The 1,153,433-nt window shown below is 42.4% G+C and overlaps 4 protein-coding genes and 1 non-coding gene across 6 annotated transcripts; 2 read left to right on the forward strand and 3 right to left on the reverse strand.

The window, feature by feature from the left end:
- Nucleotides 1-45,086: 45,086 nt before the first annotated feature.
- Nalf1 (NALCN channel auxiliary factor 1) lies at nt 45,087-606,869 on the reverse strand. 2 transcript variants are annotated; one of them, XM_027938927.3, is made up of 4 exons: nt 605,366-606,869; nt 71,632-71,803; nt 48,674-48,719; nt 47,008-47,084 (listed from the first exon to the last, which is right to left on the reverse strand). In XM_027938927.3, the coding sequence occupies exons 1-3, from the start codon at nt 606,296-606,298 to the stop codon at nt 48,697-48,699; spliced, it is 1,128 nt and encodes a 375-aa protein (XP_027794728.1). In that variant the 5' UTR covers nt 606,299-606,869; the 3' UTR covers nt 47,008-47,084; nt 48,674-48,696. The 2 variants fall into 2 exon arrangements, with proteins under 2 accessions (XP_027794727.1, XP_027794728.1); XM_027938926.3 differs by lacking the exon at nt 48,674-48,719 and having other exon boundaries at nt 45,087-47,084.
- Nucleotides 606,870-817,417: 210,548 nt separating this feature from the next.
- Nucleotides 817,418-823,975, reverse strand: Lig4 (DNA ligase 4). Its single transcript, XM_027938942.3, has 2 exons — nt 823,912-823,975; nt 817,418-820,894 (listed from the first exon to the last, which is right to left on the reverse strand). Exon 2 carries the CDS (start codon nt 820,858-820,860, stop codon nt 818,125-818,127), a length of 2,736 nt encoding a protein of 911 aa, XP_027794743.3. The 5' UTR covers nt 820,861-820,894; nt 823,912-823,975; the 3' UTR covers nt 817,418-818,124.
- A 2,976-nt stretch (nt 823,976-826,951) lies between these two features.
- Abhd13 (abhydrolase domain containing 13) lies at nt 826,952-843,606 on the forward strand. Its single transcript, XM_027938920.3, has 2 exons — nt 826,952-827,212; nt 838,090-843,606. Exon 2 carries the CDS (start codon nt 838,110-838,112, stop codon nt 839,121-839,123), a length of 1,014 nt encoding a protein of 337 aa, XP_027794721.1. The 5' UTR covers nt 826,952-827,212; nt 838,090-838,109; the 3' UTR covers nt 839,124-843,606.
- A 19,068-nt stretch (nt 843,607-862,674) lies between these two features.
- Nucleotides 862,675-897,560, forward strand: Tnfsf13b (TNF superfamily member 13b). The gene is made up of 6 exons (XM_027938862.2): nt 862,675-864,043; nt 864,127-864,214; nt 870,836-870,892; nt 892,291-892,403; nt 892,486-892,636; nt 895,957-897,560. Exons 1-6 carry the CDS (start codon nt 863,555-863,557, stop codon nt 896,067-896,069), a joined length of 1,011 nt encoding a protein of 336 aa, XP_027794663.1. The 5' UTR covers nt 862,675-863,554; the 3' UTR covers nt 896,070-897,560.
- A 45,472-nt stretch (nt 897,561-943,032) lies between these two features.
- Nucleotides 943,033-943,106, reverse strand: Trnaa-cgc (transfer RNA alanine (anticodon CGC)). Its single transcript has one exon. It is a non-coding gene; the product is annotated as a tRNA-Ala (tRNA).
- Nucleotides 943,107-1,153,433: the final 210,327 nt, after the last annotated feature.

The following is a 1,153,433-nucleotide window of genomic DNA, read 5'->3' on the forward strand; positions in this document are numbered from 1 at the left end:
TGATCGGCAACATGCTACTGTGCGGATGAATCAGTCTTCTTCTATTTTTTATTATAATTCTGATGACATAGATGAACATCTTCATTTTATAAATGACAAACTAAATCTCAAAGGTATTAAATATCTATGAGCAAGGTTACCGAGTGGCTAGGCGGAGTTGAACCAGGCTTTGAACAGCAAGTGGCCTGTCTACAATATGTTGCTGCAGCCATTGCCTACCCGTATCCTGTTATAAATCTTAAACAGAATCCTAAGATCCTAAAATTTATTTCTGCTCACACTTCTGCACTAAAACAATCCTCCCCAAAGTCATCAGCATCCTTCAAACTCCAAACCATTGTTCTCCTGTCAGTTGTAGTTGATCTGGAATGTTCTCCAAAGGCTCACGTGAGGAAGGCGTGGGCCCAGTGCTGCAGTGTCCAGGGTGGGTTTCTAGGGTCAGTCTGGAGGGCACTGACCTCTCGTGGACTCATCCACCAAAGATTGCCTAGCTCAATGGATTCTTGGGATGTGGTGGAAACTGTGGAAGATGGACCTAATTGAAGGGTGTGGGTTTTTGGGGACGTGCCTTGGGACGTGCCTGGGGACTCTATATTGTCCCCTGTCTCTTCCTTTCTCCCAGCCTCCTGAGAAGCCTTTCTCTGCAATATCCTTCTATGTGATGTTTCTGCCTTGGAGACAGCTGACAAGAAACTGAGACCATCAAAATTGTCAGCCAAAATAAATCTACCCCTCACGCGGTTTTCCTCAGGTATTTTGTAACAGTGACAAAAAGCTGACTAAAACATCAGTTGTTGTTCTCTGTAACTGACAAGCAGCATGTCATCCTATTGACCTTATTGCTTCTTCTTCTAACTCTTTCATCTTTAGCTCCCAAGAAAACTCCCTGCTTCCCCCTGCCCTGTTACCCTCATTTCTTGGGTCACTTCCATTGTGGTTTCCACATTATTTTGTTTCCGGAAGTGAGCACATTCCAGGACTCAACACCAAAATCCATTATTTTTCCTTTTAATTTCTTTTTTGCGTTTTAGTCTCATAGTCATCAAATTTGTGTAAATAACTCCATAAGGTCACTGTGTAATCTACTCTAGGGGATCTCTCCACCCCGATGCCTTTCTCTTACATCTGCTATTTCTTTTGATGAGCTGATGAATCCTTTTCAGTGTTTTGAAGTCAAATCTCATCCTATGCATCACCCACTCCTCATTTTGCTGTAGGTCCTGCCACTCTCAATTACCCATTCCTCGCGAATCCACATATTGTGCTGCCTGGTGGACACGTCTCAATTGCTATCTTAGGGGTCATCAAACTACGGTCCACTGACCAAATCTTGTTCTACAGCTTGTTTTTATAAATAAGGTCTTATTGGAACACAGACGTGACCATGTGTCTGCAACTTCTTGGATCCTGGTCGCAGAATTAAATAGTGCTGACGGAGACAACACGGCTCCCCAAATAAAGACTATCTGGCCTTGTACAGAAAAAGTTTAGCCACCCAGGTCCTGTGCCTATGCCAAGGGTCTTTATTTTGAATGATGACGCTATTATTCATACTATCTTTGTTCTCTCATATTTCTCTCCTTTGATTTCTAATCAGTGAAATGTTCTGTAAATTTCTTTTTTGTAAAGGCCTCTCTCTCATTCCATCCTGTCATTTTCCAGTACCCATCACCCTGGTCCACATCATAATTATGAAGGTCCTTCATTTAATTTCCTCTTTCACTTCTGTGCTCTTAGTCATCATGCAATGCACTCCTTGTTAATTCTCCTAACTCCACACAGTGATCTTTCATTCAGAAGTCTTAAAGAGTCACTCATTAGAATAAGTCATAGATGTACTGTATTATGTATATAATATTTGATTCATGAAAGCATTAGCGATCGCAAACTCTGTATGCTTTAACACAAAGAAGTCAGATTAAATCATTGTGTAAATAGGATAAATAATTTATCTAAAATAAAGTATTCTGGCCATGGCAGAACTGAAATTGTAATCCAAATCTCTTGGCTGCTAGTATAAAACTCTGTGCTACTTAGTCTCTTCCAGCCTCTCTTTCCCTGTCAGACCTAGGTGAAGACTCTGAAGGTTTCCTATTACCATCTTAAATAAGTCCTAGAGTTCTGCAAAACATTCCCATTTCTCACATTTGCCTTTTACACCCCCATAGGCCACCTCAAAACCCCTCCACTGCAAGTTCACTTGTTTCCTACTTCCTTGTGTTCTCCACTTTTCTTTTTGTGAGATTCATTGTGTGTAGTCATATTATATACATCAATGACCCATGTTTTATTTGTTTTGCCAGACATACATTTTTCTAACAACGTTGTAACCCTACTCTGGGTACTGCTGGTAGGATTAGTGGACTCAGTGGTGGGTCATGCGGGGACCTAGGATACTAAATCTGGTGGCATGGTGGGGAGAAAGGAGCCAGGCTTAGAGAAATGGAGGACCAGAAAGCAAGACTGACCACTGGGAGGTGCACTTGAGGAGGCTGACCAGCTGTCTGTTGGAGATTCTCTGTGTTGAATGATTCCGTCTACATAGTTCCCATCTTGGTTGAGAGGCACTTCGACAAACAAGCTGTTTATGGGGAATGCTCAGTGTCAGGTGGGACACAGGAGAACATGCAGTCCTTCACTTGAAAGTACAGTTCAAGGTCATTCTTAGCATATGGAGCCAAAGTTAGCCCAAGTCCTTGGAGTCATGTTAAGACATCAATTACAACAAAGAAAGAGAAGACAGTTGAAATAAAAAAAAAACACCGAGCCAGAAAGTCTAGTTACAACGACGGGTGAGTGCTGTGAGGTTGGGGAGTCCCATGATTTTGTGAGCTCATGTGTTCCTTATGAGATCAGCATGACCCAGTTTAGCCAGATGGCATCACAGGTTGGCTTAGTCAGTTTGAATTGTGAATCAGGCTGAACGACTTTGCTGATGCTGATACGTCCGTCCTCAGATCAGAGTCTGGGGAAGACAAACCAATGATTTCCTACGATGCTTCTCTTGAACCCAAGCACTTATCACAGTGCTTGGCTCACATCAGGCTCTCAACACATTTGCTGCTGCTACTGGAGAGAGTTAGGAGACCCCCTGTGTTTACTTAACACACTCACAGAAGAGGGATGTCAGGGAGGGCAGGGAGACCAGGAAGAGTAGAGACAGAGAGACAGATGTGGATGGAGGGGTGAAATATCAGTGCTTTCAGATGGCTTCCATTAGGACAAGCAATACCTGGCTCTTCATTATTCTGCACTAAAAGGCAGAAATTACTAACAATGAAAATGAAAGGCAGGAGGAGAAAGGGCCTGAGAGGAATGGAAGATCCCCAAAGTCACAGCTGTGACTCATCTTTCCTCAGAGTAGATCTGGTCCGTGATGCAGGCCTGGGAATGTGGCTACTGACGGAAAGAGAAAATAGGAAAGAAAATCGGGACATTCAGAAGAAGGTGGTAGTAATATGGAAACTGACCATATCAACCCCGTCTGTATTTGCAGAAATCCCCTGAAGAGAGGTTTTCTTGATATGCCTAGCACATCGCATTCACATCGCAGTTAGCCTGCAAGGATATGCAAGGAGACCGTAGGCAGATTTGCCTAACTCTTATTCAGTCGGTGACATCTATTTAGATAAGGGAATGGCATCACTGAGAGGCCCTGACTGTGGCCACCCAAGGAGTCTGAGGTGGATCCAGGAACATTTCATCTTATGTTGGCTCCTTGTCATCTTCCTCAACACCATTCCCTACAAGGGAAGCAAATGGCCCCTGTGGTCAGAAGAGAACACTGTATCCTTCAATTAAATAAATAGGCAGCTCTCCCGCCGGTCTCTGCTTATCTAAATAATGGATTAACATTTAAAGTGAGAGAGGAAGAGTCCTGCTTGACTGAGAATTCTACTTCAAGGTAATTTTAAGCTCGGTTAGCATTAGTTTCATGGATCTTTTTGGGAGCACATTGAAGCCCACAATCAGCCCCCATGGAGTCTACTGTGAGCCCTGAGTCTGAAACCCTACCCCAAACAAAACTCACAAGGGTGTTTATTTAAATTATATTCTTTTATAACAAACTGGGATTTATTCTTAGAGCTGCTGATTGAACACTTTAATTTACAAACGGGTTTCCCAAAGCTTCGTGAAGCCAGCAGATGCAAAGAGAAGTGGCCGCATCCCCGTGCTCAGCCTGTTTAATGCAGGCGATATTGTAAACAGCACTCTGGGGGAAGGTTTCAGAGTACATTTAATTGCATTTTCCACTTCTCGTAACAGCAAGGGATTAGGCTGAGATGGAACGTAATGGAACCCACTCTGTCCTACCACTTCAAAGGCAGAGAGGAGAGGAATACACAATGGCAAGTGTATCAGGACAAATGCCATCATCTTCATTCTTGTTCATGAATGATTACGAGCACATCAATTAATTTCTAGTTTAAGTTTTCTGGTGGTCAGTTGTAGCGGCATTGATCATAGGTAATTCACATTTATTAAGCACAATTTCCATTTCTTATAATGGAATCTCAATTTCAGAAATAAATTCTAATAGGCATTTTATATGCAGCACCATTTAACTTGTTTATATTATATCGACCCACACAATGTATCAGAAGGAGCAAGTGGACTAGAAAAGCAGATAAATCCTATTTGCTAACCTTTCAGCTTCCTGGGCTGTTGTGATGCCAAGAGGTACGAGAGGAAGCGGAGATGAGCTGGGCATTTGTTCCCAACATTCCCCTTTAGGCTAAGTCCTCAGCACCACCCACTGTGTCCTTTCCATAGGTTCTGGCTGTGCCTTCCTCTACAGCATACGTAAAATATGTGACTTCATATTCTCATAGTTAGTCTGGAAACATCTGGGCTACATCAGTAGATTAGAGAGTAGGTGATTTTTCTCTAGGTGAAGTTGACCCTTAGCCATCAATATCAGAATCTCCTGGTTATTATCTGAAGTGAAAATCTCAAGCCCCACACTCGGGAAATCAGAGTCTGAATTTTTTCCCAGGTGATTATTCTACACACTCAATTTGAGGATCAGTGTTCTACCAGAATGCTACAGGCCCTATTTGGTCTATGCATACATAGGATTTTATTGGGTTGGTTAGAAATTGTTGCAACAAGAATTAGTAAGTAGTCTCAAAGTGCATCAACTGAAGTTTGCTACTTAAGTTGGGAGAAGATCAAAGCTTTCACTATCCCCCTGTAATTTTTCTGAAGTTCATGCAAAAGACCTGGACACCTCTAAGTCCTCTTCTAATAAAGACTTTCTCACTCTCTTACACCAAATCAGCATCCAGCATACACTGGCAAACTGTTGGTTCTGACAGTCTGTAGCTCTTGGTGGCTTAGCTAAGTAAAGTTCTATTTGTCCTTGAAAGGCACTGTCATGTGGCTCTCTGCTGTGGCCTGTGGCTTACAGTCTACCACAGGACACTCTGCTGCAGCTGGCACATGAAGAAAGGGAGAGAGAGCAGGTGGGCGCCTGCAGGAGGCACCTAGAGTGCTGGACTCACTTAAGCCTCACTCTGATGGCTGGAGTCAGTCACAGGAGCTTCCTCAACTCAAGGGAGACCAGAAACGGCAGTAGTTATACGCCCACCTGGAGCAAGTCACAGGCAGGCCCCAAACACCTGGGGCACACTTGGTGTCATTCCAGCAAGTGGGGACCCGGTCTGTCCCTGGCCCCTCTGGCCATTGCTGCTGAGCCACATGGGGTTTTTGCACTTACAGAATGGCATATTAATTGCTTCGGGCCGCACATTTGGGAATTAAATAAGATAATGAATGCCAAGTGCCCAGTATGGTGGACGGCACAAAATGCATGCTCAGTGTAAGGAAATTCCCTGTGCCTCATTACGCCTACTAAATAGTGGTATTTGAAATTAATCATATTATGGTTTTTTTTCCCGCTTTGACTATTTGTTGTCTTCTAACTATTTTCTCCAAGGCAGAAAATTTCCTTGATTTTTATTCTTCTAGTGCTGTGGCCAAATCCTTTGTGTAAGTGCAGAGGTGAAGGCTCTGGGCTACTCGTCTAACATCTGCTACCTACTAGCTCATATTTAACATCTCTGCTCCAATTCTCAATCCTTAAACCAAAGATTAATCCTCACTCTATGGAGCTGTTTAAGAATTAACAAACACAAGTGCTTAGCGGAGTATCTGAAAAACAACAGACGATACCCGCCATTTCCTGTGGGCCTTGCCCTGCTGTGTAGAAGGTATAAGTCTGGTATAAGATGGTGTGAAGCTGAAAACTCAGAGAAAACTGGCATGACTCGGATCAGCTTTTCTGTTCAGAAAAAGCCCTGTGAAATAACCACAGATTTAGTAGGAGAGTAAACAGTTCAGTAGAAAATTTATAAGTGTGCAGAGGGATACACAAACTGACATTTTAAATTTTATTGATAAGATCATAAATATCCCCAGTAAGTCTGTACATAACCCCATTTATTTATTTTTAATTAAAAGGATTTTACATTCACTTTGTCATATTGTAAAATTTAACTCCCTTTTAGAAATTAACAAACCTAAGATCTCACATGTTGAGGGAGAGGTGGGAATGCTGCAGACATTTCCTGAATAACTATAATGACTCAGTGGTAGATATAAAATGTCCAAAAAGCTCTCTGGAAAACCATAATTTGATTTGTCATTTGGAGCTAAAGTATAAATGCTGATAACATTTTCATTCAAAAGATCAGGAAAATATGTATCTTTGTTGTCAGCACATAATAGAGTCGGATATCAGTAATTATTAATACTTCAAAGTGTGTTTGAATTTGCTTAAGCCTAGTTAATAAGAAAACCTTTCTTTTTCTTGTTATAAATTAAGCATTAACCAGGCTTTCTCTTAACAATGCAGCTTGGGGCCATCCCAGAGGGCCCTCCTATGGCAACTTCCTGTCCACATAACATGACCCCCGGATAGCATAGGAGGAGGCCAGGGACTTGACCTGCAGAGGGCTGGGGTTCAGGTTCAGGTAACACCTGCTTCCTTCTTCATGCCCCCTCCCATCCCCAAGGATGAACGTAAAGTTGAAGGGAAAAAATAAACTTAGATTAGTTCAGAAATTATTTCCTTAATTGTACATTATTGAGAGATCTCAGATAAGTCATCTTTAAGAATGCCCCGTTGACCATCCCTCCTTGGAGGGATCAATGCCTTTAGCCCAGGGTGTGGCCGAGTCCTTGATCTAAAAGCAACAGAAGCCCCAGAGGATAAAAAGGCCGGTGAAAATGAGAAAAGGGTCCTAGGACCTCTGTACTATGCTGTTATGAATCAGAAGCCTGGCCAAATCTAGAATTGGCAGCCAGAAGACTGGGTTTCCATTCTGCTGCATCTCAGAATGGCAGTGTATGGAGTGGGCGTAAATGACCAGGAGATTCCCTCTATGAGGGGTTGGGTCCCTTAATAAAGGAGGTCTGGTCTAGAACTTAGAGCAGTGAGAGGCTTACAAGGACAGAAACCACGTCCGCCAAGCTGTCAGTTTCCCAGGTGCCTCACCTGAAACCCCAGTCTGAACCTCTCTTCCTGAATTTCAAAGCTGCCCCTTCACCTTAAGCTATTGCTCATGTGAAACTCTTACACCATGGGCTCTGACTTGGTCTCCTCTTCACCCCATGTTAACTGCCCCAATACTTATTGAACTGGACTTTGAGGACAGCTAAGTACACGGAGGTTTAAGGATGCCTCTGACCAGCAGGCTGCTTTCTTGGCCCAAATGTCAACAAGATGCTAAGTGGCTGCCTTCTTGTTAAAATAAGATTAGAGGATGCTGTACTGTAAATATGTGCATATTACAGAGGTGTTTTTTTTTTTTTCCCAGATGAATTTACAGCAACCACCATTTAAATTATCCAGATTCAAATGAATTGTATTTATTTCAAAACAGCCCGCCTTGGACCAAGTCTAATGTGGCCAGCACTGAAGCCCTGGCTAGGAGAATTAGACACACCTTGCTTTGAAAGGGAGGATCATTACTTGGGAGTTTATGAATTTACCTAGGGCAAGTCACATGGCTCATTGGGACTTGGTGGCTCCTATGTAACAGATCACAGAGAGTCATTGCCAGGTAGCCCTGCATGAATTGGAAGGGCTATTTTATCCCAAATTATTACTTTTTATGCTACAGGAATAATGTTATAATTATAGTCAATCATCATTTGCTCTGACTACATTCAAGGATTTTTTTAGGTATTTGACAACCGTTTTCTTACTTGCGCTTTTCACTAGCCCTATAAGTAGCGTGTGATTGTCGTCTCTGTTTACAAATGAGAGAAGAGTGTAGCTCAGCAGCCTAACGCCACAGCCTGTGCTCCCTTTGCTCATGCTGTATGCCAGCTAGGGCTATGTCCAGACACCGCATTAGGCCTACCGTCACAGCAGAGAACAGACACACACACACCTGCTAACAGGATTGGCATTCTGGTGCTACTGCAGCTGAAACAGCAGCTGTCATTTATTGAGCATTTGCCATGAACTAGATGCTGTGATAGCCTGATATATTTTATAGCCTATTCCTATGAGATAGGTAACATTTTTATTGTCCTTTATAAATAAGGAAAGCGTTATCTCTTAGTTACAAGTGTTTCTTACAACCACACAGATTAACAACACTGAATAAGAGACAAACTTCATGTCTCCACTATTTTCAAATACTCTGGGTTAGTAGGATCAGTTGAAATAATGATTTGGATCAATTTTGATTCTGGAGATTCTTTAAGTCTCCTGCAAGAGTTTTAGGAAGTTAAGCAAAATAAGCCTACTGTATTTACTAGCTACTAAAAGTTTTGACTCATACACACATGAATACTTGTTTTCATTTATGTTTGGACCAAATCGGTGTAGCAAGGGGCTGGCTTTGTTCCCAGGCTGTTGCATTGATTAAGGTTCCAGACATTTATCATGAATTAATTCTTGTACTGAACTTGTGCAGATATTGTGCACATGAACTGCAGTGGCACCCTTGAAGCCTGACAAGACTGCCTAACCTCGTCATGCAACGTGGAGCTGATGAAGACCCTTGAGGACAGTGGGGGTGAATGCTGAAAGACGAATGGGCCGTGACAGACCAGGACCTGGGAATGTGTCCCTAGGTGCTGCCTGAGAAGTCTGTTTGGAAAACAAGCCCTGGGCAGATGAGGATGACTCAAGGGATGAGGGAAGACCCAACTCCTGTGCTGTGGACAGAGGCAATAGGAAAGCAGCCCACGTACAATGAGCCTACAGAGGTGCGGATTTTGGGATAGTCAGGGAAACCACAGGGAGCTTGAAAACTTGCTGTTCAGTATTGTATACTCAGCTTCCACACTCATTGCCTCATGCAGTCACTGAAGGAAGTGAAAAGAAGACAAGTCCATTCCACAATTTCTGTTGTTATAGCTTGTACCTATTTGTGAAATTTGGAAACAAACTATTTAGAAATAGAAGTCAGGTTCAGTTTGGAGGAACAGCGAAAGGACCGCCACTATTCCTTCAGGCAGGTGCAGAATAGCACCACATTGGAATTTGGGCAAGACGAAGGCACTCAGGGTCCACAGACAGAGTTTTCTGTACCCAGCAGGTGCACAACAAGTGTTTGCTGACTTTGTAACATTCTGTATTTGCAAAAGGACTTTAGGACCATCCAGTTGAACTTCGTTAGCTGCCTCAGTCTTCCATTGATAATTGTCCATGCTTGGTGGGAAGCTCAGGTAAAGTTCATTGCTCATGGAAACCTTATTCCATTCAGTGGTTTTAATTGTTAAAATGCTCTCTTTTGAGTTGAACCTGAATCTAGCTTGTTGTCATTTCTATTCCCTGTTCCTGGTTCTGTTGAATTTATTTTGAATTGTGGAGCTGGTACCCAAATGGAACAGTCCCCTATGGGCACTGCATACTTGAGACTTGCTTGTAGCCCTTTTACTCCCTAGGGTTACAGAATGGGATTCCTGGTGCATCAACACGTTCCTCCTCCCTTCTCAGGTTTGGATGAACCGTGTTCCATTTCTCAGACTCAGAGGGAGGCGTGACTCAAATACACACACCACTCACCATTAAGCCAGGTACAAACCTGGGCCAAACTGATGGTTTGGGTTTTTTTTTTTTTTGATAGATTAAACTATAAGTAAGAAAATTATATGGCTTTAAAAACAAAACAAAACAAAACCCTGAATCTGTTAGTTTTATTTCATTCAAATTTCAAAGTTTTTGGTGAGAAATTTAAAAGCTATAAAACACAGTAATTTGGAGGTGATTTGAATTTTGGGAATACTAAGTAAGATATTAAAATAAAACCACAGCACATAGAATTTAATCCATGAAGGACACTGGGAGCTATTTTTGATATCACCTGTGATAACTCATTGGATTCAAAGATGAAGGATAAACCCCAAAGCAACAAGACTCCAGAGTGCTTGGTACACATTTTACATGTAATCAGAACTAACCATTTCTTTTCATTTATAGAACATTCTCCAATGACCTTTGAGGTTGGTGGCAGGATAGGACATTAGCTTATAATTATTCTTTGATTTGCAATGAAAAATTGGAATGACTATTCCTGTCCAATCTGACAGAGCAGACTATTAGACTTGAAGTGCGAAGCGTTACTGCCCTCTCCTGATCTATTTGGGTATAGCATCTTCTGGAAAGGACTTGGAACAAGAGACCAAATTTTAAAACTCATTTTACACACTAGAAATTAATATTTTCCATTCTGAATACACATCTAAGTCCTTTTGAGAATCATTATTTCACATAGTATTTTTTAAATTAAATATAGTACATTCATCATTTGATAAATTAATGAGCCAGAAAATGTAGGAAAAAATAATGATAGCTGTTAATATCATGCATTTATACGACATTTTGAAACAGCAGTTAATACATCTTTTCTCATTAAGTCTCACATCATTCTCGGGAGGAAGCAACTTCTTAGGTCTGTTGTTGCAGTTCATAAATGACTGCAAGTGCAAGTTGTAGCCATATAATTTGCCTGCTTTCATGACTCAGTTAGGCTTGTTCATTTTACAACCTGGAAAAATCCAAAGCCTAAGTACATGCAAACACATAATAAGGTCCCTTGCAATAACACCTATCCCCATCCAGATCCAAAAGGACGACTACACAATTCCCAATGAAACATAATGCATTTAGGGATTTCCACTTCATCTCGTCTTTAAAATGAAAATCCTCAATCAAAAGGTGAGGTAAGTCACTGTTTGTATTTAATTATCCTATATGATCCACTTAAGCATCGACACCTGCTTCAAATCAGAGTTTACTTTCTTATATTTTTGTGTCTAGAAAAGAAAGGGCATTTATCCTTTGCTTGAGGACTTGAGGGACTATGGAATGATTGATTTTACTCCAGATTCTATCTGTGCTCACACAAGGGGAATCCAGATGGGGAATATCTGCTTTACATGTGTGCAAGATATTTCTGGGGTTTGGTTGATGTTTATTTTTTTTCCTTCAGTCTTCCGAAACCACATTTTTAGGGTTTGCAACCATTCCTGCAGCTGACCGGTACATTAGGTCATTTCATTAGCAAGTTTCACCTGGATAGTGTAGTAACCAAATCTCACAAACTCATCCTAATTTTACTGCTAAATGAAATCCAATTGCCTTTTATATGTCTTCTTTTACAAACCCTGGAGCGTTCTCATGCTAAAGTGTCTCACAGAAAGTTTCTTTTAGTGCTAGGGCAAATATCAGCAGACTGTCTTTTTCCCTGTTGCAGCTGACAGGTAGTGAGATTCTGTTACCGTCATAGTGGAACCTCCCTGAGGAGCTTCTCCACTCACTGATTCAGTGAATCCTCAACAGGTGGCCAGATCCTCCTGTGAACCAGTCTCTCTACTGGCAGAACACACTGTGGTCTGAACCAGGGATGCTGCTTAGCCTTCAAACACCCCAGTCTCAGAAGTAGCTGCAAAACAAAGGAAACAATTGCTTTATGATTGAAATAAGCCCTTAGGAAGAAAAGAATTTCTGCTGATGGAATGACAGGGCTCCTGTTCAGGGTTGGGTGCTCCACGTGAGTATGTGGTAATGAACTTCAGCACATCTCAGATGCACCCATCACAAGACACGTTGATATTCTACATCCCACCAAGGAGGTCAATGAACCCTAACCCCGCTCTCCTTCAATTAGAACCCTTTATGTACACTCATCAGAGGAGATTATTTTAGACAAATTTAGACATCACTTTTTAAAAATCAGACATCACCTCTAGGTGAATATAAGGAAGAAAATGAAAGTGAAGTCGGTTAATTAAGACAATTGTAAAACTTTCTGCTGTTTGGAGTTCGACCAGCAGGGCGTGGAACCCAAAGCAGAGGAGGCGCTGAGAAGCGGAGCTTCCAGAAGAGGAGACCCAGCAGCACAAGAGCTGTGGGGACAGTCAGGAGGTGCTCTGGGGGAGAGGAGGAACACTGATGGGAATAGTTCAGCGGAGATAACAGGGGGCGTGACTGACGGGGAACACGCACTGAGTGGTCCTTGCAGAAGAACAGAATGAGACCTTCTAGAGAGGCCCAGGTTCTGTGGGGCCGTGGTGCAGGAGCTCTGGACCCTGGGCCCCTGCGGTCAGTGTGCTCGTGTGCTAGAGGAATCAGCAGCCACTTCCTGCGTGGGGAACCATCAAGATGTCTGTGTTGTGTTTGTTTGTATTTTTCCTGTTAAGAGATTGCCCAGCAAAGATTATAGGGAAAACGTCAAGAGAGTCAACGTGATTGCAAGGGTGATATTCTAGCAGAGAACTGGATGATGTTCCCAAGCACTCTGTGTGCCCCCTCTGGTCTGCATGCTTCTCCACAGGCCTTGGAACAGAACTGCTAGCTGGGAACAATCTTTACAGATGAGGAAACTAATACGCGGGGAGGTTAAACAACTCATCCAAGGCTACATCCAGGAAAACGCGGGATCCAAACCTGGCTGCCACTATCTGGAGGTGGTGGTGGAGACTCCTGTCAACAATCCTTTCTTTTTTTGATACTGAGAATTGATCCCAGAGGTGCTTTATCACTAAGCAACATCCTTAATGCTTCCTTCCTTCCTTTATTTATTTTAAATTTTGAGACAGGGTCTCACTAAGTTGCTGGGGCTGACCTTGAACTTGCAATCCTCCTGCCACAGCCTCCCAAGTTGCTGGGTTTATAGGTGTGCACCACCACACCCAGCACCTGTGCTCCCAACATAATAAGGCCACAGATATGTAAAAGAGTCTGATGAATGAAAAGAAACTTATAAATTACATGAGTCTTGTCAAAGATTTAGATTTTGATCTACCTGTGCCAAAAAAGAAAGTCATTTTACATTAGTGGTATCTTTTTAAAAAATTGTATCATTTTAAAAACTTTACATTGCTACTATTAATTCAGGATGCAAAAGACTGGAAGACTTCCCCAGTAATTGACTAGAAAGGTCAGTGTCACCCTGTGAATTAGATCTCAGGAGGGAACAGCAGTGACATTGAAGAGGATGAATTAGTGGGACTCTAGTTTGCCTGAGAGGAAGAGGATTTCATGACAATTCCCAGCTATCTGGATAGTTCTATGTTGGAACCATCCATCAAGACAGAAATGGAAGTTCAAGAACTGTGGGTGAAGACACATTTTCACCTTCAGTCCTGGGCATGTTGAATTTGAAATGACAAAAGTCTGTCTAGGTAGAGAGTTTTGGGATTTGGTGACCGACTTGTCAAGCCCAATAGGAGAACCTGGGTTGGATTTCAGTACACGTGAACTTCCCAGCTTTCCAGCTGTAACGGAGGCCACCACGAGGCCACCACGAGGAAAGAGAGGACGCCACCCCCGAATCCGGTAGGAGGAGGGAAGTGGGGAAGACTGCCCCCTGCCATGAGCTGAAGGCAGAAGCATCAGACAGAAAGAACGGGGCCAGCGAGGGAGGTGGGGAGGAATCACAGAAGCCATCGGTGGAAGCATTCCAGGAGCTACCAGGACTTGCTGGAAGCTCTCAAACATGGAGCGGAAAGTGACCTCTCTGTCTATGGATTCCTCAAACAGAAGCAGAAGGCAAGGTGGGGTGGCCCAGGAGGGGGAGGAGGTGGGGCTGGCAGGTGCAGCAGCCCTTGAGGACTTCAGTGAGCAGGAGAAAGTGCTAGAGCCAGTGGGCTGAGGATTCATTTCAGGATTGGAGGCTGAGGAGTGTTGTGGTAGCACCAAGAAGACTCTACTGGAGGAACAAAAGTACGGCTGTAAGAAAACAATCAAGAAAGGAACGTCCCCGAGGTGCCAGGAGGGACCGTGTCCTGAGCACAGATGGAGGTGGACCTGGGGAGGAACAGACTCACCTTGAACTGAACACAGGGGTCCCCTGTGAGGACCAGCCTTTTCTCTGACAGTTGGGGGCAAGGTCATTTGCTGAAACTATGTGGGCAACAGGAAGGTAAGTGGTCTGGGAGGAGAAAAGTTTTGAAGAATACACAAAAAACAAGGCCGAGATCAGAATAGGAAGGGGGCAAGTTAGCACAGTAAGGTGTGTGGCCGTTGTTCAGATGCCTTTGCTTGTCAGGAAAGCAAGCAGCACCCTGGTTGTGTTTCCTCTGCAGCCCTTTGCAAGCTGAGCAAAGACGTAGAGAAACACTGGCCAGGTGGGACTGTGACAGCCGTGTGATGGACGGGCTCTGGCGGAGGTGTGGACGACACAGAACACCTGACCTTGAAGCGACGACGGGTCATAGAATTTAAACTGGATAATAAAGAAAACCAGCCCAGGGTGGGCCTGACCAGCTCCTGGGTGGAGACTCCTTCCTGCAGGACCCAGTTATGTCCAAAGCCTGTGAAACTGGTATGTCAAAAAGAATGATCATGACGTTAACTTGCAGATTGTGATCACAGTTGTACTTCAGCTCCCCCAATGCTCTGAACCCTGAACTCTGGACAGTGGGGTGTGGCCTTCCCCAGACCCTGACTTCTTCAGCTCATGGTAGGTCCCCAAGGATACCACGGCCATGTCATGTTCCAAGCACAGTTTAGTTCAGTCTTCAGAACAGCATAAATTCCGAGTCTGCTGCAGCCAGCTTCAGGATGTCACCCTCAGAGGGGTGAAGGGCCCCTCACTGATACTGGAGCCATTTGGTTTATTGGCTGATCTCAAGCATACGTCGCAAACGTCGTTTTAGGATTTGTCTGCCTAAGTGTCTACATGTTCTTTTATCTCCTATGTGAATGTCTGTGTGAGTTTAGAATATGTGGCAGAGCATTTATTTAAGTAGTTAAAAAAAAATGTTTCTTATGATTTCCCATTTACTTGGATTTCACGCAGGTGGCCAGGGTGTGTAATACACTCCCTCAAGACCAACGCTGACAGCTGTCCTGCCTTCTGTAGGAAACTTCTGCCAGGCTTACCCTGGTGTCCCTGGGGCAGAAGCTGTGAGAGAAAGGATTTTGAACTTGACGCAGACTGAAGGAGGAGGCTGGAGGCTGGGACAGCCCCTGGGGGACAGTAATCTAGAGGGGGCTGCACCCACACTAGTGTGCTGGGGCTACTGTGACAAGACTGAGCCCGTGTTCCCTATGGAGGGCTCCTTGTATTTGCTGGCTGTGTCTCTCCTGGCTATAGAGATGGCAGCTGTCCTGTGTTCCTTGGCTTGTAGATGCATAACCCAGTCTCTGCCTTCGCTGTCACATGGCTGGCTCTGTAAATCACGACTGTGTCTTCCCACCTGACATTGGACTAGAGGCCACTCTACTCCAAAGCGTCCTCACCTTAACTATGACCTCTGCAATGCCCTCTTTCCAACCGAGGACACATTCTGAGATGCTGGGGTCAGGACTTCGAGGTGTCACCTTGGTGGGAATGGAAGTCAACATAACACAGTCTGGCCCAGATCCTCCACAGAAGAAGCAGGAGACAGTGTGGGTGGGGGGCCAGCTGGAGCTGCCTCCCCAGAAATCAGGGCTCTCTTCATCTCAGAGGTCTCCCAACACTGCCTGGGAGTGAGCCCCAAAATAAAGAGAAAGAGTTTCTCCAGCCTCACCAGATCACATTGGAGGGATTAGAGACCTGGAAACAATTAGGCTGATATAAAGAAACGTGAGAATACAGTACACCTTGAGGTCAGACCTTACACAGCCATGACTGCTTGAAACCAGGGACTGAGCTCTTCAGCCTCTGTTGTAGTACTCAACACATAATGGAGTCAAAGAAGTGGGGAAAGAAGTGCATGTTCATTTTTGGTTCTTTTGGGTTTTTTCCTAGTGGTGTGTTGCTGTTGTTGACGTGACATTTTCTACTTCTAGATGTTTGACACGCCATCTCGAGGGGTGTTCTTGATGGATCATTCTGCTAGGGCTTACATGTATCATGTCTACCCAGGGCTTTTTCCTTGGTATTTCCATGACCTTCACAGAGACGGCTGCTAGTGCAAGTACCTGCACGGCTGGGTGTGATCCCTGTCTTTCCTCCCTGGCACCTTCCTCTGCCTCCGGCACCATTCTGCCAGTGACTGGACCCCTTGCCAACGCGGGAGGTGGCATGGTTGGGTCGGTGGAGCCCTGACTCTGAAGAGGGAGGCCTGGCACGAGAAGCCCATGGAGAGAACAGGCTGAGTGGGATTGCTGGCTAATTTAATTCTCGTCTTTCTTGAGAATTCGTTAGCAATGTACCCATCAGGTTCTGCCCAGGCTGTCTCCTGAAGGGCTTCATGAGCTCTGACTCTGATTTAGGTGCCTTTGATAACCACCGCTGCTTCTCTGTGTCCTTGGAGTTTTGCTCTTAATTATGATGGCAGGATGAGGATGGGGACGATGACACCAGGACCTTCCGTAAGTCCTCGAATCCCCCTGGCTCTCCACAAAGGGCCAGTGAAGGAGGGGAGACCCCTCTTCAGGCACCTGTCGGCTCTGCACTGGTGGAGGAGTGGCCTGGGAGCCATGGCGTCAGCCTGCAGACCTGGAGCTTAAACAGGAGCAAGCTACTTTCTCAGTTCTGGAGGCTGGACGTCTGAGAGCAAGGTTTCAGCGGGTTGTCCTATGCCGGGGTCTCCTTCCTGGGTGGGTGGTGGGATTTCCCCTGCATCTTCCCTCATGGGTCTGCCCTCTGGGTGTTCCCATGTCTCTGTGCCTCTTCTCCTGAGGACAGGGGTCATACTGGAGCAAGGCCTTCTCCGTGACTTCATTTGAACATAGTCACCTCTCTGAGAGCCTGATTCCAGATCCAGTCATATTCTGAAACACTGGGAGTGGGGACTTGAGCATATAACTCTGGGAGCACATCAGGTCCGCATAAGCTGCTCTCCAGTCTTGCCACATTGGCCTGTTCTCACAGCTCCACGTCAGAGCAGTTACCTCCCTGGCACCTCAGGCTGGGGTAAAATCCGCCATCACTGCTCTGCTCTCACAGTCACTCCTACTGTATGGTTTCAGAGTGAGAGGCCGTGGTGACTGGGAGCTCTGGGTTCAAACGCTGGCTCCTTTACTCCTTAGGGCTGTGACCTTGGGGGACGTCATTTAACTTACGTGGGGTGAGGTTTAGCCTCCTGTATGTAGGGGACAGCATGGCAGCTGATTGTCTAGGGCTCTGGATAAAACCTGATGATTGTACATACAGACCTCGGCACACCTCTTGGCCTCTGGAAGTCACCTTAAGTGATAGTGAGGCACAATTCTCAGAAAATCATTTATGTCTTTTTTTTTTTTTTTTTTTTTGACAAAGGGCAAGAACTCCCAGATGGATTCCCAGTCTCTAAGCTCTTCCTGATTTAATCTTTCTTACACATGGTTCTTCCAGGTTCCATTCCCTATAACCTGATCTGATCTTGTCAAAAACTTCCTTTGGGGCTACGGTGAGTTTGACGGAACCTCACATTCCTATTCAGAGAATATGAGTGGTCTAAATTTGGGGCAAATGCTATCTATCTCCCAATCACTCTCCCTCAAGGCTAGAGAAGGCCACCCTGATCTTTTCACAATCCTTGTACACACCCTGCAGGCCCAGCCATCCAGCTTGCTTGGTCCTTGTCAGGGATGCCTCTCCTGTACCCAGCATGTGCTTCCTTCAGAAGTTCATTCTTGGTGCCCCTCCAGTGAGCCCCTCGCCCAGTGTCTGTCTCATCACCACATTCCCCTGGTACTCTGGAAGTTGTCCCTTCAGCTCATGGCAGTGTGGTGTGATGGATCTGTGTCCTCGGCATCTTAGGATGCCACTCAAGAGTGCTAAATACAACCTTTATTAATTTCATTTTCTCGTTCCTATTGTTGTGGTATATATTCAGGCTCTAAAATGCAATTGTGCAGAAAGGAGAAATCTCTGACTACCTGCTTCCGAAGACCCACTGAGACTGAAATGTTTCTTCTGATGTTTTGGCCTTTTATACTCAGGTATCCTGTTATCCCTTTATCAGATTAATGCATCTCTTCTTGCTACAATAATTGGGGAGGAATATGTCGCGCCACCTCAACCTCTGCCATTTCCTCTGTGTAGTACAACCATAACACAATTATTAGATGTTTTTGTTTCTTAGCTTTGCTATTTCATATGATTTCATTTCAATTTCTGGCCAATAAAAACTGCCTTCTGCCTCCTTGTTCTGTAAGAGAGAACCCTGGCCTTTCCTATTCTCTCACCTGTGTGTCACTAACACCTTCTCACCATAGGTCACCTGCACTGTGCAATGCTAAAATTAGGAGCATTATAATACTCTTCTATATTCATAATTACAGTGGCTTTTCTCTCAAATTAAATCTATGACTTGAAACTGAATATGCATTTGGTACTATCAAATAAATATTCATTATAAGACAAGCCCTAATATGAGGGCTTTTCGTTGTTCAAATTTCTTTTATGAAAATTTTAATTGCTATTTTCTTGTATTAATCATTTGTAAATTGCTGCAAGATTCTAAACTCTCACAGCTGCTGTTCCATGGAGCTCCATTTTCCCACAAACCTCTGGCCTCCTGGGCTGTCGGTCCACACCCAGAAGAGGACGCTGGCTGGGCCTGGGCTCCTCCTTAGCCCCTTTCCTTCCCTGCAGCAGATCCACTGTCCCCACCTGGGTAGGTAAGGAGATGTGCTATTTTGGTGCTCAGGATCATTCTTCTGTTAAAACTGAAACTCGGACTTTTTTCTTGGGAAACATCCTGTTCCCTCTCTCGAGCTATGTGCTTCTGGTACTGCGCTGCCGCGGACGCTCTGAACATGGCCAGTTGAGATAGCAGAGAGGGGCCAGGAGAGTCTGGAGGATACTCTCAGGCTGAGCCACCTTCTCTACCTGAAGGGAAGCTCCCTCTGTAGTGGACCCCGCTTGGTAAACAAGCACAGGATGCCCATATCTTCACACTCTGCTCACATAGAGGAGTCCTCCTTCATGCCTTCTGCCCAGTTCCCTTGGCCCCGAACCTTCATCCCTCTCTTTATTGATTTCCTGAAAACCAACTCTTTAGCCATCTCTCATAAGTCCCTACAGTTTTTAACTTTTTCCTTCTCCTTTCCCGGGTCTGGGATAATTGAGCATATTCTCTTTAGCATTCTCTCTCAGGGCTATCCTGATAGAACTGTCAAGTGGCAAAATTTCATTATATCAGGTGCCAGAAAAATGTAAACTAGGCTAAAAGTTTTCCTATTTCTGTCCACTTATCACAGAGAATTGCTTATTTGTCCACGGGCAGGACTGAATGAATAGCAGATATAATAGCAATCGGAACCATGTAAGATATAGCTGGGCCCATTGGGATCACCTTGCCCCTACATTTGCGAATATACCATGCATAATGTATGGTTGCATAGTCACTCAGTGTCACAGGGCAGAGATGTTGACCTTTGCCAGGCTAGAGTAACAAGCCAACCACTGTTTTTAAGAATACAATAATTCTCTGGAGACCAGGAGATGAGTTTCTTCCAAATTCCAATGGTCTTTCTTAAGATCTTCCTAGAGGACATTGTAGAATTTTCCATATAGCATTTTGATTTCCACAGATGTGGTCACCTTTGGATCTGTGGGATCCTAACAACTGGTGATGGAGCATCTTCCCCTGCAGACTTGCTGGGGAAGTCTTTTCTTGTTCTGGGCATGACTCAACTCAAGTGTCCTAAATGATTTCCTGGTCACTGGGCTTCAGCAATGCCCCCAAGCATGGAGTAAGTAAGTTACTTCTGAAAGAGTCCCAGACAGCATTTTGCTGTTTTTCACACAGGGGAAATTTTGTCTTTTGTATTAGGGAGGAAGCAGAATGTATGTCTCCAGAGGACTAGAAATCCACTTACGATCACAGGGCCTGGCTGTGTCTTTCTCCCACCTTCCTGCACAACATGTCTCATGGCATTTCAGTGGCTCCCTGGCTCCAGATCACTATGTCCAATCAGTGGGAAACCATTACTGCAGAGGAGCACTGGGACATTCTCTGTAAACCAGGGTGGTCAAGGTCCCAAGGTCCCATTAGCACAGAGAGGTAGAGCTGATGATGCCCTTGGGGTAAGGCCGTGAAGGTGAACTACTGGCCCTCCCAGGTAAAAGTCCATCACTTTCCACAGTATTTTTTCCTAATTGGGTTTGAAGAAAAAATAAAGCATGTACAAAACACTAGCATTCCACTGCAAATCGGTGCAGCCAATATGGAAAGCAGTATGGAGAATCTTGGAAAACTGGGAATGGAACCACCATTTGACTCAGCTATCCTGCTCCTCAGTCTATACCCAAAGGACTTAAAAACAGCATACTACAGGGACACAGCCACATCAATGTTTATAGCAGCACAATTCACAGTAGGTAAACTATGGAACCAACCTAGATGCCCTTCAGTAGATGAATAGATAAAGAAAATGTGGTATATGTACACAATGGAATATTATTCAGCACCAAAAGAGAATAAAATCATGGCATTTGAGGTAAATGGATGGAGCTGAAGAATATAATGCTAAGTGAAGTTAGCCAATTCCAAAAAAAAAAAAATGCCAAATGATTTCTCTGATTTAAGGATGCTCATCCATAATATGCTCCTGGGGGTAGAGGGTAGAGATGGAAGGATTAAATGAACTCTAGATAGGGCAAAGGGGAAAAGGGGAGGGACGGGAAGGGAGGGGGATAGGGGTAAGAAAGATGGTGGAATGCGATGGTCACATTACCCTAAGTACATGAATGAAGACATGAAAGATGTGACTCTGCTTTGTGTACAACCAGAGATATAAAAATGTGTGCTCTATATGTGTAATATGAATAGTAATGCATTCTGTTGTCATATATAGCAAATTAAAATTTTTTAAAACTAGTATTCCTTATGTTAGAGTACTATATTAAGAATAATTATCATAATTGACCCATCCAGCTTTCTCTAAGACCAGTCAAGTACATTAAACAGCATGAATTTATCTCCTCATCTCCACATACTTCAAATTATTGTTGGTGGCATTTATTTCCAATAAGCCTCTGAGAAAGATAATATTTCTTTCTATTTACTCTTTTTTGTTGGACAGAGGAGTACTAGGGTTTGCTGCTTGGTCATTCTTAGGATACCATTTCTTGATGACTGCCAATATAGCGAATGTTCCTTCTGGAATAAGTCTAGTCCAACCATTCATTCAAGAATTGGGCATGTAACCATAGAACAAGTTCACAGACTCACTCAACCCAGAGTCAAATGGTCTCAGGCCATCTTATAAAGGGTGGAGTCTTAATTTTCATCAGTGTCTCAGTGATGTTTTAGTCCCCAGAATTGAGGGCAACCAGAATCAGCATCTAATAAACTCTCAATGTCTAGATATCTTCCTGTCTCCAGAGTATAGCCATTCTGACAATAGGGCAGGGGGAGGGCAGGATAGGATGAAGATTTATAATATATAATATTGACTGTGGCTCTGTTAAAGGAAACTTCTCCAAGGATACCTAACCTCACTTCCAACCAAGAAGATCTGTGTTTCCAAACAGACTTAATTCTGTCAGTTAGGGAAAAGGACGTGAATTCTCGTTGGAGGGATTTAAGTCAAGATTCAAGAGATTATGCGGTCAAATAAATCAATTGACATTAATTGCTTCTCATCAATTTAATTCCGAGGGACAAGGGGACCAACTAATCACTTTGTGTCTTTGTCATTTAAAAACAGCCATATGGCTGCTGTCACTCAGCTTTCAACATTTCCACCAAAATTAAAGACCCTGTTTCCATGGACGCATCTCCCACTGTTATCTCAGCCTCGGAGCAGTTGCCAAGGAGCTCCCCAGGTGGGTGCTTCTCCTACCTAGGAGCTTTCTCATAGCATCTTCTTGGCCCTGCCAGTTAACAGTAAAGGAAGAGCTGAAAGATTTCTTCAATGACCTACCACAACTCGGCCATTCCTCCCAGATATTAGATCCTTTCTCCACATAGTTTCAGTTTCAGCACTTCAGTCATATTTGATTCAGTATACTACCAAATCCATGGCTCAGTTATTCAAGCAAAAAACCTAGTTTCATCCACTTTTTGCTTCATCCACACTAAATTCAGATTTTTCAGAGAAATGTGCTCAAACCATTATATTTGGTCTGATCCAACATCATATTGATCTCATTGGTCTAGCTATCTTAGAATAAATTCTCACACATATTTTCTAATTCTCTGCCAGTTTACGTTGGCATGACTTAGCAATGATTTGTGTGTACAAATTGTCTCTTCCCAGATGAAATGTTGCAGTTTCCCCACCCTAATGCATATGCCAGAAGATGATTGCATTTGAGAATCTGGAGCAAAGAGAATTAGGTTAACCCCATACAGCTACACTCTCAGATGAGATTTCTCGTGCTTTTAAGTGAGTGGATATTAGTCTCCTTGGATGGGGAGAGACAGGCACATCTGATGGCTAAGGAATCTCAATGGGATTGGTTTTTAGGATTTTCATTTTCAACCTATGGTCCTACTTCTTCTCTTTCTTTTATTTTTAAATGTTTTTGTTAGTGTATTACATTTATACATAGTAGCAGGATTCATTTTGACATAGTTATCCATGCACAGATAATCTGCTCCATTTCAGTCCCCCGTACTGACTCTTTCCGTCCTCCCCATACCCCCTTCCTATACTACTGGTCTCCCTTCTATTTATGTATTTTTTAAGTGATCCTACTCCTTTCTAGTTGTTTTTCTAGCCTCACCTAAGAAATTTGGCCAAGGTACAACTTCAGCTTGCTCCATAAATGCACAGCCTGCATTATGTGACATTTGGTTGATGTCTTAATATACTACTTGGTGGCTGTAAGTGATAAGACATTTGCAGAGTCACTAAGGAAAACCTCTCACTCTCTGACTATAAGCTGAAGCTGAGTAGGCAGGGCAGAGCCCGTAAGGTCTCCATTGTAGTCAGAATGAACCCCAGGCCATGGTCCCTGCAGACACCCTACATGCACACACGCTATGACAGGTGTAGCACCATGTCATACCTCAGTGCCTGCACTTCATTTCTCGTTATATTGTCTCTTGCATATTAATTCTGATGTCACTTGATATATTAGTACAGACTAATATTTTAGTGCTTTGAATAAATAAATTTGAATAAATTTATAATTAAAACATATTTGCACACATGAGATATATCCATATGTTTTAAATAATTTAATTTCTAACAGGGGCTGGGATTGTGGCTTAGAGGTAGAGCACTCGCCTAGCGAGGTAGAGCACTCGTACGAGACCCTGGGTTCGATCCTCAGCACCGCATAAAAAAATAAAATAAATATATGAAAAAAATAATTTCTAACAAAAAAATTAAAATTACTTTTTTAAAATAGTAAATTAGAAGCTATAAACTTCAAATTCTAAGTGATTCGTTTACTGCAAAAGTTCTCTGAACTTTCCTATAGTAAAGCACAATGCATGCGACAGATCTTTGTCCCCAGCTGATCTCACTGAAGTATATTCTTGAGGACATGCTTAGGAAAGGCAGCTTTATGTCCCACAGCCTCATCTAGCTCCTTCCACTTTCCTGGAGTAAAAGGCTTGCGATTTCTTCTTGCACTACTTTTCTGTTGCTGTGTAACAAATTACTACAAATATAACAGCCTGAAAGCCCCCCATCTCCCCCGGTCTCTGTGTTAGGAGCCCCAAAGTGGCTCAGCTGGACTTGGCGCTGCAGCTCTCAGTGGGGGATAGTCAAGGACTGGCTGGGGCTGCAGTTCCATGGGACCCAACCGGGAAAGGTCCAGGAGCTGGAGGGGTCGGCCTGGGGATCATAGATAAAGCCTCTGACTCTGCTGACACTGGCCTTGGCCCTCAGCTACGGAGCCTGCGCCCAGTTCCTTGCTGTGAGCCTTCCCCACCACGGGCAAGCCAGTGTGCAGCTTGCTCCTGGAAGCCGCCCTGGGAGCAAGGAATGCAAATACAATGGCTACTACCATCTTGGTAATGAAAATGTGATCCCTTCTGTCTCCACCACCCTCCCTCTATTCTATGGTCAGGAGGAAGTCCTGGGCCCCTACACAGGCTCACATTTGAGCCAGGGGATTTCCCAGAACAGTGAATACCAGGGGACAGGGATTGTAGGTGGCCCCCTAAGAGTCTGCCACACTTCCCGCTTTTGAATGGCCTTTTGTTTCTCTCCGGTCACAGCCTGTTAATTACCTCACTTGGGGGAAAATGATTAGGCTTCTGGGTATGACATAGGCCAGAATATTAGGTTCGCTGCCACCTGGTTCCTTCAGAGAAGAATACAGGTAGATGTGATTACATCATCGCCAGCTCAATAGGCGAGATTTTAAAAATACATGTACTTCCTCTGTGCTGTGTCCCATTACCTCCTTTCTACTGCCGCAAACTTTCTGCCTCAGCTTTAGATGCAAAAATGGACTGAGGAGGCAGAAAAATCAGATAAGGGTCCAGACAATGGAGTTCCCCTTGGGGGAATCCAGGATACATAAAAATTTCACGCTCAGCAAAAATAACTTGCCAGAGGAACCCAGAAGGGTCTCCTCCCTGCCCCAGTCTGTCCCCGCCGTAGGGCAGATGATGGCAGCTGCTTCTTCTCTGTCCTCTCTTGTTTTCCTCTGGCTGTCCTGGGGATTGAACCCAAGGCCTCAGACACGTTTGAGAAGCCACATCGCCAGCCCCCTATTTGCTCCCTCAATATTTCTAGGCATATCCACTCTGTACAATATGACAACACATTTTTTTAATTCAAGGACAGCTTCTCTCAAGTGGTCCTGTTTCTAAATGACTTCATCCTGCCATCATTTGTTAATGCCCAGGAAATACAATTTTTAGAAGTAAGCAAATATAATTGTTTGGATGAATCAGATGCCAAGAATACAGAGTACGTACCAAAGCCAAGCATTTGCGACTTGAGGTTATTCATGCTTTTGGGACATCTCGGCTTCTTCTCTTCTCATTAGCATAGATAATTAAGAGTTTATTGGAACTTGAGAGCAGCATCTGTGTTAGACGGCCATCCAACTCATAACATCTGATAGTTTCCTGCTTTACAAATATCCTCTTAACTAATTTGCTTTGTTACCATTCCAAGACACGTCCTTTACGATTTGAGTAACCTGGAACGAAGTGGCCCATCTGGCTCAGCTTTCTCTTCCATTTGGCTCAAAAACTCCTACAGAACAGTACACCAGGCTTCACAATCGGAGGATGGAAACTGCTCTGCCAACATCTGCTAATGACTCTCTCTCACCACGGGACTGCTGAGTATCCTCCAGGTAGACCCAGAAAAGTAAAGAGGTATTTGTTAACTTTCTAAACTTACTTTGACTGGAACTTTCTTTTAAAGCAAAGGAATGCCTAAGTTTTTGGAAGGAAGACTAGATTGATCCAAAAGTTGGTATACTTTGCAGCAGGATTTAATGCATTTTCCCATAAATGCAATGCTTCAAATTATGCCTAGATTTCTGGTGGAGTAACCATGATTTGTCTCTAGCCTGCCTCACATCACTGTGTCATTGTTCCTCTCTTCCCAAAATTTCTGCTTCATCTGTTGTAGAGGTTGGCAGTCTCTGTCATCACCAGGCAATGCAGACTGTGAGCCTTACAGGCCTGTGTGTCCGTCACAACCCAAAGCCAGAACTGACATGCCACAGTGTGCATAGACATACGTAAGTCAAGATAGCTGTATTTCCTAAACTTTTATATTAGGGGCATGGAAACTTGAATTTCACCTCATTTTCATCTGTCACAAAATGTGATTGATCTTCTTTACCTTTATTTTAAAATGTGAAAATCTTCCTAACCCCCAGCTAGACAAACACGCAGCAGCCTGACTTGCCCCAGAGCCTTAGCTGGGGAACACCTGCTTTCCTTCAGTCCTTGGATGCCACTGGACTCTCATGTTTTGCTAGGTCCCTGCCCGTCCCTCAACTGGTCAGCTCCATATTTTCCCCCTCCTCTTTCTTTCTCCCTTCATTCCACCAAAGCCTTTGCGCCTCAGCCCCACCACCTCCAGGACTCCCTTCGGTCACCACTTTCTTAAGGAGTCACACCGGGAACCCAACACCTGCTCCATCTCTGTCCTTGCCACAGCGGCTTCCACGGTGCCCTGGAAGCTCTCATCACCACTGTGATAAAGCACCAGCCGCAAGTTTGGCCGTGCAGTTGTGGCCCTGCTCTCCAGTCTGCAGAGACTGTGCTGAGCCGTGAGCTGCTGTGAGCCCGGGGTTTAATACTCTGCTTTGTGTCCAGTAGGCTCCATAAATGTGCACTGAGAATAAAGCAGTCTTTTAATGCTTAATACAAACATGCAATGGAAGTATCTTCATCTATGGACAAATAAACTGGGACCTCAATAAGATAACATTCTACTAGAGGCTAAAAGGTGACTGAGGTCATATTTGCCTGACTCCCAACATCTCCACTTTTCTACCACATCATAAATTGATCTATATTAAAGTATTATCTGCTTGTTTGTTATCTTAAGTTTTATGGTTTTATTCTTAAAGACCCCTGGCTGTAATCATGATTTCTATCTTTTTTTTTTTAACGTCTTGGAGACATTTTCCTGTGGTTTTCTGGGCCACAAATTCAAGCCTTTACAACATTCAAGTTGGCACCTATTTGATTCAGAAATCAGGTTTTAAAAAATGTTCCAGCCATCTGCTTTCTTATGTACCTTAATATCCTTGCATGCTCTTAAGTTTTTCAGGTTTCCATTGATTTCTTTCATCCATCAGTTCCAGTTCATTAAATAACTGTCTTGTTTATTATTTCTGTCTCTTAGGCCAGGGTTTCTCTGGTCCTTTGAGTAGTGGAGAAAGGGCCTTGGCATCTTCCATAAGATGGAAGAACACCATATTCTGCAGAATGGAAACATGGTTCAGGAAAACTGTTCTCTCTACCCCCCAAGTCTTTACCTGTCTCTGCCTAAGCATTGGCTTCTCCTGACCCCGTCCTGGGCCCTCCCAGGTGCTGGTCTGAGGCTCCCTCCGCCCCAGGGCAGAAACTCGCTTTCTTCTTGCAATGTGTCCTTGTGATGTTTGGAAGGTGCTTCTTCAGAGACGTGCAGTGTTGGAAGCCAGGCCACGGAGGAGCTGAGCCCATGTGTTGTTCCGGATGTGATGGGTTGTTACGTAACCCTATGAATTTCCTTTCAAGTAAACTGAAGGCCCGGTTCAACACTTAAAATTGCACGTGTAGGAACACAGACAGTAGCAAGCTGTGTTGTTAAAGCCATCGTCCCAGCACAGACCTGCAAGGGTCCCCAGCATTGGAGAGGGGTGGCACAGGACCTCCAGAGTAATCCTTGGTGACAAGCTTCCAGGCACATTTCCACCAAGGATACCAAGGATAGGTATCATATCATCTTTGTGGGGAGAGCACGTTCACTCATTGAAAAGCACATTTTCAAAAATCTCCATTATCTTATTTAAAATCACCCTTAGAAAAATGTAAAGAATCAAAAACTTTGATTTTAATATTTGTGACCTAAATAGGTTAGGTAAAATCTTTTTGTCCATATCAGGGTGACGACATGTGAAACCTCTTGGGCATATTGTTCACTTTTCAGTCTGTGATTTAGATCTTGTTTCAGCCGCTTTGGGTTCACAAGCACGTCTGTAGGATTCCATAATGCCCTAACTGCTTTTTTTTTTCATATTTATTTCTTTTAGTTCTAGGTGACTGCTTTTTCTATCCCATTTCTCTGACATTCCTCTCTCAGTTGTAAATTGCTGTTGATGCTTCCATTTTGTACCGGTTCCTGCTGAGTCTGCTAGCAGGAAGCCTTCATGTGCTTACTAGAACTGAGGCTTCATGTTTCAAATGACGCTTCACTCCCTGACTGAGGTGTGTAAATCAGAAGACCTGGGCTCCAACTGCAGCCGGATGCCGTGAAGAGTTTTCATGGACATGGATAAGAGTTGCACCAGTTCCTTTAATGGCCTTATGACCCCGGCTGGGCTGCAGCTCTCAGCCAGGGAAGATCTTGCTTCTAGGATATGTGGCAGGCCTGCAGACACGTGTGATTGTCACAAGGAGCTGAGAGGATGAGTTCTATGGCATCTGGTAGGAAGAGGCCAGGGACAGGGGACATTGGGACTGTTGAATATAGACTTCATCAAGAAAAGGGACCATGGGGATACTTGTTCTCTGTTGTGCAAAGCATCACCAAACCTGGTGATGGCACGAGTCCTTGGAAGGGCCTGAAATCTGAAGCTAGACAGGAGAATATCAGGAACCTGAGTAACCCGGAAGAAGACTCGTTTTAAAGGTCAAGTGGAACCTGGAAGGAAACAAATAGTCTGGAAACAGTTTTCTCAGAAAGTCGATTCATGTTTAGGTGACAGTCAGAATAAGGGTGGGGATCCAGAGTGGCCTCTTGTCCTGGTTGGGCAAAGTGCTGAGTCCCTTTGGACTGTCGGGACAAGGCCATCCCAGACAGTTAGCATTGCTCCTCAGACACAACTCTGTTGAACTCGAATATTTGAACATTAACTGGCCAATTAGTACTAAGTTACATTCCTAATGAGAACTAATTTGTGGATATTTTTCTTTCGTACAAAAGCAGGCTTTGTTGAATTCTGCACAGTTACAAATTAGGGTTTATGGTTAGCTTCAGAGAACAACTGGCCAATGAACAAACTTGCCCAAAAGAATGGAGAAGAAAGTAGAGCAAATGGAATTCTTTTATGAAGAATTAACACAGTGTTGGACCTACTGTTGACAGTGACCAGAACTTATCCCTCAGGGAAAATGCTATTATTTTTATGGGTCAAAATAATGTTCCCCCAAAAGCTATGTGAAAGTCCTAACTCAGGCCTGTTTGGAAGTTGGGCTACTGCAGACGTACTGTCACTAAGATGAGACCATTAGAGTGGGTTCCCCAGCACAACTCACAAGGAAAGGAGAGAGACCCAAAGGAGCCCGCCAAGTGAGGTATGGGGGGGAGATCCCTCATGAAGACAGAGATCAGAACGATGCGTCTACCAGCTGAGGGACCTTCGTGGCCAGCAAAGCTGCAGCAGGCAAGAAGCACCGTGCTCATGAGGGTCAACAGGGCCTTCATCATCAACCCCTTGATGTGGGATTCTAACCTACTCAGCTCTGAGAGAATGAACTGTGGTTTTAACCATTTAGTTTCTGGTATTTCATTTTGGCAACTCCAGGAAAAAAGTAGAGATTTATTTATGTGAAATGTGTGTGCATGTGTGTGTGTGTGTGTGTTAGGGGGTCCTTTCCTGAAAAAGAAAATTATCTAATTGTGAAAATAAATAGCTCAGTAATTTTCTCTCCTGTGCGGGATGATCTAAGGACACTCTTGGGGACTCACAGCACAATCCTGGGCAGCCGCCTTAATTACTCAACCTGATGCAAAAGCACTTTCCTTGCTTGCAGGGATAAAAGGAACATTTAGTGAGCAGCTGCTCAGTTCAAGGCACGTGTGGTCTTCCAGGGGGACAGGGCAAGCACCCGAGCAGCTGCAACACAAAAGAGAAAGAAAAAGGACTTAGAAGACCACACTCCAGGACAGAAAGGAAGCACAATCATAGTTTCTCATGAAAAAGAACTAAAAATTCAACTAGTGCATAATATTTCACTTTCAAAAAAATAAACTGTTAACTGCTTGTTCAGTAGTCAGTAAAGTGTTTAATTCAAAGAGTATTTCACTCAAGTAGATTCCAGATTAATTTGCATGTTGAGGCACTTACAGTCTAGCAAATCTATAGATATATGAAAGAGCCTGCATTGGGTTCACAATTAGTACCACCATTTGCCAAAGAAACGATATAACTTAATGTTTACAACTAGATGAGCTTATACTGTAATCATATGAAATAACTTAGGGAATGCAAAAGCAATGCACACAAATATTTAAATGCTGGTAATACACTTTATGTGTATTTACTAAGGTCACTTTATTGACTGAGAATAGGAAGTACATGCAACCCATGTTTGCTTATGCATGTATTAATAACAATTCCACAGAATCCTGTCTGGCTTATTTGGTCTTTAGGGGGATGCTGTAAGAGGAAGTATCCATCAGTTTTGCCCCATCTGGCCATTATTCACTGAGGCGAAGAAAAGCACATGGTTTTGTTTAGTTGCCCTTTATTTTTAGGGTATTTGCTTGTCTCAATGCTGGGCATTAAACCCAGTGCCCACACCTGTTAGCAAGTGCTCTCCCCTGAATTACATCCTCAGCCTCCGGTTGGAGATTTTTGAGAGAGTATGGTATTTACTAATATGGTAAAAAAGACCCTTATAATTTGTATGTCATATTTTTCTATCTAAAACACACAAAATCCAATGTGAATGCAACTAAATCAAAAAGTTCTATACACATAGTGACATTGCCAATAGGACTTGAAATTTCAGAGAAAAATCAATTCCAACAAAAAGAGATCAGCTACCTTGGACTTGCTGACGTCCACCTATCAGACTGGACAGAGGAAAGGAGCTGGAAACTGTGTTGGGCTACTGCAAAGTGAGCAGTGTACCGACTTCAGGCACTCGCAGTCCTGGCCAGGTCACCTCCTCTCACCACCGCTGCTGTGCGAGGTACGGCCTCCCTTCAGCCTTCTCTCCCTCCCTGCTGGTGCCTGAGGTGAGAGCAGAGTCAGACGCCCCAGTGAGATGAGCAGAAAGGCAGAGGGGCCCGGGGTTCTGCTGACGTCACGGATCTGCCCAGCCAGGGGTGGTAGCCAAAGTCCTCCATTAGAAGAAATATATATGTAATATGGACTGAAGTCACAGTAATTAGGTGTATTTTAATTGTTGCCAACCCAGTCCTAATTAACAGAATTTATTTTAAGGACATATTTTCAGGTAAAAAGAACCTGTTGATGGGTTGAGTGTGTAGTGGGCAGAGAAGGGACCTGTCACCTATGATGGGCCACACACAGGGAACCGCAGCAGTACCGCCAGGGTCAGGAAGAATGACAGAAGAGCTGGTTCAGTAAGTTGGAGATCAATATTGGTGTGGCTTTTACTTTTTGACTTGCTAAGGTGGAGATGACGGCGGGCACTTCATTAGGGCAGGTGGAGACAGGAGACGAGGCCAGGATCCGAGGGGTGGAGCTGGCATGAGGATTGGAGATATGTATGTCCGCAGCCCTGGGACTGCGTGGCTCACCCACATGGTGAGTGTGGACGGAGAGAGGAGACCAGAGGAATCACAGGAAAATCTAGGAAATGACCAAGTGGAAACTTCCAGAGCGGAGGGAAAATAGAGCGTCTTAGAGACGGATGAGGAAGGAGGACCGATCGGCTCCGGTAGCCATGGTAATCTGTGCATCTTCATAAGGTATTACAGAATTTTCTACGATATATTTTATTTACCATTATCTAAGAGATTTTCATTTTTGCAGGTTTTGTGACTGAACCCAGGATCTTGCACAGAGGTGACCCCCAGCCCTTTCCGCTGCACCCGGAGGCTGCCCTGAGCATCTCTTCCACCTCAGTCCAGGGTGATAAATTCCATCAATTTTCCTTTATCTGGGAATCATTAATCTATCTGAGAAAATCTTTATTTTGCTCTTATTTCAGAAGTTTCTCTGGATATAGTGTTCACGGTTTGTTTTACAAATTCCAACCCAATGGTTTTTTGTATATCTCTATATAGTTTTAAATAGTAATATTTATCTGAGTGACATTAAGAACAAAGCCGTGTTTCACCTCCACCCACGTGTGCTCCTTTTCTAAAGCTCGCTAGCAGCCCTTCAGCCCCCTCTGGTTCGACTCTCCTTCGGCCTGAAGCCTTCCTTCTGCATTTCTCGTGGTGCGGGTCTGGCTTTCGTGACTTCTCTCTGACGTCAGTGGACACTGTTTTTGTTCAGCTCCTGAGGGCTGGGCTCACCAGCCCGAGTTTTGATGGACAGTTGTTTCTCCTTTGTTCCTTCTGCCCGTGAAGAAGGCGCTTCTTTGTTTGGCTGCTTTTGGGATTTTTCTCTGCATTCACAATTATTTTGTCTGTTTCCCTTCCCTTTTCATCCTTTTTAATGATGCTCAGGCATGGGACCACCTCTTCATTCACACGGTCAAGGACAATCACCATGATGGGGACGTGATGGGGTGAACTTTCCTGCCACGCCAGAGAAGATCAAGAGCCTCATGCTGGTAATGTGGAAAGATGAGACCCACTTTACCCAGGGACTTTAAAAGCAACTGGCCACTCCTCAGCATGATGCAGCCACATCAAGGTTTACAGCAGCTCAACTCACAATAGTTAAGCTATGGAACCAACCTAGGTGCCCTTCAACAGATGAATGGATAAAGAATATGTGGTATGCACACACCATGGAATATTACCCAGCCATAAAAAGGAATGACTTATGACTTTTGCCTGTAAATAGATGTATCTGGAGACTATCCCCAAAAAACCAAAGGCCGAATGTCCTCTCTGACTTGAGAATGCCAATCATAACAAAGTAGGGGTGGGTGGGAAAGAATGGAAGTTCAGTGGCTTAGACAAAGGGGAATGAAGGGAAGGGAGGGGAGATAAGAACAGGAAAGACACCATAATGAATCAGACATAACTCTCCTATGTTCATATATGAACATACCACATTGAAACTCCACATTGTGTACAACTACGAGAATGGTACCATGATTAGAATAAGTTATACTCCATGTTTGTATAAACGCATCAAAATGCACTCTATGTCATGTATATCTAAAAAGAACAATTTTTTTTAAAAAAGTTAAAATAACTGGCTTATAACTTTCAAAAGTATCAAGGTCGTGTAATGATAGCAACTCAGGAGGCTGAGGCAGGAGGATCCCAGCCGTGGGCCTGCCTGGAGTTAGTCAGACCCTCAGCCACTTAGCGAGACCCTGTCTCAAAACAAAAAAATAAAAAGTGCTGGGGATGAAGCTGAGTGGTGCAGCACCCCTGGGCTCAATCCGAACCTCCTTTCCAACCACACAAAGGTCAAGGTCATGAGGGCAAGGGCATCCTGAGGAACAGTTTTGGACTGAGGGCATAAAGAGGCATGGGAACTCAATGCCACATACGACCTTGAGTTGGACATATTTGCTCCAAAGGTTAGTTTGGGGATGAGGGTGAAACTTGCATAGGATTTGAGGATTAGACTGCAGTCCATTTCAGCTGAACTTTCTGGAACATTGTAGTTATGAAGGAGAATGTTTTTAATCTAGGAAACACACACAACATTCATAGATGAGGCTTCAGGTCAGCAATTTATTATCAAACAGTTTGGGAAAATAGAAGCAAAATCTGCTTTACTGTTCTTGAAACTCTTCCGTTTTTTTGTCATTGTGTTTAAGTAACAAAAACATCAAAAAATCTCTATAAAACATTTTCCATAATAAAAAAATCAATTTTATTAAAGCAATTGGAGCCCTATATTAAAAGGTTATAGTTGGTTAAGAATTCACAAGATTATTATGTTTAGAAGTATCGTGCCATGAATTTGAGTGAATTTTGAATGTTTTGACTAGCTACAATGTGGCATGGTCTTCTTTTATTTTCATTTGATAATAAAATAAGAATTTAACTATGCAAATGTGGCATTTGTGCTGCTCAGTAACAGGTATGGGGGTATCATTTAGTTACTAATGTGATAAGAAGGTAGGTGCAATTGTTTTAAATGATCAGTTCTCAAATGGTAAGTAATATTGAAATAAATTTCCATTAATTTACTTTAAACCTCACTAAATTCAATTAAATTGCCATTAGCAAAGCCCCTGGTCTCTTAAGCCTACACTAAAATGGAGACCTTCTATAAAGTGGAAATGTATTCATATTAACCTGGGGATTGAGTTTTAACCTTTGCAAAGATAATTGCAGACAACCCAAATACAGGTTTATTAGACCATTCCCAAGCTTATTGTTCCTCAACTAGATTTATATTGAACAACATCCCTATGACACAACAACATGGAGGTCCGTTAACTTTAAGTGAGCTCTTGTTGACTGTGTTAGCTCACAAATGAGCCTGACATTTTCATAATAGTATCATTAGTATATTATATAATGCAAATAATTTAGAATTTTTGTACATAAAATCTAGCATAAAATCTAATTTTGGCTTGCATTCAGAAAGTAGGACCAAAGCCAACATAGTTTACTCTGCCCAGAATCCCCTTGGCACTCACAGGATGGATTTTATTCACTGGCATCATTAGACTGAGCCAGAGCACCACCCATTCAGCCAACCATCAATTGGAAAAGACACTACCCAATGTTCTCAAGATCAAAGCAATCCCAGAACACATATTTTTGAAATTACATATAATACTGTATTTTTTTCTTGAAAACCAAGTAAAAAATAAACTAAAAGTCACTTAATTGAATGCTTCCTTGAAAACATGCATGGTAGGAATTTTCCCAGGTGTGGGTAGAGTTCAAGAATTCATATCCCTCCAGGAGATACTGTGTTGACTCTGAACTGGGTATGGTATTAGGTGTATAATGAGACTTTCCTTAAGTTTTTAAGTCCACATTGGTATCTCTGATATTCTCTCTTTTAATATATTTCCTTCTAGAGAGCAATTATTGACTCTACTATGTTGGAAGGAATGAATTTCAGTCATTAGGTCTTTGGGCACAAAGATTGTTTGGTTACCTGCCAATAGGCCTAGGATATAAGATGAATATTGTGCTTGCCAGTTCTATTGAAGTCATCGGCCTGTGGCGTTAGCTAATTTTTAAGCTTGTCAAAATAGAAGGTAAGGTCTATTATTCATCTTGACCAGCAAGCACTCTGGACATGCTGTTATTATACTTCAATTAGTGCTGACCGATTTTCTAAGCAATTCTATAGAAACAGAATATAGTCATACTTGGTCAATATTGACCCTGATTCTGAATTCTGAGACTCAATGTTTGACAATTATAAATCTAAGAATAGAAAATTTTATAAATTCACTGACTCTGAGGACTAAAGGGCAGGAATGGAGAAATGGGGAACTCATTCCACGAAATGATTTTCACTGTTCCTCCCACATCTTCAGCAATCAAACAATGCATTTTCCTTTTTTTTTTTAAATTAAGGATAATGTTGAGTTTTAAATAACTTCACTTATTATTTCCTTTTCTCATATTTAGAAGAGCAGGGCTGTATAGAGTGTGCCATAAACAGAAGGGGGCCTCACTGTGGGAAAGCCCACCAGAGACCAATCACAGATGTTCACTCACTGCTGGTGCGAACCTGACTCGTAGGTCCTCCAAAGTTTAGGTTAAAAAAACTGTTGTATGCAGATGTGTCGTGAGAACCACAAATGAATTACAAAAGGGGGGCTGACCTGACAGATGCTGAAAGACAGAGTCACAGTCTCCTGTCAGACTGCACTTTCTTTGCTGAGCGATACCCAGGGGTTCACTGCTCCCTCAGGGCTGATTCTTTGGAATCTTTTAATGTTCTTATAACCTTTTCATGTTCTTATAGGACAGGGATTCTAGAAGCTGAAGTCTGAAATTGAACATGAACGTCCAAAGATTTGATGTGCACTGTTGGAACAAAGAAAAACTATGATTTCTACCCTTTAAATGTTTCCCCTACAACGATAACATAATCTAGAAAACTATTTTTCAACCTTTGGAGCATATTCCCTTGGGATAAGGCAGGCAATGGCTTCATGTTAAATGTATTTTAAAAAATACATATGGAAAATATTTTGATTCACATGTAAATTAATATTATGTAGTTGAAGAATTGTACAATATGATATTTTATATTATATATTTTTGATTAATAAAAACAAAAATTATTACTGGTGACACAATGAGAGGATCTTCTAGGTGATTTATATCAAAAAGACTTTCTCAGAGCAAAGAGGAATCAGGTCATTCCATCAGGTTTGATTGTTTGTTTGGTTTTTGAGGATAAAGTTATATAGAACCTAGATTTTGAAATTTAAAAAGTAATATCACTAGAAAATGACTGTCCTTACCCAATTTCTTCTTATTTGTCACATCTGTGGTTTGGAGACTCAAAATCTCTTATTCTTGTTTGGCATCTCTTTACTCAAAAATGAAGTACCAATGAAAAACAAGATTATAACCACCATGTGTGTTCGACTCCAACATCAAATCCATAGTTCAGAGAAGAATCAAAGACCTGTTTCCATTGTGGAAAATACTTTCAGTGCAGATGCAGTAGGCCAACAGGTGAGCATCTGCACACATTGGTAGAAATGTGGTGTTATGGTTTGGACGTGAGGTGTCCCCCAAAAGCTCATGTGTGAGACAATGCAAGAAGGTTTAGAGGAGAAATGATAGAGTTATGAGAGCCTTAACCCAGTCAATGAATCAATTCCCCTAATGGAATTAACTGAGTGGTAACTGATGGCAGGCAGGGTATAGCTGGAGGAGGTGGGCATGGGGGATATACTTTGGGGGTACATATTTGGTATCTGGCAGGTGGAGTCTCTGCGTCCTGATCATCTTGTGAGCTGCTTCCCTCCATGACACTCTTCTGCCATGATGTTCGTCTCACCTTGAGCCCGTAGGAATGGAGCCAGCTGTCTATGGACTGAGACCTCTGAAACTGTGAGCCTTCAGATAAATGTTTCCTCCTCTACAATTGTTCTTGTCAGGTCTTTCAGTCACAGCAGAGAAAAGGCTGACTAAAACATGTGGGTAGGACAAATTGGAAACACATATTCAGATATTGACGATACAGTAGTCCATAAACTTTCTTTAGAAAAAAATGGCATCTTTAAAGACCTTAAAAATGCAATGCATGAGAGTGGTTATTGCAGCATTAAATGCAATAATGGAAACTTTGGTTGGAGGTTGATAAGTGTGATTGCTGGCAGCAGAGCCCTAGCAGAAGGATGAGAAGTACTGGGGTCAATGGGGTTCCTCTCTTATTCTGGGACCTCAGGTGGGTGAGTCGGCTTGCGAGCCGGCCTGCTGGAGCCCAGACGTCCCCACATGCTTCTCTAAGATGAGCTCTTTCCAAATCCTCTGCCCATCTCTGAAGGAAGATGCAAGAGAGGGAACGCCCACTTGGCCCAGTGGATTTCCACACCCACATTATTGGTCCCTGGTTTGCAGGAGTCAGGACTTCAAGCCAACACTACTCCTTTGTCCTTACTGTGCCCTCAGGTTTTCTGTGCCTTTGCACATGACGACAACTTCTATCTGTTCTCAACTTGCCGCATCCCAGTTAATTACCAAGGTGTCTGTGTATCTATGAAACTTAGCTTCTGCCAATCAGAGTTAAATGCTCCTAGAGGACTCTCAGTTGGCCATGTTTGTGACAGCTTACGAATTATAATGTCCTTCTTCCATGCCTAGAACATCAAAATGCACTTTTCACACCTGTTCCTCCAAAGTCTAGCTGCCTGATGCCTTTGTGAAAGCTGTGAGTGTTGACGGTTGATGTCTATGTCTCATAAACTGTACAGAGAAGTGTCAATTGACATGCTGCTCTCAAATTGAAAAGTGCTAGGTATTAATTTTAACCTTTGGTACTCCCCCCCCACCCCGCCACTTTTCTGGAACCAATAAAATAAACAACATGAAGAAGCTATATAACATATATAATGCTAACCCACTCCTGCTGTATCAACGTACACAAGTCGTTCGTCACCCCCCCGGTTATTTTGCCCAGCCAGCCAGGCTGCGGCATTGGAGTAGCAAAACCCAGATGTCCATCACCCACACATTTGATGAGTATTTTTGATGTAATTTAATAGCTATCACCCTGCATCCTCAACTCCAGTTCTGCTGGGATCTGACCACCCCTTCAAAGCTGCTTCTCACTCTCCAGCCTGAGGGAAAAAAAAAAAAAAAACACAAGGTTAATTTGCAAAGTTTGCAGGTAATAATGGGGAAAAAAACTAGAGTTTATCTGTTTCTCTGAATAAAATCATGAAATCGATACATTAAATACATAATTTACAGGGTTTAGCTGTCATTTGTAATTGCACAGGAGTAAAAATTCCAGTATATTTTTTTAAAGGAAAAATTGCTTATATATGTTTATTAACTTTGTAACTTTTAAAATAAATCTGTGTCTATAAAGCAACAATCTTAAAATACTATATAAGTTTGCAAAATAAATAACTACAAGGCCAGGGGCATTGTCAGGGGTGTTTTGAGTCTTGAAAAGGAGGGTAGACTCATACTAAAGTGTTAATTTTCCACAAAAATGTTAAGATAAATAGTTTCCTAAGAATTCTATTAGTAATATAAACGACAAAACTGAATTTTTGTGGAGGTTAAATTTCTATTTTGATTGAAACATGATTTTTTTCAAAATCAAAATTTGGAACTAAATTTTCTATATTTTTATTAGAATATAAATTCAAATTGCTAACCCTGAAAAGGTCAAAGATATCATTTTGCAATTTTAAATCTATTTTTATGAGGATACTTTACTAGTATTTTTTGCAGACTCTGCTAATTTCCTTAAGTCATAGTGGAAAGAATATTTTTTTCAAAGTCATTGATGACAAATTAGTGCATTGAAGTTTTTAGTAGAAAATTAAAGGGTCTTGATTACTCGACTGCACTTATTCTAAGAAGACAATAGCTGATATATTGCACATGCTTAATACATTTTCTAAAAGGCTCTTTTAGTCTTCTTTTCCTTTCTGAGAGTCCTGGACAGCGTAGTGGACTCAGCCACATCCTGATTCTGTCCATTCATTTCAGATTACATCTTTCCTGAAGTTGAGAGGAGCAGGAAAACCATCAGAGAGTGAGGGAAGGAGTAGGAAGAAGAAGGAAAGGAAACAGGTAAATGCAAGTAATTAAGTTGGCACATGTTGGGGGTAACAGATGAGGAGAGAGATTTTAGTTTCATGTTTTACTTAACAGAAGTATGACTGTATAGTTCCAAATGAAATTTGAAGAGACCCAGAAAGCTATTTTAACACACACACAAGTACACACACACACACACATTAATTATATAAAAAGCTATGTTTTCTTCAGGTGAAAGGAGAAATGCAATAAGAACTATAAAATTTTAGACTCTAGCAGTGCTAAAAGTATCTGAAAATATTTTACATATGTAATAATCTTTATAGATCTCCTTTGTTTTGGTTGGTTTTGTTTTCCATACTGGAGATTGACCCCAGGGGCACTTAATCACTAAGCCTCATTCCCAGCCCTTTTTAAATTTTTTTTTTTTAAAAAACAGGGCTCCCTAAGTTGTTTAGGGCCTTGCTAAACTTTATGCTGAGGATGGCTTTGACCTTGTGATCCTCCTGCCTTAGCCTCCCCAGCCCATGGGGATTACTGTGCCTAGGTATGATATTCAAAACCTCATTTCACTGTATCACATTTCAGAAAAAAAGAAAATTGCATTAAATATAAATACTATGGTTCAACTTGAGTTTTTTGATTTTTGTTTGTTTGTTTTGTTAGCAGGGATTGAATCCAGGGGTGCTTAACCACTGAGCCACATCCCCATCCCTTTTTAATATTTTATTTACAGACAGGGTCTCAATGAGTTGCTTAGTGCCTTGCTAAGTTGCTGAGGCTGGCTTTGAACTTGTGATCCTCCTGCCTCAGCCTCCTGAGCCACTGAGATTATAGGCATGTGCCACGGCCTGTGGCTCAACTTGATTTTTGGCATTAAGCTGTAGCAAATGTTTCACTATTTTCACCAGTACTGAATCACCATTTAAAGGTTTAGAAGCCAGGTTTTTATCCTATTTAATTTCATTTACTGATTACTGTAACATGCCTTTTTGAATAAAGGGAACGAAAAAAAATGCACCCAAATATTAATTTTGGTTTTTCTGATAATGAAATCCTTGATAAGTGCTTCAGTGGTACCATGTTTATAACATTAAACCATCCCACGGTCTAACTGTGGCATCAGGAAGGTAGATGCCGGACTCTTGGGCCAAGCTTCCAGCAGAGAGTCTCAGTGGTTCAGGCTGCCTTCAGTGAGAGGTTCACGGCTCCTCTTGTTGAGCTCATAAACCATCAAGTCGACAGCAATGGCCACATTAGCTGTGCTGCCCGTCATCTCACACCACACGTACACAGACCAAGAAGGAAAGATGAGAGTCAGACACAAAAGAGAAAAGAGAGCCAAGTGCAGCCCTGGCCATTCACAACTGTGCAGATGCCTTTTCTTTAAAACTCAATCAGCAAAACCAACAGCCCTAATATAAATATTCGCATAAGGAAGTTTGGCCAGTTTTTGTTGTGGGATGCACCAGTTGGATCAAACACTTAACAATACTAACAGGAGAAAAAAATGCACCTAAATTGTGTAAATCAATCAGTGATCAAAGAATTAGGATATAAAGCAACCTTAGCAGTGGCCTCCAAGCCCTCTTAGGATTTTTTATTTTAATGATATCAGAATATAACGTTGAAGAAATCTGGCATTTCTCTTGTTACGAGCAAGGCCACATGTTTCCACCTGTTTTGCTCCACATTCTTCTCAGTCCTGCAGAATCGATTGGCCTTAGTACTCTTGTTCTGCTTCCATTCACCTAAAAATTGTATTTGCGGGCATTCAGAAAAGCAATTTAAAAATAGTATGTGTTTGTGTTTGTTCCTATTCTTGATATATCACACATCATCAACAAATCCAAGAAAAATGAAAAATTAAGTTTGAGTGCAAACACTCTGATGATCTCCATGATGTGGAAATGAGAGGCAGGTGGAGGAGGAAGGCGGGCTACAGGGAAGCAGGAGCGACCCGCACCTGAGCTCCAGCTCACACACCATGCACACCTGCGCAGTGCTGCCGTTTCCACTCCTAGCGACATGGTCCACTTTGCAATGAGGTGGTCAATGGGAAGGGACCACAGTTGAAACCTGTGTCTCAAAACCAGTGCTTTAGTTAGGTAGTGCGCAGACACCGAGGATCCAGAAGCAACCAGCGCTGCGGTGAGCTGCGAGCTTCAGGAGAGACGTTGAAGAAAGTCTTTATCCACGGATCAATGGCCAAACTTGTAAATCCAGAAGCATTTGAAGATGTTGGTTTTAGCCAGAAATACAGAGCAGGAAAGATACATGCCAAAACATTAAAACATCTATTAGGTGGGTGGAATTGGAAGAGATAAGAAAACTTAATCAAGAAGGCTGCCTAACCCTTTTACGTATACTTTATCAAAAATTCATAGATTGCTTAATTTTTTTTCTTCACTGTGATTTCATCCCATGGAAATTACAGTATTCATTTAAGACAAAGGAGATATTCAATTCAGGAGTACATTTATGTTGAGTAAGTTCAAATTTACTACAGAATTGGTTGCTTAAAGAATTCAGAGGCATCCAACATGTATATTTAAAATCACTTGTAATTTAAATCCTACGTTGAGGCCATATCCCTATTCCCACTACTCCCCTAGACCTAGCTGCATGTATTTATGGAACGAGGCTCCTCAACAACAAGTTCTGGGGAGAAGACATCTAAAGGTACAAAACTGTTTGCATTACAAGTCACCAGAGCTCCCTTAAATTCTGCCATACATGGAAACTCCTTCAAACCATGTTAGAAATACACCAATGGTCAGTTTGCTCAACTAAAGACGTGAGAAGTTTCTAAAAATACATAATTAGGAGATAAACAATGCAAGTCGGAAACCCTGAAAGATTTCCAGGACCAGTCCCTGCAATCGGAGAGATTGTTGGTGACTGTGAACACTCCTCATAACGGTTAATGGGACTCACTGTGTCCAAGAACATGGTCTCTCTGCTCTCTTGTGGAAGCTTCTGTGAGATATTTTCATCCCCTGAGGTGAAATCTGCCGTGGATCTCCCAGGGGCACATGGTGAGGGTCTGGGGTGCCACCCAGACCTGGCTTTGCCTAGATCCTGGCCTGCTCTCCACACTAACAAATGCTTTGAAGCCCTGACACCTCCTACCTAGGTGTTCCATCCAGATGCTTCCAGAGACCCCTTCTCTGTTTCTTCCAAAATATTGAGTAATAGGTGGCAAAAAAGTGGAGCAAAATATGACTTGGGCAAAATGAGCCCAAAGGTGAAGAATGGCTCTTTCAGATGGTTTTGAACCTTTCATATTCAAAGTTTGGTGAGAAAAAGACACTCAACTGCCAAAGTGTGTGAAGCCCTGAGCAACCCATTGTGCTCCAGTGTTGCTGGAGTCCCACCTTTGTCCCACCCCCCCCCACCCCCCCCACCCCCCCGTGGCCTGCCACAACACATGGGTGTTTTTCAACTTTAATCTGAATGTCTTGTGTCAGTAAAAGAGCCCTGAAATATCTCAAGAACAAAGGACGTGTTTCACATCTCGAATCATGCCTTAAGTTTTATTCCAAGGCTGAGAAGAGTATGCATACATTTTATGATGTAGAGAATTTTCTAGAATTTTTAGCAAAGTTTTGTAGCTCTTATAAATGTAGAGATCTTGCTTTAAACTGCCCTCTGGATTTCCCCTCCTCCCATTTGAGGTCTTGTTATTCCTCTTGGCCCCATTCTTACAAGCCATAAACAGTTTTCTCTAAACATCATTAAAGCTTGAAAGATGGTGAGAGATTCTGGCTTTGTCAGAATTGTTTTCCCTTCACTAATGGAGACATTTTGAGAGTCTGTTTTCCATGTCAAAGCAGGTATGGTTTTTAAATGAGCATGCTGCTCAAACATTAAGAAACAGGAACCATTTATCAGAATGCTGTGCCTGTGCTGTAGCTGTCCTGGACTGAATTCTTCTGTGCCTCAAGTTTTACTTGCAGGTCATGTGTATGCAAACCTATTGTATTCCTTCCTAGTTCCACAACTCTATGCCTGGCATACATCAGTGCTTCTCCTTACACACATGGGTGTGCACATGAAGTGAAGTCCTGGGCTGCAATCCTCGCAGCAGCAAGAGACACCTTTCACTTCTGTGCTGGTACAATATCTCCAGTGGCAAAAGTTCTGTAAATCCAGTTCTTACCCAGAAAGGATAAAAGTCACATTTCATACCTACTAATGTTGTAGTGTTGCTCAGATTTCAGATGTCATCTGCTAATTCAGGCATTTGGCATAGGAATCTGACTTCCAGCTACATCTTTCGTTATTTTGTTTCAACTGACAACAATGAGGTTCTTACTCATTCATTTAATATCTCAGTTTTCTTTCCTTGCCTACCTTCTTTTATTTTAAGAACCATGAGTAAAGTATTGGATTCATTGGTAAGAAAAAGAATAACTTCCATGTAGTGTGTAGTGGAACAAGGTAACAATACTATCTTTTTAATGACAGAAAAGTCAATCTAATGAATCACCAGAATAGAAATGGCGTAAGGAATGACTTTTTCCTCTATTGTGTTATTTGACATTTAGCTTAGCAGTACCAACATATTCCACAGATTGAAGAATTTCTCTATGCAGGAAAAAAGACAATCATTAACATGGGCTACGTGTTCTGTGTATCTATGAAAACAATTTTTGGTTTTTAACTTCCTTGCAGAAGTCGTTTTACTATTATAGTTCATTATCTGATATTCAGCAGAAGACCTCTACTACAAGCAAAATGGAACAAGATGTTGATCATAAAGGACCAGAGACTGAATTTATCTTGTGAAATCAATCTGTGCACAATGTCCTGAATGCTCACGTGTGTGACAGGAAGACTGCTACGAGAACAAGCGGACGGAGGGAAAGGCATCGTCCTGACTGGTGCTCAGCTTTGCAAAGGGTCACACACTCGCAATAATAAATACTAGACACTGAGATGATTCTCTTGTAATAGGAGCAAACGAATATGACAAGAAAAGCTTCCTGTGGGGAGGACAGGCTACTTGGCACTTCCTCAGAGAGGAAGAGTGAGGATTGGTCCTGCCCTCTGCCTCTTCCACTCTGTTCAGTTTTGTGTCCATATCTAAGGCTGGATTGTTTCCCACGGCTTTTGGAACTGCCTTTTGGGATCTCACCTCTCATGTAAGCCAATGGTGGTTTCTTTTCTTTTCTTGCCATTCTCTCTTAAAAAAAAAAAAAAAAAAAAAAAACCAAAACATGGGCAAATGGAAGCTTCTGATCCGTTATGTTTAAAAAGGACTTTAATCAATTGCAAAATATATTAAGAGGAAAAGCTGTTTTTCAAGGATGCTGTTCGCCGTCATTTGGATAGTGTTTATAAATAGGAACTTCTTGTCTCACCAGGGAAAGTGGGGGGCTCTTGCGTCTACCCATGCATCATTTTCCTTGAGAAGGGAAATGCCCGAGGTACCCACAGGAGCAGCAGGAGGAATGTTGAAGAGATGGAGTGTGCAGAGGTCTTTCCATAGCAGAGAAAGGGAAAGTCCAAGTCCTAATAACTGTTTCCCTGGTCATTTACTTAAGATCCTGAAAAGGCCATTTGAATAACAGCTGGCCCCTTGAGTTCTTCCCCAGCAGTCCACCTCTGTCCTGCCCGTTCCCCCAGCATCTCACCTCCAGCACCATTGAAATCTCTAACCCACCAGGACAGAGGCTATCAAAACACTCACTTCCACAAATGTTTGACAGTCAACAACTCAGTGCAGTTAGCTTGTCCCCCCAGAGTCACCCAACTCACCCACTCCTGTCCCCAGAAGAGCTCCATGTTTACTTAAATTAAAATGCAGTGCCTGTGCATATGTGTACACACATGTGAATACATGTGTGTGGGGAAAAACAGTTTTTAAAAAAGGAACAAAAACTGGAGAATTTTGCATTTTTGGTGTTTTTTTTTCTTGTATTTGCGCAGACCATTTTAGGATTTTTCAGTCTCAACAAAACACTATTTAAAACAAAGAATCTAGTAAAATATTTGTGCATGTACTGCTAAACAATTCTAGCAATTTTATTAAGCAATACCTTTATTATTTTTTGAATATTCTTAACAGACTGGAACAAAACATTTTTTATTCAAAACAAAATATGCATACTGTACGCATGTTGCAGGGGTTAGTATGATGCAGAGGGTAAAGTCTGTTTGAACAAAACAAATGCCTGGGGGATTTCATAGCTATAAAGTCAATAACTAAATTTTGTTCGCTAAGAGGACCTTTTCTATGGATTTCCTTCATCTCCCAGCCACACAGAAACCTCCCAAAGTGCACTTCCCAAGTATACTTAGAGAATAGGAAGGAATGTAAAGTGTTTTTTTTAATTATTTGTTTTGTTTGTTTGTTTGTTTTTTAAAAACAGCCCTTATTAACTCTTCCTTCCAGTGATTCTACTGTAAACTCATAAAAGCCATTTTTAGAAAGCAAATTCATATACACTCAGCAGGTGAAATGTTCCCACAAAGAAAAAAAAAATACAAACAGAGTGATCAGACTTCTCTCTTCCTCAAGTCCCTAGAGTGTGTTGGAGTGATAAAGTTTTTGCACTGTAATAAAAATGGCTGACCTATTTATTTTCTTTAAAAAAAGTAGTTGTTCCTCTGTGATAATGCAGAATTGCATACACTTTATACCTGGAATAATTCAAAACCCTATGTTGGGGAAATACTGGGATACAACTGTATATAATGTGTATACTGCAGATGTTGGAGCATTTCTAGAATCTCTTCCACCACGATAAAGGAGGAAAAGTCCTGTTTGTGCCCTCCTTGGTCTCTCTGACACCATCACAATGGCCCTAATGTGCTCGTAGATTACGGAGCTGAACTCAGTGAGAGCCTCCTCCATGGTCAAGGGGAGGCCCTGCCCGCTCCCTGCTGCGGTGCTGGACGCTGCTCCTGTCCAACTGACCAGCAAGAAAGGACTGGATTGCTTGGGAATGGGAACTGGAGCAACTCAGTTCATGATAACTTTTGTTTCTTTGTTTTGTTTTCAACGTAAATATGTGTTACTGCCGGATTCCACTCTGGTGGAACACACTGCTTGTTCAGCTGGAAGGGAACCCCCACCGGCCCCCTGGGCTCTGCTCCCGACGGGCTGTGCAAGGGCGTGCACACCCATCACTGTAGTTACACAGACAGAAGCAAGCGGATGTTGTCTGCTTAGGGGACGAGAAGAGGGAGGGGACAAAGGGCTGGGAAGGGTGTGGGACTCATGGGTAGAGGGAGACTTAGGGAATTTTTTTATTTTTATTTTTTGTTGTTTTCTTTTTTTTGTCTTTTTTCTCTTTTTATTCTTTTTTTTTTGTTGTTGTTGTAGTTGTTTTTTGCTATACCGTGAGGTCATAGCATCATCCTCTAATAGAAACTGACAGGACATGAAGACAGAACTACCTGATGGACACACACGATGACTAGAAATAGAGAGACAGCGAAAAGACTTCGTTCACCTCGGAGAAACCATCCCGAAAAATAAGTCCTGTATTAACAAGTGCAGAGAAATCAACAAACAAACAAACCCAGACCGAAACGAAAGCAAATAAAACCTCCAAACATTAAAACACAGTGTATAAAATGGTGTGAGAAATTGAAAGTCACTTCACAGCCTTTTAGTCAATAAAACGCTGCGGGGTGTCCTTTTTGGAATCAGGCCCATCTTCTGAATTTTACCCTTCAGGCCTTGCAAGAAGAGATCCAGGGTAAAAGCACCCAGTTTCTGGTGGGTGGGCAGCAGTCGTTGCTCTGGTGGGCCGCTGGCTGGGGACGCCGTCCCCCTAGTCCTCGTTGGTGGCGTTTTCCTCCAGCGAGGTGATGCCACCCAGGCCCAGGCCCGCGGCGTTGTGCGCCGCGGAGGCGGTGAGCACTGTGTGTAGGAGAATCAGTACCAGGACACACAGCTTGAGTCTGCCACTGCACAGTCTGGTCGCCGAGGACACGGTGAGCGACGTCCTGTGGCAGGCGTCACTTCGCTGGGGCCTCCCTCTGCGGGGGAGGTCGGACTGCTCCCCTCTCCGGACGTCACAGCATTGTGGTTCATCATTGGTGAGGAAGGTTTCGTAGAGCCCTGCGGGGAGAAGGGCACAGGTTAGCGCGGGCCACGGGCGGCAGGAGCGCGGGCTACATTGGCACCCCATCCACAACCTAACGCTGAGCTTGGTAAGGGCGGCACCTCAGCAGCCCCGAGCCGGCCCTGGCCTCGAGCTCAGGGTGTTCTCGGGTATTCCTGCCACTTGTACCAAGTGCTGGTGGGTCCTGAATACCGAAAAAAGATGTCATCAGGTCGCAGTCCGAACCTGTGGTTCTGGACTGACTTGGAGAGCAAAGACACTCGGCTGCCCTTTCCCCTGCACCCCTGAATGCCATGCATGGGCTAACGCTGGCTGCGCTAAGGGAGGCCACCACCAGTGGTCATGGTGCGCTTCCAGGAAACACGGAGGCCAGCGGTTTGTGCTCACGAACTTCCTCTTGCCTGGTACGAGCAGAACCATCCGTGCCGCTAATGGTGCTCGGGTGCTTTGATTATCTCGTGGTGTGGTGTGGTGTCTCCCCACGTTTGCTTTCGCTACGCTACGGAGGACTTTGCCTGCACTGGAGGGCTGCAGCGGAGCCCCCTTCCCATCCACCCTCCCACTTCGCCTTTCAAGAGTATCTGTCTCTCATTCTCTTGCCCTCTCTTGCTCTTTTTTTCTTCCTTGCTGAATATCTTCTCCCCGCCCCCTTTTCCTCTGAAAATACACGTTATTCTTATTTTGAAATTGATAAATACATATTTTGAAACTTTGGGATTGATGAAAAGAATAAAAAACTGCTTGTCTGTAATCGTTCCAATCTTGTGCATTGCTGTGTCATGCCTAGCACTTTTATCTAGCTGTGTAAGCCATTGTGCTCCTATTTTTTTGTCTGATTGAATCATTCCCCCATGGGTGTTAGAATGAATTTTCTAGGCACATCTTGTCATAATACTCTCAGGCTTGGAAAAAAAATAAGGATAATAATAGAGTAGTTGTAATGATTAAATGAGATTTCTCATGTAAGGTGCTTGGCTCAGGGCCTAGCACATAGAAGTAACTTGAAAAATCTGGCTCCTGTTAATAATGATAGTTACCAACAGCATTTCATTGCTTCTACCCATATAGTAACATCTAAAGACCCTTCCTTTCTCTCCAGATGAGGTGTCTGAAGTCTTGGCAAGCCTGGGCCGCTGGGGTTGCCCATCCGTGGAGTCTACCACTGGCCTGGCTGCTGTTCCTTCCTACCTTGTCCTCTGTCATCATCTGCCTAACTCTCATTCATCTCTTAGGTGTAGCTCAAGTGGAACTGCTTGTGATGTCTCTGCTCAGACTCCCAGGCTGCCAGTGCACTTTGCCTCACTGTTCACTAGAGCAATTATTATTTTTTCTTTTAATTACAATTGCCCGTTCTCTCAACAATTTCCTTACTCATCTGTCAACTTAATACATGAACTACACAGTTTCAGCATTGCATTCCCAATAAGTAGCAGAATGCCTAGATAAAATATTCCATCAGCATTTATCACATGAATACACTAAGTGCATCTGGTTACTTAATTTAAAAGAATCCTTTAATAAGATACGTTTCAATCTTCAGTTTCTTTTAAAGAAATGACCAAGATATCCTTATAACGATGCTTACAATATTCATTTCTTCTTAGGCATTCAAAGGTAAACTTCACCTTCGCCTAGGAAGAATATGGAAAAAAAACTGAATTAATGAGATCTGCAGCTGCGACATTTTTACTGTATGATATTTTCTTTTTTTCATATAAGATACCTCACTGGTAGGCTAATCATTTATTGAAGTTTGTTTTCCAGTACTATATTCTACAATGAAAAGAGTTCATACTGAGAGAATAAAAGCAGGAATCTAAAGGTCATGTAGATCAACATTTTAGAATATTAATAGAACATATTTAACAATGTCGTGTGAGGAAGAAGTTCTTGGGAAGTCTTTCGGAAGCTGGCCTGCTAATCTAACAAAAGTCATTTCACAAAGAATGCAGTGCATGCAGGCCAATAAAGGAACACTTCTCTTTGAGAGGCACAATTGATATTCTTTCTTTTCCCCCTACCCATCTTTTCAACAAGAGTTTTTTTTTTTTTTTTATTAAGTTATACATGCATACATACTAAAGTTCAAACAATGCCACAGGGTATGTTACAAAATAAGAAAAAATAAGATCTTCCCATCCCTTATCTCAGATGTTTCCTTCTCAAAGGAAAATATCAGCAAGTTTTTTAGCTCCAATTTGGAATGTTTTACATTTCCCCTCTGTAGACTCCTCCTTAGGAGATGCGGGGTAATACATATGGTCCCCTCCTGCCTCCAGGAAGTAGCCTCCCTCCCAGCCATCCCCTCTTCCCGAAGGAGCAAGTGAAGTCGCATGCTCTGCGTTCCCTTCCTTCCTTAGGATGCCACCAGCAGGTCCTCCACCCGCCATGCAGTGCGCTCGCTCTCTGCTCCCAGGCCCTCTGCTCCTCCTGGAGCTCCTCATTCTGTGTATTGACTAATTCTGCCCCAAACAAGCAGTTGGTTCTTTTCATGCATCAGGGGTGTTCCCCTGCTCATCTTCCCAAGGAAGTGCCTGTTGGACCTCGGCCAGTCTGCACAGGCACAGGCACCCCCTGGAAACTGCCCGGCAATATTGTCTTGGGATCATTTTTTAAAAATTAAATTTACTTTTCACAGAATATTTAAAAGCCATACATATGTATGGGTTCCCAGGTGACATTTCAATATGCATATACACTGTACCATGTTAAAATCAGGTTGAACATGTCTACCTTCTCCAACATTTATCATTTCTTCATGTCAAAAATATTCAAAAATCTTTTCTTCCAGATTTCTCAAGTACAGAGTACATGACTATGATCTAGAGTCACCCATACAATAGCACACCAGAACTTACTGTTAGCTGCCACCTAGACCCATCAGTCAGCCTTCCCACCCTCTCCTCTTTCCCCTGCCTCTATCTAGTAACTGCCATTCTACACTCGACTCCATGAGATCTACTTTTTTCAGATTCCACTTATGAGGTTATGTGATGCTTGTCTTGCACATTTCCCTTAACATAATGCTCCCCAGTCCCATCCATTTTATTGCGGATGACAGGATTTCACTTCTTGGCCAATGTGAATGGTTCTGTAACAAACACAGGAGTACAAGCGTCTCTGACACAATGTTGTCATTTCCTTTGAATATAGACTGAGAAGTGGGATTGCTGGATCTTATGGTGGTTCTGCTATAAATCTTTGAAGAACTTCCCATGGTTTTCCATAATGGTGTTGCTAATTTATAATCCCACCACCAGCGGGACTGTCCACCCCCCATTTATCCATGTCCTTCAGCACTTGCTATCTTTTGGGCGACACTCTACCTGGAGTGATTTGATATCTGGTGTTTTGATTTGCATTTCTCCTGAAGATTGTTGTCACCTCTCTCCTACGTTGGACTTTCTGTTTCTTGTATCCTGTGCTTTCTCATTTTGGAGGGCCTTAACATCTAATGCTTTCAGGAGGAAAACCTCATGGCAAATGTCCAAGACACTGAATGCCTAAAAATGTGTTTTTTTTTCTATTTCTTATTTATTTGGTTCTTTGACTGGGTCTGGAATTCTAATCTAGAAATTGTTATCCTTCTGATTTTTTTTCTAACATTGCTCTCATATTTGGTTGTTATATTTCCAGAACCTGTCCTTTAATTTTTCTCTCTCTCCTGTTTCATGTTGCTTTATCTTTTTGTTCTGTTTTCTAGAATACTGGCTGGGTTTAGTGTGTAATTATATTCATGAGTTTTATTTATGATATTCCTAGGAGATCTTCTTGTCATCTGAGGTTGCTCTTTTGAAGGGATTGTTCTCGTTTCATGATTTCAATAAATATAGTGCACACATAGTGTTGACACAGTGAATTGCTTTCTTCCCTCTTTATTTGCCTCCTTTTCCTCAGGGGAAGGCTGTGCCGTCTTGGTTGTCCCCCATATTGGAAAGCACTGGAGTCCAGCAGCTAGGGAGAGCTGTTGATGATGAGGATATAGGATGTAGAGGCATAAACTTATAAAATTCTGCCTTCAGGTTAAGTTTCCCAGAAAACTCTGTCCAGTATTGGCCAGGAGGATGCGGCTGGGCTGTTTGTTTTCTGAGCATGACATTGGAGGAGGAGCTGAGGGAGAAGTCGCACACGCAGAGTGGGTTCAGGGATCTGTGCTCCATGGGGTCCTCCTGCCTTACCTTCCTCCTGGGTTTTCTAGGTCAACAACTCATTCTCATCTCCAAATTCTGGTTTCCTCCTGAAACAATAGTGCCACCAGTCTTCCTCCAGGGTGGGGGACAGGTGTGGAGAGCAGGCCAGGCACAGCTCACTGGGTCATCTCCTCCTGCAGACCTTACAAGGAGCTGCTCTGTCAGCAGGGTCTGGGGTGGAAACGGATTGGCTGTGCCTTCAGCTGCTTCAGCAACCTTTAACACACGTCTCTTTCCTTCCTGATTTCCGAGGGGTTTTGGTTGGTGTCTTCTTATCCGTTGTTTTGTTCTGCTTTTTGATTCATGCCTTAAAACGTTTCTTTTGGTGTGGACTGTGTGGAAAATGCTGCTGCTCTTTTTATTCATGCCAGTGTGCCCCGTCCTAGATCCTGACAGATGCTGCAGTTTCCGCTGAACACTCCCCAGTGAGCAAGGACTACCGCCGTCTGCGGGTGTCACTCCTTTGCCATGTGTAGTAGAGATGAAAGGTCACCCTAGGGTTCCTTGAAACCTGGGGACACTTGCTTCTTCAGGTGGGGAATGATGACTGCTGATGGTTTTGTCTTTTGAGTGTCCTGCAGGTGCTGCCCGCTGGCTTGTGAGCGCTGTGACCCAATCAGCCCACCCTAGTTTGAATGGACTGGCTGGGTGGGAACTGTGGGTGGAGGGGCAGGCCTGGAGGAAGTGGGTCACCGGGGTGTGCTCTGAAAAGGCTGCTATTCCTTCTGCCCCTTCCTCCTTTCCTCCCGCCCTCACTCCTGCTCCTCCCTATCTGTCTGTCTGTCTGTCTGTGGTCTCTCCATCCTACTCTGAGCTGAGCAGCCTTCTTCTCTGGCCCTTCCCCTATGATGTGCTGCCTCACTTTGGGCCCAGAGCAATGAATCCTCCCTCTGGACGGAGACGTCTGAAACCATGAGCCCCAAGTACACTCTCTTTCCCTTCAGTTGTTCTTGTGGGGAATTTGGTAACAGTGACACGAAAACTGACTAATCAGATAGCAAAATCTCACATGATATTGACTATTTCTGTTATGAGTTGGGATAAACAGTAGAATCAGAATTTATTATTAGGAAGAGTTTTAAAGAACCTTAAATTCACATTATTTCTCGGTTTCAATTAGACTAAGTCACAGAAGAACCTCATTTTTTTCAGAGCTCAACAATATTATAATGTGATTTTAATAAGTATTATCTAAGAACAGGTAAGTTAAATATCTAATGAAATCCTTAAAATAAATACATGATCATAGAATTTTTACTTATCTCAGGATATTTGCACCTAGGAATATATAAGGATAACTTTTCAAATATTTCAACTAATAATACATTTTAAAATACTTTGAAGTATTTTTTAATTATGAAAGCTTGGAACACATTAATGTTAAAGGACAGAGGGAAAATCACCCTCAATTAGAATTTTTTAGCATGAAAAAACAAAAAAATGAGAAATTACTAGATATTTTTCCCTAGCCCTTTTTTTTTAATCAATGAAGATACCCACACCTGTAACACACACACACACACACACACAAAGATGCATATAATTTATAGATTTCAGACATAAAAATGTATTTAATGTGAGATTCATTTCACAATATTATTTGATTCTAGAATATTTATTTTCTTTTATGCATGTATGTTAGCAAGAGAGATTATGTATAATATGTATATATTTAAAATCAATAATTTTTACTTTTTTTTAATATTTAAAAGAACTTACATTAGCAAAAAATTATTTTATACTCTAGACAACCTTACATGACATAGAATTTATAAACTATGCAAATAAAATTTCATGGTTTTCATTTTTTCCAAAGGTTATTAATCTATCAAGATTATTTTGTGTCACTATTGATCATACTTCTCTAAAATATATATCATTTTATAGAACATTTTACACTTATTAACAGAGTTGTTCATAATGTCTAATTTAAAAACTCTAAAAGTGTCTATATCTCTTCCCTATTGTTAATATTTTATTCCACTTTATTCTTTTGTTGTCTATGATATAACATGAAAAGTTTTATTTTTTAATGTTTGTTTTATCAATAAAGAAACAGCTCTGGACGGCATGTGCACTTGTTCTGTTTGTCCACACATTTATTTCTTCATTTGTGCTGAGTATGACTCTGTCTTTTGTTCCGTTTCCTTTTATCATTTCCCTCTAACTGCATTGTATTGAATGCCACTTTACTCATTAAAGTTTATTTTAAAGTATAAAAAACGTTTTGCTCTAAATCCTTACCTAATAATAGCATTAGATAATTCTCTTATTCATATTCAGTGATTTTACATATTTTTAAATTGCAATTTATATTTCCGTTTCTATTTAAATGTCTTTGAGTCTTTTTGCTACAATTTTAATTAACACATTTTAGGACTATTTTGTAACTAACTTCAAGTTTATTTATATTAAAGAATTTATTTATATTAAAGAATTGGGCATTTAAGTGTGCCAGGCCGGATGGTACATGCCTGTAATCCCAGTGGCTCAGAAGGCTGAGGCAGGAGGATTGCAAGTTCAAAGGCAGCCTCAGAAACTTATCGAGGCCCTAAGCAACTTGACAAGGCTCTGTGTCTAAAAAGAAAAAAAAAAGAATCTGTGGATGCAGCTCAGTGTTTAAGTGCCCCTGAGTTCAATCCCCTGTACAAATAATAATAATAATAATAATAATAATAATAATAATAATAATAATAAATTAGCTCTTTTTCTGATTATTTCTTTGTCTTCATTATGCAATCTTTTAAAATAAACATCTATGTTTAAATAAACATTTACTATTAACAGAAAAAAATGGCACTCTTTAACCAAAAAAATATATTTCATCTGTTGATTGGGGTTTTATCATTGTAGTTGCTTTGGGGGTGACCTTGCATACATGCTGTCAGGGTCATCTCTACCCCCAGAGCGCACCTTTCTGTTCCACCTTTTGACCTCAGTGCTTCTGGCTGGCCTGCATCCTGCATGTTTCTCTGTGCCGTGTCCCCGTCTGGCCTCACAGTGACTGCAAAGGAGAACTTAATACTTTGTATGTCTATTGCCAGGCAGGTCCGCGGCATTGACTGTGGTTTCCTGATTGCACAGTATGGCTTCCATCATTTGATACTAAATGTTCCCTTACCATTCTCTCTGCATCCTGTCATTGGCTCTGTGAGCATTCACTGCATATTTTTTCTGTTTGTGAAATTCATTTTTACTGATTTTATTACACCTTTTTAAAACAATAATTATACACACTTGAATCTATGGTTATCTAGTTACTAGTGTTTATGAATGAGTAACAAATTCTTACTTTCTTTAACTCATTCCTCATCATTTTTGGAGTGTTTATTTAGCTTCAAATTATTAACATTTTATATCTTCCCTCCCAGTAATTTTAACACAACTATTTCCATATTATTTCTGTATTATGATTTCTGTCATAACCCTGGGCTATTGGGTTATAAGCAACAGAAACCTACTGAAGCTAATTCAGGCAAAGAATAGAAAACCAAATGCGGATCCCTCCAAGTCTGTTGGAGACTGTCTCCTCGGCAGTCCCCGGAGACCTCAGCTGCAGGCCTCTGGCTCTTTTTCCACACACCCTTGCAGGCAGTCCCGGTTCTGATCAGGTCCCACTTTCAGGTTTCATTGCTTCTGTGAACACATCCTACTCTGTCGTTTTCACTTCAATTTCAGTAGGATTTAGGAACAGACGGGAGGTCAGGTTTTGGCTTCAGCCTGCCAGCTTGAACCAGAAATCACACCCATTCTTAAATGCAGGGATTTTATTATTACCAAGACAGTTTTTGTCAGAAAATGTTTTTGGAAATTGGTGTTTTCACATTAATATCTGTTCATTTTACATTTGCACAGTGGTGATTTCACATATAAACTAAGGGTTACTTAAAAATAACTTACCAAAATAAATAAATAAACCCACTTTCAGTGTTACTCAAATGCTGCTACTTTTTGCCTCTAAACATTAAAAAATAGAAGGTTAAATAATATGTACAGAATTTGCTGCTTTTTCAAGGGTATTTCTTTATTTAGCAGTAGTTGGTATTGAACCCAGGACTGTTCTACCTCTGAGTTACATCCCAGGCATTTTATTTATTTAGTTTTGCAATGATTTAGCTAAGTTGCTGAAGCTGAAGAAATTGCAATCCCTCTACCTCGGACTCCTGAGGATCGCAGCTGTGTGCCATTAGCTCCTGGCGTTCAGGGTTCTTTTATAACTGGACAAGTAAAACCATAGAAAATGAGAGTGGTATCTAAGAAATCTAGAAAAAATTCCAAATTGTAGCGACTATCTGAAAAATGAAAAAAAATCAGACTTTGGAATAGTTATATGTTTATATAACTATTATATAATTAAATTATAAACTATATGTTTATAACCTTTATCAAATCTTTTAAGCATGAGCAAAGTTTAGTAACTAAGTCATTCATTTGTAAATGAGTATTTGGGGGACGAGTCAGGGTGGGCATATCAGATCGTTAATGGTGAATGAAGTTTCACATTACTACAGCTAAGCTAATAGACATGAATAAAATATATTACTTTTCTCATGTTTGACATTGTTGAGAGTGAAGATTATTCCTCCACTCCATCTCAGAATTATCAACACCTAGCAGGTTACTTGTCTATGAAAGAAAAGTGAACATTGATTTAATGAGAGAGGGAGCCAAGGAATGATACAGCTTGTGCTGTAAGAGAATGCCACACAGAACTGAATGTGCTAGACCACAAACCACCTAGATGTAGCCGCACAGTAGCCTCTTGTGTTACATAGAAATGTTACACAAGCACCGGCAACCCTCTGAGTCCACAGGCTCAGCGTCCATGGACTTAATCAACTGCAGGTCGAAAATATTAGGGAAAAATAATGCATCTTTAATGAAAATGTATGAAGTTTTTTTTCCCATCATTAAACTAAACAATACAGTCTAACAACTCCTGACATAGCATTTACATTGTATGGTATTACAACTGGCCCAGAGATGATTGAATGTGTATGGGAGCATGAGCATAGGTTACAGGCAAATTCTATGCCATTTCATCTAAGGAACCTGATCATTTCGCCGATTTTGGTATCCCTGGGGGGTCCTGGGCCCAATACTCCAATCCCAACAACTGTCCTGGATAAGGAAGAAAAATCACAGACTCTTTAAAAAGGCCCATATGGACCTGATTATGTAAAGGCCACTCAGAGCTGAAAGTTAACTGCACATAAGATAGAGTATAGATTACTCAAAAAATTGAAAAATGATACTATATGAAATTAAAATCAAAGGCCCACACTGAAATGGCAGAGAAGTTTTACAGAGAATTTACTTATTCATTAAGACCATAAGCTAAATTTGGGAATAAATTGGGCATTCGAAATGTCTTGAAACTAAGCAGAGAATTTCCTCAACCGGTGTTCCCAACGTCTTTGAGCATTTTACTAAGAGAACAGACTGTCTGCAGCCAGAGAAAATATAGTCTAAACAGAAACCTAACACACGCTGTTAAATATCACATTTCACATTGTTATTTTTCCCAAAATGGTTACAGTGATTTTTTTTTAATTATGAAAAATGTGTTCTGAGAAAATAAGAGAGAAAAAAATGGACAAAGAAAATGAACATGCACCAAACATATTGAATTTCCCACCCCACCCCTAACAAATCCTTTGAGGTTTGCCTGGTGATCACTGGACTTGGTGGCACCCTGCATAGGGCACCCCAGGGATTCCGGGGAAGGGCCAGCACACTGCAGGACAACTGTCTGTGTCTGCCCTGAGTATTAGAGCAAAGGAGGGGTCATGGCAGGGGAAGTTCCAGGGTAATATGGCCTTTGTCCCTTGTCCCTACTCTGAGAAGTTACCAAGTACCAGGATTATCAGGTGGAGAAGGCGGGAGTTACCACGGCCAGGAGTAAATCAGCAGTTCTTTCTCTTCCTCGGCGGTGAACCCAATGTTCTTCAAAATGCATTCACTTTGCAGATTGGATTGGCTCTCTCAAATGGAAGTGCATTAAAAGAATCTCACAAAGTGCCTTAAAGAGCTCAGATAATTCCAGCGCTGCCTAGGAGCCTGAATTTCAGGTGGATGTGAAGGAGCTGGATCTCCTTCAGCATGTCACCCTGCTTCCTGCTGAGTGCTGCTTTTGTTCCCTTGGATGCCCAAGAAGCCACTTAAAGAAAACTGCATGTTCCTCATTGAGAACATTATCCATAGATAGATATGCTATCTATTTTTATTTATTTTTCATCATTTTTCTCTGTGAAACGGTACTGTCTGGATAACATGCTGTGGACCAGTATCATTGCTTAGTGATTGCCCACAGACTTTTTAAAATTGGAAATCCTGGTAACTACAACGCTGTAAAGGAAATATTCTTGTAATAGGAAACTACACAAATAATTCTGAGACTGCAGTATCTTAAGTCATGAGCTGTAATGGAAAAGACAGTATTGTTAATGCTTTGATCCATCAGCATATTTAGAGTACAAACATTTCCTTTTTTTTTTTTTAAAGAAAACCAGGCATTTTGTGTAATCACAGAGTACACATGCAACTACCCCACTGTCTGCATGCATACAGTTAAGTCTACTCTACATGAGGCAAAGGTTTAAGGCATACAAACACCTCGTAAATAGGTCCTGATTCCAGAAATGTGGTTGTTTTTCAATGAGTTAGGAGGGAATTATTTTTCTGATTTGATTCACTAGTTTTTGAAATATTAAATGTTAAAAAAGAAAACAGTTGTGATTTTAAACAAAACTTTTTACTCAAAACAAATGCTAAAGCTTAAGTTGGCAAGACCTAGACTCTAAGAGGAAGCAATGTTCTTTTAAAGAAAATATAAGATAGCAATCCATAGAGCAGGTCTGAAAACGAGACTCAATATTTTTGAGTCGATTTTAAATCTGACAAAAACATTATCTACAATAATTAACCACCTTTATATTTTCAGATTTGAATTGAATCGACTTGCAGTACTTCCACCATTTGAAGTAGAACATTCAAATAAAAATAACATGAGACAGTAATTTCCTAAAAGGAGTCTCAAGCACTTGGGAAGCAATGTAGTGCTGGCAGCAGGCAGGGCTGGGGGTGGAGACTCGGTTCTGTGGGCCTGGACACCACTCCACGGAACTGCTTTCTTCCATCAAAAATCAGACTGTTATCTTGGAGTTGCACACTTTCTGCAGAGTGATAGGGAATAATCATCTAGTTCAGACTCTGGTATGCCAGTTGCCAAACAGAATGTCTCTGGCAGAATGATAGTTTTTATTCCCCTAGTTCAGCGCCAGATAGGGAAATAAAATTATAACTCATTGCACCCAATGGCATCTTGGATCTTTTCGGTTTTGCTTCCCAGGCGCAGCCCTTTTGGGTCATAGGTTTACATGTTGTTATTGTTGTTATTATTATTATTTTGCACCAGAGATTGAACCTGGTGTGATTAATCACTGAGCCACAATCCCAGACCTTCTTTATTTTTTATTTTGGGGCAGGGTCTTGCTAAACTGCTTAGGCCTTGCTAAGTTGCTGAGGTTGGCTTTGGACTTGTGATCCTCCTGCCTCAGCCTCCTGAGCCTGGGATTCCAGGGGTGTGCCACCACGCTCAGCTGGTGTACATATATGTTGAAGACAAAAGACTCTGAAGTTTTAGCACATTGCAAAGGATCTGATCATTATCACTAATTAGTCAAAGAATGAATTTAAAGTGGTAGAGGTATAATGCCAGGGAATCATCCTTTTCTCCTTCTTTTATAAACAACAGGATTTAATATCCAATTGCAACTCTTAATTAGGATACCTAGAATATCTATTCTTCAAAATGACCAAGATAGTCACTTTTACAATAGTTTACATGTCTTTCTGAAGATTATTTTTTTTCAAAAACACATTTTTTAGAAGAGTTAGAAGACCTATTAAAGGAAAAAACATACAGAAAAATAATGTCATTTTCGAGTCCCTGTCTCCTAGAGGCAGTACAGTGTGAGCCAGGCAGGAGCTGGCTCCTGGGCCCCTCTGCGCTGGTCATCTGCAGTGTCTGATGTGCCTGTCATTCCATTCGACCCCAGTGGGACAGCATTCTTTATAGTTCTGTTTCCTGCATAAACAGAGACGTGGAAAAGGAGAGACAACTGGTAATGAAGGAAGAATGGAAGAAGGAAGGGAGGGAGAGAGAGAGACAAAGTCATGTGCATTCACTTAAGAATTAGACATTAAGAAATAATGTAAAAGGAAATAAAAAGGACCAAGGAAACAGTTTCTCTGTCTTCCCTTTCCACTTCTGTAAATTTTCAAAAACAGCCTTCTCTATCCTTAGTTTCTTTCCTCCTCTATCCATGCTTAAAACTGAACATACAAAGCTTCTAGGCTGGAATGTGTTTAATTGCTTACTTCTGCAGATGAACATGTGTTTCTTAGGTCATGACCAGGTCTATTGATCCCTTTTGTATTAACAACATCCGGCACAAGATTGGTGCATTACAGATATGGTAGAAAGAATGATGGATCACTATTAGAAAGAAGGTCCACTTCTTAATCTTCAGAAGTGTGCATAATTTATGGAACATGGCAAAAAGAATTGAGGATGCAGAAGGAATTAAGTTAGCTTGCTGGAAGACCTTAAAATAAGGTGATTTTTCTGGATTATCCATGCAGGACTAATGCAATCACAAGAGCTCTCAAAGTGGAAAGAAGGCAGAGGGTGGATAAGAAAGAGATGACGTATGAAGGACTCTCAACCACTGTTCCCTTTGAAGATGGAGGAGGGAGTCAAGGAACATGGTGGCTTCTGGAAACTGAGAGCAACCGTCAGCTGACAGGCAGCAAAGCAACAGGGCCTGAGTGTCACAACAGCAAGAAACTGCGTTCTGCCAACTGTCTGAGAGATGACACCTGTGCAGGGGAGCCAGCCTGCAGACCCGTGATTCAGCCCCAGGAGGAGCTTCTGACCTACAGAACCACTTGGCAAGTTCTGTCAGCAGTGGAATATGTAGCACAAAGAGCTTTTAGGAAATGATCATCGAATGAATGAAGAGGCAAGAGAAGGACTGAAAATGCAAGAGGAGATACTTAGGGGCAAAGAAGCAGGGTGTACTTCTCCATTGGAAAAGTGTGAAGGAGGAGGAAATCAGCTTAGATGTATTCCGTGCAATTAGTCATTTGCATTTCTCCCTAGCACAGTAAGCCTAACAAGTATTTTATAATAAAAGCAGGGAAATAACCCGCTGGAGCCAAGCTCATGACAAGAAAGTCACTATTAGAAGAATTTCAGCTATTCCAATTACAATCTAAAGAACTGGGGAAAGGAAAGAACAGAAAAGCGTAATGGACCATGCAGTGAACCGTGAACCAAGGAGACAAGGCGGCATCTCTCTGCCCTCCTGGAAGACCTTCCTTATTGATCAGGACATCTCTTCTTGAGGACTCAGTCTCAATTCTCCTGCTGTGTGGGGCGACCAACACGAAACCCACCGTCAGGCTGCCACAGCCCAGCGCCTGCAGCTCTTTGCATTTGGACCTTCTCTCATAGACTCCCATTCACTTCTTAGGTCATTTGATGGAGCTCATGATTTATAATAAATCTGATGCTTTTACTGATGGTGATTCTCCATGCGATTAAAAGTTATTATCTCTCTGGGTAAAAAAAAAATACAGAAAGGAATGAAGAGAGAAGTCGTTTATTTTGAAGGGATGCAGAATGGGAATTGGACACTAGGCCGACTGCAAATCTGAGGGCAGCCTGGCAAGTCAGCAAGACCTGCCTCAAATAAATAAATAAATAAAGCTGGGGATGTAGCTCAGTGGTACAGCACCCTTTGATTCAATCCTCAGTACTGAAAATAAATAAATCAAATTTTTAAAAGATTGAGAATCTAAAAGCCAATGAGGAATTGGTCAAACTGTTGCATAAAGCAATTTGTCTTTATCTCTTTTCAAAACCACATGAGAAGCTCATAAAATCAAGTTGAAAATGATAGAACAAACATATTTCTTAACCAAAGGAAATTTCCCTAGAGACAAAAAGCTTATTCTGCTAGACTTTTTAAAAAATATATATATTCCTTTTTTTCCCCTTTTAAACAGGCTTTATTATTTAGAGCAGTTTCAGCAATATTGAGCAGAAGTTCAGAGTGTCTAGATATTTTTCAAAGGGAAAAGTCACTGAGTACAGTTTTCTCCTGAGATGAAGGGTTTTTCAGTCTCAGGTCTAAAATCTTCCAATTATTTAAACATGAAAAATTGGACACAGCATGCACAACGGTGTCACAGATTCACACTGCTATGTTCCTTCAAAGGAAGATTTGTGAAATTTGCAAAAATGGTTTCATTTTACAAACCAAGATGATCTATAATGCTAATGCTGACTCTCCATATGATCATTATCCTCTAAGACTTCTGGACTGGGCCCTTGTCCTCTTTAAAATCCCTTTTTATCTGCTTCCTGACCTCTAATCCTGCAGAAATTTTGAATTAAAAAAAAAAATGTCTCCATGTGAAAGTTACAATTTATTCACAGACCAACATTGAACTCATCTGTTTCTCTCCACCATTGCAAGCCAATTCTCTGGGCATGGCTCTGCCAGGGCTGCAGACAAAGTTGTTTTCTTCACTTTCTTTGCCCACAGTGCATCCATGTGTCCAAACTTTCTCTTCTTATACGAACCTTGTTATGGGATGCATTTTTTTCTCCCCAATTTCACACAGTTAAATCCTTGTCCCTGGGGATGTACTGTTTTTGGAGAAATGACTTTTAAAGAAATGGTTCTGTGAGAAGCAGATCTTTGGGGTGAGCCCTAATCCAGCATGACTAGTGGCCTTAGGAGAAAAGGGAATTGGACACACAGAGAGACACCAGGAGCGTGACAGAGGAAGCACTGCATGTGGAGCGGGAGGAAGCCATCCACAGGCCGAGCGGAGGCCCCCACCGCTGCCCACACCTCCATCTTGGACCTACAGCCTCAGCACTGTGAGAGCTCATTTCCTCTATATCAGCCACGCAGCCCGTGGTGACTCCAGCCTAGCAGAGCACTACACCATCAAACAGGAAGAGAGCCCAGCCTCTTGGCTGCAGTCTAACCGAACGGACTCCATTAAGACCTCAGAGACACCACCCATCACCATCCGAGATGCAGGAATCAGGATGCAGTATATGCATTTGGGAGACACAACTCAACCTGTAATGCTCAGTTTGGGGAACCCACTTAAAATGTGCCATGCTTGAGGTTAGAGATCCCAACAGGGTAACACAGATCAAACTAGAGTCTTCAAAGAGCATTCTGGAAGATGCATTTTCAAGGAAGCCTCATGCTTTCAATTTTCTCCTTGGGGAGGCCCCACTTTTCCATCAGAGCTGCCCTATTCAAATTGTCCCCAAACCTTTCTTCTCATAGAATTGATTTTAAAGCTATTTTTAAAGCCCACACTTAAAAAACTGAACTTCAACATTTAAATCTAAAATATTTCCTCTTTCAATTACCGATGTTTCTTGGGAAATTTAACCATTTCATAAGTATTTCATACATTTACATATGCATGTAATAATACATGTCTACAAGTGTTACTTGCATATATAAATAATATATGTGAATTTCACATGTAAATATGCTATAAATTGATCTATGCTACAGATATTATCTATTATGTGGTACCTATAACACAAATTAGACTGAGGTTATTTAGATTCAGATGAGTACCTTAGACCATGGTCTGTCTTTCCCCTTTACATCAGCACAGTTTTGGTGTGTTCATGTACAAACTGAAAGCCTCCCTCACCAACCCGACTGACAATGTTAGCCGTCTAAGCACAACTTTTTTTCAAGAACAGTGAGACAGACTGTTCTCTTATTTAACCAGGAAAAAAAAAATGGTCTGGGTTGCAAAATGCTTGTAGCATTCATTTTTAATGGGATATATGCTGTTGAGAAGCCAGGGCATGTTTGTGGAACCACTTAAGCATGCAGGGACTGCAGGCTGTGGCTCCTCCCTCTTCTGCAGAAGCCACCAAGGACTGGCTTTCCCCAGCTCCACCAGAGTAGGGAAACCTTTACTCACACACTGATTTCAGGATGGACTGGCTGGCCATTTCCCGTTCCACGGGAGATACACACACTGGACTCTTAGCTGGGAAATGTGGAGCTCTTCCTGCTTCTGAAGTAGCAGATTTGGGGTTAATCCTGGGCGAAAGCAGCACCAGATCCCAAGGGGTCAGTGAGCCGGGCGTTCCTGCCTTGATCTTACAGCCATGTGGCGTGATGGTGCTATTCAAAGCAATTTGGTGTCCAGAGCAGCTGCAGAGGGGTTGGTTCTTCATAATTTATTTATTTTTTTTTGTAGGTGAACAACCTCATTGAATAAGATTTTGCTGTCACGGATGCCTGAGTCTCCTCTCTGTCGTGGGGTTCAGGAAGCCATGCTGCTATGGGCACTGTCAGCTCCTTGTGCTGGGCAGGGGGTGGGGGGTGTCTCTGAATGGATTGATTCCTTTCCACCCAGGGTGCACCAACCTACTCGACTCTGGGCACCTGGCACTGCCTTACCTTAGGGTGGCATCCAGTAGTCCAACTGGACAAAGGGGCCAGAGAAGACTGCATGGGACTGCCAGATGCCATGTCACTTCTGCTGGAAGGTCAATGGGCAATTGTTGGCTGGTGTCACTAAGATCTTCCCTCAGGGACCTCAAAAAGCCAACTACCCTGTTCTCTGCTGAGTCTCCTTGTGCAGCCACAGTCTAGACCTCAATGGTCCCTGGAGCAGCGAGCTCAGTGCTCACTGCCAGGAAACCTCTGTGGACTGGTTCCCCCAGTTCATGCAAATGCTGAGCTGGTTTCCTCAGCCTCCTGGCTGGACGAGCTGTCTCCCTCCCATTGGGTGTTCGATGGGCTCAGCAGCGTTAGTTGCTTATAGAGAGGAGGAGCTGTTTGGGGGGCCTGACTTTGCAAAACTACTGGCAGAATCCAGGCATCTTTACATCTACTCCAGCCCCCCCCCCCCCCACACACACACACACACATTCTGTTTCCTTGCAGAGGCAAATGAGCTTTTGGGAATACACATGAAGGTAGAAGTCAGGAAGAGCAATCTTAAGTGTGAAGGATCTGAATGCAGATACTAACTGGAATAAACCTCACAAGTACAGTATTCTAAGCCAGGTGTGTTGCCACATGCCTGTAACCCCAGCTACTCCAGAGGCTGGTGCAGAATTATAAGTTCAAGGCCAGCCTCAGCAAGAAGACCCTGTCTCAAAATAAAATGGGATGTAGCTCAGTGGTAGAGTTTTACCTAGCATGCAAGAGGTGTGACGCCCAGCACCAGGATTCCAGTGGAAGATATCGCAATCATATAAAGTTACTAAATTTCATTTATTTTTATAACTTATTCTCTTATTTTAAAAATTTTATTCTAGACATAGCATCTCTCTTCACATTTCTTCTTTGGCCCAAACTGTGATAAATTTTGCTTAGGATCAAATGATCCTAAAACTAAAGTGGCATTTCTTTTTCTTTTTTTTTTTTTTAGAAAAAAATTATAGTTTAAAAAGCAATTAAACATAGAAACACACTAGGGAAAATTCAGAAATGCAACATAGTATGGGTGACTATTTTGAAAATCTCTGGGAAGCAGATTTTTTTTCTGCCAAAATCCTCTTTTAATGAGAAAAATCTGTTCTCTTTTAAAATCCTGCTCAGCTCGCTGGCCACTTTGAATGGGATTTGGGGATCGTTTAGTCTTTCTCTCTTGGAAACTCTCTCAAACGTGAACTTTAAGACAGGAGACACTTCGGAAACTCTGTGGTGAGATCCGCACGCCCATCTATTATCTCCCGCGGGATTCCGAGTCTCTCGGCGGCGGTGCAGTGGCGCAGCGCGGCCGCGAGGGGTCGCCGTCCCCGCGCGCTCACCCTGCCTGTCACGGGGGGAACCGCAGCAGCCCACGGTGTTTCCCCGAGAGGCAGAAACAGAACCTCGTTCTTGTCACAGCTAAAAAATGGGATGCAGAATTTACGTAGAATTCTGAAAATATGTTTCATCTCCGTTGTCAGTAACCCTCAGCGGACCAACTTTTACTTTTGTTCTTTCACTAATTTCCCTACGAACAGATCGCGCCGGGTCTATTCTATCCGTCAATCAAAGGGTAATTTCCCATGTTTGTTGCCATAGCACCCACAGCCTGCGATCCTCCGCTGCCTCTGTTTTCTTAATCTCGGCTCCCTATTACAGGTAAGCAATCAAGGAGTTCTCTGGGGACTCTAGACGGAGGCGAGGAGGTTGGAGAGGGAAACCCACGTAATTACCCCGGGACGGCTGAGCCCAGAGCCGCCCACCCCCTCGCTCTGCAGAGGGAGCTGCGACAGCGGTGCATGGTGAGCGGGGGCCCGGAGCTGAGCCCACCCACCTGGAGCCCTGCAGCCGGCCGGCCCCACACGGACTCAGGCCTGGGTCCTGCCCTACCACCACGCAGAACTTCCCCCTGATTAACCTTCAACCCCTCCTTTATGATGTGTAGGTTTTGTTCTTTAACTGAGAAACCACAGAGATGGCAGGTACAGTGTCTTTCCTTTTTCTCCTAAAACAGAATCAGAATTAAGCATAGGAGGCTGTGCCCTTGCCACCTGGGATTGGTCATGACCTTCTGTAACACCCTGGGTCAAAGACACTGTTCATCCTCAGAGGTTCCTTCTTAATAAGCTATGGGTTTACTGAGGATCACAGTCACATATAGCAGTGGATGATCAAAATAAATTTCAAACTTCGACATTTAGCACGTGGGTCTGTCACATACACATTATAAAGAAATGGTACACTGAGTGTTGAATTTAATAACAGGTACCAAAATTGTGAAGAAAACGTGTTTATTTAGAGAAATTTTTATCTGGTCTGAATCTTCTAGTTCACTAATAGCAGGTGCTGAGATTCACTTTTGTAAATGATAGAAATTTCCAGTATCAGTATGTCTCATAAAACAACATGAAGAAGAACTTGGGGTCCCTCCAATTACATATCCCTAAAAGGCTGGGTACAGAGTACTTTGAGGAGAAGTGGTCACAATACCACTGGTTTGTCACAAAGGAGAAGCACCTTGAACAAGATTGTTCATCACTTGTACCTGACAGTGACACTTACAATTATGCACTCACTCAATAGCGGGGACATTGACAAAAGGAATAAGTTGAGAATCCTCAGCATCAAAGAGGGCACTGTCTCTCCCAGGAGCTGCCAATCCTGTGCATTTTAGATAGTGAGGAAACAGCTGAAGTGAGTGTGTTGAATTTGAAGAAAACTGCAACCTTGCCTTCAATCCTTGATGATAATTGATAATTTTCAGTATAATACCTCACTTACATTTTTGTGTTATTAAAAAAAAAATTACCAGAGGCAAAGATTAAGATTAGCTTGACGCACTCCTCCTCCTGGGATGTGTGGGACGTGTTTGATGGCTGCCACAGAGCCTGGTTTAGTGAAGGGGCTACTGCTGGTGCGTAGGCCATGCTGCCATGAGCCGCCATCCAGGTGGCCTGGGATGTCAGCAGCTAGCTGGGAGTGGGGAAGATTGTTCCCCTGTGTTGAGTCTGCTCGTTGGTCGGTTTGGAAGATGATTCCCTCAATGTGCACTAAGGAGCCTACAATGGCTCATGCTCCCTCCACACATACTTAGAAGACCAGGTAGCCCAGCCTTTGAGCACACTAAGAAGAGGAACCTCTGAAAAATGTGCGACTTGGAGTTTGGGACGAATGCTGAGCACAGGGTGCTCCTCCAGCCAGCCCTGCTGCATCTCTGAGCTGATTTCTTCCAAGCTGAAGCTGTTCTCTGGGGACCCTCATGCATTTGGCAAGGTAGCAGTGCACAGAGGAGCACTCATCAGGGACACCCCCGGACCCTGGGGAGACGATATGATCCTGTGTGGTCACAGAATCTCCAGAGGCCTGGCCATCTCCAGGAAAGAAGATGCAGATGCAATTAAGGCATGGAAGACTTTACAAGGACATGGAGGTTTACAAGGTCAATTATCTAAGGTAATACAAGGAGCTAATGAACCTTATGCTGAATTTGTAGATAGGCTTATTCAAACAGCTACCAGAGTTTTTGGGAATACAGAACAAGCAATGCCATTAATAAAACAACTGGCTTATGAGCAAGCGAATCCTTGGTGCAGAGAAGTCATTAGACCATGGAAACATGAAGATTTAAACACATATATTAAATTATGTAGAGACATTAATGAACAAGAGCAAGTCGTGGCAGCTGCAGTAAAACAGGCTTTAGATGCCAGGCCAAGAACATGCTACAATTGTGAACAAACAGGACATTTTAAAAGGAATTGCCCCATAGGAGGAGGGTTTAACAAAACTAGGTATCAAAGGAGTAGAATACCGGGTATTTGCCCACGATGCCGTAGAGGAAGACATTGGGCTAATGAATGCCGTTCTCAAACCACCATAGAGGGTACTCCATTATCAAAAAACGAACAAGGACCAGGTGTTTATCCATGATATCGTGGAGAAAGGCATCAGGCTCTGTTGCCAAAAAATGGACAGGGGGGCCCAATGCTCCGGGGCCCAAAACCACAAATATACAGAGCACTGGAGGAACCCAGCAATCCCGTCAGGGTAGTGCCCAGGACACATTGTCCATCAGATCCCTCATCAGACAAACCTGAGGGAGCGCAGGGTTGGACATCTGTGCCTCCGCCAGATCAGTACTAACTCCAGAGATGGGAGTTCAGATCATTCCCACAGGGGTAAAAGGACCTCTTCCCAAAGGAACAGTAGGCTTATTATTGGGATGCAGCTCTTCTACTCTAAAAGGACTTATGATAAGTCCTGGGGTAATTGATCCCGATTATGAAGGTGAAATAAAAATTATAGCCAGTTCTCCAAAGGGTATATCAGTAATTTCACCAGGAGATAGAATAGCACAGTTACTAATAATACCCAGCCTACATGATAAATTTTCCAGTTGTGCTGTAGAAAGAGGTTCCAAGGGATTAGGCTCCACAGGTGTAGACTGGGTTATGCTTTCTTTAAATTTAGATTCTCGCCCCATGCTAAAACTAAATATTCAAGGACATGAATTTAATGGACTACTGGATACAGGTGCAGACCTTAGCATCATCTCTCGTCAAGAATGGCCAAAACATTGGCCATTACAACAAGCACTCAAACGCTTCAAGGCCTAGGAGTGGCAACTAATCCCCATAGAAGTGCAATGGTATTAGATTGGAAGGATCCTGAAGGATGTGAAGGAACTATACAGCCATATGTATTGGATCATCTTCCCATTAAATTTATGGGGACGAGATGTCCTAGATCAATTAGGTTTGACATTAACAAATAACATCAACCAAAATGCACCCACTATTATGGCTAGACAAGGTTTTAGGAAAGGAAAAAGATTAGAAAAATAAGAACAAGGTATATCAGCACCAATACAAATAGATCAAGGAACGGACAGACATGGGTTGGATTTTCAGAAAGGGCCATTGAGACAATAAAAATTACTTGGAAATCAGAAAGACCAGTATGGGTTCCTCAGTGGCCCCTGACTAAAGAAAAGATACAAGCAGCCCATGACCTGATCAAACAACAATTAGCGGAAGGACATATACAACCTTCTGTATCTCCCCATAATACTCCCATTTTTGCCATCAAAAAGAAATCTGGTAAATGGAGATTGTTGCAAGATTTAAGAGCCATTAATAATGAGATGGTTATTATGGGACCTGCTCAATCGGGGATTCCTCAATTGTCTGCTTTGCCAAAAACTTGGTATGTTTTAGTTATAGATATTAAAGATTGTTTTTTTTTCAATTCCAATTCATCCTGAGGATAGTCCACGTTTTGCATTTACTATCCCTGCACTGAATCATGAAGGTCCTGATCAGAGATATGAGTGGAAAGTACTCTCTCAAGGGATGGCTAACAGCCCAACAATGTGTCAAATTTATGTTAACAAAGTAATCCAGCCACTTGGAAATAAAAATCCTGAACTACAAATATTTCACTATATGGATGATGTATTATTAGCACACAAAGATAAAAACACATTGCTAGAAGTTTGCTGGGGCCGCTGTGAGCCAATCATCAACTGGCAGCTGGAAGTTTGCTGGCAGCTGGAAGTTTGCTGGGGCCCCTTCGGCTGTGGCTCTCAACAACCAGTCTGAAAACATGATCTTTCCTGTCCAAGACTTTCACAGAACTTCAGGGCAATATGCATGCGGCATTGACCGTGCAGCTCTAATGGCTCAGTAATGAAGCCACATGGAGAGTGGAGGAAGAACAGCAAGGTCCCAGAGGCTCCTAGAGCAGAGCCCTGGTGGCCTTCCACGGAGATGAAGGAGGCACTGTGTCCTGAGCCAGCCACACAGCTCTCTCTTCCTGTGGGGTTCCTTAACAATGTGATTATGGAGAGGAAGTTTTTATGAAACTTAAAAAACAATTAAAAATACTAGGTGTGCTCTGGCCCACGTTGTGTGGAGGGAAATGCAATCCTGACTTTCCCTTTCTGTTGGCCTTTAAAGTCTGAGAAAGGAAGTTAACGTCCAAGTGCATCTTTGAGATCCACAGATATGGATGAAGATGAGGAGACAATTGAGGATAAACAGCATCACCTACACCCCCGCCTGGGCTAGTGTCCACATTAAGAACCAGGTGCAGGCTGCCGACCTTCTGCAGGAGAAAGCCACATGCGTGCCCATGACAGCAGACAGCATTCCACAAGACACCGTGCCTTTCCCCAAAGTCCTAGCACCGCTGACACCTCCCTGGCCCATAGTCAATAACTAAGGGCCACAAATTTTGACAGTTGTTAATGGGAAGTTCCATGTAAACCTCAAGATAAATTGAAAATTGCCTGTGCCTGGTGAAATTTATCTCAGAAGGCAAGAAGATAATTTTGTAAGGGGGGGGGGGAGGAAAGATGTTGGTTTCCTTCTTCTTCCTCCCTCCCTCCCTCCCTCCCTCCCTTCCTTCCTTCCTTCCTCCCTCCCTCCCTCTCCTTCTCTCTCCCCTCTCTCTCTTTTCTCATTTTCTCCCCAACAGAGAAGGAACATAAAAAATGATCTAAGCATCAAATCTGTAGAATAACAAGAACAACTGCTAAACCATTTGACATTTCAAAGATCACCATCTTGGATACAAGGGCATTTGCCAATCTGTGTTGTTGGGTGCTCTTCTCATCTGTGACCCTTAGAGCAAACTGGCATGGGTTGGGAAGGGTGATTGCTATTGCTGATGTGCTAGGAAGGGTAGTGTCACAGGAAGAATGCATGAGAGAAAGAGCAGCCCACATCTCCTCACCTACAGCCAGGGGTCCTTCCCCCCAGGATGACATGAGACACCTGTCCATTCCTCCAGGCAGGTCTTAGGAGGAGAACTGCAGGGCTGTCTCTTGCTGGCTTGTCACTTGCACTTAGAACAATATGGCTAATGCACAAGAGATCTGGAAATAATTTGATGGATTTCACATTTGCATCTCAATATGTCACTGTGTTTAAGAGGAGTTTCCTAAAATCTAAGATAAGAATAGGGTTTCCATGTTTGTCTACACTTACCATAGTGTTTTATCCTTAAAACTTGAAAACTAGACGTGGTATGAGTCAAGACATGTAGTTACAAGGATATTATGTTTTCCAACTATAACAAAATACAGAGAAACAACTTGGATTTTCACTTCACTCTGGCCAAATATCTCGTTCTCAATGTTATTGTCAAAAATGAACCACTTTTGTCCTTTGCATCTTACTCTGAGTTATATAATGCTTATAAATATCCAGAAAATGCATGCAGTTGCTGGTGTTTCTCCCCCTCTCAGCCCTCCACGGAAACAAGTAAACATTGTTAATGGGAAATATAAACTCAAATTGTATCTGGCACTTGTGCAGCTCTAACACATAAACCGACATACATAATAACTTATGCAGATATGTTATGCTACTGATACTTAAGATAACATAAAGTTCTCAGAAAATAGACACGGAGACATAAACATGCTAATTTGGAGAAGCATCACCTTAACGGTCTTTCCCCATCATCTGTTCTTATATAATGTAGAGAAAATGCAGGCAGAATCCAGCCCACTCCTAGTCACATGTAAGTGTCTCACTATTGCTAACATGTTCCCTGCAGAATTATCCTCTCACAGAGTTCATGACTGTGGACTCAGTGGTAGCATAGACAGTGGAGCATAAACACTGAACAGTGTTCAGATCATGGGAGGGCGGTGCTTTCTGTGCCTCTACCTGGGCAAGCATGGAAAATTACCAGCTGCATCTTCAAAGGCTGTATGAGTGGGAGGAAGCAGCAAAGCAAGGAAACATCACAAAAGAAGGAACCCCGAGAGACACCGGGCAGAGCAGGCCCGCTCCTACCTGTGCAGATGAAACTGGAGAGGCCTCCATAGATGACTTCATCATTGTCGGGCAGTATAAACGGACACCTTGTCTGAACCTCCAAACAGTATTGCTTGCAAGGAATTGTCTTTCTGCAGTTAAACTGTGTGACTTCAAAATACTGGGAACAGAGCCAGGCTTTGTAGACAATCTGAAAAAAAAAAAAAAAGAATAAAAAATATGGCGGGGTGACAAGAGCTCTGCCTACAGTAAAGGACATGCTGTACTGCGAGCAGCACGCTGTGGTTTCAAGTGGATCATAAGGAAACCTCATTTCCAGAAAGCATATTTACACAGTGGCAGCTGCATGCGATAAGAGCGGAGCAACAAATTTCTGCAGTAGGAGAAAACAGTCGGCGATTGAGCACTTACTAACTTACTAATGTGCAAGGCGAATTCTGGCATTTGGTTTACCAGATGAGTGTCTTTGGACAACAGTGGATTTAGTGAAGTTTTCAAACCCAGGGATATATAGGGGAAAAGGCAGAATGACCCTGTGGATAAACTGTAGCTATTTACTGCAGTGAGCAAGGTGGCTAGTGATTCCCTGGACCGCGACATACCGTTGACGCCTCTATCGGACACTAGATGGCGCCAAGGTCCTTAAAGAAGGGCTCCCGCTGCAGAAGCACCGTCTGCTGGCCTGGCTCGCACCTCTGAGGCGCAGAACAGGAAGACAGGGGCATTTACATGGATGACTCACATCAGATGCAGAAAAAAACCTCCTTGGAAGACCGGAAACACTCAACATAGATCAGAAATGACATGCCGTGGTGAGGTTAGGAGGAGGGAAACCTCGTCAAAGCCACAGTGTCACCTGTTTAGAGGTTATGTTATCCACGTCAATCTTGGATCTGTGTTTTGTTTTGGTTTTGGTTTTGGTCCTAGGGATCAAACCCAGGGGTGCCACACCACTGAGCCACATCCCTAGCCCTTTTTATTTGTGTGTGCGTGTGTGTTTTGAGACAGGGTTTCTCTGAGTTGCTTGCTAAATTGTTGAAACTGGCCTGGAATTTGCACATCTCCTGCCTCAGCCTCCCTCCGGAGTCCAGTCACTGGGATTAAAGGCGTGTGACACCACGCCTTGGCTGTTTGGTGTTTATCTAATTGAATGTGATGTGAAAGGAGTCTGTCTTCATTTTTCTTTGGTTTTTGGTAGCTATTCAGAGAAATATTAATTGGGAAAGATGACTTTTTCCTTACATAAAAATAACCCCAATTTAAATTGGAATAAACATTGGCCACAGTATCCACCAAAGGGATGAATCACTGAAATTCAGCCTTGTCTTGGGTCCTTGGCAGTGATGGCTTTTGTTTTTGTTTTTTGTTTCTAGGTTTTTCTGTTACTCGGATAACATTTTGCCCATTGTGTGCTAGGGAAACATCAATGGTTTAGAGTTCCATGGACACTAAGAGATTAAAAGTTCTAGATAACAATAGCAAGAATAATCAATCATTTGTCATGTTTATTCTGTGTTCTAAGCATGTTACAATTAGCATGTAATTTTTGGCATATAGTTAAAGTGTAGCTATTATCCCCTTTGCTCAAGGGGATAAGTGGAAAACCCACGATTTAAATTTATATTCTAGAGGACTCTCAAGGTCATGTTCTTAATAATTTGTCTATGTTTAATTTGAAAACTTTCTCAAAGAACTTAGGCAATCACAGGGAGTTTTTGGATATACCCAGAAGCAACATGTGTGCTCCTTTTCAAAAAGCACTTGCTAGAAGGAGGATTGCATAGAATTTCTGTTCTTAACTTCCAATTAATTTCATTAACATGAAGTTATGTTCTCTGGTCAAGATGCCTCTACAAGAGTAAGATGGGATAAATGTCAATTTCAGATCCAATTTTAGATAGCCAAAGTGATTCTTATTTGCTAAGTCATTGTCAGTGGTCCATAGTTACCCATAAAACCAAAAACAGACAAATAATTCCTATTCTTGTAGGTCTTTTGAGTGGGTCCTAAATGTAAAAGTATACAATGAAAATTTTCACCAGAGAAAAAAATGCTCTCTTGGCTGGGAATCCCTTTAAGAGTCCTTAAATTTCAGCTGGGAAGGTGGTGGGAGTGTGCCCAGGCACTTTGTGACAGGTGGAAGTGGTACCCCTGCATCATCAGAAAGGGGCTGGAAGCATCTGTTTCAGAAGAAGAGAAAATAAAATGGGTTTTAACCATTCTTTGGGGTTAAAGTTTGAATTGAAGATACTTTGCAGAATACCACTTGATATGCATGTGATATAATGTGAAATATGAATATATGATATAAACTGAGGTGATCTAAGACTGGTCTGTGTTCACCGTGTGAATCCTGGTTCTAATTACCTACCAGGTACCGGAGGGGTTTGGGAATGGTTCTATCTACATCCTAACAATAAAGTTCCACTGTAAGGAAAGCTCACATTCTGGGAATTTTAAAGGGATTCCCAGCCAAGAGAGCATATTTCTGAAACTCTAAAGCCTAGAGTTACATTGTTCTAAGATAAGATTTTTCTTTTAACGAGTATACCTATGTAATTTCAGTCAATTCCATGTATTTTCATGGGCCTTGGGGTGCATGTCCCCACTCTTGCTCCCCATGGGCTTTGACAGAGTCAGGATGGTGTCCCAGTGGCCTCTCGTGAGCATTAGGGACAGACAAGGTCTCTGGGGACACAGACTAATCCTCTTTCCCAGTCTTTTCCTCTGCATTGTTCTCTTGGAACAGAACCATTGTTCTTCTAGTTCAATTTGTATGGAGATTTTTCACTCAAAAAATGCATAAGGGATCAAAGCAGGTGTTATAAGCAGGAGGTAGATGGTCTGCCAGAAAGTGGCCACTGCTGCACAGCTGTCTGGGGCACTCAGGCATCGCACCATATCCAGCCAGGTCCCCTGCATGTCAGTTCCTGATCATCCACATAGCGACATTTGAACACGCCGCCAAGAGCTCTCATCTGACTATTAAACATTTTCTAAAATTTGAGTTCTAGGCACAAGACATGTCAGAAAGCAATTGGAAGAAACAGTGAGAATCAAAACAAAATAAAGATAGGAAAAATATTTTATTGCTACTTAAGAGACTAAGTCTGGGCTGGGGTTGTGGCTCAGCAGTAGAGTGCTCGCCTAGCACGTGCGAGACCCTGGGTTCGATCCTCAGCACCACATACAAAAATAAACAAGTGAAATAAAGGTGTTATGTCCAACTAAAACGAAAAAATAAATATTTTTTTTAAAAAGAGAGAGACTAGTCTGAGAAATTATTTTTCTATAAATGGCGATTCATCTTTTCTCTGTGTAGACATGTTTCTGATAAAAGAGACAAGGCACACATACAGCACATTTGCTAAAACATTCCAGAGGTAACCGGAAAAGCTTTGCCAGGGAAGTAAGAAAATTCTTCTCTAATCTAGACAAAGATTACTTGAAACGTGAAATACTGGGTTAGCAAGACATCTGGAGACTGTCATGTGGATAACAGAAATGGCTGCGGACGCGCAGTAACTGGAAGTAGAGAGGGGTGGCTACCTGCAGATGCCTCAGTATCTAAGGAGTTGCTGGGTGCTAATGACGGTGGCTTTTTTTTAAGTGTAGAAACAGAAGGTAAGAGTGAAAACAAATAGGTAAATATTGGCACAACATAAAGAAGCGCTTTCTTGCCAGAAGAGATGTGTTGGAATAAAATGGTCTCTCTGCTGAGGCACTAAGCTCTCTTTAACTGGAAGAGCTCAAACTGACTTGAAATTTCTGGTCAGAAAACCTCCAAGAGGATTCCTGGGTGAGGAAGCTGAGAGAAATGAGTGGCTCCAAGATACTTCTAACACGTTTCTAGAAGTTTCTGAAGGAGGGAGGTTGATAAAATTGGATGTTTTGTGGTGGCATGGAGCTAAAAGGAAAACACTTTTTTCTTTTCTTTTCTTTTTTTTTTTTGGGGGGGGGGTACTGGAGATTGAACCCCAGGGTGTTAAACCACTGAGCAACATCCCCAGCCCTTTCTATATTTTACTTAGAGATACGGTCTTGCTAAGTTCCTTAGGGCCTTGCTAAGTTGCTGAGGCTGGCTTTGCACTCATGATGCCCCTGCCTAGGGTTTGACAAACAAAAACATGTGACAAGAAATGAATATACTTGCTTCATATCATTGGAACTATTTAGTACAAGGAGGTAAAAGACCTTCTCGATCATAGATCAGCCTTCCCCTACAGGAAGGCTCTGGACATGCCTTCTGATGGCTCATCTGTTGAGAACCTTTTACAAAATGCCTACAATCAGCATTTTTTTTCCTAATAGGAGGCCAGATTATCTTTACTTTTTAAATATACTTTGTTTCCCTCTCCAAATCCATATCTATATCTTAGAGTTAAGTGGCAGATTTATATTGCAAATATGTGTTAGTCTGCTGAGAAAAATATCGTGCTGGCTACAAATTTTTAGTACAAAGAAAAACATCAGGTATTGGCAATGGTTGTCCTCTTCAAACCAAGAGGTCCCTTTCTCATGTCCCAGTTCTTTTCTGATCTGCCACATTTGTTGATGCATTTTGTTAGGTCCACTTCTGTCGGCTCCACTGCTTTGCTGGCCTGTGTCTGGGGCCACACATTTATGAGCTCTGGTCTGCTCTGGCACCTGCCTCGGGCTGCTGCAGTTAGGTGCTTAACGCATGCGACAGTTTTGAGCAGGTGTGGAGCTCAACATCAGCTCCCCTTCGTGTCCCTGAACGCCTGCCGCCGGCTCTGCCTGTGTCGGTGTCTCCTGAAGGCACGTGCACCCAGAAGCTGGCAAGTGTGGTACTTTCTGAGGGGAAGATGTGAAACCAAAGCACTGCCTGAGGCCCAGCCAAGTCTGGGAGGATCTGCAGGGAGGCTGAGTGCTGAGGCCCTGGGCCACCAGAGGCAGACAAGGGCAGCACACGGTATTTCTGGCCCCTTCCCTGAAGAAGGCTGCGAGCGCCTCCCTGCTCTGGGCTGTGACCCACTTTTCGGATCCTGCTGTTATGCTTGGGCTTTTCCCTGGTGCCTCAGAGCTCCCTGAGCCCCTGCAGCGGCCCCACATTCCCAGGTGCGCCCACGCCCTTCCCAGCACCAGGCTGAGGCCCTGTGCTGCCCGTGGTGGCCGCCGGCGTCCACTCACACAGGGACAGAGCTGGTGTGGCCACACTGCGCCGACCTCAGCCGGCCTGCTGCCCAGGGCAGGCCACGTGGGGGCCACAGAAGCTGACTGCAGAGAAGGTGCCCAGCGACGCGCAGCCTGTGCTTTCCCAAGGAGAGGAGGAGTGGCCCAAGGCTGAACCTGTGCCCGGGGGAGAAGGGAGACCGAGAAGAGTCTGCCAGCCCCTCAGCACGCTCAGGAGAAAGAGTGCCCTACTTAGGATCCCAGCGGGCTTGCTCCCTCTGGCCCTCCTTATTCCACCTCTTCTGTCCCCCACCTTCTGTTCTTTCATCTCTCCCTCTTGATCTCACTGTGGTTGGGCTCCAGCAGGGGCCTCTCCATTCCAAGCTCCCCCAGCCCAGCTGCTGAGTCAGCCATTCCCCATCCGACCTCTGGCCAGCACTGACCACGGTGGGCCCAGAGAGGGAGCCCCCCGACTTGGTGACTTGCAGTACCCTGGCTTCCCTCCTCCTCCCGCCCGCCTAGGCCCCCCTCTGTGTGCTGTTGTCCTGGGTTCTTGTCTGTTTTCCTCCACAAAATGTCAGTATCACTTAGGCCCCAGATCTGGTCCGCAGTCCGCCCTCATGATTCATTTGTTATCTGGGAGATAGTGAGAGCTCCATCTATTTCCAGTGCCATCTCTCTCTCTCTCTCTCTCTCTCTTTCCCTCATCTGATCTGTTTCAGTTAAACTCTTCAACATCTCAAGTTCAGGACAATACCAAGTTGGAATCAGCATCTTTTCAGAGGAATCTGGGAGCTGCCCTAAGCCTCTTCTGCACTCTCCACGACTCCATCCCCCTCTGTGGGGCCACCCCTCGACCCCTCTGATACCTGGACACCTCTTCTGCTTTCCGCTGACACCTGCGCTCTCCCCGTCACTGCCTCTCCCCGCCCTGTGCGCTCTGCCTTTGTGCCCTGCACTGTGAGCTTGTCCTCAGCTGCAGTCGGAGGGATGTTGGCCTAGTTCATTGATTTCGCCACTCCAGGTGTCATCCATCCCTGAGGGCACCAGGGAAAAGTGCAAAGCCCTCAACAGCCTCAGAAGCTTAAAGACCTTTGTCCTGCTCTGCACTTCAGCCGCATCACGCCATTCCCATCCTTTCAGTGGGCTCTCAGGCTGTGACAACTGACGGGCAGGTCACTAAGTGTGCCTTGGTAGCTCCTGCCTGAAGGCACCTCCCTCCAGCTTGGCCTGCTAAGATCTCATGTCCTGTGAAGCCCTTCTGGATGCCCTCCTCAGTCCCCGTTTCAAGCCCCTGAATGGCATTCCAGTGGACGTTCACTGGCCCCCTCTTGCGGCTTCCTTTCTGGAGTGGACACTCTGGCAACCATCAGAGCCTTGTGCCCTTTTTGTATCCCTGGTGCTCTGGATGTGCCCAGTAGAAGTTTACCTTCAGGGGACTTCTCACTGGGAATTAGCTGCGTGCCTTTGGGTTTGCGTACAGAATCCTGTAATTGGTGAGGGACTGCCAGGCCAAGACTCTGAGGACATGCAGACCCAAGGCTCCAGCCTTAATCGAAGGTCCAATAAATGTTAAAGAAATAGAATTTCAAAAGCCCACTTTATATAGCGAATCTCTCTTCCAAAAAGATGCCATGGTCCAGGTGCCCAGTGCAGGGTGGGCCCAGGTACAAGCTGAGAATGTCCCACACAGCAGAGGTGAGGTGGGTGGCCACCCAGTGCTCACAGGGCCTAGCAGAACCTCAGGGAGCAGAGATGAGCCTAAGCGTGATCTTTAAATGAGCACTGTGATTTGGTTGGAATTATGGCAAAACAGGGTCGTTGCTCTAATTCATACCTTCCAAAGTAGTTCTGCCAGACCTCCAAAAAGGAGTGTTCGCAGTGGTAGTAACCTAAGTTTAGCTCTTTCCTTTTGGGGTAAGGACTCTGAGGGAGCTGCCCTCCCCTGGTCCCCGTGACTGAGACAACATGGTGGGCATCTGAGAGGAAGGATGTCCCTTCATGGAGGCTGCCGTGGCACCCTGGCCATCCAGGTAGCTGTGGTTTCTCCACAGCCTTTTCTGAAGTTGGGACAAGGCAGGAGGAAATGCGCAGCTCCTCCTGTGGATGGTGGGCACCTGGGGGACATGGTGGCAATGCAGGGCCCTCTGCCCACACTACCTATGAACCCAGTCTGCTGACTGTCATGAAGGTGGCAGGGACCTGCTGCGATTCGGGCAGTGAAAGGACAGCGAGTGAACATGTCCACGCACACCCTCGTCCAGGCTCCACGGCTCAGGCTAGCTGAGCATGTTGAAGAGGGTTTAAAAAGCGGTGAAAATCTGTCTTGTGAAGAAGAGGAGATGGAAGTGAGTCTCAGACCCATGCTGAGGCCAGAGGTGCAGAGCAAGGGAGACTGTCGCCTCCACGGAGAGAGGAAGTATGCATGAGGCTGAGGCAGGAGGGTCGCAAGCTCAAGTCCTGCCAGGGCAACTTAGGAGACCCTGTTTCAAAATAAAAAAATAAAAAGGGCTGGGGAGGTGGCTGAGGGGTAAAGTGCTGCTGAGGTCAACCCCCACAAATCTCCCCTCCCTGAATCATCATAAGACATTTTCCCTGACTCGAAAAATAGCCCAATTAAAGGAAGCAGGTGAGCCAAGTCAGGCCGAGTGTGCTGGGGAGAGAGCGAGGTGCACAGCAGCAGGGGCCTGCAGGTTTAGGAGAAGAGGCATCCCACAGGAGGGAGGGAGCGAGCTGGGCCTGAGACAGGGAAAGCCGGGCGGGAGGGATAGTGTCACTGAGGATTGGAGAGGGAAGAGGTGACACTAGCAAGGAAGGAGCGGTAGATGCTTCCCGTCCCAGTCATTGTACCAGGTGGATTCAGCGCTTCATCATGTGACATGGGGCTCTCACTCTCAGTCTACACACATGGAAACCAAGGCCGGGGCACCTAGCAATCTGGTCTGAATGAGGAGGATGAGCCCATTACCCTGCCCACACCCCACGTCGACACCAGCCAGGAGCGAGCAGGTGTTAACGCAGGATACTCTCAATACAGGTGTTTGTGGGTCCCAGGAAACCCCTCTTCTCAGGTTGGGCTTTGGAGATCGACCACTCTCTGTCTACTCTCCACAGCTTAATAAGACACTTCTGCAACTGTTACAGGCACCTTTCCATAATGAAATATGTAAAATACAGCTAAGGATCCTTGCCTGTGTTTTTCTTAACACAGGCTTGAAATGCTTTAAACCCTGGCATAAGCAATGCTATTGTTGGTGAGGAAGATCAAGAATTTTACCTGGAAAAAAAATTTTGCCTGCTACCAGAATGAACAGCCTCCTCCAACTAAGCAGCCCGCTAAGTTTGCACCCCCCCCCCACTCTGGCTACTTCTCCCACGAACATTTACCCAACCATTAAATTATGTAGAAACGACACTAAATTATGCATGTTTTAAATAGGATGCTCCAAACACTTTTAATACTCACTCCATAAATTTAAAGCTTTTGGTACATTTCCCTTACATAAATAGGTATTTATAAAGCACATATACAAACTATTAGTGTACATTGTAACACAGACACAAAGTATAAGTGTTTGCACATGTGAATGATGGAGTAAATGTGATGGTATGGTGCCCGTCCTGGATGGCCACACTCCACTTGGAAGCCTGCCTTAAGTTAAATGGCAATTCTCAACTTCTAAGTGCTGAATGACGTCATGCAATATGCCCAATTATGTTGCACAAACAAAACTGAGCATTTGCTTGGATTATGAAGGCCAAGTTTAATGAATTTTATCTGACTAAACAAAACCACAAAGAAGGCAAGAACCTAGTCTATCTTAACTCAGCAGTGAATATCACAGAGTGGGGGCCTGGCCTTGGGCAGGGCTCCGACATTGTTTCTTGAATGAATGGATGAATGGATGAATGAAGACATCCAGACACTAACTGAAGAGGGCTAACACAGGCCTTCACAGACTTGTCCCTGTCTTCCCCTTTGTCCTCCTTCTTTTTTTTTTTTTTAATTTTTTATTGTGGGTTGTTCAAAACATTACAAATTTCTTGACATATCATATTCCACACTTTGATTCAAGTGGGTTATGAACTCCCACCTTCACCCCATACACAGATTGCAGAATCACATCAGTTACACATCCATTGATTTACAAATTGCCATACTAGTGTCTGTTGTGCTCCACTGCCTTTCCCATCCTCCACCCTCCCCCCTCCCCACCTCTCCCCTCCCCTCCCCTCCTCTCTCTCTACCTCCTCCACTGTATAACCCTGAGGGTCTCCTTCCATTACCATGCAATTTTCCTTCTCTCTCCCTTTCCCTCCCACCTCTCATCCCTGTTAAATGTTAATCTTCTTCTCCTGTTCTTCTTCTGATGTAGGAAATACTGGGCAAATAAGTATAATTTTGGATACGCTGCAACATTTTTCTTCAATTGAAGATAATATTGAGGTTCATTGCTGACATAGTAGCAATGATACTGGTGATGACTACAGTTTTTTTTTTTTTTTTTTTTTTTTGTCCTGGTTAGTATGACTTAGCACTTTCTAGAACCACAGTAATATGTATATTGTACCACAATTACATATTGAACCACAGTATGTAATTGCTGACACAAAACTTATTGGTATTGTATTCAAATGATGTTAGATATGATCATATGTAATATATGTGTATATCATATTTTATATCTGATCAGATGATTAGTTGAATTCAATCACAATGCAGTGTTTACTCATTTCATGCATTCTTGAATGTTTCACCAGTTTTGGGTACAGCAGAAAAGGGAAATGTGAAATTTCCTCAGTAAATACTGAGATTAAGGAAAACATTCTTCTGACCTCTTAGAGCATGCAACTTGCTAAGAAATTAAACCACATTTCTCCCAATGATACGATCAAGATGTTTCGTGTAAGACAGAAATAAATTTCAGTCATGCAAACTGGGACAAAAGGTTAAGTCCAAAGGCAGGACTTGATGTATTCCCTAAAACATTTCTAAAGGCAATTTTTAATCACTTCTTCTCTGTGTTCCATTCATTCTCTACTGTCGTATCCTGGTGAGATCAGTGAAATAAAAGGCATGTCCTGTTTAAGAAGTGTGTGATGCATACGAGGGAGAAGTAGGTGTCAGGCTTTCCACAGAGCCAGCGTGGACATCCCACCAGTGCGCTCAGGAGCGCAAACCAGGCAGAGGATGCTTTTGTTCCCACTTCTGCATAAACAGAAAACAGGTGCCTCTTAGCTCAATGTGTCTGTGTCACCCTGAGCTTAGTATCCATCAAAATATATATTTGACATAAAGTGCTGTTCGAGATAATACTAAAATCACCATTATTGAAATCTATTATTAATGGAATATTAGTGATGATTAGTAAAAGTGACCATGGAAGGTGCAGCTTCCGAGCAGACGGCGACGGCGCTGGTGTTTGGATGGCAAGGCAGTAGCATTTTATGCTCACAGTAAAGTCTGACAAATTGCATAACGATGCTGAAGCGTGCCTGAATTAAACTAAGAAAGCATTTACATCATTATGTAAAACTGGTAGCATAAAATCTGGACCTTGAATTTTAAGATTTTTCTGTTTTGAAAATGCATGTTTATATCCATCATTAAGATATGCCACTGAATATACCAATGCTACTTCCATGTTTTGACATTAGATTGCATTAGTAGCCCAAAGCAATGCTGAAGGATAAAAAGCTCCTAAGTGTGGGTCTGCACAATGCTTCACATGGAGCCAACGCTCTGCCCCCACACTGTGTGTGGCTATGCTGACCACCATGCGCCCTGAATTGAGCACTTTAATACATTTTTCTTCAATTGAAGATAATATTGGGGTTCAAAAAATCATCATAAATGAAAAGCAATAGCAATGATAAAGGTTCACTACTTAGTACAGGCAGTGAAAAAAACTGCTTGCTAATATACAGATCTGAAATTAAATGTGGGCTAAAAACCAGACCAAATATTAGGAATTAAAAGATTACCCCTATATAAATAAGGCAGTATCTATAATTAAGATATTGATTTCTTTATGCTTTCTCATTGGAAAACAATAATAATACAAAAACAAATGGAAATAAAACATTCTAAATAAAAATGGGAAGATTCAGGCAGCATTTAAACCCTAATACTGATCAATGAATGGGGAGGGGGAGGACAATCGAGTATGGAAATGGAATAGACGTAAGGTATACAAAGACCCCAACCACAAAGGGAACTTATCATTCAACTTCCTCTTACTAGAGGCATCTTATCAAAAACTCCTCTGTCTGTTCTCTTTCTGGAACCCAAACTGAGCTACTCTTTACGTGTGAAAACAAAGGGACAAAGAAAACTTACTCCTTGCCATGAACACCTGCCATAAACATGCACATTCCTAAACTCGTCCCCTGGGTTGAATCATGACTGATGGAGGTCGTTTTTCTGAGAGTCACTGACCTGCAAGCAAAACAACTGACCACAGTGACTGTCTGATCTGGCATGTGGTGTCTGAGGCCCCTGAGTGCAGACAGCGACCAGGGGAGGATCTGAAAACATCCACAGCGATGCAGTTTGATTTAATCCTTGGAACTTAGAAATCTCTATTTAAAATCGGTTTGAGCCAGGAAATATCCTCTACATTTTCTAACATAAGAGTAAAATAGTGCTAAGTATGTTTTTGTTTATTGGAATATATAAATACTTTGATGAAAATTCTTTTCTTGGAAAATTAACCAGTAGACTGTGTCCCTCCTACAGTATAAATGTCAGAAATGACTAAAGACAGATTCTCACTCAAAGCAGAGTAAGTGAGCAGGTGCAGGACAGGGGACCCTGAGGCTTGGCCTTCCCAGATCTCCAGGGGAAAGCATGCACCTGGGGCTTCCTGACTTCCATCCTAATCCTTATCCACCTGAAGCAATGAGAGTGATGGTCGCAGCAAACAGCCAACTTTGACCCTCATGGTGGACATGTGAGCCAGAGGAGATGCTAGCAGAAACGGTTGTTGAAAGTATCGCCTTCCTGAATAGTAATACACCTCCTTTTCCTAAGAATGTGGAAACATGAGCCCAGAGAATTTTGGGCCTTGACCCAAGTGGCCAAGCTAAGCTGCAGAGCCAGTTTTAAACCCAGACTGTCTAGTGGCCTCAGATATTTGGCCACAGTGACATGACTGCTAGATATTTTGCATTCATGGAATTGTGCTGTGTCTACATATTGTACCAGCATAGCCATGATGTCACTGGGCATGTTGTAGGAGACAGTCTCATGCTATATCATTCCAGGAAATTTCTTTTTGCAAAATATATTAAAAGTATAAACTAAGCAAATCAAGGTGCCATCAGGGTAAAGGCAAACTCCTTGAGACCCTGTGTGATTATCACCCATTCTCTTCCTGTTGAAGTCAGTGCTCTGATCCCCCTCTACCCATCTTCTGTCTTAGGAAACTTGAACACTTTGGGCGTGCTTCTACTTTGAATATCATGTGTATGTAAAATCTTTTCCTTTTTTTTTTTTTTTTTTGTAGGAAGGACAGTATGAGCATCCTCAGCTGCCCCAATGCAGGCCCATTCAGTACCTCCGAACCCTGCGCTGGTCTGCCGCTTTCCCTTTGACTATGATCACATTATGGTTTCTCTCCTCTAGACTTCCTGAGAAGGACACTGGATACTTCCTGTGCAGCACTGTGCCTTAATCTCATCCTGTCCTGAGTGGCTTTAAATAGTATGTGTACAACTCCTGAGGCAGATGTGTAAATACCATGTCTGTGGAAGTGCTTTCAAAGCATCTACGTGGTGATCATGAGTGATCCAGACCTTCTGAGCAGACCATCTTGATGGTTTGCTGGAGTTTCATGGAGGTAGAATTTTTGCAAGGTTGTGTGGGAGACAAGAAAGCCTTGTGGCGAACACCAGCAACACCCCCACAGGTGCCAGTCTTACATGATGATTGACAGTGAAATGGAGAAGGGAACGAGCTCTCAAGTGGGACAGCCTACCATGTGCCGGGGGAGTGTTCATGTCAGTGTTCAGCTTATTGCCTTGGGTTTCAGCCAGCAACACCCCCCTCAGGATGTTAGGGAGGTGGGAGAACCATACCTGCATCAAATCTTGTAGAATCAAATCCTACAAGACTGCTAACGACAGGAATTGCCAAAGGCCCCTATTTCAAAACATGAGCTCTTTGTGTATAATACCTAAGAGCAGAATTAATGGAATCAAGTTTTTTTTCCCCTTTAATTTTTATTGTTGGTTGTTCAAAACATTACATAGTTCTTGACATATCATATTTCACACTTTGATTCAAGTGGGTTATGAACTCCCATTTTTACCCCCTATACAGATTGCAGCATCACATTGGTTACACATCCACTGTTTTACATATTGCTATACTAGTGTCTGTTGTATTCTGCTGCCTTTCCTATCCTCTACTATCCCCCCTCCCCTCCCCTCCCATCTTCTCTCTCTATGGAATCAAGTTTTTGATTAACTAATTAATTCTACCAACATCCCCCAAGTGTCTATCATGTGAAACCCAGAAGCCAGCAACATTGGTGAAAGCAGAGGACCCACTGTTGGCCAAGCCATATTTACCAGGTAATTTAGATCAACAGTAGTGTCATCGGGGATGCATCCCAACAAGGGTAAATGGAAGCTGCAACCCATTAAACCCTATTTGGAAAAATATATAGTGAAAGGTCATGAGGTGCATGGAATTATGAACATGGAACCTGCCATTCCGCTGAGCTGGTCTCCTTACTGCCAAGTAGAGTCTGGTTCATCAAAATCCAACCCTCAAAGTACAGTGCACACCTCTGCCTGGGAGCAGAAACTGTGATACATACCACTCAATATGTTCTCTTGCCACATTTATCTCAAGTATATGCCAAGAAAGTAATTCAGTCCTTTTGAGCTGTTTATGTTGTTATTGGGAACAGCACCAAACACATATGCAAGTTGAAGGGCTTGGGTGATTCTTGTTGTCTGTGTGCCAAGCCCTCCATTTCAAATATTAAAGTCTCTTCTGAAGATTGATTGTCCTTTATGGTTTAAGCCAATGCTCCACAGAAGCTATGTCATTGGAATGCTTTATAAAATTTTCTAATATTGTTTTTCTTTTATCTCCCAGAATAATGCTAGTGGAACTAAAGAGATCTCAGATAAAACATAAACCATATTTTAGACACACACACTCAACTATATTCAAGTAATACTAGAGCTTGGTGAACATATTCATTTTGGATTTCATTAAAAACATTTTAATGGGAAAGTACATCCAGGAAATACATGCTAATCTAAAATCAATACCAATCATGATGATGGGGACTGCGCACTGCTGGGGAGAGGCACTCTGGGGCGGACCTGGTCTCCCTGAGCACAGGGAAGTTTTCATTATGTCAGGCCAGTGATAAAGAGCGAGTCGGGGATCATTTCTCATGCTGGGGGACGCACAACACCTGCAGCATAATTAGGTACTCAAAATCTGTGAGCATTTTAAACGTGCTTTATATAACAGTTATTATGCATCAGGGGATGCCTTGGGCTCAGCTGCTAACCTTTCATAGCAGAGTTCAAGAGTGCGGGAGAGGAGTCCATGGGAGATGCAGAGTGGATGGGAAATTTGGTGGGGGAGCTGCGTGCCTGGGGAAGTCAGCCGCCATACCCAGGAACATTTTATTTTTATCCCTGGTGTTAAATCAATTCCCCTCTCTGCCCCCGGACTCAGGGAGCAGAGATCATTAAGAAGATTTAAGTGCTTAATTGGGTTTTGAAGGAGGTTTCTCCACTAACATTAATTAAAGTCTCCCTGGGCTCAGAGAAGTTCATCTGCCAGGTGGGGTTTCCAGGTCCACATCTCTTTCCATTGCTTCCTCCGTGAACCATGTTTTTCTTTTTCTTTTTGATTCCAAAGGAACCTTCCAGTGCCTGCCTACAAGGAATCCCACTGCACACTGGGATAGAAGATTTGGCAAAGTATGAAGAAGTCCTTTCTCATATGGTTTTGCTCTGGAGAAGAAAATAAGAATCACAATCCACAAGCAGAGAATAAGGTCGATGACTTTATCTTCAGCTGCCTGTTGGGACAAGAACGTCTGGAGGTCTTTTTGTGAGTGCCTGAATATATTGGCACGATTATATTTACCCCGTGATGCCACTTACATTTTTTGTTGTTTCTCAAGAAGTATAAAACAGTGGAATTATGTAGGAAAATTACAAACTTCAAGGTTATAAATATTTATTGCTTGTCTAGTAGGGATTGTGAAGAAAACAAAGAAGAGATAAATGGAAGAGATCCAAAAGGAGATGGGGAAGGGATAAGAGAGAAAAGAAGACTGTGGGCCAGGCAGGAGGGAAGTCAGCCAGCCCCGGGCCAGGTGTGGAGATGGAAAACCAGCCACAGCCCTGGGGTGGGTCCCTGAGCACTGGGAGGTTGGCAATTTAACAAAGGAAAGCCAAATAGCATCTGAAATGGAAAACTGGTCATGGTTTTTACAATTGTATCCAGTATAGGGTGAAAGGGGGAAATAGGTGAACAAATAGGAGACATAAAACTGTCCATATGACACGAAGATCTTTAAATAAAAAATCTCACATTTCTCAGGTATTGGCATATTTTTTTCTTGGTTATCTCAAATGTCTTCTACAGGATAAATAGTTTTAAATCTTATGTGGGTAAAATGCATTGGAGAATAAAGGTTTGCACATCATGGGGCTCTCAGAGTCTCAACACGAGCAGTGATTTGTTCCCCTGTGCTATGAGTAATTGGAAATCTATGTGGTGCATTGTCTTCAGACCAGGAAAAAAAAAAAAAAAAACAAAAAAACGTGCCTTAACATGGAAAACCTGCACATAACAAATCTGTGTTGCGTGTCCTTCTCCTCTTGCTTCTTAGCCCTTTTATCGACCGACTACATTTTGGTTTCACGGGGACCTCTTCTTGAAGGCCTTCTGACAAAAACACAGAAAGAAGCGTTTTTTTAAAGTTGGGAAGCCATTATCTTTTTCCTTGAGAGGGCTATTAATTTTTATGATTTTGTGTATCAGAACTGATTTGTGCATTTCCAACAGCAACTCAGAACCAACAACTGTGGCTGAAGTGGCTGGGCAGAGCCAAGAGCAGGAGGGGCCTGCAGAACACTCTTAGGCCTTCTTCCAGCCGAGGACTGTGGGCGCTGCAGACGGCATCCTGAGCAGCAGGAAAGCTCTGAGGCTTCATCTTGTGAAAGTAATCTAGAATTTTTAAGTACTTCTAATTTTTTTTTATTTTCTAATAATAGACTTCAAAATGGCTGGGTGTCAAAGGAGATGTGTTGGAACTGCTCTGAGAGCGAGGGCACTGACAATAAACACTCCTTGATCAGCCCTTGGGTCTGAATTTAAATGCTCACAAATGAGTTCTGGGAGCAATGGAGAGACGGAACGAACGTCAGTCCTGCAGATCACAGCAATTTCCTCCTCCACAGTCACCGTGACGTAAGCACTTGGAATTAAAGCCATGGTAATAAAGGGCATGCCTGATTATCCCAGCCATGGTGCCTGGCATCTACTTGAGAGAGGGAACCAGCGGGCAGTTCAAAGTGAGGGGAACAATGGAGCTCATTATCGGACATCTGATGATGGACAGCTTGCTCCAGGCCCAAGAGTCTAAGGCACTAGGTGTCACCCAGGAGCTCATCGAAAGTACCAGAGTTTCAATAAGGAGACGAGGAAGCCACGAGGTCTCTCTGCAGACCTCTTCTGTTGCTAAGATTCTATGCAAATTCACCTGGCACAGCCAACAGCCCTATAAGGCACCTGAATCCACTGTCCTGGTCACCATCATCTCACCTGGTCCTGAACAGTTTCCCATGATCGCATGGTAGTTAGTCTCAGAGCAGAACTGAGACACATTGGCTCCAGACCCCATGGTCCTCTCTGTTGTGCTGCACTGCTCTCTGGGAAAGTGTGCTACATTCAGAGGGAAGCTTTTTCTTTCCTTTTTTTTTCCAGTTAAGAATTGACATAGATAACTAAAATAGTAAAGCTTTAATTCAGAATTTTGAGCAAGTGCATCTGCAAAAACAGTTACCTCCCAGGGCAAGGTATCCGGAAGATGGCACATGGCAGCCAAAAGTCTAGACAGAGGAGCACAGGGAGGTGGCACCCATGACACCACAGAACCCAGCCAAGAGACAGCAAGGGAGGGGTCATGGTCATGGTCACCTCCTAATGAGAAAAGTTTTCAAGCGAAAACCAGAAGCATTTTCAGTTTGAGCTACATGAAAACATAAACTATCCATTTAATAAAAGGTTAAAAGTGTCATGGTCTAGAGCGTGGGCCCATCGATTCTCCATCCCTTTCATTCTTTATAAAATCTTTAGTTCGTGGACCTCTTTGGGTATTGAAAGATAACCGAGGGGAAAGTACCCCCAAGAGACAATTGCAGCCAAGATTTGGGGTAATGAAGAGGACAAAAACATATGTCAGTAAATTGCTTACAGAGTTCTGAAGGCTGATTTCTGCCCAGTTGTGCTTCACGTTACATAAGCAGATCTCAAGCAGGAGGAGCAGGGCACCAATCAATATGAGCTAAATTGAATTCGGTGCCTGAACAGCTACATTTACCACCCAGGGCCACAGAAAGAGGAAAAGCTTGAAATAACAGAGTCTGCCTGATTCCCAACATTAATTATCAAGTAATGAAGTCAGCAACAATTTTATCCCCTTATATTAAAAAATATAATTTGCTATTGTTGCAGAAATAAAGAATCAGAGTCTTAATTTTGAAAATAATTTTGCACACAACTCTTTAACCAACAGAGGAAAAAATAATCATTTCTTTCCCATCTTATTTTTTTAAAGCCTTTGTTTAAAAATGGTCATTTAAGGGAATATACTTTTTTAAGGTCAAAGGAGATGTTTTGAATAGGTACCTTTAGATACTAGACTGAACCAACTCATGGTAACTCTAAAGAGCACAGTGTAAGACATGTGCATTAAGACATAGCTTTTAATCACTTTTCAAAGTTATCCATCTTCAAATACAATGAAAAAACTGATTCATATCTACAGTCTATGTGAAGAAAACATGGAAAAAGACTTGCCGATGATATATTATTATCTATATTGTACCATGTGGGCTTATTCTATTACCAGACTGCTTTTATTACATTATTATTTGAATTATTACATTACTGTACAAATGACATGAGAAACAGAACAGCAGTAGAAATAAAGAAGTATACTCATGAAAAATCCTAATTTTCCAGTAGTGCTTTCTGACTATACCTTCTGGCATTCAGAGTTTCGACTGAGAAACTAAACATTAGGGCCAATGTTACATTTTAAATGGAGCCAGCACAGTTAAATGGAGACTTTGGGTTTGCAAAGAGCCAAGAATCGACATGTTCTTCCAATCCCCCTCTTTCCTCCTTGCTTTTAGATGAGACAAGTGTACACCTGGTGGGAATCAAAGGGCTAGGGAGGCCTTCCCCACAGCTCTGGTCGCCCCTGGCCAGGGCAGTGCAGGCACTGCATGCTTTCTCAGGCAGACAGCAACCTGTGCAGCAGAGTCCATGACAAAGATGAGCTGATTATCCTGTCACCAAGGAGCACGTGTCCTTGAGGTGGAATGATTTCGTGTTCTCGGCTTAAATGAGGATGCCACTTATAAGCATCAGAGTCAGGCTGGACAGCCAGTCCTGGCAGGGCCTCCAGGTCCCTCCCAGCCCTGGCCATCCACTGTCTCTGGGCCCAGCAGCACACTGGGTCAGGTGGACAGGAAACAAACAAGCCCACCCTCCCCGGGTCATCTGCTCTCCTTCACCAGGGTTGCAGAGCTGTGCTGAGAGTTACCTCAGGTGAACTCCCCACCCCACACTGTAGCCAGGACCAGCCTAGTAAGGAAAAATGAAATAGGAACACGCTCAGCTCTTCCTCTCCTGCCCTGGTTATTCCTAAGTGCTGGCCTATGACATCTCTATTTTTGGTGATTACAGTTTGACTGATTGACGCTCAGAATCCCTTCCTTAGATTTCAGGAAGACTGGATGACATGAACATCCTAACACTCTCCCTTCTCGAATGCTAAGGAGCAGCTCCACGGCCCATCTCCTGCCCCCCTTTCCACTTCCTTCATCCTAATGATTCTCACAGCAAATTAATCCCCACTCAGCCTTCCTCTGAATGCACCAGGCTGAAAAAACTCAACACATCCATCCACCTCTTAGCTTTTATATTCCTTTTCTGTACAATTCTGTTTTTAACTACGTTAATTGACTAATGTTCTGGGATACCATTAATCATTTTACAACTTATTTGAAATCTCTGTAGAAATCAATAAAACAAGTAAAAATCATTATCAGAATGCACTGTCTTGTTATTCAAACGATCCCTGAAAGTAGCAAGTTAATTATTATATATTTGCTAATAATTTTGCTCTATTGACATTTTCTCCTGCCTAACCAGGGATATAAAAATAAGCCCAGTTTGTAAACACCGATGTTTTTTAAAAAGCCAATGCATTCAGTGAAATTTATTCTCTTTTTGCTTTTATGATTCCAAGAGACACCATCTTCAAGTGTACATTCAATCATGTGTTTTTGAGATAATGGTGACAATTACATACAGTCACAGTGGTAGAGACGGACACTATTCCACCCAGCTCAATCAGTGCTCCCTGTGAGTCTAGGGCCCGAAAGGCGTGTGTCCTATCATCACCTCTGGGTTTAGAGGTTCAGGTTCCTTCAGTTGTGACCCTGTCGTGAAGAATGAAGTCGCTCTGAGAAGAGAAGACATTCCCAAGAACAGCCATGTCTCATTTGAGCTCCGTTTCTCCCTGTCTCCTAAGGGCATTAGGAGCAATCTGCAGCAGGCATGCCTGCCCCTCTGCCACCTCCTCCTGCTCCGACTTCTGTCCCCTGTCCATCTGCCCAAGATGGCAGGAAAGGCTGGTGCAGCAGGCACTAGAGCCCTCGGCCTGACGCTGCTGGCTCTTCTCCGGCTCGCGCTGGAGTTTGTAGGTCATCACGTCCTGTCTGATCTCAGACGTGCCATCCACACCAAGGACACATGGAGGGGGCATGGTGTAGGGAGGAAGAGCCAGAGAAGTCTCAGAATTTCTCAGCCTTGTGAAGCAGGGACCCTCAAACATCTCTAGAGTCGCTTGCTGACATTCCTGGTAGATGCATTGGGCTGGAAGCCAGTCTTTTCTGCTCAGGATGAAGAAAAGGCGAATGCCTCCTTGCCCTGCAAGACCTAATGAGACCCAAACGGCAACGTCCATGTTACAGAAGTCCACATGTTTCCAGTTTTGAAAATTAGACCACGGATTTAAGTGGGAATGTTTCTTAGTGTTAACGATTAAATTGATGAACCAGAGACTGCAAACCTCATCTCTCCATTCAGTGGTGTAAGTATATTTGACAAATTTGGACAATTATTTTTATTTTCTGTTTTTAATCCTTTATTATTTTATAGGAGATTACTATAAACATAAAAATACAGAATTTACATTATAAGTAAATTTATTAGCAACTTAAATACTTTGAATTGTAGAACTAGTAATATTTAATTCGAACAGATGGGGATAGACCAGGAGAAAGATTACCTCTGTGGATAGTGAGTTCTGAAACATGTGTTTAGAATATAAGTATTATTATATTAGAATATAAGACAAACGTCAGCAATAAGTCAGCATATTACAGTGATGCAGCCACATCAATGTTTGTAGCAGCTCAATTCACAATTTTACAATAGCTAAACTATGGAACCAACCAACTAGCCAGATGAATGGATTAAAAAAAGTGATATATACACACACATACATATACATACACACACACACATATATATATATACACACACATATTTCATCATATACTTCTATCATATATGATGTACATATATACATATATATGATGGAAATATATGATTATGATGGGATATATATATATATGTATATACATATATATGATGGAATATTACTCAGCCTAAAAGAAGAATGAAATTATGGCATTTACTTTTAAATAGACTGAGCTGGAGAATATCATGCTAAGCAAAATAAGCCAATCCCAAGAGACCAAATGGGTGGGGGATGGGAGGAATAGAGTTACTTTAGGTACAGGGGAGTGAAAGGAGGGGAGGGGGTATGAAGGTAGGAAGGATAGTCGAATGAATCAGGATTATTACCCTATGTACATATATAAATATACGACTGGTGGGTTCTACATCATGTAAACCAGAAGAATGAGAAATTATATTCCATTATATCTGATATATCAAAGTGCATTCTATTGTCATATATAATTAATTAAAACAAATTTTAAATTTTTAAGAAGAATTAAAGGACTAAGCAAGAAAAAAAAATTAAAAAAAAACATTTAGAAGTGCTAAATATTCTAACTTCTCAATTTTGATTCAATCATGTCAATTTTTTCCTAAAATGACATCTATGTATAGATAATGATCCTTGTGTTTGATAGAGCATGTAAATGTGCAGTTAAACATAAGGATTTGGGGCTTAGGATAGGTAAAATTCCCAGAGTCATGAACATGTACATACCAGGTAGACAGGTAGGCACATAGGTAGGTGGGGAGACAGGAACAGAGACAGAGCATATATGTGTCTGTGCCTGAGTGAAACCTCCCACAGGATGCATAGAAACCCTGATGAACTGGTGCATTATCTCTAGCCCAGAGGGCTACAGAATGCACAGGCTAAGAGTATATTAAGGCTCACTTTTTAGGATGGAGGTGACAGTGTCAAGAGGGTCTCTACATATTAGAGAGCTGTCACTTGTGGTCAAGGTGGAAATCGTAACACATGAACTCAGTGAAGCATGGTGCAGGACATTGAGGATGTGAAACCACTGCTGAGCCACCATGGGCTCACAGACAAGCCATCAGCTGCTGAGACCTCATCTTCCAGTCAGGAGGAGTTGAAGGCACCCAGCAGCATCCCCTGGGAAGTGCTGGGGTGGGGTGGTGGGGTGGGGGGAATACCAGGGCCGTGGCTTCTTCCCAAGGTGGGTGGTGGGCATTCCTGAGGCGAGGGCTCAGGAGAGCATGGCAGTTGGACGGCATGGGCTCTGGCTCTGCAGCACGGCACTGCTGCTGAGGACGGTCCTGCCTCAGGAAGCTCAGCCCACCAGGGAGCGAGACAAGGACGGTCATCACTGCCACATGAGACCAGAGGCTCTGTCACACACACATGGCCAGGTGTGGACAGATCAGGTAGCTGATGAGAGCAGGGCTCCGTTCTGAGTCAGGCATGGTCAGCAGGGGCTCCCGGGGGATATGCAGGGACAGGGTTTTCCAGACAGTGGAGCACAGGGAGAGAGCGGAACACGGTGCTTTCCTGTAGGCAGAGAAGATCAAGCAATTTACTGTTCTGGTAAATTACAGGGCAGGCAGCGGGTGTGATGAAGCCCCACGGTCATGGAAACGGGGCCTGGTAATTCATTCCAAGAAACTTGGACTTTCCCTTGTGTTTCAAAAGGAGCCAGAATAATACAGGATTTTAGGAAGGGGAACCTTATTCAGAGATATTTTAGTTAGATTACTTGAACAGCTGTGTGGGGGACGGATTTTAATTTTGCATGATTATGGAAGAAATAGCATGCAGTATTTAAAAAGGGAACCATGGATGCCTGAGCCGTGGCAGGGGCAACGTCAGCGAGGGGGAGGCAGTTTGAGGACTCACACAAGGTCAAGTAAGCACGGGAGGGAATTGAGTGGATGTGGGGGACCAAAGGGAAACATACGGTGTGAGGTCGAGTTTTGGGTCTGTTGTCCACACACTGGGTGGCTGAGGACAGCCCTGAGTTACTCTCTAGTAACTGAGAGACACCACACGTCCAACACAGGTGTTGCCAGGGGCCTGCTGGCCAAGGCTGGGGGAAACTGCGTCCCAGGTCTCTCCTAGCAGCCGGTGCTGCAGCTCCCTGGCTGGCAGCCGCCTGGTCCAATCTCCTCCTCTGTCATCAAAATCCTTCTCAACTTCTCTGTGTCCTCACATGGCTCTGTTCTTAAAAGGATGCCAGTCAACTGGATTAGGCCCATCCCAATGATGTCACTTTAATTTGATTACATGTACAAAGGCCCTATTCCCACCACCCCTACTGCCTTTCCATCATCTCACCTACTTGTGAACCTAACTCAAGGCAGAAATTCTTTATGGGTAGTTCCTTCCTTTTTATCAGCAACTGAAATTGTCTATTTAGATTTATTCAATCACTATGATGATCAGATAACCTGTTATAAATTAAACGTGGAACTATAGGTTTTAATAGTCTAAGTAAGAGATATAACCATCTTACGTAGAAATAACGGGAAAGTATTTGTCCATGAGCTTTGTTACCTAGGAATCCTCATGGAGAAGACTCCAACCCTGCATACACACAAATGTTTATTTGGCACGACAAAACAAAAGGTTGGCTAATAGACTTCACCTCGAAGCTGAAAAATGAACCTGAATGGTAGCTAAATCCAATTTCAGTATGGTTTTATGGGGCCAGCCTGATTTCCTCAGCTTATTAGATTCTAAGCTTCCTCCTATTTACTATCTTGGCATTTTACTGAATGGTTCTCGTTTCCTTGCTGGTCTCTCCCCTGCAGAGCATGGGGCTACAGGTGTGTGGAGATGGAGGGGCACGGCCTTAGAGAACAGCAGGGTTAGATCCTGTGCCTTTCTGTCTTGAGGCTGCAGACACTGACATTTACTTTCCATTCCAGACAGAGCACCTGGTTTAATGCACTTGGACTTTGCACCAGCCACAAAGGTATTATGGCCCCTGCTGCCTGGGGTCCTCCAGCTCTGAGGCTCCATGTTGACGGGAAAGCACTGCCCACAGAGCCAAAGGCACTGTTTTAGGCCTTGGTACTTCTCAATATTCCTGATAGGAGATGAAGACTGTGGAAGCAAAAAGTGCCGCCGTGTTCCCTCCGATCACCGTGCAGTTCCATCATCTCCAGGGCACAGGAGGGAGAGATGAGCGGGGCTGGATATTGGTTCTAAGCAATTCCCCTCAATTTGGCTCAAGTCAGTGAAACCCGCTGGACAAGAACGCAGCTCGCTTCAGCTCTGGCCGAGCTACCAGCAGGGTAGCTGGGAACGTGCTGAGGTAGCCCTGGGGGCCTCAGTCCCTTCCCACATTAATAATGGCTGGATGGTGGCCCTGAGCTCCTGGTGACCATGAGGATGTGGTGATTAACACAGGCGAAGTCCTCATGTTGCCGTCCGGCATCCCTCACACACTGGTTGTTTGGAGAGCTGAGCAGATGCCTGCTCAGGCGCCCATTTCATAATCCAAGCCTCTCTGCCTGGAAGTGGGGAGCTCCTGTTTCGTGGACTGACTGACACAGCCTTTAGGAAACACACAGCTGTGAAGTGGGGGTCAGAAGAATTGGTGGGAGCAGGTCCCTCCCTCCGTCTGCAACTGTTGGCCAGCCAGGGCAGAGAGTATAAAGTGCCGTGGGAGGGGCACTTGGAAGGGCCTGCTGCCCCTGGAAGATGGGGAGAAACATTGTTTTCCAATCAGCACGGTTGCTGCCATTGGGCGAAATCCCCCAATTGATTGTAGCTTTGGAGGAACAGGGCATAATTCACTCCCCGCTACCTTCTCAATAGGTCACATTGGCCTGAGAGCCCATCCCCTCTCCCACACTCACCAAGAAGCATGCAACTCATCTCCTACCATCAGCATGTGATCCTTGACCAAGAACTGGCTGCCACCTAAGTGGTCTCCTCCTCTCCCTGTCCACACTCTCCTGCAAGCAGCCTGGGGCCCTCAGCCTGGGGGCCTCTCTCTTATTTATTTTACAGAATAAAGTAACATGTTGGTTTTTTTCCAGTGGTAAATTACTTTCCTTACATAATATTTGAACAAGTTATGAATGATATGTTTTGAATTCATTTACATTCATTTTAATTAATTGAGCAACATTAATTATCACAGAATTTATAAATAATTCAAAGTGATAGCTGTGTGCTCCTTGTTTGTTTCTCTGTGTTTATCTAAAGATCTATTTTGCAGCGTGGCATAGTGCATGGAAACAAGACCCTGAGAAGAAGACCGGGGTTGGAGCCTCTGCTCTCCTTAGGTGTGATTCTCAGTGGGTTCTAACAGCCCTCGGGGTCTTTTCAGTGGATTCGGTGTGCTGGGCAGGAGGCCTCTCAACTATCTTACATCTTTGCTCTGTGAGCAAATAAACCAATACTCATAGCTTTTAATCATGTCCCAAAGGACCATGAGGACATCCCCAGGTGGCTCTGCCATTGCCACTGCTGCAATTTCAGGCCAGGCCAGCCGCCTCAGCAACCATCTCTGCACGGCAGGAAGAGCATGGCACACACGGTGCTCTACTGACTCTCACTGCTCCTGCCATTGCACCAACTCTCTCTCTTCTGAGGCCTGGACAGGATCTGCCCACTGCCTGGCTTCCACTGTTCTCTGGAATCTCTTTCCATAAAGCCATCCCCTCTGTGTTCCGTGTTTCAAGCAGGCTGAGCTCGTCTGCATCTTAAACATCGCGTGTGCTGGAATGCCATCGGCCGTGTCTCCCACCCCTTCCCTCTTTTTTTTCAGATCACAGCTGAAATGTCAACTCCTCGGAGACAGTCCCCGCTTCCTGGACCGCACACTTGATTTCTGCATGTCTGCAATCTCAGCTCCCTTGGTTCCCTGTCCCCGTCCCTCCTGGTTTCCTGGATGGCATGCCTTTGTGGACTTCTTGGTGACTTTCTGTTCTCACCCTAACCCTAATTCTGTAGGACCAGGTGTAGGTCAAGGCCATGTCTGTCTTCAGCTGTTGTCCAGCCTCGATCCTAAGCCCTGGAATGTGGTAGGCCCTCAGCAGGTACAGCTGAGAGGAAGAATGGGTGGTGAAGGGGCTGCGTGTCTGTGCGTTCAGAAAGAGAGGACGAAGACCCTTTCCACATTTAGTCTTCCAGTCTCCTAGTGACTTTTTAAAAAATATATTTTTATTATTATTTATTATTCTGCTGAGAAACAGACCCAGTGCCTCACACATGCCAGGTAAGTGCACTACGGCTGAGCCACAGCCACAGCCCCTCCTAGTGACTTTTAAAGCTTCCTTTTTAGTTCTTCTACCTATAGCACTAGAAGAGCATTGCTGTGGAGGCAAGCAGAGCTGAAGGCAAGGGATCCTGAGCAGAGGGACACTCTCTGCTGTGGCCACAGGAGGCATCTGGGGGCAGGGTAGCAGCGTGATCTCCCGCTGTGAGTTATGAGCCATTTGATTTTGTCGAAGTCAGGCTGTGGGTATTTTCCACAGGTCACCTCCACCATTTCCCTAATTCTGAAGGGAAATACTGGATAAAGCAGTACAAGAGCTTCCCAAGTCATAAAACCCAGGTCAGCCTCTTGGACCATGAGAAGGTGGCATTAGTGTTGAGCTCTTTGTTAAAAGGCATATCAAGGCCTTAGGAACAATCTGTGAGCCATTTGGTGTCAAAATTAGCTCTATAATTCTCCTACAACTGGAAGTCATTTCAAATTCTACAATAAATCATTCCTCTGTGCAAATTGACTCTTACAATGGCACTGCAAAGCCTGGGCCAGAACAAAGTTAGGAGTATTAAAATGAACACCAGTCGTCATGGGGATTTCGCTGGGGACATCCTTGTAATTTTCTGATGATCTTATAGGCAAAGAAGCACAGGACTGATAGCGTATCAGCTTTAAGGACTGTGTGCTAAAAAAGAAATCTACTGCATTTTTATTATTCAAGCACTGTGTGAGCTTAATCCTGGTGGCTAGGCGTGTGTGAGAGGAGGCCTGTTTTCCATCTGACCCACAGGGAAAGTGGTGTGTGAATGTGAGTCTCAAGACGACTCATTTGTTTTCCCTTTGGGTAGGTGTGTCTATTCTTCTGACAGGGACCCAGGGGTCAATCGCAGCCAGTATTTTTGGAACATCCATGATCTGGTTCCTGAATAGCTTTTGAGGTTTATTCCCCCAAGGAAAATAATATCTGTCTCCTTTCCTTATACTGTGTCATGAGGAAAAAACTGAGACAGATATGGGTTGTGTTTGGAAAACCATTTTACAAATTATAAATCTATTTCAAAATATAAGAATTTGTTATAAAGTCAAAAGACTTTTCCTCTTCCCCACTTAACTAAGATTCAGTGGCCTCACCAAGAGCCATTGTGTTTATGTATAAAAATACCATCATTTTTCAATTTAGTACTACTTTTAAATTATAATAGTTGGAGATAGGCCATTCGATTTTGAGGTAAAGAATCAAAAAAGATACATCAAAGATGCCATTGTGGGACAATTCCCTCACTATGGCTCTGTAATATGAAGAGTCTATTTTTAAATTTGAAAGGCATTTACAAAGCATCTGTTGAGGCTTTGTAAAATAAAAAAAAATTTTCTCTTGAGTTGCATATATATATATATATATATATATATATATATATATGCATATATATGTGTGTGTGTGTGTGTGTGTGTTTTATGATAATCAGTTGGAAGTCGCAAATTTGCAAAATTTTAAAATTTACTTTTCATTACGTTTTTAGTCCAGGGTAAAATCCAGCTTAAAGTTTTACCTCATTTTGTAAGATTCATGCACAAAAAATGCTTGCTGCATGGATCAGAATTTTTGTCACATTGAAATATATCTTAGATTCATATATCACCAAGCAACAACTCTGATTTCCAAGTCAATATATTTTAGTAATGATTTTTTAAATAATAAATCATTTCTGTAAAAGAAACTATTTGTTTTATGCCAGTATCTTATATTCTTTTTGCTTATTTTTCTCCTTGATGTCTTTTTTTCCTATAAAATTTGCTAGAAAAGGCAAAATGTCATATCCAATAGAGAAAAATATACTGCCTACTAATCATTCACATAGGAATATTTTTTTCCAGAATAATTTCCTCTCACAAATTTAAAATAGAGATTTATTTCTTTGACATTCAGTCCAAATTAAGCTGCCCATTCCCTGCATTCATAGATATGTCACTTAAATACGAATGACCCCATATTCAGAGGTCTTGTCTAGCCTTGTCTTTCTCCTGAGATCTAGCCCACAATGGATCTGGCATGGAGCATACGTGTGTCCTCTGAAGCATCACCTTCAACTAGAGCTCAGCACATGTAAGGTACAATTGGCCTCTACCTCCCTACCCAGCTATGCTCAGCTTCTCGTCCTTTCACTGTCTGTACCCACTCGCCCCAGTCACATCCTTCACCAACAGTGGTATTCTACCTCTCCAAAACTCAGACCATTCCGCATTCCTTCATCTATGCATTTTTTTTTACCTGATTCTAAGACAAGCAGGAAGCAACACAAAATATTTTTTTTTTGTGAAAATTTTCAGGCATAAGTGTTCCTTACAACAACAAAAAATAATTTTTAGTGCATGTCAGGGAACTGTTTTTCACTTTAGTTGGGGGTTTGTTACATGTAACCATTTTTTTAAAAAAGAGAACAATGTAATTAAAGTGAGATTCTGCCAGAAGATGGTATGTTCAAGCTCTAATCCTGTTAGAGAATGGAGGGTATTGTTATTCTTTCATCTTCTTTACTTCCTACTTCCAAGATCAAATTGTTTTCTTAAAAATCTTTGGTTTGTTTTTCAGAGCAGGAGAGAGGTCATCTAGAATTCTCCTGGGGCTAAAGGTGCACCTCTCAAAAACATAGGTCAACCATGTTTATGCACTTGGATTCCCTAGGGGTATCACCAAAGATTGTGATGATCTGATTATCACAATTTCCCATTCAGAATGGGTTTGCCAGTCTTGCCACTGATAAAATGAAAACCGAATAAGAGTATTCAAAAAAAAAAAAAAAAAAAAAAAAAAACACAAAATTATAGTTTGCATTTGCTCTCAAAGCTATTTGCAACATTGGAAATTATTCTTTATGATAAGTTACTAAATATCATGCTCATGTTTAGATGTAGAAAAGAGGGAATGAGAAAAGGCCATCTTCCAATGTTACTTTCCAAAATTTTAATAAACTACTCATGGAGTGGCAACTTTCTAGTTAAAGAATGCATTTCTATCACAATTGTTCCACACACTTACAAAGAATCTATTGGAGTATTCTAGTTAACACATCGGAGAGTTCCCTTATAACCCTATTTGTAAGGATTTATTTCTCATCTGTAATATTTAGTTAGAGTTGCAACTGAATATTTCCTAGCCAAGGAATAAGTTCTCAGCTAATTTAATTTTTAATTAGTTTGGCCTTTTATCTGCTTGAATTAATAGAAATGAGAAAAAAGAAATAGTTAGAAATGCTACAGTGAAAAATAATATCTTGGTTGAGTTTTGTAATTACAAAATATTATATGAATCATACTAAACATATGGCTTTCCCCTTATTTTATATTAACTTTTAACAGGATATTCACTTTTAAAGGGAGAGTTTAAAGCACATCAGGAAAAAAAAAGATACTCTACCAAGTGTAGGATCATTATTATTGCTATTACAACCACTTTGTTGTAGCAGTGATGACTGGGCAAATTTTAAGTCAAGAATTAAGATTTCATTAATCTTTAAAATATATCTAGCATCATCCATTCCAATAAAATCCAGGGAAGATGACAACAGATAAAATCTGTTTACTCACAATGTTGTGGTGGATATGGATAATCAAAGGTCTTGGTGATAAACCCCAAATGAGTTGTTCTCTAGATGAGACCAAAGCAAAAAAAAAAAAAAAAATGTACTTAAATCTTCAAAAACTCTAAAATAAGTGGCAGGTGTACAGCTCAGGGGTGGAGGAGGTACAGGGAGCACTTCCCCAGCAAGTGAGGGTCCTGATTTCACTCTCAGCAAAAAAAGAAAAAAGATGAAAAGCATCTTTTAAAAATCCCTGGAGAAGATGTGTTCAATGGGCAAAAAATGAAAGAGCTGCCTCAAATACTAGTAGAAAAAGAGTATTGTACACTAAGGTGATGAGTTAAATGCACAGTTGAATCACACATACTTGAAAGTCCCTGCTTCTCAAGGGACTCGTGGGAATATCAGTTATTTGGACTGAAAGGGAATTTAATTAATTCAATGTAGAAAACAAAAAGTAATGATGATGGAATGAGATTAGATAGTAGAAGGGAAAGCATGGATATTAAGAAATGACTTTGGGGTTTTGAATTCACAGAAGCAGGAATACATAATGACAGCAGAAGCCTCCCCAGGCTCAGGCTGCCTGATTTCTGTAACACGCAATGATCTGAATATCAATAAGACGCAAGGTCTGCGGAGGTTAAGCCGGGCGTCTTGCTCAGGTTTAGCACATTACAGAGGCTCAGTGAGGAAAGGGAAAGAAGTAGCAAAGAGCCCAACCATTATCCAGCATCTTGGAGGATATTCACTTTTTTTTTTTTAATTTTTTATTGTTGGCTGTTCAAAACATTACATAGTTCTTGATATATCATATTTCACCCTTTGATTCAAGTGGGTTATGAGCTCCCATTTTTACCCCATATACAGATTGCAGAATCACATCAGTTACACATCCATTGATTTACATATTGCCATACTAGTGTCTGTTGTGTTCTGCTGCCTTTCCTATCCTCTACTATCCCCCCTCCCCTCCCCTCCCCTCCCCTCTTCTCTCTCTGCCCCCTCTACTGTCATTCATTTGTCCCCCTTGTATTATTTTTCCCTTTCCCCTCACTTCCTCTTGTATGTACTTTTGTATAACCCTGAGGGTCTCCTTCCATTTCCATGCAATTTCCCTTCTCTCTCCCTTTCCCTCCCACCTCTCATCCCTGTTTAATGTTAATCTTCTTCTCATGCTCTTCGTCCCTACTCTGTTCTTAGTTACTCTCCTTATATCAAAGAAGACATTTGGCATTTGTTTTTTAGGGATAGGCTAGCTTCACTTAGCATAATCTGCTCTAATGCCATCCATTTCCCTGCAAATTCTATGATTTTGTCATTTTTTAATGCAGAGTAATACTCCATTTTGTATAAATGCCACATTTTTTTTATCCATTCGTCTATTGAAGGGCATCTAGGTTGGTTCCACAGTCTTGCTATTGTGAATTGTGCTGCTATGAACATCGATGTAGCAGTGTCCCTGTAGCATGCTCTTTTTAGGATATTCACTTTTAACAGGAGAGTTTTAAGCACATCAGAAAAAAAGATGCCCTACCAAGGGTAGGATCATTATCGTTGCTATTACAACCACTTTGTTGTAGCGGTGATGACTGGGTGAGGACAATCATTTTAAAAGGTAAAGATAAAAACAGGTTCCAAAGACAGTAGAATGTGGGCTCTTCAAAGGGATGGCCGGGGGTGCGGGGGCTGTCATCAAACAAAAAAAGGGAAAAAAAGACTTAAATATTCAGAGGAATTTGGAAGGAATTTCTATGTAAACACTTTTACTGTACCACATCCAGGTGCTCCTGCTGCAAGAACACTGTCTTAGAATTCAGGCAAAATCCCATCATTTCCTGCTGAGGTCCTGCTAGTTCCGTTAGGCAGTTGATTATGGCTTACTCTGAGGTACTGCAGGCAGCCATTGAAAATAATCTATTCATAAGCTTAAATTCCTGCAAAAGTTGAGTAAATCAAGACTTTCAAAAATCTCCGTGGCATACAGAAGAGTTAACAGAAAAACTTAAGTTAATAAATCTCTCTCTCTTTTTTTTTTTTTTTAACTATTTTTTTTTTTCCTGGAGTGCATGATCCATTGTGGTAGTCACCAGTTACATGTGGCTTTTAAATTTTAAATAGATTAATTTAAATCCCAAATCCAGTTCTTTGGTGGTGCTAGCACATTTTATGTTCACATTGGGGAGCATGAACAGAAACCACAACTATCCTGCAGGATGTTCTAGTGGACATTGCTGTTGCTTAATGGAAAATTTTGATGATATGGAAACTTTGAGTGTATAGATTAATGCACAGACTTTTATAATCACAATATAGAATGCAGAAGCAGGTGACTGATAAGTGAAGGAGGTTCATATTGAGGAATACGGACAAAGACACTGCAATACAGGATTTTTAAAAAAAATTCTGGAAAGCTAATTTAATATGAAAAACAACACTTAGATACAAACTCTAATACATGGTTTGTTTTTTTTAAATAATGTGTTGCTAATTGAAATCTCAGAACATTCCCAAACTCCAGAGTGTGCATTTTTGCCCATATTGTGCAGCATACTCAGAGAAGGATTCTACTCAATATTGTGGGTACAAGAAGGCAGAAAAGTATTTAGATCACTATCAGAGCAGAATTTGTGCTTTGGGATTTTAATAAAGATATAATAGTGAGGTAGTTTTATTTTGTCATAGGTTTATATTCAGAAATTGTGATGAATCATGGCAAGAATGTTTAATTAAATAGAGTTTATTGAGAATCTTATTTTTTTTTATTGAGGAAAGGTAGACTTATGTAATAGAAATATTACCCAGATACTTTCATTTTTACTAACTTCCTGTATTATCACTTTCAGAAAAAAATTGGAAAATGCACAATGTCATTCTTAATGGTTTGGGTGCACGGGTTGAACTGAGTTTTTTCTCCTGTGAACAGCATGGAATTAAGCTCTCTCATAACTACACCCTGGCATGCTAACATCTGGCATGCCCACGTAGTTACAAGTTTGCAGATTGTGTGGTGACATTATCCAAAAGTAAACAAACCTAAACGACTGTATATTCAACTATGTAGATCAGAAAAAAAAAATAAGTAACTTTTCCCCCAAAAGCAGTTAAAGTAGTCTTTGATGCCATGGGCCTCTATTTCAACCTTTTTACACAGAGCTTTTAAGTTCAGAAAGCAGCAAAACCCGGAAGGCCACCAAAGTCAGATTTTTGGGAGATGGGAAAAGGAGTCACAGAATGAGAAGAACAGTATTCTCTATTTGTCTTAAATTTAAAAGACACAGATTTGGTGAGGCTGAACATAAGATTTGGCCTTGAAGGAGACTTCGCCTTTAGCAAGGATGGCCCAGGACCTTCATTAAAGACGGGCACATGCTGCAACCCAGCCAATGGGCAGAAGCCTCAGGCTTTGCCCTGGAGAAAGAGATTGCAAACTTTCCAGTGGCAGCAAAAGAACTGAAGCTGAACGCACCTGGATTTTATCATGGCAGGTCCAAGAAGGCATGGTGATTGATGCATGCAAGTTAAACTGTACAGAGAGTTTACATGGAGTTCCTGGGTTTTTGCTACCAGGTGGATTTTTGGTAGCCACATTTAATTGGGGGCTGCATAGGTGGATTTTGAAAGAAAAAGAGAGATTGTATACACTTATTAAAGAATGGTGAATGAAATGTTTAGATTTTGACTTCCTAGAAACATCCTAATTCTTTGAATTGTATGTTTTCCAAAACCAGTACGTACAAAGAGCTAAAGAAGCATGCTACAGAAGACAGAGGAACACCCCTGGGTCTCTGAGAGAGTGTACCTTCCCAAGGTCCTCCTTCATACAGAGGGGGATTGTGCACAGTCTCAGGATGCTTACAGGAGAAGTATGAGAGGCGGAGAGAAGGGAGATTGTCTTGGGAGGAGGTGTGTGGGGACTCCAATCCCACCACCCCCGCTACACTTCAGAGCTGAGACAGGTGGTGGCAAGTTGGGCTTGTCTCTGCATGGGAAAAAGACCCCCTCCAAGCTCAGTTGCATGGTGTAGTTGTGGGAAGGTGTCAGTTTGTCACAGGTTGCTGGATGGAGGGCCTCGATTCTTGTGAGCTCCTGGCACAGGGCTTCAGTCCCAGCCATGGCACAAGGCTTCTTCTTAGGGATGCTCACAGCATGGCATCTGGCTTCTCCCAGTGAGTGATGGGGTGGGACAGAAGGAAGAGAGAGAGGACGGGGCGGGGGAGCCCCCTCATCTAGGAAGGAGCAGCACTGCACTGTTTGTGCTGTACGTTCCTTGTTGAACACTGGAACCTTAAGGCGGTTCTTACTCACAGCTGGAGATTAGAGGAGGGGAAAATGCGAGGAGGAGCCACAGTTAAGGATTATTGTTGCTACTGTAATGTTTACTTCCAATTATTAACAATGTGACAATATTCTTGTCTAAAGATAACTGAAGTTCCCTATAGATACTTGTCTCAAAGCCCAGAAGATGTGTGTCTAAGCAGTAAAATGCCTGTTAGCTAGCATAAGACAAAGTATGGTATGAAAGGTTGTCATTGGACTTTATTAACATTTTAGTATCATCATTTAAATTCCATTGTAATTATACAATGTCATACTTCACTCATTGTCCACATTGAACTTAATTGGTTACCTTAATTTTTTTTTCATTTTTAAGTCTCTATTGTTTAACCTTTTAGTTATGAACAGAAATAGTCTATAAAATATTAATGATGAAATGCAAATCTAAAATAATGCTCAAATTTTTAAAAAAGCAGATTTGAATCAATTCATTTAGAAAGACCTTTGGAATAATGAATCTTTTTTGCACCAATCCTTTCTTTCCTTCTTTGATCTTTCCTTCTTCTCTAAGAGTTATTTCTTACCTCCTCTTAGCAAGTGGTAACTTGGTTTCTGAAGCACTGAAGCACATCTGCTTAGCAACAAGTTAGACACCCAGCAGGCAGATTCTAAATCCGCATGCTCATAAATCAAAGCGACACCAAGTGACTGATGGCAGCTCTTCCCTTGCTCACAGCGATGTGGAATGTGTGTTTCTCTGGTGCCTCTGTCTGCTCACGCAATCACCTTACCATCTTCAGTAAGCTCCGAGTCCACACAGACACAGGGCCAGTCAGTGTCATCAGCATCTCTACCGCTCATTCACATGAGGGGACCCAGATCAGCCACCCTGCAGTCCTTTCTCTGCAGCGTGGGCTGCGAATGCCTGCGCACCCTGGGACTCCTCCTTGCCGTCCAGCGGGCTGCTTGGGCTGCCTGCCCTGGCTTTTCCTCTCGGGATTGGCCTTGAATGCACCAAGCTCACTCCTGACCCAGGCTCTGGGCACTCAACTCCCTTCGCCTCTTCTCTTCCTTCCCAAGCTCTTCCTGTGCCATTTGATGTCTGCCAATTGACTCCTCTTCTGAGGGACCCTCCCTGTCCAGTCTCAGAGGGTCACTGGATCCTTTAGAGCCTAAATGCCCCCCTCAGTGTACTCTGCGTTCAGGTCTACAGTCCTTCCTGTGTCTCCTGCTCACCTGTGAGCTTTGGGACGGCAGGCTGACTGACCCGGGCTCCCCACATGTGACAGGTGGCTAAATGGTGAAATCCTAATTGTGTTTTAAACAAGCAGACAGTCACCAGATGACAACTAGACAGAGGGAGGCCTTGGACATCGCTGGGATCCGAACCATTAGTCCTCATTGCCTGGATCCTCATTTCAAGGGTCATAAAATTATAACCTTCACTTATCCAGGTGAAGCAGCTAGGAATAAAGAGTCAGAACTTGGATTATTGTTCTTGGGTTGAAAGTCCAAGTTCCGACTCTTCGTTCCTAGCTGCATCACCTGGATAAGTGAAGGCCATCGATCCATGACTGATCTGGCCTCCACGGTACTGGAAAGCATCTTGTCTTTAAATTGGCTGTTGAGTCTGACCTGAAGAAACAGTTTAGTCGGGGGGAAGGGCAGGGCATTTCCCCCTCAAGAGACAGAGATCTAGGGACAGGAGCGCAGGCAAGGGTAGCAAAGGCCAAGTCACCACTCTTGGGCTTACAGATGCTCATGGACTTGTCCCCAGGCATGTGATGGGGCACAGCAGGCAGGAGGTGACTTTTGAAGGTGCTTTGTCCCTGGCTGAGTGCTGCATTATTGCTTATCTGGTTCTCTCCAAATTCATCTAGAATTTGTGGGGGGTTATATTGCGGTCTTACATAACAAAATCAAACCAGTACTGTAATTACAGTTGTTAGCCTATTGGCTTACAAGGCTCAGGTGTCCAGTCAGGTTACCCTAAGTCAAGAGAAACACAGGTGGGCGCAGGTAACAAATCCCACTGGTCCTGCAGAAGGCCAGGGTAACCTCACCTCTTCAGAATCAGCTTATTTCATAGACGCTGTAAGATGGATGAAGTCAGGACATATTCAGTCCATATCAGTCGTCTCGTTTACAGGCATTTCACAAACCCCTTCTGATCTCCGACCCCATAGGAAAGAGGACTATCGTGGTGCCTGGGAAATGCCTGACCCTTTCATTCACAGAAGTACCATTCTGATTTTAAAGTAGGAAGAGACACAGATCTGGGTACTTCACTCTCTCCGCCTCGGCAGTAGTGGGCTGCTCCTCAGACCTGCCCTTCCACCCGTGCTCTTCACTCTCTCATTGCAAGAAGGCCTTTGTCTTTCCTCCTTTTTGCAAGACAGTTCTTTCTTTTTTCCTGGGCATTCTTTCACATTTGAATATCTCTTAAAGCTAAAGCAATCTCTTTCAAATTAGAGCCTGGGTCAGTATTTAGTTTTTGTGCCACCACAGTGAGGGATGGCTGGCCCCCTTACCAGAGTACAGAGTGATATTCTCAACCCCTTCATGTCCTTGGCTGACAGACCTACCAGCTCTGGGAGTAGCAAGGCTGACCAACCTGTCTTGTTCCTATGAAGAAGACTAAACAAAAATTTGCAAAAACTAACATTCATCAAGTTCTTTATATGTGTGTAGCACATACATTGCATACAGTGTTTCATGTAATGCTTACAGCAACCTTTAATGTTGTTATTGTTATTGCTATTGTTGTATAACTTGGGATACTTAAATTTTTCTGCATGACCAAGTGGCAGAGCCAAGATTTGAACTCAGTTTTGTCTATGTCTGGAGTGGTCTCTTTACCCACTTTTCGCTACTGCCTTCAAATAAAAGAGATGTAGAATGTTCTCAATTGATCAACACCTTCGTTGGTCATTTAATATAGGGAAGTATTATCAACAGAGCAAGCAGTTGGAGAGATCTGATATCAGCACAGACAATGATAATAAGCATTATTTTACAGTATATATTCAGTACCAAATTATGCTTATTAAATAATATGGACATATAGCCAACTCATACTGGCTCAGGAAGGCCTTCTGTTAAATTTTGAGCAATTTCCTAAAGCAATTGCTCAAAAGAGACATTACTAAGAATTAAATTAGACAAATTTACAATAAAATAAAATTGTATTTGAAACAAAGAATTAAAAAACACACTGCTTTTTAATTATTCTGCCATATTTGGCTGTTATCTGTGCCCTTGAGACTGTTTACCTGGAGTGTTTCCATGTGGTGGAATCCACATGACGGTGTGCTACTATAGGCCTTTGATGCCTCTGAGTGACATAAAGTCAGTCACCTGGAGGCCACCATGATAGGAGTGTTTCTAACACAGAATTTTCTAACACAAACCAGGGTTTGGTTTATTGTATGATTTAAGAACATGATGGGGAAATGTTAATAAACTGAATTAAACCACAAGTGGTTCCTGTCCATAACTGCTACATTTTGAGGAGCACAACAGTGGAGGTAATCTGTCAGCCAGCATTCAGACACATCCAGCCCAGTAGAGTAGTGGCTCATAGGATTGCTTGACAAATGAGGACAGTTTAAATACAAGTTTCACTGTATCATTTCCTTGTTATTTGTTAATGTAACTAAAATCATCAACCAACTTGTTGGTTTTATACTCACGTAGGGATTATACTCATTTGTCAGCTGCAACCATTTGTCTACAGGTACAAGAGTTTGCAAAAAAAAAATCAGTAAAACCATTTGTGAAAATCACTTGGTTATATGGAATTTATGGCAACAACTATTTGTATTTTTTTATAGCGCGTGTATTGCACAGCTGTGTTAGTCTCTCTGCTATTGCCATAAAAGTTACCTGAGCCTGAGTAATGCATAGAGTAAAGGGGTTTAATTGCCTTACAGTTTGGGAGGCCGAAAGTCCAAATTCAGACAGCTCCATTTGTTTGGGCTCCAGTAAGGGCCACATGATGAAGACATCATGGTGGGAGCCCAGGGGAGAGAATCACACGGTGAGACAGGAACGTATAAGGCTACAGGACCAGGCTCAATCTTTTCTAACAACTTGCTCTAGTAAGAAGCAATGAAGTCACACCTGGAGGCCAGCATCATTCCCTTACAAAGGCAGTAACTCAAGGACGCACTAGGCACTGCCTTTTAAAGGGCCCACTATCTCAGCACCGTCACACAAAGGGCCAAGTCCTCAACACATGGACCCTTGGGAGCAAAACTTCTTCACTATCATAGCAACACCCTTTACTAATGAAATAGATAACAAACTTAGGTTCACACACACCTGCCTTTTGCTGGTACATCCATTGTTCGCCACTTCACCAGTAAACCACGGAAGCTGGGTGTGGTAAGACCATCCTGATGTCAGGGCTCCTCTCCTGGAGCATGGAGTCACTCAACTACAAACAGGAAACTTAAAATGTGGGGTGTTTGGAGAACATGCAAGTGGGCACAGCAGCAGCCAGGGGCACTAAGACAGTCCACAGCTGTTCTCCATGTGTTTCTGCTTCGAATCCAACCTCCTGGAGGCTCTAATAGAAGGCACTGGATAGTCACCAGGAGCCTCAGAGAACCATCGAGATGGGATTTCCCTTTGATCTGGAGAAACTGCAGCAGGGAGTGCTCTTGTCTGTGGAGGGGCCAGAGACCCACTTGTCACTCCAACCCCTGAGTTGGCTGGATGCTTGTGCATGGCCCCATCTCTGCAGAGCAAGCATGCAGCTGAGTTGTGTGACTATAGAAGTCCAGCTCTGGGGATTATGCATGGGGTAATGTGACATTGTATGGAGTGTCAAAGCCTTCTGGTGGCTTCTGGAAATCCTTCCTATTCCTTGGCTGGACAGGGACAGCTCACTCTGCAACACACACCTTGCTGGGAGCATGGAGCTGCTGACTGAGCTCCGTTTCATAGTGATATGGGCTTTTTCGGGAGCTAATCCATAGTGAAGGGCCCAGTTTACATAAGCAGAAAATATATAAGGGAGTCTATACTGTACACTGTACTGGGTGTGTTTGGGGGGAAGATGATTTTCTTCACCCAAGAGGATATTTTTTGAGAAATAGGCTAACCCAGCATTTAGTTAGAGCAAAGACTGCAAAAAAGTTTTGGTTCTTATCTTAGGTAAAATCAATAGAAATGAAATATTTTAATAACTTCTACTGAATTAAATATGAGCATTGCTTTTTTACATTTTAGGTTTCTAAAAATATCAACTTGCTAAATCTGCATTTCAAGCAAAATGAACTTTGTCTTTCGTCGGTTTCTGTCTTTACACTTTAGGATCCCACTCTCATTGCCACCAATGTGTTTGAAAGCCAAGGTAAAACGAAATGTTTACATCGCCATGCCTCATTCCTCTACCCAAAGACAGAACTGATAGATGCCACCAAGTCAAAAGGTCATAATTAGCTAGAAAGCTACAGTTGTGAAATTTAATTAGGATAAAGGTAAAGTCCCTTCCCAAGCCCTCTGCCTAACTATGTGAGCGCATGAGTGTCTTCACCCACAGGTAATGGCACCTCCTGCTTTGATCCATCAGGATGACCGGGAGGTCAGTGTGCTGGCATGACCTGGGGGTGCCTGCAGAGGCAGACACTTCTGGCATTAGCAGACAGTCGTCCAGACTCCCTCCGCACAAGTGGCACCACACAAGGAACCTCACCCTGCACCGCAAAAGGAAAAGCTCCTAAAGCCAGGGGACAAGAGTGACAGATGGTATAGAGGAATCATGCTAATGGAAGGCTCAGGGCCGTGCAGATGTAGGGCAGCAGAGACAGAAGGAACTCAGCTGCTGCACACACTTGAAGGATGCTCATGGGGAAGCAGGAACATGGCCCAGCACCACACGCTTTTAAAATGGGTGTAACTTGCAGACATGGTCCAGCTCCAAGTGGGAGGGAGCACATGGCCAAGCTGTTTGAGGTAGAATGGGCTTCCACACTGGGCTCTGCATTCTACCTCTTTAAAGCAACCAAGAAGAAATAGGAGATCACCTTGAAGAGTTTAAAGCCCACAGATTTGAGTAGAAGTATTTGTACCTTTCCAAATATCAAGTCTGCCATTCCATTAAATCCTACTCCAGTGTCAAGACCCAGAAATAATCCTGGTAAGAGTGTTGAGTTCTAAGAAAGCTGAGATTAGGAAGCCAATAGGGGAAGGCTGCAAAACACATACAGAGAAAAAGGGGGTGGGGACTAGGGAAAGAAGATGAGGCTCTGATAAAACATAGGGGATCAGATATTGAAATCAATGTCGAGAACCAGAGCTGGTTGGTCCAGAAGCAAGAATTAGTGGTGTAATTTCTTGCTTTCCATGGTTTATGTTTTCATTAAGGCAGAGGAAGCATGTAGAATTATCTTGATTTGATAACTAATTAATTAGTTTCTCATTTAGCACCTGTGATTAGCAGGGGGTTAATGTTGACACACAAAACCTTCTAGAAAGGTGACAACACTTCCTATCTTCAGGATGTATGAAAGCAAAATCTGCACATAAAACATGTACATGACAATGGTCTCCAGCTCCAGAAAGCAAGGACTGTGCCTGCATTGCTCCGTGCCCTAGCACCATTGCCTGGGATCAACTGGCGCACAGTAAAAAATTTTCCCCTGAATCAATCAGTGGTACAGAGAATAGACATAATTCTGAGACACAGAAGAGACATGGAAAGTTTCATGGAGAAGATGGGACTGCATTGGGACCTTCATATTCTATCTTACACATGTGAACTATGCTCAGGTAAATGCTAAAATGAAGTTGACTTTACTGGTGTTCATAACTAAACTTGGACTCTTTTGTCCCATGATCTCCAGGTAAGCTGTGATCAGGTAAAGTCATTGCTGAAGACACCACCTGCATGCAATAACTACTCTGCAAAGCAGTCTAAGGACGGTGGCACCTACTAGCTGGAGACAGAAGTTCAAGAAGATGCTCCTTCTGGGATGTGTCACCTCACTTGCAATGCACATAGGTCGGAAACAGAGTTCTGTTACACTTGGAAACCTGATGAGGGTGTTTGATAGGGACAGTATTCTGTTAAAAAAATATATGGACTTTGCAACTTTCTTGCAGATTTCTGGTTTGCAGAGCTCTCCTGAGCCTCCCCATTCTGACGGTCTAGTCCTTCTCGGACACTCCCAGGCTTAAGAGTACAAGCAGAGCTGACTGAGTTCCTGGTGGCTTGTTTCAGGACAGCTTATGGGTGTGTTGATGTCCTCTTCTTCTTACTGCAGAGTCTGAATCCAGAGGAGCTGGACAGCCCCTATATTCTGAACACACCAAAACCACACTTGTGTGGCCGACTCCCTCCACCTCTTCCTGGTGCCCCTTCACCGCCCTTCCTAGCCAGGCTTTGAGGGAGGAGGACTGTGGGCCCAGCTCTGACAGTGGAGTGTCACTGACACTGATGCCTTCTCTTTCAAGTGAGGTCCACATGTGTCTCCTAAACCTAGCCCTCTGTTCTGTCCTCTTCTATGGTGATTGAATATGGTTGTCTCCATGAGATGAATGGACCATGGGTCCCAGATGATTTCTTGGAGGAAATTCACCTGACCTGCACTGGATGGTAGCAAGAATAGTAAAGAAATTTCATTGTGTTAAGCTACTGAAAATTTGGATTATTTTTTTTTTGGTAGTTACACTAAAAAGGATCTATGCTGCTTGTACTTGATCAGTGTTTCTTAAATATTTGAATATTTGTCTCTCTTTCTCTCTTTAATTTTATTTATTTGTTTGTTTGTTTAATTTTATTTTGAGACTGGGTATTGAACTCAGGGGCATTTTACCACCGAGCCACATCCCAGCCCTTTTAAATTTTTATTTAGAGACAGGGTCTCCCTAAGTTGCTTAGGGCCTTGCTAAGTTGTTGAGGCTGGTTTTAAACTTGCAATCTTCCAGCTTCAGCCTCCCAAGTGGTGATTATAGGCATGCACCACTTTTACCTCCTGTGGGTAGGGACAGAATGACAGTTGATTGTCCAGGGTTCTGGATAAAAGGTGACAGTGCAGCCACAGAGCTCAGCAGATCTCTTGGCCTTTGTGAAGATTTCTTAACTGTAGCTCTGCACAGTTCTCCATGTGTACCACAGCACCCAGCTAGACTCATTACCTTCTGAAATTTAGATTAACGCTCTCCAAATTTCAAACTCACAGTATCAGATCTGGCTTTAGATTTTATAATCAAATAAAATAATAAATAATATTTCTTTGTTTTTGTGCAATAATAATGTAACCTAACAAAAAAATCATATTTATTAATTAATTTGTTATTTCCTTATTTGCTTACATGTTTAAGACTCATGTTAAAAGATAAATAAAACTGAACAAAGTTGTACGTACAATTTTAACAGGTAAAACCAGCTGCCATACAAAGAACCTGAAAGCAGCAGTATTTTTCAGATGATATTTGTACTCTGCACACTGCATATAAAACCAAAACAAGAGTCTCTTCCATGTATCTCTTTTCCCTGAGGAATTCATTCACTTTCAATAGGTATTTGATACAGGCACAGGAAACAGTTGCTCCTTCTAGTAAACATGATTTATTTACATGCAGAAATTTCCATTATAATAAGAGGAAGCCCTGCTTATAAAAATATATCACTTAGGCTACCTGAGTAGGTGGATGCTCCCATCTTGCAATTTTCCAATATTATCAGAGGAAAAATACATAGCACAGAACTCCACAAAGTTGCACAGCTCACAGGCTCTCCCTCATTCTCAGGCAAGATCACTTCACTGCATATGGATGACTTCAATATATCATGGAAAATCAAAGTGACAAGTCACTTTATGTTGTCTGCCATAACTATAATGCATACATATGGCACCCAAAGTACATGAGTATTCAGTAAATGAAGAAAATTACAAATTTGATGCTTATATAGGGATGATTCAAAGACCTGCCATTAAATGATTACTATTAAGAGCAGTACCCGCTAATAGGTATCAGAGGGGAGGACAGGCCAGGGAGGGTTGGCGTGGCTATCATCCTGGTTTTCCAGGACTCTCCAGGGATGTTAGGAAACTCTTACATCTCTGGGAATACTTCAGTCCATGGCAGACTACAATAATTTGTCACCACAGGAAGACTCTCCTTAGCCTACCTGCTAAGTTCTGTATTTTGTGTGATAAAGTTTAGGCTCCTGACACTCCACAAAATGATAATAACTGCGCACGTGTGTACACACACACACACACACACACACACACACACACACACACACACCCCAATGGACTCTCCATCTTGGTGCATGGAGGTTCCTGGTATCTTCTGGATGCTATACTCTGTTTCTCCATTTGTTTACTCATGGTTCATGGAATACACCCTATTATATCTCTCTACTGTAAAACTGCTCCAATTCCTTTGCCTGAACTAGAGCCGTATGCAAAGAGCTGAAATCTTCCCCTTCTGCCTAACTCCATTCACCTCCCAGCACTAACTGAGGAAAATCGTTTGTGTTAAGAAGACAGTTGACTGTCCTTATGCAATTGTGGCCAGCTTTAACTTAATGAATGCAAAAAAAAATACCTTTGACAAATTCACATATGAAATAGATTTGAGGGAAAAAAGGAACCTTCACATTGTCTTCCCTTTCATGATATTTAATCCTCCATTGTAAGAGCAGGTCACTATCTCCCTGATTATTATGAGATTAAATATTTTTATACTTTTCTGACCAATTATTTTCTTCCATGAACTTGTGCATGCATAAATATCTTTCCAAACTTTCATTGAGTTGCTTGTCTTTTCCTCATTGATTTTTAAAATTTCTTTCTATATTATTCTCCCATCTATCCAGATTGCCAAATCCAGTTATTGTTAAGTTTAACATGATGCTCAATCCTCTTTATTCCATGCTTTTAAAAATATTAATTCAGTTGCTAAATGTCAAAACTGTCCCTAAGCAGAGATTTTAAGGTATGGTACATTACATTTCGTAAACTGAAACACATTTAGAGAAATAATCCCAATTACTTTGGTTTATGAATTTGAGGCAATTTTCCCATGGGATCAATATCTTGAAAATCTTGTTCTTTCATTCATAAGAAATGATACAAACGTAGACTATGTCATTTATGTGTTTCTAAAATACACCTTGATAAGGAGATCAGAAGTGCTGTGTTAGTCCAGGGGCTTCAGCTCTGGCCTGGCCATGATGTGGGCTTGCTCTCGGGAAGAGATCTGTGTTTCCAACACTTTCTCATTGGTCTTCCCTAGCCTCATGGAGGCGGTAGCAAGTGTTTCCGTCTACGTCTAAGATTAGCAAGTAAGATACAGAAACCATAAACCTTCTGACAAAGCAGCCCAGCAAAAGGGAGAGGCTGGGAGACCACGTCATGTCACATACAAACCACAAGCCAAGGCAGTACAAACCTCCTCCTTCTGCCACTTCATGCTCCTGTCTGTCACACACTGACAGACAACAGCCACCTGGCTAGTCTCTGGTTTACTCTGGCATGGTACAAAATACTCCCATGTTTTTAAGTGAAAACCTGTCCCTATTACTTTATTCTCCTAAAATGAAAGAAATTACCTTTTTTGTGTTGAAGGATGAAAGGTCGTTCATTAAAGGTAGCATAGCACTGTGCCCACACATGCCCTGGCAAGGAGATGGCCATCTCAGCTGCTAAGAAGGGTTCTCACCAGGCACAGACTGGCCCTGTGTGGCATTAGTGCCCACCCTCTCAGCCTTCCTCCCAGTGCCCCCAAGTTCCCCACCCTCTTGCTTTGGGGCCTCTTCTTGTGGGAGACTAAAGACCTGTAACTATGCATGTGGGACACCTGTAGACTTATGTGTGTAAACTGTGAACACAGAGATATAGGGAAAGTGCATCACAGAAATTGACCAGAATCAAAGAGGAATGTGAAGCAATTTCTAAGCCCCCTGCCCAAAAGAAAATGAAGCAAGATTATTCACAAAATCAACCTGTGCAGCTAATTAGCACAATTCCCTTCTATTGTTCAATAATACCACCTTTTATTTTCAAGTTAGACTCACACCAAACATTACCTCTCTGAGACACACAGCTGCAGCATTAGGCTGGGCCCCTCCACCAAAGCTCTGTTTCTGGCATATGCAAGGTACAACCTGGCTGGTGGAGACCTTGGAACTCAGCCAATTCAAATTTCTAAACTGAGATGTTACTGCATGAGTGCCACTTGATGTCCTAATTGGTTTAATTTTACACCTGCGTTAATTGAGGTCCATGAGTCAAGTATTCCACAGTGGGTCCAGTTATAGTATCCAGGTTTCCCTGAATTCCTTGTTCCTGGACATGGCTCTGCCCACCATGCATCTATTCCGCTTTCCCTATAGTCCGTCAGTCATCCAGCGACTGCTTATTGATTGTCTTCGTGCCCAGCAGTATGGCAGACGCTGGGGAAATGCAGCAGTCAACAAAGAACGCAGTCTACTGGGACTATGAACGTTGAACAAAAGGTGACCGAGCCCAGTCAGGAAAAGTGATGTCAGAAGTTTAAACTAACAAAAGAGAACTGGAGAACAGCTGGGTGGCCGTCAGGGTCAGGAAGAAATATGGAGAATGTGGGGCTGGCTGTTACAAAACAAGGGACACTTTTGGGGATGGTGCACACAGAACTGTGCGCATGATAACACAAGGCCCGCATCTATGGACTGTGCTGTCGCATCCTGGTTACGGTACTGTATTGAAGTTTGCAGATGACTCCATTTAGGAAACTGTGCATAGGCTACATGGGATCATTCTGTGTTACAATTGCAAGTGCATCTATGGTCATCTCAATAAAAAGTTCAAATGAGAGCGCTCTAAAGTAGTCTGGTGAATCAGGGAACATGCTTGAAGAAGTTGTATTTAACCTGAGACCCAGATTACAAATGGTGTGGGTTAGAAAAAGTGGGCAAAGGGGATGGTAAAGAAGCAGAGCACTCAAAAGCCCAGGGGAAGGGAAGGCAGCTGGTTGGAGACTTCAAAGTACAGCGAGCAAGAGGGAAGTTTCCGGGGGAGTCTCCAAGAAGGCAAGGAGCCAGGCATTCAAAGTCACTGAAGCCAGAATATATATTTTGCTTAATGTTTCTCCAAGGATAATTCATTTTAAGGAGAGGAGTGATACGATTAGATGAGTGTTTTTCTATTCTCTCTCTGGCTGTGGAGTGTAGATTGGATTAGAAATCAGGGAATTGTGGGTGGGAGGAGAACACTTTAGAAGCTGCAGCAATAGTCAAGGGAGACCATGAGACCCAAGCAAAATGACAGCAATGTGACTGGAGAAAAATGGGTGGATTGGGGAGGTACTTAGGGAGCAAAAGAAATGGACTTTGAATGACTAGATAAACATATCTCTTCCTTAGTGGACAGTAATGTTTGCTACTGAAACCAGAAATCACCAAAAAAAAAAAAAAATCACAGGGATCAAGGCATCCGACAGTAAGGTGGATTTTGAATAAGCTCTGGAGGGCAGTATGATTATAGTATTTTTGAATAAGTCTCTGCATAAAAGTTTGGATTTTCTAATCTGGTAGGTTAATTTCTGCATGGTAGACCATCCCATGGTTCTCAGATCATGTCCAGAAATGTCATAACGGACAGTATCTTTCTTCTCTCCCTCTGCACCGTGCCCTACACAGTCACTATGTAAGAGCAGGTGGATTGGGGCTGCATGTCTGATGGCAACCACAGGAGGGAGGACGCATCTGCAGAGGGAGCACACATCTGCAGAGGGAGCCGTGGTGGAAAGCATATGCGATGCTACTAGAAACTCTACTTTGTAATATGACAAAGACATATGTCTCTTATAATGTCACTTTAAATTGTGAATGATGTATGGTTATTTAAAACTGGCCAGCTATATGAAGCCATAAAAGTTTTAATGTTCCTATTCTAGGAATAATCAAGTTTTTTTCAGAATATTGAAATTTTAATTTCTTTCTATCTCAACCATCGGGTCATTCCTTCAGCTGAATTATTGATGGGTTCCAAGAACAATTTCTCAAGGGGGTGATTTTATTGCAATTTCATTTCTTGAGGCAAAACATGCACTATACACCATGTTAATATTTAAGCGGGACTCAAGATACAAAAATCATAACTTTCACGAAATATTGCATCTATTTTGATAAATGTTCGTCCAGAGTTATCGGTTCTCTTATTATGAGCTTTTAAATAATTAGAAGACATTGCTCATCACTCTACGTGCAACTGCACATACTTTATTTGGGATTTACAAGGTAGCCATGAAGTTAGAATTTCCCATCATGGTCTTGGAGGCCTGTGGACTTGGTTTCCAGGTATCACCTCTTTCCTGCCCCTCTTGCCCTCTCAGGCACCCTGAGCTCCCTCAGTTCCTTGGCTGCTAAAGCCTTTCCTGCCTGTGACCTTCTCCTTCCTTGGCAGGCCCTCATTCCTTCAGGCCTCCAACCATATGACTTTGCTGACTGCCATCATATTCTAGCAAATTAAGTCAGCTGCGGTTGAATGTTTTTATTGCATTTACCACAGGATCCAACTCTATCAACCTATGCTTATTATTTATCCTTCCATCTATCTATCTACCAATTAATTTATCTTCTTTCACACTATGAAAACAGAGAAAGGCACTTCTTTGTCATGCTTGCACCTTCTGGACTTAGTATAGATGTGACATGCTTTGGAGAGATGAATGAAAAAAAAAAAAGAATAGTTTTAAAGTATTGATCCTTCAAAAAAATTGCTATGATTTTAAGTTTAAATGTAGTACTTTTTAAGTGTAGGTTGCAATGTAAAACTAAATTATCTCAATGTAATAAACTTCTTGCTTTAGTCAAGTCGCAGAGATGATAAGATCAGTAAGAAACAGGCTTTGCTAAGTCCCTAAGTTACTACCATTAGGTTATAAGCTTTGTCCTCCGAACACAGGTCTCCACGGCCATCTACCCTTTATGAACTTGGCATAGCGACATTCAGTTCCACCTCTGCTCTTGGGTTTTGATTTTCTTGTGAAGGAGTCTATGGCTCATGACTTGCATTAAGTAAATCTGCATGCTTTTCTCTGGCTGGTCCTTCTTCTGCGGGGGGCCTCAGGGGGTGCCTGGGATGGGGGAGAGGTGGCACTCCTCCCCTGCAGTTCCGTGCTCAGGCTGTGACACAACCTGCTTTCTTAAGAAGCTTTGGAGTGTTTATGTAAGTCTCTGTTGATGTGACAGCAATTTATTAATGTCACCCTCAAATTTCACTTCTTTTCAACAGTGGCCAAAGACTATCAGACACGGCAGCAGGAATCAGCCCCTCATGGGAGCCTGGCCCGCCTGAGAGCAGCGCTCAGAACAGATTGTCTTCATTGTTCCTGAGGCTTGAGTAACGGTCTTGGAAAGAATCTTCTGTACACATGTGTCAAGAGAAGACGGATGAGAGAAACACTGAGCACACCCAGCACACCAGGGGCCGCCTTGACAGGGAGGTGGCTCCCGTCAGCAGGTGAAGCAGAGGAAGTGGGCAGACCTGGAGGAGCCACCGGAAAACACTGCCCTCTGTTGGTGACGGGGCCACACTGCATCCTGAGCATCCCACAGGACACATCTGGAGAAGTGGGAGACCTGGCAGACTGCCCACTGCCCTCTTATCCAAAGGCAAAGATTCAGTGACAGTCCCCTGCGGCACAGTGCAGCTGTCGCTGACAGCAGCACCTACCGTAGACAGCATCGTGTTTTGGACAGTGTTAGGGATGGAATATTGTGTCCCCAAATTTGTATGCTGGAGTCTATTGCCATTTGATGGAGTTAGGAGCTATGGTGGGAAACGATTGGCTTGAGCTGTCATGGCAGGGTTGGGGGGGTCTTTCCTCATGATGAGATCAGTGTACTCATGGGAACTGACCAGAGCACTCCCTTCCTCCCTCCCTTCCTGCATGTGTGCGCGCGCGTGCACAATACCACAAGTTTGGACGGGTATCTTCTCTTCCAGCTGAAGGATTACACTCCTTGTCATTTCTTCACCTGCATGGACCATGGTCCTGTTTGGGGATTTTCTTCTGGAAGGCAGCTGAGTCTTTGTGCCTCCTTTGTCCAGAGGAAGGCCTTGGACGCCACACATGGGGCAGACTGTACACAGGGGGAGTTCCAGTACCATGGAGCTGCCCTACCAGTCCCTCATTGACTGTTTCCACTTTATTGAACCAAGAAGATAACAAGTTCCTCTGATGGTTAGGACCCTCCTGCCAAACCCAATTCCTCTTCATAGATGGGACCTCTGATGCTGGCGCGTGTGTGGCTGGAAGGAAAGCAACGGATGGATGGAAAGGCCTTTTAGAATAAGTAGGATTTCTTTATTTTCAGTGGTCCTAGAGTCTCTTTTTATTTGTGCAGAGGGCTATTTAACCAGACAGTTATATAAGATCTAAAATCTTGACCATTAGGCAGATAAATCAATCGTACAGCATCACATGAAAATAAAAATATGATTAGATGATATTACCATTTGTTTATTTTTACTAACTAGGAAAGAGAAAAGAAGGCTGTGGCATGCCTGTCTTCCTGTAGAGGAAGGATTTGTTTCCACATGATACGAAACCAAAATGTTTGGTTTTCACCTGAAAAACTGATATGATGTTATGAAGATAGACATCCATTTTGGTTAAAAATTAGAGTTGAAATTTTGAGCTGAGACACAAATGTATTTCTTTGGGGTGCAAAGTGACAAGGCCCAGAAGAAAGAAAAATTGCATTAGGAAAAGAAAGAAGAATAAAGAAAACTGGCAAGGTCCTTTCCTGGTGAAATAACTTCTGGGTGGATCCGTGGAACAGACTGGGCCAGCCAGCCCTTCTGAGGGAGAACAGGGCGATTTCCAAGCTGAGGTGCTGGGCTGGTACCTCCTACCTCCAGGGAGCAGAGGCAGGGTAAGTGCTCTAAGAACACTCTGCATCTTGCTCAGAGAAAGCCATCATGCCCATGGCTTCTCCACAGAGCCCATGACACCTAAAGAGTCAGAGCCACCACCCCAGGAAGCCTCCAAAGAAGGACAGGACACTGCAGAGGTCCAACCACCTGCTGGCATTTTCCCCCCTATGTTTTATCAATGCTTCATCTTCAGTTTATACTAGTGAATTTGAATTTCTAAATAAGTCCCCACAGAGCTCACATCCACCTGTGATACCGCACATTACTGAGTTTCCAGGGTGTGCTACAGCTCACACCCTCGTCGTGTAGAGGCACCTCCCTTCCAGGGAACACCCAGAGCTCCCAGTGCACCAGGGAATGGTTCTGTCATGCTGATTTCATGGAGTGAGACAATGTGACAAGACATGCCAGAGAACAGGTTCTCCAGGTCATCACGGAGGGTCCATGAGCTTCCTTTCCTTTCTCTCTGGGTTAGGGAAAGTAACTAGAGCTTCCAGGGTATGGTGCCGTCCAAGAGCCAGGGGATGTCCCACGGCAGTGCTGGGTATGTTAGCAAATGTCGGCAGGGAGATCAGCCAGTGAAGTGTGATCAGGAACAGGCAGCGTGGCCAGGAGTCTCACCTGCTGGAGGGCAGTGATTGAAGGGAAAAGCAGGGAGGGGATTAGAAACGTTCCCCAGAATGGCCCGTGGTATTTAGTGATTGGTCAGGTTTGAAGGGAGGGGAAGGATTCCACAATGCTACTCCTCTATTAAACCTGGGGAACTCTTGGGTCATTATAAGATATTAATACTAAAATTTTTGACTGCAACAAGGAATAATATTCATAAAATATACATATAATTTCAAAAAAAAAATTTAAATGCCTTTCTTTGCTTCAAAATAGCTATTGCCAACCTTTATGATTATCTTTGTTTACTAAAGATTTTTTAAAGAGGTACATTATTTTTTTAAAATTAAAATTTCAAAAGTACCTATGGTTTCTCCCAGACCTCTCTCTCTAATGGGACTATGAATATCCAAAGTTTTTTCTCAATTAATAGTGTTTAAATGTAGATTACATCTCTCTCTCATCTGTAAACTAACCAACTATGTTGTATCCTAGTGAGATGGCTAATGTAAAATCAGAATCATTGGCTTTGCATTTGAGAGACCAATTAAAACTCACGCCGATTTACTTAGTCAATCACGAGGGCTGTGCAGACCCTCATCTAATTTTGAATAATGTATTAGTAACGTGCTGCTCCATAACAAGTTGCTTCAAAATGTCCCAGTGGGTCAGGAAGCTGAGAGAGGCTTAGCTGTGGTTCCAGCCCCAAGTACCTCGTGCCTAGGGCTTCCAGACAAAGTACAGACATGATTTAAGTGTTAGAGCAAGTAAAACTAATGTATTGGCCTAAGTATGTCTCAAGCATTGCGTGGGACGTACTCACACTTTAAAAATTCTCTCTGTTCATGCACCTTGCATCTCATGTGCTGATCCCGACCACCTTACTGGGGAGGTGGCAGTAAGATGGTGACTGTGTGTCATTGGCTCAAGCTCTACAACGCCGCTTCCATGCCCACTCGCTGGTTGACAGCATAGACTCCTCTCTTATGGGCTACTGAACTAACACCCCGAGTTCCCTGACTGCTCATGGGCTGGAGGTCTCTGCTCTTCGCCCACCACACGACTGGTCACAGCCCACTGGCCCGAGAGTGCTAAGAGAGAAACAGCCCAACCTGCCAGTCCCTGTCTTTTAGATTCCCAGATGTGACATCCCATCCCTTCTGCCACATTGTACTCAGTAGAAATGGACCAACAGGCTCAGTCCACAGGGAGCCTGGGGTTATCCGAGGACGTGAACATGAGGGGGCGGGCATCAGCAGGGGATTCTCAGAGGCTGCCTAGTAACACGGATTCCTCGTAAATTAGACGTTTGTGAATCATGTTCAGAACAGCTATAAACACACATTCCGTCCTGCTCTGAGGTTCTTCCCCTCTCCCCTCAGAACATAGCCCAAGCAAGAAGCGGTAGGCTGTGTGGCCTGTGGCCTAGCCAGTCTAGCACACACTCAGTTCACTGTATTTCATAGACTGAGGAAGCAGAGCGGCTCAGCATGATTGACGCTGGCACTCCTACACCCAAGCTCTGGTCCAGTACAGGGAACCCTAACACTACCTTCCTTCAAACTGAACTCGATGTAGATACTATTCATATGTCTGCTCTTTTGATGATGATAAAATGAATTCAGTGTATTCCATTTTACCTTTATATAAATCATACAAGAATATAAATGGTTTTTCCTGCTACGACAAGAAATAAACACATCATTTATTCTAAAAAGTTTTTAAAAATATGCATTTAGGTTCAAAATTAAAACATTTCACAATCTGAAGGCCATGTTTTAAATTTAGTAAATATAAAATTCTTTTTTTTACTACATGTGTTATGCCTGTCTGGTGGACCTAGCAAGTATATTTAATCAAAAGCTATAATGGAAGAGAAAAATATAAAAGAAAATCCCTCAAGGAACATTTCCAAATTAGCAAAATTAACTTTCTCCTAAGTAAGTTATGCATGATACAAAATGTTACATCCACATTCTAGTTTTTCACTGGGTTTTGGAAATTATTTGACCTTTCTGATAATTTAAGATAATTGTTTTCTTCAACTTTGATTTAGAAATAATGTGTACCGGGTTTCTGCCAGAAAACTTTCAATTTATTACTTTAAAATTATAATGTCATTTTCCCCCTTCATGTCTGAGAATCTTTTTGAGCACTATAGTTAAAAATATCTTAACTATTTGTGCAAATCTTCTTCTTTACATAAAAAAAAAATCCTGATTATTCATACAGCTAAGATTTTGGTTAGCAAACACCAAATAACTCTAAGAGTTAGATAATGGGTTATTATTTTTAGCTTTGCCTCAATTTCTTTGTCTTCCAAAAGAAAGCATGACATATTCTCTTCCACTTTGGGCAATTTCTTCTAAAAAGTCAACTACCCTGGAGGAAAGCTTTCTATCCTTCTCTCCATCCACCGTCAGCTGCTTTAAGATATCCACAGGCCAGGAAGAGCCGTTGTCAGTGTCTAAATTTGGATCCTAGCTGTCAGGTTCTCATTAGCATGCTTCGGAAAATGTCTACTTGAAGTCACTTGTCCTACTAATGAGATTGGCTTCTAAAGCCAGTGCCTGAAAGATGTGACAGTGTGTCCTATTTGGGGCTCTTTGGGCTCTCCAAGTCCCTAACTCCTACCCTGGTCCCCACAAACCAGCTCCTAGTGCTCCTTTCACTACCTGTTATTCCACAAAGCATCTGTGGCAGTGTATAGGGATGATTCTAAACTGTCATCCTTCAATCAACATTAAACAAACGAGAACATTAGAACATACCAGAAACATCATCTGGTCAACCCAACTTCAAAGAACAAGCAAGCTGGTGGGGGGTCAGCCTCTGGGATGGATGCACAGGGCTGGGTAAACACTTTACATACGTTGTCCTGCACCCTCTTCCCAGGGCCTCTCAACAAATGCTGCCAGGTAGATGTTCATCCTATTTATTATTAACTCTGTTCCTTTGGCATTGAGGTTCTGATATTTGTGCAGGGAAATTGATCAAAAGTAAATATGGACTTCCATTTTATAACACCATTTACGATTAAGAATGGTTTCCGCAGCATGTTTAAGAACAGGTCATAAGATATTGATCACCTTGTTAATCATAGGTCATACTGATCATCAAGTCATCTACCAGATGCATTTGGGGGTTCTTTCCTGGCTGTTTTGTTTTGAGGTACTGGGCATTAAACCCAGAGGTACTCTACCTCCTCAGCCCTTTTCAGTTTTCATTTTGAGACAGGATTTTGCTACGTAACTGAGGCTGGCCTTGAACTTGCAATGCTTCTGCCTCAGCCTCCTGCGTAGTGGGGATTGCAGGTGTGTGTCACTGCACCCAGCTAAATCTGCGGTTTTAAAGGTCTTTCATGGAAGGATGATTCACTGATTTGATTGTTTTCTAGGATGTTTCAGCCCCATTTGTACTCAGAATAGGAGGGAACTGATGGTTGATTTTTTTTTTTTTCTAAACTCAGGGTCTCACTTTCTTTTGTTTATGCTCTGCCAAAGCAGAATTTTACATAATCAGAATCGACTCTAATACCTATGCTATTTGATATTTGCTTATACAGTAAATATAAATAGATTACATAAATGTAGTACCACATCATCTCTAACTTCTTGGAATTAAGTGGGCTATGGATTACTTTTCTTGCTCTGTCTCCAACTCTGTCATGGTCCTGGACACTCAGGGTCACTACCTTGTGATGGGTGATGAAAATGTGATGTACTTATTCACTCAAGAGCCCAGAGAGGAAAACAGCATCGCACTTTCCTAATATGTTTGCTAACGTTAGATGCTCAATAAAGAAGCTTGTTTACAGAAAATGAAGCCAGTTAATTAAGAGACATGAGCTGTTGGTTTTTCAAAAATCTGATAATGATGGTACTTTTGCCTGATCCTATTAAGCTACAAATTTGTGAAGTGACTGACTGTAAAGCCTAAGAGTTTAAAGAACATACTAGAAAATGACCATTAGCTATTTCATAATTTTACTGGTGTATTATAATTATACCTAATAGTGGGATTCATTATATCATATCTGTACATGCACATAACATAATTTGGTAAATTTCATTCCCCAGTATCTCCCCTTTTCTTCCCCTTCATCACCTGGCTCTGTTGAACTGATCTCCCTTCTATTATCATTATTGCTATTTTAATTAATGCATTATGATTTTATAAATATGTGTATACACACACACACACACACACATATAAAATTCATTGTCCCATACTCATACAAGGGCATAACATAACTTGGTAGATATTTTCCATGACACATTGAACTTTGTTACCAAAAGCAAATGGTCTGCTGTACAAAATTTCCTCTTCCAAATTCCAGCGAAGTTTCTAGACAAAGCCAGAAGGTACGGCTGGTTGGATTCAAGGAGGATTAAAGTCACCTATCCTATTTGTTCCCTCAGGGCAATTTCACTCAATTGTACTCTCTCAGAGTCCTGATCTCCGCATCACCTCTAACTGACCAGAGATCAAGGTCATCTGGATTAGCAAGCTCTCAACTTTCTTCTTCTTCTCACACATTCATCCTTAGACTCCCCTCAAGCTATGAGGAGAGGATGGCTGTCCTACCCCTCAAGACTTTGCTAAGGTGAAACACTACAGAGAGGTCCTTGGTCCTCCTTCCCAGGCCCCACCATTCTGCATCTGTCTTCAGTCTCTCCTCCCCGGGCACTGGGCTGCCCACACAATGCCTCCTTGTCCTAAGCATGTCCTGTCCTTGATCTTGGTTCTGTGCAACAAGCAGTTTCATCTCTTCCCCTTCCTGCTTCAACACCATTTCCATGCCCCCTTTGCTCCCTGTCACCTGCTCTACAATGACTTGCGATGGCCTTCTACATGTTAGTAGAAGTTGCCCTCCCAAGGTCTCCAGATACCTCCTGAATGCCAGTTGGGTGGCAGTTTTTCAATTCCTCTTCTGCTGCCTTCCACAGCAACTGAACTACCTCCCCTCTCTAAATTCTCCACTCTCCAGATGCGATGAACCATCCTGTGGTCAGTGCACGGCCCACACCTCTGAAGCTGGGCCTCCCCTCCAGCAACCTCGGATTCAGTTTCCCTCTTTACCACCCCAGTGTCAGCTCAGATGCTCTTTTCCACAAACATGATCTCACTGCTCTGAAATTTCAAGGCTCTTAGTTTTATCTATCTTTAAGAATTTAATTGTAGTATCAGTTACCTATGTATTACTTTATCTCATTTAACTTAGTGAACTGCTTGAAAGGTTGTTACATCTTATTTATCTTTTTAATCTTCTACCAATAGTGGGATGATTTAGGTTCACACAAGTCCTCAGCACTGCCCCATGTTCAATCACTGTGCAGCTGTTGATTGGCTGAATGATAGACGCATGTTTATTAACTTCTAAAATATTAATCATAGAAGGCAAACCAGAATGTAGGACAGTGGTAAAAACTGTATGCCAACGATTAATGTCAGTTCTCAGCACAAAATTTGTTCAGAGGCTCATCTGTCTTTATTTTGATGTAAACTGAGGAAACCTATGAATCCTTATACTCTGAAAGGCCACCTTTAACCAAGTTATGACCAGCAAGCTCAAACTCAAGTACCTGTGTTTATTAAGAAGTAGTTTGCACGTCTGTCTTCTGTGCTACTTTTCTGTGAAACTCAGACAAAACTAACCTTTGTTTCAAGCTTGAAAGTCCCACAACTAGGGACTATGTCCCTAGTTTTTCTAAAAGGCTGAAAGAAGGTCTGTTGTAGCCCTTTGTATTCCCACTTTAGCACAATAAAGCCATATCTTTACTTAATTTATTTAATCTTTTCTCTGAAATATTTCATAACATATGTCCACTTTTATTTGTTGTTAATATTTATTTTTTAGTTTTGTAGTTGGACACAATACCTTTATTTTATTGTGGTGCTAAGAATCGAACCCAGGGCCCCGCATGTGCCATCTGAGTGCTCCACCACTGAGCCACAACCCCAGCCCCATATGTCCACCTTTCTGTATCTCAATGTGACATTCAGATGCAAAGTTCTGTATCTATGCAGTGGCTGTATCCCTAACCTTATTCATCGTATTTCAAAACTATCTATTGAGAGCTCGATAGGTACAAGTTACTGCTAAGTGATTTGGGGATATAAAAATGAATTAGACAAAAATCTTACTCGTAAGGGACTTGTAATATAATGGGAAACAAAAAAAATACACATAATTCCTGTTCAAGGGTGACAGTGGTAAGTCCCACAGGAGCACTACAGAAAAGATGAAATGCCATGGGAGTTTTTGAAATAATCAGGAGAAAACAAGAAAGGAAAATGTGGAAACTGGAACTGATCCTGCAATAATTTGTATAATTTGAGCATGAAAGAAGAAATATTTCGGCTAGACAAAACAGAGTGAGACGAGGCAATGAGGTCATTTCAGGGGCACCCGGCCTGCTATGGGCTTCATGATGCAGAAAGAAAAAGATCACAGAGGCACAGGACTGCCGAAATGGATCGTCATCTGGCACTTGAGAAGTGAGGCTCCCCCTGAGGCCTGAGTTTATGCAGGCGGGGGTCTGTAGTCCTGACCACCTTAAACCTGACTCAGAAGTCTTTTCACCTGCAGTGTGCACCTGGCTGACCACTGAGGCACACCAGGATGACAGAAGAGAAGAACCAGGGTCGCACTTGCTGCAGGGGTTGAAAGCTTACCTGGCAGGTGCATGCCTGACATTGCATGGGGCAAGCCTGTCGGTTCTCAGGCTTCGTGCAAGTGGGAAGTGAGGGCTAAGGCAGAGTTGTAGAGCATCTGGGTAAGTGTGAGGGGGCCCAGCACAAAGCCAACACACAAGCACTGGGAAGGAGTTTCTTTCTTTTTCTTTTCCTTTTTTTTCTTTTTAAAAAAGAAATGTTAGCTGATGGATTGCAAATAAATCTCTTTGAAAGCATTAGTTGAACAGCTAAATGAACAGAGACTTTACTAACCGTTCGTGAAAAAGAGTTCAGTCTTTCCAAGAAGAGTCTGGAGTGTTACTAAACCAATGGATGACTCTAGTCTTCAATATCCAAAAACACCAAGTACTTGGAGGGAAAGACTCTTATTTACAGTTACCATATTTAATATTCAATGTCCAGTTTTCAACCACAAAAAAATGACAAAGCATAAAATAAACAGGAAAGTATGGCTCATTCAAAGGAAGAAAACAAAATTATCAGGTCTCATTGCACTTACTAAAAAATATTTTAAATAAAATGGCTTAAATGTACTGAAAGAATTAAAGGAAATCATGGACAAGGAAACCAGGAAAAAATGTATGAATCAGGTGGGACTATTGGTGAAGAAATGGGAGCCATAAAAGGTAACTTCTGGGGGCTGAATTTTGTCCTTTCAAAATTTGTATGTTGGAGCTCCAAATCCAAATATGATGGCATTTGGAGATGGGGCCTTGGGAGGTGACTGGGCTGATATGCAGTAGTGAAGCTGGGGACTTCATGGTGGTGTAAGTGACATACAGATAGCCACCGAGCCTGTTCACTGTGCTTCTCAGCAAGTGCGTGAAGAAGAGGTTAGAGGCAGGGTGAGAAGGACATTTGCTATGTCAGAGAAACCACAGAAGGAAGCCACCTTCACCTTGGCCATGGACCTCAGCTTCCAGGCTGTGAGAAGCAAATTTTTGAGGTTCACACCCCCCAGCCTGTAGCATGTTGTTATGGCAGCCTGAGCTGACGGAGGCAGTAGCAAATGCAAATTCTGAAGCTGAACTTGGCAATAGGTGAAAAATTCCTTCGAGAAGCTCAATAGAACTTTTGAGCAGGTGGAAGAAATGATCAACAAATTTAAAGATAGAGCAGTTGAGAGTATCCAGCCTAAAAAGCAGAAAGAGAAGAGAAAAATTAAAATAAAAGGCAGAAACAATATCTAAAGAAGGAGAACCCAGGGCAGGAAGAGTGTCTGCAGACATATTGGGGGAAACTTCCCAAGCTCATTGAAAATGGAACCCACATATGCAAGAAGCTCTATGAATTCTAGGTAGGATAAATGGAAAGAGCCCGACACTGAGACACTTTATAATCAAATTACTAAAAGTCAAAGATGGAGGACAATCTGGTACATTGCTGGTGGGAATGTAAAACAGTTTGGCTGCCGTGGAAATGTTTGGGCACTCCTGAAAATGTTAAACACAGAATCACCATCTGTCCCTGCATTCCACAGTCAGTGTATGCCCCCAAAGACTGGAAAATAGGTGCTCAAGCAAATACGTGCACACACTGAATCATACCAGCTCTGGTCAGTACAGCCTTGAGGTGGAAGAGCTCTCCCACCTGGGAATGGACAAACTGCAATGTATGCACACGACAAATGAACCTTGAAAAGATCCTCCTAAGTGAAACAAGGCAGGCCCCAGAGATGGAATGGTAAAGGATTCCACACACATCAAGTTTCTGATCTACATGCTTCCACAGAGAGAGAACACACACTGGTTAGGTTCCAAGGAACTGGGAGGAGAGTGGCCAGGAGAAACGGATTGATATACCATGTGGTCACTCTGAAGAGATGAAAGTGTGTGGACTTGCACAGAGGGTCTGGTTGTAAGCACTAGGTTCTATGTTGTGAGCATTATGTTCTATTATGTTTAAAGTACTGTGTACTTTAAAATGGATAACTTTGAGCTATTCACATTCCACTGAAATTAACTTCTTCCCAAATGGACGGACACAGGAATAACATTCCTAGGAGGATGCACAATGGATTTCTTGCTGTGGAATTGACAAGAGCTGTTTGTGACTAGAAACATACCCTAATTGGTTTTATCTTGGTCAAACCAGTGTTCACATAGAGGCAGTGGTTCTGCTTCAGGATGTCCAGCCTCTGTGGGATCAGTCTGGCCCACTCCATTTACCACCTGATTGTCCCCTTCAGCAGTGACATGCACAAACCACACACTGCCCGTCTTGACCTCTCTCTTGGGAGCTTGGGTTGTGTTTAATTTCCCTGGGACTCTGAGACTCTGAATATGCTGAAGAAGTGGTAAGCAATCAGATTCCTTCTAGAATTTGCATAGCATTTTTCAATACAGGTTTATCACCTTCTAGGGAATCTGATTACCCAAGATGAGATTTGTACCCTAGTCTAAATGATCTTCTAAAATTTGTTTCCATTTTATAATGTCATTAGTCATATACTTAAGCTGTCATTTGGTTCTGTTTTCAGGGTGTGGGATATTTCAAGAGGCTCCATCCCTGTCTTCTAGGTCCTTCTTTATTAATATTGGATAATAAAATGATGAATATAAAATTTTATTATCTAACTCTATATCTTAATCCTAAAATAACCCTGCCTTTTCAAAATTCTTGGTCATCATTTAAAATATTTGAAGGCATATTTTAATTGACTAGTATAAGTCATATTTAATAGAAGACCAGTCTTGTGTCTTGGTAGGAAAAATATGTGATGTTCACATATTTTCAGTATGAATAAAAAAGAAAGAATGTCACACCTGGCACTCAGGTGGATTCCCGGTACATAGTCATTATAGCTACATTTTGAAATTAATACAAGGACAAGCCCATCAGATAAAGTAAGCAGTCAGAGAAAAAACACTTGAAAGTATGAAGAAGACCATGTGAAACACAGTCACGGTTCCCCTTCATGGCCTCTCATTAACTGTTAGGAAAGGACTCTGTTTGGGTTCTCTTTGCATCTGCCATTGTCCCGGAGACTTGCCCTTCGCATAAGAGCCTTTTCTCCATCCTCTGTCCTTGCTGAGGTCTTTGCCCAAGTGCTCCTGACATGCTGTCTGAAAACACACCTCTTCAGTTCCCATCACGTGAACACATGCCCTTCTTTTTCCTCCACAACTTATCCGTGAGGCAGGAGCAATGGCCCAAGCCTGCAATTCCAGCTACTCTGGAGGCTGAGACAAGAGGACTTAAAGTTCCAGGTTAGCCTCAGTAACTTAGTGAGACCATCTCAAAATAAAAATACAAAGGTCTGAGGAGGTAAAGGATCCCTGGATTCAATCCTGGGTATTCCCCAAACCAACACAAATCATTTAAAAACCTTATCACAGGCACAGTGTTATATGTCTAAATATTTATCGTTTGTGTTATCACTAAAATAGATTCTCCGTGAAGTATCAAAGCTGGTCTGTTCACTTTTGAACTCCCACAACACAAATTAGTACCTGGCACAAAACAGGTGCTCAATGGATAGAGCCAGTGAGTGTTTTCTGTAACTATTGTGCCTTCTGCATTTCTGTTATAGCACCCGTTGTACATTGTAGAGGTGTTCCTCTGTAACATACATATGGTATACTTTCTGTGTGTGTGTGTGTGTGTGTGTGTGTGTAGTTATGTGCACACATGCATACATTGAGGACTTCAAAGCTGCTTACGAGTGGTTCAGAGACCAGTGAACTGGAGAATGATCAGCTCCAATCTGAGTGGGCCTTTCAGAGGGTAGACATCCGAGTGTGCTCACCCACATCCATTAGCCTCCATCTGCAGCCATCCAGCTGAGAGCCATTTGGGGATAAAACGAGCTATTTCCTGGATGGATTCGTCACCAGCCCTCCACCAGAATAGCTTGGAATAGAGATGTTTCAATGACTAAAAGAACATTAAAAAATATGGCCATTCATATGACTCACAAAGAGTAAATGAAGAGACACTGAAGGAAACGTGAATTTGAAAGACAAGCCTTTCCTAGGCCCAGCAGCCACAGGAAGGAACCCGTGTCAATGCAGGAGGGTTGAGACTTGTGTATGAGGGGGAGGGGTGCTGGTGCTTCTGTGTTCTGCTTGGTGATGGCAAACTTAAACCATGTTCAGTGGCCTTCATTGGTAGAGTTACTTTGTGAAGCTTCTGAATTTCTTTGGTACCCCTGCTCAGCACACCCCCACCCCCTACACACACCAGCAGGGAAACTGAATGTATGCTGCTATAAATTGTGTCCAAAGAGTTGGATGATTTCATCATGAAATTAATTTTAGTGATTTAAGTAGCTCATGCAGCTTCCTCATCTCTTACAAAATATAAGTAAAAGGAGAAAAAAGAGAAATGCACTTTTTGATTATTAATATTTTGTAATAAATTTAATACATTTTTAAATAAACTCACACTGAGGCATGACAGTATGTCCTACTTTTTAAATTTATGGATATACGATCTATAGTGTTTAATGGGCTGGCAGAAATATCTAAGTTTATGTTCAAATTTGTATGTCATTGAATAAAGGGAAACATAGTGCCACCCTTAAATGACACATTTGGAAAACAGTTATTAATTGAAGATTTAGAACATCCTGAAGTCGTCATGTAAGACTGTGAGGCAAATTTCTAAAAACAAAGGCTTTTGATTGCTCTTAGTTGGGTAAAGCTTACTCTTAATTAACCACATTGTACCTCTATCATTTGTCTCTCCTTGGGCAGATTATCTAGTTTGCCATATTTTGTAGTTTGATTATGCTTAATAAATGTTTCAAATATGCAATCAAATATGCAAAATCCTCTTTCCCAAACGTATTTCTTTATTCTGGAAGCCAATTCTTTTCCCATTAGCTATATTGAGATAAACAACAAATGACAAATTCTGTTCTGATTTAGTGTTTTCTGGTTCACGTGCTTCAGCCCTAAGTGACAAGAAGTAAACTCCTCCCTAACATGGGTGATACTGTGAAAGATAGCCAGCAAATAGCTCCCAAACCAAAGATTCAGGATTAGTCACTTCTGGAGATATACAGAAATTACATTTAATGGAAAAATTTTCCAAATAAGATTTTTATCTATCTTAAACATTCCAGGCATTTTACTTTTATGGTTAGTACATATGAAACATTTTAACTTCTTACATTATTCAGTGAGAGCACTGGAATTTATAAATAAAATGCAATATCCTACCATAGCCATTCTGCTCCTACTAAAGTAATATGACCCTTGAAATGAAAAGCATGCATTAATTCATTTATTTGTTTAGCTTTTCCGAGACTAGCAAATGTTATCTTCAATGGTAAACAAGAGGCCATAGAATGCTCTCCTGGCCCCCAGGCCTCATTTCCAGGATCCTCACTTACTAGGATTAGAAAAGCCTTTGGGAAGGAAGATCTCAGCAGTGTCCTCCCATGGTAATTAATACTAAGTCACCCTGACCTTAGACACCTTGGGGTTGGGCTTTTACAGGCAAGCCAGAGTCCGTCAAAATGCAGGATTCTTCTTGGACCTTGTGAAAAGTGTCACTTCCTGGCCCTGGAGCTCAGAATTGAGCCTAGGAATGTGCATTTGGAAGAAGTACCCAGGTTGATTTAAGCCTTAATGCCCACGGGGAATCCAAATCAAAATACTTACATGTGTTCTATAAAAAGCATCCCATAAGAAAGGCAGTTTTATTTCTTGGAAAAAAGAGCATTATTATTTTATGTAGGAATATGCACAGGTGTTTCATGGCACATTCAGCGTACGTCTTAGGAAACATGGAGACTTGTGCTTGTCCTAGACTACTGCTGTCTCCGGGGGCCTAGGAGGACAGCTTTGCTCCCTTTACCTGAGAGCTAGACCTGGTGAAAATGTTGGAAACCCAAGGCACTCTCACTACAAATTTGAGAGCTCCTGATCTGAAGTGTTGCACAGTCAACCCACAAACCTAAGATCAGAGAGCCGTCGGTGAGCAAGGAAGGAGCCAAGAAGTCATGCCGAAATGCTACTGAGAACTCATTCAACCCCAGCGTTTCCCCCTTTCCTCTTTTGCTATTTTATTAAATTTTATAAATTAAATGTTACAAGCTTTAAGGGCAAGGTGGTTTTCCCCATTCATTACAGTCAAACTTCAGAGTTAGTGAATGTCAGATTCAAAATTCAAACACAGATCTCTTCATGCACCTGTCCTAGAGCACTGGAGAAGCTTCTCAGTCATAAGTAACCACACAATTAGAAAAATAGCTAAAGTGTACTAAGGAGTTCATTCGCTGAGTGGGGTGGTGCAGGCCTGTGCTCCCCGCGACTCAGGGGACTGAAGCAGGAGGACCACAATTTCTAGGTCTGCCTGGGAAATTCAGCAAGACCCTGCCTCAAAATAAAATGATAAAAATATAAAAAAAGTAAAAAAGGGCCAGAAATGTAGCTCAGTAGTAAAGCACCCCTCTAATTTTAAAAAAATCAAAAAGTTCATTCACTTCACCAATAGTCATTCAGTGTCTGTCACATGCAGGGTCTCCACCGTGTGTTCCAATCATCTCAGCAGGGCTGTGAGGTGGGTACTCATAGCACCCCCATCTTAATGACTTGGAGGCTGAGGCGGAGCCTTCAAGACACTGTCTAAGATCAGAAAGCCAGTCGGTGAGCAGGCTGAGAATCCACACCTCAGCTGTCCATCCCTCTGAAGTATCAACTTGCTCAGTTTCCTAGTGCTGCTCCTTAGAAGCCCAGACTCTGGGGCCAGGCCAGAGTCATGCACCTCAAACATCTGAGGTCATTGAAATGAGCCAATGCATAAAATTCAAGGACATTTTGCTGAGGAAGAAGGCCAGGGAAGCAGGCCTTTAGGCTGAGCCGCACAGGCATTGGCTGGGGTGCTGTGCCCCTGCCCTGCCTTGTTTACAGATTCTCCTCCAGGTACCTCGCCTGCTCGGGGTACGCCTCACCTGGCCAACTGCACCGTCCACCCTAGTGAGGGGTGGCAGCGAGTGTTCCTGTGGCTGGCACTGTGCTCATCTCCTACTGCCTGCAGCTTCTCCCAGATCACTGAAACAGAAGGAGGAGTGGGGAAAGAGGGGACTGAAGGGGAGGAGAAGGACTTGAAGGAGGAGGACAGCTAGGACCAGGCCAGAAAGACGAGTGGAGGCCCTGCTTGGTTTTAAGATAGAAGCACTGAATTTCTGTGATTTTGAACTCAATATTGATTCTTAAACTCATCTCTTTTATTGCATTTTTGAACTGAGCCCTTATGGACATGAGATTCACCCTCATCTGTCAAAATCGGATTATTTAAGAAACCCTGTCTTGAAAGCCTCTGAAAAGTGCTCCCAGAAACTATAGCTTGTCTCTGCTCTTGCAAGGTGGAATTGTGAACTGTCAGTGTGAATTTTGAAAGAGACTGACCAAATTCCTTTAAAATGCAATAGGTTAGAGGGCTGAAAGGAACTCTTGCCAAAAGACATTCTGAAAATTGTTCAGCAAAACACACAGAGGAGTCAATACTTCTTTTAAACAAACTATTACCAATTTGTCTCCGTTTCCATTTCACATACATTTCCTTATCTAATTTAATAAGACATGAATTAATGACAAAAATTGCACCATATCAAATTAATAGCAGCCACCAAATTGTATTTTCTTTGCCAAAAAAGAAATGCTAAATCAATACTTGTAATTCATCCAATTATGTTTTCAGATTTAATCCATTTTGATGGTTTAACTTTTTTTGAAAATGTGTCTGAAAATTAACTATAAGATGCACTAACATAGTGGCGTTAAAAATAGTTATAGTTAAATTTGTTCACAGCTTAGTTTTTGGGGGGTAACCTTTTAAAGAATATCTAGCAAATAGTCATTATGTAAGAAAAATCCAAAAATCTGTGGAAGTGGAAAATGATTGGGATGGGGCAAAATGAAGGAGCTTGAACTTGTCTCTTCAGAACCAGCACTGCCTTAGAGAACACCATTTTGTTCAAGTTCAGTTGTTGGTTTCAGCTACACTGAGGCAATTTTTGCCATGTGGAACTTTACTTTAAATTGGTAAACAATCAATATGAGCTGATTCCTAGATTTTGTTCTTTTAACAAATATTTATTAAGGAGTTACTCATTGAGCAATCTGGGCGGAGCAGCTTACAAATGGGAAAGTCTTTACTGGGAGACAGAGAAGTTACCAGGAAAAAAAAGTCCCTAAGTTCAGAGTGGCAACAGCTGATAAAAACAAGGTGTTGTGATCCCAGTATTTGCAGAGTAGGTCCCAAGGGAGTTGAGGACAGAGCCAGGCTGGGAGTGAAGGTAGACACCCCCATAGTGCCTGGGGCAGAAGTGGTTTGAGGTTACAGTTGGGCTACAGGGGTCAGGAGCAGAGTTAAAAGCTTAAAGCAGCGTTGTCTGTGGCCACCTGGACCAACTTGGATCGGAATTTGTCTTGTTTCTTTTCCTTGATTACTAAAGCTACAGTGGTAAACGCAGAGGCGGCCCCGGGGCAGCATGCCTGGGCCTCAGCCTGCACACTGGGCCTCGGCTGCAAGCTCTCAGGTGGCTTCCTGGGCTCCAGTGTAACTGTCAACTTCCTCCTCGGACTGTGGGTGGGTGCTGCAGGAGAAGTGGAGCCTTCTTCCAGTGTTGAGGACCCAGGAAACACCAACCAAATGCTTGCTAAATGTGCTAACCACGAATCAGTAAAGTCATGGAGATCTTCTGCAATTCCTTTACCTGAGTCTCATGACTCTCTAAAATGAAGTGTATCAATGAGGTTAATTCCTCTCTGAAATGTCCAGAGGAGGAGGAGAGCTGACCTCAGGATATTAAAACGAAGGGAAGGGTGCAAAACTTTCGTTTCACCCAGGAAGGCAGCAGGTAATTCCCCAAAGACTGTATTTCTGAAAATGTAATTCACAAGGAGAAAGAATCCAAGGACTTCAGGACTTCTGGAGAAGGCAAGGGATAACCAGAGAGACTGGTGGAGAATTTAAAAGCAGGTCCAACCTGGCAGATGGGACTCAAACTTGAGTTAAACCCCTTGTGAGTAGCTTCCTGGTTTAATAAACAGGCTTGTTTTTACATATTTTTTAAAATAACATACTTCCATTTTTTCTTTATTTTATTCATTTTTATATGGTGCTGAGGATAGAACCCAGTGCCTCACATGTGCCAGACAAGCGATCTGCCACTGAGCAACAATCCCAGCCCTTGTTTCTGCCTCTTAATAATGACTTCTGATGTTGTTTAACCAGGGGCAACATGGGGCATACTGAATGAATCATTATTAAGTAGATTATGGCCTCATGGGCTCACTGGGCACCCATAATACATAAAATGTGAAACAGGACACATTTATAAATGTTTTCATGAACCCAGATGTGTCAGATAATGACATCTGATTCTGTGAGGGATTGTTTTTGACTTTTTGGTACTGGGGATTGAACCTAGGAATGCTTTACCACTGAACCACATCCCCAGCCCCTTTTATGTTTTATTGAGAGGAGTGTCTCTCTAAGTTGCTGAGGTTGGTCTTGAACCTGCAGTCCTCCTTCTTCAACCTTCCTAGTTGCTGGGATTACAGGCATGGGTGACCATGACCAGCCCGTGAAGGATTCTTGAACAATTAAAGGAGCACACACTGCAGTGAAAGCCAGTTGTTCTGTACCCAGATATGTCCCAAACTGTTGTCAAAAATTTATGAGCTGAGGTTTGGGCAGATTTAACAGATTAAATTGTGGTTGTAATGAATCAAGCAACAAACACACATACACACATAACATATGCATGTTTACCTATCTTACTTTTTCTTTTGAGACGATTTTAGAGTTACAGAAATTTACAAAATTGGTTCAGAGATTTCCCATGTCCGGCTCCTCCAGTCTTCCTTAATGATAATAGCTTATATAACGATAGCGTGATCTTCAGAGCCAGGAAATTAGCCCTGGTGTCCTGCTCTTAAATAAATATTAGAGTTTATTCAAATTTCATTAGTTACCATCCTAGCACCCTTGCTCAGCTCCGGGATCCAATCCAACAACACAGGCAGCATTTAGTTATTATGTTTTATGTTCAACCTCAGTCTGCGAAGGTTTTGATTCTTTCTTTATCTTATGTGATCTTGACAGTTTTTATGAGTATTGGTCAGATATTTCGTAGAGTGGCTGATTTGGGTTCACCTGGTATTTTTCCCTGCCTAGGTTGACATTTGGCAAAACCACTACAGAAATGATGTGACGTGCTTCCCAGTACATGTTGTCCAGGTCCACAATGTGGCTATCTCCTTCCTGGTGACCTTCACCTTGGTCATATGACAGTGGTGTGGACTGGCAGAACACTTCTTTCTTTAGTAACTTTTAAATATCTAGGGATAGAGTCCTATGCTAATATCCAATTCCCCCTCAAACTTTAACCACCTGGTTTTAGAATCCATCTCTGGGTCCCTCTGTAGCAATTATTATTGAGGCATTGATAAATAATGATGTTGTATTTCATTTAATTCTCTACATTAACTGGAACTCTTCTGTAAAGAAGAGCTGTCACTCTGTACCTCCTTATATATTTATTTACTCAATTATTTATTTGTATCACAATGTTGTCATGGATTTTTATTGTTGTTTTATGAATTAAAATATGATGCATTATTTTTTAATTGTCCAAATTGTCCTACCTTTAGCTTTAGAACATTTATTTTTATTTTTCTTTATTTTCTGGAGTCATAAGAAGACCCCAAACAATGTAGACTCATCTTGTATTGTTTTTGCCTCATCCTGGAACCAGTCCTTTCTCTGAAGTGCCCAGGTTCTTGAGTTTGGCAAATGGTACTTTATTATCTTGAATTAGTTCATGTTCATTATACAGAATAATTAGTTTCATGTGCCCTATTCACACATGCATCTAACATACCTGAATCACACCCAGGTCGCTAGCCTCTTCCCCTCACCCTGACCCCTGTCCTCTTAACCATCTACTATCTAATTCCCTGTCATATTCTTTTTTCTAGATTTCACAAATGAGAAAAAATGTGATGTCTGTCTTTCTGAGTCTGGGCTTATTTTGCTTAACACAATGATCTTGAGTTCCAGCCATTTTCTTGCAAATGACATGCTTTTTTTTTTTAATAGCTGAGTAATACTCCTTCATATTACCACATTTCCTTATTTATTCATCCATTCGCAGACACCGAGGCTGATTCCATAACTTGGTCATTGTAAACTTCGGTGATCAACATTGGTATGCAGGTATCACTATAGTATGCTGGTTCTAATTCCTTCAGATGTATATCAAGGAGTGGGATAGCCGGATCATGGGGTAGTTCTACTTTTAGTGTTTTAAAGACAGGACCAATATGTGTTTTTGTGTGTGTGCGTGAGGGAAGCATGGATTCTGAGGGAGGGCTGGAACCTCTCCTAGGAAAGGCTCAGTTGAAAAGGGGCAGACAAAATTGCCATCTCCCTCGGTGCAGAGAAGTTCTAGTCCCAGAATGGGAGCTCCACTCGACTGCACCCCTGTGAGCGGAAGGAGGCCTGTGACCTTTATAAGAGTTTCTCCAAATTCTTGCAGTTTTCTTCTGTGGAAGGTGCTGAGAAGTCCCAGTTCTGTCCGAGGGATCCAGAGAGCCTTGCTGGGCAGAGCCATATGGGAGGACTCTTGCCCTTTGCAGGGATAAAGTCTGATTTCTTAGTCCACCTAAGATGCTCCTAGAATTAAAAGATTCAAAGGGACTGGGATCCTCTTGGGACAGTATGGGGTTATGAATTCTCAAAGTTTGCACATAAATACCAATGGAATTCATTTTTACCCAGTGCCGGGAAAGGTTTGAGGGCCCTTAGGCTACAGTACTAAAGGCTATGACTATAAATCATTAAAAATAGAATGCCCGAAGTTTCTGTCTTCATGAGTATTTAGGCTGCAGCCCTTTTTACCATCTCCACTGGGAGAGAGACAGCCAGGTTTAAAAACTGATCTAAAAAATCTCCACAATATGAATATTTTTCCTGCATTTGCAGCCTCAGGCCCAAATTTTAATCAAATGTGCTTGTAGTTTCATTTAACAAGGTGTATTATAATTCACACTGTTGCTTTAATTTAGCTCATTTGGGCAATTAGAATGATTCATACTAATATTTGCATTATTTCTAAACGACAGGAAATGATCATACTTCACAAGTCTCCTTACTTCATTTAGTACCATCTCCAAAGTATCCACACTTTGGAGATGGTACTAAATGATAAAAAATTTTAAAAATGTTACCTTCATCTCAAATTTTAACTGTGAAGTAAAATTCCATTTTATTTAAGTATTTTAACCGTCACTCCTTCCTTCTTCGTGGATCATGGATGACGAAGTGGAGGATTGCCTCTCTGGGGCAATGACAGGCCGTGCAATTTACTTAATCAATAGCTGCTCAGATGTCTTCTGTTCGTGACGTTCACCTTCCACTGAAGTTTTAAAATGTTTTAGCTAAAATGTGGTCATAACAAGGGGAATGGATTAGCTGTTCCAGTTTTAAGGTTATTTCAGTTAATCTCCTAAAGCTAGAAGGGCAACTACCCAGAACCATCTACACAGCTGCACGTTGAATACATTCAGTCCATGTTATGTAACAGGTCTCTCTCAGGCAACCTTAAATATCAGGTTAAAATACCCAAAGGGACGCTGCAGCTCAGTGTGGGAGACGGCTGTGTTTGCGGGCTTCCCTGCCAACCTCTTCTTCCTTGTGTATGTGGTGTTGTGAATTGATTATCCAGATGATGTCTCCACCATTCAGCCAAGGCTCTGGGGCTTAGCCCCCACCCTCTCCCTAAACTGTCACCCCCTGGGCTGCCCACTTCCACGGGCATCCTGTCCAAGATTCATCTGTGCGCTCCCTCGGCTCCTTGTTCACCAGTGCACAGAACAAGCAGAGCAGAGCCGGACTTGCTCATGAGAAGAGGCGGAAAACGGAAAGACAGATAAGGCAGTGGCTTTCCATCTGGTAGGAAATATGAGGCAGATGTGAAAATTACTGACATGTAACCATCAGTGTGAAGCCTTGCCCTCCAAGAACAGACAGATCAGTGCCACCAGGAAAAACTGACTCCAAGGGCTTTGGTCTTACCTGCCTTTTTTCTCATCTAAAAACGAAAATTTTATGCAGGATTGTATTTTAAGAGCTTATGTACTTATCCTATATGATATGTTGTTAGAATGTTAAAATACAGGTTATTTTATAGTATTTTTGTCCTGTAGTTTATTCCTGAATTAACCGGCCTAGACTACAATTCTTATAGTCTAAATTCATATAACAGCAGAAGGAAAGACCTCTGGGCAGGACTTCCCTTCCTCTCAGCTGGGCAGAACAGCTTGAGAGAGACCAGCCCTGCCGCAGGAATAACTGGGAAACCTGGGGTGTCTGCCCATGGTCGTAGAAGAGCCACCCTGATGAGGGCCTGGAACAGCTTTATGTTTTGGCTTCTGTTTTGAAGCACTTAGTTCCAGCTGTGAGCCGCAGTGGACAAATGGGCAATAACCAGCATCCAAGAAGATGAGAAAGAACGAGTCCATACAGCTGAGAGACAAGGATCAGGGCAGGGTTCCTGACGCCCCTGTTCAAAGCAGTGCAGCCAGTGGTCCTAGTTACTTGGGGCAGGGGGATTGCAAGTTCAAGGTCAGCCTGGGCAACTTGGGGAGACCCTGTCTTAAAACATAAAAAGAGCTGTGGATGCAGCTCAGTGGTAGAGAACCCCTGGGTTCAATCCCAGCACCTCAAAAACAAAGGAACAAGCACAAAGCAATCTAAACTGCACAGATTAAGGTCCTCTTGTAACCCATTTGCCTCTCAGGCAAAATTAAGGCTCAAACAGTAATTAAAGTTTTTGGGACCACATTTGGATTGTAACACACACACACACACACACACACTTTAAACGTGTGAAAAATATTCCTAACTTGAGGACCGGGCTACACCCAAGTTGTAGTTCACTAACTTCTGTTCCTGAGCCTCAAATAGTCCCCTCTCCCTCCTCCTCCTGGTACTGAGCGGAATTCACTGCTCTGACTTGACATCACCTGCTCCAGAGCCTCAACACTGTGGCTTTCGGTATAGTTTTGGTATGCCTTTGTTTTCTTGTCGCTGTTCTGCTCGGTGTGAGGGCACCTCACAGGGGTGTTTTCCCTTTTCACTGGTAACATAACTTTCTCCCCATGTTTGCTGTGCAGTTGTGTGCTTTCTTTGAAGAAATGTCTAAGTCCTTTGCCCATTTCTGTTCATCTTTTTTCTTGTTGTTGTTGAGTTATAGAAGTTCTTTATATATTCTGGATATTAAACCTTTATCACAAAACTCAAACATAAAATTACTGACCAGATCAAATGACCAAAAAAACAAGGAAAAAACCCTCAATGGGTTATATACCCATGTATCTTTATATACATTTTCCTGTAGTTGTATTATATGTCAATTTTAGAGTATATTTTTTTCTGAAAATCCTAGAGTCTAGTAAGTAAAACCTTTAGAATATTTAAGCTGCAAGTGGAATTTTTTTTTATTTCTATCCCCTTTGTTACTTCATCCCCCTTCATCCTTCAGAAACTTTTATTATATTTATTGAGCCAAAGTTTTCTGAATTATTTAATCAGATTTTCAAGTTCCTGAAAACCATGATACTCTTGAATTTTCCACTACTCCCTGTGTTCAGTTTTGCAAGACTTAAAACTACGAGTCTTTTTCCCACAGGCCCTGTCTTTGCTATGTGATCACATAAACAATGATGTGCTGACCCTGCCCTGGGGAGGTGGATTCAGGAAGGACTAGCTGGCCTCTCCTGTACATCCTCCTTTCTTTCTGAACAACTGGATTGAGAGAAGGCAACGCTGATAGGCAGCAGATGCTCTCTTCTAGCAGGCTGAGGGGCTTTTCTAGAAAATGAATCCAGATAGTTGAATAGTCCCAGGGCTAGTATATTTTTAGGGACTAAGTCTTAAATTGCTTCCTTATTTCATTTTTCACTGGTAGAGTCTTTTTAAAATCAATCAATCAATCAATCAATCAAACCACAACTTCCCTTCTCTGGATTCTTTTTTTGTGTACCTTTAAAATATACAAATCATTAGAGACATAGTCACAATTTCTTCTGACCGAATATTTTCTAAGCCACAACATTCATGCAAAGGACACAAGATAGATGGGAATGGGTATCTTGAACTTAGGAATCCAGGTGGGCTCTGTCAGTAACTGGGTACTGGAGCTACACACCTGGGAGCTTCATCCTTCCATGGAGGCATCTAACTCCCTCTGGCAACCTCGACATGCTTAGATGGATTTGTCAAACTCTTCAAAGAGCAGGCGAGCAGAGGGCCTTAGATTTCCACTGTGCTGTAAAGAACTTTCAGTGTTCAGGGATTGGGCACATGCTGTCTTCATGGGGGTCACAGCAATCTGCAAAATTAACCAGGAAAATACGAAGGTGCTTTGGAGGCGAAGTGACATCTACTATAAATGTTTAAAAGGTGGATCCAAGATGAGAATTCTCATGTTTCATTTCCAAGCCACTTCTCCTTAAGAAACTTGAATAATAATTACACCTAAGAGCAGGACAAAATTCTAATTAAAAGAGACAGAGTTAAGAGAGACAGAGGATCCACAAGACACTAGTCAGGGGGGAACCCGGTGTCAAGGAGATGACGGTGAAAAGAATGTCAATGCTGGAGAGAGGTCGGGGCCTCATCAACTTCACAGCCCCTGCAAATGCTATCTATTATTTATTACTGTTGTTATTATTCCAAAAATGCACTAAAGGCCATTAGGTAATTACAAACACAGGAGAATGCCAGGCAAATAAATGCAAAAGTCTTCGAAGGTCCTGTTGGAGTCCTTTTCTGAATACAAAGTAATAAGGGCCAAATGAGGTTATTCAGCGTGCACATTGGTACAAGCTGCTAAAAATGCACGTGACCAACAGTTTTCATTTGTTTGAACAAAGTGCACATTTCCTTTCAACCTTGTACCTGTGCCTCCAGGCCAGAGCCTCAATGTCCCCAGTGAGCTGGTCCTGTCATCAATCCCACCACCTCTTAGTGCCTGGGGGATGCTCACTGTCTAGGTGTACCCAGCAGCATGCTTTAGGGAACAAGGAGCAGAAGAAAAAAATGCTTTTGCTCACTGCCTTTAGGACAATCAGATTAAAGACAAGAACATAATAACTCAAATGTCTCATGTTAGTTTCTTGTCAGAAAAGAACTTCAGAGCACCAATTGTTTGGGTGTAAAAATAAAGTTCATACTATTGTTTGCCTCCACATTAATAGGATTCCTAAAATGGTGGCAGCATTCTATCCAGAAGTTCTTTTTATTACCAAAGAGCCAATTTTATTTACTCACATTCAGTTAAAGATCTCAAAGTCTTTGAGTCTACCCACTTCTCAGGCTTTATGTGTTGTCATGAGAGAATGAGGCTTGTGCCCACAAAATCACACATAGAGAGGCTGGTGGAAAAGAACTGGGGTTGCCAGGCCCAACGGTGTCTTCTCACTGGGTAAGAAGTGAGGGGCAGGAAATCTGTCTTGTATGCCCAAGGCCCTGGTTCTGTCCCCAGCACCACAGGGGAAAAAACAAAGAGGGAAAAGATGTGAAATATTGACCCACTGAGGAACTTGCATGGCTCTTACAGGCTTTATGTAGAGTAAGAGAAGCCAGACCAAAAGAATATTACATGTATGTATTATGTATGCATTTTAACATGTTAAATTCTAGAAATTGAAAATAGAATTGACAAACAAAAGGACAGTGATTGACTGGAAGGTTGGTGACTGATGGGAAAGTACCAAGATGACATCATTCTAGAAGAGACAATGCCCTATGCTATGCCAAGGTATAGCTCACAGCAGCATATCCACACATCAAAATGGACACTTAAGATGTACATGTTTCAATGATGGATACAGTTTTCACTTCAGACCCTGTGCAAACAACAGGAGACCACACAGGGGTGCGGGGAGTGGGCAGAGGAGTGATGGGAGAGCAACGGCAGGATGCTGAGGCCGTTGAACTTGGGTGATATGTGCACAGGAATCCATTGGTTCTCTTCTTTTTGTATATGTTTGAGACTTCCCAAATTTATAAATTAAAAAGTGTCCCATAGTAAATATTTATTATATCCAAGAGTTTTTTTTCTTTTTCTTGATTAACTTTTTTGAAAACAAAGAGAAACTATCAGTTGGACAAATATAACACTACCACACTATGACAACAGAAATCAGTACATGACTTTGCACATCCACATAGGGCAGATATTAGGTGGCGGTTGTCAAAGTAAAGCACCAAGATGTCCTCCATTGCCCATCTGTGGCAGGGGTACCAGTCTTAAAGATTGGGTACCAACAGTCAAAGTCCCCTACCACTTCCCACAGCCACTTCTATGTGTGAGCTCTGGCAATGAGTTTGCTGTCCTTTGGTCTCAGGATGACTGGGTACCAGTGGTGGGGTCTGTCAGTGGAGCTGTCTGAGGGATTAATTTGTCCTTTGCCCACCTGCTTTTTCTCATCTTTCCTTTTCCTGGCATTCTGATTCCTAAAGGAAAGCCACACCTGCATGATTCAATACTAACTGCTAGACTCAGCTATTCCAGGGAAAAGAACTCCTAGTTAGTCATTTTTCTTAGATTCACCGAACCCAGAATACCTGGTGACCTTCAGATAACACCAGAATATGCATCAAAGAAATGGATGGGGGAAGATTAATGGCTACTCTGGTGCCCACCCACCTGTGGCTGAAAGCACACTTCCTTGGATTTCTTACGTAAGCTTCTGGCTTGCAGTTGGTAGCTGAGATGGTGCTTTAGGACGGTCCCATCTGCCATCTTCTGATCAGCCATCTTGGCATAATAAAGATCTTTTCCTGCCTGATCCCTGCCTCTGGACTAACTGACTTCATCCTGGGGCCGCAAGCCCACTGAGCAGGCCTGGATAAGGTCACAGTACCATCATGACTTCTAGCACTCAATGTCGAATGGATTGTCTTTACAGTCCTGGGGTCTGAGGGAGAAGACTCAGATCACATCTTGTCAATAAAGGAAACTACAAGCACAATCACTACAAGGAACCTCACTGACATTTTATTCCCCATCAAGAACTGATGGGAAAAACTATGCTACCTGACATTTTCATCAGTGAAGTTGAGAATAACGTCTATGTGGGGGCTGGGGTTGTGGCTCAGTGGCAGAGTGCTCACCTAGCATATGCGAGGCCCTGGGTTCGATCCTCAGCACCACATAAAAAAAATAAATAAAGATTGTGTCCAACTACAACTAAAAAAAAAAAATTAAAAAGAATAACATCTACGTTAAAAATGCCCGTCTCTGCAGCCTGCCATGCTGAATCTTATCTGAAGGCCTGACTTGATGTTCTTTTCTTAATGAAACAAGATGATGCTTTTGTATTTAGAAGTCAATTGGGTTCTGCTGTGTCAGCAGGAGCTCCCCTAACGAAAGCCATGTGACATCTGGAGCTCTTAATTGCTGCACGACAGCAGACCCCCATGACGGTGTGGTGGAGATTGGGACCAGCTCTTCACAGCCTTTGCTGCTATCAGAATCACAGGGACTCAGAAAGCCCCATACCCAGGCTGCACCCATCACTGATGAACCAGCAAATCCGAAGCTCGGGGTGGGAGCAGTTTTTAAGCTCCCCGAATGATCTCCTGCCCAGCCAGGATGGAGAAGCGCGGCCTCAAGCCCTGCCAAGCCTGCACTCCACTTCCCCCTACTGAAGCAGAATGCTGAGTCTCCTGTTGTGTTTGTCTGACAACAATGCCGTTACCTACAGGAAGACATGCACATTACAGAGGAAGAAGAAAGCTGTGGTGGGTTAAGTTGCCCTTCGCACTAAGATCACAAGGTGGAACTCTTGAACCAGGTAGAAAAAAGAAGCCAGGTTCCCTGCTGCCGCTGATTTCTCAAATCAGACTTCCATCATTCTTTTTTTAATTAAAAAAAAAAAAAGTGGTTGGTGCTCTAGTCACAGACACTGGATCATATGACAGAAGATTCAGCAGGCCAGTGGAATCAGTTCGGGGCCCCACTGATGGCTGCCATCCTTTGGGCCATAATTGCTGCACAGATAGTTGACTCACTCTGGAACAAAGGAGGGACTGAGCTATTCTCACACAGAACTGCCAAAGAGTACTTGGGATATATTTAGAAAAACAAAATCCTCACATACTTTATAACATTTTAAAAGTGGATTTATGACCTTTGGGCAGTTGATTATTAGAAGAGACGTACTGCAATCTGTGACGCCATTCGTGATGCTCAGTAATGATGTTCTGATTATCTTCTAAAGAACCACTGATTAACCATTAGATACATGCTATGTTACACCTGGGGGCGAGAGCTTCCTGTGGGGAGAGATGGGGTAGGGGCAGGGCTACACTGGAAAGCTCATTTTCTGTCTGGGTCACCCTACTATATTTCCACCTATTTCCTCCTATAATGGAGGGTTACCAGGTGCTGGTGTTAAAAGCACCGACCCTTCACCTGGGTCTGCAGATGCCCAGTGGGTAACGAAAGGCAGGGTAGCTACATGGGCTCTTCACTTATGGTTGGGGTCTGATACGGTCTTTTAGAATGAGCCCTTCAGGACCCACCATCCTGAGGTCAGCCAGCTCCTCACAGTGAAGTTCTCTGCTATCATCTGCACCTGCTTACTCAATGACCTTGAACTTTTGGTCCAGTCCCTGTACAGCTCTGCACAAAGCCACAGCAATCACTCAAGGAGTTTCCTTTAAGACCAAGGACAGGAAGAAAAGAGTAACTAAGGTACCACAGCCTCCTGATCCAGACCCCTGGCCTGGCACCGAGAGGTCTCCAATCACTGTCCTAAACCTGCAGTGGCCTTGGATTCCAAGAACAGCAAACCTCACAGACAGATGACCCTCCTGTGATGAGACTGTGCCCCAAAGGGGAGTAAGTACCCCAAGAGGGGCACTGAGGCTGCCCCCTTAGGAGTAGTTCTTTCATAAGAAGTAGATTGCTCCCCAAGAGATAAAGGACTTCTGTCCATCTGCCTCCCAGAACACGTCCTGGGATTAATCAGATCATGTCCTGACCAAGATGACCTACTGTTCCAGCTAAGCAACCCCCCCCCCCCAACACACACACACCGTGCAGGCCACTGGGCCCTGCCTTCGTTCCCTTCTTTATAGAACTTCAGTGTTTTGGCCCTTCTTGAAGACGGGCCTTTGGTACCTGCACAGCCGAGTCCTCCGTGCCCCCCCACCCAACATTTGTTCTCCTCAGCTGATTAAAGCTCTTTCCTACCTGTCACCACTGATGATCTCTTTGATTTACATATTGGGATGAATGGCCGAGTCTCCTCTATCAGGACGCTCCCACAACCAGAACTGGAGCCTACTCCCATGGACTACAGCAACATTCTTACACTACAGGGAAATTGTAATGCTCATATTTATTTGATCCACTAATTCTACTTCTGAAAACCTCTCCTGAATGTCAATCTTGAATGTGAAAAACTTTTGTTGGCCAAGAAATTTTTTTTTTTTTTGTGACATTACCAGTGTTAGAGAAAACAGTGGCTTGTTCAAGTACTGGGTACCTGAGTGCTGGCCACGGTACCTAAGCGGTGTACTAGACACTCTTTAGTGGGCAGCCTCTTCAAACTTTTAATTCCTAAATGTATTTGATTTCTAATTCAATTGAATTTACTTAGGCTCCAAACCAAATATGTTTGGCCGGCCTGTGTATTTCTCCTTTACGATAAGACCATTCCAGTGGAAAAGTGTCTATTTATTTAGCTCCTCTGAACTAACGAGGGAGCCTGTTAATGATGAGGACAGAGTCTTATTCATTTTTAGTACTATCAGGAATGTTGACAAATGAACAACTCAGCCAACCCACCGATCTATTTGGAAAGCTTTCTCCGTACCTAGAAAAGGCTGGAACAACAGACCTGAATGGCGCCTTTCAGAACCATGCCGTTCAGCCCTTCTGATTCTCACTTGCCATTCACTGGCATGGCAGGCAGGATTCCTGACCGCCGGAATTACGGCCAGAAACATTCCTGCTTCTAAATGCCAAAGAGCATGATCACCATTATTTTGCTTTTCTCAAAATTCAGAGAGAAATCCCAAAGCAAATAGGACTCGTACATTGACAAGAAAAGGCAGAGTTTATTACTTGGCTCAGGAAAGCATGAGCTGACATTTAATAAACCAACGTCACCTTGATAAGAGGTCAACACAAAGGTCCTAGGAAGACCAAGTGGCATAAAGGTCGATCTGAAAAACACGTTCAGGCACGACCAGGAGGCTTGCACGGAGCAGAGGCTGGCGCTCGGTGCACGGTGGCAGCGGGTTTCGTGGGATTGTTCTCAGTACTGAGTCTCAGTTAACATTTTGCTCCTCAGAGCCCTGATTATAATGTAGTTGGAACACACAGCAAATTCCTCTTTAGAAGCACACTGCTTATTTAACAAATTTGGTTAGCATGTGGCTCAAATTTCAGCCTCATGTTTACTGTGGTGCGGAGTGTTTTTCTTTTGCAATTAGATTCATCCTCCGAGTTTTAGAGCAGCGAGGATTCCTCTTAAGCAATCACTTATAGCCATTTTATTTCTTCATTTCAAAAGCAGAGCACTCTGACGGATTATCTCAAACATCCCAGATGTCAGTTCCACAGGATGCTTTGAATCGGGGCTACCAGCAAGTCAGAGCACAGATGTGGAGATGGGTGTTTGCTATTTGCTTTTTGTTTTAAGGCCTTGATGTTTCAGGTATCATGATGTGATTTCTCTTAAAACATTCAGAAAATAAGTGAATTTTTTCTTTTTTTCCCCATCAGTGATGTTTTTGCATCAAAGCATCACCATGAATTTCATTCTGTGAACACTAAGTCTACAGGTAGCTCTCCTGTACATTGAATTATATAAATCTATGAGTCACCTTATCATAAAACCCAGTGAAGTCACCTGTGATTATTAAAAACCCTAGGAAAGTGAAAAATTAGAAAATATAGCTGAGAGGAAAAAAAAAAGGCTTCAATCTGATAAGAAACAACTCCGTGCTGGCCAAATATCCTGCCTGACGTCATGACACGCTTTTTTCTGAGAAGTCAGATAGCTCTTCAGCCGTTCCCATCTCCACTATCTGTACTGTTTGTATTATTTTTTGCTTAGAGGTACTTCATCTACAGTCTCTGTGCAAGAAGAAACACTAAAGAGTGTCTAGTACACAGAGATAATTCCTATTCCCTCACAGCATGCTTTTTGTAAAGATAAACATGTTTGCCATCCAAGTTTAAACAATTAAAGTCACATGTCAATTTTAGAGCTTTCTGAAATCTGAGGCTTGATGTTGCTTTTTTACTCTGAAAACTCTCAGCTCTTCAAACATATGATATCTCAGAATTTATGGACTTTCTAATTAATAAATCATCTACTTCTTTGGTATTGGTTTACTGGCTCAGATACAAAACTGGAACTCCTTAGAAAAAGGAGTTTTCTTACAACTAAACTGTGTTGTATGGTTTATTAAATTATGAGATAACCTCTGAACAAAATCACAGTTGTCTTCCAAAGAAGTACTCAATATAATCCTGAAATTTATTAAACATCAGACTTCTGTTTTCAAGATAGAGAAACTCAGATATTTGTAAAGCTGCTCTATGTACTCAGAAATGACAAAGATGAAATCAAGGAGAATCAGAGTAGAATCACTTAAAAAAAACCCCAGAATCATAACACTTAAGGAAATGAAAGCACATAGAGGAGGGTTAATTAACCAAGCAGAGGAAGAAAGCTTCACTCAAATTGGTGTCCACACTGGGAACGGGAACTGTGAGGGGCACCGAAGTCCACAGCTGCCAACAGGAGATGATCCAAAGGTCCCCGGGAGAGTCGTACTCCTCACTTAGAAAAATCAAGTTTCTATCAAAGATACATGTGGATGATCCCTACTGCCCTCCTTGGAAAAGATGAAGCACATAACAAGGGAAAACTTGGAGGAATTTCCATGTTACAGGGAGCTGAGGAAAATGCCAACACCACAAAAATTGTTTTTCTTAAGAAATACAAGAAAAACTGCCTTTATAACATAAGGACTGAGAACTATGAATAGAAACTGGAGAAGAAAGACCTCTTGCAAAATTAAAATGTAGCAGCTAGAATTTATAAAAAGAATGTTTGGAATATGAAATAAAGAAACATCCAGAAACTAACAAAGATGAAAAAAAAAAGGAGACTTTTTTTTTTAATGGCCAAAATCAAGAAGAAGAGTTTAAAAATGGGAGCTCATAAAAATGGGAGCTCATAACCCACTTGAATCAAATTGTGAAATATGATATATCAAGAATTATGTAATGTTTTGAACAGCCAACAATAAAAAAAAAAAAAAAAGAAGAAGAGTTTAAAAAATGATAATAAATAATGAAATTTGCCAAAATAAAACACAGATAATGAGGAACAGGAAATTTAAAAAGAAAGAAAAGGACGGTAATGCAATGCATTGTCCACGACTCAAGGCATGAGGTTCCAGATCAGAAAGAGTCCGATCGTCCACACAGGCTACACTAACTCAGAAGCCAAAGTGGAGCAAGGCAAGGTACAGCCCCGCAGCAGGTCTCCAGCATGGCAGGGGCCGGCTCTGGCCATCTTCCACGCAGCACTGAGTCTGCTAGGTGGCTCTTGGCCCACACTGGCCTCCCAGCCAAGCCCCGCCCTCCTGTTCCAGGGCACTGGGAAGGGGCACTTTCTCCCTAGGCCTTAGCCTCCAGCTGTCCCGGCTCTGCCCATGGTCTCCTGGAGGGCACACCCCTTCCTCTCCCACAATGAGAATATTCCTTGCTTCCTGAGGCCCTGCCCAGTGTGCCCCTACTTGGCCCTGTTTGTCTTATTCTGCACCATTCTCTGAAGGCCCTGTCTCTTCCTCCTGGCTACACCCTCACCCAGACTCTATACACGGGAAGACTGCTTTTCCTCTAGATCCCACACTGGACACCATTCCCCTGTCCCACTCCCATCCCCTTTGAATATAATGCACTCTTCACGCCTAACCACACCAAGTCTCGCCCAGCTTCTCCGCACTAACATCATGTTCTCTTGAAAGCCTCCTCTCATCCTCTTCGAGGTTCCCATGCACTCTCTCTGCCCCAGAGGGTTTACTGGGTGACTTGTATATGTCCCCATTAGGTTGTCCACCCCCAAAACTGAAGGAATGTATATAAACATATCCAGTGTATAGAGAAATGCAAAACACTCAAAAGACGTGAAAAAATATTGACTGCATAATGAATAAATGTTCACAATATTTAAATAATGGAATCAAAGAAATACAGTTGTGAAGCCTTAGAATATAGCTCAGAAACTTAAAGTGTTCCACTGTGCTTCTTCAGTTTTCCATGATGTTATCAACACAGATAGTCCTGTGGGTGTGCTCTCTGGGTTGCCACAACTCTCTCTGACAGCTAACTAGACATGTCCCTGAGAATTTCTGGCCCTCATCTTAAGTTCAGCAGGAACAAAAAGAAAATTATGATCTTTTCCCTCTTAATGCTCCTATTTGTAACAATTTTTTTTTTGTTAAATGTGAAAGAATTAAGGAATTTGGGGTTTTGCTTGTGTACATCCTTAGTAATAAGCTCCTCCTGTATCTTAGAAGTGTCTCTCTGATTTACCCAGCATTATGCTTTGGATATAAGGTGTCCCTCAAAAGCTCAAGTGTGAGACACTACAAAAACATTCACAGGTGAAATGATCGGGTTCTAAACCTTACCTAAATCAGAGAATTAATCCACCAATGGGATTAATCAACTGGTAACTGAAGACACAGAGAGTGTTGCTGGAAGAGGTGGGTCCCTGGGGGTGTGACTTTGTGGTTCATATGTTATACCTGGAGAGTGGAGTCCCGCTGTCTGCCTCCTGATCATCATGTGAGCTGCTTCCCTCTACCACAGGCTTCCACCATGATGTTCTGACTTCCCTCCAGCCCAGAGGAAAGTGTTCTGCTGTTTGTGGACTGAGACCTCTGAAACCTGAGCCCCCAACTAAACTTTTTCTTCTCTAATTGTTCTTGTCAGGTCCTTTGCTCATAGTAGGAAAAAATCTGACCAAAACACCCAGTGTCAAGGCCATCCCTCAAAGCCAGGCTCTCTTGACATCTGCTACCTTCAGTTGCCCTCCATGCACCATGGGAAAGAAGCTGCTCAATTTGCTTCTTGAACCAGTGTTCCCTGGAGCTTTGGGGATAAAATCTCCCCTTTCTCCTCTCACTTCCTCTGTCTGACCTGACATAAGCTCACTCTATTACCTTCCCCTGGATACTCATTTTGTCACAAGATGGAAAATAAGAACCGAAGGCAATTTCATACTGGTTCAGAACAAATGCAATTTCCAATGCGGGTTTTCATTTTTTTTCCCCCAGATTTACTTTTGAATAAGTGTTTTCTATTTGAGAAATTGAAATCCAATCCTATAGGTCTTCAACCTTATCAAGAACTAACCATGAATGTCTTTGCAGTCCTTTCAAGTGTTTAGCCGAAGTCTCTATTTTTACTTAGCTGTGTTTTAAAAAGTGTTCAGCATCTTTCCTTGCTTAAAATTTTCTTTGCTTTCGGCTTCTTCTTCCCAAAGTAGTAGAAATGAGCATACTCTCTTTCCAGTAAAAATAATAAATGAAATTAAAGCCAAAATAATTTAAAATCTTAGGACTTAAACCTGGACTTCTCTACTTTAAAAATTTTGCTTTCTTTGATGTTGCTGACCTATTTGCAATGGATTACATCATTTTCCATACGTACACTATATCCAAAGAATAGCTTCTAAATCTTTAGTTGAATCCTCATTGCAACCATCACAAGTGATAAATGGGAAGCACTGGAGCATTTGAAAAGGAAACTTTTTTTTTTTTATAGAATTAGAAAGGTTTGTGAAAGATGTTTTTAAGAAGAGGAAAAAAAAGATTGCTATTTAGTAGATGTAGAATTTGTCTAACTTTATAGGAAAAATATTAGTAACCAAGACTATAATTCTGACTTCATAAGCACTTAAATAACACTTAGTTTTTCATTTAATTATTTATCATCCATGACAAAACTTGACAAGATAAATGATTACCTTGAAATAGATTGTGACTGTGAGAGATAACCTAGTGATCAAGATTACAATGTAACTGTTTTTGAGAGTTAGTCCATGCATAAAATCATTTGCTGAGACAAGAATTCTTGAAGAATATATTTTAAAGCAAGTCTAAAAAAATTACATTACAGTCTGTATGTACTTGGCACCAATCAGATTTTAACTCAACCTTTCATAAATTTTATGAGATACAATTTTTTATCCATTTTGCCTATGATATTGATGGACTTTTTAATTTTTGAAGTTGAAACAAATTAGAGTACTTAAAAAATGTATAATCCTGGGAATCATCTTTAGACTCAAGTTTTAAACTTTTAATGTGAGTTCCATCTCCTATACTCTGTTATTAGAAACTCATAATTTTAGTTTGAACGTGGTAGGACATATCATGTGCTGAATAGATTTTAATTCTAGTTTGATTTAGCTCTAAATATTTATAAAGAGCATATAGTAGACTATTGTAGGATTTAGTAGCATATGATGTATGCATGTTTATAAAATGTGAAAAAAACTTTTGAAAAATAAGAAATCATTATACGAAGCCACCAAATTCATACCAAGGATATGAGCTTACTAGGAGAGTTCAAAGCTGTCTAGCATAACTGAGATGAAACCAAGAGATAAATAAAACAATAAAAAATGAAATCTAAAATACTCTAAAAAATAAAGAAGTCACAGAAGTCCTTCAAGGTATAAATAGAAAAGAAGCAAAGACTAACAAACTGAGTAGAACTTTGAAAACATAAAATTTTTGGAATGGCAAGTGTGTAGAACATACACACACACTTGCACACACACACTCAAATAGCCTGTGTTACTAGAACTGACCAGGGGCCCAGCCCTAGGATTCCAGGACTCCCCTCTGTAAGCAGCACGCATAGTGCAGAGGTAAGACGGCAGAGCAGCTCTGCCAGGAGAAAAGCAGAGGATGCAGGTGAACTTTGGCCTCTCAATATTCACTTTATTTTATTAGGATAAAGCATTTACATACTAAAGAATCTTTTATGAATGACAGTCATCTGACAAATATGTGAGTCAAATCAACATCTTTTACAAAACAGTAAACTTTTGGTGTTTTTTTTTTTTTTTATCTTTTTGTTATTGACTGCAAAATTCCTGCTTTAAAGAGATATAAGCCAGGACTCCTGTTTGTCCTTCTCGCACAGAACTTGTGTCTGCTTTAACAAGGCTCTTTCAGCTATTGGGATGTTGAATGCATGCAAACTATGAATCATGGTGTATTCACTTTAGAATACACCATGGTACAGGTACTAATTCTTTCAAATCTTAAAAGATCTGAGAGGAGGGGCAGTGTTTCTATAGCACGACTTTCAGATAAGATAGAATTTACAGAGTAGACTAAAAAGTCTATGAGTGTTAGAGGAGGAAGAGGAATATCAGGAACTCTCATGTGTTGTGGTAAGAGTGAAACTTGGGATGACCTTTGGAGGAGAACTTGGAAACACAAAGTTTAGAATTTCCACACCCTTTGTCTTAACAGTTCAACTTGTAGTAATTTTCCCAGTGGGTGTTCTTGCACAGGTAAGCAACGACTAGCCACGGGGATGTGTATGGAGCATTGTTATAGAGCAGAAATGTAGGAGCAAACTAAGGCTTCACTAATAGAACATGGCTCAAAGAAGATTTATAGAACTATAATTAATAAGGATATGCACACATTACCTGTGGAACATTGCCCACTTGTAAGGTAAACTGCAAAGGTAAGGTGAAGCATATGTATAATTGCTCCCATTTGCACAGATATTTTTAAAGTAAATTAAATGAATGCATATTCCCTAGACATGTGCTTGCAGGTTCCTATGTAGACTGGTGTTTGTCTAGATGAAATGGATTGAGCAATCTATTCGGGGGAGTTTAATTTGCTAAGCTGTCAGAGTTCTAAAATCCTAGCAAGGTGCTCCAATAGAGAGACAGGTCATTGTGCAGTACTGTTTGAGTGAAAGATGTGAGAGAGACAGTGTCAAAAGATAAATCTGGACCACGTGGCAGGCTGACCACCAGGATGTCTAATGATGAGATTGTGAGTCAGAGAAGGACACTGAGCTAATGTACCTGGATCAGAGAATGTGGTGAGCAGATATCCGTGTTGGAAGATCACTCTGCCAGGAACCAGCAGGGCATATTCAGAGCGAGACCAGAGGTGGGAAGATTAATAAAATGACAACCGCAGAATTTCAGAGAGAGATGACAGGACATCCCAAATCTCCTCTGGATAGACACAATGGGATAGATAAAGAAGAAATGTAGCACATACGCTTGTTAAAAATTCATGATTAATTAGATGTGAGGAGAAGGCACCAATGAGCTGCCTTATCCTTAAGCGGTTATAAATATAAAATACCAATCCCTGGTTATTGATTCATTCAATCCCAACAACTGCTGTGCAAGATAGGTCCTGATATTGTCATCCTTGTTCGGCAGGTTGGTGACCAGCAGCACTGCTATATTCAAATCACCTGTTTAAAGTCCAGCACCCAGTACGTGGTGGGTGAGCTCAGAATCAGGAGCCTGGGCAGCCTGGGCCCACCACCTTCGCGTGTCACCACCGCACTCCACTGCTCTCAGGCTCCCTGCAGAGGCTGAGCTGCTCAAATGAGGGTCAGATTTCAGTTCTGGTGAAGAAGTGAGAAGAGGCACCACTAATTCAAGGAGGGAAGCCCAGGAGTCAGCGTAAGGGGTACAAATGTGAAGCACAGGGGACGTTTGGCAGATGTTGGGGGAAGCAAACGGGGCGGCAGGAGAAACCCACAGCCTGTTGGCAAACACCTGGTGTGGGAAGACACAGGTGGAGAAGTGGCTTTCAGGAAGGGTCCCAGCTTCCTGTGTGCTGAGGCCTCCTCGTGTCTCTGCTTTACGAGGATGCGTCTCTCACAGTGCAGGCAGAAGGCCAGCAGCCACGGGCACGGGAGGGAAGGCGGCTCATCTCCATCCTGCGAGATAAGCCTGACAGCTGCAGGTGAGCAACAGCTCAGCACTGGTCTTCCCTTGGAATCTGTCTCCCATCGCCAACATGGAAACCCAAACACAGCAATGAAACAAACTGCCTTTCTGTGGCCTACTCACTGCTAGGCAGGAGAGCCCACCACTGCAGTGGACTTCTGCTGAACCTTTGAGGTACTTCCTACCTCCTCACATCAGCGGCCAGTTACAGAGAATGGGGTCAAGGGACCTCAACAGAATCAGTCAGGAAGAACCTGTGTGGATACAAATGATCAACAGGACAAAACACGTATTGGAATAATTGGATACATACTACAATCTTCCCAGTAAGAAGAATCAGTTCCTTGAGTCCAAAACCACGGTTTAGTGACTATTTACTCATGTTACTGGGATAGATATCTAGAGGACAAACTACTCATGCCACCTAACTGATCACAGGCTTTAATTTGTAGGTTCAGTGATCTGTAATTTGCTTTCTGCCTATCAATGGCTACAAATTTTTATTAATAAGATAGCCTTATTATATCGTTAAGCTACTATATCATTAAAAATATAATTTCCTATTAATACTTGCCCCCCCCCCAAAAAAAAAAAAAACTTAAAATGGGCCAAGAAGGTTTAAAACTTTGGAGGAATTTACAACATTTTGCACACTGGATTTTTAAGATGCACAGAAAAAATTGAGGTGGATAAGGCAAATCTAGAGGCTGCTAATTAAAAAGGGTGACAGATGTTTTTATTTTTGTTAGTAATGGACTTATTCTATTTTTTTCTGTGAATATTAAACATCTAATTATGGGCCTTTAAATTTGAAAAGTGGAGTTTCCGAGATAAATTAAAGAGTTGAAAGGAACGTCCTGGCCAAAAGAACAGAACAAGCAATTTAATTTTTTTGAATATTGAGACAAAAAAAAATGTGAGAACATTGCCAGCGATTGAAAACGAGTGTTAATCTCTTTCCCTGTAGACTGGGCCATTTTCCCTGCTAGAGGAACATCTCGAACTCCACTGCAAACGTTACATTTGCTTTGTGAGCTGGAGAAAAACTGCACTTGGCAAGTTTGTTCAGAGCCCTTAAATGCTGATTTCAGGAATAATTAGTAAGATGACCTTTCTGAGGACCTGGTCGTTTGGCTGGACTTTCTCTGTGAAGAAGCAGTGTCTTCCTTTGTCAGATGCCTAGAGGGTAAAGTGGCTGCCTGGACTGACCCTGCACCCGGGACTGAGCAGATTCAGTCACTGGCCTCCATCAGGGCACTTACAGGGCATTGGAAGCGCTCTAGCCCTCCCTAGGTGACATCTCTGAAAGTCACTTCCAAGTGTTGCCACCGGGTTTCGTTTTGAGACTTTCTGGCTGGCCCCACTTTGGGATCATGCTGTTGATATCCCTGCTTTACATGAGACTTCCCAACCCCCAAAACAAGCACACTTGCTATCTGCGGCATCCCAGCACGGAAGAGCGCGGTTTTCACCTCCCTTCCCCATTATCGGAGCCCAAGGCCTTGGTTTGTGGTACACGTCTTGTAGGCCCAGCCCACACTTGCCTTCCACTCCTCAGAGAGCCCTGGGGAAGCCCAGTCTCCTGTCTTATGTCCAGGAGGTTGTCCCCGAGCCTCAGTGTGAACCCATGTCCACCTCAGGATAACTGCCCTGTCCACGGAGGGTCTTGCCCCAGCCGTCTTTAGCCTTGGAGCTCCTGACTCCCTTTGGATTGTTATTTCCCCCTCCGTTTAAACATCACCAACCAGGAACATTTGGACAACTCTGAGCTCGCTGTGAGTAAACCTCATCTTTCTCTTTTCATCAACAGGCTGGCATTAGACACTTGTCAAAGCCTTTGTTACCAGCAACAAAGAAAACTTGGAAAATAAAAATGATCTAAGCCACTGGACTGAGTGAGCTGATCATTCTGGATCCTCATGACGACTTGCTTCCACGCTGATTGACCACATACGCCCAGTCTCCAACCGTGGAGATCAACCGTGGACCCTCATTCTGCTCTCTGTTATCTAATATCCTTTTTTCTCCCTTTTGAATTTAGAAAAGAAGCCCTATTGCATTCCTTCCTCCCTTACCCTCTGTGTTTGGTCTTGGATGAACACCAGAAGCAATGTGGGATCCGACTTGGAAGAAGAACTTCCCTCCGCCTCAGGCTCACGGGGGTCTCCTGCTCCAGGGAGCTGCAAGGGCTCTCAACAGCCTTGGCCAGCATCCTCCTTCTTGCCAGGTCAAGTTCCCGATTTCCTAAGCCTGCTCTGTTGACTCAGACATTTCTCTGGGAGGGAGGAGAGCGGCAAAATGGAGGTCAAGTTGTTCTAACCAGCCACACATTACCTCCCCAGAAAACCATCCTCAAAGGACACACTGCCTGCTCCAACAGTAGCATTTGCCCTCCCAGCCACAGCCAACAGGGTCCCCATCACTCCACACACTAGATGACTCTGAATGTCACTGGCCACACTTTGATACAGTCAGAGTTTTGATTTTCTTTCTCTTTTCAACTAATATTGGAACTAGTTGTTTTTTGATTTGCAGGGCACTTAGCTTTTAATGAAGGGAGTTCTTTCCACTTCCTTGGTCCCTGGGAATACTGAGGAACCACGACTCTTGGGAGACTCCTGCTGAACTATGACTTTCGCCTCCTGGGTTTCCAGCCCTGGGATCCAAATCCAGACCTTGACACAAGTGCAGAGGCCTCTGTGCCCCGGATCAACTTTGAAGCAGTTCCACTAAAGATCCTCTTGGCTGCAGATACTCACCGTCTCCAGAACAGCTCTGAGAGCCCCTCCCTGCTTTTCAGACACTCAACAGTCTTGCTTCATTTTGTGCTTTAATCTTCAAACCCCTGCTTTAAAATATTCTGAGGAAATTCATCTGCACTGCCTCATTCTCAGGCCCAAGTCACTGCCACTCTCCATGGGGCAGGGCAGGTTCATCAGTGTCTGAGTTGGTTTCTGATTTGGCCTCACCCAATTTCTTTTCCTACTTTGTCCAAAGAGAGATTCTGTATGAAATACGAATCTGATCGTTGTTCCTGGTGAAACACCTTCCCTGGCTCCCACGTTACAGTCCTCTCCAACGTGATATTGTGGGTTGAAGGCAAGCATGTCCCCTCAGCCTGACCTGCTCCAGCACCTGTATTAGGGTCAGCAGCAAGAGACGCTTGTTGTAAACATGCACAGTAACTAAACCCCCAAACATCCCAGTATGTGTTTCTTTGGTCTTTTCTCTATCCTTACTTTGCTGCCTCATTTTTTTTTCTTTTAGATTGTAGCTCATCAGAGAGACTATTAGGATATATCCACTCTTTGTTTCCTACAGGATTTGTTTTTTTAAACAGTAGGAGGGAAAAAGTGGCTTTAGAGAATTTTCATTTTTATCAGTGTCTTAACACTTTGGCAGTATTTTCCAGTATTTCCTATTATTTTTCTAAATCATAGTATTTTATATTTGTAATAAAAGATCATTTCAAAAGAACTATCATTTTTAAAATAATTTGCTTTTCATCCATGAAATGCTCTTTAAACCCCATTTTGTCGTTTCCTCCCTCTAGGTATAATATGCTTACCTGAAGTCCCCAGAGACAAGTTCAAATTTGCATTTCTGAGGTCTCTTTTGAACTACATAACCTTGAAGCTAACTTTCTGGTTAGCAGATTAAAGTACTGTGGTTCTGAGAGGGGAGAGTGGGGATTGGGGACCCTTCTGGTTAAAACAAGATATAGGGCAGCTCTGGATACTCAGAGGTGACATTCTAGAGGAAGACCTCTAAATCCAAAGACAATGTCCTTCATGTCCTCCTGCAGAGTGACGTCCTTGCCTCAGACTGTAGTGGCTTGAACAAAGTCTCCTTCTCTTCACCACACCTTAGCTCCTGGGATGCTGTGCTTGTAGGGTAGAGGAACAGTACAGGAAGCAGCCATGAATGTTCCCGGAGCATTTTCCTCTTTTTAAGAGTTTATATAACTTCTAAAGAAATAGTTATCTGCTACAGAAGAGTTGATTATTAAATGGATCAAGTATCTACTTTTAAGTCGATCAGGGTACACCATCTAAAGCCACAAAGACCCTCCACACTACAATTCGGCCAAATCCAGATGGGCCGATTTATTCATTTTATTCATCTAAAATGAGTTCTTTCTACTCCCACCAAACTGATTAGCAGAAGCAATCGAATCAGTTATAAAGAGGACTGCTGTGGGCCACCCGCCCTCCCAAAGATAGTCCATTCTATCAAGTGCCATCCTGAAATAGTCAGCCATTTCTTTAAAGTAGCCTGTTAACATATGATTTGTTTTTCATGTTCTAAAATATTTTTCAGGAAATTTACTGTATTTTTGAAAAGCATAGTATAGATATCATGATACAAAATGGCATTATACAGTATAATATACATAAAAATAAAAATATATAATAAATAACAATATTGTATAATGGCCTATTAATGGAATGCACAATGGTTATCTTTTCCAAGTATTTACATTTAATTACAGTTCTTTTACATGGATCTTAAAAACAGTCCTACAAATAGTTTTGAGAGACATATGTAGTAATTCTAATTTAATTATAGAATAATTAATGGAATATAGTTGAGTTGTCCAAAAATAGTCAGTTTCAGAGCTACAACCAGCAAGCAGGTTAGAAGGCTTGATTTCTCTCCTTTGACCTCTAGCATTTTATTTTACAGACAGAAAAAATTTAGTTTCTTGGCTTGTGTGTGTGAGCCCACTTGTGTTCACTGGGAATTGAACCTGGATCCTGTGTGTACTAATGCTTTTAATCACTGACCTATATCTTAACCTCATTGTTATTTTTTAAAAATATAATTTTATTTTTCATCAAATCATTTCTTTAGAATCAAGTCATTAAACAAAAAATAGTATGCAAATTTTCAAACAATTTTTTAAAAATGTCTGTGTTAGTTAAAACAATTTTGAAAGTTGAAATGCTAGTAAGCAGAAACAGGAGGTTGAGATGTTAGTGTGGCATGTGTCTGGGAATTAGCACAAGTCATCTTAACAGTGGACCAGAAGGAAGGTTTGATGGACAGACAGACCTCAGCAGAATGCTTTCTTCCACTCAGTGGAAGGAGAGGGTGTGGGCTTCACAGGGCCACCTGATCTAGACAATGGGGCCAATCACAGGCTGGGAATACAAATTCCTACCTTCATTAGTGATGAACCCACTTCCTACTCATCATGTTATGTGATTTATATGCATTGTTTCAATTAATTATTCCAACAAGTCTGTCTTGCCCATTTTATAGAAATGAAAACTGAGACTAGATTATCTCAGCAAGTAGAAGAGTTCAGACTGGGATTTTTGTGTCAGAACATCTTCAAAGAATTGAGTAGCTTGGGTGTTGTAATGATTTCCCCCTGAAATGAGTGTTGATAGCTTGTCAGTTGCTACGTATGTAATAGTGTAGGTGAGCTGCAGACGGGGAAGGAACAGGACAACAGGAAATCACAAGCTCAGAATTTGTGCTCTGTAGCATGGTGCCCTAGGCCTGCACCTCCATCAGATCCCAGATGTGGCCTTAATCAGGGCTGGCTGGATCCTGCCACTAGAATTCTTACCCCATAACCAGCTCTCATTGAAGGATTTTGTCACCAATGAGAATCAGGCCAGAGATATGGGACTCTCCTGAGCTTACAGAATATGGTTCTCTTGATATCCCATTGCCAATCAATGTAATATACTACCGAATATACTACCTAATAGCAAAGTTTCCAGCAAGGACTACAGCTTTTGCTTGACTGTAAATACCAGCAGCCACCAAATTCTATCAAAAGGGTTTTCTAGAACTAGCTTAGGACCATCAGCTTACAATGGGATTGGCAGCACACCCACACTCTTTGACAGGATGATTCAAAGGAGGAAGGTATCAGATGCTTCATTCTTCCAAAGTGCAGCTCCATTGAGACTATACTTATTTCAAAAGAGATCATTTTCTGAAGTCAATGCAGTATAAATGAGATCCTTGTGTCCGAACCATTTATAACGGGGAATTTTCTAATAGGTTGTCATTCACATATTTTAATACATTCTTTTCTACTTTCAGGCTTTAGGTGTAATTACCACTTAATCAAATGTCGCCAAGTGTCCTGGATATTGTAATGTATCAGGCTTGTGAATAATTTCAGGTTGATGAAACACGGAGATAGCCACAGTGTTAAGACTCTTTACTGACTTGATCCTTGGAACTTCAAATGCATTTTACTGCATTGACCCCTGCCTTTTTCTTCCCTTTGCCTGTTTGGGATTGCAATACCAGCATGCAAGTGGCTAATGGTTTCCTTCAGTTCTAGATTATTGACCTCAACAGTCTCAGATATTAAAGGTATTTTGGTGACTCCATGTAGGTGACTTTGTATACACCTATGCCTTGTCATTACTTCTCTATAGAGGGTGCCACTTGGCATCCCTCAAATCCTAGTCATCGTCCCGATTAACTCAAAAGTGATTTCTCTCTTTCCTAAACACCCTTGTTCTTCTTCCACCTCTCCATCCCCTCAACACATACACACTCACATGTGCACACGTGAACACACACACACACACACATTGCTGTTTTACACTGTTACATTCACTCCTGGCTACCTGCAGAGTTTTCTTCTAGAAGTATCACACTCTGTATTCAATGCCTGGCTTACCATAGGCACTGTGTAGTTCACGACATGTTTTGTAAGCCTCTACCGTTAGGTACATAATTAGAAAAATCATATCTAAATTATTTTAACTTAAACTCAAAAGTCCCACCCAGCATCAGAAGCCTGTGCATAGATCATCTTCCCTGTCAGGAGCCACGGAACACTGAGGAAGGCTATGCACACCTTTGGTGTCAGCTGACCTCCCTGCTTTCCTGGGTACACAGTGCATGAAGAACTGTCGCACTGTCATTGCTAAACAAACAAACGACACACACCTCACAAGCCCTTTACCCAATCCTGGCAAAACAATGCTTGAATCTCGTTTTCTTAAAAGAGGAAAACCTTGCAGTCCACAGCCTCAGCCCCTCCATTCACGGTCACACATGACCATGGTGACACTCATGTGTTCTGGACTCAGACACATGTGGCTTTTTAAAAAATCAAACATTTATCTGTTTTGAGAACCTTGAACAATCATGATACCAATGCAAATCAAAAAGAGTTTCAGGGACGAGACATGCAGCCAACGTGTCTACCCAAAATATCATTTTAAACTAGAGGCATGTCTCACCAGTATGTGATTTTAGCATATTAGCTATTGTAATGAAATGTAGCAGAGCTTCTCAGTAGAGTTATGTTATCAAGGTCACAAGATGTGTGATATTCAAGGAAGAAAGTGTACCATAAATACAATGTGACCATTTCCTTAATCTAAGTTAGTTAGGAGCTGAAAACAAGCCTTGTGAACTTTAAGCAAACACATAATAAGAATGAAAACATAAGGAACGCTTAATTTGATTTGAATAAAAGAGATTAATCTTAATGCATGGAAATTGGAAACATTTTTCTAGAAATCCATGTAATGACTTAATAGCCAAATGGCAGAGAAAGGAATGTTTTGCAGAAGTAATGACAACTTGATGTCACGAACCAAGAATTGCTATGTCCTGATACAGGTACATGTTTTGTCTAATTATCACCCTCCCAGCTTGACTATTGCATCAGGGAAAGACACTGTCCTCACAGGTCTTATTGCATAACTTCATCTTGTAAAATTTTAGACTGTTTCATTCCTCCTTGTCACTCTGGGGCACAGGAGTTGAACAAGTGAAGTTTGGGAGCAAGGAATTTGTTTTTTGCTCCAGAGACATCTTTGGTTCTAAAGAAATCGAGGAGGGAATTCTTGGATAAGAGCACCCAGATGTTGCCCAGGTGGGCTCTGGGCTCCGGCTTTGCCCCCGGAAGGCTGCTGGGATTCGCTGTGTTGACCAAAGTCCCAGGGAGGCACTGCAAGGTGCAGCCCTCAAACTCCAGTGCATCTGACTGCAATATGGCCATCGTGCAAACATGAGAGGCTGCAGCCCCAGAAGATGCAAGAGCTCACCTGGTCATCCTGGCTCTGACAAGCAGGAATTTGAGACTGTCTATTTGATGTCAAAGGAGAAAGACAGTGAGAAATACATGGACACCTCGTCTGCACGAAGTCTGATACTATTTATGAATTTTGACATGATTGAATATTCACAATTTATGTACGTATCTGATATTATAACAATATTATGATATTATGGGGAATAACATTTCGAATCAAACTAACTCTCATTTGATTCTCAATTAGAATGAAAATATATCAAGGTAACTATTAGAGAAAATGGTTACATTTATAACACAACATTAGAATATAGAAAAAAAGAAGGCCCTGTGTGTTTTGTGCTTTAATGCATCATGCTTCACCCGCTTTGTCTTGAATGGCTTCCCACGCGAGGCTCTTTTCCTGGGCACGAGACTCCTGTATTTTCAAGCCATGGGGCTATGTCGCCATAGTTACAGAGGGATGCTGGAATAAGTGTGCTCCTGGAAATAATTGTTTCATATTTGTGTACAAACAGCTGAACTGAATTTTTCAATTTTAAATGTGATCAGTCAGAATTCAAGCTCTATCATGGAGAACATCATAGAATGTTCAAACAAGAACAGAAATGAAGATTTATGCTAATGAAATTCTTTCAAAAAACATGAAACTATTTCTATCATTGTATCCCCTTGTGCTACCTCCTTTTTCTGCTTCTCTGTTGATACTTTGTCGACCTGTCAATGAATAATTTTAATGGCTGTCTGTATAACCTGTAGTATGAATTAAAGAAATGTACAGAGGCCCAGAATTTGGAAAAGACTTGTAGTAATTACAATATACATTGAATACTATGAAAAGAGAAGAAAAGAAGACACAGTTGTAAATATTCATGTTTTCTACAGTGTTTCAAATCATCTTCAAGAAACAATACTGAATGAAAGCTAGAAGTCTTAGTTTTATAATACTGAATGAAACTGAAGTTGACAATTGTATGCTGATTTTATATTTGATACCTGTTTGGAGACATTTCCAACTTAGCCTGTTTTTTGGTTTGATTTCTGACACCCTTTTCAAGAATGTAATATTTTGAAGACTGGGAAGACTGAGACAATTTATTTATAAAATAGATAAAGGCTAAGTCCTTCAGAGGGGATGGTCTACCATGTTTATATGGTCTTAGTTTTCCCAGATGACAGGAGCCACAGAGGAAACCAGAATCACCATCTCATTTAACATTCAGGAAACCGAGGCCCAGAAAAATCAAGTAACTTGTAGAAGTTCATATAGTTCACTAATAACAGGGCCAGCACTGGAATCCCCCTTCCGACAGTCTATCCAGGTACTTTCTCAACACTTGATTCTAATACAAAGACTTTTAGATAGTTATGATCAGGATGTGGAACAGTTTATATATAATAGAAATACTTTTCTTTCAACTAATAATTAGGGGAGATTATTATGAATAGTTTTAAAGACTCAAAAAGGATCAGATATTTAGAATCAAAATGCTTCAAAAATATTTTCGTAAAACATTGCCATTTCCTATAACTCAGAATATTAACTTCTAGTTCCCTAAAGAACACAGATCCCAAAGGACATCAAAATAGTCAACAAAAAAGCAAGAGCAAAAGTCATTAAGCACTCCATGTCTATTATGTATGTTTTAAAAGAGAATTACTCATAAAGTGTTTCCCTTAGAAAGAAAATTGCCAGTAAATTTAAATTAAATTTCAATAAAAGAGCAATTCTTAGGTAAGGACATTAACGCTCAGTTCCTGGAATTGAGCCTTTCAAATAGCCACATTTCTGTACATAAGACAATTAGCTTTTGAATACATAGATTTTGTTAAAGTAGCAATAAAGAGCACACTTTCAAAAGCATTCATTTACTGGCTCCTTAACAACTTTGCAATGATCCTTCCCACCCCATTCAAATCACCCAATTTGCAGAAGGGACAAAATGGCTATATTCAACCACTGTGCCACCTGGCATACAGATGGAGAATCTAAGCAGGAAGGGAATTCAATCAAAACTGTTTAAACAAAGACAAAAAGGAAATTCTGTGGAAGGGCAGCAGGCGGAGCAAACAGGAGAAGGTAACGTTTCCCTGGGGTGAGAGGTCACCTCCTAGGAGCTCCCACCAGCAGAGGAGCAGTTCCAGGGTGGACAGGCCTGGCTGGGCTTGGAACGCAGTGGACACTCCCCAGGGCAATGCAGGACCTGGGTGTGAATACAAGGCTGCCAAAGCCTGCTGCTCAAGCTGAATTCCCTCAGCATTCAAAAATAATTCAAAACCAATAAGACGTTAGTGCAATACTATTTTTGACAAAAATGTGAAATAAAAGGTGAAAACCCAAGGAGTAGATTCTCCTTTCTGGTGGGACTAGGTAGCCAATGCTGAGTCACTGCTCAGAGGAAAATGCAGGGCTAAGCCCCCAGCCCTGGTCACACCCACATCAGCCAGCCAGCACCTAGCCCCGCTTCCTGCTGTCTGCTCACAGACCCCTCCTTCACATGACCTTGACTCCTTAACACTGGACCCAGGAGCAGCAGTCTGGGACTCACCCTGAATGAAGCTCATCTTACTCTTGTCTTCCCCAGGAGGCACACCCCAGGCTTCTCGCCCCAGGAACATTAGACAGCACCTCAGCAGAACACCCCAGGGCCACCAAACAGTGAAAGGACACTTGCCCACAACAGGAGAGCTGTTTACGAGAGGCAGAGCCCCACTTTGGGCAACCTGGGCTGGCTGTGTACATGGCCAGGGACTCAAATTTCCCTTGCTCTGGGCATGTCTGTAGTGACTGTGAAAGTGCTCTGAGCAGTGATTTGGGGGTTACAAATACATCTGAGCAAGCAGGTGAATGCACAGCTACAGAATCGGCAAAAAGTGTGGACTGGCTGTGTCTGGGGCAAGTCTATCAGAAACTCATGTGCTGCAGGTGACTTCAAGGGGTTGCTCCATTAGAAAGCTTGCTGGTGCACAGATGCTCCAATGCTGAGCCAGTGTCAGTGTGGGCTGCTCCCTGCTCCCTTGTGGTCAGCAAGGGCTCCCCGTCCCTAGACAAGATGCTTCCTGTTGGCTGACACGGATGGTATTTTCCTTGCTATTCAAGAACTTACTGTGTTTGCAAGTTTCAGAATTTCTCACCGATGAATAATTCAGAGAAAGAATGTTATCTTTATTTTTGTGTATTTATTTTCCTGCAAGTTCCCTTAAATAAAGGGAATGTGTTCTGTTCATTCATGCCACTGATTCATTCATGAAGTTATGTGTGAAAGTCAAAGAGTGCCTCTGCGAATTTAGAGATACACATCTTAAAAGAAATCAGACATACATGACCTATTCCTGTTATATTTTAATTAAAATGATGGCAGATCAAATTCAAGTTATTCATATTTTTTCAACAACATCTTTATTGAATATAGTACTAGTAACATAAAATTTGCATAGAAGGATAGTATTATTTCTTTGGAGGATCTTCCTCAAATAGGAACCTTAGAGTATGCATATTATGAAAACAAATGCTTTCTTGGGGAATCTGATCATCTGATGTGCTCTTTTAGTTGAGAACAACCAGCCCACGTGGTCGAGGACAGAGGCCTCACTCTTGTCTCTACGTTCTTCTTGGCATCCTGAGCCTTTTCCAGCCCCTCCTTCATAAGATCTCTGCCAAATGAGCACCGGTTCTCTGCAATATTCCTTCACATCTCCTTGGACTGGCTTGCTTTCTGTTGTTTTGTTTTCTTTTGGTATCAGGATGGAGCTGATCCCAGGGGCACTCTACCACTGAGCTACATCCCCGGACCCTTCAATTTCTTATATTGAGACAGGGCCTCACTAAGTTGCCCCGGCTGGACTCACATTTGGGATCCTCCTGCTCCCGTCCCTCAGGGAGGTGGATTACAGGCCTGTGCCACCAGAAGATTCTCTGAGGAACAGCCTTCAGGAGCTCACATGTGGTGAGGTTATTTTTCCAACTTCAAAAGTAAAAACTGGGGAAAAACAGTATTTAAAATTTGCAAACAGCTTTTTCTTATTCACAAAGAAGCTTTGGCTTACGCTGGTGCTATATGTGTTGTTGTTTTTTTTTAATTTTTATTTTAACTTCTTCAAATGCTTACATAAATCCAATGCAATTATTCTCCTTCTATTTTGGAAGTGAAATAATGAAGCAACCTGAACACATGACTGAGGACAAAGGGCTTGGCTGTAATTGAGCCTCCCAGTTGCATTTTCTAGCACTCCTCCCCAGCTCGGGTTTCGGATGGAGGCTTACTGCTAATCATAGGTGGTGAATTTTGGCAGTGGGGGCAGGGGTTGGATTTGCGATTCTGAGAGCTGTTGTCCCAAATGAGGAGAGGATAGGGCCATCCAAAGGTGCTTGGAGTCCTTGCAGATCTCCTCTGCACCAAGTCAAGATGAAGTCAGAGGATGGATTTGGGGAAAAGGCTGTTCTCCCATCTGTCATAAATCCCACATCCATGTTCTGGCATATCAGAAAAGCAGTCTGTTCTTCTGCTAAAGAGCAATGAGAAGTGGCTTAACAGTAATTTCCAGGACGCCATTGGAAAACCCCAGGAAGTTAAGATCAGTGGCCCAGACTCTATGAGAACATTCAGTTCCTCAGACCTTTAATAAGTGACACTCGACCACGTCTGTTGTGCACTGTCACTATAACAGCAGCACCTGAATCCCTCCTATTAGAGCTGATCAAGTGTTGTGAAGCTGTAACTAATCTGCAGTCTTCAGAGGAGCTAGAGGAAGTGCACATGAGACCTATTAAATCTCACAGAGCAATGACCTTTTCCTTTCTTTCATCTAAAATGGAGCATTTCCTTTTAATTTTCTACCACTTTAAAAGCAATTTAAAAATCTCAGTTGTGAGGCATGTTTATGACTTGTTCCTGGCTATGTCCAAATCCGTAGCCTTTAGAATATAATTGTTTGCAATCTTTTTTTTAACCTCAAGCAAGATCACTATGTTTTTTTTTGTTTTTTAAAATCCTCTGGTCCACCATGATGTGCTGTCTTGCTTTGAATGGGTACCAAGCATGGCGGACAGCTGGATGCAGAGATGGTAAGTAGCATTTACCTTGGTTTTCTGTACCTAGCTTTCAATGCTTTTCCCAAGTGTGATATGGGGATACATTTACTTTATGGGGTAAGGCATAATTTGAGGCATATCTTCAAGATTTTAACTAGTTCCCCTTTTTAGTTTTATAAATTACATCTTTCCAATTTTAAAGCTTTTTGCTTCTGCTTTTAGAAAATACATCTTTCAATTAAACCAGTAACTCTTGATTAATTTTTATAGCTTTCCTCTGTCTTACAGAATTATTGTCTTCTTACTATTTAAAAATCAAATAATAACTTAGTGAGTAGAAAAGAACCTACCAGAAGTTTCACATTCCAATTTCTAAAACATATATATATACATATGAGATTTTCTCATTTTTTGGCTGCTCCCAGAGCAACAGCCACTGATGTTTCAGGCCATGCCCAGGAGAGCACGTCATGTTTCCTGGCTCCCTCATAGGTGACACGTTGGGTGACCTCACCCACTGTGTTCTCCTCTTCTATATCAGGAGCATCTGGATGTTCATATCATGCAGCACAGAGCTATGAGTCAAGCCCATTACCAGTAGCAGTACTTTTTTCCCCTTATTATGAAACAATGCTGAATAAAATAAAATGAACAGAATGACATGTTTCCCCAACCGTCTGAGATTCTTTGAAAGGGAGAAAAACAACTTAAGTTTATAAGTGAGCTTGGTTTGATGTGTCTCCAAGAATTTTGTTTCCCTTTACTTTACAGGAACAATAGAATCCAGACAGAAAATCAGGGACACCTTTTGTAGTGGTGGATTCTAATTAATATTAAGCAATTCATACCCAATGACCAGTTAAAGTGAAAGAGACCCCTCAAGGAAAATAAGGAATCTCTAGAAACCAGTACTGTGTTTTTTTTTATTCCAAATTAACTGTCTTTCTAAAAAGAAAATGTTTCCTTTCACTAAGATACACATCAGATGAACAGGGGAACAGAGTTTGTGGTGGGCAGGATGCCCATCATGGTGTGGCCTAGCCTTTGAAATGTCACTGAGTGGCCACGCATTTCTGATAGGTAAGAAAGCCTAGGACCAACCTTCAAAATGCCAGGTGCTGGTGTGCTAGGTCTTACCCCTGGAGCACCATAGAAAGTGACACTGGCCAGTCTTATGGTGGTAGACTATTTTGCAGCAAAGCCAAAATTTACTGTGTATGTTTGTCAGGACTGAGACTCACTGCTATAGCCATATTGCTTTTGAATGTAACTTCTTTCTTTTTATTTTAAGTTAGTCTCTATCTTTTTAATTTTTTTCTATGCAATTCTCAAGGGAGAGAAGGTGACCTTTGGGACTCCTTGTGGGTTGCTGAGGGTCCGGGTCCTTGGTGTGTGACATACTACCTGAGTGCAAGGGACACTGGAGAATATGGAGAATGCTGAGCTCTTGCCTCATGTCTGGTCCTTCCCTTACCCTCACATCCCTTTCCTCCCTTAATCCTGGGAAAGCTATTTGAGGCCATTATTATAGCTATTTCCTCTGTAGAAAAGTCAAGATCTGAGAGCTGACCAACTTGCACAGAGAAAAGAGTCAAGAAAAAACTGTTGAGGGATTAGTGATCATTGATGCATCCAGCATAGCAGGGAGGAGACTCAGGGTCTGAGGAACCTGGGCAGCAGTCCTCAGAGCACCACTTAATAGTTTGGTTTTGAAATTGCTTCACTCCTCTCAGCCTCAACTGCCTTATCTGTGCAATGAAATAATAATACTGTCTCTGCAGATGGTTGCAAAATCTAAAAATAAATGTATGCACTTTCTGCCCTGTCATGCACATAATAGGAACTTCTGAAAAAAATGTCCTGGTTATGGTTTCCTGGGAAAGCCTGACATTCACCAGTGATTGAAAACCTATTAAGTATAGCATGCCATATTTCATCCATTATATGGTGCATGCATTTGCATATTTTAACATCTCTTAAATTGAGATGCTTCTTAGCAAAAACAGCTGCCTGAATTCAAAGACATACAGTATAATCCTCTTTTACTCCATTTAAGATAATAATGAAAAATCTTTGCTAAATTTGAACTCTTACTATGTGGTACGTGTTGGGTATTTATTTGCTTGGATCATTTGACCTAATTCTCTCAATAACTAAAGAGTAGAATCCCTTTATATAAGAGGCTGAGTACATTTGGCATAGTGGGTATGTAGAGATAGAGCTAGAGTCCAAGGACATGTGAGGTAGAATGCCATCTTAGGAAAGTGTTTAACCTTTCACCTTCCTCCAGTGAAATAATATAAATATATTTTTTCCACAAAATCACTGTGCTTATGCTTTGAGATTAAGACATAACCTCTGCTGCCAGCCTGCCTGCCTTTGAATATTGACTTTGTTACTTGCTGCATATGCAATCTTGGGTATTGACCTAATATCTTTCGGTTTTGATTTTCCCACCTGCAAAGTGAAGATAATAATTGAACACCTCCCAGTATGTTATAAGGATTAGATATATTAATATTGTGCAAAGCTCTCTCTGTCACTTACTGAGCCTTGCTTAAGATTAGCTACTATCATTACTAAATAATATGTTTTTAAGGTTTAAAGAAAAAATTTGTTTAAAATGTATCTGATTCAGGCTGGGGACAAAAGTCAGTGGCAGAGAGCTTGTCTAGACTAGGTGAGGTCCTGAGTTCAAGGTCCAGCACTGCAAAAACAAAGAAACTGACAAAAACAAAAAAATAAAAGGAAACTATCTGATGCTGTGTAGTGCAGGTCCTCTTTGACGCATGTCATTTTGGAAAATATAAGTAGAGAACAGAGTTGGGTTTTAAATTCACTATATTTAATGTGTATATCATAAGTGTATCTTAACTGGGTGAGGCATCTAGGAACAAGAATGAAATGATTTGCAATTTATGTCATAAGTGTGTTTTATCTTATTTGTGTCCACAGACCTCTCACGGGTCACTGAGGGAGAAGGTGGAATGCTGGTGGTGCCCTAGCCCACCTGCTGTGGCAACGGTCCTCACACCTTAGGTGCATATGGGTCACCTGGAGAGTTGGATGAATACAGATCACTGTGCGACCTGGGGCCTGAGCATCTGCACTGTATCAACCCTGATTCAATACTCATGCTGCTGGCTTATGGACCACACTTTGAGAAGCACTGGCCTCAGAATCTCCAAAGATGCTGTATAAAAATCAGAGTCAAAGGAAACAAAGAAATGGGTGTTTGATGGTAGTCATGACACAGGGGGACACATGTAAATTTTGGGAAACTGGAGGGTTTAGTGGCCTTGAACAAGCCATTTTTTAGCCAAATGTGATTCTATCACAAGCCATTTCTCAGCTCTCTGCTAAGGTGAACATCAGTTATACAGAATTAGTTGTCTCCTTCCTCCCTAAATAGGTTCACACTCTTGTCAGAATATATCTTAGTTTGTAATCAATAGGAATATTATTCCATGAATCTGCTGTTTGCACATATACGCACACATATACATGTGTCAATAATACATATATATATATATGCAAACATTTCCAAATTGTGTTGCACTATACATTTTACCTTAATCCTTAAAAATAATATTTCCCTCTCAATTCTTTCACATTTTCTATTCCTGGGTGAGTGAACATTAGTTGGAAAGTTTCAGGGAAATTATTGTTACAGTCCAGTTTTTTCCTTCTTCCAGTGTGACCTTTCCTCAAGCGCCCATTCATGCTAGATATCATCAATGATGCCAGCAGCATCGGGGCTGAGGACAGCAGGCCTAACTGTGTCAACTGAGAAACACAGAAGACTTCTGAACTGACGAAGGTGTTGTGTGTGAGCCAAGAGAGCCGAGCTCCTGTGCAGTGGAGTTTTTCACTTTCATGGTTGACAACATAGGACACAATTCAGTTGCACAATTAATAGCTTCTGCAGAGTGAGATGAACTGTGTGCGCTTCGGTGTGTTTGTGTGCACCTGTATAAATAATTCAACCACTTAATGTACTATGTCCTGTTAAGAATGTGGAACCTAGAGCCAGAGTTCCTGAGTTCAGAGTCTTCTCACTTATAGCTTTGTGGCCATGGGAAACTTACTTAGCTTATCTGTGTTCTCTTTTACTTATATGCAAAATGGTTGAAATAATATAATATGTGGGTGTGGAGAAAATTTATTATCTATAGTGAATATGCATATATAGATATAAATTTATATATAATTTCGTATATATTATCTGTATAATTTTGTATATATATGCAGGTCTATAAATGTGTGTATGATATACATATTAAATAGAGTTTATGCCATCATTTCTTGGTATCCATGAAGAGTTGTTTCCAGGAACACCCACAGATAACAGAATCCATGGATGTTCATGTCCTTTTATATAAAATGTACAAAGTACAGAAAGAGAAAAACAAAAAAAATTAAAAAAATAATAAATACAGTACATTAAGTATTGTTTGTTTTAGGCCAAGAAAAAAGAAAAGAAAATTAACAAAAGAATCAAATAGTAATAATCATGTTGTTAAGTATCTTAATTGGGTGAGTCCTCTATTAAAATGTTATAAAATATTTAAAAGCCCTCAGGATGTTAGTAGGATGTGAGAAGAGGAATTCCTAGTCCTTGTTCCCATAATAATATAGCAAACAAAACACTTCTGTGAGAACCCCAGAGAGCAGATGAGGTGTGGGATGCTGGGCAAGCACAGAGAGACCAGCCATGTGGAAGAGATGCACAGCCTCAAAGATGTCATGCTTGGCCTTGGGAAGCTAAAGTAAGGCTGGGGAGATGTCAGAGAAGAGCAATGTTTAAAATAATGGAAGTTATAAATACAGAAAAGGCAATGCAAAAGGAATCAGGGCAGGTCAACATAGAAAAAGCAATGAAACAAAGAAAAGCAACAAGAAATGAAAAGAGGGAAAAAATAGCTACAAGCCAAGACAGAAAACAATTAAAAATGTTAATAATACATTCCTTTCTACCAATAATTGTGTTAAATGTAAATGAATTAAACTCACCCATCAAAAGACAGAGCAGCTGATAATAATAAAAGACACAACTCTACGTTGTCCAAAGATTCATCTTAGATGCAGAGACACATGGGCTGATGGTGCAAGGAGGGAGGGAAAGAGTTCTTCCACGCACACGGGGAAAAAGAGGGCAGGATGGCCATGCCTACACCACACACAGTAGCCAGAAACTTGAAAGTGACCAAGAGGGGCAGTATATGATGGAACAGCTCAATTCAACAGGAAAACGAAATGATTAGAAATGCATATGCATCTAACATCCGATCACCCAAATGTCAGCAGCAGACATCGGCAGAATTAAAGGGGCAATGGTCAGTAGCACAGAGATAGTAAGCGATGTCAACACCCCCTGTCAACAATGGAGAGGACAATCAGACAGAAGACCCGCAAGGAGACAGGCCAGGGAAACCCAACCCATGGACCCCACAGATGCATTCAGAGCTCTCAACCAAATGGTAATAGGGTGCACCTTTCCTCAAGGGCACAGGATGTTCTCCAGACCATGTTAGGCCACGAAACAAGCCCTGAGAAATTCAAGACAGTTGGAATCCTACCAACTATTAACCACAATGGAACAAGAGTTGAAGTCAACAGAAATTCACAAATATTTGAAAATAATACTACACACACTTGAGCAATAAATGAATTAAATAAAAAAAGGGGAAATTAGAAATGAAAAGGGAAAGACAACATACTGAAATGTATGAGATGCTGCAAAACAGTACAAGGAGTGAAATCAAGAGCACAGAGTGCAATTCAGTGTAGAGAGCGAGAAAGAAGAAAGATCCCAATTGAGCAATCGAACTTCACATTTCAAGGAACGAGGAAGAGAAGAGCAAACTAAACACAAAGTTAGCAGAAGGGAGGAATAAGGCTTAGAGCAGAAACTTACAAAGTAGAGAACAGAAAAACAAGAGGAAAACATGAATAAAAAAAATTGATGTTTTATAGCTACAATTAAAAAACACTGCTACATTGATTAACAAGAAGATTCGAGTGACTATAATCAGAAATGGAAGAGGCGACATGACAACTAGCGCCCCCAAAATAAAAGAAACGAGAAGAGTCTGTCGTCAGTATGTGTCACCAGGTTGGAAACCTAAAGACATGGACAGATTCTTAAATACACGGGGTACCAAGCCTGAACTGTGAAAAAGCAGAAAATCTTAACAGGCCCCATAACGAGTAAGGAGGCTACATCAGTAACCAAGAATTTCCCATCAGATAAAAGTCCAGGACTAGATGGCTTCATTGAGGAATTCTATGAAGTATTTAAAGAATTGTCAATACTTCTCAAATTGCTCAAAAATGTAAAGAGAAAGGGAATCTTTCAGATTTATTTTATGAGGCGAGCATTATTCTAATTTGAAAATCCTACAAAGATACTATAAGGATGGAAAATTAGAGACCACGTTACTGATGAATACTGATGCAGATATTCTCAATGAAATAATCACAAGTCAGATTCAAAGTATGTTAAAAAGATCATAAAGCATGGCCGACCCGGCTTTATTCCTGACACACGAGGATGGCTTAACATACAGACTTCAATAAATGTTATTCACCACATTAACAGAAGAAAGGGCAAAAATCGCATTATCACCTCAACTGATCCAGAAAACTCATCTGACAAAATTCGACACACATTCATGACAAAGACAAAATGCCCAACAATCTAAGAATAGAATAAAATGCCACAATGTAATATAGGTCACACCTGAAAAACCTGCAGGTGATTCATCCACTCTGGTGAAATCCTGAATGCTTTCCTCTAAGACCTGGAAGAAGCCAACGGAGCCCATTCTCACCACTTCTACTTCACACAGGACTGGGAGCCCTGACAGAAGACTCAGGCAAGAAAAAGAAATAAGAATCAGACAAACTGGAAATGAAGGAGTAAAATCATCTCTATTCACACATACACGAGCTTACACGCAAAATGACCCTGAAGATTCCAAAAAATTTGTTAGAACTAGTAAACGAATTTAGCAAAGTTTACGGGTACAAAACCAACTCTTAGAAGTTAAGTTGTGTTTCTCTGCTGTAACAACCTGAAAAGGAAATTAAAAGGAAATTTTTATTTTCCTTTTAAAATAATACACACTCCTTACCCTGCGCATGCATGCATGCATGCACACACACACACACACACACACACACACACACTCGGGAAAAAATTTAACAAGGAGGTAAAAGACTTGTACACTGAGAACCTCAGAACACTGCAGAAAGTAATGAAAGAAGACATCAGTAAATGGAAAGATATCCCTGGTCTGTGGATTGGTAGACTTGCATTGTTAAAATATTCATGTTCCTCAAAGCAGTCTACAGATGCAATGAAATTTCTATCAAAACCCTGATGGCAATTTTACAGAAATAGAAAAAAAATCCTAAAATTCATATGGAATCTCAAGGGGCCTAAAATAGCTAAAACAATTTGAGAAAAAAAGGAGAAAGCCAGCTGCCTCATACTCTCTTATTTCAAAAGCTATTTCAAAGGTCCATAAACTGAGACTGTGGTGTTGGCGTACAGATAGACATGTAGACCACAGGAACAGAACAGAAAGCCTAGAAATCCATCCTCACACATGTAATCAGATGATCTCCAACCAGCAGGCCAGCACTTCACCACAGGGAAAGAATCGTCTCTTCAATTAATGGTGCTGGGAAAACTGTCTATCCACCTGCAATAGCAAGAACATGGCCCTCCGACGTGTAAAATTTAACTCATGATGGATTAAAGTCCTAAACATTAAGGCTGGAACTATAAAACTCCAAAAAGACAATACAGAGGGAAGACTTCATCACATTTGAGTGGGCAACGATTTCTTGGATATTGCCCAAAAGCACAGGCAACAAACCAAAAATAGATAAATGCAGCTACACTAATCTTAAAACCTTCTTACTTCACTGGGGAGAAAAATCAACACTGAAAAGGCAACCCATGGCATGGGGGAGAATATTTGCAAATGCATGAGAGTTCATTCTTGAACATGGTTTTAAAATCCTACCCATCAATCACAGCAACAACAACACAACAAACCCAATGAACATGTGGACAACAGAGTGGAATGCACATTTCTCTAAAGAAGATACACCAGTGTCCAAACAAGCCCCTGAAAGCATACTTAATGCCAATCAAGACCACAGTGAGATACCACTTCATTTCCCTTAATGGACACCACCACACAAGCTAAAATGAACAAAGAGCACTAAAACACTAATGTGGGCAAGGGTGAGGAGAAATTGGAAACATTTTGCGTTGGGGTGGTGGGACTGTGAATTGCTACTATCATTACGGAAAACAGTAGGCAAGGTCCTCAAAAAATTAAGAATGAGCTAGGCATGGTGGCACAAGCCTGGAATCTCAGTTTTTCTGGAGGCAGAAAAAGTCTGGCAAATTAGAGACCCTGTCTTAAAATGGAAAAAAAAAAAAAAAAGACCTGGAAATGAAGGTCAGTAATGGAGTATTCACTTAGCATGTGTGGAGTCCTGGGCTCAATTCTCAGTATTGCAGTCAATCAATCAATTAATCAATAGAACTACCATGTGATTCAGGAATTCCACTTCTGTGTGTGTGTGTGTGTTTGTGTGTGTGTGTATACACGTATATAAAAAATAACTGAAAATAGAATCTTAAGGAGATCTTTATACTCCAATAGTATACTCCAACGGTCATTATAGCATGATTCAAAATAGTTAAGAAGTAGAAGCAATCTAAATGTCCACAGACAAAGGGATCAAGAAAACATGGTATATACCCCAAATGGGACATTATACAACCATAGAAAAGAAAATCTTGTCATTTTCTACAACATGGATAAACCTTGAGGATATTATACTGATGAAATATACCAATTACAGAAAGACTAATCATTACATATTTCACATATATGTGGCAGATGATTACAAAGTAATCAAACTAATGAAAAATCAGAAAATGGTGTTGATAGCCAGGGGCTGGAGGGGAGGGTGGGCATTTGGTGCTCTGTAGGTGTACAGCTCCAGTCTTGCAGGGTGAAAGGTTTCTAGAGATGTGCTGAACAATAATGTGCATATAATTTAAAAATAATGTACTATGCTCTTAAGTTGTTAAGACAGTAATTTATATTATTTGCTTTTTTTATCAAAATGAATTTTAAAAAACTCATTTATTTTGTAACTAACAATTAAAGAGATAGAACTGTTACCCACAGGCACATGAGAGCAATCTAAGTTGGTACTTTACAGTTAGCCCAGAAACAGAATTGTAAAAGCAGAGAATCTAACATCCCAGTGAAAGCACTCATAGAAATTCATGGCATCTCGCATGAAATAGAAAACCAAGAGCAGTGGCTGGGGCAGCCCCTCTTGGCAGACTCCTTCTGTGCAGAATGCTGTCCTGTCCGCCAGGCTTCTCCAGCGGAGGCCATTTTTTCTATGGACTGTGTGCTCTGTGGGAAAAGGTGAAGAAGGGAAACAGGAGGGGTGGAATAAAAGATAGGGACTTTCTCAAATCCATCCATCATGTAGCAATGTCTGAAGAAGGCCTTCAGCCAGACCTTAATAAGAAAACAGTGCTGACGTGAAAAATGACCAAGTTCCCGTCTTCAGGCAGAAGTGCATCACTGTGTGTCTGTAGCTTAGGAGCAAGGAGAGTGGGTGGCAGCCTGCACTCAGAAGCACTGAGCCTTCGGATCGCTCTGCTCCCCGTGGGCAGTGTGGCCGTGGGACCACCCCGGGGCCTGGTCTCCTCTGGGCGTCTCCCTGTCAGGCGCACTGCAGTGTCCCAGGGCCACCTCAGCTGAGCACTACACCAGGGGCTGCAGGCAGTGCTCCTTCCTGCGTCCAAGCCCAGGGCCAGAAGTGTCACAGTGAGCTTACGTTCAGGATGAGGGTGAGTTGTCTTCTTAACTCCTTCTCATTTAGGGTTCCACTTCCTTTTTAATCACAAGCTGGTGGCGGTAATCTCTCCTGGATCACACTCATTTCTACACCCATGCAGTCGTGACATGATTTTTATTTTATGGAGAAGAATCAGTGAAAACCATATGTGGCCCTGGCTTTGGGCACTTGAGTTCTGCCAGACTCCTATCCAAGGATGGAGAGAAGTGACTCTCCAGGTGACTTCTCTGATATCTGGGGCAGCCTGTGGGGTCACCCCGTCACTCTGTGTGGGATATCAGATGCAACCCAGCCTCTAGGGGATCTCTAGGGGATCTCGGCTGTCCCATTGCATTTCTTTTGTTTTCTTGTGCCACCTATGAAGTCACACACCTTTGGCCTCCTTTGCTAGAAATCAAGTGGCCAAGTCTAAACTTCATGCCTCTCCAGCAGAGCACACATGCCAGGCATGTTTTGAGTTAAAACCAGGGCTCACAATAGCCCGAGTAATTATTACAAGCCAAGTCAGTCTACTTATCCAGCTATGACACAACCCATGGTCAAATTCTGTCTCCTCCTCTTTCACAGCGCAGGCCACCTAGCTACATCAAGTAACACTGAGCATGAAACACCCAGCGGTGAATCATGGACTGTCTTCCCTGGGCTCTTGTTTAATAGTGCAGAGCACAAATACAGATACAAAGTGTGTGTTGAGTCAGTTGAAAGCAGAAAGACGTTCTAATTATTAGCCATACCTCTGCAAATATTGTACTCACGCTAATAACAACGTACAAATGTAAAACTTCAACAAGTCCACTGAGCGTGTGTGATGATAAGAGTTAATTATTGGTTGTCCACAGAATGTTCCCAGCTCCTAAGATGCACAGTGGCTGTGATGCAAATGCTGCAGAAAGCGCACTCCTGCAGGTGGCAACCAGGGAGCCCAGGCTGGATCCCACCTCCACACCCCAGGGCAGGAGGAAAGGCAGAAGCACTCCCTATTCCAAGAAGTGTCAAGCACGGCTGACACTCTTCCCTAGACATCCATCCTAGGAAGCTCCAGCAATTTTATTGGCTGCATTTAATTATCTGGAAGCCTTTCTCAATGGCCTTAAGTGTAGAGCTAGCTTTGAACCTGTTTCCTTTATTTCACCTCTGAAGGAGTCATCCTAGAGCAACTGGGTTGGATGGCTGAATACTCAGGGGGGTTAATCGATCAAATCATCCGATTTAACTCGTAAGTTATGAATCACTACACTTCTCAAAGGCCTATTTCAGTGGCCTTGGAAATGTAAGTTTACTCAGAATCAACCTTAGTACTTCAATAAATATCACTGAATGTGTTCAATTTCTTGGAAAAAAAATTACATGCATGTGACATTTTTTTTCTTAACCATTGATGAAGGATTTTTCTTTATTTCATTTAGTGATAGGTCAGGCATTTTCAGAAGTGAGAACTCAATATCTTAATGATGGTTTTTGTAAATATGTGCAGGATGACATTTTACATCATTTAATAATGCCTAAAAAATCAAGGAAGTTTGCTACAGTACGTCCTTGATAGCTTACTCATTGCCATTTCCCCCATAATGCCTTTGTAGGTTGTGAGGGCAAAGCTTCGGGGCCCCCGAGATCCTGCTCACTCTTCCAGGGAGTGCTTTTGTACTGTTCCTTGGTAAACGGGAAAGCAAGCTACATGTCCTAGGTGACACAGTTTCTCCAATAGTGTATACTGACCACAGTGGACAGTGGCCTAAAAGGAACGTTTTAGACATCTGGGAATCAAACTGTGAACTGGGATTTCATGGGGATGTTCCCATTAGCCTGTGTCAGGTATTTCAAAACAGAAAAGCAGCTGCATTGTCACCTCCTTCCTTCCTCACAAGGCTTCTTTGACAAACTCATCAGAAACATATCCAGTCGGCTCCAAATATCCAACCCGTGGCTCCCAGCCCTACGGCACATCTCTGAGGCTCTGCAGGCAAAGCCTCTTCTGCCTGCTGTTGACATCAAAGAGTCCTCCACAGTCCTCCACAGCCAGCAAGGTCCTTTAGGGTATACATTTTGTCGGTGGCGAGGGGACTCTCTCTGCTTCCTGGTGCCATGTCCTGAGACACTTTCCTCTACACATACACTCTTGGCCATGATGTTATGTCTCACCTCGGGCCCTGAGGCATGGAGTTGGCCATCTTTGGACTGAGACCTCTGAAACCATGAGATCCAAGTAAACTCTCCCTCCTCTACAGTGGAAAAAGCAGATTGAAATAATCCATACTGCTTTCTTTTTCCTGGGTTCTCTTTAGGGAAGGCATTATTTGGAGTGGAAATTGTGAGGCTATGGCTGAGGTTCTCAGCTACATCAGAGTCACTCAGAAGGCCTGGACTTGCTGACTGTGTAGGTGTGGGCATGAGGTGAAAACTGCATTTCAACTGAGATCCCAAGTGTCAGCAGGTGATACTGGTGCTTTGGACCCAGCACCATGCTGAAGGCTGAACTGTAGACACCACCCAGGAACTGCTCCCAAGCACGCTACTCTGCCCATTTGCAGTCCATTAAGTGACCCTGTGCTGCATGCAAATGCTGCCCTCTGCATTGGGGATGGGCATGCTACCACTGAGCAACACCCAGACCTTTTTATTTTTATTTTTATTTTGAGGTAGGGTCTTGCTAAATTGGGATCCTCCTGCCTTAGCCTCCTGAGTAGCTGGGATTACAAGCACACACCATCATACTTGGCTTGAAAATATTCTTGAACTCTAAAATATCAGTAACTGTCAAACTCTTCTTTGTTGTGGAAACAGCTATTAGTTGCCAGTAAACTTTTATTCATGCTGATTTATTTTAGGAATTTATGCTACAGGAAGGGACCACTAGGGAGTTGGTGTTCAATGGGTCAAGCTTCAGTTGTACAGATGACTCAGTCCTAGAGATCTGCTCTGCAGATCCGCTGGGCCCACAGTTGGCAATATTGAATTGTGCGTTTAGAAACCTACCAAACAGGGAAATTCTCGTGTTAAGTGTTCTTATCACAATAAACAAACAAACAAAAAACACGAAGGAGATTGTAGGGATGGGAATTTAGTCCATTTGGGCTGCCACACAAGTTCTATAGGTTTGGTTAGCAGTTGAACTCCCACCTGAGATCCGGCAAGGGATTTAGTCAAAACCTTTCTATTTAAAGCCTTTTGGAAAAAAAAAAAAAAAAGCACTTGTGCTGTGTTCAGATTAATGATGAAATGATCAGAAGAGAATAAGGATGTGCTCACTATCAACTGAGTCAATGAGGATTTCCAACCTTCAGAACTGTGAGATAATACATTGTTATTGTTTTACATTACAAATTTGTGGTGATTTCATTTGACAGCAACAGAGACTGAATCCAAATGTTGGAGATGTTGGCATGCCCACACTGACCAGCAACTGTGTTGATATGATAGGGTGGGCTAATCTGTCAAACAGGAATAGTATGTAAATTCATTGGTAAATTGATAAATATTAGTTAGTTTACTCTATTTAAAAAATGGGACAATATTAACCATGAGTAGTAGCCCGTGCCTGTATTTCCAGCTACTCAGGAGGTTGAGGCAGGAGGACGACAAGTTTGAGGCAATTAAGGGAGACCCTGTCATAAAATTAAAAAAAAAATAAAGTATCTAGGGATGGGGCACCGAGGTGGAGTGCTTGCCTGGAGTGCAAAAGGCCCCGGGTTCAATCCCACTTGAAACGGAGGAATTTCTGTTCAAATTCAGATGGAAGTCAAAACCTGGGTCTCCTATTAATTTTCAACCACTACTTAATTAAAAGAAGTGTTAGTAGCCGTGAAGTGGTATGAATGTAATTTTTGTTCTGTTGACTTACCTAAGGAGCTGTTTATTTATAGCTGTAACTCATACAGAGTGGCCAGCAAGGACAGTGACAGGGAGAAGGGGACCCTGTGATGAGGGAGCAATGTGCTCTGTCCAATATGAGGGGTGTGCTTTGGGTTCCTGAGCCACGAGAGAGCAAGAAGAGCAGGGTGGCAGAGGGAGGGAGGGAAGAGAAGAAGGCTGGGACTCAGAACTGCTGGGAGCTCTAGCCGTCAGGGCCACTCGCAAGTAAGGCCGCTGGGAAGGAGTGTGGGGACCAGGAGTCCTCTCTATGGTTCATCCTAAGACTTCTGGATCCATCCTCGGTGTCCTTGCAAGCGATTGTGAGAGTAGGTGTTGGCCTGTGTGGAAGCCACCAGAGTTCAGGCTTCACATCTGCAATGGCATGGGCCCAGCAGCAACTCCTCTGGAGAAAGAAGATTCCAGAAAGCAGAGGGCAGAGAACCTAATCCCCCACCCAGCTTCCCCCACCCCAGATTCCGTGGCATGTGGGAGAGGACCAAGGGCTTGAGGAGGCCACAGCAGAGAGAACCTCAACCTGTCTGCTGCAGGAGGCCTGGTGGGCGGGGGGGGGGGGTGAAGCAGTTCCTGTTCTTCATTGTCTCTGCCTGTGCAGAGCCACATGTGTGAACCAGGGCCCTTGGGGACCTGGGGAAGATCACAGTGAAGTGACAGGTCTCACAGCAGCTGTCCTCACATGCCTAGGTTTGTCAGCTCTGATGTTCAGGAGGCCAGCCTGGGAGACAAAGAGTAAAGAGCACAGAAAAAGGGGCTTTGAAGCAGAAGGCGTGGAGGACAGCTAAGCCACAAGGTGTCCGAGGAAGGCTGGGTGGGTCAGTCTCTAACTCCAGTCTGAGAAACATTGGTCTTGGTGTAAATTAATTTTGGCAAAACAATGACAGTTTCTAGAAGGTATTGACTCTGAAAATTTCTAAAGATGCCAGTGCAGAAAATGTTGACTGGGCATCGAGAAGATTTTAATACTGTGGGGTCTTGTTTCTGAAGCCAGGTATGCTGATGCATTTGATCATCTTAGGGTTGCTTGTCCCTACAGAACTCAATGGAAACCTAGGATTGCTGGTTGCTTGACCTCTGTTGAAAAGACTGCTGGTTAGGTCAAGTTATCGCCCTTCTAAGAGCCTGTGAGGTGGGATCCAGGTGCCCACTCCTTAACAAGCCCACAAGCCGACACATCATTGCATCATCCAGGAACAATTAGAAGAATTTTCTCTGAAACTATAGATGCTCAAAAAGTCACTGTTGTAAGATTGGTTCAGGTTTATAACTTAGTTTTTAAAGATGATCTACATTAGGCTCCTCATTTATTCCTGAATCTACTTACCATGCTGCCAAGATGTTCAATTAATTAAATTATCAAACTATTGAAGGTATACAACAAAACAGAACACTTCTAGAAACATACCCTTGGAAGAGAAGTTTAGTTCCATAGTGTGCTCAGTAACCAAGTGGTTTGCTAAAACTTAGTTTGGTTTAGATTACCATGTATCTATTTAGGAACTTTAAATTGCTTGGAAAGTAAAATTATCATCTGAGCATTCTTTATTAATTGGGAATTAGCCACTCTGCAGGGTCTTCCTAGAATGCATTTGTGCTAACACCCCGCACCTCCCTCTATTTATCACAACCCAGTGCTCCTTGCTGAGACATGACCATGCACATAACTCCCCAGGACTGAGCTGTGGGGATCCAATGCTTCCAATAGTAATGGGCCTCAGTGTTATTTGAAGTTCATGGTTTGACTGAAAACAAAAGCAAATAAAACTCATAAAAGTTTTCTTGTTAACAAGAGTGGATAAGGATGTGGACACTGTGGTCAAATCCACAAGAGCCAGCAAATCTCAATCAAGTTGTCAAACTCACCATGAGAAATTGCAGTGGCCTTTGAACAAAAAAATTGGTAAACAAATGTCAGGCATGCAAAATCCATGGATTCTACTTTACTCAGGCCTCTGCAGTTCTCCTCTCCCGCTGCTAGGACAGAAATTGAGAGAATGCCACAGTGTCCTCCTCAGAGTGTGCGCCGTGAGGGGCAGGAGATGAATCAGACATAGAGTGGCCTGAAATTCAATTTAGCATGTAAGAGACAGAACAGGAGGCAGAAATGTAATCACCACCTTAAGAGACATTTTGTTAAAAAAAACAAAAGCGTAGCAAGTCTTCAGAGAGACGACTCCTAGTTGAGGGACCAGGGAGCAGCTTTGAAGCATTTGGACAGATAAATGGAGAGGAAGGGCATTTCAAGTGCAGGATCCCTTTTATTTTCTCCACAGCACTTCATTCAATCCTATAAAACATAAACGTTACCACCAAAGAGCAGACTCATAAATTGGAGCTAATAATGGCAAATAATTCCATATGTTTCCTTCAAAGAACAATGCCATAATAGGCGGGCATAAATTAGAGAATTATGCTTAATGGACCACTTTCCAGGGGTTTTTAAATAAACAGCTCAGGATGGCTCACTGATACTTTAGCAGCCACTATGAGGCTCTCCCCAGCCTGTTATCTGCATGGACAGTATGAAGGTTAGGTAGATACTGATTTCAGGATACCATTTGGTCTGTGCACAAAAATATATGTATGCATGTATATTATATACGTGTGCATCTTTGCATGCACCTACTTATCTTACATACCTAAATGTATAATATATATGTATAGGTGTATGTGTGTGTGTGTGTGTGTGTGTATATATATATATATATATATATATATATATAGAGAGAGAGAGAGAGAGAGAGAGAGAGAGAGAGAGAGAGAGAAAGAAAGAGACAGAAAGAGAGAGAGAGAGAGAGGGAGAGAGAGAGAGAGAGAGAGAGAGAGAGAGACATAAACTGTACTTGTTGTAGGTGGTGACACTGAAGCAGACAGCTTAGATTTAGTTCCTGCTTGCTGTGTTACCTTCAGAAAATGATTGGACATTTCTGCACCTCAGGGTCCCCAGTTACCAAGAGAAGAAAATAATGGAATCTGTCACACAAGGAATCCGAGCATCAGTGAGACACGGACAATAACTACCTGTGCTGTGTGTGCAGTTAGTAAATGCTCAGAAATAGACTTCTCTCCAAAATATTTGTACCCTTATATATTGGTTATGTGGTTGGCTGACCTCAGGCTAAGTGGTGTGGACAGGTAACTAAACTGTCGGAAGGCATCGACCTTACTGCTGGCGGAAGTCTGAAGGAGACACTTCTAGAAACATACCCTTGGCAAATAGCTATAGAAATAGTGTCAGAAATTTCAGGCCCAAGGTCTTCTTTGGCCCCTACTTCACCAATGTGTTATGCAAGCCAGTGTCCAGCAGCCCCACAGGGAGCTTGTGTCACCTTGGAGGTTGAGAGTGTGACAGTAGGCATGTAACATACACTTCTATTTATACACAGGTTCTTCAGGACTAGATGCAGTGACAAAGCAGCCAGGGGAAGTGACTGCCATTGGCCACTTCTGTCCCGTAAGAACAGTTCAACCACAAAAGCACAAAATGACATTCTCAAAATGTCACTTTGGGTTAATTCTTGATTTTAAAACTGGCTAAAAGTCCTGGAGGGTTTTGGAGGCACTGAACTGTTTGGCTGAGTCTTTCTTTCAGCTGGACGTCTCTACATTCAGCAGGTCCCAGAGCTGCCTACATCAGGTCCTGGGCACCCTCCCGGGACCTGTCCACTGTGCTGCCACTCCTGCGGTCTATCTTCTCTTTTCTTCCCAATGGAATTGTACTCATCTTCCTCTCTTGTTCCTGCTTCTCCCCTGGGACTTCTCCCTGGACACCCGACTACTCGTGAGCATTCCTCTTGGATGTACTGGCCTTGTACCAGAGACTGCTGTGAGCTGCTCCCTGACGGGATTGTGTTTCAGCCTCCCGAGGTCCAAGTGAGTATGGGCTCTGCCTTCTCACTCTCAAAGTTAAAAGTGGAATAATGCTTTGTCCAGGGATACTTACGACTAAAGATTGAATAACTGCAGAGAGGTCAGTGTATAAAAGATAAAAATACAATAAGCCTTTACAGATTACTACTTTAGTAAACACTAAGGATTTATGTCATATTTGTGACCAAAAAAAAAAATCATGAGGTTCTACTCCCTGAGAGTTTTGTTTTCCTGTTTTCTTCCTCTTCCCTCATTTTCTTCTCTCCCTGCCTCCTTCCTTTTCCTTCTTTCTGTTGGTATTTATTTTTTCTGCAGTAGCAATTTCTCTCTTTTTTTAGGAACCAAATAAAACCAAAAAAATATTGCCACCTCTAGGGTGAGACAATTTAATCACTTTTTAAGTGGCTTTTAAATCAAAGTGCCCTTCAGGATTCTAAAACGTCTTTATCAGTCTCCCTTGGAAATGGAGCATAAGCACCCAGACCCGCGACCACCTTCATTTTTAACTTGTTCATTTGCACTTCAATGAGTAAATTAGTATGCCACATCAGTCCTGCTCGCTGTCATGATAAAACTTGCATTTATATAATGTGTAATCATTTTCACTATGGGCACAAGGGAGAAATTGATTTTTAAAGTGGAAGACAACAAACATGGTTATGCTATTGCCTAGACGTGAGGATCTGCAAAGGACTTGTGGGAACATGCCGCAGCCAAGTTACAATTAGATGCATGGCAACAGACATAATTACCTTGATGATGGCTGCTATGGCGCTAATAAAGAGACAGTAAAAGTAGGCACTTGTATGCATTCATAAGTCAACAAATTACATTGAAAACAAATGAGTCAGAGTCAAAGGAAAATTGCTTTGAGTCACTAGTCATTTCTGATGCAATAGCATCCTGGAGTCTAAACTAGATTTGAATTGCAGCAGTACCATCTCCTCCAAGCTAGAGTGCTCAGGTCCCAAAGGAATTCTGGCCTCAAATTCTATTCTTCTTCACTTCCATACAAAACCCATCAGAACCCACTTGAGGGTGAACTAATAATGAAACAAACATCACACCCTTTCACAGCATGAACCTTGCTGGAGACTTACCTGTCATTTACCAAGTTCAGACAACCCTTTTGTCTTTTAAATTATGGAAATTTTCAAACATGAAAAGAAAACAGTGTAAGGTTGAGCCCTCCCACATCACCATCCAGCTCCAATTCATGCAGCACTCATATTGGATTCAGAGTTAATCAATACCCTTACCACTTTTTCACACTCTGGGTTACTTTGGAGTAAATACCAAATATTACATCGATATGTTTACTGTTTAAAAACTGTTTAAAACATACTTTTAAAAATATAACTCCTGTATTCCTTTTGTCACTCCTAAAATTTAAATGTACTATAAAACATCAAATTTCTATTACATCATGATTTTAATAATTTATTCAAATCAGAATGCAACAGTCGTAATAGGTTGGTTTTAGTCTCTTCTGTCTTTCCCCTTCCACTCTCCCACCCTCTCTGCCTTCAGTCTCCCTCACCTTTTCCATGTCTCTTTTGCTCACAATGTTCAATAAAGCATGCCTCTTCCCCCGTGGTTCCTTAAACTCGCCAGCATGTCAGAGGTGCTTTCCTGCATGTCCTCTCTCCCACGTTTCCTGCAAATTGGCTGTTACATCTATAGCCCCCACTGGTTTCTTGTTCCTTTTTTTTCAGCCAAACCTTACATACATAGAAACATTTTACTTTGACGATGAGCAGTGTGTTGCATCTTTCACTTACTGATTAATTGCCCGGACCTCTAATATCAATGAATATGTGCTTACACAGGTGAACATGAAGCCAGTAATTGCTTAAATATCAAATATTAGTAAACTGGAGAAATTGAGAGAATGCTTATTAAAGGAAGTGACTTCTGCAAGCCTTGAAGCCCTTCTAGTGGAGGCTGCTGTAAAGAGTCCATGGAGGGGAGAGATAAGGGCCAAGTTATAGTATTACATTGTGCACATGCATGAATATGTAACAGCAAATCCCATCAATATGTACAATTTTAATGCACAAAAAAAAAATGAGGGAAATAAAGCCATGGAAGGGACCAAGCTGGGATGGCTCCAGGATTAGCAGGTGGCAGAGGGTTGGGCGTTAGGCTCTGGTGCTCAGGGGAGAGCTGAAGACCAGGGATGTGGTATGAAAGTAGATGCGGGTGGGGAAGGCGCTCAAATTTCTGCTAGTTATTGTTTCCCCCATTTTTCTTTTCTTTTTTTCTTTTGGTACTGGGGATTGAACTCAGGGGCACTCAACCACTGAGCCACATCCGCAGCCCTATTTTGTATTTTATTTAGAGACAGGATTCACAAATTCATCAGCAGGATGACAGAGATGCTCTGAGTTGCACCGAGTTGCTTAGTGCCTTGCTTTTGCTGAGGCTGGCTTTGAACTCACTATCCTGCCTCAGCCTCCTGAGCCACTGGGATTATAGGTGTGCACCACCATGCCCTGTTATTTCCCCAATGTTTTATTCCTTCAGTAGCATTTAATTTACCCACGCCACCAACATGGACCACACCTTCCACTCTGCCAAATTAGTTCTTTTTACAAAGGGAAATAAAGCTGCAGTTAACAGAAAATCTAAAATAGTGGCTGTAGGAATACAGAAGTTACTATTTCTCTCAGTTTGTTAGAAACTGACTAGGGCTGGTCCGAAGTCCGGTTTTATCAGGGACCCCAGCTTTTCCCCCATGGTTCATCTGTTGCCCTGAATCCATGGCTTCGATTTCCAAGCTGCTTCCATAAATGCCTAAAGGGATGAAGAAATGGCAGAAACTCGTACCAGTTTAGGATAGTTCAGGATATTCCACAGGCACTTTACTTGTATCCCATTGGTCAGAACGTTGATAATGGAGATAAAGTCTTTATTCTTTGTGTCCCTGTGCACAGCTTTTTAGGGGAAAAAGAGAGGAAAGGACACTGATGACCACCAGTCCACTCCTCCTGGAAGAAAGTGAAGAGGCAGGCATGGGCAAGCCATGGAGCCCTGGAAAGAGACAACGCCCTTCACTGAGTTCTGTGTGCTTGAACTTGAACTGGTTTTAAATAACAACCGAGGGACAACTCCTACCACACACTCCAAGTCTGTTATGAAAATCTGATTCACGAATTCATCAGCAGGATGACAGATTGAGTGTGGCCGTCCTGAGTGTGCCCACAAGAGCTGTCAGCGGGCTGCGCTGCACCAGGGGCCTGTCCTGAGCACACACAGGTGTTGTGGCAGAGGTCGCCTGACTGAACCCATCTCAGAGCTCCTCTCCCCATTTCCGATATCAGGCTGAGAAGCTGAGCAGTCTCGTCCTCTCCTCCTGCTTAGGTGGATGGATTGATCTTGAATTTCCTACTTGATTAGCATCTCTTCTGGCTGACAGAGGAGAATCCAGGCCAGGGAGGATTTCACAACAAAAGTGGCTTGGGCTTTGCTCCAGGTGGGAGGAAATAGGACCACTGCCAAGCCTTTCGCTTCCTTGGGCTTGTAGGTCAAGCACATTCCCAAAGTGCACGTGGTGGTCAAGGGACTTCCAGCTTCATAACCCCTTGTGCAAGGTAATACAGCAATTCATCCTTCACAACTATCTTCACAGACAAAGAGGTGGGGATATCATGTATTGACAAACTACTAGGCCAATATCCCAGTAGGATAAGCAATCAATCAAGGTTGAGCCTAAGGAAATTGGGTTCATTGCATTTTAAAAATGCATTAATATGCAGACATTATACTGAGCACTATGGTTCCTTATGATAAAAAAATGAATGATGTTAATATTTGACCACTTCGATCTTGCATATATAAAATATATGGTTGTGAACTTAAAGTATGTAAATAATTTGACATAATGAGGCTCTTTATTCTTCATTATATTTCTTAGGAAAAAAATCAATGAGCCTTTGAATCTAGGTCACAAAGTGCTGCTTCTTCTAATCAGCTGTTAACATGAGTGTGGTGGAACTGTTCCCAAACAATCCCAGGTAAGGTTTTTCTTTATATGGCACATAATGCACTTTATAGGGTTCATACTGTTAGTTTCTTGTGGCTGCTGTAACATTTGATCACTCGCTTGGTGGCTTAAAACAATAAAAAGTTCTGGAGGCCAGAAGTTCAAAACCAAGGCCACATTTCCTGCACCCCTCTTGGAGAGATCTCACTCTCTGCTGCTTTTGGCTTCTTGAGGCTGAGGGCAACCCAGCATTAGCAACAGTGTCATTTGTTCATAGCTTTGTGCCTTTGCACATTCTGTTCCCCCTTTGTGAAATGCAATTCCCTTTCTTGCTAACTTGCAAACTCCTACTCGTTACCTGTCAAAAATTCTCAATTATTGCTCCATGTTCCTTTCGTCAAAGGAAAATGGAGGAGTCCACTTCTAAACTTCCATGGTACCTAGGCATGATGATATTAAAATGCTTGTCAGAGGCACTCTAAGATTTATTCCAAGTGTTCTCATCAGACTATGGTACCTCCGCCACAAAATTTCAAGATTCATGTCTGAATTCATCTTTGTATTTATGTTTCAATACCTGGAATATAATAGCTTTTACTAAGTGATTTATAATGTTTTCCAACCATTTTTCTTGTTACGAATAATTTAGACAATTTAAATAAAAAAAAATAAGAAAAATTGAAATCTCTATAACCTTGTCATCGAGAGTTTAAAGCAGGAAACATTAATTTATGTGTATCTTTCCAATATTTATGTTCTTCATTGTGTGTATATTTGTGTATGTACCAAGTTACTAAAATCAAATCATTCTATAGATTCTGGGTCCTCCTGAAACACAGTATATACTTAATAAATTTTGTTTAATCAAGTTTGAAGAATAAACCTAGCACCTAAGTAAGACTAACATGATCACAAATAAAAGAATTGGAGAAGTAGCTACATTGGTGCAAATTGGGTTTCCCAAGCATTTGATGTTAGGGTCATAGCCTCCTTGTAGACAGTTTAAAGAACACAGTAGAAGAATCCTTCTAGATAGTGAACATCATAATGGAGTTTATTCTTGAAAGCACCCATTTTTTTTTCTGATGTGCTAAGAAATAATAAATGATAATTCACATGCTTCCTTCACATCCTTAGCCTTGCTGTCTTCCCTAAGATGCTCTTGGGACAAATGTGAGAACGTACTAATTGGAGTCTTTTTACAAATGTCTAATTCGTCCATTTCCTACACCAAAAAACATAGGCTGCCATGAATTTTTGTTTTTTATGAATTTCAATTAACATGGATTGTCCGCAGAACACAGCCACAAAAGGGTCACAGAAAGTGTGTGGCTGTTTGCTGTTCTACTGAAACATGCAGATTTTCCCCTGGAAGAGCTACCTGTCTGTTGGCCCCAGGCACAGAAAGTGCCTATTGGTGAAGTTGACAGGAAAAGACAGAAAGCAACAAAGACAACCTGCCTTCCACTGGCTGCCTCCTGCACAGGGAAATGGGGGTCTGGGAGGTGGCTGAGTGCTGCGGTTCCACGCACAGCACGGGTGGTGACATGGAGCAGCTCTGGCCAGAGGCACATGGCCTTGTCTCCCTGAAGCAAGCTGCTTCCAGCTCAGTGGGTGCAGCAGTTCCCAGAGAGTTCCAGTATGTTCTTGCCAAGTCTGACTTTCATCCTGTGTTCTCACAATGTGGAATCTTGAAACTTAGTCCCAAGCAGTAGACTGTGGGCCACTGTTCGGCCACAGGCCTATTTTTAGGGCTCACAGTTAATTAAGGGCAACACAGACATTAATTAATCAGGGTTAGGTTGTTCTCTGGGTAAATCCAAAAGTGAATTCATGTAAAAAATATTGCAAAGCTTCATAAATTTTTAATTTTCATTTATTAAGAAACTTGCATCTTCCTCACACACCAACTCATGCTAGGATTTGGCTTTAATCACAGAGCACATTTTAAAGCAAAACAGCAAAATTTGAGTTAAGACATCCAGATTTTAGTTCTTGTTCTCTGAGCCAGGGTCCCTTAACTGTGCACTGGGGAAAATTCTGAAATAAGTATTATGAGCTGCCATTGCCGGAAAATCCCCCCAAACAAATGACAATGGTGAGGCTTCATTGGAGTAAACATTTTTCATCAGGTCACCCTTACACCTTCTGTCAGGATTAAATCCATCAACTCAAAGAAACTGTTGTCAAAGATGCCATTTTGAAATCAGCAGGCATGTCGGCAGGTCGGGTTCTACCTGGGCTACAATGTCCCATTCATTTTCTTGTGGTTGTAGAGATTCTGAGAAACCATAATCCCAAAGATGAGTAATTAATCTTCCACTTCAGGCTATTCTTCAACCATAGAGAAATAGCAGTTCAACTTGTATTACTAGTCAGGGAAAATGCTGTATCTGACGAGTTAAAATGTTATTGCCATTTTAGAAATATTTAAACATATATTTTGAAATAAAAGTTTAACCAAATTTTTTCTGGAACATTCCCATTGCAGGAGCCTACATAGTTTGCAAATAAGCTAGTCAGATGATTTATGGAGTTCTTTCAGCCTGAAATGCATTTCTTCTTTTGTCTGAAGGGTGCTTTTTGGGAACTCCAGTTTAGTGGCTCTGTCTACAGGGAAGTCTGTGTGCTGCCACAGGGTAGTGAGGTGTGGGGAAAAGGTCGTTAATGACAAACTAAAGCCCAATTTATTTGTCTTTCAGACCTGTATAAATCCCTTCAAACACTGAACTTTTAACAATGAGGATGTAACTTCAAGGGTCTTGAAGTCTCCTTTGAATCAGGCCCTCTGACAATATTGTGAAGTCTGAGACTTCTAATTTCTGTGTCTTTGGGGGTAAGATGTGTAATGCTTCTGCCAAAACCATTAAAATTCTTCTAGGATATACAACACTAACGGGCATCCCAGGCGCACTTAAATCTAAACTGCAATCTGCATATCACCACATCATTTTAGTCTGACATTCCAAGCTATTTCCAGCACATCGTTTATTGAAAGGCACTGGACTTCTCTCTCAATGTTCTCATCCTCTAGGTATTTGAAGTTCAGCAAAGTTAACATGTAATGAAAACACAACAATAGAGTTGTATTGCAAAAGACAGTCATAGAAAGAAACCTCAGTTCAGATGGAAGCTCTGAGAACTGCAGTCAGTTATCAGGGAAGACCTCCAGGCTTTGGTTGGGTGGGTGCTTTTTGCATGTACTCTAGAGTGCCAATCTGGTATCAAAGATATCTGGAAAGGCACAATTGTGTAGGGCCACAGGGCATGGAGATGTCAAAGGGCCAGAGAAAGTCATAAGTCTCAGACAGTTGTTCAGCTCAGCATAGATGACCACCAGTCTAACTGTCTTCTTGAGTGACATCCACAAATCCATCTGGGTTGGACCTGAGCTCCCCATTGATGGCCTTGTTAACTTAGTGAAGACATTGACTTCCCCTCCCTGAGCCTTGCCTTGAGTTAACAATGCATAAGCTGATGCCTTGGGGATTCTTTCACATAATTAGGTGAGTTACACAATCATTAGATGAGTGCTAATGCATTCATAAGATGTATGTGGGCCTCCACCCCTGGAGACCCTCTTAGTAGTTCACTGAAGGCTGGTTTCCCTTCTTCCTTCCTTTTACTCTTCATCAAAGAAGAATTGCTCCAGAAGAGCAAAATTTAATCATTTCAAATGAAAAATAGATCTGAGACTAGCAACCGGTCTCTTTTTGTTATTAGTTCATTGTAGATACACATTATGGTTGGGTTCATCTTGACATAGTTACACAAACATGGAAATGATTTGCTCCAATTCAGTCCCTAGTCCTTCCCTCCCCATCGGATTTCCCCATCCTTTCCTTTTCCTGATCTGTGCTCTATGTTTACAGTTCTTTAAATTAGTACATTACAGGTGTCCATGAAGGAGTGAGTTACTGAGGTGTATTCAGATAAGGATGTAGGACAGTGAGGGCAGATTCCTTCTACCATTTTGTCCTTTTCCTCTCCCTCCTTCCTCGCCCTCAACCTCTTCCTTTATTCTACTGGTGTCTTTTCTATTTCATTCTTCTATTCTTTTTCTTTATTCTCTTCCCCTTTATTTTGATCTACCCTCTACAGATGAGAGAAAACACTCCACCCTTGACTTTCTGGGTCTGTTTTATTTCTCTCAGCATGATGTTGTCTGGTTACCCCCATTTAATAGAAAATGCCACAATTCTCTTCTTCTTTATGGCTGAGGAAGACGCCACTGTGGATACAGATCAAATTTTGTTGATTCATTCATCAGTTGACAGGCACCTAGACTTCTTCCATACCTTGGTTATTATAATCTGTACTGCTATAAACATTGATGTAACTGCATCCTGAAAGGGTACTGATTTTAGATCTTTTGGATAAATACCAATGGGGGAATACCTGGGTCACACGGTGGTTTCAGCCCTAATCTTTTGAGGAATCTTAATATGCTTTCCAGAGTGGTTGCACCGATCTGCAGTCCCACTAACAATGTATAAGTGTGCCTTTGTCCCACATCCTCTCCAACAATAATTATTATTTGTACTCTTGATAATTGCCATTCTGACTGGAGTGAGATAAAATCTCAGTGTAGTTTTGGTTTGTATTTCCCTGACTGCTAGAGATGTTGAACTTTTTTTTTTTCTTTTACGTACTCATTAACCACGCATGTTTCTTCTTTTGAGAAATGTCTCTGTAGTTCTTTTGCCATTTTATTAACTGGGTCACTGCTAGGGGAGGGGGCTTGGTCTTGCGTTTTTTGAGTCCATTATACATTCTGGATTAATCCCTTATCTGAGGAGCAGGTGGCAAAGATCTCCTCCCCTTCGGCAGGTTCTCTCTTCACACACTTAATTGTTTCCTTTGCTGTGCAGAAGCTTTTTAATTTGATGCCATCCCATTTATCGATCCTTGGTTTTATTTCTTGAGCTTTAGTATCCGTGTTAGGGAAGTCAGCGTGTGCAGCACCCAGTTAGTTCCCTTGACACCTGGCTTGGGGTTCTTGAGAAGGAGGACACCGTGACCAATAGATGAGGGTATCTCGTGCAGGGGCGAGAGCCAGAGGGACTGAGGATGTATGATCGAGGGGACTGGAGTGGGTGAAATAAATTTCTGACTTTTGAGACTCTCAATTTGAGACTGTCTAGTTACCCTTTATTGCTATGAGAACTGGGGTGCTGGTCCCCCACTCTGGACTCCTTTGGCATTACTTTGCATCTCCTACGGCTGATGGAAGATGGAAACTCCAGGGAACCACCTGGCCCGGTGGCTTTCATAAACAGACCAAATAAAAAGGGCTCTCCACATTTCCAGGGCGAAAGCTTGAAAATGAGGGCCGCTACCCTTGGGCCTTTCTAGGCCTCAGCCTCGTCTCTGAGAGAGCCACAAGGGGGCAACACTGTCCTCTCTCTTTCCTGAACAGGAGACTTGGTCTGACTCCCTGGGCGAAGATCACATCATTTCATATTATAGAAACCAAAAAAACCTGGCTGAACACAGTGGGAAGTTAATACTATGAGTCAAAAAAATATTAGAAATATGGCTTATAGCAACTTCCATTTATTAAAATATTATGAAAAATAGGTTGCAGATGACAGTCAATAGTCTTAACGTCATACTCAGTATTCATTACTGTGAAACATATTTTTTCTCTTGTCACCTAAAATATATATTTAGGATGATTTCCTCTTAGTGAAAATTACTAAGGTATATTCAGATATTCACTCTTCTGAAGCTTGTCAATGGTTCTTTAAATAGCATGTTTTCCATGTAACTTTGTAACTGTAAAGTATTTATATTGTAGCCTCCTGTTCCATCCCTGGGCTCTAGTCCAGCTACACCCAGGACCTTCCCCAAACAGATCCCCCTTCCACAACATGCTGTGCTGAGACCTCCCTCTCAATTCACCATCAAGAACATGGAATTATCTTCAGAGAAGAATTTATATGCTCTGACTCAGCATATGACCACACTAGGCCATTTCTACTGAATTCCCTTTCAATCCCATAGGAATTCATTAAAAAGCCTTGAGTATCAGGTTTTGGAATAGGTTTCTATCTATCTGTTTATTTTTTGCAGTGCAGAGGATGAGACCCAGGGCCTTGCATATGCTAGGCAAATACTCTACCACTGGCTACATCACCAGCCCTACTAATTTTACTTTGGTCAAGGTGCGGCGTGGCGTTGGGTGTGTGCCACCATGGCCTATTTCTGGTTTTATATACAAGCTAAACTGTATGTTAAGTTTGATCACTCAAGTATTATCAAGCAGCTATCACTTGAAACAAGTATTTTCTAATCATCCATGGCATTGTTCACAGACATACTGAAATGCCAAGACTGGCCCTGTCTTATGGCACAGATTACAGTCTCTGCTCCAGTTTCAATAGGAGAAGCAAAGAGCAAGGTTATTTCATATTTTTTTTAAAGAATTTGCTAACTTATTCCCTGACATGATCTGACTGACAACCTATTTTGATGAGATGCGAAGTGACATCTGATAGTTGTTGGGCTTCATGAAGAAATCCCAAAATGGTACTTTCCACTGGTTTTCAACATTGTTTCTAATTATACAAATGGCTCAATTATGTTTTCAATAGTTTCATAGAAAAACAAATAGGTATATAAATTCAATTGCATTTATTTAAATAGAATAAATAGAGCACATTTATAATTTGAATGACTATGATTCAAAGAATATAAATGAATGAAATTTTATAAACGGCATGGGCTATGATGTCATGTGTACGTGTGTGTGTGTGTGTGTGTGTGTGTATGTGTGTAGCTTCCAAGTATGTGGTTTTAAATCCACATCCTTTCCGACCTATTGATGTCTATTAAAGTTTTGAAACCTGCTGTTGACATTTGGTACTTGACCAAGCCAATGAAGACGAACTAGAGATTCATTTACTATTTTTCATATTCTCAAAAGGTAACTCTAGGAGATACTTGATTGCATTCTGCAAAAATACCATTAATTTTGAAAATGTACATTAAAGAAGAAAAAGCCTTCCAGAAAACATCTATCATGTAGATAATTATGCAATGCCTCGTTTTTATGCCTTGTCCAATTTCCGTTTTTAGTAACTGCTGCTTCTTGTAATGATACATTGCATATTTTCCATCATAAATTGAGAGAAAAATCCCACCATAATAATAAGAATATATGAAAAGTTATTTTAGCCTCAGTTTTGATTTCTTTTATAGTTTAACATATTTTTTAATTAGATGAGAATCCTGCGTAGAAAACAATGAAAGAACAAAAAGTGGCTCCAAGTTTGAGGGACATATTAACATTCTCATCTTGATAAAACTTCATGGATAAAAAGAAAACAATGTTCTAGACAAGGTTCAGAAAAGGCACCAACTGGGAGGAGGGAATGGTCCTGGGGAAGGCAGTGCTTCGGGGAGCCAGCCTCCAAGGTGTCCCATTCCTGAGCTTCACGCCTCGTGAGGTCCCTACCCCCTCGCACACAGATCAAGCAGGGACCCCTGTGAACCTGTAGGGAACTGCAGAGCAGCGTGACTTCACGGCCAGTGCTGGAGAGGCTGTCATGGGGACATGCGAGCAGCCCTCGGGAGGCCAAACGAGGAGACCTGGAGGCCTCTTGCAGCACAAGCATTGCGAGGGGGTCTCTCCCTGCAAGCCAGTCCCCAGCCCTAGTCAGTCCTCCTGATGCCTGCATCCAGGACCTTGTCCTATTCAGAGGACCCATAGAGCCTCCCAGCAAACTGACCTCAGGAGGCCTGACCCCAGCCTTCTTTGAGCTAATAGCCGAGGACTGTGGTTCTACTACTACTGCCTTTGGGCAATTGTATAGGAAGTGATTGACAGCTGGTTGGTGGGGTCAAGGGGAGCTTTTACCTCTCTTGTGAATGCACTTCTGTTCTATAGACAACCAACACCAGTCCAGGTGAGCACCAGAGAGCAGTGGCTGTGTGTCTTGGTTACCTCTGCTCCCTCATGCCTGGCTTGAAATTGGTTCTCAGTAAGTGTTGTTGGCGAGATTCAATAACTGCTCTAAATTATGATTATGCCACATGTCACATAGGAAAATGACCAGAAGACTGCACGTGGTCTGCCAACTTCCCCTTCCAGGGAGTCACTGAAGACTGTAACATTAAGCAGTCCACAAATTATACCTAACATTTCCAAAGCACCTCATCTCTGATCTGCAACAATGGGCTATATGTTCATTAAAGATTTTAACAACCTGTTGAAGAGAGTCCATTTACCAGGGATAAAGTTAAACCCACACCTGCTGCAGAGAAAAGAGAATGAAAATTCCCATCCTCCATCAGAGCTGTCCAGGTGAAAGGGGAAAGAACTGCAAAGGTGGCTTTCAGGGTCACTGGCCTCAGCCACCTAGCCAGTCTTGTCTCTCTCTTCAGCTTGCTCCTGCGCAGCTCAATGACAGGACCTTTAATGCCACCCAGTCCCTCTGTTCCCCTCGGTGCCAGCCAATCAGATGGCCTTGCCTCACCTCTTCTTTCCCAGAGAGGACAAAAGCCACCTGAAGGCAACCCACCAAGAGTCCTCCTCCTCCACTGATGGGGAGCAGCCTCTTTCTCCCTGACTTTCTGTAGGGCTGGCTCAGGTCAGACACAGAGGAGGAGCTGTTTGCCTGCCCTAAGGCGTGTTCTTGCTCCTGGAGGCTGAGATGAGCCCTGAACCAGCACCAGGTCGGAAGTCATGGACTGGATGCCGGAGGGAAGAACACCTGGCTGCCACGTTGGGTCTGGCCCTGGCCCTGGGATGAAGTTCAGTGAATGAGTTTTCCTTTATTTTTAGTCCTTGGTGCCTCAACTAGGACCTGCATCAGAAGAGGAGGACAGAGAATCTAAGGAATGCATTTTGAAAAGAATCTCAGGGGTTCACAAAGTTAGGGAAGTAGGAAGTAAAAAGAGAATGGGCAAAAGCCGTCCCCTCTAACCCAAGTCCCCAGCCCTGACCAGACTGGCCATTCCTGATTTACAGACAAAGCGCAGAGAGACCTGAGATACAGAATTCTATTTGTTTTCAAAATAGTCTAGCAGTTTGGACTACATTTTTTAATAATAAAGGTTTGGTTGAATGCAGAAACATTTATGACTCCAAATGGGAGAGACACTTGCAGGCAGGTAGGCAAAGTGCCCATGAAAATCATTTTCCAAAGCAGCTTCCTCCTTTCCCTCCTGATTCTCCTCTCTGGGCTTCCGACAGACAGGACTTCTTTGTGGGGACCCCATCTCCTCATGCTTCCTGCTTTCCTTCTGTGGTCCCCCAGATTATAAAGAATTTGATAAGTAGCAGGTGATAAGTTCTGGGTTGTTACACACAGATGCCTAAAATCTCAGCATTACAATACCTTTTGCTATACATTTTCCATAGCGCTAAGGGAAGTGATGACACTTTCTCCCAAGTATAAATCAAGACGTTCTTACAATTACCAATAGTACATTCTCTTAAGTTTGGTTCCTAGAAAACTATCAGTGATGTCCAGGAATGCTGGCTTTGGAAACCTGAGTGAATGGTAGCTATTATGCGACTGTGGCTTAGCAGGTGAACTATGTATGTATGTACATGTGGGAAAAGACACAGAGACCTCTGTTACACACACACACATACACATACATATAATATACAGTACATTTCTAATGTAACTAATTTTTTAGAGCACAAAATTATTTTCCTAAATTTACATTATTTTCCTAAATTTCATTTCCAATTACACATTTTATGAAAGGTGGAATACTAATTTTCAAATACAGCAACTATCAAACACACATAATCTGAGATGTTATTGCTTGAGTAAATGACTATTCTTTAGGAATTCCTGGTTAAAGATGGCAAAACTAAGAAAATAGGAAAAGTGAGAAATGTTCTTCGGTAGGAATTTATTGAACTCAAAAAAAAATTCATTCATGGGTAAAGTACCCAGTTTTTAAAGAAAACTCCAAAATTTCTAGAAACATAAGGCAATGTTGATATTTTTAGTTGACTACACATTGATATATTTGTGTGAAAATTCGTGCAAACACTATGGAAAATGTTATTTGTTTTCATGGCCACAGAAAATATATTTTCTTTTTTATTATTTATTTATTTTTATTATTAGTTGTTCAAAACATTACAAAGCTCTTGACATATCATATTTCATACATTTGATTCAAGCAGATTATGAACTCCCATTTTTACCCCGTATACATATTGCAGATTCACATCGGTTCCACATCCACTTTTTTACATACTGCCATACTAGTGTCTGTTGTATTCTGCTGCCTTTCCTATCCTCTACTATCCCCCCTCCCCTCCCCTCCCCTCCCCTCCCCTCCCCTCCCCTCCCATCTTCTCTCTCTACCCCATCTATTGTACTTCATTTCTCTCTCTTGTTTTTTTTCCCCATTCCCCTCACTTCCTCTTATATGTAATTTTGTATAACAATGAGGGTCTCCTTCCTTTACCATGCAATTTCCCTTCTATCTCTCTTTCCCTCCACCCTCTCATCCCTGTTTAATGGTGATCTTCTTCTCATGCTCTTCCCCCTATTCTGTTCTTAGTTGCTCTCCTTATATCAAAGATGACATTTGGCATTTATTTTTTAGGGATTAGCTAGCTTCACTTAGCATAATCTGCTCTAGTGCCATCCATTTCCCTGCAAATTCCATGATTTTGTCATTTTTTAGTGCAGAGTAATACTCCTTTGTGTACAAATGCCACATTTTTTTTTATCCATTCATCTATTGAAGGGCATCTAGGTTGGTTCCACAGTCGAGCTATTGTGAATTGTGCTGCTATGAACATCGTTGTAGCAGTATCCCTAAAGTACGCTCTTTTAAGGTCTTTAGGGAATAGACCGAGAAGGGGAATAGCTGGGTCAAATGGTGGTTCCGTTCCCAGCTTTCCAAGAAATCTCCATACTGCTTTCCAAATTGGCTGCACCAATTTGCAGTCCCACCAGCAATGTACAAGTGTACACTTTTCCCCACATCCTGGCCAGCACTTGTTGTTGTTTGACTTCATAATGGCTGCCAATCTTACTGGAGTGAGATGGTATCTTAGGGTGGTTTTGATTTGCATTTCTCTGACTGCTAGAGATGGTGAGCATTTTTTCATGTACTTGTTGATTGATTGTATGTCCTCCTCTGAGAAGTGTCTGTTCAGGTCCTTGGCCCATATGTTGACTGGGTTATTTGTTATCTTATTTTTTAATTTTTTGAGTTCTTTGTATACTCTGGATATTAGGGCTCTATCTGAAGTGTGAGGAGTAAAAATTTGTTCCCAGGATGTAGGCTCCCTATTTACCTCTCTTATTGTTTCTTTTGCTGAGAAAAAAACTTTTTAGTTTAAGTAAGTCCCATTTGTTGATTCTTGTTATTAACTCTTGTGCTATGGGTGTCCTATTAAGGAATTTGGAGCCCAACCCCACAATATGTAGATCGGAGCCAACTTTTTCTTTTATCAGACGCAGAGTCTCTGATTTGATATCAAGCTCCTTGATCCATTTTGAGTTAACTTTTGTGCATGGCGAGAGAAGGGGATTCAGTTTCATTTTGTTGCATATGGATTTCCAGTTTTCCCAGCACCATTTGTTGAAGATGCTATCCTTCCTCCATTGCATGCTTTTATCCCCTTTATCAAATATAAGATAGTTGTAACTTTGTGGATTAGTAGAGGACACAGAGAAAATATATTTTCCATGTAACTTAAACTTTTTTCTCCATCTCCCATTTTACGTCCTACAAAAAAAAAAAAAAATGCTATGCATCTAGTTTTTGAAACAAACTGTTGTAGGAAGTAGTCACTGCAGAGGAGCTTAACATACCTCATACTAACCAAATGCAGCCAGCACAGTCAAAGGATTTGTTGCCAGATTGTGAATCACCCAGCTCAATGACACTTACTCTGACTGGGTTGACTGGATCTGGGGCCTGCTGTCCCAAGTCCCTGCTTGAACACCATGTGGACCTGGACTCATCAGTGAGCATGGCTTGTGGTCATGCACAGGGTGCCATTCATCCCAGGGGAGGCTGCTAACAGGACTAGTGCTGATGGCCACGTCCAGACGTCCCATCCTCAGAGTTTTTGGCTGTTATAAGATGAAAATCTATTTCTGAGAACTGCTTTTCTTTTTCTAGCCATCAACACTAAGAGAATTTATTACAAATTCTCGTTCAGTTTTAGAACATTTAACTTAGTATTTCAAAATCCCCAAATTAATTTGAATTATTGTCAGTGCTCATGGTGAAAACTACAGGTAAGTAAGGTTTTGCAGGAAATCTTATTTCTCTAAAATATGTAATATTAGTATTGAAAAATTAGACATAAAGGTTTTTACTATTGTTCTGATGAATTTTCATTGGCAAAAAAACAAATGGTACATTAATTATCCTGAAACACAGAAAACTCAGGGCTTAATATTTTAAATGAAATATAAAATTGAGACCTCATTAATTTGGATGTTTTTGTTCTTAGTAGCAATTTGAACAAGCTACTGATAAGCACTGTGGGTTGATAAATCATTGCTAACACTACTCCTCATTGTATCTTGGAAGAATAAGGGCTTTTGCAAGGTCATTTTCAGGGCCCCTTGCCATAGAGGATTCTTTTATCTTTATAGACCACCTTGCAAGTTACAAATGATTTCAAATACAGTTGGAAGGCTTGGCTTCTTGTGTAGTTCAAAAAAAAAAAAAAATCACTTTATGTTCTGTTGAGTGATAACCCAGAAATAACCATAGTAGTGGGCTGTTAATTAATTATAACTTCTCTTATCACCAAGGGAACAACCAACAACAAATAACAATGACTTTCCGTGTCCTAGTCCGAAACCGGGCTGATTTTGTTATTGCTATAGTAACTGTCCATTAGTTGCTCAGAACGCTCTAGAATTTGTTTCCCCAAGGCTGCAATGATAATTTGCTGAGATAATGTTGCCCACTCCTTAAATTTGTCTCAGAGCACATGGCAAGCTCTGAGAAGCACAGGTCTAAAGCAAGTTGGAGGAGAGCTGAGAGAACACAGAGGGTGGTGGGAGCTGTGCCCACACCACGTGAAAGCCCTGCCCTCTCCCAGGGAGAACTGCCAGCACAGCCTCAGCATCTGGCCACAGTCTCCACCCAGCCCTTCCCAGTCCTGCCTCTGTGCTGCGACCACCTGGAGATTTGCCTCCTCCTCCTCACCTCTCCTCATCCCGAAACCTGTCTGATTAATTACATCCCCGCCTGATCACTTCTCTATCCAACACCTGTTCAGAGCTAATCAGGCTTCAGACAAATGACATGCCCTAAGACAACCTATCACAGAACAGTTTCTATTTAGAGACGAATGATAGACTGAGCAGGTCACATGGGATTTATACTCAAGGCTGAGACTGAAAAGTCTCTCTGCTAGATCAATATGACATGGAGACAGCAGAAACGTCGAGACAGAAGTGCATGCTCCCTTCTGAAGTCTTGGACTTACCTGGGAATTTATTATAAACATCTTTTGCATTTCAAGGAAACGATGTCGTACACATGCCATTTTTATGGCACATTTGGCCCCTGTTTATGATAACGGAGAAATAATAGGTTTTTTTAACAGTCATGTCACCTAACAGTGCCAATTTGTTGTCATTATTTGCGATGCATCTGACTCATTAATTGAATATACCTACAAGTGAGCAATTCTTAAAAAGCATTAGTATTTTTATTGATCCTAGTTTTACAATTTAAATCAACATAGCCTGAGAAATTTCAAATTTCTCAGCCTTTACCAGAACTTTGCACACTTGGAAGGTTTTCTTTCTGAGACACACACACACACACACACACACACACACACCCTGGTTGTTTGTTTGTATATAGTAGTTACAAAAGCAAAAACTACTAAAGCCCTATGAACTAATCATCTTGGGAAACTCACGGGGACAGAGGCAGAAGGAGTATGACTTGATCTTTACCAAGGAAAAGCAAATGGTGGGTATTTACTTGTGCAGCAGAGAAACAAGTTCACCTAAGACTGTGCTCAGACATCAACCAGGGACATGCATTCTGATGTCCTCTGAGGTCTCCTTACATCACTTGAACTACAAGATAATTGGGGCTGTTACTTTCAAAAGAGAGTATTTTTCAGAAACAAAGAAAACAGAAAATAATCCATTTGAGGAAAAGGAGAAAGGACTTTTTAAAGGATGAGGATTGAGAGTGGATGTGTTTTAGTGGACCTCGTTTCTTTCCTCTCATATGATTATTTACAATAAAGGACTGATTACAGAGGAGAGTAGGACTTGGAGAATAAGAAGACAAAGGAGAAGGTATCTGCCTTAGCCCTCTCTGACTGTCCCCCACCTTCTCCGGGAGATCAAGTCTTGACTAGAAGGGCTGTTGCGACAGGTGTTGGGATTCCCGCTTGGTCTCAGACTATCTAAGGGAAGAGGACTTGCCAGGTTGTCATCAGCCAGGTTTCTGTGGTGACCGCAGACACAGTAGGCATCAGGAGAGCAGTCTCTCTTCTCCTCCGTGGGCTAGGTTTTTGTTTTCATAAACTCAGTACCCAGTCTCCTCACCTGGTCATTTCTGAGCTCCATTTGAGCTCCGCCCTCTCATTCTTCCCATTGCCACAGCCTCTGTCTGAATGCCCTTCCTAGCCTCACCTCTGCTCCAACACGGGCTGCTGCTCGTCCCCTGGCATTGTTCCTTCTAGAAGATGGTATCAGCATCTGGCCTGCTCCACAGATGAGAGTCATCTGCGCATTTTTGTTTTTCTTCTACCTCTCAGTCCATTAACAGAACCTTTTGGTTTTTCCCAACAGTACTGCTACCAACATATCTCAAGACACTATCATCTCTGGCTGGGCTTCCGAGATTGCCCCTCCTTCTAGTCCCTGTGTTCGCTCTGTTTATTTGGGGGTCTCATCTTCCCATGGTCCTGAGGCCCCTATTCAAAAGTTGACATTAGACAGATCCTATAACACTACATCCCAACACCCTGCAAGGTCTCACTGTACAGACAGAGCTACTGCAGCCTCCTCATCAAAAGTTATAAGGAATTTGATTATAACTTCCTGATTCTTCTGCAGTGTCTCCAACTAATCTCTGCCTTGCTCAGTCCCCTGTATGCATAGGGGTCTTGGCAATTCTCAAATATTCCAACTGATTCCTTTCTGACCTGAAGTTGCTACGCTTGCCTTTTCTATAACCTAAAAATATTTTCACATTTCAATCTTTATGGAAAAAGTCATGTCCTCAGAGAGGCCATCTTGTCCACTGTACCAAATGGTCAGCTCCTCTTCACTTCTGACTGCCTACACTACTGCATTCATGGCTCTTGTCAAATTATGTTGGATATTAGTTCATGTAATAAGTGTCAATCTCTCGCAACAGAATTTCAAATCTACAAAGGCAGGAGGCATATAATTTTTCCAAGAATATACTCGGGATCCAGAACCGTACTTAGACCAAAGTAGGAATATACATACATACGTGTGTGTGTGTGTATACATGTATATGTATATACACATATATGTAGAGTTATATGCTGTCTGAGCATATAACTGCATGCTCCCAGCAAAAGGGACAGTATTATGGATTTGAAATAGGTCATTTACTAAGAATGATTTTGAAATTTGTGACATTTCATGTGCAGGAGTGTAAAAGTATTGTACAATTATCACCAAGGTTGGTGATGTGCAGGATTTGCATATAGTGCATGCATGACAGCAGATACTGGCAGGCAAATAATGGTGAAAAGTAAAATTGTTTTAATTGCTTATATTGACAGCTCAGTACAAAAGAAGTCTTAGCTAACCCTCCTCATGAATGTTCTGAAGTCATGCAGCTGTAGCCCTGTCTTTCATGTGTTTTGCTTAATTTTTTTTCTACTTTTTATTTTAGATTAATTTTAGACTACAAAAGAGTTGGAGAAATGGTGTCCTTCCCCCAATCTCCTCCTAAACAACGTAATAAAATCATAGGATAATTTGCCAGAACTAAGAAATAAGTGTTAGGGTCTGTAAACAAGTCTGGATGGCACCTGGCAAAATGCCAGAGGGAGTGGTTTGTGAAGTAACGCCAGCGAGCCATTAAGTGTGGAGATTCCTTATTGGTTGACTGCTGTATCTAGTTTATGTTAATTAGATAAGCTGTGTGGAATGTATATATACCCCTCCTGTCCTACAATAAATGGCTCCCACTCCTGCTGTATCAAGTACACAAGTTGTTTGTCACACACACACACACACACACCCTGTTAGTTTGCTGCAGCCGGACTGCAGCAATAAGCGTGCACATAATGTCCCTGACTAGACGTTCCTCGGGTTCTCCCAGTGTCTGTGTCAAGAGCTAACTCCAGACCCCCGTGTCGTTTTTAGCTGCGGGCCTCTTTCGTCTCCCCCAACTGGCAGCACCTCAGTCCTGGTGGCCACACATTCAGAGAGCACGGTCGTTATACAGAAGGATCCAGAGCAACGCTGACTGAGGTTGAGTTCATGAAAGGAAAGTGACCACAACACTCGGAGCAACCAAAAGATCTTTATTGCAGCAGTGCAACAAAGAGAAAGGAAAGAAGGAAAGAGAGAGAGAGAAAAGAGAAGAGATGAACAGGGAGAGAGCAAGAGCAAGAGAGAGACAGAGAACGCGCGTAAGAAAGATAAAGAACAAGAGAGAGAGCGAGCAAGAGAGAGGGGGGCCTGGCAGGAGGGAGTTTTTATAGCCCAAATCTAACGGGGCCTCTGGGTCTGCAAGCTGCCTTGTTGGCCCAAGGGGGGGTTAAGTGTTCAGTCTTAAGCAGGGTTGAATGTTCAGACTTGAGGCAAACAGGTGATAAAGGACCAGACAGAGGGGGGTTTGAGTGCGTGGGCTATCTTGCAGCCAACATCTGTTCAGCTTGCCCTGCAGACAACACAGTTCAGCCTGCTCTGCACCCAACAGTTCAGTCTTTCCCACCAAACTGCTCTACTTTTGTGTGGTCCATCGGCTTCTGAATGAGTGACTGGTGTCAGCTCAGCTTTAGGAATAAACAGACAGCGGGCAGAGGCAGCAGCACCGAGAACTGGTTCTGAGGTAACCAGGAAGGTCAGCCGGGCAGCCCCGACGGTGGCTCCTGGCAGCCCCAAAGCATGCAGGACACATTCTGCCTCCCAGGTTTACCCCTGGTTTAAGTACTACAAGTTCGTCTCTGTGCACATTTTGCACACTCCATGACCTCATTAAACGACAAGTGTTGTTTCTAGCAAAGCTGCGGGTATATGCAGCTCCAAAGCCTTCACCTACTGCAAGAAAAAGCAACAATGGCTGACGGTATTATGCGGTTACTGCCAACAACTAATTTTAGGAATGAAATGATTTTGTGACCTCTTCTGAAAACACAATCATTGCTCTTATAACATGCAATTAAGCCAGTCAAAGTCAGTCTATTTATAGTACCTATTGCATGATCTCACCTCATTTGTGAACTGAAACTCACCGGTGGCATTCTGCTGACCTGATTAAAGTACACTTATTAAGTTCACATAAATATCAACCACTGAATCACAGTATCCATATTCACTTTGCATAGTTCAGGTTTTTTTTTTTTTTTCTTTTACCCTATTGGTGCTTGAACCCAGGGGTGCTATACTCCTGAGTTAGATTCCTAGCCCTTTTATTTTTTATTTTGAGACAGGGCCTCACTAAGTTGCTGAGGCTGAGTTGGAATGTGGGCTGCTTCTGCCTCAGCCTCCTGAGGAACTGGGCATACATGCAGGGACCACCAATCCCAGCCTCACTTTGTGTATTTAACAGACAGGAACAGTTACTGTTGGGTTTTTAATTTTAATTTTCCAAAACTATCAAAACACGCTAAAATACACATACACATTTTGAAAACAAAGTGATGTTTTTCTTTGTGAAAAATAATCGATGTTTATTTCCTTGTCATGCTTAAAAAAATATTTGGAGTGGAGAGAAATCAGATATGGGGTATAAAATTACTATTTTATTGCTAAAGGAGAACAATTTTTCCTTATAACATTTGTTCATTTTTCCTGAATAACCAATTTATACTTAGCATAGTCCAGTTGAAAATTTAAAAACCCTTTGAAAAATTAGTAACTTAAAAATTTAAGAAGCAACTGTAAAATTACAAATAGATTATTTACTTGCATGAAAGATAAATGGATTGGTTTATTTTTAATTCACTTTATCTGTGCAAGTAGGTAAAAACAGCCTTACAATTCAAGTAAAAGCAATTTTTAAATTATATCACAGAATTAGAATACTTACATTCCTACCCCCAATGCCCTTCACAGAGAAGTAGAATTGGCCTTCCTTTTGCTTTTCAGAGAGTCTGGGAACCTATACTTGAAGAAGCAAATTACTCCTCTGAAGTTGTATCATCTGGAGTGTAATTTCTTGTTTTGTCTTGTTTTTTCTTTTTCCCCAATAGTTTAGATCCCTTATATAGCAACTAAAATGAAAATGATAATTTTTCCCAAATTAGGAAGGACTAAATTACAAGTTAAATAAGTGAAACCAGGAAAAACCATTTTTTCCTAATTAGAGATCATATTTGAACTATTGTTTATGAATATTCTATCTTCATTTTCAATTAAGTCTCTCCCCTTTAAGTGTAAGCATAACGATAACAAGCTGAATTAGCACAGCGAGAGAAGAGGCAAGGAGGAGCTGACTGCCATCCCGTCTGATACAAAAAGAAAAATAAACCACGCACATTTGTAGAAAGCTGCCTGCTAAGGCAGGGTGCAGGAAGTAGTCTATTTCCCACTGACTACACCGGTAGGACTGGGAGTGAGACCACAGGGGAAGCTGAATGCTGCCACTCAGCTGGGAGGTCAAGCAGGCGGATCGCTCCCTGCAAATCTGCCTCTCCATCTGCAGGAGCCGACGACAATATCCATACCTACTTCACATGACTCCATAAGTGAAATTATATAATCAAAGGAAAGCAGTTAGCGATAGCTCTGGTCCACAGGAAGGGCTAATTAAATGTTAGCTATCTCCACCATTATTATTTTTAAAACCTCTAAAGTTAAAAATAAGTGCATCTCTTTTAATGTTAAGCGTGTAAGTATTCCCCGTTGTTTTTTCTTTTCTTTTTCTCTTCCCTTTCTAAATTCAGAATTCCTTAATTTAACTCAAAGGCATGTCTATAAGGAGGAAAGGTAAAGGCAATATTTTTAAGTTCTTGGAAATTAATTACACAGAAATCTTCTTAAAATAACATGTCTAAGGCTATTTGAAGAACAAGATTCTGTTTGTTCAATAGTTTACAATCTGTATATGTCAATTCTTAGAAAATAGTGTTAAGAGGAGCAAATTCCATATTTCTACATTCTGGAGTCAATTTTAGAAAGTGCTATTTCATAGTTTATTTTTAAATTTTTTTTCTCACTTAGTAATGATATTGAAATTGAACAGAAAAGACTTTTCTTAGTTAGATCCAGGCTTAGAATTAGAAAAAAGATAATAATTTTTGTAATACTAATAGTCTATTAGTCACAATTTCAAGCTTAAAAGTGGTCTGTTCCGATATGAAACCTTGAAATAGGTAAGGACACCTTAGCTTCTGTAAAAACCGGATCCTTTACAAGTTTAAGTTTTGCCATAGAGAAGAATCTCCACCTCAAAGTCCCTTAAATCACAATTTTTCTTGAACACTATTGAACATGACCTTATTGTTCCTTTATGTGCTGTTCTCAGGGAGAACATGCTTGGAAGACTTGACATGTAGTCTGGTAGGGGAGAAAAACAAAATCAAAGATATATAACTTCACTCAAAATATACCATCCTCAAAGTTACATTAATGCAATTTGCAGATGATTCACAGTCAATGTCATCTAGCCATGTCTGAAGGAGACGGCGTGGAAGCCACATTTCCTTTAGGTTGGTATGCCGTCAAATCTCTCCTCTCACTGGTCTTGTCCACACCATTTCCATTGCTTGGAAAGTCTCTTAGGTCCTCTCCTGAGAATATTTTTCTCAGTCCTTAAGTCTAGCTATTTCTGGATTTGAGATAAGTCCTCTACTCCTTGAACTGTTGTGCTAACTGTGGGACCCTTGACCCCTGAACTCCGCCCCAGGAAGAAATGGCCTGATGACCTCAAGCTTTAATATTCTAATGGAGTGCTGAAGGCTGCCCACCCCCCCCCCCCCAGGCAGCTCCAAGGGCCACTTCGTGCATTTATCTGCAGTGCTCTGCACAGGTTCTCTTGCCCCCAGAAGGCCTAGATTTCCACGTGGAGAGCTTAGAAAGCAATAGAAGGTGACAGATCTCCCAGAAAGGAGTACAAAAGGGGGATCTTTAAAGTAGCAGTGACAAGTTAGAGAGAAAACTGCGAGCAGCCACTCCTGGGTATCTGGCATCTCAACCTTTTCTCCACCTGGAAGATGCTGCAGTTCATGTATTATCTACTCACTGAAAAAAAGAAAAAGAAAACCTTCAGAATGGCTTCAGCAGCTGCTTCACATGAAGAGGATGATGATGGGTGGATACCTCCCTGGGCTGAGAGAAGGGAAAGGCTGCGTGCGTCAAAGCATTTTGGCCATTTTAAATGGCTTAGAGACTTGGGCACATCTGATGGAAATTAAGATAGTTTCTGGAAGTGAACCAAATGTGAACTTTTAAAACTCAGAGATGTTTCACAAAGCTCCATTACTCCCTGTATGAATTGATTTGTTCAGATTGGTGACCGCAGGTGAGATAGTGTCTGACAGACAGTTTCTGCCTCCAGTTCAACCCCCATCTCGCAGCACCAGGCAGCAGGTCCCTGCGTAATTCTCAAAGCTGAAGCTGCCAAATCAAACATGACTTATCTTCACACGTCTAATGGGCTACTGTCACCTGCAGCTGATTGGGTTTTGGTACCAGCCTGTCTAGAGCTATCTTGTCCAACTGAGAATGTGCCCCAGCTTAGAAGGCAGCTCTTGGGGAGGGTGCAGGGGACCTGTTCCGTGTTTGAAAATGGCCTCCTGCTATAGAAAATGAGACCGTTTCAAAGACCCAGTCTGATCTGAGATGGGACTTAGATATCCACTGTGTCTTAAGAGGTCAGAGGGTCCCAACACTCCACAGCGCAATCTTAGACTCAGGCTGTGTGCAGGAGGAAATGGCCCCAATAGCAAGCTTGCACAGGAAACAGCTGGTTAGGAAACAGTAGGTAGGGGTTCTAGTCTTGGTACAAACTGGCTGAAATTCATAACTATTTGTACTTTTTCAAAGCAGGTTGTGCCTCATTCCAATTAAAAGGGAAATCTTGGCTGGGTGTGGTGAGCCAAACCTGGAATCCCACCTACTGAAGAGGTTGAGGCAGAATGACCCCCAAGTTTAAGGTTAACCTGGGGTTCGTAGCAAGATCCTAACTTGGCCAGAGGCTGGTGATATAGCTCTTGGGCGCAACCCTCAGAACCTCAAAAATATATAAATAAAAATAATGAGAAAAGGAAAAAGGAAGTCTTGGTGCCCTTGAGTGGCTCATGGTGAAGGCTGGAGCAGTGGCCTTCCTCCAGTAGCTCATCTCGTTCCTGCCTCTTTGCCTGTGTCTTCACTCTGCCTCCTGAAGCAGCACCATCGCCCGCTGATCCCACAGTCCTGCCAGCACGCTGTCTTGCTCTCCTTCCCCTGGGAACGTCAGTGCACACCAGCAACACCCACCTCCCCCACCGACTCCCAGAAACAAACAGGCTGCTCATCTTTCCTCTAGCCATTAAGGGATCAGAGGCATAATGTAATGCTCTCGGAACTTCTCTTATCGTACTTAATCATTTATAGCATAGATCATTTGAAATACACTCAAAATAGAATTTCTGAAACTCTGATCTCATGCAAGAGAAAAGCCATCATGTAAATTTTATTACCCAGAATACTTTATGTCTATTGACCAGGGTACTGAACCGAGTTACAAAAGCTCAGACATCTCTATTTTTCAAAAGCTCTATGCCAAGAGCTCTGTTCTCAACTCCTTTGAACACTGTAAAGTGACAGAGGACTGGGGAGTCATGCGGAGGCGTAAATCTCTATTCCTTGCAGAGTTGGTCCTGACCAACTCACTCACGTACTTAATCATTGGGAAGAATGACCCTATATACATTTTATAATAAATAAGACTTTAGCATCACTCAAAACAGATTGTGTACAGTCGAACCTAGGCTTTACAACTGTGAGGAAAAAGCTTAGCATGTTGTGTAATAAACACTTGTACATAGTGCTCTCCATGGGGTAAAGCCAAGAGTATTTAGAAGAAAGGAACCCGCCTTCCCAGAGCTTCTACAAAAGACACAGAATTCTGAAGAAGAAAGAAAGAGGCCAGAGATCAGAGCCTATCAAAAGCTACAATTCTTGAAGCAACTGTGCCCTAACCTACTATGGCAAGGACCTTCATGATCTCTCTAATCCATAGGAAAAAGTATTCAAGAGTTGTTGAGCAAGAAATGCAAGGATGCACTGCCTCCTGCATTAAACATTCATGCCCACTCTTCCGCAGCCTGTTATAACTGTAAGTACATTTAAAACATCGCCTCTCCATGACACAGGGAACTGTCAGCAGACGCAGCGCTTCAGCTTCAGGGAGCCAACTCTGATGAGCTGAGACAGCTACCGCCCCACCTCCAGGGAGGCTGCTGGCTTTCCTACCCTGAACACGCAGAGACAGGCAGAGGCAGAGGGAGCTGGGAAATGCCCCACTCACCACATCAAAGGTGGTTCCATGGCAGGCACCTCCCTGCTAGCACTGGAGGAACACGTCCAAAGTACTTGTCACATTCAACAGACTGCTAGGGGTTGACTCATGTGCCCCAAAGAGGACATGTTGGCCTCTTACTCCCAGTCCCTGAGAATGTGCCCTGAGTTGGAGACAGGGTCTGTGCAGAGGGTCGCAAGTTCAGATGGAGTCATTAGGGTAAACCCCAGTCCAGGGCGTCCTGACAAAGCAGAGGAAAGCTGGACATGTGCGTGGGAGAAGGACGATATGAAGTCACGAGAAAGAAGCTGGGGCAGCCACAGGCCACCGAGAGGGTCTGCGAGTCCTGCAAGGGAGACCACCTGCTGACCCTTGGGTCTCAAACTTCTGGCCTCCAGAAATGTGAGACAGGACATTTCTGTTTTTGAAGCCACCAGGTGCAGTACTTGGTGGTTGGGCCTGAATTATTTAGCTGTGTGTTGCTTCATGGCCTGTCGCACAGCCACCCACAGACACACCAGCACAGAAACTAGAAGTGGGGTTGCATGTGTCTGCCTACCTGCCTAGAACAGTGCCTGGCATCCAGTGCTGCTCAATTAAAACTACTGAAAAAAATGAGTTATTTTAAGAAATGAAATTTATAATATATATGTAATTGGCTCCAACAGTTGCAAAAAATTAAAGAACTTGGATTAAACAGCCCAATTATTACTTAATTGTTGTCTCTAAAACATGTCTTGTCAGATGTTTAAACATGAGAATAAGACTCTTAGGTTTAATTATTCTTCTAAATGCATCTGTACTTATCTCATAAATTCTGGGTAAAATTACTGATTGGACCATTTGGGCAGTAAAACATATTTCTTTGTAGAAAATTCAAAATAGCTTTTCCCTTTTGACCAGAAATGGACACCAAAGAGCTTACAAGCTTTCAAATTCATGAGAAAAGGGAAGCCAGAACTCCAGTGGGTGTCTGAGAGCAACAGGGCACATGGAAAAACCCCAGTTTACATCTAAAACACAGAAGCCATGACAGATCTGCAGTCAGAGGGTCACAGTGATAACAACCAAAATAACGAGGACCTTTTGAGAATGGAAGGAAAGACTGATTGCTCTGTTCAGCATTTCTCCAGGCACCATGATCAGCTCTGGGAATAATGAGTGGTGGGAGGTCCACCAACACAGATGCACCCACCACCTGGGACAAGTCGCGTGTTTGGGGACATCCCTGGAAAGGCATACTTTTCCTTCTCTGCTCTTTTCCAACTCCATGTGTGGTTCTCTCCCACTTCTGGAGATGACAGCCAGCATGGATTCCATCTCAGGTGACAAAAACATGCTCCACACACTGTATCACTTCAAGTCAAGGTCCTAGCTCAGGAGCTGAAGTTCCCAGTCCAGGGTGACAGTGACCAGTGGCAGACATCCTTAGAGAGAAGCAGCTCCCTGCCTCCTGAGCCTGAAGGTTTCTCCCTTGCCCTGCTCTCCTGCTCTTCTTGCTGTCTCCAGCATGGAGCCCCCAAGCTGGGCAGGCTGGCGGGAGGGAGTCTCCCCTTCCTGGGGCTGTGTGGGATCTCAAGACCTTCTCCTCCCTGTCTGTGGAGATGCACCCCGTGGGACCTTTCACCCTGGCCAGTGGATGAGGGGCTCAGTCCCAGGCACCTAGACACACCTGCAGCTTCTTCACACTCTGCCCTTCAGTTGCTGTATTTCATGAGAGAGAACACCGTCTGCTAGACATACTCATGCTAAACATACCTGCTTCCTCTGAAAAAGTGACAGTGGTAACAGTCTCCCTGTGCAGCAAGGTCTCCTGGTTCTGTTTTCAGAAGGGATCAGACATGTTCTCATAGTAAGCATTTTCCCAGGATTAGGAGGATACTCTCTCTGTTTCTATATCATCTCTCTAAAGTCTCCTTTTCCTACATTTAAGGGCAGAGACCTTGGGGGTGAGAGTGGGATTTAGAATATACCACCTTACACCAAAAGGGCTAGGAGGGGTAGCCCAATGACAGGATGTGAGTTTAACATGTATGAGACCCTGAGTTTGACCCCCCCAGTACCCCTAAGAAAATAGAGTACACAAAAGATTCAGTCTTCAATCCTGTGAGTGTGTGTGTGTGTGTGTGTGTGTGCAAGAAATAGAGAGATAGAGAGGGGAGAGAGAGAGAGAGAGAGATCCCCAGGAATAAGCTGATCTTGCTACCCTCTTATACAGAATGGAGATGACTGGCCAACTAGCATTCAAGACCCACCAGGGCCTACCTCTTCTTGATTCTAGGTGTTTGGTTCACAACCTCAGTTTGGAAGAGGTCATCTGTAGCCTTTGGCCCTTGGCAGGGTCCCAGACCTCAGAGGAGGCCAGGAGGAGCCAACGGCCCTAGGAAGGACGGGAGGCAAGAACTGGAGTGAAGGAACAAATAGTGGCTCATTTTAAGAACTGAAAGAATGCTAACATGTAGCAAAGTCCAGAGGAGTAGAGAGAGAAATGGAGTGGAAATTCCTATTCACACTGACTAAGAAACCTGCTAGGCTTGGAATCTTGAATGTCCTCGAAAGGCCCACCTGTTGAAGGTTTGGTGGAGCCTTCAAGGGGCAGGGAACTAGAGGTTGATAGGTCATTTGGGGCCTGCCCTTGGAGGGTGAGAGACCCCAACCTCTTGTTCACTCTCTCTTTTGGCTTCCTGGTTTTGAGATGTGCAGTGTTTCACTCTCTCCCTCCTTCCATGATGTGCTGCCTCCCCAGAAGGCAAAAACAGTGAGCCAAAAAACACTTTTTATTTTTACAAGTCAATTAGTTCAGCAATTTTGCTATAGAGATGGAAAGCTGACTCTCATATAATCCTTTAAAGAGGGTTAAGTTTCTTCCAATACTCTAGGTATCATAAATGTATATAAGAAAAAAAAGAGCCCTTAACTTTGATTTATTTCTCATTTTGCTGTCAAAAATTCTAGAATTTGTATTTCAGAAATTCAAATGTGAGCATTTTTTTGTTCAGAAGAAAGTGGAGGAAGAACAGGTAGCGGAGACTAAATTTCTAGTATTCTAGATCATCTTGGTCATTTTCTTCATGAGAAATTACCAATATTTTATAAAATTTTCCCAACTTCTCAGTACTTGGTGCAGGCAGTGAGAAAATAGGGGTCTTTGCTATGAGGCTGGAATGAGAGCATGCTGTGACCTGAAGCAAAATGTCCACTGGCGAGGGGTCCCTACCTCCAGGAGAAGGAGAGGGGGTCTAATCTCCAGGTGTCCCTGGCCTCCTCCCCATTGGTAGGGAAATGGCAGAGAAGATGATAATGAAAGAGCTCAGTTAAACAAAGTGTGGCAACCATGCTGAGCTTACGTCAGTCAGCAACACTTATCAGCCACAGTAAGGAAAACAGTTTTCTGGGAGTTCTCTCAGAGGAGTCCACAAGGGGACCCGGCCAAGGTAACTTGGTAGGAGTTTTCCATTTTCAAGGTAAAAACTTATTTCTCCATCAAAGTGTGTGCAATTCCAATCAAAGTTGATGATTTTTTTTAATAGATAAAATATTAGTCCCACTAGAGTTTTGACTCTCAAAAATGACAAAGAAAGGAAGACGTGGCCTTTTCCAAGGTATTTGACTAAAACAATGGAAGTCAATGACTACATAAGACTTGAAGAGAAAGGGGTGTCAACAGGAGATTGAGTGAGTAGCCACAGCCCTGAGCAGAGGAAATCTTGTGACAACATACAGCAGCCTGGGCATGACCCAAAGAGACTTCTCTGGTCAGTAATAACCACTTTAATAAGCGGTATCACCTTTTTTCCTTATTATCATTCAACCTAATAAGTTACTATTTTCGTGGGTGCTCAAGGGAAGGTATTAATTAAGAATTGTAATCTCCATTTTACTGGAAGTCATTAGTTCAGTAACTTATTAGAATAATACTGAGAAATATTTCCACAGCTTTCAGACAACCTCTGGCACTGAATAGCTAATGCACCTGAGAAAAGCTCAAAAACTTAAAACAAATATGACCTGAAATAAATGAGGCCTTTTCTGAAGTCAAAAGAGCCCTTGCAAATGTGTGGCCTATGTGTGGTGTGAACACACAGAAGATCATTTAAATGGGACACATTGAGTGGAAGAGGGAGCTATCACTGGTCAAGCTAGGGCAGTGGTGTGCAGGGTCCTCTGAGGCCACCTGCAGGCCGTGTGTCTCATTCCCAGTAGCGAGACTGGGGAGACCGCATGGTCTGATTTCATTAGGAGCCGGTTTCTTTAAACTATCTCTTTTTGAGATAAAAATGTACCTGCCTATGTATATTGCAAACTTTATTGAACCTTCAGGGCAAATTCCACTGGTGGAGTCCCCCCCCCACTTTTTTTTCATAAAAATCCCTACAGTAGTGTGAGATTTTCACAGAAGAAAAGAGAATAAGATAATTATGGACAAGAGGCATTGTCAGGAAATGTATGGTCAGGCGGGACCGTCACTGGCGGCCAACTGCTAGCCCAGAAGGAGCAGTGAGAGCAGAAATAGAAGGTCAACGGGTCAGGAGGACAACAAGAAGAACCACCAGGAAGAGTGGCAGGAGATGTGACAAGTGGAACCTCCAATGGGGACATCCAACAATGCCCTGCTGCATTAGGTGAAAAAACATATTTTTATTCTCCTATTCTGTACTAGGTGTTAGGATATATACAAGAATATAAGGTATAGTTCTCGTCACTGAAGACATTAATGGATTTTTGAAGAACTACATTGGAAATGAGAATGACCAAGTTTCTTTTATGACCAGAAAACGAATTTTAATAGTAAATGTCGGTTGCTTTTCTGTTCATGGCAACGATCCGTTGAAACTTGAGTTTTTAAACCTGACATCTTCCTGCAGCTCCCACTGACTGAACTGATTTCCCTGGTCATACATTTACCTCCTGTGCTGCTTGATATTGACTCCTGTTCACTTAGTCAACACTGGGTCACTCTAGAGGATCTTCCTAAAACACGGGGGGTAAGAGCCGGTTGAAGGCCACAGACACAGGGGGACAGAGATGGTGAGCCTCCTGACATCTACTCAGAACATCCCAGAGAGATGCAGGAAGCACAGCGCCTCCCAGTGCTCACCGTGGCAGCTCCAAGGACTTCAGGCTGAGCCTTTGGGGTCTGCGGATGTGACCATAGGCTGTTAGCGTATGTGGATGAAGGTAATGAAGCAGGAAATCATCAGTACTGATTGATGGATATGAGTCAGATTAAATGTGTGTGCATATAAATATATGTAAAATAGACATATAAATACATATGAAATCACTTATGATTGTGGCAAAGCCAAAGGAAGCAAGGAGACCCCGGGGGGCACATTGGAGGTCAGAACCCCACTGTTGTGGAAGGTCTAACATCTGGGACTAGGGATCAAGGTTCTGGATTGCATCTCACCCACTTCCCTCCAGCTGTGCACATCCACTGACAAGCTCTGAGCGCTGAGCCCGCCATCCCTCTAGGAAAGCCTGGGAAGGACCGTTCCTGAGAATGCTGCTTAGAGTCCTTCAGGAGAGTCTGCTCCTGCCAACTCTGCAGGGTCCATAGCACGGTGCCTTCTTCCTGCTATTGCACGCCCTTCTCTTCTGTAGGCTGAGAGGTGACCAATGGGGAAAGTCCTTACGGACTCTCCAGCCCTCTCCTTTGGCTCTGTGTGTTCCTGACATCAAGGTTAACTTGTATGTCCTGGGACGCCGAGGAACCCTGGCGAGACTTCGAGGTGTTGGCGAGCTCACTGCACTCACAGGCTGCTTCTGACTTAGATCAGCCTGCCTTCAGATTGCATGTGACGTCAACCAACAAAACGGTTACCAGGCCCCACTTTGTCCTTAGAGGCAAGCACCCAGGATCCCGGTTTTACTGTGTCTACCATGTTCTCTACTCAGCCTGAGTTGATGTCCATATTTCAAAGGTGGTTGTACCCACCACCATCCAAACACTTTGATTTTTGAACTCCCCACAGACGTGGCCTTGAGTTGCTCTCCTTGACCAGGGTTCGTCAAGCCCAGTAACCGGTCACTGTTGCCAAAGTTATGCTCAGGAACCCGAGCCCTGACACTAGCTAAAGTAACCAGTGGTCATAGAAAGAAGGAGGGTTTAATACTAATATGTCTTCCTACAAATAGGCAATTCTAACATGGTAAAAATAACCAGGGCCTGGCGTGTCAGACTGAGGAGAGCTATGTTGAAAGTCCTTGATATGATCTCACACAGTTGATTCCGTTACGACGAGCTTGCCTGATATTTATTCTTCCTCCCGCACCAGCATGATAATGTTCCAGAAGTAGAGGAAACAAGTGGGCAACTTATACTTCATCTGTGCTGTTCTTTTCAAAATATGAATTTGATGTATTTTTCTAAACTTTGTGGCAAAGGGCACATATACTACCTTTAAAAATCCATTTTGAAGAAGGAAATATTTAATGTGACTCCTTGAGAAATGATCATTTTTTAATAGTTTTTCTTACTATTTTAGCTATCCAGATCAATGATCCCAAAACCTTATCACTGTCAAAGTTCAGAATTCTCCCAGTTTAGCCAATGAATTCAGAAAAGGGAGACCTTTTTCCTTAACACAGAAAAGGGGACACAGAATCTTACATGTGGACAGTTGTGACTGATTTACCCATAGACGTACCAAAAATACTGAACCACAAAAAATAAAAGGTCAACAGGTACATTCATCTTCAGGAATGTATATTCCCTGGGTAAATACTTCTGGAAGTTGAAAAGAAGCTTTTTAAAATTGGGGTTCTTGTTATTATTTGTCTTGTGTGGAATAAATACATAAATATTATTGTAGGTTTTGATAGGATGGAAATCAATTATTTGCTGCTCTTCCCTATGCAAATTTTGTTGACAAGTTATTAATGATAAGCAAAGTTGGCCTCAATTCAGAATAAAAAATTAAAAACCCTGAGTGTCTGATTGTTGGCGTTGCTCTCAACACACAGTACAATGACTGTCCATCATTTGCATTTAACAGATATCAGTTGTGAGTTCAAGAATGAATCGATGGTTAGGAAAACAAGCTATATATTTGTCCAACTGCCAGAGGTCAGTCAATTATTTCACAAGTAGAAAACAGCTTTCCTCACTGATGCCCCAGGCTTTTTGGTATGTGTGGGGGTGGTAAAAAGCATCATGTTTAGAGCAGAAAGTCACAGAGGAACCTGCAAACGTGCATTCCCACACCTGTCACGGGGTGTAGAAAACACCCCTGTATCATTCTGTGACCTTGGCTCAGCAGAAGAGAGCCAGGCAAAATCTTCAGGGGCAGCTCTCTTGCCTCTGCTTATTGAGAAACAAAGGAGGTGCGTAGCCTTATGTGTCGAATAGAACTAAGGCCAAGTTATATGTACTGTATACCAACATGGGTGTGTGCGGCCATTCAAAGGAGCACTTAGCACTTACCTAGGTAACCGTGGGACACTCAAGATACAGTGAGATGTGCAATGTTTCTAACTCACCTGATGACAATGTGCTTCAAAACTAAAACAAAAAGTACACACACTTGTGCTCCCCCCAACATACACAATGATTAAGAGAGAAGCAAGGTTCCCAGCCCCTGCCCCTGCTGGACACTGGCCTTCCCAGTGTCCACCCAGTTCTGGGACCCTGCCAGCTCACCATCCTGACACACGCATCCTGATTCTTGTATGGCAATACCTGTGTTGGCCATGCTTCCTTGGTTTCCCACTTCCTGGAAGAGTTCCAATCTGCACACACCAACAACACCCTCTGAGACCCAAGTAATGGCAAAAGCCCTGAGGTAGATCACCAGGAAGAAAACAAGGAGCAGAACACCCTAACTCCACCATCTATTTCTGCTAATTATCTCACTGGCTGTTTTGCTGCTTCCTTTACAAACAGGCAGGAAAAAAAAAGAAAGAAAGAATTAAAAAAAGACTAAACAAAAAGAAAATGAGGTGTGTAACAATTATAACATTTTGTGAATCCTATTATTGCCAAGGTGAATTATTTATATCAAACGAATTAGCAACTGAAATCTTTAATTAATAATGCTCTTCTAAGAAGACCATAACATTTCAGTTTAAATGCTCTGGAAAGACCACAGCATACAATAAAAATGACTTTAGAATCAAAATTTGGCTAATTGTCTGTCAAAATATTCATTTAATGCTGTTTACTTTGAACCTCGGCCTCAGAATTGTATGCTAGTCCCATGCATTTGATTGTTTAATAAGTGATTCAACAATCCTCTGATTTTTAGCTTTTCAAATATAATTAGGCATATTAACATATATGAATTTGGCTTATTATCAATTATTTATGCAAATTTAGGCATGGGTTTTCAATAGAGTAGCTCAGTTTTTTTTTTTTAACTTGGTAGTTTTTCCCCCTGTGTAATTATGCTTACCATAGGCAAACCTTAAGAATAATTTGCATTTAGAGAATAGACATGAACAAAGAGAAGATGGCCTTCAACCATGCTCTTGGCAGTGATTGTCAACCTGGAGCATGCCCAGAGCATTTTGAAGGCTGGTAAAAACACAGACCACGGTATTCTAGCAGTGCATCTTTAAGTCTATCAATCCATGGGAGAAATCTGTTGTAGAAATTATTTTAACCAGATACATTTATAATCTCTACCAAAATTCCACAAAATTTGAAGAGTCTGCAGTTTTGAGGCATTTAAAATTGGTAAAATATTTAAAAGGATAATAATAACAAATTGATATGGTTGGCATAAAAATATTTTCATACAAGGATAGTATGAATCGAATAATGAAAAAACTGATAATGTTTGCACTGAAATATTTTAACACTGACATATAGGCACAGATATATTGAGAATAGTTTCTAATGGAGCAAAATTTGCTCTGTATTTTCCACATATCTCAGCACTTGTAAAGACTTTCTTTCCCAATAAAAGTGACATATCATGGATGGAGTAAATTGAATTTGACTACATTTTTTCAATTCTATGATGATATTGTTTTTTTTTCAAATTAAGAAATATTCCTCAGCAAAATAAGAGGGACATACTGCTTGAGAGAGAGATGGCCAAATTAAAAATAAATGAAATTGTAAAAAGAATAATTAATCTATGTTACTGCCTACTGTTGAAATAATTCATATAATGTTTATAGTATTCTTTTATTTCAATACATATTGATTTTCTTGTTTTTTACTTTTGAAATACATTTTATCATTAATTATTTTATAGATAACCTTTTTAAATCCACTGATATAATAAAAAACTTCTTGGTCAATAAATACTTTTTTTTATTTATATGTTTCCAACATTTTCATTTACTCTCAACATTGTTTCCAATTGGGAGATAAATCATGTGGTTCATCAATTTTTACCACACCACTCTTCAGTTTCCTTATAATGTGTGTTTCAGGTCCTCTCTGAACTGTCCTTTCTTAGAACTGAATTACAAATGAAGGCAGTCAATCATGATTTTGCTTTTTCCTAGCTTGCCTGAACAGTAATCTTTATTCTTCAGTCTTAAGAATATCCCGTATCTTTTGTAAAGACAGTTTGTAAAACAAATCTTGCTGTATTACTGTGTTCAAAAGTGAACCACTGGGCCAGTTTTGAGAGGCTCCACATGGACACTCCAGGGAAGACCTGCTTGACGAGACCCCACTAGGCAGGCACTAAGGGCTCTGCAGCCCAAGGAAGTCTGGGCTGGGTGGATGGGTGTTAGGACATAGGCCACGTAGGCAAGCCAAGGTCAAAGCTGCAGTGCCAGAATGATTTCATTTTCTTGCCCACTCATAACATTGGACCCTCTTTTAAAATCTATTCTGAATATTGTTATCACAACAAACACTGGAGATACATGAAAGCAAATTATTATTTTGTCAAATGGATTTTGTATGACAGGCTTTTCTCCAGAGTAGCTCATTTCCATGTCAAAGAAAAATATTGTGTTCTCTAAAATAAATAGACCATTTGTTAATAATCCCCACCCAACTGAAACAGTTGCTAGCTTCAACAACAATGTTAAACTGCTTTTTCTGCTGCCGTGTGGTTGTCTATCAGCTCCAGTGGCATATGGCTGCAGATTTAGGATAGCAACAGAATACCAAGCAGACCCATCTTAACTTGGGGTTACTAATGAGCCCTGCCCGGTACCTTGAACGCTGTCTTGGGGAGACCCAGTGGGGAGGTGACCAAGGCCTGCCTGGACTCCTGCCCATTGACACTGCAGATCAGCGAGTGCTGATCCAAGTCCGTGAGTGTGTGGCAATTCACCTGCAGCAGTGGATGACTCATGTACCTCTTGTTGTCCCACAGGACAACGTGGCTCCTGCCAAGTTGTAAATTGCACAATGACAGAACCGGATTCCATCAATTCTTAAGGATCAAGTTTTAGTCAGGAGGAAAACGTTACAAAAGGTTGGTATTCATTAATCATCATTATTCTTTTCTTATTTTGCTAATAAATATTATACTTTATAATCTAAGTGGCAGTTCTAAAGGGCACATGGATCCTCCCTTCCTTCTTACCCAGTTGTGGTGATAACTTGAGAAAAATGTACTTCCAGGCTCTGGTACATGGTAGATACTCAGTTCTTTAAAAAGAGAGAAGGATCAAGTCCAATAAATCTCAACATCTTATCATGAAACTAAGACTATAAATAAAAAGGTGCAGTCTCCATAAAATACCTTTAGAAAGGCTCTTAAATTCATGCAGAATGTGAAAAATGATCTACTATCTATCTGCCTCACTAAATTTCATTTTTTGCCTGATGGATGTACTCTCCAAACCCATAAGTCTCTACGTCTCCCCAATCTAGAGCCCGTGGTAGTGTTCTCTGTGCTCCTTGACCTCCCTCCAACTGTGCCCCTAGACTTCAAGATCACTCCTTTTCCCTCCCCTCCAATCTGCCCCAATTCCTGTGTCTTCTCAGCTGTTAATCTCAGCCAATTGAGTTCACTGCTTAAAATTTGTGCAATTCACACTAGAAATTCAGAGCACAGTGCTGTTTGTGCATTCAAAGAACATTTTGGAAAAACACATCCATTCTATTAGGACGTTTTGAGGCCTCTTGGACCACGGAGGGAGAAATGAGGTCGACAACCACATCTACGTAGGCAGATGCTCATGCTTGGGCTCAGGCTTGTGTGTGCCAAGGCCTCAAGTGAGAGATGACTTGGGTTCCTTCCTACTAAATGATGTAAGTGGTGGTAAATGAGATTAGGGGACTCTAAGCTCCTGTTTCGCATGCCATGTCTCAGTTAGCAATCACAAATACCAGTCAAATTGGCATCAATATGATTCGCAGTACATACCAATGGAAAGCAAGGATTGTAATAGGGAGTCTAAGCTGCTTACCCACAGTTTTCCTAAAAGTAAATTACAGATCTGGATCAGATAGCACCAGTCTCTGTGAGCACATAACCTCATCCCACCCCTGGACTGGGGCTTCCGTCCTCACCCTCAAGTCTCAAGGGCTGTGTGCTCTTTTAGTACCCTCTCCTACACACACTCCTCCCGAGCAAACCCAATCACTGCCAACAGCCCATCTCTGCCTCTCTGCTGCTCTCCCAGAGAGCAATGCCTTTTTACTTTGCATCTTCCCATGTTGGGAATGAGTCATCCAGTCACAGCAGATAAGGAAAGGAAATCTAGTGGAGGTATACGTGATAATGAAAGGTGTCCTTTACATTCTATAAATTCCAAACTACTAGAAGTAGGAGCTTTCAAGGATACAGTGTATGACAAATTCCTGAAAATACATCTATATCTGCAAAATATTAATGCTGGTGCATGTTGAAAATGTGCTAAATACTTAAAGTGCAAGTGGGTTCAAGAAAGAATTTATTTATTTTTTTTAATTGGGATGATGAAGCCACAGAGGTCGATTTTAATTTCTCAACTCATTTAATTTCTCCAAGATGGTCAGTCCTCTCCATTAAATATCTCCTTCCCCTGTCTTCTAGGGCACTGTGTTCTGCTGGTTTTCTCTTACTTATCCGTGCTTCCTGAGGGTTTCCTCATCTCTGTATTGTGAGTCCCATCTCTCTGACCTCTGACACACCAATGTTTTAAAAAACATTGATTTGTCCAACCAAGAGCACATATATTCCACTGTGAAGACATTGTCAATGTCCACCAGCCCTGATGATCACTTATGTGGACCTGGCTCTTAAGAATTAGAACAATCACATATGGAGAAACTTGAAAAGTATCAAGGACTAACACACACACACACACACACACACACACACACACACCCCAAAGCTATTAAATACTAGAAATTTTCCTCAGGAAACTGGGGAGAAAAACCAAATATCTCAGGAAGAACAATTGACCTGATCCTGAGTGGCATTTAGACAACCTGGACCAAATGTCAACAAATTTCCAAAGCTTTATTTCAGAGGTACTCCATACCTCATTTTAAATTAGAAACCATGGGCACAAAAATAGAGAAAGTCATGGGAATTCTGCATATATTCTGAAAAATACCCATGCAGATCTATAACTTCTTCCCGAATGTTATTTCTACATTACAGAACTATAGGAATTTGTTTGGGGAGAAACTAAAATGCCCAGGCTAAAGGAAATTCCCAATCAATAGATTTTCAGAAATGGTAAGATTGGGGCCCAGTTGAGGTAGAGTGAATCCAGAGTCAACAGCCAGTAACAGAAAGTCCAGAAATGGGTCGTCGGGCTTGTTCAGTCTGCATATTGGGAATGGGCAAGTCATACACTTCTTTTAACAGAAAGGCCGGAGCCCAGCTCAGAGCTGGCTTGAGCTGCTGTCTTGGACTCTGCTGGAGAGGAATGTGAAATTCAGGAACCCTAAGGGCTTTTAAGGAGGGCCTTGGACTCCTATGGAAGAGTTCCTACGGAAGTTCCTATGGAAGAGTTCAGAGCACAGTTTTTCTCTGGGATGGTGAGCTGAAGTCTGTCCACTTGCTGGGGGTGAAATGTGAAGTCTCACACTGACCTGGAATCAAGGTTTATTGCTCAATAGATATTCGAGGGTGGCGTGGAGCTCGCTGCACCTCACGGGTGGTGTGGGGCGCTGCAGAGAGGTAATGAGAGACCTCCACCACTGGCCCTCTGCCATGCTTCATTCCAGCCAGAATGAAGGCACTGGGCAAGCTATTGCAATTGTGGTCACCCAGAAAGGCAGGGTATTAGAAAGAAAGCATCTCCATGCCAGAAGTTTTCTCACCCTAGAGCACCTGCGCACATGCACACACACACACGCACACATCCTTAGGTTGGAAATAAGGCAGGGTTAGGAACTGCCTTCCCTGAGGAACTTCACAGGAGAACAGCCCCAGGTAAGTGGGACACTGCAAGGAGAAGCCCCTCCAAGCAGAGAGAAGAGCGTGGGTGTGATTCACAGCAGCCAGAAGCTGCATGTGGAGCAGACAGAAGAGCAGAATTGTTTTAAGAGCAGGTGAGGGTGATGGCCTGGCAAGTGGGGAGCAGCTGGGGTGCCCTCACCTTAGGGGGTGAAGGCCGCTTCTCTGTCCTTGCTATCCTAGGAAATCAGGAAGCCACTGGGGGTCTCCTCAGATTATGAGGGTGCTCAGCTCACAGTTCCATTGCTAAATGAGCTGTGACTCCAAGTGGCACACATTTAAATAGAGTTTTCTAGAGGAACCTTGGTTTGATCTGAAATAACCAGAATAATGGCCAATGGTTATTGAACATTTTTTGATACCATGCATCAGGCTAAACATGTCACAGAAATGGCCTCATTGAACTATCACAGTCGAAATTTCTGTGAATCATTCACTACTAGCGCTTTCATCTAATGAAACAAAAATAATATTAGTGATATATATATATATATATATATATATATATATATATATATATATATATATATATATTTTAAGTCTTGCCAAAGTGGAAAACAAATATCTAGTAGCCATGCTGCTTTGCTACCACTCCTTCTCCCATCCAGGATTGTGGCATAGATCATCTTCTGCATGACACTGACTGCCACCGTCACCACAGGAGAGACTGCTAAATGCCCTCTCCCACCAGCACTCAAAGCTTCTGAGGGACGGCAGTAGTACATGGCTGACTATGTCTGTGTCCCTGCAGCAAGTCACAGCTGCTGAGTTGATGTGGATCTAACATGCTTTGCAAGTCACTGTCACACAACCCTGAGACTGTGACAGCATAAGAAAATCGTTCAGTTAGATGTTGTGCAAGAATATTTATCATGCTACAGTATCAAAATATTCCAATTTGCCCATTACCACATGAACCTCTGCAGCCTGCTGTGATGGCAGCGATCTCCGCACCAGCAGAGCATCCTGAAAGGAGGAAGCTGTCTCAAAGAGGAAGCTAAGAATTCATGGCACTTGCAGAAGTAAAGTGAGAGTGCTTTTGCAGAGGCCAGTTATTACTTTGTTTAAGAGGAAAAATGAGATTTTCTTGGTAAGGAAATACAATGAGAAGAATATCACATTGAGAGTCACATATGAAAACCACGTAACATTTAAAAAATTTAGCCTGGAATTATTGAATATATTAAAATTAATCATCTTGCCAAAAGCAGGAATATCATTTCCAGAACCAGTCGGAAGGGAACGCGATGTAATAAAAGAATAATCCAATTTTTATTCTCTGCCAAATTAGAAAGTAGTCGTTGACTTTTTCATGAAATATTTAACATTTATGATTATACAATTTATGTTTATGCACTAATATACCTTAGCTAAGGGTTCAGAAAAAACAAAACTTTAGAAGAATAATTAATAACTACATAATTTTAAGTGCTGTTATTTTCAATAAAGAAAAGGTTAAGTACTAAAAGTCTTTGAATATAAGAAACAAAATTGCTACATTTAAACTTTATCCATTAATAAGCCCTATGTGCATACTATAATGTGGTCATAAGAGGAAAATAGAGAAAGTAAATCCACCCATCTCCTCATGTACCCTCTAAAAATTCTTAGATCAATGTATTTGAAATAAATAAGAGTGATATAATGGAATTGTGGATGAGGGTTAATGTAAGCTGAATGGCATGATGGGTAATAAAGCAAATAGCCTTGTATTGGCCACTTTTCTTCTCTTTCTGAAGTAATGCTTCAGATATTCAAAAGGTTTTCTATTTGAAGCTCTTTTCCTTCCCATTAATCATACAATTATATCACACATTAAAAAATAAAGGTGGTCATGTGTGTTTCAAAACCTTTTCTTAAATTTTTGATTCAACTTTTAATTTTTTTAAAGGAAATGTTGTTAAATAGAAACATTTCAATATTCTATTTTTAAAATGTTACATAATAAAAACTATAAAATAATTTGTTACAATTATCTGCTTTAAAAGTCTCATTGAAAATTATTTATGAAACATATGCATATATTTCATTACTTTTATGATGTTAATATTAAAGTGTCATTTTCCCCTGGAAATTATTCAATAAAAAGCACAGAGTAGTGGTTCAGCTTCCTCCCGCCCGCCCTCCTTCCTCTCTCACTTGCTTCCTTCCTTTCTTCCTTTCAATTTTTATTGCACATGAATTTGCCATCATCCCAACCCTGATCTCTCACACACTCACATATGCACACCTGGCCACACATGCACACAGTAGACAAGAACACACACACACACACACACACACGGGTCTCACACACGCATACACCAACACACACACCTGGTCTCTTTCACACACACACACACACACACACACACACACACACACCCTCAGCTGTTTTCATGAACTCTCAATTCTCCTCCGTGATCTGCCGGCCACTCCCTTTGCCAGCATCACCCTAGACTGTGAAGCCAGCGCTGTCAGAAGCCACTGAAGGACGCATTTGCTCAAGGAGTGATTTCTTCAGCTGACAAACTTCCAGAGCGCTGTTTCTTGAGGGAGTCCTGGAGGGTTTTGTGGAGCCGGAGCCCGGGGCCCTGGGGCCTCCTCATCCTCTTTCCTCAGAACCTGACTCTGCTCCCAGACGTCCCTTCACCTCCCCTGCCTCTCCCCAGCACATTTCCTGTTTCATTCTTAGCTGTCTCTAGCTGTATCAGCAGGGAAAAGGAAGGAGACAATTAACATTGAAAATAATAATATGGGGACAAAATGAAAATGTTCAGTTAAACTTCTCAACAAATGTACAAAACATGTTAAGGTTATTCTATCAAAAATAGTACATAAATATACATATTTAAAAATAATAAGATTTTTGTAAATTAAGAAAAATTTCCAGAAATGGCCAAAGAGTCTTAAAGTAATAAATTATGGGGAAAAAATAAAATGACATTAGAAGAATTTGGAGAAAAACTGAAAAACTCAGAGTAATACCGAAAATTTTACTAAAGTACAATAAGGATAACTTTATTAAGTATATCCAAGGAATGTGTATAGAAAAAAATTAACAATTAGACTATAAGAAAATGCACTGAAAATATTGAAGATAGTCTTATTTATTTGAAGACCAAACTATGACCCTTGGGTTCCAAAAAATGAAAGACTTCTTTAAGAATTGCTATGATGGCAAATTGAAAACTGCCGAACAAAGCTTTGTAGGAAGCACCTAAAACTATTGTAACCAAACTATCCAGCAGGTCTCAAAGTCCACTGTGTAAGTGGTTAAGAATCCACGGTTTAGTGATTTGGCCATTTGAGTCTTTTGCCAATTGACTGTACTGACTTAGATTTTGGTGCGGTATTTTGGAGAACTTCCTGTTTTCTCCCCTGAGCCCACTGTGAAACTGGATTATACATTTCCATTTGTGAGGACAAATGCAAATTAAACATCTGATGCTGAATTCTCCCTGGTGAAGGTGAGGAAGACCGTTCTTCTCTCTCCTCCAGTTTCTCAGAGCATCTATCTGCCTCAGATGATTTGTGAGCCTTTCTCCTCTAGAAAGCGCAGGCAAATCCTTCTGAAGAGAAGATGAGCTTTTCTCAGCTCACCCTTGTCAATTTTATCACCCAGCAAGGTCTTTCTCAAGGCCTAGGAGGGAGGATGAAGACCCCTGCCTGGCCAGCCAAATCCTCAGATCAACCGTGCAACCCACTTACCAGGGAATGGCCCTCAGACCAGTCATGTATTAGCATACAGCTTATTGTCTTAAAGTTATTTCTCAATCTTGGCCATAAAGGTTTTGATAAAACCAGGGGTTTATATGTGTCAAGTTCTTTTTTTTTTAATTTTTAAATCAGTCCCTAGAAGTACAAATCATAAACACTCAGACTATAATAAAATAAAAGCATTTGGGCCTCAGCATGTAGCTCAGTGGTACAGTATTTCCCTCCCCTGTAGAAGACCTTGGTCTCCATCCCCTGTACAAAGCAATAAATAAAAACATTAAAGTTAAAAAAAAAATGAAAAAAATTAGTCTCACTCTAAGCTTTCATTTGAATTAATATATGCAGGAATGTTTTCCCTCACACAATACCACACAAGTGTTTCATAACTTCAGCATATATAAAGACAGAATCAAAACTGTCAATGCCAAATGAAGATCCAAATGATAAATTTTGATGTTTAACTTAAAAACTGCACAGGAAAATAATAGCCGTGCCATATTGGCATCTTCAAAATAGACATTATAAGACATTTTACTAAGTACAGCATGATGTAATTTTGTAAACTTTGCTTTTAAGCTTATTTTCTAAACATGTTTTTGATTGCTAAATGGGGACACAAAATTTTTACTACAATTTGTATATAGAGAATTATTAAAATTCCCTGTGTAGCATATACCCTATCTTCCTATATGACAACTGCCTTAATTTCCACTGTGATGACATGAGAACTAACACATTAGAAGAATAGAGTGGTTGCTGGCCATGGTGACCCATGCTGTGATTCCAGAGACTTGGGAGGCTCCGGCAGGAGGGTCATAAATTTGAGGGCAGCCTCAGCAATTTAGCAAAGCCCTGTCTAACTAAAAAGGTTCTGGGGACATAGCTCAGGAGTAAAGCACCCCTGGGTCCTATACCCTCCAACCTTGTACCAAAAAAAGTAAAAAAAAAAAAAAACAAATGGTTAATCAAAGACTATATATTCCTTGAAATGGGGATGACTTTATTGAATTTTCTATCCACCTCAAAATACCCAGCATCCTACAGAAAAATGAAGGACAAAATGAGAGAATTTCTCTCCATGTGAAACAAAGACAACTTTGCTTAGAAACAGCAGTACAAACTGCACCACTGTGTCTGAAACAGATTTAAGATTAGTAGTGGGCGAAAACTGGCGAATTTTCCTCCACATGAATCTTGCTAACAACACTGCAGATCTCTTTATCCTGGGGGAGGGGCCCCTTGAAACTTTCCAAAGCAAGAGGCAAATAAAATATTTATGACATTGCACCTAAAATAATCCCTACTGCCAGAACAGTTGCCTCGCTCTGAAAACATGAGAATTAAATGGGAATGAAATAGCCTAATCCCATCACCTGGCATCCCCGTTTACTTTTCCTCCAGCTGTAAATAGAGGCGGAATTAGATAGCCTTGTTGAGCTTTTACTTTCCATTTAAAATCATCTGAGACACTCCTGGACAGAGGCACCCAGGTTGCATTTTTCAGTATTGTCCTGCTTCTCTCTCTTGACCTCATCTCTGAGAAATCTGCCTTGGACACACATCTAGAGTGCAGGGACTTCAGAATCTGACAGCAGAAACATTCTACTTGAAGTTTGGGGGGTAATTTTTATGCAGCAATAGACAATGCAATCCATTTCTTACACACATCCATGCAATACCACTGAAATAAAAATCAATTACACATACTCTAAAGTTAAAATACGTGATCTCACTTGAGAATTCTTAACTTTGTTCCAAAAGATCATTTGACAGATGTTAAATTTTATCTTTTATTGCCTAGGACAAAGAGAAAAAGAAGATAGCAAGGGTGGCCTGATGGATTAAGCTGGAAATATAAAATTATAATTCTACTCAAATCCAATAAACAAACACTATGACAGCCTCAGTCTTGCCTTTGAGAAGAAAGGTCACTGAGTCCCCAAAGTCCAGTTCTTTAAACAGCACATGTGCCAACAAGATTTTTTTTTTCTTCATAAGAATTTACAGGTTTTTTGGTAAATTTAGTTTGTAGTTTTCTGTATGGTGCTTGTAAGAGTAATTCTTCAATTCAAAACTAACGAAATAGAAACAAAGCTATATAATTTCCAAAAATTTCCAGAACTTTGAAGATGCTTGGAAATTACATTTAGTAATGAGACTGTGCTAATGCAGCACCAGGTATTTGGTGTGCCATATGGGCCTAGTTTGAAAACTAGGCATCTTTCTCCATTCAGGACGTGACTCATATGATATTGCTATAAAGCTATTCTAGAGTGAACAGGAAAAGAGATGTAAGTTTTGTAAAGAAAGAACAGAATTAAACAAAATTGGAATTGGCTCTTGAAGAGATTTCACATTGACCAAGAGATTCCTGCAAAGGTTGGAAAGTGGCTTGTGAGGCTGTGGCAGCAGAGATGATAGCCTCTTTGTGTGGTTGAACTTGGTAATCCCTCCAACTTAAAGAATTAAATACAAAATAATTAAATGATGCCATGATTTTAATTTATTTAATTTATCTAAAGTCATTTATTTCAATATACTTAATAAGTGTATATATAATTATTTCATTAAGAAAAAGAGGCAAAATTATTAAACTTTTTAGAGTTAATCAACCAACCACATTGGCAAATGGAATTAGCAAATTGATTGCCCATATATATTTATGGTAATGAAAAATATATGTGCTGTTATCTGTATGTGCAATTGCTTTTTAATTAATTGTGAACCTATCTGAAGAAATCAGAAGTCGATTTTCCATGGAGTTCTGGGGTAATAAGTTACCCACATGTCCCACTTCTGGTTCTTAGGAGGTCCTCAGCCAGAATTACAAAAGAAGTTCAAAATTAAAAGGACAAATAAGGAAATGGACTCTGGGTTTAAACTCAAGAAAGGTGTTTGCCTCTCACTTTCTATTTGTATTCTCAACTGCTATTAGGATATTATAATTACAGAATTCAATTTCAATATTCCCCAAGAGAACTCCAGTTTGAGCTGATACTGCTTTGAATTTCTCATATGTCCTACAATCAGCAAAGGCAACAAGACTCTTTTTTTTTTTTAACTTTGAGAAAAGAACCATAAATGAATGCAGTCATTGAACTATTTTAAACCCATATCTATTTTATTTATTCAGTTTCCCAAACCTAAATTTCTCCTTTATTGTTCATCTGACATTATAAAAAGTATATTCTTTCCTGTCTGGAGGAAAATAAATAATAATTATGCTATTTTTTAAAGGAAAAGCAAATATATTATGTTTCAGCTTTTTATGATGAAGTGGTATCTTATACATCTCTAACTAACAAACAGGAATTCTGTTCACGTTCACATGTGTTGGGCGCTACTCCTAGAGAAATCACAGCTGACAAATGAGCTCCTAATGGTTGTCTCTTGGGAGATAACTGCTACTATGTCCTTGTAACTCTTTGGGGTTCTAATGGGACTCGCTCAACACCTTAAGGGTGGGTGTTCTCCATGTCCTCCAAGTCCTGCTTTACATCATCCTTCCTGTATAACCACAGCAAGTCCAGGATGAAGGCACGTGGGAGCTCCCCAAAGGCCCGCGTCTCTATCCCCACCCTCTGGGCAAATGAGTTCTGCAGAAGAGTTTAAGAAAGGGATCTTGAGATGGAGGACCATCTTGGATTATCTTGGCAGGACTATGTAATTACAAAAATCTGTATAAGGCCAAGAGAGGGGCAAGAGGTTTAAGAAGGAAGTGTGCTATGGAAGTTACTGCCCGCTGGGTCCACCAGCCAGGAACAAGAGTAGCTTCGGGCAGAGGATGGGAGGGCAGTCGCTCTCTGGAGGCCCCAGGAGAAATGCATCCTGGAGACTTCAACATGTGAGCTCAGTGAAGCTTACGTGGGTCTTCTGACCTCTAGAACTCTAAGAAAACAGAACTGGGTTAAGCCATTAACTTTGCGGAGGTTTGTCATAGTGGCCATGGGAAACGAACTAGGAGGATGTACTGTCCCTGTAGTGCTCCTGTCCAGGATGTGGATATGTGGACCCTGCCCCTCTGATCACAATGGACCCAATGAAGGAACCCAAGTTGGAGCAAGTAATGTAGATATTGGAGAGCAGAGTCCCAAGGGCAGAGCTCAGGATCATCAGGAATGATGAGAAGGAAGAGAGAGCTTGGAGGCCTAATGCAGGAAGAGTGAGATGAGTGAGCAGAGCCACGAGCAGGACGCAGGCAGGAAGCTCCACAGAAACCTGTGCAATTGTGCCCTGTAGCCATGGGTGTCGCCTCCTGTGGGACTTTGCAGCATTTACATCTTCTCTGGTGGGGAAGACCAGTGCTCCAAAACAGAAGTCTCTTTCATAAATAAATATTATTTCAAAAAAAGACAAACAACTTGAGTGCTTAAAACCACATTTTTCTTTAGAATCTTCTAAGTGTTTCCTCTCAAACGATAGGAGAGGAAAATCACAGCAGATAGAAATGTGAACATAAGCCCTGCAATAAGCTTGACTGGCATGCCTCACCATAGGTGTTTTTGACTGAAAATCTGTAATAATCTTACGCTAAAGATGTTCAGATCATGTGAAAAATAAATCCTGGAATCCTAATAGCATTTTGAGCTTCAAAATTGCTCTGGAAAAGTAATAAATTATTATTATGAGTTTATTTAAGACATACGTATAATCCTGTACATCTGGCAAAGCTTTAGAATAATTCTGTATACTAAAGATTAATCTTCAAATTATTTACTTACAAGATGTTTTTATGGCAATACAAGATTGTATCATATGCTCAGAATGATTTGTTTGCATAGTCTCCTGTGCATTTATTTTTACTTTGAGAATATCCTGCAATTTGAGCAGTCTAAGTCCTCACTGTGATTAAACCCAGGGTATACACCTCAAAAGTGGCACTCTTCTTTCCCCAGTGCTTATGTCAGGGGCTGCTGGTGACTAAGGGTGCTAACTTTGGTCCCTTGTTTAACCTGGGGACTAACAGGTTTCTCCACTGTAAGTTACTGTTTATTTTCATAATTAATAAATACTTTCTGGAGGATACTGGGAGGTAATGCAAACATCTTCTTTCTTGTCACAGTGTAGACTACTAGATTTGTCACCCATGATGCTCACTGTCTGAAATGACTATGATTGGCATGTCTCCTCAGTGGTAATTTCCTGTTTCAAGCGTCCTTCTGTATTTATAATGTGCATTTCTGCTGTGATGAAGAACAGCCACTAATATCCCTTGTAATCACTGTGAGTTGGTAAGTCAGGGTGATAGACAAAATGGCATTTTTATTTCCCAAGATAGTACTCAGACACAGGTAACCACTGTTACAAATCATACACTGCACATGAGTAGAAGACAGGATAAGGAAAGGAGAAGAAAGAGAGGAGGAAGAAGAGCAACGCATCCATTTGCAAGATGGATGCATTCTGGTTTCCTAGTTGAGAAGTAGAAGCCCTGGGAGAGGCCAAGACCTGAACCTGCTCTTCCTACAAATGCTGCACCATGGGTCCTATTCGCCTGCTTTCTCATGGCTATCCATATCATTCCAGCCTCCCCTGATCCCTGCTTGCTGATACAGATATAAAAATGTTAGCAAGGTTGGATTCTCTTGCTCTTCCACTGCTGAAAAACAAGAGGAAAATTTTCCCTTAAAGTGAGAAACAAATTTGAATCTGCCTGTTTTTTTTCACTGGATGAGAACCCCAACAGGCTTAGCTTGCTGGTTAATCACATTAATAATCTCCATCCACACACAGTACACAGTCGGCCTGGTGGCTTTCTCTCTCTTGTCTGACATGATTTCACTGCAGGAATAACTGTTAACAGGTAGCAGATGCCCACAGCATTCATTCCAAGAATGCTGTCCTGGCTGTATGGACAGCATTTCATTTAAGCTTCCCAACAACAGCGTGAGAAAGACACATTACAATTACCCCACTGCACGAGAAAGATACCAAGTCAACCAGAGTTTCAGGATTCCACAAAAGGCCAGGCAGAGCACAAAAGTCAACACAATTCAAAATGCACTAACCCACACCCACTGTCAGATGAGAAGACAATGTCGTCCTGGTACCCTTAAGCATCTGCCACCTGCACAAAATATTTAAATTATCCAAAGAGGACTGAGTTGCTTTTCCACGTGTCCCAGGAGCAAACTACCTTGCAAGTTATTTAGTAAAAGGCTCCTAGGAATCCTGAGCCCTCACAGCAGCCCTGCCAAGGGGACACCTAGGTCATCTCCACTTAGCAAATGCCCACGTGCTTACAGCCGCCCGGTGACTGCCAAAGTATCAAAGTCAACTCCTGTGGTCTAACCAGGTCATGCTCCCCAGCTCACTTGTTCCAGGACCTGTTCATAATCACTTTTCCGTTCTGACCAACAAGCATTTTCTCTGAAGGTTTATGATGAGGTCTAGAGGGGGTTGAAAAGCTAGAGAGAGAAGCACTTGGTCCCGACTCATTCCGGACCTGGAGCTGGACTACCTCAGCAACCGAGAAGCAGACACAGGAACACTGACACCTACAGAAGCTTGCTAGCCTCCAACGCCTCTGGAAAAAGTGGACTTCCTTTGACTCCTACCTTTACTGATGTTTTTTTTTTTTTATTTGTCATTTTCCCAGAGGGCACGTTGGGTATCTATATTGCAGAACCTCCTGAGCACCTGTCCGCTCTCTACTTACTCAGTCTGTAAGCACACAGCCTGCTTCTGCTCCTTGAGGAGGTGTGGTCCCCCAGCTCTGGCACCCAGGTGCTGGCTGTTCCTTCTGCACAAAGGCTCTCCACTGGCTCACGTCCATCCCCCACCTGCAGCTTTACTCCATCACTCCATCCAGTTCTGAAATCCCTTCCTCAAAAAATAGCCTGTGCCAGGGCAGGGGCTATCTTACATGCAGCCATAGGTAGAGGCCCTTCCTTTATTTGCTCTTTGGTGTAATTATTTGACTGACATCTGTCACCTGTGCTTGACAACACACTCCAAGAGAACAGGCATTGTCAAAAAGATGAACATGTTTGCCACAACAAATAGAAAGTTCCAGAAACCCCTGGACAGGACACATGCTTGGGCCTCCCTGTGATGGGCCCCAGTGAACAGGAGGTTATTTCTTTTGACTGCACCAGTTACTGCGCCTGCTGAGAAGGGCTTGAGTGTATTTGGGATCTTTTCCTCATCTTTTCACAATGGATGATTGAATATATAGAAAAAAGAAAAAAACAAAGTAAAAATAGCAACAAACAGGGGCTTGTCCAAGCCAAGTCCCATGTGCCATGAGAAAAACCCAAGAGGGTGGACCCAGGCATGTAGGTAACCAGGTTCTGACCTGGTGGTCTCACCCTCGCCTCAACATTTTCAGAATTTTTGTTCTCAACCAATACCTCAAGATTTTCATCTGATTGTCTCCAGAAATTTCCCCCAAAGCTCCTCTTTCCTCACCCCACTATCATATTCTTCTTGGAAATACTTGCTCAATGCTATCCTACCTTGAGTCATAAAATAATTTGGATTTTAGGCTGTTTAGATAACAATGAAAAATAATATACTTACTAAAATTGATCTTTGTAAAGATTAGAAATCTAGGATGATATTATTCATCTCACATTAAATGAAACAAGTATTGAGAACACTGTACACCCAAAATAATGTGAGTCAGTTACCTAAGTTATTTTTATATATTCTATGTTTTTATGTAGAGGAAATTAATATAAAAACTAAAAATTGTGTGATGATCTCAGCATGATGTGTTAATGGGAAATGTTACTATAATTTTAAAAATAAGAATGCTGATATTTCTAGTAGGAAAATATATACAAATGAGGTGGTAGAATTTCCCCTTTTGTTAAATAATTATTTTATTCTATTTCACATACATAACTACCATATTTTCCATTGATTTTCAAAACAATTTTGATTTTCAAAACTATATTGCTCATGTTTTAAATACTCTTCCTACATTTCATCCAAACTAATTTTTAGCTCTAGAGGGTAACAACAGCAAATTATTTTAAATTTTTTTTTAAAGTGGTCCAAAACAATTTGGCCAGTTGCTTTGAGTTTTGGGGGAATTTTATTTTATGTTTCTAAGACAGATATTTCCAGAAGAACAAAAATGCACATTTCTTTGAATTTCACTTCTTAAAAGGAGGAAAATGAATATTCAGGAAAGGAAAACATGTCTGTCAGCTTTGGATAATGTTCTTTGATCATTCTTCAGATGAGTAAACCTTGGGAAAGAAAAGAAATGTGATACAAAAAGACAAGAAGTGGAGAATTTGAGGATGGTTCCCTGCACGCCTGCTTCCTGAACAAACAGTGAAGAAAACCTGCAAGTGCTTTCTCTTCAGGGTCGCTCGGGGCGGTAGCTACTCTGCCCAGAAAATGGGATTTTATTTTCAAATCTAATTGCTAAGCTTCCTCCTTGAGTGGCCTTATAGAGTTGTTCATAAGCTGTCTTGGGATCCAAGAATAGGAAGCTTCCATCTAAATACTATTTTGAATGGAACAATGATAAAACTATCTGTAGAACTCAGTATCCTAAAGGACAATGTCACTTATTCCACAAACACGTATTTAATTTGAAATATTATTTTGGGCCTATAGGGACAAACAACCTTGCTTAGGGAGAAAGACAAGGCGTTATTTGGAGTGACATGATGTCATCAGCAAAACAGAATTCCTGGGGAAGAGATTACTGAAATCCATTGGCAAACTGCCCCATGGACCCCTCTTCTGAGGCAGAGCTGCCTCCAGCAGGTGTGTGTGACCTTGCAGGAGTGGAGCCCTCTTCAAAGCCCTTCATGTCTACTGACTCAAGGTAAGCCTGCAAATGCCCTGTGGGGTCAGGGAGATTATCATCCTGTTCACAGATAAGAAAACTGAGGTTCCGAAGGGACACATGTTTTAGATCACCTAGCCAGGATTGAACTCTGGTGAACTGGACCCAGAATCTGGGCTCTTCACCAGGATCAGTGCCGCCTTCTGCACTGGAAGTGAGAGATGGGGATTGACTGACAGCTCGTGTACACCATCATTCTCCAGAATTCACTTTTATTACTTATAATTTGAGTCTTATATAAGACTGTACTACTTTTAGGTTAACTTCCAGCTCTGAAATTCTGAGGACAGGGACTCCCAGTATCAGGAAACAGCCCAAGAATTGTGACTGAGCAACAAAATAACAGGGATGATAGGAATAAGAGACTTAGGGGCATACTGCCCAATTTTGCAGTCTAAAATATTTGAGCAAGTATTTAGGAAAAGAATAAAAAAAAGGATCTTTAGCCAATTGAACTTTAGTGCTTTCTAGGAAGTTTTTAGATAACAAGATAAGCACATCATTGTTAATCAATGGTTCATTGAATGAACCTTGGTTTCTCATATTATTAGCTATTTATGTTTTGCTGCCAACTAATATCAATTTGGCTAATATTAACCTCTCACTCTTTTCACTAGTTGAAGACCCCTCTACATACCCAACCCAGTACATCCACTGACACTTGAAAACAAGCTCTTTGGTATGACTATTGATTGTTTAACGCAGACCAGGTGTTTTCTCAGGTCCTAATCAAACAACTATGTCTCTGAAATGCTTGTAGTCTGGATTGTTCAAATCTTTGGAAGAAAAGGATTATAAAGCCATCAGAACATTTCTGTGTGTTTATTATGCTTACCTGCCAAATATAAATTATTGTCCTTCCTAGGGAGAGCAAAGATCTAAAATAATTGAGTGGGACTGCAGGGGCGTCCATGCTTAGCAAAGCACTAACTCACCGGTGCTGATAAACTAGATCATGTCACAGAGCAGGACACAACTCTCCCTGGTATTCAGACCTGCTGTCAATCACTCAGAACCACTTGCTAATTTCTAGTGCATTGAAATCAGTAAGAAACAAGATGATGAAGTTAGAATCAAAATGAAAAGCAATTAGATGCAGGGGAAACGCAGAATTCAATATTCCAAGGTAGATTTAATACAGACAGATGCAAATGTCCAAAGTTCCATTAATCAATATGCACAAATATTTTTGAGGCATTATTAAAGCAATTTGTTTTATAAAGACCTGGGATTTTTTCTATGCCCTAGTTTAATAAGAACAACGTTTGATAAAACTGTTAAAGATATAACCTGAGACTGCTTTACTTTCCTTCTAAGGATGATAGATCCTATTTAGATTTAGGTGTTCAGTCCCGAGTCCTAGAATCAGGAGGGACATCAGTGTTGGCAGATCATATTCACAGCATGGGAAAATTACAGAGACTGTGGAACCCATTTACTCATTCATTTGTGTATACATTTGCACATATTTACTGAAAAGTTATTCCATAGCAAGCAGCCAAAACACAATAATGGACCCAACAGAATATTAAAGTAGCTGGCCCTGGACAGGGTGTGGACACAGAGCTATGAGACATTGCAGTTCCTAATCTAGCCCTGACTCCAGTGTACACAGTCCAGGCACTATGCTACTTGGCTTTTCATAATTTGGCCTCTTGGTGGTGGCCATGGGAATCCACACCTACTCTCCCTTCTAGTGACACCCTGTGTGTGGCACTACCTGAGTATGACCCTCTGTTCGCTGGAGGAGATCCCCATTGATGCCTGAATTTCAGAATTAGTGGTGCCACCAGGCCACATGCTCACTCAGACACAGTTTGGACAAGAAATCTTGCCTAACACCACAATACCTTGCCTTCCCCTTGCCTACCACCATGATACCATTGGTCCCCTTGCCTACCACCATGATACCATTAAATTGCAATACATACCTAACAGGGATTGATTTGGTGTTTGCTTCCCACAGGGCCGAGGTAAAGTGGGGCTGTGAAGGAGCTTCAGTACAAGTTGCAAGAATGCCAGGACCCCTTAGCCATATCCTCAGTGGTGCCCGGGATACTGACCTGTCCTGATGTATGCACACAACACTTGCACTACATTAGGACCAGGCAACGTACCCCACACACTGACACCTCTGCATGTGCGGGTTTCATGCTCCCAAATGCCCTTCCCCTCCTTTTCTCCCAGGTTTTCTTAACTGGGATTGTGTGTGAAAATTGAGCCATAAACTCTAAGCCTTTGTACGTTCATAGGCTAACTTTTCTCGTGTTGATCTGGAATAGTTACACAAATTCTTGGAGAAACTGGAGAAATACATGGCTAAAATTGTTTTTGATGTTCTATGGTTAAAATGAGGAACCTCTTTTGAGAACAGGAGCCATTCCAAAACCCCTGGTTGTATGGTATTTTCATCACTAAATTTTTCTGTCGTCACAGTTTCTTGGCACAATGAGCTCGACATCGGCGCTTCTCACTCTTGGCTGCTAGAATTGTGTGGGAGCTTTAAAATGATGCTCTCTCAGATTCCCTTAAAAAAAAAAAAAGACTTCAGAATCTCTGGGCTAGGGCCCAGGCATTAGAAGGTACTAGCTGTACCCCAAGGTTACCCCAATATGCAGACCAGGTGGAGAACACCTGCTATGAAGAAGTAATTGATTGTGTGAGGAGGCCAGTCCTCAGCCTCAGTCCAGCCTTAGAGGGACCTGCATACTGCTGCCCAGCGCTACTAGAAGAGGAAGCAAATTGGCCGATTGCATACCAACTGTAGAAGTCCAAACTCTCATTTTCTGCATAAGCCATCTGTTTTCAGTACTGCATGATCCCTTCCTAGGTTGAGTCGGACATTATTCTCTTAACATGAAGAGGTCTGAGAGCAGTGAGTAGACACCATAGCTCCAGCCTCTGCATCGATGAAGTCAGGAACTGTATACCAACGGACCACAGCCAGATTACCAGCACACTTAAAGTCAGTGCTCACTTTTACTTTGTTCCCAGTAGGTGAAGAGAAATAGGATCACGGTGATGGTGAAATTTACACCCAGCAGAATTGTGAGTGAAGACTAGACAATTGAGATGCTTGGCTGGATTTTATGCTCTCTCTACTTTCCAACCCATCTGCCCTACATCTTTCTGTCAGTTGGCTCTAGAATCACAGAATGAATTACCTTTTCCTAAAACTAAACAACAATAAAAACTCTCAGACACAGTAACTAGCACCCTGGGAGCTGACCGACAGGAGGGGATGGAGCTCCTCACAGGCAGCCTCGCTGTAGAGAACAGAGCTGGAGTGGACCCATCTTCCCCTAATGTCTAGCTCTGCTGCCACCGGTAAGGACTTTAGGGACCAGAATGTTCTCTCTAAGTACATTTTCCCCTCTTTGCAAATATAGAGTATATTATGTGCCAAGGAATTGCAAAATTTCTTTAGGATAATGAATATAAAGAGCCCGGGTGAGGTTGAGAGTGTGGACAGCAATCAGTCAAAACCTGCTATCCATCTTCCTGTGCAAGTGGCCTGCGGACGGCAAGATGGAGCATGACTCTGCCTGGCTCTGTCCTTTCTCCTGTCACTTGGGTCTTTTCATCTTTACCTCAAGCTTCAGATCAAATGACCAAGGGACCAAGTAACCAAATGACAGATGGATTTGGGGTCAGTTTGTGTGTTTAAAGGTGCTTTTCTCTGTGGTGTCCTTGCTTCAGTTGTGTGAGGGTTAAGAACATTCATGGGCACAACCTTGGTGACTTGAACCAAAAGTCCAACATGTTGAGGAGAACTCCTCCTGCTGGGATGGAGAAGATAGGTGTTCCCAGAGCTCTGGTCCTCAATCAAATTGGTGAGATGCTGCATGGTTTCTAAAAATCTTTCCCAGCTGTGCAGCTGAGAAGATATTAAAAATAACAGCGCATTAGAGGTTGATTAGGAAAAAAATATCAGAAGTCAAGTTAGCTCAAAATGATGTTAACAGACCCATTTTAGGTGTTTTCCTTCATTAAATGAATAAATGCATGCAGGTGTTTTCCTGCTTCTCTGAGTGATGAAACTATTAGTTCCTTCAGTGTCTACTGCTTGATTATATAGGGACATATAGTCTTATTTTCCATTCAGTAAATGATTGCATTTTGTTTTAACTTGCTGACAAATCCAGCAGTTTCAACATAGTTTTTAACCTAGCCATTTGCTACCTGAGGAAAGTTATGATAATACTCAGCTTTAACCCAAAGAGGCTGAGAGTACAGGGTCCTGATGATGAAAAGAAATCACTTGAAATAGGAAACAACTTGATGTCTGAGATGTGGGAGGTTTTGATTAATATTCACAACTCCACGGAGTAACTAAAGAGTGTTGAGAGGGACAGAAACAGAGAAGAAGAGACAGAAGCAGAGCTTGTGCCTACAGGACAACAATCAGACGAGACAACAGATACTTCTTTTCCAAAAGCTTTGCTTGTAGGGTCCAGGAATCACTGGCTCTCGGAAAGACCCAAGTGCAACCTGCTTCACTCCACTACGGCTGAGTTTCCTCTCGGTTCCAACTGATCTGTGTCTCCACAGCCCTTGGACAGTGCTACAGAACTGTCCAGCACTAACAAGTAACCAGATTGTCACGTACACAGCTGGTTCAGGAGATCACCTTTTAGAAACCACTAGATCAAAGCTTTTTTAGAAGGGAAGAAACACTAATGACAACAATAAGCAGTGTAATTATGGCCAATAAGCTTTATGCAATGATTAATACATTTTTCTGCCATTTGCAGTGTCTAATGCATTTCAAAATAACTGCTTAAGCACATTCTAAGAAACCATATTTGCAGTTACAACTCACAGCTCAGAATTCTATAGGAAAAAGAAATCAGGTCTATTGAAAAACTAAAAGAAGTAGATGATTTGTTAAAAAATCTCTGTGAATCTATAAATTGTTTTAAAAGTCAGAACCAAGGGATATATAAAAACATTAACCATTGTGACCAAGTAGGGATTATTCCAGATTATGTGACAGGTTTAACATTTGAAAATAAATCCATATCATTCACTATAATAACACAAAACCAAACAGAAAAGGACAGAACAATATTTAGGAACAAAAAAGGTCATGATTATTTTGACCAATGGCTTAAAAGTATTTGAATAATTCAATATCCATTCACAATAAAAATAAACTGTCAGCAAAGGATAAAAGGAACTTTCTATAGCTCATGATATGTGTCTATGAAAAAAATTTAGCAGCTACCTCACAACAATAGTAAAATGCCAGATTCTTCCTTCTGAGATAAGGAACAGATGAAGAAGTCCACTCTCTATTTCATATTTTGCTAGAATTCCTAACTAATGTAATAAGACAAGAAAAAAAATCATGAAGTTCAGGAGGAAAAAGTCAAACTGTTTTTATTTGCAAGTAGCACGATTGTTTATGTAGAAAACCTGAGCAATTTACACTTCAGAAGACTTCCTTAAAAGTATGACCTCAGACGCAGCTTGGCAAAAGTATTCAAAAACATATATTTGACAAATATCTAGCATCTAGGATACATAGTAGAATTTCTGGAAGTCAATGGTAAGAATGCAAGCAACTCGGTTTTAAAAAGAAAAGTCTAGCTGGGTGCAGTGGTGCAGCTTGGGAGGCTGAGGCAGGACAATTGCAAGTTCTAAGCCAGCAAGTCAGATGGGCCTAAGAAAGACTCTGTCTCAAAATTAAAACAACAACAACAAAAACAAAAAAAAAATGGGCTAAGGATGTGGCTCCATGGTAAAAGCAACCCTGGGTTAAAAAACAACAAGGTAAGATCTAAAAATTCAAACATTTATTAAAGAAGAGTTGTGCCAGGGAGCATATGGAAAAAGAGCCGCATGTCATTAGTTATTAAAGAACTGTTGATTAAAAGCACAGTGAAATGCTACCAGACACTTGCCAGAAGGCTATATATAAAAAGAAGAAAAACAACGACAAGAACTTGACAGAGCCACCCCTGCTGCACAGGAAGGAGCAGACCCACTCCTACTCTGTGACAAGAAGAATGAAATGGCCCAGTGCCTCCAGGGAATGTCTACTGACTTCTCAGAAAACCACATGGAGCTCGCTGTCCTGTGACAGCTTTTCCACACCTCACTATTTCATCCAAGGGATAAGAAAGAACCACAAGGAAATGGGTACCCGAATGCTCAGAGCATTTCTTCATGTTATTTATTATCATCAAGAACTAAAAGTGCCCAGGTGTCCATCAACAGAAGGACTGACCAGTCGTGCTACATGGTGCAGAGATACTCTTCAGAAATGAAGGGGAGGAAGTGCCAGGCTCGGCGGCACACTCCTGAAATTCCAGCTCCTCTGGAGGTGGAGGCAGGAGGATCACAAGTTCAAGTCCAGCCTAAAAAACTTAGCAAGACCCTGTCTCAAAATGAAAAGGGCTGTGATAGAGTGAGGCCCTGGGTTTGATCCTCAGTACAGCAGATGACAAGATAGAGAGGAGGGAGGGAGGGAGGGACAGAGGGGAGGAAGGCAGGGAGGAGGGATGGAAGGAAGGGAAGTGTTAATGGGGGCAGCAACATGAGAGCACCTCAGGCCCCTGGCCAGTGAGAGGCTCTGCAGGGAACAGCACCTGCTCTGCAAATCGACTCAGAGAAATGGCCAGAACCATCCATGTGAGTGGGTGCTGGACTGGGTGGGAGTAGGAATGGGACTGTCCAGAGAGGGCAGAATGATGTCCTTCTCAGGGTTAGTGATACCCTGAAACCAGACAGGGTGTGCATTACATGGGTGGGCACCTTTGTCGAAACTTGCCAACAGGCACCAACCTCATTTAAGGTAGGTCGTACCACAACATGGTGAGGAGAGAGAAAAAGGCAAGCAGACCTGCACATTTCTTCAGGGATGGGCACAAGGAGGGGCACACTGGTGAGTGGTGGGTGATGACTTGAAGGGCATTATGGGAGGGGAGTGCCTCTTGAAGGCATGTGAGAGCACCTACGGGGGCAGGTTCATCACGTGACCTAGATGGGCATATGGATGCCATGGAGCTCTCCAACTCTCCCACAGGGTTGAAAATTATTCTGAATGATCTGAATATATTTTCAAAAGCATAAACCTTGAAAGTTATTTTGAATTGTATGAATTTCCTACCGAATTGGGATTCTAGCAATTTTCACCAAGGTTAATGTAAGTCGGCCTTTCACTGGAAAGGAAGATTCCTTGTTGAGAAGGAAATGCTTCCTTTTTATTTGCTGGACACGGACATTTAAAATGTATATGACCTGACTGAAGTGGAGACCTGTTGGCTTAATGTCATGTTAAAGGGATTAGAAACCTTATTAAAAAACAACTTCTACAACACTTTCTAATATTGTTTTAGAAACAGAAGTAGGCAGAGAAATATCTTATGCTACAGCCTAATTGGTTGTTTAGAATTTTTGGAGAAGAATTTAAGACAGTATGAAGAGTGCCTCTGTTCGATTTGTAAGAAAGACCACTTGATAACATAGACCAGCAGCATAAGTTTAGATTTGTCATAGGCACATTCATTTGAAGGTGATTTTGTTATGTGTGTGGCATGTGTATTTAAATTCAGAGAAGTCATCTATTAGAAATGAAAGTTGAGAGAAAAAGAATTCACACAACCCATTAACTAAAAAGCACATATATTTCTAAGACTTACAAATCCTTGTACTTTATATTATGCATATTTAATGCTTAGCAACCACAGTGTTGCCCAGGTAGAACAGAGATTCAAGGTCAGATAACTTATAAAATTGTGGTTCCGCTCTGTGTGACACTGATTAATCTATGCAACATCTCTGTGCACCTGTTTTCTCATGTGTGAATTGGGGACGATAATTTACTTATTAAGGTTGTTAGGAAGATCAAAGAAGATAATATGCATAAATATGTAGTATACCCAAATAAAAATCTGTGCTCACAGTTTTCACTGTTCTTACTAGTAATGCTGTGATTATGGTTTGGTAATTCTGGGCACCTTCAGTTCTGTCCAGGCTGAGATGGACACTGCCTATGGTTTTTCTTTGTTTTTCCTGTGATTTTCTTTTTACAAGTTTCTTGGCTGATAAATTCCTTTTATAATCAATATGTTCATTTAAAAATATGCTGATATTCAAATTTGGTAACAATAAAATCATTGTCTTGGGGACAATTTTTTTCAGGGCAACTTTGCCAGTCTCTGTTCTGGTGAATTATATGTTGCTGTTGTCTGTAGTTTATTATGAATGGCAGCTGTGGGTCCAGGTTCCCAGAGAGAGGTGACCACGGAGCAGCTTCAGTGATTTGGAGACTGTTCTGGATCTAGGCCTGGCTTTAGGAAACCATCTTTTCATGGATCTGATGACAATGTTCTTTTTTTTTTTTTTTCTGTTTGAAATTATTGTTCTCTGTGCAGTTTTAGTCATATGTAATTCATCAGTTCTGCTTTTTATCTGTTTTAATTATTGGGCCTCAATTGAAGGTTTATTAGAAGGAAGAAATCTACCACTGGAGTCAGGAGAAAATGTAATGCGTATGTACGTGCATGCACATGGTGCACATGTGTGGTCCTGTGTGGAGGAGAAGGATGGGGAGGGGCTCTCTTTTCCTGGGTTTGCTTTAGGCTTCTTGACTAGAGGATTGGAGGACAGAGGGCACAGAACACCAGCCACCAAATGCTCTTTCATACCTGCCTCCTATGGAAACGGCTTAACACTGACCACAGCAGAGAGAATGGAGGGGCACTCGTGAGGGAGCACGCCGGGAGCCAGAGGGTCTGGTTCAGTACTAGGACATACTCCTTTTTGTGTGAGTTGTGTTTTGCTGTTTGAAGAGCCCTTGTGGCAGCCTTAGAAGACCCAACAAGCCACAGTTATAGCTCACAGCTCCTGTGGTTGGAATAGCAGAAGGCAGGAGAGAGCAGAAATGCAGATGGCAAATGGTTTTTCATCTCTCAGCACTGCAGGGCCTCACACAGAGTGGCCCATTCTACTCCCTGGGTTTTTAGAGACTAGGAGAAATCAGCTGCCACATGCTGTGGTCACCACCTCTATAGACACTCGTGCCTGCTGTCACTCCTCCCCCACTCTCTCTACCAGGACAGTGCCTGGCTGATCATTGTCATCTCGGCACACAGATCCCCCAGGACAGTTTAGGTACAATGATGTCACACACCACCCCACACAGGTGGTCCCCAAGTTATGATAACCAGACGCAATGACTTGACCTGACAGTGATATGAAAACAACTCGCATTCAGTAGAAGCTTTGATTGAAATTTTGGATTTTGATCTTTGGCCAGACAAGTGACATGGGTCTTTTTTTAAATATTAATTAATTAATTAATCAATTAATTTTTGCATTACAATTCTTAATACACCATTATATCATAATTTATCATATCTCTGATTCGGTATAAGGTATGTTGACACCAAATTCACATCTTCATCCATTGTATTTTGTTTAGTGATGACAGTCTCCTTTCACCATCCATGCTATTCTCCTTCTCCCAGTGACATGGGTCTTAACACTCTCCATGCTGGGCAGCAGCAAGCTACAGCTCCCTGCGGCCACAGAGCATGAGGAGATGAACCCACGCTCCACACTCCACGTGCTGTGTGGCACACCTGGCTGCTCAGTAGGCCAGGTGAGTCACGTGCATCCTCTCACATGACAGGTTTTTTCTGGATAGAACACCAGTGTAAGTCAGGGAGCATCTGTATTTTATTTCACATTGTGTGAAAATGTTTCATGGCTGCCAGCACAGAGGGTGTTTTATGGGAAAGTAGTACTTCATCAAGTGAGGGATTAAATGAAGTACCTAGAACATCTGATAAAGAGCCAAATGTCCCACAATGTAAGCCAGCTTTCCAAAGCCATATACCTGACAAGTGGTACTGCTTGTGGTCCAATAATCCGTATGTATGCACACAAAGACAGTCCCAGTCTCCGACTCATACCCAGTATGATCCTGGGAAGAGTCTTGGCTCCTGGACAAAGTTCAGGAGGAAGGCTTCAGACCATGAGCACACGGCCAACCCAACTGATTTCAGCTAAGGGAAGATCCCCGAGTCAAAAAATAAGTAATTCTGAGTTAGTCTCTTCCTCCCATGTTCCCCGTCCCTACCCCACTATGAGTCAGTCACCTTATATCAGAGAAAACATTTGCCATTTGTTTTTTGGGGACTGGCTAACTTCACTTGGCATTGGGGGCAGGGGGCTAGCAATGATGGTGGAATGTGATGGACATCATTATCCAAAGTACGTGTATGAAGACATGAATTGGTGTGAACATACTTTATATACAGAGATATGAAAAATTGTGTTCTATATGTGTAATAAGAATTGTGATGCATTCTGCTGTCATGTATTTAATGAATAAAAGCAATTAAAAAAGAAAATAAATAAATCTGAATTTGAACATTTATATTTTTTACATATTTTTATTATGTGTGTGTAAAAGTTACAATGAATAAAATCTATTTTTTGAAATAGATATTGCTTTCAAATTAGCAATATTTAAGTTTTTATTTCCTTTCCATGGAAAGAGCCTACATAAAAGTATCTTTGACATCTTTTAAAGTTTAGGACTCTTATTCCTAATGAGTAGCAAGTTTTTTAAATATCTTAAATTGCTCCATGAATTAAAACAATGGCCTTTACATACTTTCTTTACTTTTCTAAAAGTTCTAAACAGTTCTCACTGTCTCTATCACTTATTGAGGTGGTAGATTAACATGGGTAACCTAGTGATTCAAGAAGGTAAACAACAAAGATATTATAGAGGGGCCTGTTGTCTGGTTATAGAAAAGCATGATAAAAAGAGGAAGTCACACTTATTGCTCTAACTGACCTGAAACAGGTCATGATGTCTCCTGGTATTTCTCACAACTGTGAGAAATGCGATCCTTTGGAAAAGTACCATATATTTTAGTTTATTTTTTACTTTTTTAGGAGATAAAATAAACTAATATTTTATCCATTTAAAATAAGACTGTCTCATATTTAAATATTTTTAACACACTCATTTTAAATTGTTTTGTTGTGGTTTGGATCTGAGGTGTCCCCCTAAACCTCATGTGTGAGACAATGTGAGAAAGTTTAGAGGTGAAATGATGGCTCAGGAGAGCCCTAACCTAATGGGTGCATTAATCCTGGATGGTGACTGCAGGCTGGTAGGTGTGGCTGGAGGAGGTGAGTCACGGGATGTGCCTTGGAGTTCATATTTTGTTCCTGGAGAAGGAGCTCTCTCTGCTTTCTGGTGGCCAAGTTCTGAGCTGCGTTCCTCTACCATGGTCCCCTGCCATGATGTCCTGCTCCACCTGAGGCCCAGAGCTGCGGCGTCGGCTGTCTGGGGGCCGGGATCTCTGAAACTGTGAGCCTCTCCCCTCAGTGTGTTCTCCAACTGTTCTGGCCAGGTCTTTTGGTCACAGGGATGCAATCAGACATAACATAAGAAAATATGATACTTAATTTGTCTGCAAGTGTGCTTATTTTAATGTGTTAAGCATAATTTGAACAAACTGATAATATATTTAAATTAGCAGCATCTGATTTTTTTTTAGTGACATGAAGCATTTCATTTTTAGTTCTCTTTATATTGAGATAATAGCTAAAATTCTAAGAATAAACCAAGTGAAAACTGTGGACTCATGTAGTGCAAATGAAGGTATTTTGGAATTCTTTTTTTTTTAATTAATTTATTTATTTCATACATGACAATAATTTGGTGTCAACATACCTTATATACAAACAGAGGTATTCTGAAATTCCATGTTTAATGATATAGTATAGAAAATTAACTTTTTGCAGCACTTCATAATCAATGAACAAAATAATTAAAAAATTAAATGCAAAAATAAATTTCACAGGTCACAAATGATAATTTATATAAAGAGGCAGCACTCCTGGTCATTTAAAATGTGATAGAGTGTGCAGTAATTTTGTCAAGTAAAAAAATTTATTACAAAGGCATTAGAAAAATTACTCTATAAATTTAAAAGTCAATGCCTACTTGTGGGAAAAAAACCATCTTATTTATAAATAAGAACAAATACAGAGAAAACTTTATAAACTATCTTTCAAATTTTCAGTTACGATTAGCTCTGAATAAAGGCTTGGAGTCATCTATTTGTGAAAATGTGTGTCTACAAAAGGTTATCTTAGCATATTTGTGATTAAACTATGGCAGTGCTTAATAAATGCTCAGTGATGGTGTTTTAGATGAATATGTGGTAGGAGGTTGATATTTCTAAATTCAGGAGAAGGGGTCCTAGAAAACTATTTATATTACAATATTTAATTTGTCTGCAAATGTGCTTATTTTAATGTGTTAAGCATAATTTGAACAAACTGATAATATATTTAAATTAGCAGCATCTGATTTTTTTAGTGACATGAAGCATTTCATTTTTAGTATTCATATTAACCACCCAGAATGATGCTCATTTTAATTTTAGTTTTCTGTAATTATATTCTTCCAGTTTTTCTTACATATACTTTGATATGTCTAACACAAAAACTGATTATAAAATTAGGATTTTATTTACTCTTACAATATACACCTTCAAAATATTTTACAAGAATACAATGAAAATTTTCAGTTTATTATGCTAAGATAAAAAGACTTTTACTTATAGCCTACTTTAACTGAGCATTTTAACCAAATAGTATTATTTTATGCAATGGTAACATGGATTTCCACAAAGATTTTGATTATTTAGAAGGATAAATATCTAGTGGAACAGCCTATGATTGATCCCATCACCCCTTAGCAGACTTAAATGATCGATGGACTCCAGTTTATAATTTAATGTGGCAAATTTCTGTTGCCTGTAGATATCGGGAGATTGCATTAGCTTTTCCATCGAGTACCAGTGGCAACTACAACAGAATTAACCTGAATTTTCTAGGTCTTAACATGCTCACTCAGAAATTTATCTTGATTGTCATGAAACATTTATGCAGGGTCTTGCCTCATTGTGCAGACAGAGTTCTTTTCCTCACCCTCAAAAATAAAGAGAACACCATTTTCTCAGAAAGCCTTTTGCAAAATCAATACTTCATTTCAAAAATTGCTTTTCTTTGGTGTTTTGTTGTGGAAACTTCTAAACATGTGTAAAAATAAAATAATGGTAAAATCACCCTGACCTATCCATCTACAATATTAGATATTGTAGATACAATATTGTCAATATTAGGCCAAACTTATTTCACCTACACTTACAAACACTTTCAAACAGAAGCTTTTATTTTATTTATTTTTTTAATAATTATAGACTCACTAGAAGTTTTAAAACAAAAGCCCCTAGAATACAAAGAGATCCTATGAGCAATAGAAATATTTTGCATGATTATAGTTAACTCTCAAAATCAGAGAACTTACATTGCCAAGAGAGTTTTTAGTTTCCACCAATTTCTCAACTTCCGTGTGAGTGTGAATGTGGGTGCTTGGGGCTCTTTTACCGGCACCATAATGCACACTACTCTGTTCTCCCTTACAGCAGCTGGGTGGCCCCACTCCTCTCCCTGGCCAACAGTTCTTAACCCTCAAACCTCTATTCCATTCTTCATCTCTATGGTTTTGTTAATGAACTTGATACAAATAGTCATGTGATATACTTTTCTTTTTCATTTAGTCGAATGAAAAAAACCAGCTACACACTGAGGGACACTTGGCCAGCTTCAGTGTTTGGCTACAGCAAGCAGAGCTCCCAAAACCGATGTCATGCAGTTGTTTATATGAACACATGACTTTCTTTCTCTGGCACAAATGCTCAAGCCTGCACTTGAAAAGCTACTGAACTCTTTTGCAAGATGGCAGTGGTGTTCTCCACCCCATCAACACTGTGTTAGCCATCCAAGTCCTTGGACGCCTCACCAGCATTCACTATTACCATTTTCCATTGTAGTCATTCTGACAGGTGTGCAGTGACTTCCTCTCAGTTTTTATTCTCCAACATTCTATTGGTGGAGAGCTGAAATTTTCATTTTTTAAAAAATTTGAATGACCCCACTCAATTCATCCCTGATCTTTAAATTGGAATTTTTTATAATGCTGCTCTCAAAAATTAATCATGTTATGGTTTGCCTGTGGGGTGTCTCCCCAAATCTCCTGTGTTCATGCAGGAAGGTGCAGAGTTGGAGTGACGGTGCTGTGAGAGCTGGGACCCACTCAGTCCATCTGTTTGAATGGACTGAGTAGTAACTACAGGCAGGGGACATGGGGACCAGACCACTGGGTGTGGTGGAAGGGCTACCTTCCCTGCCCACCCTGCCCCCATATCTCTGCGTCCTTGCCGCCATAGCTGCCACAATGGGAGTGCCTTTCCTCCGTGGGGCCCTCACCATGATCTTCTTCCCCATCTCAGGCCCAGAGCAATGGATTTGGCCTTCTATAGACTGAGACTTCTAATACTGTGAGCCAAAATGAAACTTTCCTACTCCAAGTGACTCTTGTCACGTATGTTGGTCACAGCAATGCAGAGGTGACTAACACCGTTCCGTTTGGGCTAGATTATTATTCATCGTTGACAGGAAGTTCAGGTAATTCTTTTGTATAATTCTATTTATTCGTATATTACGTACGTATTTGCGAAATATTTTGGTGTTTTCCTACATTTCTGATTAGAAAGTGATGTAAATTTCATGAAGAAAAACATACAATAGCTGGAGAAAGAAGAAAAGAAGGAACAGCAAAAAATTTTGTTTGAAATTTCATCTTCCAGAAATAATCCCATAGGCAAACTCACACACATATTTACTCTCCCAAAATTGAAACTATACTGTACATGATCCTTTGCCCACTGCTTTTTAAAATTAAACTTTGCTAAGTTGGTCAAGGCCAGCCAGAAGGCCTGGTAGCTAATGGCAAATTTTTGCTTTTCAGGTTTCCTTATTATCATTTTGCATTTCCCTTGGCAAGATCCCTTAGGGTTCTGCTGTGGCCTTGGTCCTTCCTTTGAGGACTCAGCTGAGCTGCCCATCTAAAGGAGTCTTCAGATTGCATTCCATCCCTGTCACCCTGACAAACTCACCATTCCGAGTCCCCTCACTTCCAGAGGTGAGGTGAGATTCTGCTGACGGGTAAGATCTCCTGGATGTATTTCTACACCACTCATATTAATAATTAGCTCACACTGAACGGTGGTGGGATGCTATGCACCGTTCTCAATGCTTCACGTGTTCTCTTTCTTTTTCTAACTCTTGCAGAAGATTGTTATTAAGATTTCCACTGCATTATGAAATTCATTTGAAAAAAGGAGAGTCCCAGCCAAAGCAATGTTCAGTGAGAAAAGTGAAGCAGGAGGGAACACAATTCCAGACTTAAATTATACCCCAGAGCTATAATAACAGCAGCATGGTATAGGCAGGCACCAAAACAGACAGTAGACCAATGGTACAGAATAGAAGACACAGAGACCAACCCACATAAGTACAGTTATCTCATATTAGATAAAGGGACCAGAAACATTCACTGGAGAAAAGATAACCTGTTCAACAAATGATTCTGGGAAAACTGGAAATCCACATGTAAGAGAATGAAATTAGACTCCTATCTCTCACCCTGCACAAAACTCAACTCAAAGTAGACCAAAGACATAGACATTAGACAGAGACCCTGCACCCACTAGAAGAAAAGTCAGAGCCCAAATCTCCATCATGTCAGCTTAGGAACTGACTTCCTCAACGAGACTCCTGAAGCGCAAGAAGGAAAATCACGAGTAAATAAATGGGATGATGTCAAACTGAAAAGCTTCTTTGCAGCAAAGGAAATGATTAAGAATGTAAAGAGAGAGCCTACAGAATTGGAGAAAGTTTTTGCCACCTGCGCCTCAGATACAGCACCAATCTCCAGGGTATATAAAGAACTCAGAAAGCTTAACAATAAAAAAAAAAAAATGACCCAATCAATAAATGGGCAAAGGAACTGAACAGACACTTCACAGAAAAAATACTATCAGTCAACAAATATATGAAAAAATGTTCAACACCACTAGCAATAAGAGAAATGCAAATCAAAACTACACTGAGATTTCATCTCATTCCAGTCAGAATGGCAATTAACTAGAATACAAGTAACAATAAATTGTTGGTAAGGATGTGGGGAAAAGGTACACTCATACAATGCTGGTGGGACTGCAAATTGGTGCAACCATTATGGGAAGCAACTTGGAGATTCCTCAGAAAACCTTTAATTGAACCACCATTTGACTCAGTTATCCTACTCTTTAGCATATATCCAAAGGATTTAAAATCAATATACTACAGTGTTGCAGCCACCTCAATACTTATAGCAGCTCAATTCACAATAGCTAAACTATGGAACCAACCTAGATGCCCTTCAACAAATGAATGGATAAAGAAAATGTTGTGTATATACACAGTGGAATATTATTCAGCCATAAAGGAGAATGAAATTACGGCATTTGCTGGAAAATGGATGGAACTGGAGAATATCATACTAAGTGAAATAAGCCATCCCAAAAAAACAAAGGCTGAATGTTCCCTCATATGTGGATGCTGAACTACAGTAAGTGGGGGGCGGGAGGAGGAGTGGAAATTCACTGGATTGGACGGGGGAATTGGGGGAAGAGAGGAGGATGGGAATAGGAAAGACTATAGAATGAATTAGACACAATTTTCAATGTTCATATATGAATACATGACCAGTGTAACTCCACATCAACTACAACCACAAAAATGGGAAATTGTACACCATATATATACATATATATGTATATATATATATATATATATATATATATATATATATATATATGTATATATATGTCCAAATACATTCTACTGTAATGTGTAACTAAAAAGAACAAAAATAAGAATTTGTAATAAACACTACAAATTTTTTTTTTCAATGTACAGTTGCACAGTGGGGATACAGACTAAGAGTAGAAGAAAATAGACTGGGATGGCTAATCAGGTTCCAGGATCTGCTTGGCGATTGCTGACCTGAACCATCCAGAGTCAGGTCCACTTGTCCATGCTAGAAGCCAGACATCTGGGATCAAAGCTGTGACTTGTTTTTCTATAGGAGGAGCCCACCACTGGCTGCCATCAGTGTGGGCTCTCTGCACAATGGCCTTGGTGGGGCTGCACCTGAGAAGTCTGCAGACTCCTGCTATGCCCAGGGGCAGTTAGGGGGCTTCCCATGCACCTCTTGGTTCTGGGGAACTGAGGTCTGCTCTTTGAAACACAGAGGTGCCACTTTGACCCTAGCACCTTCTGTGCACATCTGGACAGCACTGCTGGACTTGAATTGCCCCTCCCCTAGCCCTAGCCCTGCCCTCAGTCAGGTTCTCTCTGTCTCTTAAATTCCACATCCACCTTGTGTCCTGGCCCCACATGGCATACTTCGACCCTCAGATCCCAGCTGTGGCTTGGCATCGGACCTTGTCTCTTTCAAGCTATACCCACTCACTGTATGACGATGACTAAGCTAATTTAAACAAAAAGAATTATTTTTCATGCAGATATATTAGAGTCACAGTTTGAATATGTCGTAAAGGCTATGTTTCTAATTCTTTAATCCTAAGGAGAAATCTCAATATTAGGAATTTTAATGCCCTGGAATGGAAGCAAGTTGGACGATTTTTGACAAGCTGACACTGGACCATTCTCACAGTTCCTTAGCACAGAGTGAGCCTGGTGCCTGGATGTGCAGAGCAGTCTCCTTACATGACACGCACAAGCACGGGGAAGGATGATGTTCAAGAGCAATGGTGGCCAGGTGGGTGACCTTACCCATTTCACACATTTCTGCATTTCCTTTCTGGGCTTTTCAGCATATAGTCATTTTATCAAATGACTTGTTCACCCAATGAGAACTACCCAGTGAGCACCTGAAACGTTCAGCCAGGCGCTCGTAGGTGACAAAGCCTTAGGACTGTGCAGTCAGCCCACATTTCGTGTACAGAAGAGGCCCTGCCATTGTTTTTGGAATTTAGGTGTCTGAAAGTGGCTTAAGACATGTGGTTCCCAAGGAAATGTGCTATTTTTAAAGTGAATTTGATAAGAGGTGATGAGGCTATTCCTGGCTGTGCTCTGTTCTGCAATGCCCGGTAACCACCCTGCAGAGCAGAGCTGTGCTGTGCACATCACCTGGGCTGCAGCAGACAGGACCCAGAGGCTGAGCTGGGAGGAGTGTAACTGGGACAGGACACACTGGCTGGGAGGCTTCCTGATGGTCCAAGCTAGGGAAGGTTAGCCTGACCCAGATTCTTGATAAAAGAAGTGTAAAGAACGAACTGGGAGAAAAAGCGAAAGGTAGAATCACAAATGGTGCGTTTGTAGGGCAAAGAGATAAAGGAACCAAGAGTGGCCGAGGGGCTTCAAGCAAGAAGCCTGCTAAGATGTAACAATGATTAAAAAAAGAAGAAGAAGAAGAAAAAACTCTAGGAATATAATACACAGCAGATTTGCAGAAGTAAGTAAAGAGAAACTTTATTTTGAGTCTATTGTGACCACCTTGGGGAACGTGGAGATCAAGACATTATTCTGGCCCTGGGGCTTGGAGGAGAGACTGGAGCTGGAAATGTGGATCAGGGAGCAAAGCAATGCTCAGTAACTATGATCATTATTTGCACAGCACTTCCTGTGTGTAAGACATGATTCTTGTTTCCTTAAACGTGGTAACTGATTTTGTTATCACAGAAGCCTATGAAGCAGGTCTTATTAACATTGTAAATTTACCAATAACAAGAGACACGTGGAGCCCGAGTGCCTGGCCTAGAATCCCATTCTCATAAATAGGCAGAGGCGACTGTGATCCTAAGTACGCACTTGGGCACTATGGCCAATTTTGGGCACAAGCCAATTTTGGCACCAGCAATTTCTCCCCAAACTTCTAGAGTGATGTGCTGTCTACCCTCTGCAGCCTGTGGAAACCCAGCGAGTCGCTCCGTTCCTGTTGGTGTGTCCTGTACAGGAGAAAGGAGCTAGCAGGAGAGAGACATAAAAGGTCAGGGTGGGCCTTATGGAACACTCATGTTGGATGACTGGGGAGAGCACAAGGAATGAGTGAGAAGGAAAGGAAATACATCCTCAGAAAAGTGTCTACCCTGGGTCCCAGGGACTGAGATGGCCCAGCAGGAGAGGTGGCTTCATCAGCCAGGGTTGTTGGGAGGTGAAAGAAGGGTGTGGCAGCAGGAAGGTCCTGAACACAGAGTTGGGGAGGGGCAGAGGGCCTGAAGGCCCAGATGTTATCAGAGTGATTTGTGCCCAGTGAATCAGGAAAGCCTACTGCAAGGAGGAAGCCCAGGTGCAGTTAAGAAAGTGGGGGCAGGAAGTGGAGACTTTCCCGGACTAATTCTGGAAGTGGGCATGCTTAGGACACAGAGCATGAGCAGTGCAGGCAGAGGGAAGAGAGGTCCCCAGGGCTGCTGGAGGTGAATTCCCCAGCCTTTGTGACCCGAGCTGGTTTAAAATGGAGAAATGAAGTGGGGCTGGGCAGGGAGAAGAACCCTATTTATTGCCAACCTCATTAGCACCACTAATCGTTATAAACAGATAATTTGCAAGGAGATGAAAGAATCCAAATTCATGTTGCCAATACTAAATATTTAACTAATGAAAAATATAGGTTCTGAATTGGCTGTGGAAATCTCAAATGAGTTAAATTTTAAATCCTCTGTGCCCTGGAGACGATGTTTCAAATCCTGATTTGCCAGATGGGGTGTGAGTCACAGCACAGGAAATAACACTGGATTTCAAATTATTCTGCTTACACAAAAGATACGGACCTCTTGAAACCAGTCACCGTGTGCATGAAACCAAAACCCAAAGGGAGGCAATTAGGACGGCTGTGCTCTGCTGAGCAGACCCGCTCCTGCAGGAGCCCCTCTGCAGGATCCAGGAGCCTGACAGCAGCAGGAGCGGAAATGTGCCCCTCCCAGCCAGGACGCGAGCGACTGCCACATACAAAGACCATCAGCGACACTGATGTAACTGCCGACTCCTCCGCAGGGGAGGGGAGGGGGGCTGTCCATGCCGCGGGTTTTCCGGGCTCCCCCACCTTTTCCTTATTTCTTCTTTGGAAGCACATGTGCTAGTTTAGATGAGCCCCTTGGAGTCGCAGTCCTCATGACAAAGAGCGTCTGAAGTCGTGAGTGCGGAGTGGAGAGTTGGCACCCGAGCTGTGCGAGGACGGGGCTGTCAGCGAAGGCAGGCATCAGTGCTGCGCTGCCCGGCTCTCCCTCCTCCTGCAGCATCTTGAGTCACTGTCCCCTGGGCTGGTTTCTCCCTCTGCTGCGCCCTTGAGGAAACCTCCCTTTCCCCTAAGAAGAGTCCAGCTCCGAGGACTGGTCTTGCTGACGGCGCTGCGTCCCCTCCTGGACCTCTCCACCCAGTTTCCCCCCCACCCTTTCCCTCTCCTACAGCATGCCTGACCCTCTGCCCTGCCAATGTCACAGTCCTGTCGAGGCGCAGACGTGCCTTGGCTGGCCCAACCCAGCGGCCTGGCTTCCCTGAGATTTGGGGGACACCCCCAGAGGAGGGGGCGTGTTTTGCATGGAGCTCCCTTGGCCCCGGCTTCACCGACTGACTTCCTGCTCCAGTTGCCTCCTTCCACCCCTCTCTGTCCCGTCTTCCCTACAGTCGAGGAGTGTTTCCTCCTCCTTCCCCGGGTGGCACCTTTCCCCAGCCCAGCGAGGATCCCGTGCCCTGCTCTAGAAGGGAACGCCACAGCAGCCCATGGCCCGCGCTGCTCCTGAGGGGTCTCTTTGGTCCCATCCAAGTTTCCCTAACAGTGACACCATTTTTAAATTGAGAGGTCTTTATGAAAATTTTGAGAATCTAGAAATTCCGGGCCACATTTCTACCTGCACCTGTTGAAGAGCTCCCTGCTGGTTGGGTCATGGACTGGCCTCCCCAGGGTTCCCTGCTCAGGGCCTCATCTGTGAGCACTGGAACTGGGCCCCACCGAGCCTGCACCACTACCATCGTGGCCAGGGCTTGCTCAGAATTAAATCCTTGTCATCAGACACTTGAAAGAAATTTATGTGTGATGAATAATATATCAGGTCTGGCTAGTGAAAATTATTATTAAATTAGGATGGAGCAGAATGTTCCAACAATCCTTTTTTCCTTTATTGAGCAGTGCAACATATTGTTTCTCTAGTTAAATACAAAAAAATGGTGATTTTTATCAAGAATCATAAGCAATATGAGATATTTCAAAAATCCTATTTGAACATGACTTTTGACTTTAATAAAATAATTTATTTTTAGAGCAATTTTAGGCCCATGGCAAAATGCAGTAAAAGTATATAGAGATCCCATACACCCCATGGGCTCCCCACATGGACATGGCCCACCAGAGTAATCCATTTGCCACAACTGATGACCCCACATGGACACAGCCTTTTCATCCAACGTCCATACCATACAGTAAGGCTCACGTTTGGACGAATATATGGACTCACCATTGCAGAGTCATTCAAAATAGTTTTACTGCCTAAAAATCCTGGGGGCCCAGCCTGTTCATCTTTCTTCCCTCCTAACGTTTAGCAACCACTGTTGCCTTTACTGTCTGCAGAGTTTTGCCTTTGCACAACATTATGAAGTTAGAATCACACAGCAAGCCGTCTTTTCAGACTGACTGTCTCACTTAGTAATATGCATTTATTCTTCCTCGGTGTCTTTTCATGACTGGGAAATTCATTTCCTTTTAGCATGAATGATGGTACATTATCAGGATACACACAGTTTGTTTAGCCATTTACCTACTGAAAGAAGCTTTGGTTGTTTCCAAGGTTTTGACAATTGTGAGTTAAGCCGACAGAGAGGATTGTTTATAGGTTTTTGTGTGGGTATATGTTTTCCACCCATTTGAATAAATACCGAAGAACACAATTGCTGAGTCACATGACCTTATTTTTCCTTGTTTTCCTTTTGTCCACAGGCTGTGGAAGGGCAAGCAGCAGGCGGGGAGCTATGGGTGTCTTCCTGATGGTGAAAAAGGAACCTACATACAGCAGAGAGAGGGAGGTGGCCTGAGGAGAGCATGTCTCCCTAACACGGCATCGTTCACAGCTAGAACACAATGGGTTTTTCTGCTAAAATGAAAAACATAACAGTGAAAGCGCTGGTGAAACTTCAGACTGGTGTGTTCAATGACAGTCATCATTAATTTTTAAAAATTGATTTCTTATTTCAATAATCTCCTTGTTGACAACCTAAGGTGTCATTGCTTGGGACCAGAAGTAATCAGGCAAATGAATCATCCCACATCTAAGTGAGACGCTCTACTTGCTCACTTTTGTCTTTATAAAACGTGAAGGTTTCTAAGCAATGAATCCTGGTCCTGTGTTCCCTTTACTACCTAGTGGCACGTAGGGAAGCCCTTTCCTCCATTTTTGGTCTCACAGCAAAGTTTTCCTTTCAGCAACCGTGGCTACTCTTTGCCCTCCCTTTATACGCTCAGGTTTCTTATTGGTTAGATTTCTGAAAAATGACAGGGGACTTTAATGGATGTTTAGTTCTAGGAAGAGTGTATCTGATGGCACCTGATAAGTCTCATGCTGATATGTTTTTAAAATGGTATTTAAAATCATGATAAGCTCTAGGAACACAAAGTACATCATTAAAGAGCTGAGATCTGATAGTAGGAAGTTTTACCTACAGTTCTGACAAAAACAAAGAGTAGCTATATTTCCCATCACCTCTGAGGATTTGTACACATTGCCCTGTCTTCACTTAAAATGATGAAATTTATATGGCTTCTGTTGGTGTTAGAGCATCTTGGCATTCTCAGAAGGAAGCCGACAGGTAGAAAACTCCAAGGCTTAGATAAAATCTTTGGAAAGAGTGTTTCATTATTTAGCTTTTACTCTAAGTTGAATAAATACTGTCATAATTGTAAAGAAGTTTACATTCCAACAGTTGATGGTCTGATCTAAGTACACCCTCTCACAGATCGGCAGTGGGTGGGACATCAAAAGCCTTTATTTACTGGTGAGGAACCTGAACCCCAGGAAATGAGGGGCTTTGCCCCAGTCACCCTTTAACCATGAAAGCCAGGGACAGAGACCATGTTCTCACTGGTACTTGATGCAAATCCAAAGACTGTGGAAGAGCTTCTGTTGAGATTTCCCAACATGCATAACTAATATCAACATCCATCCAATTCGTTTAGTGACTGACATCTAGGAACAGTGCTGAGGCCTAAATGCATGTCCAGGCTGCAGCGGGACAGGAAGTCACACTGGCCCTGAGCTCAGATGCCAAAGAGAATGAGCCTCAGCACTGAGATTCCCTAGAGGACGCCCACTATGACTTAATTTGCAAAGTGGTAACTGCATCTTCTGAGGTGAAGACAGACTAAAAGAATATGAGTGTGTTTTTGAAGTCACTGGGATTTATTTATTGCCCAAGGCTAAGTGACCAATCAAGGAACAAGAAAGCAGAAAAGAGACATTTAAGATAGTCTTTTAAGAAAAAGTTTTAACATTTGTTTTGGTTAAGAAAACCTCACAAGCGCTTTCCACGCATCGCTTTGTAGTCTTTTTTGCTTACTTATTTTCAGTGACCTCTGTTCACATTTATTTTGACCTTGGTTCAACATCAAGGTTTGTTCCTCTTAAGAGGACATTTCCAAGCACAGAGATGCTGTTTCCATATTCCTATTTGTGTTGAGAATTATTTTTCAGGTTGTCCCCACCACATTATCAACGTGGCAAATGCTCTACCTCTCTCTCTGGGTCTCTCCGACTCCCTGCCCTATTGTACAAACTCAAAAGCCAAAGCAATGGGAAAAGATCTGGCCAAGGAAAATGTTGTGCATTTATAAGAAAAAAAAAATCTAATGTTGATTTCCTGCTACACACAATGTTAGGAAAACAGATAAAAAGCACATCCTATGTCCGAAAAACAACCCAGTTTTGAGTGAAAAAGCAGATACTGACCATCCTTCTCTGGTGGCCTGTTGCCAGTTTTAGAGCAGCTAAGGGAGACAGAAAGGGCACTTTTCTGGGCCTGAGGGGACCAGACACAGCTTCTGCAGAGGCAAAGCTTGAGCTGAGTCTCCACTCAGCAAGTGTGACCAGAATGCAGCCCCAGGACAAGTAGTCCCCAGGACAAGCAGACCCCAGAGACCAGGGCTGCCTCCAAATCTGCTTCCATTGGGAGTGGAGAGGATACAGGCTGAGGCTAGGTGGACACAAGTGCCCCTGACCTTCAGGAAATGCATCCTGAGAAGCACCAGTTTCCTCTAGTCCCCCAGGGGAATGACAGGAAAGTTGGACAGAGGAGGAAGAGAGCAGGAGGTGAAGCTAAGCAGGAAGACACCACTTTGGAAAGCTCCCTTGAACCGAGGGCAGTTCATAAGGAAGAGCTGTTTTGATGAATCGTCTCTGGAACTTATAAATTAAAAATTCCCAAGTTATTCAAACAGTGCAAAAATATATACATGGAGAAAAATAAAAGCCCAGGGTTCAATTTTAAATTTTGGTGTATGACATAGGTGGTGCTTCACTGCAAAGGAAGGGGCTATGGAATATTGGCTGCTAGGCCAATCCATTGTTCCTGTAAATTACATAATACTTTAGAGCATTTGGGGGAAACACTGAGCAGAAACTGCAGAGTTCCTGTGGGTACGTCACTTGTGCTTGCCAGCCTAGCTCCCCCATCAGTGACATTCTTATTAGCCTAGTGCATGGTGATAATCGATGACCTGGAGTCTGGATGATGGTTGTTCAGACAGAAAACCCAAAACATAATCCAGGGAAGAGAAATATGGTAGGTTGGATTTCATTAAAATTAAAACTTCTGCTCTGCCAAGATATTCTTAACGAATTAAAAGACAGGTCTCCGACTGAGAAAATATTTGCCAAACACATAGCCAATAAAGGACGGTATATAACACCCCAGAGAACTCAACAATATGTAAACAAGTCCTCAATTACAATCTGGGCAACTAAGACTTAATAGATGCTTCTCCAAAGAAGATATGCAGATGGGGAAGCAAACATGAATTATTTTTAAACTTGGAGCTCTTTAACATCTAGAAACAATGAATTATAAATTTGATAGAAAACTTTAAAATTAAAATGTAAATATAAAAAGAGAAGAAGAGGTGTTTTGTTTGTGCACAGAGAAAAGTCTTTTTGAACCTAAACATAAAAGAATACATAATAAAGCAAAAGATTGATAACAATTTAGAAGGAAAAAAAACCACTTTCATCAGAGAACATATTACTATTCTAGTCCTTGCCCCTGTGATAACTAGGCTCCAAGGCTGTGCTGTGGGAAGACCTGCAGAGTTCTACAAGCAGATTTTTTTTCCGTTGAAGCAAAAGTAAGTATAAGTCCCTTGTGCTTAAGAAAATCCTTCCCAAACCACTTCTGCCATTTCTCTGACATCCTTTCTTTACATGTGAACTGAAGTCTTGTATTTTGGAACCAAACCAAATGTTTAATTAAAAAGTGAAATGAATATTCCTTTATATCTCACTTCTTTCATCCCAAGCCCAAAGAGGCAGGAGTGGGAGGGTGACAAGATGATAAATTAAAAAGCAAGAAGCCCAGACATCTCCAGGGATCCACAACCCCCACACTTACCCCCCAGCAACTCATCTGTGCACCCCTCCCCAGAGGCCTACACAGGGACTGCAGATGGGATGCAGCCACCCGGGTTATCGACTCTTTATATAACATCCAATTATTTTCCAAATTTAACACTCATCTCAAAAATTCTGAGGCCTGGCACCTACCTCTCATGTTATAGGCTAGCAATTGACACCCAAGATATTATCTGTGCTAGGAGCAGGTGAACTCAGGCCTAATATGCTTACCTTTTTTTTTTTTTCAGGCCTTTTGTTCTATAAAAGATGTTTCTGGGCATCAACTTCAGTTTCTGCCAGAGGAACACCAAATTCTGTGGTTAAGGAAAGCATTAATCTATTCTTCACCTAGCAAAACCCACCTTAGATTTTGACATGTGATCTCTTTTGCAAGCACACATTATGGGTCTAAAGCTAATTGTATGTGGTATGAACATATATATATTAAACTAGAAACTGATGATGAAAATTCACTGGAGGTTTTTAATGTGATTTTGATTCTTCTCTTTCCTCCTATTTCTCAAGGCAAAATTATTCTTAATATTTTTCTTTTAAAGATTTCTTACAGACTGTATTAAATTTTGCCTTTAAATGTAAGAACATCTCTGAGTAATGGGAGTATAATCTAATCATGGGTATTAGAGGGAAATATATGACCCCGAGGTTGTCTCAACATAATCCTGTTTTTAAAAAAGGAATCATTTGGAACATGAAGGGCCATCTTTTAATACTGCAGTATGGGCCTCCAGACCACCTTTAAAATGCAGAGCACAAAGTTAAAATATGCTGCCTTGTGTTCAACTCTCCACCTAAAAGACCAAAACTCAGGATTTTTTTTTGTTCAAAGGGATCAAAACAAAAAAGCTTGCTGCAAAATAAAGACCAAAGCACTGGATTGGGCCCAGAGTGTCATATTTATTGTTAACATCTTTACAAGTAGAAATAATTTTTTTCTTTTTTTAAAAAAATTAGATCTAACCAAATTAGTTTCTGTAAAATTATAGTCTTCTCTTTAAATAGAAGAAAATAATTATATATGAATTGGAAATGCCATTGTATTAATCAAAACTATCATTGACATGAAGTAATTAAACTTGGGTGAGATCATGCTGATTTGCATAAATATTCACATCTAATGTCATGTGTGAATCAGACAATTATAAAAGAAAATAAACTCATTGCTCAGATGCAGAAAAGAGAGTTTTTAAAAAAGCTTCAAGAAATACTTCTTTACCTTTATATTGAACTTCCAAATCTCTGTTCTATAGAAAAACACTGCACATGCTCAGGAGGTAGAAAGGACAAGAAACCTTCCACTTCTTTATATGCAAATTTTGTTGCCAACTAGGTAAAACCGATTTCTAAGGAATAATGTGTGCTTTTTTTTTTCCTTTTTATTTGCTCCATCCATTGCCCAGTGTTTACTGGGTATATTCTACACATTTTGAAAACACAGTTTGAAGGATGCCTGTGAGATCGAAGGAAACGTGGCTCTCACACCTGTTCCCCTCCTGCCTGCGCCCCCCCCTCTGCCCCCAGGCTCTTCCCAACACCTCAATAGAGTTAGAAATCAGGCAGTAACTGCCCTGCTCCTCTCTTATTTCACATTTAGATGTTTTCCTTAGACCGGCAAATATGGGCTTTGACCCTGTCCTTCCAGTGTTTTCTGTGCAGCTGAACCCATCCAAGGTCTATCCAACAGGTCAATTTTGCTAGTTCATGACTTCAAGTTAAAGTAAAGATCAAGGCTGAGTTTCTTTGCTTTCTGCTGTAACTGAAAATCATCTGCAAGCTGCTGAAGGCTCTCTGATGACCCAGAGAAATGCAAAGTCTAAAGTTTAAACAAACACAAAGTTTATATTTTGCCTGGTTCCATAAAACAAAAGAAAACAACAAAGGGAACCATCTCTCTGAATTTTTAGCATTATCTAATTACCAACTGATAAACTCACAATGCATATTACATATGTGTAAAAGAACTGTTAGGTTCTGTCAGACATCGTGTGGCCAGGGCAGACTCACAGACTGACCGTCAAAGCTCTGTGTGTGACAAAGGAAGGCCCTGGCCTGGGTCCTGGGAGGAGGCCTCTTAGTTCTCGAAACATTTTGCCTGATGTGAGTGTTGATCCTTGATCCGGGGCCTAAGGTCCTGACCATGCTGTACCAGATAATGTACGATACCTGAGCAGCTTTTGGCAAATGCCTGGCTGTATGCATGAGGCCTGGGCCCTACTGCGTCAGCTCAGCCTTTCAGCGACTGGATTAGTTGTAGACAGGTGTCCACTGCAAAACACCCAGGTAACTAATTTCCAATGAAATGATGGACACCAATGCTTGGGTGAGCTTTCTTTCTTTTTTTTTTATTGTTGGTTGTTCAAAACATTACATGTTTCTTGATATATCATATTTCACACTTTGATTCAAGTGGGTTATGAACTCCCATTTTTACCCCATATACAGGCAAGACATCATGGGTGCTGTCTCACTTCATTGCTGAGTCAATCAAGTGCCGTTTGTAGGACTCTGGTTGAGAGGGCAACGGGAAGTCCTGGGCTTTACCATATGTGCCCTTCTCTTTGCTGCGCCCTTTAATCTGCACCTGGGCCACAGCCATGCATACAGTAGCTCCTCTGAGTACTGAGAGTCCAGCGCAGAGTCCTGGAGCCTGAGGGGTGTCCTGGGGGCCCCAACACATATGGACATGCCTGAGGACAGGCAGGGACCACACAAGGAGACATGAGGGAAGATGTGCCAGAGAAGAAGTGTGGTGGACCTTGAAGAAGAAGGCAAGGGGCCCTCAGTCCTGAGTATGTACGATGACAAAGAGGGTACTTCACCTGTCATCCATCACATCATTTAGTCTTCCTAAGGATTCTTGGATGTGGGGGCTATGATGTACCTCCAATTACTAATGAGAATTCACAAAGATTGAAGGAGTGGAAAGGAGATTCCAAGCTCTGCCCATTAGCCCCAAAGTCCACTTTGTTTCTTAACAAAGGCCCAGGGGCATGATCTTATGGGACCTATTAGAACACTGTAAACATCTGAGACAGGGTACAGAAGAGCGTGGCAGGAGAAGATGCTGTTGGAAAAAGAAATAATTTTCTTTTGCTTGTCACATTGTGAAGTTTCCACTTCCCTCTGTTAGTGATGCAGGAACATCGATGGTGAAAGAGCAAGAATTCTTCTTTTCCTCTTCAAGAATCTTCTAAACTGAGAAGCAAAAAAGATAAGTGTCTAATAATGTGATGTAACTGAGAGTGAGATGCTCAGGACAGGACAGAAGCATCGTTGCAGAGGTTCAGGAGGGGACATGAGCCTGCGGAGAGAGCTCCTACAGATAAGGAGCACTCAGCAAGGGGGCACGGAAGTAAGGAGCAGTGACGTGGCGGGGGACAGTAAAGGACCAGGTGTCCCAAAGCAGGCACAGAGGCTGATCTCAACGTAAAGCCAGAAATTACGCTTGTTCCTGGGCATGAGACAGGGAAGGCTCAGTCTCTTGCCCTTGGGCAGCTCTTCCTTGGGCTGCGGAAGACTGGTACCGAGAAGAACCACTCAACATGGATCCCTGTGGGAAAAGGGCTGGGAAGGGAGGGCTGGGAACTTTGGGAAAAGACACTACTGATTAGGCAGGAAAACAGGGAGGTCTGTCTGGGTCCTACCAGGTGTCTGACCCACAGCTCAGGCTCAAAGGGCAGGAGGGTGAGATTTCCAGCCCTGCCATTTACAAAGTTATCATCGGGGAGGACTTATCTTAGGAGGGTCTATTTTCTCATTTGTAAAATAGAAACACTGTTATTTGCCAATTCACATTTAAAAACCTGTTATATGATAGTAGCTGGCATATAATTTATTGTTGCTATGGTTACATATAAAAATAAACAAAATTTAAATAAAATCTAAATATTTGACAAAGGGATAAAAGGTACATGTTGTGGGGAGAGAAGAATCACAGTTACAATGTGAGGGTGCTGGGAGAGAACATACCATGCCAGGAATTCTGAACTCTTAACTTTTATTTTGCATTTCTTTTCTGTTTTGAGAAATTATGCCATTATACAAATAAATGCAATATGAATTTCTAAACCTTTTGCTGAGGCATGACCAACATACCAAAAGCTACACGTTTCATATACACAATGGGATAAAATTTTGAATGGATAATAATAATGGATAATGATGATTTTTGAACGGGTAATAATCTAGGAATATCTGGACTTTTTTCTACAGTCATTATGAATTGGACTGTATTTTTCAGTGATGGACCCCATGAGTCTCACTATATATATGGCCTTACTTTTAAGTTTTACTATTAATTTTAATTATACCCCCAAATAGCATGTCTGATTTATGATTTTTAAAAGTATATTACTTTTATCATTAAAAGTTTGTGGGACTTTGGTAACATCATAGATGATGTCATTTTAGATTTCTTAAAATACAAAGGTGAAATGACCTGCAATAAATGTCTTGGCTTATTAAGCAATTTTTGGTTTTCCTGGTTTCTTAAGCATTTTCATTTCTTTCATATAGATCATTAATGGGATGGTTATAATCTTAAATGGTTTAGAAGTCAACATTCCAGAACTCTTACAATCAGGAACCAGCTGAGGTGGGGTGATGGCTTACACCATAGAAATGCACTTGATGTGAGGAGTTTCAAATTTCTGATGTGTTTTACAACTCAAGAAAGAAAAGTGCTAAAAACTCTGGTAAACTGTAATGATTTTGTTTTAGTTTAATTCAACCTTAACTTTTAAAATTTTACTTGCATAATTTTCTGAAGGGGAAATAAAAGCCACCACAGCAGAAAGTTTGATTCCAATCGACACACATTGACATTCGGACACAAGAGGAGCAGCAAATCCTGCCTCTGTGCTCTTGAACTTTACCTCTGGAGGAGGAAGAGCAGTCAGCACCCCATGCCTCACACTGGCTGGCAGTGGCTGGCTCTGAAACATTAGCCACTACAACTACAAGGGTTCAGTGCAGTGGGAGTCAATAGATCCCTATTTCCAGCCATATGCCGGGCCTCATAATGCATGTGTATACGTTTTCTTTTTGCAGTGCAGGGGGTGGAAGTGCTCTACCCCTGAGCTGACCCTAGCCCACCACCTAACATATATTCAAAATTCCAGATTCAAAACACATAAAGTGTCTGGATAAAATATGTTTTAACGAATAACCTAGTTTATAGAATAGTGAGTGAGAAATCAATGTAATTATTGGAATGGTAATTTTAAGGATGGAAGTATGAGGAAAACACTTTGATGACATATTTACTAAGGAAGTCCCAGCAGTGAGAGGAGTTCATTATTTAAAGCTATCTTTGTATGGTATTGAGCAAACGTGCACTCACCAACACAGGCACAATCAGCTGTTGAAATGAATATTTTTTGTTTCCATAATCAATACTCAATTGTGTAATTATACTTAAAAGATAACAGTGGGCTTGCCTTGTTAGATTTTTAGTCAGTTTCCTCAATGAAAGTTTGGCCCTAAAATATGAACCTTGATTTCTTCTTAGGTTATTCAGGTCTTACTTTAAGAGATATACCTAATATTTTTTAAAAAATGTATTACAAGTCTAATTTAAAAAACACAGTCATGAGCACAACACTATAGGTGCCTCCTGTTCAACAAGTTATTCTGCTTTAGAGCACACTTACTATTTTTCAATCTCAGCACACACAAAATATTTGACTATATCCTTTGATTGAGACATAAAAAATGATATTGATTGTAGATGATTGTAGATTGTAGATTGTAGATGATGCTTCTTGTAAATGATCTGTCTTAAATATCATACTTCAAATACACACAGACACACACACACACACACACACATATGTATATATTATTTTTTGTTGTTTTTGATACCAGGGATTGAACTCAGGGACACTCTACCACTAAGCCACATTCTTAGCTCTTATTTTTGTTTCGTTTTGGTTTTTGTATTTCATTTAGATACAGGTTCTCACTGAGTTGCTTAGTGCCTCACCATTGCTGAGGCTGGCTTTGAACTCATGATTCTCCTGCCTCGGCCTCCCAAGTTGCTGGGATAACAGGCGTGTGCCACCATGCCTGGCTCAAATGTATTTTTAAGCTTACAAAATACAACACATGTTTTCTATATGTCCAACTTCTCACACTAACTGTTCACCAATACTTTTCATAAAATTAAGACACAAATTCGCATGAGAAAGCACCTTCCACCAGTGCAGGGTAGAGCTGCCCAGGTGAGCAGAGGTGGCCAACAGGGTAGGGACGGGGTTTGTGCTGCACAACCATAAACTTCTTTAACTGCTTATGAATTAATCTGGCCTTTAGTACTGTTATAGCAGCAGAAAAAGTTGAAAATATCTACTATATGAATGTAAAGTATATCTTTTTAATCAAGATGAATTTATGAAAAACTTCTTAGAGGGTATAACTTAATATTTGAAACTGTTTGGGATCTCATAGCAATCGTCAGAAAATAAAACAAATTATTTCAATGCAAGCTAGAATCATTGAGGCTTGGTTGGAAGTGTCTAGTGATCAATAACTCAATTTCTTCCCTTGCTTTTGCATATTGCTATACCTAAACTATTTCTTACTTATTTTTAATTGACACACAATAATTGTGGATATATATGGGGTACAGTGTGGTATTTTGATATACAATGTGTAATGATCAGATTTGAGTAATTAACATGTCCATAAACCCAAACATTTATTATTTCTTTCTGATGAGAACATTCAAAAACCCTCTTCTATTTTTTTCAATAGATATCATTAACCACAGTCTCCCTACTGTGTGTGAGAGCACTAGAATTCACTCTTTCTGTAGCTTCGCACCTGTCATCCTCCTCCCCCTTACCCCTCCCACCACTCTTCCCACCATTCAACTCTCCACCTCTATGGGATCAACTTCTCAGATTTCACAGATTAGTGAGATCATGCAGTATTTGTCTTTCTGGCCTAGTTTTTTTTTTTTTTTTTTCACTTAGCATTATATGCTGGAGGTATATCTAGGTTGCTGTAAAGAACAGATTCATTGTTTTTATGGCCAAATAGTATTTGTGTGTGTATTTGTGTGTGTGTGTATGTGTGTGTGTGTACCAGATTTTCTTTACTCATCCTCATCCATCAGTTGACACTGAGTTTAATTCTTGGCTACCATGACTAGAGCTGTAATAATCATAGTAGTGCAGATGTTTCTTTAACATACTGATTTCATCTCCTTTAGTTATATGCCTGGCATCTGTATTGCTGGATCATGTTAATTCTATTTTTAGTTTTCTGAGGCCCCTCCATAATGCCTTCCATGATGGTTGTACTAAATTACACTTTTTGCTTTATCAATAAGCGTTTATTCCTCTCCAAGGATGAACAGTTTAAGAATTTTCCTGTTATCCCATCCTTGCTAGCATTTGTAATTTCTTGTTGTTGTGTTAATAATAACTCTAACTAGGTGAGATAATATCTCATTGTGGTTTTCATTTTAATTTCCCTCATGAGCAGTGATGTCGAGCATTTTTTAACATACCTGTTAAAAATGTGTGTTCTGTCATCTTGTTTGAGAAATGTGTGTTCTGACATCCATCTGTTTCCATTGCTGTGTGAAGACCTGCATCTCCTTGCAGAGGGGATGGAGCAGACAACACAAGTCCCCTGCCCGTCCTAAAAAGGGGTTGTCCCTACAGCCCTTTGCAATTATTAAAATCACTAATGACAGCTCCTCCTGTCAAGTTTAGCTCTTCTAGAACAATGGAGCAAAGGAGAGAGAGGAATACCTCGTTGCCTGTCAAATTTAAAATGCTAGTCAAGGAAAAAATAACTTATTAAGTTGATCTGGATCCCAGACTGAAACAGAAGCTCCAAAAAGTGAGTGAACCCTTCAGATGGCACCAGGGGAACAGGGCTCTGGACTAAAGGAGTCCCGCTGTTCTCCCTTCATAACAGGAATTCACGTCCTACATTCCCAGGCAGTGCTCATTTTCCACTTTCCTTGAAATGCCCTCGTATTTTCTTTTCTTTTTTGCTTTATCAATAAGCATATATTCCTCTCCAAGGATGAACTGAAGTCAAATATCTGCATCCAGCTTTCTTTCACTTCAACCCTCCTTACCCAGTTCTCTCCCTCTGGGAGGCCAGTCTCTGCCATTGGCTTCACCCTTATGCCACTGACATCTCATGCCCACATCATGGGGTAGGTGTGTGTGTAGGTCTGGCTTCTTCAGCCCCGAATTCCTTGAAGTTAGGAGGTATCTCCCACTCACAACATCCAGCATCAGGGGTTTGGACAGTCCTGCACCTCCACGACAACTTTGTTTTCTTTACTGACTTTAATTTTGATATGCTACTTAGAAACGGTGCTTTGTTCATACTTACTGTGGAGCTACTGTTCTTGTTCTTCTCCATCGATATTTTTAAAAAGACAAAGCAAACATTTTTAATCACTTACTAAGTCAACCAAGGTACGTTTATGTTGCAATGTGAATTTAACATATAGTCATTGTTCCTTGACTCGTGCCTCAGAAAATACAGCAGCCCAGTTGAGACAAAGAGAGAGGGAAGGCATGTGCATCCTGCTCTCAAGTGCTGCTCCTTTGGACACACTCAAGTTCATGGATATCTTTCTCTGATGGCACTTAGGACAGAACAAAATACTTTGGTCCAAACACAAAGTGGCAAGACTGTGTCCACACTGTGATCCAGAGTGTGGACTCTGTGATCTTAGTGAGTTTTTAGCAGCTGCCTCTGCTGCTCCTACAATCAGCTGGGCAGGTCTCTTCTTCTTCCATACCCACACCTGTTCACCAGACTACACCTGCAGGTTCATGAATTAGCTAAAATATGCTACGCTCATTAGAAGGGACGGGCGGCGTCATCTAAGATCTTAACATGGAAGCACTTCTGTTAGGCAAGGTTGATATTTAGAAATGCAATGACTACTTCCTATGCGGGGTTCCTCCGTCAGAAGTATAAGGCATTCTTCACAGAAAGTGAACAAGCAGATATGTTTGGTTATGTCCTCCCTCCTTTAGAGTCCTTTTTATCTCACCAAATTGGAAATTTTGTGTGTTATTTAGTGAGGGTTGTCACACTTTTCTGAAATACAAATTAGGACAAATTATCTGATAAAGGACCTGTGGGCACAATATTTGAACTTGGAACCATCCGGGAACATGGTGAAGGATGTTCTCAGTAGAGCTCAAGAGGGACATGAGACTTTCAGAGGAGAGATTGGAAGAGTTGAACGAGGGTAGGGAATAAGTTTCTGGCCCCAACATTTCAAGTTCAGCACTGGGACCTGCATCCGTATCCGGCTGGCATTTCATCTTGTACCTCAGGTGTGCTCATTCCTACAAGGAGCCTGACATTTTCATGTTCTTAACAATGGCTTTGTTGGAGATGTTTTAGAGCAATCAAAATGCACTCTTCTGATCAGTGTTGAAAAGAGATGCTCTTAAAAAGCCCAGGGAGGAACTGAAGAAAATAAGCATAATTATAACCTCATTTTATTTTATAAACTGGTAAAAAAAAATAGAAAGGAAAAAAAGAAACTGTTAAAAATTTCTGAAGGGAAATACTATCTCCTTTAATGCAATAAAATGGACTGAAATTAACCAGAAAATAATGGAGATTGATTCCCTTCAAGAGTAGTTCTTTCCTGACTTGTTCAACCAACCAAGACTAGAAAACACACACCCCACACCTTCATCAGTATTCAGACACAGTTTCCCCCATTTTTCTTTGTGGTAGATGAAGGAGAGAGAGAACTTTGTGGGGTGGATAGGAAAGAAAGCTATTCAATCACCCATCAATCAGCGCATTGCCTGCCTCTGGGCAGGTACCCTGAAGAAGGTCTGGGTCTGCAGGGAGCTTCGTTCTTTTGGGAAATGAATATGTGCTCAGTTGAAACATTTAATTTATGAAAAATAGATATTTGAAAAATTAAATATTTTAGGACTCATAAATTACTTTGGGGGTGGTGGTGGAGCCTTGGAGAGATAAAAAAAGTCCTGTCTTTGTGGACGATGGTCTCCTGAGTATAATCCTCCCTTTCATGGATACAAATTGCTTGTGCCATCAAAGCTGTGAAGAAGTTGATGATAAAATAAACTATTCTGGACTTGCACTCTCTGTGGCATAGAACTACCACACACAGGTGTGCACCTCCTCGGTTCCCTCCAACTGTCAACCACAGTCTTCAACATGTAAGTGTATTTTGTTCATGCAGAAAATGTAAAGAGGAAATTAAATTAGATTAAAAGCTGCAAATGTGTATTATCCTGCCTTAAAAATAGATGTATTATTAAATTAATCAAATAAATTTTAATATATTATAAGCAAGTTGATCATTCAAAGAGTATGAACTCTAAAATATTCCTTTGATATCTGAGCAGCATCAAACCATCTAACACATTTATAATGATCTTTCCTACAGAAGTGAATAGAGTTCAGGCAATTCTGGGCATGCTATTGATTCTCCACTTGAAACCTGTGGAATTAGGAATTCTGCATTCAATATCATCAGGTCAGGCTTATGGATTTACATTGGAATCCTTAAATGGACTCACCTAGAAGAAATCCACTGGCAACAGAGACAACCACCAAGACCCTCTGCTGGGTCAATTAATACAAGTGTTCCTCTAATGAGTCAAGAGGTATTTAGAAACCCAGGGATCAATTAATTTGTTAGTCAACAAACAATTTAGGTCAGTAACTAGAGCATGTAAGTGGACAGTGATTCCTTTTAGAATACAAATCAGATCCAGGCAACCTCAAAAAGTATGTCTATGCAATGTTGGGGGTCTCATTAATGGCATTTCTGTAAGGGAAACTGAGTAAAAAAATATTAGTGAAATTAATCACTCAACCCATCCCATTGTTGCACTACCTGGACCAAGAATAAAGTTCTTTACGTTGATATTACTTCAGTATGTGCTCCAACAGATTCTTGTTCAGAAAAATCAGGTTACAAAGTAATAGCTTCAAGGTTTCCTTCAGGAATGATTCCAAACCATCAGACCACCCAGAGCCCTCTCCACAAATTGCTCTCTGACCAAACTGGTGTTTGTGTATTGATACTTGCTTCAAGGCTTTTGCTTCTCTGGGTCCTGAAATCCTAAACTACAGAATCACAAACTTGGCCTGATCTCCTTGGATCTCCGTCTGAAATCATTTCAGTCCAGATCTCAAAAGCCCACAGAAACCCATGCTGCCCCTGGACCTCCCTTCTGAAGGACGGTGGGACTGGGCTGTGGGCTCTGCCTTCCTGGAGGTGGTGTCCAGAGCTGCGGCCAGCAGCAGCAGACTCTAGGAGTCTGACCACATGGACCTTAGTGCTCCCCTCCGGGTGACTGGGTGACTGACGTCTGGACAGGCCCCTTCCTGGTTCCTAGGCCACTGGACTTCCTCTTTTAGAACATCTGATTGGAAAACCTGTGGTTGTAATTCCTTTCTCTACCTGTTAGAGATGACCCTCTTCCCCCCACCCGCCTCTAGCCAGGGACGTCCTTCCTCTGAGAAGACAAGGCCCCTCGCTCCCAGTTCCTCTGTGGGGTGAGGCCTCTCTTCAGGAGGCAACTTGCTCCAAGTCCTTAGGGAAGGACGGTCACGGGCAGAGGAGGACGGGTGCTGTCTTCCTCACCAGCTCCCGGTTCCCGCCCTCCTGTCGGCTGAGGTGACCTCCCAGTGGGTGCTGGCCTCGTCCCTCGTCCCTCCAGCAGCAGCCCTGAATCACTTCATCCCAGCTCTTCCACCTCATTGGGTGCAGTTTTTCTGTGTCACTGTCTATCAGGGACCTGTCAGTTGACATGCACTTTCTCACACGAAAAATGAACGTTTTCATAGACACAAACACTTTTTGAAAAACTGAAACGTGCTCACTGAAATGAACATTGGGGCTCTAAAATGTGGTTTTTATTTCTAGTTGGAGCTTTTTGTTTTCCCTTAGGGAATTCTACAAAATCGAATTAATTACATAATCTGATAAGGAAACATTTGGAAATAATTTGAAACACAGATAGTTTGAATAAAATCATTTACAGATGCAATATGGCAAGGTAAAGAGCAGAGGTGTGATTCTATATGTAATAAAATTATTGGCTATTATTTAAATTATTTGCTATTTTTTATAAGGTGCTTAGTAAAATACAGGTACCATCCTTGTATTAATTAATTTAATGTTCACAAAACAGTAGGAGGGTGGTGGAACTGTGATTTCATAATACAGTCTTTAAAAAACCAAAACAAGATAAAATAATCAAAGAGGAAACAGGACTTTCACAAGGTCATATGAAAGAGTCCAACAGAGTTTGACTTTCTAGTCTGTTCAATTCACATACTTTCTTCACTTTTTTCCCTTATAGCTAGATTCTTCTGTTTATTTTTTGTATTTGATTAGGCTTTCCTTTTGCTTGACTGAGAAATATTTAAAAACTCAGCCTGTTTATGTTTCCACTAAAATCTCAGACTGGTACCATTTTGTTGCAAAAAAGTCACTGTTATATAACTCCATTCTACAGTTATTAAGTATTAAAATTATGTACTTGAGAAATACACAGGATCTTTAGAAACCAAGGTGTTCAAATCCTAAAATAAAATAATTTCTGACTCTTTTCATCAGAATTACAGTACAGAAGTATCTTCAGAGCTTCACCATGCAGAGCAGCTGAGAAAGCAGGAGAATTAAAACTTCTTCACATGAAAGTCACTTTTTAATTCAAATGAGTTACTAGTGCCCACGGGCAGACTTGCCATGCTGCTCAGCCTCCCTTAGAAGGAGCTGTCCACATCTGTCCCTTGCACCAGGTGGGGACTGGCCCCCCTGGCTCCTCTCTCCCTACCCAGGTCCCCATTACTTCAAAGCCTCCTGGACATTTGAAGTATCTGCATCAGCAACTTGAAGTTTCAAGACAACTAACAAAAACCCACGACCTGACTTTTGAAAACCAGAACTCCTGGCCCCGTGTCTGTTAGCTTTTTATGGTGATCTTGCCTCCTCGTCTCCCTCTGTTATAGTGCTTCTACTGTCATTAACGACATACCAATGCTACACGCACCTCCTCTATCTTCAGATATTTGAACCATGTTAATCTACCGACCAAGGAGACAAGGAGACCCATTTTTCTCCAGAGCTCCCTTCTTCCCAGGGACGTTTTTTATAGATATGTTTGTCACTGGCACATACTCTGGGTGTCCCCTTTCATTGTCATGACTGCTTGCATTTGGTGATCAGAGCTGTTAAACGGTTCATTTCTAAACTGAATTAAAGTGCAAGGTTGAGTTTTCAGTGAGGTCTCCTGAGAAGATCCAGACAAGTTGGATGCGGTGGAGCAGACGACCTCTGATGGAACCCATCTCCAGTCCAGTCCCCACCTGGGCTCTCAGGTGGCCAGTATGTCCCATGGTCTCAGGCTAGGGCAAAACAAGGTCAGACCATGAAAGGTGACAGCCATGGATTAGGAACTTGTCTGTCACTGTTTTTAAATTGAAGAGGATTATTTTTCAAGAACTCAGAGGAGAAAATTAGCAGAACATAAAAAAGATATAAACTGTGTTTTGAAAATCCCACAATTCTTTCTATTCTAATGTTTCCCCTCTCTGGAAGTTTTGCCTCCATAAAAAGTGCTTCAGATGCCCAGGGTGAGAGAGGTTCTCAGGCAGACAGGTCACTTAAGAAATTTCTGGCTTAATATAGGGGAGGGAAACACATGCTTCAAAGGACCCAATCAGTGGAGGGAATTATTTCTATAACATGGAGACAAGCCTAATAACCAAACCAGTTTATTAGCACCTGGCTTGTCTGGGCACCACTCCCGCTGGTATGAAATCCCTTTCTATGTGAGGACACTGAGCCCAGCAAGATTAGGCACATGGACCAAGGTCACCCAGCTAGTAAGTGAGGGGCTGAGGTGGAAGGAGGCACCCTAAACCTCTTAATAACAACACTGATGTTCCCTCTCAAGTCACTCTTCTACCAAGTCATTCACTGTCTAAAACATTGTAGGATAGCTGCCCCACAGTATTTTAACCCAAATTTGTTCGTTAGTAAAATTCCAAATTACTACATGTCATGCTTGTTTGGGATCTCTGTAAAATACCTTAATATGCTTAATACTAAATGTCTGTTTAACTTTTATTCTGGTCTAAAATGCAATACTGCAGAGCATGACTAGAGACAATATGCGGCCAGGTCAACTCCAAGCTTTAATGAAACGCATTTGCTAAATAAAAACAGTACTCCCATTAAATCCCTAATTTCAAGCAAATGCGTGTAGAATCTTTCTCAGATCTGCTGGTTAGTATTTCCACCAATCCTACTATATTCTGAAAAAAAAAAAAAAAAAAAAACAGTTTAAGACCAAGCAGACTCATGGGGCAGCATGGGTCATGGCTTGATGCGGCCACCACCCCGTGAGCTTCTGGAAAGATGAGGACCTGAGCGTTGGCGTCCTTGACCACGCAAGGGGTTCCGAAGCTGGAGTCCTTCTGCTCTCTGAGCCTGAAGATTTTGTCTTTTATGAATTAATTTTAACCCAGCCTGAGCTATTACGGCAGAATTGATTCTAAGAGTTTGGTGTGATTTGGGAGCAAATACATTCTCATTAAGATCAAGGGAAAGCCACTGCGGGATTCCACATGAGACCTCTTCATGAGTGCCCAGCCCTAAGTCCCTAATAAATCAGATGCTATCTTCAAGTGTTTTACTATAAATAATTATATTTTTCTCGTTTTTAAATTTTTTATTTGTTTAAATTAGTTATACCTGACAGTAGAATGCATTTATGTACTTTGATATATCATACATAGATGGGATATAATTTCTCATTTTTCTGAGTGCACTTGTTGCAGAATCATATTGGTCATGCAGTCACATATATGCATACAGTAACAATGTCTGTTTCATTAGTTACTACCTTTCCTATGCCCACATCCTCTGCACTCCCCTTCCATCACTTCCCACTACCTAATCTAAGGTAACCCTGGTCTTCCCTCAGTATCCCCCAGCTTACTGAGAATTAGCATCTGCATATTAGAGAAAACATTTGGCCTTTGGTTTTATAGGATTGCTTAGCATTGCTTAGTTTGCTTAGCATGACTAGAGACAATATGCGTTCAGGTCAACTTTAATGAAATGCATTTGCTAAAAACAGTATCCCCATTTTTCCAACTCCAACCATTTACTGGCAAATGCCATAATTTCACTCTTCTTTAAAGCTGAATTATTTTCTTTATCCATTCATCTATTGAGGGACACCTAGGTTGGTTCCATAATCTAGTCACTGTGAGCTGAGCTACAGGCACTTCACAGAAGAAGAAATAGAATTGATCAACAAATATATGAAAAAATGTTCAACATCTCTAGAAATTAGAGAAATGTAAATCAAAACTACTCTAATATTTCATCTCACTCCTGTCAGAAGGGCAATCATCAAGGATACAGGCAACAACAAATGTTGATAAGGATGTGGTAAAAAAAAAAAAAAAGGTACACTCATACATTGCTGGTGGGTCTGCAAATTGGTGCAACCACTATGGAAAGCAGTATGGAGATTACTCAGAAAACTGGGAATGGAACCACCATTTGGCCCAGCTATCCCACTCCTTGGTTTATACCCAAAGGACTTAAAATCAGCATATAGTGATGCAGCTACAAATAATTCTTGATCACAATGCTCTATCTCAAGGGATTTTACAGATTAAAATTTTTTCAAACTTTAACAGAAAAAGAAAACCTAGTTGTGTTTGCTTTTATATTTAAAATAATTTATTATCATACAAAAGCAATTATATTGAACTGAGATTTTTTGTTGTTGTTGTTATTATTCTTCAAAGCATGTAAGCAGATACTCTGGGTTTGACTCTCTAGTTGATTTTGCAGTTCAGATTAAAATGACCTACAAAGCACCTGCTAAGTCAAATTGCTCAGGAAGGACAGAAGATGACCAATGCTCCTGCCTCTAGCCTGTGTCTGGGTGAGGCAAAGAGAAACTCCAAGGGGGCGCATGTGGGAGGGCTCAGGGACAGACTGCATCTAGTCAGCACCAGCAAATCTTCTGGCAAAGGTGATACCATGGGAGGACAGGTCACTTTGCGAAGCCCCTTTGCCCATTTCTTGGTAGTTTTTAAGTGCCCTTGATGATAAAGGCACAGATTCCAGGAGCTTTGGTGCAAGTGTAGGACGTTGACTTCCATCATTAGGAGAGAAGTCTGGTCCCCTTATTTCTGTTATCTGCATGAAACTGATTATCTCAGTGTGATGGCCAATTTCATGCATCAACTTGGGTAAGCCATGGTACACAAATATTCGGTCAAACACTAGTCTAGGTGACTCTGTGATTAACCTGTAAGTCATAGACTTTGAGCAAAGCCTCTTCCTGTTCATAGCATTAGTGAGCCTCATCCAATCAGTGAAGACCTTAAGAGGGAAAGTTTGCCCCCCAGGAGGAAGAAGAAACTCTACCTCAGGTGCCTTGGAACTTGTCCCCCTCATTTCCAGCCCATTGGCCTGCTCTGAACGGTGTGTACTTGCCAGCCCCCAGTAGGTCCATGGCCAATACACTCAGGGACTCCATGGATGTGCTGCTGCTCCATATGGAAAGTTTATAACACTTTTCTCCATCTATGGTGTAGAAAGTGACTGAAATAGAGTACCCAATGCATTTGAATATGATGAAGAAAAGCAGAAAGAGAGAAAATGCATCTAGTACTATTTAAGCAGTCCAGGCAAGTATGAGAGACATACAAAGGTTTTAAGCTTCATAATTACTATAAACTTTACCTTAGGTCAATTTTATGCAAGAGCATGAGAAGTGGCCTTGAATATTTGTCCTGAGAAAACTAATGTATTTCCACCCAGATCAGCTTGGAGAATGGAGAGAGGTCATGTATGGAGGAGAAACCGTGGAGCTTTGTCATTCAAGGACAAGAATAAGAGCAAAACAGTCCCAAAGCAGTTCCCCAGCCAGACTGCAGAGTTCCCTCTGCATAATAAAGTCAAAACATAGCCACAGTCTCCTCCCTCTTCCCCTTCACACTCCCTGTTCTCCTGCCTTCAGTTCCAAGTAGCCCTACCAGGGGGTGCTGCCCCAGCTCCAAGCCCAGGCTCCCTGCCCAAGGCCCCCAAGAGCCATGTAGCCTGTGCTATAGAGTGTTGGGGTCCCACTTTAAGGGTGGGATCATCTGGTTGATCCTCACCTCCCGAATCACACATGTGCCCCTGTATAGAAAGAAGCACGGTGCACAGAGTCTTTTTCCATTCACTCAGCATCATGCCTGCACATAGGAAGAACTCAGCGTGGACAGTTAATGAGCAGATGAGTTAACATGTCTGTCTGGCATATTGAGTGCTCCAAGTCAACTTGGGGACACACACAAACATTACTGTAAGTCCCAAATTTCTTTATTATAGAAGTTAATTTGTATTCCTGAAATCCAGAAATACAATAAAATGAATGGTTTGTTCTATTTAATTTTCTGTTTTTGCTTTCATAATATTAAAATTGATAGTATATTAGATTTCATGAAATGTACTGTATGTACATTTCCAACTGGAACATATAGAAATTTTAATCTATTAAAGCAATGATCTGTGAAGGGTATTTCTTGCCTTTTTATCTATACACACAGATATGGGTATTCTAAGAAAGAACCCATTAGTAAAAATAGGCTTCAGATCATTTTAGAGTAAAGAATGACATTTTAAACCATGCAATTTCGGTTCAAGAAGCTTTGAAGCAATGGTTATTATTATATGAGGTGACAATGAAACTTACATGAAAATGAACTAGATCTTCAACTTCAAGCTTAATTTTTAATCCCTTACATGGTAACACCATAACACTCTGGATTAAAACTAGTTTTAAAAAGTCAGCAATCTTATACATATAAATAGGTTATATAAATATTAGAGTTGAAAAAGCTTTAGAGTTAAAATGCAAATTTGAAGCACAAATATACATTTCATAAAATTTGCAAAATTCTCACAAGAATTTTAAGGGGTAGATATTACCAGTGTTCTTATTATTATTCTCTTTTCATAATTCTTGACAATTGTGAATGTTGCTGTATTTATAGTCCCATAGCAAGTAAATGGAAAAAGTACCACTAAAGGCAATTGCATAAATCTAAAATTGTACTCTTTTTCTCACCAAATTATTCTGGTATAGTTTAGAAGGCCAAAAAAAGAATGAGAAATTCATCATTCATTGTATCTAGCTGACACAAGAAAGGTACTTGAAACAAGTAACATGTGTCTAATTTTCCTTTATAGTACATTATTTCTAGAAAAAAATGAATTATTTGCTGTTCCTACATATTCTCTATTCAACATAGAACTGAGGTAGTTTTGTGTCAGTTAATGACTTTTTTGCTTTTTAAACACTTTGCAAAAAATTACTTTAGGGAATAGTCATATTTCCAATCATAAGAAAACATCAGGCATCCAAAATTTCAATTATTCTTTCAGTTTTGAAATCCCCGTTAGACCTTGGGAAGGACAAGCATTTGGCAGAAGGGTTTATGCTCTGGAGTGAGAGGACTTGTTTTTTGTTTGTTTGTTTGTTTGTTTTGTTTTTCCTTCTTCTTCTTCTCCTTCATCGAGATTAAGTGAGAAACAGTCAAGACTCTATAGGGCCCGTGCTTGTCTATTGGATATATTTTTCTTGAACAAATGTTGCATTAGTCAGCTTCCATTAGTGTAACACAGCACCTGAGGTAATCCCCTTCTAAAGAAAAAGGGTTTATGTAGGCTCAAGGTTTTGGAAATTCTAGCCTGTGAACTGTTGGTCCCATTGCTTTGAGGCCTGTTGGGAGACAGTGTGTCATGGCAGGAGCTTGTGACAGAGAAAATTCATTCACCTGGGGGCCAGGGAGAACAAAAAGAAGAAAGAAAGGGAGAAAAAGGAAGGGACAGAGGTCCTGCTATTCCCTTTGATAACTTATTCCCATTGACCTAAAGGCCTCCAAAGTAGGCCCTGCCTTTTGAAGTTTCTGCCACCTTTCTGCAGCATCATCTTGAGGAATGCGCCTTAACACACGGTCTTTCAGGGGACACATGAAGCCCAAACATTATTTCTGCCACGCGACCAGCGCTGGCTTCATGAAAGAAGGTTCCGTTCATAAGAAATTACTAGGGAGTTTTCAATTAAAGAGACAGACTCTCATTACCTTCAACACCAGCTCCTAGATGGCTTCTCCTAGCTCCTGCCTCCAGCCACCTAATGCGATGGCGAGGTTTACAGAAGAGACTAGCGAGAGAGAGAGAACATGCCAGGGAGTGGGCTTTTATTGGGGAACAAAAAATTCCAGGGAAAATCCCAACCAATGAAGGTTAAGGGGGACAGCATCCCAAGGTCAGGGGCCAAGATTGGGTCTTCAGGGCAGTGGTCAGGCATGCCTCTGCCCAGACAAGCCCTTGGACCTGGGAAAGGGTGGGGAATGGCTCTAACACAGCTGTGTCTAAGCGCTTCTCACCCAGCCAGGGAGGGAACTCAAATCACGTGCAAGGATGGCCTCCACAATTATGGACCATATAAACCCAGGCTCCTAAGTGATTGGCAGCCTTTACCAACATGGCGCATGCAACACCCTAAGTCTGTCGTGATAGGCAGCAGGAGAAGATGCCGAGAGGTCATCTTTGAATGAGGAAAGCATCCTTGAATCTGGCTGGAGTCTAAATGATAGAAAAAGGTCCATCAAAGTCCCTGAGAACAGCTCCTTGGTGGAGAAAAGAAGTATTTACTGTTTGAATCAGAACTTCACAGACATTAGCAGGGAAAGTCTGCAGAGAAACCAGGCTCTTAGCCAAGATAATCTAACCTCAGTAGAAAGCTTCTCAGAGAGAAACTGTTGCTATTGGTCGTTGGGGTATTTCCAGTGATCAAAGTAGGTGACCACTGGAACCTGATGGGATGTCAAGTTCTGCAGACGTCTGTCCCCTCACAGGAATTTCCAGGCTCATGAATGCTGGTAACTCACAGAGGGATTAACAAGGTCTTGTTTTTCAGAAGATTTCCAAATCTGCTAAGATTTCCTAGGCAATCACTGTCCTCCCAACCCAACAGGCTCCCCTGACAGTGCCACGGGGCCGGGGAGGCTCTCCCTCCCACGCCTGCCTCTCAGTGGAGCCAGTTAGGAAAGATGCACGACTCTCCCCTGACACTTCTGCTGGCACTGCTTTTTGCAAGGGCAAGGCTCATGTCTCAGGTGTTCCTTTCCCATTTCCCAGCATTCGAAGGCTCCTGACATCTGCAACCACAAGGGGCCTGCCTGGCAAGCTACCCCGCAGTTAAACATGGGAATGGATGGCAGGACTATTCAAGCAGGGACGGTATCTTCCTCCTCATTAGCTGCAGGACATTCCCCACTTCTTGTGAACAGTCAGGTCCTTGGTGATGAAGATCAATGTAGGTGGGGACTGAGCTGCTTAGGAGCAATGGAGCTTCTATCTTGTTCATTTCTGTATTTCTGTACTCAGAAGAGACGGAAGTCGGAATACACTGTTGAAAGCTCTTCGGGGAATGAACAAACAAACAGCTGGACAAGAAGCACAAACGCATCTCTACACATCTGCCTAAAACATTTTGTAGAATTTGTTCACTAAATCTGGTTAAAGTTGAAAGAACGAACAAGGCTCGTAGTTGGAGAAAATGCCCGGTTATTGAGGAACAGCTCTGCATATTTATAGAGCCGGGGGTGGTTTGACAGTTATGACAGTTTAAGGGTTGAAGGGTTAGATGGTTGGCATGGGGTGCTTTCTGATTGGTGGGTAAGGATCATGTGAGTCAGCAGGGCTAGTCTGATTGGTGGGTAAGGATCATGTGAGCCAGCAGGGCTAGTCTGATTGGTGGGTAAGGATCATGTGAGCCAGCAGGGCTCATCATTGGACAGCTCTTCTTGGGGGATGGGGAAGTTAGTCTTTGGAGGCGGGTTGATTCCCAACAAAAATCAAAATCCTTTTTCATACACCTGGGGGCTTTGTTGAGATGGCATTGTATATTCAGATGGCCTCACCCTGCTTCTACATCGTATCTCTAGTTAACTGCAAGGTAAATGCATCTGCAAGAAGAAATTCCAAATCCCTGCACCAGGACAGGTGTCCTTGCTGTCCCTTCTCTTAGCACATCTCTTATTATTTTCCGTAAGTTTGTGAGCCTGTCCCTCCCAGGCATTTCTCCTCCTTTGTCTCCCGCCCTTGTTCAGAACCCCTGGTTTTCACTGCCCAGTGTTTCTCTAGCACACAACTCAATGTCAGGCACAAAGTTGAGTGTCCACATGCTGGTAAGTTGTAGAAAAGCTCAGTTCCCTCCTGGCCAGGACTGCACACCTTGCCCTCGAGGACCAGATCTGCTGACCTAACTGGACAAAATGAGATTCTAACTGACAATTGATCTAGGATGTAGCAGCCAGCAAGACTCACCTCATGATTAGAAACTGGTAAAGAGAAAAGAAGTTGTTTTATTTTTACTTTTTATCTTTTAGCTGTTATACCATTAATAAAATATAAAACAAGTAGAAAGGAATTATTAAAGGAAAGATTCTAGGAAGAACTTAGCAACAGCAGAATAGAACGGGGTGACAAGGTCTCAGAAATTCCCCAAGAAATGGCTTTTTTGTTAAATTATAGCACAATATCCCTATTCCCATTACCTCCATGTCTCTGAGAAGACAGGCTGGCCAGGAACCTTGGGACAGAGATGCTTGGGCTATGTCCTCGCCTGGCATTGGCCATCCTAGCTGCACGTAACTCTCTTCTTCTAAGGCATGTAGGGACCTCCTTAGAGTCTAACGGGCCAGTGCTCTACAGCTGGAGATGTCGGTTCCATTAGGAAAGAAAGACATGGAATCTCGGCATTGAATATGCCCTGAGTTGGTGCTCAGAGAAACGGGTCACCTGGCTGGGATGGAACCCAGTGAGGGGCTGACGGGGGCGTGGCCAACCAGGACCTGGGCTCCAGAGTACTCCTAATGCTTAAGGAGCTTCTCAGACACTTCAAGAAATCCCTGTAGGTGACTGGGCCAGGCAAGGGAACATGAGGAAAGGGTGAATGAGGTCGGCAGAGAAGACCCACTGTGCAGCTGTGTGGGCCTGGGGGCTCCACGGACGCCCTGTCACCACAGCCAGAGGCAGAGGATGTCAGCCACACAGGGGTGGAGCTAGAAGGGGATCTCTGATCCAGCTCCCAGTGGCACCCCCTCTACCTGCTCCTGCACCGACTAAACAAAGCAGAAATCAGAACTGAATGTGAGAGGGGACAACTGAGCACAGCAGAACCCAATGCTCCAAAACCCCTAGCTCAGTCCCTAGCCCATGTCCTCTTTGTCCCCGTCCTCATCTATTCCTGTCCCTGACGCACAGGTTCTCTTTGCAACACTTCATGAGGTTTTTGCAAATAGGAAATGATAAGGGTTGTCGTACGTATTTAATTCTCGTAGAAATTAGCGTAGAAGGAAAAAAAATGGAGAAAAAGATTGAAGATGCTAAATGAGCCATGGGGAAGGAATGATAGAATCTATGATTTTTAAATGGAAATATCGATAATAACAAGGTCGCTATTACCCTGCTGACAGATACCTGGGCACACATAACCCTGAGGCTCTCTGGAAGACTCCAGAGGTATTTGTATCTCGTTTTTGCAGACCTGTCTTCAGCTTACCCATGACACAGGGAACTGGCGGCAGCAGAAACAATACCAACTGATGGACTGAAACTCATCATGCGCTCCCCCCCACCCCAGGTTCTGAATGGTCCCCTGCAGCAACACCTCTCTGTGGTCCTTTCATGAGGGCTCCCTGCATGACCCTCCTCCTCCAAGATACCATCCCTGCCTTACCACTTGCTGAAATGTTGTCCAGGACTCCAGGGCCACTCAAACTGGCTATTCATCTCTCTTCCTACTTCTCTGACAAGTCTTTATTGTCAGCAAACAGGATATTTCCTTAGATACCAAAGCAACAAACTCTACAGAAAACGAGTAATGTATAAGACACTGTTCATGGATGTACACCATAAATAGCCAACAATAGATATTTCTGTAGTTCTTTAGATTCAAAACTGGTTGAATCAAAACTCAAAAAAAAAAAAAGAGTACACAATTTTTTTTTGAGGGTAAAACATCTGCGACCAAAAAGAGCCAGCTGTTGTAATGACTTCACAGTGATATTAATATGTGGAATAATTATGAAAAACACAGCAATCTGTTATTAAGAACAAGTGTGACTGAATAAGAATCTATCACTGGCATTTTTGTAACTTGGATTATCCACCATTTCATAATCTTGAGAATTGTTCAAGGTACTTTCACAACCATTATTTTAGCTTCCTGGCTTTAGCTTGTCATGACAGCTCTATGTGGAAAATAAAAATCACAGTGGCCAGAAGACTTTCCCTCGCCAAGGCCCAGTGCTGTTGGAAGAAGTAGAAATGGCAACAAATGGGCTGGATATGGAGTTATCTGGGAAAAAACATGCAGCAAGAAATAACCCTAGACAGAAACCCTACACGGCACATTTGCTGCAAGCTGTGCCGCCGCCTCCCAGGCTCCAAAGAGCAGGAGCAGTGCCCACAGGGCTGCAGTCTGCAGGGCTGATTTCCAGGCTCCAGAGGAGAGTGCAGAATGCAAAATGCATCACCTACTGTTTGCAGTAGGAACTGCACCTTTGTCCCACTGCACTGACATGGCATGTTAGCAGGTACAGGGATAAGAGAGTGGTCTGAGGGAGGCGTGCACAAAAGAACAGTCAAAAAATTAAATGAAATAAAATTCTGGAGGAAATGATGCACTGTGTAGAAGACACATTGTCTCTTTTCAGTATTTAATCTTCCTACAAATCTGTTCAGTGCTTTTATTTTAGAACAACAACACTTATATATCTTGGAATTTATAAGTGTCATTCTGAAAAGTAATAGGACTTGAGACTCATCAGTTAGCAGTGCCGATTATCGAGGGGAACGTGCCGCAGACATTTTTGAAATGTACTCATGAGGACCAGCGCTTACCCCCGCCACTGTTAGACGGATGGAGCAGGGCTGCTGCGACGAGCGACTGTGCAGGCACAAGGAATCTGGTTTTGACAATCGGCAGAGCAGCCAGGGCGGCCAGCACGAACAGGTAGGTGGACCCTAGGGTTGGTGGCGTGATCATGCTGTTTACTATCCCCAAAGAGAAATGTCCTGGGTGGAAAGAACAAAGCCTGTGGCTTTGTTGCTGAAGGGGAAATGAAAAAACAGAATCAAAGGATGCATCTCCATTAAGCATGGGAGATGGACCTCGGCAGGCCCACTTTGTTTGCATGGCACTAGTCCCACTGTCTCAGATGTCACCATGCTAGTCTTTTCTCACTTGTGCAGACAGCATGCTGCCGCCGCCAATCTCAGGGCCTTTGCGTATACTGCTCCTGTTGCCTGAATCATTTCTTCTGGCTTGAGCATTGTCTGTTCTTCCTCAGACACTGGTCACATGGTCTCTTCCCCTCCCAAGCCTTCCTTGATCTTCCTGACCAGGTCCTTTGTCCTGCATCCCAACCCCATGCCCTTTTCCTCTGCAGCATGTATTACAGTTGGATTTTCGAATGCTCTGTGAAGGGCTCTGTGAGTGACATTTCCTTCCCCACAGTGGACTGTAAGCTACAGGACAAATCTTAATTCTGACTTTACACGTGCTGATCATCCCTGACTCACACAACTTACACAGCTTCATCCCCAATCCGAAGGCCAGCTGCTCTTTGGGCAAGATGCCCTAGTCCATTCTTCCTGCTAACATTTCCCTCAAAAAGATAAAAATAAACCAATGCAGAAGACACTGAGTTCCCATGGCAGGGAGGGAACCATAGGCACCTTTTGGAGCTGAAGAGGTTTTACCTAAATTAGCCCCAGCTTTCCTGTGTGGAGTTGCAGAGGATTTGTGCATTGATTCCCTAAGCCAGTCCACTCGGAGAGCTCTCGAATCTCCTGCCTCAGTCTCTGCCACACTCACTCACAGCAGCGGCAAGTAGCTAGTAACCTCCCCATTTCATCTAAATTTGTAAGATTTCAAACTGTTAGAAATTGTGATGCACAAGTAGTTTAGTTGATCAAACAAAGGAAGTGGCTTGGCCAGGAAATGCTCTCAGAATGAAAAAGGTCTGGAGGACAGGCTTGGACAAGGAGGACTGTACTTTAGGGGGAACATGCAAGACCCAAATGGCAGGGGGAGCTGAAAGCAACCCTGCTTTCCGTTTCAAGTGAAGTGGCCTCAATGTGCACAGCACCTCTTATGATTGCTCCCACTGTTTTTCCCCGAACCCTGAGGTCAAAAACTTCTCTTGGCCCAAGGTAATGGATCACATCTTGCCCGTCTCTCTGAGAGAAGAGACTCAAGCGCACTGTGGTCATGAGCCATAACAGGCCGCCTGCCTGGCCTGTGGCTGACCTACTGTGCTTTGTATTACACTGGTACCAGTTTAATTTTCCATATTACAGTAATCATGGCCGAGCTTCCCAAGCACTCAGGCAGTGAGAGCAAGAACAACTCCACCACACCCGCATGTCCCAGGTATCCTTGAAAAAGTCAGCGGCATAGCTGTGATTAAGACAGACGAGGAGCATGCCCAGGTAACAGGATTAGGGAGGTGAACGGCCAAAACAGAGCAGGATGTGTGCTTGGGCATGTGGGAAGGGACGAGGGAAGGAGGAGAATGAATCTCACAAGTGCAGTGTAAGACAGGCCAGGGCTTCCTCATCCATCAAAAGGGTCTGACTCCCAAAACACCACTGCACCGACAGACGTGCAGGATGCAGAATTAGGTGGGGCACAGCGCAAAACAAGACGTCACCCCATCGCTCTCTTGATTGCTTGATGAAACCGAGGAAAGGCGAACTTCCAGAACCAGAGGTGGAAATTAAAATGGTCCATGCCTGAACAAAATGGAGGATTTTGGCAACAGATGTGTTGGCCCTTAGGGATCAGATTTCATAAGATCCTACAACAGCTGTGCTTTCTGTAGAACAGAGAGACCATCCAGTCACAACAACAACAATACCCAAAGTGTTCTTCCTAGTGCTCAGGCATGTACTTTGGTTTGGAAAATGGAGTTTAAAACTGTCTTCTTGATTTCTGTGATGATTTTAGTGAAATCCTATAAAATTTAAAAATTTAAAAAAAATGCTGGTTGATATCTCATCCATTGCAAAGTAGATGCAGATTATCTATCTGCAAGTCCAGAAGAAAGCAAATATAAATTGTAAATTCCACTCAGAATATACATGACCTAAATGCCCTCTCCCCCACCTCCTTCTTAATGTCCTGTACACCTCGTGCATCATGCTGCCAAAATGGCATCTGATTTACTTCCCTGTGATGTTGAGACTTTGGTGATGAAAGCGTAGTCACTGTTCAGCTTTCTTGAAACATGTAGAAAGGCTTCATGAAATTTAAAAATTCATAGATCAAAAGGAGATAGTTCTGTAGATCTGACAGTGATTGCTATTGGCAGCCATAGAAGAGAGCAGAGATGCTAAAACGATGAACTGCCATAAGATCCTACTTTCCAATGTGGGCAAGGAGGACGCCCTTCCCTGACTTGGAAGTGAATGGAGAAGATGACCCCAGCAAGGCAGGTAGGTGTGTGCTGCTTCTGCAAAACAGACGGGTGACCTTGGGAGAGGCCAGAAGGGTCCTTAGCAAAGGATGCACTGATTGCACCTGGGTGGGTGGCACCCGGGTAGACTGCAATGAGAACTCACACAGTTCAGGAAGGACGCATGCTTTCTTAAGACTGCTTCAGAATTGAAAAAAAAAAAAATGTTCCCATAAGTGGCAAATGTATTAAGCAGTCTTAATTTCTTTTGTAAAATTGTTACTTGTGAACCAAGTTTGATTTCCCAAGTTCAAATTACCTCTGTGCCTTAAAGATGTTTTCCCTGATAAAGAGTAGTTTAAGTCGTGACACCATCCAACGTGTTTTCTAGTGTGTAAAACTGTCTGATGCTTTAGGATGAGCCAGGCGGATGCACAGGACGTGACTGACTGACAGAAGCTGGTCCACATGGCAAGCTGGGGACAAAGGGGGCAGCCCTGTTTGAGAACAGGAAACAGTTCTGCAGTCCAAACCGCGCTGCAGCTCCTCAGCAAAACCCAGGCACCCTGGGCCCCGGAGCTTTCATTGAGAGGGTGGCGGCTTGGTGCCATCCGCTGGGGTCAGGGATGCAGAGTGGCAAAGGCAAAGGGAAACATGTTTGGCTCTATTCAGTTTTGCAAAAAGATTTTTTAAAAAAGATAAAGTCCTAAGGCTTTAGTGATCCAGAGAAGAATTACTGGGAAAAGAAGAAAAGATTTAAAATATCCTGCTCTATTGTGGAACAGAAAGCAGCACACCAATTTATTATTATTTTTTTTTTTGAATAGTGGTAATATATGCTTAGCTAGGCCTCTTTTTAGGTGTTTTCCATCCTAAAATTCTTACATTTTAGCATTTTAGAAATACATAATATGTACAGCTTACGAATCTAAGAATCTAATAAAATTTTAAGAAAAATCAAATCTGAATTTGAGAACAGCAAGAAATGTTATTAAAACATGGTTCTGTTTTTACCATACATATTATTTGGTTAGCTTCACTTCTAATTACTATTAATTGATAAACAGTCTCACAGTTGTTTCATTTAAATAATAGCATTTAAGTAACAGAAAATTAAATAATATAATTTCAAGCAAACACTATTCTGTATATTTTTGTCGGAGCCAAAGCTCTTTTGTCTTGATGTTGTATAACAGTATTATGTTTCTGTTTTACCTGGAGTGACTGCATTGTGAGTTCTCTGTGCTACTGTGGTCACTCTGACCACTAAACTCTCTCCCTCCGACTGATGTGCATGTTCTTCTATTACATTTTCCAAGATGATTTGCAATCCACATCCAATGATATTCAGTAAAAGCCTTTTTGATCAATGCCATCAAAATTAATAATCTTCTCTGCTCCACAGAACTTTGGATGTAGCATCCTTGTAATTAGATTGGTATCATGGATACTGTGTGCATGCAAATCCCATCAAGCACAGACAGTCCAAGGTCAGGAGCGGGCCTCCCGTGACTGCTCGTCCTGCAGCACCTCCTGTGGAGGGGGCTGCAGTTAATGACGGCTAAGTGTATGTTTGCTGTTCTGACAATTCAACCAACACAACAGTGAAATCACAAATGAGTGAATCTGCCATATTCATGAAGGTAAAGTCAATACTTGCAAACCTTATCTGTTTCATGAATTTTTATAAGAATAGGATAGTTTTATGAAACATACCAACATTGCTTGACCACCTCACCTATATTCTCATTTTAGCCAGACAAATAAGATGAAGTCAATCAGAGGTATTACCAACCTGATGTTAAGGTAGATGTAATATTGATTATTTAATAAAGAGAGGTCACATAAAAATCTGAGCCACAGAATATATGTGCAAACAAAGAAAAAGAAGTCAGGAAGCAATATCTGGAAATTGGCTTCTTTGAAAAGGGAAGAGCTGGAAAAATATTATCACATGGCAAAGAGAGTCAGGCAGATGACATGAGTCAAACTACAGGAAGTTCAAACAGACTCCTTCCTGTTGTGAGGCCTCTGACGGAACAAGCAGTGGTGAGGAATACGAAGGGCTCCAGAGACAACCGTGGTGAAGCAGGAGCAGTTTGTGTTGGGAAAACAAAAAAGCCCTGGAGATGTCTGCTTCCTGGGCACTGTTAAAAATGGCTTCAGCTTCTAAAAGTCAATTGGATTTGAGCAGGGATTTGGGAGGTAAACAAGTTTTGTGCAGAAAGAGATACGAGGGGATGAAGACTAACGATCAAAAAGCAAGATTTATTGCTGTAATTGTAAGAAGAGAGAAAGGCGGAAGGAAGACAGAAGGAGAACAATGTGGAACTGAGAAGGGATTTTGGAACTGGGAGGCTCATGGCAAGAGAGCCTTCCTCAACTATGGAGGGCAGGAAAAGGGATGAGCTTGTGCAGACTACGGAAAATGGAACGGGAATTTGGTTTTCATCTATGTTGCAATCATTGTTTCAACAACAAATTCAAGTTTCTTCAACAAGAGGAATGAAAGCCCCAATCCTGAGAACTGCCGTGAGTTAAGGGTGTGAAAGGAAATTGTTCAGGTGAACCCCAAATACTGGAGGAATAGGCAGACACAGTTTTCACTGAGGACATGCATAGGGAGAATGCAGGAAGCATGGCAGAGAGCAGTAGCCACATTCAATGTCACTGGGGCTCTGTCACAAGTGTGCATGCACAGTGGGTACCACCGCACAGAGCCAGGGCACAGCGCTGCGGACCTCACACTCAGGGAAGGAGAGCAGATCAACACGCTCACAGGTAGATCTGAGAGGAAGGCTGACTCTGAGTGTTTCAATCATTCCAGCTAATAGATTGGTTCTAGAAGTAAAAAAAAAAAGAAGAAGAAGAAGCATATGGTCTCCTTGGAAAACTTATCAAAATAGACCACTGGAAGGACAATTCTTCACAAACAAAAGTGTGCTTTTTAAGACATTTTGAGAATTCTAGATGCATGAAGTTCATAAACCATTAGAATTACACCCCTGTCTTCTAAATTCAACTATACAATAAAGTCTGCTCAAAGTTACTTTGTCTCTAAAGCTGTGGAAATCCTACTTTTGATTAGGAATTCTGGGCTCCATGCCACACCTATGATCTTACTTAGGTCACTACTGATTACGATGTCAATCATGTGATTTTTTTTTACAGAATTGATTCAAATTGAGGAGACTGAAAACAAGTCTGAGACGTGGGGACAAAAGGAAAAGATCTCCAACCAGGACTTGGCTGTGATTTGCTTTTTCTTATTTTTATTCATGTTCTTTAATTATTCTAAATCTCTTTTATGTGTGTACATTTTCTCTTTTCTTTCACATACAAATTACTTTGGGACTTTCCCTTCTGGGTGTATTATCTAATATGATTTTGTTGTTTATTTTCAAATAACATGCTGATAACAACTCTATTGTTTCTCTGAGGCAGCTTGTTATCTTTGAATTGCATTCTAACATTCATTTTAAAAGGTCAGGTATAAAAGGAGCGTCAAAATTACCTATACTATCAAAGCACGTCACAAACAACTCACAGGTCATCCACATCAATTATTGTGCACAAGGCTGGACGTTCCCAGTTGGGTCTGTCAAGTGCAGAATCGCAGAAGTCTCGGCACTCTCACACACACAAATTCAAATGTGGACGGGAATACAAAAGCACCTCGCTACTTTGTTTTGCTGTAAAAAAGGTTATATCTTGAAACATCATTTATGCCTTTCCTAGGCTACTGTGAGCTGCTATAACAGAACACCTGAGACTGGGTGGTTTATAAAGAACAGCAGGGGGACCAGTTTCTGCACTTCCACGTGGGGAAGCACTAAGACCATGGCCTGCTTATAACTCTCAATTCGACTTTGCTGTAACTCTTACTTTTCTCATTTTGTCCAATATTTTTAAATGCTCATCGTATAGCATCCTGCATAAAGATGTCTGTTAAGAACGAGACTGCTGAAATGGCAAATATTTTGAACAGAGTCTCAATAATCTAAAGTATTTAAAGAGAAGCTGCATTTTCAGTGTCAGACACATCAGGTAGATGTGATTCATGCCTTTACCAAGTCAAGGTCCTCACAGAATATTAAACATCGCTGTGTGAATTATTTAAGCTGTCACTGATGGGATCAGAGCTGTACTTTTATTGAAAGGATGTGGTTTCAGGAGGATGAATAAAACAGTGAGCTGCTAGAAAATAAGAGAGGAATTGTTTTGCAATCTTCCATCAGGATAAATATGTGATTTCAGGTGTTTTTCCCTAATGTGAGAACTTTTAAAGCATATATATTAAAAAAATAAAAACAATTAACAACTATCTGAAAGGATGGATTTCCTGAGGGGAATTTCCTTGTTTTCCCCATGAATAAGGGTACAAGGATCAGCTGGGGGCTCGCTCAGAGGGGACAGAAAGTACCCTTTGAATTGGAAAGAACAGAATGAATCTTTAGTCATTTGTAGACAATATTTGGCTGAGAACAACATGAAGATTCTTTTAAAGCCAATCTTGGAGCAGAACAAACTGTTTCTACAGTTGGGTACCTGCTTTGCAAGGTCAATATTGCAAAGTCTGTCCAGTCTTGAGTTACAGAAGAAACTGTCCTCTCCCTGTTCAGTCTTTTGCAAATTCTTAAAAAAATAAAAATATGAAAAAATAGTTTGAAAATGCTTTATATTGCTAGTGTGAAAATTTTTAAGATACAGTTAATTTCAACTTTTTTTTCCCCAGAAGAGAATGTGAAGGGAGGTTTGCTTTCCAGCCTTTCCCCAGCCCTCAAGCACCCCAACTTTGAGCACACAAGGAACCTCAATCTTCTCTGGAGTCCTGTGACTTAAATCTCTTGGTAGATGTCTACTTAAAAAGATCATTATTGTTTAGCTCAATTGTTATTAGTCAGAAGAGGAAACTCCAGAGAAGCTATGCAACTAAGGTCATAAATCAAATGAGAACTATAATGACCTTGATGAAAGGTTCTCCTGGGGTCCACCTGCTTCCACCCCGTTGCCATGACTGCAGGGTACCTTCCCTGGGAGCCTCACTCACCTACTACCTGGGGACTCAGGATGCATTTCTACCTTTAAGAAGCTTTGGAGGGTATTGTGCTTTTTAGAACCACTTAAACTACACATTCTGGTTGCCAGACATTTTATCAAAGAGAGAGACGTGAAAGCAGACGCATGGTAACCTTTAGATTTAGTCCCTTGAAGTGAAGCTTTTGTGTGTGTGAAATTTAAATTCCTAGAGACTTTCAGGAAATATAGTTAATTTGATATTGTCATCTGGTATTCTTTTTTCTTTTCAAAAATATCTATAAAAATGGAGACGGAGCTTGCTTGCTTCTGAATTGGGAAAACAGCCCTTTCAGGCTCTTTGGTGACAGTTCCACTGAGGGCAGCCCCCAGGGGCTGGGCAAGCTGCTTGAGGCAGCCCCGGGGTGTGAGGCTGGGCTCTCTGGGGCTCAGTCCCACCAGCAGGCTGCTTTAGTTACATCAGGTTCAGAACATAAAATTGCTCCAGTGAAAGCCCTCTGCAGCCCCACCTCCCTAGCAAGTCCACCCAGACAGCTCACCCATCCATTGTTTCCTGCCACATCATCCTCAGGAGCCCTTGAAACTGTGGACGAGAAGACAGATAAGACAAAACAGACCAACTTTTTAATAGATCTTGCAGTGACTATTATTGCTCAGTGTTTTTATGAAACAATTAATTTATTACCCAAAAGGTATGATTACATCACTCTTCAGTTTCAAACTCCTTTTAGGCATTTCGATATCTTTTCCAATATAAAGGTCAATGGTCTGGATGCTGATGTAGAAGATGCCCCTGCAGATGACCTCAGCTGGACCTTTTGATTTTATACTGCCTACTAACCTCTTTATTGGCCAAGATGTCTACTTGCCAAGGCCACCATCCTCTACTGCCTTCAGTTACCATCCTCATCCCATCTGGTGCCACCTGAACTTCCTTGTCTGTCTGTTCTTCAAGTCAGGAGCAGACAAGCTCCTCCTGACTAAAGCTGCCCTGAGCCCCCAGGGCTGTGACTTCCCCCAGCACATTGCATATTCAACACCTCTCTAGGGAATGTCTACCGCAGGGCAGGCCCTGTTCCATGCTGTGCAGATGCAGGGTCGCACAAATCAAAGGCCCTGCTCTCCAGGAAGGTCTTTCCTTAGGAGAAACACAATACAGACAAACCAGTGGTTGACATAATTGCAGGAAGCAGGAAGCGGGGTTAAAGATGACTGGAAGGCAGAGAATCCTCTGAGCAGGGGTTGGGGAGGAGAGAGCAGAGCAGAGCCTGGCTGGAGAAAGGTCAGCACCACGGTGACGGTGACGCAAGGAAGGATCTTCCGGGCAGACAGTGCAGCAAGTGGGGAGGTCCTTGGGAAGGAGAGAGCTTCTCTTTGGGATATGAGGGTTAGGGCAGCTGGTGTGCAAAGAGCACAGAAGAGAACAGCAGGCGCAGGCTGTGAGGGTCAGGGCAAGGAGTGGGGAGGGGTGCTGGCGGAGGTCTGGACCTGGGAATAGCACAGTGGGGGGTGTGTGGCATAGAGGACCCTCAAGCCCAGGTGCAGGAGGTTCACCACAGAAGCAGGGAGCTCAGAGGGCTCATGGCAGAGGTTCAGGTGAGAGATGAGGACAGCTGGGATGGGGGTGAGATCTGGTGGAGGCCTCTTCTTGTGGAAGGAAGGATGGAGGATCTGCCAGGGGTGCAATAGATGAGATCAGGGCAGAGAAAAAGAAAGTCAAAGATGACCTGGAGTGTATGGGCTGGCAACTAGGAGTGGGCAGATCTAGGGGACATGAAGAGCCAGCTGGTGGGCAGTAGAGGTAAAAAGCCCCCTGGAGAGCCTGTGGAGCTTCAAGTGCCCCATAACTAGAAATGGAGCCAGCTGGCATTTTAGTAGGTCAGTGGATATGTGGGCCTTGAATCCCAGGGCTGGGAACTTAACTTTGGGAGTTATCAGCCTTGATTCTATCCTGCCAAAAGACAGTTATAAAATTGCAGCAAATTCAGTTATAGATCTAATTGACTTTTATTTGCAATTCATTAATCAGGCAGACTCCATTCTACCAAACAGAATGAAGGCTCCCCCTGGGCTGCGGCTGAACAATGGTGTTTGTCAGGTGGAACAAGGAGAGGGGGCAACAGAAAGAATGGGGAGCATCAGGGGACAATTTTGTAAGGGAAAAAGCATAGGGAATTTCCTTATTATGCTGACTCAGGTAGCCTAAAGCTTTGTCTCCGGGGAAAAGTGATCTGCTGTGGGATTTTTCCTTAAAGTTCTAATTTGATTATGGGGCATTTAGCATCCATGATGTTATTTCCACTTGGTGTGCTCCCTTGGGGCCTAAAGCAGGGACTTGGTCCAAAACAAAGGCCTCCTGTGATCTCTGTTCAGCAATCCACACCATCCTAGAGTTACGGTAGTCTTAAGAGTCTCAGTTATGTGTGGCCACCATATAAAACCTCAATGGAAAGAGAACATCATCTTCTGAGTGGTTTGCATAGTGACAGATAAACACACGTGGTTGTCACAGCAAAGGCTTGGGAAGAGCTGACTGAGCTTATTTTCTTTGCAGGTAGTCTACACACTACACAATTATTTTTTTTCTGAAAATCAATTCTGAAGTCACTAATGCATATTTGATATTGCTCTGTCAGCCTTATTTACTTAAAATTATGATGTAAAACACCTTAACGATACAGCTACCAGACATGGAAAGCCTTCTTGGTTGTTACATCAGCATATGTGAGAAAGTAAAGGCTTAAATTCGTCCAGAAAGACAGTTACGTAGCACTAACTTCAGAAATTGTAGTCATACCTAAATTTTTCCTCTGAATTCAAGCCACTAGTATTTATTTCTACTCTATCCCTCACTGGCATGTTCCTAAAACTATACTAGATTAAATATAAAATAGTATTCTTAGTAGATGTACTTGCTGACATTTAATCACACACAGTGCAGATTACCTATTTAAAGTGTGCACTTCAGGGCTGCAGAGTCGCGCCACCCTCACGCACTGTAATTACAGACAGTTCTTAGCATTCCAAACAGAAGTCTGACACCCACCGGCACCCCACCCCAAGGGAGCCCCCCCTTCTACTTTTGTTCCACCTCGCACTTCAGAAACTTGATGCACACAGCATGACAAACATGGGTTTCCTGTGATTGGCTTCTCTCAATTAAGATAATATTTCCATTCATGTGGTAACAGGTATTAGAATTTCTTTCCCTTTCTTCCTGAATAATATGTCATTCTGTGTACATGCATCTTGGTGTATCCATTGATCAATAGAAGGGCATTTGTGCTGTTTCCACTTTTATGGAATAATGTTGCTAGGAGCATCCATGTACAGCTTTTTAATGGACATGTTTTATCTTTGTTTTTATTGGGTACATACTTACATTTAGAATGGTTGGATAATTGCATTTTCGTATATTTAAAAAAATATTGTGCATTTTAGAAACTTCATAAGGAAAGTCACCTTCTTTTACTGGTAAAATTGGAGAGACGATGGATACTTAATGACTTGGGTATTGCCAGCTTCCAGCTGAATAGGTGGTTCTTATGGGGGGCATGTAAAAAATACAAGTATCCTCATTCAATGTTAAATTGATACACATGAAGACACTAAGCTATTTTCCAAGGTAAAAATCAGTATTCAGATTGGGAAAAGAATTTCATATTACTCTGACCTACCTTGAGCATCTTATTAGGAGTTTCTGGGGAGTCAGCAGGTTCTAGGGTAATTACAGATTTTTAACTATGAAAATGGCAGCGTTATCTAGCAGGAAGCTAGGGCTTCTCCAAATTTACTTTCCTTCATTTACTTGGAACAGAGAGCAATTATTTATAACCCTTAGTGGAGACTGGGAAAGAAGCAAATGAGGCCACCTAGGTTGAAGGGTGCACCCATTCTGTAGGTTTCCATGCCCACCTTCACCTTCTTCTTGTTTTGTTGTTGAAGAGTTGTTACAATGTGTAAATGTTTCCCCCTCCATAAAGAAAGGCAGGGCAGACACACTCAAGACAACACAGGTCACAGTGTGGAGAAACTGCTGTAAGATCAAATTTTTTGGTTCTTAAATTGTCTCAGTAACTTGATGCTGGATTCTTTCAAATTGAATACTTCTGTATTTATTGAAAATAGTAAAAAATAATTAGAACTCATTGCTGAGCAAACAATCAAAGAGCCAAAGACAAAGTCAGCTGGAAATCCAAAATGCTGCTCAAATAGACCGGATGCCCCAAGTGCAGAATGGGGCTCCGCCCTTCTCACACACAACCTTCACTGGATGGCATTTTCTCTTCTGAAATCTCTCCTTCTGCATGTAATCAGACCAGCCTTAGTAATTAGAAAAAATGGCAGTCAATTATACTGTTCCATGCTATTTAAAAATGCAACTATTATGACTTCCAACAATTGGAAATAGCCATAGGAATATTTGGCTCCTAATAAAAGCATGAAAAGCATTATATATTATCACTGCTTCCTAATGCATGGAGTCATAAACACTAGGTAAAGCTATGCTTGGCTTTTGAAGTCCATTCATTCAGCTCTTTGTCTCACTTTGTATAATAACAAATATTTGGATCTCTAGGGTTAATCATAAATACTTCAGGCAAATAAGTAACGTAAGGAAATGACTGGTCTATAATATACTAGTGCATATCAATATGTGCACATATTAATTATTGGTATGTTAATTACATAACATATGCCATATCATGTATTAGTTTAAAATACTTTGAATCACTGACCAAAAAAAATACTAATTAATATGGATAGAATGTTAACCTGGCAGAAGTTATGTCAATAGCCTGATGTGACACTTTAGCAACCATTTAATCTCTTTGAAACTTCACATTTTTATCAGAGATATATAAAGAGTAGGACAAATTAACTTTCATACTTGACAATGAAATGTAGTTTTTTATTTCACCATCTTGCAAATTCATTCCCGTTTTCCTACAGTAATTTGAAAATAAATAAATTATAATTAAAAGAAAGCCACACCACAGGTAAACATCCAGAGGAAAACCCCCCTGTGGGTTGTGGTTACACATAGACTCCAACCTGTCAGTCTGATAGAAAAGGCCAACCAGATCAGCAGCAGGAACGGGCAGAGAGGCAAACAAATAGAACACAAAAAATAAGACACTTTCCAAGCTTAGTTGAAAACTTGAATTCAGGAAATTTATTTATCTTCTGCTAAAGAACACTTGATTTGTCAAAAATAAGTCTAACACCTAAATTGTTATTTGCAGATCATATCTTAACTATATTTTAGTCTCTTACAAAGTCATTTTAATTTTTAGTTATACATTTTTTTTTATTTTCTAAAAATTGGATTCTTTGTTTAAAAAAAAAAAAAATGGTTCAGCCATGTGGTGCATGCCTCTCCAGCAATTTGGGAGGCTGAAACAGGAGAATTGCAAGTTCGAGGCCAGCCTCAGCAACTTAACAAGGCACTAAGAAACTTAGCAAGATTGTGTCTCAAAAAAATAAAAAAACTGGGATATAGTTCAGCATTAAAGCACCCCTGGGTTCAATCCCCAGTACCTTCCCCTTCCAAATTGGTTCAAATGTACAAATTCAGCATGCTGTTTATGAACAATTGATCTATGCAGATTAGACCATTAGCGCATATATGTGTATTTAGCAATATCATATCCACATAATATGTTCTGTTTCATAGGACTATACACAAACACACATATGCACACACAAACATCAAAATCACTCCTAGAGGCTTTATTTTTAAATAGTGTGTTACCCCCAGAAAATCTAAGCCAAGATTATAAAGCAGACTAATATTAAAGAACTGTGGAATAAATCTCCTCTCACCAAACCTTCACAAAAAGATTTGGGGAAATTCACTTTCCAAATGAATCAGTTTGGCCCTGAGCCAAAAATGTCTCTTTGCAATAGTTCAGAGTTTGCTTTTCAACCTTTCTTTTTAGATGTGATTTTTAATTTGTTCTTTTTAGATATGCATGACAGTAGAGTGTGTTTGACATATTATACATACACGGAGTATGACTTTTTAGATGTGGTTTTATCTGTTGACTTCAGCCACTAGCCATAAGAAGGAACAAGTCACCATTCACCATTTCAAAAAACGTTCTTCTAGCTATCAGGAAAATGAATTTTAACTGACTTTCCTTTGAGATTCTCAAAAGAAAAATTGGTTTAACCAACATTTAAGCTTACTATATTTTCCTTTAATTGAAACCCTGCATAGCATCTAATCAGAGCCTGAACACATCTGTGATGGTGGTGGTGCTGTTAGAACAACACCTTCCAGCCCACTGCGGGTTTCTGCCCAACTCTCCCCCTTGCTCTCAGGACTTCTAGGGGAGAATCAGCAGTGAAACCTGGTTCATTCTTTGCTTCTCGTAGAGTGGCCGCCCATTGATGTTGGAAGCAAAATAGAAGAAGAAGTTTATTCCCCTTGAAATTATAGCAGAGGATCTTATTTTATTGTTTTTAAATAGGAAAACCAAGATCAGAATAGGATGTGCTTTGTATTCTGTGAATTCCCAAGGTGGCACCAAAATCAACTAAAGTTTATCAGGCACCTCACACCTTGCAGATACCATGTCAAACACTTTAAAACCTGTCTAATTTAGTCCTGCAACATCACTACTGTGGTGCCCGATTTATGGATAGCAAAACCGTTGAGAAGGAGAGCAGCCACCAACCTGGGCAACCTGGGTTCTGGCAGCAACTCCTGGTGAAGCCCTGGCAGTCTGCTCTTCCACACAATTCTGCAGAACATCAGCACCAGACAAGGCCACTCCCTGACCGTGAGGATCAAAGGCTCTCTGTACTCCTGCCTGACTACCAACAAAATCACAAACACGTCCAGAGCTGGCGGAACCTCTCTCCTGGCCCGGAGGAGTGATGCTGCTGTCTCCTAGATGGTAGCTTTCATCTCACTCTAGTCTTTTCTACGTTGAAATTCAGACAGATTCACAGGCACGGAACTCCCCGTCCTCATCCAGTGTCTTCTTCCTGACAGCGTTCTAGCCAGGGCAAAGCTGCACTCTGAACCCCTCCTGCATTGCAAGTAGCAACCCAACCTGGACTTGTGCTGGCTGGATGACACTGACATAGCAATACACAAGCAGATTTCCATGACTGCTCAGGTGACAATATGTAGATTAGCAGAAGCAAGTCTTCAGCCCTAGTCTCCTAGTGTCTGTACCTTGTGACTAGAACCTACTGTGGCCCTACGCTTACCATGCTGACCTTAGAATACATGGCATGGGATTGCGGTCATAAGAAATTAAAATACAGGTTTTTCAGGCATTCTGAGTAGAAAGGTCACAGAGAGCTGGTGGAAGGCATTGGCAAGCAAATTCACAAAGGAGGGAAGGCATTTGCTAATGTGCAGAGGGAGGAAGGATATGAAATGTTAGAATATCACTTTCCTGTCTGAAGACAGGTCAATGCGGATGCAATAGTAATAGTAATCCTATTACAGCGCACAAATTCTGGGCCGTACATGAAATAGCGTAGTTTTAATAACATTATGAGCAGGACAACAATTTTTATTCACATTTACAAGTGGGTAAATTGAGACATCAAGGAGTTAAGTGGTAAATGGCAGCACCAGATTCAGACTTAAAGAACAATACACAAAGTAACTATTACATCCACTTAAAACATTTATTAACTTTCCTTTCTATGTCCAAAGTTGGAGAAAATAATGTAGTGGTTCTTAAGTATGGCTATTTCCATACATGTTTCAAGGAAAACAAAATTATCCCTCTGTTCACCTGTCCAGGTACCTTCATTGTTGACTGACACTTGAGCCACTGTCACATATAGATGTTTGAGTAGTGGCATTTTTGCTCTTTTTGATGACTTTACTGAAATCCAGGCCGGCTTTGGGTAAGGTGAGTGTGTGGGTATTTCTGCGTCGCTCTCTGGACCTGGAGCTGAACCCCATATAATGCATTGATGACATCACCTTAAGCAAAAACCTCATTTCCTTCCAGCTCTGAAACATACCATCATAAGATCGTTTATCTGCCAGAAGCAAAAGGTATTTCTTTGTTAAATGTCTTGACTTTAAATATTCTTTAGGTGACCTATTAATTAAAAACCCAAACAATATTGTTTGAATTCACTTCTAGCCAACACAATTTCCCATAAGATCACTCTCAAAACACATGTTCAGAAGAACACACCATAGTGTGAGGACTTGACAAGAACTCAAGTCTAATGAGACCTTTTTTGAGACTTAACTGTTGAGAAAAATAAAGGTCTCCTTGACAATTTGGTTCCAAAGCAGTTATGATCGCTGCATGGTTACCATATATCCCTGCCCAAGATATTTTCTGGCAAATAGTTTATTGAACTATTGGACATTATTCCTTTTATTTCTTTATTTACGGAAAAAAATTGTCAAGCCTACAGCAATGTTGCCTAGATGTCTATTTCCGTGTTCTCGGGCATGGGTCTCTCTCTCTCCCTGTCCTAGCTGTCAACAAGGCTTCTGCCTCTCGCTGCCTAAGAGGAGGTTCCTGAGGTGGCCGAAGCCCTTGTTCACCACAAGTTCACTTAGTCTTTTTAATATTTTTCTGACATCTGAGCTAATTAAGTCTACAGCTCTTATAATTGAGGATGGATGTGCCTTTGGGGGAAAAAGGGAAGGTAGAGGCAAGAACAGAAAGCAAGACTATTGCCATAGGCCTGGACAAATGGGGGGATCTGTGAGCAGAGGAGGTGAGGGTTGCCTTCTTCACATTGTCCCTGCTTCCGCAGGTGGCAGGTGTCTAGCAGGATGGCTGAAGGCACGGGAGGGTATGCACCCAGGAGGAGCAGCAGCCTGCGGAGGCTGGAGGACCCCTGAGTGAGGGCGATTCAGGAGAAGTAGGTGCAGAGAGCTCTCTTCCCTCCTGCTGCCTGCCTCAGAGCAGGACACAGATCAATAAAGACAGAAGGTGCCCTGCACCACTCTCTAAGGCAGAACAGAGGTCACCTGTGAAGACAGCCTCAGACCTTGACGTCTGCAGATGCTACCAAAGGCATCAGAATTAACCGGCTTTATTAAACAGTTGTTATAAGCCATTGATTTGCTTTCCCACGAGGTGCCAGCCCTGAGCGACGCAAAGTCCTTTTCCTTTGTCTCGTTGCTGCTCTAAAAAATGTACTGCTTTTTGTCCAAGATACCATATAAGCCAGAATCCAAACGCACCGCTTGGAGAACTACCCATTCCCTGAGTGTCTGCCACGAATACGTAATATATATATATATACAGATTAGCAGGATCCTGATTTTCTCTCATTAGTAGGTTTTAGTTACAGGGATCTCGTCCAACTAAGAACCTGGGGGCTGAAAAAAAATTAAAATTCTTCCTTTATAGTTAAAGGCAATATGGAAGATCTGTGACATCAGACCTCAAGGGACCCTGATTGATAGAACGTGTTTGTTTGGTTTGCTTGTTTTTGATGGATGAGTATTTATACCTTCCACGTGGAAATGTGGACTAAAATAATATACATTCTTTTATTTACTGAATCCTGCCGTACTTTGCTGAGAAAGTTTAAAGAATTTGCTTATAGTTGCATAGCAAGTAAATCACTGAACCTGAATTCAGACCCTCGTCTGATAATCCAAAGCCCATATTCTGCCCACTTACCCACGGACTCCAGTTTGGCTGAGACACTGGGCAGATGAGAAGACCCAGGTGGACAAGCAGCCAGGCTGAGAGAGCATAGGTGGATGGTGAGCGCTGGAGAGGCTCAGAGGCCTGCATTCCCCTCTTTCCTCCCTCATCTCCTGCACCTCCTGCTTCCCTTTTCCAGCTCCTGGTCACCTCCTGTCAGCTCTCTCTAGACTCGGGCTGCAGTGGAAATGACTGTTATTCTCACTGTGTTAACACAGATTCAGGAAGAAGGAATGATTTCAGGTCATGGAGGTTGAAAGAGGAGGTAGGTCCATTGATTTAGAAGGAAATTGTATCTCAGGGCATTGACTCTGGCATGAAAGGAACTGAGACAATCTCACAAAGAGGACAATGAGTGTGCTATTCTGGGCTAGCAGAATGTGACAAGAGAGTGACACACTTTCAGGATGATTCTGAAAATAAAGTGAAAATATTCACTCTGGGCTGGGAGCTAGTGGGCATGACCTGAAGAATTTTAAGGATAAAAACGCTGATAATGATCCACCAGCAATAAGAATTTCCAACTACTTCTCTAAAGCCAGAGAAGGTAACAAAGGCAAGGTGCAGAGTCAGGGCCTGAGGACTCCAACGTGAAGAAATAAAGGGGAGGATCCAGAATGGAGCCACAGGAGCCGACCCATAAATGCAGTAGAACTTAATGAAAACAAAGGACACAGCTCTTATTTGGTTGTGATTCCACACCCACTATTTGCATGGGATCAAGAATTACTAAAATTATGTAAAGTGTAGGCCCAACGCCCTTAAGTGAGAGGAGGGGCCTCATTTAACGTGACGGCTCAGTTTAACTTTTCTCAGTTTCACAAGTGTCGACTGCTGTCACAATTCATCACCAGCCTTCAGATCCCATGAAGTAACAGAACAGTTTGGGAAATCTTGTGGTCATAGACAACCCTTTGGAAAGACACTGCATGATGGTGACGACTGTCTTAAGATCTCCGTTGTGCACGCACACACTGGGGAGGACCTAGTTGCATCCCGACTCTTGAATTGAGTGCCTCCCCCTATGATTTCTGACCATCTGAGGAAGGTTTTACTAAGGATAGGACATTCACTGGTGATACCCGGATAAAGAGGACAGTCTGTGCTTGTCTAGTTGCAAACATGAATATGGCTTCTTTAATAAACACCAAATTCAAAACTTCCAAATTTCAGTATTTTGGACAAATAGAAAAGTTACTTTGCTGACATTTACCAGGAAGATGAGAATGGTGTCTGGCTGTCATTGGAAACATTCCTTCAGTTAGTATGAGAAACAGAGTGCTTACAAGTCCTGCATTTCTTTCTTTAAAGTGGTATGCGCGCCTGTGTGCATGCTGGGTGCAGGCGCCTGAGTGCCTGCGTGGCCCCCTGCCCCTGGTATTTTAGGTCGCTGGCCAGAATATTTAGAAAACTTTCCTAGGCACTGAAGTCTGATTTCTTAGTTGTATTAATGCATGATACACACAAAGAGATTCTAACTGATACCACGTAAGGGGATCTGGGTCAAGAAAGAGAACTTTGAAAGAGGACTCATTGACGGACAGTACTAGAATCACTGAAACTGCTATAACCCTCCCGCCTTTTTATTTTGGTACTGAGGACTGAACCCAGGGTTGCTCAACTGAGACACATCCCTACCCTTTTTTATACTTTATTTAGAGATAGGATCTTACTGAGTTTCTAAGTGCCTCGCAAAGTTGCTGAGGCTGGCTTTGAACTCTCGATCCTCCTACCTCAGTCTCCTGAGCTGCTGGGATTACAAGTGCATAGCACTGCACCCAGCCAAACTGTTATAACTTATAAAGGTCCTAGCAGCATGAGCAGTATTGGCATCCCACAAGTAGAGGCTCCTTACAGTGTCCCACCAAACAGCAGCCCTATGCCCATGACAGAGGGCAGCATAAGGAGTCAGACTGTAGCTGCTTTGGCCTGGGACAGGGAAAGTTGCTGACTAAAGGACCCTATTATAACTCTTTCCTAGGAAAAGTGATGTTTCAAAAGACAATATATAAAAACAAAATATTAAATAAGATGAAATCTACATGACCTATAACCATCAATGCTCCATTCCAGCCAAAGTAATACTTTTCTTTCTGTCAGCTCAGTCTTTTATATTACCAATAGAAAGAGATGATGAAGAAGAAGTAGCTTATAAGATTCTCATCAGATGTTTTTCAGTTCGAATTACCTAGCAGCTAGTTATAGAGATAGGAACTATCTCAAAGCATAGTTAGAAAATGGACATTTTAACAAATATAAATGGAAGTACAAAAATTCTGGTTGGAATTGCCTGTCAGTCATATCCTACATCAACATATACAGAATGTCATTTGAATATTAAAATTCAAGAAGTAAAATGGGCATTATTATTAGATTTTTAGTGACTCAGCATATTCTTCAGTGTCTTATGTCCACCAGTGTCAGCACAGTAAAGATCAATCATAAATTTTGTAGGAGGAAACTGAAGTTCTTTTGTGGTGGCTGAAGTCATACCTGTGAAACAACTTTTGGGAATCAAATAAATATAACTTTCCAAACATGTATTAGGGGAAATGCAAATAAAAGCAGAAATGATCATTTAGAGCTGCCAGTCTCACTGGTTTTTGTTGGGTTGAGGATTTCCTAGTCTAAGCCCGTGATTGAAGCGGTGCAAATGAGTTTCAGGATGCCCTATGTGATTTACTTCTCTTCATTCAATGTACTTATGTGACTGTCTAGAAGTAACAAATAAGAAAAAAATAAGATTAGAAAACAAGCAATAAAAAGGAAGAAGAAGGGGTCAAGATACACCTGGAGAAAAAGAGCTCAAAGATTGTGCAAGGTCTCTTGACCTAAGTCTGAGAGCTAGGGGATATTTATGATGTTGTATCAAAAGTTACCACAGGAGCTAACTACAGAGGTACATGGTACTCAACTCCCCAGTGAATTTTTTTGCATTCAGTTCCTCATGATTGAACTTGTTCATTCAATCAGCAATTTACCACCCTCTCACTACATGCAAGCCTCTGCAGAGGGTCTGCTCTTGCCAACTGGTGGGACAATTTTTTACTGCACATAACCAGAGGCATTGCAGAACAGATGCACCACAAACCATGGAAAGCCGATGGGTTCCCCATCCCTGGTGTCCAGCCAAAATGCTTTTCCCCACATTTCTAAACACATGTCAAAGCAATACCAACCTTGGTGGTAAACCCCTGCTTGAGGGAGCTCTTCTAGGAGCTCAGGGGCCCAGAGCCCCTCTCCCAGCACTGTGTGTGCTGTCAAGAAAGGCATGCCCCGTGATGTATGGTTTGCACCGTGTCTTAAGATGCATTCACGTCCTGTGTCTAAGCCATCAAGTCATACAATTTAACATTATGAAAATGAAAAGGAATTCCTAAATGAAGCTTCGTCACGAGTGGTTTGGCACACAGTGTGACTGGAAGTCTGTGAGCTCCCTTGATAGTGTCAGCAGTTGTGACTTTTCAGGTAAGACGGACTCTAATATAAAGTGGCGCATCCTACTGACCACGATGGCCTATCCCAACTCACCTGAATTTACCAAGTTAGGATTTCACTTGCATTGTAAAATTCTTTAAGGGATATCAGAATTATGGTTCTTTACACTGCATTAAAATAAATCATAAACCCCCAATATTTCTCAGATTCAAAGAAGGAACACCATTTACCTTTCTAGGGATTCATTTCTTAATGAGACAGATCATTTAGAGGCCTTTCCCCCTAATTTCTGCCTAAAACTTAAGAGCTTCCTAGTAAAATTAATTTGTGATTCCTAAGGAAATTCTTTCTGACATTGTAGTTATATACAAAATGGTTGTATTGGGTTGACTATTAAGCATTACCAGTTTGAGTATCACAGTTAAACGTATTATTGTGCCCTGAAGTCACAGTGCTGGTAGCCCCACAGTTCATAATTAAACCAAGCCGGACTCTCCTCTTTTAACCGGGATCTGTAGGCTGAGACTTCTAGTGGGGCCTTCACTGTAGTTTCCTTCGGGCCCTTTCACTGGTCCCAGCCTTGCCCAGAGCGGGAGGCCCCTTCGGGTGGCACATTGAGCTCAGCCTGTGGTGAGCACTGTCAAAAGTAGTCAGGACAGTACATGGTAAAGCAGAGAAATGGATCGCTCTGCCCTTTCACAGACACAACATGACTAGCATCTCGTGGAATGGCTGAAGGATGTGACGGTGGCAAGACAGAGACAGGAGGCAAGCACTCTATTTCTTCCCATCGTCTTACACTTAGGATCCAGTTGAGATTCCACAGTGCTCAAGCTTCATGCTAGGTCCCACGGGAGACCCACAGGTCAGCCAGGCAGCAGGAACCAAGCCATCATCCCCCATGGGCAGCGCTGTGAGAGCTCCTTAGGTGTGTCGCCTGCCAGGATACTGCTGTGAGGAGCTCTGACAATGCATCTACTTACAGATGAAGAACTGAGGCGCCAGGGGCCACTCACTGCTCAGAATGCAGCTGGGGAGCAGCAGGGCGGGGTTCCACCAGGCTGTTGGGCTGCAGAGCCTCCTCCTACCCCCAGGGGTTGATGTTCTGAGAACAGCTCTCAGGGCTGTATGACCAATGAGCCAGATTTTCTGCTATTAAAATTGAAAAATGAAAAATGCACCGTCCACCTGGGCTGCACACTGGGAACAAGGCCCCGAGTCCACCCAGACACACAAGCCCTGCAGCCAGCAGGGTAGTTTTTATCAGGATACAGCCTGGGCGCTGGGGCTCACACCTGGTAGCCGGAGCAGGGTATCAGGAGCCCCTGATCCAGTCTGCCTGAAGTCAGACCAACCTTTGTCATCCTCTCCCACCTCCACAGACCCTTCTCCACATCACGCTCACACATCCACATACCCAGGCAATGTGCACATGTACACACACACTTCCCAGGTACTATGTGTCTTTTATCAAGGGATAAAATCTCACAAGGTGCAAAAGAACGGACGATTAGAACTACTGGTTTGGCCAAGAGGAGGAAAAGTCTCCTCTGACTGCACCGCAAATCCTCTGCCACTCAAAGGGGGAAAAATAGATCTACTGGTCAACAACAAGGAAAACCTCATTTCCAGAAGTCAGGTCTCTTTTTCCTCCTTCAACTTGTTGGATCTTTCTCATATCCTGCTTCTCTCCTCCACACCAGTGAAACAAGCAAGAACAGGATTTTTCTTTATATCTTCAACTCTTTCCCCATCTCTCTTACTGACTCTTTGTTCTGTCACCTCTGAAAGTCAGTGTTTCTTTTTATGATGGCTTTAGCTTCTTCCTAAGTCTCCATGACAAATACGCATCCCTTGTCTTTCCCAGGAGCTATTTGTGTGTATTGGGTTCCTCTCTATTGAGCACAACTAGGGTTACTTTTTAGAGAAACTTTCTCTTTCAGGCTACCTGTCTCTAGTTAGGGAATGGCACGTGATGTCACTTTCCCTAGATTTATAGTGTTCAAATTCTTTCAAAAGAATTCCCACTGAAGAGAAGTTGGAGAGACGTAGGAATACGGAAAAAATGTGTAGGAATATGCAGGAATTAAGCCCAGTGAATCATGACCACCTTCTGGATCCATCTTCTCTTTTACCTTCTCAAACTGTGGCTTGGTAATAGCAGACAACCTGGTTGGTGTTTGAAAACAGAGAAGGTTGTCAGAGAAAAAAGGAGTGGAACCAGAGAGGCCCTTCATAAAACTTTCCAGGGAACAGTAGCAGGGCAGGGAGGGCTTCAGAGCCACGTTCCTCAGCACGTGCCACTGTGTGGGACATTGCCCGTCGGTAACTTAGAGGCCAGCTGCAGTCTCCACAGGTGCAGTGCTTCTCAAGTGGCCCAGGTGAGGTGCTCACCGCTAGTTCAAGTGGCCTCTGCACACCAGTGCACAGAGGAGTCCTGGATGTCCAAACCAGCCCTGGCCTCTGCTCAGCACCTCTGGCATGGGGTTCCAGGTGCTACGACTCCTAGCCACATGAAAGCTAGAGCAGGCGACTGCATTCCTAAGGGTGGTACCCCAGGTGCCTGGCTGGGTGTCTGCAGGGGTGGGGCTCCCTGTCAGTGGAGCTAAGGCAAGCAGAATGAGATAGCAAGACAGTTTGTGTTTAAACTTTATCCCCAAATGAAGACAAGTTTCCAATCACAAAAACAATATCTTAATATCGAAAAGAAGCAATAGTATGTTTTGTTACAACCTCTTATTTTTATTTAAAAATATAATAAAGGCATATTTTATATCAATAAGTGTAAACCTACAAAAGCCATATGAAATTACATTATATGGAATTATCTTTAATTTATGTGGAGGTGTTTTTAATGTTTGGGCTATAAAATAATGATGCATCTTGATAGTACATCTCTGTACATGTTTCTTATTCCAAAAAGAGGCAACTACATGTCCTCAAAATTTTCTTCCAAAGACACATGAAAATTTCTAGTCCCGTCTTCAGCAGGAATATGACCTTTCAAAAAGTTTGAATTGTCAGAAAAGCCAGGAAGAATTGACCCAGTTGATTGAAATGGATGGAATTCAGGAAAGAGGCCAGATCAGAGAGTGTAGGTTTAGAAGTTACTCTTCTGGTGAGGGAAGAAGAGTCCAGAATGATTAATTTTATATGTCAAAGAAAAGTGTGTATGAAGGAAAAGAATTGATAGCTCCAAGTTCCTATCCTAACACATGTCAGCATTTCCAAGTTTCTACCTTAACAAAATGTCAGCATCTCCCCCATTTAACTGGTGGAAGAAAGATCCACAGAAAAAGTCGGAATAAAATGATCAGCCAAGGGTCAAGTAGGCAGGAAAAGGGCAGGATATCGAAGGCAAGGTGGACAGGGTTATTTTAAAGATGGAATTAGAATACCACATAATAATAATTAGCACTTGAATCATTCTGTATCCCAAAGTCTCCAAGCACTTTGCAGGCTAATGGTTTGAATTTTAGAATACCCTTAGGTACAGAGGTAGTAATTCAGCAGAAAAACTTGGATAAAAAGAGGTAAGATGGATGGCTTAAAAGTTCCTCGACCTTGACAATTTCAGGAACTCAAAACCTTGGGTTCAGAAAAAAAATGTTGACTCTGTGCTAAATTACTGTATATATAATATTTACACATTCTCAGCTTCAGATGATTTCCAGAGCCATAGTTCAGCAGCTGCAAGCTCTGAGCTGTGATTTAAACATGTCAATGTAACAGCTGAGGAGCTGATTCTCAGGGAGGAAAAACCCCAGGAGGCACAGGCAGTTTCCACGCTGCACATTTCACCCACCATTTCTGACTGGCCCCTGTGGGGCTGTGGATAGACTGGACTGAGTAGATCCTGGGAATCCTGAGTACGGCAAACCCCTTAAAACTGCATTGAAATATGAGATGTAATTCCATCCATCTGCCATGCGTTTGTTTCTGTGGACTTTAACACAGGTTCATGCAATGACCACTGCTCATGAAATCAGGAAACCATTCTTCCACCAAAAAAACTCCTTCACAGTGTCCCTGTAGTCACCTGGTCCCTCAGCCCACACACTTCCCTCAGCTTTGGAGTTCCAGAGAGTCACAGAGGGTGCTCTTTAGAAGATGATTCCTCTCACTCCAGAAATCCTGATGTGGAAGATTTCAGTTTGGGACCATCACAGATAGAATCTGCATTTATGTGCAAGTATATGTTTATGGTCAGACAAGGGTAAATACCCAGGAGTGGGACTTCTGGGTCATATGATAAGAAAAACGTTTAATTTTATAAGAAATTGATGAACTATTTTCCTAAGTAGCTGTACTTTTGGGGGCTGTTTTTGCAATATTTTGCTGCAGCAACCGCTCTGTGTACTTATCAGAACTTGGTTTTGTCTACACTGTATACGTTTGGTCTACATTTAATTTGAGAGATTCTAAAGGGTCATGGCATCTTATTGTGATTTTAATTTGCACTCCCATAAGGGCTAAGGATGTTGATCTTCTCATTGTTTGTCCACTAGGTATCTATATATCTTCTTGGGAAAATGTCTATCTACAAATGTTTTTCTTTCCAATTTTTACATGAGTTGCTTGCTTTTCTTTTTTTCTCCTGAATTATAAACATGCTTTTTTATCCTGGATAGATGTTTTTTTTTTTTTTTTTTTTTTTTTTTTTGTCAGATGTAGACTTTGTAAATAATCCTTCCCTAGTTTATAGTTTGTGGTTTTACTTTTTAACTGTCTTTCACCGAGCAAAATTTTATTTTCCCCCTGCCTCACTCTCTCTTCCTTAACTCCTTTCTCTTCTCGCTGGGGAGGGAACTGAGGACTTGCATATGGTAGGCAAATGCCCTAGCACTGACTTTGACCTTCAGTTCTCTTCTCTGTCTTCTCAATTCTTAGGTAGTTTCTATGGTGAGAGCTACCTATTCTCCATGTTAGTGTCACCACTGTCCAGGTGTTCAGATAAACTGAAGTGTGCTCCTGAGATAGCATGACCCTAGCCTTACCTGAAACCACTTCTTCCTCTGTCCACCGTGGAAAGCTCTTCCTAGAGGCATCTGTCGTACCTGTCTCTGAGGCGCTTATCCCTGAACCCTGTTTCCATTGTTTTATAATATCTGGGAGTCCCCTAGCTGGCAAAACAATGAGCCCTTGTACAACAAGGTGGTTACTCATGTGGATAATTCTGTGTGTATTGTTCATCTCATGCATTATTTTCCAAGGCAATAAAGTAAACCCGACAGTTTTTGAGACTTTTCATTCTAATGACAAATTAGATTGTTGTAGTAGGATAAACAGTGGAAAATTATTGTTTAACAAGAGGACCTTAAAAAGTGATAAAAAAAATAGCTGTGTTACTAGAATTGATATGACTTAAAGGTCACCACAGCAAAAGAGAGTCTGGCACTCCAGGCTGGAATTAACAGTAGGTAGAGATGCAGCTGATGCCTCTGTGTTTGGAGGGCACTAAGCTTAAGATGTGCAAACCAGTGCAGAGCAATCCGACTTTTGAAGAACCCTGACAATGAAGGAACAGCATCTGCTGCCCAGAAAAAAAAATGAGCCCAGAACACACTTGCAGGCAAGAGACAGCTTTGACAGTGTTTGTCTACAAAACGGAGGAATGAAATTAAATTGAGAGCAAGTGTGGTCTGACCTAGCTGGGACCCGGTTGACCTTCTGCTGAAGATCGGCTGCGCCTCTCGAACAGGAGCACTAAAGATCAGGACAGGCAGGATTCGCATGAGCCACGATGTTTGCAATGTATCTTTTGGAGCTTTCTAATTAACCCCAGAGAAATTTCAAATGTGATTTTTCTGTGTCAGACAACCTTAGGTGTCAGACAACCCTGTAGTGTTCTGGTTTTACTTGGGAAGTCCAAGCTGCTGACTGCTTCACTGCAGAGTAGCTGTGCACAGAAGGACGGGCAGATTTGCATGGGTCCACATCCCTGCACAACTCAGTTTCTTCATGATAAATTGTGGACATATGCAAAAGGGTGTAGAGGACAGCTTTGCACCCACAGACACAAGCAGGGGACTCTCACGGTCCAGGAAGAAAGAAGACACTCTGAAGGGGCACAGGCATGTCTGACTTTGGAAGTTTAAATCTTTGATTTTTGAAACAGTTAAGACAGTGACTTTAAATCACATACATGCTTGGGTACACACACACACACACACACACACACATGCACACGTTTTTCACAGTTTATAATCAAATACAGACTTTTCCCCTTAACTGAAAAACCTAGCAGTTTAAATCTACTTGAACTTCTATTACTTAAATAAGTTTCCAATATTTCAAAAGCAATTTAATAAAATGAAATATAAACACAACTAATACATCACAATGGTCAAGATGTTTACAAATATGCCCAAAACAACAAGCACCTACTTAAAAGTTCAAGAGTTTATAAATATAAATATCCTCAAATTACTAGTGGATTATTTAATAAAGATACCTCTAAATTGTCTCTATAATTCATCTAAACATAATATTTTAATTTGCATGTTAGTAATTGCAATTTTAAAACTCAATGTCTTTTACTGATTAGGAAAAAAACCAGTTTTCACACTGGGGCCAATTTGATCAAGTAAGTAATAAATGGAAATTTTATATGATAATAAAATAATTTAAAGGCATGAACTCTGGCTAAAAAAAAAAAAAAAAAAAAAAAACTGGCCTTAATTACTTATACTCTTTAAAAAGATTAACAGAAGTCTGTCCAATTACAGAGGGATTCTCTGAGTCCCAGGAGACTCGGTTACTTTTTCCATGTTATGAGTTCTTTGAATCCTCTGAGGCCCCACGTCCTCCTTCCACAGGCCTCCAGGTTCACCTCCCAGTCTCCACCTGTCCAGATCTGGAGGCAGCAAGGAACAGGCCCTGTCGCCAGGTGTGTGGACCCAGCTGAGGCAATCTGAGTCAACACGGGTCACATACCGGGCCCTAGAATGACCCCATCTGATGAGAACAGCAGAGGAGCCTCCTGACCAGGCTCGTGTCAGCAGGCCCGACTTCTGTAGGAGTCACTTACGATACTGCTTTTTGTAGAGATGCTTCATTAATATGTACGGCTAAGGACAAGAGTCGATTACTGGTAATCAAACTCTTATTGTCATGTTGTTCAAAATTTAAGGACTCAATTAAACAACAGAAGAAACCAAACTCTGGCTGCTGTCTTAATGAGTGAAGATAGGACACAATACCTCGAGGCAGGAGTTTTGTGCACAGGCCTGGGGGCCTTGGCCCAGGAAGCCTCCTCCCCTGACCAACCCTGACAGGCTTGCAGTTAAGCCGACTCTATGCCCCTTCCCTGATGTCCGGAGGACTCCATCCACCACAGCACTTCCACAGAGCCCTGTCCATTCATTTATATTCCGTGTCATTCAGTGAGGCAACTAGTCAGGGAGGAGCCAATGCCGGGGACTATAAAGTGAAGAATCCTTGAAGAGCAAAAGAAAGAGACCACAGTCTGCCACTAAGGAGCTGTACGGCTGAGAGATTATTTATGTCTTCTGGGCCCTAAGATGATCAGGAATGGGGGAGGTTCAGAGTGAGAGCATTCCAGGTAGGGAAAGAACTTCAGAGACCATCCAAAAGAGTGGAGCAGTGGGCTCCTCACCAGGCTTCATGTGGCTTCATCTGGGGGCCACAAGGTTCCATGGTAACTTCCCATAAAGAATCAAAGCCTGACTCATATTTGCTAAACTGCCCCTACCAGCCCCCCACCTCCCACCATTCCCCACTACCCACTCTCATTTAGCCAGAGCTTGTCCTCTAGTTTACCCCAATCTCTCAAATCCCCTCTTGGGAACTTCCCCTACACTCTTGATATCGCAGGCACCCCGATTTACTCTTGATATCATAAGCACCTGTCCAAAGAGGCCCAACAACTCTCCAAAGCTGCATCCCACACAGGTACTCCCCTGTTGCTTACTTCCTAACATATGTCTACAGTTGATAACTATTTCCACATTTATTTTCCCATTTACCATCTGTACCCCAGTGGCATGGAATCTTCTTGATTACTACTCTATCCCTCCCCAAAGTCATGAAGAACCTGATACAAATAATTGTTAAATTAGTGAAATATATCCATATCAAGTGCAACATAATTTGGGAGATTTCTTTTAATACTTCTAAGGTTAAAAATGACATAAGGTTTGAATGCATGAGCTATGATTATTTTAGTATACTCTTAGCATATGCACACATGCTTCATATGGACTTATTCCACAAAAATGTGTCATGGCAGAAGACCATCTGCTGGTGCAACCCAGCAGTTACTCCATAAAAAACAGGAGGCAAAACAATATGGCACACCACTGAGGCCACGGGAAACATAACAGCCATTATATGGAACTATCCAGAGTGGAGTCTGCCCAGAATTCCAAGGCTAAGCATCGATGGAAAGCAGCTAACAAGTGGAAAGAAAAAACGAGAACCTGCCTATGAACTGTGAATGATTTCACCATGCTCTCAACAATATGGAAATCTTCAGAACTGCCACAAGTGTGCCAAGGACACTGTCACTTTTTATGATTATTTTCATTGAAAATTTTAGTGGTGTAAAAACTCTGAAAAAGAATTCTGTCCTCTGCATTCTAGCATTAAAAAAAAAACACCAAAATTTACTAAACATTCTTATTCACAAATATTTGTCTCATTCAAGCATATTTTCTTCTTCCTGAAAAGATTTTGCTACTTACTTTCTCAAGGAATGAAACACATTGCCATTATTTTCTCAGTGTTCAGGGATTTGGGTAAGATGCTCAGTGTGCTCCCTCATCAACAGACATGAAATTTATCACACGTGGAGAGTTCAGGTGATTGAAAGCATCAGGCTTTAAGTGTGAGCCAAATTCATAATTCAGAAAACCAATTACAATGTATCATAAGAACCTTTTATATATATCTGTAGCTTTTGACATAAGTAATTTAAAATGTTTGACTATTTCCCATTGACCTCATTTCAACTTTGATTTTTCTGTCTCATATTTCTGGTTCAGTTGTATGATTAGCCTTGGATATTAATAAAATTCTTGAGAATTTCAGTTTGGAGAAAATATACATTCCTGAAAAGTTAGCAATTTTGAAATTAATTTAGGAATATAGTCATATTTTTGTGTGGGTCTCTAACATAAAATTGCAATTACATTAACCAGAGACAAAATGTTGGCCCCTAGACATGTTTCAAATATTACATTAAAGTCAGTAGGAGAACAATTAGGGAAAATACATAAAAATGACACACAAAAATATCAAAGATTATATAAAAACAAATTAAGTCCAAATGTGAAGCTGAGACTTTCAATTCTCATCTCTGGCAGATTTAAGTCTCTAGGGTGGCGATGACGATCATGTTTCAGACACTAACCCAACCCTGACGGGACAAGCAGGCCTTCTCTGACAGTGTGCTGAACCAAGCTTTCTCTTCACAAGAGCAAGATGATTACCCTGTTGATTGTGTGTTAAAGTACAGAGTGTCCTGTATGAAATGCCTTCTCTCCTGACCCAAACACATCACCATGCTAAAAGGTCTGCCGATGGCTGGCTGGCACATTACTTTTTACAGCCTCAGGCACCACGTGAACCAGTTCTACAGGAGTGTTTTATATATGACTTGTTAGCTTGATTTGGAAACTGAGTTGAACTTATAGTTTTATATGTGCCATTTGTTTTATAATGAATGACATTAACGTGAGTGATCACTTTATTGATAGAACTTGCTCATAGTGACTGGAATACAGTTTTCACCATTCCACTTGAGGATGTGGAGGGGCTTGCATTCTTTGACCATGTAATTATGGCTACACCTGGGGACTGCTTTTCACTATAGAGGTTTTACAAAGTCACATGGAAGATGAAATGATTGATATCCCACATAGGGATGTCAAACACTGAGGCCTCCAGAGCCCAGCCAGGCAATGTGAACGAGGGCAGAAAGCCTGGGATCCACAGAGACCTTGAGGATTCTGGTGAGCTGGGCTACCCAAGTCTCTTGTCTTTAGCACCCATATGGCCGTGCCCAGTGCACAAAATGCCCCCAATTCTCCAGCCTTTCCAGAGCAACCAACAATCTCAACTACAAAACTGTCTGATACTTGAAGAACTTCCAGTCCCGATGAAATGTTGCCCGAGGACCACGATTCATCCACTCTCCACATCTGATGGATTTGTGACTTATGGTCCAACCAAGTCATTTAATAAATGTACTCCATACTTTCTATTGTACACTTTGTTTTCTTTATTTTGGGAATTTCCTTCCATCCTTCAAATGCTACCTCATCTAAAATTCTCTCACGGATCACTGAAGCAGCAGTCGTCTTGAACTGCTTTCCTTTGAATCCCCATAAATATATTTGGTGAAACATTTTTATATGTAAAATATTTGATAGATCTAATCCTGGGAGAAAGAAACCTATCATATTTCTTACATTAAAGACAGGGCCTCTGGAATTCAGGTTAAATTGTTTTCCCAGGAAGCCTAGTTAGTAAAGAGCCTATTTGAAGTTCTAAACACAGGATCTCAAATTCAGATCCTGACTCTCCTTGACAGTATCATTCAAGACTCAGTCACTGAAATCAGACCTTAGTTCAAATTTTGACTTTGAGAATATTCTGTAACATGTTTCCTTTCTTCATTCATTTGTTGATGAACACTTAGGTTGATTCCACATCTTGGCTATCGAGAATAGAGCTACAGTAAGTATGGGAAAAGCTACTGATGATTCCTTATTGGTAGGAAGGGGATCATATATGTAGTCCACAAGGTTGTTGTAATAATTATTATAGATAATATTGATAAAAGGCCTAGCATAGTCTAGAAATAAAGTCAATGGTCAATATCGGGTGTCTTTTAAGAAAACAATATAGAAATAATTGAAAAATACCATCTTATTATTACTGTTATTGTTCATTCATTTTCTACTCAAACAGGTATTAATAATAATAATAATAACAACAACAACAACCCAATAAATGTTGCTAAACCCTCAATGTACATTAGTGAATAAGACAAGTGTGGACTTACTGTTGATTATCTCTAGAATTTCAGCACTTGACCTTTTCCTCACCAGGCAGTGCGCTTCAAGGGAATCTCTATGCTTTGTACCCTCCCAAGTTTCAAAGCAGCACATATGTAGGGTCCACATGCAATGAATGTTTGCTCAATACAATTTAATTCTCCCAAACTTACTTCTTCATCTATAGAACAGCAAAAATAAGACAGGTTTTACCCATTGACTATCACAAAATAACATTAATATCATGAAATAGTATAAAATTAAAAAATTATGTTACATAGAGTGAAGGGAATGGCTGTGTTACCTTTACCTGGGTTATTTATTGAGGTACAACGGCTCTGTGGAATGTTCTATGTCACGTGACATATGTTTTTGCTCTCAGTGGTTGTGATTTTGGTTGGATGTCACAACTGGTGAGGCTGAGATTCAGACCCAATTCTCTCTGCCTTCATAGCATCAACCTGAACTACCGTCCACTTGACGCAGCTCCAGGTTACTGAGACGTACACGTACAGATGTACAAAATGTTTTGTCTTACCTTCCTAGAGATAGCATGATTTTAACAACTTCTAATTGTATGATTTCTTAAAATAAGATTTAAAAACAAACAAAAAACTCAAGGTAGCCACCCATTTAATTTTAGGCCTACTGAAATATATAGTGGCCCTAAGATTTTTAATAACGATGGCTCCTTTTGAAAGCAGGATGGTTCTGTAGACAATGCCTGCATAGTAACAGGGGGTGCCCTGCAGGTGCCATGGTGCCCTGTACCTTGGGCAGGAGAGAAGGTCCTGCTCTCTGAGCACAGCCAGGATAGGATTTCCTGAAACTCTCCTCTTCCTCTCGCATGGCTCCAGCACATGGAGAGGCAGAGCCAGTCCAAATCCCCGCCTCTGCAGAGCTGGAGAACATAGCCTATGAGAGCAGATTTATTCACAAACCTGATGAGACTGACTTTGAGTTTTGACTTAAGCACATTTTTAGTATATTTGTACCACATAAATAACATTCAAAATTGTAACTTCTGTACCATGAGCATTTATGTGTGCTCATGGTATATATATATATATATATATATATATATATATATATATATATATATATATATATGCTCCCCAGGTTGCATTGAATTCAGACCTTCTAGGAAAATAATTTCCTTTTGAAATGCACAATTGACTGCAAGCTCTGGTGTCAGTTTCCATAGTGAAGGCTGGTCTCTGGTGCTGCCTGAATTTTAAAATGTTGGATTCATTAGTGGTAGAGAATATTTCATCTTCTTTCACACTCTAAACATTTTATACGAATTCAACTCATCTGATTTCTAAACTCCTGCCAACATAGCAACCACAAAAGTCAGGGCATGCACTTGGTGACGTGTACACAATTAGGCAATGTTTTCAGACATGGGCAAACAATGCCCACTCCGAAACACACAAGCTTGAGCATGTGAATTAATTTAGGAGGTAGGAGACTCTGATTAAGGACCCATGAAAGCCCATGGCATTCTCCGTATAAAGACGATTCCAATAACACTCCATTAGGATTTCCCCCTGTTAAATTAACTTTACAGACTTCTAATGGATTTCTTAATTAGACTTGTTATTAACAAGAATATTAAATGAATTAAAAACAGCACTGACAGCCACTTGTAATAAACAAAAAATGAAAATGAAGATTTATGCTCCTTACTTTTCCCCACCCAATCCAGAGCTTTTAATAACCTTACAGACGCACTGCAATTAATTATTCAGCTGTCAAAGAGTAAAAAGCTCAGATCATTGCCTGTCTGAAGAAGGCACTCTCGTCAGTGCCCGGATGGGGCCGTGGCTGAGGCTTCTGATGTAGCCGTGCTCTTGGAGAAGCTGCCCCGGCCTGGATGTTGGGTCATCCTAATACCGTTATCACTAAAGTACGTGAATTTAGGATCTGCCTCTGCAGATGCACCCTTGTTCTTGGTGTATTTTCTAAAGGGACGGGTGTTTATTTAAAAGAAAGGAGAAGTTTAATTCCAAACGCAGGACCTCCGAATGACAAATGTCTTTGTATTTTAAAAGACAACAGGAAGGAAGGGAAGAAGTGACAAGATTCCCCCCATGGACCACGCCAAGACTCTTAAGATCTGAAGCTGGCCTTCGCTATGTACGGCTTGAAGCAGGCACTATTTAGCTCATTTTTATTTTGATGCTGTGTATAAGTAATTTAAATGTCACAAATGAAAGATGAAGTAGAAGAACAGAGGTGCTCTTATTAAAATAAATGACCTGACAGTGCTGAGCTGCTCAGGTGGGCGGTGCCTCCTGATCCCCGAAACAGCCTTTGACAGGGGTAACATGGCGGTCTCCTAACGCAGACAGGAGGCCATAGGTAAAGACAGGGAAGGGTGGTAAGAGTTCTCCCAGGACAAAGAGAAGCAGCTGTCAGCTGCGCTCACTGATGGAACCTCTACTCTCCTTATTTCAACAGGATGTTAAGTGAGACTCAAAAAACTGGGTGGTACCTGCAGTGTTCTGGGCACCTCACCATGAAATCAGAAGGATCACTGGATATCAAAGAATAAGGACATCCCAAAAGCTGGCTATAATAAATACATTTCTATATATAATGCCTTTCTCCCTGGCATATAGATATATTTGCATGAAGAAGGAAGATAAAAAGAAATTAAAGCAGAACTGGGTGAAAGATTTTGTGTGACACCACCTAATGTCTATTGGGCCTAGGTAGCCTCAGTCAGTGTGAATTTGAGTTTTCCTCTCAGGAGAATGAAGAAGGCCACCTTATGACTGTGAAGGATGGAACTTTGCCCCCACAGAGATGAATCAGGAACTCCACTGTAAAAGCCATGGACATGTTATTGAAAATTTACTTTTGGGCCTACAGACAGAATTTTTGAAGAAAATTATCATATCTGGGTCTATTAATTCCATAAAGCCAATTGCAAATATTTACCTGAATGCAACTACAGTTACTTGCGGACCCATACCTGTCCATGGCAGAGCTGGGAAGAGTCCATTCAGCAAACACGTAGGGTGGCTAAGCACCCCAGGTACAGAGAACGCATTCCTCTTTGTAGCCCTGCACCCAAAGGACTCCCCATGGTGGGGTCAGGCCAGACAAGAGTTCAGCCCACTATGAGGACCTGATGCTCTGGGGAAGCACAGGGGCTCTCACGTGCTCGCAGGTGTGGGACTGGCTGACAAGGGTCAGCTCCCAGAGACGGAGTGGCTGGTTTGTTTTTCAAGATGAACAAGGCAGAAAATGAGGGGCAGCAGGGAATGAGGACAGAAAGTGAGGGGCGGCGGGGAGTCCCACAGGATCCTGAGCCCTGCTCTGTGGCAAGGTTTGCAGCCCCATAGTGAGGCAGACCTGGGGTCTTCTCTGGGCAGATGACATCACACCAAGCTGATGACTAACAGTAATTAGAATTCGAATGAGCCAGAAGTGCTGTGGACAAAGAGCTCCCGTTCTGAAATCAGTATCAGAGTTTGAATCCTGGTCATCATTTGAGAGCCGTAAGCTCTTGGAAAAGTTCATTAGCTTCAAAGTCACAAGATGGAACAAGAAAATTCCACAGAGCACGTGGCACAAGGTCCTCAGGACCCGCTGAACAACTGCTGCGGAGGTCAGGGCAGAGACTTGAGCGACAGGGAGGAGGAAGAGGCAGGTGCCCCAGAGGCGGAGGGGAAGGAGAGAAGAATGACCGAGAAGGACACTTTCCTCACTTTCCTTGGCAGAAAAAGCCTACCATTGAGATTCAGTTATAGGAAAGAGTTGGAAGTACCAAGGCCAAAAATAAGTTGGACCAATCCAATGAATAAATGTGTAAAGGGTCTGGATAGACAGTTCTCCAAGGAATACAGATGCCTTTCCAGGAAATGGAAATATTCTCAATATTATCGGTCATCAGTGAAATGCGAATCAAAACCAGCCCGGCAACCACATACACACATACCCAGAGAGTAAAAGTTACTGATAGGGACGAGGAGAAATGGAACCGTCCTACACTGTGGGTGGGGACATATAAGGGCACAGCCACTTCAGAAAACAGCCTCCTAGTTTCTAAATGTTATGGATCAGCAAACTAGCATCTGCAACTAATGCTACATTATAATTTCACTTCATTTTGTTTTATATAAAATAGCAACAACCACAAACCAAACCACATAATGTGAATTAGTGGTGATTAACTTTACAGTGTTCTGCAGGCTTCCTGACAGGGATAATAATCCCAGAATGTCCTGTTCTTTACACCAAGAGGCAGTCAGGGGTCCACCCTCAAAGCCCTTCACTTATTATAGGTTTCTAAAGAAAGACAGTCTCGGGTTGGGGTTGTGGCTCAGTGGTAGAGCATTTGCCTAGCACATGTGAGACACTGGGTTCAATCATCAGCACCACATTAAAAAAAAATAAGCAAAATAAAGGTATTGTGTCCATCTACAACTAAAACATTTAAAAAAAATAAAATAAAAAAAGAGTCAATCTCCCTTATGTATATGACAAGTTTGGGGGCTTGCAGCCTGAAGAGCAATTCAGAGGGGCAGAGAAACCGGAAGAATAAGAGTGGCAGTTTAGTGTTAAAATATCCATGGCTCATAAAATGTTTTTATTGTTAATATATATAGCCATTTTTTTAACAAAATATAGCAGTGGGGCACATGGGGGTGACATTTCCAGTCAGTGAAGAATAATCTATAAGCTGAAATATAAACAAAGTATTTTGATTCTCTAATCTATCAGAGTATGACATTCTACCAAAATTAACAAGGTGATTAGAGTAGGCAGACATGGTAATGGCATGGTATCTGTACAGCAGTCCCAATATGAAAACTTACTCTAGGCAAACTCTCTAATCCTGAGACGTGAAGGAGAGGGGCCGACCCATGCTTTTAGCTACGTGCTTCAGAAAGCTCCAATGCATCGCACAGGATGTCCAGAGAGAATGGACCACGCCGACCTCTCCAAGGCATTCAGGTCTGGAAGCTGCTACATTTTAGGATGCTTTATTCCCAGTCCAGAGACTACTTTATTTCAAATGGGTCTAACTATAAAATAGATGTGTTAAGTATTTGAAACAAAAACTGCAATCTAGCTCAAACTTTCCCACTAAAAGAAGTGAATTCTGTCTCTGAGGCAAAAGAGAAGCCTAAAGAACATGCAGTCAGAACGCCAGGTACTTCTCAGCCCTTGTGCTGCTGATCTTGGGCAAGCCTGGAATCTCTCAGCAGCACCCATTTTTAAGTGGCCAGAATGTCCACATGGACATTGGGCTCCAAGGCCCCTGCATGGCCTTTGGACCTATAATCCCCTCTTTGGAGCAGCTTCCTATTTTCTACTCAGGTCCAGGGAGAAGCCTCACTGTGGGTGGCAGGACTTCCCGCTGCCTTGGGATAGAAGAGGCTGGGGAACATTCTGCAGATAGGCTGAGAAGTAGAAAAGATTCACTGGTGATGTTTTTTGCAGGTCAGTCCTGTGCCTGTCACTATGTGAGGAGCCGGAGCTGGAGGCAGGGACCATGAGGTCCCTGAGAGCTGGAGGGGACAGGCTTGGAGCAGGAAACATCTGCAACAGCTCTCTGTGCTGAGCTCTGAGGGATCACGTGGCCGGCTCTGCAAGGAGGGTTGAGTGGTGTCCCCTCGGGTGATGCCGAGACCCTAACCCTGGTACCTGTGCGTGTCAACTGATCTGGCCTAGGTCATTGCAGATGCAGTCAGGCTAAGATTCCATCCTTTGGCTAGGCCCTAATCTACGTGACTGCTGTCCTTAAATGAAGCAGACGAGACAGAGGGAGCAGCACACATGAAGAGAATAATGCGAAGGGACTCAGGGACAGAGCTGCCCACAGAGGGGAGAACAGAGGGAGACTCCTGCCAGCCAAGCAACACTAAGGACCCGGCAGCCTCACAAGCCAGAGGGGGCCTGGTTGGATTCTACCCCCAGCCTTGGAGGGTCTGGCTCTGAGGATGCCATAGCTGAGACCTCCAGCCTCTACAGATACAAGGAACTAAACCTGTGGTGTAGCCCACCCCACTAATTTGTGCAGCCCCAGGAGACTATGAGATTGCAGAGGGAATAGTGGGGTGCTGAGTCCATCTCCCAGGGAGGAGGAGAAAGGAGGAGGGAGGCACACTGTTCAAGAAGGGGATCCTGAGAGCTACAGCATGAGTGAGGTGGGAAAAGTTAACAGGGGAGGCTGGGGGGCAGGTGCGGCAGGGAGCCCAGGGTGGCAGGTCCACACTGCTGAGTTTCCCGGGGGAAGAGGTGGGGTGTGAGGCTGTGCACCCTGTGGGGTCCAGTGGGTCTAGACAGAGAGGTAGGGCGTGATCATGGTGGGCTCGGGAATGAGAGAGAAACCTTTATGGAGTTCAGGTAGAGCAGGGTGTGAAGGCCAGGCACATGGCTCTTCTCCTGTAAGTCCTAATGCCTGGAAGTCCACTGGCAAATGACACTGCCCTAGACACAGGCAAGGGCTCTTACTATACAAATGTCTTCAGTGACCTTTTCCTCCTGAGTTTCTAGTCACTTAATCAAAACAAGAGTGAACTTTACACCGAAGTGATCCTGGGCTCTGGGTCAGGCAACCAGCAACATATTGTAGCTTTGCTTTAGCTTTCCCCAGAATCCCCCATAGGTCACCTGACACCGCCAGGACTTTCTTCTCCCCAGGGAGTTGCAGCCAACCACCCCAGCGAAGCTTGTAAATACCCACTTGGCCTTTGCCTCACAGGGCCCATATGCCACCAATCCACTGCAGCTCTCTGGTCCTGTGCTCTGCAGGCTGGCCTCAGGCAGGCAGGGGAGGTTGCCACTTGAACTTGGCGCTCTGCATAGGTTCCTACTGTGAAGCCCTCAGGTAAGAGGAATCTCCAGTGAGCACACACTGCCCCGAGGTCTTTCAGCCTCTGTCCTGGGCTTTCCCTGGACATTTCTGTGCTCAATTGACCTCATGGGTAATGAGGATCTGAATCTAATGACCTGAATTATTTCATTTTAAACTGTGGTCTGCACTCCAAAATACTGCATCCATTTATAGATCCTCTGTTATACTGACCTTTCTATTTGCATCTCCAGGGACAAAAGAACTCTACCCACAACCCCAACATGGCTCCTACAGATCAATAATGCTGCACTGTGAGGGCACTTTAATTATTTTCTCTCTCTCTCTCTCTCTCTCTCTCTCTCTCTCTCTCTCTCTCTCTCTCTCTCTCTCTCTTTTCTATCTATGCCTAAACAAAACACTGAAGAACAATAGTGAATTTGAAAGATTCTGGCGTACAAATAAAATTGCCTCCTAGAAAAGCCGGAAAACTCTGAGACAGATGGCGTCCAGGTTGTGCGTGTGCCGCTTGCTACATTCAAGCAGCCCTTGCTGCAGCCCTCAGCATCACAGAGCACTAACATCATAAATAACATTTTACCGTACAAGGAGGGAATGTGGCAGCACAATCTGAAGAGCACCATTAACACACCTGGTTTGCTGAAGCCAACTCAAACCTCTCTGGGCCGTGACTCTGTCACTGGACGCCTCTTACCATTTTAGGGTATTTGTCTGCAAATGGGGATGATAATCCTTGCCTCATTGTTTTGTTAAGGAAAAAATGATACCAAGTGAGTAAACGATAACTTATTAGTGGATATCTTTGCTCCATGTCTGACCCTTGGAGAACATTTAATAAGTGGTGGCCATGAATGGTCTTATATTGTATTAAAATTGTATTAAAACAGTTGCAGAAATAATATAAGTAATGCTCATACACTGACTCCCAGGATCCCCAGGTGCTGTGGTTTAGCACAGGTACTTTTTCATTCTGTGTCTATGTGGCTGGTATCATCATCTTTTCCTGCTCTCGTTGACACAGTGGCACTTTTCCTCTGTATACTCCAATGTGTATTTGAATGAGCACCTTCTTCTTCAGAATGGTGCTGTTAGGGATTAGAGAGGAGGTTCCCCCCGGAGGTTCATGTGTGAGACAATGCAAGAAGGTTCACAAGTAAAACGATTGGATTATGAGAGCTGTGACCTCAGCAGTGCATGAATCCACCGATGTGGTTTAACAGGGCAGGAACTGAAGGCAGGCAGGGTGGGTAGCTGGGAGTGTGCCTTTGGGGTTTATATCTTGTCCAGGGTGAGGGGAGTTCTGGCAGCTTCCTGTGGCCATATCTGAGCAGCTTTCCTCCGACACACTCTTGCACCATGAAGTTTCTGTCACACTTCAGGCGAGAGCTGTGGAGTCGGACGTCTACAGATGGAAACTTCTGAAACCATGAAGCAAAACAAACTGTTCGTCCAGTACGTTGTTCTCGTCAGGTCCTTTGTCACAGTGATGAAAAGCTGACTAAAATGAATATAATTATCAAAATTAGGAAATTGATCTTGGTATGGAGTTGCCCTCTAACTCACAGAAATTACTGGAATTTGACAGGGGTCCCTCTAGCATTCTTCACAGCATTTTTTCCACTTTCTCCTGGCTTCGGATGCAAACCAGGTTCCCACACTGAACTCCATGTGAAGACTCTTCAGGTCCTTCCTTCTGGAACACTTTCCAAGTCTTGCTTTACTTGCTGCTCCCGACCCTGGCATTTCTGAAGGCAGAGAGCATTCTATACTTAGAAACTCTCTTTTGCAGTTTGTTTGATCCTTCCTCATGGAGATCTTCAGCAGCTGAACCAGGACATCACCAAAACCATCCCAGATATGCTCCTGTTGAAGGTCTTTCCTCTGCAGATAGCTTCACAACTTCCTGGGATATCTATTACTCCTTTATTTCATCACATTGCTATATTATTTTGAGGTGCTAAGGATTGCACCCAAGGCCTTGCACATGTGAAGCAAGTGCTCTTCCACTAAGCAACACCCCATTGCTCTTAATTTATTTTGACACAGGTTCTCAACAAGTTTCCCAGTCTGGCTTCAAAATGGCAATCCTTGTGACTCAACTTCCTGGTGACTGGGATTATAGCTGAGTGCCACCACACCCAGTACTCACTTTTATTTGATATACTCATCCTTCTCCTCAGTATATACCTAAAGGACTTAAAGACACAGCCTCATCAATATTTATAGAAGCTGGAATTACAATAACTAAGCTATGGAACTAAACTAACCTAGGTGCCCTTCAATAGAAGAATGGCTAAAGAAAATGTGGTACATGTACATAGTGGGATATTATTAAGTCATAAGAAAGAATGACTTTTGAGTTAAATGGGTGGATCTGGAGATTATCACACTAAGTGAAATAGCCAATCCCCCCAAACCAAAGGCCAAATGCTCTCTCTGACATGTGGATGCTAATACATGATAAGTGGTGGGAAGGAAGAAGAGAAGGTCAGTGGTGTAGACAAAGGGGAATGAAGGGGAGGGAGGGAGAATGAGAATAGGAAAGACAGAAACTTTCCAATGTTCATATATGAATACACGACAGTGGAATTCCACATCAGGTACAACCACAAGAATGAGATCCTAATTAAAATACGTTACACTCCATGAGTTTCTCATATGTCAAAATACACTCTACTGTCATGTATATCTAAAAAGAACAAGTAAAAAAATAATCATCCTTCTGCCTAATTTCTAACAGTTCATTTAAATTCATCTCCAAGGCCGGCATCCTGCCACGCATAAGCTGTCTGTCTCTGAATCTGCAGTTAGACTGAGGACTTCTCGGGACCATTAGAGCAGCTATTGATTTGTTCTTCAAGAGTCCATTCATCCTCTTTGTTAAAACAAATATAAACTCATCGCATAATGAAGCTTTGAGATTTCTCACCATGTTCAATACATGGAGCAATTTATCATTTTCTGGCTAACACTGGATTGCCTTGGAGTAACAGCTGATCTCTGTCCACGCTTACACTCCCAGTGTTCACCACTGAAGATCCCTGTCCACCAGTTTCACTCCCTTATGCCACCTTCTCTCTCACCTCAGTATCAGCTCATTCCGTCTCTGACCCTTGGCACAGTGTGAAGCCTCTGTCCAACTGCAGGTGTGTCTTTTCTGAAGGAAGAGTCCTCAAGTATCGGGACACTACTTTACATCAGTTTCCCCCAGATTCACGCACCATGCCATGTACTTGTGACTTCTTTATGTAACATCCCATTTACTTGTTTTTTATCATCTGAGTTTTATGAATCTTAGGGAACAATGGCCATGTTTTTGTCACCCAGGACAATAGTGTGTGTCTAATTAGAAAGCAAGCACCTGGGCACCCCTCCTGCCCAGCACTGTGAACGAGGAGACAAATAACCTGCACCTTGTGATGCGGTTCACACGTGTGCAAGAACTCAGGCGCAAGTGCCAGGCTTGGTTTCACTTCACTGGATAGAGTGCCACACGGAGCACAGTCACTATTTCCAGGGCCCTCCTGTTGCCCCTCAGCACACTGTCACCTGCCAGGTCGGGGGCTGTGTGGCCTTCATGCCTACAGTGATGGCCTGAGGGCCTGTTCTAATGGCCCCTGCATCACTAGCTGCATTTCCTCATGAGATACACCTCTCAGCCTCAGTACGGAGACTGAGCAGCACACTCTCACCAGCCTCCAGTTTCCTTAAACTGATCTCCATAAATCTTGCATTATTTCTCTAGTCACCTCCTCTACTTGTCTCTGGTGACCGAAGAGCACGTTTCTCGCCAGGAGATGCACTGACCATGCCGGTCTCCAGCTCTGGCTGTGCTGCGGTCCCTGGATCTCCTCCCCCGAGAGCAACCAGGGGTCCCTGAGAGGATCAGAATCTACTTCAGTTTTCTTGCTAAATGCAAGGTAAGAAAACAAGGTGCAATCATGAAGACAAAGATTCATAAACATCTTCTTGTAAGTGTTAAGAACTAAAATTATGCAACTAAATCAGGAATCTCCCGGACAGGTCTGTGTTGCCTCCAGAGATATTTTAACAGAAAATACATTTTAAATTGATAAATAGACTCACCCCTTCAGGCTACACTACAAGAGAGAGACTAAATCCTGAAGTCCACACATTACCTCATTAACGATAAAACACACGGATTGTAGATTTTAGGGGGAAAGAGGCCTATCTATCTTTTCTGAGTATACCCTAGCACTTGGGGTTTTGTCAGCCATTGTTCACATACTCCACAGATTTCACTGAGCAAGGAAATATACAGAACTGCAATGTGTGAGCAATAAATATGATACATGCTTACTGTTTAGTCCCAAAATGTGCCTGTTAGATTATTTAATTAATGCACCAAGCAAAGTGTGAATTTGCAGATTAAATTACATTAGGAAAATATGTGCATCATTAAACAGAATTTCTCCTTCATAGGACAGAATTTAGTGATCTTAATGCCACTCCAAAATCTAAGAGCATCCCAGCTCCCTGACTCTGCAGGCATCAACTGCCCTCACGTGTGGGTATTACTTTCTAGTCAACAGCAGGTGTCGGGATCGCTCCCTACAGGTGGCCACGGAGTGCTCTGTCCCTCCCAGGTTCCTCCCCATTTCACAGTGCAACATCGGAGCACCACAGCGTGCAGTGAGGATGACTCTGGTCATCCTACCCACGTGAGAACAGGGGAGAATACCACAACTGTAGCTTTGCATAAAACAGCGCAAGGGTTTGGCTTGTTCTTCAATCTTAGGGCACTTAGAATATGTTTGACAGAGTTACGTCCCATTGTTAGGAATTCTTTAAAAATTTGTCTGGCTTGGCGGCTCCATTACACACACACACACACACACACACACACACACACAGACGCCTCTTCAGCAGCATCCAGGTGCAGTGAGTGGAAACAGTGGTGGCAAGATGAAGGGATGGGGAAGATTCTCAGATGACAGTCTGCATGATGTTGAAGGGTAAGAGGTGTTTTCCATCTTATGCAGGCATGGAGTGCCCTACTAAATCTTTTCCTACAGCTGTTTTAGAACATACAAGAAGCATTATTATAACTAACGCACTTCACTTTTCAAAAATAACATTTTGTTCTCATGCCTTGAGCAACTATCAAGCCCACACTCTGTGACACACTCACAGTTTAGTAGACTATGTCCATGGTACCTACATTCTTGATAGTAGATGGCTTGGAGGCTGCACTGCACTAAGAATACAGAGATAAGAAGAATTTATTAAAAAGATTAATTTTTAAGTTAATATTCATAAAATATATATCACTCCAGAAATTCCTTGAGACCCCTTACATGCACGATTTGGTCTTTAAAAGAAGCTTGCAGTTTCTTCTGAACTTAATATCACAGTTACTCTGGGTTATTCTTATTTGAGATGGACTTGCCAATATTTATGATTTGCTTTTCTTAATGTCCTAGTTGAACTGCCAAGTCAATTAAAATTCTCCAATCAAGATATTCACAGATCTACCTGACACTTAGTTTAATATAAAAGAGTTAAGAAGCTTCATTAATCTATACATATCTTGTCAATACACTTAGAACAAGCAGTCATAAGTCACTAAAGTTGTGCCAAGCAGAGGTGACTAGGCTCCTTAGGAGAAGGCGGGACCTGAGTCCTGCACTGCTGGTGTTTCCCCTCCCTGCAGTCATTCAAGGTTGGTCTTGGCCCTAAACCTACAGTGGATCTACCTTCCTCAAAGAAGTTCCTGGCAGGATCCAGGTCTCCTTCAGAAGAGCATGTTCACTCAGAAAGTCCTCGATGTAATTCTGAGCTTCCCACTCCCTTGGCAGCTGCCCCTGTATGTCATGGTGCTGACCAGACTCAGGAGTACCTCATCTGCAAGTGGACAGGTAATCCTGTGACCTTGTGTGGCTGTACAGATAAAGGGGTGACATTACAGTGAGCACTTGACATCCTGGGGGGTTCCTAATGTATGGCACACAGTCTGGGCTGAGCCAAACTCAAGGCCAAGGTCAGACTGCATCAGAAGGAGTCGGGCTTTTGTTGGCAAGAAGTTTCATTTTCAGAATTCGGCAGATAAGTTGGAGGACATAACTGTGTCTGTTCTTCTCTCCAGTTCTGTGATCTAGACCAGAGGTTCTGGGAAAAGGCTACAACAAGAGATGAAAGTACCCTTCTCCTAGGAGAGTCTGGGGCACCCGAGTCAGAAGACCTGCTACTTCAGAGCTGCTAAGGACGCACCACGTAGAGCTGATGGCTTCTGCACAGAATGCACTGCCTCTGGCCAAGGGAACACTGGAGCAAAGCTGTGCCCATGGTCCCTGGAGGCCTCGCAGCTTGGAAAGCCCTCTACCGTGTCAGCAAGTCACCCCATGCAATACCCAAGGGGCAGCAGCAGGCCCAGAGAGGCTCAGAAAGAGCACAGACCAGGATAGGAACTGGACAGGAGTTACTACAGAAGGTTTGACCCCCTCAAATCAGCATGCATTTTCGCTTCCAGGTTGGAAATGAAACCCTTTCTTTCTAGTGAGCTCTGACAAGTGATTCCCATGCATGTTGGCTGTCCATGGTTTAAACTGGGTCTGTGTAGTTTCCATTCCTCTCCAGCTGCCACTCTGGCACAATCAAAAATATTGCCATGCCTTTGGCAGAGGGAAGGTCTTAGCCTCTGCAGAATGTACGAATGGACTGACTGGCGGGTCAGAGCACCAGTGTACCGAATGCTCAGGTTGGGGATCAGTGGATCCAGGCAGGAGCTTGCCAAGCAGCCCTGGGTCTGCAGGATGCATCAGGAGTCCCGACTCAAGACCACAGTGTGGAAGTTCAGCCTCAGCCACCTGGGGAAGCTCCTACCTAGCAATTTCCTCTTCTCTCTTAAGTACAGGAAGAAAAGACAGGTTGAGCTCTAAAACAATCACTTTAATATGAGTGACTTCTGGCTTTCTAATTGTTCCAGTTGGCAGAAAACAAAAGTAATCCAATTGATCATTTATGTAGCAGGCTGCGTAATTGTGTTGTGTTTTGTAGCCTCTGACCAGAGAGACTTGGGCTGTTAACGGGATGAGACAAGTCTTCATGAAAATCATCACTCAAAATTTATTTTGTGTAGGACGAAAATGTTTGATTGTCATAAAACAAACTTGGGAAGCCCTCTAGAAACCCTAATTCACTTTGAGTAACAATCATTCACTTTTCTCTGCTTACTCAAAGTGACTTGATGTTAATTGGTATCATTCTCCAGTTGTCCTTCCAAAGCGTGACAAAAGATAAGTGTGGATACTTTGGGGTAAGCCTCTTAAATTAGAAAAAAATAAGCTTTATAGAAAAAATGTACAATAAATCCAGCTTTACCACCTATAAGTTTACAAGGTTATAAATTAACAACTAGCAGAATGCATTATTAAATATACCTACTCAGGGTGGTTTCAATGACTGGATAAGAATGATGATGTATGTTTCAAATATTGCTTAAATCAGACAAGTACCTTAATGTTATTTAAAATCATTTACCTTTAAAGTATTATAAATCATTGTGTGTGTGTGTGTGTGTGTGTGTGTGTGTGTGTGTGTGTTGGTTGGGGGGTGTTTACTGGGGATGGAACCCATGGCCTCTTGCATGTGAAGCAACTTCTCTACCACTGAGATATGTCCCTAGTCCTTAAAAATATTTTAAAATGATTGCTTAACTCAAATTGCATTTGGATATTCTTAAATTCTAAATCAGTAAATTTTATATATTTATTCCAAGAGTACACGAAATGGCATGCATTCTTTCCTTGTAAGTCATCATTTTGGTTTAATTTGTTTCAGAGAATTCAACTCAATTCTTACACATATGCAGTCTCTGAGATATATGTCAATTGATTAATGAACAAGTTAGGGGCAGAGAGGGACAGGGAGGATGAGGTCATACTGTGCACAGGTATCAGGATGGCAATAGTTCTTTTGTTTATCTTTAGACAAGTACCTACATTCTTCTTCGCATCCATGTGGGAAAACTTTGGGGAGTAAGATTTGCATTAGAAATTTCCCCATTTTTCTTTAACATCACAACCCAAGAAGCCTAATTAGCCAAGCTAATTCATCTGTGTTTCATTGTTCAACAACTCCTTCGAATCAGGCTGTGCTTATCTGCCAGTGTTTGGTAGAAGAAGAAAGAAGAGGAGGAGGGTGAGGGAGAGGAGGACGAGAGAAAAAATAATCTGCTAACAGATGGAAGAGAAGCCAGTACATTCCATACTACACAATTGTATAATGCAATTTTCCAGCTTCTGAAGTACTGAATGTGTTATGATTTAGTGTACAACAGTTTACCTTTCCAAAAATACAGGAATGGTTTAACTAGATTTTTAAATATTGCAAAAAAAGTGAGTAACATCTGTTCTTCAATCGTTTTTTTTATTTATGGCCAGTGGCTAGGTTCTCAACAGGAATATAGTTTTGCTATTATTTATTTGTTTGTTTGAAGAACACTCATTCATTCATGCACCAAAATTTTAGTGTTTACCATTCCTTGGAAGGCTTCTAAGCCCAGACAGCCACGTGGGGACAAGTACAGTCTACCTTGGGTTCCAGAAGCAACTCACACGGGGTAGAGAGCTTCACAGAGCCCCAACAAGTTCCAGGCCAGGAAAGGATAGAAGCTTTGGAAAGGGTATTGGTGGGGGCAAAGGTCTGCTTGCAGCTGGGGGGCTGAGACCAACCCACTCTCTTCTGGCTTTACCTTGTGTTAGCCTTCCTGTCGGAGGCCACTTCAGACAAACCCCCTTACAGCAGGATTCTGTCCCTCCCGGGGTCACCGTCCTCATCAGCAGTGCCATCCTCACCCCCCATCTCCATCTCCATCGTTTTCACCTTCCACGAAGTTATCAGCTCTGTTTTTCCCTGGGCTCGTTCTCACTCTATGTGGATTCCTGTGACTATGGACCATGTAAATTGACCACATAGGGCAGAGTTCTAACTTCCAAACACAGAACCAGACTTGATCGATTACAGAACGATATAAATGGTTTAAATTCTCAAGGCCTGGAGAACCAGACGTAGGGAGTGTGACACCACACAGCCCAAGTCCTGTTGCAGAGCCAACCCTCCGAGGACGGTGCTTCCAATACCAGGGACACAGGTGCTTCTGCTGCAAATGTCAGAGAGGCCATGGTCTCCTGGGCCTTGCCCAGGAAATATTTGTTGATTATTCTCCTCTAATTATTTTGGTTTCTCAGAAGCATGGCCTTTTGAGATGGAAGAATGTTAGAGTCTGTAAACAAGTCAGGATGGCGCCTGGCATTTTGCCAGAGAAATGTTGGAGTCTGTAAACAAGTCTGGATTGTGCCTGGCAAAATGCCAGAGGGAGTGGTTTGTGAAGTAACACCAGCGAGCCATTAAGTGTGGAGATTCCTTATTGGTTGACTGATGTATCTAGTTTATGTTAATTAGATAAGCTGTGTGGAATGTATAAATACCGCTCCTGTCCTACAATAAACGGCTCCTACTCCTGCTGTATCAACGTACACAAGTTATTCGTCACCCCCCGGTTATTTTGCTGCAGCCAGCCGGACTGCGGCAGAAGAAAACACATCTTATAGTACAGAATGCTTGGGCACCAAACATTTAAATGTTTTTCCTAAGGCATAAAATCTGTGGATCCCAAATTTCATTTCTTTATGTTTTCTACATGCCGCATTACATAAGGAAATTTTCTAACAATAAGCAAATAATCAAACATAAAAGATTGAACAAGAAGGAAGAGGAGGGGTGATTTACTCTTTCTCCTGAGCTAGGACATCCATTGGGTACTGGAATTCCTGGTTTGGGAGCCTCTACACTCAGACTAGTACTACTGCAGTGCTTTGGGGACAGTGGCTCACACTGGACCTGAAAAATAATCCAAATTTTATCAAACGTGCCCACCATCAATATCATGTCTTTGTGCTATAGCTGTGTGTCTATGCTTTGGGGAGTTGTGTCATTAATAGACTGCAGAGATGAGACAGAACCACAACCCAGGGCACACCAGTCCCAGTACGTGCAGGTAACTCTGAGATCTTCCTGAAGATCTTCTAGAACACTGTTATTCAAAAGTTGGTGAAGATGGGACCTGGAGAAATATGTTCATTTCACCCAAATATTGCAGAAAATGAGTGGTGATCCATGAATAAAACTTGGATCTCTTAGTACAGCATTTCCATATGCTGAAATTCATCTTCAACGTATTGCATACTTCTTGAGAGAAAAATACTAATATAATCACATGAAATAAAATGCCAAGAGCAACTTGGTTGCTTCTGCTGTTTCCACAGTGAGAGTCTAAGTCACCCCCTGCTCTTACAGATGATTTGCTGGTGGTTTGAGCTGGAGGTTGGGCGGGGAGGTTGGGGAAGGCACCTGAGGTGGCTAAATATATGTGTCACTTTGCTGGGCTGGTGCCCACATAACCAGTGACATTGTTTCTGGGGGTGTCTAAGGGTGTGTTCAGAAAAGATTGGGGTTTGAACAGGTAGCCTGAGAAAAAAGGTGCCCTTGCCAGAGTCAGTACCACGATCCAACCCAGAGGCTCAAATAGAACCTGCAGAACTAGAGGGCAGAGTGGGCACAAACCTTCTTCTCCTGAGCTGGGGCATCCATTCTCTCCTGACCCTGGACATTGGCACTACTGCCTTCTGAGGTTCCAGACTAAGACTGGGAGGACTCCAGTGCTTTGGGGCCAATGGACTTGCACTGGCACCAAATTTCTGGCTCTCTTGCGTCTGCGCCTGAAGCTAGCAGACTGCTGGGCTTCTCAAATAAAGCTCTCTGTCTATATTTACATATGCTATGGTTCTGTTTCTCCGTGGAGCCAACAACCCCCCCCCCCCTGTGGAGGAGGCATCCCTGGGAGGAGACCACAGGAGCACATGCAGGTGGGCAGAGGGCAGGGTGTGTCTGAAATCTGCCAAGTGAGGAAGGGGTGGCCCGAGAGCTTTGGACTCCCCACATCTGTGCACAGGGCACCATCCTGCTAAGGAGAATTGCTTCAGCTGCTTAAGTATCTCATGCCCCACCAAAACAAAGGGACCAAACAAACAATGACAATGACATAAGGCAACTGACAAAATGAAACAGGGCAGTAAGAGGAAGAAATGTCAGGGAGGGGAAATGAGATGGACCAAGATGAAGGAAGAGCTGCGCTGGTGAGCACTCCTGTCCCCCGAGCTTCCTAGGTCCAGAGCTAAGGGGGGAGACAGGGTCAGACGTGGAGCCGAGGCGTCCTCCGGCAGCGAGGCACAGGGTCCATGAATCACCGGGTCCCGCATCGGGGAAAGGCTGCTGCTCATCAGGACAGAAATTTCTCCTCTGGGTCTTATCAGGGCCATAAAGACCATGGACTTTATGCTCAGCACTAAATCAACGTATAAACAGCAACAGTGAGACAAGATCAGGAAAGCGGCCAGTCCTTCACTTTTTTTTAACCTTTATTTCATTTATTTATTTTTATGTGGTGCTCAGGATCCAGCCAGTGCCTCTTGCTTACTAAGCCACCACCCGGCCCCGTCCTTTCACTTTTAATGCTCACCAATGGTAAACTATTAAATTAAAAACTGAAATTTTTTACTGTAACTAACTTTTATACTAGAGACAGGGGTGGTAACGGTTGGAAATAGACTGATATTGAGAGAAACGGGAAAGAGTTGGAGTCCAGAGGAGCTAGTGTATGTTGGCTGAGGGAGTAGAGGAGCCAGAGGGGCAAGCTGAAGACCCTCCCCAAGTTTCTTTCTGTAAAGAGGAATGAAGAAGACACTGTTACGCAGGCTAAGGAGCACCAGGAAGATGATCGATGGTTTTTGGAGTTGGGGTAAGTAGAGAAATTGGGTGAAATATTTGGTCTTGAAATGTTGAATTTGAAAAGCCAGTAGGATTTTAAAGCCGACATGATCAAATCTGCAGGCTGCTAGAGGACGCCTTTGGAACCGGCAAAGAAACTGCTAGAGAAGACAAAGCCCAAGGTGGACTGAGAGGGGACGGAAATCGAGGTGGGTCTTCTGCAAGGTTGACAACAGGGGGCCAGGTGGAGACGTGGGGATGTGGAGCACTGATGAGGACAGGTCATCCAAGGACTGGTCCTGGTGATTTTCTTTCGAAAACATTGCAAATAAGAAATCAAAATAAGGGCTGCGATTATATTCTACAGCACTCAGAAAGATGCCGCTCACTCCAAGAATGAGTATATTTTATATTTCTTTTAGTGATTTAAAATTTTATTTTTTACATTTCATTTTTAAGTGATCTGAAGTGCTTTTTTAAGATGGTATGAAGTAAAGTTAGAATTTGTGCTTTTTATTTAATATAAACAATTTCCTCAAGTTCTAGTATTCCCCCCTAAACCTCAGGGGGGGCTTCCAAGACCATCAGCGGATGCCTAAAACCACCAATGTTACTAATCTCTGCATAGACTATGATTTTTTCCCACACATACATACCTATAATAAAATTTAATTTATAAATTAAGAATGATCAGCTATTAATACCAATATCTAAAGATAAAATAGAACAATTATAATAATATGCTCTAATAAAATTGCTAGCCTCACTACTTTGGAGCCATTATTAAGTAAAATAGGGTCTGAGGCAGCTTCCAAGTAATCAACAGGTAGGTAGCATATACAACATGGATACTCTAGGATGAGTCACATCCTGGGCAGGGTTAATAAAAATTAAGTGAAATTTCATCATGCTGCTTAGAATGGCATGCCAAATAAAACTTCCAGTTGTTTATTTTAAAAATTTATCATTTAATATTTTGAGAACACAGTTGGCCATGAGTGACTGGAACATTGAAAGTGTAGTCACAGACAAAGGAAGACTACTGTATTTGACTGTCCTTGCTTTCTGCCTGCTCTGCTTCCATCTGATGGCACACACACACACACACACACACACACACACGTATGTGCCCTCTGTTCCTCCAGTGGCCAGAGCCATTCATTTTTAACTTGTCATTTTTATATTGGCTAGAAACATATTTTTATACAGAAGCATAGAAACAATTTCCTTAAAAATATAGTTAGAGAGTCTTCATTGAGCACAGGGCAAGTCCCCTCAGGGAAAAGAAAGGCAGAAGAGGACGAGCTACATGGTTTCAGCAGAGCTGCTTCCGCCTCCTGACACCTCTCACCACTAATGTCACGTTTTTGTCACACAGCATTTTAATTCGTGGGGGTGGTGGTGGTGGTGGTGGTGGTGGTATTTTATGTCATTTCATTATTTTGTGTCATTATTCAAATGTTCTAAGTGTTGAATGCCTTTGACAAACTTTTTTTTTTTTTTAATCATTTGTCCCTAAATACTCAGCTAAGTTCCTGTTGCCTAAGAGTAAGGATGGTCTCCTACTCCACAAGAGCGCTCCTGTCAAAATCAGTTGACACACATTGAAACACTTTCGTCTAATGTTGCAAATTTGACAAATGTCCCAATGAGGTCCTTGATAACCTCCCCCCGTTCTAACTGGGATTCCATCCCAGGATTACATATTCTCTTAGCTGCCAGGTCTCTTTAGGCTTCTTTGACTCCTTAGCATCTTCTCAGCTTTACTTGGTCTTTCATGATATTGACATATGAATGACAAACTTTTTACAGAAACAAACCTTTTACACAAGGTTCCTCATTGGGGCTTGCCTGATAGTTCCTCGTGATGAGATTTGGGTGATTTCTCTAGAATCATGTTGAATGATTCCACTGTCTCTATTCTGATTGGCAAGGTTATTCTGATACTCTGCCAAGATGTTGCCTGAGATTTCCAAATGCAGTTTCTCCTCCCTCCACTTCCTATAACAGGCAGGGAGGGCCCTTGCTAGCTTCCTCCTCACCCATCTTGTCACTCTCTGACTTCCTGCCTATTCCTTTGTCCTCTTTGTGTATGTGAAACACTCACAGCCCTGGCGCATGGCAAGATGTTTTGCCTTGTCTATTCCAGCAAAGCCTATGTGGGCCCCTTTGCAGGGCTCGTTTTTATGTCTTTAGGTAAAAATCTCTTTCCCTGCTGACTGTTCACTCTCACAAACAACATATTGGTAGCACTTAATATTTTAGCTTGTGAATTGGTTATTTATGAACCGACTTCCTTTCTTTTAAAGACATCTTCTTAGGTTTCCCATTATAGATGCACAAAACTATGAGCAAGAAGGAGCCCATTTTATAACCCTGGGCTTTAAGCATATTTAGCAAAGTTGTGTCCATAGTACCTAAATATGGCTGCCTAACGGACTATGAGAAATTGACAAGGAGACATTGCTGTTTCAAATGGCCTTGAACGGCCTGACATAACAGGGAAGAAAATACCACCTTTCACTGCAGGGCCCACAGCTCAGTGTGTTGTGCGTTCTCACGTCTGGCTTCAAAGGCCTCAGCCATGGGATTAGGATATGTTGGCACAGACTGAGCCTTCACTGTCATTCTGCAGCACATGCTACTCTGAAGGAGTCCTTATGCTAGCATCTGTGCACTTTTACTTCTAAGAGAAATGACAGTCAGAGGCGTATTTGTAATGTGTGTATGCTACCCTTACCTGCCACTCAATTCCCGGCACTGAGTGTCCTGGAAGATAGGAGACTCTACCTCAGCAGGCCCTGCTTTCGTGCCGCCCCACCCTGGCTTCCTGCACTCTCTACGTATCCCAGCACAGCTACAGCACCAGAGTTTGTGATGATTGATATCTGATATAAACTCAAAGTGCCCATTTTATTCTGCTCTGAAAAATATCAGTTGGTAATTGTAATAGATGGTTGTGGACCTTTAAGGCAAAACCTGCCCCTCTAGCGTCCCCAGGTATTGGCGTATAAGTGCCAACCTCAGAATCTTACAATGCCAGACAATGCTCTTTGTTTCCAAGGCCAACCACTCATTCTTTGGCTCGCCTTGGACCATCTACCATACATCAGTCTACAAGCATCACTAAATGTGGCCCCTTCCCCCCGAGAGTTCTGTGCGACCATCCGAGGAAGCTGGGTGCTATGAGTCTTGCCTTCACTTCAAAGAGAAAATGACCTTCCAGCCAGCCAGAGCCTTCCTAGCTTCCATTTCTAGTTTCTTCTCCATTCTGATTCAAAACTGCCAAAGCCTACTTTTTAACTTGAGGAGCTCACTCCTTAGAACTCCAACCAGTTGGACATTTGAACTCAGTTGAAAAGGATTCTTCAAACAGGTTAATAAGGTGAGTGACGATATGTTGGATGACTTTTAATAACTGCTCACCGCAGTCGGATCAAACAATATCCACAGAGCACAGAGTTTAAGGCACACTATTTGATATTCAAAGATGGAAATAAAGGAATGAGATATAGCTCTTGCCTTCAGGAAACTGCAGCCTGTGCAGAAGATGGCAACTCTTGAGAAATCACAGCTGTTCGTTAAAATCACAAGCCCCAGGTCAAGATCACCTCTCCCAGACCCATGGGCTTAAAGACAGTCCAGATGGCACTGATCATCCTCAACAAACAGGATCAGGTGTGCAGATGCCTCCTGCTGAAAGCTGGTTCCAGAACCATCCGCGCCAGTGTCAGCAGACAGCTTCTCAGAAGAGCAAAATCTCAGGCCTCGGCCGAGAACTTAGAATCAGAATCTGCATTGTAACGTGTTTCTCAAGTGATCTGGGTACACATTAATATTGGAGACGCGCTGGTATAGCAATTTTATTCTTCCATTTGCATTTCAAATATGACATAAACGCCAAAGTTGATTTCATCTGAGAGGAGATTGCACTTTAGACTGCAACATATTATTTATTTATTCCTATGAAGCCCTAGTGTCCTTTAGCTCTGTCCCTTTTTGCTGAATGTCTTTGAAGACAGAGCAGCTAAATAGCCCTATGCAGTCACAAGGGAATCAAAAGAAAACATTACCATTCTGGTCACTGGTGGCAGCAGCAGCTGTTATGTAATTCTGTTATAAGGCTATTTCCTGCTACTGGAGGGTTTGAAATAACATTTACTTGTATAATTTTAATTCTATTTAGTTTATCCATCCGGGACCAAATAAAAAGCATAAATTAATCCACTATGAATATGTCAGGCAGATAACCATTTAAGAATATGAGAGAATTAAATGTTGTTTACAAATACTTTATCATCTTACAGAAATACCTTTCTGAAGACCTGTACCCATTCAGTGTCTGTCTGACATTTGGCCTGTTATTGTTCAGAAGGACAATCTTTTCTGAACTTTCACAATCCTCAGCGTGCATTGGAATACAGGAGCTGTCAGGACAGACGGCCTGGAAAGAAGGAGCTGTTGGGGGAATGGGGACGCCCCATTCTACAAGAGCTTGGGGACGGGGACTTCCTCTCTCTGCAATCTGAGGATTCCTTCTCAAGTTCCAATATGCCTGTCATCAATCCCAAGGCCTTTTGAGCTCTAGAATTTCGTTTTTCTGTGACTTTGTTTTCCTATGACTTTGAGGGCTTTGGAAACCTGTACTTAGAACACAGAGCAGCACTTGTGCGTGAACGCTGTGGGTTTTGGAGGAGTCAGACAGAGACACCACGCAGTCCCTTTTCTCTAGTTGGGAAGCTGAGTAAATGTCACCTTCCAAGGTCTTCATTGACTGGAGACCCATCCTGGTAAAGACCAGAGCACACCCCACAGCAGGGCGGGTTCGCCCACTTGCTCCTCCTCATCCCCAGGGTCCAGGCACCTCATCCTTGGAACTTCCTTCCTGGAGGAGAAACCCTGCTTCCCTTTAAGTTAAATATGCACATGGAGAGCCTGGCTGCCTCCTGAACACTGCAAAATCCAACTGCTGGGCCCTCTGCACCTCTTTCCTCCCTCTGTCTGGGTCTGAAGGGACCTGGAGCTGGTTTTGCTTTGGGGTTGGGGCAGGGAGACAGCAACAGGAGCGTTGCCTTATGGTTTGCTTTCCAGATGCTGGCCAGCTCGCAGCAGCGGGGACTCCTTGCACCTAAGACAGAGGTGTTAGGATTCTGAGCCCCAGTCTCCCCACAGAGGGAAGGCTGCGGCAAAGTTTAGAAGGGAAAGTTGGGGGCCACAGGTGAGCACTTACCACGAGAACTTCCCAGTCTTCCCTAAACTAAAGGAATCTCATGGATACTTTTTATTATGCACACAAGCTAAATGTAATTTAAAAGTTCACACTGACCAGCCCAACTAAACACGAACGCAAATGCCTACCATAGATATTTTCTTTGGTTTTCATATGTCATATCTAAGCCAGGGAAAATCAGGAAGTTGAAACTGGTTATAATGAGAGAAAAAAATGTGACAGAAAATGTGTCATATGATGAATTAAGAGAACAACTGGAGGGCTAGCATTGTGGCTCAGAGGTAGAGCGCTTGCCTGCCATCCATGAGGCACTGGGTTTGATCCTCAGCACCAAGTATACTGTATCCACCTATAACTAAAAAATAAATATGTGTTTTTAAAGAGCACAATTGGAAAAGGAAGGGGCAGAAATAAAATGAAGGAAATAGAATTAAGGAAAAGATACAGACAAATCGTGGAACTGTGAAATACAAGCTGGAGAGGGTACAGGTAGCAGCAAAGGATGGGTATAGAAATGGAAAAGTGGGAAATGAGCAATAGCTGGAAAACAGACAAGTCAAAGGCAAAGGAAAAAGAGAACCAAAGACAAGCAATATAAAATGGAAACAGTGTCACATAAGAACAGGAAATAGAAGTCCCAAAGCTCCCCAGAGAAAAGGACCAAAGATAGACATTACCAAAGTTTAGGGGTAGAATACAGGAACTGCAGGAATGAAAGAAATGAATATGCCCCAAGACAGCAGGCCCCGGTCAAAACAAAATAAAATAGAAGCCCTCAATAAAATGCACCCTGAGGTTAGGACACCACCTTTCCTGGCCTGACTCAGTCATAATTCACTCGGACTCCAGTGCACATTCCCAGGAGGCCCCAGTTTCCCATCTGTAAAACAAGACAGCCACTGTGAGTCTAAATAATGTGCGCCTGCACGTGTGCATGCATGTATTTTGCATGAGTACGTATGTGCATGTGTACATGTGTGTGCATGCACCTATACATAAATGTGTGTGCATGTGTGTGCATGTGTGTGCCAGTATGAGGAGAGCATCTGCTTTAGTTTCTTCCCTGTAACATAACCTCTTGAGGCTCAGAGCTTTCTCCCTAATCTGACTGTCCTTGAAATTTATGAGACTATACTTATTTATGCTGACCAGATTTTAATTTCTCTATGAAAATTTGCAATGATTTCACTGACAGCTTCTATCATTATCTCACAGGAAAGCATTTGGATCATCAAAATTTCTCTTTGGAACAAAAAATGTTCTTAGTCCCCAAAGGAACCGAGTATATGACTCGGGCCTAGGTTTTCAATTAAAGATGATTCTGTCTTTCCAGATAAAGAAAGCATTATGGCCATAGCTTGTCATTGACCCCTGAGAGGCCATCATTCAGGGAAGCGATGACAGGAGAACTTTCCTAGCAGCGCTAAGCCAAGAAGCCCCCTTCTCTCACCTGAATCACTATAAACACATTCAGACACAGTGACAGGGAGGGTGTTATGAAGGGCATGTCAAAAAGATATTCCCCATTGTACAGGCAATTTATTGATGATAAATCATCGGGATTTATCGACGGCTTGGGCAGAGCACATTCCAGGGGACTTTCCCCATATGCTGCAGATTTCTGCCATAACAAAATACGAGCATAAACAGCTATCTTGGCAGAGGCAGGCTCGGGAGCTTTCCTGGTACAGGAGCATCTCTGTACTTTAAAGACTGCACTGGGATCAAATGCAGGAAAGCAAAGGTCATTGGGGCATTAGCAGAGGCCACCAGGAGCACCCAGCGCTGGAAAGGTTCACGGGCAGGAGCTACTTCAGAACATGCCACCAACCAAGCAGTCAAACAGAACGCTGGGAAAGCAGGACCAGGCCACCGTAGCTGGTCTCGCCGACCTCACCAGAGGGATGAACACTGACACCCCACCACCGTGACTGTCTCAGAGGCTGCTCTCACGCACTGGCTTCGTTCACGGCACGAGTCTGCCAATCCTTTCTAACATGACTTTTGCTATATTTTCTCCAATTCCAAATTGAGTAGAAAACTCAGTCTGTGGTTTGCTCTATGGGTTGATGTCAGACTTCCCTTTAGGTTTTCTCCTGTGATTTCTTTAAGAGTGTTACTAACACACACAAATGACAAAGATTAAATACCTAGTGTAGGAAGCAAAATAAATTTATAATCCTGAGATAACTATCTTTGACAATGCAATGTACATTCTTCCAGTTTCATCTATATATATATATATTAACATATTGTTAATTTTTTAAAAAAAAAGTCAGTTATTCGTAAAAGTAGAAAGGGGTTCTCTATGTAGTATGTGCATATATAAACATTGCAATACCTTCTTCCCCATGCTCACCAAAATACATTAGATATATTTTTTATTTATAGCAAATTTTAAATCAATGAACTTATAAAAATCTTAGCTAGCATTAACACTAAATTCAGTATCTTTATAAAAAAAACAAAATCCATTAAAATTCAAAGTAATTTTGAGTTAGACATTAAGTTCAGCAAACACAGTTTCATTTACTTGTCTACTCAAGATTATATCCAACTTTATGTTTTGTTAATTTTATTTTTAAATAATTAATAAACACACAGAAGTTTTCAAACAACTCTACAGGAAAATCATCTATATATTATCTTGGACAACTAAGAAAAATATGAAAGTCAAGAAATTGACATTCTTAAAATGATAGAATTTGCTAAGATTCTCCATTGCCTGTGCATGCTTCTATGCATGGTGGTAGTTGTGGGTGGGAATATTTGTAGCTGTACACCAGGTTATTACATAATGTGTGTGGCACAATTTTGAACAACTAAAGCAGCATCAACAGGCCTCTCTCTCAATTACCCTATCATAGCCCAAATCTTGCATCCCTGTTTGGAACTCCTGCCAATCACAAAGTTGCTCTCCACCACTGTGATGACCTCAGATGCAGATTGTTACATAAACAGAGTCACACAGTCATATCCTTTTGAAACTGGCTTGTTTAAACCTATATCAATTTTGAAGATCATCCAAGTCCTTGTGTGTTATAGATAGCTTGTTCTTTCCTATTTCTGACAAGTTTTCCTTGAAGTTATAGGTATACCCTAGGGCATTCACTTACTGAAGGACATTTGGGTACTTTCCAGTTTGGGGCAAATACAAATAAAGCTGCTGTGAACATTCATGTACAAATTCATACATAAAATAAGTCTTTATTAGCTGATGTAAGTTCTGGAGAGTGCAGTTGCTGGGATGTAAGACGAGTCCACTTTCAGTTGTAAAAGATACCCAGGTGTCCTCAGGGCAGTGGTATCTTCCACTCTATATCCCCATTAGCAAGACAGGAGTGATTCAGATTTCTATGTCCTCTTCAACAAGGATGCTATTGCCATTTCTTATGTTGGTCATTTTGACAGGTGCAGAGCTTTGATGTGGTTGTAATGGAATTTTCTCTACTGGTTTATGAAGCTGCACATCTTTTTAAGCATCTGCCATCTGTAATGCTCTTCGGTAAAATGACTCTGTGTGTGTTGCACACATTTTCAAATTCAATTTTTTTTAAGGTTGAGTTTTCAGAGTTCTTTTTGTGTTCTAGACACAAGGCCGTTGTTAATTCTACAATTTGAAAATAGTTTCTCCTAGTCAGTAATTTTCTTTTTAATTTTTTAATATTAATTTATGCATTGGAACCCAGGATATCATTCACACTAGGCAAGTATTCTACCACTGAGTTGCATACCCAGCCCTCTTTCTATCTTTTAAATGGTCTTTTGCAGAAAATATACATACATATATATTTTTGCAGAATATATTTAGATATATACATATTTATTTTTTTTCATGGACATAATATCTTCAGTTTATTTATTTATTTTTATGTGGTACTGAGGACCAAACCCAGTGCCTCCTGCATGCTAGACAGCGCTCTACCACTGAGCTACAGCCCTAGCCCCTGTATTTTTATTTTGAAGTATTTTTTTGAATGTTTCTCTGCTGATCATGTTTGCAGCATCTGTTCTATTTGCCTCGATTTAGGTCACGATGATCACCACTCTGCCAGGTGTGCAAACCCTACAGCTGTCCAAACCCCCAACACTGCTTTGATTCCACCTTCTATAAAATCTCCATGTCACTGTCAGCCCCTGGAACACCAGGCTGAGGACAAGGGTCTGGTCGCCTGGATGGAACCACGTGGACTTAAGTGCTTTCCTGGCTGATTCTGAGGAGGGAGGCTACACCTGCACTGCCTGATCCCCACAGCCAGGCCTCTGGCTGGCACTCCAGCAATAGACTCACTTGCCATCTCTAGAAAGGCATTTTGTGGCCCTTGTCCTGAGACCCTTGGTGCTCTCTGTGTGGATAATCATGTCATCTACAAGCTACAGTTGGTACTGTTTCATGCCCTCCTTTCCAGTCCCACGCCTTCCAATTCTCTTTGCTCCTTCTTGCTCTTCTCCCTGCCTAAAGCGCTGATTGGATCTGCCAATTCTATACCAGAGATGATGGCAGTGTACATCTTTGCCTCTCCCTGACCTCAGAGGCTTAGCCTGAATCTTGCCCCACTAGGTAGGATGTCGCCGTGAATGCTCCTTACAGAGGTGAGGGAGGTCTCCTGTATTCCTTGCATGCTGACAGTTTTTAATAATAAGCAAGCACTGAATTTTTAAAATGCCTTTTTGGTGTAAATTGATGTGATCATGATTTTTCTTCTTTAATCTGTTGATATGGTGCATTTCAAGATTGGTGTTCAGATATCAGAATGACCCAGCATACCTGAAATAAATCTCATTTGATTCATTTTTATTTTTAAAAGCAAAAAATATTCATTACCATGTATGTAAGATATTTTAAAAATAATTAATTTATTACACAGAAGAAATAATTAGTACTTAATATTAAGTTTGTGTTTAATATCAAGTCATGGACACTTGCATTATAATCAGAGCCATACACATATTAAAACAAATGCTGACAACTACATCTTTTGGATATGTTTTTGTGGGAATTGTTCATTTCTTGTCTTAAACATTGATGCTTGTAAATGTGCATTCACATTAAATTTTGCCATCTATCATTGCTGTAATTTTAGGGTTGTGTTGCTGTAATGCATAGGGACTAAAATTTGAAAATCTCTTAGTTTCTTGTTAAAGTTTAAGGTGAGGGAATGTCTCATGTTGCTCATGATATACCCTTTTCAATTATAGCTGAGCTGAAGCTACAAAAGTGACCCTTGGAGGATAGAGGATGGGGAGTAGTTGTCTAAAAGACCAAGGCAAGTTTAGAGGGTGGGAATTTCAACCCCACCCTGAACCTCGCAGGAAGGGAGAAGGCCTTTGAGACAGACTTAATTGCAATTGACCAATGGTGAAATCAATCATGACTACGTAATGACACTTCCCTAAAACCTCTGAATAACCAGGTTTGAAGATCTTCGGGCTCAGTGAGCACCATGAGGTGCTAGGTGGGTGATGTACCCTGAGGGGGCATGGAGGCTCCCCAAACTGTTCCCTATACCTTGCCCCAGGTTTCTCTTCCATTCAGTTGTTTCTGAGTTATGTCTTTTATAACAAACTAGTACTAGTGAGATCCTCTGAGTTCTTTGAGCCATTATAGCAAATTATGGAAGCTGAATAAGGGGTCTTGGGGATACCAATTTGCAGCTGGTCAGCTGGAAATATAACTCAAAATCTAGGACTTTCAGACAACGGGTGTCTGAAATAGGACAGCACTGTGGAACACAGTGTGTGCTGTGCACCAACTCCAGATAGCGTCAGAATTAAACTGTAGGACACCCAGTTGTGCAGGCAGAGTATTGGGTAATTGCTTAGTGTGGGGGGAAAAGGATATTCAATGTTAGAATAGCTCTGTGTGAGTAGAAGAGGAGGAGCTTTTTTTCTTTAACCGCCCTTTTTAAATCCAAGATGTTCCAAATCATTGATTTGTAGAAATCATATTTTGAAACTTATATTTAGCACATTACAACCAATTATCAATGCCTCTAAGGTATCTTAACATTTTTTCTGTCAATATAAATAGCACATTTTATTTGTATCCTGAAATAGTGCACAACAAACTTTATTCACATTAAAATGATAATTTAAAACTGGTACAATTGGCATATCTTGCAGAAACACTTTCAACTGATGCTACTGACATTACATTTATGGGAAGCAGTCTCCCAGGGCTCTGTTCCATACATGAATGATTTGAGAAGGCACTGACTCCCTTTGATTGTGGGCTATCCGCCCAAGAATATTTGTGTAATTAACAACCTTGGAAGACAGAGTATCGCTCCATGGAACCAAGGGCAGGAGCATTCTTAATGAAGACCCATTATAAAAGATTTGGTTTCCCTAAGCTCAGGCTCCTTCTTCCAAAAGGGAACTTACCAGAGGTGCATGAGTGTCACCTGGTCCTCTCTGTGTTGCTTTGTGGGTTTGGGACTCAGCATACTAACACAAAAATGAGATACTCCAGCTGCTGCTGGGCTGTGAGAAACCTCCCTTTGCTCTGATATAGGATTCTCATTATTTCCACCAACATTCCTGAAACTATGGTGGGCAGGGTTTAACTCACCAGTTTGCAAGCAGGGTAGTCTAAGCCCTACATTGTTTTGACAGATATATGATGGTTAGCCATACTTTGAGTGCAATAATTAGTAAATAGAATCTTCATGATGACAGACAAATGGCATTATTGAATTCCCTAGAAAATGGAAATTCATGTAATCGTGTATCTATGTCTGAGAACTAAATTCATCATTCACTTTGATTTTAATTTTTCTATTTTTAAAAATAAATCACACAAGAAATACTTTTCTCCTAAAGCATATGTCAAATCATGTCACTTCCTTCCTCAAAACATGCCAGTGACTTCCCCATCCCACTCAGTGCAATTCAAAGTTTCATAAGCCTATGAGACCCTTTGGGATATGTTCCTGAAATTATAAGGAGTCAGCATCCCTGGGCATGCTACAAACACACTGCCCCCTGAGCTGGACTTCACACACACAACATACACCTGCTGAGGGCCTGTGTTTCCCTTCTCTTCAACACATGCCCCATTTTTCTGTCCAGGACCCCAGTATTGCTCTAGACCCCATGACCACTGCAGGAAATGAGCCACAGAAGTACTCCTGAAATAGAATTGCCACGGAGGTGAAGAAGCAGAGCAAACAATTTTAATATTTTCCTAACGTGTTTCTGCCCTTATTCAATTTGTTTTTATTTGGTGCACTTTGGTGTAGATCTCTGTTAGGCTGTGACCTAATTTTGGATTTCCTTGCACTGCTTAATTTTGCCAGGGTGTTGGAAAAGAAAAATAACTGGCCCCGGGAGTCAGCACACTGCAGTACCTGGTAATAGCCTTTCCTCTCTGTGTCAATAGCTCCAGGTACAAGACCTCAGCCTCTAGTTGTTCCTGTATCCTGGTGTGGAAATGTGTCCAAGTTCCAGGCAGTGAGGGCTGAGAACTTGCAGGTGACATCACAGAATGACGATGTTGGGGCTCAGAAAGCAGTACCACAGAGGGCAGTTCTCAGAACCCGCTTCTCCTGCAGCCCCCCTGCCCTCCTGTCATTCACCCTTCATTCTCCCCCGAGGAAAGGCATAGAGGACAACCCCTCTCCTTCAGAGCAGCCATAAAGCCCAATTACATCCCTCTAACTTTCTTGGCTTTTCTTCAGGTGAGTTGTCCACAAATTCTCTGGCCTACCTTGTTTGACAGGAGGTCTCAAGACCCCCATTCTAAGGTGCCCGCCCCACGTTTCAGAGGAAGGACTGCTGCATGGATTGGCTGGGGAGAACGGGGCGTTTCCGGACCGGCTTTGCTGGGTTTCTCACCCTCCACTGCTATTTGATCAAACCCTTTATGTCCAATCATATTCCTACCCAGCTGTCCATGACTCACTGAATCTAAGCATGAAAACTGGATGTCCCCTGGGTCTCTGGGTCTTCATCTGAGGCTCCATGCCATGTGAAGAAATGATAGGATGCACATGTATGTCTTTTCCTCCCATCCACCTGCCCGTTGGGGGTTCATCTCTGGGAAACACCAGAGAGGGAGGGAATTTCCCTTAACCCATGACATACTCAGAGAACCTGAGCTAGTCCTTCATCCTCTTCTCCTTCCCACTGCAGTGGAGACACAGGTGACTCCTTAGAAAGGCAGACCCCCTGTACCTGTTACACATTTAGGTGAAACAAATGTCTATCATGCTTAAGCCAGGGTTATTTGGGGGGGGCTCTGTTTTGGGAAACAACGTATGATCCTGAGTGATAAGGTGCCTGAAGAGATGTGGTTGAATGGACAAATGTGACGTCCCAGTCACTCTCTGGGCCTTGTGCTAGGCCAATTCATTGGATCCCTTTCCATTGACCTCCAAGGGTGCTTTTCTCATGGATCCTGTGTTTGACTATTGCCTGTTTCTTCCCTCCCTGCCCTAACTAGAATATAAGCTCCAGAGAGCAGAGGCCCACTTAGATGGCTGGAATATTCCTAGCACTAGAAAACAGGCTCTCGGGAAATGTGGAGTAAGTGCATGAGTGAATGCTTCACCTGAGGTTTGCAAGTGATCTTGTGCTATGGATGTACAGGGGAAGACTTATTGACACCAAGACCATCACTTCTACATTAAAAACATTCACTGGAAATCATGCTTTGCTTTTTTTCTTTTTAATGCTAAGTAAGGCTCACTGATAAAGCCTAGTGACTTGTTGGTAGCAAATCAAAGCCCCACAGCCATGAAAGGCTCCATGGTCCTATTATTCTGCAGACCTCTGGTTGATTCCACAGCTTGAAACTCCTAAAGGACCAGCTGATCCTTCCATCTGCATATCAGTGAACAGTCTTCCTTTAGCAAAGATGTTCTCTTTGAATTACAAATGGAAACTTGACTCCAAGAGCAAGGGAATTTGGAAAAGAAAGTACCTACAGTCTAGATCAGGCACCTGAGCTCTCTGGACCACAATCTGTGTGCTTGCAGTACCTGGTAGGGATACTCTGAGAATACTGTCCTCTGCTAACAAGCTCCTGAGAACATGCCATAAATTTTTTCCTTGAGGCTTAGTAAGGAAGTGTAACTCTTCATTGTGTCAGAACAGGGATCATAATTGAGACCTAAGTGGACAAGCCCACTGTGAAATTCTATTTTGTCCTAACAATGTAAAACTGAGATAATAATACAGGCACCGATAAGTCGTTTTTTAATACAACTGAGCCTTAGGACCTTGGTAAATATTTCACATTATCAAAATTAGTGGAATATTGGGGGGAAATATAGCAAAATCTTGACCTCTGAGGGACATCAATGCATCTGATAGAATGTACCCACTGCATTTAAATGCGCCACTGTACCACTGTCATCATCGTTGTCATCGTCGTCGTCCTCCTCCTCCTCCTCCTCCTCCTCCTCTTCCTCCTCCTCCTCCTCCTCCTTCTTCTAATGGGTACTGGGGATTAAACTCCGGGGCACTCAACCACCGAGCCACATCCCCAGCCCTACTGTGTATTTTATTTAGAGACAGGGTCTCACTGAGTTGCTTTGCACCTCACTTTTGCTGAGGCTGGCTTTGAACTCACGATCCTCCTGCGTCAGCTTCTGCAGCCTCTGGGATGACAAGCCTGCACCATTGCACTTGACACATTCACTGCATTTAAAAAGACTGAGTACAGAGGTGGGAGAGCAGCCCAGGGTCAGTCTGGTCACAGAGGACCCAGTCCGGGATGGCTTCTGTCTCTACATAGCACGGTCCCATGAGCCCTGTTCTATGAGATGAGATTAGCCTAGATCCCCTGATTCTATCTTCTCTAAATCCTGTGAGCAAAAAATCACCACAAAATACTAAAGTCCATAGCTCTGTGAATGAGGAAGTCCAGACCAGTTTGCTGTTCCACCCACGTGACACCACTGTCCCTCCTGGACATGGCCTACCTCTCCACCCCGCTGCATGCCTTACTCTCCCTTTTCTGTCTCTCTTTCCTCTGATGAAGATGGCTGATTGTCACTTTCAGCCATCAGTCTGCAAGAGCGAAGGTTTGTGAAAAGATCAGATTTCATGTTAAGGTCATTTTATTCTATCTGTAACATAACCTTGGACTCTGGTTTCTAGTTTGAGAGTGACACAGAACATCGACTGGGTATAAAAGAAAACACATGCTAGTGTCTTTGGAAAGAGGTGCCCATGTGTGCGCACGGAGGTTTAACACGTTCAGTTTCAATTGTGATGGAGAGCACCAGCATAAATTAAATAGTGGCGGGATCCAACCTGTTTCAGGTCCCCTTCCTACTTGAATCAGGATTTGAGCCTGCCACCCACCATGCTCTTCATGCTTCCCGATGAAAGTGAATCTCTCTGGCAGGTCTCATCATTGCAGACAATGAATATGGTCTTGTTACACCAGATTCAAATGTGCGAAAAAGCTCCATTTCAGAGAAGAAACACTGAATTAGTAATGTGTGCACATTCACTAACATCCTTCCTTTCTGCTTTTAAAATTCTTAGTAGTGAAACAATCATTATCCCAAAGAAGAGAGAGTTTTCCTTTTCCTCTTCTCTTGAGAATTCTTTACTGGGCTACATTCACAGCATATTAGGTATCAGGAATTCTAAAAAGTGCTAAGCAGTGCAGAATGCAGAAAAGACTGATGCGGAATAGACAAACTACTGCACGGCACGAAGCCCTGCATGTGGGTCACCTCTATGTGGGTCACAAAAAGGAAGGGCTAATTGTCTGGCTGATTGGGGAAGGCCTCTTCATCTGGATATTTCAGAATTGGGCGGCATAAGCCAGGCAAAGGGTGGGAAAAACGTTCTAGGGAGAAAGGATGCCTACACAATAGAGGGAGGTCTGAATGGGGGTGTCACATATTAAAAACGATGCATGAGGAGGAGTGTGCAAGTTCAGGGGTGTGGAAATAAGCATTCCCAGGCTCGGTGGGGATTGTCTTGCCGGTTGTAAGACAATGGAAGACTTCAAGTGTCACTGCTAATTCCTTTATCGATGCACATTCCCGGGCTACGATCTTTCCATCTCTGTTCACTTAAAAGTCTCCCATTGATCTCATCAAGACCTAAATTTTGACAGATCCAAGTAGAGTTGCTGCTGTAGCCTTCCAGGTGCTTGTCCCCTCATACTTGGGTGATCCTTCTTCAGACCCTGGAACTGAAAATCTGGGTCTCTGACTCCTTCCACTTATTGGCTCTTTTTTTTTTATTTATTTTTTTTACACATCCCACCAACTTTTCTTTTCAAGCACATCCTAAATCAGTCAATTTGCAAACCTTGTAATTCTTTCCACCCTAGCACAGTCGCTCCCAACTGGGTGCTTCTACATCAGTCATGCCTGTTGAGTTGAGTTGGGCGAGTCCTTAGGTTCTTATAACTTTTCAGTTCACTTGACATTCCAACAGAGTAATTTTCATCCTTTTCTGTGATGTTTTCACCTACCATATACATTTTCCTCCGCTTACTTGAATGTAATGCATGTTTTGAAGTCTACTGTAGAACTTCTTCTGTTCTCTTCCAAAACCACCTTAGCCCAGGGAAACATTCTGACTTTGAATTTATACTCATCATACATTTCCTTCACACCTGTAATAAATGCAAAAATGTATGCTAACTATCAACTAGATTGCTACACCATTCTGACTTAGATCTGGTGGTTTTTATCTTTCTCAGTTCTGTAAAATTATCATATACCTCATACATATTTGCTTGTTGTCTAAGTGTACCTGGATTCTGGGGGGAGGAAACAGGTGTGCAGGTATTTACAGCCATGCCATCTGTTAATAGTCATTGATTCAGAACTGATTTTTACTTCATTTCTTAAGTAGGCTGCTTTGTATGTTCCCCAAACCAAAAATAAGCCTCTCCTTAAATTTTCCTCTTCCCCCATCTTCCCTATCTAAATCCTCAACCTATGATTTCTACCAAACTCCTTAACGTCCATCTCTGCAGTCCAAGCCATCATTAGACATCCTGAATGGCTACAAAATTGTTCTCCGGGCTCCTGTGCTAACTCCCTGTCACGACGTAGCTATTCCAACAGACATCTGTTTTGCCAGTGTTCGCTCAGTATTTCCTGGGTGCTTACTCTGTGCCAGGCATTGTTTAGGTATTGGAGACAGAGCAAGGTGAAAAGCCAAGTCTCTGATCTCATTTGAATTTTTTGACATATTCTACGATCTTTTTCTTTTCAAATAAGCCCTAAATCAGTGGATTTTCTTTCCTCTAGTTATTTCTACCCCAGCACAGAACCAGTTCCCTGCCAGGTGCGAGTCTCCTGGGTTAAATGCACTAATGCTTCACTGCACCCCACAGGGCCCTGGGTGCTCTTCCTGCCTTGCCCAGAAGCGGCGGCTCCCGCTCCAGGCCTCCCACATGCTACCTTGGCCTCCCACCCCAAGACTGCTTGGCCCTCAGGGCTGTTGTCCCTGCCTTCTCATCACCTGCCACATTTGCCTCTGTTCTGTGTACTTGATTCTTTATGTCATCCATTTCCCGGTTGTAATGACACCTCTCCAAGCAGATCTCTCAGATTCAGTCCTTCCCAGCCCCTCTGGATCACAGCCTCTCCCTCCCGCTGTCTTTTCTCTTTTACTGCCCCAGTATTTCACTGCTGTGTATCTTCACTTAAGAACATCGGTGGATTAAGCTGCTAGGAACAATGATGTAGCCACATCACTGTAGTACGCTGATTTTAAGCCCCTTGGGTATAGACCAAGGAGTAGAATAGCTGGGTCAAATGGTGGTTCCATCCCAAGTTTTCTAAGGAATCCCCATACTGCTTTCCTAATTGGTTATACCAATTAGCAGTCCCACCAGCACTGTATGAGTGTGCCCTTTCCCCCACATCCTCGCCGGCATTTATTGTTGTCTGTATTCTTGATAACTGCCATTCTGACTGGCATGAGATGAAATCTTAGAGTAGTTTTGATTTCCATATATCTAAACTGTGGAAGTAACCTACATGCCCTTCAACAGATGAATGGATAAAGAAACTGTGGTATATATACACAATGGACTATTACTCAGCATTAAAAGAAGATAAAATTGTGGCATTTGCAGGCAAATGGATGGAGTTGGAGGATATCATGTTAAGTGAAGTAAGCCAATCCCCCACAAAATAAAGGCAGAATGTTCTCTCTGATAAGTGGATGGTGATCCAAATGGAAGAACTTTGATGGGGCAAAGGGGGAGAACGGGAGGGAGGGGGCCTGGGGGCTGGAAAGATGGTGAAATGAGATGGACATCATTACCCTAGGTACATTATGACTGCACATATGGTGCAACACTACACTGTGTACAACCAGAGAAATGTAAAGTTGTGCAGCAATTGGGTGCAATGAATCAAAATGCATTCTGCTATCATATATACCTAATTAAAAAAAGAAAAAGAACATTGGTGGCATGACAGAGGGACTTTACCTGCTTGTTGCTATATTTCTGTGGCCTGAAATTATGTCTGACAGATGGAAGGTAATTCAGTAAATAATCACCTAATAAATAAAACTGGATGCACTGTTCTTGTGGGGGATCAGGTTTAATTCACACACAGCTCCTCTTCCTGAACTTAAAAAAGCACTCTAGCAACAGGGAGAAGGCACCCTGGGGGTTTGACCCCTGGTGAAGGGCAGTTTGAAGGCCATTCAGGAGTCCAAAATATGTAGCAGATGAACAAACGGAGAGAAGTGTGGCCCTTCCCTGCACCAACCCCAACATGAGCCAGAAGAGACACAAAATGCACTGGAGATCAGAGAAAAATGGCCACAGCATGGTGGGACCAGATGAGGGTGACATGAAAGGCTCTGTCTGTAAAAACCAAAGGAGGAAGTGATGTTTTCCAAGGGAAGCAGGGTGCAGCTACTGCTGTGCCCAGGGCTCCTCTGCATTCCTCGAGGCATTTCAGTTAGGCCAAGTTGGCTCACCACTGTTTCGGGATGGTGTTTGTCAAAGGCGGGGTAATTGCTGCATCATTGTTTCTTCTTGATATTGAATATGAACATATGATATATTTTTATAAAAAAGCAGCAAAACAATTAAAGACTTAGAAGAGGGGCACCGAATTCACAAGCAAAGCTCTGACACTTGGTCTGTTACTTTGTCAGCTAATTCAAACCTCGTGAGCTTCCTTCTTGGCACTTATGTTGACCACTGTATATACGTCTTGGAGGCTTAATGTTGCACTTAACCAGTCTGTCCAGAATCAAGCAATCACACCGTGTCAACACACTTTAAAAGTCATTGCTCTTGCTAATTTAATTAAAAACCAACACCTAAATCCTTGTGTAATACAAAAATCTTGTGTAGAGAGACAGATACCCAAACTATGAACAAAGGAAGTAGACGATAATTCACTTAGACCAAGGCTTTAACAAGACAAAATGAATATTCATTTCTATAAATATCTGAATAACAGAGGCATCCATGCAGGGGCCCTTCTACACAGCACCCTTGGGTCCCATCAGTGGACTTCATTTATAAGCAAAATGCACCTATTTCCCCGGCCCATACCAGCTCAGAGCTATGCAATGTCAAAGCTTTTTTCTAGAAACCTCAGTGTTTCATCTCGACAATTTTTGAACTCTCTAATGTCACAGGTTGCTTAGCCCAAAACCCTGGATCTGGAATAAATCTACATTGCATAAGAAATTAAAAATATAAGAAAATTTTGTTGAGTGATGGTGATTAAAGTCACTAAAAATGACATGAATCCTTGAGAAACGGAATCATTTCCAAAGGCATTAAGGCCCTATCATGAATGGATACTAAGACACACGGGGCCTGGATGAGACAAGGGTCCTGATTGGTAGAGAGGACATGACACCCGGGGAACACACGGACACCATAGAGCATGACAAGCTGGACAGTGAGTCTGGGAACACGGTGCTGGGAAGGGCCCTGTGCTGCCAGCTGAGCAGGAGAGGATCCAGACAGGCACAGCCCAAAGCCTGGGAGCCGTCCCCACCAGAGCCGTCAGGACCCGGCGAAGCTGGCAACACCCTCAGCCAAGCACAGGAGGCAGGTGAGGAAGCACAGCTTGAACTCCACTAGTGAGAATGGACTTCAGCCTGTGACTGTAAGTTGTTTCTTCTTAAGTTTTTATTTAGGAAAAGAATCAAAATAAATTCAAAATGACATATGAAAAATATTTCTTTTATGTGTAAGCATATGTACGGGCCCCAAATGTGGAGAAGTTCATATTTAAGAAGAAAGAATCCAAACAGCAATACTTGGATTATGAGTTTTATACTTAAATAATAACAATAATAAAGCACTCCGTACCATGCAGCAGTCTGGAACCTTCTTCTGCCACCTAGGTGTCGCCACCGAGCGTCTGCCCCGGCCCTCCCTACACTGCTCTTCTGCTTGGGTTTTGCTGCCGAGAAATGCAAAGCCCTTCTGATCCCTGACACTCAGATGCCATTTGTTCCCCTCTCTGAAAGCTTTTAGAATCATCTTTTCATCATTAGTGGCTTGACAGTTCCCATAATGCATCTAGAGTAGAAGCGTCTTCATCATTTCCAGGGACATTTCTAGGACTGCGTCATTGTGATTTTCTCCCTCTTATCTGTGTCTCCTTTACAGAATCACCCAGTCTGTGATATAGAAGGAAATCAAGATTCCAGATTCAATTTAGAAAGCAGACATGTACATTGTACAGCATTTATAAAACAGAACATCTGTTCCTACAAATATGCACTTTGTCTCCTTTTTACAACATGTAGGCATCTTTTTAAGAGTCACTCTGGTGACCCTTCTCAGCCTTTAGCATCTCTGAAAGTATATGACCAAATGAATAAGTTTTCAAATACAGAATCAGTATTTTTACATCTCCAAATAAGAAAATCTTTACCAAGCTAATTTATATCAGGTCAATCATAAATCATGAAGTATAATTTGGTAAAGCACCCATGATCTCTGTTTCTGGGTAATCAATCCTTTGCATTGGTTGTGTGGCCAGTGATGATAAAATGCAGCCTGAGGTACCATGGAAAGGGAAAAGTTAAAGCAGTTCCTCGGACTTTAAGTTTAGTATGAAACCTTGATCCTTGGGGAAGAGACAGGCTGTCTGAGCCCTGGGCTGCCTGGGCTGGAGCAGGCAGGGAGGGGCAGGACTGCCCACAAGCTCTAACCTCAACAGGCCCCGCCTCTTCATCTGGTAGCACTGGAGCACACTGTGGGAACACTGGGACCCCAGGAAATTGCACAGAGTTCTGTGTGCACACACGTCGTACAGGGGTGCTAATATGTGGCTCCAACCTATATTCAAAGAGCCTGCGTCCCTCAGAGTTACTACTATTCATCAAAATGCCCAGGGAGCCTCCGGACCTGTGCACCCACAGGGCTTCCCCTCCAGGCAGTGCTTCCTGAGTCCCCTTCCTCCCTCACTCCAGGTTAGGGAGAGTGTTTCCTATGCCCCAGTCCCAAGAAGAAAACCTTCCTTCAGTCTTCATAGAGGAGTGTTCAACAAGACCTAACCACAAGGTGGGACACTGTGTTCAATTCAGAAAGGTCCCTTGTTGCTGAGTTGTAGAACATATGGTTATAATGCTTAGAAAATTGTTTAAAAGTCAATTGTAAGTTATTACCAATTATAAATTATCATAACCTATGGATTCTCCAATAAACAACTCTCCCTTTCCTGTTTTTGAAAAGACTAAATGCATTTTCTTGAATCAATGACACAGGAATAAGAGAGTCCAATAATCACTTGTGAATACAAGGTTAATATGCATCATATATAAAAGAAAATTAGATATATACTATAGTTATATGAGTGCTTTAATAAGAACTGTGATTTGGGTGTGAGATTGTCTAACGTCAACAGTTGTAAGCCAGTAGAATCACAGAAATAGTTTAATGCATGGCTGTTTAAGCAAAGAAGCTATATCCTTCTACACCTTGGGTTTGCAAACCCCATCTTTGTCCGCAATCAATTCATACCTGCACTTTAACATCATAAATGAAACTTCAAAGAAGCAGCCATGAGTGCCCTGGATGGGGACATCATCAGTTAGAAGAGGCTCTAATGCTACTCCTTCTTACGTGCTCATTCCTTATCACTGCATTAAGTAACACTAAGCCAAAGGGTGGTGTTAGCTGAGCACCAGCTTCTAAGCTTGCTTGTTCTTTTTGCTTGTGACAGTGCATCAGCTCATTCTGACAGCAGGTCTCACTGTCGTTTCTGTGGCTGCTCCGTTGCAATTCTCAGTGTCACGTGATTCACCATGAGAAGCCCACAGGTGGGGTGGCCCTTTGTTGCTCCCACGGGCCTCCTGATTTATTCCTCTGGACTTCTTCAGACCCTGTTTCTTTTACTCATTGCACTGTCACAATGACAATGACGAGGACAAGTATTATCATGTTTAGTACCACCACTATTTAATGTCAGCTACCACTTCTTGGGTAGTACTGACTGTACAGTGCTGGTTTTTAAAGATAACTTAAGAGCCAGGTGAGATGGTGCTTGTTTGTGACTCCATCGACTCAAGAGGTTGAGGCAGAAAGATTGGAAGGCCGAAGCCAGTCTTAGCAATTTAAGGAGACCTGCTCTCAAAACAAAAAACAAAAAAGGGCTAGGGGTGCAGTTCGGTGGTGGAACACCCCTTGGTTTAATCAGCAGTGAGATTAAATAAATTAGTAAACAAAATATACACGAATATAAATCCAATAATAAAGCATAATTGGTCCTGACTATGTCTTATAAGGAGAGATTATTCTCATTTTGTGGGTAATTAAAACAGAGGCCTGGAAAGATAAACCTATTGACTGTACATGCCCAGATAAAATGTGAGAAAACTAATTAAATTTCACTCTGACTTCAGAGGCTTAACTTTTCTATTCCATTAAAGCACCAGTCTCTTTTGAACAACACACCAAACATGGCTTTTGCATCTTTGCTTCCAACCCAGTGTCTTCTCCAAAATAGATTCTTAATAATCATTGTTCAATAAACCAAATAAAGATTCACTTCTGCCTTTTTATCTACCTGAAAACACAGGTACATAAACCAGGGGAATTATTAGAACACGCCTTTAATCACAACCAGTCCATACCCTCCCAGCAGAGAGCAAACAAGAAATCCTCAGTAAGCCCAAGGGCCAAATAGGGAGAAGGAAACTCCAACCAGCCTTGGAAGAAGGGGCTTTGCCTGCCGGAGTGCACACCAATTAGTGTCTTTTTCTGAAGATTTCACAGAGGCAAAGGAAAGGCTTCTGTGTTTTCTTGGCTTAATGGAAAAAAAAAATACATTATTGGACAGGAGTTCACAGATGAGGTGGAGCCTGTGCCTCTGCACCCCACCCTGGCCTCTGCCCTGCTCTGGGGAACCACCAACCACTGCCCATCACCTACTTCCTGCTGCAGCAACCATGTAACCTGCCAGACGGCCGCTGCCATCTGCTCTTGGAGAGGAGTCAAGGACAGCAAATTCCTCAGAGTCCAAAGCATCACTCTCTGGGTTTGTTTTTCTGCCATTACCACATACCAACCTCATGAGCACACTGAATGGCAAAATTAATCTAATCACCGGTTTCGCAGTCCTTTCTGCTGGGGAAAATCATCAATTCTCTGAAGTCTCACGCAAAGAGTGGATTTATTTACTTCTGACCCTGTGTTTAGTGCTGGGACACTTTCACGTGACAGAGGTGGGATTCCAAGGTAGCATTGTGAGACCTCTCATGTGGACCTGGAGGTCTGCAGGAAACCCTCCCCGCAGGGGGCCACCCACGAGGATGGCAGCGGAGCCTTCAGGTCACACCTACCAGCAACAAGCATCATGGGGAGGAAGGGGAAGGAGAAGAAGGGGATTCCGGGCTCCCATGGCAAGAGAGCACAGCCGTGAGGCACTGGCCAGCTCAGGTGGCTCAAAGACACGTCTGCCTCAAGTCACGCCCTCCGTTCCCTGTGGCGCCAAACACCAGACACTGGATTCAATGCGCTCTTAGAATACCACTTTTTGTCAAGTTGTTTTATGAGCTATTTAAATAAGTTGCTATATTTATTTAGGGGAGTAGCTACTCATCATGTATTTTCAAATGGTAATCCTCCGAGACCACTCCTTTATTCAGAACTTCCCTGGGTTTTTGCTGGGGACAACTTTATAAAGTGTATCCAAGCCAACAGAACAGACACCTATGAGCACTGTGGCTCAAGGGCCACCAGGCAGCAAAATGCTTCTCCTTTTTATGTTCTGCTTTTCTCAGCATTCCTCATGGGTTCTCTGTGGGCTCTAAGATTTTTATACAGTAAAGAAAAATTGGATACAGATTAAAATGAATGAACAAAGGCATCATGGTAGGAGAATCGTTTGCCTTGATTAATCTACTATGCTAATGAGCTTCTACAAATTTATAACTTAGTTGTAGATTGGATAACTCTTATGAGTTTCTCCATTTGGAAAAAAAAAATGTCTTAAGCTGTCATTCATTTTCAGACTTTGCTCATGAGTGCAGCTTTCTTTCCACATCTATGGAGGGTGGGTTTCAGGATACCCCACAATCCACAGGTAATCATGTCCCTTAGAGTAGTGTTACACATGAGCTATACTTTCCTGTACTTCAAATCATCTCTAGATTAGTTATAACAACTAATAAAATTTAAGCACTATAAATGTTTAGGAAATCATAACAAGAGGAAACGTCAGTACATCCTCCACACAGATGTAAAGTTTTCTTCAATGTTATGGACCCCCAGTTGGGTGACTCTATTTGATCCTTGCCTCAAGATGTGAATGGTACCACTCCTCAGGACTACATCTGGTATATCACGTAGCATCTGTTCAACTGAAGCTAATGAAAGTTAAAATGCTTCCGCAGGGGCTCTGAGGTTCTAGAGCCAGGAGGAACTGAGAGGGAGCACAGACCTGCTAGAGGCTTATACAAGTTTCTATGTAACACATGGATTTTCACAGTCATGCGTGGATTCTTTAGGAGCAAAGGCTTCAAACATCAGGCAGTGTGAAAATCAGTAACCAGACTCTTAAGAAATCAATTTACAACATGCAAAACACAATCACTGCTAAACTGTTTTTAAGGGCCGGTCGTCCCTCACTCAGCTGTTTTGTTTCTAACCTATGTTTCCCTGTAAAGAAAATAAAATCCAAAATACAAATGTCACTTTAGAGATTGTAATTCCCACCCAATGCTCAGTTCAATTCGTGTCACCAGCTGGGCGTAGTTATGCACCCCTATAATCCTAGAGGCTCTAGAGGCTGAGGCAGGAGGATTGCAATTTTGAGGCTAGCCTCTGCAACTTAGCAAGGCCTTAAGCAACTTAGCAAGACCCTGTCTCAAAATTTATAAAGTGGGTAGGTATAGGGATGTGGCTCAGTGGTTATGTGCCCTGGGCTCAATCTCTGTTAAAAAAAAAAAAAATTGCCACCAGGCAGAGGGGAACAAGGAAAGGAGGGGATAGTAGAGAAAAGGGCAGCCAGTGTGACAAGGATCCATTCGCATCTCAAATGAAGAGGAAGAGTCTATCAGTGTGAAAAAGAGTGAAAGAAATTTTGGGCTGAGATTCTTAACTCTTCTCAGCTTTGTCTAAGAACAAATGAGAGATGTATGCATGGATGCAGCCCTCTCATTACGACTTCTACGAGTGCTTTCATGAGCGTTACAGCGGTCCCCACTGTTACTTTCAGCTGGCTAGGGGAGAGCAGAAGAGAAGCCAAGCACAGGGCTCTGTTACCAGCTCAGCCTCACTGAACTACAAACCCCATGTTCCTCCCCTCCCAGGGCCTAGACAAGGAAAGGTGCTGAGTGCATGAACCACCGAGGAATGGAAGGGTGGCCAGCCGACCAAGACACTGTTGTACATTTTACCAAGAGATTTATTCCCAGAGACACATTCAGTTAAGCTAACACTGCCGGTCCATCAAGGGCTGTTTGCACAATTCTTGCATGAAGTGGGGACACTCGTGAACATCCTCCCTTACTCTTCCCCAATGATGACACCTGGGAGCCTGCAGAGGCACTGTCCACAGAAATTCCTACTGACTCACACACATCTTGGCTGAGAACGAGGCCCAAAGATGCTGCACAGAAATTAATTCATCAGCTAAGTAAGCAGCCCACGTTGCTTTAGGCAATTCTGAGTCTGTCTTGATGCAATGTAATTGCACATGGAATGTGGTGCAAGGTCTGCAGGCAAGGAGCTGAGGAACATGATCATGACAAGCAGAGACATCTGTGCCCAAGAAACCTGCCCCAGGAAATGGAAACAGCAAGTGTGCCAGGGAAGCAGACAGGCCCCATGGAACTGGGCACAGAAAAGGCCTGAGGGGGAGACAGGATGGAGTCATCCTGGAACCACTGTGGCCATTTCCTTGTTTTGATGAGGGGTGTTGGTATTCATAAATCTGTCATGTGTGATGGGGGTGCAGTGGCACATTCCTGTAACCCCAGTGACTTGAAACCTGAAGCAGGAGGATCACAAGTTCCGAGCCAGCCCCAGCAACACAGTGAGACGCTCCCTTAATATAAAAACAAAAAAGGGTTGGGGATGTGACTTGGTGGTTAAGCACCCTTGAGTTCAATCCCTGTATTTACTTAAATACATAAATAAATAAATCTGTTATTTATGAATGGAAAAGGAAAAAAAAATAGTACAAGTAGATTTTACTTGACTTTTTCTTCTGGTATACCTTCTTTTAAATCTATATCTGCATAATTCTGACCACACAGAAAAAAGAAATACCCATTTGACTTTTGTCTTTTCTGAATGAGGAATACTCAGTACCATGTCAATGGTATCCTGTACGTGTATAGAACTGAATCAGTCATATTTGCCAGGAATAATACAAAAGAAAGAAGCCAAATCTTTGAAGGTACCCAGAGTATGTGAAACTCCACAAATAGCAATGTTGCAATTTGATGTCATTTTTAAGAAATACTTAAGCATTTAAAAATGCTGAAATGATCAACTTAATCAAAGGTTAACACACATTCTACCCAAAATAATTGAATTACAATTCATTCTAATTGGAAATTTGCCTAAAATATTCAGTACAGAGAATAGTAAACATGATACTGCCAAGATATTTTGGACCACAGTTTGTGTTCATCGTTTTTCTCAGTTTCATGGGATAGTGTATATGATGCATCCTCAAGAAATCAATAGTCAAATGCCAAATTCATGAATTATACAAATTGTTGTTTATCTGTGTCTTTCCTTTTTCTGCCTTTCAACATTTTTATGAGTATTGGCTCACTAGAGTGGTTAGGAAAACCAAGAAGATAAATTTAAATGTTCTATTTTCACCACAATTAAAAATTTAGTTACTCTGCCAGGTCACAAGTGAAGCCAAAAGCAAATTCCAACTGTTTGAATTTTGGTATCTTTTTACTAAATAGGAGTTACTTACTTATGTAAAAAAAAATTCACACAGAAAAACATTTGGTGGTTTTATAAGTTCACTGAATCATCATCATCAGTGGCATATTTAGTTAAGCTTTTAGAAGACTTAACTTTCATTTGATGAATTTGTTATTAATAGTCAAACAGGTATCTACAACTGGTGTATAAAGGTCCATTCAAGAGTTTTCCCCCTGTACATTAAGTTACATTAAGTTATGTTTGTCCCTGGCCAGTCCATTAATTGTATAAGAGCCCACCTGCTGATGCTCATTTTCAGAACGTCTCATATAAATTTTTCAGAATGATGTGTAATTAGGCTGCAATTGTGATACAACACATGGAAGTGTACTAATTCTGAAACATAGTGACAATGACACAATTAGATCCTGATTAAGGGTGTAAGGCACTAAACTAGGATTTTTTTTTTTTTTTTGATTGGCTGATGTTCGGAAAGTTTGCTAGAATCTTCTTTAATTGGCTGATTTGTGGAAATTCTCAGTGCTTAAATGTTGTGATTCACTTTCAACATTGACAAATAACTTGTGATGTCAGGCAGCATGACCTAACAGATAAGTATCCAAACGGCATTACCCTCCCCTCATCCAAAGGGAAGTGGTCAGTGGGCGGCTCAGAACTCACACCACTCTAGTAGATGAGGCTTTAGATTCTTTAATCTTATCTGAATGGGATTAGATTATGTTTCTACTCCTGTTCTTTGTTGTTAGGAAAGACACTAGAGATACATCAAGATTGTAATTACAAAAGTCACAGTACTATTTTGATAAATGTTCTTATCACACAAAAAATCCCATTAGACAGAAAATGTTTAATCTTTATTTGCCATGTAAAAATAAGTTGATTTAAAAATGTTAAGTGAATAGTAATATTTTCATAAAATTATAACACTCAACATCTGGGATACAAGATGAGAATTTTACCTGTTTAAGTTATTCTTTTAAGAAACAAATGAGATCATTAACCTCTCAATTCCCCAAAAGTTTAGAGTAATTCCAGAAAAAAAATGCAGCATTTGACATTTAGGATAATTACTATGTTGTTCGACATTTTATTGCCTCAAATATCATGTGCTAACAAGTTTGCTCATTGACTGAAAGAAAATAAAATTGTTTGAATGATAGATTATTCATTATATAAAGAGAAATCTTCATTTCTATTTATCATAAGAAGAAAAATGTCGTTTTGATTTATGACAGTATACAGTACAATGGAATATTTTGTGGTTTATTTGTGATTCTCTTGTTTTGTGGCTCTGGGTCTTAACCCTGGGCCTTGACCTTGGGCCTGGACCATGTTATGTGAGCATTCTACTCCTGAGTGGTGTCCCCAGCATCAGAAGGCTTTCTATACTTTTAGAATAAAGTGAAGGTTGCTCTTTAAAACAGAGGATACTTCTCAGAGATTACAACAGGCTTCCAATATCCCTAATTCCTGTCTTTATCCATTCGCTCATCTATCGTGTGTGAATTTGTCCAAGATGTCTTGGTAGCAGTGAGATTCACTTGAGGTTGTTTCAGTAGTGAGCTAAGCCAGCATGTGCTGTGTCGTTGTGGTAACTCCCAGGAAACCCAGTTCTTTCTGCATGTAGAGTTTGGGTAACCACCAAGTGCCCTGCTCCAACACAGTAGCCCACCCACCATGCTATCTTCTACCATGTGCCTGATTATAGACTGCTGAAATCCCAAATATTGACTTCAGTTAACTGGTAAAATACTGACTTAAGTTAACTGGACATCTTAATTTGTACTGACCTAGGTTCATCATAGGATTCTGTGACTGTTTTCTAAGCACACTCTTATAAATTCTAACACATAATTTTTTAAAACTATTATGAACCTATTGACAGAAAGAATGTATCAATGTGAAATTGACAGACTATAAAGAAGAAAGAGACCAACCAGTGGGCCAAACGCCTGAGAGGATTATGAGAGGTGAGAGTGATCAGAGAATTCCTATCAAGGTAACTCAATATTTCAGTGCTTCCCAAGTATTTTTATGATAAATCACACACACACACACACACACACACACACACACATCCTGATAAAGTTTTGTTTAAGCCCTGAATCTGCAAAGACAAGTCAAAAGTCAAATGAGTATAAAATGGGAATAAGCATAAGATGGTGTCTGGGTAGAAACATGCATTAAGTTACTGCAGTGACACTTGAGTAACAATTCTCATTTCAGTGACCAAGATTAAGGCTGACTTTGCACCAAAATAGACTTAAGAAAATACAGCATTATTTCAGAATTCTTAGAGAATAATTAACATATTTGAGTACATCTGACTCTACCTTTCAGAGAAATTTGAGTAGGCAAAGGCTAAATTTGATCAGAGCACTTTATGTACTTTATCATACATGTCTATTAAATGTCAAATGCAGCATAAAGAATAATTCATAATCATTTTCTTTCAATTTTTATTATAGGGTTGACTTTATTTCCAAATGAGTGAAGTGTAACTGGACTCTGGCTTCGTTGGTTTCTGTCTCTTCCCATTTGGTTAAGGGAAAGCAGGGAGCCATTTCTCCTTCTTCACACATGTGGGGCTTTAAAAGGGCAGGGACCACCTGTTTCATTCTGAGAAATCAAAAATGAAGGAAACTTTTCATGGACTCTTAGTAGATGTGTGTGTGTGTGTGTACACGTAACATAGATTTTTAAATGTGAAGATGTATTTTATCATATTAAAACACTTGGGAAAATAGTTTCTAAAATCACACTTGGTCTAAACATCTTCCCCACAACAATTTCTTTTAAAAGACTGTATAAATCAACTTTATGGCCGCTGTTGACCGAAAGACCAGACCACAACAACCGTAGGGGAGGAAAAGTGTACTTCGGGGCTCACAGTTTCAGAGGTCTCAGTCCATTAGAGCCTGGCTCCATTCTTTGGACTCCAGGTGAGGCAGGACATCATGGAGGGAGAGTGTGGCAGAGGGAAGCAGCTCACATGATGATCAGAGAGCAAAAAGACTCCACTCTCCAGATACAAATGTATACTCCAAAGCCACGCCCCAAGGCCCACCTCCTCCAGCCACACCCACCTGCTCCAGCCACCATCTGTTGATCCATCAGGTGATTGACTCACTGGGTGGATTACGGCTCTCATGATCCAGTCAGTTCTCCTCTGAACTGTCTTGCATTGTCTCAGACGTGAACTTTTGGGGATACCTCATATTCAAATCATAACCATGGTTTCTACCGCTGCTGATTGTAGATGGGGAGTCTATAGCCCTTGAGATACTGGTAGAAAACTGACATTTGTCCCCTACTTTCAAATAGGAACCTAAGGCAAGGCAAGGAGCTCATTCATTCCCTCAGATGAAACTTTTTACTCCTTTTATTCAGTGTTTTTGGAAAATCTGGCATACCATGATTTCATTTCTTTCTGGGAAAGAGAGAGAGAGAGAGAGAGAGAGAGAGAGAGAGAGAGAGAGAGAGAGAGAGAGAGAGAGAATGTGTGTAAACAGCAGTATGTTTTTGTAAAAATGTCAAATAAAGTATGTAAACCATTCCCAAGCTTTTGTCTATATGTAGTAAAGATATAGTAATAAATTGCTAGGAATTTGTTTGAAGAGATTTAAATTATTTTTAAAGTACTTGAAAATGTTATATTTACAATTATGACTAAGATAGACAGAATGCTGAAAAAATCAGTTAATTTATGGACATTTTACAAATCCCTCGACTACATGGAAAACTAGTTGATATATGGCTATGAAAATCCCATGGTGATCATCATCATAAAATCTAGATCCTTACCTAGCAAAAAGAAAAAAAAATATTTAAAAATATCATCTCAACTATTTTTATTGTAGTAAATATTTTCATCAAAAGTATGTTTTGCCCTTTGATGTTATTTATACCATAGCTATTTTAAAATCATAATTTATATATTCCAAAAATAGAAAGTGCTAGAGTAAAATTTCCATGCCATATAACACCAGTAATATTTATTAAGAGAAAGAAAAAGAAGAGACAATTACATTTCATGGAAAAAAATTAAAGGATGTCTTAATTTGCACTGACCTAGCTCATCTTAATGTACTGGGACTTTAAATTCTGTACAAAAGACATACACTCAGTTTTTAATTAGCATAGGCAACCTCTGGAATTCAGTACATACTAAGGTCCAGACAGATATTTCACAGATTTCAGAAAAACTGTCTTTGAATGATTTTTAACAGCTTTTGTAGTTAGTGGCAAATTCTAAATATATATATATATATATATATATATATATATATATATATATATATGTAAGAAATGAAACCCTGTCATACTGCAAACCATCTGCCTCACTTACTATCCTTGCCTAGTCTTTACTTCCTTTCATCCAAATGAAAAATAATATACTTGGCATTTGGGTATACCAGTCTAAAGAAAGAGAATCAAGCATTTACCCTTTATAGATATGTAGAAATTATCTGCAGTTAACACTATTGATCTCTTCAGCAAATGTCATTACTTAATGTAGCGGACTCTAAATTTATTAAAGGCAATTTTAATAATCTGTGCCTCCTTGACAGAGCACATATTTTGCTAAATTTTTCATTAATTATCAAAATAACAGATTCCAAATAGAAAAGCATTCTTGACATGTTTAGAGTCATAAATTTAACCTAGAAAGTTACAGTTTAAGAACATTCATCATATTATTCTGAATCATTTTATTTCACATATATAAGTGAACTTCAAATACACTGAAACTTTTTACCTGATGAAAATGATATTTACTATTTTCTGAAATATTTGCCTATGGAATCTTTTATATTTGTGATTATTTTATTTATTCATTTATTTTTCATCTATTTCTTTATATTGGTACTGGAGATTAATCACAGTGGTGCTTAACCAGTGAGCAACATCAGCTCTTTTTATTTTTTATTTTGAGACAGGATATTGGTAAATTGTTGAGAAATCATGAGCCTGCTCCTCACAGGGGACAGTCTCATTTAATTGGAGTATACCAAATCTAGTACATAATGAGAACATGATGTGGGCCCTAAAAAAAATCATCCGCAGTGTTGAGGTCCTCCTTCCTCAGCCTCCAAAGTTGGTGGAATTGCAGCCCACACAAGTGCACCGGGTTTATGGTAACTTTCTAATCACCCAATTTTATTATAATGCTTAAGACATATTGTGTTGAAAAATGTTTACCGAATTGATTTTTACCTAGAAATAGGTATGGTCACTAGCAATTCCCAGCATGAGTAAAAGTTTTAAATAAATTTAGTTGGTAAATTATAAGAAAAATTATAGGCACATAGGATTTAAGAGCTATGAGAAACCAAAGTTCATTTCCCCAAACTTTGACCTTGTATCTTCAGTAAGTGCCAACACTGAGCTCCTCCAAGGCTGGGGGACATCCTTTACTTGAGATCAGGTTCACCATGGTAATGGTTAATACTCAATGACCAGTGATTAATAATCACTCGATGCTATAAGTCTAGATCCAGAAAAAGACCTCCGGGATGAACAAAGACCAAGTTAAGAATGCAGAGAACAGAAACAAGAGTGGGCGTTCCTGGACAGATTGCTAAGGCTCCGGCACTTGGAGTGTCTTTTCAGCAATGATAAGGGAGATTGTGACATGCAATGGCAACTCTAGAATACTGAGCCTCTTGCCCTCAGATAATATGACTTAAATAGAACCATAACTTTATCATCTGCATTAGTACAAAACTTTTAAAAAATCAGCCAATTAATCAATCTTTTTTTGTTCTAAAATATGACATTATATCCACCTTCTAGATAAAAATCCATCTCACTTTCTTCATTTCCACATTCTCTGAAACTGACAGTCAAAGCCCATCCATTTGCTCTCCAGCTCACTGAGACTGGGTTGAGAGTGTTGCATTAAGTCCAGGCTGTGGTTCTGTGCTGTCCCACAGCTGACAGCCTGACAGCCCGAAAGCACATAGCCTGCTATGTCAATCTTCTCCTGAATACACTCTCCTTTACTTTATTGCCAGGGAAATTGGGCTCCCAATAAATATTTGATGACTTAATTTATGAATAATGAATACAGAATTATTTGCATGAATTTGAATAGTAAAATATGGAGTCAGTCATGCACCCACCACCCCTCTTCCTTTCCTTGCTCTCCTCTCTCCTTCTCCCTCTGTCTCTCTTTTCTTCTCTCTCTGTCCCCTCTGTGTCTGGGTGTACATCTGTGCATTTCTTCTGCTAGATTGGAATGGTCTATTATGAAGCACTGTATATTTATTTACTGTCCTTCAAAGAATCTCACCCCCAAACTTTCTACCTAGTAGTGCTCAATGCATGAGAACAAGAAATGACAAAAAACATCGCCAAAATAATTCCACACGTCCACACAAGTTATGTTTAAATCGTAAAATCATGCTCAATAGTTTCTGGTTGAGTCAAAAATCAACACCAAATATGTCTCTATAAACTGGAAAATAAAAATAAAGCATTGTTTCCCCTTAAGGGCTACTTTGAAAGGGTGGATTCACAAAGACAGCTCTGTGGGAAGTTGAAAAACCCTGGCCCCAAACTCCCATCCAGGAACCCCTTGTCCATGCTCCCATCAGCAGATGTCACACTAGTTAGCCACTGCCATCCTCGGGCACACGCACTCACACATGTGGTCAGGAAGCACTCCAGGAACATGCCAGCCACCGTGTCCCAGAGGTGTTTCAGTGTCATAGAGAGGGGGACAGGAAAGCCCTTTGGCCTCTTTGTACTAAAACAAGCCACCCGGTCATCTTGAAATCATGAGCCTGCTCCTCACAGGGGACTGTGATCATTTAATTGGAGTATACCAAATCTAGCACATAATGAGAACATGATGTGGGCCCTAAAAAAAATCATCCTTGTATGTACTGTCCCAGTCCACAGACTTCAGGGTATGGAAACTGCTGGCTGAAGCTGTCTCAGATTGTCTACTGATAGCACTGGAAAAAAAAAAAAAGGGAGTGGATTGTTCAGGGATGTTTTTCTGGTATCGTCTGGGTATTTATGTTTTCCATGGCCCTCATCTGCATGCACTCCATTCCATAAGGAGCAGAAACAGAGAAGGCTCAACCAGTTCTGCTTTACAGCTGAGTTTATTTTCATAATAGCAAGAATGTTCCCAATGCATGCTTTCAGACTGTCGTATTTTCCAGATAGGCATTTCTTAAGAGAAATGCAGAGCTCTTTCTACCAGGTCTCGTCTGATATGACTGCGCTGTCACATGCTTCCTCTTTGTCCATGAGCAACCTGTGAGCAAAACTCAGCCATTCCAAGTAACTGCAAAACTAAGGCTCAGAGAACTCCACCCATTTTAGCACAGGAGTGGGAAGGTGCTACCCTACAGACAGACACATGGTCAGTGTGTCTCCCTATTCTAGTATAGCGCGCCATGTGGCTTTTCTGCTTAGTTTTTGGAAACACTAGGGTTCTGGTTGAGATAGAAAGGCATTAGCTAAAATTCTAAGATGGAAACTGCCAGAACTCAACCATAGCTTCGTGGTGTGTGGGGGACACAGTCCTGAGTGGAATAGGAGGAAGACCTCTTCAGTGGAGATGGGATGGACCAAGGGGAAGGCAAGCAGATGCAGGGTAGCAGGTTCCTGGCAAAATCCAAATCTCTATCAGTCTCACTAGGAAGTTAGCCTTGATGTGTCAAGTTCTTTGAAGAAGTTTAAGAGTGTTATAGGAAAAGGCAATACACTCAATGCTAAGCTTACCCCAGAGAAAGGCATTAGGCCTATTCTTTTAGGAAGGAGAACTTCTTAAAGTTATTACAAATCACTTAAAATAACAATCGGATCCTCTAGGTATGTGACTTTTTTCCTGTTTCAGTTTGACATTTGTTTGACATATTTTGATATATTTTTAATTGAGATAAACCTTTTTAATTGAGATCTGATATTTTGCCTATATGAAGGGGGCTGCTTCTGACTTATGTCCTTTAATAATTACAGAAGTGCTTTTGCAGACAAGGAGAAGAGACTTTTCAAGTGGATCTTCATAAGAGGTTATAATTATCAAAGACATTAGCAAGAAGCAGCAGGTGTGTTGTCTTAAAGACTTGTGGCTTATGTAACTAAGGTACACACATGCACACACATTTATTCACATACTCCTGGCCTCCTGGACACATACAGGAGGTAAATTAAGGCAAAGTTGGCTCAATGATGCTTTTGTTCTGGCTTTAGAAAGCATCTCCAGTAGGTTCTCCTACTGAGTACCTCACTCCCACACACTTTTCTGTTCTATAATAAGGACAGTGCAATTGCATGGGTTTTAACATGTGCAGTAAGGTCCACCTGAGACTATCAATCTCACACCTATTGAAATGATTTCTTCCCAGTTATTATGTTCTTACAAATAACATAAGGGTATTGAACTGTGCAAATGGCTTGTTTCTAGGTAAAAAACAAAGTTGACAAAAGAAAAGTTGCCAATATTAGATAGTTCAATAGAATCATAAATATGAATTAGAAACTTTACCTAAAACAATGGTAATAAATGTCTGATTTTTTAAAAAGATAACAACTTTCACTAATTGTAAACATAATGCATAAGTACTGAAAAATACTCAATCAATAGAGTAAGGAATAACAGATAATTAAAATCCATCCCAAACCTTAAGCATCTCAACTTGATGGTGAATGTTTTGGTGTATATTTCCAGAATTTGCTCTATGGACACACAAACACCCAAGTTTATACAATCACACAATAAACACACACACACATGCAACCCTAATTTCTCATCAGTATGTGATTTTCTCTTTATTTAGTTTTGTATTATGGGCACAAATTTTTCTTGATTCACCATCTTTATCTTTGGTAATTGCTTCCTATTTTCTTGGATGAATACTTAAGTTGTCTAATCTCTAAATACTTGTTCTCTAATCTCTAAATATTCGAAAAACCCAAGGATCGTTTTCTCTTCTTTTTCTTTCTTTCTTTTGTGCTAGTGATTGAACCTCGGGCCTCCTGCATGACAGAAAGCAACACTCTGCCACTCACCTACATTTCCCCAGTCAGTCTCATGGTTATTTTTTGAATCAGTTTATACAAGGAAGATTTTCAAGCACACACCTGTAAGTCCTGAAATTTCCTGCTTGAATGCTAGCTTTATTGTTGGCAAGACGACATCATTGATCAGATGTCTGATGAGCATACCAAATGTAAAGTAATAAAACAGGTGTTTTACTGTTCCCATCCCCAGAATGCTCCATTCTCACTCTTGCCCAAATAAGCACTGGGAATTCCATTATTCCACCTCCTCTGTCCCCCACTCTATGACCCTCTAACTTCCACACTTTGGAACTGTTCCTCTGAGGGACCGCCTTTCTCCCTGCAGTCGCCTGCTTTGCACGTTTGCTTGAGTCAGGTCTCTCTCAGGTATCACTGGCTCACGGAGGCCTGGCTTGACCTCCTGGGATGGTTATTCACTTACCATTCCTCACATTTCCTCTCACTGATCATGATCTGACACAGTCTTCTCTGCATAGAAAGTCATCTAAGCCAAAATTTGTGCTATTGCTTGTTTTTGCTCATCTGTCTTCCAAGACTAGAAGACCACACGATGCTCAATAAGTACTTGTCCAAAAAAAAAAAAAATCAATTCATTTTACTCATTTTATAGTATCTACAGCATGAGTTGGCAACAATTTATTTTTCTGATGAATGCTTGTGCTGTTTCAAATATTCGCAGAACATGTCAGACGTGATCTGTGCACATGCGATATGTCCTGGGGTATACCTAGGACATACTACATACAACCAGTGACTTCTTTTTAAAAAGTTGCTAGGTTGCTCTCCAAAGTAGATACATATGTTCTGCATCTCCACCAGTATCACCTGATTTCCAATTATTTTCAGGTCCCAGCTAAAAACTTGCTATTGCTAAATAGTATTTTTTTAAAAAAAATCCAATGAGTATAAAATTCCACTTATTTATTTTTAGTTTAAAATAGTTTATGAGTTACTAGTGAAGTTGAACAACATATCATTTCTTTTTTATTTTTTTCTTCTCTAGGTAGTCTAACTTCACATGTGTATTTTAACTAGGTCACAGGAAAAGGAAGCTAAGAAATGCAATGATTAAAAAGGAAATCCAATGAACAAATATCACTTGTTTCTTTTATTTAAATAAGTTGCCTGAGGAAGTTTAGGATAATTATACCCACCTAGCTGTAGGAATTTGGCAATTCCCTAAATAAACACATCATAAAAATATCTAGTCTTTTGCAAAGGGGCAAATTTAAATAAGTTTAAATATTTCCCCATTATATAGCTGAACATGGACATAATATGTCATTATTATTGGAGTGACACCATCATAACTTATAAATATGATCACAAAACCATAGATAAATATATCATTTGCTATACTTCTGGTGGCTAGAGATATTATAAATAAAAATATGGCTTTTAAGGTTTAAGTTTGAAGATTATGAGTTTCAACAAATGAAAATAGACATATACAATTAAGTTTATCTAGAGAATACGAGAGTGTTGTACAGGAAACTCATGGACCTGCAATAGATAGCAAGTAAAGCAGAAGAATGCTTCCATTGCGTGTGTGTGGTAGCAGGGGTAAGACCCAGGGCCAGCAGATGCTGGCCAGCCTTCTGCCCCTGAGCTGAATCCACAGCCTGAGGACAGAACAATGGGGACTTTTCATTGGTTCCCTCGAGTTGCAAGCTGAGTTAGCATGATGAATGACTTTCATCCCACAAGGAAAGATGCCATTTGTACAGGAAGTTCACAGACATGGACTGCCCCAAACTATCAAACAGATTAATATCTTCTCAGATGATGGCCAGAAATTCTAATAAAAATCTGTTATTTCAATTAATATTGTTTTAGTATAATATTCATCAAAATCAAAATACTTCAATACTTTGGCTAACAACTCACTTAGTCTACAAACTCCTCCATGCGTTTCTTGCCTCACAGTTGCTCAGCATCACCGGCAGCTGCTGTTTACAGAGAGGTGTCAAGATCATGCCTCGCAAGAGGGGTCAAGGACGACACACAGACTCTGACTTTAGGAGCATATTGGCAAATAAAGGATTAAAAATAATAATAATAAAGTAGCATCTGACTCCCTCAGACAATGATGGTTGTGTCAGGGTACTTGGAAATACTCCTGAAACACAATTTAATTTCAGCAGTATTTGTTGAACAAATGGGCAAAACTATGTGCAGGCAGGGTCTTGAAGTATGAATGGGAGTTATCTTAGTGGAATGTGGAGGGTCTGTCCTCTCCGGGAGGGCTCTGGACAAGTCCTTGCAGGAGAGGGACAGGGGAAAGAAGATATTACGAAGCAGTAGAGTTCAGGTTCCGCTCTTTAGTAACTGTTCATATTTCATATTAACTTATCAATACAAGCGTATTTCACATCTTCTCTTCTTTAGTAATTGAGCAGAAAATCTTCCTCTACTTGATAAATGACATGGCAAAGAGGCCTAGTTAGTGGCAGAAGGGCAAGGTAAGTTAGCAGCTCTCTTAATACAGATTCTCTGGTCAAAGTCCTGTCTAGGAAAATAAATTTTGATCAAATCAAAACTGCTTTTTAAAAACTTAATCCTTGTTTTATAAAGCCATGTTAAAATTAATGAAAGTGATCACTTTTTTTTTTTGTTTTATACACGTGCAATTTGATAATTAGTTATAAAATTTAAATGCTACTGAAATGCTTTTAAAAATGCATTTGTAACTACAATGTTCTTTCTGTTCACTTTTCCAGGTGTTGAATGGACCTGAGACTCCATTTTCTGACAAAAATACAGAGGGGCCACTTCATTTCTTAATAAGAAAGATTGACATGTTCTACCCACAGTTGTTCAGAATTCAGAATGTACTCTCGGTTGGGAAAGTAGGCCAAATACAAAGGTGGTTCTGTTTGATTTTGAAGCAATAATAAGTTACTTTTTAAAGGCCCAAGTCATCAACTATGTAAAGATGAGAGCAGGTAATCAATGATACGGGGTTATTTATTAAAATGCTAATCTGTAGATAAAAGAGAAAAATGGATCATGTAGAAGTCCCCACCTCTCCTTTGACACATATGGGTGATGGACAACACAGACCCAGAGCCGACGGAAAACCTGGCAGGACTAAACTGAAGAAGACACAGAAACCAAGATCAAACCATCAGCCACCATAGGATGCCCAGTGAGCGGAGGCCTGTCTGAATCTCCATTTTCTGCTTCCATTGGGGATGCCCAAGGCCAGTGGGATTGTGTGGAAGAAGGTCCCTATTTTGAGAACACTGTGCTTATTGCAGGTTTGGACACTGGCAGCCTCTAGGTCTGACAGTGCTCTGGGGGAGTGGGCCATGTTGTTACCCAGTGCAGCAAGAGGCCACACCCGCCCCTCACAGGCTGGGAAATGGGCTTCAACCCAAAGAATAGATTTATTTGTTCCGACACAGAGGATGGAATCCAGGGGCACTTAAACACTGAGTCACATCCCAGCCCTTTTTATTTTTTATTTTGAGACAGGATCTTTCTAAATTGCTGAGGGCCTTACAAAGTTGCTGGGGCTGCCCTCCAACTTACTATCCTCCTGTCTCAGTTTCCTGAGCCACTGGGATTACAGGCATATACCATCCTGTCCAAAGAATGGCTTTGGAATTGAGAGAAAAGTAATTTTCAATTTTGGGATTTTCCAGAAATAATTTGTCCTCTGTATCTGAAGACCAAAAGAGTTCATGTAGCTACGTCTACAACTTCAGAAAGTGCATCCAAGCACACAGAAGAAAAATACCAATAGCATTCTACCGCCAAGGTTTACTCTATCAGTGGCCTTCAGATCAGAAATGAGTGTCGTCCTTACAAGTGCCTTCCTGTCAGCAGTGATGATCACTACCCTTCGGATGAAGACACACTGAAAGTGCTTCTTTGGCTGTTTAGGAACTTGAGGGACTGCATTGAAACTTTTGTTTTTTAATTATTTTCTCATATTTTTAGAAAATGAAAATCCATGTTTAGAAAATCCACACTTAGAATTCAGTGGGTTTTCCCCTCTTTCTAAGGAATTTAGAAACCATTTTTCTCATTTATATAATTAGACATTTTAGAAGACTCAGAATCAAAATGAAAATACTCCAAGCAGTGTAATCTCGAACCTGAATTAGTAGATTTTTCCTTTCTTAGTAAGCATATCTGAACAAAACACTGCTGATTTCAGGAAAGTATAACACGCTATCTAGTTTACATGCTTAATATTCAAGACTCAGTTGAAAAGACAACGTTATTCTCTGTAATTAAGGCTGGGGAACAAAACACGGTTTGAGAAAAGAATCCAAATACGGCAAATTGCCTCATTAATATCCCATAATACTTTGATTTCAGAGATTTCAGTTCCCAGCATGAAATTCATCTCGGAAGCCTTTCTCAGCCAGTCCACAATACCAATGACAGTGGCCGAAAGTATGACTTCCATGAGGCCCCTGCACCCTTAGTGTCCCAGCTGGGTCTTGCATGGAACAGACGTGGGCATGTCCCCTTCCAGCCCCTGCTAGCTAGGAGGTGGGGAACGGCATGAACGCCAATGGCGAGAGCTCCCATCAGTCTGAGGGCTTACCATGTGCCAGCCCTCTGCTAAGCATGTTATATACAGTTTCCTGTTAGGAAATAAAAATAAAGCATATTCTAAAGTTAACACAGTATTGTTTATGTTTATAGATAATAAAACAGAATTGGAGGTGTCACAACATGTTCAAGGTCACAGAACGACTGGGCTGTGGAGTCTGGTGCAGAGGGACTACGGGAGGTGCCCTTTGCTGCTCTGTCCTAGCACACACTGAAGGATGATTGAAGTAAGGTGCTGGTCCAAGCCCAGCTTCCATTTCTGTAAGGACATCATTCATACAACCACAAATAGGAAGTCCCATGTTCTCCTTGAATCATGTCCTAAGACCTCGATGTGCTCTCTGCCAGGGAAACCGGTTGAGCTGCTGCTGTTCCCAGCACCAAGCGTATCCTGCACCCTCCTCCTCCCTCCCCAGCGCCGCAGCTCAGGACCCCTGGTCCTACAGAAGGAAGGGCTTTCCCCCACTTGCTAGGAAGTGATTCAGGACTTGCTTTTCGATGTGCACAAGCTGAATGAGGAACTTACTTCGTCGTGTCTGTCTGAGCTCCTGCTGCTTCTTACTTCTGATCTTCTGGGTTTTGCCATGGGTATTATTTTTAGGTTTTGCCAACTAGTGACTTACCAAAGAAAATAGGCCTTTATTCCTCCAAAAGGAAGAATCCGTACTTTGTCCTTCTTGGAAATTCCCATCTGTTTGCCTGGCCTGGCAGTGTGGCCCATTTTTCCATATGGTGTGCTTACAGAGAGCCAGACAAGGGTACCCAGATGACACAGAGTGGCTCCGGTCACTGCTGCTGGGAAACATGCCCTCCACGCAGTGAGACACATTAGTGGAAGGAAACATTTTCTGGAATGCTTTCTAGCAGGCGACCTGTTTCCATGCTGAGGAGCTAATGCTGAGCCTCTTAGGCGCCAGTCAGTCCATTCCAAACACATGTAGACCCAGCCAGGACATGTCACTGAAGCCGTAACCCACCCTGGGACACAAATCTAGGGATGTTTGAATCTTGGTATTCAGGACTCAGATCTCCCAAAATACCCTAGAGGATGCAATTCTTCGTATATGTACACACTGCAGGCAAAATGTGCTTTCATCTTAAACCCACATGTACATTAAATTAGTCTCAACATGAACATTCTATGTTCTTTTCTATAGTAATTACTAAGATGAGGACACTAGTGTTCACACTGGCCACAGCCAAGAGTAGATGTGAATCTACTGTCCCCCCAGGAGACATTCTCTAGCTCTCTGTCAATTCTGCATTCATTGACATTTTTGAGAGGAAATAAAGTGTATGTGGTGGGACAGGATGTGTAGCTCAGGAGTAGAGCACTTATCTGGCATGCATGGTGCTCTATGTTCAAGCCATGCAAGGCAAAAATCAAAACAATAAATTAATACAAATAAAGTATATGCAATGACAAGTGAGAACAAAATCCGATTTAAATAATGTTAATTTCTTAATGTTTTCAGTCTAGATAATTAGTCAGTTGGTTAGCTGGAAATCTTCTTTTACAATATTGTCTCTCTGAGGAGTCAGTGATTTGGATTTCATTAAAATAAATTTTTTTCTGTCCTACAAAGTGAAATAATATATTGATCTTGACTTGGTGTCATTTCACAGTCTATCACTTTGCTTAGTTAACGAAGATGCCCTATGAACTCTGCCCCCATCCCTTTGGACTGCTGGTCACTCCTCTCTGCTGTTAGGAAGACTGATTCTCATCAGGTTTAGAACACGCGGCTGCACTTCCTACAAGATGCTTGAAGATACTTCCTAGAGAACACTTGGAGGGTCTGTAAGTGTCCTAAACCCAGGCTGAAGATATTTGAGGCATTTCATCTAAAAAGACGGCCAGGAGGAAGCCATAATGACCCTGGCAAGTATTCAGAATGGAACAACAAGAATTCCACACACTAAACGTGAGCAAGTCAGCTTCACTAGACTTAGACATCCATGATGCGAATGGGTACTGCAAAGAAATTAGCTGGGAATTTGATTCTAAAGGCTAAAAATAAATGTGGCTAATTTTTTTTTTAATTAAGAAAGAAACTGGTGATGTCTTCTTTGAAACTAGTAAAAATAGAAAAAATTCAGCTAGCTTTTTTTTTTTTTTCAAGAGAAGAGGTCCAAAATGGACAAATGAAAGAGGAGGTTCATGGGGCTGGGGATGTGGCTCAGTGGTGGAGCGCTCGCCTAGCATGTGTGAGATCCTGGGTTCCATCCTCAGCACCACAGATAAATAAAGGTACTGTGTGCAACTACAACTAAAAGATAAATCAATGTTTAAAAAAAAAAAAAAGAAAGAAAGAGGAGGCTCATTTGATTTCCTTGTCTCCTGAGGAACAGATTCAGCCCTTTTCCACCCCATCTACTCTGCACCTGCCCAATGACTCCTGCAGTAGCAAAAGAAATGTGTGATTAGCGCCCTGGGTTCCAGAGTCAGAGCAAGTGGGCTGCAGCTCTTTTCTCTCACTTACAGCTGTGTGACCCTGGGCAATTCACTTAACCACCCTGGTCTCATTTTCTTCTTTTTAAATGGGGAATAATCATAGAAGCTTCCCCCGAAGGTCTGTGAGGATCTAAGGAGAACCTGTGTCCAGACAGCAGATTGAGTTAGTAGGTCAGCTCCCTCATCGTTTCTCTGCAGAAGCTCGGTGCTTTCCCATCTCCATTGAATCGCTGGACTCTAAGCACCACCGTGGGTGAAACTCCATCCTCTTTAACATTTCTATCCCATATTGTTCTAAAACATGTCTGCAGGTTCCTTGGCTTCTCTTCCATTCAAAGGTAACATGCAATTTCTCCCCTTCTCTGAAGGGTCCCAACTTCATATTTTATTCAATGAACAGAGGGTTGGAAAGGATGCTCGGTGGCTTCTTAGACTGGACACAAAACAGAACACAGCCACTTCTGGCTGTCCTGGGACACTTGCCCTTGGAATCCAGGCACAATGTGGAGAGGAACCTAGGACCCCAGAGAGAAGTCACACAGTCACATGACTTCCTTCCCGCCAGCAGCCCGGAACCATGCCAAACAAAAGCCAGTTTCGACAAAAGCCAGCCTGATGAGCAAGTCCACAGGTGACCCAGCTCCTCCAAGTGGCCCCAGCTGATGCCACATGAAGCAGGATGAACGGAGTCTACAAGTCTCTGCCCGATTTGCAGACCTAGGATGAAATAAATGTTCCTGTCGTTTCAACCCAGGATGTGCATAGCCAGGCAGATGTTGTCACTGAACGTGGTGTTGCCAGGTTTTAAAACCTACAGCTTGTGTCGGAGTCATCCTTGGTGACATACAGCTAATTGTAGATACATAAGCCAGGATTACACAATGTTTGGTCTATAAAAATGTAATTAAGCATATTTAAAAATTAAAGGAGACGAAATCATATGATACTATGAATTGATTAAGAAAAGATTTCAAGATAACTCCCACTCCTTAAAAAAAGTAATTTTAGCAACTATTGTCAATAACATCATTTGTTAAAAAAAAAATCAGAAATGGAAAGCCAAGTAACATACATGGAGAAAATATTTTCATATGCAAAGCTGACAAATGATAAATATTCCAAATCAATCAAAAAAATAGCAGAAGGAAACCCAAGAGAACACGGAAGCACAAGAAGAAGAGCCTGCTACGTGTCAAGGGAGGCAGCCTCATCTCTCACCGAGATGCTTCCTGTCCTTAGATTCACACAAATGTAAATGGTTTGAAAAAGTAAATTTTGATCAGTAAATGGGAGAAATGAGCTTCCAGGCAACGCAGGGGTGAGTCAGTGGGGCAGCCCTCCACAGGCATGGAGGCAGTGTTGGGTGTCATGAGACCCTCACCACATTCGCCCTGTCCCATGTCACACGGCTGCTCACACTGTCACACTGTATGCATCAACATACAGTCAAATGACAAATTTCAGAACACCCTCAACCTCCATTTATACGATATTGTAATGAAAAGATCTCTAAAGTACGATTTTAAGAGAAAATAATTAGATGATATATTCATAAATTTTTCATTGATAAGCCATCAATAAACTTATAACCATGCTATGTGTGATTTCTGAAAATAAAATATATGCAAGTACTTAAAAGAAGTATTTGAGTTAGTAGGTCAAAGTTAGAAGCTTGTCAAACGGTGGTACTGCCTGTGTCTGGGCTGCCCATAAGGCTGAGGAAGACCTGAAGAATTAGGTGTCATTAAAGTTGTTATAATAAAATTAATTAGAGACACATATCATTTACATGGGAATAAAGTAGAGATGGGCCCACAGGCAAGGCCACCTCCATGTTGGGTGTCAGGGACCCCAAGTTCCAAGGCTTTTATCTGAGGAGGGGTGGAGTCATTCCATTTCTCTGGAAAACCCTAAATGACACAGAGTAGAGGACTTTATCACAATTTGAACAAAGCCCCACCACCTCTGCAGAGGAAGTAAGGGGCTTTGCAAAGTTGGGCTGAAGGAGAAGCCTCTGCTCAGAGGGAAAGGAGGACACTCCAGGGAGAGATTTCAAATTTGCTACTTTGTTTTGTTTCTTGCTTATTTTTACTGTAGATATTAATTTTGGAGCTTGTCCCTGATAAAAATTTGAAATCTTCTGCTACATTCAACCTTGAATAAAGGGAAGAAAGTTATTTTCAGGGGTGACTACTGTCATGCCATCTTTTCTCCTTATTGGGCACATTAAGTGACAAAAGTAACAGGTGGGCAGCTGTCCATCAACCTGGTCCTGAAACTCTCCCTCGCAGCCAGGTGTCCGCTCCCTTCTTGGCGTGCAGAATGGCTGATGGCAAGGATATCCCCTGGGTTTCCTATCCAGTGTCAAAGGGAGATGACAACCAATTTACTTTGTCAAAGACAGAGTGCCTGACATGAACGTATAATTTTCCCCAAAGAGCTCTATGCATCTTGGACATCAGCCTACCTGTTGTTGGAAGCACCTTGACTTCTCCCTTCTGAGCCCTACCACATCCCGTGGCACCAGAAGGGAAGCCCTGCTTCACCCGTGTGCCTGTAACTCTTCCCAAGTGATTTAATGAATCAACTCAGTTAACTGAGTGTAAATGTTAGCAGAAAGTAGACATTCAATAAATATTTTTAAGTCAAATTGGAATAGGTTTTCTTAGGAATGATGTCGGATTTAATCAGGAATGAAAATTTAACCCTATTTCTTGTTAAGCAGAAAAAGACAAAAAAAAAAAAAAGCAACTACATTGGCAAAGTGACCATGGGGGGTGGGCTCTGCCCTGGCTTCCTCACTGCAGCCCTGAGAAGGGGAGACACATCCTTTTTAAAGATAAAAACAGAGACTCCAAAGAGGAAAGGACTGTCTTACAAGCCCTCGGCCATGTCCCTCCAGGACATTTCCTGCTTGCACGATTTTCCTCTTCAGATGTGAGAGTCAGAATCCAGTGCTGGGTGTCAGATGGCTTTGTGTAAGGGACAGGGAAAGGGCTTTTCTGTCAAAACAAATTCTAAATCTTTCAAAGCTGGAAACATACACTCTCTTCTCTAAAAGTGACCATTTTAAATGGCCTGATGCAACATTAGAAGTTCCACCTCCTCTAACATCACCAAGGACTGAGGACAGAGTCTCTACATGGGCGCTTCTCATGAGGACTCAGGTTCTTAGTGGATGGGTCAGCTGCTGCTGCGACTCCCTTCCTCCTCACCCCACTACCTGAGTAGCAGCCTCTGCAGGGCACCCTGCTTCCTGTACTATCCTAGGCCATTACCCAATCCCTGTCTCATTTCACCTGCATAGAATGGGAACAGTCATGGTATAAAACTCATAAGGATGTTTTGAGGATTGGATGAATCAATATTTAGGAAGAACTTAAAATCATGCTTGGAAACAGTGATCTTCAAGGAAAAGCTCATGAATTAAACTGGTTGACCATCTCTTCTCTGGATAAAGGTGGGAGTTTGTCCAAGGACTACAAAGACTCTCTTTGCTACTCTGAAATATTGGAATGTAGCTACCCCTTTCTGGAACTTTGTTTTTTCTTTTATTTACACTCTGTATTCCTTTTATTTCTAATGACAGACACCTAAATACGAAGTTATCATTTCAGCATCAGTCAAGAGTACACTGCTTCATCTCCTCCTTCACTTCAGTGAGACTGTGCGTTCGTTTTCTCCTTAGTAAGGACAGGAACCATCACGTGTCTCTGTAGGACTGCAGCAGTCTGTCTGCAGTGCACTCTGCAGGGCTCAGCCTCTTTCCCGCTCTGTCGTCCCGGCACCCAGGGGTGCGGGTCTGCTGGCTTCGACTTCCTCTTCCTGTTCTTACTGCATAATTATTTCCCCCACAACTCTTCCTGTCTGAATTCCACCATTACTTCACAAACCCTGCATGAATCCATAAAACACTGAGCTCTCTGCAGCCCTTTCTCCTTCAATTTCCAGGACATAAGATACAGTGGTCCTCTTCATGCCATGGGGCAGGGAACAGGCACAGTAAGGCACAATACCTCCTTCAGGAGTGGCTGGGATCAGCTGCTTCCTTCTGAACCAGTCTCTTTGACTTTGCCTGAACACAAGCTTTGTATGCTGTAATGTAAAAAGTCTGGGAGGCACTTGGAAATCATTTCCTTGACTGTTTTGTTAATGTGGAGTGCATTCTGCTCTGTTAAACTGCAAGCCCTCTTAAGACTGATGAATATCATCACTTACACATATGGTAGCTGCTTGGTGAGGCATGTCTTTAAACCAAGTCTCTTATAGCCTGGGTTAAAATCCCCGCTTTGCCATTTAAAAGTTCTGTGATCTCATGGATATTTATAATGTCAATCTGTAGAGTCCCCATCTGCAAAATGGGTGCAGTTGTGAGCTCTGCATAGGGCTGTTGTGAGGATTAGACTACAAAGGGCTCTAAGGTGCCTGCCACCCAGCAGATGCTCAGTGACAGCTGCTTTCTTAGTGACTTCCAGACTGCTGCCAAAGACAGGAGGGGGCACAATATCAATATCTGTATCAGCAGCACGGAAGCTTTGTAGAAAAGAGAAACATCAAAAAGTCAAAAATAAAAGTTCATCAGCATAGAAAATGGAAATTTAAATATGAACATTAAATTCCAGTGCATGGACACACTTGTGCACACATACACGCACAGGGCTGAGGTTACATTGGCACCTGATCCCTAGTAACTGATTTCTGTCAATGTGCTTTGCCGACAGCCTAATCTCCATGAGAATACTCCCTGTCACCACAGATGCCATCACATTCGATAGTAGTCCAAGGACATCATACCAGTTTTACATCAATAAATGTTAAACTTTCTTTTTTTGCGGATATGTAAACATTTTAAAACTGAAAATGAAATACAGATTTGGGTTTGAAGCAGGATTCAGGGAAGCCTTCTGAGAAACTCCTGAACTCAGAAAGCAAGATCCTCACTCTTCCTTCTTTCAGTCAAAAGCAAATGCCAGCAACGGCTGTTTCATCCTTTGTAGAACAAATGCCAGGCCAGCAGGTGCACAGGGACCGAGGTCATCAGGAACAGGGGTAGAAGGAAAAGGAGGAGCCGGTCCTGAAGATGCCCGGGATTCTCCCCAGCACAGAGTAACATGACCAGCAAAGCCCCCCAACAACGCTCTGCCGCATTCAGACTCTGATGGACTCCCAGACTCCGTCTGTGGTCAGAACATGGATAGAAAGATGGAACAACAGCCATACATGGAAAATAAAAAGCTCATATAGATTAATTTTCCACATATAGCAGAAAATGTGATGATTTTTAAGAATTATTTTTCATGAAGAAATGTCAAGGCTTATACATACAGAAATTTCTCATTTATCAAGGGAAATTCATGACAGATCCATTCCATTTGTTATGAGATTTAATTATCCAAATGAAGGAAATTAGGCATTTTATACTTTAAACCTTGAGACCTTGGATTTGAAAATCTTCATATTTTTAAATTTTAACCACAGTCAACGAAAAAGACAGAGCCTTACTTGTGCTCTAGGAAGCAATCCAGGATGGCATGGAGCCTTCTGTGCCAAATCCTCAGGGAAAGATTTGCTTATTTGGCCATTTATTGATTGCATCTAACCACCTTACCACAATCTTAGCTGCAATCAACCTGTGAAAAGATTCTACAGCTTTCCTTTTAACATTGGTGAGGAAGAATATGGTGTTCTTGTAACCACTTGTTGACACAGCAACTTACTAACAGCTTAACAGAGGTTTAGACTTAAATACCTCTGTGTGAAACAAGAAGCAGCAATTCTCAAAAATTAACAGATGCCTGGCCAAGACCACAGTGGGCAGTGCATGGCCCCACACCAAGCAGCTCAGTGAAAATGTGCCTTGTGGAAGGCACCTGGGGACTCAGGGCTACAGCGGAGGGCCCCCCACTAATGACAACCCCACTGCAGCAGGAAGGCCTGCAGGACACATGAGTGACAGATGAGTGACAGATGGAGAGAAGAAGGTCATCCGAGGTCAAAGGTACGGGGGGATCACTCTTTTCAGGTATTCTTAATTTAGTTTTCCATTCTTCTTCTTTGTTCTTCTCTTTAGCATTCCTACAAGCACTCAGGTCCAGCGCCAGGCGTTTTCATGCTGGCTCCTGACTGACCATGATTTGTGACTAACCATCATGCTCTAGAATTTTGCAGTCACCTTCCCTTGTTGGAATCTGGCTCTGGATCATTCTTAGAAATGCTTGGAACAGGTAACAGGTAACTAAGTGCACTTTGTTCTATCGGTTATTAATTCACTAACATAGATTTACTAGTCTCTCCAAAGCAAATAAGGCAACACACGCCTTACTCTCACCTAATACATAACACAAAAGAAAACAAGTGCATTAACGCCATCTGCATTGTGAAAAGTGCCATGGAACATCTAACAGGAGCTGAGCTGGGCTGTAGAGGGGGTGCCAAAATAAGAGGGTCAGGAAAACCTCTCTGAAGATCAGGAGATACTAGTAGAGACTGAAAGAAGCCTGAAGAAACCAGCCATCCGCTGTATGGATATAAAGTCTCCACAGAGCACAGAGGGATTAACAAACTTTCCAAGGCAGGAAAGAGATTGAGGCAAGTGGAACGAGATAGCTGAAGGGCACTGTGGCTGGAGTGTGCGAGAGGTGCAGTCCCAGAGGCTACAGAGGGAGGTGGGCTGCAGTACCATGGGGCACATGGTCAATGTTTTAGCTTAAGTGCAAAGGAAAGACCCAGGAGTTTTTAATAAAATTATGCATTCTAATTTATGCCTTGAAAAGATCATGTGGTCGATTCATCACTGGAGTATAGGAAAGCAATTGATTTATGGGTGTTAGTTTTGTATCCTGCTACTTTGCTGAATTTTTTTTATGAGTTCTAGAAGTTTACTGGTGGAGTTTTTTGGGTCTTCTAAATATAGAATCATGTTGTGGGCAAACATAAATAGTTGAACTCTTCTTTTCCCATTTGTATCCCTTAAATTTCTTTCTTTTACCTCATTACTCAGGTTAGAATATCAAGGATGATGTTGAATAGAAGTGGTGAAAGAGGGCATCCTTGTCTTGTTCCTGTTTTTAGAGGGAATGCCTTCAGTTTTTCTCCATTTAGAATAATATCGGTCTTTGGTTTGTCTTATATAGATTTTACAATGTTGAGGTATGTTCTTACTATCCCTAGCTTTTCCAGTGTTTTAAACATGAATGGATGCTGTATTTTGTCAAATGGTGAATTGGTTGAAAGAGTAATTAGAAAAACCATCTCATTCACAATAGCCGCAAAAAAAATAAAATAAAATATTTGGAATCAATCTAATAAAAGAGGTGGTGGATCTCTGCAATGAAGACTACAGAATGCTAGAAAAAGAAATTGAGGAAGACTTTAGAAGATGGAAAGAACTCCCATGTTCTTGGATAGGCAGAATAAATATTATAACAATGGATATATTACCAAACTGCTATACAGATTCAATGAAATTCCCATTGAAATTCCAATAATGTTCTTCATTGAAATAGAAAAGACAGTCATGAAATTCATTTGGAAAAATAAGAGACCTAGAATGACCAGTGAGAAAAGGAAAGCAGGAGACATCACAATATCAGACCTTAAAATATACTAGAGCTATAGTAACAAAAACAGCATGGTATTGGCACCAAAATAGACCCAAAGACCAATGACACAGAATAGAAGACACAAATGCACTTACCTCCTTCTAGACAAAGGCAGCAAATTCACACACTGGGGAAAAGATTGCCTCTTCAACAAATAATACTGGTAAAACTGGAAATGCATATGTAATAGAATGAAAGTAAATCCCCATCTCTTGACCTGCACAAATATCAACGCTAAGGGGACCAAAGACCTAGGAATTAAGCCAGAAAACGTGTACCTTCTATAAGGAAAGGTAGACCTAACACTTTGACATATGAACTGGCTTTCTGAACAAGAATCCTAAAGCACAAGAATAAGTTCAACAATCAATAAATGTGATGACACCAAAATAAAAAGCTTCTTTACAGTCAAGAATGTAAAAAGAGAGCCTACAGAATGGGAGGAAATCTTTGCCACCTGCGCTCAGATAGAGTGTTAATCTCCAGGATATATAAATAACTCAAAAACTCGATGCCAGAAAAACAAATAATCCAGTTGCTAAATGGGCAAAGGAACTGAAAACACACGTCACAGAAGAAGAAATACGAATGGTCACCAAATATATGAAAAAAACAGTCAACTTCTCTAGCAAATACAGAAATACAAATTAAAACTACACTGAGATTTCACCTCACTTGAGAGAGAACGGCAATTATCAAGAAAGCAAGTAACAACAAATGTTGGTGAGGATGTGGGGACAAAAGTACACTCCTATGTTGCTGGTGGGACTGCAAATTGGTGCAGCCACTATGGAAAGCAGGATGGAGATTCCTCAAAAAACTAGGAATAAAACCACAATTTCACCCAGTTATCCCACTCCTTGTCATATATCCAAAGGATTTTAAAATCAGCATACTATAGTGACACAGCCACATCAATGTTTATAGTAGAACAATTCACATAGCAAAGCTATGGAACCAACCTAGATGCCCATTAACAGATGAATGAATAAAGAAATTGATATATATATATATATATATATATATATATATATTACTCAGCCATAAAGAAAAATGACTTTATGACTTTGTCAGTAAATAGATGGATCTGGAGATTATCATGCTGAGTGAAATAAGCAGCCAATCTCAAAAAAACAAAGGTTAAATGTTTATGCTAATATGTGGAAGCTACATCACAATCAAGAGGGAAAGGGGAAGAAGAGAAGTTCAGGAGATTAGATACGTGGCGGGGGGAAGGAAGAGGGGAATAGAAATAGGAAAGAGAGTAGAATAAATCTCACATAATTTTCCTATATGTACACAGGAAATTACCTGTGTGAACCCCACCATCGTGCCCACCACAAGAATTGGTCCTAATTAGAATAACATACATCCTGTGCTTGTATAATAATATCAAAATGGATTATACTGTCATGGATAACTAAGAAGAAACAATAAAATAAAATTTTTTAAAAATCACGTGGCCGTTGTACATTAAGTCAATTTGAATCTGAATGAGGGTGGAGAGCAAGAGCCCACCCTGAGTGCGCCTGCAGCTGCCCAGTGGGGAGGAGCCGCTGGATTGGAGAGGCTTCATGCAGAACTTGCCTGTGACCTCTTGCAAGTTTCAGGGCTGCAGGAAAGCTGTGAGGGAAGTGAGAGAAGGAAGCACTTCAATGCCACCACTGTAGGGGCCACTTAGGGACATGGGGGATGTTGGGAATAGACTGGAAATTGGGGGCGGAGGACCGGAGATCAGTGTGTGGAGGGTGAAGTTAGTAAGAGCAGGGTCTGGAGAGGCACGGGAGGCAAAGGCTCAAGAGGCCCACACACTTCTCACTATTTCTCTCCTCTGCCCATCCCGGTGTTCCAAGTATTGCCATTGTCCAAGGTCTGCAGCCCCTGGGATCAGGGACAGTGGTGCCCAGCGGGACTTTCTGGGGTGAAGACGTCCTGAATTTGTGCTCTGAGCACATACATGCAGGGTGACTGCTGTGGCTTAGGACTTGAGCTTTCATTTATTTACAGTTTAAAGCCACAGGTGCCCAGGCTCCTTAGGCAAGCCATGTCTAGCAGGTGGAGATGTCTTTGCTCCCATAGGTACATGTGGGGGAGCCATCATTTCTGACCCCCGTTATAGTGGAAGCACTCAGGGGAGAGAATCCAGCTAGGAAGAAAGGAAGGAAAGGAGGGAGCCATGATCAGGGTAATCATTTTCTCATCAATCAAGAATCTTCCATATTGATTACGAGTAAGGCCCAGCCATAGGAGCATCCCATGGCCTCACACCATGTCCCTACTGCACGCTGACAATCAGTGGATTTTGGAAGAATTAAAACTTAATGACAAAGCTCAGACTGGCTGCCACAGATTGCTAACCGAATCCTCTGCACACTGTCTTTTACTTTATTAGATAACAGCCACCATGTAGTTGTTTGCCAAACTCTAACTTGTACAGATAAGAAAAGGTATCAATTGTAAGATGGACTATTGTTTTAGAGAAAATCTCCGACTACTGGTAAGGGGAGGTAGTGAGAGGTCCCAGAGTCTGACTCCTGACTTACTGGCGGAACAATGAGGGGCACAGGGCTCCTTATTCTCTGCACATCCAGTTGAGACTTTCATGACTGTTAGCTGATAAGATTTGCACAAACAACAGAGGGGAAGCTATATTTTTTTTTTCCAGAGGAGGCCAATATAAAAATTTCAGAAGCTTAAATGCCTGGACATTCTGTTTTTCTGTCCAATTTCCCGTAGCATAAATAGATGAGGAGCATGGGAGGAACAGGTGTCCCTCTCCTTGTGTGGTCATTGTTAAGTCCCCTGGCACACATCAACTCAACATTTTCTTTCCTGGTATTTTCCAACTGGTTTTCATAGCGTGATTAAAACTGAATGATCCTTAATTGTGATGTTAGAAACCTGTTTCAAACAACAACAAAAAAAATTTTAAAAAATTAAAAAAAAAAATAAATCTCTCCAGGCAGGAAGCTTGTCACTGAAGTTTAAAAGGACCCACCTGAGCTACACTTGATGGTGATCCAGGAGAGATTTCAAGGAGTGGGGCTGACTTGGCTGACTGAGGGTCTGCTTGGTAGTTAAAGCTACAAAGACCTGAGTGACAAAGGGACCCGTCCTACAGCAATAGAGACAATCCCTAGGAATTATGTGCCACTTTCGGCGGGACAGGATTAGCTGATAGTGCATGTGTGGAAGTTCTAAGAGGAGCACAGGAGGACCCAGCCTTCCGCCTCTCTAATGGGATGCTCACAGATCTTCTATAGGATTCCTTGTTGGCAAGACTCGTTCTTTCCCTTACCAACCAGGGGATGTCTTCCCCCTCTGTGGGTTCCCTGGCTGTAGGAGAGAGGCTCTGACTCTACCCACAGGGCTTTGTCAAAGCAGCGAGACCCCGGCACCTGTGCTGTCTAATCCACTGGCACCTCTTCAGACAGTAAAGACAAAAATGGCCTCAGTGTGCAGATATGCATGGCCCTAAATATGACAAGTTCTCCCAGCTAGCCACATTTGTCTTTTAGGGTTCTATTCTCATAGGACAACAAGGACAACAACGTCTGGAACTGTCTGTGCAGAGAGCAGAAGCTTCTATATCCTTCTCGCCCAGGCTTCTCATCCTGATCTGCGGTCATCTCTGAGCATTTCTGAATTTTGCAAATTGTCTTTCGATTATTTGAGGAGAAACTTTAGTCCTCAACATATAAATAGTCCTTTCTAGTGCTCTCTCTCTCTCTCTCTCTCTCTCTCTCTCTCTCTCTCTCTCTCTCTCCTCTCTCTCTCTCTGCATGTATGTTCACTCATGTCCTTCACCAAGCAAGGACCCATGCTATCTACATCTTCTGGTCATTCCTGATATCTATCTTATTAGGAACTCAAATACAGGGTGCATGCGACTGATAACCCTGAGACCATCCTTCTACAAGCAGTGCATGAGATTAGGATAGAGGGATCCGGGCCTTGGCAGTCTTGCTGTCGACCCATCCTTGGGATGGCATGTGCTGTTCTGGATGACCTTCACGTCAGTGGTCACGCTCTGACTGCTTAAATGCTCACTGTCATTCCCTCAGATTCTTCCTGCTCTGAATTAGAGTTGACCCTGCAGTTCACTGACCAGTAGTTGGTATATGTCAGGGTCAATAAGGATGCTTATTATCATATTTTTCATTTGATAAATATTTTTAGTATAAATGTTCCTGAAGGTTAAAAGAATTGCACATGATGAGGGGGTCAACTCTGATTAACAGCAATGTTGAGCTTCTGAATCATTCCAGAAGCTGTGAACCATGAGAAACCAGATATTGAAGAACACTGCATCTGAACTTGTCGACTAAGCCAAGCAGACAGGATGGCAGGGAGGAGGGTGGAGCCAATAGAAGAGCAGTCCCAGCCACTGGAGGGCCTTCTGGTGCCCTTTGTGCCAGTCTTGTGTGGTGCCCCTGTGGGAAGCTCTGCTTTCCGAGGAGTACATTACTCTCCTCTACTGTGGCTGTTAGAACGCCACTCTGTGAGCCTATGAGCTCCTGTTCCTGTGAGCCTATGAGCTCCTGGGAAGGCCTGAAAGTAGGATGGAGCTTCCCCACTCCTCACGCACGTCTAAAACCCACAAGAGAATCCGAGGCCTGATACGCTGCTGGGCTGTGCTGATCTGGCGAGGCTGTGACCATGGGAACAGAGATCATGCTCTACCCAGTCCCACGGGCTCGATCCAAGCTTCCCCAGGCATGACCAGGCCTGCAGGCCAAGGCTTCCCTTTTTTGCACCAGCATCAGTTCTACCATGTACAGCGGGTCACAGGATCCTTCTCCTGATGACAGAGTTGCTGTGCAGATAGATTCCTGGAACGTGCCCATGACAGGCTTTCTCTAAGAAGCATGAGTCTGTTCCACTGATCCTCTGTGTCAGCAGGTTTCTGCCTGCCTATCTGAGAGGTAAAATACTGAAATCAGAAAAATATGCTCTGCCACACCGAGGGTTGATTTCACCCTGGAGGTCTGCAGGTCAGTCTGCCTAGGTGGAACTCCTAATATTTGTCAACACACAAATCTCTGTTTGCCAATAAAACCCATTTGAACTCAGATCCCATTCAGGTTAAGTCAATTCCTTGATTTTCTTCCTCTCTGTAGACAGTGGACCCTACCGAGGATGGTGCTCAGGAACTGTTACAGAAACTATTCATAGCAGAAGTGGTGAGCATAACTGACACCATCCATAGGGTTTTCTATTACAGTGAGACAAATACACTTATATGTGACCACATATAGTTGAAAAACAGATTCTAGCCCCATATAAGATTCATAGCCACATATAAAATTCTAGAGATTGTCAAGCAACCTTGATTTGACAAGCGAAATGCACAGTGGTTCACTCTCCCCGGAGCTCCTGTGAGGGGCTGCCTGATGCCGTGGGCAGTCTCTAGAGAGGCTGGGGGCGCTGCCCAGACTCGGCTTGGCACAGGGCGGGACGGCCTCGAGCTCTCTCATAAGGTACAGGGATGACATTGGTTATAAAACACCTCTGCAGAGGCAATTCCATCTCACTGTGAGAAGCCTTGATCTCAAGTTTCTAATAGTAAAATTAAGTTGGAGGGTTTATGTGTCTCCCGCTGTTTGGATCTCTCCCATCGTGATTTCTCTGTCATATAGCTTACATTCAGAGTAAAGAAACAAACATGTACCACTTTCTCCTCATAAGCATTTTTCTCATGGACGTATTGTTTTCGTGCAAGATCAGGATGTTTAAAGTGATGGTTCCGTCACTGAAAAGAAAATGTTCTCAAGCTTGGGAACAGACTGAAGAGATTAACAACCAAAACAGAACACATGAAAAACCTCCCCCTGAGCCATATCTCTAAAGCGACTCTTAGAATTAATTTAAAACCTTAAGAACTTTACATTCAAAACCACCCCAAACTGAAACGCACTCTCAGCATGATGGTTTCTTTCGGCTTTCTGCACAGTTTAAGAGAATTTCACAGAACAACTAGAAATGCGGAGGTGTGGCAGGTCTGCCATCAACTAAGGGGAAGGGAGGGGGTTTGGTTCTCTGTTGCCCTAATAGCGCCTGAGAAGGCCCAGACACAGGCCATGGTCAGCAAGTGTCTACTTGTCAAATAAGCACATGAAATGGCCCTATGGGAAGATTAATTAGGAAAGTCTTTATGGACTAGGTAATATTTAGTTAAGAGATAGAAGAAGAAAAACTGGTTTGGACCAAAAAATTCTCTAGACAGGTTTTCTCAATGGAAAGGAAATGATGCACAAAAGCCTTTTGAAGCAAGGTAGAGGATGCAAAGGTACTGAGAGACACAGGTATGCAGCACGCCAGCATGAAGACCTGCTACGGGCACAGGTAGCAACCAGCGTGACAGAGGATCCGAATACCATGCACTTGCATAGTGCTTCTCTGTCCCTGGAGATCTTCTGAAATGTTAAAAGCATTAAGTCTTTGACAGTGAATAGCTCAGCAGGAGGAAAGTCATCCTTATGTTACAAAAGAGGAAACCAGGGCTCAGAATTGTTAATAAACGACCTACAGCTTCCTCCAAGAAAGGAGTGAAAGTCGCCTTCACAGTTCTTCTGACTTCATGTCCATGCTCTTTCTCAAGCCTCTGTATTGCAGTGGCAATGAAATGAGGGTCAGGACACCGAGAGCTGGAAGCAACACTGTATCAGTGGTGCCACGGCCCAGAGGGATTATTCCCAAAGTCTGAGCCCCAAGCACAGCAGGGCTTTTACTTTTAAACATAATCAAGTTCTGGGTACATCAAGGCAAGGGAGTTGGTGCAATTCTGTTGGAGGGGCACTCTACGTTCCCTGTATGGTACAAACTTGTCCACAGCCCTGGAGCTCTTAGCTCCTACAGCTTAGGGACTCTACTGCACTAAACCTAGAGGAGGTGGCTCTGCCCTATTGCGTTGTTTTTCTGTTTCCGCTGCTCTGCTTATCTTTTACAGGTACCTGCAGCCACTGCAACCTCTATGGTTAGAGTCAGTATGCAGCTGCTGTGTGTCCATGTGCAAAACCAGAGCCTGTCAGCTCTTAACCTGCTAAAGTTCCCATTCTGTTATACCACAGTGTAGTTTATATACACGTAAGTACACATTACATGCTAGTGGGGAGGAAGGATGGCAAGAAAATTCAAGATGATTTCAGGAGCCCTTAAAACTCTGTTTATAGTAACTCTTGTGTTCACGTGAATTGAAATATCTGGGCAAAAAAACTTAAAAATCAGAAAATTCTCCATCTCTACTCCTGGAAAATACCACAGGATGTCATTCTGACTTATCTCTCTTCAAGCAAGTTTTGATTTGTTTTGAGATGGATAATATACGTATTTAAAGACAGCATAAGGCTTCACTTCTCTAAAACAAAATTTAAAAAAAATGCATTTATACATCTTAGAAATAAAAATTATTACTGTTATTATTATAATTATTATTATTATTGGTACCAGAGATTGAACTCAGGGGTTCTTAACCACTGAGCCACATCCCCTGCCCTGTTGGTATTGTATTTTGAGACAGAGACTCATTAAGTTGTTTAGGGCCTAGCTAAATTGCTTACACTGGCTTTGAACTTGTACTTCCCACTGCCTCAGCCTCCTGAGTCATGGGGATTACAGGCATACCCTACCACATCCAGCCCAAAATTATTTTTTAAAATTACATATTAAAAAGTCTTAGTCCTACTATGGTTTCTATTGGTTTCCTTACCCCTATACATCAGCCTACCCTACATCCTAGGTACTGTGTGTTTCTTCCAGTATTTATCTGCCTGTCTCTCTCTCTTTTGGTCTCTCTCTGTCTCTCTCTCTCTGTCTCTCTCTCTCTGTCTCTCTCTCTCTGTCTCTCTCTCTCTCTCTCTCTCTCTCTCTCTCTCTCTCTCACATACACACACACACACACACACACACACACACACACACACTTCATTACTTAAAAGACAGAATGCTAGGGATACATGACTCTTCATGGGTTTTTAAGTGAACACATCCTGAAACCTTGCATTATCAATATGTAGAGAACCCCATGTTTTAACAGCTGGAGGGCATTTCAATATGTAGGTGCACATGGCAGGGTGGTTGAGTTTCTTCCAACTTTTGCTGTAAAACTTTGAATACTGCACTGCACAACAGACATGACTGAGATATTGATTGACCTGTGCCTGCCGCCTTGACTGTTAGCCCCTAATCCCACTCAGTGCCTCTTTGCCTCAGCAGACATTCTCACAATTTGCTCACCTGCTCACAGTAGCCCCCGTCCTCTTCATAATAAAGGGGCAGAGGAAGGCAGGGTGGCATTACGAAAAAGATGCGCAAGTTCCAAATCCTGAAGGGAAATGCTGGATTATCAGGCCAAATTCACAGGTCCACATTCAAACACGCCAACCCACAGACACCTGCAGCTCTCTTGTTGCTCATGGATTTGTTCTGCACAGCCCGGGTTTCCTCAGGCGTGCCTCAGTCTACTTGTGAACACGATTCTGACTGCCTACCCCAGCCCTGCATCATTTGCTTTGAGGAATTACCAACCATCAGGGGCAGACAGAGAACTCCCATACACAGGATCACTTTTCTTGCCTTTAAAGATTAAATTTCACTAGTGCCTGATAATTTGATTCTAACCTATCTCTGCTTGCAGCTTTATGTAGACACAGAATTAAATTCATCTCTACCCAGAGGCAATGCAACTTGAAAAAATAAAAAGCAAGGAAGAAACAGCTGTGAAGGCAGTTCAATGTTTTGATAAAACAGGGCTAAATGGACAGCATCCTAATAGAAAACAGCACACAGCTATGAGCTACCTACTGCAAGTGTTGCACGACTTCCAAAGTGACAAAGCCGTTTAATGCAGACGTTGCCATTTAAAGTGATTTAAAGTGCTATAGGTCAGGGTGTGTCTAAAGCACCTCTGGGATAGAACCACACTGTGCCTCCCCTTTCACGCCTGCAGATCCTAGTGCTGCATTTCACCTGAGGCACTGGGATATCAAAAGGTATAAATGACACGCTTAAAGACATAAATACCCACTTCCTGTTCGCCCCAATGCCCATTCAGTCCCAATGTCTACTTGGTCTTCAACAGTCCCTCGTGCAGCCTGTGATCTGTCTTCTATGCCAGGAGGACACTACAGTTTCCAAAGAGAGATATTTTTGGAATGAATGTGCTTTCTAGTCTGTAGATGACACCAACAAAAGCTGTTGAAAGGCAAAGATTCCTTCCTACCTGATACCCAATAACTGTTTTGAGTGATTATTTCCTCTGAGCTGACAGGTTGTTTTGGCAACGTGGATGCAAGCTTACTCAGTTCATGCATGAACGATACATGAAGGGTCCCATTTTCCAAGCAGAAAAATTTTACAGTTGTTCACTGAGTATTTGGGGTGTCTGTTTGGCTCAGTAGCACCTATTTTAGAGTAGATTTTTTTGTGAAGATTATGAACGGCTTTTTAAAAACCTGTTAATCTTAAGCACCACACCAAAAAATGGGAAAACATTAGCAATGGTTGTTTAATAGATATCCTTAAAAACTGAGAAGACGATGGTCCCACCAAAGTCTTCAAAACTCACTCAGATTTCCCACTTGGGTAAATGTGCACAATCAGGTAAGTAAAGAGAGTTAAATGTGCTGCTTTTATTATTTTATTATTTATTATTATTCATAACTGGAATGATGGAAACAAACAAACAAAAAACTGCAGTAAGAAAGTGGCGAATGAAGCTAAGGCAGACTTATCTCTTGTCTGCCATCCATCCTGATGATGAATTCTGGAGCTCAGCTGAGCTCTAGGAGGGCTCACCCCTCTTCCTTAAGGCCTGCTGCAACTCTCAAAGGAGCAATTCTCAAAGGTGAGTTGATTTCAAAATAGCACAGCACAGCCCAAATGGAATTGAACCCTCCAGACTCAGGTGATTTTTGTACCCCACTGAAATATTTCTAATCCAATTGACTTAGCTGTCATGCCATGTTCCAGTGAACTCAGGAAAGTTTAATCATATAGAAACTATATTATTATTTCCCCCAAGATATGGTAATTAGAGAGTGATTTTCAAAAAAAAAGGTATGAAAGGAAATAAGTACCTGGCAAGATGAAGCATGGCACCGCTTGATTCTATCCCAGCAATTCATCAGAACCTGTAGTATTCAAAAGAACAGATTTCTTGAGGCCCTTTTCTCCTGATAGTTATTATTAGAAAACCCTATAATGGAGTCCCCGACTTCACTGAAAGCCACATCGTTTTCAGTGTCATTTTCCATGGGCGAAGGGGGCTGTGGTTTAATAGGTGCCACTGAAGCCTTGATGGAGGTGACTTATTTTCTCTGCATGGGAGCTGAGTGAATGTCAGCTCCCGCGACTCATCGTGGGCGTCCTATTTCCTATAAAACCTGCATTTAGAGCCTACACACGAGGTTGAAAAATGCCACTCAGAAGGCTACTTGGAGCCAAGACCGCAGCGAATGGCACCGCCGGACAGGCGCGGCAAGCAGGGGTCCTCTGTGTCTCTCCCTCCTGTTACTACCGGGACGTCAGCATATCTTCCCAGAGGACACAGGGTTGGCACGCGTCCATAGGAATCCCTTCCCTAAGCCTGGGAGCAGGTGCCGCCTCCAGTTGTTCTCAAACCCAGTGCATAGGAAAAAGGAACACAATTTTAAAGGTTTTTCCTGCCTTCAGGGTAGAAAAACAAAACCCAAAACGGATCACAGCAACTCTACTTTCACTTATGGGTTATGTCTACACAGACTCTATAAGTGTTATAAAATAACATCTGGACGTGGACAGGTAGCCTCCCAGTCCTTCTACCCCGTCCACGGCCAAGCCCCTTTCTTTCTCTTGCCCATAACTCATCTTCAGCCACGTACTCAGAGTTTGTTGTTCAACCATCACAGCGGCTGCCCAGTCTCCTAACACGCACTTGAATCGTCCAGAGCAAGGAGTTTCATTTTATAAAATAGTCAAGACTCAGGCTTTGGCCACGCGTGGTTATAGATCCACTGACACTTCTACCATTGCACTTTGCATCTGAAAGACGCAGTAAGTTAGCTGATTTAGGGCCAAACCCAGAGCCCTGTTTAGGTAATGGTATTGTCTGTCCCCTACCCACTCTCTTGCTAGCCTCTTCAGGGCTTCATTTCTTTGAAGGAGGAGGTCAACTGATACACTCATGGACTTCTTGCTGTTCTACTAGCCTCAATTAGAAACCAAGCAAAATTACTAGTTAACAGGTTTTCATTGAATTCAACATACCCTTGCTGCACCTCCTTTTGTGCCATGCAAATGTCTGAGAAATGCCTCGGCATTTTTATATTCCACGAAATACGATTAATGTTATTAAAAGGTATCGATTCAATGTGTTCACAAGGCAACTATACAGCAAATGGAGAAGATAATTAGCTAAAAGAAGTTTGTCAAAGTATTTTGCATATCAAAAGGTAACATGGTTTTTAAGTGCTGGAAGTAATCCTCAATGTTCTTTTAAAATGAAAGACTATCAGAGTTTTAAGGAACATCCCGGACATGATTTCAGCTGTCTTTCCTTCATTCAGGAAAGAAGCTGTTATCTAAAATGGTACTGACGATTTGCAACTGTTACTAAGAACTAAACAAGACAATAAAACAAACAAAACCCTGATTATCTTTAATATAGAATGCAAAATAAAGTATCTTTTAAAGATTGTTATTCATGTTTTAATTTGAAATAATTTCATATATTAGAAAAAAATCTTACGCGCAATTTTAGATTACAGAGCACCGACATCTGTGAGAAGTGCATTTAATGGTGAGTTTGGCAGTGCTGGGGTGTGTTCTCTCTCTGTGGTGCTTTCCCTTTCTGTGCGACCCCCACCCATGGTCAATCCCTTGGGCCACCCCTTCACTGTGTCGTAAGTGGAGTGTGCCTGAGCCTATGTCTAGCTCGTGAAAGTTCACTGGACTTGCATTTTACACTTTCCCATTCATCCCATTCCCATATATACCCCAGAGAACAGGCAGACAGCAGAATTAAATTCCTTAAAATAACAAGGTCTGATTTCTGGACTTAAAATTAAAGGCCAAATGAATTTCATGAAACTAATAAATTTATATCAATATTACAATTGCATTTATCTGTCCATTGACTCTAAGTTGCTAATTGGTAAAAACAATACTAACATAGTTTCCGATCATCAAAAGACTATCTTTCTCTTGCTCATCACACACACATGTATTCAGATCAACATAAACAAAATCTTTGAAATATATCTTTAGATTATCTATAAGGAATTTATGATATTTGATTTCTGTAACAAAATTATATCATGAAAATTGACATTGAGATTTTAATAATTACATAATTCTGACTAAACTACTCTTCTTTATTTTTTGACTGACATTTCTAATGATCATATATATCTATGGAGTATCATGTGATGTTTTGATCCATGTATTCATTGTGTAATCAAATCAAGGTAGTTAACAGAGTCAAAACATGGAATCAATCTAAGTATCATCCATCAACAGCTGAATGGATGAAGAAATGGTGGAACATAGACATAATGGAATACTATTCAGTCACAAAAAGATGAAATCCTGCCATTTGTGGTACCATGTGGAGGACATTATGTTCAGTGACACCAGTAAGCACAGAAAGACAAATGCCATCTTCTCTCACTCATGTATAGAATCTAACACATTTGATCTGGTAGAAGTTGAAGGTGGGTGGGAAGAGAAGGGTGGCTAGGGATGGGGAAAGGTTATCAACAGGTACTAAGTGCTGGTGAGCTGTCGCACAGTAGGCTGAAGACAGTTAAATAATGTTTATATGCTTCAAAAGCTATAAGATATATTAGAAAAAAAATCTTACGCGCAATTTTAGATCACAGAGCACCGACATCTGTGAGAAGTGCATTTAACGGTGAGTTTGGCAGTGCTGGGGTGTGTTTTCACCATAAAGAAATGATAAATGTTTAGAAGATAGATCTATCTAACCCAATTTAAACATTAAACAATGTATATGTGTATCAAAACATTATGTGGTACCCATTAAAATGTATAATTTTATGTTTCTTTGACAAGTTAAATAAAATTTTAAAAAATAAGACAAATATTTCAAGACAAAAAGAAGTTGTGAGATGTGATTTGTAAGGCTCATACTGTTTGCTATGTAGCTCATTTCATACTCCTGTGTCTGGGATGATTGACAGGAAAGATGAAGATTCCTGCTCATCCCTTTTGGCATCTGGGAAAGAACCTCAGTAACTCATCTCAGACCTCCCAAGCTTCTCACCTTTATAAATGTGTAAGCATGACAGTGTTTCGGAAATACTTTGTTGGCTAAATAAAATATGTCTTACTTTTTCTTTTGCCATAGTTTCAAATATTCTATTATGTGTGTGTAATAAGACTTGTCTAGATGGCAGCCTGTGTTGGGGCTTATGCATGCCCTCTCCTACTCCATGTGGGTGTTGCTCTCATTATTTAATAAATGAGAGCCAGAATCTGACCATATAATATTCCAACAATGAGAAAAATTTTATTATGTCTTAAAACCGTGGCTAGTCATCTTGCTTTTGAGTTTTAACTAGTTAAAATATGAGAAAATCTTTTTTTTTTTCAAAATGGGTAAACACAGCAGAAACAATGTTATTTTTCCACAATGCAAAATGTAAATCCCTTTCCAGAATTTTGTATTGCAGAGAGAGGCTACCTATCAATGATGAGCACTCTCAGCAAGACGTGGTCCTGCAAAGCCTGGGCTGGCCCCTCCACTGGTGCTAGTCATGGGCTGACTGACTAAGACTGAAGTATAAAACAGTCCCTCACATGTCCTTGCTGACATGCAACTGAGGGCAAATTTATCTTGCTTGATTCAGGCAACATATAGCCACAAATATTAGAAATAATTCATATGAGTTCTAGTTTTCAAAAGCAACCCAGAACAATAAGTAATATTCTGTCTTCAACTCTCTATCTATCTATCTATCTATCTATCTATTTATCTATCTCTATCTGTCTGTCTGTCTATCTTCTACAACTCCTCCACTAAAGAATTAGGAAAAACAAAACTTCTACTGCCCTTGAAAACAACAATGCCCATGTTCTTGTCCTCTAGATCTCATATTCTAGGTGTAAACTTTAAAATGTCTATGTTAATAATTATAAATTAAAGCTACATTTGCTTAGGTATTTAGGGTTCACAAAATATCTCTTTACATACTGTAAACTAGGTCTAATCCACCACAACAGTGGCCCATAACAGAATATAAATACGTTAAATGCTCTGGTAATAGATAGTACATGCATTTGAGTCTGTCATATGTCCATCTGTCTGTCCTTACACACACACACACACACACACCCGTGATTGGTTCAGCTCTGCCTGTGTATCCTTGAGTTATCCAGACCTCTCTATGACTCTCTGGGTGCTGGTCCCTGGGGCAGGAGGTATGTACCAGGGTGGGTTGAAGGCCCTGCCTGTGGCTGACTGCATATTCCTGTCTGGGTTCTCTTTGCCTTGCTCTGTCCTCTCTTTCTCCCTCCCTTCCTGGAGTAACACAAGGAACCTGTAATGCCACTCCAAACCACATGACTTTCCACAGGTGGGCAGTCTCCAATCTGACCCCCGTGCTTCATTCCTTCTCTTCACCTTTCCTTTGTCATGTCTGTAGCTCCTTCTCCAGGCAATGTCACATGTCTCCATTCCTCATTAAACCAACACCGAGTGGAAAGACCCCACTTTTGGCTAACTCCATCCAGAAGTCTCGAACTCTAAATTCTACAGAATTTCTACTGAATGAACTTACAATGTAATAAGCACATAGTTAAACATGCATATATTTATGTATACAAATTTATACATTTATTTATGTCAGTAACTTTTTGAAAAATTGAAGGTAAACATACCATTAAAATGAATGAAAGAATAAATAGTATGTGATGATTTTATCATAAGTATTTTTCGAGAAAGACAACCCAAGAAAGGGAAAATTAAAGCAATAATTTCTAGAACATATTCCCCAAATATAAAAAGAAAGTCAAGGTGTATAAATTTTACCGACAGATCACAAATAGAGCAGGTCTTTTTAAAACTGGCACCTGTCTTCAGCAAGGATTAGCATGGGAAATTAGGCATGCATGCATTTTTAGGAAGAGAATAATCAGTGCGGTGACCCCAAATTAATATTTCCTTCTTTAAGTGTTTTACTTCTTTGGAAATGGACTCCATTCAAACACAAGTGAAAAAATGTCTGAATAGCAAATTTGGATGTACAGATGTGTGTATTCCATATAAAGGCAGCAACAGCAGGAGCTGGTGACCTTTCTGGATGTGCCTCACAACACTTTTTCTTTTTTTTTTGTGGGAAATTTGGTGGCTTTTAAAAAAGTAAATGTTTAAAGCTTCCCATGTATGTAAGAAGATAAAAGATACATGTTCTAAAATCAATAACGTGTGATACAAAGGAAATTGGATCAGGAGGAGACTTAGGCACTCATGAGCCCTATGTGGGCCCTGCACTCCTGGGTAACCTCGCCCAGAATATGAGTGGCCAGAATTGGTGGCTTCTGGCTCCATGTCCCACCATGATTCACTTCTAAAGATTCTCTTTGTGGATGACTGCTTCTTTCCCAATGCTAACACACCGGCCTGCCACTAGCTAGACTCCTACCCATCCTCCTCCCTCCCTGGAGCGTGGTAATGCCCAAGGGCTACACTTCATAACTGCCACATCATACTGTCCTAACCCTCTTTTATATTTCCTGTTTATTAAGAACAATATAGAAATAATTTCGAAGAGTTTCCTTTTAAATAGACCAGATATCTGCCTGGCATTTTATTTTTTTGTGTGTATTTATACATACATTATTTTAATTTACACAATCGGTCTCATATTTTTGTCCTAAATGCTATGATGTTGTTATGGTTTGAATCTAAAAATGGCCTTTAAAATTCATGTACTAGGCAACACAGTGATATTCGAGGTAGAAAAGAGTACACTATGAGAACTACACCTTTATCAGTGGATCAATCTACTTGATGGGCTAATAATCTGAATGTACTACTGGATGCTAAGTGTAGGCAGGTGGGCATGGCTGGAGGAAGGAGGGCATTGAAGGGAGACCATTGAGGACTGTGTCTTGTCCCTGGCTCCTGGCTCCCACTCTGTTTCTGACTGTCACCTGCTGAGCAACTTCCCTCTGCCAAGCCCATCCACCATGATGCTCTGCCTCACCTTGGTCCTGGAGCAATGGAGTCAGTCCACACAAACCAAACCTCGGGAACCGTGAATCCCAAATACAGTTTTACGTGATATTAAAAAAAAAATCGAAGTCCACTGATGATGAATCCTTTATTTTTTTTATGAAATTGTTTAGAATGAGAGGGCTGATTACAGGTAGGGACTGCCAAGTGTGCAGACAGCAGGCCTTCACTATCCACGCACAGGGCATTCAGTGAAGCCCCCGGAAAACAAAGATGAGGGTGGGTGGGTGGGGTGTGAACTGGGACCCACTCCCTTCCCTTCCACAGACTCATAGCCCTGGGACCAATGGAACGAACACATGTGGAAACATCAGAACACAGACTGGTCTCTGACGTGTTCACAAAACGTTACAGAATTATTATGGATTTTTAAAAAAAGGCTCATGGCCCGCCATCTGGCAAAGGAAGCATGGTTAACTTGAAAGGGAAGAGCTGGGAAAACTCCCCAGAAGGGAGAGTTTGAGATTATGGTGGCACAAACAAGACGGGGAGTAGCTGTTGTGAGTTGACTTGTTTGCGGTGTCGCATTTATCCACGTCATGGCTATTAGAACACATGAACGTCACTGAAATGTTTGGCCTGATTAGAATGTGTGAAGTCTTAACAACTAAGCTCCTACAAACTGTTGAGCTCTTGACCTTCAAACCTGCAAAGTCGATTCCTTCATGGACTGATACTTGCCATTGGAGGCTGGGGCAAGTTTCTAACGTGTTCTCTGTATTTAACCCTCTACTTACTGAATGCTTATCCTTGGACAATTCACCTAACTTTCTCAATTTCCATTCCATCCATGAAATGGGTTTCTGAGAATAATGAAGTTAACACTGTGAAGAGCACATGACTCGATTTAGATGAGTTGCGATTCTTAGTAGCAGCTCAAATCAAAACAAAACCTCTCCATTACAGAGTGGATTGGTTTAAATGGGAAACAGGAGCCTGTTTATACAAATTTGCAAGGATGATTTGGCTTCCTCTGGCTTTACTCATTTATTATTAAGCCTATAAACCTGCACTAGATTGGGAAGTGTTTAGGAAGGAAATCCACATTTGTGAGCTGTAAAAGGAAGCATTTTTCTGGAGGTATGGAAGGAAAGATAAGCAGGAGTCTCTCCCGATTCAAAGACTGGGTGTCTTAATTAGGGTGGTTTGGATCTGGACCAAAGGGAGCACAAAGCAGAAGGTCAATCGAGTTCCTCCTACAAGGCTGAGAAGCACAAACTGCCACAACACCACACAGTTGAATTATTGAATTTATTATCTAGAATAACTCGATCCAAAAGTCAAAGTTGCCAAACAAGAAAATAAACGGGAATGAAATACGGATGAGTTTGCCCAAGCGTCCCTGTTGAAAGCTCTTAAACAGACAGGCAACTGTTTGGAATTGTTTGTGCCAGTTCTATAGAACCTGCAAGAGGGAACCAAACACTTCTTCACTCCGTGTTATTTAAACAATTGATTTGTGGTTGCCAAAAATAGACAATGATCTAGGAGAGTCCTCCTGTAACTGTTTATTTTTGGGAAAAGAAGCTATAGGTAAAGCATTTCCACCATTTCCAACTCCAGCTTTGAGAACCGCCTCCCACCCCAGGGACACTCTGTGGGTGTTCTCATCAGCAGAGTTTGTCTTGCTTTCTGATTGCTTTTTGAAGCAATGGGAGCTTCTTAGTTTTTAATTCTTCTTACTTGCTTTTGTAGGATGAGGGAAAATAGGTTTTAAAGTAGGAAATGAGAGTAACATTTAGGTTGGCCCTAATGTTATAGTGACTGATTATTAGCCCCTGTACATTTTTTTCATTATACCAAAGTTATTTCCTATTTTTCTTAATACTTCCCAGGATTGTATTAGATTTATATCTCACCTTTCCTTACACTTAAAAATAAATAATCAAGGTAGAAAACTGATCCACTGATATAACTTTGTTTTCTTCTTATAAGAACTTCCATATGTGCATGTGCGTGTACATACACATAAACCTATATACATATGTACTTTCTTAGAATGTGTGAAGTCTTAACAACTAAGCTCCTACAAACTATTGAGCTCTTGACCTTCAAACACCTGCAAAGTGAATTCCTTCATGGACTGATACTTAAGGTGGAAGATAACTTCTTAAGTGACTGGGGATCATTATGTAATTGTTCTATCTTTGAGAATATAGCTATTTTCCCCCTATATTCCAATTCAAGCCAAGCCACAACCCAGACCCTAATCATAAGACTCTTAAAGCATTTCCCTCTAAGAGGAAAAGGCTTCTCTAACATGCTCCACCCAGGTATGGAGGCAGTGCTGCCACAGGCTGGGCCCAGGTGTGCAGACTGAGTCCATCTCTGTCCTCAGTGCCTGATCACTGCTGTCGGTATTTACCTGGAGCTGGGGTGGGGCAGGGGCAGGCCTCCAACACCTTTCCCACGGGAACACCCCATCCACGGTGCACTGGGGGGATCTGCTGCACAGGGCTGTCTCTTTGTTCTGCCATTCAATTGTCCTTCCAGTTGGCATTGACCGTATACAGAGGAGCGCTAGGCCAGCCACAGGTAAGCCACAGAGGGGCGACACACATGGAGATGCAGGCTGTTGAGAAGACACTGGGGGTGGTACAGAAATCTTGCATATTCTGTAGGACCCCGCAGGGAGTCAGCCTCAACCTCTCCCCCTCCTCCTCCTTCAGCAGGAACTCCTGCTTGGGGAGCCGAAGCAGGCTTTCAAGGGTCAGCACTTTCAGGATGGAGGGCAGTTCAGTGGTAGACTACTTGCCCAGCATTGCACTGCCCCCGGTTCATCTCCAGCACCACAACAGCAAACAGCATGCTGAGTGCAGACACTCAACAGGTGTGGCCTTAGGAGACCTTGCCAGAGTGCCTCTGTGACCACAGACCTTTTTTCCCATATGTGGCATCTTAAACCACATCATCTACTCCTGCTAGGATTGTTATGAAAATCAAATGTAGCAAGAAACTCATCTATGACAGTACCATGTGAATGTAGACTACTGCAAAAAATGTCCATTTATATCACTTGCAGAAAATATGCTATTTAAGAGTAACGCTGACAGAGTGCTTTTAACACCCATAGAAATGGCATGATTTTGCCCTAGAAATCGATTCTTTGGTCTAACAAAACATTATGATCTGTTTGTTTACATGAGTGGAGAACTCCGACCTTGCGGCCTAGATGGGGAAGTTTCATTCCCTCACTCACACGATCATAACTCAAAAAGCATTTATTGAATGCTAACTATGTTCCAGACACTGCTCAAAGTGCCAGGCACGCTGTGAATGAGGCAGGAGAAGCTCTCTCTGAACCGAGCCTTCTAACCTGCGAGAGGTCATAGGGAGAACAGGACAACAGGCTGTTTCGTCCTTTATTCCAGTTGTGCCAGACCGGTAGAGTAGGTTGTGGAGAGGCCAAGAACGTGCCCAGAGTCAGCATGAGGTCATGTGGTTTACTGGGGAAAGCTAAGAAGAGATCACAGATTGCTCCAAGCGGAGTTCAGTGGTGACAAACTGACAGAGAGCACCTCTGTCCCTCACAGTGCTTCATCCAGTGGCAGCCAGCTGGATGAGTGACACATACCCTTTCCCCAGTGCCCTCAGTTCTGCCCAATCCTGCTCACGGAGGGGTTTCACAAGTGAGATTATAGAAGCAGTGACACCATCAGCATTAGTTGTTTAGCTGTCTTCTATGACCAGCGTCCCAGCGAGCAGCTGTCCTGGTGCACATGCAAGAAAGTCGCTTTCTGCAGATGGCATTGGCTGGCCCTGGTCTCCAGTGTGCACAGCAAGCCCGTGTCCTTGAAGATAACATGGATCTGGACATTCTGGCCCAGCGCGCTCTCACTGTTCCCTTACCTTGGCTAGACTTTTGGGAAGAGAAAGGGAGCATTCAGGGACCTGGTGTTTTACTGTCCCCCTTTGCTTTAGTGAGGCTCAACAGGTGGTCACAAAATGATGGCTGAATGAGACAAATTGAAGTGATGATACAAACTATGAAAAGAGAAAGATGGCAGTGAGATAAGAGGGTAGTGGAGGTAGCTTCTGCAGTCAGGGAAGACCTCTCTGAGGAACTAGAACTGGAATGAGTCAAAAGGCAGGCCTCTGGAGATTCTGGAGGAAACCTCTCTGGGCAGAGGGGCAGAAAGGGAAGAGCCCTGGCACAAGCTGGAAACTGACCAGAGAAGGCTGGGGAGCTGGAGGACCGCGGGCTCCAGGGGAAGGAACCGGTGGTGAAATCCCAGGCACAGGCAGGGCCAGACCCAACCTGGATGACAGCCCCCGGGGCAGGGAGGGCTGAGGCCACCAGGTGCACACAGAGCCAGGCTTTCCACCAGCAGGAGCCCAGCCGACAGCTGCCGGTGCATCTCTGCTAGAGCATGGATTAGAGTAAACTCTAGCCAAAGGGAATTTTTCCTGAGAGAAATAAATATGAGAGAGAGAGAGAGAGAGAGAGGGCGCTGCTCCTGTGGAAGGGATTATTTACCTAATATGAGCTTTGTGTTTCTCTGGAGATCAAATGCATTACTTCCAATCCATCCTCAGTGGTGGCTTCACGGTTGTGCAAGCCAGGGTCTCCAAGACTCTTATTTCTGCCTTTCATGGAACACAGGGCCTTGTGTGATGTAAGAACCTGTCCAGTTTGCACACTTATTAACCAACTCACCTTCCTTGGCCCTCAGTGGACCACCCAAATACAATTTATAGTTCCTACATGCACGGTGGGCCCTCTACATTTGCTGATAGTATTTACTCCAACCCGAGTATCCTTGCTGTACATACCCAACTTTTTGCCTTAAAAGTCAGCTAAATTCGTGCTTTTGAAATTTCCTAAGAAACTTCCCTGATTGCAAAACTCTGCTTGATATCCCAGGTAGAGATGACCATGCCAGCTTTGCATCTCTGTGGTGCTTGTTGCATTCTTTAGTTTTTATTTCTAGAACAATGTATATAAATTATTTAGACTGGGATTGTGTTCTACTCCTGCTGGGATTCCTAATACCAGAGAAAGGCAGTAATTGCCTAATAAATGTTTGTTGAATATATAAACATTTGACAGGTATTACTCAACTTTTTGATATTATGGTTGTTTTGAACCAATCTTGATAACCAAACATCATTCCAGCAAATACCTGATAAAATAATGGCATATCTCATCTTCAGAAGGATTAGAATCATTGAATATTTTAAATATTTATGATTTACCTTGCCTTCTTTTATTATGGAATTGCTTTGGTGAGTGAAAAGAAAATCATTTAAAATTATAATTAAAAGATCCTTCTGCCAAAGAAGAAAACAAATTTACACAGTGTGGAAGGTTATAAACAAATTCCGTGTCTCAACCACTAAGCACCATGGCATTAGTCAGAGGAACACAATAAAAATTATAACATGTCCTCAATGACAGATTCAACAGCTACCCTGAGAAGAACACGGGTCACCAATGCAGTGATGCATGTATTTGTAGCATTAAAAAGTCAAGGCAGGGATTTCAGAGTGTAATTTAAAAGTGAAATATTCCTGAGAGTATCAGCTTATTTTGTTTAATTTTGGTTTATCGTAATATTTTTATGGTACTGTGAGAATGCATTCAAACTGCTGAGGCCAACTTTCCTGGTATGAAACCTTCAGTTAACTACACGTCTAGCATAGTTACTTTATGAGGTTTGGCATTAACAAATATGAAAGTGAAGATAAGCATCTATGGAAGCGACCCACACATCACTCCTGGTTCAGAACGAACTGTCCTCTCTTACTTCATGGAAATGCATTAGCAAGTCTCAGGCTTGTGGAAATAGAGAGTATCCTTTCCCTGAAGCCTTCATTCGCATGAATGCTTTTCTAAGAAGAATACTTTAGTGAAAGAAATGCATCTAGCATTTGGGTTAAGCCTTTCCATGAGAGGTGTAAGAACAATAATGATGAAAGACCCCAAGGTAAATGGAGGCAGCCACCTTCACGGGCTCCTCCTTGGTCTTCAGACCCACATGAGGCCTGCAGTTAAGAGAGCCATAAAACTGTATGAGAGTGAGCATTTGCTCTGGGGAAGCAACTACAGATTTTTTTGAGATACTGACTGAAATAGCGACAGCAATAAGAATGATGACAGCTAAAAATGACTGGTGACTTATCACCGTAGGCAAGGTTCTGGTGGGGCCCTTGAGCTGAAATCATCTAATCCTCTCAATATTCATACGGCACAGACACCTTTATTATTCCCATTTCACAAATGGAAGCTCAGAGACCCTGGACAGCTCGCCAGGACCTCACATAAAAAGTGGCAGAGCTGGGAATTGAATGAAGACACCCAGGATCTGAGAGGTCCCGAGTCCTGGTCCATGACATTAGCACTTAGGAAACGATGCACACGTCACAGATGCTTCACAGGCCCGCCTCAAAGGAAGGGGCTGTACCCGGGGAGTCTCTGTGCCTCTACTAATCATTCACCATGGAGTTAAAATTGGGAAAAGTACTCTTATGTGAAGACAGGTCAGTATCACCACATTCCATCATCATCGGAACATTCCAGAAGACCCCAGTAACTTTGGCATCAACAGACTTTCTGTCCATGTAGTTTCACCTTCTAGCATGAGAACTAAACAGACGACGCAAACTCCCTTCCTTGTTCTCAAATACCGTTTCCCTGCCCATTAGGTCTGTCTGGTGAGGTTCCACCAAACCTGAGAATCACTCTCTGTAGGGGAGTCAAGGTCAGGTGTCAACAGGAGGCATGTGGCTGCTCCTTTCCTTAGCAACTTTCCCCCTACATGCACTCTTCCTATTTTCATTCAGCAAAAATAGTATTTTTACAGTATATTTCTATGAAAAAAGTGAACCACGTACTCATTTGTAATTTAATAATCAATGGGCGTTTAAAACCCTGATGCTTAAATCGATCAGTTATTGTACGAGTCGAATATCATTTGATAACATCTAAGAAAGAAACTAGCTGACCCTAAGAGAGTAGTCTTTTCAAAGACGTAGGAATGTTTCATGGATACTAAGGGCAGTTAGGGAAGCTGAACCTCAAAAGAGAGGGGCTGAGCCCCAACGCCCCAAGGTCTCCTCAATGCTAGTAGGATTTCATTCTTCAGTCTCTACTCAAGTGCGTCTCCTGCTTCTCAAGTGTCAGAGAGCAGCAGCTGCTACCCCAATTTACCTGACTCTGTCTGATTGTGAGGAACAGTCACGCGGACAGTCTTGATTTTGCAGGCTGGAGGATAGTGGCCCTGAATGAGCACCACAGCCTGGACTCAGGCTCAGAGCCAGCCCCACAGGGGAAAGGAGGCCAGCCATCACTGGGTTCTCCACCCAGGACTTCCTACACACTCCTGGGGAACTTTACAAACCAGATATGAATCTCATGCCACACTCATGAAATCCAAATATCTTGGGGTGGCATTCAGCTTTCATAGCTTCAATAACTTCAGGTGACTCCAAAGTGCTTCCCAGAGTGACAAACCCGTGCTGAGAGCAGCTGAGACCCTCCAGCCAGCAGCAGCCACCTTGCCAGCAACACGTTGGAGAGGTGGTCTGCCTGGCCTACAGGGTCAGAGTGTGAACTTTTACACAACCTTCAAACCATTCTCATTCTTTAAAGCCAAGAAGCACAGTTTAAGTGTGTTGGGGATCCGGTCAACAGTGGCTGCCATAACTTACAGAATCCTATTTTTACCCAAAGTGAAGGTGAGACACACTTATTTATTTCTCAATGAATCAGTTAACTGAGTGACAATACTAGCCCTGTCTGCACAAAAAGAAAGTAGCTGAATCAAAGTCATAATTTATCCATTTATCCAATAAACTTTTTTTAAAGTCAATACCTTGTGCTCAGCACTATACCAGACACTGCTGAGTTTGGATTTATGAGAAATAAAAAAAAAAAACAGACTTACACAATCAGTGTAACAAGAAAGCGATTGTTGCACACACTGCTTGTGCAGTCCCTCAGAATGAACCACATGGACCACTTGCATTTCGTGAAACGAGGTCTCAGAGCTTTTCCAGCTGAATCCCTAGTGATCCGTTTCAGAAGCATGTACAGTCTCTGTGGACGGGCACACCTGCTCATGTAGGTCCAAAGACCACAGGTCCAAAGATATAAGATTGTTCAAAGGGAAGATGAGTGAGGGTCTGGGATTCGACACAGTGACAAGATAAAGGTCATCACTGACCAAGGACTTATTTAATCATCTCATGTGTCAGAAGGGCCCTTTTCGCCTTAAGACAGCTCTTCTGCTCTGCTCTCAAAGAAGATTGGCTCAGGAAGAGGAGTTTATGCCCAGACCTGGTGTTGGAGCTCCCACCTTGTCATGTGTCACACAAATGAGAATCGGCCCACAATGCAGAAAGCACCTGTCACAGGATAAGATGGCGTCTATCACAGCTGATCTTTGGCTCAAGAGCAGAGTCCTGCAGCCAGCTTTGGCAGTTGGCTGTCACCCCCCACAGGGCAGTAGGGCTGATTCACTGATCCACACCCTGGCATCAATGTGGTCCTCCCCCATAGAGACGTGATTTACAGCTAGTCATGACTGTCCTGAGAACAGAGTACCATGGATGTTACAAAACCTGAATAAACATTGATGTGGCTGTGCCCTGTAGTATGCTGATTTTAATGTTTATAGCAGCACAATCCACAATAGCTAAACTGTGGAACCAACCTAAATGCCCTTCAGTAGATGAATGGATAAAAATGTGGCATATATACACAATGGAACATTACTTAGCAATAAAAGACAATAAAATCATGGCATTTGCAGGTAAATGGATGGAGTTGGAGAAGATAATGATAAGTGAAGTTAGCCAATCCCCCCCCCCAAAAAAATGCTGAATGTTTTCTCTGATATAAGGAGGCTGACCCATAGTGGGGTAGGGAGGGGGAGCATTGGAGGAATAGATGAATTCCAGATAGGGAAGAGGGGTGGGAGGGAAAGGGAGGGGGCAGGGGGTTAGAAATGATGGTGGAATGTGATAGACATCATTATCCAAAGTACATGTATGAAGACACAAATTGGTGTCAACATACTTTATATACAATAAGAGATATGAAAATTTGTGCTGTATATGTGTAATAAGAATTGTAATGCATTCCACTGTCATTTATTTTAAAAAAATCAATTGAAAAACATGAATAAACACATCAATTGAAATGGTTGTGTCCCTAGGGGAGGCTTGAAATCAAAGACGAGAAAATTTTAATGTATGTGCAGAATTAAAAAGAAAAGTGTCAGAAACCAGGGTGAACAAACCAACAGGTCATTCAAAAATAAATATGATAGCTACTCATAAGTATTTTTTCAAAAATAGGTAAAATTTGTGGGTCAGACTTCCAAACAGAATGAGAAAAGAAAAACTCAGGATAGGCCAGGTGCAGTGGAACACGCCTATAATCCCAGTGACTCAGGAGGCTGAGGCAGGCCAGCCTCAGCAACTGAATTAAGGCGATGTCTCCACACTTAATAATTACTAAAACAAAGACTGGAGATGTAACTCAGTGGTTAAGTACCTCTGGTTTCCAATCCCCACTTCAAAGAAGGAAAAAAAAAGGGGAAGAAGAAAGAAGAAAAACTCAAGGCATGGAAATAGAAGTACAGTGCGATTCCCACGTACCCATGTGGGTCATGGAGGGAGGAGAAGGAAGGAAATGCACACAGCTTACACATGGCTTTGGGGGAAAAGGGAATCAATAAAGGAGGAGGATTAGTTAGGACCATGTGTAATTTTATTTTCTCCTGTCAAATATTATTTCCAATTTTCAAATAATTACTTGATATAATGAGAAAAAAATATGCCTTCGATTTCTAAAATGAAGCCACTTTTTGAACCACAGAGAAAGTAACATACTCTGCCTGTGGCCAAGAAACATTTTATAACCAGTCCTTTATTGCATTCCCTGCTCACTAAGCAGCTTTCCAACACTGTGCTTCCTGTGCAGCCTCCAGGGAGATCCAGGCCAGTCCAAGCCTGCCCATATTCAAGAAAAGGAAGGTCCGATCAGCAGAGGGTAATAGCCCTGCTGCTGGGTTTCAGATGCACTTGAACCACAGGTCTGCATGGCTGTGGACCAGCTTCTACCTGGGCAAGGAGCAGTGCCACTGCTCTGAACAGCACCCTGTCTACTTCTTACCCTCACCACGGCCTACTTGGGTGGGCATTATTTCCCTCTGATTGCACACACAGAAGTAAGCCCCAAACTGTCTAGGGCTAAAGAGCCCATATGTGCTGGAGGATGTATTCACACCCAAATCTAATGAACTTCAAATCATTGGCTTCTTCCATTCTACGACATGTACGTAACTATTTGAATGATTTTGGCTATTTCAGCATCACCAGAAAAAAAAAAATAGCTTTACGAAAGGAACTTAAGAGTATGTGACTGTTGGTTCTTAAGTTGCGATTCAGAGAAGGTTCCATTTGTCTGAGAAGACATAGGCTAAAATGTTGTCTTAAATATTTCCATGTTAAGTTTTATTTTTAAAACTAACTTTTTTTTTTAACAATGTATAATGGAAAAAGACAAAACCTCTGCACTCTATGGCCCAGCTCAGGCACTATGCTTGCTTCATTCTGTTTGATAAAAAATGTAACTACTATGTAGATTTATTTTGCCTGCTTTTGAAACTTACATAATTGTACTCAGACTCTGTCTTGTGGCATCCGTCTTGTCATTGTGAATAGTGAGAGAGCATTTTACCTCCTTGCTTTATTCCATCATATGAATGCACTACGATTTGGCTATTTTTTTTTTTTTTTTTTTTTTTTTTTTGCCACTGATGGACATTCAGACTTTATGGCTTTAGGCTATTATAAGCAGTGCTACTATAAATACTTAAGCATTTTGATGGTGTGCCTAGGAAGAGAATTGCTGAATCTTAAGGTATGTGTATACTTAGCTTTAGTAAATACTACCAAATAGTTGTTCAGAGTGATTGTTCTAGTTTACAGTCCCACGGGATGAGTTGCCCATATCCTCACCAACACTTAGGATTGTCCTTTTCATTTTAGCCAGTCTGATGGATATAGAGTTCTCAATGTCTTTAGTCTATGTTTCTTTGATGACTGTGGAAGGCAGAGCTGTGTCTCTGACAAAGACCTTCACACTCTAGTCCCAGGACTGAGGATGTATGTGCACAATATATAGAAATGGGGATTCGCAGCAGTGGTTAATTTTGTACAATTTTATGTGCATGAGGGAAGAACTGGTAACTCTAATTACTGATGGCAGAGTAAATTGGGTTGATTATCGATCATGCTACTCAAACTCTTGAAGTCCTATTCAACTTTTTTCTTCTTGTTCTGTTTATGAGAGTGGTCCATTTCAGTTTTCCTCTCAGTTTGCAAAGTTGTTTCTTTTTCCTTTTAATTTGAGCATAATGATTTTGAAGCTAGAATGTAACTTTATGTAACTTCTACCTGGACATTAGAATTGTTGCATCTTCCTGTGAAATAATCGTTTCAAAAGTATAGGGTGTTATTCTCCATCTGCATAGTCTCTTGATTTATGCTATCATAGCTAAAAGCAGTCTCACTTGTTTAAAGTTTAAGACATAGATTCCCATTCCTTCACCTTGGTCTTCATTGCCCCTAAATCAGGCTGTATCTCTGTAATTGTCATATGGGTCTATTTTAGAAATTCCATTTGAGCATTATTTTTCAAGTGGAATCTTTTGACCCTATGTTTTGTGACTCAAGTCAGCTGTTCTGGAATGTTGGGGATGATGTCTGCTGTGTTGCTGTTTATAACCTAACGTCCTGCCCGTCCCACTTTATTTTTTCCTTTCTGCCCTCTTTCAGCACAGAGACTCTTCTCTTCTGTTGCTTTTCATCCTGTGCTGGGTTCTTCACAGTTATAAAATGGCTGATGTCTTGTTGACCAGATGATTTCCTTGTATTTAATTATTGAGTAAAATATTTTTTTTCTTTTTACATGAATTACTTCTCTATTAACATAATTGGCATAATAATGTGTTTAATTTCCACAATAAAGTAAGTAATATTATATATCAACTAATTGGATGAGATTCCTTCATTTAGCTTCATTGAATCATGACGTGTAAATCATTTTACATTGGCAGCTATCATTTTACGACCTTGTCAGCAAAATTCTTGAGGTTTACTCAAGAACTTATTAGTGTGAATTGGAATGGTATCCACATAAAATAATGCCATGTGGCGATTTTTAGCATTTTCCAAGGATAATGACATGTACGTACACAATTCCTTTCTAAAGATTTGCGATACTTGTTGAAAACTGAAATGTACCCAGTGTGATGACCAAGCCGTTCACTCACGGAGATCTGCTCTGCAGACAAAATCACACATGTGAACAAAGACACATACGGGACTGCCTATTGTTATTTACAAATCACAACATGGAGATGTCCTCAGGACCCATGGATAGTGACTGGCTAAACAAATGATGTCCCACATATCCAGGGATTCACTGCTCGATAAATGATGTGAACCATGACAGAAATATAGTGGTATAGGAAGCAAAAGAAGTTAAATGAAATGCAGAGAATTTATAGGATTAGGATGCTCTCTGGAAAAGCAGACAAGAAACTGTGAACAGACCCCACATCTCCACCCCCACACCAGCCCCACAGTGAGAGAGACTCACTTTTACATATTATGTGCTCTTGTACTTTTTTATTTTTGACCATATGGGTAGGTTACTAAAAATTTTCTGTTTAAAAAGAAAAGAACCACATTATGTTGACATGAAGCTCAGCTTTATTCCTTTTGTGTTGTCCATGGCATTCTGTGGAGTGTTTGAACAAGTGAATTAAACATTCTCCTACTAATGGACATGTATTGCTTCCACAAAGGCAGAACTGCAAAGTTGCCCACACCCCCATGCCTTTTCTTGAATGTCATATAGTTGGAAACATGCCTCCCCCGGCTTCTTTCACTTAGCACTGTACCCTTCATGACCCTCCACTTGTCTTTGTAGCTGAAGGCCCCTGCATGGTTGGTGTGGCTGTACCAAGGCTACTTCATTCACCTTTAGGAGGGCCTCTTAGTTTTGGCAACTTTCAATAAGCCTGCTATAAACATTCATGTGCAGGTTTTTAAGCTTTTGGTTGATTTGAGTAAATATCCAGGGGAATGAATGCTGAATCATATGGTAGGAATAGGTTCAGTTTTGTAAGAAACTGACAAAGTGTGATCTGAAGTGGCCGGGCCGATTTGCACTCCCACCAGTAGTGAATGACAGTTCCTGTCGCTCCCCATCCCTGCCAGCATCTGGCGCTGTCAGGGTGATGGTCTTAGCCTTTCTACTAGATGTTTCTTGTTTTAATTAGCATTTCCCTAATTCCATGTGACAGTGAGCGTCTTTTTCTTTTTTAGCATCTTTTCAAATGATCACCGGCTACCTGAAAGATCTGTCTTTGAAGAAGCGTCCATTCAGATCCTTTGTCATTTTATGTTAGAATGCTTGTTTCCCTGGTGTTGGGTTTGGAAAGCTCTCTGTTCATTTTGAATACAAGTCCTTTAGTGGATATGTGTTTTGCCCAAATTTCTCCACAATTAGGCCTTGTTTTTCAGTCTCTTCATAGCCCTGATTCAATGGTTCAGGTGACCGCCACTTCCCATTGCTCAGGACCCTCTGCATGGCTCAATTCCCACAGCAGGTGTGGATACGTACATCCTCACTAGGGACTGGGACATCCTGGAGTAAACATCAGAACAGAGATCAGAACATCAAGAAACACTGAGGACATGGAACTCTTCCACTTCCACTGACAGAGCTCCTGAAGCATTTTAATGTGCTGACCTTGAAGTCGTGGTTTTCCCCAGGTACATTTTTGTTTTGTTTAAATTGAATAAATCAGATGTTTCTTTATCACACATTTACATTTCAGTCCTATGTCTTAGATTTAATTATTTCATATAAATGACTTCTCCCATAAGGCTGTCGACTGAATACTGCATGTATTCATCTTTATACGTTCCTGTTTTCATGGGAAAAGTATCAGTTATAGAAGACAAACATAGTAGAGTATTAAGAATTTTTTTTAAAGGGCCAGTTAAATGGCAACGAAAAGGGGAACGCCAACACAACTGAGAGGGTACTGCAGACTGTCTCATGGGAAACTGCATTTGGTGTCATGCTGGGTCCCACAGGCCACAATGAACTATGGCTCCAACCACAGCCACAACCACAACCACAAAAATGTATCCATGGGTCAGAGCTGAGCTCATAAAAGCCGGCCTATAGTCTGAACGTACAATTCCACATAGACAGCTGCTGATGTGTATAAATGACTTCGGCCACTAATCATAGAACTTAAAAGGAGAACCACTACAGACCAAAAGAGAAAATACCTGATAATCTCTTCTAAATTTTAAAGAGATTCAATCTGCTTTCAAAATGTCTACTTTAAAATTGCCTGTTGAGTTTGAAGATGGAGTTGTATTCCTTGTGGTATATGCTACGCTGCCATTGATAATGGTCTTGCTCTATCTGGAAGGATGAGTAGATGCTCCCAAGTTAGAACGGCCCTACAGAAGGCTACTGGAGTTGAGATGGCGCAGCCGCCAGGCGCTCCACCTGGTCATCTAGGACCCACCTGGTGGGAGAGTACAAGGAGGTTGCGCCACCTAGGGGCTGTAATTTTGAGTCTCCTCTGACAAAATCAGGAAGTTATTGGCAGATGCTTAAGGAATTATGAATTAATTACTTTATGGATTTTTTTTAAATATATGAGATAAGAGTAAGAAGAGTTATTTCCCCTGTTTTATGTACGGAGAGAGAGTAAGGCGCTTGCCCTGGGTCTCACAGTACGTTATCTTTGGCGTTTGGTACTTATCCTGGTCTCTTCCTAGTCTGCGTTCTTTATTTGCAAAGAGAAACACTCAGGAAGGGATGGTAGTTGGTGATATGGAGGACGCCTTAAAACACTGCGCTATTCTAACTGGACGGTGTCAAAAGGTCAAGCCACAAAGCTCAATTTTTTATTATCTTGTTTGAATGAATATCCAAACCTTCCATCAGCATTCTCATGTTCTAGTACTCAATTTGCTTCTGTGGGCAGGAATGGGCAATTCCCTGAAATAAGCAAACTATATGTAAAAGTCTTAAGACTCACATGCAGTTAAAATAACAAAAAAATTCTGTGCAAACAAGTATTAAATGGAGATTTGAAAACTGGCTTTCTCAATGGAATTGTGTATTAATTGCCTACAAAATGGAGCAGACATTTCAGTATGCTTTTCTCTTCTTGTGGAGAGGAAAGAAATGTCCACCCACAGCCCATTTCCCAGGACTTCCCACAACTCTGGATACAGCAGAGGTGTCAACCCCTTGCACAAGGTCCTGAGAAACACTCCACAGTGTTGTGTCTCAACAACATCGGTTTGAGCATTATTAAGCTTCAAGTAGGAAAGATTTGGTCTAATCAAAGTAGGACTTCAGTGTAGATTTCAGGATGGTGAGAAGATAGGATGAGTGTCACGTCCTAATGCCCAGGTGTCCTGGAGACCACCCTTGGAAGGGTCAAGGCCATTTTAATTGTCAAAGTTTTCCATCTTAACAAATGTGGGATCATAAACTAGAAGACCTGATTTTCTAAATCTTATTTGGTCTGATCAACTTGACAAATAGTTGTATTATGGTTTTCTGAAAAGTTCTTTGGGTTATGATGCAGACTTGACTTCTGATTTTGACACTTAAAAAAAGTCTGCTATGGCACCCTCTTCTCATGTATGCAACAAGGTGCTCAGGTTCCCTAAGGACTAAAGAATCTTCCCACTTAGATTGTTTGGATTCCAAGTTGTCTGTAATGGCGCTGCTGTATTTGAGATTCTGGCCTTTGTCACAAAGCTTGTTGCAAAGTTCACAGTGTTTAAATTTTAAAATCTTTAAATGTACCCATTAGAGAAATAGTTATGACTCTTTAAATTGAAGAAAATTATATATAATATTGTTACAAGTTAATGGATTTCAGGCTTCTTAAAAGTATACACAATTCACAATATGCCTGCCAAGTGTCATAAAACAGCATAAAACAGCAGTCACACACTCTGGGCAATAGAATGCAGACATCTCTGGGTGTTTATTAGTAATAAATGGCCCTATGCATCCTAGCCCCCCAAAAACCATGCCCATCTCACACTGGAAATGCACTCAACCTCATTCTAACACACCCCACGTCTCAACCCGTCACATCAACAAGTCAAAATCCTAAATCCCATCAGCATGGAAGTCTGTTTCATCCTCCAGGCCGTCTGAATCAGGCATGGGTGAGGTGAGTGTCACCCACCCCAGAGCACAACTGCTGCCCCTATGTGAGCTCTGGAAAGCGAGAAGAGAAATGTTATACCCCCACAATCCAATCTAAGGTGAACCCTAGGATGATACTTTAAGACAGTTCAGTTCAAAACACAATTTAGAAGATCAAGGACTCAGTGGCCCCACTTGATTTGAAATCCACTATTTCAGGGCATAAATATTCATGCTCTGGGACTTGAGGCCCCACCCCCTCGTGTACCCTAGGACATAAACCATCACTTGGTGAAAAAAAAAATTCCTACTGAGGAGATTACTCCCGATCAACAACATATTTTGATATTATGAAGACAGACTTCAAGAATGCTATAAAGAGAACGCGGATGTTACCATCAACCAGTATGCTCCGTCATATCAGGTTAAGATGACATGACTCCTCCCTCTAGACCTCCTAACTCAGAGCCATCCTTTCTCAGCCAAAAGTTCAACTCCTGACAATAAAGGAGGATCTGGGTGAAGCCTTAGGGCTCTCTACCATACACTAGACACAACACTGTGTCATGGGTGAATTCATACTAGATGTGCAGATGCTCAAAACCTGTTTGGTGGACAGATGCTATGCTTCAATTAGGCTGGATGAGTAATATGGATCCTGGAGGAAGCAGGGTCCAGGTGTTGAGGTCCAGGTTAACTTTCCTCCATAGCCATGTTGGTGCAGCACTATGTTGCTTTGATGACTGAAATTTTGAAGTCTTTTTACTCTCAAAACTTCCAGTCATATTTCTCATCATTATTTTCAAAAACTTAAAAATGCTAACTTGGACTAGAAGTTACGGTTTTTGTCAGGCAAGGAGATGGGAATCCCCTGTATTTCCAAACTAAAGAGATGATCAGAACCTATCTGTGCGGAGCTCCTTGGGTCTAAGTGGACACTAGAGGTGAGCCTGGAACCTTCCATTTCAGGAAGAAGCAGTCTTTACACATTATAGGGAGAATATGTTACTACTTTGTGCTGACTTCAGCACCAATCTGGGGAATCTATGAGAAAGGGTATTGTATTCAGTGTAGGTTAAGAGCAAAATATATGGAACTAGGTGTCAGACGGAAAATGTTAACCATATTTGTTAGTATCATTAAATCAATGACTGCATTACAGATTTTTTAAAATTCCTCCCCAAACCCATACATGTGTATAGGGAGCATGAATTTTTCAAAGTCATTTTTTTTCATTCTTGGGTTTCTTTCTATGTTTTAGACCTTCGCAGCCATATCCCTCGTAAGCTTTCAGGACTGAGTATTACTGTACTTGGGCCTTCTTGCCTGTCCCTGTTCTGATGAATTTACCATTCTTATCTTGTCAGTGAAAGCATTTATCCCTGGAATTGCTTTATCAATTATTCACTTTTCACAGAATGGAAAACACCAACGATTAGAACCTCACACGACCCCAGGCCTTGGAATTGCAGCTAGAATCTCTCCAGTTTGCACCAGACCCTCAGGTTGGTGTTACCTTTTCTTTCCTGGCTTCAAGCAATGACATTTCAACAGAGTCACATGAGGACGCTTATTTTCTATGAATTACAGACCGAGAATAATTATGACTTTGGCCAGTTTGTCTCAAATAAAATTCCAATATTATGACATTTTATGTTCATGTAAATATGACTAAAAAAGATCATTGTAAACTATGGCAGAAAAAAAAAAAAAAACAAAAACAAAAACAGGCTCGGCCTCCTGGTCTCTACACGGGGCTCTTGGTTTGCATCTGGAGTTGAGAAGGTCTACATCATGGGCCCCTGAAACAATTCCATGGAGTCCTGTATGATATGTTTTTGTCATTTGTACAGAAACTCAAAATTTTGAAAGATGTTATTGGTCTGGCTAAAGAATGAGCCACACTTAACGTTTCTTCTTCCAATCTGAGTCTTAAATACTGTAGCCACAGTTGAAAGAGTTAAATGAAAAGGGAAAGAGAATTTTTCAATCAAAACTAACAATATTTGAAAAGGGAGCATTAAAATATAAGGTTCAAGCTGGGTAACTCTGATAAAAGTCACCCACTGATTCAGAAATCACTCATGTCCTGTGGGTAATCCCTAAATCTCCTTTTTATGCTGGTGGAAAACTTCTACAGAGCATTTTTTTTTTCTTGACATTTATAAAGATTCTTGTGCTGTGATTTTTTTCTATATTGTTAATGATTATTTTGTATAAATTCTAGGAGGAAAAATGTTGGATGAAATTCATTCTCATTTTTAAAAGGCCTTTCCTTGAAAAGGAACGGCATTAAAGAATAAATTTCATTTATCTCCAATTACAGTAAGAGGCACCATTTCATTTGGGAAACAGATTTATCAAGGCAACGTGAAGCTACCTGATGTCGCTGATTCTCCATCACTAGCTTTGATTTCGCCTTCACCCCAAATGCTTTCAGCCAGTCAACAAATCACAAAAATGATAAGAAGTTAGCAAAAACCTACCTCAGAAGTTAGAAAATAATTTACTATTTCAAAAGAAATCCTTTATCAGAAAATAACTTACTATTTTAAAAGAAACCCCTTATCAGATTCATTTTGTAATTTTTTTCTGGAGCTAATGCATTGCTAAAATTGTGTCCATGTACCTGGCCATATAAGATAAGAAAAGTAGATTAAATAAAAAAAAAATTAGTACTTTTTTGATAATGACATCATATTACTTAATAAACCTTTGTCTATTTTCTGCTGTTACCTTTGTGAAAGCCAGAAAGCCGATGAAATGGTGCTGATTTTTATACGTGAACACCTGAATACACTCTGTACACCCTTGGCATAGGCTTGGTGCTAGTTGGTTCTCCTGTTTATTGTGTTACGTGTGAGGGACTCAATATGTGGTAGGGATCAGACAGTAGCAAAGTGAAAGGGGCAGGCTATGATAGACAAATGCAAATTCATCTCTTCAACATATTCTTCAACACAAACATTCACATTACTGGAAGACAATCCACGTCTAACCTCAAACTCTACCAAAACGTATGTTGCCAAAGGAAAGGAGGTGGATGGAGTAAAGTAGAAATTAGAAAAAAAAAAAAGCTTAGTAAAAAATCAAAGAGACAAATATTTGTGTGATTAAATTGTATCCCTTTGTCAAATCTAATATTGTCAATGTTAAAATAAGAACTTAGGTGTTGACAACGATTCAAATATATAGCACTTTGGTGAAATCTATAAGCACACTTAATATTAAAGTCAGAGTTCTAACACTACATACATACAATGTTATTACAGCTGCTTTATTAAATTTCTTCATCCGAATATCTCAATATCAGTCATCAAATTTTTGAAGATTATAATTTAGAAAAATCCAAGTAATTATGTGAGGCTTTAAAATAGACGAAGCCCTCTTAGATAAAAACAGTCCAATTTGAATATCTAGTCAGAGGATCAATGTTGTTCTAAAATAGTATTTCATTTCCACAGCATCTCTTAGATTACATCAGTTAAATTTAAATTGCAAAATTATTGCATATATATGTAGCAACCCTCTGGTTTATTTTCATTTCTACTTTTGCCACAAACATGAGAGGGATGCTAGTGGCAATGTAATATTTGGAGTCAAAGAGATGTTGGAGTCTGTAAATGTATCTTAAAAGGAATAAACATTGGTATATATAAACAATGACATTGATCATGATAGTACTGTTCTATATAATTAAAAATAAGCCCTCTGCTTTAAAGCAAATATTAAAATGTAAATAAGAATCAACAAATATGCTTTAGCTAATATAAATTAAGCACCTTGACCCTACATTTTTTTTTATTGTTTTTCCAGGGAACAAATTGCTTGCACTGTGCAGAAGTTTGTATAAAACTTACCATATGCTGTCACACTCAGGACAAGGATGAGTGCACATTCCCTCAGTTGGCAGCTGGGGTCGGCACTTGACGATGGCAGTGTGTCCTCCACCGTGACAATCACTGTCCTCGTGTTACTGTTTATTCAATGATTTATTTTGCCTGTAGACTAACAATGGTGAGGAGAAGACTATGTCTTTTTGTGTTATTGTGTCCTGACTCCTAGTAAATCAATCACACATGCACAGGGTTCCATAGTGCCCACCACCAGCGTGCACTAACAGAAAAACCCAGAGGGGGTATGTAGGGAAAGGGATAGGCTAGGGGTTTGCACTGCAGAAAATGAGGTTTTTGACTTGCCAAAAAGAAATATTTATCATAGGTTTATCTAAGAATTGAATGTCTCCTGTAAGATTAAAATGGAAACTGTAAATAAAAGTGGGCAATTTTAAGCATTAGTAAGAGCATGACATTTCAAGGAAAACAATCTATTCTCTATAATCTTACCACATTTCAATGTGCAAAGTTGTCTTCTGCATTGTGTGTTTTGATATTAGCTCAATAAACCCATACTCCTTCTTTTTCCATGTATGTTTTTTATGGGGGAAGGTAACTGGGAATTAACCATTGGGACCCAATTCACTGAATGTTTCCTTACCAATGAAAGAGAAAATTAGGTGGGGGATTGTTATACTGGGGCACCATCTCATCAATCCTGAATCTTCTAACACCAGCAAATATAATCAAGTCAGTGGTGTTCTTATCATGGCACTATTGTCTCTCCTTTTAAAAAACTAAATAAGCATGTAGAAGCATTGGAACGTGTCAACTGTCCACCGGCTCCATTTTTTAAAAATTTCCAATGAAATGTCCAACTTTTCACATGATCAGGCCATCCCCACATACAAATCTGTCCCCATGACTTCTACCTACAACAAGGAGGAGCAGGAGTCCCTGAAAGACACCTTCCAGCATAGACTCCCAGTGGCTGCAGCAACTTCTCACCTAGAAACAATCCTGTGGGTGTTTTCAAGTTCAGTTTGCCCAGTGCTTTTGGGGCCCTTCACCCTCAACACACACACACACACACACACACACACACACACTAAAGGAGGGAAATGGTAAACAAAAATAGCAGTTCAAGTAAGTGCAAACTGGAGTTCTCACTGCAGACCCTTTGGGCCTCATCGCCCCTGCTGCCCGGGATGGACCTGCAGATAGACGCTGCAGGGCTTGGTGGTCACCTGTGGGCAGCAGCTGCTGCGAAGGGTGGTCTGAGGGTAAAGCAGCAGGGAAGGCAGATGATTTCTCCCCCTGGGGGCATCCCTGTTCACCCTGCTGGGCCACCAGGGCTTCACCTAGAGCCTGCAGGGATGTGTCACATCAAGCAAAGGAAATGGACGCAGTGCCTGGCAGCCAGTGGGGACTGCGCCGTGCCCATCTGCAGGTGCTCTCACGTCGGGGAGGTACTATAGGACCCCAAATGTCTGTGTAGCAGAAGGGAGGAAAAATAAGACATCAAGTTTCTTAAAAATGGCTTCTTCCATTTACAATTAGCAACAGAATTTTTATCCTCCCCTGAACTGAAGAGAAGAAAAGTGGGGGCGAGGTAGAGGGGGACTAAACGTATGATATTGCTGTGAAGCTAAATCAACACGCACCCCAGGAGTCGAGGCACTATCCACCTGGGTGCCCCTGCGGGTCTCCATCCCACCCAAACGCACAAGCAAGGTGCAGAGAGGCCTCCAAGGTCAGTTAAAGAAGTGTCTGTGCATGCTCTGAATCAAGGACACAAGGACCCTCTCCAGATTCCCTCTGCTCAAGGCAGCTCTTCAGGTGGTGCCCGTGGCTGACATTTTACCCCTCAAGTTGTGGGAGCATTTACAAAGCCATTTCCATCCTGTGTGGAATGCAGTCCCCCAAGTCCCAGTTTCTTATAAACGGCGGCACAGTGTATTTATAGAGGCAGTTTAAATTGAATATAGTCTTTTTCTATTCCTTCTTCAAAGGAAGGCAGGCCTCCCTCCCTCATCTGTGGACTACACAGACCGAGCAAAGGCCAAAAGTGATTCTGGAACAGAATCACTACTGAGTAATTAAAGTATTGTCTATAAATTAAGCAGGTAGGAAATGCTGTTGGAGAGAGGGCTACAAAGCTGGTTCACAGAGCAAGGAATAAAATCAATGGAACATGCAGGTAATTGAAAATAAGGTGACATTTGCATTGACCTTTACACCATATTTCCAAAGATTAAAAAAGGTAAAGAAAAATAAGGAGGAGGAGGAGCAGGAGGAGGAGAAAAAAAGGAGAAGACAAGCTCTGCTGAGCTCAGCGCTCAGCTCTCTATTCTGTCTTTGTAAATGTCAAAACACATGCTTATTTTTACCATTAAACTCTAACACATTATTTTAATTGTTTGAGATTAAAGTGAACTTAGAATAATATCAAATAAGCAGTTGTTGGGAAAGTTGGTCCATTACTTTCTCTCAATTAAAAAAAAAGAGTGTTGATTCTGAGTTGGTTAATTATATACATGGATCCATTGAAGCACATCAATTTTTGTATGCCTATCACTTTTTAGAAATAAAATCTTTGTAAAATTATGTTTTCAGTTGCAAACTTTGTTCTGAGCCCCCAGACATGTGTTTCCTGATCTTCATTATATAAACACTGTGAGATTCTACAGGTATTAGAAACATTTTCCAAAATTAAATCACTCCTTTCTCCTACTTCAATTACCTTACCCCAAAGTATGCACAATTAGCCAATCTTCAGGCTGGAACCCCACCAATAAATCTTGCAGGTGTTTCGTGAGTATGAGTGTTTATGTGTGCATGTGTGTATATGTGTGCATGTGTGTAAGGTATGTGGGTGTGCATGTATGAATATGTGTGCATTTGTGTAAGGGGTGTGTCAACATACCTTATATACAAACAGAGATATGATAAATTGTGGTATAAAGGTGTATTAAGAATTGTAATGCAAAAAAAGAATAAGAAAGCTCATGTATAATGGCATAATTTGGCGTGAACATACTTTATATACAGAGTTACGAAAAACTGCTGTGAATGGATCATTATGATTGTAATGCATTCCACTATTGTCATGTATGTAAGAAATAAAAATAAACAAATAAAAAAAGAAAAAGAAAACAAAGCCTAGTGCAGTTTTCAAACTCTGCTTCTTATCATCACTTGAAATTATCCTCTTTCTGAACGACCACCCCAGAGTTCTCAAGCTTCTCACAGCCTTGGCCTGTCTGGACTAAACTCAGGTCACCTTGCTCAGCTCTACCACTTCTTCACCTCACTGCAGTTTTCTTACTCTTGACCTGCTACACTCTTTCTTGCCAGTGTTATTAACAGCATCTCTGCCATGACCCTTGGTTCTGCTTTCTCTCCTTGAACACCAGAAGGGGAAGGAGAGAACACCCCAAGGCCCATCCTCAGTACTATGAGCTTCTAGTTCTATGGACCTTCAAAAAAGTTTTCACCCATCCTCAGAAGAGGTGCATCAAGCGACTTCGCATAGACTTGAGTTCCTCATTCACCCAGACTCAGCTGCTTCCTACCCTCTGCTCTCCAAACCTCAGCATGAAACGAATCCCTTTTCGTTGTTAGCAGTGGATGGTAGCAACCATACTCCTTCAGACTACACCAGATATTTCCAATTTCATCTCTAAAATGTAATCTGTTTGTCACTTTGAGATAGCACTTTTTAAAGATATAGTTGGATACAATACCTTTATTTTATTTATTTACATTTATGTGGTGCTGAGGATTGAATCCAGTGCCTGGCACGTGTGCTAGGCAAGCGCTCTACCGCTGAGCCACAACCGCAGCCCCAAGAAAGCACTTTGACAGCCTGTTTTCACTTCCACATCTGCTGTTCATAACATTCAAGGACATAAAGGAAACAGCCCCATACAATGACTTCAAAACAAATTGTAGCTATGTCTTGCAAATGACCAATCGCACTAAGACCACAGATATTGAAACATGAGATACACGATGGAGAAGCTTCCTAACAAAATCATTAAGAAATAGAATACCTTAAACAAGACATGCCACATAACCCAAAGATTAATTCAATTAGCATTACATAAATGTTCCGTGAAAACTGAATTACCTCCCATCTCACAGTTTGAGATAACATCCTGTCATCTATCATCACTGGGAAAATCATGGGTTCCCCAGCCCAATTCACATCAAGGTAATTATGCCTCACTAATAAGAGATGTCAAGGAATAAATATATTCTACAACACTAATTTTGTACATATTTTAAGCCTGATATTTAAATGTATTACACAGTCCTATCTAGACAAAAAAAAGACAAAGGCAATGAGGAAAAGACAAACAACAAATCTACATATGTTTCTTACATCTTTTTCTATTCTTAAACCCAATCAGTAATTTCATAATTCCTGTGGATTATTTTTGTGGTTAGTCTTTCAAAAAAAAATCTATGAAGAAGCTATGAGTATTTGCATCTGCTCCAAGAAGGACTAAATTCACTACCATGCTAAGTGAAATAAACCAATCCCCCAAAAACCAAAGGCTGAATGTTTTCTCTGATATGCGGATGCTAATTCACAATAAGAGGGGACAAGGGAAGAATAGAGGTACCTTGGATTAGACAGAGGGGGTGAAGGAAGGGGAGCAAGTATGGGGGCAGGAAGGATAGTGGAATGCGAGGGACATTAATTCACTATGTGCATATATGACTACACGACCAGTGTGATCCTACAGCATGCACAAACATAAAAATGAGAAGTTATTCTCCATTTATGTACGATGTGTCAGAATGCATTCTACTGCCATGTAGAACTTATTAGAACAAATTTTAAAAATAAAACAAACAAACAAAAAAAGGACTAAATTTGTGAATCCCCGTCAGAATTCACAGCGGTTGTGGTGGCTGATACAAAGGGGAGGAGTGATAAATGTCTCCATTCAAATGGAATCAAATCCTTTTCTTCCAATATTTGGGGCTGTGGAGATCTTCTGGCATCTGTTTTCTCTCCCACCTTGGCATACACTCCTCTGATTTGGTTGATGCCCCTGTACCTACTCATCACTGCCTGGCCGCAGTTGGCCATGAATGTGCCAGAGAGGAGGTCATAGGCTACTGCAGCAAACATCCACAGGGCCTCCTGGGCACGGGTCGGCCAGATGGCAATAGAACCCTCCACTTGCAGGAAATGCAGAGCAGCCAATCAAGTAGATGAGCTAGGAAATCTCCATTTAACTTAGTAGACTTGGAAAAGAATTGAGAGCGTAAGCCGACTCTCCCAGCTCTCGGTCTGGGCCTCAACCCCATCAGCTATCAGGTACAGCCACCTTAGGAAAAACAGGGCAGTGACAGTTCTTTAAACTTGTACTTGTGTTTAGAAGCAAGCGTCATTCATACCTGTGTGTTTTGTGCAGTGCTCAAACACCTCATCCATTAAAAGCAATTTGAAAACAGAAAGAATTGTGCGTAAGTCCCCTTTCGCTATGTTTCAGGATTTTAAAGTTTTTAAATAGTTGAATATTTTCAGCAAATTAACAATAAGTACAAAATGGAAAAAAGGGAACTAACTGCACTGATATGCATATTCTAATTAAGTGATAATGATTCTATTATTAGTTGTAAAAAGATAGGCTCACTTTGCAGAGACCGAATGAACATGCGTGCAGCTGAAGGCACACAGTTGAACAAAACTGAGAATATGCTTTTTCAGGTTAAGTACACTTTAGAGATTTTGGGAATGTAAGTTGAGTCATTGAAATTAACTTAATTTTTAAATTTTGGGATGCTGACACTCCAAAGTATCTCCTATGCAAACTTAAATGAATCAATTCATCTCCATTAACAAAGTATGTCTCCCTCCCATACTACGTTGAAAGTGAAATTAAACATTTACTTTGACTATTTCCTTTTCACTCCAAAACAAAATTTTTGATGCTTCAGGTATCATTCCATAGCTACATGTGAACAAGACTTAATAGGTAAAATTTACTGTGATATTTCATTCTGAGGAAGAAAGTTCTCCTACATTTGGAGGAGATGAACTCTAGTTCTTCTTTTCATGACGAAGCACATTAAGTTCGCTCACCAGTTCCTTTTAGAAGATCGTCAAAGCAAAAAACACTAAAGAAATCTTTCAAGATTAAAAATATTTGCTTTTTTTAAATGTAGATTTAGTACCTCATACCACAGTTAATCTGTCCTTAAGAAACAGATCACCACCTGTTTCAAACACTTAGGAAATAATACAATGTTCTATTATAGAAAATATAAAAGTTTGGCTTATTTTTAAAATTCTCTGTGACATCACCTGCCACCAGCCCCTTGTCCTTTCTCTGTTGCAAAAAACTGCTCTTGACAATGCCACCTCCTCGTCACCAAGTGTAATAGTGAATCCTCAGTCATCTTCTGTCACACAGATCCCTCCTCTTCTCATGCACTTTCTCTTGGTGGCCTCCTGGACATCAGAGTCCCCTTCTCCCCCAGCTTCCTGGGCACCCCTGCCTACCCCCCTACTGGTTCTCCTTACCTCCTGCACTTTGAATGTGGCAGTAGCCAAGGCTCTGTCCTTGGACCCATCTGTCTCTGCTCCCTCCTTGGTGATTGCACCCACTGCCATGGCTTTGGGTGTCACAGACATCTCCAGCTCAGCACCCTCCACAGCGTTCATGTCCACAGGTGGAACTTCCACCTGACACTTCCAAATGGGTTTCTCACAGACGCCTAAGGAAAGCCTCCTGGCCTCTTCTCCACCAAGCCTGCCACCAAGTCTTTCCAGTTGCCTCTGTTTCCCTGTGCGCTGTCACTCTTGGAGACCAACATCAGCATCACCTCCCGTGCTTCTTGTTCTCACGTCATCCACCCTGTCCACACATGGACTATTGGCTCCACCTTCAACCTGGACTCCCACCCCAGCCCTGGTCTCTTCCCACCAGCTCTCACGTTGCACCTGGGTGGCCACATCAGCTTCTAACCCATCTCTACTTGGCCCCTTGCTGGCCCTTCCCTTGGTCTACTGTCAACACAGTAGCTGACAGGTTGTCATTCCCATCTTCCAGACAAAGCCCTCCATTGCTCCTATTTCCTGCAAAAGAAGCCAATACCAACCTGATGCCCTGCAAGGCCGCTCTGACAGCACCTTCACCGCCACTCCCCAACCCATCTATGAAGTCTTTTTACTAAACCTAGGAAATGAGTCTTTTCTACTCCACGCATCTGTGATCCACAGCTGAATTCACACACTTTTGCTGTAAATATAAACTCAATAAAATAGTTCCCTATGCATTTGATGAAGATACAGAACTCCAACGGTTTTTATTCCTTGCATTATATTATTTTATGTGGGTGACATTCTGCACTCAGCCTTGCTTAACTTGCCCTGAGCATGCACGGTGCCAAGGGCACCTTGGATGTGGGGTTTCGTTGCTCAGGCATTTTGTTTCCCTTTCCCACACCCTAACTGGCTCTGTGGTGCACAGGTCGGTTCACAGAGTCCTCTGAGGACAAAGAAGAACAGCGGGGGCACAGGTACACAGGAAGTAGAGATGCCAAAGTGCCACTGAAAGACAGTGCTTCGAGCCAGACATGTGGCAGCTGCTTGGATAGGCTGACGTATGTTACCCATCCCTCCCTGGGACTTGACAAGACTGATGAGTTTCACCATTTAATTTCTGACTGTAGAAAATTCAGCTCTATTCCAGGGTTATTTTTCCACAATACAATCATTTTCTGCATGTAACAAAGGAAGAGTTATCATGGCTAGCATCCCATGAAATTTACTCCAAGATTGTTGAGAATATTTCAAAGACATCAGAGAATAGAAGACTTCCATTGTGGGTATCATGAGACAGCTTCCCAAGCAATGGTTTTTCCTTTTACCAGATGGGCTTTGATGATGCTGTAACTGACCGATTCTATACTAGCTTTGACTGCAATAAAGCTTGAAGACAAGTTTGAGGATGTTTCTACCAAGCATATAGTATATATTTAGTAAGATATAGAGATAGAGATAGAGATGGAGATAGAGATAGAGATAGAGATAGAGATAGAGATAGAGATAGAGATGGAGATAGAGATAAAGATAGTATTTCCTAGGATGCTAGAAAACGTATTCCCCTGGCCAGTTTTAGCTCAAAGTTCTACAGTCGGATGCTCTATTGTTACTGGTTAAGACATCTTGGGTGCTTCCTGGAATCAACTTCTATATTGATTTCTATTTTGCCACATCCTCTCATGTTATTTGTGACCCACAAGTTTCCTTAAATACTTTGAAATATTAATAACAAAGAAAGATATTTAGGCTGGGTGTGGTGGCACACACCAGTAATTCTAGCCACTTGGGAGGCTGACGCTGGACCATCTAAGTTCAAAGCCAGCCTCAGCAACTTAGTGAGGCTCTAGACAACTTAGTGAGACCATGTCTCAAAATAAAATAAAGTAAGTAAATAAATGAACAAGTAAATAAATACAAAGTGCTGGGGATGTGACTCAGTGGTTAAACACTGGGTTCAATCCTTGGTATCCCCCAAAATAATTTTTAAAAATGTGAAGAAACATTGAATAATAGAAATTAGAAAACCATTTCAAATGGAGAAGCGACTGTACCTAGGCATTTTTAAGGATTGCTACAGGTCATCTCCATCCCTATTCTCCCTTCACTTACATTGTGAATAAATGCAGTTTCAACTAATTTATAGACACTCAACAGCATAATTACTTTTTTAAAAAAGCACTAGTTTTTTTTAGTTGTAGGTGGGCAGAATACCTTTATTTTATTTATTTGTTTTTATGTGGTGCTGAGGATCAAACCCAATGCCTCCACACACTAGGCAAGCTCCGTACCACTGAGCACAACCCCAGCCCCAGCATAATTACTTTTAACATTTAATTACCAAAAAGAATATTCCTCATTTGAGACTCAAAAATAATCTTTGAGAATATTCCAACCCACTAAAGACGTGTGAAGTCCTGAAGAATGAGTATCCACAAAATCCCAGGGTAGCAGGGGATGCCATCATGACCCTCCTCCCCAGGAAACACTGTTCTTTGTATTGTTGAGAGACTTCTCTCCAGGGGAGTTCCAAAATTCAAGTCCAAGTCAACAGGAAAAGGCACCCAACACTGGTGCCTACAGGGAGAGGGAGATTTGCATTTCATTTATATATTTCACTGCACAGGCTAGGCCTTGGTGAGGATTTATAGTAGCGGCCTCTAAGATTCTCGAAGCATATCTGAAGGAGGAAAAGCAGCACAAAGTAGAGTGAAACAGAGGACGCGGTTCAACAGACACCTTTTCACTGTTCGAGGTCTATTTTTAAAACTCAATTCTTTTACTTTTCAGAAAAAAAAAATGACATCTATTAAAAACAAAGTTGATTTGTATAATTACACAGCTCAGAAATAAGATCCTTAGGAAAATGTGGGGTACTGTATTTAACAGAAAAAGACACTCAACTAAAACACTAAAAGATTATACAAGAAAATCTGAGTTACTAATCTCCTTTATGTAATTGAAAACATCTTCTTACATTTTGTGAGGGGAAAAAGTAGATATACCACTTTTTCTCTGACATATTTATCTCTAAATCATATAAGCTTGTGCCTCATTTAATTAGCAGATTGAAAATTATAAAAATATGTGACTCTAAGAACATTTCTATTGTAAGGATTAATGCCTGTGTTTGTGTAAATTCCACGTCCTCCCTCCTTCCACCCTTGCTTTCCTCTCTCCCCTCCCTCCCTTCCCTAGTGCCCCTTCCCTCAGTCCCTCTTCTACGTGCAGGTTATTTACTTATTAGTAGTATAATTAGTCCTCACATCTAAGAGAAAACACACCCGCTCGTCTCTCTATCTGGCTTGTTCTGTTTATCGAGCGGTCCTCCAGTTCCATCCATCCTTGAAAAAGGCCCGATTTCATTCTCCTTCAGGGCTGTTTTAATAAAGCTGATCCTCCCGATCCACCAAGGCGCAAGGTGTCTTTTCCAGTTTCCTCATGCCAGGTTTTTGAATGTTCCTTGGAGAAGTCTTTCATCTCCTTGCTAAATCTGTTCCTAAGCATTTTATTGGAGCATAAAAAAAAAAAAAAACTACTGATTTTCAGTTCAATTTTGTTCCTCCTATTTTGCTGAGTGTTTATCAGTTTTAAGAGTCTCCTGCTTCCCAGCAGCTCAGGAGGCTGAGGCAGGAGGGTCACAAGTTCATAGCCAGCCTCAGCAATAGCAAGGTGCTAAGCAATTCAGTGAGACCCTGTCTCTAAATCAAATACAAAATAATTTGCTGGTACAGGAATAGAGGTTGTCAGTTATTTTTTTCCAGGACTTAAAACACAGTATTCCATGCTCTCGTGGCCTGCAGAGTTTCTTCTGAGAAATCTGCTGGTGTTCTAATTGATTTTCCTTGATACATGACTTGGCATTTCTCTCTTGCAGCTTTTAATATTCTTTCATTGAAAGTTCAACTATAGTTTGTCTTAGAGAGGTACTTTTCTAGTTATATCTACTTGGTTCTAAATGTTGTCTGTACTTGGATGGTCATGTCTTTCCAGAGATTTCAGAATTTTTCTGCTTTTATTTTGCTAGATAGGTTTTCTATTCCTTCAGACTGTAGTTCATTTCTTTTGTCTACTAAGATCATACAGATGTCTGTTTTTTTAAGAATGTTTCAGAGAGCCCACATTTTCTTTTAATCTTTCTTATTTTTATTTTTTTATTAACATCTGAATGTTTAATTCCTTAAACTTTCCTTCAAGCCCCGAGACATTCTTTCTTCCACTTGATCTAGTCTATTGGTGACGCTTTTAACTGAGTTTTTAATCTGACTTATTAAGTATTTTATTTCCAATATTTACCTGGTTCTTTTTCAAAATCTCCATCTCTTTATTGAATCGCTCATTCTTGCCTAGTTTTGTCTGCCTTCATCTATTTATTTGTATACTTTTGGAATTCACTGAGTTTAAAAAAAAATATTGTTTGGTATTCCTTGGCCAGTATTTCATCTAAGTTGACATCTTTGGAATAAAAGTTTAAAACTTTAAGAGGAATCACATTACCTCGTTTTTTTAATATTTCTTGTGTTTCCACCTTGAGATTTGTGCATCTGGTGGAATGGACATCTCTTCCACTTTCATGTGAAGGCCTGTTAATAAGCAGCCTTCTCCTGATGGTTGCCCTGCCATATCCCTGTGTTCTATGGTGTCATGCTCAATTCCAGTTAAACTTCATAACATAGTCTTCCTGTAACTTATTTGACTATCATGAGTAGACCGATTCTGATAGATACTGTGCCAAAGCCCCAGGGACCTGCTTCCTCTCCAGGTCTTGCGGGACTGGGGTTCCTCTGCAGTTCTGGCAGGCATGATGTAGGGAGCGGAACACAGGGCAGCACCCTCCTAGGTCACTCCTCCAGTCTCATCCACAACACATGGTCTGAGGTCCCTCATGGAGTGGACACTCGCCACTTTCCCTGCTCTCAGGTCCTCCATACCTCCGAGAGATGGATGCTCAGGGCCTTTAGCTCCCTCCTCTTTCCCGCATCTGTCCTCCAGAGGGAGTGTTCAGGACCTCTCCTGGCTGGCCCCCAGCTTCCCTGCATGCCAGGCCAACCCCCATGCTGCACACTGAAGAGTCTGGCCAACTCCCCTGCTGCAGTGTGTCACCGAGCTCAGAGTGGGGAGCTGGGGACATGGGCTCCCTCTGTGCCATTGTGCCACACTCCAAGGGCAGGGCTGACACAGGCTCTACAGTTGACAAGGCTTCCAGTGCCATTTGTGCTGCGGGGTCCCATGGCGGGGACCGGCCATGGAGCCAGAGCTCTCTGTGCTGGCTGAGGCTGGGCTTCCGAGGGAGACCCCAGTCCTTCCCGGGACTCCTGCAGCGGGCTTCCCAAACTGCTGGTTTAGAGGGGAGGCTCCTTCCTTCCTTTCCAGGTTGCACTCGGTTTCCTGCCCCCGAGACTTAGCAGGTTTCTGTCTGAGCTCTCCCTGGGCCAAGTTAACGCTGAAGGCAGCCACCCGCTGAGGGAGTGTAGTCATTGGGTCTCAGAGACCCAGGGACTGGGAAATGCAGGGGCCTTCGCCTGCCCAGCAGTGAGCCACAGGACCTTCGCGACCCACTCGGTTTCCCTGCTGAGAATCGGCTGGAAGTGCAGAGGGCTTCTCCAGGCCAGATGCCTCAGAACCCAGGCTAGGGTCTGTCTGACAGTGTGTCGGCAAGGGGTGACTCCTGTGCTAGGGGCTCACTGCGACCCCCTTCTCTCACCTCTACCCTGCGCTTTGCCACACGGCTGGGGCACGCTGCCTCTCCCTCTCTCCCACTACTCAGAGTCTCTCTGCCTGCCCACTATTGTCACGTGTTCTGACAGGCACCCACCTCCACATGGCACTGCTCCCCAGCTGTTCTGACTCTCTCACGGAGAAGCAGGCACGTGCCCGGTGCCTCCAAGTCACCATCTTGACTCTCACCACAGGGACATTTGAAGGAGTGCTACTTCCAAGCATACATGGTGAACCACATATTTAACTGAAAACTTACATTGGTCCTTCCAGTAGTTTCCAATTTATTTTCAGATCAATCAGCCCTTTGAAAAGTTACTGGAGGTTGGTGAACCCTAGTACATTGCTGAACAATCCAACAAATAAACTAAAAATAGACATTTGTCTTCCCAAAGAAGTAGCATGAGGGGCTTAAAGAAACACAGTGGTGCATGTTCTCTGTGATGCTGTCCCCTCCATCTCAAGCACTAGCTCACGTCTCAGGTCTGCAGTGCCCTCGCCCTGCCTCTCAGCACCCAGGCAGCTGTGCTGCTGCCGTCCACTCGGGCTGGGCTTGGGATAAGGAGGGCCTGAGCTGCCCTGAACTGCTTCTTCTCACCTTCCTGTCCAGAGAGTCACCCAGGACCCACCTCCCTACGCTCTCCTGCAAGTGGTGGGCATGCAGAGAGTTGGTTCTTCTGCTTATCTGAAACCTAGATAAATCTACCTGCTTATTTCTTTCAACTTTCAGAGTTGGTGCTACTGCAATATTCATGATCAGGGATTATATTTCTTAGCAGCTTCTCAGTTAATCATGGCAATTAATCACATCTCTTTTCCCTAGTCTAGAACGTATACAAGTGCCCATGCTGAAATCAGGAGCAAGTCTGCCCTGTGATATCTGAGATGTGCTGGGGTAGAGTCCAGGCCTCTCTGCCCTGGGAGACTCCAGGCATGAAATACTCTATTATAAGTCTAACAGCTTTTCATTTATAATTTAGCCATGGATCATCACCTACCTCAGAGGAACAGTATGAAATTTAATGAGATCAGGTCCAGGGAATGCTACGAGCTTCTAGGAAGACAGAGAGCTCATAAATAGTACACTAAATATGAGAACGCTCTCCCGAGCCTTCACTTTCTGGTATCAATTTTCTTTTTGAAGCATTGATAGTTTGAGAGTCACAAATCACTAAATCATACAAAAAACCTTTTTATTTTTCTTTGTTTTTCATGTTTATACACAAAAATAGTTTCTTTTAAAACCAAGGTATTGATCTTGGCTTTTTTGTGCATTTTTATTTATATAGTCATTTATACAATCAACAAAAATTAGTAATAATCTATTATATTTTAGGCACCATCCAAGGTCTGGCACACAAAAAAAGAGAGAGAGGAAAACTCTTACTTTAATTTTCAGGAGATAATAAAATTAGAAAATGCTAGGGATAGCTTTTCTTAAACAAATTTTTGCATATGGAAAAAAATTGTCAAGTCATGAAAATTAATGAAAAATTACTTTTTACAGTCGATATGTAAAATATTGCTCAGAATTCGCAGAAAACTTATGAAAACTAGGAAATGCAAAACCTGGATGCTTTTCTCCAACGCCTGTATCCACTGTTGCTGGAGCCACCTTAAATTCAGGAAACTACGAATAGGAACATGTGACCATGGGCATAAGGCTCCCAGGGCACAGGGCTTCAGAACCTTCAGTGGGTCACAGGCTGCTGAAAGCCCTGGACTCCCTGAAGGAGCGCCAGGCTGCGGCATGGACAGTCCAACATCTGCTATCTACAACAGGTTTACAGCAGAGCAGGTGTGGGCTCATCATGAGGTTTACCCACATGACCATGTTTTGGGGAGATGAACGACTTACAAGCATATCCCCCTTCCCACTTCCTGTCCTGTTTTCTGTTAGTGGGCCTGAGCTCAGGGTCCCAACCAAAAACTAAGGAAGCGATCGTGGCTCATTTCGGGAGAAATCTAGCAAGGAAAAGTGGGGGTGCTTTGGGACACAATGCGAGCCAGAACACACACAAACAACCCAGGTGGGGCCTTCAGCACCTGTCACCTACTCGCCAGTCCCAGGTGTGGCCAGATTGTGAAGCTGCAAACAGTCAGTTATGGAAACTGGACTCTGCCAAAATGATATTTGGAATCATCAGGTTTCACACTATGGTTTTTAATGAATTATAGAAAACTCAAAACAGTTTCTTTAAATCATTTATTTAAAAATTAGTTGTTTGAATCAAGAATGTGAAGAGAGAGTCTACAGAAAGTGAGAAAATCTTTGCCACCTGCACCTCCAATAGAACACGAATCTCCAAAACCTTACCACCAAAAATTCAAATAACCCAATCAATAAGTGGACAAAAGAACTAAACAGCCACATCACAGAAGAAAAAATACAGTCAACAAATATATGAAAAAGTGTTCAACATCTCTAGCAATTAGAGAAATACAAATTGAAACCACACCGAGATTTCATCTTACTCCAGTAAGAATGGCCACTGTCAAGAATACAAGTAACAGTGCATGTTGGTGAGTAGGTAGGGAAAGGCACACTCACACATTGCTGGGGGCACTGCAGATTGGGGCACCACTCGGAAAGCAGTATGGAGATTCCTCAGAAAACTTGGAATGGAACCACCATTTGACCCAGTTATCCAACTCCTCAGTGTATAACCAAAGGACTTAAAATCAGCCTACTACAGCGATGCAGCAACATCAATTATAGAAGCTCAATTCACAATAGCAAAGCTGTGTAACCAACTTACAAAGAAAACCTAGTATATATACAGAATGGAATATTATGCAGCTTTAAAGGAGAATGAAATTATGGCATTTTCTGGTAAATGGATGGAACTGGGGACTATTATGCTAAGTGAAATAAGCCAGTCCCCAAAACCCAAAGGTCAAATGTTCTCTCTGATATGTGGATACTAACATATAATAAGGCAAGGACGAGGAAGAATAGGAGTTCATTGGATTAGACAAAGGGGAATTAGGGGAAGGGAGGAGGGATGGTAATTGCTAAGGCAATAGAATGAATCAGACATAACTTTCCCATGTTTACATATGAATCCCTGAACAGGGTAACTCCACATCGTGTACAACCACAAGAATGGTATCCTAATTTGAATCATTTATACTCTGTTTATGTATAATATCTCAAAATACACTCTACTGTCATGTATATCTAAAAAGAATAATTTTTTAAAAATTTAAAAATAAAATGAGTTGTTGTTGTTTGGATTTCCCCATATACTGGTGCACAGTGGTAAGTTTAAGCTTCTGATTTAGAGTCACACATTAAAATGGCTCAAAAGATTTAATAAATACAAGGCCATCTCAAGATAATTTTCTGGTTTGCACAGAGGTGGATCTGTTCTACTGGAGAATGCACTGAGACAGGCATTCACAAGTGGAACTTAAACATGGTCTTAGGAAATAGTAAAATCACTCACAACATCCCTCATACACGTGTGCACACACAGAACATCACACACATCACACATGCACAGACCACAGAACACAGGAAGCAGCACCTGCCTCATTTGTCTCTTCATTTTATTACAGTTGAACTTGAAGCAAGAGTCAGAAACAGGATCTCCAAGGAAGACGGGCTCCTCTCACCTCTGTGGGCCTCCGTGTCCTCATGGGACATAGTGACGGTGCTGCCTGACACTAGGCACGGTGGCTGGCGATGGCTGTGCTACTATTTCCAGGATCCTCACTCTCAGGGTCATAGTCCATGGTTAACGTCTGCATGATTATCACCTCTTCCCAACCAGGTGCCCGGATGCTCAAGGGCTCTGCAGCTCTGAGGCTACGGGGCTCATGGGCCAGGGGGAGCCAGGTTCACTGCTGCCCATGGGGACACCGCAGTCCAAAAGCCCTCAGCCACCACCTCGGGGTGTTATGTGAAGCCACTGTGCCTCCAGGAGCACCTGTGCTAGGAGGGTGGGAATGTGGACGTGGGGTCTGGGTCTGCAGGCAGCCGAGATGCTTCCTGTCTCTGATCTGTTGTCTAGACGCTTCTTCACACTTTCAAGCATTTTTAAGGAAGATACACCTTGGATCCATTCCCAGCCGTCAATCTTTAATTTTGTCACTTTGAATCAATTCTGAATCTCTCAGATTTTAATCTTCCTTTTCAAGCATAACAATAGGTGGATATGTATCCAACTCAATTTTAATAGAAAAAATAAATTGGATTTTCACTCAAATCTTACAATGTTTTTTTGCAAGATTTTAATGCTAAGAACTAAAATAGCAAAGAGAGTTTGAGGAAGGGAGCTTTTACCTTAAGGTAGTAATATATCACATCAAGTTACGATAATGAATATTGACCCTAGCAACTAAGTGAGCAAAAAGATCCATGATACAGAAACAGAGGTGGCAGAAACAGGATGAGCTGTACAGGGAGACATTTCCATTTGATGCAGTTACATTAAAAAGGAAAAGGAGAAAATGAATTCTCACTGTGGGGTTCAGTGATGAGTCCACTCAGGCCATTCCCATTGGACTTGGTGCTCTCTTTCCAGTGTTTTTCTGTTTAAATAACCACCATTTCTACATTCATTGCTTTTTTTCCCCCAAATAGCACTTAGTGGGTCCTTTCACAGGCCACACCTGTCTTCCAGGGATAAACCTCTAGGCAGTGGCCAAACTGATAAAGAAAACCTACAAATCAACACTTTGACTTATGATACCAGCGCAGTCCTGGACGAAGGCAGAGGCCTAGAGGGGTAACAAAAGCATCACTTTGTCCATGAGACCATCGAACACCATGTCCAATGATAGAATGTGCAAAAAGCATCTGGAAGTGAAGGCCTTCCCAGCCTGCACACAGGGACAGGTGCAGGGGACAGGAGGGAGGGCCCAGCCCTGCAGAGATACTGTCAGAGCAGGACTGCATCATGAAGCCTCCTCCTTCCCCACTGCTCAAGAGTCAGGTCCTATCAGAAGCCTGCAGCTCAGTCATGAGGACGTTTTTCTACCAGACTAAGGAGGAGGTGGACATGGGAAGGACAGCCTTGAGGTGGACAGGTCACAGGCTGCTGCAGCATCGTCAGCTACAGATAAGAAGCTGTAAACTAACATCAGCCAACAAGTGGAAGCATGGAGAATAGGACAGACATTGCTCCTGTTTTTTATAAAGGTTCAACTCAAATATCATCTTTCATGTTAAATTTTCCCTTCCAGGAGAAAACTGGTGGTCTGTGTACTGTTGCCATGACAACGTGTTCATCCTTCTGTTCTGCATCCATGTTACTGGTCCCTGCACCTTTATGTATCTGTTGAGAAATGTTCAGAGCATCTTTATCATATTGCATTACAACTTCTTCATCCCTTGTTTCTTTCTCTGGAAATCTGAAGCAGAATCATTAATCACACTGAAGTCCTAAAGTAAGTGCTGACCACAGCATTCTTACCAAACAAGGAAGGATTTTCAGAGTTACAATTACACTGCGTACCCATTTCTCAAATGGGAAATGTGTCACAACCGTTTGAGCCTCATGTATGCAAGCACTATTCCCACCTTCCTTCACCCCGCAGAAGCAACCTGATGCGGCCAGAGATCCAGCCCAAGTGATCCCTCAAGAGCATGCAATACATTTAAGACTAGCTTTGCCCTGGACCAATGACTAATGTTTAGGCAGGAGACAAGAGCCTGGAGACTGTGCAATGCAGGCACAAATGCAGCCTTAGTCAGCAAGAAAGTCACACATCAGTTGTCAGTTACATAAGCAGAGCCATTGAACAGACAAGGAGACATTGCCTGACTGCAAGGCCTGGTGCTGGGGACCTGAGCCTGACAACTGCCCTGGGGAAGCCAGACGCTGTTGCTGGGGTGGGGAGAGATCAGAGGACAACACAGCACCTGAGTCCAGTTTTGTTTTTTTTGTTTTTTTTTTGTATCTGTACATTCATTTTAAAATCCACTTTTTAGAGCAATTTCAGATGGTTCTGTCTAGTATTCCAATTTTTTAGGAATAAAAATTACATACTATAATACACTTCCCAAAACCATTATCTGGCTCATCCTGTGCTCTCTGATGTTAACCCTTTAGACAACTCAAAGCAGGCCTGGAAGTTAATGTAACCTGGTGTTCAAGTTCAGATTGGAGAAAGCCTTCCAGGAAGTCACTGTATACCTAAGGTCACTGCAGAACAGTCTGCTGATCTGAGACAATAAAACAACTTCACTGTCATTAGATCTAGTATCACTTAAAGAATATTAAAAATTCTTATCTAATGTTTTGTCTGGATAAATGGTTTCTTGTATATCACATGGACTTGAGCACACTGATCCTATTGTGTCCCAAAGCCCGTCGCCTGTCCTCTGGTCTCCCTAGCCCTGCTACTTGGTTTCTGTCACCAGCCTCTGCAGCGTCAGTGTTTCTCAGGGTTCCAGTTCTTGTGTCCACGCTGCCCCCTTCCCTGCACGCCCTTGGGTTATCACACAGGCTTCACACGTCACCTGCACATGGGTTCTCTTGCTGCCTCCCACACCTGTCCCCAACATGGTCCTCTCTGATCACTGCCTGGCCAGTCTAGAGCCTGAGGCACTTCTTGCCTCTGCTGTACTTTTTTTGGAGGTTAGGGGACCAGAGATTGAACTCAGTTGCACTCGACCAATGAGCCACATCCCCAGCCCTCTTTTGTATATTTTTTATTTAGAGACAGGGTCTCACTGAGTTGCTCAGTGCCTCACCATTTTCTGAGGCTGGTTTTGAACTTGCAGTCCTCCTGCCTCGGCCTCCCAAGCCACTGGGATCCTCTGCTGTACTTCTGCGTCACCTGCCTTCCCCACTGGGGCATGCTTACGACTGCTGAGACCAAATAACTTCGATTAACTAAATAAAATCAAACCACAGTTTTGACCTTCGTTTTTATGGCAAATATAATCGTGCTCTCAGCAAGGTAAAGAAGCAAGGTGCATCCCTTCTAAAAACTGAAGGAAACAAAAACTGGAGAGTGGAGTGGTGTTCTGGGTGCTGCCGCATAAAGAATGGGGAGCAGGGGCAGTGCCCAGGGTTGGGGAGGGCTTTCCGGGGAGCCCTCCCTGGTCCCTCCCACCAGTGCTCTGGCCGGCTTATGTGAACTTACATTTCACGTCATGTGGTTTGTGTCTGCCTACCAGCCCCTGCACACCCAGTCTGGTTCAAAGTGGAACCTGCAGACCTTGGGTCTGGTTTTGAGCTTCACCTGATTGTGCTGAACATGTCCTGGAAATACTCCTGTCGGACATGGAAAGGCAGAACGGTTCACTCAGGGGAGTCAGCCTCGACTTTCTCATGCCAAACCCTGGACTTACTGCATTTAAGCTGCCGTCAACGTTGCCCTGGGAATGTGGGCAGTGCCTCAGCCAGTTTTCACCTTGCACAGCGCTGAGTTACTGTAGGAAGCAAACAATCACGCTACCATCACTCCTGAGGAGGGAGCCACGTTCATGTGAGGCCAAGAGTGTCACCCCCAGACAGAGACTGAAAGCCATGCCTTTGTCCCACCCTCCTCTTGGCACTGACAGCCGGTTTCCTGGTGTGGGAGAAAAGCAAGACTTTTCTTCTCAGAGAGGGGAGCCACCTCCCAGCCATTTCCAGACAACTTAACTGGAAACTGCCAGCCACCAGTAGCATTGCGAGGTTTGGGGAGGTACAGGTCTGCCTGGTCCTATTTGATGACTTCTCCCCACACCTTCCCGGATGTTCACCCACCAAAGACAGAGCCCTGAAGAAACAGTCAGATCTGCTTAAGGGGTTGGTGTTGTTGACTCCTCCCTGGCTAAAAAGAAAGCAATCACAATTAACCATATACATACTGCAATCCAATAACACTCAGTCCTTCTAACTGGCCCAGTGCATTTGCTGTAAAAATACTTATTATTCTACCAATAGTGATATAGACTGAGAGGGATCCAGCCCCTGGAGACAGAGATGTGTCAGTCAACAACCTGGGAACTCAACGGCAGGATTTGACCTTTTATCGTCTTTGATATTCAACTGGAGGAATAGTGGAAAGAAAAAAATGCAGAGCTCGCTTTCTTTACGCATGGGAGACAAAAAATATGTGAGGTATTTGGAAAATGTAGAATTATCTGTTTTCAAGGCTGGGTAGAGAGCCAGCTTACAAGGCTACCAGCCCCACTGAAGTGACCTGGCACTTCGTCATACAAGCAAGACGTTGTTAATGCAGCAGTTTTTTTAAAAAAAGGGGGGGATTATATGAAAATATAGACTTAGAGAATGCAATTCTAGCTAGTTTACAGGATCCCAGGGAAAAGATTCATCTTTGAAATATAGACATGTCACATTTAAGTGTATATATACCCTTTTTTTTAAAAAAAAAAATGGTATAAAATAGGCTTACACCTATTTTGGGCTATGTGTCTATAACCATTTAACTTTTAAAATCATACAAATAATCTCAATAAAGCAACATAAAAATGAAGGACAAAGAATCATAAAATGCCAACAGGAAAAAAGAAAGTCCCATTAGATACAAAATAGCTATCTATTAAAACACCCTATAGATTTAAGGCTTTAATGAAACACTCTCTTTATTTGAGATCAGAATCTCACATGGCCAAGGGAATTCCGAAGCCAGTGATGTCTAAATTTGTATAACGACGAGGGAGGAAAATACAGAAATAGTCATCAAGACCCTTAATAAGGCTATTCACCCCATTTTGTAGCTCCCCCTCCTAAAAGTGTGTCATAAAATAGAGTTGGACACACAGACAGACGGGAAGATGTGTTGCCAACAGCATTATCATTTACAACGTTTAAAAATCAAAGATAAATCATCGAATGTTCAAAATCAGGAGTCATCCTACCGTGTGGCAAGTTCACATAATGGGGTGTTGATTACATAAACATTAGACTCACTTCTTATAAGAATGTGCATTTAATAATGAACTGTCAGGTGAAAAACACAAGGCACAAAACAGCATAAAGCACCATCAAAATATTGTCCCCAAAGCTATTTCGTCCTGTTATTCACGGGCTGCGTCTAAGCCACGTAGGTCTCCAGCGTCTGCAGTCCGTGATTTCATCCTGCAGAACTAAGCTGTGAAAAGAGAGAGACCGGAAAAGAACACAGGCAAGCCACCGAACAGAGCAGAAACCCGGAGACCTGTGGTGCAGAAGGCTTAAGGAGGCTTTGGTGGGACTTTTTGGAATTCTTACGTATTCAAATTTAGCTTCCTGTTTTATAACACACGCGTTTCTGTGGTTGTATATATGAAAATGTCTACACACAGAAATGACCTATTTTTCAGTTGAATTGCTGTCTTCGGGCTTCTTAATAACCAGGCCATAAACGATCGTGCCAGCCACAGAAGCCCAGCCTTTCCGTGGGTGTCAGAGTGGAAAGCAATGCCACCAGGAGCTCAGGTTTTAACTGCACAAAAATTCTGGAAAGACCCATCTACCGCATGTGGACTCTACTGCTAAGTCCGTCGGTCTCCACAGACATGGACGCGAGATGTGAGCCCGACAGGGCAGCCCCCGTGCTGTCCTGCGGCGGACCCTCTGCCCCTCTTAGAACCCTGCTTTCCTCTGATGTGCCTCACGAGGCTTTGCATGCAGTGTTTTTGGAAAATAATTGATGTTTGGTGTGTATTCTTTCCCTTTTCTGGAAGGATCTTCACGGCAGCTGAATGATGTCTGCAAGCAGTGGTTTCCCCCCATATTCTATTTCCCTGACCTTTGCCTCTCAGCCCATCCGTTTGCTCTCTTCTGAGATAGTCTCTGTTCCCTGTGGTTTTAAAAACTGTTTAAAAATGATCAATTATTAGGCCTAGAATTTAAAGTTTAACTTTTCATAGCTTCTCAGTCTTTTCACATCATTAACCTTTGAGTAGAAAAAAATGCCCTGTTCAGAAAATACATTCTAAAGTTTTATTTAGAAAAACTGGAAGTTTTAGCAATAAGTATTCCTAGGATAGGAGCCACGGTGCTTTTATTGATTCCCCCTTGGTACATTCAGTGCTTAGCATAGAGTAATTGCATAATAAATATTTGTTTCAAAATAAATGTCAGACTCTGGGGCTGAGTGGGGGAGGGGTACTTGTAGCGCCAGGTGTCACTATTCAGGTGATTGGTTTTAAGCAGTGAAAGTAGATGACAACCATGACACGCAGTGTGAAACGCAGTGGTGGGGATGGGCGACCCCTCTGAGTGGAGGGACTCTGTGCGCTGGTGGAATGTGCTCGCCCCCCTCTGGACCTGCTCAGCGCCTCTCCCAGGGTGACAGGGTCCTTCTCCTGTGTGCCTCCCTCGCTGAGGCAGTCCGTGGTTCCCGTGACCACCTGACTCTGAACTAGGGTGCCCTGGTTTCTCTGAGTTTCTGTGACAGCCAGCGGCCTCTCGGTGGAGAAGATAGACGCCTGAAGCCCACTCAGCTCACGGTTCCCCACTCACGGGACCTTCTGCTCTGCAGGAGCTGTATTTGGAGCTAGTGGCTGTGGATTTTCATTTCTGAGAAGCAAGAACACATTTTTCAGGGTTCCACTTTGTCCCTCTTCCTTTAGAGAGGAGACATCCGTCCCTCCACCGGACAGCCGAGTGCTTCTCCATGTCTCCTGGATGGCCCAGGAGATGTCCCAGGGATGGCTCTGTCAGGGCTCAGCAGCATCCCCAAGACGGCGCTGCCCAGGGCCTTCAGGAGGAGCGCTGCTACCCACTGCCCTTTTCCTATGAATTTCTGTCTGACTTCCTCAAAGGCCATTTCCCCTCTGCACAAATACCTCTGGGACCATGATGACCAGCTGGTCCCAAGGAAGCCTCAACTCTGCCCAGTGTGTGTGTGTGTGTGTGTGTGTGTGTGTGTGTGTGAGTGTTTGTGTGTCAGTCCGTGTGCATGCGCACACACACACACAGCACGGTCCACTTTATTGGAGAGTGTTCCAAGTGTCCTGCCTTTTGGAAGTACACATTTCAGATTTCACTAAGGATGAATGCATGTTTAAAACCTTTACTTTGCTGAGAAGATTTTTTTTTTCTTTTTTTTTTTTGGTACCAGGGATTGAACCCAGGGGCTCTGAACCACTGAGCTACATCCCCAGTCCTTCCCTTTTTTTGTATTCTATTTAGAGACAGGGTCTCACTGAGTTGCTTAGCGCCTCGCCGAGTTGCTGAGGCTGGCTATGAACTCGCAATCCTCCTGTCTTAGCCTCCTGAGCCACTGGGATTACAGGAGTATGCCACAGTGCCTGGCTAAAACTTGAATGTTTAAATGGTCATTGTCAATAACATTGCTGCCCCCCTTGAGGTCTTTTCCTTGACACTGAGCTCGGCCCTACATGACACAGCAAATGAAATAGAAGCATACAGGTGAAGTTAGAGAGAGAGTCCCTCTATCCCTGGAGATGTGCCTTTCCATCCATGTTTCTCCATCACCCAAGTAAGGAAGACGACCCAGTGGGGAGCCCAGAGTATCTGCTTGTTTGTTTGTGGAAAGACTGACCATGCGACTTCAAGTGGAAAAGAGGACAAAGCCTACTCAAGAGTGAGGTAGGGCAGCTGGTGGCTGAGCCTGCTTTAGGAAGTCTGTGTCTGACCATTCTCCTCCCACTCCCCAGTGGCTCTGGGTCATGCAAGAACCTTGTTTTCTGGGGAAAAAAAAAATTTTTGAAAAATCATTATTTTACATAATCTTTATGCCCTGCTAACCTCTATTTTCTTTTTTTTAAATTCACATGCCATCCTGAAGGCAGAAGCAGAACCAGGACTGTCACTGGGGTGAGCCAGGTAGAACAAGTCAGAGCAAATGAGGGGAACAGGCTGCCCATCTCCGCACAGGTCCACTCTGGGGCACTTCACATGGTCACCTGGATCCTGCTCTTGCCTGGCTGCTGTGGGTGCCTCCTGGAGGCTCACCTTTCCCAGGGAGCCCACAGTGCTCCAAGTCCCCCCTCTGCGTCTCTCTTTGGCACTTGGCTTGTCCCAGAAGTCTCAACTATTTATAGACGCAGAGGCCGGGAAGCGGTGAGAGTGAGCCTAAAGGACAGCCTGGCCCAGTTACCCTCCTCCTCTCCACGGGCGCCCAGCAAGCTTTCCAGCTGCTTCTCTCACTGTGCCCCTAAGAGGATGTGAATCCTAAAGTCTAGCCGGAATTCTGCCACCACGGGACACCTACATGACCTCCTGCCATTCATTCCACTGATAGAGATGAATAAACAATGCACTGGGAAAGAGGCCGGCAGGAGAGCTCACAGGGCTAGCAGAGGCTCAACCCACATTACTAAAAGCTTCATGTAGACTCGGACTCAACTGCCCCTAATGAGCACCCAGTACACTGCTGACCTGCCTGTGCTCTGCCAGTGCTCAGCCCAAACATCCCATCCCAACAAGACCCAGGACCTCCCTGTCAACAGCACCATTGGGCCCTCTGGGACGCCCAGCACGCTGTTTCTATTTTTAGTGTATAATCTCCTGACCCGTCCACTTGTTATCTGCTACTCACACTGAACTATCAGCTCCATGAGGCCAGTCCCTGTCAGCCTGGCTGTGTCTGCAGGAGTGCTCAGCAAGGGTCCCAACCAGTGTGCTGCGTTGGAGACAGCAAGTACATCTGGGCTCCCCTGAAGACACCTGACCAAGCCCAGCGTGGCTTCCAATGGCCTGCTACCCTGGATGGCCCCAAACTGTTTCGAAATCTCATATTGTTTCTGAATAATAAATTTAGAATTGAATTATAATAGGGGCTCATTTGCATAATGTTTGCTAACAAATATCAGCAACAGGGCATTTATTCTATTCAAATTTTTACAATTGATCACCCAAGTATAAAAGGTAAGTTGAATAAGCCACCAGACACATAAGAAAGCCCGACTTGAGTCTGCTTTGCCACCGTCTCTTTAAAGTATATTTGGTGGAGTAGTCTGTCCCTGACACTGGGTTAAACCTTTTCAGAGCCTATGTGCCATTCATACTCATAAACAGTCGAGAGAAGGCCGAGGGTCATTTCATGGTATAACATACTCTTAATTCTACATTGGAATACAAGTACAAAGTGCTGTCCAAACCCCAGTGTTAGCCTAGCAGATCTCCCTCTCCCCACGCACATGCCCGCCGGCCTGCAATGGGGCAGGAGAAGGCAGGCCCTCGCTCTATACCTTTGCTGCTGTGGCTGCCTGGTATTGTCCTCTCTCAGCACTTCTGACCTGAAGTGCTGGCCTCCCCAGAGAGGCCTCCGCAGAACTGAGGCTCACTTGGTGCAGAGGCCTCTTCAGGGCTTTCCGGCAGCTCCTCCCCCGACCTTCTGGTTCTGCACTGATCCATTTCAGCTCTGCATGGTCACTTTCCATTCCTTCCTCAGCCTTTGGACACCAGTGCAATATGTCCTGTGGAGGCCTCCTGGACACCCGGGCAGCAGGAGCCACATACACCCAGAGCTGGCTCCCACCTCCTGGTCCACATTTCTTGCACCAAAGAACTCATGAGTCCTTGCTCCAGAAACCTTGACATCAGTCCAGTTCTGGTGCCACTTCCCAAAGCACCCATTCAGCCATTTGCTGCCCATCTGGGCTGTGCTGGACACCCCGACTCTAGGGCCTTCCACCCCCTGTCACAGCCATCCTCAGCTGTCCAGCTAAGGTCAAGCCACAAAATCTCTTAAGTCTCAAGTGTAGAACACACCCCTCAGCCCTCCAATTATTCTACTGCCCCTCAGCCACAGCGTGTCTATGATGAAGAGCATCAGCACATGACCTCACAGAGGGAGGACCCTGCTCCCTTCTGAATCATTTCCTTCTTGACCTTGCTAAAGACTTTGAATCTGACAACAGCTACTGAGGATAGGTGTGCTATAAATGTGCAAAGCAGGGAGCTATCCTTAGGACACTAATGTCACCATGTGTTGAAGGCTGGTCCCCAGGGCCATGCTATTGGGATTCGGGAAACTTTGAGAGGTGGCATGTTAGAGTCTGTAAACAAGTCTGGATGGAGCCTGGCAAAATGCCAGAGGGAGTGTTTGTGAAGTAATGCCAGCGAGCCATTAAGTGTGGAGATTCCTTATTGGTTGACTGCTGTATCTAGTTTATGCTAATTAAGATAAGCTGTGTGGAATGTATAAATATCGCTCCGGTCCTACAATAAACGGCTTCCACTCCTGCTGTATCAATCTATACAAGTTGTTGGTCACCCCCCGGTTATTTTGCTGCAGCCGGACTGCGGCAGTGGCACCTAGTGAAAGTGCCTTAGGTCATTTGGGTATGCCCACAAGGGGATTATCTTTTCTTCTTTCTCTCTTTGCTTCCCAGTCATGAGGTAGGTGGGCTTACTCTGCCACATGGTTCTGCCACAGGTCCAAAGCAATGGGGGCCACCGATCAGGGACTGAAACCTCCAGAACCATGAGCCAAAATGAACCTTTTCTCTTTCTAAATTCATCATCTCAAGTATTTTGTTTTAGTGCCAGAAAGCTGACTCCCTTGGGGAGGAAGTGTGCATCACACTCACATTGGCTTTTGGTAAGTATATGTTGATGCCTTGGGACCCTGATTGGGAAATATATCCATGATAACATTTCTTTATGATCCTTGGAAGACAGCAACTGCATATTAACATTCCATCCCTCAACAACTCAAGATACATAGTATTTGCTTGGAATGGGACAAGTCTCAGGTGTTATCAGAAAGTCCCTAGGAGGACATCAGGAAAGAGTTGGTCCAGGACATGTTCTCTGCCTAGGGTTTAACGCTGAAAACAGGTTTCTAAAATAGAATATGTAAGCAGATTCTAGAGAGCTTAACACCTTTAACGGGCAAGGTGTGACAAAACAGAGTTGTTCAGCCATCTCCAGAGAATTCCTTAGCTACTCCAAATGAGGGCGTTAGAAATATTTAGCACAGTCATCCATGCACATTGATGTGGGCACACGTCTCAACAAGGTGCAAAGTTCCTCACTAAAGGAGCATTTATCTTCTCTTTGAACAGCTGGTCTGAGTGAATCTTTCTCTCCAAGGTCTCCTAAGGTCACGGATTCCTCTCCCGGACCTCTTCTCTCTCTTTGCTGATCAGACCTTCACTTCCCCAGTACTCTTGTGAGTCTGGGAACATGCCACGTGCTGTGGTCATATGTGTGCATACACCCTCCCCCCAGTTAAAAACAGACAGAGAACTCTCAAGGACATAAATGCCCACTTTAACATTTTAATTTTCATAGTACTGCTTTAAAGGGAAGATGAAGGCATGAGGGATTTTGTCAGACATTATCTTTAAAATCTGATCAAAAGACCAAATAGAATACCAAAAGACACCATTCCATACTAGTATGGATTATTTATTGATGTGTTCGTATGCAAAGTTTAGAAGAAGAAAGAGGGAGAAGAAATAGCATTATATTATTTTCCAAAGGTACATTTTAATGTTTATGGGGTTTGGCCAAAAATGTTATAAATTCATTTAATATATATTTATTTCTTTTATTTTTGTGGGTTGGGGGCAGGGGACTGAACCCAGAGCCTTGTGGGTGCTGGGCAAGTGCTCTACTACTAAGCTACACCCTCGACCTACTGTTTTTCTGTTTTTGAGCAAGGTCTCACTATATTGTCAAGGTCGGCTTCCAACTTGTGGTCCTTCTTCCTTAGCCTTTTGAGTAGGTGGGATTACAGGTGTGCACCCCCACACCTAGCTTGTCTTTATTCTTCTACAATAGGGAATGTATTATTTTTAAAGGGAAAATTTTTATCTTCACAGAGCTCAGTTTTGTTTCAGCATCATCTGTGCAAATGCTGAACGGGTTAATGGATTGGTGGCTCTCTCTGTACTGAACTCGCATCTAACGGGAGATGACGGCATAGAAGGAAATGGCTGATTGCTCCAAGAATGCAAACCAGGGCCTCACTGTTGGAGTCATCTAACCGACACATTTTAAGCTCTAGTTCTCTATTATCACTGAGTTCTTAATATTCAATAGTAAGTAAGTTAGATATGGCTTCTGTCTCAAGGACTGACTTTCTAGCTACCCAGGATGGTGCTGTGAAGAGTGGAAAACAGGCTGATGTACCGAGAAGAGGTGAAGATGTGGCCCTGGGTGGTGGGGCAGGCCTCTGAGAGGAAGCGGTGAACCAGGTCTACATAAAGGCCATGGGAAAGCCTGGGAAAGTCGTTTAGAGCAGTCTCTTACAGATAAAGGGACTCGGAATGTTAAAGATAAAGTAGCTCGGAATGCAGGAGAGACTGCCGTGGGCCAGGACTGGGCACAGTGGGTGGGAGCAACCCAGAGAAGAGTGTTAGGTGAACCACAATGGAGCCACGTGGGCAGCAGGCAGGCTTGTCTCTTACCAAGTTCACTCTGCCCGTTACATAATGATGAACGCAGGCTGAACACGCAGCTTTTCAGGGTTGGCTGGCCGAGATGTGGAGCAAGAAGACCAGCCGCTATGCAAGGAGAGCTGGTGGACAGGGAAAGGGCGGTACCAAGGAAGTACTCCAAAGCCACAGGCATGCTTGAAATAAATCTCAGGTGTCTTACACCTCTATAGGTTTGAATGTTTACAAAATACAGGATCATCCTGCAAAGTTTGGCTTTATCATTCCTGTTTCCATCATCCATTGTGGTTGGCCTGGTCCATAATCCTGCAAATTTCCCTTTTGCTTGCTTTGATTTGCAAGAAAAAGCAACCGATTTGCATTTCTGAGAACTTAAAGAGTATTAGATTTCAAATAGTTATGAATTTGAAGATGGTGATGATGATCATTCAATGACTTTTCCCTAATGATGAAGACATACAGAAGGCCCTTGGCAGAGAAGGGTGGTGGGAAGGGGGCCTCCTCCCCTGGCTTGTTCCCCAGATGCACAAGGGCAGAATCCGAGGCACCAACAGTACCTGGTTGGAACACAGCCTGGCTCATTCAGTCTGCCCCGGGTGGCCTAGCTTTTCCCACACTCACACTCACACTCCTCAGACACCTGTGTGTTCTGCGTGACTCCAAAAAGCCAATTATTTCTATTTTACTTATTTATCTTCTCTTAATAAGCAGATAAAATCCAATTTGGCATTATTTAAAGTCCCCAAATCATCCCATCATATCTTCAAGAAACTACATATTTTAAGTTTAGAAACTGGGCTACAAAATGTGGTGGGGTTAATCATAGTGCTCTGCCTTATATTTCCTTGTTGAGCTGGGTGTGTTCATTTTATCTCCTTGAAAACTGAATTACTCTATCCAGTACTGTAAGCATCCATTCCATAAGGCTATTTCAGTCTGGCAGATAAAATATTTAGTATGAGTATGGCCCATGCAATATTTGGATATACTTATACTGACAAGTGTATTTGTGATTTATCTAGAGGCAAAATTAAACTGAATACTCTGAATTTTTATGTGCTAAATATAGCCACCCCAGGCTATTTAAATTAAAATGAAATGAAATTAGAAATTCAGATTGTCAGATGCACTAGCCAAATGTCAGGCACTCTATAGCCACATGTAGTGCGTGGCTATTGCAGACAGAGAGCTGCTCAGTCACTGCAGAGAGCTCCACCGGACAGCACTGGGGCCAGCACCTGAGACCCTGGACCAAAGATGAACAGAGAAAAAATTACAACATCAGAAGGAAGAACGTTCTTTTAAGGATCTTGGTATAGCCTTTTTACAGTTTGAAATACAATGTACAATAGTAGCAAGATCATGCCCAATACTACTACTAACACTGTTAAGAAGCATAACAGTCATAGTTAACAATTATGGATTGATTAGATGTGGAAAAGACTATTGAACATCTCAGCCATATTCTCATATTATTTTCACTGAAATCTAATGACTCAGGTACTATTATTATCTGCACTGTGGCTGTGAAACTGAGGCTCAGTGTTCTTCAGTCAAGTCCCCGAGGCAGCAGAGATACAAACTATGGCCCCAAGTGTCAGTGCCCCAGACTGCGGACACCAGCCCTTGTTCTGAACTGCTCCCTCACGTCACCTCCTGAGAGTTTAAAGAACTTTTAAGGCAGAAGGAGGTTGGACTGGCCTCCTGACAAGTTGAGCATCAAGGAAGTTGAAAGTACATGCAATTTCCGTTAAGTTGGATGAGTACTAAATGACCACCCAAATACCTGCTGCAGAAGACCACACCTGCTTTGAACGGCATAAGCTGGAGACGTGCTCGGCAGCACTGTTCACTTGCTGTCAGAGTTCAACAAAAGGAGAAGAATGACGTGGATGGTTATGTCAATGAAATGAAAACAGACATTTATTTTTTTTCTGCATAAGAAATATTTTCCAGGGAAAGACCCCTGGACAGAGTCCAGGGCAGCATCCCCACATCATTTCATCGCTCTGATTCAGGCCACCCACCGCCAAAGGCCATGGACTTGTTGCCAGAGAACAGCAGGAGAAATTCCAACCCAGGGAGGAGTCTGCTCACAACACGGGACTAGAGTCAGGTTGGCAGAGACGTGGCCCTTGGCTCTGGCGGCAGAACTGTTTTCCCAAGGAAAATGTCACTAGAGTGAGGCAGACAAGTCTTGAAGTGGAGGTCAGTGGAGGGGGCCGCGGGGACAAGCAGGAGCCCCCATCTGAGCAGGGCACAAGGACAGAGTGACACGGAACAGAAAGACCCAGCCCGAACAGCTGGGCATTCAGCTCAGCCTTGGACAGGAAGGTTGTGGATCGGGCAGCCTGCTTCCCTGGGGACACTTTCTCTCTAGTCCTCCTGACAGCATCTGAGAGAAGTCACCCTGCCAGGATGCAAGGCAGGCCGGCATCTGCAGCTGCTCCCGGGGCAAGGGCTTCCGCTCACCCCCCCCCACCCCCCCCCGTGCCAGCTCCCCTGTCCTTCTCCTCTGTCCTTGTCTACCCCCCATCCCCTTGTCCTCCCTCTAGGTTTTCTCTTCTCCCTTCTCTCCTTCCCCCCTTACAAGGGGTTTACCACTTACATTTCATGATAAAATTTTCTCTTTTATTTGGCAGGGGGTATACTGGGGCTTGATCCCAGAAATCTCTGCCACTGACCGACACCCCAGCCCTTTTTTAAGTTTTTGCTTTGAGATACTGCCTCACTCATTTGGTGAGGGTGTCCTTGAACTTGCTATCTTCCTGCCTCAGCCTCCCCAGTCACTGGAGTGATAGGTGTATGCCACTGCACCTGGCTTCATGGTGACGATATTTTTATAATTGATACGATCGACTTTTCTTTCTTTTAGGATCCCAGTAAATAAATAATCACACTGGAGTTAAACTGTTTTCAGTTGTTTTTTGAGAAGTAAAATTAAAGCACCTTATCTAGAAAATGACAACTAAAAGACATCTACCTTCATCCTATGAACTTCCATCAAAAAGGAATTTCAGAAACTGTTGGAGCTAAATTGGAGCACTCAGAATAATAATATTGAAGGATTCAATCAAACAAATCAGAAATTGAAGAGTCATGGCAGATTTTTTTTAATGGATTTATTTTGGGGACTTCAAATTTTCCATATGAATCTGAGAATAGGAGATTCTTTTCTCATATAAAGAACATTCAGACTCTTGGAATGTGTCAATGCATAAGTTAGAGCAATTATGAAAATGTTCCAGATTCTGCCTCTTAATTTGGTTTTATTTATTAATTTGCCTTCATTTCTTTTGACAAATTGAAGACACCATCAAAGTAACATCTCATAAAGATGATTTATATTTTGTCATTTGAGAAATGAAACAATATATCTCCCTAAGATATAACTAAATCTTAACTTGCACTTTTTTTGGGGGGAGGGTACTGGGAATTGAACCCAGAGATACTTAACCACTGACACTCATCCGTTTTTATTTTCATTTTGAGACAAGGTCTGGTTAAGTTGCTTTGGGCCTCACTAAGTTGCTGAGGCTTCCCTGTGAACTTGCGATCCTCCTGTCTCAGCCTCCTGAGTTGCTGGGATTACAGGCATGCACCACCAGGCCCCGTGTCTTGCACCTTTTGGATGCACTTATAGTTTAGGGTTAGCATTTCAGTAAGACAAAGTGAGAAATTGTACAAAGGAAAGTTTAAGAAAGGTGCTAGCCATGTATTAATTTCTTCCAGACAACTGTTAAAGACAGTCATCTCTCTCATTTTGCTGATTCTAGAATGGTACTGTTCTTTATGTGAACTCAGACTTTACGGGTCAATGCAATCAAAGCTCAGAGAGAATGTTCCCAATGGCAGAGAAAGCATGACCCCTGCTGGGTCTCAGAACCAAATAAAAAATGTGAGTCAAAGTCAATCGAGCATAAGTCAACGTGTCCTCACAAGCCTTGAGAAAGATGTGTGCAGCTGGTGTGTTTAAAATGACCCCACTGCCTCACTACTTATGGCCATGCCAGTGACCAGGTCTACATGCATGGGTATGGCGGGAAGGCAGCCCCGGGGCCTGGGCCGGCATGGCTCCAGCCCCAGCAGTTCTAAGTGGCTGACATCTTTAAAAGTTGTTGTTCCATTTTTTAGTTATAAAGAATATGAGAGTGGGGGAATTCATGGAAATGTTGCAGAGAGCAGGCACTGAGCTGGGTACCCATCTGGGTCCACTTCCTTCCAATCCCATGGTGGGCCCAGAAGGCAAGACTTTAGGGGTCAATGCAATCAAAGCTCAGAGAGAATGTTCCCAATGGCAGAGAAAGCATGAGAGGGAGCATCATCAAGAGAGGAAGAAGGATGTAAGCAGGGAACGTCATATTCTTAATAACGCAATGGGAAGATTCAGGCGCATCTGAAACTTTCCAGGACTTGATGTCCCTGGGAGGATTCAATGTAGGACATCTGGAATGACAGGTTTTACGTACATTTGTTCTAAGAAGCTAAAGAGGTTTTTATATTGTCTCTTGGGGAATTAGGGAGTGATCTGAACTAAAGAAAGCATTCAAATTGAAAGATATTTTGATCATGTGGAACAGATCAACTGTGTACACTAGGATGCTCATCTTAAAATTTAGGAAATAAAACTAAATAGGTAGGATGGTGTTGTCACAGACAAGGTACCATGGAAGTGAAAAGAAAAATGTCTTTTTACCACATTTGGTCAGAACACATACTTAGGAAGACCGTGGAAGCTGGGGGACCGATGTGCTCAGAGCGCAGCTTCACCAAGGACTGAATTCTGCAGGTGGGAGATGAAGAAAGAATGAAAAGTAGAAATTTAATTATTCATGGGATGAATGCTTGTGGAGAAATTCTAATAGAGGTAAAGAAGGTTCACTCACAAAAGGGTGGTAAGAATATAGGTCATTCACTTATTCTTGCAGCAATATAGAAATATGCTTAGCATTTACCTAAATTTGAGCTGTAATTTCTGATCCCTCATGGATGAAGTGAATCCCTCCCCTTCCATTCATATGTTGAAGTACCCGAGAATAAGAAGATGTTTTGCAAATGCAATAGTCAAGTGAGGATGAGGTCTTACTCGAGTCAGTGGGCCCCTATTCAATAGGACAGGTCATTATCAAAAGGGACGCTGACGCAGGCTCACACAGAGGGAGGATGCCAAGTACAGATGAAGGCCAAGACCAGCATGATGCTTCTACAAGCGAGGCAACACCAAAGATTGCTGGCAAGCAACCGGGAGCCAAGAGAGGGACAAAACAGTCCCTGCCAGCCTCAGCAGGAGCCAGCCCTGCTGACACCCCAACCTTGGACACTGGCCTCCAGGACTGTGAGATAATGCACTCCTGTTGTGCAAGCCACTTGGTTGTGGCACTTTGTTATAGCAGCCCTAGGAATGAGTCAAGTGTCCCAGGACGTGTTCACATCTGATTAGTCACACACTGTCAAGACATGACCTCCACACCCTTTGCCTTGGAAATGAGGATCTAAGAGATCATCCGTCTCATCAGAACACAGCCCAGTTTCTCTTAGCACAATTTTTTCAAAGTGCAAAATAAGTGCAGCAACAAATCGGCAACTGAATATTTTAAAAGGCTGGTATCTAAATCCATGTGCACTGTTCTGTACAATTTATTATCAAATATTGTATATAAATGTTATGTTTCTTTTCAGGGGTTTTGTAATATATGCCACTAATTGATTAATGTGAAGATAACAAAAAGATCATTAAGAATAAAGATAATTGGGGCTGGGGATGTGGCTCAAGCAGTAGCATGTTCGCCTGGCATGCGCGGCCCCGCTGGGTTGGATCCTCTGCACCACATAAAAATAAAATAAAGATGTTGTGCCCACCAAAAACTAAAAAATAAATATTAAAAAATTCTCAATAAATAAATAGATAACAGGCCTAGTTAGGCTCTAGTGAGAATGGGGTGCAATCAGCCCAATATTTTGCTACCCTCCTTTGACCACTACCCACAAGGAATACCTGAATTTATTACATGTAAAATATAATGTTTGTTTTTTTTTTAAAAAAAAAAAAACATGAGTTTTTTGATGTCATGTGAAAAAAGAAATTTGGTAAAGCAATCCTTTTAGCGTTGCATGTTGATACAAATATACAATATAGACAAACACATTTTTCTTTCATTTAAAATCTTAATTTTCTTTCATTTAAAGTCTTAATTTTTTTGAGAAATCCAATCTGGATTTTTTTCTTTAATGCCAGTGTGACCCAGCTTGTAGCCATCTGGAAATTACCTTCACTCTAGCCGTTGGTGGATTAAAGAGTCAGACTTGCAGCAGAAGCAATCCATACCACATGGTTCCCATTGGTTCCTGCTGGGTCTCAGCACCAAATAAAAAATGTGAGTTAAAAGTCAATCTATCATAAGTCAACGTGTCCTCACAAGCCTTGAGAAAGAGGTGTGCAGCTGGTGTGTTTAAAATGATCCCACTGCCTCACTACTTACGGCCATGCCCGGTGACCAGGTCTACATGCATGGGTATGGCGGGAAGGCAGCCCCGGGGCCCGGGCCTGCATGGCTCCAGCCCCAGCAGTTCTAAGTGGCTTTTTATATTTCTGAGTTCACATAAAGAACAGTACCATTCTAGAATCAGCAAAATGAGAGAGACGACTGTCCTTAACAGTTGCCTGGAATCCCCCTTAATGCTTATATGTGAGATGCTCTTTAGAAAGGCACTTTTTTTTCTGTTTTCTTTATAATGAGGACAGGGTGGGGATTAGTGGCACGTGGTTCATTGTCATGCTTCCTGAGTATTCTCCACCCATCACCTAATTACCCCTGGACTTTACGTCTTTCCTAAGTACAAGGCTGTAGTATCCCACACCTGAATCTCCTGAATCCTTGCAGGATCTCCTTAGGTTACAATTATCACCATGGTTTTGCAGGGGAGGAAACTGAGGGCCAAGTCACATGTTAGTCGAGTAATGGTGAGGTGCCCACTCTGCTTAATCTCACCATGGGATGCACTACATTTAAGATGGAAGGAAATGAAGGTGCAAAAGTATGTCCCGTAGGTTTTAAGGTCCAAGATAAACAAGTATATGCTGGAGAGATAGCCAGAGGGACCCCCATGAATGTGCACGGGTGACAGGCCCCAGTGCTTTTTAAACCATTTTCTCTCTGCAGAAACCCATAGGCATTAAAACAAATGGACACAGCAGGTGATGGTCACCTTGGCCCAGGTCAGCCATCAGTGACTCTCCTCTCGTCTATTTCTCAACAAGTTAATATATCACGTTGGTGGCAGATTCATGACTCTGTACAAATATAATTTTGCTTATTCCTTACTACTAAGATGCCTGTCTCATTTAATTTGTTTGCCTGTTCAAAGCCCAGAATGAGCTTTTATTTTAAATACAGAGATTTGTATCCAACTCAAATTATAGATGAAAGAACTGGGGGCTTAGAGACTAAAAATAATGTAAGTCAACAGTGATGAGCAAAGGATAAGGCTCTCCAAGTTTCCAGCTGACTGGATACATCGTGGAGCCTTGGATTGTCATGATTACACGATGTATCTTTTACTTAGGGAACCTATACAATTAGATACCCCTTTATCAAAAGCACAGCTAAGATACAATTTTTAACACACTGCATGGTTCAATACATTTTTTACTCAATGAATAGGTGTAATTCTAGATGGAAACATGAGATGGGTGTGCTCATCCGTCATTGCTTTTGACTATAAGTCCTTATTAGGCAGGCATCCTTGAGTCTAAAGCAGTAAGCTTCACAGGAGTGCCGCTGCTAAAAGATGCTTTATGTGGAATTGATACCTCAAACATCGCAGCATCTCCTATGGTTTCTTCATGGTGGACATCCATTTGATAAGGGTTCATGAAAACTCTCATTCCCATTTCACCACTGAGAAGCTCACACATACAAGAAACAGATGCACACAGGGAAAAGACAGGATTATAGATGACATGGGAGTCACATTTGCTCACAGCACTACTACCTCCTAGTTCAGGGTTTGTGAACAAAATCCTTCTCATCTTCATGCATGCAGATCTAACATGGAAATACAAAATTAATACTGTTGCATAGAAATGTTAGACAATTAGATTAGATGATGTGTATGAAAAGAATTAAATCAGATGACATATATGTAAAAGAGCCTGTAGTGTCGGCATACCACAGTGGCTCCGTAAGTAGCAGCTGTCATTTACTGTTGCTAGCCAGACTTGGAGTAGTAACACTAGCCTGGCCTCTGTGGCTTTTATGTGCTGTACATCTCACAGCTGCCTGGATCCTACCCCTAAATGCTTGCTCTACCTGTTCTTTCTCTTCTTTATTCTTCCCCATCCTCTATAACCTCTTCTCTCTCTTTTTTTTTAATTCTCTTTATTTATATGGGCAAGAAGTCAGTATGTACAGTGATCAATAACAAGGAATAAATAAGAGGTAAAGTATTTGATACCTAAGGAGGATGTTTGTGAGTTTGGGAGCATAATGGTGACATAGAAGACAAATTTCTGCCTAATGACATTTTTTAAGGCTATTTAGACTAAAATAGGAAATAAAAAAAAATGAATATGCCTAATTTATAAGTACCTACCACTTCAATAAAATGACTATTTCACAGAACACATACTTATAAGACTCCTGATATGTTTGGGTCCACTAGATGATTTTTAATAGCACTGGATTTGTGAAGAATGTTGTATGAAGACACTAACTGATTTGCCAAATATCTCATTTAGGTGAAAAAGGATCAGTCCTGAGTTCTGGGACTGGCAATTTGTAATACAAATACATTGCTCTGCAGTCTGGCCTTCATCTATTAAGACAGATGTCTCTATCCAGAAGCCACTGCCTGAACACTGCAGAAGCTGACTGTACCACATCGGCCACTCTTTTCACCTGTAATGCTTTCCTACCTTGGCCATTTTCACTTTTTAGCTTCAGTTAAATACTCCCAATTAAAACTTGGCATCTTCTGCCCTATCTCACTGGTTTTACATGACTTTCATTTATTAAGTAAGTGCTGCGAGTGTCTGCTGAGAGTGAAGCACTGGGACCATATCTACACACAAGGGTAAAGCAGAAGAGTCAGCAGGCAGGGACCAGTGCAGACTGAAGGAGCCCCTCAACTCAAAGTGCTGCCCCCCTTTGCAGGTGGTTCTCGCCTCTCACACTTGACACTCCCATGATTTTACCTTCCTCGGAGCAAACGACCCCACTCTTCTCCAAACTCTTTAACACAGAAGCAAATTAAAAGTCTCAAACAAAAATCTGCGGAAAGTTCTCTCCGTCTCTGATGCCTATCCACCATTTCCAGCTCCAGAGGATGATGCACAGTTTCACGTCTGTCCCTGTCCTTTTGGTATCAATTATGCCAGCCCAGTACGAGCTCTGTGGCTTTCCATCTGTCTTTTGATTCTGATTCCTGATCATTTTTTGTGAAAATCGTTTCATGTCCACACATTAAAAAAAAAAAAAATAGAATGAGGATGGTCTTTAACAGCAATGGCTTACTCTTCTCCAACATATCAATTTATTTTACCAGATTCCTGGTGAGACAACTCCAGTTTGTTCCTTATCTTTCATTATTACAAAAAAAAAAAAAATAATGTGTCCTTGGACATACATAATTCTCAGACGTGAGAGTATGTCTGCACGGTTGGAAGAGGGACATGTGTCGTGAACTCAGGTGCGCCCTATGGGCCCTGAAGCCTGTGTCAATCTACAATCCCAGCTCACCCTCCTCCCATCCACCTCCCATCTCCTGTCCCTGCTCCAGAGGGCAGAGTTTCTCCATCTGGTCACTGCAGTGCCCATCAGGTACTTTTCTGCTTTCAAGGTCCTTTACATTCAGCCATCTCCTGCCTATTCTGGGAATCTCCTATGACATTACTCAAAAAACACCCACTTTAAAAAGCAGCATTTACTTTTAACTAAACGTTTATATATGTGCTCCATGATTAAAATATTTCTAAAATCACAAAAAATGTAAAAAATCATTCTCGGAGATCAAAACTAAAAATTAACTCCCCTTTATCCTCAGCCGTTAAGATTTTAATTAGTCAAAGGAGCATTCAGAATAAGAACTGCATTTCCTGGAGGCTTGTCCAGTCCAGAAAGGCCCTGAGTCTCCTGAAAGAAGCCCAACTGTCTTTCAGTTTGGGAGCTTCCTTCAGGGGAAGGGTTGCCACCCTGCTTGGTCCCTCCTAGTTGTCACCTGTCAGAGGTGGGGGACATCTAGGATCATGAGGACTCAGGATCCTGGTGATCTCTGAAGTAGTTGCCTCAACATCTCGGACTTTGACAAGAGGAAGAAAACAATTCTGTGTTATTTAAGTGTCTGCCAGGTAGAGGTACTCACCGCTCATACATGAGCCAGTCACAGCTATTCTGCCTTCCTTGGTGTAAGCAAAGGCAATACTTTGTTCATTCAATTAGCAACTCATAAATCATGGTTGATATTTCATGAGAGTAATGTCAAGGTGAACTGTTTATTTGTAATATCACTGATTTTTGTCTTCAGAAGCCAAAAATCATTGACCCCTGCCCCCCAAACGAATAGACCATTACATTCAGTGTATAAAGAGAGAGAAGCTACTTGGAGAAGATGCATTTCTGAGAACTGGATTCTGTTTTGGTAGAGAGGGTTGGGGTGGGGGAACATCAGAGGGCTGCACCTTGGTCAGACACTGAGTCGCAGTAAGAGACTCAACTACTCTGAATTACCTTGGAAAATTCTGTATCCATGGACGACCTTCCTCAAACAAGCAACTGAAAGTCATGCTCCCTCGAGTCACACCTAGGTAAGGCAAGAGCTCCCCAAGACTGTGTGAGTATGTTGTTCTGGTAGGGGAGGGAGACTAGGGGAAAGGACAATGCTCTCCACATCCAACTGAGAAGGGGGAGCAGAGAGCTCCTTTCAGTGGGCTCATGCTGGCTGGAAGAACAGGCTTCTGCAACCAGCATCCGTCAGAAGCAAGGAGAAAGAAAATCACAGCTGGCTGCACAGTAACCAAGGCACACACCGACCAAGCCCCACAGTCTAATGCACGTTTGAAAGGAGTCATGCCGCCCAGTTCACTAAACAGCAAGAGCGGCGGTTCTAGGTATCTAAGGCCTCATTGACGACAGGGACACTGAGAGTGTAGCATCCTAGCAGAGAACAATCTGACTTTAAGTATGGTTCTTTCACTTGCTATCTGAATGACATTAGCAGAGTTAATCCCTTTGCTTGACTTTTAGTTTCACTCTGGAAAAAAAAAAATTGTTGGGAATAGCAACTGCTATCATTGACAGGGACAACAGAAAGTTTGAAATACCAATTTCTACCCGAAAGCTTATTATGGAAAGTGCCCCTCTGCCTCTGACTCTCCATTCTTGCTTTCAGAAGCAACTGCTGTCACCTGCTTTAGTTGTTTCTATTAATGTTTAAATTTACATGTCTAAAAAAGAGCTCTTATGTAATTAATTCTTGAATATATTATTCTTTAATATATTTTATGTTTTAATTTTCTAACTGATTTTCTGTCATGGTGGGGGGAGGAATGCTCTCTGCCGCATGGTCCGTACCCGTGCCTCTGCCTGTGTGGAGTGTGGAGATGGTTCCCCTCCACGACTGAGCCTCCTTGTCCATATTATATGCCAGGCTTTAAGTTAACTTGTGCATTAGGCATATGAAAGATGTGCACACATGGCTCTTTTTATGGGCCAGGGCAGGGTATTTCCTAGTCTGAGACACTATAAGATGCTGGTGGTGAGAGCCAAACCCAGCTTTGCCCAACCATTAAGTTTATGCCGTCAACCTCCAGGGGGCATCACCTCTAATACAGGGATGCAGGGCAGATGCATCTCCAGGAACAAACGCTTACATGTTTCAGTGTTGCAGGTTATTTTTTAAGGAAACTTGGATCTACATAAATTCAGAGGTTTTACTGCATTTGGCAGGAAGTTCTTGTGAGGGGCACATGCACACTACACCCTTGGAATTGCAATACTGGAAGATTATGAAGCTTGATGCAGTGAGCTGTGGAAGAGCCACATGCCACCTCCAGTAACATACACATATTCTCAGTTATAATCCAAATCAGACCACCTTTACACAGTGGTGCATTAAGTATAAAACAACAGAATTTGTCCTTGATTATAATAAGAGTATTATCAGCCATAAATAAAATACTGGCTTGGAAAGAAACACAGTGAAAAAGGAATATGATTATGTGTATGATTTATTCCAAAACCAGGGCTATAACATAAACAAAGTTTAATTAGTTACCAGCCTCTGCCGAGGGCAACACAAAAATAATTTTGCCTTTCAGCATACAAAAACACAAATGCTTTAGTGAATGCAATGGTACAGGACTTGGGAGCTTCTATACTTATTGTAATTTTTTTTTCTATTGAGGTCTTAAGTTTGGTAACAGATATGTAGTGCTGAGAGAGGAGTTGGTTGTTTATTTCTCCAACTGACATACTGCAGATATGGGGGGGGGGGGAGTGCTCGGTGGCGCAGTAGCTGAAAAACTGAAGGACTGTCAAAAGCTGAAGTCAACAGAGAGTCAGATCTTAACTCTGGTGACACCAAAGACTGTACCCCGGACGTCCAGATATAGACAAGGCATTAAGTTATTCGGTTGAAGAACACATTATCAACATCCTGCTGAACTGCAGAGAAAGGAAGCACTGGAGGCCTGCAGTATTCTGGAGCAGTAAGATTCTGTCTTTGGTATACATAAAATATGGGAACAATGCTTGCTCCAGGCTCCCCCACTGAGGGCAAGGTCGATTAGAAGTCAGAAATATGGACAGAACTCCGCTCCCTTCCAGACATCATCAATTTCTTCTCTTGCCCTATGTTTCGATTTCCTAGGAAATTGAAATACATGTTCTGTAGAACACATGGGCAGGCCGCTCAGAAAGATGGATTATATTGGCAGTTACTGCACTAAGCCTAATAAGGATTCACATTATATTTAGATTTCTCACATGCATTTCTTTTAAGTAGCTGAGGTTGATCCTCAAAATTCGTAGTCATATTTATTTCCTCAAGCCTAATCTGCCTGCTCCCCACCCTCTGGAACTGTTCTCAAAGCAAATTCCAATTAAGCATTAAATGCAGTGTATTTCATTTGAAAGCAGGATCAGTCCTGAGCAAACAATGTTATCCAGAAAGGCAAAATAATTTTGTAAACAGAGAGAATGTGACTCAGGTCCTCACTGCCCAGGAAGGAATTCTCTAGAATAAATAGATGTCCTAGGCTAGCTACACAATGAAAACACCAATGGTCCCCAGTTCTTTGACCTAAAAATTTCCTGTATTTTAATGGAAAACATCAACTAGAAAATATTTTTCTCTCAATAGCTCTAATCTCATTAGCAGTTGAATACAATTCCTTCATTTTTAACATAAGTGGGGATAAAATTATGCCCTCCAGTTCATATTAAGGACTTTCATATTATAGTGTGTTACTTGTCCATTCAGGTAGGCTGAAGTAAATCTAATAATCTGGAAAATTTTAATTTCTTCCTCAAGGCATAAAAATGATGTATCCAATACCAGCAATAAAAGGATTTGATTGGATTTGGGGTATAAGAGGTCTTTTCCATTATTTATGTTTGCTTCTCTCTGGAACCCCCATTCATGTTTGTGAAGTGTCCTACCTCTTGCAGACCCACTTCTCACAACTGGAATGAGACTTCCTGATACTCCTTTTCCCATCTTGCCCCCCTGCTAGGGCACAGGGATGGGCCTTTGTCCTTCCTGGCAACCACAAGCACCCACTTCCTGCACTCAACAGGAAGTCAGAGATGCAAAGCAGAACAGAACACAAGGACCTGCTCTGGATGGAGTTTGTCCTGGTGTGTGGGGATGGGAATGGTGTCTCTGCTAGATGTGATGGACAGACGCATTCTCCAGAGCACTCGGCCTCTTGCCAGGGCAGCTTGCTTTCCTAGCATGTCGCCTGCTGCCCAGCACTCTCAAGCACATCTGATTAAATTAGCTGATGTTTTTTACTTACTAATGAGAACTCTTACTGACACTCTGCCTTCTGCATTCTCCACTGTTTCAGTTTTGGGACATCTTGACCCAGAAGACACACAGTGACCCCTGGCACTGGAAATGCATGTTTTCCTTATAAAAACAATTATGATGCCCTCAATTGTTTCTGAGGATAGGCATATATGTTTTCTCTAGGGCAAGAGGGAAAAGATAAATGATTAATTTATTACCTATGAAATGCTAATGTAAAATTTTTATTAAGATAAAAGTGCTAAGTAACTAAATAGTTCATAGAAATATGGATCTTTCACCTCTTTTGTTAAATTAATACCCAAGTATTTTATTTTATTTTATTTACTTTTTTAGGTTACTGTAAATGGGGTAGTTTTCCTCATTTCCCTTTCTGAGGATTTGTAACTGATATACAGAAATGCATTTGATTTATTGGTGTTGGTTTTATATCCGGCTACATTGATGAATTAATTTATTAGTTCTAGAAGTTTTCTGGTGGAATTTTTTGGGTCTTCTAGGTGTAGAATTATATCATCAGCAAATAGTGCTAATTTAAGTTCTTCTTTTCCTATGTGTATCACTTTAATTTCTTTCATCAATCTAATTGCTCTGACCAGTGTTTCAAGAACTCTGTTAAATAGAAGTGGTGAAAGAGAGTATTCCTGTCTTCTTCCAGTTTTTAGAGGGAATGCCTTCAATTTTTCTCCATTTAGAATTATGTTGGCCTTTAGTGATTCCTTGGAAAACTGGGAATGGAACCATCATTTGACCCAGCTATCCCATTTCTCGGTCTATACCCAAAGGACTTAAAAAAGTATACTACAGGGACACAGAAACATCAATGTTTATAGAAGCATAATTCACAGTAGATAAATTGTAGAACCAACCTAGAGGTCCTTCAGTGGATGAGTGGATAAAAAAATGTGGCATATATACACAATGGAATATTACTTAGCAATAAAGGAGAATAAAATCATGGCATTTGCAGGTAAATGGATGGCGCTGGAGAAGATAATGATAAGTGAAGTTAACCAATCCCAAAAAACCGAATGCCAAATGTTCTCTCTGATATAAAGAGGCTGATTCATAGTGGGGTAGAGAGGGGAAACAAGGGAGGAAAAGATGAACTCTAGATAGGGCAGAGGAGTAGGAGGGAAAGAGAGGGGGCATGAGGTTAGAAATGATGGTGGAATGAGATGGCCATCATAATCCAAAGTACATGTATGAAGACACGAATTGCTATGAATATACTTTGTGTAAAACCAGAGATACACACACACACACACACACAATGAAATATTGTGCAGTCTTTAAAAAGAATGAAATTATGGCATTTGCTGGTAAATGGATGGAGCTGGAGAATATCATGTTAAGCAAAATAAGCCAAACTCAAAAAACGAAAGGCCAAATGTTTTCTCTGATATGTAGATGTTAATTCACAATAAAAGGGGAGCTAGAGAAGAACAGAGGTAGTTTGGATTATTCAGAGGGGAGCAAACGGAGGGGAGGGTGTGTCAGAGTAGGAAGGGTAGTAGAATGAATCAGATATCATTACCCTATGTGTATATACGATCACACAATCAGAGTGATCCTACTTCATATATAACCAGAAAAATGAGAAGTTATACTCCATTTATGTATGATGTGTCATATGCATTCTATTGTCATGTATAACTAATTACAACAACAAAAAAAGATAATAGCAAGGGCCTTTGGAAGTCATGATAAGTCATGCTTCTGCAGAAGAGCCTTCCTGCCCGTAGCTAAAATTGTGTTGCTCACATCTTTTTCCAGCACATTTGGAATCAGGGGTCTCTTCACAGGGGAAACAGTGACTCTTCTTTGAGACTACAATGGCCCCTGTAAGCTATCCTCTTAAGAGAGATATAGACCAAGTGTCGCTGTGATTTAAAGGAAGAATTTCTTACTAGTTTTGGAAATCACAGGAGGGATTCTGAGTACATTACAGTTAGAGTTAGCCACAGGCTGTCGAAACAATCTCAACCACCAATTTGATCCCACAATTTCACCACCAACAAATTATCTTATATCTTTCCCTCTTGTTATCCATTTTTAAAAGTCTTAATTTTAACACTTTTCCATTTATTTTCATCAGATTCACAATAAACAGCTTATAAGCCACATAAAATAAAATTCATATTAAAAACAACTAACACTACAATAAAATACTACAAAAGATAATTTAAGGCCCAAAATAATCAAAGTTTAAAAGCCCCATAATCCTTAAGATTATCTCTTTCCATTTTATTGAAGGAATATTTCATTTGTTTATGAATATTAAAAACAGAGTCCACAAATACTACTTCCACTTTCTCACTGTCACTTGTATTTGGACTAGAATGTCAATTAAACTGCATCAAGCCATGTGTCTGTGTGTATCACCACATAAACCAGGTCACTGGAGGTAAGTTCATATGGCAAGGGAGAGCCTTTGCAAGCAGGAGCCCCTGGTGCCTGGTGCTGTCCACGGTGCTGAGCAGGTTTTCAGCTGACCAGGGGAGCTGAGCTCCGCCCTGAGAATGGAGAGGGCTCATACTCCAAGATGGTTCAGAGCAGAGGAGTGTCAGTGCCTTCAGCACATGCTGCATGCTGAGTGACCACACCTATGTTTCACAGGGGAACCTATTCTGGAATGGAGACTATCTAAATTGCTACTGTTTCAATGAAGTCCCAGAGAAAACACCTCTTCAGGAGTAAAATTGTCTCAAAATCCTGGCTTATCAATTAGTCCATTGCATAATCTGTTTCCATTAGTCAGCAGCTAACATTCCTTCAATATTTTCAGCATGCATATGGATTTCAGAAATTCTTCTAAGCCCTTTCACCATTGAGGAAGCACAGACTAAACACTCCACAAACCTTTCCTGATACAACCCAATGCAACAAAGAATCATGATTACAATACAATATCCTCAACCAGTTGTTGGCAGTATACCAGGGCACATTTACCCACCTTCAAGATCTATTCCTTGTCTCTTATTCCCAGGGACAGAATGTCTCTAATGAAACTGTAGCCAGACGTTGGACATGATTGGGAGGGAGTCTGGGTGTGGATAATCAGGTGCATCTGGGAGCAGACATGCCAAACCTGTAGGCATCCATTCCATCCTCCAAGTATTGCCAAGAGTTGCTCTGGGGAAAGTCTAAGCCCCAGATGGGCTCATCCTTGGAACGACACTTTTACTCAGGCATCATAATCCTTAAGATTATCTCTTTCCATTTTATTGAAGGAAGATTTCATTTGCTTTATGAAAATTAAAAACAGAGTCCACAAATACTACTTCCACTTGCTCACTGTCACTTGTACTTGGACTAGGATGTCAATTAAACTGCATCAAGACATCTGTTTGTGTGTATCAGAAGCCCTGCCATCAATATGGTCACCAGCACCTGTACCATCATCATCATGGCCTAATCCTTATATTTATCAAAGACACAGAAAGAATCCCCAGGAGACATAAAGTTTCCAATGAAGATTCTCAACTAACCACTCAACCACAATGTTACTATTTAATTTCCTAAGCAATGAAAACTTAAGGCTCTGTCCCGGTGAGTCTAAGGATGGTACTATGCAAGAAAATTATCTGCAGCAACAGAAGTTCTCAGTGCCTGCACCATTCCACAAGGAAGCCACTAACTGTGCATGACTTCAGGACTTGAAATGTGGTGACTATTTAAATAGTCAAACATGGTTAATGGTTAACTGTTTTGAACAATGCAGACTTGGTGGACTATTGCTAAGGTGGTGGATTTTGAGAGAATCACAAAATATTTTCACTTTTGCATTTCTCCCTTATCCAATATTTGGTATTTACAATATCAAAAAATGTACCTTTTATAAATCCCTTTTTCATGATGATACAGTTGGAGCACTACTATCAGAAAATGAGCAACGAGTTTTATTTTTTCTCTTCAACTCCTACTATTTGGTTTATATATAATCCTACCAAAGGGAGTTTATAAGCATATATGGAATCTTCAGTATTAATATGATGATGGTTCCTATATGACACATTTGTTGGGATGCAAGGGTCCGGTCAATAGAGCAGGCGCTGGCATTGCATGCAAAAGGGCCTCTGATGACGACAGGATGTCAATTATTCCAAGCTTCTTTGTAGAAAACCCAAATTTAATTTATTGTGTATAAAGTTCAAATATACACACATGTTATCATTTTGGTTCTATAAAAAGCAATATGGCTACTTCTTTTGGGATATTCCATGGATTAGAAGTATTTGCAGAAGACTTATCAAGTTGTTATAGCTTTTTGTATCTTATTTGCTTGGGAATGGTACAATCCAGATGTTAGTAATTATCTTATGAAACATCACCTTGAGTAAAATTTATTGTACTTGGTTTGCCCTTCCTTCTTTTTTGAAATGTTGTTTTGTGCCACTTGAAGACATGTTTTAAAGCCTTGATGTTATAAGAAACCAGAGGAAACAGGATGTACTTGCATGTCACTGTGCTACCTACATGGATTAAAAGGGTATCCTTCTTCCATTGGATGCTCCAGAAATGTGTGTGAGATTGAATTATGTATTATTCTATGAGGCCACACCAAGGTCCATGGGGGTCAGTCTTTTATGGAGCTATTATGCTAGTAAGAAGTGGGTGTATTCACAAAAGAGAAAGCAGTTGGGTATATCACTTGCCTATCACCTTAGCGACACCTACAGCCCCTAAACATTGGTGTGAAAACTTCTTGTAAGGAAAGAACATTAATGTATGATAAACCATAGAGTATTTAGCAGGAATTTCAAATAGCCTTTTCAGAACTACTTTTAAATACTACATCCTACAGAAATAATAATTAAAAAAAAAGAAAACAGACATGTAAAAGAGTGGGGGGTTTTGTAGCTATTGATCATGCCTTTTGTTCTTAGTTATTAGGAATAACAACAGGTAATTCCTAATGAAGGCAGTATGTGATGGCTGCTGCACAGAATAAGGAGATACTGCTAAGAGGGAACTTCAAGTGGCTTTAGAGCTAGTGACAGGCATCGTGAACTATCTAAATGGCACCCAAAAGCCCCAACACATGAGACCTTAATCATATAAATTTCTTCCACACCAAAACATATTTACAAATCTCTGAATTTTTACCTTAATTAACTTAGTCAAGTTACATTGAAACCATAAAATAAACACTCTACTCTACTCTATGAACTGTGTCCCCAACTTGAAACAAGAAACTAGACAAAATGTCCAATGAACCCATGACTCCATTAAACGTGGATGTTTATATGTGAACTTGGGAATTTCTAAAGCCTGTGTTCCTCCCTAGAAGAGAACATTAACCCACAGTGACATTCCCAAGAAGGATTAATAAACAGGAAGGAATGAACCCAAAGCAGAAGACAGTAATAACAGCAATAGAAGAGAGACTGGGGCAAGGCACAGCCTAAAACTCATGTCAGATGTGAGCCATAAAAACAAACCACATCCAGCTTCTGAATTAAGCTGAGATCCAGGATGACACAAGAGGCCTTAGGAAGCATAGAAATTGATTTTGAAGGTTCTTTTTTCAAGATCTGATTAAAAAGGTAGAAGAGACAGCAGAGGGCAATGCGGAGATGGAAACCACAAAGCATCTTGCACTGCTGGGATCCGCGTCAGGCGGAACGAGTCTTGCCAGATGGTGGACTGCTCTGCTTGTAATTTCACTGTGGCATGTGCTAGAGGGATGAAAAAATGGAGAGCCCAGAAATGTCACGCAGTGTGAAGGCTTGTATGAAAGGTGCAGGCCTGTCTTTCAGCAGACGGTCTACAAAGGCTTTTCAAATCGTTGCCTCCTAACAGCTGCACTGGTTTGATTCCTTAAATTCAAAAGGCTTTCTCTTGTATGCTATCAAAGACAGAGCTGACTTTGCTAACCCACAAACAACCCAGACACTGGGCCTGAGGGTCCGCTGAGCTGCGCTTCCATCCGCGTGCGGATGGGCTGTGCCCACCAGGCGGACCTTACCCGGGAAGAGCAGGCAGGCCCAGCCCAGGCACTGCTGCAGCTCCAGAGAATGGTGCTGACCCCGATCTGCTGGTCAGAATCATGTCCACACACCAGCACAGCAACTGCAAGGCCGCTCCGAAGCTTCCCTAGAACAAGCTCTCTTACATGTATTTTGAGAACCCAGTTACATTGTTCTGGGTCCCTCTCCCTTGATAATGTAGAACAGATCACATGTTGATTATCCTTTGAGGGAAATGAGAACAAACAAATGGATTTACTCCTTCAGAGCACAAAAATTTCACTGGATAGTGTTCTGCTCTTGTAGGATTGATTATGTAGTATTTTTTTCTCTCCGTGCACTTTTAAAGACATTTTTATATTGAAGATACTCAACACCCACATGCAATGACGAGGGCATACTCGTGGCTTATCTACTGCCACCCCACGGGTAGCCATGACCTCTTCAAGAGGCTCCCCAGGGAGGCTCTGTCCTTACCTACATCCTATAGATGAGGTGATGGATGACCAACGGGAGGTCACATTACTCTATCTAGGAGTGCTTGAATAAGCCCGGGTCCTCGACAGTCGTCCCTCCTTTGGCAACTCAGTCCCTGGTATATTTAGTGACCAACATAGTATGGAGAGAAGGATAACACGGTGAACTGAGATTCAGCACAGGAAACAGGTGTTTTACATTCTCATCAGGGACTTTCCCTGTATGATGTCTAAAGAACGGGAAGAGCGACATCACCATCCAATACCCTCTCCCTTCCCAGTGCAAAGTATAGTCCTGCATGATAAGAAACAGATGTCAACCCTGTAAAACCATTGTACAGTGGGAAGAATGCTGTGCAGACCACAGGGGAGGAGGGTTCCTAAACAATTACGCAGAAGGCATCAAAAAAAAGATGCAGAGACAGAGCAGGGCCAAAGAAAAGGTCTCGCTTCTCGAGTCAGAAGCCCTGGATGGCACCAGTGAAGCCTCACATGCACCCTTCAGCTGTCCAGATCTAAGTGGACTCCACCACTCGAGGAGATCAGCAGAAGAGAGAACTTCTAAAGCTGCTTGCACGTTTCAGTTCTGCCATGGTGAGTTTTAATGTAAGGAGTTCTTTTCATGGCAAAATTCCATTTATTGTAGATCACAGGAACACTGGTGAGCTCATTCACATGAAGTCCAGCATTAGGAAGGTCCAAAGCTTTCCTCCTGGACTCTCCCACAGGTCTCCCTTCCCAGCATCTGTGCACCGTGGAATTGCCCTATATCATCCTTTCCCCACCAGATTGGGCCACTCCTCCATCTAAACAGAGCATTATCTCTTAGGTTTAGAGCATTATCTCTATTTCAATTTAACTTCCATGAGGAGTTTGCTATAGACAGATCTATGCCCATATTATTCATCTCCTACATTTAATTACAAGAAACCAGGGACCATGTCTGTTGCGCTGTTCCTCAGGTGCAGCTTCTGTACACACGATCCACGTTAGGAAACAGAGGACCAATTAACCAGTTCCTTCTACAAAGAGCAGAGCTTTGCCATCTGTGACCACCAGTGACTACGCACAGCAAGCACACCTTACACCAAAATTGAGAGAGTCTGGAGAAAATTTATGATGGATTTTTGTGAGTAACCTTCTTTGAAGTTTCTAAAAACGTATAACAAAAACCCAAAGAATTGGGATACACGGATGCTAAATGGCACATGGAATTTTCTCCCTGTAATTATAAATGTCATTCTAGAGAGAAGGAAATAAATAGAACCAGACACAAAGTAAAAGCAAAGGACTCAGCCTGCTGGCTGTTTTCTCTGACTTTGCCTCATAGGACTTGTCAAGTTCAAGGCAGGGGACAGTTACCCTGGGAAGATAAAGCAGAAACTGAGGCTGTGAGATTTAGAATGTCCATCTCAGGCAGCAACTGAAATGCCCTCCTGTCCCTCTTGGAGGCACCCTTAACATCTCAGATCATCTCCTTCATGTTTCCATCAGGACCGGCAGACATTCGCCAAGCATCAGACTCATTTGCACATCTTATTGGAGCAGTTACCAGGGATAAGAGAGCACCAAGTTCATGAGAAATCTTCACCTTTGAGACAGAGTACCTTCAATCACTCAAGCACCTGTGCTCCCCCAGTAAGGACAAGTGTGACACCTGCCCGGGAGTGCAGCAGCTCTCCTCCTTTCCTCATGGCAAAGCCTTCAAGAGTGTCCCATGCTGAGCACAGAGAGAGGACAGCTGGACTCACTCTCCTTCCCGGTCTCAGTTCTCTAGGGTCATGGCTGATATGGGAGAGAAACTGCACCTGAAGACAAGTTGGTTGGGCAACCTGCTTCCTCTTCACCCTCTGCATAAAGAAGCAACACATTCTGAAATTTTTACAGGTCTCTCTGCTCTATTAAATCTCCTTGAAGACAATAATGCACGCTGCTCAGTGTTACAGTGGCCACAGTTCCCAACATAGTGCGCAGGAAGCATTAAGAGCCTGGTGACTCCTGTTGAATTGGATTTTCAGGTGCTGCATGTGACCACCTGAGAGACTGTGGAAGCACATTAGCTAAATCAAATGACAGAAGGAACTTAGCTGGAGAATCAGAGAGCATGTTATTTCCCAAGCATTACCCACCTGCTACACTGCTGTTGTAGTCCATGTCCTTCTAATGACAGATCACTTTAGAGCAAAGCCATGCTGGGCTGAGGCTAGTGATTACTCCTGTCTTCTGGGTAAACACAGGCTGGATCACATATGTTCACACCAAAGGCTGCACAGGTATGTATTTTTTTCCAAAAAGGGAGAGTAACCCTACAGATATTTGTGTGTGTGCGTCTCATGGGAATTTGAGAATTGCATGATATACTCCAAAGCCAACATTAACACTATGAAATCTATATTGCCATTGGATCTCAAAGTCTATAAAATGACGTATAATAAAATAAACTTAACTTTGAATTTTTGAATTAATTCAAGGACAGTATTGTGAAGGCCTTTATATCATGAACTAACAAAGCATGTTAAAATAATCTAGGTACTTAGAAGACACTGTGCAAAGCCAAGGTGACCTTGCAGATACTTCTGTTGCTGCCAGTCATCTCCAGAAGCAAGCTGGCCCTGTGGCACCTCCCCCAAGCACCTAGTCCAGAGGAAATTCACTCCTCATAGTGTAGACTAGCTGCTGTGACAGTCCTTCCAGAACAGGGTGCAAACCCAACACTGGCACTCGATGAGTAAGCAGTGTATGGAGGCTGAATTGGTATCTACAGACTCCTTAATTTCCAATGTTGCACTGCATTTTAAATGGAGCAGATAAAAAAAAATTCCAAGTTCTATGCATTCCTGAAAAAAAAAAATGCAGAATCCAGCTCTCTCCACCGTGAGGTGCAAATCCTGCTGCCCTTCTCTCCATGTGCTGGAACCACTCACTGCTGCAGGAAGGTGCACACAGACGCCTCCATCCCCTTTGAAGGGATTTCCCTCCCCAGAACTCCACCCAGGATGTGCACTACTTCTTCTCCAGCACACAGCCCCACTCCTAAGTCCCCAGAAGTGCTGGGTGCTGAGCATATTCTCCAGCGGCACCACTTCTCCTTATAATCATCCTACTCCTCGTGGTATCAAGCAGAATATACCTGGTCCTCCCTGTTCTCTCCCGTAGGACCAGGAACTGAAGAGCAGAGGCCTCAGGAATGGTTTGCCCTTCCTCAACTGAGGTCTTTTGCCAGCTGCTTATCCACGTGCTCTGGCTAGTGATGGGTTATGGAAATCACCACTTAGGGGCCCCCGTACCCACATATTTGGGTTTTAAGACAATTACAAAATCAGGACAAAGCAGACAGCCATTTTAGAAATAGAGACATTCAGGTAGAATTATAGGCAGACATTGACTTAAATTGAAAGAGAGACAGAAATTTTTGAACTCATTAAATCTACCTTAGAAAACATAAAGCCAAACTTTGTAAAGCCAAACTTTCATTTTCATCTGTAAAAGGTAAGCAACCAAAAGCTACGTCAAGGTTTGAAGTCTCAACAATTGTGCAGGAAGCTTTAGGTCCCCTTGGCTCAGACTGCCACAGTGAGGATGGGTTCAGCCCTACCTTGGCCTCTCTGTGTAGGGTTTGACTGCAGATGGCAGCTCCATGCACAGGGCCTACGTGGAGCCTATGCGGGCTCTCAGAATTCGTTCTCCATGTGTTTGTCACCAACCCTCAAACTGAAAAACAATATTGTACAAACCATCTCATTAGAATCCTTCCCTCCAAATCTGGACATCCTTGTGCAATAACCCTGATTCACTGTTACCTTAGTTCATAGCATTAAGTCATGGGCTGGGTCCCAAGAGGATAAAAAGTGTGAAACTGGACATGTGATTCCCGGACTGCTGCTATACAGTGTCCCAGGACCAGAGTGCCTGCTGGTTCTGTGATTACCAGATGTTCTACATATCTTTTGTCCTATAATTCATATTTTAGATGTGTAAGTGTCCTCTGGACCCTAAAAACTCAAAGAGTCTAGTACACTAGCAAAAAAAAAAAAAAAAAAAAAAGAAAGAAAACACTTCTATTTTCTGTAAGGTCTTTGATGTATAAACATTAGATTCTTATTTCTTAGAGATGACTTCAAATCTGGAAAGAAAGATGCTCAGAAGTTCTGGGAGATGGAAACATTACCCCTCCAGCATGCCTGGCTTTGCATTGGGAGCTGTGGGGGTGCAGGCAACTCTAACAGGAGCCAGGATGCCCCTGACTCTCACCCAACAGCCTGCTGAAACGTTTTTGGACATGGGTAGTGTATAAATCAAATCTGATGACACATAACAGGAAGGCAGGTAAGAGTTAAAATAAATTAAACCTACAAACCCAGCCAGATTTTGAATCTTGAAGTGCGCAGGAATTCTTCCTGGCATTTAATGCACTCAGTAGTTTCAAGATCCTAGGACCCTGGACACACTGCTCCTGGGGCACCTTCGCGGGGAAACTCCTATGCAGACCCTCCCACCGACACAGCCACTTCCTGTTCCTGCGTGTGCTGTGCCCCAACTGCCCTGACTCTTCCTTATCAGCTTCTCTTCTCCCCTTCATTGGCCCCCAACCCCACTAGGGAGACTTTTACCCTTGGTTTGAAACATTTTGAATATCATGGCCTTCTATTCACTCAGCAAATAATCACTGAATGCCCAATATGTAGCAGGTAAAATGGACAAAAACCTCTGTTCTCATTGAAACACACATGCAGTGTGTGATCAGAATAGATAGCTACCCGAAAAAAATCACAGGAACACAACTGCACTGGACAGTCAGCCTCTGAGCTTCCCGGGCCTCACTGCACAAGGAAACACAGGCAAACTGCACAGGAGGCAGGAAAGGCGCTTCTTTGAGTTGTTGAGTGAACAAGAAAAACAAAAAGCCATGTTTTCCATGTTTCCAAAATGGAAGATGCTAGAATTTTCTTTAAGGATCCCTATGAAAGCTGGGATCCTAAATTAGGCTGTACTGAAAGTGAAACAGCCCTAATGGAAGCTCAGGTGGATTCCCCACAGCTAGCCCCAGATGCAGGTTCCTGCTACTCAGTGGGGCACCTGCTACCATTTCACACCCTGCAAAATAGTCCACCTTGCCTAACTCAGAAAAAGACACCCGAGGAGCAGAGCCAGGGGTCTCGCAAAGCAGTGCATTTGTGAACTCAGCCCCTCATTCCATTGGCTCTGTCCACAAATGCTCTCCCCTCCCCCGACTTTCTCTTCTTTCACGTGTGCTTATGAGAAGTAGCTAGTTAATGAGTTGGACAATTTGAAGAAAAATAAGTATTATCTACTTTGCATTTTAGGGCAATTTTTCTTATCCCTGCTGTTTGTCAAAGTGCTCTCTCCCCAGGTAGTAAGTAGTGGAGAGATGCAGGTAACCACCAGCTCTCTTATGCATACAGAATCACTTCCTGTCTGTAGCTCAGAGCTAGGGCTAGTTCGAATCATGCTTACAAATATGATTTCATGCCCACGGTGACATTTCTAGTGATACATGCCATCCAGAACAATGATACATCTGGCGTACATTATTCTTCTGATGTCCTATCTCAGGGCTCTAAAATGAAATCTTATAATTGACCTTCATATTTAAAACCAAAGAAATCTCAATCAGTGTTCTGATAGAATGATAATATCCTTCATATCTATGTGAAGCAGGCAGTGATGCTAATCATGACACTGTGTCTCTTTTCCATACCTATGCCAACACCTCAAAGTCATTTAACTTGTGCGATGCCCAAGTACTTCTGAAATCAGTGTGTTTTTTATTATTAAGGAAAAAGAACAATTAAAGACACCTATATGCCTGTAACTATGTCTATGTATCCCATATAGTTTTTTGATGTTGGGTGTTCCAAAAACAACAGCAGCTACTATTAGTAATGCTAACTAGCCTAATGTGTGTGCAGTCACGTTGCAGTTAATTACCCTCAACACCTTGGTTCAATCCCCACAGCTACATGGCTGCAAACAGCAGATGTGGTTTACAGTATGAAGGGCGTGCTTATTTACTTAAATTAAGTAAGCCTTAATTTTGCATGCTTAAATTATAGAAAATAGAAAGGGTTATATAGGGGTTTTTCAAAATAAAATCACAGTCAAAATCATATTTAATTTCTATTTATATGAAATTAAATTCTATTCCCTGAAATTGACTGATCTCAACCAGTTTCTTTGCTGTTTGGGAACAAGTTAATTGAGTTTATCAATTTATGGTGTCTTACCATTTTCAGATGAGAGTCTGAAACACAATGACTTTGAAGTACCCACTCACAGATCCTGAAAATACACATGAAGGGAGAATGCCCAGCCACACCCCTTGTTCTGCACCTCACAGTGGCATTCAGGCTCAGTCAACACTCTGACCCTGTGTTATGCCCTGGAGAACAGGGCAGGCTGGAGAAAGGGGCAGGCCCAGCTGTGGAGAACCACCACAGCCATCCCAGTCAGTGACCCTTAGAGTTCTTCACTGGAATAAAAATGCCCTAGCAAGAATCTGTTTTAACCAACACTTGGGAAATAACTTAACACACAGTTGACAAAAAGAAGCTTTGGATGAGAGGGTGAGCAGGGATTACCAGAAAACTACCAAAAAATAATGCAATGTCTGTTTTATAGAGTTTTCTTCTACAAATCAAGGGATGCTTTACAAATGGATTTTTGCAATTACCACTTATAAAGGCTGATGAGGTCCCTGGCCATGGGAACATGAGGGCACTGTTTTTTAATTTAAGTCAAATTAAATTAAGTCATTAGCACCTAACAATTTATTACTGATTTCAGTTACTATAATTCAACATGTGTAACATGTATATAGAAAATAACATATTTAATATATATTATCTAATATGAAAAACATGGTTAGAGTTTTATATACATTATGTGTTACACAAATGGATGCTATACTAAGTGTAAATATGTACCACATTGTATAATACATTGATATACATCACACTGTCTTCCCAATTTCTTAGGAAATGTTCAACACTCAAGCTTCTCCACTATCTACCAGAAACCCATATTAAATTGTTCCTCACAAATGCAGGGAAAGAAAATACTCTCAAACCTCAGAATCAATGAAGCCTGATGAAACTCTTTAAAAATTTGGCCTTTATAGCTCACATAGAATGTATAAAGATGATCTTGAAATGCTATGTATTATTGCATTTTTAATTATAAAAATGATTTTACATGAAGGAACGACCCTGAACTATGCAACCATCTTTACCAGGTGCCCTCGGTCTCCTCTGAACAGATTTTGGAGGACATGGATTTCAGAGAGCTGACTCAGAGGCCCAAGGCAGTCATGACTAGTTGAAGACCTTCTACTAAAAGCAATGCTGGCAAAACAGGCTACATTTCCTCAATCTGCAAACTCTTGGCCAGTATAACGAAAGTCCTTCCTGTTGATTGCCAGTAGTAATCTCTGTAGCTCCTGTGTCGAAGTCTGCTAGTAAGTTTGCCAGCAGACAGGAAAGATCAAACACTCTCTGTGGCATGAAAGATGAGAGGGCATATCAATAAAGTAGGCTTCTACTTGCAGAATAGCACTGTCAGGAGTCTTCTCACTATTACTATTTTGCTTCAAGTAGAAGTATTTCTTTCCACAGAGTGTTGAAGATGTTGCTGACACATGAGTGCATGTCCTGTGCTCTGCACATCACAGTGGCATTCAGGCTCAGTCAACACTCGGACCTAATGACCTCGGTGTATCCTCCTCAATACAAAAATTAAATAGGAGTCTGCTTCCTGCACGTTTAAATTTCTTTTAGCATTTGAGGTTCTAAGCATTGAACTCAGAGGCTTTACACATGCTAAGCAAGTACCATGGAGCTAAGCCCCAGCCCTGAATTTATTATGGCTTTTGTGATGAGTGACATTAATTGTTTTTTCAAAAAATAAATGATGTAAACTTTGAATGAATACTTATGAATACTTCTGCGTTGGTCAATTTATTTTATTGGCTGGATTTGAGAACAATAATTTCTAGCATTACAAGCTAACTCTTGATTTAAAGGAAATCAAAGCTGGAAGACATTCAGTATCACCTTGTACTCATCTATTGTCGTCTCAGAAGCAATTTTTAAAATGTCACACAGAAGTTACTTTCATTGAGGCTTTCTGTAAAATGTGTCTTATTTCTTTAACGCTTTGGGGAGACCTGATCTTTTTGCCTAAATTCGGGTGATCATCTTGGATAGAACAGCACGGTTTACCTTTGGCTGTGATTCTGTGGATGAGTTATTCAGTCTAAAACAAGGGCCAGCGGCTCTACAGGAACAGGGCAGCAGCCCCCTGTGTGGCTTGACTGCGCTGGAGCCCAGGGTTTCAGATGGGTGCACAAATGGGAACATCACCGCACACAAGCACTGTCCACCACTGTGGGTTAAGAGGCAGTGATGAGGGCTGAGTGACATTCTCCACTTTTATGGGGATGAAATGACAATCCGGGGGAAGGACCTGTGGCAGAGGTGCTGGGAGGGCTAGAGTTCCTCCTCCAGCCGAAGCCGCACGACCGAGGGCTGGGGCGCACGCGTGTCGGGTCTGTGCTTCTGCTGGGGCCTTTCCCAGGAGTTACTGTGCTGACTGACTTTCCAGAAATAAGCTACGGAGGAGCCTTTGCACACAGGTGTGGAAGGTCCTGTGTCCCCAAAGAGTCTGTGTGGGTTATATCCCTGTGCACCCCGAGGAGATGTCACCCCGGAGTTAACAGAGCAGCAAGACCACGACTCCCTCCCAACTGTAGCCTGAATTATATCTGTGAATTGTTATGAAACCTCATGCCTTGGGCACAAGCACTGAGAAAGTGTCCTTGAGGATCTGAATAATAACTGAGGCTACAGTGAATTTTTAAAACTCTTCCTCTGTCCTACAGAATCCTGCACAGGGCCGTCGATGTTCAGCACTGCAGGAGTTGGTACAACAAAGGAAAACAAGAGGAACGAGGAACTGGGAACCGTTAGGGGCTGCTGCCGTAAAGTGATTAATTCCCCCAGGTCCACCAGGTCCTCATGTCACCACCGCATTTCTACCTGCGACTCTTTCTCAGCCCTGTGGACAGTAGTGACACTCAGCCTTCTCCCTGTCTTCATGGGGCCTTTCTGGATCCCTTTCACATGATTTCGAACTCTGTACTGTGTAAACTATACGATGCACTATGAACACCTACACAGAGCAACAACATGCTCATGGTATACTGTATGCATGCCGCACACTGATGCACATATTTGGTGTGCAGGGATTCAGTTCCAGGTGACTTGATATCTTGCTGGTGTGCAAGTACACAGAGCACCATCTTCATACCTGACAGTGCTATGGCACCGCAGTCACTGGAAACAAAACAATACAACAATACTGGGCCCTCCCACTAGAAGAAGTCACCTGCCCTGACGGAGAGTTGCCCCTCCTCCCAGTCCTCTGTGTGCGAGAGCTGCTGCACTGTCCCCACCGTGCAGGGCCACTCTGTTTCCTCTGAAGCTTGCCACATAGTTATTCACCACGTATCCAGGACACAGACTCCATGAGAGGGAAGACAGTGTAGCTTCTCCTAGGCTCACATGGGGCTGCAGAGACAGCAGAATCTCTGCCTTCTAGTACCTTCTATTCTAACTGCTTTTCTCAGTCGTGAGATTGCAAGCTTCCTCTTGTCTTTTACTTACTGTGTTGCCCAGGGAAACAGGTAGGAGAGTTAGACCAATCCATTACAGAAAACATGTCCCTAGAGGACACGGGCAGCAGGTCCTGACCTCAGAGTTGTGCTTCATCCCTCCTTCTTCCTCCAAAGAGGTGTGTGTGTGTGTGAATCTGCACCTGGCTCACTCATTCAGAAGGAGCCCGAGTGTCCTCAGTGAGTTGCTTTTCAAAGAGTTCAGAGAAAGACACAAGGTAGGGGGGATGGTGCACCACAAACACAGCATGCCGATTCCCGAATCAGTGTGGAAAGTCATGGGGAAGCCAGCCCCGTGGAAAAGAGAAGGGATATGTAAATTAGAAGCATGTTCACTCCAATTTTCTAGAACCATCAGGTAGTTCTTTTTTTGAGTAATAGTTTTTTTTTATTTTTTATTGTTTTTCTTTAAATAAATGACAGTGGAATGCATCACATTTCTTACTACACATATAGAGCACAATTTTCATATCTCTGGTTGTCTATAGTTCTTTATGTCAATAACATTTCCTAATTCCAGGAGCATTAATCCATTAAGATCATGCCTTATACCAATTTCTTAAACTGATCTCCATCAGCTCATGACCTAGCATGAGGTCTGAGGCCACAGCCAAAGGTGGTTCAAGCCCTTTAATTCTGTCTCCTTCTGTAGAACAAAACTGTTCTACTGTGTGTCCTCCTGTGTCACCAAACCAACAACAGATTCATTCCATAGCCATTGTGAAGGCTTCTGTTTACTCACGACTCACACCTTAGCTGTTTTGTCTTACAGTTGAATTTCTATAAGCAGTGCCAAAAGTTTGATCATCCAGAGGATTTCAACAGCTTACAATAGTAGTTGATCTAGATATGTCTTTAAAAATCGAAAACATGCAAATAGACAGTGACATATATCTATTATTTTTTTGCCTAAAACAAAAGGTAAATGTTACTATTAGACTAAAACAGGGATGTCTGTATTAATATGAAATAAATTATTTTATTAATTCCTAATCTACAAAATGAAAATAAATCAATGACCCCAAAACTAGTAGAAATACCATGGCATTAAAAGTTATTAGATCCATCAGTGACACTTCACTTTCCTACCTACCTTTAGATATAATGAGAAGCCAGGATTTGTTCTGAGGGTACAATTTGTGTATATCTAACTCCCAGAAGAGGTGGGCAACAGATGAGCTGATACTTGAAGAGGAATCTGGTCTTGACACCGTGGTACCTATCAAGTCAATTCTCATGACAGTGTCTGGCAGTGGGGAAGCCCACCACTTACCTAGGGGAGCACCAATAGGGGGCGTCTATGATAACTGCACTGCAAGTCAAGAGAAGATCCATCGATTTTCCTTCCTTAAAAAAGCATCAGAGTGGAATTCAGGAAGGAACAGAGAGCTGAGTGCAGGTAGTGAAATGCGTTTGCTTTCCTCGGCCGGACCAGTGGTCTCACCCATTGTCCTTATGGCCATTCTTAACTGTCAGCTGTGGTGCACAGCAAAGGCCGTGGCATACAGCTTTGGCTGTGGGAAGATGCAGTTTCAAATCCAGCTTTTATTTGGTAGTGGGTTGGAGCCTCAGCTTTCTCCTTCATAAGATACAGGTGAAGAAGCTCATCTCAGAAGAACACTGTGCCTTAAGATGACGTAGGCAACGTGCTCATATCCGTGGTGACAATGGGTATTGCCGTTGATACGGTGCTCACTCTACGCAGGCGGTGTGTACAAATACCACTACACTAGGGGTGCCTTCTGCTCCTCCTCCTCTAGGCTCCAGTCTGAAGCTCAGACATCGCTCTCAACCCTCCTCTCTCAGTGAAGGTGAGCCAACAGGTGAACTCCACTCCCTCTGTCTGTCTGTGGAGTCAAAGACCTTCACTCCTGGGAGCAAAATTACAGCTGTACCTTGGAGAGCTTGCCTTTCCATCATGAAGAGTTTTCCAGCAGGAAACCTCGTGGGCTGTGAGCCCAGAAACACCCACTAAGAAGCTGGCTCACCTGCAGGGGCCCCTGAGGAAGGCAGCAATGCAGCGGCATGTTCTTCGTTAGGGTTTTAACATTCTCAAAGTGCAGTGGGAGGAAGAGTCTGATCACCAGGGTTGGTTCTATCAAGTGTTAGCTGCACATATGACATCTGGACTTATGTTGAGAGGGCACACTGAAGCCAGCCAGCCATCATGGTGGACTAAATAATGGAAATTTCTCAATTCCAAGTGATCAGGAACACAACATGGTTGGATGAATAAAATAATTAATTTGTAGAGAATGGCCAAATGTTTTCAGCCAATTTTTGAGTTTTGGCAGCTTGCCTGATTCTGCTGGCTTCACTGCTGTCTAGCTCTTTATCCAGGAAGATACTCCAAAATCAGAAACCCTCACCTCCACATTCCCCACCTGAATACATGAATGGTTAATTACTCTTTCCTCTTAGGTTACTTTGGAGAGGGGAAGTGGCGAGGCGGGAAAAAATGTGAAAATTGCAATGCTTCAAACCCAGCCCTGTGGAAGCCAGAACCATCTAATCATTTGATGGAAAGATCTGATCATGCTTTAGAAACAGGACCTCCTGAACAGGTGCACCACCTACATTTGAGTGTACATCATTAGCAGGTAAAGGAGGCAGCCCTCTTCCAGCTTCCCCTACCCACAGTGTCCCCCTGGTATAGGGAGAAGGCAGAAATGCAACTCGCCCAGGACACCTGCAGGCTACACCACCTGCCTAACAGGTCAGAAGCAGCATGTGTTCTCAAACAGCTGCCAAGTGTTTTCAGTAACTTTGTCCTCTGACCTATAGGCCCTTCCTGTGGCATTCATCTCCTTTTATCTTGACTGAGCTACTTTATGTTAATTTGCATTCCTTATGAGACTCTAAGGACTCTGAGGGCTGGGACAATAAACACACTTGCACAGACTGGATCAACGTTCTCATGATGTGACTTGAACAAGAACAACAGAAGAGAAAAGAATCTCTGACAGGTGCCCCAAGACACACACACACACACACACACACACACACACACGCCAGCTAGCACACCTGACACGTATGCTGGTATGCTGTGCCTGTAAGAGACGTGTGTGTGATGCTGGTGGCAGGTGGCAGCAGGGCTCCTCAGCTGTGTCACTTCCTCCTTGCTGGAGTCGGCTTGTTGAACTGTTCTCCAGGTTGATCACAGCCCTGTTGCTGCTGCTGTCAGTAGGTTTTCCCAAAAATAAGATGCTGCAGGTCAGCAGTCAGGAATAAATCAGCACAAGTAAGTGGAGAGCACACTGCCTTGTGCTCTCAACACTTGGTTAAGAAGCCCCTTTCAGAAGCAGCGCTGTTGGCCCTGGGGAACCAAAGCACCGGCACAGCACCCAGCTGCTGCTGCCCTCCCACCCCTCAACCCAGGTGCTCTTAGATTCAAACGTTAGGTTTTAGATGGTCTTCTGTTCAGCTGCCTATAAATTCTAGCCATTTACAGTTACTGCTTTTAGTTAACCAGCTGTGGAAAAAGCCGGAAGAAGTCAAAGACATAGGGCTGATTTGGGGTGCAGAGAGGCACTGATGCAGGAGGAAACTGGAGGCTGAGGAGGAAACCAAAACAGAGGCCAACAGCCTTCCCCAGAATTTAAGACTCAACAAAAATCGACATGGTTTTTCCTAGACTAACTTGGAGGGAATCCCACACAGGGAGGAAATCCTAATGGCCTGCCAGCCACTGGAGCAGATCTGCATTTCTAATTACACATATTTCCATGAATTATAACCCCGAGTTTTATCTGCTCAACCAATTAGGAAGCCAGCTGAGCACCACTGGCTTTTCTTTGATTCCAAACATTGAAACAATGTGAAGTCTTCGTAAATAACATTGTTAGTAGATGCATAAGAGTTGCACGGCATACCGTCCTTTTATTAGCCATTGTGTAATTTCCAGTTTTTATGATTATTATTAATCATTTCATGAAGCCATTATTAACGGTTCATTGTGTATATATTGCAGCTAACCATAAATGAAAAACATCGGTCAAAAGTGATGAATATTCATGAGCTTGGTAAGTTGAAATATTTTTTAAATAGGTTTTATCAACATCTCAGAATGATGCAGAATTCCAATTCACTAAATCTTAAATAGTAACATTATCTCCTTTAAATCAATGGATTTTAAAACAAACTAAGGGAAGAATCGGAAGATCATCATCACTACAACTTCTATGACTTTGGTAATGATAGGTGATAATCTCCCACATGTACTAGCCCTACATGTTTTCTATTTTATTCTCACTTTTTCTTACCCCTCAAATTTTTCTGATTCCTGGGGGGTGGGGAAGGAGCCAAAACAGAACTCTAAATATTGCATTAATAACTTCCTGAGGAAATGAAGGAACTCAAGTAGAAACAAACAAACGTGCTAATTACCTCTAGATTTCTGTTTGCGCTTTGTGTAACCACGTCAGTTATGTGTGATCATTGCAATGATCCATGACTTCATAGAGTATCCTGCTGCCTGGGATTCTGTACTCTTCCTTCCTCTCAGTGGAGAATCAGAAGAGTCTTTCTGAGGAACTAAAAGATGGAACTAGGTAGGACTTCGGGCAGGAGTGCATTAGAACATGAAGTCCAAAAATACAGCGGTAACAATGGGTACAGTTCAGTCAGATACGAGGACACAGCAGTAAAATATTTAAAAACACAGGACTCTGAAGTCAGCACTATTTTACCATGGAGAGCAAAAAAATGAAACTTAAATCAGCTTTTATCGGACTCACTGATATATGTTTCTAAGGAAAGCTAGATGAGATTTCTGAAAATCCTCATTAAAAGTAACACACACACAGTTCTTTTATATCTTGTCACCAAAAAATGGGAATGGGAAACAATTTCTAGAATATCCTCCATGTGCTAGTTGCTCCTCCATATGAGGAGTTTGCCCTGGATGAGAGGCCTGCTTCCTGTTGTAATTGACTCTTGCGCATTCTGTAGACCTGTGATCTTGATGACCTGTTTCTTCACTTGATCAATATCTGCATCAGTCTCATGTGAGTCTGATCATAAGACGGCACTCTGCCCACTCACCCTTCTTCTCCCCCTCACCTCGTCCCCTTCGCTTTCTCAGTCTCCTAATAGTCAGCGTGGGTCAGAGAAGTCAGGGCTAGAGAACATGCAGGTGGCAGCAGCACCCTGTGAGAGGCAGCAGGCTCCGAGGAACTTCTCCAAAAACCTTAAAATCGCTCCATAAAAGGCAGCGGAATGCTGTCAAGACCTTTCAAAAGACCTGTATACTATTTACAAAGAAAAACAGTTAAATTTTATAATCAAAGGACAAAACTCTGGCGTCAGGGGCTTCTGTTGATCCACTGGATAGGTGGTCTCACCTGCTCGTATTGAACCAATTGAATCATCAGGAGCATATGGTGGGAAATGGGCCCTAATATATCATTCCACTGACACTACCCACCCACGCTTACAATAAACTGTATTATTTATTAGGACCTGAGGGACTTTAGTCTACAGTGCATCCAAACCAGTATAGCTCAAACCATACTTTGCACAATTTATATTTCGTGCCAAAAAATCAATTATATGTAATTTATACTGAATACCTGGAAATTACATCATTAATCATTGTCTTTAGGCTCATACAAACTATGATAAAATGAATAAAAGTAATTGGAAAATTTAAAATATTCACATATTAATCTTATCCATTTTCCATAAAACAACTGTGAATGACCTAGGTTACCCCAGATATTGCTAAACATACTCACTTTATTCACAGGAAAATTCTTTTAGTAAGTGACATTCTGCACGCATCCCTGGCCCACAATGGCTTGCCCAAAGGGTGGCGCACTCTGCCAACTCCTGCAGCTTTCCCAGGGATCAGAAAACCAAAATCCCTCTGGATCCCCTATTGGGAGGGAGTTAAATACATGCTTTAGCATGTAAATAAGAGAAGTGTGAAGTACTTCTATGGGAAAACAGGTGGGGGGAATTAAGGTAATAAGAAAAAGTATCTTCAAATGGTATTAAATTCAAGAGCTAGGGTGGCAGTGAGCCCCTGTTCATCCACCCAAACGTCTGTCCATTCATCTGTCCATCCATCCATTACTGTGGTCCTACTCTATATACGGCATAACACCGGTTTTCCTTTTTACTGTGAGTAATAGTTTGCAGTTATAACAAAATAAAATTGGTGTTAAGATGATTTATTTGTAGCAATTGTTCATTGGTGATATATTTGATACAGAATTTCAAGATTCACATTTTGTTCCGGTTTTAAGTAAATTCTAAAATCCCACTAACCATTGTGAATTTCCCTGAATATTGTTTTTTCAACTAATAAACAAATTAAAAGAATGTTTTTGTACTTATTTTTAAAAAATTCAGCTGATCCTAGGAGAATTATTTGCAAAAGCATACATTGGTCAATGAAATGATCTTTATATCATTCATGTACAGTTTTGTGGGTAAAGTGAAGATACAAAGAAAGATAAATGCTTTCATGGTTGATAAGAAAACATCTATTGAGTATCTACCTTAACAGATTTACAGGTTTTTTTTGTTTGTTTGTTTGTTTTGTGGAGGCAATCTATTGGATTGAATCCATATACCTAAAATATTATATAATAACTGAAAAACGCCTCACATACACCCCTATGATTTTTTTTTAATTCGAGAAAACAGCCACATTGAACGCTGACTGCTGTCACATTTCTCAGTCATGAGGCAGAGCTGCCTGTCCTCAATGTGGTTTTGATTCTTTAGCTTAGCAGTAGGCAAACACTTCTCTGCTTACAAAACTCCCTAAGCCCGGTGCTCCGAGGGGGGTCTTGAGACATTTCCTTCTCCATCAGCTGCTGACTCTGCCTCTCCTCTTCTTCCATGTGTACTATTTGCAAGCTCAGGTACAGTGTTGACGGGAGGCAGTTGTGTTTAAATGCACCCTGTAGCAGCCTTTCTGCAGGGGACTCAGCAGTGCTCTCTACCTGGTGGTTCACCTGATGGATGTCTGCATCACGGTCGCCCCTGATGACCAACTATCTCTTGAAGTCAAGTCACGAAGCTCTGAGTGAAAAGCTGGATATTTGTGACGGCAGAGGGTTGTGGTCTCCTCTGTTGGATTTGTGGATTTGGAATTGATAAAGGTGGTTGGAAGTCACTGGCCAGGCCTACTGACCAACCAGAAAAATCTCTGGCAAAAGATGCAGTCACCAGATTTTCCTTTTGTCCAAGAGACACAGTTCACATCCTACAGAGGAGGGGGCCTCTGAAGGAGCAGAAACACACAAAGAAAACAGGAACTAAGCAGAGGCGTTCCCACATGAACAGCGCAAGGCAAGACCAGACTGTGCACGCCCCGGGAAGAGTCTGAGCAGCGAAGGGAGCCATCCTGAGGGGGAAAGGGAAAGGGGTTAAAGGGGAGTACAAGTTGGATTTCAAGGGCCATGAATGGAGGATATTGGGAGTTTTCACCCAAGTTAGCTGGTGAAGCCTTCAGGATTTTGAACAAGAACATTCTAGAATTAGCATTCTATGAAAATTAATGAAAAGAAACAATTTGAAAAGGTCTTAGGGTGTTGGTGCTATGACAGGGTTGAGAGAAGTTGAAGAATCTAGAATGAGAACAGATATTTCCACCTGAGTCACTGAGAAATCATGTTACTATGGTCAGGGACAGAAACATCTTGCAATAGTAAGAGAGTCCTTTTAGAGCTTTTGAGTTAATTTCTGAATCACTGAGTACAGGAGCTGGTGGACTATCTACTTGGAATTGTCCTGTGTAAGGCTACATGAACTCCAGGGAAAGATTATGACTTGGTGTAATTAGAAGTAAAGGATGTGAGCCAGGTGCAGTGTTGCAGGCCTGTAATCCCAGTGGCTTGTGGGCTGAGGCAGGAGGATAGCAGGTCCAAAGCCAGCCTCAGCAATGGAGAGGCACTAAGCAACTCAGTGAGACCCCGTCTCTAAATAAAATACAAAATAGGGCTGGGGGTGTGGCTCAGTGGTCAAGTGCCCCTGAGTTCAATCCCCAGTACAGAAGAAGAAGAAAAGGAGGAGGAGGAGGAGGAGGAGGAGGAGGAGGAGGAGGAGGAGGAGGAGGAGGAAGTAGTAGTAGTAGTAGTAATGGATGTGACTACGTTGAAGGTAATTTGGTGAATGTAACGTCTTAAGGACAGAGGTTATAGCAAAGGCAAAAGGATTTCCGTTCTGGAATTTAGGCTGTATTTTACTTTATGAATGAAAAGTAAAACCAAAAGCTTCTTGAAAGATATGGACACAGGTAGCCATGAGAATCAGCACGATGCAAGGAACAGCTCTCAACTGCACCCCCACAGAGGAGGGTCTCTCTCAGGGAAGACAGCTAGTCACATTAACAATAGATTCAAACATGAAGTTCTCACCAGAGATACCCGCTGGATGCGTTTATGACACAAGGATCTGTCTTCATGAGAAGGCGCTCCATGTCTCCAGGAACTGCATGAGAGAGTGACTGGAATTTGTTTTTCCCTCCTCAGCATTCCACAGGGAACTCACTGTTGGAAAGGACACAGGCCCCTGGACAGCCTACCCACATGCTTGCCTTTCCCACTAATGGACAGCCACTGCCCCTAGGAGTCACACTGCTTCTTCTACAGGTCTCCCTCGAGCATCACTTGCCATAGGCCAGCTGCCCCGCCTACACTGAGCATCCTCCCTTGCCCCCCAATGGTCCTTGGAGTGTATACACGTCAGGGGTCCCTGGAGTACAGGCTCATTCTGAGCACATGTTATGTGCATCTTATTCATGAGTGAATTCACAACCCCTAGCAGGCATGAGTTTTGCTCCTAATAGGCTGAGTTTTAAAGGAATGAGCAAAAGAGTGAAGGGCCATGATGGAATTAGACACAGAGGCAAGTCCCTGAGGTTCTGCACTGGGAAAGGAGGAACGACACCGCCAACCACACCCAGCTGCCTCCTCCTTGCCCACACATTCCATGCACCAAGTGCCTGCCTGTCTGGCACTTCCTCTGCTGCCTGACATGTCGCCTTCACGGCCAGGCTGGCAGACGTGGGGAGTGTGTGGTATCAGGGTGTGACCCTCCACCAATGCCACAGAGCACCCGGCGAGTAAATACCCAGCTTCTTCCCCTCGGGTGCACTCGGAGATTCCCAAAAGGACTGAGTCTCAGTTCCCAGAGCATAAACCTGCTCATTAACACCCTCCCGTCTCACCCCATCCTGTTCTCCTGTGATTCTTCCTAGGATCAAAATAGTCACTTGTCCTTAAACCCTGTTTTAGTCTTAGCTCCTGAGAAAGTCCACCTGTGGCATGGACCTTCATTGCTTTGGGAAAAGGCAAGAAGAAACCACTCTGGGAAATAGTAATCAGCACCCTTGACTGGGTGCTGATCAAGCCTATGCGAGTTCAGGGGAGACAGTGTCTCAGGAAGAGCCAGGGAAAGGCAATGAGAATCTTCGTGGTTTCCAAAGCCCCAGCTATTCACCCAGGGTGGCACCACTGGTAGATGGTGAAACCTTAAGGAAGCAGGGCCTTGTCATTGGGGTGTGCCCTAGAAAGGGACTGTGGGAGCCTGGCCACTTCTCTATCCTCTCTTCTCCATGGGATCAATGAGGTATTGATCATGTCCCACCACAATATACTGCTTCAATCCAGGCCCAAAGCAATGGTGCCACTGGATCTTGGTTTGGAACTTCCAAACTTGGAAGCTGAAATAAACCCTTTGTCTTTATAAGTTGATCATCCTAGGTATTTGCTACAGTCACAGAAAGCTAACTACCAGATGGCACTTAAAGAAGAAAAAAAAATTATACATAGAACCTATTAGGTGCTTTGTCTGCCTAGACCACTACTCTGTGAGGAGGGTCAGTACAAGGAAGGCCTGCAAATGGCCTGTGAGTACAGACATGGAGTGTTCTGTGTCTGTCCGTAAACTTTGATTGCTCCTTATGAACCACAGGGAGGCTTAACACTACCTAGGAAAGTGACATGATCAGAATGTCCCTTAGAAAATTGACTTTTCAGTTGCATCAAATTTATTACAATTAGGAAGGGAAGGTTGTGAAATATTTGAAGAAGGCTAATCCAAAAGTCTGATAGCATATAGTGATGCTTGGTACCGAGGGTACAGCAATGGAAATGGCAAAGGACAGACACAAATATGTATAAGGCTCAGCTGGGTTGGCTGCAGGGCAAAAGGTCCATGAGTGAGTTTGGAGCCCTACAGTCTGGGTTTAATCCAGTGAGAGATTGCAGGCTGCTTAACCGTCTAGAATGGGAAGGTTTTCACTTGAAAGACAGTGAAAATACAACCCATAGAGTTTTGATGCTCCAAACAGATAATGCAAGTCTAGCAGAGAGCCTGGAGAACACTAGGAATGCAGATAATTGACAGAGTATTGACATTTTAAAATAAATAACTGATCCGTCAGAAGAGGAGTGTGCTCATCAGCCTAGAGTGGACTATGAAAGAGACAGGGCAAAAGGCAAACAGGTGCACGGCTGCACTGGAGTCCAGCAGGCTCGTCTATGTGAACAATGTGATTTATGTTCCTTGCTCTGCTCTGTAATCCTGAAACCACCTTGAAATAATAAGGTGGTTTTTCAATTAGGCCTGAATATAAGGACACAAGCTGCTGTCCAGGACAATTGGAGATTTCTGCCTTTTATGAATTTGATAAATTCTCATTTTAAATTTATATGTGTCTCTTATGACATGGTCTAGCACAATTATAATTTCCACATCAGGCAAATTAAAGTTTCTATGAGTTAAAAACTTTAAGATTAGACTATGTTTTACTTAGTCTTTTTTTCTGCCAAAAGATATGACAAGAACAATTAAAGAAGGAAAAGTTTTTTGTGGGGCCCGGAGTTTCATAGGTCTCAGTCCATCGGCTACAGACTCCATTACTTCCCTAATTTGAGGCAGAACATCATGGTGGAAGAATGGTGAAGGAACACAGTTGAGGACACAAAACCAGGAAGCAGAGAGAGGTCCCCTCACCAAGAACAAATTCAAACCCCAAGGCCACATCCCCATCAACACAGCTCCTCAGGCCACACTCTTCCTGCTTATCAGGGGATCAGTGTGCAGACTAGGTTAAGACGACAGAGCACTAATCTCTAGAATACTTAAAGAACTCAAAAAGCTTAACACCAAAAGAACAAATAACCCAACCAGTAAATGGACCAAGGAACTGATCAGACCCTTCTCAGAAGAGGATATACAATCAGTCAAAAAACATATGAAAAAATGCCCAACATCTTTAGTAATTAGAGAAATGCAAATCAAAACTACTCTAAGATTTCATCTCACTCCAGTCAGAGTGGCAGCGACTATGAATACAAACAACAATAAGTGTTGGTGAGAATGTGGGGAAAGAGGCACACTCACACACTGCTAGTAGGACTGCAAATTGGTGCAGCCAGTATAGGAAGCAGTATGGAGATTCCTTGGAAAACTGGAAATGGAACCACCATGTGACCCAGCTATCCCACTCCTCAGTTTATACCCAAAGGACTTAAAAACAGCATCCTACAGGGACATAGTCACATCAATGTTTACAGCAGAACAATTCACAATAGCTAAGTTGTGGAACCAATCTAGATGACCTTCAGTAGATGAATGGATAAAGAAACTGTGGTATATATACACAATTGAATGCCAGTCAGCATTAAAAGAGAATAAAATCATCGCATTTGCAGGTAAATGGATGGAGCTGGAGAATATTATGCTAATCGAAGTAAGCCAATCCCAAAAAACCAACGGCTGAATGTTTTATTTGATATGTGGATGCTGATCCATAATGCGGATGGATTTACATTTCTCTAATTGCATGAGCATGGGAGGAATGGAGGAACTTTAGATAGGGTAAAGGGGAGGGAGGGGATGGGAGGGGTGATTGGGGGTAGGAAAGGCAGTGGAATGAGATGGACATCATTATCCTAAGTACATGTATAAAGATACGACTGGTGTGACTCTACTTTGTATACTACCAGAAACATGAAAAATTGTGCTGTATTTATGAAATATGAATTAAAATGCATTCTGCTGCTATGTATATCAAATTAGAATAAATATTTTTTTTAATTAAGGAATATATAGGAGACTATTTTTTAAAAAAAGAAGAAGAAGCTCATATCCCAATCATGTTGCCTCTAAACTTTCTTGCATTGTCTCCCACATGAGCTTTTGGGGGACTCCTCACATCTATGCCAGAACAGACTCGAAGCCAAACAGGATTTACTAACATGAGGACTTTGTATGTTCTTCATCTCACCTGCCTCATTGCTGACCCTTGACAGCTGAGAATGAAAAATTCAACCAACTGACTCTCTTTCCCACCCCTGTCCAGTCAGCAGGGCAACAAGGGAGTTGTTGATCCCTTGTCTTAATTCCTATTATCAACTCCATCAGAGGCCATTCGCCAACACACAAGACATTCATTCCAGGAGGTGACAGAGAGGCTGAGTGGCATCCTGGCCCATAGACTGGAGCCAGGGATACAAGCGCTGGTTTTTAATTAAACCAAACCTAAGAGAGACAGCCTGGAGATTTTATTATTTTTAAATGAATTCTAAAGCAGGACTTTCACAGTTAGGGCCAGAAGTAGGCACCATCTCCCGTAAACAGTAGGCCAAATAATGCACTGAGAAACAGAGATTGCTGACTTCTGAAATATACTAGCTCTACGAGGTCGGTCAGATGATAGATGCTTCCCACCCTCAGTTTCAATAAATGTCCAGAGATTGGGTTAAATACGTATGAACATCTCCAGAAATTCTAATGTGCTACCTCAAACTGCTATTGCTCCTTGGCCAACACAGGGCTGATACTCTCTTCCTTCCTTTTTTGTGGGGTTCAAATAGATAAATAATTTTAAAACACTAAAATATTGATATTGTTTTTTTCTGATGCAAGGAACCTCAAACCAGGGAATTCCTTTTCTCACACACACCACTATATTTATTATTTATCACTGCCAGCAAGGTAGAGCAAAACCATAGATCTAGGGCTCACCCAGAGGAGCTTGATAAATATTGATGAATAGCTTTGTGTGCAAAGGAAACACAGACTCTGGTGAAGAGGAAAAAAATCAAGGTCCTTGGAAGGTGTTGTGGGAAAGAGTCCGTTGCTGAACCTGGTTCTTCACTGTTTGCCATTTGGTTTTAGCACAGGCTTTTTAGAGACCAACTGTCCTTTAATCTATCCATAACTGAACATTAACACGTAATATGCAGCATTCATCTTACATGGGAATTTCAGTACCATGAAACATTTGTATTTTTAAGCAGTTATTTTCCATATCTCTGCTTGAGATGCACTGAATTCAGAAGCTTCTTTTCCCTGAGAGTGAGAAAGGAATAGGTGGTGTGGTAGCACTTTAAAGAAGGCCTTTGACTGGCTGCAAAGAGTAGATGTATTTCCAGGCTCTCCATTCTGTTCCAGGAACACACTGTGAGCAAAGGGTGGTCCTTGGATAAAGGTGTTGGGAAAGTTTCTTGGCATTATTCAGCTCAGTGGCCTCTGGCAATGATCTCAAGAGCACAGGCACAGAAGCAGAAACACACAAATAGAATTGCATCCAACTACAAAGCTTCTGCACTGAAACAGAGAGGAACTACCAGGGAAGCAGGTGGGGTATGGGCAAGGTATTTCAGGTAGAGGGGTGAGCAAGCTCTGGAGACCTAGCTGCAGTGTGGGGGCCTTGCTTAAGGATATCAGATGTACAGCTGAGCATTTCCAAGACATTAGATCGTAAAGCTTCTCACCACAAAACAGCAATAGGTCTGCAAGGTTAGGGATAGGCTCATTAGCTTATTTAATCATTTTACACTGCAAATACACACAATTTCTATTTGCCCACACACCTTGATAAAGCTGGGAAGAAAGGGGGTCTTTCCAGTAAGCAGATGGAATGAAGACTGAGCCTTCCACTCTGCCTGCGGGTGCTTGACTATCCTCAGATAGAAAAGTTCTCTGTCCTGTTAAAAGTTTCTATTCTATTCCAGGTAAAAGTCTATGGTTGCCTCTACACCCTTTCAAAAAGTCTGGAGGTACATGCCAAGATCCAAACGAGAAGTCACTGCATTTCTGCCCAAGAAGGTGCAAAAACAGGCAATGCACAAGCCCATGGCCTCCTCACCAGTGCCCACTTCCAGGGTCCCCATGAGGACCCCTTTGACTCCAAGGTGAGTCAAGAGGCTCACCGCCTATGACATGGGAGACAAAGACAGAAGGGCAGGGCAGCTTGTGGCCCGTGCCAGGATCGTCCAACTAGATTCACAAGAGTTCCAGAGCCTGAAGGGACAGAAATGAGCCTAGCCACACAGGCCCTGCTGCACAGTCCAATTCTGATGACTACAGACAACTAAAACCTTGGCATGCAATAAACTCCTGTGTTAGGAAATAACACTTCAAAGAAGAACTGTGTTTGCTCAAGAGTGGTAGACCTTCTTTAGTCTGGTGACTCAAACTCAAAAGGTATGCATGACTCCCTACTGAGAGTGCAAAACACACGCACAAATAAAAAAACGCAAGATGAGGTAAGCAGAAATTTAATCATTTCTGCTGTGTTTCCTGTGTGCAGTCAGCAGTACACTTCATGAGATGATCTTAGGTTGATGCTAATTCTTCCAAGCTTTCCTGGTCTGATTACTCACAAGGAACATCTGAAGTGAATGAGCCGTCAACTGGAGGAGCCCTTGGTTCTGCCATAGCCAAGGTTGTCCATTCTAATGACAAGGAGACGTCCAACCTCCACACAGGAATCCGCTCTTGCTTGTCAAAGTCATCCCTTAGGATGACTCAAGAATCAAACAGGACTTTACCCCTCAAAGCACACTGAAAGGAGTCAGAGGACGGAACACCAGGAGCAGAGAAGCCACAACAAGTCAGGGTCAATCTGCTCTCTCAGCAGCTAATTCTGATTTCTTTTTAGATCTGAAGTACATAAAGATACTTTGGTTGCAGATGGTGCTTTTATAATAAAGAATAACTCATTTTTATTTTACATTTATTATGTACAAATGGTTGCTTTACAGATCTACATTAGGTGCTTTAACAGAAGGATCAAGAAGCAAATTTAATAAAACATCAACAAATCTTCATACTAAACTTACTGGCATGGACTGTTTTTGCCAAATGCATGCTATTTATTTACTGCTAACAGTCACTCTCCATGAGGTCAGGTGATTACGGTCCAAGTGCGTCTGTTCCTGGTGCCTCTTCAGGGTCCACAGCATAGTTCCTTGCACAATGTAAACTCTCAATCATTATTTGTTCAGTGACTTGAGAGTTAATTAATACTCATTATTCAGGAATAAATTTTGAATCGTTAACATTGAATGTCTTCTGGTATTTAACTTAATGTCTTGAATATGTAATTGAAGTTAGTGGTAAGAATTAGAAATCTTTAGTACATGAAAATACATCGACAGAATGCTGCAGTAGGGATTTTGCACACATCATCTGATTTAATGATCTATTTTTATTTTACCCACAAAGGATGAGTTCAAAAATTAAGGGAAGAATGAGAGAAGGGACCTGAGGAACGTAGGTCCTGTGTGACTGTGGTGCCGAGCTCCTGTCTCTGGGGGAACCAGGACCTTCTCCCTGCATCTGAACCACAGAGCAGCACTGAACAATGGAAGCCAAACAGGCATTTTAAATATTCCAGTAGCCAAGTTAAAAAATTAAAAATGGAACAGATAAGGTCAACTTTAATACCGTATTTTATTTCCTCCAGAATATGCAAAATCATCATTCTGGCATATCATTCCTATACAAATTATCCCCAGCTATTTTGCACCCCCTTTCATACTATATCTTCAAACTCTTACATTTTGCATTCCCAATCTATCTTATTCTGATGCTAAATTTTCAGTGTAAGATAAACATAGTCAATAAGGTGTGCTTAAAGTGAAATTACTCTGCATGTCTTTTTAAATTTAAATTGATGAAGGTTAGACATTGAACAAAACCAAAACAAAACAAATAACTTCCTGGATCTCAATGGCCCCTTTCAAAGGCTGTTGAACCCGCATCCCAGGCCCAGGCAGTGCTTCCTGGGGAGACTGAGCTCTCCGTCAGCACCAGCAGAGGAGCTCAAACATCACCCACCAACAACAGATCACACCACAAGACCCACGAGCTGTCCAACAGGGCTTGAACTTGGCCTTGCACAAAAACACCTTGGGGAAGGAAATTATCTCACCAATAGTTAACTTGTACCAAGATGATCTGCATAGTAATTTTTAACTTTTAACATATCACATTTCGCTTACTATTTTGTATCTGGATGTTTTGGAATGAAATCGGATATATGAACTCCTATACTTTAGGTAAAATGAAAGTTGGGAAAGAAAAAGAGAAAATAATAAATAATAATATTGGGGGCAAATTCCTTACTTCCAAAATTTATACTGGTTTCACTAGTATGAAAATCAAACAAAGAATAGTCAACAAATAAAACAAACCTACAAAAGCTACATGACAGTAACAGGTAACAACATTTTAAAGGAGATATTAGTTTTCTATCAAAATAATAACAGCACTGTAGTTACTTCCTGGAAAATTCTAGTGGAGAAAAGCAGATACAAATGACTTGCTCTTTTTGTTTTTCGGTACTGGGAATGGAACCCAGGGGCATTCTACCCCTTTTAATTTTATTTTCAGACCAGGTCTGACTAAATTGCCATCCTTCTGCCTCTGCCTCCTGAGTAGCTGAGATTGCAGGTGGCACCACCACACCAGGCTCCCAACATGAGCTTTTCTAGAATGTTACTATGGAAGTCCCTTACACTAAAATCTCAAAAACATTATTTTAAGGATTAGAAAATAAACTTCTTGAAGGAAAAATAATTTCTTTTCATAGAAAGCTAAGAGGGGTTAAATTGGAAATAACAATCCTTTAGTGTGCTCTGTAAAGCAGGATTTTTTTTTAAAAGCCCAGTTAATGACTCCCTCCTGGTGGACCCAAGGGACAGCTCATCAGGAGAACACCTTCATTTGGAAGCCTCTCAACAGAGCAATCAAACAGGAAGAGACTGGTTGATCTCTGAACTGCAAAGCTGAGAGGAATGTGCCATTAAACACTCTAAATTGACAACTTCATCCCTTTCAGGGCAAACCACTCTTAGGAGCAGAGCTGCTTCACCACAAAATGATCCATTTCATAGGCTCAGAAGGTTTCAGCTGGACGGCCGACCTAACTGCTCTGGGGTGGGTGAGTTACTTAAGGCACTTGCAGAACAGCAGGTAGGTTCCAGTAACACTCGCGTTGCTGTGAATGTGTGTGATCATGGCAGCCTTCTCTCAGGGTTCAGGATAACAGGACCCTGACCTTGAAGAAGGTACACTCTCTATAGTCAGAGAGAACACTGTTCAAGTAAAACAGCTACAGCTACATGACGCTGGAGGACTGGACTCTGAGTCCTCACACATCTGCAGTCTATTGACTTCACCTAAGTAGGTATTCCCTCAATCAGTCCTACTCGGTGTTAGCGACTAGGGACTTTTCTATTCCATACATATAATTTGCAGAATGGTAGTGAACATGAATAAACTGGATCCTAATAAGACACTACCATGTGAAACAGTTACATTGGAAATGCTAAAGCATAATCAGGAGTCTAACACAGAAATTCATAGAACCATAGAGCCTAAATAGCTGTTCACCCCAAAAAACAGACTTAAGATGCCCAAACTTAGTCAATGTTCTGTTATTGGCAACTACCATATTATATATATGTGTGTGATTATATATATCACACATTCATATATATTCATAATTTTTAAATATCCAGTCAAATTCATGTAATTAAGGTGTTTAGAATTTAACTCTGCATGTGAAAATAAAATATAAATTTCAAATTTGGTAATGTAGCCAAATTTAAAATTTAAAGGCTAAATTTAAAAACATTGATATGTAGGGATGATTTCATTTTCATTTGGTACACAATGAAACAAAAGACATTTCATGAGGGGGGGCATGCTGCCTGGCACCTCCCATGCCTGAACCTCCGCTCGGTGGCTGTGCCCCCACACAGACTGCAGAGTGCTCTTTCATCCTTTCTTCTACAATAGACGGTCACTGTATTGGTTTCCTAATTGTTTTTCATCATTCTACTGGCCAAGATTTAGATTTGGGAAATCCTGTCAATAAGATTACTTATGAAGGTAAAATCAGTTCTTTTCTGAGTTTTATAATTGCTATTTTCAATTCTAAAATATTTTATTGACAATATATATATATATATATATATATATATATATATATATATATATATATATATATAAAATAAGAGCAAGTCACAATTCAATAAACATAGCCATTGTATAGTGAATGTCACAATAGATGGATTAACACCGTCCTTACCATCTGTGGTGTCCGTGGATAAAGAAAGTGAGGGGTATAGGTGTATGTGTGTGTGTGTGTGTGTGTGTGTGTGTGTGCAGCAAGCACTCCATGCCCTAGAGTTTCACACCTGTGGATTCAGCCAACCACAGACAGAAAATATCTGAAATGAAGAAACGTGTCTGTAATGAACAACTTTCCTTGTCCTTGTTTCTTAACAATACCGTATATCCTCAGCCTTTGTATCATGTCAGGTGGTGTCAGTGATCTAGAGGTGGTTTAACCCTCAGGGAGGATGCCCTTGGGCTCATGCAGTACTAAGCCATTTTATACAAGGGATAGGAGTGGACCAGAATTGTGGCAGTCTCGATGCCCTGGAACCAATCTCTCACAAATGCCAAGGGGAAACTGGGTGTCTGCACATGATTGAATATTATAAAGCCATTAAAAAGCAGTAAATGCTGCCCTTTGTGACCACAGGGATGAAGGAGCTGGACATTCTGCTAAGTGAGCCAGGCACAGGAAGACAATATCAAATGGTCTCACTCCTAGGTGGAATCTAAAGATGCTGCTTCTCAAAGTCAAATCAGTTAATCCCTAAACTCCTCCAAAAAGAGTATCAACTCCTAACAATGCATTCAGAGTCAGCTAGTCAACCTGACACCTGCTAAGTAAAAGATGAGCACAAGAAGGCAACTCCTTCCCCTCCAATAGCAACATGGTAAAATTCTAAGTAGAATCTGGCCACAAATTTTGCTGTTATACATTCTTCTGTTCTCAGCACCAACGTTCAGTCAGATAAGCACACAGTGTCCTTGAGCACCACGGTTGTGTCTGAGTGCACAGGAGCAAGTCCAGATAGGGCACAATCTCGGGGTGCCACCTGCTCCCTTTTGCGTTGCTGCTTGTAGCCCTAGATCTCCCTAATGCTGTCTGCCTTTGTTAGTTATTTATTCACTCTCCCCCAAACCTTTCTTAGTGTTATGGCAGATTTCCCCCTGCTCCAAGTCCTCAGTTTTCTAAGCATTTAGAGTCAATTTCTTTATTTCCAATATAATTATGCTGAGAAGCTCTGTCATTAGTTTTACAATAGGGCCTAAATTCTACAGGTTTCCTGATGAAAATGAATTTTACGCACTTTATGTATGATAAGTATCACAGGTAATCTAGATCTGATTTAAACTATATAGGAGAACGCACATGGGTTATTTGCAGACCACAGCTTTTACCTGACCCCAAATTAGTTGTTTAATATCTTGGAAGCAAAATAATAAATCCTCTTTCTGGTTGGTGATTTAACCAATGTAGCTGATCAAAATAAATGTATAAGGAGACAAATACAAACCTTTAAGCCAGGAGAACATTTGTTTAAGTAGACAAAAACAGATCTGATTTTTATTTATGGCGAGGTAAAGAACATGACACACTATTGACTGGCTAAATACTTTCTTCAAGCATATTTATATAATTTTCTTGCTCAATTTTTTCAACAGCCCCAAGACATCAAAAGCAAATCCATAGAAACAATACATCATCATTAATCTTAAAGTTCTCAGAAGAATGCAATACCAAGAAGAAAAGGTCAAGCCAAGGTACATGTTCAGTGAATTCAAAGTTCATTGCACAGAGAAGATGTGTCGGGGCAGAACTGAGTCCCCCTTGATGGAGGGTGGCCAACAGAGACATGTTGACAAGCAGCAGAGGGTGGTCTGAGGGCACCCTGTTCAGTTATGACAGGAAGTTTTAAACAGCAGTATTGACAAAAGGCTTCCCAAATTTGGTCTGCTCACCATAGAGACTTTCTATGATCCTCAGGAAAAAGGGGACAACTAGGGGACACCTCGTGCGTTACCTGGCTAGGTCATCATAGAATTCAGCTGTCACATAGGGACTCTTCATTCTGAGATCACGTCCTCACTTTTAAGCAAAATTTGTATTTTTATATATTTTGTAAGGATGAATTAGATGGTACTGATTGTTTAAAATGCAGGTTGATGAACCTTTTGCTTAATTTCATTTGGGGGTGTGTGTGTGCGTGTCCATGTGCGCTCACACACCTGTATGGGACACAGGAGAATCTAAGCAGGTCTAGGTTAGAAAAGAGTTCCACAGAGAGGCCTGGTAATTGTCTTTCAAGGTCTCATGGAACGAGGGCTGTTGTGGGCAGGAGGCACAGACAACAAGCAGATTATCAGATGGATTTCTTCCCCGACCCCAAGAAGAGAGCTTTCCAAAACCTTCCTTGAAGCAGTGAGGAAACTGTGAGTCTGTGAGTTCCAACAAATCTGAATGGAAGGAGGCAGAAGGGTGGCTTTCCTCCATGTGAAACCTGCAGAAAATGATTCTCGGGCTGCTGTTCCACCACCACGTGACTGCAGGCAACAAGTCTGAAAAGTATTTTCACATTTAGCTCCCAAATTTATTTGAGCATTTCCAGCTACCATATTAACCAGAATAATTTCTTTCTGTACCTGAGTTATCAGGAGGCAGAGAAGCAGGCATAAATGCCTTGGGCCGTGGTGAGTACAGTTTGCTTTCTTTACTTTTGCTATGTGTTAATCTTTGTCTCCATTTTCTTTCTGGTTTTCTTTTTCATAGAGATTTTACTATGTGCTAGTCAAGGTCTTCTGATAATGGATATGTCACTTTGATCTTGTGCATCTCCTCTAGTCACGTTTAATGTCATCTCAAAGCTCAGCTCTAAAACTGCTGATAAATTGTGACCTACTATAGAGGAATAAAGGGTTGAAGATGCCACAGAACTTCTTCATTTTGTCACGAATGTCTTTATTGACAAAGCAGCTAGTGGGGTACAAGAACAATGAGGTCACGGAAATATCACCATAGTTGTCACCTCATGGGAGATAACTCTCAAGGAACAGAACATTCCACCTTACTTCATTCTTACAAAAAGCTACAAGAAGGGATTTTGAATATTTTCACCACAAAGAAAGGATCGTGGGTTGAGGAGATAGTCACACTTGTCCTGACTTGAACATTGCATAATGTGCACACACGTCTGGAACCGTCACAAGGTGGCCCATGAGTAGGCACAATATGTACGTATAAGGTAAAGATGAAAATTTCATAAATAAAACTTGTAAAACAACAAAAGCCTTTCTTTTCTTGTCAGATTACTCTACTTGGGGCTCGGTTGAGATGGCATGACCCTGCACACACAGCCTTGCAATGGCCCCCTTTATCTTATAAATAGAACTTGAGGTTGGCAGGGCAGCAAGTGACACTTGCAGGCTCTAGCTTCAAACTGTTCCGTCTGTGGCAGCTCTTTCCAAGCTGTCCTCCCTGCCCCACGGCTTTCCAGAGCGGGCTCCACGACTTCCTTGGGAACTAGTTTTCCTCCACACGTCGTGATCTCTCGTGCTCCTGTCTTACAACGCTGGCCTCCTTCTCCCAGCTCCAAGGCCCTGGCCTTCTACTTGCTGGACAGCTACCTGCATCTCAAGGTGCAGTTAAAGATCAGTTCACTCCAAACTGTCTTGTAGATCACCCTGGGCACAGCTATTATCTGAGGCTCTTTTGTCCCATTTTTACACCCAAATGACTTCTGCTCAGCTTATTCTGCAGACTAGATTATAAATGCCCAGAAGGCAGGAACTGTTTGTTCTCTGCTTATCTTGCAACGATGATGGCTCTCGTAATGAACATATGTTGATATACAAAATATGAGAGCTGATCAAAATTAATTTTAAGTATGCTTGAGAGCACATGAGTACACACGGCTACATGTGTACCCAGAGAGGAAAGCTACACTTGACTGCAGACTGGGAGATGACCAGAGTGTCAGCTCTTTGTCACATTTAGCTTAGACCATAAATGTTGTATTGAGCACCCAGTGACTTAAGAAGCAATAGAAATCAAATTCTGCAAATTCATTTGGCCAAATGTTTTATTTATAAATAACCCTTTAACAGTCCTATAGAACCCTTCATAAAATACAGATTGATAACTGAGGACACAGGGGTTACTAAAAAAATAAAAAAGAAGCTACTTTTAGTGATCTACAGACCCACTGTCCACACAGTATCTAATAACTGTTTTTGTGTATGTGTGTTGCTGTTGTTTTGGTGCAATCCTGAGTACAATCCCTGTCTGAAATCAGGAAGTAGAAAAGAAGACATTTTCAGGAAAAAAAAATATTAAACTATTGATTCTGAGGGCTTTTGCATCACCAAATCAATGGTAATGTTTCAAGACTAAATACTGATTCATGTCTACAGAGAGTATGATTTACAGAGATACAGGCCAGCACTTGGGCTTCAATGTGCTCAGAAAACACTGGAAGAGGGGGTCTCATTAAAATTCAGTCATTGCTTCAGTTTGGGGTGGCGCCTGAGTTCTGCAATTTTAGCAAGCTCCTCAGTGACACCAACATCGCTAGTCCACAGACTGCACGTGAAAAGCAGCACACAGTAAGGAGCTGTGCTGATCCATCACAAATCCTTATTAAATCAGTCCAATGGCTATGCATAGGCATGGCACACACAGGACGGACCACACCTCAACACAAGCACGTAGATTACGGTGGAGGTTCCACATTTCAACATAAAATAAATGTTGGCCCAGGCAAGACTCACGCAGCTTTTATGTCCTTACAACTATCATCTGAAGCTTTTTGTCCTTTATTAAATATGCCTTTTTAACATCTGAACACTCCAGGGATTTGTCACCACTTAATTTATTCCTGTGGCCCATAAACTGTGAATATCAATTTTCACAAGTATGTCATGGTCAGAAGCAGTCATACCGGGGTGCGAGGGAGGGGGAGGGGGGTCCTCAGGAAAGCAGCAGTTGGCCGTCAGCAGGTACTTTTCAGGAGATAAACAAGGACGAAGCCCATCCCGAACGTGAGACTCACTGTGTGGTCACATAATGACATTAGGTCTGTTTATCACATCAATCTTCACCCTTCGTCTCATGGCTCTTGGATGCATGGTTACTGTGTTTTGTTAAGAAGCTCATATTAAAGGCTACGATCTGATGTGTGTCCTAACTTCCTTTTATAAAATTTCAAAGATACTTTGGAAAGGAAAAATATTCTATGATGATGGGACATCGGATGGAAGACTTGTGTCCACACACAAGCTTGCCCTATAAAGCTTCTGATGAGATGAGCAGGTTTCTCTCCCTTAAGCAAGCAGTGAGGCTGCCCTGGAAGCAGCATCTACAGGCCTGAGGCCATCAGCACAGAGGTGGGAAACTGCAGGATACGTGGACAGTGCAGGTGTGCGCTGCCCCAAGGCTAGTGAGCCGTGGGGAGTTAGAAATCTACCAAACAGGCACTCAGGCTGAAAACTGATTTTAGTTTAATAAGCAATAAGGAGTTATTTTAGTTATAAACAGATATAGTATCATGAATCCTCAACTATCTCTTTCATTTATTTCAAAAAATTCAGGTGAATATGTGTTTATATGTATATACTTACACACAAACACACATTTATTATATTTATTGTTGGTCCCTGAGGTTTATATCTATTATCAGACATTAAGATACACTCTTACTTTTATTGGTTATTGATACAATAAAACATATGTCAAATGAATCACTAGACCAATTTGAAGTTGATCAAACTTGATGTTGAGATATTTAGAACAGTTTGGAAATGATACTGCATCCTCAATGGTACCACATCAGCAAGAACATCTTACCCTGAACATTCCGGATGGTTTTAAAGGATTTTTCACTCTACCTTGTTCAGGGACTGATTAAGCAGTTTGATTTTGTTTTTACATAAAAACACCATGCAGTATCTTATTGCAGCTCCTTTGTTGAGTCAACAAAAAACACATTGTACTTGCCATAGTTTTGGTTTTTCCACAAAATGCAGGCTTAGAACAATTCCCAATGCATTATGGGGAAAATGTTCAGGTATATGATTGTTTTATTAAGAATCTCAATACAGACTTCCAAAAAAGACCAATTAAGACCTACATATGGGTTGGGGATATAGCTTAGTGGTAGAGTACATACTTAGCAGGGTTCAGTCCCCAGCACCAAAATCAAAACCCCAAAAATAAGAAAAAAAAATTAAAAATCCCTATAACCAAATTGCAAAACTGTGGTGAAGGCATGCTGGATTACCTTGGCTGAGAGAGTCTGAGAAGGATCAATTCTGTTCCAGCTGCCCAGAGTAACCAAGGTCTCAGGGCAGTAGCATGTAAGGTGCTTGTGGGTTTGTGATGGACTCCCGTCCTCTTATGTCAAAGAGCCAATGGGTTAAGAGAAAAGCCAAACAGGAAGTCAGGAAAAATAGCTGTCTCTGTCTGAAGGATGAGCCTCTATCTTGGTAGAAATAGGTAGAGCAAGTGGGACCATGTGTACCTCATTTCTCGCTTAACAGTCTGCTTCTCATGTGTCCAGGCCTGAATTCCAGCTAGTCCCAGGGGACTGCCCAGCACTGCTGGTTCTGCCTGAGTAGGAGCTAAAGCATCACCCATCTTCACCCGTGTCCACTCTGCCCTACCTGTGCAGCACCTCCGTCCATCCTCTGTTTGCAGCCTTAATGAACTATCTTCAAATGACATTTTGCTCCTCTCTCTACAAGTTAGTTGCTTGGAACTGCGGACTTCTTCCCACAGAACCAGTCATTTTTGCCAGAATGTTTTCCCTAATCCTAAGGACTGCAGTGAAGAAGCCGTAGAGATGGCACCATGTGATTCAGTCCATGAGAACAGCAGATTCCCGATACAGGCCAACGTTCCACAGCATGAATCATCTATCTGAACAGCAATGATCTGAACTTCTACAAAAACATAATTTCCTATTCCAACCAAAATCTACACATTATTAGAATAGAATTATAAAATATGTACAATCAATATAAAACTATCAAGAAACACTAATTTTTAGAAAACTAAATTAGAAATTTTTTTTCTGTTTTTAAAATTTAAACATTTTTTAAAACACTATAACAATTGTTTGTAAGCCCTCCCTTTAGTTGGGTAGGGAGGAGGAACGTGGGGGGAATAGACAAACTCTAGATAGGGCAGAGGGGCTGGAGGGGAAGGGAGGGGGCATGGGGTTATTAATGATGGTGCAATGTGATGATCAGTATTATCTAAAGTACAGGTATGAAGACATGAATTGATGTGAATGTACTATGTATACAACCAGAGATATGAAAAATTGTGCTCTATGTGTGTAATAAGAATTTTAATGCATTCCACTGTCACATATAAATAAAAAAACATAAGGATAAAAAAAATTAAGTCCAGTTACCATCTTCTAGTCCATCAAAAGGGACAGTCATCATGAGGGCATATCATCAGCAGACACAATTTATTTCTATATTTCTTTATTTGCTGAGGCACTAGCTAATGTGAAAGACTTCAAAACGGACTGAGGAACATTCTGAATCCTACTACAGGATGATTGGAACTGGTTACCATTACCATTTATTATGTGTTTAATTATGAAATATGCTTAATGTCTGACTGCCAACGCCTCAGACTGTGGCCTTTCTGGAAAGAAGGTTACTGCAAATATAACTAGTTAACATAGGTTATATTGCAGTAGGGTGGGTTCCTACTCCCATGTGACAAGGGTCCCTAAATGATGGCAATATGAAGTCATGGATATTCAGTGAGGACAACATGTGAAGATGGTGGATTGGCGTGGTGCTCCCTAAGACAGGAGGGACACAGAGCAGCCTCCCTGGGGTCCTCAGGCAGAGCCAAGCCCTAGGACAGGAGGCACACAGAGCAGCCTCCCTGGGGTCCTCAGGCAGAGCCAAGCCCTAGGACAGGAGGGACACAGAGCAGCCTCCCTGGGGTGCTCAGGCAGAGCCACTCCCAGGACACGTGGGTTTGGATGAACCTTAGAACTGGGAGACAATACATTCATGGTGTTTCCATTACTTTCCAGTCTCTCTCCCAGGTACTCTGGGAAAGAGAAAAGGTGGGTGGCATGGAAGGAGCATGAGCAATGATGGCACAATGCACCTCCACAACAGCCCTGGACAGCCATGGTTGGAGGCCCTGGACAGCTCAGGGGCGCTGTCCGCCCTGCCCCTCTCACAGCGGTCCTGGTGAGATGATGAATTATATTTCAAAGAACAAGCACTCTGAAAATAAAATTTCTTATTCTTTTTTGGCCCCAAGCTGTTAGCTTCTCCAGACACCGAGGGCTCCTGACGACCTGGAGTTGTGATACTGTGTCCTTCCAAATCTCAAGGTCAGCAGTGAAACGTGATGTGTGTGAGCAAAGCTTTGAAGCTACAAGTGTCACTCAACACCAGCATCACAGCCCCACCAAAGGCTCAGACCCAGATACAAATGGCTGTGTTATCCTCCTTCTTCTTTTTTGAATATTTTTTATTTGTTCTTCTTAATTATACATGAGTAGAATATATTTTGACATTGGTAGGCAAACATCTTATTCTAATTAGAATCCTGGTCTGTGGCTGTGCATGACGTGGAGATTCACTGGGGTGAATTCCTATGTGTACACAGGACAGTTAAGTCAGCCCAGGCTGTGTTCTTCTTAGATCTGTACTGTTCCTCTCAAGCTTGTATTGATTATAGTTCCTGGTGGCCATCACAACGTCTCCCTGACCTAATTCTCTCAGGGTGGTGGCCTCTGACTTGCTCTAATTAAGAAAGAAAAAAAGGGGAGAGAAGGGATAACCTGGAGGAAGAGGTAACCTGGTCTTCAGCACTGAGCCAGCACCTGACACAGAGGGCACGAGGCGGCTGGAAGGTGTGAGACCTCGCTGTGCTCCAGGCTCATGCTACCTGCTCATCCTAGGCCACCTGACGCTGACCACCCACCCCTGAGCTGGCTGTGATCCTTCAACAGAATAAGGGAACGGTGTGACACGTCACGGGTGACAGTTCACAGCATGGCTTCGTTTCCTAGCGCTGATGCCAGTGGCAGGTGCTTCTGAAGAAGGAAGTGGCCGGGGACAGATCTCTACCATCCCTGTCCTCTTTGCTCACCTGACAGGGGCACAGTCATGGGTCTACTGTGAAGAACTGCTGTGAGGATGAAATTAATTCACCCAGGAGAGGGTCGGAACATGCCTGGCCTGGGGCAGGTGCTCGTCAACACAGAGATGGCTGCTGCTGTGACTGTGACTGTGTTTTAACAAATATTGTTGTCATTATCACTATTACCTTATGTGCCCAAGGGTGGTGACAGGACCATATTTAATCTCAGCGTTTGGAACATGTGCCCACTTAACCAGACAACAAAGACCCCAGTGCATGCTGTGGTGTGGGAATAAAACCTAGAGCAGGACTGCGACTCCATACCCATGTTGCTGTTGGTTTAGATCAAAGGGTTCAAATTCTATCAGAATAGCTAATTCTAAAAAAAAAAAAAAAAAAGTTATTTGTGACAGCTGGAAATACAAAGCAATATATAAAAGCACATAGTAGGTACACATCTCCCATTTAGGGATGCCTCTTAAGTCTACATCTGAAAGGTGAGTCAGAAGCTAACCACAGAAGGAGGGGGGTGCATCCCAGCCAATGAGAAGGCTCAGAAATGGGGCTGGGACACCAGAGGCCAAAGACTCTGTCCATGGCTGTGATGAACAGATGGGCTTGGGACAACTGACCCGGTTGGCAGGAACCAGAAAGGGGAAGTACTACTGAAGGCTGACCGGCAGCAGCAGAGAGGAGAGGGCACTGTTCCCAGGGGCTGTGTTGAAGAGGTTCTGCAAGTCTGTGGTGCTCACGAGTAGCCCTTCTCCATGTGGCCAACACGGTAAATTTTGTGCTATGTGTTTCTCACTTCCATTACTTTTTACAGTTTTAGAAAGAAAAGAAAGTCTAAAAATTGTGTTAGGGGGTTTTGATTTAGCCTGACTTGTAATGAGAAGTGATCACACACTCAGAGGGTGAGAGCAGACGCAGAAAAACAGTCACCCACTCCCAGCCACTGGTTGTCGGCTCTGGGGATGCGTAAGAAGGACCACGAGCAGCTCTGTGTGGATTTTTTTACCCCGTAACAGGCCTCAGATTTTAGCTTAAAGAAAGAAAAATGAAGTTATTCTTTCTCTGGGATCCAAAAAAATATTTATAACTCTTTCATATATTTTTAAAAATCATCTAATATAAACATAATACAAAAGAAATTATAAGGATTAGAAAATCTGTATCTACACAAATAAAGGCTTCACAGTTTAAGTGCTTTTTAATCTTCCTCCTCCTCCCAAGAATTAGTCACCGGTCAGCCCTCCATGGATAAAAATAGCACTCAGGTCAATTAAGAGCCACTTGAGCCATCCTCCACAGAATGTCCACTTCCAGGCTTCAGATAGCTATTTGGATGTCCTGTTATTAATTTCTTCAGAGTAAATCACTGGTTCTCAAATTATGTACTTTCTGAACATCTGGGATTTATAGTGGGGTATTCCCTACTGAAATCTTAAAAACTTAAAGAAAAAAGAAAAGCAGTCTTTCAGGTTCACCAGGGGAGAAAAATAATAGACACAGCTGCTCCCATATTACAAGTCTTTCAAAGATGTTTCTGAAAGCCTGTTTTTGACTGTCTGAAAAAAAAAAAAAAAAAACATTAGTTTTAAAAAGTACACAGAGATATTAGGAGTCAACTTAGAAGTGACCTGACTTGCCAAACTGATGGGTGCACTTGTGGTGACAGGGAGCAGGATGCACGTGTCCTTCCAGGAAGACGTGCTGTTTTGAAGGATTGAATTAGTCCATCCATGTCACCCAGAGTTACATAAAGATAAGCCGCCAGATCCCCAGCCCTGGCTGAGGGTCCCCCTCCCACCTGCTGTCACCCTGTCCAGGTGCGTCACCTCCCTACCCCATCCTCTTCCTTTGCACTGTACATTTAAATTGACTTCACTGCCTCAGTCATCAGATCTCCTGACTGGGATCTGAGAGCCTTTCTGTCTCATGGCCTCTGTCCCCAGGCAGGGCACAGGGAAGCCCCAGAACATCAAGGAAATCTCCCTCTGGTTGGCCCTAACCCTTCAGTTCCCCTTTTCACTTCTCTCCACTGGGGTGGAATATTATGGAAACTGGGCATGTTAGGCGGGAAAGCAGCCAGAATCCTGCAACACCCGGTACTTCTTGCAAACCTGAACAGGTGATATGCACAGTGCATAGACACACACACACCCCTACCTTGATGTCAATGCACCACTAACTAGGACAGCGTTCTGACAGAGGCACTGCATCTCATCCAGGTGACACCAATGTAAGAAAAGTCTACAAAGGGAAACCTGACTTCCTAGACATTTCTGTGACTCTGTCCGATTGGCCTTTCTGAGCTCTCAGACACGGAACGTTGATAGCTAATCCTGAGAATTCTCTGCTCACCAACGTGTCCATCAGATGACCTTGACCAGCACAAGCCATGCAAGCAGTACAGGAGATCCAGCACAGGGCTGGCTTTGCTTCAGTGGAGTTTACAATTTCTCCAGAAAGATCTTCTCTGTGTTCAAGTCGACTACCTGACCTCAAGCAAAGCCCTTTGGAGGGCTGCTTCCCACTGGTAATTTTCCAGGCCTTGGACTGAGAGAAACGTGCAGACTGCACTGGGCATCTGACCATCTGGGATGACCCTAGTCCTGGAGGAGGCTGGTCCCTGTCCTTCAGGACAATGCACATCACCACGTCCAGGCAGGGTTCTCTGACGAGAGCTGCTCACCCACTGAAAGAGATGTCTAGTAGACATATCTGTCACTTGTCTGGATGACAGTTCCAACTGAATGAAAAGACGATATGTTGCTAGGATTGGGTTTCCCGGAGACCCCTGACAGCTCAGCCGCAGAGATACTGAAGTCTCACAACTTCCTTCGTTTTTTAGCCTGTCGTGTTAATTGCAATTTACAGATTTTCCGTCACCACAAATGTTCAGCAAGCCATAAATAACCATTTCCAAAGAGCTGGGCGTCATCGGAAACTGCTCTGGGTGAATCCAGTCCTACGGGTTTCTAATTTTCTTCTTAAAATATTTATCCAGCCACAAAATTTCAAGGCTCCATATCAAGTCAAAGTGGCTGGGATGATACCCAGTGGGAATGTATGTAAGAAATGGTGTGTGACGTGCGACTTTATCTTCCATGTAAATGCAAATCCACTGGCATACAACACACTTCTTTGGTTCTAGTTATGAGTACATGTATAAAAATGTATGTGCATATGCAGACACCCTATTTAGAGACAGACTTAGAAATGAGATTTGAGTTTTCATCTCTCATGAAATAGGATTCCGCCCACCAACTCTTGATATTCATAATAAATGAAATAGATACTTTATTCTCATGATTATAAAATCTGGTCTCATCAAGTAGGATGAGAGTACTGTCTTCGTTTTTTTAAGCCTGCTATACCAAGACGTTAGTAATAAGGGCCACTTTTTAGATGTGGGGGACTTAAAAAGAAATGAAGTATGTAGAGAATGCTCTCTTATTAAGCCTTTGTAAATATTTGAGGAACATATTATGCATTCTTTAGGTTCTGATCAACCAGCTGTTTTAAATTCTTCTTTTTCTAGGTCACATTGCTCTCTTTTATAAAAATAGCTATAAATTTAACTGGATGTTTTTTTCTTTGCTCATTGTAAAAATAAAAGGCATAAAGAATGGGAAAATGACCTGCAAAACTCCTTCAGAGGCCGCTGCTGTTTGCCTCTGCGATGACCCCTCACGTTGCGTCAGGAAGAATTCATGCCCAGCAGCACGGGCCCTGCAGCAGGCTCGTCCCCTCCAGACTACCAGGGGCTGTGGTCACCTTAGAACCTCAGCACATCTCTCTGAGGACAGCTTTTGTGGAATAAGACTGTACCTTCCCTAGTGATCAAGTAAATAAAATAGATATCTTTTACTTTAGATAGCAAACTGAAACAACCAGTGACTTGGCAGAAGTGTTGGAAATACTGCTTGGCAAAAGTATAAATAGTATAAGCAATGTGCTCACCAAAATGCTTTTCATAGATGGAATGAAAATCAAACGTAGGGCAATTAAAATTAGGTCACTAAAAGTAAAATTTCTTTCACATTCTACTACAATATCCATTGAAACGCAGAATCATTAGCATTGATGACAGAAGAAATATGCTCATTAAAATCTGTACGCATCTATTGTCTTGAATTTCTCAGTGATGTAATAACACAGATTTAAGCAGATGGGTTAAGTGTCAAGCAGGATATTTTGGAATTGGTTTCAACTTATAATTTTGATCTGTGTATGTAAAAAATAAAAAAAAAAAAAAACTATTCCCTCATCTTACGAACATACTGATATTTTGCCTCAAAGTCATATTCAGAATGCTGATCCAATTTAAAACACAAGTTCCACTAAAACGAATTAAGCAGCAAAATTTCTAAACCCCATGTTGTCACATACTTGAATTTCATCTGTTGAAAGTACTTGATGGAAAGACGGAGAAGGTAGACGCAGGCCCATTCTTTGTCTCCATGGCATCGGCCCTGCAGGACCGAGCTGGCAAAGTGAAAGCAAGCTTTTTTACACCTATGTATGAAAGACAGAGTGCAACTCCGCAGAGCTCCTTAGCTCTCCTCTCATTCTGTGTGGTGGCTGAAGGAAGTAGGCAACTGCGAACAGGAAGAACTGGAGATGCAGGGACGGGGCTGGGGGGAACCAACAAGAGTGAGGCAGATCAGAGACTCAGGCACTAGAACAGAGACCCTGCACCTAACAGAAGAAAAACAGGCCCAAATCTTCACCACGTTGGCCTAGGATCTGACTTCCTTAAAAGGACTCCTAAAGTTCAAGAAGTACAATCAAGAATTAATAAATGGGATGGATTCGAATTAAAAAGCTATTTCTCAGCAAAGGAAACAATTAATAATGTGAGGAGAGAGCCTACTGATTGGGAGAAAATCTTTACCACATCCACCTCCGATAAAGCATTAATCTCTAAGATATATAAAGAACTCAAAAAAATTAACACCAATAAATAAATAGATAGATAAATGGGTAAGGAAGGAACTGAACAGACACTTCACAGAAAAAATACAATCAACAAATATGTGAAAAAAAATGTTCAACACTTCTAGCAATTAGAGAACTGCTAAAACTACTCTAAGATTTCATCTCCTGTCAGAATGGCAATCATCAAGAATACAGGCAACAATAAATGTAGGTGATGGTGTGGTGAAAAAGGCACACTCATACATTGCTGGTGGGACTGCAAATTGGTGCAACCACTATGGAAAGCAATATGGAGATTCCTCAGAAAATTGGGAATGAAACTACCATTTGACCTTATACCCAAAGAACTTAAAATCAGCATACTATAGTGATGCAGCCACATCAATGTTTATAGCAGCTTAATTCACAATAGCTAGACTATGAAACCAATCTAGGTGTCCCTCAATAGATGAATGGATAAAGAAAATGTGGTATATATACTTAATGGAATATTACTCAGCTTTAAAGAAGAATAAAATTATGGAATTTTCCAGTAAATGACTGGAGTTGGAGAATATCATTCTAAGAGAAATAAGCCAATCCCACAGAACCAGAGGCCGAATGTTTTCTCTAATATGCAGATGCTAATTCACACTAGGGTAGGGGGCACTAGGGAAGAACTGTATGTACATATGTGACTGCATGACCAATAAGATTCTGCAACATGTACTCTCAGAAAAGTGAGAAATTATATCCCATCTATGTATGATATATGCATAAATGCATTCTACTGTCAGGTATAACTAATTTAAACCAATTTTAAAAAGAGTAAGGCAGAGTCAGAAAATGCCACCCAAGAGGAAAACATACGGAGAAGGAGAGGCTGAGGTGCAGAAGACGAAGAGGATGTAACCCAGGTGGACTGCTCTCCAAGAGAAGCACACTGTCCGCCTCACATGCAGAAACAGAGAGGAACCTTAGCCGGGGAGAGCCACAGCATGTGGCCGTTAGTGACAGTGTGTCTACAGGTGAAGCCACACTGTGCTCTGGAGTGAAAGCTCAGGTGGGCTCAGCCTCCACGCCCCAGGAGCCCCTCCCTCTTCTGCCAGGCCTCCGAGTAGGCCTGGGTGTGGAAGGCCCTGCAGCCCTCCACGGTATCCTACAGCAGTAACCGGTTGATGAACACAACTCCAAAGTCACAAAACACAACGGAAAGCCTTACAGAGATGCAGCTTGTCAGTTCACATCAGACTCGCTTAGGAGGTCACAGGTCTCTATGGGAACTGGGAGGAAATCACACTCTTATGAGAAGAATCAGAGAATCAGAGAACTGCACTGGCATCTTGAAGTTGAGGGGGAGTTTTCACCTGCAGCAGGTGCGTCGGTAACAGCACTCCGCCCGCAGCTCTGCGGAACACCCCTCCATTTAGACACATTCCGTGGGAAGTACCACTGTTAGTGGGTGCTGAGAACCCACACTGACTCTGGCCTGACGTCACACCCATTGCTCCTTCCTGGTGCCCTGGGAGAGCTGGGGAGTCTCGGTTTCTGAATCACAGCACATCTGTCCTCGCCCGGGCTTTAAGTCCGCGCTATGACTTTGCCGACAATTTTTCTCATGTCCACCCTCTGTGTAGTAAGAAATGCATTCAAAGGGCAGGAGACATGCATAAAGGAGGGACAGAACGAGAAAGCAAGGCCCACCAAGGACTACCCCTGGCCAGAGAATCCTGCCACAGCAGACCCAGGCACAGGGAAGAAGGCAGAGTGGCTGGATGACGGGAGCGGAGCCGGCTCTGTGGTCAGCATGTGTGCCACGACCAGTCATTTCACCTGCCGGAGCCTCAGCTTCCTGAAAGGAAAATGGTCTCAATGAACATCCCTCAAAGGTTACTGTGAAAATAAAGGGAGATAATACCTCCGTCGAGCTCTGAGCAGTCCCTGGCCCACACCAGCTCTCCATAACTGGATAATGACCTATTTCTAAAACAGTGCTCTGACATGCTCAATACTGTATGGCAGTGGCACTGTGATCCTTGGTTTTCTCTTCCACAAAATAAAAATAAATATCTACCTACAACTGACGTTTTTAACAATTAGGGAACACTAATTGATATATGGAAACATTCTAACAATAAGGGATGCAACAAAGAATATTATGTAATAGTTTTTAAAAAGCCTTTGAGATGCCGAAAATATTATTAGACTTATTTTCTTCTTCTGAGATCTCCAAAAAGCAATCACTAACAACAGGTAAGGATAATTTTGACACATTCTCTGAATAAGCCTGTATCCATCATTAACATCGAGAAGCAGGTAGAAGAAAAGGGAGTCAAGTCTTTTTTGAGGTATGACTATAAATTCTTAAAAGTGATATTACCAATAAAAATTAATCAAAATGGGCTGGGGATGTGGCTCAGCAGTAGAATACTAGTCTAGCACATTTGAGATGCTGGGTTTGATCCTCCCTCAGCACCACATAAAAATAAATAAATAAAATAAAGGTATTATGTCCAACTACAACTAAAAATAAACATTTTTTAAAAAAATCAATGAACAAAGCAAGTGATTGGCAGACATATTTTTTTCAGAGTTTACAAAGAAATATACTTACTAACTTTAAAAACAGTTACATTGATCTTAGAATAATCTATTAAATCCCTAGCTATGCATGTCTACCAGAGGGGGTTACAATCACCACTTGAATGATTCCATCAATGTACCACAAACTTCAAACTTCACTTTCATTTTGTAGAATTGCAATAATTTTCAACATTAGCAAAAGTCACCTAAGACATTCATTTGAGTGTTTCTACTGTTTGGCGTTACCTAATATCACAATTCTGATAATCCACATAATCTTGCATTATAAGTGTAGATAAAGGATGGACGGACAACTTTGTGTATCTCTTAAATCCCTGCAATCTTAAACGTCAACAGGTTGTTTAATATCATTTGTGCATAGGAAATTGTTCATAGATGCAGAATAGTCAATCTGTCTATCGCTCTTTAAGGAAAGACATTTTTCCTTGAATAATTGGGCTTTAACTTTTGAAATAGACTTCAAGTACTGTGGTTTCACAAATGAATAACACAAACTCTCTTATCCAATGATCCCTCAGCTGCTTCCAAGCCATTATCAGCGATCCTAAGTGCAGGACTTACTGGCTCACCCTGAGTTGCTGGTGTGGCTGGGAGGACAGGCTGAGGGCCAGCCTGCGGTCTCAGGTTGCTGCCTGGCTGTGCTCCCTGTGCCTTGACCAGGCCATAGATCCCCAGTGACCTAACTTCACTTTCCCTTCACTTTGGGAAGAACTTGCTGACTTCCTATTTCACTATTTAATGGCTTCTGGCAATTCTCTAGTGACCTTCTTCCTTTGGGTGGAGACAACCTTTGACCCTAGTGGTCCTCCTGGGTCCCTTGTCTTCTTCCGTCTGAGGAATAAGGGAGCTTGAGCTCCCTTATTAAAATCCCCTAACATTTTTTTCCAATTTCACTTGAATGTGCACAAAATACAATTTTCTTTCAATATAGATTTACATTATGTTAGTGACTAAAATTAAAAAAAAACAATAATTCAGATGCAAAGCTGACAAAATTTTTAAATTTTATTTTTTGAATGTTTCCAAATCCCAAATTTCTACATTGGTTTGAGATAATATTCTAATGAAAAGTGTTTTTTTTTTTTTTATTTCACTATAGGATATTACTTGGAATTGTATTTTTAAATTGTTTCACAAATGAAAATAGAGATTTTAGAATACCTATAATTATCATTATTAATACATAACTAATGACAATCAGCTAGATCAATTGCTATTTTATATTCACATATTAGTTTTCTTTAATTTCATAAGTGTATACGAATGTTTATGGAACATAGATAAATATATAATATAGCATAAAATCTTATGTTAGTAGTGAAAGTAAAAAATTATTGATAGTTGGCAGATCTATTATTCATTGTAGAAAGTCTCTATGTTTGATGTGGAAAAGAAATCCTCTCCTGGTACAACTTAGAGAGTATGCCTTGATTCCCCAAGATAAATTTAATGCATACATTCATTCAGTGAGGTCTTCGAGGAGTTACATGAACTGTTAAGTGGGGGAAAAAATCCCTTTTTAACAATGCAGGAAATGTGTTAGCACAGGCAAAATTAACTAATGTGAAATTTGCAACATCCTTTATAGAAGAATTTCCTAAAATATGTTCAATGAGAAAAAAACTCATAGAGTGAGATAATTGTGGATAATGCAGTAAAAAAGAAAAAAAAAAATATATATATATATATGGGGGGGGGGAGACACAGCCACATCTTAAAAGTTATTCCTATGTTCTATAGAGACCTACTCACAGTCTCTGAAAGTAGTGTCCTTTGGAACACACTTTGAAAAAAGGCTACATTTAAAATTTCTGAATAAAATTTCTACCATATGTGATTATTCCTAGTTAAAAATTAATGTCTGAATTTTATATGATGTAAAATTTTAGGATAAGTCTTTATTACTGATCACATTTAAAAGGGTTCCTAATACTTAGATTTGCTTCACTAAATAAAGACTAAATGAGTATCAAGAACATCTTGTTGAGCACAAGTAATGGAGGTTGAATAATTCACAGGCCTTACTTTTACAATTTCATCAGAGGATAAAACAAAGGCACTAGTTCTTAATTAAGGTAAACTAGACTGGCAATGCATCTGCAAAATCTGTTTGAATTGTGAAATATGTTTTCATTTGCAGACTTTGACACATTTCAGCTTGGTCATGTTCCAGTTTGATTGATTATTTTCAATTTTCTCATCAGAAACATGAACTGAAACAAAGATAGCACTAGAAAATAAGAAATTCCCCAGATGTACATGATAAATCATATTCAGGATTATAAATCACACCCAGATAATCAAGTTCAAAATAACACAAATGGAGACCGGCAATGCCTTTGTTTGGCTCTGCCATATGGCTGGAACTTGAAGTCATTCATGGAATAATCTTGGGACTACTTTGACCTGGATGGAACAAGCTAAGAAATTGGTAAAATAATCTCAAAAAAAACCCTATTTATTCTTCTGGTCCTGTTTATAACCCCTATTTGTCAATAAACTTTCTAAAACAGAACAAAACAAAATCATCATACAAAAAAATTTTCCTGTTTAATAACAGCATGTGTACTGGGAGCTTTGATTTCCTTATCATTACCCCACCCCCAAAATAAATAAATAAATAAATAAATCTGCTAAGTTGTAAAGTCACTTTATGCTTCCAATTCTGCTGAAGGTAGTTCCCCCCCCCCTTAAGTGGTCAAGTCCAAATATTTCAAACTATTCATTATTAAACTAATTACTAATTAAGTTAGCCTATTTTGTTTCTATTCATCAATCATTAATTGTCTACTGTGCTCCAGATTCCACTAGAATATTTACTCTTTGAAAATGCAAGAGAAACAGTTGCTCACTTCAATCATTCCTCTTGACACCCAGTGAATTTAAGAAGTCTGAATTGCAGAAGCCCTAATCTGGGTCCAATCAAATGTTGGCACTTGTGTTTCTGTGCTCATGCGTGTTACAGAGCTCCAGGGGCCTACGTCATGCTACACTGTTCCCCGAATGATTTGCAAGTACTAGAGGCACCTCCCGGCCTTACTAGAGGCCCTCAACTGATTCAAGGGACATTTGAATCCACTAGGAAAATGGAGTCTACATGCAACCACCACCAGGGTTCCCAGTTAGAACTCTTGATTTTGCCTGGCATTTCTTTGCAAATTATGAGGACTATATCCTAAGAAACTATAGACACATATTTTAGAGTCACAAATTCTAACTTCCTTCCTCTTTTCTATTGATAAGAGATAAACTTTTTGGCTAAATTATGACCTAAGATTTCCATTAGCAAAATGGAGTTAAAAATGCACCTTACCTAACACCAATGTAATAGCTCTGGTTGTCACATCTTTATTGTTTGATAATTCATCCAATAGTGATCTATTGAATAGATACGATGTGCAGGGCACCCTTGCTAGGCTGTAGGGGTGCAGAACTGGGTCAGCAGCCCTGTTTTCTCCTCGTGGATTCTTCAGAAACATATCACTACTGCAGTAGTGCTCAGGGGAGGGGAACCATCTTCAGGAACCAGCCCACACCCCAGCTCCAGAGGGCCTTCCTCCTCCCTCTTGCAGGGATTCTTCCTCCTGATTTCTCCATATTAAGTTTATGTTCAGCCCAGCATCTCGGAGACCGCGGGACACCACAGTCTTCGCTGTTTTCCTGTTTGCCTTTAGATTGTGACAGTCTCTGCAGTGAAAAGCAGGCTCCACTCTAGGCCAGACAACATGACCGGCACCTTGACCTTTTACCTTGACCTATTCCACTGACTCTTTGTCACAATGTGGAGAAGCATGAGGCAACTCGTGTCAAGATAAGGGGACAGAGGTTGGTCAGAAAGTGTCATGGCATGATTCCAAGGGTAGGCTGGCTCTCGTGTCCTTGGCCTGCCTCAGATGAATGTGACGTCTTAGTGCCCTGACTTGGTAAAATTGGCCTAAAAGAAAAGTGGCTCTTATTTCTCTTGCACATCCAGTGCCTAGTCCCTGGCCTGGTAGCCAGAGGAAAAGGAGGAAATGCTGTGGTGGCCCCTCAGCTGCGGCTTCTGAAATAACCAAGAAAGAACAAAACAAATGCACAAACTGGCCTACCTCTGGAGCCGTTTTGTTGTTATTGTTGTTGTTGTTTTTAAAAGGCGTTTCATCATTAGCAGCCCTGAACTTGAGCCATGTAGGGTGGGTGGCAATGGAGGGCAGCAAGGAGTCAGGGGTCAGCCAGCCAGGATCTTAAGTGTGTAGTGTCACTCACCCAGAGTGATCGACCTTCTAAAAACTTCTTATCCTCTAGGACCCTCAGTTTCCTCATCTGTGACAGAGACTAGTGGTTGAACTCATCATGAGGGTTGTAGTAAGGACTAAAGGAGGAACTGTACCTAAATAACGTCTGGCACGTGGCAAGCTCTTGATGATAATAGTAACTCTGCGAGTACACCGAGGACAGGCCAGGGTTTTTCCTGGCATTACATCTTCCTCAGTGTGTCACCAACCAATGTTCTAAGCACTGTGACGATGAGCTGTCACACTGCATCACATCTAATACCAGCCCACTGATGACATGACTTTCACAAGTATTTACTGAGTACCCCCGTGTTCCGGAAGTCAGGATAGATTTTTACGAATTCAAAATCGAGTAGGAAACAATTCCCTTGACACATCCTGGGACAGACGAAAATGCAAACTTGAAATACACCTGAAAGGCGCTTTGATGAAGGTGCTGCACAACAAAGCCACCGGAATCCTGGTGGCCTAACAAAAATGCTTCTGATGACTTTCTCTGCCTGGCAAACTTTCTGACCCAAGTGTCAATGAGTTCATGTCATGACAGTTGTGACAGTCACTGCCAACTTATGAGGAAGACACAACTATTGATCTCAAGTCACAGATAAGGACATTAAGGGAAGTTTAAAATGTGCCCCAGGCACACAACTGTAGGAGGCCCAGCCAGGAGCTGCCTGCTGAGCTGTGCAGGCCTGGGGGAGAGGAACCCAGCAAGCGCCACACAGCCATCAGTGCCTTCCCAGAGAAGAGATGTAGTCTCATGCGAATTACAGAAAAGGAGCAGAAGGCGGGCCTTCTTACAGACCTTTGAGAGAATCAACTTTACAGGACCCTTTGTTATCTAGACCTTATATAATGTATGTGCTCAAAAAAGTGGCAAATGCGTCTTTACAACATATTACCCCAAATATTCTTCTTTTCACTTTGTGGCACTGTGCCTTTTTATCTTGTTCTAGTTTACTGCTGGTTTATTTCCCAAATAATTAAAAAATATAACTTAATAAGGTAGATTAAGCTGCACATTTTAGTGTTTCATAGATTGATTCCAAAGCCCAGGAGAAAGGAGACCCAGGTAAATGCAAGAGCTTGAGCGAAACATGCGGGACTTCCAGGGTGACGGTGCCTCTGGAGGAGTGAGCAGAGGCGAGCAGCCAGAACTGCCTGCAAACTGGGCCTGCCAGAGACCAGCACAGGACTGTGAGCAGAGGAAACGCCTGGCTTCTGTCCCTTGGTGGGGACTGTATTTGTGGCATCATGCTCATATCTGGCACTGCGTTTCAAGAAGGTGCTCAACTAGAGTGTGCCCCGCGGAGGGAACTGGGGGGCAGGCTGCTGACTTGGGGAGTGGCTACCGAGGCTGGGAAATGGGGCTGGAGCAGGAACTAGCAAGGAGCCTGCTGCAGGCGGACAGGAACGGTGGACCCCAGGCCCTGTGAGAAGGGGTTGCCCCCTCCCCGCCGCACACACCCGGCTCCTGTTCCAGCTGATGGCTGAGGTGCGCTGAAGGCAGACTTGGGACCAGGGTAGGAAGAGGACTGGGGCGAGTGAGCAGAGAGGCCCACCTGCTCCTGGAAGGACCTGAGCTCCCCGCACAGGAGAGCAGGTCCCAGGCCAGCGCAGACCCCAGGACTCAGTCTTCTTCCCCAGCCTCTTCCTCCCTCCTCTGCCCTCAGGCTCAAGAGGGCTGCCTCTGTGGCTTGGCCCCAGCTCCGCTGGCCAGCGATCACCTTCAAAGTCCCTGTGTGTCCATCACCGCTCACATTTTCCAGTACCAATATTTTTACTTAAAAATAGTATCGTTTATCTGTTCCTGGGGTGACGTCCCTTGCCGTAACCTTGTCACCCAGTTCTGCTGCTTCTTTTTTGTCTTGTTTTGTTGTTTTAAGATCCTAGGATTTATAAGGACCTTGTTATTTTATATCTGAAATATTTTGGCTAGATTACTGAAAAAAAGAGACACCATTTCCACAGCTCTATGCTTTCTTTTCGTCCATAAATCCCACTGGCCTTGCTGTGTGTTCCATCATCTGATCATTCTGGTCATCTTCCCACCTGCCTTCTTATGACAACTCAAATATCCGAGTTTTTAGGTTTCCTCTTGGATCATTTCAACTCTGTCTGCATTTGTTCAGGACCAGAAAAGGCCACGTGTGCCCCTCACTGCTGCGTGTGGAAAGGCACATTTTGAAGTGTTTTCTCTCGCTGTTTCGTGGAAGCCGTGTCCTGCGGAGATTCAGTGCTCTCTAACCTCAGATTCTCACCTGTCGAATGGTCTGGAAACGTAAAGGCACTGCTTACCAATGAGATCCAGTGACTTTCAAGTTACATTCCCAGGTGAGCAGGGCAAGGAGCCTGCCTTCCCCCTCCACTGCAAACGCTGTCCCCCCTCACCTCTCAGTTGACCACGCACAGCCACCAAAGGCCCAGAGAGTCCAGCATGCCAAAGGCTCACCCTTGCTGCTCTGCCTTGTGGACTAGGTTTTACGTGGCATGTTCACACATTAGGCTGAGAACTCTCGCTCTTGGGAGATCTCATTATTCCTTCCAAGTGGCCTTTGGGATTTTTCTTGTTCCTCCTTTTCTTACCACCTTCTCCTAAAACCTCAGGAAACCCCCCTTTCCCTTATGGAAGCCGACAATAATATCCCAATATGCCTCTTCCATTTCACGCTGGGACCTCGGAGGTGGACAAGGTCTGCTGTAAAACTCAAAGCGTGGTTGGTGGCCTCGACCCTTTTGGAAAACGAAGCTGTACTGCCCGAAGTTAATGGGGATTTCAGTCTTTGTACAAAGGAGCTCCATCATTTGCTCTGTGTATCTGGGCAATGCATCTGCCCACCCTGCTTGGGCCCTGCATTTGCTGCTGCTGTTCTGTTCCTGTTCTCTTGGAGCAGGGCTCTGTCCTTGATGATCCTCCACAGAAGCTGCTGCTCTTCATTCAAAAGTCTCCTGGCAGCCAGCCAAGCTCGACCTTGTACTCACAGGTATGACCCTTTCTTTACCTTGGCGTTCTTCATCCTTCCCCTTTAGTTTGCATGTCTTCTACTTGAACCCATCTGCATATTTTAAGTTTGACTCAGGTTTCTCTGCTTACTCCAAGTTTTCCCTCATTCCCAACACCAACATCCAGCATAGTCTTTCCATGATTTAGAAAAAAAATCTCACTGTTTAAACTTAACTTTCTGATGCATGATATGGAGTGATAAAAATGGTAGTTATTTCCCACAGGTGGAGCAATTACCAAGTGTTTTAATGCTTTGGAAATGAGTCAAAATTTTTGTAGATTACTCTTGTGGTGTAGCCCTTGCACAGAGACCCCAAAGGACTTCACCACTTTGGCTAAATCTCCTGTCAGCACATGCATTTTTGGAGGATGGGACCCAATTTTCAAAGTGATTACATTCTTAATGTTTAATCTACTGCTGGTCAAATTTTAGATGTTTGTTTATTAAATTAATCAAGGTTTGCTAAGTATTTTATCATATCAATAAACCAAAACATAGAAGGAACATCAGACAGTTACCAAATTTACAGTGGATTTATATCACTTTTTTACTGGTGATAGTATTGCAACTTTCTTCTTGTGCAAGGAGAAAAATAACAAATATTGTCTATGCTAATATTCTCATATCAAATATTCCACTTCATTTCTATATTTTCTGAAACCAGAGATACCTCTGCAAAAGAGAACATTTGTCACTAATTCACTGCCCCTTCCCATGTTAATCATTCTAAGACCAAACAGGCTGCTTTGTGTGGATGTCCATGGAAGCCAAGTTGGAGGATCCTCGGGAGGTGGAGAAATCCACATTCCCTTGAAGACACAGTCCCAGGCCTTTATGGAAGGTTCTTACCTGACCTTTATTCTGGATCTGTGCAAAACCCTCAATCCGCTTGCTCCCACCCCACCTGTAATCTCTGCGCTTTTTCTAACCCCGAGGGTCATTTCATCTCTTCATGTCTGTTCTTCTTCCCTTCCTAATAACATTACACGTTTGAACTGTGTTTGAGAGTGTGATGTTTGTTCTAATCACTTAACATGTATTAGTAGCTCCACTAATTGAAGCAGTCACAAAATGTGCTGGCTGACCAGAATGTCTGAAGCACATAGCACTCTCTAACCTCTGCTTTGCAGCCCTTCCTCTGAAAACATTGCTTTGAATTAGATGCCACTTCTGTAAGCCTTGAAGGCTCTGTGCCTTGACTTAATTAGTTATTGATTATGCAGTGCTGTAATTACTATGCGGACAACATGTATATTTATAATTCATTATAGTTCCACTGCCTACCTCAGTAGAATTTGTTGAATGAGTAAAAGAACCAAAAAGATATGGTCATATCTGTGTTTATTTACTGCACAAAACTGACTTACAATAAACTGGACAGTTTGGGGGTTTGGTTTGTTTTATTTTGTTTCTCTGCTTTGTCTTAGTCTTTAGCAGGTGGTAAAAAATGTGTAGTAAGCCTAAGTTTCATTTCTTTGAATCTATTTTGTAAGAACATCCTCTAAACCCCCTTCAGCGGTAAGAGATGAATCTCTTCCTCTGTCACCCACAGTGAAGTCCAGCTGCCATCCTGGGAGGCAGGGGATCCATGCTAAGGCTCCCAGAGCTAGGCTGAGTGATGAAGAGAACCTCCTTCCAAAAGTTGTCAAGAATCTTAAGAGTGACTTCTTAGATTGTGTTCTAGACAAGGGACATGGCATGATAGGATCATGTGTCCATACTGTGCAGTAGATATGTGTGTTTGTTTTGGAAAGGAGGATTCTATAAAGGTATGCAGTGGATGGCCTCAATGATATTGCCCTGCAGACTTTGAGTGATGGCTCTCAGATAGAGATTGTGGCCTGGGCAGCTAAGACAGGAGGCGGCGCTGGACCCCGCAATGCCTCAGGCTGGGAGGGGTCACTGTGGCAGCAGGTCCTCCTTAGCTGTGTGGTCACCCCCACAAATGCCACACAGCTGCTGCATGTGCCAGGTCAGGAAAACTTTCCTAACAAATTAGTCACTCTTTCCCTTCTTTACAGAGAACAGAAACCTCCTCAGATTATCTACAAAGGCCACAATGAGCCCTTGTGAGGCCTGTTTCAATGGTATTTAAAGTGGGGTTGAGAAACGTGGTTCCCTTGAGATAATACTCTCTCTCCTTTACTGAGTTTTTAATGTTCCTATTTTGATGACAGCAGTTTTCAAAACCTAGGGACACAGAGAAGGACCTTCTAGAAATGTAGAGATCACTGTGTCGATCAGGATCTTATGGGACACAGATGCCACCCAAAGACCTTCTAGAAATGTAGAGATCACTGTGTCAATCAGGATCGGATGGGACACAGATGGCACCCAAGTTGGGATAGCATAGGAGCTACTTAGACACGTAGGTGTGGGCAGGAGGTAGGGAGAGGATGAGTGGCCTGTGAGAGCCATGGGCTTGTGTCTCAGCTACTTCTATGACCAAGACCCTAATGACCAAGGGAGGGAGAGGGCCAAGAGGGAGAGAGTTCCCAGAGATGATCTCTTTGGAAAATCAAGGGCCTTGAGGACCCAGTGAGGACTGCGCACAATCACAGGAAAGAAACCAAGGGTATGGACACATGACCTGAGGCTCCTCCCTCTACCTCACCTGCAGAGGCAACCACCTGCCTGGCCCAAGTGTTCCGGAACTCACTGAAATAGAGCTCCGAGCATTGACTCTACAGATGCCCACTGGGGCTGGGAGCAGAGCAAAGAACAGGATGTCACAGAGTGGATCTTCCGGGATGATTAGAGGCCGGGTGTGTCTTCCTTTCAGGGATAAGAGCACAAACGTCCAGAGAGTTTAACACATGGACCTAGCGGCAGAGATCTCCTGGTATTACTATTACCTTTTCATACTATCTGTCTCCCATAAGTGATTACTACTGAGGCTCCCTGAAAATCTACACTGAAAGTATGTGGTGTATTATATACTTCTGCTATTACTCACTGACTATTCGATTAAATTGTCTTCACCCTGCACTACTGAGGATTTAAAAATCCCTTTAACCAACTCTGTGTACATTCAGAAAAGATTTTTATATTGGTGAGAAGTCTGTACATAAGTATACACACTCCAATTATTTTTAACAATCTGAAACTCTAGCCTTAAACTGTTCCAGTGATATCTGCATATGTCAGAGAACATTACCGTCACAATTAGATGAAGAGAATATATGTGCAACTAGATTTGTTCAAAGTTGCAAACTTCATTAGAGGCTCAAAAGTATTGCAAATTCAAGGAGTTGAGTCCTGGATGTGACTTTTTTTTTTTAATGATTCTCAGTTTATGTGACCTTAGTTTTACAATCAGTGATACCACAACTACTGTAATGAATCTCATAATAAAGCAACTAATTAGCTCTTGCCAATGTTTCTATGTCTTAGGAGTTTTAGGGACTGTGATTCACAGCTATCTGTCTCTTTGTACCTCGCTTCAGCTAGTGTATCTTTTATCCCAGTATACTTGTAGATAAAATAATATATTTTTAAAGTCATTTCCTTGAGTAAAAAAAAGCTGCTGGTCTGACATCTTTCAAAGTACATGCAGCTCATGAGAAGCATTAAAACCATTCTTTCCTGAAGACTGTGGTGTATGTGCTTAAATTATTAATCAGTGTATCTGCTAATCAAATCTTCCTAGATGATATAATTCATTTTCTTAGACCCTGGTGGTTTCATCCATCACTGTGATTTATGAAACTGTAACTCATGTTTACATCCTTATCTCCAGATTAGATGTGCACCTGCCAGCCAGCTGTCTTTGCTAATCAGCCCATGGTTACCTCAGAGCCGGGGTGGAGCCCGTTCCTCACCCTTGGGCTCGCCCGGGGGACCACCATGTAAACATCCTGTCAATCTGTACTCTGCCCTCAGCAGGAGTATCTTCTTCACCTTCCACTTTGGAACCCTGCACTTCCCCCTCCTGAGTTTTCTGTTCCCTCCCTCCCATCACCACCAAGTTAGTTTCCCTTCTTTATTTCTCAACTGAAATGCTCATTACTATCCAGGCCTCTAACTTTGCCCTGAAGATCTATTCTCCACACTTGGGCCATGTTTCAATTCCAACCCACTCGGGAGACGGTCCACCTTCCATCCCTCTGCTGGGGCCATGCGTGGCCTGACCTCACCTCCCCCTCCATCCTCCCTCCTCCTGTGGACCTGGCTAAATGAAGCACCTCTCCCAGAGTCTCCTGCAGCACCCTCCTCCGGCACTTCCTTCCCATAGCTCCTCCATTTGAAGATGTGAATATAGTCACACTCTCCCCTTCCATGGTGCCAGTTGTTCTCAGCTGTCACCCCCACTATGCACTAATGCTGTCCCTGGACCACAGCTGCCTGTAATACCAGTGGCCACACAACTCTGATTGGCTGGTTCCTGCCACTCTCCGAAAGACGAGGTCAGAAAGCAGAGCCTATCCTAGTAACCCCAGAACCTAGTTCAGTGACTAGAGCACCATCACCCTCTGATAAATGCAGTTTGAGTGTGTGTTTGTCGTTCTGCAAGTCAAGGGAAGATTTTGTCAAGTTGTTCAAGCACAGCAGCAGTTGGAAAGAGATGATGAAAAAACTCAGCAATATGTGATGATTATTAAAGATGCAGGACTGCAGGTGCATCACAACAGAGAGCAAGCACTTTTAGGCTGAGTTAATGGAAGCTTAATTAGATCCAAGAGAAACCCACATGTCTGCCACAAATGGCCTTGTGACTGTGGTGCGGGCTGTCGGGCCTCAGTTAACTGCTGCCTGAGTTGTGTTGAGTGGATCACAGCTTATCTGCACCAGACCAGAAGCCGTGAAAATGAGGACACGTGGTGGCACAACAGGGAGAAGAGTGCACGTGTGTGCCCGCAGACACGCACATCCAGGAAAACAGATTTTGTAATATAGAAATTAAACATGCTAGTAGTTTGGCTTGAATTTACTGGAATTTAACTTTTTTGAGACCGTGAATTTTTAACCCTATAGTTTCTTTATGACAATAAGTGCAGAATGGTTTAACAAATCTTAAAGCTATTTTCTGCTTTAAGAAATTCTGAATTTAGAAATCCATGAGTGTAGGTGGCAATGGCCATTCATGTTGTCTTGGTATAACGACATCCGGTTCCACCCCACAAGGCCAAGGCTATGCACAAGATAGATCACTGCTCAGACAGAGTGCTCACTCCATCTTTAACACCATGTCGCTGTCCATCTTTTCAAGAAGTATACAGGATGGGAAAGGAGCAAGAGAAGCAAGAATGATAAATAAAATACCATGAAAACAGGCTCCATGACCAACACTGTCTTCTTAAAAAAGACTCAAAATCATCCTGAAATTGCAGTGATCTTTTTCCCACCCATTTCAGAGGTTAAAAGAACTGGGGCTCAGAAGGGATTTTTTTCCAGGGTCAAACAGCTGGAGTGGGGCAGAGCCGGAACTTGCACCCAGGTCTCTCTGACTCTAAGGGCTACACTGTCCCAACCACAGTACAAAGCTGGAGGAAATTGGTTAGCATGCCCTACATTCTTGGTAAATTGTAATATCTGGCTAAAGCTCTATCCACCAATCATTTTTTATTGAGTGGCACAGATAAGCAAACATGGACAAAGACAACTGAACATTTTCTGAAGAAAATAAAAACATGTGAATGTGCTGCTCAGGGCTTCTCCACACCCTGGTTGTACTTCGCTCATCATATTTGGAACATTCAGTAGTACTGGTTGTGGTTTCATCTCAGTAAAATCACTGCTCGATCACATTGCAAAACCAGTAAGACTTACAAGCCAATGGCTAGTTGGGGAAATCAGGATCAACCAAACATAATATTCAAGAAGACTCCTAAAACATTTAATAACAACCATCCATATTCATTGAGCACTTCATACTGTAAGCACTGTTCAGAGTTTGTCATGTGCACTTATGTACATGAGCAGGTTGAAATAAAATGAACAGTTCCAAACAGCACATGACAAATAAGGATTAACAGAAAAAAGGTGGAGTAATACATAGAACAGGCCCAAACTAACACGTAAATAGGCAGCCAACTCCTGCCTGAATGGGCTCCTTTGATAATGACGATGATGAACTGGGTCAAACAGGGCCGAAGCCGAGTCACAGGAAATTCACTAGCAGCACCTCAATCACAGCCAGATGATCTCCTGCCTGTTATTAAACGAGCATGGCGATGCTGCTCATGTTTATGTGAAGGGTAGATGCAGCTGCGATCATGGGGAAGAAGGACGGTTCATTGCTAGCCAGTAAGAGGATCCTACAGAGTTGGGGGAAATGTGTGAAGCTTAGGCTCTTAATTTAGGGGTCCTGTGGTTATTTGATATATAAGGCTAAATGAAATCAGCAAATTTAAATTTATAAAAATATAATATATATTATAAAAAATCCTGGGATTCTTGTTCTATAAGGAAATGACATAAGACAATATGACAAAATGTCACGTGAAGCCTCAGATAATAACCCAAGGAGAACATGAAAACTGCCGGAAACCGGAAAACATGACCAGTCTCACAACAAGAAAATCCTGCTAACCACAGAAATAAGATCCACTTCCTCTGTGTAGTTGGCCGATTTTATTTATTATAGAAATAATATTTAATATAGAAAGTTACTGACCTTCAGGTTTGCTGAAGATATGGTATTGATGGAGCTATAAAATGGTAAAAATCTTTTGCATAAAGTTTAGCAATTAATACAATTATTTACTATTACCAAACAATGCAAAAATGGTTATGATATTAAAGAAAAGAGCAAAACTTAAAGTAGCATCTAAGCTATACACTAATTTAAAAAAAAAATTGTACCTATTATTTCTGTGTGTTTGTCTACCTACCTATCTATCTACCTACCTGATTACTTACCTACTTACCTATCATTTTACCTACCTAGCTATCTATCTCCTATCCTACAGTGACTTTTCCTGGGAGTAAGAGATTATTGTTTAAAACCTTAAGGGTTTTGGGTTTTTTGGTTTTTTTTTTTTTCCACAATTTCCATAAAGGCCTTTACTATTGTCATAATACAAAAAAAGAAAAAAAAAGTTACTTCAATTTGCATTATAAACCTTTGGTTTCTCTCATGGTTATTTTCTTTTGAAAATTCCTTTTGCAGCAAGTCATTAAAAAATATGCTATTCTCAGCATTTGCAAAGATTAAAAAAAAAAAGATGTGAAAAGGGAATAACCAATTTACCAGGAATCCTTAACTTTAAAGCACATTCAACACAGACCTTACAAAGTTGTTAAGTTTTAAATTTTGATCAGGAGTTGAACTACATTTTTTATTTCTTTTCTTTTTTATTTTTTTCTTTAATTTTAATTTGTTACATATAATGACAGAATGCATTACAATTCATATTACACATATAGAGCACAATTTTTCATATCTCTGGTTGTACACAAAGTAGAGTCACATCCTTCATGTCTTCATACACGTACTTAGGGTAATGATGACCAACTCATTCCATCATCTTTCCTATTCCTATGCCCCCCCCCCCAGCCTCTCCTGTCTCCCTTTTCCCCTTTGCCCTATCTAGAGCTCATTTAATCCTCCCATACCCCCCCCCCCACCCAGCAGCATATTATGGATCAGCATCCTTAAATCAGAGAAATCATTTGGCATTTGTTTTTTGGTATCGGCTAATTTCTCTTAGCATTATATTTTCCAGCTCCATCCATTTACCTGCAATGCCATGATTTTATTCCCTTTTAATGCTGAATAATACTCCATTGTGTACACATACCACACATTTTCTTTATTCATTCATCTACTGAAGGGCATCTAGGTTGGTTCCACAGTTTAGCTATTGTGAATTGTGCTACTATAAACATTGATGGGGCTGTGTCCCTATAGTATGCTGTTTTTAAGTCCTGTGAGTAAGACTGAGGAGAGGGATAGCTGGGTCAAATGGTGGGTCCATTCCCAGTTTTCCAAGGATTCTCCATACTGCTTTCCATATTAGCTACACCAATTTGCAGTTCCACCAGCAACGTATAAGTGTGCTTTTTCCCCCAGATTCTCGCCAACACTTATTGTTGTTTCTCTTAATAATAGCTGCATTCTGACCAGAGTGAGATGAAATCTTAGAGTACTTTTGATTTGCATTTGTCTAATTGCTAGAGATGGTGAACATGTTTTCATATATTTGTTGATTGATTGTATATCATCTTCTGAGAAGTGTCTGTTCAATTCCTTGGCCAATTTATTAATTGGGTTATTTGTTTTTTTGGTGTTAATATTTTTGAGTTCTTTATATATTCTAGAGATTAGTGCTCTCTCTGACATGTGTGTGGTAAGAATTTGTTCCCAAAATGTAGACTTTCTGTTCACCTCACTGATTGTTTCTTTTGCTGAGAAGAAGCTTTTTAGCTTGAATCCATCCCATTAATTGATTCTTGATATTAATTCTTGTGCTAGAGGATTCTTATTAAGGAAGTTAGGGCCTAATCCAACATGATGGAGATTTGGGCCTACTTTTTCTTCTAATAGACACAGTGTCTCTGGTTTAATTCCTATGTCCTTGGTCCACTTTGAGTTTTGTGCATGGTGAGGAGTTTAATTTCATTTTGTTGCATATGGATTTCCAGTTTTCCCAGTACCATTTGTTGAAGAGGCTGTCTTTTCTCCAATGTACATTTGTGGCACCTTTGTCAAGTATAAGATAGCTGTAATTATGTGGGTTAGTCTCTGTGTCCTCTGTTCTGTACCTTTGGTCTACAAGTCTATTTTGGAGCCAATACCATGCTGTTTTTGTTACTATTGCTCTGTAGTATACTCTAAGGTCTGGTATAGTGATGCCACCTGCTTCACTTTCCTTGCTAAGGATTGCTTTGACTATTCTGGGTCTCTTATTTTTCCAGATGGATTTCATGACTGCTTTTTCTATCTCTATGAGGAATGTCATTGGGATATTGATTGGAATTGCATTAAATTTGTATAGTACTGTGGGTAGTATGGTCATTTTGACAATATTAATTTTGCCTATCCAAGAACACGGGAGATCTTTCCATCTTCTAAGGTCTTCTATAATTTATTTCCTTTGAATTCTGTAGTTTTCATTATAGAGATCTTTCACCTCTGTTGTTAAGTTGATTCCCAAGTTTTTTGTTTGTTTGTTTGTTTGTTTTTGATGCTATTGTAAATGGGGTGGTTTTCCTTGTTTCCCTTTCAGAGGATTTGTCACTGATGTACAGAAATGCCTTTGATTTATGGGTGTTGATCTTGTATCCTGCTACTTTTCTGAGTTCATTATCTAGTTGTAGAAGTTTTCTGGTGGAATTTTTCGGGTCTCCTAGGTATAGAATCATATTGTCGGCAAATAGTGCTAATTTGAGTTCTTCTTTTCCTATCCGTATCCCTTTAATTTCTTTCATCTGTCTAATTGCTCTGGCCAGTGTTTCAAGAACTATGTTAATAGAAGTGGTGAAAGAGGGCATCCCTGTCTTGTTCCAGTTTTTAATTTCTTTTCTTATAGAGAAGCCACAAAGGACATGTATGTGGAATTTTAAAATGTATAATTACTTAAAGAAAACCCTATCAACACTCTTTTTATTTCATAAAAGACACACATCTTTAGGAAGTTCATTTTTATCCCTGCTGGGGCCAGGAGTAGCCAGGCTGAGCCAAAGGGCTGGAGAAGCAGGGCTTACTGGCTCCAGGACCAAGGAGCTCCCTGGGGCCTCCTCTGAGTGACCACAACATTCTTACTTTTCTCTCAAGTGGCACTACTAATGCTAACCTATCAGGATCTGCAATTTTAAAAATTTACAAATGTAATCCTGCACATAGATTATCTCAACGTCATGTAGATACCACATTTTAGTACAATTGCAACAGATTTTTCTTCAAGTTTATGCCACTTTCCAGAAGAAATACAGACTACACATATAGGTATCACTCAGCAAGGCTCAGGGGTTGACACCTTACCCCAAAACAGATCTTTACACAATATAAATGCATGTCAATTTGTGTCCATAAAAGTGATATTTATGCAACAGTCACACCAACTGCAGGCTTGGGTGACATCACTCCACATTTTACAGTTGTACTATGAAATTAAACCTCATTCTTTAGCTTCAATATCTGGCTTTTTCCATATTTATGGACATGAGTGAGACTTCTACATACAATCAAAAACAAAAAAAAATTGTTTAATAACATGTTTTTGTGAAAACGTCTACAGTCTGACATTCATAAGAGGCCGTGGGAGAAGCGCAAATGCGCTTTAGACTTTAGACTTGAAGTCAGCCAGACTCCTGCAATGGGGTGGACAGGCTGTTTTCAGCACCTCCTCCTTACACGTGCTGCCCTTAGAAGAAACACGGGTCGACTATCTGTTGGCTGAATAAGCTCTCTCTACAGCAATGACAGAGTCACACTGCCAACACTATAGGTGACCATGATCAAGAACAGTCCTAAGCATAAGTCAGGATATGAACTTGGAATTCATCAGTGTGTCTGAACATATTTATCAAATAACATGACTGTCAAAGATTACGCAGAACTCCGTAGTGAACATGTTAATCTATTTTTATAATATTCCTAAACTGCACTATTTGATGCCAAGCACAGTGTCACCTGGTTCTGCTTCTATTAAGAAGTACGTTAATGTCAAAATTCTAGTATTTTTAAAATATATCAGCTTCCAAGTTTCTGCCATTAACATGTCATAAGTTTGAGTCAGACCTAGTTAATCTGAATCAATTTCCCCTGTGATTTTAGGTTATAAAGTATCTCCCACCTACATAGCCTATTATAAATCCTGGTATCCAGACATAAATAAACCCACTTCAACTCCACTGTCTTCTTTAGTCTAAATTGGCAATGAATCATTAAAAGTTTTTTTTTTTCCTTTAAGTGTTTGAAAGTTATTTGCAATCATCTGGAAAAAAGAGGAGCATGAATATAAAGTTCATTACCTCGTCCTATTATTTTTAAGCAAGGTGACACCTAACTCACCCCAAACAGGTGAGAGAAACTCCACTATTTTAAATTATATCCAGGAAAAAGAGTTCAACATCTTCCCTAACTTAATTTTTCCCACAACCAGTTTTCCGTCAGCCGGGGTCCACTGCCTGCAGCACAGTCATTCTGTACCTCTCACCTCTTCCCCCAACCTGGAGACCCCCGGATGTGGCCAATTGGCCTTTCCTTATCCAACCAAGCCTTTGATGTTTGTGAGCTTTTAATTTCTCTTTTCTCAAATGATTTTTATGCTCATTTTTCCCAGTTCTATTCCAATGGCTCAAACTCTGAATTGGAAAGAGACACATAGGGCCTGAGAAAAGTAATGGCAAAAAGAAAAAATCTTCATTCTGAGTTGTTTTCTTATTTCACTGCAAGTGTTATCATGCTTAGCACAAAATACGCCAACATAGGTCATTTTTTTCAAAGCTTTTCTTCACTCACCAAAAATAAATAAATAGACAGACAGATAGATAGATAGATAGATAAAGTAAGTAAGTAAGTATCCCTGATACTACCTGACATGGTACATAAATTTCCACTACTATCTTGGAATTCACAGGTTGGAATTTTTAAAAAGTCTCCTATTCAAATTTCTTACCTATAGGTCATCAGGAATAATGTAACCCCAGTATAGGGTCACTGTAAGAACTAAAGACACTTTAAAGTCAACTTTTGCCACAGAAGAAGCACTACAAAATTATTTTTATCCATACTTTTTGAGTTATATTTTGATTGTGTGTGAAATACATTCATACATAAATCATATATTCATATCAAATAATTGGTTAAAGTTTTTAGTAGAAAAAATAGTTTCTAAACAAGTTCTTCTAACATGGAAGACACAAGAAAAAGTTCTGATTCATGGATTTCCAATCATCTAATTATTTATTTATTTATTTGCATTTTTAGTTGTAGGTGGACACACACCTTTCTTTTATTTTTATGTGGTGCTGAAGATCGAACCCAGTGCCTCATGCTTGCTAGGCGAGCACTCTACCACTGAACCACAGCCCTAGCCCCCACCTACCTTATTTATTGATAGTGTAATGAGGATAAAAAGAAAAAATAAATAAAAGAGACAAAATGAACATGAACATTACTTTCATAAAGTGTCTATTTGCATATAGAAATAATTGCAAAACAAGAATACACATCCACGGGGGTGGGGCTGTGGCTCAGTGGTAGGGTGCTTGCCTAGCATGAGTGAGGCCCTGGGTTCCATCCTTGGCACCACATATAAATTAAATTAACTAAAGGCATTGTATCCATCTACCAAATAATAATAATTCTAATACACATCAAGCAAAAGGGCAAAAAATCAGCTAAGGGGTAATTAATACATGCATATGTTTCTAGATAAAATACAACAGAGTCATATTTAGGCCAATCTAATTTGCTCATTCTCAGGCAACAACAATCAAAACAAATCAGTACACATCTTGTGAAAAAGAGGGGGGAACGTCACTAACCTGGGGAGGACAGAGGCTTGAAAAGGGTCGACACTCACAGTGACCGAGTCGAGGGCCCTTTCCTAGGCACTGTGGAGGGACACGGAGAAGGAAAGGATGCTCACCAACTAGCCCACCGCAGCTCAGGCTGTCCTCTGTGGGACCTTGGGGTCCGACCTTTCAGCAGACGAGGGCTACAGGACTCTCCATCCCAACCACCCGAAGCCACGCTCCACGAGGAGCTCCAGGGTCAGAAGCAGAGGTGGGTCCTTCCAGGGTCTCTAGGTATTCCCGCATCACAGCACAACACTCACACACAGCGGTCAGCACTGGTCATCCCTAGGAATGCCGTCGTCCCACAGCGCTGCACACCTCTGCAATTTGTAAACACACACCGTCCTGCATTAACAATGAATGAAGAGTCAACATTCCCAGGACTCCACTGACCACAGTACCCTCGAGTGTGAAAGGAAGTGTTCTTCTCTAGTTTCATCAGGAGTCTTGTCCTGTGTCAACATGTGGGGAAAGAATCCTGAAGCACCCGTTCTCCTACAGGGTTAATCTTTTTTGCTTCTTCTGTTTGAGCGTTCTTAAACACCACCCAGGTCTTCCGTGCTAAATGTCACATCAGACTGATCACTGCCAGGCTGCAGCATGCCTCTGTTAATGCTGGCATCTTCATATGTTCCCAGGTCCCATTACTTGATATTAAAAACCATGTAACCATTACTATTGCTTTTAAATGGTTACATTGTTTTTAACATCAAAAAATTCTTAATGCTAATATAAAATAATCTTATTGTGTAGACTCATAATTCTTTTTGAATATATTTGCTTCTTAAAATGCAAAGCCATTACGATTGGATTTCTTTTTATTTATCTAAGTACTTTGCTTCTTATAATTTTTGAGCCCTATGATAAGCTCATAGTAGTTTTTGTTCAAATTAAATATCTAATGTGCCCCCTCTCTGAGACTGCTTACTAACCTTTCTTGATTCTACCCCATCATCCTGGTCTTAATGCAATATATATTTTTTAGTGCTTTGCTTTAAGAGTTTTTCTTTGCTATTATTATTTTCCAGGTATTTTCCTCTTATTTGACATGAGCAGGTGATGGCAACATGTTTAATCTCATATTTTGCTGGCTAGCACTTACTGATTCTTGGCTATTTCAACTCCATCTGGAATTTCTGTGAAACATGTATTTCTCCTAATAATGGTTAATAATTCTGGATGTATTTCTTTGTATATTTTGTCTGTTTCAGAAACAAACAAAAAATATTTTTAATTGGTGTCCCTTCCTAAAGGCTAGTTTCCCTCCTTTATACTTTTATGCAGTCCCCCCCGGCTCTCACCCAGCATGAAACACCAGCCCCCCGCCACCTGCTTTCCATGAGACCATCCAAGTTATCATTCTTAAACAGCCATCTTATTTGCACTTAGACTTGCATAATAAAGTTACTCAAGACATTCTTCTAGTTACAGAATGAAGAACACTCCTTATCAGGAAATATGGAATACAGCCACATGCACATTATTTGACCACCCTTGAAACGCACTTCACCCTTCAGTCATATAAAGTACAACTGCCCTCTTGCAGCTTGTGAAGCCCATGAGCTCACACTCGGTCCAAAGATTCCCTCCACCCAGGGGCCTCCTGGCCAGTAAGTGACAGTGTTTCCTGCCACCAGACTTTCTTAATCTCCTTACTCTGAGAAATCAGCTTGTTTTTCTACATTTATATTTGTGTTCCTCATCACCTCTCCTTTCTTGAAACAAGTCTGCACCCACATTTGCTTAGCAAACAATCCATACGTGCTTATGGAGTATCTGTGACACACAGAGATGGGATATCAGAGCCCTGGGTGTACTAGGATAGGTCACAAAACAAAGCACATGGGATCCATACTCTGGCAGAAGAAGGAATGAAATGGGACTGATTTTCAGATTTTACATTCATGGGTGAATTTTGCTTAATTTCCCCCTCAATATCTAAATTTAGGGAAGATGAAAAATTGAAAGAAAATATTTTAAAATACAAAGAGATACTCTAATATTTGAAAGATGTATATGACCATGCTTCCTCTGTGTTTTTTTCTATTTTTCACATAAAATATTTTTAATAAAACAGATGAAATTCATTTTAATGTAAATGGCACAAGATGGCTATTTTCCCCTATACTTAAAAGGGTTGAAAGCTATTTTTAGCAAGATAAATAACACCCACTTTCCCTTGGCTTGGGCTAAGCAGATCGCACATAGCATTTTGCTCTGCTTTGGAAAACAACATTCTCGGCCACAGGGACATGCTCATGTGTAAGGAAGGATTCATGATTTTCTCCACGGCCTGTACTTCCTGCTTTTACCCTGGGATGCCTTGGCATCTGTCCACTCACCAAACAGATCATCAATTACCGATTGCAGCCTGTTTTAGTTTGTGCACTTGCTTGTCTTTTGAATGCAGAACTGTTTTTTAGAGGAGACAATCAGTAAAATGTATGGTAAGCGTATGTTGCTAGTTGAATCTGCTCACTTCTTGTCTCTAGACGTTACTGTATTTTCCAGAGTTGAGATACTATTTTTATAATTAATAGCACAACTTCCATATTAGGTTCACAGAGACTTCCAGCACTCCATGGTGATGGCTTAATAGAACATAGTTTTGAAAAGACATGATTATTGTCAGGGCTTTCTTTTCTTTACTTCTCATTCTACGTATCCCTTTTTAAATTCATTTATTTGTGCTCCTTTCTCTTTTCTTTTGAATTTTGAAATATACTCCCAAAGCAGATAAACCAAGTGACAGAGCCATGGAAATGAGGAGAGTCACCGTGTCCTGGGAGAGTGCGCTCAGCCTGGGATGGCCTCACAGTTCCCTTGGAAGCACTGTGAGATCATTTGTCCATGTGCCACAGAACAATACTACTTTTGCACGCTAAGTCTTTCTGGCTGATATGTCTCTCAATTGCATCCACAGTCCGTGAAGTCTTGGCCATAAAAAATAATCCCCCGCCCCCAGATACTGCAGAACAAAATTCACCTTATTCAAATGAGAAATAAACAAATAAACAAAGCATAAATTGTGGCATTTTGCACTGCTTATGTAAGTCAATATCTTTACGTTTTCTCTTTCAAGCTCATAACAACTCTTTCACGGTCTCATTTTAGAGGGAAATCAGAGTCTAATGTGGTGCGAGTCCGACAACCCGGAAACTGCACTTGGTGGTCTGTAGTGGCTCGTTAGCTGCCTGTTCCTAACTGCTGTCACTCTGCTACTCAACACCGATTCCTGCCACCCAGGTCAGAGGGGACCGTGTAGGCACAATGGTGGCCTTCAGTATCACCTGCTGTACCTGAAACACCTCCACCAGGCTGTGTGCTGCTGCCCTCCCTCACCACACCCTCCTCACAGCTGCCTTTATGGGGCCGGCCCAGCGGAGGCCCTTGTTGGTACCTATGTGAACGGGACGTGTCACTAGATGAAGCAATGTGTGCAAAAGTGATGAGCTCAGTGCAGGAACATAACGTGTGCTCAGTAAACATTGATTGTGTTCATCTTTCATCTCTGTGACCAAAATAGTTTGTGACCAAAAGTTTGTTTTGGCTCATGGTTTCTGAGGTTTGGTTCATGCCCACCAGTTCCATCCCTTTGGGTCCAAGGGGAGTCAGAGAACAATGGCCAAAGGATGGGGCAGAAGAAAGCTGCTGAGCCAGAGGTGGTCAGGAAGCACAGAGGTGGGAAGGGCCCCGGGGAGATGTGCCTTCCAGGTAGGCTGCCGAGACCCACCTCCTCCAGCCACGCCCACCTGCCCTTAGCCCACTCAAACTAGGAGGGAATGATGGGGCTTCACTTTCCCTCTTCTAACCCCTTCACCCCCGTAAGTGCCTACATTGACACGGGAGCTGGGGGGCCACCCCACACCCAAACCCTAACAACTGGTTTTCCTGACTCTCCTGATGCTTTGCTCAATGCATTGTTTCAAATACGATAAATCTTAGTATATAAAACTCCGTGGACTGATTATTAGATGCCTTTAAAAATAGAGCACATTAAGCTGTGTCATGACAAAAAGCCATCAAAAACTGCTAAAAATCTTGAAAACGGTTTTAGGATTAGGTCGGTGGATGAAAACAAAAGAGCAAGAATGAGGGTCCAACTGTGGTTAAACTGCCATGTTCAGAGGAGGTGGAACAGCAAAAGCGGCACCGCAGAAAGAGCACAGGGACGGCTCTTGGGAATATTAGTTACTTTTTTTTTTTTTTTTTACAGAAGGAGAAAGCAATGTAGACTGAAGGAATTCAGTAAAAATAAAAATGTAAGAAGGGTTGAAGAAAACAGGGACGAAGGAAGAATGGGAAGGGAGGAGGAAGGGAGAGACAGGGGACAGGTAAACATTTTTAAGAAGTAAACTACGCCTGCCACTTCCTTGCAATCCCCAAACTTGGCGCACACAGTTGGTATTTGTGGGCTGATACAATATAAAACTAAGCCAGAAAGGAAAGAAAGATAAAAAGAAAAGAGTTGTACCATGAAACAAAGTCTTCTCTCAGGAGGAATTCTGAATTGTCCTTAACTTTTGTAGGAAAGTAAGAATCTAGGGAATTAGATTATTCAAAATACTTCACACTCAGCCTTGATCTTTTGTAGAAAACTCACCTGAATTATTTTGTTGTGTTGATCACTATTCATATTATTTCTTCAAAGGCTCTATCATGGATACACTTACAATTAAAGTATTTAAAAATAGTAAAAATAATTTTCAAATTGCAAGTGAAATAACATCCCACTCTTCCTCTTAGCATGACTTTGATTGAGTTAGAATATTATGTTCATCTCTAAAATAATAACCTCAAGATTCCTAGGGACAAAGACTTTTTGTCTCACTACAGGTTAAATGTGGACCAGTGCCTGGGGCAGTGGGCAACTGAACAAGAAGAAACCTGAAAATATGTCACAACAGGGGAAAAGGAGGGGGCTGGCCATGTCCCTCCTCTCTGCTTTTCAGGTGAGGATCAGAGTGACCTTGGTTGTCAAAGAAAGAATGCACCCGTTGACCCCTGGGGAGCCCACGTTTGTGGTGGCATGCCACCCATCCTATGTCCTGCCCCCACCTGCAGCTGCCCTGCGGTCTTCCACTGGCTCCTGGCCCACTGGCTAGGAGGAGGTGAGTGAAAAAGTGCCCAGACTCTTTCCCTTGAGTCTGTCCTCCACGTTCTTTCTTTGGGCTCTGTCAACAGTGTACTGGGTACGGCCATGCTGGTGTCAAACAAAGGAACACAGCTTGTGTCAACCAACTGTCTTCTACTGACTGAAGTTCCTTAGTCACATATTGAGGTACTGCATTTGCATAATTTACCTTGCTATAGGTCATTTTTCCTGGCCTCTATTGTGATCTGCTTTCACAGCTACCCATGCATACAAAGACATCTCCCGGAAATTTAAAAATATTAGATTAACTAGTGGACTAAAGTGATGTAAACTTGTTTGAAAATGTTTGCAAGAAAGGTTTTGAATAGCTGAGCAATTACTAAAAGCAGGTGGTGCAATTATAATCTATTCATAGGTGATGCTTGGTGACTGTGTTCATGTACAGGGGATTTCAAGGAAATCCGGTAAAGGGAAAGAATAATAAGACAGATGGTTTTGGCGGGGCCTTGGCAGCTGTCAATAGAAAATATAGATTAGTGCATCCACCGCTTGCAAGCTTTTCCTAGAAACTGACTGCAGAAAATTAAAATCTTGTCAGGGGCCAACTAAATGTGTGCCCTATATAGCTAACATAATATTCAGTTGGATGTGAACAGATTTTAATTTCATATCCTAATTAACATTGATAGAGAGCAATTTCAAAAATGTTTCACAAGGAAGAACCAAGTCTACTCCGACACTCTCCAAAATTGGCCATGAATATTTCTATCAGCCGTCCTCCCCTCCTTACTCTTCCAGTGGGGCACTTCCTGGCTCAAGGGTGTGCGCAGGGATTACCCAGTTCCCTTTGCAGGCCTTCCCTTCTAAATTCCAGAACCTCTTGTGCATCAGTGGTTTGAGGAGCCATCTCTTTTGCCAAAATTTTAGGTTGAAAATGTATTTTAGGAATTTCAAAACAAAAAGCAAATTTACATAAAATGTTGTCTTAGGCAAACACTTCAATATGAAAATCTCTTTACAGGAAAAATATTGAGCTCTATTATCAAAAAAATTGATGCTGGATGTGTGGCCTCTCAGATCAAGATGTGTCATAGATAAATTTAAATATCAGTCATTTGCAACGTATTTGTAACAATTGTTTTGCTTCAGCTTATAGGGGTCTCCATTTGCACTGGGGTAAACTGAGCATTCACTTATCATATTACAAATTAGTATGCTGTGTAGGTACCCAAGAAAAACATCCTTTTACCACAAACAGGAATGACAAAACCAGTCTTCCCAAAACCTGCCTTTGGGATATTTTTATTTGTTTTTTTATGCTTCTGCCTAATATATATTATATAGATTTTTTTTCAGATGGCAAAACAATTACAAACAATACCGAAATCATTTGTTTATAAAATATATCCTTCCAGACCTGTTTAATGTAGCTTTTCTAGTCATAATTTATGATTCTATAAATTTTTGAATAGTTAAAATAGTTTATATTTATTTTTCTCTCTTTTGAATTTTCAGTTTCCCACCAGTCATCTAGAATTCATTCAAGCACATTCTACTGTGCACATATATTTTACCAAATGCAAAAGAGATGCGCAAAAACAAAGACTGTTTTTTGGCTCTTGCTTATTTTTTAATGAATAAACAAAAAAATGAAAAGTGTACATATTTAAGGGGTTCCAAGTGATGACTTGACTCATGTACACATGAAAAACACAAATTTCTCGATAAAAAGTACCAAGTTCCTCATATAAAAATTTGCAGTACGTGACACAATGCTTAGCAGAAAGTATATACTTAATAAAATGCAGAGTGTGCATGACAGGTGAGTAAGTAATAGAAAGGCTGATGAGAGTGCTGGAGAGAATGAGAAAAAAAAAATCACTTTATATCATCATGTGGTAGAATGCTTTCTGCCCTAGTGGTTTAAGATTGAGGATCATCATTTCCCTGATAGTTGCTTTCAAATAACTCATGCCTCAATGCGGTAAACTCAGTTCTGCTAGTGAGTTAAGCTTTGGTCAGCACCCTTTGGGCAGCAGTGGAAGGACCTCTGACATGGAGCTGCCTGGGTAATATATTTGGGTGTCACTCATCCATGTGCACAATTATTGAAAACACATGTACTATGCAGTCCCTGGTTCTGTCATTGTGCTGAGGGCACGATAACCCACAGACAGGACAGGACTGGCACCTGCCCTCTCAGACTCATGGCAACGGGCGGCACCTGCTGAATGAGATGGGCAAACCCGGGCCCAGACAAGCGGGGAGTCTGGATCCAACTTCTTAGGTATGTTGGTGTGAATTTAAAAGGAAGTTATAAATGTATATCCAATGCTATATGGTTCTAAGTTCAACACAATGTGGTTAACTTTTCAGTAAGTTCCTCGCTGGTTTCTAGAACCCGGGAATGGGAGCTCTGGTAACTGGCACCTACTTCATGAGGCTGAGTTTCTATACTGTGACCCAGTCTGAATTAAGAACCTTTAAGGCGGCTTCAAAATAAGCAGGTTGGTAAGAAGGACTGACAAAGACTTGATGAAAACTCTCCATTCTCTAAATATGTATTTCAAAATCACCACATTTTCCCTTTGTTGAGCATTTTTGAATGATTCTGGCTCATTTTCCTCTACCCCCAGACAAGTGCTGAACTCTCTGAAGTAAAAAAATTTCCTGTAGGAAAAGTCTCCTCAAAAATATGGAGCTTTCATTTTTGTTTTTTAAATGAACTAGAAATAAATGATTCTCAAAACAACAAATGTAGCAAGTTTCTAATGAGGGTCATTATAAAGCAGACACTTGTATCTGCAATGATTAATTCGAAGGTCCTCAGAGCAGTTAAAAATTTAAGATAAAAAAAAAAAATGTCCAAGGCAGCACAATTCCCATTGCCCAAGTAGGGAACCAGCCTGTGTGTCCACCAGTGAAGGAATGGATAAATAAAATGTGGTGTTTATGCACAATGGAGTTTTATTTGGCCATCACGAGAAATAAAATGATGTCATTTGCAGGAGGATGGATAGAACTGGAGAGCATCAGGAGTAAGTGAAATAAGCCCAACTCAGAAAGTGAAGGCTCAGTCGTGTCAGCCAGAGAGGGAAAAGGAACACAAAGGTGGGAAGATCAGTAGAGCAGAGGGAAGGAGGCAGTGGGAGGCAGGAGGAGGGGGAAGGGAACTGGCTAAACCACAGGGTGCATTATGTACAAATCTGTATCGCAAATCCCACCATAGGGAAGACAAGTGCCCGAGGCACCGTTTTGCAACTAGGGACACAGACACGAAAATGTGGACAAGCTGATCCCCTTACTCCTTTCCAAGGCCCCTTCTTTCCTGTCCCTGTGAAGCCTGTCCAGTGTCTGCCCCCTCTAGGCCTACTTGGTGTCCCCCTGCGCACTCCCTGGCTCCCTCAGCCCACTGACCTCTGCTGGTTCCTGAGCCCCTGGAGGAAAGGACCAGGTCTCTTCTGCTTCCTGTGCGCTCAGCACCACCCAGAAACCGTGTTTGTTGGACTAAATACATTTCTTCTTTCAGGGCAGGACCATTACAGGAGTACTGCTGCACTGGTGTCAGCAGAGGTCACTCTGAAGGTCGGCACATACAGTCGTCTTAAAGGACACCACACGTCTATGTTATAACTCCTCGCGTTTAGTTCACAATGAAAAATTAAGGTTTAATGACAGTCACAGTATCTTAAGTTCACGGAGTTTGTTGTCTAAAAAAAACACGTACAAGTTGGATATGTTGCCTGGACTAAGGAATGAATAGGAAATAAAATGCTCATTTGTCAATATAAACAGATTTGTTTATAGTGGACATAGGTGCAGATTTTTTATATACAAATAAATGATTTCCTGTCCTCTTGGAAGTCTTGGGTAAGCGTTCTGCAGGTATCTCTTATATAGTCAATCATAATAATTTTGCTTCTAATGACATTTAAAAGCACTTAAGGAATTAAATACAATGACATACAGAAACAGAATTTGCATGATCATTTATATACTATAAATGTAGTACGATTTAAATCAGCAAGTATCTTTCACTGACTTGGTGGGTGGCCCCAGATAAATGAGGGAAAGTGATCACTCTCCAGTACAGCAGCTAAAGGGTAGTTGCCCTTGCTTTAAGATTTCATGGGTCCACCTGTGAAATTTAGTGTCAAAAAGACATAAAATACATGGGTTGTCAGTGATGCCTCCAGGCCCCTCCCCATCCTGCAGATTCCCAAGAGCTTCCTGTTAGAGCTCACGTGCAGTCTCCTTGGTTCATCTGCTTACTGGTTTGCTGGTTTGTTTGGGGCCATGATGGAGACTGAACCCTGAGCCTCGCTGGTGCTAGACAAAACTCCACCCCCAGCCCTGCAGCCTCTTCTACGTGTGCATGTCCCCATTCACTCCCCACTCCCACGAGCCAAAACTTAGCAGTGCTACCAATATTTGTACTTTCCGACACTTTTCTATGCACCGTGCCACTTCTATGCTAAAATTTATAGTAGAATCAAAGATAATATTTTAGAATGTCCGAGCTAGCTTTACTCTTTGATAAATACAAAATAATCAGAGGTTCTCTTATTCTTACAGAGGGATAAGAGAGGGTTAGAAGAGGGTTAGCTAAAATAGATGACGGTCTATTTCCATTCTTCTAACTCTTGCCTTACTTCCACCAGCAGGAAAAGAAAAAGCATGGTCTTAAGTTTTCTAAATTATATGAATAAATAAATATTAATTTGGGAAATGATGTTTCATTTATACTTATATGCAATTAACCCTCATATTTAGTGGACATAGGTGCAGATTTATATACAAATAAATGATTTCCTGACCTCTTGGAAGTCTTGGGTAAGCATTCTGCAGGTATCTCTTTAATGCACACCAATGATTCTGTCTCCTGATAGTACCAGGCACTGTGGCTGCTTCCTGCCCATTCCCCAAAGCAGTCACAGCTGCTGCTCTTAAAGTCATGGGGAAAATATCATGCCCCAAATTAAAAGGGCCAATCCAAACAGCTGGATTAAGGGACAAGTGAAGACAGGCTGACTGCCTAAATACAGTTTTCCTGTTATTCAGAGTTCCAAGCAGGATTTTGTAGAATTATACAGAAAGAGACATGGAGGAGACTTCAGAAGGCTCGCCCCTTATCTAGCTCCAGACCATGAGTCTTTGGAATTACACATGGAAACCTCACAGAGACTTAGAAAACCAATGGATTTAGAAAGCACACACAGGTGGAGAGGGACAGCACTAAAAACACGCTGTTCCTGGGTGGCGATAGGGACAGCGGCCAGCTGCTCTGTGTCTTAGAGATCTGTTACTACAGCCTCTAAGGATGAGGCTGGAATACTGACCTTTCCAATTTAAAGGACCATAAAATAGAATATTTCATGCTTACTTCCTGTAAAAATGTTAAAATGCTTTCAATGAAATTAACAAAATCATTTGAGTGAAGAACCATTAAAAAGGAATGAGCTTGGGGCCCGGCTGTTTTTCTAAGAATCAGTTCTATGTTGTGCTCACCCCTTAATGTTTCATAGAACTTAGAAATTATGAGAATAGATAATTTTATGCATTTGAAGCACCAAAGAATTGTTATTTATGATTAAATATGATGTCCAAATGTGACATCTTGTTAGAAAAGAAAAACGTCAGTGTGTGGGGTTGATTTCATACACTGAGTAGATGGAGAATTTAAAAACCTTTGCAGCATATCATAAATATCACTTCTATTACCTGGCCCTCTTACAATGTCTGCATTTTATTTTCTATGTCTCCTTCCAAGGACAAGAAATTGAAAATTAAGACTTTTTAACAGCTCTTGTTTTAAACCCCAGGAGTTTCAATGCAGGAAATCAATATACCCGTTTGAAAATCCCTGACTCATGGGCACTATATTTTATATGAATTATTTCTTTCAAAATCAGCCTTATAAATTTAATTACCTTTGCTAGTACACACCATAATTCTCTAAGTTAAAAAAAACTGGCAGGTTCATCTTATTTCCTATTTTGCTGAATTCTAATATGCATTTGAAACTCTAAATATTAAGCCACGAACCAGACACTCACTAAAGTACCTCACACTGATACATACTTTCAAAAGAACAAGATAATATACTTAGGTCCTTTCATCATTAATTCATTCTTTGAAAATTATGTCATCAAATATTCAATATGTGAGTATATCTGACTGATCTGAGACTCACTGATTCAGCTTCATAAAACAATTGGTATTATGAAAAGATGTTTTTCTCAGTATTGAATGTCCATTATGTGAATCCAAACTAGGAACTCTCACCACATATAAGTATCCACTGGGACATTACACACCTGAATGATTCTGCAAAGACTGACGCAGTCAAAGCAGGGAAACAAAAGGTTTAACACTTCCTAATGTTTCCGGGAAACCATCTACAGATGTCTAAAACGCCACATGCTGGTGCGAGAATCCCCAATACCAATGAGCATACATGAATGGAAACCAGAGGGGTCCCCACCAAAGCAGCCTGTAGATTCTGTTCTCTCCCTATCGCATTACCTAAATTTGGGGATGAAAGGAAAAGTGCTTTAATGATAAATGAACTCGGGAGATTTCAATGTGGTTCCTTCTACACACAATAATTTATGCCGGAAGCAAATGCTATCTGGTGAGTTCTAGGCCTCCCTAATTAACAGGCTGTCTGATTTAGGAAAATGACTTTTTCTCTTCAGGCCTCATTTAATTTATTTATCAAAGGGGACCATAATGATCTCCTAATTTGCAAGGGTATTGTGGAACCCAAGTGCTTCTGCAGCCCAGATACGTACCCCACAGGGAATGCCTTCTAAGGATGAGCATATAAATGATCACAGCAAACAATGTTTACAAGGAAGTGTTTTTAAGATCTATTGAGATTTTCCTACCTAAAGGAATCCTTTGTCTTTTTTTTTTTCTTTTTATTCATAAAAACAAAATAAATTTCACTGAGACTTTTGCAAAATTCTTCCAAGATTCTTTGTGCTGGATGGAGCCTCTCCTTCTCGGGACTTCCTGTATGACAGTCACCTCAGCTTGCTACAGCTCCGTGCTGGAAACAGGCTCTCCGAGAAACAGGGTGACTAAGGAGAAAAGGAAGCTCCGCTGGCAGAAGGGGCAGACTCCCAAGTCCCACTTCACTTCTAGTTGTGACTGAGTTCCCACTCCAAAAATAGACGCCTTGGGTAGAGTAGGAGAAAGAAGCAAAACACTAGGCAATAAAAGGAAAGGCAATCTGGAAGGTTCCTTCCTGAGTGGCTCAAAGCGCGTCTTCCTGCTTCTGCTCCTAACATTAGCTGTCACTGGATAAGGCACACCCACATCCATCCATGTGCCTTGGCGGAGACTGTCCCGCTGGGCCCCGTGCCCACCCTGGGAATGAGAGACTGACAGGCCTGTGAACAGGGACCTGCTTGTGTTAACCCACTTCAAGAAGGGATCAGCAGCCTTGCCTTCGGAGCTCACAGATCTAGATTCCAGTGAGAGACGTGCCATCTCCTCAGGGCGTCCGGGCCACCCGAGTTGCTTTCGTACAAGAAGAAGACTTGAGTTCAGAATACGGTGCAGAGCTTCAGACAGGGAATTTGGGGATTCAACATCCCACACTGACCTTCATCATGTGACTTGTCAAGGAACAGGACCTCAATAACAGTCACACTTTTCAGTGCTGCTGTTAGGCAGGCCGCGGGTTTCCCAAGAACATAAAACGATGTTTCCAACCATACATCACAAGGCCACACAGACCCCGTTTCTGCCTAAGCCACACAATCTGCCTTCCTTTCCAAAGACCCCCTGCCCCTCCTGGCCCCTCCCAACTCCTGAGCAGTCACCAGGATCGGTGAGTCCTGCACCGACTCTTTACAAGATCTGACTTGGCCGATCCCTGCCTTCCTTAGAACATATTGTTTGTTATTCAGCAAAATTTCAAGCCCTAAAATAACTCTCCTCTATCCCTCCAACCAAGACACTCCCTGTTCGCACGGGGTGTGCTCCACTCTCAAAAGCAAACAGAACAAGCCAACGTTGGCCTTCGTGGTCTTTGGTGGGTGGTCTGGATCCTCTGGGAGAATCATGGGGTGTGCCCTCAGGTTCTGAAAGACCCTTCTTGCTGTGATCCACTGTCGCGTCCTGGTCCGAATCTCACGCCTGCTGTGACGTTCTCCTAGTGATTTACCCAGAAGGGAGTCTCACTCCACAGGCACGGCAGCTCCACTTCATGGCACTGGCTCTCAGCCCGCGTCCACCGACACACATGGCGGAGAGAACAGCATCCACACCCATGGGAAGGGCCTCTAGGCCTCTCAGTCCCACTCAGCCCGGGTTTGTCTCAGGAAGTCACTCCTTCCAGGCCAGCCGTTCCATCCTACTTCAGATCCGCCCCTGCTGCCCACTCCCTCTCTCCCTCTCTCTTCCTTCCTCTTCTCTCTTGCTGTCCAGCTCCTTCCCCCTGAGCTAAGCCAGGGCTAGGGCCACATCTGACGACTTAGTACTCCAGCCTGCTCTCCTCACAGACCAATGTTCCTAAACAGGGACCACACCTTCAACCTCCACTTCAACACCATTTCTTCTCCTTCAGAATGACCAGACTGGTTTCTTCTCCATTCCTCCATTTCTGCATGGACTACGTTTCCAAGCCCATGACCACTTCCCAGGGGCAAACCCATAGTCTAGATGTGAGTCGGTATCTCCAGAGTTCACACTACTGAGCAGTCGTGGGTGGTCTCCTTCCTGGCCCTCTATGATAATTCGCAGCCGCTTCCCCTACTCTGTCTCTAGGATTCCCTCAGAGTCTCTATATTCTTCTTTCTGTGATCAGTCATCTCAAACTCAGCCTGTTACCAGTTTCTAGCAGCATTTCCTTCTCTTCTTGCTCCAGGTATCCACTTCCATAGTTCAACTTCATCACCTCTCTGCAGGTAATACCTGAATCCACATTTTGGTCCTCATGTTTTATTTTTAATCTGATACCTGGATGTCCTAACAGCATCTCAAATGCACAAAGAGCATCTAAAGAAAGACCCCTCTCCCTGCATCCCCCCGGGGTTCTGGCAGGACTTCTCAGGACTTAAGCAAAACCTCATATTCACGTTCTACTGCCTTCTCTCCTTCATTCATTTCTAAATCCGTTGCCAAATCCTGCCAAATCCCCACATGGCCAATGTCATTCTGTAGCTCTGTGATCTCAGTGTCTCCACAGAGTTGTTTCCCCAGCGTCTGGACAAACCCCCCCATCTCCCACACTACCCTCTTTGCCTTCACTCTGCAGCCAGATTAACTCCTGCACGATTCTCCACAGGTACTGTTCAACGACACCAGGGACGACCTGCATAGGTGTGATTCAGTGTGTAAATTAATGCCCAAATGTTTTCTGCAATACACAATGGTATGTTAGAACTTTACTCAGAAATAATTATCTATAGAGTACACTCCAAATTCCTATATATGATATTCAAGAGCTGCTACTAGGTGGGGTTTTAGATGTGGCAATTTTCTAAAATCAACTCTGTTTCCTACTGAACCCTGGCTGAGCTGCGATCACATGGGACAATTAATTGCTACTGAAGCAGTGCTCAGTGCCACACTTGCTTGACTCATGCTGTGTCCTCAGGGGGAATGGTATTTCCCTTTTGTCCACTTATGAAATTTACCAACCCATGAAACCCCAGTGTAAATGCCACTGCCTGTAACTATCCCTGATTCCTGAACCTGAAATAATTACTCCTTTCTTTCTGACAATATATCTTTTAGTCTATGTGTTGCATAGTTCATGTTTTGTTGATTGGCATTACACATACATATCTATGACACAAACGTCCCCTCTATTAAATGATGAATACACAGAGGACTGAAAAGTCATCCTACCAACTCTCATAACTGCCTAGAGTCTAAAATATATTTTGAGCCTTGACAAAAAATTTAGTGTGTAAAATTTTTTCATGGTTTAAAGTGGCAAAAATTTGTATTTTTCCCAAGCCATAACTTGTTTCTGAAGATGTCTAAATAATGCTACATTATTTATATCTATGTTGTTAGGAGATTTTTAAAAACTCATTCTACCTTGCTCCAATTTTCTTGATAAATTATCTCTTGGGCACAGGCTTGGTGAAATTTTCAAAAACTATGAGTAACTGAGCTCTGAATAAATATGTGTATTTGTATGTTTCCTTTGCCCAAAGCAAATTATCACAGTGAACAATGAAACCAAAGCTATAATTAAGTTGATAGAAAATGACTATTATATTCTGCATGCACATTATAGGTCCCCAAGGTGACTGGTGTAGAAACATAGGCTTCCTACATAAACAGCAGCACGTGAATCTCATGAGTCACCTGGAGAAAGAGTGCTGGACACCACACTGGCAGTGAGGAAATTTCAAAAGTAAAGTTTTGAAAACTCAATCTTGTTTCAACATTTATTTGTTTGTGTGGTTCCATATTTCTCATAAGGTTAATTAATTATATACTAGGTACAGCTTATTATTTATATGTACCTACATATGTATGTTTGAGTGTTTGTATATATTCATACATATGTGTTTATATACCCATATATACACTACATGCAATATATCTTATTACTGTATGTACATACTGAATTCAATTGGCTGTAAATAACGGAAATTTTCTACTGAAAATTCTAAAAAACTATATGAAGGAAACAAAGAACATTTTTTATTATGGTATTGAGATGAGGCTTCTGAGTTCCAACAAGAAGATGATGAAAATATTAATTTAATGTAAACCCACCAGACCCTCCATATCTATCACAGACACTGGGTAGACAATGGTGTGTGTGTCGGGGGGGAGATTATGTGTTTCAGAACTGCTGGGGTTCATCACCATGAGTGAAATTAAAACTACCAGCCAACCTGTTGTCCTTACTGTCCAGCTGTCCTCGCTGGGAACTATGTATAGCTAGAGATGGTGGAGTCAGACCACTGAGTAAGGTGTGGACATCAATGATTTCAGGAGCATATTAATTGTAATTCTTCTCTGATACTATATTTGCACAAAATGAATCTGTTGTCTTCAGGCAAAATCTCTCTTTCTCTCTCTCTCTCTCTCTCTCTCACACACACACACACACACATACACACACGCACACACACACACACACACATACAGTCTTTCTCTCCCTTCCTTTCCCTCCCCCCCTTTTCCTTCTCCTATTCTCTGAAACACATTTCACTTTGGGGACCCTCCTGTAGGGCTGTGGACTTTGTTTATGGAGGCTTCTGACTTGAAGTTGCTTGCTTAGACACTGGTTCTAGCTTACTGTCATCCCAGGGATGAATCCATTCGTAGGAAGTCTGGGAGCTAACACTCTAAACTGCAGGCGACAGCCGGTGCTTCCTGTTTCCCACTAGCCATGTTCCCTGCGACCCTGCTTTGTAGAGCCCAGGTTCCCCCTCTGCTCCAGAAAGAATTCCAGCACCTACATGCTTCTAGGGCAGCTTGGCAGTAAACACTTGGCACCATTGCCCACTGGCATCCTCTGCAATGCCACAGACACTGTTTTGCACAGGTTAAGAGGGCAATAAACACCTGTCTCAGGAGTGACGTACTGTGCGATGTGTGTGAAGGTAAGAATGTCCTGGTCAGCTGGACCCACTGCTAGCCAGATCCTATCCTGAGCATGGCCGTCTCCAGTATCCCGAGTTGCACTCACACTTTTGAGCTGAATGCACACACACAGCTGACATTTACTTTGGGAGGAATATTCTGAACTGTTCACAGCACATCAGACAAGCAGAGTGGAACTGCTCTCAGCCCTGCACCCTCAGCTCCCTGCCGGCCCTGTCAGGGTGCTGAGCTGCAGACTCGGTGACTCCATACCCTCCAGCAGGAGCTCCCAGTATTCAGGGAGTCCAAAAGGCTACATGACGTGACAATTTCCAAATGAACGCTGCGGGAGATAATCCACTTCCCGTCCACCCTGTAGATCTCTCCTTCTGGCTCAAGGGTTTCACATTTTAATGGAAATGCGTGTTTCTCATCCTGACTGCATTGGTATTTCTGTCACACTGCCTGCTGTTTACAGCGATTTTCCAGTTCTAGTCTGTGGCTTAATAACCATAGGGGACACTGATTTGGCAAAATATGATAGGAGTTCATGATGGAGTCCTGATCGATAGTGGGAACCTGGCAGCAAATCCTCCTGCCACATTTTCACAAAACCCACCCAACGTGATCCACACTCTCCTATCAGGGGACAAAACGCAGAGCGATGTTGTTTCCACACTCCCCCCATAGCTATTCCTCCCAAAACAGGTTGATGAGCTCGGAGTATACTCATTGAGCACGTGGGCATCACTGCCTATGTTCTGCGATGTAAAATAAGCCTCCAGAGATGAAAATAAACATTTCTTTAAAGACTACACTATTTCTGTGTCTAAGCATAATTCTCTTCTTGTTTATTTGTAATTTTATTTACAGACTTTAAGAAGTTTGATTGGTTATAACAATATTTATAAGAAAGAGTTTTGTACCTGATTTTCAATGGCTGCACACCACAACTTTATGAATTTGCTTCAGTGTTTACTCTCATGCATTTACTGTGACTTAACATCAGTTAATAAGCCTGGGGTCATTTAAATGCAGGCACAAATTTACAAATAGCAGATACCGAAAAATCACGAGGATATGATGCGCCATCTAACATGATGCCGTGAGACAGACTCTGCTCTGTGGAATTCTTTCCCACACCATCACCCAGGTCTGATCCTGAGAAAAACACAGACAAATTTAAATTGGGAGATGTTCTGCAGGATACCAAACCAGTACGTTTCAAAATGTCAAGAACGAAAAGCAAACAAATATTAAGAAAATGTCACAGAGCAGTAGACACAAGGGAGATGTGACAACCAAACACAAGGTGTTATTTTGATTTGATCTGAGAAAAGAAAGCGAATGTATGGGGGTGACGGGTGAAATCTTAAAAAAGTCATGTCATTAATCATGTTAAGAGAAAAAGAAAATCTTCAACTAATCATTAAATTTATTTGTAAAATAAAGTGTCATTCTCCTCATCCTTCCTCAAATCTTTACGTTACTTGTATTTTCATATTGTAATTGATGCTTCCCTCAAGTATTTTAGAATGACTAAATAACCACATGAACCAAATGACCATAGCACATAGTAATTCTCCACATAACCCTAAAACAACAGAGGTGGAGAAAGATGGTGTGGATACACGTGTAGACATAAAATCAATTACAAGTATGTCTCTGTTAGGGAATGCGGGTGTGCACCAGTTAGAAGAAAGGCTTGACTTCACAGCAGAGTCCCGCGACGCAGGTGCCCAGGCACCTAGGACGCAGGCTGGTCCTGCCCGCTTTCCTGCCATCTGCTAGCTGTAAGTGCCCTGGGGTGGCCCTCTGCTGTCCTCCCACCCACCCAGGTACCTGAGGTCATTAAACACTTGCATTTGAAGTCCCCTTTGCTTTGACCAGTGGTTCCAGGAACTCCTGAGAGGTGTTCTGGTGGCTCAGGCACAGCAGCGTGTGGTCCAACGAGCCCTAGAGGTGATTCCACTGCACCCCACACCCAAAAGCGAGGGCCACCCCTGCACCACTAGAGCAATTCAATGTGTTGCCCTCGAGACGGAGTCAACAACACGCAGTCTCATGAATGCACTTGACAAACTGAAGTGCGGGCTCCTTTGTTAACCTGCCTCCTTCTTTCTTTAAATTTTAGCATGAAGCTGATTGAAAATGTTTCAGAGTCTGGGTACTATAGTTATGGGGCCAACTGTATTAAGGTTCTGGAAGAGGCTGCGATATTTCTAAATCTAAAAAGAAAGAAAATGGAAAAATCTGGCTTAAAAAGACAAACCTAAAGATTGAAATGGTCAGTTAAACGTAAACCAAAAATTTACAGAGCGGGAATATGAATTCATCTTTCTGCAGAGGTCTGCTCTCTTCAAATTGGGTCTTTAAAAAGTGCCTGCCAGCGGCCATAACAGATAATGGAGCACTACTGTGGTCTGCTCTGCATAAAAACCTCTGGAAACGGCTGGGATGTGGCTGACCAAGGAAGGGCAGCATGTAAAAGCCTTTACTTGGTTTTACTGTGACAGTTCAATTACCCAAACCTCCTCTATCGAAGTCTGTCTCTTGACTCCACCGAGAAGCGCCAGCCACCCTCCGGTCTGCCCTGCCATCTGGCCCCCGGTAGCTCTTACCTCTCCATCCAGTGTCCTTAGTATAAAATCCTGATGCGTTAAAACGGTGTCCTGTTGGGGTCACCTACCTGTCCTCGCCACCTCTCACCTCTGTTCACACCACGACCATCTCACACCCAGGAAGTGCAATGATCACTGCCCTGTCCTCTGGGAGCCCTCTGCCCCATCTGCAGCCGTTCTCCTCGTGGGGCCGGCCACTCCATGGCTTCTCAGTGCAGTTGGATGAAAACACACCTCCTTCTGGAGTTGAGATCCTGAATCACCCCAAAGGCCCACAGACTGAAGGCTGGTCAGCAGCCCACGGTGCTCCCTCCCAGGAGGGGACAGGACTCTTAGGAAAGGGGGCCAGAGGTACCAGCTGGGTCATCTGGAGCATGACACTGAAGCAGATATTGGCACCCTGGTCCCTTCCTTATCTCTCTTTTTGCATCCCAGCTGCCATGAGGTGAACAGGCCTTGTTCTCCACCTCTCCTGTCACAGGCCCAAAGCAATAGGGTCAAGCTATCATCACAGAAACCTCTGATACCATAGCCAAAACAACCTTTCCACCTTTTAAGTAGACAGTCTCAGGTATTTTGTCACAGCAACAGAAGGCTGACTAGCACATCTCCTCACGACAGTCAAGAATCCCACACTTGGACCTGCACAGCCTACCCTCCATTCCCACTTTGCTGTGCCCTGGTCTCATATTCCACAACCTGGGCCTCCTCTTGAGACAGCCTTTGGACTTTCTCTCCCTTCTTCACCAAGTTATTCCCTATAATTCTTCAGAGTTTAGTTTTTCAGAAGAAACTTCCAGAGACCCTTCAAGTTCCTTCTTCAAAACAAGTTTACATAAATGTGTGCAATAAGTATATAGGTTTGGAACAAATGACCTGAGTTTGAATATTGGTTATGCTACTGACTAGCTCTGTGATACGGAGTCAGTACTTAACCTGCACCTTCTCAGTTCTCTTGTCTATAAAGTGGGACTGATAGAAATGCTTATTTCATGTGAGAAATCAATGATTCAATATATGTGAAGTATTTCCTATGGTGCTGGTATCTAGAAAATGCTTAGAATGATTATTGAGACTATTGTTGATGATTATTAACATTCCCGACCAAATCTCTTCCTTGCTCTACAGACAAGGGTGGTTTCTGCTTCTTGTCTTGTGTAAAACACTTTTGGTATATGGTTGGCTTTCAATAAATGTTGAATAGATAAATTATTATCTTCATTCCTGTATTTAAAACATAAGATAATTATGATAAGTGCATAGTTATGTTTTTCCCCTGGATGATCTATTAATAATTGGGACCCTACTCACTTTAACTGTAGCTGATGCATAACATAGAACTTGGCATGTGATAGTAAAATCGGGAAATAAATGGGTTAAAGATATGAATTGACAACTTTTCTTAAAGCTATCTTCTTCCATGATTTCCTTAACTGCTTGTATTTGAGGTGACAGTCACTGAGCTGAAAAGGCTGGACTCTTTTCTCCATGAACATAAATTCAGGGAGCATTGTCCAGATTTGAGGACACAGTAAGATACAGCGGGGAACAGAAGTCATGAGTCTCATACTCTGGACAGGAAATTCCGGCCTACAGTAATCCAGATTAGAGGATAAAAATAACTGAGACAGAGAATTGCTTGTGCCCTATTCCATTCCCATGAGAGGCAGATCCTTCCAGGCCGCAGACTTAAATGGAGCTAACTGCAGACTTCTGGGTAGAGGCCGTGGCTGCACCGAAGCTCTTTTCTGGTGAGGGTTCTGACATGAGTGTGAGCAGGTGGGGCCTGGCGTGACGGCCCAGGAGAAGCCCCCCTCGCTCTGCACCATTCCACCTGCACTCCAGGTCACCCTTTCCTCCGCCAAGGTCAGAAGTGTGAAAGGCTCCCACCTCTGCTGCAGCCTAGCACCGTCGGAGCCACAGAGGCAGGAGCGGCTGCTCTCCTGCTGCCATTCACTGATGAGCTGACACTCCAGGGGCGCTCTGGGGGTCTAGGAAGGAAAGCCAGCACCAACGACAGCAAACCTGTGTTCACAAGAGTAAAACAGGACTCTCAGTTCCCAAACACACCGCAGTAATCAAACCCAGGCTGCGGAGGAGATGTTGGGAGGAAGAGATGTTGGGAGTCCTGGCCGATGTTAGTAATCAGCTTTGGTGTTCTGTGATAAGCACCTTTAAATGCTTCTTCCAGAAATTGCTTCAGGTGTAAAATGAGGATACTGGTTTAATTTAGAGGAACTAACAGGATCTGTCACTATGATCTCTAGGATTCTGTCTAGTCAACGTTTTATCTCTAACCTAACCTATAGAGGAGCATGCTACTTAATTGGTAAAATGTCATTTTTCAATATCAAATGTCATGTGACAGGAAAAAAAAATGTTGGTGCTCCTTGAATTTAAAAAACATTTAGATACTCATTTGTCAGAACCTCATTTCCTTGATCTGGACTCTTGCCTCAATTCATAATTAGGTTTCAATTCTTATGTACCATATTTAAAAAGCATCTAACAGAGAGCGTTAACTCAATAATCTAAAATATTTAAAGAAGAAATAAATTCCAGTACCTTGTAAAAAATAATCAACAGTATTTATCACTCATTCCCGTAGTTCTTAAAAAAAAAAAAAAAAACTATAAATAGAAATGTTATGCAGGGCACGATGGTGCACATTTGTCATACCAGTGGCTCAGGAGGCTGAGGAAAGAGGTTCACGAATACAAAGCCAGCCTCAGCAATTTAGCAAGGACCTAAACAAATCAGCGAGACCCTGTCTCTAAATAAAATACTAAAAGGGCTGGGGATGTGGCTGAGTAGTTAAGTACCCTCGGGTTTAATCCCTGGTACCAAGAAAGAAAAAGGAAGGAAGGAAGGAAGGAAGGGAGGGAGGGAGGGAGGGAGGAAGGAAGGGAGGGAGGGAGGGAGGGAGGGAGGGAGGAGGGAGGGAGGGAGGAGGGAAGGAAGGGAGGAGGGAAGGAAGGTAATAAAATTTTTAAATGAGCAATTATTGAATAAAGTCCAAAGTGAATCTGTGTTTTGAATACAATAGTGTTACCCATTAAAGAATACAAGTATCCAAGTGGTTTTCTTTCAAATGTAGCAACTTTGCTGAAGCCTGCAGAGCATTTTAGACACAAAGAGATTAATATGAGAAAAGTCACTGAACCAGTTATTTCTACATAGGTGCCAGATTTCTTGTGCCACCGAGTGCACAACTGCATTTGGGTATGAGGCTCATACCATGGGTCAAAAGCACTCGACCAATGGTGAGATCTGAGAGAGTGCACCTTGGGGAATGCCTGCAGGTGAAAAGCTGTCACACACAGCCTGAGGACAGTGCACGATTGAGAGCAGGAATAATAAATCAGAAGAGTGTGGCCGAGAAAGAGTAGAAGAGAAAAAGCTCCATACACAGCAGTGCAATGAGAACAGAGAGAAGCCAGGGCTCCTGAACAGTGCAGTACAAAGCAGAACAGGGTCTTTCAGGCAAAGAGAAGCAGGTTACAAACAGGAGCCAGCCCGAGTGGAGAGGCCCTTGGCCATCAGAGCCAGCCTTGTGCAGAGAAAAGTTTGCCTGCTTTAGACAGCAGAGGGACAAAGCCAAGCCACAGGAGGACCTCTCCCCCTGCAGAGGGGCAGGCTGTGGGTTCAGAAGCATTCCAATTAAAATTCTGCTCCACCTCATTCTTCCTGCAACCTTGAGGCCGCAAGGGGAACCCATGGGCCTTGGGTTTCTCCCTAGAATAAGAGGCATCATGGACTTGAAAGGATGGCTGACAACATTTACAACAGTGGCATCTGCCCCTGCCTGTCATATGGCAGGTGCCTGGTCTCCTTAACTTATGAGGAAACAAGACCGTGCACACGTGGTAGAAAATAATAGACGGAGAAGGCAAGTGTGCACATCAAAGTAGGTCAGCACTCCCCAGACTTCGGATCCACGGAGATTCATTGATTTGCAAGATTTAAACCTGCGGCACGTGGGAAGCTAAACCTGATCCTGAGAACTGTTTCTGGTCTGCCTTAGGATTTACTCATGTGAGCTCCCAGAATGACACACGTTGCAATATACCTGTTTTAAACCACCAAGCCAAATACTATTTGAGTCATCTTAGAAATGCAAAAAAAAAGTGTGTGCAGCATAGACCAAAAGCTCAGGTGCTCTCCTGGTGATTCCAGGGACAGCTCAGAGCAGGCCTCTTGCTGCATTTGCAGACTTTTTTTTTTTTTTTTTTTTTTCCAAATTTTCTCTTCTCCTAGCCCAGCATTTAACTGACCTGACAGACCATAAAGGCTTGTTTTTACTGATGTCTTTCCTTTAGGATTGCTTCACCCAGGAATCCAGGAGCAGCCCTGGGATTCAGAGGCTTGGCTGCAGAATTGCTGAGGACAGAGCTTCTCCGGGAAGGAAACCCCGTGGCTTCTGAGGTCCTGTGTAGATCTGGCCTCAGGCCATGCTGCACACAGACCCCTTCCCCAGGCCAGCAAGCCCCGGGAAACCTCTAGAGCAACTCTGCCATTTGCTTTTAATTAACTACTGTCCATTTCTGTTTGTCTTTATATTTAGTTGCTGATATAATCTTTGCCCTGCAGATCAATAATTTTATTCCAACAAATACATTCAAAAAGCATTCTATTGTAAGATCACCATGTTGTTTCCCCAGGACATACGAACAGGAAACATCAATGCTTCATGCTTTGTCAATGGGGGCAATGAATTAAAAAAAAAAAAAATTTAAGGGGGTTGAAGTTGGGGAAATTTCAGTAAGGGCAGCTAAAAACATGGCTTTTAGCTCTGAGAAGAAAAATAAACTCTTCTGGGAATATCATGCTTTTGCATTTTTATTTGAACAAACCAGTAGCAGCCTGCAGTCAGGATGTCCCGAATCTCCACTCTGCCCTTTGGTGGCAGTGCCGCCTGCATTCACAGAAGGGCACCTGAGTTTCTGACAAACCAAAGCCCACCATGAATTCCAGCTTACCCCATTTTTAATTTGGGCAATTTTCAGCTTAGTCTTAAAATGCTGATAGCCTTTTTATTAAATGACACAATCTTCGTTTTCCTTTTGGAAAGACTTTTATGAGTAATTGGAATTAAAGCCCTCCTTGGTACTGCGGCCATCCTGAGTCTCCACTGTGGCTATGTGGCTGTATTCATGCCCCTGTGTGGTTCCACCTGCCATCTCTGCAGCAGGCAGAGAAACAGGACACCCAAGCACAGAAGAGGCTCCCCAAGGCTGCACATTTCTCTATAACGCTTTTCATCTAATTTGATTAAATCACATCACACAGACAGTAGGGATTTTTGAGAGTTTAGCCAGAAAGCTCTTTTATTCTTAAAAAAAAAAAAATTATAAAGAAATTTCGAATATGTAGTAAATCATGTTAAATTCCATCAGAACACGAATATTTACACACACACACACACACACACACACACACACAGACACATACACACACTCCCCCCTAACAATAAAAATTATTCCATTTCCAATGCTTCCCAACCCCAATATCTCTTTTCAGAGAAGAGGTATTTCTGCTTGGAGAAGCAGATAAAAGCATAATGACCCAACAATTGGTCTCCAATTCAAAAACTGCACAAGACAGATGTGAATTCCTAATTCCCCTTGATAAGCTGCAACTCAATCAATATGAATGTGGATGTGGTTTCTGATCAGCGTGGGGGACCCTGCAGACAATACCCTTTGGTTGTTGTGTTCATCATTTTCTGGACGAGGACATTTCTATAAGCAGATTATGTGCACTGTCTTTTTTGTTCTTGGCCCCAATTTCAGTAAAACCTTAATCTATCACTTCCACTTAGGAGGGCTTCTAAAAATGGTGGGCCATGAAACTGCCCCCTTTATTCTGCACATAAAATTGTAGTTAGCCAAATGAATGAAAATGAATAAGTGACCCTGAGAATGAGGCCTACTAAATACCATCACTGGGTATTCAAACCAAGTGAGGAATGGCCTTTGGAGGAGGCCGGAGAGGCTCAGAAGTGAAACACCAACCCCCTACATCCAGTCTATGTGTTCCTCCCACACAGCATGCAGGGGGCACGAAGACAGAGCCAGGCTAATCTGTGTCTCATCGTGCGGGTCACTTTACACCCGCAGCTGTGATGGCGCACAGGATACTCGCACACTCAGAAAATTGCTAGACCAAAAATACTGTGGTGACTTTGACACACGCACCCACCGTAGAAATGAAATAACGTCTAAAACTCAGGGCGCATGTTTTCATTGAATAAAATGAGGTTTTAATTTTTAAATTCTTTCAAACAAAAGTGCTGACATTTAAGGAGCCACAATAATCATGGAGCTTCCTTTTGACATGTTCATATTACTATGAATTGTGTCAAAGTTGAAGGCAACTACACTGACTGCACATCAAAATACTATTGGTACTTCAGAGTCATTTAGGGTAAAAAGATGTAAGTTTAGAAAAGTATACCTACCGATAGGCGTACATATTTTCCCCATCAGGGAAATCTGCATATACACACTTTTTGAAATTACAAATTCTCTGTATCCTTTACATTTTATATTGTAATAGAAGAGTACATTAGATTGAAAAAAGAGTCTATCTCCATTCATCTTCATCAATGCCAGTGAGGTACGATCTGCACTTTAGTCTACAGCACCTCTGTGCTGCATGGACACTGAGCCACACCACACCTGGTGGGCAGGGGCCAGGTGATAGCTGGACAGCACATACCAACTCTGCCCAGGAGAGTCAGGCACATGATGCCATGGGGACCATCCTGACCCTCAGGACCCTCTTCACGTCAGCAAGAAGCTACGCAGACCATGACACGGCCCTCCTGCCTGGTCCATCCCCATCTACATGCTCTTGGGTAGGTGACTCGGGCCGACTCCTGAGTGGTCAGCAAATTGATAAAATGAGCCATTTGCACTGCATGAACCAAAATGTCTCTTTTCCTACAGTAAAACCCTCTGTTCGCTTCATTCCTTTAAGAATTTTATTTATTTGAATACACTAAAATGATACCAAGCTAATTTACCCTAGATACAACACATTAGGCCTCAACTCTCCTTCTCTTCACTAAGCTTCTAATCTTACTCACCCACATGATTTCATTATTTTCCAATCCCTGTGACCCTTAGAGGGTTTTTATTTGATAAATCCTTATCTCTAAGCGTTTCCATCACTTGTTACTTCATAATAAAAAACATGCCTTTCATTTTGACTTCTTTTGGCATTATACTTTGAGAGCTCACGAGAAGAAATAGTTCTTTCTAAGATTATTGAAAACCTGTCATCACTGATATTTACACAAAATGGCCTTCTTCTACTTTGATTTTTAAAAATACATTTTCCTTAGGGAATGCCTCGTTTTTACATGTGATCAAAATCTTGGAGTAATTCTAAGTAATTAAATTTTCTTTCAGAAGTCTGGCACCTGGAGGCAAGGGGACACCCAGGTCTTGCTGCTCTCCCTCTGTGCACGTCTGCAGGCCAGGGCAAGCTGGGCAGGGGCTGAGAATCTGCACACGGAATCAGGCGCACCCGGTTCCAACTCCCACTTCCTCTGCGAGCAGGCTGCTCCTTGAGTCTTGATTTCTTCTTCAGCGTGATGGGCTCCCAAGACCCTCTCACGGAGCACTTTAAGGATGACACTGGCGGCGGCTGCTTTGATCGTATTCTTTTCCACTGATGCTCCTGCCCTGCAGGTCTACAGCAGGAACACTCTAGGCATTCTGGCAAGTGCTTCAGGCAGGGCTGGTGGCAGACAATGGGGAGTAGCAAATTTTATCACCCACACTTTTCTGTTCTGGGAGACCTGCTTCATGGAGGATTCCTTCTACTTTGTTTTTTGTTTTGTTTTGTTTTGTTTTAATTCTCCTTCATAATGATTGCTCTTACCAGTGTTTAATCTGTTCAAATGAATTTCCATGTTTTCATAAATTTCTGTTGGTTTTCCAAACACAAATCTCATCACCTATTCTACAACAACTACAAAGGAAGACAGGAAATAGAAACATACATAAAACCCAGTAGGACCCAGAGAAAACTAGGAACTTTTAATTCACATATAATTGCGAAGCACCAAGCCCAGATGCGGTGTGCACCTTTTTAAGGCAGAATGACATCCCATCATTTGAATAGAGCACATTTGCTCTATCAATTGCTGGACCATATGGTGATTTGACGTGTAAACTTTTGGGGACCCACTATCCGATCTTCTGCAGTAGCACTGACATACTTCCCCACCAGCAGTAGGAAAGGTTTCTGCCATCACTACTTATCTTCTCTTTCTCTGAGACTAGCCGACTGGTGGGTGTGGCATCACAGAGGGGCTTTGCTTTGAGTTTCCTGCGGTGAGTGCTGCACAGCGTCTTCCCATGCTTCTGCCCGCTCTTTGTCTTCTTTGGAGAGATGCCTGCTCAAGCCTTTGTCCATTTTCATCCTGTTGGTTGTTGTGTCCCCACACTCCATTCTCTTCTCCCCAAATATTCTCACTGTGTGATCTCATCCATCGCCATAGACTGAAGTTCCTTCTGACTGCAGGTCTCCAAGGGGAGGGACAGCAGCCCAGCAGCCCACGCTGCCCAAGACAGTCTGCGCCAAGAGTTTATGAGGACTTTTCTTTGTACTGCTACATTGAACTATGAATGCATTCAAGCTTTACTAATAAAATATTTGGACTTTAAGATGGCACCTCACTCCATCCTCATTCCAAGTGACCCCAGGCCCTACGTGGAAAAAGAGCATCCAGAGGAACAGGACTTGCGCAGGTGGGGGATGGACACTGTTGACCCTATTCTGGGTGTTCAGATTAAACTATCTCCTGACAACTAGAGTTTCAAAAGATTCCTGCAAAGAAACTGGGTTGTAAATGTAAATGTGTAGTTGACCAGGAAATAGAAGTACTGGGCTCTCTTCCTACTCCAAAAAGGTGTTGTTTTGTTTTTTGTTTTTGATCCACAATCCTAGATAAAAATCGAGACAGGCTGTCCAGATCCACACCACAGACAGTTTCAACAGTCCAGCGACTGAGGGGGCGGTTTGAATTCTGAACTTACATGACTATTGCTAACAATGAACTTTGTCTTCAGTGTCCTTTGTGTCCTGAGAAACTACTTTAAGAAAAATGAAATCACTAGATTTAGTAAAACACTAAAAACTTAGCTTCCCAATGATCAAATAGCAATAATCCAGAGCTTAAGGAAAGAATATGTTAAAACAGAAGGTCTGGCTTGACTTCTCCATCCCATGCAGGGCGTATTACAAAGCCTTCCTTCCCACCGGGTTGTGATTTCCAGTCCCTAACAGAGGCTGTAGAAGAGGGAGCTTGCAAAACCAACAGGACAACTCCCCACTGCCCTCCCAAGGTCACTCAGAAGCTGTCCACTGCCCCTGGATGGGATCCAGTCTCTTCAGCACATCAGTCTGAGGCCTGCTGCTGTCTGCAGCCTTGAGGTCCTCAGATCCCTCACCCCTTCCCTTGCAGTTTTTGCCTGATCCTCAAATGGGCCGTGGCCTCTCTACACACTACACACGTCACATCCTGGCTAACTCCTGTCTGTCCTCCACTCTCTGTGCAGAGCGCAGCGCTGGGTGAAGCCATTGTAATGTTCATGAGCGTCCCACATGCCCCTCCTCCAAGGTGCCACTTTGAACATGTGAAGACATATCTGAAATTATTCTACAGGCTTCCAGAACAAGAACTGCTGCTCGCCAGTGCAGACCTGACTTACACTATCTTCCCAAGCCACACATTTAGTTAAAGGGCCTTGGATACAGATATAAATGCTATTGGTACAATGTTGCATAAGCTCTCTGCTGTGCCCTGTGCCTTAGCTGGATGAGCAGCCACCCCTTCCTCATTTTTTCTCCATGTATAGGATGTTTTGGTAAAATTATTCTTGCTATGACACCCTTACTTCAATCTCTTAAAACTAAGCTTCTACATTCCAATTTATCATGGTGAATTATGAGATATGTCTAAAATTTCTGTGTTATGTTTTGATTCACTTTTTCCTCCTGTTCAATGATAACCTCCCACCTGCACTCAATCCTCTCCACTGGAAAGATGTTAAAAATAAGACACTCGGCATAGAAAAAGCAATGAGAGAGTAGAACATTAAGTAATGAGCTAAGTCTTTGACCAGTTAATGAAAGTGAATGACAACCAGGACTTCTGGCCCCTGTCTTCTCCCATCCCAGAGATTCCTGTGCAAAGGGGCAACCCCACACGCCCTTTGCTTTCCCCTCACAAGAAAGTTGAAGTTGAAGTCTCCAGTGTTTTGCAAACTTAGGACCAGTTGTATTTTATTTTTAATAATGCCATTCACTAACATATGAAGTAACTATAGCAACTTGGAGGAAAAATTGAAACCTATGCTAAATTAATACTAAATTTTGTGTTGGAATGAAAGAACATGAGACTAAAACTTTTACAAATTGTTTAATGATAATGAGACTCTTATACCATAAATGTCAAGAGGGAGGAAAATATGTAGTGGACCATGTCCCTGCCTGTCGGTCACACTAGGCCACACCAGTCACCAGGGTCCTGCCCAACAAGGTTGGCAATTAATGATGCATAACTGAGTAAACAATTAACTAGTGTAATTAAAGAGATTGTAAATCTCACGTCTAAATGCTACCCCAGACATCTGGATCATCTGCCTTGAGAAAACTCTGCTCCACAATTCTTCATAAAGAAAATGGAATCAATTTCCATTCCTATACTCCCTATTTGGATGATAAAGACAGCTCTCTCAGAAACATATACATTAAGACATTTCAACTCTGCTAAGGTATGGTGTGCAATGTAATTTTGAAAATCCTGTCAAAACATTATTCATCTATAGTATTGCTTTCCTATCTGTGGGATGACAATCCTGTAGAACCAATTCTTCAGAAAGTTTCCTACAGAAACGAGGCGAGAACACCGAACTAATTCCAGGTTTAATCTGAAGCAATTGCACAGAGGGAGGAGAAGGACCACAGTGCTGAGCGCTGACTGAGGAACACAGCAGCTGCATGTATCTAGCATCTTTCTTTCTTTTCCTTTTTGTCCTTCTGTGAAAATGCACAGGACATTGTCCACTCTGCCTGCTACAGGGTGTTGTACCAGTTAGTTACCTATTTTTTTTTTTCCTCTGACACAGCATGATATTGATTTGCAAGAGGACTGCCAAGGTATAGTATCCTGGCTGGGCCTGTACCTCAGTGGTACAGTTCTCACTTGGCATGCAAAGGCTCTGAGTTCTATTCCTAGTACCAGGAAAAAGAAAAAAGACCTATTATCCTGTGGGCTACAGATGGAGGTCACAAGAGCTTAGAAGAGCGTGGGTTCACCTGAAAACTGGCACCAGGAAGGCTTGTTCTCAGATGCACAGAAGAGCCTTTCTTTACCCATGTCGCCAATACCTCCCCCTCCCCCAATGGTGAAAGGAGAGGGGCCTCCTGCTCCCCCCCTGACTTCCTGCCCTGTTAAGCTCTTCCACGGAAGCAGGGGTCACCTGAGCTAATCAGGTCCCAACCCACCTATCTACCCACTCCCTGAGGTCATAGCATGGACTACATCCTGGGATTGTCCTTCCTCTCAACAATTCTGCCTTGAAAATAAGAAAAACAGGACTTTTGTCACACGAGCCTTTTGTGTCACCTACTTGAGACAACAAGAAGCACAAACCACATGGCCAGCCACTCCACAGGGTGTGATGGCAGGTACAAGGCAGGTAACACAGCTCATGATGAGCATGTTCACAAAGTATTGAGTAAGAGTGACATTGAATACCTAACGTGACAAGAAGAACCCCAAGAGCCAGCTCTATCCAGTGCCTACTCTGCTGCACTGAGGGCTTTATGTTCCTATTTTCTTCATGACAACTGTCCTACAAGGACACGTGTTACTGGGCCTCCTGTCCCACAAGTGAGGACAAGAGTCTGAGATGATCCCTGCCCTCCCACAGCTAGAAAACTAGGAAGAGCCAGCCAACCTGGAGACAGCATCAGAGCCACACGTGGCTGACTTTAAACACACTGCAGCAAATTCTGTAATGTCAGGAAGCACTCCACGTACAAAACTACCCTAGGTGATTTGTGTCTGATACACAAAGAACTTGGAAGGCTATATGTCTTGAAACTAAGGTAGCTGAACGTTAACATTCATATGCTACTCATTTCTGGTTAAAACATGCCAATGAGACATCATCAAAAATGAGAATTTTCTCACTAAACAATGGATTAGACCATTTGCACATAAGATGGGAGTTTTAAACTTTATAGAATTCTGGCTTAATTGGGAGAGCAATAGGAAAATATCATAACATTAAAAAAAAGAAAATCAGAATCCTACAATTCTGCATTGAATATTACTCTGTATTTGAAGAGTATTTAACAGCATTTTTCCAGCAGTGAAAGTCTTGGCCTGGCTTCAAAATATTCTTTAAGATATTGAGTGGCCAAGTGACCTCAGGGGACACCCACCTACATTCAGCGTTGAGGCGATCTGTGTGAAAAGCGCTCTTGAACATTAACGCACTGGGAGAGGCGGTCAGCCTGTCTTCCCAGGAGCTCCTCAGACTCAAAAAGACAGACAGGTGGAATGCAGCCAGGCAGGTGCTTGGGAGGAGAAGACGCTGAGGAAGACCCACTCCCAAGCCCCGGGTTCTGACTCTGTGGATGAAAAGCCAGTCCACAAGGTCTTTCCGCTTTTATTCCGTTTCTTGCATTCAGGGCCTCCGTTTGTTCCCCTTCCCACCATCAACATATTAATGATGCTTTCCCCAGGCATCTGCCTAGTAGAGGTTCTCAGGTGTGTTCCAGGGCACAGAGGACCCCATGTGCACAGAGTCCCTAAAAAGATGGGGAGGAGCTGAGAAATAGAGAGAAGCCAGAGCACAGCGACACAGGTGACTTCAACAGAATGGAGCCATGGGACTGGGCCCCAGGTGCGCACACTCTCTGGGCTGAGCACAGCCTCTGCATTCGCCACTCCACATCAGGGCTTCACAGAGCCACCCAGGAGGAGAAGACCCTGGATGAGGATGCTGAGTGGGCGACAGTCGCCAGCTGGGTCTGCAGAACAGCCTGAAATCCTCCAGGACCATTCTACAAAGGTTTCCCTGCAGGAACACGACCATGCTGGCTTCCCAGGGAGCCCCTGTCACTAAGGTGGAGAGTTTCTGGAGAAAGGTGGGATAACTCAGGACAGACTGGGGCTACTCCAGACGTGCGCTCTGGTTTGGCGTCAATACCAAGCAGGTGTTAATATGAAGAAGGTGCTAGAAACACTGTCAACAGAGCCCGAGAAGCAATGGGAAGAGTGCTGAGGAGGCTGCGTGACCTTCCCCACGCCTGCCAGGAGGTCACACCTTCAGCAGCGGACTGGTTGCTCTGAAGGTGCCAAAAATAAAACAAAAACCAAAACCATCCTCAGCACCACCTGGGAACTTGCTAGGTAGGTTTGAAGAGATGCATTTTGTCACCCTAATGGAAACGTTGCACAATGTACTCACATATGGAAACACCATGTTACCCTCATTAGCATGCAAAATTTTTATGGTTCTTTTTTGTACCAGTTAAAAATAAATCGAATTTTAAAAATGCACTTTCATACCCTACCCCATCTGACCAAATCTGATTCTGCATTTTAATGGGACCTGCAGGTGATTCACCCATGGAGTAAAATTTGAAAATGATCCCTATTCATTGCTTTCCTTTAAACAACAAATGGAAATAGAACTGAATGTTTTTATTGTTCCTTTTCAGAAATAGTACTTTTTTTCTATAATTGCTTACCCTGTACAGAGCATCCTAGATTTGGAAATCAGTTTTCCTGTTCACAGGGGTCTTGGGGACGCCTGCCCTGAGGCATTTAAAACTGTGCAGCCCATAAGAGCTAATTGGTGGAAAACGTGCTTCTTGAATCCACATCCAGACGACAGCACTGATGAGAGATAGCAACAGAAACAACAGAGACAGCAACAGTATAAAAGGTGCTCTAGTGATCTGTTTTACCTGAGCTATCATTTAAATTCATGCCAGACACACCTCCACGCTAGTCTTTCCCCCTAGTGATCTCACTAGGCTTAAAAAAAAAATGCACTACTGGGGGTTCCACTTATTCCTGGGCGGGTGGGAGGGGGATGCGGAGCTCTTCAATCATTCATCTGCAAGAAGTCGGAGGATGAAAGCCATCATAGGAAAACAAATCCTCTTCTATTACATTTCATTGGTGAGTAATTATTATGTTCTAGCAAGTGAAGGATTCACGCTCTGCCTTGCAGGGAAAGAGCTCAGCGGGTGCTTCCCCCCCAGAGTCTGCAGGTGCCTTATCTCTGGCTGCAAAATACTGACTCCATTCTGGGTCTTGCCCTCCCAGAGAGTGAGGACTCAAGATGACCTTCCCCACCCTGGATCAGGCTAATAATTTCCGTCCTCTTGGAAGAAAAAATATTTGCTATGTCATGAGACCAAGGGTAAGAGGTTGGCATTTAGTTGGTCTAACTACTTCAGCATTTAATTCTTATGCTGTGCAGATGAAAGTAAACCTATTCTGCTCTTATTCTGGTCATTTTATGTAAAACTTAGCTGAGACTGATCTCTGACGTTCATCCAATCCATCCTCCAGGCCCCAATCTCTTTCCATACTAGATGAGTTTTCTCATCTAGTATACTTCTGCTTCCAATTTAAATCACCCACTGATTTATTTGGGGATAACTCTAAACTCTGTAGCTTCTAACAAAAGGCTCTGCACTGTAATAATCACTGCTTGCTCGAGACTGTCAGTGTCAGGCACAATACAAGCACTTTTCATACAGTAATGAATTCACCCTCTATGGTCAGTGAAGGATCACGCTGATTTTCTGTACACGTTTTATTGGTGAATATGTGGTCATAATGCACACATATCTATCTACAAGTGAGTTCAGAATATTGGGTATCTACTGGCAAAACAGTAAAGGATGAATGACTTTTGAGAAGTAACTATCCATCTCTAATACATGAGGATCAAAAAACAAACACAGAAAAACAACCTATTTGAGGCATCAGAACATCAGACACATCACGCCCACTGCCTAGCTCACCTCGTCTTTCTGGTCTCTGGGCATTTGTTCCTGGTATTCTGTTTACCAAGAAAGTCCTTCTCTTCCTCGGTATGGTAAGGTTCTGCTGATCCTTATTGTTCAATCTAGAAGCACTTCCTATCTCAAATCTTTCCTAATCCTTCCCCGCTGAACATGACCTTTCCTAGTGATGCACAGCATTCTGGCTTGGAATATAGATAGTTTTAAACAACTCTGTTTCTCCATTACACAATCTGCCCTGGAGGGGCGTTCATTCATTTATTCAACAAACACGACTATTATTGATTCCCTCCACCCCATGTTTTCCATAAGGAAAATATTCAATAAGCAGTTGTTAAATTATGGAACGTCACTTCAAATGAAATTTGAAGAGAACTTTAGGTTCTGCAATCCAATGAGGGGTCAAGGTCAGCGACTGCCTGGGCCTCCATCTGACAGTGCCAAACCACTGTCTGTAAGAAGTGGGTCCTGGAGCCCCAGCCCTCTCCAGTACCCCCGCCTACAGCTATCTCCAAGTTCAAGGACAAAGCAGATTTGGAGCAAGCTGATGACAGGAGGAAGCCAGGACATGAGGAAGTTCAGGGTCATTTTCTTTCACAGAGAAAAAAAAAAGGTACTGTGATTCTCAAGGGGGGAGAGAATGTCAGCCCTGAAGCCACCCAAGGAAGCAACAGCCCAAAGGGGCTCTCTCCTTCACCGCTCACCGCTCTTCCCTGGAAGCCCACTCAGGGAGTCTACTGCCCATGTAAGGGACAAATGCAGGAAAAGCTGAGTCTCTCTGTAAAAAAAATTCAAACTAGAAAAAAACAACATGTTTTCAATTTCTTTCTTTTTTTTTTTTTTTATTGCACTCTGTTTTGCTTTGTTTTGTTTTTACACACCACATTTCACAGAGACTGTTCTCACACTGCCCGGAGGGAAGGCATATTGTTTGCGTAAGTTCTGCAAAGAAGTCAGTTAGGTGCCTGTTTTCCTTTTCACAATATTTTCTGTATGCTTGAAATATCATCGAAAGGCTAAATATTCTTGTAAAATAATGCCTTTCACAAATCATTTATGTATAAATTACTATCACTTCAGAAGTAGTCAGCATGACTATTGATGAATACATATAAAACAAATACATATCAATATTAATGAATACATATAAAAATGAACATGAATTCCTTTCTTATATTTCTAAAACTTTTTAAAATGTATTACTTGGTAAAATATCCTATTCTTTTCATATATTCATGATAAAATTTTTAAAATGTTGACCCCATTTTGAGACATTTTAGCCATTTACCTTCTATACATATAAGACAAAGGATAAATATTTTCTTTAAGATATTCAATATATCACTGATGTAAACATGGTCCAAAATTCATATATTTGTAGACACTGGAATTGAAGAAAATATACAAATACTCTATTTGATCATTTACTTGAATGAAAATGAGTTATCCCTATTTTATAGGTAATAAAATAAAAACCAAGAAAGATCAAATCATTTGTGCAAATCACAAAGAAACAATGAAACTATTATAGAACTTTGCTATATTGCCTTTAAAATTCCTTAAGTGGTGGCTATTCGGATACAAGATAATGACTGCTTTTAAGATCCAATGTGTAAATTAAATTACACGTAAAAATTGAAGGTAAAAATTTGTAGTTTACTAACAAATAATGGTATTTGTGGTAAAGTGCCTTTAGGGTTATTTGGTTTATATGAGTTTTTCAAATTGCTCTGGACCTAAATTCCTCACGATGTCTCTTAAAAGAATTCATGGTTTGAAAGGATTGCAGCAGCAAGTGATGCTCACACTGAACAGACTGCCCTGATGAAATGCAGTTTAGTCCCCCTTTAGTCCCTTTTTATTGGCGCATTATAATCATTCACAATAGTGGGACTCCTTAGGCCACATCTGTCTGTCCATGCACATACCATGATTTGATCCATCTCTTTCCGCACTACCTCTCTGACCCTTCCCCTCCTCCCCGCCATCTGCTAGGTCCACCCTCCTGGCCTCACTCCTTCCATTGTTACCGTCGTTATTATTTTAACTAGTGCATCACAGCTGCATGTAAAAGTGGGATTCACCATGGTGGGTTCTCGGGTGGGCATAGCACAAGGCAGCAGGCTTTGTTCCTCTGCACTTCCCCACGCTGCCCTCTTCTTCTACTCCGTGGGTCTACTCAGGTGGTCTCCCCTCGTGACACTCTGTTTTGTTCCTCGCTAGCTTGCATACATGAGATAAAACATTCCACCCCTGGCTTGCTGAGTCTGGAGCATTTCACTTAGTATGGTGTTCTCTAGTTCCATCATCCTACCAGCAAATGCCATCATTTCATTCTTCTTTATGGCTGAGTACACCTGTGTGTGTGTGTGTGTGTATGTGTGTCTCCCATTTTCTTTATCTATTCATCTACTGATGGACACTTAGACTGGTTCTATAACTTGACTGTTGTGAATTGTGCTGCTGTAAATCTTGGTTTGCATGTATCACTTCACCATGCTGATTTTAGTTCTTTGGGATAAACACCAAGAGTGGGATAGCTGGGTCATACGGTGGTTTCATTACTAGTCTTTTGAGAAATCTCCATCCTGCTTTCCAAAGTTGTTGTACTAATTCAGTTCTTTTTATAGCTAAAAATTTTTAGCCAGGTACAGTGCTGTAAGCCTGTAATTCCAACAACCGGGAAGAGTGAGACAGGAGGACTGCAAGTTTGGGGCCAGCCTGGGAAACTTTTCTCAAATAAATAATTTCAAACAAATGGCTGGGGGTGTAGCTCCATGCAGAGCACTCTTGAGTTCAACCTGCAGGACCAGAAAAAAAAGAAATGCTAATAATTCTCAGATATACTAGAGCACAAAATCCTTTATCTTTTAACATCTCTTAACTTATACTAGGTAATCAGTTGTTCCCTAGCATATTCTTGGGAACACCTTGAGAGAGATTTAGTGCAATTTTGGCAAATATTTAGGAAGAGGACATTTATCAGTATATTTATCGTCTGGTTTTGGATTTAGGTAACGCTGGAGCATGCCTGTCTCCCTCAGTAGCTTTATACAGATGTGTCCAAAGCCCAGGAAGCCCCCAGGCTCCATGGTCCTGGGCACATCATCCTGGCTACTAACACTTGCCAGGTACTAGACACGCACCTCTTAACGCCAGCAGATAGCTCGAAGACTGATGGCTGGCTGGGGGCTTTGCATGCAAAGCACTCTTTATTCACCTAACAAATGCTTTATGGTACTTAGCTTGCTCCAACACCATGGTAAGTGCTTTGTTAACCTGAATTTATTTAATCGTTACAACAGCCCCAAGAGGTAGTTGCTGTTTTTTTCCACTTATTGCAGATGAAGAAACAAAAACATTCAGTAAATGGCTGGGTGTCTTGCCGCTTGAGAAGCGCTGGACTGCAGCCTGAATTTAGACAGTCTGACTGCTAACGCTCAGGGCCCATTTAGAGATTCATCTATGAGATACGTCACTCCACCAAAGAGATATGTGGTATGACGTGATCTCTTCAAATGTCCCCTGACCAATGGTCAAGCATTATGACTCCTGGTGTGAATCAAAATCATATGACAGTGGATCTTACAAATGGAGCAAGCTCATTTGACTGTCGTAAAGAATTGACTATCAACTGAGAACTTCCTGCTCAGCTTGTAACTTCTGATTTTTGTGTACATTAAAAAGGGCTTTGGGAATGGTTAGTACACAGTAAATTTAATTTCACCTCACCTCAATAATCACAGGGTGCAGGATTCACATAAGCTACCTTGATATGGCCATGCAGATATAAATGTGATTCAGTTAACATGTATTTATGCATCACTACTGTCCTCTAGAGTTGTGCTGCCCAATGCAGTCACCACCACGGATATGGAAATTAAAATTTAAACTAATTAAATGTAAATAAAACAAAAAGTTCAGTTCCTCAGTTTACTAGTCACATTCCACGTGGTCAATAGCCACATGTGACTAGTAGCCATTGTACTGGGCAACAAATATAGCAAATATTTCTATTTTTCAGAAAGAATCTACTGAACAATACTACTCTTGAATAACCATAGGGAAAGTATGGCTCAGCACTGCAACTCCGGAAGCAAAATAGTGGAAACAGCAAGTCACAATAAATAAAGAACTCTTAGTCTCTTTAAAATAAACTTTGAAGGTCCACTTTACATTTAGGTAAAAAAAAAAAAAAAAAGTACTAATATTTTATTATAAAATTGTGGTTTTGTGGAATTACTTATATTCTGAAACAGTCTAAAAACGAAAGCTATGGTATTTGTTCAACTTCTATTTGATATTTTTAAGCACTTGAATAATTGCCTATATACTTATAATATTCTAATTTTGCACTATAGGCTGTTTCATTTGACTGGTTTCATTGTCTTTTGCCCAGAATCTCTACAGCTGATTAGCAATTTCCTCAATATATGAGATAAATATTATGTGAGTTGTAGGCTGTGGCCAGCATCCCCATGGAAGGTCCAGAGGGCAGAGAAAGGAAGTCCAAGGTCCACACAGAGCAGTGGAGGAGAAGGAGCATTGGTGCTTGCTCGCTGAGCTCCAAAGCCCAGAAAGCCCTGCCTATAATGAGGAATATGAACGCCACGCGTGATGAAGTCTAAGTCTTCTCTGGGCCAGTGGGGCTGGGGATAGAAAAGGCATGAGTCCCTGGCTGAGGCACATACATTTCCTGTATCTACAGAGACAGACGAGAACCCAGTTGTCCTGACCTCACCCTGTACCTTTACCTGATTTCTCTGTCTTTGAGTTGCTTGATAACGTACCAAAAAATAAAGACCACTCCAAGTCAAGGCCGAGTCTAACGCTCTCACCCAAGGTCATGATCCGATGCCTGACAACTCGGGACCTCTGACTGGTCACGTTCCAGATTCCCATACTGGACTTTAAACACGTGATATTCAAGGAGTCCAACAAACTCCAACTCCATAAGAAAGCTGAAATTGGAAGCTTAATGGAAAAGGACCACGCTCCCTCCTTAAAAATGTGGACGCTTATCTGACATATCAATAGAGCTGAAGAAAATCCATAAACTGGATAATTTATTAAACAAATAATGCTTCTGACATTGCATATCTCAAAATTGTGCTAATAATGAGCATTTCAGATCATGAGGTGAAATAAGTGAAATAAGTAGAATATAATCTATTTTTTAAATAGCATAAGGTTAAAAAAGAAAGAGCTCACTATCTCATGTCCCATGGGCTACATCTAAAGAATGATTATTAATTGAAAACAAAATTCTCAGGAGCCTAAAATGACAAGCTAAAAATTCAGTAGAATTAAAATGCATTCTTAATGATGAATTTCACAACTTATTAAATTTACTTTATTTATTACTACATGTAAGATTTTTTTTATTTCTTGTATTCACCTTTGATGGATAATGCATTAATAAAAAAACCTTCAAGTGAATCTAATGAAAAATATGGTACCTTTTAATGTATCAATTATGATTCCAAGGCACAAAACTAAATCGGAGGGTTTTGTGAAAAGTGCAGTATATACATCTTCAAGCAAATACCTATTCTTGCAGTAGTCAGCCAATAAGCATGACTGTGTTGGGGCCAGCAGGTATATATTTTGTGCTTTCACTTGCCAATTCTGTTTTGTTGAACAATTAATTGCAAAGAAGTAGGAAAGCAATCCGTAGAGAGAAGACACAGCTTAGCTGAGTCATAGAATAATCCCCATGCCACATGGTTAGGAGTGAGGGTGGCAAGAAAAGCACTCTTCCTAGAGGAGACTGAGAGAAGCACTCTGCTTTAGGGGGGCAGAATAAGAAAGGAAGGTTTTAAATAGATGTGGACCCTGCATGGCCTGGCAGGAGGACTTCAGTCAGCAATGGAAGCAGGAGAAGACCAACCCCAATAAATACAAGCTCCATCCCCCAGAGTGACAGAGCTCCGAGCAAGAGATGGCCTACACCTATTCTAATTTGTAGATGTTTTTAACAATTAAAATTCACACGAAGCACATAGGCTTCTTGCTAACCTGACAAAGAATCCCAGAAGGCACCTCGTTACAGACTGGCCTTCAGGATACTGGCTCTTCCATGCTTGCTCAGCTGTCTTTTCCAGTAAAATAAGTTTTGGATGTATATTGAGTGTCCCTCTCTCACACAGTCAGTCCTTTCCTTCACTGAGTTATCTGGGGATCTTGTTAATGTGCACATAAATCACTGGAGGTTTTGTTTAAATGCATGTTCCATGTCTGTACTGTGTTCTACGGACCAGAGTTCTGGGAGCAATGAATCTGGGACCCTTCTTCTCTCTTGTGCCCACGGCCCCTCCCACAAACATTCCTGATGCTTCAGATTTCTGCTTAGACATCTTTTCCTCTAGGTAGACTTCCAAACCCACACACAGTACCAAATGACCTCTAGATGAGTGGTAACCACACCAAGGTGTAATTATTAAGTTACTTGTTTGCCTTTGCCACCCAGCACCTAAGAAAACACTTACACAAAGTAAGGTATCAGTGCCAATTCACTTAACTGATGACTGACTTAAAATGTGCAAAAAAATTTATCTGAGCAATATGTAAATTAGATATTAATGTGCACATAAATCATGGACTTGTAAATTTTAGATGTTAAATAATAAATGCCAACGGTCTGTAAAGGAAAGATATACTGGGTGTGAGAAAGTCTCCATGGGGTGACAATCTCCAACCCCACAGGATGGCAGCACAAAGCATGTTCCACCTCTGCACACTGGCACCTGCTCAGGACCTGGAAACTTGGAAGGTCAGAACCTCAGGTTCCATCGCAGACCAACAGAATCAGGCTTGGCAGTTCAACAAGATCATCAGGTGGTGGAGCTGGCAAAGGTAAACAACATTCACTGCTAAACGGACCTCGTCACTTCTACTCCTTGTTTTTGTTTTGTTTTTCCGTCAGTCACATCCTGAAATTTCTAATGTGCACAAGGAAAATCCCTTTCCCTGGAATGGAGGCCAGACTGACCCAAACTCCATTAAGGAAAGAAGAGCCAACAGAAAGGTAAGCCATCCGCAAATGGGATGAAGCTGAAAGATGTGTTGAGAAGAAGTTTAACAGCATTTTAAAGAGTTTGGAAGGAAACTAGATATGGTCAAAATCCTGTTTTGTGAAGTAGGCATTCTTCTAACAGCAAATTCTAAGTTTCTAAGGAGACAAACTGCTGTAAAAGTGTATTTCATTGAGTTACGTTCCACCCAAGCACTGAAGCACCTGAACAGGTGTGGCCGCTACCTTTTGTGTGACGCAGTCTGATGACGGCTCGCCAAGGGCAGAAGAGATCCCTCCTGCCCACTCTCTACAACAGCCTCTGTTTTGAAGTGTTCTAAAGACACTTGATTAGAATAATTGGAATAACCTAGCATACTCTTTTCTAATATTTATGACTAGAAATAAGGACAGTCTGCTGAGTAGCAGTTGTGAGTAGCCACAAATAAAACACAGATAAGGAAGATCTAGAAAACCAGTACCTATTCAGGACAATCCTTTGGAATGGTCAGATGAAAACTGATAATAAGAGCTCTGAATTTAAAATGAAAAGCCGCGTCGTTATGCCAGGCTGCTTTTTTCATAGTATGGTAATAAGAAGTTGAAAATTCATTATTATATAGGTCATTCTTAAAATATACTTCAATGAGGTTTTAAGGAACAAAATGTCTTCCTTCGGATTCAATCATATTAAAGGAGTATTCGACAATAACTATAACTGAATTCTACATCCAGCAGTTCTCAGACTCGCCCTTCTCACTTCATCTTCTTTCATTCATCGTAAACCACTAAAATATCTTCAGTCCTTTAATAAAGCTAATCATAATACAGTAATTATGTGAATCATGCTTTGATTTGAAGAAATCCAACAACTACTGATAGTCTGACAATGGAATGAATACATTTTCAAATGAAGAGATGGGTTCATTTAAATTCTTTTCCTCCAATTCAAACAAGATTTTGACACTGTGATTCAGCAAGATTTTCACTAAAACCACAGAACGGACCGTGGCTGACTTCAGCCCTGAGTCCTCGAGAGCATAGCCCAATGGGCTCAGATGTCCTCCACAGTCACGGCAGACCTGGCTACCCAACATTTTTTTATTATTATTATTTTTAATCTGTAGAACTCAAACTAGATATTTTCAAATGAAAACTACTCAACAAATATTTAGGGAACACCTGTGTACTGTATACAATGCAAGAATCAGTGATGCTCGAGACCCTTTTACATAGCACAGTGACCTCAAGTCAGTAATCACACACAGGGAAGCAAAACAACGTAGGGGTCGCTTATCAGTCTAAAAACGTTCAGGAAGACAGGGCTTCTACCTATGGCCAAAGGGGAAATCCAGAAACATGCTTTGGATTCTTGATTTTGGTTGGATGCCCTCCTTTCTCCTTCTCCATCTCCTTCTTATTTTTATTTATTTATTTTTTTTTTTACTTTTTGACTTGGGTGTGACCCAGGTCCAGATGAAAGGTCACTAAGCCCATTCTGTCCTTCAGATACCAAGGTGACTCTACTAGGGAGACTAGGCGGACCACCTATCAGGGAGTAAGGATGCATCTGCAGAGATTCATCCCCCTCCTCCTCTACAACCAGAGTGCTCAGTCTGTGCTGTGGAATGGAGCTACTCACGACAAGAAATGGGGGCTGCCCAGGGGGTGGGGTGGTGGCCAACCTTAGCCTAACCTTGTCATCCAACACTCCTCCTCCATAAGCAGCCAGACCACTTGCTCATCAAGGACGAATCCAGACTTTGAACATCACACCCCACAACTTGTTTTCTATTTTCAATACAAAGCACTTGTTTGCTCTCCATCTATTTAGATAATTTTAACTCATAAGGTGAAAAGTGGATAATGCAATTAAGATCAATCTTTCAAATCCCAGAACTCTTTAACCTTTGTGTTTTTTGATAGAGGACTTCAAATGTTGTGAGATAATATAGATAAATGATTGATAGATAGATAGATGTATGATATTGATTTCTGTGATATCTCTCCCACTCCCAGGGAAGTCATAATTTACTTTCAAACTACTAACATTTATAGACTACAGGTGAAGAAGTCTCCTATAACAGCTCTATCAATTTTATCACTGTTAAAACACTATCCAAAAGAATGACACTAATCAAGTATTCTTTGGAACACACTCCAACAGAACATCAGCTTTAAAGCTGGGATATAATGGTTAACTTGGATTTAATTTTTACACACACACACACACACACACACACACACACACAAACACTTTTCTTCTAGGAAAACAGGGCAAATGACAAGCCAAGCGCTTAATATTAGCCTATTCCTTGAGCCCAGGTCCTCTGCCTGTTATCTTTACCCTCTGTCATATTACACCGCTGCTTGCCAAACATTCAGGATCCCTCCCTGCTCTGTGAACACACGAATGGCAACGTGCCTTGATTCAGTCGGGGGAATAGCTACAATGTCATGCACTGGCACTGAGCTGGACTTTTCACAACTGAAATATGGTACTCAGTTTCTTTTCCTTCTGTTATACTCTGGAAAGAGGCTGCTTTGTCAGACAGAAGCCTATGAAGAAAACATACAGAAAAGGTTCTCCAACCCACAAAAGGCATAGGATAGTCACAAGAAACCAAGTTTTGATAAAAGTTGTGATAAGCCCTAATCTTGTGGGGATGCCTATTAACTCAGCATAACCTGATCTTTCCTGACTGATACACCCTTCTGATTCTCATCTCACTGTGGTGCACTCATTTCTACCTCCTAGGGATGCTTTAGCTCTCTTCCTAATAAAACTATATAAAGTAAGCAAGAATTTGGGAAGTTATTTTAGTTAAAAGTGAATGTATAACAAGCATAGGCAAATAAAATTTGAACTTTCATGAGGATCAAGGAATCGAGACAAAAGATGCAATTCCCCCAAAATATGTGGCATTCTAGAATTACTTAAAAATAAACACACACACACACACACACACACACACACACACACTTCTGCTAGCAGGGCCAAAGTAGTTGAAGAGAGAGTTTCCAGACCTCTGTTCATGAAGGCAGTTGCCCTAAAGTGCCTTCGTCTTTGTTTCAAATCCTATTGCTGAAACAGTTAATCTGAATTTAGTATTATGGGCAGCATTCCAGGCAAATGAGATTTGTATGTCTGGCTAAATAGTAGTATGAGATTATGATGAGGGGCTAAAAACGTTGATCTTATCATGAAAATTTTCATTTGCCATTCAGAAACTGTAAGTTCCGGAGATTCACTAATTTATCAAAAAATACAAGTTTAGGAAGCATTAAATTATCATCAGGTATTTGTTTGACATCTACCATTTCATAATTATGGCACTTTTTTAAAATTAAAAATGTTCAAGGCAAACTTTCAAATTTACCTTAAATATAAACAATTTTGGAAGTAAAAAGGAAACTTGAAAATGACTTTTCAATTTCATTAATTGAAATTGCATTTTCCCTATGCAGAGAAATGCCTACTAAAATTTTATTTACCTATGCTCTTGTGGTAAAAGTCCTTTGCATTAAAACATGATGATGGTCTCCCATATTTATAGCTGAATATTCATCAATTATTTCTGGATTTATGGACAACATAAAACAAACTGCGTATTTTTCCTGAGATGTTTTGAAAACATATGAAATTGTCTCTGATTTCCTAAAGAACAATGTAGGCAAGGGATCTTGGAAAGCAATTCAGTCTCTCTCTCAAGTGGCCCGTGATTTCTTCTCCTGGTGTCCATGCCCTTGTGCAATGCCCTCCCTTGAATGTGGTCAGGACCTGAGAGCCTCTTCTAATAAACAGAAGAGAGCAAAGGTGAGGGATGTCACTTTCATAGTTACCTTATGTAAGACTGTCACATCTGTCTCACTCAGAAACTTTTCCCCTAGCTGTCTTTAAAGAACAAACTGCCAGATTGTGAGCTACCTCAGAGAGGGCCCTGTGGCCAGGAGGTCAGGGCCACCTCCAGCCAACAGACAGAAACGAGTGACAGCCTCAGTCAACAGATGCAGGGAGCAGAGCTCCACTGAAGACCAGGGTTGCCTGGAGCCGGATCTCTCGCTAGGAGACCTTGAGATAACCCTGCCTTGGCTGGTACCTTCACTATGGCCTGAGACACATTAAGTCTTGCCAGGACTTCCAGTTCACGGAAGGTGCAAGAGAGTCTAAGTTGGAGCAATTTGTTACACAATAGTAGATAACTAACACAGTGAAATTCTCCACTCATTTTTCACAAAGCAAGAAAAATAAACACAAGCTACCTCACTTAGGTCTACTCATTGAGAAACAATTAAATATAAAATTATTCTAGTTTTTTTAAATTATTGTGAAAAAGAGCAACAACTCTACTGAGAAACCTGATGGTGCTTTCCTCTGTGTCAACCTCTTTATGATCTACTCGACATTAGATAGTGCCACTTGCTCATCAGGTTTTCCTTGGTGATTTTTGTGAATATTAACCTTTAATTATTCCCAAAATATTTAAAATAAATCAAACATGAAAATTTGCAGAAATAATTTTTACAATATTCAAAAGTGTAGCTTGTGGGTACATGATCAAAGAGGTGATAATTTTAATACAAGCATGAGAATGCTACTGCTTGCTCCAAAAGAACAGCAGAAACTTGGGCTACAAGAGAATATCATGATCATTGTCTAATTGAAATGCTTGATATTATAAATACAGAGGAAGTGAATCAAGTTCAAGAGGACTAGTTCACCATAGTTTCTTCATTAAACTGTAACAACATCAAAACATGAGGTTTGAACAGAATTTCCTAGATAATACAGTCTTAAAATTACTTTTCCCTTAAAAATGATGCTTTAATGATTAGGACAGTGAATTTCCATTCTGTTTGTCACCTATGGACATGAGAGAAGCACATTAATATAATCAATGAAAGAAGAAAAATGGGTGGCTAACCTCAATTCCAGGGCATTGTGCTGTCTCTCTGCAGGGCACTGTTTATATTTGCCTAAAACTATCTTTTCAGTGATACTGTACACAAATGGCTAAAAGCATCATGTCTAATAAACATCATATATATCATAATATATATCTCTTCGAATGGTGAAATGTGCACAAGTTTACCTATGAGTATTTTCTCTACATGATTTAAATGAACTGGCACAGGGAAACATCCTAACTACAGCTTCAATAACCTAACCAGCCTTGCTAACCAGAGGAGAAGAATTCAGTCAAATACATATGGCCACTTAAATTTATTTTATTTAAATTTTCATTTATTTTACTGAATGGAAGAATGGAACCTTTCACACAGTGAAAAATAATTCAACACACTATTATTTGACACTATTCCAGCTAGTTATTGCTACATAACAAACCACCCAAAAATCTAGCTTAAAACAACCATAATTTATTGCATTGTGGGTTTTTGCAGACTGGGAATTCAGCACATAATGGAGGTGGATTTTCTTTCCTATAGAATATATGAGGCTCTGGTACAATTTTAATGGCTCAGGGTGATTGGAATGACTGGAACTAGACTCCTCTGGAGGTTCACTCACATTTGTGCCTGGTCTGGGAAGATTCAGAAGTTAGGCTGAAGTGAGGCAGTCCATAAGAAAGTCTGTCTGCACCTCAGCTTGGGCTTCCCCACAATATGGCGACCTAGGGTTAACTGATCGTACCACAGGACAGCTTGGAGTCTCAAGAAAACATGTCTCGACAAAAACCAAACTGCTTGGGCTTTTGTCACCTGCCTGGGGAGTCCCAGAGCACCGCTTCTACTCTTTTTTTTCTTTTTCTTTTTTTGGTGGAGACAGGCACCAGCATGCTCAGAAGAAAAGCCATGGCATACTATGTCCTATAAATTGAAAGATCATGGAAGAACCTGCTGCCATGCTTTATAACCATCACAAACTTGCTGTTTTCTTTCTTTCTTTCTTTTCTTCTTTGCAAGAAATTTAGACAAAAATGAATCACACATGATTCATTCTATCCTTAAGAATATTCTCAAAACATAGTAGGAGAAGCAAAGAGGCTGGTATATAGGAAAAGATCTCATTTTATAGTTTTATCATGTTTATTCACACATGTTCCAAGAAATTGTCTTTATGCTAATATTTTAGTGATTTATTCTTGCTCAATAAGTTGTAATATTTGAAAATCAGTATTGTTTATATACTAGTATAGCAATGAGTCGTAAAATACATAAAATGGTTGTTAAAAACCTTAGTTAAGTGTCCTGTCGATTAGATCTTAGGCTCCTTACCTACAAAATGGGATTATCATCAGACCTACTTCAGAGAGCTGACCAACTTGCTTGGCACCCTCACTAAGTGTTGCTAACTACCACTATTTCACCAGAGAAGAGAATAGTCCTCCAGCTTTTGGCATAATTTTGCTTCCTTTCTATACGTCAAATTAAAACTCAAAAATAAAATAAAGTGAATCACTTATATCAACAAAATCAGAGAGATTGTTGACATCAGTTATTTTCTCTATACTCATATTATCTCGTGATAATTAAATTGTCTTCGAATCAGATGTCAATATGTTTATATTAGTAAAGGGCTTTTCTTACACACACACACACACACACACACACACACACACTATTAGTAGAGATTCAGCCTCTTCAACTCACTCTTCAAAGTGAAATAATACAGAAAAATGTTTGGGAAAAAAACTAAGGTGTCTGATTTCCTGGAAATGTGGGATCTGTCAGGTGATTTCGTAGCTACAACAGTTCTGTGGTGCAGCTGTGAACATCATAAGTAAATTTTTAGAACAGAATTTCATACTAAAGAAGATATCTATAGTTTCACCCCCATGGTTGGATCAATCAAAAAGTTTCAATTATGCTGTCTCATAGGCTTCTGTTTTCTTCTGTTTATGTGGAATCTCTTATCTTTCAATCTCTCTTTAATTTTGGTATCCAACATGGTAATGTTATCATATTTTCCAGTTTCTTCAAATGCATAAACTAATAACAGAACCAAACAGCAACATATTTTTCTATAATCTTCTAAATTTAGAACACAAATAACATTAGATTTAAAATTGCTTCTCTGGAAAGGTTCACAGATGAACAGTTATTTCTTTCTTTAAGTGGCCAGATTAAGGAAACACACATCCCTACTGCAAGCTATGGAGTAATTATACTGCTGTTTATTATTTTGAAACCCATAATTAGCCATAAAGAAGCATGTACAAATAAAATACTGTGTTTATATTTCCCATATAAAAAGCTCTGTTGTTCAACAACAAAGATATCAAACACCATATTTTATAAAGCTGGTATTTTGCAATTATCTGACTTGGAGCCCACTGTATTTTGTGGGGAAAACAATGAACCTTCCACAAACAGGCAAGAAGGAACAGGTTCAGGTTGAAATTGCAGTTCTGTCCTGATTTCAAGGATCTCAATTAAATCTCATTTCCACTGAAAGGTTAAAACTAAGACCACTTGAAAAGGAAAAGTTGCCACCAAGATTTTTTTCAGTAACAGATTCCTAGCACAACAGCTTTTGCCTTAAAAGATTTACATCCATATCGAAAAAGAAAAGCAAACATTCTCCTAAGTTTTCCCTCCTTTTCCTTCCACCCTTGCTTTAACAGTCGCCTCATTTGAATATGGCATTCCTACATTTTCCATGTCCACATGTGAGTCACGCATGATCAAGTGCCTGATTATTTATTCCTTTTTTAACTAGGTGCACTGTGGGATATCTTTTATCTCAGTGACTAAATTACTATTGCCATATAATAACAGTGCTCAAATTGTCCACGAACTGTTTCCACTGAAGATCTATTTTTAAAGAGCAATATTCATTTGTCCCTATACTGCCTCTGTTTCTATGTAGGATGCCAAAATTATATAGCAAAATGCATTCCCAGAGGAAATGATGGCAAATTAAGATATTAGAATGTTCTTTATAAGGACCCCTTAGTGCCTCTGGCCAACAGTTATCACGCCCTTCGCAAAGAGTCAGTGTGAGATCTCTGAGAAAAAGCCTGTGTTCTCTCCAGTGCTGACGTCTTGGTCCCTCTGACTTGTCTGCTCATTGCACAAGAGGCATAAGCAGTCTTTGAAGGTCACCTTCCCATCAACTGGGAAGTCAGGGCCACTTGGCAGAACAGTCCCTTGGAAAATTCTCTTTAAAAATCACTACATTAAATGCAATACATATTGTCATGGTATTTAACACACACACACACACACACACACACATACACACACACCATAAGTTAATAATAGGCTCAAGGAGCTAGGCACCGTGGCTTGGGAGGCTGAGGTAAGAGGATTGTGAGTTCAAAGCCAGCCTCAGCAACTCAGCAAGTCCCTAAGCAATTCAGTGAGACTCTGTCTCCAAAATATAAAGAAGGGCTGCGGATGTGGCTCAGTGGCAAAGCACCCCTAGATTCATTCTCTAGTACCAAAAGAAAAAAAAAAGAAGGAGAAGAATAGGCTCAGGGTCATATGAAATATCCCAAAAGGGAGAAAGCATTACATTAACAACAACTAAACTGTTCCAACCAATCAAGGGTAGGACCTGGGCAGTCTGGAATCCCAGTCCCTTGCAATACCTGCACAGCTGCTTCCTTTTGCCCACTGTATTTCAGTGTTAGCACATTTATATAAATTAATATATTTGGATGAAGATATGGTTTTTCCCTAAACAATATCTACTATGGATTACTTTTCAACTGTAAACTTGATATATTGGGAAAAAAAAAACTGTTGAGTGTAACACAACATTATTAGCTACACTGATTTTGTATTATGAATATTACCAAATTGTGAAAAAATGCGAATTTGCACTACTCAGCTTTTGCACTTAAAGTGAATATTGTGAGAAACTCAAACATACATCTAATTAAAGTATAATATTGAAAAACTGTGCACCATTTCTGAAATAGTGATTCATGCATTTCTGACAGGCTATTAGCCAAAAAAGTTGATTAACACAACAGTGTCGGGCTGGGGATGTGGCTCAAGTGGTAGCGCGTTAGCCTGGCATGTGTGTGGCCCGGGTTTGATCCTCAGCACCACATACAAACAAAGATGTTGTGTCCGCCGAGAACTAAAAAATAAATATTAAAAAAAATTCTCTCTCTCTCTCTCTCTCTCTCTCTCTCTCTTAAAAAAAATAAAACACAACAGTGTCTCCAATGTGTGCATATTTGTAATTGTCTCTATGGTAGTTGACTATTGGTCTTCATTTTCATTTCCTGTGTGGACACAATAGAAAGGGGATTAGGAAAAGCTGACAGCATCAAAACTTCTTTGGCTACAACCTATTTTAAAATTTCTACCTTTTGAAATGCTTGAAGGTTCAGACTGACCTTTTAAAAAATATATGAAACAACAGAGGAACACCAAAGATGAGTCCCCAAAGCTTTAAGGAAACATCAGAAAGTTTACTATGAAAAATTATAGTTCTTAATACCATAATATCTTAATATCACAAATTAATCTTTAAAGCAATCGATACATGTAAGTTAATTCAAATGCACCATTTAAAATTTGAGACATAATAATCCATGAACTTTCGTAATGTTCCACAGATTTTAAAGTTATTTGGAGAGAAATACATAAAGAGATTAGGTATTCTATTTTGCTGAGAGAGAGGGAGAGAGACCCTTCACATCCTTGTAGGTGAGAAAGCATGTGCATGGTTGTCTAGTCTTCAATTCCAAAGGACAACAAAATATCAAAACACCTAAAGACTATATCAATCATTCTAATCATTTCAAAGACCTAAGTCATTAAAATTCATTAAATGTAGAAATCAAAACCACAGCTGAACAGCTAACAACTGCAAAAAAAAAAAAAAAAAAAAATACTCCATATATCCATGAGCAAAGCTAGCCTCTGTGGATGGACCTGTGCTCACCCACACTAGAATCCCTCCTCTTCACTGAAATTTTCAGACACATTGAATAAAGATGAGCACTCAGTTGGAAAAGTCAAAACTGAAATGATATGAAAGGATTCATGTTTTATAAGTGGCTTTTAAATTTTCAATACATATTTAGAAATTTCTTGGAATAAATAGAATATATGTGAAACCTGTCACAATTTGCCAAACCTGCAAAGCAGATCAGATGTAAAGACCACAATCATGAGGACAGCAAGATCATATGCATGGACAAGTGGCCTTATGTTTTTTTTTTTTTTTTTTCCCACTGTTTTACTTCCAGTTGGGCATGAAGCCATTGCCCCGGAAAGTTCCTCCGCCTGACAAGTCCTTGCGAAATGGCCCATAGCAACCAGACTAGCATTCACCATGGGACAGGAGGAAACCTGTTTTTAAATGGTTTAAGATTCAGAGTGACCTTTATAAAAAATTTGTTTTTCTCCAGACAGACTGTTGCAGTCTGATCCTTGATGTTGAATTTATCATAAGTGCCTTAAAAAAAAATGTCTATCTGGAAACCACGTTCAAGATCTCTATCCAGACTAGAAAAGGGACAACTTTGATTAGAAATACCGATATTGGAGGGAGAGGCTCACCATGCTATCCACAACTGGGAGGAGAGCCTGACTGGGCAGAGCAGCAGGCTGTGCCATCCGGGTCACTGGGAGGAGGACCATCACTAGCTGGGTTCTCTAATGCGCTTGCTCTGCTCTTCTCCCAGAGACTCTCAGCCTGGACTGACACACCCCATTTTACAGTAGGTGGTGGAACAAGCCCTGGGACCTTGGACGGGAGGCCCACACCCATCTTAGCACCAAGCTGTGGCAACAGCAAAGGTTACAGGTAAAGCAAATTATGGTGCTTATTATGTGCCAAGTGATTTTATATTCTAACCACTCCTGAGTCCCCCATCACCCTCCTTCCCCCTAAAGCAAAATCAAAACAAGCCAGGCAATCCTAAAACTACACATGTTCAAAAATTGGACCCTGAGTGGAATGTATTCTAGTCAAAACCATGATGATACCAGGCAGATGTTACAAGGCTGGAATTCTGGCCATGCCACGCTTGATTGTGAGGGCTCTGGCACATTTCTTAACTTCTCTAAGTCTCAGTTACCCTGATCATTGAAGAAAGTGAACTTGACCCAGGAGGCAGGATTGTGCACAGGATGAAAAAGATAAAAATGTTCAAATTTTCATAGTAAGAATGAGATACAAGAGTGGGACTCCAAAGGAGATTTTACACAATGGCTTCTGTCCTGTTGACAATAAGCCCCAAAGAACTGTTGTGGAAGATTAATATGTGAAGAAGTTCTCTGAGACCAATGGAGGAAAGTCCTGTGCAACTTGTCTCTACCGGTGCCATTGTGTCATGGGGTCCCGCTGTGCTCGAGCCATTTGTTTGAGAAGTTACGATAGTGATTGACGTGTACATGAGCACAAGAGGTGAAAGAGTATGTGTTCTTGAAATTCACAATAACAAAAATAGAATACTTATACATCATTCTCAGCTCCTACCTATCACGAGAATAAGCACATATATTAATTCTTTATTTTTAAATTATTCAGATGGATAAGAACATGAAGAGTAACCAGAGAAACAATTTAAAGTTGAAGTTAACAAGACTTTGTCTTTTAAGAGCAAAGTGCTATTACTAAGAAAGTAGTTATGATTTCCATGTAGAGAAATGTTCCCTCCCACCAGACCGGCAGTGAGTACAACCACTGGGCACATCGTCACTTCTGGTGCTAGTGCCAAAGGAAGATGGATGACGCAGTGTTTAAACTCGTCAGGTCTAAACTGCAACCCTAGGAAAGACGGCCTCCAGGCCCGTGACTGAAACTCCCATCCCTCTGCACATCTGCTACAGCTGTGTGCTCCTGATCTCTCTGGACAAGCTTTTCTGTGGTAGGACAGTGATGGCTCCTTTACCAGAACATTCTTTCTTGTGTCAAGCATAGATCTTCCTGCTTCCACACCTGCACCCAGCCTAATTCCTACCCCTAGAGTCAGGAAGCCCTCTCCTCCCACGTGGTGACCGGCCTTCCTGTGCCTCCCTGGGTTCTGTTTTCAGGAAGAGCAGTCCCCTCTCCCCATCCCAGCCTGCAGTCTTGTCTTCTGCCACTCCCTCTCCTGTGTCCTAACACCTGCCACGTTGGCAAGTTGGGTGGCTCTAGTTCAGTGCCAAGGCTATCTTATTAGCTCTGCCTCTCCAATCAATAAAAATACTAATGAGAGTGAGTAAAGGTGGAGTTGGACAGAGCACAACAGAAATATTGCAAAGCCAGGAAACTAAAATGCAGGACAAATTTCACACCTCTGCAAACAGGATTTGGAGGTGCCAGAATTTCCAGTGCTTAACAAACTATATGTCCCCCAATTTCCCCAACACTATTTATAACAGTAGGTTTAAAGAAGAGGAGATCTGGTGACAATGGCTTCTCCACTGTCCTCACAGGAAGACTGTGGGCAAAAGTGCTCAACTTCCCCTCCTCAAGTAACCCAGCAGGGTGCTTCAGCAGGAGGCCCAGCAGGGCATGTGCACTGTTGATCTGAAATAACTGCAGAAACATGGAGCTGTAGGAACAAAAAGTTTCCAATCCAGCTAAACTCTCATTTTCCATTTTACTTAGTGTTTTTCAAAAATTTAATTCACTTTATACTTCAATCTGTTGGTCCTATAAATTATACTATGGAGTCTCAGGGAAAGTCATTTTTTAATAAAATATTCTTAGCAATACATACTACTGTTCAATAGTATTAAATATATTAAACATAATATATTTAAACTATTATCAGCAGTTGCTGATAATTTCATATTTTAAAGCAGCATTTTTTTTTTATTATTTGAAAAGGTTTTCTTTTTGATTTAAGCATATTCAAGTTGATGTTTTATTTATTTTCTAAAATCCTGAAAGTAAATCATTATTCCTTTTTAAAATACAAACAACAAAATAAAGGATCTGGGATGTACAACATCATGTTCAAGATTCGGCCTCTTTTTCACCCAAAGCTAAGTAATGGATGGGCCCGTCATGCCTTTGGGATCTGGTGCCGTCACCAACCTTTCCTGAGTGTGATTCTTCCAACCCCCTCTCTCATCTAGGTCTTAGATCAAAAGCCACACTTGACCTAAAATGCATTTCATCACAAATCATCCACTCTTCTAAACTCACAGCCACCTTCCCAAGCATTCTGTCCCCTTTTCTCTTCACTGTCACACTTAGTGAAGAGTGGCCGGGCTCGTCTTTCTTTCCTCAACTCCAACTCATTCCTTAAACCTTCGCATTTGTAAGGTCCCCAAGACTTAATTGCCAAATTCAATGACCTATTTAAAGGCTTCGTTCTACATATGACTTCTGCAGTGCTGCAGTTTGGATTCAGAATGTCACCCCAAATCCCATGTGTTAAAGTGTTACTCCCAGCTTGGCACCGGTAAGAGGTGGTGGCAAATTTAAGAGGTGGGGCCCAGCAGGAGGTCTTCTGGTCATTAGGGGTGTGTCTTGACAGAGACAGTGGGACCCCAGCCTCTCCTCCTCCCTCCCTTCTTCCTTTCCAAGTCATGAAGTGAGGAATTTGTACATGTGCTGCCGCCATGATGTGCTGCCTCTCCACAGCCCAAGAGCAACTGGGCCAACCCCTCACGGACTGAAGCCTCCAGGATCGGGAGCCAAAAGAGACATCCTCTCTGCTGACTAAGAAACCTGCACCTTTCAGACCATCAGTCTCTCCTCCCCTCCCCCACCCACACACAGACACACACAGACACGCACACTCTGACTCTTGCCCCCATTCCCACTCCTCCACCCTCTCTCTTCACAGTCTCTTCCCCCTGGTCTCCTTTCTGAACCCAGCCAACAGGACGAGCCATGGCCCAGTCACCTGCCTTTGTGTGTCACTGCAGCCATCCCCAAACTCTCCAGAAACCCCAGCAGGGCTACCCCAGACATGTGAGTGAACCTTCCTGGACCTCCCAACCTGAGCACATACCACATGGAGCAGAAACAAGCCACTCTCACTGGGTCCTGCCTGAATTCTTGACCTACAGAATTGGAAGTAAATTAAATGGTCTTATTAAAAAAAAATCAACTTGTACATTCTCTTCACATTATCTGCTTTTTAAAATCACCTAGTCTATGCTCACAGCTTCCAGATCAAATCTACATGAGGATGGACTCCACACCCACACTCACTCTTCCCACACTGGCTATTCCCATGATGTATTTATTATTCACTGGGCATCTTCTAGTATTATGTCCAAAAATGAACTCCTTCCTTCTTTCACCAAACTCATCCCAACCTATTCTTCCTCTTGTATTTCCTGTCTCATTCAATGGTGTCAACCTAGACCTTGCTTCACACTTTATAAAACCCGTTTTATATCCTCCCTCTACATAAAATGGTTCACCATGTGTTAAAGTTCAGAAGTCTCCTGAATCTGTGTTTTCTTTTCCACTTCCATAGCTACTGCAATCACTCGGAATTTCTGTGCAACTTGGTCACCACCAGCCATGTCAGCTATTTAAATTTAGAATAACTAAACCTGAAAATTCCCCTTTCCCTAGCCACATTTTAAGTATTCAGTAACTGCATACTCATTGGACAGGGTAGAGAAGGAAAATGTTCCCTGGCCATTGGAAGTCCCACTGTAGACTGCTGGTTCAGAAGACTCTACCATGGCTCTGCACTGACCTCTCTGTCACCACTTGACCTGTTCCAAGCCCATGCTACCTGGTTGCCAGAGCTAATTTTTAAGTAAATTAAATCATCCCAAATGAGTCATTTAAAGAGAATTCTTCTCTTACATTTTAACTTATAGATAATGCAAATCAAAGGCTTTCTTGTAGGAGAAATGATATGCCCAAGCACAGATATCTCTCAAGTGGCATTTCCTACACACTTTTACACATACTGTACACAGGATTATGGATTAATTGTGTCCCCTTCCCCCCCAAATCAACACTGAAGCCCCAACTCCCTATGTGACCATACTTGAAAATTGGGTCTGCAAGTGCAGGAACGCTTAATTGAGGTTTGAAAAGTGGGGCCCTAACCCAAGAGGACTGATGTCTCTGGTGAGGAGGAACAGGCACCAGAGTTCTCCCAGGGCAGGTGCGCAGAGCAGAGGTCATGTAAGGATGGAGCGAGGAGGTACTCTGTGCCTGTCAGGAGGAGCCTCCCCAGAACCGCCTGGGGAGGTGGTCACCTCGGTCACAGACTTCTTGCTCTGGACCTGTGATAAATGAACATCTGCTGTTAAGCCATTCAGTTTGTGCTATTTTGTCAAGGAGCCTGAGCAGACCAATATTCTCAGCCACATGGAACTTAAGAACTCAGTGCTAAGAATGATCACAGATCTCCAAAGTTGACGTCCTCTCCTCCAAACCTTCATACCCACTCTTTCTCTAATCGGTTCTCGATGTGAAATCAGACACCCCCGTGTTCTTCTGATCTTAAGGCCATTCATGTATTCTGTCCCTGTGCCTTTGAAAGGATGGATCTGGCCATCCATCCAGCTGTCAGGGCTCTCAAAGCTCTGCCTTCTCAGCTGGCCATATCATCTGCAAATTGTTTTCAATAATAAGTTCAAAATAAGCAGAAGCAGCAATATTGCAAAATGTTTAACAATTGCTAATCTATGTGAAAGATAGATGTGGGTTAGTATACTAATCTTAATTCTTTGGGATGTTGTGAATGCTCACAAACAAAGGAAAGAGAAAATATTTAAGGTAATGAAATGAACTTCATATTTAACATGACCCAGATGTTCAGCCTTGGGATATTTAGCTGTATGTCCTTGCTTTCCTCCTCTATGGAATCTGTGATGATGCTCATCCATGGGGTTGGCATGAGGAGTTAATTAATGAGAGGAGTTTCTGACTTCTAAGATATTCTGAAGGTTTGGGTTGCTGCAGAAGCTACTTCTGTTACTGAAAACTTCAAGTAATTTTCTGAGTCAATACTGTGTTCTGATCACCCATTTGCCTATTATTTCAATTTTAAATAAATGAAGTTGGCAATAGTTCATAAGAAAAAAAAACTTTATTTTTGATGGGAGTGGAGATGCAGCAAAGAATCCTGAACTGTGGGTTTCCCATGGGACAGAGGCTCTGGAAATGCCTCCTCTAAGTGGCAGGGAAGGACACAGCCGGATGACAGCAAGGCACACTGACAGGGAGGAGAGGAAGCAGGTGAAGAGGGGGAACGTCATCCACTTCACGCTCAGATGGGGTTCACTCTCCTGTGCAGGATGGAGCAGCCGGCACACTATGCTCATGTGTCTGCATGGAAGTGCTGACTGTACTCACTGGTCACAAAAATGAGGGGATGAGCTGTTACCAAGATCAATACTGGTATTTAAAAAGACAGGAACATCTATAGTCTTCTGGATTTTTATCATTCGTGGACATTTTATTTATAAATGACTGAACATGAAAAACCACCAAGGAGGAAAAATAACCACTATATTTAAGATTTTAAATACCCAAGAGTTAGATATTTGCATTCATTCTAGTACAAAGCACAGTATAATCATTCACCACTTATCAAAAAAAGAAAGAAAGAAAGAAAAAAGAACACGTTAGCCATCTCTTGTTTTGAATGCCAAAGAATTAGAATGAATTTCATGAAGAAAATTCTACTACGTGGACTATAGTTAATGTCTTACTATATGAAACTTAGTTTTCATTTTTCATAGTATCTTGTGACATAATTCTTTTAAAAAGAGAGGTTTTGTTTACATCGATTTCCAAAAAGGCCACTAATGTCCTATTAAAATCACTCCTGAATTGATCAGTAATAATCCATGACTAGTTAGCACCCTGAAACTTCAAAAACCTGTAAGTCAACTTGTGGTTCCAGTATTATAGAGATAATTAAAAACAAAACTATAAGAAACATACTTTATCTATACAATGAAAAAAAAAATTGAGAAGGTTTAATGAAGTGAATACATGAAGAAGGACTAGACTTGAATCAGGTGAAACCATGAAAAAACAACAGGTTTTCTCTTAAAAATAGACAATTTTGAAAACATCTAAATTTTATCTCTTCAAATAGGATAAAATCATAGATTTAAAAAATAGTAAGGCAGGGTGCCTGATCAAAGAGTTGACTATCTCAGGGAAACATCCCATTTCTGTGCTCATGGATTTGGGATAATATGGGGACACAGTGTCATGGCTGGGTCCTGCTAGAAACAGAAAACCCAGCCAACAGACCCACCTTCAAACAGTCAAACCTCTAGTCCCCACACGTGCATCTCCTCGTGCTCAAATTTTCTGCCTGCACATCGCCTCCTGCTGGTGCCCAGGTAGCCCTTCTGGTCTCTCCATACTTGCCCCAAGCCCTCTGCCTGTCTAATTGTTGTCTCCACTCTTCCAAAATATGTCTGCGTTCTATTCTCATCTGCTTGGCACACGGAATATTATGTAAAACTGAGACACGGGACCTAAAAGGTCTGTCCATATAGTTGTCACTGTCAACCGGAAAGTGGTTCTCAACCTTGGCTGCACCTTGGAATCACTGGGACGACTTTGAAAGAGCTCAGGCCCAGGACTTAAGCCAGATCAATGACATCAGAATCTCTGGGTTTGGGGATACCCAGGCCTTGCTGTTTCCAAGACTCCTCAGGATATTCCACTGTGACCCCAAGGACCACTGTTGTAGAGTTCCCTATTTTGAGGAATCACTTCATGATATGAATTAATACAAAAAACAAGAGAATTGGTGCTTAGTCATTGTGAGATTGACACAGATGAAGATTTTTCAAACTGAGAGATAAAATAAAAGCAATACCTCAGAAAATTCAAACCCAAATGGTCCTTTATTTGAGACAGTTTTCTCGTGTTAAACCTAACAAGAAAATGGATCATGACTTAGATGTAAATAGACTGAGACTGAGAGCTGGATTGATCGTCTTTCCTCTATGCTTTAATTCACCTTGCATAGGCACACGCTGACCTCATCTAATACAGGTGATTAAAACCAACATACATCTGCAAGCTTTCAAACCTTAGGTTTGAATAAGTAGGTTGTGCCCTATATAGCTACTAATTTGACCCAGTTACAAGTCCAAAGTAAAAATATTCATTCTTTGATCTGTAATACAACAGAAATCTACTATTAATATAAAATTTGGGGTGTTTCTCTATAAAAGCAAAACACAGATCACAAATTAGCAGTTGCATATTGAGCAAAAAATATGAGAGATATAAATCTTGGTCATAAAAATATGTTATTGTCTTTGGTCTTACAAATAACCTTATTAGTGATTAATCATCTGCATGATCAGACTGTTGCCTTCTGTAGAGAACCATTCAACTACAAACAATTTGAAAATAATCAAGTGACAGAATTTGAAAGAGATCTCTATAGATGTGTTCTTCATACTTCTGGGCAGTGACCTAATATGTACAATAGTACAAAATAAGCAGCAAAATAAAATATTTATTTCAAAATTTAAATGAAAAGAAATGTGAATAATCTTATTTTTCATATAAAAATATGGAATCTAAAGTTCATAACACTAAAATAAATAAGAACTAAGTTGTTTTTTTTTTTTAATTGCACATTATCTAACCCAAACTCTGCATTCTCAGATCAGGTAACATTGTGAACAGTACCTACCAAAAGACAGAATGTCGCAAGCATCAGAAGAGTTACAGAGGCCTAACTTTCACATCATATCCTTGTGGTCAGTGTCTGTTAAATATAAATAAGCAATAAAACCTTCTTTGAGATGAGGCTATAGAAATACTTTTATGGAGCATAAAGACTAGAGTTTTTGCTGATATAGGGAAGCTATGGAGGACACAATGACCTATGTAAAAGTTTAACCTTAAAAATCCATGTTCTCTCACCATGTATCTGAGGGTACAGTCCGTAAGGAAAACCTCAGTAACTACAAAAGTTTACCCGTAATACAAAAAAGAATATTCATAAATGCCATGTTTTACAACATTTATTTGTAATCTTCCTCAGGAGCTTAACATATGTAAGAAAAAAATCCTTATTTAAGTAAAAATCAAGCCTAAAAATAATATACATTTGTAATTTTGAAGCTTAAAATATTACATTTTTAATATTGCCTGCCAACTTGAAGATTTTGACAGATTTGTCAGATTCTTATTATATACCAAAACATTGTTTTGAATAACACTGCAACCAAAAAGAAAAATTACTGTTATAATTTTTTCTATCCATTATAAAATGCAGCAAGTTAAAATCTATAGTATAAGTGATATATGCAACAGGTATTTTTGTTCTTTATGTCTTCATAAATGAAAATTTTTATTTTTTAAAAAATTAAACCAGTTATTTCTTACATTACTACAAGTATTCTTGATTGTGAATTATTCCTATAATGTGGTATAATATAAAGGATTACCATGGTAAATAAGCTCTATTGGAGCTCAAATTACGAGCATTTCAGATACCATGATTCTATTAGATATATTTTAAGGTTTGTTTTTTTTTTTTAAGAAAACGTAGTCAGAAACTATTTAAAACAATTTAAATCAAAAGTAAATTTAATCCATTTTCCTTTGATACATATGTGGAATATGGTAAGTTTTAATGAAGAGAAAGAGAATATAAAAACAGAAAGTAAAATACATTCTAGCCCTAAAATGTTAGAAACCACAGCAACTAATCGATTATTTGGTTATATATGGGCATAAAACATTAATATATTTTCCTAAAATATTAACCATACTATTTTGTAGTGCTAACGTAATTTTATATATCTTATCCACAATTTTAATCAATGTATTTATAAACTATTGAATTTTTCATGAATTTATTACCAATTACAGAAATATAATGCATTTACTTTTAATGTATCCCATGACTTTGTAGCTTCCTTAAAAATGGAAAAATTTTCATAGAAATAATCTTTTTTTGGCGGGGAGTGGGGGCATATTGCTGGGGATGGAACCTAGGGCCTTGTCCATGACAGGCCACTCAAGCGCTCTATCACTGAGCTACATGCCTGTCCCAGAACTTTTATCTGTAACGAAGCTCTGTTTGATAGTCATTTTATAATTACGATTATGTTTGAAATAAGTAAAAGTTCAGAAAGAAACTCAGACACAATCTTCAAAGACGACAAGTAACATTTTAACCCACATGATAGAGTTTGGGTGCAGACACATTTGTGGCTTTTTCAGAATCATAGATTAGATTAACTATGTGTTAAACTAAGGAACTATGCTTCTATCTCATTTCTACATAAAATCAATTGATTTGTGAGCCTTAATCCAAGAACACCAACACTTTAAATTTAAAATTATGTATTTTAAATGGCTACCGTGTAATAAATAAATATTTCCAAATGACCAGCAGCAACAACAACAAAACAAACAAACAAACAAAAATCCACAGAAACCTCTTTAGCAAAGAAATACCTACAAGACATCACACACAGGCAATAAATTCTGTGCCATGGAGAGGAGAAAATTCAAAAAAATTTATATTTTACTTTTCAACGTGAAGAATTTTTTAAAGAAGTTAAGATTTTAAAGGTAATGTGCCTTTGTGTATATACAGCTAACCACTCCTACTTCCTACACAAACATGATGGTGAAGTAGTTCATAACATTACAAATCTAACTCATCCTATGTCTTATAGCTATCACAATTTAAACATCAAGTTGGGAATTAATTTAGGCAAGGAGGAAAATAAGCATTTTAACATATTTGTGTGGACATTTGAACAAAGATAAATCTGATATACGTATAGAAAAATATGCTGCAGTCTCTTGACAACACAGACTATCTTTGAAATACTGAACTATGCAAATTTAAAGTGCTAGAAATTTCTATGAGGGCTTACATTCAAGGGAACAGGCATGTTCAAATTATTACCACAAACTTCTTCTTCAATCTATCAATATTGAAACCTCTGCAACCTTGTTATTAGGAATAGAATTACTCACACACAGCAGTTTCCTTCCCTTTTATATTTTCAGTGCAACACATCTTGTCAAAATAAAAAGCTCCACAGTAAATACACTAAGCATTCATTATTAATTTCTGTCATTAAGATTGAGTTTAAGTCCTAGGCATGAGTAATAATGGTATTATAGAAAATTGAGACCCACTTATCTAGCAAGATAGCATTCTCAGTTAATGCCATAAACTCAGAATTACTATTTCCTAAGATGTATGCTTCTGGTCTTAAGAAATGATCCCAAAGCCAGGTCAGATTGAAGTTAGCTTAACTGTCAAAAGCACAACTAATCAAGCCAAAGCAAAATGCAGCCCTTGACCCATATTTATTTAAAATAGGTATCAAATACCTATTACTGAAATAAATCTTCTCTTGGCAAAGCAATGCAAATCCTTTATCTATACTATCATGGATACAATTTCCAGGTGCATAGCAGGTTAGAGGAAAAGAAGGACAGTTGTTCCCTTTGTGTGTAAGGTTGAGTAAGTAGGGAATAGAAAGAAAGAGAGACAGACAGTGCTGTCTCACTTCTTTTAAAAGGTAATGATATTTATTGTGTTGTTTAATAAATTACCCTAGTGGAAAACACTGAGACTTGTAGAGATTCTGTCATCATTTCTACCCTACCAGAGGTCACTGCAGTATCTTCATCTTAACACTTGCCCTGGAAAATCTCGTTTCAGCACCAGGGACAGCAACACCTCTAGCCTAGGCTTGCCCAGACCATTGCAACTTGTACAAACTTCTTTGTCAGTCAGCAAAGGTTATATTCCTTATTGTATTCAATAGGAAGGGTTTGAATATAGGTTACTAAATATTTCAGTCTATTTTTAACTCATGGCACCAAAGATTTGCCACTTAATACTTATGAAGACTAGTACCCTGGAAAATCCAAAGTAATTACAAAATGTGTCTGATTGATAACCTAACATTGTTAGTCAACCACTAGATACTTAATTACAACTTTCCATGCCTAGTGAATGTCACATCAATGATTATGCAAATGTTAAGAAAAGATAGGAAACTTAAGTAGAGTTAACTAGGCCCCAGACTTTCCAAAGATGAAGAAACAATGCCCTGTAAAAGCAGTAAATGTTTTTGTTGCTTGTCCTACATAAACAACCACACTTTCTCTTGCTCCTCTGGTCAACCAACTTCATGACGTCACTGCACTAGGGTTCAATGTGCAGGTCCACAGGCCAAGCCATGCATGGCAGTCTCTGACTCTTCTGACTACCTGTGGTCACCAGTGTGCGGTCCAGTCTTCATGGTAAGCCTTATTCAAATTCTATTTTTTTAAATATGTAACCGAAATAGTTAAAGCAACGGGTGTATAATCTCAAAAGACCAGGGACTTCCCTGATCCTCCAAGGATCCCCAGAGGAAGACACCAGGCAGGCCACCAGAAATTCTCAACTGAGCAGCAAATCAAGCTCTTTTAACCAGTAAAACAAGGACTGGAGCAACAAAGCCAGAGCCAGAAAATATTTCGAAACTCTGACACATCCACTGAGTGAACAGAGATAGAAAGGGACAAAAAAGGAGGTTAAAAAAGTCAATAAGCCCACTGTTCCTACCTTACAGTCTTCGGGACACGACTTCACCGAGTACTCCTCCGATTGCAAATACTTATGGAGCACACTTTCAAACTCTTCGTACTTCTCCTGAGCGTGGTGGTCGTAGTCTTGGTAAGCCGCGACGCACTGTCTGCAAGTGGTCCTCTCTCCGCCCTCTGTGAGCACCACATCCAGACTGCAGTTCAAAGTGTTGGGACTGGACAGCCCCGAGAACAACTCCCAAAGTGTGTAGGAATTACAAAACGAAAGGTAAAAATCTGACAAGTTCCAGAGCGGAGTTGGATGCTCGCCCCTCGCCTGCTGCTCCTCCCCCCTGGCCGCCGCCCCCCGACTCCAGTTCCTGGCGCACACAGCGTCCGCGCTCTCCACGGTGAAGCACTGGCCCGAGGAGGCGCCCTGGGGGTAACAAGTCTCCAGGCGCCACACGGGTCTGGCAGAGTTTCCTAGAAAAAGAGCCTTGCTCCGGTTATTTTTGCCTCGATTGCCCTTGCCGCCGCCGCCGCCTCCCGGGGAGGGGGGCAGGGTGGGGGACGAGGAGGCGGAGAGGAGTCTGTGTGCCTGGGCGGCGGGCGAGGACTCCCCCATGCTGGCCAGGAGCGCGGGCCAGGAGGGCTCCTGCTGTCGCTGCCGCTGCTGCTGCTGTTGCTGCTGCTGCCGCTGCCGCTGTTGCTGCTGCTGCTGCTGCTGCTGCTGCCGCTGCTGCTGCTGCTGTTGGTGATGCTCCTTGTCCCGGGTCCGGGTCAGTTTGGCCTCGGCGCAGAACCACAAGTGATCAGAGAGCAGGACTGTGAAAAACAAGAGAGATGCCAGAGACAGTCGCCATTTCTGAGCCCTCTCGGAATCGATGAACGGTTTCTCGTTCTCCCGGGGTGCTGCCAACCAGATTTTTAAGCCGTCGTCATACTGTCGACACATCCAAGCACCCCTGGTCATATTTTGGGAACGCACAGCCCTGGCCGACTCCACCGTGAGGGCTCCTGTGCGGGTGTCACCACAATATGCATTGACTTAAAGGGTTTAATTTCCTTATCCCCTCCTCCCGTTTCTTCTCTCTCTCTCTCTCTCCCCTCTCCCTCTTTCTCTCCCTCCCTTTCTCTCTCTCTCCCTCTCTTTTTTCTCTCTCCCTCTCTCTTTGCCTACATAAATATTACCAGGCTTTGGAGGAAGATCTGACTTGCTTCCGACCTAATCATCTGCCGACCCCATCCTCGGTGGAGTGGGAAACAATAATGCAGAGAGGGAGAGAGAGAGGGAGAGAGGGAGAGGCGGAGGAGGCTGAGCTGGTGCTGGCCGGTGGCGAGGCTGAGTACTGGAGGTGATGGTGGAGGTGGCAGGGTGGCTGGCTGGCGCTGCTCCTCTCACCCCGGCATTGTCAGAGCGCGGGTCCCCATGGCTCTGCTGAGGACAACCCGCTCTCCCCTGCCAGGGGCATGCCGCGTCTCCGCTGCCCACTGACGGCGACCAGAGCGCCTCCCCTCCTCCTCTTCTCCTCCTCCTCCTCTTCTCCTCCTCTTCCTCCTCCTTCCTCTCCGTCTCGGTTCACGTCTCCTCCGCCTCCCGCTCCTACTTCGCGCTGCCTCTGCCCGAGTCCGGAGCCTGGGCAGCCGCCGCCGGCAAGGCTCTCCCTCCCCCCCACCCCCCACCCCGCGCTCCGACTGCCGCCGCCGCTGCCGCAGGTCTGCCCGCGGGCGCCGCCGCCGCCGGGGCTCCGACTGCTGACGCCGCCTCCCCCGGACCTCGGGGCCGAATCGCCTGGGCTGGGCCTCCCGAGACCGCAGTCATCTTCAGTCCCCGGGCTAAGTTGCCGCCATCTTCGTCCTGGAGAAACACTTTTTTGGGGGGAGCGCTGAATTTTGCGTCATCTCCTCCCGCGCCGAGGTCTCACCATCCTGGCGCACTGGCGGCGGCCGGGCCCAGGGAGGAGGGCGAAGGCGCGCGGGGCGGCGGGGGTGAGGGCCCACGCGGAGGCCCCCGCCCGTCTCCCGGCCGCGCTTGCCTTTCCTTTCCGTCCCCTCCCCACTTTTTATTTTCTTTTGTCACTGAAGAAAGTCAGAATGCAGAGTGCGCGGCCGAGGCTGCGGTCTGTCTCCAGCATCGACCACCCTCTGCCTCTGAGAAAAGTCCGAGCTGCGGGCGGGAGGTTAGAGATCCCTGCGGGGTCAGGGTCCGGGTGTTGTCATCTCCACTAGGGAATGGTCTCCTTCAAATGGATGGTTGGTAGAGGAGGGACGAAGTGACATTTGCTGACTGTGAATGTGCCTCGCGGTCCCTGGACAACCGAAGATTAACAGCCCCCACTGCGATAAATATTCTCCATGGATTTTATTACAGGGAAGGGACGGTGTGTGTCTGTATGTATCTGTACAGATGGTCACATGTTGGCAGCCACATATGTACCATATATATATATATATATATATATATATATATATATATATATATATATATATATATATATATATATATATATATATTATAGTTCCATATTGGCCCACGTTTTCCAGTTCCAAAGTAAACGATTAGAAGTGGACTCGGAGACTTGGGAAAACACAGAAATACCTGCACCACCTGGACCCGGGCGGTCAACGTCTTAATCTCCGAGGATTCCTTCACCTGGGAGCAGCCCCGGCTCGGGCGGCCGCCCCCGCACCCCGCCCGCGTACGCCCAGCCCCCACGCAGTGGGCTCCTCCGCCGCCCAGGACTTCCGCAGCGGCGCGCGGGCTGCCGGCAGCAAGCGCTGCAGTCCAAGGCTCTGGTGCCCCTTAGCGTCGGCTCTCGGAGTTCTGAGAAGGGAAAGTGACAGATGCGCTGGAAAAACCTGGGGTCCCCCCGTTTCCGGCTCATAAGGGTGGACGGTGCGAGCTAGCAGCAGACTACTTGGATCTGAAGATTCTCGGCACACCGCCCTGGTCGCCACCAGAGCCTCCGCGCGAGCAGAGGCCGCACTGGGACCAGAAAGGCGCGGCGCACATTAGCAGCGCTTCCAGGCACAGGACCGAGGTGTGCTCTCTCAGGGTCGCCCCCCTTCCCTTCTTTCCAAGGACCCTAACCCAGAGGGTTGCGCATTCGCACTAGCTTTTTCTGGTTCCCTAGTGCTAAGTTACCTGAGAAACCAAAAGGACTGGTCGTGCGTATACATTTTCCTTTTAGAAGCGCCATGGGTGTTGGGATGCAGATGTAGGTATTTTTTAAAATGGAACGTAATGGGCAGGATTCAACCATCTGGTCACTTCCGCGGCACCTAGTGAATTATATACTAAATTTTACCCAAGTAAATTGTAAACTCCTAAAAACTATATGTAATGACTATTGAAAAGCTAGGTTCAGTTCCTCCGCTGATTTATATAGAAATGCCAGGTAATGTTTTAAAAGACTATTTTTGTAAGTATGCCATCCTAGTACCTTGAACTACAATGTATTGAATTTCTGGTTAACATCAGAATTCTTCTCCATAATTCAAACAAAAGTACTAATTATTAACCAGCTTTTTATTTATCAAGCAACTGAATTTGTTACATGTGAACCATCTCGCGTATGTGTGTATGTGTGTATATATATATATATATATATATATATATATATATGCACACATAATTATTGTCATTATACAAGAAGTGTATACAAATTGTAGAAAATTATAAAAAGCAAACGAGCAATTTGAGAGGTCACACCTGAGCGAGATAAAGTGGAGCCATCCTGTGATCCAAACTCCTGGAGGCTGAGGCTGAGGCAGAGGATCCCTTGAGCCTAGGAGTCGAGGGCCAGCCTGGGCAAACATGGCCAGATCCCCTCAGAAAAGAAAATTTAAGTGACCCTAACACTTAGAAAGAGAACTAGAAATGAGAGAAATAAGTGAACAATGTGTAAAATTCAAAGTGTACAATTCCCAAACAAGGGAAAGAAGCAAAGCAGGGCTCTGTTATTTTATCTCATTATTATGCTAATTTAGCTAAATAATGGCTTAGAAAATATTTTAACGATACTTATGCTGCATTAAAATGACAGTGTTTAATTCGATTTCTGATATCTGTAACAGACTTGTGTTATTGCTTTGTTTTAAGTAACCTGTGCCTTGCCTACCTCCAATGCTTCTCATGACTTGGCACATTCTAGAATAGGGACAGGCCATGGAGAGTGAACCGTCCACACCCACTCCTCCTCTGCTTGCTTGATGGTTCTGGAGTGACCAGTGGGGAGACTGAGGTGACAGAGCTGTGCTACTTCAGAAGCCAAGGCTGGGGTGGGGAACCAAGCAGGGCCAGCAACCATAAGGCAGTGACTTCCCTGGATCAGTCAGAGGAACTACAACTGACCTCCAACTGGATCTTGAAGGGACCCAGGGATGGGGAGGTGCTGGAGGTACTGGTGGGGATCAGGAAGAATTATTTTAGAAAATAGAAAAGGAATTTTGGAAGAAAAACAATGCTCATGGAGTCAGGGCCCTAGAGGGTATTCAGATAAGCTGTCTGTTAGAGTGAGCCACACACCTGGGAAGGAGTCAGGGAGGAGACCAAAGGATGCTGCATAGTAAGCAAAGGAGAATGGATTTTCTACTGAAAGAATTGGGATTCATTAAGGAAATTACAATTGTGATTAGAATGTTCATTTTGATTAACAACAGTGTTCGCTACAATCAAAATGAGAAATATGTTCAAAGGAGGTGCTATCTAGATTAGAAAATGTTGATTCTTGTTAGTTTATCAACTAAAATATTGCACAGTGGAAAAGAAGAGCGAATGGCTTGCTGGATGTAGGCTCATTTATCAGGAGACGGAGGCTGTGGAGTCTAGAACTCCTGCGTAGGTTTTTACCTGGGAGTGTGACTAATGGCACAGAGAAGTTTAATAGCGCTGGCATATTTCAGGAGGCTGCTGAATAGCAGACAGTTGCAAATACATTATATTGAGGGATCTGGTGCCAGGATGTTCTTTGTACTAGAGAATATTGCAGAAATGATCTGCATATATATCATGGCTCCATGTTTACTGTTCAGACAGTAGTGCATACATCCTTCAAAGATTCAAAGTCTTAAGTTTTTTGATAATGCCTGTTTTCATAAGAATCTGTATTTTTATTCCTATTTAAGTGGTTGAGTTTGTGACACATTAGAGGGGAGATGATGGGCTGCTTATTCTGCATTCATATTATAAAATAATAAAATGATACAAATAATTGTAAATTTTTCCTTACCTTTTAATGTCTCAACAAATTTTATAATAGGAAAGTATTAAAATCAAGAAGAAACATCTTCTTTTCAATAAAAGCAATTACTTATATATGGCCACTCAATAATAGAAATTGATATTTTCTTTGTTCACTCTGAATAACTGCTGGTACACAAAGATAAGAACAATCTAGAGGATGTGCCTATACAATATTTATGTTCCACACAAGTGACACTAGGTTTTTATTTCATTCATATTGATCTAGTAATGGAATTTTGTGTTTTCATAATTCACAAGTAATGTGATCAGCATGTTTACATTTTTTAAGGGATTAAATATAAAGAGTAATAGAGAATAGTCTACACTTATTTATAAGCTTATGAACACCCTATAGTCTGCTAATGTAAACCTCTCTTTAAGATAAAAGCAGATTCTTGCACCAGCAGAGATCTGAGAGATTCAGTTGTTCCCCAAGATGGCAAATATGCCCAGATCTGTGCAACAAAGCTTCCATCTAGACTTGATTGAGCTAATTTGATAGAGCTATAATGTCCTCTCTGTCTGTTCCACAATGCTATAGTTCAGTGATTTTCAAATTCTGGTGGACAGGATATCAAGTTGGGACTTAGTAAACTTCTTTGAAATCTCTTTCAGTAGAATTAGCGGGTAGTCTAAAGAAACTCTTTTGACAAGTCCCCTTGCCAACTTTGTATGACCAATGAATCCTTCTGTGCCAGGAAGAGACTTGCTGGATAGGGTGGTTATTGTCAATCACTGAAGGAGCATGCCTGAAATAACAATCCAGTGTCAAGATTCCTCTGCAAGAGAATGTGGTGTTAATATCATTTGTGAGTAAGAGCCAGGGTGTACATAAGTAGTTCATAAACGCTTTGCGTGGTACACCATATATATCATTAAGAATCAACCACATCTTTATGGTTACAGAAATTGCTAAGTATTTTGCTAATATTTTTTCTGAGAACATGTGTACATACAAAAGTTTTGTAAGTAGAAAAGCAACCATGGGATGCATTTCCTTCAAGACACACATATCAAGCCTCACAGAGGAACAAGCAGTACTCACTGAGAAATAGGAAATTTGAACATTAGGAAAGATCTGTCTGAGTCTAAAGGGAAAACGGCTATTTCAAAAATGGGAATTTTCCCTCATCAACTTAGTGTCTGAACACAGGTGTAATAATATTCCTGAGAGAAGTTATAGAAAAAGGGGCATGCCCTCCATGTGTGTCCTTAGTCCAACATTCTGAGGCATCTCTATGTTATTCCAAACCTCTTTTTAGGAAGATGCACTTTCTAAATAACATCTACCAGTGCTGGTTGTAGATTCCTGTGGCAGATGCCTGACAGAGCCAGTAACAAAAAGTCATTTTTTAAAAAACTAGGCAATTTTACTAATGATTTTGAGGCTAATGATTTTGTGATAGCAAACACTAGATAGTATTTAAATAAGGATTGGAAAGATCATGGGAAAAAGCAAGATACAAAGCGCATATAATAAAATACGTTAATAAAATACATTTTCAGGGAGATATATATATATAGAGAGAGAGAGACAGAGTAGTTCCACAGAGAATCCATTGAACACATGGATTCTCTGGTTTGGCACCAAGTTTTCCCAGTGGTCTCGTCAAGAGGAATCCAGATGACGGCTGACAAGCAGACACAAGAGTGACATCAATGATGACAGTCCCATGGCGTCACTGTGGCTCTAGTGGTGACAGAGGTTCTGATGTCAGTTGCACAAGTAAAGACTTGGAATGACATGATTTACTGACATTTGAGAGTATAAAAAGAGCATTTAAAAATTAATATATTACTTTATGTTTTGCTTTAAATAGGCTTGTATCTAAATCGGTGCATAAAATATTATGGGTGGACATTTGGGTATTCAGTTTTATTTCATTCTTAGATTTGATAAATACAAACATACTGAGCCTTTCTGGGGTGAACTTCTGATTCATACAAATGGATGAGTTTGGACGGAGTATAATTGGGTTTGCTTTATATTCAGACAAGAAGATGGTTGCTTAATACAATTTCAGTTATAATAGGAATTATTTTTTGTTGACACTGATGAATTATAGATTTTATCTAGAACCACACACAGGTCTTAGAACCTCACACATAGATCTAAGGACTCCCTGAAGGGGCTCCTCAGACAGCCTACAGTTGTTACCCTCTGCCTCTACCCTCAGTGGGCCTTGCTCTGGCTTTAAGATGGAAAAGAAACTCTTCCCTATTCAAGGGTTTTAGAAGCTGATTGCAGATTGATTTCTGCATCCTGAGACACATATCTTGCACAAGCTTACAACACATCAGGTTGGGTTCCAAAGTACAGTGGTTTGTGTCCATTCATCCAGTCATGATAAAACATTACTTATTACACAATGACTGATGTTGGTAAATGTCATGGTCTGCTCAGCTCGAAAAGAACATGTATATATGCTCCTCTGGCCACAAGCTGCTTATACTCTGGAGATATTTAAAGAAAATTGATGTAAGACCAAATAAACTCATTGCCACACACACACAAAAAAAAGTGTGTCACCAATCCAGTCTTCCTCTTGAACTTCTGACCACTCATTAAGTCTCAGTTCATACATTATTTTCCCCTGATGCCTTCCTGGATTATTCCAGACTAGTCAGCCAGACATTAATTCACTTAACCAATATATACTGAGTACCATTCTAGGAGGAAAAATATGAGTATCTTCAAACATGTTTTGAACACAGTTGTATTACACATTGTATTAAGTATTGCAAATAGTTGCAATATGGACAGGACGATTCTTAACCATTCAAGTGATGGACTTCTGCTTTTCTGATGACACCTCTGCACATTCTCTGGGAAGTGAGTTTATGGGCTCATCACTCAGTATTTTTCTATAACTGTACAGACTCACAGACCTCGTCAAATTCCATCAAAGTCATTCACATCAGGTTAGCAGGACCCACTGTCGACCCTTCCATCTTGGCAGGCTCTGAAGTTTTGTCTGTATTTGTTTATACATCTGCCTTCCCCCTCATTTTCCTCCCTATGTTGTGGGCTCCTCTTGAACAGCATGTCTTTTCATGTTTACAGTAACTAGCAGAGTGACAGCAGCTATCAATACTTATTGAGTAAAGGTGGATATAGGAAAAGACATGACTGAATAGCTCTTGACATATCTCTCTAACACTTCCACATAGCTCCCTTCACAGGACACAGTCACACTAAGCTGCTGTTTTCCTGGCACAAGTAAGATGGCTGCTGTCAGTTAGGTTGTTTGTTTGCAGATGGAGAAAACCTACTTAAAATGAATCTGAGTAAAGAGAAAGAAATATGTTGGCTTTTATTATCAGCATTTCCAGGAGCCCAGCCGGCTTGATGTGCATCTGGGTTCCACTCAGCCAACAGTGGAAGTCTCAGCCTCTCTAGTTCTCTGAGCCTCTCTAGTTCTCTGCCATCCACTACGTTGGCTTCATTATCAAGGTTCACAATGTGGTCTCAGGGTAAAAATAAGTCCCCAGAATTGAGACATCATCCTCCTGCTTGACCCAGCCTGGCCCTGGAGCCCATCCTTGAACCTGGCAGTGTGGACAAGAGGACAGTCCAGGCTGGGGCTGAGTTTGCAGCATGTGTTACATTTGGAAACCCAGGAGTGGGGGTACTTTTTCAGGAACCACCTGGACTCAGAAGAGATTCCCCCCGTGAAGTCAAGGTTGCTGTAATTACCACAAGAAAGAATGATCTTGAATAATAGAGCCTACTTTCCCATCATGGAGACCCCGAATCTGAGTCCAAACCCCAGATCCCTGACTGATATCCCATAATATTGGACACATACGTGGCTTCTCAAGGGCTGATGTTTGAGGATAAATAATAGTCCCACCTCTCCCAAGCACACCAACGCCACTTTGCGGGGAGTGATCTGCCAGTTGAGGAGAGAGTTCCACTTCCACTACAGGGCTTGCTTCTACCAGGAAAACCGGACAATCATAAAATTCACCTGGGTGGCATCCAGAATGGGGAGAGCAGGCCCAGCATTCTGTAATTTCCCCTTAGGGATCTCTCAGTTGATGAGCTGCCCTGGGGGCTTCCCAGTTAGGCTGACAGGAAAAGCCCTGGGACTGAGGTCAGGTCAGGGGATTTGGGTCCACCAAGGAGGAAGGACCACAGTACACACTTGTGCTGTTGGGAGGGAGCCTCTAACACTGAAAAGCTGGAAGGAAAAAAGAATTAGAAATAAGACCAGTCCATGTGAGGCCCCAAGCCCAGGTCTGGAGCAGTGTAATCCCCATGGTGCTGACCAGCTCTTGTCTACCCTAAGTGTGAAGCTGGTGCAATAGTCAACATCGTCTGAGAAACATCACCCAGGTGCTCCAGTTATCTGCTCAAGGGCTCATACCAGTATCTGAAATACAGCAAAAGTGGCCAACCATATCAGAAGATAGCATGACAGAATTTCAGGAGGAAAAGTGAAAAATAGAAACAGATGTGCATTCTTTTTGTGTATATTTTCTACTGAGCTCAGAACTGGGGCTTTGGTCTTTGAAACCGTGGACAAGTGGTAGGTATAAAGACCATGGACTTGCATGGCTGATACTCAATGCCAGGAGAAAGTCAAAGACCAAGGGCAAAGAATGCAAAATTCAAAGCAGTGTGGAAGACAGAGGCCCCCCAGGCAGCACATAGAGAACTCCATCTCCTGCAAACAACAGGTGAAGAATCCTGCGGGCTATGTGGAAGTGTTTTTAATCACAGAGCTAGAGACTCTGCTGAGAAGATTAAGCTCAACTCCAGCAGATCCGCCAAACAAATCCGACATCAGATGAAAAGAAATGGGGCCCTGACATTCTGGAGGGTGATGCCGGGGCCAGTGCTCTAGAAAACCCTGACTCCCTGGATTCTTCTGACCCTCCGAGGCTGAAGAAGGAGCCCAAGGCTCTCTGCTCAAGACCACTGCTCCTCCCGGGTTAAGCTGGCCCACAGGACTCTGCTTTGGAAGATGCTCAGTGTCCTCCCCAGAATTTATACCCCTTTCCTGCTGGCCACCAGCCCCATACTTGAGGGCAAATCTCAGCATATTCTAACAGGGGACTTGCTGGGCTTCCAAGGGGGAAAAGGGAGTTAAAGAGCCAAAGGGATGTAAGTGAGGCTGGCAGGAGCTGGGGACTGACCAGAGGGGATGGGAAATGAAGCTGTGTAAGGGAAGGTCCGTTAAGATGGAAATGCTCTCCTGGGGCTCCAGGAAACACCATGGCAAGATCCTTGGCAAGTTCTGAGGTGCTGCCATGATGGATCTCGGAGGCTTGGAAGGGACAGAGGCCTTCTCTCAGAGGACACAGGAAATCCAAGGCCCAGAGTGGTGGGCACAAGCTGAAAAGACCCAGGGGCCAGAGCAGTGGGCACGCTTGTGAAGAAGACACACAGGCCAAACCCCAGCAGTAGGTGCATGGATTTTAACTCGGCGGAGATTTTTGGAAACGTATTTGACAGTATCTATCAAAATTTGAAATGTCTGTGTCTTTGACCCAAATTCTACCACTAGGGCTGAATCTTTGAGAAATACTTTTATATATGATCAAAATAACATGTATAAAGTGTATAAATATTTTATTTAATTGATACCAAAAGTGGGGAAAATTAATTTTCCTTCAACAGAAAATAAATAATCGTTATTGCTCTTTTTATAGAGAATGCCCATTAAATAAAGAAGCTTGGGCCATGCAAATGCCCATGGGAAGATTTTTAGAACATATTCTTGAAGGAACAAAACTCAATCCCAGTCAGATAAATTGATTCAAATTGAGTTAACACAACACTATAGTCCACCTCGCATGTGTACACAGGGAAGCTTAGAGATGGAACTTACCGAGTGAGGCTAAGGAGCTCCGTGGGCACCCGAGGGTTGAGGGTGAGGGAGCGATGGGCAGAAGGAAGTAACGTGAGGGAACAGATTCACCTTTTCATTGTTCATATTGTGGTAAAATGCACAAAACATAACGGTTACACTCTTAATCATCTCCAAGACTGCAGTTGGAGCTAGCTGCACTCCCCTGCAGCCGTCCCCACCACCACCCAGCACTCTTCATCCTGCAGGACTGGTCCTCTGCTCCTGCTGAACAGCCACTTCCACGTCCCCTCCCCAACCCCTGGCAGCCACGCCCCTGCTCTGTCTCCAGGACCTCGATGACGCTAGGACCTCACATACGTGGAATCCAAAGGTAACTAAGATTTTTCCTTTCTTTGTTTCCTAATTTTTTAAAATCACTTAGGATGTGTCATATACTACTTTTCCAGATTTGCTTAAAAAGAAAAGTTTTATAAAGCGGTGACTGACAGCAGTTTGTGAATTGATAATGAAAGAAAACATTTGCAATAATATGTATTTATCTAAAATATTGAAATCTCATGTTTCTAATTCACTTTGCCAATTTTATTTTTGCAATGGTCTAGCTTTAGCTTTCATAATCTAATGAAATAGAGAACACAAAGCATCCTGAATATTTATAGTTAGAAACACAGAGAATCAAAGAAAGAAAGCCAAGACATTATTGTTACTATTGCTACGTAGTGTAGTTTAAGGTCTGCTATTACGATGCCTCCTGCTTCACTCTTCTTGCTAAGGGCTGCTTTGGATATTCTGGGTCTTTTTTTTTTCCAAATGAATTTCATGATCACTTTTTCTAGTTCTATGAAGAATGTCATTGGGATTTTTTTATAGTAATTGCATTAAATCTATTTTGGTGACAATGGCCATACTACCAAATACTTTTGGTAGTATGGCCATTAGCACCACAATAGATATATAGACCAATGGTACAAGAAACAAACCCACATAAATACAGTTACCTCATACTAGACAAAGATGCCAAAAACATTCAATGGAGAAAAGGTAGCCTATTCAATAAATGGTGCTGGGAAAACTGTAAATACATATATAGCAAAATGAAATTAAATACCCTGCGCAAAAACCAACTCAAAGTGGATCAAGGACAGAGACTCTGTGCCTAATAGAAGAAAAATAGGTCCAAATCTTCATCATGTCAGCTTAGGACACAGTTTCCTTAACAAGACTTCTAAAGTACAAGAAGTAAAATTGAGAATCAATAAATGAGAGGAATTAAAACTAATGAAAAAACTTCTTCTCAGCAAAGAAAACAATAAATAACATAACAGAATGAGAGAAAATCTTTATCACATGCACCTCAGATAGAACCCTAATCTCCAGGGTTTATAAAGAACTCAACACACTTAACACCAAATAAATAAATAAATAGCCCAATCAGTAAATGGACTAAGGAACTGAACAGACACTTCACAGAAGAAGAAATACAATAGATCAATAAACTTATGAAAAAAATGTCCATCACCTCTAAAAATTAGAGGAATGTAAATCAAAACTACCCTGAGATTTCATCTCACTCCAGTCAGAATTGCAATTATCAAGAAAACAAGCAACAGTAAGTGTTGGCGAGAATGTGGGGGGAGAGGCACATTCATACATTGCTGGTGGCACTGAATTGGTTCAACCACTATGGAAAGCAGTATGATGATTCCTCAGAAAACTTGGAATGCAACCACCATTCAACTCAGCTGTTTCACTCCTTGGTTTATACCCAAAGGACTTAAAATCAGCATATTACAGTGACACAGCCACATTAATGTTTATAGCAGCCCAATTCACAATAGCTAACTATGGAACCAAACTACATGCCCTTCAACAGATGAATGGATAAAGAAACTGTGATATATATACAATGAAATATTACTCAGCCTAAAAGAAGAATGAAATTATGGCATTTGCAGGTAAGTGAATGGAGCTGGAGAATCTCATGCTAAGCAAAATTAGCCAAACCCCAAAAACAAAGGCCGAATATTTTCTCTGATAAGCAGATGCTGATTCATAGTTGGGGGGAGAGGAGGGGAAAGAATGAAAAGAACTTCGTATTGTGTAGAGGGGAATGAGGGGAGGAGGGGGTAGGAGGCAGAATGAATGGTGGAATGAGATGGACATTATTGCCCTATATACATGTGTGACTTCTGCACTCTATCTATTCAGGTACAGTGTCAGAGCACAGAGAAGGACACAGAGAAGAGCAGAGATGGCCGATTCCAGGCTGTTCAATACCTTTAGCTCACAAATATGAAAGACGTCATCTGCTGCCCACTTGTTCATCTCGCAAGCTGATCAACACGCATTCCTCAATTGTTGGCTTGGTTTTCTATTTTGAGGCAATTTAGGGATGATCGCTCAGCCAGACAGCCTAGTATTTCTTCAGTTAAGGTTTTCAGAGGGCTCTTTTCTGTTGTAGGTCCCCACAGACACAGAAGCTGATGCATGCAAATAGACCATGGTGTGCTAGGGGAGAATCCACCATGGTGTGCTAGGTAAGACCCACCCTCATCAGTAGAGACAGTCTGTATTGTGTGGTGCTGAATCATATACACAGACTCTGCTGAGGGAATTGCTTAAGGTACAAATACAAAGCTTGTCAAATATCCTTGAGACCAAAGCCAAGGAGGATCTCAAGAGAGAAAGTCCTAAAAGGAGCAGGTCCTAAACCATATAAAAAGATCAGCAAGCATCAGAAACAATAGCTGAGCAACTGGCACATTTGAAGAAAATTTTAAAACAATCCCCTTAGAAATTCAAAACAATGTTATCATTCTAGTTCAAATAAAATTTTCAAACAACATCTAAACAAAGATCCTCATGTCTTATAGCTGTGATTAAGTGAATTCAATACTGGATGTCATGTATGAAATGAAGTCATTCTTGGTAAGTTGATAGTAAGAAGGTCAACCGATACAACTGCTTTGCAAAGTAATGTAATGCTATTGATTAAAATTAAAAACTTTTATTTCTTTTAGAAGTCTCTAAAAATCCATAAATTTGTAAAAGAGGGCAATTATGTGATTTAATACACAATAACATACCAATTATATTGAATATATATGCATTTATATGTGCATATATACCAAAATATATATATATATCTTTTATGAATATACAAAATAACACCAGAGCACTAGTTAGCTTAGACTGTCATAACAATATCCCACAGACTGGAGGGTTAGCAGGGGTTTATTTCTCATGGTCCTGGAGGCTGTCAGTTTCAGATCAAGGTGCTGGTTGTTTCCTGTGAAGAACGGTTTCCCTGACTGGCAAAGAACTGTTTGTTTGCCGTAAGAGAGCCCTGCCTTCACAGTCCCATCTAAACCTGAATGTCTCCCAATGACCCCATCTCCAAACACCATCACCTTGGGCATTAGAGCATCAAATATGGATTTTGGGAAAACACAATTCGGTCACTGCAGGGAGCAAACATCATTTAAGTTTTAAAAAGTGTGGAAAAATCCAATAAAAACTTAGTAGTGGTTCACCTTGCTAGGTGAGGTGGAAAGGCAGTGAGAACTTTGATTTCATATCATATAATTAAAATTCTTGCATAATTCCAGTGATGGGATCATTTTGGCAGCACACTTTTAGAATATTCAGGATAATTTTCCTAAAGAACTAATCAAAACAAAAAACCAATCAGGTTATTGAAAAAAAACATTATGATGGTACATTCCACAAAACAAGGTGTCAGACAGTCCCCAACAGCACTAGAGGAGGCTCAGGTGAAGAGTGAGAGTGGTGGGAATGAACGGGAACCCCACATGCTACACATCCTGCAGAAACCAATGCATTGCTGGCCTGTGCCCAAGGACGAAGAGCCACCAGCAGAACTGGAAAGTCCTGTCTGCGGGTGGCTGGTGAGCACACAAGACCAGGAGGTGGGGGTCCCCAAACAATTCCATAATAGAATCAGCCCCAAAGAACCTCAGAAACACCAGCCAATACTCTCTGCCACAGTCAGAGGACAAAGACTGAGGGTAAGAGCAAAGAAAAGGTTCAGATGGTTCAAAGGAGAGATGCACAGCAGGAGCAGATCCAAGATGTGCCATGAGGATCACAGGATGCATGAGATAGGAGCCTGCTGGGGACAGCTAGGCCCAACAGCTCTGGGGCTGGGTCACAGAGCAGGAGAGAAGAAATCATCCCGAGTGTATGAGTTGGGGTTCTGCACAAAAACAGAACCAGTGGAATGTGTACCAATATGTAGGGGATTTAGTATGGAAACCCGGAAGACCCAAGGTATGCCTCCTGCAGGCAGGAAATTCAGGAAAGCCAGGGTGACTCAGTCTGATTCAAGGGTCTGTGGAGCAGAAAGCTCATGCTGTGAGTCCCAGAGTCAGGAGGCCCTAGAATCAGGAACTCTGGTGTCTGAGGGCAGGATAAGGTGGACATCACATCTCCTCTCTAGGGAGAGAGGAACAACTTGCACATCCTCCATCTTTTCTTCCTTCAGGTCCTCCACAGATTAGATGATACCTGCGCACTTTGGAACTTGCAGTCTGCTTATTTTAGTCTCTGGATTCAAATGCAATCTGTCCTGGAAGCATCCTGGAAGACACAGCCAGACATGTTTCACTAACTATCTCGGCATCCCTTAGCCCAGTTAAGTTGTTGCACAGAATTAGCCATCACACTGGTTAAAACTTCATTCAGGGCTGTGCATGTAGGTCAGTGGTAGAGCACATGGGTATTGGCATGTGCAAGGCATAGATTCTGTCCTCAGCAATGCAAAAAGAAGGAGGAGAGAGGAAGAAGAAGATGAAAGAATAAAGACTCCATTTAGATGGCCCAAGGAGTGGCTTCTCAGAGCAAAGTGAGGCTCTGTATTGTGAATCCCTCAGGAAAACAACCAACAAGGGAGCCCCAAACCAGCTGAGAAGATCTAGACCTTCCTAGACCAACCCTTGCTCATTACCTCATGCAATCCTATGACAAAAAAGTAATGTGATAATGTGATCTGGTCCCAAGAAGCTATTGTGAGGAGAAAGATGGGGACATAATCCTAGGAATCTCGTGACGGACAATGAAAACACACAGAAACACGTGGCAAGGAAGGGAGTGAATGGAATCTAGCGTTTCACATTGACCCAGAGAATTAAGAAAATGGTCATACCTTTGAAATAACCAATGAAAAATTCAGAAAGGTGTGACTAAGTCAAACCTATAATGGTATTAGTGAATTATTTTGTAAATGCATTTTCAAAAAATTGGTTCAGTTTTGTTCCAGATTGGTTGGAAATCTTCAATCCAAGTATTCAGTGACTAGAGTGCTAAGAAACTTCAGCATTTGAATAACTGGATGAACCATAATTATTGAAAATAGACCTTGCAAGCAAAAAGACATTGAAAATTATCTTGACAAAAGCAAGGGAGGAACTGAGCAAATCCAAGAGTGAGGGCTCAGATGGTGCACAGAATTTAATTCTGAAGTTCTGTAAGTGTGATTTGGAATATCTTGGATTGTGAGAAGAATTTTTGATGAACTTTCTATTTTAATTCGATAAATTTATGTTCTGCCTGGAACAGAATGAAACAGAAATGGTCCATGATTTTCCAGCTTATAAATGTAAGACATTCAGAGAATCATAGATTTAATCAAAGGACTTAATAGTATGAGTTTTATTGCATATACAAACAGTTAGATGGAAAAATATTAAACAAGACTTAAATACTTAAGGGTAGCCAGAAGGGAAATATGCACATAATATAACGTGGCACAGATGTTTGGCTCTCCTAATAATATGAGAAGAAAAGTCTTCACATTGAACACATCCCTAAATTTTTCTAAAAAGGAAAATCCAAAAGGTTGATGTTGATATTTGTGTGATTTTTCTCCATCCGATATAGCCTTTAAATCTGCATCTGGGAAACCTAGTTCCCGCAGGTGGGAGGTGAGAGGCCAGGAAGTGTGCAGATCCTGGGCTGGCAGCACAAACAGAAGAGGCAACTCTAGGTGTGCATGGGCACCTTCCTCAGGAGACCTCTACAGAGCTCTTCCTTCACTTCAGGACTTACCTTCATGCTTCTAAAGTCCTCTAGGAGCCAGATGACACTAGGGACTGAATGTCTGTGTCACACCCAAATTCTTATGTTGGAATCCCAACCTGGTGGGAAGCATCAGGAGGCGGGGCCTTTGGAAGTGATGAGGGCACAAGCCTGAGGCATTCCCGTGTGGGCTTAATGCCCTTATGTGACGGACAGCAGCAAACTCTCAAGAGTGGAGGCGTGGGGCATTTCAGCTGTCTGTGACGGATAGGAGCCCTCAGGACAGCCCAACGCGGAGCACTCTGACCTCAGACGTTCATCCTCCAGAAATAAACTTTCACTGTTTATTATCCAGCCAGTCTGTGGTATGTGTTATATCCAAAGTCACAGATGCCAAGTTCATATGAGGTCAAGCCTGCCTGTATCTGACCAGCTCTTTCGTAAAAAACAAAGCACGGGTCTTTGCAGAGGCCTGAGCAGTCTAAGCAGCAGCAAGGGCCTGCCAGGTTTTCAGAGTCCCCACCTGGGGCTCAGCCAAACAGGCGTCAGCCCCAGCTTTGGGATCTTAGGTCAGTGCTTCCAATGCCAACGTGATTGGCAAAGCTCATCTGCTACCATCCCATGCCACGTTCCACTTACTTCCCCTGCATCAATTACGTGAACATAGAGGTATTTCCGACCTTTCGTGGAGGACTTTAATTTTGTCATTGTTTTTAAGTGAGGTTTATTCAGTGTGTGGTGAGCTTGCTTTCTGCCAGTTTTGTCTAAACAGGGCTTCCTTTACCGCACCACGCTGCAGCCCCTGGTGCCAGTGCGTAGGCCCTTCTGCTTCCTCAGCTACACCAAAGAGAATGGACATCAAATTCTCACAGCTCTCCAATTCCTACCCACTCGCTCCAGTGTACTGCACCTCACTCAGCGCTGAGACCCGGGAATTTGAAGGTATGAGACCTGATGTAATTTCTAATGGCAGGCCCAGAAAACTTGCCATTTATATCTGTCACTTCTCTCTGAGGCAGTGGCATATTGTAACGCCTACTCACAATTCTCCACTCCTGGTTCTGACACTTTCTCCTACCATTGTTTTTGCTAACACCGGGAGTTCAGAACCGAGGGTGTTGGACAGCTCCTCTGTAGCTCCCCAGGACAGGGCCTCTCCTCCTGCTGCCCCTGCCATGAACACCCCCTTCCCATGCCTAGACCACAGCTGTTCCCCCCACAGCGTGGCTGCACCCCTTCTCCACTTTTCCTGTGTTCACTTGGTTTCTCAGTTTTTCTCTGGAGCCCTCGCACAGTTGAGGTCTCAGAGGAGTTTTGGTGACATCGCTGACTTTGAGGCAGTGCTTGAGCAAGGATCCTCCCAGATGCTGCCTGCTGCTCTACCTCGAGTGCTAATCCCCCCACATACAGGTAGTGAGGTCCATTCTCAGTCTCATCCTGAGAGATGGATTATTCAAAGACATATCCCTTCTTAGTACAAAACTCCTGTGTGGAAATCTGCACATCATGGAAGAATGCCAGCTACTGCAGGATTAGGAAACACTCAGCTCTAAGCTCTTTGAAACTCTTAGCTGTTTCCTTTGAATATCTTCATTTTCATCTTTGTATCTACCTTCTTTCTGTGTCTGCACCCCTTTGCTTTTTTGCTCTGTGTAAGCAGGTCTCAGTGAAGGTATCCATCCTACAACAATCCACACTGAGACACTGCCAGTCCCTGGAGAGGCAGAACTTTCCAAACAGGGCCTGATGGAACAGGCACAGCTTACCACCTCCCTGCCCCCCACCCCACCTGCTGCACTTCCAAACCAAGCCTCTGTGTTAAAATCTTGGCAAGTGAGGGCTCCCTGAGAGGTGCCTGCCCCACCTTCCCAGTCATCCTTCTAGAATTTTGTTGATGAAACTATTGCTCATTGACTTGTTGACAACCAAATATGTGAGTTTCCCTTGTGGGCGCTGTGTCAGACTCACTTGGAAATTTTCATTCCAACTGATCAGGTGCTCCTTCTTTGGCTACCCTGATTTCTCAAACACAGTCATTGCACTGTTGGCTGCACTGTGGATTCTCAGGTGCCCTTATCAGCTATTTCAAGGGGGCCTCCTCTGTTCCCCTAGAATCCTATTCTCACCTCCCTCCGCCCAGCATGGTCAGTGAGCTCACACCACAGTGAACTCCCTGGGACCTCCCAGCCTTTCCCAAACTGCAACTACCCCTTCCCTCTGGTGTTTGTAGTTTGCAGAGGAAGATGTAGAATCACGTTGGCTGGTCTCACAGACTCAAGCTTTCCAAATTTAATTTTGCCTTTTCTACCATGTTTAGCTATTTTATTCACCCTGATCCACTATCAATCACAAAACTCACACAAGGATATCCTACATTTTAATTTCTCTACTTCTAATGCCGGTCAGCAAGGGACCATATGCTACAAAGAAAACCAAAATAAGCATGGATAATTCCAGCCCCTCTGCTTGAATTTCCACTGCTTTCTCTCCTCCTTCAGATATTACCTGCTCTTGCCAGAGTGTTCCAACAGTGAGTACAGAGGGTTTCTCTCAGGCACAGTAGGTGGTTGCATAAATTGGAAGAGGCTTCCTTGAGACCTGTCCGAAGATCTATTTCAAAATATAAAGTGCCTACAACATGTGATTCAAAAGTGGTTACTTTCATGAGACAACCTGAAGGAGGAATAAAATTGACTACAGGATGTTCTTTTGAACATCAAAACTAGTAGTGTTAAGTACAGGAAAAGAAAAGGAATGATCTAAATATCTATCAAAAAAGAATGACTGAAATTATAATTAATACATCTGCAGCAGAATTGATTTTGATCAATTTATCAATGTACTTTCCAATCTTGCATTTTTGTGTGATCCAGTGTAGAGGGTTTCATATTCTGCATAACCAGTGTCCAGTCTCCTGTCTGTTTATATGGTGGCTACTCTGGGGACGTGCCAGCTGCCTTCCTCCAAAGAAACCAAGAAGTCTTAATCCTCAGTTTCCCACAGGGCATAATCAGCAGACACATAAGACTCCAACTTCAGCAGCTGAGTGTGGTCTTGTATTTTGAATCTTGAACAAATAATAATGAATGGTTAGAGAGCACCACTCCCATGATAGCAAGCAAGCCAATCAAGCCTTCCCAAGAGCTGGGAATCACTCTAGATATCTGATGTGGATAAAAACCATTTACTCTGTACAAAACCCTATATGTAAATAGTTATGATCCCCTTTGGCAGATAAGAATATGGAATCCCAGAAAGTTTTATAGGAATGGTCACAAAGATAACCCAGAGTCAGAGCCAGAATTTAAAGCTAGGAACTCTGGCTGAAAAATCTATACCTGGAGTACTTCACTGTTAAGGCTTATGCTGTCTTTTGAAAGCAAAAATGTTGCCTAGAAATCTTAGTGAACTCTTCCAAGTAAAGGCAAAAAATTAAGCTGTTTTGTGATTATGGTGCTGGGAAATAGATGGCATAATAAAATGCAAATGATGAAAGATTCAAGTGTAAATGTTACTTCAGTGTGGACAAAGGTTAGAGGACATACCTGACAGATGATCAGCCTAAAGTCCTCTAAGCAACGGCAAGGGAAACCACAGAAATCCCAGGTAACCTCTAGTAATAAAAATACCATGCCCTAGGTGCTGTGATACACTCTGGAAATGAGGCAAAACTGAAATAGACCCCAGTCCACCAATAAAACCTATAACCAAGAACTGGGAGTCACCACACAAATTGCTAATCTTTAATTGCCATAAGCAAAGGGATGGATGAATGAAACCCCTTTTAAGAAGAATCTCATCCAGAGATTCCCCAGGAAATCATCCAGACTGGCTGATATGCCATTGTAAACAAGGTTACAACAAAAGGAAGGGGGATTAAATATGGGGTTACAGATTAAGGAGAGGAGAGAAGCAACACAGAGGTGATTAAGACACTAGAGTTAGTAGACAACTTGACCATGAAAATATTAAAGAAAGAAAATGGAGAAATCATACTGACAAAATAGATGAAATGATGTACAACTGAGAATTATAGGCCAAATGTCTTCTTTGGAAATTCTTTCAAGTAGGGAATTAAGGAAATGAAACACAAAATTTTCCGGAAAAGAATAACATGAAAAGTGTTCCAACCCATTTTATGGAGCCTACGTAGTCTGGATATGAATACCTAGCTAGAATATTATAAGAAAAGAAAACTGCCCATTACTGTATCTCTTATTTAGAGATACAGAATGCTCTAAATAAAATTTCATAAAATGTAATTAATGTACCACAACAAATACAAACACAAGCAAGCACACATTCAGGTCTTCCTCCATTATTTCAGAAATGTAAAACTAGGAGATATTTGAAATGAGTAAATGTAAATCTTTTCATTAAAAGTATAAAAGGGAAAAATTAATCCTCTTAATAGATGCAGAAAATAATAACTATGAGTGCATAACGTGGTTAGCACTTAAGTACCTTGAAACCTGTGTGTAGTTATCTGGGTTGAGGTCTCATCCCTGGTAAATTAGAGCTTTGATTTTAATGGGTTGGGATATTTGACTGGAAATGGCATCTAGGGCTCTAACCTGATAGCAATCTGGATCAGACTGTTGCATAAATGAGAATCTAGAAGGTTACCACTCTTGTAGGAGTGTGAGCTGACGTGGGAGTAAAGCATCAACGTCCTGACGGAAGCACACAGGGCCAGGCCTGTAGTTACTCCCTGCCCAGGTCTTTGGTCTTAAGAAAAATCAGGGGGAGAGGTGTCATGCCTGGTCTCTGGAGCTGAACATTGCTTTATTTCTACTAAATTGTTTTTTATAATCGCTGAAATAATAATTATTTATTTTAATAATAATAATATGAAGGAGTAATTATTCTAAAAGGAATATTTCCCTTCTCCTTTCCCAGATGAATTGGCTGATAATTGTCTGGATAAGTCACATGCAGTAGGTTTGGCCAAGCTGGAGTTCACAGAGAAGGTCTACATGGACCCACGTGTCCACGTCACCTTCCAGCGCGCATGTGCCCACAGGAGGAGAGCTCCCTGGATGACCTGGTGGCAGGTATTCCTTGGTGTCTGCGTGGCTGCAGCTTGTGAACATAGCTCCTTCTGAAGCTCATTCTGGGCCCAAAGAAACAGTTTTTCTCACCACAATGCCGCCTTATGAAAAATAAGTATTTACTGTAGACCTGAGTTGGGCAGCTATCCCTGCTCCCTTCCCACACCTTTCACATCAGAATTCAGACAAACGTTTCCATCCTGCTCAGTGGGTTGGGAGCTTCCTCAGACCCTCCTTGACATTTCCCAAAGATGATTCTCACTTAGAAGATATCACAGAATGCTTGAATAAAAAAACGCCTTTCATGACCACGTGCCCGATATAAGTTGGTCAATGTCTACATTAACTACTTCCAGAATCTACTAACTACTTCCCAAAGTGGGAACACACAGGAGCACACAGACAGCATATCTGGTGCTGTTACTGCCTGGGTTGGTCTGTCTGTCTGCCTGCTCCCTTGCCTTCTTTTAAAATTAATTAATTTTTTTTATTAGTTACACAAGACAGTACAATGATCTTGACAATTCATACATTTGAATCAAATGGGGTATAATTTCTCATTTTTCTGATTGACCAATGTGATTCTGCAAACTGTGCAGTCACCTCTATACATACAGCAATGATGTCTATTTTATTCTGCTGCCCTTCCTATCCCCCCTTCCCCTCCCCTCCCCTCCCATCACATCTCTCTACCCAACCCTTCCTCTGACAATTGGCTTAGGCAAAGCAAGAGAAGAAACGGGTTTTTACATCCCTGCTGAGCCCAGCTCTCCAACACCAGGCCCTGGCTTCTGAGTCTCCCACCCGCTTCCCTTCTCCTTCACAAGATGTCTGGGACAGACAGTCCCGACTGCTCATCACTGCACCTCCCAATTGTACTCAGGGTGCACTCTCTTCTTGTGACCAAATGAGAAACATAGAACCATGAAAAGTTTTGTTTTTCAAAGAAGTTTTAAAAACTTAAACTCAAGGTGCTTCTGTCTCTGACTATCCCATAGACCAAATATTTTAACTTGTTAGTGCAATATTTCAGTTTAGAATTTCAAGTGATAACCCAAGAGGGAAGAAAAAGTCCTGTGGACTAAGAACCTTGGGAAACGTGGACTATTAAAGCACATTCCTCAAGATACAGATTGCCCACTCACCTGCCCAAACTGCCAAAACATCCCATCAAAGAGAAAATCTGTTTACTTTATTTAAACCAGCCTGTTCCACATATTTGACCCCCCAAATGGGGTGTATATTAACTTCTTACTCCAAGAAATCTACTTACATACTTTGTGTTCCTCTCACTAGCACCAGACTTGATTCATAATAGGCATTAAAAGCATGTTTTTCATGAATGTATGGAGTAGATGATTGAATGGATATATTTAATTGAAAGACAACCAACATCTGTTATATATCTGTTCATTTATTTTCTGAAAACTTTCTGAATGAAACTAGTTAAAACCTTAACTAAAATTGAAAGATAAATCATTTATTTCATTACAGACTGGTGGACATCAATCTGTCCCTGCCCTGTTACATTTTACTCAATGAAATAGCAGTTCCCACACATCAGTGAAGACATCCTGACCCACTACACATTTCTATGATATTTCTGGATTCACTAGAGACACAATTACTAATTGTGTTGGAAAATCCATCTGTAACTTCTTCCACCAATCCAAAGGGAACATGTGTTCATTAACATTAACTGACCACATAGTTTGATTAATTTATGCACATATTTTTCTGCATGTACTGTAAGCCATTTCTTTCTTTCCCATTAAAAATAGCAACTCCACATGCAAGTTGGTGAGAGTGTTGAGATTTGAAGAAAAACTCACATCTGATTTAATATTTTATATTTATTGGAAAAGAAACAATTCACTGTATTCAGCAGGAAGTTTCCGGTTACCTATTGGGCAGTGATTGTGTTTTGATTTGATTTTCTGTTTTACTGTTTCCTCTGTATCCATTCTCACAGTGAGCAATTCCTTACTCTTCAAGGAAAAGAAATTTCCAAACACAAGTGGAGAAAAATTAATAAGAAACATTCTATTTCATCTTCATGCTCTCCTGGTCCCCAGTTCTTGGCAAGTTGTAAACCATTCAGCTATGTCCCAGTAAAAGAAGGAAATTTTTAATAATACTGTGTGTGAGCAGAATAAAAACTTTGCATTAACTATCAAGTTGAATGATAGAGACAACTTCCACCTTTTACAGAACTGAAATCATATCCTGAGGTGTACTTCTTTTGCATCACTCCGTAACTCACAGCACGAGTGGGCTGTGACTCACTGTTGGAAGGCAGTCCAGGGGGTCAGGAAAGCATCAGCACCTGAGCCTCCAGAGGCACACTTAGCAATATGTGCCTCTGTCACTGCATTGAGCCAGCGTAGTAGAGGTTTCCCGTTAAGGTACGCCACAATCAGTATATGGTGACAAATCTATAAATGATTACGGGTCTTTCATTTCTGTGCACATACATGCTGGCTTAAAAGGTTTTATTTTTTTCCTTTTTTAATCAAGTTAGGTAACCCAGAAGCTTATTTTTGGTCAGGACTCTGAATAGGTGACGTGATCACATGCTGTTGTGAAGGGCTCCTTATCTCAGGAACGTGCTGGGAGCAAGATCAGTTTATGCAGAACAGAGGGTGAACTAGACAAAGATGGGTCACTAGTAAATGCCCAGCCATGTTTTCAAAGCCCTTGAGGACATCCCAGATGTCTGTGCAGGTGGGGTTGAAAGCAGGGCCACAGCTTTGTGGGAAGCATATTGTGGACCCAAACTTGGCAAGTACAAGGCCCAGTAGACTGGAGCCTGTTTTAGCAAGTTGATTGTGTAATAGAATGTGTGTGGTGAGGATTATTTGTATAAGGAATCATTATGGAACACGTAACTGTGTCAATTTTATTCATGTAGGCAACATTTAAATGTCTACTTCAAGCAAAGTCCTGTGGTTTTCCTGCATATTAAGGTCAAAATGATTTGGGGGATTTTATGTTGCAAATTTTTTTTTTGTGTGGTAGTCCTAACAAATTGACATACCATGTGATCAAGAAAGTGTTAAAGTATTAAAGAAAGACTTAAATCACAAGACCTCTTCAAAAGCCACAATGATTAGGGCAGTGTGGTATTGACACAATGTAACAGAACGTGCACAGGCTGATGATTGACTTTCAAGAAGAGGTGCTGGGGCCCCCGGCTCTTCATAGAGGAAGGAGAAGTGCAAGATGAACAGCCCTCTAACAAGTGGGTATCTTCATGAAGAAGTGGGGCTATATTGATGACCACTTTGCCCCATTAATTTCAGATGACTATAGAAATAAATGCTAAATCTAAAGCTAAGAAGGATCTAGAGGTAATCACAGAAAACGTGACGTCTCCGTGACATTGGAGGGGACAAGGAAGACAGAAATGATGCCACTCGTAAAATTTTAAAAATGTTGAGTTGATTTCTCCAAAATTAAACTTTGATTACAAAAATACTATTAAGAAGATGGAAAGGCAGGACACAGACTAGAGGAAATAGTTTAAAATGAAGACTAATAACTGGAAACAGAACTACCAGACGCACTCCCCCTTCCTAAACCGGCCCCTTGCATGTCCCTCATCTCCCCTGCCTCATGCTCAGGCGTCTGATCTGTGTACAGTGGTTCATGCTCCCCACACCTGCCGCTTCCCCTGCTCTTCCCGCCTTCCTGGGAGCTAAGATGCTGTGTGGCTGTTTCTTTCTACCTGAAAAACTTCCTTTCAGTATGTCAGAATACATTGTCTTAAGATATTTTTTTTTTAATCTGAAAAATCTTTTTATTTCAATTCTTTATTTAAAGTTAACTTTATAAATCATACTTTACATGAAATGGATTAAATTTAAGTATATGGGCAGATGTGTGCAACCACATAACCACCACACCACTCAAGGTGCAGATCTTTCCAACCTTCCAGGAAGTTTCCTCCTCTGCTTTGAACCCAATCCCAGCCAACTTCTCACCCAAACATATCCAATTTCTGTGACTATATTATTTTCCCTGCTCTGTAGCTTCACATAAATGGAAGAAAGACATTGGTACTTTTTGCCATTTGGGGCTTTTATGATTAAAGTGTCGTGTGTATATCAAACTTTTATGGAAGTACATTTTTATTTCCTTTGGGGGAAAAATATCTGAAAAGGGAATTTCTTGCTCCCATGGTAAGGGTATTTTTAATATTAAAGAAACTTCAGTAAAATGCCCCAAAGTTGTGGGACCATTTTACCCTACACATTCTGGCTTGCTTCATGTTCTGGCCGGAACTCTTCATGATGCTCTCTCTCTCCCCTTTTGTGGCTGCCAAATTTCCCTAGTCTCTAAAGCATTGGAGCCCAGCCTTGGACTTATTGTGTACTTCCACGTCCGTTTGTATAATGCCCAAACAAGACTTCTGCCCGTTGTTTTTGTGTAGGTCTCATATTCTTTTTATTAGGTTGCAAGAGATGGTTAATTCCCGGGTAGCAGCTCTTTACCAAACAAACATATTGCAAGTGTTTTCTTGTAGTTTGTGCCTGGAATTCTCATTTTGTTAATGGTTTCTTTTGAAGAGCAGAAGTTTTGAATTTTGATGAAGTCATTCATCTCTTATTGTAAAGATTAGTATAATTTTGCTTTTAAGAGATTTTTGACAACCTCAAGGATGAAATTATTTTCTCCTATTTTTTTCTAGAAATTTTATAACTTTAGCTCTATATTTGTCTCTGATACATATCAAACAAATTTTTATATGATGTAACATAGCAGTCAAGGTTAAGTTTCCTCCACACAACATCTATTGTTGCAAGGCTGTTTGAATGACTTTTACTCATTGAATTATGTTGAAATTGTTTTGCATATCAACTGAGATTAAATCTAATTATGGACTCTTTAGCCAATGAACTATATGTATATATTTATAGTAAGACCAACCCCTCTTGTATATTCTAGTATTAGAATGAACTTTGAAGTGTGGGAGGATAAATTCTCCTTTTTTAAATTTTTTTTGAATATTCTATGCTTTTGCCTTTCCATCTTTTCTCTAGAGCCAACTTGTCAGTTTCTATCAGAAAAAAAAAAAAAAATGGTTGCTGGAATTTTGCTTGGGACTCTGCAGATTTCAATGTTAATTTGGGGCCATGGGCTTAATATTACTATGCCTCCCACTCCATGGACAGGTTGTGTTGATAAAGCCAAGGTCGCGTGGGCGGAGCCAAAAAAGTCCCCCAATGAGCAGCTCCATGGTCTGAAAGGGCAGTGAAACAGCCCAATGAGCATCACCTTAGAGGAGCCAATCAGCTAGAAGTTGCGCGGCCACAGCCAAAGGGGCCCCAGCAAACTTTCAGACTGCCAGCTGATGATTGGCTCACAGAGGCCCCAGTAACTTCTAGCTGATTGGCTCCTCTGCGGTGATGCTCATTGGGCTGTTTCCCCGCCCTTTCAGACTGCCAGCTGATGGGTTGCTTCTATTTATTTAGGTCTTATTTCATTTCTCTCAACAATGTACTTACTTTGTTTGTTAATTTTCCCCAAGTTTTACATGTATTATGCTATTAAAAATGGAATCATTTTAAATTTACCAAATTTTTTATTGTCAGTATATAGAAATGCATTTGAATTTCATATATTCACTCTGTATCTTTCAATCTTGCTAATCTTATTAATTCTAGTAGTTCTTTGGCAGCATCCTTTGCATTTTCCAGGGAGATAATAAGTCTTCTGCAATTAGATGCAATCTTTTTTTTTTTTCTCTTTTACAATATCTGTGTCTTTATTTCTCACTTAGCTGCCCTGGTAAGATCTTCAAAATCTTTAGAAGTTTTAAGAATGGATATCATTTCCTTGCTGTTTTCTTAGGGATAAATTATTCATCATTTCACCAGGAAGTATCATGCCAACTGTATCATGAAAATGGTGCATTCTGTGGATTAAATTTAGAGTGCTGAATAAACCTTCATTTCAAGGGTAAACCCCATTTGGAACTGATATTTTATAGTTTTGACATTTTTCAAGATTTAACTTCATCTAACCAGGTCATCAAAAAGTTCCCTTACAGATAGTTCTCATTCCCAGTAGGCAATATCAACTCAGTATTGGGACTTACACATGAAATCAGCTCAACATCATGAGGCCAGAGAAATCTCCTCACAAGAGCTCCTGGCGCCTTATGGGAACAACCTATTTTTAGACTGACAATCTGAGCTATAGCAAATATTCATCTGATTCTTATTGAGACCCCAGGACTGTAAAACTTCCTCATAAATCCTTCCAAGAGACATGTTAATCAAAGGAAGCTGAGGAGTTAAACTCATTATAGCAAATGAGAGAGCAATCTTGGTGAGACCCAATAGCACCTACCAAAGGGGTAAGCTAGGATATGTATGTGGCTTTAGGATCCTGGGACGTGGGGTTTACTGTGGGTCTTGCAAGGTGGAGAACTGAGTGCAAACATTGTGGAACAGGTGTTGAGGTGAGCAAGCTCAGCAGTGTGAAGTCTTTACCCAGGTTTGGGGGAAGGAGCTGCTGCTCTTAATCCGTCCACAGGTTCACACACCAGCAACACGGGAGGTTGCCTCCAATTCCTCTCAGTCATTATCGTCCAACACAGGAATAGGAAATTGGGTTGGTTTTGGCTATAAAAGGCATGATTATTTTTTCATTTTCTCTCTACAAGTGTTGATATTCATTCTGGATGCTTCTTATTTTCCCCATGTTCTCCAAGGAAGCTTTCATTTTGGTTATCTTGATCTTTGTCTTCCACTTTATGTCAGGGGAAAGACTAGAAAATATCCCATGCTTTTAAAGTCACCAGATCATGAGGGCTGATACTGAACTTGAGAAAACAGTTCTCACCCCAAGATCTGGAATTTTGAGCTAGTTTCAGAAAGACTTTGGATTCGGGAGTTTTCTCTCTTGAAAGGAAAGCCAATTCAATGTAAGTGAAAAATACATATGGAAATCAAGTTGCTAAATCACTAGTTTCTTTCCAGTATTAATCTTCTTTTTTTTTTAGAGAGAGAAAGAGAGAGACAGAGAGAGAGAGAGAGAATTTTAATATTCATTTTTTTTAGTTTTCGGCGGACACAACATCTTCGTTTGTATGTGGTGCTGAGGATCGATCCCGGGCCGCACGCATGCCAGGCGAGTGCGCTACCGCTTGAGCCACATCCCCAGCCCCTCCAGTATTATTCTTTTTGCATAGAACAGAATGTTTAGTCCCTATCCCAACCCTAAATTCTTAGTCTTTCTAGAATACTGGATAACAAAGTTTTGGCCAAAAGAATAGCCACAGGAATGACATGTTTAATATTTGGGTTGGTACCTTAGAATGGGCAGCTCTGTTCTCAGCATTTCCCCTCTGTGGTGACTGGAATCTACTCATTACGGCAGCCATGTGGTCGCAAGATGAATCTTCACAGGTAATGAGGATGAACTGATTCTAACACCCCGAATCCTAATAGCAGAACTTAAGACTGAATAGAGCAGAGTGAAGAAGAAATGCAAGTACTGAGTCTGGAGGTGTGTTGTACACACAAACCCATCTAGAGAGAACGGGAGAGGATGGAGAGGGGGAAAGAGAGGGGCAGGAGGGGAGGGTGGAGAAAGTAGGGGAGAGGGAGAAGAGGTACCCTGCACATCAGCTGGAGAGGCCCACTGAAACTCAGGAGGAAATCAGAAGAGCATCTCAGAAGCTAAATGAAGGCAGACAGAGTGAGGGATAGAGGGAGAGACAGGCCGTTTTGCCGATGATCTTGACCACAGCAGCTTCAGCGTATTGGTTGAAACAAGTCTAGACTGATGTTCTGCTGTCTACTTCTGCCTAACAACCCCCCCAGGGTTACTGCCATAAGCAACGGCATCGTTTAATGCCCATGATTCCACGAGTCAGAAGTTTGATTTGGACACAGTAAGAACAATCTGACTCTGCGCCTGGCTCAGTTGGCGTGACTCACCTGGGGTGAGATGGCTGCAGAACTTGGCTGACCCACGTGTCTGGGACATGTCTGTGTGGCATCATGAAGATGGATTATCCAAGGTGTCTCCTGCAGTATGGGACTGTGGTCCACGTGGTGGTCACTGCAAAAGCTGGGCACTGGCTGGTTGCTCTTGATTCCCACATGTACAGATGGGGCTTCCTGACAGATGGCATCTCATGCAAATGTTGTATATGGTAGCTGCTTGGCCCAGAGCTGGTATTCAAGAAAACTGAAGGCTTCTTATGACTTAGCCTCAGAAGTCACATATATAGACAGGAATACATGTGCTATAAAATGGTAAAATAACACAACTGTGAGCAAGAGTAGGTGATATTCAGTGCATTAACAAAGGGAGTACAATTAGCTAGAAGTACAGAGGGGTAATTATTGTCATAATAAGTAAAGCAGAGCACACGAGCATTGACACAGTTAGAAAATAATCTAGTATTGGGAATTGGGAGAAGCCCCAATTTCCATTTCCATGAGTAGAAAGGTTAGCAGTTGAGAATGCGAAGGGGTCATGGGTTGGAGTTGCATCGTTGGTTGGGCATTAACTATAATCAAGTGGGAAGAGCAGGTCTTCAATAAAAATATCCACCTTCACTATCAAACCCACTTCTTTCATGGCCACACCACCTGTTCTCCTTTCCACGTGGATTTTCAAACAGAAGAAAGATGCATTTGTCATATATTCCCCCACCTTCTAAATTACGTTTCTAACATGATGATGGTTAAGTTGCAAACATTAAGTCAAATAACCAAGAATTATTCTTAAGAGTCCTTTACAATTAATCAAATTCTAATCCGAGATCTCAAACCACTGAGCTGGTGGTGATCCAACCTCACTTATTTTAGGGAAACTGCCACAGCACGAGGTCCCAGGATCTAGAACCCGCTGTTACCTCTTATGGTGGCCCTGCTGTTGCTACTCCCTCATTTGGATTCTGGAGTTTTCATAACTGAAAAAGTCTTTTAAAGACCAAATAGCTCAGGTGCTCCTTGCAAGATGGCAATCTGAAAAGACCTAGTGATCCAGGGCTGTGTGGACAGCCATTCAAAGCCCACTGTTTTATTCCCCACTTCTCAGGGTCTCTCCACTTCCCGAGAAAGAAGCCCAGGAGAGTGAAGTTTCCCTCCCCTAAGGACGCAGAGGGATCATCCTCTGGGAACTCTGTACCTTGTCTCATCGTCACACCCAGCTCTGCCCTGAACAGAACCCATTTGCTCTCTCCCCCCACTAGAGGTCTTAAAGGATGGTCCTCCCATTACACCACTTTTTCTAAATATTACTCTATTTGTCATTGTTATGGTTTAAATATGAGGTGTCCCACAAAAGCTTGTGTGTTACAAAGTGCTAGGATTTTCAGAGGTGAAATGATTGGGGTATGGGAGCCTTAACCAAATCAGTGGATTACACCGCTGATGTGGTTTAACTGGTGGTAGCAGTAGGTGGGTAGTTGTGTGTGTAGGGGTGGTGTAGAGCTGCCTTTGGAGTTTATAGTTTGTCCCTAGTGAGCAGAGGTCTCTCTCCGTGCTTCCTGATTGCTGTGTCCTGGGCTGCTTTCCTCTGCCATGCCTTCCTTCTGCCATGATCATCTGTCGTAGCTGTGGCCCACAGTGATGGCGTTGAGACCTCTGAAACTGTGGGCAAAATTAACTTTTGCTCCTCTGTCTTGTTCTTGTCAGGTCTTTTGTCACAGCAACACAGAAAGCCTGGCTAAAGGAGTCCTATTTAATGTGCTCATCACTCTCTTTTCTGGCTCTCATGTTGGAGCAATGGCTTGGTTATTTCAAGTACAACTTCATGGGGCAGGAGGATCACAGTTCACAGCCAGCCTCAGCACAGCAAGGCACTAAGCAACTCAGTGAGACCCTGCCTCTAAATAATATACAAAATAGGGCTGGGGATGTGGCTCAGTGGTTGAGTGCCCCTGAGCTCAATCCCCAGTACCAAAAAAATAAGATAAAGTATAATTTCATGGGAAACCACTCACCATTGGAAGAGGGCTGAAGCCATAGCTAGACTGACAGACCCTGAAAAAACCACTGCTTCTCCCACACCTTGTAAAGAAGGGCCAGGATGGGTTTACTGAAGTGGGGAGGGGGCATGGACCAGCTGAGTGTGGTGTTTATGGTGCAAGTGTCACAATCGGTAAGAGACCGTCTGTGTGTTGAGTGGGACGCATGATGCCCTTCCAGTTAAATGTTTGGTGCCTTGGCATTCACAGAGGACACATTACAGGGCATATTTTGTACGTAATAATTACGTGCCTTATTTATTCCTATAACAATTCTGTAAGAAAAAGATTATTAGTTTTCCTTTTTCTTTTCTTTTTTTTTTTTTTTTTTTTAATTTTTTATTGTTGGCTGTTCAAAACATTACATAGTTCTTGATATATCATATTTCACAATTTGATTCAAGTGGGTTATGAGCTCCCATTTTTACCCCATATACAGATTGCAGAATCACATTCCTTTTTCTTTTCAAGAGGGGAAAAATTGAGCCACTGCACATTTATGAATTTCACTATCAAACAAGAGATAGACAATAATTTCTGGAGAACCAACTCAACCTCATTCCTCTGTCCCAAGAAAAACAAAGCCTTTTCACTCTAAAGTCTTTTTTATCTTAAAATCGTACTCCAAGCCCATTCTTGAAATAAAATACAATTTTTAAACTTTGGGTATATTCAAAAGTGAATTTATCAAGAGGAGGAACGGGCGATTGTCACCCCCGGGCCTGGAGCCCCAACCTGCTGCTCGGCACAGAGGGGCGGGAGCTCCCCCTCACATCCAGATCTGCTGCGTTAGAGGCTAATGACTGCAAGTGTATTTCATATTAGCATTCATTTTATAGATTTTTGTCTCTGACTAGAAATATCACTTCAACTCTACTCACCATGGCAACCAAACAGCTGAAGAGTCTTACAGCTTGCTTAGTGAAGAAAAATACTTGAAAATATCCTTCAGTGCTAAAATTGGTCTGTTTTCACAGTACCACATGAAGTGACGGAGGGATAAGGGGTCTCACTCTACATTCAGATGGAGGCCCAGCAGGAGCCGCGAGGGTCGACCACAAGGAGAGCAAAGAGCAAAAGGGAAAGAAAGGATTGGGAGGAGGGGTGCAGCCCTCTGAGGGCTGGAAGGTGAACGTGGCCACTCACGGGCCACCACTAGCCATGTTTCAAGGACAGCACTCGCTGAGCTGTTGGGAACTTCCTGTGGGCCTGGCCGTCTTCCCTAGTTAGATCATGACTTTTGGGAGGCCAAGACTGTTCCATCGTCATCCCTGACCCTGCCTCGTCCACTTTAAGTGTGTGTTGGATAAAAAAACAAATTAAGATTTTCATTTAAAAAGTAAAGAAAAGGGTATAGATTAAGGAACAATTAACTTCGGACAGCTTCATAAATCTTGGCATGAAAGGGATTCTCAGATTACAACTGTTCCTGATTATTATTTCTGGTAAAATATGTTGCATGTCTGTTTTCCTGCTTCCCCAGGACAAGTTGCAGAGACCTTCTGTTAAACACTATTTACTCAGAGGGTAGATGCCCACAGGAATTAAGCCAAACAGATTTTAGGAAAGTATCCGCCTTGCCAGAGAAGATGGGAAAAGAATTACAGAGGCACACTGAATGACGATGCCTTCTGTTTCTCAGGCTAGCCCTTGTTTTGCAGGTATCTGAGGCCTGTGGCATCCTGTAAGGAATTGGGGAGTGCCAGGTGACCATGGTTCTGAGGAGGGAGAGAGCATTTCTTAGCCATCGGAGTCTGATGACCCTTTGATGTGTACTCTGCTCTCGGCTCCTACTGGTGAAGAAAAAGCAGTTTCCATTCGGGGAGAAGTTGATCCGTGGGGTATTATCAAATGTTTAACAGTCCGTTTTCTATAAGAAGACAAAGCCCGTGTTGTGGTACTTGCCAGTTTCCATGGTGAATTTCCAATTACCATGACCAAAATCAGGCGTTGGACACACAGAATGAAAGCGGAGGGGGAAGAAAGGCACAGTTGTGTGCTGTGGGTTGGATTTTCCATCTCAAAAATAACCTCAAGAGCATAGACACAGGAAGAAAAAAGCAAGGAAGCAATGAGTCTCACCTGTTTATTGTTTTGTTCTAATATAATTCACTTAATCATACTTCTATAATTTAATTTATAATAGAGGGCTGTTTTTAAACTGCAGCAATCTCTCTCTCAGATGGGTAGGAGCAACTCCAGCAGGATTTCTGATATTGGTTCTGTCACCGGCCTTAGATGCAGTGATCTGGGTTGTGTCCAGATTCCTTCCCACCTGACACCTCTTGGACAGATAGGGAGGCGCACGGCCTTTTCACTGTGGAATGGCGTGCACAGGGCTCAGGGAGGCAGAGCTGCAGCAGGGAGCATGACCCCTGGGGCTACTGCCCCTCTGCAGGGAGGCAGCCTGTGTTGGGCTGGGCTTATCTGGCCAGGAGAGACACCCACAGAAGCACCCGACCCCCACACCACTCCAAAGACTGTGGGGAATGGAGCAGGACAGGATGTCTACTGTGCACCCGCAGGTGATTTCCTGCAGAGGAAGTAGCCTGGTGTGGAACACTGCGTGGACTCAGACATGCTGAGCCCGATTGGGGGGAGCTCCAGAAAGGGAGAGGGAATAAAGAACTCCACCATTCTGCATGTGCTCTTCTTCCCCGCTCCCCCCACCCCCGCCCCACTGCCCAAAGAGTTACTTCTTATAACCATATTCATTTCACTTTGGGACTCTCTAAAGTAAAATAAATATGGTTAGACAGAGTAACTCTTTGGTCAGGTAAGACCTTGGTGTTCCCAAGTCATCTGTCTCCCTGCATGGTGTGAGCTGACTCCAGAAGTTACTGGCTCTGCTTATAAGGTAGGGAGCGATATTGAGTTCTTACAGGTTCTGGGCTGTTGAAGAGAAGGGTGACAACAGGTCAAGGTGACAACTTGACAACAGGTCCTGTGCTACTGAGGACCCTCATCAGAAGAGGGGAAAGGCGAGAGGCAACTCAGGGACCAGCAAGAAGCAAGGTAGGCCGTGTCGGCTTCGGAGATGACCTGGCTTTCACAAGCGGAAAGGAATCTGGCTCCCTGTTGGAGTATTTAGCAGAATCGCCAGCAGGACGCCCAGGGAGTGGCTTTGACCAATTACTTTACAGAGAAGATCAATCAGAAACCTCAGAACACAATGCCACATGGGAGACACCCCCTCCCCTCCTGCCATGTGTCATTTCCACCTGGGGAAATATCGGACAGATATCAATCATACGGGCAGATTTCACTGCTTCTTGCTGGACTGAGTCCTCGAGACTGTGACCTCTGCTTTGTGAAATGCCTCCTGTTAATTCTTTTCGTTGATGTTTAGAATTCCTCTATTTTCACTGATTAAGTTTGGTTACTTCTAATTTCCTGGAAAATTATTTCTGTGACCCATATTTTAAAAATCGTTTTCTCAGAATTGCACCCAAAGTCTCATGGATCTGAATTCGCTCTGCGATCATTTTTCCCATCTTCACATGTTCTTAAACTTATGCTTTGTCTCCCGGCTCCCCATTTTTCTCTGAAAAAAAGTTAGCTGATGATTGTTGTGCTTTATTCTGTTTCTTTTCTTCAAAGATAAGCCCTTGGATATATTTCTTTTGACGATTTTACTAATTTCTTCATTTATCTTAATATTGAGTTTTTACCTCTTGCTGTTATTTTTCTAATTCCTTGGGTTGGAAACTTGGCTGTTTCTTAGTAATTGATAATACAGCTAGTTGTGGCTGTGATTCTTCCTCACAGGTGGGTTTGGCTCTGGTGGTGTCACAGGGCATCCTATTGTGACCATTTTAGAGATGCTCTTCACAGCTCTTCTTCCTGGCCCGACCTGTCCCCTGCAGCTTCCCCTGGAAGTCTTTGAGGAGAAGGTTTAACTTCTGGATACTGGCACATTTTAATTATGAGTTTTCTTTCTTCATTTTTGCTTTAGTTTAAGAAAATAACGTGTTTTCTTCATTTGGGGATGCGTTGAGTTTTCCTGTGTAATTTCTTGGCAGTTATTTCAGGATGAATGTCTGTTTTGTTGACAAGAGTCAATAGTAAGCAAGAGCTGTCAAAAATAACAGAGTCTCTGTGTCTGAATCCAGCATGGTTTAATCATCCAAAGGATCCAGAAATATCAGCACAACAGTGGCAGGTAGCTAAGAGATCGGCAATGGTCTCACAATTGGGATTGTTAGTCCTAACATTCTCCATGGAGACAACCAAGTGACAGATGACATGTCCTGTGTGGTATGTATGGTTCAAGCTGTGGCAATCCTGCTAGTGGCCAAAGCTGAACCTGAGCCTGGGAACATCGGCGTGGGCAAGACGAGATTCCTCAATCTCAGGAGGCCACAGACAGCTTACTCCTGTGGGGCAGCAGTGCCACCACAAAGTCCCATCCATCACACTCAGACTTAGGTTGAAGGGTTTGTCCTTATTTTCAAGGAGTAGAATGTACTAAATTGAATAGATCTTTTTACTGATCAAAATACCTGGGTCTTATATAAACATTTTGTCCATATATTGTGCCAAAAGAAAGGTAAGATAGATTCTCCTGGCACACGTTCTCTGGTCTCCTTGCTTTACCTGCTGTTTGGGTTCTGTGAATATTTAAGTTAGGACATACATAGACATTCCTGTTAGATTTGGGTTGTAGATTTCACACTTAATCAATACACATTGTTCTTTTTTTTTTTTTTTTTGTCCTCTGATATTAGTAAGTCCACATTTAAGTCAGATAACGTGAGTTTTGATTTCAGTTTGGACCTGGAAAGTTTTAACCATTGATTCTTGTGAGTCACTGTTTTTGTGACTTATGTACAATGAAAAATTACATTTTATTCCACAAACCCATCTGGAATTGTTTTTGTTTTCATAGATTTAAAACCATTAAAGTCTCTAGAGGTCAATGTGGTTGTTCTTAGATTTGTATTTATGCTTTACGCTGTTACACTTTTTTTTTTTTTTAAGTATTTTCACTTATGGTCTGTGTTATTGTTTGTGTTTGTATTTTTCCTTCTGACTACTCTGAAGGTTTGAAATTTTGTTGAATCGATCAGTTTTTGAATAACAACTTTATGTTGTGTGAATTTTCCAATTTCCTTTTCTCTGGCTTTCAGCAATTAATTTTGTAAGTCAAAATGAACACCAGAAATTTTTTGTAAGTAAATGTGGAATTAGTGATGATCCTCAATAGTACTTACTTAGAGATACTTAGTGACTTTAGGTTTTAACTCTTCCTACACGGAAATTCTCTCTTGGTTATAAATTTTGCTGGCACTCCAGGGTTGGGGTGTGTTCTGTGGCTGTTTCTCTCATCGGTCCTCAGGTGTGTTGAGCTGGAATAGACTCAGGAGGCTGGAGGTCACAGGCGGGGGACTCACTGAACTCCAAAACCATGAGACACGCAGATTTGAGTGACAGTGACTTAAGGAGCATGACTTGTTTGCAGACAGAGGTGTTCTCCATGAGACAGTTTCCCCTCGGTGCCTGGCTTCTTGCTTATTTTCTTGCTAATACCCCATCATGTTCCTTACTAAATTAAACCCAGAGTGCGGTAGCCTGTTCCCCGCCCCCGTCTTGCCTCCCCACCTTTGCGCTGACTTCCTGTTAACTTATTAACTTAAAATGCCCATCACTCTTCAACTGAATATTATAATGATAATGCAATGAAACCTGTAGCATCTGGAGACAAAGTAGAGGACCATAGATACTCACAACATGCTCAGGATCAGAATCTGACTCTTTTCAACGATTAATACCACTAAAACATTTAATCCTAATGAAGCATCTGGGGAACATCAGAGGTTTTGAAATTTTTGCATAAAGGAGAAAGAGTTAATTGTAATGTCTAAGCAAAGAACAAAAGATAAATCCCAAGCTTTATAAAGCATTACTTTAGAATATTTGGTACAGTGTTGCTTAATTAGAAGAAAAATAATGTATCTGAAAAATTTTTGACAACAAAATTTTTATTAATTTATTCATCCATTGATTCAATACAATCAAATGCTAATAATACCCCAAGGAATGTGTGTCATAAATATGACATGGCCTCTTGAATACTTAAATAATATTTCCCTTGTTTACTAATATGAAAAAAGATAAATATTAAACATTTATATTACAATGTCATATTCTTTCTTAGTACTTTTTCACTTACTGTGAAATACGACAATGTTTCATGTCATTGAGTGGTAACCTAATGCTTTATACAGTAGTTCCCCTTGACCCTCGGGACACGTGTTCCAAGACCAGTAGTGCATCCCGGAAGCCAGGGACAGCATTGAGCCCTATGTAGACTGTGTTTAAAATGACAGGAGATTAGGGTTAACTCTGGTCCTTGTCCCTCCTCCATGGCTGGGAGCAAATTCTGTCCACTTAAAGTCAACTCATGACATGAAACTCGCTGGACACTTTCCCTCCTTGCCTTTGTCTGATTTACCTTTTGCCTTGCTTGGATGTCATTTCCTTGTTTAGAGAAGGCACTTGGTCCATTTCCTCAGAACGATGTCCTGAAGGAGGACACACTGAGCATTGCACAGGGGGCTCCTGCATTTCCTTCTTTTGCCTTCACACGCCTGGTGCGTTGGGCGTGTGAATGCTCTATGGGAGTGCTGTGCTCTAACCCAATAATCTGCAAACATTGTTCCGCCGCCTTTAACTTCCAGGTCTGCAAGTAAGAATTCTGACGCTGTGGCTCAGGGTCCACTTGCTGAAGCAGGGGCACATTGGACAGCTCGGCACAGACGTGGGCAGGCGGGCAGCGTAGGTGGAGCTCCCAGCCGGACTGTTCCAGCTCCTGACTCCTCTGCCCAGCAACCGACCGACCTTGGGCAGGCACATAACATTTTTGTGCTTCATTTTCCTCACCTTAAAATAAAATTATATGAGTATACCTACCAGAGATGGTTATTGTAAAGATTAAAACATTTTTATATAAAATGCTTAGAGTAAATAATTAATGTAAACTAGTGATAGGATCTGAAAATTTACTGCCAAGTCACTTTGCTATAATCCCAACAAAAGCTTTCTTCTCCATGGACAGTTTTCCTGTGCCCACTGACCACTCAGAGAATAAGCCCAACCATGTGCCTTTGCATAGGGGCTCAATCTTTCTGTTTTCTACTGTTTATGAAGATTACCGTTGGCGCTGTTCAAGAAGACGTCCTGGGAGCCTGTGTACCTTTGACCTGCAACAGCCACACTTCTGGATTTCCTCAACATCGGCACTGCTGTCCAGCCCTGCAAAACTAAGACTCCGTTGTTGCAGGGCTACCCTTGGCCCCTCTGGAGGGATGCTTGTCTTGCTCATTGTGCAACAGAGAAGTCCTAACATAGAACGCTATGTTTGGGCACAGAGTACTGTCAGAACACTGGCAAGCGCCGTTTCCTTGCTCCTTTGACAAGGAGTCATTCCCCTGTTGGTGCAAGGTCAGCCTATGTGGTGGTTTCTGAATTCTTGGTGTCTGGACTTCTGTAAGATGACACGTTGTGTATCGCCTCTGACCTATCATGACTGTTAAATGTAAATAGCACATACCCACTATAAAAGCTGTTTTTTGCTGTGCTATAAAGCAGACGCAGTTCTCTGAAACCATCTCCAGAGGGGCTTCTCCATGCCCTCAAGCTCCCCACAGTCGACGCTGCAAGGGCAGGCCCCTGGGCACTCCATGCCCACATAGTAAGCTAACGCTTTTTCCTTGGTTCCTGGGATTGAACCCTGGGGCGTTAACCACTGAGGCACATCCCAGCCCTTTACAGACAGGTCTGGCTAGGTTGTCCAGGCTGGCCTGGAATGCCTGTGGTCCTCCTGCAGTCTCTCCTGAGTCTCTGGGGATCACAGGCTTGAGCCACCATGCCCAGCCTGGCGTCAGCTAATTCTTAAGGTCAAAGTGAGACTAGCATGTTGAATGAGGGGCAGGAATGGGGGTAGAGAATCCTGGTCTCCTGGACCCTACTCTGCTCCCCCCTAAGCAGGACATGCTGGGGTGAAAGGGAATCTGGTTTCCCCTAGATATATTATTATTGAGTACCCTGCTGTGACAACCAACTCTGGCCTATTCTCCATATGGCTAATTTTGAGTAGCCAATGTTTTTGACATTAACATTCCAATCTGGGATATTTCCAAACCTAACTTTAAAAAAAAAAAAAAACTTTAGATTTCTCTGGGTTCCCATGTGCCTTAGATCCCCAATATCACTGGGCCCCCAAAGGGGACTGAGAAAGTGGGGATCTGTGGGAGGCTTAGTCATTGCTGAGATCTGCATGGGAACATGACTCAGTGCTGGCGGATGGTCTGCAGGGGAGGAGCTGGAGATTCAATCCTGCACCTCACATGCTGGGCAAGTGCTTCTGTGTGAGCTACCCCAGTCCTGTTTATTTTTTTAGATACTATCCTGACAGGTTGTCCAGAATCTCTGCATTTGATATCCTCCAACCTCAGCCAAGTAGTTGGCATTATAGGCATGTGCTCAGCCCAGCTGAACATTATCTTTAATAAATAATCCTAATGTCTAAATACTGGGAAAAAGTTGATGTCAACACTCAAGAGGATGTCATGAAGCCACAGCATGTTTTCTTAAAACAAATATTAAAAGATGGCTATGCTGCTAACATAATGTCAGGCCATAAAGGTAGAATTCGTTTTATGTATGTGTTTGTAAATGATATTATCATATACATAAGACAATACCATATGTATTATATGTATTATGCATATATATATATATATATATATATATATATATATATATATATATATATACTTCAAATATCATTATCTTATATTTACTCAAGGGAAACAGACACTCATCCCAATATTGCACAGTAACTATCTTTGAGTATAATATGCAGGTTCATTTTACTTTTTGCAAATTCTAAAAGATAAACATATATTTTAAGTTCAGAGAAATAGTGGTTTGGGTCCAGTAAACAACAGGAAGTTGTTTTCTGTCCTTCTGTGCTCAGGGAACCACACCACTTGCCTGTCCACCCCTAGGTCTATTTTTGGTCCTAAGTATGGAATCAATAACCACCTGTGCTGTGTTCTTCTCACCGCGAGCCCCTCAGCTCACCCGTGAACGTGTGTGTGTGTGTGTGTGTGTGTGTGTCTGCCTGTGTGCCCACTCTCTGTAGTGCTTCCTGTGGAGTTGCTTGCTTATTGCTCTCCACTTCTCTTTCCTTTTGTGGACCTTTGGTGTCGTCCCAAGGAGGCAGTGGAAGAGAAAAGTTGTTTTCTATGTGAAAGAAAACCCTGGCAAATGAAACAGCACAGCTTCACAACAATTCGCTCTCTTGCAGCAGCTTAAAGGTGGTGTGTCTCATAAACAAGACCCATCTTGTTTGCAAAGACAGAACTCCCCTGGAATTGCCTCTGTGAATTCTGGTTATCCACATCATGCCAGGCTCACATGGTCCCAAAATATATTTTGTTGTCAAGAAATTTCCCCACATACCTCAAATCCATCTTGAGCCCTGAGTTTGGCATCAGCTCAGACCATCAAACTACCTACAGTGTATTTTTTGGCCTTAAAATTAATGTAATCAGGAAATCGCAAGTTAAGATATATGAGACATGGAAGAGTTTTAATCCAACAATTGTGAAATCATGATTTTTTTCATTTTACTGATAGTTTTTAGTGGAAAAAAAAAGTTTCAGAGCACTACCTCTTAATGAGACCATTGCATTACTCCTGCTAACCAGTTCCCATGGGGCAAATTCATGGGTATGGGCTATTTCAGTGTTCCTTTAGGCTCCTGTTTGTCCCCACACCTCCCTCCCAGCAGCCCACCTTTTAATTACTCATGGATTACCAGAATGGTCAGTACTTAAAAGATGGGGTCAGATCTGAAGTGGAAGCTACCAACAGCACACTCATATTGTCAAGATCCAGTCCCTTGGCATTGGAGCACACGCTAAAGGTCAACCAAATTTGGACCACACTGAACACACATCAGAAAAGGCCTGATACTGTGTTCTCTTCGTCACAAGGCCCTTTCACTGAGGTACATTCCACCCCTGCCCTTGGTTATTTTATTATAAAGTAACATACATATACCTTATAAATACAGTTCATTTTGAAAATTAGCCTTAATGATATAAGAAATTATTACCTTCAGAAGAAATCATAGCAAGTTATTTCTGACAGCTTATAGGAAAGTAGAAAGAATGATTATAGGTTAATTTATATGCTTTCTGCTAAAATAATATTCTTACAATAATAAGTGTAATAACTGCTCATGGTAGAAAATACAGAAAAATAATCCTTTCCATTTTTCCTGCTGTCAAGAGGGAACTTTTTGTTATTTTTCTTCTGGTCCTTTATACACTTTGTGTGTGTGTGTGTGTGTGTGTGCGTGTGCCTCTGTGTGCACGTGTGCACAGGTGTGTGCGTGTGCAAGCACAGGCCATGTCTGGACCTTTGAGTTGTACTTAATGAACAATTGGTGCCACCTCCACATTTATGTCATCAAAACAGTTTTGCCTGCAGCGCCCTCTTGACTCAGGAGAGCAGAGCTGCCAATCACAGCCCCTTGTCAAGGGTACCTCAATGTCGACATCAGTCCAGAAAGGGTGGATCCCTGCCGTCATCCTGTCCCTGACCCCTTCAATTCATTCCCACACTCACTCTTAATTACATTTTATCTTTTCACTTAGTTTTCAAAAAAAATTCAAAGCTCCTAAGAAACAATTTTGAACTCTTTATTGGAGCTTTCAGAATAATGTTCTTTCTCTTCATCAGAAATTTACTTTTATAACTCTCCATTGAAGTTATCTATTGTCTGCTAATCCATCCTGTACCAGAGCCAGTGCTGACTTCTGGCTAATTCCTTTCTGGTCTCTGGCTGATGGCAGGGTGTCCTCCCGAGCTCCTAAAGGGCCTCTCTGTCTGGAGGGTTTGTCTGGAGTCACTGTGCTCATTGACATGGGATCATCTCCTTCCTGGAATGTCGGAGTGCCTAACATGCTGGATGAATGGCACATAGACATCTTCTTACTGCAGAAATGAGATAAAAATAGCTCCTGAGAGACAGCACCCACGCCCTCCCAGCCTGCCTTCCCGTCTTCACCCATCAGTCACCGAGACGGGATGTCAAAGGCACAAGGTCCACTGATCTCCAGCTCATCAAGCAGTGGGCCCAGCGCCCTTCAGCAGGGATTCCTACCCACACCAGCGCTGGGAGGGCCAGCTGACGAGGCCTGTGAGACAGGAGCTGGCCACAGCAAGCCCTGGGTCTGGGCACCATGGGGGAGAGTGCAGCCTGGCAGGAGAGAGGGCATGGGTACAGGGGGAGATTGGGTGGGTGCCTTTCTCTGCACAGTGTCACTCTCTGAAAGCTGCAGGATATTAAGGCAGCATTCAGGATGCAGAGAAGTGATCAATAGGCACAAATTGACTGGCAGACCTTTGGACATAGACTCTGTCCTATTTGTCTCCTGCACCTCAAAGGCAAGATGATGTGAAAGATCACCCTTGAAAAACAGCAACACAAGGAAATATGTGCAATGTCATGGTGCCAGAGACCTGTCCTGAGGCTTGCTCCCACCCCTAAGCTCACCACCAGGGCACCAAGAGCCACAGCCTTTAGCAAAGCCCAGTGCGGCACATGTCACCAAGGGAAACTGAGAGGCGTTTTAAGAGCACACAGCTTATGTAACTGAAAGACGGTCACTAACGACAGGGCTAGTAAATAGTGGAACAGATAACTGAAGAATATAAAATGAGTCCCATTCAGTATTCTTCAGGAGATAAGAGAACATGTGCTCATGAAGGAGAACCATGGGTCTGTGTCGTTTTGCGTTTATTTTAAATTAATTATTTAATGGACGAGGGGGAAATTAAAAACTAAAAAGACCAAGGAATAGCAGAATAAATTTACTGGCCGATCAATGAACTTGAACTTTAGACTGATACTTTCCTGGAGGTGTCAGGAAGAGATGTGAGGCAGGTAATGCAAAGGAAGTTTGAAAGAGCTGGGTTCAGAAGAAACACATCAGCACGATATAAAGAAGCACTCAAGGACGGAAAAAATAAAAGGAAACATTGTCTGAGAGGGTCCAAGGATAAAATAAAAAGTATCATTGGCTTAATTCAAGTCTTCAGAATACTGGGAAAAAAATCACACCTAGCAACATTTTTTTTTAATATATTTAAGTAAACAAATAACAAAGAGATTTGTTTCAAAACCTCCAGAGAGGAAAGAAATCTTTCACAGAAAGAAAACAAATTCACCAGATCACTTTCAAAGTTGTCAACAGAAATTCTAATAGAAGAAGAAAATGAGTATTTTCAAGTGTTTAAATAAAATGACTTTAAAATGAGTTTTATGTCCAACTGAATTATCACTGGATTAAATAGTTATAGAGATTTTCAGATTTTCAAGGCAGCGGATGGTTTGCCATTCTGTGATCTGATTTGTAAACACAGAACTCCAGCAAGAAGGCCAGGGCATTTAGAGGACAGGAGTCAAGGGAGGGATAGGATTCACGTAACTTAACAAAATTTTGTGTTTTCCCACAAACAAGGAACATAAAACATGCGAAGCAATCAAAGGACACCCATTAATAACGGCTCAGTTCTGTAGTTCTGGATGTTACTGTCACACATTGGCTGAGGTCTGCAGCCTGCAGGAGTGGAGAGAGGACCCTGAACATGAGGGCCGGCAACATGCTCACTGTGCCAGGGTAAAGGGGCTGTGACAACCGAAACTGGGGCTTCCATTAAGGAGAGAAGGAAAGGCTGCCCTGAGATCAAAAGTCCAAGAACCGCTACTTTGGAACAACAAAAAGGACTGAAACAGAGCCACAGAGTCTCCACTGGAGAGTCTCAAACAATAGTATGGGGGAAAGAGCATGTTAGAGAATAGATGCAGTAGCATCCCCTTCTCAAAAGCTCATAAGGAATCCAAACTAAAGCATGCATACATTATTTTGGTACTTGTCTGCACATGGTGACAGGTTTACACAAAAATAAGGGTAAGTTGTCTTCATCAAATTTAAACAGGGGTTACCATCATGAGTGAGAGATGGGAACGAGTCTGGGGATGACCCACCGGCTCGCCAAAGGACTGATGTATTTATTTCTTTTAGTGCAGGGTTGGCTCATGAGGATCGTTGTATTTCTATTCTTTCATTTTACATAAATGTTATTCATACATTATATGCAATTTTTCCCAATATATTCTGGCCAAAATAATTATTAAAATTTCTGAGATTTCTCTGCTTGGTGTGTATCAACAATTACAAATTTCTATAAATAACAAATTACATGCCAAAGAAAATTTTTCATGGTTACCAATAACCATAACTTACAGGGAACCTTGTCAGGTCTTTAGCCTGTGAGGTGCTCATGCCATGCTTTTTTGATGTTTTATTGACACCATCTAAATACCCCTTTGGACTCTAGATAGCCCTATGCAATCTGATGTGTTATCAAATAAAGAGATCATCTCGTGTGTTTAGAAAATATTATTTTATTTTCAAATTATCCTCATGATATTTGGCTAATGCTGTCCAATCCAGACACTCATCCCCCCCGGTATGTATCAGATCCCTGTCTTTACAATTTACCACACTAGGTGCTGAGCAGTTCAGTATGTCATTTTCATGCAATATGTATGAGATATGCATAATAACGTGAGATTCATCCAGGTAGCTTCTGTGTGCATTAAAGGTTCTTTTAAGTATTTATTGAAAATATGATTCGTGATTGAAAACGAAAGCATAAATTAGAAATTGACCAAAATTCATCCAAGAAATAAGCAGAAGATAGATGTGAGCCTCTTCTTGGCAGCCTCTAGGTCCCCACTGCCTTCGGGTAACAGAGATGAATTGCAGCTGAATTCCTACTGCTGACTGCTGTTTCCAGAACAATCCTCGGCTATTTGTTTGGCTGTTTCTCCTGTTTGCATTCAGACTGTCCATGCATCAGAGGATTTGTTTAACTGAACCAACCTATTATTAACCCACTCTGTGATTCCAAGTGATGTCATTCCTCCAGGTTAGAAGCTGCTATCTGAGTGAGTGCAAAGTGGGTATCGGGAGCTCATCAGGTGGTCGGGGGTGGTTGAGGGGTGTCTGAGACAGGAGTGCATGACTAAATCACATGTGAGCATTTTTTAAATCACATTTGAGTTGTGAATTTAACAAGGAAAACCCGAGTTTTTAACTGATGTCTGCAGCTTGTCTCAGTAATATTCTGACTTATTCTGCACACCACGAAGTGAATCACCAGGGAGATGTTTGCATGGCAAGCAGTGTACTGAGGAACGAGCAGGGCAGACGGCCTGCCTTCATTTACACCAAAGACACCGAATGCTAGAGACACAAACAAACATTCTCTTCTGCACTCCTAACTCTATGCAAATCCAAACTCAGGAAAGGCCCAACACAATATGTAACAGAAAAGCAAATGAGCAAGAGCAGTCTCTTGACATATTTTGTGGTTCAGGAATACAAGTCTTCTGTTTAAAAAGGAATCTCAAAGTTCTGCTCTTTGTGTTTATTCTCTGTTGCAAGATGCCTGAGTTGGAAGGTTTTTTTCTTTTTCTTTTTCCTCTGGTGTGTGTTAACACAAAACTCACATGAGAGTACTGATCCAAAATAAATATAAATATTTGTGAGAGCCTGTGTGAGTATGGGTGACCTTTACTATGTAAAGGGCATCAGCTAGCACTGTAGACTAATGTCCAATACACCCTCACAGAAAGAGAAATCATCAAGAAATGAAGTTTAATAAATGATCTATGATGTTAGCACATGCAAATTGTAATGAATATTCAGTTATTCTGTTTGATTTTACTATTTTCGAAACCAAATTATTTCAGAAGTATTTTGCTTTGACTTCAAAATACTTCTCTAGAATTCACAATGCTTACATAAAAAGCATGTACACCAAAATAGTACAGCTGTCATTATGTATGCACAATCACATGCATGTATACAGGAAATAAGGATATTCTAGAGAAAGACAGCTTTAGTTCAGAAGAAAGGCGATCACATTTGTCTAAAAGGACCAACTAGTGTTATGGAATACTGTGCACACAAGTTATATCCCACCATTGCATCAGACCTGGATAACTATCTCGAGCACAGCCTACTGTTGGTGTGTCCTGCACGGAGGACCCTGAGGACTATGAAGAACGTTAGGGAATCCAGCCGTGTGAGGAGTCCGGAGCTCCAGGTGCATCACTTCCTGGCCCCAGGCCGCCATCGCAGTCCTCAGGGTCTTTTTCTAGCATGAAGACAGCTTCTAGAACTGTCCTTTCCCAGTGTGGTCCACGTCGCTCTTTCAATACCGTGGTCCAGTTCTGCCCCCTCATCGTTGGCTCTCTGTACCCTCAGGACCCCTGTTCTGTGTGTTTGAGTTTGGGGTTTTCTTCCTTTGTCCTTCTGCTCATAACCATCTATTCTGGAGGCATCTCCCCTGTGGCGCTGCAGTCATTCGGTCCACTTTACCTGCTCAGGGAGCTGAGCATGCCCTCCGCCCTCCCTGGAGGGGGGCACGGGGATCAACCTTAGCGAGTCAGAGTGCTCCAGGAAAGAGAAAATGGCCCCAAATGTGCCAGAACTTTTGCTTGTGTGTTTGGAAGATAATAGTGGCAATGACCCGCAACAAAGATGCTCAGACTGTAGGGCAGCCAGATGGTAGGAAGGAGCTAGGTTGGCTCCTGAGATGTCTGGTTCTGTCGCTGTGACCCTATGCCACCAATGGAGACTGCTGTACAAGGGAAACGTTAATTCTGCACCTGGATCTGAAGGCTGGGAAGTCCAAGACTGGGTGTTCACGTCTGATCAGCCCAACGTACTGCAGGCATCGCGTGACAAGACACACGCCCCAGCCAAGCCTCTGTGTCAGAGCCTCAGTCCCACTGGAGTAGCCCCCACCCTGATGACTTCAGTTAATCTCAATTTACTCCCACCTCCAAATTCCATAGCCAGATTAACAACTCAGAATAAGGACTAATTCAGCCTGAGTTTTGGTGAGGACTTTCAACCCGTAGGATCATCCTTTTGTCAGCTCACAGAGGATACTTCACCTGTCACACGGGAACCAAGGCCAAGATAGAGACAAAAAATCAAGATGGTGAAATGTGAAGGCCTAGAGTCCATAGTCTTTCAAGTAGATAAGTACAGGCTTTCTTGTTTCTCCTTAAGTTTAGTTGAGGCAAATTTATCTTCTTAAGTGATAAAGTCATTAATAGGATATTCTTCCATTATACTTTGAACAAGGACATACTGCAATGCTGAAATTCTAGTGCTTTCTAAAGCAGCTCTGTTTTTTCACACATTCATGGCTTGGCACAAGAGCCCTCATCTAGAACTCTCTCCCATTTCTTCTCGGCCTAATTAAACACTTATCACCACTTTGCTCCCAACTGAATTGCTTTATCCACTGCTCAGATTTCTCTGACTCCATCAGAAATGTAGCTCATCCTTCTCCAGTTCTCCTCTTGCCTACACAACAAAATTTGTGTCCTGTAAAAATGTCCTTTTTCATGGTTGTATCTGTGTTAATTGCATCATAAGTTATGAGCAGAAACGGTGAAGGCTGAAGCCAATCCTGACAGTCTCTGATAGATACCAACTGAATAAATAAAGGAATTCATTGTCTCACAGCTGAAGTCAGGGCTTCGGCAGGGCGGTCTCCTCGGGACACTTTCTGTGCCTCTTCCTAACTTAGGTAGCTTGTCAGCAAACTTTGATGTCCCTCAGCTTGCAGCTGCTGGCACTCGGTTCGTCAGTCTCTGCCTCGGGTGTCATACAGCTCTCTTCAAAATGAAAGTGGGATTACTATGAACTAACAAGAAACAAAAGAAATAATAATAATCAGAAGACCAATCTGTAGAGAAAGAGTAGTTAGTTTTAACAAGTGGTCTTAAGATAAATTTGGACATATGCCTCAAAAGAGCTAAAACTATCAAACCCTTAGAAGAAAACATAGCATAGGTAAAAATTTTTCTGACTTTTCATTGAGCTGTACTTTCTCAACTATGACACCAAACAATTAAACAAAAAAAGAAGATACATTGGATTTCATCAAAATTGAAAATGTTTGAATTTCAAGAGAATCAAATCCAACTCACCAAATGGGGGGACATATTTGCAAATCATATCTCTTAAAAATATCAAGGACCAGGCTACATAAATAATTATGTAATGCTATAAAATTAAATTAAAAAATGTAAAATGCACAAGAATATGAATAGATTTCTATAAAGATACATGCATAGCCAATAATCACATAAAAACATTCTCAATGTCATTAATCATTATGAAAAAAAACAAATCAAAACCACATTGAGATACTAATTCACATGTACTTGGATCATTATGGTAAAGAAAAGAAAAATTACCAGTGTTGGCAAAGCTGTGAAGACATTAGAAGACCATTTCTATGTCAGTTGTAGGAATATAAAACAGCGAGAAAACTGTGGAATGTAAGTTTCAAGGCTCTCAAAAGGTTAAACAGAATATCCATATGACTCACCACTTTCACTCTTAGAAACATATCCAAGAAAATTGACTACAAATAATACAAAAACTTAGGCATGAATATTCATATTAACCAAAAAATAGAAACTTCTCAGATACCCAGCAGACGATGAACAGATCTACAGAAAGTGGTCTATCCCCACAAGGGGATATTACTTGGTCTGAAAAGGAATGAAGCTCTGATACACACTGCAGCATGGTGAACCTTGGAAACAGCGTGCTCTGGGAAAGAAGTTAGATACACCTACACACACGCACAAGCACACACACTCACACTCACAGGCCAAGGTGCCTTGTATGTAAAATGTCCAGGACAGGGAAATCCTTAGGAACAGACAACACAGGATGAGTGGCTGCCAGAGACGGAGGGTGGGCAGGAATGGGGTTCAAGTGCTTATCAAATGAAGTAAACATTGGGAAATTAGAGGGTGGGGAAGTGTGCACAGTGTGGTGGACATTCTGGATCTCACAGAGCTGAGTACTGTAAAGGCGTCCATTATGAATGTATGTTCCATAAATTTTCCCTCAACTGAAAAGGGAAAAGAGCAACATCTGGAATGTACAATAGAGATCCTCCAGAATTATATTAATGCCATCTCCTTTTACTTAATTAAAACCTGATTAGAGGTGGTTTTCTGCATCATCTAAGTATTTTTCCTTCCATTTAACACAATTTTTTGGTCATTTACGTAAAAGTAATATAAATTAATATTAGTCTGCATAATAACTTCACCCATTTTGCACACTTGAAGTATTGCTCAAAGATTGAGAACCATCAGTTTGCAGGTTCTCTACACACATATATTAATCTGTAACTTCAACAACCACAACAACAAAATCATTGAAAACAATTGAGTTGATTACTTTTCAAAGAACTCTATTCATCAGACACATTTTTTTTAAATGAGGGAGCAAATATTTTTCAAGAATTCTGTACCATGGAGGCTTTGGGTGTGACTCCTTGGCAGAGCGCTTTTCTGGCATGTCCAAGACTCTGGGTTCAAGTCCCAGCAATGAAAAAAAAAAAAAGAAAAGAAAAGAACTCTGCATCCTGAACACTGAATTTTATCTCTTTCTATATTGTTGATCAGGGCAAAATATCTAGATGAAAGGAAAAATCTTAAATATTTAGATGACACTGAAAATCACTAAGGGTCACAGTAATGTGGGGGAAAGCATGAGAGGACCCATGGAGTTTCTGTGAAGATGGTCCATTGCACAATCAGTGGAGATACCACCTGTCTCAGTGATGTGTGTGGGCGGGACCATGAAGCGATTCAAGGATTGTCCAGGGAGATTCAGTGAGGGGCAATCATGAGATGATTCTCTGGTCTTCCTGGTCTCCCTTGAAGACTGCAATGACAACCATCAGAATGTAACAGGCCATACCAAGGACAGTGGCAGCTGGTGCCATTCCCAGGTTGTTGGTGGGAGGCTGAGGCTGGAGAGTCCCCATTGCCTGAGAGTCCCTTTGTTTTTTCTTTGATTTCCAGTACTATCTAGACACACGTGCTTGATTCTGCAGTTCTGAAGTGTCTGACAGAGGTATTTCAGGGTGAAAAGAGTTCTAGAGAAATCCAGAGGTCAGTTTTGTTGCTTCTTCTTTCTCCACTCGGGCCTCAGATGGGCACCAGTGCCGTGGAGAAGGGGGCAGAACAACAGGAGGGTTAAAAACCTCGACGTCTTCTCACTCGTGGTCTTTGTGAGAACCTGGCATCAGGCCACTTCCCTAAACAGCAGTCGCTGCGTCTCTTGCAAACAAGTGTCAAGGGTGACACTCTACTGGGCAGGCACTTGCCAGCGTGAGCCCTTCCATACATGCCCTTCGGTTAGTGCTTACGTTCTTTAAAATACTGTTTGACAATTAATTAAAGCCCTATGGGGAAAATGTATCATCTGGAAAAAAAGAGTAGCTTGAAAATCTAGAAAGAATAGGGTGCGTTTGATAGAAGGTAACACAATTCGGTGCGGAGCGCGGGCGCTGCCCCTCTGGCTCCCACTGCCCCTGCTTAGGAAGGACCGGGGCTGCATCAGGCCTCCTCCCACGGCCCATCAGCACGTTGCACACATCAGCAGGTGGATTATGGCCAATTATGTTCTCCTCTTCAGCACATGATTATCTATGAAAAACTATGTGCATAAGCACCCCAGGGAAAGACCTCTCCCCCCCCTATCCACCCAGACTTCCACATCTCCTGGAAAATGAGACAAATCAGAGAATCCTGCAAAACAGTGCCTTGCTGTGAATGACCTCTCTTCGCACTTTAGCTCCTATTAGACCATTATTTCTGTTATGTAACATTCAGCTAAACATGTAATGATGTAGTGAAAAGCAAGCTAAGAGGGTAGCCTTGTGATATTTAGAAGACTAATGACAGCAAAAATCCTCAATCTGTTTTAGAATATGTGAAGAAGAGGCTTCACACCTGAAATCCATTCCCCAGTGCCTCACTGGGAGAATGAGACACATCGCATTGTCCAGAATGAGTCATAAATATTAATTATTAGAAGGACTGCTCATTATTTATGACCAAAATAAGCATTCTAATAGCTCCTAATTTCATCTAACACTATTAATATAATCAAACAAAAAAACCCTACCCATTTTGCAGCTAATTTTTAAAGCAGATGACATCAGATTACATCTAAAGAATAATGTAAAATTAAGTGCAGGGTTTTACTAGTGAACTCAGATAAATCAGTTCCTACACACACACACACACACACACACACACACACAAACACACACGGATGACTAGGTTATATCTTAGAAGATATCCTTCTTATAAGAGAAGCTCCTCTTTCTCTAAAGGGTGACTATTTACTGGCAAATAAACTCAGAGGGCCAGATGGCCAAGACCAGACGAGATCATTAGACAGTTCCTGTTGAAATTTTGGACAACAATTAACAGAAGCGCAGCAGGAGTTCCCCACTGTTGACCCCCTAAAGGGTGGCTAATCAGCAGCATATGTGTTTATTTATACCAGCAGGCCCTTTTAATTAACAGCTCCGAGGTGTGCACTCTTTGGGACTTAGTACAGTATATTAGGAACCAGTTCTGAAAAGGCCCAGCTATAAAGCATAATTCATAATGAAATTGAAGGAGGAAGACAGGAAATGCCAAGATGTGTAGTCATGATACAGAAGGATCGACTATTGCAGGATCCCAGTCCAGGGGTGTCAAGAAATGGACCTGTTTTCCCTCTTCCCTCATTTACACATTATTAAATGGTGAAGAAGCACAATACTGTTCTAAAAATGTGGTCAAAGAGGCTGAAGGCGTTTTGCAGGTTGATTATTGCAGTGTGAGAGTCGTTTCATGATCCAGGTAGGATCCAACACTCCCATATTGGAACTTGAAAGTGAATCTTCAAATTAAGCATTCTGGACCAGTCTGCATAGCCACTGACCACAGCACCACCCTGACACCTGGAGAGTCACAACTGAACTGAATCACAGGACTCCCCAACCTGCTCTTGGCGAGTTCAGCCCGAGAGCTTCTTCATCCCAGAACCAAGCTGTAGGAAATACCCTTTACATGACTGGAAAACCACAACATTCAGAAATAAAAGATTATATAAATCGCCCTTTTGGGTCTTAACCTAATATCTTGATCTTTAAGCTCAGGGATCTTATAGTCAAAGGCTGATGCATGAAAAAGCAGAAAAGCAGCTTCCCCCAAAGATGCCCTTCTGTGAGTCACTGAGACAAATATGTCAGGAAGAGTGTGGGCTCAGGACAATGACCCGGTGGACTCAGTTCACAGGAGTTTCTGAAACACCCCAGCCTTACTTTCAAGCCCTTCAAAGGCAAAAATAGCCAGTAATATTAATAAAACCAACATTCCCATAAACCAGTGTTCTTTTTATTCATTTAATTTAGTTAGGAAATTATTTGCTTAATTTTATCCTCATGAAGTAATTTTTATTCTAAAATAATTCTGAAAAGCATATTGGTGTCTGATCTTTCTCTGTGTATTTTCCTTTGATCTTTGAACATGTAGTTCACTCCCAAATTTTCAAATTGATTTGAAATCTAATATTTCATTTGACCTTGGGAATAGCCATGGGAAATGGCCAAAACAGAAGTCATCATTTCTATTTTATAGGCAAGGAAAAAAGAAGTCTAACCAATGCCCCAACTCCTGTGACCCCTGACCCTGCTCTTGTAAGATCCTGCTCTTGCAGGTTGTCCCCTGAGCACTTTCCAATGCCCAAGCCTCCTCAGGAAACAGGTGTCCCCAGCTGCTAAGGCAAAGGCCAATTTTCCTGAAATACTTATCATTTACACATTATTAAATGGTGAAGAAGCACAATACTGTTCTAAAAATGATGTCAAAGAGGCTGAAGGCGTCACGCAGGTGTGTTGATTATTGTTGTGTGAGAGTCGTTTCATGATCCAGGTAGGATCCAACACTCCCATATTGGAACTTGAAAGTGAATCTTCAAATTGAGTAAGAACTTTATGTCACTGGCTTTTTTTGAGATAAAGTAGCAGTTAATGAGTCCAAGAAGTAAAGCAATAGATGAACATATTACATTTAATGAATAGGATCCCAGTATTTTTTTCTGGATAATAAGAAATTTCGCTTGATATTATACTGGGGGGAAGATGAAGTCTTAGCTACTCTCTTACATAAAACAAAACATACTTTCTATGTCTGAATGCTAAAGGCTTTAATTCTTAGTGAGTTTATTTTAAATCATGATGCATTTATTTAAAAATAAAACAAATTTAGTTGTTCTCTCTAGTGACCTCACTGAGAGGCAGTGACTCCTTTATAAAATGCATCAACTGAGCAAGAGTTAGCTATGTGGGGGGACCTGAGGTGCGCTTCGCATGCTGAACAAGACAGTGCTACCTGGTGGTGTCAGCGTAAGGGATCAGGTCTAGATCTCACAAGGCACTTGAGCAAGTGACTGTTTTCTTCAAACTGGAATGAAATGCGGAGACAACGCCACGACATTCGGGAGTGGCTGTCCTGTTACCAAGGCTGCTGCAGACACCTTACATTCTGCTGAGCCGGGCCATCGGCGGTACTACACTGAGAAGCAGCAGACATGAAGGACTGCGCTGCCACAGAGCTACAGTACCAGGGCTGCGCAGAACTGCAGACGACTCTGAGCTCTTGGAACGCTCATGAAATCACACCAAGATCAAAGAACGTTGATGGGACCTCATCGAGTATGCCATGGGTGCCTTGAAATCCATCAACTTGTAATTTATAGGGTGATTAGTAACGTTTTGATGACATAATGAAGCAGAAATCCTAGCCTCACAGTAATCTAACAAGTGTGAAGAAACCACTTATACAAATGCTTAGTAGACCAGCTTAAATAGTAGAATCAAAAGCTCTAAATGCTCTTCAAGTTTTAGTAACAATCGTATCAGAATCATATAATGGCTCTACAAATTCAGGAGCTTCCTTTTAATTTTACAACTTAACCAACATTCTACATGTAATTTTGGCAGAAAAAAGATTGCAACCAGTCTTATGATTTGCTCAGTACATTTTAACCACTGTAAAATGAGTCCTAAACATTGGGTGACCCATGAATTGTTTGGGGACTAAGAATGAAGTAAGTCAATAGTGCTATTTTATACTGTATGCTCTATGGGAAAACAGTTCCCATGCTCTGACGCATACTTGAGAGGATCCTATAGAGAAAATACATTACTAGAAATTTTCAAGCATGAAGACATAATATCATTTTGAAAAACAAATGTAATTTTGGTAAAGTATCATTTTTAAATGGAACTAAAAAGCTTTTAAAAATAGATCTACACTTATTTTCTTCTTATAATCACTCAATTGTAACCAATGCATTTGTTGTTAAATATACTTATTTAGAAATGGATGTGTTCTTTCCAGAATTCAACTTTCTCAGGAACTCTTATTTCCTTCTACCACCTGTGTTAGAACTTTGGAAGACAATACTCCAGTGGTAAAGATAATGTAAACATGGTAATTTGGAAATGTTCTAATATAGGCGTCTTAGAATTCATCTTCATTCTCAAAAAAATATAGATGCTCAACTCTTCTGATGTTGCTGGCTATGGTGACATATTGTGACATGTAAGTCACACAACAAGGTGTCCACTCCAAAGATTGAGTTAAGGAAGTCTATTTAAAGTCATATAAAGAATAAATAAAGAACAGGAAGCACCCCAGTCACACAGATGAATTTCTCCAAATGCAATGTGTATATGGACACAATGAGAATGACACCATTTGCCTCCACAGAAGGTGTCTTCTGCTTCCCACACTAGCATCCTGCTGTAATTTGAATCTGCCACCCTCCATATCTGTTTTTATGGCCTCTCATCTAGTTACCACCACATGTCCATTTTCTCCAATTTAAATCTGAGTTTCTGGTGAGCTCTGTCAGCCTGTCTTCTCCAGGGCCCATGCATCAGTCCTCTAGGGTGGCGGTGGCAATTGCCTGGGATAGGTGGCTTTCATGTATCCATCCACGTGGGGCAGGGATGGCAGACTCACGTGCAAAAAGACATAATGACATTTCAGAAGAGGGTGTGCTCACGTACTGAGGCATTTGAAAGGGCAGTGATGGAACTCTCAGATACTGATTTTAAACTCTGAACACTGGTACCCAGCTGGTCTTGGCTACCATCTTCCTTATGGTAACTATCATTGTGATGATGACGATCATTACAGGCTTTCTAGCTCAAAGTCACAAGATCTCAAAGGCGTAACAGCACCCAAATAATAAAAGCACCCTTCATTCCAACTTCATCCCCTGTATTGAAGCACTGTTTGGGAAATGGATGGTAATTCCTCTAGACCCATGCTTACATTTGGAGTGTGGTTCCTTAGGAATGAGTGTGCTGGCATGGAAGATGCACCTCGAAAAAGAAGCTACCCTGCCCCCGTCACACTTGCTCCCATTGTTGGAGTTGGCCACTCGGGTCTTAAATTAAAATCTCACCTCCTGTCCATGGGAAGGGAGCAGAAGTACTTAGGTGCCCTGCCACCTGGGGCATACCCATCCTCACTCATCATTTTTGTGTCCCCCATAGAATGGATGGTGCGTTATCATCAGCCCTCTGTGAAGGGCGCCCGTGAGGCCATCATGGACAGTCATCAGAATCATTCAAGCTAATAGGATGCTGCTATTCCAATGATGGATCTTTGACTTTGAGCATTTCTTAGGCTTAGAAATCTTGAAAAATGCAAAGTAAAGCAATACTTTCTAGTAGGATTTTGTTATAGAAAAATGTATTACTATAAGTATATGCAAAATATTAAATGGAAACCAAGGTAAATATTTAGAAAATGGAAGCAAAGCAATGTAATATGCAAACCATTGAAAGCCCATTCATGAGTACATTTTAATCTATTTGAAACATTTATTTTTATTTTATTAATATCCCATTGCCTATGTCATGGTTTTCTTATTATATGGTACTTGAATATTGCCCGAATGTCGAATCTTGCTGCAATCAGCAAACTAAGATTACTTTTAAAAGAACTTTACACAGAAAGAATTGAAAAAATGTGTAATCACTGAAAAGTTACACAACACTGTTCTGATTTACAATTTTCTTTTACTTTCCAAGTAAAAGAAAAATTAATAAACCAGATCATTTTCTCTGCATATAACCAAGTTAGAGGTTTTCATTAATTTTTAAATCTTCCATTTAGAATTTAAAGTATGCTCTTGGACAGAAGTAGGAAGTATTTTAGAAATAGTACACAGATGAATATAATCACACAAATAAGTGTTAGTTATGAGTTACATTATGCTCTCAAGATAAAAAATAATAATAATAATTAAATAAAAGTCTGTCAAAATCCTAACCCCTGGGACCTCAGAATGTGGCCTTCTTTGCAACAGGATCTTGCAGATGTTAACTGAGAGCACAATGCAGCCGGGGGTGCCTACTCCAGGAAGACAGCCATGTGAAGACAGGGAGGGAGAGGCTTCCTTAGGCCCCATCGGTCACCCTACAGACCCCCGCCTGCGGGAAGACTGGTGGACCGACTTCCTGCTGACAAGAGAGCAGCAACGTGTCCTGGGGCAACACGGGCAGCAAGGTCTGCTCACTGTGGTAGCATGGGCGCGTGCCGGTTAGTGAAAAGGGTCCTTGGAAGCCTTGCAACTGGATTCCTTCAGTGGGGGCGAAGGAGGACTGGGTGAGGGCGTCAAGGAGGAGAAAGATGGAAAAGAGAAAAGAAGCATTGTTTTAAATGAAGCTGAGAGAAGTGACATTTTTACTTCCCAGAATGTGTGTGCTCTCCTGAACACGCTTTCTCTCTACAGAGCTTGGCCTTCCTGTAAATCCAGCAGCTAACCATCCCAGCAGAAGGCACCAGCTTGCCTTCACAAGTGCGTCTGATATAACATAATTTATGGACTTTGGTTTCAAAATAAGCATCGCTTATCCCGTCTGACACCTCTTCCTCCTCCTCCTCCTTCTCTATCCACAGTGTCACTGTGAGTGGAGTAGCCTCCAGCAGTGAGACCAGAGCAGCTGCCCTTCCCTCCCCATGCCCCTGAGGCTGACAGGTGCCTGTCCCTGCAGTGAACAGTCCTCTGGCACAGCAGAGGCAATGCAGTTTGGACCATGCCTCTCAGGGGGTCACTGGTGGGGGTACTTTGCTGGCTGCACAGAACTCATCACATTGAACAGAATGGTAATTCTGAGGTAGCAGGTTCATGAAATTTCCCTGGCTTGGGTTCAACCACAGGAAGGGGCATTATTTGGCTGCTCTAACTCTAAGCATGCAGAGGACGCACTTCCTGGTAGGAGGACAGCAAAGGTGAAACCAGCCCAGTGGAGCGCCCCTCTCTACAGATACCTGCTTTCTTCAGACACTGGCTGCCTGATACCAGGGGCCGTGAAGACAAAAATGTGGAGCCACCCTCCTAGGAAATTCTTAAGAACAGCAGGACTGCAGCGGCAGAGTGCTGGGCCAAGTGTGGGCCTCTCCACCCGCCCCCTGTGGCTGCCAGGTGAGCTCTTCTTGGTGGGTTGACTCAGCCCTATTCAGGGCTATTCCACACTGTTGGATCCAGACTTGCCATTCAACCTGATCCATCCTGTGTTTTAAACTTACAGTGAATGAATTCCACTTTCACTTATCAATAGTCTTACCTGAAAGTGACAAAGTAAATGTTCTGCAGTTTTTTTTTTGTTTTCTCCACTATTAACAGATTATCAAATTCTTTCTAGGCCTAAATTGAGGATCACTAAAATAAATTCATGATTCTGAGTTACCAAAATAGATCATGAATTACCTGAAAATTAATAACCATCATGCTTAGATCATAGCTTTTAGTAATAATCCATTAAACAGTAATTAGAAATGACCTTATATGAAGCTCTGATCTGTCATTCTGAACTCAGCGCTGGTGAGTAAGGAAATAATATCCCCACTTTTTAAACATATTCAAAATATTAAGAACACAGGCAGTGAAATTTCAGAAACAAACATATCTCCACAGATCAGCTCTGTGCTAGTTGACATGTGGCTTGTGGGCCTATGGATCCAATCACTCTCCTCTATTTTGTGACTTGAAGAACCCATTGACTCTGTTTTATTCTTTATTGAGAGACAGCAAGTATCCAAATCAATTAACCTGACATGCATATGTAGCTTTCCTTAATAGCTTTCCTCAGGTATGTTTTACATATTACAAAATTCACCTATTTCATATATACCTTTTGATAATATTTAGAACTTTGGCCCAGGATGAAACCATCGTTAAAAATCCATTTTAGAATGCTTTCACAGACTGAATGACATCCCTCATGCCTACTCAGACCCTCAGCCCCAGGAAGCCACCAATTCTCTTCCCGTCTCTATCAATTTACTTTTCTTGGACATTGCATGTAAAGGTAATCATGCACTTCATGTTTTCTTGTTTTTGGCTTTTCACTTGGAAGCTTCTGAGGTTCATCCAGTGTGTGAGGACCTCAGTAGACTGCCGGCCTGCTGAGAGGCACCCTGCTGTGGAGCTGTGCCACAGGTCTGACCAATGGCTCCCGTTGGTGAGCATCAGGTTATTTCCAGGTTGGGAGTGTCGTTAATAAGGTGCCATGAAGATTCACATGCAAGACTTCAGGCAGACATATATTTTCATTTCTCTGTGTAGACACCTATCAGGAGAATCTCTGGGTCACATGGTAGTTTCACCTTCAATTTTTTGGTAATTTGCTAAACTGTTTTCCAGAGTAGCTATACCACTTCATGCTCACAAAAGAACTTGTGTGAGGGTGGCCATCTTGTCATGTTCTTGCCAGTATTACTTTTAGTCTGTCCCCTTTGTTACAACCATTCTGTGGGCATAAAGTGGTATGGCATTATGGTTTTTTAAATTTGTTCTAATTAGTTATACATGACAGCAGTATGCATTTCAATTCATTACACACAAATGAAGCACAACTTTTCATTTCTCTGGTTGTAAACGATGTAGAGTCACAACACTTGTGCAATTGTACATGTACCTAGGGTAATGATATCCATCTCATTCCACCATCCTTCCTGCCCCATCCCCACCACTACCTCCCCTTTGCCCAGTCCAAAATTCCTCCATTCTCCCCATGCCCCCACCCGTTGGATCAGCATCCACTTATCAGAGAAAACACAGCCTTTGGTTTTGGGGATTGGATAGCTTTGCTTAGCCTGACATTCTCCAACTCCACCCATTCACCTGTAAATACCATAATTTTATTCTCTTTTAATGCTGAGTAATATTCCATTGTGTCGGTATTGTGGTTTTAATTCACCTTTTCCTAATGATTAATGATTTTGAACATCATTTCACATATTTACTAGCCCTTGGTATTAAAACATACCTTTTGCCCAATTTTTTATTGGTTTATCTTATTTTTCAGTTGTAAGTGTTGTTTGTAAATTCTTTATTGGATAAACATTATGGAAATATTTTCTTTCATCTGGTTCTTATCATCTCATTTCCTCAATGGTCTTATTTGAAATGTGAATTTTGAATTTTGAATGTTGGGGAGGTTCAATTTATATATTTTTTCCTTTTATGAGCTGTGTTTTTAGTGTCATATCTAAGAAATTGCCACCTGGCCTGTTATCTCCATTTTCTCATCTGTTTTCTTCCTCAGTCATTGTTTTGGCTACTTCACTGAAGTCTGGGATCCCTTCAGAGCTAATTTGGGGTGGAGTGAGGTGCAGGCTGAGCTCATCTTTGCATATTGCCATCCAGTTGTCCCAGCACCATCTGTTGGGCAGACTCTCCTTCCACCCAGTGAATATTTTTGGCAACAGAGTCAGAAATAAATTGACTATAAATATAAATATTTATTTCTAGACTCTCAATTCTGTTCCGTCTGTCCACATGTCGGTTTGCAGTGTCTTCAGAACTCGAGGTTTACATTGAGTGCTGAGGTTGGTAAGTGAAAACCCCCAGCTTTGTCTTTTCCCAAATGTTTGGTTCTTCTATGGATCTCAATGTAAATTTTTAAATTTGTTTATTAATTTCTGGGAACAAAAAGCCTGACGGAATTTTGATAGGGATTAAACTGAAATGGGCAGAAATGCCTTTAAACAATTCCGAGTCTCTCCATCCACAAAGAAATGGTGTATATCAGTTTGTTAATGGATATTTTCTTTGATTTCTTTCAGAAAAGCTTTATGATTTTAATATAGAAGTATTCTCTTCTTTCTCTTAAACTTGTTCATTAGTATTTTTTCTGGTGCTATTGTGAATGAAATTTCATCCTTAATTTGATATTTCATTGCTTATAAGCATATGTTATATTTGTTGTTTACCTGAAACAAAGAAGAACAAAAAGACCAGGCAATGTACATGGAGGAAATAAGGAAAAATTCAAAGGGAAACATTGTTGGATAAACTTATTATACATGCACATCTTTTGAAATTAAAAACACACCAAACTGTATATCTCTTTTCTTTATAAATACTGACTGTGGAAGAGATATGATAATATTGGGGTCACTGGGAGCTGCAAAAATAAAGCAGATGAGTCACATCTGTGACCACAGTACTACATGCCAATTTCAGATTCTTCCTCCTGGACCAGCTGAAGAGCTAGATCTTAGTTTCTGCACATGTTGTGAGACCTCCAGGGGTTGTCAGCCCCTAATCACTCCTGTTCCCGCCCTTGTGACTGAGGTGACAGCAATGTTTATTATTCCCTCCTTCCTCTATCTTCTTCTTGCTGCATCCCTCCCTCCCTGCAAGATCTCATCAATCCAGTGGTTTGTATCATATTCTCGCTCTGAACTTGCTGCTCCTGAGAAGTGCATCCACAGAAGGAGTGGAAGAGAGAAGCTCATCTCACAACTCTGTGATGCCAACCTCATGCAGCTTTACCTTCTTACTCTAATCTGGAGAGAGAATCCCTAGGACAAGTATTGTCCCCCACAGTCAATCTCTGTTCTCTCCAATGTGTCTCTGGTCTCCCTCTCCCCCAACCTCTTCATAACCCATATGCAATTTGGGGAAGTTGAAGCCCTGAGCCCCAGGTTTAGTGATAGAATCACCCCCCCACCCCACTATTTTCTCTGAGTTTGTGGTCTGATCTACACTTCTGCATCTGAGTGCCAGGCCTAAGGCTGCTTCATGCTGATGCATGTGGAGATCTGGGTCCCTTTACTATTCACTCTGTTAAAGTCCACTCACACTCACGTCTTCAAAAACGTGATGACTTCCATGAAGATTCAGAAGACAAAGGGCAAAGCTGCATCAGGGATCACATTCAGTTTGGCAGCTTCCTTGCTAATCTCCGTTCGCCTGGAACAGCCCATCATCCCCAGGCGACCCCTGCAGAGGGCACCATCTCGCCCACACCCCTCTCAGGTGGAGAAATTGTGCCAAGCACAAGCGCTTCTCTAACACTTAGGAAATTCTGACCAAAGACACATGGGAACTTTAAAAATCCATAAAATAACCAAAAGGAAACAAAACACCTGTATTTCAGTTACCCAGAGTTCAACACCAGTTTTGTAATATTCGACATTATTTCCTTTTCTTATGGTGTTATGGTGTCCATAGGAGGTGTGTCCCAGTAATCTCACATGAGGGACAATGCAGGAGTGCTCAGAGCGAAATGGTCAGGTTATGACAGCTATAACCTCATCACCCATCAGTGGATTAGTCCATTTGATGGATTAACAATTTTAACTAGTAGTAACTATAGGCAGGTGGAGATGGCGAGAAGTAGGTGTCTGGAGAGGAAACCTTGGAATTCCATCTTGTCTCCCAGCTGCCATGACCTGAGCAGCTTCTCTCTTCCACTCCTTCTGCCTCTCCTCCGGCCAGAGAAACAGAACTGGGCAGCCATGGACTGAACCTATGAAACCATGAGCCATAAAAACTTTTCCTTCTCTAAGTCGTTCTTGGTGGGTGTTTTGGTCACAGTGACAGAAAGCTGACTAACACATAGGGTTTTTAAATTTTCAGATATAACATGTATGTGGGATGCTTGAGGCTCACTCTGAGTTATGGCTAAAGTAATGAAATTATTTAATTATACTAAAGTATGTTGAGGGCCACAGCCGAGTCGGGATGACGCATGGCATTTTTGCCAGAAGTAGTGGTTGAGAGGTGATGCCAGCGAGCCATTAAGGTGATGACTTTTGAGTTCTCGCGGAGTTCCTGTTGAATTCCGGTTGAGCTCTCGTGGGGATTCCTGAAGAGTTCGCATTGGTTGGGGAAGTGCTGGAGGGGGGATTTTTCCGGTTGGTGGTTCCTGGAGGAGCAGTGTGGCATTCGGGAGAGTTCCTGGGGAGCGTGTGTGGAGTGTGCTGGTGGAGTTCAGAAATAAAGTTTGTTCCTCTTGAGTGGCTCGTGATTTGTGCCCAGCCAGACTGGGGCAAAAGTAAGCCCAAATAAATAAGTGAATAATTTGAAGGAGCTACTTTGATTTACCATGGTTTGCATTTTACCAAGATGGCACCATGCTATAGAAGGTACCAAAGGCAGGAATCTCTTTCTCCAGTCCTAATTACATCTCTGTAAGCAAGTAACTTCACTTTAGGGGCTTTGCTTTCTTCTAATTGTAAAAATAAGAGGTTATTTTAATTAGATTTAAGATCCCATTTGTCCCATAATCTACAGATTTGTGAAATAGATGTGCTTGTTCTAATTTCATGCAAACCTAAGCTGAAAATGTCATCTCCACCTTGAAAGAGAATAAATTCAGTCCAAGTCAAATTCCCTAACAATGGGTCAGGATAAGCTTACCCCCATATGTTGTCTTCTTCATGTGCGCAAAAAACACTCAGACCGTGGTATTATAAAAGTAAGCTAAAAATCGAAACTGTGAAAATTTTTCAAATATCATAGATCATTTCTATGGCAGATTAAAAGAAGACCTGTGAGGTTCCTTGGGATGCTGGTCCTTGACTGTGGATTTAGAGAGTGTTTACTGGGTTTATATCACAATTTCTCCATCTTTTCCAATAGAAGAATAATTTCTAGTTATTCCTCATAGGCAGTTTCATATGTTTAGTGATTTAAAATGATTTCAGAACCCAACTGGTGGCTACTCATCAAAGACTCATCTTCACACCACTTGGAGTAGAAAGAGGTTGAGTTGGTCCGAGGGTTTGGAGCTGCCTGAGGAAGGGATTAAAGTGTTCCTTGGTGACCTCAGTCTTGACTTGCGGCCTCGTGTGTCACGTGGTGAGCATGCCTCCCAGGGCCACCCATCCTCGCGAAAGGAGTAATGCAATTTTTCATTTGTGTAGTATCTTCCATTCTCTAGCTCAGGAGTTAAATGCTGTTACAAGGCTCTCTTTTAAAACCTGCCTTTGCATTGATTTGCTTTGACTACTGATGTACCTGGAAATCATTTGAAAAGGGAAGAGTTGGGGTTGTTATGCTATCCACTTCTAGGAGCAGCTAGATGGGGACTTGTAACAATGATAACTAGTGCCAACACTGAGAGTCATATGGAATGAGACTAAATGAGTTATCAAGAACGTATGAACAGCTCAAGTGGGAAGAGAACATGAACACGCTCTAAGTTAGTGTAGCGCCAGGAACAGAGTAACTGTCCAGCCATCTCATCTAAGGGCTCGAAAGCCAATCACCAGTGTGCTCCAACTGAGACCAGAGGCAGACCTGGCAAAATCCGACCTGCAGGGTCGAGCCCAGAACCTGAGTCAGGAAGGCTCAGGACTGCAGGGCACTTGGAAGAGCAGCGTGCTCAGTGCTATCTTCTGCTGCTCTCATCACAGCTTCTAATGATTTCTAAGCAAGCGCCTTCCCCAGAATTTCCTTTCTTCTGAGTCTTACAAAGTCACATGACCCACTCCAGACATAGCATTTTTGCCTTGAGTGTCATATGGTAAGCATAAGAGCTTTCCATGATTCCCTATGTGATTTAAAGAAATAATGTTGATTTTTATTACATATAAGATTAAATGAGAGAAAATCAACTGTAACCAAAGGGCTTTATGAAGCCCAGCTCAAAATATTTGGTCAGCCTTATGAATACTATACACTGTAAACTGCCTCTAATATTGATAGTGTTGATACTGCAATCTGCTTTCACTTACTTTTGAGTAAGGTATTCTATGTATTACAGAAGAATAGCCACTTGGTAGAAAGAGCAGTATCCACAGAGACATCCCCTAGACTTGTTCAGCTGTTTCCCAGACAGTGGACAGATGAACTAGTGTCGAAAGACAGGTGTATGTGAAGCCGGACACACCGGGGCTTGATCCTGGCCTTTGCTAGAAGTTAACTATAAAAAGCCCCAGCTAACACGAGGAAACCTCAGCACTTCCTGTCCACCTCAGGAGAGAGACAAAGTCCACCAGGGCCACTTGACTCATGCTGGCAGGGTGCTAGGCAGGGGAGGTGAGAAGGCTCCTGGGGCGCTCCACTGCATATGCACAGGAGACACCGGCACAAGCAGCATATCTGCAGCCAGGAGGGGAAGGTGTTTCTACAATAAGGCCGTCCACCTGAGAGACTCCAGACAAGTTAGAAAATTTAAGTAGTTCAATTTTCATAGGAAAATTGGAAGAGTTCCCTTGATGACTTCTTAACCAAGAGCATTGGGCCTACTTGGTTCCAAGGTATATTCCATAAAATCTTCAAAAAAAATATTATTTCAGTGGAAATCACATTATTCCAAATTATACATGAGAAGGAAAGCTGATGACTTATTTGAAGAAATAAAATAATAAAAATGAAAAGATTGGCCCCAGAGGACATTTTCAGACCAATTCCTTATGAATAGTAAATAAATATCCTATTAGCACATAGAATTCAGAAACACCTTTAAAAGAATGATAAAATTGATTAAAATGTGGTGAATCCAATCTAAGTACTTATTCAGATTCAAGGAATGTATTGATATAATTTATCATAGCTGTAGATCTAAAGTGAAAAAGAAAAGATCTTTGCAAATGCTGAAATACCTTTTTAAGATTCAAAGACTGTTCCTGGTTAAAAAAAAAAAAAAAGAAGAATGGTAAAGTATAAGTAGATTAATATGTTTATCATATGATAAAAGTAAAAGCAATAAGTCAAGTTTAATTGAGAAACACTAAATGCCTCAGGAAAAGGCTAAACGTGTTCTGGCTAGTATTATCTGCTCACTCCCAGTGCAAGCTGGAGAGGGGAACAAATTAGTATGCAGCTGTGAAAAAAGAGGCAAGATGATCATTATCTCAGACAGCATGACCTTATTACTGGAAAGCAGCATCAAACCCATTATAATCATTAGGAAAGATTCAGTCAATGGTCTGGGTGAGAATAGTCATATTCAATAGCCTTCATTAACACAAAAGAACTTTTAGAACATATACTTGGAAAGGTGGTTCCATTCACAATAACTGACAGCAATGATAGAGGAAGGTATAAATGTACAAATATGGTGCAATGCCTATATAAAGAAATGTTTAATGTTTTAAGCAGACACAACAGGATTAATGTCTAACATATAAAGAGTGCTGACAAATCAATAAAGAATACCAACATCCCTATAGATATACAGGCAAGAGACAGGGTCCAGCAGAGACTAATCCTAACCTCACCACTCACACCATGCCCAGAAAGGCTGGCCGTCAACCTCTAAGCAGGTTGATATTTGGGTTCCTGCCATCACAGAGGAGGCAGCCTTTAGTCCTCATTAGAACAAGTCTGTATCTTATGTAGAGATGAATTAGCTTTTCTGGGTCCAGTGATTACATCAAAGCACCCAGTGGGCCTGGAAGTGCTGTATTAAGTGCTGTGGCGTACCACCATGACTTCCTAACAAACAGGAAGTGTGGCAGGCAGTAAGTTTGGGTTCTGGAATTCTCTAGTCTTGCTAGACTAGATGGTACAACCCCATCAATAGAAATCCCTGTCCTGATGAGTTAGTGAGACCACCAGTTTTATCCCCAGTTAGGACAAAAACACCCTAAAAGTTTGGGTTTCTGTCTTACATGATTAACTAAGAAGTGAACATAGGGTCTCATGGTTGCTTTTGCTTTTCTGTTCCGTTCTTAACACACGTATAAGTGTTTCTCTCTATTAAACTTTCATTGATGGAATTACTATTTATCCCCATTTCATTGCCAAAGTATCTGTCTTTGAAGCTTTTCTGACTACACCATTACCAACACAATAAGATGTATCCCTCAGTTGCACTTTCTTCATTTTTTCCTTAAGGAAAGGGTATTCTCTGATATATAAGGTAGATTTTATTTTTGTGCCAGCATTAATTATATTATTCTAATTTCATAGACTGCCCTTAGCATTCTTGCTTTTAGACAGTGTTTGCAATATCATGAGCACTAATACAATTCCCAGTCTGGGTATTTTGAAGTGCTAAACTCATTCTCTTTCTTATTGAAACTTAATTAACTTTAAATAACTATGTTAATGCATTGCACTGAAATAGGTGCCCAAGCACAAAACCACTTTTAAAACCTTAATCATAAGTTCCTTTGTATATCTTTCTGGGTGAAATTGTTGTATGTCTACACAGTTGACAGACTGCAGTGTGCCGATGACACACAAAAACAGGTTGAGACCAAGACCCTGGACAGGAAGCATGCTCAGTCAGGGGGAAATGCAGGCTGACATTAAATGGTTTACTTAGACTATTAGAAAGTTGAATTACTTCAGTCCAGAATTTGCCAATGACCATATGACCTTATGAAGATGAGTTCTTTAGTGATTACATAATCAAATGATGTCTCCTTGTCACCATAAATTTTTGGTTTGGTTAAATAGTCACTTTCTTTCTTGGTGATGAATTTACAACCAATATACCATTGGTCTTTAGAGTGTTTCCCAATTAATGGCTTTCAAGAAGTACAGTCACTGCAAAATACCGTTTTATAAATAAAGCCCATATCTGTAAGCTCAGAACGCTGCCATGTCATGAAAGAAGGGAACTGATGCTGGCTGACTTCTGTTACACACACAAATGCGCGTGGCTCTGTCATGTAGGCATAAAGGGTAATTTAATATCCAGTGAATCACAGAAAGCCTCAAGCCTGTGTCCCACTTAAATACGATAATCTACTAAGAAATGTCTTTAAATTCTGTAAGTGAACAGGATCGAACTCTTAAAGCTTCACTTTGGCAAGTGCACTGCCTCTAACAGATTTTATTTGAAGCTTTTAACGAACAGATTGCTGAAGATAATGTGGTGAAAATATTAAGTGCAGTTTGAACCCAAAAAGACTCCTTCAGAGTTCCTACTTCGGGGGCCCACATAAAGCAAATCACTCAAAAGAGTAAATTTCCATCTAAATTAATTTCCTTTCACAGCAACAGCAAAGCTTAAATCACCACAAAGGAACAATAGCTTGATTACTAAGTCCTGGGGAGAACTATTTGGGAGTGCTGTGGGGAGCTGGGACCTGTCGTGGTGCCCCAGCAGCCAACTGTGTGGATCTGTTCTTACTCCCACAAGAGGTAGAAGGACAGAGGTGACCCTTCGGGGGTCTACCAGGGGCTGCATTGCCTGGTCTTCATGTTGCCAGATGTTAAGGAAAAGCAAGTATCAGAAAAGAAAAATGTTTAATTGACGATTTTCTACTCACTAAACTTCCCCCCAGGAATTATTGGCACAGCAAATGAGACTGGAGAAAAAAATTAATATTTATCTTGTGAGTACGAATCTTTTTCATTATTATTTTATGTTTTGAATTAAGTGTCTTTCCCATTTAGAAGTTTGGGGGGGGAAAAAGACTCACAAAAGTGCTCAGGATCATACACCTGGGCTGTGGCAGAACTGAAAGTCAAGGTCAGATTTGTAATAATGCAAAGCTTGCAATCTTTTTGTTTTCCATTTTTTTAAATATTAAAAAATTCATTTATTATAACAAAATGTCACATATACATATCAAACGTATATGGCATACATAAACATACATGTTCATAGTTATAAGAATGGTAGTTAAAGAACACTTCCAGGACAGGGCCCCGGTGGCCCATTGCCTAAGGTAACCAGCCAAGTCTCTCCTGCCTACAACAACCAGCAAGTGATCCACTCAACCCAGGAAGGGTACTGGAGCTCGCAGCTCTTCAAGTCCAATCACTTCACCTCCGAATGTCTCTGTAATAGCCCAGAAGCCTGTGCAGGGGACACCTCACAACCAAAAATAACAGGCGCTGATCCTCCCTGCACTGGACACCAAGGCAGGAGGAACAGACATTGAAGGCCACCCTGAGGAGCTTTGCAGACCTTCTGCAGTGGGAGTACCTCAGTGCTACGGCACTTTCCTGACATGCCCAAGGCCCAGAGGCGTCGGACACCTCCCCCCGCTCTTCTCTGCCATAGCAGAGATGGTTCTTAATAAATTTCTGTTTCTCGCAAATTGTATGATAAAATTGATGTTCCCAATTTTTTTTTGTTTTGCTTTGTTTTATAAAGTAAATTTTGAAAATAAAAGAAAATTAAAAAAAAAATCAGGGATAGGCCTCAGGGCAAAAGTGTGAGCCCAGCAGCCATCCCATCCAAGGTCTGGACCACTGGGCCTCCCTCTCTCTTTAGTGTAGATACTCGTGAGCCTTCAGCCAGTGTGGAGGGGGACTTGCTCCCCTTCACCTAGTGTAGATAGAGATTCTCTCCTCGAGTCACTGTAAACTTTATTCCATTGGAGCCAATTGCTTTTGCCAGAAAGAATCCCTTTGCTGGTCTTCAGGCCCCTCCCTGAGGTGTGTGGGGAGGGTGGGTGTCAGCTGTTGGACAAGACTCATCTGGAAAGGCACCAGAGACTCCAGAGTGTTCTGTGGCCTCATCTCCAAAATCCCCTGGGCAGAGAAGCCAGAAGTGGGCAGTGGGCAGGGGTGGGCCTGCCTGCAGCAGTGGCTGGGTGCTTCCCCACATGCCACAGAGCCTCCAAACCCAAAATCTCCTCCCAGAGGCTGCCAAAGGTCATGGAGAGGTAGCACATGGGCTTTGGGTACTGGAGAGTTTAAACCATCATGTGGGGTTGCCCTTATCTTAGTGTTTGAGGGACGCTGAATTTGGTAAACTGAATCACGCACAAATAAAGAGTCAGAAACCCTTTGGTCACTCAAGGCGGGGATGATGGGTATTTGTGCAAGTCCACAAGTCAGAGGAGTTTATAGGGAGCAAGTTCGGGAACCCGGAAGTGACAACCATCCTCACAGACCCTGGACAGAGGCTGCCCTCAGTGAGAGCAGGATTGGAGCCCTGAGAGCCACCGTGTGTAGGGTGCCCAGGAAGCCGAGTGACAGGGAACCTGAAGACAGATCAACTGAATCTGCTCGCAGCAAACAGTGGAGAGAAGAAAATGTGCTGCTGCTGCTGCTGTTACTTTTAATGAATAGAGAGCTTCAGGGACTAGGAGAGGGCCAGCATTGATGTCATCAGATCCCAAAGGAGAGGATGAAGTGTGGCACAGAAAACATCCAAATGCAGTGACAGACATGAACCTACAGACTTCAGCAGCTTAGCGACCCTCGGTAGGAGCAACCCAAAGAAGCCCACGCCTACATCCACCCACCCGGGGCCCTACAGACCAAGGATGAAGGAAAACACTTGAAGTGGACCACAAGACATTGATACCTTATTGACAGAGATGGAACCGTATAAATAACTGTGGAATTCCTACAGAAATGACGTAAGATCGAAGGCAGTGAAGGAACATTTTTAAAGTGCCCAAAGGAAAAACATAGGAAAACCAAATCTCATGTATACCAAAAATTCTTCAGAAAGGAAGGCAAAATAATTATTTCTTTGGATAAAGAAAGGCTAAGAGCCAGCAGACTTGTTAGTGAAAATAATCGTCGGTCCTTCAGGTAGAAAGAAAACAGTGCTGGAAGGAAAGGGTCAAGAGCAATAAGGGGAAAGCAACGAAATAACAAACACGGGGGTGAATACAAAAGGCTACTTTTCTCTGTTTGATTTCGTTGAGATGCATTTCAACTACTGAAAGGAAAAATTGAGAAAATATCTGGAACTGAACAAAAAATGAAATACAACATATCAAAATTTGTGAATGCAATGAAAACCTTGCTTAGAGAGAGATTCATAGCACCAAACACTTATGTTAGGCAAGAAGAATGTTCCCGCATCAGTAAACTCCCACTTTCAGAAACAAAAATTGATGATCAAGGAATCTCCATACTGCTTTTCAGATTGGTGCACCAATTTGCAGTCCCACCATCAATGTATGAGTGTGCCTTTTCCCACACATCTTCGCCAACACTTATTGTTGCTTGGGTTCTTTATAACTGCCATTCTGACTGGTGTGAGATGAAATCTTAAGAGTAGTTTTGATTTGCATTTCCCTAATTACTAGAGATGGTGGACATTTTTTTATATATTTATTGATCAGTTATAAATCTCCTGAGAAGTGTGTTCAGCTCCTTAGCCCATTTATTGATTGGGTTGTTTGTTTTTTTTGGTGTTAAGTTTTTTGAGTTCTTTATACATCCTGGAGATTAGTGCTCAATCTGACATGCAAAATTTTGCTCCCAAAATGTAGGCTCTCTGTTCACCTCACTGAATGTTTATTTTGCTGAGAAGAAGCTTCTTAGTTTGAATCCATTCCATTTATTGATTCTTGATTGTGTTTCTTGTACTTTAGGAGTCTTGTTGACCCAGCTATCCCACTCCTCAGTCTATACCCAAAGGATTTAAAAACAGCATCCTATAGTGATGTAGCCACTTCAATGTTTATAGCAGCACGATTCACAATTGCTAAATTGTGGAAGCAACCTAGATGTCCTTCAATAGTTGAATGGATAAAGAAACTGTGGTATATGTACACAATGGACTATTACTCAGCATTAAAAGAGAATGAAATCATGGCATTTGCAGGTAAATGGATGGAGTTGGAAAACATCATGCTAAATGAATTAAGTGAATCCCAAAACTTGAGGGGCTATTTTTTTCTGATAGGTGGATGCTAATCCATAACGGGGGTGGAGCATGGGATGAGTGGAGGAACTTTGGATGGGCCAAAGGGGAAGGGGAAGGAGGCAATATAGTAGGACAGATGGTGGAATGAGAGAGACATCATTATCCTAGGTGTATGTATGAATGCACGAGTGGTGTGACCCTACTTCATGTTCAACCAGAAAAGTGAAAAATTCTGCTGCCTTTGTGTACAATGAATCGAAGAACTTTTCACTGTCATGTATAACGGATTAGAACTAATAAAAGAAAAAAGAAAAAAATGACGATCAAAATAAACCCAAGACCAGCACAAGGAAAAGAAAAAGGAAAAAAAAAAAGATGCAGACGAACATGGGTGACACTGTACAAACTGTCAGAGTGGACGGAGTGGACGGTTTCTGGAGAAGCATGAACTACCACAGGATGATCCAGTGACCATCAGGAATTAAGTTCCTAATAGGAAAAGCTCCCAGAGATCCTGAGGTATAGATGACATCCCTGGAGAACTCTACCACCCATCTGAAGAATAACTAAAACCAAATGTATACAAACATTTCCAGGAAGTAGAACAGGGAACAATTTGCATGTGTTTTATGAAGCTGGTATTTCCCGAGCATCAAGCCGGAAAAGATGTGCCAGAATAAAACCATGAAAGAAACCCCAATTCGCCAGACCAAAGTCCATCATGAATATAGACACAAACATCCCTAGGTAATGCACTTTATTGAAAAGCCAAGAAAGACACGTCACGGCATGAGTGGATGTAGAATAATTACACGACACAATTCAACACCTATTGATAAAAATTCACAGACAGGTAGGACCAGGGAGTGTTATGATTAAATTCTATCCTCCAAAGACACGTGCAGATTCAAACCGTCACACCTAAGAGTGAGGTCTTTTTTTGTCAGAAATGGCACTGTTAGGATGTGATTACCTAAGACGGGGTCATCAGGGACTAGGATGAGCTCAGGGTTCAGTGTGGCTTCCCTCCTTATGAGGAGACCAGGGCAAGTTGATCCAGTGTGACTTATGTTGTTATGTGACTATTTTTCTCTCCTGTTCAGTTGACGTTTGTGGTGAAACACTTGAATTCCCTTACCTCTCATATTGGATATGGTCTACAGGTATTTCTTTGTGGTCCCCATGGGGGTTCCCACCTGATACACAAAACAGATACAACTTGATGGGAATCTATGGCAGGGCAACTTCACTAGTGTAGAGAATGCTACTGCTCTGCCTCTCCATCCCCCTCCCTCAGCCAGTGATGCCACAATGTCACATGCATACACACTGTGTGCTCAATATTACAGAATAAATTGGGATTTTTGCCATATGACTCTCTTACATCTTAAAGAAAACAAAGAGGCACTAGCTTTTATCATTGTCATGAATTTGCTTTACCAGAGATCTTTCTGTCTTCATCGAGATCTGAATACCTAATCCCATGTCCTTCGGGTCAACATGAAGGACTCCCCTCACACAGGGCACATCTAGTGGGGAGCAACTCCATGAGGAGACGGTCAGGCCATGAGGCTGCAACCCCCGGGATGGGGTGTGTATTTTAAGGGTGCTCCTCCAGCACGTTCAACACCTGGTTTAGTACCCAGCAACACGCGCACGCACACACACACACACACAAGAATATTTGTGAGGCTGGGAACAATGGCCTAAGCCTGTGTTTCAATTGACTTTATCAGCTCTGTGGCCCAGACACCCAACAAGAAACATTTAGAGGAGAAAATGTTGATGCGGGTGTCAAGGTGTAGGTGGTCTCAATCCATAGATTGCTGATTCTATTGCTCTGGGCTCAAGTTGAAGCATGGAGACTCTCACCAGCATGGAGATTCCCTAGAAAACTTGGAATGGAACCACCATTTGACCCAGCTATCCCACTCCTTGGTTTATAACCAAAGAACTTAAAATCATCATACTACAGGGACACAGCCACATCAATATTTAAGCAGCACAATTCACAATAGTTAAACTATGGAACCAACCTAGATGCCCTTCAGCAGATGAATGGATAAAGAAAATGTGGTCCAGTATTTGTTATCTTATGCACATCTATAACTGCTTTTTTTGGTAAATATATGTTTGATTGGAATTGCCAGGTCATTGATATGTACAACTTTCATCATATCCTAATGTGGAATAATTTATAAAGTGCACAAACAAATTTAAAAATCTCAGAAACAGAAAAAGAATTCTATTTATTTCATATTCCCACAAACACTTGGTTATGAAAGACTTCTTATAATATACTAATCTTGTGGGTGTGAAATAATGTATCATACTGTTTTGCATATTTTATGTTATTGAAATTAAATAGTTTTTAAAAATCTTTTCATGTTCTTTTCTTATTTTTGATGATAGTCAAATGTTTATGTATATCTTTACTCCCTTATCTAACTTATTTTTCCTTCATGATTTGTGGTAATACTTTATATCATAGATATTAAATGTTGTACATTCCAGATATATAGTGTTTTGCTTCTTTTCTTAATTAAATTTTAATTTTAATTCCCTACAGATTCACATGCACAAGCAAAAAAGAATACAAAGTTATCCCATGTATTCTTTATCAAATTTCCCCCATTTGGTGGCATGCTGGTAAAAATACATACTACAGCATCACAAGGAAGGTATTTTAACACATGGAATATTCATGCTGCTTTTTATAACCACATCTGATTCCCACTTGCCCCCACCCCCTCCTTAAGCTTTGGCAACCATGAATCTTTTCTCAACTCCTAAAATTCTATCATTCCAAGAATGTTATATAAATGGGATCATATGCATGCAACCTTTTGAATTGGCTTTTTTGGCCCAGCAAGATGACCTGTAGGTGCACCCTCGGTCCGTGCATCAAGAGCTCATCCTGTGGTCTTATTGAGTTGAGCTCTATGGAAGGAGTGCCCAGTGCGGGACCACACTTCATTAACCAGGCTCTTATTGAAAGAGATCTAGGTTCTTTCTGATCTTTGACAAACATAAATTAAGCCACTATTAACATCTGTGCACAGGTTTTTGTGTGAACCTGTGAACCCATGCTTTTGTTTTTCTCCAATGAATTTCCAAGAAGGAATGGCAAGAGAAAACTCAGGAGGCTGATGGAATAAAGACTGCTGATCCTCTGACCTTGAGGTGTGAAGGTGATCTGTGTCGAAGGCATGAGCTTCATGAAATCCCTGAGATGTTTTTAGGTGAAAGATGGAGGCAGAGAATCGATGGCAGAGTCAAAACAAAAGAAAAAATCTTGAAGATGTCATGTGGCTGGTGTTGAAGATGAAGGAAGGAGCAGTGAGCCCAGGAAGGTAGGCGGCTCCAAGAAGCTGGGAAAGGAAGGGAACTGATCTTCTCTAGAACAGACAAAAATTAATTAAATGTCAAATGTGGTATGAAGCATATTCCATCTGATAGTCAGGACCTGCTTGCTGTTGGATGGAAATCCTTTGTCCTCTGATTTTCTCCAGTAAGATGGTAAGAAATTGAGTGGTGACTGACAGTATAAGGTCTTTTACGATAGGTTCTTCACTGCCACCCAGACTTCTTTGGTCACGTTTTGTTGGTTAAGTAAAGCATCCAGACACTCCTCCTGTCCCCTGAGTGTGGCTTGCTCAGAAGTCATGGTGGCCATATTTATGGTTGGAGCCACTTACCACCTCCTGCTCTTAGTTTGGGGAATGCTCCAGGTGCGGCTCCTCATCTCACCTCAAATCCCCTTCTGTCCCTGTCCTAGTAGCTCCATCTCCATTCCTACCTGGGTCACCTAGCTGCAGTTGCCTATGAGTAAGGACATAGCACGTGACAGCCAGTCGGGAAGGAAGGGCCACCACAAATCTGCGTGTTCTACCCCTGCTGCAGGTCCCCCTTCCAGGCTGGCAGGTGGTAGGCTCAAAGGACACCACTCATGAGAGCTCATTGATGGCGGTGACGTCAGTTGTCAAACACACTCCTCTCTGCACACCAGGATATTGAGCTGACTCCATCCACCTCCTCCCTTGGATCCTTTCCATGGCTCCTCAGCTTTTCTTCCAACCTACCTGTGCCACACCTGCTAATCCATACTGTCCTAGGCAGACAAGCTCACCCTTGCACACTGTGGGAGATGTGCAAGAGTGTACATCAATCATCTTGATTATTGATGCCCAAAGCTGATGAAAAAGCAAAGGAAAATGATAGTCGTTATTCACACAATGAATGGGCTTGCACAGCTAATGGCTTTGCAGCCGATCCTATTTTGCAGAGCAGAAGTGTTTAATTTGTATTCCTTCTGTAACATGACTAATCTTCTCTGCAGGCAAATGAACCGCCTGGGGCAACTGTGCTTAGCATGAAACATTAGGAAAGACATTTGCAAAAACACATTAATACTTCTCTGTTTTTTTCCTCCATTGAATAACTTGTACCAAGTGAAGGGAGGGGAGGGCCAACAGGGGTAGGAAGGATAGTAAAATGAATTGGACATTATTACCCTATGAGCTTATGTGACTACAAAACCTGTGTGATTTTACATCATGTACAACCAGAACAATGAGAAGTTGTATTCCACTTATGTATGATGTATCAAAATGCACTCTACTGCCATGTATAACTATTAGAACAAATAAATAAAAAATTGAGGAAAAAGAATACTAGAAAGAAAGAATCTGCTGTTGGTCAGTCTTATGTTAGGAAAGTTCATATTCAAGGTGAAAAGTAAAGAATGTCATAAAAAAAAAAAGGTGAACTGTGAAACAGGAGTTTTTTGTTTGTTTGTTTGTTTTTTGTTTTTTTGTAACTTAGGCACCAAGATGCTTTTGAGCCAGAGACAGTAACAGGAGCTCGAGAACAGGGTTCATCCAAATGCCATCCTCGGATGATCATCTTGGAATTGCAGGGCCACATGTTTGTAAAATGAGACCATGGGTGCTCATCTCCCCCACAGGAATTCCAATTCTGTGGGTTCAGATTGGCCCGAGATCCAGACTTTTAAGAAAAAAAAAAGTTATATAGTTGTTTGCAGTGATCACTTAAAGGAAAAAATTCAGTCTAAGCAAAGCACTGAAGTGTATCCCTTCATGACACCCCACTCCTCAACATATACCTCATCTGGGAGAAGCACAGTTTTGTCTGGAATTAAGGGAAATATCCCCACCTGTCCTTATAAAATTAAGAATTTGCAAGACACTGGGTAAATTTTATTCTGGAGATACTGTGTATCATCTATAGGTAGTGAGCCAAAGGGGGGAAAAGGATTAGATGATTTATTGTTTATTCCCTTTTTTGTTTTTTTGTTCATTATGTGGGATTGGCTGGTACATATTGTTTTATGCAAACAATGTAACAATATGGTTTGCTCAATATCCCTCCCCAGTACTTCCCCTTCACCTCCCCTCCTCCCTCCTGGTCCCTCTTCTCTCTACACCATTAATCCCCTCTTATCTCCATGAGATCCCCTACTTTCTTTTCCTTTTCCCTCTCTAGCTTCCATACATGGAAGAAAACACACAACCCGTGTCTGTATTACTCAGGGTTCTAGGAGCGGATTTTTTACTACTGTCACTTTTCCAGCACACCTGAACTGAGGAGTACTGAAAATGTGGAATATAGCATGGTTTTCAAAGGCTTAGCATGAAAAATATCATGTAGAATATTTCAATAATTAATACATTTTAAATGTTAATGTTTTATTATTTGTGATTAAATAAAATATTACTAAAATTAATTTTACTTGTTTCTATTACTATTTTAATTCATTTTTCAGAAAATTTAAGGTTACACATGTGACCCTCATTTCAACTTGCATTATATTTCTATCAGATAGTTCTGCTGTCGTGTTTTAAATACTTGTAATCATGTTTCTTCAACAAGTGCTTTTGCCTAGATTTGTTGAGTAATATTTTAAGTAAACAAAAAAACAACTGCTATGTAAATATAGCAATTAAGCAATGTGCAGCAAGAAAAATCTTGTTTGTTTTTTTGAAATAGAAATGTGCCTAAAACTTTCGGCTAAAGAAAATTAAGCTGAACAATTCAAATTTTCTTTGTATTTAAAAAGTGTGAATTTTCTTTTGAATTACTTTAATGTCTTAGTGATTAAACACAGGCATATGTAGTTGTATATACTTGCATGAATTATCAAATCGCTCATGGTTTTACATACTTTATGATTCACTGTCTCTACCTTTTATCAGCTTATATCCATATTCACTTCCCAAGCATCTTAGCAAAATGAACAATCTAAGTTTTTTACATGGTCAGATTATCACATATATATGCATATGCTCCAGTTCTGCCAGTTGGTGTCCTTAAGGCGATACTCTATGTGACTGTAACGAGAGTCCTAAACTATTAATCAATTTTGTTTTTGTTTTTTGTTTGTTTTCTTATTGGCCATTTGCTTTTGATCCTCTTTTGAGCAGCAATCCTCAATTCTATCTCCAGAGGTAGGAATAGTCTCTTGAAACAGAGCAGCTATGACTGCGAAAACAAATTTTAACTTGGCTTGATTTTTTAACTTTAATTTAAGAGTCACACAGGTCCACCAGTTAAACTAATTAGCTGTGCAGATATAATTCCTCTAACCAAATACAATGTGTTTTCAAACTTCTATTTGTATGTCAATAGTTCCTATTTAATAAATGCCTTAGTTTTTCAATTTTTTTTTTAATTTGTTCCATTATTCCAAAAACCAGGGTACCCGTCTGCCTGTGTTGGCAATCTGTGTCTGGCTCCCTTTACTAAAGATGAGAACAAGAGTGATGGGCCAGGATTTCAGTGGGAATCCTGACTGGGACAGGGATGCCCAGGGCTTGATTATCTCTCACGTCTGTCTCCTTGGTACTAGGATGGACCAGACATCACGAACAACCTGCAGTCTTATTTTTATACAAATTTGACTACTGTACAAAACTAGAAATTCATGGAACAGATTGCTGAGCATAAAACTGAGGTGACATGGTTTAAGAAAAAGGATATTTTAACATTCGAGTATCCATTCGAAGTCCTGCCTATGGAGTAGGTAACTCTGGGGATGTACCTGGAATGAGAGCACAATGAATCCTGACATCATCCCCCCTTTCCAGCATGCAGTGCTTTGAAAGTTAAAGAAAGGTTTTATTTTTATTGCAAAGAAGGAGCAATAAACATAAGGCATTGTAATGTTTTTCACCCCAAGAGTGTGAGATGCCTTCCCAGAGCAGACAATGTCTTTGTTTCAGCAGGAGATTCAACCATGCGATTCTCTTGAGGAAGCTAGATGTTCATTCACAGTCGACTCCACCATATACTCTGTTAGTGCCATTTCACTAGAAAAAGTATCTTTGATTTATTTGGAGATAATGGATTTCGACATTTAACACTTGACTATTGTTTCTATAATAAAATAAATTCTCTGTTTATAAAATTTTAGTGCCTGATTGTTGAACAGTATTTAGAAAATATGAAAAACCAGTAAGTTAAAATTAAAATCTAAAAAAATAGAATGGAGAGAAAAAAACACAATGAAATAGATCTCAAGTATCAAACTACAGAGACACATTTTATTTATTGACATTATGCAGTGTAAACCATCTTGAAAATGTTTAAAAAGCATTATGTAACTCATACCATTTGCAATACAGTTTGTTTTGATAGATGGCTTTTCATACAATCACAAGCCAGGAATGTTAAATCATTCCATGGGTGCTGTCATCCACAGCTGATGAATTGAAGATTTCACCATGACGCCACAGTACAATTGCTGACTGTACTCAATAAATCTAAGTTTTCGACATCCTGGGACAACAAAGGCTGCAGGCAAAGCTAGGCAGAGTGAAAATCTGGCTATTACAGGGTCTTTACTCGTAAATGAACTAAGACAATTCACAAATGTTTTCAATAAATGTCTGTGTATGTGTGAGTCAAAGGCTCATGTCTTTGAGCTTTAGGGCCACACGTATATATGAGCAGTTCTCTTCTAGTCTCTTTACCCGATTTTGTATTTCTAAATTGAGGTTATTTTTTCCTCCTAAAAGTTGAATGTCCAGATTATATAAGCTTCAGATCCTATAAATTCTGGATTCACATATGATAGTAGTTAAAATTGTTTTCCAATTTTTTTTCGTAGAAACAATGCTCTCAACCAAAAGTACTTTGCAAGGTTCAAAGACATTTGTCTTCTCTGATCCAGGCCACATGAAGATTCGTACAATGTGTGAATAAACTTTTGTAAGCAATATTTCATTTATATAAAGTCAATAATTCATTTAAATATAGCACTTGGCTTTGTCCTATACTTTGCTCTTTTTGCTTATGATTTTCCTTGAGAAAAGGACAATTTAATGTAGAAATGTAAGTCATCTGCACTTTGCAGACAAGTCTCTTTCCTGTGTTCATTTTTGCATCCATTTGTCAAGCCTGGGCCCCTGTGCCATATGAAGCTCAATGGCCACTGTGATGTCAGTTTATCTGTTAGACGCTGTGTCCTGTTGGAAAGGTAAAAATATACTGTTTTCCTACCTGAACCACATACACCTTGCTGAATTTTGTTCTTAACCTTTCCTTTAGTTTTCATCCTTACATGCTCTCACTCATTTTTCTCCCTTCCTAGTGGTGAGTTCATTCTCCAGAATGAATACATCATATTAAAAGAGTCTGTAAATTAAGAAAGCCTTTTCACATAATGGTGAGAGAAACTTTGAAAAAAGAACATGAATCAAAGTCCATTTGTGGCCACGAGGAGGGCTGTTTGGTGCACTCATTCATTCATCTCACCAGTAAACAAAGAAGATGCTATAACGGTGAAGAACTTGCGCTCTGAACTCTGATGGAGGTCAGATGGACTTGAATTCCATCACCAGGGAAAACGTGTCATTCTCATACACTAAACCCACAACTCTAGCATCTGAAGTGACACAATCCTCCAAGCTGGGCTGGTCCTCCCAATGCCGGGACAAGATGGAGGGCATGTGGGAGAGAGGTCCAGGACCCAGTTGGCATCTGCAGAGACATCACCTGCTTCTCTCCCCTTGCTCATTCATCACCAGGACCTTTCTGCTCGGTCCCTGGAGCACATGAACCATCTCTGCTTTTGAGGACTTGGGATGATCTCCATCAATCTTTCTCTGACCCTTGCTTTATTTAGTTCTGCCTTAGAGCCATCCACAATATTTTAAAGAGTCAAATAAATATGTAATGTACTGTGTAAAATATATTTCAAAATAATTATCTCTATGTCAGATTAAAGTAATAGTACTAGTCATTTAGTAATCAATCGTTATGTAAGAATGTATCAGTATTGGTTCATTAGCTGTGACAAGTGCATTGCCCTAATAAAGATGTTAATAACTGTTGAAATGGTGGCATATAGAATTTCACAGAAGTGTTTTTGCAGCTTTTCTGTAAATCTAAAACTATTTAAAAATTTTTCAAAAATCTCATTTTTAAAAAATTTAATTTTCTAGGAAAAAAACAAAGTTGCATTTAACTTATGCGTTGTGTAACAGGTGGTAACCAAGCTAACTTCATCAAAAGTGAATCCATAACAAGGAACAAGCCATGGCAGGCATGAGTTGTGATTTCAGGCAGATGCCTGCTGGGATGCCACATCACAGTCAGAGGTTGCTGGTCTGGTCAGCAGGGGTCCCATTGAACACTCTGCAGCATCCCTTTGAGTTTCATTCCTCCAACGTTAAAAAAAGAAACAATTTCCATTGCTTTTTTATTTATATTCGTCTTCACAATCCTTTTTTATATGCATTAAGATATGAGGTCTTTTAAATATGAATGGAGTTGAAAGAAATATTCCCATGGAAAAATGAGCTTTCCAAATTATGTGCCAAATATCAGATGCTTGTTGTCAGCCCTGGACTCAGGGGACCTTCCTGGAAGTCTTCTCTTGCTCCTCTGTGATACCTTCCCAGAAATCATTCATTTATTTCCCTGTCAGCTAGGATTTTGCATTTGTGAATTAAACATTACTGATCTTCTATTCAGTAGAGACAAAAACTACATGGAGAGATTCTGCCATGTTTCATTTATTGGCTGTTAACAGAACCAAGTCCTGGGGAGGGAAATGAATTATGAATTGGTAAAATGCCATTCATCTTAGACTCTAATTTATTTCAATTGATGGTAGGGTTTTCCTCCAGTAAAGTGAACTGGTAAAAAAAAATCTAGACATTTTAAAATACAGTTTTAGGGCTCTGTGCTTTAGGGAAAGCTGAAAATAAAACAGCTTTCCACAACCTCTTCTTTCACAAAGAAAAAGAAATCCATTCCTGGTTCCCTGTAGCTGGTCGATATTTTTTGCTTACTTTGTTTGTTTTTTCTGAAAGCTGTTGTTTGATTATCAATTAATTTTCCTGATTAATTAAATAAGAAATAAATTCAACTTTGTTATTATCCAAAGGATTAAATTAAATCTATCTTTTCAGAAGAAGCACATTAATGTGGCAAACAAAAAAGTAACCTGCAGCTCCTCATTACTGTGAGCTTCCAAGCAAGTATATGTCCAGGGAGTTATTTCCAGGGAGTATTATAAGAACAGAGTCCCAGTTTGTTTAGAAATTTTTGACTTGTCCAAAATTGACTGATGAACTTAAGGGAGAAAGTTAAGTTTCTTTCTCACTTAAGAAAGAAGATGTGGGAGTATAAGCAAGTAATAAATAAACTTTAACAGCAGAGGTGGGAGATCTGGGCATTCTGCTGTGCATTCAAAGGCTCAGAATGAATTTATCCAGACTTCCTCTTTGAGTCAAGATGGAATGACAGATATCAGCACCTTGGACAGCAGAGAGCAAAGGACTCCAGTAGGAGACAGGAAACAAGCAAAAGGAGTTCCATTATGTCCTGATTTCTGTCTTAAGAATTTGCAGGCTGCAGTGCAGGAAGGGGAAACCAGCAATCACGCTGAGTTGAGGAGAGAGGACTGGGACCAAGGAGAACAGGAGCCACAGACTTTATGGAAAAGAAAGTGCTAAACGGAAAGAGAGAATACAGAGTTCTGCAGAGGGTCTGGAGTGTTTCTCCGATCAACAAATGCATGAGTGGAAAGAACACATGGTCACAGAAGACCACCGGAAAAGTAAGCAGGCAGTGCTGTCCTGCAGTTACTCAGGGCCAGGCATAGTGGCAGTTCCCAGCAGCCATGCTAGAAGTCCCCACGGCTCATGGAACACTGGGTGACGTGTGCAGAAGGGATGTGGCTCAGCAGGGGAGGAAAGCTGGCCCTGGTCCTGCTAACAGATGTTCAGCCAGTGTCTGAAGGGATGAAGCTGTTTTCAAGTAGATTGACTAATGCTCAAGAACACAGCTCAATGGTACTTAAAATAATATAAAATCATTCAGCACTGACAGAGTGAAATCCATAATTTCTGAAATTTGATAATAATTACTAGATGTTCCAAAAAGCAGAAAAATATGGTCCAAAAAGAGGAGCAATTCTCTCAGTGATAGATGTGAAAATTAACATATATTAAAACAGCTATTATAACTGTATTATATGTATGAAAAATTATGAGTGGAGAGCTACAAAAAAGAACACAACCCAGAGTATAAGTTCCCCATGTCCTTGTCAGAATTTGCTGTCCATTTATTTGATGACTTGTCAATAACTGATACTGGAACAATATAACAACCATATAAAATTAACTTCAATCACTACTTAATATAAGCACAAAGTTAACTAAAGTGAATCATGGGCCTAAGTATACTACCTAAAGCTCTGATACTTACAGAAGGAAACAAAAGAGAAAGTATTGCGACCTTGGACCAAAAACATTTGTGATCAAAGGGAAAATGTCTTACAGAAGACATTGCTATATTGGAGTTCTTCAGAATTGATAACTTTTGTTCTTTCTAAGACATGGTTAATAAAGAGAAAGCTATGGGCTAGAAAAATATTTCCAAATCATATATATGATAAATTAGTTTGTTCAGAATATTTAAATAACTAACAAGACTCAAAATTAAGGAAGTGTTCAACAACCAAATAAAAAAAAAATGAGTAAACCATCTGAGTAAAGTCTCACCAGAGAAGACACAGAGGGAAATAAGCACGTGAGAGGATACTCAACATCATTAGAATTTGGAGAAGTAAAAATAAATAAAATCAAATTAATCTAATTAATAGCTATATACTTTTTACGAGAGTGGCTATAGAATTAATATATATGAACATACCAAGCTCTGGTTTCCATGTGGCGCAGCTTGAACTCTCATGTACTCCTGAAGAAGTCATGCATTTGCTTTGGAAAACAGTTTGGCTATTCGTTTTAAGGCTGAGAGACCTTACATCTGTGGTTGGCAGAAAAATCCTCCATAAGCCAAGGACAGCTGGTGGTCTCTAGAAGCTGGGAATGACCCTCCACTATTTCCCAGAAAGAACAACAGCATCTCAGCCCTATGATTACAAGGAACGGGACTCTGCCTACAACTCAGACAGACAAGGCAGCAGATTGTCTTCTAGGTCTGCCAGCATGAAGTGCATCTATTGACTCACTGGTTTAGCTCAGAGAGAGCCACATCAGACTCCTAATGTAGAGGAATCTAAGACAATTGATGTGCATTATTGAACAGCCAAGTTGCACTCAGCTGTACTGCAGCAATAGAAAACAAATGTACCATATGAGTCCAATCCTCCTCCTACGTATTTATTTTTATATAGTAAAATGAATGTTTGGAGAGGCTTTCTTCCTAATTGTCAACAACCTGACCCAACTCAGATGTTCTTCAGCAGGTGAATGGGTAACCAGGGCGAGGGCCAACCATCCAACAGAGGACCACTGGCAACGGAAAGTAACAGGGAAACAGATGACATGATTACCAGGAGCTTTATTTAGTGCATTCAAAGGTGAGAAAGCCATGCAATTTTATCTTCATTTAAATAATCAGTGACGTGATAAAGTCAACACTAAACAAGGTATTCCAGTCAGATATGGAAGCTCTGCTACGGGGACCAGTACACAGATCTTAATTACTAACTTTTATCACCCAGTGTTGAAATCTCTTTGCTTTGTTTATAGTTTTAACAGAGATAAAACTAAATTCTGAGTTTACATTAATAATATATTTGGTACCAAAACTTTCATACATGTTTTGTTTTTTTTAAATAATGGACCAATTTTGGCAAAATTTTAACACATTTCTTCATTGCAGTCCTTTTATTTATAGTTATTATAAATGAAGAAAAAAAATCTCTTTTCTGGATACCTTCTGCAGATTTATCTGTCTATTCAGTCTTTAAAAGTGTCCTGTTTTATTCTGAGAAAGCCAAATCTCATGACAAAACAGGATCAAAGATCACCTGATAGGCAAAGTTGAATATATAGAAAGTGAAAGGTCATTTTCAAGCATTAAAGGAAATATAAATCCATAACCCTCACCAGGTGAATTATAACTATACATAATAATGAGATTATGTAAAGTTGGAGGGGACACTCCTGGATCCTTAGAATTTGGGGAACTCAATCTACAAAAATCTTCTTTTTAGTACTTTTGCCTTTGGAAAACTGTTTAGTCCCAAAATAACTTAAGTAAATTCTTCGGCCTTTTGTTGTCTGCTTGGACCCTCCTGTTCTGCAGCCACTGAGGACTCTCAGGGGAATGTTAGGACAATACTATTTAACCAGCATTTGGTAACTGCTCGCCTAGAATATTAAGTTTACCCGAGGTAATAATTAACACAAGCACAAAAGAGAAGCCCTGTGTAGATAGATAAAAACCTTGGTTTTCACAAGCAGTCTTTATTTCAGTTTGCTATTTGAACATACATAGAAGACACAAATGTGAGATTAAATATTTTAATTCTTGATTCTTGGCTTGGAAAAATTACAGCCCACTTATATAGATAGGTAGAGTATGATTATATGTTAATTTACCCAATTGGTAAAGTATAAAACTTAAAATTCATTTTATTCTAGATAGTTACATAGAGAAATGGATTATGCAAGTTGATTTTAACAAAATTCAAACAGTTCAGGGAAGCATACTGAGGCAGGCTTCACGTCAATCTAAGAATGTGTATAAAAGCAGAAAAATTCATTTTCCTGCCATTTAAAAACTGTGACATCAGGTAGACACAGCTGAAGATTTGCTTCCTTGAAGTGCAGCAAATTCTTTTCTGTATTCACTGTATACAACTGGGATCTCTCCAGGCAACAGAGACCCTGGTAAGTTCCGGGGAGACTGCAAAGGCCAAAGTACCATTTAATCTTCCTCTCACATAATTCACTTTCTTATAAGTTTTAAGAACATTACCTAGAATTTGTTAGATAATCCATGCACTTAGAGCCTACCTGTTGAACTTATTTTCAAATTCTAGCTGGTGAAGCTTTTACTACCTTGCATCAGAGTGATACCAAACTGGAGCAAGTTGCATCGCCAAGTACTGTTCCTTAGCTAACAATGCAAACAGGAGTTTGAATAATCAAAAATATTCATGAAAATGTTGATCTGAGATTATCGTGAAATTTCTGATGTATCAAAACCATGTTTCATTTTAACAGATAATTGAGCAAAATATTTTCAGATTTTCTAGATTTCAGTTTTTTCAATTTTCAGTAAAACTTGCTTTTATCTCTCAAGAATTTTATTTTCTTAACTTCTGTTCAAGTAATGGCCATTTCTGCCAATCAAGTGTTTCTAGCTCTTGTGGGAACAGTAATTCATTTTGTCTGGAAGGAAATGAGGAAATATGTATGAAGGAGACCAAAATAACTAATAGAGATAGAAAATAATGCTTGAAAAATAGCAAATATGACCTTTCATAAGACTAATATTATAATAACCACTTTGCAGATATACTATACAGAAGGAAAATAACTGAATACTGATTAGGACGTGAGGTGTGCATTTTTATTGACAAACTTTCCATGAGAACTGTGCATACACATTGTGCTGGCTGACCCCTGGGTAATGAGTAAAATTTGTGATCAATTATGTTTGGGGGATCAAAAAAATTATTATAGAAAAATGTCACACTGAATATCTAAAATTTACATGACTTTTATTTTTCAGCCAATTTTATCATGGGCCAGAAATCTTCATATCCTCCCAAATTTCATTATTTTCACTCATGTCTAAGTCATAGCTATGACACTGCTGGCAAAGCCATTGGGTTAGGAGGCTGGTGACCCTGGCAGGAACCCAGGCAGTAGACGCAGCTGCCGGAGCCAAGCTATGTTCTCGGTGACTGCATAAAAATAAGTCTAGCTCCGCTACCTCCACGTTAGAAGTACTGACCAATTGTCTGTAGAAGAATAGATCAATTTCTAGAGAAAGTGCACAGAGGATGTGAAAATAAGAGAGCTGTTGGGGTTTACTTTTCCGCCTAGTTTGCACCAAGAATAACCCTTCCCTGAGGCAGCAATTTGGGCTTTTAGTAGCAGGTGGTTCTATTTCCACAGGTATGACGGTTGAACTTACCGTTTTTATCTTACAAGGACAAAACCATTCCGGCGACAGTTATGTGTAGTATGACACTCTCGCGGGAAGCTGGGCAGCAGCAGTCGGGTCCCAGTTCAGCTGCGCTTCTCCCAGCTCTGGATGGGCAGCACCAGCCAGGCAGTGTCCTGCCTCAGTGCACAAGGCTCCACATACAGGCTCTGGACACACGCCACCCTGGCCATACAGAGATGCTGCTCCTGGCTACTCCCTAGCTTGGAAGGGTGGCTTTATTATTTTGTCTGGGCAGTCTTTGAAATGTTACTGTTTGTGTGAAACGTCCTTCAAAATGTTCTGTTTCCTAGATCATCAAGGTTATAAGGGCCAAGAAACTTATTTCATTCCATCGTCATCAAGATCTTCAATTGTATGTGACACTGATGCAGCTTTAAATAACGAATCTCTGCTGTGGGAGACCTGCGACCCTGAGGAGTGCTTCTTCAGCTGGAGGAATTCAACATCAGTTATTTAATTTTTTTTTGTTTGTTTTGTTTTACTGTCATTTGAATGATCATTAAAGCATGTTGATCTGGATTCCTGAAAACTGCATGAGACCTCAGGGTCTGCGTTTGCAATTATTATTATGTGTGTCACCATTGTTTTATTTTAGTTTCAATACATGAGTTTGCTATTTAAAATTACTTAATTTTGAAGAGCTTATCCAAGGAAAAAAAATCCAAAAAGATTTTATTAAAAGAGAAACGTTGTGTTTGTTCCTACTATCTAAAAGATTGAAAAGGGATGTGAATTTAAGATGTCTTACTTAACAATACACAGCATTAACCAAATGATCCCGCCCCCCCGCCAAGTTCCTGTCAACTGAAATCAGGCTTTATAATGTATATTGTCATAGAGAATCGTTGTTCTTGAAAACCCACGAACTAATTTCCACTATGCAACTTTAGAGGCTTGGTTTTTTAAAACACAACCCATTTAACAATTTAACGTTACAAAAATAATGGCTGAGAAATGCATAAGGTTTTATAGGATTTGAAAACATCATGACAACAACGAGCATTAAGATAAGACTCTCTCCCCTCCCTCTCTCTGACTTCTCTGGGACTTTTTGTGTAAATGCAGGGCTGCAGAGTGGAAATAAAACCCACCACTGACTGGACCCATCCTTGGGTACCAACACTGTCTGTTCTGGATCTTGCACGAGTGTCTGGGGCTAGCTGCCTGTCCAGGATGGAGACCAGGGACCGCAGTGTGCTGGGCCAGAGCCACTCTGATGTTGGATTCAGCACTGAAGCCCTTACCCGTTGGACGCCTCCCAGCTCACTGGGTGCCTGGCTGCGGCTGGAACTGGACCACTCTGGGGTCTCTGCAAGGTGTGGTGCTTTGGTGCTGAGGGTCGCACCCTCAGCAAGGACTGGCCCATGAACTGGGATGATTGGCAAAGCAAGCTCTCAGTGAGAAACTAATCAACTTAAACAGGTAAACCACCCACTTCCTTCCCCTTGTTCACACACCTCTAATCCTGTTTCCCATCCTGGCAATCTAATTTTCTTCCACACAAATACATGAAGGTTCATCAGAACTCTGGTTAGGTTCTGACCCAATATAATCCAATAGAACATAGTCAGCCCCAATATAATGGATTTGCCATGTTTTCTTACTTAAACTAACATTTTAATCATTTTATTGTTTTCCAAGAATGTGCTACGGTTTCCTCCCCTTCCTCTTCTTTGCTTGTTAACAGTGGCTTTCTATTTCCTCACCTGTGAAATACATGGAGCTGGATTAAGTACTATTGGATTGTATGTCCTGGTCATAACACATAACACATAATTCAACAGCAGTCTGTTATTTTTTGGTAATTACCTTTAAGAGTCCAGATTTAAACTTTATGGAAATAAACTTTATTTTCTTATGTTTACTACATTAGAAGGGACTGCAGTTTAAAAGTTATTGGGCTTGCTGATTTAGTGTACAAATTTTGGCTTCAGAGCATATCTCATTGGTTTTACTTCTCAAAATATAACCACAGATGGCCACGGTGGTACATAACTATAATCCCAGCAACTCAAGAGACTGAGGCAGGAGGATGGCAAGTTTGAGACCAACCGCAGCAAGTTAGCAAGGCACTAAGGACTTAGTGAGACCCTGTCTCAACATAAAATATAAAAAGACGGCTGGGGATGTGGCTCAGTGGTTAAGCAACCGTGGGTTCAATATCTGATACCAAATAATGTAGTTAGATGGGTAAAGAGAGACATACGTAGGTAACTACAGTTTTTAGTTAGTCTTGGTATACAATGTGTATTTTTTTATCATATAAAGTTAATGACATCAGCATCAAAAATTTGATAGTCATTTGTTGGTGTTTGAGGAAAATCTTTAAGCAAGTTGAAAACATGTTTTTAGCAGATTTGCAGTAGCTCTCCTATTTTCAGACAGCCTAGTTTGTTTGCTTCACCTGGAGGTGAGGTTTATCAGTCCACTTCTCCCACGGCAATAAGCACAGGGGTGTCCCAAGGGAGTCTGCTTCTTAGGCGAGTAGCTAGAAGTGGCCCGAGCAGCTCTCTTATTTTCACATCTCGTCTGGTCACCTCTGTCCTGATGGCCCACATGTGGGCAGGTGGTGGCGGCTGGATGTCCCCACCACGTGGTGAGTTGATAATGGTCATTTTCCCTTTGTCTCTTCAGTGCTTTTCACAGCAGCAGGCAACGCCCTGCTCTACCCCCCATTCCCTGCCAGAATCTGTCAGGAACATTTAGAGAAAAGAGAGAATCTCACTGTCCGCAAAACCACTTGCCTGACGCTCACCCTGGCCTGCTTCTGCCCAGTGATTCGGGGACCTGCTCCGACAGGTGCCACCTAACGAGGGAGGCACTGTTCTCTGAAGAGTTGCCGACTTTCTCCTAGAGAGCTCAGCAACGTCACACGGGTTAAAAGACAAGTCCTGGGCTGGAGTCGTGGCTCAGTGGCAGAGCACTTGCCTTGCATGCGTGAGGTTCTGGGTACGATCCTCAGCACCACTTAAAAATAAATAAATAAAGATATTGTGTCCATCTACAACTAAAAAAAAAGTGGAAAAAAAAAAAGACGCGTCCCTTTTTACAATCCCACAAATGCATCACTGAATCCCACATTTATATCCAAACTCAAAAGTCCCTTTACTTCTTCACGGAGCATCCCAGTTCCAACGTTTGAGAAATGCTACTGGTGTCCCTAACAGCAACATCTGGTCGAGGAGGATAAAGTCTGGTTTTGCAATTATACATTTTCAGTTATATTCCAATAGTGTAAGGGAAACAGAGCTAGGCTTTTAATACCAACTAGCTTGTAAACTGACAGGTTCACATTCAAGACAAGCTGGCTGAAGCCTTTCTAGTCCACAGCTACGTAAATACAACACATTTTGAAACAAGCCACAGGAATTGTTAGTGTTGTTTCCATGCATGTCACTAAATCAATCACGACAGTACACACAGTGAGAGACCAAAGCCCAGAACCTTAATATACAGAAGAAAAGAAAAGGAATATTTTAAATATTCATAAAAATACTAAGGCATGAGTCAAGCAATATTTCTGAGAATTTTATGTTAATGTAATGTCTGCTTATACCTTGCCGAACACTATGTCATATTCTTAAATGTTTGTTTCTGCATCATATAAATGAGATATTTATAACACATCACATAGGAAAAAGCTCACAATAAGAATGCTTCATTTCAGGAGAACCATCCACCTTCATTTCAGGAGATGTCAAGTTATTTTTTTTCTGAAATGGTCAAGCTAACATCACAGTCATTTCCATAGGTTTCAAATACTTAATAATCATCATCCTGCTCAAACTGTGTGTTACATTGTCTGCAGAGACTATGCTCAAATGAAATTTTTCTGATGGGTTTGCAATTGAATGGACAACAAATGAAGTTGGAAATAAAACAAAAGCATCCCCTTAATATGAGATTTTCTAGATTTCAAAGACATTTTCTCCAAAATATAATAATATACTTTATATTATTATAATATTTACTTTACAAAATAATATATTATATTTATATTATTGCAATAATATAATAATTCTAGTGAAAGCAGCGTTGTTCGTGTGTCAATAGTACTTGCTTAGGATCATCCTCGGGGGTGAGGCCGAGGGCAGCTCTCCTCCAGACACACATTACACGTGTCTATCAAAGGGCTGAGACAGACAGTTCAGCCTTTCATTCATTCTCTGCCTGCGGGGCCCCTGTGGAGGGAAGGGTGTCTGCTGGAGGCTGGGAAACGGCCCAACTCCTCTTCTGCAAGCAGCTCCCTCTCTTCGCAGGACAGCAGCTTCCTCTGGGTTCTCCCTCCACACTCCTTCTCAAAGTCCAGGAGCTCTTCCCTGGGGTTCTTCCTGGTACCCAATATCCCTCCGGCCCCCTGGAGCCCAGTCAGGTGCAGGCGTGTGCCCACCAGCCACCCCTGGACTGGGCCACGGCTCTGCTGAGTCAAGCGGACGCTGAAGCCTTTGACCACACCGACTCCCAGCAGGGACGGTGCTGCCCATTTGGGAGTCGAGGGCTGTTTAGGGGAGATGGCTTGTTGTTTTTCAACAGCACTTTCAGTTGCTACCAGGTGTTTTGTGATGGTGGCTGGAAACCAGAGGTGGCATCTCCCGTGCAAACCCCGGGGGCCCCCCTTTGGAAAACACCGAGGTAGCACAGGGAACACTGCAGTTTGAGAACATTTACATCAGTTGGGAGGGATGGGGAAGGGCATTTGATTCTTCACTCTGCATTTGAACAGGAATAAACAGTTTTTGGGGAAAAAAATAATGAAGGGATTGGAATTTCAGAAATCCTTTGATGAAGGTGGAGAAGGAAGATAGGATCAAGAGTAGACACCAACCAGCATAGACAGGGGACAGGAGGGGAATCTCCTTAGCAGTAAGGAAGGAAAAGGACTCCAGAGCCCCTCCCGCCTGGCCCAGTAGTGCTGCCCGTCCGCCGTGGGCTCCCCTGCAGCTACGTCCCTGTGGGAAAAGAGTGAAATAAACCGAAACTTTGTTCCCACCCCCTGTTCTGATGACATTCATTTTACCTAGCAATAATGGACCATCTGGACCTTTCCAAGGGGGAAAAGAAGCCGACAATGGGTCTCTGGAAGTATTCGAGGTGGGCTGGGGCTTGAATCCACCCTCCTCCTGAGCAGAAGATGGAATCTGTCAACATGGGAGCACAGGGAGGTGAACTGAGCACAGAACCTGGTATTTACTGGGCAGAAATTTGCCAAAGCGGGGAAGTTTGAGAGATTCACAGGGTTCTGGGATCAGATGGACACCAGGACCCATGCAGTCAGGAATATAATGGAGATTCTTCTCCCATAAGCTGGGCCCCCATGCACAACTTCATCAGAGTGAACCTCTACAAGAATTAGCACTGATCACACACCCCAGGAAAGTGGGAGCATCACCTGGGGCTCTGCGGAGAGAAGCACTGTTCCAAGAACGAAGGGCCACACTCGCATTCCTGGGTGGACTCTAGAATCCATGCTAAGTAAAGCCAAGAGTGCCACTTGGAGCAGGGCGGAGACCCTGAACTACAGAACCCTGTTCAATGCAAAGGAAGAGCCTCCTGGGAAACCGTTCTCATCCCCAGCCCTGCTGCTATCCCCACAAACAGAAAGTCAGAGAAACATTCAACCCAGATCTGAAAATAACTGAGCAGAATAAAAATAACTGCGCCTAGCAGGAGGGGGGTGGCCTGCCACTCAGACGCCCTTAATGTAAGCCAGGTAAGCCCCGTATGCAGTACTCCCTGCCCTTGTCCCCACAGAAGTAAGATCAAAAATCAATAAGTGGGATGGCACCAAGCTAAAAAGCAAAGAAAAAAATCAAGAGTGTGAAGAAGGAGCCCACAGAATGGGAGAAAATCTTTGCCACCTGCACCTCAGAGAATTAATCTCCAAGATACAGAAAGAACTCAAAATACCTAACACATACACACAAAAATATCCCAATCGATACATGGGCAAAGGAATTGAACAGACACTTCACAGAAGAAGAAATACGAATGGTCAACAAACATGTAAAAAACTGTTCAACATCTCTAATATCAATTAGAGAAATTCAGTAAAAACTACACTGAGGTTGCATCTCACTCTATTATCTCACAATTATCAAGAATACAAGTAATAAATCTTGGTGAGGATGTGGGGGAAAAGGTACACTCACAAATTGCTGACGGGACTACAAATTGGGGCAACCACTCTGGAAAGCAATATGGAGATTCCTTAGAAAACTTAGAATGGAACCGCCATTTGATCCAGTTATCCCACTCCTCAGCATATACCCAAAGGATTTAAAATTAGCATACCACAGTGCTGCAGCCACCTCAATGTTTATAGCAGCTCATAATAGTTAAGCTGTGCAACCAACTTAGGTGCCCTCAACAGATGAATGGATAAAGAAAATGTGGTACATAAACATAGTGAATGGAATATTACTCAGCCATAAAGAAGAATGAAATTATGGCATTTGCTGATAAATAGATGGAAATAGAGACTATCATGCTAAGTGAAATAAGCCAATCCCCCCAAAAATAAAGGCTAAATATTCTCTCTGATATGTGGATGCTGATTCACAATAGGCAGAGGAGGGATGGAGTGGAGGTTCACCAAATTGGAAATGTGGGAATGGGGGAAGAGGGCGAGGATGGGAATGGGAAAGACAGTAGAATGAATTGGACATAACTTTCCTATGTTAATATATGAATACACAAACAGTGTAATTACATAAATGGGAGGTTTTATTTCATGAATATATAATATGCCAAAATACACTCTACTGCTGTGTGTATCTAAAAAGAATTTTTTTATTTTATTTTTTAATTTTTTAATATAAGACAGCAGAATGCATTACAATTCCTATTACACATATATAGCACATCTTTTTATATCTCTAGTTGTATATAAAGCATATTCACACCAATTTGCGTCTTCATACATGTACTTTGGATAATGATGTTCATAACATTCCACCATCATTTCTAATCCCCATACCCCTCCTTTTCCCCTCCCACCCCTCTGTCCTATCTAGAGTTCATCTGTTCCTCCCATGCTCCCCCTCCCTACCCCACTATGAATCAGCCTCCTTATATCAGAGAAAACATTTGGCATTTGTTTTGGGGGGATTGACTAACTTCACTTAGCACTATCTTCTCCAATGCCATCCATTTACCTGCAAATGCCATGATTTTATTTTCTTTTATTGCTGAGTAATATTCCATTGTGTACATATGTCACATTTTTTTTATCCATTCATCTATTGAAGGGCATCTAGGTTGGTTCCACAGTTTAGCTATTGTGATTTGTGCTGCTATAAACATTGATGTGGCTGTGTCCCTGTAGTATGCTGTTTTTAAGTCCTTTCAGTATAGACCAAGGAGTGGGATAGCTGGGTCAAATGGTAGTTCTATTCCCAGTTTTCCAAGGAATCTCCATACTGCTTTCCAGATTGGCTGTACCAATTTGCAGTCCTACCAGCAGTGTATGAGTGTGCCTTTCTCCCCACATCCTCACCAACCCTTATTGTTGTTTATATTCTCAATAGCTGCCATTCTGACTGGAGTGAAATGATATCTTAGAGTAGTTTTGATTTGAAATTCTCTAATGGCTAGAGATGTTGAACATTTTTTCATACACTTGTTGATTGATTACATATGTCAGTTGGTGGAGTGCTTGCCTTGCATGCATAGGTCATAGGTTTGATCCCCAGCACCACAAAAAAAAATTAATTAATTAATTAAAAAAAATATATTAACATCTACAGCCATAACCTTAGTAAAGACCATGTTCATAGCCTCACCCATCCTTGGAGAGCAAGGATAGAACAAAAGAGAAGGGAAGGCTAATGCTCTCCTGAGCTGGGATCTGGGCTCTTCCTGCCCCAGGGCATTGCTCCACTGGTCATCAGGCCTTTGTGTTTGGACTAAATTACACCATAGCCCTCCTGGGTCTCCAGCAACCAGAATGCCCATCATGGGATCTAGCCGTGATGGTGCGGGAGCCAGTTCCTACACCTCCTCAGGCAGGTGCCTCCCAAGGGTGCTGCTTCCCGGGGCCACGTGCATGCACACACCAGACATCCTACAATGTCACTTAGGGGAAAGACACACAGCAGTCCAAGAAGCAGTTCATTTTAAATATGGTTAAACAGACAAAGACAAAAGATCATTATACCAAAATTCTGGGTTTTGTTTGCATTATGAAACAATGTGGTTCAACAATCAACAGGAGTTTAAACAAATCATGTTAAAAAGAATGAGTGAAGATGGATCTGAGTAAATTATCAAGAATATAGAACACATGGACAAAAATGGGGAATACAAAAGAGAGATTAGGGGATGTAGAAGAAAGAGTGACTCTGTCAAGCTGGAATTCCAAAGGTCACAAAACGCAAAACGGCCAGCAGAAATATTTGAAAAGATAAAATTTGAGAGTTTTCCAGAACTTTTTAAGTCACAGATTCAAAACACACAATGAATTGTGAGCAGGAGAGTACAGATAATTACTTGGTGATAGAGCGCAGACACAGAGAGAACGTCCCGAGTTGTCCCGTGTTAGCGTCGGTGTGAAGCGTTCCTGGCACTTCTCCGACTGACGCCATGGTGGGCTGTGTCCTGGTTGTCGTTGAAGTCCCCTGGTGCCTACACCTCAGCTGATGCTACCCCCTTAAGCATTCCAAAACAATTGCAGGATCAAAGCCGACCTGCTGTCAGCCTGAACGTGACCTTCCTCCCCTTCTTTTCTTAAAGGTACATCATAAATGGGATTTGTTGTTTCATGTAGGATTGTAAATTACACTATTTCGACAACAGTATAAATAATTTTTTAAAGATCATATTCTCTAGCATTCCATATTTTTTTCATAATGAGTAAAAACACTTGTTTTTCAAGATTTCCACAGTTATGTCAGGTGTGTTTCCTCCAATTATTTTAATAGTTTTGACATTTTTCATTAGCTCATGTTGGGAGGCGACCTGGCTCCAAAGACTAACTTCCCTATCCCTGAAGAAGAGCCTTCCATTGGTGAGCCCTGCTGACTCACATGATCCTCACCCACCAATCAGACTAGCCCTGCTGACTCACATGATCCTTACCCACCAATCAGACTAGCCCTGCTGACTCTCCTAATCCTTACCCACCAATAAGAAAGCACCCCCTGCCAAACTGTCATAACTGTCAAACCGCCGGGCTCTATAAATATGCAGAGCTGTTCTTCAGTAAATGGGCACTTCTCCAAGGAGCCTTGTCCAGTCATTCTTTCAGCTCAGGCTTGGGGTAGTTTTTCTCAGCAGGTGCACAAAGGAGATGAATCTGATGAGTCCCAGGCCTCGGTGATAGACATGGACACACTGCCTACATTGCCTCTCCCAGAGATTGTGGGTATCACCCCATTTTCTGAAAAGTTCAATAACTATGAAGAGGCCTGGGGCCACTTTAATTTGTACTGCTTTGTCAACAACCTGTTACTTTTTAAGGTATGAATGTCAATAAAAAGGTCATCTAATTTACAACCAGGTAGCACCCTTTCTTCATTTCTTCAACCTTCATGTAACTCTTTCTTCTAAAAAAAAAAAGCGATAATATTTTTGTCATCATAAAAACCATTTTTCTCTATATGTTTGATATTTTTCCTTCAGCAGTTCTATTTTCTCTTATATGTCATGCCAAGATGTCACATCTTTAGGTTTTTATCCCATTTTACAATAATCTTCTACTTTTCATTTTTCTGTCCTCCCTATGATTGGTTCACACAGATGTTCTTTAAATAACTGTACATTTCTGATACATAAAACCTATTCTTTAAAGTATCACATTCACTTTTTTTTTTTTGCTTTTTGTTTTTAGCATAACATTTCTCATGCTACTATTCTTGATTTTCATTATAATGACCTGTACTTTTGTCTTAATCTGTTTCTTATGGAGAGCATGAAAAAAATCACATTGTTTGCAAAACCTCAACTTCAAAAATATGCATTTCTCATCTGTTCTTGACATATGCTCTCATTTCTTTTTGTGGCAATATTTTTCCATACATCCCAGTTGGATTCCTCTCTGTTTACTCAACAATTCAAAAAGACATCTATTTTGATAGCTAACTCTCCTCCTCACTCCCTAGAGCATCTTCTCAGGCAATAGCAGCGTGCCATGGAGCCAACGGCAGAGCCAAAGTGATTCCCACGTGTTCCTATGTCTTTACGGGAGTGTCTTCTGGGAGCATGCAGCAGGAGAAATAGCCCCGAAGGGCAGGGCTGGAGAGGGCTCCCGGGTCGGCACAGTGGGCTGTGTATCTGCCTGCCAACCCTTTTCCCACTAATCCAGCTTCTTCTTCTCTGCAGGGATGCTCCATAATGTCACCAGTCCCTTCCTCGTGTGTATCCCACCAGGAAAGGGAGCCTCTCCCAGGAGGTGGGACGGCAGCCGCAGTGGAGCAGGGGCCTCAGGCTTCAGTGTGGGGAGAGCCCCCCCTCGGAGGGCAAGGAGCCACAGGATGAGGATAGAGCGGCCGAACACCTCCACGTCTAGCCCAGGACCCCTCTGCCTCTGTCCATGGGTTTTCATTCCACTCCCAGACGTGACACCTGGAGTCTTTGAGGAGAGGCGTGGGTCAGGCTGTCCTGTCCTGAGGAGGGGCCAAGGGCAGTTCAGAGGCTGTGGCAATAATGCAGGTGGGATGTGGGTGACAGGAACAGAATGAGTGGACGTGTTGGGAGGAGCCCACGGAGCTGGCCTACAGGATGGGACAGAAAGAGTTGCTGGGGGACTTCCAGGTTTCTCTGAGCCACTGTCAGAAAGCAGGTGGACTGCAGGACACGCTATTAAGGGAAACAAACCACACAGAAAGAGGAACCCCACCCGCTCTCTCACCTGTGGAAACTTGGGAAAGTTGACCTGAAAGTGGGCGGGCGGTGGGGGGAGGTGAGAGGGCTTCCCCTGAGGAAGGCCAGCTGTCCCTCCAGGAGGGGCCGGATACCTCTGTGGACTGAGGTGAGGATCGCTGGAAATTCTCTCTCACTGTCACTGTTTTCTGCTTTCTGCATCAGCTAAGAAGCAAGATTGGGAAGGAGACTTGGGAGGTCTGAATAGAACTGGACTCCCTGTGAAATGGAGCATCTTCAGAAGTTGCTGCCTAAGAGACCCTGAGAGTCCAGGGGGCTTGCTAAGAAGCAGCTGCTTTGCTAACAGGGACCAGTCGGGGTGCTTGCCTGGAGACGGGAGCACAGCTGTTCCAGGCCACTCTGTCATATAGTAAGTGGCTGGCTCAGGAGTCCAGCCACAGGGGTGGACCATAGGCCCCAGACCCGTCCCTGTGGCCTCTCCAGGGGTCGCTGGGGTTTTGCCAAGCTCCAACCGCTGGACCATAAGAGAGCATTCCAGGAAGAGCCAGTGTATCACTTTACGGCCTAGCCTCAGATGTCACGCGGCCTGAATTCACCCACAGTCAATGGGTCAGAGCAGCCCCCAAAGTCCACCCAGGTTCAAAGAAAAGTGGTGCAGGTCCCCCACTTCTGTTGGAGGCATTTCAAGTTCAGGTTACAAGAAGCAAATGTGATGAGGGATAGTGTTGCTGCCCTCTTTGGATAAAATGATCTGTTACACACACACACACACACACACACACAAAGTCATCAGGAAGAGTGGCAGGGCGGGTGGGCCTGGAAAATGATTCATGACTGCTGGTGTCCTAAGAATTCCCAGAGATTAATGGTCAGAAATTTAAAGAATTTCACTGTAAGTGTGTTTTCTACTGACATTCGCATAGGGAATGTCTCATTTGTACCAGCAATTGATATAAAATGTAAACACGCTTTGGATTTTTCCAGTCAAAGAATAAGTAGCAAAATATGCTCATCAAAGAGAGAACAGCAGCTCAGGGGGAGGGAGGATGCGGGGCTGCAGTGGGTCTGGAACAGTGGCTCAGGGTCTCAGAGAGATGCAGAAACGTCGGGATGAGTATTCAGGTTACCTGGCAGAGCTGACTTGAGAGGGAGGTGCTGGACACAGAAGTCAAAAAGGGGAAAGTATTATGATAATGTCAGAATGCAGGCTGCTACCATGACAGCGAGCAACCTAAACAGGAGATGGACAAGGACGTGTGAGTCTGGGATAGGACGGAGACTCTTCCTGGACATTGAAAACACCAGGAACAACACAGGAGTGAGGTGCTGAAGTCCCCACACAGTGGGGAGCCGGCAGGCACCTGGAGGTGACTGTACTAACTGTGGTTTGCACAAGAGTGAGCGAAACAGAGCCCTCCTTGCTCACAGCAGAGCCTGGGTCACCGGCTCAGCCCCAGAAGACTCTCTCTTAGCACTCACCCTCCCAGGATGGGGACACAGTGGGTCTCGACCCGACCATCGCCTTCTTTGTAGGGTAGCTTTTATTAAACCAGGAAAAGAATCTCCATGACTCGTAAGTCTAGTAGGTTTTTAAAAACTGATTCCATGCAGACTGATTTTCTTCGACTCAAGTCTCTTTTCTTTGATGCCTGGGATTGAGCCAGGGCCTTGGCTATGCTAAGCACACACTCTGCCCCTGAGCAACACTCTTAGCCCCTTGATCTGTTATTTCCCATGCCGTGGCACCTTGTTTACACTCTAGACTATTAAATGGCATGTGGATTATTTTGGTCACTGAACAGACTTTTCTACATTGGCAGTAAAATTCATAAGCTGCCAATCATATAAATTGATTGCATTGCAGAGGTGCCACATAAATGATTGCACACCCACTTCCAACAATGGCTGCATTTGCATTTGTAGGGTGTACTCATACACACCGAAACACGTGTGTCCATCATACACAGTGGGAATGGGGCTTGCTTCAGTCGCCTCTGTCAGGGCCAATGGGAGGGCAAGTGGTGCTAACTGGGGCCTGAACACAGCCAGGTGTCCCTGAGAACAAGCCCCGGGGCCCAGTCTGCCTCCTACCTGTGGGTGGCGCTGGGTGTTCTTATCTAAAGCCAGGTGCTCCTTGGGTTTCTTTGCTTCAAAGTGTTGTGTAGAAGCACAAACAGGCATGCAAAGACAGTGAAGGGAAGCTCAAGCACAAGTGTTTCAGTTTCCTGCCTCTGGGTATGAAGTTCTGTGGGTGTTCACAACGGGGTTTAGTCCAAGCACTCCATCCTCCCGGCAGGCACCCTTTGAAAGCTCGCCCTCTGTGATGCGGATTTCTGAGAACAAGCCGTGAGAAGTGCTGTAAGGAGCAGCACAGCAAGAAGCCAACACGTAGAAACCAGCCCACCTGCACAGCATTGTCCTCCCCCAGAGAAACTCAGCAAACATTTTTGCCTGACATTTTCCTAATGGCCGAAACCAGATTGCAAGGCTTTCTGTTTGCACCCAATTTTGGACCACGTAATGTCAAGTAGATGGGATTTTACAGGAGACTCCCAAAACTCATGTTTTATTTTATATTTATCTTGTCTTTTTCTAACACAATTAAAAAGCATCTTGCTTTCTTCACAGTAATCAGAAATGAAATATTACCTGGTGTTCCAAAATGTGGCCCGTGGGGTTGCTTAGCATGTCTCTACATGACTCTCGGGAATTCTGCACAAATGTTGGAAAAACACATGCTGGCAATGTCATTAAGAAGGAAGAAAACAGATGGCTCTTTGGCTTGTATTTGTGCAGGCAATTTTATGTGTTCAGGACAAGTTCAATTAAATAATGATTTCAATAAGAAAGTAGCTAACAAATAACTGTCCACCCATTTTCTGTTTAAAAATCAAATAGTGATTCTGGCTTTTCCCTATTTCCTCCTACTCCCCTCCCCCAGGTAAAAATAGTTATCATTTTTAATCTTAGTGTGCTCTGCTGTCACGATGCCAATCACCTTTGGCATGGGGAAGCCACCTGGCAAGGTGGTAGGTAGTTCCTGCTCTGGGGTAGACAGGAGCTTCAATTGTCTTAGTGTCTAACATAAGGAGGAATAACAGAATCTACTCCATAAATCTTTTATAGAAACAAATACTTGGAAAATGGAGCCTGGTAACTGGGAAGCACTCAATCAAATTTCAACGGCTTGACAAATATTTATGTGTTTGGAGATACAGGCAGGCACGGAGTGATGCCTATTTTCCCCGGGGTTTGTGGTTCTTTAATAATGCAGTTTAGAATAGATAGGAGACCAACTTAGTCTCCTTTATTTGAATTTTTCCCTGAATGGTTCTCCAGTCTGATCTTGTGTGTAAAGAGAAGCAAATGCAAAAGTGGGGAAGATAAGGGGTCACCCTTTCCCACCCGCACCACAGTGAGCCTTGACAGTTTCTCGGAACTTTTTCAGCCCATTGGGCCTGGAAGATAGCTTGCTGCCCCAGAGCCAATATTTGAGAGAGAAAGAAAAGTAGCATTTATTATTCGTTAATTGTGAATAACCGAGGGATGTTTCCAGTCAAGTCTGCTTTTCCTTCCCGGTGTTGGCACACAGTGAGTGCACAGTGCAAATCAGAGAGGCAGGGTGCCCTGAGCCCGAATGTGCTGAGAAGGCAGAATACCCCATTTCCCACCGCCAGGAGCACTGTCCTGCAGAGCTGCAGCTCTGGACTGCCTGGGGTCTTTCCAGGGCTCCGCAGCATCCTGATAAAGGAGATTTTCTGTGTTGTAGGCAGAGAAGCAGCTTTTCATGGGTCTTTCTTCAGTTTCTCTTAAAGAAAAATCATGTTTTTAGCTAAAAAAAATGAATCAAGCTATATACTGCATTTTGCCAGTTCCCAAAGAATGAAGAAGGTTTGGGCTGCGGCTGAGAGAGAAGCACACTGATTTTATTGCACTCAGACGGCTGTGAAGCCCATTTCAAGAGCTTAATTTCATGTTTTTGCACTTATTTTTTCCTTTTCTTTATTTGACAGATGACATCGTATGTATTTATCACGTGCAACATGATGTTTCAAGGTACATACACTTTGTATAATGGTTAACTCCAGAAACGCATTACCTCACAGTCAACCATTTATATAACATCTTCAGAAACAGAGCTAGAAATGCAGCCACAAAACCCAACACACCTGTAATCCCAGCCACTCAGGAGGCTAAGGCCAGAGGATCTCGAGTTTAAGGCTAAGTTTAATACCTAGAAGACCCAAAAATTCCACCAGAAAACTTCTAGAACTAGTGAATGAAATCATCAAAGTAGCAGGTTATAAAATCAACACCCATAAATCAAAGGCATTTCTGTATATCAGTGACAAAGATTCCTCTGCCTCTAACTTTTTCTTTTCATTCTTCTGAGATCAAAATATTTTATAATACTCATTGTTCCGTATTTCCTAGCAGAGATGCATATATAAGGAGTGGCATGACATGTCTCCTGGCTCTTCTTGGCCAGCTGGTTTCTTCATGTAAAATTTTTCTAAGCCTCTTTTTATTTTTTTCTTCTGTTTAATATTTTATGATCTACAACATCAAAATGTAAGTGAAGAAAAATCTTTGAATCCAGCTGTCTAATTGGGGAAACATGCTTCTCAGAAAATCTTTTGCAATGACAGACTGAACCAGTCTGACTCTTGTCAACTTAAAGATACAAAAGTGTTATTAAATTATCTACATATTTGTAGAACTGTTTGGTTGGGTTTTTTGTTTTGTTGTTGTTTGTTTTGTTTTTTTGAGACATACTGGCTTCAATTTTCAAGGACTGAAAATATTTCCTAATAGACTTAACACCCATGTGTTGAACAATTCATGGATTCTAATTAAAAACTTCTAATATACCTTTTTTAATGAAAATATGATGATGAGGTAGACAAAAATGAATGAATATTCTTAAATTAATTCAAAATATTTCTGCTTTCCTTAATTCAGAATTCAAACCTATTGTATTAGTCAACGTGTTACCAATTTAAAATTAGAAAAACTAAAATTTATTAAATAGGGGATTGACAAAAGAAATCCATATTATATTCCTACCAATCCACTATAAAACATTTTTTAAATGTAGGTGCCACAGAAGAAGAGACAAACTCAACGCACAGATTTTCTAAGTGTTTGCACACGGAACAGGTGCCGGTTACCCTAGCAGGGAGGAAAACACCAGGAGGAAATCATGTGCACAAGTAGGAGACAGCCGCAGATCTAGGGGGACATAGTAAGAAATGCTAACATAAGTTTAGAAGATGATTTGTAAAATTCACGATATGATTGACATGAAAGGAAAAAACAATATGTAAACACATATAAGGGAAAACACAGCTCATTAGTAAGAGAACTGTAAATTACACTGAGTAGAAGTAACTTTGGGCACATTGGCCAGGCGTCGGTAGAAGCTTAACTGCCTAGTGTGTTCAGGGACATGGTGATTATGGTGGGCCCGACCTTTGTCGAACCTCATAAAAGCCCACTAAGGCTAAAACACTAAGGCTAAGTGCAGGGAGACAAAATAATTTTCATATCCTTTGATTAGTATCTCATATCTCATAAATAATTCAAAATAAACTTTATTAAATATGGAAAATGCATATAAGCAGTAAAAAGGGTTTGCATCGTTGTAACATAATTAAAAAACAGAAACAAAATTATTCAATAATATGAAATATTAATGGAAACTATTTCTTTTCAGTGGGGTGTTATGATGATGCTTAGAATGATAGTTAAGACTGTCCATAGCAAAAACAATATGAATGAGGCAGGAGGAAGGGTTACAATGAGCAGGCAGGAAACTTCTATGCAGCAGGACTGAGAAACCACAGACCAAGCCGGGCCTCAGCAAGGTCAGGTGACAAAGAAATGATCGTGAGACACCTGCTCTCTGGTACTTGGATCCCGAGCAAAACAGGGGTAGCCTGATAAGACCAAAGAGTGCAGAAGAGCTTGTGGACACTGAGAGCCTTCCTAGGATCAGGTAGGGGGCCAGTTTCCATAACCCTGTAGAGCCACATAACCCCTGGACAACAGCTTCTCTCCAGGGCCCCTCTCTCGGGGTCCCTCCCCTTCAGGAGCTCTGTTTTCTTTCTTGCAATTACTCTAATAAATCCTACTACTTTGCTCTCAGCCTTGTGTCCATGGATTTCATTCTTCAAATTCACAAGACAACCCAACCCCGCATTCCGTACTATATGACCATCAGAAAATAAAAAGGTCCTCCTAAGTCCAAATGAGTTTTCCTATAATTAAAACTATGTTAGTGAATGTTTGTGGAAGGAGGGTCAAACTGTCTTTTTTTCTATTTTGTCTCATATCAAAATTATATCTAAAATCATAATAAAAATTATAAAAACTAGCTGTTACTAGTAAGTTTATTGGTTAAAACAGATGACATCTTTGAGTCATATTATAGTTCCCACACATCATACTCACTTCAAAATACTTGTATTGAAACTATTCAGCAATGAAACTAGATAAAATGAGAGACAATCTAATTACAAGTCCTTTGGTGAGAAAGGCAAAATGAAACTTCCTTCTCTTCCTGTAAACTTGTGAATTTTGTCCCTAATGTTTCATGTGAATTTATTTTTGTAAATGTGCTAAATAAATGCAGAGTTGAAATAAACCACCAAAGTCTTTGCTTGAAAAAACAGAATTAAATGCCACTAATCTCTCTAGTAGTCAGTCCATTGGTCTACTAAGATCTGCTCAAGAACTCCAACACAGTGGGGGGAGGAATGGAGGGACAGAGCCAACTGGAGAGGAAGAATATTGACCTGTTGTTTATTCTATTTTTTAATGCTTACAGTGGAGCATCCCCCATAGTCCCCTAAAAATAATATAATCACCAAACCTGTGAAAATGGTTTATTTTGTTGATTTATTAGTATTTGTACCATTCCAAAAGAGCATAAGCGTAAAGCCAATGTATCACTACTAAATGGTTAAGTCAGTGGTGATAAAACCCTTGGTATTTAACACTTGTTAGTATTTGTACGACATGTGGTATCGTCAAGAATTTAAAATCATTTCCAGAGGCAGTAATGGAACCACAGCAAGATCACAAGAGACTGGTGCACACTGCAGGTGGCTCACTCTCTGCTGGGCCCTTTTACATATTCAGTTTGTCCTCACGCCAATCCTTGAATGCACACATTAGTACACATACTCTGTAGATGATGAAACCGGCCTCCATAGAGTGAGTTATTTGTACCAAGTTATACTGGAGGAAAAACCCTGAAGGATCACACTGTAAGATAAGTGAATTTGTAGATATTTTTATAATGTCAGAGCTACAGTAAAGTTTTATTATTGAAATAATAACCTTCAAAATTCAAAAATGTGATTTAATGTGAATTAGTTCTTAGTTCTCACTAAGAATTTAAATGTTGAGGAATATCATATGCTGAAAAGAGGGCATTGCCGTTCCACTCAGCGGGACAGGAGTAGGTGGATAAGGATGCGTACAGAAGGTCTCCTCCTTTGTCATAGCATTTAAGAGAACATCACCAAAAGTCTTCTGGGACAGTCTCAGTTTTATTCCAAGAGAGGCAAAGGTAAGTTTCTTCCAACAGAGAAGGATGACAGTTCATGACATATGTAAGGAAGGAAAAAATTGGGGATACAAATTTTAGTTGGGAATTCATTGCCATGGAAAATAAGTTTGTTGAAAAAGGGGTAGATGTCAATCAGAGGAGAATGTAACGAGTTTCATTATTATTTTTATGTATTCCAGTATCAGAAACTTCTAGTGCTTGTTATTTCTTTAGGTAATGTAAAGTAATGATGTTCTTTAACAATCACATTTTAATGATAAAAATAAACATGAAGATAAGGAACATAGAACATATAATGAATGAAGTGCTACTGTGATCCATGAAAATATAAAAATACTGTGATGCATAAAAATATAAAAATTAAAAAATTAAAAAGCAAGTAGTTCCAGCTCTGCTCAGTCAGGATTATAGGGAAGAGTTGAAAGAAACTTTAAGTTCTGTTGCTAACTTTTTTTTTTTCAAATTCAATTTTAACCCATCAAAGGCCTGAAGTCTTGGGGGTCACCTGGCACACAAATCTGCTGAGAGCCATAGCCGCATCCGAATGACCATGACATTTTCGCCAGAACTGACCATGACATTTTCGCCAGAACTGACCATGACATTTTCGCCAGGGAGTGGTTGAGAGGTGACGCCAGGGAGCCATTGAGATGATAATGGTTATGTTAAGCTGTGTATATTAGACCCCTGCTGTCCGCCTGCTACTTTGGAGTTCTCGCAGGGATTCCCAGAGAGTTCCCACTGGTATTTCCAGTTGGTGTGTGGTGTGTCCCAAGAGGAGCCACGTGCATGGTGTTTGGGAGAGTTCCCTGGGAGCGTGTGTGGAGTGTGCTGGTGGAGTTCAGAAATAAAGTTTGTTCCTGCTTGAGTGGCTCGTGATTTGTGCCCAGCCAGACTGCGGCACAAATCCAAGGAGGTACCGCAAGAGGCAAGAGGAGCACCTGTTCCCTGGGATGGACACAGCAGAGTCAGAGAAGAGTGAGGCTGAGCCAGCTCTGATTGAACCATCGCCCAGGACTGGCTCCCAACTCAGACGCCCCTGATGCAGTCCTCTGGAAGGGGGCCTGTCCCAGGTTCAGCCTAGAATTTGAACCCTGGGGAGGCACCTTGCTTAGGAAAAGTGCAGCGGGGAGGACTTTAGGGCAAGGAAGCCAGCCAAGCCTGAAGGTGGTCTTCCCGAGGCTGGCGCCAGGCCGAGCCAGCGCAGGTCACCAGGGCTTGCTCCACTCTTCTGCAAGGGGCCTGGTCTTCAGCAACCTGAGTCTTCCCTTGACTGGATGCCTGAGGGAGCACCAAGGGCAGAGCCTGGGGCAGGTGACTCCCACTTCAGCACACCCACTGGTGCCTCCGGATTAGCAGGTTCTGTGTGAATATTTGTTAAATGATATTATCTGCTTAAATGTCCCCCTGGTTACTCATGTTGAACGCAGTCTGAACTGAATTCAGTTTTCCTTTCTCTAAGCCTGTTTCTACACCCACTTATCCTGTCTAATCTTATTATTATCCTCCCAGACATGGGAGCAAAGGATTTCTAAGTCAAATTTACTTCTTACTTGCTTTTATTCACTCATAAATAATTCATTAATTCTACAAATATTGCTGCTAGGAACTAAAATAAGTGCTGGTGACACAGAGTCAAATAAAACAGCCTCTGCTCTAAACGATGACTGTATCTAGCAGGGGAAGAGACAAGTGGATCTGGACCACGGGACAGTGTGGAAGTGCAGGGGCAGGTCTGGGGAGCAGGACTGGGAGGAGAAGCACCAGGGAGCTCTGGGGACGGGGTGGCACAGAGGAGATGGTAGACACCAGGACAGAAAGGGCCAAGAGTGAGTGCGTCCACCAGGCTGCAAGCAGTTCACAGTGACCGGGTACAGCCTGAACAGGAGGAGGGGCTGGCAGGGGCAGCCAGGTCTTCCAAACACAGACACCCTGGGGCAGGGAGGGCGTGCCAAGCAACCTTGAGCTGGTGCTACAGAGTTGGAGAGGGCCATTCTGTCTTAACCCTGAGGTTCTGGAGTGAGTGTGTGTGTGTGTGTGTGTGTGTGTGAGAGAGAGAGAGGGGGGGGGGGTGTATTCATGTGTATGGAGGAATCTAGGAACAAACCTCCTCAATTTTTTTTATATGGTCTCCCTATCCTGTTTATAGCAATTTGCATTTGTTGTGAATTAACTTAAAATGGAAATATCTCATTTGTTCCAGGCACAGAGGAATCAGATACAAATGGGAACTGGTCCTGACCTGGTCACCATCCCTAAGTAATGCAAGCACATGCGTTTAAAGTGCCAGGCCTGACAGATCTTAGCGTGAGCCGTGAGCAGGCAGCTTCCAGAGCACAGAGGAGGACAGGGACTCCCCGAGGATGACTCTCCCACACCACCCTGCCAGGTCCTGGTGACCACGGGTCCTCTTCCAGTACTCACGAGCACCACTTATATAACCTGCCCAGGACCCTCAGTAGGATGGCCAATGAGCACATTTGCCAATGGATGGTGGATTCTCCTTGGAATGTCAACTCAAACAAAAACTTGTTTTTCTTAAAATATTTGGTATGAAAATTTAAATGGTGTAAACATTCTTTGGCCAAATACAAACAAAACAACTACTTTGAGGACAAATTCATTCCTGGTGGACATGAACTACAGTTACTTGGTGCTATTATCTGCAGAGTATAAACATCTCCTAGTGATGGTAAGACCAAGCTATGAGTCACAGGTAATCAGGTTTCATTTGAGTGAAATCCTCAGAGGAGTGTCATTTGCAGTCATACTTCTTTTGGCATTATTTTATTTGTTTTTTAGTAGAATTATAAGTTGTTACGGTTTATATATGAAGTGTCCCCTAAACGCCCATGTGTGAAAAAAATGCAAGAAAGTTTAAAGCAGAAATGATTGGTTATTGGGAAATTATTAACCTCATCAGTGCATTAATCCACTTGAAGAGAGGAGCTGGGTGGTGACTGTAGGCAGGTGGGATGTGACTGGAAAAGGCAGGTCATTGGGGACCTGCCTTTGGGACTTACATTTTGTTCCCGTCTCTCTCTCTCTCTGCTTCCTGGTTGTCATGTCCTGAACTGCCTTCCTCCACCACACTCTTCCTCTACCATGTTATGCCTCTTTTAGGCCCAGAGTGATGAATTTGGCCATCTAAGGACAGGGTCCTGGGAAACCAAGAGCCCTAAATAAACTTTTCTTCCTCTAAAATCGTTCTTGATGGATCTTTTGTTCACAGAAGCGAAAAAGCTGACTAAAACATAAGCAGGTCTCATTTGCATGTTAATGTCACTCTTTACAGTATTGCAGTGAGATTTCCAACAAAATAATCTTCATACTCTAAATTAATTTGGAAGATTTAATCATTTGTGTTTCTTAAATAGTCTCCAAAAACACCTGTTACAAATTTGACATTTGGTAATTTGGGGTCAAAAGCAATTTACATTTTTCCATTTAAATGTTAGACCAAATATAAAGCAATTTGTTAGAAAAAAAACCTACAAATAATGAATGAGCACATGAAAACCTACAAATAATGAATGAGCTCAACTAATTATTAGTTCAATACATGCAAATTAAAACCATAATGAGGTATCACTTCATACCTAGTATGTTGGCTATAATAATTTTTAAAAACAGAGCCAGGCATGGTGGCACATGCCTGCTATCCCACCAACTGGGGATTCTGAGGCAGAAGGATGACAAGTTCTATCTCAGAAAAAATAAAAATAAAAAACTAAAAGGGCAGGATGCAGCTCAGTGGTTTAGTGACCCTGGATTCAATCTCTAGTATTGAAATAAATAAATAAGTATTGGCAAAGATGTGGAGAAATTAAAACCATCCCAGGGACACAAACTCCAGCAATAAGTTGACCATGACTTCTGAATTTTGAACTGGAACAGAATTCAATGAGAAAGTAACACAGGCAGTAATGGACGAGCACAGGGGAAATCCTTGCCACCCTTGGGAAGAGCTTGCTGTTATAGACACTGCCTCACTACTTAATCGGCAGGTTCTGAGCAACAGCATTTCTCATTCATTAGCTCATTTGACAGGAAGAAAAGGGCAGACACGCTCTATAGGACAAATTGGATCGCCAGCTTCCAGCATGCACAGCCTCTCCATGTCAGAAGTGAGCCGGCAGCAGGGCTCCAGGGGCCGATGTTGGTTTAAAACTGTTTGCTAGGAGCATGACAGACAAAAGTTGTGAACCCATTCCTAGAAATTAGACAAACTGTTTATGAGCATAATTATCAAGACCATTCAAAAAAGGCATGGAGTTTACATCTGATATGTAAAAACAGAGAAACATACCTTTTATTGAGAAAATTCTGATGTATAGGTTATACTACCTTGCACTTGATATACACAGTGCTATGTGAGGTGTCCCCCAAAAGCTCATGTATGAGACAATGCAAGAACATTCAGAGGTGAAATGATTGGGGTATTGGAGCCTTAGCCTAATCAGTGAATTAATTCCTAGTGGGGATCTACAACTGAGTGTAACTGCAGGAGGCAGGGTGTGGCTGGAGGCGGTGGGTCACTGGAGGCGTGGCCTTTGGGGTATATATTCTGTATCTGGAGATTGGGGTCTTTCTCTGCTGCATGATCATCCTGTGAGCTGCTCCCCTCCACCACACTCTTCCACCATGATGTTCAGCCTCACCTCGAGCCCCAAGGAATGGAGCTGGCTGTCTATAGATTGAGACTCTGAAACCGTGAGCCCCAAAATAAACTTTTCCCCCTCTAATTGTTCTTCGGCACACAGTATAGAAAATACTCAAAGAACATTCAGAGATTCCATAAGTTTATAGTGAGGTCTACCATCAACGTTGTTATAAAACTCTATGGATAAGTCTGATGAGCTCCAGCAGTTGAGGATCTAGGTGTATAGGATGTCGGATTCAAATTAAATGTGATTGTGGACGAGTAAGAATTTTTAGAAGTAAGCAAATATACAATTGATGGCATGCCACTGCTGTCCCCTGATGTCAGATAGAGTGCCAACAGGACTGGGGTCAGGCCAGGGGAGCAGGAACACTGACAGAGTTCCAGGAACTGCCTACAGCTCATGCCCTTTCCACATGTTTATGCAATGACACGTTTGTCTCCCCTGCCCCTCAGCAGACCTTTCCATTCAACGGTTATTATCCTGCAGCTATAATAGTGACATAGCAAATCAAATCAACCTAATTATTCCCAGCACCTCTCTTATTTTATTTGTTTATTTTTTATGTGGTGCTGAGGATTGAACCCAGTGCCTCACATGTGCAAGGCAAGAGCTCTGCCACTGAGCTACAGCCCCAGCCCGAGCACCTCTCTTTTGATGAGATGATTATCTAAGTCCTCTCTATGAAAACTTAGAGCTAGTTTTAAGTTTAAAAGATATCCTAAGGTTTACATTTTAACTTCTTTGTATTTAGATCTGACTGAGGAATGCAAAAATTTTTTTAAAAGTTCTTAGGGGAAATGTAGACTTTAGATTAGAAGGAAGCCTGGGCTCTAGAGCAGTCACATTGCCATCCAACTCAAATTTGAATTACGTGGAGTAATAAGTCCACAGTAGAAACAGGAGTCAAGGACTTCCGTGAGGGCAGATAACACGGGATTTCATACAATATGGTAAGACACTTTCAACACCCCACCAAGGGCCAACTGAGGACAAGCCTCAGGGTGTAAAGCCCAGGGGATGCTGCTAGAAGGTCTCAGGTGTCTTCTTTTTCCTGTAGGAAATCCACTCCGGGAGTCAGGGACCATCAGGGAGAAACCAGAGAAAGAGGCGGCACTGAGAAGAGGCACAGCTGTGGTCCTCCGCTCCTGCCCCCTCTGTGCATAAAGAGGCTATTTGCAGAAGAGGATGGAGGGAACACGGCCCCAGCTGTGGGAGGGAGAGGATGGGATAAGACACTGCTCACAGGAGGGAGCATAACACTAGAGAAGGCCACGCCCAGACCCAGGTTCCCGCAGTCTGCATTCAGACCAGAACATTATAACTGTAGTACATACTATGGTGTCGCCAGTTACGTGTCGTCCCCCAAAAGCACCTATGTGCGACCATGCAAGAGGGTCTAGAGGTAAATGACTGGGTTCTGGTAGCCTTAACCCAATCAGTGAACCAACCCCCTGATTGGATTAACTGGATGGTAACTGAAGGTGGGTAGGGTGTGGCTGGAGGAGATGGGTCATTGGTGTCATTGGGGGTGTGCATTTGGGACATATATTTTGTGAGCTAAGCTCAGCCTCTCTCTGTTTCCATGTTGGGATACTGTGAGCTTCTTCCTGTTCACACTCTTCGCCATGATGTTCTGTCTCACCAGCCCCAAAGAATGGAATTGGCCCTCTATAGACTGAGATCTCTGAAACCTTAGGCACGGATGAACATTTCCTCCTTAAATTTGCTCTTCTCAGGTCTTTTGGTCACAGCATTGAAAAAGCTCACGAAAACACAACATAACCACACAAACAAGCCAGGAGCGAAAAATAAAAATGAGATTTCACTAGAGGAACTGCAAGCCGCTGTGTCCATGACAACAACTCTGTAACTAGAGCAACAACGCACTTCAAATCCAACCCAATCCTCAGTCGAAACATCCCCAGAGCAGAGCAGAAGGAATATGAGAAAGACATGCCTTACTCTATGTTGTCATGCACCATGTGTCCACTTTTCCACACAGAACCAACTGGCAAGAGAGTGAGAATCAGTCACGAATCTCATGCTGTACCCATTGGACCCATGCCAGACCAGAAGGTGATTGGAACAGAGAAGGACTGGGTAAGCAATAGTTAGGTGGGTATACCAGCAAGGGTCAGGGTAACAACCGACCTCTCGGTCGATGCAGCTGAGGAAATAGCAAGTGCACTTGAAGACAGGTCAATGCAACCACACAAATTCAACACAAAAGAAAACAAGGGTGCACACAGAGCAGAGCCTCCAAGGGCTGTGGACAACACCAGACTCCCTGCCCCATCAGACCTGGAATTCCAAGAGATGGAAGAGAGAACAGGATGGAAGAACTATCCCAAGAAACAGTGGCTGAGAATCTCAGAATTTTCTCTAATTAATAACAGACACCAAAGCCCTAAACCAAAGACAAGGAGAATTTTGAAGGCGGTCCAGGAGAACAGCACCCTTCCTACGAGGAACCAGAAGAGAACCCAGGCACCCTGTGTGACAACCAGATGATGCTGGGACAACACGGGAAGAACCAGCCGGCCTGGAGTTCCACAGCCAGCGATAAGGTGCTCCGAGAACAGAGGGAATGAATGCTCTCCAGGTGGCCCAAGCTGAGGGGTTCACTGCCAGCAGCCCCCCTCCACAAGAGGAGTTCAGGGCTGTGAGGCTGAAGGAAGATGCCAGAGCCGGGAAGCTTGGAGCTCCAGGAGGGAAGGAACTGTTGGGAGTGGAACAAAGGGAGGGAATGCCACCACTGGGTCATCTTGTAATGATGCCATTGGGTCATGTTGTAATTGGTCTGGTAGAAAAACATGGAGCACATGAAACGGTGAAGGAGGGGCAGGCCCGAGGAGCTCGCTCCACACTTGGAGCAGGCAGTACTGCAGGAGGACTTTGTAAAACTGTGTGTCACTCCAGGTGGAATCTTCTGCAGAGCAGAGGAGTTCCAGTGCTTTCTTCTGGTCTGACTGATTGCATTATTTGCACATGACGATTCTCCTGGTGGAACCCTTATCATAAAGACAGAGGCCATGCTTTGTTCTCAAACAATTAGAGCTGCCACTTCATCTCATTCAACTATATTTTTTTCCTCCATAGGCTTACTTCATGTTATTGGCTCACTTCAGTCCTTTGCAAAATGTGAACATTTTACAACTTCTTACTCTGAATCTGTTTCTTTACATTGCTTTGGTGACTGATATAACATTCTTTTCTTTCTTTTCTCATCTTTTGTGGTACTGGAAATCAACAGTATAACTTTCTTTAAATGTGATGAATTAATATGACCTCAAAGCACTAATAAATTTGAATACATGTTTTTTCCTGCAAAATCCAACAGTTTCTTTCTGGTCAATGGCACCTCACGATGTTAGGAATTTGTTACTGAATCTCCTTCCCAGTGTGGCAGATCTCCTTCAAGAGAGCTGGCCGTGGGGAGCATCACTCACCAGCTCCAGCCTTGACACTGATCCCATGCCACATTCTGCTGCCATCACGAACCCTCTGGGTGCTGCCAGTCAGTGACAAGCACAGTGCACCTCTGCCTCCAGGAGTGACTTTGGATGTTAGGGTCCGTAAACAAGTCAGGATGGCGCCTGGCATTTTGCAGAGGGGGTGGTTTGTGAAGTAACGCCAGCGAGCCATTAAGTGTGGAGATTCCTTATTGGTTGACTGCTGTATCTAGTTTATGTTAATTAAGATAAGCTGTGTGGAATGTATATATACCCCTCCTGTCCTACAATAAGCGGCTCCCACTCCTGCTGTATCAATCTACACAAGTTGCTAGTCACCCGCCCCCCCACACCGGTTATTTTGCTGCAGCCGGACTGCAGCAATCCCCCAGTGACTGGGGGCTTTCTCATTCCGACCATACCCTGACATTACCCAGTACCCAATCCATTCGTCTCTCCTTCCCCAGTTCTCTGACGTGCATCATCAGACAAGATATTCCCTGACTGTCACTCATACATTACTGGCGGGACTGCAAATTGGTGCAGCCAATATGGAAAGCACTTTGGAGAATCCTTGGAAAACTGGGAATGGAACCACCATTTGACCCAGCTATCCCATTCCTTGATCTATACCAAAGGACTTAAAAATAGCATACTACAGGGGACACAGCCACATCAATTCACAATAGCTAAACTGTGGAACCTAGATGCTCTTCAGTAGATAAATGGATAGGGAAACTGGTATATATACACAATTGAATATTACTCAACTTTAAAAGAGAATGAAATCATGGCATTTGCAGATTAATGGATAGAATTAGAGAATATAATGCTAAGAGAAGTCAGCCAATCCCCCCCAAAAAAAAAAACAAATGCTGAATATTTTCTATGATTTAAAGATGCTTATTCATAATGGGTTTAGGGTGGGAGCATGGGAGGATTAGACAAACTCTAGATAGGGCAAAGGGGAGGGAGGGGAAGGGAGAGGATATGGGGGTAGGAAAGATGGTGGAATGAGATGGACATCACTATCCTAAGTAGATGTATGAAGACATGAATGGTATGAATATTCTTTGTGTACAACCAGAGACATGAAAAATTGTGCTCTATATGTGTAATGTGAATTGTAATGCATTCTGCTGTCATATATAACAACTTAAAATTTAAAAAATAAATTAAAAAAAAGATATTCCTTGCCTGTGTTCAGCGACTCCTTGTTTATAGACATTTTCTCTAGTAGATTCTTTTGCTCTTTCAATCTCATCATGATACTGGCTCCTTGGAGAACTCCAAAAGGCAAGTATCATATGTAAATGCTTATTAGTAACTAAAGCTAATTTTCACAAGTAAGCATTACTATCCACATTTTGTAGTGATAGAATTATTTCAATTTTGAAGTACAGAACCAGAATTTGAACTTTCAAATTTGATCCTCTTTAAACACCACAACAATAGTTGACTTTGGTCCCTTTCAAATAAACCAAATCATGCATGATGACTGCATATCATATTTTTATGCAAAAATTTATATATATATATATATGTATATATATATATATATATGTGTGTGTGTGTGTGTGTGTGTGTATCTCCATATCTCCCCATATGACATTCTATACCGATTCTAATTTGACCAACAATGTATGAACGATCTGTCTCAATCTTAACTAATTGCTTGATCACAGTGATGAAAACTTGCAGAAGCATAGAAATCTGAACAAGTCAAAAAATACAAATAGCTCTTATATAGTTTTTTTAAAAATAATTTTACATCACTGCTGTACCATTGCTTAGAGATTTATAATTTTATCTAAGGGGACATATACCAAAAATACTAAGGCATTTCAGCTCCTAAGCAAGTTGGAAAGATTTGCAATAACAAACCCATAACTTGTCCTGAAACCCTGGATTGAAGGGAAAAGCATGAAAGTTTGGCATTAGGGAGCACAGAGCCTCATTAAAGTGAGTTATGATTAGGTGACATTTTTATACCTGGATTCACTGTGTAAGAACACAGAAAATTTTCCAGCCTTAAAAAATCTGGCAAATTTCTTTAAAATGAACAGCAGTGCCTCTGCCTCCAGATTTCACCTGAGTTGGTGGCACTGCTCACAACGCCAGGCTCTCCACCATTAATTACTCTTCGCAAATGAGCAGGCAAGCCACCCAGGTGTCAGGCCATGTGTGTGTGTGGCTGGTTCTTTTATAGACTGCTCTCTATTTGACACAGCAAAGTTGATAAGCCATGATTAATATGTTCCCTATTCAAGAATGCTAACACCTTCTGGAAGAAGAAGGAGCCTTAAGCTGCTAGCACACTGGAATTCACATTTCAGCATTTTAGCCAGGGAGCCGAGAATGTGTCGCTGCATCAGGAGCAGTTACATAAGAATTTTATTATGTCAAGCAAACATTTTAAAACCCCAACTGATAGGGAGAGGAGGAATGGAAGTGGGGGCACAGGCAGGACAGCTGGGAAGGGTGCTGACTGGCCTGCGAGTGACCCAAACCAAGGAAGCTCTGGGCAATAGACTGTATGTAAACATTTTCAAGGCAATAAAAAGTAATAATCCCTACTTTACAAGACGAGCATCGATGCACTATTCTTCATTAATTAACTAGAAATAATGTGCATGGATCTTCCCTTGATCTGGTGACCACGTACACAGAAGCTTCTGGTTAAGAGGTTGGGGTTAATGTCTTATAACATGACCCCTCCTGTCCATTACAATCCCCACCCAGTGCTTCAGGCCTCTGTTAGTCTAGGAAGGACGCTCATGGACCACCTCCACCTACTTCTTTTCACCTGTGATGGGTCCTGTGTTTTTCCAAGCTGATAGTCCTGGCCATTTAAGTTGTTCAAGTAGAGAGTTTTTCAGCCTCTGAATTTCCTATTGTTTCCCATACCCCAAACCATTAACACAAGACCAACCACGATAAGTTATCCATTATTGGGAAATAGTCACTGGCACATTTAGGAGTAAAGACAGACACATGACATTTGGAACTTAGTCTGAGGTAGTTAGGGAAAAAGGAACAGTAAAATACTAATGTTTGAGGATTCTGTGTAGAAGATATCTCATGACTCCCTACAATTTTTGTACATTGCCTATAAGTCCTCAATTTGCAGGAATGGCTTTTATCAAGTCTGCAGCCAATAAGTTTGGTCTGATGATTCAGAGAGGGATGCAAACCTGAAGGACCTCACCTCTGTGCCGGTCCACACAGTGGGGACTGCTGGGCAGAAGTGCAGGATGTGTATAGAGAAAGGAACAAATACTATTAAAGATCATCTAATATTTATTAAAGGTTTCCACATTATGTTTTTGTTTATTGTGAGTTTCATTTTAATAAATAATGGCATCAGCAATAAGAAATATTGCTGCATCAGTATTCCAGCTACTTAAGTAGAATAAAAGGTGTGTTAAGTATTTGCCAGGCTTTGTGTTATGTACTTCAGGTGATTTCATCTGTAATCCCACCAGAGCTCCTATGAGCCTGGGCCCATTTCACAGATGAGGGCCTGGAGTGTTAGAGAAGTAACTGTCTCAAGGTCATAGACACCCACAATGAACCAGGTTTCAGCACAGTTATTTTTCTCCATGTTGGGCCTTAGTCAGGATGCCATTACAACATAAGGGACATGGTTGCCGTGTCATTCCAGCAAAGTGTAAGAGATATCAGCCCTGGGAAGAGATAGCTCCATGGTCATAATCTCTGGGTGGGTTCATCTCTGGAATTATTAGCAGGGTTTAGATAAACAACATAAGCTTTATTGTATTTATTATTTCTCCCTCTATCACATACACACTCTTTTCTTTCTTTTTTTTTTTTTTTTTTTGGTATTGGTGACTGAGCCCAGGGTTGCTTAATCACTGAGTTCTCCAGCTCCCTTCCCCTGCCTCTTTTTGGGGGGAGCGGGGGACAGGATCTCATTAAGTTGCTTAGAACCTTGTCAAGTGGTGGATCTAGCTTTGAACTTGCCCCATTGAGTTTCTATGGGTTAAAAACAACCGTGATGATGAGACTCAGTTTTCATAATGGAGAAAAAAGAAGCTAAATGAGAAGGCAGGAAGGAACACTGCAGCTCAGAACTGGAGTCAGACTTCAGCGTGACCTCGTGTTTATTCTGACGGATATGTATGGTAAATGCAGGGGTCACAGACAAGTGTGCCCAGGCTGGAACACAGGCCTCTGCAGGAAGAACAACACAGGGCAGGAAACGTGGGCTCCTCCCCCATGAGGTCCCGGGTGATACTCGCCATGCATCCGAGGTCCCAAGGTCCTAGGCCACCCAGAAGATTTTAAAGGAAAGCTGTACACTGTGAAGCCAAGAGGAAGATGGTCACTTCAGCTCTGAGAAATTTGTTTGAAGAACAAAATAAAATTGTTGCTTGCCAGCATGGGCTGTCACATGGGTGAGTCAACCACAGCAGAGAAGGACATCCTAACAAGTCCTGCGGATGTGGATTGAAATATTCTTATTTGCAGAGGAAATTCATGCTTGACCAAACTTTTGATTATCATTACTTGAGCTTCAAAGGATCCCAGGACAGTGAGTTGCCCGATAAAAACCACATATGTTGTACTTTTCAAGCTGCAGAGCATTTTCCATGGGGCCGGTTATTAGATATAAAGAGAAGATTGATTGAGGGGGGCCTGCTCATCGGGTCCCCTCAGTTAGAAAGGAAATTTTGTCTTTGTGGTTACCAGGAGGCTCAAATAAAACCTTACAACAGGCTATTTTAGGCTGATAAAAACTTAAATTTGAACACATAAAATAACGGTTTCATTCTACTCCAACATCATTTTATGTTTCTGATGTCATAATTTATACCTAGGTTAGATAGCTTGACTTAGACATTTCAATGTAAGCATATATCAAAAAACCACGTGGTATGACATGAATATAGATAAATTTTACTTGTCAATTCAATATAAGTGAATAAGTAAGTACAGATTCATTCAAGAGGGTGAAAGCAGCCTGTGTGGCATGTGGTCAGGACACATGTGGACCTATTCATAATGATTCCACTTATGATTTTTTGACTTCCTGGTGGTGCGAAGGTGATATACATTTAGTAGAAACCATACTGCAAATGAGGAACTGCAGTCTCTTCCTGGGCAGTACAATGCCCTCTTGTGATGCCAGGTGACAGCAGCTTGTGGTCAGCCACCTGGTCATGGAGGTCAAGAGATCCTCTGCTGTGGACCAGGGTGCTAAGCTGTGCAGTCCAGTAGGTTAGCAGTATTAAATGTGCTTCTACTTAGGACATTTTCAATGGTGGTGGGCTTACCAGTGCATCCTCCTGTCATCAGTCTAGGGGCATCTGTGAATAATAACTACATAATTTGCCAATGCGTAAGATTATCAGTGCCCAGGGCGATATGTTATATTTGTAGTAAAAAAAAAAAAAAAGAAAGAAAAAGAAAACACCGCACATAACACAAATTTACCCTCCTAACAATTCGACAAGCTGCTATTTTGAAGCTCCCTGGTTTTGTATCAATTCCTTGTGTCTAGTTTTGTGAAAACAAGGTAGAATAAATGCAAGCCTACTTTCACCCATGATCTTGAGTTGGGGAAGACTCACTCATACCCCACCACAATGGTCCCAGATGTTCATTCTGGTTAAAGAAACTGAGTGATTGCTGTAGCAGGGACACCATGGGCGATGTGACCCTGAGAGGAAGGGGCATGTCTGCTGGACACTCGGGATTTCTCCTATGCTCCGAGCCTCCCTGACCAGGGGAGGCCAGGGGAGCCGCGCACGGGGATTTGCATGGGAAGTCGCACAGTGCGTCAGGTTTTCCTTAGATGAAGGGCAGGACAGATGTGACGGCAGCTGGCACAGCAGCGGGTGACCGTCCTCATGGTCCAGCCACAGGCTTCCTGTGAGGAGCGGCTACAGGCACAGCGCTCAGAGCTTTGTGACTCCCCCAGGCAAGGCCTCCTGCAGAGGGACAGGTAGGTGTGCAGGCCTGAGTTTGGCAAAAACAAAAGGAAATGTAATAAAATGCCATCACACGACTGTCCCGCACTCTAGTCATGGCGCAGTCTTAATGAAGTCCTGAAGGTCCAGCACAGCCTCAGGGTAAATATTTCACAAAATTAAGTGGGTTGTAAATTTGGCCAATGACAGCCCTGATTAGGGACTAGCAATAGTGATGAGGGAAAACCATGGCAAAGGGCATCAAGACTGGCACATGATTTGTTGCAAACCAATGTGACAGGAGCTGCTGTGGGACTCCTCCTCCATCCGCATCGCCAGGCCTGGCCAGATTCCGTCTGGTGAGACCCAGTTCAAGAGGCCACTGGTGACCCTGGGTGGCCTCAAGCTGTGCATCGCATCTCCAGCCGGTTCATGTTAACTGTTGTTCAGTGTCTCCACAGCAAGAGAACACGCAAACACCGGGGGAAATACACCTGCAGTCTCGATATCTTCTTACATTTGGACCATCGCACTCAGCTTTGCGAAGACATTTCTGCCTTTTCCCCTACTCTGAAATGAGTCTAAAAAAATACCAGTCTACCCTTCCTGTGTTCTTGTACTTAGGGTGTCCCTTTATTCTAAGACTATCCTCCACTATTTTGCAATTGAGGTAAGTTGTTCTTTTCTGCTTCTGGAATGCTCCTTGTGCTTTTATAAAATGTGCTTGGGCCACCCGCCAGTTTTCCTGGAGTTAGTCTTATCGACAACACATGCGTACACACGCTCCTGCACCACGGGAGCTCAAGAGGGTGAATGCAGCCTGTGTGGCGTGTGGTCAGGACACTTGTGGACCAACTCTTCGCAGGGCCAAGAGACCATGTTGCTTTCTTCATGTTTTTATGTTGCTGAGTCAGCTTCATAAAGACTGAGTTCTTCTCCTTCACTAAGAACAGGGAAACCGATTGATACACAGACTGACACGTAGAATATGGGACGTGGCCAAAGGATGCAGCAAGGAGACCACAGGAGGAAAGCAGAATCCCACCTTCAAAACTGACAACAAACTCGACAAAGGATGGGAGGGTCGTGAAATTCAGGAGGAAAGTGTGTCGGGTGAAGGAGCCCGTGTGATCACACCTGGCCTGACCTTCTGCACGAGGGCTCTTTAGTTTCAGGTGACATCAGTCAACAGACTGGCTTAGGCAAAGTGATGTGTGGCTGGGCGGCCCAGCGCTCTGACAACCCCTGAGGTTACACAGTGTCATCCCCTGCACACGGCCCTTGCAGGGTGGCCAAATGGAGACAGGGGATCCCTGCTTATAGTGTCCTCTGCCCAGAGAAACCCAGATCACATTCCTGCTGATTGTTCCAGCAGATGAGCATGGCCCCACCAGGGTCAGAGCTAACCTGCCGGCTGATCCCTGAACCAGGTGAACACAGGATTCTCGGGAACTTTTCCTCATTATGCCCAATTCTGGTGTTTGACAAAGGGAGAGGGCTTTCTAAGCCATGTGAAGTGAGTTCTATATAGGATTACCTTTTAGGAGAAGAGAGAGACCATGGTCCACTGGACCCGCAGCCTCCATTGACCACCATGCTCTTCTTACCTCTGTGGAGGCTGCCAGGGTTTAGAGCCTGGAGCACATGGCCTTCAACAGAGGCTCCAAAAGAACTGAAGCCTGGCTAGGGAGAGCAGGCAGATCTGTGGGGCATTCAAGCCTGTTTTTATGGGCAATTTTATCCTAATCTTTGCTTCTATCTTCAGTTAAGATTTGCTACCTCTGCAAGAAAGGCCAGAGTCCTTTGGACATAGAGCTTTTGACAATACTTTGCATTGTTTATCAATTTCAATTTCCTCATTTGTAAATGGACCTTTAAGTGTCTTGGAGACAGTGTCACAGTTTGTTAACTTGAGTTCCCTGCAGCATCTCCTGCAGCATCCTAAAGGGTTCAGGGTTATTTTCTCTAAAAACACACAGGTGACTTTTAACTGAGGAAAGCAGAGAGCCTCCTTCTTAGTCCCCCCCTCCCCTGCACCCCTGTTACACGAAAACCTCAAAATCGAGGCTTGTCATCTCCTTTCCAAATCCCTGGTGGATTACTCTATCCCAAACTCCCACTGGTTAGTGCTTGACCCACAGGCCTACCGCTGGATGGTTCAAGTCTGCCCTGCAGAGTCCACTGTCTTTCTGGATCTGAAGAGAACATCCCAGGAGTTGATTCTTCCTAGATCCCGACTCCTGGGCCAACGGGGCACTGTGCAGAGGTCTGTAGCATGGTTGCCTTCCATGGACTTGCTAGGGGAATCATTTCTGCCGTTCTTGGATGGGCGAGATAATCAGCAGTGGCTGGTTTTAAGTTTTACAGCTTTTCTCACTCCCAGTGGTATCTCAGAGCACTGTCAATGACCCCCAGAGAAACGCTGCGGGAGGTCTTCCAGAGATGCAACCTTGGAAATGTCTCCACTTCGGGGCCTGCATCCAGGAGCTGGGGAAGATGGTGAATGTTTCCACTTAATACAGAGGGCCACCAAGGAGAAGGGGCTGTGCCGAGATGACCTCAGATGACAGCACACACTCAGGGGAGTCCACTGGGCCACCTGGTTCAACCACATGTGGCCAAACAGCCCTTGAACAGGCCTCTGAACCTGACAGTCCACCCTTCCCATGCCTATGTCTTAGGTGGGAATTCATCGAGAACATTTGAGTTCTGTGTCCGATGAACTTTATAAATGACATTGTCAGCAAAAAGAAGGAATGATTTTCAGAGCTTGTGGCGTTTGTTCCTCTTGGGTAAGAGATGCTGTCTCCACTGACCCGTGGAAAGCACCGGGCCCTTCCTGAGTCCGCAATGTCCCTGGCACTCAGCTCTCTTAGAGTGGGTTTCAACTCTTAGAGGGGGTTTCGACCTGGAAACGTCCCACACCACGCAGGAGATGACAATACCTTACGAAGCTTATACAACCCCCGTAATTGTTTCAACTCTATAAAAAGAGACCTTGGATGTTGGAATTTAAGGTTGACTTTGCCCTGCTGAGGAATCCCAGAAGAGAGAAGCTGTCATTATGACAAACCCACCTGTGCCTCTCAGTCTGCCTCCTCCAGGATTCCTGGTAATAGGAGGTCCCAAGAGCCACAAGAATTCCACTCCAGCGCATTTCACAATCCTCACCTCATTCCATTTCTCCGTGGGATTCTCTGTAGAAATGGGATGTTTGAAATTGCATTTAATGTAACTTCTCCAGCAAGTGCAGCAATTCCTTAACCATTTTGAGGTCTGGAGATCTGGACACCAGGCCAAACCTGCAATACCTGACACACATCATTATCACAGAAATGTAGCAGTGGCTTCCATGTCATCCTCAGTGCCGATTCCGGAAGCCCAGCAGACAGGGAGGCAGCCATGTGGTGTCAGCTGGGTCCACCAGTGGGCACAACCTACTGCTAATTTCACTCTTTCATTGACAAAATTAATAAATTTATTAAGAAGCAAGCAAACAAACATACATGCAAACAGGTTAAAAGTCTAGATTTTTCCCAGAGGACATTTAGAATTCTTTTTCATATTTAATTCTTGAAGCACAGTTTTTCTATGAAGATTCCCCACAAACTGCTCTATCTAGGGATGGCTTTAAATGTGGTTCCAAAAGATAAACCTTCCCAAACCTCAGAATGTGACCTTTTTACAAACATGGGTCTCTGCAGATATAATTAAAGTAGGGCTCTTAACATGAAGCCACCCAGGATTAGTGTGGGTCTTTACGACACAGAAAAGGAGACACAGGGAGAAGCCTCAGGAAGCAGGAGGAAGCTAGAAAACACTGGGGGCCTCCAGAGGCTGCAGGGGGCTCTCCCTGGGGGACCTGCTGCCTGCTTCCTCTGGAACTTCTGGCTTCAGAACTTCTGTGGAAGAATCAACACCTGTTGCTTGAAGCTTCCCAATTTGTGAAATTTATTAGAGCAGCCCTGGGAAACCAACAGACGTCTCTAAGCAGTGATAGATCTTCAATGGGAAGCTATATAAAACAATGAAATCACCTCCTGTGGGGGCTGGCATTTGCAGGAATCATAAATTATAGCAAAAGAACTTACTATGATTATCCAAGTGTATAACCTGCTATTTATTTTCAAATATTTTACCTGAGTCTTAGGAAGATGTTAAAAAGGCCCTTCATCCTAAGTGGTTCTGAACGGAATAAGGCTGATTGCAGTTGCTAAGCCAACCTGAAAAGTGACTGGAGTGTGAGACAGAAAATCACTAAGTTCTAGACTCTGTGAAAGCATCTTGTAAGAACAAGGGTGAGGTGAAGACGGAGAAGTAATGGGGCCAAAAGGGAAAACAGGGAATAAATAGCAAAAACAAAATAGAATGTGAAAATAAATCCACATAATCAAGAACCACAGTAAATGAAAATTACTGAAGTCCATCTTTCTCATATGCATGCACAAATTTCCAAAAATAGCCACAAATAGTGATAAATTCCTCCAGGATGTGAGACTATTGAGGGTTTATTAAACCTCCAAGTGAAGCATCTTCCAACTGAGACTGAAATTCCAACCTGAGATTCTTGGGGCGGGAGCCCTGCGCTGGTGGATGTTCGGTGTGTTACTACCGCACGTTGTTTTCATTCCCCTGAAGTCTGTTTTCCCTTTCCTCCATGGCTGGTTTCTGTCTTCTCTGTCTTCCCTTGAGAGCCCTACTGCCTGGGGCCCCTAATGGGTTCCATCTCTAGATTTTAGGATATTTAATGGAGTATTTGAATACAAATATGCCCTGTACGTTTGCGTCCCTAAAAAAAAAGGTAGTCGTGTTTTTAAAAGAGTATGAGTGTGAGAATTGTGTGTGTCAACTGTCCCCTTCACGTATGAGCAGGGAACCCAAGAGTCAGAGGAGTGGGGACTCAGTGGTGCAGTTGGCTTCCTGCGAGGGAGGCCAGGTTGGAGGGGTGAATTTTTTCCATGGAGGACTTCCAGGGAACTGGTGAGAAGAGCCTCAGACACGGAGTGCAAAGTAGACCAGAGACCCCATTATGTCAGGGTTCCCAGAACCAACAGAAGCCAACTGGCACAAAGGAAGATCTCTGGTTTTGACATTTTGCAATTAACATTCTGATCTGTGTTTTAAACTAAAAATGAAGTCACCTTGCCTCTGCAGGTGCCCTCTTGCATGGCCAGTTTTAGGACTTACTTCTTTGTCACCATGCTCAGACACTAAGGTTATAGTGTGAATTTTTGTAGTTAATATTCTGTGATAAATAAAATATGAATCTAAGTTATAAAAAATTCCAGATTTTTCAAGGAATTCAATAAAGCTCTTCTTACTTCTTGGAATGAAAATAAGGCACCAAAGACTTATTTCCCTTTTCCCAAACTTCCCTTTAAAAGAAAAAGTTGTTCATTCAATGAGTATTTCATCTCTCTTCTATAAAACTGCCTGGGTGTGCAAATATATTGAAATAACGAGTGGAGAAGTCAATTGTTTTCCTCTCTTAAGATGTAAGATGCATCCATTTGAGATTCTTCTCTGCTGATCCTTGAACTTTCTCTGGGAAATCTCCTTGTTATTCCTGTCACTTCACAGTGACAGCTGTGCACATATCTAACCTGGGTGTCAAGAGCCTCTGGAAAAGGAATGTGGGCCCTGCCCACCATCCCTACTGCTCACACACGCACAGAGAAACAGAATGAAAGTGAGTGTAGGTGCATAATACAGGGAAAAAGAAGTTTTAAATATGAGAGTAGACGGCATAAATATGACAAACTCTAGTGCACAGTTTAATCTAGGTGAAATCCAACTCTCCTGAGAAGAGGGCTCCGTGGGCATATGGCTGGATGAGAGAGCAGAGTGATGCATTGTTCATAGTGCAGTTTCTGGAACCCACCTCATGATAACAGTGTCCTTTAGATACAACCTCAGAGGGATTTATCTTCACAGGAAAGCCATCTTTCAAGGGTGACATATCGCACATGCTCCAGGATAAAGTTCAGTCCACCCTGACACAGAAAATAGTGTGAAGGTTGGGTTTGTTTGGACAAAGGGAAATAAACTTTCCTTCTGTAATTCTGAGAACAGGTGAAGAAGAAAGTGGCTAATTTTTTTTTTCTTTTTTTTTTTGCTCTTTGGCCGTTCATTCATGGCCAATATCTCGCACAGTGTTTTCTTTAAACACTGCATTTTCACAACTCTGGGATAAGGACAAAAGCTATTTGGAAAAACAGGGAGGACATGGGGACAATATCAATGGCCAACTAGCAAAAATATTTCGCGTTAAAACAGAAATCGGGGGTATCACTACACATGTTCACACTTTATGAGATAACTGTACAAAGAATTTAACACATTATGTAAATGGCAATGCCTGACTTTCCTAGCTAGTTTTATCATACATGATGATATCATGAAAAAGTGGACAAAGCAACCCCATGGTCACAGTGAAAGATTCTGATATCTGCTATTTTAATAAAGATCATGATTATTGACTCACCCACTGGCTCTTTTATGGTTATCTGAAAGCTATAAATAAAAATGAATGAAATTAACTTGGCCAACCAAAAAAAAAAAAAAAAAAAAAACTTAAAAGTAACTAAGTCAAGAATTGCAAATTTTTAAGATATGTTGATTGACAGTGAGGATCTGGCAGTCAAAACCATTCTCTGTCTGGAAGTGAATAATTGGTATGAGGAGATTACATTTACTATTTAATTTTATTTCATCTCATACATAAATACAACTGACCTACGTATTCCCCAGTGTTAACCAAATTGAATCACACCATATATTAGCAATCAGCAATAAATTATTCATTCTTTGGGCAGTTATTACCAAAAGACTAGACCAATCATTTTTCTTGCATGTGAAGTGGAATCTATCAAATTTGAATTTTTTTCTTAGCTTGATTATAACAAATTTTCATCAATTATAATATATTACTTGCACATTTGAACCTCTGTATAATCAGATGCATTCTATTACAGATGTGTCTCATAGTTTAAATGGCAATGCATTTTCTATATTAATGGTATGTGACACAATGTATGTTTTATAATATTGGCACCTTAGTTTCCACGCAAAATGTCATCAAGATCCTCCTTACTTCTATTAATTCAAAATTTAGAAGGGAAAAAAATAAAAACTTGTGTGTTTTGGGGGTGGACATAGAGCATCTCAGCCAGAAATCAAAGGCTCAATCTTGGTGTTGGCACTTGGTTATAATGTCTGTAAGTAAAACTTGCCTAACCCTCACTTTTTTTTTTACCATACAGATGGGTTTGGATGAAAATTAAGTGGGCTAAATAAACATATTTTGACTGTAATATATAAAACATAGTAATTCCCTTTATTTTCTGTGATTTAAGAAAAAAACTTTACCATATAAGTGTATTTGTGTGTGTGTGTCGACTTAGATGATTTTAAGGCAAATAAAATAATATAGCAAAATATGAATCGTAATGATTCTTGCAGGATTAGTAAATCCAACTCTCTAAAGTGAATATCCTCCCTGAGCTTCCCTCTATCCTGTGCTGCCCCTTCCCAGGAGGCTGAGTGAGTTCTCTGATTGGTGGGTGACAGCCCCTGGTCTTTATTCAGGTGGTGGCTACTCCTGAGACAAGTCGGCCTCCCCAAACCTGGGACTCCCCTACAGATGCCCAGAGAAGGAAGTCACCATGTCGCTGAAATACCTCCATCAAAGCAGCTGCCAATAGGAACCACGGCTTGAGTGGGTGGGTCTGGGCCTGTCTCCAGGGCAGCCCTAACCTGAGCGGGGTCCAGGAGAACCCTTGCTTCTGGTTCTGCCGGTCTCAGGCTTGACTCTCAGTATTGGAAAGATGAACCGTAGCATTCTGGCTTCTTGCCTGCACTTTCTGAGAAGTGAGACATTACTTCCTTTCACACTTGTAGGTCCCCCCTCTAACTCGCTTCAGAGCCTTCTCATGGCTTCTGTACCATCCCAGCTCCTTTAGTAGCTCCCAAGAACGCCTGGGGATGGGCCTGGGGTCTTAACTGCCATGACCATCTGCTCCGTTGTTTCAGAAGGGGCTGGAAAAGCTGCAACCCTGCAGGCTCCTTTCTTCCAGAGGTGACTCTTTTCATGTCAGTTTTTAGGTCTGGTGCAGAGTCAATCCACCCTGGCCACTCTTTGAGACAGTTCCAGATTGTTTTAAGACTTTCTCAGTCTGAAACGTTCTAGTCTGAGGGAGGGTGAATATGTGCAGCCGCAGCACACCATGGGGAAGCCAGTTTCAACTAGAGGATACAGGGTGCTCTGCAGAGGGTGCTGACATTGGAACTTTCTTGAAAAAATAAAATAAAAAAGAAAGGGAAATGAGTGACGGGAGGAGGATGTGATAATATGATTTTCAAAATGCACATTGCAACAAAACCTGGAAAGCAACTGCTTTTCATTAGCTGTATTAATAGAAACAATAATTGACCTTATTCAGTGCTGTAGTAGTTTAGAATCACTTTCCTGTGCAATATTTGAGCAGCCCCATGAGGTTCCCTGTTGGGTCTGTAAACAAGTCAAGATGGCGCCTGGCGTTTTGCAGAGGGAGTGGTTTGTGAAGTAACACCAGCGAGCCATTAAGTGTGGAGATTCCTTATTGGTTGACTGCTGTATCTAGTTTATGTTAATTAAGATAAGCTGTGTGGAATGTATATATACCCCTCCTGTCCTACAATAAACGGCTCCCACTCCTGCTGTATCAATGTACACAAGTTGCTCGTCACCCCCCGGTTAGTTTGCTGCAGCCGGACTGCGGCAGTTCCCATTGGACTTATGTTCAAAATTTCAAGAAAAACTTTGGGGGAAACATGTTAGTGCATATGGATGAAATCTCCTTTTTATTTATTTAAGAACAAAAGCTGTTCTGATTATTTGCTTGGGAAGTCGACTGTAGACCAAGTTTTCATGAGGTGAGGAAGGTTGGTTGTAACTGGACTCCTGACACAGTATCTTCACATAGCTGATATTTACTTTAGTGATTAAGAATACGTTTTTCTGAAATGTAAAAGCTTATAGGAGTTATCAATCAAAATCAAATTAAATAATAACTACTGTCAGATTTTCTGTCTCTTATGCAGGAATCAATTGCTCAAATGGGGGTGCAGTTCCTGCCCAGTGAAGGCAAGTGAGCTGCTTGAAATGCAAGACCCTGTCAAGCAGCCCTGGTCTGTCAGCTCCCCCAGTAGCTCCTAACTGAGCCTTGGCAAGTCATGGCTCCACAATCCCTAGCCCACTGACTCCCTAGTCTACACTACCCACAGGCGCCTTTCCCAGCTCTGAAACTCTGCTACCCAAGGCTGCCCACCTAACAGTTCCCTCTACCTGGCCTCTCACCCACAAATGGATCATTAGTGCCATGCTCCAGGCCTCCCCAGAACCACACAGATGTCATTCTTGGCTAGAAATCCTGCTGCAGAGTGACTTTATCCTTTTGCTCTCGTGATAAAACCAAGTTTTCAGTCTTTTAATCATGCAGAATTTGAAAGCCATGAATTCAGACTTTCCATGGGTCTTAAAGATTTGGATAGCTAGAGTATAAAATTAAAGATGATTTATTTTCAAGTTCTCATTTTCTATTTTCTACTTTTTACATAGAGCTCCATGTCTATTTTATATTGTCAATAAGTAACTCTGAGACCCTTTACCATGGTGACGTCATTTGCTAGTCACTGGTTCAGATTCATGATCCACAAAAGAGCTACTCCCCAAAGAGCTCCAGTGTGCCCCAGCACTGCTTCGCGCTTCCAGTTGGCATTGCACACAGCAAAGGCATCTGCAAAAGATTGCTTGACGTGCCAGTGCTGTCACATTCTGAATACCCAGTTGTGTTCTTTAAACTTAAATTCTCCAGTTTGTGACATGGTTGGATTTTCAAGGGCCGGAAAACTTCAACTACCTTAGGAAGTTTAGTAGAGAACTATGTTTCTTTAGATTGAAACCTGCAGGGATCACTGATAAAAAATCAACCTGTTTTACTTCACAAAAAAATATCAGAAATTCAATTATGATGCAAGGAAAAATAAGCTTGAACCAGTTATTTTTTAATTCCTATTACATAATGAATTCATCATATAAAGTTCAAATATGTTGATTTAATCTGAAAGAAAGCCTACTACCCCACCGTGGGTTGACTGGTTATTACAGTGCTTGGCGCGGCTGGAGGCGGCTCCTCGAGCTTTGGGAACCCTGCTCACCGCCCTCTGGCTGCCCCTTGGCACAGCAGGTCAGATCACTTTCCTGCTTGAGAAAGTCCCCAGGAAGTGAAATGTCACAGGGCCCGAGGTCTCAGTGTGGAGGAAGGGGCAGCCGTCCTGCAGTGACAGCTTCTGGGCGACTCCAGAGTCGAGCCAGGGAGACCTCGTCCCTGGTCCCTGGAGGGAGAGTGTCCCTTGCCCTGCACTCCTGTGTCCACACCGGCCACTCAGAGGCCCGAGTCTGGGAATCCGCATTATTAGTGTGGCTGAGCCCAGAACCCCGACTGCTCACAGCGGCTGTCTCCAAAGGGTTTCCAGACGGGCAGGATGCAGCTGGCTCCTGGGTCCCATCACCAGCTAGGGGACAGTGTGCGGGTTCTCCAGGTGCCGGTTCTGCTCGGGCCAACAGAAATGTCCTACGTCTTGATTTGGGGGAGAGTTCCTCATCTCATGGATCTGAAAGCGTTTGTAACATAGAAATTCTAGATAAGTCACATTTTTGAAATGCCTCAGTGACACAATTAAACTGTCTTCAATAGCGAAAATGCAATTTGTGATCAATCTTAAAATAGTGTCCTGTACCACAATCTTACCAATCATTAAATGATAGAGGAAATTCAGAAGGAATAGACACACACAGTATCTATATTTCTTTTGAAATCTTTTATTTCTAACTTAAAGTTGACAGATAAATAATTAATAATTCCATTCACATAAACATTTAAAATTCAAATAATGTATCTGTAATATTGTGTTAGCCAGGTTTCTGCCACTATAACAAAATACCTGACATAGTTAACTTATAGAGAGAAAAGGCTTATTTGGGCTCACATTTTTGGAGGCTCCAGTCCAAGAGCAGATGGACTTCTTGCTTTGGGCCTCTAGCAGGCATCCAGGTGGCAGTGGTGGTAAGCTGTCCACCCCATAGCCAGGAAGTAAGACAGAGAGAAAGGAAGGGGCAGGGGTCCAGCATCCCCCTTGAAGGCACACTCCTAATGACCAAGGCCCTCCCTCATGCCCCTCCTACAGGTTCCCACACCTCCCAGCAGGGCTGTCCTGGGGGCCAAGTCATCAGCACATGGTCTTTGAGGGACAATTGTCCAAATCACAACGAATACTGAGGTCATGACTCTCGTTTTCCTCACTCATTTCAAGTTGCTAGGTGCTGTATAAAACTGGCCCTGATATTAATATGGCAAAAATATTATGTGGTCCTCTTAAAATTCTAGTCTCGTATATTCAGTGTTTATAATTACTTCTTAGCATAAGACTATTATTCTGAGTTGAGGAAACATTGCTTAATAAAGAATAGAAGTGAGATGGGTTGGGCTGGGGTGTGGCTCCGTGCTGGAGAGCTCTCCTGGCACATGTGAGCCCTGGGTTTGAGGCCCAGCACTGCAAAAAGAAAAAAAAATGGGATAAAAGAGAAATGAAAAAACTTTTTCCCTGCTATTACTCGAGTCATTAAGCATGTGTATTTCTATAAGTACAATATTCAAAAATGTTTTGGATAACTTTCTGTTTTGAATAAAAAAGGAACGAAATTAAAAGTGAAGTGCACTAGAAGCCCTGTCTTTGTACATCATTCTTTAGTTTCCTTTATGCAGAGAAGTCCCCCTGGGTCGTGAAGTAACCCTTGAAATCCAAGCACATGTGACTCTAGCATTGTTTTTATATTTGAGCAATCATCCACATTTATATTCACATCTCGATATATACCAATGTTTATGTCCAGATATTTTAAAATCTGAAAACTGAAAATTATTATGACCAATTCACATACTCTTTTATATAACAACATGTGCTAAGTATCTGCTATGAGCTAAGAATTGTTTCTGAATATATCAAGAAATCTTAACCTCACAGGAAACCCTGGTTTTGAAAAACCAGGTAGAAAAATCCCTAAGGCAAAAACATAATAATGGAAATTATAAGGGAAATGATGAACACGGCCTAGAAGAAAGATATTGGAGAGATAAGTCATGAGTAATGAGAGTCCTAGGAGAATCAAAGACCAACATCATAGAAAATTAGCCCAAGGTGAAAAGCCACCCTGACTCTGATTTGAAAGGCACCCCAAAATCCATGGAGAATTTTAGGACTTACCTGATATGATTCCTGATCCTAAAAATGAAGAAAAGGTACTGTCTACTTTGTGATCAGAAAAATAAGAGAATAAAAGTGACATTGAGTTCTTTGTGGAAATGCCTGGTAGCTGGAGGGCAGGCAACACTGGTGCCAACTTTGAAGAGACCAGGGCCAAGCCTGGCAAGATTCACATATGAGACCCAAGGTCCTCGGGGAATTGCTAGATGCAGACAGCATTCTGCCTGGGCTGCTCTTGGCCTGCTGGCTCTGAGGCCAGGCCTGCCTGTCCCCAGGGTCTGCATGTATGAACCACACTTCCCAGACCCTTTCTCTAGCTGGTTTCTCACTAGGTTGGTGAAGAGAGGCCCTGACAGGGGGCAAGTAGCAGGAGGGTGAACCAGGACATCTACCCCCACATCGGGCTGCACAAAGTCCTATAGTTCCCTCTCCACCATGTTTTGGGTGACACCTCGTTGCCCCCTGATCCTCCAGCCCTAGTAGAAATAGCTGCTCTCTCTTGTGACTGATCCACAGGGAAGAGGAAGAGAGGATTCAAAGCAGCACACAGAGGTCCATAACAGTTCCACAGCAGAGCTTCTGAGGCGGGAGGAGGAACGGCCTCCTCAGCTCCCAGGATCCAATAGCAGTGATAAAGGATCAGGCTTCCTGGACTGAGGGACGAGAGCACCCTGCAGGTCTCCATCTCTCTTCTCTGCAAACTTACTGCAGGACCTTAGAACCTGGGCAGGGTAGCAGGGCTCCTGTGAGTCACTGCCTGAACATAGGTCCAGTAGCCCGCCACGTTTGTACCTCCACGGTCATACCCTATGGCAGACAGTTCTCAGCTGTGCACATTTGCCCATAAGAAAAGAGATTTCTGCCAGCTCAGAGAAAGTTCAAATTAGCAACTAACTTATAGCAAAGTATCCCCAAACGCATTTACATGCTTGGAAATTCAAAAATGTTTCCCAGAAGATCAACTAAAAGCAAGATTGAATTTCCAAACTCTGTCCCAAAATCATAACTAGAAGAAAACATGTAAAATACTCCCACTGATCTCAGCTCAAATCCTTTTCAATGGTGTTTCCTTTATATCTCCCTTACCTACTATCCCTTCTTAGGTTAACTCTGTGAATTACTTCCTGACTCATTCTGCATATCAGGAAGAAAGACTGTAAAGGGCGAATCGGAAATATCTACTGATTAACTGGATATAAGAAGTAAACGTGAAGAAGAGTTAAAATGTTTTTAAGTTCTTAAGCCCAAATGGCTAAAAGGATGCAATAGCACAGAGACAGAGTCAGGCAGTTGACCTCTCAGGGATATAAACATATTGCCGGGCAACAGTCTAGTGGAAATGTTCGTAAGCCTTCTGGGCAAATGAGACTCATGCTCAGAAATGGTTCACGGTTTAGAATTTGGAAGTGGGAATGATTTGCATAAAGGGCTAGTTAGAGTCCCGGGGATGTGTCAGTTCAAAGAAGAATGGAGAACAGATTTGAGGACAACGTGGGAGAAGTCAAGTGAGAAAAATCAACTAAGCAATTAGTTTTCTCGTGTGTGGAGTATAATGTGCTCCAAAGAATATATTATAATCAGAAAGCTGTAGTTTACCGAAACTCCCTTTGCTTAAACACAAAGTACTCACACATTTGGAAAACATTGGGAAATATTTTCATATGAAAAATGGAGAAGGAAAAGCTCATAAAATACAAAGTGAGTAGACTCAGTTGGTAAATTGGGCTCTGGATGAGGATGAGAGCCGTTGGAAGGAGGAGAGGGTGCCCCCGTGCAGCCCATGTAGCAGGAGCACAGGGACCCTCACTGCTGGAAGGTGTCCAGGGAGGAGTCACATAGTCCACTCCAAAAGCAGATGGTCTTCCAATTTCTAGATCCTTATAAGACAAAAGCATATGTGAAGTTTCCATTCCCCACTCCACATTCCTTCCTTCAACACCCCCCTTCTCTCTCTCTCTCTCTCTCTCTCTCTCTCTCTCTCACACACACACACACACACACACACACACACACACAGATAAAGCACACAAGCACATACATAAACGCATGTGCAAATATACCTATCATAAATTGGACAAAGCACATTTGGTAGCTCTGTAGTACCACATACCCATAACTAAAAGCACCGGCTCTCTTGGTACAAATTTTAAACAACCAATCTGTGGAAATAAAATGGGAGAGCATGTCAGTGTTGGGGTGCCACCAGCAAAGCACTGGCCACATGGCACCATGAGTGCACCAGGAGGGCAGTGTTCACTAGGCAGGATGGCCCTGCCTGGGACTGAGCACCTAAAGGCACCTGTGAGAACAGCTCTCCCATATATGGTGGTTTAATTAGTTTCTAATTTTTACAAAACCAAGAATGTGGACATAAGAACACAAAGACCACTTAAGATCTGAAGATCATCTGTTGTTAGAAAGTGTGCTGTTGTATTTGGCACAAAGTCATAGTCAATAGATGGTCTGACTTGGTACCAGAGAGTAGCCACAGGGAACCATCACTACTAGGAATTCAACATTGTAGGGAGGAAGGGTCAGAGCAAAATTGAGGATTTGGCCTAAAATCCCCACAGTGATAATTTTTTTAAGTAGGTTTTCCTAATATTTTCCAAAACTTCATAAATATCTCATTCTAAAGCATTATGCAGCACTAAGGGCAGAGGAAAATCCATCTAACCACTAATTCCTTACCCAAGATCCGGAACATATTTATTTTTTACCCTCTGCACTCACTGTGGTACAAGTACAGTCTTAATTTTTTTCTGAATAATTGAATTCTGAATTTATAGGGATGGATTGCCCAGACAGGAATTCATCTTCACCCTGCTGAGTCAGAGCCCGGAGAGCTCAGGGGTCTGTCCCAGCCTGCCCGTTAGTGCTGGGCTCTGCAGCGCCCTCTGCTGGGAACCTTGTCTCTAGGCAATGTGGATGCCCTCCCCAGTGACATCAGGCTGGCTCTGGTCTCAGGAACCAGGAGTGGAGCCAGCACCTTCTGAGGTGCCTGAGTCCACTCACCTGGGAACTGGAATCCCTTGCAGAGTCTTACAAGGGGCAAAGGCCACTGGACATATTTTACACTATTTAAAATTTACATTTTGTTCAACAGTATCTCTTAAGCAACATTGTAACTACCTGTGCAACTCCTGACACCCCCCCCCCAACAGAGGAGAAAGAGAAGAAAAAGGAGGATGGGGCCGGGGGGGGGGGGGTGGAAGGAAGAGGGGGAGGAGGGCCCCTAGGAGAGGAGGGAAGGAGAGGAGGAAAGAGGGGAAAGAGGGGTGCCAGGTGAGGTGCTGATTTCTCATGTAATTGCTCTGGGGTAAAGCACTTTCTTTAGTGGGGGGTTCTGCTTTGTTTTTTTGTACTTTTACTTTTATATTACGCTCTGCTTAGCTTCCCCTACTCCATAGGAGACCTTTCTGTTTAATACATTCTCTTTTAAAATGTGCATTTTCATTGTATGCATGCATTTTAAGGTCTTACTGTATCACACAAATATGCCATTCTATTTCTCTCTTCACCAAGGACATGTCACATAGACTGTCAATCCATTGCCTCTAAGTGCTGTTTCTAACTGCTCCATGGCACTTCTGGGTGTATATCCACCAAATCCTGCTATCCTTTCTCACACGGATGGACAGTCAATTTAAAATCAACTCACAGAGACACAAACAGCTCTGCGATGGCTATTCTTGAGCATGTTCCCCGAGGGACCTGTTGGAGGATGTCTTTGGGGTGTGCAGCTAAGAATGGAGCTTCTGTGCTGTGTGCATGATTTGACTTAATAACGACAGTTTGCTTCTCCAAATCGCCTCGCCAGTCCCTACTCCCAATAGCCAGTCAGGAAGGTTTATGTGTCCTCATTCTCACTCATCCTCGGCAACATACAACTTATTAAATTTGTCTTTCCAAGATTTCAAAATGAATATTTTCATTTTTGTTTCTCTTTTGCATATTTATCAATTATCCCAGATGGCTTTTATGTTAACTCATTTTAGTGGTTTTTATTTTTCTTGTAGAGATTCCCCTTGATCTTTTTCTCACTCTTATATCAGGAGGGTTTGACTTATGGCTAATTTCCAAGATTTCTTTGCACATTCTATATATCAGGTGCCAGATTTAGACTTGAAAGACATTTCTTTGCATCATTATCTGTCAATTAATTCCACCCCTAAGGTACTTCATTTAATACCCTGAGGCTTTTCCTTATTTTTTTTGCATTGGTGCTATTTAAATGATTTTGCCGTGAAGCCAGGGCTTGCTCACTGTTCTGAACCAATGAACTAGACAGATGTTCAGGAGCCAGGCTGCTCATGCCAGTTTTTCCTCTTGCCTGCCTAGAGCCGTTTGTCTGTCAGAATAGTGCTTATAAAGAACTGACAATAAGCACAGCTTGACATTTGTACCAAAGCCCTCTGACACACTACGTTCACCTTGCAATTATTTTCCAGAAACTGAGCATACAAATAACATGGGCATCTTCAATGTTTGCAAAATTTCCACATTAATTTCTGTTGCTTATCATCCCAGTTGGAAAAGCAGAAGGAAGAAAATGAAGCTGGGGGCTCCCTATCAAAACAATAAAATATCGCCTTTGGTTAAGAAAGGGCTGTAGTTCCTTTTGAGTGGCTAGTGTGAGGTCAGTAAAAATTTCTGTAATTTGTCCCTTGCTCTCTGTTCTCTGTCAAGTAAGACTAAAATACTAGCCTACCAAGCTAACTTCGAAATGATAACTTCGAGTGATGTTAATGGAATGGAACCCAGAGCAGAAGAGGCACTTCTGTTTACCTGATTCCGCCCTGAATGAGTCACTGAGCTCCATCCTGAGCTCCATCCTGGCTTGAAGCCTTATGTGAATTACACACAGGTGGGCCTTGGCCACAAATGGTGGAGGTCTAGGGGGGTCTGTCAATAACATGGGCATGCATTCTGTTCTTAAAAACTAGGAGGATGCACACAGACACATTTGCTGTTTGAATCTCTGTGTGATCTCTGCAACCGTTTTAACTACCTGAGTCCACATCATGCCTCAAAAAGGGGATTAGACTAGATATTACTCCCACTACTGTGACCCCAATATATTGAAAAATGTTTACCAAGTGTTACCTTTATAAAGCTAAAGCAGTTATTGTCAAACTTTTTCTTAACTTTTTAAAATTTTTAGTTGTAGCCATCTACACCTAAAAATACCTTTTACCACAATACCTTTATTTTATTTATTTAATTTATTTATGTGGTGCTAAGGATCAAACCCAGTGCCCCACACGTGCAAGGCCAGTGCTCTACTACTGAGCCACAATCCCAGCCCTATGGTCAAACTTTTATGATGTCCAGTTTTTCCTTTTATAAGGAATGCAAATTCATTCCCTGGTATCTTGATCAGTCACTTAACCCTGCCCAACCTGGTCAATCCCTTAATCTTAACAGTTCCAGTGTACCTATGTTATGGTTTAGATGTGAAGTGCTTCCAAAAGCTCATGTGTGAGACAATGCAAGAATGTTTAGAAGTGAGATGATTAGGTTAGGAGAGCCTTAACCCAATCAGTGAGTTAATCCCCTGATAGGGATTAACTAAGTGGTAATTGTAGGCAGGTAGGGTGGCTGGAGGAGGTGGGTCATTGGGGTGTGCCCTTGGGGTATGTATTTTGTCCATGGCCAGTGGCATACTTTCCTCCCCCTTCTCCCCATTGCCATGTTCCCAGATACTTTTCTGCGCCACACACTTCTGCCATGATGTTCTGCCTCATATCTGGCCCTGAAGAATGGAGTCAGCCATCTATGGACTGAGACCTCTGAAACTGTGAACCTCTATTAAACTTCGCCTCCTCTAAAATTGTTCTTGTGGGGTCCTTTGGTCACATCAAGGACAAGCCTCACTAAAATAACCTATAAGATCAAAATAAATATAAAATAAATAACCACAAAGCTTGAAAAGCCAATTCCTTTCATATTAATAATATTTATCTATATTGTTATATTGAAATTAAATTACAAATCATGGCCATAATAATTACAGTATATGCATTTAATAACTGGAAAGATTTAGCCTAACACCCATTTCATTTTCACATTTTCTCCCATGTCGATTTAAACGTACTGATAAAGAAATACTTTTTATGCATAGAGAGGTTTCATAAAATGTTAATGTTAAGACTTGACTCTGTGAGCTAATCAGAGTTCTTTCTTTGATGAAACTCTGCCATAGAGGCTTCTAATGCTGGTTTTAATTAGGAATCACTTATTAATGTTGTATTATTGTCTGGTCTACTTGAATATAACATTTGCATTACTAAATTTTGCATTTCATGGGTACACATTGCAATCACTGTCACTAATGGTTGAGAAAGAGTCTTCATTGACAGTGAACTGCTACAAGTTGATACCTAAAAGAAAAGCAGCCAGGTGGTACCCCTGCTTTCAGTGTGATCATGTGAATGCCTATTGTGGCTGAAGTCATTTTGAGGTCACCCACACTTACCAGTGAGTAATGTCCTAGGGCTCAATCCCTCAAAAATTTATTTCAAATTATTGTAAAACCCTCATTCCTACAATATGCTGGAAATATTTGCATTTGATCTTTACCTGGAGTGAAGCTAAATACAAAGGAATTGCTGGAGCAGAAACAGAGCCCTGGTTCAGTAACAGGCTGCAATGCAGACAATTCACAGTGTACTTTTATTAAAGGTTTAAAGATAAATCAAAATTTTAACGTAAACATGGAAAACCTAAAGGATTCTAAAAATATGTTGAGCTGGTAGGAATTTTAGATCACGGTTTGAGAAATTGTAAATTCTGGACAGAATAGCCAATAAAAATAAATTCCTTATAAATGAATACTCATAATGCATTTCTTCCAGTGAGAAATTTAAAACTAGGAAACCAATGGAAGAAGCCAAATATTTTATTGAGGTTCTAAATAATCCCATTATCTTATGCTAATTCTGATTTTCTAATGGAAACTGGAAATGGCAGAGGATGTGACATTCAGCTAGCGATTTCCACAAACGATGCAGATGAGGACGGCAGAAGCCCCAGCCGCGTCCTCAGAGCCTGGCTGTGCTAGGCTTATTTGTCCACTCGTCCTCTTTGAAACAGGCAGGAGGAAACCCCTCTCTCCATCCTGCCCTTCTCAGTGTGCGGCGGTGATGCTAATGAGCACACCGTGTTCAGAGAGCAGAGAACAAGGAGGAGGCAGGAAGAAGAGGTGGAGAGTGGGCTAACTGGGTGCCCTGCTCCCCTCAAAGAGACCTGGCTGCCCCTCTGCAATAATAAGGCAGAGTGTTTTTCAAGTTTTACATTTCCGGTATTATGGGAAAGATCAATGTTTGTCAGCATGACACTTGTACCATATGAAAAGGAAATTGTGGGTGTACCATCCTTTCAATTAAAAGAGGTAAAAACGTTAATGGACAAATGATCAGGCTCGGCTAGCAGGCCAAGCCATTATGGAATGCCTTTGTTCTCCACAGGGCAGCGACAAAGCTCTGGTGGATACCCAAAAGTCTTCTAAAATTACAGGCAGAGCTTGAAGGCCACTCACTGAGGTTTGTGGGAAGAAAAAGGAAGTCGACCTTTTAAGAGCACAGGATTACCATTCTTTAAATCTAGAGTTAATAATTGTTTTTGAGACACAGACCTGGAATGGAATCCTTGGTGATTGAGGCTAAAAGGAACTCGGCATGGACTAATCCTGCCTATTTATTTCAAAGTTGAGCCTGATGCAGGGAGTAGCTCCATTGTTGTGGTCTTGGGATTTCTTAACCAACAGAAGTTGGGTGTGGAGTCAGTTATGTGATTAACAGTAGCACAGCCAGGGGACAGATATCACTTTCCTCTGGCTTTATGCATCCACTATGGACAGTAGCACCTTCCATGTGGGCTTGCTGTGAAGATGGGGCCAGATCTGAGCACAAAGCACCAAGGTGCGAAAAGTACCTAATAAATGGCAGCTGGGGTTGTTAGTGCCTGAAGCCGTGTGGTCAGTGGCAATTCTGGGGGTGCATGACACAGAGGGCTGTGTTCTCCAGGTCCTTATCCTGTGTGACACTAACCATCACAAATGATTGCAGAACAAACTGCACTAAAACCAAGACTCTGGTGTTCTTGTCTGACTTTGACATCAACCACGGATGTGATTTGGGATGTGTTCTAACTTCTTTCAATCTGAGCTTCCTCCGATTAAAAGATCAACTAAGCCCACATATTGTCTGATGCCTTTCTGGACATACATTTGTCAAGACAAATAAATTCCTTTTTAGACATTCATCAAACTATCAATGAAATGCAGAGCCCCCCTCAACCCTTTTATAAGAGAAGGTTCAAAAGTGTGCACTTGGGTTGACACCGTGCTATAACTACTACTGAAGAAATGATGGAAAGTCTGACTTCACCATCCCCCAGACATTCTAGTGGCCTAGAACAGGACCAGTTAACAATGAAGGAATACCATGAAACATTTCTGATGAAGGAAAATGTGTCATCGTCATAACATTTCTCCTGCCCCGTTTCTATTCACGCCCCACCATCTACGGTCATTCAGAGACATTCATTCTCTACTGCTGGACGCACATGCTCCTTCCCACGGCACTCTCCTTGCGTGTGCTGCTGCCACTTGTCACAAACGCTCCATCACCTTTCTGAACGACTATAAAAATTCCTTCTCATTTTTCAAAGCCCCTGCAGATTGCTCTGCTCTTTCTTCTGTACCCTCAAAAAGCTGCTAAGACTGTCTAACAGAGCCCTCGCCAATTCGTATTGTAAGACTCTGTCTCGCATTGTCTGCCTAACCTAACTGGGTCATGAGTCTTCAAAGGAGCAATGTATTGTTCATTTTTGTATCAGCAGTGATTTGGGTTGAATCAAATGGATGGGAAAAATTCAGGGTCTTTCTAAATTTTAAAGAGCAAATGTAGGTATGTCCTGACAGCAGGTGGCTTGAAAAGGGAAAATGACTCAAGACCGATGGAGGCTCTCAGAATAAAACTCTAAAGACGCTCTAACATTTGGCCCTACCAAGGAAAAGAACGCCATCTCACTCATGGCTCATGCAGCCATGCAGGCTGCTCTCTAAACAGCTGAGCTGGGCGTCAGTGCGCCTGTCAAATGGAGGAATGACCAAGAGCAAAATCAAGGCAGGACTCGGGAGCAAGGTGAGCCACCCCGAGGCCCGGCACTGTGCACAGAGCGCTACTCCTCCCGAGTAAGCAGAATGGGGAAGGAAAGTCACAATGGCCACCGGGTCATGAGAGATGGGTTCTGGGATTGTCACTAGTGAGGTGATGGGGGCCTCAGGCAGGTAGGCAGCAGTTCCTGAGTTTTCGTGGACGCTCAGTGACCCTGGATCCTGCCAGGCAGGGTCTGCAGTGCAGGCCACACCTGAGCCCGCGTGGAGAGAAGGAGACAAGAGTCATGCTGCTGGAGCCCCCACTCAGTGAGTTAGTGGGAGTTCATTTCCAGCACGGTACAAGAGCACAGAGCAGTCCAAGGAGACATGTCACAGGCTGGGAGACCCAGGGGAGACGGTGATGAGAGGTGGCTGTTGGCTATCTACAGAAACAAGGAAGTGGAGGACAGAGAGATCCCCACTGAGGACAGGAGACGCAGGGATGAAGCCGTGGGATCAGAAGGAAGTGGGACTAAGGTATTATGGATGTTTTCACTGGGTCCTGAGGCATAGCAAGGTTAGCGAGATGGAAAACAGATGAACGGGTCATCGGTGGAACGTGGCTACCACCACCTCTGCCATCCTGATTTTCACAGTACGAGTAAATTAACAGAAACTTTATTATCGTGAATAAAATATTATCAGCATGCTCAATTTTTGTACTACTTGGATCATTCCTAGCAAGTCATGTTGTATCCTCAGCACGAATTTTAAGATGGAAAAAAACATACATGAACAAGCTGAATGGGGATAGACAGGCAGAATCCCAGGTAAACTCAAACAAAGCGTTGTTTTTAGTCAGAAAAGACAAAACCATGAATCTTTACAGCATAATTTAAATGTAGATGAAGATTTCACCTAGAATGTGTGACGTTGGGATGGGGACCACTGACTGAAGTGGGAGAAGGTTCCTACTCCGTCTAAACCTACAGACCCTTTCTCCAGCAGTAGGGCTACACAATTGGAAGCAGGTGGATTTGTCTTATGCAAAAGGTACACTGACATAGAGCATGCTAACTGCTCAAGTAGGTTTTAAAGTCAGTTTTGTATTACAGCAAACAATGTCCTTATGTACTTTGGGATCCATGGCGGAGAACTCTGCAAGGAGTCACCCGGGGCAGGATGTGCTCAAGGTCACTTACTCCCCTACCATGAATGTCCACTGTGGATCCTCAGCGCTAGCTGACATGGTTAGATTTCAATACCTGACCATCTGATCCATGTGAAACAATTGAGATTTCTAACTTTCAAAAGAAAAGATATTATTTTCATACACTTAAAGCTTGTAATTTTTTTGTGGAATACTATTCATTTCTTTAACCATTTTTAGTTGGACAGTACTAATTAGTCAAAGTAATTTGTTTATTTTGCATAATGATCCCTTACTAGCCCACGTGTATCACACTTTTCTTTTTCCATGGCTTTCCCCCCTTTCAATTCAGTATCTCTTAAAAACAAAATATTTTTTTAAAATTAAATAATGCTTCCCTATCTTTATTGGTGCATTATGGTTGTCCATAATGGTGGGGTTTGCTGTTACATATTCACACATGCACACACCATAAACAACATGATTTGGCCACTGCCATCCCCTAGTATTTCAATTGACAAGAAAGAAAACAAAACATTTTAATTTTGATTTTTTTTCTTACTTATGGTTTCCTTCTTTCCTGTGTTGTCTTTGGAAACCCTTCACCACTTTGTTGGAACGAAGACACCACTTTATCATCTTGGTACCTTATTCACCTGGTGTTGCTCTCGTCTGTGGCACCAGGTAAGGACCTCGTTGCTTTACTTGCAGAAGGATATCAGGGGGCTCAGCGCCAGCTACTCACCCTCTGCCTCCCGCTCCCACAGAGCAGCTCTGCTGTCCCTGGGCTTTCTCAGATTCCGGGGTCCGCTGCTCTCCTTCAACTGCCCCCTCGGCCTCGCCTGTGCCACGTGCGGCCTCCACCACTGTCCCTCTGTACACCAGATCTCTCAAGCTGTTTCCTTTTTCAAAATTATCTTGACCATTTGTGGCTTTTCCAAAACATGAAAAATTAGCTCGTCCTCTTTTGTGACAGCCTTGGTTTAGGTTTGTACTGAGGTGACTTGAAGTTTTCCATCTGGGGAAAGTGAGCATCTTTACCATGTCAGACCTGCTGCCCTTGAACTGGCCTTGAACATTGTCTGGCCTTTCACTTCTTTGCCTCCTCCTCAATATTTTTCATAAGAGTTGATAACTTTATTCATAATTTAGTCTTGATGTTTAATTTTTCTTTTTTTTTAATTTCACAATATTTTGCTAGATACACATTTGGACTCCTTGTTATCTTTTCCTTTTTGATACTATAAATATTACCTTTTTTAAAATCACATAGTCAGAGAGATTATTATTTGTGAGCAAGAATACAACTGATTTTTGCATGTTGATCTAATACCCAGCAACACTGATGTCTATGTTATAAATTCTAAATTAATTATCATATTTCATATGCGTACAAGAATATAACAGTAAGATTATAATTCTTCCTTCTCCCAGGTCACTCACAATCTCTTTTTATTATCCTATTATAAATAAGGTTTTAATTAAATGGCTAGCTTCCATCTACAGTTCTTTTATTGATGCTATAAAAAAGTAAATAAAATGTAATAGCTTAATTTTCACTTACATATACATATTCCAAAAACAAATCTGAAGAAGAGGTAGTTAAAAGAGACTGTTTCTGTATTTTATCAAGAGTTCGTGATTGATTGACAGCTAAAAGTGTCTTCTCACACTATCCATTTTGTGTTTTACTGCTTCATTCTGCACTCCAGAGGGATGGATTCTTTACCCACTTGTGTGGATAAAGGATCCAATTTCCATTTCCACAGGGTCTGAGTCCCTATGGGTCTTACCTATGTGGCCTGGCTTAGGTCTTCTCTGAATTTTTAACATTAGAATGAGGTGCCCCAACTGGCACCCTAGGCTCCTGATGCTGTCCTTCCACCCCACATCTCCAATGGCTGCCTATCCCCGTGCTAGGCAGGATTAACAAACCCAGCTGACAGGGAATACTTGTGGGCCTGCTGGATCAGTGGCATGAGCAATCCAAATGCTCAAGTCAATAACTCAATGAAAATATTCCTAAACCCGATGTTGGCCCACCTCTCCCTTAGACCCAAACTTGGCCTGACCAAGGAGAGCCCAAACTCATCGTGACGGAGAACAAATGTTCCGTACCTGGGCCCTTAATCAACAGGTGTTCTTGTTCCCTTCACCCATGGCTTCCTCAATCCAATATTTTGATTATGGGTCAAACAGACTTCTTTCTCTGTGATCTTTCAATGCATTTGTGACATTCTATATGACAACACTCCTTATCCTCAAGGTCTCTTCTCCCAGTTGATGGTGTAAGTGAATTTGTGTCTGATGACCGAGTGCCTGTTAGCATGAGCGAATGTCACTGTGACAGTCTGTCGCCTCATTTATTTCAGAGGGGCTTTTGAAGAGGGGTACTGGAAGAAGAAACGATGGAAAGACGACTTATAGAATCAGAACAGCTGAGGGACTTGTTCCTTTCAGGTCCCACCTTCTCTCTGTGGAATCCCTAAGAGAAAAATAGATTCCTGTGCTGCCAAGAATTCCACAAGGTTTGGCAACTTGACTATAACACTCTACCTGGGACCAAGACAGTGAATGTAGCACTGTTTCACCCAGACCCACAGAAGTAATCCCACAGATCCTTATGAGGAGGCCAGGGGACAGTCCTTCTCATTTCCTGGGAGTCCAGTGTTTGAGAGGATAGTGAGCACCTCTGAACTGCCTGAGAGGGCTGTTGCCTGACCCAGAGATCTCTGGAGCGCCACATCTAGTCATTTTCAGGTCTCAATTAAGCATTTCTCTGACATCATTACTTCCACATTGAGCCATGATTTCTTGATGGTGCTCTGGGTGTTTTCTCAGAAGCACCTGTTTAATTTCAGCATTGTCTGGCATCTAGAGAAATGAGAATCTTCCAAGCCGGCAAGTCGTGACTTATCTGTGCTGAACCTGTGCTTTCCCCAACCTTGTATTTTATAACACACGGTGGGAGAAACCAAGTTCTACCTGCGCACCCTGGTTGGAAATTTCCTCAGCTAAATCCTTCAGTAAATGAGGTACATTTTATACCTTCATATACTTTCAGGTGACAGCGCTGCCCCAGTGTCTCTAAAATAGCAGTCCTATACCACCTGGACATTTTAATCCATAGCTTCATTCATTAGGAGAGATATTTTAGTCTCTGAAACTCAATTAAATTTCAGGTATTATATCATGAAACAGTACTTCAACCCTCAATGAACACTGCCATTTTCAAGGAACTGAAAGCAAAATCTGGTGGTAAGAAGAAAAGTTGGATAAAGGAAGAGATGTTGTGGGGGCAGCAGCCCCAAAAGACAAACACCAGTAAGCAAAGATAAATACATGAAGTCTAGGGGCCCAGGGCAGGATATGACATTCATCAGTAAGACACCTGATAGTTCTGTCTCAGCTCCAGAGGTGCTATTGTCCAACCACATGATTTTGAAAACGACTCTTTTTCTCCCTGAGTCTCATGTTCCTGCTCTGAGACACGTGGATCCCCAGTGCTCCTCTTGGCTCTGAAGCACCAAGCCTTGGCATGCTCAGATGCAGAGAACACACTGCCTCCCTCGTCCCCCCGTGTCTGTGGACTGGCCTGGCAAGGATGCCCTCAGCAAGCAGTGCCATCCCCGCCCAGCCCACTGCATGGTATCAGACACCTGCTTCCCCAGTCCACACTCAGACGTGACCTTTGGGTGTCTTTGCCGTCTTGCCTGTTTTTGTTTGGTTTGGTATTTTAGCTTCTCCAAATTGAACAGCATGAACTCTGACTCTTGGCTGTCACCGTGATCACACCTGCCTCCTTATTGTTCTCTTCTATAGATGACATCTCCTAACACTTAGGAGACAACAGGGAGCTGCTATTACCTTTCCTCCTGGGCCACATACCTGCTGGAGTCTAATGTCATGGAATATTTTCTGAAAAAGTAAAAACGAAAATGAAAAAAATCTAAGACCATTTTTTCTAGACCTGCTTGGTCCATGAGGAGAAAAGAACATTGAAAATGTTGTAAACCAGTGAAAACAACCTTGGGAAACTATAACAGAAAAAAAGTCTATGTAATCGACTGCAGCATCTCAGAGAAAGAAAACAGAAAGTGGATATTAAAATAAGTTACCACTTAGAGAAACTTACTCAGCATTAAATAACATGGAAAAATTTGTTTCTGAACTTCTGAAGACACATCTTGACTATTTCATTTGGCATATATCTCCAATTTATTCACATCATTAGTTTTATCCTGAAGATCTTGCCCAAATATACTGTAAGAATCTTATTTTAGGTACTCCGTCCATACATTTTCCTTCAAAGACTGTTAGTTTCATGTCTTATGAAGCACTATGTGATGTGTAGGGTGGAAGTAAAAATAAAATTTTAGGTTTCTAACTTCAAGAATCTGACCACTTACTCAAGCCGAGTGTCATGTTAGTGAATGAGGCTAGTTAATGACTAATTAGTAAGTAAAATGTTCAATGTTAAACGCAAAATGAAAATTATTTTCTGCACCGAAAATTATTTTTATACATGGCTTTGAATAGCTTTGACAAAGGAAAGCTCACCTGTAATACCTTTTAACTATCTCAAGCGAACAGAGGTCGTCACACAAGCCTTGCTCCTCCCCACTCTCTCCTGCCTTGGGACCTCCATTCTGTCTGAGCCCACTTCCCACACCTTAAGCCATGAGACCACCACTAAAAGCTGAGCAGGTGTTGCTGCCATGTCCTGCACTTCCAGAACTGGGAGCTAACCAATCCCTTTATAAATCACCCAGCCTCAGGCATTCTGTTATAGCAACAGCAGATAGACCAAGAATTACCAGTAAGATGGAGCTTACACTAATGGCCTCAGTGCTCAGATGGCACTAATACGTACAATATGTCTAGAACAGACTTGACATCAACAACACAGTGTTCATCTCTCTCCTGAAAATACCAGAATCTCTGTGTAACAAGAATTTATGGAACATTCTCTGTGCCAGTAAATGGTTTGAAATTTCTGCAGACATCAATCCAAGTTTCACAACTACACTATGAAGAAAGCACTACCATTACCCCACTTACAAGGAAGACATCCAGTCCGTTTTACAGAGGACTATATCAAGGCCCAGGCATGTTACCTGTCTTGCTCATGTGTCCACAAGTTACAGAGCTGGGGCTTGAAGCCAATGTGGCATTGTAGTCTGTGTCCCCAGCTGTGAAAATGCCAGGCATTTGCAAGAGAATTTTCTCCCAATGTAGTTCAACATCTAATTTTCAATTAAAAATTTTGTCACAGTTTCTTTCATTAATTTATTATGATATTGAACATTTTAAATTTATTTTTCATTGTACTTCTTTTGAAATTCTCTAAATTTAATTTTTTTCTTTCAACTCTCTTGTTTCATTTTGTCACTTTAAAATTTTTGATTTCTCAGAATTTTTTGGATTAAAAACTCAGAAGTAGGGATCCAGCTCTGTTTCCAACACCTTGCCTGGAATAATCCATCCTTCATGTAGTGTCCACTGCTCTGCAGTCAACTTGGGTATTTGGGCTGGAAAGGAACCATGTGTGTCACAGATTTATAAACATTATAATAATTGTAACAGCATTACAGAGAGATCATTTGCACACCATAAAATTAACTGACATATACAATCAATGCACACCATAATCCAGCTTTAGAATATTTTCAAAATCCCTGCCACATCATTCCGCCATGATGCTTCTGCCCTGGAGTTGGTGACCATGGATCAAATCCATTAGCAGTCATTTCTTTATTGAATTATGCGAATTTATGCAGAATAGGTACTACATATTCGAGTATAATATCTCCACTTTTGTGCTCCTTTGAAGTTAGAAAATCAAAGATTTGGAAATAATGCTAATATTAGACATATCTTTCCTGGATGCTAATTGTAAATATCCTATTTTTCTGTAGAGATAATAAAGTAACAAGTTTTTACACTTTTAAACACATATTTGAAACACACATACACATACACAGACCAGAGCTTTCATGTTAATGTTTGTTTTGAATCTTTAAGACAGGCATGTAGTATGTAGCGTTTTATAAACTTTTGTAAACTATAGAATCCTTTGTTCTCGCTAAACTAGCCATGAAAAGCTCTTAAAAGAAAAAAAAAAGACTGATTAAATCAATGCAAAGATGGGAACTCCCAGAAAGTGTGTTCACAGATTGAAACCCCTCTTTAGCCTTACAAAGGAAGGAAATTTCAATACATGCAACATCAGGGATGGACCTGGAGACATCGCGCTATGTGAAATAAGCCATGTGAAATGACCAGCGTCGTATGATTCTTTTCACGTGATGCTGCCAGACCAGCCACATCCAGAGACACACGTCTATACTGCTCTGTGGTCCTATCTACAGTGGTAAAGTGGCACAGACAGGATTTGAACAGAGTTCTTTGTGTCTCCAGATGTGAGTTTTCTTCTACGTCACCTGAAGGAGACTATAACAGATGACAGCAAGACAGAGGTCTGGACTTGATTATGAATTCAAGTGAAAGGCGCTTTGCCTGGAAGTCAGAGGAAGAAGTTAGGCCACCAAGGAGGCCCAAAACAGGACGCCTCCTTGGCCTCTGACCAGAGATTTCACAAGATCAGGCCTGTCCTTCTCTGCCTGCCCAACAGGGACACTGTACAGGGGACAGGATGGGGACCTTGGCTTTTTATGCCCACCCACCCCCTCGGTTCCTTCTGTGTTGTGACTATCCAGCTGTGGGGATCCAAGTGTCCTCGAAGAGCTGCCTTTCCCATTGGAATCAACTCCCTTCCTAGCACCACTAAGGTCCCACAGGGCCACACAGTCGCCTTGGGTCTGTAGACCATGAACTGCTTGGCAGGCGTCTGAGGGTTTTACTGCTGTGCCGTCAGAGCACTTATCAGGAGATCTATAAGCCATGAACTGCTGAAGATAAGAAATGCTGACGGATGTGTGTGTTCTTCCTCCAGCCCTGTCGAGCCGCTCCTGTGGGCCCGTCTCAGTCCTCTGTGTCAGTGGTACAGAGCCTGCAATTTGCTGGGAAAGTGAGCAGGAAATGGTCATAATTATTTTAATTAATTATTCCTTGTTGATTGCTGTATATATGAATATATATATATCCCCCCACAGATAAAAAGTAGTAAGTTTTGGCTATCACAGTTGGCAAATTTGCATTTCCACTCAGTCACACGACAAACCTTACCAAGGGGTCACTCTGTGTAAAGTCTGTGCCAAGCCTTGAGATGTAAGGAACAGCCATTCTTGTAGCCCCCTGAGGACTTACAGTCAACCGACGGGCAGAGATTTTCAGACTTACAAACATTTTTTAAAGGGTCTTTCCGTTTGATCCTTTGAACATTCTCTTCTTCACTTACTGGCTATGTGACTATGATTGTTTGGGTCTAGAATGTACCCCAAAGTCTCATGCGCTTAGAGGTGGGCTTTGGGGAAGGGATTAGATCATGCGGGCTCTGACCTCTTCAGTGCATTAATCCCTGGAGGCTGCATGAACTCCTGGGGTGGGACCTAGCTGGAGGAGACAGGTCACCGGGGCGTGCCTTGGAAGGGTTGATCTTCTCCCAGGCCCTTCCTCTTTCTCTGCTCCCTGGCTGCCATGAGCAGAGCAGCTCTGCCACATCCTTCTGCCATGATGCTTCTGTCCTGGAGTTGGAGACCATGGACCAAATCCTCTAAAACTGTGAGCCAAAATAAATCTTGCCTCTTCAAATTTCTTGTCAGGTTTTATGGTTACTGTGGCAAAAAGCTAACAGAAATAGTGGCAAAAACATTGATGTCTCTTTGCTTCCATTTCCTTATTTATATAGGAGAGGTGACAATGTTGTCTACCTCACGGGGTCATAGAGAGGATTAGATGGCTTACCCATGGAAATGCCTGGAAGACACAAGGAACTCTGTCTCCAGGTTAGGAGGCAATGGTCCCAAGTAAGCGTCAGACACTAGTGAACAAAGGCAGTAAGCAGATGCACACTTGTACCTACTTCATCATGATCATCCCTCAGAGGAGGCTTGGAGAGGGAGTTGCTGGAGTAGGGGCTGTGAGCCAAGGGTGGGCGGCAGGGCCAGGGTGAGGCGCAGAGATTCTACTGAGTTATTTGGAGCACGGGCCACTTACAATAGGAGGAGGAGAGGGCAAGCGTCAAAACACCGCAGTGTTAGGCTGACACTAGAAACACAGTCATTTCACAGTTATGCTTATTCTTATGTCTATTTATTCATAAACTGCAGTATTACCCTCTGAGAAATGTTTTTCAGATGGTAATTCTGATAATGAGTTCAAAACAGACACATTTTAAATAAACCTTTATAAAGCAAATTATTTATTTGAAAAGGACAGGAGTGAAGATAGTGTAACTTGATGAAGATCACCACCTGAGGTCATGCATAGATTACTAAAATGAGTCCCTGGATGTGAGAATGGTAAGACAGACAGTGTCTGAGTCACTGTGCTGGAGTAACAGCGGTGGATCCCACAAAACCTGACAGACAATGAACACACAAACTTCAAAGGCCAACACCCGGCCAAGACCATCAGCTCCATGGGAAGTACTATATTTTGTTACCATTGAAACTGGTAATTGTGTCATTTAAGTCACTCACAAATATTGGGCATCAAGGAAACTGTTAAAGTTCTATTGCATCCATTTCCATAAGTGCAGAAATGCTAAATGATTTGTTCAAGGTCACACAACCAGTGAGTTCTAATTTTGATGTTATTTCCACCATACCTCTATGTTTGAGCCCATGCATACATGCTCACACATGTTTATACACACACACACACACACACACACACACACACACACAGAAACTATGGTTCATCGAGGGTTAGTCCACCCAAGCAGGAAGAAAGCTTTGGAATTTGGCAACCCAGAGGGTAGTGTGCAAATAATACCATAAGTTTTTATCCTGGAAAATAAGGCAAGCTTTGTACTAACTGCCACTTATTGATCATCTATACCCACTCACCATCTTCAATCACTTAATCTGTAAAGTATGATTTATTTTAGTCTAATTTTAGCCCAAAACATTGAATGTGATACAGTAAGAAATACCAAGAGTCTTTACATTTCTTCAGAACACAACTGAGATATTAAAAAAGTTTTAATGATGAATTAGACTAGTAGCTTACAATGTACCCAACTTGGTCAGGGAGTTTTCTCAATTTTGTTGAGATACCACAATGACCTACAATGAAAACCACCAGGAAGTGAATAACTTGTTGAAACTTCCAAACGTCTATAGTCATTTTACCAGCACCACAGTAATCAGGCTGAGCTCTTCCATTATCAAGTTCCTGAACCCAGCCTTGGCAGGGTACCTACCGCTGCCCGTCCCTCCCCACCACTGTTGTGCTCTCTGTCACAACAGTTTTACTGGCTCTAGAAGCCTGTACATAGAATCCTAGAGTGAGCAGTCTTTTTTTTTTCTTTTGTCTGTAAAACCAATAACATTTGAGTGTTCATTAAATTTGGGACCCAAGTGGGCCCTTCTGGGGGCTAGTGCCACAGAATTGGAAGCCTCCCCACCACCAGAAACTCTCCTTCCAGTGATGATATTTCTGTGCACTTTCAAAGTTCTCTGGGAAATATAACCTGGCCGTACAATGCGATTTCCCTGAGGCCCGGGAAGTTCATGGGATGGATGACAACTACTGGAACTAGACTACATTCTGCCGAACCTCATGTGAGCCGGAAGAGATGGCGGAACATGTAGTGGACATCCCAGTACAAAAGAAGTTGAAGGGGTTGACAGGAAGGGCGTGCCAATTCATATTATGGGACTATCTATAATGCTGCCCCAATTTCTTATATATAGAGACATCATGAATCACTGTTTCAGATCCGTTTGATCTGTGTTTCCCTAATCTTTGCTTCAGTTTTATTTACCATTATGTTCACTTTATTTTCCATGTTACATTCGTGGCTCTGATTCTTTATTCAGAACAGAACTAACATCTATTTCACGGCATCCTCCCCTGAGCTGAGACCAGAACCATGAGCAGGTCCTTGCAGAAGAAGCCACGGAGACCTGATGGGGCTTTGTGAGCAGAGGGGCAGTGGGGGGAGCCAATGGAATGGAGCCTGCGGTCTCCATGCTGAGTGCATTCCCTGAATAACTAGAGTGCTACCGTGTGAATGTGTCCCCAGAAGTTTCTGGGCTAGAAATGTAATCGCCCAGTGCACAATGACAGGCTTTTGGAGGTGGAGGGGTTAGATGAGGTCCTGGGGTGGGTCCCCCGTGATGGCATCAGTGGTGTGCTAAGCAGCACAGACCCAGGCTGGCACACTTGCTCTGTCTCATCATGTGTCGTCTGCTTCATGGCATCTTTGGGCTGAGATCAGCATGTTATGGCACAGCAAGAGGACTCAGCCAATGCCAAGCAGATATCAGCACCCGCTGCAGGGCTTCCCAGCCTCCAGGTCAGGGAAGAAACCCAGCGATGATCTGCTCTCAGCGACTTTGTAGAGGAACACAAACCACACTAGGACATGAGGACTACACCAAAGCTGTCTTTTCACCGCCTCGCCACAAAGCCAGGGTTCCTGAGCCCACTCAGCTTCCCTGCCTGCCACCCTGGACACTGGAAGGAGGGGCTGACGGGCTCAGCCACACCCTCAGGACTCCAGTCCGACACAGGGTCAGTATCTGAAGCCAGTCCTCCTGTGAGTCTGCCTCTAGTGAGGCATCTCTGTGTCTCAAGCCTGACTTCCTCACTCTGATGCTCCTATTATGGTTTAGGTGTGAGGTGTCCCCAAAAGCTCATATGTGAGACAATTCAAGAGGGTCTAGAGGTGGGATGATTGGGTTGTGTGAGTCTTAACATAATCAGTGCATTAATCCCCTGATAGGGATTAACTGGGAGTTGACTAAAGGCAGGTAGGGAGTGGCTGGAGGAAGTGGGTCATTGGGGGTGTGCCTTTGGGGTATATAGTTTGTCCTTGTTGAGCAGAGCGTCCCCCACTCCCTGGTGCCATGTCCCCAGCTGCTTTTCTCTGCCACACATTCCACCATGATGTTCTGCCTCACCTTGAGCCCTAAGGAATGGAGTCAGCCATCTATGGACGGAGACCTCTGAAACCGTGAGCCCCAATATAAACTTTTCCCCCTAAAATTATCCTTGTCAGGTCTTTTGATCTCTATTTCTTTAGCTCTTAACTTATTCATGCACCGCACTAGCCACTAGACATGGTTCCTACCCAAGGAGGCCTCACCGAAAAACACCCATCTCACTGCAGTGCTGGGCTAGAGGACTCCGAGGGCAAGAGGAGCAGGCTCCTCACATGCTCTGGTGTAACCAGGATGGCCTGGCCCCTGTGCCATCTGGGCTGAGGCCTAGAGAAAGGAGTTGGCAAGCAGGAGGAGCAGACATGAACATCTTCCTGGGTACAGGAGGGAAACTTGAGCAAATTGCTGCTTTGGTATTTCCAAGACATTTAAATCTTACTTGTGCTTCCTATTCCCAACTAAAGACAGGGGACAGTTAAGAATGATTCAGCGCATGCACCAAGCCAACTCTCATTCTATTCACCACGAATCCCTTAGTCATCCCTCGTTCAGTGTTGATTAATTCCACTGACCTTTGTTCCGTGAGACCCAGAGCACAGGGCATTAGGACACGGCCTCACCTGCTGAGGACCTCGCTTCCTGCACTTTTGCTCAATGTCCCCTTGGGCTTTGTTCTCATGAGCTTGCTCACCCTGTGCCCCACAGTTTGCCCCTGACATCATTTCCTCTCTGCTCTTGTTCTCTAATGAGGTCGAGGCCTGTTTGAGATCTCTGCTCCTTCTGCCTGATGCTAACCGGCTGCCCCAGGCAGGGTGACATCTCAGGGCCATTCCTGATTAGGCTGGAAATGGCCTTCTTGCTTTCCTAACCACCTTTTAGCATCTAATACCATTAAAATACAGGTGAATTCTGCCCACTCCCTTGTGAAGTGGCACCCCCATTCTGCACCATAGCTGATTTTTGGACTATCAGCAAAAGAGTCTCTGAAAAAGAGTCCAATGTAGATAGACTTCCTATTTTCGTGTCGCCATGTTTACTTGGCCACTGGCCAAGAAGATACCAGCACTCCAGGTGCTGGACACCCCTTACTAGTTTTTCACAAACATATCCAGTATAGTACTTTGTAGAAATGTGCAAACAAGGCTTCTGGCCTTGAGCTGGGACTTCACAGAGATGTCTACGTTTTTAAGATAAGTTACAATTGGGCTCCATGGTAACAGCTGGCAGGGGGAGGAAAAAAAGGGGAGAAGAAGCTCTCCTCTTCTCAGGTGTGGTCCTTGAAGAGTTAACTTGCAGAACAGTGAAAGAAAAAGCTGCTTTTATGTGAACTGCTGCAGGCTGTGGACTTCTGAGCCCCTCCCCTTACATGCTGGGTATAAAACTCTGAAACTCCCTGAACTCGGGGTTCACGGGATTAATTGATTACAGCAAAAGCTGTGCCCTCTGAACCTGGCTGCAGCCAAATAAAACTGTTTCCTGCTGTCTTCAGTGCCTTGCCTCGTTTGTCCCTACAACACTTGAAGCTCAGAATAGGAGCTAAGCTCACATGAGGCCCCAGACCGTCTTCACATCAAGGCCAAGTTCTTATATAGAATTACAGAAAGGTAGGTCCAAGATGAACAGGAAAACATGCTTAGCGCCTGAAATGATAGGTGAGTTGAAAAAGCCTCTTCTGACACATGACTGTCCTCATCCACAGAGATCTTTACATCTCTGCATTAATTCAAAGGCGCAGATACAAAGTCCAGGGCTCCTGGGCTTTAGGGAGTTACCACAAAATGAGGAAGAAGACATTAAAACGTGAACCTCAATCATAGGGTACAGCCAGTTAGAATGGTGTGAACAGGACTTACAGCTTGATGAGGCTTAAGAGTAAAGGCCATTGTGACCCTCTCTAAAAGGAAAGCATCACCCACAGGACCAAATACAGAGCCTGCTCGTTCCTTCGGCCACTCTCCAGTTCCCAGCTAACACAAGTTCACTCCTGCTGTGGTTGAGCAGGGAGGGGAGCTAGCATTTGTGAAGAGCCTCCCTCGTGCCTGGCTCTGCCCTTTACGACACAAGTTCCATTGACTTAAAACCCATCGCAAACTCCCAGAACATGCTACCAGCAGTCCCACGGGAGCCAACAGAGGATATCACTTGAGTTAGCTGGAGAACTAAGTCAAGCATTTTTAAAATGTGTTCATTGTGCCCCAAAGAAGAAACAAGAAGTTTTAGAGAAGTTTGGCTCCAACCATATAATCCCACCATTCCTGACACCTGCTCTGGAATCACTCTGGTGCTCAGGGTTTTTCTCTTTATAGTTTGAGGCCAGATCGTAACACTTCAGACATACAGTTCCAAAGTATAATTAATAATAATATGAATAGCTAACATTCGTCGCATGCCAGGCCCTCAGTGTTTGGCAAAGACCAGCAAGACTCAATCTCACAGCAATCTTTAGAATGCATTTGACTTTGTGCCCACATTCCCAGGTTCACAAATGTGCATCAGGGTTTATTTTGCCCAAGGTCATAGAACAGATACACATTCTTACAATCCAGAAACATCAACTGATCCCAGATCCAAGTCCCCTGAAAAATACTCCCTCGCTCTCCAAAGACTTTGATGTTTCATGCTGCCTTCTTTCCTTGAAATAGAATGTCAAATGTCAAGATTGTTTTGGGTTTTCTGTTGAATTTTGAACACACTTTTATGAAAATTAATTCATCCAAATAGTATCCAGGGTTTTCATAGAAGGTATTTTATTATAGGAATAGTTTACTTTTATATCGATACTCAACTGTTTGGGGGTGAACTTTGACCCCATATATGTAGCAGTCGTAATCCCCAGGACCTCAGGAAAAGGCCCAATTTGGAAACAAGATGTTCAAGTTAAGACGGGGTCATTAGGCGAGCCATAACCAACGTTATCAATGTCCTTGTGAGAAGGAGAATGCCGAGGAAGAAGCCACACAGAGGTTGGGAGAAGATGGCTCTGTGAGCCCAGGGAAGAGCCTGGGGCAGCCCTTCCCGCCCAGCTGCAGAAGGAGGCCACCAGCTGCACCTTGCTGTTGGACCGCCCCCTCCAGAGCTGTGGGACAGTGAATTCCTGGTGCTGTGTTGATGGCACCCAGTACCTAACACCCACCGTCCACCTCCCCCCAGCCTGCAGCTCAGGACACCGGCACTCCTCTGCCTCTCACTCTCCCACCAGGGAAGCAGCAATCTTAGAAATTCGTTCACACCAAGGCTTTGGTCCCAACCAGAGATTTTTACTTCATTAAAGATGAAAAGCTCACTATTTGTGCCAAGAAATAAATTTCAGAAATTATAATTAGAAGTGAGAGAACTTACGATCAAGAAGAGCAATTTTCCTTTCCTGTCTTGTCATTCCCCGCTTTACTGTCCTTAGTTACATGTCACATGTTCCCACTGAGAAAAGTCCCAAATCTGATACCAAGCTCCAGTTTTATTACTTTAGGCTAAGTATAAAACATACAATGTTGAACGTACTCATTCTCATCAGGAATGGGTCCAGTCATTTTCAACTAATTCACTTCATAAATGACTAAACATAACCAAAAAGAAAAAAATAAAACATATTTTAGAAACAATAGAATATCTTTTAATAAATAAATAAATGAAAAGAAATGAAGAAATAAACTGAAAAAAATATTAGCCAGGAGCAGGGGCCCACACCTGTGATTCCTGAAGCTCAGCGGGCTGAGGCAGGAGGGTTGCAAGTTTAAAGCCAGCCTCAGCAACTTAGTAAGGCCCTAAGCAAAACAAAAAATAAAAAAGGCTGGGGATGTGGCTCAGTGGTTCAATCCCTAGTGCCAAAAACAAAACAAAACAGATTAATTTGTGTAGTCACAGAAATCCGTGAAAATGCAAATCTGAGGGAATAAATACTGCAAATTTTCATCACCATCCAGTCCTCTTTTGTCCTGGATTGAGTGTCCACAGAGTGGCAATCATGCCCAGTACTTGAGATGAGCAGGGAGCATGTGGCTGGTCCTGGCCCAGGAGGTAGGAACAGAAGTCACATGTGCATGTCCAGTGTGGGACAGGAAAGCCCCTGTCTTGCTGTCCAGATCCTCTCGTCCATCCCTGAGACAGACAAGGAGGCACAGGGCTCATGGTGTAAAGGAGAGTTCCAAGCTGCCTAGGTAGTCATGGCAGGAAGGACGCTTGTGATATGCCTGCACAGCCAGAGGCTCTGCCTGGTCAAGAGTGCAGGCTGGATGCATGTATGGAGTATCACAATGAACCCCATTAACAGGTACAACTAACGGTGACAATGAAAGTAAAATAATAAATTAAGATAGTTTAAAAAATAATAATGTGCATCAGGTCAGTAACCAGTATTGGGGTGTTACAGTGGCAAAGCCGATTTCATCTTCTTCCTCATGTATAGTCTAGGTTCAAAGGAAACCTCTAATTCTCAGCTTTCCAGCCTCACTGACAAACGTTTTCACCCCATCCCACACCTGCTCTCCCCATCTTGGTCACATTCCCCCCGCTCCCTCAAGTTCTGCAAACCTTCCTTGCTTCCTCATGTTCTCTCCCAAGACTGACACAGCATCAGGTGCCCAGGGGTAGGTCCTGAGCCCTAGAGCACTGCTGATTTGTGGTTCCATGTCATCTGAGAAAAAAAATACAGTGTTAAAATGAGTGGTTTGTGCCTCCGTGTCCTCTCTTAGACTGTATAAGATCTCCCTATCATTTCAGAGTTTTAGAAAATGTGTCTAATATGTAGGGGCTAATAGTTGGGCTATTACACATCTAGACCCAATAAAAATCCCGAATATTGAGACTTTTTGTCTTTTTAGTTGTCCCCAGAGCACCTTGCCTAGCTCCGGTGGAAGATGGGTACTTAATACATATTAATACACTTGACATGAATAATGAGCTCTGCTATAATAGGCTCATATTGTATCAATAATTAAACTTTTAGTCAAATCCTGTGATAGAGAACAAGGCTTCACCCACCTTGGAAAGGGCAGGAAGCCCTCCTCGATAATGACAAGATTAAAGGCCTATTAATGTCTCAGAGAAAGTACGGCCATTAACATCTACCTACCCTGCCTCCTACTTTTAATGGTATGTCACTTTAGGACTTAATATGTTGGCTAACAAAACTCAATTTTCCTCTTATTTGATGTTTTTCTTTGTTGCCTGTCTACTGGAGACTAAGGTCAACAAATATGGAGCTTTGGGGCACAGAGAAGTCCTAGGAGACATATCTCAAATTGCCTATGGAGAAAGAACTATTAAGCAGTTGTAAAACAAATAAACTGTGCCTATACATGAAATTGCCAACCTGAATTAAGGACACTTAAATTCCATTAAAGAGAAATAATCTGAGGATGAGAGAAAAGCATCTCTTAAAAAGAAATGTCTGAGATAATAATCATCATGGTGAAGGGTTACGTGAGATCACTAAAATAGCTGACATTGGAAACAGATTGGGACCAGCTCCTGAAGCATGGATCTGGGTGGCAAAATTTTCTTCTTGTGTCCTCTGGGTCTCCGCAGAACAACACTCTCTGCTTATAAGTGAAGACAATGCACTTTGTGGAACTCGAGATTTATTTGTAGAGAATCCACTATGAGAATGTCATTTTATCATGATGACATTGATGCTATATTGTTAGTCAGGCACAGGGTGTCTGTTCGTCTTTCTTCTTTCATTATTTTTCTTTCTTTTCCTTCACTATGGGCCTCTCTCACTCCATAATTTCTTTCCACCTCTCCTCAACTACATATATTTCCCCCAAGCTGACAACTAACTGAAGGTCCCCACACCCAAAGGCACACCTTTAAATCATGCCTCACACAGAATTGCTGAGGAAAATATTTTTTTATTTAGAGGAAAACCATATTATTAGGAATTTAGTCTTATTAAAATCCCACTTTGGTTTGATTTCCTATCTCTACCAAGGCACTGTTCCACAGCAAGGCCAATACTATGGTGTTCTATTAAAGGTACCTTGGTTTCCTGGGCCTCAGGATGCATTATTCCTAATATAATTTCACTCTAGCATTTCAACAAAGCAAATGCCCTAAAAGTAAGTACCCAATGAGGCCTCATTGGCCAGATTTCCCGCGGCAGGACCCCATTCTCCTTTTAGACACAGTGTCATTGAATTATTCTGATGATTCAAATGAATTTCCCTCCGTTTCCTCGTGGCTTATGAATTTTTACTGTTGCAATGAAGTGTTGGCAACAGAGTGGAGTAACTGAGAGATGAGCTTTGGACCGAGAACCCCTGGATGGGGTGCGTTGGGCTCCGCGGGCTGTGCTGGGGCGCACACTCAACTCCGCAGAGCCCCTTTCCTCATCTGTAAAATGATCCAGCTAGGAGTAGGTTATTAAAAGGCTAAACGAGGGGCTGGAATTGTGGCTCAGCAGTAGAGCGCCCACCTAGCACCGGTGGGACCTGGGTTCGATCCTCAGAAAAATAAAGGCATTGTGTTGTGTCCCTCTACACCTAAAAAAATAAATATTCAAAAAAAAAGGCTAAATGAATGTGCACATATAAAATACTTCAAAACATACCTGGTCATTGTCCTTACAGGCCATCTTTTAAAGTTCAACTCTTAAAATTTGTCAATAATTTTGTTAGTTTTATGCCCTGAACAAGCTCTGAGAAGTTCATTCTAATTCCTATAAAGAGATAAAAGATGACTTTGTCACGGGTCATCGGACAGAACTGAACGCTTTCCAACTGCCCCTGGGCCTGTGCTCCTCAGCGCACCCTGCAGGGCCCCCTGCTGGCCACCTCCCTGTGAAGTGTCCTGGGCACCTGCACACAGCCTGCTCGCCCTCACCCGCTTGAACCTACAAGGAACTTTCTGCCCTGCAGGCTCAATGCACCCACCTAGGATGCTGAACAGGACAAAGGGGGAGACGCACAGAAATGCTTTAAAAGCTAAAGTTCCACAGAAGAGAAGGAATGAAGAATTTAAGTGAGGTCAGGTGGGGTGGGGTGGAAGGTCACGTGGGGTCTGTACCTACAGATTAGGACACACAGGTGTGCGATCATGCCAAGAGAGCCCCACGACAGCACCCAGGAGTGCTCTAGTCCACTCAGGCTGCTCCAGCAGAACACCTTGCACCGGCCAGTTCACAGAGGACAGGCAGCAGACCCCAGGTTCCCGAGGCCCTGGAGGCCAGGATCAGGGGACCAACCAGTAGGTCAGCCGTCTGTGAGGACGCCTTCCCAGGAGCGGGAGCCACCATCTCCCTCAAGCTCTTCCTTGAGAGAGTAGAGCTCCCAGGACCGCATCCTTCCAAGGGCCCCCCCCCCCCTCTTAATACCAAGATGCATTAGGTTTCAACGTGTGAATTTTAGGGAACATAAGCTTTCAGACCACAGTGTCATGTGTACCCAGCACATTCTGCCGGGAAGCCTTCCATTAAAATGAGAGGTGTATAAGTTCCTGATATAAGTGAGTGATTTACAAATTCCATTTTACCTCAGAAATTTCTCAGTCTATCCAAAGACATCAATAACGATAATGAAGGCTTTCAGGCTTCATTAAGTCAGAAAGAGCCAGGTAATATTCATACAGTCATCCCAAAGTATACTATGGGAAAAGTACACTAGTTACTAAAAGGCGATTCTGAAGAATTGTTTCCTTTTGGAATAATCTTATCTCCTAGATGTTCTCCTGGTTGTATTTTGTCCTGGAGACGTGATATCATTTTATTGGAAAGTTGCCTTCAATGCCTAGAGTTAGAAACAATTATAAATGGTTCTCACAGATTGTATCTGAGATAGTGTAGAGAAGCTGCTGATCAGAACTGCATTTGCTCCCCTCCTCTGGCAAATGGTGTGGGAGTAAAAGGGCACAGATAACAAGGCTCAGTGCCGACAGCAAGGCCTGCCTTAGCACAGAAGCCTCAAATACATTGGCTCTACCTTTGCGAGGACAATGGATTAAGTGACCCCGAAGCAGGAAGAGACGAGCAAGGGAACTAACCGCCCATAGACTGGTGCACAGGGGACAGAGGGCACTAGGGAAGCTGCAGTCTCCTGCCTCAAGGTCCCTTCCCAGGCCCTGTGTTCACATGGTCATCTGATTCTGAAAATTCACTTTGTAGAGCAGGGTCTCTAAATTTTATAAGCTTCAGGCCCCACACCTCCCCAACAGCTCCCCTTGATAGCATAGCGTTAGAAGGAATGGGTGAGAAAGTGTAAAAGCAAAGGTGACCAGGGTCGCTGGGGCACTCCTAATATAAGCCCCCTCTGCTGGATTTGCAGTTCTCAGTGTGTCATTTCTGCCCTGTCCTGCAAGCCTCTGTTATTTCCTCCCAAGGGTGTCTCCTGGCAGGATGGAGGTGAGGATGCTGTGTCTGCCTATGTAGGCAGCAGCTCTCCCAGCACAGTCTGAGTCTCCACTCTGGGGCTTTATTCTTCCATCCCCAGCCTTTGGTGGGCGAGCCGTGGAGCTGCGTTGCTGCTTCTGAGCTGCTCCCAACCCTAGTCTAGATAACTCTTCCTGCTGGAGCAGCATCAGCTGTTCCTCTGCATCTCTTTCCAGCTCCCAAACATTTGCTGGTGTCCCCCCCTCTTGCTTCTCTCTCTTCCTCCACCCTTCTCTTTCTCATTTATGCTTTTGAAAATTCCCTCCAAAAGTACCCACCGTATTTGAGAGGCAAGCCAAACCTTCTGATTCCAAAGACGGGCTGGAGAGGACACTTGCCAAAATGGCCAGGAGATCTCCAAAAACTAAGTCATGGGGGGAGTTTATTTTAAAAGATACCATCAAGGAGAAATAATCAAGAGTGAGATGGTTAGAGCAGTTCAAGAAACAAACCACCAAAGACAGGAAGGAAGTAGTGGAAAATGTGGACACGCACAAATTTTAAAACTATCATGAGGAAAAATTCACCATAAAAAAGCAAAGGGAAGCACATAGTAGGAGAATAAGTGCCTTCAACACAGCAGGCCAAGAACAGAACCAACAGTGGACACAGAGCTCCCAGCAAGGCAGCTCCAAACCTGACCTGTGCATATTCTTAGGCCCAGCTACCTACCTCAATGGACTCATCTGGCCGATTTACTGGCATTTAAATAAAACAGTATATTAAGAGCATGGATACTCACTGCATCACTGCAGATGAGCAATGCATTTTTAAAATACCCACTAAAAGGGCTGGGGTTGTGACTTTCCTAGCACATTTGAGGCACCATGTTAAAATACATTAATAAAATAAAGGTATTGTTTCCATCTACAACTAAAATTTTTTAATTAGATAAATATTCATTAAAAGTTCCAGTTAAATAATCTATGGCATATTCATAAAAGTCATTTACTACATAGCTATTATAAAGAATAAAGTAGACTTTTACTTGCTATTATGGAAATAGTTTCCAGATAATGTTAACATAAAGATTTTATAAAAGTAAACCATTTACAGCAGTGCGCAAGGTACATTCTCCTTGGTTTATTTTCATACATGCATGAATTGATGGACCAAACATTTCTAGAAAGAAATGTAACAAATTACTATCTCTGGGAAATGAAATGGGGTTTCAGGCACAGAAAGGAGATACCATCTTGTATATGTTTGATTTAAAAATAAACATGTAAATAGCTTGTATTTGTGTAAAAAAGAAAAGTAAAATTTTCAATATTTAAATATTTAAAATGAAATTTTATTTATATAAAAGAGTACTCAACAGAGAAATAAAGCAAAACAAATACTCAAGAATACTTATCTACATATTAAGGGGAAAGCATAATACAAAGGGTAATGTTTACTTAGAACAAGTTGTCCAAAAATAACGGCTTTCTTGAATCCTGCTTTCACTTTATAGTAAGATGTATTCTAGCCAAATCTCAGACTTAACAAACATTCGGCTGTTAATTAAGCCATAAAATAATTTGAAGAAAATATAAATGAACCTTTAATAAACTAATGCATTTCAAGACTATTCAAAAATAAATGCCAGGCTATGCTTGATGGTGCACACCCAGAGTCCCAGGTGCCGGGGAGGCTGAGCAGGAGGGTCACAAGTTCAAGGCCAGCCCAGGCAACTCAGTGAGACCATGTCACTGAATAAAACTAAGATAAAAAGGGTTGGGATGTAAAGTGCTCAGGTTTAAGCCCCAGTATCACAGAGAGAGAGAGACAGAGAGAAATACAAAGAGACCTACGTGGTAAAGGGGTCTGAATTTCTGTTTGGTTATTTCCAGTGGAACCCACTGTCGCATTCCCAAAGGTAATGGACATGAGTGTTGTCAGAGATGTCCATTGTCTGCTTCCTGTCCTTCAGGAGACCACTGTGCCTGTGGTTCGAGTGAGGTAAGCCAACCCAGAGCAGGGACGGGAGTGGGGTGGGCCAATTGCCTGGCACCAGCCAACAAGGCCCATTTCCTGGTCACAATGCGGGGACAGGGAGTGTTGAGTACATCCCAAAGGATGAGCGGCGAGAAGATGTTTGCTAAGGTTTTCTGGAACAGAGAGGTATCTTCCTTTTTCCAAGGAAGACACTAGGAGATCTCTCTTTTTTGAAAGCATGTGATGTAAGAACCCAGGCCTGGAACTATCAGAGTCACTGTTGTTGCAGGAGCAGAGTGGGAGGTACAGTGGCACTCCAGGGCTAGAATGAAACCAAGCAGGTGGCCCAGGGCAGACTGGGAGCCAGTGCTGGACCCAGGACTCTGCTGGAGTTGGCAGACGTGAACTCTCCGCTGCCGGGCTTTCCCTAGAAAACCCAGCAAATTAACTCGGTTGTTGAAAACAACTTGATTCTCCCATGACTTCCAACACAAATGGTCCAAATCATGCATATTGAAGCAGATATTTTTTCATGGCAGTTTTTTTTTTTCCAAAGATGGTTTTGGAGTCATCCACAGACAGCTCAAAAAGTATGAAAATCCAGTTACACAACAGGAAGAAATTCCTTTTTGAATAAATAATTCATGAAGGGACTCCACAGAATATAATCCACCCAGGCACACTTAAAATGGAAGCTGGTTATAAACAATTTATATTCTTTTAACGTGAAAGTAATAGCCTTCATCTCTTAGGATTTCACAGTTTGTAAAGCTGTTTTATGTGCATTATCTCATTCAATCTAGGAAACCAGAAGAAGCGTCCGTTGGCCAGGCTCCCAGGAGGACACTCTCAGGAGGAGCTGACGTCTCTCAATGTGGCTGACACTGATGCTGGTTCTCCCTGCTGTGTTCTGTCGTCGCACCAGTGCCAAGCACCCAGAATAGCCGTGCCCACTACTCACCTGTCACCCCACATCTTACAAAGCAAACCCACAGTCTTTCTGTGCAATGGCCCCTGATTCCACAGCCTCACTGCCAAGAGAAAGCTCTCGGGCTCATTGGGAGACAGATTGAGCATGAAACTGCCCACATTTACCAAGCATATAACATTTGGGAAGGATATTTAAACACCCTGAGTCTTTGATTTATCATGTTAAAGTGGGAACAATAAACACCCACATCACAGATTTTTTAACTACTAAGCAAGAAATTCTCTTTACATTCTTTTATTTTTCCTTTGACCTGTCAATCTTCTTCAGTTTTTCTGTTATAAAAACATGCAGTGTCCCTTCTCCAATTTATGCTAGATCATTTTGTTCCCAAGCTTAAAGTCTTTCAATGACTACTCATTTCTAAAGGGTACAGTGTGAATCCCACATCGGGTTTTCACACCATGGCTGGGGCCCACTTCCCACTCTGCGCCCATGTCCCCGTGTCCTGCCAAGTACCAGTGCTGTGGGGTGCCACTCCTGCCTTGCAGGGCCTGGCATTCCCTCAGCAGGATCGAACTTGATTCTGGCCCTTTTTCTCTGGCCCTTTTACTTTGGAAATTCTGTAAATTCTTTCTCCGTGAACTTAAACCTGTCTGAAAGCTGATGGCAGGCCTTTATAACCACGGACTGTATTTCTTGGGACCTTGAAACCATCTTTTGAAACATAAAGCTCAGCAGAACGCCATCTCCCCGTGTTTCCCTTGAAGGTCGGGGGCCTACCTCAGGGCCTTGCTCTGCTGAGCTGTGCACTGCCTCCTGTCACTCGGGTGGGGAAGCTTCTGTCAGAGGCTCTGTGCGCTCCCTCACCTGGACTTCTACACCCTGGCGCTGTGCTGTACATTCGATGTTTCAGAGGTGGGGCCTCTTGCTAGTTGTTTCCCAAGATGGCTTTGGCTTTTCAAGGCCTGTTGTGGTTCCATATAAGTTTGGGGATGGTTTCTTCCATTTTGAACAATGTAAGCTCAAGCTCACTCACTCCCAGCATAAGGGACTCCATGGCTTGGCCTGACCTCATTTGTCTCTCAGGAGGAGGGCCCCTCCCATGTGTTCTTTTCTAGGTCGGTGGTTCAAATTGCAAACATTTCCAGGAAAACCCACAAGCCCACCTACATCCTGCTTGGCAAAGCAACATACCCCCAACTGCTGGCCTGAGGACTTCAGCTCCCTGGGTTTGAACTAATGACCAAACCACAAACAAGCCAACCAACAAAAAGCCCAAAACACCTGCTCAGCTCTGCTCGTAGAAGGGCAGACACTAGCACCCAGTACTGTTGGTGGTGCCTGGCCCTTTTCCTCCCTGGAAAGTGAATGCAGTGTTGTCTTCTGCTCTCAGTTTGGGTACTGTGAAACCTTTCACTCCCTGTGCACCTGTCATAGACCAGGTTGGCCGAACATCTTGGTGGCCCACAGGGGAAATTGCTTCACCTCAACCTCTGGGACCCAATCTCTCGTCCGATCAATAAAAAAAACTTTACTTCTTAAATCCTCTCCTGAAAGAGACATTTCCAACCTGTCATCATCCTCTAGTTGAGGTCTGCCTGGGGGGATGCCCACATCATCCTCTCTCTGTCATTGAGACTTGTTAGAGATTCTGCCGAGACCCTAAGTTTCTCTGAGTTCGATTTGGTGGATGTGCCGCCTCCACACTTTCAAGCTGAAAATGTTCTCCTGTCCCAGTTCAGTCCCCTTCCTCCTGAGAGTTGTCAGTATGGGCACAACTCACTCAGCCCCACCAAAGGGCTCCCCTCTGGGGTGCCTCCATAAAATGGGAACCCGGGACAGACCCAACTTAAAGAGAAGACCCTGATGTTCCATGGAGATGTCATCTGGCCCTGATACAAACAGGAGGACCAAGAGGGTCGGTCCCAGGGGTGTTCCTCAGTTTCAATACTGTCCTCCAACTTCATCTCTAAGGCCACTATTTCCAAAAGCGGCCCAATGTCACCCTCACTTATGACCTGACATGGTGAGATGTTCCTGCTACTTCCACTTCCTGTCTCAGTGAGGAAAAAACCTAAGGCCAAAGAACACAGGGAGGCTCACACTGCCAGCAACCTAGTGAATGTCCACCAGGCCTACTGTGGTGCAGTCCCTGAATGAGAACCGCCCTGGGTTTTCAAACTCTGCCCGATGGTTCCCAGGCAGTAGGCAGAAAGGCCAGATTCCATATGCTGTCCTGCTCATTGAGGGAAATGGCCAGCCACCCAGCCTGTCAGTTATGGTAAAGTGAAAGGAATCACTCAGGCAGTGAGGAAAATCCCTCCCTTCTTCTCTTCTGTCTACCTAACACCTCCGCCTTTTCACTGACTTAAATCTCTAGTCACCAGAGGGAAAATCTGTTCCAGCCACGCATTTCATCTCAGTCAGTACCTGATATTTGTCCAGACTCCCTAGCACGCTCTCCCTTCCTCCATCATGATCATAAGGATTGAAGTAAAACTCCCAAACACCCCAAAGACTCCTCTTGTTCCTGGTGTCTTGGAGATCAGATGTTTTCACATTCATTGTTAGTCATCATCAATTGCTTTTACCTCTCGGTCAAATTTGTTCCTAGCTATTAGTTTGGAGAAAGGCTGTTGATTTTTGCAGTTTGTATTTTGTATCTTGCAACTGTACTAAGTTCATTTATTAATTTTTAAGAGGATTTTGATGAAATGTTGTGGGTTTTTTTTTTTTTTGTACCAGGAATTGAACCCAGGGACACTTAAACACTGAGGCTCATCCCTGCATTTTAAAAATACTTTTTATATTTTATTTAGAGACAAGGTCTCACTGAGTTTCTTAGGGCCACACTGAGTTGCTGAGACTGGCTTTGAACTCACAATCCTCCTGCATTAGCCTCCCAAGCTACTGGGATCACAGGTATGTAGGTGGGTGCCACCGTGCCTGGCTTGATGGAGTATTTAAGATTTTATATTTATAAGATCATGTTGTTTGCAAATAGGGGCAGTTTGACTTCTTCCTTTTAAATTTGGATGCCTTTTATTTTTTTTTCTCCCTACTTGTTCTGACTGGGACTTTGTGTTGAATTAAAGTGGTAAATGTGGACATCCTTCTCTTATTCCAATGTGAAGTTGCTATGAGTTTTCCTATATGGTCTTAATTGTATGCAGGTATATATATTATGTATGTTCCATACTTAATTTGTTGAGAATTTTTAACATAAAGAAAAGTTCAATTTTGTCAAATGCTGTGGTACTAGCATAAAAACACACACATAGGCCCGAAACACATCCACATATCTAATTCCAACTGATAAGGAACAGCATCTCTGATAGATGGTGCTGGGAAAATGGGATGTTCACATGCAGATGATTGAAACTTGATCTCATCTCTCACGATATTAAAAAAATCAGCTTCAACTGGATCCAAGATATAGAATACTAGAAGAAAACTTCAGGAAACGACAGCATGAGACTAGACGAGGATATTTTGGGGTAAGATTACAAAAGGACAGGCAGTGAAAGCAAAAGGAGATAAGTGGGATTGTATCAAGCTCAAATGCTTGTGCACAGCAAAGAAAACAGAGGGAAGGACTAATACATAGATAATGGGGAAATATCTGTAGACCCTATATCTATAAGGCATCAATATCCAAAATGTATAAGGAACACTAATAGCTCTACAACAACAACAACAAAAAATCATCCAACTTAAAAAATCGCACACAAAAGACTTTAATAAACATTTCTCAAGAGAGGACTGGCAGATGGCCCACAGGTATTTGGAAAAATATGCAACAACACTAATTATGAGTATGTTGAAGACACATCTGCAGTCCCATATCATTTCAGCATCACGCACAACAGCCATGACATGGAACCAACCTGATAATGAATGGATGGATAAAAAGGGCACATAAATGATGTATTGTTCAGCGTAATGGTTAAGAGATGTCGAAGATTAAGAGGCTTCTGGATATGTCAATGAGGGTGTGTCTGGGAATAATTGGCATGTGGAATAGTGGACTGAAGTGGAGATCCTCCCTAAGCGAAGGCAGCACTGACCAATAGGTGGGAGGTTTGGATGCAGTTAAAGTCAGCAGAACAAGGAAGTAGCACCAAATGCAAGCTCCATTCTTCTTGATGGGGTCCTTGAATTTTTTTAAATTTTTTTTAGTTGTTGATGGACCTTTGTTTGTTTATTTATTTATTTATTTATTTTTATGCAGTGCTGAGGATCTAACCCAGGGCATCACACATACCAGACAAGTGCTTTCCCCCTGATCCACAATCCCAGCCCCTTGGACAGGCTCCTGATTGCTGCTGTGATCACCTGAGGACATCAGACTCTTGATCCTTCACTCTTCTAAAGCAGATTTTGCCAGTGGTTGTGCAGGAAGTTTCCAGAAGCTCTCAGTCTTGGACTGGGGCAGCATGGTTGATCCTGCTTTTTCCGAGGCGTCAGCATTTTGGACTGCACACCTATGGTTCCTCCAGCTCTCCAGCCTTCGACGGTCATTGTGGACTGTCCTGCCTCTGGTTGTGTAAGCCAATCTAAAAAATCCCCTTTTTATAAGCATAAAATAACCACTGATTCTGTTCCTCTAGAGAACCCTGACTAATGCATTCAGCCAAAATCAAAATCCCTTTCCTTCCTGATATGGATGAAGCTGGAATGTTGTATGTCAGGTGAAGTAAGCAAGGCACAGAAAGAGGAACACTGAATGAGATCAGTCCAAAAGGGTTGATCTCACAGAAGTAGAATAGAGAGGGGCGGTTACCAGAGCCTGGGAGTGGGGGAAGGAGGGAGTGGTGGAGAGAGGCTGGTCCAGGGGCTTCCTGAAAACAGAAGCTTTACTCCCAGTTTGTTCTGAGGTTCACCAGTGCTGGGTGCTCTGTTACTCCCCACAATGCTTGGTGGCCATCAACCAGAAGGAACAGAAAGCCTCTTCCTGGGCTCCCTGTCTCAGATGCCTGAAGAAGGCTGTTAGAGCTAGAGTTGAAGTTGGAGGAAGACCCTTAAGTAGACCAGGAATAAAATGCTAGTGCTGGCTGTTCAGCAAAGACAATGAGAATTCCCACACCCCACTGTATGCTCTTTCCTTTCTTGAAATAAGCTGCCCTTGCGAGGAAGTGGAGGCAAACCAACAAATGGCAAGCTACCTGGAAAAGTGTGGTTCCTCCAAATAAAACGGATACATTTGTTTGATATTTCCACATGTGTTAAGCCTGAAGTTCTCTTCCTAAGTAAGTTTTAAGTATTAAGAAGACAAATGCATCATGACTGTAAAAACAAGAAGAGGAGAAAGAGAACCAGCCACCTGAGTGCTCAACTTCCCAGGAACTGTTCTAAACAGCTTCAAAGTGGCCACAGATTGGGAACTATTCACACTGAGGCAGTGGGCAGCCCAGCCAGGACGGGAAAGAGGCAGCCTGCCCTGGGCACCTGAGACCCTGCGCTCTGCTCGGCAGTGCAGCAGTGTGCTCACCTACCTGTTGTGGATTTATACACTCTAGTGCAAATCATGTTGCTAGTGCTAAGTTACATTTGATATGTGTTTGTACACGGTAATGAGTGTATAGGAAACAATCTCTAACTTTTGCTTACACACAGCCCAATATTTAAGGAAGAAGATTATGTAAAACTCCTTCCCACCATGCTTTGCTGACCACATCCACTTGGGAAACAGATGATCAAAGAAAAACAAAGGTTGGGTACACATAAGACCGTTATCACCACTTGACTCTCATGCACCTTCTAAATCTCTCCACTTGGAATAAAGTAATTACGAGTGAATACTATTTTTTCTATATAAACCTTCTATGATTTGTAGCAAAAGCTTTCAGATCAGGCAAGACAGATTTTTTTCCTCCATCTAAATGTAAGTACCTAAAGTGTTATATTAGCAGCAAGGAAAGTCATATTTTCACAAGAAAAGGGTAATTCCACTTGTATAGACTGTATTCTGTTTTCAGAATTATGAAATCCTCAGAGGAAATAATTACATTGCTGTAGGGTGCTCCGGCATCTGTAATTGCCTAACTCCTTAATGTGACATTCCTGAGAGGTCCCATTGGTCACTGTTGGTGCATATCAAGCCAGCAAGGGAATTGGCAGTTGAAGAGTGTTTTCAGAGGAGAATCAAAGGTATGCATTTCAAATTTTAATAAGAAAATTCAGAAAAGCTTAAGAAGAAAATGCTTCAATTAACTTCAATTTTGTTATTTTTTGCAATGGTAGACAGGAAAGAAGCTTAGATAGGAAATAAATCAATTTTATCCTCTGTAGAGACTTCACATCCATATTAACTCTGACCTTTAGAAGACACACAGGTTATATATATTATGAAATGAGAGTACATAAGAAGTTAAAAGCCATTAGTAATAGTGGGTTAAGATATTCTGTATTTTATCTAACACTTTATGACTTTGGCTTGAGGCATGCACTAATGAGGTGACAGTCAAAACTAGCCTTTTTTTTTAACTTGAGTAATTACTCTTTCTGCAGAAAGAGGTCAGCTTACATTTCAGTAAAGTATAGCCTAGATAATACACTTTTGATAAATATGTTGAACTTCTTCCATGAGTATGTATTAGAATGTTTTAAAATAATATTAAGATTAGCAAAAACAGAAACAAAACTAACCTAATCTAAGTGGTCACTAAATTGAATGGTTAATGTTTTGTTCCTGGGTAATCTGACTTTTCTCTAGAATTTGACACTATCTAATGTTCTCCTTGAAACTTTATCACCCAATCATCTATCACAGCACTGTTTGAATAAATCTCAGGTGCATCCCCACACTAGTATGCCGTGTAAGAGTCTTGAGCAAATGTCTGTAACTTACACAAGAACATCCAAAAGAGCTCGTGTTGCCTAATTTTTCATCTCCATCTTCCTTTTCTCCACATCTGCACTTGATGAAACAGTCATTCTAAGCTACTTACCATTTTGTAAGCAAACCATGCTCCCCCTCCACCTGTGCTTTCCATGTGCAGGTCTTTTTGACTTAAAAGATAGGGTGCTCTGCACCCCACGATCCTTCTGTCAATCTGTTCCCCTGACACAGCTGCATTCACCCGATCTGGATGTCATCTCTCTGTGAAAATTCCCAAATCTGCTCCACTACCCCCACATTAGTCTCTCCCACTTCTCAGCCACTCCAGTAAGTCACGTGCTCCTCCAAGGTCATGCCTCTGTCCCGCACCACCTGTGGAAACGTGTGAGGTCAGATCCGTGTCCTGCTCATCTTACCCATCTCGCTTACCTAGAGAATTGCTTGGTGTCTGTAACAAAATAGGCATCCCACAAATAGTCTGTAAACTGAATAAAATATGGAAGTTGGGTTTTCCTAAATATTTTCAAATGGTTCTTGTTGACCAGTTTGCTCTTCAATGTGTTTTTAGGAAAATGTTCGCTGAAAGTCCACAATTGGCATTTTAGAATTCTTGTTTCAAAATTAAGAAGCAAGGACAAGAAACAGTCACACTCTGTCACCTCAGAGTATTGATGGTTTGAAAAGATAGTTGTAAAAATATAATGACCACATTCAGAAACTAAAATGAATTTAAAGGACCATAATTTAAGAAATTGCTGAAAAATCGAAAGTACACCAGCCAAAATGTGTCCACGAGACTGTTGCCCGAAAATGTGGATTAGCACTCAAAGGTGAGGGGCACAGGAAGGAGATTTTCCAGTGTTAAGTGATGGTATGGTTCAACATACAGGAGTGGCTAGGTGGTGCTGGGCTTTTTAGTCCACCAGTCCCACTTCCAAAAACAAACATTTCTCTTTCTTTCTTCCATCCCCGTCGTCAGCCAGGCTCTCTTTCTTTCTCTGCCAGTAAATAATGGTGAGATGTCTACCTGCAGGGAAAGGAGATGGACACAGAGCTCAGGTAAGAGAGACAGACCAGACCTGGTGTGTCCAGGTGGAACAGGGAATGTTCATGGAGCAGGGGAGATACCATGGCCCTTATGAAGTCTAGCCTCCTTGCCTCCAAGAAAACGCAGCTGAGGCCAAGAGCTCCTACTCAGAGGCCCAAGCTCCAGGAAGCTATGCAGCCAGTCACAGAAGGCCATGCAGCAAGGAGCCTCCTCCACCTGCCTCAGAGGAAAGCACAAGGCACTTAGAAACATACACATCACAAAAGAGATCAAATGTTTTAAAACAAAAGAATTGACTGGCAGGTGACACTGCAGTGAGGGATATCTTCTGCTGCCAGGGAGAAGCAAAGTAGAATTGTACACACAAAGTACCAGCAACTAAACACACTGAAAAAAATTAAATTGATTGTTGAAATTAATACTTTAATAAGAGATCTGAAAAGCACAAATCTAAAGGATGATTTAGTGAGCTGAAAGAAGGAGCTCAGAGTCTCCCAGAAAGCAGCACAGGGTGGTGAGAAGTCAGACTGTGCCCTGAAGCAGTGGCAGTCCCCTGCCACAGTGGTTCTCAACCTCCACAGCACAGGGATGCTATTTCCAGGTGTTTAAATGATGGAGGCGTTAAAAGACATTTCACAAAAGAAGATATCTGAATAGCCGATAAACATGAGAATATGCTCAGTGGCATGCCCATCAAATGCAAATTAAAACCAAAGGAAGATACTCTATACACACTAATTTGAAGGTCTAAAATTTAATACTGAAAGTACCAATTGTTTGTGAGAATTCAAAACAAATTAAACTGTCATGGCGCATCATTGGCGAGAGGGTGAGATGGATTGTTCATTGTGGGACATGCTGGCAGTTCTCTTTCAAGGTACCACTGTACACACCAGCAGTTCTGCTCCAAGACCAGACCCAAAACACATCAGCAGGTATACACACAAAAAATCATATACAAGGATGTTCACAGTAGGTTTGTTAACTCAAAACCATCCAAATATCCATGAGCAATAGAAGAATATATAAACTAGAACACTTAAACAGTGGAACACTGTGTGTAGGAAAACAAAACAAAGTGAAATGAAACCAAAAAATGCTAATAAGTGCAAAAATATCTGTGACTCTCATAGACATTATGGTGAGCAAATAAAGAGTATATTTAAAAGAAGTGCAGGAACAAGAAAATTAATGAATGATTATGAAAGTAACTGTTTTCATCTACGTAGTTTAAGTATAGCCTGAGAAAGGGCAAGATAAAAATATGTGGATTAGTAGAAATATTTTCCATTCTGGAGCCCTTGATGGTCCCAAAATTGTGCACATATACAAGTTTGTGTGGGCATGTTTAGAAATCACTCAACAACATTACTATTGGAACACTCTATCCACTCTCCTAGTGTCAAAAGGAAAGCAAAGTACTCGGATATCCACATCCTATCCCTGGATATTCTGGCTGAATTGTTTGACTGTGACCTGTACATTTATCCCTCATGGGATTCAGAAATTGTGCCACTCACAGAACAGTTCTAGAGGAATTATTAAAGAATATACTTTCAAAGGCAGAGAAATGAAGAGAGTAGTGTAATGCAAAAGCAAAAGTGAAAATGGAAAAATTTTAAAGTGAATTTCCAGAAAGTGATTTGCAAGTGGAGTGTACAAAATCCAAACGATTCATGATAGAGCACACGCTGTGTGTGCATTAAGAAGTCAATTGCCACCTGCTTGTGTTCTCGGGCTCCTCTTTGGCTATGACTATTTCTCAGACTCTCCTTGATTTTAATATCTCGATGGTTCTGAGGAGCACTAATCAGGGGCTCAGCAGGATGACCTGCACCCAGGGTTTGTCAGATGTTTATCTCATTATTGGGTTGGAGCTACTGGTGTGGGGGAGGAAGTCCCCAAAGGTAAAATGCCATTCTTGTCATAGCCAACCGAGGGTCCATACTATCACCATGATTTATCACTGTTGACGTCCACCTTGATCATCTGGCTGAGCTACTCCTTGCCAGGTCTTCCACTACAGTGCTCTCTCCCTCTCTGTACTGTAGCGCTGGAAGGCAGTCAGGCAGTGCAGGCCACACTTAGGAGTGGGGAGGCATGCTCTACTCCTTGAGAGCAGAGTACCCCTGTAAGGTATCTGGAATTCTTCCATACCAAAAAGCACCCCTTTTCCCTTAGGTATATATGTTTTCAATCACTTACATATATCAGCATGACTCATGGATATCTGTTTTATAGGCTGTGTTGCAATGCAACGCTACTTTACATATCCTGCAGTGGTTGGAGACTTGGCCACCAGGAGCTCTTTGAGGCGCCTCCTGTGTCTCTGGGACATGTCCCCATCACTTTGGGAGTTCAGTGTGTGTTTCAAGTACTTCCTTATTTTCTGGCACTTTAAGGTGCTCCAGGTTCACCTGGCTTATTCTGGCCCCAATCCTGGAACTAGCCATTGCTCCAAGGAACCCTGGTTGGAGAATAATTTAGAACCCAAGATCTGAACCTAGTGAGGCTCCATGCTGCTTTGTGTCAATTTTCTTTTAGGTCCTCTATGTTGACAGAGCAAGGAAGTATATGCATGTATCCTGAAGTTGTTCATACACGCGTGTCTGTAAATGTTTCTACATGTAAATGCCTGTACTTACAGTGAGTTAAACCTGAGTTTTTACTGATATCTTTGACTTTGCTACAAGGATCACGCTAGGCTCCTCCCCTTGCTTAGCTGTGAATCCCTGCTCCCTCAACCTTACAGCTCTCCCTCATTTCCAGCTGGTTAGATCAACTTTCCTCGACCTCATCCCCTTTAATGAGGTTGTTTGATGCATTTGCAACATAGTAGGATTTTTCTGCCATTGTCTGCAGTCTCCAGGATCCCTTGCTTCTCCAATGCCTTTTCCATGTGTGTGTATTAAAGTCGCTCCTTGTGCTATAAAGTTCTATGGGTGTTGACAAATGCAAAGTGGTGTATATCTACAGTTACAGCACAGTCACATCACCTTGGACATCCCCTGGGCTCCAACAATCTCACCCTCCCACCTCTGCTCCCCCACCCCCACCACAAAGCCCCTGCAACCACTAATCTTTCTGCCTCTACAATTTTATCTTTTTCAGAATATCATATTATTAGAATCATATCATTTGATTTATCTCACATGGTCTTTTCAGACTGGCTTCTTTCACTTAGCAATATGTATTTTAAATTCTTCTATGTCCTTCTGTATACTGATAGTTTATTTCCTTTTACACTGGATGATGTTTCATTGTAAAGTTTGATATTTCATGAAGCTTAGAAAAATATTTACCCTGCCTATTCTGTATGTGGGATAAAGGAGGTTTGTTTGCTGGAATCCAGTCCATCATAGCTAGAAATAGAAATATCTACTAGAGTATTTTAAAGCAAATCTCAGTTACCATATCTGTTTGTCTGAAAATGCTTCTATATGTATTAGCCACAATATGCAGCATCGTTTGCTTTCCCAGTCTCCTATTTGTGGAATTATATCATCATTGCTTTCAGTTTGGGAAATCATGATAAAGCTATCATAAATATTTTCAAGGAGGCTTTCTTGGGAGCATACTTTTTAGTCCAGGTAAGTATGTAGGATTGCAATTGCTGGATTATGTAGTAAGACTGGTTTAGTTATGAGCAATGGTCAACCTGTTCTTCCAATACAGCTGCACATTTCACATTCCCACGAGCAATGAATGAGAGTTCTTCTTGCCCATATTCTTTCCAGCATTTGGTACTGAATGTAATCTGCAATATAACCATCTATTTCAGTACTGTATTTTCAACTGAACATTTTCTTAGAATTCTCTTTTAATACACTTAAATTCCCCATGTTGTCATGGGTTTTTCTGAACCTAAAAATCAGTTATTGGTAAGTGTGTGTCTAACAAGTCCAATACCTGATTCAGCTGTAATTCTGCTTCTAGTCTTTGTCTTTTCTTGCTTGTTGACCTACTTGGTAATTATTGATTTAATGTTGGATAATCAGCACAAATAATTGGAGAGATGATGACTTTGATAGAGAACCTAGCTTTGATAATCATTTAGAACAGAGAAAAGTCCTCATCTGCCAATTGGGAATCAAGTTTTGCAACATGGATCTGTCTCCCTCCTGGGTACAATTTTGCTTTTCCTTAAGCCTCTGGCTGCAGAAATCTACCTCCTCATTTGGATACTGGCCTTGGGTTTGGGACTTTTACTGTTGAGCTCGATTCTGGCTTACAAATTTCTTATGAGGTGGTCCTTTGGACTCCCAGGTGTCCCAAGTGGACTCTGGCATGTCTAACACAGTGCCGCCTCTGGGCATGCAGAACCTCAGCCCATTCCTCCCCCTGTGAAACTGCAGAGCTCCGCTGACTTCCCAGACTCTAAGAGGAGATTCCTTCTTTCCCCTCTCCGCAGACTCTGAATCCCTTGGGTGGAAAGCCTCTCAGGGTGCCACACTCATTTTTTTCTCTACCTTCTTTCTCTTGGAATTGGTCTCACAAATCCTATCTGGCTTTGTAGTTTGAATTTAAATTTCAGCTGCCAGGTGCTGAGAGAGGGCCAAAAGCTCTGCTTAGCCTATTGTTTCTGTCCCAGTTTCTCCCTGGTTTCTCAGCCTCCTGTCCAGCTTAATTTAAAAATCACCAAATGCTTCAGGGGGAAATAGTGTGTGGAAAGTCGGGCTCAGCTCAGTGGTTGTATTTTCTCAGCCATCATTGACCTTCATCTGCTCACTGCTGTGGTTGCTTTCTGATGTCTCTGAATGGGTTCCTGTTTGTTGTTTGTTGTTTCTGGGGGGACAGTTGTTTTACATGAAGCTTAGAAAAACGTTTACCCTGCATATTCTGTATGTGGAATAAAGGAGGTTTGTTTTGCTGGAATCCAGTCCATCGTAGCTAGAACAGATATATCTACTCGAGTCTTTTAAAGCAAATCTCAGTTACCATATCAGTTTGTAAATGCTTCAATATTTATTAGTCACAAGTATGTTTTCTTAACACCATTCTGTGCCATAAAAAATAATAATAATTACATGATATAACCTAACATCAAGTCTATCTCAAATCTTTCCAATTGTCTATAAAAGTCTCCAATGGTTTATTTGGCTGAAATTGAATTCAAACAGGTTCAACATTGCAATATGCTGCTGTCTCTTTTTATCTATTATAGTCACCTCCAATTATGTCACTCTTATTTAAAATGAAATGTGGTTCATTTTCCTGTCAATTTCTCTATATTTCAATTTTGCTGGTTGTGTCTTCTTTTTTGACACTTAATTGTTGAATCCCCGTGGACCCTATTAGTTGGAAGTCAGATATAGATATTTCTGATCTTGTTCAAGTTTTTGAGAAGACAACTTTGGAGTATTCAGATGGTTTTAATTATTATTACTTTTATTATTCCGTTAATACAGGTCAGGTGTTATTGGTATAAACTACTTTAGGGGAATCAAGACATTGTCAAAGGCATATCTATGTGGTTCATTTTGTAATTGGTGCTCTTCCCAGGATGTATCAATGAAGGCTTCCATTTTCTTATTTTTCTAGCATCCTTTGCTTGGTTTTTATTAAAAAAGGTTTGAAAGGACATATAGGTTTGTCTCACTATATTCTGTTGCTTTTAGAGAAACTGTGTTTGCCCTTAAAGAACTGTCAGAAATAGAAAGGAAAGAATCAAACTTTAGTAAAACTATGGTGTAGAAGACTTGGTCACAGAACTTCAACCATGATGAAATACACTTGCAGCAGAGATGCTCAAAATACTCTTGCTGGGCATTTTGCAAATTTATATGCCTTTTTATTTTGTTTTGGTTTTTGTCAAAATAAGTGGACACGCTACTGCCATTTCACAAGAGGCCCCAGGAGAAAGTCCTGCAACATGCTGGACACTGCCAATAACTAGACTCTTCCTATGTCCCCCCATATGGTGACCCTGAGGACTTCTATGCTGATGTAGATGTTACCTGACACACTACTTTCCCACTAAGAGGTTAGGGTGTAGCTCAGTGGTAGAGCACGTGCCTGGCAGTTCAAGGCCCTGAGTTCCACCCCAGCACTAAATACATACATACATACATAAGCGCAAGTAAGGCATTCATACTGATTTTTTCAAAAACTATGTATATAGTAGTTTACATTCTTTAAATTTCATTTCACTCATGAAAGAGTGTGTAAAAATATTTCTAATCAACAGGGAGCATTGACTCCACCAAGGTGAAGAGCCGCCTACCTCTTCGGAGTGTACAGTTCCAAGACTTTGATTTCTACTCCTGCACTTTTGCGCAGCGTCCTCCAGCAGCCTGACCCTCCCGCTCCTGCTTAGGCAGAGGCTGCGCCCTGCGCGGCCCTCCCTGGTGTATGCCTTCCCTTCTCTTCCCGTCCTGGGTACATGAGTACACTCCTGGATCCCGGTGGCCCGCAGAGCGCTTCTGGGCGTATTCTTCATCTTGCACACCCTGACTTACCTCACCTTACCCTCCTCTCCAGGGCCCTATTTTGTAGCCATTTGCTCTCTCCCCAAAGTGAGGAAGAAGCGCTGCTTCTGGCTTCCGGCTTCTTGGGCCTGGGTCCTGGCCCATGGCTGCTGGAACCTGCGTGGGCTCAGGCAGGATGAACCAGGGGCCACCTGAGCTGGACCTCGCGCCACTCCACACAGGGCACCAGCGATTCCGCTGGGGGCAGGCAATGGGCCAGGTATCCACAGGTAAGTCTGGGGGGCACAAAGCCAAACGTGGTAGGTCCTCTGAAAGAAGGGCACTTACAGTGAGAAAGGACCGGGTGCTCAGGCAGAGCGAGCTGCGCCGTCCTGGTTTTCAGGCGGCTCCTCCATGGCCCCCTCGCTGCCACTCTCTGCCTCTCCGAGGTCAGTGCTGACATCAGCCCAATCACCATTACTGAGGTGGGGGCCGCCTCCAGGGACAGAAGTGAGGGCTAAATTCAGAGCGTGACAAGGACTGGGAGTGAGAACAAGGACTCCAGGAGAGACAGTATGGGAAGATCTATTGCAAATTTGAACGTTTGTGGCGTCCATCATGCCGGGGAGCGTGGAGGGGTGGACTGGGAAGGGGGTCCGTGGGAACTCAGTTACACTGAAGAGCAGCGAGGAGTTGTGGCTGCACGTAACAGTAATGTGCTGCACGCATCAAAAAGCAAGAAGAAGACGTTTTTAATGTTTTTGCCATAAAAGATAGACGTTTGAGGAGACAGGTATGGTTAATCTGATTTGAGCATCACACAATGTGTGGATGTACCAAAGCCACACACAGTGCCCCACGAACATGTAGGGTTTGTGTGCTTTTAACATATCCGTTTAAATAATGCATTAAATATATTCTAAAAATTAGTTCTAGAATCTGTTAAAATTTTAATAAAATAATAATAAAAACCATCTTTAAATTTCCTTACTCCTAATATTCACACAAAGAAAGAAGGATGGATGCAGATATTCCATGAACCTTATGATAGTCCCAGTTGTGGGGTTATATACTAGTTTCAGCACAGATAGAGCTAACATGAAGAAATCTTCTGGAACTGGAGGAGCCAGAGAAGACCAGAGACAAGATGAAGATCACAATAATGCTCAGTATTGCCCGCCCTCACTGCCCCTGTGCACCCACCAGATCCTGTGTGTCTGCATGGGCTTCTCTGGATCTCCTGCCCTGAGTCACTACCCAACCTTGCCATAAGCCAGGCTGCTCCAATACATACCATTTAAATCCCACTTTCTCTCCCACTTGAATGAGCTGCTGATTGACCAATAATTCCTTTATTACTGCAGGCTTTTTAATAAACTAGTAATTTCTCCAGAGTTTTTCATTATCATTAGTATAAGTGTCTCTTTTCTGAAAACTTCCTATGTCCTTCCTAATACTTTCACCTTTATTCAGTTGTTACATTTCCTACTATTCTGGTTCGGCAGTTAAAACACTGGCCACTGGAGCCAGACTCTTGGTCTAAAATATCACTTCCTCTACTTAGTAGCTCTAAAACTTGGAAAGTCCGTGGTTCAATTTTGTGTGTAAAATGGGCACAACAAGAATATTAACACAGGTAGATGTCAGCATTTAATGACATATAGAAGCACTTAGAACAGTGGAAACAGAATTCACCCTCATTGAAACCTAGCTCTTATTTCTGCTAACCTCAGGATAATATGTTATCTCTGTACATAAAAGTCATTTCTCCCTTTACATGCAACATGTTACTTTCACATTATAAAGAGCCTGTTGGCACAGATTTTCTGAGGCCATTCAGTGCTTTTCTGACGTGGCATGCTGCCACCTGCTGGAAGAATGAGGAATCGTTCCCATCTCTTGAGGGGATCAAAATTGCTATGTTGCTTGATGTCATTATACATCACACAAAATAGAAAAACTAAATGTATTACTCAGATCTTTCAACTAGTAGCACTGCGCTCACTGGGTGGGTATACTAATGACTTAATGTGACCTTACTCCCGTTGGAAAGACTGCATAGTCCACTACATGATGACCTGCATGGTATTTAAGGTAAATGACTATCCAGCCCCTTGGAACACCTCCCTTCTGTGTGCTCTCCATAGTTTCAGTTACCTGCAGTCAAACACAGGCTGAAATAGTAAATAGAAAGTTCCAGAAACAGACAATTTCTAACTTCTAAATTGAAGGTCATTTTGAGTAGCGTGATGATACTTGCACTATCTTTAGCCCCTCTGCCCCCCCACAAAGGGCATCATCCCTGCCCAATGGATCCATGCTGTATATTCTACCTGCCTATTGGTCACTTAATAGCCATTTTTCACTATCGTCATTCCATTTTATTATTTCTGTTAATCTCTTACTGTTCCTAATATATAAATAAGTCTTTATCATAGGTATGTATATATAAGGAAGAACATACAGGGTTCAGTACTATACCCTTTTTCAGGGGACTACTGTTGTTATAATCTATACCCCAGGGAGTATTGTAATGAAATTACAGACCTGCTCCACAACATGCTGCAGGGGGCACATTTTCCAGGAGTTATTTATAGCAGTTATAAGCACATGTCTCTTGAAGGACCCTAGACCATTAAATACTGGTTCTCTCTCCTGAAGGAGCACAAGGGAGGATTTTCTCACGAAACAGGTGAGAAAATATGGCATTTCCTGTCTTGCCTCTGCTGAGGAGCACACTTCTGTCTCCCTCAGGACCCTAACCCATGACCTGAGGTCATCGTACTGCATCATGTTCAGCTGCTGGGTTCCAGGGACCCAACTGAGATTAATGGAAAACTATGAATATCCTTCCAAATTGTTGTATGTATTCCCCCTAGATTTGGATTGTCAAACAGACAGATACATACACACACAGAGAGACACGCTCATGTGCACTAAACCCTTGACTCTTTCTTGAGAAATAGTCATGAACTTTTTAATACTAAACTACAAGTAGTACATTTAGTCTTTGATTGGGAAAAAAAAACATGAAGAAATTTGAGGAGCAATTATATGTTATGTCAAATATGCCAGGCAGACCCTAACCCTTGGCATATGCTCACTGGTGCAGTCAGAGACTCAGGATGTGACTCACGCCCACCCTGCTCTTCTTTGGGCCAGAGCATGAAAGCCTCAAGAGCACCTCCAAGACTTCTGCCTTACATATCACAGGACATTCTAACAAGTCCATGAAGACTGAGGCACTGAGGTGGGTGCCCTCTCGGCCTTCCCAGCCCAGCATGCAGAGTTGGGAGAGCTGGGGTGCCCTGTGAGCAGCCTGGGCATGGGGAGCCATCGACCCCTGGAAGGAAGGTGGTACAGAGACAGAAAGAGAGGCACCCAAAACGTCAGCACATGTCACAGTGGGGGGAAGGGACCCTAGAGACACCCAGCAGCTCCTGCACAAGAGGGTTGGCTGTCTGTGTGGCCAGGGGCCTTGGAATGTCTCTTTTGAGGGAGTTCTAAAAGCATAGAATACTTCACAGTCGGCAATGAGGGCTGAGGCTGGGGCTCAGTGGTAGAGCGCTCGCCCAGCATGCATGAGGCACTGGGTTCGATCCTCAGTTCCACATAAAAATGAAATAAAGATATTTTCTCAATCTATAACTAAAAAATAAATTTAAAAAATAAAAAGGTAGGGAGCGTGAATGCTCAGAACACTCAAGATCGTGGTAAAACGTGTTTGGAAGATAGAGGAAGGTGATGTGGCTGTACAGCTCTTCAGAGCCCCCCACGATGCCAGACCAGGCCCCCTGCTTGAGACACAGGGCGCTGTCTGCCTTGCAAGGCGGGTCTCTGTGGGTGCCGGTCACACAGTCTGCCGCAGTCCAGTTGCAGCAAAATAACCGGAGGGTAACGAGCAACTTGTGTACATTGATACAGCAGGAGTGGGAGCCATTTATTGTAGGACAGGAGGGGTATATATACATTCCACACAGCTTATCTTAATTAATATAAACTAGATACAGCAGTCAACCAATAAGGAATCTCCACACTTAATGGCTCGCTGGCCTTACTTCACCACTGCCCCTGGCAAAATGCCAGGCGCCATCTTGACTTGTTTACAGACCCTAACACAGTCCACTGTCATCTCTTTGACAACACCACTGGTCGGTCAAATGGAACCCAGAGCTCAGCCAAGCTCTGCCTCTCCCCCACACATGGGGCACGATACAGGAGACTTGGTCTTGGGATTTGCTTGTGTTCTTTCCTTGGTCCCCAAGCCTCCGTGCCCTCGGTATGCACAGGCACACAAACCTCCGGCAGTTGTAGGTGTGATAACGTGTAAAGAACCAGGCTCACACATGTGACTTCACACGTACAGCATGCGTCTTCTAAATTCCAATCCAGGGCTCTTCCACCTGGAAAGGGGAGAAGAAAGGGGAAGACACAGGAAAGAGTCACCAAATCAGCTGTGATTATGATGCCATCCCCCTCTTGCAGGCAGAAATGCCAACAGAGACCAAAGCTGAGCTATTTTACTGGGAATGGCAGCCAAAGCTGGTGGCACAACTCCTGGCTCGGCCCAGAGGGGGGGATGGCAGGCAGCCAGGGTGGCTGCTCTCGGGGTCACTGGCCTGTGCTTCCCAGAAGGATCGCTCAGAGCGGGGCAGAGTGACCCGAATTTACATCTCAACACGTGCATCGCCTTCAGTGTGTCTTTCAGGCCACATATTGAAAGATTTATATGTACACAGATTTACACACAAAGCAATTAAAAATCTGAGGACCCTGGAGGGAGACGCTGCAGGTAAGCAACTGGAGCTCAGGGAATCGAGGCTCACATTTGGAGTCAAACGTATGCACACTGCTGAGTTGCGCCAGTGATCCAGGTGCCTCTGGTACTAGGGGTCCCCAATATCGTGTCCCTCTTACAGCCAAGTGGCTGCAACCTTTGTGGGTAGGGTCGAGTCTTCTCTTACTATCGTTAATATTTAGCTTCAGTGAGGCATAGAACTTACTATCAAAAGCCAACTAATTTGAATTCATCAGAAGAAAGATGTTATATAAATATCAAACAAAATGATTCTTTACAATGCACTTGATTGATTTGTTTTTCTGCCGACACTGCGTCCTTGCTCTTACTTTCCATTTTTAGTACATATTTTGGAAAAACATCTGCCAAAACACCAAAGACGCTCTTTCCCTAGCTTGTTGATGCTCACAATCAATGTTCCCAGCAGCTCCAACATCATCACTATTTTCCAGGTTTAAAACTGCTGAATCACAGGCTCCCAGGGACTTCAGAGGCACAGGCTCCGAGGGACAGCTCTCAGTCCCCGAGACCCGGCTCCTTACCCCGCAGAATCCAGGGCCTTAAGGGTCTTGTGGCCTGTCTGCTGCTTTTGCCATTATGACCCCAGATGCAAATGGAGTGATTGTTCATGCAGCGTGTCTCAGGCTTCCAATGATAAAATCCATGCAATGAAAACAACTTTAAAATTCAGATTAAGATATGAGCGCTGTGAGAGCCAAGGTGCCTGCTGGCACGCTCCCCGCCGCGGTGCTCAGAGCCCCTCTTGCCCCGGTTTCACAAGCCTGGAGGCCTCTGGGGTCCTCAGGGAATCCCTCCGCTTCTCGGGGAGCGATACCCGGCAACCTAGCGCACGGCACCACCACCTTATTTCCCAGATTAAAAAAAAAAAAAAAAAGGAATTGATCTGTTGTAAGCAAACTCTCTAAACAAGACGTGTTTTTTCTGTGACCCAACAAGTTCTTTGTCCATGAAAAAAGCACATGGAATAATAAAATTAATAATAATACAGAAACAGATAAATGTGTGGACTCTATTCCGATTACAGTAAAGCATTTGAAAAGTGGCATGCATTGCTCTTTTAACTTACACTGTTAAATTGGAGCCAGGACTCAAAACAGAATAAATCCTGCAAGTCGGAGTGCCGGCTGGACACAATGCAAATTGTGACATCACTGTGGTCAAGTTGCTGGTCCTTTCTGGACTTCCGTTTCTTTCTGAAGTCATTGTTTTCTGCTCTGCACCTCCCTCTCCTTCCTACCCCCTAAAATGTCAAAATGTTTCCAGTCCAATCCCTAAACCTACAGGACCACATACAAAACCCTAGTTTTAAACACCGTTTAGATGTAGCCAAGTCCAAAAATGCACGTTTCTTAGATGTTGCCAAGTCTAGATTCACGTTTCTCCCAAACTCCAATTCCACATTATTACCTCATTATTTGGCAACTCTTTGTAGATTTCCAGGAAGCATCTACAACTTGACATAACTAAGCATGATTTTGGTTTACATAGCTTAGCAAGACTACTTTCCTGAATTTGAATATTGAGCCACTGCTGTTGTTAGTCCAGGAGCGACTCCAGTTGTCCAGGGATTGAGCTGGAGACATCTTGACACTTTGGGGACTAGGAAGGGGATGGCAGAGGCAGAAAAGAAAATGACGATTTCAGAGCGAGAATTGAAGTCCACAAAGGATAAATGACTGTTCTATATGGTTATGGACAAGTAGATAAGAAAAAAAATAAGATAAAGGACATTTCAAAAAAAAATTTTAACTGTTTAATGGGTGCCTTCATTTATTAATGATAGACACATACCGTTCGGTGGTAAGATATCAAATTTTCATGTCATAATAGCACCACAGAATTTTTTGGTGTGGCTCAACCTTTTTAAGAGCCACATCCCCATCCCTGGAATAATACTCTTTAATTCTAATTTATAAAATACTTGTAAGTACTTTAAGTTAAGTATTCTAATTTTGTCTGATTTTTGAAATTTTTATTGCTTAGTAAAAATAATCTCAATCATAAAACTCCTTCCTTTTTTGTTGTACTGGGGATTGAATCAAGGGCCCCATTTAAACCAGGCAAGCATGTATCGCTGATTTTATTTTTAATTTTCATTATGAAACTGGGTCTCTCACTAAGTTACTCTGGCTGGCCTTGAACTTGTAGTCCTTCTGCCTCAGCCTCCAGAGTAGCTGGGATTGCAAGTGTGTGCCACCACACGTGGAAAAAACTATGTTTTACCCAAACTCTGTTCCCTTCTTCAGCTCCATTTTCCCAGACATTCATCATAAGGGCCTGTGGACAGACTGGGCTGTCTGCATTGGCATTCTGTCTCACCCCCAGCACATACTGACCTGGTGCACAGTTAGTTCTCAGAGAATGCTTTATTCTGAATAAATGGGTAAGTAAAAGTTGACCACTGACATTTTAAATAACAGACGGACGTAACATGAAGGTAAGAGTACAGCACTTGATGAAAGTGAGGATGATCCTTGGGTAAATATGAAGTGTGGGTGTCCAGGTCCACTGTCCCCTCTTCACCTTGCCCTCCTGAGAAGTGCTTCCACTCCTCTCCAATTCATCTCCCCATTTTAAAAGAGGCTAAACTGTAATAATTTTTATGAAAGAAGAAAAGTTCCACAGTCATTTATTTCTCAATCAAAAATGAAGAAAGAAAGAAAGAAAGAAAGAGAGAGAGATGCTGGGGGAGGAAGGAAGAAAGAAAGATTGATTCCAGGACAGGTATAACACAGAGTGTGGGGTTGGGTTCTTCACCTCACAAATTTAAAGAATAAAATCCATGCACACAGGGGTAAGAGCAAAGTGACAAGATTTACTAGATTAGTATAAAGAAAGCAGGGCTCCCAAAGAGGGAGGGGTCCCAAAAGAGGGATGCCAAAGAGTGGCTATTGTCTAGGGGTTTATATAGATCTACAGGTTTAAGGAAGTCAGGCCCTGCTCAACCCTAGGTAAGGCACTCAATGAATACAAGGTATTGATGCAGATTTTAGCCCAATCAAAATATTAATCAGGCATATTTCCTTCTTTGGAGAGGCATGGATCCCAGTCCCATAAGCCCCAATTTTTAAACAGTCTTTTTGTAAGTTTCTTAACAAATATCTGCAAATACTATTTGTGCTCTACTACTCAGGAAGTAAACTAGCAGCCATCTACCTATCCCCCCAGGTTATCTCATCTTCCCGACACCACAGAGTGGGGGAGATACAGAAGGTTGTATATGTCCTTCCGCTAATTGTTGTTTGACCAGGTCATGGGCTGCTTGTATCTTTTCTTTAGTCAGGGGCCACTGAGGAACCCATACTGGTCTTTCTGATTTCCAAGTAATTTTTATTGTCTTAGTGGCCCTTTCTGAAAATCCAACCCATGTCTGTCTGTTCCTTGATCTATTTGTATTGGTGCTGCTATACCTTGTTCTTGTTTTTCTAATCTTTTTCCTTTCCTAAAACCTTGTCTAGCCATAATAGTGGGTGCATTTTGATTGATGTTATTTGTTAATGTCAAACCTAATTGATCTAGGACATCTCGTCCCCATAAATTTACGGGAAGATGATCCAAAACATATGGTTGTATAGTTCCTTCACATCCTTCAGGATCCTTCCAATCTAATACCATTGCACTTCTATGGGGATTAGTCGCCACTCCTAGGCCTCGAAGCGTTTGAGTGGCTTGTTGTAATGGCCAGTGTTTTGGCCATTCTTGACGAGAGATGATGCTAAGGTCTGCACCTGTATCCATTAGCCCATTAAATTCATGTCCTTGAATATTTAGTTTTAGCATGGGGCAAGAATCTAAATTTAAAGAAAGCATAGCCCAATCTACACCTGTGGAGCCTAACCCCTTGGAACCTCTTTCTACAGTACGACTGGAAAATTTATCATGTAGGCTGGGTATTATTAGTAACTGTGCTATTCTATCTCCTGGTGAAGTTACTGATATACCCCTTGGAGAACTAGCTATAATTTTTATTTCACCTTCATAATCAGGATCAATTACCCCAGGACTTATCATAAGTCCTTTTAGAGTAGAAGAACTGCATCCCAATAATAAGCCTACTGTTCCTTTGGGAAGAGGTCCTTTTACCCCTGTGGGAATGATTTCAACTCCCATCTCTGGAGTTAGTACTGTTCTGGCGGAGGCGCAGACGTCCAACCCTGCGCTCCCTCTGGTTTGTCTAGTGAGGGATTTAATGGACAATGTGTCCTGGGCACTACCCTGATGGGGTTGCTGGGTTCCTCCAGTGCTCCGTATATTTGTGGTCTTGGGCCACGGAGCACTGGGCCCCCTGTCCATTTTTTGGCAATGGAGCCTGATGCCTTTCTCCATGATATTGTGGATAGACACCTGGTCCTTGTTCGTTTTTTGATAATGGAGTACCCTCTATGGTGGTTTGGAAACGGCATTCATTAGCCCAATGTCTCCCTCTACGGCATCGTGGGCAAATACCTGGTATTCTACTCCTTTGATACCTAGTTTTGTTAAACCCTCCTCCTATGGGGCAATTCCTTTTAAAATGTCCTGTTTGTTCACAATTGTAGCATGTTTTTGGCCTGGCATCTAAAACCTGTTGTACTGCAGCTGCCACGACTTGCCCTTGTTCATTAATGTCTCTACATAATTTAATATATGTGTTTAAATCTTCATGTTTCCATGGTCTAATGACTTCTCTGCACCAACGATTCGCTTGCTCATAAGCCAGTTGTTTTATTAATGGCATTGCTTGTTCTGTATTCCCAAAAACTCTGGTAGCTGTTTGAATAAGCCTATCTACAAATTCAGCGTAAGGTTCATTAGCTCCTTGTATTACCTTAGATAATTGACCTTGTAAACCTCCATGTCCTTGTAAAGTCTTCCATGCCCTAACTGCATCTACAGCAATTTGTATATATACGCCAGGATCATATGCAATTTGTTGCTGCTGATCCTCATAAGGTCCCTTTCCTAACAACATATCTAGATTTCTCTGAGGATAACCAGCTGCCGCATTTCGCCTAGCCGACTCCTTGCAAAATTCCTCATTGGCAACCTTCCATAACAGGTATTGTCCTCCATTTAGCACAGCTTTACACATATTAGCCCAATCTGCTGGCGTCATGTTCAAGTTGGTAATGGATTGGACCATGCTTACAGTGAAGGGTGCTTGAGGACCACAGGTTGTTACAGCCTCTTTTAGCTGCTTCACTTTTTTGAAATTTAAAGCATGGTGAATTCGCTGCCCTCCTGCCTGCTCACATACAGGGCATGTTAATATTTGAGATCCTGTCTCAAGATCCCAACTATCAACTGCGGGGGTTGGGAGCCTCCCAGCATATGGAGGTGGCGCTGTTGGTTGGACACTTACGCCCTCTGGTGATAGAAAGGTGTTAGTAGCAGTATCCTGTTGTAACTTTTCCCCTGATTGCTTTTTCTGCTCTAAACTTTCTTCCTCTGACTAGCTTGAGAGACCTTCTATTTTACTTGAATCTTTTCCTCTGTCTGACTAACTTGAGAGACCTTCTCTTTTACTTGAATCAATATGTCTTCTCCTTCCTCTACCATTGTCTGAACTGAAGGCTTTGGACTAAACAAACAAGATACGAACGTCCACAATGGCAATGTGCCAACTGGCAGAGTCCCTGGGCTTTTCTTTTCTATTTTTTTTAAATCTTCACCATGATGGTTCCATTGTGATATTTTAACAACTCCTCCTTAAAAAGCCATGGGCTACATTTTTGTATTGTATCAACGTATGCCCTGACTGCTCTTGATTTTACTGGGATGCCTCCTTCCTCTAACAATTTACTTAACACTCTTTCAGTTTGTTTTTTACTAATATCTGATCCCATATTTCTACTATAATACAACCCAACAAGATAACACCAAACAAAACCGAGACAGAATGAAACAAAAATGGAACAACACAAAATCATTATATCAGCCTTTCTATCCTCCTGAAATGTCCATCCATCCTTTCTCCCTATCTGTTCCTCAGACGCAAATAGTTTTTCCTCAGATGCGAGCGGTTTTTCTTCTGTCTCACTCATCTCCAGGGACAGGCAACTTAAAACAAAAGCGAAACAAAACAGAAGAATCTTAAAATGGCTACCCATCCTCTCGCCCTGCCCTCAGGGGCGAGCAGTTTACCTTATCACTTACCCTCAGTCGTTCCCTGTGCGGCCCACCAAATGCCGCAGTCTCGCTGGGCACAATTCAGGAGCCACTTGTCAAAAGAAACGAACTTTATTTTTAGAACCACACACGCCACACCACACAACTCCTCAGGAAAACCCTCAGAGCCCAATTGCCACCACTGGCTTCCCATAAGCCTCTCCACCCCCCCCCCCAACTCCTCCTGCTCTTGAGGATGATTGGCTGGGTCACATGGGCGGAGCCAAAAAAAGTCCCCCAATGAGCAGCTCTGTGGTCTGAAAGGGCGGGGAAACAGCCCAATGAGCATCACCACAGAGGAGCCAATCAGTTGGCAGCTAGAAGTTTACTGGGGCCGCTGTGAGCCAATCATCAGCTGGCAGCTGGAAGTTTGCTGGGGCCCCTTCGGCTGTGGCTCTCAACACTATTTGTGCTCTACTACTCAGGAAGTAAACTAATGGCCATCTACCTATCCTCCCAGGTTTATCGCATCTTCCCGACACCACAGTTGTTTCCAGCCATTAGCCTTTCCCCATTGTGCTAATTCAGGGTCCAGGTTGATTTCATCAGCAGCTCCTCTAGATTGTCAATTTCACAAGATTGAGAGATACCCAGGAAGCATCTAGGATGAGGAGACTTGTTTGTCCATCACACACACACGGTAGTATCAGTGGGCACATGCTCACAAGAAAATGTCTGTGACCTTGAGTGATAAGCTGAATCGGGGTGCTCATGGCCCTGGCTACATACTGAACATAGCCAGATGGAAGCCTTGATAAGGGAGCCCAGCACGCCATCCTGGGCCTGCCCTACAGCTGTGCTTCAGAATTGCACAGGGAGCTCTTAAAAAGACAAAGTTCTAGGTCTTGTCTCGCATTTCACTTAGTGTATGTTTCACAGAGCTTGAGAACTTTATTTTATTTCACCAGCACATCAGGCAATTCTGATGTTCTCAGGCTACATCTTTGTCCATCGTTAATATGGATGTGATCCTGCTGCCCTGAGGATGCTCAGAGAACTGGGATGGGCCTGCACTTTCATCAAGCTCCCAGGTGATGTCACTGCAGCTGATCAAAGGAGACACCTGGAGTATCAAAGAGGGAGCCTGCCAAAGACATCAGGCAGAATGTAGATGGTAATGGCTCCAAAGAAGAACCACTGTCCTGCGGTGTGTTCGGACACCAGCAAAGGAGGTCCCACATCTGACCACCATTCTCTAAGGACAAGTATCTGTAGGAGGAACTACAATTGTCCCTGAGCAAAGAGTTATGTTGGCAAGTCTGATCTTTTACCCCACACAGCAAACCTTTAACCACCTGGAATGGTGCACAGAGAGTGCTCAGTGTCCTGTGAAATGAAGAGAGAGGTCCTGGTCTGCCTCTGAGGCCCTGACGTGGCTCCACCGAAAACAGTGGGGTGTCTCCCCACTGCCACTTTCCCAGAGCTACCCCAAAAGCTCGTTCAATTGTTTGGAAAAGAACATCAAAAACGGACCCAGGAAGACCATGTGTACCTCAGCACCACTGTTTATTGAGTGGATTTGTACAAGTCTTGTAACTTCCGACTTCCCATCCAAAACATGGTGACAGCACCTATTTCAAAGGATTATTGAGAATGCCTTGCACACAGAAGTGCTCAACAAATGTCAGACATGACTATTTTCATGAAGGCCAGTGAAAATCTAGAAAATGGGACAGAATGTTCAACTGTTGGGATAGCACAGCAAACTGAAGGTGACACCTAAGGAAAATGGACATTAATTGATCAGGTGATGCCAACCTCCAGGCTTGGATCTTCTGAGGCATGCCTGTGTGATGCTGGAGGACAGTCGCAGGTGCGGACACACAGGTACCCGGCACCCACTCTCACTCCTTCCCTTGACCATCCATCACCCTGGAGCCAGATGGAACCCTCAGTTTGTAAAACTGAACTTATTAGCCCCTTCTGAATCCCCCAAGGACGCCCCTTGCTTGAGAGTGAAGTGAGATCAGTGGTGTCTGGGTGCCCACCCTTCTCCACACCCCGAGTCCTGCTCTCTGTAGTCAGGGTTCCCCACACGGATGCCACCTCCCTAGGAAGCCTTTTCCAACTGCATGTTTCCCCAATCCAAGGACCTTTCATGTTTCCACATCTTGGTTCTCTGTGCTCTCCCCTAAATCTGTAAGAACAATGCACAGATGTTTTCCTTGTTTGGGGCTCTTTTTAACCCCAGCAGCTACACACCTCCTAGCACACCACTGTATTTGGTGAGGGATGTGTATTACTCAACTTCAATTAACTCTTGTGAAGAAAAGGCTCTTTATCTTCTTAAAAAGTGCCTCTGTTATCCACACTAAAACTACCTCTTTTGTGTGCTTCCTATAAACAATAATGTTTCTTGATCAATAGCTTTATACCTCCAATTGTGCAGTATGTATAAGCCATGGTTTTTTTGGATTTCAATATTTTCCTCCTTTTCTCTTTTTACAATATAAAAGAATTGCTTGTTTTAAACATCAATACAAAAATTATAACAGAAAAACCCACCCATGTAAATTACTGTGTTCCCAAATGCTGGGGCCCTTGGCTGGAGCATCAGACAGCAAGGTTCCTTCGAGTGAATACAGACACTGCCTGAAGGAACGACACACACATGACAGGCCGAGGTAAGATAAATCTGAGTTGTGACTTGGAGTTCCTTGTCCTGTGAAAGAAAAACAGAAGCTGGCCACACAAATCCTCCCCCCACAGACCCTCCCTGCTCAGACCTTCCCCTCTCCTGGGTCCACCTCCCCAGGCCTTGGAACCCTCCCCAGCAGGGCTGCTCCCCCCTGGGTGGGGCTGGTCCTCTCTGGCTTGGGCTCCAAGTGTCACTTTCCTGGTGATTTGGCGAGTGCCAGTCCTCCTGTTGGTCAGTGAAAGGCCAGATACTTACGGAGCCCTGTGCCATCTCCAGGCAATGGAAGGCAGTGTGGGGAGAGTGAGCAACCTCCCCGCTCTCCAGGAACCTGGGCTGGCAGGGAGAGCACCGTGCACTTGTCCCACAACAGCACAAATCTGTCACCTGTGCCACCCGGGTGGCCTTCCTCATTCCCTTCCCAGCAGTCCCAGCTTACAGAGAGTTTTGAGTGGCCTGGGGCAGAGCCACCTCCCCACAGGTCTGCCAGAGCATTCTCCCCTCATCACTGGAGGCCAGCCTGTGTGTGTCCCAGGGTCCATTCCACTCCCTCCTCCTTCCCTCGGGTGCCACCAGGAATTCATGCATGAGAATCTGGGACAATTTTACCCTCATTCTGTCCAAGAGATTCACTTTTATTAATCTAAAGATGAACACGCAAAATCAATATTAAGACAGCAAGGGCAAGGGCTAGGGTATAGCTCGGAGGTGGGGCACCGTCCTGCAGGCAGGCAGGAGACCTGGATTCCGTCCCGCCCTTAACTGTGAGGTGGCAGCACTGGAGAGCTCCAGAGGAATGGCCTGGGAGCCTGCCTGGGAGGGAGGGGCTGTGTGGGTGCAGCTGGGCCACAGGCTCTCAGGGGAAATCTCCTTGCTGTGCGAAGAGATTCCCTCTTCTCTAGAGCCCCCGTCCAGCCCCAGAAACAAGAGTGGGATTAATGGTTCTTCAGCTAATATCATTTCTGTTGAACCTACTTTCTACTCACCTAAATTATTAAAAATGTATTTCCAAAGAACAAAATGGGTTTGTTTATTTAAGTCATCTAATTAAGCTCTAATTTCAATATGCATGGAACACGTGCCCCCGCTTGAAAGCATTCATCCCTATTTGTGGTTCAGAGAATTTCTGTCCATAATTATGACACGATATTGGGAAAAAAGCAAGTGGCCCAAAACTAGAAGCCACGCATGCTGGGGAAGGAAGAGGAAAACCCATGTGGACAATGCTACCTGTAGATCTAACCACAAACAGTCGAGAAGAGACAGCAATAAAATGAATGCTCCTCCCACAGATACTTGTATAAACTCCCACTCCTAATGACACCATCCAGACAGTGCCAAAGTCTACTATGCAGTGAATCCCTGGGAACTTGCTAAAGTACAGGTCCTGGTGCAGGGAGTCAGGGATGGGCCCCAGAAGAGCACTTCTAACCAGTGCCCAGGTGAGGCTGGTAGTGCTGGACCACGGACCACCATTAAGGCAGCAAGGGCCTGGAGCATAATAGTGCCAGAATTTAAGGACAAGGAATGATCTCAGCCTTAAATTACTGGGTATCTGAGGGCCTCTGGTTCAACTTTTTTTGGGGGTGGGAGGGCGGGTACCAGGGATTGAACCCAGGGGCACCTTATCACTGAGCCACTTCCCTAGACATTTTTTTTTCTTTTCATTTTGAGACAGGTCTCACTAAGTGGTTGAGCCTGAACTTGAACTAGCAATCTGCCTGCCTCAGCTTCCTGAGCAACTGGGATTATAGGCATGCACCACCATACCCTGCTTTGTTGACTCTTACTGGTACTGGTATTTATTAATCTTATTACTTATTTTTTTGTTCTGATTAGTTGTACATGACAGTAGAATGCATTTTGACACATACATGTTAATCTTATTTTGACTTAATATACTTAGATGAGTTACTATGTTACCTTTTCTAAAGTCACTTCCTTAAATTAATATTATACCTCTTTCTAAATAGATACAAAGTTTAGGTTTTGAGTTATCTACTACTGCATAACAAATGATCCCAAGATACCGTGGCTTTGAATGACCATAATTTCATCCTATTTCACAACTTTATTGAGTGAGGTCACCCAGCAGTATGCAGGTGGCACCAGTGTGGTCTGCAAGGGGGCCCGGTGGCTTCATATACATGTTGGGAGAAGAGTAGCTGGAAGCCTGGGCTCAGCAGGGCCTCTGGCTATCTCACAGAATGCTTTGATCCCAAGACCACGAAGGAAGCTGCCAACCCTCTTGCAGGCTGGGCATGCAACGGGCAGTGTGGCTTCTACCACACATTTAGGTTTGCAAGTATGTTGTCACTATTGTAAAATGTATCTGATCTCTGTAGGTGTCAGTCTTCTTACTTATTCAATTAAGAGTAAGAGTTTACTGATGTCAAATTTCCCTGGGCTTCCCATGATTCCAAGGTATTTAATCTATTCTGTTCTCTCCTGTGTAAAATACTTATAATTCATTTTTTAATATTGAATTTATTTAATGTTTTAAAAGCATACCAAACCAAACCAAATAGCGCATGCATTTGGACAGATTCACTGTATCATTAGCTGTTTACACCCTGACTCCCTGCCTCATCTTTATTTCCAGCGAGGTCTTCAAGAGCTTCTTCATAATTTAACTACCACTTATTTAAAGATCCACCACTTTAATTATAGATAGCCTCCCTCTTTAAAAATCCTTCAGATGTTCAGAGAAACATTATAGCTCACTTGAGCCCATGAAGTTCATTCATATAACATAATTTTAAAGCTCAACTTAAATATCCCCCAGCCCAAGTTATTATTGCTGCTCATCTTCTGACCTTACTATTCATCCTGTCAATATTCTCTGGCAGCCATAATTTCAAAAAGTTAGAGCATCAGAAAATTTCGTGCACCTCCTACCTCTGGCTTACCCTACAAATGGGTAACAGTGACTCTTTGGATCACTTCCTAAAACCTAGGAGAGGGAAGGTAAAGAAAGCTTCCATTACCATGAAGAAGTCATCAGCATTTCTAGAACTTTCTCTGAAAGTACTAATATATCCAGACTTTTAGACAGAGTTTAAAAAAAAAAAAAGTGTGATCATACTTCACAGTAAGGGTCTCAAAAGGAGGGTGTCTAGGTCAGGAGGAAAGGGCAACCCCAGGCACATGTGTGCAGGCAAGGCCTGGGACCAGTGGGCCCCAACAGGAGAGGCTGGGTGGTCAAGGGGCCTGCGGAAGGGAGGAGGGCTGTAGGCCAGTTGGGGCCAGCAGCCAGCAGCCATGGCCAGCCAGCACCTCACAGGACCTGGATGGCCAGCGAAGTACCCAAGAGGACATAAGCAGGACTTGCAGCTCTGACAAAGGCTTTCCCACAGTGAGATCAGCCAAAACTATCACCTGTTCCTTTTAATTAGTATAGTCACCTGACCTCATTACTTTTCATTTTTAACTTTTTTTTTTTCTCAAATTTTCTTGTTTGAAGGTCAGAAGATTGTATGAGTTTCAGGCCCCAGAAAAAATGTCTCTGTCTCTGGGGCCAGGTAGTTAGGCCCCTTCCAGGTACCAACTCATCTTCACTGCAAGTCCTGTTGTCACGATGGATTCAGGGGTGGACAGATGCCCACAACTCTTAAGTCTGCAGTCCAAGGTTCCCCAGCTGGTGATACCGTGGACACACTGACTCCAGAGCCCCACCATAAAATTGAGGACGCTGCTTCCTGCCGCTGACGATCCCCAAGCCTCTCCCCGAGCACATGTCCAATCATCTAGTTTCTGCATAATTCTGTTTTGTGCATTTTCCAGAGTTCACTTCAATGATTCCTGGTACCTATTCTATGTTAACCCATATATTTTCCCCTTTAAGTTAGGCATTATTACCCCACCACAAAGCTTCTTTTTTCCCGTAACCATCTATTTAAAGTGATGAGTCCCCCAACTTATTCATTGGCAAACCTACACAATAAACTTTACTTATCAGCTTTTCGCCACTGTTACTGTCTATTTTGGTTGAAACACTACTAATACAAAATGCAAGCATAAAATATGACAGTGCAATGGTACTAAGGGATCCATCAGTATATAAGGCATGCCTATACAGATTATAACTGAAAATATAGGCAGGAGGCTAAATTTTTTTTTTTAAAAGAACTATTGAGAGTACCTAAATAAAACAGAGCAGTTCAGTACCAGATCAGAGGATTTTAGGCAGAAAGCACAGTAGGATTTGAGAGACGGTAAAGACCAGAGGGGTGAACGGAGCAGCTGAGAACAGGACGTTCACAGGCAGAGGTGGCTGCTCCGGAACCCCGTGAGCACAGGAGAGCACAGGCAGTTGGGCCAGTGCATCTCCTGTACTTTCCCAGAAGTGATTTACAACAGACTGATGAGGGAGCTGGGCCAGTGGGCACCCCATCACTAGGGCATTGAAGCACACTCTGAGCGCTGCAGAGGAGGCAGGGCGTGGAGGACGGGAGCATTGGTAAACCAGGGTGCCCTGCCTCACCCGGGAGCCAGGCGCGCCGGTATTCAGCCCAAGCCATGATTGTTTACTGTCCCCTCCTCTTATCACGTGCCCTTTTCCCCTCTCTCTCCTTTGATTTTCTGTCTGTTGTCTTTAAAAGGCACAATCTTCAAGCAAGATTTATGCTCAGCTCATCCAAAGACTCTGGGAGGACAGAAGGGGCCAAGAGTCACGTGGTTTGGCCACAGCTCCTCAGCTCAGTTTCTATCATTCATACAAAGGACATCTGGTGAATTGCCACTTCTTATTTTACTTTATTTTGATGCACTGTGCTACAAAGTCAGTTATTTGCTTAAAGAAAGTAAACAAGTATCCACATTGCGGGGTGGGGTGGGGGGACCTTGTAGTGCTGTGTTCTGCTGAGTAGATTGTGCCAGTCCTCCCCGCACCTCCTCAGGTCCATGACATCCCAGTCTTCATTTGCAGTCAGCAAGACCATCAGTGGATTCTCACTAGATCACACGTGAAAACTTACAGTAAGGATGAAAACACAACTCTCCTTTGCCATTAGTAAAAACTTGTGAGGTGGGCTGGGATGTGGCTCACCTGGCATGCTCAGGGAGCTGGGTTCAATCCTCAGCACCACATAAAAATAAACATGTTGTGTCCACTAAAAACTAAAAAATATTTTTAAATTCTCTCTCTTAAAAAAAAAACTTGTGAGGTAAATGAAGGGATCATTGGTTGGAAAAGAATAGATATTTTAAAAATTTAAATTACTCAAGAGAATAAAATGGGAATATATTATGAATTCTATTTGGAGAATAAAATAAGATTTCTGATTCAGGGTTCAGTGTCAGTGTTCAGTATCTCATTTTTGAGGTCATACCAATTGCATTTTATTAGAATTCTTCCTTTGGTACTAAGCTACTAGAAAAGTTCGGAAAAACCAAAAAAGTTAAAGCATCCATAATTACTCCACCTACATAAAATCAGTGATCACATTTTGATAATGGTCTGCAAAGTCTTACTTTCTTAGGCATTTAAAATATGCCTTTAAAGGTTGTTTACTAGGTCAACCACTCCGCCACATCTCAAGTCACCAAGACTCCTCACTGGCTGGGTGTGATTCAGTGTAGGGCGTGTCACATCAGAGAAATAGAAACCTATGATGGAGAAAAGGAAACCTAACTTGCAGACTGATGCTCACTTCCTGGTCTTGGGGCCGCACATGGCTAGGATGGCGCCTGGCGATCAGCCAGAAGGTCTTACCGTGGGTTATGACAAAAAATCAGCCACCTCTAGGATAGGCTCAGAACCCTTCCGCCCTAGTGGACAGCTAGTGTCTCCCCTTACTGCCTGTAGGATGGGTGTACAGGTGAACTCTCCCCACCCTGCTGACCTTTATCCTGATTGGCTCCTGTGCCTTATATCAGCTGTGTGTGCTTCCTCAATAAATGAGCTCCAGCCTTGACTGGTCTCCCTGACGGGTACGATTGTCCTCTGGTGAAGGAGGGCTGGGTGTGGGCGGTCAGGGCGGTCAGTCGACCCTCTCCTTTCTTGACTCGTCCTGGTCGGGGCGTGCTCTCCCCATCTCTCCTGCAGGTCAGGAGGGAATGAGGACTAAAAACCCTGACAATTCAGCACGTGCTTTTATAGTCAGCATCTAGATTGTTCCCAACTGTTCCCTGTCTATTGCAAAGGGTACCGAGATAACTGCCCTTGCATATGCTCCTTTCCAAGCATATGGGATTTCATTTTAAAGATTGACACTAACTAAGAAGGACATGATGACACTGTGACTCTCCCTTCTCACCATGCCCCAATAAATGAATATAATTAAAATTTGCATATCATCTCCACCTCTCCCATCAGGTATTGGAAGGTAACTGATAATTAGCAACTGCCCCTACAGTGATCTCATTTATACTAATTAACGAAATCAAGTAAGGTTGAAATTTACTGTCCTGCTCAGTGAATCATGAGTCTGGCAGCTGTTAGGACCAAGGCTGGCATTTGTGCCTGACTGTTAACAGACAGTCTGAGAAAGCACTTTGTGGATTATCTTCCAATAAATTTATTCTTAGGAGACAAGAAATACATCACTAAGTTTCTGTATTGAAAAGTTAAACTGATTTTACTTTGATTTCCCATACAAAAGAGGAAACTCCTTTAATTCATAAATGTATATTAAGGAAAACCACCACATCTTGGAGAACATACATTTTGAGGTCTGTGGAGGAGGACACTCTTAGCCCAGGGTTATTCTGGAGATACTGAGAAAGACAACACTGTTGGGTGGAACCTGGGACTTCCCACCTCACCCTCTGTCTAGAAGAGGATCCACTCTGGACAAATCGAGAGGACCCAACTGCACCAACATCCCAAAGCGTTTGTCTTCAGTGCAGCGACATCAAGGAAAGAGCAGCAAATCTCAGCTCTGTTACACTAACTTCTTAGGATTATGGCTTCTTGAAAAACAAAGTCGAAGCACTGTTTCAGTTGAGCTCGTCCCCACACCACTCACCATGAATGCCAAGTCACTTTAATCTCTATAAATGTGTCCAGAATACAGCGGAGGCTTCCTCATGGAGGCTGTGCCAACTATATGGCACCCCTCAAGCCCAGTGAAATTTCACTGTGATCAAAGCGGCTTTGTTGCCCGTGTCTTCAATAAACAAACAGAAGGATGATCATAGCAGAGTCCCCTGGCGCAGGCAGGAACACCCCCATTTTTCGAGAGGCGACAGGCACAGACATCAGAACCCTCCCAGGGCAACAGGGACTTGGGTCAGTCACATTTTGTCAGAGTAGCCACAGGTGTCTTTCGTCAGTGTTGTAGCAATTTGCTTGCTTAGACCCATATTTTTATGTTTTTGAACATTTGACTATCTACTTAGATTTTCTAATAGGAGCTCTTCGTGTAATTTAAAAAAGTCATTTTCTGGGACTTCATTACAAATACTTTACTTACTGTACCATCCATCTCCTTTGACTGACTTATGATGAATTTATGAAAAGCATTTTTATACATTAAATTTAGCATTATTTTCTTCTGTCTCTTGGAGCATTTTGTTGTTGTTTTTGTTTACAATAATTCTCCCCTAATTTTATATTATTTGTATGGCTTTTTTTTTCCTTTTAAATGTCTGGTTTATCTGAAATACGTTTTTCTGTAAGGAACAAGAGGATTCCAAATTTACTGTCTGTCCTCCAGATGGCTGTACCATTGTCCCCAAGCTACAGATGGAGTAAGCCATGTTCCCCCGTGGACGGGAATCCCTGCCTTCACTTCGCACTAGATTCACACACAGTGGAATCTATTCTGTGCTGTCCAAGCTGTTTAGTCTTGTAAGAGAGCCATACTGTGTCTAGGACTAAAGCGTCATACTACTTTATATGACCCTGTACAGTTGCCACCAGTGAAACTCAATTGTTACAACCTATGTATAGTCATCCCCCACCATTTTTCTTCCTTAAGATTTCTTGATATTTTATTTTTCCAATCAATATTTGGGTCCTATTCTAACATTATTTTTAAGCCTCTTTCTTCTTTCTGACACTATACTATTTCTCAGGGTTGGGGAGAGATCAAAGATATGATCTTCCTCATCCAGAAAGTTTCTGAATTTCACCCCCACAGTGAGGTACCAGGAATGGATCTCACCAGCATAGATGCTGTGTTGAGTCGATGCACGTGTGCAAATGTTAGAATCTGACAAAGCCGAATCTCACAACTCAACAGGGACACTCAATCTGCACCTACCCCAGGCCTGCAGCGAGGAATGCTCTATGCAGGTCAATGCCGAGCTGGAGAGCACTACAGACATTTTAGCAGAATAAGTACAATCAGTGTGCAAACCGGGAGGTTAGGCTCTGTTTCCTAACAGCAAAATGACATAACCAGGAAAACAAAACCAAGCGCTGCCTTGACACGTAAAGACTTTTATACTGTGTCAAAGTATAAAATTACATTTACAAGATGTGATTTATACTTTGCATCTAGAAGAAAAAAGCATTTTATCATACCCAGTATCTTAGTTTTTTTAAAAGTGTTTGTAAATCATTTTATTGTGTTCATCTGTCAGAACAATCTAAATTACACGGTGATTTATTGGTGGAAGAAAGGCAGTTTATAAATATAATAGAAATTCACCTCCATGAATTATTTGTTTCTTTATGATCATTTAAACTTGCACTGCAGATTCATGCTTCCACCTTCTCATACGTATAGTATCGCATATTGGAAATGAGCTCCACCATAACCAGCAGATCCCAGAGCAGAATCTATAGTTTTCCTGACCTGAATGAGCCCATTTATATACAGTCATATCCCAGCATCTACAATTGACTTAGGTCCCCGATGCCTATCTTTCTCATTAAAAATGCTCCAACTTACCAAAAATGATTCAATCTTGCTTAGGTCTTTGAGGGTTGGCTTTGATAGAGAAGAAGTAGGATTCACAGCATAGGTCTTCCAGAATGGTAATTAATGGTAAGTAGCATGTTGGGTAGGGCTTCACTACTTCAAAGGACTTTGCAAACACTAATTAACCCACCTACTAACCTTTTAAAGAAAGTAAGCAGGAATTAGCATCTGTCTCATGGGTGGAAAACGGACTTGCAGTGCAGCTTAAGTGAGGCTCAGGGTGACATGACATCTCTTCACATCACACTTTAGATGACTCCGAATGGCTTTCTCAACCTCAGCACCATAAACACCTCAGTCTGGATAACTGCTCACCATGCAGGGCTGCTCTATTCCTCTTGAGATATTTAACAGAAGTCCTCATCTTTACTAACCAGACTCGGGCAGTGCCACCTGAGCGTGGGGGTCAGTCTCCAAATGTCATCAATTGGAGAGGCAAAAAACACCCCCAGATGTGAACCACAGTCCAAAGGAAGACAGAAAAGGTTCTTGGTGATTTTGTAAGGTTTTCCTTTATGCGTCTATCACAGCACCTCTGTACCAGTATTTTATTCTCATACCATGTGCAAAAATTTACTAATAGAGGACACCTTTCTAAGCATCATTCTAATGCACACTCAGCTACAAAACAACTCTATAATCTAAATGCCCTAATTATCCTATTTTGTAGAACAGGAAGCTAAAGCATGGGATATTATCTGACATGTCCAAGCAGGGACACCAGGTTTCAAATCAGGATCATCTGTTTCAAGGTCCTTGCTCTTGGCTACAGAGCCATATATGAAGGTTTTTTTTTTTGTTGTTTATTTTTTCATTCGAGCAGAGAGGTTTAAATTGATGGTGTGGTTATTTCCATATGTACCAATATTAAATCTAAAACTTAGTGGCATGATTGTACTCCAAAGAAATGGATAAAACACTGAAACATAAAAGATTCACATGCAATTATTCATATCCTGTAAAAAGCTAAACCAGAAGGTGAAGTTAGATAAACAGATTATGAGGCAGAAAATAATAAAGAGCACAAAATTTTTGAGCTTTTTAGGTGTTGGGAAGAAGGGTCTTCTTTTCTGAATGAAAATGATATATGATCTGTGACTTTAGAGAATAATAAAATTTGGAAGTTTGAAGACTGCCATGTCAATCCTCACAGAGACCTTTCAGACAGAGGGAGCAGGAGAGACATGGAATTAGAATGTGTGAAATATAGAAAGTCAGTTTGACCAGAGTTGGCAAAGCGAGAGAGATTAGAAGGAAAAAATAGTTAGAGATCAATTATAAGTGAATTACAATCAATTTATACTTCTTTCCAGCCAACTTTGGATAGCCAGCCAGGAAAAGGTGAATATTTCTTCAGAGCACCATAGACTGCTGAGCAGTTTGACAAAAATTACCTTATTTAATCATTTTAAGGCTCAGAAAGATGAGAGCATGAGGAGTCCTCATCTGCAAGCTCAGTTGGGAGAACATCTGCTTCCTGACTGTCAGGGTTTTCCTCCTTGGAGCTGTGGGTCTACAGCAACTCTCTTCTGTAAAGCTCAACCTCAGTTTTCCGCCACTGCAATAAACACCTGAGATGATCAACTTATAGAGATAAAAGGTTCATTTTAACTCACCATTTTGGAAGTTCTCATGGTGATTGATGGGTCCTATGGCTTTGGGCCTGGGGTGAGGCAGCACACCATGGCAGGACTGTACAGCAGAGCACATGTGGGCCACCAAGACAAAGAAAGGAAGCGGATGGGCTTGAAGTCCCACACCCCCCTTCAAGGATATCCTCCTTATGACTCAAAGATCTCCCACTAGGTTCCACCTTGTAAGATTCTTACACTCCCCTTAGTGCTACTCTGGGCACCAGCCTCTGGGTGCACGTGGGCCTTTGGGAGACATCCAGGATCCAATCTACTGAAAGGTGAGAGAGGGCAGAGGAGAAGATGGAGAGGGAGAGTGGGGAGAAAAAGAGAGATGGGGGTAAGTCTGCTGTGAGAGTGACACTCCATCACGCCCACCAAGTTCTGCTGAAAAGATGAAGATCACAGGTCTCCACAAACGGAAGGGGTCCTACCAACGCTGAACGCCAGGAGGCAGAGATCATGGGGTCCACCTTAACATCCATCCACGTAGTGTCTTCTCTGGCCCTCAATGATTTACTCCCTCTCAAGATTCTCTCCCCAAAGTCCCAAGTCTTATGCCCTCCAGCAGTCTACAGTAAAGCATGAAACTCCTCAGCTAGACCAGGCTCCCGCGGATGAGGCTGCTGGTGCAGACTGTTAGGTACGGCTCTCCATCTCCATGGACGCAGCCGAGATGTCGCCTGCCCCCAGTACACCCAGCAAGCAGCCGTGGCCCCCACAGAGATGACAGCCATGGACACTCCCCTTCAAAAGGGAGGAGGGAACGGAGAGTGAAAGTGGTGCCTTGTCACAGCAGTTCTAAACACCCAGGTATGGGCTCACAGCTCCTGGGTTAGCTCTCGAAGCTCCCAGAGAGCACTGTGCTGTGGTCCACCATGGGGTCTCAGGCCTCTGCCCACCAGTCGTCCCTCTTTTTCCAGGGAACAGGCAGTTTGCTGCTGGGCTGCATCCTGCGACCGCTTCCTGCCTGTGGAATTCAGGCGCCCCCTCAGCCTCCCTTCACTCTATACTCTGCCTGTTTCTTCTGTCCAAACGGGTGGGTTTTCTGCTGCCATGATCTTCTCAGTGGCCTTCACTGGACAAAGGCCTCCTCACAGATCTTTGCAGTGTGCCTGCCTAATTCCCCCCGAGCCGAGAGGGTGCAGGGACTACAGGCCTCACCTTTCCGCAGGCCCCTTCTGTTGATGGAGAGGCTCCGGGAGGATCCCGGCCCTTTGAGAGACAGTGGGCTGATCCTCAGGTGTGTCTGAGGCAGAGCGGAGCCACATGGTCACACCTCAGCTTTTTCTGCTCTTTACACTTCCGGAAGCAAATTCTTAATTTTGACAGCTTTTGCTTTCTGGATATACTGAGAATGTTCCGAATTATCAATTTTCTATTCCTTTGTGTTTAACAAACAAAAAATGGATTTGTGTGGATCATCCACTTTTGACTACAGGCCGCAGGAGGCCCGGGACCACCCTCAACACTGCTGGATGCTCTCCTTATCTGTAGGACCGTGCTCATCACTTGAGGTTCTGCCTGTCCCAGGAGGCGAGGTCCCCAAGCTCCTTCCCACAATGACCCTTCATCCCCTGGCCTCCTACATGCTCCTCACTTCCGTTGAGACCCCACCAACAGCCTCCCTGGGACCCAGACTGGTGCTGAAGCCCACTCAGTGATTTAGGCTCCTCCTCCCTGAGGTCCTTCACTCCCCTCCAGATTCTGGCCACCACTGTGTCTGCATCAGCCTGAGGAGGCGCTTGTTAAACAGCTCACTTCCAGGGGCAAACTTCTGCTTGGGTTTGCTGTGGCTGCTTTGAAACCTGGAGGGTAAACTGGGGAATGGTCACTTCCCACCGTCGAAGCCCCTGTCAGAATCCAGCTTCCTGAGGCTGTGAAACCCAGGGTCAGCAAGGACAGAGCGACCACTGCCAGCTGAAACCCCAGACAGAAGGGGACCCAGAGGAGTGGCTGCTGCTGTGTGCACTCTGAATTCCTGACCATGTTTTAAATCCCTAGCTTTGGATTGATTTGCGATGCCACAATATCGGGAATAATATTCATAGTATGAGAATTAAATACTGTTTTATAAATAATTTTTTAATGAATTACAAAAGTAGCTTTGAATTGCTGGAAAAAATTTAAAATAGCACAGCATATGCTATTTGGAAACCTATTAAATATTAAAATACATGCTAAAAATTAACTGCTTCAAAATCGAGAATATATAAAAACAATTTCCTGATATCTAATTTTGGAAATTGGACTTCAAAAAATCAAGTGGATTATTTTTTTCTAAATGGTCATTTTCTAAGAACCTAGAGAGAAGGAACATCTGGAGTTATTTGCAAACACCTGTTCTACAAATAAATACATCAGGACTATGAATAGTGCTAAATTACTAATAAATAAAAGGCAAACAATAGGATTATCAGAATGATCTATCATTGTTTTGTTCAACACTGCTTTTGGAACTGCTAGAGGGAACTTGCTATGACAGATGGGAACTCGGACCTGGGGGACACAGCCTGACAATCTGCACTTGTAGTGTTCCATTCCTAGGTATGTGATCTTCATTAACTTGCTTTATCTTAGTTAATGCACATTTGGTTTCTTTTTTTTATCAAATATATATTGAGAAACTAATTTATGTGACAGAGAATTTAAAAATCCAACTTCCCGGCTGAGTGACAACCCTAACTTCCGTGCTGGCAAGCAACATCCCGCTGAGTGAGTGATCAAGGAACCCAGTGAGTCTCAGAGCCACTTGTCTGACCCAGCAATAGTAAGTGCTTGCTTAGTTTCCAGAGGCTTTCAAATCACTCCATTTCACAGGGAACAGTATACATCTTATTTATCAATTCACATAAAAAGCCAAAGACATTCAAACAATTACAAACTTTAGATGGAGATGTCCTTGTAAACCCTGAGGTCCCCAGACAATCAGCTGAAAAGCCAGACACTCAGGGTCTCACAGTTCCTAACCCCACCAGCGCTGCATCAGAGGGGGTGACTTAGAGGATGCAGCAGGAACATGAATGGAATGACTCCGACTCTGGGGGACATTAGTTTCGGAACACTCTGGAACCTTGCACCAATCCTTGTAAAAGCCAGAGTTGTAGGGGGTAAAGGTACCTTATTGACATGAACTATACGAAGCATGGAATTTAGAGAATGCATTGGCTGGATGACATTTTTGCCTTTGAATGCTATAATATACTTTTTAAAGAATTTGAGGACCTATATTATTCCTGAGTTCAACTTCCTTTATTTTTTGTAAGAGTACCCCTTAAGCTCAGCAGCAGCCTTCATCAGCAAGCAGAGAAGGCTAAGAAACAATAATTCTGTCTATGAAGACTGCCAGTAGCTTTGCCATTTTACAATCATTAACTAACATGGAATGACAAAATTAAACTCACCACGACTCCAGAATTCATTGATTGTGCTTCATTTGCCTGCCTTTTCCCATGACCAAAAGCATGCCAGCACTGCCAGATAACCAACAGTCTGGCCTGGACAGCAGCCACATGCCACTTAGGATAAGGTGGCCTTTTGTGCACTGTGCTCTGCTGATTTGGATAGGAGTTGGGGAGTTTCTGTGGCTCCTCCTTCTCTACAAGGAGGAGCTTAGAGAAGGCAGTCTGATTGGATATGTGTTTGTGCTGTGGGGACAACTGCATGACGTTTTATCTCGAAGATGCATTTGTTTAAGGGAACAAGTTTTCCAGACTTATATTAATATTGAAGACTAATGAGAGCGTCACATCTATGAAGGATCTTTTTATTTACATAAGTAGAGGAACTTCATATGCCCAAATCAAAAGGGTGATGGAAATGAAGACTTGCTCCTTGGGAAAGTCATCATTGGATCCATATTTGGGGATTCCTGGCCTCCTCTGGATCTGTCCATCAGCTGTCCTCTCAGGTTCATTTATCAACCAAATCAACAATATTAGCTCAAGATCTCCTCATAAAAATAAAAGGTATACTAATACATGAACTTGAGGCCAACAAACAATGACTCCTAAATTTCAGAATGTGGACTCTGTAAGACACCTCAGAGGTCATCCATCACATTTGTACCCACTGAACGAGAAGGACCAGAGGCTATTTGGCCTTTTCAAGAGTCAGATATAAGGAAGAGTGATGTCAATGAGGCTGTGGAGTAAAAAGTGCCAACCCGTGCCCCTTTACCCCCAAACTGACTTAACAGTGATAAAAAGACCAAAACCTTTAAGATTTTGTGTAGATTGTTGTGGTATGTAGTTAGACACATTGCTAGAGTGTGGATTCTGTGGACCCCAAAGACCCAGGAGCTGAAGGTGTGATTCCCGAGGTGGCACTATCAGGAGACTTGGAACTGTTAAGAGGTGGAGCGTTTGGAAGGTATTTAGGTCACCTCATGCCCTCCAGGGGGACTGTGGGACCCCAGCTCTGCCTTCTCTTCTCACCACCCACGCCCAGCGTGATGTGTTTTCTTGCCCCAGGCCCCAGAGCAAAAGTAACAGAACCAACCAGTCACGCACTGGAACCTCCAGAACACAACTGTCTTCTACGAGTCGATTGTCTCATGTATTTGTTGAAGTGGTGGAAAGTGAAATAACACATACCATCACTTCTTCTATGGGTTTAGATTACTAATTACATGTAGAGTTTACATCTAATTCCTGAGTTCTGTCACCTTATTTCTGAGTTTTTCTGAAATGTGTCATTTTTTCCAGAGTTTCTTCATTCCTACTTTCCTTTTCTTCTTCTATTTTGACGTGTTTTGGTGCACTGGGATCCACGCTGATCTTGGTGTCCACCTGCTTGCCCTCACCTAGGTGTACGTTGGGTTTGGGGGATACCTCATCACTCACTGTCGTAAATACTGTCTGTGGGGTTTTGTTTGCTACCTAATCATTCTGTCTGGTTTTTATGTGGGAATTTGAGAGATTCAAAAAACATGCTAGATGGTTACCGCCACCCAAGAATGCCAAAGATTTGCTCTTTTAAAAAGTATTATATTTAATAAGTCTCCATTTTACATCATTCATTTATTTATTTTCTCTATGAAAAATACTGAATTTCTTAAACCAGCTTTTGTTGCTGCTTTTAGTTCATGAGTACAGTTACATGCCTAATATAGATCTTAATATTGGTTCATCCTCATACTCCTTAAAATTGAAAACTGTTTGGAAATATTTTATTGATGTTCTTACAGCATTCATTTAAAAATACTGGGATATTTTGTCTCTATGAGACTATGAAATCAATAATTGCTTTTAATATTTAAGGAAATTATTAAAATATAATTTACAAGCAGTAAAATAAGAAAATCTTAAGAGCCCTGATAAGGATGTACATCTGTGTAACCAACATGTCAATCAAGGTAATTAAATTTCTATCATTTCAGAAATCTCTTTGTTCCTTTTCAGTTAACCCTCCCTCCCAGAGACAAGTCGGCTCTGATTTCTATCACTAAGGATCAGTTTTATCTGTTTCTGAACTTCATATAACGGAGTCATACAACATGTGTGCTATTTGCATCTGGCGTCTGTCACTCAAGCAGGAATGCTCACTGCTGTGGGCATCAGCTGGCACTCGGAGGCTGGGGAGGAGAGTTCTGTGATGTGAGCATACGGACTGGTTGATTCATCCATTCCCCGACTGAAAGATGAATGGCTTTCTGGTTCACAGCTATCAGGGAAACAGCTTCTTTGAATATTCTTGTACCAATGATTTTGGAGACTGCTTTTTCTCCTTCTCTTGTGACAGTATAGACTTGATGAATTACAGATCCAGAACTTTGAAAATTACCAGTTTTTAAAGGTGGCACCATTTTACACTCCCAGTATTGAAATGATAAGGAAACAGACTTTAAGGAGGGTGAATCGAGACTTCAGAGCAGAGGAAACAGTCTTCCCCTGTTCCCACCTGAAGTGCATGCAATACAGACAGGGACGTCTGTCTCACTAGGAGACACAACAGAGCCTGGAGCTCAGGAGGCACTGCGTCTGTGGATGGTGAAGAGGTAAGAGGAATCAGACAAGGTGAGAGGAGGTGACTTTTTGAGTTAATAAGTTTGTGGTCTTGATTGTGACAATGATCTCCCAGGTGTGTGCTTATCTCCAAACTCATCAAATTGAATACATCAAATACAAGGAGTCTCTTGTTTCAATCAAACCTCAATAAAGTGGTCTAAAAACTGAAACTGAAAAAACAAAAACAAAAAACAAAATGAAATGAGCAACCTGATCTGAGGTCGATAGCTGGCCTGCAACTCTTCAATTCACTTTCCTGGAGCACCAGATACAATCCACATTCTGTAGTGTGGCACTTCATACCTTCCAAAATCTACCCTACCCTCTGTACCTACAGAAGTAGGTACAGCGAGTGCTCTACCACTAGCCCCGCACTTCTGTATTGCCTACGCCTTTATTTGTAATCTTGGCTCTGCGGAAAATCCTTCCGTACCACGATGCCCGACGTTCTACTTCTTTCTGAATCTACTCACTTATCACATCGCGGATGGCCTAGGTAAGAGTAGCAGATAGAAACTGAAGAGACCGTACTATGTGCTGTGCTGTAACTCTGTGCTCCAACCTTGGTGAGACAGGTGTCCCTTTCACTTGAAAATTAAGAAACTAAGGTTCAAAGAGGTAGTTGTGGGTCAAAATAATACACAAGTGATAGGACTGGAATTGAGCCCCAGGTGACCTGGCTGTAGAAGGTGTCCTCTCCCCTACTCCATGTGGCTTTTTAGGACAAAGCTTTGTTCCCTTCAGTAGGAAAACACTCATCTTTGGCATCCAATTATCTATCCTTTGGTACATCTTGAGTTCCTTGAGGACAGAGACTGCCTTATTCATCTTTTTACCATAAGGATTACCAGAGAGAGAAGGAATTTCTTATATTGGTTGAAAATAAGTCGTAGCAGTTTTTACAGAATAGCTCTGGAGCTAAAGAATGCCACACTAGACAAGCCCAACCCATTTTCTCAAGAGCGAGGAGTCCAAGGGCCCAAAGTGATCCTGTTACTGAGACCTCAGGCCAAGCCACGTGTGAGCAGCTACTCCAGCCTGAGGAGTGAGTGACTGAGCCTGGATCCAAGTCTTCAATGACTCAGAGGAGGCTCAAGTTCCTGGTAAATCCTGTCCTGCTTCCTGGAAGAAGATGCCTGGCCTTGGGGAACAGGAGCCAAGCGTTTTCTCAGTCGGCTTCAGCACACTGATTCCATCAATAGCCGAATGACGACTGTGACAAGGAACAAGACAACCAGTTGTCCTCGTCCGTGAAGGCCCACTCTGGTGGTGGGCAACAGTGCTTTGAGAGGGGGACAGTGCGGGCTGGGTGTGGGTGGGGCAGATCCAGAGAGCGCTGCGGCACAGCGGTGCGAGCAGCGCAGCGGGCCTAAGGGGGTGATGGAGGGGCATGAGGCACAGAGGGTACTGAGTAGGCAATGACGCCAGCTAACCAAAGCCAGGTAAAGCAGGGCCAGCTAGCCCAAACCAGGCCATGGTACAGACTGGATATTACGACTGATGGCAAGTCAGTGGTTTTAACCAGAGGAGTAACACGATCTGATCTGCGTCTTTAAACACTTTGTTCTGGAGAACAGAACATGATACAATGAGAATGGAAGGAAGGCTAGTTAAGACACCAGTGAAACAAACCGGGGGAATGGTTAGGTGCTGGCCACTGGCGTGAGGGGAGAGAGGTCCTGTTCTGAATAGATGTGCTAAGCATTGTAGGAATGAGGACAGATGGGCTGCCAGGGATAACTCCACAGTTTTTACCTTGAGCAGGGTGAGTAGTAAAGAGAAAATACTGGAAGAGAACACACCCTATTTGAGATATCAAGGGTTCAATTATGGTACATGAGCAGATAAAAGCATGTGATCTAGATTACTTTAAAAATAATCTGAGCAGACATGGTGGCCCATACATGTATTCCCAGCAGGAAGGTTGAGGCAGGAGGATCACCAAGACTGAGGCCAGCCCGGGGATCATGGCATGAGCCTATTTCAGAATAAAAAAAAAAAAAAAGTACTGGAGATGACGCTCTGTGATAGAGCACCCCTGGGCTCAGTCTCAATACTGATAATAATATAACAACACCTTGGAGAAACAAAAGGAAAGATTGATCATCCTTAGCTATTCAAACTGGGAAGAGTACACAGCGGGCTCATTACACTAATTTTTTAATGTTTCTTCAATGGAACTTTGTAAAAGAAGTCAAACACTGGGTTTGAGAGGACTATTAGATGTCATGTGGAAATGTATGTAGTTATATATAGGAACTGTAGTTCAGCAAAGAAATGAGGGTTAAAGAAATGTGGGAATTGTCAATACACGGGAAGTGACAGGGACAGAATACCTACACAGGGAATTAAAGTACAGAACAGGTTCAGCAATGAAAAACCGAACCTCCCCGTGTTTGGAGATGGGGAAGAGGAGAGGAAGCAAGAAAATCACCTTCACTGGGGTTTTTAAACACATATCAAGAGTTACTGAAAGATACCTAAGAAACAGCATTTCCACTTCTGAGGACTATATCCCCAAAACTCATAATGACACTATGAAGATTTATCACACTGCTTCACAGGAAATAAAAAAGGGAAAGAAAAATAAAAATAGAGGAAGCTCTGTGAAACAATCAAAGCCCGAGCAATAATGGCTAACCAGATACATCACAGTGCATCCAAGAATGCGCACAGCCACCAACAGGAGGCAGGCAGGTTCAGGTGACCAGAAACAGCCTGAGGACTCCCAAGAGGTGACAGCATTGCGGATGGCTTTATGTCTGGGAGCTGCACTTCCCTTACGATGAAAACCTCCACAGGTAATATGATCTTTGGTGGCAAAATAATGGGCTTTCACCCTCACCACACTTACATGTATTCAAAAAATTTTCCCATTAGACAAAAAAGTGCAAGTTTTAAATTTATAAAGCTCATTCCATAACATGACACAAGAAGTACTTTGAAAAGGAACTTGATTCAAACCAGTTAAAACTTATATTGACAGCACAAAACCTGACAGAAAATAACTACTGAGGAGTTTTCAAAATAAAGATAAATAAAACATTATTTTAATATATTAAATACTTTATTTAAATCAAGTATAAAAATCACACATTTGTTCTATTGTTTCACAAAACTTCTAATATCACATTATCTACACACAGTACCTCGGGTACCAAATTCCATTCATTTCGACAATCATGAAAGAATATTTTTAAATATAGGCTGTATTTCAAAATTTGATATATAAATACAGATACAGATACACATTGACTTTAAATAATCTATTTACAAAAGCTATTTTAAAAAGCCAAAGCAATTTACTGGCCTCTGAAGAAAATTATGACACACATGCCATTTTGACACCTACTCAATGGATTATACCTAGAAAATTACTTGGTGAATACTATATACTGGAATACAAATTCACATAAAATTACTTGATTTAAAATCTGTTCAATTTTAGAATAAAAAATTAAATGTAGGCTCACTTTTAAAATTGCAATTTTTACTGGGTGCAATGGCACACACCTGTAATCCCAGTGCTCAGGAAGCTGAGGTAGGAGGATCATAAAATACTATACTACTAAGAGAATTTCTTGGCTTTGGGTCATTCCATTTCTTTCCTCTTAGAAGTTAAAAAGTATTATTAGATACAGTAAAACAATTTTAAGCATAGATTTAAAAAAGCAAAATGCAGTCTGCCACTTCTTCATTACTGCATATTGCAATGGGTCTACCAGATCCAAGGCCTTCCAAAGAAAGCTGGCTTATACCAAATACTGATTTTCTTCCTGTAACTCACACTTGTCTACCGAGTCAATTACCCAGCGTTCTTGAAGGATCTTAAACTTCTTCTTAAGAGTTCTTCTAAAAGCTTTAAAATCCGAAACACGACTGTGATCCTCCCCAACAATTACATGGGACACTCCCTCAGCTAAGTGAGCAGCCACCTTTGCCCCGTGGAACCGGAGCTCCAAGGCGCTGATGGCTAATCTCGTTCCCTCGATTCTGGTACTCGAGTCATTAATAACAGTGTACATGTCCACATAAATGGTGTGGTGTCGAAACATACTGAGAGGAGAGCAGTCCCAAGAGTATCGATACTCCAAATCAGCAATCACAGAGGCCATTTCTTCAGGAGTCTGTTCATTAGAATTTTTAATTCCTGAGAACACTTCTTTCAGTAGGTTCAAATCTGTATCAACAAAATAACTATCACCATAGCGATCATATTCACGGGCAAAATGCTGTTTTGTTGATGGGCACATGTGAATCATAAAGCGAGGCTGCCATGGAACACAGCTTTTGGTCTCAAAACATTCTAAAAGCCACACAGGCTTGACAACATCATGTGTATCAGAAGCAATAATGTTTTTCACTCTGATGTTCTCAGAACCTGCAATTACACAGTATGTGTCTGGGCCTGGATTCTGTACAATATAGCCACCGAACTCTGCAATTCTGTTCTCCAAGTCAGGCTTTGGATGGCTGTCTGTTCCACTCATAACACAAAACTCGACATCTTCAAATATATTGGAAACTTTGCTAACGTTAGAAAGGTTAGGTGCCTTTAGGTGTTCAATAACTCCAATAGCCTTCTTCACCTTTGGGGGAGCTCTCCGCTTTTTCTCTTGTGGTTCATCATCTCCACCTGGGCAAAAGTGCTTTGAAGCGAGCTTTCCAGAGGCCTTCCCCCGCAGCTGTTCTAAGTCCTCCAGGGTCATGCACTCATGCCACTCCTTGTCATCCCTGATCTTCTCAATCCGCGGAAAACGCAACGTGCAGCCAGTTCTGTACATATCACTGGGGACAATCTCTGCGGCCTTAACCTGAACGATGACAGAATTGCAAGGCTCGATGTACACTTCTGGCTTCTCTGTTCCACACAAAATGCTGCCTGGTGGAGCTTTTCTATGAAAAGCTTTCCAGTAGTTGGCCAATTTCAAACCTAGATCATACAGTTCTTTCATGGTGTATCCTGAGCCAACACGACAGAGAGTATGAAACACAGACGGCTTCTTACCAGGAGGGGGCTTCTCTGCTACTGCACACAAAAAATGAGACATCATTCCACCCCGCAAACCTTTACCCCAATAGCCTCCCACAATTAAGATATCCAATTCATCCATTAGTCCAGTGACATACTCAGGCTTAATTTTTAACCATCCTTCACCTCTTTTGTCTGGCTTGTAAATGGACAAGGGATGTTTTATCATGATTCCCTCCTCTCTCTTATCTATTGCTTCATTCAATGCATCGATGACTTCATTCTTGGTATGAGCTTGTGCTTTCTGCACTATCTCCACCCGACCTGGTATTGGTGTAAAGGTACTGCCAAGGATCTCATACCTTTTTCTCAGGATCTCACGTCCTAGCTTTTTATTATTAACCATCAACACGTCAAAAACACAATAACAAGTCTGCAGATCAGAATCTTCCACCATCCTTTTAATATCAAACTTATTGCCCTTTTGCATAAAAGTCTGGGTGTTTGGGTTGTAGGCCATCATCTCTCCATCAAGGATACAGGTTTGCACATTTGGATGGAATGCATTATGAATGAATGGGGTGAGAGAACCCTCTTGCGGAGAGGCACCAAACTGTTCAGTGTAGTTATAGCCATTTCGGGAAAAGTACTGATAAACGTCGCCATCTTTGTGCATCTGCATCCGCTCACCATCAAGTTTGGTTTCGATGTAGAAACTCTGGTGTCTCATGTCCTTCTCTATGTGCTCAATGTTTGCTATTGCAGCTAGCATTGGTTTGAAGGCAGAAAACAAAGTGATGGAAATGTCAGTGAGTCCTACAGAGGGATCATGCAGCTGTGTACAGACTTTTTCCAGATCTGTGGTAACATTATGCAACTCGACAGCATCACTGTGAAAAACAGAAAATATAGTTTGCTGACTAACACCAAGCTTTAAGTCCTTCACAATCATTCGTATGAGCCACTTTTGTTCCAGTGCTGAACTCTGAGTTATAAGCTGAAGAAGACTCTTTTTCACCAAGTCTTTTCTTTTGGCAGAATTATTGCTGGCAATGGAATCTAAAAGTTCATTTACTTGCTGTATGGTTAAACTTCCTTTTTGCAAACATCGGGGCTTCAGCACAAAGTAGGCAATCATTGCAAAGTCCCCAGCCTCTCCACGCGTCCCAGTGGGGGTCCTGTAATTGAGGAGCTTTAGGGCATCTTTCCCTTCCCTCGGCAAATTAAGCAATTCAATATAAAGCTTGGCCAGCATAGTTTCTTTGATTCCATAAGCCATTCTCTCTCGTTCTAGCTGAGGAAGAATAAGTCTCATGGCCGGATAAAAAGAATCTGTAACATTTTTTTGGTTCTTATGAAGTGCATCATGAAATTTTCTCCAAGAATCTAAAAATTCCTTGAAGTGTCTGATTTTTTCTACACGTCCTTTACTTTTCTGTATTCGCTCTAAAGTTGAACATAAATCTGCAAAGGGAACATGAGATGCAACAGTCTGTGGAGTTTGTGAGGCAGCCATGGAAGCAGAGGATCCTTTGGTTTAACTAATGATGCTAAAAGAGAATAAGAGAAACGTAAAATTCAGCTACGTTTTTAACATAATGGCCTTACAGAAATCACCTGTTTCATAGTAAATATTTATTAATGTTTAGTAAATGAAAATGTATCAATTCTATATAAGACATATGAAATGTGTTTCAACCTCTACATATAATAACCATTTTACTTAAACCTAATTTGCATGTTATCAACAGTATGACTTTCTCCATTTCCTGAAATTATAACAATGAAAAATAATTTTGATCTTTCTCCCTAAATACCAACATTCATCGAATCAATTCTTTCATTGCATACTTATTTACCACATAATACAAAAGAACACTGCTAATAAAAAAGGTAGAAAAACAAAACCAGGAACAATACACTTCATTTCTAGGTCATGAAGTAAGGTCTGCCTTTTCATGTATCTTTTTTCTCAAACTACACTGCCCAAAACAGATGTTCTTTAACACATAACTCCCACACTGAATTGAAATTTGACTTCCTAGGAATTGTGAAACCCTAATCATAGATAAGGTCTTTGACAAAACACTTGTCAAAGATATCTATGCAAAATCATTCCAGCAATTCAAGACCTAATTCAGAATTCTCTCCCCATGAATTCCTCACTTTAACTATCCATTTCATCACAGGTACTTGCAGATTTATAAACACAAATCCATTAGCACACTCCCTTTGGCTCATGCCATATGCCAGTTATCCCCAAGTACTCAGTGCTGGTGCCCACACCAGGCACTGCACTAGGGCAGATACACCATGTTTCTGCTTTGAAAGAGTTTACATTCTGTGAAGAAAAAAGGGTGTAGTCAGAACTAACTATAATGAAATGTTAAGTGCTTTAGCAAAAATAAAACAAATAAAATGTAGAGATAATTTTTTCACTGAAGTCTTCTAAAATCAAATAATAGATCCTTTGTTGGGTTAGGGGCTAGAACATTTCCTACAATGGTTACCAAACATGTAAAATTCCTTTGAAGTTTTAAATATTGATGTTAGTTTTTCTAGAATCTATAATATATCAGAGCTATTTTAATTAAGGCTTAATTAAAATAAGCTATTTTTTCCAAAATAGACTTCAAGTAAAATGAGTGCTCTACAGCTTCTCTCGAGATCACAGCTTCTCTTGTCATCTCAGATCCTGTCTGGCACACCAGCATGCAGTGGAACCAGAGGCTTTTTATGAAGTAAAGAGCTCTACTCTAGAGTAAAAGCCATGGGATTCCCCACTTCAGCACACAAAACAGATACACACCATCTCTACAGGCCAGAAACCATGTTGTAATTTCAGCTACCGGTGGCAAACCCATAGTAGCTTTGTTTGCCTGTCACTTACTAAACCCCTACAGTTGGTTCCTGGGAAAGCATATGGGGAAAGTCGTGCTGATCACATATGTACACACCAACCCACTGGTGGGGTACAGCCTCGTTCTGATGGCACTGGCAATGGTTCACAGCTGCCACTGGGCAGCCTGCAGAGAAAAACCATGCCCCTCTCAGTCTAATTTTTGACAAAGCAAGCCCCACTTCTACTAAGCAGTTTAGATCAAGAGATAAGCCCAGGACAGACCACTTTCCTCAGACTTTGATTATAGTAACTGCCTTCCCTTTCATACTCTGGTTTGCATAACTGACTGTACCACCTGGTTCTCTCAAGTGGATATACTACAGCACACATGCTGCATCTATAATTTATGTAATATATATATAAGATTAACTTTATTAAGAAATACTTCTCTGAATATTCAAACATTGATATAGTTTTTATAGATCTGTTTGTAAATGCCACATGGTCTCAAAGTCAAAATTTCATTCAAGACTTCAATTACTTTACAAAATGACAAAATTTAGGTAATGGTGTGAATACACATGTATCTTAAAATAATTATATGTACAGGTAATGAAATTACAAAATTACTATAAAAAGAATAGACAATTTTTGCTTATTGCCATTGCATAAAAAGTCAAATATCTGGATCTCAATTTTCTTTTATATGCACTCTAATTTTATTTTTTGGATTCTGAGCTTTTTAGCTAATTCTTTCCATTTGCAATGAGACAAAAAAGCTTTGTTGTTATGCTCAGTTCTGGAGTCTAACAAATACTCAAACGTGGACTATAGCTGTGTGATTAATATGGGACAATTTCTTAAAGTTTCAGCTTAAGAGTACAATGAAGTTTAAAAATAAAAAAAAAAATTTAAATTTAAAAAACCTTTGGAAATTAGAAGGGGGATGAAATCAGATCATTTTTACATACGTGCTCAACCCAGTGCCCTATTAGGAAATCCTTGAAACTGTCAGTACTTTAATGTTTACCGATCCGCACAACATTTAAAATCTAATAGTGCAATATTGAGCAAATAAGAATGGGTGGGGGGAGGAGGATGCTTCAGTTTTAACAGTAATAAAGTGAAGCTTTCAAGAGACTGGAAGCAGTAATTAACACAACGAATGCATCCGGCTGCTGCGAGATGCCACAGCAAAACCAGGGTCCGTTTTAATTAGTGATCATAGAAGATGTTCAAGCGCTGTTTTATTGGAAAAAGAGGAAGTGGCAGCACAATTGAAGTCCCCTGTGCAGCCCCGGACCAGCTGCTGCCCTCCGAGACAGAGGACTCGCGGAGCCAGCGCACCTGCCCTGGCACTTGGCGACACTCTGGGCGAATCTCAATGAGAAGAAACTAGCGGCCGAGGATCCGGGACCCCCAGGTGCGCGCAGCCGAGTGCAGGCGCGCCAGGGCCGACTCCCTGCAGGCCGGCAGCCTCTGCAGGCGGCCCCGCTGCGCAGTCTGCAGCAGCCCTCCGCCCGTTCCGAGCCCAGCCCCAGCGCGGGACCCAGGAGCCCGGCGCCCACGCAGTCTGGCCGGGCGCACCCCCCAGGTCCAGCCGCTGGCACGGGCGGCTCCGCACCGCCCTAAACGCACAAAGGAATAGGGGCTCCAGCCGTAGGCCGCCGCGCCCAGACCTCGACCCGACCGCGCCCACCGCGCCCACCGCCACGGAAGCCTCACCTGCGCTCGCCGCCCTCCTACCGGACGTCCAGAGCCGGGACCTGACACCAGACCGGAAATCCCGCCCGCAAGAACAACACTTGCAGTTGCGAGCCGCGCAGGCGCAGTGCAAACGCGAGGACCAGCCGTCGCGTCAGAGGCCGGCGCGCGCAGGCGCAGTGGCGTTCGAAAAGCCCCCACCCCCCCAAACCCTGTTTGGCCTGGGGAGAGGGGACCTGAGAGCGATTGCCCGGGGTTGTGACTGGGAACTCAAAGTGGTCTTTGCAATTAGCCTACTACCCGCAACTGTGGATTCCGTCATTAAGCACCTGCTATGATATAGTACATGTGCTAGATATCCAGTATTGAGGTGCTAGATATCTAGTATTGAGGAACAAAAACAAACTCAGTCCTTATGTTGCAGGAACTGCTGCTTTGCATTGAAATTTTGCAGTCATCTCTCCTCTTTCGCCTTGGAGAATGAGAAATTATCTATAACAGGTGGGGGGAGAAACTCTTAGAATTATTTCCTTTTAGGATAAAATAATATTGATTTAAAATCAAAGTGAGATTTTGCTGCAGTGGGCTCTGATAATAATTCTAAAATGTTTTAACTACCATGTGGGATTATCTAATGTACAAAATCCTCATTTTACAAAACTCTCACTTAACTTAGTTCACAGTGCTAGTTTGAAATGGACCTAGATCCTATGGCTTCTTCCATGTTAGCAACGTTGTTACTTTCTTTGTATGTTTAGTTTACTGGAATTACTGGATATTTGTCAGAAATCATCTGTGATGTTGTAAAGCCACACGATACTGTTCTGTCAATAATTCCCCCACCCCTACTATTCAACTTAAGTATCAATTTACATTGGAAAACACCCAGCAATGTTAAATTAGAAGAGGTTCCATTTGCTGGTCACATGCAAGAGCTCTTGTCTGTCTACTTGTCTTGTTCAGTATTTACAGTGTTCTTACAATTTCAGGTGCTGAAATTGTATTATTGAAATGAGAACCATGAATTACCTAGCTAGACAAACCAGAAATTGATTCTAAGCCCAGTCCCCAATTTGTGGTGTGATTTTTGCTGCTTGGTTCAAAGAGAACCAAGGTTTTTCTACAAAGTATTGTGAGAAATTAAAAGCCCAGAGGCTGGGGATATTGCTCAGTTGGTAGAGTCCTTGTCTCACATGCACAAGGCCCTGGGTCCAATCCCCACCACCACACACACACACTAAAAAGTCCAGGGTTCCATTTTCAGAATACAGTATTTAGCCTTAAATTTGAAATGACTTGGGATATAAAATAGGCAGCTTCAAGTACAGCAGAATAAGAAGTTAAAAGCAGTTAACACTGGAATGTACAAATTTATAGACCCTTCACCAACAGGAAGTGAGAAGCAAGGGCTGACCTGAGATAAAGTGTGTCAAAAGGTGCTCAATCCAAGGAGACTTTCAGCCACAAGAGAACAAAGGGAGATGGGGACAACTAAAGGTAGATTTCTTTAAATAACCCAATAGGAGACAGTAAAACACCCCTTAGTACTCTGCCAATGAGGAACCAAAGGCAGGATCTTGAGTTCTAGGGCATAAAATACTGGTAATGCTTAGTTTGTGCATCCTGACCACAGGCACCCCGATCTTGCAAGACCATCATTAAAGTAAACCTTCATTCTTGTCTTGTGTATATTAGTCCATTCTTTGCCTTTGGACAGGTAATTGTATTTCTCATAGTATCTTTTAGAGTTGCTGTGACTGTTAATTTATTTATGTAAGTCATACTTTAAGACTTTCCTGGAGCTTTTCATCTAATAGCAAGATACATTTGTTAAAACCAACCAAACTGTCAGGGGACAAACAGATGAGCATCGTGAGGACATGAGGTTAAGAGAATAATTCTTTAAAATGGGTTCACGGTGTGGACCCCCACATGATTTCTTTTCAAGAGTCAATTCACCTAGCCCTGCCTGGCCTAATGGGACAAGATATGTCATATTCCTTTGCAAACTACCTGTTAACTGCAAGAGAAATGCAGGCCCAAGATAATGTTGTTGGAAGAACCCGGGAGTCTTTTGTGACCAGATCCTGAAACTCTGGGAGAAAGGGTAGTTCCTCCTAACCATAAAATCTGTGAGAATGTATGGTTAAGAATCCAACTGGAGTCAGCACGGGCCAAGGTGACCTAGAGTTACTATGACAGTGCGGACTTGGGAGTCTTACGTCCCCCTGCTGTTAAAAGTCAAGAGGTGGATGTCAGGTGGGATTCTCTGGAAATTTCGCAGGGATTTCCAAATCTGAGGTGCAGGAGAAGCAGGGCATCCCTCTCTCATCTGAGAGGACCCACTCCCTCCTTTGAGTGTGGCCTTCCCCATTCCTGTTACTCCAGTCAACAGGTCTAAAATCTGATTTGGTCGCAAGAATCGGGATTTGAACGGGGGTATTGGGGGGTGTCTTGTGTCGCCTCAGTTTCTTGGAAGGCCCCTGTTGCGTAACAAAAAACAACAACTTAGGAGATATCCTCTTTATATATAAAATAGAGCTTACAGAATGGGACTGGCCCTGGGGGGAAAGCGAGGCAGACAGGTAAACCGGGGTAAACCAGCTCCTTGCATGGGTGCAATGCTGATCCACCTGAAGCAATGACCTACGCGACCTAACACGTTCCCGCAGGCTTGTGCTTTATGGAACTTGGAAAAAATAAATCCTCTTTTCCTTTGAAGAACCCTCCCAGTGTGCACGATTCAGGCCTGCCTCTGCCCTGCCACTCCGCTCTTGGGGTCAGAAGGGGGACCCTAACAACCCCATGGGCAGACAGGATTTCTTTGTCAAAGAAAGGCGATGCCGTGGAGTCCCCGGGGTCAAGGTCTGATGGGCCTTTGCGGGGTGAGGAGGGGGGAGGGGTGATCGCGAGCGCCTTTCGCGAGGCCCAGGGTTGTGAAACGCGCGAGCGTTAGCCACGCAACCTTGGCCGCAAGGAGGCGCTGAGGTATCTTTACCCTGTCGGCCACCGTCGTGAGCCTCTCGGCCCGCGGTTTCCGCGCATGCTCGGAAGGGCGGCCCGGTTCCCAGCCGGGAGGACGGCGGAGAGCAGGTTATGTGGGAGCCGGCGGGGACATTTGCCGGCGACACTCGAGCGCTGGCCGGAAGTGGAGCCGCCAAGAGCCGCGCCGCTGGATCTCCGGGCTAGACCGTGGCGACGGCGGCGGCCCTTCGGCTCGAGGAGGACGATGAGGAGCGACGGAAGCGGCGCCGGGCGACGCTGCTGCGCGGCGCTCGGTTTCGTGCCCGCGGCCGACCTCGCAACCTGCCAGCAAGCCTGAGTAAGTGCAGCGGGACCGCGGCGCGGGCGGCGCAGGCCCCCGCCGTCGGCTCAGGGCCGGGAGGTGCGCACGCCGGACCCTGGACTCGCCCGCCCGGCGCCCGCCCGCGCCGGAGCGCAGAGGGCTCGCCCAGCGCAGCCAGGTCGCGGCGCAGGTGTGCTCCCCCGCCGTCGGCGACGAGCTCCTCCTGCCAGTGCCTCTGCAAGAAGTTCTGGGGCTTCTAAGAAATCTGGGGGCAGCCTACACAGGGGAAGCCACTTTTGCTGTAAATGTCTGTCATCGTTCATCTTAAGCAAAGTGCATACTAGTGTGATTGGCCAAGATAACGACCAGAAATAAGTCTTTCCGTTCAGCAGCTCTTGACCTGTGCGTCCTAAGTAATAGCGACCGAAGAGAAAGGCGAGTGCGGGATCCAAGTTTTCATGCTTGGTTTTCATCGATCCTCCTCCCTTTTGTCGTAGATTAATAAGTTATTTTTCTGCATGCTTAGATTGGTCACATCTTTGACTAAAATACTGAATTTCATTCTACTGCATGAGAGTAGAATGTGTCCGTCTGATGTTTTGTGTCATATTATCCTACTTAGCTCATCAACCAGTCAATCATTGTTAGTAGGGGCTCGCTATGTATTTTTAGTACATAGCAATGTCTGCTGCAGAGTTCAGCAGGATGAAGTCTCTGTCAGCAAGGAACTCACATAGTATAATAAACCTGCTCACACCGGCCGTAAGTCTCACCATCAGAGTTTACACCACCTGCAGAATGGAGAATGTTGGCAGTAGTGGCCCAAGGAGAGCTAGAGAATCTACCACCTGAGCTGATTTTGACAGAAAAATGAGGCATTGTCTTATTTTCTGTGTGCAGGTGGCACAGTCTTCAACGAGTCATTTCCAGTATTAAATGCAAATCTAGCAGGACTCCTAGTTGTGGGTACTTTTACTTACACAGCTCTAGTAGGTAATAAAATGGTTTAAATTTGTTTAAATAGAAGTAGCTGTATTTATTAACACTGCTATATTTGATCTCAGCAGTATTTGACTTAGATGTTTCATCTTCCTTTTACATACAAGGAAACACATATTTAAGTTGAGTTGGCAAAAGTTACCTAGCTATTGACAGACCACACCCCAAAACACCCACTCCTTCCACTGCACACTCCTGATAGTCTGTGTGGAACCATGAGGACAAGCCAGCTTCTACACCTTGTGCCTTCAGGGAGCGCTGGGCTCACAGCTCTCTTTCCAGGTATGCTGTAGTCCCCTTATTGTCCGAGTATGAGGATTTACTCAACTCAGTCGTCCCGGGCCAACAATATGACCTAGTTTAGGCACAGGAAACTGTTGGACCTCACATTTTTCTCTGGTTGTACCTCTGTTGTCACTTATCTCGAGAGAATTTATTTCCGTTTCTCCGTTTTCATAAACTTAGAACTCATTTAACCATTACTCAGAGATTCCAAGTTCTAATTCTTGTTTAGTTGACTAAAAGTTGGAGCCTGTAAATACCCTATTTTGGAGTAGATTTTTAAAAACGTTCTAGTTCTTTTTTTTTTCAATTAAGGATTTTTCTTCAAATGACAGACTTCATGATACGATATTACATTTTATGTTGTTGTTTCATAAAGGTCTTAATTCCTAAAATAGTACATTCTGCTGAAATCCCTTGCAAGGGTATAGTATTTCCAGGATGTGAAATGCATGCATTTACAAGCTAGCCAGAGAATCCAGCTTTTTTTGTAGCATTGGTTTCATACGAAAAAATAAATTCCAAGGCTTATCCCTCTAGTTCATAGATTAAATTTTAAAACATTACCCATTTATAAGTTGCAGAATTCCTGAATTTCACTATCAACCTAACCTAACGTCAGTATTTACATTTAGAGACTTGTGGTTTTTCTTATTGCTTACCATCTTCCTACTTGCAGATATTATAATCTCAGCAAATTATGAATGCTTTGCTTAGTAACAAAATCTGACATTTTAGTTTTCCTAAGAAAGCAAGCACAAAATGTTACTAAGTTGCTACGTAGTATAATTTTTGAGGTATCTACTTTTGCAGGTACATAATGCTCTCTAAACCACTCAGTTGACCTCCACCACCTCCTTAGAGGGTTACTGTTCATTTGTCCCATAGGACTATTAATACACACATTTTCATTATTGATGGCATGTGGGTAACCATTAGGGAAATAGATAATTCATTCTGTGGTGTCTCCAACACCCTGATAGCAGCTATTTGTGTTTCCATTTCAGCTATGCAGCTGGCACGGTGTCTTAACTTTCCAGTGATTATCAGGAGAGAAGATACATTGATGTAGGAATGCTGAATCAGTTCTGTGTTGCTTATCATGCGATTGTGATTGGAAGCTGTGAATTGCCCTAGAATCATCAGTGAGCTCCATGAGGTCCTTGCTATCCTTGTGATGTGGGTGTCACAGTGACCCATGAACCGACTTTCTCCTCTTTGCATTCTTCACTTGAACCTGCACCATTGCCTTGTCAATGATGTGCATTTTTATGTGTGAACAATTTTTGTTTTTACATTATCAATTTTAAGACCAACTGAAGGACCTTAGAACACAATCGTGTATTTGTGAATTAGGACTTTATAATTCTATTTATAATTGTTTAGTCTTATAGCAAAATTGCTTTTTGGGAACTCATTCACATAAAACATTTGTAGCTTTCAAAGTTCTTTTGCCATTGGTGGAATCAGCAAGTCAAATATATATTTGCAATATGTTGTTCACTTCTGCAATTAAAACATAATTTGAATAATTAGAGTTTTATTGTTCTGACCTTCATTAAAATATAATTTTGTCTTAAAAAGTTTTTAGTCAATAGAATGGTAGATCTGTCCCTTTTACTCTCCTAGTTATTAAGGCAATGATTATTGAAACATGTCTTGTTGGTCTTCAATTTTTATTAAAACATTACTGGGTAAAGAACTTTAAATGAATTTATAATTTATGATATAAGGCACAAAGAATTTAAATAAATATGCAGTTTCATTCATAATTTAAAGGAAGCAAGTTTCTTGGAGGGAAGGCAATAAAGTTAAGCAGTTAGAAAGTACAGTACAAGTCTCAAACCTTTGGTTTCAGGACCCCTTTATTTTAAAAAATAAGTGTTAAAAATTACAACTGGGAGTTTCTAAGTCTATTACATGTTAACATAAATGATGTTTCATGTAAAACAACTATAATGACAAAAGGATTATGACATCATTTGCCATTTTCTAAAATAATTTTTAAGTCTGCATAATAGAAGAGAGATTCTCTTGTTTCTGCATTCAGGATCCTTGAGGTGAAACATGGCCGAAATCAGGCTTATGCCAGGTTGTAAATATTGTAATGATTTTCTCAGGAATCGTGAATGTTCTTTGGTGCTACTCCAACACTCACAGGAGTTGGGTCCTTAAGGTCAGTTACATAGTGGCTTCTGGAACCTGCATCAAATAGTGTTTGTTTTGATGTATTAGAATCTGTTGGTTTATCCTCCAACAAATGTTCACTCATGTCTAAATTTGTGACATTCATTGGTCATTTAGGCTATATCTGTTGGTTAAGACAGATTCTTCCAAATGGTGGCATGTTTAGTAGATTCAGAATTCACATTTGTCAACACCACCACCACAGTGGCATTAGAAAAGTAAGGAAGTGTTGGGGAGCAGTTGGAAACATGCTTCTGTTTCCAGAAGGTGTCTGCCAAACACCTAAGTCTGAATAATTGGTTTGTCAGTTGTGTTTCCAAATGAAAATATTGCCACCTAAAAAAAGCCAGTGCAGCTTACAGTTCAGTTGTACTTCAGTATACAGCACAGGTGCTTCCTGTGTGCTTGCCATTTTGCAACACACGTCACACAGCATGCTGGAAAACTGTACTCATTGGTTGAGATACAAATAAATGAATAACTTATTGCTTCTTTGGTGCCATTCTTCAGGGAAATGAACTTTTCCCCCTCTTCTTTACTATGAGCTTAGGGTGATAAAGATTATAATTACTCCTATGCATTAGCACCAATACTTTGATTCCTGCTAAGGCCATTGGCAATTTTACCCATCGTTGTTTGTATACTGTTAGTGGAGATGTCAGTCACTAGGTAAAGAACGTCTTAGTGTTATTAGGAGCTTAATTCTGAGCTTGTGAGGCCCAACAGTGTGTCTCGAGGACATCTAGGGGTCTGTAGTGACCTTTTGAGAAGCACTAGCATAGAAATATTTCTGATTTAATAGGAACATTTAAAGTTCACCAAGTTCAATTGCTCTAATGTCGTCTCTTTTCCAAGTATTTATTTAGATTATTCAAAAGAGCTAGCAGTATTTAGAATAATTGTGCTGAGTGATTAAAAATAAATAACAGACAGCTGCTTGATAGAAAAAGTAAGATTCTGAACGCTGGAGTCAGACAAACTTAAGAACCAAGCAAAGCATAAGTTTTCACTTGGTGTCTGTAAGTAAACAAGCTTTTGAGATCCAGGTAGATGATATTGTGAAGGTTTTTATTTTCTTAAGCTGTTTTCAGGACAGTTGTGATATTTGATTTTTGTCTCCTCTGTAACTGAATGAACCTGTGTTAGACATACAGTCTTGTTTATGTGTGTGTGTCTCCTGAGTGGCTCAGGAGTTGCTTGAGAATTATTTGGCGGACCCTGAGCTATGTGAGCATAAGGACTGAAATGCATTTATCATTGTAAATAGCCTACAATATCCACACACTCTGATCAGCACATCAGGTATTCGCACATGTTACTTGTGGCATTGCCTTTTATCTTTACATAGTGTAGTAGGATGTATTGGGACCTGATGGCCATTGCTTGGGAAGAGACTGGGAAGCCATTTGTAGGATTTTCCAGTAGTCCAGACCAGATTTGACAGCTCCTTGGGGGCACACAGTGGTATTCTGAGTACTCAGAATCTAGGGTTGGTCATAAATTCAGTTTTCAGCTTTATTTTTTTTTAAGCACCCGTTTATAGAATAGTAACGTAAATATTTTTTTCTTTCAAATGGAGCCATTTGTGATCTTCAAGAACATGAAGGAGCATGAACACATGAGGTTATCACTGGAGGTCAGACAACTGTGGCCATTATAGTAGACTTCTCATTCAGCTAGCACTTCTGGCCACATGGTGACATTTTTGTTTTTATTTACAGTCTTATATGGGTTACTGTCTACCCAAACTTGAATTTAAAGACAGGAAGCATACAGAGCACTTCAGTTAACCATACCAAGTTAATCAGGACCATAAAATTCACAAGGGGACCATCACCACCTCTATAAGGTACATGATCATCAGAATTCCCGCACAGTACATAGGATGTCACTGATACTTGAAGTTCCATATGTCAGAACTATTAAGGGGGAAGGAATCATAATTGTATCTATTTGCCTGTGCATTATAATAAAGATCAGTTATGCCTCAATAGATTTTTTGAGAGGTGCCAGATATCAGTAGGATCCCTCAAAACACATGAGTTAGAAAGCACCAAAATTATTTTTATGGTTTTTTATTCTAATATAATATCAGTACATATTATAAGATACTTATTTTTTGCTTCTGTAATACATATGTAGTGACTTGACATGAACACATAATTCTTAGTATACATATATATATCTTGACTCATTGAATTTATACTTTAGACATAGTTGCTTATAGGCTGTTTTTTGTTCATAATTAATGTAATGCATACAGAACTTCGGCTGGGAGGAAGAGTTGTTTGGAGAAGTTTGAGATGTCAATGAAGTGTCAGATACTTCAGAAATAAATTGAGATTGCAGATGAAGAGACTGGGATTCACTCACACACAGGTGTGATAATTGAAATCATGAGAAAGTGAAGTCCCTGAGTGAAAAGTCGAGTGCATTAGTTAGCCTTCTTTACCTGAACCAAAATAACTGAGGGAATAACCTTAAATAAAGATTTATTTGGGGCTTACAGTTTCAGAGGTTTTAGTCCATTGTCGCTTGTTCCCATTGCTTGGGCCTGTGGAGGGGCAGTATGTGATGACCCAGAGCACATGGTGGAGGAGACCGCCCACCTGATGCTGAATGGCAAGCAAGGAATGAGAAAGGCTGGTCAGGTCCCAGTGTCCCCTTCCAGGCCACCTCCTGTGACCTCACTTCCTTTCTGTTGTCCCTACCTTCTAAAGGTTCCACTACTTCCCTGTAGCACTGCAATTTGGCATCCAAGCCTTGAACACATTAGACTTGTGGGTGCAATCCAGATCCAAACAGTAAAAGGAACCTGAAAGGACGGACCTTGGGAAATGCCAGTGTCTCGGGGGATAGGTTAGAGAGAGGTAGGAATGGGAGCATATTGATGCTGGAGGAAGAGTCCACAGTGATCACCAGTTGGAGGGCAGCGTCTTACAGCATGGACAGAGAAACATCCTTCAGATACAGCAGTAAGTGAGCTTTACTCTGAGATTCATGGTAAGAGCTTGCTTCTTGGGTTCTCAGCAAGTGGTGAAGGAGTTAACTGGGAGTTGCTAAAGCCACATATTAATGTTTTAGAGATGTTTGACATGTGAGATAAGATCTGATAACAGGGCAAAGGCAGAATTGAGAAATGGGGATCAGTCAGCTGTTTAAGATGCAGGGGTAAGGTTAAAATTACATAGCCATACAGATGGGTGGAAGAGGAGAGGTGATAGGCCGACTGTCATGTGATCTTCAGAGAACAGGTCTGGCGTTTCTTCCCACTGTGCAACCTTTCTACTCGGTAAAAACTTTGATTTAACTTTGACCATATTAAAGTCATGATTTCTTTTGATTGTATATGAGGCTAAGGTGTTACCAGTGAATACATTTTAGTATGCAACAGAGCTTGTCAAATAATTCTCTTCCAATGACACATTTCATAGATGCTTTGCCACACAGGACTTTAAGGTACAACCAATTACCTCATTTATCCTGCATAATCAAGTCTTGGGATCAACTGGACACTCAATTCACAAGATCCAAATATTATAGTGAGCCTCAGCCTCTGCTTTGTTGGAAGATAAGGGCTAACACGCCAGCATGTCAGCTACCATCAAGTGTGCATTTCCCAGGTGATAGCTCAGGTCTGGTGGCAAGATAACACATGGATGGATGTGGGTCTGACCTTACTTAGCTGCTTCATGCTTATCAGGAAATAGCATCCTCTGTAACACATGGACATTGCATCTAGGAGTCAGTAAAGGATAAGGCAATTACAAATCATGTTCCATTCAGAGAAACCCCTGTTTAAGCTTTCAGTGTGGTTGGGGACTCTGTCTTTGTCATCCACAAGAGCTCACCAGTAGAAGTCCTTTTTTTTTTAAACCACAAACAATGTTGCTTAGAAACACAGCTGATATCTTACCTTTATTACGTTTCCAGGGAAACTGCTGAAGGGTTAACCAAAGGCCAATTTTTATATGGAAAAGGAGAAAGGTTTTGTTAACCCTTCACTATAATTCATTAACAAAATAAACGGCAGGCCCACACCATGTAGGCTGCGGCCCCCGTGCAGTCTGTTCATGTCCATGGCATCAGAACGGCGAGTCTAGGAAGGGCTGTTGGCCCTTAACACATGGCGCTGCTCATTGTGCTTTGCCATGGTTTCAGCTAGTTTAGTAAATAAAAAACCTTCCTGATATGAAGTGTGCTTGATCCAGTTCCTCAAACAGCATCTTCGAGGTAGAAATATGATTCAGAGTAGGGAGGAGAAAGGGACAAAAATGGGGTGAGGAAAACAACAAAGGCCGTGAGTCTGACCCACCTGCAGTGGCAGCGTGTCAGAGGACACATGCCCTCAGAGTGGATTCCCGCTGTGGAGGCCACTTCCACTGTAAGGTTTGGTGTTCATTCCCAGTCACTTGGAGTGATCTTTCTGGAACATTTTGTGGAAAACTCCCAAATTTCTTATTCCTAACCAATAAAAGATTTAACCAAATGTGCCATTTGTTCCTGACATCCAGTCTTAAACATACCTGTGGCTTAGAATGTTACTATGTTTTCTTGGAAATCTAATAGTTCAGATAAGTTATTAGGTTATTCATGCAGGAAACATTTTGATCGAGTATTTGTAGTCATTTAGGGATACAGTAGTGAAAAGGGAAACAGTTCCTGGCCTTAAAGATTTGAAGTCTGTATTGTTTACTGAAATTAGACATTAAAAAGGCTAGAACAACTTTTGAAAATTTAGTAGCTGAAAAATTTAACTATAGATTTTTATCTAAACAGATGTAAATGTATTTTAAATTTCAAAACATGCTTTATCGGGCTGGGGCTGTAGCTCAGTGGCAAACCAAATGAAAACATTCTGTTCATCTACAACTACAATTTTTTTTTAAACATGCTTTATCCACTTATTTAGAGCTTTATATTTGTGGTGTTGTTACCTGACTTCAGTTAAAACTTTGATTTGAAAGCCAAGGCCCCCCATCCCTGATTATCTGGATAATGTGTTCCTCATATTTCTGTATCTTCCTTGTATTTTAATTACTCACTAAATTCTGGTGTTATTAATTTGAACAGAACAGACAAGAGCAGTAAAGCCAGAAATGCTCATCACAGAAGCAAAGAAGAGAAACATAGCTATAGCATTTATAAATGTTTTTATTATTTTGTTATTGACTAACCTTATATGCAGGCATTTTAAAAATTTTCACTCTAGAACATTCAGATTGGAAATGGGTGATAAATAGAAAGTTATTCAGTACAGATTTTAAGGGTGATGTAATGTCAATATGCCGTTACCTACTATATCACCAAATAAATTATGTTTGAATCACTCATTTTGATACCTCTGTCATAAATTCACAAATGACTTTTTGGTTTAGCTGTAGAAAAAATAGTAAAAATTTGACATTTTTTACTGTAGCTTTTTTGGGGGATGGGGGCAATGGCAGGTATTGAGGCGCTCAACTGCTGATCTGCATACCTAGCCCTTTTTATTTTCAGACAGGTCTCACTAAGTTACTGAGGCTGGCTTTGAATTTAAGATCACCTCTTTCCTAAATTGCTAAGGTTACAGTTGTGTGCCACTATGCCTGGAAAGAAACAAATAGTATCTTATGATACATTGTAGGACTTTAACATAACACAAACACAAATGATCCCAGACATTTTAATCCAAATCATTGTGCCAAAATTAAAATTATTTTATTTTTGTGTATAAAGTTTGTTTTTAGATATCCCTAATGAAACTTTTCAGCACAAAATCGTTCAGATATCACTTACACTTTAAAAGATAAAATGAAGTAACTGTTATAAGGGACATTGAAGTGCCCAGATAAGTTGTGTAAATTAGCTCTGCCCAATCTGCTGATGAATAGCTTGGCAGATCGTTAAAACAAACAGTTCAGTTCAGCACAGGAGGCTTATTATTCAGTCTATTACATCTTTGAATCTAATTGTAGGCAGGTTTAATACCAGCAGCATTTGGGCATTGCTTACAAGTTTTTAATCTTGGACTTTATAGATTGCAGGAGGCACCTTGTAATAAAACTTCCTGCAACTGGGTGGCAGTGTTGGTTTCTCTGAATCCAGAAAAGTTCCACTTGTGAGTTTAGAAAGATTCATTTGAATAAGAATTCTAATGCGAAAGTCTGTTGAGTGAAATTAATAGTGAAAAATCAAGTTTTTTAAACCATTCAACTCATTGTCTTAATAACCAATCTAACTTGATTTTATGATGATCTTTCAGTTTTAAATTTCATATGTACTGAAATGCTTTTTTTTTCTCATGGCACACAATGAGTTTTTAAAATCAATAACAATTGTTTATTGAAGATAAGTGCAATTTCTTTATTGTGGTATAATAAAGTATAAAGGGAGATTTAGTGTTTTCAAAAGTTTAGTAAATAAGCCTAAGTAGATAAATATTACCTTAGAAACCTGATAAAATGGCAAAAGAACTCCAGGCAGGTTAAGATAGCTTGTGTAGACTACTATTTTGTAACAAAGAAAACTGATAGTTTCTTACTTTTTTATGTCTGTTATATGCTGCTGTAATATTTTAAAGTTTTTCTCAGTCTTTTTTTTTGGTTTGCCTCTGGTTCTCAAGAGAATTACTGTGCATTTGTTCCACATTATCCCCCCACGTGTTTATTGGTATTAAAATGTGTTATAGCGATCAGTGGCAACACCTTATCATGAAACTTCTACAAGTGTTTTGTAGGAGATCCTGTACCTCTCAAAACACTGGCAATCTTAAACTTATATTTAGTGTGAAAGACACATTATTAAACTTTTTCTCAAAAATAATCTTAAAATTGATCAATATTCTAGTATTGTATTAACTAAAAACCTTCAGGTAGAAGGAAATATTTTGGGTTTTTTGTTTGTTTTTTTTACCCTGGTTTACTTATAATTTTAAATATAAAAGATATTGAAAATAAACTATATTGGCTTGGTTTGGCAGGGTTAGAATCTGGTAGTTACCTCTTTAGCAGAGCTTGTCCTCGATGGACATAGCTTAGCAGCTGACATGCCAAGAGCTTTGGGGTCGTGTATCTTTGCTTCTTCGCTCCTTTGCCTGTAGAGGTGGGACTATGGCCACATCCACTTCAGCCCTTGAACCTCCATCTCCTCTATGTAAAATTGAGAATGGCGTCATTATTTTCCTGTCACATCATTGAAAACACATGAATGAAGGTACTTAGCAGTAAATAAGCACTTTTTAAAAGCTGAATAATTTCAGTGAATATTTGCATTTCATAAGTGTAACTCCGAAGGGGTACATTAGATTGGAGATTGTTGTGAAGGAGTGGGGCAACGAGAATTACAGCAGCCTGTTTCTTGTGGTGTCATTTAGGCTTCCAAGGATACTAATTGCATTATTTCACAGGTCTTTAAAAGTAATGGGTATATGGTGAATTATTGACATCCTTTATCTTTCTCTCTAGGATACTTACGGAGAGCTACAATGGAAAAGTCCTGGATGCTGTGGAACTTCATTGAAAGATGGCTAATAGCCTTGGCTTCGTGGTCTTGGGCTCTCTGCCGTATTTCTCTTTTACCTTTAATAGTGACTTTTCATCTGTATGGAGGCATTATCTTACTTTTGTTAATTTTCATATCAATAGCAGGTATTCTCTATAAATTCCAGGATGTATTGCTTTATTTCCCAGAACAGCCGTCCTCTTCGCGCCTTTATGTTCCCATGCCCACTGGTATTCCACATGAGAACATTTTCATCAGAACCAAAGATGGAGTCCGTCTAAATCTTATTTTAATAAGATACACTGGAGACAATTCGCCCTATTCCCCAACTATAATTTATTTTCATGGGAATGCAGGCAACATAGGTCACAGGTTACCAAATGCATTGCTTATGTTGGTTAACCTCAAAGTTAATCTTTTGCTTGTTGATTATCGAGGATATGGAAAAAGCGAAGGAGAAGCAAGTGAAGAAGGGCTCTATTTAGATTCCGAAGCTGTGCTAGACTACGTGATGACTAGACCCGACCTTGATAAGACAAAAATTTTTCTTTTTGGCCGTTCCTTGGGAGGAGCAGTGGCCATTCATTTGGCTTCTGAAAATTCACATAGGATTTCAGCCATTATGGTGGAGAACACATTTTTAAGCATACCGCATATGGCCAGCACTTTATTTTCATTCTTTCCAATGCGTTACCTTCCTTTATGGTGCTACAAAAATAAATTTTTGTCCTACCGAAAAATCTCTCAGTGCAGAATGCCTTCACTTTTCATCTCTGGACTCTCCGACCAACTAATTCCACCAGTAATGATGAAGCAGCTTTATGAACTCTCCCCCTCTCGGACTAAGAGGCTAGCCATTTTTCCAGATGGAACTCATAACGACACGTGGCAGTGCCAGGGCTACTTCCCTGCACTGGAACAGTTCATCAAAGAAGTGATAAAGAGTCATTCTCCTGAAGAAATGACGAAAACGTCATCTAGTGTAACAATTATATGATGCTCCCCTTTTTGATTAATGCATTGTATTTTAATTTGTGCAGAATGATAAAGAATGTTCATTTCTTAGAAGTGTGTTACGTCTGTACTTGTCTGAAGAATGACATTAAACTTTGAAAGGACCTCAGTGTACCTTTATGATGATCCAAATGGTTTTTTACATTTGAAGAACTGTAATTATTGGGATTATTTCACACATGTTCATCAAAACTTTCAATGTGGTTATATATCCATAACTTTAGTTTAGTACATCAGTCTAATAATAGAGGTTATTCAAAAGTTTCTTGTTGCTTAAGTGACATATAATCTGTGTCACATTTAGGCTAATAGCTGGGAATGAATGAAAGACACATGAGCAAGAAACCTTTGGATGTAATTCCTGTAGTAAATATTGGGACAATCATGGTAAGAAAACTTAATTCTATAACTGCATTTTTCACCTTAAAAGTTAAAATGAAATGCATGATGGTATTTTATTCCTTGACTTATGCAATGCAACATTTTTAATGTAAATAGCACTGGCCATATACTGGTGTATATGGTTATCTGGGTTATATCTATTTTTATGTAAATTCTATTTTGTTTCTGGCAAAAAGTGGAACTGAGGCCTGTGTGCAGGTTGCCATTGACCTTTGCTCTGGTGGACGCTGAGATCCAGCTTTTTCTTACAAATAAATGGGACCCTGTTTTCCAATATAAATGTACCGTGTTTTTGTTAGGTACAGTCTGGATCATGGCATGCAGATAGAAATTTAGAGTCTTACTGCAGCTTTCTGTGCATATTTGAACTTTTTAATATTTGTAATTTTGGTGGCAAAGAGAATTTTAGCTTCTGTCAATTTTGTAAGTCTTAAGCTGAACCACGAATAGCAGTCATAGTGAAGATTAGAACTTGCTTAAGAGAAGTCCTATTACGTGATTGTACATACCATTTTACATAATTCCATATTCGATATTTAAGCCCCAGGACCTAGGATACACCTAACCCCACCAAAGGGTTATGATCATTATTAAGAGTTTTTGAAAATTAAAAAAAATAAAGCAAAAGCAAAAATATCTAGGTTCTTGACTTAATATTCCAGTTGCTGTCAAAGAGAACTGTATCAAAAGACAGTTTGGGGAAAATTTTGTTTTTAAATTTCATACGTGAGGACAGGTGAGCATGAGGAATTAGAGCTCTGTGACACAGCCTGATACCATGTGTCACAACTGAATGGCTTATGCAGGGAGCAGTGTGTAGACACATAGAAAAGTAGGGGAAATTTTTCTTAAGTCCCTTGAAACTTAAAAGATTTACCTTAATTAAATATATAAGCTGTGAGACAGAATTGTGCCAGATTGTTCCAAGCAGTCCTTAAAAGTTAATTGTAACTAAGCTCCATGCATTGTGATGTCAGTTTGCACACATTTTGAATATTTTGCTTTCTACAAAGCAGCTAGAGCAGAGAAACAATGAGTCAATAATCTTGACTGTAATTTAAAGACATATTTCATGGAAATAGGGCTAAATAGCATTCTTATCATTGACTTTATGCTAGGATTTAGAAAAGATAAATAATAGCAAATATGATTTCTAAGAATAATGTGTTTCTATACATTCTTAATTATAAGAAGTCTTGCTTTTGAAAGTTGGTAGCACATATTACGGGAGGTGTATTTTGTATCAGTTCTCCACAATTGCAGGCTGTCTTTCATCTTGTAAATCCTGCTACGTACGGTGACTATCCTGAGTAGGAATGTATTGGAAAGAGAAAATTAAAATGTCATCTTTGGACCTGAGCTCTCATGGCACAGCTCTGCCTGTATCTTTAAGGTTTCCTGGGCACTCTGCTGTTACGTATTCATGTAATAATCCCTCGGCTGCACTGTGGAGGAACTGATTGACTCGGTTGGAAACATGCTGATGAAGTGTCAGGTTTTCTTCATCAGTGCTTTTTTATTTTGCTTTTTTTTTTTTGGCGGGGGCGGGGGATATTTCAGGTTTATAATCCTCCTGGGTTTTTAAGCCAGGACTTAAGATGTTATGGAGCTCTCGTGTACCATTCCTGCCCTGTCTCTTCCTAAAGAGCCTCTCTCCAGTGAGGGGCAGGGCCACGTGGGGTTGTACTGTCTGTCTGTACCAGCTTCTGTATTCAAGGCCACTTGCTTGTGTGGAAAGGGGTGGAAGATAAGCTCATATTTCTAGGAGTCCACAAAGCCCATGGCATTATTTTTTTAAATATTTCTAAATTGTAGTCGAAACACTTGGTCTTAGTAAAATGTGACTTGTACATGAGCCATGCCTTCGTTTTGCCCCATCTCTGAAGGAAATGAAGTAAGATTATCTTGTGTGTTCATTTCTGGCTCATTCATAAAATTCATTTGTGAATTACCTAGCTGCCCTTTTAAGTTATTAAGCTAAAAATTTGGAAATACTAAAATGAGCTTAAGTATGGAGAGAGAAAACTTATTTAGAAATAAAAATCAAATTTATTATTTTAAAGATTATTAGGACCCTGGGCTGGGGTTGTAGCTTAGTGGTGGAGCACTTGCCTAGCACATATGAAGCACTGGGTTCAATCCTCAGTACCACATAAAAATAAAAAACGTATCGTAGCTATCTACAACTAAAATATTTTTTAAAAAAAGAAAAAGAAAAAAATTATTAGGGACCTGTAATCCCAGCAAGTCTGGAGGCTGAGGCAGGAGGATTGCAAGTTCAAAGCCAGCTTCAATAACTTCCAAGGCAACTAAGCAACTTAAGAAGACCCTGCCTCAAAAAAAATTTTTTTTAAATATTTTTTTGATATATTTTTTAGTTTTCGGTGGACACAACATCTTTATTTTTATGTGGTGCTGAGGATCGAACCCAGCGCCCCGCACATGCCAGGCAAGTGCGCTACCGCATGAGCCACATCCCCAGCCCAAATTTAAAAATTTTTAAAAGGGTTGGGGATGGAGCCCAGCAATTAAGTGCCCTTGGGTTCAATCCCTGTTAACCTCTCTCTTGGGGAAAAAAAAAAAAAAAAATCAGGCAAAAATTGGTTAAAAAACAAATCCTGAAAATACACTGCAGCCAGGCATGGTGGCACACACCTGCAATCCCAGCAGCTCTGGAGGCTGAGGCAGGAGGATTACAAGTTCCAAGCCAGCCTCAGCAAAAGTGAGGCACTAAGCAACTCAGTGAGACCCTGTCACTAAATAAAATTCAAAATAGGGCTAGGGATGTGGCTCAGTGGTTGAGTGCCCCGGAGTTCAATCGCCAATACCAAAAAAAAAAAAAAAAAAAATTACACTGCAAACTAAGGAACTGAAAACTGCAAAACCACATTTGAATGCAAAGCAGTTCTAACGACAAAGTGGACAGTTCACATTGCCACTACCTTAAGTTTTTGCAAAAGGTTTTTGACTAAATTTTTATTTTCTTTAAATGCTTTTCTGAATTCTGTAGACACATTACAGCTCTGGTAATAGTCACTGGAATGACCATATTGCAGTCATCACTGCTGAGAGTTTATGCCCTCTGATGCTCACCTATTCATCTCTTGCCAGCATTGGCTTGGGTCAGAATAGGTTTGGCAATTAACTTTGAAGGCCATATTTTATACAAATGATCTTGTAAGCTCAGATAGCCTAATAGTGGTTTACATTAGTGAGCCCCTACCCTCCTTGAGGCTAGGGTAAGGTGAACTTTAGAAGGATGTCACAGAAGTCACTTTCATTTAGGTCATGATCAAGATCCTGAAATCCTCCAATATTCCCCTGTCCCTTTTTCCTATTATATTTGAAAATTACGGGAAAAAATAAAAGCTGTGAAAGGAAAATTTAGTCATAATTAACTTTTGGATTATCTCTTAAATTCATGTATTTTCATATCACTCAGGTAAAGCTGGAAATGACAGAGCACAGACATCTATTTTTTAAATGATAAGGTAGAAAATGAAAAATATTTCTGTTTATTCTTATTCTCACATATGCACCTCTCTTAGCTTGTCAGAAATAATATGTCCATTTGTACAGCAAAAGAAATAATCATCCCAATTCCAGTCAACACATTTTTTTGCCAAATGGCACAAATATACCTCCATTTATATTTTGTATCTTAAAAATGTAGTTTAAAAATAAGACTAAGCGACACTTTTTTTTTTTTTTTTTTTACAAAAGTGCCATATATACATATGTAATGGGTGTGTGTTGAACTTAATTTATAACAATTTCTGTCAGTACAGCATATATTGGAAATTCAAATTGTTTTCAACATAACTGAAGTACATTCAGGATAAAGTGAGTCTAATTTCATAATGTAAATCATATTTTTATTATTTACCATATTTTGTTTGAAGTAGTAATAAAATTTTATAACTCAGATTTGAATGTCATAGTACATTGTGTGCTAGCCATGGCAAGGAAACTTTTTTTTTTTAATTTCTTTTAAGATATACTTTCTATTTTTCTGTACTGACATATGCAATAAATTGATACATTAAAAGTTTAATTAATGTCAAGTTAGTTTGTATTCAGTCTTTTTAGAGTTTTTCTGTTAATGTAAAGTCTATCATAGGACATTTAAGTTTCTTCTGATGGTTAAATAAAATTCCTGAGTTTGCACTGAAAATAGTAAATTTTATTCTATTAATGGTGTGGATAAAAGATAGAAGCAAGGTTTCTATTTCCTTCCAAGAGTATCACCCTCCCTCACACATTAACTTTCAACTGATACCACAGGTATTTCCTTTAAGTGGACCACTGGTAAATGACTAGGCCCCAAAGCACTCCCCTAGTTACATGATTGGGGACGAAAGTTTTCCTGTTCCTAGGCACGTGCCTTCAGATTTCAAGAAGTGCTTCTTCAATAAGTCAGTTCTCTCTCCCATTGATATTTTAGTTCACGGTTTTATTTTGTCAAAATGGATGTGTTTGCTGAGCCCTGTGTGGTCTGTAACAGGCCTTCCCTCAGGAGAGAAGACGTTTTCATGCCTGGATGGACTCTGCACAAGTTGACTGACAAGTGTAGACAAGCCTTCAGTGTCCCTGAGAGAGATGTGCAGGCACGCACTTCCTGAAGACTGTTTCTTTGGGATCTCACACACTGGCTGGAGAGGTCACCAGCCTGTCCAGGGCAAAGTAATTTTACACCACTTCCCGCACCCCCCCCCCCCAAAGGGTTGTTTTCACATTCTCACTTTACTCCCCAACTCTTCCTTCACAGTCAGCTACATCCTGAAAAGCATAGAGTTAAATCTCGGAGAAGACAAGTCCCATCAAACTGAGGGAAAGGGACGTGTGGAAGGTGTTTTGAATACTTAACTGCAGGGCCCAGATGTTGACTATTGACGTCACCAAGTCAACAGCAACAGCAACTTTTAGCCTATTTTATAAAAGTGAGCTCCGAAGGGCTGAGTGACAGTGTACGCAGAAAGGAACCTAGATTTGCACCCAGATCTCCAATTCTGAGTCATTTTCTCAATGAAGCAATTCAAAACCAGTTACTCATATTGGAATAAGTTCAAAATGTTGAACTGGAATCAGAAGTGGACCAGTTCAAGATCCTCCCAAAATTGCTGTGAACTGCAAATTGGAAGTATCAAGCAGGGAACTACGCTTTCTTCAAAGTAATTAAATGTTCCCACAGGAAAATCAAGATGCCAAGCCTGGGACTGTCGTCCTTCCTCAGCCTCGGAAGTAACCACAGCTGGAGAACTCAGAGCCAGCCTCACAGAGGCTCATGAGTCTTTTGAAATGGATCTTGCTGTTTCTTTCTCAAGTAGCAGTTATTTCCAAACTTTCCTCTGCTGCCGTTCTAGTCCCTGGAGTCCTTCTGTGACAGCTGGCGCTTTCCACGAGTGCGTGTTGGGTGCCACCTATTGCTCTGACTCCTTTGGCATTTATTTTTAGTAGTCTTTGAACATTTCCACCTTCACAGGTCCCACTCCTCAGCCATCGCTGCTCTTCTCCCACTTGGGGAGGATTCCACGCCCCTCCCTGTCCTTGGGTTTTTGTGGCTGCATTTCTCAGTAGATCAAATTTAGACTTCTCTGTCTGCAGGGCAGAGTTGGCATACAGAGCTTAGCCTGGTGCAAAGGTATCTGTTCTTTCTCCTCCATGAATCCACTCACTCCTCCTCCCTGCTTTGCTTTAGGCCTGATGGGATTTCCTCTAGATCTAATGTGCTCCCACTTCTCAAGGCCTCTGGGTCCCTGATGCAAATCCTTGGTAGCTCTAGGCAATGGTTTCCTCCCCTTTCCAAATACTCATTACATTTAAATATAATCAAGTATCAAAGTACAAAATGCTTTAATTCAGTTGTTACATACTGTCTTGTTTTTGTTTGTACAAGCCAAGATCTGACAGGGCTGTTACTTCTTTCTATCTAACATAGCACCAGACACAGTGCTAAGCAACTTGTACCCACCAATTATAGAGTTAGTCCAAACTTTTCCCTCTTTAGGATGAAAATGAAGCACTGAGGTAATTACTACACTGTTTTACATTTCTTAAAGCTCCTGACCTAGACCTACAACCAGCAAACCTGGAAGTTAAATGCACACACATCACAAATTAATCATTGAAGTTGAAATGTTGGAAGTTACCCATGTAACAGGAGGGAGTTTAGCTTAAGCTGAGCTAGAGGAGGGAGTCTAGCTTAAGCTGAGCAGAAGACAGAGAGAGGGGCAAAGAGCAGTGGAGAGCACTTAAGCCCAGAGCACCAGGGAAGGTCACCTTTCGTGTGTCACCTACTCAGAGTAACTACCCACCAGCTTTCACGTATTTTTTTTTTTTTTAAATAAACACCATATACCTGCAATTCCCTTTATAAAAGTTGATCATCATTAGTCTTAGAACCAAAGAGTGACCCTTGGGATAATGTAACCCACTGGCATACCTGTGGCCTTTCTTTTCTTCACTCCCAGAGGTGTGAGTTCAAGACTCCTCGGTGCTGAACTCCTGTGGTGGACTGGCCAGGGATCGTGGCTGGGGAAGGGCAAAGTCAGCAGTCATTACAGGCTGAATGCTGTGTCCCCAAGTTGCATGTGTTGAAACGCCAACCCCCAACGGGATGGTATTACAAAGAAGGTTCTTTGGGAGATAATTAGGTACTTAGGTGGGTCATGTTGGGATCCGTGTCCTGTGGCAGGAGCAGAGCCAGGCAGAAGGCCCTCCCCAGACACAGGCTCTGCTGACATCTTTATCTTGGACCCTTCTCTCCGTAACTGCAGAACTAAATTTATGTTGTCTATGGCATCTTGTTACTGCAGCCCACAGGAGTAAGGCAGCACAGTTTTAATTCTTTCTTACAAGTGATCTTGGAGATGACCTTGGAGGTGAAAGAGAACTGAACTCATGCCAAGTCCTCCATCCCCCCAGGTTATCACTGTCTTTCACCCTTATCTATGATTTGTGTCTTCTGCACCTTAGTCACAGCATCTTGAGTTAGACACCAACACCAAGTACACAGCTTCACTCACTAGATATAAATTTTATGTGAGAACAATTATCTTTCCCCAACGAAGGGACCAATGTGTTGGACATGTAACTGGGATTCAGTAAACATTCAATGGATGAAAAAAAATCCATGTTACATGGCAAGTCCTGCACTCCCTGTACTCCGTGATGACATCTGCAGGAAATATGGAGTACCTTTGCTCTCCAGAGATGTACTTAGGAGCAGGAAACGCTTGGCTCGCTCTGTCTGCACCACTGGGCTGCCCCGATGCTTGTAAAGCCGACAGTATGGAGGTCAAAGTAATCCAGGTGTTAAAGCTAAGATGACCTTAAGCGTCACAGCCCAGCATAAATGATAGTTATTAAAGCAACCATGCAATTAAAACATTTTTATAATTAAAATATAATCATTAAAGCTGAACCATACATAGCATTATTTTCATTACTAGTATTCAAGATAGTTGGCGTGGATGGCTAACAATGTTTATACTTTTTTAAATTAAAAACAAAAACAAAAACAGAAGCCTTTCATGGGAGAGGTGAATTCAGACTCTTCAGATGCAAATTTGCTTTCTGTGTAGTACCTGTATATTGCACACCTTGATTATTTGCATTCCGTTTCTAAGGGGAGTAGCTAATCTAAAATATAAGTCATTTGTGTTCTAATAGTACAATTGATTTCCCTTATCTCGACAATTATTGCTGCGTGGAGGCTTAAATTCAAGAAAACTTACTGAGTGATTCAGTACCCTTTCTATCTTAATTAATGGTTAAATCTGGAAGAGAAGGAAGGCTGAGAGCAAATCTACCTGAGGACTTGCTCTTGAGGTCACGGTAGCAAAGCATGTTCTTATCTCTTATTGGGAGGCGAGAAAGAATTACCAGGGAGTAAGAATGTGGGAATGGAGGAGAGTACACACCTATATTACAATGTGGCTCATAAAGTAGATTGCTTCTTGATCTTCTTTGGGACCAAAGGGTACTCTGGCACTTTGTTGAATTCCCCTTCCTACTTGAACTCACTTTTTCCTCTGGAGGTCCTCAGTTTGTACCCCCTCCCCTTCCTTTTCCTCTATCTACTTCTTTATGATGTTCTTGTTTTTTTCCTTACAATCATGAACTTACAAAAAAGTTGGAAGTAAAGACAATGTTTGAATCATTTTTCCAGTAAGTTCCCAAGCTAATGAACCAGCACCCATGAGTATTTCATTATTTCCTGAAGACGTTCTCTTACATGCTCAGAATGCAACCACTGAAATCAAGAAAGGAACAGATACATTGTTTCATTGAATGTTCAAATCCCTTTCAAATCTTGTCAATTATTCCAATAATGCTCTTGGCAGCAAGAGAATTCACTTGCAGACCACATGCTGCATTCATTCACCAGGTGCCTTTAGCTTGGGTGTTGGCTGATCAATGGCTGCAAACAGCAGATTCTATCCTGACATCTGCATGTTACCTTATAGGGAAAGTTAGTCTTTGCAGATGGGATTAAGTTAAGGAACTGGACTTTGGGAGTTTATTTTAATCTAATTACAAGTGTCCCCAAAGAAGCAGAGGAACACTTAGAGAAATATTTGTGAAGATGGAGGTAGAGATTGTAGTGATGAGCCCACAAGCCAAGACCCCCACATAACACCAGCAGCCACCAGGAGCTAGCAGAGGCAAGGAACCAACTCTCCCCAAAGCTGCTCTGGAGGGGATGTGTTCTGCTGACCCCGATTTCAGACTTCAGACCTCCACACTGAGAATGAGGTTCTCTTGTTTGAATTCGAGATTTGACTAATGTTTTACAGCTATGTAGGGAACTGAAATTGATTTTGGCACAGGAAAATAGGGTGCTATTTGTAACAAAACCTAAAAGATGTAGAAGCAGCTTGCAGTTGGACAGTGGATAGAGGCTGGGAGAATTAAGATACATTGAACAAGGAGTGAAGACTACTTTAAAGATGAGACTTGTGGTAGGAGTATAGTCATAGAGGTGCTTCTGGTGAGCACTTGGAAGGAAGCAAGAACACATTAAGGAAAAACATGCCCACTCCCCCAGGGCAGTTTGCACTAGCACGTGAGCTTCATTAACCTATTCTCCAAATTGTTAAGCTATTATATAGGCTTGATCCACACAGAGAAAACCTGGTCAGTTACCAATTTGGAGAGAGCTAGACCTACAGTTGCTCCAGTGACGACATATGGTCCCTTCAATTTGTCTATCACTGGACTCTGCCAAAGAGACTATACTTATCAGTTCTAATAAATATTGAATATTAGATAATTTTAAACTAATCTTTTTAGAGCAACAATAGTACTTTTTATCTGTTCTTTTTAGATATACATGACAGTAGAGCCTATTTTGACATATTGTACATACATGGGGTATAACTTATTCTACTTAGGATCTCATTCTTGTGGCTAAATAGTGTGGAGTATCACTGCTTATGTATTCATATATGAACATAGGAAAGTTACACCCGATTCGTTCTACTGCCTTTCCTATTCTTATCCTCCCTCCCTTCCCTTCATTCCCCTTTGTCTAATCCAACGAACTTCTATTCTTCCCTCTCCCACTTTATTGTAGGTTAGCATCCACATATCAGAGAGAAAATTTGATCTTTGATTTTGGGGGATTGTCTTATTTCACTTAGCATAATAGTCTTCAGTTCCATCCACTTTACAAGCAAATACCATAACTCTGTTCTTTATGGCTGAGTAATATTCCTTTGTATATATGTATCACATTTTCTTTATCCTTTCATCTACTGAAGGGCACCTAGGTTGGTTCCATACCTTAGCTATTGTGAATTGAACTTCTACAAACATTAATGTAGACGCATCATTGTAGTATGCCGATTTTAAGTCTGTTGGGTATATGCCAAGGAGTAGGATAACTGAGTCAAATGGTGGTTCCATTCCAAGTTTTCTAAGGAATCTACAAACTGTTTTCCAGAGTAGTTGCACCAATTTGCTGGGATTCCACCAGCAATGTATGAGTGTACCCTTTTCCCCACATCCTCGCCAACATTTGTTGTTACTTGTATTCTTGATAATTGCCATCTTGCCTGGAGTGAGATGGAATCTCTGTAGTTTTGATTTGCATTTCTCTTGTTGCTAGAGATGTTGAACATTTTTTACATATTTGTTAACTGTTCACATTTCTTCTGTGAAGCATCTGTTCCCTTCCTTTACCCATTTACTGATTGGGTTATTTGTTCTTTTGGCTTTAAGTTTGTTGAGTTTTGTATATCATGAAGGTTAATGCTCTGTTTGAGTTACAGGGGGCAAAGATTTTCCCCCATTCTGTAGGCTGTCTTCACATCCTTGATTGTTTCTTTTGCTATGAAAAGGCTTTTTAGTTTGAAACCATTCCATTTATTGATTCTCAATTTTACTTTTTGCACTTTGGGAATCTTGTTGAGGAAATCAGTTCCTAAGCCAACATGATAGAGATTCAGGCCTACATTTTCTTCTAGTAGGCACAGGGTCTCTGGTTTAATGCCCGACTCCTTTATACATTTTGAATTGAGTTTTGTGTCGAGTGAGAGATAGGGGTTAGATTCATTCTGCTAGATATGGATTTCTATTTTTTCCAAGCACCATTTGTTGAATAGGCTATCCTTTCTCCAATGTATGTTTTTGGTGCCTTTGTCTAGTATGAGGTAACTGTATTCATGTGGGCTTGTCTCTGTGCCTTCTATTCTGTTCCATTGGTCTTCTTGCCTGGTTTGGTGCCAATATCATGCTGTTTTTATTACTATAGTTCTGTAGTATAATTTAAGGTCTAGGTATTGTAATGCCTCCTACTTCACCTTTCTTGCTAAGTATTGCTTTGTCTCTTATTTTTCCAAATGAATTTCATGACTGCTTTTTCTATTTCTATGAAAAATAACATTGGAATTTTAATAGGACTTGCATTAAATTTGCATAGCACTTTTGGTAGTATAAGAACATGGGAGATCTTTTCATTTTCTAAGGTCTTCTATTTCTTTCTTTAGTGTTCTGTAGTTTTCATTATAGAGGTCTTTCACCTCTTTTGTTAGGTTGATTCCCAAGTATTTTTTCCCCCAAGGCTATTGTGAATGGTATCTTTTCTAATAATTTCTCTTTCATCAGACTCATCATTGGTATACAGAAATGAAATTGGTTTGTGGGTATTAATTTTATATCCTGCTACTTTGCTAAATTTGTTTATGAGTTCTAGAAGTGGTGGCGTTTTTTGTTTGTTTGTTTTTGGTCTTCTTTACATAGAAGCATGTTGTTGACAAATAGGGATATTTTCAGCTCTTCTTTTCCTATCACTATTCCTTTTTTTTTCATTTCCTTTGTCTAATTGCTCTGGCTAGGATGTCAATGGCCATGTTGAACAGAAGTGATGAAAGAGGGCATCCCTGTCTTCAACAAGACTATAGGTCTGTAATTTCAGAGTCCCAATGACTTAATCTCTGTTGTTTGACATAAAGAATTAAAAATGTAAAGAGAATTTGAGGAAAGGGAGCTTTTAAAAATATATTTTAGTTGTAGATGGACACAATACTTTTATTTATGTATTTATTTATAGGTGGTGCTAAGGATGGAACCCAGTGCCTCACATGTGCTAGGCAAGCCTTCTACCACTGAGCTACAACCCTAGTCCAAGAGCAAGCTTTTATGAGTATTTTCATCCATCTTTTAGAATTTTCTATATAATGATGCAGTTCACAGTTTGGAGATATAAAGCAATGTTTCTCTTTTGCCTACAAGTACAGTTTATGTTTCTATCAAATGCTTATTTCCTTCTAAAAACTCATTTTATTCAATCTGGTTGTAAATAGAGTTTAAAATGATTCTCCTACCATTATGAGGAGTTCTGTGATTCAGGGATAATATTTCACTGTCTAGGGTCTTGGTTTCCTCATAACAAACTAAGGGTTTGGCTTGGTTGGGCTCAAAGGTCTCTTTTAGCAAGGGCCTTATATGATTCTGAGGATGTGAACCTTTAAAGCCACTTCAGAGTTTCACGGTGTTGATCAAAAGCTGCTTTGTAGATACATGTGTCTCCTTTGACTAAGAGAAGCTCAGGATTGTATTTGTACACATTATAAATAAATGCAGTCCAATTGTTGTTTCAACTGTTATTTATCCAGTGAAATGGAATAGAAGACAATTTGTCAGCAATGTTTGGATATATATATTTTCTGGATCAATTTAAATGCTATGGTCCTCATTCATGGAAGATCTATGATAGCTCCTATTTTCACAGGTAAATTGAATATTTAAATTAGCAGATGGTTCTCATTGATTGATGACAGCATCAATATGTGCATTAATTAATATCAATTATGCTGCTATAAACTTGGACTGAGAGCCAGTTTTACTCATAATAATGCTCTACATGCTGGAGAACAAATCTTTTCACTGACTTGGGATAGGATTATGCAAAAACAAGGGAAAGTCAATAACATTCCTTAAGATTGTGTAAGCCACAGGCAGCAAAACTTTACAATAATTTTATAGTACATTTTTTCCCAAGCTATAACAACTATATATGTATTTATTATACAGAAGAGATGACACATTTGTTTCAGGAAAAAATATCACGATTTATACTTTTTCAGACTAAAATATTTAGGGTCTGCTTCCAGTATGTTTGAAGAAGAGATATCTGATATCAGATTTCAGACCAGAGGTAAACAAAGATGGCTTCCAGTATCAGATAGTTAACATTTTAGAATAATAAGAAACCAGCTTCTGTGTCATCAACTAGAGAATATAAAAAAAAGAATTGTTTTTTTTTTAAATGAGCCAAATGGTAATTGTGGAGTGAAAATGCACAATAACTGAAATTAAAAACTTTTCAGGCTTAAAGTAGTCAAACATGCAGCGTCAGAGCTTGGAGACAGATTGCTGGAGACAATGCAACCTGAAACAAGAGAAAAAACGATGAAGAGAGAACTGCCTCAGAGAGATGCAAAGTGTGCATAAGGAGAGAGCCAGAAAGAAGCACAGCAAGACCCAAAGACGTAGGGGCCGAGAACTTCCAAAATTTGGTGAAAAATATCAATCTACACATTCAAGGTAAAAGAGCTCCAGGTAGGATAAGCATAAAGTGACCCTCACTTAGGAACACATGGTAAAAGTCCTGGAAGACAAAGAGAAAACGGCAGGAGAAACAAGGAAACCCCAGCGAGATGGACATCTGACTAACCGTTAGGAACAGTGGAGGTCGGAAAGCTCTGGAGTATACAGTCCAAGTGCTCAAGAGAAGTTCAAACAGGAGTCTAGTGTCTGTAAAGCTCTTCCAGAAATGAAGATGAAACAAGACACTTCTAGAAATCACAACAAGTTTTTGTTGTTGTTGTTGTTGCTGTTATCAGAACCACCTCACAGGAAATCCTAGATAAAGTTGTTCACACTGAGATCAAGTAATCATGTATGGTAATTCAAATCACACACAAAGAGCATTGGTTGATGATTATACAATCAGAAAAACAGCATAAATACATATTTCTTCTCTCAACATATTTAAAAATCCATTCGTTGGTATTCTATAGTGTTTGACATATTACTTAAATATATTTGATTATAGCAAAGAAAGCAAACCTTTATTGGAGTACAGAAATGACACCATACAGTAACTTGAATCCACAAAAACAAAACAAAAAAGTGGACTCAAAATGGTAAGCAGATAATATAGTAAACTCTATAAGTAAGTAGAGTTTTAGTAATACAAATAGTTGTAGTGATACAACTAACCTAGGACCCAGTCTTTCTGAGTGCAAGCCTAGGACTTATTTTTCACACCTTCTTGGTGCTTTCTGTTCTGCTACAATAGAGTACCACACCTGGATAAATTATAAAGAAAAGCAATAATTTGGCTCCTAGTTCTGGAGACTGAGAAGTCCAAGATCAATGGGCTGCCTGTGGTGAGCTACATCACCCCGTGGCAGAAGGCGGAGGATGAGAGCGTGCACAAGAGGGTGAGTGCTGGAACGCCCAGCCTCAAGCCCATTTGTAATTGGCATCAATCCACTCAACAGGACCCACCCTCGAGCCCAAACATCTCCCATTTGATCCCAGTCACCACCACTGCACTGGCACATTTTTAGCCATTATTTCTTTGGATAATTTTTTTCTGCTTTCTCTACTGACTGTCTGGAATTCTGAATATGCATATATTGGTGCAATTCTCTGAGGTACTGTTCTCTTGTCTTCATTTTCTTCTATCTCCCCTAGATTCAAATTGCCTTGCCTTTATCGATCCATCCTCACATTTGCTACTACTTCCTTATGCCAGTGTTGCGTAGAGGAATAAGTTTCCAACAATGCTTTAGGCAATTTTGTTCAGACCATAGCACACACTCTGATGTCTTCTTCAGCCTTAGAGTATATATCTTATTCCATTTTCTGTTGCTACTACAGAATACCAGAGACTAGATAACTTATAAAGGAAAGAATTCTATTTGGGCTCATGGTTCTGAAAGTTCAAGAGCATGGCACTGGCATTGACTCAGTCCAGCCAGAGCAAGAACTCATTCCTACAAGAAAGGCATGAATCCCCCTTTAATCCCTTGTCACCTCTTAAAGGTTCAACTCCTTTTAATACCATTACACTAGGGATCAAGCTTCAACATGAGTTTTGGTGGGGACCAACCGTACTTGAACCATAGCAATGTGTATCCTGTTTGAGCTGAAAAACACCTGACCTGAAGAGGTTTACAGAATGAAATGGGGAACCCTCAGCTGGGGCAGGGGAGGATTACAGATCCATTGGTAAATGACATGACAGAGAAATTGAAGAGTGATTTTAGAAATGGTTGAAATGGTAAATTTTGTATAACTGAATTTTGCCCCAATTTAAAGACAAAAATGTCTACAGCTTTAAATTAATTCTGTACATGTTGAAGGATTTTAATTGTCACTAGAAGGTACAGTTTACATCTACTTTGACTTTTTTATCTTTGGTTAATTATTGCTAATGTTGTGAATAATACATGAGAATTTCACATGAATTTTGTACTGGATCATGATTCCTTGTCCTAAATGTGAAAATATCAAGGGTCTGACTTTTGTTTGATTTTTGAAATTGTTGGAAGCACATTATTCAATTTAAAATATGTAAACAGCTGTAGCCATGAGATAACAGATTATGCTTTTGGCTAAAATTCTGGAAATTACCCCCCTTTTTTATACTAGTGATAGAACAAAGAGGCTTATATTTAAAAGGAAAAGAAAAAATTCAGCAAGTTCATTTTAAATTCAGTAAGTTCAGAACTGATTTTCTATTATGAGTTAATGATGAGTTTTTGCCAATTCCTATATCACGTTTTATGAATGTCTACAAGTACTTAAAACAGCTTTTATAAATTTTACATAAAATTATATCTCTGTAAATAATCAGACTTGGTAATGAAACCATTGAGAACAAATGTCTCCAGTGTTTTATTTTAGTAGTAGGAAAATAAGTCTTTGGCTACTGATATAGGACAAAACAAAATGGAATTTAATTTTACTTGAGATAATGTATATATAGTCTTTCTCTGGGGCTGGGGCTGAGCAGTAGAGCACACATCTAGCACATGCCAGGCCCTGGGTTTGATCCTCAGCATCACATAAAATAAAGATAAATAATAACAACAATAATATATAGTCTTTATATACACTTATCCTCTTCTGTTCTCCCCCCTCCGTGGGTAGATTCTCCACAGCAAGGCTCTGGAGATGAAGTGTGAAAGTGCTTCAGTGTCTTCTGGTATTCTAAATTGGTGTCTAAACAACTTTATTAATTTTGAAGAGTACTCATAGCTCACGATGTGCGTCTTGCTGTTTTCCATTTCAGAGCAAAACACCCGAGGCTCAGTGATCTTAAGAAGAAGAGAGATGCGTTTGCTCTCGCGGTTCTGGAGGTTCATGGGCACCTGACTGGCTCTGGTGGAGGCCTCAGGGTGGGTGGCACAGGGTGGCAGGAGCGCAGGCCTGGGCCAGACTGGAAGCCAGAGAGGATCCAGCTCACTCTCAACAGGGCGACCCACAGGTCCTGGAGAGCTACTTTCTCGCCCTCTGAGGGCGTGGCCCAGTCACCTAAGGACTGCCCACTAGGCCCACCTCTTAAAGACCCATCACCTCCCACACCACCACTGAGGACCCAGCTCCCAACACAGGAGCACTCAGAGGACAGCCACACACCCAGCACAGCACCTCAGTGGCCCTTCATAACTATGATTAGAGCTTGATAATCATTAGCTAACCATCATCATTATATTTCATAGCCTGGGCTATTCTGATATTCGTGATTTCTTCATGGGTGTCTAATTTCTTTGGATAATATTTTGTTTTTATGGTAGCTTTGTTTCCAATGCTATCATGCTTTCACAACGAGTGTTCTTTGCTGTAACGCATGTGTCTTGTCTTTTGGTGAATTGTTTGGTTTCATTGCTGAGTTTTTATCATAGTGATTTCTATTGAGACTGTAAACACTGAGTGTGACATTATCAATCATCTCTTGCTAGTAGCACACCATCCTAATTGAGTGACTTGTCACAGTCTTGAAGATTGTTGGTGACGCTGTGGGTTTCAGGTGGGTCTCTGGCAGCCAGGCAGGCTGGAGGGTCCCAGTAACCTCACTCACATGTTTGCTGTAGTGCTGGGTGTCGAGTCACATGCCTGGTGGCTTGCCTCCTGTTCTCATCTCCCAAGAGGCCAGACCAACTTGCCTACCTGGTGATCTTGGGGAAGGAGTCAGGAGTATTTAAGAAAGTCAGGTCCTGCCTGCTACATTCTTCTGGTCAAAGCCATTTGCAAGGTTAGTTCGGAATCATGAGGCAAGGAGACCAAGTGACCTTTTTATGGCAAGAGCTACAAAATCACATTGCAAATAAGCAGCTACCAGAAGGGCTGTTCTAGTCTTGGCAAGTGACCCTTCCTGGGAGCCCATAGGCTTTTTTTTTTTTTTTTTTTTTTAAGATATTGTGGATTGAACCCAGAGTTGTTTAACCACTGAACCACACCCTCCTCAGCCCTTTTAATATTTTATTTTGAGACAGGGTCTCGCTAAGTTGCTGAGACTGGCTTTGAACTTTTGATCCTCCTGATCACAACTTGCCTCAGCCTGAGCAACAGGTGTAACCACCTTGGGATTACAGGTGTGCACCACGTTGCCTGCTAGAAGTTCAACTTTTTATAATGTTGATTAAATTGCTACCTTCCTTGCACATTTTGAAAAAATATCTGATAGCCATAAGTTGTTATCTTGATTTTGAAGATCTTTGCATCAGATAATGCAATGTGAAATAATATAGCATCAACAATGACGAGGATAAAGCCACAGAAAAACAACTGGAAATACACAGGAAAGACATGAGTCGTAGGACACTTTCTCTCAGTCTGTGATAGAGCATATAAATACCACCACCAAAAAATGGTATTTCAGACTATAATAAGAAAATTCACAAGGATGTACCTTCTTTTAAAATACCTGTTGTAGTCATAATAGTGTCAGTATCGTTAATCCCTAGGAAATGCTAAGCCTTACAAGTAGAAGTACGTAGTAAAATACCTAAATGCAATACCACAATACAGAAATTAGTAAGAAAAAAAATTGTAAAAAGTTCCTGGACATTAAAACAAATTAGTATCTCTTAAGTGACTTTTAACTTGAAGTGTGACTCCAAACCAAATTTTCAGATTTTCTACAAAAGTTAACAATAAAAAGCAATACATATCAGATATCAATGAATTTCACTAAGCAAACTTCCTGGGAAATTTCAGTCTATGTGTTTATGTCAAGAAGTAAGAAAGGAAGAGAATGAGAAAAACTTAAACTAAGGAAGTCAAAGAGCAATCTAGAGAGAAGTAGTGAGAGAGAACCATGAAGATAAAACCATTTCTGAGACTCGACAGCAATGACAAGACTGATTAAGTTTTAGCTATTTTTTAAAGAAATAAGGAGAAGTCACATGTGGAGTTTTAAAAAATACAATTACTAAAGATACAAAAGAAATTTAAAACCAGATAAGAAACAGTAGTTTTGCACAAATTTATCAAATAAAATTTGAAATTGTTTGAAATAATCCTGCACAATAGAATTTGGGCTTCGTGGAACAGGAGATTTCAATCTGTCTTTCGCTTTGTGTATGTGTGTCCCAGTATCCAGAACCCTCCTCTGGTAACTTCTTTTCCCATTTTTCTTTTCAGTTTTGTTTTTGTTTTTTGAGTGTAGGAGATATTCTAGTGTATTTCAAATTCCCCTTATTTTTTTACTGCATGACTTTATTCATAATGCCTTCTTTGAGCATGTAAAATAGGTCTAGAAGTGTACCATTTTGTTTCATTTCTGTCCTGTATGTTGTGTGATTATTGTGTTTTACAAACTTATTTTTCTTTTTGTATTTCTTTTATCTTCAAGCTTAATTTACTTTCACATTTTTAGCTTTTTAGGACTTCATGAACTATGTGCTCAGTACATCATTTTTCTATTATCCTTTTCTAAAATATTCAATGTTAACTGCCATTTTTCCTCATAAGAAAGCTGCAGATGCACTTCACAAGTTTTGATATGCTTTATTTGCCGCGTATGTGACAAACCTTGCTCCGTTGGGGTCTCACCTAGCCCTGCCTGGGCTCCACCCTGGGCCTGCGAGAGCACTTTCAAACTGCACCTGCAGGCCTTTCATGGGTCCAGAGGCTTTCCCCTACAAGACTGGATGGCGTGGCCTCTCTAATCCATGCCACCTCCTTTTACATTTCCTGAGTTTTGCGTGTCAAGTGTAAAACATTCTGCTATTTGAGGTTTTAATTTCACTCATTCCTTCATGTTTTCAGTTATTAAACCATTTCATTGGACAATTATTTAGCTCCTAAAATTGTCCTGCACCTGCAACTTCAAGTCCTGAGAAAGCGGGTTGACTTTGTCACATGTTGCTTGTTCGAAGCTCTCCTCCTAGGAGACTGGGTCTCACAAGCCTCTGCTCAGTGGTGCAGTCCAGGCTCGGGTGTAGGAATTCAAGTCCTCAACATGGGAGTCAGCCTTGAGCCAGCAGGGAAACTTCTGGTCCCCTGATGGTGGCTTTTGTTTCCTGGGAGCCCCTCCCAAGGTCTCTTAGCCCTGGAGGGACAGGGAGGACTAGCCCCAAGCATTTCATTCTCCAATCTTGGAGGCTCCAGGAAGTGGCACATTCATGTGAGGCTGATGGTGGTCCACAGATTGCGGATTTTTGATAGAATGAGCAGCAAAGACTCTGATCTCAGAAATAAGTCTTGTAAATTTTTATAGTGGAGGAAAAAAACTCATCATTTTTCTCCACCTAGAACCAATGACAGCCAAAGGCCTCCCTGACATCCAGCTGCCCTCAGCTCAGAAGAGCCAACTTGACACTGGAGGAGAAGAACAAAGCATTCTCCTGCACATTCCCGTTGTGTTTCCTCAAACTGCGGGTCCTCCCTGGTTTCTCTTTAGTTTGAGACTGTCTTGTTCTTCCATGGAGCCCCACAGTTCTGGTTTGGTATCCTCCCTCCTGAGAGGGGCAAGTAGGTACATTCTGGTTCTACGCAGAAAAGACAGATTGATCAAAGAGCTCTTCACATAATAGCAGTTTAAAAGACATTGTTTTCTTATGTTTCCTAACATTGTGAAGTAATTCAATAACTTTATGGTAGAACTGGAAATAAGACTTTTCTTAAAAAAAATAGTTTTTTCTAGCTATGGATCCTGACCTTTATCTCCATATTGCACTTTTAAAAACGTGGACATCTGGAAAAATTCTGAAAGAACATACAAAATTATGTTATGCAAAGTTCTTTGGTATTAGAAATACAATTCTTGAACTAGCAGAATTAGTTGGGATATCTTTGGATGCATTACTGTCTAATCTTGCGTCATGTTGGCTGAAGCAACAAGGAAAAAATGGGACCCTATGTGGGACACAAAAAGTAGATGGATTCAGCAGCAGAGGAGATGCTTCCAGGATCCTGCCCTCTTGGCCTCAGCCTGGTCATCACAGCAGCTGCAGAATAGCCTCTGCAGGGCTAGGAAGTGACATGCAGACGTGCATGTCCAGTGGACTGAGTGTCTTTCTCTCGTGCTTCTTCATAAAACATGAGGGGTATAGCAACAAATAAGCTCATCCTTCGGGCTTGGCAATCGGTGGTGATGTGGATAGAGTGGATGAGGATTCCCCTTTGTAGGATCGTGTCGGCATCTTGCAAAGATGCCCATCTGAACAAAGTCAGTCTCTGGATTTGGGCTCAGGACACGTCTGATAAGATGATAAAACATCACTGGAAATGTGGCCATTTCTGCCCTCGGAGTCCGTGACTCCTCATCCCTCCTTTCATGTCTAACATTTAATAAGCAAAATTTCAAATAAAATATCTATTTTATTAATTTTTAAAAGCAGAGGACATCACATAAGTTTCATAAATGATCTTTCCTGCATGGGTAGAACTGATTTATCGTTTCTCCCAAAGTTTTTGAAATGATCATATGTGTACTTGCCTGTGTGTGTCAATATGCAGTGTGTCTGTGTGTGGAAAAAAGAAAAATTCATTCCTCAATGTTCTCACATCAACTAACATTCATTATCAGCAAAAACACTCTTGTCTTTATGGTCAAGAATGACAGATTAAATTATACTCTAATTGAAAATAGTGTTGAAATAAACAAATTTCTTTATAACACACTGATTCATGGGCATTAAATCTAAAAGCAATTGCACAACAAAGAGAAGGTGGGCTTAACCCAGAGACCCGAAAGATCCAACTCTTGGGTTCAAGTTCTTAGAAAAGTAGATTATTTTCCCAGAAGTGACAAAAATTCAGCCCTAATTAGTGTATGCATGCTCCTTTTTATAGAAAAACTCTCAGGAAATGGGTATGAGCATCCCAGCCACATCACCCTTTTGTAAAAGAAATGTCTGGAGTCACCTCCATAAATAACCCACACACCACCACTTCATGGTTAAAGTCAACTTTAGCTAAAACTATAAGAGTCACTGACTGCAAAAAAAATGATTTTTTGTTCTGAATTATACAGTCATTTGTATGGGATCATTTTCTGTGCCTGAGCCCTTTCAGCCAGCAGCTGAGCTATATTTTCAGGCCATCCTCACATCTGGAAGAGCTGTGGTCACCACGCTTGCTGTGACCACCATGCTGGTCCTCATGAGATGCCTTCTCCTCAAAGAAAGCGGAAAAGACGACATCTGGTGAACTTTATAATTCTAAATAGTTTTCTTAACCAGAAACTTATAATTCAGCTTTTTGAATATTTTTGAAGCAGCCAATGTAAAAATAGCAAGTTATCAAAGACTGAATGTGTATTTTGTCCTGTGGTTCTGCCCCTTGGTTAAACTGATAACTCATTTTTTTCAACCCTACCTGCCCATCCTGAGTGCAGGGGACAATTTGGACAATCCCAGGCCACAGTATCTCAATCATGGTGTTTGTTACATGGAATATATCACCCACATTACATAGGGAAAGTGTCTGGATGCTGACAGTGGACACTCGACCAAGTTCCGTGGCTTGGGTAAGGTGGCTTTCCTCCCTGGATAGACTGTGCTGTGTTGTTCAATGAATACAAATGTGCTCTTTGTTTAACAGAATTTCGGTTAAATTATCAAACCATTTCCTCTACAGGAAACAGGTCTTTGATTTATGGAGAAATAACTTCCTTTTGTTCATAAGAAGTCATAGAGCCATAGATGCCATTTAGATTTCTAACTGTCTTTGGAGAAAATCTAGTTGTGTGAACCCTAAGAAGGGCATGCAGACAGCAATGCCTGCTTGCCCATCTGGGTCATAGGGGCTGCTGGCCCCCTTCCCTGGAAGGAGTAGTAGCCCCTCTGTGCACAGTGTCACCCTCGGCATCAAACAACCAGCAGATGCTTGTTTCAGAATGACCTGAACATAGGCTGACCAGGGACTCTGTCTTGCAGAGGTCAGCATGAAGGTCACTGCCCTGTAGAGCAGCGAAGGCAGAGGCCATTCTCTAAAGCAGCTGGGTCATTCCGCTTAACAGCTTTGACCCAAGCACACGGAGAGGAGGCTCATCAGAAGTAACATTAAATCCCAGGGGAATGAGGTCTCCAGGGTGTCCTCATGAAAGTAAGGATCAACTGGAACACGGATTTCTGTGTGTATTTAGGAAATATTACCACACACCGAATGAGTTCTGTCTGTTCACTGCCAGCCTGGAGGGCTTTGGACCTCCCCAACTAACCCCATTTGTCATTGCAAGTTTGTCCAGGATGCCTCACCCTGATCCACCTGCAGCAAGGACCCTGACAGAAGAACTGTGTAGTGTGATGTTTGACACCACAGACCCTGCATGTGAACCTATAGAACAAGACTCCCACCTGAGAAAGCAGAGGCAGAGAGCAGCTTGCTTGGGGGAAGGGAAGTTGGTGCTGGTCTAGGATGAGCGGTCAAGATCAGATAGGACTGGAAGGGCTGAGGCATGCCCTGCAGCACGCCAAGTCCACCACACCCTGACCAAGTGACTCTGGCTTGATTCAGGCCACTTTGTGTCTGCCTGTTGAGTGGGTTTTATAGACTTGTCACTGTGGGTTTTATAGACAAGTCATTTTTTTAAAAGCAGAGGAAAAAAGGGATAGCTTGATGACCTCAACTCATTGGAAAGACAATAGGAAATGGGAACTTATCAGAGGGTACTTGGTGTCACCTGGTGAAAGTGAAGTGCTTGCTGGATACATTCCTACAGATGTTACAGGGGCAATTGAACAAAAGTACTTCTTGCACCACAATAATAGAATATTTGATTCATCCTTTGAATATAAACAAAGGATAGTGAATGGAAAAAAACAGTAGTTTTTAAAATGTAGTTCGTTAGCACCTTCCTGTAAGCCTTGTTCTGCACCTCAGGCACAGTTCCTGTTAATCACCCCATTTCACAGAGGAGGAAATTAAATTTCACAGACCTTCAATGAATTGCTTAAGGAGGGCAAAAGGTGGAAGCAAGATTAGAATCCTGGAAGCTTGAGGTACTTGCCTTTATGCTGTATCACTTCTGTAACCTTATTAAGGCTGTAAGGAGAGGGGGCTGTGAGACAAAGCTACTGCCCAGTACCCCCAGCACATGGAGTAGTGCCCACCCAGGCTTGCTAAGTCCTCCCTAACTTTGTTGCAAGATGAATCAACATTTGGATGCTGGGGCAAAGCAGTCAGGAACTGATGCTGGTGCAGGAATCAGCCATCAAGACAGGGCAGGATCCAGATGAGTGAACATTCCCTGCAGTGCACCACCCTCACTTCCAGATGAAGTGATTGGGTTGATTCAGGACCTTGTATGTCGGTAGCTTTTGGACAGACAGGGTCAAGTGGGAATGAGGAGTTTGGAGCTGGAGATAAGGCCAAGACTCCTCCAGGGAACCTCACAGTGAGCAGGGACTGAGGCTTCAGAAGTCCCAGTGGCAAGGGGGAGGTGCAGTTGGCTCACTAGCAGCCCGCCTGGCAAGGAAACAGATGATGCATCTTTCCCTGAAAATGTATCCCCAATGTTTAAAGAAGTCCCCTTATCTCCTCAATTATTTAGAAGCTGCATCACATTCTTCTTATTGCATTGTTAAGATAACAAGAACAATCCCCAGTGGACTTCCAAGCCTCCTTTAAGGATTTGCCATTTGTCTCCTCCTTGGGGACTGTTCATAAATCACCCTCTAGCTAAACACAACTCAGTGCTAAAGCACTTGGCTTATCCGACCTTCCAATTGTTGTCATAACACCAGCGGGAGCTTTCAATGTTCCCTTTCCCTTTCCCTAGAAGCCATGTGCTTCCAAGTAGACCCCATTCTCCCCTAAAGCTTGGGGGTGAATCTCCTTAAATTTGTCTTAAGCCTTCTCTTCCAGAGCACCAGCTTAAACCGTCTCCTCAGCGGGCGTGAGGGGCCTCGCATCTCCTTGAGCATGAGTCCTTTGAATTGGCATTAAAATTCTTACAAAAACTGAAAGTGAAATGAGGAAGACAGATTGAGCAATCCACAGAAGGGCAAACGCCAGTAAAGCCAAGGCCCAGGAGGGGCAAAGATGCACAAGGGGAGAAAGAAGAAAAGCAGGAGAGCGCTCCGGAGGGGGAGAGCCCGGGGCTGCCTCACAGTCAATGCGGGACCTCGAGGCGCACAGATAACAGGAAATGATCCGTCCTCTGTGGTCACTCATTGTAAAGGCCCCAGCCTTCAAAGTGCAAGTCGGGGAATGGATGACTCCACGGAGTGGGAGCAGGCACGCCTTTCTTCTTGCCTCAAGAAAGGGGGAGAAATGAAACTAGAGTGTGTTCCCATCCTCCCACAGAAGGAAAGCCCCTCGGTCCGATTCTCCAGAGATGCAAAGCTGCTGGCCGTGACCTTGCTGCTGGCCCTACTTTCCAGTGGCCTCACGCTTATCTCTTTCTACCGCGTGGCCACCCTGCAAGCGGACCTGGAAAGCCTCCGCGCAGAACTGCAGGGCCACCGCGCACCAATGCCCACCCCGACCCAGGCCCGAGCCGCGGCTCCCGCGGCCCCAGTGGGACTGAAAGTGAGTCCGGCGCCCGCACCGCAGCCCGCAGCCCCCAGCCCCGCACAGCCGCCCGGCCAATAACCTCCCTTCTCTGTTCACAGGGCATCTTTGCCGCAGCCGCTCTGGGGGAAAGCCACTCTAGCCCCGGCAGCAGGAACCGGCGCGCGCTTGAGGGGTCCCAGGAAACAGGTAGGTGGTGGGCGGGGCTGCGTGCACACAGGTGCGGAGAAAGCGTCCCACCTGCAGAGCTACAGGTGCGCATAGCCTCTCTAAACCTCCAAAGTACAGACTAGAACTTTGCCATCTAAGCCAGAGGGCTGGGGGCAGAGCGCCAGCGCCCGGGGCTGCCTCAGCGGCACAGCCTGCGGGTCCTCGCAGGGGGCTGTGCGGGTAGAAGCATCCTTCCTGGGCGCTACTTCTCTGCACTGCGTGGCGAGCACGCGTGAGGCCAAGGGGAGGCAGGTTTCTCCTCCAGTGCGTGGTGCCCTCCATCCCTGCGGAAGCACAGCGACAGAGCACCTCGTTACCGCAGAGGTAGACCCGCTACCTGCATCTCCCAGAGTCCCTGGTGTTGCATGCAGGAGCCCCAGGGAGGGGCTCACTGGGCACCCCGGGATGTGAGTGCTTTTTCCTGTTTCCTTTAAGGACGATTTTGTACCCGCACACACACGCACACGCACACGCGGATTTAAAGATTCTCCTCCACGGAGACTTCCCCAGCAGAGCCAAGCGTGTGTGATCACGTCTCTTTCCTCACTTCTGCCACGCTAAGGTCCTCTGGTACCCTTGAGCTTTTTACAGAGTTGAAGTAGACCGTCAAGGTGGTCTATTCCAGTTTCTTCATTTCCAAGATGGTAGGAAGTGTTGGCATTGGGTTGATCCGCATGACGGTTTCACGGATCTGTGCATTGCTTCCCTGCTGTGTCGAGGGAACATATTTGAACACCTGGAAGGTGCCAGGCAGGTGTGGCCCTGGATAGGCTTTTCACCCGATTTCACGTCACCTTCAGAGCAGCTGTCTGGGGGTCACAGAGCACTGTCCCCCTGTGTGTGCACTTTACTTCAGAAGAGAAGCCTGTGACCCCGGAGAGCGGAACAGGTGTCCTGCGCACATGCCGAGTGCTGACGGGAAACAGTTTTTAACCATGTGCCATGTTTACTGAAAATTCTTCCTCATCTCAGATAATCCTTTTTTGTATCTGCTTAGCATATCTTTGGGCTATTTAACAATTGGCTTTAAACATTTTTTTTAAACTAGGAAACTCATTGTTTTAACATCTTATTTTTGTATTTTGTATTTATCATCTATACTTTCTACATAAAATAAGAGCATGTAATGCTATGATAGATTTTTTCACCTTCACAAGCATTTAAGCTATTTCTAGTCATTCTCACATCTGTATTAAGTTGTATAATTTTAATATGACCATTTTCTTTTGCTATAATAGAACATGTAAAATTTTGTGCATATCTTTCATTTCTGAGGAATTATATATTCAATATGAATTTTGCAATGTGAATTTCTGAGCTCAACAGACTGGGCATGCTACTTATTGTCATAGCATTTCCAAAATGAGTTATAAGTGTATGCATACAAAAATGTACTGTACCAGTTTTCCACTTTATTGCTAGCATTTTGTCTTTAAATATTTATTTTGGCTGATTTAGTAATTGTAACATAGAATCTCAAATTTACTTTAATGTGTTGCTTATTTATAATAATAATGAATATCATTCTGTATATTTTGATTACTTCTAACTAGATCTTTTGCTAATTTTTAATTCTAATTTCCAACCACCCTAATATTTTATGATTTAATATAAACTCTTTCTAATGAGACATTATTGATCAAAACTGTGATGTAAATATTTTCACATAATTTTGCTGCTCTTTTAACATACGTATGAGATTTTGCATCTGTGTTAATGAGGTCATCTGTTCTTTTGATTTTCTCTAAGATCTAAGTAAGCTAAATGTGTATGTGTTCATAATCTCTTGTTTTGCTCTATTTCCTGCTACTTTGGACTTGTTCATAGTTTAGTGTTTTGTTTTGGTTTTTTGGCTTTAACACATTAATCCTTCTGGCATTTCTTTTGGTGAATCATCTCATGCTGGCATTTACTTCCTCCTCTCTCCCCTTTTCTCTTCCAGACTGCTACCTTATCCCAATGTAGTAGATGTTTATATTTAACTCCTTTGTGTTGGGAAAGTTACTGGATTGTGTTCAGTTCCTCGTATAATTGAAACTTTGAGTCTTTTTTTTATCATTGATTTATTATTCTATTTATCTGCTATAAATAAACCATGTTGAGTAATTTTGTATTATAATGGGCTTCAATATCTAGTAAGGTCAGGATTCTTCAGTCATTTTAATCTTCTCTGCTACCATTCCACTGCTTCTAAATTTATCATTCTAAAGAGGACATACTCATTTCTACATATTTAAGAATAATAGATTTAAAAATAGCTTCCTGAGTCACACTTTGCCAAGATATATCATATTAGATTTTAAGATTTCCTTCTATTTGCATATTTTTACATATTTCTGGTTTTTTGTCATCCCCAAATTGTAGGTTGAAAAGTATTGTGGTATTGGTTTTTTGTTTTGGGCTCCCCCACCCCCGAATAACTTGCAATTTGTAGCAAGTTTGGAGAATAAGAGAAGACTCTAACAAAGTGAACCAAAAAATGACCCCCATTTCTGCAGCCCAACCAAATGCAGTCACCATCACTATTACCATGATTTACCTTAGACTTTTTGTAACATTCATAGAACCAAGGTGGAGGGTTTGAGGGCAAGACTCTCAGGGACAGGTGAAAGCTGCTGTCACTTGTCAGAGCACTTCAGCTGCATTGTTCCACATAGTAAGCTTTTTCAGAGGAAGTACCAGTTCAGAATCAATGTCTCTGTGCCCAAGAGAAATGGCTGCAATACAAGGGCTTTCTGTTGTTTGTTCAGAAAGGTCTTGGTTTGGAATTGAAAAGATGCATGCAGCTTAAATCTGTGCTTCTTTTTGATTTTTGTCTCCACTCCAGTTGTTCTGGTTTCTTTAGGACTAAGTGTGGGCTGTCCTTTTGGCTTTCAGAGGGTTCACTTATCCTGGTTTATCAACTGTCCCCATGTTTTTTCAGAACCACTGACATTTCTATTGAAGTTTATGAAACAGTAGGTGTGGATGTGATGGTTAGCCCAGGCCCATCCTCCCGGTCCTCCCAAGGACAGTTGCTGCTTTTACTTAATTGGAAAGCTTAGCATTTTGGCTTGAATTTTGTTTCTTAATTATTGTGTGTTCCATATTAAAGTTTTATTAAGCTTAATGTGCTTCAAAAGATCATTCTGATTATAGTATAACAAACAGAAATGCGGGGAAATCCAGGATTAAAAAAAAAAAAAAGTCCAAGTAGCTCATCTTAGCCAATCACTGTTAAGCCCATAAATGTATTTGGAGATATTCCCAATTCAAAAAAAAAAAAAATTAAAGCAATTGGCTTCAGAAATGTTATATAATACAATTTCTGTACAAATGGAGTTTTGATAATCTGGTTTTTAAAAACTCACCTAAGGGCAATTTTCATTTTAGGATCCTAAGGATAAGCATCTTCAGACTTCATCAAGAAAGTGAATTCTTTCAAATAAGTTGCTACTGAACAATAACAGTTATTGCTCAGTAATGTCGCAAGTAACGTTTGCATTTCCTCCCTCATTATTCAATAGAAAATTTAAGAACTATTGAAAATATGTGCATTTTAGATAAAATAAAACAAAAATAATTTTGTCTATCATTTTTATAGTTTTCATCAACGTTTTACTGTTACAATTGAGATAACAAGAATAATACAAAGAAATAGAAGTGAAAAGATTGCCCCTGTTTCAAAATTTTACAAAAATTATTTGGAAGATAGCCAAATTTATTTTTCCCCATATTTACCTTAGATCAGTTATTTTCAAGTTACAGAAATGTTGCATGAACATTACAGAGTGGGCGTACCTGCATCCATCTTCCCCTAGCATTACAGCTTCCATGAGCGTGGCCCCATGGCACAAGGAAGGAACCAACATGGGACTCCACTGCTAACCAAACTCAAGGCCTTCTTTTTCGGATTTTGGGATTCATCACGGATGGATTTCTTTTTTTAATGTTTCAGGGTGAATCAAGGATACTACTTTACAGTTAACATTTTTTAAGGTGAGAATTTCAAGTATAGTGCACATAATGAACACCTAATATTGTAACATAAGCATTTCTCTCAGATCAGCTTTTTTAATTGTGAAAAGTGAAGATATCAGTGCTATTTTTGAGTCTCCTTTCTTGAACTCCTAGTCCCACTCATTCACAAGGGAAGGTGAGCTACCTGGCAGGTCTGCGGTATTTCTTGTTTTACTGGTATTTCTGGCTGAATTGTGACTTGTGAGGCAGGTCTGAGGGTTTAAAGTATGAAATGCAGAAGTCCATTGCTAACTTGGCAAAATCAGTCCAGTTGGAGCCTCTTACCCAGCAAGGACGCGCTCTTCCTAGAACCGCTGGCTGCTCTCAGGCAATGTTTGACCGCAGTCTTTCCTAAGTGTAATTTTTCTTTTCCCCTCTTCAATAGTGAGACTTTTTTTTTTCTCTTCAGTGTTGCAAGAGTTGGCTTCTGTTCAATTTCCAAAGTAGTGTTTAAAGGAGCGACCTGATAACTAAACCTTTGAACCCTGTTCTTGTTAAGCCTAAAGTTTGGGGAAAGGGAAGATCCAGGAAACAAGCCCATCAGTGCAGCCAAATGTGACCTTGAGTCTCTCACAGATTCTTATATTGCAGTGAGGTGGAGATAGAGAAAAATAAGCCATATATATAATTGTTGAGTAAATTGTAACACTAGAAAATGGCAAATACATTGAAAAAGTGAAAACATTAAGACAGTGTTATAAAGTTCGATGCTTCTTTGTACTTTCAACTTCTTTTTAAATACCTATTCATGTCTGCAAAATAAAATATGAATTCATAGTGTTGAAAGATAAATGGTTCTTGGTAATTTTACACAGAGGGACAATATTAGCTTTAATATTTAAATATTGCTGATGTAATTCAGCTCCTACTTAAACTGCTTTGGGGCAGCTGCATTTTTGTCATGAGTTTTGGGGGACATTGCAGTTCTGAAGAGTTAGAGACAGCATTTCCTCGAGACAGATTCCCACTGTTTGAGCAAATGTCCGGTGCAGGCCCTCCAGAGCATGTGGAGAAGGAGGGAGGGAGGGAGGGAGGGAGGAACCCAAGTTGTACAGCAGTTCCACCTGCTGCCCGTGTGCCAGGCTCCCAGGTGTGTTTGCCTCTTACCCCTCAAAGCCGACTTGCTGAATACTGCTGTCTTCATTTTAGAGGAGAACACAGAAACCCAGAGCAGGTCAATCTTTCCTCTCAGCCAGCTACTATAGTTGGAGAATTAAAGCCTTCCTTAGGGCAACTCTGCTGCCCATTGTGATGCCTCTAAAGACTGTCATAGGGGAGTGTCAGCCACAGGAATGATACTGTCCCTATGGCTCAGGTGTGGCGACCTTTGTTCCACACAATCAGTAAAAGAATCCACAGAGGAGATCAAAATTCTCTGCTGCAATCAAAATGATTAGATTAGCATATAAATAAGAGAGAAGTTCCACGTCTGTATAAGGAAGTTGTAATTTTGGATGTTCTATTTCCACCTTTAAATAAGGGGGGAAATTCCTAAACAGAGTTTTTAATGTTATCAACCCTTAAGAGTTTCCTTTAACAGCCTCAGAGTAGTACACAAGTATAACCCCATTATGCAGAGTTTTAAATGTCAGAAATTTTCAGCTTGATACCAAGGAAGGCATCCCCATCACATCCACTTGGTAGAAAGCACACGGAGAAGCATGTGTTTATAAAATATGAAGGTTTTGCTGAAGAGTATTTTCTTCAATTAAAACCTGCAAGCTTAGGGTTAGGGTCCAGGTTTTTCATGCATACTTACTGCTTTTCTTTTATCTCACAATACAACCCACAGAACCTGTTCTTCCTTGGCTTTACCCAAGGCCTTTCTCTTCATTTAAGGCAGTCGTTATGTACTGCTCTGAATGTCATCTGAAATAGTCCACCTGTGATTTGGGATGTGAATCGACATTTCCCAGAAGCCTCACTGACAACTCAGTGTCACAAAGTCGTTACATTTTATTTTTAAACAATGTTCCCTCTTTCTCTCTTCTGTCCAAAGGATTTTGCCAAAAATACTTGACTTTGGCTCCCAAGTTAAACAAACAGGACTTAAATTCTTGTCTGGTCACTTTCTATCTCTGAGGTCCTGAACAAGACCCTTTCTAAACCTTAGTTTAAGATACCTAGTTTTTAGGGTTCTTGGGAGGATACAAGGATGTAGAGTAGGCTAAGCCTTAGTGTATTTCCAGTAGCAGTGAGTTATTATTTAATGTTGGTTTTATGTTTCAACAAATGATGTTTCAAACTGATCTGATAAGTTTAGCTGTTTTATTTGGCTAACTTGAAAAACAAAATAACCAAGTATGTTTTCTATGTAGCTGATATTTCAAAGCAACTTTGATTCCACTCCACAATGCCACGCTTGCTGTGCCTCCACAGTATGAAGCGTTGCAAAAGTGTCACGAATTTCCAGCACAGATATTAAAGTAAATGGGTCAATTTCATAAAGTGACTTAAGACTAAGATCACACAAGTCATGTAAGAGGTGTGTTTGGTTTAGCCTCCCCGGGAGACCGAGTCTGTCGCTTTGTATTTTTAGTCATCTTAGCTCCCTTGTCATTCCTACTCAAGTAATTAAAATGATGAACTTTTGCTTTTCAGTTACTCAAGACTGCTTGCAACTGATTGCAGACAGCGACACACCAACGATTCGTAAAGGTAAAGGGATAGCCCAGTAGTGTCTGCCGTGACTCAGTCCAGTACAATCACACCTGAAAGTTCCCAGCTTAGAGACTGTATTTCAACAGCATCTCAAGACAGCCACTTTGAAATTCTTAGTCAGACATAATTCACTTACATTCATTCAAAGTGAATGGGGAATAATATTTGCACTAGTAATTATCTAGTAAACAGAATGCCTTAGAAGCACTGATACTTAGATGGTGTAAATCATTAGACTATCCTACAACTAAACATTAAAATCAAAAGTTACTTTATTATTTGGAAATCACTTCAGCTTCTATAATGATGGAAGACCAGGCTCACAAATAATAATTTTACTATATGTGGTAGTGGAAATCCCAATAGATGAAAATAGAAATAGGATTAACATATTCTATAAAATATATTTTTGTGAAAACTCTCTAATGTCAAATACATGCTTAGTAGTTTACCATTTTCTCGTAGGTGTAGAGTGTTTTAAACTTTTTCACTTATTTGAAGTTTTTGTTTGCTTTAGTTCTAGAGAAGTATTTTTGTAATAATGGCCAAAAACAAGGTCATGGAGAATGACCTTTTAGCATCATCTGCCAAAATGTGTGACCCAGAATACTAATCCAGAGAAGTGGTCCCTGACACAGGGTTTTACAGTAAGTTTGGAAACATAGCATCCCGTATTTATTTCCCTTTGGGATTCACAAGGCACATTAACAAATCATTGAGTCCAAGAAGTCCTACTCTGAAAAGTAACTGACTTGTGGAATCCAGTTTGCCGCACACTCCTGTGACCTGGCTGCACTGATATGAACTATTTCCTGTTTCCTGAGAAAAGGACCAAAGGTACAATTAAAAAAAGAAAGAAAGAAAGAAAGAAAAACTTGCACATTTGGCTAAAAACACAAAACACAAAACCCCCCCAAACGCAAAGCAAAACACAGTTGCACTCCTGCAGAAAGCCACAGTATCTGTGCTCGGGTGTGAGCCTGCCCTTTAGAGTGTAGTGACCTTGCTGGAGAGCTGGTGGCTTCCCACCACTCCAGCATGCCAGGGCCACTCTGGAGAGCGCAGAACTTCCCCCCTCTGCGGGGGGCCTGGGGCTGGGTGTGCAGGGCCTTCCAGAGGCAGCGTTCATTTTGTGAAGAAGAGCTGTGCCCAGTGACCTGTCCCCCCTGCACAGGCCCACAGGACTTTCTGGAAGAGATGGTCTATTGTTAAGTTACTGCGTCACATAGCATCTCAAGTCTGCAGATGACCGTGTTACCCAGGCCATAGGCAAGGAGGTTTCAAGGAGAAGGGCTGTTCTCATCTATTACTTTGAATCTCTTATAATTGCTATGTCTTTATCTTAGCATTGCAGGGACAAGGCATACCCTTCCTGCACGCCCCCAGTGACCCACGTCCTCAGCTAGCCTCCAGTCTCCACTTAAATTATGAATCATCAGATGGATTAATCCATTGACTAGTTGAGAGCCCCGATGGTCCACTCTCTTCCCCAGAGCTTCACCCCAGAACACTATCACACAGGGGACCAAGTCTTCAGCTCATGAAACTTTGGGGGACCACTCATCCACAACACCCCCTACTTTTCAGGGGAAAAGGAGGCTGCACAAATCAGCAAAAGGCTAGAGGGGCTGGGTAGTGTAGACCAAGGTCTTTTGTTTGTTTTTCCCAGAATTTTAATTTAATTTTTAAATACCTAGCACATTCATGTGATGCAAATAAATGAAAAAGCACAGAAGTGTGGATTGAAAATCCTTGCTCCTCTTTCAATCTGTTTCCATCCACTCCCACTTACCACATTTTTTTTCCTTGTGTAGACTTCAACCCTCTCTGTAGGTAAACAAAGAAATTAGAATATTGTTCCGATTCCCCATTCTGTAAACTAAACATAATGTTCTGTACTTGTAACACACAGCGTTTGAAAACAAAATTATAACCAATTTTCTTTACTTAGCAATGCATATTGCAGTTATTATGTCTATAAGTAGACAATTTTCTTCACTGTTTAAAAAAAGCTGCTCAGTATGACATTGTATAAAGATAATGTATTCAACCAGTTCCCTACCAATAGACATAGTAGCAATCTTTTGCAATGATTATGCATCAAGGAATAACTATGTACATGCCTCAATTCTCCTGTGTCCGTCTATATATATGAGATACTTTGAGTTTGCACAGTTATTTTCAAGTGATTCTGATTTTCCAGTGGTTACTGAGTGTTATGCTACCACAGGGAACAGAAGAACTTCTGGTAAAGAATCAGTATCTCTTAATTTGATTTCCTTTACTATGACACACATGGGTCCCTTTTTGTATACTTTTAGACCAATTGGTATTTCTGTCTTTATATTCTTGTGATTTTTCATTTTATTTCAGTTTCCTTTTCTGTGAGTTTCTTGTTTCTATTCTTCCCATTTTTCTGTTGGGCTCCTGGTCATTTGTAAGTGGATTTCTATATATCTCTTTATCTGTTAAACACTAGTTATTCAAATTATGAATTACAAGCATTTTCTATCTTAATATCGTTTGCCCTCTGATTTTTTATAACAGTGGAATTATTTTGTGTATGGAATTTATCAGTGTGTTCTTAATGAGTCTGGAGTTAGAGTTGCGATTTAAAAGGCATCCCACTCTTCAGAGACACCCACAAAGACTCTCTAGTTCTTTCTAATGATTTCATCATTTTTATAACGTAATATTTCATCTATTTGATCTTTATCCTGGCATAAAAGGTAAGGTATGCAACCAGTGTTTTTTTTTTACCCAGACAGCTATGCATTGTGCCAGAAATTCATATTAAATAGCTCATTGTTCTAATATTGCTTAACAATGTTAAGTTTATGTTAAGTTTCTATATTTGAGTCAATTTGTTTTATTTCAACATTTATTTTACTTTTCTATTATGTTGATTTATCTGTCTATTCAAGACCCAAAAAATATAATTTGTGTTATTTGGACTTTATATTGCCATCTGGCGAGTCATTTTTTCCCCTCATTTTTAAGAATTTCTTGTTCTTATTTCTAATTAACAGTAGAATTAGCTTATCTGTTTATAAAGGAAAAGGTCTAATATTTTTGTTGGGTCTCATTATATTTATAAATTATGGAATATTCTGTCATGATAACAGGAGTCCTATTCAAATCCTGCCAGAGAACATGATATATTTTTACATTTGTTCAGTCTTCTTCCGTCTCCTTCGCTGTGTTTGGAATTTTCTTCTTGTAGATGCTATATATATCTTCTTAATAGTTTTACATGCCAGTTTTATCCTTTCAGATTCTGTTACAGACAGGGGGTATTTTCTTTCATTCAGTCTTCTAGCTGATTATTTTATAAAGACTTTGAGAGTTCCATCATGTCTTTTCAATATAGAGTTGAAATACTTTATTTTTTTAAACTTCTAAGTCACATTTATTCCTTTATTCATTAGGCATTTACTATGTTCCCTTTAATTCTAGGGACACAGTAATGAAGATGTTAGAACTGGTCCCTGCCCTGAAGAGCCTGATAGTCTAATGGGGCAGACTGACAATCAAGTGTAGAAAAATATGGGATGTGTAGGGAGAGCCAACTGGGGGACACTGGGTGGACAAAGTCTCTTAAGAGCAAGTAATTCTGAACTTGCTACTTATCATTTCTAGAGCGCTTGGGAGTTATAAAATGTACAAAATTTAAAATGATTAAATATCATTTAAGACAATAACGTCAACTAACCAATACAGGCTGGCTATTAATAGCCAATGAGTGTTATTTTTGTTTCAATGCACTTGTCACCTTATTTCTTGATGCTGACATTAATATGTGACAAGCATTACAGAACATATTCAGTAATTTAAAGAGTAAAGGGATTTTTTAAAAAACTAGGAGAAACTGCCATAGTGGCAACATAATATTTTTTCAGTTATTTTTCCATTTTATTTTTATTCTAATTTGTTAGGTATGACAGCAGAATGCATTACAATTCATTGTGTACATATAGAGCACGATTTTTCAGATCTCTGCTAGTACACAAAACGGTCACACTATTCATGTCTTCATACATGTACTTAGGGTAACGAGATGGACATTACCATCTCATTTCCACCATCTTTTCTACTCCCGTGCTCCCTCCTTTCATCTCCCTCCCCTTTGTCCTATCTAGAGTTCATCTAATCCTACCATGATCCCCCCACAAATCCCATTATAAATCAGTATCCTTCTATCAGAGAAATCATTATACATTTGATTTTTGGGGATTGGCTAATTTCACTTAGCATTATATTCTCCAATTCCATGCCATGCTTTTATTCTCTTTCAATGCTGAATAGTATTCCATTATGTATATATACCACAGTTTCTTTATCCATTCATTTACTGAAGGGCATATAAGTTGGTTCCACAGTTTAGCTATTGTGAATTGTGCTGCTATAAACATTGATGGGGCTGTGTCCCTGTATTGTGCTGTTTTTAAGTCCTTTGGGTATAGACCTAGGAGAGGGATAGCTGGGTCAAATGGTGGTTCCATTCTAAGTTTTCCAAGAATTCTCCATACCGCTTTCCATATTGGCTGCACCAATTTGCAATCCCACCAGCAGTGTATGAGTGTACCTTTTTCCCCACATCCTTGCCAACACTTATTGTTGTTTGTCTTCATAGTAGCTACCATTCTGACTGGGGTGAGATGAAATCTTTAGTTTTGGTATGCATTTCTCTAATTGATAGAGATGTTCAACATTTAATATATTTGTTAATGAATTGTATATCCTCTTCTGAGAAGTGTCTGTTCAGTTCCTTGGTCTGTTTACTGATTTTTTTTTTTGGTGTTAAGATTTTTGAGTTCTTTATATATCCTAGAGATTAGTGCTCTAATGTGTGTGGTAAAAGTTTGCTCCCAAAATATAGGCTCTCTATTCACCTCACTGTTTCTTTTGCTGAGAAGTAGCTTTTTAGTTAAAAAAAAAAAAAAAATCAAGAATCAATAAATGATATGGATTTAAATTCTTGTGCTATAGGAGTATTAAGGAATTCAGGGCCTAATCTGACATAATAGGAGAAAAAGTAGGCCCTAATCTCCATTAGGTGCAGTGTCTCTGGTTTAATTCCTAGGTCCTTGATCCACTCTGAGTTTTGTACATGGTGAGATACAGGGGTTTAATTTCATTTTGTTGCAGATGAATTTCCAGTTTTTTTTTTTCCAACACCAGAGGCTATCTTTTCTTCAATGTACATTTTTAGCACCTTTTTCTAATATGAGAAAACTGTAGTTATGTGGGTTCTTCTCTGTGTCCTCTATTCTGTACCTTTGGTCTACAAGTCTATTTTGGTGCCAATACCATGCTCTTTTTATTACTGTTGCTCTGTGTATTGTTTAAGCTCTTGTACATTGATGCCACCTGCTTCACTCTTATTGCTAAGGATTGCTTTAGCCATTTCTATGTGGAATGTCATTGGGATTTTGATTGGAATTGTATTAAATCTGTATAGTGCTGTTGGTAGTATGGTCATTTTGACAATATTAATTCTGCTTATCCAAAAACAAGGTAGATCTTTCCATCTTCTAAGGTCTTCTTTAATTTCTTTCTTTAGTGTTCTGTAGTTTTCATTGTAGAGGTCTTTCACCTCTTTTGTTGATTCCCAAGCATTTTTTTTTTTTTGAGGCTATTGAAAGTGGTTTTTTTTTCCTCGTTTCCCTTTCAGAGGATTTGTCACTGATATAGAGAATTGCCTTTGATTTATAACTACTTTGCTGAATTCATTTATTAGTTGTAGAAGTTTTCTGGAGGAATTTTTGGGGTCTTCTAGGTATAAAAATCAAATAATTGGCAAATAGTGCTAATTTGAATTCTTCTTTTCATATCCGTATTCCTTTAATTTCTTTCATCTGTCTAATTGCTCTGGCCAGTGTTTCAAGAACTGTGTTAAGTAGAAGTAAATAAAGAGGGCATCCCTCTGTTGTTCCTGTTTTTACAGGAAATTCTTTCAATTTTTCTCCATTTAGAATGATGTTGGCCTGGGGCTTAGCATAGATAGCTTTTACAGTGTTGAGATATGTTCCTGTTATCCCTAGTTTTTCTAGTGTTTTGAACATGAATGGGTGATATATTTTGTTGATTGCTTTTTCTGCATCTATGGAGATAATCATATGATTCTTCTCTTTGAGTCTATTGATATGATTGATTACATTTATTGATTTCCATATGTTGAACCAACCTTGCATCCCTGGGATGAACCCCACTTGATCATGGTGCACAATCTTTTTGATATGTTTCTGTATTTGATTTGCCAGATTGAGAATTTTTGCATCTATGTTCATAGAGGTATTTGTCTGAAGTTCTCTTTCTTTGATGTGTCTTTGTCAGGTTTTGGAATCAGGGTGGTATTGGCCTCACAGAATGAGTTTGGAAGTATTCCTTCTTTTTCTATTTCCTGAAATAAATGTGAAGAATGTTGGTATTCGTTCTTCCTTAAAGGTCTTGTAGAACTCAGCTGTGTATCCATCCAGTCCTGGACTTTTCTTGGTTAGTAGGTTTCTGATGGCATCTTCTATTTCATCGCTTGAAATTGATCTGTTTAAATTGTGTATATCATCCTGATTCAAATTGTGCAAAGCTAGTGACTCTAGAAATTTGTCGATGCCTTCGATTTTTTTTTTATTTTATTGGAGTACAAATTTTCGAAATAATTTCTAATTATCTTCTGTATTTCTGTAGTGTCTGTTGTGATATTTCCTTTTTCACCATGTTAGTAATTTGAGTTCTCTCTCCTTCTCTTCATTAGCACAGCTAAGGGGTTTGCCAGTTTTATTTATTTTTTTTTTCAAAGAACCAACTTGTTTTGTCAGTTTTTCCAGTTGATTCTTTTGTTTTCATTTCATTGATTTCAGCTCCGATTTAAATTATTTCCTTCTTCATCTGCTTTTGGTATTGATTTGTTCTTTTTCTAGGGCTTTGTGAAGTAATGTTAAGTAGTTTGTTGCCTTTTTCTTCTTTAAAGGAATGAACTCCATGCAGTGAGCTTTCCTCTTGGGACTGCCTTCATAGTGTCCCAGAGATTTTTATATGCTATATCTGTTCTCATTCACCTCTAAAATTTTTTTACTCTCCTCCTTGATGTCTTCTGCAACCCATTGTTCATTAAGTAGCATATTATTTAGTCTCCAGGTGTTGGAGTAGCTTTTTTATCATTGATTTCGAATTTCATTCCATTGTGATCTGATAGAAAGCAAATATAAAACAGCAGAGATAATACCTTGCAAAGAGTTGCTTTGTGGCATAATATATGGTCTTTTTCAGAGAAGGATCCATGTGCTGCTGAGAAGAAAGTGTACTTGCTTGTTGAAGGATGAAATATTCTATATATGTCAGTTAAGTCTAAGTTATTGATTGTATGATTGAGTTCTATAGTTTAGCTATTGTTTGGAAGATCTATCCAGTGGTGTGTGTATTAAAGTTACTGGAATTATTGTGTTGTGGTCTATTTGACTCTTGAACTTGAGAAGAGTTTATTTGATGAATGTAGATGCTCCATTGTTCAGAGCATATGTACTTATAATTGTCAAGTATTGGTGTTTGGTTTCCTTGAGCAGTATGTAGTGTCCTTCTTTATCCCTTTTGATAAACTTTGGCTTGAAGTCTACTTTATTTGATATGAGGATGGAAACCCCTGCTTGCTTCCTCAGTCCATGTGAGTGCTATGATTTTTCCTAACCTTTCACCATCATTCTGTGGATGTCTGTTCCTCTGACATGAGTCTCTTGGAGGCAGCATATTGTTGGATGTTTTTTTAATCCAATATGCCGGTCTATGTCTTTTAATTGGTGAGTTTAGGCCATTAACATTAAGGGTCATTATTCAGACATGATTTGTATTCCCAGCCATTTTTGTTTATTTTTTTGTATTTAACTTGACTCAGTTTCTCCATTGATTAGTTTTCCCTTTGGTGTAACACCTCCCCCTCTGCTGATTTTCTTCCTTGTTTTTCATTTCTTCTTCATGGAATATTTTGCTGAGGATGTTCTGTAGTGCAAGTTTTCTAGGCTCTGTCAGGTGTTTGCTGGTCGCTGGAGGAGGCCCTGTCTGAAATATTTTATTTTTCATTTATATCTCCTAAGTACGACTTTCTCCAAAAATTTTATTTTTAACTTTCTTGGAGTAATTTGTTTCATGTGTGCCCATGTTCACAGAACACAGCTGGGGTTTACTTTTTGATCTCATCTTAAAATGAGGCTCATCTGCTGGGTGATATAATCATATTCACATTTACTAATTTGAGAAATTTGGTTTGATTTTATTCATCATATGCTGATAAATTGTGCAGTTTTACACCTTAAGAATTTCTATTTTACAGTTTGAACCATTTGCCTACTATGTCGACTATTTGCCATCTTTGAGTGTGGATCCCTAGTATTTATAACTATATCTGTCTACTGAAGCCAGACACACATAATATAAAACCAAGGTGCCTACTCATTAGTGTTTAGCACACTCAGTGTTTTGTGACCAGCTCGCTCCTGCTCATTTCATCAGTCCAAGAGAAAACCCTGCATCCGTCAACTGTTGGTGCCATTTCTCCACCTCTCCACCCTCTGGAGCCACACTCAGTTCTGTCTCTATGATTATTCACATAAACGTGATCATGGCATGTGTGGCTTTTAGCATCGGCTCCTTTCGCTTAGAATGATGTTTGCAGGTTTGTCCATGTTGTAGTCCATATTTGTACTTTGTTCCTCTTGATAAATAATGGATGAATGATGTTCCATTATAGGTGAACCATAATTTGTCCATCCATCCATTGATGGCTATTCTGACTATTGTGAATAGTGATCCTATAGCAATTGAGTAAAATAGCTATTTCAGCACCTTTGTCTCTTATGACAATTTTTGGCTTACTTTGTATCATGTTTGATATCAGTATAGCTACCCCAGAAATATTTGGCTACTATTTGCAAAATGCACAATTTCCATTGCTTAATTTTTTGACCTATTTGTGTTTTGGAATCTAAAGTGAATCCTATGTGATCCATTTATAATGGATCAAATTTCTTTAATCTATCTCACCAATCTATTTTAATTGAAAATTTAACCCATTTGAAGTGATTACTAATGAGGAAAGAGTAATTCTGTCATTCTGATGTTTCATAATTATGTTTTGCTTTTCAGTTCCTTCATTACTTTGTCTTTAGTGTTTAATAGACATTTACATCTATGCCATTTTTATTCTTCCTAATTACCTTTCCTGCATTTCTTACTTAGTTCTTACTCTGGGCAATTTTAATAAGCACCCTAAATTTATAACAACCTTGTTTGAATTCATTACAACTTCTTTTTACGTCACCGTTGTCACAAAAATCCATGCTTATATATTATGTGTTAACCTAATAATTATTGTTCTATGTATTTGTCTTTTAAACCACATAACAAAATGAGAAGTTACAAACTAAAACCACAACAACAATAGTTTTTATATTTATCCATACAGGACCTTTATCTATGTTCTTGTTTCTTCATGTATCTTCAGATTTCTAACTAGCATCCTTTTATTTCAATCTGAAGTCATCTGTTTGACACTTGTTTTAGGGTAGGTCTACTGCTGATGAGCTACCATGTTTTTATGTATTAAGGAGCATTTTTATCCTTTACATCTGAAGGATATTTTGCAGATCTAGAATACTAGGCTGACAGTTGCTCCAGAAGCACTGTGACTATATTTTCTCCTTGCCTTTGGTCTCCATGGTTTTTTGTAAGACTTTAGCTGTCAATCTTATTCAACATAGCTTGTGCTTGAAAGATTGCTTCTCTTTGGTATCCTTCAAGATACCCTCCTTTGTCTTTCAATAGCCTGATTATAATGAGTCTTGGTGTGGATACCTTTGTGTTTATCCTGCTTAGAGTATATGTTTATCCTACTTCTAGTAAATGCAGATTTATGATTTTGTTCAAATTTGGGAATAGTTTAGCCATTTTTTCTCTATATTTTTTCCCTCTGTGACTACCATAATGCATGTTAGTCTGCTTAATGGTATCTTAGAACGATGTGTTGATTTTTCTTCATTCTTTTAAAACTTTATTGTTAGAGCCGGTTTGGTTCAAAGAAAAATGGAGAGGAAGGTATAAACATTTTTGGAGTCACTTGTTATCTTTGTGATATGCATTTGACTTTCCTCCATGTCTTTTCATGGCCTGAAAACTCATTTCTTTTTTGGTGCTGGATAATATTTCATTGTCTAGATGGTCAACAGTTCGTCCATTTACCTACTGAAGAACATCTTGGGTGGTACCAAGTTTGGCAATTATGAGTTTTGAAGCTGTTATGAACACTGAAGTGCAAATTTTTGTATGAACAAAAGTTTAACTTCTTTAAGTACCAGGAAGTGTTTTTTCTAGATTATATGATAAAAATACGTTGAATTTTGTAAGAAACACTTGCATAACAGATCCACCATTTTTCTTTACCAAAAGCAACAAAGAAGAGCTCCTGTTGGCCAACTCCCTTGCTGGATTTTGGTGTCAATATTCTGGTTTCTTGCCATTCTAAGAGATGTATAATGCTATCTAATTATTGTTTTAAATATTCATTTCTCTGATGAAATCATATGGAGTATCTCTTTATACCATTATTTGCCGTCTGTATATCTTTTTTGTGAGGGGTCTGCTAAGGGTTTGAGCCATTTCTAAACCAGATTAGAATAAATTTAAAAAAGCAAATAATCAGTTGTACATGACAGCAACATGCTCTTCAATTTATTGCATACAAATGGAGCACAATTTTTCACTTCTCTGGTTGTACAAAAAGTAGGGTCACACCATTCATGCAAGCATACATATACCTAGATGATATTCGTCTCATTCTACCATCTTTCCTACCCCGTGTCCCCTCCTGCCCTCCCTCCCCTTTGCCCAAACCAAAGTTCCTCCACTCATCCCCACGTCTTACCAGTTGCTTTCTTATGGTTGAATTTTAAGAATTCTTCATATTTTCTTGGGTAAGGGTTCTCTCTCAGATACATCTTTTTGGAAATATTTTCTCCAATTATGTGATGCATGATTTCATTTTCTTGACAATGTCTTTTGCAGACCACGAAATTTTAGTACTAATGAATTTCAGTTTATTATATTTTGGTGTGGATTTTTAGTATCATAACTAAAAAGTCATCACCAATCCCAAGACCATCTAGATTTTCTTATGATACCTTCTTGGAGTTGTATAGCTTTGTGTTTTACACTTTGGTCTGTGATCCATCTTGAGTTAATTTTTATGAAAGATACAAAGTTTGGGTTAATTTTTTTTTGCATATGAATGTCCAGTTGTTCAGGAGTCTTTTTTAAAAAGGCTTTTATTTTTCTTCCATTGTACTACCTTGTCCTTTGTCAAAATATCAGTTGAATTTGTGAGAGTTTATTTTGGGGCTCATATTGGGTTCTGATCTGTTTGTTCTCTAACACCATACTCTCTTGATAACTGCAGCTTTTCAGTAAGTCCTAAAGTCAGGTAGTATTAGTTCTCCATCTCTGCTCTTCAATAGTGCATTGGCTTTTTTGGGTCTTTTGCATCTCCACCTATTCTTTAGACTCTCTTGATACCCATAAAATACCTAGCTAGAATTTTGATTGGGATTAAATTTATGTATTATGTTGGGAAGAACCAACATCTTGACAATACTGAGTCCTCTTATCCATGACCATAGAATATTTGTGCATTTAGCTTCTCTTTGACTCATTTCAGTTTTGTAGATTTACTTATATTGGTATTATACATTTATATTACACACAAGGATTTCATTTTGGAATGAAAATGTTAATGGCATTTTTTTAAAAAAAATTTCACATCCACTTGTTCATGACTGGTATATAGGAAAACAATTTAAAATTAATTCTATATCCTGGATTCATATAATCAAGTTTTCATTACTTTTTCTTTCTTCCTCTTGGATAACTTAAATTCTGAGATTTTGCATTGCCTGCTCAAGTCTGGTTTAACCCCTTCAGTGGTGGCTTTTATTTCAGTAGTTTTACATTAGCCTCCAAAATTTCTATTTGGCTCCTTTCAATACTTTTGACCTTTCAGTCAAAATCATCCAATTATTTGTAAATCATTATCCTCATTTTCTGAAGTTGTTCTTCCATGGTTTTTCTTAGCTGTTTCAGAGATTTGAAGACTTCACCTTGTGAGTTCGACATTTGGGCATTCTTAGGGATTGTTTGTCAATTTTTCATCCTGTGATTGCTCCATAATTTTCCTCTTTCTTTGTATGCATTAAACTCTTGTTGAAAACCGATCCGCTTCAACATCAAACGTAGTAATTCTGGAAATCAGACACCATCACCCCTGACATCTGCAGAGTTTTCTGTTGTTTATTGTTGTGAGCTGAAGTTGTTCATTTCTTTATTAACTTTTTAAAAATATTTTACACAAAGACTATTCCTTGTCCCGAGTGGCCGTGGAATCCGATTCCTTAGATTTGCAGTCAGTCTGATAGAGATTTCCTTCTCTTTACACCAACCCTGATGAAGATTCTTAAAACAATAGAAACCAAAAATAAAGTTTAAATAGGTTTCTTATTTGCAGATTGACTATCAATGCCTGGATCTTTCAACAATCTTAGGTTGCCTGCAGTTCTGCCTTGGTCTTCACCTCCTGCTGGCACAGAGCCCAAAGATAAGCCTGTGGGGCAAGACTGGTGTCCTCTCAGCCCATTTTTGAGGATGCCTCTGGTCCTGTCATGCTCAATTGCACTCCAAATTCTCTGAGGATGTGCAGTAGCCTTTCAAAGCCTGTATTTTCTGAAGTCTTCCTCCCTAGCCTCCTCTTTCATAGGATTGTCGAGAAGTCTGTTGCTTACCTATCTTCTGTCCCAAGCTTCGGCTGGCTGGGCTTGGGTATTTCTGTAAGTGCTTTTGGTTGATGTCAGCCTGGGAAGCTGTTTCTACATAAATGGAGGCCCCAGGCAGCCCTGAATGCATGGTCGTAATATTTTGTAAGCAAATGCTTGTGTCAGAGACACAAGCAAACTGCCACCAGAATTCAGGTCTCCATCTCCATGCATGCTGCCAAACTGGAGAGTTGGGTATGGAAAGTGGGCAAGAAAAAGTACCACAAGTTGCTGAAATTTTGCACTAAACTCTGCTCCTCTTTCTGCACTAAGGTCTGCCTTGTTTGGTGTAGGTTTCTTATTAGATTGCACACCCCCCAAAGTTGATTACATCCTTTCTTAACAGTTTAGTTGTTGATTCAGTGGACTGATTCTTTGAAGTTTCTACTCTGCCATTTTTCCACATTAGTATGACATCTACAGTTATATTTTTGGAAAATATCTATTGATTCTTTTCTCTGGTCTAAGATATTATTCATGTTCTTCTCTATTTCTTCTGTCCTTTTGTCTACTACCATTTTTTAAATTTTTTGGACAGTACTATGATATTTGTCAGTGTTTATGTACTTTTAAAATATTTATATTTCCATGACTCGATCTGTCACTTTACATTATATTTGTTGAGCCCCAGCTGCTGTAAGTGAGGCAGATGATGAACTTAATATATCTTGCCCTCTAATTGCCAATATTTGTTACTGATATGATTTCTACACTGGGACATTGTAAAGCAATTTTCCTCTTTTCCACAGACGCACTTTCCCATGTGTTCTTGTCTCGCCTCTAGGATGACAGTGTTCAGCTGTCCTGGCAAATCCTGGTGCTGTCCCTCTCCTTGCATTGTTTGCTTGAATTTTCTTCTGTGCTGGTTTACTGAAAGCACCTGGGGGCAGTGCATAGCCAGCATTTGCATTATCACAGCTATTTCCTTACGGTCATTATACTTGAAGGGTCGGTGGCTAGAAAGAGAATTCTGTTCCCCTCTTGAGGATTTCCTAGGAATTTCACCATTGTCTCTTGGTGCTATTAGGCACATTGAGAAAAGTGAGGCAAGAATCGTTTTTTCTTCTTGTTATGCGACTTTGACTTTCTCACCTGAATATACTCAAGATTTTATTAACTTTAAAATTCCACACTTTTTTGGTGCTCAGAGTGTTGACTATACATAGAATAACGCCTCCCCCAAAGATGCCCACAGCCTGGTCCCCGAATGCTGGGATGGCAAAGAGGAGCTCACAGACGGGACTCGGCTCTAGCTCCCGGGGTCGTCACAATGGCCAGGTAGGTGCAGGCCAAGGACAAAGGCCCCCCTAAGAGCAGGTCAGGAGTGCTGGGCTCAGAGGAGGCAGTGTGGCTGGGAAGCAGGTTGTCAAGGTGGACGGGCCGAGGGTCAAGGAGCGTGGGCCAGCTCTAGAACCTGGACACAGTCAGGAAATAGATTCTCCCCGGGAGCCTCATGGGGAACACAGCCTGCAGGATGAGAATTCTGAAAACCGCGTTGTCTGAAGCCGCTCAGTTTGGGGCAATTTGTTGTAGCAGCCATAGGAAGTCAGTGAAGCCGCACTCCAACCCTCCCTGGCACACCGTCCCCTGTAGACTCTAAAGTCGGTGCCAGTCCTCGTCCGAGCTTCCATGCTGCACATCGTGGGGATCCTTTACTCCTTTTGTGTCTTTCAGTTTTCTATTCCTTCAAATTGTAAACACATTTCCATCTCATTTTGCTTTGTACAAGTTCATTTTCTCTAACCTTGATTTGAAGGAGTGTCTTGTTCCCTCCTAGACTTCCCCAAGGCCCCTCTAGGTAGCACTGGAACTTCCTGGGTTGTGGGGCGGGCGATCCTGAGGGGTGAGAGCCGCTCGGCTCCGTGGCTCCCGGAGCAGTCTCCGGGCCTGGGCCAGGTACAGCACTTGCCTGGCTTTCCTTCACCCAGCCCCAGGGTGGCCTCCGTTACTTTCCCCACCCTTATGTTACCTGAGAGAAGGTGCCCCTCTCTGCTTCTCCCATTCTGCTCCACGTTTTAACCCACGTTGGTGGTGGAAGTATCTCGACTTCCTTTTCTCGTGGAGGTTCCATGAGCTCTGTTTTCAGTATCTCCGTAGAGGTCGATAGCCAATGCCTCTTCTCCATAGGAATCTCATTCCCTGAATGTTTCTCTACCCCTTTTTCTGCATGCTGGGCGCTTCTTTTTAGCCTTAGAGGTACTTCCTGAACAGTGGTGATCTTCAGACTCCCATGAGTCCCATCCTCTCTCCATTCCCCTTATTCCTCTGGAATTCCCTAGTCTTCCTTGAGGTCATTTGATGCTATATGCTGGTGGCCCACAGGTGTGCCCCTAGTCCACATCACTGTCCTGAGCCCCAAGCCTACGTAGCCTCTGTTCATTGAGCGTCTCGAATATCCTGGTGCCTCCGTCCGAGTTCTAGAACTCTGCCCACTTCTCTTCAGCCCCCAGTGCCCACTCTCCACGACCATGTGCGCCTTCATCCACTTCAGAGTCCTGGGTGTTATTCTCCACCGCCTCTTGTAATCACAGTGATCTAAAGCTGTCAGCTCTCTCCTAAATGCGTTTTCAATTAGCCTCCTCCTCTCCTCTCACATCTGCCTCCTGGTGTGAACCACGTGCACCTTTTCTTACCTGGTAGCCACAGAGCAGATATTTCTAGAATATACAAGTGCCCACTTGTCTCCCGCTCACAGACCCTCAGTGGCCTCACTGCCTCTCAGGCAGGTCAGCCCACGTGGCCACGCCTGGCTTTGTTTTCTGTTAAGTTCCTAGCACTCCACGTGCACAGAACCAGCATATGATGACTTGGCTGCAAGGACTAAGTTACCATACCAAACCACGTTTGTTTTACATAACAAAACCCTGCTTCTTGAGTTGATTTACTTCATCCACCTTTTGAAAAGTGTTATGCTTTCCATCTCACAATTATTATTTCCATCAGTTTTAAGTAATAAAATGGAAAAAAAAAATCAAGAGAAGTGAACCAGTGGACAGCTAAACATTGGCTGCCCTTTGTGGTCCCAGAGAGCCAACACCGAAAGTGCAATATTGGGAGTTTAACTTTCAGAAAATAGAATAAAAATAACCATTAGTGAAGCACAGATTTTCTATAATATTTTGCATCCTAAAATTTATCTAATACTCTTTGATGTGTATTAGAGGAGGAAAGGTGTGTTCTTGAAAGGCAGACATTTTCACAAATACATGAAAATTGTGTTCACATATTACTTTGTCACTCTTATATACATTAACATGTAAAATTAAATATTAATTGTTAAAATGCTTGAAAACACTTAAATGCATTGAAGATTTAAAACTGGAAATTTCATACCTTATATATAGAAGGTACACCAGCGTTTTACCTATTGACTAGTAATAATATTAATGCTCTTGGAATTTACTTCCAATATAAGTTATATATGTAAATATACGATTATAATATAAATATATTTTTTTCGTTGTAGATGGATGCACAATATCTTTATTTGTATTTATTTGTATATCTTTATTTTATTTGTATGTGCTGAGGATTGAACCTAGTGCCTCATACATGCGAGGCAAGCGCTTTACCACTCTGCTACAGCCCCAGCACCCCAAATTCTTAAGCATCTGCTGTAAGGAGTGAGGTGTATTGGTTTAGAAAAGCACTCTACAGGGAAGGTTTTAATGCATATTTTCTTCTTTGCATTGATCTATAGTCTAACTTTCATGTTAAAAATCTAAATGAGTTTAAACATGTATTATCGGTTATAATGTTTATGCTTATAGTTAGCTTTTAACTTATTGTTTAGTTTGTTTTCTTAAAGGATCTGAAATTCATTCACTGGCACATATTCATAGAATGCACACTGTGTGAGGCTGTCTCACTGGCAAGGATTAGGACTGCAGCCAACTAACTCTGATCTTACAGATTATGATCTCTGTGTTTGCATGCACAGCGTGTATGGGGGTGTGCTTGTGCACACACCTGTGTTCATGGGTGGCTGAGGGTGTAGAGTGGAAAAGGAATAAGACAGTAAATAAGAACAAGTAAACAGGGGCTGTATCTTTTTAGTAAGAATATTGCCAGAAAGAGATGATGTAGTGCCAAAAGAAATATCTGGTAAAAAGAAGTAAATTTAAATCATTGCAAAAGAAATTTTAGTAAATAATATCCCTAGCCAGAATGTAAACAAGGGCTCTCATGAGGACATCCTAGCTTTATGATGGCTGGCATTTCATTTCCCAGATTACAGAAACTAGTAGCAAAATCCTTCTAGAAGAACAGTAGAATGCTTGTCTAGTTGCCATAGTACGTCGTCATTCAGTATTATGTTTAAAGTTGAATTAGTTCATTTAATAAGAATTTGCTGCATGTCTTCTGTAGGCTGGTCAGTCATCATTTTAAGCTTGAAGAATTAGTAGGGAACCAAACGTGAACAGTCCTTTGAGCTCAGGGGAGTTAGGATCTAAGGTAGGCGTTGTGAGGGGGGAAAAGCAGTCCTTGGTCAGAGCACCAAGTCCTATTACCAGACTGTGGAGACAGCCTGTCATCCTGGTGTTCGCCATCACACCAGGCATCCCACGCATTCTTCCTTATGATTTTCAGCACTTAACATTTAAAGGGCCTCAGGCAAATCGTCTCATTTAAACAAAGCTGAATACTATGTACTGCGCTCATTTCACTGAAAGTACATGGGGTCCAGACAGGTGGAGGGGCCGTTGCCTTTGTTATCTTCGGCTGTCTTCCAGTGTGGCACTGGGGGTCTGCAGGGGAGGAGAAGGTTCTCCAGAGCCCTTGTTTGGGAAGAGCAACCAGACGTGCCCCAAGTCATGTTCCCTTCTGAGGACATGAAGTTACTGTGTAAGCACACTGGGTTTGTTGTCTCTGCTCAGCAAGAACTGAGGAACAGGACACAGGGACAGCAAGCAAGCAGCAGGTCTGTCTCAGAAGTGGCAGACACACTTCTCTGAGAAGGGGCTGGGAATCCGGTGGGTAGTTTGGGCCTGTTCTTTATGATCCCTGGAATTTCCTCCTCTCCTTTTCTCCTCCCTGTCCACGCACCCCTCTGTCTGATTGGGTCCCCGCTGTGTCCACCACACTTCCATCGAGCAGGAAGCTGACCTCATCAGAAGACCCTCTCCTGCTCCTTTGTTCCGGGCCTGCCCCGACCTCCTCATTCGCCATCTGGCCCTGGCTGCCTGCGCCCTTCTATGGCTCCTGCCGTGACGGTGGTGGAGGTGGCTCCTGGGAGTGAGCACAGAACACAAGTGTCCACGAAGACCAGCAGCACATCTCTGCACCGCCAGCCGCGCTCCAGCCTTCCTGCCCCCCCCCCCCCCGCTGCCCTGGTCTTCTTGGCACCACCCTCCACAGCTGTGAAGTGTGAACTTGAAGAGATGCCCAAAGGAGCCGTTGCTTGTTTTCACTTGAAATCACCGCGCAGTCGGTTTTGTTTTAGCATCTCTGGCTTTTTGACTTCTTAGAAATATAAAATAAGAACCACCATATTTTCTTTATATTCTTCCATCAATAGTATTATTTGGATTGAGAATATAAATTCATACAGCCATTATGGAAAACAGTGTGGAGATCCTTTTAAAAATAAAAATAGAACCGTATGGCCTAACAGTCCCACTATTGTGTATCTATCCAAAGGAGTGGAATCAGCACTTCTGCACTTCTGCACTGATCCCAGCATTATTCATAGTAGCCAGAATGTGACCCACCTAAGTGTGCATCAGGAGATGGATGGATGAAGATGAGTGCCACACACACCTGCATGCTCTGCAGCTATTGCAAAGAGGGAGTTCTGTCATCTGTCACAACACAGATGAACCTGGAAGACCATGTGTAACTGCAGTCAGCCAGACCCAGAAAGACAAACGCCACATGGTCTCATTTGTATATGGGATTCAAAGTCATTGAACTTGCACAGTAGGATAGTGGCTACTGAGGCAGGGGCTGGAGATTGGGGAGAATCAGGTCAAAGAGTTTCAGTTTCACAGGACAAAGAGGTTCCAGAGATCTGTCTACAGCATGGTAATTACAGTGATAACATGACACCTTCCTGAAAAAAGCAAAGAGCACGTCTTAAGTCTTCTCTCCACAAACTTACACAAAACAATGGACATTCATACATATTCATATTTGAGTTTTTCCTCATTTATAGCATTTTTGAAGCCAGTTATTTTTCGTGGATCAGTTTTTTGTAAACCAGACTGTTTGATTAGTATGTTTTAATTTTGTTTTGTGTTCTTTCACTTTTAATTTGATCTTAATTTTTACTGTATGATTTTTCTTCCTACCCGTTTTCCTTGATTCCTTTCTTCTGCCAATCTCTATTGCTCTTTCACTCTTAATATTTTACTGCTTTTTCCTTCCTCCTCCCTCATAATCACATCCTATTATCACTTCTGTTCTATCCCTGTCTACCATTTGAAATTATAAACCTTTTTGCAACTTGCTGTTTTTATTATAGGCAATAACTGATCATCTATTGTGATAATTAACATTGTAGACATCGTAGTAGGAAATATTTTGTTTATGCTGTGAATTGTTGGATTAGGTTGTTGACTCCCCCTCAACAATGAGGTACTAGAAGGCTTCAAAAGACACTATAAATGCACAGGGTAGAAACTCGACTGCCTCAGATCCATACTGTTAGATGGGTAGACACACAACATGAGAAAGCAAGGGAACAAGTTGCCCCGAGCAAACCAAGATACTCCAATTACAGAATCCATCAGCGCCAAAGTGGAAGAAACGTCAGAAGGAGTTTAGAATGTACATAGTTAGACTGTGAAGTAAAGGATTATGTAAGAGAGCAAAGACAGTTATAGCAAAAGATCAGTTCAATAAAGAGGTTCTGAACAAAAAATCCTTGAAATTAAGGAAACTAAATTAAAAATTCAATAGAAAACATCACCAACAGACCAGACCACCTGGAAGACAGAGTCTCAGGCAATGAGGACAAAGTATATAATCTTGAAAATAGAGTTGACCATGGAGAGAAGATGTTAAGAAACCATGAACAGAAAGATGGGATAACATGAAAAGATCAAATTTAAGATTTATCAGGATAGATGAGAGTGTGGAGATACAAACCAAAGTAATATACAATCTTTTCAATGAAATAATATCAGGAAATATCCCAAACTTAAAGAATGAAATGGAAAAAAAAAAATCAAATACAAGAGGCTTATAGGACTCCTAGTAGACCCACACCAAGGCACATTATAATGAATCTTCCTTGACCTGAGATATTTATGTGTGTGCCGTTTAATTTTTAAATAGTTGACAGATGGGGGTGGGGTTCTATATCTTAAGGTGATTGATTTCTACTGTAGTAAATCATGCAGGAAACAAGTCTGCATGATTTCAAATTTTAAAAAAGTAGTGGAAATACTTTGTTTTGATAGCATTGGTTATATACATGTCAAAAATGATCAAATTTCGTACTTCAATGTATGCATTTTATTGTGCTTTAGTTTTACCTCAATAAAGCTATGAGGAGCCTGGGGGAGGGAGCTCTACAAATTGTCAGCTGCGTGTCACTCTGAGCCCTTTTGAAGATCCCTGGAAACTCTTCGGCCTCAAATCCAGGAAAAGCTGTTCTTTGCTTGAGTTTCTGGCATATTCTGCCGTTCATCTCACCCTCCCTTTGCTATGACCATGGTGGAGTTTGGAGATGCACGTGGCTCAGCTTTGCCAGTTATCCAGAACACTGTAAACACGGCTTCCAACCTCCACACTTCGTCTTGCTGTCCTGTACCTCCATCTCTGTAGCCTTCCGTTTCCTTGTTTTGCTACCATTTTATGGACACCTCACCAGATCTCCCAGTATCTAGACATTGTAAGGTCCCCCTAACACCAGTGTTTGCATAATGGAGCTGTGAGGAACCGGGAATCAGCTGGAGCACAGGGAGGGGCGTCTGTCTGGTCACTGGGTGTGGGTGTCCAGATGCCCAGACTTGTTCTGGCTCAGCGACTCTGGACCCTTGCCTGCTTGTTCCGGGGCTGCATTTCCTGCCTGCCCCTTCATCAGATCTTGAGCAAGTGTCTGTCTCCCTGCCACTCCCCACATGCCCCCAGGGCAGTGAACACGCAGTGCCTGTGGCAGCCCAGTGACCTTCCCCTCTGCTTGGCTCTGCTCTGCTGCCAGGGCACAGCGGGCTGGTTTCCTCTCGTTGCTTCTGCTAAGCTCTTCACCCTGCGGATCAGAGGACAGTCTCTACCAGTATGCTGTTAGGACTTGTGTCCAGCCTGCCCTGCAGGCTTTCCCTTCAGACCAGCCTGTATCATGACACAATGTCAGGAAGCCCAGACATGCCCAAGGCGCTGGCTCTCAGATCCCGGAATGTGACTCTTGCCCGGGTCAGTGCATAAGAGACCAGAGAATCCAGAGAATCCAATGGGTGTGGCGATTTGTCTTTTCCTCTTTTATGATTTTTTTAAGTAGATGAAATTCAAGTTTCAGATTCAGGTTAACAACTACTTATTTAAAAAAAATAAGTGGAAACTACTTTTCTCAGGTTCCTTTCTTATGAATACTTCTCTTCCTTATAGGAGCTTATACATTTGTTCCATGGCTTCTCAGCTTTAAGAGAGGAAGAGCCCTGGAAGAAAAAGAGAATAAAATAGTGGTGAAAGAAACCGGGTACTTCTTTATATATGGCCAGGTAGGTTCACAGCCTCCTGTTTATAGTCCGATGCCTCCCGATCCGTGCACTCGTCTGGCAGTGTTCTTTGGTTTGTTCTCAGGTTTTGTACACCGATAGCACCTTTGCCATGGGACACCTAATACAGAGGAAAAAAGTCCACGTCTTTGGGGACGAGTTGAGTCTGGTGACATTGTTCCGATGTATTCAGAATATGCCAGAAACACTACCCAACAACTCCTGTTATTCAGCTGGTAAGTGACCGTTCTCAGACCTGCTTGTTGTGGAATGCAGACAGACTGGGCTGAAAAATCTAGCTGCCCAGGGCAGGAAAGAAAGGACAGGCCATAAATATAAACAGGCAGACGTTCTTCAGTACATTGTGTTTTATTATCTTGAAGGATGAGCCCATCTGTTGAGATGGTTGGAATCATTACTAATAGTTGAACATTTTTTATATACATTTAGAAAGCAGAGCAACTTCGTAGAGCTCTACATGGACAGCAATTCCAACAATACAACAACTACACTAATACCTAACAGAGATCTCCAACTGCCAGGTACTCTCCCTGGTGCTCACTGAATCTTCCACTTAAGGGAGGAGGAAGCTGAGGCACAGAGAGGTAACATAACTTCTCCCAGGTTGCACAGCTGCGAAGTTCCAGAACTTGGAGTAAACCAGCTAGTCTGGTCCACAGTGGGAGCCAGCAGAACTTCCACCTTCTGGGAAGAATGGCCTCACGTGGACATGAGTGCACAAAGGACAGGATGGCACACCATCTCTCCTTTCAGACGGGTAGCCTCTGGTGTCAAGGGACACCTGGCAGGTGACTTTGGGATGTGAGAGTGTAGGAGTGACCCTGCTTTTGAACTCAGGAGAGAGCAGAAGCTCAGGGAAGCAGGCTTGGTAACAGCCTGGGAGGGCTGTTTTATTTTGGGGGGTTGATTTCATGTTCTTCAAGGCTGGCTTTTTAAAAACATGCTCATCTTGGTCACACTAATTCCCCCCTGGAGATTTTGACACATCGGTTCAGAGCCCCGAGGAATGTCTTCAGCCTCAGGCAGTGCCTGGGAAGGGCACACAGTGTGGTCACAGGATTGGGAAATACTTGAACTATTCTAAAGGCGGTTCCAAACAAATCCCCAGTCAATCAGTTAGAAACGGATGCAGTGTGACATAGGACATAGGACAGTGGTGCATAGTGAGGAAGGTGGCATCATTCTGGACGTGAATAGCTACAGTGGGGGCAGGAGGAAGTCTGAAATTGGAATTCCCTGATTTTCATACAGGCAACTTTCTTTGTGCCCAGTGCTGACTGGCATTTTGATATTGCAAAATCTTTATAAATGTCAAGGCCACTCCTGTCTTATTTATATGCATTAGTACTTGGAGTTTCACAACTAACTCTTTAAAATTTTCTAATCATCTACTCATCTCACATTCACTTCCTCGGAGAGTATGCTGCCAGATTGCCTGGGTGCCTGTTAAAACAATAATTGCCTTGATTTTAAAGATATTTCTTAGTACTAATAACTCTGTTACATAGGAGAACAATTCTCTAACAATCTTCAGGCTTGCAATTTTAATGTCTTAGGTTGAATTTGTTTAAAGTCATGAAAAACTGCATGATAGTGTATGATTGCATGAACTACTTCCATAGTTACCTGAAAAGACTGAAAGGGTCAGCTTAAGAAGCCCAACAAAATACTAGGGACCACTAATGTACCTAAAGCTGAATCTTACTATTAGTAAATTGAATATAATTACTGTTCAAAAAGTTACAGCCAACTGTTACAGTTGGAAGAGTAGAAATAGTCCCAAACAGTGTCAGAGTTTTAAATAAGACTTATTTACTCTTAATCTTGAGTTATTATTAATTAGTGCTCTGTGAGCTATTTCCTTTATACGATAAGCACAAGTGTATTCAATAAGTGAGAAAAATAGAAAAAGGGTCAAGATTTATTTAACTCTTTAATATAGTCAATTTTCAAATGCTTTAATGATTCTAGAAAGTATATTCACTACCCTAAACAATGTCTAAAACAGACACTGTTGTCTGTCTTGGCCCATTACAAAAAAACAAGACCTTGGGGACAGGAAGCTGTCATCCTCCATCACTGCTCCTACCTAGATGAGCAGTGAATGTACACAGAATGGATTCTATAGACAAACTGGCTGTGTGGACCCAGGAGATCTGGTGCTTTGAGCCTTAGGTTGAGTAGAGGTGTGTATGTGAGTCAGTTTCACTGTGTGCTAACGATACAAGGCACAACTTTCTAAGTTGTTACGTTTAGGTCTTGACCATTTAGGTACTAGTTATTTGGTGTATTTGTTCTTCAACTCCTTGCCCCTGTTCTCCATATTTTTTGTTTATGATAGCCAACAATTACCCCTTATATTTACTGTAGGTCTTGAGTTGTATTTTGTATTCTTAATTCACTGGATACATCATTGTAAATTAGACACACGGATACCTTGGTCATTTTTTTTTGAGAGAGAGAGAGAGAGAGAGAGAGAGAGAGAGAAAGAGAATTTTTTAATATTTATTTTTTAGTTTTCGGCAGACACAACATCTTTGTTTGTATATGGTGCTGAGGATCGAACCCGGGCCGCATGCATGCCAGGTGAGCACGCTACCGCTAGAGCCACATCCCCAGCCCCCCTTGGTCATTTTTAATGAGCTAATTTCTTTGTTTCTTTTGATTATAAGGCAAACGGTTATTTAAGGAAACCTAATACAAGGAAGGCTTCTCCCCTAAAGAGTGGCTCAGTGGTAGAGCGCTTGCCTCACGCGTGTGAGGCACTGGCTTCAATTCTCAGCACCACATATAAATAAGTGAATAAAATAAAGGTCCATCAACCCTAAAAAAAAAAAAAATTTAAAAAGTGATCCAAAATGACACCTAACACCATAGCAGGAACTCTAGTGGAAGACTGTGCCAACCAATGTGCTTTGCTAAGCAATAGCTTTTTTTTTTTTTAAGTTCTTAATATTTATACTTCTATATGCTCATTTAAAAGTATAATTAAGACTATCGGGCTGGTGATGTGGCTCAAGCAGTAGCTCGCTCGCCTGGCATTCGTGCGGCCTGGGTTCTATCCTCAGCACCACATACAAACAAAGATGTGTCTGACGAAAACTAAAAAATATTTTAAAAAATTCTCTTAAAAAAAAAAAGACTATCCTCTGTATTTTTATTTTTGCATTTTTATTTAGTATTAGAAACGGTTTCCTTTTTCAATAAAATTAAGCAAAACCCTTCTCTATGTAATATTCTATCAAGGGATATGCTACATAACTTATTTAACTTGTTTCTAAAGTTTGATTTTTGGGTCCCTTTCTGAGTCTTCATTTTATAAACAGATGATAAACCTATTTGTTTCTGTTGTACCTCCTCCTGCGTATTTCTTTATTTTACTTTTAAGGCCAATAGTGTTGCAGCTGGTCTCTTGATGCACCTAAAGTGTGTCTCCTTATTTTAATAATTTTTTCTGAAACATTTTGCTTTAAGTTGTTTTCTTCCTTTATCACAAAACAACCATTTTAAGTTCTTGTAAATCACTCTTCCCCAGGCATTGCGAAGCTGGAGGAAGGAGATGAACTTCAACTTGCAATACCACGAGAAGATGCAAAGATTTCACGGGACGGAGATGGCACCTTTTTTGGGGCATTGAAACTTCTGTGACCCACTTATGCCGTGTCTGTGGCTCTTTGCCCCTCTTCCTCTGCACCTCTAAGGGGAAATCACTTAACTGGAAGTGCCAAAAGGGGAAAAGTAGTTACCATAGCCTTTTCTGTGAGCTGTTTATTTTGGTTTGCTGAAAGTGGTCCAAAACAGGAAATTTAACAGACAACCACAGCCAAAGAGTGTCATGTGAATTACAAGAAATAGAGCCTGTATTCAGAAAGATAGAATTATACTGAAAAGTCTTTCTAATTCTATCTTGAACAATGTACCACAGCTTCTTCTCTCAGAGGAAGCACATGGCTCAAAGAGCAGTAGTGACTTCTCCAAAAGTGATATTCCATCATGTCCCCTGGAACTTGTGCCCACTTCTGTAGGACATGGAGACATCTATGGACAGTCTCAGATTTCATTTTTTCTTGTTAAAAACGCCCCTCTTGGGCCTGGGGTTATGGCTCAGCGGTAGAGCTCTTGCCTCGCACATGCAAGGCCCTGGGTTCGATCCTCAGCACCACATATAAGTTTAAAAAAAAAAAAAAAAGGCCCCTCTTTAAGTTAATGTCATAGAAAGTTTAACAACAACAAAAAATCCTCTAGAAATCTTGCATTAAGTACAAGAATAATTGAAAGTTTAGTGGTTTTGATTTTAGGTTCCAGTTAAAAGAATAAACAACTTTAAAAAGTTCAATTTTAAATATTACACAATTGGACTGAAAAGAGGATAAATGTACCACTTAAGTTTTTGCTTGGTTCAACTATGCAATTTTCACCTCTAATATTATCTGTTACCCAGACATTTCACAGAAGGAAAAGAATTTTCTCCATTGTATATGCATGTATGTATTTTTTATAATTTCACTTCAAACATTTAGATGTAGGGCAATTTCACCTTATGCATATAAAGCACTAATTAAAAATAACTAGTTGCACTTATATAAAGTAAAGTCTCCAAGAGAAATGAATGAAGACATTTATGATAAAGTAATATAATTTCCCTTTATTTCTGGTTTTTCTATTTCAAACTGCTGCTATTGTAGTCCACGTATCCCAGCCTTTCACACACACCTGGTACTTGCTTTATGGAAGCGGAGGTGTCACTGAAGGCCTTAGCATCCTGGAGTTAGGAGCATGCATGTACTCTTGCAAAGCTCCAACGACATCTCAGAAGACATGATCGTAATTCTAATTTTATCAGGAATCATACTTGACAATGCCGTAGTACTTAACATTTTTGTAACAGCTGCTTCCTTTGTATTTTGTCATCTTATCTCATTAACAGTAAACTTCACTAAGTAGTTGCCTTCATTTGTTTAAATAGTATTTGGAAAAAAATGCCCCAGTCTACATCAACTTTCCATGTAGAAAGTTTTTAAAGACACTTTTCAAAACTAAGAAAGTGATTTAAGATTGTATCTAAAACCAAACTTTGTTTAAATCTCTGGTTCTTAAGTTTTTCCTTGTTGATCCAAATAAAATATATTTAGCAATTCATTTTGCTTTTTTTTTTTTTTTTTTTAAAGAAGTGAGGACTGGGGATGTGGCTCAAGCAGTAACTTGCTCTCCTGGCATGCACGGGGCTCTGGGTTCGATCCTCAGCACCACATAATAAAAAAACAAATAAGTAAAGGTGTTGTGTCCACTGAAAAATAAATATTAAAAAATTCTCTCTCCTCTCTTTAAAAAAAAAAAGAGAAAGGAAGAAGAAGTGATAGGAGGAGGAGGGCTTTGATGCTGGGGGAGTGGTTGGTCCCCTCCCCTGCTGGCTCCTGACTGACGGCCCAGTAATAAGACTCAGAACCTCTGCGTCCTCGTCCATCTGCATTTGTCTAGCATCACGGGTCCTCTGGTTTCATGTAGTTGTCACTTGACGATCAGGTGAGAACCACTGTGAAGTGTTGTGAAGTGTCTGGAACCCCTAATGTGTTCCACATGTGCGGAGGGTCTGTTCACCTCTATACCCACTTATTATCCTCCTCTCCTGGAGCAACAGATGTTTAAAGAGGTAACACGGAATCATGTCACAGGCTCACGCTGTACACTATTACAGTCTACAGCATGTGCATCTATAGCTTTAAAAGATTTAACATTTTGTCAGTGGATGCAGAATGTGGCCATGTAAGATAGTTTTAACTTTTATTTTCCTTTCAGTTTAAACCATTATTGAAATATGAATCCCGTTTTCCTTGTATGTATTATGAGGAAAACACTGTGGTTAAGTAAAAGTTTATTTAAAAACCAGGAAACAGACTAGGTGCGGTGGCACACATCTGTAATCCCAGTGGCTTGGGAGGCTAAGACAGGAGGATCCCAAGTTCAAAGCCAGCCTGAGCAATGGCAAGCCACTAAGCAACTCTGACCCTGTCTCTAAATAAAATACAAAATAAGGCTGGGGGCATGGCTCAGTGGTTGAGTGCCCCCAGTTCAATTCCTGGTACCCAAACAAACAGAAAACAGGAAATAGGATCAAGAGTAGGTGAACAGTGCATGTGGGAATCTCTTGCAGCCGTAGTTGGCCGAGTTGCCTTTTTTCTTCCTCAAGTTAGTTAAGGGGGAAAAATGATTTCATTCTAGGTTTTCCTATAACAAAACATTTTTAAGTTTTAAGTGTATGGGCCCAACCTAGACATCCTTTTGCCTTAAATCCTAAGTCAAGAGCAGTGAGTACAAACACCTGCTTGAAGCTTCCTTTGTGTGGGAACTATGTGAATTAGCAGACCATCCCAAGGGAATAATTTGCAGCTCTCAATGGCACTTGGAGAAATGCTCTGTGAGTCACTGTGGGAAGAGGTCCTTGCGCTGTGGTGCGTTATGGATGTTTCTATCATTGGTAGAAGAATGCACAGATCTGTTTGAATTCTCAATTGAATTAAAGGCACAGACACAAGGGTGCATCTTTACAAAGTGGTGGTACCCTGGGAATGCTGCACAGCTGTAAACACAGCCGTTGCCACACCCCGTCTTTCTGCTCCTCTGTCCTCAGTGACTACTGCCCTGCTGGCTGCTAGCCGTCTCCCCTCTCCAGCTCTGCAGGGCACACTGGGTGCTGGTGAGCTTTCCATTACTGGGACAGAGATGAACGACTTCTAAGGAGAAAAGGTTTGCTTTGGCTCATGGTTTCAGGCCTTGAGCCCGTAGTAAGGCAGGGCATCCCGCTGGGAGCACACAGCAGGGAAACTGGCCTCCTCATGGCCCCCAGGAGGCAAAGACAGGAAGAGGCTGGCTCCCCATGTCCCCTTCAAGAGCATGCTGCAGGACCTCACCTCTTTCCCAGGCCCTGCCTCCTAGAGGTTCTACCACCTCCCAGTAGTGCCATGAGCTGGGGACAAAGCCTGCGACCCTTGGGCTTTAGGGGGCGGCTTACAAATCCTCACTGTTGGTACGGGATGTTCTCGTCTGAGTCCACCGGCACTTACTCGTCATTCTAACTGTGACGTTTGCCATGATGCTGCATGTAGCTGTGGTTCTTTCCAGCTCACAGCTCCACAGAATGTCACTCCAGGATAAGTCACAGTGCATTTCTCTTTCACTATGGAAGGGTCTTTGGAGTATTTCCAGTTGTGGCTGATATGAGTAATATTTCTGTGAACGTTTTCTTAAAATATTTTGAGGAAGCCATACACTTGTGTCTTCTGGATGTGGATCTGAAAGTGGAATTTTTGCTGCATAAAACAGACGCTCAGCTTCGGGAGATGCCGCCCCAGTGGTGAACCGTTTGCAGAACCTCTAACAACCAGGCTACAGTAAGCAGCACTTGACTTGGCTCATGACTGCCACTTGCTTCTGCCAGGCAAACATGCTCCTCTTTGTCTGGGACGCCACTCGGCTGTCCTTGTGCTAGTGGAAAATAGCATTTATTCCCGGTTAACCAGACACATTCACTCCTATAAGTCAATTTTGTAAGCCTTTATAAATTAGGTAATCTTTCACACATTGATCATTGCCGCAGTCTCTCTGGGCACAATTCAGGAGCCACTTGTCAAAAGAAACGAACTTTATTTTTAGAACCACACACGCCAAACAAAACAGCTCCTCAGGAAAAACCCTCAGAGCCCAACTGCCACCACCGGCTTCCCACAAGCCTCTCCCCCTCCCCCACTCCTCCTGCTCTTGAGGATGATTGGCTGGGTTGCATGGGCGGAGCCAAAAAAGTCCCCCAATGAGCAGCTCCGTGGTCTGAAAGGGCGGGGAAACAGCCCAATGAGCATCACAGCAGAGGAGCCAATCAGCTAGAAGTTGCTGGGGCCGCTATGAGCCAATCATCAGCTGGCAGTCTGAAAGTTTGCTGGGGCCCCTTCGGCTATGGCTCTCAACAGATCATGGTAGGCAAAGGGTCCCAAGGGCAGGGGCTGTAGCTCAGTGGTAGAGTGCTTGTCTAGCATGTGTGAGGCTCTGGCTTCAATTCTCCGCATCAAGTACAATAAAAATCCATTAACAACTAAAAAATATTAAAAAAAAAAAAAGAGTCCCAGGCCCTCCGAGCAGTTTCTTCCTTTGGGTTCTTCTCCTATGGTCAAGGCCCAGGTGTGAGGGCCTGGAGAGGGGCAGCCAGCAGCTCTGGTCACTGAGGAGACTCTGTTGATCTGCTCCCAGATGAGGAAGAAGCAGAGGCAGAGTGGGATCATCTTGACTTTCTCACCTTCTCCATCACCATATCCCAGTGGATTGTCTCTTATTTAAAAAATGAGGTGATTTATATTTGTGATTACTTTTCTAAAAGTTACAATAAGAATAGGAGCTGTTTATCCGTGAACCCTTGGCATGGTTGCCCACTCCTGTCTATTCCACTGTCTCAGTGCAGAATGAGCTGGAATATGTTCAGACTAGATCATTTCCCCCTGCACACCAAATTTCATGCATGTGAAATGTTTTAGGAATTTGCTTTGTTTATCTAATTTTTATTCTTATCTTGTTTTTGCCAGGTCTTGCCTCAATCACACATTGTATTTAAAACTAGTCACAAAGACAGGAGCCAGTAGACGGACTGAAGGGATGGCTACCTGGTAAAGGCCTGTTTGTTGTGCTGTTGTGATTCTGAATAGCCAATTTAGGTTTCTCAGTGGCCTATTTGCCATTTCAGAGGAGTAAAAATATAAGATAACAATACAGAGACAATGATATGCCTGGTCTATGGCAGAGCAGTTGGTGAAGTTTTTTGTCTCATTTTTTTCATCTACAAGTGCTCCCATGGTTTGCTTTCACAAATGAATGCATAGACCCAGATCCATTTTAAACTGTTGAGCAGACATTCTTCAGGGTAGAAGAGTGTGGTTATACCATTATCTCTAGAGTTGTATTTATAGCAGCAAAATGTCTTATGAGATTTTACCCATGTCTCTACGTAGGCTTGTATGTGTGTGTGCAGGCATGTGTGTGTCCATGGTATTGGAAGTCTTACAGCATGCCAAACATTCTTCTCCGTAGGGTCGATTATGACCTGGGGTGGTGACAGGCATGGACATGGTCCCTGAGGCCGTCTTGTCAGTGTCCTATCACATCAGGGCCTGACCCTGCTCTCTGGTTATTAGCAGGTACAAAGGAAGTTTCAGCCTGTTACTAGTTATCATCTGAGATGGGAAGATGGCATTGAAAAGACAGGAGCATCACAGGCCTGGAGAAGGCAGGGATTCTTGACCTCCGAGTTCATAGGTTGACACGTTTTTAAAACTTTGTGACTTCATTTTGAAGTAATTTTGGATTTTTAGAAATCTAGAAAAAATTAAACAGCACAAAGAAGCCTCTTTACATTCACTGATTGTTAACCTCTTACAGTACAGGTTCAAAAACAGGACAGTAACACTGATCCATCCCTTAAATAAAGTTGAGACCTTATAGAAATCGACCGAAGGCTGTTGTAAGGCAGAATTTAATATTAAGTAGCTGCCTTTATGCCAATTATGATCTTATCACAGCATTCTTCATGAATAGAAAACACTAATTAAAAAGTCAAAAAATATTCATTGAAGAATTATAGTAGAAAAAGTCATTCTAAGTAACTTATGGTTTAAAGAAAAGGGATATGGAAATGGAAAAATATTTAAAGTTACATGATAATGAAATACAACAAGAAAATTCTTGAAATTTTATAAGATATTTGAAATTTTATGAACTTAAATGCTTATATTAGGAAAGAAGAATGGCTGAACATAATAAACTAAGAATCCATAGCAAGAACCAGACAGAAACAAGAGCAAGATAAAAGCAAAGCAAACCAACAAGAAAATCAAAACCAATAGAAGTATAAGCAGTGCCAGATGCAGGGTACAGGCCTGTAATCCCAGTGGCTTGGGAGGCTGAGGCAGGAGGAGCTCTAATTCAAAGTCAGCCTCAGCAATGACGAGGCACTAAGCAACTCAGTGAGACCCTGCCTCTAAATACAAAATAGGGCTGAGGATGTGGCTCAGTGGTTGAGTGTCCCTGAGGTCAAACCTGCCACCCCACCCCCCCAAAAGTAGAAGAATTAAGAATAAGAAATTCAGAAAAAAGGTTAAAAACAAAAGATCAAAGCCAAAACCAATTTCTCTACAGACAAAGTATGATATATTGGCAATATTTTCAAACAAAAATTCAGTAACATACCTAATTAGACATTAAAATGGGGACAAAACTGTAGATGCAGAGATAAAATGGCCTAGGAAAAGTATCATGAACAAACTTTGGTAATAAACTTTGGTAATAAGCTGTAATACATAAAAAGAGATTCTTAAAAATAAATTTGCTAAAATTAATAAAAAAATAGACAAGAGGGACTATGTTGTAGCTCAATGGTACAGCACTTGCCTAGCATGTGAGAGGCACTGGGTTCAATTCTCAGCACCACATAAATAAATAAGTTAAAGGTCCATTGACAACTAAAAAAAAAGAAAAGAAAAAGAAATAGACAAGAATGAATATTTTAAGATAGCCATTAGAGTGCTGAATCACTAGCACAGACTAAGCATCCCTAAACTGAAAATGTTCCAGAATCCAAAGGCTTAGAGTGCAGATTCACAAGTGGAAAGTCCCACACCTGGCCACGTGTGACGAGACCAGCCCAGTGTGCGTGGGGGGATGCCACAGATTACTCTAGGCTGGGTGGAAAGGTGCCATCAAACCTGAGTGGATTGTGTGTGGACCCAAGTCTACTCCAGGATCTTAATCCATTTTGTGTAAACACTTCAAAATTCAAGAAAAACTGAACTCTGAATGACTTCTGGTGACAAGCACACAGGACAAGGGACACTTCACTAGCAGTTTACAATTTGCATAGAAAGAAGTGGTCAGGTCAAGATATGCAAATTCTCCCAAGCCTTCAGGGGCAGATTATTTCAGTAACTTAGAGAACTAAAACTCCAGCTCTTAGTAAAATATATCATTGATGGCAATAAAATATTAAAAGGAAAAAAATCACTTCAGTAGGTCCAGAAAGATATTTGTACAACTTCATATTTATGATAAACACTTTCAGCAAACTGAATAAAGAAAACTTCAATGGAATGAAGCAAAAAAGTCTTCTGTAATCAGGACAAGACTGCATTAGATTGAAGGGCCCAGGCATTTGTGCTTTTACTTAGGTATTTAACGAATGCCCACTTCATTCCAGCAACGTTTCAGGCAATTCTTCAGTGGAGAGTGATGTCAAAAAAAAAAAAAGAAAGAAAAGATAGTGAAAACATGGGATATTCAGGTGGTAACCAATATCTGCCTGCTTCCCTCAGGACACCTCCCCAATGCTTCCATCCAAATGGGCAAATGGGGAACCCCCAATTCTTCTGTGGGTGTTCCATAGGAAGAACTATGCGGTGGTGTCCAGATAGCCCACCAGCATAGAGGACATAACCCAGTGTGGACAGAGCTGGTTTAGGGAGCTGGATGAAAAGCAAACACAATGGTGTTTAATGTGCTTTTCCAATAAGACTATTGCAAAATACATGCAATTTGACTCTTGAAAATTAAAACAAATTCTTTAATTTTTTTTCTCAAGGGGAAGCCTGAAAACTGAAAAGCTTCCAGATGAGAGTCCAAATGTCACAGTAAAAATGAACCAGATGTTTCTAAACACATCCCCTTGGCCAGCCACAGAAGGTGATCATCCGATTTCACATGGAGACTTGTAAGGGGCTGGGCCCCTTCAGTGTCTGAAACCCGCATCTCCTGTAGTGAGCATTTCTAACTGCAGAGAGAGAGAAAAGGGGTGGAGGAGGGAAAGGGGGCGGGGGGGGGGGGGGAGAGAGAGAGAGAGAGAGAGAGAGAGAAAGTGAGCTCATGCACTTGCTCACGAGGAAGATACGATGAGCTGATGAGCTGTATTGAGAAGGTTCCAGTTTTGCCCCTGGCCTCCCTCATGGGGCTGGGTGTGGGCTGCCACCAAGGTTCCTGCTGAGAGGGGTCATGGGGCCAAGTTCACAGTGTGAATACACTTAAGTATAGGGAACTTGAAATTAGAGTCCAGGGAAGGAAGAAACTGAGAGGAAGGTAGGTGTGATAAAAGAACTTTGGGGAAAGCCCTGAAGCTCCTCTTGGGGGAACATTCCGAGTGTCCTTAGACTTTTGAACAGATTTGGATTTCTAGGCTGTCAACAGAGGCGCAGAGCGTCCGAGGCCTCACCTGTTGCCCTTCCTGTGACGCAGGACTGGATCACAGCAGCTCCTACGGCTCCGATGGACACTGACCTTGGCCCTCCTTACTCACTACTCCACTGGAGCTTGCGCCCCTCCTGCTGGTGTCCCAGGAGGCAAGGCTGTGTGCCTGGGAGCAGGTGCTGTCCGGCCTCACTCCCTGTGGCCGGCGGAGCCTGCCTCCCTGTGCTACGTGACCTTGGCAGCCCTAAGGAGTAGCCGGCGATCTGTGGCGCCCCTTCACCTGGGGTTGCCAGGGATTTCCCTCAGTGTCACCAAGTGCCCGTGTCGGATGCTGTGGGGACGCAGTCGGTTAGTGGGTGCTTGGGAGGAACAAAGCCGCACAGGACTGGGGCCCGTCTCATCAAATCAAGGCACGCCATCACCTCTCGGTGGCGTTTGGCAGGTTCCCCGGGGATGACTTCTAAACTCAGATGTTTGTCTAGCCTTGAAACCGGGTGACTGTCCTGCTGAGCGCTCACTTGGAAACGCGTCCGAACGTCCAGGTGGGGCGCTGCGCCGGTTCCCCGTTCTCCTGGGCGATCCCACGCGCGGCCACTGGAGGGAAGCAGCGGCAGCCGCGGCGCTCCACCTGGCCCCTGGGACTGGGCTAAGGGAGCAGCAGTAAGAGCCGGGAGGTCAGGAGTTGAAGAAGGCGAGGACCAGGCAGGCGCCAGCGGCACTACAGAGCCATGACACCGTGGAACCCTGTCCGGCTTCCGTTTGTTTCTGCTGGAAACCTTAGCTCCACTTCAGTTGTGTAAAACCAGCTAAATTCCTGAGGACCGCGACATGCTCACAGTCCTCAGGACGTCCAGCTAAATACCTGAGGACCGCGACATGCTCACAGTCCTCAGGACGTCCAGCTAAATACCTGAGGACAGCGACAGGCTCACAGACCTCAGGACGTCCAGCTGTATGCCTGAGGGCTGTGATGCACTTGGGCAGAGGGGAGGAAGGACCAAAGGAGCTCAGGGGACAGCTCCTCCCATAATTGGCACAGGCTTTGCAGGAGCCTTTCCTAATACCTCTCTAAGGACCTGGATTTACCAGAAAATAGGTAACAGACTTTTCCTTGACCTGACTCCCCCCCCCCCCCCCCCCAATTCTTCAAGTCTCGACTTCCTAGTCCCTTCTCAGATTACCAATCCTTTTTTATCTTCAGCTAGAAGCATGCACATTCTGGATCAATGTGAAATGATATCTGCCAATTAAATATATTAATAATATTCTGACACCTGCATGCAGTGCATACTTGACTGCTTTTGTTTTAATGTTTTAAATTATCAGTCACTATTCTAAATCAATTTAATCTATTATCTAATTTTTAAAAATTGATAGCCTTTATTGTTACTTTTGATTTTTAACACAGCTTTGGGGTTTTGGGAAATACTGAGCAGAAGGCCCAGGGCTTCCATGAGCTCCCTCTCCCACCCCTGCAGTTTCCCCTGATTCCCATCTTACATTATTGTGCTACGTTTATACCGTTAGTGAACATTTTCAGTGTTCATCAGTGAACATTCATACGTTATTATTAACTCAAGTGCATAGTTCATGTTAGGGCTCACTCTGAGTTGTACAGTTCTGTGTGAGACAAACAGTGTCACGTGTCTGTCACCCCACTATGACAGAGGACTGTCATTGCTCTAATATCCCTGGAGCTCCACCACTCCATCTCTTCCTCCCTCTGCCCCCAAGTCTAGGGTACTTACAGATGCGTTTACTTTGCCTTTTCCAGAAGGTCCCACAGTGGAAACATTTTTGGATGGGCTCTTTGACTTGGCTGTTTTCATTTAATGTTCTTCCACATCTTCTCATAGTTTAACATCTCATTCTCCTTAGTGTTGAGTAGTGTTTTATTGTATGGATGGTCCAGTCTATTCACCTACTGTGCACATCTTGGTTGCCCCCGATTTTGAGCAATTAAGAAAGCTGCTTAAAATCTCATGTAAAAGGTTTTTGGTTGGATGCAAGTTTTCAATGCAGTTGAATAATGCCTTCTAGAATGGTCCTCAGTCATGAGCTGAGACTCTGATTAGCTTAGAAACTGCACAATTGTCTTCTGAAGTGGTAGTGCCTGTTCACCAGCCCCGAGTAAGCCCCGGATGCTCCTTATTATCAGCATGAACAATTCCTTCAAGGGTCACATGGAAATCTAGAGGGAATTTAGCTTTTTCCTTTATGTAAAGGAAAATGCATCTTTGAGGGCAAGATCCTAGGGGTTAACAAATCTTACTTAATCACCATGACTTGGAAATGTTCCGGGGGAGAGCTTAGGTGTTTCTTTAATTGAAAGACTTCTACAGAATAAAAGATGGGTAAGTAGCATTGTGGGTAGATACCAACCAATCTTTCTCAAAATGTTCAAGGTTACCAACATCTTAAAACTGTCACATTCAATGACATCTTTCAGGTCTGGCCTGGTTCAAGTTCTGAAGGCTTTAGCAAGGTCCTGGATGCAGAACTTGGTCCCGTTTACTGTGTTCTATTTCAAGTCCATTCTTCTTAAGTGTTTCATAACTTTTCTCCCCCAGAGGATTTGAAGGATCATGAGGACCCATGACAACCCAGAGGACAGATCTGTGAACATGTGACCCGTGCCTCCCTGCTTTCTTCTCTCAGGGTCCTGCTGTCTTCTGAGGCCTCCTAGTCTCAGGGGATCAATGACATGGCTCCCCTCTATCTTGGTGGAACAGTTTTGCCACATCCTGCCCTCTGGAGTCTCACTCTTGATTTACCAATGTATTTCCACCAAAGTAGTAATTTTTTCCTTCCTAGCAGTAATTCTGCCAAAGACATACATATTTTCTCTCTCTCGCAAATATTAATGACACTTCTGCATAAGGAAGGCTGTCATGTCCACAAGGAAGCAGATACATCAGTGCCAGGGCATTTGTGATTGTCCCGCTTTGCCCCGAGATGGCATGTCTACTTCCTGACAGTGCTGACCACTGCTCCTCAGAGAGGCAACCATCACCACGTAAAGGAAAGCAGAGAAACAGGTCTCTAGTCTTGTCCAAAGACCCGTGTCTCAGCTCTGTGCAGGGCCCATTCTGTGATCAAGGACATTCACCACTTGTTCCTTTTCCCCCTGAGGTTTCTTATTCACAAATTTGCTGGAAATTCCCACTCTGTTCTTCATAACACATTATAGAAATTTTTTTTTTTAAAGTTTGCAGGTGTTTTTAAATTGTCAAGCTGAGGTAAGTATAAATTCTTATATACTTGATTCTTTTAAGAACCAGTATAGTAAGTATCTATCTTATGACCAATTCAAACAAATTGAACAGCTCCAAATCTAAAGTGCTTTTTAGCTTTCCATTTTAACCAAACACCACAGGAACCTCATATTGGTGATAGTTAAATATTTGTCCTACCATGGCCTCAAGTTATTTAAAAACAGGAATTGCTTTCTGGATGGCCACACTCATTTGTAGAATCTAAAGTAGTTGATCCTATAGAAGTGAAGAGTAGGCCAGTGGTAACCAGAGGCAGGGAGATTAGAGGGGGCAGGTTGATTGTTGGGTGCTAAGGTACTGTTAGACCAGAGTGAGGAGTTCTGGGTGTTCTCGTCCAGCAGGGTGACTGCAGATGATGACAATGCACTGCGTATTTCAAAAACTTTAGAAAGAAAAGTTGAAGTGTTTTCACACAAAGAAATGCTCATGTTTGAGTAGATAGGTATGTGCCGCCCTCTGAACATCACAGAGCCTGCATCAAATCTTCACATGGTACCCCATGAGCATGCACAACTTTTATGTGCCAGTTAAAATAAATAAAAGCAGCTAAGAAAGAAGAATTTATGTGTGGGACTATGGTAGGGTGTAGGGGTGGAGGTGAAGGGATGTCACCTCCTGGGTATTTACAACTAGACAGGACTATGAGGAACCCAAAGCCATACTGTGGGCACCTCAGGGTCCCAGGCACCTCGCACTTGGCCTCTGCCGTTGTCCCTGCTGCTGAGCCCCATGGTTGCTCTGGAGCTTAACCCTTGGTGCTGGTTAGTCTGACTCCTGAACCGTTTATGGAATTATTTTGGGGAACGGCCGTGCTGCGTGGAGCCTTGCCTGGGGAGAGGACACAGGCACCTCCCGGAGGTGGAGGGCATCTTCCTCGCCTCAGCTCGCTGTGCGTCGTCTCTCTTCTTTGAGAATACTGGCCACTCCTGGGTATTTTTTTTCCCCTTCCTTCTGTTATTTCCACCAATCGGGAGAATCTGGAGCTGGAGGACACTTGATTGTAGAAATGTTTGCTAGCAAGATGCAGACAAGCCTATCTGTGAGCCCCGTCCTGGGAAATTACCCAATTTTGACAAACAGAGTTCATCATAAATTAAGTGGGAAGAAAACAGTTTTCCCTTCCTCCCACCTGTGTCCTTGATTTCCCGCAGTTGTGAGCGTTTTGGAGAACACCAACCCGTGACAGTAGTGATTTGTTCATGCCCGTGGGCTGCCTGACAATCGCCACCATCGGTACAGCTTAAACACCGTTGGTGCAGCTTTCTCAGGGTTCTGGAGCCAGAGAGGAGCTCAGGGGGCAGCAGAGTCTACTTTCTGAGGCTTCTCCTCAGCCTGGAGACACGGGCATGAGTCCTCGCACCTGTGTATCTGCTCTCCCCTCATCTTTGAGGGACCTCGTCTTGTTGCATTAGACCCATGCTCATGGCCCCATTTGTCCTATTTACCTCTTTACAGGTTGTGGCTCTAAGAAAGTCACACGGGGGTCTGGGCATAAAGATGAATTGGGTGACACGATTCAGACCGTCGCAGTGTGGTTATCCACGTAGGTCCTCGCTCTGCTCAGAGTGGTTCCTCTCACCCCGTGATGGCTAGGTTTCCTGGCTTCCCAGACTCAACCATGAGCATCAAGAGTCGGTGCCCACTGCCTTGATTGTCTTTCATGGCACAGTGTGGATCCAGTGCTCATTTGTTCTTCTGATTCTTTGAAGCTATCTAGACTTTCAACTGTTTTCACTTGGGTAATGAGTTTGACATTGGCTTTTTTTTCCCCAAGATGGTAAGTGAACATTTGAAGATACAAGCCTTGATGCTGTACTTAGATGTCCTGTAGTTTAAGATATTTTAGTCAGGAAATGAAGAAAGCAGAGGGAGAGGGAGGGAGGAAGGAAGGACCTAGGAAATGAGGTGGAGGCTTATGGAAGCAGGCAAGAATGTTACCTTTGAACAACTTAAGTGCCATCTTTAAGGTTTTTTTTTGGGGGGGGCAAATGAAAAAGATCTTTTTCACACTTATCCTACGAGGTCAGCATTACCCTCACACCAAAGCCAAACACAACAATAAGAGAAAATAGACCAATACTGCTCAAAACAGATGCAAAATTTCAACAAAATGCTAGCAAACCAAATCCAACAGCACCTCCCAAAGACGATGTACGATGATCAAGTGGGATCCATCACAGGGATGCAAAGAGGGTTTAACAGAAACAAGTAAAGACACGCGATACACTAGAAGCACATAATGAAGGCCCTAGTCTACGTGATCATTTCAATATTTACAAAAAAAAAAGATTCACTGAAGTCCAGCACCTCTTCATGATAAAACTCATCAACAAATGATGAATGTAGGGAACATACCTCAATAAAGGTCACAACAAGCCTACGGAGAGCATCACGAGGAGCATTTCCTCCAAGATCTAGAGCTAGGCAAGGGTTTTCCACTCACGCCACTCCAGTTCCAACATAAAATTGGAAGTATAAACTAGAGAAATTAAGGTAAGAGGCACCCAAACAGGAAAGGGGGAAGCCAGAGGAAAACCTAAAGACACTACCAAAAGATTGTTAGAACTGATAGTCTAGTAAAACAAGGGGCACAAAATCAACATTCAAAAATCTGAAGCATTATACACCAAAATGATATTGCTGAAAAGCCATCGAGAAAGCAATCCCACTTGCAATGGGTACAAAAATTAAGTTAATAAATGTAAGCAAGGAAAGGAAATACATCTGCAATGGAAATTACAAAACATTAATGAAACAGACACACACACACACACACAGGGAAAGACTTCCTGTGTTCATTAGAAAAGTTAAAATTGTTAAAATGTTTACACTACCCAAAGTGATTTAGAGATTTAATGCAATTCCCATAAAGATACCAAAATTATTCTTTATAGAATTAGGGGGAAAAAATCCAAATTCATACGGAACAAAAAACCTAAATACCCTAAGCAATCTTAAACAAAAAGAACAAATCATGAGGCATAACAATACCAGATCTCACTACAGGGATATAGTAACCAGGGCAGCTTGGTATGGCATTAAACCTGACATACCACCAATGGAACAGGTTGGAGATCCCCAAAGTGAATCTACATAGCTATAGTCAATTAGTATTTTAGAAAGATGCCAAAAAAAAAAAAAAATAGATTGGAGAAAGGACAACGTATGGTTTGGGTACAAAGTGATTCCCCCAACTCCCGTATTAATGCAGAAATATTCAGAGGTGAATTAAATTATGATAGCTGTAACCAAGTCAGTTTATCCTAGTTTGAATGGACTGAGTGGTAAACGTGGGCATGAGGGACATGTCTGGGGGGAGGTGGTCTTTGAGGGCTTATACTGGATGGTGCATCTTTTCTGTGGCCCCTTCCCTGGTCTCTCTGCTTCCCAACTGTGCCATGAGATGAGCCCCTTTGTTCTGCTGGGCTCTTCCTGCATGATGTGCTGTGGGCAGGAGCACAGGTCAGCTGATCAGGTGGGACTATGAAGAAGGGCACACGTTGCTTTTCCTTTGGGGACCTAGTGAGGGCTGGGACTTACTGAGTGTGAGGCAGGACTTGGGTTCTTTTGCCTTCTTTCTCAATACTTTTTCCCCCATCAAATGGGTGTCAAAAATCCAAAGGTCCGATGTTTTACACCATACTGAACTTGGTGGTTCTAGTCTTCAGTGTAAAAAAGGCAATAATGAATGAGGTAATTTTTTTTGTGTGTGGGGTATTGGGGATTGAACCCAGGGCCTTGTGGATTTGAGCAAGCAACTGAACAATATCTACAGCCCAGAGGTAACTTAATAGTTTACCTGAGCCACTTTGAAACTATAAACCGAGCTATAGTTAGGAGAAAGGATTTTGAAATGATAAGCATTGAGGTGCTGGAAATACTGTTTACTATTTTGTCATTGCATGTTGTATACGTGTATCAAAATATGACACTATGCCCCATAAATATGCACAATTATATGTCGATTAAGAAAATGACCCAAAGTCGTTGTGGAGGGCAGGCTGGCCCACACCCTCTGCCCACCATTGAAACCCCTCCCTCTTCTCCTGGGAGCCACCATTTGCGTGTGGACAGAGCCAGCTTCTGAGCTTCTTTTCTTGCCCTTTGTACAGTGATAAGACATCCTCTTCAAATTGAATACCTACAGTTTCACTGAGGTTCTTGGACGTGAAGCTCTATTCAAGCTTAAATTATCATACCCTTCACATTGTTTAAGTCCAAGCTGCTTTAATTCATGGTAAAGAATGCACCTGCCTCTCCCTTTCTTTGCATTTCTAATTAGCTTCTGAGTTGAATAATGAGGTAAGTTCAACAGGCCCTGGGCCCTGGAGGCAGTTTTAGGAGATTCACTTGCTTTTGTTGGAGCTGGACTGGCCAGGGGCACCTGAGTGAAAGCATTTCTCCACACTGTGGACTTATCAACAATGTACTAGAGAAATCGTAGAATTTAGATTATACGACCAATATCTAGAAATATTATAATTTTAATGATGGCATTATTCACATTTATCTCAGAGTTCCAGATCATTGGTTTTCTTTTGAATTAATGCACTAGACCAAAACAATGTAGCAATTCAGGGCCTATTGGTTATTTCAAGGGCCATGCACTCGCAGTTTAGTGCAGTTTAGTCTTCAGTCAGAAAAAGCATTCTGTAACCTTCACCCATACCACCTCTGACCTGCAAACTGTGCAATAACAATTGTGCGGGAGGATGTACCTCTATCTAACTCAGCAGCTGGGGTGGAATACCTTCTATTTTGTTTGATTGAACAACTGAATACCAGCATTTCTGCTTGTGTAGGAATCCACCGTTTTCTCAGCCAGAAATGTTTTACAGAGCTCCCCATCTGGGATTGCTTAAGCCTCTGCAGTGGCACAGCACTCTAAATTCGATGTGTCTTATTACAAGTCCTTGACAAGCATCCTAATGCCATGACAGCAGCATGGGAACTGGAGACCCAGGGACTAACTGGTTTGAATCCCAGCTGTCTTCATTTTAGATGTACATCTCGAGCAAGGTCTCGATTCCCTGGGTCCTGGTTTCCTGATCTGTGAAGCAGGGATACTGATCTGTGGCAGCGTTGAAGTGAGAATTAGAGATAAGTTTAGAAAACATGTCACTCAGTTCCTGTGCATGGCTGTATGGTGATTATTCATATCTCCATGTCCACCTTCCTGAGACTGGAGCTGATCAGGGCGGAGCTGTTTCTGTCTTGTTCCCTTTCATTTAATCTCATTGCTTCACAGCGTTTTACTCATAGAAGTTAATGTTCATATGTTTTGATTAAGAAAAATCAAGTATTGAAGAAATAATCTACCCACCTCCCCCTATAAACTCTAACAGGAAAATCTGGGAGGCTCTTATTTCTGTTTTCCTGCCCTCTATCAGTTTCTTTCTACCTATGATAAAGCTGGTAGCTTGATAAAGGACCTTTCATATGCTTTGTTAGACTCTTATCTAGAGGAATAAGGTACTTTTTGCACACATGAAGTAAACAGAATGGCAATGCCCATAAAGGATTTGTGAAGTACCTTTTCTGTGTCCACAGTTCCCATTACATCAGCTCAGTGGCTCCATGCACTTGATGGTGACAAGCATAGTAGCTAAACTCGACTCCAGGTAAGACAATTCACATCACAGTGATTAGAAGTGAAGAGGTTATTTCTTTCATTCCTTACGGGTAAATGGTCTTTGTGAGAGATTGGTTCATGTTTTAACATAGAATTTAACATACAATGTGTATTTCCTAATAACACGACCAATCCTTTAACAACGGCAGTCATTTCTTCCACCCCTGTTCTTGGGCTCAGTGTCGCAGCCCAAGCGCCTGCCTACTGGTGTTGCAGGAGGAACTGGGGGCATGCCCTTTACTTCCTCCCCACCTGTAGTGGGTGTCCTCTCCCTTGGACTGGTGTTGACGAGGGAGCTGAAGGCAGGGTGACAACTGGAGAGCTGTTCCGTCCAGTCTCTGCTGACGCGGACTAATTTCATCAGACAAAGCTCCAGGAGAAAAAAAAACTTGCACCTGCCCAGAGGTGGTGCGTGCCCTGGGGAAAAGAGACAGACTCCAAGGGTTTTCTCTCCTGCGGTGTGCCACGTGTGGAATAACCTGGTCTTTCTGTTCTAGGAAACTGGAACAAGAGCTAGTAACTCAGGTCTGTGGAGGAGAGAGGGAATCCTCAAAGGAATCACCCCAAGAATGGACTTTCCACTGACCCCCCAAGTGTGCAGAGGAAATCCTGGAGAGCATGGGCATCGTCAGGTGAGTCATTGAGAAGAGATGTTAAAGCACTTGCTTGCAGCTTGGGGGGGGTCCGCAGCCTGGTTGCAGAGCACCTGAGGCAGCAGTGCAGGACGCCGTGGAGAAGGGGTGCCAGACAGTGCGGCGCTCGGAGGGGTTAGCTGAGAGACCTGGTCCTGCTCAGAGGACAGCCAGGAGGAAGTGGAGGGAAACTGAAGAGCAGAGATAGGAGTCCACCCTCTCCCTTTAAAAATGAGGGGAGGGAAGGCAGGACACCACCCGCCCCTGCCACACTTTTTAAATAATTTTCTTTAGATAACCTGCCCACTCTTTCTTGGAAATGTGAATCATTTTTTAAGGTACACTTCTTGCTGCCCAGCATCTTTCCTGAGGACCTGTGACAAGTGGCCATCCGTGTGGGGGAAGCCTGCGGCAGGTAGTGCCTGGCTGTAGCCCGAAACTGCTTCCTGTGACCACGACACTCAGAGCGACCAAGAGATCTTTACTGCAGCCGTGTCTGACAGGGGAGGAAGAGAGAATGAGGTCAGGGGAGAGGGGAGGAAAGAGAAGGGAGAGTTTTTATAGCCAAAATGGGGTCTTTGGGTCTGCAGGCTGCCTTGTTGGCCACAGTGATTGGACCGTACAGTGGTTGCTAAGGGTGTCATCCTCTGCCTTCAGGCAGATGGGGCAGGGGTCAGATGTGGGTTTCCATTGCACCAGAGGGATGGGGGGAGTGTTCAGCGTTGAGGCAACCAAGCGAGAAGGAACCAGACAGATGGGGATCGAGTGTTCCGCCCACCCTGCAGCTAACATTTGTTTATCCTGCTCCGCAACTAACAGTCCCCACCTGCCCAGGGCAATTGGACCAATATTGCTTAGTCAACTGGGCCCCAGAACACTGTAGTCAAAATGAAGAACACATGCATCTCGTCTTTGAATACTGATTCTTTTGTAACTTGAGTTTGTAATTTTGAATTTGAGTTTGTAACTTTCTGTCTTCAAATATTTTTTCCATGTTTTATTGGTACCTTGTAGTTATACATTATGGTGGGATTCTTATTATGTATCTGTACGTGTACATGAAATAACGATGTAACTTGGCTAATCCAATCCCTACTATTTCTCCTTTCCCTTCCTCCCTCCCCCTGGTCCCCTTTCAATTTTCATGAGTGAAGCCAGAATTGGGCAGTTAGGCAAGGGTCAGAGGAGACACTGAAAGGCTGATGACTTGCCGGCAGAGTGGCAACCGCCTGTAATCCCAGGGCTTGGGAGGCTAAGGCAGGAGAATCCCAAGTTCAAAGCCAGCCTCAGCAATCTTGAGGCACTAAGCAACTGAGACCCCACCCCTAAGTAAAATACGAAATAGGGCTGGGGAGGTGGTTCAGTGGTTGAGTGCCCCCGAGTTCAATTCTTGGTACCCCGCCCACCCACCAAAAAAAATTTGAGATGCTGATGTCTTCAGAGCCCTTCCCTCCACCCTTGTCATAACCTGCCCCAGCTCCAACTGGCTGCTAAGGTCACCTGTCCCAGGGATTGTCTCTCCCGACAGGGAGTTAATTAAGTCCCCTTCCTGCCCCTGAATTGCTCTACCTTGGCCCCTCCAGCCCATCTGCTTCTACCTTTTGACCATCCCACCAACATCTTCTGGGCTAATCCTGTGGGCAGGAAGGAGAGGGATAAGGAGATGAAGGAAGCCTAGGACCTATGAAGAGGCAGGACACCTTCACTTCCTGGGATGCCATGGTACCAGTTATGGTTCCTTCTCCCTCCCGGGAGGGGTCTATGCGACCCCTTTTAAATACACCTGCTTCATATACTCGCCTCTGCGGGCTTCTCTAATGTCATACCCGTAACTGTGGACACCTTTCCTTTTCTTTTTCCTGTCTAGCTTTCACATATGAAAAAACATGACCCTCGACTTCCTGAGTTTGGTTTGTTTTGCCTAACATACTGTTCTCAGGTTCCATCCATGGTCCAGCAAGTGACAAATCTTCATTTTCTTAAAGTATTTATCAAATTTTCAGATCTTTATCAATCTTCAATTTCTTTTTATGCTTTTCTTAGTTGTTTTAACTCTCTAAACAGACTGAAGTAGAAAAATATTATCCCTCCTCAAAAAAAAAAAAAACCACTTTCAAAGCTAATGACCCAAAGCTTCACAATTTCTAGTTTTTCTTCACTCTTCTTGTTACAAAGTAGCAATATAAATTTTAAAAATAAATTAAGCAACAAGTGTAAATCTTTCTCCTCAAGTTCTTAATAACACTTAGATATTTTAACAAGTCTTTTAAAGACGTTCTATATGTAAAAAAAAAAATCATTTGTAAAACATTCTGTTAGGCTTTTATGTCGAACATCTTACTCAGCTGCAGTAAGCCAAATTACTTTGCTAAATTGCTTTCAGCCTAATCATATGCTATTTCTTAACCCAGTGCCTGGTGTAACTACTACCAATTAATTGAAGTAAGCTTAACAGGTTCTTTTTCATTAGGGAGATTGTCATTAGGGATGATAATCATTTGCTTGGAGTTTGTAAGAAGAAAAGGTCAGGACTGGAAAAACAGTTTCCAACGTGCAGAACATTACCCACATCTGTGCTTGTTTAAACTTCTAATGCCGGAGGTGGGTGCAGCTCAGTGCTAGTGCACGTGCCTAGTGAGGAGGAGGGCCTGGGTTTGACTCCCAGTATTGAAGAAGGACTAGACAAGAAATAAACATGAAATCCTAAGCCTTGGGCAGCACCTTGCATAGATGAGGAATGCTTGGTGCAACCCACTTTAGTAGAGATTACTATGCAGAAACCAAGCTTCCAGCAGCAGGAAATTAAGATTCTGTTTTCCAGAGAAGAAAGAAGGCTCAATAAAAGGTGAACGATGATCTATTTAAGGTAGTTGTAGTGGTATGAAGGCATTTTAAGTTGCTCTTTCATCTAACTTTAATATTAGAAGAAATACTTTTCTTCACTAAGCATGACTTAGAGCTTCACGGCCTCATTCTCATTGCTTAAAAAAAGAGGGATTTTTCTGGTGGTTTAATCCATAACAGGGAGCTGTTGAAGGCCTCAGGAAACTTGGCTTCGAGTCTATCCCGATTCTCCATTTCCCACACAGAAGGCTGCTCTAGGTCTTCCCAAGGGCTGCCACTAGGTGGGGGACAATGACAAGGCCTGCTTCTCCATTCTTAAGTGGCCAATAGAAGGAAGCTGTGCTGGGGACCTCTTAGAACAGCCAATTGTCCTCTGAAAACCAGGAACTGGTCACTTAGTCAAAGGTGGGGTTGCCTCTGTGGCACCTGCCGCTGTGGGTAGCCCTGGCTGGCTCCTGCTTTGTCCTGCAATGAGTTCCTTCCAAGTGTGACCGAAGGGCAGCAGAAAATGACCGCCAGGCTGAAAGCAGGAGGAGGGAGAAGGCGTGCAGGGCTTCTCACCACCCTGAAGGTCCAGGAAGGGAGACCAAGGTTCTCCCTCTCTAAGGCCGAGAGGGATCTTGAAATCTTGTTACAGGAGAGAGAAGGGAGAAAAGACCTGGAGAACCCAGGGAGGTGCGAGCCTGGCTTCTGCCCCCCCCCACCCCCCCACCCTTGAGAGCACTGAGGAGCTTTAAGGGGGTTCCCGTTTAGGAAACCAAGAACATGAGTACAAAGACAGGAAGGCGCCCTGGGACCAGCAAGTCTTCATCAGTCAGCAGCGGAGTCGGCAAACACCCCCCAGGCTCATCTTCAGGATAGAAAGGGCCTGGGGCCAAGCCAGGGCCTGCCTTTTATAGGCCTCATATAGGGTGGGTCAGAAAGGTAATTCTTGGGGTTTATTGGGTTCAGCTGATCCCTTAGGGTGGGGAGTCAAGTATAGTCAGGCGTGAGTTCTTTTGTCTTCTCCCAGTTTCCCTTCTTGCCCACCTGTCCTCTGGCTGGTGCTGGGGTTGAACCCAGCGTGTTCTATCACTGAGCTGCACCCTGAAGGATATGGAAAGTCAGTCCAAGGACATTTTCCCTAAGCTTCCATCTTCAAATCCCAGGCCTCAGCCAGAGTGAAGGATCACAAAAGGGACTGGCAGCTGACGCCCATGTAATAAGCCCCGGGATATTCCCTGTTCACGTTCTTGTCCCACCCTAGTGAATCAGTGGGACCCCAACAACAAACCCCAGTATTGAAGGAGGGGGTAACGGCCAGCGTCTCTTTGCGGGGTTCTCTCTGCCCAGGGGCATCCAAGCCACCCTAAAACTTACAATCTTAGAGAATTAGTAAGTAACAATGAAGGACTTCAAGGCCCCAGGCCCAACATTAGGAAATCTAACCCCTGGGCCCTGAAGCTGCAAGATGCTCCCTTACACAACCCCCATGCCAAGACCCCTCCAGCAGCACGTAGCATTTCAAGTCCTGCACAATGCTACCACAAGATGTTTCATATAGATAACCCTAACGGTCAAACTTGAGGATGCAGGTCTAAAAACAGGAACTAAAAGAATAGGATGCAAGTTTAAAATAGGAATTAAAAAAGGAGACAGGATGCCATTCTATGGTTTTCCCAAGAACAATAAGTTGAAAAACAAGTTTACCCCCTAGGTGACCCACTGACTGGATTCAGAAGGTCCAACAGGAAGACTGTCGCTGTGCTATGCTAAGAACTAACCCACTTATTCCCTATAAAAGATCTGTGCCCCAAAGCCCGGTGTGCCAGTTCACCGAAGCTCCGGCTGAGGTTTCACTGAGCACCCGCAGGCGCCTGTGTATCAATAAATCGCCTCTTGCTTTTGCAGCCAGTGCCTCGTGCGTCTTTCTTGGACAGGGAATCGGCGGGTCTTTCATTTGGCGAGCCAGCCAGGAGAACTCCTGTAACCCCATCCGGATCCCTGCCCGAGGAACTCCCGACATCACTGGGAGGTAAGCTGGCCAGCTCAAACTTTCTGTCTTGTTGTCCTGTTGGCTATCTGTTCTTTGTTCCGCGCAGCGTCTGTAAGACTATATGATCCTAGGCATAGTCATTTAGTATTCTGAGGCAGTTCTGTAGTCGATTTGTATTCTGAGGCAGTTTGAGAAGGAGTTGACGAACTCGGACTTCTCCCCTGCCACCCTGGGAGACGTCCCAGGGATCAGAGGGGTCCATTTCTTTGGGGCCCCCGGTGTTTCCGAGGATTACACCATCTTTGTAGGCGACGGAGAAGTACAAACTTCTCCCAGGCCATCTGATTTTTTCGGTTTCCACCGAAGCCGCGCAGCGATCTCACTGTTTGTTTTCGTTTTTGTGTCGTTGTGTCTGTCTCTCTATTTCCTCTCTGAGAATAACATGGGACAATCACTAACAACCCCTTTGAGCCTCACTCTAGATCATTGGCAAGACTTTCAAGAGCGGGCAAACAACTTGTCCGTGGCAGTTAAGAAGAAAAAAATTGGTAACACTCTGTACCACGGAGTGGCCAATATTGGCCCACCCTCGGAGTTGAATGGCCCCCAGGAGAGTCCCTCCATCTCTCTCTCTAATCTGCAAAGTCAGAGATTGTCTTTCAGCCGGGGCCGCATGGCCATCCAGATCATGGCTTTTAACCTTTCAGGACCTCTGCGAATCTCCTCCTGCATGGGTGGGGTCCGCGCAGTCTGCCGGGAGGATTCCACCCGGTGGTATGGCGGATCTGTCCCGTCCCTGTTCCTCCCGGCCCCTCCACCCCAGGAAGCGAACGGGTCTTCCTGGAGTCAGGCTGCTTGGAAATGCAGCCCAAGGCGGATGATAAATTCCATCTAAGACTGAATACTGAGACTAGGGAAGCAATGTTTTCTTCCCCCCCCATAACCGGCTTGAGTGCAAATAGAGATGCCTGCTGGGGATTTAACAACTTTGACATCTCGCTTTGACTTTTCTCAAAGCCCTGTCCTCATTATTAAATTAGTGTTAATTGGCTTTAGAAATGGGAACCAAATTTTCAGTCACAAATTTTGACACTCTCAAGGGGACTTTTAAGGAGTTCCCACTCTGCTTTCTTGGGGAAGCCTAGCACTCGAAACAACTGCAAGCAGAGGATGGACTTTTTGGGAGCTGGCTACTAAAAAGTTAGGAAAAAAAAAAAAAAATGCCTAATGCCTAAGGTCAAACCAAACTGGAGGAACTGATCCTATGGGTGAAAGATAAGATTAAGGGACTCCCAGCAGCTGCCAGAGCCATTTAGCTCTGGGGAGTTCCCTGGGTCCTTATCTACATCTTAGGGATTACGCCACCTCTGTTTACTTAAAAAGAAGGGACACTGAATGCAGTAAAGCCAGTCACGCTGAGACCCTTGATTTTACACCTACAGTTGCCCTACGTGAAAACATCTGGTCCACTCATGGGAAAGTCTATGGTGCCACTGATAGGAGTCATAATTAAATGAAAGTTCAAAACCTGGAGAGATATTTTCTTATCTGGTTGTCTGATTGTTTCTTAAAGATAATCTAGGTTAAATGTGTGTCTAAAAAAAAAAATAATAATAATAATTATAATTTTTATTGTAACAATCTGGTATCTGAATGGGTTTCTAAAGCATTGCACTATCTTGCAGTTAAAAGTTGGGTTTAAGCAATTGTTTAGTTTGATTTCAGATAGTTCATGCTAGAAAACTTAAATACTTGGGATAAAAAAAAAAAAAAAAAAATTAATTAAAGAATTTCAATTTTGAACTGGGTAGCCTGAAGAGCAATTAAAACGTTGGTCTGGCTCATAAAAATGACATTAGATAATTAAATAGCAATAGTCTTAGAAATTTTCAAAGCTTAATTTCAGATATATATGGTAGTGTGTGGGCAAATTTAATGTAACTCAATGCTACTTTAGAAACTTCAGAACAAGCAAAGTGGTTTAGAGGTACCAAAGAAATTTCTTCTGATGGTAGAGATCCTATTTCCAGTTTTATGTGAACAAGTTTTTCTAATGTAAAAAGATATAAAATTTTAAATTTTAAAAATTGCTTCTTAAATTTGTATCATAATTTTCAACATCTAAACCTGGAAATATAACTTAAGGTTAAAATGCCTTAGGCCTAAAGTGTCTGCTCAAAATAGCAGTTCCTGTCCTCAAAATTAAGCTTATAAGTTTCTCTAGGTGTTCAAAAAAGGCCCTAATAAAATGTTAACTCTGCTTAAATTTAAAAGTTTACAAGTATTGTTTCAAAATGTGAACAAAAAGAGGTTTATATAATTATGGTGTTATTAATGTGTTCATATCTTCCAGGTATACAAGTCTGTAAGGTAGAAGCTTCGAAAGAACATTATATCAAGCTGGTGTTCTAAAGTTGTATGGTAATTTTAGGTTAAAAAAAAAAAAAAACATGTTAGAGATTCAATTATATCATTTGTGTTCTATAACTGAACTCGTTATCAATAAGATATGTACAGTTCCATGTTACTTTCTACTCTGAGATACAATTTATGTATTTTTAAGTTAATGAGAGCCTAATCTATGTAAAGGTTTTATTGCAAAACACAAAAGTACATTACTACTTTTCTATAAAAGGTTAAAAGCTTTCAGCCTTTAATTCATGTTTTAGGTATGATATTATGTTGTGTTAGCTAATGTTCATGTAAACTTGAACAACAATTTATGTAAACTTTGTAAAACGATCAGCTTCAGAACTATAGTACTTGAGATTTATAAAGAGCCCTGCCTTACTTGAGATAAGGCTCTGTCCCATCTCACTACATGTGAAAGTGGCTATAAAAAAGTAAGCAAGATTTCAGTACAGTTAAAGTTGTGTCCAAAAATAGGTTTGTGCCAAGATTACTAGGATCTCAAACAGAAAATTATGATGTATAACCCTGCTAGAATTCAAGGTAGCTATTATATAAGCTAAATATGTTTCTACCCTAGTTAGTTTTGTTTTGTAGTTTACTTATAGATGGTTTAAGGATTGCCTGTTAATGTTTTAAAGAGGTATTGCTTTAAGAACACAACCTGGGCCAACATAAGATAAGGAGTTATCACCTACAGGATAGAGATAAACATTAAAGCCCAGTGCTCTTAATATAAGGCTGTTAACTTATTTGCTGGATGTTTAAGATCAAGTTTTAAAATTAGTTAAATTAAAAGGGCCAAGAAAACCAATATTCGGCTCTTGCCCTCTGAGTCAGTCTGAATCAGGGAATAGGGGACTTCTCCAAAGGGCTCAGCAACTCTAGGCCACATAACCTCCTGAGCAGGGAGATTAATGAGACCAGTGGAGGACAGAAAGCCAATCGGTGCATTTGCTGTAAAGAGGAGGGTCATTAAAAAAGGGAGACGTCCCTGATGCTTCTGAGGGAAGCTACATGGTCAAGCAAGGCCTGGGCCCATCCTAGCGCAAATGGCACTAGCAGAACTGAAAAGCTGCTATGAAGTTCCCGAGGACTCCCAGGATAACTCAGCTGACTGTAAACAATAGGTAGAAACAAAAGTCAGTTTGACTTGCTTCATCTTAAACACTTAGCAAAGACAGTAAAAGCCAAAGCACAGCTGTTCCTGGACATCTTAAATAATAATAATAGTTAAATGTAACTTCCATAAATAAGTAGACTGGAGGCTACAAGAGAGATTCTTAGACAGAAATGCCTGATAACTGTTAAAGGGACTGCTAGAGTAGTTTTAGTCTAAGGCTTTTATTTCTAGCCAACGCAGGTAGACTTGATGTTTGCTAATATGGTTATCCAGCCCTAAGTAGCAGAATTAAAGATTTCTCTATTAGACACAGAGGAGAAACAAAAGGTTCTCTTGGAAGCTCGCAAAAAAAAAAAAAAAAAAAAAATGTGCCAGGGGACGACGGGCGCCCCACCCAACTCACAAATTTGATTAAGGAAGCTTTTCCTTTAACCCGGCCAAACTGGGACTATGCGACTGAAGCAGGTAGGAACCACCTACGTCTCTATCGCCAGTTACTCATAGCGGGTCTCCATGGAGCAGGGCGACGGCCCACCAATTTGGCTCAGGTAAGACAGACTATCCAGGGGTCAGAGGAAACTCCGACAGCCTTCTTAAAGAGATTAAAAGAGGCTTATCGGAGGTTTACTCCCTTTGATCCTGATAGTGAGGACCAGAAAGGAAACATTTAATGGGCCTGCCTTCATCTCCCAGGTAAGTCAGGCGGTGGCCAATACATTGGGGATTAATTGGAAATTACACTGTGCTTATAGACCCCAAAGTTCAGGACAGGTAGAAAGGATGAATAGAACCATTAAGGAGACTTTAACTAAATTGACACTTGAAACTGGCACTAGAGACTGGGTACAACTCCTACCTTTAGCCTTGTATCGGGCCCGAAACACCCCAGGCCCACATGGACTAACCCCATTTGAAATCCTGTACGGTGCCCCACCTCCCGCTGTTAACTTTTATGAAACTGAAACCTATGCCTCCCTCACCCCATCTATGCAGACTCATTTGCATGCTTTGCAATTGGTCCAGAACGAGGTCTGGAAGCCTCTAGCAGCAGCATACAAAGAGGAACTTAAAACCCCCTTGCTGCCACATCCCTTCAAGGTCGGAGACACCGTCTGGGTACGCAGGCACCAGAGCAAGAACCTCGAACCACGGTGGAAAGGACCCTACACCATTCTGCTGACCACTCCCACTGCAATCAAAGTGGACGGCATCACCGCTTGGATCCACGCCTCCCACGTGAAAGCTGCACATCCACAGGAGCCCACAGACGCCACTCCAGAGCCTGAATGGAAATTGCAATGCACCCAGAACCCGCTAAAGATAAGACTTACCCGCTGTTGATTTTTCTTGCTCTGTGCTCTATCTTTCCCATATCAGTTGCTAGGCACCAACTCTATGATCTCAATCGGCCTATACGCCAGACATGGCAAATACTATCGGGGGTGGGAGACATAATTTGGGAAAAAACATCCACAAAGTACCCCCTCTGGGCTTGGTGGCCTAACCTGGAGCCAGATCTTTGTCACATACTGGCCGGGTCAGAAGACTTTGATATTCCAACTACTGACCCAGCTAAACCGAGTGGGCCAGAAGTGTGCATCTCCAGCGGGGGCTGCCCTTGCTCACGCTATCCGGCAGGATGTAGGGACCCAAGGGCTCCGGCAGCTCTAAGAAAAAAAAAAAAATCATTCTATGTATGCCCCAGGGACGGGAGAACTAAGTCGCAAGCACGTAAATGTGGGCAACATGAAAGTTATTATTGTAAGGCTTGGGGATGTGAAACTACGGGGGATGCATACTGGAACCCTAGCTCATCCAGGGATTTGATCCAAGTGAAAAGAGAAAAGCAAAATGAGCCCCCATTCTCTACAGACTATTGTAAAAGTACACCTGGGACAGTCAACACCTTATGGTATGGGGACGGGCCATGCACCATGTTTGCCTGCAACCCCTTAAACATTACCTTTACTAAGGCAGGCAGAACATCAAAAGATTGGTTACAAGGGAAGCTATGGGGACTACGGGTATATCATCAGACTGCATATGACCCGGGGGTCCTATTCAAAATCAGGTTAACTATAAAAGTTGACCCCCAGCCGATAGGCCCTAACAAGATACTCCAAGACCAAAAGGCTCCTCCTCCAAAAAAAAAATATAAACAGGCACCCTCAAGACCAACGTCCCCATCTAATACCATCCGTCCAACCCCCTCCACTCCTCCGACCGTGGCAGTTGTCACTAATCCTACTTTACCAGGGTCAGGAGAAAGACTAATGGACCTAGTTGAAGGGGGATACCAAGCCCCCCCCCTACTATGAAGGAGTAGCTATTAATGGGAATTTCACCTATGGCACCTCCACCAGCTGCAACTGGGAAACAAGACACAGGTTGACACTGCCTGAAGTAACCGGTTCAGGAACCTGCATAGGAGGCTCCTCTATGTTAAAAGAGCTCTGTGCACGTACTGCAACCGTGTCATCCTCTGACACATCCAGCTACCTAGTGCCTCCAACAGGACTCTACTGGGCATGTAACACTGGGATTACACCCTGTGTTGCGATAGCCAATTTCAACCAGTCTAAAGATTTTTGTGTGTTAGTCCAGATCTATCCACGGCTACTCTATTATTCCACAGAAAAATTTGAGGGACATTTCATGAGCAGGACTCGATTCACCCGAGAGCCTATCAGCATTACCCTGGCAGTCTTGTTAGGAGCAGGAGTATTGGCAGGGGTTGGGACTGGGGCTGCAGCTCTGATTGAGGGCCCTCGACAGCTAGGGATTTTGGAGACTGCAATCCAACAAGACCTAAGAGCAATAGAAACCTCTGTAACTGCTTTAGAAAAATCCCTAACCTCCTTATCAGAGGTTGTTTTGCAGAATAGACGAGGTCTGGACCTATTATTCTTGAAGGAAGGAGGACTTTGTGCGGCCTTAAAGGAAAACTGTTGCTTTTACACAGATCACACAGGGGTAGTAAGGGAATCTATGACCAAGCTTAGAGAAAGACTGGATGCACGGGAAAAATCCCTGCGAGGCTCCCAAAGTTGGTTTGAAAGCTGGTATAATAAATCCCCTTGGCTAACTACTATATTATCTACTGTAGCTGGCCCCCTGATTATATTACTGTTAATTTTAACATTTGGACCCTGCATATTTAACAAACTAATGCAATTTATGAAAGAAAGACTGTCCGTAATCCAAACTATGGTCCTCGCACAGCAATATCAAGTACTCCAACAACACGCTGAGCCATCAACTGAGCAAATGCTGAATTCTGAGCAGATAGATCAATGGATATAGGATTATATCCGGGATAAAGAAAAGGGGGGAATGAAGGACTTCAAGGCCCCAGGCCCAACATTAGGAAATCTAACCCCTGGGCCCTGAAGCTGCAAGATGCTCCCTTACACAACCCCCATGCCAAGACCCCTCCAGCAGCACGTAGCATTTCAAGTCCTGCACAATGCTACCACAAGATGTTTCATATAGATAACCCTAACGGTCAAACTTGAGGATGCAGGTCTAAAAACAGGAACTAAAAGAATAGGATGCAAGTTTAAAATAGGAATTAAAAAAGGAGACAGGATGCCATTCTATGGTTTTCCCAAGAACAATAAGTTGAAAAACAAGTTTACCCCCTAGGTGACCCACTGACTGGATTCAGAAGGTCCAACAGGAAGACTGTCGCTGTGCTATGCTAAGAACTAACCCACTTATTCCCTATAAAAGATCTGTGCCCCAAAGCCCGGTGTGCCAGTTCACCGAAGCTCCGGCTGAGGTTTCACTGAGCACCCGCAGGCGCCTGTGTATCAATAAATCGCCTCTTGCTTTTGCAGCCAGTGCCTCGTGCGTCTTTCTTGGACAGGGAATCGGCGGGTCTTTCAACAAAACACAAATACTCAGAAATATATTTACAGAACGCAAAGCCCCTGATACATCTAGTCCACGTGGGTTCTGGAACTAGACAAAAGATGGCTGTGGTGGTTTATTTAAGGGGGTCCATCAAAGGCAGGGATGAGGTTTCAGGGGCAGAGTCTTCCTTCCTGGTGTCCGGCAGTCAGCAGGTTGATTGACATCTTGGCAGTTCACGCCCATCTCTGGGGCAGTGTTGGATCTTTGGCAGAGCTTGAGGGGGAAGCTCATCTGCATCCGGTGGTCGATCCCTGTGGGGGTGCCACGGGGAGTTCCCAGTGCCAGACTGATTACTTCACGAGGCTACTATGTGCAACAGTCCACACATAACCCAAGGACTCGTGACACTCCAGGAATTACCTGCCTGCCCCACCCTAAATGAAGCCTATATAACCCAGACCTTGCTTCAGCGGGTGGCCATTTTCTGCCCTGAAAAATGCGCCACACCAGGTTCCACCAATTGACTCCGCTGCTGAATCCTGAATAAAGAACAGCTTGCTGACCCGAGGTTGGCTTCCCGTCTGCCCCTTCGTCATTGTGTGTCATTTGTCCTAACACCCCCAGCCCTTTTTATTAGTAGTATTTATTTATTTTTTTGAGACAGGGTCCTGCTCAGTTGCTGAGGCTGGCCTCAAACTTGTAATCCTCTTGCCCCCATCCCCGAGTCAAAGGGGATGGCAGGTGTGTGCCACCTCCCTGGCTGGTGGGAGTAGCTTTAATCCTCCAGGAGTACAGAGCTGAAGCAGTGGATGGGACATGAGTGGAAGGTCCCGGGTGGGAGTGGAGGGCTTCACCAATCGGTGAGCTCCTCTGCACAGGGAAGACAGAGGCGGGACAGAGATGCTCCCGATCTTGTCAACTGAAGTGCTCTTTAGCTCCAGTAGATGGGTGGCTCTTTATTTTAATGCTTTGCTATAAAACCTATTGATTGCACGATTTAGTATGAAATGCTAATAAACCTGACTTTCCATCCAGGTATTTTTAAAAATCATCAAATTACTTCCTCGCCATTGGTAAATCCGTATGTATTAGCAATGACTTTTTTTTTCTTATTTAGAACACGACCTTACTTGAGGCTGGGTTTTTAAGTACATGAATGTTTCAAGGTGCATCTCCTGCCTCCTCTCCCACGACGCCCAAATCCCCCCAGAACAGAAAATCTTGGCACGATTTGCCAGCAACAAATCCTGAAAAGTGTCCTGGTAGAAACTTGGAAACACCATGCTGAAATCTGAACCCTTGGGTAGTTCAAACTCACTGTGCTTTCTCTTTCTTTGAGTAAATGTTGATATTTTTAGAACAGCTCTTGATTTACAGGGGAAAAAAAGAAAATAGTGCAGAGTTCCTCACAGACTCCGCACCACGTGCTACAGTTAATGAACCGGCATTGATGTGTTTTTCTTAGTGTTTACTTACTGTGCTTTCTGTGCCAGGACCCCCACTAGAATCGACAGGTCCTAATCCACTTTGTGTGGTTCTCGTGGAATATCCCAGCCTGGGTAATTTATCATCAACAGGAATGGATTTGCTCATGGTTCCGGAGTCTGGGAAGTCTAAGACTGAAGGGCATTTCTCCTCTGGTGGGGGGCTTCTTGCTGTGTGGTAGCATGGTGGGAGGATCACATGACTGGAGAGAGGGCAGGAGGCCAGCTCATCCCTACAGCAGGAACCCACCCCTGAGTGACCCATTCCCACTACCATGGCTGACCCATGCTGAGGGCAGAGCCCGAGTGACCTGAGCTCCTCTTAGGCTCTCCGCTCAGCCCCGTCCATCCTGGGGTCACAGGAGCCTGGGAACTCATTCCACCAGGCTGCGGGGTCCCCTTTGGCCCCCCTTGGCCAGCTCCTGCATCCTGGCTTTGAGGGTTGTGTGCAGCCTGTGCCCTGTTGGGTGTTGTCTTGTTTTTCTCATAAAAAAACTGGAATCCTGGGTTGCCGGGCAGAAGATTGCAGGAGAAGTGCCACTTGTGGTGTCACAGGAGCGTACACATTGCCAATGTGACTTAGGACTGCTGAGGTTGGCCTCCTTCCTGAGCACCTGTGCAGAGGGAAGTCCCGCTCCACTTCTTTGAGGGCAAAGTATCTACTTAAATTATTTGGAATTCTTCTGTACGGAAGATTTGCCTCATATCCTCTGTTTATTTATTCAGACTTTTATTTATTTCAGTCAGTTTTTTGTATGGATATTTACTTTAAACTTTGGGTTATAACTCAGTACGATACTTTAGTGCTCAAATTATTCTAGCTGTAGCTAGATGGTCTCTGTACTCTTCTGGCATGCACCTGTGCGCTATCCACTTTTTTCTCATATATATGTCTGGAAACAGTGTCTGGCCCAGGGGAGGTCTCCTAAAATTACACTGGGGTCTTTTTTTTATTATTATTAAGGATTGAACCCAGGGAGATTTAGCCACTGAGCCACTTTTTATATTTTTATTTAGAGATAGGTTCTGGCTAAATTGCTGAGGCTTGTTTTGAACTCACCATCCTCCTGCCTCAGCCTCCCAAGCTGCTGGGATTACCCGTGTGGACCACTGTCCTCGGCTACACTGGGGTCTTTGACACCCTGACTCATGTCCGGTCCATGGATACCACTTGCTCTGAGATGCATTTCTGTTTTCTGTGTCCACCAGGGCTTCTTCCTCATGCAGGAGCTGTTTTGTTACTTGGTGCATAAGTATTTACGCTTCCTACATCTTAATATGAAATATGGAAAGTGATTAAATGATGTTTAATTCACCTCAGTGAACGTTTTTGACTCAGATTCCTGCTGGTCTGCTGTCCGGATCCCCATCCCAACTTTCCTATCGATGCACACTTTGTAGGCCCGTAAGCTCTTCTGAATCACTTTGTTTTGGGTGCCCCTCTTGTGTGTGGCTTGTGGCTGGCGCTTATTTTGTGAGATAAATTGATAATATTGATCTGGCTGATATGATAGGTCTCAATGGTCATTAGTTTGGTTCGATTTGCTGTGTTTTCCATTATTTCGTTTTGCTAAGACAGTGTTGTAAGGTTTTATTTGTTTGTTGTTGATGTCGAGCTATACTGTGTCTTAAAAGACCATTACGTGATTTAGATTTAGTGACTGCCATTACCTCGGCTGCACAGAAGCCCCCCACCACTATTTCTGTTTGATACTTATCTCCCTTTCTAGACAAAATTGCTTTGAGGTGTTCAGAATGGCTACTGTGTTTTGTCATTTGGAAAAGAACGGATAAGGCCTTTAACAAGAAAATCTGAATGTACCTGGCATTTTTAAAAAAGCCAATTACATTGGAAAGCATTATTTGTTCCTCAATAGTTGATTCTTTCAATATAAATATGTAAATTTAGTGGGATTATAAATAAAATTCCAAGAAAATTTATCCAATTTGGAATTGAATTAAATGGTTTTAAAGTTTATATGAAATGCCAGCCTTTGGGAATAGCCAAGCACTCTTAAAACCAATTTACAGATGTCAGCCAACACTATCCAGCCACTGGGCTCGGCTCAGGATGGTGCTGGCACAAAGATAGATAAATAAATTAGTTTAACCACATAGTGAAGCAAACAGTTTTAACTGAGTAGAATCCAGAAGCAGGCCCCAGTAGCAGCAGAAGTCAAGCCTGTAGGCAAAATGGGGACTCCCTTTTTTGTATTAAGTATAAGAAAAGCAAGCATATGTGTGTCAGTGGAGGTGGGCGGAAATGCCAAGACTTACTGCAGGGGAGGGACTGAAAGTGGCAGGGGACGACGGGGGCCAGAGCTTGGGCAGACCCAGGGGAAGTCAGAGTCCCAGAACCGGCACAGCCCTCAGTCACTGAGGGCGCAAACCCCTCCCTCAAACTTGCTGGCTCCCCTCTGGTGCCCAGCCTCACGGAGTCCCTGTGAATGTCCTGTGCTGCTCCCCAGATCCCCTCCCTCCCTCCCTCCCTCCTGCTCCAAGGTGGGGCTGCCATGGCCCCTTCCCTCTACTCCTGTGTTTCTCCTGCTTTTAACGCCCTCCCTTCCGGTTTCCAGAGCCAGTTCTCTTTTCAGGACTCCTCTTGACCTAAAGTGGCGGTGCTCTCCAGTAAGGGACACACCCGGGGACCCTGAAGATGGCCTGTTAAAAGCCCAGCCGAGCGCTCCGGGCCTGAGGGAGGCGAGTCCAAGCCCTGCTCTGGTCTGCAGCAGGGGCGCAGCTGTGGTGGGTGCTCCGTCCCAGCTCTAGTGCAGCTGCTGTCAGATGGCAGGTGGGCGCAGCTGCCACACCAGGCGGGGGGGGGGACTGTTTGGTCAGGATGGCTGGGTGTGAATCCTTCAAAGTCAGAGAGCAGGTTAGGTTTAAAGTCGATTCAGACTCTGTCTCGAGCAAAGTGTCTCTGCAAAATCCAGAGTGCAGGCAAATCCGAAGGCCTGGCACCAGTACCCGTCCGTGTTCCTGTTTTAGGGGGCCCCCTCCTCTCCTACGTTCTGCAAGCTCTGTGGAGGCGGGAAGGTCCAGGAGGCAGGGCCTCTCTCTGAGGCTTTCTCTTGGTACCATCTCTACTGTTATGAGTGAATGTGTTGTTCTCACTTTGGATTTTTCAAATGCTCTAAAAGGAATGTTCATTCTTATTTTATGCTTTGTTCCCAAGTCGTTAATTCTCAGAACAGTCCTTATTTTATGAATCAGGACTCTGAGCATTCAGGAAGATTTTCCCGGAGTCACAGAGCAGGGCAGTGAAGAGTTTGTACTTTGACTGAGTGTGTCGGACTGCAAGGACATGCCTTCCCCACACTTCTTGCTCCCCAGGCCCAGGCAGCTGGCTGGAAGGGAGGACTGTGACAAGCATGAGCCTTTAACCCAAGGCTTGTGTCTGACGTCTTGATGGAGTTGGAGGAGTCACCCAGGCATTTTGATAGCAGCCCTGAATCAGAGGACATTGACACTGGCCTTTGGTGTCTCTCCCTGGCCCCTTACTGACCAGATTTAGAATCTGATTGTCATTAGGTGCTTATTTAAGACAAGTCACTTCAATTCTCTAAACCTTAGTTTATTCCCTTCTAAATTGGTGCATTCTACACATTACACAAAAATAGATAAAAACAGAGAGAGAACAACTATGAAGTTAGTGGTGGTCACATCATATTCACCTCTCAGATCTGTAGAGCTTTTAGACCCCTAGAAACTTATATGTTGCCCTTCAACATTCTTGGGTGAAGATGGCAATTGACCCAAAGAACATGGATCTAACAGTGGAATTTTATATTACAGTAAACAAAAGGAAAAAAGAACTCTTGAGTTGCGAGATCTTCTTGGAACACTCTTGGACCTCAGCAAGTTGGTATCTGTTTCTTTAACGAGTCCTGTGACAATCTGAGTTTTGGCTAGCCTCCAAGGATGGCGCCTTGAAGAGGGAAGGACGTGAAGAGGGAAGGACTTGAAGGAGGAAGGACGTTCCTGGGGGGAAGAGCAGGAGGAGCACGCGGAGAGTCAGAACGAAAACATACAGCACTGCGAGAGAAAATGGGAAATGTGTCATCAAATAAACCATTCTGATAAGACAAGTTTGGGAGCTCTTAGTGGTTCATGTTGCCATTCTTATTGAGTAGTGTTAATTATAATTGCTTAATCCACTTGGCCTGATGTCAACCCAGCCACAAGGGACGTGGATCATCTGGGCTGGCGTGAAGATGAGGCGCGACCTTGGGTGGGAAGGCAGAGGCACTGGCAGCTGTTGGCAAGAGACTCGCAGAGGGTGCAGGGCTGGGATCTGTCCCTGGAGAGACCAGCGGTGTGGTGATTGGTCTGGAGGGAAGTCCTGCCACTCTCTCTTTAGGTGCAGCAGGCTCTGCCAGGAGATGGAGCATCGCCCACCCCCAGCTCCTCCTCTTGCCCCTGGGGATAGCTTTCTTTTTCTAAAGACCCCAAGTCTCCTCTGCACTGCTTCAAGGAGTCTGGACTTCCCTGGCTGCCACAGGAAAAAAGGAAGGTCATCCTGCTGCTGGGATTTCTTAGGCTGAAAATACAACTCAAAGTCTTTGTCAAGTTTACCTCTTTCTTCAATAATGCTCCCAAAGCTATGCCATTTAAAGTCAAAATGGAGCCAGAACTCATTTACACTCTCTCCAGAGACTCTCAGAGGTCTCTTAGCTGAGGAAGGCACTTTTGTCCAAAGTGATGACACAAATGTCCAAGACTACACAGTGTCAGAGAAGACGACGTGGGAGGTGGCTGGCATAGTTGGAAATTCGATGTATAGGAAACAGGGTAGTAAAAGGTCCTGTCGTTGGGACCCAGTGATTGAACAACCACCCAGGAGAGCCTGAGAGCAGCTAGGAGAGATGGGCTCAGCGTCCTCTTCCTCGGGGTTCCTCGGGGCAGGGAGTAGCCCACGGTGGGGGAAGACTCACAAGCAAGCCGGACAGACACACTGGCCTGGTCCCTGGCTTTCATCTAATGGTTCACTTGGGTGACACATCAGCTTTTATTTAAAATATTCGATAGAAAATTGGGATGCAAGAGCTTTTCTAAAAGCTTCACGTCTCACTCCATCAACGCTCATGTCTGAGTGAGTGCGAGATGTTAGCCTGACAGTGCTCAAGATGGAAGCACCACGGCCCCTCCCCAGGAACAATCTCAGCAGTGTTGCTAGACCCGTCTCTGCAGAACAGACCCTGGACATAGGCAGACATTTGTTAAATTTTAATCCAGCTCTTCCTGGTGAGTGGTCAGCGACCAGGAAGCGACTTTGGCAGTCTTTTCCATTCCCCACACGTTCCTATCATATTCTTTGTTTTGCTTGTTTTTTGCTGCAGATGAAAACAGAGGGTCACGTAGAAGGGACAATTCACCCAGGAGGGACGATGACCCAGCTGTCCTGAACTCCATGAGACAAGACCATGCAACCGTTTGCTCCAGATGCTTTTTATACAGAAGTAGGTTGACTCAGGCAGGAGGAGGGACAAAGAGTCTGTAGTTGTTGGCTAGGAGTTAACTGACCACACACGTTGACTCTAATACAAGGGTAAACTTTATTTCTTTAGCTGAGTTTACTCTCTCGACCAGCTGTTTGAGGACTGCACCTAAGTCCTGCTGTCTAGGTCCCACATCTTTAAGACTCATCCTAAAGGACTCTGTGCAATTGTGAACCAAATTTTAATTGACAGCCTCGTAGGTGCCAGGCCCTGTTCTGGTTTGGAGAGATGAAACAGGAGGTGAAATTGACAGAAACATCTGCTTGAATAGATAAAACACGGAGTCCGTGAAACAATGATGCTTCAAATTGTTAATAGATATATTGAAAAGTAATGGTGAAAGTAGCAGTAAGAGCATTAACTAGGTATCACTAGAATGACAACTGTTTAATGTTTGAATGAAGAAATAAATTAAAATGTAAATAATTATATGAGGCAGCATAATATGATTTGCAAGTCACCAATGTAAACTCTGAGAAATTATATGTAGTATTCATAATATAAATGATAATTTTTAAAATCTATATTTTTCTTCAGTTTTAAAATCTGTTTTGACCCTTAATTTTCTAAGTAAACATTCTATCTAGGAATTCTTGATAGCTTATAAAATTGAAGTAGAAGCAGAATATATGCTTCTTCACTTCAAATTTTGAAAATAGGGAGTATGCCCAAAAGTTTATAAAAACATCAGAGATACATATGATTTAATTTATGCAGAATAAGAAATATGTGTATTGGTAGAAAAAAAGGAGGTATCTATAAGTGAGAACTTCAGTGGAAAAGGAGCAGTTATCTGCTGTTGCCGAGGCGTGGCCCACTGCCTGCAGGAGACGTCTGCAACTGTGTGAGGAATTCTGACTCATGTGTTCTCTTGTCAAGCCTTTAGAAAGAAGCCACTCCAATATCTAAGAATAACATGCTTATATCGTGAAATTGATATTTTATTTTATTTTTTTTAAATTTTTTATTGTTGGTTGTTCAAAACATTACATAGTTCTTGATATATCATATTTCACACTTTGATTCAAGTGGGTTATGAACTCCCATTTTTACCCCATATACAGATTGCAGAATCACATCAGTTACACATCCATTGATTTACATATTGCCATACTAGTGTCTGTTGTGTTCTGCTGCCTTTCCTATCCTCTACTATCCCCCCTCCCCTCCCCTCCCCTCCCCTCTTCTCTCTCTACCCCCTCTACTGTCATTCATTTCTCCCCCTTGTATTATTTTTCCCTTTCCCCTCACTTCCTCTTGTATGTACTTTTGTATAACCCTGAGGGTCTCCTTCCATTTCCATGCAATTTCCCTTCTCTCTCCCTTTCCCTCCCACCTCTCATCCCTGTTTAATGTTAATCTTCTTCTCCTGCTCTTCGTCCCTACTCTGTTCTTAGTTACTCTCCTTATATCAAAGAAGACATTTGGCATTTGTTTTTTAGGGATTGGCTAGCCTCACTTAGCATAATCTGCTCTAATGCCATCCATTTCCCTGCAAATTCTATGATTTTGTCATTTTTTAATGCAGAATAATACTCCATTGTGTATAAATGCCATATTTTTTTTTTATCCATTCGTCTATTGAAGGGCATCTGGGTTGGTTCCACAGTCTTGCTATTGTGAATTGAGCTGCTATGAACATCCATGTAGCAGTGTCCCTGTAGCATGCTCTTTTTAGGTCTTTAGGGAATAGACCAAGAAGGGGAATAGCTGGGTCAAATGGTGGCTCCATTCCCAGCTTTCCAAGAAATCTCCATACTGCTTTCCAAATTGGTTGCACCAATTTGCAGTCCCACCAGCAATGTACAAGTGTACCCTTTTCCCCACATTCTCGCCAGCACTTGTTGTTGTTTGACTTCATAATGGCTGCCAATCTTACTGGAGTGAGATGGTATCTTAGGGTGGTTTTGATTTGCATTTCTCTGACTGCTAGAGATGGTGAGCATTTTTTCATGTACTTGTTGATTGATTGTATGTCCTCCTCTGAGAAGTGTCTGTTCAGGTCCTTGGCCCATTTGTTCATTGGGTTGTTTGTTATCTTCTTGTCTAATTTTTTGAGTTCTTTGTATACTCTGGATATTAGGGCTCTATCTGAAGTGTGAGGAGTAAAGATTTGTTCCCAGGATGTAGGCTCCCTATTTACCTCTCTTATTGTTTATTTTGCTGAGAAAAAACTTTTTAGTTTGAGTAAGTCCCATTTGTTGATTCTAGTTATTAACTTTTGTGCTATGGGTGTCCTATTGAGGAATTTGGAGCCCGACCCCACAGTATGTAGATCGTAGCCAACTTTTTCTTCTATCAGACAGCGTGTCTCTGATTTGATATCAAGCTCCTTGATCCATTTTGAATTAACTTTTGTGCATGGCGAGAGAAAGGGATTCAGTTTCATTTTGTTGCATATGGATTTCCAGTTTTCCCAGCACCATTTGTTGAAGATGCTATCCTTCCTCCATTGCATGCTTTTAGCCCCTTTATCAAATATAAGATAGTTGTAGTTTTGTGGATTGGTTTCTGTGTCCTCTATTCTGTACCATTGGTCCACCTGCCTGTTTTGGTACCAGTACCATGCTGTTTTTGTTACTATTGCTCTGTAGTATAGTTTGAAGTCTAGTATCACTATACTGCCTGATTCACACTTCCTGCTTAGCATTGTTTTTGCTATTCTGGGTCTTTTATTTTTCCATATGAATTTCATGATTGCTTTGTCTATTTCTACAAGAAATGCCGTTGGGATTCTGATTGGCATTGCATTAAACCTATAGAGAACTTTTGGTAATATGGCCATTTTGATGATGTTAGTTCTGCCTATCCATGAACAGGGTATATTTTTCCATCTTCTAAGATCTTCTTCTATTTCTCTCTTTAGGCCTCTGTAGTTTTCATTGTATAAGTCTTTCACCTCTTTTGTTAGGTTGATTCCCAAGTATTTTATTTTTTTTTGAAGATATTGTGAATGGAGTGGTTGTCCTCATTTCCATTTCAGAGGATTTGTCACTGATATACAGGAATGCCTTTGATTTATGCGTGTTGATTTTATATCCTGCCACTTTGCTGAATTCATTTATTAGCTCTAATAGTTTCTTTGTAGACCCTTTTGGGTCTGCTAGGTATAGAATCATGTCACCTGCAAATAGTGATAATTTAAGTTCTTCTTTTCCTATTTTTATGCCTTTAATGAAATTGATATTTTAGATTGAAAAGAGTAGGCTGTGGGTTTTGAGCACAGGGAAAAGATATTCTTTGTGCAGTTTTGCACAATTCATAAGAAGGTTAGACACTGGCAAGTACTCAGTAGATATTTTCTTGTTAAGAAATAACAATTTTATAATTCTCTGTTTTCCTCTTTTACCAGAAATGGTCGAGATCCTGAAATCAGGATTCTTACAGAATTTGATGAGACCACTGAAGGTGCATTCAGGACAATTTATCTCCATCATTATTCATCCATCCTACCATGAAGGTGTATTTGTCAACTCCATCAGGGCTTAGTTATTTGCAGAAAACAAAAACAGAACGAGAAGCAGCTCCGTTATATTGTGAGAATCTCCACAGTGATCTTCTAGCTATACTTGGATCACTGCCTCCTTATTTAGAGTGTGTGGTGCCAGAAATAGTATCTGGGACAACTGGCTGTAGTTCATCAAACCGCAGCTGTTTGGGCGCAGACTTCTGATGGATGTCATCTGTGCAGTTGTTGATTCCTACCATAGCAGAGGGTTCTTTTAAAATTTGCATATTCCAGAGCATTGTCCCTTTCATGGGGCAGGGTGTACCTCTAAAAGCCCCCCAGTACAGTGACACAATATAATGAACTATGCAAATGACGTGAGTGAATGGAGTACCACTAGAAGGACCAACGGGACAGTCCTGGGCCCATAGCTAATCACAGAACGATGAGGGACTGCTGCACAGTCAGGGGAACACGGCAGAGTCTCAAGGAGATTTATAAACTGCGTTTGCTGTGATGCACTCGGCAGACACAAGCCACGGCCTTCTCGCTGGGCCTGGCTGACTTGACCTGGGCCTCGGGCGTCCTGCCGAGAGCGTGCACCTGAACGACTTTCCTCAGTCCTTGCTGCATACAGTCTTTGGAACACGTGCTGTTTTCAAATTTTTCTAAATGTGAGGACGAAGGCTCGCATGGGACAGAGTACTGACAAATTACCCACTCATCAGTCCTCGTGGGTTCATAATATAAAATTAAGAGTTTCGATTTAAAGTCAAAGTACAAGACTGAAAACCAGCAGAGGGTAGAGGAGTGAAGGCTATTCCACGGGTTGATCCCACATCTACACAGTGAAGAAGCTCCCAAAATGCCCTCCCCATAGTGGATCAGAGATGTCACCTTCCTTCCAGAAAGACAGCACTGTAAGGTTAAGACAGTGATTTAGAACCACAGATGAACTGGTGTCACTGTTTTTAACCTCTGAGTGGAAGTGACATGGCATCTGGTGTGACACGTTATTAGACAACTGTTTTTGTAGCTATAAAATTATGTAACTAGAAGGTGCTGTCACCATCAGCAAAACGTTAAGGGCCGCAGCGCTCTGGAGTGTCCACGCATTTGCTCTGGGTTAGTTCCTGCTGGTGTCATTTTGCTAAGTGCTTTGTGCTCGGCTGAGGGAGGGGTGTGCTTTAACCTCACAAGGGGTTCTCTGAGGTTCCTCCTTTCTTTTGCATTGTCCCCACCTTTTAGGGACTTATTGTCACTGGTTTCAAATGTGAAGAAAACTACAAAACCAAGTCTATCAGTGAAACACAGCTCACTCCACACAGCACGCTGGAGTCATGATCAAGACTTGAGAGAGGCGCTTTCCTCCCCATCAGCACCCCTGCCCCAGGGCATGTGAGACCCACGGGGAGACGGTGACCTTGAGTCCTAAGATTTGAGCCCAACTCTTAAGTTTCCGTGCTCACTTCCCTCTATTGAAAAAGAGATAATGTGAATTGTTCTGACTGCTTCTCAAGGACACTGGAAAAATCAACTATGGTCCTGCTGGTGGTGCAGGGGGCAGGACCTCTCTGCCTGGCTAGACACTGGAATCACCAGATGGTGGAGGAGGCCATGTTAAAATTTCCAAAGCCCAGGCCACAGTGCAGAGCAATTCAATCAGAAACTTGGCCTGAGCCTCTGGCCTTAGTGCATTGATACTTTCTAGAGCAGCACCCCCCATTCTCATGGGGCGGGTTAGGAACCACATGGTTAGCAGAGTGCTGGGTGTACCCCTCAGGCACAAAGTGCTTCCTCCTCCATCTCCAGTACCTCCAATGCTACCCGTCAAGCTTAGGCCTCTTACCTCTCACACCCACACAGCACACCTCCCTCTAATAAGTGGGAACAGATCAGAAAACAACATGATTGCAGTCATCGACAGTTTGAGATGTAAGGAAGTGAGGTCTATAGGAGCCACGGAGACAGGCTTTGGAAACAAACACCACATATCTTACAATCTGTTCCCCCAAGACCCAGCTCAAAATACCAATGATAAAAGGAATAAAATGTTTCTCACCCACAGTAGAAATAGCCATCTATTGAATCACATGTGCACGTCTGAAGTTTCCATTTTGTGTAACATGGAGGGTTTTTAAAACATTATTCCCAAATTTAGAGTGGAGATAGTTATGACATTAATTAAAATGTAGAATTTGGCATCAGATGGGAACTTATGGATTGTAATTGTGCTCTTGCTGAGGTAAGTCAATTATTTTTGGATGGATTTGGCAAGCTAATTTTATTGCATTAGAAGTTTAACAATTTTATTTCCCCCCAAGAATAAAAAAGTATTTTCACTTCTAGTTCTCAAGCATCCATGTAATCCAGGATTTGTTTGGAAATATGCTTGAAAGGGATGGATTTCCTTCTGTGGAGTCAGCCAGCAGCTACTCATTCATCCCTGGTGCAGTCGACAGCCAGCCCCCAGCTGCTGTCACCAGTGTTCCCCTGACACTGTTCAGTTGGGGTGTCTGGGAGGGCCCACATGAACTTGGACTTTGCCCATCATGGCTCATCAGTCCCAGCACCAGTCTTCAGGGACAGTGTGAATGCACGACAGATGTGACCAAATCAGGGTGGCAAGGTGGATGTGAATTGGGCAGAATCTATCATCCATCGTTGAGTTTATTTTTGAAAAGTAATCTTAGTCGCAAATGCTGAGGGCCAGAGACTGTGTTCACACACATCCCGTAAAGAAGGCAGTGCAGGCGGATGGGCTCCAACAGGCCCACCAGAACCTAGGCTTAGGTCTCATCCCCACACTGGGAAACTCCTCTCTGCCCTGAGGAACCAGAGGAAAATTATTTGGAGGATGCACGTTATAGTAATTGAATAAGTGGTTTCTGAGTCCCACTGGTTTTTTGAGTGTGTGTGTGTGTGTGTGTGTGTGTTTATTCTTATTTCTTATTTGTCACTGATTATTATCACTTTGACTGAACTGGTCCTGACCGTCACGGTGTGGGTCTGGAAATCCTGGTTTCGCCCACCCTGTGAAATCAGACAGGAGGAAGACTTTAGGATCTTCTCTAGGAATTAGTCTGCAAACAGAGGGAGGCAATTTTTGTTCAGCCACAAACAGGTCAACCATCGTCTTCAACAGAGGGAAGAAGTAGAGTGACCTGGACTCCAGCCTCGATGGAGAGAGGTGGACAGGCAGGAGGCCGTGTGTGGCCAGGTCTTGCACCTGCCGTGCTCTGTGCGGTGACCGCCCGAGCGAGGAGAGCCAGGTGGAGAGAAAGCAGAGGCCGGGTGCTCAGGCAGGGCTGAGGCTCAGGAGTTGTTTGAATTTCCGTGAGGTCTCTTTGGAACTGACTGATCGCAGAGCATGGCAGGGAAACAGAATCACTGTGTTCCTATTTACTTTGCTCCTGTGTCCATTGCACTTAAATATTTACAGAAAGTGGAGAAGATGTTGATGTGCCAGTGAACATTTCAGGGCACACGTTTGACTGATGTCACGGTGCCCAGGAAGGGGTTCAGCAGGTGTGCCCGGGCCTCCCTTCACCATAGCAACAGCTCAAGCCAGTGCCTGGGCGGCATCCTGCAGGCTCCTTCAGGATGCTGGATAGTTCCTTGACCTCTCTCTGCCTCAGTTTCTCCACGAGGAAAGTGGGGCATATTGCCAGGCTTTACAGAGTTGAGAGAATTAACTGTTCTTGAGAAAAGCCCTAAAAACAAGAGCAGCTGTTATGTTCTCAAAAGCCTTTTACACAGAAGACGAAACATCTGTCATCATAAAACCACTGAACTGTCCATTGGGAGTTCTCCCATCCCGGCCTGCTTCCTTGGGTGAGATAACTTGGCCATTACATCCCTGCGGTAAACCTCCACTAATGGACAGAATTCATTTTATTACCGAACACAGCAAAAACTGGACATTTGAAGGCTTGATTTTTTTTGTATAGAATGAAGAGAATGTCAAAATACAGATGTTTATGAGAGCAAATAGTGCCACACATAAGAACTCGAGGTCCTGGCCCCATGTGCATGCTCTCGGGAATAAACCAGAATCAGGTGCACAGGGTGAGCGTGTGCAAGGTGAACACACTCATTCAGTCAACCACCGGGGTCAAGCTGTAGACTGTGCCATAGGGGCGGGGGCGTGGCTCAGAGGTGGAGCCTGCGTTTGGTATTCCCAAGATCCCAGGTTCCATCCCCGCCACCACCCAAAACAAGAACTGGGATGTCCAGTGCCTGTGGCCAGTCAGCACTTGTGATGCCCTGATAGAAAGCCATAATTGGCATATTTCTTGGAAAATTTTTAGGTATGTTTGAAGCAAATATGTGAATCTGCTTTGTATGTGTCAAACTGATTGAGAAGTTTGTTGAAACATTAGGGTCTGGACTTAGATGGGCTGTAAAGTGAAATGCAAGTGGGTGCAGAGGCAAGCTGAGAATGTAAACACCTCAAAGTATTTCATGCTGATTTCTTGTTGGGTTGATAAAATGCAGGAAGGTAGTTTCATCTGAAGTTTTCTTCATGCAGTATGGTTACTAAACACCTTACTCACGTGCAGCTCACAGTGCACTTACCCTGACACCAGCGGCCCTGACCTCTGCTGCTGTCAATGTTATATTATCTCTTCTTGCCAATTTATGTATTCCTTTTCTAGTTCTTGAATTTGCAGCTCCCTCCCTCCCACTTGATATTTTGCCTTTTATTTGTTGTTGTTTTCTGTTCCTTGAGTTGTTTTCCTGGGTCATTTTGTTTATTTGACTTTCCCCTTTATATCACAATGGCTCTTGAAATGATTTCTCTTTGGGGATTCACATTTAAGACAAAGAATAGAAATTTGTAAACTCTGCCATGAGCAGGCAAGAGCCAGCAGGTGATTTGGCGCATCCCTGAATATGAAGAAAGAGTGGGCTTCACCTTGGGGTTCCAGACCTCCAGTGTCCTTGTTCTCCCCTGACAGGGGCATCTGGGGATAACTCCAGAGTCTGCTGACCTCATTTAGGAGTTACCTGGACACACGTGCTCTCTGGAGGTGGTTTTGTAGAGAGGCTGTTGACTCCGTTCTCTGGCCCTGGCTCTTCTGCTTAAAACCTCCCTTTGGGGAGAATCATAGCCTTCAGGAAAGTTTAGCAAAGCACTGAAACTTCTGCAGTTAAAAAAAAAAAAAGCGCCTCCCCTTTTCCATCCAGCTCCTTCCTCTGCCCTCTGAGACCTCTCCATTATGACCCATCAGTACGCTCTCTACTTCCTGTCTTCCACGTACTCCATCAAGTCATCCTCTGAGGGTCCGTGCACACACCTCTTAAGTGCTTCTAGTTTTCCCCTTCATTTTCACTTATTCCAACTCTGAGAAAGGAGTGAGTGTTCTTCATGTGTCAGGAGTTCAGCCTGTTACACTGATCTGGGAGGGAGCATTTCTCATTTTGGAGGCCAATCGAAGGTGAGATGGATGAAAAGTCAAAAGGTTGTAGAGCAGTAGACAGAATATTGACTTCACTTGGCTATTAAAGGAAAATATGTGGGCCAGAGTTCCCCGCGGTGTTCTGGGGTTTCCAGGCTCATTGCAAGGTCTAATTGACTGGGCAGCCAGCCCTCTCTCTCTTCTTGTGGGGCTCAGTATTAGTGTTGCTGTGAAAGTGTGGTTTGTACCATGTTTGACAGGTGTTTCCTGGGAGAGGGCAAATCCAAGGTTGGCTCCCAGGTCTGGCCTCTAGGTGAACCTCCAAGGTGGCCTGGAATTCACCGTTGAACATCACATAAGTGTCATCCAAGGTAGCCTCACTCCATTCAGCTGGGTGCTGTCATCAGCCAAGGCTCTGCTTCTGAATCCTCCCTCTTGTAGCAGAACAGATCAGAATTCTAGCAGAGCCAGGTTGGACTGCTACACCAAAATGCCATAGACTAGGTGGCTTAAATAACAGAGTTTTGTTTTATTTTGTTTTTACAGTTCTGGGGCCTGTGAGTCCAAGATCAGGGTTCTGGTGAGGGCTCTCTTTCTGGCTTGGAGACAGCCACCTCCTGCTGTGTCCTTACATGGTGGAGAGAGACCATCTGTTTCAAGTCTCTTTTTAGGAACACTCATCATATCTTGCCGTCACCATCGTGATCCAAGGGCTCCCAAGGCCCCACGGCTAGTAGGATCCCCTGGGGCCAACATAGCACATTAGCCTCTTGACATATGAACTCAGGGTGGGGCAGCAGATTCTAATGCGTTTTATTATTTATTTATTGGGGTGCTGGGGATTGAACCCAGGGCCTTGTGCATGCGAGGCAAGCACTCTCCCAACTGAGCTATATCCCCAGTCCCCTCTAATGCCTTTTGACATCCAGCTTAGACTTTTCTTCTACATTTCTCATGATTGTAATAAGAGCTTGGAAATAAATGGATATTGAATGCTAGTCGTATGTGGGTATCACCTAAGTAAGTTGGTTTTTTCCTGGGAAACTTCACTTGGTTATTCACCTCCTAAATCAGAAAGACAATCCAGCAAAGCAGTTTAGTTTGCAGATTAAATATATGTATATTATTTACACTGAACTAAAAGCACCTTCTTTGTGCATCCAGTCCTGTTAGCCTCAGCACATAGGTAGACTTGTGCCACCACCAGAGTCAGGGTACTGAACGATCCCACCACCCCCCAAACTCCCTGACGTGGCCCTTTTTAGACAAACGACCCGCTGCCCCAGTGCCTGGTGACCTCTCGTCTGCCTTCAGTTCTGTCTTCTTCTTTTTCCAGCATGGCATGTAAGTGAAACCCTATGGAATCTGTGGGGCTGGGTCTCTTCCCTCAGTGTGTGTCTTTGGGATTCATCTATGTTGCTGGGTACAGCAGTAGTGGATTTCTTTTAGGTGCAGAATACTATTCTAACTTGGGACGTACCACAGTCTGTCCATTCCTTCATTAATTTGAGGATTAGGAGACATTGGGAGTTCTTTTGGGGGGAGGCCACTGTGAATAGAAGTGTTATAAACATTCTTGCCCAAGGTTTTCAGTGAATATCATTCTTCATTTATTAAAATAAATTCCTCAGAGTGATAGTCTAGTCACAGGGTAAGTTTATGTTTGATTTTATAAGCAATCTGAAAACTTTCCCAGAAAGCCCTCATGCTGGTTTGTATTCCCAGCAGGGTTTAAGATTTGCAGTTGCTCTGCACCCCCTCCAGCATTTGGGGTCATCATCTGTTATCCATCCGTCCGTTTAAAGTGTTTGCCGTCCTAATGGACGTGTCGTGCTATCTCATTATGGTTTTGTCTAGCATTTACCTTATGGCTAGGGACATTAAGCATCTTTGTGTGTGTTCATCTATTCATTAGATAAGTGCCTACTCAAAGATTTCCCCATTTTCATTGGACTGTTTTCTTACTCTGAAGTTTAGAGAGTTTTTTAAAAATATTCTGAATAAAAGTCCTTTATTATATTTGTAATATTCAAATATTCTCTCCTAATCCATTGACTGTCTTTTCGTTCATTTAGCCATGTCCTTATGAGAAAATACTTTTAATTTTATCAACTCCGATCTATTTTCTTTTTACTGTTGTGCTTTTGATGTTATCTTCAAGGAGTCTTTGCTTAACACAAAGTCATAAAGTCTTTCTCTGTTTTTCTAAAAAACAATAGTTTTATTTTTTATATTAGTTGGATCATCAGTTTTGAGGCTGTTTTTTCTTAGCTGGGGTGAGGTTTTTGTTGAGGTTCCTTTTGTTTGTATGTGCATAGTTTTATAATTCTTCAGTTGCCTCTTGTTGACAAGATGACCCTTCCTCTGCTGAAGTGCTGTGTCTGTGTCTGGTGATTGATGTGTGTCTCTCCGTCACCAAGATGCCTGGTTACTGCAGCTGTATGACACAAGTTAAAAGGGAGCACAGTGAGCCTTCATTTTATTTTATTTTTTAAGTTGTTTTGATTATTGTAATTTCTTTGCATTTTTTGGTTTCAATTTTAAAATCAACTTGTCCATTGATTTCAATTTTAAAATCAACAATGCCATTGAAGGCCACACTGGGACTAAGACCTTAAAATTCAGATCTTAGTCCCAGTGTGGCCTTCAATGGCATTGTCTAAACACCAACTCTCCCATTATCCTGAATCGCCAAAGTAGAGACTGTACAGTTAAAATCTCTAAATCATTAGACTTCTTTGGGCTGCTGTGCATTTTATATTATTATTTTTCCTTTTTAAGTAGTAGGAATCAATCCCAGTGCCTTACACATGTCAGCCAAGACTCTACCATTTCTCTACATCCCCAACCCTTAATTTGTTTTCTAAATTATTTTTCATATCTTAATGACTCTCATTAAATTCAATCTGAAAAGAGAGGCTTCTCCAACAGTTATTCAAAGCTTGACACCCAGGCACAGGGGCATGGCCCTTGAACTTCAGGCTTGTTTGTTTCCTGAAAGGTTTGGAGAAAATGGAATAAAAGCTATTAATATAAATCAAGCCTAAAACTGCTGGATTTCATGTGTCCCCATCTATCTTAGTCATTGTTAAAGCCTCACAGCTTTCCTTGTTGATTTGTTAAGGGAGAAGGATCAGTGTCTAGTATTTGTGCCTCTACTTTTTTTAAGAGTAGCTACTAAGAGATACTTGAAGTCTGGAAAATGAATTTTTGTGTGTGTGATGCTGGGGATGGACCTCGGAGCCTTGCACCTACTAGGCAGGTGCTTTTCCAATGAGCGACATCCCCAGCTGTGGAAAATGGATATTTTGACCAGGAATTCGATGCTTGTGGGTGTGGGAGACAAAGTGTCAATGTCCAGTCCAACCTTATTTAGAGAAATGAGAGGTGTCATCTGTGTTTTCCAAGCTGAGTTTCAATTCTTTTTTTCTGTGCTCCCTGGGGTGGGCAGGGGTGATTGCCTCTCCAGGAGTGAAGCCCCACCTACTGAACACACCACAGCAAACACATCAAAGAAAAGTGTGTCAGTTTCAGAGCCAAATTGTGTAAATATATCATATTCTGTTAAACTGACTAGTGCACTAAGGGCTCTGTTGGGAATCATCAAAACCAGGCATCTCTGAGAAGCTCTGCCTTTTAGAAAACCCACCTGGATAATTGGGCGGTCCTCCTCTGCAAGCTCAGAAACACCACTGATTTGCTTGAGAAGGGAAGTCATCCTGGGAACCATTTGTCTCTAGGCCTGGGCTTACCTCCTGGGCGGTGTCGCTGAGGCTAAGGACCAGGGTCCTTCTATTCTGCTCAACTGAGTTGTTTCCACAGCAATCACTTCAGTAGGGACCAGTTCCCTTCTTGGGAATCACTGTGCTTAGTTGATATGAATTGGACAGTTGGATGTAAAATGCATACACTTTTATTTCTCCAATCATCTCATCTTTCTCCAGAGCTTTCCCTCTTGACACCTGTGCTGTAGCCCTTGCTAAGTATACTAGAAGAGGTCTTTAGGTATGGTGTAGCCTCTGAACTAGGATAGTTCAAAAATTTGAAAGATAGCATCATTCTAGTCTGTAATCCAGTTAGAAAAGGTTTCCATGGCATGATAAGATTGACATTTTTTTTTGGGGGGGGGGGGTTGAATAATCTCTTGTGGTGGCTGTGCTCAGCCTCCTAAGGTAGTGAGCAGCATCCCTGGCCTCTACTAGTAGATACAAATGCCCCTGCCCCTCCATCCTGGACATAACAGGCAAAAATGTCTCCAAGGATTGCTGACAGACCTCGGGAGCTGGGGGAGTACAGCTGGCCCAGTTGAGAACCACCGAGTTAAAAAACAGTAGCACAAGTAGCAATGTTTGTGCAGTGTTTGTGAATTTAGAGAAAGTTACATTAAAAACTAAAGACAAAATAGATCCCATTTCAAAAAAATTGTGTTAAAATCAACTGGGTGTGGTGACACACACCTGTAACCCCAGTGACTCTGGGGACTGAGGCAGGAGGATTGTAAGTTTGAGGCCAGCCTCAGTAACTTAGAAAGACCCCGACTCAAAATAAAATAAAAAGAAAAAGAACTGGGAAGGTAACTCAGTAGTGAAGGACCCTTAAGTTCAATTCCAAGTATAAAGAAACATCATCATAATACAGGTGAGCCCTAAAATGCACTAACATTTATATTGAATTATCCATGAAAATACTTGTAATGCTGTATAATTTCCCAAATCTTCAATATTTCTTTGGAGCAAATATTTCTTAAAAATCATGTATTGCATGTACAGTCAGATTTGTTTACTTCTGTGATTTTTTTATATAAAATATTTACTTTTCTTTCATAAATAAGTCTAACTTTCTGGCTGTTGGATATCTCTATTTTATGCTGAATTCAGTGCACTATTATAGAACAGCTATTTGTGGAGTCATAAAAATACCCGAGTCATTTTATTTTAGAATCACACATCTTCGCACTCAGTGCTGCCATTTTATGCAGCACACTTATGAAATGAATCTATTTTGATCATGTCTTAAACTCATTTTTACCCATCTCAGCCGCTCACAGTGGGCTTCCATCACCACGATGGTGCACCGCGTTCTGTGTTACTGTGTTCATTTCCCTTCAGAAGGCTAGTGACTAGTGATCTAATTGTGTCCCCTCCCCATCACATGACAAGTGAAATTATGCTGATTTTTGTTGGATGTTAAATGGAGAACAGAATTATTCACTTGGGATCGTAACCCATAAACTCTTTCATTCACATTGGAGCTACTTCAGATTCAAGGGTATGGTTGAAAGGCTGTAATAGCATGATTTGTTTCAGAGTAAGTTTTTGTTAGGAAACAACACATTTTAAGCAATGCCATTTACACCACATATTCAACATTCCCGCTCTGAGATAAACCCCGGACAATTCAGTCGTAATAAGAAATGTTTTCGTAATTTGAAAAAAGTGTTCACCATTGCAATATAGTCTCATTATGTTTAAAATATAAAATCTTATCTATTTTAATAGCCACTTTTTAAAATGGACATTGCCCTATAATCAGTGTAAGCAAACAGTTACAGTTTGACTTTGTGTAGCAGCACACCTTTGACCCGGATGTGGACTCCGAGTTAGCAGGCCACAAGCCCTCCTCTCATCAGGGGTCAGTGAACATGGCCTGCCTGCGGGCCAGTCACCCCTCTAGCACATGGCAGGCTTTGCCGGTCCATCGGCCTGTCAGAGGACTCCCACCAGGGCCCTGCATCCAGCAGCCCCAAGGAGCCACTACCATTTTAGATAGATGAGGCTCGACTTGAAACCTCTGCGTGGCTTTTGTTTGTTTGTTTGTTTGTTTGGTGCTGGGGATTAAACTCAGGGCCTTGTGCATGTGAGGCAAGCACCCTACCAACTGCGCCACATCCCCAGCCCTCTGTGTGGTCTGTACCTCGTTCCTGCTGCTATGGCCTATGATCTATGGCCCATGACCTGTGGTCTATGGCCTATGGTCTATGGCCTATGGCCTAAGGTCTATGGCCTGTGGTCTATGGTCTCTGCTGCTATGGTCTTGGGCAGTTGCTTGGCCTTTAGGTCTTGACTTTTCCATCTGTAAAATAAAAGGAGATTTATGTTCTCATTTCCATTGCCATTTGCCAGACTGGAAGAAGAAAGGCAGGACACATAAAATCTGATACTTCTTCTAATTCATAATTCTACCATGAAAAATGAACATTACCAGGTTCTCTGTGAGAACTTGAATACTTCACTGCTTATTATGACATATATGTGACCAAAGAACATTAATCTAAATTATTTTAGCTCTTGAAAATCATTTATTACAATTTTATATATAAAGCAAACCACATTATTACCCAGAATTTATTTCTTGGAGACAATCAGGAATTCCTAAGTTAAAGCCAACAAGCAATAAACACAAATGTCTTTTTTTTTCCCCCACAAATGTCTTCTTTTAAATAGCATATTTTTTCTCATATTCGTTTCTAAAAATTTTCAAGACTTAGTAATTAACTCTAGCTTCTAATTACACTGTTTTTAGCACTCAGTGTTCACGGGAGAACAATCCGACCCAAATTCACTTAACATATGGAACTGCAGCTGTTACCGAAAAATGAGCCCAAGAAAGCACTGATGTTCTCCTAAGTCGCAGGTAGAGTGACTAAAACACCAAATCAAGGTTTGCAATCAACTTCCAGTTATGCAGTATTGAAAGAACTACCCTTGCTAGCAGTTTGAATATGTAATTAACACTCTTCTTGGAAATGGCTAGACTTTCAGGGGAGGAGCTGAGCCATGGTTGTGGGGCATGAGGTCATGGTGATTGAAAGATAGCTTCTGGAGACCACTCTCTTGGTGCAGGCAGTTGTGCGACCTTGTGTGACCCTGGGAAGTTATGGAATATCTTTGTGCTTGGTTCCCACATGTGCATAAAGGAGACAGCGCCACCACGTAGCACACTTATGTGGCTAAATTAGATAATATCTGCACCATGTAGAATGTCACCTGTTACATCAAGGTGGCCAGGTGTTAGGAGCCCCACTGTAGATCAAGTTCCCATGACAACAGCCATAGAACCGCAGAAACCATTTCTATGCTTTTGTGTTTCTCTGATGCATGAAATTCAGCATCCACACCCACGCTGTGGGATCTTTGCACACATGTGGACTGGTTTCTGTGGCTCCTGAAGCAACCACAGGGTGCAGAGTTGCAGCCTGTTCAATGTCATGATGCCACAAACTGGATCCATAGTGGTTTGGGGATCAGAATGAAAAGTTGCACCTCTGAAGACCAAGACATCCTGAGACAGGTCAAGGAGGAGGAAGCTGTGACCTTCCTCTCCCTTGAGGATGGAACACTCAGCCCAGGGACGTCACTGTGTGGATGATCAGGAGCCAAGGGATGCCTTCTTCTGGACACGTACTTCTGGTATCTGCTGGGCTGTCTCAGGAGAGGTCTCTCCTCCCTCTCCCACCAACTAGAAGCTCTTCAGAGTGGGCTCCTCCTTTCTGCCCACCACAGGACAGTGTACCCTCCCCCAGAAGCACCATGAGTTCTGGTGGGCCACCCTCGGCCTCATTCAGGACTGCTGAGAGAAGGTCTGGTGTCTGGGACAAGTCCTACCTGCTGCAATGTCCTCGGGGGCTGGGACCTGCCTCAGTTCTAGGTATGTGTGGATGTGTGTGTAGGGGGTGGTCTTGGTTTTCGAATGAGGACCCAAAACTTGGTCACCCCACTGCACAGGGGACACACCAAACCCTGGCCACCCCACTGCACAGGGGACACAAACCTGGTGAAGACAGCACGCCCTGTGGGGACGCAGCCCACAGTGGTCGTTTCATTCCTAAAGTGCATAAGCTGACCCACCGTGGCCAACACCTGGCATGGAGACCTGGCCCTGCCCTTGGGGGCTTCTTAGGAATGCAGACCCACGGCCCCCACTCCAGATATGAATTAGGATGTGCATCTCTGTCAGGTCGTCCGATGATGAGTGGGCACAAGAAGGTGGACAAACTGTGGTCCAGTGACTGCCCTATTTCCTGCTGTCTCAGCAGTGTCCTGACGTTTCCCACGTTGCCTGCCGCTGGCCTGGTCGACTGGGTAGTCAGTGAGCTGCGGCAGCCAGCTGTGATGCACCCTGCGCCCCACATGGCTGCAAGCAGGCGTTCAACATCCGAGTTCTCTATCCCTATTTTTTTTTTTTTTTCTTTTTGGTACCAGGGATTGAACCCAGGGTGCTTAACCACTGAGCAATATCCTCAGCCTTATTTATTTATTTATTTATTTTGAGACAGTGTCTCACTAAGTTGCTTAGAGCCTTGCTAAGTTGCTGAGGCTGGCCTGAAACTTGTGAGCCTCTTGCCTCAGCCTCTGGAGCCACTTGGATTAAGGCAGAGCCACCACGCCCAGCACTCTATCCCTAAAATTTTAAATGATGACTACACTCACTAATTTATACTGGACAATACTTAGTGAGTTTGGACCTTTGGCCATGATACATTCATTATTAAAATGTATTACCTAAGGGCTTGGGGGAGGTTTTTGTTTTGCTCTGTTTTTTTTGTGTGTGGTGTGTGTGTGTTTGTGTGTTGCTCATTATTTGCTGCTGGGTCCCATGACTTGAGCCTTTTAAATCAATATTTCATTTACCTAAAATGAAAAAGAAAAAACAATCCCTAGGATCCTGTTTTATTTAGTACAACTGTCTAAGAACAATTGCCCCGTGGGGTTGAGCAGCAGCATGGCTCCATCCAAGATGCTGCCCTGGGGACCAGGAGATGGGCGCAAGGCCACTGAGACCAAAGGCTTCTGGAGCCTGGGGAGAGCTAGTGCCAGGCCCTGGGGGGGGCAGTGGGGTGAGGCCAGCGTGCACAGGGTGGTTCCTGGAGGTGCGGCTCTGCTGCCCAGGAACTGGGAGAGGCCCGTCTTCCAAGACATCTGCCTACACGTCAGCAGGAGCTGCACTGGGCTGAAAGGCCGTCCTCCCATGAGAGGGTGCTTCACCCACCGTGGACCAGAACCACCGCCCATTCCCTCCCTGTGCTCTATTTTGGGGGGATCGTCACATCTTCAGAGATGGAACGCTGGAGGTCTGCTTTTTTCTGTAGTCCTGACATCCAGTCCCTTACCCGGTCTTTCAGGCTTTTCATGCTGATGGGGTGCTACAGATCTGCCCTCCTGCCCACCCACCCGGGCACCAACTTAGGCACTGTCTTCCTTCTCTCTGCTGGGCATGGCTAAGCTTTCCAGAAAGCTCCCTGACACTTCGCACCTCTCACCACCGACTCACGTTACCCACAGACCAACATCCTAACGTCAAAGTTTCCTGTCAATTTTTAAGGTGTAACATGGGGGTGAAATTGGGTAAAGAATCTAGGAGATTTCTTTTTATTACTTCCTAAAGCTGAATGTAATAGATGATTATATAAAAACAAAAAAGCTTAAGTTGAAAACAGCAATAGCCCTTTCTGCAATGGGTTCTAAAATATTCCCCACACTCACGCTTCCTCAGGTGATCGGGCCTCGGACGGACGTGTTGTCCAGTCTGCTTCCTGGCTCACACAGCCTCCGGCTCACGCAGCTGTGGGGAAGAACCCGACACCAGGGTCCTCCACGATCCTTCCCACCTCTGACCCTACAGAGGGTACTGCTTTGGCTTGAGGGTCTGAAAAACCAGCCTCTATCTCAGAGCAAAGCCTGTCCAAGGAAGGGACATGGCCTTTGTCCTTGGAAAAACCCACAGAGCACTCCTAGGCACATTCCCATCCTGCTAAGTTGTTTATCTACAAATAACAGGAGAGATCTGCTGCGCCAGGTGTCCCGGACTCAGACAGGCTAGGTGGGGATCCATAGCAACCCCCTAGCAGCCACCAATCAGCATGAGACAGGGAAATACCTGGGATGCCAGATGACCCTCCCAGTGGTTTACGGTGGTTGATAACAAGTTGGGAAACCCTGTAGTTCAGCATGTACACCCCTCTTGGCTCAAACCAATCAGTTCAAACAAATACCCCTTTTGTACTGACCAATCACCCCTACCTAACTTGTTCCCGCCAGTGAATGTGCTAATCATGTTTTAGAGTTGTTATTTGATTTTCCCGCGGTGTGTGATAATTTGCTAAAAGAGGCTATAATGTATGTGAAGTCCCTGCCCTCTCCAAAAAATGTATAAAAATGCTGCAAACCCTGGGCTCGGGCCTCTCAGCGTCACCAGTTGCTGTGTGTGCATGGGGGAGGACCGAGCTAGCTCGCAATAAACACCTCTTTGCTGCTTGCATGGATCTTGGGTCTCTGGTGGTCTTTGGGGGTCCCGAATTCGAGCATAACAGGTCAGTGCAGAAACTCGTCAGTGCAGAAACCTCCTTCCCCCCTTCAGATTCTGGTGAGCCTCTGCTTGCTCTTTGGGGCCTTTCCAGGAGGCCCGGAGCTGACCTGAAGCCTCCCACCAAGACTGCACGACAAGTTACACAGTCCTCTCCTCAGGAAAGTGCTCGTCATAAAGGTTGAATGCGTGGTTTTTGCCAATCTCCTCCCCACCATCGGCCTCTTGTGAACCGGACCACCCACTCCTCTGTATTTCTAGTGACTAAGACAAAGCAGAGCTTAATAAGTATTTCTTAAATGAATGTGTAGATACTTTATCTTGCTTTGATTCGATTTAACATTTGTCACTGTTCCCAAATATCACTGATAAATTTAGTGTATTATTTCTGATGCCTCTTTTAAGCTCTGAAAGTTTTGTGAAAGTTTGTGCAAAGTTGTGTGCTTATGATAAGTGTATTGAAGACAAAAATATCAAACAAAATATATACCCAGCCACATACTAAACTCGTATGTCAATTAAATCAGTAACTAATTAAACCATATTGCACAGATATTTTATTGGAAAAAAATGAAAACCATGTCTTCCTTAGAGTTTCCATTTGTCCTGTAATGAAAGATTTTAATGTCAAATAGCGACACATAAACCAACATCTCTGTGAGTTGTACAAGAGTTGGTGAAAAGAATATTAAGAATTAAATAGAGATATAAATAATATCTCAAGTGGTAGTTATGTAACCTTAAACTATTTTTAAGGTATTTTAAATTATTAAGGCATTTGAGATTTTCACCATGGACGAAAACCTACATGGCTCATGAATGCAAAGGTCTGGTTTGTGATCTGGGTGTGACTCCAGAGGGTTCACACAGGACACTTTCGGGGTATGCTGACCAATAGGACTGCCATCCACTCCTCTTGCGTCTGTGAGGTCTCAGCTGTGGGGAAGGGCTCTGGTGGGGGCGGACGGGGGACCACTTATGGCAGACCTAAATTTCCATGGTGTCTGTGTGCTGGGCCCAGCAGCCTCTGGGAGCACTCATAGCCCACCCAGTGCCACCTCCCTGGAATTAAGTGGCCACACCAGCTCAACACCACCTGGGGGAGTCCTCCCTTTCTGGGTGATCCGCAAAGCTTGACTTTTTAATAGAAAACTTTTAAAATCAGAAGCAGCTCTGATGAACAGATTAATGTGAGGATTTTATAGGGTAATTAGAATAATGAAAGTGAAATTGAGCGACTTAAATTAAATCCAAACTGCCATTACTTCTGCTCATGCCACCCACCCACACCCAGGCTGAGAGGTGATTCCATCACAGGTCTCCTTTCCCTGTATCACCGGGATGTTCAAAATGAGTTACGTCATGCATTAAATAGGTGCTTTACAATGAAGTGCTCTGGATTTTAGGAAATACAGTTCGTTCAATTAGATAGAATAGTGCCTTTATTTAAGTTAATCAAGTCCTTATATCTGTTTTTAATAGAATGTATACCAAGCACAAAACCCTGCTCTGTCACAAGGTTACTATAATAAATCATTAAAAGGAATGTAAATGTAACACATACTTTTTAAAGAAACATTATAACTAAGTGAAAAATAATTTAGTGTATTCTCAATTTATAGAAATTTTATATAGACTCTTAAAATTATTGGTGGATGCTATTTCAAGAATACATTAACTTGTGTTGAGAACAGTGGCATGCATATATCTGAAAGAAGCCTGGTTGGCAAAGCTCTGTGGAATTCTGTTCAAAGGAAAAGTTGTCTTGTTAAGTGTACATGCTACATATATGACACACATTCTCACACACACACACACACACACACACACACACGACTTCTATCAAACCCAAGGATGGTAAGTAGCTGGTGCTGGGGTGCAGATCATTAGAATAGCTGGTGATCTGAGAAATTGGAACAGATCTTTGTCAGCTGAGCTACATGTTTTCATTTGAATCCCAGTGGAAAGACAAAGTAGTCAAAATGGCTTGTGAAATATTCTGGAAGTGGTTGAGTTTTATATCCTGAAATAGATTGGGGATTTATTAATACTGGGAAAAGAGTTAATTGCTATCCAAAATTACAAAAGATAAAAAGTGACTCTTGGTTGTGGCTCAGTGGTAGAGCGCCCACCTAGCATGTGTGAGGCACACTGGGTTCGATCCTCAGCACCACATAAAAATGAAATAAAGATATTGTGTCCACCTGCAACTAAAAAAAAATTAAAAAAATAAAAATCTAACTCTTGAATAATTGTAAAATAGCTATAAGATCTATCCATTCATATCCCTGTGGCTTTTGCCAAATTCTTTAATGTCTCTGCACCTGTTTCCTTTAAAAGAGAACAACCAAACTCCAATACCTTAGCTAGGCCACCCTTTTGGGAAGCACCCATGGAAGCATCCATCTTCTGTGTTCTCTCTTTCAGATCTTGATTATGATATGTATTATAGAAGAGTTAGTTAAATATCTTCCGGCGCATAGGAGTGAACACAAACACACACAATTCAGATGTTTCCAAACAAAGACAAGTCCCTTACTTTATTTCCTGCATTAATCAAGGGGACTTTGCCTATTTTTGACTTTCTTTTTTATTAGGACCAAATGAAAAGCATTGGTTCTTCTGAAAAGTGATGTGGATTGCATGAACTCCTTAATGCAAATGCCTGCAGAATGCTCAACACAGTTGGGCTCCACAAAGTGGAGTGTATCTGCATTAGTTTGCAAATTCTGCAAAATAACCTGATTTCACCTCCACTAGATTTCAGGCCAAGCAAAATGAGCATAGATCCACTGTGGGTACAAAGAGAGAAAGGTAAACATGTGAGAGAGACTGGCGACAGGGCTTTGGATCCAGAGCAGGTTGCAGGTGTCTGCCCACAAGGGAGTGCTGGCTCTGAGACAGTGTGGAGTGCACACTGTATGTCGTCTCCACCATCAGCACCCTCTTGTCTCCACTGCAGGGTGTGAGCACCATCCATTCACCCATCAGTAGCTACAAGAGACACAGAAATGTGAAGCGCTTTGTCACCATTGGAACGGAGGCTGTCAACTCAGTGACAGAAGCCAGGAAGAAACAATTTTTTAAAATATGTATTTTTTAGTTGTAGTTGAACACAATACCTTTATTCCATTCATTATTTTTATGTGGTGCTGAGGATCAAACCCAGGGCCCTGCGTGTACTAGATGAGCTTTCTACTGCTGAGCCATAATCCCAGCTCCTAGGAAGAACAAATTTTAATTATCAGGTTGGTAGGGGAGGGGTAGAGAAAAACCTACTCCACTCATGTGAGATCTGAGATTCCCTTCAGGAAACAGAAATCATCTTTTAAAAGGTGGGAAGAAGATATTTTCTATCATTTAACATCTTACCTGTGTCTCAAAGACCTGACAAGGAGATAATTAAGTTCTTGGTCTCAGAAATAGAGTAAGAGAAACTGTAAATCTTAAAAAAAAAAATACACAGAAAACAGGTTGGACACAGTGGTGTGGTGCATTCTGTAGGGTGTAGAACCTCCAAGTAGACAATAGGCAGAGGCTGACAGGCAAAATCCAATTAAGGGAGGGGCTGTCAATCATCATTTGTGCACCAATATGTTTCCAGTGCCAGAAGTGGACTTGGAAGCCTGTGGATCCTGAAGGAAGGAGACACTGATATACAATATCAAAGCCATTTTCCTGCTGGACCTGGAGGTGGACCGGGGCTTGTATGTGGATCTGCTCTCCAGCAGCAGATATGAGAAGCTCCAACCACGACTGGGCAGAAATCAGAAATCTGACATAGACCTCATTGTCCATCTCAATTTGTCAAACATTATTCCTTAAGACCTAGGGAAACACACACACACACACACACACACACACACACACACACACACAAAGTATGGTTCTATAAAGAAATGCCACAAAGTATAAGAACAGACAAGACAGGAATAAGTTTACTGTGAAGATCTACAGGGACAGGAAGTCCAGGTCAATGGCTGGAGGATGATCAACATTCTGAAAGGTGGCACTGCCCTGTCTCAAGGGGATAGAAGGACCCAGCTCCTACTGTTACAGAATGGGGACAGGAGCTCAGTATCACCTACCCAGGTTTTTCAAATTTAGCTGAAGCTCCAAATTCCTATGGGAGCTGTCCCAACATTCATGGAAGTGTATGTGCCAAAGTAAAATAGGTTCTTTTTTGTCACATGTGGTCTAGAGAGCTGACACAATACCTTGCTCATGCACTGAGTAAGAATGATTGAATACTTCTATCTGAAAATGTTAGAAACACAAAAACTTAACTGCTATAAATGTAATGTTGTACACTGGCAATCTGGCAGAACAAAGAAGCTAAGCACAAACAAAAAATAAAGAACAACAATGCCTACATGCTGACATATGTGTGTGTGTGTGCTTGTGTATACCCATGACCACTCAGATTCATTTTGAAAATGCAAGCATACCTCAGCATTTGGACATCATATGTTATATAAAATAACCTTTGAACAATAAAAATCAGATAGTAAAATGTATTACCTATTTTAAATTTAAAATTTATATTAAGGAGGATTGGGTGCTTCTAAATATGTCAACATGAAAATGAAAAGAAAATCCATGGAACAGAAGAAATATTTGCAAATTACATACCAGATAAAGGATATGTACACAGACAATATATAAGGGAATTGTACAATTCAGCAATACAAAGAAAAATAGGCCAATAAAAATGACCAAAGATCTTTGAATAGACATTTACTCAAGGAAGGTATACCAGTGGTGGATAAGCACATGAAAAGATGTGCTTATTCAATAATAAAATTAGTTACCAAGTAAATTCAAACCAAAACACAGCAAGAAACTATTTCATACCCACTAGGATGGCTAAATAAAAAGACAATAAAAAACTTTGGCAAGGATGGGAAAAAATTGAAATCACCATATATCACTGGTGGCATGTAAATAGTGTAGCCTTTTTGGAACATGGGTTGGAATTTTCTTTAAAAATTGAACACGTAAAACTACCATGGGACCCAGAAATTCTAGGTATATATCCTAGACAACAGAATATCTTCATGCAAAGCGTCACATTGTCCATAGAAATGTCTCCTCCCTTTGCATAAAATGGAAGTGTGACAAGTTAGACTGCAGAAGAGTTTACGCCTTATGAATAGAAGGGACCTTAGAAAGTGGCGGAAGAGTCCTGAGCCAGCAGTAGAGCCAATCATGAGAGCTGAACAACCTTTTCACTGTAAGACTCTGACAAAAGGCTGGTCGGTATTTTCAAACTTAAAGCATGGCTGAGCTGGTAAGTCAGTCGGGAAAGTTCTTTATCAAAATTGAGCAAGAATGGGACTCAGAAATAGAAGGCAGCACTGATGCTTTTGCTGTTGGGAGGAGCCCTCACAGGCCAGCAGCCTGGGCGTCTGGGTGGAGGGCAGGGACACTGGGACCATGCACTTGTCAAGAACATGTGCTGGGGACACTGCAGGGAGACGCTCGTTCATGAAGGTCCTGGCTGGTTGGGGAAGACACACATCAGTCGTTCCCGGAATGCACCTGCAGCCGAGGGTTGTAAGCTCCCTTGCTGTGGAGCTCGAACGACACGCGTATGCTTTGATTTTTTTCCCTGTGGGAGAATGAACTGTGCTAACTTTATGGAAGTTGATTTGGCAAATGGGTTGGGGATGTGGCTCAAGTGGTAGCGCGCTTGCCTGGCATGCGTGTGGCCCGGGATTCGATCCTCAGCACCACATACAAGCAAAGATGTTGTGCCAGCCGAAAACTAGAAAATAAATATTGAAGAATTCTCTCTCTCTCTAAAAAAAAAAAAAAAAGTGTAACTGTGATCCAGAAATGCCACGTCAAGATTTATCTACTCCAATAGGCACCCACACAAAATCTCCTTGGGGGTGTTTTTAAAGGTTAAAAAAAGAGAGAGAAGAGAAATAAGCCATTAATAAGGTTCTTGAGCAACTATTTTATGCAACAAATAATGGCAGCTAAGAAATCAAGTATACTAAGTAAAATGTGATTCAAATTGAAATTTTATTTGAAATCTTCAAGTCAGTCAAGATAAATAGTGAAGAGCACCGTGCCCCCGCTGCTCGTCCTCACTTTTGTTTTCTGAGACAGAAGCACTGAATGTTAAATTCTACTTAGGAAAATAACTCTGGGGAAAGCGTCCAAAGGAAAATGTAATTAAAATAAAATAATACACGTGAGAACAAGAGTGCGAAAGTCAACAGGATCCACGGCAACCGGAAGAGTAGCTGGTGGGAGTCCCGATCCCCACACTCAGTCAGCAGGCACGAGTATCCCCCAAACTGCGGTATGCCAGACATTCTGAGCCTAAGGAGAGCACAGAAAGTTCACCATTACTCATCCCCAGGGCCTGCAGTGCTGTAACTGTGAAGTCTTATTAAACATCATAAGAAAATGGGGAGTTTCCTCCTCTGCCATCTGCCCCAAATCCTGCCACCTGCACGTTCCTAAGTCACAGGAGCCTGCTGGGCACAACTGGGGACCACACTTCTACTGCCCTTAGTACACGGATGTGATTTTCTATTTGAGGCTTTCTGCTTGAAGGGCTCTAGAACTTCCCCAAGTCCCAAGCCCAGAGCATGGACAGGGCAGAGCCCCTGTCCAGGAAAGCCTGCCCACAGGAACCACGGGCCTCGCTTCCCTGCAGGGTGTCCTGGACCCCCTCTGCAGTCTCCCAAGGTTTTCCTCCTGCTCAGAACCAGCCAGATGGGCTCCTGATAGCTGCAGGCTCCTACAACACACAGGGAGGGGGTGCTGCTCATACTTTCATCCCAGCCAAAACCCCCTGGGGAAGAATTTTGAAAAGAATTACAAATCCCAGCTACTTGCTGGAAATGAGGAGAAAGCAAAAATTACTGGAAGTACAAAAACAATTTACTATTTCAATAACGGATCTTGGCCGGATAAAGAAAGATTTAAGCTTGCCAAATTTAAACCACAGTGAAAATGCTCAAGGCCAGAATACATCAGAGACTTTTTCTCTAGTTCCAAAGCACAGTCTAAATAAAACTGCTGCATCAAATTCAAAGAGAAAGGCCAACAAGTCTTTGGAAGCCAAAGAAATGAACTAAGATTGACAACTCAAAGCCGGCAGTTTATCAGGGTCTTTTCTCTGAGTAGAACAGTGTGGGCAGATGATCCCTGTTCAGGAGGGTCTACAGTTGGGAATTCTGCACCCAAGAATGTTTGCAGGACAGCACCATCTTCTTGCTCAGCCCTGGACGAAACTGTTCCCTGTCAGCGAGAGATGTCCCAGCTCTGAGTGTGGCCCTTGCCTGAACGGATCACATCGCTGAGATGCTACAGCAGATAGACCTGGTTCCCTTCAGGATTCTGGGTTCATAGGGAACAGGTGATAGCAGTTATCACCTTCTAAATCAAGTTAATTTTCTAAAAGAGTGATCATGTTTATCCCTGCATTTCCCACATTGTAAAATGTCAACTGGAACACACAGGAGGACTCTCTTTCACATTTCACCGTCCTGATTAAAAAATCCAAGTGAACAAACAAACAAATAGAATTCATATATACATCTTTGGAGATAACGAGTGGAAATGTCTCTAGGAGTTTTTCTTTGAGAAGAAACAGGAAGCTGAAGTCCTTGGAGTTGGAAAAGGGACCAGCAGAGGTTTCTGTTGGTTTCAGTCTTGAGCCCGGGGCCCCCATGGGGAGAAATAAAAGTGTGTGCATGCCGATGGGCCTGACTGCAAAAGGGGAAGTTGGAGAGGCCGAGTGGTGCTGAGCAGGGCACGGGATCTTTAGAGGGCTGGCAGAGCAGGTGACCTCAGCTAGGTTCACAGCCAGCCTGTGCTGGGCAACAGGGACACAGCCCCACAGAGCCTGGGCCCTGGAGGAGGCTGGAGGGGTGGGGCGGCCTCTTTGCCACTTCTCGGCCTGTGAATGGGGGGCAAGTGCACCAGCTGCCAGTGAGAAAGTGGGAGATTAGTTTCCGGCACTGCCCGGGCACCAGGCCTCCTGCTCCAGGGTCCTCGACCCCTTGAGCAAGCTTCTCCCACGTCTTTGACCGTCTCCTCCCTTGCCTCCTTCTCCTCCACACAGTGCTGGTTGAAGTTGGCTCTACCTGGAGCAGCAGCAGTGACCTCCTTGTCTGCGGCCATCAACAGCTGCTCTTTGCCAGACCCAAGCTGACGCTAAGGATCCCAGACGCCTGCGACGTGGTCTCTCCCTCCCGCACCCACTCACTGAGGACTGCCTCTCCCTTCCCTCTGTGGATCAGGATCCGGGAGTGGTTGTTTGTCCTTGCTGTCTCCATTTCCTCATCGCCCATCTGTCTTTTGCTCAGTGTGATTTGTTTCCTGCCCCCATTGACTCACAGAGATGCTTCTGGGAGCCCGGGATTTCCTAGCAGACAAACCAAATCGCTGGTTCTTTTAGACCATCTGAATGTTGTGCACAAACTCGGCTGTAACGTTCCCTGATCTCACCTTCTGGAATTCAAACCTTTCTGTCTCCCCTCCCTAGACTGAGGGCAGCAGCTGTGACCTGCTTCTAACCAAGAGACTACGGCAAAGGCTGTTCCATGCACCCATGCCTCACAGTAGGCAAGATTCCTTCTTGGGACTCTGCATTGGGGATTCCTGCTCACTTGATGAGATGAAAAGCCCCTCCGAGGAAGCAGCGGAGAACTGTGAGGGTCTGTAGGACCAGAGGGGCCTGGTCAATAGCCAGCAGAAAGTGAGGCCCCTTGGTCACGAGACCCAAGTTAAGGGGACACACCAATGAGCCCAGTGGGCTTGCCAGTGGGGCTCCCCTGGCCAAGCCTCCGCATGAGTCAAGTGCCCAGCTGGCACCTTGGTTGCAGAATCCCGAGGTCCTGGGTGGACCCCTGACCCATGGAAACAATGAGGGCTGGTACAAGCCTTTAATTTTATGTTCTATGTAGCAACGGAAAAGCAGTGCCCTGAACTCGGGGTAAGGAACATCGGCAGCTGCTTACCACTTTCCCTTGTTGACATTCTCCTCACCCTTTACTTTGGGGACACCATTCCTTCATGATTTTTCTGATTCTGGAAAAATCCACACATGTGCTGTGTGGCTGCTCTCCCCACACCCCGTTCGCTGTCTGTTTTCCGTGGGTTGCACCCTCCCTGCTCCCTCTGCGTGTGGTGGTGGCTTCCAGGTCTGCCTCTCTAACCCCCCTCTCTGGCCAGACAAGGCTGTGATTTCTTGATAGGCCTGACAACACCAGCTGGAGTCATCCAAGCCGCGACGCCTCTCTGTGTACCTGTCTAGGAGCTTGGCACCTTCACGCATCCCCTGGGCCCAACTGTATGAGCATCTGGCCCAGCACTCTGGATCTCTAACATGCCGCACCCAGGAAGTTCCAATTTACCACGTTGACTTAACTTGTGAGGGCCTCTGCAGCCTTCCTGCTCTCCTCTCCGTTGCTATTGACCTTAGTTTGGGAAGTCATTATTTCCTGGACTCTCATACAGCGTGGTCACAGACCACGCTCAAGGCTTGCTCCCTTCAGTGTCCTGTGAGGGGGTCCGTGCTGGGGGGAGGGCTTGGAACACTGAACAGGGCACACCTGGGGGCGCTTTACGGCATGGTTTTCTTAACACCCAAGGCGGCTTGCTGCTCAGAGGGGACTCTGCCCATCCCCTTGGCAGGACTGCCCCAGGAGCTGGTCCACAGGGAGAGATGGCACTGGAGTCAGCCTGGAAATCATTGCCTTACTCTCTTCTTCAAGAAAGTGCATTTTTAAAAGAAAATCAACTAAATGAAGCTGCACTCAGTAAAGGAGTGGCTTACAGCTGGAGGGAGGCGTTGCACGTCTTGGAGCAAAGGGTCTGCCGGCTGGCAGGGGGTGTGTAGACGCGCTCCGGCAGGGCCCTCTGGCAGGGCAGCATCAGCCCGTTTCCCGCTGTTACCAAATGACTCTTGCAGGGGAGAGCAAAGCTGTCGTGCCTTTCTCCATAGTCTTTTCCAATGGCTCTTTCAGTTATTAGATAGCATACAAACTCCATTTATCAGTGGGAAAAAAAATCCCTTAATGAACTAGCCCCCCGCCTCCTTTTTGGCTCCTGTGTGCATCTTGTTGTGGTCCAGGCTCGCTGAGCCAGGCGCATTTCTCCGACCTTGACATTTTCTCTTCCTTGCACTGTATGTTATCGCTGCTCTGTAAGAGGACTTTCGTTTTCCTATCTCCTTGCGAAATGCTAACTCATTCTTCAGGACTCGGGTCTGTGCCAACATTCATATGAACTAATCTGCCTCCTAACTTTTTGCACAACCCTCCCTGCACCTTAGGTTTTAGGCCATCTTTGAGGACGGTTGTCGCCATTCACCACAGACAGTTCTTCAACACCAATGCTCTTGTTCTCCTCACCAGTGCATTCCCAGAGCATCCCAAGTTCCCTGGAGCTTGAAATACAGGTGAAATAAAATTAATTAGTCCTCATCTCCACATCGCCACTCTCGGAGCTGTCCTCCTCTCTAGATGTGTAGGGCTGTCATCTGGCACTTGGTGAAAACGCCCCATGTGTCTTGGATACTTTGTTTGTCTCTTAGAGACACTATATTAATTTAAGAAGACGATGGGAACTCCAACATTAGAGGGCACCGTTGGAAATGACATGAGTGTGGGACGGAATCTCATGTGTAACTCAAGCCTTGGCTTCAAACCCAGTTGGCCCAGGGGGCAGTTTACTGAGTGATGGCATGGGGGGGGGGGGTGAGAAGAAAGGATGGTATGGAGCAGAAACAGGGTCACCTGCTGTTCACCTGTGGATTTCCTTTGTTTCTTGTCTCTGTTCCCATCAGTAGGTTCTGGTGTGAGGAGTCTGAGCACCCCAGGCAGGAAAAGCCGTGCTTTTGATCAGGACGTAGTTCTGAAAGGAGGTTTTTGTCCTCTCTTGGCTTACGAGGGTACTGCTGCACGGGTTCTTGTAGTTATGATCACTAGGTGGGGTTTGGGTTATAACTACCCAGCCCGGCGGCCACAGGCCTTTCTCTCACAGGAAAGCAGGGATGTCTGCCATGGGGTTGGGCTACTCTGTCCCCGTGATGGCTCCCTCCCTCCCTTTGCTCTAGGGTCTTCGTGGTTCCCCCACAGGACCTTCCAGTGGATCAGGCAGGACAATGACCTTTCTTCCAGTAGTTAGCCTCGGTGGAGACGGAACAAACACATTCCTCAAACAGAATACATGGCAGCTTTGTATGTGTTAGTAATTAGTTCTTCACTGATTGTTTTAGTCAGCTTTTTCACTACTGTAAAAAAGAACGATTTCAGGGGAGAAAAAGTTTACTTTGGAGCTCATGGTTTTGAGGTCTCGGTTCATTAACAGCTGGCTCCCTTCCTCGGGGCTTGAGGTGAGGCAGGACATCATGGTGCGAGAGTGTGCTGGGGGAAGAGCTCATATGATGCTCAGGAAGCACAGAGAGACTCCACTCTCCGTAATAAAATATAGACCCCCAAAGCCACACCCCAATGCCCACCTCCTCCAGCCACAGCCCACCTGTCTTCAGTCACCACTCAGTTACCCAACAGGGGATTAACTCACTGATTGGGTCAGGACTCTTACAACCCAATCACTTCTCCTCTGACCCTTCTTGCCTTGTTTCACAGGTGAGCTTTTGGGGACACCTCACATCCAAACCATAACACTGGTTTTGATTATTCATGTAGAGCCTCAAAAATAATTTGACAACTGAATCAATTTTATGGGAAAATGAATTCACCTAATTTTTTGTTCCAGATTCACTAGTGTCACAACGGGATGCCTTAGAATACTGCATTTTAAAAGAAAGAAAGTAAATAGTAAGATCATCAATGACCAGATATCTTTTCCCTTATGAAATTTGAAGGGTTTCAACCATATAATGTGTGCTTTAGCTAAGGGATGTGCCCTTCTCTAATTCACAAACTCACTTATACAACTTTTAAAATGTTAAGTGAATGAAAGCAAATGTCACTTTTCTTCTATGTAGGATTAAGTGTATTTGAAAGAACAGAATTTGGCCACTATGTCTGATGCACTTTATGTAAAATGTCCAGGATGGGTAAATCTGTGGAGATGGAAGGTTTATTAGTGATGGTATGGAGCTGAGGGGAAACGGAAAGGGGGAGTGCCTGCTAATGGGTAGGGAGGTGGGAACGCTGTGGGACTAGGTTCTGGCGAGGACTGAATCTCCTGGATTACGTACTTTAGAAGGGTGAGCTTTCTGGAGTGTGAATTGTGTCTCCACAAATGACGACGCAGTGTGATTCACGCTGTGCTTCAGCAAGCCTCCGTGCGGAAGCCACAGGGCTCTTCCTCCTGATGATGCCCACTGTTTTGGGAACAGGAACACTGAGAAGTGCTGTTCCTTGACAAACACACTTGTGTATATTCACTGTGCACATGCACGTGCAGGATGAGGACAGCTAGCTGTCAGTGTGTGCCTGACCTCCCACAGCCGTCATTTTGTGATGAGAACACTCAAATCCACTCCCTGTCCGATGTTCAAGAACAAGACATGTCATCGTTAACTGCAGTCACCATGTGACGCGCAGCGGAACTCTTGGACTCATTCTTCCAATCTAACCAGAAAGAGAAGGAGATCCTGCCATGGCTGAGCCTGGAGAGCATTCTGCTGAGTAAAACCAGCAACATGGAGAGAGGAATGTGGCGTGATCTCTCCTGGGGAGCCAGGGAGCACAGCAGTGGCTCCCAGGGCCTGGGGCAGCAGCATGAGTTGGAGAGAGGCTGATACGTGAATTTTTCAAGTTGACATCATCTCTTGAATTCAGATATGGGAGTTCTTTACTGATTAAAGCCTTGACATGTAGCTTCTCTTCTCTTAAGGACATTTGTCCCTGAATGCATTTCGGATTTCACCTGCCAATCGCATGTTCCTCCAGCCTCTGCCTCCCTGCAGTTCCGTGTTCCCAGCAGAGCTGATCTCTGAATCTTCTGCTGCAAGGGGAACCTGCTTCCCATCTCCCGGGCACAGGTGGGCAAACGCTGCATGGTGGCCTGAGTTCTGCTGGCACTGTCTGTCTGAGATTAGTCAATGTCTTGGCTTTGTTAGGACAAACTGACTCATGATTAGCCTCCATAGGTAGGAAAGCAGCGGGAATTGACCATGCTGTTTGCCTTTAGTTCCGAAAGAACCATAAACAGAACAAAAGAGTAAAACCATATACAAATGAGAAGAGTATTTAAATATTAACTAAGAGCATACGTTGGAATTAACACCCAAGTAAGGTCTAACAAATTCAGGATTAAAGAAGGAAGTTGTATATTTTTGTATTTTACTAATTTAAGAAGCTTTGCTAGTGCCGTTTCTTTCTTAAGAATTCAGCTAAAATTAGTTTCTTCTTCTTGCAGAACTTGAACATATTATAAAATAAAATAATAATTGGCTTTCACACAATAACTCAAATTTACATTTCATTTTCTGTTCTTTAAAAATGTTTACCCAGGAAGTAAAATATATGCTAAGTTCTGGATCCAAGTTTACAAAAAACTAATTGTTACAGACAGTATAGATGATGAAAAATCCTCATTTTTTCCTGTAGTTTATAAAGTGTGCTGAACTAAAATATAATTCACAGTAGACAGCAGGTACATTAAATCATCAAAAGCCTTAACAGTTTATATAGAAAAAGGAGCTGATTTTGTTTAAGTAGCTTGTCTTGGTATGCAAATGTTTATATATACTTTAAAGTGAACAGGAAACTAGAAATATTGTAGCTAGAACCAAGAACACATTAAGGTTTAAAGTATCTAAAATTTTTAAAAATATATACATATTACTATGCTGAGAGCCATAGCCAAGTAGGAATGACGCATGGCAATTTCCTTGTCAGCCTACCCCATGTTGCTTAGAGGGAGGACTCTCCATTGTGGAAATGGGCTTGCCTTGGACCCAGGTCATTTGCAGTGACATTGCATGAATGTTTGAGAAAGGTGACCCTGCTCAAGGACCAGGGCGGATCCGGGTTTAGGGTGGATCCGGGTTTAGGGAGGATCCTGCTGGATTAGGGTGGGTCTAGGTTTAGGGTGTATCCTGCTGGGAATAGGGCGTATCCTGCTGCCTCAGGCGCCAGCTCCTTGAGTTCCCATTGAATTCTTGCGGGATTCATAGAGTATTTGGTATGCGGAGCCCGGTGGAGGGTGTGGATTTTCCCAGAACGTGCTTGTAGAGTGCCGGTGACAGTGAGAATAAAGAGTTGCTGTTTGAATCTACAAGGTGTGTGGTGGCTCAGTTATTTTGTGCCCAGCCAGATTGCCTGGCTTATTTAAGTTCCTAAATATGGCACTTTTGAAAATGTCATGCAATGCATTCTAAACAATGTATCATCATTGTAATATATGTGCTTCAGCAAGCCTCTGGGCGGAAGCCACAGGGCTCTTCCTTCTGATGATACCACTGCAAGCTCCCTAAATCTTTTATGTTGCCTTGTTGGCCCTTGAAGGGGGCAGGTGGACATGAGCCAGTGAACATGTCCAACCTGATGGACTTGCCTGCTGCTAACCAGGTGTAACCTGGATGCCCAGCACACTTTTTAATAATCTGAATCCAAACATAGTTTCTATAGATAAATTCTTGCTAAAAATACTTCAAAGAAAATGTCCAAATGATAATTCAGTAGAAGCTTACAATTTGAACAATGCTAAAATTATGTGAGTTTGTGTAATTAATTTAGGCTTAAAAGACTTTTCACTGCCTGAAATAGTGACTTTTTTACCTGTCTATGTGCATCAAAAACTGAAGATTTTATTTATAGTAGAATTATCTGCTCACATTATGCAGGTGTTAAATTATGTAAAAAGACTGCCCAGGGTAGCTTTTTTGGTTTATACATTTGTTTGCATAATATTTATTTTCTACTGCTAGACTGAAGAACTAAGCAGAATGCTGAGCACAGGTGGGGCTCCTGCTCCATGGTGGGGGGTCTCTGCATAAGCAATAGTAGAGCATCACTCTGGGTCAGCACACAGACACCAGCAAGCCATGGGCTCAGACCCTCCTCCAAAAGCATGCTAGGTTTCTGAGGAATGGTGTGTCTTTCTTACTCACCACTATATCCTTAATGCCCTGAAAAGAATTTGGAACATATTAGATGCTCAGTGTTTGTGGAATTAACATCTATTTTGGGGAAAGTTGAATTAGAAAAACAATTTATCTTTAGCTTTCTATTATTTAAGTAAATTATGGAATACTTCAAAGAATGAGAATTGCTTTGAAATTTCCTTTGTAAGAAGTGTTGTCCAAACTCTGCTACTCTCTGTGAGCTCTTTCTTACTTGTGTAATCTGATGATTCTTTAGGTGGTTTCAAGATCACTAAGGCTCATGTGAAAAATTGTTCATGGTGGCCCACATTTTTCTTCAGTTTGAGAATACTATTACTGAAAATGGGGTTGTTTTTAGATGATTTCATCCTAATCTGTTTTGGAAAACAACTATTTTTAGCACTCCAATAACTGGTTTTGTGTGCATGGAGAATCAGCAGGGAATCAAAATTCCATTTTCACCATTGTACCTTTGTACCTTTTAGAGATATTGAGTATGATTTGTTTTAATTGTTTTAAAAATAAATGGATGGTTCGTCCTTCTGAAGATCATCCTGCAGGAACATAAAGATGTGTGTGGCCTCCTAACATCTACTTCCAGTTGCAACCAGATGGCCATCTTATTTTGAGGTACATAATGGATCATTGGTTCTAATTAAGCTGGCTTTTAATATCTGCTAATCCAGCTTTAGGGTACTCTTTTATGTGCATCCTGTTGGTGGTGACAAATTTGCATGCAGATCTTAGTTAGCTACAAGTGATTCTGGGAAATGTGATTTCCACCTTCTCTTCTTTATACATAGGAGATGATGGGGATGGACTTCCAGAGAGCCAATTGATCCAGTCATCAAACATATTTGTCACTTGTTTGTTAGAGAGGCTGCCTCCGACCCCAGTCACCTCTGTGCTCAAGCGAGATGAAAAGGTGAGTCCTGTCTGTCCTGAGTCTCCCCTGACACCTCAGCCTTCTTCTCACAGTGCCCCCCCCCCAGCTGCGCAGTCTGTAGATGGAAGGGAAGGGGAGCGTTTCTACTGTCTTCTCTTTCATGGACTCAACAGAACCACCTCAAGCAATGGCTTAGTTCAAGATTAGGAACATAAAGAAATCCTTTAGAAAACAAATTATAACTACATAATCAGTGGTATTATTGGCATAGAGAAGACGAAGAGAAAAAATTGGGGAGAACAATTTGTAATGCTTTATGTTCCTCATTTGAATTAAAGGAAAAGAGAGGAACATATCCCTGAGCCCCCCTCTCATTCACCAGCATCCAGTACTTGCCTACAAACTGCATTGTCAAACCTCAAAGGAATCTTTATGATGAGATAAACCTAGACCACAGCTCTTCTAAACACCCAGAGACCACACACACACACACACACACACACACACACACACACACACCAAAGTAACATCACAGAGATGACAGTCAAAAACAGAAGCATTACTAAAAAGGAAGTGGAAAAGGAAAGGAAATGAAGGAAGAGACTGACTGCAACTCTCCTGAGGTATCAGCAAATGCACACGGCATGCAACCTACCGTCTCAAGTGGAAATGGAGTCCAGGAACACAGAGCAACGAAGTCTAGCGCATGCTTATAAAGAAATCTGGGAAAAATGGAAAAGGAAAATAATTAACAAATGCCTACAAAAAGAATCTAGGAATCATAAAATTATGTCACACTAGGCTGAACTCAAGCCAAAAATGCTGAAAGACAAAAGCATACTTTGTAATGATTAACAGTCAACATAAGACACTGGATTAGAGCTGTCCCAAACCAGGGCCACCAATACTGTGCCCATCCTAACACCACATTCCTAGTGTACGTTTCCTTCAAGGGTAGCACCATGGGCTCTGGCCGTGGTGAGATCTTATTTTGGTGACTGTGCAGAGTGAGGGGTGGAAGACAGGAGAAGGGCTGTGGCCGTCCTCCCTGGAATCTGATGGGAGTCCCCGAGTCAACGTGGCCCAAAGGGTTCACAGTGTCTGTAAAGGAAGGCAGGAAACTAATCTGTCCCCGTGGATTGGTGGGGGCCGATAGGACACTTGCCTGACAGGAGTTCAACATTCAGTGACCACAGAATCCTCCACACTGGGACAATTCCATGGGAAAGATACACTAACTCTGGAACTGCCAAAGGCTGGGGGACACACGGTGGCTATGGGTGGAGAGGGGCAGACATCTCCAGATGATCCACAACCACAACCCAGGGGGTAAGCAGTTGGCAACAGGAATCCACCCTTCCCACAGGTCTGAAAACTGGCAACGATTCCCCTTCAGGAACTTCAAGGAGACGGTGACCCATGACCTGGAGGGACGATGGCAGTCCCCTGTGGAGGAGACACCTTTAAGACAGAGCTGGAGGGCTGCGGCAGGGAAGGTGGACCATGAGTCAAGGGAGAGCCAGAAAGCACAAGGAGTAGGCCATTTTAGGATGAAAACAACAGAGAGACCCAAGAGAGGAATGGGACTCTGACTCAGCAATTCCAATGATCCCACAGACTGCAAGAGAGAGAGGCTGTCTTCACCAAGAGGCTACGCCACAATGGGAAAGTCTGCATCAGAAACCTTAGTGACATGATATCTGAAATATGCATATTTTTCTAATACATGGATTTATTATAGGAATAAGATGATATAAAAAGAAAAGATACTTGTGTAGGCCTAACTAAGACCTCCATTTCCACCATTTCAGTGAGCATGCTGGTGTGGTTTTATTCCGAAAATATAGTTTGATTTTAAAGTTCTTTTAACACAGTTTCCATGAGAGAACAACTAACTGAACAGATGTAAATAATAGAAAATATCAGAGGACACTAATAAAGTGCAATAATTAAAACCAGGAAGTATGGTTCCAATCCGTACTGAAAGGACATCATGGACAGGTTGAGTGGGGGTGGGAAGGAAATGAACGCTTCAGTCCATTTCCTGAAAAGCTTCAGTTAATTACTGTAAGGGTAAAAGAAATTGAAGTTAAAGTGTAAAAGTTAAAGTGTAAAAGACCAGGCATTGTAAAGTTTCTAAGCTGCAAGGCCTGAGTTAAAAAGTAAAGGACCAGGTATTGTTAAGTTCCTATGCTACACGCAAAACCTGAAATTCCTGTAGCTGTTAGGACAATACTCGGAACTGCCCAGTAAATATTCCCCCTGACCATCTGGTTGTTTAATAACCTAGGACCCTGTGCAGCCTGGCACGTAGGCATCGCAGGACCTAAACCAATCAGTTTGAATGTGTACCCCGCTTTAGAACTGACCTATCACCCCTGCCCAACCTGTTCCCGCCAATGAATGTACTAATCATGTCTCAGCATTGTTGTTTGATTTTCCCGGGTGTATGATGATTTGTTAAAGGAGACTGTGATGTATGTAAAATCCCCGCCCTCCCCAAAAAGTGTACTTAAGCGCTGCTCAACTCCTGCTCAGGACTCTGGGCTGCTCTCCCTTCTTGAGTGAGCATGGAGCCCCAGCGCGCTGGATTGGATCCTCAATAAACCCCTTTTGCTGTTGCATGAGCCGCGGTCTCTTGGTGGTCTCTTCCTCCGACGTTCGCCGGACCCTTACATTACCAATCCAGAAACTGTAGAACCAAGTTATAAACTTAAGAACTGGTCATTTGCATAGCAGCAATGAAGTAATTTAATCAAAAAATGAGCCAAAATACATAAAATAAAAATAACTGTAAAGAAATCAAAATAGTTATATGTGATTACATTGCCAAAATTCTAAAGTAATAATCTGAATATTTTATGAAATGATTATCTAGGAAAACATGTCCAAATTTGAACTGAGATGACATTTAAAATCGAAAAAAAGGACTTATCAAAAGTTTTAGAATGTAGAGAAATAGCTTATCCTTACAAATAAATTAATACATAATATAATAATGTATAAAGGGGAAAACACCAACATCTTGATGGATGTTTAAAATCTAATTGACAAATGTAGAAGTTACAGGGCCGCAGCTGAGTTAATCTAGGAAGTGTGAAATCACCCCAAGCCTTAATGGGTTTAATGTCTGATTTTAGGAATGACAAAATATGACTAAGGGTTTTCTTAAACCAGTGTTCAAACTGAACAGGCTCAAAGCATTAGTGACTTCAGATTATTTATTTATTTACTATTATCCTTTTTTATTGTTTTTATTTTAATTCCTAATAGTTATTTCTAAATTTCCAATATTTTCTTGCTCAGTAATGCTTCAATGAACACTCTTGTCAGAAAAATACCGAGAGGTGCCAATTTTCATATTTAAGGAAAGTAGCATTGTATTTATTTTGATAACAGCCATATACATTGAGAGACATGTGCATGTGTGTGCATGTGTGTGTACTTGTGCAGAGTGAAAGGATCAGCCACAGCAATTTCCAGGTTGCACATGGTCCCAGGGTATAGCATAGCCCTGAAGCCCAATGTTACCTATTTAGCTACCTTTTGACTTGGGAAACATAGGCACTCCTTTCTCGTTGGTTAATGGCAGAAATGCAGTCAGGTTAGGAAGTGCCCAGCAGGGTCACATCACTGACTGGGAGGACTCCCATTGGCACTCGAGTCTTCTGATGAGGAAATGAAGGCTCATCAGCAGAGCTGGCCTCAGGTCAGGGACCACACCTTTGCCCAGGGCTCCCACATAGAGGAATAGTATCCTTGTCTCATGGTCTGCTGTCACTACTGTGAAGTTCTTCCTAAGGTTTGGTAAAGTAGGCCCTGATTTCATTTTGTTCTTGGCCCTGAAAATGAGGCAGGCGGGTCCTTCATATATAGCCGTGTAGTGTTAAAACAAGGACCTGCAGGGCTGATGTCATTTAGTGCAGGACTTCCCACCTACGGCCTGTGCACCTTGGGGAAGGATCTTCACCTCTCTGTACCTCTGTTTAGTCACCTCTGTGGGGGTGGTAACAAGTCCACTCCTAGGATTCCCAGAAACAGTGTACAGAGCACCCACCACAGAGGTGGCCCAGGATGGCCCCATGAGTGGCAGCTGTAGCAGTCATTGCTGCTGTCGCCAGCTCTGCTGAATTGTTAGGAGGATAGAACCAGTCCCTGCCATGAGCCCCATCACCAACACTAACTCACCAAGTTGCATATGGAAAGTGACAAAATCGATACATCAAAGATCGAAGGCCACTTCTTACATCTTCAATGAAATGATTGATTTGGGACCCACTAGTTAAATGCCCCCTAGATCAACTGTAGATACCCACATTATATTTAAGGCTGGAGAGAACTTCAGGTTTGTCTTATCAGTGGATTACAAATAGGTGCTTCTTTTGCTCAAAAAAAACAAATGCACAAATGATCGGTAATAAAGTCATTGATCCTGTATGGACTCCCTAAATACAGAAGCAATTAGCTGGGGTGTCTGGAGGCATGGGGAGGTGACAGGATGTGGCAGGGGAACATGAGAGTATGGAGCATCATGGGTCAAAGGCGTGTGTTGGGGTGGACCCCAGGCTGCTCTCTGTTTCCTTCAGCAGGAGAATTTTTGTTCAATGAATCCATGGGCCCTTGTCCTATTAAAGATTCCCATGTGAATAACTGGGGTAGTCCTATGCCCTGTGGCTCTCAATTCCAAGGCAATAAGATGCACAGGAGTGACCACATTAAAACGGCGATGCTTTTTGCTCATGGCTGAGGGATACAGCACCTTTAGATTTTTTTTTAAGAGAGAGAGAGAGAGAGAGAGAATTTCAGTATTTTTTTTTTTTTCAGTTTTTGGTGGACACAACATCTTTGTTTGTATGTGGTGCTGAGGATCGAACTGGGGCTGCACGCATGCCAGGCGAGCGCGCTACCGCTTGAGCCACATCCCCAGCCTAGCACCTTTAGATTTTGCCTTCTATGAATTTATTAATTGCCAAGATACAGACTGGTAAATATTAATATGGTAATAAAATACACTGTAATCCCATGTGTAGGGAATTGTGAGTTCAAATACTACACAAGACTTTTAAAAATGTGTCAACCAATGTGAATCCTAATGACAGCCCGTTTGCACACCCAAAATGATTTTTCCTTGGCAGAGAATAACAAAACAGACAACCAACCTACGGGAAAAGCTGCACAAAATGAAATTCGAGGAGGGTCATGAGTCCCCTGGGTGACAGGTGTTATTAAAATTTGAAAGGACATTATTGTTACAGTTGGGCAGGGAATTTTGAATGTTGGCATTGTGGGCCATTAGTGCCATCTGTCTTGCTCTATGGTCCTACTGATATTAAAGGGAACGGGAACAAGCTGCTACATATTGGAAATAAGGCAGAATACGACAACCACTTAGCGAGACACCTACGTGTGCAGTGGTACCACTTCTGAATTTCAAACTCTGGTTCTGTCCGTCTGTCTTTGAATCAACTTGTTTTTCTCCCTTCCTGTTCACATCTTTCCAGTATCAAGTGCAGGCCTCCCTGGAAGCCACTTCTGTTCTGTGCCTGTGTCATGTGCATGGAATCACACGGTGATTCCCCTAACATCATGCTCTTGGTCAGACATCCCCTACGATGTAGCCTGGCTTTTTCCTATCACAGTGGGGCTGCAGTGCCCTGCACACTCTGGTTGGTTGAAAATATCTTCTCAGCAAATTCTTTTCTTCCCCCAATGAGTTGCTCTCCTGCATCCCTTCAAATTTTATCACATCCTGGTGTCATCGAGGTGCACTGAACGTCAGCCACACTGGATTTGTCTACTGCCGATTGCAAACCGTATCTTTTTGTAATCTAACAGTCGTTTCTAACACCATGGCTCTGGTTTCCACCGCAGTCCCTGCTGGCGGACTGCGATCCAGGTTGCTGGTCTATAGATCCATTAACTCAAATTACCCAGGCTAAACATTACCTTGTTATTTCCCAGGTGCATTTTTAACTTCTATTGTTCTGCTTTAGATATTAGGTCTCTTTCCTTGGTGGTGCTTGTAACATGTTCCAAATTGGAATTGGTTCAGAAATAACAAAAGGAATTGCTGTTTGTCCTCATTTTTTGAGCCAAAAATAAAGATGCAGAGTGAATTTGGTTTAGGGTTTACTCTTGAGGGCCTCAAGCAGTAAGTCACTCTGCAATCAGAACATCATAATTCTGCTAGGTTTATTAGTACTTGGCTCTTCAGCTCTAAGTAATTATGGGCTAATTTCATTTCTTCAGTCTTTCTTCCTACATATTATGTGCCACATCTTAGCGAGGTATTTTGAAATAATTTTGTTTTTAACCTTGAGTGATACTTGGTGCCACGTGTTTGTGAGATAGAGTAAGTTCTAAGTATTTGTAGATTCTTCTGTTAATTAACAAAGCACTTCTAAGAAAAAAACAGTCTATGCCCCAAAGCACTACCTTGATTAGTCTTTGTGCTCATTTTTAGTGTTTTGCTTAGAAAACAGGTGTTGAAAAGGTATGAAACCAAGTAAAATATCAAATGACACATCTGAGCATCTGTGGCATAATCCTCATACGAGGTTTTGTGGTTGAAGGTACCTCGCCCAGTCTCCAGGCTGCGGAGCAGCTAAAGGAAGGTGTGTCCTGTGTGGGAGGGTGTGCAGATGGGGTTTACATGGAAGAACCGAAAGACACAGGAGTGATTGACTAGGAAATGAAGGCTGAAACGTGACAGCTGCCTTACCTGTGACAGTGGGTCGTGCTGCGGAAGAGGGATCATGCTTATAATGGACGATTTCAGGATGAGGAGAGGAAACAGCCGAGGTTGCAGAAGAGTCTGGGAGACGACTGTTAAAGATGACCCTCGGGTGGAGTCCCTGTCAGCCGTTGACTTGGGCCACCGTGACCCCAGAGGCTGTGCTGTGCCCCGTGCTCCTTTCACCCTGGGTTGGCAGGTGAGGGTCCGGGCCGGTGGCAGGACTCCTCTTTGCTTTAGCTGTGATGGGAAGTTCAGGGAATTAGGAGAAGACATGGGATGCCCCCACATGGGAGCATGACAAGACGTGGGTAACAGCAGAGGGAAGGGAATCAGGTCACCCACCCTCTGCCCTGGGGCCGTGGGCATCAGGCCAGGGCCAGAGACCCAGAGGCAGCCTCCAGACTCCTGTGCCAGCAGCAAGCCCCTCTCTTTCTGGCCCCGGCTTCCCCTGGGAACCAGCCCCAGCCTCTGGGGAGTTGGAGAGTGGACCTGAGGCTAGCTGCCCCTGCATTCCTGGGCCTTGGGCCAGGATGGACGGCACCTGCTCAAACATAAGCACTGTGCAGACGTGCGTTTACGTTGGTGCATCTGCGACTCTGACGTATGGATTTCCATCTGATGTGCTACTCATCCAGTCATAATGAAGTCATCTGGTTATAAGAAAAATGTCTTAAAAACAATTTTGAAAAATGGTAGGCACTCTCACCTCCTCCCCAGCCAATGGAGATCCCTCCACAGATGTGTTGGTGGCCACACTTGCAATATTTTCTCAGATAGTGACACAAAGGGACCCTGTAATTAGTCACCCCGCTGGAATGGCCTGGACCTCAGCCTGTCACCTGAGGCATCCTTAGCCAGGTTTAGATGGGGACAGCCTCAGAGGGCTCAGCTGGTGTCCAAGCTGACTCAGTTACCCAGCTGGAGCCCTCTGCCTGCGCAGCCTGAAGTCCTCAGACAGTATGTAAATAAGTGTCACTGTGGGTCTATAAAACTGTAGCTATGGACCCAAATCTGAATTTCATAATTTTCATGTATCATGAAATTTTCTTCTTTTGATATTTTTCAAACCATTACTTTTTAACATCAGGACCATTCATAGTTTATGGTACAAAGTACGCATTGGGATTTGGCTTGTAGGCTACAGTTCGGTGGCCTCTGTTGTAGCATATTAAGAAATTAGTGCCATTTTGGAAAATAGATTTGGATAGGATATGCCGACTCTCACTAGTCAGGGCTAAGAAATGCTATCAGTGTCTGTGCTCGCCATGGTGCATTCTTCTGAAGGGTGATTTTTCAAAGCACGGGGCAGTCATTGAAGATGGCCACGGTTCCTGTCTCTGCTATTCAATGGTCAGGCCTGAGTGGGAGCTCTGTCCTTACGGGCAGCCTGCAGGGCTATCCCTTAGCTGCCGAGGCCCTGGAGGCTGCTTGTTGGGCAGGAGCACATGTATTCTGTTAAGGAAGAATGGAAATTTCAAATTATTAAGGTTCAGATTAATGAAGAGTTATTCTAACATACCTGTCAACAAAGAAGTCTTAGTGATAAATTTTGATCCCACCAAAAATCTGAGAATAGCTTATCAGTCTTGCTCAAATAGAACCTGTTAGCTGCTGAGGCATGCAATAATAACACAATTTGGTGTAGACACTGTTGATTTCCCTTACATTGGCATAACCCGGGAAGGACCACTGGGGCTCTCACTTATTCATAACTGTTTAGAATTAGGTAATGAAAAGTGACAAGGTTATCTAAATACAAATTCAATGTGGGCTTAATCTCATTCCATTTTAATAGAAATTTCAGCCAGAAGCTGATCTACTCTGAAAGACTCCTCTTACTATAGGGCTGTGGTTTCTCCTCCCGTCTCTGATTCGAATATCAGAGACAGAAATGAATAACTAAATAGATCTGTGATAACACAGTTTTATTTACAAATAAGATGTGCTGGTTTAAAAACAATGCAGAAACAGCAAAAACACACAAGAGTTAGCATTTCCGAGCGATATAGAGAAACATGACACACTTGAAAGTCAGAGAGAGTGCGTTGCTTGAACACCGACAAATCCCTGCTGTCCATCACAGTTTCAGAACGAGGATGAGGACTGAATCCATCCAAAGACAATTTATTCTGTGGCAATTTGAACCCAGGATGATATAATTCTCTCTCAAACTATTCCAGTCTTCTCTACCAATGGCAGAAGTTCAAGGTGAGCAATATCCCATTTCCAATCATGAAACAGCCTGGTAGACATAAATTCATATTAGTTTTGTCCCAAATGCTTATATTCTTAGCTTTGCTAAACTCTTATCAGTATGTGTTGGCACTATTATATTCTCTCTTCACTGCATCATGTTGTTAAATTTTATGCATCTGTCTTACTTTCAGTTAAAATAGAAACATATGAGTCTCACTGATAAATGTAGATGTTTCTTTGTTTTGAGATGTGACACAATGCAGGGGTCGGGAGGCGACAGCTGAAGGGGCAGGAAGGGAAATGGGATTCCAGGAACAAGCAGGCTCTCTGTCTTCCAAGGAGACGTGTGAGAAACGCTGAAGAGATACTCAGAGTCTGCAAGATTTAAATCCCATGTTCTGCTTTTTATTTTTGTAAGAAAAATATAGTTTCTCACCACTGACTGAGTCTAGTTCTAAGTTTAAATAACGGCACCAATCTAAGCTTATTTCAGTCTTGGGCCCCTACTGGATTCATTTTGAGCATCGGGTGGTAGGACAACCTACACGTGGACCAAACGTCCCATGTTTCTATGGCAGCAAAGTTGGGGGAAAAGTCTGTTTTATGTTTTTATACACATATTTTTTGTAACTTTTTCATTTATAAAATTAACAAAATGTGGGCCTCTGGCTTCTTGTGTAGAAGGCATCTAACACCCACAGGTGTAGGAACCCAGGGAGAGGCATTTCCTCCCAGGTCTACATCTGACCAGGTCTGGGGCGTGCTCCTTGCTTAGTGGCAGGAGGTACTTGTTGAGAGCCACAGCTGAGTCGGAATGGCCCCTGGCATTTTGCCAGAAGTAATGGTTGAGAGGCGAGCCATTAAGATGATGCTGGATTTAAACAGGTTGTGGGGCTGGGGATGTGGCTCAAGCGGTAGCTCGCTCGCCTGGCATGCGTGTGGCCTGGGTTTGATCCTCAACACCACATACAAACAAAGATGTTGTGTCCACCGAGAACTAGAAAATAAATATTGGAGGATTCTCTCTCTTTCTCTCTCTCTCTCTCTCTCTCCCCCCCCAATCTCTCTTTAAAAAAAAAAAAAAAAGAAAGAAACAGGTTGCATATTGCATATTCAATATGTATATAGACCCCTGCTGTCCACCTGGGGCACCTGCTACTTTGGAGTTCTCGCTGGGATTCCTGGGGAGTTCGTGTTGGTTGGTGGAGTTCCGGTGGAGTGAGTTCTGGTTGGTGCGTGGTGTGCCTAGGAGGGTCGCGTGGGTGGCGTTCACCGGAGTTCGGAAAATCAAGTTTGTTCCTGCTTGAGTGGCTCGTGATTTGTGCCCAGCCAGACTGCGGCAGGTACTGTCCGGATCCCTAGTTCACCAGGGCTGCCTGCCCAGTAGTAAGAACGTCCTTCCCCTCCTCTCCAACTCCACCAAGCCAGGGAGAACGGCAGAAGGCCAAGCAGGGCGTGCTCAGTGCTGCTGGGTGTTCGTCTTCCCAGGGTCCATGGCTTTCCCTAGAGAGGAGAGACAAGCGTCACATCCCTCAAGCTTCCTGTGACTTCTTTCTTGGCTTTGATGACATGTGTATCGCCTGGTGTCCCAGATTCTCCGTGGATGGTGTAACTTGCTCAAGTCCCTGAAGCCAGGAAAGCAGCAGGATGTCTACAACTTGCCTGTAGGTTTCAGTTTTCAGAACTGTGTCATTTAGTCGGAGAAACTGAATGCCTTCTACTTGTCTTGCCTAACAGAAATGAGTTTTGTGGGATTAAAACGTGTGAAGTGGGGCTAGCATTGGCCAGAGCAGGATATCATATTTGAAAGGAAGATATAATACTACATTATATATAGAAATAAAAAACAAAAATCCAATTAACCACAATTAAAATAAAGCCTGAGTTCAGCAAAAGGACTAGTCAAAAATTTATAAACACATAATAAATAATTTTAATATACCAACAATAAGCATATTCACTAAGAGGCTAAATTAAAATGGGGAAAATAGAAATTAGAAACCTTAGTAACATAAAAATATTTGAAATATGCATATTTTTCTAGTACAAAAATTTATTATAGGAATAAAATAATATAAAAAGAAAAGATACTTGTGTAGGCCTAACTAAAACCTAGATTTCCACCATTTTAATAAACATGCTGGTGTGGTTTTATTCTGAAAATATTGTTTGATTCTAAAGTTATTTTAATACAGTCCCCATGAGAGAACAACGAACGAACAGATGTAAATAACAGAAAATATCAGAGAACATTATTAAAGTGCAATAATTAAAACCAGGAAGTATTGTTCAAATCCATAGGGAAAGGACATCATGGACAGGCTGAGTTGGGGGCAGGGGAGCGGTCCTCATTCATTGCTGAAGGGACGCCATACCATCTGCTGTGCTTGCTTCTGATATTTGAGATAAAAGTTTTCCTTGACACACTGGCAAAACACACATGGGTCCAGGATTGTGACATAATTACATGTCAATATCATTATACATTTAAAGCTTTAAAATTATTTACTCTTTGAATAAGCCATTTATTTCACTTTTAGGAATTTACCCTGAGGAAATATGGATGTAAATAAATCACCAGTACTGATAGATCACAAAATCATTAAACTCAAATCATTTATTGCAGAGTTTCCAAGTGACAGAGAACTGACGGTTTTATATTCCTGTTTATTTCCTACTTTCTGCAATTCAAGGAACTTCAGATTTACTCTGTCCTCATTTTGTATATTTTGAGATACATGATTTCTAATTTTTCTCATGAAAAATGCTCATCTTATTTATTCAGGATGGTGCTGTTCGAGCCTGACATCCAATTTGGACCCCAAGTCCAAGAAGTTAAAAGTGACAATTGCTCCAGATTCTTCACTTTCACTTCATTTCACAGGATCTGGATTCTCCATCTGTCTCCTTGAACTAAACTTGCAGGAGCCTCCTGCCAGGATCACCTGGAACCCTTACCATCCAGCTTGATTGCTCCTGTCTGGAGTACTGAAAATAATAAATCTCACCTGCGCTATAAAAGGTTCTTGTTTGCTTAGGATTCCTAACATAATTTGCATGCAAAGTGGTCTTTAAACAATGCCTTATTATTCATTCTGTTAAAGTAAAAACATCAAGAATATTACCAGCGTTTTCTTCACTCACCTCTACTATCATCCATGCTACACCTGGTTCCTCCCGGACGCTTTCTCTCCTCACACCTATAGGAACCTAATCTTCCTATTTATTCTAGACCTGAAATTTTGCTTACAGAACTACAAAATTAACTAATTTTGGTTAATGAGCTTCAAGATAATTCAAATGTTCAATTTGAAACTCATTCCACAAAAAAAAAAATATTTAAAAAAACAAACAAACCCCCCCAAGTGATTTTAACATTGTTATTTTCATAACTCAAAGAGAGAAGTGAGGACTGTCTCACCTTGCTAACATGAAGGACAGGTTTTAATGCAACATTGGCCAAAGCTGATACTTCCAGAAGCAAAAGCACGCCCCATTGCTGACTGTCTATCTCAGTCCCTTACTGGAGACAGGGCAGTCTATAAGGAATAGAATCTTATTTCTCCCAGTTCTGAGGCTGAAGCCCAAGGTCAAGGCCCTGGCTTCTGAAGAGAGCCTTCTTGCTCCTCTGATGGTGTAGATGAAAGGGCAGAGAGGGAGAAAGGGGTGGGACTGGTCCTGGCCTAGCAGCAGTCACCTCCTGTGAGGGAGGAGCGCCTGTGGCCCCGTGGGCACCATCACTATTGCAGTCCAGTCTCAGCCGAGTGTGGGAGGGCCAGGCGTTCAGACCGCACACTGCCATGCCGGCTCTGTTCGGCCAGTGTGCCTGCAGAGCTCTTCTGTTGCCCAGCCTCCTGCTGGGTGTGGGCTGCACAGGTGGACTTCTATCTGATATTAGAACGAGACAGAGGTGATGGGGTGGACCAGACACCAGAAGGTGCATAGCCATGTGGTCTCTCTCGAAGCCAGTGACTGTGTGTGTGGCTGCAGGCCTGGTAGCTCGCAGTGAGGCAGGCAAGGAACAGATCTGCAGCCACAGCCAGAGGGAGTCACGGCCTCTCCCTGCCTCATGAGGAGCTCAGAAGCACAGCCTCCAGCCCAGCCAGCCTCAGACGACTGCCAGGTCAGCCACGGTGACCTCCTGAGAGGGCCCCACCTTCAGAAACTGACTCAATCAACAAACATCTGTTGCTTTAAGCTACTGAGTTTCTGGGGAGATTTGTTACAGAACAGTTAGGTAACTAATACACTGCCTGATACGAAACTCGAGAGATGGGACCATGTCTAGATACAACTTTCATACTCAACAGTCAACCCTCACACTCCCTCTTTTAGGATCATCTGTATTTTAGGAAATAGTTAAAGAATATTCAAATTGATGAGGAAATAATATCCTTCGTTTAGATGTAACTTTCTTTACTACACCAAAACTCATCTACTGGACTTTTTAACATCCTCTTTAATCTGGCTGGGCTTCCCTGCTTAACCCCATTTTGCACACTTTTAGCAGAATCTGTGGTATAGCCAGGCTTCATTCTACACCAGGAGGACAATGTGTGACAACAGGTCCTAACATCTCCATTCCAACACCCTGACTCTCCTTCGAAGCCCACATACCTCGGTGACGGCTCCTTCCCAGGTGGAGTCTCTGGAGTTTGATCTATTTCAAATCTGGCCACTTTCTGTGCCACTTATATTCCAAGCTAACCTTCTTTCCTCCTTAGAATGATGAATTCCTAAAACCCAGGACTTCAACAACCGCTGGCTCCTCAGGGAATGCATTTGATTCACATAATTAAACTCTGGTAGGTTGATAGATAGGTCATAACAACACCATAAGCATATACTGTAGATGCTTTATAGTTTACCAGCAACTTTTGCAAACATTACCTAATTTAACCCTCATGCCTCGGTCAGCTAAGCCATCCTTAGGGGCTGGATTGGGTTCCCCCAGCATTCATTTGCTGAAGTCCTGACCCACAGTACCTCTGGCCGTGACTGTACCTGGAGACAAGGCCTTTGGAGGGTGACTGAGGGAAAATGAGGTCAGTGGAGTGGGCCTGAATCCAGTAGGACTGGTTTTCCTGCAAGAAGAGATCAGCACACATGGAGGAAAACACGTGAGGATTTGGGAGAAGACAGCCATCTGAGACCATGATGGAGGCCTCAGGAAAATCCAAACTGGAAGGATCTCGGTCTCCAGGTCTGGGAGGAATCTAGTTGCTGTTGTTCCAACCACAGAGTCTGTGGACACCAGGGACTGAGCCGAGCACCTGGTATTGCTGAGTTGGGCTGGGACCTGGCCCAGGATGCTGGCGCCATGTGCAGCCTCTGGCAACTCCAGCACTTGCTCTCTGGAAGTTCACTAAGCATGTTTTCCTTTATTTTAGGGTCTCGACCTACTGTTAAACAGTTTTGCCGTTTAAATTTTTAAGATAAGAGTCAATGTGGTCAGTTAGGGCCAAGCAGAAGGGCTTGTTAATTGCTCTGTTCACAGTGACATGAAAGGAGTTACCCTGAGCAGCTCTTGTCATGCTTCAGTGTATCTCTGAGGACCGTGGAGGTGAAAAACTCCACTGTGCTATGTTTTAGGTGGAAACCATGCAGGTCACATCACTAACCTCACATCCCCCACTCGGCTTCTTCATGAGCCTCATTGCAGTGATGTAGGTTTGTAAAAAGCCATTTTATTTGGAGCATTAAGAAGAGGGTGAGGTTAGGAGAGATTAACTGACATGACAGCTGACATTTGCTTTCTGTGTGAGGAGCCGACAAAACAAGATTGGAAAAATGTTAGTTGTTCAAACGGAAGGATGAGTATATGGAATTCATCTTGATGCAATGTACTCTTTTGTATAAATCTGATTTTTTTTTCCTAATGGAAAAGCTCTCCAACAATTGGCCTTGAAGTTGCTGACTAGTATTTGGCAAGCTTAATTAGAAATATTCTCAGGGACACAAATACAGAGAAATGATACGGGGCCTACTTTGTCACGAGGGCAAAAAAAGGGAAGCGTAGGGCCATTTTGTGTGGCTGAGTGGGGTGTACCTACTAGATAGACTATTTCATGAGCTTCTTCAGCAATGTAGTATGTGTATTGGAAGGACCTGGACCTTTTCAGAGAACTAAGCTCTCCGTGAGACTTAGACTCCAACTGTGGAGGAGGCTGAGTAGACAGGGAGTGAGATGGTGCCAATGAGAAAACAGTCCACCTGGCACAAGTAGTTAGGACTAGGACAGTGACAAGCTGGAGGACAGGGCCCCAGGCAGGGGCCACACTGGGTCCCCGGCACCACCCGGGGCCTGTGCCGTGGTGGTCACTCCTGCAGGCATGACGCAGCAGTGGGAAACCCGTTCTGCAGGGATTGGATGGACATGCATGGTGGGCGTGGATGTGCGATCCATCTGTGATGGCGGACTCCAAGGCTGGAGGTGAGGGGATGGTCAGCCTCAAAAGGGAAAGTAGGCAGGAGGCACAGAGTGGCAATACCATGGTAGAGGTGAACAGAGGGAGGGCAACTGCTTAGAATTAAAAATGGGGAAAGATTGGCGGGTACTCAGCTGACCCCAATGGCTGTGGCAGAGGAGAGCAGGGTTTGTGCCTTTGAAAAGGACCCCTGAAGAAAGAGGTATTTTAACAGAGCCTTATTAATACTCCTTGGGAGGGGAAATTTTCAGGTATTGATATGATACTTTCTTTGAAATCAGCTCAGGTAATGGAGCATTTCTGTAATTGTAAGTGTATATGTGCAGTTAGGATGATTTCCCCCAAGACAGAGACAGAAGACGATGGGAGGTTACTAGTGATTTGTTTCTTGCTTTAACTTTTCAAACACAAAAATTTCTTCCCAGTTCCCAGATGGCTCCATGTCCAGTTTTCTGTAGGTGAAAAGAAGAGATCAAGTGTGAACTAATTATCTTTTCAAATTTTTCTTGACATCGAGTTTGTTGAAAGGAAAGAGCATTGACTCCACCTGCTTGTTCCTTGAGTTACACATTATTTTTAACCTGGAGCTCATCTCTCAAGCATCTTTTGTGGGTTGAATGGTGTCCTCTAAAAAGATAACGTTGAATTCCTAGCTGCCAGTACCTCTGAATGTGACCTTATTGGGGACCAAAATCTTTGCAGATGACTCAAGTTGACACACAGGGATACATGGGAGGATCCTATGTGACAACAGAGACAGAGGTCGAGGTGAGGTGTCTACAAGACAGGAAAGTCCAAGGACTGTTGCCAATCCACAGGAATTAGGGAGAGCCCAGAAAAGGCCTCCCGAGCCTTCAGGAAGAGTGTGAGGCTGCAAGCAGCTTCATCTCAGACTTCTGCCCTGCAGAGCTGTGGGAGAATAAGTAGTTGTTATTTCAAATGACCTAGTTTGTGTTATTTTGTCATGGAAGCCCTTGGAACCTAATGCTGCAGTCAGTGAATCAAGATTTCCAGCATGCAACTCATTATTTTCTTACATTTACCATATAATGACACACATAAAAAGTGTATTATTGCTGTGGCACCCTGGGTAAGTTTGAGGAAATATGACAGCATGGTCATATGGAGCATTGTAGAAACACATTATTACTCTTTCAGTACACTTTATAATTGTTGAGAGACAATTGTCCATGATTCTTCCACAATTGTGTATGTCTTACAAGCATAATCACAGATATTTGCAGAAAATAAGTAGAGTTGTCCTCTGGGGCAAAGGGCAGGCATGCCAACTGTCCTGCATTAAACATGTGAGTTCCCTAAATTCAGGATTCCTGTGCTGTAATGAAACCCAGTGTGTATACAGATGTTACCTGGCCCTGATCATATTGCCTAGAAGCACTTGAGAACTGATGCAAAAATAGCACAATGTCAGTGGGAACTCTAGTGTCACTGCGAGTGATCAGCCTTCTTTCTTCTCCAACCTATGAGTCTCATGTCTTCTCTCATTATCTTTGAAATTTTGGCAGAGTACAAGTGGATTGAAATCCAAGAGTCTTTGCAGTTCTTAACAGTAATTTGACAAACACTGAGATATCAACATTAAAGATAATGTCAAGTATTAAATTTGTGCCAACCCTTCAGATAACTTTTCAGATATTTGCATGATAAACTAGGTTCTGTGCCCTTAACTTTTATATCAGCTTGTTTTTTCCCCTTCAAAATATCCACATTTCAGTGTCTGAGCAAGGCAGTGAAAAAAAATGGATCTTAAATTCCTGTCACTCAACAAGAAACCTTGTTCATACAAGTAAATAGTAAAATTTTAAATAAATGTTTTATAACCATGCAAAAATGTACACGTGTTGAAATTGTAGAAATGCAAATGGATTTAAAACCCAATACATCTTTCAAATTAAGTAATTTGAAATAACGATGAAGAAATGAGCCCATTTAACAGCATCCACTTAGATTGGACACTGCTAAGTGGGCTCCTTAGCGGAAACCATGCCACAGCATCTGATTTAGGGATCTGATCTGATCCCCCTCCTGGTCTCCCTGGCCCCTTCTCCACCACTCTTTGGGTTTTCTCTTTACATCTTGAAACCAGGAATACCAGCACTCTGGCCACCTCTGTTGCCTGTGTGTGAAGGGCGGAGGCCACTCTGCAGCTGCCCTAGGTGTGCTGGGAGCAAGACAGTGGAGCACCAGGTGAGACTGAGTTCTCATGCTCTGACTGAGGAAAGAGGCCCAGACCAAGCTCCTGAGGCTGACTAACCAGCCTGTGGCTTCTCCTGGCGCCTCACCAGGCTCCCAGAGGGCTGAAGACGTCACTATTTCAAGGCATATCCCCAGCTTGCTTATAGGACACTACCTTAAAAATTCCTCTCTAACTATATGAGTAAAAAATGAGCTCAAAAGAGTCAACGCACATTTCTGGGATCTCAGGTCACTGCCCCCTATCAAATGGAAAACTGCACATTGCAGGTAGGTCATTGTGTAGCCTCTGCCCCCTGCCTGGCCTCAATTTCTCAAAGCTGCCAGGCCCACCCCTTGTGCCTTCTCCCCACGGTACACCTGGATCCTTCCAGAGGTAGCGTTCTGGAATGCTCTGACTGGCACATCCTGACCCACGGTGCTGTCTGGGTCCGTGGATGAGGGTGCTGCTATCTTGGCCTCCCCTCTTACCTGGACTTGAGGCTTAGTGGTCTCTTCTTTCCTCTAGCCACATCGCTGTCCTGGACACACTTTGGTTTTTGCTGCCCATTTCCTGTGCTAGCACATTCCCTTTGATAATAGCTTTTTGGATGCTTCATGCTTCAGAACGAGGTTAATCACCGTCACTCATGCTGATGGGCGTATTTCTTGGGTCGACGACAGCACTAGTAGAAGCAGGGTGAAGGAGAGCAGAACCCAGGCCAATCAGTCATATGATCCCCAAATAGTTTGTTGAAATGGAAAGGGAGATATGGAGAAAAAACCAACGTAGAGATACACAGAAGAAAAATCATTACAGAGAGCTAGAGAAAGAGCCGTGGGGACAGGAGTCAGGGCGCACTGTTAAAGAGAGCGGTCTCAGGGCTGAGGGTGGCCTCTGCAGTGGAAGGAAGGCCCTGTTGTTAAAGGGGCAGGCACCTGGTGCACCCCTGAGCTCAGCCCAAGGATGGTGATGAGCTTATCCCTCCTTTCCCTTCCCATTACCAGCTTGCAAAGAATATCCTCTGTGCCACACATTTCTGAATCAATTTATTTGCCAAAATTACATTAAACCTCCAGTATGTGTAGGAACCCAGGTGACAGTGGTGAACTGGATAAAGTCTATGTCTTAGTTTATGATCTGGTGAGACACTCAAGGAAATGCACTTTATGTGCAAAATAATGCATTGAGACACTGCTCTGTGTTGAAATTGAGATAAATTGAAAAGCAGAAACCTTGACTCTAAAACCTAATGACATAGTCGGCATGCATTGAGCTCCTAAGCCTGCAGGCTGGGACAGGCTAGTCTCAACTGGTGGCTCCTATGGTGTTCGCTTGCCTTGCTCTCTCTGTGGTGGGTCCAGGATGGCTCTGGTGGGCCGACTGCTCTGGTCTACATGTCACTTATTATCCTGTGGTCTAGGCTGGGCACACACTCATGGTGGTGGCAGAAGTGAACAAGACCCAACTTTCAAGCCTCTGCTGCATTACTGTGCGGGACACCATTAGCCAAAAGGGGTCAAGTGGCCAAGCAGAGACTGAGTGGGCAGCACTGTGAGGGACCAGCAAGGGCTGGAGATGGGGCCGTTGAGGCCACTGATCCAGCAGTACACGGCAGAACACGGGCCACCACCTTGGTTCCTCCATCAGTCCCCAGAGTGGAGAAGGGTTTTCATTTATGCTCTCAATGACAGGATGTTCTTAAACATCCAGGTGAGGCACACACAGATCAGAGACTGGCGTGTTCCTGCCGTATTCGTACAGCCTGAGGTCTCTCACTTAAGCTGCAAGGTCTTCTCTCTGACGATCCACGGCTTGGTGTTGGTTTCCTCTTTGCTATCAGCCTGCCCCAAACTGTGGACTGAGCTGGGCATGGAGAGTGGGGGGGCGGGCAGAAAGGTCCCTGCAAGCATCCCCATCACTGACTCCTCATCCATGATATCCTCAGAGCACGTGGTGACAGTGACAAGAAGGCTCGCAACGCAACCAGCCTTGGAGAAGTAGGACAACCTCTTCCAGGACAGATTTCTTCCAGGACACCCCAAAGTCAATGAGCTTCCTAGTGGAGAGGGGCCCTGATTGTCTGTCTGTGGACATGTAATGAGCTCACATGTGATGGAGGGTGGTGGGCCGTGCAGAGAACTCTGTGTGGGAATAGCAGATGGGTCTTGGTCACTGAGGGGAGGCCACGCTGACTAATTACCTGTGAAGAGCAAAGGTGACTGCTGTCTCCCACCTAGACAGACCACGTCCACCCCTGAAGGAAACAAGCCTTCCACGTCACCACTGTTCAGCAGGCGTGATACCCATCGAACTCTGTGTACTTTGAGTCCTGGAAATTAATTATTTCAGAGCATTAGCATTAATTATTTCAGAGCATTAGCTATCCATCACAAGTTTTATATGTGCCTATGAATATGTTAATATTTGATCAAATTAACCATGATTCTTAAAAGTATCTTCCAACATTTGGGTAATTTAACTAAACTAGATTACTTAAAGGAAAACATAGCTTTTCTTTCTCTAATTGATGAATGTAATCCGAAAAACTCCATTGCCAATACATAACTCCCCAAAGGATGTGGCATTGGGTTGAGATCACACTGTTTATTGGTTGTGAACAGTGTGGCAAGTGACTTTTCTCCCTGTTCCTCACAGAAAAGTCACAAAATGATGATATCGTTGTGCTTGTGCATACAGTTGTTATGAGAATTAAGTTCGTGTATATAAAAAGCTTAGCACAATTCCTACAACTCTGCATTGGAAATTACTGTTATACTCTAGAATCTTCTGTGAACTGTTAACTTGGTGGTTCTGAGGTTGAAAGCCTGCTACCTCTCATTTAAAGACTGTTTAAGTACCTACTCTGTGCAAAGAATTCTACCAAACTTTGGAGGTCTAAAAGTGAAAGCCATCTGAACCGTGCATCTAAGTCACTTATGAACAGTAGAGGTTGCTCTCACTGTGTGAACAAGATACAGTAGCCTGAAATGGTAGAATGGAACAGAACCACACAGAAATGAGGTCACTGGCCAGAGGAGGGAGGACGCTGTGAGAGGGGTGGGCACTGGACCTTCCTGCAGGGAAAAGAGGGCTTTTGAATGGTGACAAGGGAGAGAGAAATCCAGGCAGAGCAATCACATGAGCAGATTTAGGGGGTTTGGAAAAATCAAGTTCCACATATATCTCAACTCCACTAAGCCTCCTGAGAAATGAGTTGTAAGACATTGTTATTGTTGATCCATATGACTTATAGGTTTTATAATTAAGCAAAGATTAGGGTCATTTAGGTGTCAGCACTTGCTGGTTGCTTAGTGTCTTCCCTGATGTTGAAGACCCCATGGTCAGTGGACCCCAACACATTCCTTGTGCATCACTCATTCAGTTAGCACTCAGGTTGCGCCCAGAAGATGCTGGGCTCTGCAGCAGGACTCAGAATGCAGGTCACAATGCACACTTTGTTCTCAGGGAGTGTGAGTGGACGGGGGCCAGCACACAGGCCATTACAGTGCCACAGGGCAGCAGGACTCCCTGGCCCTGGGAGCGCTCATGTGGGGGGAGCGGCAAGGAGGGCAGGGGAGTGTCTGGAAGCGGCACTGGGCCCAATCTTGCAGCGTAAGTAGGACTCAGAAGGGGGAGGGAAGGGGGTGTGAACCACAGGAGCCACAGCCAGAGGCAAGACAGCAGCAAGCGCAGGTGTGGAATAGGACCAGCTGGTGAGACTTAGGGCTGGCCGGGAAGTGCAGAGCAGTAAGCAGGGCCCTGTTATGTAGTGCTGCAGAGATAGAGTCTGCTCTGCAGAGATGGAGGACGGACTTTAGGTGACAGAATAAAACCTGCAATTAGGAAGGCTACCTGGCCACAGCATGGGGCAAAGCTGGGGACTTCAAGTCTAAAGAGGGGGACAGTGGGGTTCAGATAGGCATGGAGTCTGGACTGGAAGGCAGCTTTGGGGACAAAGGACAGATGAGGACTCAGTGCTCCTCAGCCCTTGTGCCAGCGGGGGAACTCGCAGGTGTCTCTTGGGTGTTCAGCTTGGTGACTGTGTTATTCAGGGAGCAAGCCCAAGAGCACCCTGGCTCAGCACTACTCTGGCTTCTCCAGCACTCCCTACTGGACAGACCCCCCCAAACCACAGCTTTCCCCCTGTTGCTGAGTATGTGAGGAGTGTGTGACGTCAGGGAAAGGTCCCCGGACGAGTTGCTGTCCTCAGCCCTCACAGATTCAGCCACAGACCCCTCTGGGTGCAGGGAGGGCTGGAGGATATGTTTTCTTTGTTCTGTGGGGAAAACAACAACAACAACAACAATAATAAAAAAAAAAAACCCACAATCTAACACATAGTGTCTGTGCCAGCCTGTCTTTGGACATAGGCAACACTGTAGCAGGAGGAACAGACTTGGGGTAATAAAACTGAGAGTTTCAAACTTAATAAGATTGAAGGAACTAGAAGACATGGGGGTCTGTAGGTGGAGATGTGCCACCTTACCTATTTACAACTCATCAGTGTATATGGAAGCAAATGGAACGTACGAAACCCACAAAAGGACACCCAAGGAGAAAACCTGGCTGAAATGAACTCCTGGGGACAGGGTGGAAGGTCAGGAGTCTATAAAGTCGAGTAAGAAGGAGCCACCAAAGAGGAGCATTCTAGAACCCGGAAGCTGGGTTGAAAGATGACATGGTCACAGGAGTAGGTGAGTTGACCAGCAGTAAAAGATACAGAGACGGCAAAACGTCAAGCTGGATATGGCAAGACAGTCCCCGCTGAGAGAGTGTCAGTATATGGAGGGGACCCTGGAGACAGAGGCAGAAGGGGAGAGCAGGCGCGTTTCCCAGCGGACCTGCTGCGTGCCCCGGGTTGAAGAGGGCCGAGGTCTCCTTTCTCTCGTGTCCGTCAGCTTTCCATTGCTGACAGGACACCTGAGATGAGCCCCTGGAAAGGAGAGGTCATGGTCGCAGAGGTCTGAGTCCATGGTCAGTCTGCCCGTTGTTTTGAGCCTGTGGGGAAGCAGGGCATCAAGGCAGGGCATCAAGACAGGGCCACCTGTGGGGCTGCTCACCTCGTGGTGGCCAGGAATTGAGGAGAGAGACAGGAAGAGCCAGGGTCCTGAACTCACCTTCAGGGCATGCTCCCCACGACCTCCCTTCCTTCCACTCAGCCCAACCTCAGAAAGGTTCTACCACCTGCCAACGGGCCCCCGACCAAGACAGCCACCCCCGAGCCTTTGGGGACATTCAGGAACCAAACTGCAACACTTCTTTCTTACTCCTTTTTTGATATAAGAAGGGAGAGACCTTAGTAATCATAAATCCTGATGGGGGTAGAGAGCTGAGCCATTGGAAAGCAGGTCACATGGGTTAACTGATGGCCTGAGACCCCAAAGACAGCAAGACCCAGAGGGACCAGGGAGGCTTCAACCAAAAGGCCACCATCCCTTCACATGAGGGGGCCCAGGTGGAGGGCAGGACAGCTTCAGAGCCAGCTCTCAGGGGCACCAAGACTGCAGCAAGGTGCTCCTGCAAATCTTAGCTACTCAGCTTTTAAAGGCTTAGCACCCATTCTGTCTGGTTTTATACAGAGTAGTGGGCATCATGAGTGTCCTCCAATCTTACCAACAACTTTTCCAAAGGCAGAAAATGGCATAAGCAGCAGGAACGACACATATTTGTGTAAATAAATCAAACAAACTATTTTTGAAACGTTTGTGCGTTGCAAACACTTGATCAATGTGCTGTTTATGGTACGTTTTGTGACATTTCTAAAAGGAGGGTGGGGTCAAAGGGCATACAGCTTAAAATTTGGTACATTATTTTAAAATGTTTTCCCCTACAGGTTTTATGATTTTTTAAAAAAATTTACCTAATGCACTGGTGCAACAACAGTGGGGTTATGAGTGTCTGGTTTTTATACTTTGCCAATATGTGGTTTTGTTTGTTACGTTTTAAATTTTTGTTGAGAGTGAAAAATGATATTTTAGTGGCACTTTTATTTTTATTTTCCTTACAATTAGTAAAGACAAATAACATGTCCATATATTAATCAGGATTTCTATTTTTTATACATAGTTTTGATCATATGCCTTATTCATTTATATTGGTGTGTGCAGTCAATTTGTAAGTGACTTCACATTTTCAGGAAAGTGCAATTTTCTCACATGAATTGCAAATATTTCTTTATTTGGTCCTTTTTGGCTTCAGTTCTTACAGCACATTGTGGTCTTAACATTCTCCCACCCCAGCTACAGTGTTCCGGTTCAGTTTGTCAAGATATTTCCACCTCCCTTTGGGGGATATTATTATAAATCTGATATTTTCATTCAAATAAAGAAAAAATTAGTAAGCATTCTTTTTACTGGGGCATATGAATGAAACCAACTTCATTATAACTTCTATTTAATAATCTTATTTACTATATTTTTCATTTGATTTTGCTAAATTTAGGTATAGGGTTATTAAAAGGTGCCAATAATAATTTTGACATCTCCCTTCTAATTTCACAAGCACCTGTTCCTTCCTTACTTCCTTGCATCAACCAGCATCCCTGAAAGAATGCCCGAGGGAGGCACTAGTAATGGACCCCAACCCTGTGGACTAGATGAAGTCGCTCCTGGGATTGCTCCTGGGAGGACCACCCAGGGTCTACTTTGCATGTTTCCTTTTCATCAAGTGACGGGGTTATTTATGTTCCTTTTTTATAAAAATGCTTTCCTTTAATCAGAAATGGTATTGGAATTTTTCAAATATTGTTTCTTCAGAAATTAAATAAGATAACATTTTTGAGTTGATTTATATTCCTAGCTTGTTTAACCCCAGCTATGCTTACCCTCCTGAAATCCATCTCCTTTGCGAGGTGTTATCATTCCTTAGATGGCCCTGGGTTCCAAACTCACAGTTGCCGTGTTTTCTTTTCCTGCTGTCTCAACCTGCGCCAGACGGCCATCTGCTGAGTATGGCCACCAATTTCCAGTAGAAATCCGCATCCCTGTTCTTCCCCCCCGCCTGTCTAGTCTCCAGTGACACCTCTTCCTGGTGGGCTCCCAGGGATGCCTACGTGGAAAGGGGCCCTGGAAGTGCCTCCCTCAGAGTCTTCTTTGTAAGGAGGAGAAGACTTCAGGGCATGGAGGGAGCTCTGCTGGAGCAGACCAGGGCCAACTCCAGGCTGTCCCAGGACCAACTTTTAGCTCTCCTTCTCCGATACGCTTTCTGCCCCCTTTTAGTTTCAAATTTCTAAGACAGGTGTCCCTTGGTATCCACAGAGGATTGGATCCAGAACACAACCCCCCAGGATACCAAAATCTGCAGATACTCAACTCTCTTATATAAAATGAAGCATCTGCAAATAGCCTATTAAATCCTGTTGTATGTTTTAATCATACTTAATGCAACATGAATTTTCTGGAAATAGTCACCATACCATGTTGTTTAAGCACTAATAAAAAGGGGGAGAAAGTCTGTTTATGTTCAGTACAGAGGCGATCTTTTTCCAAAATACTTTTAACCCACAGTTGGTTGAATCTGTGGATATAGAAGGCAACCGTGTACTTCTTTTGGTTTTATATTAATAGTTTTTCTTCTTTCTTCTCCTTTGTTTTATTTTGACTTGAGTTTACTAAATTCCCAGGAAGTGTCTTGGTCTGATTTAATTCATTCTTGTCTAATGTCATAAATATTTAGTTCAATGAATTTTCTCTGAGCCCTGCCTTGGCCTCCTGTTAGGTTTCTGTCATACAGTCAAATATCTGTGCTTCCTTGGCCTCTACAAATGCTCCAAGGTCCTTCAGACTTCAGCAAAGTAAAACCCGTCCCTATGAAAGTCACAATGTCAGCAATATCATCCCCTGCCTGTGGGAGTGTGAGTTCAGATGACCTTTTCTAAAAAACAATTTGGTTATGCATTTAAATGCGTTTAAAAATTTTATGTCTTTTACAACCACATTTCTAATTTATCCTAAGTAGATCATTAGAGATACACAAAGAGCTTTATGTGTGAGAATGTCAATTCCATTTCTACTTACCCGATTTGAGAACCAGCAAAAAGGTCAGATGATAAGAGCAGTAATTAAGTACCAGTTTTGGTGCATTTGTGAGAGAGAACATTCTACAACCATGCTTTTTATTCTAAAAACAGTCATTAAACCCTTGAAAGTTGTTTCCTTGAAGAATATTTAAAGACCAAGAAAAAGTGTCATGATATCTTCTAAAATAGCAAAAAATATCTAGTAGGATAAGATGTCTCTAATTTTGCAAGAGAATCATTTACAGAATATATGCCAAAATATGATGGTCAGTTCTGAGTGGTGGAGATTTAAGGAATTCCTACTTCATAGCCCTTTTCCTCAAATTCTTCACATTATTCATGGCTTGCTTTTATAGTTATAAAGGGGAAAAAAGGCTAAGCATTTTCCTACAATAGGAGGGATACATGGTCCTTGGGTGGACATCGGGGCAAGCAGTGGCTCGAAGGAGCTGTTTGGAGAGCTGCTGGTGACCCGTTTTGTTCAGAGCAGAAAATCTAGAGATCTTCTAGATCCCAGCAGCCGTCAAATATTTGACCTAGATCCCAGCAGCCGTCAAATATTTGACTTCCCAAAGAACTCCTCCACGCTCACACTTAGGTACAGGTGGAAATAAAGTTTGCTAAACAATAGAAGCCTTCAGCCTGGCCACAGGGTCGCCTGGCCACAGGGTCACCCGGACCACATTATCTAGGGTAAGGTTGGACCTGGCCTAGACTTGGGCCAGGTTTGTCTCTTCAGCAGACAGAAACTGCCGTTGCCAGTGTCGAGATGGCACTGTATTTACAAAGTTAAGTCCTTAAAAGGTTTTAAAATCTTTTATTGTAATAAAAGAAATCAAAAAAGTGTATGAGGTGGAATCAAAGCTGCTCTCTGAATTCTAGGCCCAATGGGCCACCAAGGGAGAGTCGGTCTGTGCTTCTTGAAGACCTGTGTGGTCGGGGGCGCCTCCTTGAGGTCTCTAGTGGTGCAGAATTCTGAAAAAACAAGAGAAGGAAAAGCCGACTGTGAAGTGTGTTTCAGTGCTTTTCGTAGAGACTATCTAGCAATAATCAATGTTGGAGAGCTATTCCCGTAAACAGAAACTAGAACATAAAAATGAAATTTGTCTTTCTCGTGGAGAAATATGTAAAATTTATTTCATAAGCTAATTCACAAACACAGGTGGCCTTTCCTAACCCGCCTGCCCAGGTCCGTCAGTGCCCAGGGTCCCCCACACAGCTGCCCTCCCCGTCGGAGTACTCACAGAGAGTGGTGTTCTCCTCAGTCTCTTTCCCTTCCTCCCTCCCTCCTCCCCTTCCTCCTTCCTTCTTCCTCCTCCTTTTCTTCTCTCTCCTTTCCCCTGTTCTTTCATTTCTTTCTCTCCTCCCCCTACTAAGATGCTTAGTCCATGAGGACAGCTTGTCGACCCTATAGTTTCTCAGGACATAACCACTTAACAAAGACATGAACAATAATTATATAGTCAGTGATATTTCTTTCTTTATTTTAAATATTCTTTTTGGATGTGGGTGGATCTTTATTTTATTCATTTATTTATATGTGGTGCTGAGAATCGAACCCAGGGCCTCACACATGCTAAGCAAGCCCTCTACCACTGAGCCCCAACTCCAGCCCCCTCGTCAGTGATATTTAAAGTTTTTGCAGAGGACCAGGTGTATGACTGGATTATTTTAATACTCTCAATAGAAATCAATCTCAAAAACAAGCAAATTTGTTTATAGGTATGGGACCTAGTATAATTTCATTTTTTACTGCAACAAAAGTAATAAAAGGCAAAGGACCTTACATTTATCCTCAAATGGAATTTTGCATTAGGTACCAGGACAGTTTATGATGCAGAAATGCAAGTCTTCTCACGCTCCTGACTCAGCACGTTTGGGATGGAGCACCAGAATTGTGGGGTGAGCTGTTCTTACTCTGAGACATGAAGTCTCTTCTAGACTCAGAGTGTGGGGTTGTTGTTTTTTTTCTTCTCATGGAAAACACCAAAGCATGACAGTGAAGCTATGCCTTCTCAGTGAGGCTTGGGTCCCCGCTGAGTCATGTCTTATATAGAGACTAGTGGACAGGAGAGCAGCCCTGGGTCCTGAGGCTTCCTCTCCATGCAGGACTCCAGGACTTCTCAGCCTCCTGCTGTGTCTCCAGGTTCCAGTGTCCACTGGGAGTCAGTCTGGGGTGCTGCTCAAGAGTGTGGACATGGCTCTCACCCCTCCTGCCCTCATTTGAATCTGGGTGGCCTTGTGCCAGGTCCTTCTGTCCACATGGTCACTGTCATGGTCATCATCCTTGTTACTAAGACTGTTTGACTCCATAGGCAGCTGCCACCAACCTCGAGAGCTGGCTGGCTGCTCGGAGGGCACGTGAGCTGTTGCTACTACGTTTCCCATATTGCAGATGAGCAAACTGAGGACAGAGCATTTGAGCTGTGCACAGGGACACGCTGACTTTCAGCAGCAGGATTAAGAACTGGGGATGGTGCATGCCCGCGGCCAGCACACCAAGGCCCAGGGCGTGCACACCCACAGCTTCTCAGAAGGTGTTAACTCAGGTGACTCTGCTTGAACTGCCTCAAGGGCTCCACAGCATTCACTGGATGCCACGTTACTCTGTTTTTCTTCCTGAACTCAGTTGGAATCTAGTGCAGCACATGTCCCTGTCCCACCAGTTGCCCTGTGCAGGGTCTGCCCCGCTGAGGCACCCTGACAGGCCACGAGGTCCCAGATTTTAAATTCATGGCAATTGGAGTGTTTTTCAGAGTGTCACGTCTAAGGCAGGTCCCAGCCAGCCCCTGTTCTCTGGCCTTGAGAGCAGGACTGAAGCTCAGTGAGAAGTGACACAGGAGGGTCCAGGTCATGCCCACGTGGGAGCAGGACATGCCTTGGTGCCGAGCCACCCGCCACCTGCCCTGACTGCTGGGGCTGCACCCTGGATGAGGCAGGCCTGCTGCTGGAGCACCCAGGATGGGGATATGCCGAGAGTGTGCGAGGAGGCAGGGAGACCCCGTGAGGCCCAGGTGCCACCTGTCCCCACCTCCTGGGGACGCTTTGCGTTAGGTGTTAACAGGGTTGACCATGTTGCTGGGGGAAATGGCAACAGCCAAGTTCAAGTTAAGGCTGTTGTCAGTTCCTGTACTGCAGCCAGGCTGTGTGGTCCGGCTTCACGCAGGTCACAGCCAGATTCCCACTCTGAGCAGGGTGCGGGTGCTCCCAGGGGAAGGCCAGGGCAGGTCCACAGCAGAGAGCGCTCACCACTCCCGAGATCATCGCCTGCTTGTTCTCACCATCTCAAAGTCCCCTGAACATTCCACACGCGACATTGGTGCACAAACGTGTGACACTGGAACTCTGTCATTCTGAAACTACAACAGAGTTATCAGGCCACTCCAGCACTTTTAAATGGTTTCACATTAAAATTAAGTGATCGGTATGAGAGAATCTGAGTTGAAAGGGCATGTTAGCCTGACATTCATGTTAGCTGAAGTTCATCGTAATTCCTGAAAGTCATTCTACTTCTACGTAGAAAGAATGGATAAGTCCAAACATACAATTGTATGAAGTCTTGCATTAAACATACATTTTTATGTGTCTGACTAAAGCAAAGAAAAACGAAAACGCTGTGGTCTTTCCTCATCCAAAATAAATAAATAAAAAGGAAAGAAAACAGAAAGGCCTGAACTTTCCTCAGCCCTGATAAAACATGTTTGAAGTGGGTCATAGAAAACCGAATAAATTTCTAAGGAAAACACGATGTGCAGTTCCCTCTGTGACCAGCAGTACCCGTATCAATGAGAATGACCTAAAATACTGCTCAGAAGCCTTTGTTGCAAGGTCCATTTCCTCCAGGAAACCCTCAGCGGGTGTGGGGTGGGGAAGACTGCATCCCCCACAGTGGTCCACAGGAGCCATGGAGAAGAGAATAGAGGGACTTCTGGGTCCGGGCCCTCCCAGGGACCCTGAAACCTTCCTGTTCATCCAGCTCTGCGTCTGCAGACCTGCCTGTCTGGTGCTACCTGTCAGGTATCATCGGCAATACCTGGAGTTGTCCAGGTGGCCTGGACCCTGCAGAACTTGGCTTCAGCCTGCTGAATTCAGAAAGTTCTACCCAAAGACGGATTTGAGAGTTTTATCCATAAAATGGTATAAGTGACTGGTAAAAGTCTTACAGGGAAAAAAAAATTGTGCTGAAACTAGCAAATGTTTGTTCTCTGCTCTCAGAATGACATTCTGCAGCAGGGCGGGGCGGGCCCGGGGTGCTTTGGTTGTAGAGCACCTACAGTGGTGGTTCTGGTTTCTATGGACTACCTCCCTTCTCCAGCAATCTGCTCCCAGGGGCTGACTCTCTTTCACATATTGAAATAAAGCCTACTTCACACCATGGGAGGCCAGATTGGTTATTGTATTTTAATAGACTTTCATTCTTTTCTTTTGTTTTGCAGACTTTTTGAAAAAGAGCAATTAAGCAGAACTGAAGAATAATTAGTAGGAGCCAAGGATTTTAATTGTGTACATTCAAAATCATACAGGAATATCTAGAGGTCATGGAAGTGTGTTAGAAAATGTCAGATATAATTAACAACAACAAAAGGTAATTTCTCCGTGATAGAGAAAAAATCTGCTGAATTTGCAGTCAAAAGCAGAGCAGAGCCAAGTAGAGAACATTTCCTTTGGCATGGGAGCTGGAAACCCTGTGAACCTGTTGAAAATATGGGATCCAAGAAATAAAGAATGAATAAAAAAAAAAAAACTAGGCTCTGAAAATGAGTGTTAACACTTTTGTAAATCTGCCAAGTTTCTCAATACAACTGCCAAAGTTTTGATATTCAGAAAGACACAGCGGAATTGCTGACATGCATGCTGTATAAATGACTATTCACTGAATGAATGCTGTAGCTTGTATGTGACTGCTTTCCCTGGCTGACTAATATATCAAGCATGGTCCTTGTTCTGTGCTCTGGAAAACTTGCCCCATTACCATAGTAACCTCTTACATGTTGACGGAAGCTGATGTCATTCAAGGTATTATTCATTCCTAGTGAATTGATACTCAGAGTGCTAATAAGTCTCAGGGAGATAAAAAAGAACTGAGTATACATACTGCTTAAACATTACTTAACCCTTTCACCCACAGCGTCCTCAAATGCCCACTCAGAGCCCTGCTGAGGGCCGGGGAGGGTGCCATCGACACTCAGGATGCTACACAGCTGGGGTCTCTGTTAAACCACACTGACTCAGCTCAGTAGGTTCCCATCACTGGCTTCCTCTGGTAGGTCTCTAGCAAAGTATCTCAGATGGGGGGGGGCCTTAAACAAGAGAAATGTATTCTCTCACAAATCTGGAGGCGGGGAGTCCAAGGTCAAAGTACTAGAAATCTTGGTTCCTGGTGAGGGCTCCGTTCCTTGCCTGAGAGTTACCACCTTCTCACAGTCCTCAGATGCAGGCCAGGAGAGGGGCTGTTGCCAAGAGCAGGGGAGGGAGACTGCAGAGAGGAGGAAGGGCTCACCGGCCCGGGACAACAGAGGTCACATAAACAGAGAAGCAGGATTTGATGACATAGAGATTATTGGTGACCTTGGGAAATGTGGTTGTAATAAAATGGTTGAGACAAAAACCATATTCCAGTGCCTGGAGGAATGAAAAGAAAATGAAATAGGAGATGTACAGAGTGTAATTTATGACACGTGAAAATGGAAGAGAGTGATAGCTCAGGAGATGCAGTCGGAGACGACTGGAAGACAACATCTGTGGACTTACTGGAGCATCTGTCTGTGCAGACAGCAAGAGTAGAGAAACAAACTGGAAGACAGAGGAGACGGAGACCTCTGTGGGGCCAGGTCACAGAGGGGCAGGAAGGAACAGGTTCTCCGTGAGAAAGGAGGCCAGCTTTGTAAAAACCAGGATAAGAAGACCGGGGCATCTCCAAGGGTCCCCTGCGATACCTGGCTTCCTGGACACCTTAGTTGTGGAGGGGGCCCTGCACCTGGGGCTCAGTGCAGGGAGCTGGGTTGGGAGCTCTTTTTTCCAAGTCCTGCTTGAGAATGATGGTGCACCCCCAAAAAGGAGGCTTTTGGTAAGCTGGGTGTAATGCTATGATTTTTATCCAGAAAGAGAGCTTTTTAAAATTTTGATATTTTAAAATACCAAGATTACAGTATACAATGGTCATCTTTGGGTAATGAACACCTCCATCTAACCATTTCTGTGTTTGGAGCCATCAGACTCCTTCCTCTCTGCTAGTTCTTCCCAGAATGTATGATGGTTGTTTTAACCTGTGGTTGCCCTACTGTGCTGTAGAACACTAGAACTTACTCCTCCTGCATAGCAGTACTTTGGTACCAATTATCCAGCCTCTTTCCCCGTCCCCACTCACCCTTTCTGGACTCTAATAATCACTATCTTCTTCTTTGAGACCAACATTTTTAGTTTCTCCATGAATGAGAACTTGGGCTATTTTCTCAACAGAAGATGCACAAATGGCCAACGAGTCCATGGAAACTGGCCCAGCATCACGGGTCAGCGGAAAAACGCAAATCTAAAGCACAGTGAGACATGGCCTCCCCCAGTCAGAGTGGCAATTATTAAGAAGACAGATTAACAAATGTTGGTGAAGTTGGAAAGAAAAGGAAAGTCTTGGGCACTGTTGGTGGAAAGTAAATTGGTATCATCCTTAAGGAGAAAAGGTGGTGGCTCCTCATAGGACAAAGGAGTGGAGCAACCATGGTTCTACTCTCCGGCTGCTGGTGTATGTCCACAGGAAACAGAACCAGTGCATCAGAGACACCTCCAGCTCCGTGTTATTGTAACACTCTTCACAACACGTTCAGCAAAGACATGCACTCAGCAGACGTGTCCACCAGGGGATGGGAGGATAACAAGATGTGGTGACATGCACACAGGAATACCACTCAGCTGCTTGCAGAATGAAATCCCATCGTTTGCAGCAAAATGCATGGAGCTGGAGGACAGTATTTATTTGAGTGACAAGGTGCAATTTTCAGACCCTCAAGGTAAAGGTATATAGGTGTCCAAGTGTACAACTAATTCCACCTCTGCTTGTCAAAGGACTCTTGTGTCTATCTTTGCATTTGGTCTTCATAAGCCCCCCCCGGGTGGGGGGCGTGCTGCTATCCTCTTGCAAATTCTTACATGAGGGAAATGAAACTCACAGAGTTTAATGGTTTGACAGGAAAACTCGATTACAAATTTAAAAAGTAAATCCATGATTCTGTAAATCTTACATGAGCGATATTGAATTCTGAACATTCAAGTGCTGCTGAACGTAACTGAAACTTCATCCAGGCTGAAAATTGTCCAATATTGATCATGAGGGGCATGGGTGTCAGCTTCTCATAGTTAATCACTTAGATTTGGATTTACTCTTATTCCTTTAAAAAACAGATCAAGTGAACGGAATAGTATTGTGGATATTCTAATGTGTAACAACAAATCCCACCGTTACATACAACTATGAGGCGCCAATTAAAAAATGTGGAGGAAAAGAAAAGACCATCCCTGAGTTCCCCTGGGGCAGTGGGGCAGTAGGAGCACTGCAGCTAATGTCTCTAAAATCGTAGACATTTGGACAGTAGTCCCTGTTGACTCATTCCTCCATTCAAAGACACAGCTGAGCAGCAACTGAGTGCCTTGCTCACAGAGGACAGAGAAATTAACAGGGACCGTGCTCCGTGCTCCTCCTCTACAGAACAGACTCCTGCTGAGGTGGGGGAGTAAAGAAGCGAAACCCACCAAGTTGATAGGTAATGTACCAGGTGAGGACTCTCCCTGGGAACAAACAGAGCAGGGAAGAGGAGGAGGCAGTGCAGCGGGATTTTAGTGGACTGGGCAGGAAGCGTCCCTGGAAGGCTGCATTTGTAAAGGACCCAAAGGAAGTGAGGGGTGAACCCTCTGCAGATGGTGGCAGGGCAGAGCATGGCGCTCCAGGAACCAGCCTCGGGGAAGCGAGCACAGGAGGGGGAGCTGCAGATGACCGCAGAAGGAGGGCCACCAAGGCCCTCTCAGGACCTGGGAGCAAGTGGCCTTGGAGGGATCTGGGCAAAGGAGAAACAACACCTCGTTGGATTTTCAAAGATCACTGTAGCTACTGTGTGAAAAACACATGAAGAAGGAGGGGAAGGAGGAGGAAGAGCAGGAGGAGGAGGAAGACGAGGAGGAGGAGGAGAAGGACTAGGAGACGAAACTGAGTGAGGGAAGAAGTAGCCCAGAAGCTAATCCCACAGCCCAAGCTGCAGTCGGCGATGGCTGAGCCAGGATGCTGGCCCCAGGGATGCGTGGATTGGAGTCAGCCTGTAACGCGAAGACACTGCCAATGGAATTTTGCTCAGGACTTACTCAAAAAAAGGGAAGGCTGCAGGGTGAAGGTTTTGCGCCTAAGCAAACGAGAAAGTAGAGCTGCCCTGAAATTGGATGGATCATTCCAGTAAGTGACGTCAATTGGTCTTGGGCAAGGGGTCAGTAAGAAGCAGTTTGAGATGACACCTTGTCTCCAAACCAGGGTCGACTTAGTCATGGCCTTTGGATTCCTGTGGAGGAGTTCAGTCTGCTTTCTCAATCACAGGAAGCTCAGCCTGCGCCCTGCAGTCGCGCGCTGGACAGCAGGCGTCCAGAAGAGAGCTGTGTAACCTGCGAGGCTTTCAGTCACCATGCTCAGGAATAAACGTCCCAAATGCCATGAACCGACTGTGAGTGTACACTCAATTTGTAAACCAAACTTCTAACAGCCACAGAAGAACGAGTTTCCAAGGGAACAGGAGTTTGTCCGATGCCTGCAATACCCAACACACGGGCTCAGGATTCCTGCCCTGACTGCTTCCTTCCCTCCCCCGTGACGAGCATTCTTGTTTCAGGTCCTGTTTCCTGGGAGCCTGAGCTAAACCCACAAACACACAAACAGTCCTAAGAAGGGGTCACACATCTTCTTTCCTCAGGAAGAAAGCACCACTGGGCTGGGAAGGTGGCTCAGTGGCAGAGCCTTACCTGGTGGGCACAAGACCCCGGGTTCCATCCCCAGCATGGAAAACAAACAAACAAAAACCTTGCTTCTTTTTATTAAATAAAGTAGAGATAAGCAAATCACTGTCAACACCTCTGCCCGCAGACAGCCTCTATGAGCATTTTTATATTCTGTTAGTCCTCTTTTCTATGTATATAAATGTGTTGATGATTAAATTGTAACAGCAGCTATGCAATTCTGCACTCTCTTGTTCAAGATAATATAAACTTCGAGGTTGCCTGCCATTACACATTCTTCTGAAACCTTGTAAGAGAAGAATTGCATAAGAATTCTCTGATCTGGACAATGGAAATAGCAATTGGGGTTACCCTACTTCCTGAGCTATAGATAAGATTGGCTCAAAATCCCCATGTAATAGATTGTAGAGAGTTCAATGGCCTTAACAGGATTTCTGTAAATTACTAGGGTGTTATTTTCTCACCGTCAATCCTGGTCCTGTGTTCAGCCTTCTATTAGATGAGATCTCTTAGAATCTTCTTAGTGTCACACACAACATTTTCTTGTCTGTGCTACACTGACCCAGATATGAATTTCAGTTATTTTCCTTAAATTAAAAAAAGCAGCACAGAGACATTTGTGTGTGACTGACTAAGGTTCAGGGATGGGGGCTTTCAGTGCTGGAAACTGGCTTTAGACCTCCCTTCACAGGCTTCTGGGTGGAGGGACAGACCTTAAAGGCACTGGGTCCCCACTTTGTGGAGGGCACTCCCCTCCCTCCCTGGTCTTTCTGCGTGTTTGCTCTCTGCTCTGCCCCCTTTCTCTCCAGGGAAAAACTGAAAGCTCCCCTTTTGCTTCTGGAGAAGAGTTGAGCTTCCTTCCGCAGGGCTGTGAGCTGAGCTCTGGCCCTTTCCCGATGTCCTTGCACCTGGAGGAGAACCACGCATTTCTGTGTGGGAGGAGGGAGAAGGGCAGTCTTCATCCAGAAGAATATGTTGTGACTCCCCCAGTTTTTGGTACTCTCAACACTTCTGTGCTTTTGTCAGTGTGAGTGATCGCATGATAAACCCCTCGGTGGTTCATCTGCATCTGTGTTCTATTCCTCCTCACCACATCTGCCGAGGACGTGCGCTTCCGGGCAGAATGTACAAATGCTCGTTCAAGGTTGTCGCACTAGTGGGCAACTTGTTTCTGGAAAACTTAAGCCAACGTGGACACAGTACCAGCGCATGTGTAGACCCCAGTCTCCTCCAGCTGCTGTAAGGCTTCTCAGATTTTTACCTCTCTGAATTTGATATATGATCTCCCTTTTTAAATGGTGTTTCTTTCATTGCTAATATTACTGAATATTTTCTTTTATGTTTGCTGGGGATATGTCTGATTTTCTTTTCTGAATTGGCCTTAGCCTCCTAGAAGTTCTTTTTAGTTTAGTTGTTTCTTTTTTTTTTTTTCTTATTCATTTTGTGTGTGTGGTGGGGTGTACCAGGGATTGAACTCAGGGGCATTCAACCACTGAGCCATACCCCCACCCCTATTTTGTATTTTATTTAGAGATGGGGTCTCACTGAGTTGCTTAGTGCCTTGCTGTTGCTGAAGCTGTCTTTTGATCTCACGATCCTCCTCGCTCAGCCTCCCAAGCTGCTGGGATTACGGGCATGCACCACCGTGCCTGGCTTCTTACTGATTTTGTACACTTACCTGGCTCATCCCCTGTCCTGATCATACAGGGATCTTCGTACCCTTAGACCCTTTTGTCAACTACTTCTTCAGTCTGTCGTGTGCTCTGGGGCTTTCAACCTGCTGATGTAGAGGTCTTGAGTAGGACCAGGGTCCTCTTTTCCTGTATGCTTTCTTCATATGAGATGGAGCAGCTCCAAAGATGGCCCTGAAGGATGTGAATTAAAGCCACCAAGCTAAACCTCTCCCAGTTATGACCCACAGACTCTGAGATGGCGTATGTTTGCTGTTTTATGCAGCTGATATTTGGAGAATGTTGTTACACATCGACAGATAACTAAAACTGTGGTTATCTTAAGAAGTCTTTCAAACAAATATTGTATAACAACTCACCATGTATTTTATTCTAGTTATGTTATGGTTTCATTTTAACAGTTAAATAAATGTCTACCCATTTGAAATGTGTTGCAGAAGGGGAATTACACCTCAGAGGAAAATGGATTGCTTTCCTTCTGTGAGATGCAGATAACACGTCTTTATCTTCATGGCAGGAACTCACATCAATCCAGAAAGAAATTGTTTGTGAAAATGTTTTATAAGCATAGTTTTAGAACAACTTTAAAGGAGGCAACATACAAAGAGAACTGTTCACGTAAATATTTTAATTTATTATATATTACATTAACCATGTTTTTTTTTAAAAAAATTTCTGTACTCTTGGGCCCCAGATGACCCTGGGGAGAGGGGCCTTCCCAGGGTACCCAATTCCTAGAGATCCTACAGCACAGACCTAGAACATGCCTTTCATACTGGACAGGATGGCCTGGAGCCCACACTCCCAACCATCACACTCTGGCCTGGCTCATGCCCTGTTCTGAGCATACCAGGGCCAGGTCCCAGACACTAGGGACAGATCCTGTGCTCCAGGGCCTGTTGCAGTGATTCCAACCAACCAGTCCTAAGCCTGTGGACCCTGTGCCATCCATTCCTTCCTGAAGAGTCACAACAAAGTCTCTTTTCAGAAGTCTCACTTTGTTGCTCAGCCCCTGGCCTGACCCTTGTGCTCCCCTGTGGGGACCTGGATCCCTCTCCATGGGTAGGTAAGTATAACACCTCTTGGTCTGTTGGTCACCAGAGCTGAATGATGATGAAACCTGTATTTTAAATGATACCTATTTCCATATGTGCTTATGATTATATGTATAATTGTTCTATTATATGCAGGCCTAGGTTAGTGTAAGTGTATATATACATACATGAAGTACATGGAGTTGCTCTTCATTTTCATGAGATTACTTTGCTAAGTTATTTTGAACAGAGAGTTTTTTGTTTTCCTTTGTCTTCTCAGTGCCTGCTGTACTGACTGCGTGAACAAATAGCTGGGGGAAGACGGTCTGTGATATTCCCTTCTAAATCTTCCTTGGTGGTGGCAGACCTGGCTTGTAAGCTCTGTTTCTTTAATCAGGTTACTATGGACATCAGGAGCCATCTCTGCCTCCACAGTGTGGGTTGTGGGAAGAGCTTCACCACCCTGTGCAGGAAGACCACCTTGCTGTCATGGAAAGCACTTCCGTCTCTCTCAGAGAGGTTTATGGTGCTTCCTTTACCAGCAGATGCCAGCCACAACCTTTAAACTTTCCCTGAAATGATGCTTGGACCATCATAGCCATGATTCAACATTTCTGGGCCTGCAGTGTGAAGACGGTACCCCGAGGAGCTGCCCTTGGCTGAGGAGCCAATCATCCAAGCATCGTAGATTCTCCCTACCAAGATGAAGACCATTTTCAAAGAAAGTGACAGAGGCGGTAAAAATTGAAACAAGAGATTAAAGAACAAACACATTTTACACAACCCGGACATACCACATTTTTCTCATGAGGAAATGAAAGAAAAAGGAACAAAAGAATCAATATATTTCTGACCACTTGGCTAATCCTACAGGAAATTATTTTGTTATGTATCTTTAATAGAAGAGAAAGGAAGGCAAAGTCAAAGTTACATTAAGAGGTGAGAAAGGACTGCTTATCATTCAACAGCAGCCAGTGAAGAGATGTGGATGCATGAAGGCTAAATAAAGACGGGCAGAAGAGAGGTGGGTCGAGCAAAGGGCAGCTCTGGGCCATAAACTAGAAGTGGCTTCAACCATGAGGATCGCTCTGCACCATTCCAGCACATTCCTGGGTCCCAGGGCAGACACACTATGAGCAGCACCCAGGCCAGTGGTACCTTTGCAGCCTGCTTTGTAAAGGGCTAGACTGTAAGTGGGTCGCGGGGGTTCTAAGCTGCTGCTGGGCTTTTTAAGTTGCAGCTGCAAAATGAGCCACCTCCTGTGCTCGTGCATCTGTAGTGTCCTGGTGTGGACACACATGACAGTGCTCAGTGGTCCCAGGGCTCTGTCTTGAGGCAGTGGACGGAAGGTGGAATGAGCTTTGCAATCAGAAAATCAGCCCTTTGCATGGTTTCTAATCGCCTTTCCACCAAGCTGCACAGTTCTGAGCACCCACTGACCTGTTTGACAGACTCGGTTTTATAGGTAAACTAAGATCAATAATGGCAATCTATAGCCTACACCTTACATGGAATTTCTGTGAAATTCTCAAAGAGATACTTCATGCTGAAATCTGTAAATGGAAAAGAACCACACAGCTACGGTGGGACACTCCAGAGGGGAACTTGGTGTTGTGGGACATGCAAAGATGCCAGCACCAGCCCCTCGCACCTGCTGAGTCAGAATATGAATGTTAGCAAAATGTCCAAGCGATCCCTGTGTGCAGTACAAGATAAGAAGCCTTGTTTTACAGAACCTCTGCGGAGACCAGAAATTCTACTTGCTTTCATACTCCAGAGAATTCCCTGGGTAGAGTTTGGGTAACAATGAAACTCTCTCAATGCGTTAACATATTTCTAGTCAAGAAAAGCTTTTGAATATAAAATACAAATATAAATGATAGGTTTAGCATATAAGCCTAGCTTGTCTCAAATTCAGGAGAGGCAAATGAGATCGTGATACTTGTAATCAGGAGATCTGAATTTGAGTCCCGAACTTGTCTTCTGACTAATTAGGTAAGCTGTTCAAGAGTTACAAGTTCCATAGGCTCAAATGTCAAATAGGAGCAAAGGTGTATTCAATTTGAGAATGTTATAGTGAAAAGAGGGATTTTAGACATTTTTTATATTTTATGTACAAGCAGTTTTTAAGCTGTATAGAACTGCAAAATGTGATTAGTTGTTTTGTTTCTGTGTTGTCACTTCGTTAAAAACATGGAAGTCCACTTTCTTTGCATTTTCAAGAATACAATGTATCGTCATTATGCAAAACCCCGGTGCCCTGTGTAAATCTCTTTAGTGTGTTCCTCCTACTTATCTAATTATATACCCTTTGATTTGCGCATGTCTGCGATGCTCCTCCTGCAACCCCCAGCCTCTGGAAACCAGGCTTCTGTTCCCTGCTTCTGAGATCAACCTTTTTAGAGCCCACATAGGATTAAGTTACTGTGGTGGTTTGCTTAGCATTTTCTGAACAGGTGTACTACAACCAGCAAGGTTCCTCACCATCACTCTCGAAATACTGTGTTTTAGACAACCTGGTTATATATGTCTATTAATAACAAAATACCCTGTGGAGGACATTTTTTTCCAGACCAAAATAACAAGTAAAGAAAGTGTGTCATTGCCACAGGAAAGAATACACACTTATCTCGTAAAAGATGTGAATGTTGAAACATTTACAATCACTTTTCCTGCTTAGGATCTCTGAAACAACTGTGAGGTCCAAATTTAGAGGCATTCTTGCTCACTGTATTATTAAGCAATCACTTATTTTAGGTGCTATTTTGTAAGACGACATACACACTGTTGTGTACCAAGTATTTCTCTCATCTTATGCTGCTGTTTCTCTTTGTCTTTGGCCTTTATTGTTAAACATATTAATTTCACATCTCTCCTTGTAAACTATCTTACATCCTTTCAGAAAGAGGGGAAGAATAAATTTTTAAAAGTAGTTACTGCAGATACTATGTTTAAGCAAGTTTTGTTTGAAATAGTAGACATTGTATATATACATTATATATATAATACATACATGAATAATATATACATTGTGTAGATTTAAAAATGCATATTATGATGGAACCAAATTCAAGAGGGACAGGTAATAATCACATCATTATTCTTGTTATTGTTAAAAAAGAAAAGATGTTGTTGTCAAGATTTAAGACTTAAACATGGTGTTTTCAGAGACTAATGATATCTTTGCATATATTCTTGACAGTATTCTAATAACAAAAGGATGAGAATAACCACATGAAAATCTAATGGCTAAAATATACCACATTTTCCTTTAAAGATTTATTGGAAATGGTGACTCATTTTCTCTGGCAAATGCATTCTGGTAGGAAGAAATTTCTAAAACGCCCAGAGGTAATGGCATGTAGGTCATTTATTTGAAACAAGGCAAAATGATTGATTTCCAAGATTTCAACATTGAAACAAATGGGGTCTCAGTTGCAAACCCGCATTTCCATGGAAGACCTGGCTGTGGAGAGTGGGGCCAGCCGTGGTTGGGAGCCCAGCTGGCCTCGGGCTCCCTCCCAGGAGCATCTCTCCACCCTGTTTTCTTGACTGAGAAGATCAGGTAAGCCACCCAATCAGGAAAGCTGCTCCGCTCAGCTTCCCCCAGGCCTGCGGGGCCTTCTGCCCCCTCCCCACCCCACAAGGCTTCCCGGTATTCCCCACAGATGCCCAGACGCTGCTCCACCACGTACCATGGTGAGGGCGCCTCTCCTACCATGGCTCAGCTCCAGCTCTCTGAGACATTTTTTATTTTAAAAAGTTTTCCCTTTTGCTTTTGTCATTAAAAAAAAGGAAACTTTCAGCTAGTATTAGGTAAAGCTCTTTGAATAGGAGGAGAGGGGAGCCTCGGGATGGTCTCATACCTGAGCCCAGGACTGACGCTGAAACTTCTTGTTTATCTTCATGCTCCCTAAAAAGCAGAGAAGCAGAATCAGAAAGGCCACCCACGGATGGAGACAGGCCACGGCTTCCCTTTCCTTCCCTCTTCCTCCTGGATTCCTGAAGTACCCACCTTGCCAGTCCCGCTCCTTGGATCCCAGCTCTGAAGCTGTTCCTCGCAGGCTGTGTTCCCATCCGGGCTGTGGAGCGACGGTGCTGACATTTTGCACAACGTTTGTACCCTCTCTGCTTCTGCAGTTGCTGGGACACCTGGCAGGACCACAGCAGCCAGAAACAGTAGTTTGAGAGTCAGAAATGTGTTCCGGGGACCTGGAAGAAGACGGGCCAGACTCCCACAGATGATTAGGACCACCCAAGGCTCTGACAACACAGGGGTGGATCCGGACAGGAGGACCCAAGGGTATGAAGAGTAAATACCTAAGACTGAGGTTTCTGAATGCCTGGAAAAATCACTTTAAATATAAGATACTAACAACATCTCCTATGGAATTCTTTATAAATGTGAGATTTAAAAAAAATTGAAAAAGTAGAAACTGTTTTGACACAGAAAATAATGTTAGTTATAACAGTCTAAAATAATGACTCACCTTTCTCATCTAATTAGTGCAAGCATAATAATAATTATGTACATCACCAAATATGTCAGACTCGGCTCATTGCAACGATACAGTCAATACACATGTATCAATCTTCTTCACGAGCCGCTGGAATTAAATAAATCTGCATACTCAGGTTGGTCGTGATCATATCTGTGAAAACATGTGGATATCACTAATGAGCTATCTTGCACAGCTTGGTGACATGATAACTAGTCAGGGTGAGTGACAGAGCAGAAATGGACCGCAGTGCTCTAGAGTAAGCCTGTGGGGTCAGGTGGAGGCAGTCAGCTATACCATGGCAGCATGGACCTGGAGAGGGAGCCTTACTGCAGACGAAGGTGGGCACAGACGGGGGTGGGAGCGCCTTTTGCCTTAGGTCCAGGTGTGACGCGTTTACCCGGATGAGAACCTAAGGTGAGTGAGGGGTGGTTAAACCGGAATCAGAGTCCAAGCAGCCAGAAAGCCTACTGGGGACTGCGCCTAAGGAGACAAGACCCCGGACTCTAGAACAAGGGACAGAACACGGGTCCTGGGAAGGAAAGGGATCAGCTATGCTTCTGAGACACCCAAGGTTCAGAGACCATGTAATAAAGACCTGTCACCATTGGCAAAGCCAGACACAAACACGGGACAGCAATCTGACGCTTATTCAGCCAATGAGAAGCTGCTGAGTCTTGGATGCTTTCATACATTTTCCATGTAAATCTGCACATTTGGTCATGTTCTTCCAATAAAAGGATTTAGCAGAGACACGGAGTGATCTTTTTTTACCACAGGGTTTTCAGGACTGTTAATCATCAACATTGAGCCCTGGAAGCTGAAATGATCGAGGAAACAACCCCAGTGAGTGATGGTACACTACAGATACAGACATTTCATACAAAGAAACCCAGGTACACCTTAGAAAGTAAGAAAGTCTTTAAAAAGAATCTAATTTTTGAGTTAAAAATGTTTCCAGATCATTCCTACATTTTATATAATTGTTAACATGAGAAAATCCTGTTCAGAAATAGATTTCACACCACGTATGAGAGCCCTCTAATCTCTACACCATGCCTTAAGTTGCCCAAGCCACCTCTTGCTCATCAGTAAACTTAGCATATACAATGGTATCAGCGTATCCATGGTAACTTATGTTCATTGATGGGCAAAAGAAAGACAAACAGCTCAGAATCAGACTGAAGATGAAAAGGTAAAAATGTGTATGGATACAAAGTCTTTGAAGTAGTATTTAGTACTGTGTTTTTTTTTTTAAAGAAACTAAATTCTTTCAATCTGGGTGTGTTAGACAAGTCTGGATGGCGCCTGGCATTTTGCCAGAGGGAGTGGTTTGTGAAGTAACGCCAGCGAGCCATTAAGTGTGGAGATTCCTTATTGGTTGACTGTTGTATCTAGTTTATGTTAATTAGATAAGCTGTGTGGAATGTATATATACCCCTCCTGTCCTACAATAAACGGCTCCCACTCCTGCTGTATCAATCTACACAAGTTGTTCGTCACCCCCCAGTTATTTTGCTGCAGCCAGACTGCGGCAGATGGTGGCCTGTACCGGGAGCCCTGGGACACTTGGGGGTAAATTGACGAAAAAAAGCTGCCCGTCCATAGATAGGACGGGAGCAAATCTGCTCGTCCCTAGATAGGGCGAGAGGAAAAATGGCCATTTTGAGAAAATGGAGAAGATTGATACAGTATGTTTGTGTCTTGTTTTGTCTTGAAATGTTGTGTTGTCTTTGTGATGAGAATATGGAAGGGGTGAGAAGTAAATTACTAAGGGAAGAAGGCATCCCAGTGGAACCAAGAATAGTTAGGGCATGTGTTGATGGAAGCCCAGGAACTCTAGTCAGAAAGAAGAAAGTTCAGAGGAGGAAGGATTATCAAGAAAGAAATTGCGAAAGGCCATTACTGAATACTTTTCATTACCGGAGGGTGCGTGAATCGGCACTGAGGCTGCCACTTGCGGAAGCTGGTCATGGCGCAGCAAAGGCTTTCCAAGCTGCGGCAGCCCGCCCCCTGCCCGGGGAGCGGGATGCCACTGCGCGAGAGCCCAAATCCAAACCTGTGCCCGGAAGCAGTTTGAGTCCGGGACACTCCCAGGGCCATCTGGGGCTGCCCAGGATGCTGCAGGCTGAAGACGGCCTGCGTCCCTGAAGTTTGATCATTTCCAAGGCCAGTAACTACAATGGTTCTCCCACATCTGGAAGTTAATGAGTAATGAGCACCATTAAGGCTTATTTCAAATGTAAAAAACCTTGAGATAATGTACTAAATTGTTCAGAAGGTTGTTTTCTTAGTGGAATGCTACAGGATTTTCTTTAGCCATCCGGAGTTCCTGCCTTCGTCCCAGTGCTGGTGAAAACGAGGGTGGAAGAATTTCCAGTGTTGCTGAAAACCGGACGAGACTTCGGATCAAGCTAGCTGCCTGCAGAACTTACCTGGATTGTGATTTACCTGAACTGTGAGTTAATCTATTGAGACACTGCTTTACCTGGACTGAGACAACAAACTGTAATCTACAACAAATTGTATCTCGGTATCTTTGCTAACCGTGTCATTGCTAGTATAATTTTTCCAAGGGTTTCTTGCATGGAGCCATCAATTGGCTTGGTATTGTGGCATTTTGTATCCTCCCTTTCTGCTTGTAGCAGATTATTTATAGTGTTTGTGTAAAAACCACTATGGTCGTTATTTAAATTAAACAAAAGGGGGAAATGTTAGGGTCTGTAAACAAGTCTGGATGGCGCCTGGCATTTTGCCAGAGGGAGTGGTTTGTGAAGTAAGGCCAGCGAGCCATTAAGTGTGGAGATTCCTTATTGGTTGACTGCTGTATCTAGTTTATGTTAATTAGATAAGCTGTGTGGATGTATAAATAAATACCTCTGTTGTCCTACAATAAACGGCTTCCATTCCTGCTGTATCAACGTACACAAGTTGTTCGTCACCCCCCGGTTATTTTGCTGCAGCTGGACTGCGGCATGGGTGGAAGTGAAAGCTACAATAACATAGCCTAGATAACTTTGGGGTTAAAGAATTCGATTTTCATCTCTTACTCATTTATGGCATAGTCTTATCTTTGAAATAGCTATAAAAACTTAAGATTGTCTATAAATCTTGAGAAATTGGCTACTATGAAGAAAAATATCAGTTTTGAGAATAGTGTGAATTAAAACGTGGAATGTCCTGACTAATAATCTACAACATAATCAAACTTTTTCTTTCTTATCATTTGCTCTGGATATTTTCTTCTTATCTTATTTTCATAACCAATGTATCGCTACACTTGAGATAATTTGTTTTTAAACCGATTCATTCAACCCTTATGACATATAGGCAATTTGGCATTACAAAGATTTTTATATTTGAATCAGTTTTCAAGGAAATTCTTACCGGTGATTTGATGATGGCATTAAAGAACCATGCAGCAAGAATTTTCACTTCTGGTCAAGAAGGAATTATAGGCACCACATTTACTCCATCCACTGCCTTAACAAATAAAAAGGAATACCAAAATATGTAAAATGCCTGTTGTCAAGATGCTGGACATCATCAGTAAAGGACAGTGATCTCTGAGAGATGAGAAGCAGGCTGTATGGGTGTGGTTACACCAGCCCTCATGAACAGCAGAAATACCAAGGGGAAACCTGGGGGTGGCCACGGGCTGAGGGTCACCATGTAGTCTGGAGTGCCCAAGATGGAGTACCAGAGGTCAGAGTCTCAGATCCCTGCAGATGTCCCTCAGTTCTTCACATGAGGGCCCATCAACTCAGGTACAGGAGGAAGGTGCCTGAGCCAGGGATTCCCTACTCAGAAGAGGCACAAGAAACAATCAGTGAAGTTCCGGCAGAGCTGGGGGCCATTTACACTGGCCGCAGTAGGGGATCTCATAGTTCCTGGAATAGTGGTAGATATATAATAATAATTCCTGGAATTTTGATAGATATATATCACAGGTGTTTTATCTAAAATATGGGGAAAACTAGACCCAGACTAAACCTTTGTCTTGTCCAGATCAACCGCTTCAGATCAAAATCCAAAAGGATCAACTATTTTCAAGTCACTTAATTACATCACAGAACAAAGATCAAGACTGTTTGTAGGAATGCAATAATATTAATCAAGAAAAAAGCAAAACCAAACAAAAAAACCCCCAAGACCTTATGGTGTACAACGTCCCATCAAAATAACCAGGTAGGAGGCGAAGAAGCAGGAAAGAAAGGTGACTATAAAGAGGAGAATATAAGTCAATTGAAACCCAGCCAAGATAATAAACTTATGGAGAAACATTAAAATAGCTTCTAGGGGCCAGTCCCCCACACTTCCAGTGACTGTGGGCCATGGCTCCCTGGGAGGTGAGGGCCAGGGCTACTGTGGAGGAGCCACAGGTCTACCACACTCGTCAATTCATGGTTCCCACCCAATATTAGAGGAGGCATCCACCCAGATCAGGCTGCCTCTGATTGATCTGTGGTGGTACCAGAATGCGGGAATTCATGGCAGGATTAGAGACGGAAGATGCAGATGTAAGTTACAAGCAAGTTCTTGGTTGTGGGGAAAAAAGGAAAGCTACAGCGGGCCTTCCTCTCTGGCTTTCCCCCTCACTTGCACATGGCTTGTCTTCAGCTGGTCAAGAAGGCTGTTCTGTGAGCTGGGAAACAATGGTGAGAATCAACCAATAATGTCAATCATAATGTATTTAAAGGATTTTGTGGGCAAGAGCCACACAATGCTTCTGGAGCTGTAGACTTAGGTCTCATGGCTCAAGGGACTGTGCCTTCTCTATGGGCCATGCTGTCATTGTCGGCCGCAGGAAGATTCTGGGAGTCCTGAAATGCACGCTATCGCATAGATATACGGTGCCCCTGGAGACACACGGATGGCCTGCAGAAATTTGATATTAAAACTATGTCAGGGTCAAAATGAGAAGTTAAAGGAACCTTGCTACTCCCAGAGAAAAGAAAATGTATCTTTCTTGGGGGTGGATTCTACTTAATTTGGAAAATATCAAGCCCTTGCCTGGTGATCACGAATGGTGGACTTTTGAATTTATTTTCTTATCTGAATCATAATATGGTGAGGTGGACCCCCCCAGCCTCAAATTAGGGAAAGACTGAAAAGAAGACAACAGAAACAGCCAGACCAGGGGCAAGAGCTGAGCGCGTGCGGCGGCGGTCGGCCCTGACTGGTCCTCCACACCGCTCTGGGGTGGAAGAGTCAGTGCAGAAGTGCCTGGGAGGAGCAGCCGGACAACAACGACCTTCGCCATGGGCAGCCCCACACACCGTTGTGCCCACACTCACCGCTGGTCAGTGGAAGGAGGTGTCTGTGTTTAAAGGACAACTTTGACAGTGGAACAGGGACAGGCCACTCTAAGTCACGACTCCAGCAGCACCAGCCACAGAAGGCTTCAAAGTGGACCTCACAGAGAAGACAGCAGTGGTTCCGTTCCCAGCAGTGCTCACGTTTCCCTAAGATTCCGTGACACAGTAGCAGTGAAACACCCGACACCGAGCTGTGAAGGGAACCTCAGTGGAAACAAGCAGGTCCCCCAGCTCAGAGGACACGAATATTGTCCCCCAGCTCAGGGGACACTCTTTATGTTTACTTTGGAAGGTAACACTTCTAATCATGAGAGTCAAGGTGTGGGTGGGCTGAATAAAACTGAAAGTCCTCATGTTTTAAAAAACGTAGATGAACTGAGGAGCAGCCTCTGATTAGGGAGCTTCTCTGTCCAGCCCTGTTTCAAAAACAGACTACGGAGATGATGGGTCTGGTGACTGTAGGAATCAGGGATCTGGTGGTGGTCTGCTGGACACTCTGCTGTCTTATGTAGTAAATGCTCCCTACATTTTAACGTTCTACACTAACCACTTCCTCTGACCTTACATTGTACCATCAGTGGTCTGTAATAACTGTCTTTTATTGATTATACATGTTATACTGATTTTAGTGGCCACTTGATTTGATTCCTTTTAATAGCTTACTTACATTTAGTTTTTCAGAATGGTATATGTATATATACATATATATGGAAACACCTGTTGGTTCCGTTCTTCTGGAGAACCCCGGCTAATACAATGTCTCATTGTGTCTTTGGTGCAAAGACATAATTTGTGGGGGTGCAAGTTGTTAGGTGAGTCATGACTATTTTCAGAACTCCAAATTTGAAGGAAATGCACTGCCCTTGTTTGGCTAGAATGCCATTTCGTGGCTATGGAAATTTTTAGCTGTGAACATGCAACTAATGAGCTGCTGGGAGAGCACCTCTGACTTGCACCCACAGCATGTCTCTTGGTGACTGCTATACTCTGCACTTACTGAATGCATATGCTTTCTGCCCATTTTTTTTGGGGGGGGGACCAGGGATTGAACCCAGTGGTACTTAACCACTGAGACACATCCCCAACCCTTTTTTATATTTTATTTTGAGATGGGGTCAAGTTAAATTGCTGAGGGCCTTGCTAAATTGTTGGCTTTGAACTTGTAATCCTCCTGCCTCAGCTTCCCGAGTCTGGGATTACAGGTATGCGCCACTATGCCCAGCTGCCCATTCTTTTAACCAGTAGAATTTTAACTTATCTCATGATGATGTTTTAAATCACTTGTTTAAACACATTGAATCAAATGTGTTGGATATATACCAAGCAAATGTTTAACCCAAGTTAAATTCAAAAGACATGGCAATCAGTTTTGAACATATTAAATGGTAGCACTTATTCAGCACATATGTGTATTTAGATTAAAAATGTGAATGGAAGGTTAGAGTAAGTTTATGTTTCAAGGACAATTATTTTAATGAACTATTTTCTTTATTGGAGAATAACTAAATTTAATGCCTATTCTCCACATTCATTAGCAATTTTCTTCTAGCAGCACTTCTCTTAATGACAAGGCATTATTTGATTTTAAGCAAAGCACAGAATGTTTGAACGCACAAATTTACACCTATTTAATGTTTTCAAGACTTTGATCTAAGTAGTTTTAACACCTCTGCAGCTGTGGAGCAAGAGATGAACGTGAAATGGTGGCTCTAATAAATGGCCCGACTTCAGGGAGGAGGGGCATTTCTCTATCTATCTAAACTAAACCAGTCTCTCTGTTTCCAGAATTAGCCAACCTGTGTATTATTTTCCTGCACTTGTGTGTCATTCACCCATCATACTACCTCTCATGTAAGAGACTAGTGACTTAACAATATCACTGAGACATCTTGTGGCTTTGACATTTGTTAAATAGATGATCTGACGTAAACACACAAAGAAGATCAACAAGTCTCACGCAGTTTGCATATTTTCTAATAAAGATCCCACTCAGAGTAACAGTGGGGCATGTTTTACAGATGGAAGTTCTTAAGAGGATTTACAGACAGTTAAATTACTTTCGATATACTTTCTAATTGGATGAGGATGCAGGGAGTCTTTATGCCACAGCCCTCTTCCTCTGTCCTGTGACTTTGGTGCTTGTATAGAACATTTAAAAATATGCTTTGGTAACAATATTGTAACTTATGTATGCACATGATCAGCGTAAGTGGTCTCAGCTCAATGATGAAAGTGCAGACATTGTTTGGTTCTGTAAAATACAGGACCTAACTATGTTTCCTACAAGAAACAAACTTTATGAACACTGAAATCATTGGACAGGGTATGTCATTGAGCTGTCACTCCCTGAATGTTTATGCTCCTCTTTCCCCTCAGAAATTCCACAGTAAATCCTTACTCTTCAACATGGGACTTTGGGATGTAACCTGGGCTAGATTAAGTCACGAGGTCAAGACCCTAGTGATGGGAATAATGTCCTATAAAGACAGGAAGAGAAAGGAGATCTGTCTCCCTGTCTGTGTGATAAGGAGAGGACTGGTGTCGGCAGAAGGACAGATGCGTGCAGTGACCACCCCAAGCCTGGCCTTCCCAGGTGACCACCTCCAGCCTGGCCTTCCCAGGTGACCACCTCCAGCCTGGCCTTCCCAGGTAACTACCCCCAGCCTGGACTTCCTAGGCTTCACTATGAGAAGTGAGTATTCCTTGTTCAAGCCTGTCTATGTCTTGTGTTACAGTGGCCAGAAGTGACTGTTACCCCATTCAACAGAAAGCTGAGTGGCCCTGTCAACAAGGACAGAGAGCAGAGTTCTCATCAAGGAATAGTACTAAGGATAAAGAGGATCACTTTGTAAAGATAAAGTGATCAACTCATCAGGAATATATGACAATTCTAAATATTCATGCACTAAAAATAGAAATTCTCAATAAGAACTTAAACCTGATAGTACAAGAAGAAATATAGAAACCCACTATTACACTTGTAGATTCAACATTCATCTCTTAATAATTAATGAAATAGACCACAAAGGACTTAACAACTCTGTCAACTACATGATCTAATTAATATTTTAGACACTTTACCTAAGAACAGCAGAATATGTACTAATTTCAAGTCAACTGGAAGCAGTTAACATGATAGACGATATTCTGCACCACAAAATGAGACTCAGTAAGACTCCAAAACAATTGTAATCACAGATAACTCTGCTGATCACACTGGGATTAAATTATTTAATAATGTCTTGATGATATCTCAGAAATCTCCAAACCTTAGGACATCAGATAATAATTTTACCTAAAAATTATGCATATATCAAAAGAAGAAGCCAAAAGGGAAATTATAGCTGAAGATAGTGAAAATGAAAAGACATGTCAAAATTTTGGGGAGGCAGCCAAATTAGTCTTTAGTGGGGGAATTTATAGCACTCAATGCATATATAAAAAGGAGAGGTTTCCAATTAATTGTCATATTTTTACTATATAAAATAAAGACAATAATAGAATATTAAGTCAAAAAAAGCTTAGGAAACAAAATGATCACAGTTATAATACAAATAAGTCACATGTAAAAAAAGAAGAACAAGAGATGTTGATTCTTTGAAAAGATCAATAAAATTGATAATATTCTATTCCTAACAATCGGGGGAAAAATAAATTATGAATTACCAATACTAGGAATGAGATAGGGAGCCTCATTATACATTCTAAAGATGCTAAAAGAATAATCAAGGACTATTTAGTACACATTTATGCCAATAAATCAGTCAGCTTATATAAAATGGATAAATTTTTGGGAAGATATAAACTGCTAAATCTTTCACAAAGAAACAATGTGTAAAGTACTCTATCAAAGAAATTCAACTTACAGTAAAAGTATTACCGCCAAGAAAAATTTAGATAACTTTAGTATTTAGATAACTTTACTAGTGTAAATTTATGCAATCAGAGCAATAGAATAAAGTCCAGAAATAGATGCACACATCTGTAGTCAATGGATTTTTTTAAAGGTGCAGATAAGTTTAGGAGACATAGGATAGTCTTATTAAGGTATGAAACAAGAATAATTAGAGTACTTTTTAAAAAGGAACTTCATTCTATACTTTGTAGTACATACCAGATAAACTCTAAAATAATCTTACAACTAAATGTAAATCTAAAAGTATAAAATATTTAGAAAAAAAGAATAAGAGAAAAATCTTTGGAACCTTGGATCAGGCAAAGGTTTCTGATATTGGACAAAACAACCCACTACACAATAGAAAAAGTTGACAAATTCATCAAAATTAAAACTTCTTTGAAATCCACTGTTAAAAGAGTGAAAACATATGTCATATTCTGGGTGAAAATATTTGTAAGAAACACTTCTGGTGAAGGAATTTCGAAACATGTAAATGATTACCAAGGTTCAAAAATAAGAAATAAAACACACCAATGCAAAACAGGCAATAGGTTTGCATAGACAAATCTTCAAAGATGTGTGGGTGACAACTGAGCATGTACAAGTGTGGCCGGAGGAAAATGGAATTAGACTGCAATGCAGTACCATCACATTCTTACTAGGATGTCTTAAATTAAAAGAGACAACATACCAAGTGCTGCCAAGGATACATAGAAACCAGAATTCTTATGTATGGCAGGTTTGAAGGTCAAGTAGTGCAACCACTCTGGAGAACTGTTAGGCAAATATCAAAACATCAAGCTTACTCCCATCATCCGATCTAGCCATTCGACAGCTAGCTATTTGTCCAGAAGAAAAGAAGGCCTATGTCCAAACAAAAACGTGACATGGATATTCAGAACAGCACTCATTATTTGTATGTAATAGCCCCAAATAAACAACTTATGTTAGTAACAGGTGGATGCCTAAATACAGTTGGAACTGTCATAGAGTCAGTCACCTGTAGTGGTCAGAGCACAAACCAGTCACTCTTAGTTTGCCATTTTGCTCTAGTATGCAATTTTTTGAATATTTAGAAAATGATGAAAAATAAAAATAAAATGTGTATACAGATGACTGGAAATGTGTTCTGAGAATATATACAGTGAAGACAAAGTGAGAAATCATGTACAAAAAATGTCATGTTCTTTGCTGAAACCAGTCATCAGGGTGTTCAACTGTAAAGGGAAAGAGTAAATAGAAAGTAGGTAAAATCTTTGAAGTCATATATAGACAATTGCATCTAAAGGAAGAGGTGCATTCATGATTTTCTAATTTTACATAAAATCCTAGAAATATAAAATTCTTTGAATATTTGGTCCTATTACCCAGGGCGTCTTAAAATTCACTTTGGCACATGGTTTCAGGAACAGCTACAACAACATGATAAAATATCAGTCTTTATTGTGTGGAATTTAATATTTGCCTAATCTCTGTTATGACTGCTTTCCATCTCTGCTGGTTGAAGAGACATCAAACTTAGTCCATGTCTTCAGGGAACTTAAAATGGACTTGGAGAAGCCTGACTTTAATAGGAAGTTGAAGGCAGGAGTCTTAACTGTGTGTTGATCAAATTGTGTTGTTTCCTAACAATATATATGAAGTCTCCCATTTACTGGTACATCCAATGCCATTAGGGACACAGCTTTAATGCCAATATGATGGTTTATGGGGAGTGAATGTCTGTTTCCCAAATAACTGCTGAGAATTAGCCAATCATTTTATTTCCACATTCCAGTGTCCTGTTCATTTGAGAGAGGCATATACAAGGCACAGTAGACTATAAGTATAATGAAATAATTCACTTCATATGCTTTTCTGCCAGATGAAACTAATAATGGTAGTCCTGAAAGTGGCTAAAACTTCAATTCAGAGTATAACCACAGTTATGTTCTTAGGCTTCTATTTATGCAGATCCTCCAGGCACCTGCTGGGGCTGGGACAGATAACAGTGGATGATACTTCTGTGCTGGCCAAAGACTGGTAATTCTGGGACAGACTGACTCTGTGTGAGCAGAGATCACCAACATACACCAGTGCTTATACCTCATTCTAGAGACAAAACTCACCTTTGGAAACTGACCCAACATTGACATTCTTAATAAGATGCTGCCCATTCGTTTAGAAAGCACGACCATTTTTAAAGACTGATCAAATTCAGGTGTGTATCTGATGCCACTCAGGTTACCACATGATGCAGAGTGAGATGGAGCTAGCTGAGATACATACATGCAATTATGATTCATGGTTTTATCTTCATGTTTTCTCTTAGGTTTATAACTCAGTCACTAACCTGGAAACTTGGATATGTGATAGATATAAACATATAAAGAATGTAACCTATATTTTATAAATATGAACTCTTTAGCATCACAAAGCATGGATGCTCAAGCTGAACACATATTAGAATTTCAGGGGCACTGTTTATTTGATGTCTGTAGAGTCTTAAACTCTGGTACCTAGAAATGATTTTATGAAGCTAAAGTTGAGCATGGTGTCTTTTCCTATGGAAATCTTACAGTATAAAGAGAAAAGAATGACTTCAAATACTATGCAACAGAATGAACATAGAAATGGCTAATATCACTCACACCACATTTATGTTTTTCTGGTGCCAAATAAATTGAATACCAAGAAAACAAATAGATGCTGAAATAGCTATTTTACTTCTAATTCACAGCCATTCTTGCCAGCTTACTTACTCTTGGTAATATGCTAAATTATTTTGATAAGTTTGACAGTCTTGCAAATTATATTTAGAAGAATTAACTCCAACTGGAGACTCAAGCCTTGCCACCTTCTACATGGAAAACATGTACATACAGTCTCATGGTAATCACAAGTCAATTAGTTTAATTGGCAGTATCTTAAAATTCACAGAATGTATTTCAAACCACTTAAAGTATGATAAATAAATGGCAATTTAGAAAGTATCTCAAGTCACTTAATCCATTCCTGAAAATGCAGTGTTGTAATGCCATAAATGAATGAAATTGATAGTCCATGCACAGAACTCTCCATTCTATTTTATATAATCATGTATCATACAATATACCCCAATATATCTAACAACGAATTGGTTACAAACTCGTTTGAATAGTTATTGGGTGTGCATTATGTACAAGGCCCCCTGCTGTTTTATATATGTGTGTGCATGTATAATATTGTGGGTGTGGGTATGTGTGGCTACGAGCGCGCACCCCCCCCCACACACACATACACACCAGATTAACCCCAGAATTAAAATAGCATATATCTATCCCTCATGGGAAAATTTGGACAATGGATCATTTTACAGAACCAAACTGGAGGTGGGTACACCTTGCATTTTGTCACAGCGAATGCATTACAACGCTCTGACAATCGCAGCAGAGGGCTAGCGGTTCGCCAGGGAAAGGCTCGTCTGGCACTTGCTCCTCTTGTCCCACGCCGAAGTTCACATTTGGGAGTAGATTTCAGGAGGCTGTTGAATGCCAGAGAGGGGAAGGACTGTGCTGGCCTCTGTAGCTTTAAAAGGGGTCATTCCTCTCACTTGGCGACAACTGCCACAGTCCCCGCCATGGCCTTTGTTCTGGTCCGACTGCCCAAGGGGGATCACCCCTCCAGGCAGGGCTCTGGGTTCCTGCAGAAGTCAGGACGGAAAAGTTTGAAGCGGGAGCCCAGCCTTCGTGGGGTGGGAGAGGCCCCGGAGAGGATCGGGAGCCAGCCCCGGGAGAGGCGCGGTCTCCCAGCACGCGTGAGAACGCGTGAGACGGAGGGGGCGGGAGACCTGGCGGGGCACCGGGCGGGACTGACGGGGAGGCGGGTCAGCGTGCTGGGCGAGGCAGGAAAGTGAGCCGCGCGCGAGGCCGGCAGCTGGGCGCGGCGCCTGGGCGCTGGAACCGAGTCCACGACCCGCTGCGGCCGGCACTGCGCGGGGGGCGCCGCGGAGGGGCGGGGCGGGGGGGCAGTGTCGCCGCGACGCCGCGGCTGCGGGTCGGAGGGGCGGGCGGAGCGAGCGGCAGCCCGCGGGGCGGCGGTTCCAGTCTGCAGCCGCCGGGCCGTGCGCATCCGCGGCCGCCGCGCGAGGCTGCTCCCGAGCCGAGTCCGGACCTTCGCTGCGCGGCGGGCACCCGGGTCCCGCGGACCCTTCCCCTGCAGGTAGGGACGGCAGCCGGGCGCGCGGTCCGCGGCGCGGGGAGCCTGGCGGGGCAGCCTCGCCTCCGGGCCTGGAGGTTGGTGGGCTGGCGTCCCGGGGAGGGCGCTGGGTGTCCGACCTGCCTCGCTGGGTCCCCAGCCCGAGTCCCAGCGCGGAGCAGGCTGGGCACGCCAGTGGGGCGTGGGGAGGAGGCTTCTCGGTTCCGTTCAGCGAAAGCGATCGCGGACACTCCGCAACCCTTAGGGCGTGATTTCGGAGGTTGAAAGAAGCAGCCCTCTGAACTCTGGACCTAGCCCAGAAGGAGGAGGCGAAGCTGGCAATTGAGAGGGACGTGAAGCCTCGCGTTGCTAAGGGAGATGGCAGGAGCGGCGCGGTCACCTATGCAACCGCTCCTGGGGGCGGCGGGGGATGTGCTTCCTCTTTCTCCTTTTCTTTGGGGATGGAAAGGGAGACTGTGTTGGAGAACAAAGATGTATGAGAGAAGGAGGGCTCTCCAGCTGTCGCCTCTTCTCCTGATCCTACTGACCCCTCACCGCGACCCCCACTGGGCGATGTCGGCTCTATTGTCTTAGAGGCGGGCGACTAAGTGATGGGCAAGTCCGCGGGCGCCAGGGTACCTACTAGGGGCTCTTGGTTCCTCGCCCCCTCTTTCCTGGCGAGGTAAAACCAAGTAGGTTGGTGGAAGTGCTCGGCTTAACGGGTACCTGGTACAACCGGAGAGGAAATGGAGATGATTTTTATCAAGTTTTCTTAGTATTTCTGTGATTTTATAGAAATCCAGTAAACACTCACTTGTAGCTCAGAGCTGCCTGGGGGCAGTGAGCCAATGCATTAACACCACGCGTGCTAGTCCTGTGCCACCTGGAAGAATTATTTAACGGTCGAAGGAAAAGCCATTGCTAAGCAGGACCAAGTCAAACTCGGCTGCTCCAAATTGGCCAGAGAAGTGAAGGAGCGGAAAGCCACGTCTGTGCTCTCCCTAGCGCGGGAGCTTGGAAAGCTCTCCACCTCTCCGGAGTTGTGTGTGGCTTTCTTTGGGAACCCCAGGAATCCTGCGCGATCCAAACTGGGATGATGGTTACTGTTTGCTTGCATTCTTAGGGCTGTGTAGGATGCTCCTGCAGCCCTCCAGTGCTCTCCCAGGGCTTTTCATGTAGAATCAAGAGGAAGGACAAGGGACCCCGAGTCATCTGTGGGATCCTGGAATCAAAGCCACTGACTCAGTAGGGGGCAAACAGAGGTCCAGCTGGACCATCAAGATTCCTCCTCATGGGATTATTGCATAGCTGCCAGAATAAGTTGTATTTTTTTCTTGATGTTCTTAAAAGCTTTGAAGGCAATTTATCCCATCCATAGAGGCAGGCTGTGTGTGTTTGAAGATGTTTGAGATTGCTGATGCTATACATGCACCTGTGATAGGTACTTACCATTCACATCGCTGGTCTCTTGCCACATGTGGTCAGCTTGTGTGAGCATATGAGGTTTATGTTTGGTGGACTTGTTTGGAAACCAGGATATATGTCATTGCTGTAGAGTCAGCGTTATATGTCCCAGAGGCCAAATTGCATGCTATGAAAATCATCTGGATGTGATATTTATTTATCAAAGGAAAGAAATTAGTTTAATCACTAAAATGTCATCTAGAGAGCACAGTTCCGTGGTTTAGTTCATCTGTGTCCTGTGAGAATGGGGGAGGGTTTCATAAAATGAAATGATTTGTTTAGCACACACTAAATAGCTGAAGTGTTTTACATGTGTAATTTATACTCTAAAGATCCCCTTCTCTTGGGCTGAAAAGCTTGAAGATATAAGCTCCAGTAGCTCCTATTCCAGGTCATTAACGTGATCTGGGGGCAGTTCAGCACTCCTGCAGATAAAGGAGTGTGTTGACTCAATAGGAGCCCTTTGCACGACATGAATGTTCTTGAAGGAAACTAAATAGAAGTAGAAACATCTCATCCTCCTTAAGAGATCAGAAAGTAAAATCTGTTGGGTAAGACTAATAACCACATGTAAAGTGTATATGTGATCCAAGTATACATGTGGTATATGTCTCTATGTATGTACACAACCCATATGTCACAAATGTGTTAAAACATTCCTGTGATAAAAGATATTGCATTGGAACTGGGCTCTTTGGAAAAGATGCTTTTTAAAATTTGAGGCTGTGCTCAGCTAAGCACCTCAATAATGTATCTGCTCTTTCCAGATCTTATCACCTGGGCAATTCCAAGCCTGTGACAGCACATGCTCATAGAATAAGAAAATACCAGGGTGGACAGGAACTTGAAAAATGATTGGCTCAAGCTGCTAGTACTACGGGGTGAGGAACCAAGGCCCAGAGAATTGGGGTGATGTTTTGATGATCTCCTGGCTAAACATTGGCAGGGTTACTGGGGCTCACTGTTCCCACCACCCTGGAGTGTCAGGGAAGTGGGAATGGGGGTACCTGATGACAGCCTCCTAGAGACCTGCCAAGGGTGGATGCTCTCTGTCCTCTCCTTACCGCTGTTGCATGCAGTTCTCCATCCCAGCCTTTCTCCTAGGGACTCTTCATTTCTATATTGAACTCTGTGCCAGGCACAATACAGTGTTCTGTGAGATTTCTACAGAGCAAAGACTGAGCATGTTAACAGAATAAGGAAGCCTTATTTGGATTTAAAAAAATGCATGTGAATTGACCAGATGGGCTTAAAAATAAATCAAAGCCATGCAGTGAAAGCAGGTGCTGTTTACCTGAAGTGCACAGAGGGGAGGAGGCAGTCATAGGGTAAACGGGCTTCACCCCGGGAACATTGAAATGCTCATGGCAAGGACACCTCTCCATCTCCTCATTCACTTCTCCATCTAATATCTTCTTTAACCATCACACCTGCCCTGCCAAAGATGCTGGGGAGGTAAGGTTGTTCATTCCCCTTTCCCTGTTTCTACTCATGTAACCCTGGTCCTTCTTGCTCTCATAAACCCCCCACCAAATGAGATGTCCTGCTGGGGCTGTGCTACACAGGGCGATTCTTGCCTCGGGTGTCCTGTCCCCATAGCTGCTCCACCTTCATGTCCCAAAGCCTGTGCTAGCAGAGGCTCCCTAGGGATTTAAGAAATGCTTTTGACCACAGAGAACTAATGGGCCAACTTAAGTGAAGAATTTATTATACTCAACTTTCCTCTCTTAGGAATGGACTTTTATCAATGAAATGTGACAAACAATGATTTTTAGACAGTTTACAATGATAAAAATGGATTAGCAGTTCTGTAGTGATATTTCCTAGAAATGAACAGTGTTTCAAGTGTACAATAATTTGACTTTGAAAAGAATAGTCTATATCTTGCAGGACTGGGGCAGGGTGCTCCTTGCCTGCAATTCTAGGTTCTTTGGAGGTGAAAGGAGAGGATTTCTCCAGCTATCCCTGGTCCTACAGAATCAGAGTCTGGCTGTGGGACACAGTAAAACCCTGGGCCATTGTCGTTAGTGTTGCCTCTGAGAACCAGAGGGTGATAATCATTCAAGGATTCAAGTGTATCTCCGCCATGTAGCTGGAGTCGCCTCTCTTTCCTAGTAGGTAGGAGTCTGTAAGCAAGTCTCTTACCTGCTATTCTTGTTATTACAATAGCCAGAGACCCAATAATGCACCAGGCTGCGAGTTCTAGGGAACTTTACAGTTAATAGTATCTAACTGTAACTAAAAACAGACATAATCTAAATGTTGATATTTTCACACAACTGTCAGCCTCAGAACCTTCTCAACCTCTTTGTTTGTCTGACACAAAGCCTTGCTATATGGCCAAATACATGCTACACAGAATTGTAATACTTTATATATAATTATGTTCTTGATTTTTTTTTTTTTTTTGTACTGGGAATTCCAGACAACAACTTTAGTTATTTAGAGCCTCACTAAGTTGCTGAGGCTGGCCTTGAACTTGCCTTCCAAATTGCTGAGATTACAAGCATGTGCCACTATGCCCAGTTGTAATTGTGTTTTTAAAACAGCTATTTAAAATGATCTGGTCTCTCTAATTTCTGCCCGTGCTTTTATCTTGGTGGATGTGGAAGATGCTGGAAGCGTTGCCATGTTCACTCTCTCCACCTGTTCAAGTTCATTCCGCAGCCCTTTGTGGTCCAGCTCCTCTGACCCTGGCCTGGCCTTCTCCCTTCACCTCCTCAGCTCTGCCCTGCATGCTCCTTCTCTGGCCTCTGCCTCTCCCACTTTGCGAATCCTCTTCAGCTTCCCCTGGGTGTGTGCCTGAGTTCCCATCTGCACTCCCAGCGCTGACCTGCTTTCTGCCTTCACACCTCCATCTGGCTGTAGGCACCTTCCCTGACGATGCCCCTTCCATACCGGGCTGCTGTTACCCCATCTCGAGTTCCAGTCTCTCTGCTCTGTCCAGGCTCTGAGGTCCCTGCTTGTGTGTCCTGGCCACGCTGCTCTTCCCCTTCCCTCCCCCACTTCCCATTTCCATCAATCATGAAGGTTTTTCAATTTGTCTCATGAATGTTGCTCAAATTAGTCTTCCCTCCTCTGACCTTCTATGACTGCCCCCGATCTAGGCTTCATCATCTGCAGCCAGGGCTCAGAGACCATCCCTAATTCATCTTCCTGCTCCTGTCTGTCCCCCTCTGAACCAGGCTTACAGTTGCCAGAATGATTTATCTTAAATGCAAATTTGGCTGTGAGACCGCCTGCTTAAAGGACTTAAATGATTTCCTGCTACCATAGTATGAAGTGCATTCTCCTCTGCATGACACATGTTGTGGCCCCTGCTAACCCCTCCTGCCCACCTCCTCTCTCCCCTCTCCTGAGTCATATGCTTACTTTCAACAACATCGACTGGTTTGTATTCCTCCACATAGAACATAGCAATTCTTCAGACACTGGCATTCCCCTGGGTTCTGGACATGACCCTCCTCTTGCTGTGCTAAGCTGGAATCAAATCTAGAACATCTTCCCCAAACATGTCCCCACCCTCTGTGATTGTACTCCTGGCGCCTCCTTACTGCACGCACATCCTGGTGCTTCCCCCCACATTGAACCTCTGTTGGAATGCCTGCCTTCCCCCTGCACCGTGATCACCACTCTCGTGATCTCTGCGGACATCTAGTAGGTGTCACATGCACATGAAGAAGGACACTGCCTGGGACCTTGAGCAGGATCTCTGGAGATTCCAGCTCGCAGCTCCCTGAGCTCTGGACGGATGCAGCCCCTATCTCACTTTCTGTTGCCTTTCTCTTCTGTTCCATCGTCCCAATCCTGTTCTGCTCATCCAGACTCTCTCTCCTTCGCCCTGCCTCTACAGTCACCTGCTCATCTTATAGGCAGGGAAAGAAGACCTGGGAGACGGAGGGCCTCCCTCAGTTACACTGCCAGCCTGTGGTGCGGCCAGGTTTGCATGATACTAGGATTATTTGCCCTGTACACATGTCACTTTGTAAGAAAACAGGAGGTTGCTTCTTTATCAAGTGCCATGTGGAAGACCATCTATAGCTGGGGGCAGCAAACCACACCACCAGGCCACACTCAAGCTGTGGCCTGTCTGTGGACAGCCTGTAAACAAAGCAAGCTCCTTACTATTTAAAATTATGGCTAAAGCAAAACAGCCCAAACAATGTTGAACAACTCACATCCCGTGGCTCACAGAGCGTGAACTATTTACTAGTCGACCCTTTTATAGGAGATGTTTGCCGAGCCCTGATCCCCAGCAACAATGTGAACTGAAGCTCACATTTGGCATACTTTATATGGTCTTTGGCAAAAAAAAAAAAAAAAAATGTACTACTAGAAGAAAAAGGATATATAAAAAATAAATTGTGGACTTACAGGCTTTTAAATGAAACAAAAGAAGAAGAAGTCATAGCTCATACCATTCTCAGAGATGGTGTCGTATCTATTTCCCAAGTTCTTGATGTTTATCATTTATCAACAAATAGTTACCATGACAGAAATAATAACTGGTAAGCAATGTAATTAAACTAAGTCAGTTATTACTTCATAAATATTATTGTGGCACTTTTGTTAAAACATATATTGAAGGTGTAGATAAGGATGAGTTTGGTGTGCAAATTTTAAATAGTTATGAATAATAATAAAATTATGAATAAAAATCAGCCCTTGAATCCTTCTTTTTCTATAACTAAAACATAGAAAGCATTTTTAATTCATATTTGTTCCTGGAATTAGTGTTTTAAACATAAACCTTCGGAGGTTAAAACTCTAGCATGTGGTACTGTATGTCCTTAATGAACACATTTGAAATATTTAATAATTCCTTTAAGAATGATAAAGTCTTATTCAGCATACTCATTTTCTTTCCAATTTAGATTCCCAGTTATAATCATTCAGTAATATGTGGCTGGGAGTCCTGGGTAGCAGTGATTCCAAGAGCTCCCAAATCTTCTTTAAAAAGTCTATTAATATGCCTTTTATCTATATTATTTGGAACAGAGAGCCATTAACATTACATTTATTTCAGAGATTTAAAACTGAATACGAGAGCCAGACAAAAGAAATAGAGCCTAGGAAATGAGGAAACTTATAAATGAGTGCTTAGAAAATGTTTTATATAGGTGATATAGATTTTATATGGTTAAGCTTGCGGGTTTTATTTTACAATGTTCAGAAACAAATAACGAATCCTGGAGGGAGCGTAGAACAAGTTATTTCTCAGGAAGGGAGACTGCTGAAGCTGTGGATGTGTGCATAGTCAGATAAGGAGGCGAGATCGTTTCCTAATACGCATTATTAAACACACATGGAGGTGAAAATGGCAGTCTAGTTTAATGTGGTGCATAAGAGCACTCGGTGGAGGTGGAGAAGCTGCTGGAATTCTTGATGGCTCCACCATAGTCTAAGACCATGAGAGCAGGAAAAAGCTGTTTGGGGCCTCGTCTGTGAAACGGGACAGGCACGGTGGCTTTGAGGGGTGTCCGTAGGACCATGTGAGAGGACACTGCCAGCCTTAAGGCAACCTCTGTGGAGAGGACGTGGGCACGGTAAGGCTTCTTCTGAAGGTTTATTCAGAAGTTTGAGTCACCTTCTAACAAGATTATCCATGTGAAGCCCAAATAAAAATAACTGCTGTAGGCTTCATTCTGATCAATAGGTAAGAAATTGATGCTGACAGGTGTATGACAAAAATATTAGAAAAACATGGTCCAGCATCCAGTCTGTAATGGGCCGGGGCGAAGCTCATTGGTGGCGCTCTTGCCTGCCGTGCCTGAGGCCTGCTGATGCCTGCAAAAATGGAAAGAAAAACACCGCAGAAGGAGGTTCAAAAAAAGTGCTTAGAGCGTATCACACTGGGACAGCTCGGTGCGTGGCAGGTCACAGGAGAGCGGATTTCAGAGGGATAAGATGAGCACAGCCCAGTGGGCAGACGGTGGAGAGTCAGACACAAATGGAGCAGGACAGGCTGAAGAGCAAGATAACGGCTTCCTGGTTGTTAAAAGGAAGCAGCAAAGTCACATAGCAATGCCATCCCCCTCTCCAGAGCCTACCTGTGAGGTGACATTTGGTTGGGGCCCAGGTACAAAACCTCCATGAAAACAGTAGTGCGAGCTCAGCAGAACGTCAGGACGGCACCTCGGTGGCTGGAGGGTGACGGCCGTGACAACACCCAGGCTCGCCCCATGTGCTCAGCAGAAGAAGAGTGGCCAGCCTCCGCTTGGCCCTGGGGGATAAAAAGGAGAGAAGGTTTAAAAGTGATTTTGAAAACCGTTCATCATCATTTTGTCTTCTATGTTCTTCATCAAGAAAAAGCTTAAAAAAATCATCGTCTTGGGTTAAAGCCCAAAATAGGTGAAAAATGAAAACAAAGGCATCCAGCCCTTTTAAGTGGATTTACGTGAGGCTGGCATCCAACCTGGGCCAGGACTCTGAAAGAACTGCCAGTGGGAGCCTGCTGTGGTGGCACACGCCTGTAATCCCAGTGGCTTGGGAGGCTGAGGCAGAAGGATCACAAGTTCAAGGTCAGCCTCAGCAACTTAGTGAGACCCTGTCTCAAAATAGAAAACAAAAAGGGGTGGGGATGTGGCTCAGTGGTAGAACTCCCCTGGGTTCAATACCTGGTACAACAAAACAAAACAAAAAACATGCAAATGTGAGAGCCCCTGGTAATCTCTGGTCCGTGACAGAGTTTCAAAATACCAGAGATCTGGGGTACATCAGATGCCCCAAGTTCACAAAGAAGCATCCACGAAGCTTAGAACTGGAATGCACGTGCCCATAAAAAGTGAAATATACATATTATATTTCACACACATCACAAATAATTATTAAACCTTTACAACCTGGGGAGACAGAATAGTTGATAAAAATAAGTGATTGCAAACTTACTTGAATACTGAGTCTGGAGAATAAAGCCAGAAAAAATTAAGGCTCCAGTCTATTTATTTATAAAATTGGATCTGAGCTAACTATTTTCTAAGGATCATGTGTTCTAAGAATTTATGGTAAAGTTTAACTGATTTGTTGTTGTTGTTGTTTTGGGCTTTACTTAGTGTCATTTTTAAAAACTGTCTTTAAAAACACATAACATAAAATTTGCCATCCGAACAGTTTTCAATTGAACAGTACAGTCGTGTTTAACGTCATGAACATTATTTGCTACAGCTCTCTATGAATGTTTTATGTTGCTAAACTAAAAATATGTACCCATTGAACAACAGCTCCATCACCCAGCCCTCTGTCTCTGAGGTGTCTGCTCTGGGGACCTCATGCAAGAATCCTGTGGTGTTCATTTGTTCGTGACTGACCTGTTTCACCTACCGCAATGTCCTCAAGGGTCATCTGTTTTGTGAGCAGTGTACACACACACACACACACACACACACACTCACTATATGTATACATACATAGTACACATTTTCTTCACCCATTCATCCATTGGTGGAAATGTGGGTGTTTTCTCCTTGGTGGTTGTGAATGACTCTGCAGTGTGCAAGCTGTAGATGTGTCTTCAAGATCTTGTGCTCGGTTCTTTTGGACCTCATGTAGGGCATAGAGTATTTCTACTTCTGATCTTCTGAGGAACGTTTTCCATCGTGGCTTCCTGCGTTGCCTTCCCACCAGCAGATGGTAAGGGTTCCATTTTCTCCACATCCTTGCCAATGCTGGTTATGTATTGAGAATAGCCACCCCAACAGGTGTGAAGGGATGCCTCGTCGTGGTGAGAATTTGCAGTTTCCTGATGGTTGGTGAAGTTGTTGAGCACCTCTTCATATACCTGTTGGATCTGGGATGTCTTCTTTGGAGAAATGTCTGTTGAAGTCCCTTGCCTATTTTATATCAGGTTTGTGTTTTGCTTTTGGCTATTGGCTTAAAGAATTTGGGTTCTTAACCTCTTATCAGATATATGGTTTGCAAACTGTTCTTCCTTTCTGTAGGCTGTTTCCAGGGTACTGACTATTTGCTGCACAGAAGGCTTTTGGCTTCATATAGTCTCATTGTCTGTCTTTGTTGCTCCTGCTTTTGGTGTCATATTTAAAATACCAGATCAGTAGCATGGAGATTCCCCGTTGTGTTTTCTTTTAGGAGTTTATAGCTTGGGAACCTCTGTTTAGGTCTTTGTTTTTTGTACATGGTGTAAAGTAAGGTTCCAGTATCATTCCTTTGCACATGGAATCCAGTTTTCCTTTCCTTTCCCCACTGTGTAGTCTTGGCCCCCTTATGAAAGATCATGACTCTATACGTAAGGTTTTTCCCCAGGTTCTCAACTCATTCATTGGCTTGTATGTCAGGGTTGAAGCTGCTGCCATAGTGTTTTGCTTACTGTAGCTTTTAACACGTTATGTGATCAGGAAGAGCGTGATGTTCATCTTTGTTCTTCTTTCCCAAGATTATTTTGGATATTTGGGATCTTTTGAATTTCCATATGCATTTTAGAATTTCTTTTCTATTTTGGCAAGTGCTGCCGGGATTCTGAGAGAGTTTTTGTTTCATCTCTATATCGCTTTATATAGGATAGACATTTTAACAACCTAATCTTCCAATTCATGAACATGGGATGTCTTTCCATTTATTTGTATTTTCTTCAATTTCTTTCAGAAATATTTTGTAGTTTGCAATATATCAATCATTTTCATTTGTCTCAAGGTATTTTCCAATTTTCTTTGTAGTTTTCAAAATTATGTTATTTAATTTCCACATACTTGTAAATTTCTCGGTTGGCCTTCTATATTAATTTCTACTTCCATTCTATTGTGGTCATAAAAATACTTGGTGGGATTTCAAACTTTTAAAATTTATGAATAATTAATCTGTGTCCTAACTTGTAGTCTGTCTTGGAGAATGTTCAGTGTGTGCTTGAGGAAAAAATATGTTCTGCTGTTGTTGGGTGGAGTATTTTATAAGTAAGTGCCTGCTGGGTCCAATTGCTCGATAGTTTTATTCAAACTCTCTTTCTTGTTAGTAATCTTCTATATGGTTGTTGTGTCAATTCTTAAAACAGGACATTGAAATCTAACGTTAGTGCATTGCTGCCTCTTTTCTCCTTAAATTCTTCCATTTATTTGGGTGTACTCTTGGTGGGTACATATGTATTTATAATTTTTATTTCTTCCTGTTGAATCAAATCTTTTATCATTGTATATTTCCTTCATTGTTTCTTGTGACAATTTTACTAAAAATCTATTCTGGCTGGGCATGTTTTTTGTGTGCCTATAATCTCAGTGGCTCTGGAGGCTGAGGCAGGAGGATTGAAAGTTCAAAACCAGCCTCAGCAATTTAGCAAGGCCCTAAGCAACTCAGTGAGAGCCTGCTTTTAAATAAAAATATAAAAACAGGCAAGGGGTCTGGGGAGTTGGGGATGTGGCTCAGTGGTTAAGCGCCCCCCCCCCCCCCAAAAAAAAAGAGAGAGAGAGTCTATTCTGTCTGATGTGAGTGTAGCCATCCTTTCTTTTGGATGTATTTGCATGGAATATCTTTCTGTCTTTCACTTCCAGTCTATGTGTATGTTTACATCAAAAGTGAGTCTCTATATTTACATAATTGGATCTTGTTTCTTAACTCTTAAGTTTTTAGGTCAGAAACTTTGATCCGTTTACCTTCACAATTGTTACTGATGAGGAAAGACACAGTATTACTATTTTGCTAGCTTTTTCTGTGTTCTTACATCAGATTTGGTCCTTTTCTTTTGCTACCTCCTTTTCTGTTTCTTTGAGTTTCTTGCAGGGACATGGTTTGTGCCCTTTCCCCTTTTCTTTTGGGTCCCTTCCATAGGTATTTCTTTGTAGTTACTGTGGGGAGCACAAGCCACATCTTATCATTACTTCTGTTGTGACCCCAGTAACAGTTTACCTTCCATCACATAAAAGGCCTCTGCTCCTTTACCTTTCCTCTTCTTTCTGTTCTTGGTGTCACTGATCACCTATTTTCACTGCTGTGTATCCATTAGCAGATTTTCAAGCTTATACCTATTTCTGTGCTCAGGACTTTTAATTTTTTTCAAATATCAGTGATTTCATTCTTCATACTATACTATTTTCAGTATTTTAAATGTTTACTTTTTAAACTTATGGAATTTTAAATATAATAACAAAATTAAAACCGCTTTACACCATTGAAGAGTCTTGCGTTTGTCTCTGTATTTCCATTCGCCTTCCTATTTTTGCATGTCTTCTGTCTCCATTTGCCACCCTTCCTCCCAACTTGAAGGACTCTCCACCACTGCTCATGGGGCAGCACTAGTGAGGACGCACCCCCTCAGCTTTGGCTTATTTGGGAAAGTCTTGATTCATCTTCATGGTTGAAAGGCAGTTATACCAGGCATGATGTAGTTGCTTGGTATTCTCTCTTTATTCTTTCCAGCACGTTGACTAGATCATTCCATTCTCTTCTGTGAGGAAGGTGATTCTGAGAAGGCTTCCTTCCGTGTGTTAATTGCATTTCCTTGCTGCTCTTTGTCTTTGACTTTGGACAGTGTGATTACAGGTGTCCCAGTGTGGATACTTTAGGCTCTATCGAAGCCAGAGTCTGTTGAGTTTCTTGAATGTGGATGTCCATTTCTCTTCTCTGATTTGAGAGGTTTTCAGCCAGCATTTCTTCTAGTAATCTCTCTGCTCCCTTTTTTCATTTCTGTGGGAGGCTCCCAGATATCCATGATATACGTCTTGTTCTATGCCGTGGTGTCTCATAAGCCCTTAAGCTCTCTTCATTTTTCTTCATTGTTTTCTTTCTTTTTTGGTCTCCTGAATCAATAACTTAAAATGATCTCTCTCTGGGGCTGGGATTGTGGCTCAGTGGTAGAGTGCTCACCTAGCATGCACGGGGGCCCTGGGTTCGATCCTCAGCACCACATAAAAATAAATGAATGGAATAAGGGTATTGTGTTCAACTTCAACTAAAAAAAAATAAAAAATAAATAAAATGATCTCTCTTTGAATTAAGTGATTCTCTTTGAATTCAATGACCTGGTCTGCTGTTGAACCCTTCTAGTGATATTTTTTTCAGCTCAGATTTGATATTATTTAGCTTCAGAATTTCTCTTTTCTTTTTTTGTTATAATTTCATTCTCTTTGTTGATATTCTTATTTTGTTTCATACATTGTTTCCCTGATTTTTCTTAATAGTTCTTTGTGCTCTATTTAAGCTCACTGAGCTTTGTTGAGATGGTTCTTTGAATTCATTATCAGGTAATTGACAAATTTCAGTTTCACTAGGGTTGGTTTCTGGAGATTGATTTTGTTCTTTGGTTTGATCTGTGTCTCCCTGTTTCTCTGCACATTTTATAAGGATTTCTGCCAGGAAAAACTTTCACCAATCATCCTGGTTTCAGATTCTGGAACTCTCAAACTTTCTGGGAATGTACTTTCTAGGCTTGTGTGTGTGATTTCCTAACTACGGAGTGTTTCCTGTTGCTTACCTTCTATTCCTTGTCTATCTAGGGTGCTGTGGGTTTTCTTGTGTTTCTATGGTGTGGATATGAGGTGTCCTCCAAAAGCTTGCATGTGAGACAACACAAGAAGGTCTGGAGGAGAATGGATCCTGATGGGATTAACTGAGTGGTGACTGGAGGCAGGTGGGGTGTGGCTGGAGGAAGTGGTTCACTGGGGGCGTGGCTATGAGGTATATATTTTGTATCTGGAGTGTGGGTCTCTCTCTGCTTTCTGATCATCATGTGAACTGCTTCCCTCTGCCACGCTTTTCTACCATGATCTTCTGTCTCCCCTCCAGCCCTGAGGAATGGAGCCAGCCTTCTTTGGACTAAGATCTCTGAAACCATGAGCCCTCAAATAAACTTTTCCTCCTCTATCATTGTTCTGGTCCAATCTTTTAGTCATAGGGGTGAAAATGCTGACTAAAACACAAATCAGCTGTCTTTTGTTCCCAGTGACCTCCAGGGATCCAAAGAAAGCTGGTTTCATTACTGTTCCCAGTCAGGAGAAAGAGAAGCCATGCCTTGGGTATTCCCTGAAATGTGGGTAAGCTCACATTGCTCTCTTTTCTTTCCTTCCCGAGGAGGAAGCTGTGCATTTGTACTTACTCCCAACTGTGCTAAACTGTACCCAGTGGAGAGTGGTGCTCTTCTGTAGAATCCAAAGATTTTTCTTAACTATTTCAATGCAGCTGTTTTGAGTTCGTATTCACCCAGGGTCCTGGAAAATTTTAACTGGTTTTTGGAGTTCTCATAAAGGCACTTTAGTTTATATCAAACACGGATGCTGACTCATTCGTGTCCCTGTAGAAGAATGAGGTACTAGAATGCTCCTTTTGCCACCTTGATGACATCACTCCATAGACTGGGTTTAGTCTGATTGTAACAACGCATTCTGCCACTTTCTTGGATTTTGCCGAGGAACCACTGCCCAGTCAGCTGTAATTCCTTCTGTGTGCAGGGGAACCTGAGCAAGACAAGAGGGGCTGGGGCAAGCCGAGTTTCTTTAAAACCAGATGTTTAATGGGGGGCAGCCTTGAGCCATCAAAGATCAACATCAGTGAGACATACTTGAAAAACAGGCAGAGAGATATCATAACTCAGGAAGGAATGTAGTAGAAGATTGATCAAGGGTGAATCATAAAAAGCCAATTCAAACTCAAGTGGAGTCCTAGGTAAATATCAAGACAATCAAATATATGTACAACCAGAAGGGTACCTCAGGAGCAGATGCTGCGTTCACGTAGAATGTGCTAAAGCTTTGTGGCTGGCATAGGAAATTTACAAAGGAGAAATAAACCAGAGGAAAAATGAAATCATTCACACCCCACAACTCTATGGAGGTCTACACTTTACCCCTTTATATATAACTCTTCCTTATATTGTCTATATGGGTGTGAATGGTTATGTATGTGTGTGTGTGTGTGTGCAAATGAGTGCAAATGAATCTCAATTTCTTTCACTGTCTTCCCTGTTGCTTGGTAGCCATATGGCTTGAGTGAAATTGTCTGACTCAAACTCTGGAAGTACATGGTGATTGACTTCAGTGGATCAGAATCCTGCTTGATGTGTTGAGTCCCCCCTCTGGTGGCTTTTCAGCCACCAGAAGTGTGGCTTGATCAAGTGTGGATGAGAACCCCATCATTGAGCTCTGCTCCCTCTCTCCCTCTCCACATTGTCCTGCTGAGCCATTGCGACAGGAGCCACCCTGTTAGGGAAGACACCACAAGATGCACAGATGTGGAGAGAGAGTTGGCAGTGACCAAGTGTCCCATCAGCCCCCGGCCCCTCTGACCTGGAATGAGGGCCTCAGCAGAACGGGCATGACTGTTAAGTCTTTGTATCTAGCCTCAGTTATTTTATTGGAAATTATAACATCCGTAGCCAAAGTACATAATATAAATGTGCACTGAACACATGATTATCTGGTACACATTTGTATTCAGAAATAGACTATTATAACCAGCCTCGCTCACACCATCCCTGCTTTTATGCTGTTTATTGATCTGTTCCTCTGGATGCAGTAGTGTTGCTCAGTGTGACTGTGAAATTCATGTGAATGGGATCATCTGTGGTGGGTTGCACGAGTTTCAGGTTCCCTGATTTTCACCTCCGGTGAGTGTACCAGGACTGGGCTTCAGACATGTGTCTTGCAGTGGAGTGTCATGGATAGCTGCTCCGTCAGGTCCTGACCTCCCTCCTGGGTACATATTTGTATACACGGCTATAAGGAGTATTCCCAGGCAGTGAATACTCTACAATCAACATTTAGAAAGATCTGGATAGATTGATATTTGGGGCCAAGAATAGCAAAAGCAAATTTACTAGGGAGAACTGTAAGCCCCAGTTGGTTGATTCAAAATACCAATGGTATAAATTCAGAGTGTTAAGGACCTGTCTTGACAAGAGAACAGTTGGGATAAATATGTGGGTGTTCATTGACTACAGCTCACCATTCTAAGCCCAGCACCACCACAGCACATGCTGTGTGCTCGGAAACTGAAGCATCGTGTCTAACGTCCTAAGCCAATGATTAGCATTTAGAATTATGTATTCAATTTTGGGAATCCTAAAACATTAAGATTTGAGACAAAGGAATAGATACAGAAGAAATAAACTAGAATAGTTAAGGCCCAGAAAGAGCAGTGAGGGAAAGCTGTCCTGGGAAGGTTTGCCCTAGAAAAGTGTAGAGGGGATGTAGTGTCTTTCATTATGTAGATGACCTGAGACCACGGACGGGGAGGGGAAGAGTATAGTAAAGCACACTTCACAAGACTCAGAATTTAAGATTCATTAGACACTGAAAATTCCCAGGAAAGGAAGAGATGATCTTGCAACCCAAGGAGTGTTCCCTCAGAGTGTTGAGACAAACAGGGAGAGAATCTGCCACAGTGTCTAAGATTCTGGGTTAAAGGATGACATCTCAGGATCTTTTTGTCTACCTCCCTTTCCAGGGAGACAGGAAAAATCCAATCCTCAAATAAGGAAAACCTGGTAACCTGGAAAGTATTCTGCTCAATGCATTACTTTACTTATTGAACAGAGAGTTATTTCTTAGCTCTAAATTGTAGTTTCCATTCACCATGTGCAAATCTTAGACAAAAACACGTGTTTCCACATGAATAATTGCTACTTATAAAAGGAATAAAGTCAAAAACAAAGGAAAAAATAACCATTAAGGAGGGATACTTGAAAAAGAAGAACATTGGGCATGGTCACTTGCCCTAGTGATAACTTTCACTCTGATCTGCTTCAGTGTTCTAGATTATTTACCCCCCAAAACCTTTGATACAAGCAGGCAATACAGCAGGAAGGGGGTATCTAAGTGAGACCCTGTGTTTTAGAAGTTCAATGATTATTTTAATTTCCTGAGAGTATTAAATAGAATAAAAAATCTCCATCAGACCAAAGAATGCACAAAAATTAACTGCCCTCAAATTTTTGCCCCTAAAAATACAAAACACTCATCTTAAGCATATTAGAATAAATGATGTTTTGAGAGTGCTGAAGAAATAGAAAAGATGAATCCCACTCTTTAGATGTATTCCTGTTTTCCAGAGATCAGCGGCATAACCAGCTTCTTACATCTACACCTTGATCATTTTGCCAGTGGCAAGAGGTCCAGATTCCACCCAGGTGAGCGCGGCTGGTTTAATCTTGCAGAGCAGATGGCTCAGGTCAGTGGCCAATAACAATCTGTGACACACCAATGGCAGCATAAAGAAGCCAGTTCTCCGTGGAGCAGAGCCTGCTTTTAAAAATAGGACGGGCGGGTGACTTTTCCTGAAGGATAGAAGTCAGTCCTTCCCTCTCTGTCTCCATTGTCTGTCTGTCTGTCTCTTTTCATGCTGTGGATTTAACGCCCTTAGTTGTTCTTTCCCTTGTAAGAACTGCCTGCGTCAGCACATTGGTTGCTTTGCCATCACACATGAATCTGTGCAATGTAAATAATGGAAAAAGCAAGCTTTGCTTATCCAGAAAAAGCAATACAAAAAAAAATCACACACACATACACAACCACACCCCCCGCCCCCAGAAAAAAACAATCAGACTAACACCAAAAGCCCAAACCCTTTCCTTAAGGGCTTACAAAAGTTCCCTCAAGAATGCACATTATGTAAAACTAACAGTGGGAAGTCTGTCTGTAGGATGTGAGGTAAACATGCCTTCCACTTCCCATTCACTTTAAAAGACTGACCCAGAGTTACTGGCATCATATAAGTAAATGAAAATAAAAGGTTTGAAAATTCAAACACTTTTACATTTTAGTACTGTATCTATTTTATGAAAAATTTTATTTAACAAAGAACATTTCAAGGAATCTTACATTTTTCTTAAAATCTAAAGAGTGGTTCTGTTTACTTTGTTTTGAAATCTTACATTATGACCGGACACTGTAATCCTAGGGCCATCAGTTTATGTGGCAGTGACTAGAATTTTTAAACATTGTCACTGAGAAAAAAAGAAACGTGAAGATAAAACTTAGAGTGAATTTTCTCTCTCTGGGTTTTCTCTGCTCTGCTGCCCTGGGTCTCCTCTTCCCTCTCTCCTGGAATGTAACCTGGGCAGGTCATTTCATATTACTGTCACAGTGTTATAATTTTAAAATTGTTATCATAAGATCTGTCTGGTCTGCTTCAGTTTTAGTGAGAATCAAGTGAAATGATGCATTGAAAGCCATTTATTTACAAACTATAATATGAATTCTATGCACGTGCATACATATTACCCTGTATACCTCTGTGGGTAAATATGCAATTGCAATTATAGTGAAACTACAGGTCACTTCACTTGGAAAAACCAATTTAGACATGTGGTTGAAATATAATGCAGTATACCTTTTATTTGTGTATTAGAGATTATTTTTAATATCACCATTGTTAATTTGAATTTCTTATAGTTTTAGCAATTTGTCAATAAACTGCTCATTTGAAGGAAGAAGTAATCTTGATATCTGAATTTGAAAACTAGGCCACTTTGAGCACAATTGTATTTGTCAGGGAGAAAATTGGCTAGGAATATCTATTGACAATCTGGAACAGAAACATTTTTACAATTCATTAAATTATTATATACGTTTGAGTTTCCTTCAGTCTCAGACACATTTAAATCAATGGGCATTTAACATTCTGCAGGATGGATGAAGCATAGGAGAAAAATGTTTTCAAAGAATCAAAGCATACATCATCAGAAGTGGAGACTGCAGTGATCACGCTGATCAGTCCCCCTGTGTGCCAAGCCACCACGCCTGCGACACCACCCACCACTCAGCAGGGCTGGTGTCCATCAGGACTTGGTGGTGGACTTGGGCAGCTCTGTGCAGGCAGTATCTCCCTCTTCCTCAGGTGCCTCTTCCCTCATTCTCTATCGCTTCGTCTCTCCCTCCTCCTCCTCTTTCTTCTCTCTCCCTCCTTCTCCTCCTCCACTTTCTCTTCCTTCCCTCCTCCTTTTATCTATGTGCATATGCGAGAAAGACCCAGGCTCACCTGTGCTCAGAGCCTTTGGAATGCACAGTGGACTGGAGAGAGGGAAAATGAGCCTGTGAGCCAGCAGGGCTGGGTGGGCTGCAGCTGGCAGGCAGCCATCTGTCCTGGAACCGGAGTCCACAGAATGTCAGAGGAACCCAGGACGGGGTGCCTGGTGAGCCTCGGACAGGGGCGGGCTTCACGGAGGTGTTGCCACTCACGAGGGATGCCTGAGGAGGAGGAGGAGTTGGGGTACATGGACAGGAAGTGGAGATCACATATAACTTTGTAGTTTATGAACTATTTTTTATAAGTTTGTATTGGATGACAAGTAGGACAAATGACTGAAAATTTTAGGATTCTAACTTATTTTAATTATCTGCAAAGGCTATTTCGAACACAATTACCTGCTAGGGAAGAGTCTTGTTTTTTGATTCCTTCAAACATCATGTATTAGGGTTAGGATCAGAGTTAGGGTTAAAGTTAGGGCCTCCATATGCTACCTCCTCCAGTCACCTCTTGTGCAGCTCTCGGGTCAGTAGCACTATTCAAACTGGAACTGTCCTCTTTGTGTCTGCTACTCTGCCTGCAACTGGCATTTGGGACTGTGAGTAGTTTTGCTTGCAATGTAATCATATTTAATGATCTGCTTTGTAAATATGATGGCTTTTCCTTTCTGTGGACTGTCAACTGAATCCAAATATGGAAAAAATAAAATAAATGTGAGCTCTGAACATTTCAGAAATGTCCTTATTATTGTGTTTATTTTCTACTTTATTCTTGATTGATACTAGATACAATTTCACAATTATTAATCTAAAAAATATACATATGATTTAGCTTTATATAAACATTCCTTGGAGACAGACTGAATCTTTTTGCTTTTGCAACGTCCCCAATCTTCTTTCTCATTAATTGTTTCCAGTGTTGTGCATTAAGGCTGCTCAATAAATGATTATTAGTTATATTCTGAGTGTAGAAGAAAATCAAAGCCATAAACAACCTAAGCACAGAGGGTACTTTTGCACAGGTATTGGGGACATACTAGAAAGGTCAACCTTTATCATAAGCTCCAAAACAGCCTGGGAATGGGTCAGAGTCCTGAAGACCCCAAGCCATTCCCTGTTCAGAAAGCATTGGCTTCTATGAATTGTGTGATACCAATAACCTGCCAGAAAGCAGAGCTCTGGCAAGTCTACTTGTGTTTGTTTATTGAATGAATGAGCATATGATTCTATGAATACCTTGCACTTAATACCTGCTACATTTTTCCCTGTGTGGATTTAAGAATTGTAGTTCAAAAAAGATTTCAGTTCCTGAATCCCATAAATTCTAAGAAAATTGCAGGACCTGTTTTTTCTTAAGTGTGAGTTTCCTAGGGCTGCTGTAACAAAGTACCAAGACTTCAACAGCATCGACTCTGTTTCAGTTTTGGAGGTTGGAAGACCAGGATCACCGTGTGGTAGGGGGGGTTCCTCATGGGCAGTAGATGAGGATCTGTTGTGGGCCTCTCCCCTGGTTCCTGGGGTGAGCCTCCATTCCTGGTGTTCGTTATCTTGTGGGTTCCTGTCCTCAGGTTTAGGCAGTGCTCTCTTTGTGTTCAGATTTCCATTTTTCCTGAGGACACAAGTCATATTAGATTAGGGTCCATCTTAATAACCTCATTTTAACTAATTACATCTGCAGTGACCCTGTATCAAAGTAGGGACACATTGTAAGATCTTGAGAGTTCAGTCTTCAACTTAGAAACATGAAGCTGGATGTATGATCTAACCCGTGACAGTGTGTCAAAGAGAGGCCCCATCCTGTCTAGGCAAGAGTGGTTTAGACGGAGGACCAGACACTTGTAAGTAAATACTGGAACGGAAGGAGGTCCCGGGCCAGTGGTAGTAATGACCACAGTGGTCACCTCTGCTTGAGGAAAGTCAGGGATGTCTTTGCAGAAGAGATGGGTTAGAGAGAGGGAGGATATGAGGGAATTTTCACTGTACAATCCCCTCAAATATGACACATCTAGAAGGAAACCTGATCCCTAACTAGACTTTCCCCCAAATTCCCTAACTCCACTAATGGACCAAGTGGAACCTGGCTCATCCCTCTTCACTGTCACACCTGCCCAGCGTCAGGCCCTGGTTCCCGAATGCCTGATGTGTGGCCTATGCTGTGATGTGCCTGGTCCTCATCTTCCCTTCATCTTCCATCTCACATCACTACCTGATTCATTTCCTTGGTACCCATTTGGTCCTTATTTTGCATGCCCCAAACCTTCAGTACCTTCCCACCACCTGTCAACTCATTCAAGCTTATCACCCCAGTAGTTCAGACTGTGCATAGCCTCAGGGCTCTCAAGATCCTGTGATATAGTCCTTCATGTATGCATGAGCCCTTCAACAGTGTCCCAGAAGCAGTTCCAACAGGGAGCACTCCACACCACCTTGCACACTGTAAATGAGTTCTTTCCCACTTAGCAAAGCTATGAAGCTGCTTCAAGGAAAACATCACTTAGTGTCTGCATTGGGAAGCAGTAAAGGAGGTGGCGATGCTTCTTGGGTCTCCCAGCTTCCACATGCTCATCAGTATTAAACATTTCCTGTTTGTGATGGTGTTTTAGTCAGCATCACATGAATGCCCTCTAGTCCAATTTCTAGTAAAGTTCTCCCTCTCTGAACCCTCTTGAGCACTCTCCTCACTATCCATGCTCCTATTGTCCACGGTTCCTATCTGGTCTTAGAGCTCCCACCAGAATCGATCATTAAACTTCACTTACAACAATCTAAAGCATTTCCAGATAGCACTGCTGAGCATCTCAAAATTCCTCCCACCAATTCCAAAAAGCTTCTGAACCACACTGTCAGGTTCGTCACAGCCACAACACCACTTCTCGGTGATAATTTCTGTTTTAGTCAGCTTTTTTGCTGCTGTGACTGAAAGACTTGAAAAGAACAATTTGAAGCAGGAAAAGCTTGAGGGCTCACAGTTTCAAAGGTCTCAGTCCATAGAAGGCTGGTTCCATTCCAGAGGGCTAGAGGTGAGGCAGAACATCATGGTGGAAGAGTATGGAGATCAAGAGCAGCCTACATGATGATCAGACAGCAGACAGATTGCACTCCCCAGATACAAAATATATACCCCAAAAGCGTGCCCCCAGAGACCCACCTCCTCCAGCTACACTCCACTCACTTTCCCATCAGGGGACCAATTCACCAATTAGGTTAAGGCTCTCGTGACTCAATCATTTCTCCTCTAAACCTTCTTGCTTTGTCTCCCACATGAGCTTCTGGGGGACACCTCACATCCAAACTATAGCAAATGGAGATGATTAAAATACAGAATGGCGAATACCATCCACCCCAACTAGGAACACTGTGCTCTGCTCACATTCTGTTGTGGTTTGGATCAAACTGTCCCCCAAAGGCTCCTGTGTTGAGGACTTGGTGGGTCCTTTGGAAGTGATTGGATTGTGAGGGCCCTGACCTCAGCAGTGGATGAGTCCACGGAGGGATTAGTAAGCTGGTGGCCTTGTTGGAAGGTGTTGGAAACTGTAGTGGGGGCCTAGTAGGGGGACACAGGTCACTGGGGCATGACCTGGGAGGACATGTCTTGTCCCTGGCCCTTCCTCTCTAACTTCTGCTTACCGACTGCCATGAGACGAGCAGCTGTGCTCCAACCTGGCCCTCTCAGGGTCTGCTTCACCTCAAGCCCAGGGGTCCAGCTGACTGTGGACTGAAACCCTTAAAACCACAAGCCAAAACGAATCTTTGCTCCTCTCATTTGTCTTCCTCTGGCATTTCGACATGGCATGAGAAGCTCACCAGTGCAGCCCTGGGGCTGAGTGCCAGGTGGCTGCATTTCTTAATGCATGCTGGCCTTTTCTGTGGGTTTCACAGTAGCCTTCCTGGTCCCCACTTTCCCTCTGACCACACGGCACTGCAGGAGAAGTGGTTTCTGCTCCGGGCCTCCAATCCTGGCGAGCAATCACAAGCTGGTGTAGCCATTTTGTGCCTTTGGGCCAACCTGGTGGCTTCTGATTCTTTACAGGTGTCACTGGAGAAACCTCCGGTGACATTCATGAGCATCTCGATGTGCAGGTCAGGATTTCTTGACCTCCTTGCTGTCGACGTTTTGAACAAGATTATCGTTGTTGTGGTCTATCCCGTGTCTCTGGCTCTACCCTAGATGCTAGAAGCAAGCCCCCAGACCCAGTTTTGATCACCGAGAATGTTTTCAGCCCTTGCCAAAATGTTTAGGGGGCAAAGTCACCCAGAGTTGAAAATCACTGGGGTGGACTTTCGCCCCCCTCTCTGTAATGCTGTTTTGTCCCCCCCGTGGCCACAGCTTCATGGACCACACCTGTGTAGTGTGTCGCTGTGTGATCGTGTAGCACATCACGTCTGCTTGTCCACTTAAGGAGGCGCTGATGAGGAGCTTCACTTAAGCTGCATACATTTCTGGACCTCAGATGAGTGTGCGCTGGGCCGCAGGAGCTGGAGAATCCATCAGTTTCCCACTTTACTCATCGTCTAATTGTCTTGTGTGAGCAAACACCACCACTTCCTGTGCTTTTCTCAAGCCTGGCAGCAGGCCCTGATTTTCATCTCTTCACATTTGATTTTTTGAGGGGGGAGGAGGGGGCCCGCAGAGAGCAGCTGGTGAGTGCAGAATTAATTACAGATTGTCTCCCTCAACACACGCACGGGTGACCACCCTTTAATGACGAGGCTGCCGTCACTGCCCTTTTAGGATTCCCAGTAACTGGACAGATACTTTATTCTTTTTCTTGGAAGCGTATGTTGCGATTTTGAGAGATTGACACCCTAGAAGCCTGGTTAGAGATGTTGTATTTGATGGAAAATATATACATGCTGTTATCTCAGAAATCCATTGTGACATTTGTTAATTCCCTCACTTGGTAGTACTTGAATTTTTGTTAAATAGAAGTGAGTAAATAGGTACATTTTGAAAAGTGTGAGCTTATAATTATAGCATATGTTCTTTAAAAGGAGAAAATGTTCAGGCAGGCACAGAGTGATCTTTCTGTTTATTTTGGATTTGAAAAAGAATGAGCGCAAATGAAACTTGAATATGATTTGTTCATGGCAACAATTTTGTGGGGATGCCTTTCCCTGTAGACACTACTTTTTGTTTAATTGTATTGAAATAGAACTTTTTCAAAAACCACAAGTAGGCAAAACAAACAGGATGGGTACTGAACGAATATTGCTATGTTCATGATTTTTATAAATGAAATCATTTTAATTTAAATGATAAAGGTAAAAGGAGAGCAATCTTAAATATATAATTTACATGTTAGTTCCAGTTTCTCACTTTCTTTTCAACCCACTGAATTTGAGCTTTGTATTTCGTTAGCAAATCTGTTGGCTTTTCCTGTGAATATTCTGTTTTGTTTCCGCCTTCTTTTGTTGGTCATCTCACTTGCCTTTTGTGAGAAAGCAGAGCAGCGTCAGGGCAAGGCACAGATTTACAGACAAATGCAGACTCCCATCTCAGTTCTGTAACGGGCCGAGCTTGGAAAAGGCAATGCAAGCTGCCATCTTGTTCTTTCACTGACAAATGGGGTCGAGTCATTAGATTTGGATGAAGTTGCAAAACACTGTGTGACCACAGATGGTGAGTTAATTATCATGAGGTTGGTGCGTAAAAGCAGACTTCTACAACAAAATGTCTCGTAACCCTAAGAGAACAAGCTCAGCTCTCTAAGATGAACTTCTAACAAATGTACCTTTTTACAGTAAGCTATCAGACACACAGTGCTTGGAACTTTTTACATTGTTAAAACCGATCTTTCAATATTTACAGGAAGACTTTTTTTTTTTTTTCCCTGAGCAAACAAACTGTGTTTCTCTAGAAATTCAATTTATAATGACAAGATGCAGATTAAGTGTAGAATCAATTTAAGACTGAAAATTGCTGAGTACATTTTGCCAAACTTTTCCTTATTTTTTAATAAGGTTCATTGGGCAGATGCATGCTTTGATATTTCAGATTCTCCATGTCTATAGCCACTGATTCTTCACGTGCTTCCTTATTAAACTGTTGAGCAAGGCTTGTAACCTTTAGCTTTGGTTTAGTTTTTAGTGATAGCTGAACCAAACAATAAGGGATATGTAATTTTTCATTTTTACAGACTCTCCTTAAAGGAGTTATTTCACACAGATTTCTGTAGGTGCTTGAAATTACCTGGAAATTCGAATTAAATGCCAGCAAGTGCTCATTCTGTGTACAGTGGCCTTTCTAATGCCCTGAGGGTAGTAGTGTACTCCAGGAAAACAAGAAAAGGGATTCTTTGAAGGCGAGAGGTTAGTTTTATAACCTACACTTCACTGTGAGGACTGCTGATGTAGAAATCTGAGTTTCGCATTAATCCTGTTTGTTTTGCCCACTTTATGATAGACTGTGCTTTAAAAAAATTTTATTTTAGGCTCCTTAATGTGGGCAAGGGTGGCAATGCGCTCGCTCTGTGAACGGGAGGGTGTTGGTTTTTCTGCCAGAGAAACTTCCCAAGTCCGTCCCTGGTTTTATGACACATGGCTTCCCTGTGTCTCTGCTGTGAACACTTTGCAGGGACAGCTCCCTCTCTGGGCCTGATTCCATTTAGTTTGACATGTAGAAAATTGGTACCCGCAGGGTGGCCGAGCGTCCAGTGGAACGGGAGGAAGTGGCATTGCTGTGAATGGGACAGTAGCTTGTTCTGAGGACAAGCCTCAGCAGTTTCGAGGCTCGGTGGAAAGGGATCTGTGCCGTGTCACCACCTGGGACACCACTGTTTAGTGGTGTTTTATTAAGTGAAAGCCCTGAGACTACGTGGAAGGGCAGCCCGGCAGACAGGGCACCAGATGGCACAACCTGAGGCTGTCTATCAAGACGTGAGGGCAGAACTGGAGCAACAGACTTAGGTCCAATGCCAAGAGCGAGACAAGTCACTACCCCAGGGAGGAGCCCAGGTGTGTCTGGCCTGGGTCAAGACAGCATGTGTAAACCCCGGGAGCCACTAACCAGGGGCTCCCAGCTCCCCATGCTGATCGCTAGAGCTGAGGGCGGGTCATCTCATCGTGCTTCATTATTTTACTTCATCTCATCTGTCCTCTGCCTTTCTTCTTGCTCTCTTGCTTTGTTTCTAACACACGGATTTTTCAGCTGCTGAGGTTCTCCTAAGACTGTGCGAGCGGAACAGAAACTGATAACTTGGTCCGTGGGGAGGGCAGAACAAGGCCAGGACTTCAACCAGCTGGGGGCAAACTTCTGGCAGCAGCAGAGGTGGCTCAGAGGTAGCCTCAGGTCCAAGACAGCACCCTTCATTTTAAACCCCTGCAGTTTTCTCTTCCAACTCCCAAATCCTTCAAAACACAAACACCATTTTCTTCAGAAGGTCTTTCTTACTCATCCTCTCCAGTTTAGGGGAATCTCCTCACTTCCAGATCGCAGGGCCATCCACCAATGGCTCTTATTGTTTCCAATAATTCCGTGCTGCATTGTGTTTCTGTCATTGTTATCATAATTTTACTTATTTATTTGCCTTTTGCAGTGCTGGGAATTGCAGCAGTATGTACCCTGAGTTACACCCACAACTCCTTTTTATGTTTTTTAAATTTGAGACAGGGTCTCACTTAGTTGCTGAGGCTGGCCTCCATCTTGTAATCCTCCTGCCTCAGCCCCAAGTCTCTGAGATCACAGGTGTGCGCTACCTAGCCCTGCTCATGAATGTTTTCTCATATGGTTTGCCCTTGTCTTTGATTTTCATCTTTCTCTAGATCACTAGGATTGCTAGGGTATTTAAGGCAGAGAAAGTTTCATATACTTTTTTTTTTAATGTTCAATCACCTGAAATCATCCCCCAAGAGAAACTGCTTTTTATTGAATACTTGAATTCTTCATTTGTTGAACTGTCAATCGAGATATCTTATATAGTTTCCCTTTAAACCAAGGTTCCTACCCTGATAAAGTGCTGCCTGCTGTACACCAGGGAAGAGACAAAGAACCTTTACATGGTTTTGCATTTGTATTTCCTCTATTAAAATTAATCAGGGCCAAATCTTTGTCCCACCAGGTACAACAGGGTGCCCTGGGCACATGGGCTAGAGATGTTGGATAAAATCAAATGGATCACCTAACTAGGGAGAGTAGGGACTCCCACCCAAGGCATCTTCAGGGTCTTCTCTTGAACTGGACAATCATGGAGTGCAAAACTGGGCTGGAAGGTACGTTGTTACAATTGATTCTGAAAAAAAAAAAGTTGCAGCCTCATCTTGAGTAACATCTCTTTAATTAACACTGATTTGATTAACCACCAGCATTCTATTTATAACTCTGGGAACACACACACCTCTCGTGGTTTTCCTTGGTTCATTGGAACCAGTCTTGGGGTGATTTTGGCTCAGTGGAGCAGACTGTTACCCACTTGGGGGCCACCTGTGTTCTCCTGGGCCCCCTCTATTAGATGGCGATAGGGGAGGAGTCGGTTTTTGAAGAGTGTTCCCTTGATTCCTCTCTTACCAAGGTTTTATGGACCCCTGAACCCTCCCAGCTGATCGGGTGGCCTCCAGGTGATCGGGTGGCCTCCAGTCCCAGTTCAGTGGTGCCCAGAGGAGCGGTGCAGAGGGGGAGCATCTGCGTTCCCCTGTGCAGTGTCCAGCAGTTGCCTAGGTCTCCTGTCAAGTTCTGGGGAGGCAGTTCCAGGAAGGAAGAGCGAGTCCACTGAGGACGACCACACACTGGGAGTGAGGGGAGAAGTGGGGGAAGTGGAGCAAAACGGGGGCGCAGGAAAAGGTGGTGGAAGAAAGGAGATGAAAAGGGAAGGTGGCTATGCCAAGCCGCAGAGGAGGAGGAGGGATTGCTGGAATGTGGGAGGGGCGGCCCTATGGGTGGGCACTTCAGCCAGCCTTCCCAACAGGGGCCTAAGGACCCCACAAGAACAGTCTTAGAGGGGGGAAAGCTGATTTGGCTCATGGATTCAGAGGTCTCAGTTCCCAGACAGCTGGCCCCATAGCTGTGGGCCTGAGGCGAGGCAAATATCATGGTGGAAGGGCAGGGTGGAGGGAGGCAGCTGGGGACATGGCCCCCAGGAGGGAGAGAGGGAGAGGGAGGGAGAGGGAGGGGGTGGGAGAGGGAGGGAGAGGGAGGGAGGAAGAGAGGGAGGCGGAGGGAGAGAGCACTCTCTGCTTACCAGGAACACAATTTACACCCCAGAGCTACACCCCCAGTGAGCTACCTCCTCCAGCCTCACCCCGCCTGCCTAGGGTTACCCCCTGGTTAGTTCCTATCAGGAGGTTAACCCACTGGTTAGGGTGAGGTTCTCATAACCCAATCACTTCACCTCTGAACGGTCTTGCATGGTCTTGCACATGAGTTGGGGGACACCTCCTATCTAAGTCAAAACCATAGGTCCAGTTCCTTATTTCTGACATTTTTTTTAGTGCAATTGGGTTTTCAGAGATCAGCTATCAAGCTACCTCATTTGCTGTAATAATGGATGCAGATTTCTAAAAACAGATTTTTAATTTCGTTATGTTGTTAGCATTCTAATAGATGGGCCTCTGCCTTGCTGGAGTAGGGGATCTGTGCAGACTGAAAATGTATGTATTTCGATCAATGTGATGTTCTCAACATGTAGCTAAGATCTTGGCTCATGTGACAACTTAAGTTTTAGTATTTATCTTCAAATTATAATAAAATTGTATCATTTATTTATTATACACACTTCTAGGGAGGTTTTTATGTTTCTAGCAACTGTTTTTATATATATCCTGTTTCAGAAAATTGTCTTTACCCATGATCAGTTCAGTCATAAAGTTTTTATTGGTTTAGCTGATTCTATTAACTATCTATGAGAAGTTTAGCCCAGATTTTCTAGATTTTGTTACTTTCGTTTTGGATGCCTTTGAGCATCATGTCCAGTTCAGTGCTAGAGACCGCTTACTGTGATGGTCTCCACAGCTTAGGTCTTTTCTTTAGTAATCCCTTTCACGGCACTTGATTTTAGAAAGCACTCAGGTTTACAAGGTTCACCTTCCTGGTAGGAGTTGCCGTGGTCAGGAGGCGTAGGGAAGTGAGGAGCAGGCAGAGATGGCCAGGAGTGGGAGAGGTGACTCCTGGCACCAGAGGTCCCTGGCTTTGCTGGGAGAAGCGACTCTTGCCTCGTGTAAATGGAAGAGTGAGGCTGAGCTGCTGGCTCACTGGTGGCCAGATGAGGGGTCCCCTCTTGTAACTGCCATTTTCCTTTTAAATCATGGAGCAGGTTGTGTAGTGGGACTGCTGTTGGGGAGGGGATGGAGCTGGGAAGCGGGTGGTCCTTCTGCTGCCCCAGGGGTCTCTGTAGATGTGGGCAGTCCAGGCAGTAGGGCCTGGGCTTCAGTGCAGGAGAAGTCTGGTCTGTGTTCTCGGTCCTGAGAGGGAGCCGTGGAACTCTGGGAGTTTTCAGATAGGGCTCTTTGTTGGTGGTGCCAGCCCCTGGGACCACACTGGGACTTCCAGGGGGTTGGCCATGTTGGTAAGACCCTCCTCGACTCTGGTGGGGGCTTTGGGTTGCACAGGGTTAGTCTCTGGGCCTAGAGGTGAGTCAACACAGTGGGTGACGAGTCGGCATCCATGGCTTCGTAAGGAACCAGAGCTCAGGTGCAGGTCCTGGGTTGGCAGTCCCCTGTGGGCATGGACTCAAGGATGCTGGGAGTATCGTTTTCTCAGCCCTCCTAGACGCCCCTGTATGTACTTCTTCCTTGTATGTTCTCCTTTGATAAACGTAACTATGGGCATGATACTTTCCAGAGAGTTTTTGTGAGTGGGTCAAGTGAGTTAACACACCTGAGGGTGGTTTGCACAGCCCCCTAATCTTACAGCTGATGTCCTAAGTGAGGACCACTTGAGTGGACACTGCCTCTAACTTTGCAGCCAGACCTCAATCCCTTGCAGTGGAGATTAAAGCCTGGGAAGGTTTGGCAATGGGAGGATTGTGTCCTTCAACTCAATTTGTCTAATTGTCTAATGCATCTCATTAAATAATTGGGGAAATTTAAATTTGACATTATCAGAGCAATACCTTAAAAATTATGAATTAGTCATGTGTTAGAGGAATGATCAAGGGCTAGGGGCAACTGCAATTGAGGTCTATAGATAGTGGACTATTACAGTCTCTCTACCACACTGTACAAGTGGTAGAAATGAAGAGGGACCCAGGAACAGAGGGATTTTCAAGATAGAACTAACAATGTTGAAGAACTGACTTTTCTGTTCCACGACATTTGGAGGCTCTGGGTCATGATATACTTTTTAAATATCTAGGAAGAAGAATACCCTGTGTTCAAATAAGGTTTTTATCACTGGAACCAAAATATCTGGCAAGAACAACGTGGAAGAGGAAAGATTCATTTAGGGTTAGGGTTTCAGAGGTTCAGTCCATGGTTGGCCGGCTCCATGGCTCTGGGTCTGAGGGGAGGAGAGCGTCATGGTGGAAGATGTCATAGAGGAAGGCTCCTCTGCTCATGGCAGCTGGGAAGCAGAAGGAGGCAGAGAGAGAGGAGCTGAGGAGAAGGTAAACCCTTCCCGGGCACACCCCCAGTGACCACCTTCCTCCAGCTGGGTCCACTTCTCCACAGTCCACCCTGCTGTTAATGGGTTAATCCATCAAATGGACTAAACCACTGATGTGGCCAGAGCCCTCAGGATCCAACCGCTGCCTCAGAGAGCCCTCCGCTGAACCTTGCTGCATTGGGGAACCGTCTTTCAACAGGTCAGCTTTGGGTGCACATTCCAGATCCAAGCCTTAGCAACCTGGAAAAAATCTAAAATGTGCTTCTGAGTTTTCTGTCTAGGAAAATGCATGCTTGTCCTCCAAGACACACTGAAAATAAGAGTCAGTAAAGGAAACAAACAAAACAAAAAGAAAAACAAGTGTCAACAAGTGAAGGAAAACCTTTCTGTCATGGATAACTGTGGTAAATGAAACCACCATATAATAAAATGCTTCTCTCATGTGGCACCAAGCCCCTGTGTACAAGGCCTTCTCATCCTGAGGTCTTTGCCGTGGCTGGTGGCCATATTATTTATTTACAGGCTGGGTCTAAAGTACTGCATTTCCTACCAAAAAGCAACTACAAAAAATACAAAATCTATGTATAACTCTAAAGCTCCAATTAAAAAAAAAAAACAAATCCAGAACTTTTCCATTTGGGTTCCATTTCACCCATTTTGAGTGAATCCTTTTTCTCTGTTAGCAGCTGCCTTGCATAGAAATGCACATGTTGTCTTCTAGTGCTTTCATCTGTGCATGTTCAGCTGGATACACACAGCACCCTGCAAACCAGTCTCCCGCCTCAGCACTGAGTCTTTTTCCCCCCACTGGAGTCTCACAAGGCTTCCTCCTCCCCTTGTTTTTGTACGGTTGCTAGAGCAGATTTTATTGATATTTACTTGGATAGGCGGGATATCACTGCAAGTGTTAGAACTCAAGCTCATTACTGTAATCATCATGCAGGATTGAAATGTTGCTGGTTCTGATTTTAAGGGGCTCCTTTTTGCCTGTCAGTTCTGGTTTTATGTTTTCTTTACCTTGGACCATTCTTAGGTCTAAAAATTGCATTTACTGCTTCACTGCATCAATGAAAAATTCAGGAGACACTCTCTACACAAGATGATTATTGTACCATCATCTTTCAGGGTCATTTTCCAAAACCACTTCTGTCCTTTAGACAAACATCTCCGTCTATTGTTATTGAAAGGGGAAAGTTTTATCTTGACTATCCTAAAACTTCTGGAGAAGGATATCTATCATGTCCATAAAATATTCATTGGCCCCAGAAGAAGCCCGGTGCTCAGAACATCCTGCACCTCCGCTGGTTGCTCTTAGACAGGTTTGGGGTCTGGTGATGGTTTGCTGTGGCAAGAAGGTAGAGCAGAAGTGAGCCATGCTGCCCTCAGGGTGGCTGACCCCTTGTGCTTTCTTTGAGTGTCCATACGTAGGGTCCTTGACCCTGTGAAAGAATCACAATTGTTTCCCCAATTCCATGCAGGAGGGTGATGCACAACCCCTCCACTCACTCAGCTGCAGGGGGAACCCCAGAAAGGGCTCTCTGACCCCACCAGCTCGTGGGCTCCAACCAGCAAATCTCTATATGGGAAAGCAGCACTGGGAAGGTCGTAATTTTTTTTTTCTTATTTCTTTAGATAAAAGGAAACTAGTGGGTGTGGAAAGAATTCCTCAAACATCCACAGACCTCAGCTGACTTCTTTGTGCTATCAGAGAATAGGCTGGGATGGGGTGGCAGGAACCACCCAGAGTAACTGGCCTGGATAATGAGAACGTTTGCTTTCCTCTGTTGTCTATTGACATGCACATAATCCTCCTGGACCAGGGTCCTGTAACTAACTGGAAACTTCTCAGGGCCAAGATGGTAGCTCCAGCTCCCGTGAGCATTCTGGCATTTCAACTTTCAGGGTGAAGGAAAGGTGAGAAGTGTATGTCCCTTCCTAGGGAACCTGTGGAGAATCACATTGATTTCTCCTTTTCTTTCTGCAGTGCAGAATTTAGTCTGTGGCTACAAAAGATGATGGGATGAACACTCTTCTAATGCAGCCCACGCCAAGTCAGTATTTGAGAGCTGTATTATTTCACCAGAACTTCAGCTTTTGAAGGCGCCAGCCATGCCTTGTACATTCTGTATAGAACCAGGTGCTCATTCTAAAATACTAAGTACATTTCGAGGTTTTATTTAATACTGGACTAACTGCTTAATTGTCCCTGATAACATCTCTACAGAAAATCTGGAACAGAAATCTTGTCAGAACTGTTGAGCTCATGCAAGGAAATATCACGTTTGTGGAACACAACTTGCTTAGTGTGTGTGTGTGTGTGTGTGTGTTTGTGCGTGCGCGCACACAGACATGTATGCTCATTTTTGTTGCTTGCTAGACACAGCAATTTCTAAGAACTAACAGCATCATAACCTATGATGTAGGCCAAGTAAGAGCAGCTATTTATTGACTCCCTGGTGACATACTCCAGCCCAGCTTGCCCAGGTCACTTGGAGAAGAGGGAAACAATCTCCCTCTTGATGTGATCTCTTTAGCCAATAATCAAAGAGCCACAGTTTACCACTAGCTCATTATAGCTCAAGAGTCTGGTTTAGCAGCTGCTGCCCTGGCATTCCCCGCAGGAGGAGTTTATTAAATGACTGAAGCTGGGGAAGAGACGGGTTTTGAAAACAGTGTTCCAGGAGATGGTGAGCAGCTTAGGACATAAACGGTGCTGACCATCTTTGTTTCCTGAACCACGTCCCACGCTCCCTGGAGTCCGGTGAGGCCGGCATCCCAGTAGTGACAGAAGCACACTGTGATCTCACCCACGTTGCACACCTGTCCTCACACAGGGAAGATGAATATACATGAACTCAGTTGTTTACTGATGGAAATCTGGAAAGGGGATGGATTGGCCAGTTTGACTATTGGAAAAAAATGACTTTGGAAGAGGATTAATGAAAGGAAGTCTAAAATTTTTAATACACGCGAGGTTTGGGGACTTTTCTTAATTATCGCTTTTTCTGTTATGTGTATCAATAATTGAAAGTCTTAGCATGTAAGGTTCTGCAGTAGGAGCAGGAGAAATAGCATTATTTAAAAGCTGGAGATGGTAGAAAAACTACAAGGGGGATGAGAAGTAGTCAAAGATTTATAAAGAGAACCAGGAAGGTCTGGCACTGGGGGAAGAAGAATCAGAGAGTAAACGTGGCAAGCCTCCTCGGCGGGAAGTGGCAGTCGTTCCTTATTGGTGATTCTGGCAAGAGAAATCTCATGAGTGGTCTGTGTGGGTGCAGAAAGGGGGACGAATCCAGACAGTGGGTGGGAGAAAGTGTCCCGGGGAGACAGGCAATGTCGACCGTTCCTCACTGAAGCTGAGCTGTGAGTGAAATGGAGTGTGGGGTGTGTTTGCTCCAGAGAAGCCTGTGATGCAGGCTCTACCACTGGGGAGAGGACTGTCAAGACTAATGCCTGTTGCTGGGCTGATCTGGTCTCCCTTGGCTCCATTCTGAGAGCTCAGAGGATCAGATTTCCTTGTCCCCGTGTTCAGCACCATGGCTAGAACACTCAAAATCAACGTGTGGAGGGATCAGAACAGTCGGACCCTCTGTCACACAGCTGGGCTCTATGCTAGGCTCTCTCAGTGAGCCGCTGCCCCGTTAGCCATGCGCACGTCCTAGCCTGCACCTCTGCCACTCTGCCTTCTGTTGGAGGGTGTCCCAGCTCACATGCTTCACCTGGAGCATTCTTGCTACATCAGCAGATTTTTTTTTTTTTTAATATACTGTGCCCAGGACATCATTTGTCAGAAAAATTGCTTCTAGTGTTTTGTGTGCTGTTTTTGAATCAGAAGAAATGGATTGGATCAGTGTTTGCAAAGACTCTGCCTTTCTAGGAGATTGTCCTTCTTAGCATTAGTAATTTGCATGGGACACAGACATCTAATGTTCAATATCTGTTTTGTGGAAGAGTCAGCTGTCTGTCTTGTAAACCCAAGAAGTTCCCCCGTCGTATTTGCTCAGCAGTGTGGGGCCACATCTCACTGGTGTTGCTCAAGTGGCAATGTGTGGACTCCTCCCCATTCTGTTTCCAGTTCCTAGAGAGCTGGCCTTTTATCCTCTAGCGAATGAATCATGAAAGACACGAAACACGCATTAGATTTCACGGTTTGTCCAGGAAACCAGGACAAGAACTGCAAATTGATGATCCTTCTCCCTGTGGGTCAGATAACGTATGATCTGTCAAATGCCAAATGAAATGCTTTAGTTAAGAAGGAATATTATGCGGTTGTGTGCGGATGTTTCCTACATTGAAAAATGGGTTTATTAATGGCCTGCTTATGAAGGGAGCTCTGATCTAGAATTCTGTTACCGTATTTAATTAATCAGTCAACCATTGAAGATCCATGAAACCGAGGACTAGAAGTGAGCGATAATCAATTTTTGGGTTTTGCTCTGTCCACAGCTAAGAAGAGGTTGGCTGCAAACCTTAGCAGTCTCTGTTGAAAGAGTAGATCAATATTTCATTTTGCCTTTTGTTACTTGGTCCACTGGGAGGAAAGAGACTCACATTTCCTTGCTTTTTCTTTGGCTGTACACTTGCATAATTTTCAAAAGGTCCAGGGGAAGTATGACTTGGAGAGAGTGATAGATCATTTATCTCATGGCAAGATGACAGTTGTGTGTCAAGATCATTCAACTTGTGCCTATCGTTAAAATCCAAATTAATAAATCTACAACACAAATGCTCACCATCAGAGCACCTTCTTTTAAAAAGGGCTAGAGAAAGTAAGGGATAATTATTAGCTTGCTTCCTGTAATTCGTGACCAGAGTCATCCCTTTTCTGACCCCACTACCAGATCAGACTGCAGTGAAGAGCACAGCGGCCACATATTTGGCGTCATGGTCATCCATGCAGCCAAGCAGTGGTCCACAATTGGTAGACACCACGGGGTGTCCAGTGGGAATTTTGCCTGGCTTTTGTTTTAGATTTCACTCCGAGCAAAGCTGGTATTTCACAGAACCTTAACAGAACTATAGCTCTTGTGCAAAACAAGGGTATTAGAGGAGTCTCTCTCTCTCTCTCTCTCTCTCTCTCAATACTAATATAGTTTACTCAACCCAATATAAGAAGAATGTTACTTCAACTTATAATCACTATAAACATTATCGAGGGTTTTTTTTTTTATGTTTTACCATCTCATTGGAATCTGGTTTGTGTTTTACACTTATAGCACATCTCAGCAGAGACCAGTCACACGTCACAAGCTCAGTAGGCACGTGTGGTCGGTGGCCCCATATGGGACAGAACAGCTGTACAGTTAAGTGCTTAAAGAAGAGAGGGATCTGTTGCACACCAATGGAAACAGGTAATCAGAAAACATTAATTATATGGGAAACTCTTTAGGACAATGACCTGGTTTCTTTCACATTAGTTGCAAGAAAAAGGTGGGGAGAGGGGCTAAGGATTAAAAATTATTTAAGATATACTAACATAATGGATCATTTGGGCTCTTGTTAGGGTCTTGTTCTGAACAAAACAACTGTAAAAGTTATGTTTTTAATTTATCTTTTATTTGTTCGTATTAGTTAACATGAAAGTAGAATGCATTTTGGCATATTATACATGCATGAAGTACAACTTCCCATTCTTGTGGTGTACATGATGTGCGGTTACCCTGGTCATGAATTCATATAAGAACACAGGAAAGTGATGTCCCATTCATTCTTCTATCTTTCCTATTCCTACTCCCCTTCCCTTCTTACCCTTCCCTTCATTCCCCTTTGTCTAATCCAAAGTACTTCTATTCTTCCTTACCCCTTTCTATTGTGAGTTAGCATCTACATATCACAGAGAACTTTTGGCCTTTGTGTTTTGGGGATTGGCTTATTTCACTTGGCATCATACACTCCAGTTCCATCCATTTACCAGCAAATGTCATAATTTCATTCTAGTTTATGGCTGAGTAGTATTCCATTGTGTATATGTACCACATTTTCTGTCTATTCATCTGTTGAGGGCACTTAGGTTGGTTCCATAGCTTAGTTGTTGTGAATTGAGCTGCTGTAAATATTGATGTGGCTGTGTCACTGTAGTATGCTGATTTTAAGTCCTTTGGGTATAAACAAAGGAATAGGATAACTGGGTCAAATGGTGGTTCTATTTCCAATTTTCTAAGGAATCTCCATACTGCTTTCCATAGTGATTGCACTAATTTGCAGTCCCACCAGCAGTGTATGAGCATACCTTTTCCCCCCACATCCTCGCCAACATTTATTGTTACTTGTATTCTTGGTAATTATCATTCTGACTGGAATGAGATGAAATCTCAGTGTAGTTTTAATTTGCATTTCTCTAACTGATAGAGATGTTGAACATTTTTTCTTATATTTGTTGACCAATTGTATTTCTTCTTCTGTGAAGTGCCTGTTCAGTTCCTTTGCCCATTTATTAATTGGGTTATTTGGGGTTTTTTGGTGTTAAGTTATTTGGGTTCTTTATATATCCTGGAGATTAATGCTTTATCTGAGGTGCATGAGGTAAAGATTTTCTCCCATTCTGTAGGCTTGCTCTTTACCTTCTTGATGGTTTCCTTCTCTGTGAAGTCCCTTTTTAGTTTGATTCCGTTCCATTTATTGATTCTTGATTTTACTTCCTATGTTTGAGTTGTTCTTGATAAGGAAGCCGGTTCCTAAGCCAACATGATATAGATTGAGGCCTAATATCTTCTGTTAGGTGCAAAGTCTCTGGTATAATGCCTAAGTCGTTGATCCACTCTGAGTTGCGTTTTATGTAGGATGAGAGATGGGGGTTAGTTTCATTTTGCTGTATATAGATTTCCAGTTTCCCCAGCACAATTTGTTAAAGAGGCTCTTTTGCTGACATGGAAACAGTCTTCATTTTACTGACAGTGGCATTTGATGATGTCATCTAAGAACAGTGAACCTGGAATGACTAGGAGCAACCTGAATGGTCAGCAGGTTACTGACAGTGTCCCACAGAAAGGAATCATTTACAATTTTCATGATTCTTAACTGTGATTTTCAAAGGTTCAGTTCTATTAAGGCCTAGAAAAATTGGAGATCTTTTTTGGTCACTCACTGAAAAGTAGGTTTTCGTGTCAGAATCAACTGCTTTAGGTAGGAGTGCCACATACACATTTCTTTCCTGGCTTCCACATTCATTATGATAAGAATGCCGCAGGGTCTATTTCTGAAGATTCACTTTAGAAAGAAGCGTTGAAAGAGCCTGGTTCTATCAGAAATACAAAGCTTTGTGTTTTCCATACGAAGAACTATGAGGCAAGTCTCAAAATCAATTTGGAAAGAAGGTTCGTTAAGTATATAGCAAATTTAGATTTTCAAGATGTTAAAACATTCATTATATTAGTAAAAAAAAAAAAAAATCACTCTATCAATCAGAACTTACACGCTAGGTGGCAATATTTATCTTAGGTAAGATAATTGTCCCAAATGAAATTGGTGTTGTTTTCATTCCATCTGGCCTGGAACACGAGCTGTCAGGAAGACCTCAGAGATTTCCAAAGGAAAATTTCCAAAGATTTCCCAAGGAGAGTTGGCTGTTACTGAATGCATGTTACTCAGAACTTCTCAATATCCTTGGGTGACCCCTTAACCATGGCTATTTGTCACAATATTACTTAAAGCAAAATTGGGAAACTGAAACAAAAGAGCTACACATTTTATATAAGTGGCTTTGAAGACCTGTGTGTGTGTGCGCGCGCCCATATACGCACATATGTTATACATCTGTATATTCATGTATTTGTATTAACATTAGAATAAAAACAAGTATGCAATAGTCTATAAAGAATTTATCTTTTTGTTTCTTTTTGTGGTACTGGAGATTGAACTCAAGGGCAGTCTACCTCTGACTACATCCCCAACCCTTTTAGTTTTTCATTTTAAGACAGTCGCTTGCTTGTGCAGGCTTTGAACTACTGTAGTTCCTCTACCTCAGCTTCCCAGGTAACTTAAGGTTCTGAAGTACCATGATATTCAACTCTGACAGACATCTGACCTTAGCTATCAGGCTGTTTTAATTCATACTTTTTGTTTTATGCTTTAAATATCATGGGTTCAATATTTCTTTTCACATTTTAACATACAAAATTGACAAAATGTAAATTAATAAGTTCTCAGATTCTGTACATGCAAAAACTATTATTTTGTTTTTTAACTAAAGTTTTATTGGTGTTTTGGGTTCCATGATCTCAGTGTCTTAAATTCTGCAGCATTTTTTGAGTGAGTTAAATATGCAAATTTATCTTTGGGATTAATCTTCATTAGCAATAACAGATTCTAATCTCCAGGAAGTAATAAATACACTGTGGATTGTATAAATGTTATTACTGATATTCTGACCTGGTACTGGAATACTTCCCATAATAAAATTATGGACGATTTTGATTATTCTTATAATTTTGAATAATATAGTTGAGGAACTGGAATAAAGATGTAAATCAGGGAAGGCCAATCTGCATTTGATACTATTGTTACTTTTTTTAAAAATGAAAGCTTTTTTTTTTTTTAATCTTTATTTTATTTATTTATTTTTATGTGGGGCTGAGGATTGAACCCAGGCCTTGCACATCCACAACCCCAGCCCCGACTATTGTTACTTTTTACATGAATCACTTTTAAAATAAGATTTTATTACTTTGTAATGGTTTTGATATTTTATTACAATTGACTGTGTCAGAATCTTCCTGAAGACAGATATGAACAGATAAACATTGCTGTGTGCCATGGACATCAGTTATTTTATTCCACCCTAAATATTCTACTTACTTGTATTATTAAAAAGCATTTTTCAATATTAGATATGATAAGCATTTCTCTATAGAAAATATCAAGTGAATATTTGGGAAGGACAATAAAGAAGAATTCCCCAGGATGATTTGCTTGGGGGAAAAAAAGAGATCTTCAAGTGTTGAAGAATTAATTACAATAATGAATGTTTATTGAGATTGTAAAATGTATAATAATATCCAATAATAATTTAACATATTTTAAGGGTAATATGAAAGATCTTATTTTGGTAGAATAGAATCCCAAATTCTCTTACTTAACAAAGTAAATATACTAGGCAAATTGATTTCTTTTAATCAATGCTCTGAGTTACATAATTTGTTAGAAGAAAACAAATTATTTGTTAGAAGAAAACAATCTTTGCTTTTGAAATTCCATACTGCTTCATGTTAAACGCTTGGTGTTTTTAAGCGCTCTGTGTATCAGTATGTTTACGTCAGCACTCTCACTTGTGACCTGGTTTATTAGAGGTAGGATGTGGAGATGGGGACTCACCTGACACATCTGCCTTTGGTCGGGGACATGTCACCAGATGTGTCCAGTTGTGGAGAACCTTAGATGTAGACAAGCAGGGAGAGGAGTAGAGAGAGGAGGTGGAGGAGGGGCGGGAAGGCTCTGTCCCCTTGGGGCTGGATGTGGAAGGCACGGGGAGCTGGACAAGAGACACAGCCAGACTTGGGTTTGCCTCTTCTTAGGTGCTTGGGTCACTTAGGGAAACGGAGATGTCCGACTCCGAGTTCCTGTGGTGACATCTGACCCACAGTTTGTAGAGATGCCTAACTCAGTCGGTGGCGATGCCTAAGGCCTGCTCTCTGTTGGAGAATCAACCCTGGTCTCAGCGGCATCTTTTAACTCAGTCAGAGGACACACCTGAACCACGCTGCTGCTCTGTGCTTGGCCTGGGCCGTGGTCATGGTGCAGGGACGCTCTTTCTCGTCACCATGCCGTTCTGCTCGGGCGCAGGCCCCCCCTGGCTGTAGGTCTCCCTGGCCGAGTGTGCTTTGAGGATGTGAGATGATGGAGGGTCAGAGTGAGCGCTGGGACCCTGTACTCATGGCCAGAACGGTGGCCCCGGTGCCCTGTTGAGAGTTCTCAAGGCAGCAATGGCTGCTCTTGCCCGGGGCCCCTGGGGTTACCTTAGCTCATCTCCCCAGAGGCAGCTGTCTGTCTTCTGTTCTGATTTCTTGTAATAAACAAACAGAATCCATCCTCTCTGGCAGGTCTTGTGAAAATGAGGCTCTTTTAGGGCATTGGTTTTAAGAGAGTTGAAAGGACACAGAGGACCTTGAAGACAGTTGCAGGAACTTTACGGTGTGTGATGTGGGGGTGTGCCCTCTTCAGAGGAAAGACAAATTTACAGAGAAATCTCTGACTCTCTCTCTCAGAGATTTTTATGTGGTGCTGAGGATCAAACCCAGAGCCTCGCACATGCTAGGTGAGTGCTCTAGGCGAGTGAGCTCAGGGAAAAGAAGCTGATTAGAAAGGTTCACTTGCTTTTTCTGATGTTTTTTCTCATTCGGTTTCTGAATGTTTTGCAGAGTTAACACTCATTGTAGTAGCTGAAGGTCCGTAGCAGCTTCCTGATCCCTGAGATCCAAAGAGAATCCCTGGGCTGCTGTGGTCCCTGTTCTTCCTATTACAGTAGGACACACCCTGGATGGGGTGGTGACCTGTGTTTTCTCATCTCACCTCACTTTTGTTTCTCAGTATAATCAAAATAATAAAATTTTGTATTTTTAGTACACATTTGTGAAGTGATTTTTTTTAAGTACTCAAGAAAAAATCAAGTGAAGTTATTAAGTGGTGAGTGGTAACCATGACCCACCCCCCGGGGTCCAACAACAGAATAAAGCAGGGAGCAGAAATCAAAGCTGGCTCATAGTCCCTTGGGAAGTTCATTATGGTGGCCCCGTGCTGTGCCACCCAAGCCCCCTGCCAGTTCACGTGTGCATACAGGCAGCCCTGTGTATGTGCTGTTTGACACTGACTCTTCTGGGACCTGAAAAAGTTTGGTCTGCTTACATTTGTTTTGATGATAAGTGATCAAACAGTACAAATCAGTTTGCAGGTGTGCTGTGCCTATAAACTGCTGATTCAGTGTGTGATGATGGTTGAGATGGTGGGCATCATGGTTTAGATGGTGGTGAAGATGTTGGAGATGGTGGGCATCATGGTGGAGATGGTGGTGGAGATGGTGGAGATGGTGGGCATCATGGTGGAGATGGTGGTGGAGATGGTGGAGATGGGGGGCATCATGGTGGACATGGGGGTGGAGATGGTAGAGATGGTGGGCATCATGGTGGAGATGATGGTGGAGATGGTGGAGATGGTAGGCATCATGTGGAGATGGGGATGGAGATGGTGGAGATGGTGGTCCTCATGGTGGAGATGGGGGTAGAGATGGTAAGATGGTGGGCATCATGGTGGAGATGATGGTGGAGATGGTAGAGACGGTGGGCATCATGGTGGAGATGGTGGTGGAGTTGGTGAAATGGTGGGCATCAGGTGGAGATGGGGTGGAGATGGTAGAGATGGTTGGCATCATGGTTTAGATGGTGGTGAAGATGGTGGAGATGGTGGGAATCATGGTGGAGATGGTGGTGGAGATGGTGGAGATGGGAGGCATCATGGTGGACATGGGGGTGGAGATGGTAGAGATGGTGGGCATCATGGTGGAGATGGTGGTGGAGATGGTGGTGGAGATGGTGGAGATGGGGGGCATCATGGTGGACATGGGGGTGGAGATGGTAGAGATGGTGGGCATCATGGTGGAGATGATGGTGGAGATGGTGGAGATGGTAGGCATCATGTGGAGATGGGGATGGAGATGGCGGAGATGGTGGGCCTCATGGTGGAGATGGGGGTAGAGATGGTAAGATGGTGGGCATCATGGTGGAGATGATAGTGGAGATGGTAGAGACGGTGGGCATCATGGTGGAGATGGTGAAATGGTGGGCATCAGGTGGAGATGGGGTGGAGATGGTAGAGACGGTGGGCATCATGGTGGTGACGGTGGAAGATGGTGCTGATGGGGTGTGCTGGCAAAGAAGACAGTGGTGATGGTTCTTGTGGGGATGAGAATGGGGATCTCAGTCAACACACTCATGCCAGCTGCTGCTCCAGCTTTTAAAGTTCAAGATGACCAAATAAGGTTTCCCAGAAATGCATCGATTATTGCACCAGGGCAGTTAGAGTAGAACGTCATATACAACCTGGAGGTTTGCCAGCACCCGTACCTCTGTCTCCATCTTCCTGTCTCTCTGGGGTCTATTGTGATACTTTTACAAGGTAATGGGGGGAACAAAAGGAAAACAGAAGAGATTCAGTTCTACAAAGAAAAATACTGTGTCTACCATTCTTAATCTGGTTCCATGTTTGGCACCAGAAATATTAAATAAACAAAGCTGGGTAAGAGCCTGAGACCAGGAAGGACGGTGTTTAGCACTTGTACTCAGTTTGTGTCCATAGAGAGCGGCACGAACCTCTGTTACCAAATGAGAACACGTATATGCTTTTGTTATAATTATGCTTTATTTATTCCCCATGATCATCACATTTTAGAATGTTAGTAACTACTATTCCAAAATTCACTTTTGTTTCATTAGAAACAAAAAAAGCCTAGATCCTATTCCTATCAGCTCCACAAGTTCCATTGGAGATTATGTACCTGTGGTGTTAGAGTGTGTGTGTGTGTGTGTGTGTGTGTGTGTGAGTGTTTGTGTGTGTGCGCGCGCGCACACACACACACACACACACACACACGCTTGTTCACATCCATACACTTTATACAAGGTTGATTCATTTGGTTTAGGAGTAAATTCAGGGTGACTTCCACCATGGCAGTGCCACGTACACCCTGTAATGGAAACCCGGCTGTGAGAGGGTTGTTTTGTTGGCCAGAGAGGCCCAGGACGTCCGTCCTTCCTCATGCAGAGATTGGACGACAAGGCTCAGTGATGACTTACTGGCTCCCACTCATCTGCCGCCTGCTGGTTTGTGCTGGTCACGTTCTCATTCTCCAGACAGCTCTCCCCCTGCTGGCGAAGCCAGGTCTCCTTGTGAGCCAAACGTATGTGATTGCCAAACGTATGTGATGAAAATTGCCAAACGTATGTGATTGAAAATTCTGAGACGTGTTTCTGGGGTCACGCATCAATCAGAAGTCCTACAGCCATGAACAAGAAACTGAATGCAACGTTGAGTCAGGAGTTAAGTTCGTCTGCTTGCCTTGCACATGAAGGGCCGCCTTGCTCTTGGCCTGGGGAGCGTGCTTGCCTTGGCTGGAAAGACCTTTTATGTTTGGAGGCATAAGACAATTCATGATGTACTGCATTTCATGAAACGTCCTTTTAATAGATGATGTTTATTCTATCATGTTATGTAATTGATAATAGTTAAGTGTGTAAGTTCAAGCAGTTTTACAATGCAGTTAGTGACACAGGATTCACAGTACTCTTATCTCTACAGCACTATGCAGGTTCCTGCTTGTCCAGGTTTACTTTCAGGTTTCTTAGGAGTGTGTCACTGTTTACAGTTGTCCATGTGTGGGTGTTGGAAATGTGTGCATATACTCATATGTGTATATACGTGTATATGTATATATACTCCCATACTTACATGTACACACACACACACACTCACACACCCATTCATACTTTTGAAACACTTTTGTTTGATAAAACTGAAATACAGTACATTTAATTAATGTCTGTGTCTCTTGGTTTAAAATTTATATGCTGGGAGAGAGTTTGTTTACAGTTGGATACCCAGTGCTATGAATAGTATGTGGCACATTATAAAAACTCAAAACGCACTTGCTCAACAAACAAAAGTAGATAAAATAAGATTGTTCTCTCACCCCTGTGTCCCACGCCAAACACACCCTTACTTTTAGACAGGTCTCTGGTGTCATCATGATGGATCTGACCTTAAAGTCACATTTGTTACCATGAACAACAAGAACATAAATCTAGCACAGCAACTGCAAACTGGCAACTCATGGAGAATTTGGCAGAGACTTTTGGTTTTCCCCAAACAGTGCCTAATACCTTTCTTAGATGGGCTGCACCGCCGTGAGCTGCCTCCGTGACCTCCTGTGGAAAGTTGGGGACCTGGTGTCCAGGGCCGCAGAGCTCTCTGTCCCTGACCACAAGCAGCCCTGGATGTGACTGAGAGGCAGGCAGGAGCACGTGACTGAGGGGAACAGGCTGCGTATTAGTGTCTGGTGATGGTCCTTGGGGAGGGTGGTGTCTTGTGGGTGGCAGGATGCAGAGGTGGAAGAGTGGCCTCGGTAGTTGTTGGAGACTGAAAGTGTCAGAATGTGGAAATAATGGGATAGCATAAAAATGAGAAAAAGAAACCCAGAGCCTCCTTGACCTGTGCTGGAAGACATTGGGCAGTGATCACAGCTTTCAAAAATCTTCATAAGTCCTCATAAATTTGTCTTTCAACAGCAGTGAATTTTGGTAATAATTCAAGGTGTAGGAACAGCAGTGAGTCAGATTTGCAGAGTGAGGTCAGGTGCAGACTCTCTGGCCCTCAGGGGCCCACATGGGATTTGTCTTCCATGCCCTCCCATCATGCAGCTGGAATGGAACCCTGCTTGGGTTCGTCCCCACTGTGTGGACGGGGCCAGCTGGCTGGCACACCCTCTAGCTGCCTTTGTGCTCTGGGGCCCAGACTGCTGATGGGCCAGAGGAAGCAAAGTGTCTGAGCAGTGCAGAGACCTCGGGCCTCAGAGACGGTGGAGCCACTGGCGGCAGGATCCCTGGCCCATCTGCTGCTGGGGACAAAGCCCTGGGTGCTCCGTGCGAGGCGTCAGCCACTTGGCAGCTACGCAGAGTCTTGGACGGAGCAGCAGCTCTGCCCTTGCCTGGAAGTGCAAGCCATGCTATGGCCGTTAGCTTTAGCTCAAAAACCACTGTGGGTAAAACAGAGAGCGTGCTCACGTCCCACGAGCTGCGAGCTGCCGATGACCCTCCCGGTGATGTCGACTTAGTACTGAGACTTAGCACGTTGGACCTGAACCCGGCGTCTTTTGTTCTTTGGAGAAGGTGTAAAAATAGTTTCGCTCACACCTGTGAGAGTACAAACAAAATTAAAAATAGAAGAGCAAACTGGCGACGTTAGACCTGCTGTTGGTGTCACATCTGATTTTTAACTCAGGCAAGTAATAGCGATTCATTTACAGGGCTGTGAGATCTAGTGCAGGGAGATGTCTTCGGGTATGCAACAGACAGACTGACTGGACAGATGGAAGTAACGACCATCGTTTGTCTGTATTTTATTAGACTTACCAGTGCTGTCCCTCGCCTCTGAATTTGCCTTTTCAATTAAAAAAATTATTGAGTTTCCTCCTAATGCTTTGTAAGTGAATTATTTCCCCTTTGAGAAAAGCACAATGCTGTTTTTCTCTTTCCTTTTTTGCCAGCAACATTAACTTACTCCGAGAAGGTATCTTAAAGAGGAGTGGTGGGCCCACAGGCACAATGCTCAGATAAAAATGCACCTGGTGTTTTATGTGTTTGATAAGTGTCAGTGTCAACATCAGAGTCAGCCCCTGCTTTGCAGGACTATTATTTTACAAAGACGTCTTCTCTGGACTGGGACCTTGATACGGCAAGGAAGCCTCCTGGCTTCCCTTCATGTGCCATTTTTATTCATACTCTTGTAAATATCAGGGTTCCAGTGAACCCCATTTGTTCCAGCTGAATCTGCTTCCCCAGGACACTGTCCCCCTGAGGAATCCCATGTACCTCTGCACTGTCATCTTGCAAGTGTACTGGGTGACATCTTCATCTGCATCTTTTGCCCTGTCTTTTGGCAAATTGCAGACTCACCCTCCTGACCGTCTCCTGCCTGAGCTCGCTCTCTGGGTCCCCATCTGCTCCTGCTCGCTAGTCCGGCCTCTCTGACACTCGTCAGGGCTCACGGCACCTCCTTTTCTCCCCCACCACTTCTCGAGCCTGTTTCCTTCTCACCGACCTCACAGTTCCGACTCTGGCCTGGTCTCTTTGTCTTCTCACTGCAATTAGACAGAGCTCTCTCGACAGTCTCCTCCACCTCTCGCAGGGTCCCCTCCAGTTCATTCCCCACAGCCATCAGGACTGTCCCATTCACGATTGTGTGTTTGCTTTTCAAAGCCCTCCAAGAATTCTGCCTTACCCAGGGATGGATTCTTCACCCCAAAGCTCGGTGGGAAAGGCCTTTATGATCTGACCCATGTTATTAATCAACCTGAGCCTCATCACTCTTCAAATGACTTCTAAAACCCCAAGCACACCAGATTCCTCTGGTTTCCTCGTGATCACTATTACCTGTGACACCATCCTGATGTAGTAGTGGAATACACTACCAACCAGGCTGTCCCAGAAGTTTCAGAACAGGAAAGCTCACACACCGCGTCAATATGCCTGAGTTACTCTCTTAACTCAATTAATCAAGGACTCAGCAAGGAGCAGGACAGGACAGGGATAAACCAGCCTTCCCAGGACAGGTGAAGCAGGCAGGGGGGGCCTGCTGTGCCTGAGTGTGGGGACTGATGACACTGTATGGGTATGAGGATCCTGGTGAGGTGGGAGAGGGGCCCAGGTGTCTTGGGCCGGTGGCACCACGAGCTTCCTCCACTGAGCCTCGGCCTCGTGGGCTTCCTTGGGCAAAGACGTGTGGGGACAGACTAGGAACATACTCTGTGTCACCGGTGGCCAAGTATGAGTGACAAAGCCACCACCCAGAAGTTTCCGCGCTTTCTATATGAGCCGCGTTTTTGTTCTTGGGGATGTATTTTACTTTTATCTACGCCCTCTGACTTTGGCATGTCCTGCAGCTCAGTAAAGCTGGTCCCAGTTCTGCCGGAGGCGTGTAGCTCCCTGTCTGCACCTTACCTGTGCGGAACACACCTGTGCACCTGCCCTGAACCTCACATGACTTTTTATGACTTTATCCCATTTGTGGCTGTATCTGGTCATTGTAACAGAATTGATTATTCTCAAATATGTCCTCAGATATATGTCCTTGAGCACAGACGCACATTGTATTTGTGCACCCTGACACACACATGGGGCTGAGCCCCTTCCTCCTTGCTGTGATTTGGATATGAGGTGGACCTGGGTTTAGATGAGAGGCATCCCTCAGAAGCTCATGAGTGAGTCGAAGGGGGAGAGTTTGGAGGCGAGATGACTGTGTTAGGATAGTCTTGACCTAATCGGTGCATTCATCTGCTTATAGGGATTTACTAGGGGGAGCTGTAGATAGGTAGGTTGTGGCTGGAGGAGCTGGGTCACTGGGGACATGACCTTGGGGTTTGTATTTTGTCCATGGTGAGGGGAGTTCTCTCTCTGCTTCCTGGTGCCATGTCCATTGCTGCTGTCCTCCTCCACACCTTTCCACCATGATATTCTGCTTCCCTTTACGCCCCGAGGAATGCATTGTCCATCTGTGGACTCAGACTGCTGAAACTGTGAGCTTCACCTTCTTAAATCGTTCTTTTTTGAGGGGAGGGGTACAGGGATTGAACTTGGGGACACTCATCTACTGAGCCATATCCCCAACCCTATTTTTTGTGTTTTATTTAGAGACAGGGTCTCACTGAGTTGTTTAGCACCTCACTTTTGCTGAGGCTGGCTTTGAATTTGCAATCCTCCTGCCTCAGCCTCCCAAGCCACTGGGATTACAGGCATGCACCACCACATCCTGGACTACGATTGGTCTTATCAGCTCTCCTGGTCATAGTGATGAAAAGCTGACTAGCACAAGGTGTTCTCCCAAAGCTCATGAGGCAGGGCACCAATGTTGAGAGGTGATACCATGAGATTAGGAGAGCTGCAGCCCCATCAGTTGATTAGCCATTGGCTGGACTAGTCCTTTGAAGGTCCTGCTAGGTGGTGACTGTAGGCGGGTGGGGCATAGGTAGGTCACAGGAGGCAGAGCGTTGGGGTGTACCTTGTGTCCCTGGAGTCCCCCCACTTCCCGTAGCTGTGAGCCAAGCAGCTTTCTTCCTCGCTGCCCTCCCACCACCATGCTCTGCTTACCTCAGGCCCAGAGCGGTGGAGTCGGCTGGACGTGACCGACCCTCTGCCAGCACGAGTCCATGACTCTTCCGTCTCTGAACTTCCCTTGCCAGGTGTTTTGGTCACTGTGATAAACAGGTGACACCACACTCCTGCTGGGCCTGTCTTCGCTGTTTTGTGCTCCTAAAACAGAAGACCTGAGCCTGGATAATTTATAACAAACAGAAACGTGTTGGGTGGGAGCTCCGGCCCTGGGAGGTCCCAGGTCATGTCTCTGGCATCTGATGAGGGCCTTCATGCTGTTGTCACATGGCCCAAGGCGAGAGAACAAGAGAGAGAGCGAGTGTTGCCCTCACCTTTCCAAGGCACCAGCGGCCATAGGACAGAGCCCTGTGTTCTAGTTACCTCCTGAAGGCCCTGCCTCCCTGCGGTGTTGCAGTGGCAGTTGAACTTCAGCCTGAGCTTGAAGGAGCAGACGCTGACACGGTAGCAGTGTCGCCCGCCTTCCCTCTAGCAGGATCGCTTCCCTTCCCTAAGGCCCAGGTCTTCACACCCAGGAAGTGTCTTTGTCAGCTCCGGTCCGGATCAGAACCACAGGTGTCCGCTGTCGACTCCGTCTTGGTGTCACTCACGCTTCCCTGTGATTTCATGCTCACTGTTTTGTTCCCTCACATTACACTGGAGACAGCTTTGAGGAGGAATGTTGCTAGAACCTTCTGTCTGTTGGTATTTTGAGTCACCCCTGGCTGAGACATTCCCACGGTTGGGACCTGAGGCTAGGTGCTGGGAACAGAGGATCTTCTCTGGGGTCGCCTACCCTCCCTGTCGCACAGTGTCGGGCTCCACTCCAGGAATGGGCCTTCCCCAGGTGCCCTAGGAAGCCCCCAGGAGACCCACGCTGTCCTTAGCGCACTCTTCTCAGCTTCTGAGGGCCAGGCCAGGGGCCTGCTTCCCCTCTCTGCACATGTGGTTTGCTGCTGACAGCTCCAGTGCCCACGGGAGAAAAGGAGGAGGGCTCTGTTGGTGGCTCCGTGCTGTGCGTCTCCCCGGGAGCAGGTTCTAGACCCAGGTGCTTCATCTCCGCATCATTCCAAGGTCCAGAGCCAGGTGCTCCGCAGGCTGCTACCTGTCCACCTTCCTCCACGTGCCAGATGGAGCTCCTGAGACCTCTCCTCTTCGGGGCACTCTCTCCCTCTCTATTTGATACTCTGATTCTTGGAGCAAAGCCAGCGTGGCCATCACCCGCCCACGAGTTAAGGAAGTGGAGCGCTGTGGCGTGGCCCTTCTGAAGGTTTCGACTCCACATTTGACGTCACTCTGATTGTATTTCCTTGTTCGGGCTTCCTTCCCTGGGCCTTTTTCTCGTGCTGCCTCCAGCTACAGGCACAGATCTGAGTTGGCACAGGCCACCGCATCTTTTCCGTGATTCCTGCCTCGTGTGGCTTCCATCCTTGGCCTGACGAGCGGCCTGTTGTGGCTCCCAGTTCAACCCATAGTTTGGGCGTCTTGTTCCGTCCTGGTCGTGTTCTTATTATTATCTACATTGGAGCAGTTTTAATGTTTGCCTGTTTCCACTGGATCCCGGGGTCTACGTTAGTCATCTTCCATCTGAAAATACCTGTCTCTACTCTTCTTTTGGCAATAGTTTTTCATAAACTTGGAAAGAGATTTGGATATTTTCTAACGAATGCAAACGTCTTGGGCCATGCATAGCCCCAATTTATCTGTTAATTCTATTTTTTTTTTTTTTTTTTTTGCTAGCTTTGTACAGTCTGCAAGTCCTTAATGAATAGTTGTTAATCGACTGACTATTCTCAAAAAAAGGATGGTTGAATGTTGGGTCCATGCGTCGTCCTTCAAGCCACTGTTCGTCACTTCAGCCAAGTGCTGACAAACCTGGGTCAAGTGCTCTTGTCTGCAGGCAGTGAGCTGAAGCTCTCTGAGAAACTGACCAATGAGGGTGATGTAGGCTGGACCCAGGTGGGTCACCAGGGCCAGCAGAATGCCACAGGTCTCTGGGGGGCAGTGGTACATGAAGGAATGCACAAACACACATGTAAAGTGGACACAAAAGTTTCACATGGGACAGACTGACATTGTCAGTGTAGAAACAGTGCCAGCTGTCGTACCTGAGCCACATGTGAACCGGACGGCTGTGGTTTACCTGGAGGCAGGAAAGATGGCCATTGATTTCTTTCCCCAAATTGGGAAATGATATGTTTATTATAAAACCTTAGAAAAGAGGGAAGGTCTATAGAATGGGTGGGAAAAAGCAAATATTTAATGCAAAAGTTGAAATGTTTACACCTCCTACACTAGTTAAAGGCAGAGAGGTTACATGAAGAGAACTTGGTATTGCACATGCATTTTCTTTCTTATTTGATTTGATTGTCATATGATGATAAAGCAGATATGATTATATACATACACATACATTATTACATAGTAGGGCTATCAATAATTGGAATCAACCAAGCAACTAATGTCAAGCAACTGCTGAGATGAATCTGGGTAATCATTTGTTAAAATATCATTGGCTGTTTTCTTAAAAATTTCAAATATTAGGAGTCTCTGAGTAAAGTGAAAAAAAAAATTAGAGTCCAGTTTTCCACAAACAAGAGTCAATCAAATTCTTTTACTAGCAAAGATAACGATGCCGGCTGATGCCCACCTTTCCCAGGCGTGGATTCTCCCTTTCCACACGAGGCACTTGGGTGCTGTAGTCAGGTTGGCTCTGTGATTGCTGATGGCTTCCTGAATCCCACTGCCGTCCTGCCCTTTCACGGTCTGCTGGTGACCAGGGGGTATGGGCTGTGTGCTGCTGCCCCAGGTCCCCACTGAGGCAAGGGCAGGGCTACCTGATGACCTACCATCCTGAGAAGTGGCATCTCCTCAGGGTCTCCCACAGCAGCTGGGGGAGGGAGACGTGCGCACCACGGCCCCGTCAGTTCTTCAGGATGAACTCTCTAAGACTGCACAGCCACCGTGCCCAAGGGCACCTGCAGCGTGGGGGCCTTCTCCATGTCCCATGCCTGGGGTCCTCCTCCCACCCCCAGGTTCCACTGCTGGCTGGCGAATACATGTGCCCTTTGGAAAGTTCCTCAGGCACCATGGCAGAGCTGTCTTCCGTCTCTTGCTCCCAGTTGTCCTGTGGGTACCTGCCCAGGGGACAGAAAGCCTGGGTCTCTGCCCTGTGAGAGCTCAGGTCAAACTCTGAGGCAGGTGTACTCTCCCGTCCCTCGCTGAGTGCCAAAGATCATTCACGAATCAGCGAGCAGGTTTAGTACCCGTGGCTGCCCCTCCTCCCAGGTGAATGGAGCAGCCAACTGATGAGACGTTTGATTTTTCTTTATTCTGAACATGTTTTCTCAATAGCACTGTAAAGGGTTGACTTGGGGCCTTACTTGGAAATCGGTATTTGTGGATGATTGGGTTACGATGAAGTCATTAGAGTGGCCCAATCCATCAGCCCTGGTGTCCTGACACAGGGACACAGAGACAGACACAGAGAGAGGGATGTGAAGACACCCGGGCAATCCCCAGGACCCAGGAACAGAACATTTGCCCGGAGAGCCTCAAAGCTGGAGTGAGCCTGCTGACATCTTGAGTTGACTTCAGCTGGGGGAACCAAGAGATTAAATTTCTGTGTTTCATGCCTCCAGTTTGTGGCACTTTGTTAGCGCAGCCTTAGAAAACTGAATGCAAACTCATCATCACTGTACCAGTGAGATCCTGTAAGAAAACCACAGTGGCCGACAACTAAATTCTCTGTGACCAGGAATCAGAAGCTTTGAGACAATAGCATTTTATTTGAAAGTACACCACTGTCACCAGGTATGCAATCGGGAAGTTTATTACTTAAAAATTGTTATAGTAAACTAAAGGCCCTCTAGCATCTCTCAGAATGATGACACGAGTTAGCTCATGTTCTTAGAGGGTTTTTAGAAAATTTTAGATACACACCTAAAATGTTCTTTTCAACATCGAGAACTCTTAGACTTGCTTTTCTGGTATTCATCAGTCATCATCACTTATATTTAAGTGTCAGGCTGGGGTGAGCATCAAAGGCCTCATATCTTTGAAGTCAGTGCTGTCTGTTCAGATGATGCAGCTCACCCTGTGCAGGACTTGAGCAGCAGGGCTGAGCTGGCATGTTACCATGCTGCAGAGTTGCTATGGCAACAGCAGACCAATGAATGGACCCCTCCCCGAGACAGAGCTGTGAGAGTAAGTGTGAAATTGATTCAGTTGTACTCAGGAATACATTTAAGCCAAATTTGTCAGGAAAAAATTTATGGCAGGAAACCACATTTTAATTACTTAGATATTATGAATATGGTAGTAAATATTGGCTTTGGATATTCCAGTGAAACAGCATTTGAAAATGTAATGTATTATGCAAATTTCATGCTTTATTATGTAATGTCTGTTTTGCATTTATTTCAGGTAACGTTGATTTCGTTTCCATTCATTTAATTTTGGAAACTAATGTAGAATTTTACCCTTGAGATTAATATTTTAAGTTCTGTACCTTTGAAGTTAGATTGCTTCTCTGCTTATTTGAGATTCACATGCTTGGAGAAATAGCTTTTTAGAGAATGTGAGTGAAAGTTGCCATATGTACATACGTTTACTTTTAGATAACAATTGTAAATTACATTTTGTATGGAATAATACTAAATATTGAGTAGGACAAATCAGAGAAAAGGAAGCAAGTTTTAATATTTTAGTACTTAAGGAGCCCATGGTTGGATTTCACAAAAATAAATTTATTCCCATGATTATTATTTTATGGCATTCAGAAATCATTTTTATCATCCAGTTTTTATGATAAAAAAACTGGGAACAGCATGTCTTGAACTTGTTCAGTGGAATTCTTCATGATAAATTTTATGTCTGTTTTGAGTAATCTGGTAAAATGGATGTTGTTTTCTTCCTTCCCTTACTCAACACATAACTCAGTGCTTTGTCTACCCCATCCGTTGTTGAAAACACTAAAAAGCAGGGTCTTTTGTGATGTGTAAATTGCTGAAATGCCTCTCTCTGATATTAAGTGCAGCTGATATTAACAAAATACATCTGTCAGGCATAATCGGTTTGGAATTAGAGCCTGTCTAGCTCAGGGGACCCACACACACGAAGGGCTGTCGACTTTCCCATTAGTTCAACTTGTAGAGCAGAAGAGCATGACTTGTTTACATAACAGAAACCAATATTTGCTCTCTTTTATTTTCTTGGCATAGACTTCCAAGGGCAATGTTTGCCAGATCCCAGCAAAACCCTGCTAACAATGCATTTCTTCTTGGTGACTAAATGGAACTCGCTGAACGACAGCAGGGCTCCTCGGTGTGTTTATGACTCTCCTGCAGTTCCATGTGAAAGCGTTCAAGTTGCTTATGGAACTGTACACACATTTTAACTAAAACTGGGGTTGGGCATGGTAAGATGTGTTCTCCTTTGTTTTATGGCTTAAAACTCTGATCATAGGTTGACATTTAATTGAAGATATTAGAACATTCAAATGATGCTGTAGATCAAATTTGATATTGCACTCAATCACACACAGATCTATTTGCAGCAAGAGCTATGGCCTATTTTTATTTTTCTGTAAATCTGCTTGAGGCTGTGACACTCATACTTCAGAACAAAATGCATATTCAAAACTAAACAAGAGGAGCCACTTAAGTGGATCAGTTAAATGAATCCTCTCCCTAAAAATCCCTTTCAGCGTCATGGTGTATTTTCTTGTGTCAAAGTAGTAAGCCTATTCCAAACGGAACTAGGAGATAAGGAATATATTTCCAAACTCAACATCACTCTCCTCTGGGTTGCAAATGGCCACCTCCTGGCTGTAACCTCACACAGCAGCACCAGGGAGACCCAGCTCTCTGGCTTCCTTTGATCCCATTCTTGAAGGCTCCGCCCTTATTGGCCAATCACCTCCCAAAGGCCCCACCTCCGACAAGCACTCCTCTGAGGGTTAGGACTTCCACACACAGACTTGGGAGGGCTGTGAGCACTCAGTCCTCTGCAGTATCCCAGCTGTCAGAGTGTAGGAAACGTCGGGAGGAATAGAAAAAAGGTGATTCATTTTAAACTCCTCCTTGAGGGCACACTGGACAACACTGGATGCAGATTCTAGGGAAGGGGAGCCAAGTGCAGGAGAAAGGGTAGTTAAATCTCTGCCTCTGGACAGTAACTGGAGTCATTCGAGAAGGGAAGAAGAATAGTGAAGTGGCAGTAACAGAAAAGTCTAGAAATGTGATTGCGATGGGTGGCCTTACCTGCCAAGGACTGAGCCTCACCTTGCAGGAGATGAGAAGATACTGAGTATTTTTGAGCCAAACATTCCACAGAGAAACTTGCTCGCAGTGTGAGTTAGACTGAAGGGAAACTGGGCAGGAGAAAGGCGAAGAGGCTGAGGGAGGACCTGTCCTGGGTGACTGGGAGAAGCCAGGAAGGGCAGGAAACGGGGCTCCAAAACAATGGACAAAACTTGATGTCCCAGACCCCGGGGAGAAGACCCTTGACTTGGGAGCTGACAGGGGACAGCAGTGGTACTAGCTGAGGTGGCAAGATGCACCCAGTCCCTGTGTCAACACCCAGCAAGTGGAAGTCACCTGCAGACTGCTGGAACTCGGGCAGAGGTGGAGCTGGGGGACTGGAGGGCGCCTGTCAACCCCCAGGAGAGCCCCTCATTCATGAAACAATTACTCAGTTATAAAATTATTTTAATTGTTATAATAATCTAGGTTATGCTATCAATACAAACATGTGGTCTTTGAAAACTTGGCTGGAACTTATACTTTCATTAATATCAGAAGTGCATCAGTTTTTTTAAAAGTATTTTTTACATGTTGATGGACCTTTATTTGTTTATTTGATTATATGAGGTGCTGAGAATCGAACCCAGTGCCTCACAGAAGCTAGCCAAGCGCTCTACCACTGAGCCACAGCCAGCCCCCAAGTCAGGTTTTATTTGAGTTCTGGTGAGCTTTCTGGTGCCTTCTCGTTTGAGTCAGTTTCCTAGGAGTCACTCACCGCACAGTCTTCTTGGGTTGTCTTTGTCTGGAGGCTTTTGGCCGCCTTCCTAGCTCAGGTGAGGGGTCATGCGCCACCTCTCGATGTCATTACAAAACTGAGCCAACAGTGCCACGTGGACATGACCCACAGGTTCTCTGGGGGACTCTCAGACATCTCTTGGCTCAGAGGACAGCAGGCCCAGGTGGACCCTCTGAGCAGGGGAGGGCCTTGGGGCTGGGCTGTGGGCCTGGGTGTTGCTAGGACCTGCAGGTGGCTGTGGAGCTGTCATGAGGTGAGTGAGCTTCCTGCAGGGGCTCTGGCTCAGAGGCCCTCGTTTTTATCCACCCACCTCCTTGCCTTCAACTCTTCTTCTTTCCTCCTCTGGAGCACCGTTTCCAACTCCTCTTGCCAAGGTTAACTCTCCCTGTGCCTCATGCCATGTCCCCTGTCCACTGTGGACCCGTCCAACCCTGTTGTATGCTGTCCTCATCACTTGGTTGCAAATGGCCACCTCCTGGCTGTAACCTCCTACATCGGTGTCCTCTCTCCGCCACGTGCTGCTGGAGGCTGTGACACCTTGGCTCTGCTGTGTCTTGTGGTCCAGTTGAGGCTGCAGCTGTCCTGGCATTAGAGGTGACCAAGCAGTCATGTCACGCGGCCAAATGCCCCATGAGGTCACCTTAGAGTAGGAAACCTTGATTTTAGGCTCATGGCTTTAGAGGTTCAGTCCAGGGTCAGTAGGTAAGGCAGGACATCATGGCAGAAGGACCGCAGCAGAGGAAAAGTCCACCTCATGGCAGCAGGAAGCAGAGAGGGAGGGAGAAGGAGCCCAGGGGACAAGATCTAGTCCCCAAGGGAAGCCCCGCGACCCACCTCCTCCAGTCACACCCACCTGCCTGCAGCTACTGCCCAGGACTGCAGATTATTAACTAACGATAATCTGAGATTGTTAGTCCATCAGGTTGAGTGATCCACGGTAGGTGACAGCTCTCCTAGTGTCATCAGTTGGCCTCTGAGCATTACTAACACAGGAGCCTCGGGGTGTCACGTCACATCCACGCCATCAGGGCCATGTGCTGAGAAAGTACTAAATAAGAGTTTATCTAATGATTCATTCCCATGGAAGCTATGTATCTGTACCTGCCACAACTTTAAAACCTATTTCTGGTGTCTCCACCTCCCCACGATCCTCTTCTGATCATCTAACTCTGTTGATTGTACGTGAGGAGCTGACTGCAGTAGCGTCACACAGGAGATAAGTATTCCAGCTAGTCCCCTCCCATGACTTCCCTTTGCTAAGCAAGTATGGGTTTCCCACTGTTTTTCTGGGAATACCTTGAAGTTTTTCAGCACATCTAGAAAGCGTGAACTCCAGAAGAAATGACTTTCACACTGTGATCCCCCTTAAATTAAGGAGGATTTGACAATGCTACTCTGGTTTTGAGGTAAATATGACTTGGTGTTTGACATTCAGACAGGTGACATAAGTTGTTGGAGTTTGCCTAAAATTACAGTATAGTTGTGGGAACTATGTAGCTTCCCCATATTTAATTCGATAATAAAAATACTAAAAATGTTATGTCACCTGTCATTTGAAAAGTAGATAATGAAAAAATTATTTCTATGTTTACATAACAAATTTTCTAATTGCAATTCATTTCACAGTTCCTGTTTTAAAATCAAACAGGAATTATTATACAAATAAACTATCAAGGGAGTTTCCAGGACTGTGTGCCCATTGGAAGACTCTGACTGGAAATGAGCCCTCAGGAAAGACAAGTGCTAAGCGTGACCCCAGCTCACAATGCCAGGTCTTTCTGCTTGGTTGATCCCGTGCATTTATGGGTGCCTCCTTTTTAAGAATGCATCCAGGTTCTTCCCAGGCTGATTGCTTCCATCAGTCTGCATCTGCCCCACCAGGATGACCGTGGGACCAAGGCCTCAGGCACCCCGAGACCATAGGTTTCTCAGGTTCAGCTCCAAGTAGACATCCCCAAGAGCAGCACAACATCTCCACACCCCAAGATACTTGCTCTTCTCTCAGGCTTGTGGCATATCTGTGATTACGGATGGTGTGGGGGTCCTAGTAATGACCTGGCATTCATTTCTCACTCAGGTATATATTTTGTTATTGTGACATTCGAAAATTGTAAACATAATCAATGAAAAATCGTATCTTTAAAATCTTATGAAGACTTTCCATTTATAATTAAGGAAAAATTTAAAAGGGGTTAATGATTCAGGTTTCCTGTGTTAAAGAACAGAAAGGAGAGGCACACACATTCCCTTGTACTCACGTGTGGAACTTTGTGGGCAAGGAGATGATCAGAGCCCCCTGTGTGGCATGAAAAAGCATTCCATCAAAAACTCTAAAGATAATTATCTATGTGTTATGCATCAATTTAAATCATTTGCCAACTGCAATATAATTTATATCTCTAAGCCTCAAAGAAAGTGTATTTCTGCTATACTTCTGTTTATATTATAAATAACACTAGCAAGATCTATTCAAAATGAAGGGATAAACACTTGATGTTTCGTAGGGATGGTCAGCAGAATTTCATGTAGATGCCTGCTGTAGAGTGCACGTGGTAGTTCTCTTTTGAAAATTGCGTGGTTGATTTTAAAACAGAACTTTGGCTTTGGCAGTTCTGCCAGTCGTCACATATAATAGTGAATATTCCAGGTTTGGGTTTCTCTGTACCTGAAGAACCAGCTTCATCAAGTTCCCTGCAGGACTCGCACCAGCCTTGGTTCCAGCCCTGACCCTGCCTAGCTCCTCCTGCCCCAGAGGCCACCCGCCCCTGCAGATGCGGCTCCTGCGTAGCTCACTGCCAGCCTGTGTTCCCTCCTTGCCTCTCCACCTTTGCATCTCGTTGTCTTGGTGCAGTGCAGTAACTGCTGAGGCTCTGTCTTCTGCAGACACCGACCAGCCCACCTACTCTTGCCTGTGCCCTCTGTTGGCATCGGGGGTTTAGAGGAGCATTTGCCAGTGACATCTCTTACATTCTTGTGGTCTGTGGGGTTAGGGGCAGAGGAGAAAGGCCAGACTCGTTCACCAGGGGCTGAGCTGTGTGGACCCAGAAGGTCAGCGGTGGAATCGTATCAGAGGAAAGGTGCTCATGGGTAAAGAGACCTGTGCCACAAATGTCACTCAAGACAAAGTCTGAGTCAATTACTGCTGATTTCTGGAATGTTTCCCAAAGCCCTGGCTTCCACCATCAATAGCCACGCCACCTGGGAACGGAGGCTTCATGGCCTGAAGCGGTAGGAAAAGTTCAGGAGGTGCTAATGCTGTACCAACCTGGGGCTTGCACTTGGAGAGCAAGGAATACAGAGGTCAGTGGAGGAAAATGCAGTGGCCGTCACACCACCCATTATGCCCATCAAGGGAGAAAGACTGTGGGCCTCTAGAGGGGGGTTGGACATAGTTGTGGCCCAAACCCATGCACTTATTTATTTGCAGTTCAGATTATGTGTCCATCTCAATGTGCAGGTAACTTATATCTTTTGCCTGGGTCTCTCAGAGTCGATCATTGAACACTGCCCTTGGGACAACCTCAATGACTAAAATTAGAAGCTTTTAGAAAGGAAGGGCTGTCCTGTCCATATCTGCACATTCTGCACCTGCAGACTCAAGCAGCTGCACATCAAAATATCCAGAAAAATTCTGCATTCATACTGAACATGCATGGATTTTTTTTCGTGCTGTTATTCTTTAAATTATGCATGATAACAGCAATTTGCATAGCATCTACACTGTGTTATGACTTGTAAGTGATCTGGAGATGATCAAAGAGTGGGGAGATGTGCACAGACTGAATGCAAATACTACAACTTGCCCATTAGCAACTTGAGCATCTATGGAGTTGGGTGTCACCGAGGATCCTGAGAGGAACTCTGCAGACACTGAGGGATGACCAATTAGGAGGATGATTCCAAAGAGCGGTAGGCTGGAGGCTGTTTGGATGCAGTTCATCTGTAGGGTTCATGCTTCTAGTATGAATAAATGCCAAAGGCAAGTGTGGAGCACATCAAAAAGAGGAAGCCATAGAGGAATTATGAGTCATGCCTATTCTTTGGGCATCTTAACTGATGCTTGTAGATGGTCATTTCCTGACGAATACTTCCAACCAATATTTACAGAGACTATAATCCATACGTAAGAAACCATGTGGAGTTATGTGGTTTCCCATCAGAGGTCTGATCAGATCCATAATAACTTGTAGATCCAGGGATCTGTAAACACTGACTAATAGACTCTTTCTCGGAGTGGAAAATTGTGTAATAATAGCAACACCAGAAGTCAGCATTTGATTCTTGGTCATCTAGAGGATATAAAGTCTGATAGCTTGTGCCTGCAGCTATTTGAATTCTCAAGATAGTTTTTCAAGGCAGAATCCAGAAATTTCTTATCACTCAACTGCATCTTTCTGTGCTAGACTACAGTCTCCAGAGGGGTGAGGTCTATAATTTGCACTCTAGATCCCTAGGCCTCGTTCCAGCTCCTTGTTGATGTTTTGGGGCTGAATAAGTGAACTCAAAAAAAGTATTGGCCTATGGAAACTATAGAGGTTTTACATGATGTCAGCTCATAAATACATGAAGTAAAACATTACTGAATTATGGTAATAGTAGTGCTGTACCAATAACATAAGCAAAAAAAAAAAAAAGAAAGAAAAAAGGAAGAAGAATCTGTCTTTACACACTTTTGTCCTTTAAACAGCAGTTTTCATCACGTGGTGAGAGGTAGAGTGACCAATAGAACAAACATTACGCTTAAGTTCTTTCGATTCTGGTTCCATACACAGTTGTCAGTCATCCTAACAGCACGTTCACAAGATAGACAATGTTGCAAAAATAAAAAAAAAAAATAGAAAGAAAGAAAAAGAAAAAGACATAGAAGTATTTTTCTGGTGAATGTACATGTTTATAATTCACAAAGAAGTATTCTTTTCTATCCAAGAGCTTGCAATCATAATAAATTTGCATAAAATTTCAAGTCTGTTGGGAATTATCCCTGTAATACTTATTACCAAAAACTTAAGAGCTAAATAAAACATAAATAGTGATAAGCAACAAATATTTCAGATTGATTTCATGGGTACGTTCCTAACCTTCTTAGCCGGTGCTGTGAGGGATGGTGGATACTCTTGAAGAGAAGGCAACAGATATGCAAAAGGCTTAGGAAGACATTCTAGGAAATGTGTCACACAAATATAGCTAATTATTAAAATGAGATGCCTAAGGATAGGCACAAGTGGGAATCACTAGATGGTTAGTGGTATTTTCTCTCTCTTTTGAGAAAGAATAAGGAACACAGTGTGAATTTCAGCAGAAAGCCGCCTGTTGAGAGACTGGCCTGTTGGACATTTCTGGGTGAACACGGAGGGCTTTGATGAAGAGCCAGGTGTGGGTGCTCCCCACCTGCACCGCCTCTCTCCTTCACTCCCTGCTCTCCCCACTGGCCCTGCGCTCTGCACCCACATCACTGCCGGTCACGTGCTAATCCTGCCTCACCTGACCACAGCAGCTGTGCATGTCATTCCCTCCGTCTGGCCTGCCCTCTTTATCATGGCAACAATTCTCTCCATCAGAAAACAGGAAAATGGACTCGACAAACAAGTTCTACTCCAGGTCCCAGCGTGCACATACCAAAATACTCAGGTGCAGTGTACATGATGGCCGCGGTCCAGGGCTTCCCTGAGCAGGCGCGGCATGTGGCAGGTCTAGTGTCTTTATTCACCAACCCACTCCTGTGCAGTAGACCTGGGGCTTCTGCATTTTAAGTCCTTCAAGTGAACCTTGAAACCAAAAGACAGGTGTATGCCAATCGAAGCATAAGTTTTAAAAATCGCCCCTCAGATATCTAAAGTCGTTTATCTTCCAACTAGTTGGCCCAGTCCCTTATGCATCCCTGTGTTTACAAAGTGATAAGTTCAGTTCCATAGTAACAGCTTCTTCCAGCACTCAACTCATCTGTGTAGTTAAACCATGCAGCCTCGCAAGGGCAACTTGTGAGGACCAAGGGGCCTGTGCTCCTAGGACACTCCCATTTCCACGGGTGGGGTCGGAAACCAGCCCAGTGGCAGTTTGTGTCTGGTCAGGATAATTTGCAGAAGGAATGGAGGACACCAATGAAGGGAAATGTCTACTTGTTTTGCACAGCTTGACAATTTGAAAAGGAATCTACACATATTTAACATTTAGATTCTAGAGAGAGTATGAGAATATTGCGGAAAATAAAGTATCTGAATTTATAAGCCTTCAGCAAGCATGTTTTACATAAGATGTAAAGAATTTGCTTTGCATGGCAGAAGATGTGAATGGTGTTTTAATTCAATTAGCCTTAAGATACATTGGATGAATACTAATGCCATGTAGATACAGATGAGCAACACAGTGAGTGTAAATAGTTCAGAGTTCATATTTTGAGTACCTATTTTATAAAAGTGAAGAGATACAAGAAATTAAGATTATTTATGATTTACTAAAGTCATAAAGCAAAAAGGATGAAACTAATGCAGAATTTGTAAATATGGAAACCCATCTTAATAATGTGGCTCTCCTTAGAGATTCCAGGTTGTAGTTCCTTTCGGCTGTCAGAATTCTGAATCATACACATATAATACACAAGCCAAACTGAACATGCACTCAGGTTGTTACCATCTAGTTCTCACTCAAGGGGGTTCCCCAGTACTTGAAGTGTGTTTTCTCCTGTAGCCTCTGTGCCCCTTGCCTCTGTGTGTACCTGTACCTCCTGTCCTTGTGTTCCCATGAGGGTTTAGTGTCCTTTCTCCTGGGGCAGGCCTGGGCAGTGTTAGGAAGGGGTGCAGTTTGTCAGCACAGGTAGAAACAAGAGAGGCTCCTTCAGCACTGCAATGTGTTTATCAACCATGCATATTCATCGTTTCCCGGGGAGATACTGTAGATTATTTAGGGACATTGGATAATGTATTTCTGGGTACCATTGAGCCCATTTGGGGGTTATATGAAGACCTGAATTTTTTCCTAATCTGAAATATTTTTCTGGAAATTGGTTGTTCCCCCAGTGATCCTCCTCTTGCTCTATCTTTGGGATCTTCTCTTGATGGTTGAGACTGTTTCACACCCAGGAAAAATGGAAAGTGGTCCGAGTGTGCTGAACTCACACCACGGAGGCATTTGTTTCTCTTTTGTCGTTGCACCAGTTTGGTCAGTTCTGCCAGCCCACGTTTACCCGCTGCACCCACCCCCATGAGGCCTTCTGGAGAGCACAGCCTCCCAGATGGGAGGCTCTTCAAAAGAAGTAGGATTATTCCCACCCAAGGCGGCGGGCAGCACACCCAGCTCAGCACCCAGCATGCCAGACGGCCGGGGAACCAGAGGCATTCATGTGACTGTCTCCTGGGGGGACACTAGGAGGCAGTGCTGTGGGGGCAGACAGTGGGGCACTCACGGGAGCCCCTGTGCTCCCTCTGGGGATGGAGTCCGTGTCTACGGGAAGACTGAGGAGACTCTCAGGGGTGATGAGCAGGACGGGGCAGATGAAGAATGTGAGCGCCCCAGAGATAGGTGGGTTGGGGTGAAGGGGAGGGCTTCTCACAGGGGGAGACAGGGTCTTGAGCCAGCAGTGCTGTTGCCTAGTTTATGAATGGTTCTGGAAGGTTCCGAATCATGCACTTGTCGTCTGCTTTGATGATGTCCTAGGGTTATGTGGTCATCTACCTCAAATGGAGTCATGTCTGGAAAATCCACTGAAAAACATCAAATTGCAATAGTATTACTTGACTTTAACACTCATCAAATTCTATAGATCAAGCTTATGAGTAAATTTTGGAATATTAAAGAATACAATATATCAAAGAGAAATAATATTTAAACTCTTATAAAACTACTCGTGCCTTTTGACAGTTACAGTTTGCATAAAAAGTAGGAACAATAGTGACTTTCATTTCTGCTTTTAAAAGTGCATGTAATATGTACATGTTTATTTTCTTTACATGTTTTGATCCAAGAAGGAGCTCAGGATGTAATATAAGAACTGCTGTCCAGGACCATTTGTCAATCATCCTGGGCATGGGAAATGTCTCATGCATCAAGCTGACAGGATCGACGGCATTGTTCACTCAGAATTCTTGCATGCAGATGCCGAGGTTCTAGAAGACTCTGATTCAGAAAGCTTCTGTGGCACATGATTCTAATATCTTATCAGCTGCTAAAATTGAACATTTTAGTACATTGCAGATTGAAACTTCATATCTGAATAGTATATGAAGTATATACTAATAGTATAAAGTATGACCACCACAATATACATAGTGGATTTGGAATATTAAAATCCATTCACCTATTATTTTCCAATAATTTGGAAGGGCTTATATTTTTTTTTTTAAACAGAGAATAGTTTTAGAATTACTTAAAATAAAATCATGGCATGCATTATTACATTCATATTAGTAAATGTGGAGGAGCATTTAATGAATTTCAAATGGACCTACTGACAAAGTGCTAGAATGATGAATGGCAATAATTTACTCATTTTGGGATTTTGTACTCCTCTGTAATTTTTCTAAACTGCAAAGCTGATTCTGTTACAATGTAAAACAAACAAAAGAAAAATGGAGGAATTAAATCCACCTTCACTATCGCTAGTCAGGAAACAAAAACTACTAACCTTCTCATGCCTGTCCATGTAGGTGTTGTGTATAGAAGTATATGTGAATATTACATGTGCATGATTTTATGTAAAGACAGAACCACACTATTTAGTAACTCGTTTGCTTGCATACTTTGCTATTTGATTTTAATTTAAAGATATTTAAAACTCTTTTGAGAAGATACCCACAAAGGATTAAGAAGGAAGGGTACAGAGCAAAGAGTGAAACTTTGAGATTTATTTCCATTAAAATTTCAGTATCTATAATTAGATAAAATTATTTCCATTGTCTATGGTTTCTGATCAAAATTGTTTAAGATCAAGTTCATGCCTATCTCTTGAGAAACTTGGGACAAAATAGTGTAACAATAATTATTGCTATAGTTTGTAACTAGATATAATATGTTTAAAGTTTTATTTTTGGTTTTTATTTTTTTTAGTATTTATTTTTTAGCTTTAGGTAGACACAATATCTTTATTTTATTTTTATGTGGTGCTGAGGATTTAACCCAGTGCCTCACGTATGCCAGGCGAGCGTACTACGACTTGAGCCATATTCCTAGCCCCTAAAGCTTTATTTAAAGAAATAATTATAAATTGAATTCTATCCTAGGTTTTACCCAATAAAGGTATAATTTATCAGCAGGGTCAAAGCAAAGTTTGCAATTCAATGACTTTACCCCTTTAGCCTTAAACCAGTTTGTTATTCAGTTCCAAGCAATAACTTACAGTTCTTCTTTGGGTTCAGCTGAGACTAATGGTGAGCTTACAGGAAGTTCTTCCCCATCACCATTAATTGGATTTATTTGCACTTTGATATATATGTAGATAAAAATCTGAATAGGTATTTTCCAAAAGTACAGTAAATTAAAGGATGTAAAAATAATTTATTGCTACTTAGAATTCCATTTGTTTATATAGAATATATTTTGAGGATTGATCTTGGCACAGAGTAAGCCTTCAAATAGTGCTAATTATTTTAAATGATATCATATTCATGAAATGCATAAGTCATATATATTTCCATTTGTGATATACATACAACACACACACACACACACACACACACACACACACACACACACCCTTTCCAAATATAGTGAGAATAATTAGAAAAACATACTTAAAATTAATGAATACAAGAAAAAAGATTAATAATGAGCTCTTAGGAAGCTCTTCTCCAGCCTTATTAATTAAATGTTTTTTGCACTTTTATTTATTTTTCTCTTTTAAAAATGATTTTATCAGAGCATCATAATTAACACCATAGTGTGGTTCCTACTGCCCTCTTATTAGGGGCAAGACTGTAATGGGGCAGGCTCTCCTTACGTGGTTTGTCCTTTATTCCTTTTAGTTGTGTACAACACCAGGACACACCTCAATGTCATCATCAAGGTGTGGAACCCGCCCACTCCAATTCAGTCCCCAGCTTCATCCCCACCCCACCCCGCCCTCCACTCCACCCCAATCCACTCACAGTTTATAATTTAAAAAACAAATAGTGTCCTGTGGGTACCCCACTGCTGGGACCCCTGGTGCCACATCTAGGCACACAGACAACAGAATGGTCAGAGTCACTCTTGTCCTTCCCTTTTCTGTCCCTTCTTCCTCCTCCTCAACCACTTTGTCTACTCCATTACTCTTGCCTCTGTTTTGATGAAATTCCCTCTCTCTTTTTCCCTTTCTCCCTCTCTTATGTTTTTAATCCTGCCCCCAGCCCATACCAGAGAAAACATTCAACCCTTGACCTTCGGGGTCTGGCTTATTTCACTTAACATGATGTTCTCCAGCTCCATCCATTTACCAGAAAATGCCATAATTTCACTCTTTTTTATGTCTGAGTAATATTCCAGTGTGTATATGTACCACATTTTCTTTATCCATTCATCTGTTGAAGGACACCTAGATTGTTTCCATAGCTTGCCTACGGTGAATTGTGTTGCTATGACATTGACGTGGCTTGTCACTGTAGTATACTGACTTTAAAACTTCTGGATATATACTGAGGAATGGGATAACTGGGTTAAATGGTGAAATATTTTCTATGTTTTTAAGGAATCTCCATACTGCTTTCCTAATTTGCAGTCCCGCCAACAATGTATGAGTATACTCTTTTCGCCACATCCTCACCAACATTTATTTTTATTCTTGATAACTGCCATTCTGACCAGAGATGAAATCTCAATGAAGTTTTGATTTTCATTTCCCTAATTGCTAGAGATGTTGAACATTTTTAAATGTATTTTTTTGACCATATACATTTCTTATTTTGAGAAGTATCTGTTTAGTTCTTTTCCCCAATTATTGTTTGGGTTATTTATTTATTTAGGGGGCATGTCAAGTCTTCTGAGTTCTTTGTGTATCCTGGATATTAATGCCTTATCTGAAGAACAGGTGGCCAGCGTCTTCTCCCATTCTATGGGCTCTCTCTTCATGCTCTTGATTGTTTCTTTTGCTATGCTCAAGCTTTTTAATTTGATGCCATCCCATTTACTGATTTTCTATTTGAATTCTTGCCCTTTAGGAGTCTTGTTAATGAAGTCAGTTCCTGGGCCATACTACCAAAAGTGCTATAGAGATTCAATTTGAGCCCCTCCTAGAAAAAGGAGTTCTGAAATTCATCTGGAAAAATAAGAGATGCAGAATAGCTAAAGCAACCCTTAACAAGAAAAGCAAAGCTATAGGAACAGAGATGGCATGGCACCAGCCCCAAACAGGCACGGAAACCAATGGAGCAAACAGAAGACACAGAGATAGACCCACATACAGACCACTATCTCCTACTGGACAAAGGTGACAAAAACACACATTGTAGAAAAGGTGGCCTTTTTGACTAATGGTACTGGGAAAACTGGAAATCCATATGTAGTAGAATGAACTTTAACCCCTATGTCTCAACTTGCACAAAAGTCAATTCAAGTCTGGGGCTTGGGCTCAGCGGTAGAGGGCTCATCTGGCATGTGTGAGGCCCTGGTTGGATCCTCAGCACCACATAAGATAAATAAAATAAAGGTATAAAAAAAGTCAATTCAAAGTGGATCAAAGTCCTAGGAATTAGATCAGAAATGCTGCATCTGAGCTAAATTTAAATTAACAAAGTAAATTTTTTAAAAAAATTTACACTAAATATGAAGAAGTAATTTTCCTTTTCATGGAACCTTATTTAGGCTATTTTAAAAAATCTTTTTGCTTTGGAAACTGTCCTCATCTTTGTGACAGAATGATCATTTGAAAATGGGCTGGACACTGCCAGAACTCAGCAGGTTGGCCAAGGGTCAGAGGCAGAAGAAGGAGTGTAGTAGGAACAGGAGATTTGGATCCTATGCCGTGGATTTCCTTCTCCCTGGAGGCAAATATAAAACTGCCAATATTCCCTTCCAGCAGGACACTACATCCTCATCTACATTTTATTTTTATTCTTTAAGTAATAGCAAGCCTATGTCTGGAAGAATCAAGGTCCTGCCCGGGGCTCTCTGTGTTGGCAAGATACCTATGATATTTTAGCACCTTAAATTACCAGGGTCATTCGGGGTGTTACTTGGGTCTCAAATTATACACTTTGAGCCAACAGCAAATTCTAACATGTATTCCCACACTACATGCTACACGCTAGAAATAGGATTTTAATTAAGATTTAAAAGGGATTTTTTAAATAGTTATGATGTTTCATAGAAATCACTGGCTGAGTGTTAGAAGGAGAGGGAGCCCGTAGTTCAAATATGCTGCTCTCCGGGCTGTGCAGAGTGCAGAGGCTGGGTAAAGCTGTGCACCGTCATGTGCTGAGCACTGAGCCCAGGCAGGAGGGAGAAGGCCCTGCGTGTGGCTGGAGTGGCAGCGTGTTCTGTAGTATGTGCACACACTGCAGTTTTTAGAAAGTTGTAAAAACCATGCAAGATAGAAGTCAGAGAGAAAATCCTACTGAAGGCAGAAGAAAGGTAGTGGAGCCCCCCCACACACACACCCCCCAACCCCCCCACCCCCCACACACCCCCCACCCCCTACACCCCCTACACCCCCCCCCACCCCGTCAAAAAAGAAAAGAAAGATCATGAAAGATCTTCACAAGGACAAACTCCGAGATGTTGAGTCAGGACAGTCTCTTTGCAGAGTTTCCTTTTCCTTTTCCAGACAGGAATGAAGCAGGATTGCAATTTCAGTCTCTTTGTAGTTGGGTGGCGCGCTGGGCCCATGAGACCTGAGAGGACATGCTATGTGTCACTTCTTAGTGTGACAGTCATCTGTTGCTGCATGGCCTGGGGCATGGTGACTGGCTGCGTTCAAGCCGATGCTGAGCAGGGGCTGCTGGCCTGCTCAGGTTGGGCCGGAGATGGGATGTCACGATGGGCAAAAGCTGTGACATATGCAGTCGAGGGGGAGAAATATAGAACATCCACGTGCTTCTGCCCTAGTCCATGCTTTATTCACTCAGATCACTCACTACAATTTCACTCTATAGGTTCTTAATCAAGAAAACGACAATCCTTAATGCTAGGCACTGCAATAGACATCATCAATTCACAGCAAGCAATTCTCAATTAATTAATCCACAGTGAACAATTCTAGATTAATTAATTCTGAGCACTGCAAACACACTCTGACAGGCTCACGACAGACATTCCCTCTGCTTGCTAAGTTCAAGTGTCAGTTCAAACGTCTCAAGCCTTAGGCTCTAAGTCCAGCAGATGACCCTCGCTCAGACCACAGTGATCAGGTCAGGAACCAAGGCCGACTTCTCTTGGGGTGGAGCTGGTGGAGGAGAGTGTCCTAAGGAGAAGTTGTGGCTCTCACCAGGGTCAAGATGTGGCTGTAGAGTTCGAGAACGGAGAGTAAGATGCAGAGGATCAGCAAACGATGAAAAGTGTTGGGGTGTCCAGGTCCTCGTCAGGTTCTCAGCTGAGGGCATCAGTGTCAGCCGGCTGAATGTCTGTTCATTTGCTCTATTACTTATACCAAGTTTTGGGGCTTTTGATCCCCCCCTTTCAGTCCTTATCAGCTGCTACTGGGTCTCTCAGTGACATCATTTACCCTGGGGGTGAAACATCTGGTCTGGTGGGCCCCACCTGATTTTCCTGCCTCTCCTCCTGATCAGCCCAGGACAGCCTGCCTGAGGCTTCACTCTCTGTTTCTCAGGGTTAGGGGAAGTGACTTGTGTGCCTGAAGGCCACACTGCAGGGCCCTAGGTGTTCCTGGTGAGACTGCAGGTCTCCAACTGGAGTTTTTAAACTGGGGTTGCTTAGGCTCAGGCCTAAGGCCATTGTCACTTGGAAACGACAATGACACAGGCAGCTTTGAGCCACCAGCAGGGGTGTGGAGTGACCCTCAGGAGCCATTCCAGGTTTGGAGGACAGTCCTCTGGTAGCCAGTGTCCTGGCATAATAGCATCTTCCTCCTCAGTGCTCTGATTTGGGTGATGGACTATGTCCTGGTTCTGCAGAAAGCACACGTTGGCTGCTTTATCCTTCCCTGTTCCTCCTGGGCAGCTCTGTGACGGCTTGCACTGTCACCCTGGAGAGTGTGTTCAGTCTAATTCCACATTCGTGTTGGATCCCGGGTGCCTCTGCTTACTGCTGCTTGAGGTTCTCCCGAACACACTCTTCACTTTCCTCTGAATCACACTCTGCTGCTCTTTCTTTAGCTCCTTACTTTATATCGTCTGGTAAGAACACAGGGAGACTCACTATTTCATGAAATTACTGTTTAGCAGTAATCACTATGACAATCACCAGGCAAATACCAAAAGAATTATCTTCAATCCAAAAAAAGAAAATGACACCAATGTTACTTATTGACCCCTTTTCAAAGCATTTTCTAGGGCTCCAGGCCTGGCTGTGTATATTAAACTCGTCCTAACTCTCTCTCTCTCTCTTTCTGCCAAGTAATTACATTTATCTATTGGAGACATTTAGAAACCATTACCAAGAGTTTTCTGGAATCATGACTCTGGAAAATTAGGGTTAATCTGGAGAGAATAATTCAAAGACAGTTCAATATTCTAGTCACTTTGGAGCAAAATTAAAAATCTATCACCATGGGAAAGTCTTGAAAAGGTGTTATGATATCATAAATTTATTCAGATTAGCTTCCCTAGCACCAGTTCCTTCAATATGTGCTTCTTCCTTATTCTTTTACCTGTATTTCTAAATGTCTGCAATGATTATATACAGAGCTAAACATTCTATCATTCATATTATACTCATTAAAATGATCTCATATTTACTCTCATAGCAAAGAGAAACTTGTAGGTTCTTTCAGGCCATATCAAAACCCTCTGTTTCCTAAACAATATATTTTCAGCATAAATCTCTGGCATTTTTTTTCCAATGCATACTAACAAAAAACATTTCACTAAACCATTGCTTATTTTCATAGACATCTCTAAAACTTGAGCCTAATTCAGGGGGCCCTAAAAGTTTCTATGTACTGGGGTGATTTGGAAATGTAGAGAAGAGCAGCGCCTGGTGTCATCCCCAGGGAGTTGGGTTTGACTGGCTGCAGGGATGCGATTTTGTAAATTCCCCTGGTGATGCTAACAAGCAGGCATTGTGGTGACGGTAGCCTTAGAGGATCTCCAACTTTGGTGTGCACATTTGGGGTGAATTGTGTCCCTCCCAAAGACATGTTGAACCTGTGGTACCTTTGGATATGGCCATATTTGGAAATAGGGTCCCAGCAGATCTTATCAAGTAAAACAGAGGCCACAGTGGAGTTGGGTGGGCCCTGATCCAATGACCGGTGTCCTTATAAGGACAGGTAGATTTGGACACCATATGAAGCACCAAGAAGAGATGCAGAAGGGAGGGGCCATGTTGCCACAGACAGCTCAGAGCCATGCACCTGCCCGCCAAGGCACCCCAGGGATTGCTGTGCACCCAGAAACCAGGAGAGGGAGGCAGGGAAGGAGTCCTCCCCAGAGGCTTGGAAGGGAGCATCACCTTGATCCTTTGATTCCAGAGACAACACCTCCAGCCCAGGAGAGCACAGATTTCTGACGTCCACCCGCAGATTGTGGTACTTAGTTATGGTGTCCTGGAAAACAAAGACAGAGCATGGTGATCATTTCTTGAATTTACCTACAATAAAGAAGTTCAGGGTCCATCACATGTGCCTAACTGGTCTCCAGGCTGCCCAGGGGCCTTCTAGGCCCCTGCAGTTCCTGGGTGGGCCTTGCTGGCATGGCTCGGAAGGAAGCGTCTCAGGTCCCCACTGGATCCCGCTCTGCAGCCACCAAGGTCCCTGGGGTAATGTGTGCACCCTGCAGTGTGAGAAGCCCTGCCCAGAGAGGACAGAGACATGCCCTGAAGTGTGGGCTTCCTTTTCAGCAGCCAAGAAAATCATGTTTAAGCTGAAAAGAAAATTCAGTCTTCCAGTAAATGGAGTTAGTTGGTAAAAACACACACAACCTTTTCCTGCATGTAAAAGAACATCCAGATGCCTTTGAAAATGTAATAAAAAAAAGGATTTCAACAGAAAATACTGATTCATTAGCTTTTTAAAGGAAAGATTTCGTTTTCAGGCTTGTGAATGGTTAATGTCTCCAAGCTTGCATCTTGAGCGCTAGGCTATTTTTAAAAAAAAACCTTCCCATTTTTCTTTACAGTCAGAGGCCTTTCATAATGATTGGAAGGAAACACAACAAAAACCAATTTCATGACTTACTTTCTTGTGACAATACTGGACAATGGGCTTTAGGGAAAAAAAGCGTTGGATTTAGGCTTTGTGGTTGTTGAGCCTTGGTTTTTATTTTTTTCTACTGTTTTCTCTTTTTTCTTCCTTGTCCTTTTCACTGTGTAAATGACCTACTTTGAAGTTTCAAATAAAAAGAAGTTAAATAGGCTTTTATTTGGCTCTTGATTCTGTCTTTTTCTAGCAAATTTGGAAAAGGTCCTGACTTTGAGTGTAACATGGCTGAGAGAAGGGAAGAAAAGAAAGAGCTTGCCCTGCGCGCCTCTCTCTGCTGGTTCACTCGGGTGAACTTTTCCAGTCCGAGGGGAGCAGCTAGCGGCCAGTATCTGCACTCTATGAATAGAGCATTTGACTGGAGAATGAAAACAAAGAAAGGACGCTTGCCCATTTTTCAGGGAGCCCACAACGTGTGTGCAGGTACGCTTGTGCATGCGTGAGCACTGGTGTGCATGTGTGGGTGTGTGTAGCCGGTCCCTGGGACTCCTCTGGCCTTGGATGCTTTGGTGGCAGCGTGGGGTCCTTCTCAATAGGACTTGATAGCAGAGCTACTTTCTAATAAATAGCAAAGCCAGCTTGCTGCTCTTGAAGTGGAAATGCTTATGTACTTATTTCTTAGAATACACAGGACATTGTACTCTTTCCCATGGAAAATTACAACATTCCTTGAAGATCAAAGGCCCTCTGCCCTCACCTCGGGTGCTTAGCAGCCCTATCTGATGCACCCTCTGCGGCTGATCCTGTGAACACCACAAAGGCGCCAGTGGTTCAGTGTCCCTGTGACCCAGGGTTGTCTGTCTTGCTGCCCGTGAACACGGGGAGAGTCGCTAAGGAGGGGAGACTCCGAGTCTTCGGAAAGGGGCAGGCAGTTGTCACAGGAGCACTCATCCTGAGTTACGCAGTGTGAACGTAACACACTGAACTAAAACGTACAAGAGCCTGTTCTAGAGCAGGTAAAGATCCAAACGTGCGTTTCCCTGCTAGTGTAATTTCATCTGCATAAAGTCGCAGGGGGCAGGCTGGGCTGGCAGAGCTGACATACAGAGTCATGGGCCCTGGGAGTGAGTGCCCCGGGAGATGCAGGCCTGGACCTGCGACCTGCAGAGGCTCCAGCCTCCTTGCCCTGGATACACTTGAGACTCCATTCATGGCAAAGTGTTCAATCTATTCTTCACACTCTGGAGCTCTATAGATAAATCATTTTCCTGTATATTTTATTTAATTTTTAAATTTTTTTTTTTAGTGATGGGGGGTTCCAGGGATTGAACTCAGGGTCCCTCGACCACTCAGCAACATCCCCAGCCACATTTTGTATTTTATTTAGAGACTGAATTGCTGAGTGCCTCACTTTTGCTGAGGCTGGCTTTGAACTCGCCATCCTCCTGTCTCAGCCTCTGAAGCTGCTGGGATCACAGGCATGTACCACCGCGCCCACTTCCTATAGGTTTTAAAGGGAGAAATACAGCCTTAGCAGCTCTTGTCTACCTGCTTTAGACATAATCCTCCTCAAAACACCCAGAGAGTTAATCCAATGTCCTGACAGCATTCAGTCTTCAGAAATCCCTGCTTCCTCAAACCCACTCCCGAATTACTTCACACAAGCCCAAGCCCTGCAGGACCGATTCTGCAATGCCCCACCGTGGCCTGGGGAGAGCATCCTCTCACCCTGTGACCACACACGGGCTCCGCCTCAGGTGTCTGGGGCCTTGGCCAACACGTGGATGTTCTTTCCTGCCCCGGTGAGACTCCCTTCCTCCCCAGCAGACCTCATCCTGAGCCCCGCTGGTGTCCCAGCTCTGCAGCTGGTCTCCTCACTGGCCAGGAGATTTGCTCACTGCCATCTTCTAACAAATATTTCGGAGGCTGTGTGGGTGCATTGGCTCCAGTTTGCTGACCCTGGAATTCCCCAAGCTCCTATTCCCCTGAAGAGTCACTTTGGCTCTGGACTTTCAGAAAACCCTAGAACTCTACCCATGGGCACTTCAATGCATCCTTTGTTGTAGTCCCTGGAGTGGGATCAGTTCTCTCAGCCCTTCCTGCCAGTGCTGCTGAGCAAGTGACAGGTCTTGTGCCGTAGCCCTCCTGATCCAGGACGGTGGTGAGCCCCCAGGAGCATCCTGGTGGGTTTTGAGCAGGAGCCCGTGCGCCTGCAGGGGAAGCACTAGCGAGTGCTCTTCTCAATAGAGATCTTGAGGGTGTATGAGCTGGGGCACGTTCCAAGTGGAGGGAGAGGGAAATTTTCTTGCTACTTTATGATCAGTCATGAATTGCTTCTGCTGAAAGGTAGGTCATGGTGAATTCTGGATTGTACATCTAAAAAATTTTAACTGATTCCTCTCCTGTCTTTGAACTTCCTTAAATATATTCAGCCTATATAATTCATGGGGATTTTGGCTGGCAGGGTTCTTCAGAAATAAAAATGTCAAAATTCTGACTTCTGCTGAGAGTTTGTTCTTTCTGTACTCCTTCTCTCCTAATTTTAAACCAGCTTTGATTGTTTCACAGGTAGATTTTTTGTTTCATTGACCAGTAACAGAGCATGGAATGTCCAGGTTGCAAGTTCAGGAACCACATTGGCTTTATGAGTTTTGCTCCAGTTTTCATAGGAGTATTAGGCTTATTTAATTTATTCCACAGAGTTGAATGAATTAATGGAATCAGTTGAAATCCTCCCCCCATGTGACTAGGGGAACACTGGACGGATGGGTCTTAGGAGGAGTCCAACTCAGAGCTTGCCCTTGAGCTTGCCTCCCAGACAGTTTGATATTAGAAGGTCACATTCCTAGCTGGCTAAGTCAGCTGACGCAGCACTGGTGACTACCGGGCTGCCCCTGCCTCCTGGCTGTCTAGCCACTGTGCCCTCCAGCCCCTGCACCTGCCAGGAGGGCTTGACCCACACCCAGGACTTGGTCCTTCTGCTACACAAAGCTGGTACTTGGCAGGCTCCCCTGCCTCTGCCTGCTCCTCCCCCATTCATCCTGTGCCCTGTGACGTCCTCTTACCGTGAACCTTCAACGGTATTTAGAGCAGTGATTTTGAAGTTCCTCACACTGGCTTCTTCTGGTGTTTCTCACTTGGAAGAGGTGCCCGAGTCAGTGCTGTACAAATCCAAGCTTTTGTTTCTACCTTGAGCTGACGGAGGAGTCTCCTGTTAATTAAAGAGCTGCACTACAGTCACAGAAGATCAGTGGCAACCGCTGCAGGGCTGCCTTTCAGCGACCTGAGCTTCTGGGCTTTAAAGTCAGACTCTGACTTACAGGAAGGGCCTGGGTGTGGGGAGGGGTGGCTGGCATGGGCAGATCTGCCTGCAGGGGCCCCAGGGACAGCAGAGACTCCCAAGCTTCTACCTCCCTCCTGGTGGGGCCTCTGGCCCACATTGTGGTAAGTGGGTCAGCACCAGCCCAGGCTTCCTCCTAGGACAGCAGGAGAAACCCCCGTGCAGAATTAACCCTGCGTATTCTGCAAGTGAATTTTAATCCCCTTACTTCAACTTCAGCGTGTGTCTATTTCAGTATGGAATGTTTTTCTTTGTTGCTGTTTTATTTGTTTGTTTTGCTTTCCTATAGACTTGGTTCAGCCTAATGCAATCATTTGATTTAAAATTTTAGATCTAGCCAGGCATGATGGTGCACACCTGTAATCCCAGCAGCTCAGCAGGCTGAGGCAGGAGGATCAGGAGTTTAAAGCCATCCTCAGCAATGGCAAGGCACTGAACAACTCAGTGAAACCCTGTTTCTAATTAAAATAGAAAATAGGGCTGGGGATAGGCTCAGTGGTAGAGGGCCCCTGAGTTCAACCCCGGTCCCGTCTCCCCCAAATTTTTAGATATAATTAAAGCAAAAGTTAAAACAAAATGAGAAAATTCCAAATTCTGGAACTCTTTCATGAAGAGTAAATAATGGTAAAGTTGTGAAAGACAAATAAAGAAGGTGACTTTCTCAGTTATAAATGCTTAGACAAGTTCTTATGTGTGATCCAAGATTGAAGCTCATAGTAGAAAATAACGATTTTTACAAAACAAGAACAAAAAAAAAAAAACGAATAGTGTACATAACACAATGGAAAATCTGCACTCATTTCTCACAAGACATGATATAATCTTTGTAGGATCGTATCTAGAGTGCCTAAGTCTTTCAACCTTGATGGTGACTTAAAAAAAAAAAAAGTCACCATTTATGCATGCTTCCTGTAAGTCAGACTGTTAGTTCTTTTATGCATCAGATCATTGCATCTTATAACAAATTCATCAGTTAGACATTTTTGTTACTCACTTAGAAATGTGCTTCTTTCAAAGTGATAGGTATACACAGTTGAACTAAACTAAAGGATGCTGACGTTCCTAATGAAAACCTACAATCTCTTTGCCCCGTGAAAGTCCTCATCTAGATTTGTACCTGAGGCAAAACATTTAAAATATTCTGTGTCCAGATCTTCAATGGGGATTTTCCTCCAAATCCCTAAATAGTGTATAATCACTTTCTCAAGACCAGGGCTGAAACCCTATCCCCAGGGACAGCTCCTCCTGCTTCTCCACTGAGGCTCCTCCCCATCTCCGTCACCCCTCTGTGGAGTATACATATGACTTTTACTTTTTCTCCTTCCTGTTGCCTTTGGAACTTCAAAAACAGATACTTATTTCACTTAGCATGATGTTCTTCAGTTCCATCCACCCACTTACCAGCAAATGCCATCATTCCATTCTTCTGTATTGCTGAGTAAAATGCCTTGTGTATATATACCCATCTTCTTCATCCATTCATCTGTTGATGGGCATCAGGGTTGATTCCATAATCTGTTGTGAATTACACTGCTGTCATCGTTCATACGCCTGGGTCACTATAGTATGCTGACTTTGGTTCTTTGGGATATATACCGAGGAGTGGGTTAGCTGGGTCATATGTCTGTATTTTATTTTTTAGGAATCTCCATTCTGATTTTCACAGTGGTTATATTCATTTACAGTCCCACTAGCAATGTATTAGTGTGCCTTTCCCCCCACATCCTTGCCAGCTTTTATTATTCGTGTTGTTGATAACTGCCATTCTGAGTGGAGTGAGATAACATCTTAGTGTAGTTTTGATTTGCAAATATTTCCCTAATTGCTAGAGATGCTATACATTTTTCATATATTTATTGGCCATTTGTGTTTCTTCTTTTGAGAAATGTCTGTTTAGTTCTTTTCCCATTTATTGACATTTTTTAGCATTGAGTTTTTTTAGTTCTTTATATGTTCTGGATATTAATCCCTTGTCAAAAGAGTAGCTGGCAAAGATCTTCTCCCATTCTGCAGGCTCTCTCTTCACAGTATAAATTACTCCTTTGCTGTGCCAAAGCTTTTTAATTTAATGGCATCCCACTTGTTGTTTCTTGGTATTATTTCTTGAATTTAGGGTCTTGTTAAGGAAGTTGGTGCCTGCACCAATACGAACAAGAGCTGACCCTCTGTTGCAATATTCATGGTCTAAATTCAAAGTCTTTGATTCACTTTGGTTTGACATTTGTGCAGGGTAAGAGAGAAGGGAAAATCAAGGGTAGGATGCTTCCTCTCATTTGTGGAAGTTTGAGCAAAATAAGGAGAGGGGGGATGGGATATCATGAAGATCAGGGCAGCTCAGTGGAGAAGAAGAAGGGGAGAGAGTGAGGAGGGCCGGGAAAGGGGGGAAATGCAGAGTGGGTTTCACAAAGTCGTGCTGCGTGCTGATCTGAGCACACCGCGGTGCGTCCACCCGATGTGTATGTAGAACACCAGCGAGAAATAAGCCGACCGTGGGGTGAGAGGAAGGTCAGTAGAGGAAGGAGAGATACGATACGAAGAGGGAGGAGGGGAGGAAAGGGGCTACTGGGACTGAAACGGAGTTGATCATGTTCCATGCATGCATAACTTTGTTAGAATGAACCCACAGTTATATATAATTCACTAATACAAGATAAAACAAAGTAAAAAACTCTTAACCCCGTTTTACCAACCAGAGATGATGCTTCCTGTTGCCCCGTTTTATAAAATGCGGCCGTCATTTCTCCCGCCCTCTCTTGCCCTGCCATCCAGCTCTGCTTTCCCACCTGCGTCCGCCTTCCCTTTCTGTGATCAGCTTGAAGCACTTGGTGTTGACAATATGCTATTATTTTAGAACTTGCAAAAATGCACGTTCTGTGTGGTTCTGGTCAAGGTGGATAACTTTACACTGTGTTGCGTAATGATAGTTAACGGTCCCATATTTATGGAATGGTTTCAAAATGGGAAAGCAGCCCATACTATTTATATTCTGAAAACCATATAGGTGTATTTAGAAACAGGGAGGCACAGCCAGAGATGGTGCTTCCTGCCAGCCCTAGAAAGCTTCTCCCTGCAACTCTGCTACTCCCTGACCCAGGACCACACTGTCCGCCTGGAAATGCCTGTAGGTGGCTCTTCCTTGCTGGTGACCTCTCATTAGCACATTCAGGATGGTTGTTGGTGGTGGTCAGCAACAGCGCTACTGTCAGATTTTACTCTGAAAATATGTGTTGAGCATCTGCCACAAACCAGGCATCATGAGTGAGGCAAGGGACGATTAGCACAGAGCCCTGCCTCAAAGGGACTGAGCACCAGGCAGTCCTCAAAACGAACACTGGAGTGACCGAGGGAGGGGAGAGAGGATCAAAGCTAGAACAGGATTCTGTACAAACTCACAGAAATTTTAGAATATATGTACATTTTTCTGAGTTGTGATTTTTATGAATTTTTACTAAATGCTGATAAAGTAGAAATAAATTTGTTTTACTGAAGTACAAGTTTCTCATCTCTGACAAAGGAGTAGTAAAATTTTCATTTGTGTTAAGTAGTCTGAAAAGATTTTGTATGTTCCTAATTTTCAAACATTCCAAATTTATAGAATGATCCCAAAGTGAAATTCTCTTCCACAGTGGAAAAATATATTTGTAAGGGTTATTGTTCAAGTGGTGGTCTGAGACTGTTTGCTGGGTTGTTCTTCACTGATCTTGTCATGTGGGAGCTGAAAATGGCCCTCCTTCACTGGTGGACATGCTGTTTCATAGGGGAGAAGGGTGCTAAGGGTGGGATAGGCAGGAGTGGTCAAGCATGTGTTGAATTTGCTTGTGGCTGAGGACACGTGTGGTGTACACTCATGCTTTCCTGACCCACTGGAATGGAAGACCATATCACTTGGTCAACAGGTCCACTGCTTTGAGGTCAAGTGCAGAAAACAGGTGTCACAGACAACTGGAATGTTGAAAATTATCTGCACTTCATTTGCTCCTTGAATAAATATTTCTTCTCCATAAGTGCCTTGGGAAGGCAGGGGCATGTCTGCCAAGGCTGTAAATCTGTCAGCCAAGTGCCATCCCAGGTCAAGACCAGAGCACATGGGAGAGCATGAACACATGGCAGGTTCTCATTCACGTTTGGACTTGGTGAGGGAAAAAATTAACTCAAATGACCCCGAACATATTGAAAGAGATGAAATGTCAGATAAAAAAGTTCAAAAGAATCATTATAAAAGTAGTTATCAATGAATTCTAAGAGAATGCAGGAAAAAAACTGAGTGAATTATGGAAATCAGTACAGTATATGAATGAGAAATTTAATAAGGAGATAGAAATACTGAAAAAGAACCAACAGAAATCTTAGAAATTAAAGCCAATAAATCAAATGAAATGTTCAGTTGAAAGTCTCTTTAATAGAGTGGACTATACTGAAGACTGAATTTCAGGACTGGAAGACAAAGTGGCTAGCCTGAACATTCAGACAACATAAAAGAAAAGAAAATAAGGAAGCTGGGCACGGTGGTAGATGCTTGTAATCCCAGTGACTCAGGAGACTGAGGCAGGAGGATTGTAAATTTGAGGCCAGCCTCAGCAACTTAGTGAGGCCCTATGAAACTTCGTGAGACCCTATCTCAAAATGAAAACAAAAAGGACTAGAGATATGTCTCAGTGGTAAAGGCTCACTGGGTTCAATCCCTATTACAAACAAACAAACAAACAAAATTCCCTATTATCACAAGAAAAGAAAAGAACAACCATGATCAAAATATGCAAGAACTCTGAGACAACACTGAGAGACCAAATTTAAGAATCATTGTAAACGAGGAAGGTGATGAGATGTAAGCTCATTGAATGGACAACATTTTCAGGGAGATAATAACGAAAACTTTCAAACCTTCCAAATGAGATGGTCATGCAGACAAAAGATGCATTCAGAAAACCAAGTAGACATGATTTTGGGGGAAAAAAAAAACTTCTACATGACATATTATAATTAAATGCCTAATACAGAACAAAGATAGATAGAATTTTAAAAGCCTCAAGAGAAAAATGTCAGGTCACATTTGGAGGCAAGCCAAACAGAATCATTTCTGATTTCTCAGCACAAATTCTAAAAGCTAGGAGACGCTGGGCTTGGAATGACGTGTACCAAGTCCTGAAGGGAAATAACTGTCAACCAAGGCAACTATATCCAGCAAAGATATCCTTCAAAATCAAAGATGAAATAAAAACCTTTGAAGGCAAGCAGAAACTAAGAGAATTCATGACAACTAAACCAGCACCACAAAACTTAAACACTTCACACAGAAGAAATAAAAAAACAAATCCTGGAGCTCCCAAATGAACAGATTGCATTTGAAGAATAGCTAAGAACATGAGAAAAAAGACCAAATTAAATATTAAAAATAAATCAAAATGGCAGGGAGTAATAAACATCTAGTATAACATTACATGTAAATCTCAAATCTCCAATTAAAAGACATAGGTTGGAAGAATGAACTAAAAAATAAGAACCAATGATATGTTGTTTGCAAGAGACACTTCTTAGAGACAAAGATGGTCACAGGTTGAAAGTGAAGGATGGTAACTGATACATCATTCAAATGGAGCCTGAGAACAAGCAGGAGTAGCTACTTTCATATCTGACAAGTGGACTTCACACCAAAATCAATGAGAAGAAACAAAGAAACACTTGTGAAGGGAATCATCTAATTAGAAATTATAAGAATAATAAGTATTTATGCCCTGGATGAAGGTGCAATTAATTACATAAAAGAGACACTACTCAAATTGAAGACTCACGTAGAAAATAGTACAATAATACTGGGTGATTTCAACACATCTTTCTCATCATTTAATAGGTCATCCAGACAAAAACTCAGTAAAGACTCCTTGGACCTGAATAATATTATAAATCAAATGAACTGAACAGAATCTATGGAATATTTCATCCCCAAACAGCTGAATAGATATTCTTCTCAGCATCCCATGAAATCCTTTCCAAAATAGACCATATTTTATGCCACAAAGCAACTTTTAACAAATATTTTAAAAAATGATTTAATATCTTGCATTTTATAAGATCAAAATGGAAAAAAAATTAGAAATTAACAAGATAAAACCCTACAGAAACTATATAAACACATGGAAACTGAACAATACTCTTTTGAATGATGAATCTGTCATAGAAGAAATCAAGAGGGACATTTAAAAATTTTTAGGCTCAACTGAGTATAGGGGTACCACACACCAGAACCTCTGGGCTGCTACAAAGGCAGGTCTAAGAGGCAAGTTTATAGCTCTGAGGGCTACATCAAAAAATCAGAAAGATCCCAAGTAAACAATTTAATGATGTATTGCATGACTCTTGAAAAAGAACAAACCAATTCAAAAATCAGTAGAAGGAAGGAAATAATTAAGATGAGAGTCCAAATCAATGAGCTTGAAAATATAAAGAGTCAAGGAAACCAAAGAATTGGTCCTTTGAAAAGATAAACAAGATTGATAAGTCCTTAGTCAAACTACTAAAAGAAAAATATAGGACACCCAAATTAATAAAATCGTGAATGAAAAAAGAGAAATTACCATAGAAAACACAGAAATTCAGTGGATCATTAGGGACAATTTTGAAAACATACTCCAATAAGTTGGAAGACCTAGAAGAAATGAACATATTTCTAGACTAATATGATTTGCCAAGACTGAATCAAGGGGACATAGAAAATCTAAAGAGACCAATAATTTGTAATGAAATAGAAGCAGGGAAAATAAAAAAAAACTTCCAACAAAGCCCAAGACCAGATAAATTCTCAGCTGAATTTTACCAAACATTTAAAAAGGAATTAGTGCCAGTACTCCTCAAGTTATTCTATAAAGTAGAAAGGGATGGAACACTTCCAAATTCATTCTATGAAGCCACTAATCACTCATATCCAAAAGTAATATACAGATTCAAATGCAATCCCCATAAAAATCCCATGACATTCTTCACAGAACTAGAAAACACAGTCCTAAATTCATTTGGACAAATTAAAGATCCAGAATAACCAATGGAATGAATTCTAAGCCAAAAAAAAAAAAAAAAAAAAAACAATTCTGGAGGCATCACAATACCTGACTTTAGATTATACTAGATCTAGAGTAACAAAAACTGTATAGTACTGTCATAAAAACAGACACATAGATCAACGGTACTGACAAGAAGACTCAGAGACAAACTCAACAGAGTCATCTGATCCTTGACAAGGTTGCCAAAAACATACATCAGAGAAAACACAGCCTTTTAAACAAAATGGTGATGGGAAAACTGGTTATCCACATGTGGAAGAATGAAACAAGACCCTCTCTCTCACTCTGCACAAAAATCAATTAAGAATGGATCAAGGACCTAGGAATTAGACCAGAAACTATGCAAGTCCTTGAAGAAAACGTAGGTCATCAGTATGGCATATAGGCCCAGGCAACGACTCTGTCAACAGGATCCCAAAGCTCCGGAAATAATGATGAGTATTAATACATGCGATGATATGAAATTAAAAAGCTTCTGCACAGCAAAGGAAAGAGTTAGGAATGTGAAGAGAGAACCTACAGAATGGGAGAAAGTCTTGGCTAGCTACTCTTCTGACAGAGGATCTATATCTAGAATATATAAAGAACTCAAAAAACTTTACACCAAAAAGTCAACCCAAGTAATAAATGGATAAGTGAATTAAACAGATAATTCTCAAAAGAATAAATACTAATGGCCAACAAATACATGAAAGTATGTTCAACATCATTAGCAATTAGGGAAATACAAATCAAAATTATAATGAGATTTCATTTTACACTAGTCAAATGGCAGTCATAAGGAATACAATGATAAATGCTGAAGAAAATGTGGAGAAAAAAGGAACACTTTCATACTGTTGCTGGAATTTTAAATTAGTACAAATACTATGGAAATCAGTATGGAATGCACCTCAAAAGACTAGGCATGGAACCACCATATGACCCAGCTATACCACTCCCTGGTATTTACACAAAAGAATTAAAGTCATCGTACTATATAGTGATACACACATAACCATATTTGTAGCCCACAATTCACAACAGCCAAACTATGGAACCAACCTAGGTGTCCATCAGTGGATGAACGGATAAAGAAAATGTGGTATATACACACCATGGAGTTTCATCCATCCATGAACACAATTAAAATGATGTAATTTGCAGAAAAACTGATGGAACTAGACACCATTATGTTGTGCAAAATAAGCCAAATTCAGAATGTCAAGTGTTGTATGTTTTCTCTCAAATGTGGAAGATAGGAAAAAAGGAAAAGAAAAGTTGGGTGAGGATCTGAAGAAAATCAGAGGGAGATCAGTAGAACAGAGGAGATGGACAGGTGAGGGTGGAGAGAGGAAGGATGGGGAAAAGTGCCGGGGAGTGATATTGACCCAATTATATTGTTACATTGTGCGAAAATGGAACAATAAATCCCATGGTTATGTACAATTATAAAGCACCAATAAAAAAGCATAGAAACAAGGTTTGCAAAAACATCAGACAGAGCTGAGTTTATATTTTGGCTCTGATACTTAGTGATCTCTGGCATTGCTTAATGTACTGAATGTATCTGGACTACAGCCTCCTGTAGGACATGTGGGTAATTATGCCACTCTCTCTGCTCCATGGCATACCAAGCGTTCACGGAACAGTGCCCAGCACCTTGCAAGCAGCCAATGGCTTTCTTTTGTTAAAGTTGTACTATTAATACTACTGCTGTTGACCCTTATGCACTCAGAAAGCTCAGCCTTTGTTTAAGTTCCATCTATCATCTTTAGAAATTTTTGCCACTATAGAATTTACTATGTTTAAAAATAGCTCCCTGGGAAAGAAGCAACACTGGAAAAGTAAATGAACAGTAGGGGAAAAAACTACATTAGACTTAGTGTCCTGACGGGGTGATTTGACTTTCTGTTGGAAATTCAAGTACTTTGAAGTGAAAATACTTTGAACCTTAGCAATCATTATATTAATGGCAGCCCCTGTTTTCTTTCGATTTATAGTTGCTTATGGGAAATTGCATAAATGTAGCCCATGGCAGAACCCTGATAGTGATATCAGTCTTGCTTGACAGTTTCATCATTTATTTATTTTACAATGGTTTTTTTTATAAGTAAATCAACTATCTCAACTTTATAGTTTTAGCAGGTCTTATTAAATGGTAATATTTTACTACATTTTCACCATGATCATTTTCCCCCTTCTTTAATGGAAAGAAATATGGAGAGGGTAAAGATGGAATGCATATCTTTTCTGCTTGAAGGGTTCCCGTGTGACTTTGAACTCAGCAGGCTGGGTTCACACACCAAAGCCTTATAGAAGAGTATCACTTTCTTGACAGGTGGGTCAAAGACAGTTGTGTGGGCTTCCATCCAGTCACTGAGTATTTTTTGGAGATTTGTATCTCTTGTATCACTGCGACTAAATATTAGATTTTAAACTAACATTTGTTAGATTTTTGGACTATGAGAAAGTAGAAAATTAGAAAGCTTTCTAAAACCCATGCAACACAATGTCCTAAAATCTGTTTTAATTATACACCATCATCAAGTACTTTGAAGTGAGAATACTTTGAACCTTAGCAACCATTATATTAATGGCAGCCCCATTAATTTAAAAAAAAATTAAAATCGTCATAGAACATGTTACTGATAAGTGGAAACATAAAACTGTGGTGAAAATCATGTTATTTGTAACTTAGGCCTAGAGTCAGGTTTTGAGAAATCATTCTGATGCGACTTTGTAATATTAAATAAGGCCACATTATAAATGGATGGTTTAGCCTCCTAATATTCTGGACAAATATTTTGTTCCACAAAGTGATTCATTATTTTTAGAACTTCTGTTCTTAAACCACTTTCTATCTCTTGTCCTGAATCCTTCTCTTATTGACTAAAAATTTTCTGCTAAATTTAGAGCAAAATTAGAGAGAATGCAACACTTTGGGCTGAGTAGTGGAGCAGTTATAGAAAAGCCATACCCTCAGTTGCAGGAACATAGCTAGAGACAGAAGTGGGAAGTCTCCTGTTCTGTTTTCTTCTTATTTCCAAAGCCTGTGAAGGCCTGATGGACTAAGCACACTCTGAAAATAAAGGAAGGGCCCACCAGAAACTATCACTAATGGGAATTTACACACAGAGTCTAAACTAATGCCCGGAGGATCTGCTTTTTGTTACAAAAGGTGTATTCTTGGAGGCTATTGGGAAACACTGTGAAATGCTGATCTTGCCTAAGGAGTGGCTGAGGGTAGAAGGTTTGCTGTGTGTCCTGATTGTGCTGGGGATGGCGGGGGAGGGGAAGAGCCAGTTCTGCTCATTAAGGAAATCCTGGACATATTTACATCATCCTAAAATGCTGTAATCAATCTCTGAAGCATTAAATTGACTGCTTTTCCTAATAGGCATAGCAATGTGTTCTGAATTGCTAACTGGCTCTGAGATTAGTTATACTCTATTTCTAAATTAAGCCAATAGTGGCAAAAATTCACAGACTCCACCCAGGATGTTATTCATCTACTGAATCTACAACTTTGGACTTTGTAGATGTTCATTCTTTTCGATATAAAGTGTTCAAAAAATTTTGCCTGATGATAGCTTTCCATGTTTGGATTGGTCACTGTCTTAAAATCTGCAATATACCCTCTTACTGTGCTTTTAAATCCTGATTAGCTTCCTTTGGATGAATTTGCTGGTTTCCCCTCACTGTGGGTTCATTTGATTGTCCAATTTGTCATGACACTGGGTATATTTAGCTATATTTAGAGGTTTGGTGACTGTGATCAGACCAGATGTAATGGGCAAAAGCATTAATCAAGAGTCCTCCTGCGTTTCACAGATGTGCTGCAGCTATTTTCTTCTCTTTAAGACAAACCTTAATAGATATGTTTTCAACTGTTTTTTTTTTTCTTTTTCTTAAGAACTAGTGATGCTTAACTGGTACAACAAACACTCAATACATTTGTTGAATGTCTATATTGTAGCCTAATAAGGAATGCTAGGGATATTTAGATGAAAAGATGACCCTGTATAAAGAAACTGAGGCTCCCTTTGGGGAAGCTTGGGGGCTAAAATACTACCTTGTTTGGAGGAGGGATGCAGTAAAACGGGTGAGGAAATCATTGTATCTAGGGAAGTAAAAACAAAAATGGAGGTGAGTGAACAACAGTGGAGGTAGCCCACAAAACTCACTGGGCAAACAAACTGTGATGGTGTGGATGGGAGGTGTCCCCCAAAAGCTCATGTGCAAGACAATGCAAGGAAGTTCAGAGAAGAAATGCCTGGGTTGTGACAACCTTAACCCAACCAGTGACCCAACCCCTGATGGGATTAACTGAGTGGTAGCTAGGGGGTGTGGCTTGGGCTATGCATTTGTATCTGGTGAGTGAAGTCTCTCTGCTCTGCCGCTCCTGATCATCATGTGAACTGCTTCCCTCTGCCACATACTCCGCCATGATGTTCAGCCTCCCCTAGAGCCCCAAGGAATGGAGGCTGCTGTCTATGGATGGAATCCATTTTAGGGTAATGGCTCACTTTTTCTGATATTTGGTGAATATTCTATTGCCTGACTCTTTTTTTTAATTGAAGGGTTTTAAGTAAGCACTTATTACACATGATTGCAACTGTTCCTCTTCCTTTGCCACCTGAGTGGCCTGGGCAGGTGTAATGTCTGTCTCTCCACCTGGAACTTCTACCTAGTATGTGGCATCTCAGCTTCATATTGAATGCATGGATAGCTGCATGGATGGGCTGATGGACCGGCTCATGTCTAGAGGGCTGTGTGGATTTGGAATATCCCAGCAGGATAATGCAGTTTTGAAATATTCAATCCACATGGAAAAATTCCTGAATTTCCAAGAATTACCAGTGCACTGTGCTGTCGAAAACTAGCCATTCCTGGCAAGTTTTGGCCATAGGCAGCTGTGGCCTTGTGTCCTTCATCATAGTCCTGTGTCACAGTTATATGTTTATTTCATTTCTTAAAGGACTAGCTCATAGATAATGTGGATGCTGTGAAAGAATCATACTAAATAGGGCCCTGGGTGCCCCCAGTAATTACCTTTGTTCAAGGGGACTGTCTTAGTCATCTCTCCTTGTTCATCCAGTGGGAGTACTGCTCACCTGACCTACTCCATGTTCCAGTACCCGACAATGCCAGTGTCCCTCTGTCTGATGTCTGTACAGCAGTGTTGGAGGGAAGGAAGACCCTCCACACCGCCTCTGTACCCCGTGCAACTTTTGGGGACTGAACTTGGCTCACCTGTTCTTCAAAGCCAGTCAGTAGCTCAATGCAATACACACCTGGCCACAGCTCCATCCGCAGCCTCGATGCCCCTGCGGATTTTAACTTGCAGCTGTTCCCAGTGGGGCTCACCCTTTCCTCTCTCTTCTCCCCGCGGCTCTCTGATCTTCAGGTGCTGTCCCTCATGGCAATCTCAGAAGGTCGAAGTATGGTCACCGTCTCCATGATCAGGCTGCTCCTCAGCCAGTCAGGGTCTTTCCCACAGTACTTTGCAATTCTAAGGGTTGGTAATTATCACTTTCAGTTTTGCAGGTTTCTGGAGACTCTAATTTTCATTTCCATCACTGGTTTGGAAGGTTCCCATTAACATTTTTGTCATGCAAGGTAGCCTTGGGCAGTGTTTAGACTTGCAACCCTCTATTTACTGAAATGCTTAGACTCCTCCTGGGATTCCCAGTCCCCTTGTGGTGTGTGATTCAGCTAACCTTGCAGTGTTTACTCCCACATGCTACAGTGGTGTTCTGGTCTCACCTTTTCTCCCTGTAACTAATACTTATTCATTGTGTACACCTCATCTTGAATCCACTTCCTCCAAACAGGCCAGAACACTCCCTACATTAAACCATCTTTCCTGTTCTTCTCTCATCTCGCCCTACTCATTAGTATTCTCATTAATGCTCTGTGCGCTCATATATATCCATGCACAACCTGGATAAATGGCTGAATTGATCTGCCCACTCTATGCAGGGAATGATGTATGAAAGTATGTCCTTTCAGTTTGAAGAAATTTTTCATTTTCAATTATGGAAGAGCATTGAAAGGGTCCCATCTCTGAGCCCTGGTGACAGGTGACCCTCCCCACAGCCCCTGCCTTGCTGCCTCAGTGTTGCATAGAGCGGTTCAGCAGCCCTCCGTGGCTCAGCAGCACAGCCTGACTTCATCACCCAGAAGGACGCTTCCCCTTCCTCCTGGTCTTTCTCCATGGGCACCGTTCCTGCCTAGCCTGGCTCTGGCGGGGACTCTGCAACACCAGGAGCTGAGGGACGGGCTTTGCTGGAGAGAGGGTACTGGAGTGGGCACACAGACGGGGGCACAGAAAGGAAAACGCTCTGGGGCCAGCCGGTAGCTCATCTCTTCCTGCTAACTCCTGACTCCATGAGCCCGGGCCAGGAACCCAGTCTGTCCCGTTTACAGTCACAGACAATAGCCAGCTGTGAGGCCCAAGGCAGGTGGGTGCTCACTGGAGGCAGCTGAGGGAATGAAGGAAGGACCAATTTTGAAGCCTCCTTCAGCTGACGAGTAGATGCAGTACTAGCTGAAGTCACTAGAGGGAGATCAGAGAAGGACTAACCAGGCACAGCAGAAGCCAAGACCCAGCCACGTGCCTGCATGGGAATTCCACTCCTCTCCTTGTCTTACATTGTAAAAAATTACACACTGTACATGTGTAAATCTGAACTGAGTGCAACATGAATCCTTTCTGTACCTGAGGATAGGCCTTGATGGCCCCTGGCTTCTATGCATATATATAGGAACATGGAAGAGCGTTCTGCGGAGATCAGCACTTATTTGAGTAGAAGCCTCATGAGGTTGCACTCCGTCCTCAAGCAGGAGTTCACACCCGTGGTCAGGGAACACTGTGTTCCTTAAATGAAAGGATTCACATCATGTTCTAACAAAGAAGGCCTTCAGTGCAATTCAGGACATACATTGCAGTAGGCACTAGGGGAGTGCATGGAATGAAGCTGCTCTGGTGCTCAGAGATGGACCGCCATGTCCAGGGCTGGCGCTCGGTTCCATTGGGAATACAGACCTCTCTGGGCACTGATTCTTCATCCACCCCATGGTGGAAATAGCTGGCATATTCCATAGGGATTTGGTGCAGACTAAAGGAGGGGATGTACATGAGGACCTGGGGACAACTGGCCCGTGCACAGAGAGCTTCAGGGCGCCAGCCCCCCGAAGACGCAGGCCCCCCCTTCCAGCACCCTCTCACAGCTGCCCTTCTCCAGCCACCGCCGGTGCTCTTCCTTTCAAGGGTGGGGCTGGGATACAAATTTGTTACTGGACTCCTTAGAGCTACTCGGGACCTCGAGTGCATGTGGGGAAGGTTCTTTCTGTCATTCTCTTACAACCCGCAACATGTTGGCTCATCTGGTGACACAGTAAGATAGAGCCCTGGGTGCAGGGAGCACAGGTCCTCTGAGGAATACTTCCAGTTTGCAGGGAAGATGCTGACGACGGTGCCCTGCGTGGAAACCATTCAAGCCTTAACATGGAGCTGCGTTTGCAGTTCAGAGTAAATCCTCCTTTTATGTTCCCTTTCCTCTGGGCTCCAGTGCAACTGGGCCTGGCAGAGTTTCTGATAAGCAAATGGCCAAGAGCTGTCTTGACAGGGAAGAGGTGACCTTGAGGCGTAAGAGAGAACTGAGTGCGCAGACCTGGCCAGTGCTAAAAAGAAAAGAGAAGAGCTTTCGCCTTTACTTTCGCCATGTCTGCATTAGGGAGTGCTTTCCCCTCCAGATAAATAAAAGTCAAGTGGAAGTTCATTTTCAGACACTTTAATTAAAAATTAAGCTGATTCATCTTAATAAAAGAGATAATAGGAAAGTCCCCAGTGGACAGAAAGCCATAATGTTTTCAGTGATGAATTCTTATGGGAACTTTAAAAATTAAAGCTGTTCATTAAGTATCATATCTATCATTTTTGAAAACAATTTCATGTCATCTCTGAATCTGAAGTATCATTTCCGAGATCTGAGCATCGGGTGGCTTGGCAACCCCACTGGTGAGGGTCAGCCAGTACAGAGATATTAATTCCAGTGTCAAAATTTGGGGCCATAATTTAATTTTTCCCAGTCAAGAGAATTTGAGCCCCAAGCACAGCACCGAGCCTCCCTCTGAAACACCTGGCTCATGCTCCCGTCTGTGGCTTCACATAAAGAGGCAAAAAAGGACCTGGAAAAAAAGCCCCTCTTCAATGAATCAGATTAATCATCTTGAAAAGTCCTAAACTGGAAGTCACAGTGAAACAAATGAGAAGGGAATTAATTTGGAACTACTAGGAAAATGACACGTAGCCAGGATTGGATTCGGTTCAATTTAAAATCAGAACAACTTTTATGTTTTACCATCTGCCTCACCAAGAGCCTTGTAAAATTTGAATACTACAGTCTTTGGAGAGCCACATGTGAGGAAAGCTTTTTTAGGGCCATTTTAAAAGCATAAAACCAGAATAAATACCATGGGTGCCTGTCCATGAAGAGAGGTAGTAATTAGCGGCTGCTGGAAAGACGCCTCGCCACGGTCCTGCCGCGGCTCCAGATCCACCTGAACCTCTGTCCTCTGCCCAGCCTCCTCGAAGCCCCAGCAAGGAAGCTGAGTGACGCTCAGACCTGCAGTGGCCACAGGCGTCCACCTTGTAATGGAGAAGAGCTGGGGTCACACTGTGGCTCTATGATGTTGGGTTGGGGAATGACACTTGTTTTAAAAAACAGGCAAGAAGCGGGAAACAGAAGAATCCTCTCTGCCGAGTTCTTGGGTTCTAGTTTTATATTAAGGGGCTCCCCAGGAGATGGGTGACCCCTACTCCTATCTTGTTGTCTTGTGTGCGTGTGTGCACCTGACAGCGGCTCCCGTGTGGGGAGACGTGAGGTGGCTGCACCTCCCAGCCCTCTGGTTTGGTCAGCTGGAGGCTTCCTCCTGTGGAGGATGCAGACCAGAATGCTCAAGTCTCGGTGCCTGTCCAGTCAGACCTCCTGGAGCTGCTGGGGACGGGCATGGCAATGTCCTCTTCACCGAACCCGCCTTGCCCAGTACTGCTGGGTGAATGAATGGACCCCCGGAAGGAAAGGGATCCTCCAGAGGAAAGAATGGGAAGGGGACAACATGGCGAGACCGGGACAAAACTAGCAGTCCGCTCGATCCAAGGTCCAGTGGGCCGTGGTCAGATCCTGCGGGAGCAGCATGTTCGGGCGTGGACACCGGCGGGAGAGTTGTGGTTACTGTCTGCACAGTCTCAGCAGAAATGACTTCATTTTAAAGATACCAAGTCACTGACTCTTTATTGATTTGACATTTAGCACATGCCAAGTCTCTAGCTAGGTTAAAATGTCAAATGAGACGAGCTCTTTGCCCAATCGGAGGTCACAGGAGACACTAAGCAAATGGATACATGGGTTTTAAATGACAGGTTCTTGGACAGTCCTTGATCGAAGTGCAGGGAGCTCAGAGGAAGGAGAGCCATCTCTCAGGTGTGAGGCTGTGGGTCCATTGTGTGGGGAGAGCAGAGTCATGATCCTATCCTTGACAGCGTTCTCCAGTTATATTCCCCCTCTCCTTTCAGGCTGTGAGCGATGTAACAGGCCAGGAGTGGTACATGTTCTGTGTTCCTGCTCCTCTGTCAGCAGATTCTGCCTCCCCTGCAAAGTGAGAAAAGAAACCAAGAAAGGCTAATTCTTATCTGAACTAATTCTTGAAGTTAAACTGGAAGAGGAGGGGGAATTGTTCCAACACAAAGACTCTAAGCAAGAAAGAGCACTTTGCACTTGAAGTGATGCAGTATTTATGTAGCGAGGCAAGAGAGATCAAGTCAGCCTTTCAGCAGGTGTGAAACAATGTTTTTGGCTTGGGCAGGTGTGACTGTGGACACCTGTAAGGTCAAGAAAGCAGAGTGGACACATTGTCTTAGGATGGTTAACATTAAACTACAGTTGATTAAAATAATTGTTTTTAGCTTTTTCTGAATATAGTAGGGCACATTTGTATGTCTGGAAAAATCTGCATAATCTTTCTGGGTGTGACATTCTGCCTGTAAAAACATTGGGGATATGTAAATGAGGGGTTGCATCTAAATGTGGCCTCATTTCTGGATATGTTTGAGATGCTCAAAAACTCATTTTGTTTGTTCCTTCTTTCGGATTCTTGACATCTGACTGGTTAGCATGCCCTGCTGGCTGTGTGCTTGAAGTTAATTCTGATGTGTAATGCCACCTTCACCACCTCGTGTCACTTGAGGGGCAGGAACACTTCCCAATCCATTCTCTGCTGCCAGCATCCCCCCAGCACTCAACCCAGACAAAAGCATTCCAAGAAGACTAGAGACAGTGTTTCTTAGGATTCTAAAAAGGAAAGGATTAACCCAAACACTAGCAACCAAATCCTGAAGGATCTGAAGGTTTGTTCACCACAGCCAGGTTGGAATCACATGGGAGTTCAAGGTTGGCTCAACATATGAAACCAATTAACATAATGCGTCCTCTCAATACGGAAAATATAAAAGCAACACGATCATTTCAATGGACTCAGGAAAAGCATAAGGCAAAACTAATGCATTTTTATAATTTAAAGACACTTGATAAACTAGGAATACAGAGACATTTCCTCAACCTGATAAATCTTTAACCCTGAGTCCCGGAATCAGTCCAGGATGTCTGCACTCACCTTTGCAGTTCCATAATTTACTAGAGGTTGGAGCCAAGGCACTGAGGCAAGAAAATATAAGAGATTCAGAGTGGAAAATAAGAAGGAATATTACCTGCTCTGGGACGACATGACCTTGCATATACAAAAAGGAATCCACACCAAAAAATAGGACTAACAGATGGACTGTGCTGGTTGACATGATTTGTGATCAGTGAACACACAAACACATTTTGTTTGTATCATTGAAGAAGTTAAAGAAGTCCTGGGTAAGTGGAAGCCATTCTATGTTCATGGATTGAACGAGTTTATATTGGAGAGATGGCCGTGATGCTCAGGTTACTCTGGAGATGAAAAGCAATCCCTACTAACTAAAATTTCAGCCGGTCTTTTTGCAGAAACTGGCAATTTTAATTTTAAATTAGCGTGTAAATGTAAGGTACCCCAACTATGCAAAACATACTAAGAAAAAAGTTATAGAACCAAAGCATCTTGATTTCAAGATAACTCCAAAGCAGGAGTGGTGAAGACAGTGTGATATGGCGGGGGGCATCATACCTCTTGAGAGAGACCCCAAAGGCCACATACAGTGTAACTCCCTTTTCTTGACATGTCCAGAGCTGGTAAATCTGAAGAGGCAGGAAGCAGATCAGTGGTTGCCAGAAGCATTCAGATTTGGGTTGTTCTGGTTTCATTTTCAAATGCCTCATCTGCAACTGTCTATCTCCACACTGGACAATCATTAATCATAAAAGCAAATCATGTGTCTTTCTCCCTCCATACTGCAATCTGGGCCACTCTGTTCACCCTACTCACTCAGTTCAAAGGCAGCCTCTGTGTCCCTGTGCAGGACGATCACGCCGTCTTTGTTGCTCACGTGCACACCATGACATGGCCTACCCAGCTGTGCTCTGTGTTTAGGTGGTGGTGTTCAGCGCTGCCCTCCTTCCCCCAACTTGAGAGTGCCTTGGAGATGGGACATACATTTTTCATCTTATTCTAATCAGCCATTAGAAGAAGGGTTAGCACCCAGTAGTCCTTCAGTAACTATTTATTAAATTGAACACCAAAAAGAGCAACATTTTCAAATGAAAGTCTTTTATGTACGAGCCATTTAAAAAGAAAACCTGTTCATCGTCCCTGGATTTATGGCTCAGTGTTATGGTTCGGCCAGGTGTTCTCTGAAAGCTCATGTGTGAGACAACACAGGAATATTCAGAGGTGACTTGATCAGATCATGAAAGCTATGATCTAACCTGTGAATTAATCCACTTAGTGGATTGATTCTTTGAAAGGACTACTGTACTGGGTAGTGACTGCGGGCAGCCAGGGTGTGGCTGGAGGGGGGGGGTCACCAGGGTGTCTCTTTGGGGTTGATATCTTGTCCCTGGCCTCTCTCTCTCTCTCTGCTTTCTGGCTGCCGTGAGCTGCTTCCCTTCACCATGCCCTCCACCATGATGCTTCACCTCAAGCCCAGGGACATGGGGCAACCTATCATGGATTGAGGCCCCTGCCCCACACAAACACTGCACACACTTGTCAATAAGTGACAGTTTCACGGGGACCTAAGATCGGCCCTTTTTGAGCACCTGCTGTATGTACTTGAGCAATCTGTGGTGGGCCTCACCTAGACTAATCATGCCCAAAGAACAGCCTGTGGTCCTTTCCCTACACCAGCTCCTTGCTCCTCTGCTCTGGTCCTGCCTGTGTCCTCACCAAGCACCGGTACCCTCTGAAACCAGGGGACCAGTCTCCTCTCCCTTCTCGGGAACATTTCCATTTCCCACTCCAGTCAATCTCCAAGTCACCACTCGCTCACGGTCCTCCTGTCTGTGCCACTCTCACCACGGTGACTCCTTCAAGCCCACATCATTTCCAGCTTGGATTAGAATCAAATTTTTTATTTATTTTATTTTTCTCTTGCCCATCTTGTCTTCCTTGAATGTCATCTTCACTGATTCTTGAGATTTAGCGACTCTTTAAAATCTGCTACCCAGCTCCGCTACAAGAGGGGTCCTTATTTCAGGGTTCAGGAAGCCCTGTGAAAGCTGGGGAGCCTCTCCCAAGCTCTGTGGGGGATGCACAGGTGAAGATGGCCCAGGCAGTGGAGCTCCTTAACACCACCATGGGATCAGCCGTGCCTGTCTCTAGAGGCTCAGCTCTAGCCATTTCTGACCTGTAACACAAATATTCCTGAACCCCAGCTGGCCTGCAGCAGCCTCGCACAGTGCCTTAGCCCTTCCTGCACCTTTGCCTGAGTTGCATGCACATGTGCTGGGCTTCCATGATGTGCTGCTTGGAGCTTACCTTTGCCCTTGCCACACCGCCTTAGAGCACATGCTAGGACATCACTGAGAGCAATTATAAGTATGCATTGACCCAAGCAGAGTGGCTGTCCATCAGGGGCCCCTTGCATGAGTGAATAATGTAGAATGAGCTAATACTTCTGAGTTTCTTAAGGTGCACACACCTGAGGTTCTTTTATGATCTTTTGTTTTTGCTGTGTCAGTTGCTACTGTGCCAGCAACAGCATCAACTTCTGGAGCACTTAAAATAGACGGGATTTGCATGACACAAAGTGCACAGATCTTACAAGAACAACCCAATAAATCTTTCCATTTCTATCTTTATACCTGTTGATGACTGCACAGATCAGAATAAGAACCATTTCCATTATTCCTGAAATCTCCCTTGCGACTGTTTCCTGTCAACAGTCCACTTTTCTAACATCTACCATCATAAATCTTGGCTTATTCTTGAACTTCATGTAAATGTATGAAGTCATAAATTTGACACTCTCAAAATATCCCCCATCAGGTTCATGTGAGATTTTTATTTTGGTGATATTTCTTCACACTCATCACACTATATCCTGACTCAAGGAACTTAATTAACACCTATACATTGGGATCCAGAGATGTACATCAGTGTCCTCGGTGAGTGTCTGGAAATAATTCTTAACATTCTAACAACTTAGGTATAATTGTTGGTGGTCATACTATGTTAACATGCTGATAAATGGCGATTGAATTGCTATGGCTTAGCTACTTCATCAGAATCTGAAATTCCATCCCTTAAATCCCATGCATAAAAATGTCCCACTCTGCCCTTGATAAAGTCCTGCTTCCCATCTGTAGACCCTGACCAGCACTTCCCCTCTCCTTGCATCCTGGGTAGACCAGCTCTGTGCATGGCCGAGTCCGCCCTGATGGATGCCGTAGGGTGAGGAAGTGAGCATCGTGGTATGAGCATCATGTCCACATTTTGAGAGGAGAACACATGGGACATGCACAACCCAAAGTAGGAGGCAGAATCAGGAGGCATCACTGCAGCAAGTCAGGGCAGCTGCCACAACCCAAGAGGAAAGGGGTGGAGGGAAGGGGAGGTGGTGGGCCACCCTTGGCCCTCACACGCTGGGTCCACCTCCTCTTAGTGACTCCAGCTCTCCTTCACCTCTCTGTAGACCTCTTCAGGGTGTACTTCCTGTTCTCGCCCCCCCCTCCTCTATGTGCATGGCACGTAGGGTGGACGCTCCTCATGCACGGGACGAAGAGGCTGGAGACGGCAGAAAGGAAACCTCCAGCCAGAAGAAGAGCACATGCTAGGGGTGCAAGACACACTCAGAATCCAAGAATTAACTGTAAGACAGGGCTGCACCATGGAGTGGAGGTGGGCTGACCACGGCCATGCTGCCTTCCGTAGTCTGAAGGTCCTGGTGAGTCCAGCCTTGCTCTTTCATGGCTGAATGACCTTGGATGTCTTGCTCAGTGTTTGGGACTCAGTTTTCTCAACTGTTAATAAAGGTACCAGTGGCTGCTGGCCACTCCGTTATGAGGGTCAGTGGTACCTACCAAGTGATTTGGGGGTGGGCTGTGGCAATAAGTGCTTTCTGTTTCCCCTTTAAACTCAAACCTTAAGAAAAATTTGAAATCACTTCCCAGAACTGTTCACTTGGAAGCTTATATATAATTTCCTCATTTAAAAATGACGAACCTGATATTTAGTCTGAAAGTGCTAAAGGGAATCACAGTGTACATGTCTATGTTTTGAGGATCTGAGTTTCAGGGCTGTTCTGAGGTTTCAGACTGAAGCCACACTGAGGAAGAGAGAAGCAGAGATGCAGAGGACTGGAGCATCAGTTTGGGGACTTCCTAGCATCACCCTTCTGCAGCCAGGCTGAGGATGGTGACGTCAAAGGGAAGGGAGAGTTCCAAGATTGGTGGCATGGCGTAGACCAACAAACCAGTACCTTGGCTCACACCAGGTCCAGGTTATGAGGGCACTGTGGACGGAGAGTCTGAAAGGAGAGGTGGAAGGAAGGAGACCTGGGAAGGAGAGTCTGGTGGAGGTGGGGTGAGCTCCTTCCCCCCTCACTTCTCAGGCCGCCTGCTCGCTGCATGGCCTCAGCACCTAACCACAGCCTCCCTTCCTTCTCCTGCTCTAGTCACTTCCTGTGGTGAGAGTGACTTGAGAACTTGCGGATCTAGTCACAGCGCTTCCCTGGTTAAGATCTTCTGAGCCTCTATGACCCAGGAGGGATATTGGAGCCTGGCTTCCTGCTACCCTGGGAGCCCTCTCACATGGCCATTTTACTTGCTTCCTGAGCCATGCCAACCTCCCTGAGCACACCACAAACTCTCCCACACAGCCTCTGCAGCCTCCTGTCCCTGATTTCTTCCCACCTCAGGTGTCCCCTGGGGGTTGCTTCTTCAGAAACACTCCAGACCCACAAGGCCAGGCATTCTTAGCACAGTCTTGCATAACTCCTGTTTCCTGTGCCTGATCTTTGTAAGCTCAGCGGAGTCAGGTCTCATTAATTACTATTCTATATATATTACCCAGCTTCCAGCCCTGATAGAATCCCATATTGTTTAATTACTTGTTTAGCTCCTGCCTGATCATAAGCAGGGAAAAAATATTGTGAATGGGTTTTACTAGCTGTTGATACTTGTGAAGTTGGGCCAAGGGGTGCTGATGTGCTGAATAAAACAGGACATGTTTATCATAATATAAAGAAAGCCTTGGCTTAACAAGACATCTGGGGTGCAGGTGTTTAGACACGATGTCGGGGCTGCCTTGCTGTGTGCCTGGCCCGTGGGCAGACCCCTGTGTGGGGGCATCAGAGTCTCTTCTTCTTCTGAGGGTCTGAAATTCAGACGGTTGTCTGTCTTCAGGGAGTGGCAGAGGTGGGACAGACATCCCATGACGGGCATGGGAGTGAAAGTAAGGAAGGGCCACCCCAGAGGAGCCTTGGTGACGAAGAGCTGCCCATTCCCCACTCACTCAGGGGAGCGGAGTGGCCTTGGAGCTCCATTCTGTGCCGTCCCTGCAGATGTCCATTTGAGCATGACTCTGGGTTGGGGGAGAGGATGAGCCCAAGGAGAGGAAGGGATGGCAAAGGAGACAGGAGAGATTCTGACAGCCAATGGGACCTCATGGGTCGAGGGTCAGAGAAAGGGCCACTCTCTGCGCAGAGGGTCCTGCTCTGTCTCCGGGACCCCGGGCCTTGCAGAACTGTGCAGGAAAGCCGATATCGCCCTGCGGGTAGTACCCACGGAGACACGGGAGAGGAGCCACCAAAGTAGAGGACTCTAGGATCCCGCAGGCTGCTGGCACATCTGCCATCCCCCCACTGAGAGGAGGAGAGGGAGACGGAGGGCAGACTCACCCGCTTCATCGCTCAGACCTGCAGCCAGGTCCGGGCGGTGCCTCTCTGCCTCTCTGCAGAGCTGCCCTCGCTGGTCTCCCAAGCCTCCTTTCCTCTGCAGTCAGCCCAGGAGGCCGGTGCCTTTGATCTCTCAGCACAGATGTGAGGAAATGTGTGTGGATAACTAAATCCCAGCAATGAGTACCATTGTCATTGACCCACAAAGCTTGGGACTTTGATTTGAGGAAATAATCTAATATCACTTGTGAATCTGGACATTTCACTATGAGGTTCTTGGTCTAGATCACTTGAAGACGTTTTTCAATTTTAGGGACTTCTCTAGAGACCAGTTTTTCCATATCAGCCTAAAGGGGAACCTGCAACCCGGGGTTCATTTAAAAGAAGGACGTCAGCTTGCCTCAAGTTCCCCTCTGGTCCTTTTAAAAGTGCTGTCCTAAGAAACCCTGAAAAGTGACGTAAGGATCTCTGCTCATATCCATGGCCTACGTGAAGACGGCACCTTCCACTCCCTCTGTCCTCTCTCAAGAACGGAGCCTTTGCCGAGGGTGCTGGAGCCCTGCCTTTAGGAACACCCTCCTGGGCACGTCGAGGGTCGGAGGAGGCTGGAGGGCCATTCTGCTTCTCTGGCTCTTCTCTGTGGCCCGAGTGATCACTGATGCTGTGGATCTCATGGACACAGGGAGAGGTGACGGTCTCAGCCTTAAATAACTGGTCACCCTCTGGGAAAGCATGGCCACTCAAAGCAAGTGAAGAGTGTAAAGGGCTACATGGAGAAAGTGAGCATTACCCCAAAATAACTGAGAGGAGGTCGTAGGTTCCATGGGCTTGAAGTGAATTTGAACAACATGGGAACTGAATCAGCAACCCTGTGTGTATGTGGGTAGGCGCTGGGCGCTGCGTGCGGAGGTGGTGAGAGGACAGGGGTCAGCTAAAGCCGCGTGGCGAGGGGGTGAGACCAACATGTAAGGATCAGGAAGCAAGGAGGAGCGGCCAAGATAATGGCTGGAGAATTCCTTTCATAGAAGTGAGATTGTTCTCAGGTGATCACTGTTGCTCAGCTGGGCATCTGGAGGGCCTCTCTGTGGGTCGGTCTGACTGCATAGGCTGGGCCGTGGCTGCCCTGCACACGGCATTGTCCACACTCTCAGCTACAGAAAGCTCCTGCCTGCCTCCCGGTGATGGGGAGCAAGGCAGAGAACATGCACTTGTCCCCACGCTTCCACGTGCCTGGGCTACGCAGGCACACACCCAGCTACGTTCACTCCTGAACTAACCCTGCCAACCCTACCCAGCTCAGAACGGAGAACCCACTTCCCTGTCAGGGTTCAGGGAGGGGAGACACATCTGAAAATGGAAAGGGCCTCCTGGTAGTTGTAACACTTGCCGGAGAGGTTCCAACATGGTTTTTGGCATTCAAGTGAAACGCTTTACAAATGCTTCACAAATGTTCTTTCCTAGATACTCAGTTTAATTGGTGTTCACTAAAGTTCAAAACATTTCATTTTGATTAGGGGAAAATCTCCCCAAAGGAAAGTGGGTGAGCAGATGCCCATAAGGAGCAATTAGAGCATCTATCATAGCCCGTGCATGTGGCTGTGTTGCCCTGTATCCATACCAATGCACACATGTGCTTTTTATATTGCTCTATATTATGTGACATGAAAAGCAATCTTTAGTCTTTTGTGGAGCAATTTTTAAAATTGTGTTCTATGAAATTTTTATTGCTATTTTATGAAAATACCAGAATCAATGGTAATGAGTGTTTTCTGGCTCATACATAGCACATTCATCTTTAAGCAGGCGAGCTGGGTGAGTGCTCTGCTGACTCAGAGAGGACACTTTGCTTTCTTCCTGCCATGCAGATCTGCAATGTAAGTCCCCTTTTTGGGCCCCCTGATTGCCCAAGTCTAACTTAATGACCATTGTTCTGGCTGGAGACAAGGGAGATGTGAGAGGCTGGGGTGGGCACACTGTCCTGTGCAGTCCTGCATGGGCCAGCCAGTGGCTGAACAGGCTGCCTGAGCTCAGGGTCAGCATCAGCAGTGGGCACACCAAGGACAGGGACGTGACCAGAAAGGCAGGTAGCTGCCAATCAAGCAAGGCAGGCTGAATCCTGGTCAAAAGGCACTTGGTTAACCAGTGAGGCCCGCTTTACAGCAAGAGCTGAGTTTCCTTTTGCATTTTTCTTCTTGACAACTCAGGTCATGCCTTCTCTGCTGCTTTCAGAAAAGAACTCTGTAAGCCTCATGGGACCCTGAATCATGAGACCAGGGTCATGTTCTCAGGAGGGATCTCAACACCATCCACCTGGTAGAGGTCAACTCTCCTGACAGGGAATATTACACGTGTACTTTGCAGCCATTGTGAGGGGTTCACCCCTGGTTGAGGTTCCTAAACGTAATGGGATTTTCTTCATCAACGTCTAATGTGTTGAGCTGCAATCTGTTCCCAGGGCAGAGGCTAGAATGCCTGTCACAGAGCTAGAATTTGCCTTATAGAAAAATTCATGTGTCGTCTTCTTCCTCATTTGGAATTTTTATTGTAATCTACCTTGCATATACACCCGACTAATGGAGATGTTTGAGGACTTCAGTTTTAATGCTATTACTTAATAAGGTATAAAATATGGAAACAATTAGATTTAGGAATTATTCATCAAAAGACTGGCATAATGGGCCTGTGTGTTGTACACACTCCAAACAGGCTGTGTATAAATGAAACTGTCAAGTAGTGTCTCACCTGAGGCATATGAATGTATATTTACTAAGCAAATATGTAATTTTAAAGTGCTTGTCTCTGACTAGAATCATTACAGTTTTATGGGTGGTTTTTTGGTTGAGAAATGATTCCGCCTTATTTGAAAAAAATCTGGTGTATAATAATGCTAACATTTGAAAGAAAAAATCATGTTTTTATCAGAAATAGTATGAATAGTTAGCAGCTGTTTGTGTATGAAAGAGAAGAAGATTCTTGACAATTCAAAATTGCTTTTGAAATGTGTGACATTTCCGTGAGAACAATAGTGTATTGTAATAATCCTAAAAATAATAAAATATTTGTGCTTTATTGGTAAGTTTTCTGGCAATGAAAAACAACCCCCTTTTTTTTCAAATGTATGGATTTAATTTTGTACTTAATGACCAATTCTTCAAAATGGATAAATTGCTAACAATATATCTACTCTAGCCTCAGCTTTTCACTGCTGCCATCATTAACTGATATTATATCTAAAATGTAGGATTTCAAGGAGCTCCAAAATAATTCATGTGGTTGAGCTGAGTTTCTTGGGGATGGGCATAGATCAAGAAATTTTAATCCATGTAAAATTACCGTTTTTTTTCCTTCTTTATGAAGGAAGCAAAGTTAATGGAGCCAACTCTATTTTTCCCTCATTATTCATTTCCACATTAGAAACAATTTTTTTTCTTTTATAACAATGAAAAAAAGTGAAGCCGTAGTTCCACGTGGCAAACATGGTTCACCCCATGTTCAGAACCTGCCCGTGTGGTTCCCACAGACCAGGAGACAGCAGGGCCTCTTCTGTGTGTGTAGAAGCCCAGGCGAACACAGGTCACGCGTGTGCAGCATGTTTTGCAAGTGCTCCTGGTGGATCCCTCTTGGAGGCCTCAGGGGACCAGGTGTTGCTCCCGTGTGGCTTCAGGGCCTGCATTTCCAATTTTGTGATTCCTCGAATGTGCCGCTGGGCCATCCAGTTCCATATCTGATCCGATTCCGTGGTGTCTGCATGTCACCAGGCACGAGCACTTTGAGGACAAGGATGAGGCCCAAAACAATGACTTGCCAAATGTTTACAGAATAAACAACTCAGTGAAAAACAAAGTTGTTTGCTGATGAGCGCTGGGAGTACGGGAAGAGATGTTTACTCTCCCAGGTACTGTGAGGTTCCTTGCCCGAACCTCATTTAAAAACGGGTTTTTAGGACTCAAATCAATCATATTTTCAATGACATTTTTTTTTTTGTCTCTTGTCCCCCATGCGCCTCCACTTTAAAGAGTGAGTGGCCGGGCACAATGGCACCTGTAATCCCAGACACTGGGAAGGCTGAGGAGGAAGATCAAGAGTTCGAAGTCAGCCTCAGCAATTTATCGATTTTACATAAATACAATTTTACATAAATAAAATGTTAAACAAAGCTGTGGGTGTGTCCCAGTGGTTAAGTGTCCCTGAGTTCATTCCCTGGTACAAAAAATAAAAGAGTGACTGGTGTCCCAGGACTCAGCTGTGGAGATCTGTACTGGGCACCCGTGCAGAGGCACTCAACTAGCAGAAACGGAAGCGGCTGGGGAGGAGGGATGTGTGCAGACAGCATGCGCTTATCTGGCTTGTGCTAATAGGAGGAGGTGGGGACATCTGAAGGGAGGACCTTCCTCAGAGAGACCCTGGACACTGCCGCATGCACCCCCTCAGGGAAGGTCACGTGTGTGAAGGTCTGTGCTGACTAAGGAGGATGACAGGATAAAGCATCGCATGATAGACTCTGTTGTTGCTTACAGGTCGTTAGAGTTACAAAGCTCAAAAGGAAACCCTAAAAAGTGGGCTGTGTATCCCTGATTTAAGGCTGTTTTAGACTATGCTCAGGCTGAGGCCATAGATTTATTCCTGAATAGTGCCCAATATGGAGACTTGTCTGACAATAACTCTCAATAACTAATGGTGGGAAGAATAAATAAAAAAGGGTCGGCATTACTGGAGAAGGTTGTGCATCCCCATCCTAGTTCCTGAGAAAGCAAGGTTCAGTGTACTGAGGATCACATGATTCTCCCTGTTGGCCTTAATGGTAACTTTTTATTGATCACCAGCAATATAAACTATAATTTCTCCATGCTTTATTTCCAACCTACAGAATGAGGATTAGAAATTACACTTATATGTGTAGATGAGGAAACCCAGGGTCCAGGAGGTTGGGTAAGAGGTCTATGTGACTCTTGGCTAGCAGCACAACCTGGATTTGAACTGTTCTGATAGAAACTTACATCTTGTTCTTTTACATCACATTTTAAAATGCCCAGAAGGCAATTCAGTGAATAATCATGACCCTTTACCATATAAATTTTAGTTTTATAATCTTATTTAATGAAAGCACTGCCTTTGGGTTTTACTTAGTAAGGGAATCTAAGATTTTTGTTTCTACTACAAAAATATATGAATGTTTGACAAACCATTCATTTTTACCCTTTCAATGGCTTAAAACTCTGAAACAAATTCTTGACTATGTTAACTTGCTTTAAGAGAGGATCATCATAAAATGTGTCAATCTGCAAAAAAAAAAAAAAAAAACCTCACAATTTTGCATTTACAAGTAACTTAAATGTGACCTTTTGTGTGATTAACATGGCTATTGCATTATATTACATTGTGATATGGTATTTATATTTATTACAGTAGACCTTTGGAGAACATGTATTTCTTTTTTTTCTGTTACATAGAGTAATAATTTACTTTGACATCAGTGATTTTCAGATAACATGGAAACACAAGTACTTGACAAACAGCACTACTTGAAATGACTTTTAAATCGTGCTTTTAAAAATTAAAAAAAATATATTTTATTGGTTCCTTTTAGTTATTCATGACAGTAGAGTCCATTTTGATATAATTATACAACCATGGAATATATCTCATTCTAATTAGGACCCCAGTCTGTGGATGTACACCATGGTAAGGTTCACTGTGGTGCACTCATGTATGTACCTAGGGAAGTTATGTCAGATTCGACCACTTTTCTTTTCCTATCCCCCTTCCCTTCCCTTCATTCCCCTTTGTCTAATCCTCTGAGTTCATTGTATTCTTCCCCTCCCACCTCCTGACTGTGGGTTAGCTTTTCCACATATGGAGAAAACATTCAACCTTTGGTTTTTGGGGATTGGCTTATTTCACTTAGTATGATAGTCTCCAGATCCATCCATTGACTGGCAAAAGTCACAAAGTCATTCTTCTTTCTGATTCCAATTCAGACTTCTTTCACCCCCTTAGGGTTGTACAGTTAAATTCATTGCAGCCTGCAGAGGTAGCAAAATTCTAAATTTTAAAGCCATGCAAGACCGAAAGCTTTTCGTGGATAATTTGAGTTTTGCATTCTGCATAGATAACCAAAAAGGAGGTGTTGTGAAGCATAATGCAGATTCTTCATCACTGGAGGCAGATCGGAGGATCTCTGATTTTAAGAGCTGGTTATTTTGAGCCCTTGCTGTCAATTTCCTTTTCACACACAGCAACTGGTGGCAACTAAAAATAATCAGCTTTGCCAGCAGCGAAGAATCTGGTCAGGCTTGGATGGTGGACAATAAGCACAAATAGATCGAGGATCCCTTGCTCGGTTACTTACCTCCTGCCTGTTCATCAGCTTAGTTTGCTGCCATCTGAAAGCTATTGAAAAGCCATTAACAGGCAGGACCGGAGAGCCGCACTGCAGCACACCTCGGTGCGGGGCGTGCGGCAGACTGTGGCCGCGGGAGAGCACCAATTAGCGCTGACTCTTCCCGGGATCCTGGCACCGGGAGCGGGGAGCGTGTCAATCAAGGGTGCTACAATAGCACGTGCAGCGCGGTGGCTCAGAACCCACCCGAGAGGCTTCTCTGAACTCCAGCTGCTGAATGAGAATGAGTTGGGAGCTTTTTGCTCGATCATGGAACGGAGCCTTGGTTCGATAATGCATCCCGAGGTAAAGTGTTACCTGAGTAAGGACTCTGAATAATGCATTCTCGGGGACGACAGTTGTAGCAGAAGAGAATGCTGGAACCAGTAGCAGCAAGCCTCCTGCCTGAGACGGAAAGATGTCTCACTATCATTTTATCAAGTGCTGTAAGTAAGCTTGATGATTTGCTCCTGTGGTCGTTTGTCTTCTGGAAGCATGGTTTTATGCAGATGCCAAAATTTAGGCTGGTCTTTTGGAGTACCACACCCGGATGAGTGACAGAGAATGGTGACTTGGAAAGCCATGCAGGCTGAAGATGTTTTCTTTTAATTTCTGATTGTGAAATGATTCCATATTCATCCAATTGCTGTAGTACAGATATCTTTAAAACTTTAGCTTTATTTTTTAAAGATATGTAGAGCAACAAAAAGGGGTGGGGGGAGCAAGACATAGAAATCCTATAAAATATTTCTGGGCATCAGTGCATATTAATAAAGTGCACAGAATGTGATTATAAATGCATGTCTGAAGTCGTGTAGTTACGTGTTTCCTCTAGAGTTTCCCTGATGCAGCCTGCATTTGATGCTGCCTCGTGAGCTTGATCTTCAGGGTTATCCTTGACTGTGAACTTTTGTCCTTGGGCTGTGCACCTTCCAGTGACTGTACCAAATGCTGTCCCCTGATGTTCAGCTGGTGGAAAAATAGTTTGTCACCGGCTTTCCTGATATGCTCATTGAGGATTTCTTCATAGCTTGAATATCAGCAGGGTTTCCTGAGCTAGCTGATACCTGCATCTAGACCCCTCCGGATGGTAATGAGAAGGAAGACATATTTACAGCAAAAGTGGCTCACTAGATTCAATTCCTTTCCTCTATAGCACTTCTGAAAACTTCTGTACCTTTATATCATGATCTTAAAGTGACAGATGACATTTTTAGAAAATGGTTTCCTGGTAGGATTAAGGTTTTGCTGGCAAAGGTCACCACAATGTTAAAGTAGGTAACATGTGAAGGGAACACATGTTTCAGATGAATGTTGAGTGTTCTTCTAGAGGACACTAAATAATGATTGAGAAAGAGAGAATATATGACTTTCTCTTGTCTTTGGAGGAGAATGAAAACAGGAATTACAACTCTGTAATTATTGATGATAAAAATGTTACTCTTTAGCTTGCCAAAAGCAGAGTGCTTTTAGCTGGCAGGACAATTTTAACTCCAAAAAGAATGCACTGATCAGCTTGTAAGTTTGTAGATGAGCTCTTTGATTACTAAATATTGGGAACATGCAGTATATTTAAGTGTCATGTACTGTCCTTTGTTTGACCTCGTGCAGCTTGGGGTTATCATGTGGGTGGCACACACTGGACAGCGGTCTCGGATGGTTTTCATGTCGCTTCTCATGTTTTTCTGCACCAACTCAATGCCATTATTTTCCTGTCTGTGCCTCTGCAGAGGAAATTCCTAAAACCCTCTGCATCATTCCCATGAGGAAACTGGGTGCTCACTTGGGAAAATGAACACACCTGGCAGACGGCAGCTGAGGAAGCTGGGCAAAGCAAAAGGGACAGAGTGACAAGGACATGGGGGGGTGGGGGCTGTTGGTCATCCAACCTGTAAAGTGACCCTTCCCACCTCATCTTACTTTTTGTTGAGTTGGATTGTTTGAGTACAGAATTACAGGAAACTAAAAGAAGTGAGGCTGTTTAGTCAATGGAAGCCTTTGGGGTCATTCTTAGAATCATCAGTATAAGAGATGAGATCTGAGTTAATGGTTTAAGGGATGAATAATTTTTCATTAATGAAAAATTAATAACTGTTGTTCATGAAAATGTTCCAAATGCTTTGATAAAACATTCCTGATGGATTTATCCAGGCCGTCAGGCACTGCTGCCTAAGGCTTCTCCTCTTCAGAGCTGAGTGAGTGTATGTAGCAGGCCTGGGAGACACTGGGAAGTGTGAGCCTCACCTAGGGCTTGCCCCTCTGCAGGGTGGTGAGATGGGCCCCCAGGAGTCCAGAAGGTCAATGTCCCTGGTGCTGAGCCAGCTGAGGGATTCCTACAGTGCTCAGAATGAGTCTTCAGCTGGATCCAAAGGGTAGTTCTCCTATGAAGGTAAAGCAAGGCCATTTGTGGTCTGAGAAGGTTTACTGATAAGCAGCCTGGTGTGCGAGTTAGTGGTTGCTCCTGGTGCACGAGACCCCCGGCTGGCTCTCTGTCCCTGCCAAGCCAATCCACAGGCAACGGCCAGCTGCCCCACTCTTTACCCTCCCTCCCACCTCCCTTGACCTCATTGCTATCACCTCCTCTCTTCCTTCTGGCCTTGGCTTATCACCGCGTACAGGAGGCAAAGCAGGGAGTGGCTGAATTCCAGGGCAGGGGTAGGAATTTCTGCAGTGAGTGGCCACAGCGTCCCATGTGCTACAGGGCACAGAGGAAGGAAGGCTTCCCACAATGTTGGGTAACCAAGATCACTGTTTACCAGGAACGTTCAGTCGCCTGGGGAGTGCTCAGGACTCAATGTTAAATCACCTGTGTGCAAAAGGTCTCCTGTCAATCTACCTGAGGTATCTCGGGTTTATGAGTTTATGTGATTTTCAGAAATCACTCTATTTTCAAAATGGCCTACAATGGAGATATTTTACTTTCACAGTCATAGGAGGAAAACTTTTAGGCAGCATAAGAGGATATTCATAGAAATAAACGGCTTAGATCCTTATCAATTTCTGATTGCAGGGGATGGACTGAATTCTAGGTTCAGTATGTTTTATATAGAATGTAAAAGCTAAGCTCCAGAAATTTATTGTGGCTATAACAAGATAATTTAAGACCACTTCTACAAAAATACAGATGTTTCATTTATTTCTGTGACTATGACTACCTTCAGGTGGATCTGTAGTGAGAGCCCACCTCAGTCCTGTGCCTGTGTCTGCGTATGCACTCCTCCTTGGCCACACCGCGTCTGCCCTGGTCAGAGGTAACATGAACTTGGCCAGATGGCTCAGCTGAGGTGCATGGAGGAATGAGAAATGCAACTCCAGGAAGTAATGGGCTCCTAACTGTATTGCTCTGTATGACCTTGGAGCTCTGCTTCTGTTTCTCTCTTAGCAAACAGGAGCAAAGCTACAAGTCTACCTGCTCAGTCTGCTCCAGTTGCCTCCTGGGGCCACTCTGCGCAGCCCTTTTCTCCTGGTTCAGCTCTCTGAGCACCTGGGTTCAGAGAAGCACTATTTGCAATAGGTTTAGGTTAAAGTAGGATGACGTGGATATCTCCTGGCTGCTGATTCAACCAAGAATGCACTGAGGCATAAAGCTTGATATATGCCATAGTAAGCGGGTCACCCTTCTTTTCTTCTTGCCCCTGATTCTCAGGATGCTACCTCCACTAAAGGCCTGCTCTGCTCTGCCCCACACTGCACCTGTCCACCTGCAGGGCAGCAGCTGTGCATTCACTGGACATGCACAGACCCTCTGCCCCTCCCTTCCCTGTAACTGGCACTCTGCTCAGTTCACAGGCAGGGCCAACCCCAAGTCACCAGGCCTTGATCGCAGTGCCCTCTGCTTCCCTCAAGTGGCAAATGCCTGCCGCAGGCTGAACCCAGTCTGCCAGGGTGTTGTCCTCACACCAAAGAAGCTGGATGATCTTGAAGGTCATCAGAGGGAAAGCAAAGTGATTTCCTTTTAGAGTCAGAATCCTAAGTCTTCAGCAGGCAGGTGGATACTGCTCTCCTGCACGCTGACCATGCACAAGCGCTGCTGCCCACAGCCCTTGCCTGCCCTCTGCTCCCCACAGTGCAAAGCAGAAACATCCAGATGAGGTGAGCCTTGGATCTCACAGACGTCTGCCTACGCACCTTCCTTGCCCACGCCTCTTCTGCCCTGTGAATGGCCCACCCCGTACCCGCCGAGAGACAGGGTGCCCTTGGTCCTGTCCACTCTCGCCTCCCCAAAGTCTTCCCTCCTTCTTCTGCCACCCCCTTTCTCTCCTGCGTCACCAGTCTCTCTTCCAGCATTTCCGTCAGGTGACTAGGTGACCCTATGTGCCCACCTTCACATAATCAGATGGCTGACTCCATGGGTCCCCTAGTCCCTGGAGTCCCACCCTTTGCTTTGACGTCGTAGGTGTGCTTGGACAGATGGCTTCCACGTGAAGGTGGCCTGCACGTGTGCCTTAGCTCTCAGCTCCCATCTCTGCCTGTGGCTCTGTTCTTGCTACCTACCGTTCACGACTCCCTGAGCCCACTTCAAACCACCTTGGGTGGCAAGGCTCGGTGCACGGGAGACCTCCTGAGCTGACTTCACCTGACCACGCCTTGTGCTCCCTGGCGCTCTGGATGCTCCCCGACTTCACTGATGACTTCCTTTGCCTCCACTGCTGCCTCCTTTCCTCGTTCAGGGCTGGCCTCCACACCTCCCTCCCCCGAGGACCCCGTGCTCTCCTGCAGCTTCAAACGTCACCCGCGTCTTCTGACACACGTCAGTACTGAGGGCCCAGAGTCCCTCTTACAGGCCCCTCTTTCTCCCTCAACAACAGGGACGTCCTTTTAGGCCCCAAATAATATACCCAAATATTCTTTTCGGACACTTGAAAACTGTGTCATATTCCACCACATTTATTAAACCATTTATTAAACCCTTCCCTTTTTGACAGGTATTAAAACATTGGAGCTAAATATTTTGGCTTTTGTTAGAAGAGATTTGACTCACAACAGCAGGAATGCTGAATGAAATGGCACGTGTTGGTTGGGTTTTGTAGAAGCTGCTAGACATCTTTCTGATAAGCTGTAGCATTTTGAGTCTCATGAGCTGTGGGAACATGAAGGCCTCTCTCTCCCGAGGATGCAGCTTCGTGGCTGAAAGATGATTTCCGGGGACATCTGGGTTTTGTTTTCCTAGTGTTAAGGTTTTCCCCATTTTGGATAAGCTGTATTTCTGCTTTCATTATTTACACTGTACTTTTAAAATTCCTTTTCTTATTGGTGCTATGTAATCTTTCATGTAAGGCAATATTCTAGTTTCTCTGGGTCAGGGTGTTCTGAAGGCAGAGTTCCTGTTTTAGTCTTTTATCGGTGTTTCTGGTGATTATTTGCCACTAACTTTCTACTGATGGCGGGGAAAATGGTCTTGTCTCCTGGATTTTGGATGTACTTGTTGCTTTCTGTGATCTCTTTTCCTAAGGCCAAATGATTAATTTTCTCTTTGAAGTAGATAATTCTTATCTTTTAAAGTTAATTTTATCTTTGTAAAGATAATTTTTATCTTTGAACATGTATGTTGGATGTGAGGCTGAGTTACTTTTTATTCCCTTTCTGTTTCTACAAGTACGACCTTCATTGAAATTCCATTGTTGTCACATTTTTAATTCTTAAATATAATTGCTTCTAGCTCTGGTTAGTCACATCGATCCATTTGTCTAGTCCCAGGCGCAGTTTTTGGTTCCTCTGACTTTGTAGACATATGATAAGGCCCATCCTCTCTGATTGAAAGTCTTCTGATTTTCCTAGGAAATCTCACATATTTTCTTTTCCATTCAATATTAAATGAATTTCAACTATACTTAAAAGAAAAACAAATCCCAAGTTGGGTGTTTTATAAAACATATCCAGCAATTTAGAATTAAAAAAAAACAGAATAAGATCTGTTAATTTGTAGTTCTTATGGTTTATTAAATACATTAGTTTCAACACACAACAAAACTGCTTCAAACTGATACTTACCTTTATATCATTATATATATATATATATATATATATATATATATATATATATATATATATATATATATATATAATAAAAGAACACTTTGTTAATTTTATCAACACTGTTTTTTTTTCTCTTTTTCTTTGTTCTTTTTAGATAAACATGACAGAGTATATTTGACATATTATACATACTTGGAGTATAACTTCCCATTCTTGTACATGATGTCAACACTATTTTATTAAATTCTATTAAAATAAATGATGTTTTTATACTAGTTATATGTCTGGAACAATAGATATAACACAGTTGAGAAGAAAATATAAATTCCCACTGACTCCGGAGGCTGAGGCAGGAGGATAAGTTCAAAGCTAGCTTCAGCAACTTAGTGAAGCCCTGACTCAAAGTTAAAAGACTGGGGATAGCTCAATGGTAGAGGGTTCCCTGGGTTTAATCTCAAATGCTGAAAAAGACGAAAGAGAGAGAATGAAGGAAGAGACCATTAACTGTGCTGCTAAAGGAAAACATCGAATCTTAGACACCTGTATCTATGTCCATATCAACATTTAGAACTCTCTCTCCTTAGATATGTGAAATAATGTACACATTTAAATGATAAATGTGTGCGTATATATATGCACTGTATATACATATGTACTATACACACACACACACACACACACACACATACCTCCTTCCTGTGACATCAGTCAAGAAGCAGAGTTGGAGAATAGGTCATAATATAATAAATTTTTAATCGCGCGTGCACTTGTGCAGCTTCCGTACATTTGACTTTCTGCAGACTTCCCTGGCTGCTTGCGAGGCGGGGTCTAGCTGTGGATCTTGGTGCATCACGAGTTGACGTTGCATTATTAAAGGATTGTCATTGTACCTGGAGGGTCTCACACCCATGTTATCACTTGACATCTGTCATTCTAATGTGATGCTGTCCCCTTAGGCAGCTTGGTGAAGGAGGCTCCATACACTGTCAATCTTGGCTCACTCTCTATCACTCAGGGCCATAACAGGCCACAGTGACCCAGCTGAGCTGTGTGGACTCGTCTCCTTCTGTTTCATCCTCCACCCATTCGTTCATCCATTCACATATTTATTCATTTGGAAAGTCTTATTGAATGCCTGGTCTCTTCCAAGTACTGGAACTAAGGTACCTGAGAAACAAGCCAGCTCTTGTCACCACTGACTTGAAACCCCATGCCAGTGAGACAAAGAGCAAGTAAATGAACAGAAATGACCAAAAAAAAAAAAAAAAAAAAAAAAAAAAAAAAAATCTGTGTAGCAGCAGCTGATACGAAGGAAGTGAAGTAGTTTGAAGAGCTAATAAGTGACCTGGAGCAGACTAAGGGTAAGAAACTATTCTAAGTAGACTGTGGGGAAGATTCTCTTTCCATTAATCATTTCTGAGTGTTTGATAAAGGGAGGGAGGAGTCGGAGAAGCGCAGATCTTCAGGAGGAAGCTGCTGCAGAGGAAATAGCAAGTGCAAAGGCCCCGAGGCGGGATTGTTAACTCAGAAAATCAGGGTTCTCAAAGTTCAAGTTTTTGTCTCCCATTTGGTTAATTCTTCCTAAAAGGACACTCGATGCTGCCTTTTATTACAAAGTTCTCACCTACTCAAGCTGATGTCTCAGCACCACTTACCTTTGCTTCCAAACTTCTTGAAGGAGTCTTCCGCCTGTGTTCCTCGGGCACCTGTCCCCCGTTCCTGCAGTCTGGCTCCCTGTTATCACTGTAGTGAGACATCACCCCCTTTGTCGTTCCCACTGCCTTACCTCACTGCATGGTGGACCCGGTGACCATCGCTAGCCTCCTAACCCCCCTGTTATAACAGGACCTTTCTGCTCCTCGGGGCTCCTGGCTCAGTTCTCCGTTGTTGCTGTGCCTGTCGCTCATGACGGACATGATTCTGTGCAGTCAATGGATTTGATTAAATAGACCCCAGTCTAGAGGGAGGTTGGAGTGAGTAAGCAGCTCCATGCCTTTCCGTGTGACGGCGCTGGGAGGAGACAGGAGGAGCACCAGCTCTGCTGGGGAGAGCACGCACAGCGCACCAGCTCTGGGAGTGAGCGCGAGGCCTTTGGGGATTCACAGTGAGCACGGGGGAGAGAAGGCTGGGTGCAGCCCAGCATCGAGGCTTGGTCTATTCCAACAGCCAGCAAAGGCCCTGCCACGTGCCGATAAAGGAACAGTGGGACATTGGACAACCGCGATGCTGTCTCTGGCTTCCCTCTGCCGGGGGTCTGTTCCTTGAGTGATCTTCAAGCCATGTGACTGGATCTGGGTTTGGATCTGCCATTCCAAGAGCATGGAGAGTGGGAATTGAGGGAGGTTGGGGAGGGGCAGTCAGGAAACTGTCCAGGTGACAGATTCGGTCAGGGTGGAGGGGTGGGGGTCCCATGCCTGGTCTGACTGAAGAGGTTTTATAAGGCTGGATTGGCACATTTCACCATCACAGTGAGAGCTCTGGGTGCCATCTTGCTCGTCTTCTCTCCTCTGTACGGGTCCTGTTGAAGTTAATCATTTCGTCTCTACCATCTTTGTTTGGGGAATTCCCAAGAAATGTCTCTGCCTCTGCTGTTTGTCAAGAGTTTTCAGACTGACGCCATCAGAGCCCCAGCAGACCACTCGGGCTGCCAACCAGCGCAGCCAGCCTGGGGTGTCCAGACTGCGTCTGTGCTCTTCCCTCCCCATCCGAATGTCCACATCCCAGAGGAACTCTGAAACATGAGCCGAGCTTAGACGTCTCCTGAAAGCAGGCCCACGCCTCTGAAACACTTTCACCCTGAGAACAGACAGCAAAGATTTGTGCTAGAGAGATGAAGGGCAGAGAACCCTGGGCAGGAGCAGCCACTGAGTCCAGGAGGCCAGTTGGGTGGCTCTTAAGATACCCCAAGCCACCCGAGAATGGAGGAAAGTGGGTGAATGTGAGAGAATCAAGTACCACGAGCCCCAGGCTTTGGGACAGATTTAGGAGTCACGGAGGAGGAAACAACACAGATATATAGTGCCAGCACCTGGATTCTTGCTCAAGCACCTGTGTCCTTGGTGTGACCTCTGTACTTCAGGTGTGAAGCACACAGGTTGGGACATGACAAGTCCATGATGTCCAAGGAGCCCTATCCAGTGTTTAGTTATGTGCCCCAATCTGAAGCTCAGGGTGGTGTCTATTTGCAGCAGACGTGGGATGTTTATTAAGGTGCTGCTGGAGCGGAACAACCATCAAGGCAGGACGGCTCAGGTCAGCTCCTTTAGAAAGGCAGCTGGGGAAAGTGTCCACAAAGCAGGTGTGAGGTCTCCAGGCGAGATCAGGAGGGACGCTGTGTCCACTGGCAGGGTGTGCTGAGCAGCATGGCAGGTGGGGTCAGGACCGCAGCCCGTGCCTGGGGAGCATCGCTGATGTAGCAGACAAGGAGGTCACTGGTGAAAGTGGCCGTGAGTGGTGCCAGGGGACAGGTGGAGGTGGATTCACACGGCAGTGACTGAGCACCACCCGGGTGGCGATGAGCATTCTGAGCACGTGCAAGCTCTGGCTCCTGAAAAGAAAATCAGGGATGGGGCAATTGGTGGAGAAGACGGTAGAGCACAGGATTTCACTTTTGTAAGACAGGAAATACATGAGTAGTTTTTGATTCACTGTGTAAAAGTAGATTATGGGTGGTGCATGCATCTGCCTCCACATCTTTGAAATCTCAGACCCATCTTTCCCTCCACATGTGCAGAAAGCCCTCCATAATTTGTCCAATCTACAGCAAGACTGAAAAAAAAAATCACGGTGGGCTACATGTTGGGACCGTGTGTTGTGGTCTTTTGACATCTCCCGATTGCTTGAAAAGTGAAAATGATAATAACAACAGCAACACAGATTTGGAGGAGGCTTGCCATACAGGAAACTGTTTTTCACAAATTGTCATGAATGAATGCTGGAATGAGACACGTGGTGTCCTGTGATGGATTGGTGACCATGGCCCTCCTGTGCAGTGCTTTGAAGCATCTCTTCCAAACCACAGACTGATTCAGGTGCTGCTTTCTAAAGAAGTGTCCTGAAACCACAGGGTCCATCTAAATAATTCTTCAACTCTCAAGTTTTAAACTGACTTAGGCATTCAGGGCACGGTCTAGAGGTCACTGGGGTAAGTTCAAGCAATGCGTCACCTCCACAGATAGTTGTGGTAAAAAAGCAAAATCATAAGCTCTGGGTGCTGTGAAGCAAGCCGATTAAACACAGGAGGAAGACATTGCTAGTCCTGTGGTCAGCAGTGAGCACCACACCCACTTACTCCCTGCTGGCCACGGCTTTAACTCGGCTGCAAAGGCCTTTTGCTAAGAGTTAAGGTATGGAGAAGAGTGATTAAATGCCAGAGGCTCAGGGGTCCCCCAAATAAGGAGAATTAAGAGACCTGAATTATTTGTTGTCTAGAATGAGGAGTGACAGAGACAGAAGCCCGGGGTTCTGGGAAGTCAAGTGGCCATTGTTCTTCGCACAGGCTCTTAGCGGAAGAGGAGGAGGGTGTATTGAAGTGGGCAGAGGACAGGATGGAATGAGTGGCAGATGGGCCTTCAGGTGCATCCGGTCCAGCAATGTTAGCTCAGAGGCATCCACAGTGTCAAGCTGAGGGTCCTCCCGCTCTGACCCTGGGCTCCTGTGCTCCCTCCGTTCCACTCCCCATGCAGGTGCCTGCTCACAGATGTTTGGAACATGTGTCCATGTGTCTGTCTGTCTGTCTGTCTGTCTCTTATGCATCCACCCACCCACTCATGTATTGATGTATCTCTCACATATCTAAATGATGATAACCATGTGCTAGAATATTAAAATGTATTCATACTTTAGAATACTAACACAGGGGAAGGATATTTTTCTTTAAATAACTAGTTATTATGCTACTTTTGAATGGAAGGCCCATAATCTGTCTATATTTTAAATTGCTTTATAGAAAAGGAATTCTTAATGAACTTGAGTTGCTATTTGTAAGCAATAGCCTAAAACATGCTACATTTAACATATCTTTCTACTTTTTATCACCTTGTTTTAATTCTATCTTCAAGTATGGATTCAAACATAAATGAACATTTATGAACTATACCTGCATAGCTGGTCTTCAGCAGGGCATCTATCATTGTTGCAGAAAAGCAATCAGTGTGAGGCTCATATACAGGAACATGCCAGAACACAGGAGCCTAAAAATCCAGTAGGATTTCAGCCCTGCAGACAAACTGCGGGGATTCTGAGCTCCCGCTTTCTGATGGAGATAACAGTAGCAATTTAGACTATAAATAGAGTAATATGAGTGGTGTGCTTTCACTACAGTTTTCTAAAATCTTAGAAGGTGCTAAGTGTGGTTCTGCACTACAGTGTCAAGCAGTTTTGTGTCTCATCCCTGCACCCCAAGAAAACAGATGGCAGGGACTGCTCATTGGGGACAGGAGGAGGACTGTGGCCCTCACGGATCTTCTGCTATTTCTCGTCCCTGATGGGCTATTGCTCTGGCAAAGAAAGACTGATTGTGCAATAAACTTGACTTGATGTTAAAGCCAAATTTACATTAATATGATCTGACATGTTAATGACACAATAATATTGATAAATAAAAATGATCATCAAAAGTAACCAGTTCACCTAATGGTAATTAATACTTCCCCCCATGATAATTGCTGCATTATAATGGTACACAATGGTGCTCATTGTTACGTATTTGTTCATGTATACAATGTAACAATATAATTTGACTGATATCATTCTCCAATAATTGATATTATCTACAGTAGTTTTCAGTGTTGAAAACGGCCCCCAAACATTGTGAGATTTAATAACGTGCCATATCCGGTGTCCTGAGACAGACCCTCCTGTGGTAAGAACATTCAGGATCTCCAACTTGCCCACTTCCTGCCTCAGATCCCCTTGTACCACCCTCCTTCCTCCTCCCACAAAACAAGGACTAGAGTCTTGTTCTCCTGTCAAGACTCTGGGAAGACCTTCAGCGGCTGTCCTCCTTCCCAGCTGTGGCTGCAGAACACACCATGTCACAAAAGACGAGACAGCTCAACCTAGGGTGGAATTCATGGCGATGCAGAGCAGAGGCCTGAGATATGGCCCCAGAGAGCACCACAGCCCAGCGCTCCGCCCCCTTCCTCCATGACAGCTTGCATACCCTCTCTTTCCTTGTGACAAGTGGCAGAATCTGGAGGGTAGAGAAAGAAGCTTCCTGGCTCACAGCGCAGAGTGACGAGAGCCTTTCCCGGGGCCGAGAGGTGAGGACACAGTGAGGCTGGAAGCCCCGGGAGTGTCCTCAAGATCAGTCCGTCACCCCTGCCCTGCTGCAGCCCTGTCCAGGCTCAGACTGCTGCCCGTAGCCCTGCCTGCTGGGTCGGAGCCCCATTCCTCCTGGTTCCCAGGGGGTGTTTGCAAGTCGGCCTGGTTCGGAAGTGGCCCTTCCATGAGAGGAAGGACACCCCTCTTATGAAGGGGGGAGGCTTCGTTATTCAAGCTTTGCTTTTTTGGGATGTGAGACCCCCGACCCATTCCACTTAGGTGCCATCTGTGCTTATTGTAGAGTTTGACACACTGCCTTCCCTGGTGAGTCAATTAATTTTGAACATCTCTCCAAAGATTCCAGAGGCACACAGATAAGCTACGTAACCTCATTTTATATTTTGAAAAACGGTTTTGTTCTTTTTGATTGAAAACCAACCATGAAGATGTTACGTTAGATGGAAGTAATTAAAATTGTGAAAATAGAATCCATGGGACATTAAGTCAACCCCCTGCCTCTCTTCAACTCATGATCAACTAATGGTGTCCTGTAGTATTTATTAATTAGCTTTAAGATGTGGTGGACTTTTATCTTACAAAAATGTTCTGTGACAGGAATAATCTGTCAAAATAATGCTGGTGAATTGGATATTATTTCGACATAATCAAATGAGCTCCTTCTGTGACCCTGTAGTATAGTGTTTCCTTATTTTCTATAAAGTTTTAAAGTCTGTAATGATTAATCAGGTGAGACTTCTTGCTATATAAACTAGAAAAAAAAGAAATTTTAGCATCTTATTTATACCTAAATATATTTAGAAAAAAAAGGGGAGAAAAGGCAGAGATTATAAAGCTAAAATTAAATATTAACTATAGAATTCAATTTTGTCTCAGTCCCTTTCAAGACTGAAAATATTTTATATCAAAGTGATGTTAAATAAAAACGTTCCAAGGCTCAGGAAGATGATGAGGTGCCTTCCAAAATATTTACTTGCAACCATGAAGTTGGAGTTGCATGGACATGTGCACTCTTGTGACTTAAGAGGAAGGAATTTAAAGAGGAGTTGCTAGTGGAAAGCCTGTGCTGTTGGTCTGCTGTGTACGACGGGCCCTGTTCGTTTTGCCATGTGGCTTCAGGATGCAGACTGAAGGTCGCTGGGGCCATCTGACGAGAGTCAGCTACAGGGGATGCAGGGTGCTGATCTGGAGGCTGTGCTGTCTGGGAGGTGTGCTCGTAGGGAGCTGGTCTATCCAATACCTGGGCTGGCCGGAATAGGGAGCTGAGTCTCATCTAACCAGAGCTGAAGGATGACACAGGTAGATGTGGACTTAAAGCCCAAGGTTGTTCAATAGTTGAAGATCCAAAGATGTATTCACTTGGGCCAGGCATGGTGGCACACACCTGAAATCCCAGCAGCCCAGGAGGTGAGGCAGGAGGACCACAAGTTCAAAGCCAGCCTAAGCAACTTAGTGAGACCCTAGCTCAGAATAGAAATAAAAAAGGCTGGGAATGTAGCTCAGTGGTTAAGCATCCCTGAGTTCAGAGCACCAAAAAGTTAAAAAAAAATGTATATTTGGGGTAGAGATCTGAATTTATTCTCTTGAGTATGAACCCCAAGAGAACGCCTTTGAGTGGCAACCTGTCTGGGCCAGGACTCCAGCTTGATGGGAGCTGTTTTAATCCAATGCCTCACCCTCTTTTGGAAGGAACAAGGCAGCAATTTGCATTTCCAAATCCTAAGCCATGCAGGAGTGGAGCATGGCCTTTGCATGTCAGGGGCATCAGGACAAGAAAGGCCTGAGGTCCACAATGTGGCACGAGACCCAGCAGCTGTCACCATGCCGTTCTGATCTGAATGTGCTGACCCTCTCCAGAGAAGTCCTCCTGGGGTGTGCTGGGCTAAGGCAGGCCCTGTGCCACACCTCATGCATGTGAGGTCACTGAGACTCGGGGAAGAGAAGCCCTCGGTCAGCCTTGTGCCCAGCCAGTGATGGAGCGAGGCCTAACACCATGCAGTTGATCTCCACAAGTGGGGCTGCAGGTCTGTGGCCACACAGGTCCCAGATGTGGAGGGGTTGCCGGCCAGTCACTGCTGTGCCCACCAGGTTGAGCCTTGTGCTGAGTATTAGCACCTGACCTTGATTCTGGAGCAACCTCGGGCCCAGAACAGCACGTACCTGCCCTCAGTCAACCACATCCAGTGGACACCGGGTGTGCTGAGGAAATGAGCCGGGGACCTTGCATCAGGGTGGCAATCTTCAGCTTTATTTTTTACCCAGAATTGAATTCTGGAGGTGTGATGACTGTAAATCCATATCTAGGGAAGAGCTGTTCATCATAATCAGGTAACTTGTCATTAAAATATATTGCAAGGGAAGTATTAAATGTAGAAGAGCACATATCGAGATGCAAAGACATAGATTTTATATATGTATACAGGAATGTTTATGTCATGTGTGTTTTATTCCCATTTTAACTTAAAAGGACAGCATTCATCATATTCTCCCACTAGGAAAACATGCTCAAATAATCAGATGGGAATGCAAGACAGAGCCTCTAGGTCCATAAATCTTTTTAAAATCTCACGATAGCCGCAAAGTAGCAACATGAAAAACATTGTAGATTTTCTTGAGAGGAATTTAAATCTTAGGTTAATTTAAATAGTTTCTTTACTGTGGACTGAATCATCAGATTACTTTTTCTCTAGGCCCAAATGGAATTCCATTCTACCTTTTTGCCTCTATAGAGAGGGATATGTTTGTGCAGCTTGATTACAAGGACATTAAAATCTGGCTCTTTCCAAAGACTCCAGGGCTGATGAGGGCTTCCTGGAGCTCCGGGGGAGTGTGCTGAAACTGATTACACTCTTGTCTTTGAGTCCTCGTTGTTCTTTTGTCTCATGATCATTGTAAATGCAGTAAAAACAGAAGTCTCTGGAAGCTCTTTATAATAACGGATTCTGAGGATAAAATCCTGCTAGTGCCGTTGATGGGGGCAGACACCGCCTGTGGGAGTGAATGCCACACCTGTGTGGGGCAGGAGCCCTTCCTTCCTGGACAGCCATCTCTTAGGCTGTCAGCATTTATAACAAACCTTCTTATCAAGTGGGAAACAAGATAAGATTGCCGTTCCATTTTCATAAACACTTAAACCGAACAGCTCCCAGTTCCCTCAGTCCCTGGAGCTGCCATGCTAAGGGTTTGGGCACTTTGAGGAGTGAAAGTGGAACCCTACTGTATTCATCCTTGAGTGACAGGCTCCTTGCACCTAGCAAGATGCCTCCCAGGTCCACCCCTGCAGGAGCAGGGCTCAGGACTTCCTGGAAAGGCTGAGTAACATTGCCTGTGTGCACCTGTCCTGTGGGTCCCTGGGCTGTGGACTCTGGGTGCCTGCACCTCATGCTGTTGTAACACTGCTAGGAACATGGGTGTGGAAATACCTGCTTAGGACCTGGCTTTTGATTCTTTTAGATCTATACCCTGGAGTAAAAGTCTAAGATGATAAGCTAGTGTCAGAGGGGACTCCAAAGTTTTCCCTAGTAACTTACCTATTGTAATTCTACCAACAGCAAGGAGGTCCCAGGGTCTCCATCCTCACCAGCCCCATCTTTGGTTGCTTCAGTAGCAGTCCCATTGTGAACTTGAGGTTCTATCGCATTGTGGTTTTGCCTTCCCATTCTTCTATAATTAGGGATCTTGGACATCTTTCTGTGTGCAGATTACTCATTCGTTTATCATCTTTGGAGCAATGTCTGTCAAGGGTTTTGCCCATTTTAAAAATCTTGTTATTTGGTTTTTGTTGTTGAGTTGTAAGAGTTCTTTACATATTCTGGATATTAACTCCTTATCAGATACATGACCTGCAAATATTTTCTCTCATTCTGTAGATTGTCTTTTCACTCAATTATTTGTGTCCTCTGACACTCAAAATGTTTAAATTTGATGGAGTTCAATGCTTTGTTTTCTGTGCTTTGCATGCCAACCCCAAGGAATCATGGCCCAGTCTGATTCCATGGAGCTCTTTCCCTACATTTTCTTCAGAGAGTTTACAGTCTCAAGTCTATAATCCACATTGAGTTAATCTTTGTACATGGTGTAAAATAAGGGTCCAAAGTCATTCTTTTTCATGTGTGTCTTATTTCTTGTGCTTTAAACATTATTTTCTACTTTTGAAAACTCACAGCAGTAGATGTGTTCAATGTGTATACATTTTGTGCATCTGTGAGAGACACAATTCTCTCAATGTCCATTAGGAACATTAGTAGAAAACTCCAGAGGACACATGTCATGTGTCTTAAAGTATGTCAGAAGCACGGTGTGGGAGGAACGTCCAGATGAGCAGGGTACACCGGGGGGACTCTCATCATAGAAACCCCCAGGTGCAAGGTTGGGGGCTTAGAGCAGCCAGGGCCCCACAGCCAGGGGGTCCTGGTACTGCCTGCAGCCAACCCAGTCGGAACCACACCATGCAGTTGCCCCCTTTCAGTCAAAGGACATGCTTCTGTGCCCCTGTGTAGGGCTCAGTGACGGTGGCCAATGAGATGGAGGTGACGCCTTCCAGTCCCTGTGCTGCCCAGACCTTAGGAGCCAGGCGAGGGGCAGCCGGGTCGGGTGACCAGGAGCGCAGTGGTCTGGGGTGCACCGCTGCCTCTGCTCACTGTGCGGGACATAGGAGGTCCTGACCCAGCCTCCCTGATCTGCAGACGCCAGCTCATGTGCTCGAAGTGTAATGCACAGGAACAGAGTCTTCCTTCCAGATCATATTCCCTTTCACCAGGAAAACTGTTATGTACTTATTTCCCTCTGATTATTCACTTTTCTTTGGGGAAAAATTGGTCAGTGACTATCCATTCCGACTGTAGCGGGAAGACGGTGGGCCTGCGGCACATCCTCCAAACTCCAGATGAAACATCACAAATGACCAGCACAGAAAACGGCTGACCCACCCGGCACTGTTGGCGTTTTATGTCCTGGGGCTGCAGGGCAGAGCGGGCAGAGCCCCAGACAGTGGCTGTTCCCGGCAGATCCCTCGCAGCCCAGCTGGAGGGGAAGGGGCTCCTGCCGCCCCCGGGGGGTGGCCGGGCCTCAGCGGCCAGAACCATCCTAAGTGGTCCCCACGAGCCGTGGGATCTCATCAGAACTGTCACCACACAGTGTAGAAAGTGCCAGACTCTCCTTGTGAGTGGCTGCAGCATGTCACCAGCCACATCTGCAGCGTGGTTCAGCGGCTCTCGGCGGTCAGCCTCGGGCATTGTTGCTATTTGTCTTTTAATTTTAGCTCCCAGGAGAGGAGTGTGTGCCGGGCCTTGTGACTTCATTCACGTCTCTCTGGGGGCTAGTGACGATGGACGTCTCCCCTCATGCACTTGTCCTATGTCTCCGAGAATCGTGTCTCCAATGCATTTTGTGTTTTCTAATGGGATAGATTTCACTGTTGAGTTTTGAGGTTTTATATAGTCTAGGTGGTTTGATATATGGACTCCAAGTATATTTCTCAGCTTATAACTTATTTTAACAATTTTTATACATTCTGATTATTTATACCTGACAGCAGCATGCACTTTAACGCATCCTACATAAATGGAGTGACTTCTCATTCTTCTGGTTGTACCTGATACAGAATCACACCTGTCATGTAAGTCATCTATGCACATAGGGTAATAATGTCCGGTTCATTCTACTATCCTTCCTCTCCCCATATCCCCTCCCCTGCCATCACTTCCCTCTACCTAATCCAAAGTACCTCTGTTTTTCCCTACCCCACCCCCATTGTGAATTGGCATCCACAATATCAGAGAAAACATTTGGCCTTGGGCTTTTGGGGATTGGTTATTTCATTTAGTATGATATTCGCCAGCTCCATCCATTTACCAGCAAATGCCATGATTTCATTCTTTTTTTTATGGCTGAGTAGTATTCCATTGTGTATATGTACCACATTTTCTTTATCCATTCATCTGTTGAAGGGCACCTATGTGGGTTCCATAGTTTGGTTATTGTGAATTGAGCTGCTATAAATATGGATGTGGCTGCGTCCCTGTAGTGTGCTGATTTTAAGTTCTTTGGGTATAAACCAAGGAGTGGGACAGCTGAGTCTCGTGGTGGTTCCATTCCAAGTTTTCGGAGGAGACTCCACACTGCTTTCTGTGATGGCTGCACCAATTGGCAGTCCCACCAGCAATGCACCTCTTCCCTCACATCCAATAGCTTTTTTTCTTTTTTCTTTTTTTTTTTTTTTTACAGTTTCTTTTTAGCTAAAAGGAACATACAGGATATATAGTAATAGGATCCACTTGACATGATTATAAAAGCACAGAACATAAATGTTCTAATCCCAGTCCCTGCTACTTCTCCTTTCACTCCCCTCCTGCCTCCCCCTTCCCTTTCCCCTAATCTGCTGGTCTTTCTGCTCTATACTTACAGGTTTTTCCCTAACTCGTGTCTTGTGGGTGTGCGTGACGGGCAGATCCCCTGTGGTATATCACATGTGTCCGGAGGAGAGTCGGCTCAGATTCATTCCACTGCCTTTCCCTGTCCCTTCCCTGCTGCCTTCCCTCCTTTCTCTTTATCTACTCCACTGATCTTTCTTCTGTTCTTTTTTTAACCTCCCCCCCCCTCCCATTTTGAATTAGTCTCCATATATCAGAAAAAAGCACTTGACATTTGACATTTGGGGAATTTCATCTAGCATGGTAGTCCCCTGACCCCGTCCATTTCCATCCAGCTAATGCCTTCAGTCATTATTCTTTATGCCTGAGTGAGACTCCATTGTCTAAATGTCCCACATTTCATATCCATTCATCTGTTGAAGGACACCTAGGATTTATACTGAGGAGTGGGATACCTGGGTCGTATGAAGGCTCCATTCCTAGTTTTTTTTTTTTTTTTTTTCAGGAATCTCCATACAGGTTTCCAGAGTGCTGCTCCAATGTGCAGTCCCACCAGTGACGTGGGAGTGCTCCCTTTTCCCGACAGCCTCACCAACATTGTACATACTTGTATTCTTGATAGCTGCCACTCTGACTTTAGTGAGATGGAATCTCAGTGTCGTTTTGATTTTCATTTCTCTAATTGCTAACGATGTTGAACATTTTTTTATTGGTCATTTTTATTTCTTCTTTTGAGAAGTGTCTGTTTGGATCTTTTGCCATTTGCTGATGTAGTTTTTGGTGTTATTTGCCGTAGTCCGGCTGGGCAAAATAACCGAGAGGTGACAAGCAACTTGAAGGTTGAAGTGGGAACTGAGTGAGAACTCAAAGTAGTGGGCACCCAAGGTAGCAGGAGCCGCTTCTCTGTGGGACAGCAGAGGTACATATACCCAACTAATTACACACAGCTTAACTTAATTAACATCATCTAGATGCAGCAGTCAGCCATTAAGGAATCCTCCTCATCTTAATGGCTCGCTGGTGTTATTTCACAGACCACTCCTCCTGGCAAAGTGCCAGGCGCCATCTTGACTTGATTTGCATCCCCAACAGTTGATTTCTTTGGATATCCTGGATATTAATGCCCATTCTGACAAAGATTTCTCCCATCCTGTAGGCCCAGTCTTCACACTCTTGTTTATTTTGCTGTGAAGAAGTTCTTTATTTTGATGCCATCCGATGATTGATCAGTTTATTTCTTGTGCACAAGGAGTCTTGGTCAGTTCCTGAGCTGGACTGTTAAAGGCCTGCAAATTCCTCTAGCAGTTGCAGGGTCTCTGGTCTAATTCCTAGGTTTTTATCCACTTTGAGTTGACTTTTGTGCAGGGTGAGAGATAGGGGTTAAATTTCATTCTGTGGCATATGGATTTCCAGTTTTCTCAGCACCATTTTTTGAAGAGTCTATCTTTTATGGCACCTTTGTCTAGCATGAGATAACTGTATTTATGTGGGTTTTTCTCAGTGTCTTCTGTTCCATTGGTCTTCATATCTGTTTTGGTGCCAATACCATGTGGTTTTTGTTACTATAGCTCTGTGGTATAATCTGTGGTCTGGTATTGTGATGTCTCCTGCTTAACTTTTCTCTCTAAGGATTGCTTTGGCTATTCTGGGCCTCTTATTTTTTCAGATGAATTTCATGACTGTCTTTTCTATATCTATGGAGAATGTAATTGGAAATTTATGAGAATTGCATTGAATCACGTAGTGCTTTTGGCAATATGGCCATTTTGACAATATTAATCCTGCCCATTCAAGAATGTAGGAGAGCTTTCTACCTTCTAAGGTCTTCTTCAATTACTTTTTTTAGTATTCTAAAGTTTTCATTGTAGAGATCTTTCACCTCTTTTGTTAGATTTATTCCCAAGTATTTTATTTATTTATGTTTTTGAAGCTATTTTGAAATTTTTCCAATTTCCTTTTCAGATTCATCATTGGAGTAGAGGAACACAATTTATTTTGAATGTCGATCTTGTATCCTGCTACTTTGATGAATTCATTTATGAGTTCTGGAAGTCTTCTGGTGAAGTGGTTTTGGGGGGTCTTCTAAGTAAAGAATCATGTCATCAGCAAACAGAGATAATTTGAGCTCTTCTTTTCCTATTCACATCCTTCATTTCCTTCTCTTGCCTGATTGCTCTGGCTACAGTTTCAAGGACTGTGTTGAATAGGAGTGGTGAGAAGGACATCCTTGTCTTGTTTCTGTTTTTCCAGGAGATGCTTCCACTTTTTCTCCTTTCAGAATAACGTTGACCTTGAGATTGTCATATATAACCTTTACAATGTTGAGATAAGTTCCTTTTATCCCTAAATTTTTAGTGTTTTAAATATGAATGGATGCTATGCTTTGTCAAATGCTTTTCCTGCCTCTTTTGAGATAATCATATGATTCTTGTTCTTAAGTCTGTTCATGTTGTGAATTACGTTTACTGATTTCTGTATGTTCAACCAACTTTACGTCCCTGGGATGAAACCCACTTGATCATGGGGCACTATTTTTAATGTGTTTTTACATCTGGTTTGCCAGCATTTTATTGAGAATTTTTTTCACCTATTTTCATCCAGCATGCTGGTCTGAAGTTTTCTTTCTTTGATGTCTCTTTGTCTGGTTTTGGCATCAGGGAGATACTGGCTTCATAGAATGAGTTTGGCAGTGATTCCTTCTTTTGTATTTCATGGAATAATTTGAGGACGATTGATATTAGTTCTTCTTGAAAAGTCCTTGTAGAACTCAGCTGAGAATCCATTCAGTCCTGGGCTTTTGTTTTGTGGAAAGCTTTTGATACTTGAAATTGATATATATTTTCTATATCTTCATAGCTCAATTTGAGTAGGTCATATGCTTCTAGGAATGTGTCAGTATGTTCAAGAATTTCTAGCTTACTGAGGGTAAAAATTTTCAAAATACCATCTGATAATCATCTTGATTTCAGTAGTGTTCTGGTGATATTTTTTTGTCATCTTGGATTTTATAATTTGATTTTCCCCCTATTTCTTTCTTATTCATTTGGCTAAAGATTTACCAATTTTGTTTATCTTCTCAAAAAAAAAAACAAAAACAAAAAAACAAAAAACTCAACTCTGTTTCATCGATCTTTTGTGTTTTTTAAAATCTCAATTTCATTGATTTTGGCTCTTATTTTAATAATTTTCTGTCTCCTACTGATTTGGCTGTTGTTTTGTTCTTCTTTATTTAGCACCTTGAGATGTAATTTTAGAGTATTTATTTGGTGTCTCTCAGTTCTTTAAATTTATGAGCTCAATGCCATGAACTTTCCTCTTACAACTGCCTTCATACTGTCCCAGAGATTTTGAAATGTTGTCTCACTATTCTCATTGACTTCTAAGATTTCTTTTTTAATTTCTCCACTGATTTTCATCTGCTATCCCTTCATCATTCAAACGGGCATAATTTACTCTCCAAGTATTAGAGTGGTTTATGTTCTTATCGTTGATTTTTAATTTCATTCCATTATGAGCTGATAGAATGCAGGGAATTATCTCTATTTTTTATATTTGCTAAGATTTTCTTTTATTTCCATCTTCTTAATGGTGTTTATCACACAGAAAAAGGTTTTAGTTTTGATGAAGTCCAATTCATCAGCTTTTCTTTTTTTAATCATGTTTTTGGATGAAGTCTGAGTTTCAAAAATTTTTTGTTATCTTCTGGAGGAGTTGTAGTCTTTTGTTTTGCATTGAAATCTATGATACATTTGGATTGCTGTGATAAAGGCATCAAGGTTGAGGTACAGGTAACTTTTCTCCCTGTAGATGTCTTCTTGCTTGAGCATCATTATGGAAAAGGCCACGCTCCTTCAGTGGTTTATGTTACACCTCTGCCACCAATCTGCTGGCTGTCCTTGTTGGGATTTTGTCACCAATCTGGTGGCTGTACTTGTGTGGGATTTGTGTCTTCCTATCTGTTGGCTCCATTTTGTTCCAATTATCTAAGCATCTACTCTCCCCGTAGCACAAAGAAAAAAGAATGCAGACAGAAGGCAGCAAAATAGATCTGTTTTCTCTAAAAATGAGAGAAGTGATTGCTTAAATGGTCTATTTTTGTCACACTGAAATATTTTCATTGCATGTTAGATTATTTGGTCTTTATCTACATCATATTTCAAGAGGTATCTAAAAGCACCTACCTTAATTTTAGGAAAGATGCGTCTTAAATTCTACCAGTTATGGCCTGCTTGCTTTTCCGTGGTAGTGGTAATGACATTTATCAACTTGGCCAGTCAACGACATTTTACAAATTTTTTTACATTTTTCAATGTGTTAGTGAGACGGTGTGTGTGCCTTTTGTTGGATTTGAAAACGTGATGGTCTTCATCTGGGCTATCAGTCCGGCTAGGCGAGTCCTCGGGAGCATGGCTTTTCTATACAGATAACTGTTTACAAACAGAACTGTGTTTTCCTCCTCCTGAACACGTTTTGTGCCCCTTACCTCTCTTCCTTTTTCACTTTTTCTATGCTGAAATCTTCAATTCAAGGTACAGTAGAAACAATGACAGCAGGCCCTTTTTTTCTGAAGTTTGGTGGATGTCTTAAAATAAGGTCATTCTTCCTTCCACTGGCAAAACGCTCATGCCTGTCCACTTTGCTAATCTGCACGCAGGTAGGCATTTGCCTGGATCCTTCTAAATGAGATTGACCTGTAGCTCTCCTTTTTGATTGTGCCCTCATTTGGTTTTATATTAAGCTTTTGCTAGCTCTAGAAAATGAATGGAGGTAATTAACATCTTTATTATATAAAAGAATTGGGTAAAAATGCAAGTTTTCCATCCTTAAATGCTGGAAGAATCATTTCAGCCATATTTCTGTTCTTGTTTTTATGGTTGAGTGTTTTCTGTTTGTTTGGGGGAATAAACTAGTTTAATTACTATAACGATATCAATCTATTCATTTTCTCTGTCTTCTTCAGTCCCATTCCATTAGTTGTATTTCACTAGGTAGTGTAGGTTTCTCATGTCTTTCTTCACTTTTGCTCTTTGTGGTTTCATTTCTAATTGTTTTATATTTTCCTCCTCCTCCTCCCCCTCCCTCCCCTTCCTCCCCTCCCTGCCCTCCCTCCCCTCCACTTCTTCCCCTCCACCTTCCCTCCCCTCCACCCTCCCTCCCCTTCCTCCCCTCTTCCTCTTCTTCGTTAGTATGTGCTTCTTTTCTTTTTCTTTTTTACCTTTAGGAGTCTGATATTTTGCTCATTGATTTTTTGAAATGTATTCTTTTAAATATACACTTAAAACTGTAAATTTATTTCTATGAGCTGCTTTAATTTAATCCAAAAAAATTGATATGGATGTTTTTTGTCAGTGGATGATGGAAAATATTTATTTCTCTGACTCTCCCTTTACTGCCCCACACTTTGTTGAGAATCAGCTTTTGTAAATTCCTGAACACTTTGGGGGTGAGGCTCCATTTCTATTGTTGACATTCCACTCTTGACTGTGTTAAGACACTGCCTTTGTATTCTCTCTCTTCTGTTTTGAAATTTGATTTGTGGTCTAAGACATGGTCCATTTTATAAATCATCCAATGTTTCTTGGGAAAAAGTCTGTTCCTGAAAATTGGATGCAAGTTTTTAGAAATATCCTTTTAGAATTATGTCTGCCCTCAGTCATGCTGTCTCCTAGATGTAGCAATTTGGAGTGATTTGTGTAGAAGTCCTTGACACTTAGCGGGCCATACCTAGACGGGGATCTTCACTCCACTTGAGATGAGGGTTTCTAGAATGCACAAGCAGAAAAATTCCAGGACTCCATTTTCTTAGTGGGTTTTCTTTCTTCTTTATTTTTCTGGTTTGCTATGATATAAAGCTCTGAGGCCGTGCTGCTTAGGGCCTCGCTAAGTTGCCAAGTCTGGCTCCAAGTCTGGCGATACTCCTGCCTCAGCCTCCTAAACTTCTAGGATTATGCTGTGCACACTGTAGTAATCATTACCTTTAGTGTATTGTCTTGCACACTGACATACATGCACGTGAATGCAGCTGATGCACCTTAATCAGACAAAAAAGTCATAATGCAAAGAAAAAGACATAATACCCAATGTATTTTCAGACTATAAAGCACCAGGGTATAGATTATTTCAAGTCAAAAGACAGGGCATTATTTAGCAAAAGAAAAAAAAACTTTAAATTAAGATTATAAACATGTTTAATTTGAAATTTAACAATAATGGCCTTTGGTTCTTACAAATCATAGAGAATCAGGACATTAATCTGAGAGCAACCGTCCGTGCCATTTTGACGGGCTGTGGGGGATTACTCAAGGAGTCTTGAGCTGTCCCTGCAGAATCCTTAAAGGTTAATTGGCAGTTTCCTTCTGGGACACTGAGACCTGGAGAATGGCTGTGTCATTGGATTGTCCTCCCCTGCCAGTTCCACGAGAATCACACACGTCCCTCTAGACGCCCTCTGCTTCCGTAGGTTTTTCTGGTGGCCCTGATGACTTCTGGTCACCTAATGACAAGCTAGGACATTCACCTGATTGTGGTGAGCATCAAAGTTGCTGCATCAAATCTGATGCTGTTTTCTACACAGATCTAAGGGCAGAAACAGGCCCTGCTCAGTACTAACCAGGGCCGTCTGTGGCATCTCCGTGGCTCATGACAGATGGATGCACTTGGGGTAGTCTGTCACCGCTTCAGAGTTCCCAGTGTCCACTTGTGTCAGGGTCATTGAAAAGGGACCATTTTGTGAATAGGTAGCTGATATTTCCATCATCACTTTTACAAACACTCATGAAAAAGTCTTATGAAAAATGATGGTGAAATGGTAAGCTTTCGTCAAATGCAAATAAACAAGATCCCAACACTGCTTCCTCCCCCCTTTCTCCTTCCAGTGTCTGTAAAGGGGGAGATGCACGTGAAATGCCTGTCTTTACACAATCCTGGTGTTTTGTCTTGCTTGCTCGTGGGCCTATGTGAAGCCCATCTGACTCTCAGAGCCACCCCTTTGGTCTTGGGCAAGCTTCAGGGGTTCTCAACTAAGTTTTCTTTACTTGCAAAACAGAGATGGTCATATAATAGAGCTGGTGTTTGTGAGAGTAAAGAATTGCAGCGTCGAGAAATACAGAAGGGGGACAGCATTGTCCCATCTT

This window comes from Marmota flaviventris, chromosome 4 (genome assembly GCF_047511675.1).
Source record: "Marmota flaviventris isolate mMarFla1 chromosome 4, mMarFla1.hap1, whole genome shotgun sequence".
Lineage (NCBI taxonomy): Eukaryota > Metazoa > Chordata > Mammalia > Rodentia > Sciuridae > Marmota > Marmota flaviventris.

Bases quoted from the DNA above. Each gene is read 5' to 3' on its own strand.
- Nalf1 (XM_027938926.3), bottom strand. From the start codon at position 606,298: ATGACCAGGGGTGCTTGGATGTGTCGACAGTATGACGACGGCTTAAAA. The intron at 71,804-605,365 runs GTAGGAACAGTG...TTTTTTTTTCAG, and splicing joins CGTGTCCCGAAGACTGTAAG to ATTGTCTACAAAGCCTGGCT. The intron at 47,085-71,631 runs GTAGGAGCGGGC...TTCTCCCCGCAG, and splicing joins CTCCAGTTTCATCTGCACAG to GGCTCTACGAAACCTTCCTC.
- Lig4 (XM_027938942.3), bottom strand. From the start codon at position 820,860: ATGGCTGCCTCACAAACTCCACAGACTGTTGCATCTCATGTTCCCTTT.
- Abhd13 (XM_027938920.3), top strand. From the start codon at position 838,110: ATGGAAAAGTCCTGGATGCTGTGGAACTTCATTGAAAGATGGCTAATA.
- Tnfsf13b (XM_027938862.2), top strand. From the start codon at position 863,555: ATGCACAAGGGGAGAAAGAAGAAAAGCAGGAGAGCGCTCCGGAGGGGG. The intron at 864,215-870,835 runs GTAGGTGGTGGG...TTTGCTTTTCAG, and splicing joins TGAGGGGTCCCAGGAAACAG to TTACTCAAGACTGCTTGCAA. The intron at 892,404-892,485 runs GTAGGTTCACAG...GTTTGTTCTCAG, and splicing joins ACTTCTTTATATATGGCCAG to GTTTTGTACACCGATAGCAC.